Source organism: Lissotriton vulgaris, chromosome 6 (genome assembly GCF_964263255.1).
Source record: "Lissotriton vulgaris chromosome 6, aLisVul1.2, whole genome shotgun sequence".
Classification (NCBI taxonomy): domain Eukaryota; kingdom Metazoa; phylum Chordata; class Amphibia; order Caudata; family Salamandridae; genus Lissotriton; species Lissotriton vulgaris.
The window spans coordinates 650,604,029-651,619,070 of NC_141694.1; the positions used below are offsets into that span (position 1 = coordinate 650,604,029).

Here is a 1,015,042-nt window from a genome sequence, read left to right on the forward strand (position 1 = left end):
AAACCAGAGGTGTGGCTACCAAGGGGGTTACACGTCTCTGAACAACTGATTTGACAAAAGATTTCTCCTCTCCTTTTCTGGTGCCAGTTAATCTGCTTAAAAGATGGGGCTCTCCCAAGTGGGGTGCCAACTTTGGTTTCACCTTTAAAGAGTGAGCATACCTGAAAGATCATGGTGTAACCCTACACTCGCCATCAAGGCTACCAAGTCTTTCCACAGTATAAAATACAGTTTTGTGTTTTTACTGTTGAAACACCTACAATACATGTACTGTCCATGAAATATGCTGGACCCTGCCTTAGGGCTCGGTAGGCCTGTCATAGGGGTGACTTACACGTTTCAGGTGGGTGGTGGACTTTGCCATGACTTTTACATGGCAAAGTCGAACTGACAGTTCGAAACTGACCTTCCAGTCTGCGATGACTTCAGGGTGGCACAACCAGTGCTGCAAATCCTTGGAGTTGGGGGGTCTCATCTGCTAACAGGGCCTGGGTACCACATACTAGGGACTTGCCAGAAAGTTAGTCTATGCCAGTGGGGTAAAGCCAATGTAACATACTTTTTTTATGATCCTGGCACTGGCGGGGAGGTCTGGTTAGCATGCCTCACTGCTCTCATTATTGAAAAAACAGCTGTCAACTGGAAAACCTAGGAGTGGCTACAAAAAAGAGAGTTTTCCTTACATCAACCCTTGTGCGTTGGAGTGCCCAAAGAGATTCTCCCTCTGGGATGCCTTTTTCCTTGACTGAGACTCAGGACTCCTCTGTCTTTCTGCCCCTGCCTCTCCAGCCTAAAATACTGAAAAAGATCAAGAAAGATCGGGCCCAAGTTCTCCTAATCTGAAAGAAACACGTTAGTGTTAGATTCCTTACCTTAGAATATCCCCAGGCGTCAGTCTGGATCCGGAAACTTTTGCGTAGCAGTACCCCTGCGCGTCGGTAGGCGTCGTCTGCAGGCGTCCCCTGCGGCTCCGCGTCCGTCGTTGGCGTCGTGCGCCGTGATGACGTCGCTGGAGTATATAGACGCCGCCTCCGCGCGCTGACGTCAGTTCTTCTTTTTTCCGCGCCAGTAAGCGCAGATCCGAAGAGCAGTACTCCGGTCTTTTGACCAACTTTGTTTAACTTCTAATCTCTTTTTGGTGCCTGGTAGGATGCCCGGTTTCAAGAATTGTGACGGTTGTGACCGCACGATGTCGGTCACGGACCATCACCGACTCTGTCTCCGGTGCCTGGGCCCCGACCACGACGTGGACGCCTGCGTCGACTGCCGGGCTCTCACTAGCAAGGCTAGACGGGAGCGGTCCCGCAAGCTGCTTGAGCTCCGGGTGTCGGCCCCGCGTCGGGAGCGGTCCCGGTCCGGCCGGAGGTCCAGGGAGCGTTCGAGGGAGCGGTCGCGGAGCCGCGCCGAGCGCTCCGGAAGTCGTCACCACTCGTCGGGCTCTTCAGGTAAGAAACACAAGAAGTCGGGGCGACGTCATCGTGCCCCCGACTCCCCCCGACGCTCTCGCGACGCGGCCGGGGGTTCGGGTGACCCCAACCCCGCGGCTCCGCGAGAGTCGCCGGCGCGGCCTGCTCCATACCCTCCGGTCCCTGGGCAAGGTGCGACGCCTGAGGAGATTGAGGCGTTCCTCATGGCCATGAGGTCGCTCACTTCTCCGACGGGGCTTCCGGCGCCTTCGGGCCCGGTGAACCCGTCTGGGGGCCCTGGCGGCTCGGGTGTCCCTGGCTCGACGCCATCGGGTGCTCCGGGCCCGGGGTCGACGCCGGGTGGTCTGCCGGCCGCCCCGGCGCCGATCCCATCGGGGTTACCCCCGACGCCGCCCCCGCGCGGCGCCGATTCTCCTGCGCCGGCTCCGGCCGGCGCCGGGGGTCCGGCTCCGGGCGGCGCCGTCCCCATTCCTTCCCCGACTCCGCACGCGGAGTCGAACCGACGTCGCTAGACGCCGGGCTCGACGCCGATGGGGCCTGTGAACCCCGAGGAGCCGGTCTACATCGTTGACTCAGAGTATGGAGATGATGAAGAGTACGGAGAAGGTTGGGAGGGGTCTGAGGACCCTCTGTCACGTGAGTGCCAGTATGACCCGGACTGGACAGGTGATTTGGGGGACGCCAGTGGTCTGGACGACTCTCCTAACCCTGGCTTTTTCTCTCCTCCTTCCGTGGCGTCGGAGGAGGGAGCTGCATATTCAGTGGTGCTGATGAGGGCTGCCAAGGCCTTACACCTTGAGCTCCCCATCGCGGCCGTGAGGCCTAACATCCTCACCGGGGTCTTCAAACCGCAGTCATGCCCACAGGAGCCACTGCTGCCGTTTAACGAAGCCTTGTCAGACGTTCTGTTGGGCACGTGGTCCAGGCCCGCTTCAGGTTCGCCTGTTGATCGGAACGTGGCCAGACGCCACCGCCCTTGTCCGGACGACCCCAAATTCCTGTCCACCCATCCCACCCCCGAGAGTCTGGTGATCCAGGCCTCTACCTCCCAGACCGCATTCCCGTCGGCCCCCCCCGATCGGGAATCCAAGAGGTATGACCAGTATGGCAAGAAGGTCTTCTCGTCCCTGAGTTTGGGACTGCGGTCTTGCAACACCGCTTGCCTCTTGGGCCGCTACACCCACTCTGTGTGGGATACGGTCGCGGACCTGCTGCCTGAATGCCCCATGGAGGTGAGGGCAAAACTCGGCAAGGCTGTGGCTGAGGGCCGAGACGCAGCTAAATATTCTATACGGTGTGGTCTTGATACGACCGACTCGCTAGGCAGAGCTATGTCAACGACGGTGGCGATTCGTCGCCACGTCTGGCTGAGATCCGCCAACTTCTCGGCAGATGTCCAGTCTGCATTGATGGACATGTCGTTCGATGGCTGTCGCCTGTTTGGCGACAAGGCGGACCACGCGCTGGAATGCTTCAAGGACTCCAGGGTCACGGCCAAGTCCTTGGGTCTCTCGACCCAGCGCCAGCAGACGGGTTCGTTTCGCTCCTTTCGTGGCCAAGGAAGGGGCGTCCCCACACGTGCTGCCAGCCACGCGCCGCAACAATCCTTTCAACGCGGTGGCCGCCGTGGAAACCGCCGAGGCGGCGGTCGGGGACAACGGCGGGGTCAGGCCACACCTCCCCCGCAGCATCTGCCTCAAAGTCCTCCTAGTCCATGCTTTCGGCACCATGTGACGCCGGTGGGTGGCAGGGTTCGCCATCACCACGCTCACTGGCGCACAATTACATCGGACAGGTGGGTGCTGCAAATCGTCCGAAGGGGCTACTCCCTCCCCTTCAAGACCACTCCTCCAGCCATGCCACCGCAGAACCACCGTGTGTCGGGGGACCACTTGACGCTTCTGCAGGAGGAAGTTACGGCCCTCTTGGCCAAAGGGGCCATCAAGCTCGTTCGTGGGCCAGAAGTAGGGCGTGGTTGCTATTCCCACTACTTTCTGGTACCCAAGAAGGACAAGGGGGGCCTACGTCCTATCTTGGATCTACGGAACGTCAATGGCTTCCTCCGGAAGGAGAAGTTCAAGATGTTGACATTGGCTCAGGTCTTGGCTGCTCTAGACCCACAAGACTGGATGGTAGCGTTGGACTTGCAGGATGCGTATTTTCACATCCCCGTCCTGCCGGCCCACCGGCGTTACCTGCGGTTCACGGTAGGCCAGGAGCACTTTCAGTTTATCGTGCTCCCCTTCGGCCTTACCAGCGCCTCACGGGTGTTCACAAAGTTGATGGTGGTGGTCGCAGCCCATCTGCGCAGGTTAGGCGTTTCAGTCTTCCCCTACCTAGACGACTGGTTGTTGAAGGCGGGCTCGCCCCAGACAGTCGTCCACCACCTACAGATGACGGCAGACCTCTTGCACGACCTGGGGTTCTCCATCAATGTGCCGAAATCACACCTGTGTCCCTCTCAAAAGCTCCTTTTCATCGGAGCAGTTCTGGACTCGGCGCAGTTTCGGGTTTATCCTCCGGAACGGCGGGTCCGGGATATACAGGCTTTGATTCCCATCTTTCAGCCGCTATCCCGGGTTTCGGTCAGGTTGACGCTGCGGCTGCTGGGGCTGATGGCCTCCTGCATCCTTCTGGTGCATCACGCCCGGTGGCGGATGCGGGCTCTGCAGTGGGACCTGAAGTTTCAGTGGGCCCAGCATCAGGGCAACTTGTCCGACCACGTCTTGATCTCGGAGGGCACTGCGAGACAACTGCAGTGGTGGCTTACGGACCGCGATTGGGTCAGAGGCAGATCCCTCTCCCTTCCCCAACCGGAGCACGTTGTCGTGACTGACGCGTCCCTCCAGGGCTGGGGTGGCCACTTGGGAGAGGCAGAGATCAGAGGCATCTGGTCTCCGGCGGAGTTCCGGCTCCATTTCAACCTGTTGGAGCTGCGGGCGATTCGTCTAGCACTGAAGGCATTCCTCCCCTTAGTCAACGGGAGTGTAGTGCAGGTGTTCACCGACAACACCACCGCCATGTGGTACTGCAACAAACAGGGCGGAGTGGGGTCGTGGACCCTTTGCCAGGAGGCTCTGCGCCTCTGGCAGTGGCTGGAACGTCAGGGCGTGACCTTGACGGTTCAACACCTGGCAGGTTCCCTGAACGCCAGGGCGGACGAACTCAGCCGTCGGTGCTCGATGGATCACGAATGGCGTCTGAACCCGGACGTGGCGCAAGGCCTCTTTCTGCGATGGGGAGAGCCTTGGTTAGATCTATTCGCCACAGAAGAGAACGCGCAATGTCATCAGTTCTGCGCGTTGGAGTTTCCAAGACGGCACTCGCACGGCGACGCCTTTCGGCGCGAGTGGAGTTGCGGTCTGTTATACGCCTTTCCGCCTATACCACTTCTGCCCAGAGTGCTGAAGAAGATCAGGCGCGACCGGGCCCAAGTTATCCTTGTGGCTCCGGACTGGGCTCGAAGGTACTGGTATCCCGAGCTACTCAGCATGTCAGTCGGTCCCCCGATCCGCCTGCCCCTTCAGGAGGACCTTCTGTCGCAGCAGCAGGGGACGGTCCTCCACCCGAACCTGTCCAGTCTCCACCTCCATGCTTGGAGATTGAGCGGCGCCAGTTGAGGCCATTTGACTTGCCTCCTGAAGTCTGTGATGTAATTCTGGCAGCCAGGCGTCCCTCCACAAAGTCGGTATACGCCTGTCGGTGGAACAGATTTGTGGCATGGTGCACAGCAAAGGCTGTGGATCCTCTTTCTGCCCCTCTTTCCGAGGTTCTTCTGTTTCTTCTCTCTCTTGCCCAGCAGGGCTCTGCTCTGGGCACGATCAAGGGCTACCTTTCGGCCTTTCTAAGGCTTCCTGATCAGCCTTCTTTGTTCAAGTCCCCAATTGTAACGAGATTCTTGAAGGGCATCACACACATGTATCCACCTGTTCCGTTTGTGATGCCTCAGTGGGACTTGAACCTGGTTCTAACCTTTTTGATGTGTGCTCCCTTTGACCCCCTTCATTCTTGTCCTCTCCGTCTCCTGACTTTAAAGACGGCTTTCCTGGTTGCCATTACCTCTGCCAGGAGAGTGAGTGAGCTCCAGGCTCTTTCTGTCCAACCTCCTTTCCTGGCCATTCATCCAGACAAGGTGGTTCTCAGAACTAGACCGTCTTTCCTGCCCAAAGTAGTTTCTGCTTTTCACATCGGGCAGTCCATTACCCTCCCCTCCTTCTTCCCGCCTCCGCATCCTTCGAAGGATGAAGAGCGGCTCCACCGTCTGGACCCAAAACGTGCGCTTTCATTTTATATGGATCGCACACGCCAGTTCCGGGTGGATGACCAACTATTTGTTGGCTACGTGGGTGCGAAGAAGGGACGGGCGGTGTGTAAACGTACCATCTCTCGGTGGGTCGTTCTGTGCATCAAAGCGTGCTACTCTTTGGCTCGGAAGGAGCCCCCTGTTGGGCTGAGGGCCCATTCCACTCGGGCCACGGCGGCTACTACTGCCCTGGGCCGGGGAGTCCCTTTGCAGGACATTTGCCAAGCGGCTACGTGGGCCTCGCTGCACACCTTTGCGAGGCACTACTGCCTGGACAGTCAAGTCCGGAGGGATGGCTTCTTTGGCCGTTCTGTCCTCCAGGACTTTCTGGTGTAGGAATGTATTGGTTCGCAGACCCACCACCGGTTTTGGTATTGCTGGGGTATCTATTCTAAGGTAAGGAATCTAACACTAACGTGTTTCTTTCAGATGAACAAGTTACTTACCTTCGGTAACGATATATCTGTAAGAAACATTAGTTAGTGTTAGATTCCTTACCGAACCCACCCATCCTCCCCGTTCTGCAAACTGATACCTAGGGTTAAGGACATCCCTTTCAGGGCCCTAGTTTCAAATGGCACCAGTGTTGGTTCTCACATGGCTCTGCGTTTTCTGGCGCGGAAAAGCTGTGTACAAAGAACTGACATCTGAAAGAAACACGTTAGTGTTAGATTCCTTACCTTAGAATATCCCCAGGCGTCAGTCTGGATCCGGAAACTTTTGCGTAGCAGTACCCCTGCGCGTCGGTAGGCGTCGTCTGCAGGCGTCCCCTGCGGCTCCGCGTCCGTCGTCGGCGTCGTGCGCCGTGATGACGTCGCTGGAGTACATAGACGCCGCCTCCGCGCGCTGACGTCAGTTCTTCTTTTTTCCGCGCCAGTGGACGCAGATCTGAAGAGCAGCACTCCGGTCTTTGACCAAGTTTTTCGATTGTTTTTTTTCCTCTACTGTGCCTGATAGGATGCCTGGGTTTAAGAATTGCGATGACTGTGAGCGCACGATGTCGGTCACAGACCATCACCGCCTCTGCCTCCGGTGTCTGGGCCCTGACCACGACGTGGACTCCTGCGTCGACTGCCGGGCCCTTACCAACAAGGCTAGGCGGGAGCGGTCCCGCAAGCTACTGGAGCTCCGGGTGTCGGCCCCACGTCGGGACCGGGAGCGGTCCCGGTCCGGCCGGAGGTCGAGAGAGCGTTCGAGGGAGCGGTCGCGGAGCCGCGCCGGGCGCTCCGGAAGTCGACACCACTCGTCAGGCTCGTCAGGTAAGAAGCACAAGATGTCGGGGCGTCGTCATCGTACCCCCGACTCCCCCCGACGCTCGCGCGATGCGGCCGGGGGCTCGGGTGACCCCAACCCCGCGGCTCCGCGAGAGTCGCCGGCGCGGCCTGCCTCATACCCTCCGGTCCCTGGGCATGGCGCGACGCCTGAGGAGATCGAGGCGTTCCTCATGGCCATGAGGGCGCTCGCTTCTCCGACGGGGCCTACGGCGCCTTCGGGCCCAGTGCTACCGTCTGGGGGCCCTAGCGGTTCGGGTGTCCCTGCCTCGGCGCCGTCGGGTGCTCCGGCCCCGGCGCCGCCGACGGCTCCGACCCCGGCGCCGCAGGGGCCTTCGGGATCGGCGCCGGCTGGTCTTCCGGCCTCCCCGGCGCCGTTGCCATCGGGGTTACCCCCGACGCCGCCCCCGCGCGGCGCCGGTTCTCCGCTGCCGGTTCCGGCCGGCGGTGGGGTTCCGACGCCGGCTCCGGGCGGCGCCGTCCCCTTACCTTCTCCGACGCCGGACGCGGCGCCGGACGGGCGTCGCTCGACGCCGGTCCCGGCGCCGATGGGGCCCATGAACCCCGAGGAGCCGGTCTTCATCATTGACTCCGAATACGGAGAGGATGAGGAGTACGGTGAAGGTTGGGAGGGGTCCGAGGACCCTCTGGCTCGCGAGTGCCAGTATGACCCGGACTGGACAGGTGACTTGGGGGATGCCAGTGGTTTGGACGACTCTCCTAACCCTGGTTTGATCTCTCCTCCAACCGTGGCATCGGTGGAGGGAGCTGCCTATTCTGTGGTGCTGATGAGGGCTGCCAAGGCCTTACACCTTGAGCTCCCCGTCGCGGCCGTGAGGCCTAACATCCTCACCGAGGTCTTCAAACCGCAGTCATGCCCACTGGAGCCACTGCTGCCGTTTAATGAAGCCTTGTCTGACGTTCTGTTGGGCACGTGGTCCAGGCCCGCTTCAGGTGCGCCTGTTGATCGGAACGTGGCCAGGCGCCACCGTCCTTGTCCGGACGACCCCAAGTACCTGTCTACCCACCCCACTCCTGAGAGTCTGGTGATCCAGGCCTCGACCTCCCAGTCCGCATTCCCGTCGGCCCCGCCCGACCGGGAATCCAAGAGGTATGACCAGTTTGGCAAAAAGGTCTTCTCGTCCATTAGTTTGGGCCTGCGGTCTTGCAACACCGCCTGCCTCTTGGGCCGCTACACCCACTCTGTGTGGGATACGGTCGCGGAGCTGCTGCCAGAATGCCCCATGGAGGTGCGGGCAAAGCTCGGTCAGGCTGTGGCTGAGGGCCGAGATGCAGCGAAATATTCAATTCGGTGTGGTCTTGATACGACCGACTCGCTGGGCAGAGCTATGTCTACGACGGTGGCGATTCGTCGCCACGCCTGGCTGAGATCCGCCAATTTTTCAGCTGATGTCCAGAATACCCTGATGGACATGCCGTTTGATGGCTGTCACCTGTTCGGTGACAAAGCGGACCACGCGCTGGAACGCTTCAAGGACTCCAGGGTCACGGCCAAGTCCTTGGGTCTCTCGACCCAGCGTCAGCAACAGGGTTCGTTTTGTCCCTTTCGTGGCCAAGGAAGGGGCGCCCCCACACGTGCTGCCAGCCACGCGCCGCAACAATCCTTCCAACGCGGTGGCGGCCGTGGAAACCGCCGTGGTGGCGGTCGGGGACAACGGCGGGGTCAGACCACACCTTCCCCCGCAGCATCTACCCCAAAATCCTCCTAGTCCGTGCTTTCGGCCCCATGTGACGCCAGTGGGTGGCAGGGTTCGCCATCACCACGCTCACTGGCGCACGATCACTTCGGACAGGTGGGTGCTGCAAATCGTCCGAAGGGGCTACTCCCTCCCCTTCGAGACCTCTCCTCCAGCCATGCCACCGCAGAACCACCGTGTGTCGGGGGACCACTTGACACTTCTGCAGGAGGAAGTTACGGCCCTCTTGGCCAAGGGGGCCATCGAGCGCGTTCCTGGGCCAGAAGTAGGGCGTGGTTGTTATTCCCACTACTTTCTGGTGCCCAAGAAGGACAAGGGGGGCCTACGTCCTATCTTGGATCTAAGGAACGTCAACGGCTTCCTCCGGAAGGAGAAGTTCAAGATGTTGACGTTAGCTCAGGTCTTGGCTGCTCTAGACCCACAAGACTGGATGGTAGCGTTGGACTTGCAGGACGCCTATTTTCACATCCCCGTCCTGCCGGCCCACCGGCGTTACCTGCGGTTCACGGTAGGCCAGGAGCATTTTCAGTTTATCGTGCTTCCCTTCGGCCTTACCAGCGCCCCACGGGTGTTCACAAAGGTGATGGCGGTGGTCGCAGCCCATCTGCGCAGGTGTGGGGTTTCAGTCTTCCCCTACCTAGACGACTGGTTGTTGAAGGCGGGCTCGCCCCAGACAGTCGTCCACCACCTTCAGATGACGGCAGACCTCTTGCACGACCTGGGGTTCTCCATCAATGTGCCGAAATCACACCTGTGTCCCTCTCAAAAGCTCCTTTTCATCGGAGCGGTTCTGGACTCGGCGCAGTTTCGGGTTTATCCTCCGGAACGGCGGGTTCGGGATATTCAGGCTTTGATTCCCATCTTTCAGCCGCTATCCCGGGTTTCGGTCAGGTTGACGCTGCGGCTGCTGGGACTGATGGCTTCCTGCATCCTTCTGGTGCATCACGCTCGGTGGCGGATGCGGGCTCTGCAGTGGGACCTGAAGTTTCAGTGGGCCCAGCATCAGGGCAACTTGTCCGACCACGCCTTGATCTCGGAGGGCACTGCGAGACAACTGCAGTGGTGGCTTACGGACCGCGATTGGGTCAGGGGCAAGTCCCTCTCCCTTCCCCAACCGGAGCACGTTGTCGTGACGGACGCGTCCCTCCAGGGCTGGGGTGGCCACTTGGGAGAGGCAGAGATCAGAGGCATCTGGTCTCCGGCGGAGTCCCGGCTCCATATCAACCTGTTGGAGCTGCGGGCGATTCGTCTGGCACTGAAGGCATTCCTCCCCTTTGTCAACGGGAGTGTGGTGCAGGTGTTCACCGACAACACCACCGCCATGTGGTACTGCAACAAACAGGGCGGTGTGGGGTCGTGGACCCTTTGCCAGGAGGCTCTGCGCCTCTGGCAATGGCTGGAACGTCAGGGCGTGACTCTGACGGTTCAACACCTGGCAGGTTCTCTGAACGCCAGGGCGGACGAACTCAGCCGTCGGTGCTCGATGGATCACGAATGGCGTCTGAACTCGGACGTGGCGCAAGGCATCTTTCTGCAATGGGGAGAGCCTTGGTTAGATCTATTCGCCACCGAAGAGAACGCGCAATGTCATCAGTTCTGCGCGTTGGAGTTTCCAAGACGGCACTCGCACGGCGACGCCTTTCGGCGCGAGTGGAGTTGCGGTCTGTTATACGCCTTTCCGCCTATACCACTTCTGCCCAGAGTGCTGAAGAAGATCAGGCGCGACCGGGCCCAAGTTATCCTTGTGGCTCCGGACTGGGCTCGAAGATACTGGTATCCCGAGCTACTCAGCATGTCAGTCGGTCCCCCAAACCGCCTGCCCCTTCAGGAGGACCTTCTGTCGCAGCAGCAGGGGACGGTCCTCCACCCGAACCTGTCCAGTCTCCACCTCCATGCTTGGAGATTGAGCGGCGGCAGTTGAGGCCATTTGACTTGCCTCCTGAAGTCTGTGATGTTATTCTGGCAGCCAGGCGTCCCTCCACTAAGTCGGTATACGCCTGTCGGTGGAACAGATTTGTGGCATGGTGCACAGCAAAGGCTGTGGATCCTCTTTCTGCCCCTCTTTCGGAGGTTCTTCTGTTTCTTCTTTCTCTTGCCCAGCAGGGCTCTGCTCTGGGCACTATCAAGGGCTACCTTTCTGCCCTTTCAGCCTTTTTAAGGCTTCCTGATCAGCCTTCTTTGTTCAAATCCCCGATTGTAACTCGATTCTTGAAAGGCATCACTCACATGTTTCCACCTGTTCCGTTTGTGATGCCTCAGTGGGATTTGAACCTGGTTCTGACCTTTCTAATGTGTGCTCCCTTTGAGCCCCTTCATTCTTGTCCTCTCCGTCTCCTGACTTTAAAGACGGCTTTCCTGGTTGCCATCACCTCTGCCAGGAGAGTGAGTGAGCTCCAGGCTCTTTCTGTCCAACCTCCTTTCCTGTCCATTCATCCTGATAAGGTGGTTCTGAGGACTAGACCTTCTTTCCTGCCCAAGGTTGTTTCGGCCTTTCACATCGGGCAGTCCATCACCCTCCCTTCCTTCTTCCCGCCTCCGCATCCTTCAAAGGATGAAGAGCGGCTCCATCGTCTGGACCCAAAACGTGCGCTTTCATTTTACATGGATCGCACACACCAGTTCCGGGTGGATGACCAACTGTTTGTTGGCTACGTGGGTGCGAAGAAGGGACGGGCGGTCTGTAAACGAACCATCTCTCGATGGGTCGTCCTCTGCATCAAAGCGTGCTACTCTTTGGCTCGGAAGGAGCCTCCTGTTGGGCTGAGGGCCCATTCCACTCGGGCCACGGCGGCTACCACTGCCCTGGGCCGGGGAGTCCCCTTGCAGGACATTTGCCAAGCGGCTACGTGGGCCTCGCTGCACACCTTTGCGAGGCACTACTGCCTGGACAGTCAAGTCCGGAGGGATGGCTTCTTTGGCCGTTCTGTCCTCCAGGACTTTCTGGTGTAGTTTGTATTGGTTCGCAGACCCACCACCGGTTTTGGTATTGCTGGGGTATCTATTCTAAGGTAAGGAATCTAACACTAACGTGTTTCTTTCAGATGAACAAGTTACTTACCTTCGGTAACGATATATCTGTAAGAAACATTAGTTAGTGTTAGATTCCTTACCGAACCCACCCATCCTCCCCGTTCTGCAAACTGATACCTAGGGTTAAGGACATCCCTTTCAGGGCCCTAGTTTCAAATGGCACCAGTGTTGGTTCTCACATGGCTCTGCGTTTTCTGGCGCGGAAAAGCTGTGTACAAAGAACTGACATCTGAAAGAAACACGTTAGTGTTAGATTCCTTACCTTAGAATATCCCCAGGCGTCAGTCTGGATCCGGAAACTTTTGCGTAGCAGTACCCCTGCGCGTCGGTAGGCGTCGTCTGCAGGCGTCCCCTGCGGCTCCGCGTCCGTCGTCGGCGTCGTGCGCCGTGATGACGTCGCTGGAGTACATAGACGCCGCCTCCGCGCGCTGACGTCAGTTCTTCTTTTTTCCGCGCCAGTGGACGCAGATCTGAAGAGCAGCACTCCGGTCTTTGACCAAGTTTTTCGATTGTTTTTTTTCCTCTACTGTGCCTGATAGGATGCCTGGGTTTAAGAATTGCGATGACTGTGAGCGCACGATGTCGGTCACAGACCATCACCGCCTCTGCCTCCGGTGTCTGGGCCCTGACCACGACGTGGACTCCTGCGTCGACTGCCGGGCCCTTACCAACAAGGCTAGGCGGGAGCGGTCCCGCAAGCTACTGGAGCTCCGGGTGTCGGCCCCACGTCGGGACCGGGAGCGGTCCCGGTCCGGCCGGAGGTCGAGAGAGCGTTCGAGGGAGCGGTCGCGGAGCCGCGCCGGGCGCTCCGGAAGTCGACACCACTCGTCAGGCTCGTCAGGTAAGAAGCACAAGATGTCGGGGCGTCGTCATCGTACCCCCGACTCCCCCCGACGCTCGCGCGATGCGGCCGGGGGCTCGGGTGACCCCAACCCCGCGGCTCCGCGAGAGTCGCCGGCGCGGCCTGCCTCATACCCTCCGGTCCCTGGGCATGGCGCGACGCCTGAGGAGATCGAGGCGTTCCTCATGGCCATGAGGGCGCTCGCTTCTCCGACGGGGCCTACGGCGCCTTCGGGCCCAGTGCTACCGTCTGGGGGCCCTAGCGGTTCGGGTGTCCCTGCCTCGGCGCCGTCGGGTGCTCCGGCCCCGGCGCCGCCGACGGCTCCGACCCCGGCGCCGCAGGGGCCTTCGGGATCGGCGCCGGCTGGTCTTCCGGCCTCCCCGGCGCCGTTGCCATCGGGGTTACCCCCGACGCCGCCCCCGCGCGGCGCCGGTTCTCCGCTGCCGGTTCCGGCCGGCGGTGGGGTTCCGACGCCGGCTCCGGGCGGCGCCGTCCCCTTACCTTCTCCGACGCCGGACGCGGCGCCGGACGGGCGTCGCTCGACGCCGGTCCCGGCGCCGATGGGGCCCATGAACCCCGAGGAGCCGGTCTTCATCATTGACTCCGAATACGGAGAGGATGAGGAGTACGGTGAAGGTTGGGAGGGGTCCGAGGACCCTCTGGCTCGCGAGTGCCAGTATGACCCGGACTGGACAGGTGACTTGGGGGATGCCAGTGGTTTGGACGACTCTCCTAACCCTGGTTTGATCTCTCCTCCAACCGTGGCATCGGTGGAGGGAGCTGCCTATTCTGTGGTGCTGATGAGGGCTGCCAAGGCCTTACACCTTGAGCTCCCCGTCGCGGCCGTGAGGCCTAACATCCTCACCGAGGTCTTCAAACCGCAGTCATGCCCACTGGAGCCACTGCTGCCGTTTAATGAAGCCTTGTCTGACGTTCTGTTGGGCACGTGGTCCAGGCCCGCTTCAGGTGCGCCTGTTGATCGGAACGTGGCCAGGCGCCACCGTCCTTGTCCGGACGACCCCAAGTACCTGTCTACCCACCCCACTCCTGAGAGTCTGGTGATCCAGGCCTCGACCTCCCAGTCCGCATTCCCGTCGGCCCCGCCCGACCGGGAATCCAAGAGGTATGACCAGTTTGGCAAAAAGGTCTTCTCGTCCATTAGTTTGGGCCTGCGGTCTTGCAACACCGCCTGCCTCTTGGGCCGCTACACCCACTCTGTGTGGGATACGGTCGCGGAGCTGCTGCCAGAATGCCCCATGGAGGTGCGGGCAAAGCTCGGTCAGGCTGTGGCTGAGGGCCGAGATGCAGCGAAATATTCAATTCGGTGTGGTCTTGATACGACCGACTCGCTGGGCAGAGCTATGTCTACGACGGTGGCGATTCGTCGCCACGCCTGGCTGAGATCCGCCAATTTTTCAGCTGATGTCCAGAATACCCTGATGGACATGCCGTTTGATGGCTGTCACCTGTTCGGTGACAAAGCGGACCACGCGCTGGAACGCTTCAAGGACTCCAGGGTCACGGCCAAGTCCTTGGGTCTCTCGACCCAGCGTCAGCAACAGGGTTCGTTTTGTCCCTTTCGTGGCCAAGGAAGGGGCGCCCCCACACGTGCTGCCAGCCACGCGCCGCAACAATCCTTCCAACGCGGTGGCGGCCGTGGAAACCGCCGTGGTGGCGGTCGGGGACAACGGCGGGGTCAGACCACACCTTCCCCCGCAGCATCTACCCCAAAATCCTCCTAGTCCGTGCTTTCGGCCCCATGTGACGCCAGTGGGTGGCAGGGTTCGCCATCACCACGCTCACTGGCGCACGATCACTTCGGACAGGTGGGTGCTGCAAATCGTCCGAAGGGGCTACTCCCTCCCCTTCGAGACCTCTCCTCCAGCCATGCCACCGCAGAACCACCGTGTGTCGGGGGACCACTTGACACTTCTGCAGGAGGAAGTTACGGCCCTCTTGGCCAAGGGGGCCATCGAGCGCGTTCCTGGGCCAGAAGTAGGGCGTGGTTGTTATTCCCACTACTTTCTGGTGCCCAAGAAGGACAAGGGGGGCCTACGTCCTATCTTGGATCTAAGGAACGTCAACGGCTTCCTCCGGAAGGAGAAGTTCAAGATGTTGACGTTAGCTCAGGTCTTGGCTGCTCTAGACCCACAAGACTGGATGGTAGCGTTGGACTTGCAGGACGCCTATTTTCACATCCCCGTCCTGCCGGCCCACCGGCGTTACCTGCGGTTCACGGTAGGCCAGGAGCATTTTCAGTTTATCGTGCTTCCCTTCGGCCTTACCAGCGCCCCACGGGTGTTCACAAAGGTGATGGCGGTGGTCGCAGCCCATCTGCGCAGGTGTGGGGTTTCAGTCTTCCCCTACCTAGACGACTGGTTGTTGAAGGCGGGCTCGCCCCAGACAGTCGTCCACCACCTTCAGATGACGGCAGACCTCTTGCACGACCTGGGGTTCTCCATCAATGTGCCGAAATCACACCTGTGTCCCTCTCAAAAGCTCCTTTTCATCGGAGCGGTTCTGGACTCGGCGCAGTTTCGGGTTTATCCTCCGGAACGGCGGGTTCGGGATATTCAGGCTTTGATTCCCATCTTTCAGCCGCTATCCCGGGTTTCGGTCAGGTTGACGCTGCGGCTGCTGGGACTGATGGCTTCCTGCATCCTTCTGGTGCATCACGCTCGGTGGCGGATGCGGGCTCTGCAGTGGGACCTGAAGTTTCAGTGGGCCCAGCATCAGGGCAACTTGTCCGACCACGCCTTGATCTCGGAGGGCACTGCGAGACAACTGCAGTGGTGGCTTACGGACCGCGATTGGGTCAGGGGCAAGTCCCTCTCCCTTCCCCAACCGGAGCACGTTGTCGTGACGGACGCGTCCCTCCAGGGCTGGGGTGGCCACTTGGGAGAGGCAGAGATCAGAGGCATCTGGTCTCCGGCGGAGTCCCGGCTCCATATCAACCTGTTGGAGCTGCGGGCGATTCGTCTGGCACTGAAGGCATTCCTCCCCTTTGTCAACGGGAGTGTGGTGCAGGTGTTCACCGACAACACCACCGCCATGTGGTACTGCAACAAACAGGGCGGTGTGGGGTCGTGGACCCTTTGCCAGGAGGCTCTGCGCCTCTGGCAATGGCTGGAACGTCAGGGCGTGACTCTGACGGTTCAACACCTGGCAGGTTCTCTGAACGCCAGGGCGGACGAACTCAGCCGTCGGTGCTCGATGGATCACGAATGGCGTCTGAACTCGGACGTGGCGCAAGGCATCTTTCTGCAATGGGGAGAGCCTTGGTTAGATCTATTCGCCACCGAAGAGAACGCGCAATGTCATCAGTTCTGCGCGTTGGAGTTTCCAAGACGGCACTCGCACGGCGACGCCTTTCGGCGCGAGTGGAGTTGCGGTCTGTTATACGCCTTTCCGCCTATACCACTTCTGCCCAGAGTGCTGAAGAAGATCAGGCGCGACCGGGCCCAAGTTATCCTTGTGGCTCCGGACTGGGCTCGAAGATACTGGTATCCCGAGCTACTCAGCATGTCAGTCGGTCCCCCAAACCGCCTGCCCCTTCAGGAGGACCTTCTGTCGCAGCAGCAGGGGACGGTCCTCCACCCGAACCTGTCCAGTCTCCACCTCCATGCTTGGAGATTGAGCGGCGGCAGTTGAGGCCATTTGACTTGCCTCCTGAAGTCTGTGATGTTATTCTGGCAGCCAGGCGTCCCTCCACTAAGTCGGTATACGCCTGTCGGTGGAACAGATTTGTGGCATGGTGCACAGCAAAGGCTGTGGATCCTCTTTCTGCCCCTCTTTCGGAGGTTCTTCTGTTTCTTCTTTCTCTTGCCCAGCAGGGCTCTGCTCTGGGCACTATCAAGGGCTACCTTTCTGCCCTTTCAGCCTTTTTAAGGCTTCCTGATCAGCCTTCTTTGTTCAAATCCCCGATTGTAACTCGATTCTTGAAAGGCATCACTCACATGTTTCCACCTGTTCCGTTTGTGATGCCTCAGTGGGATTTGAACCTGGTTCTGACCTTTCTAATGTGTGCTCCCTTTGAGCCCCTTCATTCTTGTCCTCTCCGTCTCCTGACTTTAAAGACGGCTTTCCTGGTTGCCATCACCTCTGCCAGGAGAGTGAGTGAGCTCCAGGCTCTTTCTGTCCAACCTCCTTTCCTGTCCATTCATCCTGATAAGGTGGTTCTGAGGACTAGACCTTCTTTCCTGCCCAAGGTTGTTTCGGCCTTTCACATCGGGCAGTCCATCACCCTCCCTTCCTTCTTCCCGCCTCCGCATCCTTCAAAGGATGAAGAGCGGCTCCATCGTCTGGACCCAAAACGTGCGCTTTCATTTTACATGGATCGCACACACCAGTTCCGGGTGGATGACCAACTGTTTGTTGGCTACGTGGGTGCGAAGAAGGGACGGGCGGTCTGTAAACGAACCATCTCTCGATGGGTCGTCCTCTGCATCAAAGCGTGCTACTCTTTGGCTCGGAAGGAGCCTCCTGTTGGGCTGAGGGCCCATTCCACTCGGGCCACGGCGGCTACCACTGCCCTGGGCCGGGGAGTCCCCTTGCAGGACATTTGCCAAGCGGCTACGTGGGCCTCGCTGCACACCTTTGCGAGGCACTACTGCCTGGACAGTCAAGTCCGGAGGGATGGCTTCTTTGGCCGTTCTGTCCTCCAGGACTTTCTGGTGTAGTTTGTATTGGTTCGCAGACCCACCACCGGGGTTGGTATTGCTGGGGTATGTATTCTAAGGTAAGGAATCTAACACTAACGTGTTTCTTTCAGATGAACAAGTTACTTACCTTCGGTAACGATATATCTGTAAGAAACATTAGTTAGTGTTAGATTCCTTACCGAACCCACCCATCCTCCCCGTTCTGCGAACTGATACCTAGGGTTAAGGTCATCCCTTTCAGGGCCCTAGTTTTTACATGGCACCAGTGTTGGTTCTCTCATGGCTCTGCGTCTCCTGGCGCGGAAATGCTGTGTGCAAAGAACTGACGTCAGCGCGCGGAGGCGGCGTCTATGTACTCCAGCGACGTCATCACGGCGCACGACGCCGACGACGGACGCGGAGCCGCAGGGGACGCCTGCAGACGACGCCTACCGACGCGCAGGGGTACTGCTATGCAAAAGTTTCCGGATCCAGACTGACGCCTGGGGATATTCTAAGGTAAGGAATCTAACACTAACTAATGTTTCTTACAGATATATCGTTACCGAAGGTAAGTAACTTGTTCGTCAGCGCGCGGAGGCGGCGTCTATATACTCCAGCGACATCATCACGGCGCACGACGCCAACGACGGACGCGGAGCCGCAGGGGACGCCTGCAGACGACGCCTACCGACGCGCAGGGGTACTGCTACGCAAAAGTTTCCGGATCCAGACTGACGCCTGGGGATATTCTAAGGTAAGGAATCTATCACTAACTAATGTTTCTTACAGATATATCGTTACCGAAGGTAAGTAACTTGTTCGTTGCCTGTACTGGGCGAGGAGACAGTGGTTACCAAAACTTCTTGTCATGAGCATTTGGCCTCCACTTCAGCTATCCCTTCAGCAATAGCTAGATCACGTCATGCATCCGAATCTACACAACCTGCCCTCCATGCTTGGAAAATAAACAGCGACAATTGATGGCTTTCGATCTCCCTCCTTAAGTGGTTGTTGTAATCCTGGCAGCCGGATGTTCTTCCACCAAACTGTATATGCTGGACATGTGGCAGGGGGAAGGATTTGTTGTCAGGTGTGCTCCCAGAGACATTCAGCCTTTAAAGGCAGTTATCTTATAGTCTACTGTTTTGCCTTTCCTTGGCCCAGTAAGGCTTTACTGTGGCAACAGTTAGGGGTTATTTTGAGCCCTTTGGCGTTTCTCAGATCAGCCTTCTTTTTTTCAAATCTCCTGTTGTGATGCTTTTCTTGAAGGGCTGGTCCACATATTCCTTCCTACTCCTTTTGTAATGCTGCAGTTCTCCCATACCTCATATGCACTCCCTTTGATCCCGTGCACAGCGGCTTTCTATGGCTGCTCACCATAAAAACTGAAGTCCTCATTGCCATATCTTCTGCCCAGCGAGTGAATTAACTCCAGCCTTTCTTTGTCTGTCCATCAGCCATACATACCTTTCTTTCTGGACAAGCTGGTCCTCCAGACACAAGCATATTGTTGTCAAAGGTATAAACACCCTGCCAACTCTTAACCTTTCAGGCTTTCTATGCCCACCTCATCCATCCAAGGAGGAGTTCCTCCATCAGCTTGATCCTAAGAAGGCCCTCAGATTTTACATCAATCAGACCAGAAACCATTGATTGGATGGCCAACTTGTGGATTTCTCTGGAACAAAAAAGGGGTAAGCAGTGCAAAAAAGAACCATCTTCAGATGAATCGTCTTACACATTGAGATCGGTTATGGGCTAGCTAAAAAGCGGCCTCCAGACGGCTTTCGCCTTCATTCCACCAGAGCAAAGGCTGCTAGAACTGCACTTGTGTGCGCTATGCAAGTCTCGGACATCTGCCAGGCTGCTACGTGGACGTCCATCCAAATGTTCATGAAACCCCATTGCCTGGATAGCCAGGTTCGGTGGGATCAGCACTTTACCCTATCTGTTCTGCAGGATTTCCTGGCCTGAGCCATGTCACAGACCCTCTACCTCGGAAGTACTGCTTTGATATCTATTCACAAGGTGAGGAATCTGCGTTATGAGTCTCTACCAGAAAAACGGGTTACTTACCTTCAGTAACGCCTTTTCTGGTAAAGCCAGTCTTACCTCAGATTCTTCACCGACCCTCTACCCTCACCATTCTTTTAGGTGACTCATGTGGTCTCTATTAAGATCACAATATAAAGAGCTGCACATTGGCAAATTCTAATTTCTTTGCGCTCCACGCCCACCAACACTGACAGAGATCCGAAAGAAGCTGGCACCAGAAATCGGAGGTGTTATAGATAGTGTCCCCGAGGTTGCATCCGGTTCGGGACAGATCAAATGCAGAGACGCATGACACCACCTACCAAGGTGCAAAGTAATTGCTATAGAAAAATCGAAAGCAATGTTTCTTTGTTTCCCTTGCATGTTGTGCATAAAGGTTGATGGTGATGGCTCAAACACCCCCTCTATACACACATGCTCACTCTGGTAGCTTATTCACTGCAGCGTAAGACTAGAAAAAAAACATTACATTATATTTTGAAGCCAGTTCCATAATCGCATACTCCAGAACATGACAGCCATGCTGGTAACTGTAGTAACTTGTTTTGACTTGAATTGCCGCTTTTCACCACGAAGAAGTTACATATGGTTTCAACCTTTTGTTTTGTTTTCTAGACACGGCGCAGTTGCTCCTAATAGTATCTGATGGAAGAGGCTTGTTCCTGGAAGGAAAAGAACGAGTTACAGCAGCCGTTCAGTCCGCCAGAAATGCAAACATCTTTGTCATTTTTGTTATTCTGGACAATCCCAATTCAAGGGTGAGTTTTAATTCATGTGCATATTTCACCAGACACTGAAGTGTTTTTTTCATTTACAAGTGAGTTGTGCGTTAAACATTTAACAAACCGAAGGTTCTCCCCATGGTATTTACGTCTGATTTTGAAACAGTAAAAGTTTGCTTTTAGCTAGACGGTGCAGCCGAGCTGAACACCCATCAGCCGAGATACTATGAAACGTCATCACTGGTGACCGTGCAGATCACTTCCATATCTCCAGCAGGATTTCAAGGAACTCCAAAGTGTTTTCATGTTATGCTTGATTTTTCAATGAATTCTTGTAGTATCACCCATCAAACCCCTTTGCTTGTAGTGCAGTGACACGTGGTAGGAGTTTGTATGGCTACTTGTTGCAGGAGTGTGTCTTCCACTTGTGCAGCAGTGGCACTAGATGGGCTGTCTCCACCCCGATTATTGCTGTATTCCACAGTTTAAACAGCGGCACATGGGCCCATTTCCTTTGTTGCTCTAGGGTCCTTGACACACTGTGGCTGTACTGCTGGTTTGTTGGTTATGGATTGTTGGATATGGACCTACGTGGGTTATGTTGTGGGTGCACCTGCATGGGTTTGTTCTGATTAGTTTGTATGGACCTATAAAGGTTTGTGAGGTATGGTTTGTTGGATGTAGACTTGTATAAGTCTGAATCTGAAAGAAACAGGTTAGTGTTAGATTCCTTACCTTAGAATATCCCCACGCGTCAGACTGGATCCGGAAAGTTTTGCGTAGCATTACCCCTGCGCGTCGGTAGGCGTTGTCTGCGGCTCCGCATCCGTCGTCTGCGTGGTGATCGCCGGGATGACGTCGTTAGAGTACTTAGACGCCGCCCTCGCGTGCTGACGTCAGTTCTTCTTTTTTCCGCGCCAGCAAGCGCAGATCTAGGAAGAGCTCTACTCCTCAATTTTTGACTAACTTTTTCGATCTATTTTGGATCTTCTTGAGTCGATTCTCGACTCCAGTGCCGATAGGGATGCCCGGGTTCAAACCCTGCGACGACTGTAACCGCATGATGTTGGTTACCGACCCCCACCGTCAGTGCCTTTACTGCTCGGGCCGACTACGATGACAAATCGTGCCCCGACTGCCGGCTCTTGATGTTGAAGGCTAGGCGGGAGCGGTCCCGTAAGCGCCTCGAGATCCGGCAGTCGGCCCTGTGCCGCTCAAGGTCCCAAGCCAGGAGGAAGTCGAGGGACCGGTCGCGGGTCACAGTTATCACTGCTCGGCGAGTCAACACCACTCGTCGGGCTCCAAGTCCTCAGGTAAGTCGAGGCACTAGAAGTCGAAGAAGCAACATCGCTCTTCTGACTCCCCCCAACACTCACGCGGCGCGTCCAGGGGTTTGGGCGACACCGCCCATGCGGCTCCACCGGAGCCTCGTCCAGCCCCATACCCGTCGGTCCCTGGGCTGCATATGACGCCGGAGGAGATCAGCGCCTTCCTCACGGCCATGAGGTCGCGCTTCCCTCTGTCTGGTCCCGCCGAGGCGCCTTCGGGCCCCGCGGGTCCATCTGGGAGCCTGAAGCGGGCCTCCGGCGCCGGCGCCGTCGGGTGTTTCGGCCCCGGCGCTGTGGACGACTCCGGTCCCGACGCCGCAGGGTTCCTCAGGATCCAGGCCTGGCCTGGATCCGGGACAACGCCGGTCGACCTCACGACCACTCCGGCGGCGTCCCCGACCCCCACCTCGGACCAGCGCCATCTTCGTCCGCGATTGGTGAGCCCTTCACCGACAACCCGGCCCCATCATGTATTCCTTACTTTCAGGCGATGGATGACGAGGGGGATTGGGAGGGGTCTGAGGACCCTCTGGCACTGCAGTGCCAGTTGAGCCAGGACTGGGCAGACTAACTAGGGGAGGCCAGAGGTCTGGACACTTTGCCATACACTGGATTTGTCTCCCCTCCTACCGTGGCTACGGAGGAGGGGGCTGCTTACAGTGTGGTGTTGACTAGGGCAGCCAAAGCCTTGGCCCTTGAGCTCCTGGTCGCGGCCGTGAGGACTAACCTCCTCACTGAGGTGCTTAAACCGCAGGCAAGCTCCTCGGAGCCTCTCCTGCCTTTCAACGAAGCCCTGTCTAACGTTCGGTTGGGCACCTGGTCCAAGCCCTCTACAGGCCTCCCTGTAGATCGAAACGTGGCTCGACGCCACCGCCCGGCTCCGGGCGACCCCAGTTTCCGGTCCGACCACCCCACCCCTGAGAGCCTGGTGATCCAGGCCTCAACCTCCCAGACCGCATTCCCGACCGCCCCTCCGGATCGGGAATCCATAAAGTACGATCAGTTCGGCAAGAAACTGTTCTCCACACTGATTTTGGGGTTGCGGTCCATCAACAACGCCTGCCTTTTGGGCCGTTACTCCCCCTCTCTGTGGGATACGGTTGCGGAAGTGCTGCCGCAGTGCCCTGCGGAGGTCCAGGCAAAGCTTACCCAAGCCCTTGCGGAGGGATGGGACGCAGCAAGTTATTCCATTCGGTGTGGACTGGATACCACAGACTCGCTAGGCAGGGCGATTGCAACAACGGTGGTGGCTGAGGTCCGCCAACTTTTCGGGGGATGTCCAAGCCTACCTTATGGACATGCCCTTTGATGGCCGTTGCCTCTTTGGCGACAAGACTGACAGTGCGCTGGAGCGTTTCCAGGGCTACGGCTAAGTCATTGGGCCTCGGCCAATGCCAGCAAACTTTCGTCCCTTTCTTGACCAAGGAAGGGGCGCCCCCTCACATCCAGCTAGCCACAGGCCCCAGAACCAACCTCAACACGGATGTGGTAACTGTTGTGGCGGTGCCGGGGAGACACTGGCAAGGCAAGTCCACACCCACCCCCGCAGCATCTGCCTCCAAATCCTCCTAGTCTGAGTTTTCAGGCCCATTCGACGCCAGTGGGGGGCAGGGTTCGACATCACCTCCTCCACTGGCGCTCCATCACGTTGGACAGGTGGGTGCTGCAAATCGTCCGAAGGGGCTCCTCCCTCCCCTTCGAGGCGAATCCTCCAGCCATGCCACTGCAGTACCACCGCATGTCGGTGGATCACTTGCAACTTCTGCAGGAGGAAGTTACGGCCCTCTTGGCCAAGGGGGCCGTCGAGCACGTTCCTGGGCCAGAAGTAGGACGTGGTTGCTATTCCCACTACTTTCTGGTACCCTAGAAGGGCAAAGGAGGCCTACGCCCTATCTTGGACCTACGGAGCATCAACGGTTTCTTCCGGAAGGAGAAGTTCAAGATGCTGACTTTAGCTCAGGTCCTAGCTGCCCTGGACCCAGAAGACTGGATGGTGGCGTTGAACTTGCAGGGCCCGTATTTCCACATCCCCGTCCTGCGGTTCACGATAGACCACAAGCACTTTCAGTTCTCTGTTCTCCCCTTCGGCCTTACCAGCACCCCACGGGTGTTCACGAAAGGGATGGCGGTGGTCGCGGCTCATCTGTGCAGATTAGGGATTTCAGTCTTCCCCTATCTCGACAATTGGTTGTTGAATGCGGGCTCACCTCAGACAGTCGTCCCCCACCTCCAGACTACGGCCAACCTCCTGCACTCGCTGGGTTTCTCCATCAATGTGCCGAAGTCACACCTGTGCCCCTCTAAGAAGCTCCTTTTCATTGGAGCGGTTCTGGATTCAGCGCAGTTTCGGGTTTATCCCCCCGAACAGCGGGTTCGGGATATTCAGGCTCTGATTCCGGTCTTTCAGCCTTTATACCGAGTCTCGGTCAGGTTGGGTGGGGGCCATATGGGAGAGAGGGAGATCAGAGGCCTCTGGTCTCCGGCGGAGTCTCGGCTCCACATCAACCTTTTGGAGCTGCGGGCGATCTGGCTTGCACTGAAGGCGTTCCTTCCCTCTGTCCGGGGAAGTGTAGTGCAGGTGTTCACGGACAACACCACCGCCATGTGGTACTGCAACAAACAGGGCGGGTGGGGTCATGGACCCTTTGTCAGGAGGCTCTGCGCCTCTGGCAATGGCTGGAACATCAGGGCGTTTCCCTGGTGGTTCAACCCCTGGCAGGTTCCCTGAACGCCAGGGCAGACAAACTCAGCCACCGGTGCATGATGGATCACGAATGGGGTCTGAACTCTGACGTGGCACAAGGCCTCTTTCAGCAGTGGGGAGAGCCTTGGTTAGATATATCCGCCACCGTAGAGAACGTGCAATGTCATCAGGTCTGCACGTTGGAATTTCCAAGGTGGCACTCGCTCAGAGACGCTTTTCGTCGCGAGTGGAGCTGCGGTCTGTTGTACGCCTTTCCGCCTATACCACTTCTGCCCAGAGTGCTGAAGAAGATCAGGCGCGACTGGGCCCAAGTCATCCTTGTGGCTCCGGACTGGGCATGAAGATACTGGTATCCCGAGCTACTCAGCATGTCAGTCGATCCCTTGATTCGTCTGCCTCTTCAGGAGGACCTTCTGTCGCAGCAGCAGGGGACGGTCCTCCACCCGAACCTGTCCAGCTTCCACCTCCATGCGTGGAGATTGAGCCGCGGCAGTTGAGGCCATTTGACTTGCCTCCTGAAGTCTGTGATGTGATTCTGGCAGCCAGGCGTCCCTCCACAAAATCAGTATACGCCTGCACGTGGAACAGGTTTGTGGCATGGTGCACAGCAAAGGCTGTGGATCCACTCTCTGCCCCTCTTTCTGAGGTTCTTCTCTTCCTCCTTTCTCTTGCCCAGCAGGGCTCTGCTCTGGGCACACTTAAGGGCTACCTCTCTGCCAGTTCAGCCTTCTTGAGGCTTCCTGATTAGCCTTCTCTTTTCAAGTCCCCTATTGTAAATAGATTCTTGAAAGGCATCATGCTTATGTTTCCTCCTGTTCCTTTCGTGATGCCTCAGTGGGACTTGAACCTTGTTCTAACCTATCTGATGTGCGCACCTTTCGAGCCGCTTCACAGTTGCCCTCTTCGTCTTCTAACTCTTAAGACTGCATTCCTGGTTGCCATCACCTCTGCCAGGAGAGTGAGTGAGCTCCAGGCTCTATCTTCTAAGCCTCCTTTCCTTTCTGTCCATCTGGAAGTTGTTTTAAGAAAGTGGACTTCTTTCCTGCCCAAGGTGGTTACGACCTTTCATATCGGGCAGTTCATCACCTTACCCACCTTCTTTCCGCCTCCGCATCCCTCGAAAGAGGAAGAGAGGCTCCACCGTCTGGACCGAAAATGTGTGCTCTCCTTCTACCTTGATCGCACACGCCAGTTCCGGGTGGACAACCAGCCCTTTGTTGGTTACGTGGGCGCGAAGAAGGGACGAGCGGTGCACAAACGGACCATCTCTCGGTGGGTTGTGTTGTGCATCAAGGTCTGTTGCTCCTTGGCTAAAAAGGAGCCCCCTGTTGGGCTGAAGGCCCATTCTACTCGGGCCACGGCGGCTACTACTGCCCTGGGTCGGGGAGTCCCCTTGTAGGACATCTGTCAGGCAGCTACGTGGGCCTCGTTGCACACGTTTGCTAGATACTACTGCCTGGACATCCAAGTCCGGAGGGATGATTCTTTCGGATGTTCCGTACCCCAGGACTTTCTGGTGTGATCTTGGTTCGCAGACCCACCACCGGGGTTGGTTTTGCTGGGGTATCTATTCCAAGGTAAGGAATCTAACACTAACATGTTTCTTTCAGATGCACAAGTTACTTACCTTCGGTAACAATATATTTGTAAGAAACAGTAATCTGAAAGAAACACGTTAGTGTTAGATTCCTTACCTTAGAATATCCCCAGGCGTCAGTCTGGATCCGGAAACTTTTGCGTAGCAGTACCCTTGTGCGTCGGTAGGCGTCGTCTGCAGGCGTCTCCTGCGGCTCCGCGTCCGTCGTTGGCGTCGTGCGCCGTGATGACGTCGCTGGAGTATATAGACGCCGCCTCCGCGCGCTGACGTCAGTTCTTCTTTTTTCCGCGCCAGTGGACGCAGATCTGAAGAGCGGTACCCGGTCTTTTGACCAAGTTATTACTAGTATTTTCTATCTTTGTGCCTGGTAAGGATGCCCGGTCTCAAGAATTGTGACGGTTGTGACCGCACGATGTCGGTCACGGACCATCACTGACTCTGTCTCCGGTGCCTGGGCCCCGACCACGATGTCGACGCCTGCGTTGATTGACGGGCTCTGACTAGCAAGGCTAGGCGGGAGCGGTCCCGCAAGCTGCTCGAGCTCCGGGTGTCTGCCCCGCGTCGAGAGCGGTCTCGGTCCGGCCGGAGGTCCAGGGAGCGTTCGAGGGAGCGGTCGCGGAGCCGCGCCGGACGCTCCGGAAGTCGACATCACTCGTCGGGTTCGTCAGGTAAGAGACACAAGAAGTCGGGGCGTCGTCATCGTACCCCCGACTCCCCCCGACGCTTGCGCGATGCGGCCGGGGGTTCGGGTGACCCCAACCCCGCGGCTCCGCGAGAGTCGCCGGCGCGGCCTGCCCCATACCCTCAGGTCCCTGGGCAAGGTGCGACGCCTGAGGAGATTGAGGCGTTCCTCATGGCCATGAGGGCCCTCTCTTCTCCGGCGGGTTCCACGGCGCCTACGGGCCCAGTGAACCCGTCCGGGGGCCCTAGCGGTCCAGCTGACCCTACCTCGACGCCGTCGGATGCTCCGACCCCGGCGCCGCCGGCGGCGCCGATTCCGGCGCCGCTAGGGCCTTCAGGGTCGACTCCGGATGGACGTCCCTCCAATCCGGCGCCGATTCCATCGGGGTTACCCCCGACGCCGCCCCCGCGCGACGCCGGTTCCTCGGTGCCGGCTCCGGGCGGCGCCGTCCCCATTCCCTCACCGAATCCGGACGCGGAGTCGGACCGGCGTCGTCCGACGCCGGGCTCGACGCCGATGGGGCCTGTTGACCCCGTGGAGCCGGTCTACATGGTTGACACCGACTATGGTGATGATGTAGAGTACGGTGAGGGCTGGGGGGGGTCTGAAGACCCTCTGTCACGCGAGTGTCAGTATGACATTAACTGGACAGGTGATTTGGGGGACGCCAGTGGTTTAGATGACTCTCCTAACCCTGGCTTTGTCTCTCCTCCTTCCGTGGCATCGGAGGAGGGAGCTACCTATTCAGTGGTGTTGATGAGGGCTGCCAAGGCCTTAAACCTTGAGCTCCCCGTCGCGGCCGTGAGGCCTAACATCCTCACTGAGGTCTTCAAACCGCGGTCATGCCCACAGGAGCCTCTGCTGCCGTTTAACGAAGCCTTATCAGACGTTCTGTTGGGCACTTGGTCAAGGCCCTCTTCAGGTGCGCTTTGTGAGAAGGTGGCCTGATATGCAGTGGTCACTATTCTAGTGCCCACTATGTATCAGTCCAGCAACCCTTATTGATGATTGGTTGTAAGTCAACCTTATAGACCAGCTATCCTAGTAGCATGGATACGAGCAGTCTAAGGCTAAAGACTCGAGAGGGCGTGTTAAGCCAGCTGTTTACCACACATATACCCCTTGAATACCCAGTGAAAGGACACCACACAAGTGTTATGAAAATAAACAGTTATTTATTAAAGGTCACAACAGCCCTGTACTCTTTATGAGGACAGGGTACTAAGCACAAACCAAAACTCTTACAAAAATACTTAAGTTAGCACAGTATATACAAATGCCCGAGGGGCACGGAAAACCATATACTCTGAAAGTGGAATGTGAAATTCCTAGCAGGTAAGTACAGTACTAATAGCTTTTGGAATCGCTAGGACTTGACTAGGGAATCGTTAGATTACGACTAGGAGGCCTAGGGGACTCGGGTGCAGTGTGTGCACTCTCACGCGAGATGCGGACAAAAGTCTATGGTAGCTAGGAAATAGAAAGTTAGTGTTCTCGGGCGAACCCGACCTGGTAGGGAGAAAACGAAAGTAGATTCTGACCCTTGGATAGTGAGGCTATGCTGGGGCACCGAAATGCCGAAGTTACCTAGCCCAGGGGCTGCAGCTGCATAGGTCTGAAAAGACGTCGGGAATCCTCGTAGACGGACCAGGAGCCGGAAGAAAAGATGCTGGCCGGTGACCAGTGAAGAAAGTTCAGTTGGATCCAAGCCTGGATCTCGAAGATAGATGACACCTGAAAGCAGAGGGGACCAAGTTCGAGACTACTAGCCAGTAGTCAGTGGGCACCAGGAGGGCACCGGATGGTAGCCACCTCGACAAGGTGAGTGGGTGACGCTGGAGCTCGAAGATCTCACGGACCAGGAGGCGTTGTCGGCGACCAGGATGGAGGATCGAGCTGTCCCACGAAGGTAGAAGCTGTCGGCGTCGCTGGACCCAGGATTGGGCAACAAAGCCTTGGCAAATTCAAGCCCACGCGGTGGACCTAAAATGGCGTCTGGAGTGGACCAGGAGGGTCCGGGGTGCCTCTCTTGAAAAAGGAAGCAAGGGCCAGCCTGGAGCAACCAGACCAGCAGAAGAGTTGTTGTCGGGCGTCGTTCGGAAGGCCACAAGCCAGCCGGCTAGTAGCCAAACAACGCGGTGCACAGCAAACAGCAGAAGGGCCCCACGCCGATCGTGGAGATGCAGGGAGGCTGGCCTTGGGTGCTGGAGCTGCGCAGGGTCGGGGCTTCTCGGACCCCAAAGCACTCACCAGTGGAGGACACGGTGGGCTTGCAGTAAAGATGTCGTGCAGTCTTGGCGATCGTCGGTCCCTCGAGGTCTCGTCGCACTCACGGTTCTCAGCTTTGCTGTAGAGGTGAGTAGAGGTCAGAGGTGCCAGGGAAGCCGGGTCTCGTCGAGCTGGGTCGTCGGATTCGTGATGAAGGACTTGCAGCAGACCGCAGTGTTCTTTAGGATGGTGCCTGCGGATGCAGGGTGACTACTCCTTAGCCACAAGGGAGAATCTTGAAGAAGAAATCGTGAAGTCCTTTCGAAGAAAGTGGTATCTTGATTCCAAAGATGATCTAATTTGAACAGGGGGCCCGCTCCTATCTTTATACTAAAAAAGGGGGCTGACCCGGTGACTAGGTCCTGCCTATGGGTGGGACCAGGAGGGGGGTGGTTACACCCCTCTCCCCTGCCGGACTTCCCCAGGCCAGGGGCTGGTGTGCCCCTGGAACTGGTTCTGACTGGCCTATGCGTAGTGAGCACCGGGGTGCCACTCAGCAGTCACCTTCCTGAAAAGCCCTGCCTACCCAGGATACACAAAACCATGTCTGGGACGGTGCTAGCACCGCCCCGGACAGGAAACCCTTTGTCCAGGCCTCCCTCGCTGGAAGGACTCCCAGCAGCAGGAGGTCAGACTCGTGTCTGTGGTGGCAGCATCCATTTTGTGGAGCTGAGGCTTCAGTTAACTTTAACCGGGGTTCACAGTTACATACATGTCGTGTCCCTCTAGAAGGGTGGAATGCTAACCCCGTCGCCAGAATTGGCGAGGGGTTAGTATTCCAATTCGTATGCCACCTTACTCGACATGTTTTGATAAAGCAATACCAAAGTTAGCATTTAACCGCGAGGATTATAATGCACTTAAGAGTATATGGTATGCGATATCATGGAACAGCTATTAGGACTTGGTTCCGCAAGCTGCAGACAGGCTCAGCTCATGCCAGAGCACCATCTCACACGATTCCAAGCACTCTGCCTCCAGGATTGTCAAGGCCTGCCATAGGAGTGACTGATAGGAATCTGTGTGTCCATTTTAGGGTTAGGTATAGGTATACTACACCTACAGCAAAGGGTGATTACACGACTTTGCCCCAGCTGTCATGCAGCCAGTTGTGTCAAATTTAGGAGGCCAGCCAGGGGTGGCATAATACATGCTGCAGCCCTTGGCAGCCCTGGGTACACCCATGCCCTGAGTTACAGGGTCTGATAGGGTGGCCCAGTACCAATTGGTAGATGCACCTAGGGTACATGAGGTAATTTAGAAAGAGAACAGCCAGGCTGTGGGTCTGATTGGCAGGCCCACAGCCAGAGAAAGTCGTAAACCAGTGAAACAAAAGCAAAAAATCTGGGTGATCATAGGATTGCAGACCCTACTCTCCTACACGCTTGTTGATCGGAACGTGGCCAGACGCCACCGTCCTTGTCCGGACGACCCCAAGTTCCTGTCCACCCACCCCACCCCTGAGAGCCTGGTGATCCAGGCCTCTACCTCCCAGTCCGCATTCCCGTCGGCCCCGCCCGATCGGGATTTCCAAGAGGTATGACCAATATGGCAAGAAGGTCTTCTCGTCCCTGAGTTTAGGACTGCGGTCTTGCAACACCGCTTGCCTCTTGGGCCGCTACACCCACTCTGTGTGGGATACGGCCGCGGAGCTGCTGCCAGAATGCCCCATGGAGGTGCGGGCAAAACTCGGCAAAGCTGTAGCTGAGGGCCGGGATGCAGCTAGATATTCTATTCGATGCGGTCTTGATACGACCGACTCGCTAGGCAGAGCGATGTCCACGACGGTGGCGATTCGTCGCCACGCCTGGTTGAGATCCGCCAACTTCTTGGCAGATGTCCAGAATACTTTGATGGACATGCCGTTCGATGGCTGTCACCTGTTTGGTGACAAGGCGGACCACGCGCTGGAACGCTTCAAGGACTCCAGGGTCACGGCTAAGTCCTTGGGTCTCTCGACCCAGCGCCAGCAAACGGGTTCGTTTCGCTCCTTTCGTGGCCACGGAAGGGGCGTCCCCACACGTGCTGCCAGCCACGCACCGCAGCAATCATTTCAACGCGGTGGCGGCCGTGGAAACCGCCGTGGAGGCGGTCGGGGTCAACGGCGGGGTCAGGCCACATCTCCCCCCGCAGCATCTGCCTCAAAATCCTCCTAGTCCGTGCTTTCAGGTCCACGTGACGCTAGTGGGTGGCAGGGTTCGCCATCACCACGCCCGCTGGCGCACGATCACATCGGACAGGTGGGTGCTGCAAATTGTCCGAAGGGGCTACTCCCTCCCCTTCGAGACCACTCCTCCAGCCATGCCACCGCAGAACCACCGTGTGTCGGGGGACCACTTGCAACTTCTGCAGGACGAAGTTACGGCCCTCTTGGCCAAGGGGGCCATCGAGCGCGTTCCTGGGCCAGAAGTAGGACGTGGTTGCTATTCCCACTACTTTCTGGTACCCAAGAAGGACAAAGGGGGCCTACGTCCTATCTTGGATCTAAGGAACGTCAACGGCTTCCTCCGGAAGGAGAAGTTCAAGATGTTGACTTTGGCTCAGGTCTTGGCTGCCCTAGACCCGCAAGACTGGATGGTAGCGTTGGACTTGCAGGATGCGTATTTTCACATCCCCGTCCTGCCGGCCCACCGGCGTTACCTGCGGTTCACAGTAGGCCAGGAGCACTTTCAGTTTATCGTGCTCCCCTTCGGCCTTACCAGTGCCCCACGGGTGTTCACAAAGGTGTTGGCGGTGGTCGCAGCCCATCTGCGCAGGTTAGGGGTTTCAGTCTTCCCCTACCTAGACGACTGGTTGTTGAAGGCGGGCTCGCCCCAGACAGTCGTCCACCACCTCCAGATGACGGCAGACCTCTTGAACGGCCTGGGGTTCTCCATCAATGTGCCGAAATCACACCTGTGTCCCTCTCAAAAGCTCCTTTTCATCGGAGCGGTTCTGGACTCGGCGCAGTTTTGGGTTTATCCTCCGGAACGGCGGATCCGGGATATTCAGGCGTTGATTCCCATCTTTCAGCCGCTATCCCGGGTTTCGGTCGGGTTGACGCTGCGGCTGCTGGGGCTGATGGCTTCCTGCATCCTTCTGGTGCATCACGCCCGGTGGCGGATGCGGGCTCTGCAGTGGGACCTGAAGTTTCAGTGGGCCCAGCATCAGGGCAACTTGTCCGACCACGTCTTGATCTCGGAGGGCACTGCGAGACAACTGCAGTGGTGGCTTACGGACCGCGATTGGGTCAGGGGCAGGTCCCTCTCCCTTCCCCAACCGGAGCACGTTGTTGTGACGGACGCGTCCCTCCAGGGCTGGGGAGGCCACTTGGGAGAGGCGGAGATCAGAGGCATCTGGTCTCCGGCGGAGTCCCGGCTCCATATATACCTGTTGGAGCTGCGGGCGATTCGTCTAGCACTGAAGGCATTCCTCCCCTTTGTCAACGGGAGTGTAGTGCAGGTGTTCACGGACAACACCACCGCCATGTGGTACTGCAACAAACAAGGCGGGGTGGGGTCGTGGACCCTTTGCCAGGAGGCTCCGCGCCTCTGGCAGTGGCTGGAACGTCTGGGCGTGACTCTGACGGTTCAACACCTGGCAGGTTCTCTGAACGCCAGGGCGGACGAACTCAGCCGTCGGTGCTCGATGGATCACGAATGGCGTCTGAACTCGGACGTGGCGCAAGGTCTCTTTCGGCAATGGGGAGAGCCTTGGTTAGATCTATTCGCCACAGAAGAGAACGCGCAATGTCATCAGTTCTGCGCGTTGGAGTTTCCAAGACGGCACTCGCACGGCGACGCCTTTCGGCGCGAGTGGAGTTGCGGTCTGTTATACGCTTTTCCGCCTATACCACTTCTGCCCAGAGTGCTGAAGAAGATCAGGCGCGACCGGGCCCAAGTTATTCTTGTGGCTCCGGACTGGGCTCGAAGGTACTGGTATCCCGAGCTACTCAGCATGTCAGTCGGTCCCCCGATCTGCCTGCCCCTTCAGGAGGACCTTCTGTCGCAGCAACTGGGGACGGTCCTCCACCCGAACCTGTCCAGTCTCCACCTCCATGCTTGGAGATTAAGCGGCGGCAGTTGAGGCCATTTGACTTGCCTCCTGAAGTCTGTAATGTAATTCTGGCAGCCAGGCGTCCCTCCACGAAATCGGTATACGCCTGTCGGTGGAACAAGTTTGTGGCATGGTGCACAGCAAAGGCTGTGGATCCTCTTTCTGCCCCTCTCTCCGAGGTTCTTCTGTTCCTTCTCTCTCTTGCCCAGCAGGGCTCTGCTCTGGGCACTATCAAGGGCTACCTTTCTGCCCTTTCAGCCTTTCTTAGGCTTCCTGATCAGCCTTCTTTGTTCAAGTCCCCAATTGTAACGAGATTCTTGAAGGGCATCACACACATGTATCCACCTGTTCCGTTTGTGATGCCTCAGTGGGACTTGAACCTGGTTCTAACCTTTTTGATGTGTGCTCCCTTTGAGCCCCTTCATTCTTGCCCTCTCCGTCTCCTGACTTTAAAGACGGCTTTCCTGGTTGCCATCACCTCTGCCAGGAGGGTGAGTGAGCTCCAGGCTCTTTCTGTCAAACCTCCTTTCTTGTCCATCCATCCTGACAAGGTGGTTCTGAGGACTAGACCTTCTTTCCTGCCCAAAGTAGTTTCTGCTTTCCATAACGGGCAGTCCATCACCCTCCCTTCCTTCTTCCCGCCTCCGCATCCTTCAAAGGATGAAGAGCGGCTCCACCGTCTGGACCCAAAACGTGCGCTTTCATTTTACATGGATCGCACACGCCAGTTCCGGGTGGATGACCAACTGTTTGTTGGCTACGTGGTTGCGAAGAAGGGACGGGCGGTGCACAAACGGACCATCTCTCGGTGGGTCGTTCTCTGCATCAAAGCGTGCTACTCTTTGGCTCGGAAGGAGCCTCCTGTTGGGCTGAGGGCCCATTCCACTCGGGCCACGGCGGCTACTACTGCCCTGGGCCGGGGAGTCCCCTTGCAGGATATTTGCCAAGCGGCTACGTGGGCCTCGCTGCACACATTTGCGAGGCACTACTGCCTGGACAGTCAAGTCCGGAGGGATGGCTTCTTTGGCCGTTCTGTCCTCCAGGACTTTCTGGTGTAGGAATGTATTGGTTCGCAGACCCACCACCGGGGTTGGTATTGCTGGGGTATCTATTCTAAGGTAAGGAATCTAACACTAGCGTGTTTCTTTCAGATGAACAAGTTACTTACCTTCGGTAACGATATATCTGTAAGAAACATTAGTTAGTGTTAGATTCCTTACCGAACCCACCCATCCTCCCCGTTCTGCGAACTGATACCTAGGGTTAAGGACATCCCTTTCAGGGCCCTAGTTTCACATGGCACCAGTGTTGGTTCTCTCATGGCTCTGCGTCTTCTGGCGCGGAAAAGCTGTGTGCAAAGAACTGACGTCAGCGCGCGGAGGCGGCGTCTATATACTCCAGCGACGTCATCACGACGCCAACGACGGACGCGGAGCCGCAGGAGACGCCTGCAGACGACGCCTACCGACGCGCAAGGGTACTGCTACGCAAAAGTTTCCGGATCCAGACTGACGCCTGGGGATATTCTAAGGTAAGGAATCTAACACTAACTAATGTTTCTTACAGATATATCGTTACCGAAGGTAAGTAACTTGTTCTTCTGCCCCTCTTTCCGAGGTTCTTCTGTTTCTTCTCTCTCTTGCCCAGCAGGGCTCTGCTCTGGGCACTATCAAGGGCTACCTTTCGGCCCTTTCAGCCTTTCTAAGGCTTCCTGATCAGCCTTCTTTGTTCAAGTCCCCAATTGTAACGAGATTCTTAACCCTTTCGATGCTGATGACGAGCTGGGCTCGTCATGGTGCACAGTGGTCGTGTGCTGATGACGAGCCCAGCTCGTCATAAAACAATGAAAATAGCAATTTCCAGCACAGGAGGGGAATTGCCTTAGCAGCGAAGGTGTTAAAGGGCATCACACACATGTATCCACCTGTTCCGTTTGTGATGCCTCAGTGGGACTTGGACCTTGTTCTAACCTTTTTGATGTGTGCTCCCTTTGAGCCCCTTCATTCTTGTCCTCTCCGTCTCCTGACTTTAAAGACGGCTTTCCTGGTTGCCATCACCTCTGCCAGGAGAGTGAGTGAGCTCCAGGCTCTTTCTGTCCAACCTCCTTTCCTGTCCATTCATCCTGATAAGGTGGTTCTCAGGACTAGAGCTTCTTTCCTGCCCAAAGTAGTTTCTGCTTTTCACATTGGGCAGTCCATCACCCTCCCCTCCTTCTTCCCGCCTCCGCATCCTTCAAAGGATGAAGAGCGGCTCCATCGTCTGGACCCAAAACGTGCGCTTTCATTTTATGTGGATCGCACACGCCAGTTCCGGGTGGATGACCAACTGTTTGTTGGCTACATGGGTGCGAAGAAGGGACGGGCGGTACATAAACGGACCATCTCTCGGTGGGTCGTTCTGTGCATCAAAGCGTGCTACTCTTTGGCTCGGAAGGAGCCTCCTGTTGGGCTGAGGGCCCATTCCACTCGGGCCACGGCGGCTACTACTGCCCTGGGCCGGGGAGTCCCCTTGCAGGACATTTGCCAGGCGGCTACGTGGGCCTCACTGCACACATTTGCGAGGCACTACTGCCTGAACAGTCAAGTCCGGAGGGATGGCTTCTTTGGCCGTTCTGTCCTCCAGGACTTTCTGGTGTAGGAATGTATTGGTTCGCAGACCCACCACCGGGGTTGGTATTGCTGGGGTATCTATTCTAAGGTAAGGAATCTAATACTAACGTGTTTCTTTCAGATGAACAAGTTACTTACCTTCGGTAACGATATATCTGTAAGAAACATTAGTTAGTATTAGATTCCTTACCGAACCCACCCATCCTCCCCGTTCTGCGAACTGATACCTAGGGTTAAGGACATCCCTTTCAGGGCCCTAGTTTCAAAATGGCACCAGTCTTGGTTCTCACACGGCTCTGCGTGTTCTGGCGCGGAAAAGCTGTGTACAAAGAACTGACGTCAGCGCGCTGTGGCGGCGTCTATATACTCCAGCGACGTCATCACGGCGCACGACGCCGACGACGGACGCGGAGCCGCAGGGGACGCCTGCAGACGACGCCTACCGACGCGCAGGGGTACTGCTACGCAAAAGTTTCCGGATCCAGACTGACGTCTGGGGATATTCTAAGGTAAGGAATCTAATACTAACTAATGTTTCTTACAGATATATCGTTACCGAAGGTAAGTAACTTGTTCATCAAGTCCCTGACGGCTTCTTGGCAGGCCAGAAGCCTGCTACTATAACTATCTATGAAGGGTACTGGACTAAGTTTGTTGCGTGGTGTGACCTGAAGGGCATCCAACCATTTACATTTTACCTTTCCAACTTATTGTGCGATTTGCATTGTCACTTGCGGAACAGGGCCTGGCAGTGGCTAAGGTTAAAGACTAGCAAGCAGCCCTGTGTGTTTTTTTTGTATTTTCCTGACCAGCCTTCTTTGTTTTGATTGCCATTAATGAAGGGGGTTCTAAAGGCTGACTCTTCTTGTTTCCTCCCACTCTGTTTATTGTCCCTCTGCAGCATTGGAATTTTATGCTGACTTTCTTGGGGCATCCATATTGGAGCTTATACTCTGTTGCCCAATTTGGCTTCTTATCTTAAAGGCAGTGCTGCTGAAGGCAATTACCTCAGCGTGTAGGGTTGGTGAACATCCAGGCCATATCGATTCTGCCACCGTTCTTAGTTTTTTACTCGGGTACATTTGTTCTTTGCACCTGCCCATCTTTTTTTACCCAAGGTGGTTTCTGAATTTCATATGGCCTAGTCTTATCACTCTTCAGTCTTTCTCCCTTCCTCCATATCCAAATGAAGTGGAGGAGCATCTGCATACAAAGACCCCAGACGTGCGGTGTCTTAAACAGCTTTTTATGGGCTTTGCCTGAATTAAGAAGGGCAAGGCGATGACTGAGCACATCTTTTTGTGTTTGGCCAAGCTGTGTTGCATCATTTCTTTGGTTAACTAGCACTACTCTTTACTATTTCCTGAGAGGGCACTGCTTTCAAAGTCATTCCTAACATTGTGTATGTATGTATCACTAGCGTTATCGAAGCAAAGTAACATTTTCCTTGAAAGCTCTGCAATCACAGTGTAAGAACTAGCTGGTAGAAGAACAGAACTTGCTGAAGCAAAAATCCTCCAATATTTCTAAAGGAAAGTCACAGAATAAGTACACCAGATGTTTTCTTTTTTTTTAAGTGAGATGACTGAAAATAATGAACTATTAGACTGATTCTGTAATAGAGTGTAGCAGCGTTCAAAAGAATCATTCAGATCTTGAATCATTCACTCAAGCGCCTTGTTTTGTCACAATTGTGTGATTTCTTAACCTTAAACTTTGTAGTATTTTTGGAAAAAAGCATATTGTTTACTTCAGTTTGTTGTGTCCCAGTTCCTGGAGCCTCCACAGCCAACATCTGGTTCCCTCTTTCTCCAGGTTGGGGTACTGTTGTAATCTATGGTGACCTAAAATAGTGAATTCCTAGGTTCTCAAGAAAACATGCTTAAGGCACTTGTCGCACCCTGTTGTTTTTCAACTCCTATCAGTTTTCACTTGAACAGTGTTTTCCCCGAACTGCAGAAACAAGCCCAGGAAAAAAACTTTCAACTGACCTTGAAACTATAGGCAACCGTTGTCTAATGTCAAATGTATCTTCTAATGCTCAGTCAACAAAGGATACAGTTCGCTTTATTAACATTTGTGATAAAGAACCTGTAGGAGAGTAGAGTCTGCTTCCTATGGTCACCCCCACTTTTTGCTTTTGCTTTACTGGTTTTTGACTTAATGTGGCTGTGGGCCTGCTAATCAGACCCACAGCCCAGATGCACTCTCTCTAAATTTAACCTGTACCCTAGGTACAACCACAATTGGGAATTGGTTCACCTTGTCAGCCCCTGTACTAATGTACCCTAGGTACTCAGGGCATAGGTGCAACCAAGGCCTACCAGGGGCTGCAGCATGTATTATGCCACCCCTGGCTAGTCACTCAAATAGACACAACTGGCTGATCACTCAGCTGGGGCAAGGTTGTGTAATCACCCCTTGCTTAGGTGTAGTATTCCTATACCTACTTACATATAGACACATAGTAACTTTTAAGTCACTCCTATGGCAGGCCTTAACCATCCTGAAGGCAGAGTGCTTGGTTATGTGTGAGATGGTGCTCTAGCATGAGCTGAGCCTGTCTACAGCTTTCGGAACCATGTCATTATAGCTGTTCTATGATATCGCCATACCATATACTCTTAAGTGCATTATAATCCTCGCGGTTAGATGCTAACTTTGGTTTGGCTTTATCCAAACATGTCGTGTAAGGTGTCAGACGCTTTGGAATACTACTCCCTCACCAATTCTGGCGACAGGGGTAGCATTCCACCCTTCTGGAGGGAGAAGACATGTTAAGTCCAACGATCCCGGTTAAAGTTAACCAGAGCCCCAGCATCACAAAATGGAGGCTGCTGCCACAGACACAAGTCTGACCTCCTGATGCTGGGAGTCCTTCCAGTCACGGAGGTTTGGACATAGGTTTCCTGCTTGGGGAGGTGCGAGCACCACCCCAGACAGGAGAATGTGTATTGGGACAGGGAGGGCTGAATAGATTGAGACACTGCCTGGAGCACACTAGGTGCTTCATGCATACCCCAGTTCTAACAGGTTGCTGGGGCACTCCAGCCCCAGCTCTGGCGAGAAACTGGACACCCACAGGAGGGACCTAGTGAGTAAACCAGCCCCCTTTCGTTGTATAAAGGTAGGAACTGACCCAGGTAACTTTAGATTAATCCTGGAATCGATTTGAAACGAAACTCTGGACACTTCGACATTCACCTGAGCTGAAGACTGAAGAATCTCACTTGTGGCCAAGGAGTGACCACCCTGGGTGACCAGGCACCATCCAGCAACTCGACGGCTTGCTTTGTCCCCGTTCCCGCCGGAACCCGAGCACAGAGCCTGACAAGACCTCAACTCCCGGACCTCTCTGACCCCACTGCACGACTCCAGCACAGCTGAGCCCCGTGGAAGGCGTTGGAACCCGTGGAACCAGGCAACTTGGAAAGTCTTCAACTTGCTAACAGCGCAGCTCCTGAGGCCTCCTCGAAGCTGTGCACTGGGGACTGAGACATCCCGACACCGAGCTCCACCTGCACCGAAGACCAGCCCTCCACACTCCACTAGATCTGCGTGGGACCCTTCTGCTTGTGTTCTGCTCGACGCGTTGTCCGGTTGCTGGCCCGTTGACTAGTAGCCCTGTGGCGACAATCCTCTTGAAAATCCATCGCTGGTCTGGTTGTTCCAGACTGGCACTCGCTTCCCTGAAAAGGTGAAGTACCTCAGACCCTCCTGGTCTGCACCAGAAGCCTTTTGTGTATCCTGCGTGGGTTGCCTTTGCTTAGGCTTGTTGGCTCCGATCTTGAAGTCAACCCCTCCATCTGCGAAAACCTTCAAGGGACAGCTCCTCTCCAGCACCTGGTTGTCCTCTGCGCCTCCTGGTCCGCGTGGCTGCAACGACAAGCTTCACGACAGCACCTGATTGCTCCCCGATGACGTCTGGTTCCTTCCTGGTTCCACCCGGTCACTGGCTAGTGGCCCAGACTCTGTCCCCTCTGCTTTCAGGTCCTCTTCAACTCCGTTCCACCCTTGGATCCACCCGGACATCTTCCTCCTGGTCGCCTGCAGCATCTTCTTCCAAGGCTCCATAGGAAACAATGAGAAAACCCGACACACTTTGACACCTATGCACCCGCAGCCCATGGGTGAGGTAACGCATACTTCGGTGCTCATGTAGGGATTGACTATCCTAGTGTCTAGTTTTATTAGTTGTGTACTCCTAGTTAGACCGGAAGTGTCCTAAATCTTCATTACTTACCTTTTTACGTTCCCATTGACTTTCTATTGACTCTCGCGTGAGTGTACTCACACTGCACGCGCCGTCTGTGGGCCTCCTACTCCTAACCTAAGGGTCAGATAGTGTAGCCCCAGCGATGCCCTAGGCCTTCTCCTTTCACAAGTCGTGGTTCTTATACCACTTACTTAGTATATGGTTTTACGCGCCCCTAGGGCCTAACTGTAAATTGTGCTATTTAAAGTATTTCTGAGTGTAACTTGTTATGTGCTTTTGCCTCTGATCTCATAAAGAGTTCAGAGGAGTGTGTTAGAGAATAAATACATATATATTTTATATATATCCTATGTGGCGTCCTTTCATTTGGTATTCAAGGGGTTACATATGGTAAAACAACTGGCTTTACACGCCCTCAAGAGTCTTTTAGCCTAGGACTGTTCTGTCCACGCTACCTCTAGGATAGCTGGTCTATAAGGTTGACTTTACAACCATCACCATAAGGGTTGTTTGGACTGGTGCAAGGTGATCACTAGAATAGTGAACACCATGTACCAGGCCAACTTCTCACAGAACCAGCCAAATATTTAGTTTTTTTAATCGTAATTATTTGTTTTGGACCATCATCTCGAACTACCCGTGGCATTGCACTTTTCAGCTGTAACGTAGTCCAATCATGCACTGTACATGATTCCTGCCCTAAATTTTGAAAATTGACATGTGAACTATACTACTATACATTTTTGCTTGATGGTTCAGGGGCCAAAATATGCACCCTTCCAGATCCTTTGCCCCAAACCACCAACTCCTGAGACTATATGTATCTGATCTTTAGGAAGCACAAATATCTTTTTCAGTGAGCACATGGTCAACCTGGGAAAGAAAGCACAGGCTCTCACTGAAAGCTGTATGTGTCTAACAGTTGATTGCAGCACATTTCCAAAGCCAAGGCAATTCAATGGCACAACCTGAATGGATTGACCGAGATCAGACAAAGGTATATTCATCAGGTAACCTCTGTTCAAAATAATTCCAACTGCCTGCAGAAGCAAATTCAAGCTAGCGCCAAGTCCCAAAATGACAAAGTGACAATGTGGAGTGACTGTCTTCAAACTTTACTAAATGTCTTATGAAGCAAACCATACGAAACGGTCTTATTATAAGAAATAAACTGTAAAAGCCATGTTTACAATTCCGTATTGCCTTGTATATCAGTTGTTTGAACTTATAAAGGCATTGGATATATGGCATTATGCTACAGTGTCATGTGTGGTTAGGTTCTTCCAATTGTACTGTTTGTCTGCAGCCTTTTATGTTAATGAAAGGTTACTCCTTGCCTAAGTCTTTTAGCAAGGAGTATAGGGTGTAAGCAAATGGTGATCTGGTCACAGTTGTATTCTCTACCAATGTACGCTTCTATGCAGATATTCCATTTTTGCTGTCGCTATTTTTAATGATTTATGTTTGAATTTGCAGGACTCTATCATGGATATCAAAGTTCCTGTATTCAGAGAAGCTGGGGAAATGCCGGAAATCCGATCTTACATGGACGAGTTCCCATTCCCGTTCTACATAATCCTACGTGATGTGAACGCCCTGCCAGAAACTCTTAGTGATGCTCTCAGGCAATGGTTTGAACTGGTGACTGCTTCTGATCATCAGTAGTCAAGAGAGCAATCTGAGCCTGATGCTAGCCCTTGGACTGAAAGGGTATCACCTTTGTTTTTGGTGGTTCTGCGGACATAAGTGCTGAAGAACTGACTGGTACCAGACAAACCAGGATTCATGTGCTTGACTGCCTTCTGATATTCAGACAGTGGTGTAGCAAACAGTTGTATCCTTTCCCTCATTTCTGGTGCAGCCGACTGTGCACAGGTCACAGACACACTTTTTCGATGTTTATTTATTCTCTTCATTCTGACAGATAAAAGGACTGCCCCTTTCACCAACACCACCAGCTGAGGTGGTGATAAAGAATCCTTCCAGCCCTGTTGTGGTGAACTTTGATAAAGTTGTAACTGATTGAAGAAAAGTGAAATTTAACATTGAAATGAGACATTTTTGCCTCGATTAAGAATTGGGCCTCTTTCGGAATGGTCAGGTCTTTTCAGTAAATTGTATGAAAGTACATCTTAAGCTTGTAAAAAGATATGTGTGTTCCTCTTCGGTTTTAATTGAACCAAAAATTAACCCTTAAATACTTGAAACTAAGTTTGTTTAACAATTCATGTGTAATAGAAATAAAGCTGTTTCTTGATAAATGCTGGAGGTGTATTTTATGGGACACTACGTAATAAGTATTGAACTCCTGTTTTATTCGCGATTGCATTGCACTACGACGATTGCCTTTTGTGATTGGTAAACATTAAGGCACAGTGTACGTATGTAATGAGCACCCATATCTTGTACCAGTCTTTTTTTTATTTTACTTTTGCGGCTTATGTTTTCTGTAATATAAACAATAAAATGTGCCACTGCCATTTTATTGCACTGATAATCTGAACCCAATATGTTCTAGGAACACCAGTAGATAGTTGAAATGTGTCCTTGAAAATCTCTAAAGGTACGTTATCACAGTGCAAATGCTCCTATCTTGGAAGATGTTTCAAGGAACCACTCCTGGTCCCAGTTATAAAACTTATTTAAAGATATCCAAGCTTTAAATCTTGTTTCATCATTTCAAAAACGTGAAATTGGTTGTAGGAATCATGGGCACCAGCTGATCTACTACAAAGAGATTTACAGAAAAGAATTTGTATTTTTATAATGTAACAGGTTTGTGTCCATTATTAGAAATGGCGTGTGCATACGCCCTATACACTTCTTGTAAATATCTCCTGGTGTGGGGCTGTGTTTTTCGTTCGCCTTCTGCATTAAAGAGAACACCATAGATACCTGTTAGCACCACCAAGAGTGGTTGTGGTCTGGCACACTACTTGTTCCACCATCTGTTTAACTGTGAATTCATCTTCTCCATTTGAATGGGGATCCACAGCCCTGCTCCCTCTTTCGTCAGCATTCTACGACCTTCCAATCTCCAAATCCTGTGTGCTAGGGATCAGTGTGCTCACATATGTTATGTTGATTTGTATAGCACACTAATCACCTGAGCGGGCATCCAGGCACTTAGGCAGTTGTGTAGTCACAGAGGAGTTTATACAAAGAACCAGGTCTTCAGCTTCTTGGGGAGCTCAATAAGTGAGGAGGAGGCCCTGATGTGTTGAAGGAGGTCTATCTATTTCTTGGGTGCGATATAGGAAAAGGAGCAATCTCCAGTTTTGCTTTTGGGTATGTGGGGAGAGTGAGGCAGAGCGTAAGTGCCAGGTAGGTTGTGAAAGTGTATGCAGCTTTTCAGGTATTCGGTCCTGTGTTGTGTAGGACTGTGAAGCTTCTTGAAGTATGGTGTGTTGTGAGTGCGGCGTGGGAGGTCTAGTATGAGTCTTGCGGTGGTGTTGTGGATTGTTTGAATACTCTGTAGTTGTTTGGCTCATCCGACGTAGAGGGGGATGTTGTAGTCAAGCTTGCAGGTGATGAGTGCTTGGATGATGGCCTGTCTGGTGTTTTGAGGCGCTCATTTGAAGACCTTTTGCAGCAGGCATAGGATGTGGAGGAGGAGGTGCACACTGCATTGACTTCAGCCATAGTGTTCAGCTTGTCGTTTAGAATGACCCCTAGATTTCTTACATGGTCTGTGGTTGTTAGTCCTAGCTCCGGCCACTATTTGGAATCCCATGGGGACAACTTGTTGCTGAAGACTAGTACTTCCGTCTTGTCAGAATTGGGGTTCAGACAGTTGGTTCTAATCCAGACTGCTACCATGGTCATGCAGTTGGTGGAGTTGGTTCTTTTTGTGGTTGTCTTGTCAATCTGAAAGAAACAAGTTATTAGATTCCTTACCTTAGAATATCCTCAGGCATCAGACTGGATCCGGAAACTTTTGCATAGCAGTACCCTGCACGTCGGTAGGCGTCGTCTGCGGCTCCGCGTCCGTCGTCGGCGTCGTTGGCGCCGGGATGACGTCGCCGGAGTACTTAGACCGCGCCCTGACGTCAGTTCTTCTTTTTTCCGCGCCATCAAGCGCCGATCCGGAAAAAGTAGTACCCATAGTCAATTTTTGACTAACTTTTTCTATCCTTTTTGATCATCTTTCGAAGTCACTCTCCTCCGACGGTACCGGTAGGGATGACTGGGTTCAAACCCTGCATCGATTGTAGCCGACTGATGTCGGTTACCGACTCCCATCGCCGGTGCCTTCACTGTCTGGGCCACGACCACGACGACAAGTCCTGCTCCGACTGCCGGGCCCTGACGTCCAAAGCTAGACAGGAGAGGTACCGCAAGCGACTCGAGCTCCAGCAGTCAGCCGGGAGTTGTCATCAGTCTTTGGGCTCGAAGTCCTCAGGTAAGAGGCACAAGAAGTCGAAGAGGCGACATCGCTCTTCTGACTCTCCCCGATACTCGCGCGACGCGGCTGGGGGTTCGGGCGACACCGCCCACGCGGAGCCGCAGGCGTCGCGACCTGCTCCATACCCGCCGGTCCCTGGGCAGAACGCGATGTTGGAGGAGATCGAGGCCTTCCTCATGGCCATGAGGTTGCTCACTCCTCCGTCTGGTTCCGCGGCGCCTTTGGGCCAAGCGGCCCGACTGGGTCCCCACGCGGGCCGGGTGCTTCGGCCCCGGCGACTTTGGTCCCGATGCCGCAGGGTCCCGTTGGATCCGGATCCGGGTTGTCGCCGGTCGACCTTACGACCTCGCCGACACCGGCCCCCAGGGTGCCGTCCCAGGACGACGTTGACCCCGGTCCTACCCTCGGTTCGGGTCCGGCGTCGGAGCGGCGCCGTATTCGACGCCGCTAGGAGATTTTTACTTCTACGACCCGGCCCCAGCCTTTGACCCTGGATATCAGGAGATGGGTGGCGAGAAGGATTGGGAGGGGGTCCAAGGACCCACTGGCACGTGAGTGCCAGTCTTCTCAGGACTGGGCAGGTTAGCTAGGGGATGCCAGTGCTCTGGACACCTCGCCAGACACTGGGCTTGTCTCCCCTCCTACCGTGGCTACGGAGGAGGGGGCAGCCTATAGTGTGGTGCTGACGCGGGCCGCCAAGGCCTTGGGCCTTGTGCTCCCCGTCGCGGCCGTGAGGACTAACCTCCTCACTGAGGTCCTTAAACCGCAGGCAAGCTCGACTGAGCCTCTGCTGCCGTTTAATGAGGCCTTGTCAGATGTTCTTCTGGGCACTTGATCCAAGCCCGCTACAATTCCGCCTGTAGAAAGGAACGTGGCCAAGCGCCACCGCCCGGCTCCATGCGACCCTTGCTACCTGTCCACCCACCCCACCCCCGTGAGCCTGGTCATCCAGGCCTCTACTTCCCAGACCGCATTTCCGACGGCTCCACCCGATGGGGAATCCAAGAGGTACGAACAGTATGGTAAAAAGATGTTCTCCTCAATTAGTTTGGGGTTGCGGTCAGTCAACACCACGTGCCTCTTGGGCCGTTACACCTACTCTCTGTGGGACACCGTCACGGTCGCGTACGTGCTGCCACAATGTCCGGAGGGGGTCCGGACTAAACTTACCCAAGCCCTTGTGGAGGGTCGAGATGCAGCACGGTATTCCATCCGGTGTGGGCTGGATACCACGGACTCGCTGGGCAGAGCAATGGTTACGACGGTGGCGATTTGTCGCCACGCCTGGCTGAGGTCCGCCAACTTTTCAGCTGATGTCCAAAACACCCTTATGGACATGCCGTTTGATGGCCGTCGCCTCTTTGGCGACAAGGCAGACAGTGCACTTGAGCGCTTTAAGGACTCCAGGGCTACAACCAAGTCCATGGGCCTCTCGGCCCTGCGCCAGCAAACTGTTGCCTTTCGCGGCCAAGGAAGGGGCACCCTCACATGTCCTGCCAGCCACAGACCGCAGACGAACATCCAGCGCGGTGGCGGACGTGGTAACGCTGTGGCGGCGGTCGGGAACAACGGCGAGGTCAGTCCACACCTACCCCTGCAGCATCCGCCTCAAAACCCTCCTCGTCCGAGCTTTCAGGCCCATGTGACACCAGTGGGGGGGGGCAGGGTTCGCAATATCTCCTCCACTGGCGCACTGTCACATCGGACAGGTGGGTGCTGCAAATCGTCCGACGGGGCTACTCCCTCCCCTTAGAGGCGACCTCTCCAGCCATGCCACCGCAGTGCCACTGCGTGTCGGGGGATCACTTGAGTTTTCTGCAAGAGGAAGTTACGCCTCTCCTGGCCAAGGGTGCCATCGAGCGCATTCCTGGGCCAGAAGTAGGGTTGGGTTGTTACTCCCACTACTTTCTAGTTCCCAAGAAGGGCAAAGGGGGCCTATGCCCTATCTTGGACCTGCGGAACGTCAACGGCTTCCTCCGGAAGGAGAAGTTTAAGATGCTGACACTGGCTCAGGTCTTAGCTGCCCGGGACCCAGGAGACTGTATGGTAGCGTTGGACTTGCAGGACGCGTATTTTCATATCCCTGTCCTGCCGGCGTTACCTGCTGTTTACGGTAGGCCACAAGCACTTTCAGTTTACCGTGCTCTCCTTCGGCCTTACCAGCGCCCCAAGGGTGTTCACGAAAATGATGGCGGTGGTCGCAGCTCATCTGCGCAGGTTAGGGTTTTCAGTCTTCCCCCTACCTCGACGACTGGTTGTTGAAAGCGGGCTCGCCCCAGACAGACGTCAGCCACCTCCAGACTACGGCCGACCTCCTGCACCTGCTGGGGTTCTCCATCAATGTGCTGAAGTCACACATGTGTCCCTCTCAGAAGCTCCTCTTCATCGGAGCGGTTCTAGACTCTGCGCAGTTTCAGGTTTATCCTCCCGAACTGCGGGTTCAGGATATTCAGGCTCTGATTCCGATCTTTCAGCCGTTATCCCGAGTCTCGGTCAGTTTGACGCTGCGGCTTCTGGGGGTGATGGCCTCCTCCATCCTTCTGGTGCATCACGCCCGGTGGCGGATGCGGGCTCTGCAGTGGGACCTGAAGTTTCAGTGGGCCCAGCATCAGGGCAACTTGTCCGACCATGTCTTGATCTCGGAGGGCACTGCAAGACAGTTGCAGTGGTGGCTCACGGACCGCGATTGGGTCAGCGGCAGATCCCTCTCCCTACCCCAACCAGCACGTAGTTGTGACAGACGCGTCCCTCCAGGGCTGGGGGGCCACATGGGAGAGGCAGAGATAAGAGGCCTCTGGTCTCCGGCGGAGCCCGGCTCCACATCAACCTTCTGGAGCTGCGGGTGATCCGGCTTGCACTGAAGGCATTCCTCCCCTCTGTCCTGGGGAGTGTAGTGCAGGTGTTCACGGACAACACCACCGCCATGTGGTACTGCAACAAACAAGGCGGGGTGGGGTCAAGGACCCTACGCCAGGAGGCTCTGCGCCTCTGGCAGTGGCTGGGACATCAGGGCGTGTGACCCTGGTGGTTCAACACCTGGCAGGTTCCCTGAACGCCAGAGCGTACAAACTCAGCCGTCGGTGCATGATGGATCACGAATGGCGTCTGAACTCGGACGTGGCGCAAGGCCTCTTTCAGCAGTGGGGAGAGCCTTGATTAGATCTACGTTGAATGTCATCAGTTCTGCGCTTTGGAATTTCCAAGGCGGCACTCGCTCAGAGACGCTTTTTGTCGCGAGCTGAGCTGCGGTCTGTTGTACACCCTTCCGCTTATACCACTTCTGCCCAGAGTGTTGAAAAAGAACAGACGCGACCAGGTCCAAGTTATCCTTGTGGCTCCGGACTGGGCTCGAAGATACTGGTATCCCGAGCTACTCAGCATGGTTGTACACCTTTCCGCCTATACCACTTCTGCCCAGAGTGTTGAAAAAGATCAGACGCGACCAGGCCCAAGTTATCCTTGTGGCTTCGGACTGGGCACAAAGATACTGGTATCCCGAGCTACTCAGCATGTCTGTCGAAATCCCTCGATTCGTCTGCCTCTTCAGGAGGACCTTCTGTCACAGCAGCAGGGGACGGTCCTCCATCCGAACCTGTCCAGTCTCCACTTACATGCGTGGAGATTGAGCGGCGGCAGTTGAGGCCATTTGACTTGCCTCCTGAAGTTTGTAATGTGATTCTGGCAGCCAGGCGTCCCTCCACAAAATCGGTATACGCCTGCAGGTGGAACAAATTTGTGGCATGGTGTACAGGAAAGGCTGTGGATCCCCTTTCTGCCCCTCTTTCAGAGGTTCTCCTCTTTCTTCTCTCTTTTGCCCAGCAGGGCTTTGCTCTGGGCACTATCAAGGGCTACCTGGCTACTATTTCCACCTTCTTAAGGCTCCCTCATCAGCCCTCTTTGTTCAAGACCCCAGTTGTAAATAGGTTTTTGAAGGGCATCACTCATATGTTTCCTCCTGTTGCTTTCGTGATGCCCCAGTGGGACTTGAAACTTGTTCTGACCTATCTGATGTGCACTCCTTTCCAGCCATTTCATAACTGTCCTCTTCGTCTCCTTACTCTGAAGACTGCATTCCTGGTTGCCATCACCTCTGCCAGGAGGATGAGTGAGCTCTAGGCTCTTTCCTCTAAAACTCCCTCCCTTTCTGTCTATCCGGGCAAGGTTGTGTTGCGGACGTGACCCTCTTTTCTGCCCAAAGTAGTCACAGCCTTCAACATAGGGCAGTCCATCACCTTGCCCACCTTCTTTCCACCTCCGCATCCCTCGAAAGAGGAAGAGAGGCTCCACCGTCTGGACCCAAAACGTGCGCTCTCATTCTATTTGGATCGCAAACGCCAGTTCCGGGTGGATGACCAACTCTTTGTTGGTTACGTGGGTGCTAAGAAAGGTCGGGCAGTGCACAAACGGACCATCTCTCGGTGGGTCGTGTTGTGCATCAAGGTATTCTACTCTTTGGCTAAAAAGGTGCCTCATGTTGGGGTAAGGGCCCATTCCACTCGGGCCATGGCGGCTACTACTGCCCTGGGCCGGGGAGTCCCCTTGCAGGACATCTGTAAGGCAGCTATGTGGGCCTCGCTGCACACGTTTGCAAGACACTACTGCCTGGACAGCCAGGTCCGTAGAGATGGCTTTTTCGGCCGTTCTGTTCTCCAGGACTTTCTGGTGTGATCATTGGTTCGCAGGCCCACCACCGGGGTGGTATTGCTGGGGTATCTATTCTAACAGGGCCGGTCCTAGCCATGAGCGGTATGGGCAGCTGCCCAGGGCCTTGCGCTCAGGGGGGCCCCTCCGCCGGCCCCGCAGTTGTGGGCAGCGCCAGCGGGAATAAATAAATTGGCAGCAGCGCCAGCGGGAATACATAAATTATAATCATGGGCAGCAGGAGCAATAAGCGCTGCTGCACTCTCCTCGCGCAGGGGCCAGGCCGCAGCAGGCAGTAAAAGTAAGGCAGGGAAGGAGGCCGGGAAAAACACTGCCTGCGACTGCACAAGCACCGCACGCACCGTGACCTGGGGGCTGGCTGCATTCATCAACCGAGTTAGTCTCACTCTCTCAGCCTGGCCATGGTGCATCCTTATGTGACTTGGCTGTCACAACAAACGGGTCGCCAAACGGACAGGGTCCCGGTAAGTGTACATTCCGGGCAAAGCTCGGTACTGATAAATAATAAAAACGAAGACAGAGCAGCTGTTATAGTGTATAGCTGTTTAACAGCCGCACATGTGATTCAACAGCTCTTGTGAGCAGGACACGGCCAGAGTTTATTGGGTTTGGAGGCAGCAGTTCTCTGCTTGTTTCTTGTGCCCTACACTCCACGTCCCGACCAAGAGACACCGCGTTGTGTCCTTTTCTGTAACTGATGTTTGTTGGCAGCCGTGCCCGTGGGCAGCACCCCCCTGCTTCATGCCTCTTCTTAGCCAGTGTGATGCCGGGTATCTTGGTGTTGTGCATGAGGTAAGGCGAGCGACTGGATTTATTTCAGTATATAATCAGTCTCCCAACTTCAGCTGGCGTGGAGAGGCAGCCTAAAACTCAGGCGGCTCCTTGGCACAAGTGGAGCTTGCCCGGTGAGTGAGGCAACAAGAAAACAGGGAGAGCAGAGCCGAGCCGGGGCCGGCTCGGACTCTAAGCCTGTACACGAGCCGAGCCTTTCAAATATTTGCCACATAAATCATGCAGCAGAACTATTCACAAACCGTGGGACTCGTTGCACAGGACTGTTTTTCAACAAATGCGCATAACTGTGACACTAATAAACATTTGCATATCATTGTAAAAAAACGTGTAAATATTGAAAATGAGGAAGAAAGTAAGGAAGGGAAGTGACAGAAGGGCATTAGGGACCGTAAGGGAGAAGTGGAGGGATGAAAGATATACGGAAGGAGCATAGAAGAAATGAATAGCTCAAAATACAGAAAGAAAAAAAGGTAGTGTTAAAGCAAAGCTTTGTTTTTGAAAGTTTCTGAGTGTCATGTGCGAGTTTTCAGTTTTGAAATGGATCTCAACAGATGCTATTTTGGTCATGCATGGCACTATCATGGACAGTTCAGAGTCTGGTGAAGAGACCCTGGAGTTGTTGTGTTCTATGGAAGAGTTTACAGATCTCAATAAGGGCACCAGCTGCAGCTCAGTACACGCATACATGGGGGAAAGCTTTCAGCTCACCACACTCAGATTCAGCAGTGCAAGCTTTCATCATGATTTGACTGCGTTTGTGTGATGTTATTTATTTGGTGGTGTACAGTTGTGTTTGTTAGAGTAATTATGTGTGTCACGAGGAATGACATAGTGAGTGTTTGTTGTAGTTGCCAAGTGTGGTGGTAATAAATCTCTGACCTTCTTCGCTAACACTCTCTTTAAACTCAGGAGCTAAAGATGTGATGCTACGGCCTCCCCTCAGGTGGGTGACACGTTTCTCTGGGGTACTTACTTTCCTTTCTTCTATAGGTTTATGTCTGCTGACATATTACTTAAGAATTGGAGCGCGAAGCAATAGAACATAGCCATCAGTTCCAGTACATACTCTGTCAGCATTATATGTCCTCCAACACCCCATGCTTAATTTGAGCTGGTGGTTGCAGATGGGGCCCACCAACACTAATCTTTGGAGGCCAGTACTTATTTTTCTTCCTCATGACTTGGATCCAGAGTAAGAGAGAGAAAAAGGCACAAGGCGAAAGAAAGAGGATAGTATTTAATATGCTTCCCTCGTCTTCATTGCTTGATTTTACTTGCGAGAAAGTGTCACTCATAGTCGTTCAATGTCACTCATAATTACACTGAAATTATGAAAATGTCACACATGAGCAATCTGAAACCTTGGCAGCTATGCACCCCACCACCTAGCTTGGTGGTGGTGGTGGTGGTGAGGGCTACCGACGAGAAGCACTAAAGTGCAAGTATAAAACCGAGAAATGCCCCCCTGGCCTAGAGACTCTGATTTCCTGACCTGGATGTCACGTGCAGCGTGAAACTCTGCAGACACGTCATCTCCTCTCGTCTACCTAAGCTGCCATTTCATCCAAGAATTATCATGTTAATAGCAGCCAGGTCACCCCCTTCACACACTAATCCCCTCCCAAATTATCCGCCGCTCCTGCTGAGAGACACCTGCAAGCAGTGGGGGTGGGTGGGGGCATCCTCAAAGGGTGTACACAACAGAAAGGGGGTAATTGAGAGCAGAGAAGAGCCTGGGGTTCAATGCCATCTCCCCACCCGGGGGAACGCCCGCCCCCTGGCCCCTCCTTTCCCGATGCAAAAACACCGGCTGGAGAAATCTCCCAAGCCTTTGTCACGTGTGGAAGCTGGGCATCACTGGTCGATGGGTAGAGTTCCTATTCACTTCTGACCCCTCGCTGGCATCCTGTAATCCTGAAATTACCACCCTGGGTCTGTGGCATTTAGACGAGCGAGCTAGATGTTATTGTGGCATGCACACACTTTGTGTGATCTTAGGCAGGCCCCTCTAGCTCTTTGTACCTCATGTTGTTCGAGTTAGCTATGGCTGTGTGACCCGAAGGTACCACTCAACACATCCCAGAGAGGAGTTGAGCGCCAGAGAGGGCACAGGCCTGCACTAGAAATCGTCTCGAGGGAAAGCAATTCAGATCTCTCTGGACGAGACTGCGGGGAGGGGTGACACTTATTTACCTCACCGTTAATGGAAAATGTATTTTACATGGGTAGTTGTTTATGGTCTTATTAGATGGAATTTACCATTATATATGTATTTGCTCTCTTCTTATAAAAAATAATGTTTTATAAGGTATTTATATAGTGTAATGTAATGGATATAAATGTTGTGTTGTGTTGTTTAAAGGCCAATGATGTAAATAAATATATGTTTTATTGATTTGATTGATATGCAGATTTAGGAATTAATTCACGACAAGCAGACATGAATTCTGTTCAGAAAAAGTAGTGAAGAGAGCACAAACAGAATGCTTTGGTTATCATACTGTATTGCAAGTGCATTCATGTAGTGCTTTCTTCCTCTGAAGAGGTGTTGAAGAGTTTTAATTGGGAAAAAACTGTTCTGGAATCCAAGCGTAGTGGTTAGTCTAGTGCTATTGTTTATTGTTGATTATTTGGGTTAGCAATGTGCTCGCAAGGGCACCATTCCATGATTTATACCAGTATCTTTGTTGGAGATTAAATGAATATATTATCTGAAAGAGACACGTTAGTGATAGATTCCTTACCTTAGAATATCCCCAGGCGTCAGACTGGATCCGGAAAGTTTTGCGTAGCAGTACCCTTGCGCGTCGGTAGGCGTCGTCTGCGGCTCCGCGTCCGTCGTCGGCGTCGTGGGCGCCGTGATGACGTCGTCGGAGTACTTAGACGCCGCCTCCGCGTGCTGACGTCAGTTCTTCTTTTTTCCGCGCCAGCCAGCGCAGATCTGGAAAAAGCAGTTCCCTAGTCATTTTTTGACTAACTTTTTGGATCTTTTGATCTATTTCGAAGTCTTCACGACTCCGACGGTGCCGTTGGGGATGCCCGGCTTCAAGCACTGCGACGAGTGCGAACGCCTCATGTCGATTACGGATCCGCACTGCCTGTGCCTGACGTGTTTGGGCGTCGACCATGACGACGAGGCCTGCTCCGACTGTCGGGCCCTCTCGAGGAAGGCCAGGCGGGAGCGGTCCTCGCAGGCGACTCGAGATCCGCCAGTCGGCCCCGCGCCGTGTGAGGTCCCGGTCCCACGGGAGGTCGAGGGACAGGTCGCAGGGGCGGAGCCGTCACAGCTCTAGGAGTCGGCGCCACTCCTCCGGGTCCAAGTCGTCAGGTAAGAAGCATAAGAAGTCGAAGAGACATCATCGCTCTTCCGACTCCCCCCGACGCTCGCGCGATGCCGTGGAGGCGGTCGGGGAGGCAAGCGGAGCCAGTCCACACCTGCCCCCGCAGCATCCGCCTCTAAACCCTCCTAGTCCGTGCTTTTCGGCCCATGTGACGCCAGTGGGGGGCAGGGTTCGCCATCACCACTCTCACTGGCGCACAGTCACTTCGGACAGGTGGGTGCTGCAGATCGTCCGAAGGGGCTACTCCCTCCCCTTCGAGACGACCCCTCAAGCCATGCCTCCGCAACACCACCGCGTATCGGAGGATCATTTGCGGCTCCTGCAAGAGGAAGTTTCGGCCCTCTTGGCCAAGGGGGCCATCGAGCGCGTTCCTGGGCCAGAAGTAGGTCGTGGTTGCTACTCCCACTACTTCCTGGTACCCAAGAAGGGCAAAGGGGGCCTACGCCCTATCTTGGATCTGAGGAACGTCAACTGCTTCCTCCGGAAGGAGAAGTTCAAAATGCTGACACTGGCTCAGGTCTTGGCTGCCCTAGACCCAGGAGACTGGATGGTAGCATTGGACTTGCAGGATGCGTATTTCCACATCCCCGTCCTGCCGGCCCACCGGCGTTACCTGCGGTTCACGGTAGGCCTCGAGCACTTTCAGTTTACCGTGCTCCCCTTCGGCCTTACCAGCACCCCACGGGTGTTCACGAAGGTGATGGCGGTGGTCGCAGCTCACCTGCGCAGGTTAGGGGTTTCAGTCTTCCCCTACCTAGACGACTGGTTGTTGAAGGCGGGCTCGCCCCAGGCAGTCGTCAACCACCTCCAGACTACGGCGGATCTCCTGCACAGGCTGGGATTTTCCATCAATGTGCCGAAGTCACACCTGTGCCCCTCTCAGAAGCTCCTTTTCATCGGAGCGGTTCTCGACTCGGCGCAGTTTCGGGTTTACCCGCCCGAACAGCGAGTCCGGGATATTCAGGCCCTGATTCCGATCTTCGGGCCGTTATCCCGGGTTTCGGTCAGGCTGACGCTGCGGCTTCTGGGGCTGATGGCCTCCTGCATCCTTCTGGTGCATCACGCACGGTGGCGGATGCGGGCTCTGCAGTGGGACCTGAAGTTTCAGTGGGCCCAGCACCGGGGCAACCTTTCCGACCATGTCCTGATCTCGGAGGGCACTGCGAGACAGCTGCAGTGGTGGCTCACGGACCGCGATTGGGTCAATGGCAGATCCCTCTCCCTTCCCCAACCGGAGCACGTAGTTGTGACGGACGCGTCCCTCCAGGGCTGGGGTGGCCACTTGGGAGAGGCGGAGATCAGAGGACTCTGGTCTCCGGCGGAGTCCCGGCTCCATATCAATCTGTTGGAGCTGCGGGCGATTCGTCTGGCACTGAAAGCATTCCTCCCGTCTGTCCGAGGGAGTGCAGTGCAGGTGTTCACGGACAACACCACCGCCATGTGGTACTGCAACAAACAGGGCGGTGTGGGGTCGTGGACCCTATGCCAGGAGGCTCTGCGCCTCTGGCAATGGCTGGAACATCAGGGCGTGACTCTGGTGGTTCAACACCTGGCAGGTTCTCTGAACGCCAGGGCGGACGAACTCAGCCGTCGGTGCTCGATGGATCACGAATGGCGTCTGAACTCGGATGTGGCGCAAGGCCTCTTTCTGCGTTGGGGAGAGCCTTGGTTAGATCTATTCACCACAGAAGAGAACGCACAATGTCATCAGTTCTGCGCGTTGGAATTTCCAAGGCGGCACTCGCTCGGAGACGCTTTTCGTCACGAGTGGAGCTGCGGTCTGTTGTACGCCTTTACGCCTATACCTCTTCTGCCCAGAGTGCTGAAGAAGATCAAGCGCGACCGAGCACAAGTCATCCTTGTGGCTCCGGACTGGGCACGAAGGTACTGGTATCCCGAGCTACTCAGTATGTCAGTCGATCCCCCGGTTTGTCTACCTCTTCAGGAGGACCTTCTGTCGCAGCAGCAGGGGACGGTCCTCCACCCGAACCTGTCCAGTCTCCACCTCCATGCATGGAGATTGAGCGGCGACAGTTGAGGCCATTCGACTTGCCTCCTGAAGTTTGCAACATCATTCTGGCAGCCAGGCGTCCCTCCACAAAAACGGTATACGCCTGCAGGTGGAACAGATTTGTGGCATGGTGCAAAGCAAAGGCTGTGGATCCTCTCAATGCCCCTCTCTCTGAGATTCTTCTCTTCCTTCTTTCTCTTGCCCAGCAGGGCTCTGCTCTGGGCACTATCAAGGGCTATCTTTCGGCTCTTTCAGCCTTTTTGAGGCTGCCTGACCAACCTTCTTTGTTCAAGTCCCCTATAGTAAACAGATTTCTGAAAGGCATCACTCATACCTTTCCTCCTGTTCCTTTCGTGATGCCTCAGTGGGACTTGAACCTGGTTCTAACATTTCTGATGTGCGCTCCCTTTGAGCCACTTCATAACTGTCCACTTCGCCTTCTCTCTTTGAAGACTGCCTTCCTGGTAGCCATCACCTCTGCCAGGAGAGTGAGTGAGCTCCAGGCCCTCTCTTGTAAGCCTCCTTTCCTTTCAGTCCATCCGGACAAGGTTGTTTTGAGGACTAGGCCCTCCTTCTTGCCTAAGGTGGTCACGGCCTTCCACATGGGGCAGTCCATCACATTGCCCACCTTCTTTCCGCCTCCGCACCCCTCGAGAGAGGAGGAGAGGCTCCACCGTCTGGACCCAAAACGTGCGCTCTCGTTCTATCTGGATCGCACACGCCAGTTCCGGGTGGATGATCAACTCTTTGTTGGGTACGCGGGCGCTAAGAAAGGGAAAGCGGTGCACAAGAGGACCATTTCTCGATGGATTATCATGTGCATCCAGGCGTGTTACTCCTTGGCTAAGAAGGAACCACCTGTTGGGCTGCGGGCTCATTCCATTCGAGCCACGGCCACTACAACTGCCTTGGGCCGAGGTGTGCCCTTGCAGGACATTTGCCAGGCTGCTACGTGGGCTTCGTTGCACACGTTTGCGAGGCACTACTGCCTGGACAGTCCAGTCCGGAGGGATGGCTACTTCGGCCGTTCCGTTCTCCAGGACTTTCTGGTGTGAATATTGGTTCGCAGACCCACCACCACGGGGATGGTATTGCTGGGGTATCTATTCTAAGGTAAGGAATCTATCACTAACGTGTCTCTTTCAGATGCACAAGTTACTACTTGTGTAACGATATATCTGTAAGAGACATTAGTTAGTGATAGATTCCTTACCGACCCACCCATCCTCCCCGTTCTGCGAACCAATATCTAGGGATCTGAAAGAGACACGTTAGTGATAGATTCCTTACCTTAGAATATCCCCAGGCGTCAGACTGGATCCGGAAATTTTTGCGTAGCAATACCCCTGCGCGCTGGTAGGCGTCGTCTGCGGCTCCGCGTCCGTCGTCGGCGTCGTGAGCGCCGGGATGACGTCGTCGGAGTATTTAGACCGCGCCCATGCGCGCTGACGTCAGTTCTTCTTTTTTCCGCGCCAGCTAGCGCAGATCCGGAAGAAGCTCTACCCCCAGTCACTTTTTGACTGAAAACTTTTTGATCTTTTTGATCCTTTCTTTAGTCGATTCTCGACTATCGGTGCCAGGGATGCCCGGGTTCAAGCCTTGCTCGAAGTGCGGCCGGCTCATGTCGGTCACGGACCCCCATCGCCGGTGCCTGAAGTGCTTAGGCCTCGACCACGACGATCGGACTTGCGTCGACTGCCGGGCTCTGACGTCGAAGGCTAGGCGGGAGCGGTCCCGCAAGCGTCTCGAGCTGAGGCACTCAGCCCCGCGCCGCTCCAGGTCCCGGTCCCGGTCCCACGGGAGGTCGAGGGACAGGTCGCGAGGTCGGAGTCATCGACGTTCCGGGAGTGGACACCGATCGTCTGGTTCCAAGTCCTCAGGTAAGAGGCATGAGAGGTCGGAGCGACACCATCGATCCTCCGACCCGCCCCGACGCTCGCTCGATGCGGCCGGGGACTCGGGCGACACCGCCCACGCGGCTCCGCGGGAGTCGCAGGCGTCGCCGCCTGCCCCACACCTTCGGGTCCCTGGGCACGGCGCGTCGCAGGAGGAGGTCGAGAGGTACCTCATGGCCATGAGGGCCCTCCCTCCTCAGTCGGTTCCCGTGGCGCCTTCGGGCCGATCGGTTCCGTCTGGAGGTCCTTCCGGGTCGGGCGCTTCGGCCCCGACGCCGTCGGGTGCTTCGGGCCCGGCGCCGCTGGCGACTTCGGTCCCGGCGCCGCGCGACCTCGCTGGATCCGGATCCGGCTCCGGATCCGGGACCTCGCCGGTCGACCTTACGACCTCGCCGGCGCCGTCCCTTCAGGTGTCGTCCCCGGCAGCCGATGTGGTTGCCGACCCCAATGCTTCCTACGGTCCTACTCCGGTGTAGGAGGGGCGCCGCTGGGCGCCGATTCCGTCGGCCTTCGGAGAATTCTATCTCCACGAGGAGGCCCTGGCTGTTCACCCTGGTCTCCAGGAGCCAGGTGACGAGGAGCAATGGGAGGGGTCCGAGGACCCTCTGGCACGTGATTGCCAGTCGCATCAGGACTGGACATATGAGCTTGGGGAGGCCAGTGGTATTGACACCTCGCCAGACACTGGATTTACGTCGCCCCCGACTGTGGCTTCGGAGGCGGATTCTGCTTACAGCGTAGTGTTGACGAAGGCAGCTAAGGCCTTAAACCTTCAGCTCCCCGTCGCGGCCGTGAGGACTAATCTCCTCACTGAGGTCCTCAAACCGCAGTCCGGTTCCACGGAGCCCCTTCTGCCGTTCAATGAGGCCTTGTGTGACGTTCTGCTGGGCACTTGGTCCAAGCCCGCCACAGGCCCCCCTGTGGACAGGAACGTGGCCAGACGCTACCGCCCGGCGCCGGGCGACCCATGCTTTTTGTCCACCCATCCCACCCCCGAGAGCCTGGTCATCCAGGCCTCTAACTCCCAATCCGCATTCCCGTCGGCCCCGCCCGACAGGGAATCCAAGAGATATGAGCAGTTCGGGAAGAAGGTCTTCTCGTCTGTGAGCCTGGGGCTACGGTCTGTGAATACCAACTGTCTCTTGGGCCGCTACACCCACACCCTGTGGGACACGGTTGCGGAGGTGCTGCCACAATGCCCTGAGGAGGTCAGGGCTAAACTCAGCCAAACCCTTGCGGACGGCCGAGATGCGGCACGTTTTTCTATCCGGTGTGGGCTGGATACCACGGACTCACTGGGCAGGGCGATGGCAACGACGGTGGCGGTTCGACGCCACGCCTGGTTGAGGTCCGCCAACTTCTCGGCCGATGTCCAGGCCACCCTCCTGGACATGCCGTTTGATGGCCGTCGCCTCTTCGGCGACAAGGCAGACCATGCGCTGGAACGTTTCAAGGACTCCAGGGCCACGGCCAAGTCCTTGGGCCTTACGGCCCCACGCCAGCAATCGGGTGCCTTTCGCTCCTTTCGTGGCCACGGAAGGGGCGCCCCACCACGGACCGTCAGCCACGCACCGCAGAATACTCAGCAACGCGGTGGCGGCCGTGGGAACCGCCGTGGCGGTGGTCGGGGCCAACGGCGAGGCCAGTCCACACCTCCCTCAGCAGCCCCCGCCTCAAAACCTTCCGAGTTTTCAGGCCCATGTGACGCCTGTGGGAGGCAGGGTTCGCCATCACCTCTCCCACTGGCATACAGTCACTTCGGACAGGTGGGTGCTGCAAATTGTCCGAAGGGGTTTCTCCCTCCCCTTCGAGTCTTCCCCTCCATCCATGCCACCTCAATACCACCGTGTGTCGGGGGATCACTTGCAACTTCTGCAAGAGGAGGTTTTGGCCCTCTTGGCCAAGAGGGCCATCGAGCGCGTTCCTGGGCCAGAAGTAGGACGTGGTTGCTACTCCCACTACTTTCTGGTGCCCAAGAAGGGCAAAGGGGGCCTACGCCCTATCTTGGATCTGCGGAACGTCAACGGCTTCCTCCGGACGGAGAAGTTCAAGATGCTCACTTTGGCTCAGGTCCTGGCTGCCCTGGACCCAGGAGACTGGATGGTAGCGTTGGACTTGCAGGACGCCTATTTCCACATCCCCGTCCTGCTGGCCCACCGGCGTTACCTACGGTTCACGGTAGGCCTAGAGCACTTTCAGTTTACCGTGCTCCCCTTCGGCCTTACCAGCGCCCCACGGGTGTTCACGAAGGTGATGGCGGTGGTCGCAGCCCATCTGCGCAGGCAGGGGGTATCAGTCTTCCCCTACCTCGACGACTGGTTGTTGAAGGCGGGCTCGCCCCAGACAGTCGTCAGCCACCTCCAGACTACGGCCGACCTCCTGCACTTGCTGGGGTTCTCCATCAATGTGCCGAAGTCACACCTGTGTCCCTCTCAGAAGCTCCTTTTCATCGGAGCGGTTCTCGACTCGGAACAGTTTCGGGTTTACCCACCCGAGCAGCGGGTCCGGGATATTCAGGCTCTGATTCCTGTCTTCAGACCGTTATCCCGGGTCTCGGTCAGGTTGACGCTGCGGCTTCTGGGACTGATGGCCTCCTGCATCCTTCTGGTGCGTCACGCCAGGTGGCGGATGCGGGCTCTGCAGTGGGACCTGAAGTTTCAGTGGGCCCAGCATCAGGGCAACCTGTCCGATCATGTCCTGATCTCGGAGGGCACTGCGACACAACTGCAGTGGTGGCTCACGGACCGCGAATGGGTCAGTGGCAGACCCCTCTCCCTACCCCAGCCGGAGCACGTAGTTGTGACGGACGCGTCCCTCCAGGGCTGGGGGGGCCACATGGGAGAGGCGGAGATCAGAGGCCTCTGGTCTCCGGCGGAGTCCCGGCTCCACATCAACCTTCTGGAGCTGCGGGCGATTCGTCTTGCACTGAAGGCATTCCTCCCCTCTGTCAGGGGGAGCGTGGTGCAAGTGTTCACCGACAACACCACCGCCATGTGGTACTGCAACAAACAGGGCGGTGTGGGGTCGTGGACCCTTTGCCAGGAGGCTCTGCGCCTCTGGCAGTGGCTGGAACATCAGGGCGTGACCCTGGTGGTTCAACACCTGGCAGGATCTCTGAATGCCAGGGCGGACGAACTCAGCCGCCGGTGCATGATGGATCACGAATGGCGTCTGAACTCGGACGTGGCGCAAGGTCTCTTTCGACAGTGGGGAGAGCCTTGGTTAGATCTATTCGCCACAGAAGAGAACGCGCAATGTCAGCAGTTCTGCGCGTTGGAGTTTCCAAGGCGGCACTCGCTCGGAGACGCTTTTCGTCGCGAGTGGAGCTGCGGTCTGTTGTACGCCTTTCCGCCTATACCACTTCTGCCCAGAGTGCTGAAGAAGATCAGGCGCGACCGGGCCCAGGTCGTCCTTGTGGCTCCGGACTGGGCACGAAGATACTGGTATCCCGAGCTACTCAGCATGTCAGTCGATCCCCCGATTCGTCTGCCTCTTCGGGAGGACCTTCTGTCGCAGCAGCAGGGGACGGTCCTGCACCCGAACCTGTCCAGTCTCCACCTACAAGCTTGGAGATTGAGCGGCGGCAGTTGAGGCCATTTGACTTGCCTCCCGAAGTCTGTGACATCATTCTGGCAGCCAGGCGTCCCTCCACTAAATCGGTATACGCCTGCCGGTGGAACAAATTTGTGGCATGGTGCGCAGCAAAGGCTGTGGATCCCCTCTCTGCACCCCTTTCGGAAGTGCTGCTCTTTCTTCTTTCCCTTGCCCAGCAGGGCTCTGCTCTGGGCACTCTTAAAGGGTACCTTTCTGCTCTTTCAGCCTTCTTGAGGCTACCAGATCAGCCTTCTTTATTCAAGTCCCCTATTGTGAGTAGATTTCTGAAGGGCATCACGCACATGTTTCCTCCTGTTCCCTTCGTGATGCCCCAGTGGGACTTGAATCTGGTTCTCACCTACCTGATGTGTGCTCCCTTTGAGCCACTCCATAACTGTCCTCTCCGTCTCCTTACTCTGAAGACGGCCTTCCTGGTTGCCATCACCTCTGCCAGGAGGGTGAGTGAGCTCCAGGCTCTTTCGTCTTCTCCACCTTTCCTGTCTGTTCATCCTGATAAGGTGGTGTTGCGTACACGACCTTCCTTTCTGGCCAAGGTTGTCACGGCCTTCCACATCGGGCAGTCCATCACTTTGCCCACCTTCTTTCCGCCTCCGCATCCCTCGAAAGAAGAGGAGAGGCTCCACCGTCTGGATCCAAAACGTGCGCTCTCCTACTACCTAGATCGCACACGCCAATTCCGGGTGGATGACCAACTCTTCGTTGGTTACGTGGGCGCGAAGAAGGGTAAGGCTGTTCACAAGAGGACCATCTCCAGGTGGATCATCTTGTGTATCCAAGCATGTTACTCCATGGCGAGGAAGGAGCCCCCGGCTGGATTGCGGGCTCACTCCACTCGGGCCACGGCAACGACAACTGCCCTGGGCCGCGGTGTCCCCCTGCAGGACATCTGTCAGGCAGCCACGTGGGCCTCGCTGCACACGTTCGCAAGACACTACTGCCTGGACAGTCAAGTCCGGAGGGATGGCTTCTTTGGCCGTTCCGTCCTCCAGGACTTTCTGGTGTGATATTGGTTCGCAGACCCACCACCGGGGTTGGTATTGCTGGGGTATCTATTCTAAGGTAAGGAATCTATCACTAACGTGTCTCTTTCAGATGCACAAGTTACTACTTGTGTAACGATATATCTGTAAGAGACATTAGTTAGTGATAGATTCCTTACCGCCCACCCATCCTCCCCGTTCTGCGAACCGATATTTAGGGTTAAGGTCATCCCCTTTCAGGGCCCTAGTTTCATGGAACCAGTGTTAGTTCTATCATGGCTCTGCGTATCTGGCGCGGAAAAGCTGTGTTATCAGAACTGACGTCAGCGCGCATGGGCGCCGTCTAAATACTCCGACGACGTCATCCCGGCGCTCACGACGCCGACGACGGACGCGGAGCCGCAGACGACGCCTACCAGCGCGCAGGGGTATTGCTACGCAAAAATTTCCGGATCCAGTCTGACGCCTGGGGATATTCTAAGGTAAGGAATCTATCACTAACTAATGTCTCTTACAGATATATCGTTACACAAGTAGTAACTTGTGCTTAAGGTCATCCCCTTTCAGGGCCCTAGTTTCTTGGCACCAGTGTCGGTTTTTGTCATGGCTCTGCGCTTCTGGCGCGGAAAAGCTGTGGCTAAGAACTGACGTCAGCACGCGGAGGCGGCGTCTAAGTACTCCGACGACGTCATCACGGCGCCCACGACGCGGACGACGGACGCGGAGCCGCAGACTACGCCTACCGACGCGCAAGGGTACTGCTACGCAAAACTTTCCGGATCCAGTCTGACGCCTGGGGATATTCTAAGGTAAGGAATCTATCACTAACTAATGTCTCTTACAGATATATCGTTACACAAGTAGTAACTTGTGCAATGTGTGACCATTAGTAGAGGGACAGAGGGGAGTCTGCTCTTTTATTTTTCTTGGACCGCAAAAAGCCCTCAGTTAGCCAAATTGAAGTCAGTAAACCAGAAACCTCCATGGATTATGCCTTGGTTTAAAAGTATAATTTTGAGTGTGAACCCTTAAGAGTATATTGAACTTCCACAACAATATTTTTCCAAGAGCTGGTTACAGTGTCCCACAGAGGGAAGCCACATGTGGGTTGTCACATCCACCAAGATGGAAACAACCTGAAGAAGAACCTACCTCCTGTACTGCAATCTCTCGCTTCTGACAGAAGACACTACTCGCTGAGCACCTGGACTGCCAAGCGCCCAAAAACCAGCTGTATGGATCTGTGAGCTAAATGCTTGCTGCTCCCAAATGCGGTGTTCTAAATGTCATGACTCATTTCCAGCGTGGAAGATTCAGCCTTTCACCTGTCTGAGGTGGGGAAATTGTTAGTTTCTCTTACCCATACATTGGAAAATTGCACCATATGTTATTTACTGCACTTAGAAACAGCAAAAAAGTCGCATTTATTTCTTTATAAAAAATGAGTGATTATTATTTATTTAGCAAATGCACCCCACATGCTTAACTTGCGGCTCTGTCCACACCTATAAACGAAGAAGCCAAGGAGCCCACTTACTAGAGACTAAGGGGCAGATTTACAAGCCCCTTGCGCCTATTTTACGCCGCCGTTGCGTCACTTTCTGTGATGTCACTTAGAGGGGCCTCACATCTTCCCTTTTGCCCTGTATTCTAAGGTAAGGAATCTAATACTAACCTGTTTCTTTCAGATGCACAAGTTAGTTACCTTCGGTAACGATATATCTGTAAGAAACAGTAGTTAGTTTTAGATTCCTAACCGCCCCACCCATCCTCCCCGTTCTACGAACCGATATCTAGGATTAGGGTCATCCCCTTTCAGGGCCCTAGTTTCATGGCACCAGTGTTGGTTTTTATCATGGCTCTGCGTTTCTGGCGCTGAAAAGCTATGTATAAGAACTGCGAGGGCGGGGTCTAAGAACTCCGGCAACATCATCCCGGCGCCGACGACGGCCGCGGAGCCGCAGACGACTCCTACCGACACGCAAGGGTACTGCTACGCAAAAGTTTCTGGATCCAGTCTGACGCCTGGGGATATTCTAAGGTAAGGAATCTAATACTAACTACTGTTTCTTACAGATATATCGTTACCGAAGGTAAGTAACTTGTGCGTCACGGATAGGATGAGTTGGGTGTCATTCGCGTAGGAGATTGAGATGTCTTGTGATTTGATATTGTTGGCGAGCAGTGTCATGCATATGTTGGAATGTGTGTGGCTGAGGGATGTTTCCTGTGTCAGTTTTTTGGTCTCCAATGTGAAGACTGTCACCCTGACCCTTTTGGATTCTCCTGTGAGGAAGGAACAGATCCATTGGAGAGCGGATCCTTGCATGCCATTCTCCTGGAGTCTTCTTTGTGGGAGCACAATAACAATCCGGAGAGGTATTTTCCTTTTTCTGTATGTGCTGCAGAACGCTTAGCATTACTGGATTTATCAGGCAGGGCCAATCAAGGTGGTCTTGCTTGGCTTGATAAAGCCAACTTAGGTATTGTGTCACCATTACACCCCCGTGTGTGGTGCAAGGCAACACAAAACCTACATATAGATTGCCCTAAATGTTTTACATTTGACCTTTAAGTGGTAAACGCATTATTGCATTTTATAATGAAACACTGAGTAAATAATAATCGATGGCAAAGGAATCACTGTTTTCTGTCAAAGTTTATTTGAATGCATTGGCTCTTTCGGAGGGTTTGTGGAGTGCCACGCTGAAGTAAGTAAGGAGGCATAGTTACTATCTGACATGTTAACAAAAAAAACCTGAGGCTGTGAGTTTACCAGTGGTCGACTAACTCATGGTTAACGCAACACTTTTTCTGACTGTACAGCACTATAAATATGAGCTATTATATTTACATTAATGGACACAGCTAGGAGGCTGGAACTCTTTAAAACATTTCTATATATGCAGAGACCCAAACGAACATTACTGCACATAGACAGAGAAATCATAGTGTTCTGCTATGGAAGGAAGAACATTCGTACAGCACCACTCCATGTCCCGTCATATTCCAGTGGCACAACAAAGTTCTGTATTTTCCGAAAACAATTAGGGCCACAAAATTGTTTGACCATCAAACAATTTTTTTTTAATCTGCTTCAGTAGGCACGATTATTCAAGAATTGGTCACTTTATGGGTGTACATGTCATTGTTTCATACTGTTTACTATTTCTAGATGAGATTCGTTGGCATTTTTTGAACATGAAAAAGCAATCCCTTGATCAGATCCGTTTAGTGTGCAAAACTGCACAAAGGCGGCTCATGGCAACCTCCTTCATTGCCAAAATGGCAGTCTGATTTCTGAGTTAGGTTACCAAGTTCATGCTGCTAGCTTTCCTTCTGTGTCCTTAATTTATTTAGTTCCTCTTCTAAGCTCCTGATACACTCTTTGAGGGCCGCCTGATCTTGCTGTGCCCTCCGATTTGCTTGGCAATAAGCTTCCTCAATTTTCCTCTCGTACCATTTTTCCATCTGAGTTGAGACGGCCTCAAAAAAGTACTGAGTGATCTCCATGGCTTGAGATGTGTCCTTGACCTGAGACACAGGATGGGTGCCTGCAGCAGAATGGCCGTGCCTGTGTCGCAAAATCCCAGCCTTAGTAGATCTCTTGGTCTGAGTCCCTCGTTCGACAATCTGCCCCTCAGAATGCCCAGGAACAGGCTCCCTGGTGGTTAGCACTTTTGCATGTTTTAATTTGGAAGAGTCTGAGGAGAGCAGTTCCTGCACCCTGCTCGCTTTCTCCTTTGGCCTGACAGCCTGCAGAGGGGCAGCCTGGCCGGGCGCTGGATCTGGAGCTGTCGGCTGGGGCTCAGCACCTAAACAAATTCAAACCAGAGTAATGTTATTTAAGGTATATTTCAAGTACCTAAATCCTGAGTGTACTCGACATTCAAGAAGTTAGCTGAAAACTTGACAACACTGTGATAATGCATTTGGAAGTTGTTGGGAAATTTAAATATCATCAATGTTTTGCACATAACCAGCTTAACAATTTTCATGCGGCATCCATGTTGGTGTCTGAAATCTTAGGGGCAGATTTACTAGGATTTTGCATTGGAGTTGCGTTTCTTTTGTGGCGCAGCCCCAGCGCAAAATCAGTTTGGACATTTACTAAGCCACTTTGCATGGTTTAGTAAATATAAAGTAATGCAGCGCATTGCACAGTCTTGCATTACTTTCTGTAATTTAGGCGTTAATGTGGACATTCCCATGTATCCACCATTGTATTGTGGTGCAAACTCCGATATACATAGACTTGTAGACCTGGATTTGCACCAAAATGGGTCACCTACTTGACAGCGGCATAATGAGGAGAAATAGCTTTATTTCTATTTGTTTCTTAAGAGTTTCTATGTGTGCTGTATTCTACAGCACATGTAGAAAGAGGAATATGCCTTTAAGTATTGTTTTTGTGCAGGGAGGTATCCCTGCACAAAAAGATCCTACCTACGTTGGCACTAGGCAGCCAAATGGGCGCCAGGAAGAGAGCTGAAGAGTTATATCTTAACAGATATGGCTTTTCAGCGCTCTCCCACTCCCGCAACACAACAAACTAACTTGTGTTCCGTGAATGCGAAGTAAATCTGCCCTTTAGTCCTGTGGTTGTGATACTTACCGAAATTATACAGAGGTAAGACGGTTCACTTGCTTTTGAAATCACTTCAATATGTTCAGAACTGACAATTAGAATCCAGCATACAAGAACAAGCTGAAGGAAGAGAAAATAATCCTAGGACAGATGGTGCTGTGGTGGGCACAGAACAAGCTGCATTGTAAAGGCAAGCAATTGGTATGGGACCCACTCTTATTTAGTTTTGGTCCAGGTGGTTGTGTTGGTCAGTATTTGGAAGGACTGCATACAATGACAGCAGATATTTAGGCATTTCAGTAAATGTCTGCCAATATCACAAGTATTCCACCCTCCCAAGCAGACGGTTCACAACTAGTTCCGATTCCTAAACAGAAAAAGGTTCAATTTTTTTAGCTATGCACAAAAAGATGTTTTCATGAAAAAGACCTAAGAACTGAATTTACCTTTTATGGGTAAAACATAACAGAAGATGCATTGGATTATAATATCTGAAAGAAACACGTAGTGATAGATTCCTTACCTTAGAATTACCCCCAGGCGTCAGACTGCATCCTGAAATTTTTTGTCAGCAGAACCCCTGCGCGTCAGAAGGTGGCATCCTGCGGCTTTGAGTCCGTCGTTGGCGTTGTTGCCGCCGAGATGATGTCGCGGCAGCTACTTAGACGCCGCCTCCGCGCACTGACATAAGTTCTTTCTTATTCCGCCCGAGCAAGCGCAGATCCGGAGAGAGCGATACCCCCAGTCACTTTTTGACTGAGTTTTTTTCAAGGCTTTTTGTCTTTTTTTCGAGCCGATCGACTCTTGGTGCAGTCGGGATTCCCGTCTTCAAGTCCTGCGGGGACTGTCATCGCATGATGTCGGTGACGGACCCGCATTGCGTGTGTATTTACTGCCTGGATGGGGACCACGACCCCAAGTCGTGCTCCGACTGCCGGGCCATGGCGCAGAAGACTTTGTGGGAGCGGTCCCGAAAGTTCCTAGAAGTCCGGCAGTCGGCTCTGCGCCGCTCAAGGTCCCGGTCCTGTGGGAGGTTGGGGGACCGGTCGCGGAGCCGCCACCACTGTTCATCGGGATCAAAGTCTTCGCAATCTGGGTCAGGTAAGACTAAGCATTCCAAGAAGTCGAAGAAGCGCCTTCGCTCTCTGACTTCCCCTCGCCGGTCTCGCGGCTGAGGGTGCGTGTGGTGCATCCCCGCGGAGCATAAGTTGTCGCCACTGGCCACCCGCCCTTCCCGGATCGTTGGCGACTCTGGTCCAGCTGCAGGAATTTCTATCAGCCATGGCCCGCCTCTTTGGGCCATCGGGCCCTGCCGGTGCATCTTCAGGACCTGTGGGCCCGATGGTGGTCCTAGCTCTTTAATGCAGACGGCTCCGGAATCGCTGTCGGCTCCGGCCTCAGCGCTGCTGGACCCCTATAGTTCCGGGCTTGGATCCCGGTCGACCTTATGACACCTCCTCCGATGTCGACCCCACCTCCGACGTCGCCCAGCCCACTTGATGACGTCGCCCCCGGTTTCAGCCCCGATGTGGACACAGCGCTCGATGCCGATTCAAACGCCCATGGGGGATTTCTATCCCCATGTCCCTCCTCATTATTTTGGCCTGTTTGTCAGCCTTCGGAGGAAGGGGAGAACTGGAAGGGGTCTGAGGACCCCTCTCACAGCACATGGTGAGTTTGTCCCAGACTGGGCAGAGGAGTTGGGGGATGCCAGTGGTCTTGATAACTCCTGACCTTGGAATGCTGTCTCCTCCTACCGTGGGTACGGAGGAGGGTCCAAGTTATGCAGTGGCGTTGCGTAGGACGGCTGAGTCCCTCCACCTTGAGCTCTCTACAGTGGCCGTCAGGACTAACCTCCTGACAGAAGTGCTTCAGACGGAAGCTACCTCTGCAGAGCCACTGCTGCCTTTTAACGATGCACTTTCAGATGTTATTTTGGCCACCTGGTCCAGGCCCAACACAGGGGCTCCTGTGGATAGGAACGTGGCCCGATGCCATCGCCTGGCCTGGCTGAGGACAACTGTTTTTTCTGGGGATGTCCAGAACACAATGATGGACATGCCCTTTGATGGCATGTGCCTGTTCGGCAACAAAGTAGATCGTGCGTTGGAGCGCTTTAAGGACTCGCGGGCTACGGCCAAGTCCTTGTGCCTTTCCGCCTCGCACCCTCCTCCGCCTTCTGCTTTTCGCTCCTTTTGTGGACACGGAAGGGGCGCCCGACACATTCACTTCAGAGCCACAGGACTGCGCAGTAACAGTCTCAGCACGGCCGTGGACATGGAACCCGCCGACCTGGGTCAGGAGGCCAGCGCGCTGGTCAGTCCACCACTGCCTCCGAACCTTCCTAGTCTGTTTTTTCATGCCCATCAAACGCCAGTGGGTGGCAGGATTCGCCATCACCTCCCCCACTGGCGCGCCATCACTTCGGACAGGTGGGTTTTACAAATAGTCAGAAGGGACTACTCTACATCTCCAGCCATTCCACCCCAGTACCACCGCATGTTAGGGGATCACTTGGCACTTCTTCGACAGGAAGTGCGGCCCTCTTGGCCAAGGGGGCCATCGAGCGCGTTCCTCCCCCAGAAGTAGGACGTGGTTGTTACTCCCACTACTTTCTGGTGCCAAAGAAGGACAATGGCCTGTGTCCAACTTGGACCTCAATTATGTCAATCGCTTCCTCCAGAAGGAGAAGTTCAAGATGTTAACTCTGGCTCAGGTCTTAAGTGCCCTGGAGACCGGATGGTAGAGTGGGACCTGCAGGGCGCATATTTCCACATTCCCATCCTGCCAGCCCACCAGCTTTAACTGCGGTTAAATGTGCCTGAAAGCTCTTGTTTGAAGGGCAAAACAGGCGGTGCAGATGAAAGGTGTTAAGCTGGAGACAAATTAATGTAAGATGATCTTCTTAGAAGACTATATAGTGGTCTCCCTGACTAAAATATTGCCCGGATGAGTTGACTTGGTCCAGAGTCAAATCCCCTTTCAATGGTGAGCATCGTCCATCAAATATCTAGATTAGTTATGTTACAGCCTAAGTTTCTAATGTTTATAAAGCAGACTTGGTGACTGTTGAAGCAATTTCAGAGGGACGTGCAAGGGGCAGAACCAGTAGCTGTTCTGGGTTGGCTGTATAGCAACCGTCAGAATGATGGGGTTGCCAACAATGTCATGGACCTCAATAGCGTACAGAAATGCCTCTGTTTTTCATAAGGAAATGCCTTCTCTGGGGGTCTGTAGAGACAGATAAATATAGGCATTAGAGGGGGGACGTTCTCCGCACTCGTCTGACTACCTTGAACTCAACTGCTGGCCATGTAAGCCATATGTTTTTCCTGTCCTTTTAGAGATCTTCCTGCAGTGAAGAAAATGTTCAGGGAGATTAGATGCTGCCAAACAAACAATACGGGCCTCATGAACATAGGTTACTGCCTTCTTCATGCCACACACCTTTCAGTCAGAAAAGTGTAAACAACTCCTAGACTTAAGACGTTGAGTGACAGTTGAACAATCAAGGTTTGAAAAGATTTTTCCAATGAAAAGCCAAAAAACACCAACTAGCAATAACTGCTGTTGTCTGGCTGCGTTCATATGTAAGTGAGAGTGTGAAGCAGGGAAAGGAAGCAAGTAGGTATTTTAATGTCATCTTCCTGTTTTGGGATAGTTTATTGGGAGATGGGTTCAAACAAGCTTAATGCTCATGTGCAACTAGGGCAGTTTACAGTGGTTAAAGCCTATTGGTCATTACCTGTACCATCTGAGAGACTATTAGTTATAGATTCCTTACCTTACAACTACCCCCAAGCATCAGACTGGACCCGAGAATTTTTATCTTAGCAGTACTCCTGCGCGTTGGTAGGTGCTGTCGGTTGACTCCACCTCCGACGGTGGCGTCCTGGTCGCCGGTATGACGTTGAGATGCCTACTTGGAAGCCGCCCCAGCTTCTGCCAGTTCTTTCTTTTTCTATGCCTGCCTAGCGAAGATCTGGGAGAGCTACCCCTTAGCCACTTTTTGAGTAACTTTTTTCTCTACTTTTGTCGACTTCTTTTTGAGTCTGTTGACTCCTGGTGTATGAGGGATATACCATTGTCGGACCGGCTTTAAACCGTGCGAGGCCTGTAACCACCTGATGTCACTTACGGACCCCCAACTCTTGTGCCTTTGGTGCCTGGAGCGCGACCACGACCCGAAGTCATGCTCAGACAGCCAGGCCATGAATCCAAAGTCTTTGAGGGACCGGTCCTGAAAGCTCTTGGAGGCCCGAAAGTCAGCTCCGCGTCGCTCGAGGTTCCAGTCGATAGGAAGGTCTTGGGACCGGTCACGGAGCCACCATCACCATTCATCATCTAAGTCTTCGAGATCCTTGGGTAAGTCGAAGCACAAGAAGGCGAAGAAGCAGTGCCGCTCTTCGCCTTCTCCCTGTTGGTCAGGTGACATAACACGGGACCCGGAGTGTCGTGGCTCTCCAGCTCCATCTCCGGAGCATGCTCCAGGGACGGGATCCGAGTTTCCTTCCCTTTCCCAGTGCCGGAGAGTCCTCTGCCAAGCTTCGAACTTTCTACGAAGCGTTTCACAGCATCTTTGGGCAGCCTGACTCTGCCTGCATGCCTTCGGGCCCCACAGACTCGGCTGGGGGCCCTTGGCATTCGATGTCTACAGCTCTGACACGAAAGGGCCCCCAAGGATCAAGTCCTGTATCCGGATCGATGCTGGTCGACCTCATTGTACCTTCCTCTGCGCCGATCCCGGTGGCGATGCCCCCGGCGCAGGTCGTGCCCCCGACCCCAGCCTCACCACAGACTGGGACACAGTGCCGGAAGGTACGTTTGTGACTGTTCATTCCTGGTGTTCCCTTCAGGCCTGAGTGACAACCACAGGATGGTGAGGAGGATTGGGAGGGGTCTTTGGACCCTTTGGCTGATCAACTTGAAGAGCCAGACTGGGGAGAGGACCTGGATGACCTTGGCATGCTTTCCCCCCTACCGTGGATACGGAGGAGGGAGCCTAATATGCAGTGGTTTTGCGTAGGGCGCTGAGGCCTTGGACCTGGAACTTCCCTAAGGTGGCACTCACGACTAACCTCCTGACAGAGATGCTTCAACCCGCAGCAGCCTCTTCATAGCCCCTTCTGACTTTCAATTAAGCCTTCACCAACGTCCTGGGCACTTGGTCTAAGCCCAGCACAGGGGCTCCTATGGACCGGATGATTGCCCAAGGCCATCGCCCGGGCGACCCTCTTTTCCTTTCCCAACACCCGACCCCCGAGAGCTTGGTGGTCCAAACCTCATCCTTTAATGGCGCATTCCCTACTGCTCCCCCAGATAGGGAATCCAAGAAGCTGGACCACCTTGGGAAGATGATGTTTTCTTCCGCCAGCTTAGCATTGTGGTCAATGAATACCGCATGCCTCATGGGCCGCTATACACATACAGTGTGGGATACGGTAGCGCAAGTGCTACCACAATGCCTGGAGGAGGCCGGGACGTTCTGACCCACGCAGTGGGTCGATACGCAGCTAAATTCGCAATCAGATGTGGCTGGGTACCGCCGACTCACTGGGCAGAACGGTTTCAACGTCAGTAGTGCTAAGGCGCTACGTCTGGTTGAGGGCGTCTGGTTTTTCTTGGGATGTCCACTCCACCTTACTGGACATTACCTTTGATGACTGTCGCCTTTTTGGTGGCAAGGCAGACTCAGCACTCAAGATCTTCAAGGATTCTAGGGCTACATCCAGATCTTTGGGCCTCCCAGCAACCTCTCGCCCCATGCAGTCTGCCTTTCGCCCCACCACGTTCGACCCAGTCTAGCCACCGGTGCACGCAAGTTGCACAGCCTGTGTGTGGCGGGCGACGTTGGATCCAGCGACGCAGGTCTAGGGCTAGCGGGCAGGCCAGTCCACCCATAACCCCCCTGCAGCAGCCTCCAAACTCTCCTAGTCTGACATTTCAGGGCAGGATTCGCCATCACCTGCACCACTGGCAAAACATCATGTCGGACAGGTGGGTTTTGCAGATAGTCCGAAGGGGCTACTCCCTCCCCTTCGATTCTACCACTCCCTCCATGCCACCATTGTGAGAAGGTGGCCTGATATGCAGTGCTCACTATTCTAGTGATCACTATGTATCAGTCCAACAACCCTTATTGATGATTGGTTGTAAGTCAACCTTATAGACCAGCTATCCTAGTAGCGTGGATACGAGCAGTCTAAGGCTAAAGACTCGAGAGGGCGTGTTAAGCCAGCTGTTATACCATCACATATACCCCTTGAACACCAAGTGAAAGGACACCACACAATTGTTATGAAAATAAACAGTGTATTTATTAAAATCACAACAGCCCTGTACTCTTTATGAGGACAGGGTACTAAGCACAAAACAAAACTCTTACGAAAATACTTAAGTTAGCACAGTATATACAAATGCCCGAGGGGCACGGAAAACCATATACTCTGAAAGTGGAATGCGAAATTACTAGCAGGTAAGTACAGTACTAATAGGCTTTGGAATCGCTAGGACTTGACTATAGAATCGTTAGATTACTTCTAGGAGACCCAGGGGACTCGGGTGCAGAGTGTGCACTCTCACGCGTGATGCGGGACAAAGTCTATGGTAGCTAGTAAAGACAAAGTTAGTGTTCTCGGGCGAACCCGACCTGGTAGGAGGAAATCGAAAGTGGATTCTGACCCTTGGATAGTGAGGCTATGCTGGGGCACCGAAATGCCGAAGTTACCTAGCCCAGGGGCTGCAGCTGCATAGGTCTCAAAAGACGTCGGGAATCCTCGTAGACGGACCAGGAGCCTGGAAGAAAGATACTGGCAGGCGACCAGTGAAGAGAGTTCGAAGTGATCCAAGCCTGGATCTTGAAGATAGATGACACCTGAAAGCAGAGGGGACCAAGTTCGTGACTACTAGCCAGTAGTCAGGTGGCACCAGGAGGGCACCGGATGGTAGTCACCTCGACTAGGTGGGTGGGCGACGCTGGGCTCTGCAGATCTCACGGACCAGGAGGCGTTGTCGGCGACCAGGATGGAGGAGCGAGCTGTCCCACGATGGATGAAGCTGTCGGCGTCGCGGGACCCAGGATTGGGCAACAAAGCCTTGGCTAATTCAAGCCCACGCGGTGGACCTAAAATGGCGTCTGGAGTGGACCAGGAGGGTCCGGGGTGCTCCTCTCTTGGAAGGGAGCAAGGGCCAGTCTGGAGCAACCAGACCAGCAGCAGTGATGTCTTCGGGCGTCGTTAAGAAGGCCACAAGCCAGCGGGCTAGTAGCCAAACAACGCGGTGAGCAGCAAAAAGCAGAAGGGCCCCACGCAGATCGTGGAGATGCTGGGAGGCTGTACTTCGGTGCTGGAGCTGCTCAGGGTCGGGGCTTCTCGGACCCCAAAGCACTCACCAGAGGGTCACTCGGCGGGCGTGCTGTAAAGAAGTCGTGCAGTCTTGGCGATAGTCGGTCCCTCGAGGTCTCGTCGCACTCACGGTTCTCAGCTTGGCTGTAGAGGTCAGAGGTGCCAGGGAAGCCGGGTCTCGTCGAGCTGTGTCGTCGGATTCCCTGAGGAAGGACTTGCAGCAGACCGCAGTGTTCTTTAGATGGTGCCTGCGGATGCAGGGTGACTACTCCTTAGTCACAAGGGAGAATCTTGAAAAAGAAATCTTGAAGTCCTTTCGCAGAAAGTCGTGTCTTGATTCCAAAGATTATCTAATTTGAACAGGGGGCCCGCTCCTATCTTTATACTAAGAAAAGGGGCTGACCCGGTGACTAGGTCCTGCCTATGGGTGGGACTAGGAGGGGGGTGGTTACACCCCTCTCCCATGCCGGACTTTCCCCAGGCCAGGGGCTGGTGTGCCCCTGGTACTGGTTCTGACTGGCCTATGCGTAGTGAGCACCGGGGTGCCACTCAGCAGTCACCTTCCTGTAAAGCCCTGCCTACCCAGGATACACAAAACCCTGTCTGGGATGGTGCTAGCACCGCCCCGGACAGGAAACCCTTTGTCCAAGCTCTCCTCGCTGGAAGGACTCCCAGCAGCAGGAGGTCAGACTCGTGTCTGTGGTGGCAGCATCCATTTTGTGGAGCTGAGGCTTCGTTTAACTTTAACCGGGGTTCACAGTTACATACATGTCGTGTCCCTCTAGAAGGGTGGAATGCTAACCCCGTCGCCAGAATTGGCGAGGGGTTAGTATTCCAATTCGTATGACACCTTACTCGACATGTTTTGATAAAGCAATACCAAAGATAGCATTTAACCGCGAGGATTATAATGCACTTAAGAGTATATGGTATGCGTTATCATGGAACAGCTATTAGGACTTGGTTCCGCAAGCTGCAAACGGGCTCAGCTCATGCCAGAGCACCATTTCACACGATTCCATGCACTCTGCCTTCAGGATTGTTAAGGCCTGCCATAGGAGTGACTGATAGGAATCTGTGTGTCCATTTTTAGGGTTAGATATAGGTATACTATATCTACAGCAAAGGGTGATTACACGACTTTGCCCCAGCTGTCATGCAGCCAGTTGTGTCAGATTTAGATGGCCATCCAGGGGTGGCATAATACCTGCTTCAGCCCCTGGTAGGCCCTGGGTACACCTATGCCCTGAGTTACAGGGTCTGATAAGGTGGCCCAGTACCAATTGGAAATGTACCTAAGGTACATGGAATCCATTTTAGAGAGAGAGCAGTAGGCCTGGGGTCCTGATTGGCAGGGTCCCAGGTCGACTATGTCAAAAACCAGCTAAAACACAGGGCAAAAAGTTGGGGGCAACCATAGTCAGGAGGTACCTTCCTACAACCATCCTTCCATCGCATGTCATAGGATCACTTGGCCCTTCTCCGCCAGGAAGTTGCAGCTCTCTTGGCCAAGGGAGCTATCGAAAGGGTCCCTGTGCCATGAGTAGGTCACGGTTGCTACTCCCACTACTTTCTGGTGCCCAGGAAGACAAAGGCTTGCGTTGTATCTAAGACCTCAGGGCCCTCAACCGCTTCCTCTGGAAGGAGAAGTTCAAGATGCTCACATTGGCTCCGGTCCTGTTTGGCCTCGACCCGGAGACTGGGTGGTAGTGTGGGACTTGCAGGATCCATATTTCCATATCCCCGTCCTGCCGGCTCACAGGCGTTACCTACGGGTCACGGTAGGCCAAGAGCACTTTCAGTTTACCATGCTCCCCTGTGGCCTTGCCACTGCCCCCTGGGTGTTTACGAAAGTGATGGCGGTGGTCGCAGCTTATCTGAGCGGATCAGGGGTTCCAGTCTTCCCTATCAAGACAACTGGCTATTGAAGGCAGGCTCGCCTCAGCCCTTCAATGATGCACTTTCGGACGTTCTTTTGGGCACCTGGTCCAGGTACCAACACAGAGGCTCCTGTGGATAGAAACGTGGCCCGACGCCATTGCCTGGCCCCGGGTGACCCCATTTTCCTCTCACAACACCCTACCCCTGTGAGCTTGGTTGGTCAAGCCACTGCATCCCGAGCGCATTCCTTTCCGCACCTCCGAATAGGGAATCCAAGAAACTGTTTGGGAAGAAGATTTTTTCTTCCGCCAGTTCAGGGTTGCGGTCTGTGACTACTGCATGCCTCTTGGGCCGTTATTTCCACAGTGTGGGATACCGTGGCGCAAGTGCTGCCTCAGTGTCCGGAGGAGGCCCGGACAGTGCTTTCCCTAGCTATTGCTGAGGGGAGAGACGCAGCCAAGTTCACGACTCGTTGTGGCCTTGACACCACCGACTCACCGGGCCTGTTACATTCTCTGGCTAAAAAGGAGCCTCCGGTGGGGTTGCACGCCAATTCTACCAGGGCGACGGCAGCTAGGACTGCATCAGAACGTGGGGTCCCCCTGCAAGACATTTGTCAGGCAGCCATGTGGGCCTCGCTGTACACTTTTACTAAGCATTATTGCTTTGACAGTCAAGTTCGGAGGAATGGCTTCTTTGGCCGCTCTCTTCTCCGTAACTGACTGGTGTGAACTTGGTTCTCAGACCCACCACCGGGGTTGGTATTGCTGGGGTATCCATTCTAAGGTAAGGAATCTATCACTAACGTGTCTCTTTCAGATGCACAAGTTACTTACCTTCGGTACCGATATATCTGCAAGAGACATTAGTGATAGATTCCTTACCGCCCGCCCATCCTTCCCATTCTGCGAACTGATTTCTAGGGTTAAGGTCATCCCTTTCAGGGCCTTTGTTTCAATGCACCAGTGGTCAGTATCTTGCATGATTCTGCGTTCCTGGCGCGGATAGTCGTGTACAGAACTGACGTCCGCGCCTGAGGGCGGCATCTAAGTAGCTGCTCCGATGCCATCCCGGAGTACATGACGCCTACGACGGACGCGGAGCCACACAACGCCACCTTCCGACGCACAGGGGTACTGCTGATGAAGACTTTCCGGATCCAGTCTGACGTCAGGGGGTAATTCTAAGGTAAGGAATCTATAACTAACTAATGTCTCTTACAGATATATCGTTACCGACAGTAAGTAACTTGTGGTTCAGGTCCCCTATTGTAAATAGAATCCTGAAGGACATCTCTTTCCTCCTTCTCCTTTCATAATGTCCCAATGGGATTTGAATCTGGCCCTTACTTACCTTATGTGTGCTCCTATGGAGCCACAACATAACTATCCTTTTCAACTTCTCACTTTGAAAACTGCTTTCCTGCTCGCCATTACCTCTGCTCGCAGGGTAAGTGAGCTTCAGGCTCTATCCTGAAAGCCTCCTTTTATTGCAGTCAATCCGGACAAAGTGGACCTTTGCACTAGGTCCTCTTTTTTACCTAAAAAGGTTATTTCTTTCCACATATGTCCGACCATCCCTTTTCCCACCTTCTTCCCGCCTCCACACCCTTCTAAAGAGGTGGAAAGACTCCACCGTCTGGACCCTAAACATGCGCTGTCCTACCTTGACCGCACTAAAGATTTCCGGGTCGACTATCAACTCTTTGTTGGTTATGTGGGAGCCAAGAAAGGTCGGACCTTACAAAAACGCACCATCTCTTGATGGGTTGTCCTATGCATTAACATCTGCTATTCAGTGGTGAAAATGGAACCTCCAGTGGGACTGCGTGCCTACTCTACCAGGGGAACGACAGCCTCTACTGCAAGTTCGGAGAGACTGCTATCTGAAAGAGACGCGTTAGTGATTGATTTCTTACCTTAGAATATCCCCAGGCGTCAGACTGGATCCAGAAAGTTTTGCTTAGCAGTACCCCTGCACGTCAGTAGGTGGCGTCCTGCGGCTCCCCGTCCGTCACTGGCGTTGTAAGCGACGAGATGACGTCATGGAGAGTACTTAGGTGCCACCCATGCGCGCTGACGTCAGTTCTTTCTTTTTCCGCACCAGCAAGTGCAGATCCGGATTAAGCATGTACCTTAGTCACTTTTTGACTACTCTTTTGAGACTATTGTCTACCCCTTTTATCTCCCCGGCTTTAAGTATTGTAGGACATGTCGCCGTAATATGTCGGTGGCGGACCCCCACGATGTGCGCCTCTACTGCCTGGAGGCAGATCACGACTCCCGGGCCTGCCGATCCATGGCCCAAAAGCCTTGAGGGAGCGGCGTTGGAAATTGGTGAAAGTTCGGCATTCATCACACTGCCTCTCTGGGTCCAGGGGCCATTCCCGCGACCTTTGGTAGGACCGAAGCCATCGCTCCTCGGGCTCCGTCTTCGCCTTCGGATTCTGGTAAGCAACACCATAAAAAGAAGTCGAAGAAGCGTGTTCGCTCTCCGACATCCCCCCGTAGCACCTCGGAGGCGGACGAGGGGGACAGGGGTTCTGCCCCTGTGGCTTCTCTGGAGCCTGGGAGTCCCACTGTCCACCCGCCATACCCGGGTCCGTCGGCGACTCCCGAACAGGTGCAAGAGTTTCTTGCTACTATAGACTGCCTTTTTAGGCCGCGGCGTTCCTTCGGGCCCCGCGGTCCGTGTCCAGATCCTGATGGCCCGGTGGCTCCGCCACCGGCTCTGGCCCCATGCCACAGGATTCTGCGCTGCTTGCTCCTGCCCCGGTGCCACGAGGTGCAGCGCTGCTGGCTCCTGCCCCGGCGCTGCCCTCGGCTCCACCCCCGTCGCCGAACTGGGTGCTGTTTATCCTGCCCCGGTTCCAGGACCATTTTGTTCCGGCCTGGGATCCGCATTGGGAAGCAGCTCCAGCCCGGACGGCGCCGTTGCTGGCGGCATACGTCCCTTCTCCGGCTCCGGTTCCGGCTCTGCTGCCACGACCGGCTCCCTCTACACCAGAGGAAGACGACGACTGGGATGGGTCCGAGGACCCCCTTGCCCAGCAATGTGATTCTGAGCAAAATTGGGTGGACGACCTGGAAGACGCAGGTGAACTCGATGTCTCTTGTGACCCAGGGTTTGCCTCTCCTCCACCTACTATGGAGGAGGGTGCTTCCTACACCATGATGCTACGTTGGTCTGCGGAGTCTTTCAATCTCGACCTCCCTACAGTGGCCCTCAAAACCAACCTCCTTACGGAGGTGCTCCAGATGGCGTCTACATAGTCGGAGCCGCTGCTTCCTTTCAATGAGGCCCTCACTGAAGTCCTCTTGGACACTTGGTTGCGTCCGGCCACAGGGGCGCCGGTGGATAAAAACGTCGCCAGGCGTCTCCGCCCGGCGCCTGGTGATCCTGCCTTCCTGACCACTCACCCTACGCCTGAGAGCCTGTCATTCAGGCCTCGACGTTGCAGAGTGCCTTTCCCACGGCTCCGCCGAATAAGGACTCTAAAAGGCTTGAAAAATTTGGTAAAAGGTTGTTCTCCTCGGTCAGCTTAGGGCTGCGGTCGGTTAACACCACCTGCTTGTTGGGCCATTACTCCCACGCAGTGTGGGATTCCGTTGCTCAGGTCTTGCCTCCTTGTTGTGAGGAGGTCCAAGCTATCCTTTCCCAAGAGATTGCTGAAGGTAAGGATGCGGCTAGGTTTGCCATCAGGTGTGGTTTGGACACCGCTAATTCGTTGGGCAGGGCAATTTCCACAACTGTGGCAATGCAGCACCATGCCTGGTTGCATTAGACTGGGTTCTCGCCCGATGTCCAGGGCTCGCTCATGGACATGCCCTTTGATGGCTCTTGCCTCTTTGGCGATAAGGCCAACAGTGCACTGGAGCGATTTAAGGATTCACGGGCCACGGCCAAGTCCTTGGGTCTTTCTAAGAAGAACCCTGCCACTCCTGGGTTTTGTTCCTTTGGTGGCCAGGGCAGAGGCACCCAGGCACGCTCCTCCAACAAGCCTGTGCAGAATCAGCCTCCGCGCGGCCCTGGCTTCCGTATGGGCGGTTCTGGGAACCAGCGTGCGGGTCAGTCCACCTCTACCCCCGCTGTTTCCACCTCCAAGCCTTACTAATCCGAAGTTCAGGGAGCACCCCATGCTGGTGGGTGGCAGGGTCCGTCACCACCTCCACCACTGGCGCGGAATTACATCAGACAAGTGGGTGCTGCAGACAATATGCAAGGGTTATTCCCTTCCCTTTCAGTCCTCCCCTCCAGCCATGCTGCCTCAGTGCTACCGCATGTCGGGGGATCACTTGGTTCTTCTCCAACAGGAAGTCCATTGAGTGTGTTCCTGGGCAGGAAGTAGGGAGTGGTTGTTATTCCCACTACTTTCTGGTCCCCAAGAAGGACAAGGGGGCCCGCACCCTATCTTGGACCTCCGGGACATCAATTGCTTCCTCCGAAAGTAGAAATTCAAAATGCTGACTCTGGCTCAGGTCCTGGCTGCCCTCGACCCCGGAGACTGGATGGTAGTGTTAGACTTGCAGGACGCCCTTTTTCACATCCCCATCCTGCTGGCCCACCGGTGTTACCTGTGGTTCACGGTAGGCCAGGAGCATTTTCAGTTTGCCCTGCTCCCCTTCGGCCTTACCAGTGCCCCTCGGGTGTTCACGAAGGTGAGGCAGGTGGTTGCAGCTCATCTGTGCAGATCTGAGATGTCAGTCTTTCCCTACCTCAACGACTGGTTGTTGAAGGCGGGCTCGCCCCAGGCAGTCGTCAACCACCTTCAGACTACGGCCAACCTCCTGCAGTCGCTGGGGAATCTCCAACAACGTGCCGAAGTCGCACCTGAGTCCCTCTCTTCATCGGAGTGGTTCTGGATTCAACACTGTTTCGGGTTTATCCTCCCGAGCAGTGAGTCTGGGATATTCAGGCTATGATTCCGATCTTTCGGCCTCTATCATGGGTTTCAGTCAGGATGACCCTACGGCTCCTGGTCCTGATAGCCTCCTGCATCCTGCTGGTGACACATGCCAGAGGGCATAAGCGGGCTCTGTCGTGGGACCTGAAGTTCCAGTGGGCACAGCATCAGGGCAACCTGTCTGATCATGTCCAGATCTCGGAGGGCACTGCTCCATAATTGCAGTGGTGGCTCACAAATTCTGATTCGGTCGGTGGCAGATCCCGCTCCCTTTTCCAACCGGTGCACAGAGTGGTGATGCATCCCTCCTGGGATGGGGTGGCCACTTGGGAGAGGCGGAGATCAGAGGCCTCTGGTCTCCGGCGGAGTCCCGGCTCCATTTCAACCTTTTGGAGCTGTGGGCGATCCGGCTGGCACTGAAGGCATTACTTCCCTCTGTCCGGGTAAGTGTAGTGCAGGTGTTCACGGACAACACCACTGCCATGTGGTATTGCAACAAACAAGGCTGAGTGGGGCCCTGGACCCTATGTCAGGAGGCTCTGCGCCTCTGGACATAGCTGGAACGTCAAGGCATTAGCTTGGTGTTTCAACACCTAGCAGGTTATCTGAACACCAGGGCGAATGAACACAGCCGCCGGTGCTTGATGGATCACGAATGGCGTCTACTCGGACGTGGCGCGAGGTCTCTTTCAGCAGTGAAGAGAGTCTTGGTTAGATCTATTCGCCACCGAAGAGAACGTGCAATGTCATCAATTCTGCGCGTTGGAACTTCCAAGGCAGCACTCGCTCGGCGACGCTTTTCGTCTCGAGTGGAGCTGCGGTCTGGTCTGTTGCACGCCTTTCCGCCTATACCACTTCTGCCCAGAGTGCTGAAGAAGATCAGGCGTGACCGGGCCCAAGTCATCCTTGTGGCTCCTGATTGGGCACAAAGGTACTGGTATCCCGATCTACTCAGCATGGCGATCGATACCAGAATCCGATTGCCTCCTCAAGAGAATCTTCTGTCGCAGCAGCAGGGGACGGTTCTCCGCCGAACCTGTCCATCCTCCACCTCCATGCGTGGAGATTGAGCGGCGACAGTTGACACCTTTTGATCTAAATCCCGAAGTCTGTGATGTCATTCTGGCAGCCAGGCGTCCCTCTACAAAAATGGTATACGCCTGCAGGTGGAACAAGTTTGTGGCATGGTGCACAGCGAAGGCTGTGGATCCCCTTTCTGTCCCTCTTTCCAAGGTTCTTTTTTTCCTTCTTTCTTTAGCCTAGCAGGGCTCTGCTCTGGGCACTATCAAAGATTATCTTTCGGCCATTTCCGCCTTTTTACGGCTTCCTGATCAGCCTTCTCTGTTTAAGTCTCCGGTTGTCAACCGTTTTTTAAAAAGCATTACGCACACATTCCCTCTAGTGCCGTTTATCACGCCTCAGTGGGACTTAAACCTTGTCTTGACGTTTCTGATTTGTGCTCCCTTCGAGCCCCTTCATAACTGTCCTTTACATCTTCTCACTCTTACGACTGCTTTCTTGGTCGCTATCACTTCTGCCAAAAGAGTGAATGAGCTCCAGGCTCTTTCTTCTAAACCTCCTTTCCTTTCTATTCATCCGGACAAGGTAGTTCTGAGGACCCGTCCTTTCTTGCTAAAGGTTGTCATGCCCTTCCACATCAGGCAGACGATCACGTTGCCCACCTTCTTTCCGCCTCCTTCCAGAGAGAAAGAGAGGCTCCACCGTCTGAACCTAAAACGTGCGCTCTCCTTCTACCTTAGCCGCACACAATAGTTCCGGGTGGATGACCAGCTCTTTGTTGGCTACGTGGGCACCAAAAAAGGTCGGGTCATGCATAAACGGACCATCTCTCGGTGAGTCGTTCTCTGCATCAAGGCCTGTTATTCGTTGGCTAAGAAGGAGCCTCCTGTGGGGTTGTGTGCCCATTCCACCAAGGCAACGGCAGCCACTACTGCCTTGGGACGCGGCGTTCCCTTGCAGGACATTTGTCAGGCAGCTACGTGGGCCTCGCTGCACACGTTAACCAAGCACTAGTGCTATGACTGTCCAGTCCGGAGGGACGGCTTCTTTGGCCGTTCTGTGCTCCGTGACTTTCTGGTGTACTCTTGATCGCTGACCCACCACCGGGGTTGGTATTGCTGGGGTATCTATTCTAAGGTCAGGAATCTATCACTAACGTGTCTCTTTCAGATGCACAAGTTACTACTTGTGAAACGATATATCTATAAGAGACATTAGTTAGTGATAGATTCCTTCCTGCCCCACCCATCCTCTCTGTTCTGCGAACTGATTACTAGGGTTAAGGTCATCCCTTTTAGGGCCCTAGTTTTCTGCACCAATGGTCAGTATCTTGCATGGCTGTGCTTTCCTGGCACGGAAAGTCGTGTATAGAACTGATGTCAGCGTGCATGGGTGGCACCTAAGTACTCTCCGTGACGTCATCTCACCGCTTACGATGCCAGTGACGGACGCGGAGCCTCAGGACGCCACCTACTGACGCAGAGGGGTACTGCTAAGCAAAACTTTCCAGATCCAGTCTGACGCCTGGGGATATTCTAAGGTAAGGAATCTATCACTAACTAATGTCTCTTACAGATATATCGTTACTCAAGTAGTAACTTATGCTTTTTGGCTGTTCTTTTCTCCGTGACTTTCTGGTGTGAACTTGGTTCGCAGACCCAACCCTGGGGTTGTCATTGCTGGGGTATCTATTCTAAGATAAGGAATCTATAACTAATGGACTCTTTCAGATGAACAAGTTACTTACCTTCGGTAAAAATGTATCTGTAAGAGACATACATGTGTTATATATTCCTTACCGCCCCACCCATGCTCCCTGTTCTGTGAACTGACTTCTAGGGCTAGGGACTCCCTTCCAGGGCCCTAGTTATGTGCACCACTGGTCAGTGTCTTGAATGGCTCTGCGTTTCTGGCGGAAAATGTCGTGTCAGAACTGACGGCAAAGCGCAAGGACAGCGTCTAAGTAGGCACCACAACGTCATCCTGGTGACCACAACGTCATCTATAGATGTGAAGTCAACCAACACCAAACCGACGCAAAGGGGTACTTCTAAGAGAAAAATTCTCTGGATCCAGTCTGACGCCTGGGGGTAATTCTAAGGTAAGGAATCTATAACTAATGTATGTCTCGTACAGATACACCAAATTTAAGTAGCTTGTTCATTAATAGGTTCCATCCAGAACTGCAGATTGGGTAATTATTAGCGGTTTATGCTGTTGGTAGAAGATGATACTCCACTCAAAATGCTTTGAGCAGAGGGTGATAAATTATAATTGCAACACCTCCATACAGTGTTGGAAGCTGCTACATAATTGCAGACTGGATGATTAGTTTTATATGTCATCCGATAAGTTGAGAGGTAGGCATTTTGTGCTCCTACTCAAATTTACAATGATCATTCACTAGACCTTCTGAGGCCATCTCCCAAACCATTAGCATCAGACTATTAGTATTCATCAGAGAAAACTTACCTAATAGACTTTGTTGCTGAACAACAAGACAGTGCTTTGTGCAGCTTTCTTCGGAAGGCTGAGCTTGGTCTCGTCCAGTGCCCTCTGAGACATTATCCTGAAGAGTGATGTAGGAATGCTGATGCGATCCCTCTGATGGCAGAGGGCTCCGCTGGGGTTGACAGTCCTTGCTGCTGTGCGGGCTTTCCGAATCTAAGTTGTCTGTGAAAGATTCACCAGTGGAAGGAGCAGACTTTGTTCTGGCGGACCTGGAGTCTCCTGAAAGCTTCAGCTCCAGGTTCTGAATTTTTTGCATGCACCAACTCCTTAGGTCATCCACCACTGAGGCCTGCAGAGATGAGACAGATGAAGAAAAGATGTTAATATTACTGATCTGGTACACATTCTCTCACAGAAAGAAGTAAAAGGGACAATTATTCATGTTTCTATGTGGTTGATGATGAAAAGAAGTTGGCACAATTAACCCAGCAATACGATTCATAGTAGACAACTTTCTATTTCAAAAACATGCATTGGTAAAGAAAATAGGTCTGATCTTGGCAAGCTGGTGGAAAGTTTTGTTTTATTTTTATTGCATGCATATGCAAAAAAAAAAAACATGCAGTTGCATGAATATAGTGGCCATATGCATGCAATAAAACATTTCATTTTAAAAACCAATAAGAACTAGGATATGCTGGGAATCTGCCCAGAGAACACTTTTAAAGACCCTTTTAGTTTTAAAGATGATCACAGGAAAATATTATTCTTATTGACACCAAGAAAAAGTAAACTTGCTTTTAATTATTATAAGCTGAAGACTTTCAGGCAAATCTCATGCATATACCATTTGACAGGTCTTGCGTGTTCTGGGGCAACGCTTATACAGCCCTGGAAAGTTTATTTTTAAGACAGGTGGTTTCTCTATCTGGCATCTCAAGCCTAGGACTTTAGCAAGCAATATAGAAGGTTTCAGGGCTCTCTGAAGGAGTTCATCTTTCACTAGCTCTTCTACTCCAATTCTCAGGTATCATAGAGGCTGAGGCAAGCCCAAAGGCAGATGGGGCCTGCAACCCTCCTTCTCTGTATTCTCATCCCCGCCACTGAGTAAGACGCTTTAGTGCCCCTTAAGCACAAGTAGCCAGTTTGTTTTGTGGATATTGTCCTTCCTGCAGGTCTGGAAGGTCATTACAATGACTCAGTGAGCCCTATGGATTATAAAAAGTAGGTATGCACTTGCCTTCAGGGTCCTGAACTTTTACCCCAGCTAGGAAATGTTCAAGATGCTGTCTCTGGCTCAGGTGCTTTTGGTACTGGAAGCAGTGAACCTAGACTTGCAGGAAATATTTCTACATAGCAATCCTTCAGTCACACAGGAGTCACCTGCATTTTGTGGTAGATTCCACCCATTACACAGTTTGCAGTCCTCCTTTCTGATAGAGACTTTTAGCCGCAGATTCCTTACCCTAGAGTATTCCCAAGACTTCAGACTTGATCCAGACGTTTTCGAGCATTACCTCTGTGCACGGGCAGGTGGCGTCATTTGGCACTTCGTCCACGCCAGATATTATGTGTGATGTACCTATGTAGGCGCCACCCCAGCGTTCAGATGTCAATTCTTTCTTTTCCATGCAAGATAGCGCTGATCCGCGAAAAGAGAGTAGGTTTTTTTTCTGCTTTTTTCTTGACTTTTATTGAACCCTTCCCAAGCCACTGTGGCCCAAAGGTGCTCCACAGGGGCCAGGCCACCCAAATACAAGGTGTTTAGTCTCATAAATTTCATTCAGCTGGAGGGAAGTGGACCTTGAGTCAAGGATGCACTGAAGCACGAGGTCTGATGCTCCCATGCCTTCCCATAAAATTTTAACGGGCGCCGCAAATTAGTGGACCTCTTTGACTACTTATATATCCTTTTACGGTGGGACTTACCGAACGATTTAAAAAAAAAAAAGCAGGTCAGCCTCTGCGAACGATCCCGGGACCTTCCATGCAACCAGGATCTTGAGCATCTTGCCGTGCGATGAGGAATCGCTCCCTCAGCATCTTCGGGTGCATGGCGTGGCAGTCCGCGCAGGTCCTGGAGCTGTAGTCACTCCGCAAGCACCACAGACAAACCAAGTGTGGGTCTGTTACAGACATCTGCATGTGACAGGTACCACGTGGTTTGAAACCAGCCTATTTCTTTGGGACCATCTTGTCACACCAGGAGAGTCAGGGCAGGGCCGAGCAATCAGGGGAGCCCATAGAATTTGTAGGTCAGAGGTACTGCAGTTGCAAGAGGACCTCGAGCAACTCACCAAAGATGCAGGCCCACAGTACAAGTGATGCAGTGAGGACGAAGATCTTGGTCACAGGAGATGCTTTTGGTTGGGGCTTCTTGGAGCCTGAAGACCTTGGTGGAAGGAAGCGACGAAGCCTTTGCAACTGCAAGTCGATGCGGTGCACAGAGGTCTGGTTCCTGCGGCTTCGATGAGGGATACTGGCCTCAAACTTGGTGAGAGGACCGGGCAGGCCTCAAGGGATGAGATGAACCACTACCTGTGTTGCTAAGCCTTTCGGAGTCCAGGGAGCCCAGGATCAGCAGACCAGTCAGCTTAGTTGCAGTGCCTGCAGATGCAGGGAAGTGACTCCTTCACTTCACGGGAGATTCCTTCATGCGTCTTTGATGCCCACAGGCCTTCGAAGGTTCCTATATGGTGCACAGGCATGGACGTTACTGCAGATGAGCAGGACGACGAGATCAGGAGTAGCAGGAGTCTTCCCAGTTGCAGCCTTGATGCCCAGAGCGAAGTTCTGAGTGTCCAGATGGTTAAAGAAGAGGTGGTGTCCTGAAAATGAATCTTGTCCCACAACGAATTTAGAGACCCACCCTTAGGTAAGCCCTTAAGTACCCTATGGAAAGGTTTGGAACGATTCAGGTTCCGATAGTAGGGAGGATACTCCATGTCCTGAGTGGCGTTGGTCCCAATACACTAAACCCTGTCTGGGAGGTGGTCACACCTCCCTGTGATAGGATACCTATTCTTCTGCCTTCCCATGCTCGAGCTTGGCTTAGCAACAGGAGGGCATAATCGTGTCTCTGGTCGGCAGCAGCCATGTTGTGCTGTCTTGGTCTAGAAGACTGGTACCGGAAACACTGAGTGCCTCCTGGAGGAGTTTTACAGTGCATGGAATTATACCTCCCACACCGTTTACGGTGTAGGGGTATGAGTACAACATGTTTGATAACAAACATGATAGGGTTCCTTACCAGTTTAAAGATGGTCATTGCGTAATGACGCATAGCCACTCTGATGCACTTACAGCCCAGGAGAATGTACTCCGAAGGCTGTAGGGGTATCATGATCTTGCAGGTTCACACTCACACCTTTAGGGTTGAAAGGCCTACTTTAGGGGTGACTTATAGGTTTTAAGTGCAGTGACCTTAGATATAAGAAAACCTATATTTTTGTAAGTGGTGCTAGTACCAGCTGACGCAGACTACAATGGCAGGCCTGTAGTTACAGTTTGAGTTGTCTCCCATGGGTGGCATAATGCATGCTTCAGCCCAGGTGGGGACCCCTGGTGTACCTATGCCCTGGGTACCTTGGGACCATATACTAGGGACTGATAGGGTCACACCAGTATTCAAGCTGGGATGTACCGGAGTACTTACCATAACCAATTTAGGGGAGAAAGCACAGAGACTGCGGACCTGATTAGCAGGATCCCAGTCAGAAACGGCATGCACCAAGCAAAAAGTGGGGGGTAACCATAAAAGCAGATCCTACTTCCTCTTTCAAGAGTGGGGAGAGCCTTGGTTAGGTCGATTCGCGACTGCTGAGAATGTGCAATGTCAGCAATTTTGCATGCTGTAGTTCCCAAAGTGCCTCTCACTCAGGCGCTTTATTGACTCAAGTGGAGCTCCGATCTCCTGTGTGCTATGCCAATACCACTCCTTCCCTGAGTTCTCAAGAAAATCGGGAACAACTGGGCCCAAGTCATTCTTGTGGCTCCGGTTTTGGCACAGAGCCTGCTATTCCTCGCTGTGGGTAAGAGCATCGGTCCACTGATCAGGCTGCCTTTTCGAGAAGGTATTCTATTGCAGAAACAGGGGCGGGTCCTCACCCGAACTCGCACACACTTCACCTTCATGCATGGAGATTAGGCAGCAGCATTTGACAGCTTTCTACCTTCCTCCAGAAGTCAATGATTTTATTCTGGCGACCCTCCACCAAGTTAGTATATGCCTTCCGCTGGGATAAATTAGTGGCATGGTGTGCGTTCTAGGAATATCTAACCTCTTTCTGCACCTTTGTCTCAGGTTCTTCTGTTTGCTCTATTTTTGGCACAGCAGGGCTCTGCTTTGGGTACGGTTAAAGATCATCTATCAGCCATTTCAGCGCTTTTAACAGTTGCGGGTTCAAGCTTTTTAGGTCTCGCTGAGCCAGCGCATTCGCTGCTCGGAGAGACATTTAGTAGGTGAGTCTTCGAAGTGCTACTGGCTGGCCTAGTGCTTGTGTTTAAGCGAGCGTACGCGTGCGAACTTCCAGCCTTCATCACCATCTGTCTTTTCTCTCCCTTGCTCCCTGCCTCCGGCTCTCCCCCGCCGCGTCTCGAGTTAATTCGCGCTTACAAGCGCTTTCACTTTTGCAGTCTTGTATATCGTGCTGCCCTTCTGTACCTCAGTATGCCCCCTGTATCCCTCTTTACACTCTGTTCCCACGTCTACCCGTATGCCTACTTGTGTGCATCTAAGGACCACTGCTGGCTTCCCTGCACCATTATCCGCCACCCTGTATATCAAGGTTGCACTCCACTCGCCTTTCATCCCTTTTTCCGGTTGCTTCTTTGCACTGTTTGCACCTTGTTCTTTGCCGGCGTGCGTGACCCCTGCTTTCACTTTTGACGTCTTGTTTTATTATCATTTTTCTCTGCGTACTTTTCGAGTGTGAAGATATAGAAGCACTATATTTTTAAAGAAATAATTAACAGTACTGCGATCCTGTTGAGGAGGACTCCAGAGGGTTCGAGGTACGGACCTGCTTGGTTCAGTTGGTCCCCAGCCGCAATGGAGACCGAGCCACTGCTCCCACCGACCGTGGAGCGCAGTTGGTGTGCCAACCCAGACTTTGAAGTGCCTGAGCGGGACGCCAAAGCCACGACTTGCTCCTACTCCTCGTCGGACTGCTTGGTGACTTACGTGCTGGAGCCAGGTAATGTTCTGTGCGGGTCAGGGGCACATGGGCAAGGAGTTTATAGCGCCTAGTTGTGCCCCGGGTTGTTTTATGGCGCCTAATGAGAGCACTTGGGATCCCACACTTCCGAACTTGAGTGGTTCCTTCCCGGAGGTCTCAAGCTGTCTGCACCACGTGTGAGTAGTTTCTCCAGTACAGATCTGTCTTTCGATCGTGCTATTTGCATTTTTACTTTTCAAATGTCCCAGTTTTGTATTTTAGTTTGGCAAACTCTTATAATATGTAGTAACTTTAATTCCTCTGCTGCGTCTCCTCTGCTGGCCTCTGGGCACAGGACTTGATCCCGGCTGTATCCCTGCAGCTGCCTCCGTCCTCGAGGAAGTATTCACCCCAGCGCCTCTGTCCTTGAGGAAGTATTCACCCCAACGCATGCTCAGTTGTGCTTTACTCCCCCTGTGAGCTCTACGACACCGCTTTACTTTCACACGAGGTGGGCGAGCCCCAAAAAAATCAACAGAAAGCCGAGCCAATGGCCTGGCTCTAAAATCCTGAGCACGAGCCGAGCCGAGCCGAGAAAAATATTTAGTGCTGTAACTCATGAAGTCATGCACACATATGTAAAATGTGATGGCCTCCAGAGGTAACCCGGAATACGGCCAGACACCCGGGGCCGTCACTACGTGGGGCCAGGGAAGCGGCCTGCATACCAGAAGGTGAGCTGCGTGGTCTGGGGCCCGGTGGTGGCACCTGTGGACTTGGTGGGAGCGGAGGTGGTGGCTGCTGCTGAATCCTCCTCACCCTGTGACTCCGGGGACTGTGGCACGAACCCGGGGACACTGTGGAGGTGCGACTGAGGGCTGGGTTTCTGGTCGGGTAGGCGGAGGCCCTGCAGAGACTGTGTTCTCCCCCATCCTATGCTCATCGGGACGAAGCGAAGTGAGTGCGGTAAACCGTGACCGAGCACGGGCTCTTATCCCCAATGACTCGCCGGTGGGGCAGGTGCTTTGTAAGAAGAAAACCTGAGACGCTGATCCTTGCGGACCCCGAAGTGACCATCGCAAGCTACCACCATGGGTAAGGACAGGAATACAAACAGGTGGTGTGCGTATAGGGAATTTGGCGTCACAGGGTTGAGTTGCACTAATTATTTTCTGTTTCCTAATTAGGTGAACGCTGCTTAAAGGTGTGGAGAACCACTAAACTCCACAGGGCAAGCGCACGGCTCTCAACACAAATTCTACTCCCAAGCACAGGTTTCAAATTATAACAGGCTTTCCCTTTCAGTAAAACAGATACAGTAATATAGAGACAGGATATACACAATTTCTTTCAGTTTTCTTGTTCACGCTTTATTCTGGTGTTTTCAGCCACAACCAACACGTGTTTTGTCGCAACAGGGTGTGATCCCGTGACTTCCTCAAGGCTATTACGTCCAAGTACGTGATGTTTAAATGTGGTGTTAGTTCCGACCCACACAGGTGTTCTGGTCAGTTTCACGATCAATCCAAAGTACAGTTCCTTTCAATTTCTCGTCCCGATCTTTCACCATAAATTTATATCTTTATCTGGTATCAATTGCGGAGTACGGCAAAGGATTTCCAGCATTCGGCATAAACCGTATATCTGTTTTACTGAAAGGGAAACCCTGTTATAATTTGAAACGTGTGCTTGGGAGTAGAAACATTTATGGGTAAGGACAGGCTGCCCTACGCCTCTCAGCCCAATACCATAACACAATATACCACCCAGCGCCTCCCCTCGCAGTAGATTACGCGTCAGACGGGGCTGGACGGGGAAAGTGATGCGGCCGGCAAACCCTCTCGGGCAGAGCTCCTGCAGGCGGTACAGGGATCCCGCACCGCCCTGGAGAAGCAGAAAGAGACAGTCTCAATTGATGTAAACCTGTTGCGGGCGGACCTAAGAAAGTAGCAGATAGTTTCCACTGCGGAGGGGGATATCGTCCAGCTGCAGGGAGAGGTCGCCTCCCTGAAGAAAACTGTCTCACACCTCACCTCCGCAACAGGGGAACTGGAGCGCAGAGCAGAGGAGGCGGAGGGGAGAGCACGCCGCAGTAACATTAGGGTCCTGGGTGTTTCCGGAGCTTTTGGAAGGGGGCAATGCGGGGGGGGGGGCAAGATGGCCGCTGAGCTGTTGTGCTGAGAGGTCGCACTCTCCTTCTCTCTCTCAGAATGAATTAATATACTAAGAAGAATTTCGTGCCACCCATGAAGAGAGGTACTAATGGAGACCGGGCATTGCTGGTTTGAAAGGATATCCCTTAAGAAGCAATTGCTACGGATTGGGCAGGTTTGGAGTCGGTTGAAAGAAGGACTCTCGAATTTGGTAAAAAAGCACCAGCATATGGCTCCTAAACCGCCCACACGAATGGTTAACCAAGAAAAAGCGAACGACAGAACTAGAAAACCCCCCGACACTCCAATGGCAACGAAGACAGGGGGAGCCGGCAGCGCGAAAGGGGATTCCCTGATAGGAAAGAACACCGGCGCGATCAGGAAAATAATCCCCCCCCCCCCCCCCCCCCCCCCCCCCCCCGGCGGAAAAAAATAAAAAGAGCGAAACACGGAAATAAAGCACTATTCCCAAAATAAACAGTACGGCGAGTAAGAGCACGCTACTGACGAAGGGAGACGAGCAAAAGGCTCGAGATTCAAGTATGCGCCAGCCTACCTTGTCAGAGATGCTAGCAGGGAAGCCCATGGAAACAGCAATTGCAGGAAACCCGAGCTCTCTCCGCGAGTCAGACGCTGTCATCCCGGCAGCTGAGAACGTCCTCGAGGACGTAATTGACAAGGAAGACGCGAAGGTGGTTGCTAGGCAACGGGCTGAGCCGGCGCGGAGAGAGGCGCAGAAGGCTGCAGCACCACAGACAGACGGTGCACACGCAGGAGCTCGCGCTGAAGAGGAGATACCAGCGGGAGATGGAGGTAAAGGGGTGATTGACAGTGGAGGAGTGGAAAAAGGGAATATAAGTGCCAAGGGAGGCACCACAGCAGATATGCTTGGCGCATTAATGCAAGTCGAGAAAGAGATTAATGAGTCCCGGAAAGTGACTGGCTCATGGGGGAGCAGAGAAAGCATAGCGAGCTCAGAAAAACAAAGTCTTGAAGGGGGGATTAATATAATTAAACATCCCCACGGAGGGGGAGACTGTACATCCCTAGAAGGGGAGGTTGAGTTCTACTCTGTAAATGAAGATTCTGAGTCATTGTCATCAGCAGAATCAAATACAGAGGAAGATGAAGGTACAGAGTCAGGCATAAGCACTTCTGGCAAAGAATCCACAATGAAAAAGAGGAAACATACTAAAGTGGAGAAACGTCTCCTGTGGGACTACTCAGCGACTTCTCAAGTATATCAGGAGGAGGATACGCATGCAAGCATGGCAGAGAGAGCATCAAGTGGCAATATCCCTTCCCAACAAGACCCTTTTCAGACTTTATTCTCGACACTGAGGCAGATGCAAAACGAAGCAAGAACAGAAAGCCGTAGAGCAAGGCAGGCGTCAAAGAAAATACAGAACAGCCTAAGGAAGGTTAATAAATTGTATGATGAGCTGGTGGACAGAGTTACAGAGGTTGAGGAACGGACAGGGAAGCTTGAAGAGGACGTTGGGAGATGGCAATCATTTAAGACAGAACATGAGAAAATGGCAGAGGACATGCGCTGGAAGATGGAGGATTTTGAAAACAGGCAGAGGAGGAATAACGTCCGCCTTTTGGGTGTGGAGGAAGGGGCAGAGGGGCAGGATGTCAGGCAGTTTGTTATAAATCTCTTGAGTGGCGCATTTCCAGAGTCCCAGTGGCAGTGGGAAACAGAAATACAGAGGGCGCACAGGTTCCCTTTTACAGTAAAGAAGGTGGGAGAAGCAGGAGGAGCAGGCAGAGGTGGGCAGAAAAATCATCCAAGGGCAATACTAGTCTATGTTGGAAACTTTTTGCTCAGGGAAGAGATTTTAGCTAAAGCAAGGCCAGAGAGTAGGAGAACTTTTGAGAACAATACCTTTTTTGCCAGGCCTGACTTCTGTCATTTTACTGTAGAGAGGAGGTGGAAGATGAGGCAGTTGATTGCACCATTTCATGCTCTAGGTATGGAGGCGTATCTACTTTACCCTGCCAGATTGAAGGTAATTGTTAGAGGGAAAACTTGGATGTTTAACTCGGAAATTAAAGCGGGGCTCTTTCTAGAAGAGATGAAGAAACAGAAAGGAGCGTGAGAGCCCGGGTAGGACATAGGACATAGTGAGATCAGTGGGTGGCACGAAAAGGTAAATGATTGGGAGAAGGAAGCGATTTGCACAACATAAGGCGGGCACACATAGGTCGGCTGACCTATTTGCCTGTGAAGGGGGGGGAAGGGGAGGGGTGAGCTGGGGTGGTGAGGGAGCGAGGTGAGGGGGGGGGAAATAACAACTGGTTGATTATGATTTTGCACATTGTTATGTTTTTGGGATACAGAGGAGATATACAGACTGGTTTGTGGTTGACAAAGAATGTTTTTTGTTGTTGGTATCTACGCATGTTAACACAATGGCATGTAGGATAGCGTCAATTAATGTGTGTGGCTTAAATGATTTAAATAAGAGGATGAGGGTGGCTGCATATCTAAAAACCCTTGGATTTGGTATGTTTGCAAGAAACCCACATTGAGTTAAGTAAGATAAATCTTTTGGAGCAACTTGGGTTCAGGGTATTGGCTAGCTCTAAACAAGAAACTAGGACCAGAGGGGTGGCAATTTTGGGTAGGCATAGGGATATGGTAGTAGGGAAAAAGAAGGAAGATAAATGGGGAAGATGGGCTATAGCGGAAATATGCTTCAGGGGTCAGAAAATATCATTAGCCACAGTTTATGGATCTACTGAAGACGATCCTGAGGTATTTCAGTTTCTTGATGCAGAGTTGGCTCAGTGGCCTGAACCCATAATTTGTTGCGGTGATTTTAACATACATGATCCGGAGAGCTCATTTACGCAGATAGATGCAGTTTATAGAGGGAGGAAAAGGAAAGTGTTCAGGGCTCTGGCTGATATGGCTTTGAATAATTCATTGATTGATCCTTGGGTAAAACTACATCCTCATCTTGATGGAAGCACTTTTTTTTCGGCCCCACATAAAGTATTGGTTAGGCTAGATTACTTTCTTATAACTAGCTGTATGTTAGCTGGGACACAGATTGAGAAACTTCCAAGGGTGATTTCAGACCACAGTCCAGTAATACTTACCATTAAAAATAATTACTTACAAAGAGCACCCGCACAGTGGACTTTTGAGAGAGGCCTTTTAAAAGATCCAACATATAAGGAGCACATGTCGAAGTGGATTAAATGGTTTTGGGATATCAATAGGGGGACAGCAGCTATAGGAATAGTTTGGGATGCATTTAAGGCGGGAATAAGGGGAGAAACATTGAGCTTTGTCCTGGGAAGACAAAAAAGAGAAAGGGAAAGGAGAGAGTTGATAGAACATAAATTACTAAGGGAGGAGGAGAATTTAAGCAGGGTAATAAGAAATAATCTACCTTTAGAGGAATGCCTGCTTAGAATAATAGCATTAAAAGCAGAGGCAGTGGAAGGCCTGGCCAGACAGGCGGTAGACAAATTCTTGTCTAATAAGGAAAAGACATACAAGCTTAGCGAGAAGGTAGGGCGGGTGCTGGCAGCTAGAACTAGGCAGAGAACAGCTGAAGCAGGAGTAAAAGAAATACGGGATACACAGGGAAATCTGGTTATGGAGACTGATGCAGTAAGAGAGGTATTTAGGAAATTCTACGCAGATTTATATACTCCAGAAGATTCACCAAACCTGGGGGAGATTGAGGAGTATTTGGGCAATATACCCCCTCCGACGATTTCAGAAGAGAATAAAGAAATACTAGATAGTCCAATATTGTTAGGAGAGGTGGAGGAAGCTCTTGACAGTTTGCCGAAGGGCAAAGCGACAGGACCAGACCAAATTCCGCTAGAATTTTATCAAATTTTTAAAAATGAACTCTTGGCAGATATGTGTATAATTATGCAACAAGCACAAGTAGGAGACCTTAGCCCAGAGTCTTGGGGGGGGGGGCTGATATAATAGTTATTCTAAAAAAAGGAAAGCCACCAGAAATGCCAGGGTCGTATAGGCCAATTACATTAATGAACTCGGATATCAAAATATATTCCAAGATTTTAGCAAAAAGATTGGCTGGGATTATTGAGCAGTTAGTGACCCCTATCCAGCACGGCTTTATACCTGGGAAAGGGACTACGCAGCATGTAAGGACTGTGATTACAGTATTTGACCACGCAGAAATACTAGGAGATCCTGTAGCAGCACTTTTCCTCGACGCTGAGAAAGCATTTGATAGGGTGGACTGGGAATATCTTTGGTATGTAATGAGATGGTGTGGGCTGGGTGAATCCTTTATAAAAGCTATTCAGGTATTGTATAGGAACCCAGCAGCAAGAATAAGGGTGAATGGGGGGCTTTCAGACAAAGTAAAAATCGCTAGGGGGACTAGACAGGGATGCCCTTCCTCTCCCCTATTGTTTGCATTATACCTGGAACCATTACTGCGTAGGTTGGAGGAGAATGAAAGGATACCTCCAATGAGAATAAATGAAAATATGGTGAAGTCCTTAGCCTACGCAGATGATGTGGCAATTTTAACTCCAAACCCTATCCTAGCTATAAAGGAGGTAGAGTTAGAGGCTCAGGAATTTGGGAAATTATCAGGGTACAGCCTAAATAGAACAAAGACTCAGATTATTAAGAACAGATATACTCCTTGTGCTGATAATAGGGTGGTTAACTCAGCAGTATATCTAGGAGTAGTATTAACTGCTAGTCTGGAGAGAGTAGTAGAGATGAATTTGGATCCTCTAATAGGTAAAGTTAAAAAAGATCTAGAAAGGATGAATAACCTACACCTTTCCCTTATGGGATGCACAAATGTTGTCAAAATGTTAATCCTACCTAAATTCTTATATTTTTTTCGTACTATCCCTTTAGTTTTTGAAACTAGATGGTTTAATTTGATAGAAAGGGTACTGAACAGATTTATTTGGGCACATGGAAAGACCCGAAGAGCGTACAGGTATATGACCCTACCAAGAGAGAGAGGGGGCTAGGGAGCCCCTGATTTTAGGTTGTATCAGATGGCTGCTGCATTACAGTACATGCAGGGCATAATTGGGGGTGGAGGAAGCGATGTAAGGGTTGCGACTATGTCCACAGAAGTGTATGCTATCATACTGGGGGCTGAGGCGGAAAATAATTTGTTAAATAGAGTGGAATTTGGATATTATAAAAGAACAAGGTTTAAGACCCTGATGGCAGCATCTAGGATATGGAACGCATTCCTTAAAAGAATGGGAATGGGAAGATACAATAGGTATGTTAGGCTCTATAAAAATAGATCTTTCCCGGCAGAAATATTTGCTGATTCAACAATGCTGGGTTGGACACAGAAAGGGATAGAACAGATTGGGGATATCATGGATGGGGATGGGGTAATCCAGTTTTCAGACCTTAGTGCTAAATATGGGGTTGAGAGGAAGGATTTCTTTAAATACTTGCAGGTAAGGAGCTTCTTATCACACAAGCAAGGTGGTAGGGAGGGATTTAACAAAAATGAGATTCTGGAAAAGATAAAAGTAGGAGGGGATTGCACAATTAGATCTTTTTATGCAATATTAACTAAAGGGAAGGTGGACGATTTGGAGAAAGTTAGCATTAAGTGGGTTGGAAAATTGGGAGTGGACCCAGGAAGTTTGCAAGAGTCTTTGAATTTGGGATGTAATATTTTGTGCTCTGGACCCCTGCAATCACAACACTACAAGACGTTATTTTCATTGTATTATACCCCAGCTAGAATAGCCAAGTGGGGAGGGACCACTGGTATTACTTGTCCACGGTGTAATGCAGTAGCCGCAGATATTATTCATATGTTTGCCACCTGCCCCCAGCTATACACCTTGATTAGAAGTATAGAAGATTTTATTAATAATACTCTTGATATAAGAATTAAACTAACATCTAGGATGATATTGTTTGGAATAGATAATCAAGATGCATTGGACCACAAAGAATTTATGTTTATAGCAACTGCAGTATTGAGATTATCAATTGCAAGAGTATGGTTGGATAAGGTACCCCCTGATTTACAAGTTTGGCTGTCAAATTTGTTAGCTAGCTATAACCTTGAGAGAGCAATATATGCACGGAAGGGGAAAAGGGGAAGGAGACTTGGGTTGAAAATTTGGGAACCAATAATTAAATGGAAGGAGAGGATGGCAGCGTAAGATACCGTAATGTAATGAATAGCAAAGGTTAGAATTTTGATTTATGATATGGTGGTATAATTATACTGTTTATATTGTTTATATTGTTTTGGGAAACTTCAAACCAGCGATATATATTGGATGTAATCTGTAAAATGTATAAAAGTATGATTTGTAATTCAATGTGCAAGTGAACAAGAAAAAGGGAAAAATAAAAATATTTAAAAAAAAAAAAAAAAAGGAAGGGGGCAATGCGGAACAATTCTTAGAGACTTGGATATGCACGAAGCTCTGCCCCACGGGTCTGTCGGAGGTCTTTGTGGTAGAGCGAGGTTGGATTTGGTGCCTTTGGGAAACCTGCTGGACCTCGGGCTGCGCTGGGAACGGGAAGGGTTCCGTTATCTCGGCATACGGGTGGCTCCGATGGATGCACAGGCGTTAGCCAAGAATGTGGATCATCTACTCGCGCCCAGACAACAGTCAGTGTCTTTCTGGAGCTCTCTGCCTCTCTCGTTGATGGGACGACTGGCCGTCGCCAAGATGGTGATACTGCCTAGGACGTTATATGTCCTCCAGAACTCGCTATGTCCGCTCCCAACACGAATCTTCCTCATTCTTAATACGCTTCTCACGCCCCTGGTCTGGGCGGGCCGGCGTAGTAGGGTGGCTCTACACACTGTTGTCCGTAGCTATGAAGAGGGGGGCCTTGAAGCCCCGTGCTTTGACCTATACTATTATGCGGCCCAGTTGCAACATGCGGCCCGTTGGTTTACAGACACTGACAATTGGGAGACGCGTCTCCTCTCTGGTAGGGCAGATGCCCAAGCGCTACAGGTTGCCCTGATGCGGGGCAGGGGGGCGGACACGTCCCTTCCATATGTGGTGCAACACACGGCTAGTGTGTGGCAGCGGTTTGTGGAGAGGGTCTTGCGGAGGGCTCCCTTTCATAGGGAGCTCCCGATTTGGATACTGGCCCCCTTCATCGATATGGGGCAATATATGTCCTTCCATTCCTGGAGGGAGGGAGGCTGCAAAGTTTTGGCTGACCTTTACCCTAATGAGTCTTTTCTTGCTTTTGAGCAGGCGGAAGAGGCCTTTAGTCTTGGACGGGGACAATACCTACATTTCGGGGGCCTCCAGGAGGTGGCGAAGGCCACCTGGCCCCAGTACCCAGACGCACCACCACTAACCCACACCCTAGACATCCTCCTTTCCTGTGGCTTGGGGCGTAGGCTGATTTCACTCCTCTATAAGGCCATGAAAAGGGACTCGAAGCCCCCGGTGCCGATCTCCCGGGCAGCCTGGGAGGCAGACCTCGGCGCTCCACTGGACCAGGGACAGTGGACGCGCATAGGTACCCTCACCCGAAAGGTCTCCTGCAATGCACGGTTTAAACTGACACACTTCAATTTCCTACACTGCACATATCTAACCCCAGTATCATTGAAGCGCATCTCCGAGGATAGGGAAAACAGTTGCCCTAGATGTCGCACTGAGAAGGCGGACTTCTGCACTTAGCCTGGGAATGCCCTTTGGTTAGGCAATTCTGGGCGGGGGTGGTGGACCGAATAGTCGCAGCCACGGGCCTTTGGTTGGCGCCCGAGCCCTTGCATTGTCTACTTGCTCTGGTCCGGAAGCCCAAAAAAAAGAAACTCTCGTACAAATTCCTCCAATTAATGTTGGTGCTAGCCAGGCTCAGGGTGGTGATAACTTGGATGGGGCGAGGGGCCCCCGAGGTCTCCACTTGGCTCAGAGATGTAAAGGAGTGGTCTTTGGCCGAGGAAACTCACATGCAACTCACTCGGCGGGATGAGAAGCTACAGGATGACCTAATGGCCTGGCGCGTAATGTGTGCATCGGGGCTGGCGGAAGAGGAGCTCTCCTCATGCGACACGGCTGACAGTGAGAGTGATGGGTTGGATGCGCCTGTTGCGTCTGGGTCTGACGGGGAGCAGGGTCGTGGACCCCAGTGGTGATCACCGCCTGAGTCAGCGCCATGCCTGGTTCCTTCTCACTGTGCTATTATTGTAAGCTTTTTGTGTTTCTTCCACATGAGTCCGTTCCCTCCCTGATGCCGCCTGTAATCCTAAGTGCCGCTAATGAGGTTGTCGATCTGCGTACATACACTGAAAGGATGCCAGTTATGTGTTTTTGTTTCCTGTATAAACTGGAAAAATAAAGTTTAAAAAAACAAAAGTTCTGCTATGCATTGTCTAAAAAGCAACCCATTTTGGGCTTGCATGCTAACTCCACCAGAGCCAAGGTTGCAAACACTTCATTAGCCCACGGTGTCCCTGTCCTCAACATCTGTCAGGCTGCAACATGGGCATCTCTGCACACGTTTACCAAGCACTACTGCGTGGACAGTCAGGTCCATTGTGACGGGCACTTTGGCTGTTCGGCCCTGCAGGACTTATAGGTTTTAAATCAGCTTTGCAGACCCACCTCTGGGGAGGCATTGTTTGTGTATATATTCTAAGGTTCGGAATCGGAGGCTTCTATCAGATGAACAAGGTACTTGCCTTTGGTAGCGTCGTATCTGTTATAGACTATCTAGCTGCAGATTCCTTCCCAGCCCTCCCATCTTCTTTGCTCTGCTAGCTGATTACAGGGTAAGGGACTGCGAGTTTCCCTGCTAAGGGCCTTAGAATTTCATACCAGTTGTCAGTCTTCATCGTGACTCCGCATTGCTGATGTGGAAAGTCGCAAAAGTATTTGCAGCTAGATAGTCCATACAAGATAAGGTGGTATTGAAGGTAAGTTACTTTCTTTTTTGAGCTAATATCGGTGACCAAGACAGTGTTTGTGGCATATCTGTGCTGGTCGAGGCTCTCTATATTCTCATATGAGGACAACTGGCTGCTGAAGGCAAGTTCACCACAGTTGGTATTGAAGCACTTTGATGCAACAGCATTTCTGCTATTTCTGTGTTTCCGTCACCTGGCCCAATTTACACCTACAGCCCTCTTAGAGAATCCTGTTCACTGGAGCAGTACTAGTCCCAACATCTCTCTGAGCCTTCAAACCCTCTCTGATGATCTGGGACATTCCAGATATGAGCTTGAGTTCCAGTCCTGATAGTTCTTTGCCTGATAGCTTCCTGTATCCTGTTGGCCACTCCATAAACACTAGTACAATATGGCTCTCCATTTGCGCCCCGGTCTGCAGTGGTATTAACATGGGAGCTGTTTCAGGGACATCAGCAGCATTCCCCCCCCAACACTACATAGGATCTGCTCGAGTGGTTGGTAGAGGAAAACCTGATGCAAGGAAAGCCCTTTTAACGGTCACAGTAGTGTTGTACACCTTCACTCTGGTGTGACATGCATCTGGAAGAACCGGAGATCTGCAGCCTATGGCCTCCAGAAGAGGAATGCCTGTTCATCAAGTTGACCCTAAAGGCTCTCCCTTAATGGTCGATCTGTCCAGATCTTGACAGATAATGTGTCCAGAAGGTGGTATGTCAACAACTAGGTAAGTATAGGTTCTCATCTTCTCTTGCCTGGAAACTCTGGACCTGAGAACAGGTGCATAGGGTCTGAGCTGATTGCCAAACATCCCTGAATACTAGAGGCAACAACCTAAGTTGGTATCATCTTGTCGACAACAAGTGGCATCTCGATTTAGAAGTGGTCCAAGACATCTTCACTTTGTGGGACACGCCTCAGGTGGATCTGTTCGGTAGTCGCTACAATGCACACTGTCCACAGTTCTGTGCCCTCTAGCTTCTGTTGTATGAAGCATTTTGGTTGATGAGGAACTTTCTCCTTCACAACACATTTCTTCCCATATACAGGCTGAAGTAGTCCCTCGGATTGGCCAAGGAGAGTGTGGTATGTAGACCCTCTGCAACTTTTCCTCATGACGAGCGTCACGCTACATGGAGGAGTATTGGGCACTCCTACGTGCGCATGTCTGTTTGACCAGCCGTCTTAGGCCAGTCAAACAGACATGCACACTCCTGTTTCTCAAACCCAGCTGTGTTGCAACAACCCAGTTGAGGAAAAGCCCCAGGCCCCCTGAGACTGAGTAAGGGTCAAGTCAGCCCGCTCAGCTCTCATGCCTGTATTACCAGCATGAGAGCAGCGCCATGATTGCCTTCTAGGAGCCTGTGCAGTGTGACCAGCATCGGTAGAGATGCACTGAGGCGATGGACACAGGGACCAGGTAAGTGTTTTAAAAAAATGATTTTCCACTCAAGCCCCTGGCTTTCAAGTTGCCCCCACCACCCCAAAAGTGGAGCAGCCGCCACTGCTTTTGGCCTCAAGTGGCTTTCCTACCCAAGCTGGCTACAACTTTCTGCCCCAAAGAGTTGAATCTTTAAGCTGATCTTTGCGTTTTTTAGCTCCGGGGCTCGTTTTTAATTGCAATTGGAATAGTCATTTTGGTCTTGCATTATCCTCAAATAAGATCTGCCATCCTTCCAGTTATTTATTCTAGTGGTGTAGTTAGTCTTTTGTTGGGCGAGGTATTTTCTTTCTGAGCCACCTTACCTTCTCTATCAGATCCAACAGTACTGTAGATGATACTGTTTTCATTACAGAAGGAAGGAAAGCTTTTGTGTATTCTAGCCTCACAGTACATATTAGAAGCCACTTTTTCTACACATTAATTCAATTGACCTCTAATTCTTCTTTTCCTGTGCATACTACGTTGTTCTGTATCCCTCATTTTCAGTCTCACCAACCTCATCTTCCTTTTGATCCTTCTGGTGGTACAGGAGAGTTCTATATGGGCACCTTTTTGTGCCAATGTAAATGTAATGTAAATGTAAATTGATACTTGTATAGTGCACTACTCACCCGCAAGGGTCTCAAGGCGCTTGTACGAATACCGCTGTGGAACCCATCCTGGCTTTCCCTGTGAGGCGTCCACTCCTGGGCATCCCCAAGGTGGAGGCCAGGCATCCTTAGCGTTGTGGGGGCCGTTGTGGAGATTAAGCAAGCTATTGCCCAGAGTTGCAGAGTGGGACTCCATATCTGAAAGAAACACGTTAGTGTTAGATTCCTTACCTTAGAATATCCCCAGGCGTCAGTCTGGATCCGGAAACTTTTGCGTAGCAGTACCCCTGCGCGTCGGTAGGCGTCGTCTGCAGGCGTCCCCTGCGGCTCCGCGTCCGTCGTCGGCGTCGTGCGCCGTGATGACGTCGCTGGAGTATATAGACGCCGCCTCCGCGCGCTGACGTCAGTTCTTCTTTTTTCCGCGCCAGTAAGCGCAGATCCGAAGAGCAGTACTCCGGTCTTTTGACCAAGTTTGTTAACTTTCTAATCTCTTTTTGGTGCCTGGTAGGATGCCCGGTTTCAAGAATTGTGACGGTTGTGACCGCACGATGTCGGTCACGGACCATCACCGACTCTGTCTCCGGTGCCTGGGCCCCGACCACGACGTGGACGCCTGCGTCGACTGCCGGGCTCTCACTAACAAGGCTAGACGGGAGCGGTCCCGCAAGCTACTTGAGCTCCGGATGTCGGCCCTGCGTCAGGAGTGGTCCCGGTCCGGCCGGAGGTCCAGGGAGCGTTCGAGGGAGCGGTAGTGGAGCCGCGCCGAGCGCTCCGGAAGTCGTCACCATTCGTCGGGCTCTTCAGGTAAGAAACACAAGAAGTCGGGGCGTCGTCATCGTACCCCCGACGCTCGCGCGACGCGGCCGGGGGTTCGGGTGACACCAACCCCGCAGCTCCGCGAGAGTCGCCGGCGGGGCCTGCCCCATACCCTCCGGTCCCTGGGCAAGGTGCGACGCCTGAGGAGATTGAGGCGTTCCTCATGGCCATGAGGGCGCTCAGTTCTCCGACGGGGCCTACGGCGCCTTCGGGCCCAGTGCTACCGTCTGAGGGCCCTAGTGGGTCGGGTGTCCCTGGCTCGACGCCATCGGGTGCTTCGGCCCCGGTGCCGCCGACTGCTCCGACCCCGGCGCCGCAAGGGCCTTCGGGGTCGACGCCGGCTGGTCTGCCGACCGTTCCGGCGTCGATTCCATCGGGGTTACCCCCAACGCCGTCCCCGCGCGGCGCCGGTTCTCCTGTGCCGGCTTCGGCCGGCGCCGGGGGTCCGGCGCCGGCTCTGTGCGGCGCCTTCCCCATACCCTCCCCGAATCCGGACGCGGAGTCGGACCGACGTCGCACGACGCCGGGCTCGACGCCGATGGGACCTGTGAACCCCCAGGAGCCGGTCTACATCGTTGACTCCGAATATGGAGATGATGAAGAGTACGGGGAAGGTTGGGAGGGGTCTGAGGACCCTCTGTCACATGAGTGCCAGTATGACGTGGACTGGACAGGAGAATTGGGGGATGCCAGTGGTCTGGACGACTCTCCTAACCCTGGTTTTGTCTCTCCTCCTTCCGTGGCGTTGGAGGAGGGAGCTGCATATTCAGGGGTGCTGATGAGGGCTGCCAAGGCCTTACACCTTGAGCTCCCCGTCGCGGCCGTGAGGCCTAACATCCTCACTGAGGTCTTCAAACCGCAGTCATGCCCACAGGAGCCACTGCTGCCGTTTAACGAAGCCTTGTCAGACGTTCTGTTGGGCATGTGGTCCAGGCCCGCTTCGGGTTCGCCTGTTGATCGGAACGTGGCCAGACGCCACCGTCCTTGTCCGGACGACCCCAAGTTCCTGTCCACCCATCCCACCCCCGAGAGTCTGGTGATCCAGGCCTCAACCTCCCAGACCGCATTCCCGTCGGCCCCGCCCGACCGGGAATCAAAGAGGTATGACCAGTATGGCAAGAAGGTCTTCTCGTCCCTGAGTTTGAGACTGCGGTCTTGCAACACCGCTTGCCTCTTGGGCCGCTACACCCACTCTGTGTGGGATACGGTCGCGGAACTGCTGCCAGAATGCCCCATGGAGGTGCGGGCAAAACTCGGCAAGGCTGTGGCTGAGGGCCGAGATGATGCAAAATATTCCATACGGTGTGGTCTTGGTACGACCGACTCGCTAGGCAGAGCGATGTCCACGACGATGGCGATTAGTCGCCACGCCTGGCTGAGATCCGCCAACTTTTCGGCAGATGTCCAGAATGCCTTGATGGACATGCCGTTTGATGGCTGTCGCCTGTTTGGTGACAAGGCGGACCACGCGCTGGAAGGACTCCAGGGTCACGGCCAAGTCCTTGGGTCTCTCGACCCAGCGCCAGCAAACGGGTTCGTTTCGCTCCTTTCGTGGCCAAGGAAGGGGCGTCCCCACACTTGCTGCCAACCACGCGCCGCAACAATCTTTTCAACGCGGTGGCGGCCGTGGAAACCGCCGTGGAGGCGGTCGGGGTCAACGGCGGGGTCAGGCCACACCTCCCCCCGCAGCATCTGCCTCCAAATCCTCCTAGTCCGAGCTTTCAGGCCCATGTGACGCCAGTGGGTGGCAGGGTTCGCCATCACCACGCCCGCTGGCGCACGATCACATCGGACAGGTGGGTGCTGCAACTCGTCCGAAGGGGCTACTCCCTCCCCTTCGAGACCACTCCTCCAGCCATGCCACCGCAGAACCACCGTGTGTCGGGGGACCACTTGACACTTCTGCAGGAGGAAGTTACGGCCCTCTTGGCCAAGGGGGCCATCGAGCGCGTTCCTGGGCCAGAAGTAGGGCGTGGTTGCTATTCCCACTACTTTCTGGTGCCCAAGAAGGACAAAGGGGACCTACGTCCTATCTTGGATCTACGGAACGTCAACGGCTTCCTCCGGAAGGAGAAGTTCAAGATGTTGACATTAGCTCAGGTCTTGGCTGCTCTAGACCCGCAAGACTGGATGGTAGCGTTGGACTTGCAGGATGCGTATTTTCACATCCCCGTCCTGCCGGCCCACCGGCGTTACCTGCGGTTCACGGTAGGCCAGGAGCACTTTCAGTTTATCGTCCTCCCCTTCGGCCTTACCAGCGCCCCACGGGTGTTCACAAAGGTGTTGGCGGTGGTCGCAGCCCATCTGCGCAGGTTAGGGGTTTCAGTCTTCCCCTACCTAGACGACTGGTTGTTGAAGGCGGGCTCGCCCCAGACAGTCGTCCACCACCTTCAGATGACGGCAAACCTCTTGCACGACCTGGGGTTCTCCATCAATGTGCCGAAATCACACCTGTGTCCCTCTCAAAAGCTCCTTTTCATTGGAGCGGTTCTGGACTCGGTGCAATTTCGGGTTTATCCTCTGGAACGGCGGGTCCGGGATATACAGGCTTTGATTCCCATCTTTCAGCCGCTATCCCGGGTTTCGGTCAGGTTGACGCTGCGGCTGCTGGGGCTGTTGGCTTCCTGCATCCTTCTGGTGCATCACGCCCGGTGGCGGATGCGGGCTCTGCAGTGGGACCTGAAGTTTCAGTGGGCCCAGCATCAGGGCAACTTGTCCGACCACGTCTTGATCTCGGAGGGCACTGCGAGACAACTGCAGTGGTGGCTTACGGACTGCGATTGGGTCAGAGGCAGATCCCTCTCCCTTCCCCAACCGGAGCACGTTGTCGTGACGGACGCGTCCCTCCAGGGCTGGGGAGGCCACTTGGGAGAGGCGGAGATCAGAGGCATCTGGTCTCCGGCGGAGTCCCGGCTCCATATCAACCTGTTGGAGCTACGGGCGATTCGTCTAGCACTGAAGGCATTCCTCCCCTTTGTCAACGGGAGTGTAGTGCAGGTGTTCACGGACAACACCACCGCCATGTGGTACTGCAACAAACAGGGCGGAGTGGGGTCGTAGACCCTCTGCCAGGAGGCTCTGCGCCTCTGGCAGTGGCTGGAACGTCAGGGCGTGACTTTGACGGTTCAACACCTGGCAGGTTCTCTGAACGCCAGGGCGGACGAACTCAGCCGTCGGTGCTCGATGGATCACGAATGGCGTCTGAACTCGGACGTGGCGCAAGGCCTCTTTCTGCAATGGGGAGAGCCTTGGTTAGATCTATTCGCCACAGAAGAGAACGCGCAATGTCATCAGTTCTGCCCGTTGGAGTTTCCAAGACGGCACTCGCACGGCGACGCCTTTCGGCGCGAGTGGAGTTGCGGTCTGTTATACGATTTTCCGCCTATACCACTTCTGCCCAGAGTGCTGAAGAAGATCAGGCGCGACCGGGCCCAAGTTATTCTTGTGGCTCCGGACTGGGCTCGAAGGTACTGGTATCCCGAGCTACTCAGCATGTCAGTCGGTCCCCCGATCCGCCTGCCCCTTCAGGAGGACCTTCTGTCGCAGCAGCAGGGGACGGTCCTCCACCCGAACCTGTCCAGTCTCCACCTCCATGCTTGGAGATTGAGCGGCGGCAGTTGAGGCCATTTGACTTGCCTCCTGAAGTCTGTGATGTAATTCTGGCAGCCAGGCGTCCCTCCACAAAGTCGGTATACGCCTGTCGGTGGAACAGATTTGTGGCATGGTGCACAGCAAAGGCTGTGGATCCTCTTTCTGCCCCTCTTTCCGAGGTTCTTCTGTTTCTTCTCTCTCTTGCCCAGCAGGGCTCTGCTCTGGGCACTATCAAGGGCTACCTTTCGGTCCTTTCAGCCTTTCTAAGGCTTCCTGATCAGCCTTCTTTGTTCAAGTAACGAGATTCTTGAAGGGCATCACACACATGTATCCACCTGTTCTGTTTGTGATGCCTCAGTGGGACTTGAACCTGGTTCTAACCTTTTTGATGTGTGCTCCCTTTGAGCCCCTTCATTCTTGTCCTCTCCGTCTCCTGACTTTAAAGACGGCTTTCCTGGTTGCCATCACCTCTGCCAGGAGAGTGAGTGAGCTCCAGGCTCTTTCTGTCCAACCTCCTTTCCTGTCCATTCATCCTGACAAGGTGGTTCTCAGGACTAGACCTTCTTTCCTGCCCAAAGTAGTTTCTGCTTTTCACATCAGGCAGTCCATCACCCTCCCCTCCTTCTTCCCGCCTCCGCATCCTTCAAAGGATGAAGAGCAGCTCCATCGTCTGGACCCAAAACGTGCGCTTTCATTTTATGTGGATCGCACACGCCAGTTCCGGGTGGATGACCAACTGTTTGTTGGCTACGTGGGTGCGAAGAAGGGACGGGCGGTGCATAAACGGACCATCTCTCGGTGGGTCGTTCTGTGCATCAAAGCGTGCTACTCTTTGGCTCGGAAGGAGCCTCCTGTTGGGCTGCGGGCCCATTCCACTCGGGCCACGGCGGCTACTACTGCCCTGGGCCGGGGAGTCCCTTTGCAGGACATTTGCCAGGCGGCTACGTGGGCCTCGCTGCACACCTTTGCGAGGCACTACTGCCTGGACAGTCAAGTCCGGAAGGATGGCTTCTTTGGCCGTTCTGTCCTCCAGGACTTTCTGGTGTAGGAATGTATTGGTTCGCAGACCCACCTCCGGGGTTGGTATTGCTGGGGTATCTATTCTAAGGTAAGGAATCTAACACTAACGTGTTTCTTTCAGATGAACAAGTTACTTACCTTCGGTAACGATATATCTGTAAGAAACATTAGTTAGTGTTAGATTCCTTACCGAACCCACCCTTCCTCCCCGTTCTGCGAACTGATACCTAGGGTTAAGGACATCCCTTTCAGGGCCCTAGTTTCAAATGACACCAGTGTTGGTTCTCACATGGCTCTGCGTTTTCTGGCGCGGAAAAGCTGTGTACAAAGAACTGACGTCAGCGCGCGGAGGCGGCGTCTATATACTCCAGCGACGTCATCACGGCGCACGACGACGGACGCGGAGCCGCAGGGGACGCCTGCAGACGACGCCTACCGACGCGCAGGGGTACTGCTACGCAAAAGTTTCCGGATCCAGACTGACGCCTGGGGATATTCTAAGGTAAGGAATCTAACACTAACTAATGTTTCTTACAGATATATCGTTACCGAAGGTAAGTAACTTGTTCGATTGGAATAGGCACCGAGGCGAGAATTATCAGGTCCGTGGTATTTTGAGCCCAAGACCCGCCGAGGCGGGGAATTTAACCCTGGTCCCGGGCTAGACCTCTGCATCAGGGTCTGCCACTCTAATCATTGAGCCACACTTCTCCACAAGCCAAGACCTCCATACCATATCTTCAACCTGGTAGGCAACATTTCTATCTCAATACGAGGGATTTTGTTTTATGATTTGAAAAATTCAGTCATTTACCTTCATTGTAATTTATCCAGTGCCTTAGAGGTATTTGGGCTGGTTTCACATCAGTTGGCATCCGTATGACTGCTGGTGTTTAGCTGGGTTTTGGGTCCATATTCCTTCAAAACTCACCTTCTTACTTTAGCAAAATACCTCATGCTAATCCCCCCTCTCTCTGTACGATTACTTATAAAGCAAAAATCTAGATGGGCAGTAGAGGAGCTCTGTACATGATTAATGAGAGCATATAAAAGTTTGACATGAGGAATCAGAGAACAGAGTGTATTTACGTGCTGGCCAGAGATCACACTTCAGGGTCTGTATTACATAAGTGCCCTGATGGCGCAACGTGCGTATGCACCTGCTCTGTGCGCCCCTGGGGCTTTTGGTACAACAGAAGGGGCTGCAGACGCTTGTGATGCCCCTTCTGTAATTCCGATAGCGTGGCACATATAAAGCATTTGTGCTATCTTCAAGGGACGTTCCCTCATTTGCATGGGGGATGCCACATGCAAATGAGGGAATCCTTTTGCCTCTGCCCCCACGCCATATTACAGACGCTGGCACAGAGGCAATGAAGCTCTCAGGTGGCGCAACGACATTGCACCCCCTGAGAACAGCCCTCTGCGTGGTGCCCTCCCCAGACATCCCCTTGCAGTCAGGTGCAGTCACTGACTGCACCTGCCGGCAAGGGGATCTCTAATCCCCTTTAAAAGTGCAGGCGAGCTGATGCCTGCACTGTGAAAACGCTGCCACTAGGGCAGCGAGAGTTTGCAGATGCCCTGGGGGCAGTGCATTCCATGTAATAGGGAGCACTTTCCGTTTGCGCCTGTCGCACCTGTTTTAAGTTGCACCGGGTGCAAACAGGGAAAGTACGCCCTTTACAAATTAGAACCCCAGGTGTGCTATCACTTTCCTTGAAGAGACTGGTTGAGCTTCTATCTTAAGTGAAGGAGTCTTATTCCATATCCTGGGTGTGTGGGAGGAGATGGATTTATTCTAATGTAGCTTTAGCCTTCAAGTCTGCTGTGAGAAAGTGGCTCTACATATACTGGACTAGAAGCAAGTACAGTGTGTATAGAGTCAACCAACCCCAGAGGTATAACAGAGGTTAAAGTCAGAACTGACCTTACTCTCCAAAGTGGAAGCTTGGTCGAGCAGTAAGGCAGTACCAGAGGACAGTGTAAAGCATTTGTTGTACACACTCAGTCAGTAAAAGGGTTCACACACTCAAGGACTGAACTCCAGGCCAATTGTTTGTATATCCAAAGATATAGTTGTTTTATTTTTAGAACCAACAGTTACAAAAATATCTTTTTCTCGATATAAATATTCTTATGTAGTTACTTTGCAAGGAAGCAATAAAGGTTGTGCACACAATAGTTACAGTATAAACAGTAGGCAACTCAGTTCTGAAACACAGTCTAGCATTGAGTTCAACGGTTGTTAATCGTTAAATAAAGTTGATTACTCTGTGAATTACTTTGGTCGTTCTAGGACTAGATCTAAGAATCAGTCCTGGGATCCTAGATGAAACTAAATTAGCAAAAACGTTTTGGTTACTGTGAGGAATTTTTAGGAATATAAAGCTGATTTTTAAAAGTTCACACTTAGAAACTTTTCAAGGTAAATCTGACTATGTTATTCAATGGGAGGAAATTCAGGTTGCAGTAAAGTACGATCGTGTTAGTTTTGTAACCCAGCACTCGTCTCCTAGGGTCAGTACTGGGGTCTTAACTCAAAACAGGTAGATAATTGCGTTTCAGTATTTCGTACAATTTTTAAAGAATATTTGCAGTTTTCAAAAGTAGTCAATTAGAAGAAATTTTATAGAAAAGCAGACCATGGGTTCCTATGGAGAAAATACAGATTACTAGTAAACCAGCTAGGGATTACTTTTGCGATTCGGTACTGGGCTGAAAGGTACAGTACTGGCTTCTCCCCTGATCACAGGTGAGTACTTCGGAATTCGGACTTTGGCTGATTTTATAGGAATATTTTCAGTTTTGAGAACTTCACACTTTCGAGTCAAAATGGGTCAATGTTATCCAAAGGCAGGTAAGTGAATTACCGATTTCCAGGTAAGTACTTGATTGGTGAAGTTCAGGATCTGGGCATAGACTCAGGGGTCCCCCAGGGTCAGGTAAGTACAGTCAGTTCAATCCCGGCGGCCGGGTGCAGGGGTAGGTAGGCCCAATGATATCCAATTAGGGAAAGGGGGCCTTCGGTTGGTGGCTGCTGGCTAGCAGGCCACGCGGCTCTGGGAACTGGGCTCCTGGTCACTTGCTCAGGGCAAGGGCGTAGGTAGGATAGGACAAGGAGGTCACAGCCAGCGCCACTCCGGCGGCTGGGTGCAGGGTGCTTTTGAGCCGTCGGGCGCTCAATGTTATCAAATGAGGACCTTGAAACGGGAACAAAGGCTGCAGACTCAGGGACGGAGACTATCCAGGGGCGACCAGTACTTCGAGAGGTAAGTTGGGATGCTGGAGCACAGGTAGGTACCCCAAAGGGAGGCATAGGGGCCCCGGGGCGCCGGGTGTCTTTGGGTGTCTTTGGGGTTTCTTCTTCTTGATCTTCTTTCTTCTTGTTTTTGGTATCAGGATCTAAGGAAGGAAGGTTCACGGAGCCCCTAAATACTAAATTTTGAGGCGTTACAGGTAGGGCAAGGGCAGGGACCAATGGGTCCCTGTCTTGGGGTGAGTACACCCCCTAACCTGCTCCTCTCCTGTGGGAGAGGGGCAGGAGCCAAGCTGAGATTGGGTGGGACTCCCCATCTACAAGATGGCCGGAGCCCGGGGTCATGCTTCACCTCGCCTCCTCCACCTGAGGGGTGGAGTTGGCATAGGTTGGCACACCTCCCTTCCTGGCGTAGTTTTTCCCACCAGTCTTAGTTGGCACAGGTTGGCACACCCCCCTTTCCGCCAGTCTTCCCGCCAGAGTAGGGGTAGAACTGGTGGGGGGCTGGTTGTTGGGTGCGGCAAATGGTCTGGAGAAGCTCTCAGAGGCGGTTTGCCTTTGAAGCTTCCCCCTGTCCATCCTGGGGGAGTAGACCTAGCACCTCACCCAGGATGTGCTTTGTTGCAGACCCAGGAGAGCGGAGGGCTCTCCTCCCAAGGGTCCAGCAACCTGTTTGTGGTGTGGCAGCCTCTGCAGCCATCCAAAGTGCGGCACTTCCGTCAGGAGTGTCGTCTCCTCGACGCACTCTTAAATCAAGTTTGCGTTATTCGTACATAAAGTGGTCTGGTCAATTGTTTGTAGATGTTTCAAATGTTCTTTAATTCATTTTATTCCTTCATAAAATGTTTCAAAAGTATACAACATTCTTCATCGTTCTGCCCAGTGCATTTCGGGCTAGGCCCTTCATCAGGGGACTTAGTGTCCTGCAAAATAATACAAAAGGATGTCGTTCCGAATTTTATGATAAGGAATACAGGCTCAAGTAATCCCTCGGATTGGCCAAGGAGAGTGTGGTATGTAGACCCTCTGCAACTTTTCCTCATGACGAGCGTCACGCTACATGGAGGAGTGTTGGGCACTCCTACGTGCGCATGTCTGTTTGACCAGCCGTCTTAGGCCAGTCAAACAGACATGCACACTCCTGTTTCTCAAACCCAGCTGTGTTGCAACAACCCAGCTGAGGAAAAGCCCCAGGCCCCCTGAGCCTGAGTAAGGGTCAAGGCAGCCCACTCAGCTCTCATGCCTGTATTACCAGCATGAGAGCAGCGCCATGATTGCCTTCTAGGAGCCTGTGCAGTGTGACCAGCATCGGTAGAGATGCACTGAGGCGATGGACACAGGGACCAGGTAAGTGTTTTAAAAAAATGATTTTCCACTCAAGCCCCTGGCTTTCAAGTTGCCCCCACCACCCCAAAAGTGGAGCAGCCGCCACTGCTTTTGGCCTCAAGTGGCTTTCCTACCCAAGCTGGCTAAAACTTTCTGCCCCAAAGAGTTGAATCTTTAAGCTGATCTTTGCGTTTTTTAGCTCCTGGACTCCAGGGGCTCGTTTTTAATTGCAATTGGAATTGTCATTTTGGTCTTGCATTATCGTAAATAAGATCTGCCATCCTTCCAGTTATTTATTCTAGTGGTGTGGTGTAGTTAGTCTTTTGTTGGCATAGGTTGGCACACCTCCCTACCTGGCGTAGTTTTTCCCACCAGTCTTAGTTGGCACAGGTTGGCACACCCCCCTTTCCGCCAATCTTCCCGCCAGAGTAGGGGTGGAACTGGTGGGGGGCTGGTTGTTGGGTGCGGCAAATGGTCTGGGGAAGCTCTCAGAGGCGGTTTGCCTTTGAAGCTTCCCCCTGTCCATCCTGGGGGAGTAGACATAGCACCTCACCCAGGATGTGCTTTGTTACAGACCCAGGAGAGCGGAGGGCTCTCCTCCGAGGGGTCCAGCAACCTGTTTGTGGTGTGGCAGCCTCTGCAGCCATCCAAAGTGCGGCACTTCCCTCAGGAGTGTCGTCTCCTCGACGCACTCTTAAATCAAGTTTGCGTTATTCGTACATAAAGTGGTCTGGTCAATTGTTTGTAGATGTTTCAAATGTTCTTTAATTCATTTTATTCCTTCATAAAATGTTTCAAAAGTATACAACATTCTTCATCGTTCTGCCCAATGCATTTCGGGCTAGGCCCTTCATCAGGGGACTTAGTGTCCTGCAAAATAATACAAAAGGATGTCGTTCCGAATTTTATGATAAGGAATCAGTAGCCAAGAACACGAGAAGTCAGAGGATCTCATAATTAACATTTCGAAACACCAAATTTCACTGTTTCAAACAAAAACTTTACAAAAAGGGACGTCATTCGTTCCTACATATCATCCGAATTTGTTAGAAACACAGGTGAACCTATATAAATTCATGAGAAGTTTGCGACTAAAACACTTCTTTACCAATGTTGTTGAAAAACCTTTAATGGAAACAGAAGAAAACAAGCCTGACAATCTCATGGGATTGAGAAACCCCAGTAAATACGTACCTCCTATCAGCCATAAAGTCTTGGATGCTTTTGAGAATGTGATAAACAAAGCTTATAATAAGAATTTACAAATCACAACAAAGTAAATCCACCAACATGACAATGAAAGAAAAACAGGCCTTACAAAACTTGGCAACCAATAAAGAAACAACAATAAAACAGGCAGACAAGGGCGGAGCACTCATAATCATGGATACAAACTTTTACACCAAGAATGTAAATGAACATGTGAATGACATAAACACTGACATGAAAATGAGAGGAGATCCTACAAAAGATTTCACCAAGATTCTTACCAAAATCGTGGATGAAGCAATTGAGAATGATGTATTTACCAACAAAGACAAGGAATTTCTAATCAAGGCACACCCATACATTCCATATCTGTATATGATTCCCAAAATACACAAACACCCAACAAACCCTCCATTTCGTCCAATTGTTTCCACCGTCAACTCCATTCATAAACCTATCGGAAAATTCATCGACAAACAACTACAACCTTTGGTTCAAAAGATACCGACTTATGTGAAGGACACCACTCATTTCTTGAATATCCTGGAGGAAGAAAAAGCAAAATTTACCCCAACATGATCTTATGCGCAATCGATGTAAAGGCCCTTTACACTTCCATCCCTCATAACCTTGGACTAACAGTGTTCAAAACCATACTAATCAACTGTGACAAAGAAGAAAATTTGAAATTGACACTTCTCAAACTAATGCACTTCACGCTGTATCACAGTTATTTCCAATGGGACAATGAATTTTACAGTCAGAACTCACGGACTTCCATGGGCAATTGTGCAGCACCTGCTTACGCTAATATCTTCATGCACCAGTTCGAAACAGATCACATCTTAAGCCAACAAAAATGGAAAGATAATCTCATCACATATAAACGGTATATCGATGACATCTTCATTTTATGGAAGGGATCGAACACGGAATTGGAAACAGCTATCCAAGAACTCAACGCTGTCAATGAACGGATTCAATTCACCCACAATCAAAGTGAAACACAAATATCATTCTTGGATGCACTAGTAACTAACAATCACGGCAATATTCAAACAACTGTATATCAGAAACCTACAGACAGAAACAATCTCCTTCACTATCACAGTTTTCATCAACCATCTTTAAAACAACATCTACCATTCTCACAACTACTTCGCATAAAAAGAATAGCATCAACTGAAAGCACATATCATGAACAAGAAACTGTAACCTTGAATAAATTTAAACACCGAGGATACCCTGAGAAAACACTGATACAGGCGGCCAACAGAGTACAGGCTCTAAACAGAGAGGAACTTTTGAAACCTACAGTCAGGGAGGACAAAAGAAAGACGGTCTTTATTTCTAAATATTCCACCAGAAGCTACCTAATTAAAAAAACGATCTTGAAACACTGGCCATTATTGGAAATGGAAGAAGATTTTAAGGGACTTTTCTTACAGCAACCTATCTTCGCGTACGAAAGAACCAAAAACATTAAAGAACTCCTAAAACAACGAACAAATCCACCTAAAAAAGAATTCAAAGGAACACTAGCCTGCCACAATTGCGGAAATTGCAACGCTATCATCAAAGGGAATGAAATAAACCATCCAACCAGAGGAACCAAAATTAAACTCAGAGTAAATGGGACATGCAACAGTTCAAACCTCATTTACATGCTGAAATGCCCATGTGGCTTATCTTACGTCGGTCAAACATCCAGAAAAATCAAAATAAGACTCACAGAACATAAAAGCAACATACGGACTAAGACAATTAAATCCACAGTGGCCACGCATTTCAATGAATTTAATCACAATCCAAGCCAACTGAAATTTTGCATCCTAGAGACAATCCCAGTACTTCAAGGCAGAGACAATAATCAATACTTGCTTAGACGTGAACTATATTGGATAAACCGTTTGAGCACGGTCCAACCTAAGGGTCTTAATGAACGTTTAGAATTTAGTTGCTACTGTGAGAAGTTGGCCTGATATGCAGTGCTCACTATTCTAGTGATCACTATGTATCAGTCCAAACAACCCTTATGGTGATTGGTTGTAAGTCAACCTTATAGACCAGCTATCCGAGTAGCGTGGATACGAGCAGTCTTCGGGCTAAACTCTAGAGGGCGTGTTAAGCCAGCTGTTATACCATCACATATACCCCTTGAACACCAAGTGAAATGACACCACACAAGTGTTATGAAAATAAACAGTGTATTTATTTAAATCACAACAGCCCTGTACTCTTTATGAGGACAGGGTACTAAGCACACAACAAAACTCTTACGAAAATACTTTAAGTTGCACAATTTACACAAATGCCCGAGGGGCACGAAAAACCATATACTCTAAAAGTGGAATGCGAAATTACTAGCAGGTAAGTACTGTACTAATAGGCTGTGGAATCGCTAGGACTACGTTACTGAACCTTCAGATTACTAGTAGGAGGCCTAGGGGACTCGGGTGCAGAGTGTGCACTCTCACGCGGGATGCGGGACAAAGTCTATGGCAGCTAGAATTCACAAAGTTAGTGTTATTGGGCGAACCCGACTAGATAGGCTGAAAAGCGAAAAGGATCTGGACCCTTGGATAGTGAGGCTATGCTGGGGCACCGAAATGCCGAAGTTACCTAGCCCAGGGGCTGCAGCTGCATAGGTCTGAAAAGACGTCGGGAATCCTCGTTGCAGTCTATGGAGCCTGAAGAAAGAAGTTGCTGGCTGGCGACCAGGGAAGAAGTTTGAAGTGATCCAAGCCTGGATCGAAGATGGATGACACCTGAAAGCAGAGGGGACCAAGTTCTTAATCACTAGCCAGTGATTGTGTGGGCACCAGGATGGCACCGGGCGAAGTCACCTCGACCAGGTGAGTGGGCGACGCTGGGCTCTGCAGTCTCACGGACCAGGAGGCGTTGTCGGCGACCAGGATGGAGGTGCGAGCTGTCCCACGATGGTTGATGCTGTCGACGTCGCTGGACCCAGGATTGGGGCAACAAGTCTTGGCAAATTCAAGCCCACGCGGTGGGCCTAAAATGGCGTCTGGAGTGGACCAGGAGGGTCCGGGGTGCTCCTCTTTTGGAAGGGAGCAAGGGCCAATCTGGAGCAACCAGACCAGCAGTGTTGTCGTCGTTGATCGTCGTCGGGAAGGCCACAAGCCAGCGGGCTAGTAGCCAGACAACGCGGTGAGCAGCAAAAGGCAGAAGGGCCCCACGCAGATCTTGTGGATGCTGGGAGGCTGGACTTCGGTGCTGGAGCTGCTCAGGGTCGGGGCTTCTCGGACCCCAAAGCACTCACCAGAGGATCCCCCGGCGGTCGTGCTGGATAGAAGTCGTGCAGTTCTGATGATGGCCGGTCCCTCGAGGTCTCGTCGCACCTACGGTTCTCAGCTTAGCTGTAGAGGTAGGTAGAGGTCAGAGGTGCCAGGGAAGCCGGGTCTCGTCGAGCTGGTCAGTCGGATTCCGGAGGAAGGACGTGCAGCAAACCTCAGAGTTCTTAGATGGTGCCTGCGGGTGCAGGGTGACTACTCCTTAGCCACAAGGGAGAAATCTTGAGAAGAAGTCGAGAGTTCCTTTCGTAGAAAGTAGTTTCTTGATTCAAAGATGATCTAATTTGGAAGGGTCCCCGCTCCTGCCTTTATCCTAAAGAAAGGGGTGGGTACGCGACTAGGTCCTGCCCTAGGGGTGGGACCAGGAAGGGGGGTGGTTACACCCCTCTCCCATGCCGGACTTTCCCCAGGCCAGGGGCTGGTGTGCCCCTGGAACTGGTTCTAGCCGGCAGATGCGTAGTGAGCACCGGGGTGCCACTTGCAGTCACCTTCCTGTAAAGCCCTGCCTACCCAGGATACACAAAACCCTGTCTGGGATGGTACTAGCACCGCCCCTGACAGGAAACCCTTTGTCCAAGCTCCCCTCGCTGGAAGGACTCCCAGCTGCAGGGGGTCAGACTCGTGTCTGTGGTGGCAGCATCCATTTTGTGATGCTGAGGCTTGAGTTAACTTTAACCGGGGTTCACAGTTACATACATGTCGTGTCCCTCTAGAAGGGTGGAATGCTAACCCCGTCGCCAGAATTGGCGAGGGGTTAGTATTCCAATTCGTATGACACCTTACTCGACATGTTTTGATAAATCGATACCAAAGATAGCATTTAACCGCGAGGATTATAATGCACTTAAGAGTATATGGTATGCGTTATCATGGTACAGCTATTGGGACTTGGTTCCGCAAGCTGCAAACGGGCTCAGCTCATGCCAGAGCACCATCTCACACGATTCCAAGCACTCTGCCTTCAGGATTCTCAAGGCCTGCCATAGGAGTGACTGATAGGAATCTGTGTGTCCATTTTAGGGTTAGATATAGGTATACTATATCTATAGCAAAGGGTGATTACACCACCTTGCCCCAGCTGTCGTGCAGCCAGTTGTGTCAGATTTAGATGGCCAGCCAGGGGTGGCATAATACATGCTTCAGCCCCTGGTAGGCCCTGGGTACACCCATGCCCTGAGTTACAGGGTCTGATAAGGTGGCCCAGTACCAATTGGTAAATGCACCTAGGGTACATGTTGTAATTTAGTGAGAGAACAGCTAGGCTGTGGGTCTGATTGGCAGGCCCACAGCCAGAGAAAGTCGTAAACCAGTGAAACAAAAGCAAAAAATCTGGGTGATCATAGGATTGCAGACCCTACTCTCCTACAGCTACCTTTAAAATTACCATGTGTTCGAATGCATGAAGAACTGCACAGTACTACACTTTCTGTGTTTTCATTGTAATTGCCATTTGATCATGCGTTTTTTTGTTTTTTAAGGATGACTGCACCCATATTTATACTGTGTTTACACACATCGTGAGTTACTCACATTTAGTTATCTTTCATTTCTACCATGACACACACGGACTCACATACCAGCCCCCTAGTTACCTCTTCTTTATTTACATCACGAGTCGATAGACTAGCGAATCTGAATACATATTACTAACACCGCCTTACACGTGACTAATGCACTCTTTCGTTTTATCGTGACATACACGGATATACTTAACCGTCTCCTAGCTAACTCCTATCACTGTGAACATTACGAGTCGACTGACCGGCGAATCAGAATTCTGATCTCGATACACGTGACCCACCCAGGACCAACACGGTACTCTTATACATAGACAACTTTTAGTCACCAAGTTTACCGACCGCGAGAGAGCAGAATACCGAAGCCCACATTTGCACGTCTCTGAGGTGAGCTCCTACAGACAACATAACTCTGTTTTATACAGCTTTTTGAAGTAAACATTACCCGTTTGGCGGTTATACTTCATAACACTTATTTTTTGAACAGCTTAATACCACGCTCGGAGACCACGCCGAATTCAATTCAGGTCAGAGATGCAGGCCACCTCGATTTTTTCTGGAGCATGTTGCACATTTTTAGAATTACGGTAATTCACGGACTTCGTAGACACACGCCGTTTCACGTTAGCTGTAAAGTCACAATCACGATAGTAGGAACATTGATATTTCACCAGTCTACTCACGTACCTGGCACGATTTGTGTAACACACGAGCTACTCTTTTCAGTATTTTCAATAATTTCTGCCTTTCTGATAACATCCCCCTTTCTGAGAACATCCCCCCCTTTTTAAGGGAACATTAGCCCAGACTATTACGTATGTATGACATGTAAAAATATGCTTTATTATCATAAAATTCGGAACGACATCCTTTTGTATTATTTTGCAGGACACTAAGTCCCCTGATGAAGGGCCTAGCCCGAAATGCATTGGGCAGAACGATGAAGAATGTTGTATACTTTTGAAACATTTTATGAAGGAATAAAATGAATTAAAGAACATTTGAAACTTCTACAAACAATTGACCAGACCACTTTATGTACGAATAACGCAAACTTGATTTAAGAGTGCGTCAAGGAGACGACACTCCTGAGGGAAGTGCCGCACTTTGGATGTTAATTAGCTCATAGCACAGTGAGCTTCACTTCGACGGCACCACCCACCTGGATGACCTGTGTTTACCAAGCACACATCGAGTGCGATTACGACTACCAAAACGATTCTAACAGCCTCTGCAGCCACTCAGCCCAGACGTGGATTGTAGGTTCGGGTTATGGAGGGTATCTTCAAAAGCCGAACCTACAATCCACCCGTACCTACCCGTGCATGTTACATTAAATCCCACACTGGCATCAGTGCGGGTTTAATGTGCTGAGAAGTTTGATACCAAACTTGTCAGTCTTCAGTGTAGCTATTATGGTGCTGTGGAGTTCGTAATGACAACCTCCCAGCACCATATACTCTTAAATGGCATCACTGCACTTACAGTGACCAGGAATGGCCCTGGGTATTGTAGGGGCACAGGGCTCATGCACCTGTGCCCTCACCTCTGGCATAGGCCACCCAGCTAGAGGAGTGACTGAAGTATGCCAGGGCAGTGGGTTCTGTGGGCATGGCACACAGGGATGTGTGCCATGTCGACTCTTGTTTTAGTTCTGTACTTAGGCACTCAGCCTGGAAAGGCAGTGTGTGGGTGCCAGGGTACAGGGCCCCTGAGGGTGGCACAATCAGTGCTGCAGTCCTCGGGGGTCTTCTGCGGTCACCATGCCCTTGGTACCTAGGGTACCATTTACTAGGGGCTGACAGGTGGCCAGAGATGTCAATTGTGTATTTTGTTTCAGCATAGTTTTAGGGAAGGAACACAGGCCCTGGGTACCTGGTTGGCATGGACCCAGGGCACACTCAGTCAAAGTACATCAGCAGTTCAGAAAAAAGTGGGGGCATACCAATGCAAGAAAGATGGCACTTTCTCACATCTGCCTATATAAAGTCTTTGTGATGCACTGACCATCTGAGATGTTGTTTTTTTTGTCACAAAGGGAAGTGTGTCCATGGTTACTTTTTTGTAGATGACACTACAGATCTTTACTAGCAGGAATGGGAATCCATGGAGGTTCTGGTGTAATCGTATTTATTGTGCTGCTTGTAAGATGTTTTTTGCATATAGCAAGAGTGGAGTCTGGAATGCTTGTGAAAGATCCTGTGCAAATCTAAAGTTTTTGCACGCAGCTGCCTTACAATAGCAGCATCACAAATGGCTAAAGGAGGGTGCTAGATTGTAACAAATTGCTTTAATAACTAACAGGAGCTGACCAGCAGGAAGGACACTGCTTCCATCCATGTGAGAAAATACCAGAGTTTGTAGAGTTCTTCTGATATGTGCTTTAGGAAGGTGCAGATTCATTTTGTGTATTAAGTATTGTTGGAGCCTGTCTGTCAAAGTCTTGCATCTTGTGTGCATCTTGAACTCCATTTATAATGGTAAAGACTCGTTAGCCTGGAAACTGGTTTGTCTTTCAATTCACTGGAAGTAGGAATTCATTTTTCATTTTCAGGAGTCAGCCCTCCCTCTTTATTCTGTGGTCTTTTGTCCAGATATTGTTATTAAAATATCCCTTCAAGTGACACAGATATGACAATTGTATCTTCAATGCAGAGACAAATGTCCTAGGAGAATGCTGCTATGCAGGCATGTATGAGGCATTGGGTATCAAAATGCAGCAGAAATACCCCTTGTGATAAAAGTAGAAAGACATACCTAAACCTTCAGCAAGGTCATGTTTTTAAAATTATACAACTCAATGAGTTTAGTGATTATGCCCTTTGATGCTCAGCACAGCACTAGGATCCCCTGATAAAACCTCTTCTGTAACAGACTTAATGTCTCAAACCAGACTCTGAATAAAGACACAGTTCAACCCCAACTCCAGAGTTGGAATGATGCTCTAGGCCACAAACTCATGAACATGTAGTAATATGCTCCTGCTGGCATTTTCTACACTCAACACAAAGATGGTGCTAGGGTGTAGGCAGTATTCCCTCGTCTGCAACAATTTACAGACTAGTCCTTTCTAGTAGAAGGTGTTCAAGTGTTCACCCCAGTGACCTAAGGGTCCTATTGATCAAGGGTTTGTGTCACGTTTGCACCGTGCAACGTGGTGCATGCGCAACACAATCCCTAAATTGTGATTTATCAAGCAACACAAGACCGCATTGTGTGGCCCTGACTGGCTTCATAAATTAGTACTAACAAAAAACAAATTGCTATGTTGCATTAATCTGCTCTGGGACGGGGTTCCATGGCTGTTGTGTGGATGTTCAATGACCCATTTATTCTGCAGCACACATAGATAGAGGAATATGCCTCTGAGGTTTATTTTTGTGCAGGAAGGTTCCCCCTCCTGCACTAAAACAATTGTGCATGCAACGTAGGCACCCTTGCACCACAATGCAAGGGTGCCTGCATTGGCGCTAGGCAGTCCCTTGTCCCCAGCACTGGGAAAAGGACAGGAATGCAGCATATTGTAATAAATACCGCGCTTTCCTGCTCTATCCCTGTAACACATCGCAGAAAGGGTAACATGATGCATTTACTTCTTAGTAAATCAGCCCCTAAATGCTAATCCAACTGAGAAAAGCCTCACCGCTCAAAATAGTTTGCTCTCTCATGCCAAAATTCCATTGCTGCGCTTACATAATTAGTCCCAGGTGCCACATAAAAGACCCTATTGCCTGCTCACAAACATCTGTGGGCATTTGATGGCTGATGGAACTCTGGTTGAGAGCATTTAGCGGCAGGCGAAAAGAATCTCAAAAGTTTGTTGGACAGCATATCTGATAGATACATCTAGCCGCAGATTCCTTAACTTAGAATATCCCCAGGCGTCAGACTGGATCCGGAAAACTTTCCGCAGCAGCACATATGCGCGCGTGCGGCGCTGCCCTGACGTCGGCCACGAACGTGACGTCAGCGGAGCCATATATGGCCCTCCCGGCGCACTGACAACCGTTTTTCTTCTTTTCTGCGTCCCAACGGGGATCCTGGAAAACCAGCAGTTCCTTGGCCTGTTTTTTGGGTCTTCTTAATGCTTTTGGCATCACGGAACAGTGTGCCATGCCTTCTGACTTTAAAGCGTGTGAGACCTGTGTGCGCCAGATGTCTGTCACGGACCCACACGCCATACATATGTATGTGCCAAGACTCTGAAGATTGCGACGCCTGTCACCAAATGAAACCCAAGTCCTTGAGGGAGCGCTGTATGAAATTGCTGGCCGTAAGGCTGTCCGGCCCTGCACCTTCACATCGCCGTTCTCCCTCTCGTGATCGGGCCCATTCCCAAAGTCGTCCCCGCAGACGTTGTTCAGAGACGGGTAAGTCACCGAGGTGTTCCTCCCATAAGCGTGATGCTGGGGCCCGCTCCTCTCACTTCTTGCCAGGCACCCAGCGTCATCTCCTCCATACCCTCCCTTCCCGGGAGTTGGAGCGGCGCGGGCCCAAACGGAGGCTTATTCAAAGGCTATCCACTCATTTTTTGGGTTGCCCCCTCTGCCTGGTGCACCTTCGGGTCCCACAGAGGTGGAAGGCACTCATGTCGGATCCTCGCCAGCGGATTCGTCCCCGGCTGTGTGCATCGACTCCGGTTCCGAAGTCGATACGATGGAACACAGCTCGGAGGGCCTTCCCAGTCAGCTGTCCAGTCACTGCATAGCCCTGTGTGGCTTCCTGTGCTGACGTCGGATGCGGCATCGATCTTAATGCCCTGTCGACATCTTTCCTCCTACGCCTACTCTCTTGAATGAGGTTGACGTATCCTCTGGACTCGACTCCCCAGGCACAAGGTTGTTTAAGTGCCTAGCTTTCCGTGGACTTAAGATCAACCTCAGGTTCCTCCACTTTTACTCTCTAGTGGACGGGTTAGTCTCCAACCGTTGGTTTATTGTCACCCCCCCAGAATGGCGACTGAGGCTAGTACAGCTTACGCACGGGCTATTCACAGGGCGGCAGCTATTTTTCGGATTCAGTCCCTGTGGTTTCCCTGCCTTCTGATCCTTTACTGGATCTTCTCCACATGGAGCCTATTGAGGTGGAGCCTTTGATTCCCCCATGGGGGTCTTTGTTTGACATCCTCCTTGGCACCTGTGCAAGGCCCTCCTCTGGTGACCCTGTTGATTGGGCCATTGCTCGCAGACATCGTCTGGCCCTGGATGATCCACTCTTGCCTGTCCCTTCACCCTAGAGCTCAGGTGGCATTTGACTTTCAGCCTTCCTCCGCTTTGCCATTGTTACCTCCCACCAGAGAGTCTAGGTGGTTGGAATCATGTGGTCGTCAGCTTTTCGCCTCTGCCAGTTCGAGCATCCTTGCATTAAACACGTCTTGCGTGTTCGCACACGCTTCCTTTGCCCCTTTGGACTTAGTCAATTTCCTTCTTCCTTCTCTTCCGGAAAGACCACAGACAGAATTACATCGCCTTCTTCTTGATGGCAGGGGAACGGTGCTATTTTCCCTTCGATCTTCCCTTGATGCAGCTGACTCTGTGGGTAGGGCACTTGCCCGGTCGGTTGCTTTGCGCCGCCATGCATGGCTGCACAACAGGCATTTTCCAGACAATGTTTGAAATGCTCTTCGAGATCTGCCATTCAATGGTGTGGACCTTTTTGACAGCCACGCTGATTCAGCGGTCTCCCCCTCATATCTGGACTACCGTGACTCTTGCTGCACAACTTTCTGGCTTATGGTATCTTTTTCTTCTGCATTGGCGATATTGCCTTGTTGGTTTGATTTTCAAAAAATGTCCTGGGTTCTGTGCATAGTGCCCGTATAGTGTAGGCGGGTGTTCCGCCATCTCAGTATTTGGTCAGTACAGCCGGTCGGCTGGTTCTGTCTTCCTGTCAGTCTTCTGAATGTGTGCTTTGCCCAAGAGGACTTCCCTCGCAGGGGTTGAGACTTACCCTATGTGGGGTATTTGCTGGCTATTGGGTTGCTGCCTTAGGCTTGGTACGCTCCTTTGGAGTCTTCCACACAGACATCCTTCTGTGGGTCAGGCTGTCCTCTTTTTCTCATGTTCTGCAATCTGAACGTTAGCATCGCTCTATTGCACTTTCAGTTACAGTTGGCTCCAGTTGTCTGTAGTACTTCAAAGCCTCGGTATGGGTTCCCTACCGTTCGGCCTCTGGCTCGCCTGCTCTTCACGGGGCGTTTTTCAGTGTCACTGTGCTCCTCTTGTCCATGATGGCTGCTCTTCTTTTGCCGGCCACTGTCTCTTGTGGCCCTTGTTCTGGTAAATTCTGGTGCAGTTCTTTCACGTCTGACGCCCTGTTATTGTTTTGCGCCAGGGAAGAAGCAGCTGTACAGCACGCCTTTTAGTGTTGGTGCAAACTGGGTGTGTACCTTGGTATGATTGCTATCATAGGGTGTTTGCATTGTTTCTTCCACTTCTATGGTGCTGGTTTTACCCTCCCCTCTAGGGTTGGGTCATAGTTTCTCATCCTTCAGCCCTTACTGGGCTTGTTTTTTGAAGGTGGCGTCTTCACCATCTACGTCTCTGCTGTACATTACCTTGTGCCCTCAATTTTTGGGCACTTTCCCACCAGCAGTTTTTCCCCATTCCCTGCTGCTTCCGCACTGGTGTTTTACACACTTCTGCTTTGGGTTCCTGCTGTAACACTCTCAAGGGAAGTGTTCTCTTCTGGATGCTCGCTTCTTGGCTCCATTGGCCATTAGGTTGGTCCAGACGGTTTCCCCTATCGTGTCTGGCTCCATCTCCTCATCTGTCTTGCGGGGGACCGTTGCGCCTCCCGGGCAGAGGGCTGATGTCACTTACCGGTGACATTGTCCTGTCCATTTCTGCTTCCATGTGACTGTTGGTACTTTTTGCGTGCCCGAGTCTTTTGTTGTGTTACGCTTCAGTTTTGCACGTATTTCTTTTTACTCTATATCTGCTCTGTGCTCTTACACAGCAGAATCATGCAGGCAAGTTCCTTCATGCGGTGTCCGTGGTCCTCGACCCGGTCTACTCCTGCTACGAGCTCTTATGTGGGTGTCCAGCTTCGCTGATACCCCCTTTTTGCCGGTTGCCTTCTTGCTATTTATTGCATCTTTCGCATCTGGGCTGCTCCCGTTACCATACAGGAGGGTTTTTGCTATACTTCGTGTGGTTCTAGTGCCCACACGGTATGCTTATGTATCTTCCAATCTTCCACTTGACTATCATTCTTACTGTAGTCTTGTTTTGGGTGCTTCTGCTGGTTGCCGTCAGCCCTTTAATATGTCCTGTGACAGAACGACTATGTACTGGCCTGTCTTCTGTTTCTAGTACTACCAGCACTTTCTGGCCATGGATCGGCATCCTGCCAATACTGCCCCACGTATTTTGGTTTCAACAGTGCTTTTTTTCCACTATTGTGCATACTGGACCAGTATGCGCGGACGCAATCATACCAGTTGTCAGCTCTCTAGGTATTACTTACAGTCAGCACGCCGGATCCTGCAGATCCATTGAACCCTAGGTTCAGTTCCACTTCTTTGCGAAGTCGGGAACTTTCCCTTTCACACCGACATATCTGGCATAGGCTTTCTTTTTCTCACCCGGTATACATACATGGGTTTTCAGGCTGGTCTTTGACGGCTTGTGGTGCCTTTGCCTCCCGATGTTTTCCGCTCTTTTCCGAACTTCATGGTCTGGTGTGGCTGCGCTGGCTTGTGGTTCCCACCGTGTTTCGTCACCTTGTTGCCGGTTAAGTTCTCTCGGGAACTTGGTGAGGTTCAGTCGCAGTCCCGACTCCTCTATGGGTAAGGCTTTGGTATCTATTCTAAGTTAAGGAATCTGCAGCTAGATGTCTCGATCAAATAGACGAGTTACTTACCTTCGGTAACAATGTATCTGGTAGAGACACAGTCTAGCCACAGATTCCTTAACGCCTGTCCATTCTTCCCGTTCTGCGGGGACCTTTTCAGATTGAGCTTTCTACATTTGCCTTGGCTTGACCGTTCTGCAGGGTGACATTTGTCACTTCACTCCGACACACAATGCTCATTCTGTTTGCTTGCTCTACTCCGCCCATTCTCATGATTGGTCGGTATGCTCATGTGTCGTGCGTCCTTTCCAACCCTACACCCTGGGTTGTCCAGTGTGGGATCTACTCATGTTTTCACACCCCGCTCTCCCCTTCGCCTTGGGGTCTCTTACCTCCCCTTCATTGGTTTGAAATCTTTTGGCTCTGCCACATTCAATAGGTCTCTTATTGGGGATATGACATCTCTTTCAGGTGACGTCTTCTGGTGAATTGTCCTTGTTCTTGTGTTCCGTACTTGTTGTCCTTCACAGTTATACATTTATGGTGGCAGACTTTCTTTCAACTGCCGTGATGTTTTTCACGCCTTCATCTGCCTCCAAAGGAGGTTTGGCCTTCACTTTTGCGGGGTTGCATCTCAGAGCGGTGCTCTGCTCTTTCCCTTCACTAGTTTTAAAGATACAGTACCAGGCACTGTCCTTTATGGTGCTGTTTTTCACCATTCAATTTCTTTTTCTTTTTTCATCATTTTTGCACACTGTTCCCGTATTCTCACAGTTTTTGGTGGCGGCTTCGTGTTGCGGTGCGGAAATGTTTCTCAAACGAAAACCCAACGTCAGCATGCCGGGAGGGGCATATATGGCTCCGCTGACGTCACGTCCGTGGACGACGTCAGGGCGAAGCCGTGCGGCACCGCTCCCGGCACACAGAAGTGCTGCTGCGGAAAGTTTTCCGGATCCAGTCTGACGCCTAGGGATATTCTAAGTTAAGCAATCTGCGACTAGACTGTGTCTCTACCAGATACATCGTTACAGAAGGAAAGTAACTCGTCCTTCAGATGTTTTTTCAGTGATTAATTTGCTAAAGTACCTAAAAAAATTTATTATTGTCTCCAACTTCATTGTTTCTCAGATATGCCAGGAATTTTGGCTTACAATGTAAGCAAGACCGTGTTTCTACTTCTATTGGGGAGGTGGGTGGGGAGGAGGGGGGTGGGGGGAGGCAGGAAATTCAAGAACGAGTGATTAGTGGGAAAAATATGATTATTCTATCATGACTCCTGTTGTAACATAAAGTTAATAGGCTCATGCTCATATAAAAAAGATGAAGAAAAGATTTCGACCCTACCTGACGTTTTTCTCCTTCAAGTTTTTCCTGTTCGACATGCTGCTGTAAGCGTTGAAGACACTCAGCTTTTTCTGCAGACATCCTTTCGATCATCAGTTTATCTAAAATCCGTAACTAGAAAAGAACACAAGAAATATACCATACGATAACTGGACAACAAAAAGTATCAGTCTTAGACACTTGCACATTCTGGCTGCAAAATATATACTTGGAATTTCAATAGTTCTAAATACTATATAGATGGTGAAACTACTTAGTAAATGAGAGAAGAAAAGCAGGTGGTTACGTGAAAAGGCAAGGAGTGAGGTTGAGACACAAATTTAGGGGGAGAGATGGGGTCTGATCAATAGTGACCATTGGGCATTTTGTGGAGGGAGGGAGGGAGGGAGGGAGTGTCTGTCTGTCTGTCTGTCTGTCTGTCTGTCTGTCTCCGTGTCCGTGTCCGTGTCCGTCCCCAGACATTGAAGGGTAGCTGTTCCAGGTGTTTGATGCAAATCAGGTAAATTTCTGATCCTATATGATCATAGTTGTTGAAGGCTAGCTCTATATATAGTGTCCACCCATGGTGAGGCACTGAGTCCAGGCAGTACTAGTGACTAGGTCCCTGAGAATCAGAGCTCTCGGGGTAGCTGTGAAGAGCAGCTAAGGCTTATTCAGGAAGCAAGTACATTCACCATTTTAGTCAGTAAGCTTTTCACACAAGAATAAACTACACCATGTCAGTATAAAAATAATTTGGGGCAGATTTACAAGCCCCTTGCGCCGCTAATGTGTCACTTTTTTTTAATGCAACGGCGGCGCAAACACTGCAGCCAATTTACAACGCGAGTCATCTAGGAGATGTGTCACATTGTAAAGCCCTGCGTCACGTTATACCTGCGCCTTGTATAATGTATGCAGGGTGGCTGTTGCCAAACAAAAGGCCATGTAGAACAGCCGTAGTGAAATTTACAACATTTCACTGCGTCACTCTAGGCCTTCACTGCGTCAAAATCCCTATGCCTGCTCAGACCAGGAATGACTCAGCGCTTTTTGTATGGGACTCACCTATCTGTTGTGGCACATGGTGGGAGTTGCATCACTTTCATGAGCAACTCCAGCAATGCGTCACATTTGTGCCAACAGAGACATCAGTATTTCTGACGCATTTCTTACACCTTGCGCCATGGAGCACTGTATTGTAAATATAGCGCATCCATGGTGGCGCAAGGACATTTGACACTGGCTCAAGGAAACTGAAGCATCTATGCAGATGTGTCAGTTTCTTGTCAATCTGCACCTTTGTTTTCATTAGTACACACTAGACACTAACTTGGTATTTCTCCAACCTGGAGATATCAATTACACACAAGAAATACTTCAAAAATGGGTAAGTGCCATAGAAAAACACATAGGGCCCAACTGGGGGGGCCAGACCATATACTAAAATAGTGGAATGTGAGGTAAGTACCAAAACAGGACAAGTACCCAGGGATGGAGGACCCCAGGGGAAAGAAGGAACCACCCAAGGTGAATAGCCAGGGATCCCAAGGCATCCGCGTTCAGAGTGGTTAAACCGGGTCAAACATCCATAGGATAACACCAGGTAAGTCGCTGTTGGAATTTTACAGTTCTAGGACCCTTTCCAAAGGACCCCTAAGAAACAACTTGGATCAAGAAAGGTTGGAGAGCCACCCCACCCGTGGATACCCCAGGAACCAGGATACCTACATCAGGAAGCCCAGGTACATAGGCATGAAGTGGAGTTGGAAACACCTGTAGACGCCAATGGAGGTTTGTGGAAGTTCAGCAGCTACAGAGTGTGAACCAGGCCGGTGGAACCAGGACGTGGAATCCAGACGAGTAGAACCTGAAAGTAGAGGGGACAGAGCCCAAACCACCTGGAGGTGAAGGAGCACAATACCAGCCCTGGTTGGAGGCTCTTGCTGTTGCCCAGTGAGGTTGTAGCAGCAGCTGTGGAGCCCAGATGATGCAGGAGCACAGGAGCTGTCTGCGAGCTGTCCCATGCCAGTCAACGAGTGCAGGAAGGTCAGTGGCTAGCAGGGCCATCCAAAAGCCTTGGCAAACGCAAACAGCGATTCACGGGAGTAAATGCCGTGCTGCAGACCAGCAAGGTCTCTGAGACTAACCCAGCATGGTAACATCAGGGCCGTCCCTCAGCAAGCAGGAGAGACAGCAAGAATTGGTGGAGCCCCATCGAAGACCTTCTGGCAGAAGCCACCGTGATTCGCAGGGAAGCATTAACAGCACACAGGAGATGAAGGACCATGATGCACAGGATGCAAGTAGGACGTTGTTCTTGTAGCAGTGCAGTGCTGGAGGCTGGGGCTTCTAGGAGCGTGAAGATCTCTCGGTAGGAGATCCAACAAGCCTTGTAACAGCAACAGACATGGTGCACAGGGAGGCGGATTACATCGTCTGGAGAGGGATTACAATCGCCCAAGTTGCAGGGAAGACTGGCCAGGCCTCTGGACAACCAACAAACCACCACCTGTGTTGTAAAGCTGGACGATGTCCCTTGGATAATAGGATCAGCGAATCAGTCATCGAAGTAAAGGTGCCTGCGGATGCAGGGAAATGACTTCTTCACTCCAGGGGAGATTCCTTCTGGCTGGGATGCATGCTAAGTCCTTGGTAACTCAGATGATGCACGGCCACGGAGTTGCAGAACTCAAACAAATGGACAAAGGTGCAGCAGGAATCTTCCTGCCGAAAGCAGTCTTGTCTTTGGTCCTGGCTTGAAGAACAGCCAAGCTCCAGTGTCCACCAACAAAAGTGTTTTTGGGCAGTCTTCAGATAATCAGATCTTGAAGTTGTTGTCGGGACGAATCGAAGGACCCACCCCTCAGGGAAGCCCTTAAGTATCCCTAAGAAGGGAAGGACCTCTTTTCTGATGACCAACCTATCAGAGGGGGTCAAGGACACTACTCAGCTGTCCTAGCCAGGCAGCTGTTCCCAGGGGTCAAGATTCAACATGGCAGAATCAAGTGACCACCTGGAGAAGCTCTAGGCACCTTCCTAGGGAGGAGCTAGACAGGGAGAGTGGACCTGTTCTTTCTGTGGCTCCTGAACTGGATGATGAATGGAGCGCACTAAATGTGCCCTTCAAATGTGTCTCCTCTTTAGTCCAGATACAGTGCCACAAAGTTAAAGCAGCTACAATAATTAGGTCAGAAATATATGGTGTATCAGTCTCTCTATGCAGTATAATAGTGACTGTAGATGTTGGTACTGCTAGCAATCGTCTTAAAAAATTAAAAAATGATTTTCAAGGGTTTGCAACAGAGTGATTTCTGACATTCCCACAAGTCCCAGTGATACACTTTGACCCATATAATTTTAAAATTTTATGTCCAGATTTTTTACCCATTTTTTGTGAGACTCTAAAAATAGCCTCAACAGATTTCACAAATTTCAATTTACACAAATTAATACGAGAGTTCCAGGTACCCTTACTACTATAAAGAATCCCCAAGTACGAAAAAGTGGAAGTCCTCTCTTTACAAACACCATCAATGTAATGTGTTTTGTTCTTAAGTTTCCTTTTCCTACATGACATAATAGGACTTTTGCTCAAATTAATTTTTAGATGCGTTTCAGTCATGAAGGAAGTAAAGTTATCCATCAACAGTTGCAGGCCGTTTGCTGTCCTAGATATTAGGACAGCATCGGCGGCATACAACAATAATGGGGTAACCTGCTTACCAACCATAGGGGCATCAGTTCCTAGACTCTGTAGTAGCGAATCTAACCTATTTATATAAAGTGAGAATAAGAGAGGAGCTAAAGTGCAACCTTGTCTTATCCCGCGGGTGATACTAAAGTGTTTGGTGCAATCTCCGTTTTCCCCATAAATTATCTTTGAGGATAGGTGAGCATAAATTTATGATAGGAAACTAACAATATCCTGGGGGGCACCCATCCATTCAAGTGTCTGCCATAACTTAGAATGATTAACCAAATCAAAAGTTCTTGATAAATCCGCAAAACAAAGATGGAGGGGGCCATCCCTAGCGAGGGTGTATTTTCCAATCCACAGCTCAAGATTCAAACATTGCTCAATCATTCCAATACCCCTTCTGAAACCGTATAGGGCTACTGACAAGATGCTATTTTCCTATGTCCAGCGTTCCAATCTAGCCAGCATCATTCTGCCCATTACCTTAGATGTTGAGTCCAGAAGGGATATTGGACGATAGCAGCTTGCACTGCCTCTATCACCTTTTTTAACACCCCATTGATTGTAGCATAACATTTTTTAAATAGAATGGGTACCTAAAAATTCATATTATGCTTGAAAAAATCTATTTTTGCCCCATATGGGCCTACAGCTTTCCCACTAGCACTATTGGTAAGGGAAGTTCTAATCTCCTCATGATTTATACTATCTAATTTAATATTATTTAGCAAGATAATACTTCTGTATTCGACTATTCTATTACCCCGCTGTGTCACATTAAAAATTGATTCAAAATGGGTTAGCCAATCATCGGGCGTCAGTATGGTATCTACTTTTGCTGATTGTGTGTCTTTAAATAATGTCTGGTCCAAAGTTTTCCAGAAAAGTATAGAATCATTAGTCTTGGCAGCTCTGATCAAATTTTCCCAAGCATTATCTCTAATTTCCAATTTTCTTTGATTCAATGCTTGTTTGTATAATTTCCTTAGGGCACTAATGTCTTCCATATTCCTTGAAGAGGCTTTTAATGCTGCCTTTAGATCCCTACTTAATATGGAGCACTGTTTGATTAAACCATCTTGGACTATAATCCCTGTTTTTCCTAGGCATGAATTTCAAGTCTTTGGAGATTCCAGCCGAGATGTTTAAAAAGGCCGTAACAATATCAGTACTACTAGATAAATTGTCTAAACATGTTGCTATGTGGAGATTAGATTTTTACACTCATCTATCTGAAAAAATAGTGGGGTCAACTCCGACCATTTTATGGAGATCCCATTCTCTCCCTTTGTCTTTATATCTGAAGCATAAGCACTTGGTTTTGCTATTTGGAATATAGAAGATTTTAATATTAATAACAGGGGATGTTGGTCACTTAATAAACTGGGCTGTATGTTACACTTTTAAACGAGAGGCCTACAGTTTCTTGATATTAAAAAGTGATCAATGCTTGAGTATGACCTAGCTCCCTCGAATGTGTAAATAGCACACATTCTCTCACAGGCATCTATCCCCACAATTTCCTTTTTATATTTATACATGACATGATTAATGATTTCCCAAAAATTATTATGTGGGAAATGGGACGGATTATCACCTATTAAACAGCTGTGCTCTCGCAACTACATCAAGGTGTTACAAATTACAAAACAGTTTGAGGTATGAAAAAATGAACAGAAGCAGATTCTTCAGTGTGTATTCTTGTCCCAGCAGGGAGATGGTTTATTGCATCCAGACTTTAACAGTCTCACAAAATGCCGACACGTGTTTCGTCGTGTGCCGTAGAGTCAACACGACTCTTCAGGGCTTTAGACTCAACACCAGGAATGGGTCGAGTGTAGTCTGGAGCTAACGGTACTAATCCGTATAGGTAGTTCAGAGAGAAGCCATGATTATTCTTAGTTCAAATCAAATGAGAGACTGAAGTTGGAGTATCCAATTGAGTCACACTCTGTTGTGACCGCTAGGTTCCGCCTTATCGGGTGTGTAAGAGTCTACACAATTAGAGCGATTCTCTGTCTGGAAACGGGTATGTTTCAAGTAGTAGGGTCAAAATTTGTTAGCTCAGCTGTGTTCCGCATTAATAGGGTGACGAAGTGTTCCAAGTGTTAGCTCTGAAAACGTGTGTGTTTCAGGCGGTGACCGGGAGGGGATCCGTCGAACAATAAGCATCCAGAAACGTGTTGGTTTCAAGGGTAAGCGGCGTGTTAGATTCAGGTATCCCTCCTCTTCAGGTTCCCGGTGGCCGTCTATCATGAACGGACCGGATTATCACCTATATCATCCTCGTAACCGCATTGAATCCCTGGTGCAAATTTACAAATTTCAATATTAAAATCCCCCACCCAGATCAAGATGCAATCGGCCCCTGCACTCTTTACAAAATTAGCCAGCTCTTCCTCCATTGCTGAGATCTCATGTCTTAATGTGGTGAAGATATTATTGTAAAAATTGATCACAACAATATCCTGTTTTCCTTTTACTGCGAAAGATAAGAACTGGTAATGTTGTGCTTCGGTAAATGTTTTCTTTAAAATCAAAGGAGAGGATACTGCAATTAGTGCAGCCAGCCCCCCGCTAGCTCTCCCAGCCTTAGATGGGTTCACTTTAGTACAAACTGTCTTAAAACCATTAATAAAAAAGGCCTCTGTAAGCCATGTTTCTTATATTAAGACTAGGTCCCAGTTTGCGACACTTGTAAGCCAATTTATATCATGGAATTTACTCTTTTTTTAAGTTCAAAGTTTTTTTTTTTTTAGTTCAAAGATGCAATTTACTCTTAACCCCTGCAACATAAAGTGAATCCTGCAGTGTACGGCTAGTGGAGTTACTGTCAGCCACGGCTGTGTGTGAAATAGGTTCATGTCTAGAGCTTAATATGTCGGGTTTTACAAAATTACTATCACTACTGAGACTAGGAACAATTCCATTGCCTTCACTAATATATGTCTGGTCCATATAAGCTATTTCTTTCTGGTTACTAATCGGTGATTTGACATGGGCTTTATCGTCTTGATCGCCTACTTTGTGGCATTCCGTCCATCAATTGTTTTTGCATTTGTCACCCGAGTGGGACGGGTATGCTCAAACTGATAGCCAGAAACCGGTCCTAGGACACTTGATTCCGGTCCAGGGAAGACATGGCTTGGAAGTTCGGGCTGGACTGTTCCTATGAGGCACCAAGTCAAGACTGATGTGCAGATGGCCATTTCTGAACTGGGGTGGTGTGGTGAGCAAAATAACACTGGCTTAAACCCAGATCTGTGACTGGGGGTGAATGTTTTGCCATTGTGCAACATTCCGTCCATCAATTGTTGTTTTTGCATACTCTATTTGGTCCCAGGCAGTCCACCTCACTACAGCTCCTTAATGGTGCAAACCTGTTTAACATGGGTGGTATCATATATTCATTTAAATTTCTGGTACTAGCTTGGGCTATAAAAAAACAATGAGGCTTGACCATTATAGGTCTATAAAAATATCCCAGTGGTAAAGCAGTGATGGTTTCTTTATTATCGTTAATTTGCCAGTTCTGCCTAGCTGCAACCTCCTCCAATAGGAAGCCCACCACACAGAGCTGGTGGAAATGTACAACTATGCAGTACCCCTCACATCCCTTAACTACTTTTCCCACCAAATCTACTCTCCGTACCATGATTATTTTCTGTGATAAGCACCCAGTGCTACAGGACATGTTTACAGAAAATCAACAGAGCACCCTATTTTTCAAGGATTCCCATGTTTCTATACAGTTTCCAGACAGTTTAGGAACGTTTATTAAAACAATCACATATGGTGTAGCTTGTGGGGGCAAACGAAGGGAAATATCCTGCCGTCTCACGTAATCAGCATACGCTCCATTTTTCCTATTGCCATTCTCTTCAGTTACCACGGGATTTAATAAAGGTGCATGGTGATTTTCCTTTCCGGGCATGACTGTAGGTTGTAAAGGGCTATCCTTTTCTGGTCTATTCATTTTACTTGGTCCCTCGTGAGCGTTATTTGTGTTATTTGATATAGCATTCTGTGGCATATTGGATGCATTAGATGGCCTTAGGACAGTACCCAGTTCCAACTGTTTTGAGATATCTTTTTGCACCATTTTTTTTTCATTCAGGACCCGCCTTTCGATGGTATCGATTTTCCCGTGCTATTTTTTAAAGAGGGTATCTATTGTGTGTTTATCATATGATGTCTCTGCAGATTTAGATTCATGGCCATTATCGGTTATTTTTGTAGATTTTCCCTTTTTTTCACGATTCTTGGGGGGACTAGACTTCTTTGGTACTAAATTCCGCGTACTTTTTTTCTCGCTGGAGATGAGTCTGAATCGAGCGTATCCTAAACAATTGTAACTTCAAGAGGATTTGTAGAAACACAAGGACCCAACTTATTCTTAGAGTTAGTGTTTTTTGAGCTGTTACGTATTGAAGCACAATCTCTATGCTCCAAGGAAACTGTAGAGGGGCTATTGGTACTACTAGAGGTATTACTACAATCGCGCTCTTCCACCACGGATCTAGCCTCCCTTTGAACAGTATCTAAAGCTGTCTTCGCAGCTGCCAATTGTTCCTCCACTTGCACAATCTCATTATGTATGATTCCCATAGCACTTTTTAGATAGTTGGTGATGGGTGCTGTTTTTTCAACGGTCTTTCCTTTTGATATCAGTTTCCTTTTCCCCATTTTCGAGTGACCCCACAAGGCACCTCACAGCAATGAATTGATAGAAAGGAGATAAAAACCTTCTACCTTAGACCAGCAACTACAAAACAGCCAAGGGGGGTTGCCCAGCCGAGCCTCTTTCGGTCTCGAACGGGCTCAGACAGGCTCGCCCTTGGTCTGGGCTGCGTCCCGCGCCGCGGGGGTAGAGGCAGCGTTATAAGCGCGATGGATGATGCCTCATCCCCACTCACGGCACCTGTGGCGGCACTAGGAATGCTTTGACTAATAGTTCCTGTGAGGCTCACTACCAGGAACCCTCCAAGTAGCCCAGATCAGAAGATCAGGCGATAGGTTGACCCTAGGACTCCCGTCTCACCAGGGTTTATGGAAACAGAGTCTGCGGAAGCGACGATCTTCTAGCAGCAGGGGACGCCACATCATCAAGCCTAGAAAAGAACACACCGCCTGGCGGGGGGAGAGGCAGCGCTAGAAGCACAATGGATGACTCCTCCCCCTCACTCGTGGCTCCTGTGGCGGCACTAGTAATGCTGGGACTAGTAGTCCCTGTGAGACTTGTTACCAGGAGCCCTCCAAGTAGCGGAGATCAGGCGATAGTTTGTCCCTGGATCTCCTGTCCCACCAGGGTTTATTGAAACAGAGTCTGCGGAAGCAAACATTTTCTAGCAGCAGGGGACAGCACACCATCAAGCCCAGAAAAGAACACAGTCAAATCACACCTGCACCAGGCAAAAGTGGAGAGGGGCGGGGATCTATGTTAGAAAGATCCTACTTTCCTACAAAAGTCATGATTGGAGTAGTTCTGGTTTGTCTATGGTTACCTATTGCCCACATTCTATTGGTGGCTAAGTGGATTTGTTCGTGCGTGAGGCTTTACATACCAAGCAATGAAATATGATCCAGGATTGTTGTACAGCCTATTGAGTTGAAATCTCAAAGGTTATACACAGTCATTGAATTTTAAACCTGGTAGAACTCTTTTGTCCACATTCCTCCCAAGCTGTTCTGTTATCCTTCTACACCCTCGGATGCTGAGCACAAAACACTTGGATGTACAAGTGTGCACATCCTCAATTTGGATTTTTTTTAGAAGGTAAGAATAGACTACTCCAAGGAATGGAGAGAGCAGTGAAGAATCTGCAGCTAGACAGAGTATCCACCAGAAAGTTACCAAAGGCAAGTAATTTGTTCTTCTGATGGACACTTCTAATCACTTATAATAGACTAGCTTACCCATCGCTCGTTGCTGCGATCTCAGAAGAAAGGAAATTTAAGGAAACTTGTTATGATAACATTCAATTTACATTGTGTCATTTTTATAGAAACGTATTCATTTTAATCTGGAAAACATTTTAAATTGTTGTTTTAATTCTGTTTATTTATTCAAATGCTTGTGGATACACAGTATTTTTTGTTTTTCCATCTTGTGCGTACGCAAATAAATCAGAAGGTTTTCCGACGCGTGAGCTGGCCACATACAGTTGTCCATGTGAGAAGCACGGATTCTCCAAATCTAGTCCACACACTTGCAGCGATTGTCTTTGTGCTTTGTTGATGGTCATTTCAAAAGCGAGTTGCACCGTAAACTGTAAACGCTCAGTATTGGAAAGATTATGAGGGCCCTGGGGGGCCGGGCCGATATTTAACAATTTTTTTTTTTTTTTTTTGCCAAAAACCTTTGCGGGAGTGTACTTAACAACTTCCCAAAGTTTCATGGCGATCGAATGAATGGTGTAGTAATGCATAAAGGACAAACAGACATACTTTCGTTTTTATATATATATATAGATACCAAAGCAGTATCTCCCAAAGTGGAGGATCTGTGGAGTGGGCTCAGATCAGATAGTCCTACAGGACCGAACAGGCAAAATGTCTTTCCCATCGGACCTGGTTGTCAAGGCAATAGTGCTTCATGGAAGTGTGCACTGATGTCCACATCGAGGCCTCACAGATGCAAGAGACAGGAACTCTGTATGCCAAACTCATTGTGGCAGCCTTGGCCCTGATAGAATGGGTCTTTAATCCTCATGAAGGCTGCTTTTTAGCCAGTGTGTAGCAGGTCTTTGCCCTAGAGAACATCACAAAAAACTGATCGTCCACCTGATGGGCTTTGGTGCGATTGGTGTAAAAGTTTAAAGCCGTTTTGGTGTCTAAACGATGGAGCATGTCTTCTCCTTTTGATGGGTGAGGCAGAGCAAAGAACATTGGGCTGGTGAAGGACTGCACAGCATGAAAAGGAGTCAAGACTTTCAGCAAGAAGCTGACCTGGTCCTCAGCAATTCTGCCAAGAAAAAGGATAGTGCAGTTGCACCGACAGAGCCTGGAGCTCACTCATGCGTTGAGCTGAAGTGACAGGCTTTAGGGTCAAAAAATGCAACTTGCGATCCTGAATAGGCTACATGTGTGTGTGCAAACAATACATATCTGGATCAAGTGATGGTCCAACTGTCGCATCACAGACAGTTTGGGAGGGGACAAGTGTATCAAACTTTTAATAAAACTCATCACAATGGACAGTTAGCCCGTTAAATGCAAAAAACCCGATTGGAATTACAAATAACTCATAATTGTGCCTATTGCAAGGCCTCACTGGGCCTAAGACCAATAGGAGCTCCATAGCAGGACATACATTTGTCCCAATGCCTGGCGTAAATGTACTTAGTAGCGGGACGCCTGACAGCGAAGATGACATCCACAATCTCCAGTGGTAGATTGAACACAGCCAACTGCTGCCACTCACTGTCCTCACGTGGAGGTGTAGATAGCCTGCTGCTGCAACAAAAGGTCTTCCTGAAACTAAAGCCTTATCTGAGGACAGACGCTCATGTCCAGACATTCCAGGGATCACACTCTCTTGGCCCAATCGGGACCCACTAGGATGACTCTGGCCTGGTCATTCCTGATATTCTTCAGAATAGGCAGAATGGCATACAGCAGTGTCATGCTCCACTCTAGCTTGAATGTGTCTTCTGAACAGAGCATTCTTGGGAACAACGCACAGATTTAAATATCCACTCCAAGCTCCCCTCACTGTTGAACGATGCCCTGAGCTACCATTACACCTTCAATGACCTATCAGAGGCGGGGGGGAGGGGGGACACTGTGTAAGAAATGCGTTACTTACCTGTAACAGCAGTTATCCAGTATTGGTGTCTTTCATAGATTCACATGCCTGAATCATTCCCCGTCGTCGAGACGGGAGCCTCCGGTAAATAAAAAAGTAATGTCCATAGACATACATAGAGAAAAAGGGTCTAAGGGCCTCCCCTTAGTAGCCTTTCCTTGTCCTTATGTAAAAAAGGACCAAACTCTTACAGTCGGCCAATCAGCTCCGACCTCCCTCTAGAACCTTCCTGGGAGGAGCCTCAGTCCCTCAGATTTTCGTACGCACCCAGCTAGGTTGGCGTAATATATTCCGAGAGGGAAGTGAGTCCTTCCAGGGGAGGCGGGAGGGTTGCATGTGAATCTATGAAAGACACCAATACTGGATAACTGCTGTTACAGGTAAGTAAAGCATTTCTTATCCAGTATTAGGGGTGTCTTTCATAGATTCACATGCCTGAATCAGAGTAGCTAGCAATCATAGTAGCACATTCGTAAGGTAAAGTTTGCTCTGCCGTCATGTTAGATAATGCATATAAATCATACAACAATGAGACAGCATAGAGAGAATAACATCAGAGCAAGAATGTGCATACCTGGAAGGCGGGATGTAGGAAGGCTCACCTTACTGAAAGAGATGGCGAAGCACCGCCTGGCCCACTGCCGCATCCTTCTGAAGTTCGATATCCAGGCAGTAGTGTCTGGCAAAAGTATGTGGTGACTTCCAGGTCGCCGCTCTGCAGATGTCCAGGATTGGCACTCCTGCAAACAGCGCTGCAGACGTGGACATCGCCCTGGTGGAATGAGCAGTAACATGATCATTCAGAGGCCGGCCGGCCTTGTCGGGCAGAATGAAATCGCAGAGGAGATCCATCTGGATATGCTTTGCTTCGTGAGAGGCAGGCCCATTCGTGGTCTGCTGTATGCCACGAACAGCTGCGAAGACTTCCTGAGAGCCTTAGTCTTGTCCAGGTAGAACTTTATGCACCTCATAAGGTCCAAAGAATGCAGCGACCTTTCCGCCGCCGTAGAAGGGTTGGCAAAGAAGGACCTAAGGACTATTGGTTCATTGAGGTGAAAGTCCGAAGGTACTTTTGGAATGAACTTAGGGTTTGGTCGCAGTACCACCCTGTCCTGTCTGAATTGCATGTATGGCTCCTGAATGGATAAAGCTTGCAGTTCGCTAACCCTTCTGGCAGATGTTAGAGCAAGCAAGAGTGCTGTTTTCCACGAGATGTGTTTAAGAGATGCACGATGAATGGGCTCAAACGGGTGACGCATGAGTTGGTTGAGTACCAGATTAAGCTGCCATGTAGGAGGTACTTTCCGAGGCCTTGGAAAGGATCTGTAGAGCCCCTTTAGGAATTGCTTGACCAGACGGCTGGACCACAGAGACGGCCCTGTGACAGTTCTGGTGAACCTCGAGATAGCCGCCAGGTGAACCTTGATGGACGCATGAGTTAGTCCAGACTGAGCCAAATGCAGGAGATATGGCAATACCTGTTCAGGGCTGATGGCGAGGGGCCGCAGGCCCTGGTCCGAACACCAAATGCAGAACCTCTTCCATTTGAGAGCGTAGGTCTTGTTCGTACTGTCTGCCCTTGCTTTGGCTAATACATCCCTGCAGTCTTGTGGGATATTCAGGGCACCGAACTCTTGGTGCTCAGGAGCCAGGCTGATAATTTGAGCGATTGGAGGTTCGGGTGTTGTACCTGTCCGTTGGACATCGTCAAGAGGGCCGGGTGCTGTTTCAGGCGGATCGGTGATCTGATGGAGAGTCGAAGCAGATCCGAGAACCAGTGTTGCCTCGGCCAGAACGGGGCAATTAGGATCAGGGTGCAGGGCTCCACCTTCATCTTCCTGAGGAGCCGTGGGATCATCGGGAATGGAGGAAATGCGTACGCAAAGGCGCTGGACCATCCTATGGAAAATGCATTTCCTAGTGATCCTTGTTGGGGATGCCAACTTGCGTAGCTTGGGCATTTGGCGTTCCTCCTGGTGGCAAAGAGGTCGATGTTCGGGACTCCCCACAGAGAGAAGATGTGAGTCAGAGCACTGTCGGATAGTTCCCCCTCGTGGGAGAGGGATTTTTGCCTGCTTAGGGCGTCTGCGATGGTGTTGTCCTTTCCCGGGACATATTCCGCTTTGAGCGGGATTCCGTGCATCACTAGCCAGTTCCAGATCTTCTGCGATTCGCGTGAGAGAGAAAGCGAACGCGTTCCCCCTTGTTTGTTTAGGTAGTGCATCGTCGTGGTGTTGTCTGTCCTGACGAGCACCGGGGAGTTCTGGATGCGTGGCAAGAAGGCCTGGAGAGCCTGATACACGGCTCTTAGCTCCAAAAGGTTTATGTGGAGCGATTTCTCGTGAGTGTCCCACTTGCCGCTGATCTGAAGGTCCTGGAGAACAGCGCCCCATCCCTCTAGGGAGGCGTCGGTGGTTATCACTAGAGGTGACGCTGGAAGGAGAAACGGTAAGCCGACAGTTAGATTCCGGCGACGTTTCCACCATTGCAGACCTTTGGACATTTTTGGTGTGATCCGAATAATGTCGTCGAAGGAGCCAGTACTTTGAGTCCATTGGCTCGTGAGTGCCTCCTGCAAGGGCCGCATTCTGAGTCTGCAGTGCGGGATGAGGAGTATGCAGGAAGACATCATACCTAGGAGGGAGGTGTAAGTCCGAACTTTTAGGTGTGTCTTTGCTGCCACAGCCGTGGCCAGGGATAAGATCTTGTCCGTCCTTACCTTCGAGGGGAAGGCTCTCGTGGACTCCGTGTCTAAGATGGCCCCTAGGAAGGTGATTTTCGTTGCGGGGACCATGCAGGATTTTTTGAGATTGAGCGTCAAACCCAGTCTCTGAAAGAGATTGGTGCAGGCGTTGGAGGATGTGACTGCGTCTGCAGGCGAGGGTGCTTTCACCAGCCAGTCGTCTAGGTAGGGGAAGACTTGGTGGCCCAGTTGACGGAGGAAGGCTGCTACTGGCGCAAGGCACTTCGTGAAGATACGTGGCGCGGACTTGAGGCCGAATGGCAGGACCTTGAACTGATAGTGACGGCCCGCCACCTCGAATCTTAGGAATTTCCGGTGACTTCTGAGGATGGGGATGTGGTAGTAGGCATCCTGGAGATCTAAGGATGTCATGAAATCTCCTCTTTCTAGAATGCCCAGAATTTCTTGGATTGTCACCATCCTGAACGATTGGCTCCGTAGGAAGGCGTTGAGCGCCCGGAGATCCAGGATGGGCCTCCACTTGTTCTCTTTTTGCTGTACCAGAAAGAAGTGGGAGTAGAATCCCTTCCCCTTTGAGGATGCCGGTACTCTTTCGATTGCCCCTTTCTGTAGCATTGTCGAAAGTTCCTTTAGAAGCTGGCGCGGGTGTTTGTGCGTCCGCCTGCGTGGGGGGGTATTGGGAGGGATGGAGGTGAATTCGAGAGAATGGCCGAATCGAATAATTTGAAGAACCCACTTGTCCGTGGTGAGGTATTGCCAATTGGTGAGGAAATGGGTCAGCTTTCCTCCAATTTGAAAGGATGGAGAGGGTGGATGGACTGGCTGGAGTAATCGGTCACTGGCGGCCGCCAGCGCCCCTCTTGGTATTTTTACCTCTGTAGCTAGATCTTCCAAATGAAGATTGGCGGCTTTGTTGCTGTTTGTTTTGGTATTGGCCTTTGTGATTGTATGAAAACGAGGACCTGTTCTGAAAGGAGCCTCGATAGGAGGACTGACCTCTTGCTCTGTTGCCCCGAAAGGACTGGTTTCTGGACTGCAGAGTACCCAGTGCCCTTGCCGTGTCCGTGTCCTTTTTAATGGCCTGCAGTGCCTCGTCGATTTTTTCTCCAAAAAGGTGTTGTCCGTCGAAGGGCATGTCCAGCACCTTCGATTGTACTTCCTGGCGGAATGATGTCGCTCTTAGCCATCCTTGGCGTCGTAGGACTGCAGCCCCCGCCAGTTGACGGAAGTCTGTCATGGCTGCGTCGATAGCACAGTCAATCAGTTCCACTGCTGAAGACTGACCTTCTATTAGTAGGGCCTTCACCTCACCCTGTACTGCGTCAGGCAGTTCCTGTACATAAGGGGCGATGTCCTCCCAGAGCTGGCGATTGTAACGCCCCAGCAAGGCAATGGAGTTTGCCACCTTGATGGTCATGGCCGATGTGGATGAGAAACGTTTCCCAATCGTGTCAAGTTTCCTGCCCTCCTTGTCCGGGGGGGCGGACAGAGGTGAGGAAGGGTTTCTGGGCTGCCTGTGTCACCACTGAGTCTGGTTTGGGGTGACCATTGAGGCAAGCCGCTGCCGTAAGTGGCGCTCTGCATTTCTTGTCTAGGCGTGGAACAACCGCCGGTACAGAAGCAGGTGTTAGCATTAATTTCTTTCCTTGTTCCCACAGAAATTCAATAATTGGAATAGTTTTTGCGGATTTGTGAGTCTGCTCCTTAAAATCCAGCAAGAAACAGTCTGTTTCTCTCGATTCCACCGCCATATGGAATCTTTTCGCTGCTCTCTCCACAAGCTTGTGGAAGCCGGCAATGTCCACAGGCGGGGAGTCCGCATGACGCGGTTGTGGTGAAGCTGGGGATGACGCCACATATTCATCCTCTTCATCGTGGTCTGAGTGATCCTGGCCCGAGTGGTCAGAGTGTACCTCCTGGACCTCCCCGTCCTCTAATTCCTCCTCCTCCTCCTCCTCATCATCGTCCGAAGAGACCACCACCTGAGGCTGGACGTCATGGTGGGTTTGAGGGTGATGCTGAGTTTGTTTCGGGGCGGACACCGGAGCTTGGATATTAGGTGTCTGATCCCCCTTGTCCTGAGGCGCATGAACGTTAGGCGCGTGACCGCCTCTGTTTGACTCTGGAAAGCGTTGCTTGTAATCCTGTACAAGGAACCTTAAGTCATCAACAAGGGTTGCAGGCAAGCATATCATGGGGGTGACTTCCGTGGGGACACTAGTATGGATAGAGTGCTCCTGATAGGTGAAGTCGTCCTGCTCCTCGTCAGTGCTTTGGCATTTAATGTGCAGGTCCGAGACCGAAGTTGCGGGATCCAGGTGGTCATCCTCTTCGGATTCTTCGCTTTGGAAGATTTCCTGAGGTGGTTGCTTCTCCACTTTGCTTGGAGACGTCGTTTCTGGGGTAATTTGTGGTTTGGCAGGTTTTGTAGACTGCACAACCGAGCCTGTCGTCGTCGAGGGAACCGTCGACGGCGGTAGCATGAGGGTTGATACCTCCACTAGTTTCGATTGTTTCCAGGATTCCGGCATTGTCCCTTTCGACGACGAGCCCTCCGTCGACGGTGTCGTCGTCGAGTCCCTCGTCGACGGAGTCTTCGTCAACGGTGTCGTCGTCGGGTCCCTGGTCGACGGAGTCTTTGTCGACGGGGCCGTCGCTGATGACGAGCCCCTCGTCGACGGAGTCGTCGACGGAGTCGTCGACGAGGTCCTCGTCGATGGTGATGGGTTCTTGGTCGTCGACGACTGCGCAGTCGTCGTCGACGTCTTCGTCGACGGTGCTTTCGTAGACGATGTCCTCGTCGTCGATTCTCTCGTCGACGCCTTGGTCGTCGACGGTGGGATGTTGGATAACTGCTTCGACGACGATGGGTTCGTCGACGATGGCGTCGTCGACGGTGTAGTCTTCGTCGTCGACAAGGTCTTTGTCGTCGATGACGATTTTAGGCTAATAATTGAAGAAACAGGTCTACCTGAAGATAGGGAGGACGTAGTCGTCGACGTCGACGCTGAAGGTGACGAAGCTGAAGTGGTAGACACTGTGGTCGTGACTGAGGTAGTCCTCTGGGCTTGTCTAGAAGACGGAGCAGGTTTCTTAAAGGTTTTATCCTCCTTAGCAGACACTGAAGATGTCGCAGATCTTGCCTCTGAAGACTTTTTGTGAGTCTTCGCAGGAGGAGTGTCTGAGGGGCCCGGGGAAGATACCCTAGGCCTCTTTTGAGAGACTGCTGATGCCCTGGAAGCACTACTCACGGAGGAGTCCAGGTGGTCTCTGTCCTTAAGCCTGTCCAGCCATATAAGAAGGCGACCTTCCCTGTTTCTCACAGTCTTTTTAGGAAAAGACCTACAGATCTTGCATTTGTCTGAGACATGGTCTGGGTAAAGGCAATACAAGCACAGGTCGTGCTGATCATCCACATGAAGTCTTTTCTTGCCACAGGAAGAGCATGCCCTGAACAGGGCTTTCTTCTTCGAGTCAGACATGGAAAAAGCAGTGGAAAGAACACACTTACTGCCAAGACAGTGTAGTGAAGTCTTCTTTGAAGAGTTGAAGGTTTAGAGAACACTTTCAAGAAAGTTTGATGAATTTTGAAGTAATCCTGAGGAGAGCTCAGGCTGGAGACTCCCTAGCACAACGTGCGGTAGAAAATCTGAGGGACTGAGGCTCCTCCCAGGAAGGTTCTAGAGGGAGGTCGGAGCTGATTGGCTGACTGTAAGAGTTTGGTCCTTTTTTACAAAAGGACAAGGAAAGGCTACTAAGGGGAGGCCCTTAGACCCTTTTTCTCTATGTATGTCTATGGACATTACTTTTTTATTTACCGGAGGCTCCCGTCTCGACGACGGGGAATGATTCAGGCATGTGAATCTATGAAAGACACCCCTAATACTGGATAATGTCCTATGTCCCAATTATGTAATTCACAAACAAGATACTTGGTTACCTTCAAAACCACTTGGTTTCTTTAACTGCGGATCATGTAACATTTGCCCCCTTGGTTAAAATAAAACTATATGCTTTACATATAACACTTCTGTGCAAATGTGGTATTATATATGTAGGAAGCACAGATCGGCCATTAAAAATTTGCATACAGGAACATCGTAGGGCGATTCTGAACATAGACCGCCGTTACCCCCTTAGTGAGCATCACAGGGATGTACACCCCAATGACAATACCTTTTGGTTTCGCTGTATTGACCATGTACCAATTGGCAATAGAGGTGGGGACTGTGAGCTGCTGGTCGGGCAAAAGGAGGCACAATGGATTTGTCGCCTTAAGGCCACTTTGATGGGACACAACACCGATAGGGAGTTGCCCTATTTCCTTGGGTAAAGGTAATCTGAGACTGTTAGTAGGGGGTACACTATCTGTACGTTTAAGGAATAATATAAAGTTGGCTTTATTATGTACAAGGAAGAGAGACCACAACATACAGGTAGGGGGGGTAAAACGAGTTATAATTCCGTAAGTAGTTAGGCAGCACTACTGAACATAATTATACAATGACCATTACACACAGGGTGGGCACTGGGGGTAATAGTGTGGGTGGACAGGGCAGTGACAAGGGTGCGAAAAACAGCGTGAACGGCGAGATGATTAAATAAAGGTGGTCAAAAAAATATGCAGCTTATATACAGTGTTTACTACTCTGAAGACTTGCAGATCTTGACTACCACAGATCGTCCAGACCATCCCATGATTAGAGCACTATCCTTTAACTAATGATCATTGTCCTGATGATGACCTTCAATAATTAGGGGTTGAAACGCTGTCGACTACCCAGCTTAGAACTCAGGCGCCATTGTGGTCAAACTAATTACTTGACAATTTCTGTATATAAATTGCATATTTTTTTACCACCTTTATTTAATCTTATCTCGACGTTCACGCTGTTTTTCGCACTCTTGTCACTGCGCCGTCCACCCTCACTAGCACGCCCAGTGCCCACCCTGTGTGTAATGGTTATTGTATAATTATGTACTGTAGTGCTGCCTAACTACTTACGGAATTATAACTCGTTTTACCCCACCCTACCTGGATGTTGTGGTCTCTCTTCCTTAGTTCCACCCCCCCCCCTCAATTGTGATTCCTTTCACTGTTTTTGAATTGTCCTATCCTAGTATTCTCCAGTTGAGACTTTGTTTTTGATGCACACTACGCTCGGTCTCACCTGGGTTAACGGGCCCTACTCCTGTTAATTGTTATTTTATTATATATAAGGTCTGTTACTAAAACCTCACAATTTTATTTAATCTTGATGTGGATTAAAAATGGCTAAGTCAAGATTCATTATGTTTGAACAAACTAGCATCTTATTATATGTAAAAGTACTGTACTTGAATTCCTTGTGCGTTTTTTTGTTTTTTTTGATAATTGTTAATGTCAATATTTTTGTGTTTATTTCTCTTTTCTTCTTATCTTGAATAATTTGGTGTGGACAATTGGTATCATTATTACATTGCGGTCTTTACAATCTCTGGTTAATTTGTGGGACTTCAATGATGGACGGCGTATTTTAGTCCAATTCGTCTTATTTATCTGCCCCCCTTTTTAGGTCTTGCGCCTGCGATTGCAAGCGAGGCTTATTGTGATCGTTTCTGCTTTCAAGGACTAAAGAGGAGAGGACAAGAGACTGGCACGCGCACGCAGCCTGGCGAAATCGGATCCGGTTGCGCTCTCCGATTCCGGCATGCTGCCCCCACACACACACACACACACACACACACACACAGACAGACAGACACGCGTGCGGGCACACACACACACACACACACACACACAGACACGCGTGCGGGCACACACACACACACACACACACACAGACAGGCACACACAGACACACGTGCACACATCCCCAGCCCCCCCCCCCCCCCCTCCCACTACAGGCACGCGATGTGCCGGTCTCCCTTGCAAGCATGCACAATGGCATTTTCCTCGGGCCACTAAAACTGGCTCCGTCCAAGCCAGCCCCCGCCCGCCGCCCAAACCAGCCCCCCCCCCGAGCCAGTCCCCCTCCCCCTCAGGAAACGTGCAAAATTACCCGGTGCTCCGGCGCGGTACTCCAGCTCCTCCAACGCAGCACGACGCGGGAGCAGATGTGCACGCTCACGTTCAGATGTGCACTTGCCCAGACAGCGGGCACATGTATGGTTCACGCATTCTGCACAACGTGCGCTTTCACTTTCAAACCAGCCCTTCCTGAGCGCCTCGCGCCGGCTCCAGGTTCCCTTCTGCAAAACTTTATTGTGGGTTCGGAGTGCTGTGCGCCCCATGCTTTACCTACCATGGCATTCTTGCCCAGGTACGTAGTAGGCGGGGTTCCCCGCGATCTGCAGAGAGATGAGCACCTCTCCCTGCTCCCCGTCGCCCTGCAGCTCCCCGTGGTGGGTGCAGAGGAAGAAGAAGGGCGAGAACTGGGGGTAATAGCCCACGGCACCACGGACACACTCTGAGCAAAGGACGGCCCAGCGGGCGCGGCAGCCCCTCTGCTCCATGCTGGGGTCCGTTGTCCTGGTCCGCGGAGCCCTGCACATGCACCCGAGGCCGGCGCGTGCTCCTTGCTGCAGCCACCGGCTCAGTGTGAACTTTGCTGCGAGCTCCGGTGCTGCCAGTCAGTCATCTGTGCGAGCTCCGGCCTGACTGCTGCAAGCGCACTAACGGACAGGACCTTTCCATCCCATATGCAGCCGCTCAGACACCTGCTTTTCTTCACACAAGTGCCCCGACGCCGCCTGTTGGCAGTGGTTGGGAGACTGGGCACAACTGGCAGGGTCCGGACTGGCATGTAATGTAGGATGTTGCAGGGGGCTCTGCCCATGTCATCTGCTGGAAGCAAATCAGAGGCCCCCTCACCTCTAAACCCTTGAATTGCGAGGAAGGGTGAGGGGTGCTCGGGTGAAATACCGTCCTCGAGACGTCGCGGACGGCCCCTTCCTCCTGGGCCCGGCATTGGTCCTCACTGGCATGTAGGGGGGGGGGGGATTCCCCCATCTGTTGCTTGTCATTTTCCCAGGGTCGGAGCGCTGCAGGGAGAGGAGGGTCGTAAATCCCTGGAGCAGACCACTGTGCGTCCCAGCGCGGGGGAGGAGTGCCCTGCCAGAGCTAGGTGACTGTGGTATGCGCTCTAGTCTTTGACGTGAACGCGATGACGCGTCACGCCAAAGACCGGAGCGGGAGGCGCGCGCATGCGCGGAGATGCGAGGAGAAAGGCGCGAAGGATAGGAAAGCGGCAGTTGGCGACCGGAGCTGTACATGTTAGACGCTCGGCGCCCTAAGCTCTTGAGTACTTGTGTGCCTGAATAAACCTGAGTTAATTACCTCACTCTGGCTCAGCGTGTACCTGTGGGGGGGAAGCAAGAAACATTACAGTGGCGACGAGGCTGGGATCTGGACACCACTAGGCGCAGTGGATGACAGCAAGCACCCTCTACAACCCATACACACGAGCCAGCAAGGCAGAATACCTACAGGAAGAGCAAAAGGGCGTGGCAGCAGCGCAGCAGCACGGTACAGACCCCAACACCAACCTTATAAGTCAGGTTAGTGCTGCCCAAGACACCAGGAGCCCTCAGCCAGCAACCTGGCAACCAAGGGAGCCACCCCCAAGCTAGAGGACGGGGGGGGAGACCGAGCATACCACGCAAAGTGTGAGGGACAATACCCCAGGTAGCCCAAGGGGCCAAGGCGACGCGGCAGAGAGCGCAGGAGCATCCGGTGAGCCTACCCAACGAAGGGCCCAGGAGGGAGACCCTAGAGGCGACGTCAGAATGGCAAATCAAGCTTCAGCCCTGATGGCACCCGTCCCTTTCCTACCCAGACCGGGAGAACCCCAATTAAAATGGGAGGACTGGAAAGAATACTTTCTCAATTACATTGAGGCTCTCGGAGATGAAAGTGAAGGGGAATACATGCCAGAAAGAAAAAAGAGACTGTTGCTCCACAACTTAGGCCCAGAAGGGGTGAGGGTGTTTAAGAATCTAGTACCCAAGGAGAGGGGCGCAGCGGAGACAGATGTCTTTATGAATGCACTGGACGACTTGGACAGCCACTACCGCCCAGCAGTGTGTGTCTCTATAGACCGCTATAATTTCCAACAGAGAAAACAAGAGGCGGGAGAATCCATTGATGACTATGTGGCGGCACTCCGACGCCTGGCTATCACATGTCGGTATGGGGCTCTGCAGGATGAATACATTAAAGACCAGATCGTGATGCACACCACCAGCAGAGCGGTCCAGGACAAGTTATGGGCGATGAATGAGACAACCCTTAAAGAAGTGGTGGCGATGGTCAAGAAGGCAGAGATGTCCAAGCGAGGTGCAGACGCGGCGAAAAGGGAATGTGGACCGAGGCAAATGATTAACAAGATTGATGAGGCACCACAGTCCAGCAAGTCCAAAAGCACTTATGGGGACCAGAGGAAGGACACAAGAGGGTCTGGAAAACAGACGGCCCGCTCCAGCCCGGGGAACAAATTCGCGTGTTACAGATGCGGCAGTGCAGCGCACGCGGCTCAGGACAGACGTTGTCCCGCGCCAGGTGCTCGTTCTGTGGCTTGACCGGCCATTTCGAAAAGGTGTGTCGGAAGAAAGGATCGAAGTCCACCGTCAAGTGTATTGACTCGGCCACAGCAAACGTGAGCGAGGAGGAGGACCCGGATGAAGATGATTTGGTTCTGTGCATAGAGGACCAGGTGCTGGATGTAGCAGGGAAGCGAAGAGATAAGCCCCGCACGGACATGCTCATAGGGGGTGTGAAGGTACATGTGGCCGTCGATTCAGGGTCCCCCTGGACCATCGTGCAAAGATCGATATGGGAAGAGGACTTCGCACCGGTTGTGGGGCCCGACCTAATGCCGCCGGACATCAGACCCATCTCGTATACAGAGAATTCCATCCCCCTGGTGGGGTGCCGGGACTTTGTGTTTGAATTCAGAGGACGGTCGGCCACGTGCACCCTATACGTAGCGGAGAAGGGCCCATCGGTGCTGGGATGGAGAGACGCTGGAGATCTTGGCATCATACTCAATCCAGGAGGGAAAGAGCAGATACTGTTAACGGATGAATGGCCCCTCTCGAAGGACGAAGACTGGAAGGCGGCATACCCCAAGGTCTTTGAGGGCACGGTCGGCAAACTGGACAAATTCGTACATAAAATGGTCCTTAAGGAGGGGGCAGTACCAGTTGTCCATAAGGTCCGGAACATACCCATATCCACGAGTGAAGCGGTGCAACAGGAACTGCTGAAGCTGGAAGAACAGGGCATCATCGAGCCAGTGGACAGTGCGGAATGGCTATCGCCCTTGGTGGTGGTCAAGAAACCGAATGGTAAGGTCCGGCTCTGTGTGGACCTCAGAGAGCTCAACAAAAACCTCATCGTGGAGAAATTTCCGCTCCCCAGGATTGAGGAGATGTTGGCGAGAACGAAGGGTATAACCCACTTTTCCACAATAGACCTCACGTCAGCGTATTACCAAATAGAACTGCATCCGTCAAGTAGGAAGTACACATCCTTCATAACGCCCTTCGGGTGCTACCAATTCCGGAGGATGCCCTTTGGCTTGGCATCCGCCGCGGCCGTTTTCCAGAAACTAATGCACAGGCTGTTTAAGGACATCTCGGGGGTGCAGTATTTTCAAGATGACATTTTAGTGATGGGCTCCGACAAAGGAGAGCACGATAAGAAGCTGCATCGAGTCCTAGGAGTGTTGCAAGGGAAAGGCTTAACGGCGGAATGGAGCAAGTGTAGAATTGGTACTCACTCAGTGACCTACTTAGGACACGAAATAGGAACACACGGCATCTCGCCGAAGGAACAAAATGTGAAGGCGATAAGGGACGCCAAAGCCCCAGCAACCAAAGAGGAAGTGCGGTCATTCCTTGGAATGGCCGAGTATTACAGCAAGTTTGTCAGACACTTTGCCACTCGAACCTACAGGATGAGACAACTAATCAGAAACAATGCAAAGTTCGAATGGGACACAGAAGCCCAATCTGAATTTGAGACGATAAAAGACTGCATCAGCCAAGCCATCCCACTGCAAGGGTACGTCCCCACCGGCAAGACCATAGTGACGACAGATGCAAGCGACAAGGGCTTGGGGGCTGTCTTGGCGCAGGAGAGAGAGGATGGATCCAAGGAAACGATCAGTTTTGCGTCCCGTGCGCTGTCCCCGACGGAACAGAGGTACAGCGTGATTGAAAAGGAGATGCTAGCGGTCACGTGGGCCTTGAACAAGTTTCGGCAGTTTATATGGGGCACGAGATTCAAGCTTCAAACGGATCACAAGCCACTCATCAAAGTGTTGACGTCCTCGGGCCATGACACCGCAACCCCAAGAATTGCCAAAATGACTTTGAAATTGCTGGATTACACCTACGACGTAGAATATCTTCCAGGTACGCAAAACAAGGTGGCTGATTACCTCAGCCGGGCTGCGGCGATGGAGGAAGCGCCGGAGGAGGCCCCGGACAAAGAGGAGATGGTGGCCAGCATGGAGGATCACGAGATGTCGATTAGTGCACAGGAATGGAAGGCGGCCTACGAGCTAGATGAGGAGAAGGTGGAAGTAAGGAGACACCTCACTTTGGGCTGGCCGGACAAAAAGAAGCTCACGGAGGGGGTGCGAAGATTCTATGAGATGAGAGAGGAATTGTCCTTGAGCGATTCGGGAATATTCTTGTACAGAGGAGAACGGGTAGTACCCCCAGTGACACTGATACCCAGGCTGTTGAAGTTACTGCATGAAGGACATTTGGGCATAGTGAAAACCAAGGCGATGGTCAAGCAGATGTATTGGTGGCCAGGAATGGATGCCCACATTGAAAGACAAGTGCGGGAGTGCGGGCAGTGCCAAGGAGCGGACAAGGTGCTCCGCCCACTCAGACCTGCATTGGGGAAGTTTGACACCCCGCAAGGCCCCTGGGAAGAGGTGGCAATAGACATTCTGGGGCCCGTCCTAGACAGTAGAGGTGTGAATAAATACATATGTGTGATAATAGACAAGTATTCCAAATGGCCTGAAGTGGACATACAAGAGTCAATGGACACTGACACGATATTGAGATTCCTGACCGCGGTGTTCCTGCGAGAGGGTATACCCAAATCCATTCTCAGTGACAATGGACCGCAAGTTGTATCGGACAAGTGGGGTCGATATATGAAGAGGAACGGGATCGAGGTGAAACACACAGCCGTTTATCATCCGGCATGCAACGGCCAGGTCGAAAGGTTCAATCGGGTGCTCATGGGCTCCATTCAGGCAGCCATATCACAAGGAAAGGACTGGGAAGTGGAAGTAATGAGCATGCTATGGGCTTACCGGATCACGCCCTCAGTAGTGGGGTACAGTCCGTTCCAAGTGCTGAGAGGACGGCATCCCTTCACCCGGGATAACGTAGCATGGAGGGAGAAGACCATCACCAGCAAGTGGTCCCCAGCGGTGGTGCAGCACAATCTGGAGAAGGCCCAGAAGATCTACGCAGCACACTATGACAAGCGACGCAACACAAAGGAAACCGTGCTGGAAGAAGGGGAATGGGTCAGGGTCAAACTACCCACCCTACAAAAGAAAGGTGAAAGTAAGTTCAGCCGGCCCCTACAAGTTCAGGAGGTACGAGGCAGGGCGGCTCTTCTCAGTGACGGCAAGGTCTGGTCACAAGACCGCATGGCCAGAGTCAATAAAATAATAGTATGGCCCAAATCCGAGGAGGATGAGAGACGGATGGACTTTCAGGAAGCAAGACCCCAATCGGGGCACAGCACAGAAGACCGCGGGGAAGGTGTAAGTGAGGACAATGAAGTGGAGGTCCCGGGAGCAGTGCCTACCGACGGAGAGAGCACACCGGTGGATGCAGAGCAGAGAGCAGAATTGAGAGAAGTTGGGAGGTCCCAAGGAGAGACAGAAGGGGGAGAGAACATGCCGGTAAGACACACCCGCAGCGGAAGGGCAGTCACGGTGCCCTCTCGTTATAGAGACTTTGTGATGGATGGACACTAGCCCCTGGTGCCACCTCCCGAGGTGCCCCACTTAGACTCATACTCACTGATGGGGGACACTCCACCTGCTGGGGGGAATGTTATGTTGTTTATATAAAAGGGGGGAGATATGTGGTATGCGCTCTAGTCTTTGACGTGAACGCGATGACGCGTCACGCCAAAGACCGGAGCGGGAGGCGCGCGCATGCGCGGAGATGCGAGGAGAAAGGCGCGAAGGATAGGAAAGCGGCAGTTGGCGACCGGAGCTGTACATGTTAGACGCTCGGCGCCCTAAGCTCTTGAGTACTTGTGTGCCTGAATAAACCTGAGTTAATTACCTCACTCTGGCTCAGCGTGTACCTGTGGGGGGGAAGCAAGAAACATTACAGTGACAGCCTCTGCTCTTCGTCTCGGTGGCACACATCCCTCTGCCACCAGGTCTACCAACTACCTCTCTCCGCCTTCCCTGAGCCACAGTGAGTACTGAAAAGTTTTGGAGCAGATGTGATGAGGGTTGTGGTGGGGAGGAGGTGAAGAAGACGGAAGGCGAGGGGGTGGGAGTGTGCCGAGCATACTCCGAGTGCTTACTGTGCAGGAGTGAGTGATGTAGGTTAGCTGGGTCGTGTTTCTTGCGTGAACAATTATGCTGCAAACTGCATACCCCTATCACAGCAGCACCAGGGGTGTAGCTTGATTTAGTGTGGCAGGTGCAGTGGCACTAGGGTACAGAAGCCTGAGGACCCACTAAACCCTGATTATTTGAAGGACGCTGAGGAGGTTTGGCAATGGAACAAGTGTGTGTGGCGAAGTGGAATACTTTGTATGCACTGCCAGGTGAAAAGTAGCTTGCGCATACATAGGTACACTGTGGTACACGCAACTGCCTCTGAAAGGCAAGTGGGGTCAGCGCATCACTCGTCAAGCACAAACTGACCCTGCCCTAGATCTGTCGCAGTGTCTCAGTCCTCTTGTACAACCTCACCGTTAGCTCGCTTCCACCTCTGCTCTCTCTGCTCTTTTTTCGTGTACCCTCCGTGATGACCTGATCATTTGACTATAGAAATCCCTGTCCCACCTACAAAGGGGTGCACAACTTTTCTTTAATTCTAGGGAGTGGTGAAGCGGGAAACTTGTGACCTCACAATGAAAAATACCATTCACAAACAACGTTTATATACCAATTGCAAATAAAAAATAAAGAAATTTATGCAAAGCAGTGTCATTTACAATGCCAGTAACTCAAACTTTAATGCTGCGAGACCTATTGCATTGTAAATGCTTGTTTGTGTTTACTAACACGTCATTTATACTATGACGCTAAGCAACGTATGGTGAGCTTTGGGAACGACAAGATGGCCGGCCCCCTTAGCTCTTTTCACCTTTCCGCGTTGTCCTTTCTCCGTGTATGTTATCCTCTACAGTACATGTGACCCGTCGACGCAGTGTTGTGCGTGCTTTTAAATAATGGCGCCTCCGCTTTCGCTTCAGATATGCCGGTGACCATGCCGAGTTCCAAACGTTTAGTTCCGTAAAGGTAATCTTTTTTATAATGAGAGACACTATTTTATGCGTGATGGTTGGATGACCTGTGCTCCCGGCCCGGTTCTATTTAGCCAAGTGAGTGATTATCATGTACATGAGCCATTTAGTTACATAACTAGTTTGCTAGTACTGTTAGTGCTTCATTTTGCCAATATAGGATGTGCATGCTTGAATGACACGTTCCGCGGAACGCTCTCAATGGAGTTAACTGACTCGACGGAACCGTTTTATTGACACAGACCCCTCTAAGTGTAGCACTCTTGTTATGCTTTCCAGGTGTTTCCATTTTTATAGTGTGCGCTTTTTTCACGTTTTATCCGTCTGTGGTTTTACTTTTAGTCATCCATTGTTGCATCACGTAGTGCACATCACTCTGTGCGTCCCATCACCATTTTGCGCTGTTGACACTTCGTGACTTACATCATCAAGTCTTACATAGTGTACGTTACTGTACTGCTATAGAGGCACCACACACAGTGACACTTATGTTTATAGGTCCACTGCGCTTGCCCCCTTCAATTGGACATTTGTCATTTACACCAGGAGTTAGTACTGCATGTACACCATTCCTGCACTTTTTTTTGCGATGGGGCTTCGTTCCTTGTTAGTTGTGCCGCATATGTTCATGTCTCAACGGTGCCTGTTCCTTTCAATATGATATGTGTTCCGATATATTTGGAGATGATATGATATGCACATCATGCATGCAACTTTTGAAGCGATCATTCCTTGTTTCTAGTAATTGGGCTTTTGTTGATTTAGGCTTGCGCAATCGAGTGGCCACTTACAATAGGTAATCTTGCTGTGTCTCGCAACAATTCTGCGGTGGTGGTTCTGTACTTTCTTGATCCAAGTTATAACATTGTCCTTGTCTTCTTTTTTTCTTATCGACATACTATAATGGTGTCCTGATTGTTTACTCTTTTAACAGACTTCACAACATGAACTATTTACTATAAAGCTCTTGGAAGAAGTAGGTACTCATGGACTCGTGAGGTTTTACATATACTTGAAATAATGAACCTTGTGCTTCTTTAATTTGAGGTGAGTCCGGGGTATATGAATGAGTGATGATGCTCTTTGAGCCCACAATCTTAGATTATATGGGTGATGGATCTTTCCTAGAACACTCAGATTGTCGACCTATGGAGCTCCCCTCTCTGCATTACAAATAAGAGAATATAGTGCTTATGAGTAGCCTCATGTATTGTTACCCATGAGACGGTAGTTGTGTTAATTTTCTATTATAGATTATACAATATGTGCCTACTTCCGCTTTTGATGCTTAGCGCGATTTGGAACGATTTACTTAACTTTATAACCTACATTCTGAGTCCAAAGCCAGACGTTACAGAGGTGAGAAATAAGTTCACCCTCCTACCTGCACGTTGTCCAGTTACTGTGGTACACCTTATATATTATATATAATTTTATAACCACATACCTACTTCTAAGCCAAATATTTCTGAGGGGAGAATAAGTTCACCCTTTTCAACTTTGCCCTTTTCCTGCGGTTAATTTTCCCCACTCATTCTTCTTGTCAGGTTTTATCTCTATTCTACTCTGTACTTACCCTCATGTGAGGTATTATTCAAGTATTTTTCGATAAAACTATGTGTTGTTTGCTTTAGTAATGTATTATTTTACTGTATGATACTATTGCACTATATATATATATGGATATGTTTATTTATCATAGACATTTGTCTGTTCTTTGATATTATTATCTGTTTTCCTTTTTTCTGTCTTGGAATTACGAAAATATTTTTTTCTGTTTGATGTAAAGTATACACGTTTAAATAATGTGGATTTGAATGTATGCAATTTTTGTATGTATTTGTGTGTTATATAATTGTGGTTTCATATGGGTCATCTCAAGTTTGTGGTTGTTATTATTTTTGTTTTGTTGTTGTTATGTGGTATTTATGTTATGTTTGTTAGTAAATGTTACAGCCCTGATGAAGGTTCCTCTGGCAACCGGGAATGAAACTCTTTGGCTGTGTGTTAGTTTTTATGATTAACTTAATAAAAGAAGCAACTTTGGATAAACTTGGCTTGATTGACTGACTTTGCATTGTGTGCACCTTCCTTTTTCCTGAACATGATGCCCTGAGCTAACTCTGGATGCAGCTACCATTTGTCATCAGCTAGGCGTCTCCAGCTGAATTTGTCCACTCCAGCATGTAAAGATCTAACCAAGTGATTCACGAGGCACCCTGATGCTCCAGCCAACTCTTGAGGTGTATAGCCACTTGGTACAGGACATAGAACCACGCTTTGCCCTGATTGTTGCAATACCACATGGTGGTGTTGTGGTCCATGAGAAAGTGCACCAGCCTTTCCTTGATGGACAACAGGAAGGCCTTCACTGGCAAGCAGATGGTTCGCAGAGCCAACAGATTTATGTGGAGCTCTGTTTCCACCAGAGACCAGAGTCCTCTGATCTCCAAATCCCCCAAATGTCCGGCTCAGCCCAGAAGGGACACATCTTTCACCATTGTCAACTCTAGGTGTGGAGGAAAACAGGTCTCCCTCTGATCAGGTTACAATCGAGCAGCCGCCACTGCAGATATCATATAGTCTCCTAATGCTGGGCCAACTGAACCTTCCAATCCCACTGCAGGACTAGCATATGCCACTTGGCAAAGTGGATAAGCATGCGGCCAGTAGGCAAAGAAGCCCTAGAGCTGCTTGCATTGAGATCAAGGGCCGAAGCTGAAATATCAAGTTTGTGGTCCAAATGTACTGGGCTCATTGCGATGGAAGAAAAACCCTGAACTGCACCATGTCCAAAACAGCTCCAATAAAAGGAAGCCTTTGCAAATGTGACTTAGGTTAGAAGTATGCCTCAGAAGAACAATATACCTCCTTTGGTCACGTTTCTGATGGATACTCTATTTAACCAGGGGGAGATCACTGGCTCGATCTTTTAGGCACAGTCAAATGTGCATGTCAATGTTTTTGTCCTTTGTAGTTTCAGCAAGAACACTTGTTAGGAAATGCATTCATCCTACAACATGGGACTCATTTACACCTTCCCTGAATTCCTTCCTGCAAGTTCTAAAAAGAATCAAGAATGAGCGGGCCACATCAGCCTAGTGGCTCCGGATTGGGCCAAGAGAGTGTGTTACCTGGAACTCCTGGTCATGAGCATTGGCTTGCAATCAGGCTACCACTTCACGATGATCTTATGTGGCAGCAACAGGGTAAGATTATCCACCCACATCTGCACAATCTACACCTACATGTGATGGAGCAAGGATTCAAGAAACAAAACTTGCTCAAAACAAATCCTTCATTAACTTTTACTAACTGTGGAGAAGTGTGGCTCAATGGTTAGAGCGGCAGACCCTGATGCAGAGGTCTGGCCCGGGACCAGGGTTCAATTCCCGCCTCGGCGGGTCTTGGGCTCAATTTCCTCGGACCCGATAATTCTCGCCTCGTTGCCTATTCTAATCATGGGTCCCACTCTGCAACTCTGGGCAATAGCTTGCTTAATCTCCACAACGGCCCCAACAGCGCAGGGATGCCTGGCTTCAACCTTGGGGGTGCCCAGGAGTGGACATTTCACAGGGAAAAGCCAGGAAGGGTTCCACAGCGGTATGCGTACAGCGCCAGGAAACCCCGGTTGGGGTATAAGTTAATTTCATAACTGTTAAAGTTGTGGATAAGACTAAACTAAAATACACCAAAGACAGACACACAGGGTGAAAGCTTTACACATGGTCAATTAATGTGGAATAAGGTGCAAACACAACTTAAACCGCTTTAATTTGTAAAAACGCTTTGCGCATGTGCAAGCTGGAATTACGTAGATATAATTGGACTAACTCTCTTTTGGAGGGAAATCTTTGCGCATGCTCAAGAAGGTCTAACATGTGGTCTTGCGAAACTGCATGCCCAGCATCTGCTTGCCTGAACAACAAAGAGAGCCGCTTACGTTAATGCTTTTGCCCAGATAAATAATAATAAAATGGGATAGAGTAGAAATGGGTGGTGAACAGTGAGAATTATAAAGTTGAGAAAATAACATCTTGTTTATGGTTCTTTTATCAATAGTGTATACTTGGGCCTGTTTCACATATGGCTGGGAGAGAAAATGGAGTCGAATGACGGTTAGATTGCGCATGCTCAGTAGACTGGGAACATGACCTAATGACCGAAGAAGTGAACTGCTGCCAAATAGCAAGGACAGAGGACGCGGAAAGTGAAGACCTGTATGCCTCGTCTATGGAATCTGCAGTGAAATTATTAATAAAATTTGCAACAATATATGAATATGAAAAGAAGCATGAATGAGAAAAGAAGAATGAATGAGCTAGAGGGGAAGGGCTTGCAAAACAATGGTACCTTAATAAAAATGAATATGTCAGCATAGTGTGATGAAAACTCCCCTAGCCCTGTCCAATGGTATTCCGTATTTTACTAATATTTGCAACTATTGAGGGTTGGACATGCAGAAATGAAGACTTACAATTAGAGTGACTTTAGAATGTTAGGGGGCTGGAGCTGGAGAGGTTGGTAATGCGATTGCCATGCCAAGAGAAACTTGCTGCTGCTGCTGGGTTCGAGAGAGAAGACAGTAGACTAGGGAGATTCAGATCCGAATGACAGTCGGATTAGTATAAAAGATTCCGGAAGAACATCGAGGAGGGAGAGTGTGTAAGAGAGGGATGCGCCGTGGTACGTCGGGTTTATAGAGAAGTTTAGTAAGTATTTGTCCTGATCTGGTACTATAGTCATTGTCTCCTGATACTAACTCAGGGGACCCCCACCAGTCCTTTAGCCAGAGGGGTGGTTTCAGTATTTCAAATTATGCAAAATATGAGTCAGAATAATATTTACCTACTTCAGTGCAAATTCATTTTTGCTTCTGAACTCTTTTGTCTCTTCATCTATCCACACCTTTTGCATTCATTTGTTGAATGAGTTTGTGTCATTGGTTGTATCTGCTAAATGATTTATCTCTCCCATGTGAACATGATGGCCTTTGCACTGTGAATTTGTATTGAAAGAGCGTTCACCTTTATGCCTGAAATTTTAGATACAACTTATGGAACTTGTGAGAAGTTGGCCTGATATATAATGTTCACTATTCTAGTGAGCACTTTGTATCAGTCCAAACAACCCTTATTGATGATTGGTTGTAAGTCAACCTTATAGACCAGCTATCCTAGTAGCGTGGATACGAGCAGTCTTCGGGCTAAACTCTAGAGGGCATGTTAAGCCAGCTGTTATACCATCACATATACCCCTTGAACACCAAGTGAAAGGACACCACACAAGTGTTAGGAAAATAAACAGTGTATTTATTTAGATCACAACAGCCCTGTACTCTTTTTGAGGACAGGGTACTAAGCACACAACAAAACTCTTACGAAAATACTTTAAGTTGCACAATTTACACAAATGCCCGAGGGGCACGGAAAACCATATACTATGGAAGTGGAATGCAAAATTACTAGCAGGTAAGTACTGGACTAATAGGCTTTGGAATCGCTAGGACTACGTTACTGAACCTTCAGATTACTAGTAGGAGGCCTAGGGGACTCGGGTGCAGAGTGTGCACTCTCACGCGGGATGCGGGACAAAGTCTATGGGAGCTAGTAAAGGCAAAGTTAGTGTTCTCAGGCGAACCCGATAAGGTAGATCGAAAACGACAGTGGATTCTGACCCTTGGATAGTGAGGCTATGCTGGGGCACCGAAATGCCGAAGTTACCTAGCCCAGGGGCTGCAGCTGCATAGGTCTGAAAAGACGTCGGGAATCCTCGTTGACGAACCAGGAGCCTGAAGAAAGAAGTTGCTGGCAGGCGACCAGTGAAGATTGTTCGAAGTGATCAAAGCCTGGATCGAAGACGGATGACACCTGAAAGCAGAGGGGACCAAGTTCGTGACCACTAGCCAGTAGTCAGATGGCACCAGGAGGGCACCGGATGGTAGTCACCTCGACCAGGTGAGTGGGCGACGCTGGGCTCTGCAGTCTCACGGACCAGGAGGCGTTGTCGGCGACCAGGATGGAGGTGCGAGCTGTCCCACGATGGATGATGCTGTCGACGTCGCTGGACCCAGGATTGGGGCAACAAGTCTTGGCAAATTCAAGCCCACGCGGTGGACTCAAAATGGCGTCTGGAGTGGACCAGGAGGGTCCGGGGTGCTCCTCTTTTGGAAGGGAGCAAGGGCCAGTCTGGAGCAACCAGACCAGCAGCGGTGATGTCGTCGGGCGTCATCGGGAAGGTCACAAGCCAGCGGGCTAGTAGCCAGACAACGCGTTGAGCAGCAAAAAGCAGAAGGGCCCCACGCAGATCTCGTGGATGCTGGGAGGCTGGACTTCGGTGCTGGAGCTGCTCAGGGTCGGGGCTTCTCGGACCCCAAAGCACTCACCAGAGGATCCCTCGGCGGTCGTGCTGGATAGAAGTCGTGCAGTTCTGATGATGGCCGGTCCCTCGAGGTCTCGTCGCACCTACGGTTCTCAGCTTAGCTGTAGAGGTAGGTAGAGGTCAGAGGTGCCAGGGAAGCCGGGTCTCGTCGAGCTGGTCAGTCGGATTCCTGAGGAAGGACGTGCACGTTCTTAGATGGTGCCTGCGGGTGCAGGGTGACTACTCCTTAGCCACAAGGGAGAAATCTTGAGAAGAAGTCGAGAGTTCCTTTCGTAGAAAGTAGTTTCTTGATTCAAAGATGATCTAATTTGGAAGGGTCCCCGCTCCTGCCTTTATCCTAAAGAAAGGGGTGGGTATGCGACTAGGTCCTGCCCTAGGGGTGGGACCAGGAAGGGGGGTGGTTACACCCCTCTCCCATGCCGGACTTTCCCCAGGCCAGGGGCTGGTGTGCCCCTGGAACTGGTTCTAGCCGGCAGATGCGTAATGAGCTCCGGGGTGCCACTTGCAGTCACCTTCCTGTAAAGCCCTGCCTACCCAGGATACACAAAACCCTGTCTGGGATGGTGCTAGCACCGCCCCTGACAGGAAACCCTTTGTCCAAGCTCCCCTCGCTGGAAGGACTCCCAGCTGCAGGGGGTCAGACTCGTGTCTGTGGTGACAGCATCCATTTTGTGATGCTGAGGCTTGAGTTAACTTTAACCGGGGTTCACAGTTACATACATGTCGTGTCCCTCTAGAAGGGTGGAATGCTAACCCCGTCGCCAGAATTGGCGAGGGGTTAGTATTCCAATTCGTATGACACCTTACTCGACATGTTTTGATAAAGCGATACCAAAGATAGCATTTAACCGCGAGGATTATAATGCACTTAAGAGTATATGGTATGCGTTATCATGGAACAGCTATTAGGACTTGGTTCCGCAAGCTGCAAACGGGCTCAGCTCATGCCAGAGCACCATTTCACACGATTCCAAGCACTCTGCCTTCAGGATTGTCAAGGCCTGCCATAGGAGTGACTGATAGGAATCTGTGTGTCCATTTTTAGGGTTAGATATAGGTATACTATATCTAAAGCTAAGGGTGATTACACCACCTTGCCCCAGCTGTCGTGCAGCCAGTTGTGTCAGATTTAGATAGCCATCCAGGGGTGGCATAATACATGCTTCAGCCCCTGGTAGGCCCTGGGTACACCTATGCCCTGAGGTACAGGGTCTGATAAGGGGGCCCAGTACCAATTGGGTAATGCACCTAAGGTTCATGGAATCCATTTTAGAGCGAGAGCAGTAGGCCTGGGGTCCTGATTGGCAGGGCCCCAGGTCAACTAAGTCGGACAACCAGCAAAACACCAGGCAAAAAGTTGGGGGCAACCATAGTCAGGTATCCACCTTCCTACAGAACTTACCCAGAGTCTGTGGTTATTTTCACCAAGATATATGAATTAATTCGAAAAATGTTAATATCACCATCAACTAACTCAACTAATGGTCCTTAGACCAGTGGAAAGAGTGTTAATCCATGAAGATTAGATAAACTATATATTTTGTTTTTGAAAATGTTAAGACCACAGGAAACTAACTAATCGACATCTGAGTAAAATATAAAACTTGACCCCTAGGGGGTACCGGGGATAAGTGATGAAACTTTGGGTGAAAGTGCTTGGACCTTGTTGAATTGTGTGGAGTATTTTATCCTTGGTTCATCCGCTGGATCACATGTATGGAGATTAAGCAGAGATTGGTTTGCCACCTGAAGTGATGGATGTCATCGTTGACACCAGATGCAGTTCATAGGAATCCATTTATGCTGGGCACTGGGACCTATTTGTGACCTGGTATGGTGCTCATAAGAGTTATCCCTTACAAGCAAAGCTGATGGAGGTCCTTTTCTTGTTTTATCTTTGGCCCAGCAATGCCTTGCAGTGGACATGGGAAACATCCCTTACCCCGCAGTCACAACAACGGCCAGCCTTTACAATGAAGTCACTACCCCAACTGCAACGTTATCATGCGTTAACTTACCACGCAAGTTGTTACAATGACTTGCTGTAGTGGGCACGTTGTAGGACTGGTGTTGGATTTTTAAGTCCAACACCTTCCCTACTGTTGCGTAGACTGGAGTTTGGAATAGTAATTTATACTATTCCAAAGTCCAATGCCCCCTATGGCAAGTCGTTGTAACGACTTGCGTGGTAAAGGTGGTAACGTCAGGGTAGTGACTGCGTTGGAAAGGCATGCGGGGTAAATGCATGTGGGGTTCCTTCATACAACCAATGGGCACTATTAAGGGATTTCTCACTGCCCTCCCTCCTCCGAGTTCCAGTGGAGTGGTCTCTTTTCAACATGTCAAAAAGTACCAGGTTAGTATTCAGCACACTGGTAGTAACATTTGTTCATGCTCCACGTCTGAGGGCAAGGAAAGGTACAAATAAGAAACAATGGGTGGAGTTTATATGTGGCTCTGCTTCATCACTGTTTTGGCGGTAAGGAGCTGACATGGAACTGCAGAGTACCACCGAGTGGCACATGGGACAACTTCAGAATGAAAGTAAATGGATCCTGTTTGGCACTTGTGGAGTATTCTTAGTAGAGGAATCTGCAGTCAGATAGAGTATCCACCAGAAGGAGCGCTACTGAAGACAAGCAACTTGTTAATTTCATAATTTGAAGCTGCAAACTCCTCACCTGATGCTGATTTTTGTTGTCCATCTGCCCCAGCTTTGCATTCATATTATCCTGGACAGTGCCTAACTCAGCCTTCATCTCTTCCTTTGTGGCCTCCAGCTGGTTTTCCAATTTACTGATCAAAGGCTCGCAACGACATCCGTTAATTGGGGCCTGGAAATCAAAACAAGACAAGTGACACATTGCTTAAGCAATGTTGAATAAGTACTGACAGACACACACAGACACACTGTTACAGCTCTACTAAAATTATTCTGGCAAGCAACAAAATATGTGAATTATTTTTGCATGCTTGCAAAGTATGTCTAATATTAAAGTAACCAGTTCATTTTGTAACATGAGGCTACCTGGCTTTTGCAATCACAATATCTACTAAGGAGGAGGGAGAAGACGAAAGGAGAAGAAACTGAAAGGCAACAGAAATAAAAATGATGCACTACAGATGTATAACAAAGAAAGTAGTATGACAGTCACTGTCTCTTACATTCAATATTGATAGAAGCAGCTCCCTTTATCTAGCTCAATATGAGGAGGGGATAGATGGCACCTACCAAAATGTAAATATTCTCCCGTCGTTGTATCCAATTATTTGACCAAGGTGTGAAGGGGGGAGGGTGTGGTTACACATAGCCTTTTATTACCAATGTTCAATTCACAATTTCATTGGGGCTTTTAATATGCTGCCAATGTGCTTTTTATCTTCCATCCCCTTTTCCTCCCCCACCCCCTGCTACTTGTAAAGCTTCACATTACCATACAACATTCCTTTAAAGCTAGACCCATTGGTGTTGCCAATGCCTGTGTAATCGATGGGGAAGCTGAAGTTTTTTAATATCTAAGACAAATGACACTTGTAATGCTTGGGTACATCAAGCCATATTAGTAATTAAGTTAATTACTGACTGGGATATTTTTACTTCCTATAGGTTGGGCACATAGATAATCATTAGCACATTAGGACATTAAAGCTTCTTAGTGGTTGTGGCCAGTTTATGTTATTAATTCAAGGGGCCACTTATTGACAGTTAGGGAAAGGGCTGTAAATAACCCTTACTGTCTGGGGGCAGAAAGGCTCAGTCCTATGTGGGGCAATTGGTCCTTATAAATACCCAAATCCACTGACTCTACCAGGCTAGTTTTGAAAAAAAAAACTGCATAATTCACTGAGCCTAATTAGGTTATCAGATGAAAGAACACGCTTACCCATGCCACCATATCCTAGTGATATGGAATGAAGTGACATCCTTACTGATAAACCATCCTTATTTATTATTATGTAGATACATGTGTAAAATGTGTATTTCTAGCAACCATGTAAAACACAATTCGCCCATTACTGTATAATGGGAGTCATCTAAAAGACTATCTATCTAGTAAGCAGTTATCCTTATGCTTTATATCAAACTCCTGTGAAATTTGGTGTTGAAATAACCCTATTTCTTTTAACCCAGCCATTAAATACCAGCTCAGCCAGTGACATGCTGTGAATGTAAATTGAAACAAGAGTTGAGGGTACCAGAAATCTCAATTTAAGGCAATGTATCAGCTGCAGAAATATATTGCAGTCAAGCAGATTTATTCTGTCAAGATAATGTCAAATCTGAAAAACAACTCCATCAGGACAGATTTAGCTATAAAACATAACTCTGATGTGTTAAAAGCCCTTTTCTAGACATACTGGGAAAGCTCACACTGATGTTAGTCACATCCGATTTGTGACACTTGGCAGGTGTCCAGGGAATAGGAGGGGCTACTGCTGTGCCAGTGGCTAATGCAAACTTCTAAAGGGACTTATGAGAGGAGGGGGAGATGTTGTGCGAAGTTCTTCCCCTGAAGGTCCAAGGCAGTCTCCTTTCAAACATCTGCAGATGCATAAAGAGAGTCAGAAGTCAAGAGGATAAAGGGCCCTCTTCCTTTGAGGTGTGCTCCTAGTCAAGCTAAAGATCTTCAGCGTAGACTAGAAACTGCACAGCACAGCACAGCACGTGCACCTCTGGATCTGCAGAAAGGCGGGAAGAACATCCTTTTTTGCCTTCTGCCAGGGACAGCCTAGATGAATACGTAATTCTAACCCAGGGGACAAAGCCATGCACCACAGAATGGGCCCATCCCACTCACTGAGGGAAGAGTAGACAGCTAAGGGATGTACCGGGGACCAAGCCATGCACCAGAAGATGGACACATCCCACTCAATGAGGGAGGAACACACAGCAAAGAGATGTACTGGGGACGAAGCCATGCACCAGAGGATGAGCACATCCCACTCACTGAGAGAGGAACAGACAGCAAAGGGATGTACCGGGGACCAAAAACATGCAAAAGAGGAAGGGCACATCGCACTCACGGAGAAAGGAACTGACAGCAAAGGGATGTACCGGGGACCAAGCCATGTGCCAGAGGATGGGCACATCCCACACACTGAGAGAGGAACAGACAGCAAAGGGATGCACCGGGGACCAAACAATGCACCAGAGGAAGGGCACATCCCACTCACGGAGAAAGGAACAGACAGCAAAGGGATGTACCGGGGACCAAGCCATGCGCCAGAGGATGGGCACATCCCACTCACTGAGGGAGGAACAGACAGCAAGCGGATGTAACCGGGACAAACCCACGCGCCAGACGATGGGTACATCCCACTGACTGAGAGAGGAACGGACAGCAAAGGGATGTACCGGGTACCAGGCCATGCACCTGAGTATGGGCACATCCCACTCACTGGGAGAGGAACAGACAGCAAAGGGATGTACCATGGACAAAACAATGCACCAGAGGAAGGGCACATCCCACTCACGGAGAAAGGAACAGACAGCAAAGGGACGTACCGGGGACCAAGCCATGCGCCAGAGGATGGGCACATCCCACTGACTGAGGGAGGAACAGACAGCAAGCGGATGTAACGGGGACAAACCCATGCGCCAGACGATGGGCACATCCCACTCACTGAGAGAGGAACGGACAGCAAAGGGATGTACCGGGTACAAGGCCATGCACCTGAGTATGGGCACATCCCACTCACTGAGAGAGGAACAGACAGCAAAGGGATGTACCGTGGACAAAACAATGCACCAGAGGAAGGGCACATCCCACTCACGGAGAAAGGAACAGACAGCAAAGAGATGTACCCGGGACCAAGCTATGCGCCAGAGGATGGGCACATCCCACTCACTGAGGGAGGAACAGACGGCAAGCGGATGTAACGGGGACAAAGCCATGCGCCAGACGATGGGCACATCCCACTCACTAAGAGAGGAACGGACAGCAAAGGGATGTACCAGGGACCAAGCCAGAGAATGGGCACATCCCACTCACTGAGAGAGGAAAAGACGGCAAAGGGATGTAACGGGGACCAAGACATGCGCCAGAGGATGGGCACATCCCACTCACTGAGAGGGACAGCCAGCAAAGAGATGTACCGGGGACCAAGCCATGCACCAGAGAATTGGCACATCCCCCTCACTGAGGGAGAAACAAACAGCAAAGGGATGTACCCGGGACCAAGCCATGCACCAGAGGAAGGGCACTTTGCACTCACTGAGGGAGGAACAGACAGCAAAGAGACGTACCGGGGACCAAGCCAGAGGATGGGCACATCCCACTCACTGAGAGAGGGACAGACAGCAAAGGGATGAATCCCAGGGACCAAGCCATGCACCAGAGGAAGAGCACATCCCACTTACGGAGAAAGGAACAGACAGCAAAGGGATGTACCGGGGACCAAGCCATGCACCAATGGAGGGGCAGACAGCAAAGGATGTACTGGGACCAAGCCATGCACCAGAGGATGGGTACTTCCCACTCACTGAGAGAGGAACAGACAGCAAAGGGATGTAACAGGGACCAAGCCATGCACCAGAGGACAGGCACTTCGCACTCACTGAGGGAGGTACAGCAAAGAGATGTACCGGGGACCAAGCCTTGCACCAGAGAATGGGCACATCCCACTCACTGAGGGAGGAACAAAGAGCAAAGGGATGTACCGGGGACCAAGCCTTGCACCAGAGGAAGGGCACATCCCACTCACTGAGGGAGGAACAGACAGCAAGCGGATGTAATGGGGACAAAGCCAGGCGCCAGACGATGGGCACATCCCACTCACTGAGAGAAGTACGGACAGAAAAGGGATGTACCGGGTACCAGGCCATGCACCTGAGTATGGGCACATCCCACTCACTGAGAGAGGCACAGACAGCAAAGGGATGTACCAGGGACCAAGCCAGAGAATGGGCACATCCCACTCACTGAGAGAGGAACAGATAGCAAAGAGATGTACCGGGGACCAAGCCAGAGAATGGGCACATCCCACTCACTGATAGAGGAAAAGAAGGCAAAGGGATGTAACGGGGACCAAGCCATGCACCAGTGGAGGGACAGACAGCAAAGGGATGTACTGGGGACCAAGCCATGCACCAGAGGATGGGCACTTCCCACTCACTGAGAGAGGAACAGACAGCAAAGGGATGTACTGGGGACCAAGCCATGCACCAGAGGAAGGGCACATCCCACTCACTGAGAGAGGAACAGCGAGCAAAGAGATGTACCGGGGAACAAGCCTTGCACCAGAGAATGGGCACATCCCACTCACTGAGGGAGGAACAAACAGCAAAGGGATGTACTGGGGACCAAGCCAGAGAATGGGCACACCCCACTCACTGAGAGAGGAAAAGACGGCAAAGGGATGTAACGGGGACCAAGCCATGCACCAGGGATGGGCACTTCCCACTCACTGAGAGAGGAACAGACAGCAAAGGGATGTAACAGGGACCAAGCCATGCACCAGAGGAAGGGCACATCCCACTCACTGAGAGAGGAACAGCCAGCAAAGGGATGTACCGGGGACCAAGCCATGCACCAGAGGAAGGGCACTTCGCACTCACTGAGGGAGGAACAGACAGCAAAGAGATGTACCGGGGACCAAGCCAATAATCAGAGGTTGGGCACATCCCACTCACTGAGAGGGGGACAGACAGCAATGGGATGTAACAGGGACCAAGCCATGCACCAGAGGAAGGGCACATCCCACTCACTGAGAGAGAAACAGCCAGCAAAGAGATGTACCGGGGACCAAGCCTTGCACCAGAGAATGGGCACTTCGCACTCACTGAGGGAGGAACAGACAGCAAAGAGATGTACCGGGGACCAAGCCAATAATCAGAGGTTGGGCACATCCCACTCACTGAGAGGGGGACAGACAGCAATGGGATGTAACAGGGACCAAGCCATGCACCAGAGGAAGGGCACATCCCACTCACTGAGAGAGAAACAGCCAGCAAAGAGATGTACCGGGGACCAAGCCTTGCACCAGAGAATGGGCACTTCGCACTCACTGAGGGAGGAACAGACAGCAAAGAGATGTACCGGGGACCAAGCCAATAATCAGAGGTTGGGCACATCCCACTAACTGAGAGAGGAACAGACAGCAAAGGGATGTACCATGGACAAAACAATGCACCAGAGGAAGGGCACATCCCGCTCACGGAGAAAGGAACAGACAGCAAAGGGATGTACCGGGGACCAAGCCATGCGCCAGAGGATGGGCACATCCCACTCACTGAGGGAGGAACAGACATCAAGCGGATGTAACGGGGACAAACCCATGCGCCAGACGATGGGCACATCCCACTCACTGAGAGAGGAACGGACAGCAAAGGGATGCACCGGGTACAAGGCCATGCACCTGAGTATGGGCACATCCCACTCACAGAGAGAGGAATAGACAGCAAAGGGATGTACTGTGGACAAAACAATGCACCAGAGGAAGGGCACATCCCACTCACGGAGAAAGGAACAGACAGCAAAGAGATGTACCGGGGACCAAGCTATGCGCCAGAGGATGGGCACATCCCACTCACTGAGGGAGGAACAGACAGCAAGCGGATGTAACGGGGACAAAGCCATGCGCCAGACGATGGGCACATCCCACTCACTAAGAGAGGAATGGCCAGCAAAGGGATGTACCGGGTACCAGGCCATGCACCTGAGTATGGGCACATCCCACTCACTAAGAGAGGCACAGACAGCAAAGGGATGTACCAGGGACCAAGCCAGAGAATGGGCACATCCAACTCACTGAGAGAGGAAAAGACGGCAAAGGGACGTAACAGGGACCAAGACATGCACCAGAGGATGGGCACATCCCACTCACTGAGAGAGGGACAGCCAGCAAAGAGATGTACCGGGGACCAAGCCATGCACCAGAGAATTGGCACATCCCCCTCACTGAGGGAGAAACAAACAGCAAAGGGATGTACCCGGGACCAAGCCATGCACCAGAGGAAGGGCACTTCGCACTCACTGAGGGAGGAACAGACAGCAAAGAGACGTACCGGGGACCAAGCCAGAGAATGGGCACATCCCACTCACTGAGAGAGGCACAGACAGCAAAGGGATCAATCCCAGGGACCAAGCCATGCACCAGAGGAAGAGCACATCCCACTTACGGAGAAAGGAACAGACAGCAAAGGGATGTACCGGGGACCAAGCCATGCACCAGAGGAGGGACAGACAGCAAAGGATGTACTGGGGACCAAGCCATGCACCAGAGGATGGGCACTTCCCACTCACTGAGAGAGGAACAGACAGCAAAGGGATGTAACAGGGACCAAGCCATGCACCAGAGGAAGGGCACATCCCACTCACTGAGAGAGGAACAGCGAGCAAAGAGATGTACCAGGACCAAGCCTTGCACCAGAGAATGGGCACATCCCACTCACTGAGGGAGGAACAAACAGCAAATGGATGTACCGGGGACCAAGCCATGCACCAGAGGAAGGGCACATCCCACTCACTGAGAGAGGAACAGACAGCAAAGGGATGTACCGGGGACCAAGCCATGCGCCAGAGGATGGGCACATCCCACTCACTGAGGGAGGAACAGCGAGCAAATAGATGTACCGGGACCACGCCATGCACCAGAGGATGGGCACTTCGCACTCACTGAGAGCGGAACAGACAACAACAGACAACAACAGACTGATGCTACTAATTGTTGTCTACCAGGTTGTCTCTAATCGCTGTTGAATTGTGCTACCATTGGGGAGAGGCTGGCCCAGGCTTGGGAAATACTGTCACCAGTGGCACCCTCTGTTTTGTCAGCTACACTGCAAGCAAGAAGGCCTGGTATGGACGCCTTTATCCATTGTCCCCAAAATCCATACCACAAGTCCACGTGAGGTAGTGTTGGCTGCTTTGCTATTTAGCAACAGCAACTACAGTGCAACTCTCTATCAGCCAAAATATGATTATTTACTAATTACTGGATAAGTCACCCTACAAATTTACGCAAGCCACACCCGCCCATGCAGCACAGGTCACCTGCAACAAATACAGCCACTTAAAATGCTGTGTGGCATGCCAGTGAGCAGTCAGAAAATATTTACAAACCTAAACCTGTGTTATCCTAAAAGAACGAGGAGATCCAGAAAAATACATTTCCTGGACTTACATCGTGTCTGACAACCAACTCTATGAAAAGCAGAATACAAGTGTAAACCTTTGCTTTGTAGAATTAAGGTGTCGGCACCTTCAGAACTACAAACGTATTTTCTTTAATGAATGTGTCCTAAAATATTGAATTAAGTGTGAATATTTCCTGAAAGAGAAAAACGCTTCCTAAACAGTACTGGAAAAACAAAGTAAAATGTGAAATACATTTATGAATGACAAACTTTCAAAACACAAATATACATAAATCACTATGAATATGTTTTAAAAAAAAACAGTAAATTATTGAGCACAAGCCATACATATATATTTACTACATTTCAGAGGGCGCTACCTTCATTCAAAATCCTTTCTAAACTCTAGGAGCTCACAAGTAGGAAAGTTACTGGACTGACATATGCATCATTAAACCTGTACAAGGGTCAGCAAAAGATACTGTGGCTTATTTACAAGCCCCTTGCACCGCTGGTGTGTCACTTTTTGTGTGTTCTTTTGAACAATAGCTAACTAATCAACATTTTCCTTAATATGTTTGAATGAGTAGCTAGTCATGTACAATCTACAGTAAGTTGAATAATGGTGTTTAATGCTCGTATGGATATACCACAAGGCAAAAGAGATAATCATATATGTACAATGTGTTGCGAAAATGTCAGAATACATAGGGTCTGCTTTAGGGTTTGATGGACAGTTCTCCATCCGTCACGGTGGCGGAGAACATAAACTCCTTTAACTTGAAAGACTATCTTTCAAATTTAGAGATGATCGCTGGCCCAATACTCACCTCTGTACAAAATGTTTGATGGACGTCAACTGTCGCTTTTAATGATGTTCATAAAACTTTTCCAAAGTTTTTTATTTTTCTGAAACTACCTCCCATAGCTGGAGATTGTTTCAGATAAAAATTAAACAACTGACCCTCACAATCTAGGAGTTTGCCCCAGGGTATGGTGTGGGGGGGGGGTGTTATTTTTTATTTACGTCACTCGCCACCTGGGTTTTTCCTAGTGGTGACAGACAGGGAAAAATAAAACTTTACACCATCCACCATAGATAGGGCAGGCAGTGCAATATCCTTCCTCCCACTGCCCATACGTCATCAGACCGTTGGAGAAAATTTTTCATCAACAGAGTCAATGGAGAACTTTGTTGTTGGAAAACTTAAGGGCCATTTTCTAAACCGAAGGTTTGACAACAGGATACTCACTTTTGTGATGGCGCACCTTGTCTGTCAAACTCTAAATTGGGCTCAGAGTCTGGCAATATGATGACATGGACAGAATTAAATAGAAGAATACACTCTTCAAGGTTACTCACCTGCATTACTTTGCCATCTTTTCCTCTGTACAGCGTATACAGCTGGTACGCTCTAACCTCATGTGGTGGAACAGGAGATGAGCCACGATGCCTGCTTCTCCTTTTCGAATGATGGCCATTCTGTGAGGGGCCAGGAAGATTATGTTGATCTGCAGGGCAGGTGGGATCAGAGAGGGCTGATGTCTGAAAAAAAGAATATTCAAACCATAAATACAAAATACTCTCCTGAGAAGATTGAACCAATTGTTGCAAAGTAACTAGTATGCCATTTATTGGCATCTTCATTTCACAACCTAACATTAGTAGCAAAATTGAAATGAGAAAGTACATCCAGCAACTACACTGTTACCACTATTCAAAACTCGACTGAGTGCTTGGAAGCAAGTCTAAGAAAATATGACTATACCACTGAGACTAGAAATATTACCCATCAGCACCATGTGGTCGTGAGAATTCAATTTAAGGTCCATTGAATTAAACATTTGTCTCAAATTAAAACTGCACATTCATCAACACACCTAGCCAAGATCCCTAGGATTAAGAGAACAGAGGCTTATGACCATTCCCAAAATTCAATTAGTCTTTAGGAGTACCAGTGTCTGTCACAAATTGTAGCAAAATTATGGAATGCCGTCTTCGGGCAATTCATAGCATTTTCGCCCACCTTAACTTTCATAATGCAACCAAACTTCACTTGTTCACACCTTACAGTGCTTAATGTTCACAAGAATAAGTGCAGGTGGCCAACGCTCTGCTCAGAAACCCACGGCCGGCAAAGGTGCACCCTTTACCCATCAATCAATCAGGCTGCACTTGTATAGCACGGCTTATCACCCGGAAGGGAATCTGGGCGCTGTGCTGCACGTATCAATCAAAGAGCCAGGTCTTGAGTCCCTTCCTGAAGTGAGTCAACGAGGGTGCCGTACCGAGGTGAGGGGAAGAGGTGTTCCAGGACTTGGAGGCATGGTGGGAGAAGGAGCATTCTCTGGTGTGGAAGCGGCAGATTCATCGTAGCTGAGCGAGAGCAAGGTGAGCAGAGGTTACTGAGAGGTAGGTGGAATTCAGGCAGTAGTTTATATAGGCGGGTCCTTGATCATGGAGGGCATTGCAGGTATGGGCTAGGAGACTGAATTAGCATTTCATCTGGATGTGGTGCCAGTGGAGGTCAGTGTTTGGTGATGGGGGTTCTCTTGGGCACGTTGAGGATCCGCATGGCTGCTGTGTTCTGGATCGTCTGGAGTCTTCTCATGAGGTCGGTGGTGGTGCTCAAATATAGTGTGTTGCCGTGGTCCAGTCTGCTGTTGATGAGGGTTTGTGTCACAGTTTTCCTGGTGCTGATGGGGAGCCACTTGACGGTTTTATGAAGCATGCAGCGGGTGTGGAAGCAAGCTGAGGAGACAGCTTTGACCTGGCATTTCATGGAGTGTTTGCTGTCCAGGATGATGCTGAGGTTGTGGGTGTAGTGTTTCGGAGTGGGGTGGGTCCGAATTCTGATGGCCACCGGGAGTCGTTCCAGAGAGGTGTGTCTGCCGAAGATGGGTAATTCCATTTTGTCTGTGTTCAGCTTCAGGCAGTTGTTCTTCAATCAGGCTGAGACGTTCTTCATACAGTTGTGGAAGTTGGTCTTCATTGTGATCGGGTTCGCAGAGAACTAGAGAACTAGCTGGGTGTCGGTGTGGGACACTATGATGATGTGGTGGGGTTTGACAATGTCTCTGATGGGTGTCATGTAGATGTTGAGGATGTCCTGCTTTGTGGGTGGGGTCTGTGACCAGCTGCTTCAAACTGATGTTGTCCAGTCGTTCCAGCAGGTCAGTGAAGTTGGTGTCAATGGCTTAGTCAAGATGAAAGTTGAGGTCTCCCAGGAAGACGTAGTGTTCGGATTCGATGGCGAGCGGGGTGATGAATTCAGCGATGGAGTCGCTGAGGCTGGTTCATGATCCTAGGGGTCTGTAGAAGAGGGTACCTTTGATGGTGGTTTTGTCATCAGTGCAGAGCTGAAAGCTTGTGTTCCATGATCGGCGTGGTCACGTCATTGGTGATGGTGCAGATAATCAATTCTTTATGTACAATGGCGATTCCAACCAATGTCTGTTGGTGCGGTGTTTCATCTTGTAGCCAATGGGTGTTGCGGTGGCAATGTACAGGGTGGAAGCGGAGGAGAGCAAGGTCTCTGTAATAAAGGTCACATCGGGGGCGAGGGTGGAGATGGTGTCCCAGAATTTGGTGGCGTGCTTACAGAGCGACCTGATGTGTTTCAGGAGACATCTGAGTTGATTTTGGGAGGTCTCGGCTGATGGGGATGGCGTGGCGCTGGTTGCTGCGATGGCGGTCGGCCCTAGGTTAGAGGTGAATTGGCAGTGGATGCAGGAGAATGGAGTGAGACGATGTGAGGCAGCAGTTGTTGTTGCGTTCCGGGTCCAAGGCACCGAGATCTGCAGTGAATGGGTTTGGTGATAAAACCTGGCACTTGGTAGCTGTCCTAGAGTGACAAAAACACCACTGTGATACTCTAAATTGCCACATCCAAAACAATTGGCTTGTTCACTTTAAAGAGGCTTAGGAATACTGGGGCAGGCTGAACCAATAGAAATCGTCCATGGTCTACTCAGGTCATACCTTTGGTCTGCCCCTCTCTATGCAGATGAAGTGGGAAGTTATTTGCCATCTCGCGGGATGCCACAAATATTTGATTACTGACACTTGGGGAGAGGTCTGTTTTCCTTGTGTTTGCTACTTGTAGGAACATCTCAAATCAGACACAAAACACACCGCATGCGCACACACAGAACCAATAAGAAGCCCTAGGTCAGCAGTATTTGATGTATAAGCGCCTTCTAAAAAAGCCAGTCCTTTCCTCAGTACCTTCTCTCTATGTTTTGTCTTCTTGCTCTTCTTCGCCTTGAGCTCAGGGGATGTAGAGCGAGGGTCGTCTTTTGGTTCTCCTTTTTTGGCTGGTGCCTGCTCACTGCTCTGAGTGTCGTCAATGGCTGAAACACTTCCCTAAAAGTAAGGTAGTCAGGTAAGTATATGGCACAATACCGACTCTTATTTCTACTGCTACTTAAATATTCAGTTGCCAGGCAGGACCTAGATTTGTGCACATTTGTTAAAATATTACCAGCTCAGACTAGCTGTTGTACTCTTCATCTATGTATTTAGGCAGTCACCTTAGAAGTGGATATGTCACTTTACTTTGATAATGAGGATGCCTCAGAAAGTTGACATTGGATGTAGGGCGTGGTCCTATGCCTGTGTTTATAACAGTGTGATACAAGTTTGCCATTACATGGATATTGGTAAGAGTAATGGGGTCTCCTACTTCAAGACACAGTGGAAATATTAATGGGTCACTTTTGTAATGTGCAGCGGGTGCAGGCGGACAACTACATGCAAGCGTGTTTATGCCGTTTATACCTGTGCCGGAGGCAGGATTGAGAGTGCCTCTATATTTAGTCAGTGGTAGTAAGGTTGATGCTTTTCATTTTTTGCAAGATCTTAGTGAATAGATGGTAAGTGGCGGAAGCGGACTCTCTGCAGTGATATTGAGAGAAGCAGCATCATAAACATGGACATAACTGTCCTGCCCAACCACTCATAACAACTTTACTTTCCTGCTGCAATTTTAACTTCAGGTTGCTACTTCCATAAGGTGGCAAGTCACTTTGAGGGATTTAACTAGCTCTGAACTGATCAACCAGGCCACAAGCGCATGCACACTTATCCAGTGCTGAGGCCACTCCAACTTGTAGCCAAACCCTCATCTATGACCCCTTTCCATAGCCACTCTCAAACTGTACAGGTATTTACCATTCTGATATTCTCCTCTGCTCCCCCACATGTATGTATTCATTTGTATAAAGATACCTCAAGGTATCAGTGCACCACACATAAATCAAGATGAATTAATAATTCCATATTGGACAGACATGAAACTTTTTTAGATGCTACAATTGACATGCTACTCTCTTTATGTCTCAAAGAGTGATGAAAAAGCAGTATCCCATCTCTCCCACACATATGTTCCAAGTCTTCACTGGAAATGAAATGCTTGTGTTAAGCATCAGGGTTTCTAGAGACTAAAAACTCTTGCAAGATGGTTGTTAAACACTTTATATTTTTGAGAATTGGCTACACTATATGGACGACACCCAACAAGGATGAATCGGTACAATAAACACTTACTGGCGGCTCAGTTATGTACCCGATATGCACTGCATATTTACTATTTCAAGACACAGATAAAAGCACAAATATTCCATCTCCTCAGTATCATACCGCTTGACCACACCGCACATCACGGTTATGAGCCTCACTCTATCACAAGGGACAGTGTTCAACTCAGCTGTGCCTGGTCACTATTTGCACATTATTTGTTTCTATTCTCTGGGCCACCACCCTGCCCAGTCTGTATTCCACAACAATGTTTGAATCAAAATTTCGTTTGGGTGATATATGGTATAAAGATGCAAGTCATAAACACAGTTCCCAAAAAAATATTTAATAGATTTACCATAGCTAACACTTATAGCTGGTCAGCAAAGGGATAGCCCGTCACACTGAGCCTGCAGAGGAGGAATACTCCCAGTGTTCCTGAGCATAAATTATACAAAGGTGCTTGTCTACCATATACAAAGTCTCTCATTTATTTCTATTGTAACTTTCCAAGATTGATTCACAAAATACTATCCAAACCAAATAAAATCTTTATAGCACTTTTATACAAATCTCATGTATGCTCTTCAGGTCAACACGTTTTGTCAGTCGCGCATATAACCCAGTGCCTTCCTCAGGTCTGGAATCAATATATTGACATTATTAACCATTATCTAAAAACATTCAGGGAAGACACAACCCTTCTCCAACACCTCATGATAGTTCACCAATACCTCATGATAGCTAAAAAGAATGAAACCATCATCATTAATATGAGCCGAAGGTTGGCTTACAATTGTATATCAGTCGCTCTGTGTCTACCACTAATGCATGTCATTTGTGCCAATAAATCATGCTAAATATGATTACAAAGTGCAAATTTTGCAAATCTTTGGACCTAGTCATCATACGGCATGCTCTGTGAACAACAGTCGGTATCAACACAACATACCTAGCTAGCACTGAACTTGAAGAACATAGTTCCCCAGGTGTGTTACTTAGATCCTCTCCAAAGTCAAAGTATTTTTTATTTCAGTTTATAGAAACCATAATATATTACAGAGCATCACCAGTAAAAATGTTTTTAAAATTTGCAAATTCACTAGATACGGAGAAAAATAACTTCTTTCGGACATTGAAAGGCATAATTTTAAAGCAAATTTCTAAAAAATACGGACGCTAAAAGTTGTAAATAAATACAGATACCAACGTGAGTGCCAACTTGTCCTTATAAAATTTAATTTTAGGTGTGCAGATTGGTATACTAAAGGCCAAAATGAAATTGTAACAGAATTCTTATCGAAATACAGTAACATTAAATGCAGACTAAGATCTTCGTGCTTGATTTGCTTTGTCTAGTGCTCCTTAACGATTCACTGTGTGGCAAATAGAGTCTACAGAGTTTTGGGCATGTTTGCAGGGACGCGGAGCCCTTCCTTTTCCGCTTTGACTCCGGGTTATAATGTTGGCGCGTTCATTAGAAATCAGCTCCAATTAGTGGCACTGTTGATTTGTTTAAAATAACATCCTTTTCCTATCTTTTTCCTGGATAAAGCGCAAACATGTTCGTGCAAAATCACCTATATTCAGCAAAGTTATTTATTTGTTAAAAGTGATGCAGTGCCGCTCCTTTTGTTCCACATTATAGGGCAGACATGTTCTTGCAAAGTTTCTTAAAGTGCATCCTTTTTCCTGCCATTTTCCTATATAAAGTGCGGACATGTTTGTGCAAAATCACCTAGAGTCAGCTAAGTTATTGATTTGTTAAAAGTAATGCAGTGCCCATCCTTTTCCTACCTTTTTGTAAATTATACTGCAAACATGTTTGTGCAGAGTCTCTTAAAGTGCACAAGGATTATAAATTAAGACTCATCTGGTTAAAGTGCAATCATGTTTGTTAAAAAATCACCTAAAGTTGCCTTTGGCCGCCACCAGTTGTACAAGATTGTTAAGAAAAGCATTGTACCATTAAATTACCAAGATACTTCTGAAGATGTAAACATTCAGTTAAATGGTTGACAAGCTACATAGTAATCATCAGACCTTTTGCTGACAATAACTGATCTGCTTTGAGAAAGAATTTTATAAAGGCTGCTGTTACTTGAGGGATTTCCACTATCATACAAAATAGTAAGGCATGCCGACATGTTCCGATTTCTTTCAATATTATCTTTCGTTCAGTTAGTAAAATGGGACAGATCGATCAGATGTGCGACAGGCTTTCTTCATGTAAATGGCATATTCTACACTTAGTTACCTGTGGTTTTGGTTGCCCTTTAGGGATGCATTCCAATACTTGGCATGAGCCAAATCACATATGAAGTACCTTATTTTTATAAAAAGATATACGTTATGCTGTTATGTCTGTGGACAAGGTTGAATGTAAGGATCAATAATTGTCGATGCGTGACTTCTTTTGCTGAACTCTTTGTCTCAATGACATGACAACCTTCTTATTTGTTTATTAATTCCATTCTTAAATGAGTAGTGAGGTAGTGTCAGATCCCATAACTCTTTTGCTTTCAGGTCTTTCAATGCTGCGTCGAAGGCCCACGCCCAATTATTTACATTTGATTGTGTGCCAATTTAAGTTTCTTTCCACAGCAGGTGCATAATGTGGCTTCGACAGAAGACCTTAGTAGAGACATGTATTTAATAAAAGAGCCTTTTTGTGTTTGTTGTTGGTTATTTAAGCCAAATTCAAGTCGAATCTGAGTAGGCGACGCATTCTGGGAAGATGGAACAGGAGCCAGAAAACATTATTTTGTGCGGAGTTAAGAAAAGCCCCAAACCTTCCTGGGGATGGCTTCTGTACCATAGCAAAGTGTTGGAATAAACTTGGCTTTTATTTCTGTAAGAAATGGCAGAAAGATCGGACTTTATAATTTCCGATGTATTAACTGAAAGGCTAGGATTAGGGAAGCAATTCTTGGTTTCAATGAGTTCTGATGGAGTTGATGTGATAGCCGATCTTGTAGCCAGATGCCAACATATTTGTATGACAAACCTTGAAGAATCGACTTCCCACCCAACGACTAACTTCCCTTCTTGTTTACTTTTCTGCCAAAGACCATGACCTGAGTTTTTGAAAATTAATAGCCATTTCCTTTTTGATGCAGTAGGGGTTAAGATGGGTTAGTAACCTTTGGAGCCCAATCCAGGTCTAAATCATTGGCGTATTGCAGTTAGGTCACTTTTCGAGAAGCCAGGCTTGGAGGATGAGAATTGGCTGTGTCTAGTTATGTGCTTAGATCGGATAAAAAAGATTAAAAAGAATTGGCACCAAGACGCAGCCTTGCTTCAAGCTTCTCTTATTGGGATTTTACCTGCCAAGCCATTGTTTTGATCAAGTTTGACCTGGGCCCAGTTATTAGAATATTAGAGCGGGATTGCATGCAGTAAATTTGTGGGAATATTCCATTCAACCAGCGATTTCCACAATAGATTTCAGTTACGGAAAGCTTAGGAAAAATCCACAAAGCATGTATATAAGAGTTGTTTTTTTAGACACATATTTGTCCATGATCATAGTGAGCGTTACCAGGTTATCTAGTGTGCTAGATGTTGGTCTAAAACCATATGGTTGAATGGGATTAAGTTTTTACTTTCAGACTATTCTTCCAAGTCAGCCAGTATGAGGCCTGCACATATTTTAGAATCTGTGGGCCTTATTTATGAAGGCCTTGCGCCACAGATGCGTCACTTTTTCCCATGTTAAAAGTGACGCACCGGCGGCGCAAGTCCTTCATAAATAAGGCCCTATGTCCATAAGAGCGATCATGCTATCTGGAGAAGAAGCGGAGCCTTTCTTATATATTGGCTGGAAGATGGAGCCACGCCATGAATCAGGGATTGCTTCTATAGCAAGACAAAAATTAAACAAGGTATGATAGCGACTGCCTCGGAACTCTCGAGCTTCTTTGTATATGGCCCCAGTAAGGCCATTTGGGCAAACGCATCATTACCTCTGCTTTTCACATTCTTTTTTTATAATTTCACAACGTGCAATAGTTAAGGGTTGGAAATCCTCTCCCATTTTCTCTCTGCATCAGCTCTCATGAAAACAAACAAAACTCTAAGTGTGTTACAATTGTTAGGCACTGAAATCACCTTTTGCTACATGATGAGTAACTCATCCAAAACAGAGATGCTCTACTTTCCCTCTTCCAAGGCAAATGTTTCTTCTGTAATAATTACAACGATCCCACAGTAAACTTTTACTTACTTTCTTTCCTGCCTCCTCGGCCACCCTGTCCTTTCATTTTCCCTCAGACAGCCTAACTCCTTTCACCACAGCCAGGAACCTTCGAGTACAGTTGACTTTTGGATGGAGACTTGAGACCTGGATTTCCTCCAGCACCGCAGATGCTAGGTCCCAAATAAAATACGTCAAAGAAGTTTGTCCCAGCCTCCCCTATCAGACCACCAGTCCAGTAATGAGCATTCTATTGAAGAGTAAACTCCACTATTGATAAAGCTTACTAGAGTGACTTGAGTGGTACTCCTATTCCTCCTCATCAACATCACAAGGAGCAACGTCACTCTAAAGACAATGAGCAGGCTTCAACTTGCCAATCACAGAGCCCAATGAAAACTCCTCAACCTAGTGCTCAAAACTAGAGATGGCATAGCCACCGAAAACTCGCTATGACATATGTCTTAAACATCATGTTCTGGCCCGCAATCTTCCCTCTGCCTATCAAAGCCTACTCACAGTTCACAAACTCTCTGTGCCTCTTTAAGGTTTTATTTCTTTGAACTGGGCAGACTCTACTTTTGTATTACTTACCCCATTTAGCCCTTAGCTACCCCATCACTTCCACACCTCAAATTTACCATAGAAGTTGAACATCCAAGCCTTGAAAATGCAGTCAATGGACCATCATCAATACATCACTCCTCGTCCCTCACAACCCTCCGATAGTTTCCCGCTTCAATGCACCAGGAGATGAAATGTGCATATGGGTATGATGTAAATGTACTCTAAATGTAATTATATCTTCATTCTTTTCTTTTTCACAGTCCTTACATATTAAGAGTGTATACGACCACGGAGAGATTCCCCCAATAGTAAAAACGTTAAATGAATTTAAAAGCCCTTATTCTGTTTTTTTTAAAGACTTCAGAACGCCTCCTCTTCCAGTCAGTGCATACTTGAGGTCGAATTTGAAAAATTCGACTCACTGATGCAAAACACCAACTTGGGCAGTTTTCACTTGTGAGATCAGATCTATCAGAACAGAAAATCAGGCTGACATTTAAGAGCATAACACGGCCGAATAAATTGTAAGTAAATAAAGCAACAGCTTTTCCCAGAAATTTTCACAAGTATTTGTGATTATGAAATTAGCATCAAGCCGTCTAGACTTTCACTTCTAGTTGTTCATGGGTGTTGACTAGGTTGTCCACTTCAGTGATGTAAGTTTGAAGTTCCTAGCCACGCCCACCCTTGGTTTACCTTGCTCTCTGCCACCTCCTCTCTTGGCACAGACTGAGCTCGTCTTTCTTCCTTCAGTTTCTCTCTTTTTTTCCTCAGGCTTCGTCCACGACTGAAACGCTGAACCTGGGGCAAGGGGTGAAGAAGCAGAGGAACAAAAAAGTGAATAAGAAACTGCATTGAGAGCGAGATGTGCTTCCCTGATGATGGCTGGATTGCTGAGGTTTGAGATGGGGATTGTCAAAGTTATACACACAATGCACATCAGAAAACCAAAATGAACCAGGTGAGAACACTACCAAAACAGGACTTTTAGTTTTAGTGCCATAAAGTTAATCCAGCAACTTGGGACAGCCATAAAAAATCAACATAATAACTCTATAGCTTTAAGTTAGTCTATCTGTAGAACAATCACCTGCATTCAATCGCATGTACTTTACGGTTCACATGCAATACTACGACAATACCTGTGGGGCCTTCGTCAGGAGAAGTGCCACGTCCGAGTTATTGTGTTCTCTAGCTGTCTCCAGAGGAGTGTGGCCCGCCTAAAATGGAAGAAACAGAAAACAAGGCCATCAAAATAGGTTCATAACACCATTTGGGCCGCGTAACCACCTACAGTGCACACCTGTGTTCCCTTAAACCTACGAATCTGGTTAGCTCTGCTTTACTATCCTTCAAGTACAAGTAAGTGTGAGGTAAGGAATTAAAAGCATGCCAGACTGGATGCAGACCGGAAGTATTAACACTGGAGACAGGAAGGGCGTGTCTGTTTCATCAGACCCTTATCCTGGTGTTTCTGATTGCCCCAGTGGAAGGACTGATCTATAAGATGTATTATAATTTCCACTAGGACTTGGATGCAAAAATGTGAATAACTACGTTGCAGCACAATATAAAAAACATGTTCTGATGTTGTTAATACATTCACGCATCTTTTGATTGGTACCAGAATACATCCATCTAGACATGGGCCTGAGACGCCGCTTGAGCTCCTCTAGCATGGGACCCTGATCCGTTTGTAATTACTCCTGGCGAAATATTTTCCATAATTTTTTATCAAGTCTTTGCCAATACATACACAAGGCATTGAACGCGTGCCAATGAACTTTGGTCCAGGTCCAATAGGAACAGTCTGTTCCTGCTTAGCCACATCCTCTCTGAACAGGAAAATAGTAGAGAAAAGAGGACACACATTTGCAAAGAAGCCTCATTTTAAGATGATGCTCCCTAGCCACTGCCTAACTGTCAACTGCAGTTCAGGAAAACTCCAGGCACGTGAACTCCAAGCACCTAGTCGCCATTGGACTATTCCTTATGCCAAGATGAATTTCAAAATTAAGGTTGTGACCGTCGAGCTAAAGGAAGCCCAAACATCTCAATCCTGTAACTCTGCAGTTTTATCTTATGAACTATAGCTAATAGGGAACAGAGAGAGTCCGGTCTATGTCTCTTTTTTCTGTTTCTATTATCTCAGTGCACCTGTTCTGTAAGTAGCGCCAGCATGGCTGAAACATGTAATCAAAGGTCGCAGCATTTCTCGGTGAAGCACTTTCTGGAAAGCAGCCTTTACAAACACAAACAATCAAACACCAGGCATTCTCGCAAGTGATTTCTTTATTAAGCTGAGGTACATTTCATGTCAAGCATTGTGAAAGACTTATTGTTAGCTTACCAAGAACTTAGAGGGCATTGGTTGGCTTTAGTAACACTCTCCTTTGCCTGGTTCGTATTGGTGTTTTCCATCTTGTGGCTATCTATCCTCTAGAACACTGATAATTTACGTGTGCAGTTTCACTGCTCACTTTTAGGGAACTGCTTTTTTTTCTTAAGCACATCATGAGAGTGCATGTGTTTTTCAGCTGTCCCCATAGTGTGCTTCCCTTCTCTCCTCCTTGCTGCTCTTTCTCACTCGTGTGCTCTCATGGAATTCTTCCCTATGTGGCTTTTTCGCCTATGTGCTTCTCCCCTAGCTCCACATACTTTCTTTCTTGTTTGCTTTTCTCTGCATTCCACATATGCCCTGTGTTCTCTCCACCCAAACAGTTTGTTTTGCCTCCCCCTGCATCCCTATGTTGCTTCTGCCTACTCGGTGCTTCCTCGACCACTTAAAAATAAAAACATTTTTTTGGGTATTTTTCTTTTTATTTACTGATTCCAACATGGATTGATAAATAAAAAGCACCTACTTCATTTTGTAGGTGTGCACGTGTGCTGCACGAGCTTACAAAAATAGGCGGGTGGCCGTGTCACTGGCTTTTTTTTAAACTACTTCTTTAGCCATGGTGCATAGCATCTGTGATGTAGAGCATCACTAAAAACTATTAGCGAAGCCAATAGGCCCCAAAGGTAAGATCTTTTGGCTCAGCCAAAGTTTGTTTAAGCCAACATACAGGTTAGGATGAGTCCCTTATAGCAAAAAAATAAACAGATACTTCATTTAAAGGGAAGATCAGTCTAACTGTATCATTCGCAAGAATGATTTGATTTAGGGTTTGAACTACTGAGTTTTGCAATTTCCACCACCCAATATATGATACTTTCAAATGACACTCTATTGTAAGTAACGTGTACAGCAGGGGGAAAAAAATAAACAAAATATATGGTCTAAACGGCAAAAACAACATCTTGCATTTAGACATCTACAAAATAGTCACTCAGCAGCACACGTTTTGAAGATCTACTGATAAGTCATGGGTGAGGCGAAGCTTACATTGTTTACAGCTGTCCCGTCAGCCCCTGCCGCCAGTAACAGCTTTGCCACCTTCTTGTGGTTCAGTGCAGCTGCCACGTGTAGGGGTGTGTCTCCCACCTGTAGGAGGCAAACACGTAATTAATCCTCTTGCAGCAAAATGCTTTGCTCAAAAATACTACTTGAACGATTTTCATAGCTATATGTCTCTATCATAAAAAAGTTGGAACTTCAATGGATTAGTACGTCCACTGTGCCATTCTAGACAGAGACCCGCCTTATGCAAATCAGTCTTGGTTCTGCTCCAAAAGGAACAGACCAGCCTGAACTGCCAGGCCGGAACCCAAAAGTCCCCACACTGGTTTTGAACTGCTAAGAGGATGTCCTAAGTGTGAGTGGAACACTCAGACCAGTCCTGTGCTAACTGTGCTATAGGACTCAAGCTGTACCTCACTGATGAGATCTAAGTAGGTCAAAACCAGTCTGGGGCTGCTTGTGTTCTCATATGGGTCTGAGTTTAATATGATAATACTAGCAAAGACATGCATGCAGAAGGAAAATGATTAAATGTTACTTAACCTGTAAGAATCTGTTTGTAGCATGCAGTGCTGTAGAGTCAAATGCTCTGCATACTCCTGCCATCTGCTAAACGACCTGGGCATTTGCAACTTGTATTTCTTTGAAGACGTTTTTCCAGTCAAAAGGTATAGAGACTACTCGATTAGTAGTGGTGGTCAGCCAGTGGATGGTGTAGATGTTTGAAACAAAGACCTTAAGACACTGACCAACTTTAGGTTGTTGGCAAGCTAAGACAGCTACACAATATAGGATAGGATCAAATGTATAGAGGGAACTAAAACCTGAAGGTGCCAAAGCACTATAACGGAACAGAGGAGTCAGCAGGAGCGAAGCAGTAAGGACAGTGATTCTAAGGTGAGACAAAACAGGTTATTAGATTTTTTTTAAGGGGCACAAAAGAGTCCACATCTGATATATAGGGAGGCAGAGTATTCCATAATTTTGCGGCTGCTACTAAGGAGGAGCGCCCACCCCATCTTGTCTTCCGAAATCTAGGGATCCCAAGTTTGTTACAAGGTGAGGATCTAAGTGGTCTTCCCAGAATGCACAAATGAAAAAGGGGGTTCATTGGAGTAGGGCCCTTATGATGAAGGGCCTTAATAACTAGGCACAAGGCCTTAAAGGAAATACCCTTTCTGACAGGGAGCCAATGGAGGGAGCAAATACCATCCCTAACCGAATGCCGCTTGGGAGTGTTCAGAACGAGGCGAGCTGCCGCATTTTGAACAACCTGAAGTATGTTCAAGGAGGAACTATTGATGTTCAGGTACAGAGCACTGCAGTAGTCCAACCATGAGGTGACAAGGGCAATGATGACTGACAGGTGCAGTCCGACGGAATATAGGGAAAAATCTTTTTCAGGGTCCTAATGATGTAAAAACAAGTGCTGACAGTGCGACTGACTTGTGCATCAAAGCCCAGAGAGTCATCATAGATGATCCAGAGATATTTGGCTGACCTGACGGGTGGGGAGAGGTCAGCAGACATCTGGCCACCATGTGCTAGACCAAATGGAGTTGTGGGAACCGAAAACAAGCACTTCAGTCTTATCTGCATTAATCTTCAGGGAGTTGTCCTTCATCCACCAGATAATGCTAGACACGCATTGATTGGAAATAGATATAATAATTTGCATTTCGTCTGCATACGACAGCGCTTGAAACCCAAATGAATGCACCAGATCAGCCAAAGGGGCTACATAAAGGTTGAAAAGGGTAGAACTCAGAGATGACCCCTGAGGCACCTCATAGGGGAGGTTGAAAGCCTTGGCCTTGAAGCCTCCGCAGCTAACAATTTGAACCCTATTAGACAGGAAAGAGTGAAGAAGCTGCAAGGCTGTCCCACTGATCCCCACTTGTTGCAGAATCTGGACCATCCGTGCTGGCTAGACGGTATTGAATGCTGCAGAGAGGTCAAGCATTACCAAAATAGCTGCCCTACCCTGATCGACCTGGGCTCGGATGCTGTCTGTGGCCACAATGAGGACATTTTCTGTGCTGTGACAGGCTCAAAGCCCATTTTGAGAGAGGTCGAAAATCTCCCGGGTATGAATACATTTTATCAGCTCCTAATTGAAGAATTTTTCTAAGATTTTGACCTGAGCTGGGAATAAGGAGATGGGGCAAAGGTTTTTCATATCTTGGGGATCAGCATTAGCTTTCTTAAGGAGCTGCGTAACCATTGCTTCCTTCCAAATGGCAGGAAAACTGCCAGGTTGGAGCGTACATTTGAACACCTGGTGTAGAAATTTGGCAACAGGTTCCAGCACAAGTTGAAATATTGTGGGCGTGCACAAGTCCGCAGGAGCAGATATGTGTGGCGTGGACCATGTAGTTGTCATACAAATGTCAGCCTTAGGGATAGTACTCAAGCAAGCTATTGTGGACCCTTTCTTATGAGTGGAATGTGACCTCGGCTGGGCGGGTAATATTCTCTTGTCTTTGAGGTAGCAGGTTTGGATGCACTTGACAATATGTCTGGCTATACCCACCTTTGACAGAGGATCTTTGTGAGGTTTAGCCAATACAATGAAAAATTGTTGTATTTTGTGAAAAATCTTGGTCCTGTCAATAGAGTACATAAGGGTGGTCTTACATCAGGGGTGTGAAGAGCCCTTTCTACTACTGAGTCTCCTTGAAAGAAAAAGACCGGTAGCACTAAAGTTTGGTTGAGCTGGAAGGGGATTATGCCATTCGGGGCTGGTCCTAAGGACAACTTTGTCGGTATGGACTTGAAAGAAGGGCTCTTTTGAGGTGAGTACCTGTGGCTCGCTAAAACATCTTAGGGGCATATTAGTGATAAGGACCACAACTTTCTAAGAGAGAAACTATAAGCGACATGAGTGTAATGGTTTAAAAGTAGGGCCCATAAACCTGGTAAGAACAACATTTAGAGTCCAGACCGGTGCAGGAGCAGTTCTAGGTGAGATGACCCGCTTAAGCCTTTCCATGAAAACCTTGATGACAGGGATACTAAACAATAAAGAGTGTTCCCTGTTCTGCATGTAGGCTGCAATAGCAGCTAAGTGAAGAAGTATGGAGGTGGAAGCTAGACCTGACGTTTGCAGGTTAAGGAGGTAACAGACAATATCGTGGACTGCAGGTTTGAGAGGGGTCCAAGTGAAATAATGGACAACCCTTTTCCACTTGGCAGTGTTACAGATGCACATAGTAGGTCTGCATTCTCCTCTGAAAATGTCCATGCATTCTTGAGGCAGATTGAGGCAACCAAACTCTAAAACCTCAGAAGCCAAATAGCTAGATTGTGCTTCCTGGGGTTCAGGGGACATATGTATCAACACATTTCCCCATAGACACAGAATGGGCAAACCCGTTGATACATCTGGCCCCTAATGTCTGATTCTGCCTTGGTTGTATGTGAGAAGTCTGGCCTGTTCTGGAGTTTCTCATGGGGAACCACAGAGACCTTGAGAAAGGTCAAGAACAAGGGTTGTCTTGACCGCATTAGAGCCACCAAGATGACAATAAGGGAGGTTTGCCAAAGCTTGCTGGCCACATACCAAAGGAGTAGGGGAGGAGGAAAAGCATAGACAAAGATCCCTGACCACTTCGTCCATAGAGCGTAGCCCATGGACTGTGTGTGTGGAAAGTTGAAGGTGAAGGTTTGGCAATTTACGTTGTGTGTGGTGACAAAGAATTTGACCTTGGGAATCTCCCAACAACAGAAGTATGGGAGTAAGACATGTGGGTGGAGTTTCCACTCATGGACTTGTTACTGCATCCTGCTGAGCAGGTTGACAAAGTCGTTGTCCATTCCTGGATGGTACTCTGCCAGGAGGTGTATCCAATGGTGAATCATCCAATGCCAAATACTTTACGCTAGAGCTGAAAATTGCAGTGAGCGAGTGCTGCCTTGCTTCTGTAGAGGAGATCATGTTCTTTATGCTGGATGACGACCTGAAGGAAGCACTGTGATAGATATGGAGGACCCATTGTTGTGGTGACAACAAACCCTGAACTGTTACGTATCAGAGATGCACTCCCCAACCTGAAAGTGAAGCGTCCCTGGTCATGGCTACACAAGGAATTGGGTCCATGAAGAGCCAGCCCCACAACAGGTTGTTTCATTTCCACCACTGCAGTGTGCGATAGGTGCTCCCAGTGGCCCTATGCCTGCGACCATAGTGCTGATAGAAACTTCTCGAGAGAAAGTATGTGCAGTCTGGCATGAGGGACTATGGCTATGCTTGAGGCCATCATACCTAGGAGATGCATCACCGTTCAGACTGTTAGGTGACAATTTAGCTGAAAAGGGAGCAGTAGCTGCCGGAAAGCCTGTATTCTGGGTTGGCTGGCATAGACATTGCCTTCAACTGAGAGGCGAATGGCCTCTTGCAAGGGCTGAATCTGAAGAGTCTAGGGTTGGGCTTTGCTGGCATAGGTGGTGCATCTCAGCCTGTTAAAAAAGGGAAATTGTGGTCTGGGTGAACACCAGGCAGTTCTACTTCCCTGAGCTCTTCATCAGTCAAACACCCATGGGCCTATAGTGACTCCGAACAGCAAAAACCTTGCACAGATAATGTTGGTACTTACCACGAAGCAGAGGTAGCAATGGTGAGGGGTGAGGGTTGGTATACGGAAGTAGGTTTTCTTCTGATCAGGTGCCTTCATGAAGTTGCCTTACCTCAGCAGTGGAATGACATCCTGCAGAGTAGTCATGTGGAAGTGTTCTGATAGGATGTACTTGTTGAGAGGCCTAAGGCCTAGTATGGGTTTTAGGGGTTCATCACTTTTGGGGAAAGTATAGAGAGTACATGCCTTGCTGTAATGGTACTGGCTCTATACCTCCCTTGAGCATGAGTTCCTGAACCTCCTCTCGAAGAAGGCACTAGTGTTCCTGGATGAAGGTGTGTTTTCTGGGTGGGATATTTGGTGGGGTTGAGGTGAAATCGAGGCAGAAGCTGTGCTCCATGATGGACAGAATCCACCCATCAGAGGATATCTTGGCTCTTATCTGTTAAGTTAATCTGCTTGCTCTCTTCATCCAAAGGCAAGATGTCACCGTTGGCCTGTGCTGGTACTTTCTTGTGGGCAGAGGAAACCACTAGGGAAGCTAAGGGGGACATGACATCTAATGTACAAGGGGTGAAAGGTAGAAGTTTTATACTTCCAACGCTCCATCCTGGAGAGTGTCTCTACTAGGAATTCATCATCTTTAGAAGTGGTGTGCATGTTTACTTTGTAGTAGGCAGCTGCGTGTTGAATGACCCCGTAGTAGGCAGTAGTATCGTAGGGGGGATACACCCTGTCTAGGACAAGTTCAAAATTGGGGTCCCTTGGAAGTTCTCGGTCAGTCTTCAGATGGGTTGTCAGTGAGTTGTGAATAGAGGGGAATTTTGAAGACCTCTGTAAGGGAATAGTGTCTGGGACTACCTGTGTCAGAAAAGGACAATAGTGACCTTTGAGGGGAGCTGGGGGAGACGTTGTGGTGACACACTAGCAGCAACTACGAGGCAGTAGTGGTGGGGTAGGGAAGGCACGGGGGAGTTTGAGAAAAAAATTAAAATTCACTTACCAGCATTGCCGGCCGCCTGTCCTCTTCAAACCAGCTGGAAACAGACTCCCCTAGCCAATCATGATCCTACTGTCACCTTGACAGCAGCGTCGTGATTGGTCTGAGCGCCGTGATTCAGCGCTCAGACAGGCAGTGGGACCCTGTGCATGTTCTCCACCCAGGCTGTGCATTACGGCCTGGTGGAGAACATGCTAAGTGTGCATGACTGTTTGGCTGGCCCAAGACGGCCAGCCAAACCATTAGGCACACTTAGAAAGTGCTCACCACTCCTCTCCCTGCCCTGTGGGTAGCCCCACCCACACCTTCAGAGCCTTTTTTCCTGGGGGACGACACTCCTCCGCCTTTGTGGGGAGCCGCAGCTGGGGTGGCAGTAGTGCAGGTTTCGATTGAGGTGGAGGGTTGGTGCCCTGTCAATGAGTGCCTTTTTGGGGTAGGGAACCAGGGTCCTATAGACAGACCTGGCATTGCAAGTCTGCATTTCTTGGGCACCACAGCACTCAGGCCGATAGAAATGTTTCCCATCCATGGGTGGATGACCATAGTATTTTGTCTCTCATCAAGCTTTTCCTGAAGTTCCTCAAGGATGGGCCTGTCTGAGTCAGCCACTGAAGTTGGTTTCTGGGCCAACAGAGTTTTCAATACTGAGCATGGCTGAGGCACCAACAAGGCCTTAGGCTTCAAAGCGGGTTTCGGCCCCTTGGCACCCCCTAGTGTGTCTTCAGATTCAAAGGCCGATGGGGTTTGAGCATCTTAGATGGTTGCCATCTCGGCTCTGAGGCCTTGACTAGTGTTAACCGGAGATCTAGGGCGGTGGCGCATCTCTAGGTTGTGGCTTGTGCACAGGCCTAGATGCCCAACCTCAATGGGTGCTGTGCTCTGCCTCGGTGTGTGGCCGTTTGTGGGTCCAGGGAGTCTGTGTCGTAGTACTCACCACTCTGCGGCATCTTGGTGTACGGGGCGGCATTGAGGGAGGAGGACATAGCACCTTTGTCCCTTTCCTCTCCCTGTTCAGGCTCTGAGGAAGTGGAGCCTATAATCTCCAGGCTGGGTTTGAGAACCGGGGATGTCTACCACAAGTTGTGATTTATGTTGATGGTGGTGACCAAGTTCTCCTCGAGTCATGACAAAATCATTTAAAATATCTGCTGCAGCAAAAAAAGATTGCTTTCTTTGTAAAACTGAATGAGACAAATGTGTGGTGGGTCAGTGTGCTTTTCAGCATTCAATAAGAGGCAGCAGGATACATTCTAACCAAAAATAGCATAACAGTGAGAGAGAAACACTCTTGGGGCTGAAGTAATACATTACTTACAATGCCTCAACCCAGTGGCAGAAAGAGGATAACCAAAATAAACCAATGGATGAAGGGGGATGGCCGAAAGCCCACACTATGGTTCTTGTAAGTAAAAGGTCTTGAAAACAGCTGCATGGTTAATCCAGGCCTAACGACATGTTAACACGATTATTATTCAATTTGAAGGACTGGATCTCACACAGTTCTTCCTGATGGAGCTAAGGGTGAATTAAAATGGAGGAAAGAATAAAGAATAGCAGAAATTATTGACCCTAGCTCCCGGAACCCAAACACAAACTCAACAAGCATTGGCATAGCCAATAGGTCTTGCTTTTGGGACCTTATAAGTATTTAGTTATGCAGCACAATATCCTTGGTGCAACAATATTAACCGTTGCATGGCTAAACACTTATAAGGTCCCAAAGGCGAGACCTATAGCCTATGCCAATGCTTGTCTTTTATCTGACTTGGTATTTTTCCTCACACTTTTTAAAAGGAGTAATGTTTATGGTGCTCAAATGGGCAAGAGTACATGATGGCTTCTGCTCACTTCCCTGTGCAGCCAACTGAAACCCACAGGTTTGACCTTGTTGAAAATATCAATGTTACAACGGACTAAAAGGCCACTGATGGGATGTTATGAACATTAGAATTTAAAGAACATGTTTCTTCCGCAGAGAATAGTTTCTTTCTCCATCCTTTACATTGTAGGGTCAAGCAGCCAGGCAATTGTGAGGTCTCAAATGTGCTCTTATCTGCCAGTGTCCTATGCATTATCAAACCACACACATTAGCTGGTATTTACACTAAGATTCTGTAATTTGTTATTGTTGTGGTCTGTCATGAAGTAAAAAGTTGAATTATTGCTCAGTTGTTTTCCTGTATTTGGACTTTTATCTGTAAAAGAGTAAAAAGGTTGTTCGTTGTTTCTTTTAGCTGCCCTCCGTTTACTCGGACACATTATGATCATATGGCAGTGCTGCCATGGTGGCTCCAATTCTTGGTTTCAGTTTGCTTGATGACGTAAGCTTAGTGTCAAGCAGAGTACCGGGCCTTCTTGATCTATTTTTGTCCGCCACAAGTTAATTTTTCCGAGAAAGGGTATACAAATTACACAAGGGTGTCTGAATTCACGGGCAACACTGCGGTATCTCTCCAGAGTACACAATTTATCCAAAGTGGGTGTCATCAGCACTAGAATGGAGACACATGGAGACAACGTGTAGCATTTCAGGTGTTTCTGTGATATCTGCCACAAGGCTGTCAGCTGCGCACATTATGGGTGCTTTGATGTACAAGAGCCTTGAATAAAACAAGCAAGATGTGAGGCCGCGACCGGGAGTTGTGTGCGCGAAAACAAGCACGGGTTGTGAGTGCGCGGGCCGTAAAAGAAATTTTTTAAAAAGCACGCAAGTGGTGCGCGCGCGCACGATGCCAAAAGTGAAAGCAGGCTGGCGAGTGGTGTGCGATGTGTGCGCACCATGACGAGAGAAGAAAGCTAGATGGCGCCTCTGCTCGTCATTGTGCTCGTAACCGCACGCTCTATGCAAGCCAAAAAGCTGTGGTCTGGCTTTTTAAAGCCCACACACTAAATGTCTCTCAGACAGCCCATGCGCTGGCTCAAGCGAGGCCTAAAAACCTAGTATTGTGGTTTGATTCCAAACTCACCTACGGAAATCAGATCAGCAGCACTGCTAGTAAATGTTATGGCACTTTGAAATGCCTAAGGAAAATCCAGGATTTAATCCTCCTGGAATCACGGAAAACCATTGTTCATGTTCTTATAACTTCTCAGCTGGACTATTGTAACATCCTGTACCTGGAAGCTACTAAGGGCAATTTGAATACACTTTAAAGAGTAGAAGTAGAAAAAGGCAGCAGCTCGACTAGTACTCAATTTTCCTAGAAGATCTTCCGCCTCAGCAGCTCTAACCCAACTTCACTGTCTCCCAGTAGGAAAAAGAACCAACTTCAAAGCTATGCCCTTATGTCGTAGAATTCATCGGCACGGTCCTAAATATCTTCGCTCCTTGATCCAACCTTATGTCCCTTTTCGTGATCTCAAATCCTCCACAGGGAAACTAGCCAGAGTGCCTAAGGCACACAAGGCCAGACTAGGGGCTTGCTCCTTCTCCTTTCTGGCTTCTAAAATCTGGAACTCTCTCCCAATCCGGTCTAAGAGCAGAACTATCTGAAAAAATCTTCAGAAGCTTATTAAAAACCTGGTTATTCTGTTCCTCCTAAATCCTGTCACTGTCACTACCTTCCTCTTGATACCTAAACAACGATCAACTTTCTCTGAGGTCCTAGGTCTCAGCGCGGGGACACACTGTGTCGGTGTAATCAGGCGCTTTATCAATCACTTATTATTCACTTATTAAAAGAAACCTTAAATAATGGACCGCAAAATATGTGGTGATGTATGATAATGGTAAGTGTAAAATGCATGTTACACTTAGTGCCATATTAGTGAAACACGGATATGCATAAAGTAAAAAACTTTCTTTCAAGATATTTTATGCTAAAGTAGAGCGGCCCAAAGGAACAATATGCATTTATTAGCTATATGCAATGCAACTTAAAATAATGCCCACAACATGCACTGTTTCTTCTTCCTTTTGCTAACAGCCCATGCATCTCCTGTCATCTTGTCACTCTTCTAAAATGGCGGGCGCCCTTCATTCTTCCCAGCCTGAGTTCCACACATCAAATAGTTATGGCTAAAACAAGGAATGCGTGAAAGGAATATGGACCAATGAAGTAATACAAAATAACACATTATACAACTGGAAAGAAAGATGTAACTCTGGAAATCCTAAAAAGAAACACTGCGAGCAGATGGTAAAACAGCATGTGCGTCCTTCTTAGCAGAACACTGGACAGTGAAAAAGCAGTGTCAGCCACGCACCACTCTCAGAAAAACAAAGAGGCTGGAAGCGTGCGGTTTAATAAAAATATTTTAGATTTTGCATTTCAGCACAGCCTTCAAAAAGGTCTGGTGCAGGAATAACCCCTTCATTTAAAGGCAGCGCAGCTTAAATAGGCGGATGTGTGTGTCTTAGTAAAGTCCTCCAAAACTACCTGCATCGTCACTTTCGATGATGCCTCTGCCCTGGCTGGGAAAGCGAGGCTTGGATAGTGTGCTTGCTCAGAAGGATGCACTGCTGTAGGGAACATGCACTGACCTGGTTCTTTCCGTTGACAGAACAGAAAGCATTCAGGAGCACCCTAATGATGGACAAGTGATTGTAACGAGAGGCAATGTGCAAACAAGAATCTCCTGCCTGCAAACAAAAACAAACATGACATGAAGAATGGCACCTTCAACAGAAAACATGAACATGCTGAATGAACAAACAGGCTGCTGGTCAACCAAAAGTTTCTTATAATTGTTCTCTTACTGACCTATGACCTTCATGACAGTTTTAGTAATTTCGAGGGTAATAGCAGGGGGTTTCAGCACTACTAAGTTTCTGCCTAATAAGATGTTTTCAAATGACCACCTTTACTTATCTTCATAGCCACCACACATTTTTCTCAACGATTTGTATTGCATTTATTGCTGTCCATATGCAACTGACAGGGCAGTGATTCTATGATGGATTATTTGCTTGGGCTTCTGTTGATTGTATAAAAGGAAAGGTTATTTCCTTTCATACCTGAAATCCTCTTTGGTGATACTGTAGATGTCCATAAAGAAGCAAAAGATTGATTAAAAATATTTTTGTTTACAATTATTGAGACATTAAAATGTGTCTCTTGGTGTTCAGAATTCACAGAGAGTAGATGCACATGACAAGTGACGGCTTTTACTAAAAAATATGTATCTTCCATTAATAGGTAATATTAAGTAAATATCAGCCAGATTCATCAATGTCCCGAATTGCGAGTCCTTAATAGCGATTATTAAGGAATCGCTATTAATGACTCGCAAAACGTGATTCATGTAGAAATCGCAATATTATTTGCGATTTCTACAGCTTCCTTATTTGCGATTAGCAAATTGCTAATCGCAAATAAGGAATGACTCCCTATGCATTCCTATGGGCCTAGGCCCATAGAAATGCATGGGGAGTCATTCCTTATTTGCGATTAGCAATTTGCTAATCGCAAATAAGGATGCGATTTCAAGGGTGCCAGGGGTGTCCAAAGGACACCCTGTAACACCCCTGAAATGTAAATGTAGACTGATGTTGCGCACACACATGTCCAAAGGACATGTGTGTGTGTAACATACAACTTGAAAAATGCACTAAAGTGCATTTTTCAAAGTTTTCGCTATTTACCACGAAGTCAGACTTCACGGTAAATAGCGGCCAAAAATAGCGATTTCGCAATTCAAAAATTGTTCATGAATTGCGTTTAAGGAATCTCAAATAGAGATTCCTTAAATGCAATTCCTCGCAATTTAGCGATTTCGCAATTTGCGATTTTTGCATTTGGGATGATGAATCCCAAATGCAAAAATTGCGCTCGCAAAGGGCCAGATTCTCAGAATCCGGCCCTTTGCGAGCCGATTTTACAATGATGAATCTGGCTGCTTGTGGCTTATTTAAACACAGCATTCCGCAATACATTTCCAAAATGCAGTAGATAACAGTTTGGTGTACAGTCTGAAGTTGAGGAGCTGACAATTATTTCAGCATCACCAATGGTACTTGGAAGCCTTATTCAGGACATAAAGATACTGTTAGTGAGTTTTACACATACATTACTTTCATTGAAATAATTCAAAAGGGTCTGGTCACTGCTTGGGTTTAACAGTATATAGGGTTCAATTGACTGTATAATCATTATAACATCTTCTGAGTTAAAAAGAATAAGTAAAGAAGACCAAACAGACAGCAGATGTCTGACAGTTCTTCCATTGGGATTTATTTTCGTAGAGGATACTGTACAGATATACTATAGCCCAAGAGATCAAGTACAACGTAAACCACAAGCGTTAATCGAAGAACAGTTCCTGGCTCCAAGCTGTGGTTACATTATAGGTCTTTAAAGAATAAAAAGCTTCAAAGCACCTTAATCTCTCTACTCACCATGGAGGTTCATTCCAAATTGCAGAAGTAGTCATTTTGGAGCATACCATTGCAGCTCAAAAGAGGCCCATAGAAATGCATGGGGAGTCATTCCTTATTTGCGATTAGCAATTTGCTAATCGCAAATAAGGATGCGATTTCAAGGGTGCCAGGGGTGTCCAAAGGACACCCTGTAACACCCCTGAAATGTAAATGTAGACTGATGTTGCGCACACACATGTCCAAAGGACATGTGTGTGTGTAACATACAACTTGAAAAATGCACTAAAGTGCATTTTTCAAAGTTTTCGCTATTTACCACGAAGTCAGACTTCACGGTAAATAGCGGCCAAAAATAGCGATTTCGCAATTCAAAAATGGTTCATGAATTGCATTTAAGGAATCTCAAATGGAGATTCCTTAAATGCAATTCCTCGCAATTTAGCGATTTCGCAATTTGCGATTTTTGCATTTGGGATGATGAATCCCAAATGCAAAAATTGCGCTCGCAAAGGGCCGGATTCTCAGAATCCGGCCCTTTGCGAGCCGATTTTACAATGATGAATCTGGCTGCTTGTGGCTTATTTAAACACAGCATTCCGCAATACATTTCCAAAATGCAGTAGATAACAGTTTGGTGTACAGTCTGAAGTTGAGGAGCTGACAATTATTTCAGCATCACCAATGGTACTTGGAAGCCTTATTCAGGACATAAAGATACTGTTAGGGAGTTTTACACATACATTACTTTCATTGAAATAATTCAAAAGGGTCTGGTCACTGCTTGGGTTTAACAGTATATAGGGTTCAATTGACTGTATAATCATTATAACATCTTCTGAGTTAAAAAGAATAAGTAAAGAAGACCAAACAGGCAGCAGATGTCTGACAGTTCTTCCATTGGGATTTATTTTCGTAGAGGATACTGTACAGATATACTATAGCCCAAGAGATCAAGTACAACGTAAACCACAAGCGTTAATCGAAGAACAGTTCCTGGCTCCAAGCTGTGGTTACATTATAGGTCTTTAAAGAATAAAAAGCTTCAAAGCACCTTAATCTCTCTACTCACCATGGAGGTTCATTCCAAATTGCAGAAGTAGTCATTTTGGAGCATACCATTGCAACTCAAAATGGCTTTGGTTGATTAGAAGAGATGCAAAGATATAGGGATTTACCTGGTCAGGTAGGTTTAGGTGCAAAGACGATGCTTTCCTTAATGGCGATGACATGTGACTCTTCATACTGAGAGCCAAACTCTCGATGCGACTGGTGATGCACATTTTGCAAATATATGGAAAGGCCTCTGGACTCAAAGTAAATTGGGATAAGTCCATCTATGTCCCACTTAACAGCAAACATTCTGAAACCCACCACACAGCAGGTTGTCATGTTTAGATCACATGATCCACATATCATTTGGGAGTTGACAACCACCCCGCTACTAGTGCAGACCCAGAAAGACATGGAATCATGGGGAAGCTCCTGTTGAAAATAATGAGCAGAGGAGCACGATTCAAGATGTCTTCCTTACCAATATTCATATACATTCTACAAAACTACCTGTAAGTGAGCCCTCCTAGCTTCTTCACAAACGTTCAAACCTCCCGAAGCAATATCTAAGGAACAGTGGTGTGCCTAGGATCACTTTCCATAAACACATGCAACTGCCAAAGGATGTAGCACTGGACATCCCTGATATTAGAATTTACTACTGGGTGTCCCAAATACTCCCAATAAACAACCCTGTTACTAGACAAAAAAAATACCTTCTGGAACACCACGGAGTGCTGAACATAGGCAATCAAGTGTCTACTCTATGCACCCTACTTGAGGTCACCAAAATCCCAAAACAGTGCTAGCACCATGCATGTAAATGGATAAAAAGGGAGGGAAAGCCCACTCTTAAATCCCCTGGCTGGGCCGAGCATAATGGCTGAATGTGTTAAGAACACGTGGCCTGAGCGTAATCTTGAGGCTCAGATGCCTTTGGGAGAGTGACCTCATTAACTCCTATAAATATCTCCGGCAAGAGTCCTCCCTGCATACATCTCAGTTCTTTAGCAAGCTACAGTAAATACATGCCTTAGTGGTGCATGTAACTAGCCCAACACCTATCCCGTGTTAAACCCATCGGAACATAAAGTGACAATGGAAGGAATGGGCAACAAGAGGATATCCAGAAGGTATAGGTCAGTAATATTTAATACTCAAAATCTTCTAGCTGTGCTACAACCTAGGTGGAAAAACTCAAAAGACCAAGGCAGCAGACCAGGTCAAGCAATATGGATCATTTAGTTCTTAATTTTAGATGGTGCAAACTTCTTCCTACACCCGCTGCCGTTGGGTGTATGGATCACTGAGATACAGAAAGCAAAAAATGGAAGGTGCACACAATTAGAGTCAGTAGAGATAGTGCTTTAAAGTATCTTCTTCTTTATTCAAGAGTATTCATGGAACATAGGCACAGCTGTGCCTATGTTCCATGAATACTCTTGAATAAAGAAGAAGATACTTTAAAGCACTATCTCTACTGACTCTAATTGTGTGCACCTTCCATTTTTTTGCTTTCTGAACCTAGGTGGAAAGCGGACTTAGAAAAGTTAGCAGGGGAGGAAAGGACAGAGGTAAAAGTGGCTTAACGCTCCCTAGCAATTTAATCACGGCTGCACATCATACAACTTAAATACTTCCATAGGGTGTACAACACCCAAAATACTAGTGAAAAGTAAGCCAGAATCATGAGTCCTACTGCGTTAGTTGTAAAACCAAGGTAGGACCATATTTTCACACAAGTTTGGTATGCCCTCTCATTAGTCTATCTCGGGGACAAATACATACTATACTAGGGAGAATCACAGCACAAGCAATCGCACCAGATGTGAAATTTGCCATCCTGTGGATTATGGAGGAACTCAGGGACTCAAGACACAGTCGTACATTAATTGCAAGATGAATGTTAATTGGCCAATGAGATACTGCTACACAGTGGAGTGCAAACCACACTATCTCTGAGTTGTGGAGGGAAATGGACTATTGGGCTAAGGTAGAAGAGGTTAATTATGTCTTTGCCTAAGGACAGTGGCTGGAAAAAAACGACGTGCATTTTATTAAAAGCCTAGTCAGGTGCATTGTTCATCTTTATGTCGTATGCATGGGTTAAGGCGATCAGCTGCTGGTTCTAATACTCGTACAGATACTATTACGAAGGGCCTAGGTTTGTCCTGGAGAGTGCCTCCTAGCACTAAACAGATTCACATGGCTTTTGACACTTCAACCTCATACTGCAGTCTATGGACATTTTTAGTCCCAATAATGGTGCACTTATGTGAATAATAATTTGCCTAATGGGAAGTGTCTACTGTTTTCTATAAGGCATCACTCATGACGTGCACCTACTGCTATCACTCTATTAGACCAGCACACCACTACGCAAAAATGATATAACGTGAGGGGGGGCGTGGCTAGCAGCCGATCATGGCGGCAGCATAAGGGACGAGCTCCGCAGCTGAAGCGGCCTCTTCGTCTATCCGACACATAATCCGTCACAATTTTCAAGCCCTACAGGAGGGTACCGGAGCCCAGGACCGGGCGGTGTAAGCAGCGAGAAGCGGCGTTCAAATCCGACGTCTGGAGACCGAGTTACGTTGCGGCTGCGATTTGGCCTACTTCAACCTCCTGAGCCCGGGTCTTTCCCTGGCCGAGTGGCCCGGCAGGAAGTGCGGTTGATCCGGGGGATCAGGACCGGAAGTGCCCGCAAGCCGCACAGGACGGCCGAACACGCGACCTTCGCGTAGCCAGATTGGGCGCTGCCTACGGATCAAAGAAGTGTGACAGAATATAGCGCTATCGCCGGTTCCCCAGCCCTACTTGAAGTCGGATCGGCGGCCATAAGCGTGAGGGATCCTAAGAAGGTGGAGGGCAGCCGCCATTTTCTAGGCCAAAAGAAGTCACTGCGCACTTAGTGACTACTGGCACTCTTCGCCCTACGGAACACCCTGCCAGGGCCTGAGCACCGCACACGAATTCATCTGATTCGGGAGAGTGAGTACGTCACTCCGGACAACCTGGAGCGGAGAGGCACGAGAAGCACGAAACCTAAAAGCATGGCGGGGAAAGGTCCCAAGGGCGGCGCCACACAGACCCGCATTGAACGATATACCTCCGACAAACCAACTGCCTCCCCAGTAACGGGGAAAGATACGGGGGGCAAAACTGCAGATACCCTGGGAGGAAAGAAGGCGACGTTGGATGATGTGATGCATGCTTTGGCTCAACTACAGACGGCAGTGGGTTCGATCTCCACGGATGTCACTTTGCTTAGAGCCGATCTCCACAAAATGTCAGAGAAGGTTAAAGACATGGAGGTGGTTACAAAATCCCTAGTGGAGGATGTCTCCGAACTTCAACAGGCAATGGGGAAGATGGCGCAGGACAATAAAATGCTGCGTGAGAAGCTTGATGAGCAAGAAGGGCGTTCTAGGCGGAACAACATCCGTATTATTGGGGTGCCGGAGTCGGAAGGAATAAAAGCCATGGACTTGTTTGTGGAGAGCTTAATCACGGATGAACTTAAACCGAAGGGCTTGTCCACCTTTTTCTCCGTGGAAAGAGGCCACTGCGTGCCGGGAGGCCAGCCGAAACCAGGGGCGACTCCGCGGCCCATAGTAGCCCGCTTGTTCAATTTCCGCGACCGGGACGCCATCTTGCAGGCGGCCAGGACATCTCCTCCTATTAAACTTCAGAACTCCACCATCGCCTTCTTCCCCGATTATACGGCGGATGTCGCACGTAGGCGAAGAACCTTCTTCGAGGTTAAAAAGGAGCTGAGGACACGAGAACTACTGTACTCCATGCTCTTCCCTGCGAGTCTTAGGGTAGTAGCGGAAAACAAAACTTGGTTCTTCGACAACCCAGAGGCAGTGCAGGACTGGCTGGAGGGATGGAGACGGGACACCACCCGCGGCGAACCAACCGACCCAAGAAGGGCCGAAATACGGGACAACATCCGGATTCCCAGGCTTCGGGAGAGGGCCCAGAGAGCAGCGAATCCTTGGGAGCAGATGGCGGCCAAGAGGACAATGAGGAACAGTAATCTCCAGACTTGTGTGCTTTATTAGACATATAGTGCTGTACACGCACTTCCCGCCATTGGACACTGGGTGATGGACCTCCGAGGGTGTGAATGAGAGACTGCCGGCAGCGGAGAGTCCCTCACCCCAACGCGCAAGTACACTGTTTTGGGGATGGGATATGCACTCTGCTCAGTTGGGGGGGCGGGCAGTTTGGAGTCCGTGTAGCAGGGGGGCAGGGAGGGGGGTGGGTAGGGGTTCAGGACTGTTTACAATTCAGGACCACTTGGTCCTGCGAGTTTTTGTTTTGCACACACACATGTTTATTAGTATGTTTCAGTATTTTGGAAGCATCATATATCATGGGGACAGCAAGTTGATGGAAGGCTGGAAGGAGTCCCATCTGCCCTGCACTCGTCTCCGTACACCATTTCACTCATGGCAAGGAGGCCTCACGACTACCCACCGTATTTTCCTATGGCTAGGATAGATAACCACACCACACCGGCCCCGTTGCACGTCATGTCATGGAACGTTAGGGGCCTAGGAGACAAGATCAAGAGGGGCCTGGTGTTGCAGGGCATTAAGAGACAGGGACCCGCCCTAGTTCTTCTGCAGGAGACACACTTGTTGGGGGCGGCCACACGGGCTCTGGATAGGAGGGGATACCGTATGATAGCACACGCGGAGTTTACCTCAGGGTCACGTGGCACAGGTAGTTTGCTAACAAAATCCTCCCAATACATAGTGAAATCCACATTAGTAGATGATCAAGGCCGCTTCGCGGCAGTGCATGGCCAGTGGGAGGGTAAACTGTTAAATGTGGTCTCCGTATATATTCCGCCGGCATTACATTCAGTAGCTCTGCCGGACCTCGGCAAATTCCTGCTGGATCTCCCTGAAGGGGATTTGCTTATAGGTGGGGACTTCAATATGACACTCACGGACACCCTCGACCGATTCCCCGCACGAACACATACAGATGGCCCCAGCAGGTTGCAGACCTTTTTGGACGCACAGGGTTTAGTGGATGTATGGCGTACACTACACCCAGATCAGCAACAATACTCCTATTACTCAGCAATCCACAATAGTCTTTTAAGGATAGATTACTTTTTCACACTGGGTAACGGTCTCCTTAACATTGGCGAGGCAAAGATACAGCCGAGAGGCATCTCGGACCACTCACCGGTCACCCTGACCATCACTAGCGCAGGTACCACACACAAGAGGGTATATCCGATTTTTCCGGGGTATCTTAAAGCCCCACAGATAAGTAAAGATCTGAAGAAAGTGACCCGGCTCTACTTTGAGGAGAACCGGTCCTCGGTGGACTCCCCCTCCATATTGTGTTCAGGGGTCAGGCTATCGCAATAATAATGAAACACAAGAAAGCACACAGGAAGGAAGCATTAGACTTGGAGCTGGGCCTTGAGAGAGCCAACACTGCCCATATGGCAGACCCATCGGAGGACACACTTCATGACCTACAGATACACCAGCGCCGCCTCACGGACCACTTGAGACGTGTGACGTTGGCGGACATCGCCGCGACTAAACACAGGGTCTATGATATAGGGGATAAAGCTAGCAAACTCCTGGCCTGGCTGGATAAGAAACAAAGGGGGGGGGGGTAGGAACATATTACAACTTACAGACTCATGTGGCATTGTCCACACCTAACCGGGTGACATAGTGGAAGTCCTGGCTGATCACTTTCATGACGTATACACTCCAACGATAGTGGTGACAGAAGATGAGGCCCGGAACGCCCTCGAATGTGTGCCCCTGCCAAAACTGACGGACGAGGCAGCGAAGGATATCGATGCCCCCTTGACTATCGACGAAATCCAATTGGCCATTAACTCCCTTCATTCGGGTAAGGCTCTGGGCCCCAATGGGGTGCCCTTTGAGTGGTTTAAAATTATGTCTGAATCTCTAAGTATGCCCCTTCTCCAGATGTACGAGGAGAGTAGGTTGAAGGGAACATTGCCACCGGATCAACGGAGGGCGACTATCGTTGCTATACCGAAACCGGGTAAACCGCCGAGCGACTGTAAATCGTATAGGCCAATTTCCCTCCTGAACCCGGAGGCCAAAATAATAGCTAAAGTGCTGGCAAACAGTCTTATGCCGTGCTTAAGTCAACTGATTCATCCGGATCAATCCGGTTTCATGCCGCATCGAAGCACGGCCTTAAACCTTCGCAGGGTACACAGAGTTGTGGCGAGACTCCCAATGTTGCAGGAACCGGCAGCGATCCTATCATTAGACGCCAAGATGGCGTTCGACTTGGTGGAGTGGAACTACCTCTTCGCGGTGCTCACACGTATGGGCTTTGGTCCAGTATTTATTTCCTGGATACGGATGCTTTATAAAGACCCCATGGCCAGGGTAGTAGCTAATGGCCACATTTCTCGAGCCATACGTTTAGGACGTGGCACACGACAGGGATGCCCACTCTCACCCCTCCTCTTCGCTCTGGTTCTGGAACCGCTAGCAGTCACTATCCGCACTACGCAGCTCCTGAAGGGGATCCAATGGGACCCACAGTGGGAAGACAGAGTGTCCCTTTACCCGGACGATATGTTAATATACTTTACTGACCTAGAAAACAGCCTTCCTAACCTCCTAGCACTTTGTAATTCACATGGGCGAGTATCCGGTTATACCATCAATTGGGCGAAATCGATACTTTTTGAGCTTAAGGGGCCACTCCCGCCACTGCCAGATTCCTGTCCGCTGGAGATAGCTCCCTCTTCCTTTAAATATCTGGGAATCCATATCACTCGTGATGAGGCGGAGTTCGCGCGGCTCAACTTGCAGCCTCCCTTGCTCCGACTCCGTAACGATGTGCAACACTGGAAAGAACTCCCACTGACATTGCTGGGCAGGGCAGCATTATTTAAAATGATGGCCCTGCCGCGCTTTTTATACGTTCTTGAGAACGCCCCACGCTTGATACCGGACAGCTTCCTACAAAGAATAACGGCACAGATCACGAGTCTGCTCTGAGGGAACCGGCCAGCTCGGATCTCGCACACAAAGCTAAATAGGAGCTGTTACGATGGAGGCATTGCACTGCCCAATATGCACTTGTATTATTGGGCAGCCCAACTCAAGATTCTTAATCAGTGGGTGCACGCCCCGCAGGACGATCCAGCATTCAAAGCAGACAGGGCACAACTGGACACGAACAGTTTGCTGGCACCACTATATCATCGAGGCACTGCGGCAAAACTCATAGGGCCCACTAAACACATCGTTCAACTGTGGTACAAGGCACAAGCGAAGTTACATTGGGATGGGATCATCACAAAACTTACACCTTTGTGGGACACCAAGGCACTGGGTCATCTGCGACGCACTAAGGGCTTTACCCAATGGGACAACATTGGGATATCAACTGTGGGAGACATGTGGACTAGAGATGGAGTGGTTTTGTTTGCGACCCTTCAGGAACAGTATGAATTGGGGATAACGAGCTATACAGATACATACAGATCAGACATGCCCTACAGGCAGCAATCCCATCAGACACGTCCCCACCGGAATCCTCCCCGCTGGAGGACCGTCTGCTCACAGATTTCATACAGGAAGGCGCAACCTCACTAACGTATCGCAAATTAATCAATAATTTACCTGACCCACTAGAGAAGCTAAAAGACAAGTGGATGACTGATGTTGGAGATCTAGACGAGTCCGACTGGAACGCAGCCATGGCGTCTCCACGTGAGGCAGGTATATCGTCCAAATTCCGTTTGGTGCAGTTAAAAATTTTACATAGGATTTATTACACCCGAACAACACTACACAAACTGCAAAGAGCGGACCACCCATATTGTCTCAGGGGCTGCAGGGTAGAGGGCACGTTTATACACACGCTGTGGGAGTGCCCATGTGTTGTTAGTTATTGGCAGCGGGTTCTACGTACCATTGCACAGACACTCCACACCTCACTCACACTGGACCCGCGGGTATGTTTACTGAATGTGTGGGGGCCTACAGATCTTACCTTCTATGAAAGGGTGTGGACCACGATAGGGCTTGTCACAGCCAAACGAGATATCGCACAGAAATGGGGATCGGCAGACCTCCCCACACTGGCACAGTGGATCAGAAACATGGACATGCTTATGTTGACAGAAAGAGCATTCTACAAATTAAGAGATAACCCGCGCAAATGGAATGTTGTCTGGCAACCGTGGAATTCCTATGGGGGGGATATTTGTGAGCCGTTGACGGAAGAGGATCTTGAAGGTTCTGATGATGAAGAAGAACACTGAATGGGGGCCGAGGCCAAATGGTGGGCTATTTGCATGGAGGGAACGGGGTTGGTCATGTAGCAGTGGGATTTGACAGGGGGAGATGCGGGCGGGATGGGTTCTTGAGAGATTTACACAGCTGGTCCCTCACATGACAACTATGATGCTAGATAACACGCTAAGACTAACTTATTGTCGTGCGGATTCATGTGTGCAGTTTCTTTTAGTTTACGTTCATTATGAAAACAAAAAACACAAAAAGCAAATTGTATTTTTACTGTAAACTCATTCGCTCCACATATTTGATCATTTTGATAACTGATGCTACCTCTACAACCGGACGAGGTTCCGAAATCTCCGCATTGTTTACATTTAATCCATACTACAAGCCGGCCTCAGGGTTGTAGGCATATATGTGTAAGTTGATGATGATGCTATTTGATTTTGCAATAAAAAATTTTTTTTAAAAAAACGATATAACGCTCTTAGTATTTATTAAAAGATTTATTTAGAAAAAAACAAATATAAAACATATTTAACTTTTTTATCCACACAGAGGATTTTAGAGATGAAAATAACTAACCTATTTCCATCCAACATACAGAAGATAAACAACAACCTAGTAGCTTTAAAAAAAAATCCAATCTCCTAACAGTTGTTTGAAAGATCTTGATATCGACGTAGTCATGTATTAATAAATTCCCTGTGGAAATCTTTCAAAGTTATTAACTGCACAGCCCCACTGAAAGCAAGGGGAGCCTTTGTTTGTTTGAGTTTTAAAACACGCATAGCATCACCAAGTCAACAATTACACATTTTCACTTACTGTTGGAGAAGATTTTCTTTTTAGGTCTCACCTACAGACAACTACTAGTTCTTTGTTGACAAAAGCCTATGGCGGACACTGCTAATAGTTACAATGGGCTTAGGACCAGCCATTGCTTATTATTGGTGGTCTTCTTTGCCACTTATTTGCTTGCTTGCTTATTCAATGCCTTTCCTTCCTCTGCTTGTGCTTCTCCCTCTAAAGGAGCATTGGTTCATTATCTTTGATTGCAAAACTTGTATCTCTCCATTGTTTACATTCAGGGAACTACGGTTTCTTTTGTTTGCAGCGCCTCATTGGAGTGCATGTATGTTCTTCCGTTCTCGCTCCTGTGCTTCTCCATTCTAATCCCCTTGCTCTTCTTGTTGCACCTCCATTTGCATTCCCCACCCCTCCCAGTCTGCATGTTTGAAAGCGTATTTCTCAAGCCCAAACTCCTCAGCTGTGCTGTCCCCCAACCCGACATGTTTGACTTTTTGGTTTTATTTCACATTCTTTTTTAATCCCATGTCCACACCAACCTAGCCAGTTACTCCACTGATGCCCCTCCCCCCTTGCTATCTTCATGTGGCGGCATTTGGATTTCTTTCTACCCGCTCACCGTTGCTGACTACCTATCTCCCCGGTCTTTTTATTTTGCAGGCATGGCAGCTGCAATTTGCAGCTGGGCTGCTCTTTTCTTAAAATGCATTTTCACACACATTTTAGCATTTTTTAAATGTAACATTCCAGGATAGGCGCCATATAAGGAGATACAGAACGAGTTTGTACCCTTTCATCTACGGATGTGCTTGAGAAAATACAATACACATAGTAGCATCTCTGACAATCGACCCTCGAATAACTACTTTTTCCATGAGCAAATCTCTGTAGAAATCCCTAGAGAATACTGACCCATCTCTAAAAATCATAAATCCATCATATACATGTCGCAACAAATAATCTTGACTAGAAAAACACACCATTGCTCTGCCTGTTGTACTTACAAAAGCACTCCTGTTACAGCACTGTAGGAAATTAAAAAAAATAAGAACATACAAACCGAAAATGAACATGAAGACCACAGAGAAACCAGACCCTTAATACATTTACTAAAAACATGACTTGTTTAGTACTCACATTATTTTTTATGTCTGCCCGAGAACCTCCAAGTAGCAGGACCCGGGTACTCTGAGAATGGCCATTTTGGCAAGCCAAGTGAAGTGGAGTATTTCCTGCCTTGTGGACCACAGAAAAATATTACTAAAGTAATTCTGCTACAATATTCATATTTAAGATATTCAAAGCATACATTCAAAACAGGTTTTAGCTCCACGTTCATCTTTTTGTCTTACAAATCAAGCATTGTCTTAGTAAGTAGGCCATATACAATCTTCTTCCATCTAGTACCATTTCAATCTCCCAAAAAGTAAGCTGTTGGTGAAATTTCTTCTCCCCCTTACATTTGATCCCAGTGCGAGCACAATATACCTATAGAAGGCATGGGGTTCAAAGTCCCCAAATTTGAAACACTGCATTTGTTGCGGCTTACGTCTCTTCTTCTGTGGTGCACGCCTTAGCAAAGGCTTGTGTTCTACTTTAAGGAGCGAACCAATCAGACAAAGCAGCCACAAAACACGTGAGATATTTAAGATTCTTTTTAATGTGTTAAATTTAATCGTTTTAAACAATTCTTCTTAAAGTAAAAAATTCGCCATGAAGAAGATACATTATAGATGTTAAGAATTCAAATAAACGTACTTTAATAAAATACTTAAATTATTTAACATTTTTATTGCCATAAGGGATTTCTTTGTAGCAGAATTGTTGCAGCTAAATATGTTTGACACACTCATGTAAGGACGGAAGCTTAAGGCCAATTATACCACCCGTTTCATCCCCTCCATTTTTAGGCCAGCCTAGTAACCGTTTTCGCTATTTTCCAGCTTTGTGTAATAAAAAAAACCATAAAAAATTCTGACATACATACCTAAGGGTTTGGATCATCTCTCTTCATCTACTGGTCTGTCTAACTGTCATTCATATTTTGCTTCCACCCACCACAACATGGGGTAACGGCCAGCCCACTTAGACCACTGACTTTCCTGTAATGAGATTTAGGCACTTTGCCTGATGACCTGTGCATATCTGGTTAAAAAGAAGTGCACTTCAGTGCCAGGGCGGGAGTGTCAAAACTACTAGGCATTTTTATTTTCTTTCCATACTTTCCATACTTCATCCTTTTTAGGTCTCACCAGACAGCTTTTAGTTGTCTGTTGTTAGAAGGCCTATTGTGCACAATACCATTACTTACAGTCTACTGTGAGTCAGCCCTTTCGTTACTATTTGTTGGCTTTCCTGTCAATATAATTTGCGTGCACTTATTCTATGACATTCCTTCCTTTTCATGCGCTTGTCACTCTCGAGGAACAAAGCGTCCTTATAACTTGTATCCTTCCATTGATTAACTTAGGGAACTATTTTTTCTTTTTCAAAGAGCACCCAAAGGCAGTGCATGTGTTTTTATTCCTTTCTCCCCTAAGTGTTGCTTGCCCCTCATAAACTTGTCCCCTATGTTCTCCGTGTTGTTCCCACCCCTCCTAGCCCATCACTAAAAGCAAAGTAATAGGTAAATACTTGTCAGGTCTCACTCGAGAGCAGACTTTCTCAAGTTGGTTTTCGTTTGTCATCTGCCTTCTAGATGTTACAAACAAGAACATCATTCCTACAACAAGGCAGGACTATTGGCTTTGTCAATGCATCTTTGAGTGGCTGCTTGAAATAGGAGAGAAAGAGGCGTGCCGCCCTTGGGAGTCAATGTGACACTTCAGAGAGGCACGTCAGTCACACAGGACAGGTTCCCTGACGGTGTGCAGCACAGTGGGCATAGCTCACAGGTATGCCGCAGGCATGCAATTTAAACACAGTTATATTTAAACAAGATTCCTATTAAAGAAGTCTGTGACCGCATTAAGGATTTAACGCCACCCGGTAACAGTCTCCTGGTCGTTTCCTCTTGTTCACGGCGGACCTGGGAGGCCGCAACTATAACCGGGGTATCCTCACTTGGCCAAACAGTGCGATCTTCAGTATAACTTTGTGGGCCTTGACGCTTGTACACACCAAAACCAGGAACAAATGAAAGTGTGCCTACACCTGCATTACTCGCTATATAAAACCGGGTACATGGCAAAACGTCCTTGGAAGATTTAGCACTTGAGGATGAGATTTAATCATGATAGAGTCTTGTTTGCTTCTCCGCCGACCCCTGCAGACTCTTTAAAGCGCCCTGGTACCACCCTTCATGAGGGCCCCATTTAGCCTATGATTATCTATGACCTAGGTGAATCTCAAGGGCCCAATCAATTTAGGTTACATCACTGACTACAAACAAACATAGCACTCACTAGCTCTGGCCTATTATAGGCATTAGAGTGGAATGGCGCGGGTGGGGTAGGGGTAGGAGTACGATTGAGAATAGGATATGAAACTGGATTTCAATAAAAAGTAAATAATGTGACGATTTCACGACTGTGAAATGAGGTCCGTTTTCCGAGGGCACCAAGAACATGCATGCTGTAAACCTGGCCAAAACCAAGTGAAATATCAACAACTTGCACAGAAACATCTGCAAGGCAGTGCCAACAATAGCCCAGTGTGGCAGACAAGGTTTCTCCTGGCTGATAACTCTGCGCAACCCTATCCTCTGTAAAACATGACCCGGCATTTCCTCTCGCGCTCTCTGCTCCAGTGTCTCCAAGTCTTCACAATAACAAGCGCTAATAAATCAAGCACACATGAAAGCTCCTATCACTACAAAGGAGACGCCAGAGAGGAGATGCCATGCGCATGCCCATCGCCTGTCCAGGCAGGCACATAGTTTGTCTCCCTTCGCGAAGGAAAGCGACAACAATAGAGTCTCAGCAAGCAAAGCAGTTGCGCTGCATTCGCTAGCGAGACCTAAAAAGCCCAAGTCTCAGCACAGATAGGAAGTATTTAGGGCTCTGGGGTGCAGGCTACTGCACTCACTCAGTCTGTGTTTGAGGCAGAAGGTGTACTGAAACTGACTGCGAAAATACGTCTTCCAAGGGAGGCATAAAAATTTGCTCCCTGGGCTGCTGCAGTCCACTAAATGGCAAGAGCATTTGCTCCAGTTCCTAGTCATGGGGAACAGATTTTGTAAGCATTTTACTTTAAATTCGGGCACTTCCTCAGACAGTTGCTATATTCTTTTAAGTACTTGCAACAAGTCATCTGTGTTATTCTAAGATGGATCACGTGCAGTTGGCTTAATAAATTCTCATCAGAGTTTCCTGCATGGAAATTTGAAAAATAAACCATGCCATTAAACCTCTTAAGCGCTGCTGACGGCCAACGGTCGTCACGAGTGCTACCTCCCCAGTGCTGCGCACGACCATTGGACGTCCATTAAGCACTAGTTCCAATGGACAGCGCAGCACTGGGGAGGGATATTTGCGAAGCAGCTAAGGTGTTAATATGGCTGAAAATAATAAATGTAATGTTTAATTCTGAGAAGTCTTAAAATATACTTTCCTTTTCCTCTAAAATTTAGACTTTTTCTATTACTTTTTACATCAATGCTTTACAAACAAGCATTGACAAAACCAATCCATTGACACTTGCATAATAAAGGTAAGACTTTAAAATACTTGTTTATTTTGTTCAGTTATAATTGCATTTCAAGCTATGTTTTCAGGATACAGTAACTCAAAGCCAATAATACATATTATTGCATTAATAATCATAGTTACCTGTCACGACCTTTAAAAACTATAAAGGTTTTCTGCACCTCTTGTATAAATGTACCAGCCAGTTAGGAAACATACATACAGTTCTTTTACAATGACATGTGATGAGTCATTTATTGGCTTAATAATCTTTTATTTCACACATATGGTCACATCGATTAGGGCACTACATGTGTTTTTTTCTTCTTTTTCATGTTTATGGCATATGCTTTAAATATAAAATGTAAAATAATAACTACTACACCAGCCTGTCAGCACCAAGCCCATTGGCTTTGGCAATACTTGTTACCTTTGCCCATCAGATTCCTCTAATTTGTTCTTTTTTGCTCAGTGTGAAGGTTTATAATCCTGATAAACCTCTAAAGCTGTTGCTATGGCTCTCCCTATGACCACCTTGGATGTATGTTTGGGCAGGGCAGTTACTACTTTGGTTCCCTCAACTCATAATCTTGAGGGGTACCACCATCTGCCACTTTCTGAAGTTTGGGCTAGCGGAATACTTTTATTACATTTGGGGTGCAGTAACTGCACCCCTCTGTAATGTCTTCTTGTCACTGAGTAAAATAAGACTAGAGGCTTCTGTTAAAATTGGAACAAGTGCATGTGGAATACTGATTGTTAATACCTTTGCTGTACCTGCTGTTAGGGTTACCTTTAGACAATCACAACCATCTTTTGTATGAAAGCTGGATGTAAGTTAGTGAATGCTGCTACCCACAAAGAAACTAAAAGTTCAGCCCAGGTATAAGGATTGAGTAGGAAAAGTGAGTGACTATGAAGGAAACCTTGGGCCTAGGTGTAAGTCACTTACAGGAATGAGATAACTAAAATGTGCTGAGTAAATTGTTCCATGAGTTCTTGTCATGTGCCTTTTTGTGGGATACTGCTGGGGTCCTCTAGAGAGTCCATATAGAAACAGCAGTGTCATCTACCATGGCTTCAGATCTGTTTTCGAGGCTAGACCTACCAAGGATGAACAATTGTTACTTACCTGTAAACAGGTGGTTCTCCAGTATTGGTGTCTTTCATAGATTCACCTGCAAACTACAGCCAATCAGGGGCCAGCACCCTCTAGAACCTTCTCCTCAGAAGCTCAAGCCCTCAGATTTTCGTAGCACCAAAGTGACCCAAAGTGCATGAGGAGAAGAGAGCCTCTAAGGGGAGGAGGGTGGGTCGCATGTGAATCTATGAAAGACACCAATACTGGAGAACCACCTGTTTACAGGTAAGTAACAATTGTTCTTCTCCAGTATTAGGGGTGTCTTTCATAGATTCACTTGCTTGAATAGAGTAGAGAGCAGTAACCTCCGAAGAGCTGAGATTGCTAAGCACAGCATGGAAAAGCTCAAAGACAGTAATAATACAGTCATGGAAGCATTGATAATGACTGTATTATTACATTGAGCGGTAAAGGTAAAGACGGTGGCAGAGTCTCCCCCTCCCGCTTGTGATTCCAACTAGCGCTGCTGCAAAGAAGATTGTTTGAGACTGTTTGAATCAATATAATTGTTGTGCGAATTTTAAACGGGCGCTTTTAAAAGTTAATCATTTTTTGCAACATTATAATGTAAATCTAATTTCACTACTCACTCGCAATTAGATTCTCAGGGACTCTGTGCTCAATTGCTAGCCTGCACGCCTCGTTCCGACTCTGTGATTAGCACCGTAGAGCGGAGGGCGGACAGGCAAGAGCCAGACACACTTCCGCCCCGTGAGCGGTTAGCGCTCTAGTTTCCCCAAATGCGAGGGGCATAAAGGCAGGAAGGAACAGTGGGTGCCTGCGGTAAAGGGAAAGACGGTGGCAGAGTCTCCCCCTCCTGCTTGTGATTCCAACTAGCGCTGCTGCAAAGAAGATTGTTTGAGACTGTTTGAATCGATATAATTGTTGTGCGAATTTTAAACGGGCGCTTTTAAAAGTTAATCATTTTTTGCAACATTATAATGTAAATCTAATTTCACTACTCACTCGCAATTACATTCTCAGGGACTCTGTGCTCAATTGCTAGCCTGCACGCCTCGTTCCGACTCGGTGATTAGCACCGTAGAGCGGAGGGCGGACAGGCAAGAGCGGACAGGCAAGAGCCAGACACACTTCCGCCCCGTGAGCGGTAAGCGCTCTAGTTTCCCCAAATGCGAGGGGCATAAAGGCAGGAAGGAACAGCGTGCGCCTGCGGTAAAGGGCAAGACAATGGCAGAGTCTCCCCCTCCCGCTTGTTATTCCAACTAGCGCTGCTGCAAAGAAGATTGTTTGAGACTGTTTGAATCGTTATATTTGTTGTGCGAATTTTAAACGGGCGCTTTTAAAAGTTAATCATTTTTTGCAACATTATAATGTAAATCAAATTTCACTACTCACTCGCAATTAGATTCTCAGGGACTCTGTGCTCAATTGCTAGCCTGCACGCCTCGTTCTGACTCGGTGATTAGCACCGTAGAGCGGAGGGCGGACAGGCAAGAGCCAGACACACTTCCGCCGGTGAGCGGTTAGCGCTCTAGTTTCCCCAAATGCGAGGGGCATAAAGCCATCCCACCACTCTGAGCGCGCAGCGGTCGCGCGCAGGGGAACGCCTAACGGATCGCCTAAGAGGAGCCAAAGAGTAGCCCGTCTGCGACAGGACGGGGCCAGGGGCTCTGCTCCTCGAAGGTCCTTCTCTACTACAAGGTCGCCTAGCATAAGGTATTCTCGTAACTTTTTAACACTATTACGCACTGCTCCTCTTAAAGGATGCAATAAAGACTCTTGGCCATGTCCTGAGGGTCCGTTTTCCTGCATAAATTGTCAGTTTCAGGCATCCCACACTGTACCAATTGTTAGAGAATAGCCACTAAAACCTTTGTTAGCATGTGGTTTGAAGAGTTTTTTACTGAATGTGCGTTCTTTGCCTAAGCACCATTTGGAAGTGTGGGACCTTGTGTTTTCCCTACAGCCTGATATTTGCTTTTTAACTGAATCCTGGATGAAACCTCATACTGTTCCCGTGATAACGTTAGGGGTTCCGTTGGGCTATAAGTTTTTACATTTTGATCGCCCTAATAAAATTGGGGGTGGATTAGCCATTCTACATAAGGAAGAATTGAAGGTTGCTATACTGGAGCAATTCCATTGTCCTTCAATGGAGATTATGCTTTTTAAAATAAGCTCTGATGCAAAAACCTTTTGGAAAGGCGCCCTAGAGTACTGCCCTCCAGGACCTATGTCAGACTTTACCCTATCTCTCGTGGAAGTACTGGCACCGTATTTTAAAGCGAAAGAAAATTTTATTCTCTTGGGTGATTTTAATATTCATGTCGATACCCCCTCGCACCCAGAAATCTTAACATTCTTAGATGATCTTTCTACTCTGGGACTTGAAATGTATAACAAGGGTCCTACACACATAGGAGGTCACACACTAGACATACTTTTTTCCAATTGTCCCAATATACGATGTTACCCTGCTACCCAAATAAGTTGGTCTGACCACTATTTAGTGGAATTCTCCTTACTGGGTGTATCCAAATCCTCCCATAAGCCACCGCCCCCACCAATCTGGCGACGACAATGGCACAAGATAACAGCAGAAGAGCTAGAGAGAGTATGGAAGAGACCAATCTTCACTGAGATAGATAGTGTAGAATCGGCTCTTTCTAAACTCATTGATTCCCTTACAAAAGCAGCAGATATACTAGCACAGCTAAAACTACATAAACAACACCCCACCTCTAAGCGCGAAATATGGTATACTGAGGCACTTAGAGTAGAGAAACAGGGATGTAGAAAGAAAGAGAAGAAATGGAGGAAAATCCGAACTGAGGAGAATAAAAAGGCACATCAAGAGGCCCAATCAAACTACTATAAAAACATTAGGTTGGCAAGGAAAAACAGTCTTATCCAGCAACTTGAGGAAGCAGGTAATTCCTCTAAAGACCTTTACAAAATACTACAGACCTTTGTCAAACCAATGGCCTGTGAAAGTTCGGATGATTTTTTCCAGCCTCTCTGTGACGACATCTCTCTGTTTTTTGAGAACAAAATAAATATGATCTATGATAAAATCATGACAGCCTCCAGTATTATGAACAGTTCTCTCGATCCACCTAAATCATCCATATCTGGGGACCACTCACTTACCACCTTCCCATTAATCAATGATACTGATTTTCCCAAACTTATCAGTCACATAAAATCTGGGTCTCCGGATGATTTCTTACCCGCCAAAAGGATCGCTCCCTTGAGTACTCTGATTGGACCTGAGGTCCAATTTGTATTAAATCTTTCGCTCAAGGAAGGGCGGGTACCTACGGAGTGGAAGAGAGCGGTGGTGAACCCAATACGTAAGAACACGGCACACCCATGGACGGATCTTTCCAACCTCCGACCCATCTCCCTCTTGCCATACTTTAGCAAGAGGGTCGAAAAGCATGTAAACACCTGTTTGTCAAAATACATTGATGCAGGGGGAGGTCTGGATCCCTCGCAATCAGGGTTCAGACCTAATCACAGCACCGAATCTGCCCTCCTCTCAGTGACCGATACGATCCGGATGACACTAGATGGAGGGGGCTCGATGATTCTGGTGCTGTTAGATCTGTCCGCTGCCTTCGACACGGTGTCACATGAGATCCTTCTCGGCCGCTTGCGGGAGATAGGAATTGAAGGTGTGACGCTGTCCTGGGTAGAGAGCTTTCTCACAGGTCGCTCACAAGGTGTCAGACTGGGCTCCCTTCATTCCATCTTTAGGGAGCTCACCAAGGGAGTGCCACAAGGCTCATGTCTAAGCCCCACACTATTTAACGTGTATATGGCCCCCTTGGCTGTCATTGTGAGAGAATATGGGTTCACCCCGGTGTCTTATGCTGACAACACCCAACTCCTGTTTCCTTTCTAATCCCTCACTCCAGCAATAAGGAAATCTTTTGCAGATGGTATGAGGGCGGTTTCAAACTGGATGGCTGCAAATTGCCTTCAATGTAATGTAGGCAAAACAGAGATGATGTTATTCGGAGACGCCCCGCTCTTGTGGTCCCCAGAATGGTGGCCTCTAGATCTTGGGCCAGTGCCAAGCCCAAAACAGACCGTTAAAAATCTTGGTGTACGTCTGGATCAGGCACTGGTACTTAAAGAACATGCCAATCAAGTCGCTGGTCTATGCTTCCACACCATCGGACTTTTGCGTCATGTTTTTCCATTCTTGCCTGACAATCATCGTAAGACCCTGGTCCAGACGTTGGTGGTCAGTAGATTGGACTATTGTAATGGCTTGTTCATCTCTGCCAATGAGGAACAACTCAACCGTCTGCAAGTGGTCCAGAACACCGCGGCAAGGCTAGTGCTTAATGCTCCGCCCAGGGCTCCCTCCCGCCCGCTCTTGGATAACCTCTATTGGCTGCCTGTTCGGCAACGGATTAAATATAAAATCTGCTGTACTATACATAAATGTCTCTTTGGTACAGGCCCCAAATACTTAACGGACAAGTTCACTCCTTACAGTCCTGGACGCTCTTTGCGTTCAAGTAATCAGCAACTGCTCCAGGTCCCTAGGACCAAGAGGGCGAGACAGGGAGGGTGTGCCCTCACTTATAAAGGCCCCATTCTCTGGAACTCACTTCCACTTGCCCTAAAGACTAATTTGAATTTCCAATCCTTCAGGAAGGTCCTTAAAACCCATCTATACTCCACCCTATAATCTACTGGCAGTTCAATTATTTGATTATCAGTCAAACATCTGTACTTATGCGCAAGCGCGGAGATACCGCTTTGGGGGTCGAATCCTGCGCTATATAAGAAATAAAATAAATAAATAAATTGATAGCAATGACAGAAAAACATAAAGGAGGAGGGAACAGAGGCTCACCTTATTTGAAAAGATGACGAAGTACTGCCTGTCCCACTGCCGTATCCACCTCATTGATGGCGTCCAAGCAGTAATGCTTGGTGAATGTGTGCCTGCTGGACCATGTGGCTGCACGGCAGATCTGATGAAGCGGCACACCAGCAAACAGAGCGGTGGATGAAGACATTGCCCTGGTAGAATGAGCCCTCACTGAAGACTGCAAAGGCTTGCCAGCTTGTTGATGGCAGAAGACAATGGCTGAAGAAATCCAACGGGCAATCGTTGGCTTGGTAACTGGATGCCGTAAGCAATGAACAGTTGGTCGGACCGGCGGAAGGGGGCAGTTCTGCTTATGTAAAATTTAAGGCATCGTTTGATGTCCAAGGAATGTAATCGCTGTTCAGCCGGAGACTTTGGCTCAGCAAAGAAAGTTTTCAAGAACACAGGCTCATTTAGATGTAAGTCCGTAGGCACCTTTGGTAGGAAAGATGGGTTGATGCGAAGCACCACGCCGTCAGGTTTGAATTGAAGAAATGGTAGTTTGATAGTAAAGGCGTGAGGTCACTCACGCAACGAGATGAGGCCAGAGCAGGAAGAAGAGCAACCTTCCAGGTGAGGAACTTTAAGTACGCCCTATGGATGGGCTCAAATGGCGTTTTCATTAGTTGTGTTAAAACAACGTTGAGATGCCACGTTGGAGGAGGGCGCAGAAGAGGCGGGAACTTCCGGAAAAGAGCTTTGAAAAACGGACGAATAATTCTGGACGAGCAAAGGGAGGAGCCATCTTGCCGGAAACGAGAGATTGCAGCTAGGAAAACTCTCAAGGTAGCATGCGAGAGCCCAGATTGAGCTAGACTCAAAAAGAACGGAAGGAGCTGCTCCGGAGCAGAATGGAGTGGATGGACATTTGCCACCATGCACCAATGGCAAAACCTCTTCCACTTGAGTTTGTAAGTTTTGATGGTAGATGGAGCTCTAGCATGAGCGAGGATCTCTCTGCAGTCTCGCAAGATATTTAAATGCGTGAACACAAGGTGCTCAGGTTCCATGCTGACAATTGTAGAGTGGATGGATCTGGATGGCAAATCTGGCCTCTGTCCATCTTAAGGAGGTCTGGACGGGGACGAAGAGGAATGGGCTCGCACTGGGACAGAAGGAGCAACTCGGAGAACCACGCCTGTCGGGGCCATCGAGGGGCGATCAGGAGAATGTGGCAGGGCTGCCTCCGCATCTTCTACAGCACCCGTGGCACTAAAGGGATCGGCGGAAAGGCGTAAGCGAATAGATCGCACCAATCGATCAAAAGGGCATTCCCGCACGATCCGGGGTGGGGATGCCAACTTGCGTAGGACGGGCATTTTCGGTGCTCTGGTGTCGCAAAGAGGTCTAGAGACGGACGACCCCATCAGTGAAACACAAGTTCCAGAGTCGGCTGATGTAGCTCCCACTCGTGTGTCGATAATGTGGACCAGCTGAGGGAATCCGCCAGAATGTTGGAAACGCCCGGCAGATGCACCGCCGTCAGGGTTATTTGATGACGGATAGCCCAATCCCAGATCGACTGAGCCAGTCGAGACAAGCGTTGAGACTTGGTCCTGCCCTGTTTGTTCACGTAGTGCATACTGGTGGTATTGTCCGTCTGAATAAGCACTGACTCCCCTTGAACTACAGGAAGGAACGACTTGAGTGCCAGAAAGATTGCCATCAACTCTAGCTTGTTGATATGCAAAGAGTGTTGGGGCGGAGACCATTTGCCTTTGATGGAGAGGCCTTGAAGGTGAGCACCCCAGCCGTCCAGAGAGGCGTCCGTTGTGAGCGTGAGATCTGGCGCATTGACGAGGAAGGACGTTCCAGTCGCCAGGTTGGTCGGCTGCGCCCACCAGTACAGAGCTGTCCTCATGCGAGCGGTAACGGTCACCAGGTCGTTGAAAGAACCGGAGACCTGACGCCACTGTACATCCAGTGCCTCCTGAATGGGACGGGTCCGCAGTCTGCAATGTGGGATCAGTGCAATACAAGATGATGCCATTCCCAGAAATGATTTTAATTTCTGGACAGAAACGGACTGTCTTGATCGAATGAGAGCCACTAAGCGGAGGATCTTCTGTTGACGTTCGTGAGAAACGAATGCCTTTGAAAGCAATGTGTTTAAGGTTGCCCCTAAGAAACTCCTGGTTTGAACTGGTGCAAACTGTGGCTTGTCGACGTTGATGGCCAAGCCGAGGGATTGAAACACATCTTGACAAAGACGAGTGTCTTGACTCAGTTGATGGTGGGATTGAGATTTGAGGAGGCAATCGTCCAAGTATGGAAAAATTTGGACGCCTTGGAGGCGTAGGTGAGCCACCACTGGAGCCAATACCTTCGTGAACACACGAGGGGCGGATCGGAGGCCAAAAGGCAACACTTTGAACTGGAAATGCGTCTGTCCTACTCTGAAACGCAGGTACTTTCGATGCTGTTGGAGAATTGGGACATGAAAGTATGCATCCTGAAGGTCGATGGTGGTCATAAAATCGCCGCTGGAAAGAAGACGCAGGATCTCCAGTAGTGTAAGCATGCGGAAGGATTGGCTCTTTAGGTATCTGTTGAGAGCCCTCAAATCTAGAATTGGTCGCCAATCTCCCGTCTTCTTGAGTACGAGGAAAAAACCAGAGTAAAAACCCCTCTCCTCTCTGAGACACTAGAACCACTTCGACTGCACCCTTTTGAAGAAGAAGACGGACTTGATGGTAAAGCTCCTTGAGATGGGGAGGAGGCGGGCCAGACGGTGGAGTATGAGGAGGAATCTTGATGAACTCCAAAGTATGTCCTTTCATCACAATGTCCAAAATCCAGCGGATTGAGGTGATGGAGGACCACTGAGAATAGAACAAAGAGATTCGACCTCCAACACTTGGGGGAAGACAAAAGTCATTGGCGTTTGGGAGTGGATCCCCGATATGAAGACTTTCCCCTATATGACTTTGTCGACTGTTGTCAGTTTGACTGCTGTTGGTTGGAAGAGTAACGTTTGTTACTCTGATTGTAGGAGCGATGTTGAGATTGTCCTCCTCGAAAAGTGGAAGAAGTGCCGCATCCGCGTGCACCCCGAAATGGCTGTTTCCGAAATTGCAAGGTGCTCAATGATCGAGCCGTATCTGTGTCCTTTTTAATGGACTCTAGAGCCTCGTCTATGTGTGTCCCAAACATCGATTCACCATCATATTGTTGTGAACGTATCTAGGACCCTAATTAATTATTCCCGATTTATGCCCTTATGTGGTTATAACAAATCATATCCTTATAAAGGCATAAGAATCATATCCATATTTAGTCATAGCCAATGCAGTCCAAATACGGCAAGGCTACTTCCCTAGACTCCTAGAAAGTACAACGCGTTCTTTAAACAAACCAAATATCCAGCAGCCCGGGAATTCCCCCTGCTTTTGTTTTGATTTGTCCTAGAACTCCTGAGAGTCCTGAAAGAACTGCCAGTTCTTAGTGACGGTTCTTAGTGACGTCTTATGTCCAACCTTACGTCAAACACGGCACCTTCCAGGTATAGTATAAATATACCAGCATTTGCCTTAGGCAACACACAGTGGTTTGGAGCAGAGCAGCTATCTACTTACCCAAAGCCCAGCTAATGCGAGTGCCGAAGGAAGCAGACCCTCCCATTTGACGCACTGAGAGAGACGCTGTCTTTTCTCCTGCCGAGAAATCCAGCTCCAGTGTTTCCAGTCACCCTTGCGGGTTGCTGAGACATCGAGTCCTGAGAACGAGATACAAGACCTCCTTCATTCTAAAACCAAGGTACGGAGCTGATTAGATCCTTAGAGAATTCTTGATTCAGATTCTTGGCAAAACTAACTTAACTTAAACTGCAGCTCACTTACTCCTTCCCACGTACTAGGCTTAGGTTAGGTACATCGGGGTAGGGGTATTTTAGAAGCGCCAGTTGAGTACGTTTAGTCAACTTTTATCATTGTATATAATTGTATATATTTTATCCGTTTTAAGTATCATATGGCTCAGAAACCATATAAATCCTTTTACAGTATTATTTCATAATACTCCTTTTACTGTACGCACTTTACTTTATGATAAGTATTGCAATTGTGGCAATTCACTTCTCTTGCATGAGAAAGAAGACTGCTCAAAAAATAACACCTTTTATTGAAAACACCAGTCTCTCTATTTCTCAGCACTCTGGTGAAACTAAGCATGCACGATTGATTGAGTGAAATAGCTATCTATTGTTTTCACACGACTCTGGAGATATACTCCTTATTCTGGAGGGAGCAAAGTTGTCATGTTTATGCGGTTGTCAGAAACGAATCCCTTCTTGTCTAATCAGGAAAGTTAACTCCTTCCTGTTCATTCGAGAAAGTTTCTAGTGACCTCTGAGCTAGCTGGCATACCTAATTAAGTCTAACATATTCAGTAAAGACCTAGTCGACCTCAGTCCTATGTCTAAACTGCTGTTTATGTTATTCCAATGCGCAGAGCCTATTGGGAATATAGGACCTACACTACAATATGGCATATCAAGGATCCTGGACTGGACTTCCTGCCAGAAAGAGGGGGACTTCAACCAACCTTGGCGTCGTAGGGCAGCCGCACTAGCAAGCTGACGGAAACCAGTGCCCGCAATATCCACTGCGCAGTCAATCATCTCTTCAGATGTTCTTTCTCCGTCCTGGAGATGTGGTTGACAAAGGCAGACATGTTCGACCACATCTGACGGTCGTAGTGGCCTAAGATGGCTAAGGCATTAGCCGCCCTTACTGTTGTGGAAGCCATGGTGGAGAATTTGCGTCAACCTTCTCTTTCTGGAGGTGCTGTGATCGTAGAGGCTAGATTACGGGACCGACGCTGTGCCGCCTGAGTTACTCCCGAATCAGGTTTTCGGTGAAAGACCAGGCATGCTGGTGAACCTGTTGGGGCCTTATACTTCTTCTCAAGGTGCGGCATTTGGGCAGGTAACGAATTTGGAGCCTGCATGAGCTTCACTCCCTCCTTCCAAATAAATACGATGATCGGAACCGTGTGGACTTGCTTGAATGGCTGATGCTTGAAATTGTAGAGGAAACAGTCCTCCTCTCTCTGTGTCCTGGGTAATTTGAAGCGCTGAGCCGCTCTATCCATCAGCTGATGAAAACTGGCAATATCTACTGGAGGGGATTCTCCAGGTTCTCCTGGCGGAGGGGAGGGTTTCTGTATTTGGTAGTCATCCCACTCTGCCATGCCGGTTGGGGCATCATCATTGTCCGTATCATCGTAGACCTCTCCGTCTTCCCGTTCTGGAAGCACATCATCATCATCATCCTGTGGATACACAGTTGTGTGTATCTTGACCGATGTTTGCACCTGGGGTGAAGGCGTCGGTGACAAAGGTGGCGGAACAGAGGGTGGAGCTGCCGCAGCCACAGCAGCCGATGGTCTAGGAATACTTTGTGGCGTAGGTGGAAAACGCCGGTTGTAGTCGTCCAGCATATGCTGGTGGTTTGAAATCAGAGACAAAGGCAATGTAGCCGTTGGAACTTGGATGAACTGTTCCTCAGCTTGAGGCCGGGGCGGAAAAGGAATAATATGGTGGCGGTGTCAAATAGACACCGCCAGACATATTATGATGGGCCAAAGGAGATGCTTTTCCGTGGCGGCAAAGGCATGCAGTCTTAACTCTGGGGGCCCCCTGCGGGCCCCCAGAGTGAAGGTGAGTAGGGGGTGCACATGGGGGGTACCGGTGGTACCCCCCAGCATTTGCATACAAGAAGCAGCAGGCACCGCGCGGTGCCTGCCGCTTCTTGTATGCAAATGCATACATTCATTATTGACATTGTGGCGGGCGGTACAGAGAGCACCGCCCGCCACAATGTTAAAACTGAGGGATGCGCCCGCCACTGTGGCGGGCGCATCCTAATTCTACCATCGGGACCCCTGCCCTTATGTCGGGCGGTCCCTAGTCCCGATAGGATGGCGGACGGACTAAGTCCGCCCGTCATCCTAATGACCCCCTTAGTGTTGAGCTTGAGCCATTCTGAATTCAAATACATCTAAATATAGGACTTCTTAGTCCTCTGTGGCTACTCTTGACGTTGACTATATTAATCGAGTTTGGGGGCTTGTTTAAGTACTGGGCCTGGTAAATTAGGCAACCATTTTTAAATCTGACTAATGCTGCAACCAACAACAAATGTAGGCTGGGAAGAGTCAGTCTTTATGTGCAAAGCTGCCTTGAGTAGATTAAGTTACTGATTGCAAGCTCCTCCCTGCTGTACAAATTAATTTAGCCACTCATTTCACTATTTATACATATGTATGTGAATATTGTGTATATTTTGAGTAATGAGCATTTACATTTACTGTCATCTTCTACATGTAATATATATTTACCTAAAAAACACAGTTCAAATGCAGATATAGTTAGAAATTAAATATGAAAAATGAAAAAAATGAGCAAGTTATGGTTCGGACCACAATCCATAACTCGCAAAATAGGCATGTAAACCATAACTCCGGCCAGGTCCTACACCTATCTATCCAGCTGTAGGCAACCAACCACCACATTCCGTGGCTGGCCTCCAGCCAGGCCCTGCGTCAAACCACCTGCTGCTGGCCAACCCCTACTGTGTACAGCCAGAGGCTGTGCACAGTGATGTTTGGCCTCAAGGCCTGGTCCACCGGCCGGCCCTTTACCCATCCCACCACAGGCAGCAAGCTTCATCTGCTACAGCCTCTGGCCGTGTGCAGCTGTGGCCTGCCACAGGGCCTCGCCAACAGACAGCGCCTCGAGCTCCACCTAGAGTGTGCATCCCCTAGCAAGTACCAGCACCCACTCTGCCATGGGCACCTTCCGTGTGTAGCCAACTCCCACTGTGCAGGCCTTTCACCTTATACAGAGATTGACTGCAGGGCCTGCGCTCAACATACTGTGGACAGATTACAACCAGGCACTGCGCTCAACCCACCTGGGCATCCACCCTGGAGATCCAACCCCTGTGGCACCCAACCTTCTGGGGGTGGCCAAACTACTCTGTGTATGGTCAAAAAAAGGGGACCAGACACAGGGTCTGGTTTACACTTAGATCCTTAAAAACAATTGGGAATCACAGTTACAATATAGGATGCACATGTGAAACCATGTGGCAAGGGTCCCTCGGCCAATCGAAATCAAAGCATTCTAACTTTCTGAATCGACGGATCCAGCTCTGCGGCCCTTCTGTCTACCTTCCTGACAAAGTTGGTGTAATTTTGTTGAGCTGTGTTTTCTGTTTCATTGAACAAAGATTCCTATGGGAACTAAAATGGAAAATAGCACTTTTGGGACCCGTGCCCCCATTTTGTTTTGGGGTCCTTGCTTATCAGATCTGTTTGAAAGTGGCCATGAAGATCTCAAAGTTGGCGTGTTTTTTTGTTGTAAAGTTTTGTGCAAATTTTTTGAACAATGCCAAAGTTATGAAGCCAACAAAAGGAAGAGGTGTGGCGCAGCGGCCAGGATGCCTGACTCCGGACCAAAGGGTTCACGGTTCGATCCCTGGTGCACAGCAGCAGGTAAACCCAGCACCATGTGACTCTGGGCAATAGCTCGCTTAATCTTCCCAACGGCCCCCAGCGCCTTGACACCCTCGGGTAACTGTGTACTTTACAAATACTGGATTTCATTTCACTTTTCATTTCATTATGTTTTCATTTCATACCCCCTGCCTCTAGGGAAGCAATGATTTGTTGTGGGTCTCCAGGCATCCACTCTTGCGCCTTTAAAATTATTTAATTCTGCTCTAAGCTTGTTAATGGATGCTCTTTATTTGATCACTTGCATTTTATTTTTTCTATTGTCCTCTTCTTAATGTCAGCTCATAGGTTAAACTGCCTGCATCATGTACAACTCACTTGTTCAAGAAACAGTCTCTTGGCTGAATGATCCTCTGGTAAATTCTACTGCCATTTGAAATTTCAAAGGCCTAAACACTTATGTGCTTTAATCTTGTGATCTCTGAAGATGATCTTAGAATCTAAAACTCATACCTCTGGTCCAAAAGCCTCTTTCCTACCATATACTTAAAAAAAATATTCCTTGGATTACTTTTCTTGAAGTAGTGAGTGAAAAAATGTGGAATGGAATGCAACCCGAGCGACTGCCAGTGGCTGAGACTTTTTGCAAGCATTCTACAAATCAAATTTGTGTTTCCCTCATTGTCCTGTATTTGGCAATGGCCTTTTACTCGGTCTCTGCCTTTACCAAGTTGTGACTCTCAGTTCTCTTGTGTTTTTTTTTATTTGACAGCGGTGATGAGCAGTTCTAAACCCTGCTGGACCAAATGTGATGAGGTTAGTGGGCAAATTAACCGACAAAAAGACCAGTTAACACACACAACATAGATGAAAAGACCACACATATTTACAATAGGCAAGAAAAAGTGCTTAATGTAATGCTGTTTATAAAGCAACTGGTAATTTTAAGCGGAAGTCCTTACTAGAGATCATAAATCCAATACTTGGACCAGAAACAAGTTTGCACTTTGAAATTATTATTTGTGTTCTTTTCCATTGCTGCAGCGCAGAGACATCGTGTACCGTACAAGATATTCCATGTGATCTCACCTTGTTTTTGACAAGAACGTTCGCTCCCGCTTTAACAAGGAGTTTGACGGACTGACTGAAACCATGCCAAGCAGCTTCATGGAGAGCAGTGTTCCCATCCTCATGAACATGCAAAGGAAAAGAGAAGAACACATTCTGAAGTCTATGATCAACAAAAGAGACGCGTGGGCATGGCAGAAGCACTAAAGGACAAGCACAATGACTCATGAGGGAAAATTGCCCGGATGTCTGTACAATTTTCTTTAATATGAGTGACCTTAAACTTCCAATATATGCACTGTGATTTTACTGCATTATTTATTTTAAGATTTTAAAATACCTTGACACTAGAGATGGGCTTGTCGAACTGACAAACAGCAAACCTCAGGTGATTTTTCAGAATGTCCATCAAATATACAAATAAACTGGTAAAATTCTCTCTAGGGACATTTTTCTCATACTTTGTCATTGGACAGAAAACTTTACTGGATTTTTTGTGTTCAGCTAGTTGACGACCAAATCCTTAATTTCTAATATTTTCCTTCCACAGTTGCATGTACTTGCAAACAGGATCTGGTAGGTTTACAGCTGCAGCAATACAAAAAGGGGATTAAAGAGGAGGAGGTTGGGAATGATGTGGTCCAACAAAATAGATGGGACATAGACAACCCGTTCTAAGGGAAGGAACCCCTGTTACAGAACCAGTATCTGCCCTTCAGGTATGGGGAGATTTTTGAATCTCGGATAGGCGGGTTTCATCATGGGAAATGGCTGGGTCAGGTGTTAGTGGGCTTTGCGTACTCTGACCTCCTTTGCTTGCCCACTTGACCAAACCGTAGGATGATCAGTGCTGCAAGCTGTGACGCCTGGTGTATACCAGAATAGTTGTGAATTGTTTCATTTCAGTAGACATATTGTCTTCAGGTGTAGGGTCTCGTGGCATATCACTGCCAAGAATGTAACAAAGATGAAATTGGAACAGCAACACAAAATAATAGAGCTGAAAAACTGTCAGGTAGCTACTTATGTGTTAAAGAAGGACAAGTACTTTAGAAATAGGTCTCACATATTTTGAACTTCAAGATTTGCTGTTAAAGAAATGTCTCCTTTCTTTCCTGTAAAGTTGGTACCTGCGTTACATTAGAAAGGTATGCGAAAGGGTTTCTGGCACAATGAAGAATTATGCATCAACTGAGTTCCAACTCTGAGTCCCATTCACGACCGGGGACAGTTCATTTTCTGATGCTATACAACACACTGTTTTCCCAATACCTTGTTGAGAGTTGAAATGCTTACCTTGTCTTGTCTGTCCAAAGCACACCCTTCTTTAATGAGAGCTGCTATGACATCAGAATTGCCAACAACTGTAGCTCTGTGCAGTGCTGTCTGATCACCCTGCAAAGAAAAAGAATGTATGGGTATAACCTCCATCTTTTTGCCTACTCATATTTGATGCTGTTCTATAGGGCAAGTTTACCTGAGCACTATCTAAAGCCCACGTCCTTAGACAGTGCTCCAAAGTGGGCTGGTGAATTCCTATATTTGTGGTTTCTCCTGGTACCGCAGATACCACAATTCCAACCACTACAGTAATAACCGCACCTCCCACAATTTTTCACCAGTAAATTTCAGCAGGTCAAACCATGCATGCGCAATGCGGAACAGTGACCACAGACTGCCATGTCTTAGTCCCCATTTCTCAAGTAAAACCTTTAAAAGGAGGTATTTTCCTACAGAAGGTAAATCTATCATCCTGCTTTATCTGCAGTTGATAGATTCAGTAAATATACCTCCGCCCCCCCCATCCATCACATTTGTAAACGGGGCCTAAGATGTTTTCCATATGATCTTCTGCTTGATGCAACATTCTCCACTGCTTTGAAATATCAGCTGCCTTAGTTAAATATATGCTTTGAAATAGCGGATTTCTGTCATAAAATACAATTTGAATAACTAGCTTTATCTCTTTAAATATATTGTTTTACAAGGCCAAGGCAGTGACTGGCCACAATACCATGCGTTAACAGGGATTAGTACTCTTGTCAAAAGCCCCGCTCAACACCCCAAAGTCACGTATCAAACCCTTCCGGAACTGCAGAAAAAAATAGTAGGCAACCCATGTTCCTCCTTTGTAGACATATCCAGTGACTATCTTTCACAGCCAGCGACCTACAGAAAGGTCAACAAACACATGACGCAAAGTCTCAGAGGCCACATCTCTACTTTTGGGTTCTCCCGACTAATGGTGCAACTCACCCACAAGGCTTATTATAAGTCTGACCTATTGGTGTGAACCACCCACACTGCACTCCCAATTACCATGCCCAACCCCATAGGCGAAGAAACATGGGCCCACAGTATCCACCGTATCCAGGCCTAGGAAACACATTACTGAAGAGGAAGTACCCCATGTCCCGGAAGAGGTAAAAGTGACTCAAAACTTCCTATGCCTGGTTAATGCATCATAGACTTCCGGGACCATCACTAAATGCCCCAAATCAGCATGCATGGTTTAACTTGGAATTTATAGGAATAATTTGCACTGCCAAAGCCAATAGGTCTGGCTTATAAATGAAAGTGTGTCTGCAGTCACTGAAGAGTTTAGGCACGCACTAAGTCATCATAGAGGCGCTCTTTCACGCATACTTGCACTCATGCATCCAATTCATCCACCCACTGACTTACTACTACTTACTATTACATTTCCACAATCACAATAAAACACAAATTCATCATATGCAAGATGAAATAAAAGAAAAACAGTAGAAAAAAAGAAAACCTGCTGCACACTGAACATGGCAGGGATATGCTTGCAATAACAAATGATATTACGTGTAGCAGTGGGAGGCTGCCTTTGAATGGTATTGTATATAGTGCATCACTGTGTTAAAATTATACCAAGGCCCCCGCATTTAGAATCAGCGTATAGCTCTTCTTTAAATGGTAAACCATGATACACTATGGACAACACATTCAATGTTCATCACCTGGTTTGGAGGCAGTGGAAGAACAGGATATGGCATGCTTCAGAGGAAATGAGCAACAAGCAAACAGGTTTGAGAAGTGGGGCTAGAGGATCTCTAGTCTCATCCCTTAGCAGGCACACATATTATTTGTCTTTGTTGGAAACAAAAGACTTCCACTCAATGAGTTTCGTTTACTGTTCTTTATATTTCATGCAAATTATAACTTCCATTTATTTCCAAAGTTCATTCTTGTCACATCAAAAATCACTATGAACAATTTCTACTTCAGGCAATGTCTTTGTGATATATCCAATGCATTTTGGGCATTTATCTATGCCCTTCATCAGGGATTTGACACTGTAAATAATAATATGAGCAAGCAATTAATATAGTTTCTGTGCGTGGAAAACAGTAAATAAAACATATGCATAAACACAGTTTTATACATCATGTATTTCAGAATAACAAGCTAAAAGTGTTGGTACTTGTAAATCGGAATTGTGTGACTGGTAGTAAATGTACAGAAATGGGTACTGGTTCACTAAAGGGAACGCTGAAAGCAAATGAAATATCGGCGTGTCACTTACATGCCTGGCAAAAAAAGTAGCCTGGAGTCTGTAATGAAAGGGGGGAGAGTGCAGTCAGCCTCAGTAGTTCGAGCGCTTTCAGGAAGCGGTTAGTTTACACTATTCGTGTATGTCAGAAACTGACCTTGAATGCGTTTAGGAAATGCTCTGATCCGGTGCTCGTCTTCAGGAACGCCAGTAAGACAAAGTTTACAGCGTTTGGCTATTTTGAAATTCACCGCTCACGTGATGCAGTCACGTGACGCATCACGTGGTTAAACTGGGTTTACGTGGTATCGGGTAAATGAGTAAGATAATGCCGTCTAGAGAAAGCGGTTTAACGGGCAGGGGTAAACAAGGTTAAAAAGATTAAAAATATGCTGGGCGATCTTTGAACACAGTAGAAAAAATAAAAATGACTAGCTGGAAATATTATCATGTAAAGGTGACATAGATGTGGAAAATGGGTTCAGGATCGAACTCATGAGGTTTGGGGTGGAGGTGAGTAACGCGTTGGCGTTGAGCTAAATGCTGAGTGAACGAAACTATGAAACAAGTGTTAATGTGAAGTGTCAGTATAAGGAGTGTATGTGAATACACACAGTAATAACACAATACGTCTATTGAGCAAATCTTTACAAATAACAGGAAAGTTCAATTCTGTCATTTAAACCCATCGGTTTCTGGGTTGACAATTTCTGAATCCAATAGTTCTCTCTTTTTAGGAGGTGTTTGTTGTTGTCCCTTCCCTCCAGTTTATCAACAGTTTCAAGAATGATAAATTTGATTTGTGAAACATTATGATGTTCTTCAACAAAATGTGAGGATAATGCTGACTTCAGATTTTTCAGTCGAATGTTTGACTTGTGTTCCGTGAGGCGCACTTTGATGCGTCGTTCCGTCTTACCGACATACATCTTGCCACATGGGCATTTTATTCCGTAGATCAGATTGCTTGTATGACAGGTTGCGTTGACTCTAAGTTTGATAGGAAAACCTTGTCGGGGATGGTTAATGGTATTTCCTCTAATTATACAATTGCAGTTTCCGCAGTTGAGGCAAGGTTTTGTTCCCAAGAATGTTCTGTCCTCAATGGGTTTGTGCTGAAGAATTTCTCCCAAGTTCTTAGCCCTAGTGAAGGCAAATAGGGGTGGTTTACTAAATGACTCTTTGAAGTCAGGTTCGATGTTGAGTATTGGCCAATGTTTCAGAATGACTTGTTTATATTTTTTGCTGACTGTTGAATATTTAGAGACCACCACTGTTCGTGTTTGTTCAGTTTTCTCTTTTGATGTTAACAGTTTGGTTCTGTTGATGTTGTCAATTCTCTCTTTGGTTTCTTTTAATAAGGTATGGGGATAACCTCTGTTGGTGAATTTGTTGGTCATCTCTTTGAGTCGTATATTGAGTGTATCCTTTTCAGAGGTGATCCGTTTGACTCTGGCCATCTGCGAAAATGGAAGGTTCCGTATCAAATTAGGTTCATGAAAACTCGAGTATAACAACATGTTATTTCTATCTGTCGGTTTGACATGAAGATCCGTTGTGTACCCCTGTGGGGTTATCGATATTTTTACATCCAAAAAGTTGACTGAGCTGTCTGATATATTCCAGGTTAATTGAATCCGTTAGTCTATTTCATTAAATTTTGTGAGTTCTGTTTGTAATGATTCCTCAGTGTTTGTCCAAATCATGAAATAGTCATCAATGTATCGAATTATCATTCTCAGATTGTTAGTCCATGCTGTCTTAGTTAGAATATGTTGATTTTCATACCAATGCATAAAAATGTTTGCATACACGGGAGCGGCCGAATTGCCCATGGCCATCCCGGTGAGTTGTTGGTACCATTCTTTTTTGACTTTGAAATAACTATGGTACAGGGTAAAGTACATTAGTTCCATTAGGAACATCTGTAGATCTTGGTCCAAGTTTGTATTCAAGAGTGTTGCTTCCATGGCTTCAATCCCCATGTCATGGTAAAGATTAATTCAGGCGATTCCTCCTACATTCCAGGTCAGTTTTAAAACTCCAGGTAAATTAAAATAGTTTTTGCAACAATATGCCATAGAAACACGTCACATTGGTAGTTCATGATAGGTGTGACTTTCTTTTACCTCATTTGAGCCATGTCTGATGTTAATCGTGCTGCATGCCTCACAGGGTCTTTACAAAAAGTTCACAGAATTAAAACAAATACAAAATGCGATTTAAGTGGAAGATCGTGTGTGACTATGTAATACTTGCTGCAGTCCAATCCTGCAAAAAAAATACAAACATTGACAAAACCAATAGTTTTTAGGTCTCGCAGACGTAAAAAGCAGGCGTAAGCCTGCTGTCTGCGAGACATCTTTTGTTGGCGTGTTAGAAGGAATCTGAGACGGAGCTCACGCACGAGCGTCGCTGTCTCAGATTCCTCCGCGAGGGCGCGCACGGCACCACACACGCATGCGCATACACAGACTCAATCACACACAGTCACGCATGCGCTCACACATTCCCACACGCACACACTCACCCCCCTCCCCCCTCAGGCATACACACAGGCAGGCACGCGCACACACACACACACACACACGCACCCCCCTCCCCCACCACCACCACCACTCCTCACGGGGCTCACACGCACACACACGCACGCGCGCGCGCACACACATATACACATATCCCCCCTCCACTCACCGTGCTCGAGTCGCCTCGCTGAGCTCCTTTTCTCCACACGCGGGGCACTTCTGTGGATCTTCACGCTACCTCGGCGCTCTCCCTCCATGATGGGAGCCCGCATCAACGCGCAACACCGGCCTCTTCCGGCCGCGTCACAGGCCCCGCCCATGTCACGGGCAAGGATGCCGGACTTCCCTTTTTCTTAATTGGACTGGTGTGCACGGCGATTTGTCAATGTCGGGTCAGGACTCACAGCTCCCCTTGCCCGAGCGCCGTCCACTTAATCCCAGAAGAAAACAGATTAACATGCAAATCAGCGCGAGTAAACAAAGGGTTTAAAAAATCCGGACAGAGACATCGGCACCATCAACATAAGGCTGCCTCTGCGGGTTTGTGTTTCTAGCAAATTAGCGACAGTTCATTTGTCTCCGGCAGTGTTGTCACTTGACAGGGGTCTCAGAAGGCCACTGATTGCAGTTTGTCTGCTCTGCTGTTATCACTCAAACTTCCCGCCCCTCGGTCTGTACCAGTTATCTAATCTCCCATCTCTGCAGATAGGGTCACTTACTTTTCGAATAGGAGGGCGCCCCTTGTTCCCAGCAACTCTGGGAATGGAGTCTCCGCCAGGGCAGGTCTCGTAATGGAAAGTTCGATTAAGTCAACATATGCGGCTGCCAGACGTCCTGGCACACACAGAGATACAGTACTTAACTGAGTAGCCATCAAACACTTAATATGTGCGATGTGGTCTAAAGGCCGGAGCTGTCAACCAGGCTCGAGCCTCGGTGTCGGCTCAGCATTATGTAATTTTGGGCAAATCACTAAATATCCCCGTGCCTACCAAAAATTAATGTGTCCTTGTGTAACGTAACTGGTGCTCATGTAAAGCGCTCCAGTACCTCCGGGTCGAGTTCGCCTTATATTAAAACTGCAAAAAAAGAAGTATATATTGGTTCAGTCCCGGCGCTGGCTCAACATCCTGTGATTCTGGGCAAATCACTTCATATCTCCGTTCTTCAAAAAAACATGAATCTGACCTCGTATAATGTAATCTGGTGCTCACGTAAAGCGCTCAAATGCCAAAACGGCAAATAACATAATAAAATAAATACTCTTGGTTTCTTCCTATTGCTCCGGCGATAGGGAGGCCGTCCTGCAGAAACGTTCACATTTATATGTATGCAGCTTAGTAAATACTTGTTTACAACACATCAAATGCGCGTCTTTTGACATTTTGGGGAGGAGTTTTGATCTAAACCAAAGCAATATTCACGGTGCTAAACACGATTCTGTTTTTTATCAAGCAGGAACTTAAAACTTCCAAACTCTGATTGAATCTCTGACTCCTCTTTTTAGTCCTGGAATGCAACTGACTCGTTCACCTAACTGCACAAAGCTTATTTGGACGTGTAGTTAACCTTTTTTCCCATTATAAGTGTGAGCTACCTCCTGTACTATGCTTAACGCTGTTCCCTGAGAGAACAAGACACGCTGAAAGCTGCGGCTTCCATCCCCCATCATCCTATGGTGCCATGTGACACCTCTACATTTCAGTTGCAACTTCAGAACAAAGTAAAAGAATGCATATCCTGAGATAACACATATTCAACATAGGTCTAAACATAAATTACAAGCTCACGTTTATTTCTACTACATCAGTTTTTTTTTTATTTGCAGATTTATATAGAGCAAACGTGGCCTGAAGGTATTGGAGCGCCTTACATGAGCACCAGGTACATTACACAAGGACACATTCAATTGCGGTACTTTTAAAACTTGGCCCAGATCCAGATTTACAAAGCCCTTGCATTGCCATTGGGTCCCGCAAGGTGGCGCAGTGCATGGCAAGGGCTTCAGTGAAATTTACTAAGCCACAAAGCCTCCTTGTATGACTCTGTGTGACTTAGCCAATCTAGAGTAAGGCAAGGCAACACAAGTAGCTTTCTTGTGTTACTCTACATTGGAAGGCGTGTTATGGGTGGAGTGTGGGTGGTCTCCAGCATCCTCCCATGGTTTTTTGGCACATTCCCAGATTTATTAAGAACAGGAAATCTGGGAATGCATCCACATGGTAAGCCTTCTGTGGGACTTGGCCCTTTTTGTTGGCTAAAGATCCCTAAACTTTTTGCTTTTCCTCTAGACCTTTTTTAGGGCGAGCTGACGTAGCTTGCAATGCGAAGCATTGCAAGCTGTCAGCGAAGACAACTAATGTTGCCCGTATTTGGGAGAGTGGACACGAGAGGGGCACGAGCGCAGACGCAGATTTCACCTCGTGGGCGCGCACGTCGCCTTGCCCCTCTCGTGTCTCATTCCCTTGCGCAAACACACTCCACAGTCACGCATGCGCACATACCCAGCCACACACACTGCATACACACACTGCATACACACACTGCATACACACACTGCATACACACACTGCATACACACACGCAGACCCACGCGCACACACGCAGACCCACGCGCACACACACAGACACATTCGAACAGACACACACGCGTACACCCCCTCCCCTCCCACTCACCGGGCTCTTTCAGCGTGTTCCGTGTCTCCTCTGCAGCGCTGGTCGGAGTCGGCCGGCTTCACTGCTTCCTCGGCGGCGGCGGGCGGAACTTCCTGCTGGATTGCAGGCCCCGCCCCTGTCTCGGCCAAAAGTGCCTGACTTCCGGTTTTCACGGAGCAGGGCTGCGGCGGTGATTTCTTTTGGGGGCAACAGTGGTAGGCACCCTCGAATTCGCAATGCAATATTAGTATTGGCAAAAATGTGTAACGAGTCGCCACAATAATAGTATTTATTTAAAACGTAACCTACCTGCATCTCAGAAGGGTTGTGTTCTTTTCCCTTTGCCTGTCTGTGCATGGTCAAGAAGTCTCTTTTGATCTATCTCACTGGCAGGAAGAAGCCTGGGCTCAAGGGCCGGATTGTGATTGCGTAACATGAAGTTGATAAACAACAAGCAAGTGTCTAGGGGGGGGGGGGGGGGGGGGGGGGGCTCGCCTCATGGTTTGGACCCTATGCAACACACACATAATTACACTGCACTCAATGCAACATACACTCCAAACAATACCACTCAGTGCCACATAATTGCACGCCACACAATTACACTCTACTGAATGCATCATACACTCCACATAATTACACGCCACATAATTACACTGCACTCAACGCAACATACACTCCAAATACCACTGTGTCACATAATTACACGCCACATAATTATACTCTACTGAATGCAACACACTCCACACAATACCACTCAGTGCCACATAATTATGCTTCATAACTACATTGCACTCAACGCAACATACACTCCAAATACCACTCAGTGCCACATAATTACACTGCACTCAATGCAACATACACTCCAAATACCACTCAGTGCCACATAATTACATGCCACATAGTTACATTGCACTCAATGCAAAATACACTCCAAATACCACTCAGTGCCACATAATTACCCGCCACATAATTACACTCTACTGATTAGACTGCGCTCAATGCAACATACACTCCAAATACCACTCAGTGCCACATAATTACACGCCACATAATTACACTCTACTGATTAGACTGCGCTCAATGCAACATACAATACACTCCAAATACCCCTCAGTGCCACATAATTACACGCCACATAATTACACTCTACTGATTAGACTGCGCTCAATGCAACATACACTCCAAATACCACTCAGTGCCACATAATTACACGCCACATAATTACACTCTACTGATTAGACTGCGCTCAATGCAACATACACTCCAAATACAGTTCAGTGCCACATAATTACACACCACATAATTACACTGCACTCAATGCAACATACACTCCAAATACAACTCAGTGCCACATAATTACACACCACATAATTACACTGCACTCAATGCAACATACACTCCAAATACAACTCAGTGCCACATAATTACACGCCACATAATTACACTGCACTCAACATCTAAGTCACGTAAATACAACACATATTGCATTACAAATGCTATAGGTGTCACATTTGCGAAAGTTAAAACTATTGGCATTGTAAATGACAAAGCTATTAATTTTGGTATTTTCAAAACCAACAGATAAATATAAAATTTGTCATTTACAATACCAACAGCTCAAACTTTCCTAGTGCGAGACCTATTGCATTGCAAATGCTTGTTTCTTCTGTAGTTTAGTCCAAAAGAGACTTTACATGTATCAAGTTATTTCACCATCATCATCACGCGATCTACAATTCCCTCGCGGCCTATGCATTACCAACCCCATCCGGGGTGGGCACACAAGGCCAACAGACACAAAGGGTGGGCATAAGGAGGAGATCCTTATAAAAATTCAAATAAATAACATGCACAAAACCGGAGAAAAGGGGAAGGGCCCAGTGTTCAACTGATCAAAAAACTGTTGGTAGCGGGAGTACACGGTTGGCAGCGCCATTAAATCAGGCCACAGAGCTAAATCAGCCATCATTTACAGGTGGTAATTCGCTTTCATTTCTATGTGGGCTGGCTATATCGTTCCAAAAAGAGACTGTCCGTTGTCTCTGTCCAGTAGGAGAACACCGGAAAGGAGATGCAAATAAGAACAAGCACTGGCAAAGCCAACAGGCCTGGCATTGGCGTCCTGTCTTTTGGCTTTGTCATTGCGTGTTTTATGTTTTTCTTTTTACTTAATTGTTAGGGAGCTGCCGGACCCTCTCCAATATTAAACAATAAATAAGTTGAAAGCAAAACCATTTTTTTGTCTTATTAAGCACATTTTGCCATAGTAGCCCCTGCCCTTCTTCCCTTGGAGGAAACAACTGTGTATGGAAGTTATTTTGTGAAAGATTAGAATCTCGTCCCTCAGGGTCAAGTTAACCAATGGCAGAAATGGGGGGAGCTGCACATTTCCCAACAACCACACTGGCATATAATGTTAAAATACTTTTTACAACAAGCAGGATGCATGAGAGGGGTGAAAGGGGAAGTGGAAAGGGAGTAGAATACTAAGTCCGAGAAACATAACATTTTCTACAATAACCAACATTTCTGAGGCCTTTCAAAACAGAGATGCGAGAGTGTGAGTTTATGTCAGTGTGTGCATGCACAAATCCCAGGTGAAATCTGACAAGCACCCAACTGAAAGCACATGTACCCAACTATTCATCAGAAAATATATTTATTAGTGGGGTATAACACCCCAGACAACCCCCCGAAGCTACCACCCTGCTAACACTGCAACACCATAAACCTACTCACTCTGCCCTCCTTTGTAAATTTTGAAATTGCTTGGAAAGCCGTCCCCATACTACTGGATGTGCTCCAATGTGTGCTATATAAGTGACCAATAACAAGAACAATTGCTAAAATGAGATCACACCCTCAATGAGGGTCACCTCAGAAGCTATGTGTAATGGCTATGTACTGTGGGCTAGAGGTGCAGGTGGCTGTGCAATCAATGACCGCTACTCTCGGATCCTGCCCTTTCTGGTGGCATCGAGCAGCCATGATAAGAGAGAGCTTATCATAGGGAGTATGATGTCACTGACCAGCTGCATGGATCACAAGGTACAATGGAAAAAGGGGAAAAGGGGAAAGGACTGACGACGGATGGAGAGCACCAGACAGAGAGGTCCTCGTGTTTGATGCACAGATAGAGTGCAGCAGTACAAGCAATCAACAGTGTGCCACTGGGACTTGCTTCAGGAGCATTGCAATCAGGAATGGTGCAAGGTTTGTGGTGCTCCAGTAAAATGACAATTTGCAAATGGTGCCTCTCCTTATCACCCAACAAAGTCATTTTCAGTCCTGTTCTTGTCATCTGGCATCACCTACAGATCACACTGTAAGGTGGCCGGCCACTTTACCTCATCTTACTGACGTCCAGACTCAACTTGTGACCATCTCTACATTATGCTACTCAAAGTCCCACTTCTCCTTAGACACTTAGTAGTGCTTGACAGAAAAAAGGAAGGACATCAAAGGGATAACTTTTCAAACTCAAAATGCCGTGAACGAGTGGCTCCCACTCCAGGGCTGTTTGAGCAGTGATTTGTATAAAAGAACATTGCAGATGAGCACCGCACCATGCATGCACAGCAATGGAAGCACTCTTTGGCCTAGCAAGATTAGATGAAGCTTACTGTCTTATGGACCATTGTCTTTTACCCCCAGACCACTAGTTTCTCCAAAGAGCCACAATGCCAAAACCTACAAAACACGTGAGGGACCATGATACAACTTTAGTGATCTAATGAAGGTTGGAGGGAATATTTAGTTTTTTAAGCAGACAATGGATGACACAAGAATACACATTTTTACTGCCAGCAACTCAGAAAGAAGGAAATCAGAACTGCCAGGAAATGTAATGTAGCGACCTGCCTGTACGATTTGAGTTCTGTTGAAAAACGCTTTTCTCCTAGAGTTACCGAGGTACTCAAAAAAGGAAAAGAGCGGTGCAAATTAACCTTTTGTGTTTATTTATATTGATAAAAGAAATTATAACTATTCACATAGTCTTACAAAAGGGTTAAATATGTAAACTTCTTTTTTTGCTAAATCTTTTTTTATTGGCCTACATTTGATAATTAACAACATGTACCAAACATATTCTTACCGCATTTCTTGGTAGTGTCTTATCCCAGTTCAATGTGTTATTATTGTGAGATGTGAATAGGTTAACATACCACTTCGCTTCAGGCAAACATTCTTTATGTAAGGGAATTCATTTGTCCTAGTTTATACTGTTATTACGTAAAGGTTCCAATACTCCACTGGGGTGATATCTATGATAACATGGATATATCAGGCAAATCATTCAGTCCCACTCTAAGGGCCATCTTAAGATATTGCTGGTTGAAACATTGCTCGTGGGATCTCCGGGAAGGCGACCATTCAATATGAATCGCAACTTTGGGTTAAATATGTAATCTTGTAAACCTTTGTTTTTATAGGCCAACATCTGCAGAAAGGAAAACGGAGCATAAGAAACTGGGGTGGAAGAGGCTGGAATTTTGTGGAAAACCAGTGCTTTCAATAGAAACAAAGAAGTGCAGGCACTCATTCTTTGCTACCAGTACCTGTTTGCTCCTGAGAAGTGTCAGTATCCTCCCATCAATTGTATTGAAGCAGTGATGAGAAGTGCAGGTGCTCTCCCATTCAAATGAGAGAAGTGCAGGTACTCAATACCAGACAGCACCTGCCCATTTAAAGCACTGTAGGAAAACATTTATATTCTGTTGCCATTCTGGGTAAACTCACAAAGAACATACAGGTTCATATTAATAAAGTGAAGTAAGGGGAATGGAACAATGGACATAGTATAAATATGTAGGAATGTGGGGTGACTGGATAAAATTCAGCTGATGAGGTATAGTCTTAGAAGCCATCAGATTCTTAAATTCTTCAAAGCTAACATTACATATACGATGGAGAGGCTAGGATTCCCCTCTATTGCTCATTTGAATGCTAACAAAAACATCAACATGAACCTTTTACTATGAAAATTAATCGATTTGTAACTGTTATACCAACATTGCTTCTTTTAGCTTTTTTGCTTTCTCTCTCTCTCTCTCTCTCTCTATATATATATATATATATATATCTATATCTATATCTATCTATATATATATATATATATATATATATATATATATATATACATATATATATATATTAATACAACAATGCCTGTGACATAGGAGGCACACTGCAGGGCTCTTCCCTCCGGGCTGCAATGTCTCAATTTACCCAAGACGATCGATGTGCTTGTAACACCATGGACTACAAATCCCATAATTCCAGCCAAACAGGACGCATGCCTGTCCACGGATTTGCCTGATAGAAAGTGTCCATAAAACTGGTGACAAACACTGAGTGTCGACTGGAAGCAGCCCCTGAAGACGGGGGGAGTCCCCCAGAAACGCGTCGGGCATACTATTCCTTGCAACGTGGTGAAGCGTGCTGAGACATTGCAGCCCGGAGGGAAGAGCCCTGCAGTGTGCCTCCTATGTCACAGGCATTGTTGTATTAACATTTCTACGCGGCTGCCTGGCCGCGGGGAGAGCACCATCGCCTGCTGTTCTAAAACGCTGAGCGGCAGGATGAAGCTCATCGCATCCAAACCATTGGTTGTGCAAAGAGCGCAGGACTCGTCATTGAATTGCAGCGCGCTAAAGCACAATAAGCAGCCTACTTAAGGTACCAAAACAAGCATAATTTACCCAAGACGATCGATGTGCTTGTAACACCATGGACTACAAATCCCATAATTCCAGCCAAACAGGACACATGCCTGTCCACGGATTTGCCTGATAGAAAGTGTCCATAAAACTGGTGACAAACACTGAGTGTCGACTGGAAGCAGCCCCTGAAGACGGGGGGAGTCACCCAGAAACGCGTCGGGCATACTATTCCTTGCAACGTGGTGAAGCGTGCTGAGACATTGCAGCCCGGAGGGAAGAGCCCTGCAGTGTGCCTCCTATGTCACAGGCATTGTTGTATTAACATTTCTACGCGGCTGCCTGGCCGCGGGGAGAGCACCATCGCCTGCTGTTCTAAAACGCTGAGCGGCAGGATGAAGCTCATCGCATCCAAACCATTGGTTGTGCAAAGAGCGCAGGACTCGTCATTGAATTGCAGCGCGCTAAAGCACAATAAGCAGCCTACTTAAGGTACCAAAACAAGCATAATTTACCCAAGACGATCGATGTGCTTGTAACACCATGGACTACAAATCCCATAATTCCAGCCAAACAGGACACATGCCTGTCCACGGATTTGCCTGATAGAAAGTGTCCATAAAACTGGTGACAAACACTGAGTGTCGACTGGAAGCAGCCCCTGAAGACGGGGGGAGTCCCCCAGAAACGCGTCGGGCATACTATTCCTTGCAACGTGGTGAAGCGTGCTGAGACATTGCAGCCCGGAGGGAAGAGCCCTGCAGTGTGCCTCCTATGTCACAGGCATTGTTGTATTAACATTTCTACGCGGCTGCCTGGCCGCGGGGAGAGCACCATCGCCTGCTGTTCTAAAACGCTGAGCGGCAGGATGAAGCTCATCGCATCCAAACCATTGGTTGTGCAAAAAGCGCAGGACTCGTCATTGAATTGCAGCGCGCTAAAGCACAATAAGCAGCCTACTTAAGGTACCAAAACAAGCATAATTTACCCAAGACGATCGATGTGCTTGTAACACCATGGACTACAAATCCCATAATTCCAGCCAAACAGGACACATGCCTGTCCACGGATTTGCCTGATAGAAAGTGTCCATAAAACTGGTGACAAACACTGAGTGTCGACTGGAAGCAGCCCCTGAAGACGGGGGGAGTCCCCCAGAAACGCGTCGGGCATACTATTCCTTGCAACGTGGTGAAGCGTGCTGAGACATTGCAGCCCGGAGGGAAGAGCCCTGCAGTGTGCCTCCTATGTCACAGGCATTGTTGTATTAACATTTCTACGCGGCTGCCTGGCCGCGGGGAGAGCACCATCGCCTGCTGTTCTAAAACGCTGAGCGGCAGGATGAAGCTCATCGCATCCAAACCATTGGTTGTGCAAAGAGCGCAGGACTCGTCATTGAATTGCAGCGCGCTAAAGCACAATAAGCAGCCTACTTAAGGTACCAAAACAAGCATAATTTACCCAAGACGATCGATGTGCTTGTAACACCATGGACTACAAATCCCATAATTCCAGCCAAACAGGACACATGCCTGTCCACGGATTTGCCTGATAGAAAGTGTCCATAAAACTGGTGACAAACACTGAGTGTCGACTGGAAGCAGCCCCTGAAGACGGGGGGAGTCCCCCAGAAACGCGTCGGGCATACTATTCCTTGCAACGTGGTGAAGCGTGCTGAGACATTGCAGCCCGGAGGGAAGAGCCCTGCAGTGTGCCTCCTATGTCACAGGCATTGTTGTATTAACATTTCTACGCGGCTGCCTGGCCGCGGGGAGAGCACCATCGCCTGCTGTTCTAAAACGCTGAGCGGCAGGATGAAGCTCATCGCATCCAAACCATTGGTTGTGCAAAGAGCGCAGGACTCGTCATTGAATTGCAGCGCGCTAAAGCACAATAAGCAGCCTACTTAAGGTACCAAAACAAGCATAATTTACCCAAGACGATCGATGTGCTTGTAACACCATGGACTACAAATCCCATAATTCCAGCCAAACAGGACACATGCCTGTCCACGGATTTGCCTGATAGAAAGTGTCCATAAAACTGGTGACAAACACTGAGTGTCGACTGGAAGCAGCCCCTGAAGACGGGGGGAGTCCCCCAGAAACGCGTCGGGCATACTATTCCTTGCAACGTGGTGAAGCGTGCTGAGACATTGCAGCCCGGAGGGAAGAGCCCTGCAGTGTGCCTCCTATGTCACAGGCATTGTTGTATTAACATTTCTACGCGGCTGCCTGGCCGCGGGGAGAGCACCATCGCCTGCTGTTCTAAAACGCTGAGCGGCAGGATGAAGCTCATCGCATCCAAACCATTGGTTGTGCAAAGAGCGCAGGACTCGTCATTGAATTGCAGCGCGCTAAAGCACAATAAGCAGCCTACTTAAGGTACCAAAACAAGCATAATTTACCCAAGACGATCGATGTGCTTGTAACACCATGGACTACAAATCCCATAATTCCAGCCAAACAGGACACATGCCTGTCCACGGATTTGCCTGATAGAAAGTGTCCATAAAACTGGTGACAAACACTGAGTGTCGACTGGAAGCAGCCCCTGAAGACGGGGGGAGTCCCCCAGAAACGCGTCGGGCATACTATTCCTTGCAACGTGGTGAAGCGTGCTGAGACATTGCAGCCCGGAGGGAAGAGCCCTGCAGTGTGCCTCCTATGTCACAGGCATTGTTGTATTAATATATATATATATATTTAAAATATTGTATTTAACGTTCTGCCAATTACTGGCTAGTATTTTGTTTAAATTTAGGGCATCTAGGGGCAGATGTATCAAAATACCTATTTGTGATTCTTAAATTGCGATTTTTTGAGAATCGCTATTGGAGAATTGCAAAATGGTATGTATATAAAAAAAATCGCAATTTTTTAGCGATTTCTTAAAATTCCTTAATTGCGTTTAGCAAATTGCTAATCGCAATTAAGGAATAATTTCCCATTCATTTCTATGGGCCAGGAGGCCCATAGGAATGAATGTGAAGTTATTCTCAATTTGCGATTCGGAATTTGAGAATCGCAAATTGAGAATAATTTCAAGGGTGCAAGGGTGTCATAAGGACACCCTGATGCACCCCTGAAATTTAAATGTGTGCGCATATGCCACACATACATGCCCTAAGGGCATGTATGAGGCCACATGGCACTTTCACAAATGCCAAAAAGTGCATTTGTGAAAGAAATCGCAAATTAACACCAACTTGAAGTTGGTGGTAATTTGCGATTTCTTAAGGTGAATAAGCAAAACTTAAATGTTTCTTACATGGCATTTAAGAAATCGCTTTTTGTGATTCCTTAAATGCTTGCTCAAAGTTAAGAAATCACAAATTTTGTGATTCCTTAATTTTGCAATGCCATTTCCTTCATACATCCCGTTTTCCTGATTTTTAGTCGGAAACGCTGCTTTTTTGTGAATCGCAGCGTTTGCGACTAAAAATCCTGTTGATACATCTGCCCCTAAATTCGGTAATATAGACAAGTCTACAGAATATGCACTATGCGTAACACAGCCTGTTGTTTAACATCTTGTTTATGGAGGAATTGCTGTTTCCAAAAGGAATCACAGACTTCGCTTCAGCTTCTTGGATTTCAAAAGCGGCCCCAGTGCCCAAAGAAGTTAGAAGCCACAGTTACAGTGGCGGTTTTTCGTTGAGGGCGTCGGGGCTCCGCCCCCTTTACTTTATTTGGCACTGTCAACTTAAACAACGTGTTTTACTCACTGTTTTATGTTAAACAGTGGATGAATGTACACAGACTAAACACCCATCATTAGTTTATTTTTCTCAGCGCCTGCTACTCACTCTGGGATGAGGCAGTCTGCAGTGACGCTGGCGCTGAGTGACAAGGTCTTCAGTATTTGCCGGGCTCACGATCGCACAGCCCTGAGGTCTGTGACGTCATGAGCTCGGCAAAAACATAGAAGTGTGCTCCAGTCTCCACCCCCTGATGCCACGGGGATACAATTAGCCCCGGGCGTCTTACAGTGAAGCCCTGCAGTGCCAGGGCTTCACGTCAATCAGGGAGTGAAGAATCAGGAAAGTCACACCCCCCACCGCTCTGATCACGTGTGGGGGGTAGGATCACTAACTCCACCCAGCAGCGTCGCAATGTCAGGCTCCATGGTTTTTCAAAAACATGGCGGGCTCCTGCAGCTGGGACTTTGGAGGGCTTCGTGCAGCAAAAGGAAGGCAACAGGCAGCTGCAGCCTTCCTCGTAAGAGCCACCTGCATCCAGTGCTTGTGGTAGAAAGGGTTAGTCTCTGGGCAGACTGGACCCCCGGATTTGTTCTAATCGCCACGGGCTGATTTCAGAGTGTTTGCGCCTCAGAGGAAATAGCACCGTTCATAAAGCGGAAGGATTAAGGAAGGTGAGAAGGAGGGATTAAGACTAGAGATAAGTAATGAGCGAGTTCCCACCCTGACCCCTGCACATCTGGAGGCTCCCAGAGATCCTCGGCGCCTCATCCTTCTTTCTTGTTGCGACCCGGTCTTCCTTCGTGGGTCCTCACTTCACTTTCCCTTCCCTGCCCTCCCTCCTCTTTCATGGACTGCTCTGGTATCCCGGCTTACTTCTCCTCCGAGATGGGAGGTGACTGCTGCTGGCCGCTGCTGAGAGCCCTGCTGATGATGGCCGCCGTCAAGGGCCAGGGGTGGCCCCTGCTAGCCGAGGAGCCCTCCTGCCAAGGTGCCTTCGACCACTAGTTCGTGCTGGACAAGTAAGTAAAGTGTTATTTATCTTCGAGGGTCAGATTTTCAGAGCACCGTAATGAAGTGCATGGTACTAAAGATAACTGCAGCACCTTCATCTCACGCCAGCCAGACAGCTGCTCTGGTCAGTTCGGTTCGCAGAGTCTCAGCGCCTGCTCTGAGTAGTAACATCTAATGCAGCACCTTCACACCTCTTGCACAACACAGCACAAGTGCTTCATTTGTAAACATCACAAGTGGCAGGGCCCTTTCAGGAGGCCACTGCAGCTTGCAACACACATTGCCCCATGAAGTGCAGCCGATGATAGTAACAAAACAACTTACAAGTGTGACAATTCAGACTATTCTAGGCCCCTAAAGCTGTTAAGATGGCGTGAGCATCAGGTAGTAGTAATTTGTAATGTATATTGAATTAATAATTAACTGTGGTTGTGGTCATCTCTAAATTAGCCAGACCTTGCCACAAGCATCGACTGGTGTTGACACAATTAAGTGCAGGTGCACAGCCCCGAAAAACGCTGGCTCAAATTAAGCACCACACAGCGCAGTCATGGAGTATTTTTTAATGTGTTCGCTGTAAACTGTACTGTCTCAAGTGGAAGACCCATGTTTATTCAGTGCTGTACCTGAAGGGTGGCCAGGTCGTATAATGCCCTTTTCCTCTCCACTATGTTGGATAAGAAAAAATAAGTCAACGGAGAACTTAGTGCCTCCACCGTGATTTTGGTGCTTTACCTGTGCAAATAACAAGAAAAATCTACTTGAAGTTATTTTATCATTCGTTGTACATTGTGATTTCTGCCACGGGTATGAGCTTGCAGCACCAATGGACCCTGGTGCCCTCTGATCCCTGTTTAGAGGATTCTTTAAGACTGGTGCATAGTTTGGTTCTTCATTTTAATACATCACAGCGTAAATAAATTGGTATTGTGTTGTTGGGAATTGGATTTGTTGTAGGTTTGCTGGGTGTTACCAAAAGTCTTGCCAAGATTATACTAACGAAGCTGTCAGGGTAAGTAGAAAAAAGGTGCAAATAAAACCAATATCCGTGTTTCAGGCTGCTAGTCAGGAGGGAGACAATGGATTAAAGAACCCTCCATTAGGTATCCTCTATTTCCCAACTACGCTTTGTCCATGGAGGCAATGAGTCTATAAAGAGTTGTGCATACCTCATCGGTTCGGATGAGCTGCAAATACTCGAGTGCCTCTTTACATTTCCTAATATTTCAATTCCTCACATGACGTATCCCTTGCTGTGGTCTCTGTTCTTTATACAACTCACAAATAAAGATAATATACAGTTGCGATCTGGGCACTATTGACTTGCATGGGCCTGGTATCAGGTCTTTCACAGAATACACATTAGAGGGATGGGACGCCAACATTTGGGCCAAGGCAAGCCTAAATCGTAATAGGTAAAATCTTTGCTGGCATTGCACCTTTAGCAGGAATGGCTTAATACCAGGAATTGCGCATAATGGGAGGTATGTCACCACCATTCTCTCCTTAATTCACTATCCTGTTTCATATCAGCTATTGATCTTAAAAGTTCACTTTTTCCAATGGTTCGGACAATTGATTAATACACAATGGATTTTCAAACAGTTCCATCCTGTTAATTACCTGCAAATCATCTTTTACATACATAAGCCATTTCATTTTGTGGGCCCTTCCTAGATTTAGGCAATCGTTAATCATTGTTTGTGTCAATGCTACTTCAGGCCTGGACCACACTGACAGCCACAGCATAATGGGTGCCTACCTTACAATGTCTTCCCAGTTACAGTAGTCCAAATTCCTCATACGCTATTTTCGGCGGAACGCTATGGGAGAGTGACCGGAGTCTTCCAAACTATCTATAAACTTCCGGAGACCCATCCCCGTGCTTGCCATGAGCACTTAGTCATACACAAGTACGGGTACTGATGGCACCCCATAATAGGCGGATAAGCTGCAGCATCAATCAAATAATCATCTAGGTCATTGTTGTAAAAACTAAAGAGGAAGGGGGCCAGCATAAAGTCTCACATGACCCCTTTTTGGATCTGTATATGTAGCTTACTCTCCTTGTTTGACCAAAACCCAACACTTTCTTTTATATCCACATGCAGCTGGGAGAGAGGGTGAACCATTTTGGGATTGGCACTTTTGTTTATTAACATATTCCACAGCTTCCCCCTTGTGACATTATCAAAGGCTGTGCATAAATCCATAAATGCCAGTAAGAGACAACCCTCTTTGGTGGGCACACATTTACTCATATCTAGATGTAGATTCAAGCATTTATCTACAGTCCCTAGGCCCTGCCTGAAACCATATTGTGCAGATAATTAAACTGCACTTCTCATGTGCCCAGTTTTCAAGTCGATCCAACAAAACTCTCTGTCCAGTACTTGGCTGGGGAATCATTTAATGATAATGGATGATAGCAATGGAAATCACTTCTGTCCCCCGTGTGGGACAATTGTTGCCCTAGACCATGGTTTAGGGGTATCAGCACAGCTTGCACTCCGAAGCATATTCAGCAGTATTAGGGCCCAAAGTGCCAAACTGTCCTTAAAAGGGTCAACAGGCACCCATCTCGTACCAGTGCTTTGTTGCTTGGGCATCTATTCAGAGCCGAGATTATGTTCCCCAGGGAGATTGTTAGCTCTTCTGCACCTCCTAGGCCAATTGAATCCTCAATGGCGATAATCTTAATGGGTTCCAGTTTATTAGATTCATAGAAATTCGTAAAGTGTTTGACCCATACATGTTCATGAATGGTCCCCATACATGTTCAGGAATGGTCCCATCTATGCTAATTGCGGAGCTACTTGAAAAGAAAGGTGCATTGACTTCCTTCCAAAATTGAGACGCATAATTCCTTGCACAGGCAACAATAAGCTGCTCCTAAGCCTCCCTTCTGATCTCTTCTTTCCTTAACCGAATGGCTTCTTTATAGAGCGTCCTACAGTTTCTAATTTCTAGCAGAACCCTCAGCAAGCTTTTTAGAGCTTGTCTGAGGCTAAGATGAGTTGGTGAGCATGAGTTATCAAACCATTTATTGTGCCTCTGGCATAGTGTTGCTTAAATAGTGTTAATTTTAATTTCTCAGTTGGCTTCTTACAAATGTTGGCAAAGGCCCCTAGTACCATCCCCAGATCGGGTTCAGCACTGAGACAAAGCTCAAAGTGCTCCCTCTGATTCTCCACAAGCTGGGCTAAGAAGACCTTTGGTTCGTCATCCCTCCATTTATGGCGCACACCCCTATTTCTCATATATTCGATGTGGCAAACCATCCCATTCATAGACACCAAGGGCGGCCGTAGTTTAAGGCCTAAAAAAAGTTGGTTATGGTCATTCAGAAAACTCTTTACAATTTAAACGTACACACCTTTCTAGCCCAAGCCTTAGATAGTGTGATAAAATCAATTAAGGACGTCCTTCCTCTACCTGGGTACGTTACATGACTCAGGATTTCTTTTGCAACTAAATCAATACTGGGTATGAGGCCATGTGTCTTCAAGAGCCTATTCAATTTGTCACCACATGGGTTATGAACAAAATGTGAGAGGCCTTAAAATTCATTGTCACTAATAGGATTCCTGCTTCTCCCACTGAACATGCCCTGAGGAGTGTGAGAGGCAAAAAGAGCCCATTCTACCACTGAGTTCAGCATTTACAAGCCTGTACATTTAACATAAAAAGTTGGCCAGCACCTGGAATTTGTATGTGCTTTTGTGATTTTTTTCTGATGCTACTTTTCAGGAGAAATTCTTCTGTAACACACATTACAGCTGTAAAATTGTGGCTTCTAGAAGCAGTTACTTAGAGAAGGCTATGAATGGGCCTAGGCATTCAGCTCTTGACTGCCGCTACATCTGCACCTTTCTTTATCAATCCAGTCACACCCAGGCACGTGTCCATAACTATTTAGCCATCCATGTACACTCCCACTCTAAAGCATCCATTGACGCAGCATTACCGACACTGGTGCGTTAATACATTCACCAATGTGTGTCTGTGCACGGTCAGTGGCCCCATTGTGTTGTGGCCATACTTTCCTCAATGCACCAGACTTAAACTAGAAACAAAATGGCATAATGTTCTGGGACTTGACTCTTGACTTTCCCTGATCCCAGCATAGCCATCACAATGCAACCTATCCCCAGATTTCTCTGTTTCATGGAACTGGGGAAGCTTTTATTTTCTCTGCCCTCAAAATGGGGAGATAACGGCAAGCATCTATCTTTTCACACATATATCTTTTCATCCATGCACACATGCTTTCATCTTTCCAGCTATGCACTCGCTCACACGCATGCATTCGCACCCTCTCCCTTCAGCCCGCCAAACCCTTAGTAGCCCAATAGTCCCATTCTCCCAATGCAAGGACCTAGGCATTGGCTTTCATCTGTTATTTTTAGATCTTGCGTACAGCCGCCTTTTAGCTATCTGTGCGTAAAAGACATTCTGGGAACCATATCAAAAGCTTCCAGTGGACTTTGTGCCAGCCCATTGCTAATCATTAGTTGCCTGTCTAATCGCTTGTTGCTTGCTTCTTAATTGATGTCTTTTCTTCCTCTCGTGTTTGTAATTCCCCTGGAAAATAGCTTCTTTACAATCGCTTTGACTGGATGGCATCTATCCTTCCACTGCTTACATTCATATAACTACTTTTTTACGTCTTAGCCTACCAAACCGCATAGCTGTCTGGTTTGCTAAAGACATTGGGGACATTCAGAAAGTTGATCCAGAAATGCATCCGCCCGTTGCTTACCATTAGCTGTGTGGTTTGTAACTCACATTTTCTGTTTGCTGGCTTTGTTTTAGGCTGTCGGGTTTGTCCCTTCCATTGCCAAAATCTTGTATACTGTGTTTTTCCACATACTTGCTTTCTGTAAACAAGCTTTTATATCTTGTTCTTATCTTGTCACATTTGCTGTGCAATCAAAGACAGAGGTCACATGTTAGTCTGTGTCTTCCAGGGAGCTTGGTGTTTATTTTTCTTTCTCTGATTTACATGTGAGTAACCTGTGCGTCCCAGTTTCCCAGGGCTTTCATGAAAAAGTGTAAGCAAAGTTTGTGTGCAGGGGTTTAAGTGGGAAGAACAAACTGGGGGGGGTCTCTCGTCGGGGCAGCCAATGTAATTATGAGCGTGGCTTAAAACTGTTAAGCTAAAAAGCTGTACTTCGCATGGTGTGTTGCCCCACTGGTATTGTGCTTCTTCTGTCATTGCCTCCAGAAATATAATACGAGTGACACTAAACCTACAACTAGCTAGGACCATAGGCTTTGTCAATGGTGGTAAGTTGCATAAGATAAATAAGAACAAACTGCAGCATTTTCATTATTATATACAATGAAAACATAGTTGGTTCAGAGATGTGTTACAGGTAGGAAACACTTGGAGGGCCTGTTTCCGTTGGTTGTATGTGCTTGGCTTGGGGGTCATTTTGCAAGCAGGCCAGTTTTAGGATTGGGCACATTTTTTATTTGAATCTAATGTTTTCTTCACACTTGTGCTTCAAAATGCTATATTTGGATCCCCCTTTTTTCAACAATGTGCAGTAAATATGTGGTGTAAAACCCACCATTTTAATACATTTTTTTCAAAATTTTCTTGCGGGGAGGAACCCCCCCGCACCCTCCTTTTCCAGTTCGGGCTCGCTCGCTTCGCTCGCTCGCTTCTTAAATTGGGGTACAACATTTTTCGCCCCACCACTTTCTAAATCCACCAGCCGCCACTGCACAGTTATGTATTTATTTAAGTGTTTCACATAGTGCTTAATAGTGCACTGTGGTTGATGGCACCCGTGTTCTTTGGATCCTGGAGAAATTTGTGCGAGGGTTGAGGCCCGCAAGGAAGCAGGGTCCTGGTGGGACCCAGTGATCAGTCCATTGGATAAGTATTGGAGCTGCAACACTTCTAAGGCTAGATGAGCTATAGGTGCCGGACCTGTGATGGAGAGTTTGTGGGCCTGGAGGAAAGAAGAACCGCTACCACAAGAGCATTCCAAATAATAAACTTTATGCTGCTCATCTGTTAGTTTAGGGCAGAAATGATGTTCTGGATGGTACGATATAGGCAAAAGCTGACTCCACGGAGAACCTCGGGATCAGGCACGGTTTAATTCGAGCTTTCCCAGGTGATTGTAAAAGCAAGACTTGAAGTAGTTTCTCTACAATCATGCGTTAAAAATGTCCCTTCATTGCCCTCTCTCAATTCTTTCTAACCACTGTCTACATACAAGACATACAAGCTTGGGGTATTATGCAAAGAGCAGATGAAGACATCTGGGCATTGGATGGGATCTACGTGGCCCGAGGACCAGTGTGCAATCTAATAATATCCTATTCATGGAACAGCTTTCTCGGATTCTTGTGAAGAATCATTGTCCCTATTACTTTGAGCTCTAAACGGAATACCGCAGCGTAATCAATAAAACTGCATTTAAAAAAAACTCCAATAAATTTACGGAAAGGTAACAAAAACACATCTCACCAAAAAACTCATAAAGGTTGTTCCCATGATGAATCAATGCCCTGTTTTCAACTGAATGCAATAGAATGATTGTCAATTCAGGTTCTAAGAAATGAAACTAGTGGAACGTCTTATATTCTAACTTTTCACCGAATGCCCTGTATTTACAGTTTTCACATTCCACCGAGTCACTTTACGCTTCGGCTGAGTGGCTGTCATCTGCAGCCTGGAGAGGAAACGGTAGACATCATGTTTACTAAGTGAAGCCTCGTGCACTGCAAGAGTCGTCTATGTCAACAAGGCATGTCTGGTTCCGGTTTCCATGAGGCTTGTTACAGCGCACAGCTGACAATTCATGTTCAAGAACTGATTTCCGACAGGCCTCGGCGGGAAAGCGTCATCACCTTACTAAGAGCACATATGGACCGCTTTAGAGGAGGGTGGGGAAAGAGAGTCGGAATAACATGGAAGCTGCCCGGTCTCCCCCGTTTGGAGGGCTAGTCATCGGATTGAGGACAGCTCGGTTCATGGCACCTTTCTTTCACATGGGCGCTGTCAGTAGGGGTGCCGTAGCACCCCCAAAGTAACCAAGCTAGAGTTCAGACGCTTCTGAGTATTAAAGATGCCTTTAAATTTTGGTTTTATCTTGTCCAATTTGCTATGCATTCAAAGACAGAGGTCAAATGTCTGGCTTCGTTTTCTGACAAGTTGCTGATTACTCTTTTAACCCTTCCCATGCTCGTGACGGAACCGTTCCGTTACGAGCCTCGGGTGGGCTGTGCTGGTGACGGAACGGTTCCGTCGCGGCCCTCTCGCCGCGCCTGCGTGGCGCAAATTCCGCGCCTGCGCTAACGTTCTCTAGCGCGGGCGGGGCCGTGACGGAACCGTTCCGTCACAAGCACAGCTCACCCGCATGCCGTGAAGGAGCGGTTCCGTCACGAGCACGGGACCGCCACGCGGCCCCCCCACCCCCTTAGCATTGCGGCGGAATAGCCGCCGCAGTGAAGGGGTTAACACGGAGACTGGTATTTACTTTTCTTTCCCTGATTTCAAAGTGAGAGAACAAATGTTGTAAAGTGAATATTACCACAATCCGTCTTGCTGGTGAGAAAGGAAAGGGTGAAGGAAGTCAATTTTATTCTACCACACAACAAAATGTAAATACCTACAAATGAACTGTACAAATGTTTCAAAATATGTCAGCACATAGGAGAGCATACATGAAGTGCCTTTTTTGGTAATTCTAAACAGTGATGGAAACAAAGATTTTAATAGGATAAATACAATTCAAGACTCTCTACTTGGTGATGTCCAAATGACAAATATTCTCTGAAATCCAATTTCCACACATTATTATTTGTGTCCAGATAGTTTTATCAGTAACACTATGTCTGAGAAAAATTAGTGTCAATTCTAGTGAAAAATGTGCTGTCGGTAAATGACAATGAGCTATCGTACCATGCTTTAGTACTATATTTAAGACAGTGTAATCCAAAATTCACCACCAGCTACTTACTGCACCCTTATCGCTCTCTTGCGTTGCTCATTTGCTACATTTGCTCTTTGTGGAAAACTTGGACTTTTCACCGTCCTTATGAGTTCAGTGATGTAATATGAGGACAGGAACCCAATCTGAAAATTGTTCCAGCATCACTGCTTTTTCAGTCATCACGTCCATCATGGTTCTAATTCTTCCAAAGATGGTGGCAGTTTCCGCGCCCCCTTAACAGGACCTGGGGACGTATTATGGAAAGTGCCAGGGGATACAATGGGCATGTGCGCTCGATTTGCGCGTCCCCCGGAGAACTTTGGCATTACAGAAAGGGCTGCAGACGCTTGTGCTGTCCTTTCTGTAATACATATAGCGCTGACACACATATAGCTCTAGCGCTATCACCAGAGGGTGTTCCCTCATTTGCAAGGGGGAGTGGCCCCATGCAAATGAGGGTATTTTTTTGCGTCTGCGCCACGTTATAAACGCGGAAGCAAAGGCAAAGAAGATATGAGGAGGTGCACTAAGGTGGCACACTGTCAGAACGCCACATGATGGCAGAGCTCTGGAGTGGGGAAAGATGGTCCTACTGACCCCCCAGATATCCCCTTACAGACAGGTGCAGTCACTCACTGCATCTGCCTGCAAGAGGGTCTACCCTTCACCCCCTCAAAAAGGCAGGCGGGATGCCGCCTGCACAGTGAAACAGAGAGGCATTCTTCAAAGCTGCCTTGTTTTTCACTTGAATGCGCTACCCTCAGAGCAGCACAACTTTGCGGCTGCCCTGTGGCAGCGCATTCAATGTAACAGGGCGCACTTTCCCTGTTTGCGCCCGGCGCACCTGCGGACTGCAATGATGTAGGAGGGTTAGTTCTCTGCAAAACTTTTGCGTCCACAGGAGGAACTCTGTTGCTCAGTCAAATCTAATTGGCTTGTAAATTGCACACTGCTTTGGTGCACTAGTTGGATTACATGTTTCGGCAGGTGTACACTCCCCAAAAAGTCTCTGTCTAGTGTGTGTCAGTCATGCTCGGGTTTGGTAAAGAGATTTATAGCAATATGGAGACCAGTTTACAGCTAATCCATCTGCCGTACATCAACAAGGCAGCCGCACTGAGCAAGAACCAACTGCATCTTCGGCCTCACACTAGTACAGAGCACTACTTCAATACCACCACCTACCACTGCAATAACACAGTCATCAATCATAACATTGACACCTTACAGCACTAAACTGCCACCACCTATCACTGTAGTGCCATCAAACTCCAGCACACTGAACAAATAACTTTCAGCACTGCAGTGCCACACCCCAGCACTAAACTACTAACTAGGCTCTGTCTAAACCTTGGACTGCCATCCCCAACATGGCACTTCCAGCCAACACCAACGCAGTGCCATACCACACTATCAGATACCATCATATATATTAGCTGTAGGAACAATAACTTAATTCAAATTATTCACATTTTTCCGGTTTGCCTCTGATATTTGCTTAAATGGGAGGATCAGAAGGACCTTAAGGGATGCATGTCTGCTTCGTAGAGAGCACACAGACAACGTCAATAACAGTGTCTGTACAAAGGAGCTAGAGTAGCAACACTACATCTCAACTATAGCATGCAATCTTTGACTGTGAAGAGCCTCCCGTTGGGTATGATGGATGTGATAGGGTCAAGAAATGGATCAATCAGCAGGCGGTTTACAGTTAGTTTGGGACTCACATGAGTATGTTCGCTAAGTTTTATGTACGCGCTCATGTCACACAACATCATTTTGTGCTTTACTCATGGACTTTTAAGATATAGTAAATCGCTCACACTTTTTATGATTCAAGCGCCTTCTAAATACACTGCAGAGAAGGATCTGTGCGCGGAGGATAGAGGGGACAGGAGTAATCAGTAAGACGGTGCATAATTTGAGCCAGTGATTTCTGATGCTAGGCACCAACTCTTAATTGTCAACACCTGCATTTATGACCGCTGCCATGTGGTGGTGCTATTTATGTAATTTGGAGATAAGCAGAACAGTTGTTCATTAATTCAATATACTTTAAAAACAACTAGTACGTGTGGCTCAAGCGATTTTCATAGCTTAGGGTGACTCCCACATCCTGAATTGTCACACTTGTAGCAGTATAGTGGTAAGTGGTTGTGTAGATGCTGCTATTGGCAGTGCTGGCATATGCTATGGGTGGTGCAAGCTGTGGTGGCTTCCTGAGAGAGCCCTGGCATTTTCCTTTTTCTTCTGCAAATTAAGCACTGCAGAAAGGGGATCCATAGCAGATTCCTCATAACGTGTACTAGTAAAAGCCCACATTTCCAAACGTAAAGTTTCTTTACCAGAAGAAAATACCATATTTTTATCTTCATGTTTAGTATATTAATCAGTCATGCTATGTACCTGTTCATCCAGGTAGAGGCAGTTCCCTGGTACTTCCAATTACTTTACCAAATGCTTACGAGGTAGACAAAATGTTTCTTACTCACCTAGTAGGGAAACAATTAGCTAAAAAATAAAGGTATGTATATAAAGGTATGTGGCCATAACCGTAGCAAACACAGTAATATGGATGGTCATTTCTGAAAAAATGTTATGCTGACACAATACATTGTGTGCTTGGGTTACATGATCACACCAGTTGATATCATATTAAACAACTGCCTCCAGCACAACACAGACAAAACTGAAGTTCTAATCTTTGGCAACAACCACTCATCCTAGGAGCCTCTTGGTGGCCCTCCAAACTAGGCTCCCAGCCAACCCGTGCGGACCAGAATCTCAGGATCATACTGGACACCAACCTCTCCATGAGCAGACAGATCAACGCCAACTCATCATGCTTCCACATCCTGCGAATGGTATACAAGATTTTCAAGTGTATACCACTGAACATCAGACAAACGGTCACCCAGGCTCTTATCACAAGTAGACTTGATTACAAAACGCCCTCTTCATTAAAATTCCAGTCCATGTTATTATACACCGACACCAAACCACCCAGAACGCCGCCTCCAGACTCATTCTGAACATTCCACGAGTAAACAATATCTTGCCATTCCTCAACAATCTCCACTGGTTCCCAGTCCAGAAAAGATGTAAGTTCAAGCTACTCACCCACACCTGCAAAACTCTGCAAAACACCGGTCCAGCTTACCTCAATCATTGCCTCAACTTCTAAAAACCCACCAGACACCTTCCTTCGATCTGTGTCCCAGGCAAGAGCACATCTCCCTCACACCAAGAAGACCAGAAATGGAGGATGCGCCTTCTCATACCTCACAGCCAAGACCTGGTACAACCTCCCAAAACACCACGGAACCTCCCTATTTCTCATGAACTTCTGAAGGAACCTCAAGATATAGTTCATCCAGTCAAAAAGGCATGATCTCCTCCCTCCTCAGACCTCCCCTTCTCAGCGTCTGGATACCTTCACAGGTGATTAGCCCCGCTCTACAAATTCACATAACATAACACTATGTTGCAAAAACGCTCTCCGAAGAAGTATTAGCCTGCCTCCAATTAGATTGTGCCATTACTTGAAATATCGCCATCTATGACTTATTTCTCAGTTTTTCACTGTTCATGCATTTAGTCATCCGATAGACTTTCGTCCTTGTATTCACTCACCTAAACATTTGTCTAACCACTTGCGTACTCACTTATCGTCCCATTCATTCTTTCACTCACCACTTCATTTAGTCACCCATGCACTTAGCCACTGATTCACTTAATGTACCTAAGCACTAGCTAACCCATCCATACACCCTTTGACTCTTTCTCACATTCACCCACTCATCAATCTATACAACCACATATAAAAATTGCAATCAATGAAAGTCCACCATCTTGCACTGTTGGAATTTGCAATAAAAGACACAGACACTGTGAGGGAGAAACCTCTGCCACGATGGCAGCAAACTCAGGTTGTAACACATTTACCACTGACTGTTTTTGGGTATTATGTTCCTAACACTAGCAGTAAGAAGCTCCATCAGAAAAACTATAAATCCGCTCCACAGACAGAGGATCTTTTGGTCACTGCATCTGTTAGAAACATTGTTATTAGTTGAGGGGGTATGTAGCTACCTCAAGTAATAATCACAGTCCGTGTGAGCATGGACCCTTGAAGTAAATACATTAATCTGAGCTCAACACCCTGGTAGTTGTGGCACAATGCAGAACGACTTAACTTAGAGGAATGTGTAAAGTATTTTGCAGTACTAAAAACAATAAGAAAGTTGCCATGTAAAACAATAAAAATTTCAAAATTAATTAGAAATATACAGCAACATTATATAAACAAAATGACACAAATCAAACAAGCATTTGCAATGTAATAGGTCTTGCATTTGCAAGATTTTGAGCTATTGACATTGTAAATGACAATGCCTTTTATTTATGTGTTTTGAAAATCGGCAAGCAATGACTGGAAGTACATAGTGCACATAAATAAAAGTAATTGTCATTTATAAAACCAATGGGTAAAAGTTTCGAAAGTGCGAGACCTATTGCATTGCAAATGCTTGTTGTAACACTTCTCTTGGACACTGTGAATTCGGTTGTCCCGTTCCAAGCCTTTGTGAGCCAGACTGGAGTTAATGTTCAAGCCCTGCTGCTCCAGGACCGAATGCCACGTGTGCTTCGAAACACATGGCCTTTTAAAAATCCTTTTAATTACTTTACTGTGTCCCAGGATAATGTACTCCTCAAGGGGCATAGTAACCCTCGAGCAATGTGTGCCTCCTCCCCTACACACACATATATACACATCCAGGTGAAGAAACACATAGCGCACACATGAACACGCATAATGAACTCAGAGAGAAATGCTGATACACAGAGAAACGCACACACAAAATTATGTTTATACCAATACATGCATATATACATATGCACAAAAGTATAAAAACAAACATGCACGCATATACAAGTTTCACAAAGGTGCATTCGGAGGCGGTATGATGGTTGGAGAGGAGGATCCAAAAGATAGCATCTGTTAGTTAAAGGTTCGTAGGGCCGCGAAGGTGATAAAAATACTGTTTTGAATCACAAAAGCCTACATACAATTGATAAATACACGCACTGAAATCCGGCTATTGTCTTTAAGTAAACGCCTTATATATTAAATGACACTCATGTGTGTGTGTGCAACCATACGGGTAGCAGCAATGGGGTGGAGAGGGCGGTGGATTGGCAAGCAACGAGGTGGGGTGAAAGCAAGCAGCAACAAGAGGAAGGTGGTGGAAGGGGCAGGAGCAATCAACCACATAATGCAACTGGGGTAGAGGCAACGGGGAAAGTCACAGCTTTGTGCCAGACTCCCCACCCTCCCGAATAAACCAAAAAAAAACTTGAATGTCCCAGGGAGGTCGTGAAACAATCCCCGCAGACTTAATTTAAGAAAAACATCCAACAAGTTGGGCGAGCTTCGCACATGATACGCGGCCTCCATGATTTACTTTAACAAAAAAAACATCATCATCATGTTGGGCTAGCTGCGCGGCTCATCCAGCAAGTGGTGCGAGGCCCCATTGTAAAATTGAAAGCGCGCATAGTGCACTGCAAATACATTGTTTTTAAAGCATCCACCATTGCTTAAGCTGGCATCCCACCAGTGCTCTTCAGATTCATTGAGCAAAAAGTTCTCCCGAGGAGCTAATGCAAGCAATACCCTAAGAACACACGTAAAAGGTCCAGTCCTAATGAGAGGTTACAAAAGAAGTCAGGGAGGTACTAAGGAGGGACCAATAAGCCTATTAACAAATCATTTACGAAGGACAGTCACAGCAGCCAATTGAAATGATGGACGGAGTGGGCGGAGCTTCAGGTCCATACCTGAATACAGCATGCCTCACAGAGCAGCGCATGTGCTGCCCAGGCTCGACCTAAAAAGTGGATCCAGAGATATGAATGTATAAGGTTTTAAGTAGAAACAGTGCCAAGAAGCACAAAGAGGTACTGATAGTCAATAGTCACAGTAGAACAGGACCTAGGTACAAGTTGATGCTGACCACAATGGAGTGTGGGTCAGATACACCAACCAGGTTCGTCCTGGGCAAAAGATTTACCTTTTTACTTTAATTTGTTAAGTACCAATCTACCACAGAAGTACACTTCTAAAGCCCCCCAATACATCAGAGGAAGTACTTAGAGACTGCCAGAGTATCAGGTAGATTCCTGTCTAGTCCAGTTCCCACTGATCAGCTGGGTAGTTGCAGGAGAGGTCTCTTAGAGTATCCATGTGGCTTGAACAAGAAGGTATGACCCTTGGAGTCGATGTCTTTGCCCTAGGTACACAAGTGAGAGCAGGTCCAGTCTTCCAGACTCTTCTCAGGTCTCAGACGTCCTATTTTGATCCTCCACAGGTCCAGGAGTATTCTGATGTGGGTGCCTGAGATGCCACATTCATGCCTGGTGCCAGATAGTGGGAGAGAATGGCCCTCAGAGATGCCCTAACCAATGGGTTAAACCTACCCACTTTGGGCATTTTCAAGAAGGCCAAAGCCTACGACTACACTAAACGCGGCGCTGTGTGGAAATGTACCCAAAAGTGAGCACCTTGGTGCAGGGTGACCCTCTCCTCCGCGGGTTTCAAAGACTAACAAAAAGAGATCAGCACTGGAGTTGAAATAAAATACAAAGTTTATTAATCACTCATGAGTGGGACCATGTCCACCTACCTGGTCTAAAACAAACAACCCCTGGTGGAGTAAACAGGAGTCTTAGGTCCTAACAGACAGCTAAGGCTAAGCAAACCCAAAGACTTAACTTTTTAATTAAACTGATGGTCAGAACCTCCCAAAGAACCCATTGAGATCTAGATTCAGACTTGAATAACATAGTATGGCTTCTTCTTTCAAGACAATATGCCTTGTGGCCAGTGTATGTAAATGTTAGTGTATGCAAACAAAAAATGATCAAATTATAGAATTTCATTACACAGTGTAGAAGAAGCAATCCATGCCATCTAGTGTAGTGGTCGAGCGTAAGGGTGCGAGCATTTGATGTGCATGTAGAGTGTAAATACCTCCTTGTTCTTCATTTTGCGTCCAATTCCGAAGAGGTAGGCTTGTTTTGAATACCTTGGCCTTTGAGGATTTCAGGCCCTGTGCACTTGGATATAAGATTGGTACTCCATCTAACAGAGCAGTTAGAATCCCCCAAGGGACTATGAGGTGGCAATATCAACCAGGCATCTTTGTAACTAGCATGGCTGCCGAGTTGATCCCGATCTCAAGGTTTTACAGAACATTGCTAAGAGGCCCCAGATAGTTAGAGCATTTTTAACCTATGACCCTCTGCTAGGGAGTGGTCGGTGTATTTAGCCAATATCAAGATTTGTAGTTGCTCAAAAGAGCTGTGAGATAAAGATTCTGTGAATCAGAGTACCTCAAATCAAGAGCCACTGTGTAATTTTTTTGGGGGCATATTTCAAAAACACCTGAGAACGTTGCTTTTGATGCCATATGTTTGCCAAATATGTGATTGCTGATATTTATTTGATCTTTCATTGTGCAGAACATTGATTTGGTCATCGAACTCACTCACACATGCCAGCAAAGGGGGGGGGGGGGGTCATGCTCGTTCACACTCACTCACACATGCCAGCAAAGGGGGGTGTCAGGCTCGTTCATTGTGCAGAACCTTGTTATGTTCATCACACTCACTCACACATGCCAGCAAAAGGGGGGCATGAGGCTCGTTCACACTGACTCACACGTGCCAACAGGGGGGTGTCAGGCTCGTTTACACTCACTCACACATGCCAACAGGGGGGTGTCAGGCTCGTTCACACTGACTCACACGTGCCAACAGGGGGGTGTCAGGCTCGTTTACACTCACTCACACATGCCAACAGGGGGGTGTCAGGCTCGTTCACACTGACTCACACGTGCCAACAGGGGGGTGTCAGGCTCGTTTACACTCACTCACACATGCCAACAGGGGGGTGTCAGGCTCGTTTACACTCACTCACACATGCCAACAGGGGGGTGTCAGGCTCGTTTACACTCACTCACACATGCCAACAGGGGGGTGTCAAGCTCGTTCACACTCACTCACACATGCCAACAGGGGGGTTTGAGGCTCGTTCACACTCACACATGCCAACAGGAGGGTATCAGGCTCGTTCACACTCACTCACATATGCCAACAGGGGGGTGTCAGGCTCGTTCACACTCACTTACACATGCCAGCACGGGGTGTCAAGTTGATCACGTGTACTTGTTGTAGTGAGTAGACTGATCTGCCATGGTACCCGATCATCAGTCTGTCTGCAGTCATCAAAGGGAGGACTGAACTGATCAAAGATCCATCTTCTACGTTACAATCCGGGTGGGGCTTTGAAATAAGCATTTAGCAGACACACATTTCATAACTACCACTACTAGGTTGTTTATGTGTGACATTTCCATGGTCTCAGGGTACTTTACAACCTAAAGTGAGACATTTTAAGTGACACTTTCTCACCAGTAAAACCAAGCAATAACGTCCATATAAAGAGCTAATTATGAGACATCACCACATTTTGTGCAATAAGAAACACTAGACTGACTATAGGGTCAATCCTAACCCCATTAACACCTATTAGACCCAACCCAGTCCATCCTAACTCCATTAACAGTGAAAGAAACAGAAAGCCTACCCAGTGTGTTCAAACCTTATACACATCCAGCAGATATATCCCTGCTAAATGCAACCCTGTTTACATCCATCAGAGCCAGCCCAGACAGTTCAAAGTCATTCTAGCCCCATTCACATCCACCAGAACCAGGGTTGCCTTGGCGATTCTAGCAGCATTAAAACCCATCAGAATCAGCCTGTTACTGCCCAGTCCCCTCCAGTAGCTTCATCCCAATCTGAACCACCAAACCCTGCTCAGTGCACTGAAACGCCAATTCAAACCATTTCAGCCCCGTGTATATCGACCAGTACCACAGGGGTGCCACATAAGATTTTTTTTTTACTGGCCTGACTAGTACTTTTATGTCCCGGCCAGCACAGAAATTACATAAAGCCAATATTTTCCCTCTTACCCCTGCAGACTTAAAGCACGAAAAATAAGAACATGTGTTACTTACCTGTAAACTGTGGTTCTCCAGTATTGGTGTCTTTCATCGAATCACATGCTTGAATATTCCCCGTCGTCGAAGTCGGAGTCCCACGGTACATAAAATAGTAGTAAAAAAAATATATATATACATATAGAAAAATTATATATAATTATACATATACATAAGAAATGTAATACATATAAAATATATATATATACAACGTAAAGTTAAAAGTACCATAGAACTGAAAGAAGGCCCATAGAAGCCTTAAAGGGAGAAATCACTTTAGTAACATATCATAGTCATTATAATAGTCCACATTCCAGCCAATCAGGCAACAGCACCCTCTAGAACCTTCTCCTCAGAAGCTCAAGCCCTCAGATTTTCGTAGCACCAAAGTGACCAAGAGTGCATGAGGAGAAGAGAGCCTCTGAGGGGAGGAAGGATGGGTCGCATGTGAATCTATGAAAGACACCAATACTGGAGAACCACAGTTTACAGGTAAGTAACTAATGTTCTTCTCCAGTATTAGGGGTGTCTTTCATAGATTCACATGCTTGAATAAGAATAGAAAGCAGTAAAGTAATATATGAGTCATAAAAGGCATTTCAAAACCAAGTAAGTACAACTATAAAATGAATTATATAGCATACATTTAGACATATGGCAAAACCTTTTATGACAGTAGGCGGGAAGCAACAAAGGCTCACCTTAGTTAAAAAGATTTCGTAACACAGCTTGGCCCACAGCAGCATCTGCAGCGTCCGCTGATTCCAGACAGTAGTGCCTCGTATACGTGTGTCTGATCGACCACGTTGCAGCTCTGCAGATCTGGCGCAGAGGCACTCCAGCAAAGAGGGCGGTAGATGATGCCACAGACCTTGTCGAGTGTGCTCGCAACGGAGCAGAGAGAGGCTTTCCAGCCCGGCAATGGCAGAAAGAAATGGCAGAAGAAATCCATCTAGTAATGGATTGTTTAGTGACTGCCTGTCCTTTACAAACTCGGCCATAGGCTACAAAGAGCTGGTCTGATTTCCGAAAAGGAGCGGTGCGCTGGATGTAGAATTTCAGGCAACGTTGTAAATCCAAGGAATGGAGAGAACGCTCAGCAGGAGACTGAGGGTTGGGGAAGAAAGTTCTGAGAATGACAGGCTCATTCAGATGGAAATCCGATGGAACTTTGGGAATGAATTTCGGATTTGTCCATAAAGTAACAGTGTCTTTATGGAATTGAAGAAATGGAGGTTGTATCGTGAATGCTGGGTGTCACTTACTCGCCTTGATGATGTAAGCGCGAGTAGAAGAGCCACCTTCCACGTGAGGAATTTTAAGTCCGCTGAATGGATAGGCTCAAAAGGAGGTAGGAGGAGCTGAGATAAAACCACATTCAGGTGCCAAGAAGGCGGCGGACGACGTATGGGCGGATACATTCGAAAAAGGCCTCTGAAGAACTGTTGAATGATCCGAGAGGAATACAGAGAGGTGGTGCCATCATGCCGAAAGCGGGAAATCGCTGCCAGAAAGACTTTAAGAGTGGAATGAGAAAGTCCTGACTTTGCTAGAGATAAGAAAAAAGGCAGGATCTGCTCTGACTTGGCATGCATTGGATCAAGGGCTTCCTTGCGACACCAAACACAAAAACGCTTCCATTTCAAATGATATGTTTTGATGGTGCATGAGCAAGCACCTTCCTGCACTCCGGAGTGATATTCAGACCTGCGAACTCATTGTGTTCAGGTTCCAAGCATGCAGTTGGAGATATGCCGGATCCGGACTGCAAATCCGCCCCTTGTTCATGGTGAGCAGGTGAGGCAGAGGGCGAAGAGGTATCGGATCGCACTGAGATAACAGGAGGAGGTCCGAGAACCACGGGCGACGTGGCCACCTGGGTGCAATCAGTATGACATGGCATGGTTGAAGCTTCATCCTGTGCAGCAGGCGCGGAACGAGAGGGAGCGGGGGAAAAGCGTAGACGAATTCGCTCGACCAATTGATCGAAAACGCATTCCCGCTCGACTCTCTGTGGGTGTACCGACTTGCAAAGCGTAGGCATTTGCGGTTGGTTGGGGTCGCAAACAGATCCATCTGTAGATGGCCCCACTGGCGAAAGATGTACTCCAGAGTGGATTGGGGGAGTTCCCACTCGTGATTGTCCGCCAGAGATCTGCTGAGACAGTCGGCAAGAGTGTTGGAGACTCCCGGCACGTGAACTGCAGTCAGGAGAACTTGGTGTTGAATCACCCAATTCCAGATTTCTTGTGCCTGCTTGGAAAGCAGAAGAGACCTCGTACCTCCCTCCTTGTTGAGGTAGTGCATGCTGGTGTTGTTGTCTGTCCGTACCAACAGCGAATGGCCTTCTACCAGCATCCGGAAAGATTTCAGGGCAAGGAAGATGGCCAATAGTTCTAGACGATTGATATGCCATGTGCGTTGAGATGCAGTCCATTTGCCCTTGACTGACAGTCCATTGAGGTGTGCCCCCCAACCCTCCAAGGAAGCATCCGTTGTGAGGGTAAGCGTAGGAGTTGTTTCCCGAAAGGGCCGACCTGCGGTGATATTTGGAAGGTGAGCCCACCATTCCAAACCTGTTTGAATGCGGGGGGTCAGGTAGAGTTTGTCTTTGAACGACCCCGAGACTTGTTTTCATTGTTTGTCCACTTCCTCCTGTGTGACTCTCAAGTGGAGTCTGTAGTGCGGAATCAGATGAATGCAAGAGGAGGCCATGCCCAGAAAAGATTTCAAGATCCGTACAGAAACAGACTTTTTTGATTGTAACAAAGCAACCATCTTGAGTATGCAGAGTTGTCGCTCCTGTGATACAAACACCTGTGCCAGACAAGAATCGACTAAGGCTCCTAGTTGTGAGGGTCGAAGATGAGACTTTTCCTGATTGACAGAAAGGCCCAAGGTGCGGAAAAGTGACAGGCAAGTTTGAGTATGCTGTATTGCTGTTCGACGTGTCTGTGCTTTTATTAGACAATCGTCCATATAAGGGTAAAATTGAATGCCTTGTAGGCGAAGGAAAGCTGCGACCGGAGCCATGATTTTTGTGAAGACTCTCGGTGCTGATCGAAGGCCGAAAGGCAGTACTTTGAACTGGAAGTGCTTCGATCCGACAGTGAAGCGAAGATATTTCCTGTGTTTGTGATGTATTGGCACATGAAAATATGCGTCTTGGAGGTCGATAGTGGAGAGGAACTCTCCGGGGCTGAGGTATCGTAAAATTTCCAGTAGAGTCAACATTCGGAAAGTTTGTGATTTGATGAATTTGTTGAGGGCTCGTAAGTCCAGAATGGGGCGCCACTCTCCCGAATTTTTCTTGATTAAAAAGAAGCGGGAATAAAAGCCCCTGCCCTGTTGTGCTCGAGGAACCACTTCGACAGCCCCTTTTTGTATCATGATCTTGACTTGAGCCAACAGATCTTTTAAATGAGGTGGTGGGGGACCGGAAGCGGACAGGTGGGTGGAAATTTTGTAAACTTGAGAACATGTCCTTTCGAGATGACGTCTAGGACCCAATGATCCGAGGTGATATGAGACCAATTTAAGAAGTTGTGGGAGATTCAACCTCCAATCAGAGTCGGAGAACACTGTTGCTGGGGAAGTCACTGCTTTTTGGAGGTTTTCCCCCCCTGTAATTATTCTTTCTCCGATAGGGTCTTGAATCGGCTTGACGATTTTGGGATTGGTAGCTGTATCTTTGCTTGTTGTCGGCATAGGAGCGATATTGGGAGGAGCCACGAAAATTGGAACTGCCTCTGCCACGTGCTCCTCGAAAAGGCCGCTTCCTGTACTGAAGGTTCCCTAAGACACGAGCAGTATCTGTGTCCTTCTAAATGGCTTCCAGAGCCTCGTTGACATGCTTGCCAAACAGGGAATCACCATCGTATGGCAAGTCAAGAATTCTCGCATGCACCTCAGGTCGAAAAGCCGTAGATTTGAGCCAGCCCTGGCCTCGTAAAACAGCAGCTCCAGCAAGCTGTCTGAACCCTGTCGAAGAGATGTCAACAGTGCAGTCAATAATCTCAGAAGAGATTTTCTCTCCTTCTTGGACTATCGTCCGGGCCTCGGTTTAGACGGAATCCGGGAGCTGGTCAATCAGGGCTGCGATTTCAGACCACATCTGGTGGTCATATCTTCCAAGAATGGCCAGGGAGTTGGCCCCTCTGACCGTTGTGGCAGCCATGGTGGTGAATTTTTTGCCGATAGAGTCTAATCGGCGCCCTTCCTGGTCCGGAGGAGAGGTCAGTGGAGTGGCTGGATTTCTCGAACGTTTCTGGGCAGCCTGCGTTACGACGGAATCCGCCTTAGGGTGTGAAACAAGGCATGCTGGAGAGTCTGCAGGCGCCTTGTATTTTTTGTCCAGACGTGGAAAGACAGCAGGGATGGAATTTGGTCGTGCCATAAGTTTGAGACCTTCCTCCCAAATAAAATCAATAATTGGGATGGTATGGGTTTGCTTGAGGGGTTGATCTTTGAAATCATAGAGGAAGCAATCTGTTTGTTGCATCTCCAGGGTTAAATGGAAACGTTTGGCAGCACGTACCATTAGATTATGAAAGCTTCCGATGTCCACCGGTGGGGAAGGCAAAGGTTATTTCGGTGGCCTAGATGGTGTTTGTGCTCTATAATCATCCCAATCTGTGAGGACGTTATCTACCTCCTGATCAGTGTCCTGGTTCACATCCGCATCATCATCAGTATCCTGCTGTGGACGGACCGGCAAACGCGGTGTCTCTGTAGGGACGAATGCTGGCGGTACAGGTTGAGGAGTCGGAGAAATAGGCGCAGAAGGAGGGAATCTGCGATTATAATCGTCCAGCATATGCTGCAAGTTGGACACCAATGAGGACGGTTTCTGAATCATTTGTTCCTCAGAAGGAGCAGCAAAGCGAGCCTCATGAACAGGAAAGGGAGCACACCCCTCCTCCTCTTAATCTTCTTGGCACTTTATATTGAGTTCGGATGGACTGGACGCCTGACGAAAGACTTCATTCACATAGGAACCGTCATCAGAATCATCTCCTGCCGATTCAAACAATTGCGTTGGAAGAGTAGAAGAATCAGTTATAGGACTCAGTGGAACTGGGCGTTTGACCATTGAAGCTGTGACTACTGTGAAAGTAGTTGCAGTTCAAGTGAATGGTGTGTCGTCGACGATCCAGTCGACGAGGCAGTAGAATCCTTTATTTTCAACAACGTAGCCTTGCGTGCCGTCGATGGAGCCGTCGACGAGAATGAAGACATCGACGAGGATATCGCCGTCGACGAGGCAGTCATCGACGAAGCTGAATCGTCAGCGTAGACGGCACTGTCGACGAGGATGTCGCCGTCGAAGGGCTGGTAACCGTCGACGAGGATGCAGCCTTCGACGAAGATCTGGTCGTCGACGAGGTCTTGGTCATCGACGAGGTCTTGGCTGTCGATGAGGTCTTGGCCGTCGACGATGATGTGGCCGTCGACGATGATGTGGCCGTCGACGAAGGTGTGGCCGTCGACGATGGACGCGTCGACGAGGTCTTCGTAGCCACAGGCGTCGACGAAGCAGGTTTAACGGCCGTCGACCATATCTTGAGAATAGATGAAATAGGCCTCACCTCTGAAAGCGTCGACGACGAGGTAGACGTCGTCGTCGAAGTGCTCGTAGACATAGAACACGTTGTCGTCAACGTCGGAACAGCGTCGACGGATTTCGTAGTCGTCGACGGAAGCCCGTTTTAGATGACGAGGGCACAGCTTGGGACTGCGACGCCAGAGAACTAGGTCCCGTAGGCGTGGAGGCAGGCAATTCTCGTGGGGAGACAGATTTAGAAGCGTTGACAAGCCTCTTTCTCTTCAGGAAAGGAGAAGGCACCTCAGTCTCTGACCCACGCCTAAGAGAGGCTTTTGAGTGGAAAGAAGACACTCTTTCCATGTCAGAAACAGGATCTTCTGAAGTCTTCAACTTCTGTAGCCACAGAAGGAGACGGGCCTCTCTATCTTTTAAAGTCTTTGAGGAGAAGGTCCTGCAAAACTTGCAGTTTTTAACTTCATGGTCCGGGTAAAGACAGTAAGGAATATGCTACTTACCAGTATGCATCTGTTCTTGGCATAGAGGGCTGCAGAGTGGTACATTATGAATAGATCGCCATCTGGTGTTGGGCTCGGATGATTGCACTTTGTTTTTCTCTTGGAGAGTCTTTTGTATCTTGGTGACTCCTCCTTTGGTTGGTAGTGCGCATGGGCATCGGCTCCATCCTTAGATTGTTTTGCCATAGTAGGGTTAGATGGAGTAGTATAGTAGAATACAGATAAGAGTGCCCATGTAAGTGTATCTAAATAAGATAATGTTGGAACAGACACAGGTTTCCGGGGAGGCTGGGAGGGCATGTACCACTCTGCAGCCCTCTATGCCAAGAACAGATGCATACTGGTAAGTAGCATATTCCGTTCGAGGCATATGGGCTGCAGATGGTACATTATGAATAGACTATACAGCAGTTCTCTCCCTAGCGGTGGTCGCCCGTGTCTGTTGCAACTGTCTGAAACAATGTTTTTAATACTGCTTGTCCCACTCTAGCTTGTCGTGTTGTGTGCACATCTACACAATAGTGTTTTGTGAAGGTGTGCGGTGTAACCCAGGTAGCCGCTTTGCATATGTCATCTAGTGGAATGCTTCCCAGAAATGCCATAGATGCTCCTAGTTTACGTGTAGAGTGAGCTCTAGGAGGAACAGTTAATGTTCTCTTTGCCTTTAAGTAGCATATTTGAATGCATTTTACAATCCATCTGGCAATGCCCGCTTTGGAGATGGGATTGCCTTTATGTGTAGGAGAAAACGCAACAAATAGCTGTTTTGTCTTTCTGAAAGTTTGTGTTCTTTCTATATAGTACAATATGGCCCTTCTAACGTCCAGTGTATGTAGGGCTCTTTCAGCTACTGTTTGTGGTTTTGGAAAGAAAACCGGTAATTCCACTGACTGATTGATGTGGAATGCTGAAATAACCTTCAGTAAGAATTTTGGGTTTGTTCTAAGAACCACTTTATTTTGGTGTAGCTGCATAAATGGTTCTTGAATCGTAAAAGCCTGCAGTTCACTTACTCTTCTAAGTGACGTGATAGCTATGAGGAAGGCCACCTTCCATGTGAGGAATTGTATTTCACACCTATGCATAGGTTCAAAGGGTGGCCCCATTAGTCTAGTAAGCACTATGTTGAGATTCCAGACTGGGGAAGGTGGTCTTCTTGGTGGAATGACTCTTTTGAGTCCTTCCATGAAAGCTTTAATTGCTGGTACTTTAAACAGTGACAGATGTTGCCTGTTTTGTAGGTACGCCGCTATGGCTGCGAGATGAACTCTGATAGAGGTATATGCTAGGTTACATTGCTGTAAGTGTAATAAATAGCAAATGATTTGTTTAGTGGATGCGTCCAGAGGGTTGATGTGCTTACTGTTACAGTGTATAGCAAACCTCTTCCATTTTGCTGCATAGCATGCTCTGGTGGTAGGACGTCTTGCTTGTTTAATGATTTCCATGCATTCTGGTGGTAAATCTAAATACCCAAACTCTATGACCTCAGGAGCCAGATCGCTAGGTTCAGTTGTTTGGGATCTGGGTGCATTATTTCTCCATGGTTCTGTGTAAGATGCATGGGTAATAACCTTAGCTTTTGATGTGGTACTTGTGAGAGTTGTAGCAGCGTGGTTAACCACGGCTGTCTTGCCCACGTGGGTGCCACTAGTATCATTGTCATTGAGTGTTGCTGTAGTTTCCGAACCAGTAATGGAATTAGTGGTAGAGGAGGGAACGCGTAAGCAAATTTGTTGGACCAATTTATCCACAGTGCATTGCCCTGGGACCTTTGGTGTGGGTACCTGGATGCGAATTCTTTGCATTTTGCGTTCTGATGATTGGCAAACAGATCTATCTCTGGTTGCCCCCATTTTTGGAAGAATGGCTGTAGTATTTGGTCGTGCAGCTGCCATTCGTGTACTTGTTCTGACTGTCTGCTTAGGATGTCTGCTATTTGTTTTTGAACTCCTGGTAGGTGTTCCGCTAACAGGTAGATCTTTTGAGGAATGGCCCATCTCCATATGTCCTGTGCTAGTCTGGACAGTTGGAGAGAGTGTGTCCCCCCTGTTTTTGAATATAATACATTGCAGTCATGTTGTCTGTTCTGATCAGGACTGCTTTTCCTGCTATTTGCATTTGGAAAGCTTTTAGTGCTAGAAATATTGCTAATAGTTCTAGGTAGTTGATGTGCAGTTTCTTTTGCTGCACACTCCACTTCCCCTGTACTGTGTATCTGTCCATATGCGCTCCCCATCCGGAGAGCGATGCGTCCGCTGTTATTATCACTTGTGGAATTGGCTCTAGGAACGACCGTCCCTTGGAAATGTTTTTTGTGTTCCACCACTTCAGAGAGCGATACGTCCGGTCGTTTACCAACACCAGATCTGTAATCTGACCTTGAGCCTGATTCCACTGTGTCGCTAGACACTCTTGTAGTGGGCGCATTTGTAGTCTGGCATGTGGTATTAGCAGTATGCAGGAGGACATCATGCCTAATAGTTGCATAAACACTCGTGCTGGTAGTAAGTGTTGTGGTTGAAATCTTTGTATTAACCCGACCATTGTCTGTACTCTGATTGGGTTGGGGTATGCTATTGCCTTCTCTGTGTCTACTGTAGCCCCCAGGTATTGCTGAATCTGGTTTGGTTGCAGGTGTGATTTTTTGTAGTTCACCGTGAACCCTAGGTGGTGCAGCAATTGGATTGTCTTCTGTGTGTTGTGAAGACATTCTTCCTTTGACTTGGCCTTTATTAGCCAATCGTCCAAGTATGGGAAGACATGTATTTGTTGTCTTCTTAGGTGTGCTGCCACCACAGCTAGACATTTTGTGAAAACTCTTGGTGCTGTTGTGACACCGAACGGAAGGACTTTGAACTGATAGTGTTGTCCTTCTAACACAAACCTTAGGTATTTTCTGTGGGCTTTGTGAATTGGGATATGAAAGTAAGCGTCTTTTAGATCCAGTGTAGAAAGAAAGTCCCCTTTCTTCAGTAAAGGGAGTACTTGTTGGAGCGTGACCATGTGGAAATGCTCCGAATTTATGTAAGCATTGAGAGGTCTGAGGTCTAATATTGGTCTTAGGGACCCGTCCTTTTTGGGGATCAGGAAGTATAGAGAGTATACTCCTGTTCCTTGTTGATCTTTTGGGACCTTCTCTATTGCATGCTTTTGTAGAAGTGCTAGAACTTCTTCTCTTAACAATGTCAGATGATCTTGACTCATTGGACGCTGTTTGGGGGGGATGTTTGGTGGGGTAGCTGTGAGTTCTAGGCAATAACCATGTTGGATAATTTGTCTCACCCACTTGTCTGACGTGATGTTTTCCCAGACAGGTAGGAACTGTGATAGACGTCCCCCGACCGGTGTTATGTGGTCTGGGGGGAGTTCTATGAAGTCACTGTTTTGGTGTTGAGGCGTTGCGGTTGTTATTATTTCCGCGGCCTCTACCCTTATTGTTGTTACCTCTGTAACTGCCTCTTGAATTACCTCTGGGTGATGTTGGTGTGAAAGATGTGGATTGCTGATTCGTTCCTGTGTTCTTTGAGCCCCCTCTATAGGTGGATCTACGAAAGGAACCTCGGTGTGTTGGCTGTTGCAATGCTCCCATTGACTTAGCCGTTTCCGTATCTTTCTTCATTTTTTCTAATGTCTCGTCTGTGCTTGAACCAAACAATGTTTTCTGATCAAATGGTTTGTTCAATAGGGCTGTTTGTACTTCTTGTTTGAATCCTGAGATTCTAAGCCATGCATGCCTTCTTAGCATGACACTGGTGTTAATAGACCTTGCTGCAGTGTCTGCTGCGTCTAATGCACACTTAATGGAAGTATTGGTTATTATTTTACCTTCCTGTATTAATTGATCTGCCTTTTTCTGGTGTTCTTTTGGGAGATGTATGAGAAGTTTTTCTAACTCATCGTAATGTGCCCTGTCGTAACGTGCGAGTAGTGCTTGTGTATTGGCTATACGCCAGCTATTCGCTGCCTGTGATGCTACTCTTTTGCCTGATGCATCTATTAACTTCGACTCTTTATCTGGTGGAGGAGCCTCTCCTGTAGATAATGAGTTTGCTCTTTTACGAGCGTTTGAGACCACCAGCGAGTCTAGAGGTACATGCCCTCTAATAAATATTGGGTCCTTTGGAGCCGCTTTGTATTTTTTATCAATTCTCGGGTTTAACACCCTGGCTCTCACTGGGTTTTCGAATATTTCCTCTGTGTGACTAAGAAGACCCTTTAACATAGGAAGAGTACCTGATGTTCTCTGTGCATTAGGTAGAGTCTCTAACAAGAAATCCTCTATTTGAGGTTCTGTGTGCATATCTAGTTTGTGATATTTTGCTGCCCTATTAATGAGCTGCACAAAACCTGTGTTATCATCAGGTGGTGAAGGCTTTGAGGGATATAGCTCTGGGTCGTTGTCCTCATCTGACCCTACATCATAATTTTCCCATGGGTCCTCCTCATCTGGGATAGTTTCGTCATCCCCCTGAGGTTCTCCCTCCCCTAGATCACTGTCTACATCTGACTGAGGTGTAGCTGGTCTTGGTGTGGAAGGTGTAGGAATATTTGGCCTATTGTGAGGAATAGGATTAGAGGGTGTGACTCTAGGACGAGGAGAAGCAGGAGGAGTTATATTCGTCCCCATTGTTCTCTTTTTTGAAGGAAGAGGTTTATCTTCTGACTGTTCACTCTTTCTCTTCTTCGTGACCACTTTCCCAGTTTGTGGATCAATAAACAAGATCTTTTGTTTGGGATCTGTCTGTTGCTCCTGAATCGGTACCGAAGGTCCTGGTTCCGAGAGGTGCTTTTGTTTTCGATCGTCAGATCTTGTTGTTTTCGACACCGAATGCCTGCTCGATTCCGACTTTCTTGGTATCGAGTGTCTCTTGGGCGATAAGTCATATTTATGTTTCGACATGGAATGTTTCGATACCGAGCTCTCCTTTGCATGTAGCCTCGGTGCCGAAGTCGATGTCGCCCTTTTCTCGGATCCGACATGGTGGGAGTCCGAGTGTTTCGGTTTCAGTTTCGGTTTCGTTGCCGGGCCCGAGGGCGGGGCGTCGGAAACTTTTTTCAGCGGTTTGACCGGGCCCGAGGGCGGGGTCGTTACCGCACGGGGTCGGTTTTTCGGTAAGGGGACGTCGTCACTCACGGTTTGTTGCTCGATGAGTTCTTCGGTCTCCGACTGGTCCCCTTCCGACCCCGACTGTTCTTCTTCTTCCTCGATTTGCTCGTCTCCGAACAACTCCGGGATCGCTTCCGCCTGCATTCTGGAAACCTCGTGTCTTCGAGCTCGACGATTTCTAATCGTTAGCTTGGAGGAGAATGCTGCACAGGCTTCGCAGTCCCTGGATTCGTGTTCAGGCGATAGACAGAGGTTGCACACCTCGTGTAGGTCCTTGTGTGGGAACTTAGCACCACACGTTGGACATTTTTTGAATGGAGTCCTTTCCATGGACTCCGGGCTTGACTGCGTCGAGAAAGGCCTCCTGTTCTTCGACGTAGATCCAAGTTTTTCTCTTCGATTTTTTATTTGCAACGCGTCGGAATGGAAATGAACGCGTTCGATAACAATACCGTCGAATTGGAAAGGGAATACGCGCCGATAAATCACTTTCTTCTGAAGTTGATCTGGAGCGTCTCGATCCTCATCCGAACCCGATGGCGGAAAAAAACAATCTAAGGATGGAGCCGATGCCCATGCGCACTACCAACCAAAGGAGGAGTCACCAAGATACAAAAGACTCTCCAAGAGAAAAACAAAGTGCAATCATCCGAGCCCAACACCAGATGGCGATCTATTCATAATGTACCATCTACAGCCCATATGCCTCGAACATACACTTACTGTGAGGATCTTCATGAAAAAGGCGAAGCTTTCCACAGGATGAACAAGGTCTAAATAACGATTTCTTAGTAGAATACATCTTGAGAGTAAAATAAGCAAAAGAGTTGAAGAAACTGAGCAGGCTCAGGGAGACTCCCTTCACACGACCTACGGTAGAAAATCTGAGGGCGTGAGCTTCTGAGGAGAAGGTTCTAGAGGGTGCTGTTGCCTGATTGGCTGGAATGTGGACTATTATAATGACTATGATATGCTACTAAAGTGAATTCTCCCTTTAAGGCTTCTATGGCACTTTTAACTTTACGTTGTCTATATATATATTATATGTATTACATTTCTTATGTATATGTATAATTATATATAATTTTTCTATATGTATATATATATATATATATATATATATATATATATTTTACTACTATTTTATGTACCGTGGGACTCCCTAATACTGGAGAAGAAGGGATGTAAAAATGTATTCTAGAGCTGGCTAAATGATCAGTGGATGAACAAAGACAGTAAAGCAGGATAAAAAATAAATACGTCCGGGACATGATTGGAATTTCAGTGGTAGTTAGAATTGTTTAAAAAAAACGGTTATATCCTTAGGATTGAGGAACTCCGGGGACACTACCAAATGGCTCAGGGGGAACTGTTCAGGTACCTACAAATACGACATGCCCTACAGATAGCTTTTCCAAACCTCAGAGATACCAGAATCATCGCCACTAAAAGATCAATAGCTAGTTGGGCCATTACACTCGAAAGCCATATCTTTAGCTTATAAATAACTGTGTAACAACCTGCACAATACTTTTAGCAAACTTAGAGAGCAGTGGCAAAGAGACTTGGGGCCTATTGATGATGAGGACTAGCAAACGGCCCTAATGTCCCCCAGAGAAGCAGCCATAACACTCCACTTCCCATTGATACAGCTTAGGATCTTGCACCCGTCCTATATGACAGGGACCACCTTAGCCAAAATAGGCGCAAGAACTGATGACCTCTGTCTTAGGGGTTGCCAACAACCAGCCACCTTCTATCACACTATCTGGGATATCCCTGCTATACAGCATATATGGGAGGGAGCCACAATTCACATTCAGACCGCACTGGGGAAGGAGGTAGTTCATACACCACAGCTGGGTCTGCTAAACATTTGGGCAGCAACAGATTTTACTGAAATTGAGCAACAGCTGGTAACGCTAGGATACACACTGGTCAAGCGGGAACTGGCGAGAGGGTGGGGGAGGGGGCAACCCCACCATCCACTCCTGTATGGGCGAAAGAATTAAACAAGTGCATGATAGCGGAGAAGGAAGTATTTATAGCTTGGGGTGCCCTAAACAATGGGACAGGAAATGGAACACATGGAATGTCTATTGTGGAGACATATGTATATCCCCAATGGAGGAATTGGAAATGCACAGAAGCGGGAACAGAGAGGTAACCAATTAGTGCCTATGCCTTGTTGACCCCTGAATACTGTACAAAGTATGGATAACTGTAATGTATGCTAACCGGTACTATATGTATGACTGCTATTGAATTTATTAAACAGATTGCTAAAAAAAATGTAACAAATGAATACTTTTTTTTTTTAAATAAAGTCCCGTTTATCATATCTGAGTGTTTGCAGAATCTTAAAACATGAACGAATTCCCTGGGAATGGGGTTTTTGGGGGGCAGCTGACAAAAGGGAAGTCTGTCCTGGGATAATTTGGGGAATGGAGCAGTCCAGCAACGTTTGGGCTATATTGTAGCCAAGGGTTTTAAAACTGGCCATTTTACGCTACCAGCCACCATTTTATAGTGGTGACACAGTTGCTGGTAGTAGGACCCAGATCATTTTTTCACACATTCCTATTCCTTTAATAGTAGGTTTTGGGGTCTGGTAATGTTGAAGTTGGCTTCTCTAGGCTAGCTTTAAATTGGAACAGATGTAAGGGGCGGGAAGCGGAGCATGTATGGTTGTCACTTTGCAACGAGTGTAGGAGCAGTTGGCCCACAAGTTGGAATGGGTTAGGCACGTTTATTGTTGTTGACGGGCAATCCAAGCTGAAAGACAATGGGTAGACAAGTCACGCCTGGATGAGGCAGGAAGTTTAAGGTTCATTTGGAAGTTAAGTTAGAGGTTAATAGTTGTTGTAAAAATGTATGGGTTGTTAAAGGTCTCAATTGCGGAAGTTCAGGCCAAGAGGAGAAAGAGACTTACAGGCTTACATTTTTTGTTTTAGGGGGGGGGGAACTTTACAGGATGGGGATCGTTTAAAATAGGTAACATATCTGTATAGTGATGTTTTAGTATTGTAATGCGAAACTACCAGGTTTTATATATGTGATGTGCACCTGTTTCAATAAAAGCGGCCTTTTTCACACACATCCAGCGGTAGTGGGCTGTGCTGCTCCTTTCTTCCTGAAAGCTGGTGACGCTCCTAGACTATCCCACTCTATCATAAACTCATTTGCATCTCTTTATAACTCACCTGTGCCAGCGAGTTATAAGTGCAACTCCAGTGACTCACTGCTGGGCTGAGCCAGAGGGTCTTCATTGGGCAAGTGTGCTGGGCTAGAGGCAACCAGACGATGCTCTGCAGTTGTGAATATTGCAGAGAGAGGCCAGGCTTGGCTTGGCCTACCTTGCTTCAGGCCGTATAGCGATCTGTTGCTGCGGCTGCTGCGTGCTCTCAGCTCTTAATTTTGTTGTTGCACTGCCAGCCTGGACTTTAAAGGACCCTGCTGGCATGCCTGCACACAGTCATGTGTGTCATGGTGACCAGAGGAGGGCAGGCAGTAGTGCTGCCTTGTTCAGCAACTGAACAACATCCCACCAAATCAAGTCCGCTGGCTTACAAACTAGGAGGTGATAGCTAAATTATTTCGTCTGCAGCCCGGTCAATCAACAACTGTGGACCAGGAAGGCTGGAGCCTGTGTATTTATGTTTATTGTGCACAGACAGCGCAGATCAAATCTATGTGGGTAGGACTCCTGCCTTAGGAGTGAGAGGCGGGCTCACAGAATAACTGTGCAGCAAAAACCTAGCTGGGCCTGGGCCATTACCAACTCATTAGCAACTCTCACCACCCGGGCCCAGCTATTTTTGCCCCATACAGAAGACTATAGGAAGCGCTGAATAAAGTATTATTCTACAGAGCTGTGTGCAGCGCCTCATCGCGCTGCTATGAGCTACCAATTATGCATGGCCAAGCATTTTGGCGCAGTGATGCAGAGACACAACACTAAAATGCGTTATTCTAACCCATTAAGCGTGTTACTTGGCAGGACTGAGATTTTAGCAACTGTGAATAAATTGCAACCGGGACTTCAAAACTGTGTCTACACTCTTGCACATACCATAGAGTCCATACGGCCTAAAAGTTACCCCTTGCTTCAAGAGATTGCAGACAAAGAGTTTATTAATCGTGTCCCCTATGTGCGTGCACATAACCTTTTTTCATTTACTGAGATTTTCTGTTTCCCCCGAAGGGCCCAATCTGGTTTAAGAAAACCTAAACTTCACTTGTATTCCAGAGAGAGCTTTATCTCTAGGATTGTGTGGTTGCAATAGACATATTGTGGGCTTGTCAAGAACATAGAGGAGCTTGCAGCCCACCCATTGCTTACAACTGGTTGGCTCTACTGCCAAGCTCATTTGCCTGTTACTTATTTAAAGAATGCCTTGTCTATCGTGTATCGTGTATCTTTCTCTCCCCTAGAGCATTGCCAATTTACTTGTGTCCTTCCTTTGGTCACTATTAGAGAGCAACTTTTTTCCTCTGTCTTAAATAGTCCACGAGAATGCATGTGATTTCCAACTGTCTCCCTTATGGCCTACTCTTCCCCCTCAGTGCTACTCTCTCTTGCCAGTGTGCTTCTCCTCCTCCACATTTGTGATGCACTCACCCATGTCTGCATATCCACCTTATGTTACTTTCTCGTCTGTGTGCTTCTCCCGCAGCTCCGCATTGTTGTCTCTCATTTGCTTTTCTACCCCTGTGCTCAAATTTGCTCTCTCTCCCCTATTTGTTTTTCTCTAGACATGCCCTCCATGTTGCTTCCCCCACCCATGCCTCTTTGGTGCTATCACCCACTCCAGGGCCCTGTGTTGATTCCACCGCTCAGGATGCTACCCCTACGTATGTTTTTTTCCTTTTATTTACTGATCCACCTTTCATTTTGTAGGTACGCACAAGCATTGTGCGCAAACGTACAAAATGACATGGGCAAACACATCACAGGCTTTTTAAATTCTTCTTATGCCATGCTGCATAGCATCAATAAAAACCATTGGCAAAACCCATAGTTCTCAAAGGCAAGACTAGTTGGATTTGCCAATGCTCGTTTTTAAGTGTGAGCACAGGCGACGTTGTTACCAACGTTATTAGCATTTAACTTCATAGAGTTTATGTTCTACAGTCTTTGAATTCATGTCGGTCGTGTACTGTGCATTCATTTCACAATTGCTGAAACTGAATATTTCCCACGGATATCTTATGCAGGCCTTTTCCTCAGATACTGATTGCTCACTGTTCTTAGTGTTTACCCCAGTGTTAATGCTTATGCAGTCAGGGTTTGTTTTCTTTGTTATCTCTCTGGGAATGGATTATTCTGGCTCAAGTGTTTTAATGATATAGTATAGTGGGTCACCAGTCTGAAACAGACAGCATCAGCAAAGGATTTGTTGGAGGCACATGAAGTTAATAACACAGAGAGATTACAAAAGATGGATACCCTAAAGGCATTAACTCCTTCTGTTGCAGAATTCAGTGGCTGCCACTGTCAAGTAGTGCCTCATGGTGCAGGGGTTGTTGTGAACCTCTTCTAAGAGTGTACAAGTGCAATGTGACCAACAGTGGCATAAAGGGCCACGTGCCTGGGGCGTGGCCTGGCTCCCAAGTAGGTGTTTGCCCTTTTTTGAGCTCCTACAACGCCTGGTGGATCCAACCCACCATTTACCCTGCCTGCCTAGCGTCCTCGCCGAGGGTGAAAATGAACGGCCCAGATCGCAGCCCAGGGGCAGCCTTGAGAAGATACAGCAGCGCTCCTCGAGATGTTGTAATGAGCGTTCCAGCACTACAGATAAGATCAGGTGAGTTCTAGGACCGCTTCAGAGCCACGGTGATGGATAGTGAGACTTCTGTCTGTCCACATCGATTGACTCATTTAACCAATCTGTCTCCAGGGGTGCCCAAGAATACACTAAACAGTATGGGGGAAATTGTTGGCATTTTACATTTGCATATCCTGGGCTAAGCTAGGGTATAATGGATCTAATTTGGCTGATATGACTTATGGAGCCTAGGCCACAGGGGCCCAAGAAACCAGTTACACACACACACACACACCCACGGATTATGTAGCCCTAACATGGCAAGAGGTGATACCAAACATGCTGTGGGCAGAATTCTCATAATTTGTGGAAAGCCAGGCAAGCACTTTCCACAGTGCTTGTCATAATGTTAACAAATGTGTTGTATTAAATCTTCCTGTGCTAATACCACATACGATTAAGCATGGTCAGCTGCAGATAGATAAATATACAAGCTATTTTACAATTAAGTCTTGAAAAGGGCCTTTCTTAATTAAAAGTGTTATAATATGACAAGCTATTAGCAAGTTGCATTGTTTTATTGCATACAGTTCAGGGTGTTGTTGATTTGTGAGAATAACTTGCATTTCCTCGCAAGTCCAGGATGATACCCTACATTTTGAACAAGATCCATGTAAGTAGGAGTAATTTCTTATTAAAGGCTTTAAAAGTTCATGCCGTCATCCTACCGACAATGAAGTACTGAGTGGAGCATTCTCTTTGAAAAGAAAACGTGTATGTTTCCCCAGTTACTTAAAGTAATTATGTTAGAGGCTGTTTAGCCTAACTGTCCCTTAAAGGAAATCATTCAAGTAGTTGTGTTTATTTATTTATTTTTATTTTACAGAGTTGTATAGCACGAACTTGACCCGAATTGTATATCAGAGTGCTTTACATAGCACCAGTTGCATTACATGAATTTATCGTCACACTTATCTTAAATGCCAAAACCATATTTGATAGGGCAATGTAAATAGTTTAAAAATATATGTGGAGAAATTAAACATGTTCTATACATTTTGGAAATAGTACCTGGACTAAATGTGAAGTAAAATATCACTGAAGTGAAAAAAGTTTTTTTTATTAAACTCTTAAAACCACGCATAAAATGGTATGTGTGGACATTTGCACACAAAAAAACGATTCAATCATATAGCTAGATAAATGAATCAAATTCATGAAGACCACATGGTAAGTGCCCGGAGTTTAATGGACAATGAACTAAGTCCCTATGTGTTCTAGAGGTAGAGCGAAACTACTGTATTTGAAAAATAGAGGAATACAAATGGGGTGGCAAAGCGACTTTTTTTTAACAAAACTTGTACGGAACCATATCCGCGTAGAAGCGTGTAGTGAAAACATTATCTATCTCATTGATGTCAATATTTTGGCTCTACGATACAAATCCGAGAACAACATAATTCACGATGAAGAGTTAAGGCCCATATCACAGGAGAAAATATTCACACATCAGGGCACCACTTGTATGTCATTATTTAAAAAAAAAATCCAGTTTCCTTCTTCCTCACATCTCAATGTCTAGTCACTGTGAGCTTGCTACCTACTATTTATCCTACATGAATTTGATGACTTTATTGGATCACCAATTTTCTATGGAATTCTGAATAGATTTTGTAACCTAACTATGTCTCTCATTGAATAGGGTTTTGACTATTACAGGTAACGGTAAAAGACAAATAAATCTTCTTCTATGACTCTTAGAATTCTTTAACTTGAGAGCAAATTTACTTCCTGCATTCTCTGGAAAATGTGGATCCTTAGATGTATAAAGCCCAACATGCATATATGATTCGGGCCATGAGTGGACCATTGCAAATTGGCTCCCAAAGTGAGCCTCAGTTGTTCTGTAATTAAAGCAGCTGCCAAGGCAAAAATTAGATCACATTCTTATTTTACATTAAGGATTCAAACTACATATTCCAGCAGTCTATGCCTGACATAGAACATCATACAAACTTAAATTGACCTGTATCAAAGTCACAAGAACTAAACCTAATAAAACACGTTTGCATAAACGACGCAAGAAAGAAATACATTTCACTTAAAGTTATTAACAACGTAAGATGCAGTCAGGAGACAATTATGTAATTTTTTACATGTGTATTTTGTATGTAACTTTTTAATCATGACAAAGGTCAACTTTGCAGGGCCCCAAGTTTCTTCGATCAGAGTTAGCAATTTCCTCTAATTACAAAAAATACCACCATAGGTAAATCAAACTGAAAAAAGGCACCAGAAATAAAAGCCTGGAGGCAGAACAGTGCCAATGCAAGAGAAAGCAGCATACGCCATTTTGCAAACACAGCCAAGTGGCACATTCGCTTGGATAAGAGCAGTGTGTGATGTGACTGGTGTTGGGATGAGGCACAAAGGTGTCAGTCAGCCTGGGCATACTAGAAAGCAGCAAATGAGGTACATAATTGGAAACGTTGCGCTAAAAAGCAAAACATATTTTAAGAAAATGTGTCAGCATAAGCAGGCTTGGTGCTAGCCAAGAGGGTTTGTGCCATCTGCCAACAACTCAGTGTTTTAAATGAGCAACATATTTTTAAGCTTAAAGGTAAGCCATAACATGATCGAAAAGCATCGTGCATTATAGTATCTTTGGGTACAAAAGAAAAAAACTGTTTAGAAGCATCAAGACCATCTGTAAATTCCTAAATGGAGGATTGTAGCAGAGACCCACAACAAAAAACAACGCCCTTAATGATTTATAATTATTTTTCTTAGCTGATGTGGGAAATAGGTTTTGGGGGGATGGTGTTTCAAAGCATAGATTGAGTTTATTAAAGTATCTGAAAAGACTGTTCCGATTACAGTGAGAAATGTGGAAACAGAAGCCCGAAGACATCCCAGCCATGCGCACATGCAGATTATTGCAAAGTCCCTCATGCCACGTTCAGAAGAATTGATTAGACACTCATCATGCAGACTGTTGACAGGGATGCACAAGAGAGACGTTCTAACCTCCTTCACTCTCTCTGATCTTCTATGGTCTGTCCTAGCCCTTCGCCATAAGTTTCTCTTATCTTTTTCCTCCTTGACTGCTTTCTCTGCGGTGACTGTCTCCTTGACTGTTGCCGAGGTGTGTGCTGTGTGAATGCTCATTGACCAATCCGAGATCGCACCTGAGCTCCGGTAACAGCCTCCAGGACTGGCTGGGAGAAGGCACGGGTTAGATCCAGTGGTGGTAAGCTCTAATGAAGGTGTTGCAGCATGTTGAAATTCATAATAATCCCACTCTAGGCCACTGGAGGTCATTCTTCAATTTAGCCTCTTACGCGCTTTAATTAAAACAATCTGCAGAACATGAAGTTAATTGCATGTTTACCTCTACTCAATTTATTTCCTCTATTTATGTCAATCCACAGAATTAGAACTTATTTAACAGTGCACCCAAAGATGGAGGAAAACACCCTTAATTATTCAGGGGCTGTATCATACATAAGCCACCCTTGTATGTGCATTAGCCACTACTATCATTACCCCCAAATTTGCAGCCTGTTTCTACAATATAGGATCATAAGGTCCTAATTTTTCTACATTTTATATCGGCAACATGGCATCTCACACTGTTCCTTCCAGATGAATAAAGAGATATTCTGCAGTAGTGCAGGTAGAGCCCAGATTCGGGGACACCTTTTAATTACTACACTATTAACAAGACTATAGAGCTGCAAAGCTCCTCTAATTACTATCTTTCATTTAGTGGTTCACAGAACATTAAATAGACTGACGTTCGTTTCACAGTGGTGTGCATTTACAAGGCCCCTGAATGCAAAAGGAGTCACTTTCATGATACGATAAATTAAAAATGCTTTATCATCCAGTTTGCCATCATTTAAGCAATCAAATTAGGTAGCATACTTAATTATTCAAATCTTTACTTAGATCAAGGACACAGAATGAAAAGAGTGACACTGAAAGTTTATTAAAACATTTCAACAAAGTAATGTTCACAGCCAATAGAAATTCATGATCGAAAAATACACAGTTATTTTTATAACAAACGCTCACACATTTACTCTAAAAAATCCGATTGAACCTATATTCTCCTAACATTAGCATTATTGTGTTATAGGTACTTACATGTTTCATGAATCATGCTAAAAATTGCTCATATTTACTTATTCAATGCAACAACAATTGGAAGAACCAGAGGCAGTTTACATGATTTTCTTTAAATAAAAAGTAAATAATTGTGCATCAAGATTTATCCCATTGATTACTTAAAAAAGTAAAATGCAGACTCCGTATGCATTTGGTACTCTGCAGATTTTACACTTATCCCTTCTGATTTGATAATCCTTTCAAAATCCTAAAAATGCAGCAGTTTAGAATCCCGATTATATTTTGAAACTACAAGTTTAATTCAAATTGGGCAATGTAACAGTGAGCAACTCTCATATGCGGCAGTGTTCTTTCTTTGATATGATGCTGCCAGTATAGGATACCATTTTTTTATTTTCTTTTTTTATTAAAAAGAAAACAAACAAAACATTGAATCAGTGTAAGCAATCTGCAACATTGGGCTCCTACAATTGAGTGTGAATATGAATAACAGTAAAAATGAGTTGAAACGAGGGGAGATGGTTGGGATCGTAACATTTATTTGATAAAACAGCTACAAGAGTGGTGAGGAAATACACACTGCCTCTAGACCCCCAGAATAAGCCCCACCCTATAGTCAGAGGAAGCGGAACAAAACCCCTGAAGAAGGGAGTGCTATCTAACGATCAAATGAGAAACAGAAGTGTAACCTGCAGTGGACACCACTCCCCGGGGATTGGAGAGCTTACCAGCCTGTTCTCTTAGACACAGATGACAGGGAAGGATAGGCTGACAGTTCCAGACATGTTTCCCTTCTCTTTAAGTTCATCAAAGTATAAAGCAGGCATAGCAGTTCCAATTTGTAGATGAGTTAATATTTGTAGTTGAGAAACTGGCAATGCAGAAGTAAGACTATCATGACCACAAAACAATGGAAAGAGAAAAGAGATGTACTACTTATGCACTTCTATCAAAGGCATACACCTGAATGGTCCCCAAGCAGGGCAGTTTGTTTGTCTACACCAACAAAATGTTCTTCAATCAAATGATAGGCTTCTGTGATCTACTGGTCAGGCACAGAAAGATATGGTTACTACTACTACCGCAGGTACTTGGCACTTGTCATATAAGATAATGATCTGCAATAATGGTATTTTGCACTGGCTATGTTCCTCTGATGAGCCCAAACAAGAGTGAAACAAATGTTATGATTTGTACACATTTTTAACTCTCAAAGTTGACATGAGACTGTCAGTACTACAACATAATTAGAAATGAGAAGAGGAAGAGCTACTGTAGAAACATAATATAGAGTCTCTTGCAGAGAGAGTGATGACAGATGTAAGATGGACACTGGCTCAATATATCAAGTCATTTGCCCTTCCAACAAGAAATACAAGATAAACATGTATAAAAATCGCACAACCATGATTTAGGTAAGCAAAAGATACCTGTCAAACTATGGAAAACTTCACAGAGCTAACTGGCTAGCTGGTTCAAATGCTGCACCTTCTATTGCAAAGAACCTGGATATCATGGATACTACATTACCCATCACTGATAGTAAAGAAATTAACTAAGTTCAAATAATTTCTCCACTGTCAAGAGGAAAAAGACTGTTCCTGGGTTTCCTTAACAAAATGATTAAGAGTGTGGCAAAGTTTAGTTTGTACCCTTTATTTGGTTGTCCATTTGTATCTTCTTTTGTACCCAGCCACATGAGCGATGGGCAAGATGCTTTGCCTGGTGTGTCTTTTCGATTTATCAATGTGCATTTAATACTGTGAGCTTTATTTTATGGAATATTTTATATATTAGTTCCTATGTAATAGCTACGAATTTGTAATTTTTTAATTATATCATAAATGTTGTTAAAATGCAATTTTATCAATTAACAATTAGACAATGTTGTGAACACTGTGACAAGTCCCGTTTAGGCTTCTTCTATTTTCATTATGTGCCTGTTTGCAGATTCTTGTATCTCATTTAATAGAAATTGTGAATTTTTCGACACATGCAGAAATGCAAGTACCATATCTGCTTCCTATCTAGCCTGACATATGTTATTGCTTTTATATTGGTCGTGGTTTGTTTGGAGTTCCACTGAGTCCCTGCACTCATCTTGTGGAAGTTACTAGAAAACACTTCTTACAGAGTATTGGTCAATGGGTTGTGTATGGAGCGCAGGCCTAATGGATTTCTAATTCATATTGCTGCATTGAACTAAGTATTTCTGCAAGGGAATCCCACCCCTGTGGATTGGGGAGGGGGAGGGGGGGGGGGGGGGGGGGGTCCAGATCGTCACAAAAATGAGAACTCTTAATAAACAATAACCATGACACCAGACTAACTAGAGCAAAGAGCGAGAAGAAAGAAGTTAGAAAAGAACCAGGCCATACATGTGCAGAACAGAGATAAGGTGAAATACATACACAAGTTCACAAGAAACACAATGAAGCTATTTGTCTTGATCCCTCTCACTATAGGTCCAAAGCTACCAAGCAAACAAAATAGCAGCCTGTAAGCAAGACAGGCAGACTACATGTGCTATGGAAGTTGACTATACCATACAAGCTGACCTCTTGCATTTAAAAACTACAAGATAAAATCAATCAGCAACCAAATCCACTATTCACAAATCAAAGAACTCAAAGCCTCAATAAATATCAAGGTAAATGACAGAAACGCAGAAATTAAGATGCATTTCTATTGTCGGAAGAAAAGAGAAACAACAACACTCAGGCTGACATGAAATCTATGGTGATACCCAGATTGATGCATGTCTACCCCCTTGAAGGCATCATTTTCCAAACCATTTCAAATGTGAATTCAAGGTGTTTGCAGATAGGATTCAAACAACATGAAGATGGAGCCTCTCATAAGTAACAGGTGTATGACTCACAGGAGCTGGCCAGAAGCGACAGGGTGAAAACCAATAAGAGTGCACCCTCTACAGCAGCAACATAGATTAGGTTTAATGTGTAACAAATTGGAGGCATGTCATTAGTTTACAATAGATTAATGGAATTGTGAATGGATGAGTAAGATACACCTGAGAGGACTGATGAGAAGCTAGGGTTATGGTGCAAAGCCCTTACTGGCCCTGGATATACCAGCTCAGAACATTCGTTGTGCTGCTATCTAAGAAAAGAGATGTGCACTATTTTAAACCTTATTAATTTTTCACTGGGAGCCTAGAGACTGAGCTGGTACAGAGGCATTTCAAGAATTTCAAGAAGGTTTCTGATATTTTTCATGCATACCTGTGAGGGAAAATAGTACTTACTCGGTAGAGCATGCAGAGATATTTGTTCCTGGAATCTCTCAAGGCGTGTCTGGAGTATCTTAAAATAAATGTAAACCTAATGAAAAGGCCTGAAGTCTAACCACTGGCATGAATATATTAACAGATGATGTAACTTCTATGTGTAGTAAAAAAAGAAAAGGTCACTGATATCCTTTATTATGTATTAAGGTTGTGGGCGTAAGTAAGACAGTTTGTATATCCATAGCACTTGTCCGAACAGCAGCTTACTGAGAGGTGAGCATTACCTTCATGCTGATTCAGCATAACCAAAACTAGAAATGCAGGACATCATTTACTGGTTAATAGGAATCCCAACTACAGTCCCTGTATCACCTAAAAGGCATCAGGTTGACCACCAGTAAGTCCTCTAGTGAAAGGCTGTAAAGGAAACACCCAATGTTCTGAGCATTACTGTATGTTTACTTTCTGCAGTTCACAACCCTTGGTTTTATCTAGTCGCAAACTGAAGAATTTCTAAGGGCTATGTTGTTGGACAGAGGCTGGGAGATTTCAATCCTCCTTCCTCCATTGGTCTCTCCACAACCTTATGTCTGCTCCTGAGAGTTTAGGAAAGGGACAGGTGGTGGGAACATTACCTTGACTCTAGAAGATGAAGTCAGTGATGCAAGGAGTTGGGAAGCCAGTGGCTGTGGCCTACTCTAGCAGGATAATCCCCTCCTGAACCTGTGCATTGTGGCTTGCCCTCCTCATGCAGACTGAGACAGGGCATCTGGGGAGCTGTGATGGAGTTGCGACGCCCACCAGTAACCAACCTACCTTACACTGTTCTAATGCAAGCAAGTTTAAAATAGGAAGACAATATCTGATCATTGAAGATGATGGGGCAATGACCAAATCCACCCATACTAGATTCAAGAAAAACACAGATTGCCCAGAGAGGGGATGCAATAGATCCTCTTATCAAATGGAAAGGGAAGGCTGTGGCGTGTAATAAGGGTCAACTATGACTGACCGAGTCTAAATCGAAACCATCCTCATATAGTAAGGGCTGTAATAAGGAAGGTGGTTAAGGCAATATATGTACACTTATTTAGAAGACCATCTAAACTGTAATACTGTTAGATAATTGGAACCCTAATAGTTGTAAAAAAGTAGCATTTGTTTAGAGGGATTTTCCTCTACAGTCTGCTTACTACCATGACTTCAACACCCATTTCTGGAGATGCTAGCCTATGATAGAACGTGGAATCCTAGATATCTCAACTAGGGAGCAAATAGCCCCCTATTGTAATTTTGTGACGTGCATCCTGGGCTACTAGTGCCTCGTTCTTGGGCAATGTAATCATAATGGCAATAAATCTGTAACACTTTTAATTGATCAATCAATTTCATGGGAGATTTGTTTTTGTAATGATGATGTGCTGTGATTAAGTAGTTACAAACCATTTTGTGGCATCCATTTCCAAGCACAACAATGGAGTCATTTTTTGCCCTCTGCTGCTCTGAAGAGAGATTACTGCGGTATTTGGTTGTGAAAGGAGAAATAACTGCTAGCAACGAGGTTATCGAAGGTATGTTATGCATCTTCGTAGCTGTGTTTATCAGCAGCAGTTAGATGCAACGCTGTCACAAAGTAATGACCTGGAGTTCCTAACCAGTATAAAAAAGCGACTATTGGAACAAACACAAAAAGTTACTGTGTTTTGGGAGATTTTACATCTTTCTCCTACTGCTCTTGAGCAACCTTGATACTTCACAAATATCATCTACTTCAAACATTCCTAGGAGCTTACCGCATGCTTTCAAAGTCTTAGAAAAGGGATTCTCTATGTATCAACCAACACTTTTTGCAGGAAATGGCAGGCTTAGTGCGTTTGATCAGGAACTGCTGGCTACATCTGTCATATAAACGTCATTCGATGATTCCTTGGGAATGAATAGTTTGGTTTGCCCTGTTCCCATCATGCACTGGGACAGGAACAGACTAATTTGCATATAGCCAGGTTCTGAGCTGGGATATTGCAGTGAGCTAAAAAACGGTGTTGGATCTAGCCCTGATCTCTTGACTGGGTGAGAGTATTCTGCTTAATTCAGAAACTCTGTCCATCACCACCCCTTGTTGTTAAATATTTTGTCCACCCTAAGCGTGGAAGGGTATACTCAGATGTGAGTCCTTTGCTCATTGCACCATCAGGATTCAAGCAAGCCGGGCCGACGACGGCTGAAATGCCAGAAACCGGTCCCCGGAAGCTTGTTTCCTTCCCAGTGTAAGAATTGGCTTGGTAGTTTGGTTTGCCCTGTTCCCATCATGCACTGGGACAGGAACAGACTAATTTGCATATAGCCAGGTTCTGAGCTGGGATGGTGCAGTGAGCTAAAAAACGGTGTTGGATCTAGCCCTGATCTCTTGACTGGGTGAGAGTATTCTGCTTAATTCAGAAACTCTGTCCATCACCGCCCCTTGTTAAACAAACCATTTTGTGGCATCCATTTCCAAGCACAACAATGGAGTCATTTTTTGCCCTCTGCTGCTCTGAAGAGAGATTACTGCGGTATTTGGTTGTGAAAGGAGAAATAACTGCTAGCAACGAGGTTATCGAAGGTATGTTATGCATCTTCGTAGCTGTGTTTATCAGCAGCATTTAGATGCAACGCTGTCACAAAGTACTGACCTGGAGTTCCTAACCAGTATAAAAAAGCGACTATTGGAACAAACACAAAAAGTTCCTGTGTTTTTGGAGATTTTACATCTTTCTCCTACTGCTCTTGAGCAACCTTGATACTTCACAAATATCATCTACTTCAAACATTCCTAGGAGCTTACCGCATGCTTTCAAAGTCTTAGAAAAGGGATTCTCTATGTATCAACCAACACTTTTTGCAGGAAATGGCAGGCCTAGTGCGTTTGATCAGGAACTGCTGGCTACATCTGTCATATAAACGTCATTAGATGATTCTTTGGGAATGAATGCACATCAGCTAACATAGTTAGCCTGGACCCAATTCACAAAACACTTTGTCTATTTACACGCTTTTAGGCTTATGCTTATGTGTTACTTACATTTTCATACAACTCATCGTAGTATGCCTGGAAATATACGCAATTCGTAGACCTCTAAGCATACTCTTTCCGCATAATGCATACCTCATGGCATAAATATGCCTAAGCCCATTTTTTATTTCCTTGAGGAAACATCTTTTTCTTGGGTAAAAGCTTTCCCCCAACAGCCCCCAGAGTACCTTTAGCTCTCCTACCCTGGAAAGACACTTACCCCTGCACTTCGCTGTATTAGTGTCCCTGGTGCAAAAGGTTTGCGAATACCAGCATACTTAGCACTTTGTAGGTGCTCACGTATATCTGCAAAGTCACACCTTTCCACCCAAAAGCAAACACCTGTCCCACGCCTAGACACCGTATTACAAGCATTGATGATCCGCCAACTATTGATCCTATGAATCGGATTGAAGGAATTTCCACCAGCAGATCAGAAACTTCAGGGAGTTAGCTGTTCTAGGTCTCCCCACCATGTCCTTAGCAGTCACTGCAATAATGTCCTTGACTTATGTAACGTTCAGTTTGTCATTGCCTACGCTCACTTGCTCTACTGTCTCTCTACACTGTGGTTGATGCCAGGATGCAGGTCCTGTCAGATTAGTCCTCGCCCAGAGCTGCATTATCAGACTCATGCAAAATGAGAGAGGTGGGGGTGTCACATAATATCAATGTACTTACATCATCCTGAATGTCGAGCTCGCATCCTGCCTTCAGCAGAATCTGAACAACACCAAGGTGACCTTTGTTGGCAGCAAGATGTAGAGGGGTTCGCCCATGCTGTGGACGAACAGAAAACAGAGCACTTTTTAAACACTTACAATTGACTGAAATGGTTAATATTGAGGCCAATAATATATATGAACCAGCACAAATACAGACAATCGACAATATCAACTAATAACGTATTGTCAATCTATGCTTATACACGGAAGGTTAGAGATACTATTTTAACTCCATGTTTACTTATCTTGATATATGTCGATAGTTAATATTTTTGAATCGATATATGTTCATGTGGATACTAAAATGTCTACATTACGGCAGAACACCTTGACACTTTGTTAAGAAGCACATTATTGTAAAACTTTTCTTGCTCACATATCTGAAATGTTACTCACAGTGTAGTTACACTAAAAGAAAGGTATACATATCAATGAAGCCGTCAAATTCTTTGAGAGCAAAAAGTGAGAGTCAAATATTTTCTTTATAAAGAGCAATCAGATTGGTCCAAAAACATACTCGTTATAAAAATTAATTTGAATGGCCCTGGACAAACTAGCTTAAGACATGGGAACTCATACTGCCTGCTTTATGTTTGATTTACAGCGTGGCTTGTTAAATATTTAATATGTTGCATGAGTACTCTGTGTAGTAGTCACTAGCTAGTCTCTTTGTTTAGTTCACCTCTACACTAGTAATACTCTTACCGTTTATAGACTGATCCCTTAAAATGTGTTTTAAAATAAAGGCTACAGAGGGTATTTGTCTGTAATTGGATGATGCCAAATGTAATTTGCTGTCCTTAGGAACCTATGCTAGCACCTTGAAAAATGTTTCGGCAATAATTTATTGGGCATTAAAACAATGCAAACAAGAACTGGCACAGCCTAAAAAGTTTGCCATTGCTTAAAGCCTTTTGACTTTGTCAATGCTTTGTTTGTTTTGTCATGGTTTTTGTAAAACTTGATTTTTGAGGAGCTGCTGGGCCCCAACCAATATAAACAAGTTTTGAAATGCAATAGGTCTCGTATTTGGTTGAGTTAGAGCTATTGGCGTTATAAATTACAATGTGTTCTGGTAGAGGTCTTCAAACTGTGGGGCGCACCCTCCTGGGGGGTGGAGGTTATGTTCCTAGGGGGGGCACAGATTACTTTGTAAATACTTGTAACTAAAGATAGCCTGGAAGTGCGACTTTCTGCATTTCCAGACTGTCTTCATTTACATCCATCAGGTAAAGGGCACATAAAACTATGGCAATTGTGATTCTTGGTGTTGTGGTGGCGGGTTCAAAGACATGGCTAAGTGGCTAAAAGAAAAGAACACAATTTTCTGTGTATTTCTTTCCCCACATTTAGCCAGTAACATATAAAATAATGCACATACCATAAACGAAAAATAAATGCTAATTAATCCTTGGGAACACTTTCTTTTATGTTATCAAACCTCTATTCATGAATGCGATCACTGCAGATTTCTGTGAAACCAGAGAGACACACAATTGAATACTGCTTTGCCCAGTGTGGAATCCCAACTTGTGTATTAACAATGCTATGAAGGAACATTAGTTACTTACCTGTAAACTGTGGTTCTCCAGTATTGGTGTCTTTCATAGATTCACATGCTTGAATATTCCCCGTCGTCGAAGTGGGAGTTCCACAGTACATAAAATAGTAGTAAAATATATATATATATAAAATTATATAATTATACATATATATAAGAAATGTAATACATATAAAATATATAATGTAAAGTTAAAAGTACCATAGAACTGAAAAAAGGCCCATAGAAGCCTAAAAGAGAGAATTCACTTTAGTAAGATATGATAGTCATTATAATAGTCCACATTCCAGCCAATTAAGCAACAGCACCCTCTAGAACCTTCTCCTCAGAAGCTCAAGCCCTCAGATTTTCGTAGCACCAAATTGACCAAGAGTGCATGAGGAGGGTGGCATGAAGGTGGCAGATGACGTATGGGCGGATACATTCGAAAAAGGCCTCTGAAGAACTGTTGAATGATCCGAGAGGAATACAGAGAGGTGGTGCCATCATGACAAAAGCGGGAAATCGCTGCCAGGAAGACTTTAAGAGGGGAATGAGAAAGTCCTGACTTCTCTAGAGATAAGAAAAAAGACAGGATTTGCTATGGCTTGGCGTGCATTGGATCAAGGGCTTCCTTGTGACACCAAACACAAAAACACTTCCATTTCAATTGATATGTTTTAATGGTGGAAGGAGCACGTGCATGAGCCAGCACTTTCCTGCACTCCGGAGTGATATTCAGACCTGCGAAATCATTGTGTTCAGGTTCCAAGCATGCAGTTGGAGATATGCCGGATCCAGGTGGCAAATCCGTCCTTGGTTCATGGTGAGCAGGTGAGGCAGAGGGCGAAGAGGTATCGGATCGCACTGAGACAACAGGAGGAGGTCCGTGAACCACGGGCGGCGTGGCCACCTGGGCGCAATCAGTATGACGTGGCATGGTTGAAACTTCATCTGGTGCAGCAGGCGCGGAACGAGAGGGAGCGGGGGAAAAGCGTAGACAAATTCGCTTGACCAATTGATCGAAAACGCATTCCCGCTCGACTCTCTGTGGGAATGCTGACTTGCAAAGCGTAGGCATTTGCGGTTGGTTGGGGTCGCAAACAGATCCATCTGTGGATGGCCCCACTGGCGAAAGATGTACTCCAGAGTGGGTTGGTGGAGTTCCCACTCGTGATTGTCCGGCAGAGATCTGCTGAGACAGTCGGCAAGAGTGTTGGAGATTCCCGGCACGTGAACTGCGGTCAGGTGAACCTGGTGTTGAATCGCCCAATTCCAGAATCCTTGCGCCGGCTTGGAAAGCAGAAGAGATCTCGTACCTCCCTGCTTGTTGAGGTAGTGCATGCTGGTGGTGTTGTCTGTCCGCATCAGCAGCGATTGGCCTTATATCAGCATCCGGAAAGATTTCAGGGCAAGGAAGATGACCAATAGTTCTAGACAATTTATATGTCATGTGCGTTGAGCTGCAGTCCATTTGCCCTTGACTGACATTCCGTTAAGGTGTGCCCCCAACCCTCCAAGGAAGCATCTGTTGTGAGGGTAAGCGTAGGAGTTGTTTCCTGGAAGCTCCGACCAGCGGCGATATTTGGAAGGTGAGCCCCAATTCCAAAGCTGTTTGAATGCGGGGGTCAGGTAGAGTTTGTTGTTGAACGACCCCGAAATTTGTTTCCATTGTTTGTCCACCTCCTCCTGTATGACTCTCATGTGTATGCAAGAGGAGGCCATGCCCAGAAAAGATTTCAAGATCCGGACAGAAACTGACTTTTTTGATTTTAGAAAAGCGACCATCTTGAGTATGCGAAGTTGCCGCTCCTGTGATACAAACACCTGTGCCAGACGAGAATCAATTAAGGCTCCTAGAAAGATTCTCTGTTGTGAGGGGCGAAGATGAGACTTTTCCTGATTGACAGAAAGGCCCTAGGTGCGGAAAAGTGACAGGCAAGCCTGAGTATGCTGTCTTGCTGTTTGACGTGTCTGTGCTTTTATTAGACAATCGTCCAGACAAGGGTAAAATTGAATGCCTTGCAGGCGAAGGAAAGCTGCGACCGGAGCCATGATCTTTGTGAAGACTCTCGGCGCTGATCGAAGGCCGAAAGGCAACACCTTGAACTGGAAGTGCTTCGATCCGACAGTGAAGCAAAGATATTTTCTGTGTTTGTGATGTATTGGCTCATGAAAATATGCATCTTGGAGGTCGATAGTGGAGAGGAATTGAGGTATTGTAAAATTTCCAGGAGGGTCAACATTCGTAAAGTTTGTGATTTGATGAGTTTGTTGAGGGCTCGTAAGTCCAGAATGGGGCGCCAATCTCCCGACTTTTTCTTGATTAAAAAGAAGCGGGAATAAAAGCCCCTGCCCTGTTGTGCTCGAGGAACCACTTCGACAGCCCCTTTTTTTATCATGATCTTGACTTGAGCCAACAGATCTTTTAGATGAGGTGGGAGGGACCGGAAGGTTGACGGGTGGGTGGAAATTTTGTAAACTCAAGAACATGTCCTTTCGAGATGATGTCTAGGACCCAACGATCCGAGGTGATATGAGACCAATTTAAGAAGTTGTGGGAGATTCGACCTCCAATCTTCAGAGTCGGAAAACACTTGTTGCTGGGGTAGTCACTGCTTTTTGGAGAGGTTTCCCCCCTGTAATTATTTTTCCTCCGATAAGGTCTTGTATCGGTTTGGCAATTTTGAGATTGGTAGCTGCATCTTTGCTTGTTGTCGCCATAGGATCGATACTGGGAGGAGCCATGAAAATTTGAAGAACTGCCTCTGCCACGTGCTCCACGAAAAGGCCGCTTCCTGTACCGGAGGTTCCCTAAGGCACGAGCAGTATCTGTGTCCTTTTTAATGGATTCCAGAGCCTCGTCGACATGCTTGCCAAACAGGGAATCACCATCGTATGGCAAATCAAGAATTATCGCCTGCACCTCAGGGCGAAAAGCCGTAGATTTGAGCCAGCCCTGGCGTCGTAAAACAGCAGCTCCAGCAAGCTGCCTGAACCCTGTCGAAGAGATGTCAACAGCACAGTCAATAATCTCTGAAGAGATTTTCTCTCCTTCTTGGACTATCGTTCGGGCCTCGGCTCGGACGGAATCTGGGAGCTGGTCAATCAAGGCTGCGATTTCTGACCACATTTGGCGGTCATATCTTCCAAGGATGGCCAGGGAGTTGGCAGCTCTGACTGTTGTGGCAGCCATGGTGGTGAATTTCTTGCCGATAGAGTCTAATCGGCGCCCTTCTTGGTCCGGAGGGGAGGTTAGCGGAGTGGCTGGATTCCTTGAACGTTTTTGGGCAGCCTGCGTTACGACGGAATCCGCCTTAGGGTGTGAAACAAGGCATGCTGCAGAGTTTGCAGGCGCCTTGTATTTTTTGTCCAGACGTGGTAACACAGCAGGGATGGAATTTGGTCGTGCCATAAGTTTGAGACCTTCTTCCCAAATAAAATCAATAATTGGGATGGTATGGGTTTGCTTGAGGGGTTGATCTTTGAAGTCATAGAGGAAGCAATCCGTTTGCTGCATCTCTAAGGTTAAATGGAACCGTTTGGCAGCACGTACCATTAAATTATGAAAGCTTCCGATGTCCACCGGCGGGGAAGGCAAAGGCGATGTCGGTGGCGTAGATGGTGTTTGGGCTCTGTAATCATCCCAATCTGTGAGGACGTTATCTACATCCTGATCAGTGTCCTGGTTCACATCCGCATCATCATCTGTATCCTGCTGCGGATGAATCGGCGATTGCGGTGTCTCCATAGGTATTGATGCTGGCGGCGCAGGTTGAGGCGTTGGAGAAGTAGGCGCAGATGGAGGGAATCTGCGAATATAATCGTCCAACATATGCTGCAGGTTGGTCATTTGTTCCTCATGAGGTGCAGCAAAGCGAGCATCATGGACGGGAAAGAGAGCACACCCCTCCTCCTCATAATCTTCATCATCTTCTTGGCACTTTATATTGAGCTCAGATGGACTGGACGCAGGACGAAAGACGTCATTCACGTAGGAACCGTCATCAGAATCCTCACCTGCCGACTCAAATAATTGTGTTGGAAGAGTAGTAGCATCAGTAATAGGACTCAGTGGAACTGGGCGTTTGACCACTGAAGCTGTGACCACTGTGAAAGCAGTTGCAGTAGCAAGTGAATGGTGTGTCGTCAACGGTCCCGTCGACGAGGTGGCAGTGGAAACAAATGTAGATGGCAATCGAGCCGGCGACGGAGATAATATCTTCTCCTTTGTCAACGTAGATTTGAGTGCCGTCGTTGGAGCTGTCGACGAAAAGGAAGTCGTCGTCATGGATGTCGACGAGGCAGTTGTTCGACGAAGGTGGAATTGTCAGCGTAGACGGCACCGTCGACCAGGATGTTGCTGTCGATGGGCTGGCAACCGTCGACGAGGATGCAGCCGTCGACGAAGATTTGGCCGTCAACGAGGTCTTGGCCGTCGACGAGGTCTTGGCCGTCGACGATGATGTGGTCGTCGACGAAGATGTGGCTGTCTTAGCCACAGGCATCGACGAGGCAGGTTTAATGGCCGTCGACGATATCTTGAGAATAGAGGAAATAGGCCTCACCTCTGGAAGCGTCGAGGACGAGGTAGACGTCGTCGTCATAGTCCTCGTTGACATAGAACACGTTGTCGTCAACGTTGGTACAGCATCGATGGATCTCGTAGTCGTCGACGGACCCGTCGACGGTCCCGTCGACGAGCTGGCGCCCGTTTTAGATGACGAGGGCACAGCTTGGGATTGCGACGCCAGAGAACCAGGTCCCGTAGGCGTGGAGGCTGACAAATCCCGTGGGGAGTCAGATTTAGAAGCGTTGAAGAGCTTCTTTCTCTTCAGGAAAGGAGAAGGCACCTCAGTCTCTGACCCACGCTTAAGAGAGGCTTTAGAGTGGAAAGAAGACACGCTTTCCATTTCAGAAACAGGATCTTCGGAAGTCTTCAACTTCCGTAGCCACAGAAGGAGACGGGCCTCCCTATCTTTTAAAGTCTTTGAGGAGAAAGTCCTGCAAAACTTGCAGTTTTTAACTTCATGGTCCGGGTAAAGACAGTAAATACACTTACTGTGAGGATCTTCATGAAAAAGGCGAAGCTTTCCACAGAATGAACAAGATCTAAATAATGATTTTTTAGTAGAAGACATCTTGAGAGTTAAAAGAAGCAAAAGAGTTGTAGAACTGAGCAGAGCTCAGGAAGACTCCCTTCACACGACGTGCGGTAGAAAATCTGACGGCTTGAGCTTCTGAGGAGAAGGTTCTAGAGGGTGCTGTTGCCTAATTGGCTGGAATGTGGACTATGTATTAAATTTCTTATGTATATGTATAATTATATAATTTTCTGTATGTATATATATATATATATATATATATATATATATATATATATATATATATATATATATATATATATATATATATATATATATATATATATATATATATATATATATATATATATATATATATTTTACTACTATTTTATGTACCGTGGGACTCCCACTTCGACGACGGGGAATATTCAAGCATGTGAATCTATGAAAGACACCCCTAATGCTGGAGAATCCCAGTCTGCAACACAAAGCACTGTGAATATGTAAGTCATTATTTAAAAACTGTATTATACACTGTATAAGCAAGGCTGCTGAAACTATGTGGTGGGAAGGACGACATTATGTGGCAGGTATTAGTAATTTTTAATGTATATTGTCTTCATAAACAACCGTTGTTCTGCTCATGTCTAAATTCGATGAGTGGCAGACTGTCATAAGTGCAGTGTTGAAAATTAAGTGACGGTGCCCAGCACTGGAAACCAATTAAGTGCCGGTGCCCAGCACCGGAAAACACCGTCTCAAATTAAGCACTGGTTGTTGCCTTTTTAGTAAATTTTGATACGTGTGAGCTAGAAACACATTTTTGTTTGTTAAAATCTGTACACTATGAAGCAGATGGTGGATTATGTGGAACGTGGATTTTAAATGGCCATCACTATCATTAGTGCAGCAGGTGCAGAGGCACCTGAGCAGTGCACCCCAGTTTTGTCTGTGTCACTAGCAAAATGGTGGATAGGAACCCTTTTTCCTTGTTAGCATTAGGGCCCAGATTACCCTTGCTGTGCAGGGAACAGGTCCAAAGAGACAGGCGGAAAGATGTAGGATTTACACCCCTTTCTTTTTGCTTTGGACCTCATGTCTAGGAGTGATGGGCCAGTCGAGAGGGTGGGCAGAATAGTAGGTATCATTTGTGCCGCAGATGCAGTGGCACAAGAGCTCAGGGGAATGAGTCGTCAAAACCCAGTTGTATGGTTTTACAATCTTTTCTTGATTAGGTTGGAGCCTAGTGCACCATTGTTGTGCCAGTGTTGTTTTGGGCCTCGGTCCAATGGCCCAAGAGAAAGGAACATTTAATCAGGGGAGACACATTAGCTTAGGCCTCAGAGAGATGACAGAGTGGGGATAAGGTCAAGATGGAGGCTCATTTTTTCAATGATGGGCAGAGAATACAGCCACTTTGCAAGGCAGTCGATCTCATTACTGAAGCAGGTGCAATGACACGCGGGCCCAGAAGTGAGAGGCTCACTGCATAACAATTATGACTGCCTTCATTTATAAAAGAGGATCTGAGGCTCACTTTTCTTCCTAGCATTAGAGGTGAGGGCACCCTTGTTGCAAAGTGGTAGGCAGCATACTGGAGCTAATTGTATTCTTAAAGGGACAGAGAATATGTTCCAAGATTGGAGTGATGGCCATGCATGGTGGGGAAGAGGTGAAAGAGGCAGAGGACACAGTCTGCTACTCAGGGCTGCAGCTATCATTGGTGCAATAGGTGCAGTTGCATTGGGTCTCAGGATTGTGATGGTTACCAACACCCCAATTATCAAGAGTTGTGTTATTGCTTGATATATGGGCTCTTTTGTAAGGGTCACATTTAGTGTGGATTATCAGCTACAGTAAAAGTATTCCTGAAATGGCACTCAGCCTAAATCTTTCCGCTCTCCCGAGTACCGCCATTATGTTTTGGAGGGTGGCCTGACTTGAAAACATTTTGCTCAGGGGGCTCACAGCAAAAACGTTTGACGACCTCTGTGTTATGGAGTTTATGTATGTGGTGTGTAGTGGAATTATGTGGGGTGTATTAGAATTGTTAGTTGCGTGAAATTGTGTGTAGTGGATTTGTGTAGTGGAATTATGTGGCTTGGTGGGCAGTGGAAATATGTGGAAAGTAATTATTTAGTATTGAGTGTACTGGAATTATGTGAAGTGGGAATGTGTGCTATGGAGTGAAATTATGTGGAATGTATTTTGTGTTGTGGAGATGTATGTAGGAAAGTTCAACTATGTGGCGTGCTTAGGATGTATGTGGTGTGATGTGAAATTATGCTGTTGAGTTGAATTATGTGGTTTTGTGTTGAAGTGTGTGGCGTGCAGCTGTATGGATAGCTTTGCATTTTTTGGGGGAAAAAATATATATATGTAGGAGCTAAGCTCCAGATCTGTGTAAAAAACAAAAGTATTGGTAAATGCATTAGGCTTCGCTATGTGATTAGTAAATGTTTTGGTAGTAAGTTTTAGCTTGGTGATCAGTTATACAATATAGGTTACTGAAACTTCATAAAAGTGATATGACTTGGTTATTGAGAAAGGCAATATGTGCAGTAATGGTGTTTTTCACACAATTATGGAGTTGCCGCATTTGCCATACAATCCATCATCAGATGCATAATATGCAGATTAAAAAAAAAAATCTAGCCCAAACGGTTCAAAAGTTACTGAAAACGCAGTGACATGTGTTGCAGATCAGCAGACTGCCTTTGCAAAGGTTGACTGGTCACCTTTCTATTGCTGATTGCTGTTGGTGTTGAGCCAGTACAAATGAGCTGCAACCTATGCCCGGACAGAGCGAACAAGTGTAACAAGTGCTGGAGGTCATCAAAAGTTTAGCGACAGACTGCTCACCCAGCAAGCACATGCATCCTTTTTTTTTTTTTAACATCGTTTTTATTGCAGAACCAAATCTTACATACATATTACCGTTATGGGCATTTCACCCCTGCAGCAATTAGACGGAGAATTTGCTCGGGCGAATCATTTACACAGCCAATAAGCCCACATCCCAAAGGCCGGGCGGCGTCAACTCGTTATTCATCCTTCACAGTTGCCCCCGACTTCTTGTATTCCGTATGCCAGGATATCAGTGGTCTGCTTTTGCATTTTCGCCCCTCCCCCTCCCCCTAACTTCCAGCCCACCCAGAACCCCAACTCCCCCCCTTCGCCCTCCCCCCCCAGTGCCTGTGCCAAGCACATGCATCCTTGCTGCACCTCTGCATGATGTGCTTAAAGCGTCCTCCGTCAGACAGCTGAAGCAAGAAGGCTCGGAGTAAGAGTGTAATTACTTTTCGTGGCATAACAGCCAGAGCTGCCAACTTTGGAGCTGGGGAACCAGATTCCAGTCACGGCGTCGACTCAACATCCAGAGAATCAAGGCAAATCACTTAATCTCCCCACGTCTACCAAAAACAATAATGGGTTATCATGTAATGTAACTGGTACTCAAATAAAGCGCTCGAATACCTTTAAATCCATCAAACTGTCTTTAAAAAAAAAAAAAAGAGGAAGGGAATTTTCCACAACGGTTGCAGTGACAGTACGGGGAGGGGGACAGGCATGTAAACAATCAGCGAAGCACTTTGAGGGTCCACTAAACAAAAATATTATTTTTTTAAAAGCACAGCTCCAAAAATTGCATGCAGTCTCAAAAGACACTGATTACAAAGAAAAGCTTTATAAACAAAAGCAAGTTCGTCACATGGGTTGTGTCTTCACAGTTGACACCTCCAGCAGCCGTAGACTACAGTTCCTATGAGGGGGTGGACGCACTGAGGGAGGTTTGCGAGGTGCGGTTAAGGAAAGATCTTCAGACTTGCACCTGGTTGTATTGGGACCGTGAATGCTGGGAATACAGTGAATGCAATGTTACCAAACAACTACAGCACTATACGCTGTACAAACACGAAGGCAAAGCGTTTGAAGGCACAATGGCTTACCCATTCGATTTTATGCAGTTACTCTGTAGTTTGAGGGGCATAATACTCAGAAGTATGGCAATTACAAGATGGTGCATTTTACAGTCCACCCACTCATTATATCACTTGCAAACATATAGCAAGAGCCCTCTAAAAGGTGTCTTCCTGTACACATCAACAACCTTCCACTGTAATTTCAAGTGCTGAAGTCAGTGCAAGTTTAGAGACGGACACCTGCCCCTACAGGCACATGCATCTTTGCTACACCTCTGCATGATGTGCTTAAAGCACCCTCCGTCAGACAGCTGGAGAAAGCAAGGCTCGGAGTAAAAGTGTAATATCTCGGGCGTGGCATAACAGACAGAGCTGCTGACTTTAAGAGTGGGAGAACAAGTGTTGAGTCTCAGCGTCCGCTCAACATCCTGTGATTCTGGGCAAATCACAATCTCCCCATGCCTAACAAAAAAAGTGATGTGTCATCATGTAATGTAACTGGTGCCCAAATAAAGCGCTCCAATACCTTCAAGTTCATCACACTGTCTAAAAATACAAGCAAAGAAAAATGCAAAAAAGACAAGCTACGAGGGGCGGGAGGAGGTGTTGGGGGAACGGCTTGGGGAGATTAAGTGACCTAGGAGCAGAGCTAGAAAACTGGAGAGAAAAAAAAAGCTGAGAGTGGCAGGAGGTGGTGTGTTGGGGGAATGGGCCAGGTAAATTAAGTGACCTGAGAGTAGCGTTTTGCGTCAGTGATCAGCGAGGAGAGCGCGTATTTTGTAAACACAGACGATAGAACAAATGGAAAGTGCTGGACGTGTTTAAAGTCCATAGAACTGAATACCTAGACGAGCCTAAAAATAAACATTGGCTAAAAGCAAAAGCATCGTTTGGCCTCACAAAGCACCATTTGCCTTAGAAGTTCACGGCACTGAGGGTACTTTGCAAGGATGAGCTCTTTGTGAAAGATGGCAGTACGTTCATTCACACTGAAATAAGTCAATGACTGAAATGGGCTGAGCCACTGCCCCATTCTGTATGTAAGCTGTAGGGGATAGAAGAAAAATGGGAGTGACACAATTACAACCAATGGATGAAGAGGGCTGGCTGAAAGTCCCTTTAAGTCATTATTTGCATATTATTTTAGTAAAATCTAACAGTCTTCGCTAATGCCAGACCTAAACAAGCATTTGCAATGTAATAGGTCTCGCATTAGGAAAGTTTGAGCTATTGGTATTGTAAATGACAAATATTTTATTTATGTGTTGGTTTTGAAAATAGCGAAATTAATAGCTTTGTCACTTACAATGCCAATATTTTTAACTTTCGCAAATGTGACACCTATAGCATTTGTAATGCAATATGTGTTGCATTTACGTGACTTAGATGTATTGATACTACAAATAACAATGGCTTTTAATTTTTTTTATATAATTAATACTTAAATAAAAGTTATTGTTAATTATAATGGTGAAAGCTACAACTTTTGTAAATAACTTTTGTGAAGATTATGTTCAGTGTATTTTATTGTGACGAAAATCCAAGAACAGAAGTGAAATATTAACATGTTTTTGTGACATTTGTAATAAAGTTTGAAACATTGATAAAACATACTTGAACCAGTTGTTGAATGGTTGCACATATTGATGCTGTGTTGGCGCTGAGTGATGTTGTGGTGGCGATGAGTGATGCTGTGGCATTTAGTGATGCTGTGGTAGCGCATAGTGATGTTGTGGTGCCCCTGTGTGATTCTGTGGTGCCCCGAGTGATTTTGTGTGGGGGTTAGTGATGCTGTGGTGATGCGATAGATTGATAGAGTGAGGGGCTATAGATAAGAGTGAGGGACGATAGATAAGAGTGAGGGACGATAGATAAGAGTGAGGGCGACAGATAAGAGTGAGGGCGACAGATAAGAGTGAGGGTGACAGATAAGAGTGAGGGCGACAGATAAGAGTGAGGGCGACAGATAAGAGTGAGGGCGATAGATAGGAGTGAGGGCGATAGATAAGAGTGAGGGCGATAGATAGATAGAGTGAGGGCGATAGATAGATAGAGTGAGGGCGATAGATAGATAGAGTGAGGGCGATAGATAGATAGATAGAGTGAGGACGATAGATAGATAGAGTGAGGGCGATAGATAGAGTGAGGGCGATAGATTGAATGAGGGCGATAGATTGAATGAGGGCGATAGATTGAATGAGGGCGATAGATTGAATGAGGGCGATAGATTGAATGAGGGCGATAGATTGAGTGAGGGCGATAGAGTGAGGGCGATAGAGTGAGGGCGATAGATAGAGTGAGGGCGATAGAGTGAGGGCGATAGAGTGAGGGCGATAGAGTGAGGGCGATAGATAGAGTGAGGGCGATAGAGTGAGGGCGATAGAGTGAGGGCGATAGATAGAGTGAGGGCGATAGATAGAGTGAGGGCGATAGATAAAGTGAGGGCGATAGATAGAGTGAGGGCGATAGATAGAGTGAGGGCGATAGATAGAGTGAGGGCAATAGATAGAGTGAGGGCGATAGATAGAGTGTTACTTAAACACTTGTAAAGTGAGAACTCCATTGCATTGGCATCAAGGTATTAGGCTCCACATAGCTCATAGCCAGGATTATACTCATATAAAAGGAGGGCTGATTGCCCTTTAAGTGAGGCCTTACGTGTTGAGCCTAGCTAGAAGTGAAAAGAAGAAACCTCCTTACCTTTTGCAAGTTGCTGATTTCCATATACAGGGGAAAATTCAGCATATTTCTCTGGGGTCAGCCTGGATCCCAGACTGGCTCAGTGATTGCACCTGGATCTGGGATCTGAATGGACCGCTCTCATTTCCTGCATGGTTTCTGATGTCTGTGCTGTATCTTTTCTGTGTGTGTGGGAAGCCTGCACCACAAGTACATGTTCTGTGCCTGTTCTGTGTAAAAAGACAATGATGCTTGTGGTGTGCAAGGTCCCTGAGAGTGATGGAAGTTTCCACCACAAGTGCATGTGCCTTCCCTGTTCTGTGTGTGAAGGCTTGCCCCAGTGCTGCCTGTGGTGTACCTGTTCCATGCTTAAGGGAGGTGTACATCACAAGTGCATGTGCTGTACCTGTTCTCTGTGTGAAGGGTTGCACCAGTGCTGCATGTAGAGTACCAGGTTCATGTGTAAAGGAATCGTGCCCACAAGTGCATGTGCTGTACCTGTTCCCTGTGTGAAGGATTGCATCAGTGATGGATATGGTGTACCCGGTCCATGTGTAAAGGAATCGTGCACCCAAGTGCATGTGCTGTACCTGTTCTCTGTGTGAAGGCTTGCCCAGTGCTACATGTAGTGTACCCGGTCCATGTGTAAAGGAATGGTGCACCACAAGTGCATGTGCTGTACCTGTTCCCTGTGTGAAGGGTTGCACCAGTGCTGCCTTCGGTGCACCTGGTCCAGGTGTAAGGGAAGCGTGCACCAGAAGTGTATGCACTGTACCTGTTCCCTGTGTGAAGGATTGCACCAGTGCTGCCTGTGGTGCACCTGGCCCACGTGTAAGGGAATTGTGCACCACAAATGTCTGCGCTGTATCTGTTCTCAGCGTGAAGATTGCATGTGGCGCTTTATACTGTAGCAAATAAATACACCTTGTACTGCACATTCCTTCCGCCGCCCCTTCTCACACAGGGCTATCATTAAGAAATGCGAGGAAGACGCTTGTTTCGCAATTGTTTCAAAGCTTTGTCAGTTATAAAAGCGCAAGCAATAATAAAGATTGGACAAAGACCACACAGCGTGTGAACCGCGTGAAACCGGGCTTCGAACCACGTGTCCTCCTTCCGAGGTAAACAAACACTGCAAAGACAGCAATTATCAATGCGCGCCCATTTTCAACTTGTATCTAGTCATGAAAGGACACAATACCGAAGCTGACGTACCACACACACAACGTATAAAAAGCAGCGTACGATATGATGTAACATGCACATTAACCCGAAATAACATTAAGATTGCTCCTCTGGATTCATTGATACCATGCCCAATACCGCGCAACAACTCGCTAAAATACACAAGGCGCGTTGATGCCATAACAATGTAGATTGACGCTATGCAAATGTAAATAACATAACAGACCCCTGCAAAAAGCCCCGGACAAACCTTTCTCGGGTGTCTTTTGCTGGTATTTCTCAGTTGGGAGCAAGTAATGCCCCTTCCTCGTTTAACACCTGTGACGCTCTTCCAGTCGTCTGGGAATTTTTGAGGAAATTAAATTAGAGAAACGCGATTGCTTCTTTAAAGCTCCGAGAAGCCTTGCAAGTCCTAGAAGCCGCAAGGAATTTTAAGACGTTCTTAAAATTCTTTGATAACACAGGATGGGGAAGGTTTGGATTTTCTAGAAGGTTCTCGAAAATTCCGCATTGTTCTAGGGCGCGCGAAAAGTTCTGGAAAGCTCCTCTTTGATGCCCCGGAAAACTGAGACTTATCGGAAGAAGAGTGACTGACAGGATGCTGTGGATGGTTCTAGCGGTTCGTGGCCACCTAGAAAGTTCCAGCGTAGAGCGATAGCGCTGGGAGTTCCTAGCAGCTTGGGGAGCAGCTCCCGGAAGCCCTGGGCAGCGCTAGAAGTTCAGAAGCTCGCAGCCGGCCGCGCTCCCTCCGAGAACCACCCCGGCTTGACATAAAAGCAGAGAGAGAGAGATGCGATCAGTCTCCAGTCCCCACCCTCCAGCGAGGGGGAGTCACTGGAAATATTTCACCTCAATAATTAGACATCGAAATGCGTGAGAAGGAGGAGGGCGGGGGCTGTAGGAAGGAGGGAGCCCGCCTGACTGAGGGGCGAGGTACGGAGTTCTTTACCTGCAGGCTGGAGGCAGGGAAAAGTGGGCAGACGCCCAGATCCAGAGTATGGAAACATCGCTGCGAGGATTTATGAATCAGTATGGGCGTTAATTAGTGGTCGCAACTAAACCTGCCCCTCCCGTGAACCCTGGCCTGAGAGGTCGCCGCAGCAGTGCCAGGAACAAAAGCCAAACACGGCTCCTCTCGCGAGCCTTTTAAGACGCTTTCAATTGCAGCAAGCGGGGGCGTGTGGCTGCCATAAATAAATTCGGCAGTTCACCTCACACTGCAAGGAAACACAGTGTTACCGCCGTTTTCTTTCAATTCTTTTATTGTCGCTGGTTGAGAGAAGCTAGCATAAAAGGCAATGTTTCTCGGCGTCACATGGAATTGTCAGATGAAAGGAAAATAAATGGAGGTGTGGGCACAAAAGAAAAATTAACCGATGACCAGGGACAGCAGAGAGACGCAGAAGACACGCCAAACAGAGAGAACAAGGCGGAAGAGACGTGAGACGCCAGCGGCCACTCGCGTGCACATCTCCTGTCCTTGTAGTGATCGGGAGGGTGCCGCCGCGCTGCCCGCGGCGACCCGGAAGCTCTTGGCCGGCCGGCCAATCCGCTCGCGGCCGACCGGAAGTCCCGCCTCCTGAGGTCCGTGAGAAGGCCTGCCGGCGCATGGAGCGCCCTGCCGGTCCTGGGTAGCCCGGGTCCCCAGGAGGGGGCCGGGGAGAAGGAGGAGTATGGCGCCTGTTGCGGGGCTCCTCTGACCTGAGGGAGCCCCGATTCAGAAGAGGAGACGCGCCGTGAGGAGCCCCGCCGGAAGAGCGCAGTCGTGAGTGGGGCCCAGGGCTGATGTGAGGTCCGTGCGGGCCTGTGTGTATGCCTGTGGGGGAGGGGGGGGAGTGTGTGCGCGTGTGTGTGCGTGTGCGCGCGAGGGAATGTGTGTGCGCATGCGTGACTGTGTGTGATTGAGAGAGAATGCGAGGCAGGGGATAGTGTGCCGTGTGCCTGTATGTGTGCCGTGTGCCTGCGTGTGCATGCGCGCGCCTGTGTGTGTGTGTGTGTGTGCGTGCATGCAGAGTGGTGGGGGCTGCCTGTGACTGTGTGTGAGCAAGGGCTGTGTGTTGCTCCGCGCAAGCGCAGCTCAGACGCGCGCTCCCGAGGTGAAATCTGACATTGTCAAAGCGCGCGTCTGATAGCTGTCCACATTCCTAAATACGGGCCACAATAGGTCTGAAGCAGACACCTTCAATGCTCACGCATTGAGGGTAGGTCTTCTCGACCTAAAAAGGATCATGTAGGGAACATGCATTGGTAAAGCCAATAGGTCTGGCTTATGAAAGTGCTAATTGTGTCACTGGTGAATTTAGGCATTGAAAACTTACTCATACATGCACTCTGTCACTCATATTTGCAGGCATGCATTCTTCCGCTGACTCATTCTTGTATTCCCCCTTTGATACAAGTACAATAAAACACACTTTTCCAAATTAACTGAAAGGCCTGTACATTTTAGAACTGTGTTTCCACCTTACCCAACACTGTATATTCAAGTGCACATAACTGGCAATCATAATGCGTAGTTATAGAACTACAAATATGTATAACAAAAAAAATCACCTCGCAAAACAACAGAACCCTTCTCAATAGGGCCTAACATAGAAAGTCACAGTGGAAATCCCCAGGTTTATCAGAGTGTGTGTTAAACGGTAAACCCTTGCCTACTACTGTAATCTGTGAGATAACAAGTAAAAAAATACTGGTCTGGAACAGTGTGGTAATAACTAGCTGTTAAAGGCTTACAGGCTGTAACAAATGATTTTCTAAATTAATAAACTGCCTTTGTCATAAATGTGCATAATATGTCGACCAGAACTGTGGCATCAGCAATAATGTTTCCCAGTCAGGCCTGTGGCTTGTCATCATAACCAACCCAGGACTATAGTTTTAAGCTGAAGCTTTTCCACAAAGCAACCATCAGACACACATACTTAAGATTAGAAAGGGCTATAAAATTACAGGTTGCTAAGCAAAATACTATCTTTTCTAAGAGGATCCAACATTGGAGTCTCATAGATCAAACCTATTGCCATGGTTTGTTACACAGGATATCCAAGACAAAAAGCATTATCTACTACGGGAACCAGTGAGATTCTATGTAATAAATGTCCTACCTGTAGGCTTTAATATAAAGTAATAACAATCCACACCTAAATGTCTATTTACTTTAACATATTGTCTTCACAATAAATACATCATGCCTAGTGCTATTATCATATCATTTCATGATAATAGGGTCGAGCCTGTAGCAATGGTCGGTGGATTGCCACCATGAATAATTCAGTACTGCTGTATCGAGTATAATCTTTACCACAAGTCAAAAAGTGCAATACAAGCAGTCTTTTAGTGGAAGCAAATTCTGCCCAATCAAATCCTGTACGCAAGGAAATTAACATGTGGGTAGAGCCCAAGTCCCTCTCTTAGTAGTATTATGAAGGCTATTTTCTGTTGATCACATAAGATGCGGCAGTATATGCACTGTTGGGGAAACAACCGTTACATCGCAAGTTTTACAACGCACTTCTGTTACAACGCAACTTTTACAACGCTGGATCCATTACATCGCATGGCATTACAACGCATGCCATTACATAGCAGATGCTATTACAACGCATGCCATTATAACGTAAGTATAGGTATGTATTTATTTTTTTTTATTTTATTTAATATTATTAAATTATTTAATTAATATTAATAATAAATTACTATATATATATTTATGTTTTTTTATATTTTAAATGAAATATTAATTTAAGTAATTTTAAAAATAAGTATGAATATAGGAGTATATGTTTTGGGGTACTGAGGTATATGTTTTGGGGTGTTTGGGTATTTTTAGGTTTCAGGGCTGGGTTTGGGTCTTGGGGTACAGGGGTATTTTTAGGTTTCAGGGCTGTGTTTGGGTTTTGGGGTACAGGGGTATTTTTAGGTTTCAGGGCTGTGTTTGGGTTTTGGGGTACAGGGGTATTTTTAGGTTTCAGGGCTGGGTTTGGTTTTTGGGGTACAGGGGTATTTTTAGGTTTTAGGGCTGGGTTTGCTTTTTGGGGTACAGGGGTATTTTTAGGTTTTAGGGCTGGGTTTGGTTTTTGGGGTACAGGGGTATTTTTAGGTTTTAGGGTTGGGTTTGGTTTTTGGGGTACAGGGGTATTTTTAGGTTTTAGGGCTTGGTTTTGTGTTTTGGGGTACAGGGGTATTTTTAGGGTTCACTTTTTTTAAAAACATGACTTTAAATAAATTAAATTAATTAAATTAAATTACATTAAATTAATTATATTATTTACAATTAATAAATTAATTAAATTACATTAATTAAATTAAATTAAATTCATTTTTTAAATTACTTAAATTTATAAAATTAAATTATTTTATTTACAATTTATAAATTAATTAAATTACATTAATTAAATTAAATTAATTATTATAAAAATAAAATTAAATTAATTATATTAAATTAAATTATATTATTTACAATTTAAAAATTAATTAAATTACATTAATTAAAATAAATTAAATAAATTAAATTAATTACATTTTAATATTAATTAAATTACAATAATTAAATTAAATTATTACTTTTTTAAAATTAATTATATTTAAATTAAATGATTAAAATTAACTTAATTCATTTTTTTTTTAAAAGATATACTTACCTATACTTACGTTGTAATGGCATGCGTTGTAATAGTATCTGCTATGTAATGACATGCGTTGTAAAGGCATGCATTGTAATGGATCCTGCGTTGTAAAAATTGCGATGTAACGGTCTGCGTTGTAAAATAACGCGTTGTAACGTCATACATCCGCACTGTTAAGTCAGATATAAAAAAACATGCAGATCAGAGTAGTCCTGGGCATCCCATACTGCTCTCAAACACAAAACTGTACTCTGAAGTCTAAAGTTAATGATGAAAGGAGACGTTACTGGGCCTGTGATACATTTCACCTACTGCCAGAGAAAACCAAACACCAAAAATGACCTAGGTATTGAACACACTTTTAAAAGCATTGCAGTGTCATGTTGTATATTCCTAAAACATCAAGCACAGGCAGCCATGGTGGCTCAGGAGGCTGGATAAATAACAAAAAAATCACAACTGCTTGTAGGGGGAGCACTTTTTTCGGTGGAAGCACACAAATGCTGCCCAATCAAAACTTCTATATGTACAAAACATATAGAAGAGCCAAAGCCCCTCGCTGTAGTACTTCTGAACGGCGTTCATTACGTTGATCACATTATGTCTAGCCACAGCTGCGCTGCAAAACCAAACCTAAAAAATATGTAACAGTGTTGTATAATATAAACATACATAGTGCGAATCACAGAAGGGCCTCTGCCTGAATACTTTAGAAAATGTTTTTCTATTTTCTTATACAATTTGTCCCAAAAGTATACTTTTTTCACTTGCAGATCATTTTTTAGTTTTTCAGTTATTGATCCTATCCAAAGGAAGCATTTAGTCAGCAGCTATGTCTGCCATTGCATTCTTATGATCCTAAGAGTCATCATCAACAAACAAAAATCCATGCAAATGCCACACAAAGGTAATAGATTAATAAAAGTCGATCTGAAAATAAACGTGTATAGATTCACAAACATTTAACTTCCTTGGGGATTCCAGCACTCGTGGGAGTAATCATTTCAGCCTGCAGCTGTGTAATATTTCCCAGCCTTTGACACTAAAGACCCACTCAAAGCTCAAAACATTATATTAAATTGTATAGCAAAGCAATCACGGCAACTGTCCTAGTATAGTCATAGAGCTCGATAGCTTGTGTTTGAGCAAACTTTGTAGGAAGCGATTCACTATTCATTTTTAGAGGCCTTTCTTATTGAAGATATTCCTAATTCACAAACAAAGTAATCATATAGGCAGTTAATGGCAATTAAAATTGTCTTATTACATACCCTTATCCTTATTGTGTTAAAAAGTTAACAGATAAGGAATTTGTATTCGGCTGTTTGTCTTATCAATCAATTTTTATTATAGAATTATTTGTTATATCTTTTTACAGTAAAATAAAACTAACCCTACAAGCATTAAAATGGTTTAGTGATGGTTTAGCATACACTTAAAAATTGTGAGCTAATCATTAAAACATCTTTCAGCATCACAGTGTTTTTCCTACATTTACTGTGATCCAGCCATGTGAACATCTGCTTATATTTATAACCTAATTACCACTAAGCATGGGCGGAAAATCAGTTCCGCTCGCGAATTTTGCGGATTTTCGGTACATTTGCAATCCGCGAACTCTCGCAAATTTACCGAAAATCCGCAAATTCGCACGCAGCGGATTTTTTTTCTTGGTGATACAATATTGCGGCGTGCGGCGTTCACTTCAGCGTTTGCCGAGTTGTTTTTCTCGATATTTTGCGAGTGCTGCGCCATTTTGGATCTTGCTGCGGGTTCCCACGGGAGTTTGGCGACGCATCGCGAGAGTTCGCAAATGCGAACATGTAGGTGCGGCGGGCAGCAACAATCTCGCACTCGCAAAATTACAAAATTTGCAATTCTGCACAAGAAATCCACTAGCAAGCAGCATAGACCTTCTGAAAATGATGATTTTTATCAGAATAACTTCTCAGGTTGACATTTGCCTGCACTTTTTTTGGATTTGAGGCCTTTTGACTTTCTTTGGATCACTTTTGGATTAGAAATCAACTTTTACAAGTAAGTTTGTTTGGGGCATTACAGTTGCTGTTCTGCAGCAAAACGAGTTTTGCAAAAGTGAAAGCACTCAGCAGGTGCAAAAGTTCACTCATCATTAGTAACCATTCCCTGTAGTACTTCCTGAGGGGCCCCTCCAGAGTTCAGTTGCCTATGTTTGTTTGGGGCAGTTGCTGTTCTGCAGAAAAACGAGCTTTGCAAAACTGAAAGCACTCAGCAGGTGCAAAAGTTCAAACTCATCATTAGTAACCATTCCCTGTAGTGCTTCCTGACTGGGGCCCCTCCAGAGTTCAGTTGCTAGTTGCAACAATTCTATGCCCCTGCTCTGACCCTCACAGCAGGCTCATAGAATAGCTACAAGTAGGCCACAAAGGTCCTGGAAAAAAAATTGCACTTCAACAGAAAGCAAATTACAGATAAGGAATCAGGTGCCAGACTGGAATTTTAAAACAGTGACACATTAATAAATCAACCCCAAATTAATTCATGTCAGTTGAAGCAGGGCATGTATGCTTGCTTTTCCCCCCATAATCTACAGTGATGAACCAGAGGGTGGCATTGATGTACCAGAGGGTGGCATGGGTGAAACAGGGTGGCAGCGGTGAAACAGAGGGTGCTGTGAACCTGTGATGAATGATGAACCAGACGTAGAAACAACATAGTCGCGACCGTTGCGAGCCGACAAAAAAGTTCGCAATTGCAAACTGGCAGAAACCCTTGCGAACACAAAAAAAAATCCGCAAATTTGCGAGAATTCGCGGATTGCGAGTTCGCAAATACGCAAATTCGCGAACGCCAGATTCGCAAAATTCGCCCATGCTTAATTACCACAACCTTTAATTCTCGCTATAACCTTTTGCCTTTTCCGAATCTAAGGGCAGAAATTGACTTAACACCCCCATTTATGAGCACCTGGTGTAGACAATAGCCTACTTCCAGAACACCTTATTCAGAAAATAAGAAAGCAACATTTGAATGTACTTTTCAAATTAATCTAGTGGTGAGACTATAAAACAATAATTGGTAAAGCCAATAAGTGTCTCCTTTGGGAACTTTTGGCTTCGCCAATGGAGTGTAGAGCTGCTGTACTGCATCCCCAATGTTGTATGGCTAAGGAAAAATAAAAATCAAAAGCCAATGGCACAGCCGCTCACGTCATTTTGGAGACACTCACGCCACGCAAGCACATTGGCTCATCAAGTAAAGAAGAAAAAAAAGAGTTGGATCTGTAAATAAAAATAAAAAAGTGCACAAGCATTTTTTAAAGCAAGTGGGTGAGTAAAATTGGGTGTGGATGTAAGGAGGAGGGGCATAAGCAACATGAGGGTGAGGGAAACAACAAGGGGCATTTGGGTCGAAAAGCAATCAATGTGGAGCGGGGGTTAATCAAACGAACAAAGAAGTTACATCCCCTAAAAATAAGAATTGGAAGGATTCAAGTGGAGGGACAGACACAAGATGAACAAGGCAAGACATCAAATAAGAAGTAGGCAAATGAGAGTGCCTATAAAGCCTACCAATGGTAAGAAATAGTCTATGTCTTTCACAAAAAGGCAGCTCTACTGTCTGGTAGGCTAGACCTCAAAATAAGAGCGAGAGATTATGTAGAGAGGAATGCTTCCTTACAGTGATTGTTTAGTGCTCTTACAAGGCTATGTTGTCATAAAAAGAATTTAAGAACAAAGTCAGTTGTGCCCTTCTTCTATTAGACAAATGTCTAGAAATATATATCAATCAATGAAAGAATGTGAAATCAAATACATTAGCAAAATCTGACAAAATGCCCCTGGCATTTCTGTAAAGTATAATTCAAGGTACTTAGTGGATTGTTACAGAAACTTATGCTTATGAAGTCAGGCAGCTTCTTAAAATGTTCATTCTGGAATGCTATAAATATAAAGCTAAGTGTGTCCCAGAGAATCACAGGTAGCTGTGATTCTTCAGTTGGAGACCAAATCCAAAGCGGTATTCTGATGGCAATATTGCCAATAGATTAGTTATGGATGCGCTTCTACAAAATGGGTCTAATCACAGACAATTTAATTTTTCTACTCTTGTCATGGTCTACTATTTAATTCTGCTGACCAGGCTCACCAAGGCACTTGTGACTCATTTTGGTCAGTTCAGGTCTGGCTTCAATCTCTTAGGAATTCTCATTTTGCAACTTTCATAAGTATCTTTTCTCAAATCGACTACATTTGCTTTTATGTCATTTTCGAGTCTTTTTCTGTGAAGGTAATACTATGACATCCTATTTCAGCAGATCCAATAAAGGCAGTTCATTTTATTTAATTCCTTGTCTAAGAGTGTAAAAACATACCATAATATAACACCTTACATTTGTAGCTCTTAATAAAAGCTTTAAGAATTACTCGGAGCTGCTCTATGGAATGAATTCTCCAATGATTCTTAGTTCTTAACTCAGTCCTAAGCTTAGGAAAATGTGGTGCCTGCAAATTTGACGTTTGTTGCTTGCGTCTTCCTCACAGAAATGGCACTGAGGTTTATGTGAGGCTATGAAGGAATGCCCAGACTAGGACTGTTCAAAAGCGGCTGAGATCAATAACAATTGGTTAAGAACTACACTTCTCAGAATATCATAATTTTCACTCCTGTGTGGTGAGTAATTTTATTTTAAAGCTATATAACTACTGGGGCTCTATGCTCCAATGGTCGCTAACAAGGATTTGCTTGTTCCGGGCTAAAGAGACAAGCTCCATCACGCCTGTAGGACATAGCAGTCAACTTTTTGTTTTAACATATTTTGATAGATTTTTTCATGTAAAATGACAAGTAAGAATGGCAATCCTATAGCCTCCAATTCTGGTATTTAACCAAAGAGAACAAAGAAATTGTAGCATAAAATTCTCTCAAACTAAATAAGTCCCCAGGTTTTGGCTTAAGCTGTGCGTCGGAGGAACGGGCGGAAAAAAAAGCGAGGAGACTGAATATGTTTTAATGTTGGCTTATTTTATTGTCATGTAGGGTATATGTAGATTGGTGTAATGAAAAATGGTATTGTTCAACATTTCCTTCTTCTTTTCTCCTTCTAGGTCATCTGCTTCATCCAGGAGGGTGTTACCCAGAGGCTCAGAGAAAGGGGAGAAAAAAAAAGGTGGCGGAAAGTAGTTGTATGTCCCGTTTAGTTTTGGCTAGGATAGAGACCTTCACCACACCCAAGGTGACGATATGCTTTGACTACTGGTGCAAAGTGAAAAGAAAAAAAAACAATTATTAGGAGAAAATAAGAAGGAAAGGGGATTTTCCCTGTTTATGGTTCTTCTATCTATTTCTTATTACTTCAGGAATTGCCATCGTAAGCGGAAAAAACTTTGCTGCTCACTGGGGGTTTATTTCTACCGGCTCTCAGGTTTTAGGAGTACCTTCTTCTGTCCCTTTTTCTCTAATACCTCTCTTAAGGTATTCATATCGTTGAGTTCAAAGTAAACATATTTGTCCCGGTCCTAATCGAAACCACGACACAGAAGAAAAGAAAAAAAAAGAAAACCGAAGGAAACACTACTATCCCGTCACTCCTTCCAACCTTCCCCCTGGTTCACTAGAGCCCTCCCGAAGCCTCTTAGCCTCTTGTTCAGTCCCCCCCCCCCCTCTGGGCCACGTACTGCGACTGCCACAACTCTCCTGAGTTGTGGCGGCTTGTGCGCTTCCTCTGGGGGCAACCACCACTCTGCACTCCACTCTTCTGGGGGGGTATCGTCCAGGTGGGCGTCTTCGGTCCCAGGTTCGTCCAGGAGAGACTTCTCTGCATTTCCAGCATTCTCCCTCGCTGCTTCTACATTCTCCGTCTCTTCTAGGTTTCTCTGGCCATGCCCCTGATCTTCATCTTCCTTCCTTCCCTCTCTGCGCCAGCTGGTCATCTTTTCTTCCCCTCCCGGGCATCCTGATTGGTCACTCCTCTGTCTGGCTCCATCTTCGTGCCTTTGTAGGATAAGGAGAGCCCTTCTTTAGTTTCCGGACTCGTGTCCTTTATTTTTCCTGTATTTCCCAGGTCTGGACGGATGACAATGGAGGAGGCACCGATGCATATGGTAAGTAAGGGAAATTCTCCTTGGGGTCTCCCTTTACTTCCTCACACTGTGCAAATAGTTTATTACTTGTTGTGTTTATATATTAGGATGACCAAATATAAACAGGAGCTTGTTAGAATCACAGGCCCAATATATACAGTGAGACTACCTTAATATTCCTCCAAAGTAATAAAGGATAATACCAATATGTTCATGGTGATCTGTTGTTTGATTTAGTTCAAGCAGTAGGATGTCTCAGGTCATGGTTTTTGTTCCTCTGCTAGCTCTTTGATGAGGTAGTATATCTACTTTGTCTTCCTCTTTTATACATTTGAAGTGCACGGACCTCTACATGCTTACACTTTGTGTAAGCGGGTGCATCAAATTGATTGGAATCGATCTCTTACCTAAAAAACACCTCCAAAGCAATGCATTTGCAGAGCTTTTGGGCACAGACATTAATCCCAACCTGCACAATTTAAGCATGCACTGATTGTGCCTTCTTGTCATGATGCAAAAACAACAATTGATGGACAGAATGCATAACAATGTCATACATTCACCCCAGTACAGAAATCTGTGCCTAAATCCATCGTTTTTTTGCTCACCATGCCATTCCAGTTTGAATCCAGCAGTATACAAATCAGTCTTGACCCTGTGCCCAATGGGAACAGACCAGCCCGAACTGCCAGGCCAGGTCCTCCCTAGACTGGAAATAACCATCCTAGGACTGGTTTCTGACTTTCAGCCCTCATAAGCCAGGATAGCTTGACTCCAGTGGCATAGAGAGCATGGGACCCACGTCTGGGCATACCCGTCCCACTCGGGGGGACAAATGCAATAACAACAATTGATGGACAGAATGCAGAATAATGTCATACATTCACCCCAGTACAGAGATCTGGGCCTAAATCCATCTTTTTTTTGCTCACCATGCCATTCCATTTTGAACCCCGCCACATGCAAATCAGTCTTGGCCTGTGCCCAAAGGGAACAGTCCAACCCGAACTTCCAGGCCAAGTCCTCCCTGGACTGGAAACAAGTATCCTAGGACCGGTTTCGGGCTTTCAGCCCTCATCAGCCAGGATAGCTTGACTCCAATGGCTTGGAGAGCACGGGACCCACGTCCGGGCATACCCGTCCCACTGACGGTATGCCCAGACATGGGTCCCGGCCTCACTGTGCTACTGGATTCAAGCTATTCTGCATGAAGAGAGGTGAAACCCCGAAACCAGACCTAGGATGCTTGTTTCCAGTCCAGTGAGGACCTGGCTTGGCAGTTCGGGCTGGACTGTTCCCATGAGGCACAGGGCCAAGACTGATTTGCATACGGCAGGATCTAAACTGGGGTGGCATGGTGAACAAAAGAATGATTACCGTGATTACTATTCAAGTGATGGGTAGCATACCTGATGAACACAAATCATGGGAGATGCTTGACTTTAAAAGCCATATACTACAGCATAAAACAATTCGGTAAGGTGTAAACTTAAAAATGTGCCCAGTAAGAAGACAGGAACTTAAAAAATTTAATCAAGAGTGGAAATCTACAGAAGAAACACGTTTCTTTCCTTAACCAAAACGCAGCTAAAATGATCACAACTTCCTGAATTTTCCTTATATGTTGGATAATAATTAAAAATACATATTGATGTGAAGAAGTAACTAGTAACTGGCTGCCGAGAACCCGGGTGAAAAACTGCTCGAGTCCCCAGTCACCCTCCACCACCCTCTCTCTACCAAGGAGCATGATTGTTTAAACACTAAGTGTTCATTTTGAGCAGCTGATTGTAGCTTTATTTGACAAGCAAAGCAAAAAAGCAGCCTTTTATCAAACAAAAATAAGTACATTAAGTGCTACCGTAAAGTTCTTGAAGATGTGAGAGATCCTTTCTGTCATACATTTTGCAGGAATTATTTTCACAGTTCTGAAGTGGAACACTTTACAGCTGCTTCTCAAAGGGCTTAGAAGCCCCCCCCCCCGCTGCTTTAAATTCACTTGCACAATAAACGTGTTTTTTTATATTGTGCTTCACATCGAACTTCTTTCGTTTCATTCTGACCGTTGTAAATATAGGTTTTACCCAGTCTGAAGACACTGGTTTACAAAAGTGCAAACATAAGGACTCCTTTGCGGGCCATGGTATGAGGTACATACACTTCAAGCAACAAGAGCAACCCTTAGACCCATGAGATTCCAGGTATCAAATAAGGATTATGCAACAAAGGATCTTCTAATGGGTATCATTTACGCTCAATTATATGTTTGGAAGTTAAATGACATGTAATCAATGCCTGTGTGACAATAAGTAAACAGAAAACCACCATGAAATAAAAAGAGCAACATAATATCCTCAGATGTCATTTCAAGACCAGTGACATACCGAACCTACATAAATAAATACCGAAATTGATGCAATGTGACCCGGTTGTGACTCCCAACACAAAATTAACCAATCAACAACAAAATACATTGTCGGAGGGATGGGGTTAATAGTGAGGCTTTTATTGGATATTTAGAGTATATAGTGAGGTATACAGGCAGGCTTGGTTTCACAGTAAAGGCGGTGTCAGAATGGCGTAGTTGACAATCCTGGAATGGGGTCTCCTTTCTTCAGGGGGCAAGAGATGATGGATGGTTGTCTAGCCGTCTTCCCCAGTCTTGGAAACCTATTACGGGTTTCTGATGTCTGCTCGGTAGGGCGAAACCTATTACGGGTTTCTGGTGGTTACCCGGTTCCGGAGGCACCTCGAATACAAAAGAGAATGGCGTCAGGGTCTGTCTGTTGGTATGAACTATTACCGTCACCAAGACCACGGGAGTGAGTAGGGTATTGACCCGCCTGGCTTACAGCAGATCAAAAAGTGAGGGAGAATCGTGTCAGGGGGAGGTTTAAGGGAGGATATGGGAGTATGTAGCAGGATAATAATCTCAGGTAAATCAGGAGATAGGAACGATAGAGGTTAATCAGGTGGTGTCGCTTAGGGTGCAAAGCATAAAGAAACATACAATCTGAAAATACCCACCCTTTAGCCACTGTCGCTACGTCTCACCCCTTCCCTAAGCCCTTGCCCCGCCACGTACCGCTAGTAGCCACAGCTCTCCTGAGTTGTGGCGGCTCGTGCGTCCTCCGGGCTCCACCAATCTTTGATCCAGCTTTCCTTGTCTTCTTCACTCTCGGCGTCGGTTCCAGCGACGGCGTTCTTCCTCAGCAGCTTCAGGGTCCTCCGGTCGTCTTCTTCCGGGGTCTCCTCTGCGGACGCCACCAATGGGATGTCTCCTTCCTTTTCTAGTAGTGGATGTCTCTCAGTGGGGGCCTCTGATTGGTCGTGAGGCGCGTCGGTCCCGCCTACCCTTGGGCGTTGCGTTTCCGGGTCAATGGCCGAAGGCTCCGGGAGGAGGGAAGAATCGCGTGTTAGCGAAGATGATCCCTTACCGGCTTCCTCGTCAACCTCAAACCGGTAGGGAATCAAGCATGGGTCCTTGGAGCCTTGTGCACAGGTGCGGGCGGGGGTGGGGTCACCCTCAAATCCCTCTTCCCTAACTTTCTTGTCTACAAGAAAAGGTTCACAGGGATACCGAGACATAAAATCGGCATTTGCGTGGTCTTTTCCTTTCCTATGGTATACGGTGTATCTAAAGGGCTCTAGCGCAAGGAACCATCTTAAAATCCTCTGATTCTGTCCTTTGTTTCGTGAAAGCCATTCAAGGGGTGCATGGTCCGTATATAGCAAAAACTCTCTTCCATCCAGATAATATCTGAGCGCTTCTACAGCCCATTTAATGGCTAGAGCCTCTTTTTCAATGACTGCATACTTGGCTTCTCTATGAAAAAGTTTTGTACTGATAAAGAGGACGGGATGTTCTTTCCCATCGTCGCCTTCTTGCGATAGTACAGCGCCAATGCCATGATCTGAGGCATCTGTTTGTAATAGAAAGGGTTTCTCATAGTTAGGATTGGTAAGAACTGGTTTGGAAGTGATAGCCTGTTTTAACTGTTGAAACGCACCCAATTCCAAGGGTGAGGGATTTCTCAAGGTTCTTTCAGCCTGACTAGTCTTTCTTAATAGATCAGTTAAGGGACTAGCAATCTCAGAAAAATGAGGGATAAATCTTCTATAATAGCCAAGAAGGCCTAGAAAGGCTTGGAGGTCCTTCTTACTTTTGGAAAAGGGAAATTGGGCTATTGCTGCAACTTTCTCTTCCTGTGGTCTCATGCAGCCGCCTCCCAGGAGATACCATAGGTACTTTACTGTCTTAGAGGCTAAATGGCTTTTGGCTGGATTGATGGTAAGACCTGCGTTGTGTAAGGACTGAATAACTTGGGACAGGTAGTCCAGATGTTCCTCCCACGAGTTACTGTAAATTATGTCATCTAAATAAGCAGCAGCATACTGCTCATGGGGTTGTAGGATGTTATTCATTAATCGCGGGAAGGTTGCCGGGCCCCATGTAAGCCGAAAGGCAAAACCTTAAAATGATACAATCCTTTGGGGGTACAAAATGCAGTTTTTCCCTTTCCTGAGGTCTCAAGGGGACTTGCCAGTACCCTTTACATAAGTCAAGGATACTGACGTACTGGGCCTTGCCAAGTTTTTCTGCCATTTTGTCGACTCTAGGGAGGGGATATTCATCGAACTGGGATATTTTATTCACCTCCCTAAAGTCGATACAGAAATGTATAGACCCATCTGGCTTGGGCACTAGTACCACCGGAGAGCACCATTCGCTATTGGAAGCTTCTATGATATCCATACGCAGCATTTGCTGTATTTCCTCCTCAATGGCGGCTCTCCGGGCTTCAGGGACACGGTATGGTTTTAACCGTACTATTTGCCTAGGTGGAGTATTAATTTCGTTTTCTACTAGGGTGGTTCTACCCGGTGCTAGGGAAAATACACCTTGTAGTGGGGCTAGGGTCTCTCTTAATTCTGTTTTGAGTTCATAAGGAAGATTTAGGTTTATAATTTGTTCTGTCAGGACCGTAGGCTGCTGGGCCATCAGCACAGGAGTAGGTCCCTGCCATTTTCTTAACAAATTTATGTGGAAAATTTGGGTGGTTTTGTTCTGGGAATCCATTTCTAGCTTATAGGTAACTGGGGTGACTTTTTCTATCACCAAAAAGGGTCCCTGCCACTGGCTAAGTAGTTTATGTTCTGAGGAAGGAAGTAGCAACAAGACCTGATCCCCAACTTCCAGAGACCATTCTTTAGTAGCTTTGTCATACTGTTTTTTCTGAGCGGCTTGAGATTGCTCAAGATTGGTACATACAATCTCTCGTACCTGATTCGATTGAGACTTAAGACCAGCTACGTAGTCTAATAGGGTTTTGGAGGTGTCTGTTTCTTCCTCCCATTCCTCCCTGGCCATGTCCATAAGGGTGCGTGGAGGCCTACCATAGAGTAATTCATAAGGAGAGTACCCTAGACTTTTTTGCTGGTGGCACCTGTTGGCAAAAAGGGCTAGAGGAAGCATATCCTCCCATTTGCAGGCTTTTAGGTTTAATAATTTCTTTAGGGTACTCTTTAGGGTAGAATTATACCGTTGCACCAATCCATCCGTTTGGGGATGGTAGGCTGCAGTGCGAATTTGTTTGACATGCAACTGTTGGCATACCTCCTTCATGAGCCGAGAGGTAAAAGGGGTGCCCTAATCAGTCCAAATTTCCTTAGGAAATCCTACTCGGGAAAATATACTAATCATGGCTTTGGCAACTTTGGTGGTGTTACGTTGTCTCAAAGCCACAAACTCAGGGAATCTCGTAGCGTAGTCCACTAGTACGAATACATACCGACACCCACTACGAGAGGGGAGCAGGGGACCTATGATATCCATGCCCACCCGTGAGAAAGGTAAATCTATTACTGGGAGGGGTGGTAGGGGTACTCGGGGAGGACGTGACTGACTGGTTTTTTGGCACACAACACATTCTCTACAGTATTTCCTCACTTGCTGATAAATTCCTTGCCAATAGAACCTTCCCAAGATAGCTTTCTCGTTTTTTCCCCTCCAAAGTGTCCTCCTAACAGGTGGCTATGAGCCAGATATAACACTTTCTCCTGAAAAGGTACAGAGACCAAAAGCTGTGAAGGTTCTGTTCTATCCCCCTTCCTATATAACAATCCTTTATTTAGAAAAAACTGCGGACCTACTTGAAGGGGGTCTTCCTGCTCGTTGGTTCGCTTCCAGGCTTCTTGTAAGGTACTGTCCTCCCTTTGGGCGGCCCTAAAACTCCTGTCGTGTTCCCACAGAGAGGGTTCTGGATTTGTCAATAGGACTGGCTTTCCTTTTTGTTTTTCCTGTCTTCGCTGTCTCTTGCTTTTCCTGTTTTTGCCCAGTTCCCATTCAGTATGGGGCTCTGAGAAAAAAGGTGCCTCATCCCTCCACTCTGTGGCAACTTTTCCCTCCCCTGTTAATAGCTGATGATAGTGAGGCTAATCTGGTCCAAGGATCATGGGTTCTGGTAAATGAGGAAGGAGGCCAACTCTCATTTTGACGGGGTCCTGAGTGGGATGGTGTTGTATGTCCAAATCCGTCATGGGATACAACTTGTTGTCTCCATGGATGCATTGGATGTTCACCACTCCTGTCGGAAGAGTGGCTGTCCCAGGAACTATTTGGGGCCTTATAAGAGTCTGCTTACTCCCCGTATCCACTAGAGCTTCTCTGGGTTTCCCATTTACAGCGACTTTGCGATGAAAAGACCAAGGTTCATTGTTTGGTCCGCCGTACAAGACCCTTGTATAACCGACCTCCATTGGTTCTTCCTTCTGGGGACATACTCTGGCTATATGTCCAAAAGCCCCACAATGGAAACACTGGGGACCTAAGGGGGCTGTAGGTCTAGGAATAGCTGGAAGGGGTTGGGGGACTAAAGTCAAGGTTTCTGATTTCTTGGGGAACAATGAGGACCGAGGGGGCCTAACCGAGGGAGGGTTAGGTGGCTTCCACGTGCCTTCATCCTTCCCTTTTTGTACTTATTTTGCCCTAAAGTAAGCAGAGGCTACCTCTACGGCTCTTTCTAGGTTCAGATCGGTGTGTTGCCAAATCCACCTTTGGATGGGTGGATGCAAAGAAGTAAGAAACTGTTCTAAATATATCTTCTCTAGGATGGCTTCTTTAGTGGTACCAGTGGCTTTAACCAACGATCAGCAGCGTCTTTTATGCAGTAACGAAGGGCTCTAGGGTTCTCTTGTGGACCTTCCTTGATGTGTCTGAGACACATTCTATAGGTCTCTTCGTCTATGCCCATTCTCTCTAGGACACAACGTTTGATGTCAGAATAGGGGGATGTACCTGGGGGATTTGCGGCTTGGTAAGCATCCTGAAGATCCCCACTCAGGAGAGGACCGAGATACTGTCCCCACCTATCCTCTGGCCACTGGGCAGCACGAGCCATTCTCTCAAAGTTTGAAAGTAAAAAGTCGGGATCTTCACCAGGTACATATTTTTGTACTACTACTGAGGGAGGGGCAGTATATCCTCGCAGTTGCCCTAATGTATCTGCCAACTTCCCTATGGCGGCCTCTTGGGACTGGCTTTGTCCAGTGATAGTCTTATGCAGTTCCCCTCTATCAGTTTCTGCAGTCTCCAAAAATTGGGCCATTATTTTCTCTAAACGTTCCTGACCTTCAGCCATTTTCTTGATTACGGCCTCCATGGCTTCCGATCCCACTTCTGACACCAAATGTCGGAGGGATGGTCGGAAGCAGAAGCGAGGAGGCCGGATGGGGTTAATAGTGAGGCTTTTATTGGATATTTAGAGTATATAGTGAGGTATACAGGCAGGCTTGGTTTCACAGTAAAGGCTGTGTCAGAATGGCGTAGTTGACAATCCTGGAATGGGGTCTATTACGGGTTTCTGATGTCTGCTCGGTAGGGTGAAACCTATTACGGGTTTCTGGTGGTTACCCGGTTCCGGAGGCACCTCGAATACAAAAGAGAGTGGCATCAGGGTCTGTCTGTTGGTATGAACTATTACTGTCACCAAGACCACGGGAGTGAGTAGGGTATTGACCAGCCTGGCTTACAGCAGATCAAAAAGTGAGGGAGAATCGTGTTGGGGGAGGTATAAGGGAGGATATGGGAGGATGTAGCAGGATAACAATCATAGGTAAATCAGAGGATAGTAACGATAGAGGTTAATCAGGTGGTGTCGCTTAGGGTGCAAAGCATAAAGAAACATGCAACCCGAAAATACCCACCTTTTGGCCACTGTCGCTACGTCCCACCCCTTCCCTAAGCCCTTGCCCCGCCATGTACCGCTACTCTCCTGAGTTGTGGCGGCTCGTGAGTCCTCCGGGCTCCACCAATCTTCGCTCCAGCTTTCCTCGTCTTCTTGTGGAGAAGTGTGGCTCACTGGCTAGAGCAGGCAGACCCTAAAGCCGAGGTCAGACCCGGGACCAGGGTTCAATTCCCGACGCGGCAGGGTCTTGAGCTCAAATGTCCATGGACTCGATAATTCTCGCTTCGGTGCCTGACCTAATCATGGGTTCACACTCTGCAACTCTGGCATTAAGCTTGCTTAATCTCCACAACGGCCCCCCCGCGGCGGGATGCCTGGCTTTCACCTTGGGGATGCCCTGTAGGGGCTATCTCACAGGGAAAAGCCAGGACGGGTTCCCAAGGCAAGCGCGGAGATGCCCCTTCGGGGGTCGATTCAGACGCTATATAAGAAACATAATAATAATAATAATAATAATAATTCTTCGCTCTCGGCGTCGGTTCCAGCGACGGCGTTCTTCCTAGGCAGCTTCTGGGTCCTCCGGTCGTCTTCTTCCGGGGTCTCCTCTGCGAACGCCAACAATGGGATATCTCCTTCCTTTTCTAGTAGTGGATGTCTCTCAGCTGGGGCCTCTGATTGGTCGTGAGGCGCGTCGGTCCCGCCTACCCTTGGGCGTTTTGTTTCCGGGTCAATGGCCGAAGGCTGCGGGAGGAGGGAAGAATCGTGTGTTAGAGAAGATGATCCCGTACCGGCTTCCTCGCCAACCTCAAACCGGTAGGGAATCCAACATGGGTCCTTGGGGCCTTGTGCACCGGTGCGGGCGGGGTCACCCTCACATACATGTACAAAGGGGATGGATTGTTGCTAACAAACAACCACCTATAGTTTTAACCCGTTCAGTGAGGCGCGAATTTTCGCGCTGTGCTGAATGTTCTTAAGAACGGGCGTGGTCATGACGGAACGGTTCTGTCATAGCACAGCCCAACCGGCGCTCATGACGGAACCGCTCCGTCATGAGCACCGAAGAGGTTAAGTACAATAGATAAAGTTTTCATTGCTGGTTCTCTTGCTATATATCGACAATGTTTTGATCCTTAAAAGGTTACGAGAGTCTCATTAGGACAAATATGATTGTGGAAATCCGTGAAAATGAATGCAGATCAGTTAGACCAGGTGGTGATTTGTGTGAATGTAAAGAATTTTACCTGGAATGTCTTAAATAATAGGGAGGTATATCAAGGTATTACCATGTGAAAACCAGACCACCACAGTGGGCAAGTGAGGTATTGAAAAAGGTACTTACTGAGGAATAGCCATTCCTATGTCTTCTTCCAGGGGTGACTCGTTTTCATTGATTGTGTTGTATTAAGGATTCCAGGTTGCATCAGTTTTTTTACGTACTATTTAACCTCTCTATGAACTTACACCCATTTGTCCGCCAATCTCTAAATCAGGCCTTATGTTTCTTATTTGGCTTTCAACACTCTATGAAATTTCATCCCTTTCCTTGCTCTATTCCTTATTCAACAACACTAATTAATTAATTTATTAAAATGTGTTCTTTTTTCGAGGACAAAGCAACTCCCCACTGTTCTAAAGTCACTTGCATCTAGGTATTTGCTACAGCCCCCACTCCATGCCTTCAATTTCTTCCTGCCGCCAACTTCCTTCCCCACTTTTTCGGTTCCTTTAGAAATGTATTGTTATTTTAGTGGCAGGTATTGGTTGCTCACTTCTCCAACATTGCATGGCATCCCACACATTATTTTTTAATTTATCATTTCAAGATACCTTCAGCTACCTTTGAGCGATAAATTAGGAAAAGAAATGTTTGAAAAAAAAATTACTGCTCATCTTGGAATGACTCCCCTAAAAGAATATGAAAACCATTCGAAGATAGGTGCCACACAAGGCATTTATGGCGATTGTGAGAAAATAAACATTGGCAAAATCAAGAGGATTCAGGGCAAGACCTATTGGATTTTCAATGCTTTTTAGGTCGAGCCTGCACTGCTCTGGGAGGCATGCTGTATTCAGGTATGGACGTGAAGCTCAGCCCACTCTCCGCCGTTATTTTTCATTGGCTTGTGCCACTCTCCTTTGGAAACTGTGGCTGTTCATTGGTCAATAGGCTTATTAGTCCCTCTTTAGAACCGCCTTGTCTGTAACCTCCCACGAGGACAGCCCCTGTTACAAGTGGTGTTACTCGGTTGGCTTTAATTACAGCCTTCGAGGACTATTGCTTAATGGTTTTCTCCACAGGCAGGACACTCTCTCCCCCATAGCTTTAAGTTTTTTTTTTCCTTTTCATAGCACGCCACGCCACGCTTATACAGAGGGGGCGGTGCCTTTGGTTTATTTGTGGCGCCGAACGCAGCCTCATTTTGTTTTTTACTGTTTATTACCATTTATTATTATAATTGCCCATGCCACACTTTCACTGTAATGTTGGCCACGCCCCTTTCCTTAGACAAGCCATGTCTAAAGAAAGGGGCACCGTATGGGTGCTTTTACAAACAAGCATTTGCAATGCAATAGGTCTCGCATTTACAAGAGTTTCGTAAATGCGAGACCTACTGCATTGCAAATGATTGTTTTAATTATTGCCACTGATATGTCTTATTAATTTTTTCAGCGCTCAAGAGCAAGAGTGAAACTTCTTGGCCGACACTTTTTGATTTACAATTTTAAGCTCAAGATTAAGTGATTTGCCCAGAATTGCACACTTCCGTCAAGTACAAGTGCAGATATTGGATAGATCCAGAACCCACATGCTTTTCCAAAAGTACTTTCCCCTTCCACTGCTGGGCTTCACAGTAAGTTGGACTACCTCTTTGGAAACCCCAGAAGTCTAGAAGTCAGACCTGTTTAATGTGCAAGCCTTGTGGGTCAATTCTACTATTCTTCTAGTGGGAAGGGATTTTAAAAGTGCTTCAGTGCACTGCGGGTGATTTCCACTTCGTGGAATTTGAGCCTTGGATGCTTCATTTAGCAGACTGGTTATATGTGGAATCCACTTCAACAGCCATCTGGGTTTAAACTGTAGATATTCAAAGGAGTTTGAGAGCACCTTAAAACGAGTCTAAGAAAATGGAGGCATTTATCATCCAAGTTCAGTAGGCATGTAGCACTCAACTTGAGGAGAATTCAGCTCTGGGGGCCTCGCATACACCAACGATCACAGACTGGAAAAAAGACCTTGATTGGTGTATGCTAAGGGAAAAGACAGTGTACATGGCCCGAGGCTGCCCCGAAAATGGTCCAAGATATGGGCCCCCTGGAATGAATACTGTGGCAACACATGTACTCCTCCCCGTAATTTTGACTGTGATGATCACCCCCCCCTCCCGTGATTTCCAATGAACTATCCTACTGTATCTGTATGTATATTTGATTTCACTGTAATCCCCTCTATTGACTTTTGTGGAACTGTACCTTTATGTCGAGTCTGTTTAATAAAAAGATCTATGAAAAAAAACCTTGAGGCGAATAGCCACTTGACAGAGATAACTTAATTTTTAGCTGGAATCAAGTGAGAATTAACTGGGAACATTATAAGCAGTGAACTACTATTTATAAAGTTTACATTCCCTTATATTTAGAAGTCTGAATGGCTATTTTCCAGGCAGTATGCAGGTGCATGAATGCATGTAATCTACTGTTACATTCATGGGCAAAATAACACCCTGGAGGACTATACATTCATCGACTAGCCCCTCACAGAATTTAACCGATTTTCGTATCAAAAGTGTCGCAATACTCATTATGCACAAATCTTATCAATGAACACTTCAAAAAGGATATGAGAAATAATAAACAGCCGGGAAGTCTGGTAGAGATTAGAAAGGGTCACTGAATCATCTGGTCTAGGGACCTTAGTGCATACAGTGAACAATGGTATAGGGAGGCCCTAAATTCAAACCAGGCCATTAGTTCTTTATTGAATGATTTAGATACACCCATTAACATACATTATGGACAGTTAAGGAATTTGTGTGTGTCCTCCAGAAGTATAGGCATACTAAGTGCAATTCAGGAAGGAAATGGCAGTACTGTTCAGTCTGTACTTGGGTTTAATAGTAACAAAGAAATATTACAGGAACCGGTCTTAAAGGGACAAAGTTGTTCAATCTAGAATCAGGGTAATAATCACCTGGGGGCTAGGTTTCGGAATCAGAAAAAGGCATCCAAGTACTGTGTACAAAGCATAATATGCTGATTTGAGGCATAGTGTTGTAATAAATGATGGGGTGGCATTCTCTCCCAAATGATGGAGTTCTGCACTGGATTGTGGAATTCCAAGATAGAAGTAGGCTGACCATATGGATGAATTATGTTCCTTGTATTTGAATGAGAAGTGTTTTTGTTATCACACCTCTGGTGGTCTATCGGCAGCAAGATACCCTTTTACCATGAAGAGATTGAAGGTCTTATAAAAGCTGCTAAATCCTCAAGGCCTCCCTTTTTTAAAACAAACTTTACTAATTTTATTGATAAAAATACAACTGTCTCAAGTTACATTCGAAATGGTGCACAGATGCAATGGTTAGAAGGTTGCCTTTGGAGGTGCAAAAGCACGAATGGGACTCTGGATGAATGGGCTGTCAAATAGGACTTCATTGTTCCTCACCAACTCCCAAATTAACATTCAGACCACCTGATTGTAACCAAGAACAAGGGGATAGCAATGAACTGGGAGAGCAGGGGAGCAATACAATTTACCGCAGAGGCAACTTCCTCTTACATAGGGCGCTCACAGCGGCGATAAAAAAACACTGGGGGTCGGGACTCTCCAAACCTCCACTTTCAGAAGGGTGTCAATATTTTTTTGTATCCTCTGGTACGAATAAGGCAGTCACTTGTCTATACCGACAACTTCAAGGAGAGGTGTTATCCCTGCTAGACAACCTAAGTCGTATGGGGAAGACGACCTGGGGGTCCCCATAGAAGACAAAGTCTGGGACGATCTTGTGTGTTGCATTCCCAAAACATCTAAGAACGCCCTATTTAAACGGGGAAGCCGATTTTGCTGTTCTGTTCCTGCTGCTGCAAAAGCTGAATCTGGCGGCCAAGGAGGACCACGAAAACCAGCATGCCCAGCGGCTAAACTACTGCCACCATCACCTTTCTGCCCCAGGAGGCGCTTTAAAATCGACGCAGGGCTCCAGTAGTGTGGGAAGCCTGTTTTGCTATTCTGTTTCTGCTGCTGCTGAAACCAGTGGCAGGGGGAGAACCACAAAAACCGGCCCGCCTAGCACCTGGACTACTGCCACCACGAGCTTCCACCGCCAGGAGGCGCTTTAACATCAACGCAGGGCTCCTGCAGCGCGGGACGCGCAAGGGCGGCCCGCCTGCGCTCGTCCGTGTCTGGCTGGGATTACTCTCTTGGTCCGCCACTGCTTGGTCTGTGTGAAAGCCTTCACCAACGTCTGCCAAGAGGGGTTGCTCCAGGACTTCAAGACACAGGATCACTTGCTAATAACCTTTTCACTTGGCTAGTTATCCTGGGTACCCGTGTGGATCTTGAGCTAATTTGATTAAACTACTGTTATCCCCTTTGCTGCCCCTTTCGGGTCTATTGGGTAATTGGATTCTTTGTCACTGGACCCTATTTGACTCAGTGTAATGGGAAAAAGGAAGGCTCAGCCAGTGACTCCTACGAGACAGCCGTGCTACACCGGCAAAGGCTGTGGGTGCTATTAATAAGGAGATAGATCAGGCGGAGAGGCGGCTCTCAGTAGACATAGGATGTTCGGGACTAAGTATCTCACCTACTCTGCCAGTGTTCCCCAAGACCCAGGTCCTGTCAGTCCCTTCCCCAGTTCCAACTCTTTTGTCCTCAAATTTGGCACCGGTTGAGTCATCCCCTCTCGAGCCTTCAGCCCCGAGGCTTGAGCCTTCTCTTCCCTTCCCCGCCCACCCCAACCCACCCATTGATTCGGCATGCTCCCCTGTTCCTAATGAGAAAAGGACGGCCAAGAGGACCATGGAAGCTCCTATGATCACACGTCAAAGACAGGCGAATGCTGCAACTGGGCTTCTCGCAGAGGAATTGGTGATCCACCTGGTGCCAGTTCTACAGTTCTATCAGCCTCACTCTCTTATGTGCTTCCCGTTTTTAACTACACACCCAGGTAACATGAACCATTTTCCTGGTAGAGAATTTAGTCTTATCACCTGGAACATGGCAGGTCTGTCTTCCAGGGTTACCGATGATAGATTGCTATTGTATGTTAGGTCATATAAAATCATATGCTTACAGGAAACCTGGGACACTAAGAATAATTTTTTTATGGATGGGTATAAGACTATCTTCTGCTCAGCATCAAACTCAATCATGGGACGAGCTAGTGGGGGCCTCATTATATTTGTGGATCTAGAATTATGCAAAGATTTAAAGATTTTAGGGGCATTTTATCAGGAACGGAGTTAAGATTATCGCCACTCTAAAGCAGCGATAATGGGCTTGTTAATTTGCAGTAGATAATTCCCATAGAAGCCCATGTTCACACCAGAACATGGGCTTCTATGGGAATTCAAAAGGGCATATTATCAAGCCCATTATCGCCGCTTCAGCGTCAATTTCCTGCCGCTAAAGCGGTGATAATTTTAACTCAGTTTAAACGCCGTTTCTTGATAATATGACCCTTAAAGTGGGATTCTCAGGTATTCCATGGTTTAGAATTGCATATTGGGAGAGCACTTACACTTGTTATAATCAATTTTTATAATGCCAAATACTTCCAATCTGAACCCCTTAAATCATGACCTAGATTCCATAAAAGGAGGGTGGTGGGAACATGAATCTTATCAATACTAAAGAAAAGGGAGTCAGAGGGAGGAAAAAAGCTAAGGCTCACCCTCCAAATACTATATTCAACATAAGGTCTCTGTTACCAGATACCTGAGAGCCTTGCTGGTCACTATAAATCCTGAGGACCACGGGAAATGTAATAACATTTTCCATGTGCAATCCAAAAGATATGTGCTATGTGTGCTATGTTCGGGGGTAACACCCCTTGACTTTTCAAGTTGTCTTTTGTTTTACAGGAACCACGTGTTTGGAATAAATACGTAGGTATTACTGCATGCACTAATTATAGATTGCAGCATTTATTTAATTTAATTAAAAGAACTCATTACAGAGCTAAGGAGTGGCGAACCCAGGGCTGGTCCCTGTGTAGTCCCGAAGAAGTGCTTGGGGTATGCACGAAACATGTTGACAGGAGTTGATAGGTACACCTTAACACATTACGTTTAGGGGCCCCTATTCTTCCACCCCGCTTTTAATATTACCACCTAGAGGCAAGAATAAAGTTATTGAAAACCTACTGGGCAGGTATTTTTTAACACATCACTTAGTCCACTCCACTATCCCATCTGCACCACACATAGTCATTTGTAAGTGCTCCTACGTAATTCGCAAGTCGCAGCACGCCCCAGCCCGTAGAGGACTGGGATGGCCCCAATGATGAAGCATGTCACCATGGGGCAACCCTAGTGAGTGAGGGGACACCAAGAAAAAGAGCAATTTCTCCTTTTCTATCTACTATGCTTTCCAGACCAACCCCATTGAGTGTTGTGAATGGATTTATAGTGACCAGCAAGGCTCTCAGGTATAAATTCATTACTGGTATCTGGTAACAGAGACCTTATGTTGAACATGAATCTTATTTCAGTGGGTGATTTCAATTGTAATTTTTGCCCATCCTTTGTGAAGAATCAGTCGACTGTTCAACATTGCCCGTTTTTAGACGACCTCTATATGTAACAAACCGTGGAAGGGAAGGTGTTGAATGTGTTAAACAACCTTTTACTTCGCCGTTACCGGATATACACCCTATACCATTGGTACCCCAGGCCTACTTCTCAATTGCCCCCGACCTATAAAGAAATGGGTTCTGCAACTATCATAGACTTTATATTCGTGTCAGCACCTTTGGGAGTGGTCCCCGGTTAATTTAATATAGAGCACAGTGCTTTTAGCGATCACAACCCACTGACACTTGTGCTGACAGGACTGGGCCACTCTCCCAACAGGTCTCCGAAAACTCCAGGTGCTTCTAACCCCCTCGGATCAGGGTAGGCGCCTTTGATGAGCGAGAATAGATGTAAAGGCCTTTGGCCATAGCCTTTTTTTATGCCAGAAAGAGATATGTGCATATCTGGGTCTTCACACACAGAGCGGGGAAATTTAAAGCTTGTTCTCTTCCATTGCCCAGATAGTTTCTGGCCTTTTAACCCCACTGGCAGCAGCGCGTTTCCCGGCTTCCCCCTCATGGTTTGATCACAAGTGTTTGCAGGCTTTAAGGAGGCTAAAAGTAGCCTTGAAACAGGTGCCACAGGAGAAAGATAGAGTGTCCTCAAGCTGACGCCTTTATAAAGAGACGCTGAAAGAGCGGAGGCTCCAACTCCAAAAGCAAGCTTGGGAGAACTTAACCAAAGCGGGCGAATTGAGTGATTCAGTCTTGTTTTGGAAAATCATCAATAGCCCTTGCTTCGCAGAATTGATCAATCCGACCATTGTGCCACCACATCATGCCTGATCAGTGGGTGTCCCATTATGAAAAAGTTTATATTGTAGGTTATATATTGTAGGTTGCAAGGGTGAACGATACCTTCCTGTCTGGCAGTTTCACCTATTAGATTTTCTTTGGAGAAGGTATCCTCAAGCTTCGAGTTGTTGGCATTAAACAAGGCTCCGGGCTCTGACAGTATACCCCAGGACCTTTCTGTGATAACATCGAGGTGTGGGCTCCTTTAATGACCCAAGTCTTAAATGCTGTGGCCTCGAAGGGGACGTTGCCCTACTGGTCCACTGCTATTATAGTACCAATTTTTTAAAAAGGAAACAAGGATAACCCGCAATCTTACCGTCCAATCTCTTTCATTGATGCCATGGTCAAGGTTTTGAGTCGGGTACTTCTATCCAGATTGTCTTTATGGGCCACAGATAACCAGATTCTATTGGATGTCCAATATGGCTTCCGGGAAGGTTTGTCAACCACGGACCAACGTCTCACCCTTCATCTCCTGATATCTAAATACACAGTGGCCCAACCGGGAGCTCTGTATTTAGCTAATGTCCGCTTTTGACCAGGTAATCCGGACTAAGTTGTGGGACATATTAACCTCTTTGGGTGTAGATCCTTGTATTGTTTACCTACTTATATCACTCCATGCCCACATGATGGCGGCAATGAGATTTTCTCATGAGGGAGACCTTTCTAATCACTTTAACTGTAAACGGGGAGTGCTCCAAAGCTTTTTTTAATTCTCAGTTTATATTAAAGGCCTTGAGGCTTCCCTTTTCGCACTCCAGTCAGACTACCCTAGAGTAGGTAGGAGAGCTTTGCCAGGACTATTTTATGCCGATGACGCGGTGCTCATGGCCCGTACGGGCCGGGCCTGCAGGTTTTAATAGAATGGTTTTGTGGCATTTATGGACAGGCTGGACCTGTCTGTCAATTTTACTAGGTCCTATGTTTTAGTGGCCAGTCCCTGGTGCTCCGGGCGAAAAGTTTTAAAGCTGGTAACCATTCCCTGGGCAAGGTCTAGGCTTTTTGCTATCTGGGTGTGTTATTTGATGATAAATTACAGTGGGAAGCCCTCTTAGAAGGGACAGAATATGAGGGAGCTCTACACCTGAGATAGGCCAGCCAGGGATCCCTTGAAGCTGCTTGGGCTTGGGAGGTATTAGTGGAAGAGTTGAAACACTTACACCTTTCTTCCCTTGAGGAACCACCAGACACCCCCTGCTTATATGAGTAACACTCTAGATCCCTGCGTTGAGTCTCCGATCTGAGGGCATGTAGACTTCCCTACCATAGGAGTCCGTTGATGGTTTCATGACCTGTATTGTAATACCATTATGGAGCACTCTCTTACACTCTCTTGTCGCCACTACTTGAAAAGTATACGATCACTTACCTATAGTTACTAACTGTCCTTGCCATGACACGCCTGGGAAGGGTGGGGAGGAGGGTGTTTATCATGTTTGATATTATTAGGTTTGCAGTCTGTAGGCCAAAGGACCCTTGGGTACATATAGACGCACTATGTACAGGATAACAAATGTTTCCACCCTTGAGGTATCCATATTGATGGTCGGGCTATTGTCATGTAACGCCAGGCCATGCCACGTGGGGGGATGCACGTGCTTTCAGATTGTCTGGATCTACCAGCATTTGATTGTCTATCAGTTTCCTGTTGTACCAGGAACCTGGTTTCTCTCAAAAGCCATAAAATGTGTTTATAAAGCAAAACTGGGGCAGCGGGTCAGGGAGGTGAAAGAAGGGTTCGGTGGGTAAGATAGACCCTACTCGGTACAGGTCTTATGGCGAGGGGGTGTAATACTAAGGCAGAGGTTATGTCTAAGTGCACACAACCATAATAGGAGAATTTGGGGGAGACCAATGGAGGTAGTTTCACATGGAGGGAGAGGCAGAGGGTTCCCTGTCAGAATCTAGGAAAAGTGAGAGTAAGGCATCCCAGATAGGTGCTCCAGGACAGCTATGGAGGCCCTTAGATTCCTCTCTGTGAAATACTGCTGCTTCGGCTTCCACCCAAAGTGCCACCCTTCAGGCAACGCCATTTGGGGGAGAGTGGGGAAGTGGGGGTTACGCTTTTCCAGCACATGGTCACGGAGGATTACGCCAGGCACACCACTGTCTTATACTTCTTTTAGGACTTGTAGATATCCAAGATGCATACCTCACAAGTATCCAGAAGAGGGCGGCCTGTGGTTGCCGATATGGTCGAATAGACATTATGCCAGAACTAAGCCAACACCGAGCAGTCCCATTAAATGGGCCAGAAACCAGCCTCTAAGGGTTAGAACCGAGCACAGGTGTCAGGGACAGTCAGGAACATATTCTCAAGGCCTCAATATGAAAGCACAGAACATATACAAATAAATAATTGTCTAGGCAAGGTTCCACCAGGCTTAAAGTTTGAAGTTACTGCCCTCCAGGGAAAGCAGATATGGTGAATTAAAATCACCGTCACATTTGGTTGAACCATTGTCGCTGAAGGCGAGACAGTTTCAAGAGATTCCATCTGAGACAGCTCTCAATTTTAGCTTTGACAGAATTGCTCCACTCTGACTTGTTGAATGTGCAAGAGTGACAGTGATAATTTGGAGCATGTGTAATAGCTTTGTCCTCGGCTTTTCCATCTTTGTAAGCAGTTTTAAAACAAGGACTAGCGAAGCCAATAGGTCCGGGCTTAATGTGCTGACTCAAGCAGCATTAGGCCTTTAGCGCGAGGCACATGGGACTGAGCCACCAGGAGCAAACAGAGAGGGCTATAGTTGTAAATAGTCCATCTTTCAATTCAATGCAAAAAGTGGAGTGGCGGGAGAAGGATACGCTTAAAGATCCAACTGCATCAGGTGAGTGATGTATACTCCAATAGGGTGAGTCAAGACACGCAGTGGCGTAACAATAGCCCCCGCAGACCTTGAGGCCTTGGGGGGGGGGGGGGGATAAGCTCTAGAGGGCCCCTCTGGCACTATGCACGGGCGGCATGACCTTGGCCTTAAATTTCCTGACTGGCTCTGGAGCGTGGGAGGGCCCCTCCTCATACTTTGCAAGAAGGCCCCCAGAGCTTTACGTGGGATGAAAAAACTGGGGGGGCTCTCAAAGGGGTGTGGACAATGTAATTATGGGCGTGGCATATTAAACAGGTAACCTATAAATCTGTGCTTAGCATAGTGTGCCGCTCGACTTCTATTTTTCTGTTTTGGTCATTACATCCATATATATGATAAAACAAGTAACATCATACCTACAACAAGTCAGGATTATTGGCTTTGTCAATGGTTGTTAGTTGCATAAGATAAATAAGCAGCAACTATGACTTGTATATAATATTGAAAAAGCTTCCACTTAAAGCCCTAGTGACACCACGACAATGTTGCTGCTCCTGAGTTCCAAAAAGAGAAGGGAAATCCAGAGAGAAAATGACTCTTTAATTCCCCTACAACTCTCACCCGGCATGACGTCATGCCGTAACTTCTCCACTAGTGAGAAGTGAGCAGTGTGCGCACGCCCACATCGATGTGCCTGCTGTCACTGCAGTCAGCCTGTGCCAAGGCAAGAAACCAGAGCCCGATAGGGACCCGTTTCGATGCCCCCTTTAAGAAACTGCTGGTGCTCAGCACCAGTGAGACCCGGCCCACTTAAAGCCCTGGGCGCCCTCTTTAGGTTCATTACGCCACTGAAGATGCGACTGGCAAAGTTTCAAGCCAAGGGCTGAATGACTCTGGCTTAAGAAAGAAAATAGTTAAAATGGGCGCCTTCACACTCTACGTATATTGTTAGCAACAGGACAAAATGGCAATTGAGACTTCAAAATCCAGACCTAAAAAGAACTGTTGGTTAGTCATCAGCACTAAAGCATTTAAACCCAATTTGATCAGGAGGCCGAATACATTTTTTTATCTTTAGTTTAAGGGCCTGCTAACACGGGCACGAATTAGATTAGATCTTAATGTATTTGACGACTGCTGCATAACGACTGGATAATAACCTTGGAAAAGTCTGCAGAGGTTGAAGAGAGTAATAATGTATTTTATTTCTTGAGTTTATGGATTACTCTGTGTTTTACGACGTTTGCTAAAATGAGTCACTGACGTAATACAGCAATAAAGATTTTTGATCTGAGCACTCACTTAATTTGCTAACTTTTCAGCCTCTTGCAAAGAGGAGCCTTGGGAGCGATTTGCAGGTTACTGGTTGGCAGAGCCACAAGGAGCAGCCTTCGAGGCGCTTGAGGAGTCAGACTCAAGAAACCCAACAATGAGGATTAAACTGTTTATGTGCAGCAAGAGGCCTGGCTTCCTTTTTCTGAGCATGAGCTGTTTGGCTTATAAGAATGTGTTTAGGCAAGCTCAAGCTAATGGGCCTACTCGCAGAACAGATTAATGGTGATACACACGAGACAGTCATTTATGTCTTACATCCCTTTTGGACACCGCTGAAAGGTTATACTTTAAGGCATTGGGAACTTGCCAACAAATGTTGCTTATGATTCAGTCATATACAAACCATGCCAGCTTTAAATTACAACACAGCCTGCTTTGATGTGTGCAGCTTTTTCACCGCCGCCCCTTAATTCTGCGCACTGTGAGGTTTTACACAAAACAGGAAGAATTTTGCAATGAACTTGTTTCTGGAATTATATCACTTCCTATGTCTGACATAACTGGGCATATGGACCTTATTGCCCACAACAAACTCCTAGTGCCTTACTCTAAAAAACCATTTCGCTGCACTTTACATCATAAGTGAAAATAAACTGCACTGATACGAAAGCTACCCTCACTCGCGGCCACATCGCAGTAACAGGTATGTGATAGGAATGTAGCCTGTTCATGACAGCAGACGGCAATTACACATTGTTTTGTTGTGGGTCTCCGTCTTGTTTTGAACCCTGTTTTGTAGTTTCCCTCAGCCACGCCTTGTTTGTTTACACATGTAATTGTTTATAATTGTAATTTTATGTAAAAAGACCACTAGCAAGCTTCTATTTTACCAAATATCTAGGTGCAAATACGTAGTAGCCACAATTCATCACATTCATGAACAATTGAATCACCACATTAATTTTTTAGAACAATAGATTTTTGATTTTTCTTTTATCCACATATAACTTTGTTTGTTCAATCATGTTAGATTTTTCATTACAGACACAATCAGCAATTATTGAATATTGCCATATATATAACAACAACATTACATAGAAACAAATTATAATAACAAAAGGACAGTCTTCTTGATATTATCACAATGATTTTTCTAAATATGCATGTACAATACTTCTCAATTGATTTAGTAGAGCGCGCAGAAGAGGTTCACTTAATGAGGGCAAGCGGTAGATGAGAACCACGCCGCGTTTCGGCAATACTGCCTTCATCAGGGGATTATTGCAAAATAATACATAAAAACTACAGGTTGTCAATTTTTTGTATATCCTAAGTGAGGAGCTGATTTTCGAAAATCAATGGACTTGAATCCTCTGACATTTTTGCTAAATGTTGTAGTTGGCTCTCAATTAGAATGTAGGCCTCGATAATGATCCTTATTCGATTTCGAGCGGCACATTGAATTCTTTTGCTAATTTTTGTAGGTGGCTCTCAATTGGAATGTGGGTCTTGATAGTGATCCTTATTCGATGTCGAGCGGCACATAACATTTTATTCTTAGTAGCGGGGATTCTTCCGCAGATTAATGCAAATGCCAAATGTGCCTTACATTCAAAAGGTAGTTATCGCCAGGAATGTTTAATGGTGCTTTGTATTTTGATGTAGATTTCGTCCGTAATAACAACGAAACGCTCCTCAGTCTTGAATCACCATCATGTTTATAATTGTAACACTTTGTGTAACTTTATGAGTGTCATTATTGTTGCATGTATGACTTTTCGATAATAAATGTTACAAATTTAAAGAGAATTTTTGTACATGGGTTTTGGGTGGTTTACCTGTTGTCCAGCACTGCTTTATTGTCTTTTTACCTTTTTCTTTTTCCTCTCAACTCAACGTTTTAGGATTCAATTTCTTATGTTTCAATTCCTTTCTCACTTTTAATGCTGCACTTGAACTACTGTTTGGATTCCAGTATTAAAACATTAAAGCCTTCTTCATCTGCAGGCCATCCACAGCCTTCTGAGTTATATTACCTAAAGATCCTCTTCATTTAGAGCCATATGTTAGCATGGACAGCGTTTGGACCCGTAATTAATTCAAGGGTCATTATCAGGACAAAACATCAGAAATGGATATTTATAAAATATCTGTATCATCAAGAGGAATTCGTCTGATTAAAAGGTTCATCAAGCACACAACCTCCAATGCAGCAATCGCCAGATAGAAAACTCTATTGGCAATAACTGGCCGAGTAATCAATACTTATGCTGGAGTCCTTCATTTCCGGGGCTACAGAAAAAAATAATCTAATTATAAGTTAAAAAAAGTCCAACAGCCATGCTGGTAAAGGAAAACCAGTTGGTGTGCTCAATTAAATGCCAAATTTGTGCCGCCTCGTTCCACCAGCATCCCGGTCCGGATCGCAGCCTACACTGAAATCGGAAGGTTGCCCCTGTTGTTCGTAACTACTTTAATGTTTTAAGGCACCATGTCTCCTACTAGCCACTTCACAAACTGGAGTACATTTGCTGCGTCAATTTCTTACACAAGCACTTAGGGGTAGCGTGAGATGAATAGCATCCATATAGCAATTAGAAGGATTTTAAACGAAGCCAGGTCTTCAAGACTAAGAAATTAAGAGCCGGAGGCTACCAACTGGAGATGTAGGATAGGAGAGATGGTGCTGAACTGAAAGTATCTAGCAAAGGTTTTGGCTGAGTAGACCAGATTATAAGTGTAATCAAAGTCAATTCTTGTGCGACAGGCCTATGGCCTAGGTGGAGTCATCTATATGTGACTATAACCTTCAAGGCACCTGTGTGACCTTGGACAACAAGCACTCAAGATGTGGTAGACTAAATGTTTGTGCTACCTTATAGATGAGGGAGATAACATCTACCCTTCACAAAACAAGGTTGGTCTGATCTTAATTATATTATGGGTTCTATGTATATCTAAATTCATTTATAATTTTAGTGACATGCTTGGTTCCTTTTCAGGGGTTCCAATGCAATTTTTGAGTGGGACGTTTGAGTGTTGCAGATAAAATATAGCTAGCCCAGAAAGCCCTGCATCGCCATGCAGTTATCTACCAGACAGTCAGCAGACCTCCTTTTCTGGGCACGAGTGGTCTAAAAGCCTTCTATAAGATTGCATTTATACAGTTTCAATTGGTGATAAGAACCAAGTTTAACCGTAGTCTATCTCGTACAGGTTTCTAAAGCCATTATAGATGAATGACTGATTATTTTGAGTGGGACTGAACCTCTGAGGAATCTTTGGAAATTTAAAATTTTCCTTGAGTCTCAAGTGCTATAGGATGAAGTTCGAGAGGGTTGAGGCTTCACCTATTGTCAGTGGTCCTCCAAAATTTTATATATAAATCTATTCCAGGAACTCTGTCTTCCTGTGGTTTACTGCTAACCTGGACGCAGACAAGACACTAATTGTATTATCAGGTTACATATACTTAGGAAAAGTATGCACAAGTGCCTTTAAGTGTGGTCCTTTCTGTGCTATGCATTTGCACCAAGCTCATTCACAATTTCCCCTTTTTAAATTGGTTCTATCATGACCTGATCATCCCAATAACCCAGTTCCTGTTGGGACCTCTTTATTGAAGAGCTATACTGCTACAGATTTCACTTTAGCATCAATCTGGTCAGAGTTTAACAATTGCTTTCTTCACCCCAACAAAAGTGCTGCACAGTAACTGGACCACATGGTAACATCATGGGGTGAGGAACATTGTATCCCAACTTTCCACGAGGCCCTGTATCCTTTACACCTGCTTCCGACTAATGATACTCGAGTTACAATTCAGATTTGGAATAAATCCAGATTCAGATGGTAATGAGAATTACTGCCTGAAGTGGGACTGCAAGGGGCACAGTAAACCAACCCTCTCGATGTTTACCCTCAGATGTTTTATTATCTAGTGCAGAAACATCAATTCCCACAATAATTCCCCATTTCCCAGTTTACACATGGGTTTAATATACTATTACTGCATCTGCATTATTGATCAATGATGTGTCTGTAACTTTGGGTTCAGGATTACTACACTAGTATTCTGAGGCCACTCACAATGAGAATCTTAGTCTCCTTTGGGACAATTATTTATTTTTAGACAGTATTGTACCTATGGCTCTCTTGTCCCTTGTGTAGTCACATGAGTGCACCAACCACACACTAACTATGGCTCCATTCACCTAAATCCCACATAGTCAATACTGCTGCATCTCACCAGGTTCAATAATTTTCCATCTTCTCTTTAATCTCTACCTTTTCCCATTGCTGACCTGATCAGATCAACTTTAGATGCCATAATAATGTAGATGACACTCAGACTCAGAACATCAAAACACTGGAAAACCTCAGGATCTAATACATTCAGACTTGAATATCGCCTTGCCATTGATGTCTTGATGAGCATAAACAGCCAGTCGCGTAGCTAGGCCCCTGCACGGCCGCGCTGAAGAACAGGGGTGTGGGGTGTTTTGGGGGAGGGGGGTGTGCTGGCGATGTGTTCTGTGTTTGCCACCCCAGCGGCAAACTGATGTAAGAGTGTAGGGGTGGGGGCACGACCGCCTCCCTCAAAACTCTTGCTTGGGCAGACCCCCCCCCCCCCCCCCCCCCCTTGCTACGCCTTAAGATCAACACAGCAAAATCAGAAATCATGGGGAGGGGATGTGACCACGTATAGACAGATACTCATCAGGCTCTGCAGGCTGTACCCCCTGAACCCACCAATGTCCAATTGGAGAACCCTCAAAATCACTGGGGCAGCCACCGGAACCAAAACGAAGCATGCTGGCACTGGTTAACAAGCCTCGGTGTCCAGGCCCGAGCGCAGAGGAACCCCAAGAGAGTTCTCCTCCTACCAATCAAACAGTTGTGATTCAAAATGGCTGCTGTTGCACCAGGAGACGCCTGCTGACCCAGAGGGAGATTCTGAGCTAGCCGAGATGGAGAACCGGAGTAGCCGGGAGGAGGCCCTGGAGCATCAGCATGGTGGTGGGAGCAGAGCCCACAGAGATGCGAAAGCGGCCATGACCTGCCCTGCAGTCGTCAGGCCCGACACATCGATGGCCACACCACCAATGTGGATACTATGAGAGAAGGGCCAGCACAGCTGAACTCTCTGAAAGGAGGAGACGGGCCACATTGCGTTGTGCAACGAAGGCGGCAGATATACTGGGACCTGGAGATGGGAGGGTAGGCTCACATGCAGGAGTGGGGTGTGCAGATGCCCTGTCGAGAGCCACCAAGAATCTAGCAGAGGACCCTGCCATGGCGAGGAGACCGTGCAGGAAGATCTCTCCCTCCGCCCTCACAAACCATTGCAGGTTCCATGAGGCACCCCAGGTGATTGTCTCTTCCTGCTGACCGCCAGCCTTAAACAGCCCACACTGCCAGGTGGTGAAGTCTTGAGGGTGGGGGGGCGGGGACTAGGAGCCTCCTCAATTAAAGATCTTGTGCTGAGCCAGGGACCCATGCCCAAATTCCCCCAAAGGCTGAGGGGCTACCACTTACTGTGCTGTTGGGAGATTGCAATCGCCCCTGCCACAAGTAGAGATATCTCACAGATGATGGCTACTTTCAAGTCTGAGAAGGGGCTAATACACCAAGACTTTGTGAAAACGCTCACTGACCTCAACTACGAGGTTCACAAATTGGACACAAGGACAGACCATCTTGAGGTGGCAGTGATCGAGGGGGCTCATGAGAGAGACAAACTAGCAGTCCACATGGATCAAATCGAACGGAGATGACAGTGGTTGATAGACAAGGTGGAAGACAGAGAAAATGAATCTAGGCGAAATAATGTTTAACTTAGAAGATGACTCACGCCCCACAGAAGAACAACAAGATCAAACCCGCCCATAATTGAGACAATGACATCCGAGGAAATCAAAGATACACAAAGCCCACGAAAACAGACTAGGATTGTCACCCTTGAAAGACCCGCAGTCTCAGAACATTTAGCCCACTGCAACATGGAGCCTCCTACTCGGATTTCTCCACTGGTCTCCTCAAGCTTTTGAATGCTCAAACTCTCAATAGGAAAACAATAGATATTATACAGTTATTGGACCTACCACAACCTGCCGGGTCAATGCCATTTCCAGCAGGTGGACCAATTCCAAACTGACGGTCAGAAATCTAGGGCAATGTGAGTGGAGGCAATTAAATATAGCCTGCTGTTGTCGCCAGGTGGGATCCAGTACCCAGGGTTCCTAATCCTCCCTCAGGTGACCAAAGTTACCTCAAGCAATGTTTCTCCTCTCGTGGATGTGCTGTTCAAAGACCTGTACAGATGGTGCAGGCTTGAGAACTTCTGGGTGGGCAGGATAAACTGTTTGAAGATTAACTTTTTTGCCAAGGCTGCATTATCTTTTTTGCTAGTTCCCTCTGTGGGACCTCCAGACACAGTCAAGCACGTCAGCCGGAAGAAGTGAGCATTTATATGAGACGGTAAAGAGCCATGAGTGGCTCGATCTCTCTTGAAGTGAGGCCCACAAGACTGTGAAACTGGGGTCCCCGGAATAGATTGCTACATTTTAGCTGCTCAGCTTTCTCAAGCTTTGGCGTGGTGTTCCCCAGACGCAGACAAACTGTGGTGTCAGATGGAGCAGGAATGCAGCTCCCTTCACCATCTGCTCTAGCAAACCCCGTGGACCAGAGGCCCCACACTGACTTCAAGATGGTTGACAAGGGTAACCCTCCACTACGAGACTGAGCCTCAGAAGACGAAAGAGTTCACAACCTACCCCTCACCCCAGTGATGGGGAATCTGGACTATCCTCCGGGGCTGATGGATAAACAGTACAAATCCTCAGGAATATGTGACGTTACAACACAACATATTTCATCACGGTAGGTAGCAATGCGGACGCTGCATCGTCCGCGTTGTTACCACGCATGGCATTACACCGCAAGTCGTTTCTACGACTTGCACTAGATGGCGCACTTGTCTTAGGAATAGTATAAATTACTATTCCTACTCCAGTTAGAGCAACAGCAGGGAATGTGTTGGACTTAAAATCCAACACATTCCCTGGTGTTGCGTGCCATCTAGCGCAAGTCGTAGAAAAGACTTGCGTTGTAATGCCAAGCGTGGTAATAACATGGACGATGAAACATCTACGTTGTTACCAACGCGCGTGGTAGTCACATCGTTGTAAACGCTATCTCCCATCCTCAGGTTACATAGACATACTGTGAATAGGACAATTGTATGTGACAGGAGTTCCCAAAACAAGAGACCAGTGGGCTAATTACTTTTTGTCCGGTCCCAAAGACTTATATTGCATCACACAATTCCTGCACTGGGCCAGAATGCAAGAAATGTGCGCACACAGAGCACAAGACACCACAGAGGTCAAAGACATGTTATTGGAGGGCAACATGACAAAAATACTGCCTCGCCTCTACAAAGCACTAGAAAGGAACACCCCAGTGACAAGTCTCATTCACAACAAAGTGGGCTGGGGGCCTGGGCCCAGAGTAGACAGATTCCGACTGGATCCTAATATGGAGGCACGTCACACACTCTTCGTTTTGTCTGCAGCATAGAGCAAATGCCTTCAATATCATGCTGCATTGGTACACGACACCCGTTCACCTCAAAGCAATGACTAACGCACCGAACACATGATGGAGGGGTTGTGGGTCAAGAGAGAGACATACTAACATATGTGGTTGGAGTGCCCACAAGAAACACAGTTCTGGGTCAAAATGTTCAGGTCATTCAGGATATCACAAATATAACCCTCCCTATGCAGCTGCTAAAAGCTCTGCTGGGCATTGTGGACAATGAGGTAATAGTCCCCATCTCTCGTTTTACAACCAGATTACTTACCCAATGCTGCTAGCAGCCAGTCTCATGGTGGCACGACACTGGAGAAACCCCACCGACACTGGTATGTGGTGGACTAAAATATAGAATATACATGCAATGGAGCGATTAACTGCACTTTTACGAGACACTATGCCCAGCTACGACAAAACATGAATTCGTTTTCACACCTATGTCATAAAAGACAGGAGGACACCCAAACCTCCCAAACTTGTCAATGCCACGGAGGAACAGGCTATAGTGGGGTAAATCGATGAAAATTCACAAGGGATTGGGAGGGAGCTAAATGCACTGTATTGGTTACTCCTGCTGAGGTGATTAGCTGATCTAATGTTGTTGCACATTTATTTCATGATACTGGATGTAACCTGCTGACGATGAGCTAAGTATAATACGTAACATGTTACTTATGGTGAATCCCTTTTCCTGAATGGGGTGGGGGTGGGGTGCTGACTTTAAATAAAGTTGTTTAAAAAAAATCATGACCTTTGGACAATGGCACAAACACTTGCCCACAAAAACATGGCGGAAAGAACTTGACATTCCACCATCAACAGACATAAGAAACGTTGGAGTGACCTTGGAATCAGCTGTACCACTGATCTCTCAAGTTAATAACACATCTCACATGTTAATCACAAAGAGAGTCTGATAATGATATGATAATGATAATGCTGAGATGCATCTCTGTTAGTTACTTAGAGGTACTACAGAACATACATGCCATTCACACAATTGTAATGTCAAAAGTTGATTATGCGAATGGTCTCTACCATTGGTTCCTCTTGTGTACCAATATGCAAATTACAAAGGGTTCAGAACACCAGAGTAAGATTGCTATTTCACCTACACCCAAGGGAGTGCATTACACCACTCCTCTAAGCGCTACACTGGCTCCTCATAGCATGATGATCTGCATCAGTTCACAGAGCCATTTGAAAGGAAAAGGCCTTTGATACCTCCAAATAAATATAAACTATACTCTCAAAACAGGACACCACAATCAATATTAGCAGTTCTGACCATCATATTTCCCAACACAAAAATGACCACTAGGGATCCATGTTCTCTGTATAAGAAGCACAATAACGGAATTGTTTGCCAGCCAAGATATAAAATATGTAAGAACGTCTAACATTCAGGAATAAAGCAAAAACCTGGCTGGTCTGGAGATTAAACCTAGACCATTGGGCCCCTGTTGAAAGTACTGAATTATGGCCGGATCACTACAATTCACACCACCCTAAGGCGATCAAACTCACCACGACCAGTACACTGTTCTCCAGTAAAGAACATTCAAATCATGTATCCATTCCCTTCAGTCAATCAGTCATTTTCAAAACAGACAGACCATCGATGAATGAAGAGATCTGGCACACAATGCTTTCAGTGGTGGTTTCTGAGGAACGGGGGGGATGAAAAATAAAAATAAAGATGACTTACCTGTTCATGCTGCACTCTTCTTGTCGTCCTCCGATCTTCCTAGCTCCCAGAAGCAGGAATCACGCACGCTCCCCCAAGCCAATTATGAGGCTGCTGTAGTCATGACAGCAGTGTCATGATTGGTCTGAGCACCCTGGTTCAGCACTTAGACGGGGACTGTGAGCCATTGCATGATCTTATCCCAGACTGTGCATTGCAGCCCGGTGGAGAACATGCTAAGTGTGCATGACTGGCCGGCCAAAGGCGGCTAGCCAAACCGTCATGCGCACTTAAGCTGCATATACCACGCCTCCTTCTGCACTGTGACAGAAGCCCAGCCCCGCGCCCTGCAACCTGGCTCCGTAGAGAAGAAAAAATGATACTGACATCCTGTTACTATAGTTTTATTTTTCCTTTGTCGCACTGCTCAGAAGTGGGGCAAATTCCTCTGCCTTTGCGAAGGAGAAGCCTCTGAATGCTTTGCCCGAGCTTGCTCGATCTAGTGTGCTGCTGCATGTTCCGAAATTCACATATTGTGATCAAACTCTACGCAGCCACCTGAGTCGCAATCTGTTTAAGGATGAATGTAACACAAACCATTCAGGCAGAAGTAGGTATCCCGATTTATTTTGCCAGTTAATTTCCACCAGCCCACAAGGCCTCAGAGTGGCTTCCCTATCTACTGAAGTGTGTAATCTAAGAAGACTGAAAATACAAGAATACCATCCTCATAATAAGGGATCGGCAGCTAAATACAATCATAATTGGTGCATCTGGTTCTCATACTTCTTCCTTCGTTACTCCACTAAGCGCTGCAATCCTACGCCAGAACATTGTAGCTCTCTGGTCACTCACACAGCACCAAAATGCTTCCCCTATTGGCTTACAACAAACACAACACTTTACCTACCAAGCCCTCCATCGCGGTGTAGCATGCTTACAGTCTGAAAATGAGCATTGGCACTCATCAAGGGGGAAGAAAGTGCTATATAAATGCTACAATACCATGCAAATTCTCAATAAATAGACCGCAAAAGAGGTTTAAAAGTCACACTGATGAAAGTAGAAAACATTGTGTAAAAGAGAATGGGGTGTGTGTGTCAATGTCATGCTGAGGTTTAGCTGAAAAGAGCCAAAATTGGTCCTTTGATGCCAAGCTCTACGAGTCAAAGCAAGGCAACATGGCAATAGTTAAACATTTAACATTCTCTTCTTAGGGTTATATTATGTTATGTCAATTTAAAATAGCGGACTATAATCAGCCATGAGGGTATCCAGGCTTGAGCATGTGTGCAAGAGAGTGGTCCCCACATCATTATTCAAAGAGCCAGGTCTTCAGCCAAAAAGGAGGCTTCAATGTGTTGTGGGAGGTCGTTCCATGATTTGGGTGCAAAGTATGAGAACAAGAAACCTCCTGTTTTGTTTTTGTGAAAGCGGGAGGGTGGAGCCAGGGGTGGAGGGCAAGGTTTGTGAGTGAGCATTAGGCTGAACGTAGGTGCTTGGTAGGCTTTTGAAACTGAATGCGGCTATTCAGGTATGCTGGTCTAGTGTTGTGCAAAGCTTTGGAGTATGAATTGACTGTGTTTGTGAATGGGGAGCCAGTGCAGTTCTCTGAGGTGGGGTGAGATGTGGGTGCGGCGTGGAAGGTGGAGCATAATTCTTGCAGCATTCTCTAAATGGTCTGAAGTCTGTGCAGAAGCTGCTTGGAGGATTCGGCATGGAGTGTGTTTGCAGTAGTCAACTCTGCTTGTGATGCGTGCTTGTGTGGCAGATCATCTGGAGTGGTGAGGCGGTAATTTGAAGATCTTTCGTAGGTCTAACCAACCCAATAACCTTCTCGGAGGAGTCCTGCAATAAAATAGCCAATTTCTTCACAGGAAAAGTGGCAAAAATATATGACACCTTCCCAGAGGTAGCACGTCAGGGCAGAAATAAGGATTGCAAGCCGGATACAGCATTTAAGGGAGAAACCCTGGATTATTTCAAGGTGCCTGAGCTAGAAGAGGTGAAGAACCTAGCAAGTGAATTAAATCCGGATCCCCACTAGACCCAGCACGCCCAGAGATCCTAATGCAGGGAGGAAACATCATTATGCCATTTATCTCGGAGTTGATTGCATGCTCCTTCCAACTGGGAGAAGTTCCCCACAAATCGAAGCAAGCAATAGTACGCCCATTAAAAAAAAAGTCAACAATAGATCACTCTGTTTTAGCAAATCTACGCCCCATCTCGTTACTACTCTTCTTTGCAAAAATTGCAGCGAAAGTAACGAATAAACAGTTAACCAATAATATCAATAAGAATGACCTATTTCACCCTTCGCAATCGAGTTTCAGAGCTGCACATTCAACTGAATCAGCACTCCTGGCAAACGAAACACAGACAATACGCGGATGAAGGGCAGAAGGTTGCACTGATCCTGTTGGATCTAAGTACGCTTTTGACACCATCTCCCACGGCCTCCTTCTCCAAAGATTAGACACGTGCGGGATGAGGGGCTTGGCACTGCGCTGAATGACATCCTTCCTCTCTTCGCGGTGTTTCCAAGTTGCACAACACTCGCATACTTTCAAGAGTATTACCCTGTCACAGAGAGTCCCACAGGGCTCAATCTTGAGCCCCACGTTATTTAATTTATATGTGGGACTACTTCCAGAGCTAGTGGAAGGTCAGACCGTGACCATTGTATCATATGCTGACGATACTTAGCTAATCGTCACACTGCCTCAAAATCCAGAACGGACAGCCCATCAATTTTGCCAATGTCTGAAGGAGGTAGCAGCATGGAAGTCCAACCATTGCTTGAAGCTCAATGGAAACAAAAACAGAGGTAAAGATCGTGGGAAAGACCCCTTCCATTTTAGCATCTGCTTGGTGGCCTGACATGCTAGGTCAACTACCAACCCCGAATGCTGAAGTAAAAAATCTCGGGAGTGTGGTTCGACTCCAAATTGATATTTGCCAGTCAAATCCGGACGTTGATGGGGAAGTGCTTCGGGACTCTTAAAGTCCTGAGGAAAATCCTTGTTCTATTACCTGTCAATCCAAGGAAAACAATAGTACATGCCTTAGTCACCTCCCAGGTGGACGATGGCAATATCCTATGTCTGGGTACATCCAAAAAAGGGCTGTAGAAACTACAATTGATACAAAACGCGGCAGCCCGCCTAGTGATGAGCCTCCCAAAAAGACCATCCACAACGAAAGCTCTGGCAAGCCTGCACTGGCTACCTGTGGAGAATAAAATACTGTTTAAGGAAATGTGCTACTGCTACCGAATCACGTCAAAAAAAGGTCCACGGTATCTCCAATCACTGATAACAGTCTATACACCAAGTCGGAACCTTATATCCAAAAGCAGGGCATTGGTAACTTTACAGAGGATACAGAAAGCAAGGCTAGGTTCACGTTCTTTCAGATACCTGGCAGCTAAGCAATGGAATTCATTGCCTGCGGACATAAGAGCTGAACCCTGTGAAACCACCTTCCCAAAAATCTAAAGATATGGCATTTCCTCACCATCCAACCTGAGTAGATCCACTAGAACTACTGCCACATGCCTCTAGATCTGAGTAGGTATCTCTATACTACCTAACTGAGAGTCTGCTTCTAGCGCGGGGACACACCGGTGGTGTAACCATGCGCTTTATAAATGGATAAATAAATAAAATTAAAATATGAAAGCAGGTTGTGCACACTGCATTGACCTGTGCCAACATGTTGAGCTTGTCATCAGGGATGATCCCCAGATTCCTTGTGTGGTCGTGGGTGTTGGTCCTAGTTATGTGGACCACCAGCTGGCGTCCCATGCAGAGGTCTTGTTTTCGAAGACCAGTACTTCTGTCTTGTTGGAGCTTCAAGCAGTTGGCTCTCATCCACTCTGCTACCATGGTCATGCAGTTGGTGAAGTTGGATCAGTGAGGGTTGTGTGTCTGTCAGGGACAGGATGAGTTTGGGGCCGTCAGCACAGGAGATGATGGTGATGCCTGGAGATTGGATGATGTTGTTGAGCGGTATCATGTAGATGTTTAACAGGGTAGGGCTAAGAAATCCTCCCTGGGGGACTTCGCAGATCCCCCCGGCATCATTCTTCGTCTTCAATGTGAAGGGTGGCGGTTCTGTGTCATTTTTCATAAAACTATTTTTCTCTCGTTTTTTAATAGAAAAATAATAAAGTTCGGAAGAAAAAATAAATTTTAGATAAATAATACATTGTACTGTGTCTTCGATATTCCACCAGCGGTACAAAAGGGGTTGGTGATGGACGGAGCTTCTGAATCAATCAGACACTCACACCCAGTCAAGAGATCTGGGTTTAATCCATCACCGTTCTTTAGCCCACTCTGCCACCCCAGTTCAGACATGGCTATATGCAAATCAGTCTGACCCTGTACCTCATGGGAACAGTGCAGCCCGAACTGCCAAGCCATGTCTTCCCTGGACCGGAAACAAGCTTCCGAGGACCGGTTTCTGGCATTCCAGCCTTCTTCAGCCCGGCTTGCTTGAATCCAGTGGCAAAGTGAGCAAGGGACTCACGTCTGAGTATACCCTGCCACACTTATGGCGGCCAAAAGCGGTACAACCACCATGGTTTAACGGTATGAAATTGGGGATGATTGTTTACACTCTTTGATGCTGCTCAAATCAAATACAGTAGTCTGAGAGGGACATTGAAACTGGCTCCATTCTAGTGGAAAAGAGTATGGGGAAATATGGGGAAGGCTCACAAGACGATCAGGTATGTGCACTGAATGGAAACATAAACAAGGTGTTGTAGGCACTCTACATTTGTGTCTCTCTCCATATTACTCTGGCACATGCTTGTCTGCCCCTCTTGAGGTCTACAAAATGCAGCTGTATTTATTTCCTACTCAGCAGCATTTTATAGACGCCAATGTTTATTTTGACTTCTGTGTTTGTCCACAAAGCGAATCCTTAAAAATATTGCTTAGTACAGGTTCCCTTCTCTCTATGTCAGAATGTGCTAATGCTATTTTCGACATCTCAAGTTGTTCCTTGTTAGGGGCGAGTGGCTCGCCAGGTTGGTCTTTTGTAAATTTGTGACATATTGTTCCACCCATATTAAGGTGACAAACAAAACTAGAAGGATAAAGCTACGTGTTGCAATCTGCTGTTTTTGTAATGCCTTCCCTGCTCTCCTTCCATGATCTACTCAGCCACTTTTATGATGTCATGGTGAGTGACTGTATGAATGACTTGGCAATTAGAGGAAGTGGGCTGACCAAAGGGGATGCTGCTGGTGGGGCGCTCTTTGGAGTGACCTATAACTTACCATTCTCCAAAAACCTGAAACAGGTTAACTTGCATGAGATGGCTACCTAACCCTTGTATTCAGAAATAGTATCTTCAATTTCCACACTATGACTGGCTACGCTGTTCAATCCTGGCACCGAGCATTTCGACACATTTGGTATTTTACGAAATAGTAGCCGAGGTGCTGAGAAAAAAGAACCCCACGATTTCCTTTCCATCTGAATGCAAAACTACAACAGTCTGCCTCTAAAGGATTTGACTTACCGGGGACACTTAAAAAAAAAAAACATTTCAGACTCCTAAGCTTACCACCATGTCTTTGTTTCACAATTTAGCACAATGGAAGCTTCAATGCATGGACTCTGGTAAGGAAAAGATTGTCGTACACTACGATTTAAAAGTTACACTAGTTCCCAGGTCTCTGGTAAAAGATGTTTCTCACGTTACCTTGGTGACTGCTACCTTGGCTCCCTTGTTGATAAGTTGCACCACATTATCCGAGTGGCCTTTGTAGGCAGCTACAAGCAGGCGCTCCGAGAGGACGGCGACTGCATCCTGCTGGCTCATGAATTAGAGGAACAGGTTCTTAGGGCAAGTAGCAGGCTGGTAACTCAAAGGCCAAGCCAAGGCCTCCTGAATGGATGACAACCGGCACACCAGGCGAATGGGCTCTCTGGGAAGAGAAGTATCACCATGTCATCTTCTGCACCTGTAGATCAGAGGAAATGGCAGTGAGCATCACAGGAAAGAACACAGATAATCTCCATTCGTTAATTCAAAAAAGTATCTTATTTATATCTTTTCCGGAAAGGAGATGTAAGAGGGCGGGAACTGGAGTGTTAACAGCAGAATGCTCATTCAGAACTGATCAGAAATATTAGAAATGTACTTGGATAACACAAATATACAGTTCTACCATTCCCACTGATTTAAGCAAAGCAGTTATATGGAAACTATTACCTAATAAACTGATGGTGGTAAATAAGCGCAAAAAATGCACAAACCGTGTGGCATCAAACAACCTGTAACGCATTTTTTCTGTGTGGACTGCAGGTTCTGGTTAAGTATCTCACCTCCTACAGGTCATATTGCCCTAAAATTTAGCCGGCAACTCTAAATCACCATCCAAAATGGGAGAACAAATAATGATGATTTTAAAGCATCTCTATCTAGTGCCACATCAGCACCAGAGAGGGGGGCAACTGCTGCTCCATCATTTCAAGGCTATCTTGCCCCTTCCTTCATTCATTAATTCACAGCCCCTTTAATTGAATGACTTTTACGTAATTCTAGCTCACATTTCCTGCCTTTTGTAATAGGTTGTCTTGTGTTGCCAGTTTGCAGTACTACATTTTAATGGGGGCTAATATACAGGATCAGGTAGTGTAAGTCCCAAAGGACGGGGGCCCAAGGCAAATAAAGAAAGCCTTCACAAGAAAGTATTCTAACTGAAAACCATAAGGGTTTATTCAAAATAAATAAATCAATCAATACAGAAAGCAAAAAGATAGTCGTTTTAAATCAGTATCAATATATTTAATTAGTGAAGAGAAAAATCTAAGAGTAAAGCCAATTCACAGTCTGTCTTCATAAAGGGGGCAAATTTCTAAGTATGAAGTTAAATAAAAATCCGACATAGGGACTGTCCAGTATGAAAGAAAGGAAAAGTTCCCATCTAAATCAAATAAACAGGCTGCCATGGAGTCTGTCTTCGAAGAAACTGACAAAGGTCGTCCTAAGTGGGACGGGTATGCCTAGACAAGGGTCCCATGCACACTGTGTCACTAGAACCTAGCTGTACCCAGTTGATGAGTCCATAACTAGGGCGAAAACGGTCCTGGGTTGTTTGAGTTTCGGTTTAGTGAGGACCTGGCTTGGTAGTTCGGGCTGAACTTTGCACTGGTGCAGGGTGAAGACTGATTTGCATATGGCTGGTCCAAACTGAGGGGGCATGGTGACCAAAAGAACAAATGGACTGGGATGAACCCCTGAGAAATTACCAGTGGCTGACATGAATTCAAGTATTCTATCTATCACTTTTTGTATACTTTAATATGTCGCATTTTGAATATGGTGTAAAGCTGAAGTGGTCCTGAAAGAAAGAACCAAAGTCAACATCCAACTGACAACCCTGAAAAAACCTGGTAAGAGGTTCGAAGGAGCTCGAATTTTCCACACTTATAAAAGATTTACTCGCAAAGGACACCGTCATTTGAGAAAACCTTTGAAGATTTAAGTCCTGTCAGAAGAAATCCTGTCATGCGCTTCTAAGGATTTTGAACCTCCTCCACTATAAACAAACAGACCGTGCTTGCAGAGGTACCACCTCATGAAACTCCCTTACAATTGCTCAAGAAATCATCCAGCCATGGTCCTGAAGAGAACCCAAAAAAAACAGGGGTTTGAAACGCGTAGACTATTGACCATTGTGGTTTCCACGCACAACTTACATCAATGTGGAGGATGATTAGGACTTTCTGTAGAAAAGTAATTTTTCTTTCATTTCCATATTAGATGATTTTGGAACCCCAAAGTGTATACCAAGATTGTGTAGAAAATGTTCCGCTCTGGCCTTTTAAATTTAGAACTAGTTGAACACCGAATGTCTCACATGTTTTTTTTTTATATTTCAACACTTGTTTAGTGATTCTTAGATGTAGCACAATGTTTTGTACTTTGAGAATTGCAGTTTTGAAAGTTGTTATCACTCTCTCCGTGAAAATGGCAACTAATGTTGAAAATTGATGTACTCATATGTTAAAACAGAATCTAGTGATGTAATCATATGTTAAAACAAAATCTAAGGTCATGTTTATTAAAAAGAATGATCTTTACAAAAAAGCAAAACGTATTTAAAAAATCCAGCCACCAACTGTTTTTGTGTTTGAAAGAGCACTTTAACATTAGCGTTGTTCTAGGAAACCACCCTCACAGGAAATAAGTGTCAGAAAATGTGTGGGAAGGTAAAAATACGCGCCTTGGCAGATCTGGGATTCAGAAGGAGATCAAGAGGAGTGGAGAGATATGGACCTAAAACCCAATCATTAACAATGGCAAAAAAACTGCTTAACCCTAGCGTTTGCCATGCTACAGTCACCGGCGAGGTGGGACATCTAGCTGCTTCTGGCAAGTAGCTGAAGAAGCCACTACCCCATTCTTATCCTTTCTCTACCACATTAATGCAAATGCGGTGGTGTCTAAGCCTGGAAAAGGTGATGCCGATATATACAGCTTTTCCTGTTAACCGTTTTGTGAATGATAGTCCCCTTCGAGTGAAACGACTGCCATGTTTGAATAAATAGATTTCCGTCCCATGCAACTACAACTGCAATGCTGCATTAAGATGATGTCAATATCCCCTGTGTAATCAATAAGTTAACAGACCTGGTTTTGCAGTTTTAAAAATGCTAACCCCTTAATAAAAAAATTGGATTTGAAAAATCTGTAAAAAGTTGGCTATTTTACATCACCCAATTTAGGTTTTGCTACTCCCGGTCATGAAGAGAAACAATTTTGAAATGCTCCCACAATTCTTCACAGTCCCTTCAGAACTATCCAGTGCAGTGATATGTTGTGATGTTTCTGTAAGTCTCAATAATAAACCTCTCAAAAAATATAGCAAACATACGGGTGGTAAGCCAAGATGCCAGTTGTACAATCTTGTCAAAGTGGGTAGGCGCTCCTCAGCGCCTCGGGCTTCCAGCTGGACTATAATGTGGGGGGTTAGCCTCTAGTTGTTGCTTGTAATCTTCAGATTATGCCAGATGGTGGCAGGGCCCGTGTGCCACTCTGTCCACGTGTGCTTGCCTCCCTCTTTGTGGTACTGAGGCTGTAAGCCAGAGGTTCAGTAGCTTCTGCCCTACGCCTCTGTGGAAGGACTGCAAACTGATACTCCTCTGACGCTCTGCCCACCACCCACTCTGCTCCACATGCTCCTTCCTTCAATAAGGGTCCTGCAGCCTGTGTGCCTCGTCCCACCAGGGGAACAGTAAGGAGAGGCACCTTCTCCCACCATGGGCATAGCCATGGCTGGCTTTAGCACTGGTGGCGCCCGGTGCGACAATGTTTGTTGGCGCCCCCATCCATGGTGGAGGTGGTGACCACCGCCACCACAGATTCCCTCACCACCACCTTTTAACAGTGCCCCTCAAGTCTCCATAACCACTCTCTTTAAGAAGCATGTAATTAGTTCTATAGTGCCACTCATACAAGTGTAGGGTGTCAAAGCACTTTGTATCACACACACATTACACAGAGACAATCAATCATATGCAAGTAAATCAGCTTATAGGAAATGTTACATAAGCCAGAGGGCTACAAGGTGTAGGAGTGACATGTCATCTGTACTGGTAGGCTGTATAAAATTTAAGAGGGCTTGGTTTGTAGAAGCACAAACTCAGAATTGAAAACAGAACACCATAGTTGGGGGTTCTCTTCAATAATATGAATCGATTTCTACCCAAATTAACCATTTTAGCAACATTAATCTATGCTCTAATCTATACTTTGAAGTGTGCATGCAGTTCTTTTATGACAGTTAATAGTTCACTGTTCTATATTAGGATTTTTACTTAGAAACTGCAAGTAACAAAAGGAAGTCTCTTAGAAAAGCAGTAACCCACTGTCCTATTTACATTATATGCACTTTGTGATCTGCATGGTACACATTCTTTGCAGCATGAATATTAATCCTCTGTGCCATTTTATGATCAGTCAAAACCTCAACTAGACAAAACTCCACTCTCTCTCTCTCCAGGAAGAACATTAATCACCAGAGTTAACTTGACATTTTTATTGTTGCCTGGAAATTGCAGGGAGCAAAGAAGCTGCAGTAGGTGCTTTCAAAACCAAAATAAGCTAGTAAACATGGTGCCCCCTGAAGTAAGCACCTGGTGCGGTGCCACTGGTCGCACCACCCAAGAGCCGGCCCTGGGCACAGCATCCTGTAGCCTCAACCAGGGGCACTGCAACCAGTAACCTAACTGCTGATATGTTTTGAAATGCTGCGTTAGAAAAAACATGACATCCTACAGCTTTTCCTTTTACACTTCCTGTACTCCAGCAAAATTGTCAGATAGTTTTACAAAATCCTGTAACTCTGCAACCTGAGAAAGAAAAGTTAACACCAATCTCCATGTTAAAAGAATAAGCAGCTATTTGTCAGAAGACATCGCTTGACTGACATTAGTCACCTGTCTTTAAACAGCACAGCAAATGTGACAAAATAAAAACTGTATTTAAAGGCATCTTCATTGCTCTTTCATCTTCTGAACTCCAGCATAGTTATTTTGGGGTGCTGTATCCCCATGTTAAGGAAATACACTTTTTTGAATTTGGAGAGATTGTGTATTATTTGTAGAATATGTTTGTCGTACAATATACATGCCAAACACGGGTCAAATTCTTAGAGCCAACCCAGACCCATGGCTGACCCTATTATTTGCCTGCGTGCCCTCCTTTATATGCTACTCTGGCATGGTACCTGGGGCCGCCAGTCACTTTATAATATTATTTGAACACTGTAAAGACTAGAAACGTGGAGGCCTGCCCACATGCTCCTATTTGATAACCCTACCATAAGGCTTCTTGTAGCAGAGTTTCCCCTGGCACCTCAATGGGATGCAATGGTCTCCAAACTCTTGGGGGTGGACACTGACACAGGGACCCCGACTATAACACAAAGAGTTATCACTCAGGATATAACCCCAATGGCGTGAATGCGATCTAACGCCAACACCTGCACTGCTTCAACCCCTCTGTCTCAAAGCCCTATTGTCACTAAGTCTTGGTGGTTTTTGACCCCCCCCCGCTACATTGGGTGCAGCAGCAGGTCTTGAGTTACTCTCTCTCCCCTAACCTTTCTTCACTTTAGTTGTCCTCATTTGGTTGTGCCCTATGTTCCCGGTCAAGTTTGAACGGCACTGTACCTACATTATTCACATGCTACCTGGTGCCGTGATTTGTTAGCACTGCTCTGTTCTTTTTGAGATATTGCCACACGATTTGATGCACTCACCATACCCTGTATCCCCGCTTTCCTGTTGCTAATAGTTATTGTGTACCGTGCCACTGGCAATCAATTTTCTTTCTTTTCCACTGACGACATGAGCGCTGTTCTGACTGTATACTTTATTAATAAAGTGCAACACAAACAAAAAAAGGTTAATAAAAACGATTTAAACAAAAAAAAAGGCTTCTTGTAGCAGAGATGAAGAAAATTGTGTGCAGTGAAAGTAAATTTAAAATAGGTGATCCCAGGTGAAGGACTTCAGGCCGTTGTGTTGTATGTGACCGTAGTCAGGAGTTCTCAGGGAGAACTATTAGACCTAGTGGGACGAGCAGACAAATAGCTTTAGTGGGGATGTGGCACCACTCAAATGTATTCTTGGTTTGGTGGCTGGGTCTGGGGGCATTGAGTCAGGTCTACTAAGTCTGTGGCACTTTTTTTCATTGTTCTTATTTCACTAAGAGGTTTTCTCTTGTTCATTTTTTGGATCGGGATCTTAAATCTATATATACTGACTAGTTTACCAAAGTGTAGAAAATCTGCACCAATAGAAGTACTCCTTGAATCCGAACAAATGTAATACTTTTTAAAATACACAAACATTGGCAGTAGTAGGCTTGGAAAGCTGTACCAGCCACAAGTTTCCAGGCATCCTACTGGCAATCATACACCTAGAAGTTGATGGGATGAATGCTTGCAAATAGTCTAACCAGTGGCAATCATTCGAGGTAGCATTCCAATCCATTGTTTTTTGCCAATTATGCCACTCTAGAGGGAGGCCCACCTAATGAAATCAGTGCTGACCCATTTCCTAATGTCCTTTTTCTCAGTCCATCCTGAACCATGGTCATCTCACCCTTCAATCAATCAATCAATCAATCATAGCATTTATATAGCGCGCTACTCACCCGGGCGGGTCTCAAGGCGCTGGGGGAGGGGGTCCGTTTATTGCTCGAAAAGCCAGGTCTTGAGCTGCTTCCTGAAGGCGAGGTGGTCCTGGGTTTGCCGAAGGTGGGTGGGGAGGGAGTTCCATGACTTGGCTGCCAGGTAGGAGAAGGATCTTCCTCCGGCGGTGGCTCTGCGGATGCGTGGAACGGTGGCGAGGGCGAGGTTGGTTGATCGCAGCTGGCGGTTGGGCGTGTAGAAGGTCAGTCGGTTGTTGAGGTACTTGGGCCCCAGGTTGTGGAGGGCTTTGTGTGCGTGGGTGAGGAGTCTGAACATGATCCTCTTGCTGACGGGGAGCCAGTGTAGGTCTTTCAGGTGGCCGGAGATGCGGCTGTGTCGGGGGATGTCCAGGACGAGTCGTGCGGAGGCGTTCTGGATGCATTGGAGCCTTTTCTGGAGTTTGGCTGTGATTCCGGCATAGAGGGTGTTTCCGTAGTCCAGGCGGCTGGTGACGAGTGCCTGGGTGACCGTCTTCCTGGTTTCGGTGGGGATCCATCGGAAGGTCTTGCGGAGCATGCGCAGGGTGTTGAAGCATGATGAGGACACAGCGTTGACTTGTCTGGTCATCGAGAGGGAGGAGTCCAGGATGAAGCCCAGGTTTCGTGTGTGATCCGTTGGCTTGGGAGTGGTGCCCAGGGCAGGGGGCCACCAGGAGTCATCCCAGGCGGAGGGCGATGATCCCAGGACGAGGACTGCCGTCTTGTCTGAATTCAGTTTCAGGCGGCTGTTCTTCATCCATTCGGCGACATCTTTCATCACTTCGTGTAGGTTGGTTCTGGCGGTGGCGGGGTCGTTGGTGAGGGAGAGGATCAGCTGGGTGTCGTCGGCGTAGGAGATGATGTTCAGGTTGTGTTAGCGTGCGATGGCTGCGAGGGGGCTCATGTAGATATTGAAGAGGGTGGGGCTGAGTGACCCTTCCATCCTACAGCCTACGGAATGCCCACTGCATTTTTAGTAGCGAAATTTGAGATTCACACCCCCCCCAAATCTCACAGACTTAGCTACAGCCCTGTCCACACAAGACTGCTAGGATCTGTGAAACTGAAGGTAGGAGTAATCAAAAGTGCAGTTCCCAGATGGGAATTTGCCAGTGTAGGAGGAAATACCCAGGTGCCTTATGTACCAAAACTTCATGGAAGGGAGAAAAAGTGACAGATGAAAGCGGGGTAAGATCGAGGAGACAGAGCCAGAGCAATAAAAAAGAAGTTGGTAAGATTGAAGAATAACTAGCAATAGAGAAACAGACAGTGACACCAATTACAGAAAAAGAGATGAAAGAATGATAGGCAGACGGACCAAAATGACAGACCTAAGATATATGCGTCAGTGGCACTTGCACCGTCTCATTCTTTATCACAGCTTGGTACACGGGATCTTCCTTCTCTGGAGCTTATATGAACCAATCACCTACTCGCATAAAACAATGATGTTACTCTGCAGTAAGCAACTGTCGAGCAATGTGCTACACATTGTTGGGAAGCTGCCTATTGCAGGCTACGAATAAAAACTAATACCCCATGCAAACATTTTTATGTAATACAGTCACTACACTGTATTACATAAATCCCCTAAATGCAGGACGATAAGAACGCCAGCAGGGGAGACTCCAGAAAGTGCGGATTGCTTTTGTAGGTTTGATACCAGGCTGACCTCTTCCCTGAGTTATTAAGGGAGCACCAGTCCCCTATCAGAGCTAGAACTAAAAGCTATATAACTGTGTCTCACAATCAAATGGTCACCAAGGCAAAACTGCTGTACTTTGACAAGATGCTCGGACACGCATCAAAACCGAATACTCGACCAACCAGAAGCTTCTCGTTACATCAAATCCAACTACCGAAGGAGAGAAGACATAGGAGTCTTGGTGCAAGCCACCATACACTGAAATTCCCACTCAAGTCAAACTAGCATGCCAGCTGAGAAGGTCCTGTAGATCCTCCTGTACTCCAAACCCAAAGATGAATACCATCAACCCCACACTTGATGTTCTCATCTACAGAGCTTTTACTGAACTCTGCACCCTGCCTGTCTGGAAGTAGTCGTATTGCTATCCTCCCCCTTAAAAACTGAAGAGAGGAATAAACATACCCCCAAATATTGGAGATAAATTAGGCTAATGTAGTCCTTGTCGTCTAGGGAAAGGATATTTTTTTTCCGAACCCCTGCCTCACTGTCAGCTGCAGTGGCAGTAACAAATACAGGCTCTTCAGTGCGCCTGCCTAGTATGCCTTCCCATGAGCAGTGAGGCTGCGAAAAACTGGAAACTTGAATTTCGAAATGTTGCTCTCAGTTATCAAACTCCAAATGAAAGAGATTTACCCTTATATGACCTGAAAGGGACAGGGTACTGAACAATAAGATAAATGTAAGCTTCTCTTTACTTGGCTGTGTTACTCATAACAAATGGCGTTGGCACTTAATCTGAATAAACATTAAGAATTAAAAATCGAATGGATTTATGATATCAACAAGAGGAAAACAAAAACCATATACAAAAACAATCAAATTACCCAGTCCTTTCAACTGCAGAAACTGTGCACAAATATACTTAATTGGCTTTTATTAAAAATATTTTGTGTTACATAAAATCCATGAAATCTTCAGATTGTTTATTCAGATTAAGTGCCGACGTCATTAGCTGCAACAAAAAAAACAGTCAAGGAAAGGGAAAATTTAATTTTTCTCAGTTATCACACTCCATTCCTGTTGTCTCAAAGTGTCACCACCCCAAGAAGAGTTCGTTTGAAGCATATGGTCTACAGATTATATGATTTTGTGTGAGGGGAATAATGACTCATTTCAAATGAAAATATTAACTAACCCCACGTGTCCTGTTGAGGCAGCCACTCACTCGATGCTATGGAAGCAACCACCACAGGCAACTATTCTTGCTAACTACAAAATCTTCATGCCCTCTGGGAGTTTTCATCGCGCACTGCAAAGACGATTTGCACACTTTACCCAGGAAAAAGCCTCATTTCGGTTTTGGAGGGAATTTAGTGCCATGGAATACAATTATTAATTTGGTATAAGATGTTATGGGAAAAAAATAATAATGTAAAAAAAGATTTTTGAAAAGTAATTTCTGCAAAATAGGTTTTGGAAACACGGGTTATCACATGCTACCTACTGGAGGTTGTGGAGGAAGGTCTAAATTCAAAGTGCAACCCACTGACAGAATTTCCTCCACAATAATTTCCCTACGGTGGAAGAAATTCAGCTTGTGGATTGTACTCCATATTTTAGTTTTACTCAAAAAAATTGAGGATTTTCAGTTCCCTCCAAACTCCCAAGGAGGCTCCATGTCTCTAATGATGCAATGTTCATCACAATTATAGGAGCAACTCACAAAATACATGAAAAATCAATAAAAATGAAGGATCACATTTTCCATTTCTATTAGCAGACAATGTTCAGATAAATTAAATAAAAAAGGCTCTGATGCACTCCGCAGTGCAGGCAGTTGTACCGCGTACTGCAAGGTAATACGTGTCACCTTGCTAATGTACTCCGCCAGAATCCTCGCTCCAGCCATACGTGATCTGACTTGTCATTGTGGCAACTAGTGCAAAATCAAGCTTATCATCTGTGACAGGTCTGTAATGTGATCTTCCTAAATTTAACCTGTGGCAAAGCGTAATAATTTCCTCAAGACATGCCATCCGTAACCAGCGCACGACATGCCTTAAAAAAATGTCAGGTTGCTAACAGTGAAAAGAAAAGGTGTTTACAGAGCTTAATGCTGGATCTTAGGTGAAGCTTCAAAGGTTTTTTTTTTACAGTCAACTTGTTTACTTGCATCATTTGAGGAGTGTAATCTGCTGTCTTTTACCACGGACTTCTTCAGAAGATTCCTGCCTGTCAATGGAGCTCTAGGCAACAGTAAATATGTGGGCGGGAGATTTTTTGAAGAGTGATTATTAGGCCATTCAAGAGCTCTTATCTTTGAGACAGCTTGACAAATGTGTTCTGTGTGTGCAAAAAAACACACCAGCCTGCAATGTTCTTCAGTTCTCTGGTTTATTGTGACTATGGATGGTAACCGCAGAAATTCGAATTTGCCACGATCGCCTTGCTTCACTCTTTTAGACTTGGGACACTGCTCGATTTCAAGAATAAAAAGAATAAAAGAATGTTCTAATAATCAATTATGTGATCCATCTTAAAACGCTAACCTTGCAATCTAGTGAAACTGGAGGGAAAGAAGATCAGGGCTACTCACCACTCTTCAATATAACACACAATCTGGACCATGAGTAGTACAAGGAAGGGAACTAGGGTTATTGAGGCCGAGCTTAGTCAAAGCACAAGGCTCCCAGGCCAAGTTTAGGGCTACAACAGGGGCTGGGGTACAGGTTGCCCGACCTTCTTGTAATCCCAGGAGGTCAAACCAGGTTGTGATCATGCAGTCACGCCCTAAAGTCAGATCACTTGCTCTACGTTATCACTGGCTGGGTGGGGCAAATGGCGCCTCATGAAAGTCAAGTAGACAAGGAAGGGGTAAAGGTATGGCAGAGTTGGAGAAGGCAAGAGAAAATGATTAGAGGTGCATACAAGTGGGGAGATAAGAGGTTGGAATTGAGCTGCCACCCTCCTCAGTGTCATCAAGACTCTTTGTTTCCAGTCCTGGTCTTTCATTTGAGACCCTAATGCAGTCTATGAATTGTAGTCTTTGTTTTCATTCAACCGATTGGACCATCAGATCCAACAATGTGTATTAGTGAACCCAATACTGCAAAGACAGTGTCCTGACAGCAAATGGATGCAACAGAATGAGAGGCAGGTGAGATGGCAGATATGCAGATGGGAATGTGGTGTAGGAAAAGCTGCAGAGGGAGAAGCAAATGGTAGATGGGAAGCTGAAAGAGACATGATAGACACAAGTGGACCACAGGAGAAGAGGTCAGGGCAGCAGCATAACATAAAATAAGATGATGCCAGTCCCTGCACAATAAGAGGGGCCTATCATTCTCCCATATATCACAAATACTAAGGGGGAATGGGCTCCTCTGAAGAACTTGGTGGGCCCTTAAGGATAGAGAACGCCCCTCCCCCCGTCTGCCAGAGAAGTAAGAGGGTAAAAAGGACACTATAAGAGAAGAATAAGGGATAAAGAAGGTAGGCTATAGATACGAGGACATGGGAGCTACAGATGGCGAAAATGATAATGGTGAGTGAACCGAGTTTGGCGATGTGAAAGGGAAAACAGCAGTGGAGGCAGAGTGAGAGGGAAAGTCACAGCTGTTAAATTTGCGATGGGGAAGTGAACCGTGATTAAAGTTGTGAGAGGACTAAAGAAGTAGCAGAAGGAAAGGTAAGCCGGGGGATGGTTTGAGGAAATATAAATTTTTGGTCAAGTTATGTTCCCTATCGTGTACCCCACCGTCTCCATGTACGAGTTAAAGTGCATGTAACTTCCCTCCTGTGCCAGCTATGAAGACGCAAATACATTTGCGTCCAACGTTAACATGTCCTCTTTCAGACCCACCCTGAATGGGTTGGATAGTCCGTTCCTAAGTATGCTATGCCAACGTCTTTTTGTAGTGTACTCCACATGTTTTTCAGCTCTGGCAAAGTAGGCCCAGAATTTCCGCCATCGAGCCTTTTTCTTCCTTCTGACTCTGAAAGCCTCAGCCCAGGCTGCCCAGGCTGCCCCCGTACCTGTGAACTCTGCCTTACTTCCAGCGCGGCCCGCCACGCTTAGCTCAGCCTGCTGCCTGCCAAGACTGACTACAACCTTCGAGTTATCTGTTCCGCTCCTCGAAGATACATTCCTGCCTTCTAGTTTCAGTAAACATTCCCCAGCTGCAGAGCCGAAGGGCCGGCCTGTCTCCGTACAAGTAATTCATAGCCTCTGTTACCATGCTCCCATGGAAGGCCCATGCCCCCACGCTTCTCATGCAGACACTCAGGCGCTTATACACGCACTCACAGTCAGTATAGAATAGCTTCTGCCCCAGAGACCTTTCCGCCCAGATAGCTCAGTTCCTAAACATCAGATATCAGATATGATAGAAGCACAAGTTGATCTGACATGCCAGATTTCTGTCTCTTTCCGTCAGTGTAAATGTCAAGCCCCCTGCACCCTCCAGTTTCACGCCAATCACACGTCATGCAGCTGCGCGCGCATCCAAGCCTCTGATTTCTGCTGACATTGCAACATTTCTGTTTTAGTGCCACCCACATATGACACCTACCTGTGACGTTTCTAGAGCACACCTCCAGTTACGCCTAGTCCACGCCTTCTGATTACGTACTAGTAACGCATGGATGCTGTTATCTTGTCTACTCTCAGCTGTTACGCCTACTATATTGCTTTCTATGATGTAAATTAAGTATATAAGCTATGTATTGTCAATAAAACATTGCTCTATCCCTTCCTGAACCCTGTGTGGTTGCAGGAACATGATATCCAATTCCGGAACGATTCCTTTTTAAGGAATAAAACCCCTAAGAACTCTAACACCACGGACTCTGTTTTCTTTCTTTCCGATTGAGTTATTATTGATTAAGTACTTACCTGCATAGAAATTAAGATGGTAAATGAAATATTTACGATATTTTGGCGCCCGAATAGGGACCCCTCCCCCACCTCACGCGCCGGTTGGTGCGTTACAAGCTCTGTCCCCTGCCATCAGTTAGAAGGAAACTACGCGTACCGGCAGGATTTCCTGTATCTCCCTCTGGCCCACGGAGGTGACGAAGATTGCGATCAGTACCCAGACGAGGTGGTGAGGAGTGCGGAGGATCCCGACCAGAGCCTAGCCGAAAGAAGCAAGGTCCGAGGTGTCAGGAGGCCCACCAGTTTTCCGAAGTATCCACGTGTCGAGCCGAGTCGAGTCCGGTCCAGTCCAGTCCAGTCGAGTTTTCCGAGGCCTTCTGTTTTCCGTGCTTCCCGGTGAGTACCATTGCTGGGATGTATCTAGACGGGTTTGGGTACACAAGTCCGGTCTGCACTGTTTTAGGCAGTGTATCTGTACTGTTTAGCAGTACATCCGATGATTCAAGTTCGTGCACTGTTCTCAACAGTGTATCTGTGCTGTTTAGCAGTACATCCGATATAGGGGGTAGTCATATATGTCGCAAATGTCTTTTTTTGTGATTAATGTCGTGGTATGAGTGTGACTGTTTTAATGTGCATTATTGTGTTCCTGTATAACTAGCTGTATCTAGTATTAAGTAGCAAGGATTGAGCGTTCAGTACTGAGTAAACAAGATGCCGTTTTTCAACAAGTTAAAGCAGATAGGAACTAGGAAAGGGATACTAGAGGAAGAAATTCCTATCCCCCCTAGGGACACTCCTGGAAACTTTATGTACCACAAGCATGGCATAGATGCCATAGTGTATCTAGATTTATGGGCCGATTATACTAAGCATCTAGACGAGAGACACAGATGGCCAGTTACTGGAACATGGGATGCCGAGTGCATCATGAAGGTAGAAGAAGCATTATGGAAAAAGAAAGCCAGACAATCTCAGAAAGACGCCATAGAGCTGTGGCGTAAGGAATCACATAAGCGTACTGAAAAAGAACTACGTAGAGAGGACAGACTTAAAGAATCAGAGAAAGCCCAAGAAAACGAATTAATTACTGAGGGGATCCGAGTAAAATCAGAGCAAATAGACCGTGCACGACATAACCTCGTAAACGGTATGTATCTCGCGGCCGAGGGTTCGCCTGAGGCCATTTCAGAAATACCGAAAAATCTGCCGTCACCATTGGTTCCAACTAAAGTAACTCACAGGACCACTAAAGACATATTCCTGAATTCCTATCTAGAGGATGTAGCACCCGCTTACACCAATCTGCCTGTCCGCGCCCTGCCTAACGACAGGGACGGGGGTGGTAACCCGCCCCAAGATCATATTCCGCCAGTACCACAACAGATCCCCCCTGTTCCACCCCCTCCACCGCTTCCCATACCTAAAGTTAATCTACCGAAGCCACGTCTACCTGACCCTACTAAAGGACAAATTCAAGTACAGATACAGACTCCACAGAGAGATAATGTCCAAGCTTCCGCCTCAGGAGGTGCGATGGGGGGTCTCCAGACCCCGCCATTAACACGCAGGTTACAGCTCGGGGACTTGCAGAGTCCCTTCACGTTCAAATCACCCCGTCTCGACATACTCAAAGGACAACTTACAGTTTGCAGATATGATCCAGTACCCGGCAAAGACGATAGAATGATAATGGCATCACTACGGTTACGATCTGCTACTGATTTCCTGCTGATGTTTCCAGGAATGAAAGAGTACCTAGATAGAATATATCAGTTTATTCAGACTGGGAAAGACCCCGACAGTATTAAGGATGCCATGGAGCATCAGAAAGTTGACGTTCAAGGACAGATACTACGTTTTTTCATAAATTGCCTAATAAGAGAACGAGACAGGCCCGAGACAAATCAGGGTGAATTAGATGCACTCAGCAAGTGGGGTCAAAATATATCTGAAGGAAAACATGACAAGGGGACTTGCATAGCCAGTATGTACAGGAAAATAAGAAAAGCAGTGATAGACGTACACAAAGAAGAGAAAGAAAAGGCTTCCTCCGAGGGGGAAGAAGAACCTGAAGAACCAGAAAAGACTACAGACACTATAGCGTATGTAGGTAAGGGAACTTACCTTAGGAAAGGCATCCGTCCAGAAAGCAAGAGAGTTTTTCTCTCTGCCTTAACAAACCCAAATTCCGCTGAACATCAGTTCCAGGAGACTGATAAAAGGCTTCGAGACCGAGTAGGGTACCATGTACTCAATTCTATGGATGAACAAGAACTAGCCCGGTCAGCCATATTATGGACTGACAATCCGGATATATACAATGATGACACCGTAGCACAGACATTCCTGAACCTTTCCCCAGACGAGCAGAAATTAGCAGGTGTATACATGATTCAGCACCTCCTCACGAAATACAGAAATCAACATTCTGATCCAGGTCCCTTACACGAAACATTAGAAGAACTACTCATGGACAGATGGAGAGGTTTAAGTACCAAATTAATTCAAATAATTCTAGAACAACGCCATAGATATGACACTTTCATCAGCTCCGAATATGTTCCCGCCCCGCCCCCAGAAAGGAAAATGTATCATATAGAACGTCGGCATGGCATTGAAAGTCAGAACCCCTTACGAGAAGTGCACCCAGTTATGGGTGACGATCATAACTTGAAACGAGTGTATGTACACACGCCTCTGACTAAGTTAGAACTGTTAGAAATGAAGAAACTAGTCCCGTGCCATGATAAAGACCCTGCAGGTTTTCATAGAGAGCTTAAAGACATGTTACTGATGGGGGATTATACGTACGAAGATATCACAAAAATGTTAAAGGTACTGCTGCCCACGGGCATCTACGAGAAACTAAAAGAAAAAGAATGGGAGGTGGGAGAGAAAAAGATTGTATGGGCAGAAATAGAAGACGAAGAGAACAAACGTGTCCCAGGGGTAGGCCTTGGGGAGAAAACTAAAGCATTACCGGGTCTGATAGTACAGGTTCTGCCAAGATTATTGACAACTAGAAAGGAAGACTGGGATGCAATATCAGCCTGTAAACTGAAACCCGACGAAGATACTAGTGACTTCTATTCAAGATTCGAGAAATGTTTCATTATTAATAGTGGTCTTAAACCAAGTAGCGAGTCGTACCCGCATCTTTTTGTATCAAAGTTAGTCGAGAATTCCCTGTTAGCAGTTAAAAACCGTGTATACAAGGTCGAGAGTACATGGCAAGCCAATACGCCATCACAGATGTTACAAATGTTACAATATCATCAGAACAGAATTAGAGAAGAGCAGGATCAGGAACAGAAACGTATGAAAGACACGAAAATGAAAATGCTAGTAGCCCAATCGGTCCCAACCGACGGCCACCGAAAGGGTACAACCCAGACAGGTCACACCGCAGCTCCCGTTAAAGGGACATGCATCTATTGCAAGCAGCCAGGTCACTACGTACACGAATGCCCAGTTCTGAAACATAACATAGCGACAGGTAAAACTAAAGAAAGACCGCATCCGCCTAGACAAGACCACAACCAGCATCAGTCTTCACAGAATATACAGCCCATGCAGAATGCACAGCCCACGCATGCTTCATCACATACAGCACAGACAGTAGCGGTATCACAGCCACAGCCCATTGCTGCAACTCAGCAGGTTTCACAACAGATGTACCAGTATGCCCAGTCCGCTTACCCCGACTATCCCCGATATACATGAAACAGCCTAGAGAGGGAGGGTGGCTTGCCTCTTATTGAGATTCCTGTAGATCAAGAGGGTCCTTATGTACATAGTCAAGTATTGGGAAAAGACAGAAAGTTTTTAATTGACACAGGGGCAAGTCGCACCACAATCAGTCATGATGAAGTTCCAGGGGCACCCCTCTCAGGCTCACAGAATGTTTCCCTTGGTTTTTCAGGACAGCCCATTGTAAATGAGGTATCAGAATCAGTTCCCCTGGCTGTGGGTCCATTATCACGTGTTACAGACTTGTTACTTACGAAATCATGTCCAGAAAATCTGTTAGGAATTAAGACATTGAAGGCTCTAGGAGCCGTGATCTGCTGTTCCCCGGAGGGAGTCAGACTCTTTCTGCGGGATTTCAAGGGTCATTATATGTTACGTGAGTTTGATGTCAGATTGAAAAATGTACCAGATCACCTGTGGGCAAAAGGCCCAACTGATGTAGGTTGTATGCACATTACCCCATACCGTGTTACACTCAAACAAGGTGTAGTTTTACCCAGAATCAGACAATACAAGTTACCACCCGATGCTGTAGTGGCTTTACTGGAAATCATTGAAGAGCTCATTACCCAGGGAGTGGTCGTAGAGACCGACTCCAATATCTGTAATTCACCCATCATTCCGATTCTTAAACGTACTGATCCCAATGCACCGCCAGTATATCGGCTGGTGATTGATCTAAGAGAACTGAATAAATGCATTATTCCACAGTACCCTGTGGTTCCCGACATCTCATCCTTATTGACTGCTATTGATTCAGAAGCGACGTTCTTTACTGTAATTGACCTCAAGAACGCCTTCTTCAGTGTACCTATTGATCCAGAGAGCCAATATCTCTTCGGATTCAGTTTAAATGGACGAAGTTTCAAATTTTCACGCGCACCTCAAGGATTCACAGAAAGCCCCAGCATCTATAGCCAAGCACTGAAAAGACAACTTGATTGTATCACAATGCCAGTTAACACCGCTCTACTGCAATACGTCGATGATCTGCTGATCACCGCACGAAGTGAGCCCGAATGTGAACAAGAATCACTGACAGTTTTACATTTTCTGGCCGACAAGGGACACAAGGTGTCTCCTTCGAAGCTACAATTCTGTGTTCAGCAAGTTGTGTACTTGGGTCACTTGCTGTCCAAAGTGGGGAGACAGCTCACTCCCGATCGCATTCAGTTAATTGTAAATATGCCACAACCCCAGACACAAAAGGAAGTGCGGGCCTTCATAGGCCTCACCTCGTACTGTAGACAATGGATTCCTCAGTATGCATTTCTAGCCAAACCACTCATTCAGTTAACAACACAGGAGGCAGCGACTTCGACTGCCCTTCCCTGGACTCAGGAACATACACAAGCCTTTGAGGAATTAAAGAAAGCATTATGCCAAGCACCAGTTCTAGCGACACCATGTTACAGCAAACCTTTTACACTTTTTGTTACAGAACGTGAGGGTACAGCACTGTCTGTCCTCACTCAAGACCAAGCAGGTTCATATAAGCCTTGCGCTTATTTTTCAAGCACATTGGATTCAGTAGCCCAGGCACTCCCTGCGTGCTTAAAGTCAGTAGCAGCAACAGCATTAGCAATCAGACAGAGCGATTCAATTGTTTTAGGACATCCATTAACAGTTCAAGTTCCACATTCTGTAGAGGTTCTTTTAAACAGAACCCAGACTCAACACTTGACTATAGCACGACTGACAGGTTATGAGTTGACACTATTCCAGCCACACATAGAAATCAGACCGTGTAGCATTCTGAACCCCGCAACATTGTTACCTACAATTATGACAGATCCAACACCGCATGATTGCATAGAGATCATTAATACAGTAACAAAACATCGACGAGACCTAACGGATGTTCCACTGACAAATCCAGACCGGACACTTTATGTGGACGGTTCATGCATGAGAACAAGTACAGGAGAATTAGTGGCCGCGTATGCAGTGACCACTGAAACTGAAGTTAAAGAAACACACCGTATTGACACATTGTCTGCTCAAGCAGCGGAGCTCATCGCTCTGACCAGAGCTTGTATTCTAGCCAAGAACAGAAATGTTAACATATACACTGATTCCCGCTATGCGTTCGGAGTCGTACACGACTTCGGCATGTTATGGCAAGAAAGAGGTTTTTTGACCTCTCATGGTGCCAAGATCCAACACGGTCCCCTCATTCAAGCATTATTAGAGGCAATACATTTGCCCTCGGGCATATCAGTCATGAAGTGTAAGGCACATACTAAGGTTACAGATTCTGTTTCCCAGGGTAACGACCTGGCAGACCAGACAGCAAAACATACAGCATTGACTCACACCCAGACTACTGATGAGACAAAGACAATAGTACCAACTCAGTGTATGTCAGTCAGGGATCCCACCCTAGACGTAATCGATATTCAGACACATGCCACTTCAGATGAAATAAAGAAATGGACTGAACTAGGAGGGATCCAGACAGATCAAGGATGGGTCACAAAGGGAAAACCTACATGGTTCCTCCCCGACTCCATGGTTCAAATCATGATAAATACAGCACATAGTCCTGCACATCTAGGAGAAAAAGCTATGTTAGACAGTTTACAGAATCTCTGGTACAACAAACACTTACGAGCGGCAGCAAAACAGAAAGTGCGTACTTGCATGATCTGTTGTCAGTTCAATCCAGGTAAAAGCGTCCCTGTAGAGCAAGGTGGATTTCATCCTCCCGATCACCCTTTTGAAGTCCTCCAGATGGATTATATCCAGATGGACCGTTGTCGAGGATTCAAATATGTCCTCGTAGTTGTTTGTGCACTTTCTCGTTGGACCGAAGCATACCCAGTCTCAGATTACACTGCCCCGACCACTGCCAAGCAGCTGGTTCGAGAATTCTTCCCACGATACGGCCTGCCTCGTGTCGTGTACTCAGATAACGGACAGCCGTTCTCATCCGAACTCATGAAGCATGTCTCCCTTTTGCTAGGATATCAGTGGAAATTCCACTGTGTCCGACATCCCGAAGCCGCAGGCCTTGTAGAGAGGCATAACCAGACACTTAAGATCCGCCTTGCCAAAATATGCCAGGAGAAAGGGGTCGACTGGATAGTCGCCCTGCCAGTTGCACTGTTCTATATGAGAATGGTTGCACATTCGAGATCAGGACTATCCCCGTACGAAGTGGTTTTTGGCAGACCACCGAATATGTGGGGGACGCCCATTCCTAAGAAAATTACCGATGTTGATTGTAACATGTTGACAGATTACCTTGCCTCCTTGATGTCTGCACTCCAATCATGTCGTTCACAGGTTGCAGCAGCCTTTCCTGACAATACTGATGTAAAGCCGCATGATGTCCGTCCTGGCGACATGGTCCTAGTGAGGAATTTTGACAGGAAAAGCCCGCTGGAGCCCCGCTGGAAAGCGCCGAAGACCGTCCTTCTTACTACGAGGACCGCAGTGAAGTTGGGAGGGCAGAAAGGGGTGGGTCCACACGAGTCATATTAAACTATGCAACGAACTGAAACCAGACCTTGACTCGCCCACCCCCACCAAAGACTGTATTAAACCTAGTGACTTTAAAATACCTGAACGAGAGAAAACTCCCCAAGAGGAGTACCGACTAAAGCTTCGATCTAGCAAGTCAGACAGTTTAATTGTTTAAGTCCTCCCCTAGGTGAATCGGTTAAATAGTTTCTGACATGTATCCCCTAGATCGAGGGAGAGAGAGAGAGAGACAATTCAAGAAACGTACATACTGCAAATCACTGCGTAGTCACTGTATAGTGACATTATTAATTATGTTTTTTCTAAGTATTCTGATTATTGTTGCAAGTATACTTCTTCCAATCTATTGCCCTATTTTCAAGCGTGAACAATCTGCTTACAATGTTTCTGCTGAACATTCTTTTAGTGAGTTACCTCCACATGAACTTTCTTATAGACTTGCGCTGCGCAACAACACATTCATTAGTATGTTACATCATTCCCATCAGACTAATAACGCTACAAACTACTGGATATGTGGCCGACTCCCTCCCTACCAGAATTACAAGGGAGCTCTGCCCCTCTTTCCGTACCCGTTCACTCACAACGGCTCCTGTGGTGCATGGTTTAAAATAATTAATTCCTTAGATCCTGATATTGCTGTTCTCGACGGGAGCTGGGTTTGGGGAAACCTAAACTTAGTCCTGCTCGACGTCTGTTACCCTGATAAGGAGGGACTCCCCATTAGAATAGGAACTGATCTAGAAAATGAAGTATATGGATTAAGTAATTACACAATTAACCTTATGATTCTTACTGTTGAATCCGAAGCTGCACCAGTTCTGCCCGCTATGTCAGTATTACCAGTCACTGGTGAATTATGTGTCAGGAAGAAAGGTTCAGTACACTTAGGTCATAGTAAATGTACTACTGTGGTCGAATTCAGTGATCATGGTAAATCGTCCTTTAAAGCTACCCGTCATTCTTATTTTGTTTGTGGTCATACCGCATACATACGTCTGCCTCCAGATTGGGATGGTACCTGTTATATTGCATTCCTTCTGCCACCTGTTTTTCTAGCCCCTCCTAATTATCACAGAAACACAAATCTAGTAAAGAATAGACTCCGAAGAGATCTCCCGCTTGTCGACTATACAGAAACGGCATGGGAACAGTACACCGATTTTAATAAAGGATTCTTTTTCTTTTTAGGCCCCGTCCAAAACAGTAAATTAATACGTAGATTAACTAGAACCCTTGAAACTGTAGTACATGAAACTGCCTCCGCCTTAGGTAACCTAACTGAGGAACAGTCCGCCATGCGGGTTGTTGTCCTTCAGAATCGTCTTGTTATTGACGTCATCTTGGCAGATAGAGGTGGAGCCTGTAAGGTCATCGGGTCAAGTTGCTGTGTTTTCATTCCAGAAAACGCGCCATCTGTATACAAAGCTATTACACGTCTTCACAAAATTGCAAGTTTAATACATCAGAATCCAGGCACCTGGACTTGGTCCGGTTGGTTCTGGACAACGTTGTCCGCTTGGGGATGGAAGATCCTATCCTTCTTAGGCGTTGGCCTTGTCATAGTATTCAGTTGCTGCCTGTGCCTACAGTGTGGGCCGGCGATATGTGGACTGTGTGCCACATCGTGCATTGAACATTCCAGTTTTCTCTCAAACAGACAACGGAAGAGAGACGAGCAAATTATGTTACAAGAACAAACTGATCAATTCATGAGGATCGATATATCATGAAGGGTCCGTAGGGAACAAGGAGGGAATGAGGAAATATAAATTTTTGGTCAAGTTATGTTCCCTATCGTGTACCCCACCGTCTCCATGTACGAGTTAAAGTGCATGTAACTTCCCTCCTGTGCCAGCTATGAAGACGCAAATACATTTGCGTCCAACGTTAACATGTCCTCTTTCAGACCCACCCTGAATGGGTTGGATAGTCCGTTCCTAAGTATGCTATGCCAACGTCTTTTTGTAGTGTACTCTACATGTTTTTCAGCTCTGGCAAAGTAGGCCCAGAATTTCCGCCATCGAGCCTTTTTCTTCCTTCTGACTCTGAAAGCCTCAGCCCAGGCTGCCCAGGCTGCCCCCGTACCTGTGAACTCTGCCTTACTTCCAGCGCGGCCCGCCACGCTTAGCTCAGCCTGCTGCCTGCCAAGACTGACTACAACCTTCGAGTTATCTGTTCCGCTCCTCGAAGATACATTCCTGCCTTCTAGTTTCAGTAAACATTCCCCAACTGCAGAGCCGAAGGGCCGGCCTGTCTCCGTACAAGTAATTCATAGCCTCTGTTACCATGCTCCCATGGAAGGCCCATGCCCCCACGCTTCTCATGCAGACACTCAGGCGCTTATACACGCACTCACAGTCAGTATAGAATAGCTTCTGCCCCAGAGACCTTTCCGCCCAGATAGCTCAGTTCCTAAACATCAGATATCAGATATGATAGAAGCACAAGTTGATCTGACATGCCAGACTTCTGTCTCTTTCCGTCAGTGTAAATGTCAAGCCCCCTGCACCCTCCAGTTTCACGCCAATCACACGTCATGCAGCTGCGCGCGCATCCAAGCCTCTGATTTCTGCTGACATTGCAACATTTCTGTTTTAGTGCCACCCACATATGACACCTACCTGTGACGTTTCTAGAGCACACCTCCAGTTACGCCTAGTCCACGCCTTCTGATTACGTACTAGTAACACGTGGATGCTGTTATCTTGTCTACTCTCAGCTGTTACGCCTACTATATTGCTTTCTATGATGTAAATTAAGTATATAAGCTATGTATTGTCAATAAAACATTGCTCTATCCCTTCCTGAACCCTGTGTGGTTGCAGGAACATGATATCCAATTCCGGAACGATTCCTTTTTAAGGAATAAAACCCCTAAGAACTCTAACACCACGGACTCTGTTTTCTTTCTTTCCGATTGAGTTATTATTGATTAAGTACTTACCTGCATAGAAATTAAGATGGTAAATTAAATATTTACGACAGGTTGCAGGAACAAACCGTCAGGAAGAAAACAGAATAGGTGAAAAACAGACTAAAAGCTGAAATCTGAGGTGGGAAGGAAAAGGGAACACTGAAGAATAATCCATTTATGTAGTTACAAATATTGGGGAATAAAAGGTCACTGTAAATATCAGAGAGCTTGACCGTATTTTTATAGAAGGAAACAATGGCTTAGGGGCGATCATCATAATTGTGGCACTATATCTTGAGCTTACAGTCGTCAAGTAAAGAAAGGTCATACATAAAATTACAGCAGGATAAAGGTGGGATGAAATTACCGACCTCCGATTGCAGTTTAGACTACAGGTAAGTTAGGGTTACCATAATTTAATTTCAAACTAAAAGATTTAAAGACCGGATTGTATGTTTACATCATCAAAGATGCGTTAGAAGGGAAGCATCATGAGTCCATAGGATTTGTACTAAGCTACTTTTCTATGGCGCTATAATAAATTTACATGTTATGGTTAAATCATGTATGATCAGAAAAAACAGAATAATAGATTTAGGTACAAATGGTCAGAGTCAAGTCTACTGCAGAAAAGAGTTTTAGAGGAGTATGAAAAAGGGAGGAGTTAACGAGCCATGGGCATTGGGAGGAAACCCACCTGGAGCCAGGTTTAAACATTTGGAGTACTTTGAGACTTTACCACCGAGTGGATTATATAGTATTTAAAGTCGTCCCACAGACTAGCCTTGAAAAAGAGGGTTAACACCTGTGATACACGAGTCTGCTCTGACTTTATATGGTGTCAGAATTTTTAAAAATGCTAAAATCATTTAAGGAGTTAGGATTTTAAAACTCACAAGATTGTCTTTCCTATATTGGTGCCTGCACTTCTGTATTCCCTTTCAGTGACTGCCACTGCCACTGCCACTGCCCCTGCCATGAATGGGGGCACATTTCCAAATTTCCACTCTTCCTGGGACGAATTCCAAAACGCAGTTGTTTCTCACAAAGAAAGACACTTGCCCTTCAGCTAGTTCCAGTAATCTGAAGCTTAACTAAAACAACTGAAAATATTCCCTGCTTCATCTTCCCCACAATCAAAGCCATTTCAGTGGCTACTCGGTGTAAAATTCAAACCGGATCTGTGTTGTTTTCTTTTTGCTAGACTGTGAACCGAAATTAACTGTTCCAAACGTGTTCTTCAGATCTGAACAGGTGCGGACAATCTGCCAAATGTTTGCAAAAAGAGGAATTTGCAGCCGCCAATCAGCAACCGGCGTGCAGCGTACATTAGCATATTCAAGTGCGTGATGCACAAGCCTTATTTGCACGACACTAGCCGGCCCCTGATGAAACTACAACTCCTCTCCTCTCCTGAGTTGGCGCATTCAAGAAAAGAATGCAGTGTGTTAATGAAGAGGGCGTACTGTAGCCGCAGTAACATGAAACCAGGGGCCTTCCTCTGCTAGAATGAAGAAAGGCCAGGATTACAAGCAATAAATCATCCCAGGCACCGAAAAGGCGCCTACGTCTCAAGGAAGTCTTACTCCTGCTCTGAAGGGGAATTTATAGGCTGCCAGGAAGGAGGCCCAGATGGGGAAATTCAAAGTTGTACTCTAGTACGTTAAGGCCAGGATAGATCTCTTCATATTAAAAGAAGTTGTGATGGCGTAGTGTCAAATACTTACAGACTACTACTACACATATCCTGCACTCCTCCCCATAGGCGCTGATAGTAGGGGTTGGGGTGCTGTAGCACCCCCAAGATAATCATGCTGGAAAACAGAAGAAGATTGAGAAAAACAGATGCCTTTAACTGTTGCTTTCATTGTGTCACAAAGGTCAAATGTCATGCTCTTTCTTCTGACAAATCGCTGTATATCCTTTTAACTCGGCGATTGGCATTTACTTTTCCTTCTCCGACCGCCAAGTCAGAGGATTTTGTGACGTGAACTGTGTGACAGCCTTGCTGGGCTTCAGAGGGTTTGAAAGGAAAGGCGGTAGGCTGTAAATTCTTTTACAACACACAATAAAACGTATATACCTTAAAATGATGTGAAGACACGTTTTAAAATATATCAACGGCTAGGAAACCACAAATGAAGCACTTCTGTAATTCTGAAGTGTGATGGAAATAAGATTTTCTGGGGATCAAAACAAATGAAGACACCACTTGGGAGATGTGCAAACGATAGTCACGGGAACCTGATTTCACACATTATCGTTTGTGCGCTGTTAAGGCTTATCAGTAAAACTGTGCAAATTTAGTGGTCAATTCAATGGAAAAATGTGCTGCTGTAAATAACAGTGTGCTATCACACCATGCTTTGGTAATTTATGTGTGCCAAAGTGCTTCATAATGCATTCCAGCTACATATCACGCCCACGTCACTCCCCTGCTGAATGGGCACGGCTTATTTTCTAGCTTTCTTCTTGTGTGGTGCCTGGATTTTTCACAATCCCGATTTCTGTGACGTAATACAGATGTCCTCACCCCTGCTCTGAAAATTGTTTCAGCACCACTGTTTGCCCCAGTCTAATGTAGCCTGTACCTCTGAATAAAGAGGCGAGGGCCTTGCTCGCACCGAGCTTTTGATCACATTTGAACATATTTTCCCTTGTTCCCATGGGGCAGTGGTCTTCGAACATTTTTAATTCCGCCCCCCACCTTCCCAGTGGAAAAACAAAATCACTGTGGCCCACCCTCAAAAAGTGTCACTATTATCCTGTTAAACTGGCGATGTTTAAATATGTCTATACTTATTTAAACATTGCACTTAAGTTCTTTTACCGTTTGAAAAATGAAATCAATCAAATACATGATTGCCAAATATACTACCCTGGTCATGCAGGCCTTACTAACAAGTAAAAGTATCCACAGTGTGATTATTAGAAATAGGGGTGGATGTTTTGATTTGGAGTCCCTTCCCTTTTGACACTTTCTCCCAGCCAGGATATCGATGACAAAATAGGTTAGTGATGGCCCATTAACTTTTTTTCTGCTGAAAATAAAGCACTGTTATCAGAATAATGCTTCTTTTGGCCTGAGCCTGGCACCACCTCTGGGGTCACTTGAGGCCCTTCTAGGGGGGCCCGCTCCCCAGTTTGAAGACTCCTGCCATAGGGGAACTGATGGCAAATGTTTTACCAATCGCCTCCCTCCCCTTTCAAGTCACCCAGAGGGTAGTATGAGGATGGGGGTAGTTTGGGGTGGAGGGTTGTAAGTACAGGCGAACACCCCACCATCCAGCCATCTTAGTTAGTGCTTCAGTGCTTACTTTGTAAAAGCAATATATACATAAGTAAAAAATGACTGCCATGTCCCAAGGTATTTCACAGGCGACCACTGCACCCTGAACCGCTCACTGCAGCTGCCAAATGCCAGTGCACTTTTACCTACTAGCCATCACATGCCAACCACTGTTTCACTTCGGATTACTCTGTACCACACAAACCTGTAAAAATGGCCTGGACGAAGTATTATTTAAACTTTAATGTATATTGAATTTTTAAACATTTTTCAGATGTACTAGGTGCAAAAATAGAAAGTTCCACCATGTGGCTGACTGCTTAGCGCCAGTAAACACTGGCACAAATTAGACACTGCTCTGCTCTAGACCGATGCCTAAGCAAAACGACACATTTTCATTCACCCATCCCTTTGAATCAGCCTCCATTAATATGGGCCCTTAATTCGAAAAAGGTGTAAAACGAAAATTATGGTGCTTCTAATGGTACTGATATGGAGTTAAAATTGGTTTCAAATGACTCGCGTTTGAGTTTGAGTTTTGGGATGGCTTGGAGGTAAAGGGGTCCAGTTAGGAGCCTTTGATTTCCAATTCTACCCCGGGATTGCTTACATTGTAGTATTTTCACTTGCTGGGAGGACTTTCACCTGGCTGTTCTACAGGGGTTATTTGACATCAGTCACCTAAATTATCCACACGCCACAATTTAATGAATTAATGTCATAATGCACAGGATAATCATCATTACACAATCAGGTTAGAAAGATCATGTTACTGGAAGCTGTTCAAGATGTTAAATGTTTGCAATTTTGTCATGGTGTCAAACTGTGCAAGATGTATTACCACTTGCAGCACATCTTAACTATCATATGTCAAAGTGTATACCAAAGTTATTGTGAGCATGTGTAAAGTCGACAATTGTTTCACCTAATACTTCTGAGGTTTATGGAGGATATAAAAAAAATATGTTATGGCTGCTTTAAACTAAGCAGATGGCTGGCATGTCTTCTTTTGGGAGTACCCGAGTCTGAGTACTTTTATCAACGCTCATCCCAGCACTGCCTGCTAAACTCTGTCACAGTGCACGCACTTTAAGATTTGGGGAAAAGAAGGTGAATCAGGAGGGGCGAAGAGGGATGGGAAGGATGGGCCGAGAGAGTGAGAGAGAGAGAACTGCCCAAAAACTATTAGAAAACGCCAGGCTCACTTGCTGGAATTTGGTACTATAACCCACCACTTCCAAAGATCAATAGCCAACACTGACCCAAGGCTCCCCACCATGCCGGAGGGCAACAGTACTTTGCCGTACTAAGGATTAGGGAATAGATTCTAGCAATGGAAAGAATGCATGTCACTACAATTAAGAAATGTATCTAGAAGTCCTAAGAAGAGAATCCTAAGAATATAAAGCTTTACAAGCACAGGAAAGGAATGAAGCAAGAGTATGACAAAGGTTTCTACACTTCTAAAGGAAATAAACACCCTCGGAGGTAAGTATTTTTCAGAGGAAAAATACCCTTGAAACGAAAAGACGAGGACGGTTCAAGAATAACATAGTAAATTGTTTTCTTGAAAGGGCAGTGAAGATAAAAAGGAAGAAAGCAAGGGCTAATATATATTGAACATGCTGGGTGTATGGAGCATTACAAAAAAACAGGGAAATATGCTGAATGGCCAGACTATTTTTTAGGTCTGGCCTAGAAATAGCTGTAGCTGTCTCCCACACTTCTTGTTTTTTTTTTTTTAAATATTATTCGAAAAAATACATACATATACAAATAAACACAAAATGGTTTTAAGTGCTACATTATTAAATGTTTCCATCTCCACAACCCCCCACACCAATAGGCAATTGGTCAACCCACTTCATCCACTGGCTCACTGTTTTTGTGATGGGCATTTAAAACTTTTGTTTTGCACACATATGCAGCCTTTGCTTTTGAACACTTTTAATGCTTACTGCACGTTTGTAAAAAGATATTTTTTAAATAAAAGTTGCAAACCTGCTTTGCCAATGTGTGTATCTGATCTACTGAAAAATGCCAGTTTGTATATTTTGTCAGTTTCACTTTTTTTTATAACTCTTTTTATTGATTTTGCATTTTTTAATATAGAAGGAGCTGTAAGCCACAACATTTCACACAGATCATTTTCCATAATTATAAATCAGCGCGTGTCATTTGTCTCAATGCCGGTCAAACAATGCCATACATGTATAGAGTCAATTCTCGAGGCCAGAGATCACATCCGTGTAGTGTTAGTGTGTGCATCCTCTTGCAAGTTATACGATTTTTTTCAGCAGGGCGCATTTATCCATGCCCTGTTGCTACTCTAGCAGAGGGTCTTGATTACTTGTCACAAAGACAAGATATAATGGATTATGATGGCCCCTTACAAATTTTACATTAGAACATGAATCCACATAGCTGCAGCTTGAAACTGTCCGGATACACTTAATCACAAAACCAAAAATTATTGTAACAAATGTCTCCCAGGTGGCTGCAGAACAACATGACTGGTGCTACACTGGAAACCTAATTTAAAGAAACACATGGTGTTTGTTATCGGATATCACTTTACAGATTTTAGGGTACTGCTCTCTCACGAAAAAAGTCAGAAAAGGAAGTGTCTGGATTACTTTGGGTAAAACCAGGGCTTTAAGTGGGCCGGGTCTCAAGGGGTCTGAACACCGGCAGTTTTTTTTCAGGGGACCTCGAAACGGGTCTCTATTGGGGTCTGTTTTGAGCCCTGGCACAGGTGGTCTGTTTTTTTTCCAGACTGCAGCGACAGCAGTTTGCGTTCACTGCAGTCCGGAAAAAAGTGCAAGGGCGTAAAACAGCCTGATAGAGACCCGATTTGAGACAGCAGACACATAGATGTGCGCTACCCACACTGCTCATTTCTCACTAGTGGAGAAGTTACGGCATGACTTTATGTCAGGTGAGTTGTGGGGGGAGGGAAATCCTTTAAAGAGTCACTTTCTTTCTGGATTTCCCTTCTCTTTCTGAAACGCAAGAGCAACAAGATTGTGCTGTGTCACCAGGGCTTTAATTGGAAGCTTTTTCAATATTATATGTAACAAGCCATAGTTGCAGCTTATTTATCTTATGCAACTAATAACCATTGATAAAGCCAATAGTCCTTACTTGTTGTAGGTTTGATGTTACTTGTTGTATCACATATCTAGATGCAATGACAGAAACAGCAAAATACAAGTAGGGCAGCACACTATGCTAAACACAGATTTTGGACGCAAATGTTAAAGTCACACCCCTAATTACACTGGCCACGCCCCTTTGAGAGACCTCCCAGTTTTTTCATACCACTTAAAGCCCTGGGTAAAACCCATTACACCCAGTCTGCTCTGGTTTCATTCGTCACAGACTGCGACAAATTGCCTCTCTACAGAGACTCTGTAACCTTTGCCTTCATTCAAGAAATCCCTTTTCAGTTTCTATTACTAATTTGTCATAACTTCTCATCTACTCGTTTCCATAACAGTGCGGGAGTCACAAGCAACTAACTCCCTTTGTAAGTCTCACCTGAGACAGAGAGCTTGTGCTGTCCCTTGCCAGGCATTTGTTTACTGACAGGGGGCTCAGAGCACGCCAATTGCTTACCATTGGTTAACTTCATTGTCACACTCATTTCTTTGCTTCTCTTTGGTCAGCGCATGCGGCTTCATTTGCTCTTAGTGTGTTTGCCCCCCCCCCCCCCCCCCCCCCCCCCTGCAGAATGTCCTAAGTACTGTTTCCTCGTTCAGTGTCCTTCCACTGCTTGCACTTTCTGGACTAATGTTTTCGTTTTAGTTGCAGCACTCTATAAGAGTGCATTTGTTAGCAGGCCATCTCCATTCCCGTTCCGCATTGTTGCATGTCTCCTATCCCCTTCCACCCTGGTGCTTGCCCCCTCCCAGCCTCCTGCCCTGCATTATTGCTTGCCCGCACTGTTGCTACCACCTCCCGCCATCCCGTCCTGAATTTTTGAGTTTTGAGCCATCATCCCACAATGTGCTTTCCCGATTTGTATATTAGTAATTTTTCTGAAATGCACTGTGTCTCTTTCTTTCTTTACTTTGCAGGGCACTGGTTCCCAGCCAGTGTACACCTCCCTCTGTGCACAGCGCAACTAGTTAAGACTAGGTATGTACAACATGAAACAGATAGACGTTCGAATTAATTGACTTTGACCATTCTGATTACATGTATCTCATATACAAGAAGCCATTATCATTAGTCCCTGCGCAGACACTGTTATTTACTTAGTTAAAAATGTTACTGTTTAAAGTGAACTCAGAAATGCTAAAAAAAAAAAGGCAGGTGGCGCACAATAGAAACCTTTCACTAGATATTATGTGCCCAGTTCAATAGCAACTGAATTATCCAGGTGTTAGAAACATACTTTTAGAATATAAAGTAGTAATGCTACCAGCTTATTCATACCCGTGGGCCTTTTATTTCTCAGTTCCCTGCCCATATCAACCTGCACCTATTTGTATACGTTTCCCACAACTAAGTGTTTCTGTGCCAAGTCTTAAAGCAGCTACATTATTTAATAAAGTGTTTACATTTTTTTAACTATATTAAAGGGGACGCACCTTTTAATGGAGCACGTGCGCCTACCGTGTAAGCACCTACTTCCTTTTACGGTGCATTCATGCGTTAGCTTCTTCAGAGATGGGATCAGAGATGGAATCAGTGATGGCAATGTAGCGCTCGGCTTGGTAGGTGCGCATGGGCGTCTTTCAGCACTAACAGATAACTCCGAAAATACTTCATGTAAATCAGTTTGGAATGTTCTCACTTCAGCCTCAGAACAACATGCCTCTACTTTCTTTATGCATGCGCCATTCACACCGCCTACTTCACTGCAGCCCACGCTGTTCCTTTCTGTGCATCCTGTACCTGGAAGCCCGCTGTAAAGATAAACAGACGCACTTTCCGAAACACAACACAACGGCGCTGGAATCGAGAATGTTCCCTCATGAGGGATGGTCACGTGGAACTAAGTCATATCCCCTGCTCCCAGCCTAGCAGAGTTGGGGTCATTTTTAACTTGAGGAAACACATTGTTGTTCCTACCCACATTATTCTTTCTACCTGTCCTGTCACCCTGGTCATCATTTTCTTAACTTCATGGATAAGTGACCTAATTATAGATTTCACAAACATGGCTTACTTGCGAGAGAGTATACCACTGTTGGCAAGAAGGGCATTTTGAAATATGGGATGCGCGTTATAAATGATCGGCTAACTGCTTGCGTGTCTAGGAATTAAAGACAAAGTTAAACAATCAGTGGCAAAGCCAGTAGGTCTTACCTACGCAACCTATTAGGCCTGGTAATGTTTTTAAGCCAAGGCTGAAATTTAAAATATATATATTTTTTAAAGCGTTGTGATGCGGGCAGCGCTGGCAGCGTCATAGCGCTATTTTTTATTGCTGGCTAGAGGGTGGGGCAGGCGGCATCTACACACTTCGTTTTACACATACTCTCTGCCTCCAAGATCGCTATGATGTAGCCCTGTCACAGCACTTTTGTTTTTAAACCTTCAGCCATGCTGTCTTGCAGCAGCACTACATGGCAAAAACATGCACAAATGCAATAGCTCTGCTTGTTTCTAGTCTGTCTCCGACAGATGTATCGTAAAGTCCAGCAGTAATGTATTGTTTTACCGGAATTGCAGAAATATTATTGGGCCTCACATCTAATGGTCATTAACGATTGGGTATTTGCAGATAGGAACGATCCAGCGTATAGGGTGAACCACTGGGCAAACGGGACAGGGGCCCACTTAGGGGCACTATATCGTAGGAAAAAAACGGGAGACAGGCTACCACATACTCAGATAGTCATCGACATGTGGGCAAAGGCCAATCGGTTTCTCAGCTGGGCTGATAAATTGACGTAACAGACGCCTCTCTGGGACAGTGATATGCTCCAGGGTGTAGGTAGCTTGCAGGGCTTTGGAAAATGGAAATTGATCGATATAATACGACTGGGAGATGTGTGGCGGGCCAACATATGCTTACTTTTTAATTACTGACTGATTGCCAGTTGGCAGAAATAGAACGTTACAGGTATCTACAGCTGATACATGCTTTGAACAATTATTTAAAGGAGGGGGAACAGTTACTCGAATATGGCCCACTTGAAGATAGATTGCTACTGGACCCAATACCAGAAAAAGCCCTGTCATGCACCTATAGAGAGATAATAATGTCCCAGATCTCCTGATAAAGATAAGAGAGTCCTTGGAATCTGATTGGCTTACTAGAAGATGACGACTGGGCGGAGGTGATACAAAGCCCTACAGGGAGGTTGAGATTAGAGCAAGGTTCAGGCTGGTTCAATTGCGAATAATTCACAGATCCTACTCTATTAGTATACTAATGTTCAAACTGGGGCACATTCCTACAGAATACTGTCAGAGGGGATGTAATCTAAGAGGTACCTTCTTTCATATGGTGTGGTAATGCCCGGTCATCCAGCGTTATTGGCGGAAAGTGGTACGCATAATGTCAGAGGTGGTGGGACAGGAGCTTCCTCTTGAAGCCCGGTGGCATGTATTATGTGTCTCAGGAGAACCAGCATGGCCTAAATACCCAAAAATATGGCTTTTAGTGGCCACAATGGTGGCCAAACGGATATTGCCAGGGCCTGGGGGCCACGCAAATGCTAACAGCGACACAATGAAAGCGAGACTTGGACTGGTGCTGTAACGCAGAAAAGACAATATACGAGAACAGAGGCTGTCCCAAGAAATAATGGGGAAAAGTATGGCAACAGTGGGAATCCTATAGGGGTAACTGGGAGATACCTGAAACTTAGAAGAGGGAGAGGGTGGGGAAAGAGACTTGAATCAGGGTGAGATTCTGATTGTAATGCGTTCATAGTCGTATACGAATATTGATTGCTGATTGTGCAATATTGTACTGAAGAGGTATAAAATATGAGACTTATGGGGGGCCAGAACTGCTTGGATGCTACTGCGACGACGCCAGGCTTTCCAGGGGCGTACTGACCATCGCGACACCCTGCTTCACTCTCCCCCACCGCCGCTTGTAAGACCCTGCGCGCGCCGAGTGGGGAGAGTGCTTTCCTGGACACCGGGGCTCCTGTCTTGTGCCTACAACCCCCAGCGTGCCCTGCTGCATTACGTGGACGCCGGCTGCAGCGTCCGCGTCACTTGCCTGTGTCCAGAGGCGCTTATCATCGAGCCGCTGCTGCTGGGGAGCGGGGGCCAGAACTGCTTGGGTGCTACTGCGACGACGCCAGGCTTTCCAGGGGCGTACTGACCATCGCAACTCCCTGCTTCACTCTCCCCCGCCGCCTCTTGTAAGACCCTGCGGCCGCCGAGTGGGGAGAGTGCTTTCCTGGACACCGGGGCTCCTGTCTTGTGCCTACAACCCCCAGCGTGCACTGCTGCATTACGTGGACGCCGGCTGCAGCGTCCGCGTTACTTGCCTGCGCCCGGAGGCGCTTATCATCGAGCCGCTCCTCCCGCGTCGCAGGACGCGCGCGGGTGACGCCGGGCTGAGCCCGGGCAGAGGGCGGGCCATCTGTGGCCATCAGGGGCCAGCAGAGGTCAGGCCGGGCCACCCCTCTTGGCTGCAGGATGGGGAAGCGCAAATTACACACCAAAGAAGGGGAAGGTAAGAAGGCCAAGGTGCCCTGAAAATCGGAAACCATTATTTCTTATCTAACTTCCGCTGTAGGGGCGTTAAATGACCAAATTGCTACTGTTGAGAAGGAATTGGGACTTGACTCACGCATTGATACTATGCCCACTCAGAACGCTGTGACATCTCCAAGTGGGGCACCTCCCATCCCATTAGTACCAGACATTGTTGTGGTCAACCCGCCTCAAGGTGCCCAGGACCAACAAACTTGTATAAACACTTCCCAGAGAGCCAGCCCAAGGGAGTCTAGAACACACAATGACACCACAAAAATGACCAGTAAGGGTACCAAAAGGAAGAAAACCGCCAATTTGATCAAAGGGAATGTGACCAACATATCGAACCATGGGCTCCCAACAAATGTTTTGGAACTGATGGAGAAACTAATTGAATCCCACTTGGAGCCTATTCTTGTGAACATTGGCAAGGATATTGTGGACTCTTTGAATCTTTGCGTCGCAAATATAGTCAAGAAATGTGAAAATATTGATACATTTCTAAAGGATTTAAGGTCACACCTCACATTTCTCACTGATGTTAAGGATATAGGAGTCAACCAAACCAGGACGTCTAGTCAGGTTATGGATATTGAGCCTTCTCTGGGGGAGGTTATGCAGACTACGTCGGGAGTTTCCAGTCATCAGGTTAAGAGGCCAGTTCCCACATCAGAGGCACAACAATATTTGCCACCTGATGAGGGCATACATCCAAGCTCCCCACATAAAAGTGGATATGTTACTAATCACCGTACCCCTAAACTATCTACACTACATCTCCCCCCACAAGCTGCCCCGCTAGTGGTAATCCTGACAGGAATTCCATCCCTTAAAAATGGAGCTGTAGAAACTGATAACGATCTCCTGATCAGAACTAAAAGGTGGTGCTCACAGTTTAGTAGTGGGAGTGTTGATATTGTCTCAAGTATCATTTCGGCCAGAAGGGTTGAGTGGGTGGGGAAACGGAAAAAGACCATCCCAGGAGACTGTGTAGTTGTTAACTTCAACAGAACAAATATTGTGGACACTTTGCTCTGGGATGGCTCAGACCTAGATGGGCAGGATATTAGGCCACTTCCTTTGGGTTATTTCTATCCGCCACCCAATTCCCTACAACCTGTAGTACGTCGGCCTATAGTCCCTATGACTCATTGTCCTATTCTGGAAGTCAATAACACCATGCGTTACTCCTACCAATCTCAACAGGCATCACTGAGGGCAGTAAAAACAGTCACGAGTGATAGGAATGACACAGGTTTTAATCCTGACCTAGTATTAACAAACAGATTTTCTGCCTTATCAAGTCTGGACATAAATGATTGACAACTATTCACAGAAACTGACAGCACGCCTAACATTATACCGGATAATCCACTGCTTCCCCATCCCACGTACAATATAATTAGTTGGAATGTGGCGGGGCTTGGTAAAAAAATAAAAGATGACAGATGGATACACTTTGTGGTACAACACGAGATTATCGCTCTACAAGAAACTTGGGACACAAGTGATCTTTTTCATCTAGATGGTTACTGTAGCTTTCAAGTCAAGGCCACCACAGGACAGGGAGGTAGACCTAAAGGGGGCCTATGCATTTTAACCTCACTTAAACTTCCAGGCTCATTTAGAAATGTGGGGTTTCTGTCAGCAAACCTACAAGGATTAGAATGGAGTCGTCCCAAATACCCTAAGATTTTAATTTTGAATTTTTACAATGTGCCAGAGAAGGTCACACCAAATTTGCACCTAAATACACTGGCTTCTTATTTAGAACATTACAAGTCAACACAAACTGCTACATTCGATATAATCTTAATGGGAGATTTTAATATCCACCCCTGCGTTTGGAATTGTCTGGATAAACACAATATAGGCCCACCTGGCTCAATTTCCACAGATTTCGAGCACTCCCCCCAAGGCGAGTTGTTAGAAGATCTACTTGCAAATACTAGTCTATATGAAGTTGAGGGAAGTGAGGGGAGGAAAGGGCCCCAACCTTTGTAGGTAGGGAGGCAGAAACTGTAATCAATTACATTTGTGTTTCCCCTGGTGTGGTACAGGTATGTTCCTCCATAGAGGTCACAATTTCGATCTTCAGTGACCATAATCCTCTAATTATGACCATACATAGGGGGGAGGACACACACAACCAGAAGGCAAACGAGGACTGTACTCCCGATAAACTCATTCCCAAAGATCAGGGGAGGAGGCTTAATTGGGCTAAGGTGGTACCAGATACTTTTATTAAGGACCTAGAGCATAAAGTTAAGGAGGACATGGCAATATGCCTACACAACTCGGCAGATGGGGAAAAGGTCTTAAATTCTTTCACCACTATTTGCACCCAAGTGAGACTTGACCTGAAATGCAACAAGAAGAGGGATTGCCCAGATCAGCCAAGGTGGTTTGATGAGTCGTGTTCAAAAGCCCATAAAGAACTATTGTTTGCTTTAAAACAAAAACCGAGAAACAAGGAAAAGGTGGCCGCACTTAGAAAAAATTATAAACTTGCTATGGCTAACCGTAAAAAATGTATAAAGGAGGAGGCTTAGGATAATCTCATGTCAAAGGATGTGTTGAAAGATAGTTCTAAATTCTGGGCTGTAATAAACCACCCTTACTTTTCTGGCATAAATAACTCGGTGATGGACTCTGTGATCCCCGATGAGACATGGGTCGCTCACTTTAGTAAAATATATAACAGTGCCGAAGAGTACACATTAATGATGGACCCTTTTGAAATTGGTGTAGAACCCCTTTTGCGATTCGAGGAAATGGAGGTGCAAAAGGCTATTGTAGAGATGACCAAAAATAATGCCCCGGGCCCAGACGGCGTGCCCGCAGACCTTTATAGGACTCCCCTGGAGTTTTGGACCAAGATACTCACAAATGTCTTTAATTCCACAATAACTTCGGGGTTTCCCCCATCTTGGGCAACATCATCTATAATACCCGTATTCAAAAAAGGTTTAAGGTCTGACCCTGCCTGTTACAGGCCTATCTCGCTGATTGACTCTGCCGTCAAAATCTTGGGCAGAGTCATTCTGCAGAGATTAGGCGAACATCTGGAAGAGAGGAAGGTCCTCTCCGAATTACAATATGGGTTCAGGGCCAAAAGGGGTACTCTTGATCAATGCCTTAACCTCCCCAAATAAATTTCTTAGATCACCATCAAGAAGGGTGATGTACTATGGATCAAGAATAATTTTCTAGAACGTGTGATGATGGAACGGGAGGAATTAGAGGTCCAAAAATAAGGGGTTAGGGCTAACTACATACTTCAGACCACCTCTAAAGTGGAACCCTATTTGACCATTGTGACTCGTCCTTACCATCGTAATCTCCTTGTGAGATTCAGACTTAACATCATCCAGTATTCCCTGGGGAATTACCCAGTATGGGGAAAATCCGATACATCTATACCCTGTAGCTGTGATAATTTCTCTGAACAGACACTGATGCACTTTATTATGTTTTGCGGCCATTATGATGAATGTAGGAGATTTTTTTAATACCTATTTTGAGAGAAGCAGGGTTTACACAAGTTCGTCCCGCTCTCCGCTATTTACAACTCCTGAGTAGCATCAGAGTAATATTTGGGGTCGCAAGTTTTTTGGTTGCTGCTATGCGTGTTAAGTCTAGAAAACTGAAATCAAACAGTCCCTGAAATCTGTTAATTATTACAACTTGTTAGTCCAACTATGAAATGCTCTATTTTTATGTAAATACATGAATTGTTTTTATATAAGAAATGTTTTTTAATACATGAACTGTTGATTTTATATGTGATGTAACTGCTTTTATGATTTTAACTAATCGAATAAAGCTTGTATTGACTTGACTTGACTTGACTTATGATAATGCTATATTTTGATGCAGACGTATGTTTAATAAAAATAATTTAAAAAGAGTAATGTATTGTTTTAAATCGATCATTAATACAGAGGGACACACTATTAGAATTAAGCACAGTAACTGCATGTACTCCACAAAAAACGTGGAAGTGGAAAGCAGCACATCCCTTGCCAAAACACAATAACATATTCAGAAGACATATTTGGTAACTTGACTTTTCACACAATGGTGCTTCTACTGAACACTGCGCCAAGCAATGTGGTGGAAAGAGGGAATCTGTACAATGGAAGTGTTTGGGCACCTTCTTTAAACCAGATGAATGTTCAGGTTTATTAGATGGAAGGGATACAATTGAAAGGAAGACCAACCTTCCTAGATATGAACAGTCGGATTCAGGACCCTCAGCATCCAAAGCTTTCTTCAAAGTAAAGGATTAGGTCTGACCGCGAGACAGGTTTCACTATTGCCCCTGTCTCATGCATTAAAAACATGCATATATTTAAAAACATGCATATATTGGTACCTACAAGGGGGGGGGGGTTGGGTCTCTTCATCCATTGGTGTGCTTAATTCACATTTTACATCTGCTTACCACAGTATACAGCATGGGCAATGGGTCAGCCCACTTCAGACATTGGCTCTCATGCACTATGAGTGATAGCATGTTGTCCAATCACATGTGCACATCACTGCAAAAGAAGAGAACCTACATATTATATCTCCTGGAATGTGGATTTAAGCTCAAAAGGTTTTCTACACCTATTGTAAGTACACATGCTTGCGCAATTCGGTTCAACTTAAATTGTATGTAATAGTTCTTTTTTTTAAATATACTTGCTCACATAAGAGCAACTGGATGAAGGAGGGGGGGGGGGTAAAAGAGAGTCCCAAGCATGCCACAACTCTGTCTTCCCGGTGTATGCAAAGATATTAGAGTAGACTACTTACTCACTTATTGGGACATGCTTCATCATCGATGCCTATCTACACCCTAGTATGGTGATACCACCAGGGCGGACTCAACGAAGAGAATGTCTTGGGAGGTCTCAGATAAAATAGACTGGACAATGTAGGGATCAAGAGGGAAAGTGTAAGTGATGAATTTAAAAAATGCTTCGAGGTATACCCCAAGAAAGGTACTTTATTGGAAGGGGACTGGGGGTATAGTTAAAAGGATATTGAACAAGGTTATAGTTGAGATTCTACTTCTCAACTAACATTGATTTTTAGGGTACCAGCATGTTTCAGCCCACACAATGATTCCACTAGGATCTGGGGTCTTCGTCAGGGCTACGAGTGTATCCACTGTGTGAAAAAAACTACACATTCATTCTTTGTGCATTTATTGTGTCTTAGGCTGTCACCTAAGACTATGTTCCGTCAGCGGATAATAGCCTTATTTGGAGTTCTTTTGGCATAATGAGTATCTGGCTGCCTGATGCCACCCAGCAGTCACGCATCAAGGTACTGGCACCGCCCGCATGCCTACGGGTTTCTGCTGCTCAGATCACCGCTGAACCATTTTTTAAATTTAAACATTGTATTACAAGTGTGTGGCAATGATGCTTTGCTATCAGGTTTTTTTTTGTTTCTTATTTTGTGTCATATACTTACAAAAGTTTTTTTTATATAACTATTTCACCATCTTGTCTAGGGTAGATCTATTGGTCTCAATATTTTGAAGCAGATGTAACAAGTTCAAACATGTAAAATACTAGAGTTGAGATACCCAGACATTTTCACAGCAGCAAAACAGAGGGAGCACGTTGCAAAAACATTTCCAAATTTTAGCATGGTTGAAAAACCCATGGGAATGTTAATCAGTGCTTCAGATACAATGTCAATATTAATACATTATAATGCATTCCCCTATTAACATGTGCAAGTGTGTGGAACACAATATAGCCCTTTGAGAATAGGTAAGTTATTTAGAATCATACCGCCATCTATTTAACATTCTTCCTATTGGAAAAGCCATATTGGCAAGACATACACATAAAACAGTCTTATATCTATCATCGAAACGTATTCTTTTCACACATGTATATGTGAATTAGAATACAGAACCAACAACAAAGTATAGCGTCCTGCATGCACTCAGCAGCCACCCAGAAGCACTCAAGTGGAGTATACCTTATGGCGAACTTCAAGGGAGTAGAGTGGTGCAGATTAGAGAGGCGTACAGTGAAGTGGCGTAGAGTGGAGTACTCCACAATAGACTGCAGTGACGCACTGGCATGGAGTGGTGCAGAGTAGAGTGCAGTGGGGTAAAGTGGAGTATGCATTGTTCGGTAGTGCCATGCCATTACAGACAATACATCGTTAAATGAAATAACCATTACATTTCCACAGACATACAGTTTTACTGATAGAAGTACAGCGCACAAACTATGTGTGGAAATGTCACCACCTAGTGTATTTATTTGTTTTTACCGTATTAAAAGCTCCCTCAGAAGAAGGAGCCCTACATTTGACCTCTCTCTTTCAATGTGCAGCAAATGTGACAAGATAAGAACAAGATTTAATGACTTGTTTACAGAAAGCGAGTACTGGTGGAAGAATACAGTAAATAGATATGGGTCACAGAAAGGATGAACTCAAGCTGGATGGTCTGAAACAAATAAAGCCAGCAAATAGAAAGCAAGCAAATCTGAGTTACAAACCAGAAACCAATGGTAAGCAGTGGGCGGAATGCATTCCCAGGGAAGCTTTCCGAATGTCCCCAAGACGTTTTTAGCAAATCAGACAGCTGCATTACCTGGTAGGCTTCGACCTGAAAAGGGGACCATGCTAAACCAGGGGCCATCCAAAGGGATATATATCTCAGGTCCCAGTACTCGGACCCTTGCCACACATACAGACCTACTACCACATGTGTTACACTAAACATACAGACACTTGACACAGAATATAAGCAAAATGACATTGGGTTCACACTCAGGAGAATTTTACATGAGTGGGGTTAGTAGACCATACTGTAATCTGACACTGAGAAATGGTCCGGTCATAATTAATGACTCCCAGAACTTGAAACGCTGCCACCACTGCCTTATGTGACATAGCCAAAGTGTAGACTCTAGTCCTATGACAACTACAAGGGCCTGGGTGCTGTGTCCATCCAGTCCACAGAACAGGTTCTGGACCTTGCTTTACCAGGAATTGCAATAGGCCTCTGTACACACACTTGATTTGAATAGTTACAGGGCCACACAAAAATCAGGAAAAATGTTTCACCTGCTGTAGTGCACTCAGGGCAGGGGTACACGTCCGTTTACCGTGCATGGACCATTCCTGTCCCAAGAGGACATCATAAAGGGAGCTGTTCCATGTACATCTTATCTGTACGGAACACACATATGAAGCATGTTTTGAATTACTCTAAGCTAACACATATCTCTGGGCACCACACAGAGAGCAATTTTCAGTCACTGATTTATATCACTGGTGCTGAACCACTCAAAAGGAGCTTGTTCAGAGAAATTCTCAGCTACCGCTGTATATCCCTGGATGACACACACTGTTAGGGCGATTTGAGTAACTCCTAGCTACTAGCACTTATCTTTCCATCTAGGTGGGCCTCACAAGGGGTGATTGTTCTGAGTACTCGTCCTAAGGGTGGACCTCACAAGAGTTGTGTTCTGAGTGATTCTCAGCAGCTACTTATAAATTCACATTATTTTTCAGGTCTGACCACACAATGTTGTGTTGTGAGGCATTATACAGTAGTACCCTTATATTAACGTTGAACATCAAACATGGAGGGAACAATCCGACTATTACTCCACCACTGTATATCTGTATATACCTCTACTGGGTTAAAGCAACAGGGGACATTTGCTCAGAGTAATTCTCAGCTACCATTTTCTCTGTATACCTCATTTCTGTGAACCTGACAAGGGTTTTCTGTGCTGAATAATTCTTAACTACTTCTGTACATTGATGTAAATTGCATCTGGGTGAACCTCATATCTGCACTAGACTTTATAGGGGCGGACACAGTTTCCTTAACCTCATGTATGTCAGTCAACCCATCACACTTATAAAACATATAACCATCCGCCTTCCATCATCGCATGCATAAATCGGCCTGCAATTCTTCTGACGAGAAATATATGTAAAAGCAAGCAACACATGTTCAGGCTGACATCTTTCTGTGAAACTGGCTCACGAAGATTCTGTGTCATGTTTGAGTGGAAAAGACAGGGGCATCTCTGGTCCTCATGCTGAACTAACTCTTCGCTGTGCCATGTATAGACTAAATTACATATCTATATTTTATTCACAACTAATAGGGCAGCATATCAGTAGCAGCAGCAGTACGCTTACTAAAGGTCATTATCATAAGATGTTTTGGTGTTTCTTATATTTTTGACTCCACTTTCCTTTACTTCCTCGGAGTAGAATGCGATAATTGCAGCAATTAGGAGAAAACTTGGGCTATGATCATTTCACTGTCAAGAACAACTTTTCCAATATTGTTAATGCCAGATTTCTACATTTTGGAAGGGCAATGCACAGACATGCCAGTAGTTTTGAAGCATGTGACACACACAAATAAATATTACTCTTAGGGAAGGGTTGCAACTTGCTGCACACCCATAGTGTCTTCCCTGTTTCCCACAACAGTGAAGATCTGATTGTGTTGCCAGTTCAGGTTATAGACATGGTGCGAGTGAAGTAAAAAGGCTGGGTAGCATTAACAATGTCTGTACTAGAGAATAGAAGAATGATATTAAATATTATTTTATTTTATTTCGCATCCCCATTCAATGATTGAATTAGGAAAAAAGTCAGAAATTACTTATGAATAAAAATAAATTACCAATTTAATTGTTGCAATTTTTGTTGGATATTCTGAATTGGTCCCAAAATGTATCTAAACTGTACAGTTACTATGTATGTGGTCACTTGTAGCGCACATACACCTAGCACTATCACGTAGAGACACTGACACTTGGTTCTACATTGTAGGACTGATGTTTATATGGCAAATAGCTGAGTAGCCATGCTTAGACTGGAAGAGGCCTCCTTGAACTAGTTGTGAACTTTTGCCACTACAAACCTCAAGTTCTTCCTGGAATGCAGACGTGGACAATTTCCAGAGCAAACATATACTTTCCATCACTCACATTAGGAAACGGTGAGAGTTACCAATTAAAACATTTTACTTCAGTATTACTTGAATGCCTGAGAACAAAACGATCTTTTTCTTCACTTGTTCCAAATCCAGAAATAAAAAAGTGAAATCCTTTCCCGTCCAAGCGCAAGGCTTTTACCCCGACTGCCTGATAGTCCAGCACGATTAGCAACTCTGCACGTGAAGCTCCCAAAAAGAACCAAACTGAATGTGGCTTTTTCGATGTGTCAAATGACCAATGGTTCATGGTAAGGTGTCTGAAACTATACGCCCCACATATTGCATGAAAGGTGCACTATAGCAGCCTCTGCAAGTAACAGTGCTCTGTACTCACTATGCTTCAAAAATACTAACATATCATCAGCCTAAACGCATTCCTTTTACCAAAATATATTTTCATAGCTAGTTCCATCTGTTTCAGATACATAAACTGAAGACAATAAATGAACAGAATGTATGACAGCATCACTGTGAGACACTGAGGGGGGAAAAGGTGGGCGGAATGACTGAATTACTCTCAGTAACTGGTAACTACTTGGGCTGCATTCCACTACATTGTTATTTGCCCACAGTGCCACCTCAAACAGAATCCAGCCATATGCAAATCAGCCTTGCTCCTCCTCCCATAGGAAAAGTCCAGCCTGACTGATAGGCCAGATCCCCCTCTGAAAGGGAATACAAGACACCCTAGAGCGGTTTCGGCCTACTTAGGCCTCATCAGTGGGGTGCAACTCGAGCAAAACAGCACAGTGAGCACGAGATCCACGTGTGAGGATACCCGTTGCATCGAAGGCATCACACTAAGGAAAACAAAAGAAGTGATGGGAGGGAGGCTTGAAATACTGGGTGACAGGATATGTTGCCTGCTCTGATTTATAGCGGTTGTAATGTGAATATTCTGTGATGAATGACATTCCATACCATTGCAGGCATTCCTGGCTTGCCTACGGATCCTGAACAGTCTGAGCCTCTTGCGGATTTCTCCAGCTGTTTCCTTCCTCTTCTGTTCCCTACCTCCACCCCAGTGGTTTGAAGCATATAATAGTGGTGTGGGCACTTAACAAAAACATAACTACACAAGTATATGGTGACAGAAATCAGGCATAACCATCCCAATAACTTTGTGGAAAACTTCACGGAGATCAGTTAGAACAGGAAGTCTGCACTGCAGTCTGCTTCTTCAAGAGCAGCCTGCCCCACAGATTATTGCAGATGCCAACAAGGTGCAACGCAGAAACACATTACGCAACTACAACAGGATGAAAACACAAGTATAGAAAATAGCACATTAAGTGTTCACTTCAACATCCCTGGCACGAATTCCAGTTTACCCATTATAACTGTTTTAATCCAACTGCTGCAATATGGGGCTGTTTTGGACATTAAAGTAAACGTAACCAGCAAAAATTGTGAAATGTTAGTAGCCAAATAAAAATATTTATTGAAACCAGGAGACATAATTTGACACCAATTAAGAACACATAATGGCATTTCGAAAACTAGCGCTCCAAGATGCAAAATGAGAAAATACCCCACGGAGACTGAAAGACTACGTGTGCTTTTCAATGATCTTGAATCGTGAGGAGAGTTTGTCCATGCCTTGTCCACTCCAGAAGGACGTTCAGGACGAACTGCTGTTACTGGCAGACAGAGGGACAGCAGTTCACTGATAATCCCTCGATATACCCAAATGGAATGGGTTGGGCTCAAATGAGATTTAGGGAATGGAAATTTTTCAAAAATAATAAGTCCAGTGATGGATCAGTTTTCCCCTTCCACTGCGCATTTGCCAAGACTGCCTTATGTCCTTTACTGAGGAATGTGCGCTGCCCTCTCACCCCACTTGGCTGTGGTTGCAGCTCATTTCACCCTCATGATTATTGTCTTCTGTATGCCTCTGACCTTCTATACTTGTTTTATTTGTCTTCTCTCGTTTGCGGTGCGCTGCTCATCGAACCTGGACCCCAGGCGCTTGTTACGCATTACAAGCCCTAAACAATCAAGTGAATTTTTGAAGCCTGCCGGGACGCCACAGGTGCCCTCTGCAGCCGAGGATGCTCGGTGCTCCCGCACAGTAAACAGACGTGGACTGCTAGAAATTGTAGTGCACGTCGCCGTTACTGTTTCTGTCAACACAGCCAGGTCAGCAAGGCTGCGAGACACCTGTTTCCGCACAGACACTCGTCACTTGCCCCTTGCCGTGGGGGTGCCGGACATGCCGACAGGTCCGCACTGAAGAAGGCGCCGCCGGGGCGCAGCGTCCTCACAGTTTCACTCAGAAAAAGTCCGCCCGGCTCTTCACTTGTTCGAGCCTCTCTCTTTGCTTTCTGCAGCTCGGGCACCTCCAGACGGAACCCTTCACCCCTCGAGTACCAAGCAGGCGCCCCGGAGCCCGCAGCGGTAAAAGTGCAGCACTGAGGCGCGCCAGCCATGCGTGTGAACCAGACGCCCCTCCGCCCCCCGCCCGGCCCGGCCCGTGTACTCACCGACGTGCGTGGGGGTCCCCGTCCTGGCCCCGGGCTTGCCACCTCGCCCCGCACGGCTTATGCTGGGGTTAGAGGGGCCCTTCGGCTCGGCAGCGGCGGGGGCACGGCGAGCTGCATCGGTGCGGTGCGTCTCCCATCACGCTCCAGACTGCACGTCACCGGGAGGAGGCGCGCGCCGTGAGGCACACTTTCCGCACACTTTGCGGCGGCGGCTGCACCACGCATCGCATGCACCTGGGAGAGCGGCGGCTCCCCAGCAAGGGTGAGATGAAGGGCGAAGTGGGGAAGCAAGGACGAGGGGACATGCAAACCTCCAAGGAATGCAACAAGTTGGTGTTTCAATCTCCCAGGTCAGCGGTACAACGCCAGGACCGCAGGAGGCGGCAGCTGCTGTATTTGCTGGTAGCAGGCACTGTCACCACAGACACACATGTATCAACACAACTCCTCGTGCCCTCTAGCGCCTCTAATTGGCCGTTAGGAAGGGTCAGTTCGCTGCATGATGACACCATACAGATCAGAACCCGAACACGCGTTAAAGTGCCATTCTAAAATGATTATTGTAGGGTTTTCGGGCGAAATTGAGTGGAGAAATAGATTTTTTTGGTTTAACGGTTAGAAGCGCTTTGAATTTCAGAACGCGTCATCATGTTCGGAAAAACAACGGCATTCTAATGCAGTAGCACTGGAAATAAATTATAAGAGTAATACGGGTGCCTTGATTAAAATGTGTCAACAGCTCGAGGTTACAGCATGGGCAACGAGGAATTAACTTTGTCCATAAATATATATTTCGATAATAAATTAAAGTAAGCATTGCATATAAATGTGCTTTATTTGTGCTATCCTAACTGCTAAATATTGTGGATTATTTACAACTATATTATGAAATATTTTGACAGATATTTTACAGGTATTTAAACGTTAGGGGAGAAAAAAACGACAACTTACAACCTTTCCTATGCACATACTTGTAACCATAGAGATTGTCAGATGGTTCTGTTTACAAAATCCTCTGTTTGCAATAAGAGAAAAAAGTAAACACCAATTTCAATTTGTCAGAAGACAAAGTCTGACGCTTGACCTTTTTGTCTTTGAACGCACAAAAAATGTGACAATATAAAAGTAACATTTAAAGGCACTTTTATTGCTCATTCACCTACTAAACTCCAATATTCTTAATTTTGGGGTGCTGCAGCACCCTCCCACCCCAATTTCCATCGCCTATGAGCACAACTGTTATTCATTCGACTAATTATTGATCGACTAATAACCAACCAAAAGTTCAAGTACATCACCATTCCTTGAAAGATATACATTTGCTTCATTTACAACTACCAGAATCCACCTCACAGTTTGTTGTGTGATCTTTTGGGCACTCCGGCGTAAGTAAACCAGACTACCTTTTTTCAAAACTCATCATGTCAGATGGGGCCGTACTACCAGGACCCCTTCCCTTACCAGGCCAGAAACCAAGGCTACTCAGAAGGAATGCACAAGACAGCAGTCCAGATGTTCATTTAGACCAAGACATTGGAAGTCCTTCCTGTGCACCCCAGAGTCGCTCCTTTGTTTGTGTAATTCAGGAAAGCTCTAAAATCCACCTCTTCACAATCTTCCTCCCACCAATGACTTTTCTTTCTTTCCTCCACCTCGCTTCCTGGCGATGGCATGTTTTTCTATATTAGTATCTTGAATTTACATTGCATATGATCGTACATGTCTTAGTATCCTCACATATTAGCTATGTATTCTCTTCCGCAGTGCTCCTCTGCCTTTTGGGGCTAGGTGTGCATTTTCTAATTCATTTCTAAAAAAAACATGAAAAAATACAGGTCAAGTTTTAAATTCATCCAGATATAAAAATATGTGAAAAGGAGTGCAAGGTGTTCTTTCCTGGATAACGTAAAAGGAGACTCACTGTAGCTTTATTGCTATATTTGTCTTTTCCTGTATTGCATGTTGTGTTCTACATAGTAGTGCAAGTAGACAAACAGCCATCACCCTATTGCGCAGCATAGTTCGTGTTAAGGTTTTTACAGTCATAGTCAAAGTGCCACTTTCCAGCCTGTTGTTTAGTTATGGGAGCACATTTGCTGCTTGTAGATTTAATTTGGAATCCAACAGCTTCTGGCTTTCTAAGCAACCACCGAATGTTGCTTTGCCTTAGAACTGTGCCTGCAGATCCTGGCTTAATACAGCTCTTGGAAAAACTATTTTGGACTCTTAAGGGGCTTATTTACAAGCCCCTTGCGCAATCCTAACGTCACTTTTCTCATGTTAAAACTGGCACAAAAGTGGCGCAAGGAGCTAGTAAATAAGCCCCTATGTGCCTTTGGTTCCCCCTCTTTCACCCAATGGCTTCTGTGACCCAAGCAACTTTATATTCTGTTTTAGGAGCTTGTCAGTCACATCTAGGATAAGCCCAGAAGAGTTGTTTAGTCTCACTTTTCTCATATTGGCTGTTTGGGTTTATCCTTCTTACTTCTTTAGAATGCATATGAGATTATCACACGTTTGAAAAGTACACGCTGCTATTGCGCATTTAATTATTTATCTAATTAATGCATTCTATAAACAAAGCAATACATTTTCATTTTTGCCAAACCTATAGCCTTTGCCAAGACTTGCTTTGACTAACATTTCCAGTTCCGGTTGTAAGCATCATGTTTCCAATTTTAAACACAGCAGAGGCCTTCTATAATGACAGAGCTACTCAATACTGCATGTTAGTGGTGTAAGAATAGACCTGCGATGGTGTATGTTGTATTGACAGCATTGGAAAGAGCAGTCCTCAAATTGGCAGTGACACAGGTTAGTACTGGCCGTGACATCAGTGCAGCCACTTTCTGCAAAATGTTCTGTAAAGAGAGCTTTTCATGACCTGTTACCACCTCCAGTCATCCAGTAAATGTTACTTAAGTAGCTCAATATTCGTGCAAATGGTCATTCCAAGGGTTGCATGCCCCACCTCATTAAGCGTGACGTAGAGAAGTTGAGATTGACCACCCTCTGGTTACCCACAGCATGCAGGTACCTGCAAGTATTCAAAAGAATTTCTGCTACTTGACTGTTCCACCTCACTTACCCTAAACAGTCACCTATTCTTTTGTATGCCTTGGTGGCTTATTTGATGAGGCGACAATGGCTTCCCTTCATTGATTAAACATATCAAGGGATAGATCATGCATCAAAGGTCAACACCCTATCAAACGGGCTCTGGGTGAAACCACTGGCGTGTTCTGTACAGGTAAGTGACAAATCAAACCTTTTTCAAGTGTGTGATTGAATTGAGTTAAAAAACTCTCAAGTAAACAACTATATTTTTGAAAAACAGCTACATCACCATATCGAGAAATTCAGCTGACCAAAATGAAATGACTTTATACTCCCCAAACTCGAGGTCACAGCCTCCTTATTCACATCACTTCTGGCATATACAAGTATTTAGGTCAGTAGACAACTACACACCAATGAACATAGATACCGCAAAATAAAGTACCCTTACACCCAGTGACCTCATCATCTGAAAGCTTGGAAGACTTCAGCACAATCCAGCTCCGAAAATACCGTTTGTTGCCTGAAACCCAGACAAATCTAAAGCTGACCCAGCCCCCTATTTGTCCTGTCTTTCTGTTCACTAAATAATCAAAATTCTGCAGACCCTACCACCCTAAATGTAGGGCGAGAAAGACGTGGAATGAGAATGCAAAACGAATATCCTGACACTTGTAATGCCATATATTCTAAGATGTGTTGCCAAATATGCTGAATACCGCGGTCATCTATTTTAATTGGAATAAAAAGATTTCTTAAAAAAAAGAATAAAGTTCCACACAAACTGATACATCTGATGTAATGATTGTGAGGCTAGGAAGACCTGTTGATGCTGATCTTGATTTATGAATTAAAAAAACACAAGAAGACAACTTACAGAGGAGTGGGTTCTCCCTCCATTGTTGGAGTGCTCAAGATTGTCGTTTATGTTTATGGACAGTGTTCTTTTTAACAACATTTGGCAACTTTTCTTCTACTCTTAAGCACTCAGTGAATTTATTGATACTACTTAATGTATGTGTAATTTTGTCACTAAGTGTGTATGTGCCAAATTTACCGAGCTACCATTCTCCTCTTGTTAAATATTTTTTAAAACACATTTCATGATTTCTTTGTAATAAGACAGGAGCCTGCAAATGTCGAGGCGGCGACAGCACTTGTGTACCTATAGTTTGGAAAGAATTTTCACAGGAAAGGCCTTTTTAGGTCTCGTCTAAGCCATCCCGTAGGGATGGTGGGCGAGATAATAGTAAGGCTTTCGAAAAGTCTCCCCAAACTGCGGATTATGTACAGTTCACGTGAGCTGGGCGCGTGCACATCGCCAGCCAGCCTCGGTATCAAACATTCAACGGAATCCACTCCCCCGCCCCCCCATCCGACTTCAAAGGAATGTGCTCCCCCGCCCCCGCCACAGCAATGTAGAGAGCTTCAAATGCACAACAATTGTCGTGCTTTCATTCCCTCCCTTTCTCCTCCCACCCAGCATGTCTCTGTCTTGCTGCCCTCGCCCCACACCCCTCCATACCGTCACCACTAGACTCGTGCTTTCACTCGCTCCCTTTCTCCTCCCACCCAGCATGTCTGTCTTGCTGCCCCTGCCCCAGCCCCACATCTCTCCCCACCGTCACCGCTGGTTTAAAAAGTAGGCTCCTTTCAGCGTTTTATAAAAGTTTTGAATCTGTGCTTCAGCAAACCTGCATCAATGACAATCAGTTGTGTACCTTGGCTGTAATATCTCTTGCTGTTGTTCTGATGCCCCTTTCAATTGTGGGCTTTGCAGACATATATTTTAATGCTCATTTTTAATGCACAGAGGCACTTTACAAAAGTACTTACACTCATGCTCCAGTGCAGTATCGTCATTGTATTAATTCATGTGCCAAACATTATTCCCATTTTGCTACGTTGCAACTGCCTCTATGTATTTACTTCTATACGGGGCGCATCCCAAGAATATAGCAAGCAATGCTCGTTTGCAAGCAGGAACACATTCACTCACAGCAGTAAACACCCCAGCCAGCCAGTATGTAGCTACCAGCTCCAGAAATTACAGATCTGAATCCAAAAAACTTGAAGTGTAAGCAGGTGCCCTCCAGCACGAACAACAAATTTAGGGCATACACAGTATCTGGTATTGCATGAATCAAATTCTAGTCCTGACCGGTCTGATCACACTGAGTGATCCTGGGCAAATGCACAACAATTGTCGTGCTTTCACTCGCTCCCTTTCTCCTCCCACCCAGCATGTCTCTGTCTTGTTTTTGGTGGGGTGAGGGGGCATGCACAGAAGACAGCCTTTTGCCCATGCACCTCCTTTGCTGGAGCAGTATGCGAACATGCCCTTTTCATCCACCACACTACTCTCTTTTTACAGTTCACCATTCTCTGCTGTCCTATCTGGCATTTCTTTTCAAAAGGTGCTGGGCCTGGGCTATTCCTCTTCAAGATAGGCGGGCGGAGGGGGCAGGGCTCCCGGGGCATCAGATTTCATCTCTTTTGTGCAATGGCGAACATCAAAAAGAAAACGAGCCTTCAAAAAGGCCGCTCTGCTGTACTAACACATCCCGGGGAGAAGCTTTCTGCTCTGCTCCACTTCCCCCATAAGCCCCATAATGAGTTAACAAGGACGCATTTTCTGCAAATCACAGCAACCCTTAAGGCGGATACCTTCTACAAACAGCTACATCACAGCCTACCTCTCGCGGAACCCGCTGCGCGGGTCCCGCTTCGTGTGGGGTCAAACCAGGATTTCTGAGGACCGCGACGCTGACCCAGTGAAGGCGAGTGACAGGCGGGGCTGCGAGCGAGAGCAGGCGCTGGACCGGGACTACTGTTCCCAGGAGCGCTTGCCAGCCCCAATCCAGAACACCTGGGCCGCTCTCCCTGTCTGCTCCTCCCCTTCTCCTGTGCTTCAAAACTCCGGCACTTGGGATCACTCTTGGGACGCATTTTCTGCAAATCACAGCAACCCTTAAGGCGGATACCTTCTACAAACAGCTACATCACAGCCTACCTCTCGCGGAACCCGCTGCGCGGGTCCCGCTTCGTGTGGGGTCAAACCAGGATTTCTGAGGACCGCGACGCTGACCCAGTGAAGGCGAGTGACAGGCGGGGCTGCGAGCGAGAGCAGGCGCTGGACCGGGACTACCGTTCCCAGGAGCGCTTGCCAGCCCCAATCCAGAACACCTGGGCCGCTCTCCCTGTCTGCTCCTCCCCTTCCCCTGTAGTTATATAAATTGACACTACCACCACCGCTGCGTGGTAGCGCGCAGGAGTGCGCCGGGAGAAGCCCGGGACAAGGGCGGGACCGTCTGTGGCCGTCCGGGGCCGTAGGAGGCCGGGCTGGGCCAGGTTACTGTCATTGTTATTTGTAATTGTATTTTCATTTGCTGTCCATTGTTCCGCTTTCTGTCAGTAGTGTATTAAGTTTGTAATCTTGGGTTAGATAGCATAGCTTGTCCTGTCTGGATATGAGTCATTCAGCTCCCCCAGGCGAGGGCATTTCTGTACTTGGCCCACTTGATACATTTTTTAAGAAATCCACTAAGGAAGTAGATATGGACCTACTCCTTGCCGAGAGAAGAGCTGAGCGACGATGCTCAATTGAGCAATTAAAGAAAATTCCACTGCCCACCATAGTAGACCCAAACCTCACCCAAGAATCGGTTGCCCGAGGGTTGAGCTCCATTGAGGATGACGTCACTGACATTAATCAAATCCCCAGTATATTTAGGTTTCCCATTATCTCCCCGCCATGTGCTAGTGCTACCAGTGGAGGCCAGTTAGTTTGCCCTCCTATTGATCATTCTAGCTTTGTTGATATAAACATCCCCGACATCCAAATCACGGATTCCGATCCACGTCCCACGCTGCCCAACCTGTCACTGGTTTGCATAGATCCAGGCGAGAATCTACTCCCAATGAATGTGTGTGACGTTGGAACCAAGCCTGACAAGGCTAAGAGGGTTGTGCGTTCTCCACCTAGGAAAAAAAGGAGAAAGGGCAGGGTAAAAAGGAAAGGCCAAAGTTGTCAGACTCCACCTCCATCTCTACCCAAAGCTAACTCTGAGCTATTAATCCCACCCAATGCAGAGTTACCGCTGCCAGACACACAAGATTTGGCTACTCCTGAGTTAGTTATCGAAGGGTTTAATGAGGTGTCTTATGCCATTATAGAGAAGCTTATCAAATCATATATGTTATCCTTGCTGGAGCGTGTTAGGACAATGGGTGACAAACTGGATCGCCTATTGTCGACTATTGAGCGAACACATCCCTCTAGCTCTGATAAGGACAAGGGTCCATCCACTAAACCTCAAGGTACAATTGAAGTTGCTGGCAATATAAACACTACCACCAGCCAACATCCTAAATGTACAACTAACATAGCCACTACCTCAAATAAAGTATCGGTCTTGGCTGTTAAACCTCCCAGAGCAGCTAGCACTGCCAAAGCGAATCCCAAGGTGGTCGTTAATAAACCACCTACTAAGGGAGCAGTGCCACAAGCAAAGAATGGGGTGAGCAAACCTGCTAACACTAATAGTAAATTTCACAAATCCCTACCACGGAGGAACAATGTAGACCTGCCCCCGGATTCCATGAACTATGTTATTGTAATGACGGGAGTGCCACCAGTTTCGGAAGGGGATCGGGAAAATAACGAAAGCCTAAAAAACAAAGTCATCTTCTGGCTGAAAACAAACAGACCCCTTCCTGTACATCTTAACGAGGATATTGTTTCGGTCAGAAGATGCCAGTGGGTGGGGGTTCGCCCCAAGGATATAGAGGGGGATATAGTGATCATTAACTTTAGGGACCATAGAGTAGTATCCCATCTCTCAGATTGGTTTGTGGGAAGAAACGAGGGAGGGATCTCTACGAGGAACCTTAGTTATTTCTATCCTGAGACCCTGATTAATCCAACAGATCAACCTCCTGCCAAAAATACTAAAAGTCTCCTCAAATGGTCCAACTTCACACCTAGCTTTCATGGACCCCAATTTAACCCTGAGGCATGGTACCGCTCCTACACTCAATCTAGCTATAATTGTCCCCCTCCAACACCGGGTTGGGCTATGTTTAAGCCCCAGCCTCTTGGTCCCCCAGCCTTATTGGATTTTCCACGCCCTACCAAGTCCCTGTATCCTTTGGTTCCCACCACCCCTGTTTTCCCACAGATTCAACAGCCCCCAACTTTCTACCCAGCACATCATTACCCAAATAGGTTCACTCAGCCTAAAGAGTATTGGAATATTCCGCTGAGAAACCTCTATGACCCTCTATCAGGGCTGTCAACTAACGATTGACCAGCTTTTTCGACAAGGGATGACAAATCTAAATCCGATTGTATGGGTGGTGGAGATGACCTGAGTAACCCACTAAGCAATGTTGAAAGTTTTGAAGATCAACCTCGTAAATATGTGGAAGGGTGCATGGTTTACACAGGAGAGACAGATATACTTGCTACGGTATCCACCTCATTGTCTATTATGGATGTCACCACAGTGGGCGTAAACCCAGAGCCAATTACCCAGGCCGGGTCAGTATGTATGCCAATGGAAGGCACGATCATAGTTGCCCCCGTGCTTGAAGAACCCCCTCCCCAGTCCAACGAATCCCACCCTCTTGACGTAACTAAATTGTGTGATCGAGTATGTAAAAAGGGTACTATTATGGGATGTTGGAATGTTGCGGGAATTGAATCTTGTTTTTGCATTCCTGATTGGGTTGATTTCATCCGTCAAGGCGATGTTTGGTCCTTTCAGGAGACCTGGGCAACCTCACCAGTGTTTCTCCAAGGTTTCTTGAACTTTAGCAAACCAGCGATTAGAGGTCTTAGAGGTAGGGCCAGGGGTGGCCTCACAATTTGGGTTCGCCAAGCTGCAGGTGTATCTGTTAAGGAAATTTTTATTGACTGTCCTGATATATTGATAGTTAGTATTAAAACAAATAGTGGGTTGGATATACTGCTGATCAATGTATATGCTAGAGGAATCACGGGTGGCAGAGTTTTACCCACCCTTACTTGTTTGGATGATTTCCTAAGTTCTACCCTAAAAACTGGTCATGTGGTTGTTATGGGTGACCTTAATACTTGTTTTGAACCATTAAGTAAAGATGATGGTTTGTTAACTGAAGCAGAGGATCTGACCTGGGGGATTCCTCAACTTGATTTACCCCCAATCAATAAATGGTCCCAAGCAGCCACATATATTAAAGGTCTCTGTCTGAACTGGGGGCTACGTGCCCTCAACGGACGTTTAAGCTCGGACAGGATGGGTAATCACACATTTTTCAATGGCAGACATAGCAGTCTCATTGATTATATCCTAGTTGATATCAAAATGTGGCCTGTGGTATCGGATATGATAGTTAAGCCACGTCCAGAAAGTGACCATGAACCTCTGATAGCGGAACTGAAGGATTTTAGCTTTGCAGGGCCGGTTGAACGACAGCCTAATCCTGTACAGGAGGCGGTCGTACTTACAAACGACATGAGGAGGGTGCGCTGGCCAAATGTTTCTGTAGATGTGGAAGCACGTAACAAGATCAGAGTCCTGGTCTCCAACTCACTGATAGAAATCGATAAGTGTGAAAACCAGGAAATGTTGAACATAAATATCACAGACATTCATGCTAGCCTGTTTTTGTCCTTAAAATCACTGTTTGTTAAGTTTGTTGCCAATAAGGGTAGAGGGAAGGTCAAGAAACCCGTAAATTGGTTTAACGATGTTTGCCGAGAGACCCATGCAGATCTGTTTAAAGCTTTAAAATCAAAGAACCCAGCCCTAATTAAAGCAAGTAGGAAGGCTTTTAATGAAGCCAAACGTCATGCCAAAGCTGCCTGGGATGACGAGCGTTGGACATCATTAGCTGAGGCCTGTGGCTCCAGGAACTTACAGCAGTTCTGGCACCTTCTCAGGTGGGGTCAGTCACAGGATGATCGCCCAAGCCCCGCATCTGTTGAACTTCATAAATGGGTGTCCCACTTTGAGGAACAATTTAGATGCCGCAGTACCACGCAAGTTTCTATCAGTTGGCCATTATCACTTGATACACTTGTGTTCTCGGCTAAAGAAGTCGAAGCAGTCCTGAAAGCCATCCCTAGGGGAAAAGCGCCTGGTCCTGACTGCATCCCAGCGGACATATTCCAACAGGACCATGATCTATGGGTACCATACCTAGTGCGATTGGTAAATGCACTGGCCCTGGGTGCTAGGGTACCTGATTCCTGGGCTGGTGCCGGAATATTGCCTATTTTTAAGAAGGGTGACCGGTCGGTTCCATCCAACTACCGGCCGATCAGTCTAATTGACGCGGTACAGAAGATCATAACCCGTCTTGTTCTTTCCAGGATTCAGGCATGGATAGAGGAGCATTACATCCTCACTCCTCTTCAAGCTGGGTTTAGACCCCATGTGAGCACCCTGGATCAGGCATTCCGTTTCATGCTTCTGCATTGGAAGACGGTCACCTTGGGCAAAGGCAACCTATACGCGGCCTTCGTGGACTTAAGGTCAGCATTTGACCTGGTCCCGAGGGCTGGGTTATGGAAATGCCTATTAGATATGGGCATGCCCCCCATTTTGGTACGACTCATAGTGAACCTTCATGCAGAGACCTTTGCATTCGTGCGATGGGGTAAACCGGGTGAGGTGACGGAGAACTTTCCAGTGGCTAAAGGTGTCAGGCAGGGTTGTGTTTTGGCACCCACCTTGTTTTCTCTATATATTAACAGAGTAACCAAGTATTACGACAACTTTTACACGGACGCCCCAAGTTTGGCTGGAATGAAAATCCCCCTGCTCATGTTCGCTGACGATACTCTCTTGATATCACGAACCCGGCAGGGTTTGCAGAAAGCACTGTCAAGGTTCGAGAGTTTCTGCAGCGAACATGAGCTGGAGGTGAACGTGTCCAAAACCCTAGAAGCCAAGGAAGCGTACAACCCACGGTCAAGAGTGAGAAGATGAGTGCGCAGGCTGGATATGCAATGGCGCCGGTGCAGTTCCTACCCAGACCCGGAGAACCACTTATGAAGTGGGAGGACTGGAGAGAATACATTGATAATTTCATAGGAGTCTTGGAAGACGAAAATGAAGAAGAATTCAAACCCACGAGAAAAAAACGCATTTTGCTGTTAAACCTAGGCCCGGAAGGTCTGAGAATCTACAAAAGCCTAGTACCAAAACAGAGAGCAAGCACGGACGATGACGTGTACGCCCACGCAATTGATGATCTGAATGAACACTTCAGGCCGGCGGTGTGTGTATCCGTGGATAGATTCAATTTCCAGCAGAGAAAGCAACGCCCAGGAGAGACGGTGGAAGAATATGTGGCGGCACTGAAGCGGCTGGCGTCCACGTGCAAATACGACAACTGGGAAGAGGAGTTCATTAAGGATCAGGTGGTGATGCACACCACGTGCACAGCAGTGCAGGACAAACTATGGGCCAGCGGGGACACCACCCTAAAGGAGGTGATGGTCATCGTCAAAAGAGCTGAATTGGCACGCAGGTGTGGAGAAGCGACGAAGAAGGAAACAGCGCCTAGCACCATGGTGAACAGAGTGGACGATGAGGAGCCCCGCAGAGACTACCAGAACAAGAGATCGTCGGAGAAGGGACCCAGCAAATGGCAAGGCAATGCAGGCCCCCCGGGAAAACAGGTGGGAAACAACAGGAAGCCATGCTACAGGTGTGGGAGCTGGTCCCACGAGGCGCACGACAGGAAGTGCCCAGCATTTCACGCCAAATGCATGTATTGCGGAATAATCGGTCACTACGAGAAGGTATGTCGGAAGAAGGCCTCCAAGGGTACGGTGAGATACGTTGGTCAAGGAAGCGACGAACAAGAAGACGGGACGGAGGAAGATGTCGTCACGGTACTCTGCATATACGATCAGGTGTTGAGCGTGGATGGCCAAGTTCTGGGTATCGATGGCAGAAGGACAATGAAACCTGTCCTGGAGATGTCGATAGGAGGAATCACAATCAGTGTGGTGGCCGACACAGGCTCACCCTACACCATCGTCCAGAGAGCGGTGTGGGAGGAGAAATTTGCACCGCGTCTAGGCCCAGAACTAGAAAAGCTGGACATCCGCCCAGTCACGTACAACGGGGACCGCATACCAATGGCAGGATTCAGGCCATTAAACTTCGAATTTAGAGGCCGGTCCGCTTACTGCAAGCTCTACGTGTCGGAGAAGGGCCCCTCGGTCCTAGGATGGCTAGACCAAGGCGATCTAGGCATCAAGCTGGATCCGGGAGGCAAAGAGCAAATATTACTAACGGAACCGGAAGCATGGCCAGACCTCAACAGATGGAGGAGTGAATACCCCAAGGTATTTGGTGGCACGGTGGGAAGATTGGAGAAATTCTCACATAAAATCATTCTGAAAGAAGATGCCGTACTGGTGGCCCACAAAGTGAGAAATGTCCCTTTGGCAGTGAGGGAAGCAGTACGGGACGAACTTCAAGACTTAGTTAGAAAGGAAGGGGATCATTGAGCCCATCACGTGTGCTGAGTGGCTGGCGCGTCTGGTGGTAGTTAAGAAACCCAGCGGTAAGGTCAGGCTGTGTGTCGACCTGCGCGAACTGAACAAGAACATTGTGGTGGCGAGGTTCCCCTTACCCAGAATAGAGGAGATGCTGGCCAGCACCAGGGGAATCAAGTGGTACTCCACTATAGACTTGACCTCAGCCTACCACCAGATAGCACTACACCCGGAGAGCCGCAGACTCACATCATTCATCACCCCGTTCGGGTGTTATCAGTTCCGCCGCATGCCGTTTGGACTGGCCTCGGCGGCAGCGGTGTTCCAGAAGCTGATGCACCAATTGTTCAAAGACACTACCGGCGTCCAATACTTCCAGGACGACATCCTGGTGATGGGGCAAGATAGACCCGACCATGACGTAAAACTCGGAAATGTACTGAAGATCCTAGAGAGAAAGGGCCTCACAGCGGAATGGTCCAAGTACCGGATCGGAATGGAGTCGGTGACCTACATAGGACATGAAATAGGAGTACAAGGAGTGACTCCGAAAGCAGAGAACGTGAAAGCGATCTGTGAGGCACCTCCACCCACCAACAAGGAAGAAGTCAGATCATTCATTGGAATGGCGGAATACTATGGCAAGTTTGTGCAGCACTTTGCCTCCAAGACCCATCACATGAGGCAGCTGACGAGAGAAAATACGGAATTTCGCTGGTCAGAGGAAGCACAAAGGGAATTTGAAGTCATCAAGAAGGAAGTAGCAGGAGCAATACCACTCCAAGGGTACGACCCTCAAGGGAGGACAGTACTGACCACAGACGCCAGCGATAAGGGGCTGGGCGCCGTCCTCATGCAAGACCGCGGGTAAGGAAGGATGGAGACACTAAGCTTTGCATCCCGCACGCTGAGCGAAACAGAAAAGAAGTACAGCGTGATAGAAAAAGAGATGCTGGCAGTGGTATGGGCTACGACCAGATTCAGGCAGTTCCTATGGGGCACACGGTTCCAATTGAGGACGCATCACAAGCCCTTACTGAAGGTGCTAACATCGAGTGGGCATGCCGATGCTACGCCCAGGATCTCCAAAATTACGCTGAAACTGCTCGAATTCAGGTACGACGTGGAGTATATCCCAGGCAGCAAGAACAGAGTGGCAGACTATTTGAGCAGAGCAGCAGCCATGGAGCCGAGTGAGGAAGACAAGGTGGGAACAGAAGAATGGGTAGCACTCACGGAAGACCAAGAAAACACCATCAGCCTTCAAGAATGGAAACAGGCGTACGAGGAAGACCAGACCCTAGAAGAAGTGAAATCATATATCACCCAAGGATGGCCTGACAAGAGACAGACCAGCGGGGAACTCAACCCATACTTTGAAGTCAGAGAAGAGTTGTCGATGGACGACCGAGGAGTATTTGTGTACAGGGGAGAGAAGGTCATCCCCCCGACAAGCATCATCCCCAAACTACTGGACATGCTCCACGAGGGACACCTCGGAATTGGCAAACTGAAATTGAGGGCCAAGCAAAACTACTGGTGGCCAGGAATGGATGTAAGAGCTGAGAGACATGTCAGAGACTGCGCAAGGTGCAGATAAGACTCTCAAACCTCTGCGCCCAGCACTGGGCAAATTTGACCCCCCGAAAAATCCGTGGGAGGAGTTGTCAGTGGATATTCTAGGCCCGATCTTAGACGTACATGGAGTCTAAAAGTACGTATGTGTTCTGGTGGACAGGTACTCGAAGTGGCCGGAATTGAAGGTAGATGAGGCAATGGACACTGAGACCATCATAACATTTCTGGCCGACACTTTTGTGAGGGAAGGTATCCCAAAGTCCATCCTCAGTGACAATGGCCCCCAATTCAGATCAGAAAAATGGAACAATTTTATGCAAAGGAACAGCATCCTAGCTAAGCACACATCCATATACCACCCTGCTGGGAACGGTCTAGTAGAGCGTTTTAACAGAGTGGTGATGGGGTCGGTTCAAGCCGCCATCTCTGACAACAAGGACTGGGAGAAGGACATATGGCACATGGTGTGGGCGTACAGGATCACCCCCACAGGGACCGGTTATAGCCCCTTCCAGATATTGAGAGGCCGCGAACCATTCACCCAAGACAATTGGATGTGGAAAGAGAAAACAATAACGAGTGAGTGGTCCCCAGCAGTGGTGCGAGCCAACCTAGAGAAAGCACAAGCCGTTTACACCAAACTCTATGACAACCGGAGAAACGTGAAGGACACTGGACTGGAAAAAGGGGAATGGGTGCGAGTAAAGTTGGCCACGCTACAAAGGAAAGGAGAGAGTAAATACAGCAAGCCCATGCAGGTGAAGGAAGTACTGGGCAGAGCGGCCCTGCTGAGCGACGGAAACGTATGGTCGCAGGACCGCATGGCGAGATGCAACAAGATTCTAAGTTGGGACCATGGCGGAGCAGACTTAGGAGACGAGGAAAAAGGAACTGTCCAACAGGAACATCTGGAGGCAGAACCTGATGTGCGAGGAGGAGAACAACAAAGGGAAAAGACTGGGGACGGCGACCAGGAGCAGACGGTCGGAGAGGACCTGAGTGGAGTAGATGGAAGCGCGGCTGCGCTAGGAAGCGGAGGAAGAAGCGAAGGAGTGACCCCCACTACCCCGGTAAGACTGACCCGGAGGGGTAGAGCGGTGGTCAAGCCAGCAAGGTTCAGAGACTATGACATGAACGGCGCACTGTAAGTTAAAATGTTTCTGTGTTGGAAAAAGGGGAGATATGTAGTGGCGCAGTCTAGTGTTTGCACGTCACGTCGGCGACGTGACGTGCTGGTGGCCATGTTGGGCTGCGCGCGCATCGCGCACAGATTAGCGCGAAGAGCCGGTACGAGCAGCAGAGGCTCGGCGCTCTTTAGGGATATAATTAAATAAATACAAGAGTTATCTACACAGTGGCTGCAGCGTCTTCCTTGGGGGTTCAGGCACATTACAAGATCTGCCTCATTTACGGAGTTTCTCATAATGTATCTTCTGGTCCGTGATTTCAGAGGCCACATCCACGTCACTTCCTGTGTTTCTCGTAAGGTATCATCCCCCTCAGTTCCTCTGTTACTTGCAATGGATCTGCTCTGGGATTTGAAGAGGGCAAGGTGCTGTGATCCACCCACTTCAAACATACACTCAGCCATGAAAGGAATGGTGCCATCAGAATGGCTCACTGAGTTTAGCAGTCACTGCTGAGATCTGCAGACGTCTGCTGGTTACGAGTTTGTACTCTGAGCGAGAACTTTCCGCCACTCACAATTAAACCTCCAGTTTCCCGTTTTTACAGCTAAATACAGACAGCAAACAATATGTTTCCTGTCTGTATTTCATTTTAAAAGTGGAAACATACAGAAAATTGTGATTCTTGTGAGTGACCACCATGCTGTCTTTCATTAATTCCAGGCCAACAGCTGAGCAGATAGAAAGCATGGAGAGTTATAAAACCAGATGAGATTTCTTTAAATAGTCATGTATGGCAATATATCTATCGAATAATGGTAATATTTACCTCCTGCTGTAGTACCTTGCTATATGTGGCTGCTTAATTTACTAATAGATGACAGGCATCAAAGTATGGGTGCTTGTTTGGCAGTTAAATAAGTGTGTAGATATACAATGTTACCACTTCATTTTTCTCAAAATTCAAAATTAATATAAATACTAATAAGATGTCCAAAAATAAAAATAGATAAATACAGACAGAAATGTTAAGAACATGAATACCATAAAACCAGGAGCCCTATTCACAGTTCAGTAACCCGAGCTAAAAAATGTAGTAATATCATGTGTTATTTACAGCAATTAGAAATGACAGAAGTGAGGTAAGACACCGTATATAAATATATATTATTCTAATCAGCAAAGCAGCCGCGGTGGCAGTGAAGAAACTGCTCAGCCTTGCACACTGGCCCTGTAGACATTAAGAAAAGACTTGACTGGGCACATGCAGCCGCGTCTTTGAGGAGGATGAAGGGCCAGGTGGGCTGTTCTGAATAGCAGGTGACAATAAACATGAGCAGGGAATTTCACAACAGGTAGGCCAGGGTAAGGGATCAGACTGATGGATGTAAGCGAGACTTGGGAAGGGTTTGATAACGTGCCAGATTACCCCCAAGGTAAACATAACTGAAAGGCGTGGTGTCACCCTAGTCTACACAAGCTCAGTACAAAAGTAATGGCTGGGAGAAATGAAACATGATACTTTCCTTTCTTGCTTTATTCTTGCCTTTGCAAGTTGAGAACTTCTGAGCATAGCTTGCACTTTGGAATTAGAAGCCAACAGCTGTCTTCTGACGAATGAAATGTAATTTTAATCGTTGTAGGGCCAAAAATAATGATGTGTTTTTTAAGCCTTTCAGATCTTCAGGTTGGTGTATTGAAAACGCAAGGGTGAAGCTGTGGGCGTCAGTGAAAGGTCTGCGGTGTGTCATGTATACAGTTGAATGGACAGAACGGGTAGGCTTGGCGCTCCCCATCTGGTGTCAAATACTCAGTTTTTACGTTTCTAATGACAGTATGGCTCAGATTCCAGAAAATATCAAACAACAACTAATGCCCTCAAGCTGCCTGGAAACCAACTCACCTTACGTTGCTTGACATGGATGTTTTAATATTCACAGTAAAAGGTTCGTCTTTAAAATGGAAGTATTCACAATGATCTCTTAATTATATTTCATAATATATTATACAAAAAAAGTAATTGACGAAGCCGATAGGTTTGTCATTGGGACAATGTGCTGGTCCGCCACACGCAAGCCATGCAAACGTTATGCTTACAGACAGTGCTTGTTTGCCTGGCAGCACTAGAGAGTGGGGACTGACTCTAAAAATGGATACTACAGAAAATAAAGCGATCTTTTTAGGTCAGGGTCTTTCTTTTTAGGTTGCAATAGACCTACTGCCAGATTATCGAGAATTTACCACTGGCATAAAGCCCGCCCATTGCTTACCATTGGATGGTCTTATAGCCACTCATTTACTTCTTATTCGATGGCTTGCCTTGACTGTCTTTTTCCCCTTCCCTGAGCAATATCCTCTTTACATGTGTCTTTCCACTACTCACTACTTTTTTGTTTTTCATTTAAAGACTCCATGAGAGTATGTGTTTTCCAGCTGGCTTCCTCGTGTGTTTCTCTCCCCAACCCCAATTTTTGTTGCTCTCTGTCACACACGTGCTTTTCTCCTTCTCGCTCGGGATTGCTCTCACGTATGTGCTTCTTTCTGCCTTTGCCCCATGTTGTCATCTCCCTTATGTGTGTCTCCCCCACATTCGTGTAGCGCCCTTCCTCATTCTTTCCTCTTACTGCGCCATAGCCGCTACCCTACCCGCTCCTCCGCTGTCCCCTACTCAGGTCTATTGTTTTAATTGATTTTTTTCTCAGTTTGGAGGACCAAGCAGCATATTGCTTTTTCGTTTTCATATTTGTTTATTTACAAATCCATCTTGGATCAATAAATCAAAACAAACATTGACATAGCCAATAGGTCTCGCCTTTGGGACCTTATAAGTGTTTAGCCATGCAGCACATTATCCTGTTAATAATCCGGCCACACAATTTTACGCCCCAGTAGTTTTTAAGCTTGGAATGCGGTTTGCATTTTTTTTTATTGCATATAACAGATGGTTTAACATTGTGTTGTAAACTATGAAGCAAGGTAAAAATTTAAGTATGAGCTGCCAGGTATCCACACTGTTAAATAACACTTTAAAACATGCCACAGCTATTTATTTTCCACTCTATTGTAGTACAGCCTAGGGCTGGTGGTACAGTGTTACCACCACAGAATTCGTTCTGTAGCCTCCGTAAAAGTAGAAGTTCCGCATTACGGTCAGTACTCAGAAGCCCTGAAAACAAGCACTTCTCCTCCACTCTCCAGATATTACAAACAAGACATAATGCCATCGTCTGGGAGTTTATGGACATTTGTGGTTTAAAGCCTGCTAAGCTATAAAAAACACAACAGCAACTCACCACATACGATTTGAAACACTTAAAATTGCACCACTGTTTCTGGCGTGTATCTACTTAGAAGAGATTGGGAATATTGCCTTGCTTGTACACCCATGAGACCAAATGGCATTACAGAGACTGCTGCTTTCAGAGTGCCTGTTAGTACCTAGGTGATGAAGGTTTTGCATGTGCTGTGCAGAAATAAATAAAAATACTCGATGTTCCGGAGTTTGACGGGATGTATGTGGAAGTAACACACCAACATTCCACCAAGTTATTAAACAGCTGCGGGGAGATTAGATGAAGGACTGAAGATATTCCATACACACTCGGTGGGTGCTTGCAGGTATAAATAAAAGTGCACGATGTCCAGGAGTTTGATGGCGGGGGAGGGGGCGGGGGGTTGTATGCAGTAGTAAGACGCTAACATTCCACCATGTTATACAGCTGCGGAAAAATTAGATAAAGGTCTGAAGATTCCAAAAACACTTTGCGGGGGCCTGCAGGTATAAATAAAAATGCATGATGTCCAGGAGTTCGATGGCTGGGGGGTGGAAGGGTTGTATGCAGGAGTAAGACGCTCCTATTCCACCAAGTTATACTGCTGCATCCAGCGCGGGGAGATTAGACGAAGGACTGAAGATATTCCAAACACACTTGGTGGGTGCTTGCAGGTATAAATAAAAATGCACAATGTCCAGGAGTTGGATGGCGGGGGGAAGGGTTGTATGCAGTAGTAAGACGCTAACATTCCACCAAGTTCGACAGCTGTGGGAAGATTAGATAAAGGTCTGAAGACACGACCAAAACATTTTGTTGCTGTTGTGCTGGTCAGTTAACCAAGGGTGTTTTTGCACCATACAGAGACAGCTAGCGTAAGAGTGCCTGTGAGTTCCTCGTTGATGAATGTCCTAGTTACAAAGAACAGACAGAGACTGCTGCTGTAAGACCCACTGTTAGTGCCTCAGAAACATAGCATATTTTATGTAGCTTACCTCAGCTGCTGGGGAGGCTTCTGCTTCCGCTTCCTCTCCTACGGACACTGAAGTGGCTGTTAATTGTGTACAGCTCCCTGGAATTCAAGTTATGTAAATGGCGACCGTGAAGGCGCGACATAGTGATTAAATAAAATAAAAACATACAACCCGGCGCCACGGTGGGCCGCACGAAAACAAAAGTTAACAGAACGGGTCTGAGAAGGTGATAAAAGAGGGAGCCACTGGTATGAAAGTTAAGGCAGTGGTGATGGAGTGATAAAAAAAGGAGCAGCCATTGCCCCATGATAGGGTATGAAACCTAAGGCATGTGGTGATGCCATATTGATTGATAGACTACACAATCTTGGGATACGGGGTACCCCCCTTGCCTGGATTAGATCCTTTCTAAGTGGTCGTACTCAACAGGTTCTCCTCCAACCTTTTGTCTCTGAGAAAAAACACTCAGCTGCGGTGTCCCTCAGGGTTCTGCCCTAAACCCACTGTTTTTTAATGTCTATCTATCACCGCTGGCTGAGGTGGTTGAATCATGGGGGGTCAGAGTGATCTCCTACGCTGATGACACTCAGCTTGTGCTTTCTTTTAGAGATCACTCTGACGCTATCTTCTCCAATTTCAGACGCTACCTGGTCAACATTTCATCGTGGATGATTCTCAACACTCTCAGGCTCAATGCGGATAAAACCGAGGTGTTGTTTTTTAATCAAAAAGTCCGACCTCCTCTTCTACTCTGGTGGCCGTCTGAGCTGAACCCTCCACCGGTACCAGTAAACTCAGCTAGGAATCTGGGTTTTCAATTTGACAATGAATTCAAGGCTCAAATTAAAAAGGTCACCTCTGCATGCTTCGGCAAACTTCGTATGATTTGAAAAATTCTTCCTTTATCTTCCTTTCCTGCCTTTGGACACACGTAGGACCGTCATCCATGCTCTCATAACAGCACACTTGGATTACGCAAATAGCCTGTATGTGTGAGCTCCTGCCTATCTGAGTAACGGTCTGCAGATTGTGCAGAATGCTGCAGTAAGGCTGATATGTAACATCCCTTATAGTCATTCAATAGCCCCTCATCTGCAGAAGCTACACTGGCTGCCTGTGACTAGCTGCATCCAGTTCAAATCCTTGGTCCTGGCTTTCAAGGCGTTAAAAGGTCAAGGGCCTGCATATCTCAGAACCAGGCTCAAGCTTGCCCAGTCAAATCAAGCACTTAGATCTGATCATCTCTTTCTCCTTCGCCCCCCCCGTTTTCGCCGCTCCAGAATGGGGGTAGAGCTTTTGCCGTTATTACTGCTAAATCTTGGAACAGCTTGCCACTCTCCCTTCGTATGACTGAATCTGAATGCCTGTTCAGGCGCAACTTAAAAACCTGGTTCTCCAACTTGTAGCTTTGCTAGATACTCATATGGCACCTTGTCCGTAGCGCTGGGACACCCCCGTTGGGGGTAGCCGTGCGCTTTATAAGCATAAAAAAAATAATAAAGGGATAAAAGAATGAGTGGCGGCTTTCCCATGCGAGTGATAAAAGGAGGAGTAACGGCTGCCCATAAGAGTACATGGGGAGGTTTGCGCCACGGAAAAGCACTGTGACCGGGTAAGACGTACTAAGAGAGAGGAGAGTTGGCGCGAATGTCGGTCGGGGCGTGTCCCGCCCCAAGGCCCGCCCTAAGGAAGAAGGCACCAAACCGTATAATCCAGAGCTCTCTAGCCCAGCACAGGAAGTCTCTGTCAGAGATCAGAGTGCGACTCAAGAAAGTACTGGTGATGGGTTCAGAAAATGTAACTGCCAGCACCAGTAGAACCCAGGGCGCAAACGCGTTGAAGGCAGATGACGCTATGTATCAATCCAAGGAGTTACATCATGGCACAGCATTGATTTTAGTCCGTGCTTGTAGCCGACCTGAGAAGTAGAGACCGCAGGTGCCTTGGGTGGGCTAAAAGTCCAGGGACTCTGGGGCGCCGTCCAGCGGGAAGCCATAGAGAGTTGAAGTAGCGCACTGCAGGCAGTGAGAAGAGGTCTCAGTCAGAGCAGCAGGGAGAAAGTGAAAGCGAACGCGCTATAAGCAGAGCAAGCAACTTAGTTGACGATGTGAACCTACGAGTGGCGCGCACGCTTGGGAGAGCATTCTGCTCATTTTCAAGCACTGCACTCATGCTTGTGGTGTGCCAGGTGGATGCAGCCACAAGCACAAGTGTGTGCTTGAAAAGGAGCAGAGCGACGGCTAAAGGCCCTCCTATGCCGCGCATGTGCGCTGCATAGGCGAGACCTAAAAATGGCGTTCACATAAGACCCATGTGTCATATGAAATGATGCAGTTGCCATTGTGTCTCTTTTCTTTTTCCATGCTGTATAGAATCAAAAGTCATTGGCTTAGCCAAAATGTCACAAAGACAAGACCTACTGGCTTGGTCCAATGCTTGTTTTCTGAAGCATCAATTTTTAAGGTGCTTTTCTCAGCGCTCACTCTACCGTGCTACTGGGATGCTCACTGACTGATCTCAGATGTAAAATAGCCTCTCATGGATTCATATAAAGGCAAAAGGACACCAAAACACCCAACAGAACCAGAATTGGCAAAGCCAATAGGTCTGGCCTTAACATGCTTGTGTATTGAATAAGTTTAAAGAAAAACATTTTTCATTTTCTATTGAAAACATATGTCATAAAACATAAAAAGAAAAGAAACCATGTTGCCACCTAAATGTGGCCACAATATGCTTGTTCACTGATATGGCTGTTTTACTAGCAATGTTTATTATTATTATTTTTTTTAAACAAGCCTTTCAGTTGTGCCATGTATTTTACTAATTCTCTTTTTGTGGTAACACAGAAAAATGTCTGCTCAACCAAGCACTCAAATTGTAGGCAGCTACAATGTCACAAAGTCATTAAAACACTTTATAACAGTAACTTTATAAAGGAGGCAGAAAATAAATCTCCATCTAACTGGTCACCAGGATGGCATTTAGAATAAAAAGCCATTTAAAAAAGAATGTATTAAAAAATAAAGAACCTGTTGTGAAAAAGCCTTGCCACTGTAGAGAAAGCAACTTTTTAAAGCAATTGTGAACAATGTGCACACACTTTGTGCAGTCACAAAATGAAGGAAGCTAATGAGTAAAGTTTGCCTCATGCCATATGCTATGATGTGCTGAAGCAAAATGTGTATGACAATTCAACAAAACAAGGAATGAATCCTGCTGACCAAAAGCCCTTCTATGTATAAATATTATATCAGATTTTTTGGGAAATGAATAGTTTAGTGAGACAGCTATGCTGTCTCTTAGGCCAGATCTAAACAAGCATTTGCAATGCAATAGGTCTTGCATTTGCGAGAGTTTAAGCTATTGGCATTGTAAATGACAATGTCTTTTATTTATCTGTTTGGCCAAATAACACATAAATAAAAGGCATTGTCATTTATAATGCCAATAGCTCAAACTCTTGTAACTTTCAGAACTATTCAAAGAAGCGTCCGCCATTGTCCAGGGCTGCTCTGAAAGTGAAAGCACGCATGGTGCGCTGAATATTGCAGGAAAGCATGTCATGCCTGCAGTAGGAAAAACTCATTGCAGAAAATAGTGCTTACAGACTAAAAAACATGTACCGTTTAACAACCGAAGTAAAAAGGCCAGTCCTCAGGGTAGGTTACAAATGAAGATAAGGTGGTACTAAGGAGGGACTAACAAGCTTATTAACGAATCAGAAACCAGCATTTACGAAGGACAATGACACAAGACAATTACAAATATGGGCGGAAAGTGGGTAGGGCTTTTATTCCATACTCCAATACAGCATGCCGCAGAACAGCGCATGCGCTGCCCAGGCTCAACCTAAAAAAGGTGCGATTGAAATACTCCTATGGCCTGATTCAAGATGTGATTGACAATGCTCTGGCAAATGGCTGCAGGTTCCTGAGCAACAGAAGCCAATGACTGAAGAAGGCTTATCCAAAGATCCTTAAAGGAAGCATAGAATGCAATATGTCCACCACAGATGCAGCAAGCGCCCTACACGTCAAACCTAAAGATGAATTAAAGAAAATTCGGAACTGTTTCCCCATAACAAAAGAAAAGTGTGTGCAATATTCCATGCTCTTTTTATCACAACCAGATCATCCAGCAGATGTCATACAGGAGCAGGGTCGTATCTTAGTGATACTGGAGGGAGGAGGGGGTTTGTGAGCAGAAATCTTACAATGATGAACGCGGTTCATCTTTGTAAGATTTCAAACCACATTAAATGTAAAAACAAGACTTATTTGTAAAGCATAGTATAACCAGAACTATACATTTTATTTTTACTCTGTACCTTAAAAATAAAGAATACTGGATTTAATTGTGTTACAGTACATCCATAGTCAGGGAATACAAGCAGTTTTGCTAGATAAATTAAATTTCATTAAATAGATTCACAATGTCCCTTTATGTTAGCTTGTGCAATGCATAAATATCAAAATATTGAGACATTCTCAGAGCTTTTTTAAGGGGAAACACGATGTAAAAAACACATATCGTTATATATTCCCTCTTTTATCTAAGAAGGAAACTATTTTATTACATTTCCTTTCTTTTGAACCATTAGCCCTTTTTTCCTTGCGCCATTTTCTTAATTTTTGTATTTATGTGTTGGAAGTTAATCCCCTTATTTACCTTAACCTATTATTTTACTTAACCCCCATGTCCCTGGTACCTACTTAGAGAACCTTCTCTTACTTTCACACTTACCCTTATCCCTATTTATTTTCCGCGCCTCTTAACCAGGTTTATTTATAGCACTCTTCCTGTTATCTTTTCTCAAGAAAATCTTGGAGTTTTTATGTAATTAGCCTGGTATTGTACACCACTGTAAGAAAAGTGGAAACAATATATCTTCCTGTGGGGAATAGATACTTCGTACCTGTATTAAGGAATGTAGATTTCATGAACTGTAAACCATTTATTCTACACCTTTATTTATTTATTTAACATTTATATGGCGCAGCGAATCATCCCCAGGGGGATCTCTCGGCGCTCGGCAGTACAGAGGAAGCAGGTCCCTCGACCAGCCTGGGCCCCTAGAACAGCCAGGTCTTTTAGACTCTTCTTAAAGTGGCCCAGAGATGTACAGCCACGCATTGCTTCCAGTAGCCTGTTCCAAGGGAAGGGGGCAAGATACGAAAAAGCACGCCCTCCCATTCTAGATTTATTAATTTTGCACTGGACTAAAAGATTTTGATTACTGGATCTCAGTTGACGCCCCCGAACATATGCTCTTACCTTCTTTCTTAGGCATACCGGGCCCAGGCCTTGCCTAGCCTTGGCTTAAAAAAGAAGCTTAAAAACTGCTCTCTTCTTGACGGGCAGCCAATATTGAGGTTCCGTGACAATTGTAAGTGGTGCTTTCGACTCGTACGAATATGGTCGAGTCTGGTATCTATGAACCACAAATGACGAGTTTAGTAAGTGTGCGCAGTTTCGCTGTGCTAGCTTAAACCGTTCGTTTGTTATGTGGGTTTTTCATCTGTACCCACGGGTTCCATCTTAGATACGGCATCCATTTTGTCTCTTGCCCTCAAGTAGCCAGCGAACGGACGTTGTCCGTTCCGCGACCCTGGGACTCCCAAGACATTTGCGGAAGACACATGTTCTTTGTAAGTGTCTTTATGACGAGGGGGATGCTACTGTAAGGCAGGTGACGCCGCTTGAGGCTCATCTTGCCGCACGGGCTTATTGTCTCAGCCGTGCATCTCATTAGGCACGTCCCTTTGATGCCTGCATCTCGTGTTTCCCGTTACCTCCCCTTTTACACCCTTTCCGATCTCCCCACTGTCTCCGTCTTCCTCTACACCTGTCCTTGTTCCTATTTCGATCTGTTTTACTGCTGATTGGAATTTACTAATGGTGGGAAGATGTTTTTTTACAGTTGGGAACCGCCAAATGTTTCCGCACTTATGTTTCGGATCTCATGTGTTTCAAAGTGACCAAAGCGACCCCTCTGGGGGATAATTGTGAGAACTGGGTTGTAAACTTTTGTGTTCAATGTTATCCTATGGGTAAAAACTGTATAAAAGAAGCGATCCACAGAACCAATTTGAAGCAGTCTCCCCAAGTTGCACGCTGTGTACTTGTCGTGATCTCTGTGTTCCCTGCAGCAAATAAACCTTGAATCTTTGACGCCGAAGGAAGTGTCCCGTGTCTCTGTGACTTGTACGCCGGAGCAGGTTACCCACGAAGGTTTCAGGTGTTGTGCCCTGGCACCGCTGGGTCTTACAGAACCCAGTCCTTCAGTTGGCGCCCAACGTGGGGCTGCATCAGTGGTACCGGTCCAAGCCCGACGATCGTGAGGAACTTCGTGTGAAATCTCCGAGGGAAGGTGCACTCCGCTTCATCGATCCTGTTGTCGAAATAAGTGGCCCGAAGACTTTTCCCGCGAAGATTCCCGCCTCCGGACGGCTGCGACGGACTGCTGCCCTGACTGTAGACCTGTTTTGGCGCCTGGCGTAGACCTTGGTATAGCGAGACGATTGACGGGCCTTCCTGGTGACGCCATCGATTTTTGAGTTAAGTATTTGTGGGTCGCTCCCATAGCTCTTGGTTGTTGACACTTTAGCGAGTGTTTTGGTTGTACACGCTGTGTGAGTGTTTTTGTCGGTGACACTTTGCTAGCGTACTTTGTTGTGTTGTTTGACGACTGCAGCCGCCAAAAACCGAGGGTTTTGTTCGTTGCTGGGACTTGGTAAAATCCCGTAACCCTTGAAGTTTGTGAAACTCGGCCAGTGTGCGAGATGCCTGGTCGTAGTACTCTGTTTAGTTGTTTCAGACCTTGTGGTGCGGATTCCCGACTGGAGGACTTGTGTCCGATACCTCCGGTTGGAACTCCTACTTATGATTTATATAGCAAACATGGGCTAGGCCCAATTACCTTTAACGATTATTGGATTAAATATACAAAGAAGGACGGCGATCTTCGTTGGCCACCTCACGGTAGCTTCGAGGCGTCAATCTTAGATAATCTAGAACTGAAGTTGTTCGAACGAAAATCAAGGCCGGCCATGTTTGATGCCTTTCGGTTGTGGCGCAAAGAAGCCCGACAGAAAGAAATCAGACAGAATAAACGTAGTCAGCGAGATAATGTTGCTACCATAGTGAAGAAAGCTGAGCAGTTCCAGCGTGATAAGGAGGATAAGGATAAGGAAGTGTTTGAGAGACTACAGCGTATGACTATAGATAAATGTTATCCTGCTTTGCCTACGGAGTCGGACAAGAAGGAAGAGGTAGTTGAGGATCCTTTAATGTCTTATCTTATGAAGTCGCCACCCCCGTACGTACAGGGTACCGCAGCTCCTGTGGTCCCTGCCGTACCTGTTCCTCCACCTGTTCCTCAACCTGCACCTGTTCTTCCGACTGTTCCCGCTCCCTTGTCTGTTTCTATTCCTACTGCTCCTCCGCTTCCACATACTCCTGCTCCTGCTACTGCTCCTGTTTTGTTAACCCCTGTTGTTGCTACTGTTTCTACTCCTTCTCTTGTTAGCCCTGTGTCTTATTCTTCTCCCTCTACCCGTAGTCGCAATTCTCCTCTTGCGGCTAGCTTTTTTCAGTCGCTCGGACCTGTTCATGGGTCCGTTGGTTCTGATGGTCCCCAGAGACGAAGTCAGCTTCCTGGAAACAGAGAACGCGTTGCGCTATATAATATGGCGATGGGTTGGATGGTAAACCCGCAGAGAAATCCACCACGTGTTGTCCTCGAAACGTTTTGTCAATTCAATATACCAACCCAGAGATACGTGTTTGATGAAATGTGTAAGTTCCTGCATGATCAGATAGCGGCCGATGCGCCTGACGAGGTGCTGATCGCCCTGTCTGAGCTTCGGCTTCAGTTTGCAACTGGACTGATAGTAGATACCAATGTCCGACGTGCTATTGAGCGGTTACTATCTTTTCGTCCCGCTCCGATACCTTATGCATTGTTTGTTGAGGATATTGAACACCAACCAGATGAGTCTGGCCAATATCCCATGCGGGAAGTTCCACCGGTTTGGATGCCAGGTAACCCCGCAGCTGCCCCTCCGGTCCCACCGTATTTTCAGAGAGTATGGATACATCTCCCGTGGAAAAGATCGGAAGTGTTACAGGTGAAGCAATCATTGCCTGACCCTCGCAAAAATCCTGCAGGGTATTACAAAGAATTATCGCAGCTCGTAGATGCTACGATAATGAATCTTGCCGATATCGACATGTTGTTTGGCAATGTCGTACCACAACCGGTATGGGCTAAGATTCGCCAGCAAGATCACGCAAATGAATTAGGTGGTGATTGGGCGGCCATCTTGGCGGCGGATGCTTTACAAACTGGTGGAGCTAAACCTGAGCAGTTGATTGCTGCCCTTCCCCAAAGAATAATAACGTTAATGAAGACTCTTATGCCGGCTATGAGGGTAAACTGGGACAAATTGTCGGCCTGTAAGCAAAAGAAAGATGAGAGTGTTTCCGATTTCTTTACGAGGTTTGAGGAAGCATTCATTGACCATAGTGGTCAGGATATGGGTACTGAGGGTGGACAAAGGTTGTTTGTGGATAAATTTGTTTCGAATTTATTGCCCGATTTGAGCAATAAATTGAAGAATTCGGAAAGTGCATGGGCCGTTTCTACCTCAGCTCAGATATTGGCTACGGCACAATACTATGAAAACAGAGAGAAAGAAGAGAATGACCGTGCTGACAAAAAGACGAAAGAGCTGAAAACTAAGGTGTTGTTGCAACAAGCGTATCCTCCGCGGTCAAATCAGAATAATTCACAACAGAGTCGATCGCAGTCGCAATCGAATCGATCGCAGCTGCGTAATGATTCCTCCTCCCAAAGATCATCGTTAGGGTACAATCAATGTGCTTATTGTAGACAGGAGGGACACATTAAATTTAACTGCCCTGTTTTAAACGAACGTAATAGTGGTAATTCGTCTAAAGGAGGTCGTGGTGGTTCACAGCAGGCGTCACGTGGTAGAGGTCGTGGTGCTCAGAATGATCGCTCAGATAACTCATCTAATTCTAATAACTGTTTTGATCAACGTGGATCATCGCAAGGACGATCTGCGCAGTACAATGTAGACGATTATTACGTCGATCAGGGAACTGACGACAGTAACTACTAGGACAGCCAAAGACAAGGAGAGGGAGTGGTATCAGTTCTGGTTGATCAGAGAGGGCCTTACGTCGCAGTTGCTACATCGGGCGTCGTTGAGCCTTTTCTGTTGGACACTGGTGCAGCGAAAAGTTCTATCATGCATTCGAAACTCCCTGGCGCACCTTTGTCTGGCTTAACAAATGTTTCCGTTGGATTCTCTGGCGCCCCCGTTAGCAATCCAGTCTCGCGCCCTTTGCCCCTTCAAATTGGGCCATGTGAGCTAGAAGCTCCGTTGATTTTAACCACGGGTTGTGGCGAGAATCTTTTGGGCCTGGATTTGCTTAAACGTTTGTACGCAACCTTGTATTGTTCTCCTGCGGGGGTAAAGCTTACGTTAGGAGAGAGGGTTGTCTCTCCTATGTACTTGTCTCTTGATAAGCTTCCACTGGAATTGAGTTCTCTTCCTGCGTCTTTGTGGGCGACGGGTCCAAATGACGTGGGCCTACTTGATATCTCCCCTTATGTTGTTCAGTTGAAATCTAATGTGCGATTGCCACGTATTCCCCAGTATCGTATCTCCCTTGATGGTGAACGAGCGCTGTTGGCGATCATCTATGATTTGATCGAGAAAGATGTTATTGAGGAGACTCGGGGAAACGTGTGCAATAGCCCTGTACTGCCTATTCTTAAACGCACAGATCCTACAAAACCGCCTGTTTACCGTTTTGTTATCGATTTACGGGAGGTGAATAAAATTGTGGTTCCTCAATTCCCTGTTGTGCCTGACATCACGGCGCTCCTGACTCTGATTCCAGCTACTGCATCATGGTTCTCGGTGATTGATTTGAAAAATGCGTTTTTCAGCATCCCGATTGCCGAAGAGAGCAGGCACCTTTTCGGTTTCTCTCTCGGTGGACGAAGCTTCCGGTTCAAACGCGCTCCTCAGGGCTACTGTGAAAGTCCATCGATTTACAGTCAAGCCTTGAAGGGTCAACTGGATGCGTTTAGGTTGCCGGTTGGTGCGGCCTTGATCCAATACGTCGATGACTTATTGGTGGCTGCTGATACTCAGGACATTTGTAAAATAGCTACGGTGTCATTGCTGCAACATCTCTGTGAGCTAAATCATAAGGTGTCCCCTTCTAAACTCCAATATTGTTGTCAAGAAGTAACCTATCTAGGTCACTTATTGTCAAAGGAGGGAAGGAGATTGACCCCAGAGAGAATTGCAGCGATTGCGCGAATGGCTGTGCCAAAAACCCAAAGAGATGTGCGTGCCTTTCTAGGTATCACATCATACTGCAGGCAATGGATTCCTAATTTTTCATTGCTAGCGAAACCATTGGTGGCTCTTACGTGCAAGGATGTTCCAACTCCTTTACCATGGACGGAAGAATGTCAGAAAAGTTTTTCTGAATTACGTGATTCATTGTGTTCGGCTCCTGTGTTGGGTACCCCTGACTACAGCAAGCCGTTTACGCTATATGTTCACGAGAAGGAAGGTTGTGCTTTGAGTGTCTTAACGCAACCTTTTGGTGGTAAACAGCGTCCATGTGCATATTTTTCCTCGACCTTGGACCCAGTAGCTAGAGCCTTGCCGAGTTGTTTGAGAGCAACTGTGGCAGCTGCGGTCTCCATCCGACAATCAGCAGGATTGGTCATGGATAATATGCTTACGGTGATGGTTCCGCATGCAGTCGATACTCTTTTAAATCGTACGAAAACTCAGCACTTGACGAGTGCGAGGTTGTCTGGGTACGAGTTGACGTTATTGGCAAGCCATATTCAGATAAAACGTTGTAACGTTCTAAACCCGGCAACTTTGTTACCAATTAGCACAGAGTCAGATGAAGTAGCAGAACATGACTGCTACTTGAGGACTGAGGAGGAAACAAAAGGTCGAGTGGACCTTAAAAACACCCCATTGGAAGATCCGGATGGCACTTTGTATGTGGATGGGTCATGTTTTAAGTTGTCGAATGGTGATGTGACTACTGCTTATGCAGTTGTAACATTGAATACTGTTGTTGAGACTGCAAGATTGAATCAGAATTCTGCCCAAGCTGCGGAATTGATTGCTCTCACTAGAGCATGTGTGTTAGCAAAAGGTAAACGTGTGAATGTGTACACCGACAGCCAATACGCTTTTGGTGTAGCGCATAGTTTTGGACGATTGTGGCGAGAGAGAGGTTTCTTGACGTCGCACGGTACGAAGATTCAGCATGGCCAGCTTGTTAGTGATCTTTTGGATGCATTGACTTTGCCTACGCAAGTCGCGATTGTTAAATGTAGCGCGCATCGTAAAGTGACGGATGATGTTGGTCGTGGTAATGCGTTTGCGGATGAGATTGCTAAGGAGACTGCCCGGAACCTTAGCACTCGAATGTATGTGACGAGTTCGGTTAGGTGGCCTACGGAATCGAGTATGTGTGAGGACACCATTGAAAGTGTGAAAGAAATTCAGAATGAGGCCACCGAGACTGAAAAGGCGAAGTGGAAAGAAAGTACGGGAAAGTTGGATGCGAGTGGTTGTTGGATTGATTTGTCGGATCAGAAAAGATGGTTGTTGCCTGATGCGTATGTATTGGCCGTTGTGACAATGGCACATGGGTTAGCACACATTAGCGTGAAAGGCATTTGTAAATTGTTGTCGCCTGTGTGGAAGAATGATGGAATTACGAAATGTGCTGAACGGTTGGTGAAGAATTGTATGGTGTGTATGATGTACAATCCTGGCAAGGGAACCCCAACTCCTCCTGGCAGTTTTGCTCCCCCTTCGTATCCCTTTGAGGTGATTCAATTGGACTTCATCCATATGGAGCGATGCAATAACCTGAAATACGTGTTAGTTGTGGTTTGTGCATTCTCCCGATGGATCGAGGCCTATCCTCTCAAAGACAATACTGCTTTGTCTACTGCGAAAATCCTACTGAAGGAATATTTTCCTCGGTATGGAATGCCTAGAGTCGTGTGGTCAGATAACGGAAGTGAGTTTGTTGGAAGTGTGATGAAGAGTGTGTGTAAGGGCCTTGGAATAAATCAAAAATTCCACAGCGCCAATCATCCTCAGTCAGCTGGATTGGTTGAAGGGTACAATGGCACCCTGAAACTAAAGCTAGCGAAGATTCAGGCTACGACTGGTCTTTCGTGGCCTGACGCTTTGCCCTTAGCATTACTGTCAACTAGGGCGACTGTACACTCCCGACTAGGGCTTAGTCCTTATGAAATAGTGTTCGGCCGTCCTGCGAATGTGTGGGGGGTTCCTAGGCCAGGAATGTTTTCTGATCTTGAGTATCCAATGTTGATTGACTATTTACATGACTTGACTGCTAAACTGAGGTTAATTCACCAACAGGTTTACGACGCACTGCCGACGCAGACGGAGGGTCCAGGCCACCAGCTCCAGCCTGGAGACTGGGTGGTGACACGGAACTTTTCACGCAAGAATAATCTGGACCCGAGGTTTACCGGACCTTACCAGGTGCTCCTGGCCACGAGGACTGCCGTTCGTCTTGAGGGGCGTAAAAATTGGGTGCATGCCACCCATACGAAGCGAGTCCCTATCCCTTTACCGGCAGACCCGTGGGTAAGGAAAGGTATTGCGTCAACAGAAACAGAAACATTGCCGGCGTTTGTACCTTTCAGCGACGCGCAGCCTGTTGGAGAATCCTCAGCGCAGCAGAAAAACACTGTTGAACAATTGTCAGCAAAAGACTCAAGACCAGAACAATCGACTGATCAGCAGGACGCTGTCTCTTCAACGGATCCTTTGTTCGACGAGCAGACGTCCCGGGAAACACCGATATTCTTTGCGATCTCGCACTAAGGACAAATAAAAATATTTTGTTTTGCTGAATTAACGACTGCATTATCCCCGTTTCCCGTGATCAGTTTTGAACATACGTATCACTATAATTTTTTGTATATATATATATATATATATATATTGAGCTTCCTCCCTTGTATCTTTTTACTTCCACAGCCAAGAGACTTTGTGCTTGTATATACATATTGTGTATTGAAGGCCGTAGGGCCGCGCGCGTACTTCCTTCTGGATAGTAGGTCTTGACGCTAGGTTGAAGGCCGTCGGTCCCTGGGAACTCCTAGGGGTTGACTATTGCTACACAGAACGAAGTGCGTCAAGAAACGTTGCGGACGGTCGTAGGGAATGGCATTCTCGAAGCTGAATGATTTGGAGGGAGCTAAGGCGCACAGACTCAAGCTGCAGCAACTCAGTCGTACCAAATGTTTTATATTCCAACTGTTTGCGTTATTTTTGACTGCTTCTGCATTATTGGCGAGTGGGGTGTACTACATGATGTCTTACTTCTTACCTGTTACACCTACTCCTACTCCTTACCCTAATCTTACCTCTACTGCTTCTCCCCATTCCTTTCACATGTTACCGGAACACGAGCAGGCTAGACGTGTAGAATTCCGCAACAATTCCTTTATTCAGCTCCTTCACCAGCATCAGTTAGTGGTTAACACTACTAATTGTTGGGTGTGTGGGTTGATGCCACATACTACGGATAAGGGAATTCCATATCTGGTGTTACCGTATAGTTCCCAAGGGTCAGCTCGAGCGTTCCAAACAATGTTTCGAAGCGCACTGGGTTTCCACCCCATTCGAGAACCACGTTCCCCCTACTCTGGTCCTACCTCGTATCAGAAGCCTTTGTCGATAGCCATAGAGGATTTAGATAGCGATATCTATGATCCCTCGCTTATCCCTGAAGAAGAGGTACAAGCCTATAGAGTCCTAAGTAGAGGTGAATATAGTGTGTTCACTAGCGAAAAGCAGCTTAAAAGCTCGCCTCCAATATGGGTCGTACCCCACACTGGTAATTTCTGTCTTATGGGTCGTGGTCGAAGATCGCAAGCCCGACTTGGAGCAAGTGCTTGCACTGAAAATTACATTTTGCCGATGTCCTCGTCCCCCGTGTTTCTGGCTGCCAAGGGTACATACTTTATCTGTTATGATCGTGCATATGCATGGTTGCCCGCTGACTTCATGGGCTCATGTTTCATTGCAAATCTGTTGCCTCCGACGTTCACTGTAGATGCCGATTATCACAAAACTAGAGTTGTGCGAGGCGTAATTAGCGAAGAGGATACTGCCGGTCAAGAGGCAGGAGACTTTTTCAAGGGTTTCCTCCCGTTTTGGGGACCTATGGTTAACAGTAGGAACCTGAGACAGTTGACTCGAGTGGTAGAATCGACAGCTAATATTACTGCCAGTGCCCTTGGTAATATCACCACAGAACTTCAGGCGGAGAGACTTATGACGTTACAAAACCGTATGGTTTTAGATGTCATCTTAGCAGATCGCGGTGGGGTATGTAAGGTGATCCATTCGAGCTGCTGCATTTTCATTCCAGATAATGCTCCAACTGTCTATCAAGCCATCTCGAGGTTGCATAAGATCTCCGAATCCATACACGTGGATGTAGGGGATTGGACGCTGCTAGGATGGTTTTGGGGCCTGATGTCGACTTGGGGTTGGAAAATTCTGATGATCATCGGAGTTGTGGTAGTATTCCTGTTCACGTGTTGCCTTTGTGTGCAGTGTGGTCCTGCCTTATGTGGCCTTTGTGCTACAACGTGTATGAGACAACCATCTGTTACCAAGGGGACTCAGTTGGACAGAGCTATGCTACAGCAACATCTCGATGGTCTGATGAATATCGAATATGATTCCGACTAGTGCTTGCCTACATGAGGGCAAAAGGAGCGTCTGAGGTTCCGTGACAATTGTAAGTGGTGCTTTCGACTCGTACGAATATGGTCGAGTCTGGTATCTATGAACCACAAATGACGAGTTTAGTAAGTGTGCGCAGTTTCGCTGTGCTAGCTTAAACCGTTCGTTTGTTAGGTGGGTTTTTCATCTGTACCCACGGGTTCCATCTTAGATACGGCATCCATTTTGTCTCTTGCCCTCAAGTAGCCAGCGAACGGACGTTGTCCGTTCCGCGACCCTGGGACTCCCAAGACATTTGCGGAAGACACATGTTCTTTGTAAGTGTCTTTATGACGAGGGGGATGCTACTGTAAGGCAGGTGACGCCGCTTGAGGCTCATCTTGCCGCACGGGCTTATTGTCTCAGCCGTGCATCTCATTAGGCACGTCCCTTTGATGCCTGCATCTCGTGTTTCCCGTTACCTCCCCTTTTACACCCTTTCCGATCTCCCCACTGTCTCCGTCTTCCTCTACACCTGTCCTTGTTCCTATTTCGATCTGTTTTACTGCTGATTGGAATTTACTAATGGTGGGAAGATGTTTTTTTACAGTTGGGAACCGCCAAATGTTTCCGCACTTATGTTTCGGATCTCATGTGTTTCAAAGTGACCAAAGCGACCCCTCTGGGGGATAATTGTGAGAACTGGGTTGTAAACTTTTGTGTTCAATGTTATCCTATGGGTAAAAACTGTATAAAAGAAGCGATCCACAGAACCAATTTGAAGCAGTCTCCCCAAGTTGCACGCTGTGTACTTGTCGTGATCTCTGTGTTCCCTGCAGCAAATAAACCTTGAATCTTTGACGCCGAAGGAAGTGTCCCGTGTCTCTGTGACTTGTACGCCGGAGCAGGTTACCCACGAAGGTTTCAGGTGTTGTGCCCTGGCACCGCTGGGTCTTACAGAACCCAGTCCTTCAATATAAGGGGAGCAGGGGTCGGGGTACGTCTAGGCTTATTCAAAGCCATTCTTGCTGCAGTGTTTTGCAGTACCTGGAGCCTAGTGAAAAGTTCTTCCCTGGCCCTTACCAAGAGTGCGATCCCATAGTCCAACCTACTCACAATCAACGCCTGGATGAGAGTCTTTCTAGCATCCAGAGGAATCCAAGGAAAGACTTTCCTTAGCATTTTCAAGATCCTGAAACAGGAACTGGACAGTGTTTTTACATGGTCCTCGGAGGATAGTTTGCTATCCAATAGGACTCCCAGGTTCCTGGCCTGCTCTGTGGGAGAAGGAGAGTCCCCCAGCTCCGAAGGCCACCAGTCTGGTGTCCATAGTTCTTCCGCCTTCCCAAAGAGGAGAATCTCCGTCTTATTGGAGTTGAGCTGAAGAAAATTATCCTTCATCCAAGCCGCTATGTTCAACATACAGGTCTTAAACTTAATTCTGGTGAAAGAAGGATCCACTTCAAATGGAATTATCACCTGTGTGTTGACTGCATATGAAATCGTCTCAAAACCGCAGGATTGTATGATAGCAAACAATGGTGCCACATATATGTTGAACAGAGTAGGGCTTGGATGGAGCCCTGGGGAACCCCCTTATCCAATGGGGTGGTTGCTGACATAAATGGCTCTAATTTGACCCGTTGAGATCTCTTTGCCAGAAAACTTTCCAAACATGCCAGTGCTTGGTCCTCAACACCAATCTCCTGCAATCTACAAAGCAGAATGGAATGGGAGATGGTGTCGAAGGCTGCCGACAGATCTAACAGTACCATCATGGTGGGAGTCCCTTTATCTAAGGACATTCTGATACTGTCAGTAACTTCCATCAGGGCTGCCTCCGTGCTATGTCCTGCTCAGAAACCCGATTGAGCGGGGTCTAATAGTTGGTTCTGCTCCAGGTAACCTGTCAGTTGCTGGTTAATCATCTTCTCCATGACCTTTGCACAGAATGGCAGAAGAGAAATTGGCCTATAATTTTTCATTTCTAATGGATCAGCTGATGTTTTTTTCAGATGCGGTCTGATCAGTGCATTCTTTCACTTATCTGGGAAGATGGCCGTAACTAGGGAGATGTTACATACTTTCGTGAGCAAAGGAGCTAAGATGGTGGACAATTGTGCCACAACGAAGGGAGGAACACAGTCCGATTCTGATCCTGACTTGATTGCTGCAAGAGCCACCCTTATTTGCTCCGTAGTGATAGTGGAAAAAGATTCGAGCTTGGGTAGGGAGGGGATCCTAATCTTCGGGTTGGGTGGCTTTGCGGTCACACCTCCCCCCAGAGAGTTATAGATGTTGAGAGAGCGTAAACTGAGTAAAATGTATGAGTATATCCGAATTACATGTAGTACGCACAAGTCCTGAGGAGAAATGCCATGAGTGCGAATATTATATTCACCTATATCTGAACTGTGTAGCCAACGTAGAGAATATATATAGAAGTGGAATTAATGTAGAAACGAGTATGAAATGTATAACCTTATTAGACGTGATTAATCAAGGTCCATGATAAATGTAGCTGCTAATGGGAAAAGGTCGTGCTGCAAAGCACAGAAGGGAACAGGCCACATGGCCATGCCTGAAAGAGTTAGAATGGTATACCTTTCATTTACATGGACGGCACAAATGTTATAATTAATGTTGTTTGTTCGTTAGATTTATGTTCCATAGATGTGAGTTCTTTTTAGTAATTCAGAAATGATGCTAACATGTTATTTTAGTTAACTGCTGCAAGAAGGATTGTAGGCCTAAAGGTTCTAATCTGCACGTAAAGGAACAGGCCGACTTGTGTCTAGAAATTGTTGCAAACTTCTGTTAGAAGTCTATGGGAATGGGGATCCAGCTACGGATGTCTGTCTGCAAATGTGAGGGGGTCCAAATTAATAATGAGATGAATAGAGAACTGTTCAGGAGTTCAACGCAGACACGTAGGAGGGTTCGAGAATGTTGGGGTGTATCAGCGGGCCGGAGACGAGTCTGAGAAGCAAGGTCAACTCTAACGCACGAGGCCCAAACGAAGAAGATCATGGAAAAAGCCAGAAGAAAACATCACGTGAAGGGGCGTCTCCCGAGGGGCGTCACAGAATGTTATTGTTTTGTATTAGGGACAGCACCCCTGGGTGGAGGCAGAGCAGATGCCTGAGGACCCTTCAGAGAGCGGATGGGTAGGCAGAGAGGGGTCATGACTGGCGAATATAGGTTTCCACTTAGAGATTAAGAGTGGGTGATCTTCTTAGGAAGTCATTCACAACTGACACCTTTTTGGTAGGATGAGAACTTGTTAAGTAGGGATACCATCTAGATCAGGGTAGGGATAGCCTAACCTGTATTTTCCCTCCTCCTGTAAATGACTGAGAGATCTCAATACGTGTCCATGCTAGTAGCCCTGTTATTTTTAGAATTGGTACTTGTAGTTTTCATTGCTCGTCTGAGGGCTTTCAGAGAGCACATGTATGTAGTTGGGCCTGTATACCTCGTGAATCTCATTTTGAGGTGCCTGTACTTGCAACTTATATTGACTTTATAATAAACCTTTGAAAGCTAGAAGTAGTCTGTGGTTCTTCCGAGTCAAGCCGTTATTGATTGAACTGACCTGGTATTAGATGCACCTTCTTTCCTCAATGACAGGCAATAAAGATTCAGTCGACCAGAATCGGGGTTAGATCAAGAGTGATAAGATATTGATCGAATCTCGAGCCCCAGCAGTTGGTAGCTATAGAGGATGGTTGCCTTCTTGAGGACGGTGACCTAGGCCAGGTTAGCTTACCCCAAGGCCCCTAGAGATCGATGATCGGAAGAAACGCCCGCCGAAGAGGATCCGGATGACGTGAGAACAGAAAAGCAGCAGTATCGGTCGAGAGTGAGTATAAAGGGTCATGCGTGTTAGATTGCGGTGTTTCTGTATTGTATTTATGTTGTAATGTCTAGCGGAGTTGAATGCCTGTAGAGTGACTGTGAGACAGGTTGTGAGCGCGCGCAACCGGTGCAAATCCTAAGTTCAAGGAGAGCTTAAGTGGTTCGGGTGTATCGGACATCCAGAGTAATTGTCAACCAGAGTGAAGGGGGTCATGAGGTACCATTGATCGCCCGCAGGACCGAGATAGGGGGAACGTAAGAGTGAGTGCGTGAGTAACGGACACTGGTCGGAAGTTACTGTGTGTAAGGAACCTATCGGAGAGACGGAAGACGTTTCGTCAGTTGTGGTGACAATTACAGACAGACTGTGGACGTACAGTCAAAAGAAGTGACGGCTTGGTCGGAAGTAGTCATTTTTCAGTGTATGAATGGGACGCATGCATGACCGGGAGACGAGCTGAGAAAGGAGGGGTGCTGCTGCGAAGCGGAGACTAGTGACGTCAGAGAGTGCCGCGCTGGGATTGGCCGGTCGGAGCAAGACCGCGCTGTGATAGGCCAGCTAGAAAAGCCGCGCTAGGATTGGTGGATCGTCATCAGGAAGTAAACAGAATAGCGAGGTTGAAAATTGTATGTTTAATCATGAAATGTTTTAAATGGTTAAGAGCGGCATTTAAGAGAGAAAGGCGGAGATCTTATGAAGGGGAAGAAGCCCCGCCGGAGGGTACGCCGGCTTATTATATGGCGGTGAATGTGGGGCTACATACAATAATGTGGATCTCGGAGTGGAGTAAGATTACAGAAGGAAATGAGGAACTGACGTTTCCTAAGTACGGGACGTTCAGATTAGAGGTGCTACACCGATTAAAAGCAGTTATGACCTCAATGAGACCTATGCCTAGACCGACCCAGTTCGAAGCTCTCAATGCCTGGATTAGGGCGGCGCACGAGAGAAACCTGAATAGACGCCAAGAGAGGGTGAAACGATCGGTAAGAGCAGTGCAAGATGCTAAGTGGGATGCGGATGCGAAAAGATGGAGAGTGCATAACATTGAAGTAAACAAACTGTACCCAGAGTTAGAAGTGACCCCAAACAAGAATCCATGTGAGGAAGATGATGAGAGCGAGACAGAGGACAGCCTGATAAATAGGTTATTAACAGATAGGCCACCCCCGTACAACAAAGAGACAGGTAGAGAAGAGCAAAGCCGGGAAGGGGGGGCTAGCGTAGGGGAAAATGGACCGCTTTCCATAACAGATTGGGATCCCCCTGCTAAGAAAGAACTGTCCCAGCCTAATCCGGTGCAGCAGGTAGTCGGAAGGTTTGTGGTACAGAGGGCCCCAGAAACAGAGTGTGCCACTTCCTACGCACTGCCAGATGCTCTGCAAGTACCTGTTACTATAGGCCCTATTGTATCGATTTACGACCCAGAGAGAGCAGAGATGGTAAGGAGGAACGATACTATCACCTCCTCAAGACAGATGCCCAGGCCGAGGGATTGGAGCACCCCAGTACACACAACAGTGGATCCAACAGGAGATCCGGAGGGACCTAGATGGCCGACGGATCTAAGGGGGTCAGGACGCAAATCCTTCCAGGAGCTAAACGAGTACATGAAAAAATGGGATGAGGCAGTAGAGGCTCACAAGAGCATCATAGCCGCAGAAGCAGAAAGGGAAAGCCAGGATAGCAGAACCCGGACTCATTGTGGAGCGGATGAAAGTCGCCAAGAGTGGGGCGAGAAGGGACAAGATAGTAGTAGAGACCCTTGCCCTACCAGAAGCCCTGAGTGTGAGGGGGTGTCTCGCCGGATTCACAGCGAAGAGGATAGGAGAACACAGGAGTATAGAAACAGCTTTAAGTGCACTCACCATGCGTCTGGACGGGACGGACAGAATGGGAGTCGCAAGAGACCTTGCCATAACCACTGGGATCGCGGACAAGAACGCGGTCCGGGGGAAACAGGGAGCCGAGAAGGGTCTTACAAGATACTGAGTGACACCAGGCAGAGGGAGAATAGCAATAGGGTGGAGGACAGCAAAGAATCCTGTCGCGAAATAAGAGAGCCCAGAGAGAATGGACAAAGTGGGAATGAGGGAAACAGGCTCGTGTTCCATCATCCCCCGAGGCAAGATGGGCGAGCATGGGATCTAGAGAGATGGGAACAAGGGAGGACTCCCCTTAATTCCCCTGAGCCTAAGCGTAGAGCCCGGAGCTGGGACGGAAGAGAAACCAATGGGCCACCTAATAAGGACATACTGAGAGCAGAGATAAAAGCCAAGAGACTCGACGTTGCTACCTTAAAGTCTGATCTAGATGATATGGTGGACGGTACCTTGCCCTTAGAAAGAATGGACATGTATGAACAGGATGAGATACTGTTCATGTCGAAAGATGTCACACGGAAAGCAAGAGCAGCACATGAGAAGTTAGTCGAATTAGCTGAAAAATATACGGTAGACCTGTCGAGGACCAAAGCATTACAGGGTAATCATAGGCTACATTATACGGATCGAGATTTAGATGAGAGAAGAACAATAGGGTTAAAAACACACATAAGGGAGCTGATCGCAGGAATAAGGACATGGAGGGCATTGGACAAATGGGAAGAGAGATGGTCCAAGAAAGGGACCGTCAGGAGAAGCATGCTTGGTACGACACCTGGAGGATTGCAGGGAATAGAGGCATACCCTTTGCGTGAAGTTGCAAATGGGAACTACGTGCATGTGCCATGGAGTAGGGGAGATTTAGCTGCTTTTACCAACTCCTTCCCAAAATTGAGGGAGAACCCGGTTGAGTGGTACAAGCAAGTGGAGAGGTTTGTAAAAATCTCTAAAGTCCTATGGATAGATCTGAACACTCTGTTCGATATAGTGGTACCAGGAGACTTGTGGACAGCATGCAAAGTTAGTGCTGAGTGGCCTACATCGGAACCAGAGAGAGATACACGGACTAATGGACCGTCCGAGACAGTAATGGCCAAATATGAGCGAGTGATGACTTGGCTGAAAGACAAGGTGCCAATGCAGGACATAGATTGGGTCAAAATAGATCGAACTAGACAGGAACCCAAAGAGACAGTTCATGAATATTATGAGAGATTGCTGAAAGCATTCAAGCAGTACAGCGGGTTGGACGTAATGGATCCTAAAGACATAGGGCAGTTTGTGTCTAAATTTGTTTTGGGTCTAAGACCAGACATTAGTCTAATGATTCAGCAACACTTGATTTGTTGGCAAAACAAACCTTTGGATGAAATCCTGAGATATGCTAGGTACTGTTGTGATGAGATAGATTCTAAAGCAAAGAAGCTAAAGGAAAAATTGATGGTGGTACAGATGCAGTCAGCAAAAGGGGGGCAACAGCAACAAGGAACAGGAACTGGGGGTAAGAAACAGTATAGTCAGAACAAGGGCAATGAGGAGAACTCCACCTTTAAACCCAGAATAGACATAGCTGCCTTGAAGAAAACGACTAGGTGCCACCAGTGTAACGAGGTGGGGCATTGGAAACGCGAGTGTCCCTACAACGTAGAAATTGGAGAACAGGAGGTAGAGGAGGAAGAGGTCCAGAGTACGCCTGCGAGAGGAGTAACGCCATACCAGGGAAAGGTGCTCAAAGGGGGGACTCCACCTCCACGAGCCCAGTTCCCTCAGCCACCCAGAGTAGGGACTATGGGAAAGACATATAGACAGATGCCCCTGTTTGTAGGAGGAGAGGAATGCTACTACGTTGATCCACTGACTGGGCAACAAGTGGAAAGGGAGGACTGTACCCTTGGGGCAGCCCTAGAAGTGGATCAAAGGGGACCCTATGTAGAGGCAGAAGTGGCGGGGTGCCCCACAACATTCCTGGTGGACACAGGAGCCACTAGATCCACGATTAGATCAGCTGCAGTCCCAGGCTTGCCCATGTCTGGAGAGATGATACAAGTGGTGGGGGTCGCAAACAGGAGAATAAACAGCCAATTGACAGAACCAGTACAGGTGAAAATAGGGAAATACAGTGATGAGCATCAGTTTGTGGTTTGCGATTCTAGTCCTGTATGTCTGCTGGGAAGAGACCTTCTGTGTAAGTTGAATTGTACAATATACTGCACACCTCAGGGAGTGGAGGTATTGACCAATGACGATGACGCAGATTTCAAAGTCGCAAACTCGAGAATATGTGTGGAACTGTATCCCATCTTGACAGTGGATGAGCTTCCATGGGACCTAAGGGAAACCGTGGCCCCGGAAGTATGGGATTTCACTGGGGAAGAAATTGGGCTAGTCAAGGGAGTAGAACCAGTTAAGATAGTAGTAAAACCGCATGCTGAGTTTCCAAGGACACCCCAGTATAAATTGACTCCAGAAACGATTGCCGGTATAAAGCCCGTGATCGAGTCCATGATCAAGCAGGGAATATTGAAAGAAATCGTGGGTAGTCCATGTAACTCCCCGATTATGGGTTTGCAGAAACCGAATGGAAAGTTCAGAATAGTGCAGGACCTTCGAAAGATTAATAACATAGTCGTTTCATGTTGTCCAGTGGTACCGAATCCATCAGTGATACTGTTTCAGATACCGTTCCAAGCTGAGTGGTTTACGGTGATAGACCTGTGCCAGGCTTTCTTCTCGATCCCTTTGGACGAGGAGAGCCATTTTCTTTTCGCATTTAAGCTGGAAGATCGCGTATTAACATGGTGTCGTATCCCCCAGGGGTATACCAAAAGCCCATCGATCTTTAACCAGCTGTTGAAGAAAAATCTTGAAAGTCTAGTGCTGCCCCAGAAGTCAGTTCTGGTCCAGTACATAGAGGACCCGCTTGTGGCGTCAGAGACAGAGGAAGCTTGCAGGGAAGACTCCATTGCTTTGTTAAATCACTTATTTACAAACGGCCATAAGGTGTCCCCGGGGAAATTGCAGTATTGCCTGACAGAAGTGCAGTACTTGGGACACAGAATTGAGAAAGGCAAACGAAAAGTGTCACCAGACAGGATAGAGGCGATCATGAAAATGAATGCGCCTAAAACACAGAGAGAGGTCAGAATGTTCCTAGGGATGGTGGGGTATTGCCGACAGTGGATAGCCAACTTTTCACTGAAAGCAAAACCACTGCAAAAACTGACGCACAAGGAGGTGAGTGATCCGGTACCATGGGACAAGGACTGTTTGATGGCGTTCCTGCAGCTGAGAGAGGACCTGTGTCGTGCTCCTGCTCTGGGAATGCCTGATTACAATAAAACATTCTTGCTCTACTGTTGTGAGAGAGAGGGTTGTGCTTTGGCTGTGTTAGTCCAAATCCATGGGAACGCCCGTAGACCAGTTGCCTACTTCTCAGCTACTTTAGATCCAGTAGCCGCAGCGTTGCCCGGATGTCTCAAATCCGTTGCCGCAACAGGTGTCAGTATTGAAAGATGTGAGAATATTGTCATGGGGCACCCGTTAGAGGTATACGTGCCCCATTCTGTTGAACTGTTGATGACCAGGACCAAAACACAGCATCTGACCAATAGCAGGCTCACGCGCTATGAGCAAGTCATTCTTGCTGCAGAGAACGTGCCCCTCAAGAGATGCTCTGTTTTGAACCCTGCTACCTTGATGCCACTTCCAAGAGATATCGATGATGAGGATGAATGTACAGACCATGACTGCCTTGATGTGACTGAACTATGCACCAAACCGAGACCCGACATCGTTGATGAGCCACTGACTGACCCAGATGAAGTTTTCTTTGTCGATGGTTCATGTGTAAGAGATGATGTTGGGCAGTTGAGGGCAGCTTACGCTGTATGTACAATAATGGGAGTTGTGGAAGCCGGATGCCTGGAAGGAGTACACTCCGCTCAGGTAGCTGAAATTGTTGCATTAACGCGTGCCTGCCTGGCAAGCAAACAAATTCGAGTCACCATATACACCGATAGCCAATACGGTTACGGGGTAGTTCATGATTACGGGCAGTTATGGTCTCAAAGAGGTTACATGACTTCTTCAGGCTCTCCTATTCGTAATGGAGAGTTTGTTCGATTGCTGTTAGAAGCTTTGCAATGTCCAGCATCCATCGCTGTTGTAAAATGTACCGCGCATACCAAAAATATGGACTTCGTGTCACAAGGCAATAGATATGCCGACGAAGTCGCAAGGTATTGCGCAGAACAAGGGTACTCTTTCACGGAGGTGGAAGTGGGTGGAATACGTGTCAGAACTGAATTAGCTATGGTTTTGGAAACTGTTGACTCCTGGGACGATTTAAGGGGTATGCAAGAAAATGCACCAGACTTTGAAAAGCAAACATGGAAAACTGCAGGATGTGTGCTAGGTGAGGCCCACTTCTGGGTGTCAGCAGATGGAAGAGCAGTATTACCCAATGAGATGGTGAGCCCAATGGCCAGGCTGATTCATGGTCCAGCACACCTAGGAAGGGATGCTATGCTGAGAGTATTCAGGCAGACCTGGTATAACCCGAAATTTAGAGTAGCAGCAGAATCAGTGTGCCAGCGCTGTGTGACCTGTCAGCAGCTGAACATAGGGAAGAGAACACCAGTTGCTCTAAGCCACATAGGGAGGTCAGGAGGGCCATTCAATAGGATGCAAATAGATTTCATAGAAATGCCAAGATGCAACCGCCTTCGTTATGTCCTGGTGGTTGTTTGCATATTTTCCCGATGGGTCGAGGCATACCCTACACGCAGGTGCGACACCCTCACAGTAGCCAAACTATTGCTTAGAGAGCTCATTCCGAGGTTCGGGGTGCCGGCCTCTTTGGAATCAGATAGGGGAACACATTTTAACAGCGAGCTTGTAAAGATGATTTGTGCGGCTTTAAACATTGACCAGAAGTTGCACTGCAGCTATCGACCAGAGGCTTCAGGAATTGTGGAACAAATGAACTGCACTATAAAATCCAGGATTGCCAAGATGTGCTCATCAACGTCCCTGAGTTGGCCTGATGCTCTGCCATTAGTCCTTATGAGCATTCGTAGTACCCCAGACAGGAGAACAGGATTGTCACCGCATGAGGTGTTAATGGGGAGAGCAATGCGATTGCCGTCTGTGCCGACGGCTGCACTGTTAAACATCACAGATGATATGATCCTGGACTATTGTAAGGGGCTGTCTGACGCCATTCATTCTGTGTCCCTTCAGGTGCAGGCTGCCGAGGTTCCATCGTGCCAGGGCCCGTGTCATGACCTGTATCCTGGGGACTGGGTCCTGGTGAAAAAACACGTGAGAAGAAGCTGCCTAGATGTTCGTTGGAGAGGGCCCTATCAGGTCATCCTGATCACGAACACCGCAGTAAAAGTGGGAAGTCTGCCCAACTGGATCCACGCGTCGCATACACGGAGGGTTCCAGCACCTCTGGAAGAAACAGCTCCTCTCTCGGATGAAAGTCTGGAAGCGGACAGAGAAGCCACAGAGGGGGCTAGCCAAGCTGTAGAGGTGCAAGAAGAAGCTGGAAGTGTGTCTGACCAGGCTGAGGACGGTCAGTACAACAGTGAAACGGACGACGCTACGGAAGGAGGAAGTAGCTGGGAGGACGAGTCGGACTCCGACCCAGCCGACAGAGAACGCGAGTCAAGCCGAAGGAGAAGGAGCAGAAGGGTAAGGCGTGGAGAAGCCAGTTGGCCGCCAAGAAGGAGTACAAGCCTGAGGTCAACGCCAGAGAGAACCCTTGCTCCAATATCGGAAGACTCAGATCAGGAGGATGGTGCTCAGGGCGCTGCAGCACCAGATCCAAGAAGATCAAGGAGAATACGTGTGCCAAACAGGAGATACGCCACCCCTGAGTGGACATATATGGAGACAGATGTCTTGGGAACGAGCGACAGGGAGGATCAGGGCGGTGCTGGTGTCCTGCTCTGAACCTATCATCAAGGTGGAAGTAAAGCTGTTAGTGCCCGGAGTCGAAGCAGAAGGGACACTAACTTTCACACTCCCCAGCCCTCCCCGCTTAAGCAAGTTAAAGCACATGTTTTTCACTGAACTGCAATTCCCCGACTTTGGAAACAAGGTAACAGACCATGAGGAGAATATCCTTTGCTTGGAAATATTGAACTATGCTATTCAAGCCGCAGGCCCAGGCCTTATAGTGGATGCTTAAAAGACTTTTGTAAATAAGCGAGAAGAGAAAGAAGATTACCTAGCGCCCAGGAAGCAGAGAATTGTAGGGACTTCCCTATAAGTTGACGGAGAAGGGCTAGGGATGTCTGTGTAAAAATCTTGAAAGACATTGCAAAAGAGGAGTGCCAGTTCCACAGGTGGTTCTAAAAGACTGGAAGATTAAAAGAGACTGTAAAGGAGCAGAAAGAAAAGAACTTTGTGTTACAGAAAAGAGAAGAATAGTACCATCTGATGAAATGGAGACCGGCACCCCAAACAGAAAGGCAAAATGTATAATAGGCACACTAATAGTAGGAGTGATTTTCCTTATAGCCTTAATTGTAACGGTATCTTATGTTATGGGACATGAGAGTGAAGCAAAGGTAACTGATGACAAGGCTGTAGTGACACCGAAACCCACTGTTGCTAGTAAGAAGGGAGAAAATGTACAGGAGAAAGCGTTATTAGCAGCAGAAGTCCGTAGGTTACACATAGATGAGTCCCAAGGCGACTATAGGTCAAACGCTTATGCTAAACTTCTGTATGAATACGTGGATGCCATGGAGGTTAAGGACTGTTATGTCTGCATGCAGTTGCCGGCGTCTGTAGATGAAGGCATTAGGTATCATCACCTCCCGCTGACATATGGCATTACATGTAGCCTATTGCTTAGTATATTTTATGGGAGAGATAGTTTTGAATACTATTTCTCCAATTACGATTCTGTGTTACCAGAAGTCCCAAATTATAAACAGATGAACAAATGGGACTACTGGAAGAGTGAAGACAGATTGGCCAAGTTCTTCATTCCTTGGATTACCTTAGATACTTCACATGCCCGTAGAAATAATCTGACATGCAAGGTGTCAGAAGTCGAGAAGAAGTTTATAGGGCAGGTGGATGATCGATATAGAAGGCAAAAGATCCTGAAGAAATCAGGACAGGGGAAAACAGATTGGACCGAAGAAGAGAAGGCACACAAGAGAAAAGGTAGTAGCGGTCCAATAGCTTTAGATAAAACGCAAAGAGGGAAATTATGTCTTCACAGAGCCAAAACGTATTACGAAAATGTATACGTAGGAGAAGTCAGTTGTGAACATGCTTTCAATATAGAATACTATACAAAAGACTTCCTGAAAGGAATGCAAGTGATTCCAAATGTATACTTTGTGTGTGGGAGAAATGCCTACGTGAGATTGCCTGACAACTGGTACGGATCATGTTATCTGGCAATCATCTTCCCCAAAATATACCATGCCCAAGACTTAGAGATCATCGAGGGCAAAGCCTCAGTGAGGGGGAGAAGAGACCTGAGAGATGCAGAAATGGTCGGAGATGTATTCGGAGCTGTTTTTCCTCTTTTAGGACTGATTCTCAATGATGTCAAAATTAGACGACTGGCTACAGTCGTGGACAGATTGTCTGCCAGCACCGCTAGGTCCTTAATGTTGGTGGAAGGAGAGATGCAATCGATAAGGGCCATGGTGCTTCAAAACCGTCTTGCATTAGACGTCCTGTTAGCAAAAGAGGGCGGAGTCTGTAAGGCTTTGAAGGTCCAGGAATGTTGCACTTACATTCCAGACAATTCAAAGCCTCTGGAAAAGGTCATTATGAATATAACTAATATTCACAAGGAGATCGAAGACCTATCAAAAGAAAATGTTTGGGAAAAAGTGGGTCATGGAATGGGTGAAGTTGGAGGTTGGTTCGCCAACATAGGAAGGAGCTTTGTTTGGTACATCCTAAAACCTATCATCATAATAGTGATCTGTGTGATCATGTTGTGGGGATTGGTGAGGTTGTATCAATGGTATAGATCAAATGAGTTGGAAAGATCCAGAAGAGAGCAGCTACAGAGATTGGCTGCTATACAAGACAATCAGTATAGGAGCTTGAGGGCTCTAGAAACGCAGAAACGAGGAGCACTAGCAATTACTTCAGTTTAAGTGTTGGTGATGACCCCGAGAGGTCATCAAAGGGGGGAACTGAGAGAGCGTAAACTGAGTAAAATGTATGAGTATATCCGAATTACATGTAGTACGCACAAGTCATGAGGAGAAATGCCATGAGTGCGAATATTATATTCACCTATATCTGAACTGTGTAGCCAACGTAGAGAATATATATAGAAGTGGAATTAATGTAGAAACGAGTATGAAATGTATAACCTTATTAGACGTGATTAATCAAGGTCCATGATAAATGTAGCTGCTAATGGGAAAAGGTCGTGCTGCAAAGCACAGAAGGGAACAGGCCACATGGCCATGCCTGAAAGAGTTAGAATGGTATACCTTTCATTTACATGGACGGCACAAATGTTATAATTAATGTTGTTTGTTCGTTAGATTTATGTTCCATAGATGTGAGTTCTTTTTAGTAATTCAGAAATGATGCTAACATGTTATTTTAGTTAACTGCTGCAAGAAGGATTGTAGGCCTAAAGGTTCTAATCTGCACGTAAAGGAACAGGCCGACTTGTGTCTAGAAATTGTTGCAAACTTCTGTTAGAAGTCTATGGGAATGGGGATCCAGCTACGGATGTCTGTCTGCAAATGTGAGGGGGTCCAAATTAATAATGAGATGAATAGAGAACTGTTCAGGAGTTCAACGCAGACACGTAGGAGGGTTCGAGAATGTTGGGGTGTATCAGCGGGCCGGAGACGAGTCTGAGAAGCAAGGTCAACTCTAACGCACGAGGCCCAAACGAAGAAGATCATGGAAAAAGCCAGAAGAAAACATCACGTGAAGGGGCGTCTCCCGAGGGGCGTCACAGAATGTTATTGTTTTGTATTAGGGACAGCACCCCTGGGTGGAGGCAGAGCAGATGCCTGAGGACCCTTCAGAGAGCGGATGGGTAGGCAGAGAGGGGTCATGACTGGCGAATATAGGTTTCCACTTAGAGATTAAGAGTGGGTGATCTTCTTAGGAAGTCATTCACAACTGACACCTTTTTGGTAGGATGAGAACTTGTTAAGTAGGGATACCATCTAGATCAGGGTACGGATAGCCTAACCTGTATTTTCCCTCCTCCTGTAAATGACTGAGAGATCTCAATACGTGTCCATGCTAGTAGCCCTGTTATTTTTAGAATTGGTACTTGTAGTTTTCATTGCTCGTCTGAGGGCTTTCAGAGAGCACATGTATGTAGTTGGGCCTGTATACCTCGTGAATCTCATTTTGAGGTGCCTGTACTTGCAACGTATATTGACTTTATAATAAACCTTTGAAAGCTAGAAGTAGTCTGTGGTTCTTCCGAGTCAAGCCGTTATTGATTGAACTGACCTGGTATTAGATGCACCTTCTTTCCTCAATGACAGGCAATAAAGATTCAGTCGACCAGAATCGGGGTTAGATCAAGAGTGATAAGATATTGATCGAATCTCGAGCCCCAGCAATGTTATCTATCTTCTCTCTGAAATGGGTGGCCACCTTATCGCATAGATCTTACGTATGGGGCACCGCGTGCTGCTCACCGTCGGATTGGTGATTTTTTTAGTATCTTAAACAATTCCTGTGAGGAATTATTTGCCTCCCTAATCCGCACTCTCAGATGTTCTCTTTTGGCGGTTTTGCAGTGGCCTAGGTAAACTCTATGTGCCACATTATAGGACAGCTTGTCCTCAGAACATTTAGTTTGTCTCCATTTTCTATCCTGCCCCCTCCACCGACCCTTCTCCTCTTTAAGTTCTTCCGAGTACCATGGTGCAGGTGCTCGCTTCTCGTTTATTTTCACTGTTTTTAGAGGGGCAATACGGTCCAGGGCAGTCTCAAAAGCAACCTCCCACCTCTCCAAAGCCTTGTTGCTGTCTAGACCCCCTTCTATAGAGGGGGCTAAGAAGGCCCCGCTAAATGCCTCAAGAGTAACTTTCCTCCAAGACCTGCGCACGGCCTTCCTTCCAAGGGGCTTTTTCCCACCTTCTGGCTGGATAAAGGAGAACCTTAAGGCTCGATGGTCAGTCCATGTTAGCTCCTGAAGTGTTTCTACTGACAGGAGGGGGACGTTGTTAAAGATAGAGTCCCTGGTATGTCCTGCACAATGCGTCGGCTCATACACTCTGGACAAGCGCCCCAATGATTCCATTGCTGAGAGGAGGGCCCTAGATTCTATGTTTGAGGACTCTTCCAGATGATGATTGAAGTCCCCCGCTAACATGAAGCAATCTGATTGTAAAATATAAGGGGCAAGGGTTTCTAGGAGGGAGGAGCAGAACAGTTGCTTGCTTTCCCCCCGGAGTATTTTACATTCTGCGCCCATCAATCTGGTGTCTTTCAAGGAGTCTATCTGAAATACCAGTAGCTCTATGTAAGTGGTAAGCACTGACTCTAAAACCTTGATATGGTGGGGAGCCCTCATTGCTACTGCCACCCCTCCTCCACATTTGCCCTCCCTGTCAAGTCTGGTCGCCTTGTACTCTTCACGGAATGCCACAGCTAACGCTGGGGTTTAATGGTTTTGGAGCCAAGTCTCGGTCAGGAGACATAAATCCAGCTAACCTTCTTCCGGAAGGTCCCATAGTTCTCCTGTGTGTTTGGAGACTAACCTGGCATTCACATACAGCCCCCAGAACAGTCCTCTGTGTACTTGATTATCTGACTGGGGAGGAACCCCCTCCCTAAGTGGTTGGGGGGTTGAGAGATTATGGGTTGAGGGCCTTCCCCTGCAACCCTGCCTCATTCCCCAAAGTTGTGCTCTCGTATAGGTGATTAAAGGCATCCTGTCCTAGAACACGGGCAGCACTTCCTGGCAGCTGGCAGCGTCCAGGCTTGAACGGCCCAGATGGGCTGGCCTTCGGCGCGCCAGCGGCGCACCCGCTGCGCTCCCGTGCTCCGTGTCTGCTTTTGTAGCCCCCTCCTAAAAGACTAGAATACCAACCAAACAAAGATGGCGGCCACTAATGGTGTGTAACTGGGCTCGCCAGCAGCCTCTCTCCACAGCAAACTGCCCTTCTAGAGAATTGCCTTTTCTTTTGATTTGTAGGAAAAATCTTGATTTCAGCAGTAAAATATAGAAATGCGATGTAAGATCAAAGCTGTGATTCTTAATATATATGGTCGGATACCCTGTACACTAAATGATGATGATGGCTAGATGTAAATGTAAATGTAAATGTAATGTATGTAAATGTATTGGCATTTATATAGCGCACTACTTACCCGTAGGGTCCCAAGGCGCTTCGACCGCTGCGAAACCCTTCCTGGCTTCCCTGAGAGATGGTCCCTTAATGGGTATCTCCAGGGTGAGATCAGGCATCCCCGGCGGTCTGGTGGGGCCGTTAGTGAAGATGAGGCAAGCTAATGCCCAGAGTTGCCGAGTGTGATCGCTGATCAGAGTGGGCACCGAGGCGAGAGAATTATCGAGTCCGCTGACCCTGGTCCGGAAACCTGCCGCGCCGGGAATCGAACCCTGGTCCTGGGCCGTCCTCTGCTCTCGGGTCTGCCGCCTCTAACCAGTGAGCCACACTACTTCACTTGTATTTTTGAATTAATCAATATTATTGCTAAGAAAGGTGCAAATGATTTTAAACATATTGCTAAAATAACAGGTGTCTTGTAAATTAAATATTTTATGTTTAACAGTGGGAAGATTTTTTTTTATAGCTGGATTGTTCAGTCTGAAGTAAACATATTTGATTGATTTGACTAAATTCAATGTGTCTGACCACTGACAACCAGTTAAAACACAAAGGGCTAGAGTTCTGTGGTCCCTTCAGTTAAGGTTAATGAACAGGTGGGTAATTAGAGTTTGCATCATACTGGGCATTGAGGAAGACCCAAAGTTATAAGGATGACACAGGGCCGGATTTCGATCTTGACGGACAGGCTACTCCATCACAACGGTGACGGATATCCCGTCTGCTGAAATATAAATCCCATTATATTCTATTTGAATTATATTTCGGCGGACGGGATATTTGTCACCGTTGTGATGGAGTTACCTGTCCGCCAAGATCTGAATCCGGCGAAGTACGGCTTGGACCAAACAAGAACCACAAGCGGTTAAATTATTTGCTGGAATGCCAGGCTGATAATTGCCGCTGTTATGATGTCTACCTTTAGTATTGTGCCGCTACCCAGCGGAGAGCTTTTTTCTGCTTTCTAACCTGCTTAGAAACTTTTAAAATTGTATGAATCTGAATGTATTTTTTTTAACAAAAAATTACCAATGTATAATGTAATTTGCGTCTTCAGAGTCCCGGACTCCCCAGCTGCTTCCGATCACACCCCTCTGAGGCAGCCAATCACGAGGGGTGAGGGATGAGCCTCAGGCTGAGACCAGGCCTTTATGCCGGCCGCAGCGCGAGAGCGGGCACTTTATGATTGTGCCGCTCCCCTGTGGAGAGCTTTTTTCTGCTTTTTAACCTGCTTAGAAACTTTTAAAATTGTATGAATCTGAATGTATTTTTTTAACAAAAATAATACCAACGTATAACGCAATTTGCGACTTCAGTGTCCCCGGCTCCCCAGCTGCTTCCGATCACACCCCTCTGAGGCAGCCAATCATGAGGGGCGAGGGAGGAGCCTCAGGCTGAGACCAGGCATTTATGCCGGCCGCAGCGTGGGAGCACTAAAGGCAAGCCCGTCTGCGCCCATCCGCTGCCATCCGGGCCAAGGGGCCAGCCACCATGCCCAATTCCTCACATACACTTCTGAGGAACTTAGACAGCATCACTCGGTGCTCTATGCCCTCAAACCTGCCACCCGCGCAAGCCTGAGCCAAAATGATATCTTGCGGTCAAGGAGATCTTTCACAGAAGTTTTAGAACCCATCTCCCATACCCGGCAGCCACGGGGACTTAACAGACACAGGCAGTCGGCATTACTAATTTATTATCTAAATACCCGTTCGTTAGACAAACATCAGCTTGACATCTTTCTCCTATTAGCATCTGAAAAAACAGATATCCTTCTAATTACGGAAACCTGGCTTACACCTGACTCCACCTCTGACATTCTGGCAGCATTACCCAATGACTATTACATCCTTCAAGCTAACTGCCCACCAGGAAAAATGGGCGGCGGAGTAGCAGCCATTATTCACAAAAACCTTAAATTCACTGCCTTACCTCTCTTTGTCTCCCTGCAGTAGACACTTTTGTAATTAAATTGGAGTCTGATTCTGCCCCGCTCATATGCGATCTAGTCTTTAGACTCCCGTAGCACATGCCCCTGTTCCATCATCCACTGAGCGAACAAATTGCTAGCTAAGTAACCACGCTAAAATTTTGTTAATAGGCGATTTTAATTATTGGTCTAACGACACACGTGGTGGGCCTTATTGCACTGACCTAACAGACCTCCTAACTAACTTAAACTTTATCAAGCATGTATCTTCAGCCACACACATTAAAGGGCACATATTGGACCAGGTCTGGACTACTAACCTAGCAGTATCTGCACCTGTGATCCTCCCGTGTATATGGTCGGATCATCACCTAATTAAGATCACAATACTGAACCGTACCACTGGCAAAACCCCTACGGCTGAGGGGGGAATGGCCAGGAAATGGAACTCTCTTGACCAAATGAATTCCATGAAACATTGGCCAGCACAGCCCCAACCTTGCTATCAATCTTCTTGAGGAAAACATCTCAGCTTGGCTATTAGTGGCCAGTAATAAGCATGCACCACTCAAAAAATTAAAAGTGGCATGCCAATCTGATGCACAGAGATGAATCTCCCACAAACTAAAACTACAAAAACTAGCTTTGCGCCAATCGGAAAGGAAGTGAATTTATTTATTTTTATTTATTTATAAAATTTCTAAAGCGCACAAATACCTTCTGGTGTCTCGGCGCTAGAGTTCGTTCAGATTGCAGAGAGCTCCCACATAGCTTACAGGTTGAAAAGCCATGTTTTGATGTGCTTCCGAAATATGAGTGGGGAGGAGCTTGATCTGATATTAAGAGGGAGCTCATTCCACAATTTAGAAGCAGCAATTGTGAAGCGCTTATCGCCCCATGTTGCTTTCTTAGTGCGTGGAATATGGAGTAGCTGGGATGCCTCAGAGCGTAGAGAGCGCTTAGGTTTGTATGGAGTAATGGATTTTTTTAAAAAATCCGGTCCGGTGTTGTTCAGTGTTTTATAAATGATGCACAAGGCCTTGAACTTTGTACGGCTTCTCACTGGTAGCCAATGAAGTTGGCGAATGATGGGCGATATAGATGAGAATTTAGGTGTGCCAGTTAAAATTCTCGCTGCAGCATTTTGCACTAATTGTAGTTTGTTCATGACTTGTTTCTGTGCATTCAGCCATAATGCGTTACAGTAGTCAATCTTTGAAAGGACTAGTGTAGACATTAGGGTTTTGCCTGAGTCAGGAGGAAGAAAAGGAAGAAGCTTTTTTACCATTCTCAGAGTGTAAAAGGACGCCGAGACCACTGCATTAGCATGGCTGTGGAAGGTAAGCTTATTGTCGAGCAGAACTCCGAGGTTCCTGACTTTTTTCACAGGGTGAGGAGGATCTCCCAGCTCTGCTGGCCACCAAACTGGTGACCAAGACGGGGTCAGATCACCAAAGAGCATGACCTCCGTCTTGTCAGAGTTTAATTTTAGGCAGTTCTGGTCCATCCAGGTGCAAATTGCTCTCATTCCTTCCTGAAAGTTAGCGGCCACTGCAGCTCCGTTCCTATGAATAGCCAGGACCAATTGAGTGTCATCGGCGTATGATGTTATTCCTATGCCGAATGACTTGATCACCCTCGCTAAGTCCGATACATAGATATTAAAAAGCGTCGGACTTAGCGAGGAGCCTTGAGGAACTCCACAAGGTAAAGTGAAATTGGGCGAATAGTAGCTGCCCATTTTCACAGACTGTACTCTGTCTGATAGAAACAATGCCAGAAGAGTCTTTGCTTTGCCCTGGATACCCATGGCATCGACACGGTCGATCAAGATGTTATGATCGACCGTGTCGAATGCAGCCGATAGATCTAAGAGTATCAGGATTGCTGTACCGCCTTGATCTAGAATTATTCTAACTTCTTCGGTAGCCTTTATTAAGGCGGTCTCAGTGAAGTGAAGACAGAATTACTCTCCAGAAGGGAAATACCTCTACCTGGCAGCATCGAAAGAATAGAAAAAGGCTATTATAACAGCAAAAGCCGCTCATTTCTCCTCCAACATCTTAAAATCTAATAACAGATCGAAGGAAATCTTCTCAATCGTCAATGAGCTATCCAACTCAGATAGAACCCTAACCAAATCCACACCTACGCAAGCACTTTGTGACTCATTGAACAACTACTTTATTGAAAAAATTTCCATTATTAAAGCCAGTATTCCCACACACAGCTCCATCAACACACCTTCCGTTACACATAGGAACCCTTCCATTCTTGAAAATGTCCCAGCCAACAGTACCCTAGACTTTCAGGACTTAGGGAGCATATATATATAGATCGCACCCAGTTGGTCCGCATCGCCCAGTTTACGGCACCTAAGATTAGAAGAACATGTGGGGTCCCGCAGGGATCCTCACTATCCCACCACTTCTTTAATCTTTACCTCCTCCTCTGATCCAGTCCTTGAAGGAAAGGAAAGTGACCACCTTCAACTATGTCGATGATCTACAATTAATGTTTACCATCCACAACTCACCTAAATCAGTCTCTGAATTTCAGGCTTCTATGTTGTTCATCTGTCACTTGATGGACCACAACCACTTAAAGCTCAATCCAGGCAAGACTGAATTAGTTCTGACAGGGGGTTAGCCACAATTTCTGGGGCCCACACTACTAGCCTATGGAACTCGGACCCCCCCCGGCCCCCTCTTCCTCTGCCAAGAGCCTCGGTGTCACTATAAATAATGACCTATCACTAAGATCGCAAGTTGGATTGGTGATTTCATCCTGCTTCTTCCAGCTGCGAAAAATCAGCCGATTACTCACAGAAGCGGCACTGATACAGGTTGTGATAGCCACGGTGCTCTCACATCTAGACTAAGCTAACTCAGTCTATCTGGGTATGCCACTTTGTCTAACGAAGTGGCTACAGATGGTTCAGAACCAAGCGGCCAGATTGATTCACCAGCAACTCAGGTGGCAATCTCCCACCCCCCTTTTAAGAAACCTACACTGGCTTCCCATTCCCCAACGTTGCGCCTTTAAAATGGGATGCCTAATTTTTATATCCCTACATGGTCGGCGTCCAAAATTCATAGATAGCCTCTATCAAGGTACACCACTTTGCGTAACCTGCACTCAGCCCATCTCCAGCTACTGACAACCCCTGCTTTCAAACTAAAGCAACAAGAGGGATGCAGGTTTGCCTCCTTAGCTCCTAGATTGTGGAACTCCTTCCCTCTAGAGATCAGGTCATGCACTGACCTTATGAGTTTCAGGAAGGGTCTAACGACATGATTGTTTGTGCAGGGCTATGAATAATCTTTCCTTTTGGGTTCAGCTAATCCTAGACTCAGCGCCATGAAACCAACCGGTGTACGTGCGCTTTATAAATCTCTTATAACATAACATAACATATCTCTAGCATCTCCACTTTCAGATGGTTCACCGTAACCTTGTTACACTCCATCCATCCCTACATTCAAATCAGATGGATTTATATCAGACACTGAACAACATCTACGTGACTATTGGCTGATCAGCCAAATGATGCACTCTTAGGGAGCACAGGGCCCTACACTGTAGGTGCATCATATGTGATCTGAAAGGGGCAATCAATCACTTGATATGCACTCAGTGAGGAAAGACTGATCAGTATGGAATGGCTGGCTTTCCTAGGTCATCCAAAATTGGCACTGTTATAGATTTGACACCACTGATCATTCTCAATCCTGATCGATAATGGTGAAGTAAATTGTAAAAGCTGAGTAAAGGCTAAATTTGTAATTTACAGCCCATTCTATGAGTTTAGCAGGATAATGCAAATAAGAAATTAGATAATAATTTTCTGTATTATCAGGGAACTGTAATGGCCTCTTCAGAAGGAGTGAGAAGAATATTTTAGTACAGGACTTTGGCACCAGCCACTTCTGTAGATAGTGGTCACTCATGCCATTAAGGTGTTTAGAGGCAGATGTCAATGCTGTAAAGAACGTAGGGAGCATATATATATATATATATATACAAGAAGGATCTGGCACGTTAACTACCATTAGAAGAAATGACTCTTCCTAAACTCTTGCAAAGGAGTGGCAAATGGTACAATATTTATCTTTAAGTCTGCGATAAAATGGTTGAGGTAATTTTGTCTATAGTAGATAAGTCCTAAATGTCAGGCTTTATGATTTCTTTATATATTTTTTCTACCTTCCTAATAAAGTGCTTGATGCAATAGCTACAAATTCCGAAGTTCTACCATGAATGTAAATTCTGACAAAAGTCTACGCAATTCTTTTGTGTACTGATTGCTTTTACAATTAGTTTAGTGAAGTCATTCCATGTGCCCAGGGCCCACTGACCACTAGCAACATGGGTACTGTGCTTCACAGCTTTTAACACAAATTCCAGGGCATATGCAAAGCCGGTCACTGCTTCCTGAACCTTCTGAATTTAGCCAAACAACAATAAGAAAGTCACACAACACAAAAGAAATCTGACACCAATTTACAAAAACAGGTTATATTTTTGTGGATTTTCAGACACAAAGATGAGCAAAATCCACCGGAGGCTTCCGGAGATATAGATTTTCAAGTAAAATGGAAATCTCATCTTTTTAGTTCAAAGCGCAAACAAGCACTGGTAACCATAACATTTTAGAAACTTTTGAAAAGATTGAAAGACTTATGTTTGGCTGCTCTGGCCTGACTGGGGTGACCAAGTCTGGCAGGAAGAAGGTAAGGGAGGCCAATAAGGAGTATTTGGACAGTTACTTGGTCACCAAAGCAGTCCAAAGTCTAGTTCCATACTTTACAGCACGACCCCCATCGACTTCAATTGAGTGGTCATGATGCTGGGGATGCAGGATGTGGAGGCTGCTAAAAGATGCTGTGGATGCTGGGCGATCGACAGGGGTATCTTTGCAGTTATTCCTCGGTCCACGGTTAAGGTGGGGAGATTTGGGCGACAGGGTTTGGTGTCCCTTGAAGTCCTCTTTGAGCCAGCAAAAGACTAGCTGCGGTTGAACTACCGATCTCGGTACACAGCGGGTCCAGTGATATCCATTGGTGAAGGTTGGTGTCCCTCTTTGTCAACCAATCTGGGCTCAGACGACACTCCTGGGCACAATTTCTTTTGGCCATCGAGGACCGGTCTCTTGAATTGCTCAACGGCAGTCAGTGCTGAATCGATGAAAGCAGCTACTGACTTGCCTGGATGGGCTTCTTCAGCTTTGATGACCCCTGTGCTAGTCATGCGGGCGGGGGGGGGGGCAGCTTGGAGTCACTTCTTTGTTCTGGGGCTCGGTAGCGACTTTTCCATGAGATAGCACATTCATCTCTTTGCTAGCCCAAGGTGCAGCAGGTACAGTCCAGCAGGCGGGGCAGCCTCTCTTGCCAGGTCCAGGGGTTAGTATTGCAGCCCTTCTTCAGTCCGTTCTCCAGTTCTGTCATGATCTGAGGTTCAGGGTTCATATTTATGCCCAAAAAGTGCCCTGGGGAAATTATGTAATCGCTACCCAATGTGCTTCTAGGATCCCTCTCACCCTATAAAGACTTTCGGCTATGTGTGGCATCCAGCAATTCCTGAGTGTACTATTCTGCCCACTATCAAGATGGTGGAACCCTTCATTGGAGGTTTGGAGCTTGGTAGCCCACCATAGAGGTGTGGCTTTCTGTGGGCTACACACCCATGAAAAACTGGTTTGGGCACTGGTCTTCCTTCTCTGTTCCCACTGTCAGCCTGTCTACCTGAACAAAAGGGCAACCCTTTAGGAGTCTGATCACCATTTGCCCACCAAAGGTGGCTTCGCGTGTGAAGCTTGCTTCTGGGCCAACACCCTGAGTGGCGTCCTGCAAGGGGGAGGTAACACCTCACCCAGTAGTATGCTTCTATTGTTCCTGAGCCTGCTGAGTCATTTATATGACTTCCCAGGAGGGCAGAAGGCTGTCTGATGGTCAGCAGCTGTGTGAAGCCACTGGACAAGCTGGACTACAGAGGGGCAACTTTCTAAAAGTTTCCTTTCCTTAAAAGGGACATTAAATTCAACTTGGGCATCAAGTCGGGGTTAACGCCACAATTAATCTGATATCTTTAAGTATCCATTTTAGTAGTCCCATCAGACTTTCGCCGGACTACTAACTTTTCCACAGCAAAAACTGCAATTTGGAAGTTTTGCTATTAGGACAGTTATACAGCTCCTTGTCTTAGGTCTCCATTGGCCTTCATTAGGGGTGACGTACATATATTATTAAGGGAAGTAGGGGCTTTGTCATTGGTTTAAATGGCAAAGTCAAACTAGAAGCTTTAAAACTGCTCTTCCAGGCTGCAGTGGCAGGTTGTGAGCAATGTTATACTTTGTCACACACAGGGTGGCACAACCAGTGATGTAGCCCTGGGGGAACACTTAGTCTTTCATGCCCAGGGTACTCTTGGTACCAAACACTAGGACCTAATAAGTAAGTCCACCATGCCAATTGGGTGTAGCCAATTCAACATACATTTTGTAAAGGGTTAAACACTGGCATGTGGTGTCGTGAGCAGACCGCAGTAGGTTTAGGTATTTATAAAGCGCATGGCTACCCGCAGGCATCCCAGTGTTATAACAGCTAAGGGCAAATATCTGGAGGGAGAGTTAGGGGAACAGCCAAGTTTTAAGTTTCTTTTAAAGGACTGCTTTTTTCCGATCAGTCGCAGCTCTGGGTCCATACTGTTCCAAAGTTTTGGCACCAGATGAGAGAACGATCTTCCACCCCACCTTGACCTCTTAATTCTGGTAGTATTCATCAGAAAATTCGACCCTGATCTAAGGCAGAGGCTGGGTGAGTAGTGGGATATCAAGGTTTGTAGCATGTCTGGGCCTCTCCCATACATGGCTCTATGTACCAGGCATAAAGACTTAAATGTAATCCTGGTCTGAACGGGAAGCCAGTATAGCTCTCTCAAGGATGCTCTGGCTGACTGATTCCTGGGTATCTTAAGAAGGAGTCTAGCTGACGCATTCTGTACAACCAGTAACTTATTAGTGACGTATTTAGGTGACCCAAGGTATAGCAAGTTTCCATAATCAAGTCTTGAGACAACCAAGGCTTGCACCACCATCCTTCACGAGTTCTCTGGGAGTAGGCTAAGGATTTTCCCGAGCATCCGGAGGATGCCAAAACATGTACCTGCCAGTTTTTTGGCTTGCGTCTCCATCATTAAGTTCTGATCGAGCCAGATTTTTTTATGGCGCATTTAGGGGTTGGGAGAGGCCCCAATTTGCTGGCCAAGTGATCTCTAAGTCAGGATTGAAGTTGCTGCCCAGGATCATAAGTTCGGTTTTGTCCCCGTTCAGCTTGAGACTGCAGTCAGCCATCCATGTTCCTATTTTTTCCAGGCACTGGGTTAGTTGCCTATGGTCGGAATTCAGGGAGTCGGCTATTGACACCACTAGTTAGGTGTCATCGCCGTATGACACAATGTAGAGTCCAAACTCCTGGACTATATGAGCTAGTGGGCTCAAATAGACATTAAAGAGAGTCGGACTCAGGAAGGATCCCTGAGTTACTTCGCAAGGGGCTGAGAGGATATCTGACAAAATGTCGGCCTCCATGTACTGAAAGAAACAAGGCCACCCATTGGTTCGCTGCACTTCTAGTTCCAATGTTTTAGAATATATTGACAAGAATTTTGAGATCTACCGTGTCAAAGGCGTCACTTAGATCTAATAACACAATAGCAGCGACCATTCACTGATCTAGTATGTTTTTAACATTTTCGGTGACAATGAGTAGAGCTGACTCCGTGTTATACTCCGGCTGAAAACCCATCTGGGTCTGATGTAAAAGACCATTATCTTCCAGAAACTGTGAGATCGCACTGTTCCAAAATGGGCAAAAATGAGATCGGGCGATAGTTTGCCATGACTCTGGGGTCTAATTGAGGGTTTTTTAGCAATGGTTTTATGATTGCATGCTTCCACTCTTTAGGTACTCTCCCTTTTTCAAGAGATAAGGAGTTGAGGCTGGTGAGTTGAGTTAAAACATAGCCCCCCCTTTGAACGAGAATGTGGGGCGGTACATGGTCTATACAGGATCCTGATTTGATGTTCCGTTGAAGGGAACCTACCTGTTCCTCTCCTAGTTTATGATAGGAAAACATAACAGTGGGAGAGAGAGTTGTTGCCTGCTCTGTGCTAATAGGGAGTACCTGGCTGTTTTTATGATCCTTAGTTGTAACTGAGATCTGACTCATGTTTGAATGAAGGGAATTATAAATCTTTTCCATCAGTACACTCTCAGAGTTGAAAAACCAACAGTTACTAGTCCAAATGGGGGTCCAAAAGTGTGTGGGGGGGGGGGGGACTGCAAAAAAGCCTCTTTCCACACAGGTAACATGTTACATAATACCAATGTTGGTATCATCCATAACAAAAAGCATTTTTGCAGCCATAAACAGCCCAATTCTGCAAATTGAACCTATTACAAATGCTAGAAAGTTCTGGCCTGAAATTTCTTAGGTAAATGTCAGGGTGTTTTTTTTTTTAAATAACATATAGTATCTTCTGCTCTTAGCAAAGGTCCATAGTTTGTCTTTAAAACTTTAAAAAGTTTTTTTAGGAAATCTATTTGTCTATAAATTAAAGTTTTTACAATTGTGGCTTTTGCCCCTCTTGGGGTTCCCATGTAATTCACGATTCAGCATTAAACAGTGTTTCTGCTGGAATATCACAATCCAGGTAAATTTCCCAGATATTTTAAAAAACTGGAGTAAAAATGGGTGGATTAATTGGGAATTATTGCAGGATTCGGTACGGTATTCCAGATTCCCACTGTAACCTACCAAGTTCTCAGGAGACACTTGAGGGGATTACTTGTAATTCTGCCGTATTCCTACATCCCGGAATTGTTGATACCTCCGATATAGTGCAGGAATAATGCATCAAAATTCCTGAACCCTCGTAATTAAGTCCTCATCGGACACAGTTAATTTACACTTTCCATAGGAATTTTTTTTTTATTTGCTAATAACTTTGACACGGTTCGATGAATCTGCATAAAACTCAGCAGTCGCCTGACATATCTAGTTTAGTACTGAAAATGAGAATCCTTCACTGCAGTCAGAGTCAGTTCTTTCCCTGCCATACACTGTGATCCTAGATAACCATGTTCTGACATGCAACCCTCAGACGGGGGAGAGCATTGTGTGATCAGGCACAGAGTAGGAGGCCTCAAGCGCCCCAGGGAGTATGTAGCTCACACAGCCCTGCACACCATAAACATGAACTCGGTAGGAGTGCCTGTGAATGGCAAGAATTTGTTAGCATGTGAGCCTGGAAGAAAAGAGCTGCAGAACAGAGAGTATGTGTAGCAAGGATGCCATGAGCCCTGGTTGGTGCAAGCATGGAAAATATTATAATTAGGGCTCCAGGATTTATGGTATTTATTTTTTCAACATTTCCATCTGTATTTATCCATATTTATTTATTTCCCATTTTATCTGTATCTATCAATATTTATTTTGTGTTTTGTGTATACATGAAGTTGTAAAACTGCACATCTCCATATTTATTTAACTAATAAGACACAAATTCAGATTTCTGTCCTTATTTAGCTATTTAAGCTACCAAATATTTTGCAACAATACATTGACTCAATATTAGCATTATACCACAAATGTATGTTGACATGCCATTATTTATAGAAGTTCATCCTGTTTTTTAATTTCCCATGCTGTATGTCTGCTCAGCTGTTGGGTTACTATTCATGAACGACAGCACGAAGAGTCCCTTAAAAGAGCACCGTTTTCTGTATTTATCCACTTTTATAAATAAATGCAGACAGTAAGCACATTGTTTTCTGGCTGTATTGATCTGTACAAATCCGTAAAAACGGAAAACAGGGAGCCTTAATTATAATGTGTAGTGCTGCTCTCATCAGCAGCAGTAGGCAGGCCAAGAAGCCTTTAAAACAGACATCTTTGAGCCTGGTATGGGCCATGGCCAGTCCACCCCTTGGTTGTGTTACTCCTCCTTTATTTCCAGCTCTCCACTCCCTCCCTCACCAGTGACACCCTGGGGGATGCAGGTGGGAAGTAGAAGCCCTACCAGTCCCAGTGCCAACATAACATCCTGCAGCATATATTTAACCCCTTCGATGCGGATGACAAAGCCAGCTCGTCATGGGCGTTACCTGCGCTGCGCGCATGACGAGCTGGCTTTGTCACGTAACCCGCGATTTTTAAATTTCACTGCGCAGCGGGAAAACCCGCTAGCGCGCATGCGGTTAAGCAGGACATAATAAAATCATCTGAAAATCCTACTAGAAGCTGTGGGGAGTCTATTGTTTCCACAATGAGTCAGATCAATAGAAGGATTGCACAAAACGATTGAGCCAAAATTGCCTTCTGCGAAGAGCGCAGATGGCAAGAGCGATCCAAGCCTGGCAACCATGCATGCACAGCACAGCCATATTTGTTTGAAGCGTTTGAAATGCAATAACATGTTTCGCTGCTGAATACTCAATATGGTGGAGGGATGTTACTTTTATGTGCTCGACGGCTAATGATGGAAGCGCTTACAGTAATTGCAAGAGCAATTCATAATGGTTTTCGAGATGTTGTTGGCAGCGTAAATCACCATCAGCCCAACTCGTGGGGCGCCGGAAGAGGCTGTGGCGCCATTTCTTGTCAGTGACTCTGCCTCGTGATAGATGACTCCGTAAATTAAAGCAGAGCTCTACTATCGCCTCGATGACTCACAGAGCCGGACTGCGGAACAATAAGCAGCCCTGGCAAAACAGCTCAACCCAGCATTACTCCCTTCGCTTCTCCTGCTAGTCTCCTTCCATCTGTCAATTTACTCTCCTTTCCCTCTCTGATCTTTTACTATTTACCTTCCATGAAGGTCAATTCACCTAAATGCCAGGGGTAGCGAAAGTGACATCACACGCCATTTGACCTTTACTTTCACTCACACACACATGCTTGCACATACACGCACCCTTTCACATAAACAGACTCGGGCCCGCAAGCATGCACACAACATGCATTTATATGTATTTTTACTTCCCTCGGTAAGGGTCATTTTCCAACTAATTGTGCTTCATTCTTTATTGCACTAATAGCAAATACGATATTATTCACTATTTGTGTAATAAAACCACTGACAGTAAACAAGGAAAGTGGAGCCCCAACCGACATCCATGAAGACCAGCTCTCCTGTATTTCTTGTACTGATTTGCAACCTCTGAGGCCAAGGTTTGCAGAGGCAGTGCAAGGGGTCGCAGCTGCGACTCCTGGCAACCCCTAAATTACGTCCATGTTACCTTCACCCTTCCTCCCTCATTTTGTCTCTCCCTTGAAACCTATTGGGGCTGCTGCAATTTCCCTTGGTAGGTGGAAAAGTGACAAAGCCACCATGGCCCTTCCCGGGTTTTCAAAACAGGTCTCCGAGGACCCCCGCCCACCAGGGAAATGCCTGCGGAATTAAAGGCCTGTCCAGCCTCAGTGCTCTGTTTCAAGCCAAGCCGTGTAGGTGGCCGTGCCTGAAATCATGCTGTCCATGGACAGTTTGCTATGGATCTCTGGACTCAACCCAGGACCCACTGTAAGAGCACTGAATATGATATTTACCTCACAAACGGCGACCTTGTGGGCTGAGGCTTGAAAGGTAACTTCCTCTCATCCTTTGGGGGTGTGTCAGAGCACTTCTGAGGTACACTGCAGGGTAATGTGTCTAGAAATGGAAAGCACTGGTTGGCCATGTTCTAGCTGGCGTTTTTATCAAGCACTTGACACTGTATGCACTAAAAAAAAATTATATAGTTTCTTGTGTTTTGTAGAGGCAATATTTGACAACATGACAATGAGGGCAAATTATAGTTACATTTTTTATATCTGTCCTCCAAAAATGCAGACTTGTGCCCAACTTCAAAAACTGGAAACTGTGGAGGTTTCCCATCACGCGTTATTACTTGCATGAACGGGCCTACAGTCCCCAGGTGCTCAGCTGAGAAACATGATTGGTTTTCATTCTCTCAGCTGTCTAGAGGGGAGACGGGGCTCTCTGTCGAACCTGGTATTAAAAAAGACATGGTTGATAGCCATGCCTTCGCAACATGTACTTCAGAGATCTGTTCTCATAATCATTGGCTGTGGTTTATTTGGATGTGCAACCTAAAGGTAGCGATGGTCTTCACAGAGTTGTCATGCCCAGTCCATGGTGAAGATGTGGCTGGAAATCCAAGAGATGGCATGATGCCAATAGAAGTCCAGAGAATCTCATGTTTTTGGTTTGATATTTCATAGCACTTGCCCTATTCCTGGCAAACCTCTTGTTTTGTAAGCATACTTTGGTTCAGCCTCTTTCAGCCACTGGCTACTATGGTACCCATGGTTACTCCTGACATTATTGGCCAAGGATCATCAAATCCAAGTTCTACTATCTCAAACTAAGGGCCTGGTGGACCAAGCCATTATGCATTTGCAAACTCTTTGCTTCCAAAATCACAGGGTTTGCAACCATAAAATTGTTTTTTTTCAATTTATTAAAAACATTTTGGCAGTCAGTAACGTGTCTCAGACTCACAAATTGGATTTTGCGACACATTACAAATTGCAAGTTTCAGGGGCGGGCCCTCTCATAATTGCAAGCCCCAATGGTATGTTACCAATGATTTGCCCCTGCAATTGTGGTCACAAACCATTGATCAATTACTGACACCTCAAACGAGAAAGTACCTGATTGGCAAAGGAGAAGGTGTCCTCTTGTGACAACTTCCCTTTGTGAATTCAGTCAGCGGACCTCGGGGAAGGAGAAGTCAGTGGGGCCGATTCACAGAACTAACTTAAGACAAAATCCTAAACTTACTACTTTTGGTATTCACAGAAGTTAGGATTTTGTCCTATGACAAACTTAAGACAGACTTAAGACAGACTTAAGACAGACTTAAAACAAACTTAAGACAAACTTACGACAGACTTAAGACAAAATCCTAACTTAAGGCTGTCTTAAGTCTGTCTTAAGTCGGTCTTAAGTCTGACAAAATCCTAACTTCTGTGAATACCAAAAGTAGTAAGTTTAGGATTTTGTCTTAAGTTAGTTATGTGAATCGGCCCAGTGATCCTAGAGACCACTGACTGCTCCTCCCTAAGTTTTACCTTCCAAACTAAAAACGTTCAATTTCTTTTTAAGGAACACAGACTACTTTCGTATTAAATATTTTTATTGAAAGATCATAGCACATACAGAGAAAACAGGAATCCACATAGCCCTCAGAGCTCATTGTACAATGAAGTCCAATGCTCAAGAAGAACGGACAGGGCCATTCCAGGCTGCAAAAGGAGGCCCGTCGCCGGGCATGCTGTGTGTGCAAACAATCAGTATTAAGTAGATGAAAGAACATAATCAAACAAAGCCCCCAAACTCCCACCCTAGCCCCCCCTTCACACCCACCTCCCATGTTCCAAGTCCACTACTCATCTCATCCAAGGGCACCTCCCCACTAGCCCGTCATCGGCTGTTCCACATCTGACAAGCGTAGTAAGCGCAGGTAACGAGGACAGGTGACTTCCCGAAATTCCGAGGCCAATACAGACAGAAAGGGCTGCCACAGCAACACATGCCACAAACGATGAAGCCAGCCCTGGAATGTGGGGACGTGCGCGGTGCGCCAGTGGGAAAGAATATTTTGAATGGCGGAGCCCAACGCAATAGCAATCAGGCGGCCTCTGCAGGAGCGCAGCGGATATGTGATTGGGTTTGGCAAACCTAACAGTACGTATGAGGGAAATCGCGGAAGCTCTGTGTCAAATTGCGCATCCACCTCATCTAGGATTTGCTTCCAGTACTCCTGAAGATGGGCGCACTCCCAAAGCAGGTGCACCAATGATCACAACCTCACCAGCACGTCGCCTCTCTAGAATGGTCCATCGCGTGTAGCCGCTCAGGAGTATAGTACCAGTAGGTTGCAACCCTAGTGAGTGTGTCCGTGAGCCCCATATGATATGCAGAGTGTCGAGCCCTATAAAATATGTCCTCCCATTCCTTATGACCGAGTACCCTCCCCAGTTCCTTCTGCCAACGTGCCTTCCCTGCGCTATAAATATGAGTGTACTTAGCTTGCAACATCTTGTATAAGTCAGAGATGGGGTTTTTATCTGTTTCGCGTGTGATCAACCAGTGTTCGTAGCAACCACCTGTCAGCTGTAGGGCGTACATATTCGCTAAGTGCCCATTGTTGCGCCTGTAGGTATCGCAGTCTCTCTGACTCCGGCAAACCGTACTCCTGTTGGAAAAGGGCAAATGACATGACACCTCTGCATACAAGTGGAAGAGGAACTTACACCCAGCCAGCCTCTATTTCGCGCAGGACACAGAGTCCAGACCGGGAGTAAAGTCGGGATTATCCATTAAGGGGTAAGTGGGGACGGGAAGGTAGTGAGCTCATGTTTGACATTGGTATTGTCCCAATCTTCCATGGGAACCCTGGTGATATACGAGACATACAGATTTTGGGGTCTGTGCTGCCTTCGAAGGAAGGGAATCTCCTGGAGCGGGCGGCAGCCACCGCCTGATTTGAAAAAGCCAATGCTTCTCAGACTCCCATCTACTTCACTCCACAAGAAAGCGCAATTGGGCCGCTTGAAAGTAGAGGACCAAATCTGGGAATCCAAGTCCCCCTTTCTCAGGGGGAAGTGTCGCCAGTCTCCACTTCAGATGCGGTTTTCTACCGCTCCAGATAAACTGAGCCAACTCCAACTGTGTCTGTTGGATCCAGCCCACAGGCGGCCGCAGGGGAATAGTGCGAAACAGATATAGGATCTGGGGGGGAATTGTCATCTTTACAGCCGCTACTTTACCCAACCATGACAAAGGATAGTGCTTCCACCTCCCCAGTTCCTGCCTAATTTTCTGACGCAGCCGAGCAGAGTAGCTGGGAGGGAAGGGGCTAGCTGGATCCCCAAATACGGGATCGCATCCGTCGCCCAGTGGAAGGAAAACAATCCTTGTAAAAATTCCTGAGTGGATCCCTCCAAAGACAGATCCAGTGCCATTGACTTGCTCATGTTAACCTTAAAGCCGGCCGCTTGTGCGAAGGACTCCAGGTCCTCGAGGCATGCAGGCTGCGACTCTCTCGGGTGAAACAAGGAGAGCAGAACATCGTCAGCGTAAAGACTGATGGTGTGAACATAACCTCCAAACTTAATTCCCTGTACCATCGGGTTAAGTCTAAACTTCTGTGCCAACGGCTCCATGTAGAGAGCAAAGAGTAGGGGAGACAATGAGCACCCCTGTTTCGTGCCCCGTTCAATGGTGAACCGGGGGGAAAGACAGCAATTTACTCGGACGGATGTGGTCGGGAACTTGTAGCAGTTCATTACGTAGGTGCGAAATTTCTCCCCCAGCCCCACCTTCTCCAAAACTCTATACAGGTAGGGCCAGTGGACCCAATCAACGCCTTCTCGGTGTCAATAGCCAGCATCAAGTATTCCCCTTGAGTACGCGTAGCCTTCTCCACGAGATGCAGGGCCCTCTTGGTGTTGTCGGAGGTTTGGCGCTGCGGCCGGATGTCGTGCTCTAAGCGTTCTGCTTGGTCTTTCGTAAGAGCTGGAAGGGGAATAGAGTCAAGGAAAGACTCTCCGAATGAGGCCCCTGGAGAGGAACCAGCATAGAGGCTGGTGTAAAAATCGCTAAAAACCCGAGCAATGTCAGCATCTTCCATGACTCGCCCACCATCTTGCCGGAGAATCTCCTGCACATTCTGGAGCTGCCGAGCTTTGCACAACTTGTGAGCTAATAGACACCCACACCTATCCCAACCTGTATAATATGTATGCTTCAGCCTCAGAGCCGCGAATTCCGTCCGGTCATGATCTATAGCCGCCAGCTGTTGCCGCACAGCCTTAAGCTGGCTCCAAATTAGGGGAGTCCCCGTTCGCTGGTGCATTTGTTCCAGCTCCCGGGTCTGCTGTGTGAGTTCCTCCCTCTTGCCGTGGCACTCAACATTGTCAGTCACTGAGATTGCTATAAACTCGTCCCTTATTACCGCCTTCAGAGCTGCCCATTGTGTCGCTAGTTTGGTGTCCTTATTGCTATTATGGGTGAGATAGTCAGCAATCACTCGCTGTATCCGAGTAACCACCTCCTTGTGATGCAGCAACGTTTCCCGTAGGCACCAGCTACGTATCGCGCGAGGGGCGGGGGGAAGGGAGAGGACGACGGTCACCTGTGCATGGTCTGAAAGAGATGCAGTACCAATTTCGATGGTGGTTGCAAGCGCACGTACCGAAGGGGAAGCTAGCAGATAATCTAAGCGGGCATATGTTTTGTGCGCGTTAGAATAGTAGGAGTATTCCCGACTCCGGGGGTGAAAGCAGCGCCAAAGATCCACTAAGCCCAACTCGCACAGGTGGGAGAGCCCCTCAGAGGTGAGGGCTCCTGGCTGAGAAGTTCGCTGGCATGACCTATCCAGGGTGCTGTCGAAAACGAAGTTGGGATCCCCCAGAAAAATATGACGGTCTGTCGCGTTGGACGCTTCAGTGATAGCTAGGTGAAAAAACCTCTCCTGGCCTTCATTGGTGGCATAAACAGAGCCAATAGTGAACGTGGAGGAGCCCAAGGAAAATCTATATGTCAGTAGCCGCCCCTTAATCTCTGCCCCCTTGTGTAGCACCTTGCCCTTAAACCTCTGGGCCACCAGAATCGCGACTCCTTCGGTTTTCGTAGTATTAGAGGAAAAAAACTGTGTCGGGAACTTCTGGGGATGTACGCGATAGCAATCCTTCTGTAACGTGTGTTTCCTTTAAGAGGCATATGTCTGCCTGGGAGTGCTCTAATAATGAGAGGTCTGCCTGGCGCTTTATCGGGTTATTCAACCCCCTCACATTCAACGTAAGGATCTTAAGTTCTGCAGCTGGCATCTTCTCAATAAGGGTTAAGGAGTGCTAAGGGGACAGACCAGCCTGAGAACGTTTCTGGCTGTGCACACCTTGCCTCCCCAAATGACACGCGCAAGGGGCGCCTAACTTATCCTCCGGTTCTCGGTGGACTTGGAACAACAAAACCCTCCCCCCAACTACCCCACCCCAAAGAAAACCCCCCTCAACACGAAACAGTAAGAGCATACTCATAGTGTCCATCATCCCCAGATGATTGGAAAATAGGTGAATCGGGGTAGTCCATTGCACTTCCAAAGGTCCCCCTCCCGCCAACGACCTAGGCAGCATAGTAACTAAACAGTCGGCTTAAGAAGTCACAGAAATCAGTCAGTCGGGGAAGTGTTCTTATCCGATGCGACTGCCTACACTGCGGCTCGCTGGCCTTCCACAATCTCAGCCACCGGGGGTTTCTTCACTCGTTGCCGCCTGCCTTGCAGTCGGCACTGAGGTTTAGAGCCATCCATGGCGTTGAGCTGGCTCGCCCCTCACTCTCGTCGACAGGCAGATCAATGCCTACCAAGCGACAGGCCTCAGACACTGATCGTAGCTGGTAAAGCTTATTGTTCAGTTTAAATACCAGATGAAACGGATGGCCCCAGCTACAAGAAATATTCTGTTGTTGCAGGTGGGTCGTAACAGGCTTAAAAAGTCTGCGTTTCTGTAACGTGAGAGCGGAGAGATCCTGGAACCAGCCATGCCGACACGTTGAAACCGAACGTCTGTTATTACAGTATCGCAACAATCTTGCACTAATACGGCCAGGGATGGACATACAGTGGACCACCTGAATTGACTTATGGGCAGGACATATCAAGCTTTTTGAAAACGTGAAAACAATAAGGGAAGACAGAAACTGCATGAATTAAAGAATTATATTGGAGCGAACAAATGAAAAAATAATAAAGAAAACTAGCTTGAAAACAGGGGAAGTACCTGAATGCAAAATACCTGAATGATTTTCAGTGCCCTGAAGAAACTCCTTGGTAGGGAGTGAAACGCGTTGGCTGAACTTGTTGCATACTCTATTGACGATGTGTATTTTAAACGGACAAAAATAAATAAAGAACATTTTTCTACTTACTTTCTTTTGGACTACTATTTTGGTGCGCCCCCATGAACTTTTGAAAAAATTGTTGAACTGATCTGGAGAGCACAGCGACGCCAAACAGCAGCTGGTGTCGGGGTTGGCAGCACAGAAAAATATATTTAAATACTGACTGATTTTGGAACTGGAGTATTAGGTGCGGCACTTTAAGGTCCGCTGCTGTTCTTTCGTACAAAAAAAAAAAAAGACCGGCGACTGGCCCTGAAATGTTAGCGGATGCATCTGTCTGGCCCACTGGAGGATCTCGTCCTTGGTGCGAAAATCCTGTACACAAACCAAGATATCCGGCGGAGGCGCCGGAGAAGCTCGTGGGGGGGCCCAACCCGATGTGCCCTGTCTAGGCGTAGTTCCGACTCTAATGGACGCCCCAAAACGTGGTTGAAAAGTTCCATCATGAAGCTAAACAGGTCCTTTGTCTCGTCGGCCAACGTCACGTTCCGAATCCTAACATTGTGTCGCCGAGAGCGGTTCTCCAAATCTTCTAGGTGGGTCTGAAGGTCGACCTGCTGATCGTGTAGCCGGAGAATTTCTTGCTGCAAAGATGCGATTTTAGTGTCCTTCCCATCACTCTTGTTCTCCAGGTCAGCTACACGTTCGCCGATGCCGTCCACCTCCCTGGGGACCTCTTTAATTTCACCCGCAAACTCCGTCTTTAAGGTGTGGATGTCCTCCCTCAAGGACGTGAATAAAGACTCCAGAAAGGCTTTAGTAATAGGTTACGAGCCAGCTTCCTGCTCCAAGGGGGCCTGTGTCGAGGCAGAGGCCATGACGTCGCACTGTTGACTCACTTGAACCTTGGCAAAGAGATCCTTCACTGTTTTATCTCTGCGCCCTCTAGTAGTGGACATTGCCCTCACCTGGCACCACTGCGTCCCCTAGACCAGAATCTTCTCAGCACTGCATCATTCCAACAGGTCAAAGGGCCCACCCAGCTGCCGTCGGCCCCAAGCAGGACCCCCGGGACTCCGCCTGCCGCAGATAAGGCCGCCAAGTGAGGGCCAAACTGGAGAGCCTGAGCACGTCCTCAGGTGGTGACAAAGACCAGGATGTTCTCCCCCAGTAAGTCTCCTCAATGCCAGTAGAAGTTCTCGCTCTGACACCCACATTCAAATGCAGAAAACTCCGTAGTCCCGCAATGGCGCTGCAGTCTGCTGGGCCCCGTGGGTACAGGGGCTATGCTGGCCACAAGATTGCGGCCTCCCTGTGTCACTCAAGGCTCCGGCCGCGGGAGCCCGGCACTCCGCAACCTCCGGGCACCGCAACCAACACCGGAGCCCCTGCATCCACTCTGTCACCACAAGCTCTATTGGGCCGCCGCCGCACCCCAACGGATCCTCGTAGCTAACCTCCACGGCAGTGCTCCTCCCTTGCTGCGAGGCCGGGCATCACAACTCGTGGGCACTGCGCGTCCCCACCGCAACCAATGCCGACTCCAAAAGCTGCTCACGGGCTCCCAAACGAAGGAGTCCCAGGTAGAACGACCGCTTGTGCTTAAACGACCCGAAAGCCGGAGCTATTCTAGGCCGTCGGCGGGAGCTTCACAGCCGAACGTCCGCTCACGCCGCCATCTTGGCCACGCCCCCACACAGATACTTTAAAAAATGGTTTTATGTTTGGAAATGCAAACAAAGGGATGAGGTTCTGCTGTTCCCTGAAGGCCACCATCCCTGTGTATGTAGCTAACCACAAGGGATTGCACATAACAAACTGCCTAATTAATATCCATTAGCAGATAATTCTGCCACCTCCTGCGGCTGGAGATTTTGCGACGCATCTTATTAATACATAGATTGTATTAAAAAAACGTTTGGTCGCAAAAGTCTGTGTGAAATTTCTAACCACTTTTTGTGACCTGAATTTTAATACGTCAGAACCCAAGATTATTATTTATTGGAGAACCTTTTTTCCCAGGCACAACAGCAGTGAGCCCTGTTAAACAATAGGAGCAGGGCCAGCAGTCACTCAAAGCATCACAGAATGCTGCATCACGCAAGCAAACTACAGCCCATCAATTTCTTGAGTTTCACTCTTCCTCGTGGCTTTTCTGTTTCGGAAACTGAAAGCTTTCTCAGTACATTTACTTCTGATTTACATCATTGAGCAGATAGGTTATTTCTGTTAATTGCGCCGTTTGTGAGACAAATGACAACTTTGTGGTAACTTGCTAGATTAGTGTCAGTGTAGGAATCTGAAACCTGCTCTAAAAATACATTTCTTGTGTCAGATCTGACAGATTCAATGCACCCCGAGGCACAGTGAAGATTTGTTACAGTTTCTGCAGTACAGCAATTCTAACAAAATATGTTTTTCTCAACTTGGCTTCCAGCTACATTTGGAAAGGGATCAATGTGACTTTTTCAAAATGACAATTACTTTTTTTATATATAGCTTTTAATACCGCACGTCTGCCATTTCTAAGGACTGTAAATACCAGATGTTACTATTTTGCAATGGATCACACTCAATGTAACAGCCTTGGAAGTATAAAAAGATGAGTTTGCTTTTAAATCATAACATTTTTCAGCAGTGAGGTTCTAATGGAGCCATCCTCCCAAGCTGGGAGCTTTTTGTGCAAATGGATCACACTAGGCTTTGATTCCTGGAGGCTAAGGAATGCACACCTAGCTCAAGAACATCAGCCTTCCTATTCTGTAAGTTCTTTTTCTGCATTGACTTGATTTGCACATTTGTTCTGCAAACTACTTCAACATCGTAAGACACGGCTGCAGAGACTACCAGAGCTTAGCACACGAGGAAGACTCTATAATAGACCTCTTGCTAACTCATAGATAAACAAAGCCTCCTAACTATTCCCCACACTCTACGTGATCTTTTTCCACTCCTGTTTAACCTTTACCTCATCCTCTTGCTGGGCTTGTACAGATCATTCAATATCACATGCTACAGTTATGCCAATGATACACGGATCATCCTAAAACCAGAGAACCCCCTGGATATAAGTACATCTATACTCAACAAGTGCCTCCTCGCACTTAACGATTGGATTATGACCAACCATCGTAAGCTCAGCTCCACAAAAACAAAGGCCATCGACCAGGGGACACTGAGACAACCAACAACTTACCTTGCAATGGGTCAAAGTTTTGAAAGATCTACCAGCCTCACCAAGAACTCTTGGTGTGATCATGGATGCAAAACTATCTTTAAGTGCACAGGTGAATAAAGTTACAAAATGCATCTGATACACAATGTTAACATTAAGGACATCCTTTCTTACCGGACCATCAGATCATAGAGGCAAATCTCACCCTTCTAACGCAAAGGGTTGTCTCCCCCAAAGGCCTATATCTTGGCACCCCACGCGTCATACTAAGGCAGTTATAGAGAATCCAAAACATGCAGCAAGATTACCACTTCAGCTCTACCATGTGACGCTTATGACTCCAGTGCTCCAAGCTCTACACAACCTACCAATACCAAGAGCCTACAACACTCTGCATCATCCATAAAGCAATTCCATAAAAAGTCCCATAGCACCTACAATTAAGGTTCCAACGATATTCCCTAAACAGGGCACTGCACTCAAGACTAGCACCTTGGCATGCATGCTTACGAGAAAAAGTCTACTGAAGCATCCTCTTTATCACCATAAGCATCAAAACTCTGGAATTCCTTGAAAGCTAAGGAGCTAGTTTAAGCACCTGTCATATTCATGTGAAGCTTGAACTGGTTCTTCCTCATATGTGCACAATGAACTCCTGAAGGATTTTAAGGCTTTAGTGAAATGATAATGCTGCACAGGAGCCTTTTTTACTATGTTGTGCCTGTAATCCATTAAGATCTTTTGTAGTATTGAGTTATTGCAAGAATAAACTATCTTTCTTTTAGCAAGATACTGTATTGCATTATTGCCTAGAGATTGTAATTATTGGTGGAATTGTGCCTGTTGAGTTCTGAGATTCTAACTCTACACCATCTTCCTAAGTAGGCCCTGGGCTGCTCACCAAGGTCTACTATTGAGCGTCAAGTGCTAAAATGTGTACTTAGTGCCGAATTTGGAAGGCTATAATAGATATGACCCAGTGAAAGCTATGGGAGACACACATAACCTCCCCGGTTGTGACCTAGTAGCTGTTGTATGCCCAGGAGTTTCGTATTTTGTCAAACATCAACAAACACAACACTCTTCCAGCCACGCACTCCCCAAAGGTGTAGTGTGCAACCCGACCAAGAATGTGCTTCGTCACCCCACAATAGGGTATAACGAGCTACATAAGTGTAACAACAGAATACAACTGAGGAACATACATTCTAAGTGAAGAATGTTTTTTTTTGTTTTTAAATAGTAAGTTAGCTAAACCCTAATTGTAAATAGCCAGATATTCTGTCCACAGCTAGTTGTACATATTTTTGTAGATTTTTGGGCATACCGCGTGATATTATTCTGAGTCACAAGTGAAGAGACACTTTACAAGAAATGTTGGCTTATACTCACACTTTGTAACTCTACTCTTTTCCTTTGAAACTTTTTTCTTTACTCCTACAAACATCTTCATATGTTCTGCATTCCTTTCCCTTACACCAATAGAATGCTCTTTACATTTCTATCCACTACTCTGTGAGGGCCTTATTGCGAGTTGCCCTGAGTGGTATAACCAGTAGATCCAGCTCCAGCCAAGTATGAGTTTCTTGGTTGTCCCCGGGCCTGGAATTATCTGTCTGCAAACTACAGACCAGATAATACCGGGGCATGGAGAAACCCACAGGCGGCGCTACTGGTAGCTGCTGCATCTAGTCCCTGCTTGCCTCTCCGAATACGCATCATGAGAGAACAGAAAAAGCTCCACCCAGCTGAAGTAAAACCCGCACTGCCCTGCCGTCATCCTGCAACATGGCCAAGGGGAAAGTTCCCCACACATTTACAATCTGCTCTTACCATGTGGTAACTGTGTGTGGATTTGGGAGTGTTATTTCCCCTGGAAGAGGGAAAAACACATGGAAGTGGGCCTAGTATTTTGCAGGTCGTGGTACAATTGTAGTAGGAACAATGTCAGCAATTTGAGGACAAATCATGATGTGCCTATATAACATAGTTACAATAGCTGAAATGATATTGAATTAACGAAACTACATCATAACATTTTTTATTGCTTCAATAAAAATATTTCCCGAAGTACATCAGCGGCATGAATATGGAATTTCAGATAAGTACGTTCTTGGTAGCAATGATGCCCAGCATTTAAACAACGCAATTGGCTTTAACCACAACAGCTGTACTTGAGACAAAGTATGCTGCTGACAGGTTCAATAAAGAACACTACAGGCACTGACAAACCAGTTTTTGACTGTGCCGCAAGAGCTATCCAGGATGATGCTAGTATGTTTGGTGCCCTAGGAAGAGTGGGTTTTTCTCAATCCTCCCTCTGTGAATTGAGCCATATTTGATACTCAAAGAGGTATTGTGGCAATGTAATGTAATGTAATGTAATGTAAAATTTTATTTATATCGCGCAGCAATCGCTCCAATGGAGCATCTAGGCGCTACCTCCGGCAAATTACCAGATGACAAAGTGACTCAGAGTTGGACCAAAAACAGAGGCAAGCATCAAACTAGAGTTCTGGCCATGCTATCTTGCAGTTTAAATATCCAAGTTTTTAATTCTTTGCGGAACTCTGTTTCTTTATCCAGAGTTCTCAGGGCAAGAGGCAGAGTATTCCAAGCCTTTGCACCCAGTACTGCCAGGGACTTTCCTCCACGGGTTTTTAAACGAAACCTAGGAATCACCAGAGTATTGGAATTTGATGATCGTAGGTTTCTGGTTGGGCAGTATCTCTTGAATTTTTTCTGTAGATATAATGGTCCTGTTTTGTGCATTGCTCGAAATGTTATAATCAAAACCTTGAACAGGATCCTTTTTACAATGGGAAGCCAATGAAGAGCTTTTAAAGCCCCTGAGGCTGACGATCTTTTTGGCCATTTTAGCACCAATCTGGCAGCAGCGCTTTGCACCAGCTGAAGCCTGTAAGTTACTTCTTTATTTGTGCCAGCATACAAACTGTTGCAATAATCTAAGCGCGACGTTACCAACGCTACTGCAACAGTTTTCCTCGCCTCCAAAGGGAGTAAATCAAAGAATTTCCTCAGGCTTTTGATTAAGCCAAAGCACATTCCTGCCACTTTTATTGCCTGCTGCTTGAAGGCGAGATTGGAATCAAACGTGACCCCCAGGTTCCGAGCAACTATGGTTGTATGAGGCGGTATTTCTGCCATTTCTGGCCACCATTGCCTGGGAATAAAGTCATTATTTGGGCCTAGCGGGATGATCTCTGTTTTTCCTGTATTACATTTTAGGTGATTCTTCCGCATCCAATCAAAGGTGGCAGTTAAACATTCCTTGAATGTTTCTTCCCATGACTGGTTGTCCCTATCCGTAACCAGTATTAACTGCGTATCATCGGCATATGCTACTACCTCTATGCCAAAAGATGATATTAGTTTAATCAGAGGCGCAGTGTAGACATTGAATAATGTCGGGCTGAGGCTGGACCCCTGGGGTACTCCCATCGTCTGATGTTTTTCCGTGGAGGTAAATTCCCCCAGGGTTATCACCTGTCTCCTGTCCCTTAGGTAGTTTTCCAACCACTCTAGTACCGTCCCCTTCACGCCCGATGTTTTTAGCCGATCTAATAGGATGGCATGAGAGACCGTGTCGAAGGCCGCCGACAGGTCTAATAAAATCAGGACGGCCTTCTTTCCTTGGTCTAGGGCAGTACGAATGGTGTCTGTCGTGTACAGAAGAGCCGATTCTGTTGAATGCTGGGCTCTAAACCCCGCCTGATTGGGATGCCATATCTCGTTGACTTCTAAGAACATGGTCAGCTGTTTGTTAACCAGTGATTCAGCGATCTTACATAATGCTGGGAGAAGTGAGATAGGTCGCAGATTGGAAAGGGTCGCAGGGTCAGGAAGGGGTTTTTTCTGCAAGGGTTTCACTGCCGCAAGTTTCCATTCCAGTGGCACATTGGCCGTGGAAAGTGAATGATTTACGATTTCGTTAATCATAGGGTTTACTTCATCTACCATGAGATGCAGGAGTCTTATGGGACAGGGGTCAAATGGGGACCCAGATTTTGTGGTTAAGATTGACTGCCTTGTTTCTTCCAGGCTAATTGGGCGGAATGTTGCTAACTGGTTCACAATTTCATCAGCACTTCCACCTTCTCTACTGGGTTCCAGAGAGGGAATTTCAAAATCTTTGGTTAGACCCTGTACTTTGTCCTCAAAATAATCAGCTATATTTTCGCAGAGGTCTTTTGAGGGTGGAATTTCCTGTGTTAAAAATGTGGGTTTATTAAAATCATTTACAATGTTAAAAATACATTTTTGTTTGTTTTTTGCAGCAACTATGGCAGATTCGTAGAATTTCCTTTTTGTTGATTTAATTCGCGCATGGTAGGTGCTTATAGCCCTTTTATATTTACCCCGCTCTTCCGTGCTATAGTTTTTTCTCCATCTGCGTTCTGCTCTACGGAGCTCCCCCTGTGCTATTTTTAATTCTTGATTGTACCATGGAGCTGATTTTTTCTTAGTATTCTGTTTTCGAGTCCTGTTTGGCCGCCCTGTCATATTTTTTAATTCAACCATCCATTCTCTGAAAGTGCTGGGGTCTGAAAACCCTGAGCCTGACCTGGTAGGCTTACAATCTCTAGCCATCTCAATCAGATTTGGATTTGCCATTAAGGCCCTCCATTCTTGTAGGTCAGCCTGGTCGTACTTAACCTTATTGTTACATTCCTTAGGACTCTGAATGGGGAACATGAATGGTACTAGAGCATGGTCTGTCCATGTTTGGGGTATTGGGAAGTTTGTCTTAAGCGATTGCAGATTGGTAGCTATGCAGTCAAGGGCATGACCTGCGTCATGGGTAGCTTGAACTGTCCCAATCTCTAGTCCGAGGACTTCCATTAATTCTTTAAAAGAGACAGCTGCGGTATCGGTGGTAGACTCCAAGTGTATGTTCACATCTCCCAATAGTGTAAAGTTGGAGTATCTGAGCACCAGAGGACTCAGTGCCTCTCCTATATTTTCCAGGAAGTCTTTGCATGTACCAGGTGGTCGGTAAATGAGGGCCCCCGCAAATGTCATGGTCTCGCTGATTTTAATGCAAAAACCCATCCCCTCCGCCTCCTTTAATTCAGGGAGTTCAATCACCGAACATATATATGCCTCCTTGTGAATTATAGCTATTCCTCCTCCTCGTTTATCTCCTCCTCTGTCTCTCCTTTGCATACTGAAACCTGGTGGCAAGGAGTGTACCATATCTGGGACACAGCACGGATTTAGCCATGTCTCCGTAATAAATAAACAGTCCAAGTTGTCCTCAACCAATAGATCGAAGACATGCTGGGCGTGTCTAGGTAGAGACCTAGCATTAAGAAGACCTCCTTTAAAAGTATCATTTAATGCAGGTCTGGGAATAATCTGTGACCAAAGGAAAGTATGGCCACAGTGTAGGCAGGACTCTGGGCCAGTCCCTGAGGCGGGGTCTAACCTGTGACAATCATTGTAAGCTGGCCGTAGGGCGAGTAGTGCCTCTCTGCTATAATTTTCTATCCTGTCCTCACCTGCTGCGGTCCAGCCCGACGGCCCGTCCGAGGCACGGACGGGCGCAGACGGGCTGGACTCAGGCGTGACTCCGGCGTAGGTCCGGCGCGTCCGCTGCACGCGTCCGCTGCGCGGAGACATGGTTGACCGTTTAAAATAGAGCGACTAGAGCGACCTCTACCAGGTAGCGTGCTAGTCAGTTGCCTAGATTTAAATGACCAGTGCAACAACCCTAAGGAGCAAGTCACTAAGGGCCATATGTAGGTAATTTGTGTTTTGCAATTCTCAAATTGCGATTTTTTGGGAATCGCAATTTAGAGAATCGCAAAACGAAATGTAGGTAGGTTTAGCAAATTTGTTTGCGAATCCCAATTATTCCTTATTTGCGAATCGCAAATTGAGATTCTTAAATAAGGAATACCTTCTCATTCATTCCTATGGGCTATGAGGACCCACAGGAATGAATTGGAAGACATTCTCAATTTGCAATTCTCAATTAGAGAATCGCAAATTGAGAATGCAATTTCAGGGTTGCAAGGGTGTCAATAGGACAAATTGTTGCACCCCTGAAATTAAGATGTGAGCACATGTGGCCCACATACATGCCCTAACCTAAGGGCATGTATGTGACCCACATGGTACTTTGAAAAATGCCAAAAAGTGCATTTTTCAAAGAAATCGCAATTTACCACCAACCTGAAGTTTGTGGTATTTTTGCAATTCCTTAAGCCACAATTCGCACAACTTGGGTGCTTCCTACATTGCATTTAAGGAATCGCAATTTGCAATTCCTTAAATGCAATTGCAAAATAAGGAATCGCAAATTTTGCATTTCCTTATTTTGCATGTGGCTTTTTGTGTGCTACATAGCACACTGGGCTAATTGCGATCACAAATGCTGAAATTCTGCGAATTTCAGCATTTGCGAATGCAATTAGGCTTCCTACATATGACCCTAAAATACTAAAAAGAAGCATACGCATTTCATTTAACCTCCATGAGTGCACTGACTTTAGAAACCCACAAACGTAAAAACATACCACATTAAAAAAGTGCAAAGCAATAACAAGTTGTGTCAACATGAAAACGTGCCTCAGCGAAGCTGTACAAAAGCCAGGAGCTCTTGTCGACATCAGTTGCTGTCTGTGCAATGAGGCAAGTCAGTGATGCCTGAACAATTTCCAGAGTGGGAGTGCTGCCATCAATGTTACATTAGTGAACACAAAGGGACTACGAAAAATCGAAGCATCACACAAAGACCAAGCGTAGCCAATGAGCCACGCCCATCTGGCAAGAGAGTGGTATGGGGTGCAGAATGCAGCTGATGACGCAATGTCGAGCACACTGTTGCCAATATATTACTAAAGCATAGTGTGGTAGTGCCAGGAGTGCAGCTTCAGGGAAAGTGTTCGGCGTGCTATGCCTCCCTAATAAATGTATTTTGTGATAAATAGTTGGGTAAAGGTGCTTTCTGTCAGGTATGGTGAGGTGTCGGTCGGATTTCACCAGGACCTTACACACACAGACCAAAAGGCACCCACACTCGCTCCCTCGTTCTGTTTTGAAAGACTTAAAAAATGTTGTTTTTTCACAAAATAATCTGCTCTCTCTCAGTTATTACCCCCACCAATCCGCATTCGTCTCCCTTTCTGCTGCCCCTTAAGCCCCTTTTGTGCGCCATGCCTGTCGTATAGTGTATTTTCACAAAATGGGCCAACGGGATTGTTGGGAAATCTGAAGCTCACCCGCCACCCCCCCCCCCATCCCTAATCTTACTGACCAAGTTACACCCCATGGATAGCGCAGTGCCATTCACAGACAGCACATGGTCAATTGATATGGCCACTAAATTTGCAGAGAAATAGTTTTACTGATCAAACTATATAGCATATAATGTTTTAAAATCTGGTTTCAGTGAATATTTGTCATTTGTGTCTCACCAAGCAAAGTGTCTTGATTTGTTGTGATCCTGTTAAAATCTGTTTCTATCACACTTCAGAATTAAAAAAAAAATTAATTTGTGCTTTCTTAACTGTTGATGTATTCTGAAATATTTGTACAGTTCATTTATAAGTATTTAATTTTGCGTGTTAAAAAATTGCATCCTTCAGCCTTTGCTTTCACAGCAGCAAGATTGCCACATACTTCAATTCACAAAATCTCACTTTGCATTCAGGCAAAGAAACAAAGTAAACACCAATCTAAATTTTAAAGGAATCAGCAGAAATATGTCAGAAGGCTGGACTGACATTTGACCTCTGTCTTTGAAGACACAGCAAATGATACAAGATACAAATAAAGTTAAGAGGCATCTGTATTAGTTATTCACCTTTGGAACCCCCGCAAGGTGATTTTGGGGGTGCTGCAGCAACTCTGCCCTTCTACTTGCAGAGTCTGTAAGGCTAGCTAAGCATAAGCATGTTAAAGTGCAATGCCTGCATAGGCATGGTAAATGTGATATATTCGGAGGCCCTGCACAGAATGAGCTCTGCCCATCATGCCAAAATCACGATCGCCCACAATTTTTTGTGGATTGACAAAAAACATTGGATCATATATTTGCATTCTAATTATAAAAACACCACCCTGAGTGAGTGATGACAAACTGTAGCCAATATACGAGAGCTGAAAATCCGAGGTTGATTGGGTCTACAAAGACCGAAAGTAGTCATTCTGATATTCACAGAACTTTGGATTTTAGCACAAAGGCCACCTTCATGACCTTGCCTAAACGCGACAATTCATATGGCCAGAATGAGCTTTCAGGTTCTAGAACATACATGCATGTTTTAGTCTGGGACTAATATATGAATTATTTAGGTGGTTCCTGAAATTAGAAATAACAGCTCTTACATACTTTACAGTTCTCGTGCAGTAAGTATCAAGAACAGATTCAGCATTTGGGAAAAACCAGGATTCATTTGGTATCTAAATCCGGGCTCACATCCTGATCACGCTCTACTATGCAAGGACATTAGTATTGCTTTGCTTGTAGACCCAAGAGAGGTGTTTGGCGATTTGACATGAGATCTGCTGGACCATGAGTTGACAGAACACCCTGATGCAAAAACCACCCTGTTTTTCCTTGAAACAAGGGTTCAATTGATTCCCAGGCAGTCCCTTTCAGGATGCTGTTTAGGTACATTAAATATCTAAAATAGGTTATAAGCATAAACAACGATGCCAGAAGATAAAGCTAATTCAATAAACTATTCTTAGGACCGAACAACAGTATTCTGATAACATAACACAGGTTCAACACTGTAGCATGGATATGATGCTGTTAAAATGTAAAGAACTGGCGACAGATTCCTCTAAACAAAATGTAATTGACACTCAAAAATGGGCATAAGAGAATGGCAACAAGATCAGGATGTCAATTGCGTGGTTCAGCAAGTGAGTAGATGGGTAGGGCCAATACAAGACTGGGAAGGTGTTATACTGTTAGATGATAACGTGGTTGGAGTGTTCATGGTTAGTATATGGATATTTATTCTTCTACATAATGAAATATATTTTTATGTAGTCAAACTCCAATATTTCAGACTATGAGTGTCGCTTCTGGAAGAACTACTATGGGAAATAGCAATTAAAAAGGAGAGGAGCCAACACAGGCTGAGGTGGCTGCGTGGCCAAATGGGCCCAATGGAAATTTTTAAGACATTGTTTGAGACCCTGTGTTCCAGATTATGCAAAGTATATGAAAGGACTAGTTTGAAAGGGCTATTATCACGTGACACTATACATGTTCCTTTAACACTAATCCAGAAAGCGGGAAAATCATCAACTGACTGCTATTCATATTGACTGGTCTTAATTCTCAATGGAAAACTAAAATCTTGGCCAAGGTACTTGCCTACCATTTTTACCCACTACTGCTAAGGTAGTACTCCTCAGCCAGTCGGGACTCTAACTCTTAGAGCTACTAGAATGATCCCATGACACCTGCCTTTGGATGCAGAGTCTGTATTTGAATGAATTTAATGTCAAGTCCTATTTAGAGTATTGCTACGTAAGGCTGAGGATATGTCCTATGTGTTTGTCTTGCAAAAGTTTACTTTACAATAAACCCACTACAGTCAGTTGTTATGATGCACAGGACGTCATCTGCTAAATTTCGGGTGTACAGAGTTACACAACAAGGCTGCCTGTTCTTCCCCATTCTATTTGCCCTGGCAATTGAGTATTTTGCATGCTAGAAAACGCAAGATTTGACAGGGTTTGGGTGGGTAAAGGAAAGCAAGGGCCACATCTCTATATATGTGGATGATATTTGTTAACTATTTCTCAGTGAAGGGGTGATCTCCAGAGTGATGCATATGTTTGAAATCCTTCACTTCCCTACCAGCTTTCTTATCAACTGGAACAAATCCATACTGTTTCCTATTCAAAATCCCCCAAATTAGAGCTTTTGCTCAGGGTTGAGGACTTTATTGAAAATCAGTATATACTATTCGATCAATTATGAGAAGATGTTCATCATTGGAGGATCTTCCTAGTGTTGCTTCTGGGATTACCTAAATGATGTTAGTCATTTCAGAAAGGGGTATTTCCTTACCTGGCTTCAGAGGTTAAAACTCTGCCTCCCAATGGTTGTAAATGAATGAGTGGGCCTTTTCCTCATTAGAAGATCCCGCAATCAAGTTGGATTGTTTAACTACGAGTAGCCCGATTTATCTGCATTATGAATATGGGGGTGAGTTTATCTTCACTTGCTATCTATGATAGTCATGATATTGAATGTAACGAAGGCCACTACAGAACAGGGTGGTCATCATGAAGATCCCACTGTAGTTAGGTGAGGGACTCAGTGAAGTATCAACTTTGAAGGGTTTTGGATCATGGGACCTAACTGGGATTTCAAAATAGGTGATTTGATGGAGGGTGACATATTTAAGAAATATTGGGGGGGACTTCAGAATAAGTTCAGTTTGGAATACACAGAGCAGTATAGATATGTATGTGTTAAACACACTCCATTTGCATATAACTGAGACAGCTATATTGAGCATAACAGATAACATACACAGCTCCCTTGACTCAAACAGATGCTGCCTGCTTGTCCTCCTTGATCTCTCAGCGGCTTTCGAGACAGTTGATCAGAAGCTACTTCAAGATGCCCTTAAAAAACGTATCGGAACTGATGACAATGTTCTGAATTGTTTTTCTTCATTTCTACTTAACCGTTTCCATCTTGTCAAAATCACCCCCTCCATGTCCCACATCTCGCCATTAACCCGAGGGGTGCCAAAAGGCTCGGTCCGCTCTCCCACACTCTTCAACATTTACATGGAACCCCTCACCACCATTCTAAAACAAGCAAATATCTTGTACCACTTATATGCCGATGACACCCAGCTTTACCTAGAAATATCCTCTCTTACCGACATTCAACGACTTAACTCCACACTCTCAAAAGTTCAAAGCTGGCCATTGCACAACCACCTCAAACTCAACCAAGAAAAAACTGAAATGATGGCCTTCTCCAATCTGAACCACCACACACAGATCCAAGAATGGATAAACTACCAGACTAACTAAACTGCAAGGTTACTCTATCTGACTCAGCTAAATCTCCGGGGATCTCTCTGGAATCCAAGCTAAACATGAGATCCCACATAAGCTCCACTGCAAAGAGCACCTTCTACAGCCTAAAACTTCTCAATAAAATAAAGCCTTTCATTCCACCCAATGACCCAAAAACAGCAACACAAGCTCTGGTTTTATCCAGACTAGACTATGGTATGTCATACTCAATGGTGCAACCAAAGCACAGGTAGCCCCCATGAGAGCCACCCTCAATGCTACAGCACAAATGGTCACAAGAACTAAAAAACATGACTACATCACCCTTACGCTACAAAGCTTAGTGACTCCCAATCAGAGCTCAATGTTGTTTCAGAACGACCTTTCTTACCCACAAAGATCTACACACTGGCAAACCAGACTACCTCGCAGCCAAACTCACTAAAGCAGGTCAATCAAGAAAGCTAAGGAGCTCCTATACGAGCCTTCTGATCCCCCCAAAAGACACAAACAAAAAACCCTCTCAGGCAATGCCCCTAGAATCTGGAACTCTCTCCCTATACATATCAGAACCAACCCGTCCTTCACTAGTTCCAAGAGACTACTAAAAGAATTTCTCCTCAACCGTCATGTCTAACCCCCCGGAACAATAGCAGCTCCATGTTACCTCATCTCCTCAACCAAACTCCTGCACTCGGACGGAAGCCTTGTTCTCATGATACTGAATTGGATTCTTTCTAGTGTCTCTTATCACTAATGTAATTCTAATCTGCTCAAGACTCTGTTGTATATGTTTTTGCTGTAAAGCGCTCTGATACCCCTTGGGTCGCACCAGCGCCATTTAAAACTCCTAAAATAAATACAATAACTCTGACTGAGATCACACTCCATGGGAAGTTATAGTTCTCTTGGAGGAATTGAAAGAAAAGTTGCATCTAGGATCTATATTACAATTTTTTTCTGTGATTGGTGCAATATCTGGCCTATGAAGAAAATGGTCTTTAGAATTAAGTTCTCAGAAAGACATAGACTGAGAGAAAGTAATGTCATGGAAGGCGGCCACTGATTCGATCCTTCAACTAATATAGAAAAAAGGCTTTCACAGGGCGTACCTGTACAGGACCAGGTTGTTCCAGGTAAAATTGGTGCAGATGCAAAGTGCTTCAGATGTGGGTTCGAGGAGGGCTCCTTTCACCATATGATTTGAAGCTGTATACACACAATCTTTTTGGATGGCTGTATATGCAGACCTGAAGAGGGCTTTGAAAATAAAGTAGACCCTCACTCCCGAGTCCCCATAAGCCTCTCCTTAGAATGCTATAGACATGCCGGTACCTAAAAGAACATTATACATTTTATGAACAGGTGGAAGGGATACTGCCAAAAATGGGGCAACACTCCAAAACACAGTTCAGAGAAATGGTGTCAATGCCTGGATTGGGTCCATGGGATAGAAGAATCTTAGTATGAAGGAAGAGGCTGTCATGTAAATGTGAGAAGATTTGGATAGAAAGCTGTGACAATTGTCTTCAGTTAGTGATACTCACCCCCAAACCCACTCGGTTTTTATTGGTGACATAACAGAGATAGCACCACCTGTAGACATGACCAGGTATGATGAACACATCTTTTCCCTGTTACTCGAGTAACTGTGAATTTTGCTCACATTTTTGAAGAACTGGGTGGTAATTGTGCATCGTTTTGGCCACCATCTAGTATCTATGACACAACCAAAACTATTTCAAATGCTTTGTAAAGTCGTTTACTAATCAACCTGTTAAAACTTTAATAAAATATGTTTATAAAGCATGGCTTTCACAGTATCAATGCAAAGGCTCATGTAAGAACATAGATCACATAGTGTCACCTGCAGGGTTCACATTGTGAGAGAAATAGGAGTTCAATGCTATCCAACCCACCGCAAAAACGAGGGTTCCTGTAAGGTATTATTACCGTAGTCCTGAAAGAATAGTGTCCCAAAAATACAGGAGATTATTTCGAAGGCATGTCATGGGTCCCCCCCAACCCAATACAATGTAATGGTACATGAACTAAGCTTTTTCTCTACAAATGAAAAACCTGTGTGTAATTTCCTGATGTCCTCTGATGTTTATGGTGCTAGTTGTCAATTGGGGAGTCCTGAGCATATAAATGTAATATCCAAAAATACCATGCAATGTGTTTGGAATTCTAGCTGGAAATCTACAATTTCATGGAATGTAACTGTCTCACATGTGTATGTTAGGTCCTTGCAGCCCCAGCAGTGCAGAGGGCAGCCTAGCTGAAACCTCTGTATACTTGTAAGGTGGACCTCAGGTGTGAAGCAATATTCAACATCAAACCACGAACATCTATTGATATAGAATGGATAATCATGGTTTGACCATACACGTTTATGCAAGAGTACATTGTGAATGGCATTTCCGTAGCTCTTTGTACAAGGGTCCCACATTTACAGTAAAATTGTCACAAGCATCTGAAAAACTTGTGCAAAGGTCTCGGCCAAATGCCCAGATGTATCAAAGCAAACCCTAATAGTGTGACCGCTACACAGAAAAAGATTTCAATCTGGAACGTGTGTGTGTCCGCTAATACATTCTGAGCAATGTCGTCTTGGCTTGCTTCCATTAAACTTAACAGACCCAGACTGACATATCTGTTAACAGTGATTTGTTGGTGAAACATTCATATATTAAATTATGTTTAAGAATACATACATATTCACTGAAAAAAACAAAGGTTACAGGGATGTTATAAAGTTAGATTTATGTTTTACCCACACAAAACAATAGAAATGTAGCAGTTATAGTTTTACTTACAGTTACACTTATCTGAGTAAACTATAACTTCTGCTGTTAATTAACTTTAGGCCATGAGTTATAGTTTCTTAAAATAAGTATAACTATAACTGCTCAATTTCTATGGTTTTGTATGGGTAAAACGTGAACCTAACTATAACATCCCTGTAACCTTTGTTCTTTCAGTCTTATATGTATTTTAAAAGTGGAGGTAAGCATAGTAAATCATTACATACCAATATATCATTACCTTCATGATATTCTTCTTGTTGATAGTTTGGCACAGACGTGTGATGTCTCTTCGAGATATGTTGTAAATACTTTGTGGGCTTACAGCCTGCCCCTTGCTTTTCATTTCTTTATTTCAGTGTCCTTTACATTTCCTTTCTTCCAAATGGTTAATTTTTCCAATCCGTCCCTCCTTTTCGTAGTTTGTTCCCTCCCATAGAGCAGGCCCCCATTACTTGTAGTCTTCCCATGCCCCTTTTTAGCATCAGTTTCAGGCACTACTTTTACCTTGTTGCTCCTTTTGAACCGAGGCTGTTGTTGTAACCTCCAAGCTTGTTGTCGCCCTCCTCCCCTGCGTGACTGCAGAGTTACCTATTTTTACTAACCCAACGTCAGCGCTACAGTGTCTGCAAAACTCTTTCAAAGCCCCGCCTCTCACTGATAGGAGTGCCTTAATCTTCTAGCTTCCAGCGTAATAAACAGACTAGAGCATCGGCTCACCAAGCCTTACTTTAAAAAAAAAAAAATGTACGCGATATTCAGCTTCGGCGCCTGTCGCTGCTTTCATTTTATTGCATCTTCGCTTCTGCCCACTCCTTCCCTTGTTGTTGCTGCCATCTTCACCCCACCTCCTGCTCAACTGCTTGTTGTAAATGAAAGCAGAGCTGCCGTTTTCCGATAACATGTTAGAACCTCTGTCTAGGAGCAGGGGCGTAACACAGTCCCCCGCAGCCCACGTGGTGCGGGGGGGACCCGTAGCTCCAAGGGGCCCCTTCGGCACTGAACTCTGGCCTGGAGAGCTCCTGATTGAGCCCGGAGGGGGCCCCCCCTAAGTACCGTGCAGGGAGACCCCCTCACTTTTCGTTACGCCAGTGTCTAGGAGAGACTAGTGTACTCATCAATTCTTTAATTGACTGTAATGATTTAAAAAGAAGGACTGGATCGCAATGGTGCCCATTAGCAAATGGTGCATGTTTTTTGTCCCCGAAAATGAATACGTTAGCTGTTTAAAATAACCTAAAATGCAGTACTGACACACGTACGTGAGCTGAGGACCTGACGCGTGATCTCAGTGTACAGACTTCTTTCCTTGGAACAAGCTATATGGTTTTTGACCCACCAACACCGAGAGCTGACGCCCAGCTCTCCAGGTACCTCTAGTAACGGCCTGTAGTAATGCAGCATAGTGCACCCAGCGCTCTATATTCTTATCAAGGAACCTCTAGTGACAGCCTGCGGTAGTACACCATAGTTCACACAGTGCTGTATATTCCTATCTGGGAACATTTAGTGATGGCCTGTGGTAGTGCATCATAGCTTACCCTGCACTTACACTGGCTCTACAGGAACCTTTAACTATCCGTGGTACTGCACTTGCTCAAATCGCTAGTGCCAGGACACGGGGTGCTCTAGTAACAAGCCCTGGTCCTGCAGCTTGTGCGGAAGCACAATGTATCGAAACTAACGCCCAGATCTGTTGTTTTTAGTGGAAGGGAGAGTTGCCTAAGTAATGGCATATAAGAAATGTAAAAGGAAGAAAAAGAAATGCAGTCCTGACACTTCAATGATTGGTGTCCTCCTTGGATGAACGAAAAGCTGCGTCAAGCGGAGCTATTGCTTCATGCCTCATTACACGTTTCTCTTTTAACTGATCTCTAGAATCAGTGAATAAAACATTGTTCAGTGGTGTGTTATTTCTATTCTACCTTGCAACATGAGATTTGTATAGGATAATGTGCTGCATGGATAAACACTTATAAGGTCCCAAACACAAGACCTATTGACTATGTTGTACTTGATATTTTGCCAAACAAGTGGTGACAAGTACAGTGTGTTAAGCAACAGATGCTGATATTGGGTTGTTTCAGGGAGCACACATCTTAACACTTTCGCTTCCTAGTTTTTGTCCTTTTTTAATAGCTATAATAATTATATTGTACAACATTTTCAAAATAAACAAGTGCTAGACTAAATTAGACCCAGGCAGATTGAGGCTTGTTGATGTTTTAGTAAAGCATGCAAATCGGAGGTTCAACCTTGTCAAACAAACTTCGAGTTTCAGATTTCATGTTTATTTATTTATTTATTTGCTTATTAAGCGCATGAATAAATTCCCGAAGGGATATCTCTGCGCTGGTGCTCGCATATTAGAGGGTTCCTGCAGGGATTAGAGCTGAGGAAGAGAAACCTGAGAAATTTTAAAGCATGGTAAACAAGTAGGTTTTTAGATTCTTTCTAAATAATTCCAGGCTCCTAGTCTGTTTTAGTTCAGTGGGCAGGGAGTTCCAAAGAATTGGCCCTCTGTAGGACAGTGTTTGATCGTCTGAGTGACAATCTCTTATCATTTATCATCACAGAATGAAGGCATATTCCCTAGGGCCAATGCACTACAATTCTCTACATCTATGATCCTCTACAAGCTGGTGCAGGTAAGAAAGCAGAAAAGGGCTGCTACGTTTTGAGCAATGGTAAGAGTTCTACAACTAAGTCTTTAATATCGTGACTGTCAACCTTCCACGTGCTACAAGGGTAAGCTTATAAGATGACTCCAAGTCATCAAGGAAGTGGCTCTCTAGTCCTGGTCTTTTCTTTTATAAATCAATGTGTTTACGTGTGGGGGTTCAACTGGATCAACTGAAGTGAGCTAAAAATACAACTCCTAAAAGGCATATAGGGCCAGATGTAGGTGGCCATTTACCGTCCGGTAACGGCCGATTTCGGCCGTTACCGACCGGTAAATGGGTTTTTCGGATGTAGGGGGCCAATTTTACCGATTCGGTAAATTTACCGAATCAGTAAAATACCGAATCGGTATTTTTACCGATTCGGTAACTTCTAGATGTAGGTGGGACTCTTCCGAGTCCCAAAGGCCTTTCAGATTCGGTATTTTACCACCCAATCCAATTGTGACAGACATGCCCTTAGGGCATGTCTGTGTGCCACATGGCACACATGCCTGTATTTGGGGTGCTAGAGGGTGTCAAAGTGACACCCCCTGCACCCTTGCTGGAATCGGTAAATACCGATTCGGTAATGCCCATTGATTCCTATGAGCTTTAATGCCCATAGGAATCAATGGGCATTACTGAATCGGTATTTACAGAATCAGTAAATAACGAATCTTAACTATTCGGTATTTACCAATTCTGTAATACCTACATCCCCCCCCCCCTCTATTTTACCACTTCTTAAATACCGAATCGGTAAAATTCGGTATTTAAGAAGTGGTAAAATAAAATTACCTACATTTAGGCCACAGATCCCAATGGAAAACCTATAACCACTGGGTTGCGTCTTAGGTGAGATGGAGTCATCTGGTAACCTTATATAAGGGGGACTTCATGCCAGGAGCTTGTATCCCACTACCAATGATGGGACAATTGTAAATGGCAGTTTCCAGCAAGCACTGTGCTACTGGCTGAGAGACACATCACATGTCCACCGCTCAAATTAATTTCACATTTCCTGATACTAATTCACCACTAACCTTTTTTGGGTTCCGAAGTAGCGTGCTACTCACCCAAAATCGCTTCTATGCCTCATCAGGGGTAGAAAGCACTTTATGAAAGCAAACTCTTCCCTCTTGTATCGCTCCACTATCCTTTTTCAATCCAAATAAAAGACTCTACCACTCAAATTAATTTAATATTTCCTATACTATTTCATCACTAATTCTTTTGGGTTCTGGAGTAGCGTGCTCCTCGCTGAAAAGCACTTTGACGCCTCATCAGGGGTAGTAAGCGCTATCTAAATGCAATTACAATGTATATAGCTGCAATTGAAACTTCTCTCTCACTGTTATATGAGACACATTCTGATGATACAGAAATGATCACAGTTGTTTGTTAGTAATAAAATCTTGGATGTCAACCAACAGTTTATGTCTTAATGCTTGAGAATCAGAGGGGCTGATTCCCGAAGGCATTTATGAGTATGTGAAGTAATACTACAGGAATACTAATTCACATATTTTTACATTCTTTTGTGAATCGGCCACAAAACATCTAAAATGGGGAATTTTTAGAGAAAATGTATATGCAGCTAGTACAAATAAAATAGCCCGTGCCTTCTTTACAGTGTTGCTAATAAGTATCTGGACATTTCAGGGCTGAATCACAGAGGAATTTAGGAGTACACAAAAAAGCAATCATTGTGTACTCTTACAGCCAGATTAATCAAAGTCCCGTTTTGCGAGTCAGTAATAGCGATTATTAAGGAACCGCTATTACAGACTCGCAAAACGGGATTCATGTACAAATCGCAAATTGTTTAGCGATTTCTACAGCTTCCTTATTTGCGATTAGCTAATTGCTAATCGCAAATAAGGAATAACTCCCCATTCATTCCTATGGGCCTTTGGAAGACATATCAATGGGCGAATCGCTATTAGCGATTCGCATTTTGATATTGCGATTTCAAGGGTGCAGGGGTGTCCAAAGGACACCCTGTTGCACCCCTGAAATGACATTGGACGCTGGTGTTACGCACACACATGTCCCAAGGACATGTGTGTGTTTAACATACAACTTAGAAAAATGCACTTAAGTGCATTTTTCTAAGTTTCCGCTATTTACCACGAGGTTTGACTTTGCGGTAAATAGTGGCCCGAAATTGCGAATTCACATTTTTTAAATGTATCATGAATTGCATTTAAGGAATCTCAAATAGAAATTCCTTAAATGCAATTGCTCGCAAATTTGCGAATTCTATAATAGCGATTTTTGTATTTGGGATGATGAATCCCAAATGCAAAAATTGCGCTCGCAAAGGGCCAGATTGCGAGCCGATTTTCGTTTCATGAATCTGGCCGTTAGTATCATAAATGCTTTCATTAATCAATCCCATACGCCCTAGTTTCATGTTTCTGTCGGGTCCAGATGCCTTTTTTTGTGGTAATACATTTGCACATGTTCTGCATCCCTTAGTAAAGAGTAGCCTCATTTTTAGGTTGAAGTCTACCAGAGAGTGCAGCTGCCTGGTTGTGGAAGAATTCTTGAAGACATTCTGAAAGCTTCCCTGGGAATGCATTCTGCCCATTGCTTGCCATTGGCTTTATGGTTTGTAACTCACATTTGCTTGCTTTCTATTTGCTGGGTTTATTTGTTTTATGCTGCCCAGCATGTCATAGTCCTTTCTGTGGAGCATAGCCCATTTAGCACTTCTCTGACTGGCTCCTTGTATTCTTCCATGAGTGTTCTGTATCTGGAAACCTTTTTTTCTTTTCCATGAGGCACTCCAGGAAAGTAGATGTGTTTTAGTTGTCATCTGTATGCTAGTTAACATCAGCAAACTGCTGTATTTCTTTGAAAATGTTTCCTGCCTCCTATCTTTCTGCTTGATGGATTCTACTTATCTCTGCCACTGCTAGATGTCTGTGAGGAACAATCTCTGTCTACCAGCTTGTCTAATTTGGTCCTCTTCCTCAATTTTGCACCCATGCCTTACGCACTGGAATTAGGGGTGTGGGGGGCTGTAATACCCCCAAAACAACCATGCTGAAGTTAAGTAGTGAATGAGCAATACACAGGCCTTAAAATTTAGTTTTTATCTTGTCACATTTGCGGTGCATTCAAAGACAGTGGTTAAATGTTAGGTTCTGTCTCCTAGTTAGCTTGAGGTTTGCTTTTCTTTCTCCATTCCAAAGTGAGAGGAATAAGGCGGTAAACATGCTGGGTATGGAAATGTTAAAAAAGGCCGAAGGATGTTGTTTTAATTTTTTTCTAACACACAACAAAATGTAAATGCCTGTAAATGAACTGTACAACTATTTCAGAATGTATCAGCATTAGGAAAGCACAAATAAAGCACATTTTATTGTAATTATGAAGTGTGATGGAAACAATCATTTTATGGTTTAAATCTTTTTATTGATTTCAGAACAGACATAAAGGGCAAGACCCATGGCTCCTCAATAACAGTGCAAAAGAGACAACAAGGTTGAGTTATATATCAATTCCATAGGCATTAAGCATGGAGCGGGCCCACAAACTTAACAAGGGAAGAAACAAGTGAAAAGGAGGGAAACCCCTCCAACCAACCCCCTCACACCACCCCTACCCTCCCCACCCACGCCTCGTCCACCTTAAACTCAGAGGAAAAAAAAGAAAAAAGGGGGGAAGGGGGAAATAAAAAGAGAAGCAGCTTGGTGTTTAGTGTCTTTTTCACAAGCTTTCAAGGAATTGCTACTTGGAATCTGTGTGTCAGGGAAGCAAAACAGTCGGAGGTACCGGGGACCCGGAACTCAGCCAACAACAATGTCAGGAAGGGCCGCCACAGCTCAGGGAATTTAATCCCCTGCCGGCCAGCGTAAGAGTGAGCTTCTCCATACCCAACACCACCCAGAGTCTCTGGAGCCAGCCAGGGTGTGTGGGGAGTTGGGGGGAGCGCCAGTGTGTAAGGATGTTTTGTATGGCCGTCCCTAGGGCGTTCGCAATCAGTCGACTCTTCTGGGATTTAAGTGGGTACGTCAATGGGTTAGGTAGACCCAGGAGGATATATGAAGGGAAGCGTGGGAGCTGCATCTCAAAGTGTAGGCCTATTTCGTCAAGGACTTGGGACCAATATGGTTGTATGCAGGTACAGCTCCAGAGAACGTGTTCTAGTGTGCCCACCTCCCCACACTCCCTCTAGCATAAGTCGCTCTGTCGGGGTCGAAGCGGTGTAGGTGCTCTGATGTGTATACCAGTAAGTGGCAATCTTGGTCATGGTCTCTGTGGGGCCCATAAGGTAGGCTGAATGTCTTGCCCTGTGGTATATGCCTTTTCCATTCCTTGTGGCTTAATGATCGTCCCAGGTCTCTTTCCCAGCAGGCAATGCCTGCGTTATGTGTGTGTGTGGTATTGGATAGGAGCATTTTATAAAGGTCAGAAATTAGTTTCTTATCGAGGTGCGTGTTACAAGCCAATTCTCATAGGGAGTCAGGAGGCTATTTTGACTTGTGGGTGTAATGCCCAGTGTCGGATCTGGAGATATGGCAGACGTTCCATTTCTGAAAGGCCTTAGTGTTCTGTAAGCTGAGGGGATGGAATGATGCCATCTAAATCGAAAAGGTGACCTAGGGACCTGCAGGGAGAAGAGCGCCAAGCATTAAAGGCCCGAATGTCAGTGCCGGGGTGAAAATCAGGGTTGTCAAACAACGGTGTGAGAGGCAATAGAAAAGTGGTCAGCTGTGTGGAAATGCTAGTACGGTTCCAAGAGTCCATAATGGTGCCTGTGATAAATGAAGCATACAAGTTGGGCGGGCGGTGAAGATTGCGGAGAAAGGAAATACCCTGTAGTGGCCTACCCGCTACCACCTGATCTTGAACTAACCAGTGTTTCTCTGACTCCAGTCGCTGCCACTCCACCAGGTATCTAAACTGGGCGGCTTGGAAATATAATTGGAGGTCTGACACCCGAAACAATCATTTTAATAGGATCAAAACAAATAAATACACTAAGTGATGAAGATTTCCACACAATCATTATTAGATGGGACTGGCAAGATTTGTGGGAGAGTACTTTCCAATCGTATTCATGATTAGGCTGAATATTTTAAAAAATAGTAGACAATCAAGCACATTTTAGAAGGGGCATTGGAACAGAGGAAACAACCATTTGTTTAAAATATTTACGTATTTAATATACTAGACAAAGAAAGGTCCTATTGTTTTTACCGTTTGTTGATTTAAAATCAGCTTTTATTTTATTAGACAGTGGCTTACGTTGGCTAGCGTTACAACAGCAGGGTCGGCCCCAGTATATGATTATAGCCTTGAAGAATTTGCACATAAATATATTTGCTCAAGTGCGTTAATGATGTAAAGGAGACTGCACAGAGAGCTTTTTTATACCTACTGGTGTGCAGCAAAATTGTGCGTTGGCCCACCTGCTTTTTTCATTATTTCTGAATGATGTTGGACCTTACCTAGATAGTCTGAATTTAGATTGCCGAAAGCGCTGTAATTCGCGTGTATCTGTTTTGCTATATACGGACAATGTAGTTTTGCTTTCCCTTACTCTAACTAAGATTAAAGAGGCTTAATGGCAATATAAAATCAAATGTTCATGGACGTCAATTCACCAAAATCCCAGGGGTACTTGCAGTGATATCACTTGCCCTTTGATCCCCAATTACATCGCAGGAAGAAACATTATACGAACTTTAACCCACTATCCTCCTAGGAATTGATGTCACTTGACATTTTATTCTTATGACATAATTAGAAGTGACTTCACTGCAGTTATAGAGCGAACAATAAGTGCAAGGATGATCAAAAGAAAAAACAGTTACAAAAGCAGAAAAAATCTCCATTTTAATTGCCATCAATAGTTGAACTAGGATTCTACCAAGCTAAGCAAAAGGCCCAGATATCACCTCCAAAGCTACACAATTTGGTCTGATGCAAAGTAAAACACATTTTGTAACACATACCACATGACTAGCACTTTGCTTGGACTTATTGGATCTACATAAGAGATAAAAAGTTTACAAATGGCTGCAAATGATCAATTTAAGCCTTAGAAAATCCCCAGGTAAGATGGCCACTAGGGGATGAAACACATAAAGAAAGAAATATTCCCCAAAAGTGAGTGCAGTTAGCATACTCGATGGGACCCATTGTGTCCGTGTCAGTGAAAAGGCATCTATTCAGTGATGCTCTCTCAAGGGACTCGGCCAAACCCTGAATGCAAGGAATCTCTGGCAAATGGCAGAGTCCAGTTTCAAACCGAGGCATCATACCCTAGAAATATGCAGAAACATGGCCTGCATACCTACATGCATCATCCAAACCTAGACCATTTTATTGTATTACATTTTTTTAAACTTTAAGAAAACATTGCTACCCAAACAACGTATTTTTTCAAACTACTAAAGGATATTCAGTTGGGTTATCCCAGAATATTCGCCCATCAATCTTCTGTAACATTCCGTTCAACCAGACACCAAAGGGCTGCAGATGCTTGGAGATCCCCTTGTTTAACGCCCATAGCTTAGGTGCAGATTCCACTCTTATCCAATATAAAGAGGGCATACCTTCTTTTCACTGGTGGCGTGCCCCATTCAAATGAGGGAAACCCTTTGCCCTCCAGCTTGCATCAGATTGTGCCAAGTAGGAGGTATGGGACTATTACACTCCCGAGGGGTAATGAAGGACCCTGGGAGTTCCAGGGGCACCATTCAAAGGCAGGACACTCCCCAAGCAGTGGAACAAGGAGCTGCAGTTTGAAAAAAAATGTTCCTTCTTTTAATGCTGCACTCTCTCCAGATGCAGCCTCTCTGTTCACACCAGTGCCTGATTCATACATGCCAACAGACCCGATTTAGGTGGGAAAATCCTTATTTGTAACGCCAAAGAAGGCTTTATTTTAGCTGTCTACCGCCTGTTATTACCTCTGTTTCATAGTTAGGCAAAGGGTAGAAAATAATTCTCCCGATTTTTGTTCACTATTAACCTTAGCTGTTTGAAAATGTTGGCATGTATGCTATGCTGATAGAATATTTTTAGGAATCTAACTGATGGTTATGGTAGCCTAAAAAAGGTGCACATTGGCTTAGACTGAGACCCTGTTTTTGGTTTCATAAAGATGTGCAGAATGCATGCCCGTCATCAGAGAATGGACGAAGGTACAACTGTACTACTATGCCAGATTATGAGCAAACCTTTTTGCCAAGGTTTGTTGATCTAGATTTCTTCCTTTCACCTCTTTTCTCAATTCTCTCTTCCTCTCTTGTCAGCCATCTTGCGTGTCTCTCTCTCCTAACCTGTCCGGCACGTTCTCTTTTTCTTTATTGTGACTTTGTGGTTTTTCTCATTTCATTTTGGTCTCCCGCTCCCGTTCTCTCGCCCGACATTTTTCTCTTACCTCCTGTTTGTCCCATCTAACTGGTATTTTTCTTTTCTCCCTTTTCAATACCATCGGTTACTGCATCACCTGCCTGCCTCTCTCTCTACATCTTTCTTGCTCAGCTAACTCTTAATCACGTTTCTCTATTCCTCTTCTTTCTCATCCATGACAATGGGCTCTTTCTCAAATGTATCTGTATTTTTTTTATCACCCCTCTTTCTCTCCGCTGCCTCATTCTTAGTTATTGCTGTGCCTTCACCACCTCTCACCTGTCTCCCCCAGCTCAGTTATCTTTTTCTTACTTCTCTATCTCTTCATCATACCTTTCTCACAAGTCTCACTTCCTCATCCATCTCTTTCTTACCTGCCACACATTTGCCTGACTGTATATCAACTCTCTATCCCCACTTCGCTAATCTCTCTTAGTTGTCTCTTTTGAACATCTCACATTATCAGCCCTGTCATTCACATTCTCTTTCTCTCATTCAGCTATCGTTGTCATATTTCTGTCACAACTCCTTTCCTTTTTCCCACCTTTCTCGAGTAGTGTAGCAAGAGGGGTGGTGGCCTGCCCCCGCCCTTACTTGTGGATGTGTGTGGCGGCAAATGCGTAATTTGTTTGCCAGCCCCCCCCCCCCACCCCCACACACACACATTTCTTATGGCCGTTGCGAGGCAGCAAAGGCTGAGACTGCCACGAGTGGCTAAAGGCCTAGCTACGCCACTGCCCAGTCACTGTGTCTTTATCATCTTCCTCTAATCTATCTCACCTTCTTGTCTAGCCATTATTTCCACATCTATCTGCGTCTTTATCAATGCACTCATGTCTTCCCCTCTCTAAGTGCTCCATTTTTGTCTCTGCTCTCACCTGTCTCCTCTCTCTTGCAGCCGTTTCTCTCACCTACATAACACCTATCAATCCCCTCTATCTTTCTAATCTAAGCTATTGTTATGTAAGCAGCTGTCTCTTTATCAACCCTCACCCTCTCAGCTATCTCCCGCTCTCAAAGCTCTTTTCCCCTTAACCCCTTCGACGCTCATGACGATCTCAGCTCCTCATGAGTTATGGTTCTCGTACGGTCATGTAACGCGGGTTTTTTAAAAAGTGAGCGCGCAGCGGGAATGGCCGCCGCGGGCATGGTGTTGAGAGAGCGCAAATTTGAATAAAAATTATGTATAGGCCATATTTACAAGCATATCATGTAACGTAGGAATGAAATGTATATCGTAACATGAAATTGACGCTTATAGCATATAATTAACCGATGAAGTCAAAAAGTAATATAGGAAATGTATAACTGTATTCACTTTAGGATGTATTAGATTTAGAAGGCCGTATACGTAGTGGGCTAATGTAGTAATGTGTAGAAATGCTTACGAACAGAAGAACGTACAAAGTAGAGTTCATATACGTGTGTAACTTGAAATGCAGAAACGGCGAGAAATGTAACATGAAGAAACGTGCAGAGAGCGTCCGCATAACGATAAGCAATGAGAATAGGCCTGATATTCTATGTATGTGAACTACATTATATATTAAGGTTCATATTCTACGTAATTGTATTCTATGTAAGATGTATTCACACATGAGCAAAGTATTTGCTAAAATGCGATTATATATAAATGTATGTTAAAGGTTATACTGTGAAGAAGAAGTTTGTAGGAATGTTAGAAGAGTTTAGGTCATTTGTGATTATAACCCGACTAACCAAGGGTTCGCAGGAGCATAGTCCAATGTATGTAATTTAGTAGACTCGCAGGAGTCGTGAATAGTCTTCACTTGAAGGTGCGAGCCGAAGAGTCTAGCATTTGTTAGATTTAAGGTGACAAATGTCGAACGAAGTTTATTGCCTAAACATGAGAGGAGGCGATTGGAATTTGAGCTTTGTTTTGAATGACCATTCACAGGATCTAGTAAGGTCAAGAAATAGTTGTAAGTTAAAGTCTTGTTTAAGTTCATATGACTTTTGATCTGGAAAGTGTCAAACTAAAGTCGCCAACAAGAAGATAAAGATGACATCTAAAGAGAAGGGTCAACCTAACGGACGACGCGAAGAGATGAAGCAATGGAAAGAGCCAGAAACTGACATCATCGGGGAAAGTCCGTGGTGGGCGTCAAGGGGCGTTCCACCCACACTGTGATTGTGTATTTTAGGGACAGCACCCCGGGGAGAAGATAGCGAAGGCGAAAGCAAGAGCTCAGAGAGAACAGCGAGAGGCAAGTTAGAAGGGTAGATGCCTTGAGCAGATGTGCTGAGAGAGATCAGAGCGCAAGGGAGCAGTAGGCCGAGGACCCTTAGAAGAGCGGATGGGTAGGCAGAGAGGGTACTGCTTCTTAAACTTAAGTTACCTTTAGAGGCTAAGAGAGTTTGAACTTCTTTGGAAGTCAAACTGCTGACACCTTTTTAGGGAAGAAACTTGCAAATAGGGAAGTCACCTAGTATAGAGTAGGGACAGATTTAACTTGATTATTTTCTCTTTCTGTAGATGACGCAAAGGAACCACTTTACATCGAAACTTTAAATTGCTGATTTTGGAACTGATTTGTATTCTTTGTATACTTTGAGATTTATCCTGAGAGGATTGTATTTGCATTCAAATTTGACTTTTATATAAAACTTTTAAATTTTATCAGTTGTAAGTGGTTCTTCAGAGTGGCGTCATTTAATGGGGTTTGTCTAAACCTATGTGGGGGTTGTCTTTTACTCAATGACAGATACTATCGGTCCAAAAATTACGAATGAGATAAATTATTAAATTGATCATAAATTGATACCAAAATCTCATTCCCCACAGTTGGTAGCAGAGTAATGATGGTTATCTTCTTGAGGAAGACGACCTAGGCCAGGTTTAGTTTACCCCAAGGTCCCTAGTCATCGACGACCAGAAGAAGAATCCCTGCCGAAGAAGGTGCTGACGGTGCGTCGAGAGAAAAGCAGCAGAATCGGTCGAGAGTGAGTATAAGGGTCATGCGTTGTAAGATTGCGGTGTTTTATGTTGTTCCTGTGTTGTAATGTCAAGCGGAGTTGAATGCCTGTAGTGTGATTGAGGGAAGGTTGTGAGCGCGCGCAACCGGATAAAATCTTATGTCCAGAGGGCTTAAGTGGTTCGGGTGTATCGAACACCCAGAGTAATTTGTCTACCATTGAAAGGGGGTCATGAGGTACCATTGATCGCCCGCAGACCGATGATAGGGGGAGCGTTTGAGTGAGTGTATGAGTAAACGCATGCTGGTCGTACGTTTACTGTGTGTAAGTAACCTATCAGTTGAGGCAAGCGTCCGACCGTAAGAGGAAAGACGTCTCGCCAGTTGAGGTGACAATTACAGTTAGACTGTGGCCGTACAGTCAGAGAAAAGTGATCGCTTGGACGGAAGTAGTCATTTTTCGGCGTATGAATGAAACGCATGTGAGACCGCGAGACGAGTTGAGAAACGAAGGAAATTGCTGCAGAGGGAACGAGTGACGTCAGCGTAGAGCCGCGCCGAGATTGGTCGGTTGGCATAGAACAGCGTTGGGATAGGCTGATTAGCGAGAGTCGCACAGGGATTGGTGGTTGTCATCAGGACGTAAATAAGGAAGAGAATTAATAAGAGAAAAATCGTAGATCATCAAAAATGAAGTGCTTTAAGGGTTTAAGAAAGATCTTTAGGAGAAATAGAAGAAACTTATATGCCGGAGAAGAAGCTCCACCAGAAGGCACACCAGCTTATCACATGGCAGTAAATGTCGGCTTACACTCAATAATGTGGATCTCCGAGTGGAATAGGCTAACAGAAGGGGAAAAGGAACTGATGTTTCCGAGATTCTGAACATTTAAGCTAGACGTGTTGAACCAACTGAAAGCAGTAATGCTTGCGACAAGACCTCTACCGAGGCCAACACAATTCGAAGCTCTTAGTGCATGGTTTAGAGCAGCACACGAGAAGAGTTTAAAGAGGCGTCAAGAAAGAGTGAGACGATCAGTAAAGGCAGTGCAGGATGCCAAATGGGATGAGGAAGCTAAGAAGTGGAGAGTGCAAAAGATAGAAGCAGACAAACTGTTCACCATGATAGAAGCTACGGGAGAAAAGAAACCTCTAGAGGAAGAAGATGAGGAAAGCGAGACGGAGGAGGATCTAATAGATAGGCTGTTAACAGATAGACCACCTCCATATAGCGGTGAATCTGCAAGTCCCATATTACAGCAAGGGGACGGAGCTAGATGGGGAGAATATAAATCGATCCCAGTAACAGAGTGGGACTCCAACAAGATTGAGGAAATACCTCAAACTAGTTCCGAACAGAGAGTAGTGGGAAGATTTGTGGTCCAGAAGGTGCCAGAGACGCAATGTGCAAGGTCGTACCAAATGCCAGACGCTTTACAAGTACCTGTTACCATAGGCCCTATAGTGTCAATCTACAACCCAGAAGGGGTCCAGCAGGAGGAACAGGCACGATGGGACAGGGAAAGGGCAGAGATGGAGAATAGGAATAACACAATGAATCCTCAAAGACAGAGATTAGCACCAGTGAGTCGGAGTACCCCATTAGATTCCGCAACGGGTCCCTGGATAGAACAAGGGGGTCAAAGAGGATCAATGGATTTGAGGGGACCGAAACCGAAATCCTATAAGGAATTAAGGGAATATCTGAAAGAATGGGATACTGCCGAAGAGGCTCGGAATAAAAGTTTAGAAACAGGAGCTGAATGGAGAGACCAGGATAACAAGGTCCTCTCTCATTGTGGAGCTGGCGAAAGCAGCCCGGAGTGGGAGAGAGGGAGTCAAGAAAGCAGAAGAGATACGTGCCCTATCACTAGCGGCAATAGGCAAATGTGCGATGATAGGAGTGCAGGGTGTGGCGAAGTGCCTCGCGTCACTTTCAGTGAGGGAGAACGAAGGACGCAGGAGTACCGGAATACCTTTAGGTGCACACACCATGCCCCAGATGAGGATGTGCGACATTGGAATCACGGGAACATGGAGAGTCGTGAAACGTCTCGACATGCCTCCGGTGATTACGGACGGAATCACGGGAACATGGAGAGTCGCGAAGGGTCTCGCCATGCGTCCGGTGATCAAGAACGAAGTCATGAGAATATAGGGAGTCGCGAAACGTCTCGCCATACATCCGGTGATCACGAAAGAGATCGCGGGAGAATGGAGAGCCATGAAGGTCCTTATCGTTTGTTAAGTGATACCAGACAGCAAGCGAGTTACAGTGGTTTAGAACAGCACGGAGGATCTTATCTTGTATCTGGAGAAACAGAATCGAAAAGACGGAATGTAGGGTTGAAGGATGGAGCATTGTTCCACCACACCCCAAGGGAAGATGGAAAGGCTTGGGATTTAGAGAGGTGGGAACAAAGAGATGGAAGAAAAATTCCTCATAACTCACCTGTGCTCAGGCGTAGGGCGCATAGTGGAGGAGAGAGGGATATGAGAGAACAACCTAGGACTGATGTACTGAAAGCTGAAATAAAAGCAAGACGCATAGATGTAATGAGCTTAAAATCAGACTTAGACGAAATAATTGACGGCACAGTGGCAATCGAGAGGTTAGAGCTGTACGCACCAGATGAGATACTGTTTTTATCCAAAGATGTTACTCGGAAAGCGAGAGCAGCTCATGAAAAGTTATCTGAATTGGCAGAAAAGTACATGATAGACATATCGAGAACTAAGGCTTTGCAGGCAAATCATAGGCTGAATTGCACGGATCTAGATTTAGATGAGCGCAGAACGATTGGGCTGAGAGTACACATAAGGGAATTGGTCATGTGTATTAGAATATGGAGAGATCTGGATAGATGGGAGGAAAGATGGTCCAAGAAGGGATCTGTCAGACGGAGTACACTTGTGAAGTCTCAGGATACAGACCTAATGCGAATGGAAGCTTTTCCTTTGCGAGAAATCGCGAACGGAAACTACGTGCATGTACCATGGAGTAGGGGGGATTTAGCGGCATTCACTAATTCCTTCCCGAAGCTTAGAGAAAATCCCGTTGAGTGGTACAAGCAGGTAGAGAGATTCGTGAAGATCTCTAAGGTACTGTGGATCGATTTGAACACATTGTTCGATATCGTGGTACCCGGAGATTTGTGGACGGCATGCAAACTTAGTATTGAATGGCCCACTTGTGAGCCTCAGAGAGATACCCAGACAGGTGGTCCATCAGACAGAGTCATGGAAAAATACGAAAGAGTAATAACATGGCTAAAAGAGAAAGTGCCGGTGCAAGACATAGACTGGGTTAAGATAGATCGAACAACTCAGGAGCCTAAAGAGACAGTTCACGAGTTCTATGAGAGATTACTGAAAGCATTTAAGCAGTACAGTGGACTAGATGTAATGGATCCTAAAGACATAGGACAGTTTGTGTCGAAGTTTGTTCTCGGATTGAGACCAGACATAAGCCTAATGATTCAACAGCACTTGATCTGTTGGCAGAACAAACCTTTAGATGAGATTCTGAGGTATGCAAGATACTGTAGCGATGAGATAGACTCGAAGGCGAAGAAGCTCAAGGAAAAGTTAATGCTAGTACAAATGCAAGCAGCTGGAAAGGGTGGACAGCGACAGCAGGGAACAGGAACGCAGGCAAAGAAACAGAATAATCAGAGCAGAGAAGAGGAAGAAAGACCGAGACCGAGAATGGATATCGCGACACCGAAAAGGACAACCAGGTGTCATCAGTGTAACGAGGTGGGACATTGGAGACGCGAGTGTCCTTACAATATTGAGACAGGGGAATTAGAACAGGAGGAGGAAGAGGTACAGAACAACGTGGTTAAGGGAGCAACAGTCCCGAAGGGAAAGTTTATCAAAGGGGGGACTCAGACTCCTCGAGCCCCGTTTCCTCAACCGCCTCGAATTACGAATGGAGGGAAAACCTATAGACAAATGCCATTATTCGTAGGAGGAGAAGAATGCTACTACGTTGATCCTCTTACAGGGCAAAGAGTGAATAGGGAAGAAGACTGTACGTTAGGTGCAGCCCTGGAAGTAGATCAGAGAGGACCATACGTAGAGGCTGAAGTAGCTGGATGTCCTACGACCTTTTTGGTGGATACGGGAGCCACTAGATCCACGTTGAGATCAGCGGTAGTCCCAGGTCTGCCGATATCAGGAGAAATGATTCAGGTGGTAGGAGTCGCAAACAAGAGGATGACGAATCCTCTGACGGAACCAGTATCAGTAAAGATAGGGAATTATAGTGACGAACATCAGTTTGTGATCTGTGATTCTAGCCCGGTGTGTTTGTTAGGAAGAGATCTGTTGTGTAAACTGAATTGCACAATACATTGCACACCTGAAGGAGTAGAAGTGCAGACCATTGATGAAGATGCCGATTTCAAAGTTGTAAACTCGCAGGAATGTGTGGAACTATATCCTACCTTAACAGTGGAGGAGCTTCCACAGGACTTGAGGGAGAAAGTGTCAGCTGAGGTGTGGGATTTTACTGGAGAAGAAATAGGATTGATCAAAGGAGTAGAACCAGTAAAGATCTTGGTAAGACTCAATGCCGAATATCCAAGAACACCACAGTACAAGTTGACACCAGAGACGATTGCAGGAATAAAGCCTGTGATCGAATCCATGATCAAACAGGGAATACTGAAGGAGATCGTGGGTAGTCCATGTAACTCACCGATCATGGGTTTACAGAAGCCTAGTGGAAAATACAGAATAGTGCAGGATCTTCGAAAGATTAATAATATTGTTGTCTCATGTTGTCCAGTGGTACCGAATCCATCAGTGATATTATTTCAGATACCGTTCCAAGCTGAATGGTTTACAGTGATAGATTTGTGCCAGGCTTTCTTTTCGATACCTTTAGATGAAGATAGCCAGTATCTTTTCGCTTTTAAGCTGGAAGATCGCGTTTTAACATGGTGTCGTATCCCTCAGGGGTATACAGAAAGCCCATCGATTTTTAACCAGCTTTTAAAGAGAAATCTTGAAAGTCTAGTGCTGCCCAAGAACTCAGTTCTAGTCCAGTACATAGACGACCTCCTAGTTGCGTCAGAAACAGAGGAAGCTTGCAGAGAAGACACCATCACCTTGTTAAATCACTTGGCCGAGAACGGGCACAAGGTGTCACCAAGTAAATTGCAATATTGTAAGACTGAAGTGCAATACTTGGGCCACAGGATTGAAAAGGGGAAACGGAAGGTGTCTCCAGACAGAATAGAGGCGATTATGAAAATGAACGCGCCTACAACACAAAGAGAGGTCAGGATGTTTCTAGGCATGGTCGGTTATTGTCGGCAGTGGATAGCTAACTTCTCACTGAAGGCAAAGCCGTTATTACAACTGACGCACAAAGGAGTGAGTGATCCGGTACCATGGGACAAAGATTGTTTGATGGCATTTTTGCAGCTGAGGGAGGACTTATGTCGTGCCCCGGCTTTAGGAATGCCAGATTACACAAAACCATTTTTGCTTTACTGCTGCGAAAGAGAGGGATGCGCTTTAGCGGTTTTAGCTCAGATCCATGGAGATGCGCGTAGGCCAGTGGCGTACTTTTCGGCTACATTAGATCCAGTAGCCGCAGCGTTGCCCGGATGTCTCAAATCCGTAGCTGCAACGGGTGTCAGCATTGAAAGATCGGAAAGTGTGGTGATGGGACATCAGTTAGTGGTGTGCGTACCGCATTCTGTGGAATTGTTAATGACCAGGACTAAGACACAGCATCTGACGAATAGTAGGCTCACACGCTACGAGCAAGTCATACTGGCTGCCGAGAATGTGACCCTAAAAAGATGCTCCGTCTTGAATCCTGCTACGTTGATGCCACTTCCAAATGAGGTGGATGATAAAAATTGTACAGATCATGACTGCCTCGATGTGACTGAACTATGCACCAAACCGAGACCCGATATCGTAGATGAGCCATTGACTGACCCTGATGAAATTTTCTTTGTTGATGGTTCATGCGTAAGAGACGATATTGGTCAGCTGAGAGCAGCTTATGCAGTTTGCACGATTACCAGAGTTATAGAAGCCGCTTGCCTGGAGGGAGTACACTCCGCTCAGGTAGCTGAAATTGTTGCTTTGACGCGTGCCTGTTTAGCAGGTAACAAAATTCGAGTCACCATATACACCGATAGCCAGTATGGTTTCGGGGTAGTTCATGATTACGGGCAGTTATGGTCTCAAAGAGGTTACATGACCTCCTCGGGTTCTCCCATTAGGAATGGAGAATTCGTGAGACTTTTGTTAGAAGCATTGCAAGGACCGACAGCTATTGCAGTGGTCAAATGCGCAGCGCATACAAAAGGTACAGACTTTGTGTCGCAGGGCAATCGTTATGCTGATGAAGTAGCGCGTTACTGCGCAGAGCAAGGATATTCTCACACTGATGTGAAAGTGGGGGGAGTACAGGAAAGAACTGAATTGACAATGTTGCTAGACACTGTAGATACGTGGGATGAGCTAAGGAGTGTTCAGGAGAATGCACCAGATGATGAGAAAAAGGGCTGGGAAACAGCGGGTTGTGTGAAAAGCGAGATGAATTTTTGGGTCTCTGCCGATGGGAGAGCAGTTTTACCAAATGAATTTGTTAGTCCAATGGCAAGGAAATTGCATGGATCAGCACACATAGGAAGAGATGCCATGGTGAGAGTATTCAGACAAACGTGGTTTAACCCTAAGTTTAGAGTAGCGGCAGAAGCAGTATGTCAGCGATGCACGATTTGTCAGCAACTAAACGTGGGAAAGAGAACACCAGTTACATTGAGTCACATTGGGAGGTCTGGGGGGCCTTTCAATAGAATGCAGCTTGATTTTATAGAAATGCCTCCATGTAACAGACTCAGATACGTTTTAGTGATTGTCTGCATATTTTCTAGATGGGTTGAGGCTTACCCTACACGTAGATGCGATACACTTACAGTAGCGAAACTGTTACTTAGAGAGTTAATACCGAGGTTTGGGGTGCCATCCTCTTTGGAATCGGACAGAGGAACTCATTTCAACAGCGAAATAGTGAAGATGTTGTGCTCAGCTTTGAGTATCGATCAGAAGCTCCATTGCAGTTATCGACCAGAAGCTTCAGGGATCGTAGAGCAAATCAACAGTACAATCAAGTCCAGACTGGCTAAAGTTTGTTCATCGACATCCCTGAGTTGGCCAGACGCACTTCCAGTGGTTCTTATGAGCATACGTAGCACACCTGATAGGAAAACAGGCCTCTCTCCACATGAAGTGTTAATGGGGAGAGCTATGAGATTGCCATCGGTTCCGACTGCAGCGTTATTGAACATCACAGACGACATGATCTTGGACTACTGCAAGGGACTATCTGATGCCATTAATTCTGTGTCCCTCCAGGTCCAGGCTGCAGAGGTTCCATCAGCACAAGATTTGTGCCATGACCTGAGTCCAGGGGACTGGGTCCTGGTGAAGAAGCATGTCAGGAAGAACTGCTTAGACGTGCGTTGGCGAGGACCATTTCAAGTCATACTTGTCACGAACACAGCGGTGAAGTGTGGAGGCCTGCCAAACTGGATACATGCCTCACACACCCGAAGAGTGCCAACACCTCTAGAAGAAACAGCTCCTCTCTCGGACGAGAATCCAGCGGAAAGCGGAGAAGCCACAGAGGGGGAAAGCCAAGCTGTGGAGGTGATCGAAGAGGCTGAAACTGTGTTGGAACAGGACGACGAAGGTCAGGACACTAGCGAGACCGAAGTCGCCTCAGGAGAAGAAAGTAACTGGGAGACTGAATCGGATACTGAACAAACTGAGAGTGACCAAGAGACAGGTCCAAGAACAAGGAGCGGAAGAACAAGGAGTGACGAAGCCAGTTGGCCGGAGAGAAAGAAAAGGCCAAGCTCGGAAGAAAAGCAAGAAAGAACTCTTGTCCCGATCGCTGAAGAATCGGATCAGGAGGAAGAAACGACAGACTCAGGAACTGAGAGTCCACGAAGGTCGAGAAGGGTACGTGTGCCCTGCCGAAGGTACACCACTCCAGAGTGGACTTATCTAGCAGATGTCTTGGGGACAGAAATCTGGGAGTGTGAAAGTAATCGATCTCGATCCATTTGTGGCAGTGGAGATATGGATGTTGACGCCTGGACTCGAGACTGAGGGGTTACTGACTTTCACACTTCCCATACCCCCATACTTGAGTCGGATTAAGGATTTAGTGTTGAACAGATTACAATTTCCAACATTTGGTCATCAAATATCAGAGGAAGAAGACAAAGTCATTCGTTTTGAGTTGTTGGAACTAGTTGCAAGAGCTGCAGGTACGAGAATAATTGTTGATGTATAGAGACTTTTGTATATAAGCTATAAAGAAGAAGATAACCTAGAGCCGAGTGGAAAGAAGAATAAAATTAGGGTTTACATTTAGAGGACGGAGAAGGGTTAGGGTTGTCTGTTGTTAAAAATAAAGAGACATTGTTGCGAAAAAGAGACTTTGTTGATAAAAGAGCACTTTACAAACCGAGAAGAAAACAAGGCAAACTGAGGACTGAACTGATAAACTTTTTCGCAAAAGAAAGAGTCGCGCTGTTTTGACAACATGGAGAACGGCAACCCAAACAGAAAAGCTAGATGTATAATAGGTACACTTATAGCGATAGTAATATTTCTCATAATTACAGTAGTGACAATATCATATATCATAGGACATGAAAACGATAAAGAAATAGCAGATGTAAAATTTGTAACGACTTTGAAACCTGCTCTTGGTGGAAAGAAGGAGGAGAGCAATGTTATACGTGAAAAGGCGTTACTAGCAGATGAAGTTCGTAGATTACATGTAGATGAGTCACAGGGAAACTTTAGGTCAAACGCATATGCTAAACTGTTATACGAATATATCGATGCCATGGAGGCCAAAGATTGCTACGTTTGTATGCAATTGCCGGCTTCTGTAGATGAGGGCATCCGATATCATCATCTCCCATTGACTTATGGGATAACATGTAGTTTACTGCTTAGTATATTTTATGGTAGAGAAGGGTTTGAGTACTACTTTTCAAATTATGATTCGGTACTGCCTGAAGTTCCGAATTATAAGTAAATGAATAAGTGGGACTATTACAAAAAGGAGGATAGACTAGCCAAATTCTTCCTTCCATGGGATACATTAGATACATCATACGCACATAGAAATAATTTGACTTGCAAAGTGTCAGAGATTGAGAAAAGGTTTATAGCACAAGTAGATGATCGATACAGAAGGCAGAAAATTCTAAAAATGTCAGGACAGTGGAAAACTGATTGGACCGAAGAAGAGAAGGCACATAAAAAGAAAGGTAGTAATGGTCCAATAGCATTGGATAGAACGCAGAAAGGAAAGTTATGTTTAACTCGAAGCAAGACATATTATGAGAGTGAATTCGTAGGTGAAGTTAATTGTGAGCATGCTTTTAAGTTAGAGTATTATACGAAAGATTTTATGAAAGGGATGCAGGCTATTCCTAATGTATATTTTGTATGTGGGAGAAGTGCCTATGTAAAACTGCCTGACAATTGGTATGGTTCGTGTTACTTGGCAATTGTCTTCCCCAAAATATATCATGCAAAGGATTTAGCGATAATAGAAAGAAAGGCTTCGATAAGAACGAAAAGAGAAGTAGGAGATGCAGAAGTAGTAGGAGACGTATTTGGAGCGATGTTTCCTATGTTGGGTTTAATACTTAACGATGTTAAGATCAGGAGACTAGCTACAGTCGTAGATAGATTATCTGCAAGTACTGCAAGGTCATTAATGCTAATAGAAGGTGAGATGCAATCGATTAGAGCAATGGTTCTTCAGAATCGACTTGCTCTTGATGTGATATTAGCAAAAGAAGGCGGAGTTTGCAAGGCTTTGAAGGTTCAGGAATGTTGTACTTATATTCCTGATAATTCAAAACCACTAGAGAAAGTTATAAGAAACATTACACAGATTCATCAAGAAATCGAAGATTTGACAAAAATAAATGTTTGGGAAAAAGTAGGTAATGGAGTAGGAAAGGTTGGAAGTTGGTTTGCTAACCTTGGCAAAAGTATAGTGTGGTACATATTAAAACCTGTATTAATAGTATTAATTTGCATAATTACATTGTTAGGACTTGTGAAACTATATAAATGGTATAGGACGAACCGGTTACAAAGATCTATGAGAGAGCAGGAAAGGAGATTAGCTGCTTTACAAGATCAACAGTATAAAAGCTTGAGAGCACTTGAAATGATGAAAAGAGGGAATGATGTGACTAGTTCGGTTTAAAGGTGTTATTCAAATTGCATAGTGATGACTCCTAAAAGTCATCAAAGGGGGGACTGAGAGAGCGCAAATTTGAATAAAAATTATGTATAGGCCATATTTACAAGCATATCATGTAACGTAGGAATGAAATGTATATCGTAACATGAAATTGACGCTTATAGCATATAATTAACCGATGAAGTCAAAAAGTAATATAGGAAATGTATAACTGTATTCACTTTAGGATGTATTAGATTTAGAAGGCCGTATACGTAGTGGGCTAATGTAGTAATGTGTAGAAATGCTTACGAACAGAAGAACGTACAAAGTAGAGTTCATATACGTGTGTAACTTGAAATGCAGAAACGGCGAGAAATGTAACATGAAGAAACGTGCAGAGAGCGTCCGCATAACGATAAGCAATGAGAATAGGCCTGATATTCTATGTATGTGAACTATATTATATATTAAGGTTCATATTCTACGTAATTGTATTCTATGTAAGATGTATTCACACATGAGCAAAGTATTTGCTAAAATGCGATTATATATAAATGTATGTTAAAGGTTATACTGTGAAGAAGAAGTTTGTAGGAATGTTAGAAGAGTTTAGGTCATTTGTGATTATAACCCGACTAACCAAGGGTTCGCAGGAGCATAGTCCAATGTATGTAATTTAGTAGACTCGCAGGAGTCGTGAATAGTCTTCACTTGAAGGTGCGAGCCGAAGAGTCTAGCATTTGTTAGATTTAAGGTGACAAATGTCGAACGAAGTTTATTGCCTAAACATGAGAGGAGGCGATTGGAATTTGAGCTTTGTTTTGAATGACCATTCACAGGATCTAGTAAGGTCAAGAAATAGTTGTAAGTTAAAGTCTTGTTTAAGTTCATATGACTTTTGATCTGGAAAGTGTCAAACTAAAGTCGCCAACAAGAAGATAAAGATGACATCTAAAGAGAAGGGTCAACCTAACGGACGACGCGAAGAGATGAAGCAATGGAAAGAGCCAGAAACTGACATCATCGGGGAAAGTCCGTGGTGGGCGTCAAGGGGCGTTCCACCCACACTGTGATTGTGTATTTTAGGGACAGCACCCCGGGGAGAAGATAGCGAAGGCGAAAGCAAGAGCTCAGAGAGAACAGCGAGAGGCAAGTTAGAAGGGTAGATGCCTTGAGCAGATGCGCTGAGAGAGATCAGAGCGCAAGGGAGCAGTAGGCCGAGGACCCTTAGAAGAGCGGATGGGTAGGCAGAGAGGGTACTGCTTCTTAAACTTAAGTTACCTTTAGAGGCTAAGAGAGTTTGAACTTCTTTGGAAGTCAAACTGCTGACACCTTTTTAGGGAAGAAACTTGCAAATAGGGAAGTCACCTAGTATAGAGTAGGGACAGATTTAACTTGATTATTTTCTCTTTCTGTAGATGACGCAAAGGAACCACTTTACATCGAAACTTTAAATTGCTGATTTTGGAACTGATTTGTATTCTTTGTATACTTTGAGATTTATCCTGAGAGGATTGTATTTGCATTCAAATTTGACTTTTATATAAAACTTTTAAATTTTATCAGTTGTAAGTGGTTCTTCAGAGTGGCGTCATTTAATGGGGTTTGTCTAAACCTATGTGGGGGTTGTCTTTTACTCAATGACAGATACTATCGGTCCAAAAATTACGAATGAGATAAATTATTAAATTGATCATAAATTGATACCAAAATCTCATTCCCCGCAGTGTTAAGCTATCTCCTACTTTCCCTCTTAACAAAGTCTTAGCCACCTGCCTCTCTCGTCTGTCTTGGATCTCTGTCTCACTCTCTCACTCATCTCTTTCTCACCTTTCTCTCTATATCATCTACCCTTTTCTTTACCCACCTGTCTCTCAGCTGCCTCTTACCTCTGTTTCATGTCTCTATAGATTGTCTCCCGGTGCCGCCTCAGCAGTCTCTTTATAATTTATTTCTCACATGTACATTCCCTCATCTCAGTTGTTTCTTCCGCTTTGTCTCTTTATTACCCCCCTCTCTCACCTGTCTGTTCTCTTTCTTTCGGTTCCTCTCTGCGCCCTCTCGCACCATGCTTTATCACTTTTCTTACACCTGTCTCATACTCTCCCCCTCTGTCTCTCTCACCTATCTAGAGTCTTAGATGCCTTTTTTTCAGCTGACACCCCTCTCTGCTATATCTTTTCTTGCCTGTATCTTTTTTCCCCTTTCTCACACCTGTCTCCCCCCATTCCTCTATTGTGTGTTTCTCGTTTTTCTGACTGTTACATCTTTGTCTTTCCATCGGTCTGTCAGTTGTCTATTTTTTCAAGTCTTATATTTCTCTCGTGTCTCTACCTTTCAAACATCTGTCTCTATCTCGCCCAAATATATTAATTCATTTTTTCCATTTCGCTGCTGTTTTTATTTATTTTTCTCTATATATAGCTATCTCTCTCACACAGAAAGGCACACACTAACCTTTTCCTCTGTGCCTAACCTATCAGTTGTGTCTTCCTGTTTTCTTGTCTCTCTGCTGCTCACGCGTCTTCTCTTACCTTTTCTATTCTCTGCCATATTTTCCCTCTCCCTGAAATGCTTGGGGACATCGAGACACCTTTTTACCGGGCTCTCTCAACCAGCAAGAACAAATTATGTTGTAAGTTTGTCCTTTTCATTGTAATGGCTCTGTGTAGAGTCCTTTCTGGAGATGCACAGTGCAAAAACAGCTCAGCAAATTTAACCCAGGTCGCAAAAGGTAACATTTGGTTTACGTGCAGTTCCTTTCTACTGCTAAATCTATTTCTGGCAGTCACTTGTGAGTGTTAGTGGCAAGTTAAACACAATTCTACAAAAAGCTCATGAAAGCCCTATTTTTTAACACTTCTGACATTGACTTTGCGATCTTTAGGACAGGGCAATGCTAGGAGTTGCAAGGGGCAAGCCAGAGGTCGCAAATGAGACCTCTGGCGACCCCTAAATGACCCCCTCAATTACGTCCATGTAAATGACATATGAGTCTAGCAAGAGGGAGACCCTGGTACAGAGGTGTTTAAAGCATAAATCCCTTGTTGGCTTTGAACCTCATTTGGATGACATCTACCCTAAGGTAAGGCACTCATTACATGTGAAATTCTGCCAGGGGACTCTTCCATTGGAGGCTTATGTTGCCAAATGGTGTAAGACCATGAAGACTGAAGAAGTGTATGATTGTGCCAGCGTTGTGATTGGTCTGATCGTCCTGAATCGACGCTCAGCCAGTGAATGGGGGCCTGGCTATGTTCTCCACACAGGCTGTAATGTAGTCTGCATGGAGAACAGAGAAACTGTGCATGGCTGTTTTGGGCAGCCAAAGAGGGCCGGCCAAACAGTCATGTGCACTTAGGAGTGGGCAAACCACTTCTACCCTGCCCTGCTCCAAGAGCAGAGCAGCCCCGCCCACCCACAAAGCAGCACAAGCATAAAATGATAACTCAAAGTTTATCATTTTATGTTTCTACTTTGCACTGCTTAAAAGCAGTGGGGTGACACTCCTTCTCCATAGCGGAGAAGCCGCCACTGCAATCCACTCTACTCTACTGTACGCCACTCCACTCTATGACACTCTACTCCATGACATTCAACTCCACTCCACGACACTCCATGGCCCTCCATGCCACTTTACTCCAATTTATGCCACTCCAGACACTCTACTTCTCTGTACGCACTTAACTCTATGATACTACTCCACTCAAAGACGATCCACTCCACATCACTCCACTCTATGGCATTCCACTCAATGACACTGCACTATATGACACTCTACTTCACTTTACATCACTCTACACCACTGCATGATACTCTCTACTCCATGCCACTTCATTCTACGCCGCTTCAATCTACTCAAATTTACTCCACTCCGCTGTACTCCATTGTACCCCACTCCACTTTGTGACATTCTGATACTCCACTCTACACCACTCCACTCTATGCTTGCACTTTGTCTATACACTGGCAATCACTCAGGTTAGCATCCAACCAGAGGCGTAACACAGGGCCCCGCAGCCCCCTGGTGCAGGGGCCCCCAAGCTCCAGGGGGCACCCCCAGCACAGCACCTCGACAGGAGAGCTCCTGAAAGAGTCCAGAGGGGGGCCCTCCACGTACTTGCAAGGGGGCCCCTCAAATTTCGTTACGCCACTGCTGATCCAACCCATAGTTCTTTGGCTCATCAAGTCACCTCAGTTTGGATCTAGCTTACTGTGCCTCTGGAACCAAACCATACTTGGCTGAACAGCCCTTATCAGGGTGAAACCGATCCTAGGTTGCTTGTGTTCTGGTTCAGGGAGGACCTGGCCTGGCAGTTTAGTCTCGCCTGTTCCCATGAAGAGGAGGGTCAAGAGTGATTTACATACGGCTGGGTCCAAACTGAGTTGACATGGTGAGCAAAAGATCGATTGGTTGGGATGCTATCCCGAGCGACTGCCAGTGGTTAGACAAATTGCATACATTTCTGCCATCACCTTTTGTGTGTTAGACTTTCAATGTACCATGTTAAGACTCATGACGTAAAAGCAGGCAAATTAATTACTTATATTCACCTGTTTTTAAAAGTGTTAGCACACTAAAGCCAGAACTATTGTCTTTGTCACTGCTAGTTTCCATGAGTGGCGTGCACCTGAAAATGCCTGTGGTACAACAGGAGTAAATCATGTAATCTCACCGAAAAAGCTTTGTTCATCAAGGCTATAAGGAGGACTAGGGTCTTTACATTTCATTTGTGTTGACACTGATTTCTATTGTGGATTTTTAGAATAGTTGTCTGAATGAACTTTATGCTCCTTGTCTCCACTCTTTTCCGCTTTAGGTTTGGTACTGACTGTTATCAGTCTTACGACGCCCAGTATGCGGATTTCTGTATCCGTAAGGCTATGACTGTCGCCTGTCTCGTTAGTTAGTATATTCTGTAAAATACATTTTAAGGCATGAGCAAAAGGGGCTCTGGCCCAACCTTTAAGGACCCCCCTGATAGAGACAACTGATGACCTTGAATAATTCTAAAACAGATTGTCTTAAAAAGAGATTCCCTTTAATGTATTTATACTGAGGTGATGTGTGAGTCTATTACAGACATTTTGCAAACAAATTTGTTTATGTTTCATGCAGCATCCATAAAAAAAGTTTCTTGTAGAACAAAACGGCACGCACATATGAGAAATGGGAGGGTGTCACAGAGATTATTAGATTATTTGCAGATATATAAAGTTACAACATGGAAAACACATATCACTTTTCCTGAATATTAAATATAAACACATTTAGAATTTGGACCAGTGTGCCTGTGCACTGTCAGTGAACTTGCCAAGAGGGCATGAAGGAGCTGAAACTGGATCATAAATTCACAGCTGTTCCGAACAAGTGCCTCCCAAACAAATTTGGCCCAGGGCCTACCAAGCCCTTAAAATGTCCCTGCATTCTGTGAATCCCTTGGAGCTAAAACAAAACAGAGTGGCGGACAGCTGGACTTTACATTGCTTTCAGGGGGTCCCAGCTGCAACACAAGGGCTCTTTGCCTATTCCGACTGGGATTCTTCGGCCATAAGCCGCTCTTCAGTCTTGATGCTTTGCTTTCTGCTCAAGCCTTTTGTGTAGTATGTTCATCCGCGCTCTTTTACCCATTCCCAGCGGTGCCGGAGTTAATCCCCCTGCCACCTTTGCATGGGTTTGCCTCGCCTGCATTGGTATTCAGTGGGCACGAGCAAAACACGGGGAGGACCTTCCATCACCACAGAGCAGATTGGGGCTCTCATGATGACAGGGGGTTCAGCTAGAAACCTGGCAAGCACAGCTAAAACCTCAAAGAAGGGAAGCCAACGCTGCCCACAGCAAGCTGCTCTCTACTGTAGCCAAGAGGAAGCTTAGAAATCCGCCTATTTTGATTTGTGTTTTTTATAAAGCCCACACCAGGAAATTCTCAAAGTTTTAGTGCTGAATAAATGAGTTTCAAACGAAAATAAGATTTGGTCTATTCTGGTGCAGCTTTTGCATTCATCAGTTACGTGGAGCAAGAAGATACCAAACATGAATGTGCTTCAAAGCCACATCAATGGCAGATTACAAATATCCACATCATGAGGTACATATATTATGTAAAGCTGTCAGAATTTGTAGGGTGTGTATTTGCCATTTACATGACCCTGCTGTGGTTTCATAGCCGGGAGTCACACTTTGTACTAGAATACAAGTCTTTCGCCAAGTCCATGCTATACAATTATTCCCCAATAAAAGGTACACTTTTCATAAAACCCTATTGACTTCACGAGTTCTGTTTCACATGTTTAGGTGCGTATCATGATATGGCTGGGCAATAGTTTGGGGTGCAGATCTTTCACCAAAATTGACAACTGGGGATATTTGTAGGAACGTTTTGAGAACAATTATGAATACGATTCTTAAAGCAAATATAAGAAAGTCGCTTTGCTGCTATAAATCTGTGCTGCTTCTGTGTAGAGTTCATTCTATGTTGACCACCACTTTACATTAATACAGTGATTACCACTGCCAAACTCAATGACACTTATTTTATTAACTTCAGAACAGTGGCGGCCAGGTAGGGGGTGGAGGGTGAGGACGCGTGAGGTAGATGGGGAGGATGTCGGAGGGGGGAAGGAGCCGGGGGGGAAACGGATATAAAAAATAAAAAAAATTAACTTATCTTCTCACCACTTCCTTGCCGCGTCTCTCCTCCGTAGTCCTCTCTTGTCCGACCACAGGAAGCGCACCAAGGCTCCCAGTCAGCCAATCACAACGATGCCTTAGCAGCGTTGCGATTGGTCTGAGCACCGTGTTTCGCCGCACAGATGCTGACTGGAGATCTGGGCATGCTCTCTGCGTAGGATGTAATGTAGTCTGCATGGAGAATATGTGAAGTGCGCATGACTGTTTCGGGTGGCCCGAGATGGCCGTCCAAGGAGTCATTGGGCACTTTGGGAGGGTGCTACCACTTCTCCCCTGCCCCGCCCTCTCACGCAAAGCTTTGGGGGAAGTAGGAGAAAATAAAATGATACTACCACGAGTTATTATCATTATCTTTTCTCTGTGTTTCACTGTAAAAAAGCAGTGGGACAACGCTCCTCCGTCTTAGCCAAGGAGCCGCCACTGCATCAGAAGGGTGATCAACTGGGCAGAATTGAAAAATTCAAACATGTGACCCTTAAGTGTGGCTCAGATCTCTGTAGTAGGCTCATTGACTATCCTTAGCTCTATTATCAGTTCACAGCTGAGGAGACGGCCTGTGAAGAGGATTCACACAGTCAGTAGGAGCTTAATGACCCCAGCCATCGATTGAACTTGGTGGCCAACACCATCTTAACAAACTGCTACAATCATAGTTGCCATGACTGTGCTTCACTTTCTCCATTTCTCAAATTGCTCATTCTTTAACTCAAACTGCCTTTGTCTAAGAGATCAGTGCCAATTCTACAGTGCCTGCTGGCATCAAGAGCCTGGACCTCAGTATTAAACACCAGAGGGTGGCTGCTCAATCTCCTCTGATCAGAAGCAGGCATGTGGTCTTATCGTCCTAGACCACTAAGCAGTTTTTCACAGGGTCAATCACAATACAGTGCTGGAATTGTCTGCAGTCAACAGAAGTTTCAACGTAACACACTTGCAATAGTTCACCTTTTTTCAGACAGAAGAAGCTCAGTTCTCACCTTTGCATCTCCGCTGACATATCCTTTGGTATTATACAAGGTTCATGTTTCTTCTACTCTCTTCAACATCTACATGGTGCCTGTTACAGACCTCTTTGAGACTTTCAACGTGGGACTCCACATTTATACTAATGACACACAAAATCACATCAAAGTCTCTAGCGAACCGGGCAATCATCAGTAAGGTATAGACTACAGTGTAAGCATTCAAAACTGAATATATCAAAAAGGTCTCTAAATTAATATTTCTAAGATCGAGACTCTTAGGATCAAGCCACCTTTATTCTCTTCCTTTCAATAGGTCTCAATCCTTGAATCAACCTATCAACCTTTAAAATGTCTGTAACCTTTGTGATGTTCTTGACCCTTAAATATCAATGATTCCACAAGTGAACAATGCTACAAGAATTATTTTTACCATCTACGTCACAAAAGTATCACAATGTCACAAAAATGCCTTTTACTCTCAATAAACTTACCAACTTCAAACTTAGGTTCATGTCTAAAAACCTCAACCTGTAAGAAAGAATCTCAGTCTCAAATGTGATTAATCTCTCAAAATCTATACTCAAGTTTCCTCAGTGATTTCCTTTTACTTTTACATCCTTAAAACTCAGAAACTTGTTTCCCAATTGCTGTCAAAGGATGCCAATAATAGCAGCTACCATAGATTATTCAATTTTTTTATAGTTAGGTATATCCCAAAAGCAAATACAAAGACTACAAACATTTCAAAGTCAAGTAGCACAGACATATAATGCAGCCATAATTCAGTATGCAACATTTCTTAATGCCTCTCCGTTGCTTGCTAGCCTCCACCATTGTGCATCATTCAAAAATATATACATGGCTCTATATAGATCATACCCTTCCTGTTTAAAAAGTACATTACATTGCATACTACTCTACGATTGTTCTCTTCTAACACAAATAATTTACATATTCCCTGTAGGAAATTCGGTTGTTGGTTGACTGGGGTGAGCCCTGGAGAAACCACAGTCCTTGTCAGGGTACGACATAAGCAAGCCCCAAATTAACTGTGCTCAATCCTGATTGCTTGGCACTGAGCAGCCAGGCTTAACTTAGAGGCAATGTGTAAGGTATTTGTGCAACACTCCAAACAGTAAAACAATGAAAACACCACATAAAAAGTATCCCACACCAGGTTAGGAAAATAGAACTGTATGTCATAAATAAAAGAAGAGCAAAACGGCAAAAATCCAGAATTGTACTGAAGTGGTGGCGTCTGCGGTCCAGTATGCATACCTAGTTATGCCTTTGAAGTGGGGTGAAGCATCTATGGATGATTTTGAAGTGCACAGATGCCCTGCATTCCCTGCGATTGCTCAGACTAACTAGAAGCCTTTTGTGTGGAAACAGGACACTGCCTATTCAGTTGTAAGTAAAGCTTGGCCCAGCTCCTCCTTTCCATCCTGCCAGTGATGGCCCATCTAGTCTCACCTAAGCTCCCACTGTGTGTGGCTGTCTAGGAGGAATACACAAAGCCCAACTGTGAACAACACCCAGTCATGTGACCAGAGATAGGATGCAGGCACCAACAAGACAGGAAAATGCCAACTTTCGAAAAAATGGCATTTTCAGAATTGCAATTTAAAATCTTAGGATTTTAAATTGTGATTTCAGAGACACCAAACATGAACCAATCATCTCTTCCCATGTGGCAATTACACGTATAAAATGTAATAAGGAAACTTCAATGCTATCCTATGGGAAAGATAGGCGTTGCAGTACTGAAGAAGGAATGTACAGTTTTCACTACTACAACATACAAAATATACAAAGTACATGTCCTACCTTTTATAATACATTGCACACTGCCCATGGGCTGTCCAAGGACTACCTTAGGGGATGCCTTATGTAGTAAAAAGGAAGGTTTAGGCCTGGCAAAAGGTTTACTTTGCCAGGTCCACATGGAAGGCCTGAGACATGTTTAAAGGGCTACTTAAGTGGGTGGCACAATCAGTGCTGCAGGCCTACTAGTAGTATTAAATTTACAAGCCATGGGTACATGTAATACCACTTTACTAAGGACTTACAAGTAAATTAAATGTGCCATTTGGGTATAAGCCAATATTACCATGTTTTAAGAAGTGAGCGAAGGCGAGCAAAAAACGAGGTCAGAAAAATGGAGGAGGAAAGCAAAATGTTAGAGGGAAGACCACCCCAAGGCTGACCGGTCTAACATTCCCTGTTTAACCGGTCTAACATTACCTGTTTTAAAAGAACTAAATTAGGCGGAAGATCCTTTTCTGTGCCTGCTGCTGGTATGGCATCTGCTACCACCTTCCCTTAGATTGATTCCTTTACTCTCATGATTTAGGGTAAGGTTAAGAAAAACATTTCTTTTCCACTATGAGACCTTCAGGTGTAAGCGATCTCTATAAATCTGAATATCAACACACAAACAAAAGATGATTTACAAAAAGTGATTGGGGGAATCACACATCACTGCAGGTGTTTGGACAAAATATTGATTTTTAAATACAGTGGGACATAAAATATTAAAGAAATATTGTTACTACCAAAATAATTTGGGATAGAATATTATAGTCAAGAATATGTTTTTGTGGTATATAACATCATTTTCAAGAACACTGTTGTTTTTAATATTGGAATATGTTTAGTTAATATTTGAATTTTAGGTGTTAGTACTGTTAGTATAATTGTTATTGGTTTTGTAATACAGTTTATAATTTTAAGTGTTTTACTAATTCATATTGTAATGTAATAAGAAATTAATAGTGCAGCAATGAGTTTTTGGTTTTGTAGGGGAAAGGGTGGGAAGTTAATTAAATTATAAATAATTTAAAATTAATGGTAATTAGTTTTTAATTGAAATTAATGATGTAATTGATTACTAATAATGTACATTCATTGTTATAATACATTATTTAGTTTAATTTGTTCATTTTAATGTACTATTTAATGTTAATAATAATAGTAAGTTAGATTTTACTAGCTGGTTGTTAATTAAATTATAAATAATTTGAATTCAATATTAATTATTTTTTATTGTAAATTATTTAATTGATTATTAATTTTGTAAATTGCTGATTTGATGTACTTTTTAGTTTAATTTGTTAATGGTAATCTATATTTTAATATATTATTATCAATAGTAAGTTATATTCTTGTAGCGGTTTGTTGGGCTTATACGGTAACACGGTGGGAAGATATTTAAAAAATGTTTTACATTTAATATTAACCTTTTTATGTTAATTAAATAATATTTTAATATTAAGTAAATTATTTTCTTTTTTTTAATTGTTTAGGTTTTTGTAGTGTTTTTTTCTTTTAATGCGTATTTTAATTTATATATAGGCATGCATTTTTTCATACTCTGGTTTTTGTAGAGGAATAAGTTGGGAGATATTAAAGTTCTAATATTTTTATATTAATTGGTAATTATATATAATTGATTAATTGATAATATGTATAATTTTACTGCTGTGCCTATTATGTTATGAATTTTTTTTGTGGAATAATTTTTGTTTTCAAATTCTATATGTATTAATTTACATGAGATATTTTGGTACTTATTTTAAAATGTTGTCATTTTTTTGTAGTTAGCCAAGTGAATGTTATTGTAAGTAGTTGAGTTTTTTCTTTTACGTTTAAAAAAAAAACATTCTTTCAGATAAAATATTGTATTTTTTCTATGTAATATAATATAATAATTACTTTATTAGGTATTGAAACATTTTAGTAAATAACTAGGATGTGTATTTTTATATGTAATCTCTTCGAAGCCCAAAACTTTCCCTACTGTTGCTTATAGTCGAGTGGGACAAGTAAATCTAACCTCTCCAAAGCTCAACAGTTTCCCTACTGTTGCTTAAACTAGATAGCAAATAGTAAATGTAACCCATTCCAAAGCCCAACACTTTCCCTACTGTTGCTTAGGCTGGAGTAGAACTAGTAAATCTAACCCCTCGGAAGTCCAACACTTTCCCTAGTGTTGTTTACAGTGGTTTGGGGATAGTAAATCTGATACTTCTGAACTCTAACACTTTCCCTACTATTAGTGAAACTGGATATATATTATTATTCATCTGTTTATTTTTTTAATGGTTTGTTTTGCAATTCTTATATTATCTTTAGTAAAAGGTGTTTTTGGAGGATGTTTAATATTTTACAATTTAGTGTACTTGCCAAATTAATGTGTACATGTTGACATAAAACTGATTAAATATTTTACGACTTATGCAATTTAAATAAAAAAAATGGTGTATATTTTATTATAACAAGCACACTTCCGAATCCAGAAGAAGGTGTGCACTTCAAAGAATCTCTGCAAAGATCATGTATTGTATCCAGTCGATATGGTTTGGCATCAGCTGAACCAGGCGCGTTTCGGCGAAGGGCTATAATCATGGTTCCACCCATGACTCACTCACACTGCCAGTGACCACTGATGAGTGATAAGGTCGGGAAACACTTAGAAAATCAAATGACCCATTATTGGTATGACTGCTCAGTCACAACGAGAAGAACAAGCATTGGCATAGCCAATCGGTCTCGCCTTTGGGACCTTATGTGTTTAGCCAGAACTTTTGGCTATGTTGTAGAGCAGTGGTTCCCAAACTTTTGACTCCTGAGGACCCCCATTGAGTCACCACTGGTGCCAGATCTATGACCATTTCATTTAGCGCCTCGCAATTGGCGACACATTGCGAGTGGCAAATTGCGAGTCGCTAAATCAAATGTACAACAGTGTGATTAACACTGTTTGGGATTCACAATGGGGTCGAAAATTGCGAGGTTCAATAATATTAATGAGACTCTCGCAATTTGCGAGCCCATTGGGAATGCCAGCCCTCCCAGCGATGGTGGCCTGCTGGACTCTGCAGGCCACCATGTCTCAGACTGCTTTTAAATAAAGCAGTTTAAAAAAAAAATGCAGCCTGTTTACCATGCATTTATAAAAAAACGAAAATGAAAAGTTTTTGTTTCATTTTCTAAGGGCAGGCAGAGGTCCCTGGGACCACTGCCTGACCTTAAAAAATTATTTTGCATGCATTTGCAGGGGACCCCTTCCCATTTGGGAATGTATTACCATCTACTTGAAGTAGGTGGTAGTTGTGACTGTTTTGCGACCGCAAAACATTTGTACATAGTTTTGAGACTCGCTATTTGGAAGGGAATGCCCCTTCCAAATAGCAAGTTGCAAAACCTATTTAGAGAGTCGCAAACAAATTGCGACTCGCGAAATAGGCTATGTACATGGCCCAATAGGTTTTTGCATGCAAAAACGGGTTCGCGAACCCGTTCGCGCATATAAAAACAGATCGTACATCTGGCCCTTAGTATTTTATATTGAAGTAATAGCCCCTCTGTCACATGTATTTCATTTGTTATGTAGCATCTCTCATACCATTGTAGGATGTCAGAGCTCTTTACATCACACACATATAGAGACATCGAATCATACATGTAAATCAGTGTGTATATAAAATGTTTAAAGAGTGCTTGGTCTGGAAAAGCACAAACTAAGGATTCAGAGCATAACACAGTGGCTAGCATTGACTTTAACATTAAAATGTATTTCCACCCAAATATATATTTTTAGCAGTATCAGGATAATGAATAACTGGGACAAAATATAAGTTACTAACTGGTACCATGCAGTTTGCAAGCAGCTCTTTGGTGAAAGTTTATAGGTCCCTCTGCTAGATTACGATTGTCACTTATGAAGGGCACAGCAATAAAGGAATCTCTGTGACAAAAGCAGTAACCACGAACCTAGGCACATAAAATGCTGCTTTTTAAGATGCATGTTACACGTTCTTTGCAGTAGGCACATTAACCCTCTGTGCTACATTAGTTAAATCAAAGCTGCCACTGAACAAAACTCTCCTTGCTCTCCAGCAGGTACATTCATCACTGGCATTCTCTTGACACTTTTATTGTTGCTGGAAAGCTGCTAATTAGACAATAAATGTTTCTGTGCTTTTAAAACTGTTGCCTACGGACCCCCTGGGAATGTGTCACGGACCCCTGGGGGTGCGGACCACAGTTTGAGAAACACTGTTGTAGAGCATTGTGGCTGCTGTGCATTATGTTGAAAAGTTATAATAAAAAGTGTTGAGCATTTTTGTTACCTTTATACAAACCAAGGCATTATATACAACTGAACAACCTGATTAAAGAAAGATTTCAACACGAAAAATGTATTCTATTTTTTTTGTATTTGCACTGTTGGCAACTTCTTACTGCCTGTTCTCATGCTTATGTGTTATAATTTTTTTTGTTATGGGAGAGCGGTACATAAATAATGGGGGAGTTGAGGTTGGAAAACAGTAATTTAATTAGAACATGAGCAGCGGCCGGACACTAGGGGAGAATCAACAGAGCAGCTGTGGGTAAATCAGCAATTATCGTTCGATTAGTTTACGCCAACACCTGTCAACTGGGCTGGCTGTCAGAGCCAATGGGAAGCTTCAACGGCTGCAAACCCTGAAGATAGAACATTTTTAACATACATAAAAGGGACTCTGAAACTGCAAAGATCTTTCCATTGGTTGTCAGTGGACGACATATAACATTCAAACACTGTGCTTTTGTTATGGGACAGTTTATGGTGAAACCCCAATTCACCACACACAGTCTGCTGAAGAAAAATTACCAGAAATGTAAGATCTGATAGTCTAGTCCAGTTACTTCTTCCCAGGGTGATTTATGTCAGAGTCCCAGGTACAGAGTTATCTGTGGTGGTACCATGGCTGTGGATGGGCTCTTCCCAATAATGCTTCGACCATAGAGTAGTCTGCATTCTTTTAGGAAGGCGCTTAAAACCTATTTGTTCACCTAATTGTGGTGCTCAGGGATCTTTTTCACTCCGATATTTAAGCGCCAAGAAGTCTTAGATCAATTGTCAGTGCTTAATACATTTAAGTTCAATCAGTCACTTCTGTAAAAGGAGACAAAGGGTTAATGCTAAAATTCTCTTTCCACACTTTTGGCAAAACTTTGCTTTGTTAGTGATATACAGCAAGAGAGAGAGTTTCGGATTACAAACATATCCCCGGGGGGTATTTTTCCCAATAGGATTTCAAGGGAATGACAAGAGGGGGGTCCTGGGGGCTGCTGGCTGCAGAAGTGTGGGATTAGGGGGCTCTCTAAAGGAAAGAGATGTTTATATAGGTTGTCCTTTTCCAACTTTAGAAATACGACAGGATTCTCCGGTGCTGGTGGCCTCGTGCCTAGAGTATGCTTACACGTCACTATCCATCCTGCATCTCCATGACCGACTATTCTCCAACCCTACTGAAGCATTAAAGTCGGACAGTGACTATTTATCACTTGACTAGTCCACATTTTTTAAACTGGTTCTGCTGGCACAGGGAGCTAATGCATTAACTGCAGAGATCTGTGTTTAATGTTATGTACATGGGTTCGAATCCTGATCGAGCCGCTCAGCCTTTCATTCTTCTGAGGCTGACAAAATGGCCATCATTATGCTGAATAACAATAAGCGCCCATTATCTTTTTGTAGTGCCAAGAGAGGCCATTGGGGGTGGATGTTCGTTACACAGAATGCGTTTGTTTTGTTTATTATGACCACTGATTCTACACCAGCTTAGCTGGCTTGCGATCCATTGTGCCGCAACCCTCCCTGACTTTCAGAGGTATGGGTGTCATAGAAAGGTTAATTGTTAAATAGTTTGCTACTTCCCCAACCCTTCCGGGTCTCTAATCCGTCTGGAATCCCCCAGTAGTCATAGAAAGCCACCAACCTTTGAACACTCACCATCCCATCCAAGTATACCCAGTTTCCGTATGATTAACAAAATATAAATGCTTGCAAATTCAAGGCTCGGCAAGCCAGCCTTTTATCCTTCCGACGTCGATAAAACAAGCACCACCTCGTTGGGACTGAATAATGACGTCAGTTGTCCAGCACTTAAAAGCTGTAAGCCTGTCATTTTTATATCACTATGGTCGTATTATTTATGTTATCACATGTTCCACCAGCCATTCCCGTTCCATTACATGATAGTTCGAAGCCCCCCCTCCTAGACTCCTCTCCCTAACTCCCCACAAAGCCAGCGAGTAGTGCGCGCAAAAAGAATGAGTGTGCACTTGGTGGGTAATATTAGTGCCAGAAGCCTCCATGCTTCCGTATTGACCAGAGCCTGGAAGGTGAAAGGTTAGCGCGAGACAGGGGCTTCCCCAGCATGCACTTCACTACATTCCTAGGCAACCGGCCAAGCGCAGCAGATTGCTGTGACTGGAAGATAAAGATTGCATGTGACCAGTTACCAGAACCAAGGGAAGGAGGGTGATCGCGCGGCAGCAAGGGGAGGGGGCCTGCGCGATTCCCTTGCAGGAGCTTGTGACCATATGGCGCTGCGCGCTCCCACAAGGGAATCACCAAGATGTGCACGCGTTGCATTGTAAGCAATGCAACGCATGCACGTTTTTGCCCTCAAAGCTGTGGCGATGGCTACAGGTCTCTCTCCTATGCAGCGCATGCGCGCTGCGCAGGCGAGACCTAAGAAGGGCTTCTCAAAAAGGCCTAACATCTAGGGTTGGATGGGCCATTGATGTTAGGCCTTTAAGAATTGCCCTTATCGTCTCATCATGATTGAGCAGTCTTTCATTAAGGGGTTCTTTGGTACTCTAAAGGTTTATACACCTGACCACTTTTAAATGGTCACTGGTAATTTTTGGAATTTAACAACCGAGAATGAAAACCTAATTATATGATAATGGGGTTATTTTCCTCGATAAACATTGCTGAGGGGTTTGCAGCTTTCCAAGAGACATGAGCTGCCTTCATTTTCGGATACCCGACAGATGGCTGCTAAACATATGGAGAGACAGGAAGTGGTTTCCTTGATAACAGGGACCGCACAATTTAATGACTTTATTTGGCATCCTGCTGACTTGTGTCTTGAGTGTCATAATGCATGATCGAATGATATAAGTATGGGAAGGACAAGATACATAATTTATAAAGTACGCATCTGAGTTTTGTCTTGTCTTTTAAGAAAGTTACAGGTTACTTGACCACGGAGAATACTGCCCAAGATTGAATTGACTGTTGCACATAACTATCTATTACCATGGGTGACTCTGCACACGAAAGCCCTGAAGAAGTTCAAATTTGAAAGAAACGTGTTGGGTGCAAATGACTACAAGCAAGAGTAAAAGAAGAATTTATGTTCTCTGTGATAATAGAGAAGATATTTTGAAAAATTAGGACTATAGACTCTTGTACGCCTTTGCAAGAGTGAATCACCAACTTGTGCACTTTGCCACATGTAGCGAGAGAGACGTGAAGATGGCATACTGCCACTTAGGGAGTGCTGAGGATTAGTGTTTCAAATAACACAACAACATATTTTTAAAGTTAGCCTACCTTGTTGCTTCTGTCCCAAAGGATCACCCATGTACTTGCTTTGGTGATCATCAAACAGACTACTGTAACACAATATACAGTTACCTTTCTGCCAATTTAACGGCTGGATTCTTAAGTGTTACAAATCATGCAGTCTAATACTTGACCTAAAGCACACAAATAACATATCTTCTGCTGCCTTGATGTCTCTCATTGTATCCCATCTACATCAAAATATTGAATTCAAGACCCTCTGACTTTTACATGAAGCCCTTCACGGACAAGAGTCTAATTCACTGATCAATTTACTGTTGCCATACCAGCTACCAGACACCTATGTTTGGCCTACAGAGTCTCGATGTATAACTGGTGAGATACAGATTCTTTGGTGGTGCATCATTTTAATATTCAGAGCTCCTTCTTCTGAAAAATCGCTTCCTCTATCTATACACAAAAAAAACAATTTCCTACAACTCCAGAATTCCTTAAAGTTGCTTGTCTTTCAACAGGCTTTTGAGCCGCCCCTCAGCTGACAACCCAAGATCCAAAGACCTCGCATTTTATTGTGATCATTATAGCTACTGATTATTCTGCAACGCATTCCCTGTACTTCCTTTCCCTCAAAAAATAAATAAAATAAAATACATATATAGTAATTAAATAACTCACTCTCTATAGACTACAACAGCATGAGTCAACCAATGCGTTCTATCCATGCTAGTGTGTATTCTAGATCTAGAACCAGTGGTTCTCAGATTTATGTACAAGTTTGTTTAGGTATATGGGAATTTCAGGTGTTCTCTAGGATGCAATGCCATAGCTACAATCGGTATACACTGGGGTGGAGAACTGAAGCAATTACATTAATGGCTATGTGTATTTACTCCACGATGTGATGCATCTCAGGGATCAGATGCAGTAAATATCAGAAATCCGATGTGTCCTAAATTTGTTTCAGGTTTAATCTTGTTTGTTTTTAAACCTCAATAAATTTCTATCGTTTTACAGGGTGTCTGCAGCTTGATAGCTTCTTGGGGTGGAAGTTTGTCATGTTGCTGTAGGAAGAGTAGTATTTTTGTCATGAACCGTTTCATTTCTTTTTTAATTTCAAAATACTTTTTTTTTAATTTATTTTTTTATTTCTTAACATTGCATTTTTGATAGAATATGCCTTCATTATAGAGGGCAGTTTGCCCATTGGTTTATTTGCTATATGTGTTTTGGATGATACTAATCACAAAAATCCTGTTCTCCTTTCTATTAATACAAACTTTCTTGTGTGCAATTAATGCAACTCAATACTTAGAAAACTGTGCCCTGTTTATTTAATGTTTTGCATCTCTCTGCATAGGATGCTACATACGGTAAAATAGATTAAACGAACTGTAAAGCTAGGACTAGTGACCAAGAGGAACAACCCTAAAACTCTCCTCTCATGTAATGTATGCTACTCTACGTCCTTCCCCTAATCCAGCTTTGTGCATTCTAGCTTCCAAGGTTCACATTTTCTTGAATGCCTCCCACCAATATACGAAAGATAATATAAAACGTTTTTTTACATTTCTAGACTTTTGTAGCCTTGAACAGATGACGTTTAGGACCCTAAGTTTAAATAATAAACGACCAAACGAATAAAGGGTAGTAAAACATTTTTTTAATGACCAAATGAATAAAAGGTAGTTAAAAATTAAATAAAAAATGGCCACATGACTAAAGGGTAGTAAAAGTATTGCAGGGAATCTGTCAAAATAAAATAGCCTTCACAACAAAGAGTAATCTTCTGGCTCATACAGAGGAGGGAGAAATGCTAGATAGGGGTCTTGATGAAGCGGAAATCTCCCCGCCCCCCCCCTCCATGGGTCTTCACCTACCATCAGCTACCCAGCTAAATGATTTACAACACGCAGCACAAACATACCTTAAAAATAACAAGGTAGGAGGTCACTCAGTTAGTTATTTTACAAGTTGAGGAAGAATGCCTCGGGGCTATCTGGTTATCTCCAAATCAGAAACTGCAAATATTACAGAACAGGATACCAAGAGGGAACCTCAAACTGATCACTTTAGCACTGAATGCACTCCACCAGTGGACCGCTAAGTACAAATGCACAAATTGTTTCTTTGCAAATAGTTTTTAGCCTGCTAGGAGTGCAGCAATACCACCAAGACATGTCCCCCAAGGCAGTGGGGACGACCTCTCTCTGTGTTTTCTACTGTCCAACCGATGAATATACAGGCCCGGACTGGCCGTTGCGGGCACCGGGCAATCCCCCGGTGCGCCGCAAGGGTGGGGGCCTGTTTTGGGCTCCTGGGGGGCGTTTTTGTCACAGGTCCGTACAAAGCTGCAAAACGGCCCTGTAACAAAATCTGCCGAAAACCGGCCCTGGCAACGAGCACGGTCGCACCCCCACCACCCCCGGGGGTTAGGGGTGCCGGCCGAGCACTTTGCCAGTGCAGGTTTTGGTTCTCAGTCCGGCCCTGTGTATGTACACCTACACACTCCAAATAGAAACACCATACCAACTTTCATTGGATCTACAATCATACTGCTGAGTTGTACCATCAGTGATCAGTGCACAAAGTGCAATGAAGTAACCAAGAGAGTTCATGATGGGCTTTATAATACTAAGACCCTTAATACAACGTTGGCAGTCCTCCAGCAGATGGTGCAACACGCAGACCGCTGTAGGACCGCCAAAGCTGTGGTGCGACTGCCTGCCAGATTATGAGTTAAATCCTGGTCTGGTGGGCGGTCCTGCGGCGGTCTGACAGCGGCGATCTGTTGGGCTCATAGAAGAGCCTAACATGCAGGCCATAGCTCTCAGAGTATTTACTGCACCTTCCTGCATGGTACAGAAACTGGGGGTGAAAGACCGGGGGGCACTACATGTGCCCCCTGACAATCACCCCAAGGCACAGGCGCAGCAGGGGGCCCTGCTAGGGCCCCCTTTGTTGCCTCTCTGGCATCCTTTTCCTTGCGGGGTCACCGCCATGAAAAGGGCAGAGGACAGGTAACTTCTAATATGACTGCCGGTGCAGCAGCAAACACAATAAGATGCAGTTCGGAGAGCTGAAACTATTCAGACACTCACCCCCAGTCACTATTAGATCAGGGTTGAAACCATCATTGTTCTTTAGCTCACTTCGCCACTCCTTCAGACCCAGCCATTAGCAAATCAGTCTTCACCCTGTTTCTCATGGGAACAGTCTAGCCGGAACTGCCAAGCCAGGTCTTCCCTGGACCGGAAACAAGCATCCTGAGACCGGTTTCGGGTTTACACCCCTCTTCAGCCAGGCTAGCTTGAATCCATTGGCAATGTGAGCAAGGGACCCACGTCCGGGCATACCCTGCCAACTTAGGGCAAACAAATCAAACACAATAAGATGATTTACCGCAGTGTGTCGGTGGACAGGCCCCCACCACGGGCTCAGCGGTCAAGAACTAATAATAGGCCCTAAATCAAAAACTATAAGGTAAAAAAAAAATCTAACTGATGCTCAAGATGATGATGGAAAAGACAAACTTGGTTCAGACTTGGGAAGCCAAACCAGAGGGAGTAGCAGCGTTACATCCGAATGCATGCCTGTGATAGATGTCCCTGTAACGGAACTAACACAGTACTATGAAACATCAAATATTGTATAACAGATATATTAGTATTTCAGGGTGTGGTACTTAACCCAGCACGTTCTGCTACCACAGGGTGTGGATCGCTGAACCTTCCTTTCTTTTTGTCTGTTACAGCTAATCACAGCGTTCATTTGGCTTGAGAAATGACTTCCAACATGTTTTGTCCCACAGACTAGGGTTTTTTCAGAGATAGGGTACTTCCAAGGCACGATATTGTGACAAAAGAAACGTTTGAGAGGTGTATGGTCATCTAAATTTTCAAGAAAGAGAACTTACCCTCAAACAGCGGCAAGATGCTCCTTTCGGAGCGAACGTTGCGCTTTACAAATACCACTACAAATTACAAATTACAAAATTACAAAATTACTTTCCCCAAAAAGGGTCCCAGGTTCAGACCACTTCCACTGAAGTGTTTAGCGAAAGAGCAAATAAAGTCTCTTTATTAGCGCACTTTACCATGGGAAATTAACCCTGAGTCAGTAGTACCATTAGTAAGAGACATATCTGTAGCACAATGTGAGGCATTTGTTTACATACTGCACCTTGAGACCCTCACAATAGATTTGCCACGCTTTATATATCCTAATCGATTGATTGTTCAGCTAAGGTATAACATTAATTATGGGAAGCAGGGTGTAGGAATGTGCCATGAAAACTATATGAAGTGGTTCTCTATTTTGCTGTTTGAAGTGGATATTTTGTGTATTACTTTAGTACACAATCCATTTTAATACGTTCAAGCATTATTTTGTATTGGGACTGTCACTGTAGTCAGCCTTGTGCCCTCAGCTGCCAAAAATCTAGACTAACTGTGGCACTCCTCATTCACAGTGAAAACTCCTCTTGATTGTCAAGAGTCCTGGCAGAATTTTACACTTTAGTTCATATTGAATTCGCCCAATGAACTGTTGGGCTGGTGAGAACAGTAATACTAGTGCTTTATTGTGGTGTAGTTCTTTAGTATTTTTCAAACCAGTAGTAGACACAAATAAGGTAATGCAAGTTGCAGTAGTTGCATAGAGCCAGTTTGTGACTTTCTGTTCGTGGTCCATCTGGTCTCTGTGCCAGCACTGCCTCATATGCAAGACAACAGAAATGAGGTGATGTGATGGCTGCAGGCCAGAGGTACCACCCATGAATGTGAGGCATTACTGTCAATCAATGAGTCCAAGAGATATTGAGGAGAATTAAACCATGGGCCATTTACAAGCCTGGGGGCAATGGATGGGGGATTTCCAACTTGTGTGTGGAAGTGGGTGAGTTTCAGCTCTCTCAGGCCGATCACAGGTGCAGGGTTCCTCTCGACACCTGGAGAAACTGGGCTGAGACTGGCTCGTTTCATAGATTCAAATAAGTGTATTTTCTGTAGAACACTCTATATCACCTTTCGGCCACTTCAGTGCTCAAAGGTGTACAGTGTATTTCTGAGAATACTGTTTGAGGGCTGAGGCCCGCCATGTGTGACACCTTTATCCAGGTTTTTAGGAAATAGCATTTTGAATACCCCAATTTTAGGCCATGCTTACAAAGTTGAGAACAAAAAGCCAAGTCGTATAAACTAATATGTTGTAGGGGACAGGCGGCCGATTGAAAGTTCATTAATGGAGCATCGCCTCTTGCCAGCTATGGTCTGGCTATATCAATAAAAAAAGGATTTGGCCTCTTATATCCAGACTCTCGTTCGCCTTTTTATTTTAATTGTATGACCAATGGGTGACTTCACTCCCAAGTTCTTGCCCCCTCGTCCATTCTCTGGCTAGCCCATTCCTTCTCTGTGAGAATTTCGCTGCTACTGAATTTCAAGTGTTGCTCCCAGGATACCTTGGGAATGTGCAAAGGGATTAATTTAGTAGAATGTCAAGTCAGGCTTAAGTAGTTCAAAGAAGCAGTAAGAAAAAAAAGAGAGTGATAGAAATTGGCAGCCGGGTTTATCTAACAAGGAGTACAACAGCACCTTTGGCATGCAAATGAAGGATCACAAACACTCACCGACTAAGCATTTAAAGAGAATGAAAGGAAATGTCGCTCAATGGGAAAATCACTTTGAGTACAAAAACAAAGGGTGAATTGTCCTGTTCTTTAAATGACCGAGTCTTCGGCATAACAGCAGGAAATATGAACCACCAAACCTGCTTTCCTGGCATCACTGTAGCTGTAGATAATTTAAAGGGACAGAAATCACATGCATTTCATTTAAGGTTACAAAATGACTCCAGTGTACTCCAGTGCTGGCATTCTGGGATTTACAGCCTTAGTTCTGTTCACTTAATCCAATGTGACTAAAACACCTGAAAACAATAATCTGTAAAAGGAAAGCCAACGTCTAGAGCACTGTGTCGCTGGTGCACTGAAGTCCTCTGGTAAACTGAAATTAAAAGCACAAGGGGAGTATTCATTGGCAATCAGACTTTTTCTTTGAATCAAGGCTCATTCCCAGCTGTGACCTATGTAGAACAGAACTAGAATTGCTAAAACTCGGACACCTTGTATACAGCTGCCAAGCGACTACATGTCATGAGAGCACCTTCAGTTAAGTTTTGTTAGTTTGGCCAACAGTGGGACCCAGCCTGGCAGGTTTTGACAGGCCGCAACCAGGATCAGATCCTCTGGACCATGTCCAGATGCAGTCCACCGACACTGGCACACACGCAGCAACGCCTCTGCGCACACTTAGTGTGCAACTTGCAGCAGTAGCCGCATGATTGTTATTTGTTGAAAGCCTGGTTAGCAACTGCCTCATTTCTCAGAATATCAGTAAGTCCTTTGATTTGAAATATGTCCTTCCTGGGAGCAGCTAGATGTTAACAGCCCATAACTGATGGTTGATTCCAAAGCCCATCATAGACGGAAAGAAAGAAGCTGTCAGCTTGTTATTTATTTACTTGTCACTCCACCACTTACTTAGAGGTAGAGATACTTTGCGACTTTAAAAGTCTTTTCACATGGAAAGGTACACGGATCTATGTGTTCTGTTATAGTGGCCTCAAGTGTCACACATGACATGAGGTCACTTAGCAGCTGTTGGGATAAAAAAGCAAAAAAAGCTCAGGGTCTGGCTGATCTTGTGATGATTTCTTTATTCTACAAGTGAAGGGTCACTTGGCTAGATTTTAGGGGGGCAATATCTTATTCATCGAGGCTTAGCCTTTTGAGCAGATGACAAAGATGCTAGCTGTGTCTTGCATTACTGTCACATTATGTTGACATTGTGTGATATTTTCACATTGCACACTTTTCCGTGTGTTTTACATGTGTTCAGCGGAAACCGGGGTTCAAATAATATGGGCACAGAATCGGTCTTTTGGGGTCCATGGTTGAGCTTGGCTTCCTTCTCCTTGCTCTCTGTCAGGGCTCATTTCATCCTTTTATTTATCGGTCAGGTGTTTGGGAACTCTGTAGGATCTTTCCTTTGGCACTTTGGAATTGAGGTGGTTTATCACAATGGTATTAGGGTTGTTTCCTTGCTGCAGTAGCATTCCTGATTATTTCCAAATGAATCTTTATCCAGCCAGTGGAGGTGTATGTTGGGTTACAATGATTGGTGCTGTCAGCAATGACAGGCCATTCTCGCCAGCTTGGCAGCTCATATGTTTTTTTGTATTACTGCACCTTTGTGGATTCTTATGACAGAAGATTATGTGACCTTGTTCTCATGCTTGTGCGGTGTTAATCCTCTTTTAGGGATGTGTAATGTGTATCCTTGTACTTCTTTTTAGGTTTCGCTGGTGAGCGGAGCCGATTAGGCTCCGCCTCCAGAGAAATCTAATGAGTATAGTAAGCACTATGGAAGACGCCCCCCCGTCCGATTGGCTAGCTCCATAAACGGAGCCTAGCCATTGGACGAGGGGCCTGTCCGTCAATGCCGGACCAGACACGGGGGCGTTCCCGACATTCTTTGGCTTTTGCCGACGTCACGGGACGCCGGGAACGCCCCCGTGTCTGGTCCGGCCGGGCCGTGCTTGCTGCTGTCCTGGGCATGCTTTTCCCCCAGCACGTTTCCCGCCTCCCTCCCGCCGTTCGTGTTCTCTCCCGCCCCCCTCCCCCCTCACGCCCCCTGTGTCCTCTCCCGCCCCCTCCCGCCGTCCGTTTTAATTTATATTCACTCAATGTACACTTTTCTGCCGCCTCCCGCCGTTCGTGTTCTCTCCCGCCCCCCTCCCCCCTCACGCCCCCTGTGTCCTCTCCCGCCCCCTCCCGCCGTCCGTTTTAATTTATATTCACTCAATGTACACTTATCTGCCGCCTCCCGCCGTTCGTGTTCTCTCCCGCCCCCCTCCCCCCTCACGCCCCCTGTGTCCTCTCCCGCCCCCTCCCGCCGTCCGTTTTAATTTATATTCACTCAATGTACACTTATCTGCCGCCTCCCGCCGTTCGTGTTCTCTCCCTCCCCCCTCCCCCCTCACGCCCCCTGTGTCCTCTCCCGCCGTCCGTTTTAATTTATATTCACTCAATGTACACTTATCTGCCGGGATCCACCATTCTCGGTCTTACTTTGCGTGCTAATTACCCTTGTTTCAGATGTGTTCATGCATTTCCACCCATATATTTTTAGCTGCCTACATATAATGTTGTATTTCTTTTTTGCTAGGCATACACCATGCTCCACTGTACGCTTTTCCTTACAGCGTTTGGAATGGAGTCTAGGAACTCCCGCCCGCCCCCCTCGTCCTCTCCCGCCCCCCCCTGTCCTCACAAACATATATTGGTATCCCGTCCCGCCCGGGGGTTTCTTCAGCCGGCCGGCCAATCCCAGCGCGGCCGGCCGAAAGTGCCCGCCCCCCCCCCCCCCCCCCCCCCCCCCCGCCGCCCAGCGCGAGAAGAGGAGCCACGGCGAGCGCTGGAAGTCTGCGCTGCTCATGGAAAACAAGCTTCCCCACTCGGGTAACTGCTGGAAGTGAAGGTAGGCACATCGGGCATGAGTGTGTGTGGGGCTTCAGAATTGGCACTTTCCCCTGTATGACGAGCACTGCTAAAAACACCAGCATACGGACCTGGAACCCTTGGAAAGCTGCAGTTTCTAATAGAAAGCACAAGCCCGAGTCTAGGAACTCGGCAGCACCCTCCCCCGAACCACAATCCGCCCCCCTCCACAACTATGTAACACCCGAGATGTCACAACACAGCTCAATAAATCCCACTGCACGTATATTCCGTGGCCGCGTGGACAATGCCACCTTTTCATACCCACATCTGCACATATCCCATTCCCCCAGCAGAGCCAGCGAGGGAACCAAGCCACCAGGGGCTGCGTCCGTGCACTCCCTGCTCCTCCCAGAGCACCTTTCCCTCTAGAACTATGAAACATCAGAAAGGGTTTCTGGCCACCCCAGGCCTGGCGTGTCTTACCCTTTCTGCCGAAAGCAAAAATCTCTACGGTGAACCCCGATTTTCTGGAACCATATACCACGGCCTCAAGTGACAAGCTCTGCCATGCGCCCTTTCCTCTACCCTCCCAACTCTTACAGTTTTTCTCCTCCACAGGCTGAGATTTCTTTTAAGTATTATTCCCCTCACCCATGGCCCAGGTCTTACCCCCCAGTCATGTCGCATCTCGATTCGAGGCTCTATCTCACGCCCCTTCCCGGTGCTAGAAACCCTTCTAAAGGATGCCCCCATCCGAAGCTCTATTTATCCACTGCCCCCAGAGAGATCCCAACTTTGTAACATAGCGCTTTGTTTCTTATTTGGCTAGACTGTGTAACATAGCGCTTTGTTTTCTATTTAATTAGATTGTGTAACATAGCGCTTACTTTTGTATTTAGTTAGACCATGTAACATAGCGCTTTGTTTTGTATTTAGTTGGACTTTGTAACATAGCGCTTTGTTTTGTAGTTAGTTAGACTGTGTAACATAGCGCTTGCAAGGCTGTGCCTCTCACGCTGACCCGTGTGAGTACCTACCGACCCAGGGGGGAGCGTCAGCTCTGCTGTTGGTGACGTCTACTTGCCCCTCTCTCTCACAAGGTACACAGTCTACTCCCCTCTCTCTGCGTCTCTTCTCTCCCTCTCTAGCTCTTCATCTCTCTTATTCTGCCTGTTTCCTGCTCGCTCGCTCTCGTGCTCCCTCTCTTTCGGTCTCTCTTTCACATTGTCTCGCTCCTGCTCTAGATGTGTGTCTCTCTCTTACTCTCACCCCTTTCCATTCTGCTTTTTCTCCTTTCTCTTTAGCTCTTCTTTTTTTCGTTCTCACTTTATCTCCCCTCTCACTTCATTGCTATTTCTCCTTCTTTCTTTTTCTTACTCTCTCCATCCCTTCCTCTCCCTCCCTAACTCTTTTCTTCCCTCCCTTCGTCTCCCCCTCTCTCTCCCTCCCTCCTTCCTCTCTCCCTCCCAGCCTCCCTCCCTGCCTCTCTTTGTCCCTCCTACTCATCATCCCTCCCTCCTTTCCTCTCTCGCTCCCTTTCTTACAGTCAGTGCTATTGTGAAATGTCAGTGCTTCGTGGGGGGTCTAGCTTAAACTGCATTTCTGGTCGGACCCTTTCTTAGCATTCCTTTCTCTTTTTCACGGGTGATTTTAATGTCAGATTCGTTTTCCTTAAACAATTTGTTTTGACTTTGGCTAGAGTGTGTAACATAGCGCTTTGTTGTGTATGTAGTTGAACTTTGTAACATAGCGCTTGGTTTCTTATTTGGCTAGACTGTGTAACATAACGCTTTGTTTTCTATTTAATTAGATTGTGTAACATAGCGCTTACTTTTGTATTTAGTTAGACCATGTAACATAGCGCTTTGTTTTGTATTTAGTTGGACTTTGTAACATAGCGCTTTGTTTTGTAGTTAGTTAGACTGTAACATAGCGCTTGCAAGGCTGTGCCTCTCACGCTGACCCGTGTGAGTACCTACCGACCCAGGGGGGAGCGTCAGCTCTGCTGTTGGTGACGTCTACTTGCCCCTCTCTCTCACAAGGTACACAGTCTACTCCCCTCTCTCTGCGTCTCTTCTCTCCCTCTCTAGCTCTTCATCTCTCTTATTTTGCCTGTTTCCTGCTCGCTCGCTCTCGTGCTCCCTCTCTTTCGGTCTCTCACATTGTCTCGCTCCTGCTCTACATGTGTGTCTCTCTCTCTCTTACTCTCACCCCTTTCCATTCTGCTTTTTCTCCTTTCTCTTTAGCTCTTGTTCTTTTTTTCGTTCTCACTTTATCTCCCCTCTCACTTCATTGCTATTTCTCCTTCTTTCTTTTTCTTAATCTCTCTCCATCCCTTCCTCTCCCTCCCTAACTCTTTTCTTCCCTCCCTTCGTCTCCCCCTCTCTCCCTCCCTCCTTCCTCTCTCCCTCCCTGACTCTCTTTGTCCCTCCTACTCATCATCCCTCCCTCCTTTCCTCTCTCGCTCCCTTTCTTCCTCCCTCCCTCTCCCTCCCCTCCCTCCTTTCCTCCCTCCGTCCCTCTTTTCTTCCATTCCTCTCTCCAGTCCCCCTCTCTCAACACCTCCCTCCCTCTCCACCTCCCACCCCACCTCACTCCCTCACTACCTCTCTCCATCCCTCCCTCTCTCCGTCCGTCCCTCTCTCTACCACCCTTCGTCTCTCTACCTTCCTCCGTCCATCCCTCTCTCCCTCCCTGCCTTCCTCTCTCCCTCCCTCTCTGTCCCGCCCCCTCCCTCTCTGTCCCTCCCTCTCTCTCCCTCGCTGCCTCCCTCTCTCCCCCTCGCTGCCTTCCTCTCTCCCCCGTCCCTCCCTCTCTCCCCCGTCCCTCTCTCTCTCCCTCCCTCGTCTCTCTCCCTCCCTCCCTCTCTCCATCTCTCCCTCTACCTCCCCCCTTCCCTCTCTCCCTGCCTCTCTCCCTGCCTCTCTCCCCCCTGCCTCCCTTCCTCTCTTCCTCCCTCACACTCTCCGCACCCCCCTCTCTGTACCCCCTCTCTCCCTCTCGCTCTCCCTCTCTCCCTCCCTCTCTCTCCCCCTCTCCCCCTCTCTCCATCTCTCCCTCCGCCCCTCCCTCTCTCCCCTGCCCCCCTCCCTTCCTCTCTTCTTCCCTCACACTCTCCGTACCCCCTCTCTCCCTACCTCTCTTCCTCACTCTTTTGCTCTCATTCGCTTTCACCCTCTGTGTCTCGGAGACTCCCTCATGCTATCGGTCCATAAGCCTGAAGACTACTTAAGGAAGCCTGGGACCCACAATTCCCTGGAGCTCGAGGGGGATCAGTACCACTGAACCCCCTGAGATGTGAAACCGAACCCACTGCACCCTCTTATGTGTGAGCTGCTGCTATGTTACGATATTCTAAATACACCTCACTGTCTCCGAATATTACATATAAACACACATTTTGAATTTGGACGAGTGCCCCTGTGCACTGTCAGTGATCTGGCCAAAGAGGGCACGAACTACCTGAAACTGGATCATAAATCCAAGATGTTCCAAACATGGTCCCCAAAAATACGTTTGGCCCAGAGCCCCCAAAATCCTTAAAATGTCCCTGATGACAGCGCTGTAGTGATGGACTTCCATTCCTGGAACGTGCCAAACCTGGACCATAGGGCATCCCGACTGACCATACATCCTCCTCCCGGTGACGGGATCAAGTTCCTTCATAGCTCATCCTGCAAAGTGGTTCACTTCAAGGCGTTCAGGTGCGTTCATTGTGTCTGGTGGTTTTGAAAAGCGCCAGATTAGGAATATTGGGGTTTTAAGCGTTGTACAATACAGCGCCCCTACATTCAAATCACACAAGGTCAGGTAGGTGAAAGGAGAGATGAGACTTCATGCCCATTCAATCCACAGGGTTTATTCTAATACTGGCAGCGGGAGGAGCTTGTGTACCAATTACATAGATGCCGCCAAAAGGGAACAAGCATTTACAATGCAATGGTCTCGGCATTCTTAAAGTTAGAGCTATTGGCATTGCTCATGACATTATTTTTATTTATGCTTTTGTTTTTAAAACATAAATAAATGGCATTGTCATTTACAATGCCTATAGCAGGTCATAAGCCTCCTTTTGTTGGAGTCTCCTGGCTGTCAGCAGTCAGGAGCCTCACACCTGATGCAAATGGAGCGGAGGGCTCTGTGCGTGTGTTTGGGGAGCTCTTTGCGTGTGTGTGGGGGGCTCTTGTGTGTGGGGGGCTCTTGTGTGTGTGGGGGGCTCTTGTGTGTGTGGGGGGCTCTTGTGTGTGTGGGGGGCTCTTGTGTGTGTGGGGGGCTCTTGTGTGTGTGGGGGGCTCTTGTGTGTGTGGGGGGCTCTTGTGTGTGTGTGGGGGGCTCTTGTGTGTGTGTGGGGGGCTCTTGTGTGTGTGTGGGGGGCTCTTGTGTGTGTGTGGGGGGCTCTTGTGTGTGTGTGGGGGGCTCTTGCGTGTGGGGGGCTCTTGCGTGTGTGTGGGGGGCTCTTGCGTGTGTGGGGGCTTTTGCGTGTGTGGGGGTCTATTGCATGTGTGGGGGTCTATTGCATGTGTGGGGGTCTATTGCATGTGTGGGGGTCTATTGCATGTGTGGGGGGCTCTTGCGTGTGTGTGGGGGGCTCTTGCGTGTGTGTGTGTGTGGGGGGGGCTCTTGCGTGTGTGTGGGGGGGGCTCTTGCGTGTGTGTGTGTGGGGGGGGCTCTTGCGTGTGTGTGTGGGGGGGGCTCTTGTGTGGTGTGTGGGGGGGCTCTTGTGTGGTGTGTGTGTGGGCCTCGTGTGTGTGTGGGGGGCTCTTGTGTGTGTGTGGGGCTCTTGTGTGGGTGTGTGTGTGTGCAAATGCAATACGTCTCGCATTTGCGACAGAGTAAGCTATTGGCATTGTAAATGACAATGCCATATATTTATCTGTTTTCAAAACCAACACATAAATAAAAAGTTTGTCATTTACAATGCCAATAGCTCTAACTTTTCCGAAGGCGAAACCGTTGCATTGTAAATGCTTGTTTAGGTTTCGCCTGCGAAGAGATGCGCTCTGCGCATCTTTTCGGCGCAGGCGAAATCCTGTTGAGATCTGTAGTGTGGCTTGGTTCGGCCCTCGTCCTTGATTGGCTGGCTCCGTAAACGGAGCCTTGCCATTGGACGAGGGGCCTGTCCGTCAATGCCGGACCAGACACGGGGGCGTTCCCGACATTCTTTGGCTTTTGCCGACGTCACGGGACGCCGGGAACGCCCCCGTGTCTGGTCCGGCATTGCCGGCACTACTGCGTCTCTTCTTCCCGTTTCCCGCCCCGTGACTGGCCGGCCGGCCAATCCTAGCGCGGCCGGCCGGAAGTGCCCGCCCCCCCGCCGCCCAGGGGAAGAAGGAAGACGGCGGCCCACAGGAAGTATGGCGGCCCACGCGGGGCTCCCGTGGCCTGCCTGGAGGGAGCCCCGGAAGAAGCGGAGGACGTTGCCGGGCAAGTGTTGCGATCTGTTCTAACATTTTAGTATCCCTGCCTGACCCCACCCCCACCCACCCGTTCTTTTCATATTATATGCATTTTTTTTAATGGAACTTTCTTTTGCAAGTCATGGATTGTTCTGCTCAGGCGGAAGCATTTCTCTCTTTCTTTATTCGGGACGTGCTACCAATACATTTTCCATTAAAAAAAGGAAACCGCGCCCCAGTTTGCCAATGTTTGTTTGAAATGGTGTCTGCTGTTTCGAAGCTGGTGGTGATGTAGTTTTTTTTTAAGTGTACATGTACTTAATTCATCAAGGTTAGGAAGGCCGGTTCGGCGCTCAGTTACGTGCACGTGGGAGGCGGGTCCTCTACAACCGTCAGCAAGCGCCCAACCGCTGAACTCTGACCCGAATTGAGTTCATGATGTGTTGAATGAGAACGGGGGGGAACCCGACGAGAGGTGACGTCATCAATAGAAAGGCCGCACTTTGCCAAGCCCTCCGTCACCTTAGCGCTTAGAGCACTGATTGCCCGTCAATCATTCTATTGAGGAGCAGGGGATTAAGGCTGTTGTGCGCTCAGGCCTCCTGATGGACCCTTAACTCTCCCTTGCCCTCTGCTGAGGGCATCCCGCCCCTATCTGGCCAAAACAATTGGGAAGATATCGAGGCGCCTAGAAGCCCGGTGATTGTCCTCAAAGCGGCTGGGAAGCACTCAATGGTTTCGCTGCAAGCATGATGGATGGATGGCTAGGCGTGCGGCCCAGCAGCTCAGCAGAATGACAAGGCGGCTAGAAACTGCTATGACGTGGCGCATAGCAGCTTTAATGTGTTAGGGAACAGCAGAAAGTCAGTTGGAAGGGGTGGGTCCTAGCAGCTTTGAAGATACTCGAGGCGGCTAGAAGCGAGCATCTTGCCGCGATATCTCACCTGAATCGCTTTAATAGGACGATGGTGCGTCTGCGACAAACCATTTTAAAATCGGGTAGGTTTTTTTGTGTTCAAGCACTCAATGGTTTCGCTGCAAGCATGATGGATGGATGGCTAGGCGTGCGGCCCAGCAGCTCAGCAGAATGACAAGGCGGCTAGAAACTGCTATGACGTGGCGCATAGCAGCTTTAATGTGTTAGGGAACAGCAGAAAGTCAGTTGGAAGGGGTGGGTCCTAGCAGCTTTGAAGATACTCGAGGCGGCTAGAAGCGAGCATCTTGCCGCGATATCTCACCTGAATCGCTTTAATAGGACGATGGTGCGTCTGCGACAAACCATTTTAAAATCGGGTAGGTTTTTTTGTGTTCAGTGCACAAAGAGTCAGCAAAAACCCGTATATAGCGGTAAGCTATTGCAAATGGTTTGCACTAGTGCTAATCGTGGGGTATTTCATCAAAAATGTGCTTGGTTTAGTTGGTTTTAGATATATGGTCCCTTTCTGGTAATTGAGTGTGTTGGAATGCTCCTTGTTCTCACCTCTGTGCGTCACGCAGGCTCTTGCGCATGCGCGCACACCTTGAACCCTCTAGTTTCGATCAGGCCAGAGACTCGAGTGTTTACATTCCTCGCGAGTGTCTTGTCGCACAGTGCAAAGGGACACGGTGTGAAGGAGGCCATTTCTTGGGCAGGAGGGACACTGAGGGATGCTCCCATTGGCTGCATCCTGCCCCCGCCCACATACCAACTATTGAACTGCCGCCCTCTGCACCCAGGCAGCCCCGAGATCTGCCTAGGGCCTGCAGGCAGGAATCCAGTACCAAGACCAGGACCCGTTGTCTTGAGGCAGTGTCGAGACTGACGTTTGTGCCTGTGTCTCCTTTTTCCCTGACGCTCTTGTGACCCCAGGAAGGCCTCCGTGTATTTTGCACAGCGTACACTCCTAACTGCAATCAATCAACTGTCAGTAGCTTGATCTTTCATGGAGGTCTTGTGTCTCAGCCTGCATTGCTTGTAGCTGCAGGCCCAGGGTTTATTTTCCCCTTCAGGAAAAAAGCCCCTTTCTGAGTAAGTGTTTGGTGTGTGCGCATGTGTTGAGTGCTAGCAATAGGTCTTGAACGCTGAAGCTTTCTGTGCTCGCACCTAGAAAACATTCTATCGACACCCACAACAACACGAAGAAAACCAAAAGTCCCGGGCAGTCTAGTGTGCCTGAATTAATCTCCGCCACTAGTAATTGCAGCGAGCCCCCATCCCAGTCCCTCGGTTTTTCGTCCACTGTGTCACTCCAGACAAAGACCAGCCATATGCAAAGCACACTTAATCCAGCTCCAGGTGGAACAGTTGGTCCAAACTGCCCGATCAGGCCTTTTTTAGAAGGGAGAACAGGCGGCCCCAAACCAGTTTCAGCCTCGTGCGCTTTGTCAGTGCAGCCTCCTAGTTGCAGCATCAGCCCCCTCGTGGCGGTGAACGGTGCTCTCCAGAGGCAGGAGCAGCGGGCTAGTGACGGGGACCTCACCGAAGCCCCTATCCCGCCACTGCCTGCCCCCTGGAGGAGCAGCAGGCCTCTAGCTTGAGAGAACGCTGCCAACCCCTCTCCAACTACAGCTGTGCCGAAGCAGCTGTCCCCTAGCGACAGGGACCTCTGCCACCCTACCCTCGCCACCATCAGCATGCCCACTAGTGACAGGGACCTCTGCCACCCTACCCTCGCCACCATCACCACCTCGTGCAGGAGCAGCATGCCCCCTAGTGACAGGAACCTCTGCCACCCTACCCTTGCCACCATCACCACCCCGTGCAGGATCAGCATGCCCCCTAGTGACAGGGACCTCTGCCAACCAACCCTCGCCACCATCAGCATGCCCCCTAGTGACAGGGACCTCTGCCAACCAACCCTCGCCACCATCAGCATGCCCACTAGTGACAGGGACCTCTGCCACCCTACCCTCGCCACCCCGTGCAGGAGCAGCATGCCCCCTAGTGACAGGAACCTCTGCCACCTTACCCTCGCCACCATCACCACCCCGTGCAGGAGCAGCATGCCCCCTAGTGACAGGGACCTCTGCCAACCAACCCTCGCCACCATCAGCATGCCCCCTAGTGACAGGGACCTCTGCCAACCAACCCTCGCCACCATCAGCATGCCCACTAGTGACAGGGACCTCTGCCACCCTACCCTCGCCACCATCACCACCCCGTGCAGGAGCAGCATGCCCCCTAGTGACAGGAACCTCTGCCAACCTACCCTCGCCACCACCCCCCCCCCCCTTGCAGGAGCAGCTGCCCCCTAGCGACAGGGACCTCTGCCACCCTACCCTCGCCACCATCACCACCCCGTTCAGGAGCAACATGCCCCCTAGTGACAGGAACCTGTGCCAACCTACCCTCGCCACCACCACCCTAATTTTCTACGACATGTCAGTGCAGAGTACGACAGGAGCTGTGGGTTCTTAGAAATTGGTTTGAATTGAGAAAAATAGGCACATAGGTGATGGTAAGTTCTATCACGAAGTAAGTTTGAATTGTGATGTACAGGTATGAGTAATGTCAATTTTTCACTTTTTTGCACTTTCTGCTACAGGGTGACGTTTCCCTAGTGCTGAAAGTAGTTCTTACTGTTAGCCAGTTGTGGTAATTTGTGACTTGGGAATGATGAAAATCACCTGTTGTCTACTGAGATTCAAACTTGTGTACGACAGATTGATGCATCAGAGGCTTAAATCCACTGAACTGTACTATTTGTCTAAAAGAGGAACAATTAGCTGGGTTATTTATCTGTATGTAGCGCGTTATCCTTTTTCTGTACTCTTCCTGGAATAGTTAAACCTGTTTTACAAAAAATGAAAGATTTAATACATTTTTTTCTTCCAGACACTATAGGGAATAGTCTTTTTCTTTATGTTGCTGTTTAAAGGCATAATTTTGTAGTCGCGTAGATGGATTTTTATATGACAGTTCAGTCGAATAATTAAATTCCTCTGTTTCAATACACAAAATACGTGTCTCTAGAAATCCAAATTTGTAATCATTTTGAGTGGCACTTTGCCGGAGATTTATCCCCTGTAGCCTCGAATTCTGAATCTGAATAGTTGTCAATTTACCTCCTTCTCCTGTTTCTCCTACCTTCGCATTGGGTTCCCTCAACTTGCAACTTTTACTATCCCCTCACCCCTTCCTGTAAAATCTTCGGTAGTGGTGGTTAGTTGGTCTCCTTCATTTCATGCCGTCAGCCTGAATTTTCTGTGTATTGTGGTAATATGGATACCTTTTCTGCTGCTCAGAGCTTTGTGCTAGTTCCTTCAACAATTTCTTCCCAACTCCTGTCAACTTCCAGCGGGGGGTTGTATCACCCAACCAGTATTTTGGTTTTTGCTGTGCTTTCTGTTCTTGCATCCAGCTATATAAACCAACAGCTGACATGTGGGCCCCTGTTGCCTGCTTGTGCCTCCGTGTGCCCCTGTTGCCTGCTTGTGCCTCCGTGTGCCCCTGTCGCCTGCTTGTGCCTCAGTTTTCGTGCCCCTGTTGCCTGCTTGTGCGCCCCTGTTGCCTGCTTGTGCCTCCGTGTGCCCCTGTTGCCTGCTTGTGCCTCCGTGTGCCCTTGTTGCCTGCTTGTGCCCCTGTTGCCTGCTTGTGCCTCCGTGTGCCCCTGTTGCCTGCTTGTGCCTCCGTGTGCCCCTGTTGCCTGCTTGTGCCTCAGTGTGCCCCTGTTGCCTGCTTGTGCGTCCGTGTGCCCCTGTTGCCTGCTTGTGCCTCAGTGTGCCCCTGTTGCCTGCTTGTGCCATGTGGGTGTGTGTGGAGGGCTCTGTGTGGCTGTGTGTGTGGGGAGCTTTGTGTGGCTGTGTGTGTGGGGAGCTTTGTGTGGCTGTGTGTGTGGGGAGCTTTGTGCGGCTGTGTGTGTGGGGAGCTTTGTGCGGCTGTGTGTGTGGGGAGCTTTGTGTGGCTGTGTGTGTGGGGGGGGCTCTGTGTGTGTCATTTGCGAGAGATAAAGCTAGTGGCATTGTAAATGACAATGCCATTTATTTATGTTAAAAAATACATAAATAAAAATAATGTCAAGAGCAATGCCAATAGCTCTAACTTTAACAAAGGCGAAACCATTGCATTGTAAATGCTTGTTGTAATAATCTACTTAGTATCGCGTTAGTAAGTATGATCAACACAGAATATGTATCTACATAGAAAGAATATCACACTTCCACAATACAAGGATTAATAATAGGAGCATGAAACCAACAATCTGCACCACATGACCTCCTCACAATCAGGAGTCGCCTGTTTCACAGTCTTGGGGGGGCGGGGGGGTGCACACTTATTAGAGTTGCCATAGACTGCGATATCAAATGGTCCACCCAGGAACCCCATATCTTGGTGTGATTTAACCGCTTAACCGCGGCGGTTTAGCGGAGTGGGCGGGGCCGCATCGGCCAACGGACGTGTGCAGCACTACGGAGGTAGTGCGCGCGATGGCCGTTGGCCGACAGACGCAGCGAAGGGGTTAAGGGCGCCCCATAAACTAACAGCCACTTGCAACAACATGCATCTATCCATGCACCCCTCAGCTCCAAGTGCCTCTCTGATTCTCCTCGTCTAGTTAATATCTAGTGTTGTCAAGAGTAACCTAAGAATGCTGTGGCCTGCAACCTTTAGCAAGCTCCATTTCCTCTAGCTGAGTCCGTTTCTTTCTGGTTGCTTGGTCTAATCTTGTGTGCTCCTGCCTTTCCCCTTCTGATAAAATGTTCCTTCTAGTAAGACAATGTCCTGCGAAAACTAGGTTGTTTCTATTCTTAATTGCTGAGATTGCTTCAGCCACAGATTTGCTGTCATTAGCATTCAAGACTAGAACACTCTAAAGGTGTTTGTCAGTGATGTTAGTTGTCATGCGGCTATTGTGAAAAGGATACTATGTGTTCACAATCTTTCTGTGATTTATGCATTTGCCTGATACTGCAGATGGGCAATGGTTGCCCTTCACATTCAACTATATTTGGGTTCCTGTATCTGTTGCTCTTGCCTTATGGTTCTTTTTTACATATTGGTAACACTGCCCTCCTATGTTTGACCAATCTCAGAATATAGGCTTGAAGTGAAAGACTTCTTTGGCTATAGATTTAATTGTGCATCGGGCAGTCAGTTGTAATCCTAAATGGTGCTTTAGAACCAACATTTCAACAATACTCGTGGCTTGGGGGCCACGGCTAGCGATCGGTGCTCAAAGGCTTGCCACTGCTTGGTATATCCTAATGCTGTGAGGAGTGGGACGAGGAACCGGTCCTAAGTGGAGATTCTATGATTACATTTCAGTAATCTTCAGTACATTGAGTCCTTCTTATCTGAGTCCTATGTTCCATTCCTTTTTTCTGGGTAATCGGTTATTGGCCATATAAGGACTACATTGCGTATTAGAACCGCGACTTTCAGACAAGAGATCAGGTATTTCTTCCGTCATTCCAAGTGACTAATAGTGTTTATTAAATTTCAAGATCTAACACAGGTGCACTTCTATGGGACATAACTGGTCCTCAAGGAGTAATGATGGTGCCCGTAAGCATCTGAGTAATGAAGAGTACCGGAGCGTACGGACAGCATTCCTTGTATTTGCAGAAATGCAGTGTGATCATCATACTTTTGCTTGACAGAGGGAAGATTTAGGCTTTATATGTTTTTTGGATGAAGAGTAGGAGGCAATGGGATTTGTTTTATTTTTTTTAAATGGGTGGAGCAAAAGTCAGATACGGCCACAGTAACAAATGTTTCCTCAAACTTTTAAAGACAAGCAGGGAAATACTCACACTAATAGTATATTTAATTAGCATTTACTTCACAAAGTGCAGCCAGCAATTGTTCCAAAGCCCTATAACACCTTGAATCGCCATTCTTAGGAAATTGGCACTGTCTTTCTCTTGCATCGTGTTTGTTGAAAGCATTGCACACCTGGGTATTTAAAACAAGGGTCAGACTGACATATGAGGCAATCAGGCAGTGCCTGTTAAGCTAGTCTGACAGGTCAGAGTGTGAGCTGGGGTTTTGGCTGTTTATGGCCTCATTTATGGTCTGCTGGGCTCGTTTTTACTGATGATTCTCCTGATATTAAAGCAAACACCGCCTGTGCAAGCTCAAATCCATGCATTCTTCCATATCTTACAAAACACTTATACAGTGCGTCTTTAAACAGACCCCCCAGGATATAGCGGCATGGATTGGCAAATTTAGCGGCACAAATATGGAAATTTAGCGGCACAAATATGGAAATTTAGCGGCATTTTTGCGGCACTTTATTTTCCTCATAATCACTCGTTTTCAGCCTTAAATCGATGGAAACTGTTTTAGCAGAGTACTCCACTATTAAATAGGAAGCACAGCTACAATTTTATCCTCATGAGAGGGGATCCTATTTCTCTCTGGGATATTCTAGCACCCATGTACGCACCCCTGCCGGGCACCACTGTCTCCTGGTCCCATGAGGCATGATACCACTTCCTCAGGTACCCTAGGGGGCAGGATCGTGGTGGGTGGAAATGCATTGCTATGGCTCATGTAAGCATGTTACATTTTGCTCTACGCAGACTGGCATAATGAAACTAAAGACTTCAAGTGTATTCATCAGCCAACATAAACCAATCAGAAGAGTTTCATTGGCTCTCTTAATCCTGTTTGGGCTGGTAGCTGCTCTAAACTGCTTTTTTTTCCTAGGCACCATGGAAGGCACCATGATGTCCAGTTCATGGGCCGCTATGCATATAACTTGAATATGCACTGGCACTGCGCTTTATTATTTAGTCATGGCGCCCGTTTTTTTTTTTTTTTCCTGCCTCCTGACGGGTGAGGGAGGAATGGGCTTGGCGAAAACGTGTTTTATATTACAATCACAGGTAGCCCAGTGACTCCTGGGTAAAGCTGAAGTATTTCAGTGTGTCTCCTTTAAAATTCCTCCATTGTTTGCCCATGATCAGATGAGTTGTGGTTTAGCACTGAAGGCGAAATTCGAGTCCAGGTGCGATGGCCAGCTACAATCCCACTTTGTGGTCCAGCTGTAAATAAATCTTCATTATGATTGTGTTGTATTTCACAAAAGCTCTCGGGGGCAAGATAAACATATTTGTGGCAGCCTCGTTTGCATTTTGAAAATCTCTTTATGAGCCAGTATAAAAATGTTAGACGATCACACGAACGCCTGCATCCAAAGTAACCCGCTTTTCTCCTGTCCCCTTGGACATGTGTTTCCTTTATTCACTGCAGCACGAACCATGTAATGTCTTCTGGAGCAAGAAACAGCCACAGCTGAAACTGAACCGGGACACGCAGCGCCCTGGAAAAAAATAAACAGATTGGTGAACGGAGGCTAAATATATGAGGCCCTCACTTTCCTATCTTTGAGGGAGAGGCAGTGAAGCAGGGACAAAATGTCCGGATGTTTGCACTGCTAGGGTGCAGTGAAGCTGGGGGGTCGGCAGGAGGCAGCACCCACTCAGTGTCCCAAATACATTATTACTTTGATCCTAAGGTTCCCTTATGATGTTGCAGTCATTTTAAGACAAAAGGCGATGCAAATGCAGTTTTGACAGAATGTCATGAAACGGAAGATGTGCAGTGACTTTTGGTGAGATGAATGAAAGGCGGAGTGTTAGGTACAGGAATGTTGTGAGAGTTCTGAGATACTAGGTGAGAATGTGGGTTTTGTGTCTTGCTTCACGAAGAAGAAAGAACCCTCTCTGTCTTGAGGGAATCTTGATGCGTGCGCAGTCAAAGGAAGAAATGGCTATTGCTCGGTTTTCTCGGAGACACGTCAGTCCATCTAAGCGCACACAGCCACGCTCATAGAAGCCGGAGGAGTAAACAGGCAGCTATTCCGGCTGTGCGCGCTCATGTGGTGACGTAGGTACGTTCAGCCAATAATATGTCACCATCTTTTTTGCTGCCTGAAGACCTTTTTCGCGGCCCAAAAGGTCAATTTCGCGGTCATCGCGCCCTTCAGCTGATTTCGCGATTATTTTGCAAATCGCGAAATCGCGAAAAGCTGGAGGGTCTGTTTAAAGGTTCAAAACTGCCCCAATTTGCAAACATGGGGCACTTTTTTTTAGCTTTCCAATTCACCAATGGGGGGGGGGGGGCGCTTTTAAGTTGGTGCCAGGGCCAATTTTCTGTCTCAGTCCGACACTGTTCATAGCCATTAAAAGCAGGTTTGGGATACACCCAGCAATAAGAATTTGCATGGTTGTATTTAAAGAGCACAGCTGGTAATTACTTCTGCTGCTGCCCTTTATCTGATAGTGATGTGGTGGTTGCCGTCCTATTAGATTATTGCGTGGGGCTGTGTTATGCATGTCTTCTTGGAAGGTTTTATTGGACTGAGGTAGAAGTGTCTCTGTCACGAACTATGTGGAATTTACTGTTCTATAATTTTACATTTTATTGGAGCTCTTGTTAAGTCCTCCCTTCTGGCCCATTGTTTCCTCCTTTTGCTTTAATTCAGCGTTTATCCTTCTCTGTCATTTATTGTAACGGTGACAATAAAAGTAACCACTACAAAAAGCCTACAAAGCTGGATGGGGCACATAATTACATTCTAGGGACGGATAATTTGCTGGCTTCCCTGAGAAACTGCTCAGTGACGCCATCAATTATTTATGGGACAGGTATGTGAGGAGCAGTGACTAAATTATTCGCTGGGAAACTGCGCCATTTGCGCTCTATTTCCGGCTTCTACGCTTGTGTGATCCTGGGCAAGAAGCATCCTTGTCCTGCAAAAATAGAGCAATTAGAAATGACATCAAGTTGGTATTCAACGTTTTAGGACACTCACTGGAAACAGGTGCGTTCAACCTTTGGTGAAAAGGATAAAACGAGGAACCTGGAATTCCTGAGTTATGTTCGTGAATGCTGTTTGCAGCACCTTAGAGAGAACCTGTGGTGTTCCCAGTCAGCAGTGCTCGTGTGGCTCTGCCAGTCAACCTTCACGGTGCTATTTCGTGCGTCCTCTGGAATGCAGCCTGTGTTTGTGGCTGCCCTGGACTAGAGTCACATGTACTAAACGTCAGCCTCTGTGCTGGACCTGGGAGGCCTTAGTCTTCTGGTCACAACAGCTGACGTGAGCGTGCACTGCCAGCCTAGCGGCGGGAGTAGCAGGCCGGGGAGCCGGGAGTGCGTGCACCTGTCACGGCCCCGCCGCCCGCGGGCTGGCAGGGCCGAGGGTGAGGGGGGCCTGCTGTAATCATGGTTAGAAGGAGCGGAACCGCAGCCCCTTCACGGGATTGCAAAGGCCCGGCCTGGGTCTCCAGACAGTCGGCGAGCACTTGCCAAGTCCCGTCAACAAAGCAGGCTCGTTCCGTGAGTGACTACGGTGCTGGTCCGAGCCTGAGAAAGACGGGGCGCGAGAACACGACACCACCGCGCGAGCCCTCTTTGGAACAACGGATTGGCGGTTGGGGATAACGGCGCGTGCTCATGTTTCTATCGTGCGCCTGCGAGGCTGCGTTGCTTAGTTAAAGGTGCCAATACTAGATGTAGATACATGGAAGTTACTTCCGCCAAATCAACTCAACAACAGATATGCTCCCTGGACAGCACGATACTGAACCATCAAAGTGCACAACACAGGCCTCCACATTTCCGGGCACAGCTACTGACTCTTTTCCAGCATTACTGTTGATCCCGGCCCTCAATAACATCTGTAATCCCAATACAGTGGTTGGCTCGTACAAAACCAACGGGCTCAACACCAGCCATCAAAACAGGCGTGTGCAGTTCGTACTCTTTTACCGTGAGATTTACCCAACAGAAAACACACTTAATAACCACACTAGAGTGAATTCCTCTTGATCAATGGCATATGTATGCATCTACAAAGTAAAAACAACATATTGACTTCTGGACACTGTTCTATATACACCCTGCAGAAAAAAAACAAGGTAAATTGTACTTTGGGACAAAAAAATACCAACTGTAGGATGCAACGAAAATCAAAGCAAGTTTTCTGTAAAGCTGCTTAGCAGATATTCAACAACTCATGTGGCTGCAACCAAAAGCAGACGACACCATTTGTCACTGATCAAATGGAACCTGGCGCAGAGTTGACATTATCTATTGCATTTACACACGTAGCTCTTTGTAAAGGCAGTGGCAATTTAAATGCCAGGCGAATAGTGAATAATAAGGGCCATGTATCCCATAAACAAGTCATATTCAATGTTATTTATCAGACACAGCTAAAGAACACACATTTCTGCAATATAAATTAACAGCATAACATGTAAAAATAAAAAAAACAACCTAACTGAACCAAAGTACTTACAGAAGCAGTCCGGCTCTGAGATGAACCACTCCAGAGAGCAAATCCCACATAAACAAATGTTCCCAAACCATCCCTCGCATTCCAAAAGCCTGACTAGGAATGAAGGACAAGACCCGGGGAGAGGGATACACACGCGGCTTTAGGCCAATGCGCTCCCCCCGGCAGGATTTACATGTGAATGGCCGGCCTCTGGGGGCCAGTCACATGCAGCGGGAATCCTTTCAAGTGACAGCAGCTCGGGCCAGCAGAAGTGACTGCCTTCGCCCCTCCCCCTCCCCGGCCCCCCGCGACCCTTTCTTCACGAAGAATGACTGGCCTCGGAGGGGCTGCGCCTCCCTTCTGTTTGTCAACCTCCGCACGTCTGTTTACACCCCTCTTTCGCACCTCACTGTGTGCAAATGCCTCATTTCTCGGTTTACGCTTCGGTGAGATAGAATTGTCGTGCACTCAAATACTACCCTTCATAAGAGTATAAAAGTGAAAGGGTCAGTGAGAGGTATCACATCCTCAACGGCCTGAGCCAAAATTATCAATATCTGAAGCCTACCTGAAGGAAAACGACAGACGTTTGTGCGTATGTGTGCACGCGTGTGTGTGTGTGTGACTGTGAGTGTGTGTGTGTGGGGGGGGGGGGCAGTTGATTAGTAATGCAGGACTGTAAAACAAGCAACTACAAGTAAAAACAACGTATGTATGCTCCTTTAACCAGAGCGCTATTTCATATTGTACATAATCCATACCCATATTTTAAATTTGACTTATAATAGCTGTGCCAGGCAGAAAATTCACCAAAAATAATATATATTTAAAACCTAGCCCACAATTGTGATGGTGCCCAGTCCTTCACGAGGCTCCACAGTAGTAGTATTGTTACGCATTGTCATTGCATTTATATAGCACTTACAACCCCTGATGTGGCACTGAAGTACTTTATGCCGGGCAAAATGCGCGCTGCTCCCAAACCCAAGGTTAGTGGTTACTGGTTCTTGGAGTACAATATGTGAAGTGAAGTAAAAGGGTAACATGACTGAGAGAGTACAAGAATATTAAGGGGCTGATTCTGATGCGGGTTGGAAATGCTTCCCGACTGAATCGCGTTGGAAATGGTTTCCAACCCACTCGGATCGGGACAGTCCGACCTACGGAGAGCACAATGTATCCGGATGCTTCCCGATACGAATTATTTGGACTAACATTGACTTCAATGGGAGCATATGTTCCTAACCGCATCATAATTGGGCCCTGGTCGTTCCCGATCCGATTTGGAAGGAGCAAATGCCATTAGGAGGCCTTCCTAACCACATCAGAATCAGGCCGTAAGTGTGATGGGGTCTGTGGAGAGTGGTGTAGCTAAGGTTGTCATTTAGTAAACTATGGCCCACATTTACTAAAGTTTTGCATGGACGCTCGTTAGTGACATAAGGTGACTGAGAAGATGACGTCCACGTATGTGTGCGTTGCTAAATTGCTTTACGTCACACAAGTATGCAAGTAACCTATAGTAAGTGTGGACCTTTGTTTCAGGTTCGGTTTTGCAGTTGCAAACCAATAAAGCAGGATTACAAATCCAAGAATGCATTGGTCCATGATGACACAATTATCTGGTAACCTCAAGTTGAGCTGAAAGGTTGGGTGTGAGAATTGTGCACAAAAAATAATTTCGTCCAGAGAAAAAGTACTTCTGGAAGGTGATTGGCTAGTGGAAGAATTCAGTTCAGGGTAACCGGTAAGCCAATCTTAATCTTGTATAAATATTGCTTCCAATGAGAACCTATGTAACTATCCCAGTTAACTTCCACCACCTGTTTTTAGGTCGAGTTTACTCGAAACTATTGTTGTCAACCCCAAAAATTCCTTTCCTTACAGGCGGATTTGGCGGATTTTGGACAGTGCACGAGAGAGTCACGTGACTCCTCGTGGACGAGCATGCCCGAGCCTAACCACTGCCAGCAGCATTTCTCCACGGCCGCCAGGCCACATCAAAGGCTTCCCCAGCACTGCCCCGCCCATCAATCACCCTCCCACGCTGCTTCACACCCTCATCGCCGCTCTCCCCGCTCCGCCCCCTCCCCTGCCCGCCCTGTCGCATTTCTCCTCCCCCCTCCCCACAGCAATGCCCTCGGTCTTGTTATTTATTTAAGCTTTGGGTGGATGCTCAGCACGGCGCTGCTCTTGTTAACTTTAAAGGGTTCTCTCATTCGTAGGCATATCCTCATAGGCTTCCTAAAACTCTTCACACCTGAGCTCTAATACGTGCCTTGTTTCTTCTTGTTTCATTTCGCGGCCGATTTTCGTCAAAGACACATTAATTGTTTACAGGCACAGAGAGTAAGTGATTTTCCCAGAATCACAGGCTTTTGAGCAGAAGCAAAGACCCCTTTTCCCCGTTACAAAATCGTCAGCTCTGGCCATAATGCCACATCCTGGATTAAGCTCGGCTCGTTATGGGCTGGAGGTTCAAACGGGAAGGAACTCGAGCTGAGCCAGGCTTCAGGCTCGAGCTTACACCGGCTTTCACACCTCTAATGGGGAGGGGGCATGACACAGAAGAGATGAAGTCTCAAGTGTGACACGATACCTCCCACTTCTTTGACAGTGGCAACAAACAGCAGATTATACCGTACGTATCAGCATATAGCGTTTATGCCATGCTATTTTTAATATATAATATGTGCTTTAACAAAATATATTTAACTACAACGAGAATGCACAGGACCACGAGAACGTATAAAAGGGCAAAGCTCACACTATTAGAAGGGATATAACTGGAATCAATGACACAGAGCATTAAAAAAAGAGTGACATTCGGTTGAGGGGGTGAATAACGAATAGTACATGTGCATGGGCTTTAAAGACGTATACATACAATTTTATAAGGACATGTAAAAACATTACAAATGCCATTCATGTTCTTTTCCATTAGAAGAATGGCTTTTGTACTAGTTTGTACGTGGATTTACGCACGTCATGAGTGGGCCGAACATCATTTCCGCCAAATTATACACCTTAAACTTGTAGTTGGTGCATTTTACGCGTTAAGCTACAATCTGTGTGTGTGGCGTTAATGTAAATATTGTAAGAATGCTGCATTAAACCAAATCCTCTAACTTTCGTGCCTGGCCGTCGTCTATGCAGAAGGCGGCTCTGTGCAGCAGGGCTCTGCAGAGCCGCTGCCGGCTGCCATGTCTGAGCTGCAGCTTTAAGAGCCGCCATTCCTCGCCAGGCATCACGTAAAGGACACCCGCAGCGGGTTCCTGGAAGATGGAAGCCTCGTTTCCAGGAATCGCACATCTGGCTAGTGAATGTAACTATGCACAGAACCACCATGTCACATGTGTCAGAATTTGACTGTGTCTCGGCACAGAATGAACGTGTGGATGCGAACAGTAAGTATACCAACATAAGATGGCGGGGGATGGAGACCGTTCTCTGGAAAAACTTGCCCACAAGTGCTATCAAGAGACCAAGAATGCTACACTGTAAAAAAAAAAATATAGTAATAATACAGGTTTTACTCTTCCGAAAGTTTTTTTAGAATGGGCAAATCAGGAGAAGAATCACCATCCAGACAATGTAGGAGATGGCCAGGTGTTGGGTTGTAAGACTCAAATATAGTGAGTGGGCCATGGACACGAACTAGTGCAGGGCAGCAGAAAGGGAGTTATATAGATATATATTAGAGCGGAGGGTTCTTTCAAAGATACCAGACGATAAGGAGGAAATGTACGACCATGAAGCGACCATGAAGCAGAATACTTGTGATCAATAATTCGGATAAGAGCCAATGTGGACTGAATTGGAATAGTGAGAAAGCCAAAGGAATTCCTTCCGCTCCTTATCTCCTCAGGCACTCACTTAGCGTCTACGCGTGTCTCCCAGGCTCCTCACAGTGCCATATGTCCTCAGGGCATCACACTTCTAACGTGAACGACCATCTGCTCCTTGGAATGCTGGCATGGTTGACCAGCGCTGCCTGATCTTCTTCAAAGACAGCTTGTAACCCGAGCTGCCCTCAGCCTTTGCATTGGCTTTGCATTCTGAACTCTTTTTTGGATTTCACACACAGTCCATAGCGCTTCCTTCTACCTTTCACGAGGCACACACACAAACCACCAGCTTTCAGGGCACGCTTTCACCAGGCACACACACACACACCACCAGCCATCAGTGCACGCTTTCACCAGGCACACACACACACCACCAGCCATCAGTGCACGCTTTCACCAGGCATACACACACACCACCAACCATCCGTGCACGCTTTCACCAGGCACACACACACCACCAGCCATCAGTGCACGCTTTCACCAGGCACACACACACACACCACCAGCCATCAGTGCACACTTTCACCAGGCAAACACACACGACCAGCCATCAGTGCACGCTTTCACCAGGCATACACACACACACCACCAGCCATCAGAGCATGCTTTCACCAGGCAAAAACACACACCACCAGCCATCAGTGCACGCTTTCACCAGGCATACACACACACCACCAGCCATCTGTGCACGCTTTCACCAGGCACAGACACACACACACCACCAGCCATCAGTGCACGCTTTCACCGAGCATACACACCACCGGCCGTCAGTGTACGCATTCACCAGGCACACACACACACACACACACGTCCAGCCATCAGTGCACGCTTTCACCAAGCATACACACCATCGGCCGTCAGTTCACTCTTTCACCAAGCACACGCAAACACCACCAGCCATCAGTGCACGCTTTCACCAGGCATACACACCACCGGCCGCCAGTGCACGCTTTCACCAGGCACACACACACACACACCACCAGCCATCAGTGTATGCTTTCACCAGGCATACACACCACCGGCCGTCAGTGCACGCTTTCACCAGGCACACACACCACCAGCCATCAGTGCACACTTTCACCAGGCATACAGACTACCGGCCGTTAGTGCACACTATCACCAGGCACAGACACCATCAGTCATCAGTGCACACTTTCACCGGGCACAAACACCACCAGCTGTCAGCGCACACTTTCACCGGGCAAACACACCACCAGCCGTCAGTGCACGCTTTCACCGGGCACACACACCACCAGCCGTCAGTGCACGCTTTCACCAGGCACACACTACCAGCCATCAGCGCATCCTTCCACCAGGCACACACACACCACCAGCATCAGTGCACGCTTTCACCAGGCATAAACACCACCAGCCGTCAGTGCACACTTTCACCGGGCACAGACACCATCAGTCGTCAGTGCGCGCTTTCACCAGGCACACACCACCAGCCGTCAGTGCACGCTTTCACCAGGCCCACACACACCACCAGCCATCAGTGCACCATTTCTACAGGCACACACACCACCAGCCATCAGTGCGCACATCAATTGTTAACGTATCCACAATTAACTATTGTAGCAATCGCAGTATGGCACACTTTACTTTTAAACATATTCATCTAAAGCGCAGCATGCCACCATTCACTTACACTCTGCACCCTCACACACACTGCAATGGAACATACACTCCAAATACCACTCAGTGCCACATAATTGCACGCCACATAATTACACTGCACTCAATGCAACATACACTTCAAATACCACTCAGTGCCACATAATTTCACTCCACATAATTACACTGCACTCAATGCAACATACATTCCAAATACCACTCAGTGCCACATAATTACACGCCACATAATTACACTGCACTCAATGCAACATACACTCCAAATAACACTCAGTGCCACATAATTACACTGCACTCAATGCAACATACACTCCAAATACCACTCAGTGCCACATAGTTACACGCCACATAAATACACTGCACTCAATGCAACATACACTCCAAATACCACTCAGTACTACATAATTACACGCCACATAATTACACTCTACTGAATGCAACACACACTCCACACAATACCACTTAGTGCCACATCATTATATGCCACATAATTACACTGCACTCAATGCAACATACACTCCAAATACCACTCAGTGCCACATAGTTACACGCCACATAAATACACTGCACTCAATGCAACATACACTCCAAATGCCACTCAGTGCCACATAATTACACACCACATAATTACACTCTAGTGAATGCAACAAACACTCCACACAATACCACTCAGTGCTACATAATTATATGCTGCATAATTACACTGCACTCAATGCAAAATACACTCCAAACAATACCACTCAGTGCCACATAATTACACGCCACACAATTACACTCTACTGAATACAACATACACTCCTCACACAATACCACTCAGTGCCACATAATTATATGCTTCATATTTACACTGTGCTCAACGCAACATACACTCCAAATACCACTCAGTGCCACATAATTACACGCCACATAATTACACTGCACTCAATGCAACATACACTCCAAATACCACTCAGTGCCACATAATTACACGCCACATAATTACACTGCACTCAATGCAACATACACTCCAAATACCACTCAGTGCCACATAGTTACATACCACATAATTACACTGCACTCAATGCAACATACACTCCAAATACCACTCAGTACCACATAATTACACACCACATATTTACACTGCACTCAATGTAACATCTACTCCAAATACCACTCAGTGCCACATAATTACACAGCACATAATTACACTGCACTCAATGCAACATACACTACAAATCCCACTCAGTGCCACATAATTACACAGCACTCAATGCAAAATACACTCCAAATACCACTCAGTGCCACATAATTACACTGCACTCAATGCCACATACAATCCAAATACCACTCAGTTCCACATAATGACACTGCAATCAATGCAAAATACATTCCAAATACTGCTTAGTGCCACATAATTACACGCCACATAATTACACTGCACTCAATACAACATACACTCCAAATACCACTCAGTGCCACATAATTACACAGCTCTCAATGCAACATACACTACAAATACCACTCAGTGCCACATAATTACACGCCACATAATTACAATGCACTCAATGCAACATACACTCCAAATACCACTCAGTGCCACATAGTTATATGCAACATACATTCCAAATACCACTCAGTGCCACATAATTACACACCACATAATTACACTCTACTGAATGCAACACACACTCCACACAATACCACATAATTATATGCTACATAATTACACTGCACTCAATGCAACATACACTCAAACAATACCACTCAGTGCCACATAATTACACGCCACACAATTACACTCTACTGAATACAACATAACCTTCCCATAATACCACTCAGTGCCACATAATTATATGCAACATAATTCCACTGCACTCAATGCAACAGACACTCCAAATACCACTCAGTGCCAGATAATTACACACCACATAATTACACTCTACTGAATGCAACACACACTCCCCATATTACCACTCAGTGCCACATAATTACATGCTACATAATTACACTGCACTCAATGAAACATACACTCCAAATACCACTCAGTGCCACATAATTACACGCCACAAAATTACACTCTACTGAATACAATATACACTCCCCATATTACCACTCAGTGCCATATAATTACATGCCTCATACTTACACTCTACTCAATGCAACATAAATACACTTTATCTATCAGTCTATCTATCTATCACCCTTCTATCTGTCTATCTCTCGATCACCCTCACTCTATCTATCGCCCTCACTCTATCTATCGCCCTCACTCTATCTATCGCCCTCACTCTATCTATCGCCCTCACTCTACCTATCTATCGCCCTCACTCTACCTATCTATCGCCCTCACTCTACCTATCTATCGCCCTCACTCTACCTATCTATCACCCTCACTCTATCTATCTATTGCACTCACTCTATCTATCTATCGCATCACCACAGCAATACTCAGCACCACCAGAGTATCACTCAGAGGCACCAGAACATCACTATGCGCTACCACAGCATCACTGAACGCCACAGCATCACTTGTCGCCACCACAACATCACTATGCGCCACCACAGCATCAATCTGTGCAACCATTCAACAACAATTGGTTCAAATATGTTCTCTCACTGTTTCAAGCTTCATTACAAATGTCAAAAAAATATGTTAATAGTTCACTTCTGTTCTTGGATTTTCATCACAATAAAATACAATGAACATAATCTTCACAAAAGTTATTTACAAAAGCTATTGCCATTATAAATTACAATAACTTTAAAGTATTAATTATTAAAAAAATAAAAGCCATTTTTATTTGTAATATCAATACATCTAAGTCACGTAAATACAACACTTATTGCATTACAAATGCTATAGGTGTCACATTTGCGAAAGTTAAAACTATTTTCATTGTAAATGACAAAGCTATTCATTTCACTATTTTCCAAACCAACACATAAATAAAAAATGTGTCATTTACAATACCAATAGCTCAAACTTTCCTAATGCGAGACCTATTGCATTGCAAATGCTTGTTGTAGTAACTCCTGACAGTAAGTTGTGAATCTACTTTTATGTAAAGGGTTCTGTCACACAGGGGTCTTGCTCGCTACCTGTAAAACTGTTGAATAAATAAATTAAACAGATCTAAGCAATTCTTTGATGGAGACGAGGATCTACAATGATGATGATAATCATATAATTCAATTTTCAGCAAACAGCAGAATATGGGTGTTGGCTAACCATAGGTATATCATTAGAAATGACACTGCAGCTGTTGGCAGTCTTATTTGCCAGCAGGAAGATTTCACCATCAGAACAACCCTGGTATCAGTCAATATCAATATCTGGAATTAAATAAAGCAGCTGCAGGCCCCTTATCCAAGTACGACTTAAGCAATCCGATGGAACAGCGTATACTGCATCTGAAGTAAGTCGGTTACATAGTGCTACAGTTTCACTGTAGTAAATACTTTTGCAGGAGACTCTGAAAGTTATGTTTTATGGGTGACCTAATATTTGCTCTCTTATTCTGCCTCTGAAAAAGTTACATTTAAATTCCTGGTCGGGCCCATTTAATTTCTTGTGTGCAAGAAGACTCTCTGCAAGCACAAGTAGATGATGGACGGAGCGCTGAAACTTTACAGACACTCACCCCCAGTCACAGATCTGGGTTTAATCCATCATCGTTCTTTAGCTCATTTCGCCACCTCAGTTCAGACCCAGCTATATTTAAATGAGTCTGTGACCCTGTGCCTCATGGGAACAGTCCAGCCCAAACTGCCAAGCCAGGTCTTCCCTGAACCGGCATTTGTCACCCGAGTGGCACAGGTTTGCCCAGGCGTGGGTCTCGTGCTCTTCATGCTACTGGAGTCAAGCCATCCTGGCTGATGAGGGGTGAAACCCCGAAACCGGTCCTAGGATGCTTGTTTCCAGTCCAGGGAGGACCTGACCTGGCAGTTCGGGCTGGACTGTTCCCATTGGGCACAGGATCAAGACTGATTTGCATATGGCTGGGTTAAAACTGGAATGGCATGGTGAGTAAAAAAACAATGGATTTAGGCCAAGATCTCTGTACTGGGGCAAAAGTATGACATTGTTCTGCATTCTGTCCATCAACAGGTCTTTTTGTGGTTTGTCACCTCGATTGGGACGGATATGCCCTGACGTGGGCCCCGTGCTCTCCATGCCACTGGAGTCAAGCTATCCTGGCTGATGAGGGGTGAAACCCCGAAACCGGTCCTAGGATGCTTGTTTCCAGTCCAGGGAGGACCTGGCCTGGCAGTTCGGGCTGGACTGTTCCCATTGGGCACAGGATCAAGACTGATTTGCATATGGCTGGGTTAAAACTGGAATGGCATGGTGAGTAAAAAAACAATGGATTTAGGCCAAGATCTCTGTACTGGGGCAAAAGTATGACATAGTTCTGCATTATGTCTATCAATAGTTCTTAATACATTTGTCACCTCGAGTGGGACGGGTATGCCCAGATGTGGGTCCCGTGCTCTCCATGCCACTGGAGTCCAGCTATCCTGGCTGATGAGGGGTGAAACCCCGAAACCGGTCCTAGGATGCTTGTTTCCAGTCCAGGGAGGACCTGGCCTGGCAGTTCGGGCTGGACTGTTCCCATTGGGCACAGGATCAAGACTGATTTGCATATGGCTGGGTTAAAACTGGAATGGCATGGTGAGTAAAAAAACAATGGATTTAGGCCAAGATCTCTGTACTGGGGCAAAAGTATGACATAGTTCTGCATTATGTCTATCAATAGTTCTTAATACATTTGTCACCTCGAGTGGGACGGGTATGCCCAGATGTGGGTCCCGTGCTCTCCATGCCACTGGAGTCCAGCTATCCTGGCTGATGAGGGGTGAAACCCCGAAACCGGTCCTAGGATGCTTGTTTCCAGTCCAGGGAGGACCTGACCTGGCAGTTCGGGCTGGACTGTTCCCATTGGGCACAGGATCAAGACTGTAATTGGCAATGGCCTGTTGAATTAAACCTGCGAATCATCAACTTGGGCGAGTGAAAGCGTATTTTTTGGTGGAAGATATATATATATATGCAATAAATTCCTGACCGCCAATACGTGACGGGAGAGATTCAGGTGCAGACCTCTTGCGAACTTCATGGAATATATATATATATATATATATATATATATATATATATATATATATATATATATATATCTTCCACCAAAAAATACGCTTGCACTCGCCCAAGTTGATGATTCACAGGTTTAATTCAACAGGCCATTGCCAATTACAGTCTTGATATATATATATCAACGTAACTCGTCACTCAAACCAGGCAGCCACCGAAGTTATTCGCACAAATGACGAAAGCAGACCCAAATTCTGTGCTAATTCAAGGTGGTTTTATTTTTCCAGCCAGCCAGCCAGCCAGCCGCCATTACGCGTTTCGCTTCCAACGAAGCTTGATCACATGGCAAATTGCGGTAGGCAGGGACCAATATTTAAAGTGACAGTGCATAAGGAATACAGAGTGTCATCCGGACAACAAAGAAAAAATACTACTATTCAATAGTTGTGCAAATTTACATGTTCGGTACAAATGCCACATTTGAATAAATTTAAGATGAATAAATATGGTAAAATCATATATAATTCATATTATTGTAGTATAAAATAATTATTATTTTCTTAGAAAAAAAATCTCACTAACGGTTTTCCATATGATTACTCCTCGTACATTTTTATACCTGCAGCAATGAATTCATTATTAATACAAAATGTAATACTGCGCAGTAGAGGAAATAATTATCAACCTCTCCATTCAACTCCATAGCCTTTTGTATCGTTAGGTAATATTGCCCAAGTGGGCATTAATCCGTTTAGTTGTCCAACTCTGCCCACAAATCACATGAATGTTCTACTTGGTCATAAGAGTCATATTCAGTGCAAATAATTAGAAAAGTGCTCGTGCTAGAGCAAAAAAGATTTGATTTTCCGGAACCATCCCGGTTTGACCCCCCCACCATTTAAAAACTCAAATAATTGAGGCGCAATATTTATCATTAACATTTTGATTCAGCAAAACATTTTTGTACAACACAGGCGATCCCTAGAACAATTAAAAAAAAAAATATATAACAGTAAACTGACCCAAAAATTTGAGAAGCTCGGGCCTATAAATGTATTCCTTCTCTCAAGGCCTAGTTATTGTAAACAGGTATGCCGGTCTTCTGTGGCATTCAAACCGTTTGGTTGTTTGCTATCCAACTCCAGAATATATCTAGTTTCGAGAAGTCGAAGCCTCGCTTCCCTGTCACCTCCTCTTTTCAGAGGCCACACTGAATCAATGACATAATACTGGAGCTCAGATGGATTTGACTCATGCAGTTCTTCAAAGTGCCTGGCTACCGGATAGGCCTGATCTTTACCGATGATAGCCCTTATGTGCTGGAGTATTCTTTTGTGGACCGGCAATTTGGTACTTCCCACGTACCTCAGCCCACACGAACACTCCAGCACATATACCGCGAAATCTGTTTTGCATGTTAGACGTTTTGTAATCTCTCGCGGACGTTGTGCAAATGGGCTAATGTAATTACTCTTATTACAACCATACCGGCAAGCCTTACATTGAATACATTTTCTAAAGCCTTTACCCAGAGCTCCCCAAGTGTTTGACATCTGTGGTTCCAATGTGTTTTTGACCAAAGATTTAGCCATTGAGGTACATCTCCTGAATGTAAGCAAAGGCATGTTCAACACTCTGTGACCTATCACTGGATACCCTTTGATGAGGTTCCAATTTCGATATAAGATCTTTCTAATATCAGAGTGTTGCCTGCTGTACGTCACAATCATGCATGAATGTATTGTGTCATCTTGTGAGGCATTAGCTACAACCCGTGATTTAGGAATTAAAGCCTCGTCACGGGACATCTGTTGAGTTCTTCTTAATGCTGACTCAACAACCTTCTTCGAATAACCCCTTTCTAGGAATCTTTGCTTGCTAGCCTCTTGCGCAATCACACATTCCTGCTCCTCGCTATATAAGCGTTTTATCCGCAGCATTTCCCCATAGGGGATACTGCGGATCAAATGCCAGGGATGATAACTTGTTGGGTGTAAAATGGTGTTGCCAACTGTTGGCTTTCTTTAAAGCTTAGTTGCTAAGGTGCTATTATGCACATAAATCTGCATATCCAGAAAGCAGATGGAAATCGCATGAATGTGAGATGTAAATCTAAGGTTCAAGGCGTTGGAATTCAATTTGTTAACAAATTCATTAGCTGCTTCCTCCGTACCCCGCCAAACAAAAAACAAATCATCAATGTAGCGGAGATACACCACAATGTTCTGTGGAAATCCACCTTGAAGCTGCTAGGAGCATCCCATAGGAATAGGCAGTTGTAGTGTCTGGTCTGTGGAATCCACCCAGGATGAGCATTTAGCCACCAATAAGAATGGCCATTATTGAGTGGGAGAGCAGTAATCCATAGAAATTAGTATTATTTTACTAGCCTTTGCCTAAGCTCTTTCTAACCCAACCCTATGTGGAATGGTGACTTTTTACATGCTTTGCACGTACATGATAACATAGTTGGAAAGTATTCTGCTTCCAGCACATTTTTTCGTAAGCATTTTATCATGACATTTGTACACCCTGTCCAAGGCAAAGAAACACTGAGCATGTTGCCCTTGTTTTGGTTGTCCGGTTGGAGACAGTTCTGAATCAGAAAGATAAAAAATCACATCAGCTTTGCACCTGACACAGGTTTTATTTATATAAACCACCACTAAGCCACATTCCGTAGAGGCGAACTTCTATGGATCATCCTGGAACGCTTGCCTGGGACTGAGATACAACGCTGCTGACTCTGATCTCTATCCTGAAAAGGACGGCGGACTGTTCGACACAGGTTGCCTTCCTGATACATTTTATACAGGTATGGGGAGTTCGTTTATCCCAAGAGATCTGGCAGAGGGTAATCCCACTATGCTCTCACTATTATAGGTAGTATTAGGTAGGAGTATAAGTATGATATAACTGCCTATATTCATATAATCACTGTAACATCATAATGGTTGATATGTTTATCTTTTTCACCATTCTTGTAGTATAACAATGAGTTGTTTCCTCCTGCTCATGTTTTTTTACACAAGAATACAATTGCTTCAATAAATGTTTAAAGTGCTACTTAGTATTTTTCTTGGGTCTCCCTTTGGGCATGCCTAAGTGGCAATGAAGAGGAGATCTGTTTCCACAATTCCCTTGGGGAATTAGAGTGGTCATGTTCTGAGGTTGCAGATACCATCTGGTACTCTGTAAGGTTAGGAGTCCAGATAGCATAGTGTGAGCTAGCTAGGAATTCAGCCAATATAATCTGATGATATAAGTGGACTCAGTTCCCATATTCTGATGTTTATGTTGTCCAGATACATAGTCCTACTTGGTTTGTAGGAACCGTACTACACACTGGAATAAGTTACTGTACAACCAGCTGCAGTAAGTTCACCCAGGACAGCAGAGGAACAAGTTTTCGGAGTGGGCCTTATTTGCATGCTGATGGTCCACCCAACAGCAGGTTGGTACAACCTTTGGTGTGGGTGATACCACAGCCAATGTTATGGTGGGGTGGAGATAAACCAGTGGAAAAGATGTGTAGGAGAGTAGGATCTGCTTACAATAATTACCCCCACTTTTTGCTGGTGTTTGACTGTTTTTCGACTTTAGTCTGGCTGGGGCCCATCTATTTGACCTCAGCCTAGCTGCTTCCTCTCTAAGTTGCTTGCATGTACTTTAGGTACACTCCAGATTGGTTAATGGGTTACCCTTGTGAGTCCTTCGGTACTAAGGGCATAGGAACCCCAGAGGCCTACCAGGTGCTGAAGCATGTATTATGCCACCCCTGGGAAGACTTCCAAAATGGCACCACAGGTCTGCTACTGCAGCCTGGGTAAGGTGGTGCATGCACCCCTTACTAAGATATAGGTTACCTATATCTACCTTTAAACACTGACATATATAAACCTATAAGTCACTCCTATGACAGGCCTTATCAATCCTGAAGACAAAGTGCTTGGTTTTGTGTGAGAGGGTGCCCATGCATGAGCAGAACCCCTCTGCAGCTTTCGGAATCTATTCTCTGATGCTGTTCTGTGATGCAGCCAGACCATATACTCTGAAGTGCATTATAACCTTGCGGTAAATGCTAACTTTGGAATGGCTGCATGGAAACATAACGTGTTTGGTGTCAAACACTTTGGAATCTTACCCCCCCCCCCCCCTGCCAGTCCTGGCAGCGGGGGTAGAATTCCACCCTTCTAGAGAGAGAGACATGTACACACTGGGCTAACCGGTAATAGTTTAAAAGAGCCCTGGCATCACAAAATGGATGCCACAGACACAGGTCTGACCTCCTGCTGCTGGATGAAACTCCGGCAGGGGAGGCCTGGACAATAGGTTTCCTGTCACAGGGAGGTGTAACCACCTCCCAGACAGGCTTTAGTGTATTGGGGCGGGGTGGGTGTATTCAGAGAATGATTTTCAGACAGTGCTGGGGGCACACATGGAGTCCCTGTGCATACCCCAGTTCAAACCGGTTGCAGGGGCACTCAGCCCCTGCTCTGGAGCAAAACTGGACAAAGGGAATGGGTGTAACTACCCCTCTTCCCTGACCCTCCCATAGGTGGGTCACCAGAGTGTGTCCAACCGCCTTTCTTTGTATAAGTATGGGAACCCAGTCCTTAGCACTTCAGATTACACCTGGATGAAACTCTTCAACATGTATACTGGAACTTCGACATTCTACACGACTAGAAGACAGAAGAATCTCCCTTGGGGTCAAGGAGTGACTCTCCTGTTCAAACAGGCACCAGAGAAGCATCTTGCCGATCTGCATTTCCAAGGCTCCCGCCGGATCCCACCGGATTTGTGACTCAGGACATGGACTTCCAGACTTCTCAGAGGCCGACACAAGATCCCAGCAAAGCAGAGACCCACAGCCCTCACGAGTGACGTGGACCCAGAACCCCTGGATACCGTGCACATTTGCAAGTGCATCGACTTCCTGAGCTTTCCCAAAGTTGTGCATTGGGCTACTTGTAGTCCAAGCCCCAAGCACTATTTGCACAGAAGATTGTGGGCCTACACTCCATGAGTGTTCTGTGGGCCCGCTTCTAGCATTTCTGCTCGAGGCTCCTTCATGATCCCTGGTCCGTTGATTGGTGGATCGCCACGAAGGTAACTCTTCTGTTTCTTGGGCTTTCCTGGTTGCTCCAGATATGCCCTGACTCCCCACCAAATGGTGAGTCCCTCAGACCTTGCTGGTCTGCACCAAAGCCAATCTTTGCTTTCTGCGTTGGTTGCTGTTGCCAAGGATTGTTGGGTCCAATCTGGATACCGACACTGCAGCACTCGACATCCTTTGTGGGACAGCTTGAATCCAGCTCCTGGTTGTCATCGACACCTCCTGGTCCTCGTGGCTGAAGAAGCAAGCTTCTCCTTCTTCACCTGAAATCACCCAACATCAGTGGGCATCTGCTCATTGCTTTTCCGGTCACTGGCTAGTGACCCAGACTCTGTCCCCTCTGCTTTCAGATTCTTCAGATCTTCGATACACCCTTGGATCCACCCAGACACTTTCGACTTGGTTGGCAGCAGCACTTTGCAGTAGATCGCCATTGAAAACAAATATAAAACCTGACATCAAAAGACACCTATACACCGGCTTCCCGGGGTGAGGTAACTTGAGTACTCCGGTGCTCCCGTGGGTATTGACTCTAGAACTGCCTGGTTCTAAAGGGGTTTGCTCCAAGTCTTCTTCTAAGTTTCCTTAATCTTTAAAATTCCAACAGCGACTTTCCCAATGGAAGGTAATGGTGATTCGCAGCTGTGTTTAGACACTGCACGCGTCCCCCGTGGGTCCCCTGTGTCACTACCTTCGGTGGTTCCTGGTGGCCCCAGCAGTTCTAAAGGCTCTAAGCCTTGTATCTATGTCAGTCGTGGTTCTTATACCACTTTCTTAATATATGGTTTGGTACGGCCCTAGGGCTCAACGTATATTGTGCTAATTTACTGTGTGCTAAATAAGTTTAGTGAATGTACTTTTGCCTCTAGCCTCATAAAGAGACTAGAGGGATGTGTTTAGAATAAATACATATATTTTATATATATACCTGGTGTGGTTCGCCTTTCATGAGAATACAGACTGGTAAAAAAAGCCGCTTTACATTCCTTCAAGACTTAGCCTGAAGGCTGCTCTCCACAGCTACCACTAGGATAGCTTTCTATAAAAGTTGACTTTAAACCTACCATCAATAAGGGTGGTTTGGACTGGTGCAAGGTGCCCACTAGAATAGTGGACAGCACATGCCAGGCCAACTTCTCACAAGATGTAAATAGATTAAGAACAGTAGTAATAAGATGAACAGCATCAAAGGCGGGGTATGGGAAGATAAGCTCAAGAAATCTGGCCCTAAGTACCTGGCATTGTGTTAAGCAGGCAGCGGGAATATCTAGGAGATAGGGAGGCAGTGAGGCCTGTGAGTTTCTTCAACTATGTAATAGAAAGGATAAAGAAGAGGAAGCACATGGAGGGAGCACACAGTGGAAGGAGTGAAAAAACTCCATGGTACTAAGCTCTAGAAACACCCTCTTTAAAGTACAACCACGCCCTGTGGAATGAAAGCAGAAACAGGAGGTCACAGACAGAGAGGAAGGGGCAGACAAGAAAATAAATTTAACAACCTATGATCAGATGCACACATATCCGCGACAATCAGAGCTCGGTGTTCACCCTGGACAGTATATGACAGGACGAGGTGATGGAAACAAAACACTGGGGAAGGGAGGAAGAAACAAAGAAAGCAGCAGTAATTGTTAGAACCTTCTAGATAACAAACACTAGGTGAGCACTTTTTAATGCATGCAAGAGGGAAGAAAAAGTGCAGACAGAATTCACATAAACAAGCATTTTGGTGCAATGTTAAGTTCCCAGGCACAAGATGTGTGCATTTCAAAGAATAAGAGGGAAGAAAATATCAATAAATAGAGTTGCAGACAAAGTCTCCTAAACAAGCACTTAGATGCGATGCTAAGATCAAAAGCACTAAGGGCCCGATGTAGGTGGCCATTTACCGGCCGGTAAGGGCCAAATTCGGCCGTTACCGACCGGTAAATGGGTTTTCAGATGTAGGGGGCCTATATTTTACCGATTCTGTAAATTTACTGAATCGGTAAATTTACAGAATTGGTAAAATACCGAATCGGTATATTTACCGATTCGGTAAATCCACATGTAGGTGGCACTCCTAAGAGTGCCACAGGCCCTTAAGAATCGGTATTTTACCACCCAATCCTATTGGGTGGTAAAATACCGAATTCAGGTGTGCATGCACATCTGTGCATGCACACCTGTGCAATGTGACACACAGACATGCCCTTAGGGCATGTCTGTGTGCCACATGGCACACAAGTCCGAATTTGGGTGCTAGAGGGTGTCAAAGTGACACCCCCTGCACCCTTTCTGAAATCGGTATTTATCGAATCGGTAAATACTGATTCGGTAATGCCCATTGATTCCTATGGGCTTCAATGCCCATAGGAATCAATGGGCATTATCGAATCGGTATTTACAGAATCGGTAAATACCGAATCTTAACGATTCGTTATTTACCGAATCTGTATTACATACAGCCCCCCCCCCTCTATTTTACCACTTCTTAAATACCGATTCGGTATCATTCGGTATTTAAGAAGTGGTAAAATTTAATTATCTACATCGGGCCCTAAGTGTGTATAATTTAAATCACATAAAGGAGTGACTAGATGCAAATTTAAGACTACAAGAGCTATATGTGTATGCCTTAATGCATAAGTGGGAAGAAGCCTTAAAAATAAAGGTGATGGCTAAGTCATAAACCAAGGCTTGTCATTCAGTCAAGATGCCTACCCCTCTTTCCTTTATTGTATCTGCTAGCAGGAAGCAGAACATTCCGTATTGCCCTTATACTGGGCTATGGGTAACTGGGGTGAACTATATGCCAAACACTGACAATAGGGGACCTGACAGGACTGATGGGGATTTTAACATCAGTCACATAAATACTCCGAAAATGGTCTTGCCCATTGTCAGCCTGTCTTATGTTTCAGCTTTCGGTGTCCAAAAGCATATGAACCAATATTCCATGCTGCTGCCAGCAGGTTACATTAAGCGGAGGGCCACTGAAATTATGCAGCACTGGAGAGTCAATTTATTAGGCAAGGTTGACCAAATTATGCAAGAAGAAAAGGTAAATGAAGCACTTTAATGCGTCATAATCTGTGACATTATTTTGTTATTTCAACACCAATTATTATTTTCTGAACCAAGTTGCCCCTCATTAGTACCAGTTTAACACCTAAATGCAGCAATCAGCAACTGAAAAATCATCAGTTAACCTTTGAAAAATGTCACCAGTGCATGGAACCATGCTCTGACGCTTTTTAGGTCTCACTTATGAGCCAGCACTTGCAATATCTGTTCTGATACTTACCAAGAACATAAACTGACTTAGAGCCTGCCTATCGCTGATCATTGGTTGGCTTTCCTGTCATTCTCATTTCCATGCTTATTATTCATATATCAGCTTGTGTTTGTTCCTTCATGTAGAATTGCCTCGTTAGTATCACTTTTGATTGGCTGGTTTCGATGCTTCCACTGCTTGCTTTTCAAGCACTACTTTTTTCTTTTCAGTTAAGCACTCCTTTAGAGTGCCTGTTTTTTCCAGCTGTCTCACACGTGCACTTCTCTGCCCTACACTCCATGTTGGTCTCTGTCGTCCATGAGCTTCTCCTTGCCCCCCATGTTGTTCTTGCCCGTGTGTTCTTCCCCAGTTACTTTCTCACGATTGAGCTTCTTCCTCGCCCAGCCCACAATGTTTTCTTAACTGTTGCTTCCCTCAACCATGCCCTCCTTTCTCGTCTGTTGCTTCTCCTCTGTTACGATCAGTAATGATCCACAAGTCATGTCCAGGGTGGAAGAAGATCTTTACTCCAATTAGGCACCAACCACAGAAAGCAGCGCCCCCCCTTAGAACCTTTACATGTGGTCATTCCAAGATGACCTATGATAGTTGGAATCATTACCCTTCAACATTCCAAGCCCATTACAACAACCTCCCCATCCCTTACTCTCTCCTGGTTGCCTGCTAACTTGTGTGCTTCTTCCCCACCCGCTCCATGTTGCTTTCTCGTCTTTTGCTTCTCCTCCCCCCACCTCCACCTTCTGTGTTGCTTCCACCCCCCAGTTCTCCGGCTGCTTTTGTTGCTTCTGCTCCCCTATTTTTTCTCCACCTGCTGCTTTAAAAAAAGAAAATTGCCTTCATTTGTTCTTTATGATTTAAGTTACTGATCCAACTCTAATGGGTAACTTGGCAAAGGCAGACACTCCAAAGTCTTTTCTTTATTCTCTAAACATGCTGCACAACATTCTGGATGCTGTGCAGCATGGCTAAAAAAGATTGGCAAAACCAATAGCTCCCTGCAAGACCTATTGGTTTGCCGATGCTTGTGTTTTTAGTGTGTTTTGATCTGTATGAGCAAGAAACAATTGGCACATGCGGTTAATTCGTAATTAAGCGGAAAGCGCGGTGCCCACTGAATCGCATAATGCCAGTGATTCTGTTTCTACTTCATAATGCTGAGGCCAAGAAGCACAGATGAGCTTTCCAATTAAGTAACATTATGTACTCTGAAGTGTCAGCTGTTGGACTCGGGCGAACTGGCAACAAAAAGATTTTGCCATACTGCATTGTCCTTATTTCTCTGCAGTGCATATTTCTACACAAGGTTCCCTGCGACAATCCATCTTCCTGAAATAAATCGCGTTAAAAAATATAAATAAAAGAGAGTGGAAAATAAATGGCAAACCGTGAGAGGGAGATTAATGGTTCTTTTTGCATATGCTGCCCCCTCCCCACCTCATCTTTCCCGGAGCATTACAGATCTTAAAGCAGCTAGCACTAGGCGCAAAAGGCCCACACAAGCTCACCTGGTATCACGTCATAGGATAGAAGGGGTCAAACCACGGAATGTGAGATAGACAGTGACACCAAGGCGGCCAGCAAAGGTGGCCTGCATGTGTATGCAAACTCTTCCACAATTAGCATTTCCCAGCTTGGAGCTTATCCAGGCTAACTTTGATGAATCTGTTCCTCAGTTACCAACTTACGTGAACAATAATTCTTATGGCCAGTTTGTAAGTGCCACTCACTCCACAGTCACAGCTGAAGATATGTTTTGAATGTGTATCTGATGCAGGAAGGCCAGCCTGTTGTTATTTGTGCGAGGTGGTGATGCCCTTGTAAGAGGGGGGATCTGATGTCATGACCAGCCCACACCGGCACAAAATAGGAACGGATAAGTATATATTACGGGCCCAGGGCTTGTGGACTCTGTCAACACCCATTGTCACTGAAACAAAGAGTCACAATTAGTTTCTTATTGATTAGAGCAGTCTGTGTTTGCAGTTGTCGAGAGTCAGCAAACAGTGAAATAATGCAGTGTCATAAACGTGCAGAGGCACACCCTGCCCTTGCTGGAAGGAGGCTCCTTTGTTGAGACAGTTTCAGACTTACTTAGCTACATGAAGACATATCAGGAAGACAGAAGTTGTGTTTTGGGTTGCAACACATTTAAACGTTACTAATCGCTCTGTAGTGCGTGGAACCAAGTGGAAAAATAGGAGGGGTAGTGAGCAGAAAGGGAAAGGTCTAATATAGTTACCTATTGCAAGTTTGTGAGGGTGGTACTCTAGCAAGGGCACTGTGGAAGGACACTGGAGTTATAAAGACAAGAGAATAGGTATTAGCTTAAGTGACATGCTCGGAAGGGTAGAGTTTGAGTTTAAAATATTTCTTGAGCGCGCGTACACCGAGCGGTTTCATGGCGCTGAAGGGTAGTATGGTGAAAGCGCCTGTTCAGGGTGACCAATTGCTGGACAAGAAAGTCATCATATGGGATGAGTTGTCGGTGGCTAGGGGCTACAGAAGCTGAATTAAACATGTATCATTACACTTACTCCAATATATTTGCTGTAACTGTGAGCACTGAAGATCTAAGATTTTGCGCATTAAAAAACAGCATTTCTGACAATGCCCTTACCCCGCCTGAGTTGCCAGATTTGTTTTGGCAGGTAGCCCTTTTTTAAATAATTCTGTTTATTTTTACAAAGAATTATTGGATATCATTACCGTGGACATTTTGCGCAGCGGACCATAAATTACATTGCTTTATGGACATTATATGTGGAGAGTCATATATCTTCTTTAGTGATTTCCATTGATTATTCAGAGGTGCATGTCTCATCCTTATGAGATTATATTTAATGCAACTAACAACTCTGCAATGAACTCTTATATCAGACAGCAAAAACCCACTCAGACAGCTGTTCAGAATATCAATAGGGTAGGGCACAGGTCTTGACTATTGACTTTCCTCTGGATAGAGGAGACAACACTTTTCTTCCAGTTATTCATTTCCATTTTTTACATAAAGGATTGGAGGCAGGGGGCGGGGTTGTCCCTGCTGACCTTCTATTAGATCTGGGTTCCGAAAAGCTAATAGAATGTCATTCCATGATTGCAATTCATTTTCTGTATGAGCCACTTTTCTTCATGAAGGGTAGTAGTTGCTTTTTTAGACCATATGATTACACCAGGCGAGGGGGAAAAGTCAACCTCCAGCACATCGCAATCCTCTTTTTGCTAATGTACATGCTAAATCCACAAATTTGGTTCCACCTCCATGATTTTGACCTGAGTAACAGTCACATCAGCTCACACAAACCTTCCATGTTCAAAGTTAATTTCTCGATAGTGACTCCCAGAAAGGAGCTATGCTGGCGAACTCGTGGTGTTGGAAAGAAGGGTCCCAGTAGAACTTGATACATTTGCTAAAATTTATTGTAGAGAAATCAAATGTAATAACAGGCAATGTCAATTAATCACAATGCATGAACCATATCATTTGGTAAATAAAAGTGCCCCAAGAAAGGAAGGGGGAGTGGGATAGCGTGATGCTGTGAAGGAAAAGAACAGTGAGGAAATAAAGTTGGTGACAACTTATGTATTGCGAAATTAATTCAAAATGCAACACGGTTTCATGGCTTCAGATCCCTGAGCCGAAAGAATAGGGGATCATAACATATCCCAAAAGTTTAAACTATTTCTGTTGACACAAAAGTATTCGAATTAGTGCGGGAGTGTCAACTGAACAAAAGATGGAAGTAGCCGTCGACGTTTCGACCCCACGCTACACTTGTAGGCGTGTATATTGCCTTACATCGGGGTCTTCATCAGGACAGGGTAAACAGCAAGGGAGCACTACAATATCTGCTCAGGTCGAGCAAGTAGCAAGGCTATGTCCACATTAATCACGTTGGTTGAACAAGCTGGATCTATACAGCCCGCGAAGGTTAGGAGTATCCTACTCCTATGGCATCTCTCCACATCGGCGGTGCGTCGCTAAGGATCGCATCAGATATGCCGCATCTTCTCTTAAAATTCACGGAGTTCTATGTCAAAGCCTTCCCGCGGTTGCTGTCTGCAAAAAGTGGGTGTGCCCGGTTCGGGAGGTTTGAACAAATTGGATCTATGCAGCCCGCGAGGGTTGGGAGTATCCTATTTCATAGACTTATCACAGTTCTCCACATCGGCGGAGCGTCGTTAAAGATCGCATCAAATATGCCGGATCTCTTCTGAAAGATCACAGAGCTCTAAGTCGCAGCCTTCCCGCGGTTGCAGACTGCAAACCGGTGAACTCGACACCATGTGACAGAAGTCTGCGTTAAGGTGGTCACATAGTCAGCACTTGATTACCTCAGATACCAGAATCATGTTTATTCTTTTATGTCATGTAGCTGTTGTGCAGAAAATTAAGCTGTGGATATTTCAGCCTGACGGTCTTTGACATTTTGTGAGCGTGTTCAAGGGCCTCAGTCAAGCTCGCCACCAAGATTATTTTCCCACTTTGACCTGGCTGGTGTTAAATTATATATTGTTGTGTTTAATAATAATTTATAAAACCAGGCTGCATGCCCGAGACAAGTCACCAGTGTAACAAGCATTACAATGCAATAGGTCTCGCATTACTGAAAGTTTGAGCTTTTGGTGTTGCATTATTATTAGCAATGCCAATAGCTCAAACATTCATTAATGTGAGACCTATTGCATTGCAAATGCTTGTTTAAAATGTGCATTTTAATGCCTATAAATTGGTGAAACAGAGTCATTTACATAATGATTTATGTAAAAACACGTGGCTTTTGTCTTCTGACAACTTCTGTGTGTCTTGTTGTTTTCCAGTAGCTTTATTTGCCACGGAGAGAGAGAAAGATTCTTAAAAAAATATGTTTTTAACGAATCTCAGTTGTGTCAGCAAGATCGAACCTATATTAAGTAGCACAGGTGAATATATTCCAGACAGAAAACAGTGCGTCCTCACCGCGCCCCCTTGTTCACTGCATATGACATATCTGTTTTATTTTTTATTTTCTCGGCGAGCAACTTCGAAGGTTGCAAAATGTCACTGCCTTTTAAGCAAACCATCATTTAATTAAGCAAAACGAGCGCGCCAAGGAAAAAAAAAGTTACTTGGTGAATCTTCCTAAACCCCAGTATTTTTCCGGCTGTTCTCTTAGAGCTGCACTGACGTCACAACCTACAGCCCTAGACTAGGGCTTTAGGTTGCAAGTCCTTTTTCTATGTTTGTGCCCGTCCCAGTTTTTAATTTTGAAAATCTGGTCACCCTAGCCCTAGTGCACGCGGCTCGTTGATTTTTTCAACTGGCCATTCACACTCGGTGCCCAGGAATGAGTAATTTGTCTGAGCGAGTTAACACTCGCCTCAGACATCTGTTGTGATCCGAAGGCCACGACCCCGATTGTGCCACTAGCTGTACTGTCATAAAAACGACTTAAAAATCGATATATATAATACCATGTTGGTGCAGACCTCTCTTTTTTTTTTTAAACCGTTTTTATTGTAGGAAAAGATGCAATTCACATATGTACAATATTACAACCCCGCGGGAGTCGCCTCGCCCGACTTTCTTCAATGGTAAGATATACACAGCCATTTAGCCCACAACCCGGGGGTCGAGCGGCGTCAGTCAGCGGGTCAACCTGCTTGCCATCGTGCACATATGATTGCTGTTTCATTCGGAGTAATCGAACCTGCTTTTAACATTTTCGCCCCACGCCCCTCTTATTACCCCTCCCCCCACTCCCTCCCCTTCTGCCCGACTACACTCCAACCCCAACTTAGCCCTCCCCCCCGAGTGCTCGACCCTGCGCCTAAGCTCCGCCTCAAAGTTCCTGTGTGTTTGCAGTCAGGAGTGATAGTGTTGTGTTGGGAATGTGCAACTGGTTAGTGATTGGGTACTACTACACTTGACTCAGAGAGGCTGTCCTCATCTTCTAGCGCGCGGTCCCTGAGTGCCTGCACTAGCATCTCCCATTCCATGGCCGCTTCCAGCGCTTTGGCGTCTGATCTGCGGCGGGCCAATTGATACCTAAGCGTGCTCTCGCTCGCAGCCCATTTAAGCATTTTGTTAGTCCACCTTCGCAGCGTTGGGCATCGTTTCGACTTCCAATTCCTCGTTAGTTCCCTTTTCGCTAAGATCAGACCCATATCCACAAACTTGCTAGAAATCTTGTTCTTGGGCGTATGCGGGAACCAGTGTAATAAGCCCACAGCCTTGGAGATTTGTAATTTCCGGTCAGTAACCGTATTCAAGGTCTCAATAACCTCCCTCCAGTAATCCCGCAAGTGTGCGCAGTCCCAGAGCATATGGCCCAAGTCCGCCCCCACTGTGTTGCACCTGGGGCACGCCGCATCCGCCACTCCGAAGTACTTTTCAATCCTCCTGGGTGTGAGATAGGCCCTATGCAATACATAGAAGTGGATCAGCTGAAAACGGGCGTTCCTTGTACTCTTTCTCGCTCGCTGCACTATCTGCGCCCATGTGGTATCGGGGATCTCAGTCCCCAGTTCCAGCTCCGAAGCCTCTTTCAGCGTGGTTAGGGGTTGCAGCGTTTCACGTGACATTCGTGAATTGAGGCACGTCACTGCCATGTACGTACCGGCCGCCATCATTGTGTATTGACAAGCCATTGACGTTGGGGGCTCTTGAGTTCCCTCCTCCCAGTGTGCCTGCATCGCGCGTGTTATAGCTGCGTGCATTAAAAAGTCCCCCTTCGGAAGGTCAAAGCGGTCTTGCAGCGTTTGGTAGGGGATCAATTCCCCGTCCTCCTACAGATCTCCCAGTATCTGCAGTCCAGCCTCTTCCCATCACTGTAGCCTCGACCAATCGCCCCCATGCGGGAGCGCCGTTACCATACCGAGGGGTATCTCAGGCGCACACATGCGTCGTACCCCGGCCCGTTTCTGCGCTCGGTTCCAGCAGAGTCTGTACGTCTGCTCTTCCAGCGACAGATCCCTAAGGAACAGTTTTTGCTGTAAGGCGATGAAGGCTAGTACATGGCGGGGGTGCCCGCCTCTCTGTCCTTCTCCAGTCTGCGGTACGCCCGCGCCACCTCCTGCGTGAAGGTCTGCAGCTGCACAGCCAGGTAGTATAGCTCGAAGTCGGGGACCGCCATGCCTCCCTCATCCTTCGGCCGGAGCAGCGTTGTCAGAGCAATTCTGCGCCTGCCCGTACCCCCAAAGGAAGGAGATCAATAAAGATCTCAGCTGTCGGAAAACCGACCTAGGTATCCATACAGGCAGCACGCGGAAGTAATAGAGAAGACGCGGCAGGGCTATCATTTTTACCAGGGATATGCGTCTCGTGACCGATAGCGGGAGAGTAAACCAGAAGGTCATATTACCACGTAGCGCCCGTATACAGCGACCTACGTTGCCCTCCAGCAGGTCCGCATCCTTGTGGTATATATACACTCCCAGATACTTCAGGCAGTCCGGCGCCCCGGCCAACTGTGTGCGGATGATAGGTTCCTGTTCGCCGTGACGTAACGGGAATAGGCACGAATAGGCACGACTTAGGCCAATTCACCAGCAGCCCAGACAGTCTGCCAAAGGCCACCAGTAGTCTTTCCGCCCCCTCCAGTGCCTCCCTCGGGTTTTCTAGATATAGCAGGAGATCGTCTGCATATAGCGATACAAGGTGTGGTTGTCCCCGATAAGTCAAGCCCCCGAAGGAGAGCCCCTCCCTGACTTCCGCCGCGAAGGGCTCGATCGCTAAAGCGAACAGCAGGGGAGATAGGGAGCATCCCTGTCTGGTGCCTCGGCTAACTGGGAACGGGTCCGACACAAGGGGACCCACCCGCACCCTTGCGACTGCCGAGGTGTATAGGACTTTCGTCCAACCTATGTACCCGTCCCCAAGGCCAAAGTGTTGCATAACCCTGTAAAGGTACTCCCACTCCAGGCTGTCGAATGCTTTTTCTATGTCGATCGACAAGACCACCGGCGTGTGCGTGGCAGGCCACTGTTCCCCCAGCAGGCGAATCAATCGACGTATATTAGCAGTCGTATTGAGCGCTGGAATGAAGCCAGACTGGTCATTGTGGACTAGCCCCGTCATGTGCTGCAGTAACCTGGTCGCCAAGATAGTACTCAGGATTTTGTAGTCCACCGTCAACATGGACAGTGGCCTGTAGGAGGCTGGATGTTTGCTCTTCCTACCCGGCTTCAGGAGCGGAATCATGAGCGCCTCGCACATGGAAGCAGGCAGCCCCCCCCCCCCCCGAGCCTTAGCCTCGTTGTATACCGCCTGAAGCCTCGTGCAAGTAGATCAATATACTTGCTATAAAATTCGACCGGAAGCCCATCCAGGCCCGGGGTTTTGTTTCTGGCCATTTTCTTCACCGTACTCCTAATCTCGCCCAGTTCTATACCCCTACCCAGAGCCTCCGCCTGTTCTGGTTCCAAGTGCGGCAGCTGCAGGCCCTCCAAAAAAGCGGTTATCTCCGTCTCCCGCCCCTCGAGCGCGCCTCGTAGTACGAGCCGAAGCGCTCCAAAATCTCCGCCTGGGTGTGGTGGACTAGGCTTCCCTCCCCTTCAATGGCTAAAATAGGGTGGCTTCGTCTGGTGGGGTTGGCCAACCAGGCCAGCAGCGTTCCCGCTTTATCCCCCTCCGGGTGCGCCCTTACTGAGTAGGATTTATGGTCGAAACAGCGAAGCCGTTCCATCTCCACAGCCACCGCTTCCTTGGCAGCACTCACCGTCTCTTGTAACTCCGGGCGGTTGGGGCGCTCCTTCTCGGCAGCGCGCAAGGTTGTTTCTGCTCTGTCCAGATTGTCTAGCAAAGATTTACGAGCCCCCGTGTACTTTCCTATACAATGTCCCCTGATAACCGTCTTAAAAGCATCCCACTCATATGCTCTAGTCGATGCCGAACCCTCATTCTCCTCGAAGTAGCACGTGACCCGGTCCCCCAGCGCCTCCCTGAATACCAAGTCATCCAGCGTGTCCGGCCTCAGTTGCCACATCGAGACCCGCAAAGTCTCAGTAGTCATCCAATTGAGGGTCAGCAGTAGGGGATTGTGGTCAGAGATCGTGCGTGCAAGGTATTCCGAATTGGATACCGCCAGCGGCACCTGTGAGGAGCACAAGAAAGTGTCCAGGCTTACATGGAGGTCGTGCAACCCAGAGTAGAAGGAATAGTCCCTCGCCGTTGGGTGGTGCACCCGCCAGGCATCCCAACTCTCCTGCCAATGCACCCTGCGCTTCTCCAGCCGGTGCATAGGAGACGTCCCTAGCAGAGGATGAGATCTATCCAGTTCCACATCGATCACCGAGTTGAAATCCCCTCCCATTATGATGGGGCCAGCTAAAAACCCCGCCAGAGCACCAGACAGTTTGGTGAAAAAGGACGCCTGGTCTATGTTAGGCGCATACGCACTGCAGAGCGCTATGTCCTTGCCTTTCAGTTTCCCTTCCACTGCTACAAACCTACCCTCCGGGTCTATGATGTGCTTATTGGCTTGAAAAGGAGTCCCCGCCGCACACAAATTAGCACCCCTCTGGCGAATGCGGAATATGTGGTGTGAAATAATTGTCCCCTCCATCTTCTCTGTAGCGCTATACCCTCTTGTTTCGTCAGATGCGTTTCCTGCAGCAGCGCTATCTGCACCCCTCTCCGAACCAAGTATGCATGTATTTTATGCCTCCGTGCCATCATGTGCAGACCCCTCACATTCCAAGTTAAACACTTCACTTGTCCATTGTTAGTCATAATCACACGTTGCACTGCAAAGTCCAATAGCGGCGTTCAGCCTGGCACACAGGGTCACACTCCCCCCAGTCCCAACTCAACAGAACCCCCCCCACCGACCCCGCCTCGAGCACCCCCAACTACTCTAAGCGCCCTCCCCCCCCAGAACAGGGCCCAGCCTAGCAAGCGCAGCTCCCATCCAAACTTGTTGAAGACCTAGCTTCCTACCCCCAACAATCCGACTATCCCGCAGTCGACACTACGGTGGCCTTATGGGCCCGAAAGGCGTTGCTCGGCTCCGAAGGTGGTCAATCTAGTCCCAGTACTTCCAGCCCATGATCCCCTCCTGCAAGTCCAGCGTTCCATCCCTTTCTCAGTGTTTATCGCCATTCGCCAGCAAAGGCATCCCCCAGGCATCTTACCATCCCGACATGGGGCATCTCCAGTTTCAATCGTCCATAAGGCCTCCCGACGTCTGTGGCGTGACGTCCGGGCCCTTACCACTGTTCAAGTCCGATTGTTCTGCTTCTGAGCCAGTAACTAGGCGCTCCGCCTCCGAGCTGTCGCACGATCTGGATCTCGTAGTCCCTGACAGTTCCATTACCGCTTGCAGCGCGGCCTTTCTCTCGCCTTCAGTCTGTGATGCCGTCGGTTTCTTGGCTCTCTGTCAGCGCTTCCGGATCCTCTGCGATTTTCTAGTCAGCTGCTGGGTTCGTTCGTCCTCAGCCCTGTGCTTCGCCCCATCGGTGCCGGCTTTGTACGTGTCCCACCACGCCCAGGCATCTGCCGAGTTGTGGAAGAGTAGCGCCTTATCGTCCACCACCACCCTGAGTTTGGCCGGAAACAGAAGTGAATACGCCAGACCCTCAGCTCGAAGTTCTTTTTTGAGCGACAAGAATGAGGCCCGTAGTTTCTGCGTCTCGTATGTGTAATCAGGGAAAAGCGTCACCCTGCTATTGTCCACCTGGAAAGGACCCACATCCCTTGCCCGTTGTAACAACCAGTCCCGGTCCTTGTAATGCAGCAATTTTATCACTACCGGGCGGGGCAATTGGCCCGGTTTAGGAGGACGAGCCGGGACCCTGTGCGCCCGTTCCAACGTGAAGAAGGGAGAAAGGTCCTCTGGTGCCACCTCCATCCTCAGCCATTGTTCGAGGTATCCCACCATATCGTCCCCTTCTTGCTGTTCCGGAAGGCCCACTAAGCACACATTGTTGCGCCTGTTACGGTTTTCGGCATCCTCCGCCCTCCTCTCCAAGGCCTGGATGCGGTCCAGTGCATCTCCGAGTCTCCCCTCCATAGACTTGTGCTCGGGCAGTATCTCCCTGAGGGTATTTTCCGCAGCTTTGACCCTATCCTTCAGTTTGTCGTGGTCGGCTCGCAATAGACCCTGGCCCGTCGCCACTTGGGCAATATCTTGCTGTAGCGCTTCCTTGGTGGCTTGTATGGCTTCCAGGATGCAATTTTGCAGCTGCTGCAGGTACGTCGGGGATTGTGGTGGGCTTTCCGCCGCTCTCGAGCTCGCAGCCTCCTCCACTTTTCCCCTAGGTTTCCCCATTTCGTTCACTGGAGAAAAGGAGGGGGGGGGAGAAACCTCGGAACTCTCTTCGGCCACTCAGTGGAGGGCGTCTTCAATATTCAATGTCTGAAATCGGCAGGGAGCGTCACCAGCAGGCTCAAGTCAGCTCTGACCCCAGGCCACCAGGCCCCTCAGGGAGAGTGGGATTCAGTTTGCCAGTGCAGCCTCCGTTGGCTCCAGTCGATGTCGTCCCGGAGTCATCTGGTCTTCCGAACCCGATTCCCTCTCGCTGGTGTCGCTCCGGCGACCAGGCCCGCACCTCGACCCCTCCGTGGGGCGGCAACTCAGGGGAGTCGCTTCTCGCCTCGTCGTCGTGGAGTCCAGGGCCTCTCTCAGGATGCATCCGGATGTGTGCCCAGTGCGCCTCTGAGCCAGGATGTTATCGCCTCCCGCACTACTGTTAGGCGCTGAGCCCTCCACGGCCTCTCGGTGCCAGGGCGGCCGCCATCTTACGCTCCTCAATCTTTGTTCATAGGAGACCCGACCTACCCAGGCTGTAGGTTCGGCAAGCTCCCCTGCTCACAGCACGGTGGAATAATCAAGCGGGCTCAGGTGACAACCCCTTCGTCTCAGGCCGTCCCCCCAGATAGTCGCTATGGGGACTTCGCCATCAGGGGTCTCGAGAACCAGCTCCGGGCGCCATCTTGTTCCTTCGCCCCTTCGGCGCTTCTCCGTACTTCTCACGAGCCGATGAGCGCCGTGGGCACCCCGATTCCGTCGCCTGGGGGTTCTTTGCTGTTCAGGTGTCCTTAAGTGGTCGAAGGATGCACTGTAGGGTGGATTTCGTGCAGTTTTTCAGGATAAAAGCGGGGATCGGGAGCAGAGCTCCGGGCTCACGCCGCCAGTCCGCTCGGCATCCAAGCCACGGCCCCGTTGGTGCAGACCTCTCAAGCTGTCCCAAGTTGCGTGAGCTGTTGACCAAGAGGCATTTTTTTCTGTCTTCTGCTAATGTTAATCCCGGTAGTTTTTATGTTACCATTAAAAACTCAACGTCACAAGAACCATCAGCTGAAGAAATAACGATGATAGAAGCAAATATATTTGACTTGAATAAGTGCAAGCTGTCACAGTTTTATAACTCTTAGAATACCCTTCTTACTAGTACCCTGCTCCACACGTCTCGTTTTATGGACCTCTGACAGATAAAGGGCTTTTTTTGCCAACTGAGAATCAAACCTGGATGCAAACATAACTCAGCATCCGACATATGAACCTTAAGTTCTTAAGTATACTACACAATTCCTTAAATTACAAAATGGTGTATTCATAGTTTTATTGGAGAGGATGTGGCCTTACGGCCAGAGCTGCAGACTTTGGAGCTGGGGGACCAGTTTCGAGCCTCGGCGTTGGCTCAACATCCCCTGATTCTAACTAAATCACTCAATCTCCTCGTGCCTACCAAAAACAAGAGAATGTCCAACTTCCAGTTTTCCAACTCTGTCTAGAGCTGGAAGTACTAGGTTCACACCGACGAGGCCACCACTGGCTACGCTGGTGTAAACCTATGACCGGAAGGCACGTTCACCAATCACTGTAGGTCCATCAAGTCGAAGTGACAGTCGGCCTGCCCAATTTAATACAAGTGACCTTTGCCCATTTCCCCTACTTGTGACTCTCGTGTGATGTTGCTGCATGTGAGACTGAGAGTTGTGCCACGAGCACAGTGTGCCTGTAGAAAGTTCCCTGCGTGATTGGAACTGTGTTCTTGTTTTCAAGAAGCAAACTCTCATTGTGGACTGTGGAGCTTTGTTTCTTGATCGCAAAACTGTCACTCACTTCTCGCCATAACCTACAAGGGCTTCTCCCATATTATTCGAGTCCCCAATGCAGCCCCCACCGCAGCCCCCACCCTTGTTCTGAAGCTCCCTGCTGCTTTGGACGCATCTCTCTGGGAGGGTGGTCAGGGTCAAGCATGTGATGGGCCGATTCACAGGATCTCAGGGTGCCTTCCTAAATCCTTGAAATGCACCTCCAATATATATCACCATTATAAACAGAGAGACTTACCTCGTTCGCAAATAGATTTGTTTTATTTTCCTTCTGTTAAGATATTGTGGTAGAACCTATAGCCCTTTGCTGTTTTAGTAGACTCCAAGCCTGTTAATATTTCCGACATCTCAGCATTCATTGTTCAGGGAGTTTTCCCATCACTGTGCGAGAAGCTGACATTTCTATCTGTAAGTAAAACAAACCAGTGGAGTGCGTGCACCACAGAGGAGCAGGCCGGGAATCGAAAGTAGCGGGGGACGCGCACCACAGAGGACAGGGGGAGGGAGCGAGGCGAACGCACGCTGCTGCGCGTGCTGGCCACCGGTGGGAATGGGCAGAGCAAAGGCGGGACATGCGCCTGCCTTTGCCCAATTGAGCGCATGATTTTTATTTTTAAAAAACTTAAAACCAATGGCAGGCAGCGAAAGCCTGATCACACGCACAAGCATGTGAGCAGCTTTTAGAACCTCATACAAAAGGGATCTCGCTGCACGAGCACTGCTGCGCACTGCAACACAGGCACGAGCCCTGAAAAGGAGCTGATGTACTTTGTGCATTTGTGGCTGAGTGACCATGTTATCCCATGTTATCCGAAAGCACCGAACCAGTGTGCTATATGACAGGAATTGGGAGGCTGGTAAACTGGAATCTCGAATCATAGTTTCTCAGGGCATCAACTCTCATTTATGGAAAAATAAATTGCTGGTTGTAAGGAATCCTGTTTCCGCCTTAAGATCCAGGCGAGCTCTGTCAGGTGTCTGCTTTGACCCTCAGGGACCTGACATAGAGCATATTGATGGTAGTTTTCTTAACAACTCTCGATCAACATTTTAAAGCAGCTCTCAGCAATCTAGGGAATTGTTGGTGTGACCCTGTATTATTTAGGATTTGCTCCACAAGCGTACGCTATTGGCATTTTAATCCTAAATTCCACAGTTCAGGCAAATAATCGCCATAGATCAGGCCTCCCTCCGGAACTAGTAGCTGCAGGATCTTTAAATTAACCCTATGCTTGCCTGTAGAACACAGAAAGGCTCACAAAAGTGAATCCAGGACAAGCAACAATCATGACCCATTGCATCTGCTCTCTTTCTGCCTCCCATTCTGCATTTATGCTCAACAGTCAACAACGCACCACACTTGGTACATTCCACAGCAGGCATGCCTATCGATGATCAGCAACCTTTAAAACCCTATACATTTTAATCCACAGGATCCTGATAACTCCTCCTATGCAGTCTATGACTACGGGGCCTTTCACATCACATCCCATAAGCAACCCTGCCAAGCAAGGAACTCCTAAACAACCAATATGAATTTGTTAAATATAAGTAAGTGAATCTTTAAGTCTAGTTGTTACATGATTTGTACATTTATTCCACCTCTAACCAATACCATTTGGAAATAATATCATCAACGAGATACCTATTCTGACAGAAATGCAAAACATATTATATAAAAGTAGCATTTTTATAGAATGAATCCTTTTTTGTAAAAATAAAAACTATAGGGAGAAGAGTGACATGCGCCACAATGTTATGCTGTTTTCCCTGTATTTCTATGCTGCTCGTTTAGCACTGTTGAGTCCTATTAGCAGAAATTCCAACTGCATCGAGTAAGTTACTCAAGGATGAAGCAAGCTGTAGTTTTTAATTTCATATATTTCCACCAAACTTCCGCTAGCCTCCTGGCAAATGACTCTCTTTAGTTCGACTTCACAATCTTCTTAATTTGCAGTATTGGGCCTTGTGACAAAGCTATGAAGCAATGTTTGTTTTTAAATTCCTGTTGCAATCCTTCTCATTTGATCACTCACCAGCTCAAAAAAAGGTTACCTCCCTCTTAACTCTTTGAAGTGTCACAAGCAAATAAAAAAAAAGCGAAATCTCTAGATGTCATCCTTGACGACCACCTTCATCTGGATGAGCTCATTAAAACATAGTAAGAGCGGCCTGATGTCAACTGAAAATGTAAGGAAAATGAAACCTTTCATCCTGAAGAACAACATCAAAACAGATTTCAAGATTTGGACACACAGAACAATTGATTATGGTAATGCATGCCTAATTGATCTACCCAAATCAAGACTGGCACCGATCAAACCAGTCCTCCATGCAGCTGCACAGGAGGTGGTAGGAATAGATTGCAGTGAAAATATCTCACCCGTCCCCAACAGGCTAAAGCGGCTTCCTCTTGAAACCAGATACAAATTAAACTTGCATATATTAACTACAAAACAGTCCCTTTAAACATACCCCATTACCTGGTAAAGAGGTGCAAGGCCTCCAGAGGCATTTGTGACACTAGGAACAAGAGCTGTGTCTAGAGACCCAAAACCTGAAAGAAAAGACTCCCAAACAAGCCCTCTTGGGAGCAGTCCCCATCCAAAGGAATTCCCTGCCACTCATCATCAGGAAAGCAGAAGCCCTTTCTCTGAACTCCTTCAAGAAATAATTCACAGCATTTCCATAAAGAGATATGTGTTATTTTACTTGTTCGTACACTGTTCGTACCTCCTCTAGTTGAACCTATTTTTATCCGTTTGATACCTTTCTCCATCCTTTATTTCAAATCGTCTAAAAGCAAAGTTGGCCTACACCCGACACAGGGGATCATTTAAAGTTCAGAGGACAGTGTATTCAGCCACACATGTTGGCGACTACCAAGAGTGACAAACTTGAATTCCGCGCCTGCGCTGAGCTTTCTATTAGGTGGGCGGGGCCGTGACGGAACCGTTCCGTCACAAGCACAGCCCTCCCGAGGCTCGTGATGTAGTGGTTCGGTCACGAGCACGGAGCGCCTGTCGGCCCCCCTCCCCCTTAGCAATGCGGCGGAATAGCCGCCGCAGCCCGCCACTGTCTGAAACCTTTGAACGATGGTCCGACTGATTTTGGGTTGTAGGCCAATGGACAACAGACCATCCGGCATATTGACAGCTGATGTTCCAATGTAATTTTTCTATATGGGACCGCCAGGATAGCCTATTGTACAATAAAGTACCATTAGTTGTTTTATTGTGATCCGTCCCCTCTCATCCAGCTCATGTGGAGCTATAATGTATTCTACCTTGGTCTTTCACAAACTGTATTCATTATAAATGTAAATCAAAATTTGATGTACAGCGATCTAAGTGCTTTGAAGGCTGGTCCACACTGCACAAAACTTTGTAAATAAATAATAAAGTTAGACATACAGAATTATATTTCTGTTATTGAACGAATGCAGGTGGAGCCTGTGCTGCCAACAACTGTGGCTGAGTTACTTTCGGTGTCGTTGCTAAGATCTTAAAACAATGATTAACTTCTAGGAGAGCTCAAGGCACAATTATATAATGGCAATGTTTTCCCTCAATTGGGGTATTTGAAACAGTGCCATGGAAACAAAACATTCTGAGAAGTAGGGCATTGTGGAAAAGGGACCTCGTGTCATTTCCTGGGTTACTGGAAACTGACAGGAAAGGAAGAAGTAGCAGCTGATGGAAGACACAATAGTTAGGCCTTTGTGCTCTATTGGATATGCTCTGTTGTGTTTAGTATGTGCTAGTGTACTGTCCTACACAACACTGCAAGATGGTCAAACAATTAGATGGTCTATAAGCTACTAAAACACCTCCCCAAGAGTTCTGTCTGATGCATTCTTTTCAGAGCAACTACTCCTTGAATGGTCTAATCACATCACACAGTAAGGGGAAGAGGTGTGTTTTAAAACATTAACACCCCTTAGCTACTTGAACCCATGAAACTTGCATTTCTGCTAAGGGGGCATCATTAACTAGATGAGGACTCAGTAGCAGGAAACAAAGTTGAATCTGATACCTTCTTTATTTTATCACTGAGGGAATAGGCCTACAATTCCCAGCAGAGCTTAATTTGTAAAAGAATAAGTACGGGAGCACTAAGTTTTCCTCAAAAGCTTTCAGCCGAGGGTATCGAAGGTCGGGTTGCTGAATACCGAGGCTGTGTAAACTGTTTTTCAACTCATGCCTCTTTAATTCACCATCAGACAGTCCCTAGTTCTTTATCGCACTCTTGCAGTTTCTTTTTCATCACTGATTTCTCTGTTTGTCACAGTTTTTCTGTGTCTCTCTTCCTCCTTCTTTCCTCCATTTGTTTTTCTCTCTCTTGCTCTAGATCGAAGTCTGTTTAGGATAAATAAATGCCAGTCCACAAAAAGATTGCTGGTTAGCCCCATCTGCAACCACCGGCTCAAATTAAGCACTGCTCCCAGCAAACCAAACAGGAACCAGCGATGTGTGTACATACTGTGGGGCTGGAGCCAAAAATAGCAGGACAATTATGAACTGAAATGGATCGCTTGGCCACATAAAAATATACTCCTGAGAGGAGGTTCCTGAAATCCTCCTGGAGAGGGACCCATGTGCTCAACGGTGTAACATATATCTATTATTAGAATGAAGCATTTGCCAGTGCTGCCTTTAGTTCCTAGTCCATCCAATCCAGACACTCCACCCGGCCACTTATTTTTTCTCATCATGCCCATTCCAGGGACGTTACCTTTCATCTTTAGGTATAGCTATTATGGCACCTGGCACCAAGTCTGCAGGTGTAATCTAAGTGCAAACCACACAACATGTGATGGAGGTATGTGAAGGATTTTGCTTGAACTGTGTACATTTTACAAAATCAGACACCATTCTTATCAGTCGGAAAAGGTTGTAAAATAATTTACAGTAGTCCTTCCTCTAACTGCGAGACTTGTTAACATCCTTGTCTGCCAGATGAAGGCACGTTACGCAGTGAGGGGGTGAAATCTGTCTCCTTGTGATGAGTCACAAAACATGCAGCAGCACAGCGCTGAGCTTCCCATAACTTTACACCTGTGGGACATGCAGGGCTGGTCTTTCCGTTGCGCATCTTAGGTAATGGCTTAGGAAGTCAGCCACTGGGCATGCTACTACTTCAAGAAAGTATGTATAAGAACAACAGGAGTAAACCCATAAACCACGTTGGGATGGGTGTAGATTAGAAAGAAAAACAATTCCCAACAGGTATCAGTTGAAGGCAATTAAGTGATGTATGCATTCAGCATTACATGAACAAGAAACAAGGAGGCTCATATGGTTTTAGAAGCTTGTTATTCACCAATTTCGAAGAAGGGTGTTGCTTGCATTCACCGCCAGCCGCCTGAATTGCCTGAGCCCTCATCGCCGCCGGCCGCCAAGATTTATTCAGGTGTTGCCACGCCATTACTGCCCTCGGCGACGCCATACCAGTGCAGACGCCGCTGCCTCCGCCAGGGTATCCAGATACCACGCAAATGGTCTTGCGTGCACAACACTGCTCGTAACTCGACAACCCTGTCCTGATGACGATCCCGACTCAAGGGGATCGAAACGCCGTCGACATCACAGCGCAATTTCATGGTGCATTTAACGTTTTTGGCTCCTGTAAAATTGTTTATTCCATGTTTTAAGTGACTAATACTTAATCCTGCTGAGCCTTTACTGTATAATTTCATTGTCACTTTGCGCCGTTCACGCTGTACACGTTCAGCACTTGCCACTTCACCTCTCACAAATTGTAAATATCACCATTCACCAAGTGCCCTCGGGTTGTCACATGATTTCTTCTGTACAGTGCTGTTTTAACTGTATTTCCACGTGAAACACCCTTCTTCGAAATTGGTGAATAACAAGCTTCTAAAACCATATGAGCCTCCTTGTTTCTTGTTCATGTAATGCCGAATGCATACATCACTTAACTGCCTTCAACTGATACCTGTTGGGAATTGTTTTTCTTTCTACTTCAAGAAAGAACACTTTGTGTTTCATTCTCTGCACCATTGCACCTCCTTTCTAGGTCTGGCCTACCAAACTACTTTTAGCCGCCTAGTAGGCAAAACCTTATTGCAGTCTTTATTGTGGACTATACCAAAAACTTAGAAAGCTTTGGCCAAATCCATTGCTTACCCTTGTTTGCCTTTGTTCACACTCTTATTGTAGTACTCTTTGTACGATACTTGTGCATGTGAATTTTAGTCTCTTTTTAAAGCGGGAAAATGTCCTGGTGCTCACAGAACAGTTTTTACTGATGATCCGATTATGAGGAGAAAAGACGGGTCTTCAATAATTTGCAAAAGTGGAGTAAATTCGATTGAGAGTGCTGTTTAAGAGGGAGACTACTTCACATAGGACTTGTGAAAATGGAAAAAGCTTGTCCATCTCAGTTAGTAACGAAACTGGGAGGACATGAGTTTATTGGTAGGTTGATAGAAGCCAAACAAAGTGGTCACATACGTGTTGGATTGCATGGGAAACACAGCCTTATGACGCATGTAAAGTACCTTGACAATGATTCATTTGGAAACAGGGAGCCAGTGTAAAGAATGAAGCAGTGATGTCACTTGTGCATATTTGGGTGCAGTATAAATCAGCCCTGCTGCAGCACTTTGCATGAGTTGATGCCTAAGAATCAATGAAATTGGGAAAAGTGTATAAAGGATTACAGTGGTCCAATCTACATAATATGAGAGACTGTACAAGTATCTTTCTTGAATTAAGAGGTATCAGTTGAGTGATTTTCTTCAGAACTTTCGACCTAAAAATCACTCCCAGGTTTCGAGCTGATTGAGCTGGTGTGCGGGGGTGGGGGGTGGTGGGTGCCAAAGGAACTCAACCACTAACAAGAGGACCACAGGTCAGGATTACAGAAGAACAGCACTTACATCTTTTCGGTTTTTGAGCAGAGAAAGTTGTTCCTCATCAAGGTGGCCAATCCTACTAGATAAGATTGTGCCTGTGCCCTGCTTAAAGAAATGTTTTTTTTTTGTAACATCGTTTTTATTGCAGCACCAAAATAAATGTACAGACAATATATTTATGACCTATCCAGTAAACATAGCAGGAAGGCACATGATCAATTCACTCTCCCCATCATGCCAAGCACGTCTCCAGGCAGAAGACTAGGCAACCATCGCATTGAGTCCATTCCCCGCTCCATAATTTAATGTCCGTAACCACATGCACAGGAAGACATGGACTGCTTTTGAGATTTTCGCCCCTCCCCAACCCCCAACAACCACCACCCCCCCAACTTCCCACAGTCCCAACCTCCCCCCCCCGTGGCAGCGCTGTAGTAAAATCCCAGTGAAAAATAAGGTCTGGTGTGTGCAAGGAGGACTTATACATTCACGAAGGTGTGCTCCTAGGTGCGCTAGTGGGGTCAGCTGCTACAGAGTCCGCATCTTCCCCTTCCTCCTCATCATTATCATCCCGGAGCGCCTGTACCATCATTTCCCACGCTGTCGCCCTCTCCATGGCTTTCTCATCATCGGTCCTCCTAGCCATCTGGTACCTTAAAGTGCTTTCGCAGGCTGCCCACCTCAGACATTCACCGTACCACCGTTTATACGTGGGTCCCACTTTCGATTTCCAATTCCTTGTTATTTCCCTCTTTGCCAGGATCAGCCCCAGATCAATGAATCGACTGGTAGTTTTATTTTTGGATGTGTGTGGAAACCAGTGTAGCACCCCCACTGCTTTGGTGTACTGTATTTCCCTATCTGTAGCATTATTCAGGGCCCTCCCAACCTCCTGCCAGTATTCCCCCAAGGTGGTGCAATCCCACAGCATGTGTCCTAGATCCGCCCCAAGTGTGTTGCACCTGGGACAGGCCGCCTGTTCCATCCCAAAGTACTGCCGTAGTTTCCCTGGCGTGAGGTATGCCCGATGAATAATATAAAAGTGTATGAGTTGGAACCTAGCGTTCCTTGAGCTCTAACGCGCCCTCCGCAATAATTGGCCCCAAGTTGCGTCAGGGATTTCCATTTGGAGGTCCAGTTCCCACTTCGCTTTTAAAGCTGTGAGTGGCTGCAAGGCCTCCTGTAACATTCTGGAGTACAGGCAGGTTACCGCCTTAAAGGTCCCGGCCGCCATCATTGTATATTGGCACACCATGGAGGTCGCAGGTTCCTGCAATCCCTCTCCCCAATGGTCTTGCATGGCGCCTGTTATTGCCGCATGTAACAAGTAATCTCCCCGTGGGAGGTCGAACCGCTCCTGCAACTCTGGAAACGGAAGCAATGAACCATCCTCATACAAGTCGCCCAGCATTTGAACTCCAGCCTCTTCCCAGCCTAGCAGTCTCGACCAGTCCCCACCATGAGGCAGGGCTGTGACCATTCCCAGCGGGATCTCCGGAGCATACATGCGGCGGATACCCGCTCGTTTGCGCGCCCGGTTCCAGCAAAGTCGGAACGTCTGTTCCTCCACTGTCAGATCCCTAAGCAATAGCTTCTGATGTAGCGTGATGTATGCCAACACATGTCGCGGAGTAACCTCATCTCTAGCATGCTCCGGGCCTCGGTACACCCTCGCGACCTCCTGAGTGAAGGTCTGCAGTTGAGCCGCCAGGTAATAGCCTTCGAAATCAGGTACCGCCATGCCTCCCTCATCTTTGGGTCGCAAGAGGGTGTCCAGCGCGATTCGTCGCCTGCCCGTGCCCCATAAGAAAGATATGGTCAACGATCTCAGGCGCCGAAAGACGGAGGCCGGAACCCATACCGGAAGAGTCCTAAAGTAATATAATAGCCTGGGCAGAGCCACCATCTTAAGCAAGGAGATCCGACCAGCTAGTGAAAGCGGGAGAGTGGCCCAGAAGTCCATACACCCTCTCAGGGCAGTAATACAGCGATTGATATTACCATCCAGCATATCTGCTGGGGTGTGGTAGATATAAACGCCGAGATAGTGCAGGCAATGCGGTTCCCATCGGAGTTCCTGCGCCGTGAGAGGGCACGGCTCCCCCTGTCTCAACGGGTATAGGCAGGATTTGGGCCAATTGACCCTTAAGCCCGACAGCCGCCCGAATAACTCTAGCAAACGTCTCGCCCCCAACAACTCCGCTTCCGCATCGGCCAAGAACATCAGCAGGTCGTCCGCATACAATGAGATGACATGCGGCCTGGCCCTGTAGACCAACCCCCTATAATGGCGGCCGGACCTGGCTTCCGCTGCAAAAGGCTCCATTGCCAAAGCGAACAAGAGGGGAGAAAGGGAGCACCCCTGCCTAATGCCGCGTCGTACCGGATACTGCTTCGAGATCAATGAGCCCACTCTGACTCTAGCCGTGGCTTCTGTATATAGGACTTTGGTCCAGTTGATATAACCGTCCCCTAGCCCGAAACGCGCCATCACCTCATACAGATAGTCCCATTCAAGACTATCGAAGGCCTTCTCGATATCGATAGAGAGCACGAATGGAGAAGTGTCTTCCGACAACTGAGCCCCCATCAGCCTCGTCAGCCTGCGGATATTGTGGGTAGTGTTTCGTGTCGGGATAAAGCCGCATTGATCTTTATGAATCAGACCCGTCATGTGAGTCAACAACCTATTTGCTAGGATTTTGCTCAGGATCTTGTCATCCGTCGTGAGCATAGATAATGGACGGTAGGACGAAAGGGCATCGCTCGCTCTGCCAGGTTTTAGCAACGGGATCATAAGGGCCTCGCACAAGGAGCTCGGAAGTCTACCTCGTGATCGCGCCTCATTATAGACCAATTGCAGTTGTGGAGCCAGATATTCCAAGTATTTACTATAAAACTCTATCGGGAGACCGTCAAGCCCTGGAGTTTTATTTCTAGCCATCTGCTTCAACGCACTCCCTATCTCTCCGATCGTTATAGGCCGACCCAGCTCCTCTGCTTCCGATTCCTCTAACTGTGGTAGCTGCAACCCTTCGAGGAAGGTACCCAACTCTTCCGCCCCGCCCGTCAGCCCGCTCTCATATAAACCCTCGTAGTATGCCCTGAACCTATCCAGGATCCCGGCTTGGGTGTGGCAAAGCCCCCCCCCCTTCCGCCTGAATCGCCATGATCGGAGCACCCCGCCTGATCGGGTTGGCAAGCCACGCCAGCATCGACCCCGCCTTATCACCCTCCGCATGCGCCTTCGTCATATACGCCTTGTGGTCGAAGCTGCGCAACCGCTCTAACTCCACCGCTAGCGCTTCCCTGGCACCACTAACCCCCTCCTGGAGCTCAGGGTGATTTGGGCGTTCCCTCTCTTTCTCCCTCAATCGTTTCTCCGCTTTCTCAAGATCATCCAGCAAGGTTTAACGAGGCCCTTCAGTATTCCCAATACAGTGACCCCTGACCACCACCTTAAACGCGTCCCACTCCACAGCTCTAGTAGAGGCGGAGCCACTATTCTCCTCAAAATAACGTGCTACTCGCTCCCCCAAGGCCTCCCTAAAGAGCAAATCATCCAATGTATCAGGTTGCAGCCGCCATGTTGGAACACAGTTGATTTCCACCATCCAGTTCAAGGACAACAACAAAGGGTTGTGGTCCGACAGCGTGCGGGCCAAATACTCCGCGCTACCCACTGCCGAGAGCACAGAAACACATCCAATCTAACATGCAGGTCATGTAAAGTTGAATGAAAGGAGTAATCCCTCGTGGTGGGGTGTAGTACTCTCCAGGGTTCCCTCAGGTCCCAGCTCTCCTGCCAATCCAATCGACGCTTCGCCACCCTGTGTACTGGGGAGGTGTGCAGTGGGGGATGAGATCTATCTAAATCAGTATCCACCATCGAGTTAAAATCACCCCCCATGAGCATCGGCCGTGCCAAATAACTTGCCAGTTTGCCTGAAAGTACTGTTAGGAAAGCGGGCAAATCTACATTTGGGGCATATACACTACAGAGAGATACCACCCGACCCCCGAGTCTCCCCTCTACAGCCACAAATCTACCCTCTGGGTCCACCACCGTTTTAGCGACCTGGAAAGGAACCCCTGCCCGTATCCAAATCAATACCCCCCTCGCAAAGGCCGAATACGTTGTGTTAAAGAGCTGCCCCCTCCACCTCCTTGGTAGAGCTATTCCCTCCTGCTTGGTGAGGTGCGTCTCTTGCAGAAAAGCTATATGTACACCCCTGCGTTTTAGATACGCGTGAACCTTGTGTCTACGTACATGGATGGAGACCACGCACACTAAAAGGACACACATTTTAAAACCCCTGTATTAGCCATATCCTCTCGCAGCCGCAGACAGAACAATAATAGCCATCGACCATGCGCTTTTGCCAACAACGTGCTGCCCCCCCCTCCCACTCCAAACAAGTGAACCCCTCAACCCCCCAAAACCAACTTGAGCGTCCCCAACCACTCTCAGTTCCCACCCCCCAGGACAGGCCCCCCCGCCATTGGAAGTGAACCCATCCAAACTATCACAACTAACTATCCCCTCAAAGAAAGGTACTAATATTCGCAGTCTCCACTGCGATGACCGTAAGGGCCAGTAGGGCGCGGACCGATGCCGAGAGAGTACGTTAAAACAAATGAGTCCCGCATATCCCGCCCCATGATCCCCCCATAACAGACTCACGAAGTCCCATACAGTAGTAAACTGCGCACACGGGCACAGCGCCCCAGTGTCCGACCAGCAGGCCGCTCCTCAAGTCCAGTGGTTCATGCTTCGACTATCTCCCCAGACGTCTGAGGCGTGACTATGGGGCCCTTGGCTCCTCCGTATTCCGAGAGTCCCGTCTCCGATCCCGTGCCCTGCTCCTCAGAGTCCGTGCCCTTCACAGACTGACTTCTTGTTGTGCCAGAGAGGTCCACCACTGCCTGTAGGGCCGCCTTTCTCTCTGTCTCCGTCTGCGACACCAATGGTTTTCCAGTTCTCCGACGATTTTTACGAATCCGTTGCGACTTCCTGATCGGCTGTGTCTCTCTAGCCTCCTCCGCCCTGGCCTTAGCTCCGTCCGTTCCAGCTTTGTATGTGTCCCACCAGGCCCAGGCATCCACCGAGGTAGTGAAAAAAAGGGACTTGTCGTCCACCACAACTCTCAGCTTCGCCGGGAAGAAAAGGGAGTATTTTATTCCCTCCCCACGGAGCTCACGCTTTAAGGACAAGAAGTTGGCCCTGAGTCTTTGGGTCTCAAAAGTGTAGTCCAGGGAACAGGGTGACTCTGTTGTTGTCAACTTGAAAGGGTCCTGCTTCCCTCGCCCTCTGTAGTAGCCAGTCCCGATCCCTGTAGTGGAGCAGCTTGATCACCACCTGGCGAGGCGGCAGGCCCGGGGCCAGAGGTCGAGCCGGAACTCTGTGGGCCCGTTCCAAGGAAAAGAAAGGAGATAGTCCCTCAGGCGCCACCTCAGTGCGTAGCCAATTATCGAGATAGCCCACCATGTCATCGCCCTCAATTTTCTCCGGTAGGCCCACGAGGCGAACATTATTGCGCCTACTCCTATTTTCCACATCCTCGGCCCTCCTCTCCAACACCTTCAGCCTGTCTAGAGCATCCGCCATCTGGGCTTTCACCGCTGCGTGGTCCGGGGTCAATTCCTGAATAGTGATCTCCATAGATTTGACTCGGTCTTTAAGTTTGTCATGATCCGCTTTCAGGAGACCCAGGCCCGTCGCCACCTGGGCGATGTCCTGTTGCAGGGCATCTTTCGTGGTCGCGATGGCCTCCAGTATACGGTCCTGCATGCGTTGGAGAGCAGATTGGTCGCGATCCGCTCCATCCACCACCTCTGATTCAGCCGCTCCGTCCCCTTTCCCTTTCGGTTTCACCATTGTGGCTGCGGCCGGCACCGGCCCTTAGGACCCCTTTGTTCCCCTCGCTGTCTCCGCACTGCAGAACCCCGCCACCGGATAACCCCTCGGGCAATAGGATCAGGGATTTAGGATACCCGTGGAGCACTGGACTCTGCTCTGATCGCACCAGTGGGTTCAGTTCCCGGGAGTCCTCTGCTGCAGTGGGGTCTCAAGGTGCCAGATTGTGCTTGGAAAATGGGGGCCGTCGTCACCAAGCCGCTGCCATTTTGGGGCTTCCTCTGCGAATGTACTTGTGATCGCGTGTCCCAGTAGCTCGCACCAGAGCGAAGAAAGGTCACCTGTGCCTGCCGAGAAGGTTAGGAGGGGCCCTCCGGTCCAGTAACCACTGACAGTGTTGGATCAGCAGGAGAATCAGGCCCCATACCCCCGTCGCTGCTTCGTCCAGGCCTCAGGGCACCATCTTAGATCGACGGCATCACACCCGGTGCTGGCCTTCAAAGTCAATTTTCAGGACGAGGAACAGCTCCAGGCCGTCCACTCTGAGCGCCGCAGCCTCCGTGACGTCTTTAGATTGCAGATTATCCAATTTTCACTGGAAATCGCGCGGATAATCAGGATGATATTCGGGATCGGGCGCGGAGCTCCGGGTTCACGCAGCCTACCTCCTCGGCATCCAAGCCACGCCCCCCTGCTTAAAGAAATGTTGGTGTCCACATAAACAAAGAACAACAGCTCAAAGGATGCTACCATATTAGCAAGAGAGGCAACACCGAAGGTAAAAAGGTAGGACTAAGGGAAGATACCTGAGGGACACCACATAACTGTTTTAAAGGTAGACTGCCAAGTGGCCAATGAAACAGCTTGTGGCTCAGAAAATATCTAAACCAGTGCAACACAGTTCCCCCTATGTCCATCTCCAGCCTTGTGAACGAGATGATAAGAAAGACCATGTTGAAAGAGGCAGAAAGGTCGAGAAGGATGAGGATGTTTCTGACCCCCTTATTCAATGTAAGCCTTATGTCACAAGTGACTGCAATCAATTCTAATTCAAGACAAAACCTGAATGCTGTTAGGTGAGTAGGGCACGAAATTTCAGAAAATGTCACTGTTATTTTTGCCAAGAAAGGGGCAGATATGAGATTGGCCGAGAGTTTGATGGTAGTAAAAGGTCCAGTGAAGCCTCCTTCAGAAGAGGAATTATCAATATCACTGCTTACTTCTAGGAATGAGCAACGTGACTAGAAGACACTGATGTGGAACAGATTGAATGTCTTGGCCTGTTCTTGTTCATCTTGTATTTCTCCGTCAGCTACTTCTGTTTGTCCCACCCCTGGAACACCGACTCTTTATCTTTCTTTTGACTGGCTAGCTGGTACCCTTTCCACTGCTCCCACTCAGGGAACTACATTTTGAAATCCAATCCATGAAAGTCCATGTTTTTTCTAGTGCCTTCCCTCCTATGCTTCTTTTCCCTCCCCTCACTGGCTTTATTATTCTTTTTTTAGGTATTCCCTTACCCAGCCTTAAGCCCCTTCGTTGTTCCTTTGTTCCCTTTCCCACCCCCTGCCCACCTTCCTGTTGCTTCCCCCACCCGCTCCTCTGTTGAAGCCCCCTAACCATGCGGTCCTTCATCGTGTTTTATATGTTTAATTATTTGTAGGGCCCTTGGCAACTCAATTTTCATTGTTTTGAGGCATGCATGATCATATTTTGTCACAAATGGACGCGCCTACGAAATGATGTGGCCACCAGCAACTACTAGTCATCGCACTTTTAAAAAAATGTTTTATTTATATTTTGTCTGATGCTGTATAGCATTGGCAACAATAATGGCAAAACCAATAGGTCCAATAGTCGACACCTACTGACTTTGTCAATACTTGTTAGCAATGCCACGCCTCAATACCTATCGACTTTACTAAAATTATATATAACACATCCCTATTTACAGTGGGGTTCAGCCATACCTCTTCATCCACTTGCCTATTATTGTGTCATTCGTATTTTTGTTCCACCCATTGCAGCATACAGCACGGGGCAATAGGTCAACCAACTTCAGCCACTGGCTACGTTGACTGTTTGCGGAGGCATCCACTTTTTCACAAAGAGCAGATTCACAGAAAGTAGATAATTTGTCTACAACAGACTGCTGAGGCAAGGCGCTTTTTGTGTAGCCCAAAAATGTTTTTGCTTTTAGCCAGTGTTTATTTTTTTATATTGGCGAGGGCCCATCAGCTCCACAAAAATAACGTTTTACAAAAACCATGACAAAACAAAACAAAACACGTACTGACAAAGTCAAAAGGCTCGCAGCCTATGCCAGACCTATTGGCGTTGCCAATGGTTGTTTGCAAGATGATTTGGCAGAGAATCATCACCCTTATCCCCAACGGCAAATATACTTTTGCTGAATAATTATGTTAGCACAAAGTATTTATGATGTTATACAAGGATGTCACAGTGGGAAATTGCTGCGCAAGGTTGGCAGTCAAAATGAGGGGTTAGAAAAAAAACCTTTCTCCTTTATCAAGGGCATGATAGCTTCTTAGCCTGTTTTGGCCATTTGTATTGCACAGAGATCATCAATGACCTGTTCTCTTGGTGCTTCACATCCTAAGGGGCAGGCTCACCTGTGATTGAGGATTTAACAGATGGCGGGTCTCCGTTGGGGCTGGGAGGACAGGAGGGCAAGTAGGGGCATTTCAACCTTCCTTTGGCCTTAGTGTGACTGGTGTGGGTGTAAAATAAAGGATTTTTCCATGAGAGTGTCGGAGAAGTGGACACATTTTGCAACCCTTCAGTTTATCTGGAGTGAATCAGGTTTGTATCAAGGAGTGTGCCTACGGGCTGCTATGCAGTCGGTGCTTGGGTCTCTCGGCCCTCCATCTAACCTGCCTGAGCTATGGAAATAAAGGTGTGTCTGTGCTCATAGACGGACAGATGTAGACACCCAAACAGGCATGTAAACTAGGAGCCACACATTCAGATGGGCAGGCTCCCATGCACCTATCCAGGGACAGATCTGCAGAGCGAGACATAGCTCCGCTATCTGATGGGTGAGGAGTAACTCTGCGGCCACAGGTGAAGGATAGTTCTACAATCTGTGACAGGTGAGAGATGGCTCTGCTATGAGTGGCAGTCGAGAGATAACTCTGCTCTAGGTGGCAGGAGAGAATTAGTTCTGATCTGTGAAAGGTGAGAGATAGCTCTGCTCTCTGTGAGGCGTGAGAGATATCTCTGCTATCTGTGACAGGTGAGTGACGCTCTGCTCTCTGTGATGGGTGAAGGATAGCTCTGCGAGACAAAATGATGCCCCTTGCAGAATGTGAACAGGAGCCACCAAGTCCTGTTTGTCTCACAGATATTCATGGTCTTGGAATGAATGGAGGCCCCTGAAGGGTTGGGGGCCCCCCAGCACCGAGCAGCTGCAAGGGCCTGTGTTAGCCCCTGGCTTTGCTTGTGTGACAGGTGAGGGATAGCTCTGCTCTCTGTGACGAGGGAGAGTACCTATGCTATCTCACAGATATATCTCTGCTAGTTGTGAAAGGTGAGGCGCAGCTCTCCTATCTGTCACAGGTGAAGGATAGCTCAGCTATGTGAGACACGTGAGGGATATCTCTGCTATCCGTGACAGGTGAGAGATAACTCTGCTCTCTGTGGTGGGTGAGAGACGCCTGAATCCCTGTCTCATGTAGTATGGCACATTATGCTTTTAATTTTATTTAATGTTGCGTTACGTTGTGGCGTAGTATGGTACATCAGTTAAGACACAGAGTTGTGTGGAATGCGATTAGTTGCTGGTCTACTATCGGGTGAAATGTGGAGCGCTGGATCGAGTAGAAAGCATGTCTAACAAATTCCCACCAGAATAATAAGAGCAGGAATAAGCATGACTACGGAAAGCACGTGTCTTCTGTTTTCTCACACTTCACAGTGAACCCACGCACAGACTTGGCCTTAGGGAAGTAATCAACATCACGGGGGAGCGGATTCCCAGGCGGCAGGGTGGGGCGGAGAGCCGACACGCAGGACAAATTGTGTGTAAATCACAAGCAGAACAAGAGCTGCCATGTGACCGCAGCCTCCCTGTCTGGCGAGGGGCGCACGCACGGCCGAGAGAGGCCTCGACGAGCCTTCTCGCTAACAGAGAGGGCCCCGGGGCCCGTGTCGAGGAATGCCGGGGCGCAGCGGAGCGAGGAACCGAAGCCTGATTGATGGGCCGTGAGTGAAGGGCCTGCTAATCTCCTCACACCGAGCCAACGTCACCCACCTCCGCCCTGGACCCGACGGAGCGGACTCCAGCCACGAGAGGACACTTCCTGCCTCCGGGCCAATCCCGGCGCGCTCTCCACACCCGGGTCAAGTGGGAGTGTAAAGAGGTCACGCTTGTGAGACGTCTCCAACACCTACTACTAATGCTGAAGGCAGTGCTTGAAATGGAAAAATGGAAGTGCAGGTACTCTGTGACAGAGTGCCTGCTTGTTTCTGAGAAGTGCCGGTACTCTCTAATTAAAAGTATTGCATTTCTCTTGAGAAGTGCCGGTACTCTCCCTCTCAAAATAAAAAAGTGCAGGTACTCCGTACCGGACAGTACCGGCCCATTTAAAGCACTGGCTGAAGGGATACAGACTACGACAGCAGAGTAATGTCCTTCTCTTTAACGGTTGCGCGTGAGGCACTTGTAACGGGGTGCCTCGCAGAGAACAAAATTTCCAGCAGGGCACAAGTCCTAAATGTCGTGATGTATGTCTGGGGCTGCCAGATCGCTGATGGGTGGAAGGTAGGCCTTGCGAAGGGGCAGGAGCGCGCAGAGAACACCTATGGATCACACTCTTGGCTCAGGTCGGAAGTGACGACCACGAGCGGCCGCACCCCTTTTATTACAGCCCCGCAGGCCACGCCTGGCCTGTGGATGGGTGAGTGGTGGACATTAGAGCACCAACTGTTACATCCCTATCCAACTCAGTTCTTTTTCACAAACATAATAATAAACAGTCTTATATAGTTTAACCCATTAGTTCGGTACTTGCACTTGCTCCGGCTGAGGGTATCCAGGCACCTTTAACAGGCATAGTCTCTCAGGCGCTGGCTCGGGTAGGGGTTCGGCCTCAGGCTGTATCTTTGGGTGCCGGTGCGCCCACCGGTAGGGCTCAAGTGGGGTCTTCAGCGCGGGCTCCGGACTGAGATGGTGGGTTAGCCTCGGGAGCCTCCTCCGCTCTGCCACTTGCTGATTCTTCTTCTCCCTCTTCAGGTGTAGCACAGGCCATGGGTCTTGTCTGGTTACTTGGGGTCTTCCGTGGGTGTGTCGACGGGACCTCCTTGAAACATGAGACGTTCCTGGATACCTCTTCTTCTCCTCTACGTGCGGTTACCATGGTTCCATGGTTGGCGGTGACCGTCCATGTGCCGGGTTCGTAATTTGTCCGGAACTTTCCTCCTTGACGCCGGTTCCTCAGGAGAACTGCCGTTCTAGGGCTGATCCCTCTTGGGGTAGACCGTCGACGGACACTGGCATCTTGGTTGTGTCATGTTCTTCTCTCTTGCACTTCTTCTGCCTCTAACTGCGGCGGTGACCACCCTGGGCAGGTAGGGAGGAGGTCTCGGCGAGCCCCGCAAAGCATGAGGGCCCACGGGCTCCGTTGGGTTGTGCAGTGAGGAGTGCTTCGGTACTCCCTCAAGAATACGTGTAGCCTCTGTTCCGGATCAACTTGTTCCACTACTGCTAAGCGGAACATTTTGTTTAAAGTGCGCATAAAGCGTTCAACGTCCCCGTTGGCTTGAGGCCACTGACGGGTGATGGGGCGATGAGATATGCCTCGCTGTTGGAGAAAAGTGGCAAACTCAGCTCCTTGGAACAGGGGACCATTGTCACTGCGCACTTCTCGGGGAAATTCAAACATGGCAAAGGTTTTCTCCAACACTGGTCCGACGTGGATGAATGCAGTGGACGCAACAGGCTCCACGATGGGGTACTTAGAGTATGCATCGATGATCAGTAGGGTGTGTCCCCCTCCAGGGCAACTCCCGAAGTCTTTGCTGATCTTAGACCACGGAACGGTACATGCTTCTTCGGTGATGACTGGAACGGGTTTCTCCGGGCCGCTGGTCAGCTGGCACAATGAACAGCGTCGAACATATTCTTCGACCATGTCTTCGAGCTCCGGGAACCAGACTTTCTCCCGCATACTTGCTTTCATTTTGGTGATACTTTGGTGTCCTCCATGGGCTAATTGGACTTCCCGATGTTGGAGGCTTCGTGGGATCACTAGCCTAGGTCCTCGCAGCAGGACACCATCGTCGGTCGCACTGAGTTCGTGATGGACCCTCCACATATTCGTTAAAGTGTCCCGATCTTCTGGGGTCCACGAGTTGGCCTGGCGAAGGTAGTGGGTCCACGAACCTTCTTGTACCGCACTTAGGGTCTTGGCGTAGACGGCATAATTGGTGGCAGCCTCTTTGACGTCGTCTAAAGACATCCTTTGGGGGCATGCCGCCAGAGCCACTAGGCGGGCATAGTGCTCGACGTCCTCATCATCTTCTTGCTTCTCTGGTTGAACTGGGTGTCTTGAGAGAAAATCAGCTGGGTTCTTGGACCCTGGGCGATATACCACCTCCATTTCGTATGGCTGCAGTTTGATGGCCCAGCGCTCGATGCGCGGGGGTGGATGCGGTGCAGATCCTTTGAAGAGGGGAACGAGAGGTGTTGGACCTGGCCTCGTGGCGTGGTCCCACTCCTCCCGCATGGCGGATCCCGGACTACCTCGACCCCTGTTCCCCGGCCACGAACGGCACCTTCCACCTGCCACAAGTGCCGCCCCTCCGGGCCGCCCCCCAGTTCTCCCCCGACGGAACTCGACCTCCTCTCCTCAACCCTCTCGGCTGGTCCGGACCCTTTCCCGGATCCTCATCTCCGGCCCAGCCGCCATTTTGGACCCTCCACGACCAGGCCTCGTGGCCTCGGCCCGACCCCAGCTGCAGGCCCAGCAAAACCCCGACATCGAGGCACCACAAGCCAACCAGGGGGTAAAGAGGCCGCTTGACAAGTCAATGGGGGGAGACGTTTCGATGGACCCCCATCAGCCTGGTTTCGATCGCCCCCAGCCTCCCTGGGCGCTGGCTCCACCCCCCTGCTGGGTGTCTGGACTCGCACATCCCGGACCCTCCGACCTCCAAGTGCGAGGGGCCGGACATCAAAGGGCCCCAGCCCTATAACTGGGGCAGCTCCAGAGCAGGAAGGCAGTTGTATCCTGGAGTCGAGAGACACCAAGACAAACTCATCTTCTTGTACCTATTCCTGGAGTCCTGCTGGCGCTGCCGCGGCTCATCTTCGTGAACCATCCTTGGAGTCCTGCTGGCGCTGCCGCGGCTCATCTTCGTGAACCATCCTTGGAGGCCTGCAGGATTGAGAGCTGTGCGTCAGGCATCCCTGTACCAGACCGGTACCAGGACTGTCCCGCTACCCCCTTCCCACAGAGACTAAACCTAAGAGGGATCCCCGTATCCCGTTCCTTCTGTATTGCGGCCATAACCTGCTTAAGCATACCTATAAAAGTGCTAAGAACCTATTCTTGTGTGGCGTCTATCTGTAGGGGGGTGGTTGCTCGTCCGTTTGATCCGAGGAGAGGGCCCTCACCAGGAGGCCTCTCCCCCTTGCTCGGCCGACCCTCAGGTTTCCCGTCTAACAAGAGGCTGATGGTCGGTGTCCATGGTGAACGGCCGTCCGCGGAGATACAGATGGAAATGACTGCATGCCCATTTGATGGCGAGCGCTTCGCGCTCAATCTGCGCGTACCTTGTTTCTTTGGGGGTGAGGGACTTGCTGGCGAATGCTAGGGCGGCCCACTGGCCTGGCTCGCGTTCCTGGGCTAAGACGGCCAGAGCCCTACGGGGCTTGCATGAACTAACACCTCCGTACACTTTGCAGGATCAAAGTAGGCCAGGGTTGATTCAGCTAGGAGGGAATCTTTTATCCCTCGGAATGCCACTTCTTCCTTTGGGCCCCAGTGCCATACTGCGTCTGTTTTCGTGAGGGCTCGCAGCGGTTCGCTCCGGGTGGCCAGCCCGGATATAAATCGCCCACAGTACGTGGCCATCCCAAGGAAGCTCCGTACTTCCGTCTGTGTTTTTGGCGCGGGGGTATCCTTGATCGCTTGCGACGTCCTCGGGTCTACTTGGATACCCTCTACCCTCTTGGTTGAAAACGTAGCCGAAGAACTCGAGGGAAGGTTGGAAGAATTGGCACTTGTCCATGTGTAAAGTGGCTCCGTATTCGCTGAGGCGTCTCAGCGTGCTGCGGAGATGCTGGTGGTGATCGGCTGATATTGCTGAATGTATGAGGATGTCGTCACTCATGTTCAGCACTCCAGGTAGGCCTGACAACAGTTCCCGTATAGTTTTCTGGAACACTTCGGCCGCCGAGGATATCCGAAATTCAGTCGTTTGTATCTTCTAAGCCCTAGGTGTGTGCTGAACGTTGTGATGTATCGGCTCTCCTCGGACAGGGGTAGTTGGTGATACCCTGCATTTAAGTAAATTTTCGAGAACCACTTGGATCCGTTAACATCTGCAACAATGTCATCCATTGTTGTCATTATGTGGCGTTCTCTCTTAATTGCTTTATTGGGTAGCCGCATGTCGATACATAGGCGTATGGCTCCTGGCTGTCTTGGTTTTTCCGCGATGACCATCACGGACCCCCATGGTTTCGGCCCGGACACTTTTTCGATGACTCCTAGTTCTTCAAGGGCCTCCAGTTCTTTCTCCACAAGCGGCCGCAGGTGGAAGGGAACTCTCCTGTGTCGCAGGGCGACGGGGCAACTGATTTGTCAATGTGTAATTTGATGGGGTCGCATTTGATGCACCCAAGGCCTTGGAATAGTTCGGGGAATTGTCAGAGTAGTTCCTCTACCTGGTATGTCTGGATTCGTCTGGCGAAAGCGATTAACTTTAGATCCTCCGCAGTGTGACTGCTCAGGAGCGTATTCGTCTCCCTGTCGATGACATGGATGGTCGCCGTCACCTCGAGGTCATCGGCTTTGATGGGTACTGAGAACTTCCCCTTCAGCGGTAACGGTGTGTCTGCTCCGTAGGCATAGATTCTGGTTTTAGATGGTACTATAGGAGGGCGAGGACGTAGGCTTCGGAACTGTTGTACGCCCATGACGTTCACCGTTGCCCCTGTATCGATGACCGCCTTCACCTCTGTTCCCACGACTTGGACTATGCACGTGGGTTGAGGTCGGCGGCGCTGTTTGAGCTCTCTTGCTAAAGAGACTATGTACACTTCTTCGTCGTCGTCCTCTGACACGTCTTCTACCATTGGCAGGTGTTTCAGTGGTCTCCTCTGTGCATGGTCGGGGGTGCGGTGTCTGTCCCCGACAGATGCCGGACGGCTCGCAATGGGGGTTTTGGTCCTCGAGACTCTCGGTTTCTGTTGCGCCTTCTGCAGACCGATGCAAAGTGATTAGGTATCCCGGAGTTGGTGCAGGATTTTCCTTGGGCGGGGCAATCTTAAGCGGCGTGAGGTTCATGGCTGTAGTACCCGCATCTCGATCTAGGGGTGTCTCCTCTTGTCCCTCTGAATGTCTCTCCTTTTATTATTATTATTATTATTATTTTTTTTAATTTGTATGAGCGCAACAGCTACCCAACAAGGGTTTCCCGGCGCTAACAAAGGAGCAGCAGAGTAAAAACAATCTACTGGCCAAAAAGCCAGGTTTTAAGTGACTTTCGGAACAGGAGAAGGTCGGATTGCATGCAAAGAGAAAGAGGAAGAGCATTCCACATTACAGGGCCCAAATATGAAAAAGACTGACCGCCCATACAGGAGAGTCTAATCTTGGGGACCTGGAATTTAGCTTGTATGGCAGACCGAAGAGTGCGAGAAGGTACATAGGGGTGGGCAAGGTGTTTGAGGTAGCAGGGGGCTCTGTTGTGCTTAATACAGAACATATAGGTTAGAGCCTTAAACCTAGTCCGTTTTTCGACTGAGAGCCAATGTAGTTTATCCAGCAAACTGGAGGCCGAGGAGAAGCTGGAGGCCTGGCACAATAATCTGGCGGCCGAGTTTTGTACGCGCTGCAATTTGCTTATGACATCTTTATTAGCTCCCAGATAAAGGATGTTACCGTAGTCCAGCCTCAAAGTAACAAGGGCATGGACCACAGTTCTCTGGGTAGGGACAGGCAGCATCCATACAATCTTCCTCAACCACCTCAAGATGTTGAAGCAGGTAGCCGCAACCTTGGTAACCTGTTGACGCATAGATAGAGATTCCTCAATGATAAAACCAAGGTTGCGGTCCTGCGAGGAGGGCTGAGGAAGAGGGCCCATTTCTGTCGGCTAGTGTTGAGGGCCCCAGAGGCCTCTCTCCTTGCCAAGGATCAGAACCTCAGTTTTTTCACCATTCAATTTTAAAAGATTGGCGTGCATCCAAGACGCCACTTTATTTAGCCCTAGCCTAAGGGCCGAGGGCTCCACGGTCTTCCACTCTGAAAGAGAGAAAATAATCTGGGTGTCGTCGGCATAAGAAAAAATCGACAACCCAGATTCCTCTACAATAGCAGCTAAGGGTCTAACATAAATGTTAAATAACAAGGGACTAAGAATCGAACCCTGTGGGACCCCATAAGGTGATGAGTGGACCTTGGAATTGTCAGTAGATGAAAAAACCTGAAAGGTACGATTCGTAAGAAATTAGGTCAGCCAATTGAGAGCGGCGCCCGTTACTCCTATGGATTGGAGGGATTGTATTAGTGCGGCGTGGGAGACCGTATCAAAGACCGCACTCAAGTCCAATAGTACCAAGGCCACAGTATCGCCCGCATCCATATTCCTGCAAAGCATTTCCGTAACACCTAAAAATGTTGTCTCAGTTGAATAGCCGGTCCTAAAACCGGATTGGGAGGGATGAAGAAGCTCGTTAGTTTCAACGAACTGAGATAACTGGATGTTGATATGCCTCTCTAAGACCTTAGAGAGGGCGGGAAGCAAAGAAATAGGAAAGGAATATCTCCTTTGGGCTTGGTTCTCACAGCGTCGGCTCGTTCCGTCTTGATGGATTCCATTTTTCCGTGGGGTTTAGTTAGGGCTTGATCCATTTCATTTGCTCTCGCTGCAGATAGGTCATGTGATCTGGCCAATATCAGTATGTCCTCTAGCGAGATTCGCGGCAGTATGAGTCCTCGTAGGGTCTTGTCGCAGCACCCCTGGATTTGTTGCCTCCGGATCTCTTTGGGCTGGTCTTCATCCGTGCAAGTGCTAGCCAGTTCTCGGAGACGGGCATAGAACATGTCCATGGATTCTCCTTCCCTCTGGCGGGCTTGTCCGAGCTTAAACACTTCGAAGTCCGGGTTCAGTTGTGGATCAAAGTGGCCATTTAGTGCCGTTACTGCTGCGTCGTAGTCCTTAGCCACCCCTGTGTTGGGTAGGTGTTTGAACAGCTTGAAGATCTCGTCTCCTGCGTAGTGGAGTAGCAGGGATCTTTTTACCTCGTCATCCGTCTCCCTGGTCGTGACAAAGTAGTTGTTGAGGCGTTCGATCCATATCCTCCAATTAGGGGAGGCTAACGCGGGATCTTCCAGTTCACTGAAAGGGGGCAGGACTCCTGACGCAGAGTGCTGAAACGGGGCACGGGCTGGCGCTGCAGCGTTGTTGTCATCTCCCATGGTGCTTGACGGGAATGGTCTATGACTATGTGTAGGCAGGTGGCGCGCCACGTGCTCAGGGAGGGTTTAATGGAAGATGGCGCGAAATCCCGGGCGGTGCTCTGTCTTGCTCCTCTCTCTTTCCTTTTCTTTTTTTTTCTGGGCCTACTGTGGTTCAGAGCCCCTCGACCTCCGTACTTGATGCGCACCTCTTCGATTTCTTCCCAGAGCCCTGGATGTGCCAGTGCTCGGTCCCTCCGTGGCAGTGGTAAATGTCTATTCTAGCAGGGAGTAGCTACTGTGCCCCCTTTTTTGGCCTTTTAGACACTTGAATTTTCCAGTGCTTGTTTTTCCATGTGGCCGTATACTTTCCGCCCCCTTGGTTGATGTGCACTCCACTTATTCCCTCTGGAGGTCCATGGGTTTGCCAGTGCTCGCTAACCTTATGGTGGTTGCAAACCCACAGGCAGCCGGGCGCGGTCAATCAGCCGAGGCTTGGAGCAGCACGGGTGAGCTGCCCGGCTCAATCACCGAGTAACAGCGGGGGAGTGGCCTGGATATCTCCGTCGCGGGCGTCAGGAAGCCTTGCAGACTACTACGGTGCGTCCCGCACCGATCGCGGCAGACACTGAAGCACCAATCCCGCAGACACGGAGGTGGGGGGGCGGGTGCGCACACCGCCGACACGCTTCATCTCGGGGCACGCTCTGCGCACAGCAACGCCGTCACGCGTGAGAGGTGACCACGGTGAGAACAGTGATGCGAGGTGGTGCGAGTTAGGGTTGGGCCCCCTCCGCTCGTCGCCAATGTCGTGAGGTATGTCTGGGGCTGCCAGACCGCTGGTGGGTGGAAGGTAGGCCTTGCGCAGGGGCAGGAGCGCGCAGAGAACACCTATGGACCACACTCTTGGCTCAGGTCAGAAGTGACGACCACGAGCGGCCGCACCCCTTTTATTACAGCCCCGCAGGCCATGCCTGGCCTGCGGATGTAGTGGATGGGTGAGTGGTGGAGACTAGAGCACCAACTGTTACACTAAACAAGCATTTGCAATGCAATGGGTCTCGCATTTTAGAAACTTGGACCTATTGGTATTGTAAATGACAATGCCTTCTATTATTGCAGGCTGTTTAAACCTAGAAATAAAAGGCATTGTCATTTACAATGTCAATAGCTAAAAATCTCGCAATTGCGAGACATATTGCATTGCAAATGCTTGTTTAACATCAGTTAGCCTTTAAATAAAATGTTGCTTATAAATTTAACATCTTTTTAATGATTAGTGCTAAGTTGAGTACATAGCAGTCCAGTGCGGCTGTTGACCTGGGGGCTGCATGTAAAGATCAAGAGGGCTGTATTTTGAGTATCATTGCTTTAGACCTTTACTCTAAGTTAAGCCTGACTGCTTTTTGAGCGAAGCTATTGGATGGTTAAGCTCAAGTTAATTTAGTGACTTTTTGTGGGTCAACCTGACTAGTATTTTGGCTGTTCCTTGAGTAGGGATTCACCCCCCCCCCCTCAACCAACAACCCAATTTCACACATTGTTTGTCCCTCCCCTAGTGCATGGCCCAAGTACTGCTTCCTTGCCCAGTGTGTCCTTCCCCTTCTTGTGCTTTCTGAGGTACTCTTTTCTTTTACCTGCACCCTACGTGCCCATTTCTGCTTTGTTGGTTTGCCATGTACGGTGTACGCAGCCAGAGTCATAGCATTTTTTTTCTAAACTTAATAGGGCCTATTTCAAAGCCAGAAGTCCCAATCCCATACCTAAGGTACAGTGTGGTAAACATGAATGATTGACGGTGATGGTGAGCGTGATTGCTGTCAACCGTCTTCACACGAGTCACTTTCGTCTACTCCTCAATGATACTCCAAGTGCACTATGAATTCTGGGCTTGTTGTCCCTTCTTGTAAATGATTAAAACACTCTGTGACATCGACATTTAGTACCTCTTATCAGTTAACCATGTCCCCACCAATCCTCATGTTCTGCAGTGTGGGTGAAGTGAATACAGCAGCTGGCGCAGATTCTGTTTCAGATGTGTCTGGTGCCATTGCTTGATCAAGGTACCGTGTGACTTCCTAGTTCAGGGGTCTCGGTCCAGCATTCTCTGCTGCGTGCTGTTGATCTGTGGGAAGTATTTGTTGATAAATACTGCTTCGGAGAGCACCTCCACATGCGTACTGGTGACACTTCACACAACTGCTTCTCTCCGCGGATTAACAAAGATGCCACTGGCTTACATGTAGGTGATGAAGGTTCCCCTCCCCCATCCTCAATGAGCAATAAAAAGCACTCATCGTTTACTTGTAGTGACCGCATAACATCCATGGGCCCTGGTGCTACAGCTCTTTCTGCACTACTGATAGCAGAGCTATGATCTGGCGTCTCCATAGCTCCCATGGCGAGAGTCCAATAATATAAAGGTGCTCGTGTGAGAATGAATGGGTGGTTACCGACGGCGGCTAAATGCGGCGTTCAAGGCTGTCACAAGAGCGTTCACTGCGTGAACCTCTCTAACTATAATTATACCTGCGCCACGCATACCTTGCAAATGTTTGGAAAAGGGACTCCATGTCGCTGCGAAACTGGAAGAGCCACACATCTGTGTCTGCTTACGGAGATGTGAAAAGGGCCAGAACACTGTCTCTGTGCCCAGTAAAAGGTATCTTCACCTTAAAAATGCCACATTTGGTTCAGTGCCCAAGCTTCCATATCATGAAAACCTTCGGAGCATTAGGGTCACATTGCACAAGCAGTCTAAAAAGCATTTGTTTTAAAGCACAAAATTATGTTCTGTTCGAAATGTTAGTGTTTTATCGGTCTTAACCAAATACATAACAAGTCTTGATCTTTCTTAACTGTGCACTTTTAACTGTACGCTGCTCTGTCTTCAACCAGCAGTGAGGAGAAAAATGTGGTCCTATTGTCTGCCTGTGTGTATGCTTGTCTGTCCTATTCTATCTATATAGATTGGGTGGAACAGATTGGATGGAATAACAAGCGCTGACCTAGGAAATGCCATAAAGAAAGTGAAAGCGCCGAAGCGCCGTACCCGCACAGCAAACGCGTGTACATCTCTTGTCCGGGCACATGAAGGCACAGCAGAGAGGAGACGCCAGAGAGAAGGCACCATGCGCGTGCACATCGCAGGTCCGTGCGCGCACGTGTTTTGTCCCCTTCGCGCACCAAACCGACAACAATACGTTTGCCAAGGCAAAGCAGCGCATGCGCTGCATTCGCTAGGCGAGACATAAAAAAGAAGTGGGGGGACTAACCTAGTTAATCAGTATGCAAGTGGCATCGCAGCGCGTGGTATCGCAGTGTGTGACATCACGGTGCATCACATCACAGCGCATCACATCCCAGGAACTGACATCACAAGAAGTGATATCAGATCTTAAGTCCTCACATATATGTTTAGCAGGTGTATTATGAGTACATTTGAGCACATTTCGAATATACTTGCAAACCCTCCTGATTTAGGCAGAAGATTCACAATTTTTGTACACTACATAGAAAACAATGTTACCTTTTGTCAGCGTTAAGCTTTCTATAGCCATAGTGCTTTAAAATAAATAGTGATATTTAAATTATTACAACGCCTCCTCAAGGGTAATAAGTGTATATAAATGCAATTTATTTTGTGCAAATACTGGGAAAGATCAACACATCTGACGTTCTAACAGTGCATGCAAATCGCCTAAACAGAGCCTGAACAAAGTGAAAAGCTGCCTCTCCTAAGTATGTGTGAAGTGCTAACAAGGTGTGAGCCTTTGTTTCCCCTCTGCTGCATTTGCATCAGGTGGGAGGCTCCTGACTGCTGCCAGCCAGGAAACTCCAACAAAAGGAGGCCTGATGACCCCCGAGACTCGGCCTTTGTTATGGCCGAGTATCCCAGCAGGAGTCAGAAATAAGAGAGCCCGTTCCCGCCTGCACGTTCTTGTGATCGAAAGCAGACAACAATGTGCAGGCGCTGCTGAATGTGTCCCAATGTTTGAAAATTACATCTTTTTTAGTGGGTCTCAACTTCTTGGCAGGGTGGATGGCATCCACCCTGTGAAAGAAGTGGGGGGACGCCGACCACCCACGTGGACCCATACTCGTGCCCTGAATTCCAGTAGGGGAAAGAAACAATTCACAATAGAAAAAAAAGCTGCACCTACAGGAAGTCAAGCCGAACCACAATGTAGAGTAGAAAAAAAGAAAGACAAATATTGCTGAGAGTTCATGTTTATAAATCAGAGTGTTCACTGTCAGTCACATTTAAAATCTGTCCCTTCAGCAGAGTCAACTTATTAAAAAAATCATTATCAACTAATAGCTGGCTAAATTGTGCGCATGTCACTCGTTATTTGACACATATTATTTAGATATGTTGCTCCATTAATCACTTCCACTGGTGGCGATTTTTTTTTAAAAATATATTTTTATTGCAGACAATATAAAAGTTACATATTCCACATTCTATAGTTCCACTCCCGGCGGCTGCAACGCGCAAACTCTTAAAATCTCGTTACACAGCCCGCGTGCCCACATCCCGGAGGCCGGGCGGCGTTAACCATGAGAAATCAAAGATCTTACAGCAAGAGTCAATCACAGCCGTCTAGTAGGGAGATCTTGTGTCCACTTTTCCATTCTGTAACAACCCTTCCCCCCCCAAAAAATACCCCTCCCCCCCCAACCACCCCCATCCTGTGACCAACCTCATGAAACGAATTCAGCCTATCATGTCAAGTACTACTCCTTCCCCCACCAATATCTTGTGGACCCATAGGCTTGTGACTATACTCCTCAGGAGCGTTCCTGCTTCATTGTTAAAGGGGGCGTCCTCCATATAACCAATCTGTAGTGTCCCTCGCCAGCCTTGCAGTATCGTGTTCTGTATCCTAAGGGTCCCTTCTATAGTTTCCATAGGGGGTGTCGCTGCTCAATCCTCAGTTCCTCAATGTTCCCTTCGGTGGTCCCCCCCCCGCCCTCCCCAATGTCCCACCACCTCCGCGTATAATCTCAGTCAGTCATCTCTCCACTGGTGGTGATGTAGGCGCAGTCTAGTATGCCAGGAGCCCCCTGTGGCTGCACGTCAACTGTCACCCTGATGCAGAAGCAATTGGTCTACTTTGCTGGCCAGGTTACCGCCCCTCCCCCACACAACCAATGAGGTGTCAAGATGTTGCTTTTTCAGAAGTGGGACATCATGGACTCTAGTACGAGGCTGCAGACTGGAAGTCATCACCAGTAGTTGACTCACAGGCAGGGATTCAATATACCTATTTCGCTCAAGCAACTTTCTGGTGGTGTTCAAGATGACCAGGCCACAAAAAAGTGCAGTTCGGGGCCACCTGATTTTGAGTTCTGAGGTAGCAAAAACAAATCCAAAACATTTAAAGCTATCCATAAAAAGAAAACTTGCAACAGAGACTTTTTGGGTATTGACCTGATAATTTGGAACTCCCTACCACCTGAAATCAGACTGATCTCAAGTGTATCATTCAAAAAAGAGGTTAAAATATTACTTATGAACACATTTCTGCTCTAGATCTCACAATTTGACTCAGTATCTACACCCATGAGTATTATTCGAATGTTGGATCGTGTCTATTGTCATGTTGGCTTAGTTCTATGGAGGTAACTCTCCTCAATTTGTGAGCTTACACAGAGGAAGAGAGGGGTAAGCAGGATTTGTTGGAAAGGGTAGTTGTGATTAATGGGGGTTCTTCTAATCAGGACACCCCCAACTCATCGACAGACCATCCCATGATTGACAACTATAAACAATAAATATTACATTAAGGAGTCTCAATCCTTGAATACGTACATTGAATACTCAATGTTTGTAATTACACTTAAAAAGTATACGTATAAGGCACCAAAATATTAATACATTTCATCAAATGCACCACAAAATAAAGGAAAATATAGTGTAAGAAATGTGACTTAAAACTTTACAAAACTGTCTCTCAAGTTTAAAATCTAAAGCCCACACATCTGGCCCAAAAACAAGGACATATTGCCTCAAAATATATCGTATAAAATGAGCCCTGAAAATTCTGACAAGGCCAAATATGTTAAATCTGTCCCAAAAACATTTCCATAAAATAGCACAATTTAGCGTCAAAATATAGCTGATACAACAATTAGCTCTCTATCTGACAGAACCGATGTACTTCTCGCCGAGATCTGTACATCTACCCCAAAAAAGAATTAAAAAGGCTCCCTAGTGCTGTAAATCAATATGTTCAAACAATATTCAAGTGAAGCTTAAATGCTATCTATCTGGCACCAAACTACAGCTAATAGCAGACGCTAAAATGCTGTAATGTTGGCCTGAATGTACAATCAACCTGGTCCCAAAACGCAATGTATCTGACCCAAATAGTGCCACTGAAGTCTCAACATACTTTAAATCTAAGACAAAAAGCTGTGCACATTGCATTAAAATGTGTTCGATTTGGCCAAAAGTATTGAAACTTTGGCAAAAAAAAGCAGTCGATCAGACAAGGGTTAATGTACTATTCCATGCCAAGGGGAACATCATGTATATAGTTCTACGCTTTCTTTTAACAAATCATAATTATTTGGGATTTTAGTCCAGTAGGTTCAACTGAAGTAAATGCTGGGGGTACCTACCTCGTGTCCCTCTTATTTTCATACACTCCACGTCTAGTTATTTTTGGGAATACAATTCCAGGCAGGTGCAATTTTGCAGTGGGCTCTACAGGTATGGAGAGGAGAGGGGGTCAGTCTCTCTCTGTCATGAACCCAGTCTAAATAGGCCTGAGCAGGTTTGGAAGTTGAACATGTGAATTAACAGTGTCCTCTGCTGTCAGGGTCTGTAAGCTATATGCAACAAACTTTGTCAAACATAGTGCCTTCACGTTACCTAACCTGAAATGTGATATCAGTCACTAATGTATTTTTTATTCACAGCCTGAAGGCAAAAGACATCATGGCTGAAACATAAGGCACACAGTGCTTACAAGTAAACCATTGTGCACACGACTTCCTGAGGTGTACAACATTACTTTGCATTTTAAAAGTTAACTAAACAACTGAAACGTAAAAGTCGCGAGACACTGTTGGGATGTACTGTTATCTGCATTATTCACATTTTCCTAAATAGGTGTAACCTGATATAGGGTACACTCATAGGCTACATTTGACACAGCCCTGTATGATAACTTGTTTTGAGTCTGGATCACCCATGTCAAGGCAAGTTAAACTTTTTTCGGGTACCAAGGTAACCATAAAAGTACATCAGAAACACATTAATAAAATAAAACTCAAAACAGTCCATTGTACAACGATAAAAAGATAAAATGGCCACCCACACAAAACAAAAGAGCTATTTTTAGGATGCTATTTCAGACTTCATGTAAAGCTACCTTCTCCCCAGAATAGTAATATCGAATAAAGTGCAAGTGCAAAATGCTAAATAAAAATGACATGACTTTAGCATGACGATTATCAAAAAACATACAAAAATACATGGATAAGATACGTGGCACCATACATAATTTTGGGAACTACACATTCTGCCCCAGAGAAGTGACCACTTCATTTAAAACAGCTTTGATTCCCTTCTAATGGTAGCACATTTAAAAAAGGAACATATATTTACGCAATTAGATGAGGAGTAAAGCTGTAGCAAATAAGCCAAGGCTACCCTGGAACTTCTAATGCCCAAGCCCGAATTATTGGGATCAAAAAACGTTTGGTGAAATAGAGATAAAATTGGCAAAAAAAAGTTAAATGCAACAGATTCTGAGGGGAGGATTTGTCACATGGGCTCACAGTATTTTGGATGGGTCAAACTAACCGAGATGGAAACCCAAATGCCATCTCACAACGCCCAATCTAAAGCGGGTGAGTAGCGTTCTGTCCCACGGTCTATTGATCCATTTCAAGTACGACTCCGAGACTGTCGTTCTACAAAGCGCAATTTACTCCCTTACAGACGGTTTGATAAGTTCATGATTCTCTCTGAAGCAGCACTTCTCCGATTTGAAAGTGGATTTCACCCAGGCCTTGTCAGATTTGGTCATAGTATCAGGCTCAAAGAAAAGATGCTGCCTTCCCAAATTTGTCAACTCGGTCTTGATGTAATTAAGCCCGTGAATATTCAAGCCTCTCTCAAATGAAAGGCAATTCTTGACAATCTCCCTATAAAAAGAGGCATATGGATTTATCCAAAGGAGTGGGGGGCAGTTTGATGGTATCTTTTACACAATCTACCCTAAGCTCCTGGTGCAGAATGAAAGGAGAGCACAAAGGTGGGTCACGCAGTAGTTTCCTCAACACCCTGTTTTGTTCACCATGAAAAGGGTTTGTGTAGGAGTATCCCTAGATGCCCGACCCATATGTCAGTATTAGAAATAGGATTTCTTCTATAAATATCAAGCAAAGGGTCCACTGTTTTTTTACCAGTGTGATTTGCAAGATTAAAAACATACCCTGCCGAGCTGGCAAATGTCTGGCAGACTTTAGCAGTACATAGACCCCAGTTACCCCTCGCATCAAAGACAAAACAAAGATATGAAAAATCCTGTGTGAGAGCAACAGGGTAACTTTGTAACGATATACTCGGCATCTTAGTTTGCCTAACATTACAGGCTATGGTAAAGGTTTTAGATTGCTTGGTAACAAGTCCAATTGACCCCATAAAGATGATAAATTCTTGAAATAAGATGGTCAGGCCATTCGAGGTTCTCGAGAGTAGAAGTGAACCGTCCGCATACAGTAAGACAGGGACCTTTTTCCTGCCAATAGAGGGGATGTGCCCAAGCCATTAATATACAGTAGAAACAACAATGAGGAAAACCCCTCTAAAAAGCTTAAATAAATCAATCCTCTCCCCTGATGGACCAAATCAGATAGAGGCAGATATATTATAGTGCAAACCTCTCAGAACGGAACCAGGTCACGGTCCAACCCTTAGGTAGTCAGAATCTCCCATAGTTTTGACCTTACTACGCTGTCGAAAACGCAGGAGAAGTCCAGGAAGGCCAGGCAGATGGAGCCCCGCTTGGTAACAGTATATTAGCTGATCAGTAGGTTAAATTCAAGCATTGCTCCACCGGGCTGAGCCCCTCACAGAACCCAAACTGCACCTCCAACAGAATGTCAGATTCCATAACACTCTACCACACTCCACTTCACCACAAGCCACTCTCCTCTCCTCTCCTCTACCCCACTAACTTTTAGCCATGCTGGTGTTCAACTTGGCACAACCAAGTCCTATTGGCGTTGCCAGTGCTTGTTTTAAATCCCGTTATAGGCATTCAAAAGATCAACTCAGTTACCTCAATACCGCTTAATGGGTGCAATGTTACAGTTCACTTAAAATACTATTTTATCTCCCTCTCATCAGCAAGTCTCATACTGAAGAAAGGAGGTTTGTTCACTAAAAATACATCTGAGGTTCTCAAGAATCTGGACAGAGAGAGGCCCCGGGAACCCCTCTAAATGGAAGTGAACTGAGAAGCTGTCTGAATAAGGCTTCCATCAGGTTTACCAGTACAACACTGGCTCTTGGCCTCCACCAGTCTCTGCTTTAATCCCTCCTCTTATCGTCTCAGACTCTTATTCTCAACTGACTCACATTCTCAGTATCTCAGCATCAACCATTCGCTAACAGCACCACAAGAGCTCATGACTGCCTGACTCCAGATCTTCTAGCACAACACTACTGGCACAGAAGAACATCAGTCACACAGACAAAATGCACTAGGAAGTACAGAAAACCCTGAGAACAATCCAATGCTGCATGAAACTGTGCAGATTAAATAATACTTACACCCAATGCACCAGTATCATCACCGAGGCTAGATTACGGCAGCGGTATCGTCTGTGGCCTTCCAAAATACACCCTGGCTCCACTAAGAGCATCACTGAATGCTGCTGCTAGACTGGTTACAGGGACCAAACGCAATGAGCACATATCGCCAGTCCTAAAATCTCTTAGTTGGCTCCCCTACAAAGCACAAATTCAGTTAAAGATTGCTGTTATGACGCACAAAGCCATCCACTTCAACACTCCCAGGTACCTGGCAAAAAAACGTGAACTATCTTGTGGTGTAAGAGCCTCAAGAAGCGCCACTACTTTCCTCTTGAAACCACTTATCCTTAGCAAAAAGAGAACTTGTCACAAAGCCTTCTCTGGCGCTGCCCCAAAAATATGGAACTCTCTACCACTGGAACTACGCAGAATCTCCTTAACAACGGTGTTCAAACTGGAAGTCAAAAGATTCCTTATGAATAAAATCCTTCCGTAAGTGGGCTAGGCTCTCCTTCCCGATGACATTTTTCCTACTACCATGGTACCATCATTTACTACTACGTTTCTTTACAACATACTATGCCCCCGCTTCGCTACCTGTGTACAATTGTTTATTATAGCCTCCATGTTGCATTTGTCGTGTAATCTGTGATCACTCTTGTTTTTATCCCTACCTGTTGTTGTTTTTGCATTATTGTCCTTCCTTTCCTTCCTGATGTAAAGCGCTCTGATATCCTTATGGGATCTTGTTCGCGCTATATAAAACTTCATGAATAAATATATATAAAACTTTATAAATACATTTTTGCTATGCCGGTCCTTGGTTACCAATAATAAAGTAGAACTAGTAACCCTCAAAGAGGTTACACAGTTGAAGATACTGAAAGTCCCAGTTTGCTAAATAAAAGCCCATAATTGGATACACGGTGTCCCTGTGACATGGTGAGATATAACATCCCTACCCAAACACTGCTGCCAGAATCTGGAAATATTATTTGGGGTACATCCTAACAGTAAGGTAACAACCATTCACTGTATTCTTTTAAATGTAGTTATATGGTTTTCCTACCACCATGGCCGACCGCTTATCTGGCGTCTTGAAATTGTTTACACCTTTAGGGCCCAACTCAAATAAATATGTTTAAACGTGTGCTTTTACACATTGTAGAACCATGAGTTGGTAGGTGTAGACTTATTCATAGTTTGGGATAGACAGCACCACATAGGAGTATATCTCAAAATCTACAACAGTGGTAGATTTCTAGGCGCATTTCAGTCCTGTGTGGGTCCAAGGGATTTTGCATGGTAAAAATCTGCAAAAGTACTTTTTTTCCTCCAAGGCAAAACAAAGTTTGTTGTGGTGGAAGCTTTTTCAATACATCCACATGAAATATGGGGTAGTATCCTTTTTTACCCACTCTGGGAACGGACCTATGCAGAAGAACGTTTCTAGGGTGGGAAAAAAACCTATGAAATACTTGTGAACACCCACAAACTTACACGTTTTTTGGGGTGTTCCCCAGTCATCAAAAAACGCCCCCTGGGCAGAGTTCTACTACAATAGACAAACCCAAAAATTGTTGGCTTGCTCGGAGGAGTCAATTTGATCATATCAATATTTTTGTTCGAGGCCCTCCTCATCGATCACCACCCCCCGAAAGTGCGCGGAGTGTCAGCGACAGGAAAGCATGTCTTTGTCTAAGGTCCCATTCACCCCTCTAGGTTCCTGTGTACACACCTCGGGACGACTGAAAGGACATTTATGATACAATAACTGCTTATAGCATTTAAGTAAGCCAGTGAGAGCTACACGTTCAGTGCTCAGTTTCCCAGAAAGCGCTGAAAATGAAGAGTTTTTATTTCTTTTTCTCCTTTTTTTTAGCGACGTTACTTATTTTCGAGTTGGTCATAAAATACAGCAATGGCACTTGCTCGCTAGGCTCTGAAGGTAATCGCGTTAGGAGGCAATCACGTTAATGGGCGAGCGCGAGGCCAGCTATTTCGCTCAGGCAGCGTTTTCAGAGCAGATGATGGCACCACTTTCTTTATAATTGCCGTTCATTGACCGCCCTAAAAGTGAAGCTGAAAGGTACCAGAAATGGTATGTTTGCACGAAACGGCATCTTCTGCAGTGACTCACATTGACTATCTAGATTCTAGTGATTATGATCTTTCCAGCCTGCGTGCTGTTGAGAAGTCACTTTGTTTCTTCCCTGTACTTCTTCTAACACCGACTGGCAGCACAGGCTGACCCGAGGGCTCCTTCCCCACACTCTAGCTGAGTGCTCTGCTTAGCACTGGAGAGCGGTACAAAAGGGGGTGGTGATGGACGGAGCATCTGAATCAATCAAACACTAACACCCAGTCCAAAAATCTGGGTTTAATCCATCACCGTTCTTTAGCCCACTCTGCCACCTCAGGTCAGACATGGCTATATGCAAATCAGTCTGACTCTGTGCCTCATGGGAACAGTCCAGCCCGAACTGCCAAGCCATGTCTTCCCAGGACCGGAAACAAGCTTCCCAGGACCGGTTTCTGGCATTCTAGCCGTCTTCAGCCGGGCTTGCTTGAATCCAGTGGCAAAGTGAGCAAGGGACTCACGTCTGAGCATACCCTTCCACACTTATGGCGGCCAAAAGCGGTACAAAAGGGGGTGGTGATGGACGGAGCATCTGAATCAATCAAACACTCACACCCAGTCAAAAGATCTGGGATTAATCCATCACCATTCTTTAGCCCACTCTGCCACCCCAGGTCAGACATGGCTATATGCAAATCAGTCTGACCCTGTGCCTCATGGGAACAGTCCAGCCCGAACTGCCAAGCCATGTCTTCCCTGGAGAGCGGCCTGCAATGTTTACTCTGTAAAGAGGGCCGACATCCTTCAATTCGACAGGGACTCATTGATCCTAAAAGGGATATGACAACAGGAAATAACTCAGAAAAGAATTACTTCAAACAATGGCCAAACTTCCCATAAATCCCCCAAAAATGTGAGGATAAGGACCTCCTGTTTTGTTTTCACAATGCACTTCTCCGCGGCCTGCCACATTTTAGAAAGTTGTGTGAGGAAGCTACAGAAGTGAGATGGATGAAAGTTCTTGATATGGACATGGCGTTATACGTTTCTCTCAACTCCAGTGGGTCTGCAAAGGGACCCACTTCCTAGTATGCGTGAGCCTGGTCAGGTCAGCCCCAATGTGCTGGGATGGGTTCCCAGGCAGGTCACCCAAATCTGCAGTCCTTGGGTATTCTTTGGCAGTGTCCCGTGGAGGTCAAGTTCTATACTATATAGAGCGCTATGGAAAGATAGGCCTAGGCTTCCTCTACTGACTCTGGCGCTGCACATTTCTGGGTTTGACACGCCTTAGTCAGATGCTGAATGGAAAAGGACATTTGTTTGTCTAAAAAAAAAACGGTGGCCGATTAGAGCTCACACAGGTCAATTTTCGCAATAGAACAAACCTCCTTTTGACAGTTTTACATCATAAGATCTATCTTGTTAATTCTGGAACATACCCACGTTGTAGGGAACACAATTCTGGGGTTTTCCATACTGTTTGGTCCTTTCTGATGATTGTGGAGTTTCAGAAAGAGATAGTGGCGGAATCCCGGGGGTGGAAGGGCAACATGGTCTTTAGTCGACAGGCCTCCAAGCAATGGCTGTTAGGTCTATTTCCAGTGCCCAAGGATGAGAAGATCCAGCATACACTGGCTGTCCTTTGTCAATTACTTGCTAAATCTAGCAATTCATTATTTACAAACCGCTAGACAGATGCTCATTATTTACAACCTGCTGAGCATAAGTTCATGGTATACAACCTGCTAAGCGTATTATGGCTCAAGGACTTCCGAGAATGGATGTTGGTGGAGGAAATACACATGATTTTGATATAAAATGATAAGAGGCTTGAAGATAAATTATGTGAATGCCACAATTTAGTGCAGAGGTTGCTACACCTTCCTGGACTGTACCATTTTGAATAAGCTGTATGTGCTGAAACAGTTAACACACATTGAATGTCACGTGACTGCTTGATATGTTAAGTGTGTCCAACCTATCTATGTGCCTTTTATGGTGTAATATCGTTTGAAACCTCATTCTTTAATTGCATGCAATTATTTGTTCATTTCATTAGGTCTAGCCGAGCTTTAGCTGTCTCACCAAAACACATTTTAATTTTTTCAAGTCATTCTTGTGTGTTTAAACCACTGTCTTCAGTAATTCAAAGAAAAACCCATGCACTATTGTAGAGTGCTTAAACAAAAAGAAAAAAGTAGCACTTTCAAAAAGCGAGCAGTCTATCGACACAGTAATGTGTCCATGGTCCAGGGGAGGGACAGACACAAGAAGAGGAAAGAAAGTCCACAGACACTAATGAATATGAAGCAACAAGTAAGAATGACAATTAAACCAACCAATGGTAAGCAATGGGTGGGCCCTAAGCCCACGGTAAACTAACAATATGTGTTGCATCAGACACTGCATTTGCTTTCTAAAAGGCAAGACCTATTACACATTTCACCAGTTTGCCAGAGCCAAACCTAATGTCTCTGCATTTTTGTTTAAAAATAATAAAAATATATATTTAAACAATTGGCAAAAACCGTCCAAAAGCAGACATGAATGGTGATGATGAGAAATGCTTTGTTAAATTAACACAGCAACACAAACTCCCTTCTGATGATCCGTAGTTTCATTGTTACAATTTTGTCTCTCTCTGGGCTGATCCGGCTTGTGAGTCTATCAGCAATGCCAGTCGCTAGGACAAGGAGGAAATGGAGCCTTTTCTCCCCTTAGGCTATTTGAACATGTGGTGGTTGAAATCATGTGTCAAGGCCAGCCAGAATAGTAAGTTGTACCAAGGAGAAGAGATTAGGTTAGTAAGTGTGTGGAGCAGCACAGGATTAATTAATGTAATTTTGGATTGTGGATACAATCGCTCAGGGAGTGGGCTCAGTGGTTGGTAGTGTGGGCGTCCATATATTTGTTTCTCAACTTATTGTGCTAAGGCAGTTTCCTCTTGCTCACAAGTGTTAATGAAATTACTTGTGAATTTGTGAATTTAGACAAGGGAACTTTAGGTCCTGATGAATGGTTCTCGGCCTGGCACATAGGGTATAAGCACTGGTGCTGGAACAATTTTCAGACTGGGGTGCTGTCATCAGCGTTACACTACCGAATTCATAGGGATTCTGAAAAATCTACCCATCACATGAAGAACAATTCAGCATGAGAGTGGTAAAGGTGTAATACATAGCTGGTTTTGCATTTAGGAACATACTGTCACAAATATGTTAGTAAAGCATGGTGTGATGGGACAGTGTAATATTTCTTTGAAAAGACCACTACATTTGTACAAACATACAGTTTTACTTATAAAACGATAAAGCAATGTGTGCAAATTGGGTTTCAACTAATATTTGTCATGTGAGCATCACCAAGTAAAGTGTCTTGATTTGCTTTGATCCTTTGAAAATATTTGTTTCCATCTCACTGCCAAATTAGAAAAAAAACATTTTTTGTGATTCCCCAACTGTTTATTTATTTTGGAATATTTGTACAGTTCATTTACCAATGTTTTAGTTTGGTATTGTGCTAGAAGAAAATAACATCCTACAGCCTTTCCTTCCACCCCATAAAGATTGTCATATAATTCACTTGACAAAATCCTCACACAAGAAAAACAAATGTAAACATCAGTCTCCATATTAAATGTATAAGCAGCAATTTGTCAGAAGATTAGACTGACATTAGACCTCTGTCCTTGAATACACGTCAAGTGTGAGAAGACAAAAAGTACATTTAAAATCGTCTTTGATGCACAGAACGCCAGCATGGTTATTTCTGGGGAGCTGTAGCAGTTCTCTGCTCTACTATTTCTACTATTGCTAGGAGAGATTAAGGACAAGTAGGAGCTTTGAATGATCCTGTGGCTGGGAAGGCAGGATGTTGCTGGAGGAGAAGGCCAAGCTGGTATAAGTATAAATTACACCACAAGACATCACTTCACATCTAAATATACTTAACCTTAGAAGAACTCCACACTAGCCAACACCAAATAGCTCTATATCACACTATATCGTTCTACACTACTTTTAACTAAACCACATCAAACTACGAAACACCAAATCACATAAGACCTCCAACATTACATCACCCTATTCAACACAAAATCACACCTAACAGGTTAGCATCACAGAAGTGCACATCACAATATCTAACAACATGTAGTTCTGCAGGGCAGCATCGCATTTCACTACACCACATCACACTAGCCAACACAAAATCACTCCCACATCATACTACACACAACACCAAAAAAACTCCAGTACACACTAGATTAGGTATAGTAGATGCATGGCACAATAGCGCTCTGACCATCAACAACGGGAGAAATTACTGTTAGTGAATTGTATTTTGGGAACTTTGGTTGAATATGTAGATCTACAGCTTGATAGTCCTGTTTTTGTTTTTTTACATGACAGCTTATATCCTTTGTGCGGAGAGCTGAAAATCTATATACTGCTCCTGATCACAACAATAAGTTAACAGTCAGGAGGAGAGAGAATATATGAAGAATGGGAGCAAGAATACACAACCATGATGAAAGCACAAAAAGTGAGCAAGAAAATATAAACAAGAGTATCACCGATAAACAGCAATAAGACATTGCAGGGTACAAACAGCTATAAGATTGAGGGTTGCAAGATCTAAACCTCTACAGAAGCACCCTCCTGCAGTGTTCACCCAGTGTTTAATTTGAGCCAGTGGTTGGAGTTGGGGGTCCAATGACATTTTTTGCCTTTATGAAACATCTCTTCTCAAGTAAAACCCTCACTTATGCGGTGCAATACTGGCAAACTGCCCTGAACCATGAATACACACTGAAGGATCTCTTCTTATGGAAACTCACAATACGTGCCTTAAGGAGGCAAAACTCAATTTCCTGTTTTACAAAGGAGTCACTGGAACTGGACTCCTCAGACTTTATGAAGAAATATTACTTCCCCATTCGGATTGCTGCCGATACGCTCAACCAATCTAGGGCACTAATTGACCAACATCTGGAACATCATGACATGTCCCACCTGCCGGAACTATCACACTAGGGTGGATGTAAACTTCGCTTGCCACCCCAAAGTGCTGTATTCTTCACCACTGGAGACCTCGCTCAGTCCCAGGTAAAGCTGAATGGTTGGTAGAACTTTCATGAGGTACATCTTGTGAGCAGGTGATTTACTAAATCAAGGAACAATTGGCACTGTTTGACCAGGTCCAGGGCTCTTTCCTGATGACTATAGACACACCTAATGCACCACCTGCACATCCGCCAGAGAGTGGGTACAATGGATGAGCTTTACACCAAATAGCAGAATCCCTACATGCACATTTAGACTAGTGCACTGTTGACATGTTGCTGAATGTTGCAGATATTGACTATGGGAAACAATCATAATAGACCCTGCATGTCACACAGGGTGTTACTAACTAGATATTACACACTGGATGTGTTCAGCTGACATGTCTCCTTATACCGTGGGATCCAGGGTCTGGGAATGTCCACTACCCCCCCCCCCCCCCCCCCCCACTCCCATACACTATACAACTGACCCCTAAACCGGGGCTAATAAGCTCATCATTCCCCATCCAGACTAACTGTCCCATTCCCTTCTTAGGATCGCAGTGATGAACACATATGGGGCTTCCGTCCATATAGTTGGGACCAAAGCACACACCAGTAACTGGAGAAAGACCCGGCCCTCATCTCGCCCTCCTAGTTAGTGGGGCCTTTTCTGTTATTACCCTCCGTCTTGTTGGTTTTTCTGTGAGGCGATTAGCCCCTGATTATACAAATGTCTTCTGACAAACATCATGTTTTAGAAAAATAATGCTAAAAATCTGACAATGATCATGTTAAGAGTATTCCACAAGCCAGCAAAGTGAGAGCAAGGTAGATTTGGCTTGCACCAATACATTCCTTAAGTTATACAGAATCAGAAAAGATATTGTTTTTATACTTTCCAAATAGTCCTTGGTTTGATACTGGTCATCAAATTACCAATGCACCATAAACAGGGATTCTGCCACAAATTTGCTATCTGCAATGATATTATTAAGCATGCCACTGGGTGCTGGACCACCCACCAGAAATCTAAGATCATTGCAATCCGTTAAAATAAACACAGTTAGATAAAAAAAATCTAAATGGGGAGGAAGCAGTTTACTGGTAGGAGCAACCAAACAATGGAATCTCCTCCCTTTGCACATCAGATCAGCCCCTCCCTTCTACAATTTAGGAAATCCCTAAAAGCCTGGCTTTTGAATCAGTAGCTTTCTCTTCTGCACTCGCTCTGCAGTCTGACTAGCGCCAAAGACACCTCTGGGTATACGATGCTCTTTACAAGTTTTTTTTAACATAACATGTTGCTTGTTTGACCAGATCAAATAGCATATTGCATGTTTTTGTTTTTACAATGTTCATCTCTAGATGCATAAAGGAAACTTTGGCATTGAAGATTAGTTTCTGCACTTTTTTCTGTCAGATTGTAGTTTATGTAGGTTGTCTACTGGTGAATGTAGTCGCCAGGTCCATTTGTCAGCTCTGAGGACTTTTCTTTCTAGGTTCAGTTCTTTGAAGAACCATCTTGCAGAGAGGTTGATTTCCAGCTATTTCAGTTCTTATGAGGCAAACTCAGCCCTGACGCTAGTGAGTTTTTTCAGTGTATTGATTTGCCATTCTATAGACCTCTTAAATTGTCAGAATGTTCAGAAGAGTTGAGGAAGCTATATCAGACAAGGAGTGTAGGTTGATGTCTTTATATTCTCTCGCCAGGTGTCTGGGCTTTTCTTTTGTTCTCCAAATATTAGTATAGCCGTCGTGAGAGACGAGATCAGGAGTTGATTCGACCTGTCAACAATGCAAGTAAGAACTACCTTAATCGACTCATTGTGGACAATTTGGTGGTAAATAACCACACCTTTCTCCAGTGTGGGAGTAGTAGATGTTGTTATGGTCTTCCCAGTGTAGGGTGAAGTCACCTAGCAAGATGTTTTTCGAAGAGTATGTCTATTAATATAGTATGAGTTCAATGGTTTCTCTGAAATTTAGAGGAGATGGCATCATCTCTTTAAGTTTCTCTAGTGTTGTAGGGTTGAGTTTGGAACATGCACTCTTAAAAGACAAATCGTGGGTGCGACAGTAATACAGATACAGTCTGATAATTCGACTGTGACCCTGCCTTGATTTTAGTCTGGGAATATGTGACTTTCTTCACACTTCTCAGCTGGGTCGGGGGGAGGGTCAAAATCTGGTGGGTTGCGTTTATGAGGCATTTAAGTGAGTACTGTGGGGGAACAATGAAAAAGCCTGCATCTGACCGCAAAGAGAATATTTATGATGCTTCGAGACAATGTGGGAAGGGTTGCTGACAATGAGGGAGTTTCACCTCCTACAACAAATACTTAAGGCCATGGCTTCACATTTGGTGGGCAAAACTGACCATCTTCTGACCTTGAAGGGAGACGGAGTCCCACAGTGGACAGCAGTGGGTTTCTTAGACAGCAGACTGTGGGCTATGAAAGTACATCAGACCTTGGATATGATAAGGAGGAAATATCACAAGACGGAGCAAAGGATGAGGAAAGGAAGTATGCACTACAAATTAATACCTTGGAAGCCCAATGCTCCTTGATGGAGAGTCAACTGCAATGGGTAACTCTACAACAGGTGCTGTGATTACTCCAAGAGCTGGCCCAGGAAATCGTCCCATGAATTAGAGATCCCCAGAGAGAGGGAAAAGTGATGTCCCCATTGGGCAGAAAATCAGGGACGAATCGAGTGGCCTACTTTAAATAGTAAATTTATACTGGCCTATAAACAATTAACTTCACCATTTTTGGTAGTTCATATTCGGGCTGCGATATTTTGCAAGCACAATATTTTGTACTCAATATTCCGACGTACAAGTTATCCACGGGCATATACGACGCACAGTGCAACCCTTCACAGATAAACCAGTTTCAATTAGAGTAATTTGTGCTGGCCTTTGTTAGCTTCTGTATGTGTAAGTGAACAAATGAAGAAAAATAAAATGAAACATGAGAAATTAGTTTTTACAAGTGGCAAAAATCCAAAATTAAATTGTTTAATTGAGATTTTGTCACACTGGCAAACATCCAAAGTTAAATTGTTTCATTGCGATGGCACAGCAGAGGGAAGCAACATAGAGGGGGTCTGTTTACAAATGTTGCGCCAGAAAATGATCCCTTTACAATCACAATTTTAAGTGGTGCGATTAACAGGTGTGATAAAGTTTGTGTCCTTGGTCAGCAGGTCAAACATGTCGGATTTTAACAGTGGGAAAAGGCCTAATATTTCTGGGAAATGTGGAATTTGGTGCAGTAAGTACTAAATCTCATCTGAAAAATAGGTGTCGGATTTTATTGTAGTCATAATTATTGCATCTAAAACGGAACACAAATTATCAAGCCCTAAGAATCACCACTATGGGGGGAGATTTAATAAGATTTTGCGCTGTGTTTAATCATCGCAAAATCTTTTCTTTCCTATTTATTTTCCAGCGCTAAACTTGTTTAGCGCTGGAAATAACGGAAAAGTAATGCGAAGCAGCGCATCGTGCTGTTTCACATTACTTTGCTCCATGGGGACATACCAAGGGTGGAGCATGGACGTTCCCATGCTTCCACCCAAGGTTTCTCACAATACACCCAATTTACTGAATAAAGTAGCTTGGGTTTAGCGTGAGAAAAATGCGGCTTTTTCAAGTAGGCATATGGAAGGAGAAATGCTTTGATTTCTCCCTCCTTTTCCGACTTTGCATAAATAAAACTAATTTTGTTGCGTGCACTGTATCGCATTTGCGGATGCAGTGCACGCAACAAAATTTGTTTTATTTATTTATATGTTTACTTACCTGTAAAGCTCCGTAATCCATAGATTACTACCCCCCACCCTGCCCCTCCCCTTACCCACGTCACCGCCCAGCAGGTACTCCCACTACCGACCGCGGCTGCTAACGACATTTCCTTGGAGATCTTAAAGACGAGGAAAACACAGCACTTGGTATATAAATACCAACACAACTTCAAATTAGAGTCATTTTTTAGGTCGAGCCTGGGCAGGGCATGCGAGGCTCTGCAAAGCTTGCTGTATTCGGTATATGGGCTTTCGGGGACTTTGGACATGCCCACCGATTTTGGTTGGCTAGTTGGTCTGCTTTTTAAAATCGTTTTCTCTGGTTTGTTAATATTGTGCATCTGTCCCGGCTTCCGGTGCATGGTTCCCTCCGGGCGGCCATCACCAATTGATATTTTTGGTTGGCCAGCTCTGGCCATCTCTTGACTCCTCGCTCACATACCCTCCCCCCTCCCGTCATTGCTGCTGGCATTTAATCAACCAGGTGCTGTTTTTCGCTGAGGCACAACATGCTCTCCTGCTTCAGCAATGCACCCTCTTAGTGCGCTACTTAGTAACAGTGCCTATATTTTAATATTTAATATTTTGTTGGTTTTTAAAGCGATGCACACAGTGCTTCATCTTTAACATGGTGGCTGCGCTTTTGTTTGCTTAAGCACGGCCAGCCCAAATCAAATTTACTAAAACTATTTACATTTAAGAAAGTGCGCCATCAGGCGCTTTCACTTTCGCAGTAGCGCCCACGCCTTGCTTTTCCGCACACTGCACTTAATCTGTAAAATGGTGGCCGCACTTTTGTTTTCTTATGTGTGGCTCGCTAAAAAACAACTTTACAAACATTCATTTATTACTTTTAACAGCGCGCCATGCCGCACTTTCACTTTCACTAACCACACCTTCCATTTTGCACACCGCACCTCATATTTAAAATGGTGGCCACGCTTTTGTTTTCTTCTGCACGGCTTGCCACAAACCACTTTTCGCACTTACCACCTGGTCACACACGCTAACTTACAGGAGGAACAGCTGTCGGCAACAGCAAAGTAGCTGGCACAATATTATCTGATAATATTATTATAATATATTCACTTTGGTCTGTTTTCCTTACCGTATATGTGCTTAATGGTTAAATACCTTTCAAATCCTTCATTTAACATTTACTTTTTATTTTACGTAAAATACGCTCACCTTTACATATGTTAAACCAACCTGACATTTTATGGATAGGTAAAAGACTTTGTCATTTACAACGCCAATAGCTCTAACTCCTGAAAATGCGAGACCTATTGCATTGCAAATGCTTGTCATGTACATATTTCCAATCCTAACCCACCAGCGCTGGGAATCAATGTCGCAGATCAATTCTAGGACAAGGCAGGGCCGAAGGGAACCTGGCAGCGTCTGCTGTCTGTCACAAGCTGTAATGGTTTTCGAAAAAATACAATATCATTACACCCCTACGGCACTGGTCCACTCTGCTGGAGCGCAGTGTGTGCAAAAAAATGGATGCACCTGTTCTCGGCACGTTCTTTGCAGTAAAAAAGCTCTGAAGCAAAGGCCTGTGAAGAAATTGCCGGGTTTTCGGGGGTCGTGGTTTAATCCAAAATAATTTGACACTGGTGAGAGAGAACGAGCTTTACAATAGAATACAAACAAAGATGTGTGTGTATTGCTCTGTGCAGGGGCACTGGTGCGACACAGTTATTTCCGTACTCTGTGTGGTCAGTAGTGACACACGAGGCACGAGAACCAGGCTGGTGTGTCTAAAACTTCTCAGTTGAAGTGACTAGGGTCAAATAGACAGAATTTGAGTCTCTATAACCACTGCCGCGCCTTGTCGTCTTCCTTATGCCATCCTTACACGTACCGATATTGATAATATTGTGACAATTGAGGCCAGTATAACTAGTGTGGATATTGAGATGACCTGTATACAGGCAGTCAGTTGAATTTCGCAAAATGGCGCTAAGAGTAACAATGGGCGGATTGTATTAGGAAGCACAGCACCACATTAATCTTTACACAAAAAACATTAAGAGTACTAGTGCATGCCCGGGGAAGTATGCAGCAACAGAAACCCACATTATGCAGCAGGGTTGGAAAATTATGCAGCAAGGAAAGGCAAATTATGCAGTATAATGCTCCACAATATGTGACAGCATTATTTAATTATTTTTTTTATTTCAATATTTATTGATACTGTCTGGGCAAATTCACACCTCAATAAGGCAACCTGTAACTGAAAAGTCATCATTTGACCTTTGCAGAGGACCCGCCATGACACGAACAACATGTTGATGCTTTTTTGTAGCAACTTTTAACCTGTTCCTTTCGGGATACATATTTTTTAATGAAATCTGCAAATTATGCAACAGTTAGGGGATTTTATGGCAAACCCAGCAAATCCATAATAATGCAGAAAAACCAGTGGCTGCAGAATCGTATAATTACAGTGGGGCTCTGGGCATCCTTGGTGTTATGTTTGTTTGTACAGCATAAATCTCACCCGGGAGCGTATCCTGGTGCCTAAGAAGGGTGGTGCAGCCCTGAATGAAGTTTATTGGAAGAGCTGGGTTTCCAGTTTCTTGTGGAATTCTAAGATGGAGGTGCTGGCTCTGATTTGAAGGGGGTGTTGTTCAGAGCTTTGGGGGCCAGGTAGGTAAAGGCACAGGCACCAGCTCTCACTGCGGATTTGGGAGATGTAGGTGAGGAGGAAGCTGGCTGAGAGGAGGTGTGTAGAACTGTAGGTGGCTTTTGAGGTATGGTGGGCCTTGATTGAGTAGTGCTTAGTAGGTGTGTGTGTGAGGGGCTTGAAGAGGGCACGTTGTGGATAAGTCAGTGGAGGGCCTTCAGGTGTTTGGACATGTGTGTACTGAGAGTTAGTTTGAGAGAGAGTCTAGCTACTGCGTTCTGTATGATTTGGAGTTTCCTGGTGAGTCGAGAGGTGATGCCAACATATAGAGTACTTTTGAAGTCCAGCCTGCTGCCGATCATGGCTAGAATGACTGATATTTTGGTGTCCAGTGGTAGCCATCTGCAAATTTTCTTGACGTATGGAAGCAGGTGGTAGCAACCGTGCTGACTTTGTTGCATATCTAGATTTGATGATCATATTCTCTAGGTTCCAGGCCGAGTTGGACACGATTGGTGTTGGCGTCAGCTCTTAGGGCCACTAGTCCGAGGACCAGAAAGAGGACTCTTTTTTCAACTGGAGCACTTCTGTTTTGTTGGGGTTGAGTTCAAATAGTTGGCTTTCATCTTACGGTATTGTGCTTCCTGAACTTTTCGTGTTGCCTACCATGGGAAAACTTTCTGACAGTGTGTAATGGGATATGGTATTGTGTTGCAAAACACAAGACGCAGTCACTTATATATTGCTAGTTCCATATTTATTTATTATTGTGGTTTTATAAAGTGCAACATCGCCCCAAGGCTTTGGAATGCTTTATACATGAGGTGCCAAGTTACAAGAGTAACGGTATACACTCGATAGGTGCAATGCAAGGAACACTGCATATGCAAAATGATAAATGTAAATGATAACGAGGAGGCATTCCAAATACGAAGATGTACAAGGGAGCAGAAGTCGAGGTTGGTAATTAACAGGGTTATCCACGAAGTGCAAGCTTGCCATAAGCACATAAGGCAGAGGAGAGAACACATCAAGTCAAGTTCGAGTAATAGAGAGGCTACGAGAGAGGGTTAAAATAAACTTCAGAGGAGATGGGAGGATGTAAAAGGGAGAGACAGCAATGTCCATGAGTGGAACAGATTAGGGAGTAACCATGAAGGAAAATAAGGTGGTGATCAGAAAATCATATTTAACAAGCATTGGTAGAGGCAATAATGTGTCTGTCTTCTTGATAAGGAAAACGTTTGCTAACAGATTACCTCCAGCTGTCCTACAAACAAATATCCCAAAAACATGACGCCCACAACAATATGGAAGCTCAGAGTAGTGCCCCTCTGCTGAGTTAAGCTGTCCCTTACCAAGAATGATGAGGAAAGGAGTCAGAAGATGAAGTGTATGTTGTAAGTCGTGAACTTAAAGACATACAGTAGATACCTTTGATCAAGGGACTTCCTTGCATTTTTAGTAAAGCCTATGTGCACGCACGTTTTTGCTGTGTGGACAAAAAAAGCAGTAAATCCAGCAACATGTTATCATCATAGCATGGTAAAACAAATGACTAGATGACTGTGCACAGGGGGAACAGGATACCATGTGGAAAGGCACATTTATTTTCTTCGGTGGAAATCCCTTCCCCTATCTCCCAAGCAAACCTGGGGGTGATCCATTCCCTTTTCTATCTGTGGGATACCTTGGGCACCGCAAATATTTCTTTACAGATTAAACACTGGTACTTTGTGTGGGCATTCCCAACCCCCTATAGCTAACTAAGTCCATGAAAAGGATTCAAACACCTATTTTCTGACCCCTGGAGTGGGATTTTGGGGTTTGAAGAGCTCCACACTTGTAAAGCGGTTAGCCCTTCCAGTAATCCCTTTGTGCGTCGCCTGCAGGCATACCACAGGTAAAATCTGTTGTATCTTACATACACCATTGAATTTACCTTAGTGAATTAGGCCCTGTATGTTTTTGATAGTCTAAGAGATCAGAACAGCAAGCCTAAGAAAAACCCCCTACACCAGCAATTAAAATGCAATTGTATCTGCAAATGAAATACTTCAAAAACTCTTTGACATTAGTTACAAGTTATACATAGTGTCACATCTGCAGTTTAATAAAATAACTAATTTATGCCATGTCATCAAGCCCACTCTCCCTCTCTCTCTCTCTCTCTCTCCCCCCCCTCTCTCTCACTTACTGTACTTTGTAAAAGAACTGATGATAAGTGAGTTTCCAGACAGCAAGGCTGTCTCTAGCCATACCTAAAACATGCTTGGGCGAGCAATTTGTCAACAATTAAAAAGTAATAATTGTGCAACCCCTTAATAAGTTAATTGTGTTTGATGGAGTGTTATGCATATTATATACTAATGTCAAGCAATTCTTAGTCAACTAGTTTTAGTCACATTATTTGTACAATATTCGCCACTTTGGATCTTTTACACAATCTGACATTTCAAACACATATGACTCATACAAAATGAGAAGGGACGATTATGAGGGAATATAGCGAATTGCAGTGGCTGTGAGTGTGAATCACTACTCAGCAGTGAACTCTTTCACCATGAAGAGAAACCTTGTGAAAAAAAAAACCCAGAGTGAATCTAGATCGTGGGGAATTCCGTCACCATAAAAGAAACAAGCATTGGCAAAACCAATTGGTCTAGGCAATGAGAGAGTTATTGACTTTGTCAATGTTAATGTCTTTTGACCATGTATCCTAAGAGAACACAATTTAATTGGGGAAGCTGCAATTTATTTATGTTTACTGGTTTCACTTTGTAGAAATCAGCCAGGATCTATTTGTCTTTCGACCAAAGACTGTGTGCTTTACATGAGCACTAATTACATGATATAAGCTCACATGCATGGTTTGTAGGTATAGGGAGATTAAGTGATGTGCCCAGAATCACAGGCTGATGATCATACACTGTAGGACTTGGGGCCATATGTATGAAGCTAATTTTAGTCGCAAACGCTGCGATTCGGTAAAAATAGCGTTTGCGACTGAAAATGAGCAATTCCCAATGTATGAAGCCAAAATTGCTCGCAAATCAAGGAATCGCAAATATAGTGAATCCCAAAATTTGCCAGAGGCAGAAATTTGCGAAAATCATAGCGATTCCCAAATCTGCGAATATCCCATATTGCGACTTTTGCAAATGTGGAAATCGCAAAGAAAAATTTGCAATGGTATGTATCAAAAAGTCGCAAATTGCGAATTGATGAAATTCACATTTTTAGAAATCGCAATTACCACCAAATGGGAGCAGGTGGTAACCAGGTGCAAAGTATTTAAGGAAGCCCACAATGCAACACACTCTTTTCCACATTGTCTGGGCTCTACGTGATAGCGAGGAGGCGAAGATTGAGAGCTCTGGCGCAGAGGAGGAGACGGCAGGAGAGGATATTCCGTGCGCGCACCACCATCTACCAGCACACTGAGGAGGACATCTATACCCACTACAGACTGGAGGAAGACAGCATACTAGATTTAATTGAAGAACTCAGACCCTATCTAGAACACCCCACACGCAGGACACAAGCCATACCCATACACATCCAGGTCCTGTGTTCACTCCACCTGCTGGCCTCAGGTAGTTTTCAGGGGTGATAGCCACAGCAGGAGGGGTGTCACAAAGTGCCCTGTCACGCTTTTTCCATGCGGTCCTCGATGCCATGACACAGAGGATGCAACACCACATACACTTCCCCAGCACCCCACAGGAACTAGCACAGACCAAGCAGGACTTTTACAACTTCGCACAATTCCCACACGTCATAGGATGCATAGATGGGACACATGTTGCAATATCCCCCCTCAAACAATGAGTACGTATACAGGAACCGGAAATGCTACCACTCACTAAATATACAGATGGTGTGTGATGCCAAAAACATCATCACTGACATAGTGGTAAAGTATCCGGGAAGCACACATGATGCGTTTATCTTCCGTCACAGTGGCCTATACTGTAGACTCTCAAGAGGTGATTTGGCGAGGGATACCTACTAGGTAAATGCTCACATTCATAGGGCACATTGCAACTGACAAGCATGTGCATTCCAGTGACTAACCATTTACATTTCCAACCACAGGTGACAGTGCTTATGCAGTCCGTGATTTCATCATGACACCCTACCTCAATCCTGCTAATGCTGGGGAGCAGAGCTACAACCGGGCACATATTTCAACAAGAGGCGTCATTGAGAGAACCTTTGGCATATTGAAGAGCAGATTCCGGTGCATCCACAAAAGTGGAGGAGCACTCAAATACAGCCCCGAAACGTGCTGCAAAATTGTCGTAGCATGTGCCATGCTGCACAATATCGCTACCAGGAAAGGCACACCGGTGGAGTTGAGCGAATCTGAATCCTCTGACTGGACCTGGACACATGGCAGCTGGCGTAGCTGGTGCTGCAGCTGGGCGCCAGAGGCGTGATGAGATAACTACTTCTAGGTGAGCAATAATCACACAATCACAACTTCAATCTTTGCAACTGTGTTTTAATAGCTACAGCAACAATGCCACACATCCTTACAGGCAGGTACATACACTCCCAATGTAATGCACATGTTTTATTCACAGTGCAACTAAGTTAGTGGAGTGTCTGCAAAGTCAACACTGTAGTTGTCCATATGTGGGCCCTGCTAATCATTGTCATTTGGCTGCACATTCTAATGGTGTGTAGCAGGCCTGTTGCTCCTGCCACTGCGGCGCCTCTCTACAGTGGGTGATGGGGTGGTGGAGCTTCGCACTGACTGGGAGTCCTCCTCACTTGGAGTCACTACACCAGGGCCTGTGGTACGTAGGGCACGCAGTTCATCCACAGCAGCTGTGGACTGCACAACGACAGCCGCAGTTGGTAGGGGAGTACCTGCCGGGCGGTGATGTGAGAGGGGGAGGGACAGTGTGGGGGTTAGTAATGTATGGATAATGGATGTTTGCAGGTAAGTAAACATATAAATAAATCAAACGAATTTCGTTGCGCGCACTGCATTGCATTTAGGGATGCAGTGCACACAACGAAATTCGTTTGATTTACTTATATGTTCACTTACCTGCAAACATCCATTTTCCATACATTACTAACCCCCTCCCCACGTCACCGCCCCAGCAGGTACTCCCCTACTGACCGCGGCTGCACAACGACAGTGGCGATGTCCTGTATGCCGTGTGAGAACTCACGCTGTGTTGCAATGGTGCGCCAGGACAGAATGTTGGTTGATGCGGCCAGGCGGTTGATTGCGCGCGTGTACCGATCCATGCGCACCAGCTCTCTGCGCCTAGCAGCGCGTTCGGCACGCAACTCCTCACGTAGCACTTGCACAGCACCCCTCACTTCTTCACGTATGCCCCTGAGCCCTGCCCTCTTTTCACGCTCTAACACCTTCATGTGTTTGGCTTGTAGGCGCTGCACCTTGAGCATATTCAACTCCAGCCCTGCGAAGACCAACTCATCCTGCTGTTCAACGGAGCTGCTGGCCGTGCGGGGTCTACGCCTGCCTGTGCCCTGTGGACCTTTGCTGTGTTGTGGCCTTGACTCCTGCTGCGAACCTATGGCATCAGACTGCACATTGTTATTGTTGTCCTCATCATCTTCCTCCATGACTGCCAATGGCCTCACAATCCTCCTCCTGGGTCTCTTTGGTGGAATGACAGGGCTGTCCTCCCCATCAGTTTCCAGCTCCTGCCCTGCATCTTCAGAGTCTGGAGGTTCTGTCTCTCTTCCACTGGCTGTGGGCTTATCAGTTGCAGGTGCTGTGGATAGAACAGCACACATTAATTTTATTTACTAATTTCAAATGTGAAAATAAAAAAAATCACAGATTTTTCTTACTTTACTTTGGCTATTCCCCTTTCCTGACCTGCACATGTGAAAATTGCCTAGAGTGGCTGCTTCTCACAACATTTAATTTTCATGTGACTACATCTCCCACAATGCATTGCTGTGACTGCCTGTGTACTTGCTCTGGCGTGACATGTGGTTCCCCTAATCCCTAGGTTGTGCTGCAGGGGGGGGGGCTTTGGGGTGTGATGGCATGCATCTTACCTGGTCTGGTAGCTGGTTGGTCGGAGCTGTGTAGCACAGACACGCCCGCCACACTCTCTGGAGCCAGTGTTCCCTCTACAAGTTCCTCAAGTGGTGTTGAGTCAGGTACATTGGAGGTCCCTCCTCTGGTGAGCTGTGACTGCTCCTGCCTGGATGCCAATTTTTCTTTGGAGCGCTGGCGCAGGTCGTACCAGCGTTTGCGCAGTACCTCCACACTCCTGTGTGTGACTCCCAGGGCATTGACTTTCGCCTGTATGCCTGCCCAGATGCGTCTTTTCCTTGCCTCAGGCACCTTGAGTGAGCTCTTACCAAACAACAAATCATGGTTTGGCACCATCTCAGTGATGAGTGTTTCAAGTTCAGCTTCTGAGAACTTCATCTTTCTCTTTCTGGAAGTTTCTCCTTCCTGCTGCTCCTGCTGGGTTGCAGGCAGTTCCTTGTTCCCCCTTTCAGCCATGGCTCCTCAGTAGCAATCCTCACTCTCCCACTCTCTAACAAACAATACTGTTGCAGCATGGGTAGTCAGTCACTTCCTGGATGGTGATGTCATCAAACTGCATCAGGATTGCGATTGGCTGATTTCCGAAAATCGCAATTTTGCGATTTTTCCCGTTAAGGAATCGCAAAATTGCGATTTTTCACATTTAAGAATCCGCAATTGTCATTCTCGTAATTATTTAGCGATTTTTTCCGAATCGCTAAATATTTGCGATTATGTTGATACATTCCGATTCAGTAAAAATCGCAAATTCCGATTCGCAAATCGGAATCTTCATACATATGGCCCTCAGTCCCTAAACTTTTTGCTTTCCCCCAGACCTTTTTTCTGACATAGTGTTGCCAACTTAGATGCTTTGGACACTTTGCCACTGCTAAACGGTGTCAAAGTGCAAGTGCTCCCTGACTTAAGTACAATGGTAATTGGTTGTCCATGATTGGTATGTTTGCCTTACTGGTAAAGTCTCAAGTAAAGTGCACTATGTGTGCCAGGGCTGGTAATGCAAATGCTATTAGTGGGCCTGCAGCACTAATTGTGCCACACACACAAGTAGCCTTAAAAAGGGAACACAGGGCTGCCATTGTTGTTAAACTGCCATGTTGTTCTGACAAGTGCACCCACTTGCCTGACCTTACCCTTCTCTTTCTATGACACCCCTATGGTAGGTCCAGGGCACCCCTAGGGCCGGGTGCAGTGTATGTGAAAGGTAGGACATGTACTAAGGTGTGCACCATGTCCTGACAGTGAAATAATCTCCGTTTTGTTTTTCACTTTTGAAAGGCCATCTTGCCCATAGGATAGAATGGGAAGGCTGTATAATAAGTTTTCCAGCATATCTTCCCAAAGGCTTAAGATGGAAAGGTGAAGTTTAGTATGCCTGAACTCACAACGTAATAACACATCTTTCTATGAAGGTGATGTTTGCATTGTGTATTTATAAGCCACTCTTTTAGAAGTGGCTGTTTTTTGTTGCTCTAAACATTTATGTGTGTCTTTCCCTGGTTGTGGATTGCCTGTCTGGATTTGAAAGCAATAGGATCCGGGGAATGTCTTGACCCAGGGGAGGAGGTGAGACAGCAACAGGCTGGCCTGCATCTGAGTGTAGTGGGAGGAGTAGCCTCTAAAGGTGAAGAGGCCTGGGTTGCTGCTATAAATAAAGTGTCCCATCTCCTGCTGAGTGATTGAGAATCCATACCCCCACTAATCAAAGGAAGAAGGTGTCACTGGCAGGGAGGCACCAAGAACTGGTTTGAACAGGGGTCAGTGCCCCCTGAAACACAAAGACTTCAAAGCCATTGAGGGGTATAACTATTAGAGCTGAAGCCCCTGAACTTTGGAGAATGGCTTGATCATGAGTGAACAAGACTGGAGCTACTTCGTGTTCAAGAGGACCTTTGCCAAGGAAGAAACAACTGAAGAGACTGAAAGAAAGGACTGACCCTTGCTGGGTGTTCTGGGGCTGGCCTGCAGTTGCTGTTTTAACCAAGGAAAGACTAAAGGGATTTTGCTGTGTGCTGTTTCCCCCTGCTGCTTGAAAGGACTTTGCTGTGCTGTGTCCTGAAGTAACTTATCCCAAGGGCCCGAGGTGAGCTGGCTCCCTATTGCGGAAACACGGAAATACAAACGTTTCCAGGAGAGTCTCAGCGGCGCTGTGTGTGCGTGCTTGTTGCAGCCTGAGACACTCGTAAGGTGTGCCCTGGGATCGTGGGCACCTGGAGTCCAAGCAAAGATCAGCGACGCAGTGTGTGTGTGCTTTTTGCAACCTGAACCCAATTGTGAGGATTATCCAGTTATTGTGTGCACCAGAATCCAAGTGAGTCTCATCGACGCTGTGTGTGTGTGCTTGGTGCACCGTTAGACCTTCGTGAGGATTTGCCTTGTTATCGCCTTCTTATCGTGTACACCGGAATCCAAGTGAGTCTCATCGACGCTGGGTGCGTGTGCTTGGTGCACCGTGAGACCTTTGAGAGGATTTGCCTTGTTATTGTGTGCACCGGAATCCAAGTGAGTCTCATTGACGCTGTGTGCGTGTGCTTTGTGCACCGTGAGACCTTCGTGAGGATTTGCCTTGTTAATGTGCACCCAGAGTTTAAGTGAGTCTCAGCGAAGCTGTGTGCATGATCTTCGTGCAGCCTGAGATCTGCCCGTTGATAGTGCACATGAAGTTCAAGGAAGTCTCAGCGACGCTGTGTACGTGTGACCTGTGGCAGCATGAGATCTTCGTAACCACAGCGGCCCGGACTGGCAGCCCTGGAGGAGCTGATCCGCCGGCCCAAGCCTGCGGTTTCCAAATTCAAAAGAATTGCATTGGAGGCCTTGCCGCTGGACGAAGAGAGGAGAGTGAGTTTGTGCTCCCCAGGTAACGTGTGTCGACTCCTGGGGCGGGCTGCGGGCTCGGAGGGAGACGCTCTCAGCATCTCTCTCATTCCGGCCCGCATTGCCAAGAGAGTGGCAGTACAGGGGCAGGAGTGCAGAGCTGCACTTTTTGATTACGCCGTACCTGTGTTGGGGGCAACTGTTGAGAGGCTGACTGCAAGTCAGAAGGAGTGGCGGAGAGACAACCTAAGGCACACTGATCGGTGCCTGAGTGTATTATGCATTATTCCATTTCTGCATAACAGAGTACCTGACTGGCGTATTACACATTGCATCATTTCTGCATAACGGATTACCTGATTTGAGTATTACTCATTGCATTATTCCTGCATAACGAATTACCTGATTAGTGTATTACGCATTGCCTTATTTCTGCATAACGTACCGGGTGGTTGTATCGTGCCTTGCACTAGTTTTACCTTGCAAAGTGCCTGATTGTTACGTTACGCATTGCATTATTTTTACATTGCTGAGTGTCTGATTGCTGCGTTACGCCTTACATTATTTTTACATTGCAAAAGTGTCTGATTCTAGTAGTACGAACTGTATAACATGATATTAGGATTACAGGAGAATATTTAGAAGTGCTCATTAATACCGCCAGAACTTACAAGGGCTGGCTGACCTAAGAACCGGCCAGGAGAAATAGAACACCACCTCATATGTTGGATTTATATTGCGTGGTCTTATCGTATATCTTTCTTATATAAAGTTTATACTCGTTTTTACAAAACTCGTGTGGAGTCCATTTGTAGTGTCATCATTGGGTTGCTGTGAGCGTGGTTGCAAATACTTTACACATTTGCCTTGAAGATAAGCCTGGCTGCTCGTGCCAAGCTACCAAAGGGTTGAGCGGGGCCTATCTCAGAAGGTGATCTTCCTTTCCCTGACGTGGAATCGCAGTTCCCTATTTGTCCTAAGGTACCTACCTCAGCCAACCAGGGATCCCTGGTCTAACATACGCCAAGACTGGAACCTGGTTCCCCAGTTCCACATTCGGAAGCGCTGATTGTAATTGCACATCCTAGGTAGAGGGAGGGAGGAAGTTGGTCGAAAAACTAAAGCAATTGAGAAGCAGCTGCTCACTGCTGTAAACAAAGAAGCCATCATGCAACCAGCACCTCTCCACTCTTCTCCTGGACAAAACATGCACTCAGGGAAGAATCCTGTAGCTCTAACAACAACTGAAACTAAAAGGAATTTAGAACTAACACAAGGTAGCAGCAGGAGCAAATATGCAGCTTTTGAGGCGAGGGAGTCTTGAAACTGTGATGAAGACTTTGTAAGTGTGCAAAATAAATAAGGAAATTAACTTTATTCATCTGGCTTCATAGGCTCACAAAACAACAAAGTGCACTGGAACCATAACTCAACGTTTGACTGTCCGCGTACAGCTCTGAACGCCACTGTGTCCGATGTCTTCATTCAGAACCAGGAGGTCTTCTCAAAGAATCAATGTCTGCTGAATGTGCACACAAAGAAACACGAACATTGGCAGGTGGGGGTTCAGGAGGGAGTGTGGGGATTGTTTAAGAGACAGGGAGTGGGCAGGTAGGGGTGGACATTAACGGACTGGAGCAGCGGGAAACACACAAGCACTATTGTGGAGTGCTATAACGCAAAAAACGGGAACAGAGGATGGACACAAGTACTTGGTCCATGCTCTGAGGGATGACCAAACACAAGAAAAGGATGTGATGCAGCCATGGTTTGACAAACAGGAAATGGGAGTGATGCAGAAGTAAACCAATGAAAAGATAGGGACGGGCTGTAAGTACACTGCATGTGTAACAACATGTCTAGAAGAAACAGCACCTGTGCTGTCTAGCCAAGACCAAACAAGGGTCAAAGAGGCCCAAGAACAAAATTCTGGCAAGGAAAAGATGGCAGGCAACACAACTGAGACAGGCCGCAGAGCCACGTCAGTCTTCATTTCTGAGTCCAAGCCTGCATGCAGGGCTATTTGACCAACACCAACCTCCTCTGTCAGTCTGGGTACAAAACAGGAGAGGACAGAGTAATGGTGTCAGATAAACAAAGTTATGTGGAGGTGGGGAGCAGGAAGCAGCAAAGGTGGTGAATACACCGTAGGAAAGTCTTTGGTGTAAGGTGTGTGAAAGGGACCTTTTGGTGGGTATTCTTCCAGAGCTCAGTATTAGGAGTCCAATATTATTTTCAGTAAAACAAATACACAGTCCTAAAGTACAACCTCCAACACAAATATCCATAATCTATCAATTTGCAAGATTTGTTACAGAATAAGTAGAATATCTAGTTTAAGAACCATATATTTTGTCAAGACATGGCGAATTTTGTATGTGAATGACTTATAATACTTATGGAAAATATAGATCCTCCGCAACCACCTGTAGGACAATGTGGCAGTAACTATAAACAAAATATTCCACTCAAGTAATTAACAAATCTATTTAAAAACCACTATCTTGAGATACAAAAAACTGTTCTACAGTTACATTTGAAATGTAGGTTGTGGTATAAACATTCATTCTTGGTGTAACCTTTGCCTGCATAGTTGAACTTCAGGCATCAAGAAAATGCATTTACATGTGTTGCTACTGGCTGCATCATAGCACAGTTAACCTAGCTATGACAACGTAAGTCAAAACAATCATTTTGCTCCTGTTTTTACATTCTTTTTGATTGGAATTGAGGCTCAGGGCTATTTTCAAGTCTACTCAAAGAGCTTTTCGCTCCCCCTTTGCTGGTAACCTCCACAGAGCAGTAATGCAAGCTTCCTTAGTTACCCCTCGTTTGTGCTGTCTCCAGGTTCGAAATGTTTATGAACTGGCTTTATTTTTTGTTTTCAAACTTTTTTGTACTGAGTTTGTTAAGAGAGAAATACAATATCATGAAAAGAAAAGCAATGCATCACATTACATGGTTCTTGTTGCAGTATTTTAAGAATATCATTTTACAAAACAAGGAAAGCTTCGATGATAACTAGAAATGTTGATGATTGAACAAATGGAAGGAAAAGAATTAGAGAGAAGAAAGAAGTTAGGAAAAAGGGTTATGATGTAAGGTACTGATAGCAAGGGTGCTATATGCAGTTGTGTGATGAATTGTGTTGGGGCAGTAATCTTGAAGGCTACTTTTGGATATAAGGGGTTATAGTAACAGAGCCTTGGGGTTTTGAGTACATATATAAGATAGATGATTTATATGTCTATGGGGGTTTGGATTTCTGAATGTTCAAGTCTAATTTATTCCTTAATGTCCATGATGATTGGGAACGAGTATTCTTGTTAAAGGCTGTGTTATTTGCACTTCTAGAAAAGAAAATGTATGTCACCTTGTGTGGAAAGATATGTTATTATATGATTTTCATCTGCAAAGGATGTTCCTTACCCTTGAAGTGAGGAGGAGATCTGGAAGACAAAGGATTAGAGTACTATTTCTTCCCCATAACCTTAAGCCAATGTGCAGATAATTTCTTCATACAAAAAATTGGTTGGGAACCCCTACCACTCTCAGCCTATCTCTCCATATCAGCACAATGGGGTCACCCTATGGTATTAAAAGGACTCTCCCCCATTGGGATTCTAAGTGGCATGCTTCATCATAGAGTCCTTGTCCATCGTATCATACCTCGACCACTGACGTATTTCTATCCGAGGTCAGTGGCGTTTCCACCTCAGCACCAATTCCCTCAATATCAGCCAATACAAGCTCATTCCAATACCTACCCTCCGACCTTACAAAATGTCAGAAACCATCCATATGTGCCTTACTCTGTACCGGTTCCTGATCCTTATGGATGGAATTTTGTACCTTCTAGGATCAATACAACCACCAATGGGAGAATGAACCATTTAAAACCATTTACGCCATTGGAGACCACAAACAGGCTCGATATATTTAATGGGTTAGACAATTGTGATTGATGTTTTTTGAGTCCAGGGGATGAGGGAAGTGGAATACATACCTCCAGTATTGAGGGCATTGACAATGGAGCTGATGTGACGGGGAACGTAATATGCATGTCTTTAGCTGAACCACTGAATTTGTCCCCGCCCCGCCCCGTTATGAGAATACACACTGTCGGGGAAGCAAGTACCCCAGGAAAAGGGTATAAGTTAATAAGTTGGAATATTGCAGGGTGGTGTAATAAGACAGACTGCCTGGGCTGGTCGGAATTCGTCACCAAATTTGATATTCTTTGCCTCCAGGAGACGTGGTGCACTGAAGATATCCTCCTAGAAGGCTATGTTGCCTATAACTGTCCAGCCCTGAGTTCCAGTATGGGTAGAGCTAGAGGTGGGCTGGTGATTCTGCTGTCAGTGAGTCTCCCGGTACGAGTTAAAACACACATGACAGTTGGCTCACATTCACAGGTACTATGGCTGCAGCATAACGGCGGTCGGAATGTTCTAATAATTAACCACTATAATAATGTGTTTAACCATTCCAGTTCTGTAGTGGTTGATGAACTTGAGGAGGCTGTAGATAATCTGTGTGGGCAAACCGGTATTTCTTTCGAAATTTTGTGGGGTGGTGATTTTAATATTCATATGTGCCCCCTTTCCTTCTCAAGGGTGTGCGGTTTTGGAGGGGAGGATGGGGAGGATCAGGCCCATTTTATACATACGACCTATGGGGACTCACTCAACACACTCTTGCTTAAATTGGATCTGTTGATATTGTCACCAAGGAAAGATAATGAGGGCAAACCAATACCAACCTTTGTGGGAAGGAGTTTCGCCACTATCATAGATTATCTTATTGCCTCTGCAAGCATAAACACCCTGTGTACTGTACCAGAAGTACTAGACATGGCTCTTAGTGACCACAACTGTCTTATAACGCATTTGCTTATGTGGGGGGAGAAGGCTGTGGTATCCCATGGAACAGTGGCGGATTTAATCCCGCACAGACCGAACGGACCCAGGATCAAATGGGGGAGACATAATGAGGACCAGCTATTGGCCAAAATTGTGTCTGCTTGCCTACAGGAGGTGTAAAGCTGTCTTGAGCCCAATACATGCCCGACAAGTATATTAGCTGGGTTTGAATCAATTAACGTGACTACAAAACAGATTTTGACTAAGGATAAGGCAAAGGGACAAGGGGCCCCTAGAGGGTGGTTTAATAGGGCTTGTACAAAATCCCTACAAAAATTAAAAAACGTCCTTGCTAGTAAACCTAGGGATAGGGAAGTGGTCAGATCCCTAAGGTGCACTTATAAAATGCACCTGAATATGAGGAAGCAGGAGTTAAGAGAGGAAGCGTGGGACAACATGTCCAAGGCCGTAGAACTCCGAGATACTAAGTTATTTTGGAATACCTTTAATAGCCCCTTCCTTCATGATGAGGTATATCCAGTGCTCTCGGCCCAAGTAAGTGAGGAAAACTGGGTATGCCACTTCTCTAGCATATTTAACCCAGGAGGGATACTTACAGAGAGCGACACGGTTGCGGTCCCTGGACCCCCTACACCGCTAAACATTACAATCGCTGAGGTGGATAATGCCATCCGGTGTAGCAAAGGAGGGAAGGCACCCGGCCCTGATGGGGTCCCTGTTGACCTATACAAAGCTGATGTATTATTATGGAGCTCCCTGCTGACTAAAGTATTTAACGGGGTAGCTTTGGCCTCTGCACCACAGTCCTGGGTAGAGTTGATTATTATTCCTATTTATAAAAAGGGAGATAGGAGCGAGGCTAAGAACTATCGCCCTATCTCACTCCTCGACTCCTCCATGAAAATAATGAGTAGGGTGTTATTGATTCGACTGGAGGAATGGGTTGAAGAGAACGGCATCCTTGTGGATTCCCAGTTTGGTTTCCGCAAGGGGTTAGGCACTATAGAACAGTGCATTAACCTAGACCTTATTATAGGCAAGTATACGCGTGCAAAACAGGGTTCGCTGTTCCTCTGCTTTGCGGACCTGTCAAGTGCATTCGACTTGGTTGACCATGGTTTACTATGGACAACCTTACTAAATATGGGGGCTCCACCCGAAATCATCTATTTCTTGGCACATTTGTATGGCAATCTGTCCACTAACATCCGTTTTGGGCAAATGGGCGAATGTACCTCTAGCATTCGAGTAAGGTCCGGAATTAGGCAAGGATGTGTTCTTGCCCCCCTTCTTTTCTCTCTCTTTATTAACGCTATTGAATCAGAATTGTGTTTAGTTAATGCCGATGCCCCGTCCGCCGAGGGTTTATCAATTCCAGTTCTGCTCTACGCGGACGACACGGTCCTCTTATCCAGAACTCCTGTTGGGCTGCAGAAACTAATGGATAAGTTCCAGGATGTTATCAATGGGAGAAAACTCAAGATTAACAATTCAAAAACCTTTATTTTGGCTTGTGGAAAGAAAGTTAAAAAACTAAGACCTTTTTCATTTAAGGATCAATTGATTCAAGTGGTTGAAAATTTTTGCTATTTAGGCATTACCTTTAATAGTGGGGGTATTTGGTCTCATGAGATGACCAATGTTAGGGCAAAAATGGGTAAAAGTGCATTTGGCATTTTTAAATTTGCTTCTAAATTGGGCTCAAGGCGCATATTCGATATGTTATACATATATCGCCACAGATGTGTTGCTCTGGCTCTCTATGGGTCAGGGGTATGGGGACACTGTAATCATCATATGCTCCAAGTTGAAGAAAACAAATTCATTAAGAAACTCCTCTGTTTACCATCTTCAGCCTCTACCAGTTTGATACATCAGGAGGTTGGTTTGGAACACCTAACAGATCTTATTGGTCTTAGACCCCTACTGGTTTGGAGGTCTATCTGGCTTAAAGAACAGACCAGTTTTACGAGGAAAATGATTAATGATTGTCTCCGGCTGGACAAGTGTAGCCTGATTCCCTGGCTCAATTACATTCTTTCTTCATTTGATGATGTTTTTAAGTTAAATGTCCGTGAAAACCCCTTTAGTGCCTCGGACATCCCTAAAAAAGAGTTAAAGCACGTGTATTTGAGGGCTAAGGTTCAAAAGCGTTGTTCTGCCACCAGCCAGTATTATACACATCGTTTTTATAATACATATAATCTGGCTGAACCTGGTTTTGCAGAATATTTAAAAATGGTAACTATTCGATCACACCAATATGTCCTTACCAGACTACGTTTGGGGACTGCTCATTTGCTTGTTACCTGTCCGCACATCAAGCTTCATACTGTAGCCCCATGCCCGTGTGATGGGACATCTAAACAGAGCACTGTACACTTTCTATTGATCTGCCCCTATTAACTACAATTTCGTATTATTTATTTGAAACCACTTTTTAAAAAATATAAGGTATTTTCTGTGAAATCAGCCATGAGTCTTTTATTCGCACTTGCTGAACCTGACGTGTGCTTTTTTTACTGCTGTATATATTTTAAAATCTGTATCTCTTAGGAAAAGTATGTCTTTTGTAACTGAAAGCTTATATTTATAATTTGTAAATTGTAAGCGTTGTGATGTACTGTTGCACCTTTATGATTATTTTTAAAATGATCGAATAAAGTTTTTGAATTGAATTGAGTCCTTGTCCAGTTACCAAGTGTATCAATTGAGGGTATGGAGGCAGGAGATGTGGGGGAAGGAGGAATCAAATAGGTTCACAGCCAGGAAGAGGCCTTTGATGAACGTTTGACTACAAGGTCCTTCTGCCTCCTTATTCTCATGAAGCTCTAAATAAGACACTACTAAAGAAATGAGAACATATAGACCAAATGAGTCGGTATGTATGGCATGTTTGAGTATGGTGAATGGAAGTTTCACAATTGAATGAACACAAATAGGATACTAATGGGATCCTTGTGAGGTCCTGACGAAAGCCAACTAGCCGGTGAGGCATTGGTGTGATGGCTGAAACAAGGTGACCCAGCGATACAGAGGATACTAATTTCCTTAGTGCATCCCCACCTGTTTTCAACTCCATCAGGGTGCCCTTTGAAAATAAAATTAACTCTTAGGATACCCTAGACTATTTTAAATCTAGGATCCCACCCAATAAATAAAGAGCTCCCTTGGCTACCAAGGTTGAGCCTGTCCAGATGCACTAGGTTTGGCTCGGCTTATAGAGTCCATGCACAAGCCAAGTCTTTAAATTTAAAGTGTTTTCTGTGTAAATCATAAAATAAACGTCCCATTATTATTATGATGACTCCTTCAAACTTCAAAAGCGTATTACTTTAACATATGGAAGCTTTGACATTAATATGTCACATTATAGCACTGCGCTGTGAAATTCTTTTTAAAAATGATAGTTTTGAAACAAAAACAATTACTGAAGTCATGTAAACTCTGTACGTTGCCTAGAATATTAACCCCTTAGATGCGTGTGAAATTCGGACGGCTCCCAGCCGTCCGACGCACACGCCACCCGTAGCCTCAGACGGCCGGGAGCCGTCCGACGCATCCAAAAGGTTAAAGAAGAAGATACTTTAAATAAATCAAACACAAGAGGTTTCTGTAGAAATGGTACTCACATATTTGAAATTGCCCTTTATTTGTGATAATGAATAAAGTTGAGTTTTGGTGAAATACAATATTTGTCTAAGATCACATAATTTAAGTGATAAAGATGTGATCTATCCAGCTTTTTTGATTTCACTTTGTACAAATCAGCTACAGAATGGGTATCTATTTATCTTTCATTGTGTTAAGGCTTTGGTTTAAACCTCTTTGTGCAGTTTTTATATAGTGCTAACCCGACCCGAAGGTACTGAAGAGCTTCCATAAGCACAAATTATGTTACACAAGGCCAAATTCATTTTCTATAGGCACAGGGGAGAGTAAGTGATTTTCCCAGAATCACAGGATGGTAAGCCAATGCATGGAATTGGACCTGGTGCATGGTTCCCCAGTTCCAAACCTGTCAGCTCTGGCTATATCGCCACATTCTGGGTAGAGGGAGAGTGGCAGGCTTAAGCCAGCATAAGCACTGTATTTTTTATCATTTTCCACAGAAATAGTCCTATAAAATTGCACCAGAATACAAACTTTCCTCAGGCAGAAACCATCTCTTGCTCACACACACTATACTTCATTCATTGCTCTTACACCCAACCACTTTCAAATTCCACCAGCCACCACTGGGCTGGACACACCAAGTGGACATACCAATCAAAGTTCTATTTTAAGCAAGTGGAAACCTCCAGCAAGGAAAGACTGAAGGTTATATCCAATGATATCCTCTCAAAGTTAGATAACCACTGAACAAGGTTACACTGAAGACGTTGATTTTGGCAGAAATAGCTCAGAATGGGAAAACATCAAAATTTCACACCCACTGGAGTCCTGTCGTTGACTGGCTACTTTTCAATCCTTTGCCTGGCCAAGAGTTGTACATTTGGAGCACAAAAACCTCTAGTGAGAGAAACTTGGAAGCGGTAGATAGGCAGGTCACACTGAAGATTAACACATCAGTGGCTAGGGTAGTCTTCTTTGGGTGGCAAAAATCTCTGAGCAGGATCAAACCTGATTTCATTGACTGCCTAGCTGTTGCCTCAGGCGGATGGCCTGTGGTGTTTAGTCCAGGTTCTCTGGAGGTCAAAAAGTTTCTAAGTGCCAATTTTTCGAACTTTTTAGAGTAGCTTCTCGTGGTCACTTCTGAGACTCCCAAAATCTCAGGAACAGAACTTAGAGTCCAGGACTTACTCCCAACGGTCACTTCATTTGCATCTTGTTGAGTCTCTTTAGCCACACAGGAAGTCAGCCAACTGACCCTTGGACTCACCTTCTCATTCCTGGGTACTTGTGGGAGCAGGTCTAGCCCGTCAGGTCGCCACACAGGACACAGACAAAAGGTCCAGTCCTCTTCTGTTCTGCCACAGGTCCAGAAAGTGTTTTGAGGAGATGGGGATGAGGTGCAACTTTTGTTCAATCCATTAACCAGGGAAGGAGGTAAATCATGGACACTCCCAGACAAATGGGTAAACAAGAGGTTGCAAGGACAAACCGTCTCACTTTTGAGGCACATCCTTCTTGCTTTACGGCAAACACAGTGCACCATTCTCACTACAGCCCAAAATGTCAGAATCCTCCTTCCTCGATTGGAAACATGGAGCATACACCCAGGAGTGCGTTGAGGTAATGAGTAGTCATCCTCTCCCACTCAACAACTCCAAACTAGTTCTGGGGCACACTCCCTCCTCCCTCCACACTTGAGATGGAAGCCAGGAGGACTACAAGGTATCCTGGATAAGACCCATCTTTTCCAGGCCTCCCTAAGCAGTAAACTAATAAAGTACAGGCCTCTGTGGCTCCTTTCAAATTTGTGAACTTCCGGAACCATCTTTATCGGCCCTTCTTGGGTTAGTCTGTGTCACATAACTCATGCAAGCCACGCAAGTAACGCAATCCACCCTGTATTGGCATACCGAGAGTATGAGCCCCAAAATTCCCATCTAGATGGACAAGGGCAAACATCCTTCCATCTACTCATGTGACGCTGCTTCCCTGCTGATTCTCCCTCTCACATCGGTCCATTCCACGGGATCCCGCTGAGGGAGAGGGATGCCCCTGTAAATGCTCCAGGTAGTCCAAATTTGATATTATTTCTTTGGGCACCCCCTTGCTTATTAAATCGGTTTCTCCATGCACATGCTCTGTCCAGGCCTCTCTTCTAGTCCCTGAGCTGGGGGATGGGAGGGGATGGACGAGTCTTTCCAATGTCGAGCAATTCTCTTATAGCTATAGGGAATCCAAGCCATAAAGGAGCCATCTTGTACCTGCTAGAACCCAGATATATGTAATAAGGGCAGTTTGAGGGCATGAGATAGCAATCAGCCAAGAACCGTTCCAAGTGTGTCTAGCACCCTACTCCAAAATGGGGAGATCACGTCACAACTCCAAACCGTGTGTGCTAAATCTCCATTGTGACCATTACATTTTACGTACCATGGGTAAGAGCTCATACCTCTCTTCCAAAACTAGTCTCTGGCAAAGTATACTCTATGGAGGTTTTTAAGCTGGATAAAATTGTAAAGGGCGGCAATGGCCAATTCTGGGGGATGACAAAGCCTCCAACCAATCATTATCTGCTAAAGGGCTCAAATCAACTACCCCTGCTCAGCGAAGCATGGCGAAAGAATCAGGGGTGTCAGCAACTAGGGATGAGTAAATAGGTGTTATTTTGTGACCCTGCATCTCATCTAGTAATAACTTTGCTTCAAGTGGGTTTAAAGTCGGGGAGTGTCTCAATGTGTAATATATAAGGACCGAGTGTGTGGTGCAATAGGAGATATAAAAAATACTGAGTTTGAGGGCGCTAGAGGGCACGCTGCGTGATGGCTGCTCCGCCGGTCGGGGACAATATCACACTATAACATACTGATGCGGGTGCGTGCACTTAAGATAGAAACGCTGCCTTATGCATCGGAAGGTCGTCGCAACAACTGGGCACCGCTAAATCTCCGAACTGTACGTCTGGTGGAGAGTAAATGGCTTGTGAAGCGGATCAGCCATAAATCTGTCTGGCGACTCTAAGATGGCGGAGCGGCGCGGGGGAAAACAGTGGAACAAGTAAACATACTGATGCGGGTGCGTGCACTTAAGATAAAATGCTGCCTCATGCATCGGAGGTCGTCGCAATAACTGAGCACCGCTAAATCTCCGAACTGTACGTCTGGCGGAGAGTAAACAGCTTGTGAAGCGAATCAGCGATTAACCTGCCTGGCGACTCTAAGATGGCGGAGCTGCGAGGGTGAAAACAGCGGAACAAGTAAGGGCCACATTGAGGAGAGCTGGGTGTTGCTGTAACGGGAATCTGATCGTGCTGAGGGTGCGCTACCACAAGCTTGCACATTACATTAAGCTGGTGGTTTTACGGTTCCGGTGAGGCGCTCGGGCTGAGCAACCACTGCCACAGTGCTGGACTTCACAAAATGGCAGACTCCGGTTGGAACGAAACGTTCCGTTTGAATTGCTGCTTGGTACAATAACTGATCAGGCACGTCAGCATCTACACCTGAAAGGTGCCGGGCAACATACCTTGCTGCCGGGCTCCAACATAACGATAGCGCAATGATAGCTCAGAACTTTGACAAAGGCAACAAAATGTAGAAATTTCCCGATTCGAGACACCAATGTTTTTTTTGCCCAGCCTGCCCTGCGCTGTGAATGTAAGTTAGCCCCCTGCATGGTTGTGAGATCTAGCGGAAAATCTGGGCGCTGCTAGTGCATGTGGCTGACATCTGTGGATTGTAACTTCAGCATTTAGGGGGGTGTATCGAGAGGACGCTATTGTAAGGGTTCTTATGGATAAAAGCGTCATGCAGACTGGCCAGGTGTCAAAACGTGAATACATGCTGGGACATATGTGGTAATATTATAATGTTGTAAACCACTATTGCAACATTGCTGTGGTGGGATAGGGTGTCAGCTCACAGAAATTCACTATAATTATTGGCGCCGCTTTTGAGATACAGCATTTCGACAAAACTACCAACCCATGCCTCACCGGCCCGGCCGCACAGTATTTTTGGATCTACTGTGCTATTGATCATATACCACTGTGAGAATGGGTAAATCCGATAAACAGCAGCTAAAACTTTCCTTTGAAACTAAGTGCAACACTAAAGGGGCAACTGCACATTCAGATTCGGAGATGAACACGGTTCAGGCCACCAGCACAGCCATGGAAATTGCACTTCAAGCTATACAGCAAAACCTCCAGGCTACCAACGGAAAACTAGACTCACTCACCCAAAGAGAGGACAGCATATCCACCAAATTGGATAAGCAAGGGTAACATTTTGACGCAGTGGAAGATGAAGCTCACAGCACATCACATCGTCCAAATGTACAGATATGGAGACGATCCTAGAGGTTATAAAGAATAAAGCTGAGGATTTGGAGGCGCGATCGCGTCGTAACAATGCCCGCATTGCGGGTATTCCCAAAAGTACGAACACGGGACAAATGTTTTCTTTCATGTTGATCACTGAACTAGCTCATCGATCGCTAGCACCCAAACCTCCACCTGGTGCACTGTCTAGACCCATAATTGCCCGGGTCCTCAATTACAGGGACCGTGATACCATTTTAAGATTAGCTCGGGAAAAACAGCAAATTAGTTATCAAGGCAATAACCTGCCATTTTATCCGGACTTCACAATGGCGGTTCAGACAGCTAGAAGAGACTTCAATCCTGTCAAAAAGAAATTACAGTAACTGGGAATCTAATACGCAATGTTATACCCTGCTAGACTGAGAGGGACATATGATTGGCGAGTAACCATGCTGCAAACACCGAAAGCTGCACAGGACTTTATAAAGAAATCAGTCATCAGGCTAAAGGCTCAGGGTCATAAAGAGACAGATCAAGACTCCGACTAGGGCGTGCACAGGTATGGAATGATCCTTCATTGCTTGTATATACACTGCCCTGGTACAAAAACCGATGCCACAGGAGGCAATTGAACTCAATAGCCCGTGGGGTACTGGATTTGTTTTGACCTCGTATTTGTATACTCATCCTGGTAAGCACATGCGATTCCTCTGGACCCCAGGAGGGTGATGGCTTTGTCGCACTCGCGACCTGTCAGTAGCGATGCCCGACACCCTGTGCACTGACTGGCGTCAGATATGAATGGACCTACACTGGCGGTAAGACTTTAAGTGATCATACACATGGGCATCCACACTGTGCGGTACTACCAATAAACTTTCAGATATGTGAAGTAATGTGATTTGTCATGGACATGCAGACGTAAGGCCCATGCCTCAGAGCAGGGCGCTACTTTTCAATTACTGCCCATCTTTATAGATGTGTGCACTATGTAGATAATATAAATTTGTCAATATATGACGTTCGAAATGGGAGGTCGATACTGGTCCTTTGTATGTATTGTACTCCAGCACTTCCATATATGTAACCTAGCATATACGACTTACTGTTCGGCAGAAGAAAAATTGAAAAAAATTTGGGTTGTGTAGCGCACACCTGTTTAATGATCAATTTGAAATTAAGCTATTTACCTCACAACTTTGTTAGGGGTGTGCTGGGTGGGATAGAGGGAGCTACCCTCGAATTGAACTAGGAATGCATACAAACTAGTGACTATCGTCACTAGACCCTTCCCACACTACCAAAGGCGGAACTCCATCTGCCTATATAAACTGAAAAATACTCTTTTTTACATGCTCATACAATTTTAATTTGATGACTTTGCTTCAAAATTTCATTTCTTCAAACATTTTCTATATACATTTCTAAATAAACAATCTATATGTCATTGTCCTGAGCTAGACATGTAAATTACTATCTAAGCATAAACGTTGGTTCAAGTAGAACATTAAAGTTTCATCCATTCCCAATGCATTTCGGGAATTATCCCTTCGTCAGGGGCACTGTAAGGAATAATAAACATACTATAAACTTGTATGTAACCGACATTCAGCACAATAATAAAGTGACTATATTTACAATCTTGGACTCATTATTAAATAACATTAAATTAAGTGGAGAAGTGTGGCTCAGGGGTTAGAGGCGGCAGACCCGGAAGCTGAGATCGGTCCTGGACCAGGGTTCAATTCCCCGCCTCGGCGGGTCTTGGGCTCAAAAATTCCACGGACTCGATAATTCTCGTTCCGGTGCCTACTCGACTCACGGGTTCACACTCTGCGACTCTGGGCAATAGCTTGCTTAATCTCCACAACGGCCCCTTGCGGCGGGATGCCTGGCTTTCACCTTGTGGATACCCTGCTGGGGTTATCTCACAGGGGATTACCAGGACGGGTTCCCAAGGCAAGCGCCTTGACGCCTTTGGGTGATACGTGCGCTATATAAATCGAAATACATTTACAAATACTGATCTTCATGAACTGTGTAGAATAATGAAAAAAGATTTTTAAAGTTGAACTTGAACTCAGAAAAGGAAGAAAAAGAAACAAGCACATAGGTGAGATAGAACTCAAAATATAAGCTATCTGTCACGAGTTTTAATGGAAACTTCTGACCAGTCATGTACGTTACGCAATTCCAAAATAATGTGAGATGGGTCACGAATCACTGTGTGCTAACATAATAAATGTAATAAATGTGCATCGTCCACTCCTGTTTAACCAGATGTGTACTGTGTTGTAAATGTGCAACATCCGCTTCTGTCTAACCAGATAAATACTATATTGTTCATATTTCGAATCTCAGGGAACAATTAAGGGTTAGACACTGAACTGTTTAAATTATAACTGATGAACATTTCCTTGATTATAAAAGATCTTATTAGAAATGTTTTAACCACTAGTTTAAGGTATGATGGCTGCTAAAGAGATTTCCACACTATAGCAAGTAAACTTCCGGTTCGGATAGCATACTAAGCTTTACATGTTCACCCATAGGTGCGATTAAGTTTGGTTGGACCAACGCTGCATCATTACCACAGTGCGTTTGCATTAGCTCACCAACGTATTGCTTCAGGTACTCTTTTCTGATTTATAAACTTATTTATTCTCCACACACAATCCTGATAAAACAGAAAAGAAAAAGAAACAACAAAAAGGACCCTTCCAAAAAATGTAAACCTCAGCATTGTCACACAATGAGACTGGAGAAGAAACAGAGCACCCTCTGAATAAACACAATGGAAAGACAGCTGATAACACCAAGAGACTGAAACTGACAGGCACCAGGTAGATCCATAGATGCGAACAGACTCTGAACGCCTTGGCAAGGGGCAGTAGAGGCAATATAGGAATATGTCTGTGATCTATATGTTTTGGGCAACACATTACCCTAACAGTCCTATCCTTCCAAGCGCCATACTGAGAGAAGCCTAATACACAGAGTGGCTTAATGAAACAGGGGAGTGTTGGCGAAAGGGATACCCCCCGTAATAATCCCACCCATAACAATAAATATCAGAAATCCAGGTTTGCGGGCCCGACATGATGCGTGAGATTGCTACGCACACCTGAAAAAATAAGGGGCCAAGAAACGAGTGCAAATAAACTGAAAAGAAACCCTACCCTTGGTTGTGGGAAATATCATCACAAGAAGCTACGAGCAAAATAGACACAACTGGTCACAACAAGAAAACAAACTGGAAGAGACTTATTTTTGACGCCTCTCTCACAGAATGGGAGGAAATCCATACCATCGTTGCGAGCTGTGCAGGACTGGAACGGAACATTGACAGCACTGCAGGGGTTGGGAATCTTCTCACAGCACACCTTCAGAAAATAGCTGAACAGATCAACACACTTGAAAAGTGAAACTACCTAACAGAAGAAGCTATTTAGTTCAAGAAACATGCAGTGTCATGCCTCCAGGAAGAATCTGAATACCTTGCAGCTAGAGTTGAGGATGTGATGGCCGCTCCCGCTGAAACAGTATTTTATAGTAGGAGTGCCGGAGAATGAAGTGGGAGTGAACACTGAACTGTGCGTGGAAAACTTGATATTAAATCAGCTTAAACCAATGTTTCTCTCTATGTTCTTCTCAGTGGACCGGGCCCTCTGAGCACTGGTTCCCCCTGAACCCGAACCACCAAAAGCTATCAAAGCCAATCTCCTCAATTTTAGAGACAGATCTGTCATTCTCCGGGTGACTATTATAATGATCCACTTTTTGCCAAGAACGCTGTGTTCCTGGTATTTTCCGACTTCAGCTTGGCTGTACAAAAACAACAGAGGACATTTAACGCAGTGAAGAGAGAGTTATGGAAGGAGGGAATAAAATGCATGATGCTCTTGCCAGCTACTTGGAAGCATTACTTAATTGAAAAACTTTTAAAGTCCATTCGCCAGATGATGCATGAAATTAGTTTGATGAATGTGACATTAAAGGACGTAATAGATACCTGCAGAATGACTATAAGACAGGAAAGGGTAAGGTCAATAATTGACTCATTAGAGCACCAAAACCAACTGGAAGAGAAACTACAGAAAGAAACAACTCCAGAGCAAAGCACACAAACACCCACTTAAATCAGTAGAGGACAATAGTGCGATTGTTTCAGACATCTAAAGTGTAAGGTGAAGGACATCAGAACCAAGGTATCAATCAAGTAAAACTTAGTATGGTTTGGACAAGGAACTCTAGGCTACTGGTAGCTATGAGAAATACAGCAAATGTGTTGGCCATGGTCCTTTCTGCAGGGTCATCCCCACACATTTTGCCTTCACCCTTCTGTTTTCTGAACCTGTTTATGTTGGTTATTAGGACTCTACACACATTACAGTTGCTAAACAGTGTTAACATGCTTAGGCTTTTTTCTTAAAAGATGGAAGAATTGGCTTACACCCAATTGGCACATTCAATTTACTTGTGGTCCCTAGTAAACTGGTACTGTGTGTACCCAGGGCCTGTAAATTAAATACTACTAGTGGGCCTGCAGCACTCATTGTGCCACCCATTTAAGTAGCCCTTTAAACCTGTCTCAGGCCTGCCATTTCAACCTGCATGTGCAGTTTTAAACTACAATTTCAACCTGGCATAATAACCCTAGAAGAAAAAATACCCAAATTAGGCAGATGGGGTAAATCAACCTAAGCTGAAAATATTGAACTGGAATATAAATGGCTCAAGTAACTGAAGAATGCGTGGGATGGCAATGCAATCACTGATTAGAGCCAGTGTAGATATAGCCATGTGGTAGGAAACACATCTGGCAGGAACCAAGTGTCACTTTGTAGGGAGGGGTTAATATATGTTCTTGGCTCAAAAGGGAAATGTTTCTGGCTCAGGGGCATATTAATACTGTTAAGAAAATACATACTCTTTGTGGCCTAGAAAGTTAGGAGGGTCGACAGAGGTGCTATGGTAGAAGTGACAGACTTATGGGATGAGTAGCAGATGCACCAGTGTCTGTATACTTGAGGCCAGCGGCCAGGGAGTGGGATAACAATCAGATGACTTGCTGATACTGAGTGTTTCAACATGGTTATACATGGTAGTAGAGAAAAGCTTACAGATGACTGTCTGGAGACCAGGAATGTCCAACCTGCTAACACAAAAAGCTGATCCTATATCCACTGACAAAATGGACTCCTGAGCCCAGTACCACAAGTCGGATTAAAATAAGCTCAGAAGACTTAAATTGCATGGAATGTTTGACAATGAAGGTAGATCAAACCGCTTAGAGAAAAACATGATTAAGTTTCTCAACCAATTCACGTCAGATCTGGGACACTGGCGGACGCTCCCCCTCTCACTGATGGGGAGAAACACTGTGTATGAAATGATGGTTTAGACTGCAAAATATATATCTGAGCACCATTTAGGAGGTGAAGGATGATCTACTTAGAAAGCTGGGGGGTCATCTTCACCAATTATGGTTGGGGGCTGCCACTACTCCACATGTGCCACTGACCACCATGCAGAAAGTGATATATGATGAGGGCGTGTCCTTGCCTGACATTAGGAGATGCAACTAGCCTCCCACATATAGGTCCTAAACAAGTGGGAATTTCAATTGCTTCAACAACCATCTTCTCGTGTTGAAAGGGATGCCATAGGTGGGATAGGATAGCTGGGTGCTATGTATAGGAAACAATGTGGCACATTTAAAGGTTGCAATGGCAATGTCAATTCGCATATGAAAATGTCCACAAAATATTTGAGATGAGAAGGACTACTTTCCAGAAGGACCCCTTGTGGTGCAGGGATAATATAGGAATATCAATACTGGGGAGTGGAGGCGGATGGAAGGCTTGATAAGAGTATTCCATACAGAGTAGATACTATCCAACACCAACAGCCATGGATAGCAATGCTTTAGACATGCCCCACACAATTTTAGGACCCTCACAGGAGATATTCCCTAGAAGGTAGGCTTTGTCTCAGCTGTGTCTATAACATAGAAGACATTGCTGTATAATGCCCCAGGTAACTTGGGCCACCTTTTGTTTAAAATGAGAGCACTACGTAGCCCTGATGGATGATTAAGAACGCGAAAAATCATGCATGCACCCCAGGGATGTTGCAATTAGGTCCGCTTTTTACCTTGTGAAATTTAAAATCGCACACAGGGCACGCTACTCATTTGTGCTTATCTTTAAAATGGGTGGAACAAAGAAAGACTGACGTTGAGGGTATGCAATCTACAAGGATCCTTGCTCCACACTATGGGATTATGTCCGAAACTTGATTGCTTTTGACAATCAATGCAGGAGGCTCATCACCAAGGAACAATACCCAAAGAGGGCTGTACTGAATTCTTGGGTGCACCGTGACAACTCTCCACTGAAATATTTGTGTGCACCAATCTGTGGTCTTAGGGTTTGACATGGGGGGCCTGCACATTTTTGTGCGCATCCCTTGTTCACAAAGTGAAACCACAGCTTGACACCTCCGTGACCAGATGCTGACTGAGCCGACAGGTCTAACTCAAGTGGATACATCGGACACCTGCTTGCATCGTACTACCCAGTAAAGCTGTCCTCTTCAGAGATGTAATTTTGCCCAAAATGTTGGATGGAAAGGGGGTGATGAAGGGAGAGGGAGGGCTGAGACACGCTTTTGTGGGTGCATGGGTTTGAATACTATCCACTCCCATCTCACTTCGAGGTGGGTTTCACAGCTCTCCTCCTCTCATTTTACACCTCCTCCCTAAGTGATCTTATCTGCTCATTTGACTTCTCAAATCATCTTTGGGCAGATTAAGTTAAAGAAATTCTCAATGCCAACCTTCTCACCTTCTCTCCAATCCAATAATGCATGTGTATTGATCTTGCAGCTATTTGTCACTGAATGTCTTCATGTTTTCTCCAGTTTGAACCAATCCAAGACAGAGGTCCTATGCTCTGGTTCGTACTATGCAGCTATCTCTTTACTTAACAATTTATCTCTCTCCTCGACATCTGGGCATTAGGCTCATTGGCTAGAAATTTCGGTATTCAATCCAGTTCCTTTTTGCTATAAAATATTTGATTACTACCGCAGCATATCACAGCTACAGTCGTGTAACGTCTAGTTATAAACATGAGAAATCTGCCAAGTTAACTACTGTAATTTGTGGGCCTCGTCAATACCTATTTCCTCCTGAGGTCTTAAACTTTGCCCCAGAACTCTGTTTAATCCCATTAGGCACACTCCAACGTCATCCTATTGCCATCAAGCAAACTGGCTCTCCGCCACCAACAGTGCAAGTAATACGCAAAATACAAAATGCGAAATGCATAACATAAAATAAGGAATGATATCGATAGGCATGCCAATTCTGTAGGCGAGATTAGAGCAGCATGAGTTCGGAGATGTTGCAGTCTGGTGGCAGACAATATAAATAGCATGTTATGACTAAATATGCAACTGTGCAATGTTGCAGTAGGATGATCACCGGGGTTTGGTAGGGGCGAAGTGGTTGTCTAGTGTCTTCCAAACAGGTCTGGTCGGTGGTCTCCAAGGGTAATTTTGGAGAGTAATGTAATCGCCCCCCTTAGATATGAGAGAGGCATATGTTTTTAATGAGAGAATTGATGTTGAAATGTTACGTCAAGGGATTCAACTGTCAGTGTGCCTATTAGGTAATGCAAATAGTGCATTGTCCAATGAACATAGGAAAGGTATTTTATTGAAAATAGATCTGGAGTTCGAGGATCTGGCCAATAAAGAGGAAGGGCCGGCTGCAAATGATATGCTGTTTGGTGATGCGTTTATCAAGGCTCTGTCCAAGTTTGTGCGAGCCTTTTGCTCTTTTGGTATTCAGTCAAATTTCTTTAAGCTGTAAAGTATGACATTTCTACAGCAGCGTATCACAGCTATAGCAGTGTAATTTCTAGTCATAAACATGAAAAATTCACCCGATTATTCCTTTCCAAGAAGCCAAATCGGTGGTGATTTTATTAGTACTGAGAACACTTAACTACTGCAATAGTTTACTTGTGGTCCGCATCAATAAATATTTCCTCCTGAGGTCTTAAACTTTGCCCAGAGCTCTGTATAATCCCTTTAGGCACACTCCATTTTCTTCTATCCCCATCAAACAAGCTGGCCCTCTGCCACAAACAGAGCAATTTTCAGACTGCTGATTTTTGTAAATAAAGGGACTTATGGTCTCTCTGCTAACTAACTTCCAAATACTATAGCCACTTTTACTCTCAAATGTGATGTAATTATAATAATCCAGTTTCTCCCAAACCGCCCAGCATAGCATCCAGGTTCAAACCCTTTTGCCTTCTGGGACCAATCTAATGGAACTCATGTTGAGGAATTTTATGTCATGACACGGAGGCCAATATTATACATTAATCCCTTTATTGTGGCTACTCAGTAGCCCCTTTAAAGCTCAAAGAACACAGAACTCAAGAACATCCCAAGGCCAATTAAACCCAGCGTCACCATCACTCTTCCTTCGTTTATTGCTGCTACTATCTCAGATAAATAGTATGTATGAGTGTGTGCAGCGTACATATGAATGTTCTGAGTTTACTTCATGTGTTTTGTATGTTTAGCAATCAGGCAATTGTCACTGTTTTGTGTTGATAATGTGACATTGCGCTAGGGTACGAATATTGAGCAATGTTCAGTGGAATTATTGTGTGTTTTATTGAGCAGCTTAATTTTTACAGCAAACTATAATTTTCGGTAAATTTTGGAGGTTGGATTTCACTCATGGTGGATTTTTGTTCATTCGGATTGGGTTTAAGCAGTGCACTTGTGCGTTGAAGCTGTCTGCAGCGGTGGCTGAATCGGCTGTTTTCCATTTCATGCATGGTTCCTCCTCACGCAAGTAGTCGGCCATTTTGAAAACAACTAAAATGCTAGAACGTTTCGATGTGCGTATGGCTCAGTCGCGGCCATTTTGGTTTGATTTGTAACTTTTGGCTATTTAGGTTTGCCGTATCAGTCTCAGAGGCCACTTTGAAGGATGATAAGTTTGAATGCCATTCTGAGGAGTATTTATCAGTTTTTTCAGGTGTGTGAGAGTTCGAGCTTCAGTTTGAAGTAAATCTTGGCAATAGTTAGTTGCTTCAGTGATTGCACAGGAATATAAGTATGGGGTCAGGTAGAGGTTCACAGGAGAAAGAATTAGAGAACAAGCTTAATAAAGCAATTGAGTGAATTACATTAGAAATTACGAATAGAATGGATAGGAGGTTAGAATTAATTTGAAGTAGAAGCCAGCCATCTAAGAAGGAACATTTTTGGGCTGCGAATGAGACGGACATAAATGTGGGAAAAGGAGGTAAAGTTGCCTGTAAAAGGAAACATACAGATGCAAATTAAGATTTGGGGAATAGAAGCAAGTCAGCTTGGGCAGAACATGATTTTTGTGATTGCACAGAACAAGATCGTGCTGATGGCACACATGGTGGGTAGTATAAAGGCCCAGAATGAGGTAAACAGATTAAAGAAAAGGGATGTAAGCACAAGACTGTGGTTTGTGATGAGTCATCCGGTAGCGCAGGAATTGAGATCAGTTGATCAGGAGAAGGGGTCACAGAGGAAGCAGGCTTCAGGTGGGAATGGGAGTGCGAAGCATCTGGAAGTTTTGACTGATCCTTTTGGTTGGCATATGTTTGATCCTTTATTATAAAACATCATCTCTCTCTTGAATGGAACACACCAGATCATGTGGCAGAATATGTTCAGTATTGGATTAGGAGAGAGATTCCTAAGGATGTACGAGTGAGATTGCGTTCGGAATGCATAAGGCCTTCTATATCTAACAGGGATCCGGTTACTCCAGAGATAGATGCAAAGTGTTTGGCCTTTATAGGCAAGAGAAGCCGAGGCCTGAAAAAGGGTTTAGACAAAGGTCTGCAGACCTGTCAGGATAGGCTGCTGGATGTTGTGGGTCCATTAACAAAAAATTTTCACATGGCGGAAGTGACATATGTTTTTAATAACAGAACTGATGTTGAAGAGTTCCGCCAACAGATTTAACAGGCAGAGTGCCATTTTAGTAATGCAAAAAGTGCAGTGTCCAATAAAAGTTGGAAAAGTATTTTATTGAAAATATATCCTAAGTTGGTGGATCTGGCCAATAAAGAGGAAGGGACGGATGTAAATGATATGCTGTTTGGTGATGCTTTTATCAAGGATTTGTCCAGGTTTGTGGGAGCTTTTTGCTCTTTGCAGAAATCTCAAAGGGATATTAGAAAGGTATTCAATGATCGTATTTTTGGAATGACCTTGACAACAAGGCATCACGACAGGCTCTTTTTTGCATGGTTTTAGACCCTTTCAGGGTCAGCACACCTACTAGAGTGGGAATTCATTCCCCGTAGAGACAGAGAACACGGGACAGAAATACCCTTGGTGAGAGACGGGTCAGAGGATTTTCAAAGTGTAGGTCCCTTTGTTATCCCATTAAAATTGGGTGGCCGACTTCCTAAGTCTTATTGCAATTGGGTTTAGATAACAAAAATCCTTGGATTTTGGAAACTGTTCAAGGTTTTCAAAGAGAGTTTGTGGAGGAACCAGTTCAGATTCAAGTGACAAGAAGACTAGTTTTCAGTGTTTACCCATCCCATTCAATTGACATATTTATTTTCGTACAAGGCATGTTTGATACAGTGGTAAGGATACACTTGGAAGTTTTGGAAGATGGAGGGAATTTGTTACAGATGAAAATTTTAGGGGACTTCTGTTTTCAGATATTACATTTTCAACTTTTATATTTTAGTTCACTGCTATTATAAAAGGAGGAAGAGTATTGGCAACACTGGGTTTTATTGACTTTGGAATGTTATTGAGTTCTGTGTTCTTTGAGCTTTAAAGGGGCTGCTGAGTGGAAGAATGTAATTAAATCCATATTTTCTGCCCACAAAGGCTGTGGAAAATCTACATTATCTGAGCAAGCACCTCACTATGTGCTTTTAAAACAGTCCTCCAGACTCATGTCCTGCTATTAGAAGGCAGAGACGAACCACTACCTCTCACAATGTCAAATATTTTAAATATACAATTTGTTTATGGTTTGAAAGAGAAAGGTATGATGTGGTCTCAAAGTTCCCCAAAAATGTAGGAACCTATTACGATGACGGGTGGATCGCCATCGCCGGGCCGGTGGTGGCCTCCACACCGCGATCATAACCTTGAAAACTGCTGGTCAGATTATGATGGCGGTGGTGACCACGGCGGTGTGAAAATCCATACGCCGCTTTTCTGCCGGTAGCAATCCACCCGCTGGTCTGGTAGGCGATGCTGGACCACTAAAATGGTGCCGGTGTCTAGCTTTTTCTGCCGGCCAGATTAGGATGCATGTGGAAGCCAGCTTTTCCGCAGCGGTCTCTTCGCTATGGAAAGGCTGGCGGGATTGTGTTTGGGGGCCCGTTGCAGGCACCCCTCGTGTTGGGGGGTGTGGGTGCACTGGGGGTACCCATGGTACCCCCCTACTTTTCACTGCACCAAGTGGCAGGCACAGTGCAGTGCCTGCCTCGTAGTGCAGTGAAATGCACAACATTTTCATTTTCACAACGCAGCGGCGCTGCGGCCAGCACAGCCCGCCACAATGTTAATGCTGCGGAATGCACCTGCTACGGTGGCGGGCTAATCATAATTTAATGGGCCGGACCGCTGGAAGTATGGCATTCGGACCCAATCACCGCCATGCGTGCGGCGGTCACATCATAATACCATGGGCGGGACTGCCACACGCATGGTGGTCGGACCCAATCTCCGCTACGGTGGCGGCCGGAAAAAGTCTGACCGCCCCCTATTAGGCCCCATAGTCTCTTATCCAAACTTCAATCACTTACTCTGATCTATTTTAACAATTCGATCTAACATTATGCTGAGATGGTCTATGTTAAAGACTCAATATATCATTGGACTATAATCCGCTACTATTCTTCTACACCGACGTTGTGCTTGAAATGTTACAGTTACAAATAACTATATAAAAAAATAGAAAAACCTCATTGGTTGTCACTAAAAAGGGGGACTGAGGAAGTCCAGTTAGGCATGGGAGGGACCATTGGGTAAGTGGGATCCATCGAGGTAAGAGATTAAAGTATCAAATCCCCTTCAGTTTCAGGATTACTGCTTTCAAATCATGTCTCCAGTTGAAAGGGTAGGCATTTTAGCAATATTCTTCAGGGGAGTAACACGGGCCACTCATTCATTCTAAAACCTACAGATGAATATCTCAGAGATATTCTGGTCTTGGGTTCCCTCATCCCATTCTAAAGGGGGGCACCGTCAATTCATGTATGTACAAAACTCTACTAGTCTGACCTTCAACATGCATTTATAGCTGTAAGTGATCTTTAAGCAACTTACACCAAACACCAATAAAGCACCTCGGTATGCACAGACATCCCAGAACCAAGATATCTGCAGATCCTTCACAATACACTCTGATGTGGCTTGAAACCTTCACATATATTCTAAAAACAGAGACATTGATAGGGCTCTCATGTGATGCCTTTGTTAAGCACTATGCATTGAAATTCCAGACATAAGACATTTATTACACAATAACACTGCACCTTATGATGAGCAGATTCCTTAGAACATGAGATAGAATATTTAGAATCACAGTTCTCTGATGCTTCTTCAGATGAAATGCTCAGGCAGCCAAAGTTTCTAAACTGGGGTGGCATGGTGAGCAAAAGAATGATGGATTTAACCCAGATCTCTTGACTAGGGGTGAATGTTTTGATTTGTTCTGCATTCCATCCATCAATTGTGTGTCTTTTGCAAGGCAGCCAAAGTGAGCCAGGTTCACCCTAAAGCAGATCTCCCTGAATTCATCCAGTAAAGTGTGCCTCTTCTACAAACACTGGCTTTACTAATGTGGGGAGGGGCAAGGCAAATAAGATACTGAACTGGCTGGCAGACAAAGAAGTGGGGGCATGGACAGTTCCAGCGATAACAGACAAGTCTAAGCCGCTGATTATGGACAGTGTAGGACAAGCGTACTCACAAGCCTTTTCCTAGGGCCAAAAAGTATTGTCTGTTGTGTCCCCTAAGGCAGCATTGACGGCAGAAAGTTGGAAGTGGAGTTTAGGGGTCTGGGGGTAGAATAAGGTGGGTGCCTTGCCTTGCTGATTGTGCTTCACCCGTTTGGGATTGTCCTGCCATCTGACTCACTTCTTGCGGAACCCGCTCCGCGGGTCCCGCTGCGTGTGGAGTCCTTGCCTGCAGCAGTTTGAAGGGAAAGCTGAGGGAGTGTTCTCACGGGGCTGCGAGCGAGTGCGTGTGCTCACCAGGGACTGCATTTCCCAGGAGCGCCCGCCAGCCCTGAGCAGCAACACCTGGGCCGCTCTCCCCGACCCCTCCTACCCCTTCCACCTATTGGGTGCATACTCTATATAAAGCCATTAGTACTCCCGCAGCGCGGGAGAGCGCGCGGGAGAAGCCCGGGACAAGGGCGGGACCGTCTGTGGCCGTCCGGGGCCGAAGGAGGCCGGGCTGGGCCACCCCCCTTACCAGTGACATATAACATCTCCTCCAGTAAGTGGCTTAGAAAATTTGGACTTGATTAGTGATTAACATGGCAATGTCCACATCAACAAACTCTGTAAATAGCCATCTAATAACTCCCCCTGCAGAGTCTGGTCCACTGGCAATTGGTCCCTTAGATAAGTTTTTCTTTAATCGTTCACTGGTAATAGACAAAGAGTTGACCTTGGCAGAGAAGCGCGCAGAGCGTAGGCTATCAATCGATATACTTAAGAATTCAACGGATAAGTTTTCAAATCTAGCTTACCCCACCCTGGTAACTCCTCTGTCATCAGTGAACCTGCCAGTTGCAAATGAACATTTTGAGGTTCAGGCCCAAAAACCAAACAAGGATGTTGTGACAGAATTAAATAATCCTTGTGGTGGCAAAATCCTACCAGCACCGCTCACTGACTCTGGTGCTCAGGTTACATTGGCCCAACCCAAAATCGGGTCCAAACGGAAACGACCAACATCTGTAAGAAAATGTAAAAGGGTGGTCAAACCCCCTCAAAAACTCAGGAAGTTACATAAACTCGTGAACACAGGAGAGGTAGTTACTAATGAAACTCGAAGTACAGAAAGTGTTACACCTACTAATTTTGTCTCCTTGAACAGCCAGGACGGAGATGATAATCCTTGTACCGACTCCACTGTACCATGTAAAGATAAAGTGCAATCACTTGTAAATGTTCTCCCTGAACTGGAAAAATTGTTTAGATCATTACTCACCCCTATTGAGGATAGAATTGCCAAGCTTGTAGATAGGCTAAACCATTTTGAACAGACAACACTAGACAATTTCTATTCTACAAAATCACTGATTAAAGCGAATAGGGTGGAAGTAAGCACAAACTCTCAGGTCCTAAACAACCCTGTTATTCAGGATAAGGGAAGAAACCCCCGTAATAGCTCTCCTTTACCCCCAAAACAGAGCAAACCTACAGCTAAAGCCATTGTAAAATCCTCAGATAGAACTGAGAGAGCAAACGTTGGTCCTGATTTACCTCAGTCGACCATAATACACCCTACACAGCCCATAATTCCCCCGACACAAAATCCACCAATTGCAATGAGTGCTGAGGCTACAGTGCGTCACCAAGCGGGAATAGTACCAACAACCGCAAACGTAATTAATAGTACGCAGATAGCTCAGAATATTCCGGTGGGAGGGAATAGGGCTAATGCAGGTCTGTTGGTAGGTAAAACTCCAGTACCGTCCCTAATAAATAACAAACAACAGGCGCCGAAGCCTGTCCCCCAATATGTCCCCCAAGTTCCTAAATCTATCCCACCGCCCTTGACAAAGCCACCCCACCGAAAACCACCAATTAATCTCACCCCAGACTCCTTTCCCTACGTAGCAGTTCTTATAAATGTACCACCATTACCCCCAGGACAGAGAGAAACCTTCCAGATGCTCAAAAACAAGATCATGCACTGGCTAAAGGAAAACCGTCCTCTGCCTGGCGACATCGACGGGCTAATCATAGGGGTAAGGAGAATAGATTGGATGGGATATACATCGAAAACCTTGGGTGGGGATTGCATAGTGGTTAATTTTCAAGACCCAAGGGTGGCGGGATGGATAACAAGGCAGGGATGGGGAACAAACAAGGGAGGTATCGGAATTGTAGACCTTACCTTTTTTTACCCCCGACCCACTAGTGTAACGACTAGTTTACTCAATGAACCCCTTATTCCCCCCACTGTATCATGGCCAGTCAATCCCTTACCACCTCCTCCTGTTGGTCATAACCATACCACATACACATATTACAACTCTCATGTAGGTTGGCAGGAGCCGGGATGGGGATATTGACAAACCAGTACAGACAGCATAGGAGGGAATATTAACGAGCCAAAAGGGCAATGTGATGTTCAAAGTAATACAATTCTTACAAACCTATTGGTCAATAACATCGAGACGGGGGGTTTGGTTGAAGTAGGTGGTTTTAGACTGGGAACCCTAAATACAAATGCCAAGATAACATACCAGCTACAGCCAATACGACAGTCGATCCAATAGATGACCTAGAAAGGCAGTCTAATTCTATTGAAAGCCCTATGTTAGCCCGAGTGTTTCCATTGACTAACACTCGAGATGGGCCAGATGCTAGCATTGGTACGCTTTTATCTTGGAATGTTGCTGGGCTGGCCAGTAAATTGGATTCCCAATCCTGGGTGGACTTTATAAGTGGGTATGACATCTGTTGCTTCCAAGAAACCTGGGCTTGTGATCCCCTTTTCTGTTTTGGTTATTTGAACTATTGTATACCAGCGTCAAAAGGGGGAAGAGGGCGGCCCAAGGGAGGCTTAACTGTTTGGGTTAGACAGGACCTGCAGATCAACATCAAAATGTTGGACCTGGGAAATTGTGATTTGCAAGTATTAAGAATCTCCGTAGCAAAGGGTCAACCAATAAATTTGTATAATGTCTACGTGAGAGGTAAAAACGTAACCAATTTACCCACCATTGAGCTGTTGTCTACTGCCATAGAGACCAAGTCCAAGGAAAGTGTAACGATAATTGTAGGGGACCTTAACAGGACTTTTGAACCTCTGGACTGTACAAATGACCTCTTGGAGAACGAAGAGGACAATCTCTGGGGAGTACCACCTCTATGCCTAAAACCTGTAAAGAGATGGACAAAAGAGATCCTATTACTGAATGGAATTTGTATGGAACATGGTTTAAGAGCACTGAACGGGAGGACACCTGGGGACAAGGAGGGCAGCTACACTTTTGACAATGGCATCAACAGGAGCCGAATCGATTACATTTTGTGCAGTCTCCAACTGTGGAAAGGGGTTGTTGATATGACAGTTAGGCCCCGGGTTGAAAGTGACCACAACCCCCTCTGTGTGACTCAAAGGTGGTGGAATACTGGTGCGGGTAACCCTCTAGTGATATACGATGAAACCCCTGTTATGAGTAATGATGAACGCAGGTTAAAATGGCCCAAGGTACTGGCAAACGAGGCCACTATGACTTACATCAATAATGTTGTTGATTGTGCAATTTCCGCGATGGAAACAGCGGTTCCAGTGGTTCCAGTGGTTCCAGGGGATAGTGGTATCACCGAAATCCACAATAAGTTATTCTCCCTCCTGAGACCATGCTTCTTCATTAAAAAAAGGAAAGGGAAGAAATCTAAAGAAGTGGGAAGGTGGTTCGATAGTCACTGTAGATCAGCACGATTAGCCCTGGGACAAGCCATAAGGAATAGGGACCGCGCCGCTGTGATAAAGAATAGGGAACTGTACAAAATGGCCATCTATCGTGCCAAAAAGAATTGGGATGAAGGCCATTGGGCCGAACTAAAAGAGGCCTCTGATAGTAAAGACTCCAGGGCATTCTGGAAAATCATCAAGTGGGGTAGTGGAGCTGGTCCTGCGAAGCCAGACAATAATGTAGCAGAGGAAGCTTGGGTTGATTATTTCAGACCTCAGTATGCGGAAGTTAACCATCCTGTGGCAGCTGATAGTATAACACCGGTTTATGCAACCGACGATCTGTTCTCCCTTAGAGAAGCGGAAATTACCATTGGTTCCGCGAAATGTGGGAGGGCGCCAGGTCCAGATGGCATTCCACCTGATATTTTTAAACACGACATGACCAGATGGGCGAGATATACCCTCCTCGTAGCGAATGCCCTAGCTAAGGGGGAAGTGGTCCCAGCCCTCTGGAAAGGCGCAACCATTATCCCCATCCACAAGAAGGGAGATCGTTCACTGCCCGCAAACTATAGGCCCATAAGCTTAATAGCCACCATACAGAAAGTAGTTGGGAGAATGGTAACAAACCAGCTTATGGATTGGGTTGAAGACAACAACGCCCTTTCTCCATACCAAGCGGGATTCAGGCGAGCAACCAGTACCATCGACCAGGTCTTCCGCTTCACCATATTACGGTGGAAGACCGTTGTACTAGGAAGGGGCTGCCTGTACGTCGCGTTTGTCGACCTGCGGGCGGCGTTCGACCTAGTCCCCCGGTTTAAGTTATGGTTGGTTTTGCAAAAGTTGGGGATTCCTGCTGATCTGCTAACATTAATCATGCGATTGCACGAATCCAACTTCGCTAGAGTCCAGTGGGGTGGAAGTGGGGAGACATCAGCGGACTTCCCAGTGGAAAGGGGTGTTCGACAAGGATGTTCCATGGCCCCTTTACTTTTCTCGTTATTTATTAACGGAATCGTTGAGAGGATGTTGGGGGCTAGTGTTGACGCCCCATCATTAGCGGACACCAGGGTTCCGATCCTGATGTTCGCTGACGACACTCTTATTTTGTCTAAGACCCCCATGGGGCTGCAACGTGCATTAAACATTTTTGATGCTTTTTGCACAGAGCATGGGCTAGAGGTAAATGTGGGAAAAACAAAACTAATGGCTTTTTCCCCCGGACGCAGGAATTACCCCAGGGTAACCTTAAACAGCAGTAGGTTAGACATTGTCACGGAATTTACGTACCTGGGTGTACAGATCGCAGAGGGCATTGGCTGGACGCATCATGTGGATAAAGTGGTCTTAAAACACCAGCAGCTTTCTGGTGCTTTAAGGGGGGAACACCGCAAATCCAAAACAAAACCTATAAAACCCGCATTATTAGTGTATGATGCGAAGGTTTTGGGTGCCACATTATATGGCGCGGAGCTATGGGCCTGGGATAGTCTAGCGGCTCTCCAGACCTCAGAGAACAAGTTTATGCGAGGGATTACAGGACTCCCACAGAGTACCCCCCTAACCCCACTGTTTTTGGAGCTAGGTAGACGCACCATTGTAGATAGAGCCCGATTGCGCCCAGTTCTTTACTGGAGACGCCTCTGGACGACTCCAGAAATAAGACAATATGCGGAGGGTTTTCTATGGATAATCAAGGAAGATACCTTCCATAAGATAAAATGGCTAAAACATCTGAAGTCCATGTTAGTAAACTTAGGGTTTTCAAATCTTTGGAATAACCCTGAGGGAGAAACCTTCCCTAGCAAAGAAGCCCTTAAAGAACAATACTGGGATTGGGTGGGTGGTAAGATGCTGAATGACACCAGGGCCGACTCTATGTCTGGTCGCTTCCTGGAGATAAAAATTCTTCCTGTCCTGGAAAATTACTGGGACAACATCACGGTACCAATGGACAGGAAACTTGTATTTCAGTTAAGATCAGGATCTATCCCCCTCAAGAAACTGACATCCGGCTGGCACAGACCCACCAATAACTTATGCCCAGCATGCGAAAATGCCGAGGAGAGCATAGGCCATTTTCTTTTCGTATGTCATGCTTATGCAAATCCGAGGAGAAAATGGCTCTCGCCGGTATGTAAAAACTTGGGGACACGAGACAGCGCAGTGGCTCTAAGAATCCTACGTACAACAACTCAGGATTCGATAGTTATAGGGGTAGCTAAATACCTGGGTTGGGCATGGGCAATTAGACGACGGTCCCTGGGGGAAAGTAGGTAACCAGGTATTCCTTTCAACAATGATTAATGTAATATTATCTGCCATAAATGGTTTTTATATGTAAATGTTGTATGAGCTGTACTCCATGTTTAATGATTTTTTATTCTGTAATAATGTATTATTGTATAACTGTTTTGATTTTATGTGCTTTTATGAGAATTGTCTCGAATAAAGCTTATACAAACGTAAACGTATAAGGTGGGTGTAGGGGAAGTGAAGCATGTACATAGTGTTAACAGTGAGTCATTGAGTTATTTTCAGTGTTTTGTTCCACCTTGGGGTAAGTCTTCTTTGCTTGCTATCACTACCGTGGGAAAGTAAGTTGTAAAAGGAAGTAACATGATCATTGAATTTAAATGGAATATAATTACACAATGTGAAACCAGAAAACCTGGGATAAATCCTGGCTTCCCCACTTGAACAAATTGTGTGATCCTAGGCAATCCTTTTACTTGACTTTCCCTTGTCTGTTCATTATCACATACAAGAGCATCTTGAAATACATTAGTTCAGGATGTACCCCTTACAAAACCTTATCTTGCCGTTGATTTAATAATGAATTCTGCCCATGTATGATAACAACTTAGAAAACCCTGAAGGGGTTCACCTGACAGCTGACTTGCCTCTTAGGTCACTAACATTGTTGTCAGGGTGGGAGGAGGCACAAATGTTTCTATGTTCGTTTTTGAAAATTATCACTTAAAAAATAGTTCTCAGAGCACTGATATATTCTGATGTACCAAGGTGAAATGCTTCTGCATGTTAATGAAATCCACTTTTTTTTAATATTTGTAGAGACTTTATTAAAACAATGATGTTTGTTGCAAGATGTCTTTAAAATGAATGTGTTTCTAAAGTTAAGTGGTGCAGGAAACCTGAGTTGCTTCTTGTCCTATACTTCAGTTTGTGTGTAAATATATGCTTTTCTATTTAACATCATTCTGAACGTTAGTGCTCTCTTAAGTATACAGCAGCAGAGTACTGCTGTTCACTGGGGGGGGCACATGTAAAAGGGCAGGAGGGCTGCACTTTGAGTATGACTGGTGTAGGGACCAATCAATCATTTGTAAAGCGCACTACATACCCGCGAGGGTCTCAAGGCATGGGGGGGGCTACTGATCGAACAGCCAGGTCTTGAGTATCCTCCTGAAGGTCAGCAGGGCTTGGGTCTTTCGTAGGCTCATTGGGAGGGTGTTCCATGTCTTGGCGGCGAGGTGGGAAAAGGATCTCCCACCGGTGGTTGTTCTTCGGATGGGCGGGACGGTGGCGAGTGAGAGGTCGGCAGAGCGTAGCTGGCGGTTGAGGATGTAGAAGGAGAGCCGTCTGAGGAGGTAGGCTGGGTCAGTCTTGTGGAGTGCCTTGTGTGCATGGGTGAGGAGCTTGAAGGATATCCTCTTGTTGACCGGGAGCCAGTGCAGCTTTCTCAGGTGGGGGGTTATGTGGCCGTGGCGTGGTACATCGAGGATCAGTTGTGCCGAGGCGTTTTGGATGCGTTGTAGTCGTTTGATGAAATTGGTCGGGGCTCCCGTGTAGAGGGCGCTCCGTAGTCGAGTCTGCTGCTGACGAGGGCCTGGGTGACTGTCTTTCTTGTATCTGTCGGGATCCACCTGTAGATCTTGCGGAGCATGTGGAGGGTGTTGAAGCAGGAGGTGGAGACGGCGTTGACTTGCTTGGTCATTGAGAGCATTGAGTCGATAATGATTCCCAGGTTGCGTGCGTCGTCCGTGGGTGTCGGGGCTGCCCCCAGTGCCGTCGGCCACCAGGAGTCGTCCCAGGCTGAAGGGTTGGCGCCAAGGATGAGGACCTCCGTCTTGTCCGAGTTCAGCTTCAGATGGCTGGTCTTCATCCAGTCGGCGACGGCCTTCATTCCTTTGTGGAGTTGGCTTTGGCTGTGATGGGGTCCTTGGTGAGAGAGAGGATCAGCTGAGTGTCGTTGGCGTAGGAGATTTAGTTGAGGTCGTGCTTTCGGGCTATGTGTGCGAGCGGGGCCATGTAAATGTTGAACAGCGTCGGGCTGAGAGAGGATTCCTGGGGTATGCCGCAGATGATCTCGGAGGCTTTGGAACAGAATGGGGGAGGTGGACACTCTGGGTTCTGCCGGAGAGGAAGGAGGTTGTCCAATCAAGAGCCTTGTCTCGGATCCCTGTGGCGTGGAGGCGTGCACGTAGTGTGCGGTGGCAGACAGTATCGAAGGCGGCAGAGAGGTCTAGGAGGATGAGTGCTGCGGTCTCGCCATTGTCCAGCAGGGTCCTGATGTCGTCGGTGGCGGCGAAGAAGGCAGTCTCGGTGCTGTGGTTGCTGCGGAACCCTGACTGGGAAGGGTACAGGTTTCTGTTTTCTTCGAGGTATCGGCTTAGCTGTCTGTTGACGGTTTTCTCCATGACCTTGGCCGGGAAGGGGAGCAGAGAGATGGGCTGGAAGTTCTTGAGGTCTCTTGGATCTGCCGTAGGTTTTTTGAGTAGGGCGTTGATCTCGGCGTGTTTCCAGATCTCTGGAAAGGTCGCGGTCTCGAGGGAGAAATTGATGATGTTGCGCAGGTGGGGTGCGATGGAGCTGCTTGCTCTGTTGAAGACATGGTGCTGGAATGGGTCCAACGGAGAGCCGAAGTGGATTGAGCGCATGGTCTTGATGGTGTCATTGATGCTCACACTGGCCCAGGCTAGCAGGGGGTCGTGGTCGATTGTGTACGGAGGGTCTGTTGTGTTGCTGTCTGTTGGGGCTGTCTGGGTGTTGAAGCTGTCGTGGATGTCTGCTATCTTGCGGTGGAAGAAGGTGGTGAGGGAGTCTCACAGGGCTTGCGACGGCGGGATGTCGTTGGTGTTGGACCTGGGGTTGGAGAGCTCCTTCACGATGTTGAAGAGCTCCTTGCTATTGTGTGCGATGTTGTCGAGGCGGTCTTTGAAGGAGGCCCTCTTGGCCGCCCTGATGAGGTGGTGGTGGTTGCGGATGGCGTCCTTGTGTGCTGCGCGGCTGTCCGGAGTTTGCTCACTGTGCCATTTCTTCTCTAGTTTCCGGCAGGGTTGTTTGGAGGCCAGGAGCTCTGGGGTGAACCAGCTGGCCCTCTTGCTGGTGTCTCTTGGGGGGGTTTCTTCAGCGGGGTGAGGGTGTTGGCGCAGTCCTCGATCCAGCGTCTGAGGCTGTGGGCAGCCTCGTCGGTGTTGAAGAGTTCGGTGGGTGGGCTGAGAGCGCTGTTTGCGTGTAGTTGGTCTTTGGTGATTTTGCTCCAGCAGCGACGGGGGATCTGTTGGGTGCGGTGGTGTGTGGTGGGTTTCTGGAAGGCAAAGTGGATGCAGCGGTGGTCGGTCCAGAGGAGTTCGGTGGTGTGGCTAATGGAGACGTACGGGCTTGAGGAGAAGACGGGGTCGAGCGTGTGGCCGGCGGAGTGGGTGGGCATTGTGACGAGTTGCTTTAGTCTGAAGTTGGCGAGGTTATCGATCAGGGTTGTGGAGTTGTTGTCGTTGTTGTTTTCATGGTGAAAGTTCAGGTCTCCGAGGAGGATTTAGTCAGTGGAGGTCAGGGCGTGCGTGCTGATCAAGTCGGCGATGGAGTCACTGAACTGGGGGCTGGGGCCGTGGGGTCGGTACACGAGGGTGCCTTTGAGGGTGGAATTAGGGTCTGTGTGGATCTGGAAATGCATGTGTTTGGCGGTGCTGAGCGCGTTGTCGGTGCTAGTCAAGACCCTGATGCTGTTCTTTTGGACGCTGGCGATTCCTCCTCCGACTCCGTTTGTGCGGTCTCTGCAGGTGATCTTGTAACCGTCTTGGATAGCTATGGCGATGTCAGGTGCGGAGGAGTTATTAAACCAGGTCTCTGCCAGGAAGGTGACGTCTGGGGATGTTGTGTAGAGCAGATCCCAGAGCTCGACGGCATGCTTGCGTGCGGAGCGGGTGTTCAGTAGTATGCATTGGAGGTGGTTGGGGTCTTTCTTGGCGGGTGGTTCGTCGGCTCTGAGACTGGTGTACCTGCTGTTCCGGCAGGTGAAGGGGTCGTGTGTGAGTTTCGGGGCGGCCTTGAAGCAGGTGTGGCTCCTTCTGGAGTTGAGAGCATGCAGAGTGCTGGCGTCGTAGTGGCGGCGGTCGTCGTGGCAGGTGCGGGGGTTCTGGCGCTGGGCGCAGTCCAGGCGCGGACGGGCGCAGATGGCCTTGCCTTAGGCGCGCCAGCGGCGTGGCCGTGCAGCGGCTGGCATATATGGGGAGGTGGGGGGGAGGAGCAGCTGGGAGGCGGGGGCAGCGAATGGGCAGTGGGCAGTCAGGGGGCGGGGCCGCAGGGGACGCAGCGGCGAGGGCGGTGAGGGACAACGAAGGTAACAGAAGGAAAAGGGGCACAAACATCGAGGGTAAAATGAGTGGCACAGAAGGCAAAAGGGCACAAAAAAACAGGTGGAACAGAAGGCAAAAGGGGCACAGGAACGAGGGAAAAACGAGTGTCAGAGGGCAGAAGGGCACAAAAAACGAGTGGAACGGAGGGCAGAAGGGCACAAAAAACGAGTGGAACAGAAGGCAAAAGGGGCACAAAAACGAGGGAAAAATGAGTGGCACAGAGGGCAGGACGGCACATAAAAAACGAGTGGACCAGAGGGCAGAAGGGCACAAAAAAAGAGTGGAAAAGAAGGCAAAAGGGGCACAAAAACGAGGGAAAAACGAGTGGCACAGAAGGCAGAAGGGCTCAAAAAACAAGTGGAACAGAAGTCAAAAGGGGCACAAAAACGAGGGAAAAACGAGTGGCACAAAGGGCAGAAGGGCACAAAAACAAAAAAAGGCCGGACTTGCCGTAGCGGGCATCAGGCGTTTTTCACTGGAAGACTGGAAAGGCAGGGGGCCACTTTTGTTACTGGGGGCCGGTTATATAGCAGTGCAGCAGTTTTCAAAGCACTTCAGAGTTCCTTGTATATCCAACAGCTTTCAGGCAACAATAAAAGAGCCAAGATAACTGGTGATTAATGTACCTGCTGAAAAGAGATCAGAGTTTTCTAGTGGCAGTCTTGACTCATCCAAGGTAGCACAGAGGGTTAACATACCCGCTGCAAAGAGCCTGTACTATGCAGATCACAGCACAGTATTTTATGTGCATAGCTCAGTGTGTTACTGCTTTTGTAGCAGAGATCATTTTGTTACTGTGCATTTCATAAGTTACAATTGTAATCTAGGTTGGAAAGTTATGTCTTTTTATCCCAGTCTTTCATTATTCTAATTTTGCGAAAAAATGTTTCTATGGGTAGAAATACATTTTCATTAGTAAAGTCAACCCTGACCACTGCTATTTTCTGAATCCTGTGTTTGTGCTTCCCAGACCAAGGACTTTAAAAAACATGCCTAAATCCTACACTTTGTAGCCCCTTTTGCCTTATGTAACATTTTCTTTACACAGATTTACACACATATGATTCATTGTCACTGTATGCGTGTGTGATGTAAAATGCTCCGACACCCTACACTGGTTTGAGAGGCACTACAAAACAAGTGAAATACATGTGATAGAGGGGCTATAGTGAGATGAGACATACGGTTGGCGGGAGATAGTGAAGGAATCATTGAAGAGCCCCAATACTGTAAGGTCATTGTTTACTACGCTTTAAAAACTAGTACAATTGAATATATAATGAAAAATATGTTGTAGAATGGACCATTTTTTTAAATTTTACTCAAATTTAGCCTCCTTGTAGTGTGCAAGCTTGCTCGCTGCACTTGCTACGCTCGCTCACTATGCAACGTATTGGGGGTGGTCTGACAAAATTTGCCAGGGATGCTTTGGCCTCCTAGTTCAGCCCTGCTCTTCACAGCAGCAATGCAGAGCTCCTGTGTTGTGCAACTCCTCAGAACTTCCCACAAGATTCCTTGGATTCCAGAATACGCCCCCTAATTTGGCTGGGAAGCTGGCTGTCAAGAACACCAGTTTCAGATTACAGAGGCTTTACTCCAACACATTGAGTGGTGTCACTTTGGCACTGATCATTGAGAAATTCTGGGAACACCAATCTGAGGTTTCGACCGATACTTATACTTTGCTATCAGACAGAGCTGTGGATTTCACAGGCCCAGTATGGACTAGTCTAGGCAGTTCCTGCCATTTTTCATACTCACCACAGACTGGTCAAGCTTTGTATTTTAGTGTTAGCACTTGCAAGTGGTAAACAAGGCCGTACTGGTTGAACCAGGCATTGGGGGTTTCCCTGCAAAGCTGGAAGTGTGGGGGGTCGATTTTGCTACTGGGGGCCAGTTGTGCCCCAGTGCTGCAATATTGACCTCTAATAACAAAATCAGCAGCCCCCCACCGTACCGAGAGTAGAGCTGGGGTGTCACTGTGTTTTGAAATTCGTAATAGGTTTAAAAACACCAGCTGGGGATTTCCTTGTATAGTTTTCAGGCAACAATAACAGAGTTAAGATATCTGTGGTGATTAATCTTCCTGCTGGAGAGATTGGAGTTTTGTTTACTGGCAGTTTTGACTCATTTAAAGTAGCGCAGAGGGTTAATGTGCCTGCTGCAAAGAACAAGTACCATGCAGATCACAGAACTGTGTTTTATGTGCATAGCTCAGTGGGTTACTGCTTTTGTCACAGATATTCTTTTGTTACTTGCAGTTCATTAGTAACAATCGTAAAATAGCACAGTAAGCTATGTATGAAGTGCCATCATACAGCTGCATGCAAACTGCATTGTACTAGTTAGAAAGTTATGTTTTTCACAGTCTTTCATTATCCTAATGTTGCTAAAAAGGGTTTGCTGGGTAGAAATAAATAATTATTAGTAGTTAACCCTAACCACTGTGTTACGTTTTGAATCTTGAGTTAGTGCTTATCCAGACCAAGTCATCTTACAAAATGCCTACCAGTGTGGAGGACATGTTAATTCTACACCTTATAGTTCCCTTTTGTCTTATGTAACATTTTCTATATACTGAATTACACAGGTATGATTCATTGTCTCTGTACGGGTGAATGATGTAAAGTGCTCCGACACCCTAACCTGGTATGAGAGGCACTGTAAAACAAATGAAAGACATGTGAGAGAGGGGCTAGGGAGAGATTAGGGACACTGGTAGAGGGTGACAGTGAGGGAATCATTGGAGGGCCCTAACAAAAACTGTCACACTGTCAGCAGTCTGCACTAAAGGGAGCCCTGGCCCTCCCTCAGCAAGAAGGCCAATGCCCTCAAATTTCCACCTATGACTTTGTCTTCCAGCTCAGACGTCAAAAGCTCTGGGGGCAGTAATTGGCCAGCGTGAAGGACATAATTGCCTTTTCAGGCTTTCCTGTGTTAATCACCTAGCAATCCGGTAATTGAGGAATATAAGTATTGTAAATCATGGCAATACAAATAATGGTTTGATTAGAGGATGACATGATTAATAAACTTTGTCTTCCATCTTAATACATCAATTCAGAAATTGCTTTCAGGCATGCCTCCATGTTTTGTTTTTGCATAAAGATAGCGTGACTCATTGAGTTTTAACTGCACTTTGATATTTTATATGCGGACTTTCTAACTGGACCAATAACTCACAAAGGTGTAAAAAAGCTTATTTATAATTAAGTGGCTGAATATCCTGGTGCACTGTAAGGTCGTCATTTATTATGCTTTAAAAGTTAATAACATTGAATATGTAATAACAAATATGTTATAGAATGCAGAGTTTTTGACATTTTTTCCCCAAAATTGTCTTGGGGAGGACCCTTCCAAACTCTCCTTGCAGTGATCAGGCTCACTCGCTATGCTCGCTACGCACCATGAGGGGGCTGGACTGACAAAATTTGCCAGGGCTGCTTTAAATTCCCAGTCCGACCTTGGTAGGGATTGCTGAGATACTCACCAAGTATTATAAATGCTTATATGCAAGGATCAATCCTCACAGAGAAACCTAGAGGGTCTGTAATTAAACAACCTCTCCCTTCTCACTCTCTCTGAATCAGATAAGAACAGAGCTGGATCTCCCTATTACACCAGAAGAAATACAACAATATCAGACATGCCCTCAAGCAAGACCCCAGGCCCAAATGTGCTCCACAGCAATTTCTTAGGAAAAATGCATTGCTTTTGAAATCACACCCGCTTGCATTATTCAGAGGTGGTATTTGGGTTACAGGAAATGTGGGTAGACTTTGCTTAAACACACCTGGCAGGAGCTAAATCGATGGCTTTCTTTTCCGCTGACAATTATGGGATGTAGTGCGCTCTTTAAGATGATGTCATTGCCGCAAAAACATACCATTTCCCTGCAGTTCCTCTTCTTTTAGAGTCTACAATCTCAAATAAATAAATTCTTATGGCATGAAATGCATGCAGTTACAATACGACAGTGGTCTGGTAAACGCCCGACATTCAGGCATGTTTCTGAGTCTCACACATAGTTCCATTGAATGATTGACTCTTTGGCGACAGAGAAGACCCAGGGATGTCATTGGAACTGGAGTTAATAGTGACATACAAAATACATTCTCTATTATATTGGTCACACATTCCACACATTTGTTCTCCTACTTTACAAAGCTGCCCTTGCAGTGTTGGCATGATGCTTTAAGGCATATCTGGTGGCAAAGAACACTCATGAGGAAAAGTCCCCTCTTGTATGGTTCTTGGCTACCTCAGGTTGTGAGTCTGGATACCTTCCAGTGCGGGATCTCACAATCTCGAAGATATTTGTTGTTTGGGATTGAGCTGTTTGAACAGCTTTTGAGTGACTTTCCGCTTTGCAACCAATTCTCTCCGGATCTGCAAATTTGACATGCATTAGAAGTAATATAAAGACAAGGTGACGTGGGTGCCTTAATTCAACCACCTAGAAGCCAAAATATCAATGGAATACCAGGGGAGGAAAGTGGACTATACAGATCGCTAATAATCAACACACATGATATTGTTTTTGCACTGTGGGGGAGAGGAGTAAGAGTGGACAGAGGCTTGGATGTCTCCCAGCCGCCTGGCTATATCTGAAAGACTCCGCCTAATACAATTTAAATATCTCCACAGGGCCTACATCCACCCAACCTGGTTATGGCAAATTGACTAATCTGGGTTGATTCCGCTGTAGTCATACTAAAAGTACCTCTGGGCAGGGTAATTGGTCAACATATAGTCCTTGATTCTAGCACAGTCCTGTTGAGTATCATGGATGGATGGATGGACCTGCACACTGGTAGGGGTGAGACTTATGGTAGCCAAATAGGGCATTGCCCAAAGGTCGAAAGATTGAGCGCCCCATACTGAGTGAGTTGCGCATTGAAATGGAATTTTGATCAACAGCTGAAGCGTTTATATGGGGCCTGTGGTTGTGTCAAAAACTGTTTGCGAATTTCACTATGGTGAAAATAAAACACCTAGGGGTGCCCTATCAGTCTTCACATCTATGTATTAATGAAACTAACTCCCTTCGGACTAGTTGAGATGGATTTTAATATTGTTTGGCCATTGTGATATGAGTCTATGATCTGCAGTATGATGTTGATTATAGATGGATTTAATTTTACAAATGTTCTGTGGGTTTTTTATTGGTAAAATGCACAATAAAAAGATTTATAAAAAACAATACACCTCAAGATAGGCATCTTTTTTTTAACTATACCACACACGCTGATATCCAGGTACTGAGAAAATCAAAGACCTCTCATAATGCACCACTACTGACATGTACTGTACAGTTATTTCCCAGTGCTGAGATATTTATATGGCTCTCAATGTGGACCTCTTTACTGATATCTACAATCTACTGATATTCCATTGCTGAGACATTACTAGGGTTTTCACAAATCACCTCTACACTGACCTGCACCAGTAAGAGAACTAAGGAGCCCTTCTAATGCCCTTCTATTTTAACATCCACTGGGCCCTGATATTCCAGCGCACATACACTCTCCAAGTTCTCACTATGCACATGTATTCAAACCTGAAATTTGCATATTTGTTCCAATAGTGAGACAACCTCAGAACTTGACCTAAGTCCTGCATAAATACTTCTGTACCAAGACTCTCTATGCTGAACTGCACCATGCAGAGCTAGCTGAGTTCTAAAAACATTCACAGGACTTGATACGGCTATGTGCAGACCAGCATCACGAACCAATGTTTCATAATTGAGACATTCACATACCGATCATAATGCACCCTATACTGATCTGCACTCTGTATTGATAACCTACTACTGTGACAGGTAGAGGTCCCCCTGTGCACCATACAGTGATATGCTTGAATCAAGTGCACATGACAAGCTGGCGGTATCCAGTGCCAGTGGAAGTACACTGCAATGGAGGACCCAGTTATGCAGCAAGAAGGGTATACAACAAAAAGCACATGTGACAAAGAAAGGAAAACTATGCAGCATATTTGGCGAATAAAGGCAAATGATGTAGCACACGCCGTGTCATTAATATCTAGCTATTTTGAGATTTCAGCACATATGATAAAAACTAGATACTCACTCAACAAAAGACCAATGTTCTTAAGAAAAGAAATATATACACATTCTGTAGATTCTAATTGAAATGTTATTTGCACAGTTAATGATCATGTCTTGCAAGAAAACAAATAAACCCTCTCTTATTAACATTGTACTCTCTATTTCCAAGAGTGAAAAAGACTGTGTGCATCATAGACAATGCTGTCCTCAGCTGATTCCGGACCCTTTACGAAAAGATATCCCTATTTTTTTCAAAAACAGGTCTTCAGTTTGAAGTTTGGCTTGTGTCACACTAAAGGGCCACCAGGAGTACCTCTTTCCAAATCACTCTCCAGAACAATCTATAGTACAATTCATATTTATTCTGTATATATCTAACTAGAAGGGTGAACAACCACAATATCAAGCACTGAAGGTCGGTCTGCAAAGATATAGGAAGTACTACCACTACCACTAACTTCTAGGACCACCACTATAGCCTCAAGGTGAGTATATGGAGAGAATTACAGTTCGGTTCATAATACGTTTATTCAGAACGTACTACATAAAAGAGTTAGAAAACAATATTTCATAAGAAAAAAATCTTTATACTCATGGCATGATATCCCCTAATTCTCTCTAATACAACGACACCATGATAAGCTATTTAAAATGTAACCCTCTCAATAAAACTACACACTTTAAGCATTTTACCGACTTTCCTCAATCACCTGTACATAAAAGCCTATAAAGCAGGTGACATCAAAAAAATCCATTGTAGATAAAGATTTTAGAGCCTTTTGAAACTCCATCACCCCGTATTTCAATAAAACTGGTTTGATTACAAATGTAGTTGTCTTAACTCTAGATGTATAACGATGATATATTTATATCTATCTAGCTGACCAAAACAAAGGTTAAAGTGGTGTTATAGTTAGGTGAAAATGTCAATCAAAATGTAACATTTTAAACTAAAACAACTGAACTTCACCAATTATAGTTATCTGTAGTAACTATAACACACGCCACCGCATTGTAAATGTAAATGTATTGTCATCAATGATGCAAATTCAGATGTTATCAGTGATGTTATCAATGATAAAATAGAACTTGTCATGGGTGATGTAATAGGTGAGGTCATAAGTAGCATTGCGATGGCGCAAGCTATAGTTACTTCAGTTAATTATAATTGTTGAATTTAGATGGTTTTCTGAGTTTAAGGTGTTACATTTCAACTTACATTTTCACCTAACATCACTTTAACCTTTGTTGTTTTCAGTGAATTTCTGAGGTTTTTTTTCCGTAAGGTAATACTATAAAGAGGTGTAATTTTAAGTAAGGCACACCTACTGGCTTTGGCAAAGGATCAGAAGGCAAAAATATACAAAATGGCCTATTAGCTTTAGCAGGGGGTCAGTACATTGGCCTACATAAAGCAGACCTACTGGCTTTGTTAAAAAGTTGTCACAATTAATGAATAACCATATTCCAAAGTAATCCTTCCAAATACACACATGGTAATACATAACAAAAATTGACACATTTTTATTTCAAACAATCATAAATGTGTGCTTTAGTTTTTTTTAACACTCTTCAGGCCACAAAATGCAGCAATAGCACCGACAGACAGCAAGCTGAAGAGCATTAAGCTCCAGCTCGGTGTACTTTAAAAATAATGGTAAATTCTTTTGGGGTAGTGACTCAGGAGATTTAGAGTGTTTTCTTTCTTGGTGCACTGCTGTGCTCTTTTTAGCCTCCAAAATATTTTTGAAAAATATTGGTGGTGCTGTGCTCCTCATTGGGTCAAAAATGACAACAATATTTAAAACAAGCATTGGCATAGCCAATAGGTCTCGCTTTTGGGACCTTCTAAGTATTTAGGTATGCAGCACAATATCCTTGGTGCAACCACATCAACTGTTGCGTGGCTAAACACTTATAATGTCCCAAAGGCGAGACCTATTGGCTATGCCAATGCTTGGTGTGGTTGTGTGCGTTGTTTTGTGTGTGGTTGTGTGTGTGTGTGTCTAGATGTGTGTGTGTGGTTGTGTGTGTGTTTGGTTGTGTGTGGTTGTGTGTGTGTGTGGTTGTGTGTGTGTGGCTGTGTGTGTGTGTGGTTGTGTGTGTGGTTGTGTGTGTGGGTGTATGTGGTTGTGTGTGGGTGTGGTTGCGGGTGCGGTTGTGGATGAGGTTGTGTGTGTGGATGTGTGGTTGGGTGTGGTTGTGGGTGTGGTTGGGTGTGTCGTTTTGTGTGTGGTTGTGTGGGTGTGGTTGTGTGTGTGGTTGTGTGTGTGGCTGTGTGTGTGGTTGTGTGTGTGGCAGAGCGCCAAGATGCCAACAGGTCCACAGGCTTGGCTTCCGCTCCTCTGGTGGATCCTACCCAGAAACACCTGAGGTGAAGTACACATTTGAGAGGGACAGAGGGCATCAGAAATATAAAGTTGCTACACACTTTTGAGATCGCTTGGGCAAAACCAGCAACAGGGTGCAATATGACCCGTGGGAAGGGAAGGTGGGGCATAACTAGTACCTCTTATCACTACGGTAACTATATATGTTTTATGAACAAAATGTGACCGTTTCAAAATAGCACTTAGTAACAGATACTGATCTACTGATGATTACTAGGTTTAAAGTACCAATATTAGAGGTAGGAAGGGCTGCGTCGGTTCTGTCAGGAACTTGAGATACTCGTGCGTCGTGTTAGAAGCGAGCCCTTATCCGGCCGAGCCCAGGAAGCAAGCGACAATGCACATGCCTTCCCCGGCATGACAAAGGGCAGCACAAAGGAGTGGGTGATACCAAGCGAGAACTGGCAGCTCTGACTGACTTTTAGTGACATAGCTGCACTGCTGTGGAAGGATCACGATCCCCCCGAAAAGAGCACAAGACATTTCAGAACAGAGACACAAGCCACCCATTCTGCGCTAGATGCACTTTGCTCGTTTTCATTCAGCGTGTTTCCAATTCGTGGTGCTTGTGTGCACTGTCAAGTATATAAATAAACAGTAACATGCTTCCACGCTCACTTTTAAGTCAAAATTCCCTAACAGTTTTTATTTACAGATTACAGGTTTTATTTACAGATTATTGCAATAAACTCGTAATCTTCCCGCGCCTCAAGTCCACAAATTCGTGGGCAACAGGGCAAGTGTGCAACAGAGTGATGAAGCTGCAAAATGCTCCTTCCCACATATAATTAAACAACAGGGGGTGGTGATGGACAGAGTTTCTGAATTAAGCAGAATACTCTCACCCACTCAAGAGATCAGGGCTTAATCCAATACCGTTTTTTAGCTCACTGCACCATCCCAGCTCAGAACCTGGCTATATGCAAATTAGTCTGTCCCTGGCCCAGTGCATCATGGGAACAGGGCAAACAAAACTACCAAGCCAATTCTTTCACTAGGAAGGAAACAAGCTTCCGGGGACCGGTTTCTGGCATTTCAGCCGTCTTCGGCCCAGCTTGCTTGAATCCTGATGGTGCAATGGGCAAGGGACTCACGTCTGAGTATACCCTTCCACGCTTATGGTGGACAAAATAATTAAACAACAGGGGGTGGTGATGGACAGAGTTTCTGAATTAAGCAGAATACTCTCACCCAGTCAAAAGATCAGGGCTTAATCCAACACCGTTTTTTAGCTCACTGCACCATCCCAGCTCAGAACCTGGCTATATGCAAATTAGTCTGTCCCTGGCCCAGTGCATCATGGGAGCAGGGCAAACCAAACTACCAAGCCAATTCTTTCATGGGAAGGAAACAAGCTTCCGGGGACCGGTTTCTGGCATTTCAGCCGTCTTCGACCCGGCTTGCTTGAATCCTGATGGTGCAATGAGCAAGGGACTCACGTCTGAGTATACCCTTCCACGCTTATGGTGGACAAAATAATTAAACAACAGGGGGTGGTGATGGACAGAGTTTCTGAATTAAGCAGAATACTCTCACCCAGTCAAGAGATCAGGGCTTAATCCAACACCGTTTTTTAGCTCACTGCACCATCCCAGCTCAGAACCTGGCTATATGCAAATTAGTCTGTCCCTGGCCCAGTGCATCATGGGAACAGGGGAAACCAAACTACCAAGCCAATTCTTTCACTGGGAAGGAAACAAGCTTCCGGGGACCGGTTTCTGGCATTTCAGCCGTCTTCGGCCTGGCTTGCTTGAATCCTGATGGTGCAATGAGCAAGGGACTCACGTCTGAGTATACCCTTCCACGCTTATGGTGGAAAAAATAATTAAACAACAGGGGGTGGTGATGGACAGAGTTTCTGAATTAAGCAGAATACTCTCACCCAGTCAAGAGATCAGGGCTCAATCCAACACCGTTTTTTAGCTCACTGCACCATCCCAGCTCAGAACCTGGCTATATGCAAATTAGTCTGTCCCTGGCCCAGTGCATCATGGGAACAGGGCAAGCCAAACTACCAAGCCAATTCCTTCACTGGGAAGGAAACAAGCTTCCGGGGACCGGTTTCTGGCATTTCAGCCGTCTTCGGCCCGGCTTGCTTGAATCCTGATGGTGCAATGAGCAAGGGACTCACGTCTGAGTATACCCTTCCACGCTTATGGTGAACAAAATAATTAAACAACAGGGGGTGGTGATGGACAGAGTTTCTGAATTGAGCAGAATACTCTCACCCAGTCAAGAGATCAGGGCTTAATCCAACACCGTTTTTTAGCTCACTGCACCATCCCAGCTCAGAACCTGGCTATATGCAAATTAGTCTGTCCCTGGCCCAGTGCATCATGGGAACAGGGCAAACCAAACTACCAAGCCAATTCTTTCACTGGGAAGGAAACAAGATTCCGGGGACCACCCTAAGCGTGGAAGGGTATACTCAGATGTGAGTCCCTTGCTCATTGCACCATCAGGATTCAAGCAAGCCGGGCCGACGATGGCTGAAATGCCAGAAACCGGTCCCCGGAAGCTTGTTTCCGTCCAGTGAAAGAATTGGCTTGGTAGTTTGGTCTGCCCTGTTCCCATGATGCACTGGGCCAGGGACAGACTAATTTGCATATAGCCAGGTTCTGAGCTGGGATGGTGCAGTGAGCTAAAAAACGGTGTTGGACAAAGCCCTGATCTCTTGACTGGGTGAGAGTATTCTGCTTAATTCAGAAACTCTGTCCATCACCACCCCTTGTTGTTAAATATTTTGTCCACCCTAAGCGTGGAAGGGTATACTCAGACGTGAGTCCCTTGCTCATTGCACCATCAGGATTCAAGCAAGCCGGGCCGACGACGGCTGAAATGCCAGAAACCGGTCCCCGGAAGCTTGTTTCCGTCCAGTGAAAGAATTGGCTTGGTAGTTTGGTCTGCCCTGTTTCCATGATGCACTGGGCCAGGGACAGACTAATTTGCATATAGCCAGGTTCTGAGCTGGGATGGTGCAGTGAGCTAAAAAACGGTGTTGGATCAAGCCCTGATCTCTTGACTGGGTGTGAGTATTCTGCATAATTCAGAAACTCTGTCCATCACCACCCCTTGTTGTTAAATATTTTGTCCACCCTAAGCGTGGAAGGGTATACTCAGACGTGAGTCCCTTGCTCATTGCACCATCAGGATTCAAGCAAGCCGGGCCGACGACGGCTGAAATGCCAGAAACCGGTCCCCGGAAGCTTGTTTCCGTCCAGTGAAAGAATTGGCTTGGTAGTTTGGTCTGCCCTGTTCCCATGATGCACTGCGCCAGGGACAGACTAATTTGCATATAGCCAGGTTCTGAGCTGGGATGGTGCAGTGAGCTAAAAAACGGTGTTGGATCAAGGCCTGATCTCTTGACTGGGTGAGAGTATTCTGCTTAATTTAGAAACTCTGTCCATCACCACCCCTTGTTGTTAAATATTTTGTCCTTCCCACATATAAACACAGATGCGTTTTCCAGCTCAAACTGCAGCAGTCTTAACAGTGCTGTCTGCCGAGCATCAAATCACGGCGTATACAGCCAGCGCGAAGGACTTAAAACAAACAGCATCTGTTTTGAATTTGTCATTTGGAAAACGAATTTCGTTCACACTGGCTTCTGTTTTCCCGGAGTCACACAGGAACAGGTGCAGACTGCTGCACAGAGGTTCTTACAGATAGGAAGGTTACTGCGGAGTCGCCCGATTAAAGAAGGGGTGCAGTCCGCCTCGCGATCCAGCGGAACACGTGCTGAAGTTTTACCGACACAACTGAACCACAACTGCAGACAACAAGTCCGTTGAAAGTGAAAGCCGTAGCACACCTCCCCCACGCGATCGCGATCAAGCGCCCATATGGCGCCTCCTCACCCAAATGAAGAAAAAAAAAAAAATCCGCGGCCGCGAAAGTGAAAGCCGTAGCACACCTCCCCCACGCAATCGCGATCAAGCGCCAATATGGCACCTCTGCTCAAGCGCGTGCCCGCGCACGTGCACTGTAAGCTGTAGCCGGCAGTAGCATTTTTGGGGTAGCATTTTTAGAAGCCTTTCTTACTTAAGGTCTGGCCAGACCAGCGCAATCGCTGGGTCAGGCGAGACCTAAACAAAGGCCCTTGCAGGGCATTATGGGGTGCTCCCAGAGAGAGCAGTAAATATTGGTTGAGTAGCCTTGCCGCTTCAATGGAGAAGCTGCAACTATTATTTCAATATTCTGAGTGTCCCAGTCCCATCTGGGGCTGCCACAGCCTATTATTATTTGTATGGGAATGACAGTGTTGGTAGCCAACTCGAACGCAGCTATGCTATTTGTTAATTTTTGCAATTCTTTTTGGCATCTCTACAGAGGGCGCCCAAAGCCCTCGCGAATGTGCTGGGAGTCCTGCCAGCATCCTTTCCTGGCTGCATTGGTTTGCTCCCGCCTGGGGGGGCAGCATTTGTTTCTGCTCCCTCCAGGAGGGATGAAACATATGTTCCCTGCCTGGGAAATCATGGCTAGGGAGTTAGGTTTCTTTTCCCTGCCCACACTCTCTCAGGCAAAAAACAAAACAGAGTCCTAGAAGATGGAGTCCAAGGACACTGGTTGATATCAGGCCCTGAGGGATGGGGTGCCTGTGCCACTGAATGGCTCAGGGAGGGGGGACTCCACGCCCACCCCCCAAATCAGGAGATATGATCCCTGGGGCAAAAAAATGGGTTGGGACGCACCCCCCCTAAACTAATGATGCATCGAACCCCCCACCCCCAAGTCCTGGACGAACCCTGTTTTTTGTTTTTTACCTGTGTACTACCACGGTACTGCAAACTTTTTTTGATTGAGTTTGGCCTCAGGCCACATTTCTCTGGAACGCCTCACCTCACCACACACGTCCTAGGGGGTCTGGGCTTTCCTACCATGCCCCCATATATCTTATTTATGTTTATTTTTTCCAGGACCCGGGAACTCAGTCCCCAAGTCCTAAAGTGACTGCCAAACATCTTTGTTGATATGACACACCCAATCAGATCCTGTTTTTTGATTTGCCGGTCCCATTAGTAGTACTCATTTTGAACCATAATTTCCTAGAAAAATACTGAACAGACTTACACCAAATCACAAATAGCACGCTTTCCAGGTAAAGATCTAGCTTTCTGCCAAATTTGGTATAATTTTGATCAGCAGTTTTGATTATAACGCAGTTCAATGTTCCCATGAAGAACTGCATGGTGAAAATGCTTTTGGGGACCCCCTTTTTCTTGCCCTTGCTTGACGGATCATCCCAAAACTTTTCAGGGAGGAGCTTATGTGGATGAACATTTTATTTGGAAAGTTTCATGAAGATTCGTCAAATGGCGCCAAAGTTATTAGCAAACCGTAAAATCCATTTCTTATGGAAAACTGGTCTTAACTATAACTATGCAGTGGAGACTGCCATATATCTCTATATGAACAAGCCTGCTGTTTCAGCACCGGGGTTGCTGCGAGTCTTCTGGTGACTCACAAAATTTCAATTTCATGCTCAATTTCATGTGATTAAGACACTTGTTTGAAGTCGACACACGTCTGTGTTGGTCTACTGTTGCTGGATTAAAGATCCGCACATCTGTACACACTAAAATGATTCCCAGTGTTTACTTATGAAAAGTGCCCATGAAATTGAAATTATACACACACACACAAATATATATATCCACACACACCTATATTTATATACTTTTTATTTTTACTGAAAAATAACAAAGGTTTAAGCGACGTTATAGTTAGGTGTTGAAATAACACAAAAACTAGTGTTTAAAAACAAAAAACACTGAAACGTACCAGTTATAGTTCACGGAGCTAACTATACCTTGCGATCCTGCCATGTACTGCTTATGACCTCACTAATACATCATGCATGACGTTAAATACCACCATCACTGTGATGGCAGCGAACTGTAATGGATCGCAATTTGTAACCTACCTCATTAATTTTATTGTGGTAGGTCAACTTGTGACCCACTACAACCTATCAGTACATAAGTTGGTTTGAAAACTGCCACAGTGGTCAGAAAAATACTGGTTGCAATTGCGCCCAGTATTAAGTACATCTGGCACAATGTAATTACTGTGTGTGATAAACTCAGCACGCCCATAGTTTCCTGGTAATTATCATGTTTTACCGGGGTGAAAAAAAACGAGTAATTACCAGGACAGGCAGAATTATAATTACCAGGAGATGTAGCACTGGGAACAGAAGGCTCTGAATACAGCATTTTATGCCCCATTTCTGAGTCTGAACTCAGAACAGGAGGTATTTACTGGACCAACTAAGTACTTCACTCTGCAGAATTGGTATTTACCAGGCCCAGTAAACAACCACCTCACTTGTCATTGGAGTCTTACTGCTAATGTGCCCTCCATGCCCATCTCTCCTCCTTGCCATACCTAGGCCATTCAAAGTCCTGTCTCTTTGCAGGGACATCTTAAGGATGTTGGGGGCCCTGGGCCAAACGTATTTTAAAGGCCGCTGTTAAGAACAGCTTTGAATTTATCATCCAATTGAAGCTCTTTCATACCCTCTTTGACCAGGTCACTGACAGTGCACAGACAGACTAGTCCAAATTCTAAATTTCGTTTACATCTAATATTCAGGTATAGTGATGTGTGTTTTCAATATTGTAACACAGTAGCAGCTCACTAATATCACTGCAACTAATCTCTTAGTCACCTTCCCATTTCGAATATGTGAGGTCCTGTTCTGATCCAAAATAATTTTTTAGGGATGTTGAATGAAACATAAACACAACGGGGCAGATTTACGAGCCCCTTACACCGCTTTTGTGTCACTTTTAACATGGGAAAAGTGGCGCAAACGTGGCGCAAGGGGCTTGTAAATCTGCCCCAACATTTCTCTGCACAATGTCTGTAATAGACTCTCACACATCACCTCCATTAAAAATAAATGAAAGGAAAACAGTATTTTTAATCTGTTTAAGAATGATTCAAGGTCATGAGGGCAAGACTCTCTGCAGAACAGAGGTGGCTTTATCGACTCCCCCGAAAGGCTGGGGCCCTGGGCCAGAGCCCACTTTGCCGAGGCCTTAGGCCTTAAAACGTCTCTTTTTCTTTGTTTCCTCCTGACTTTGCATTCCCCTACTTTTTCTTTCTTCGCTTTTGTGTACATAGTCAAACCAAGTCCTTCCTGTGTTGGTAGCCACTTTGAAATGAGAAGACAACCAATGGAAAGAATCATGAATGAAATACTCAATTCACGTAGTCCAATTAATATGAATTAACATATGAATATTCCAGTTGTGCACATGCCCAGGTTTGGCTTTAGACTCTAAGAACATTACAGGCATTGGTAATGGTTTGTTGTAACTATGGCGCCTTCATCCTGTGAGCCAGAAAAGCTAAATGTTACATTCACCAAACGTGTGGGTAGATTCTGAATGTACCTAAAGCATAAATACTACAATAACCTGCAACACTGGACGTCAGTCTGGCCTTTTCTTCAACCATGAGCTAGAGTTAAATCCCTGAAAAGGCACCCTCGCCACTGAAGTAGATATTTGTTAACACTTTTGTTATAGAATCCAGCAATACATCCTACTTGAGTTGGCTGTTCTTTTATTTTTGCATTAGGTAGTTTTTTATTAACATCCGCTTAACGGTAACTCGCTTTTGACCCCTAATACATACAATTTTAATGTTTCACGTAAAACTTAACAACTGTGACAAGTTGACACCGATATAACTTCCTTACTTTTGACAAAGCTATCATTTATGTTTACATTCCACTGAGTGTTGAGAAAGGAATTAGCCGCAGGGAAGATGGAGAGTGCTCACCGAGGGAAACACTTCCCAGGTCGGGTCAGCCTAAGGCTGGGGCACAGAAAACATTCTTCAAATATGTAGATGGACCGATAAAACGAACCTTCCCTGACGGAACTGACTTCTAGCTAAACTGCACTCTGGCACCAAAACCCCAAATCTCTTCTACGAATACCTGGATATTGACTCTGTCTTAGGTATGAATTACACCTGCGTTTCGAGGCTTTCGGTGCTTGGATGTCATAAAGATAGAGAGGTCACACTCAGTACTATGCATCTTCTTAACTAATATATATTGAAAATATAACAAACTTAATGTGAAAAATAGGGGGAACAGTGAGTGTCTTTGGAAAGCGCTGCGAGGCTTATAGCTGATTCAGACCTCACTCAAACAGAAAAGATGAAATTCACACAGATTTTGCTATGAGTAAGTGTGACTTACTTTTGCGGCACACCTGTCTTATTCCTGAATTTCAGGAGTAAGCTAGGAGTGTGTCTTACTCCAGGTTTACTTCAGGAATTCACATAGTAAACCTGAAGTACTACGATAGTAACCTATTGCAAAATCTTTAGGAATTGGATCCACAATAACTATACCAAAGTGATCCTAATACAGAAAAAGTCAACATCCCCCCTTCATTAAAACATATTTCATTATAAATAACAAAGCAAAAATCTTACTCCATGGTTCCTAGGCCTTGGAGAAAAGCAGCCTGGCAGTCCGTACATTTGGAGTTAAATGTCGTATACATCTATTTTCCCACACAATGTAACGGGAAAGATAGGCCTAACGTGGTTGGACTGCATCTTAAGACTCTTTTTATAGCTGGGCACAATCCCTGTCCTTTTCCAAAATTCAAAGACTGATGACCTGCTACACTATATGGCATTATAGCCTACTGCTGAGTGCTATATCGTTTGTTAAAGGCCTATACGAGGGAGAGGGTCTTTAATGACTCGTATAGGGCTATAAGGTAATAAGAACATTCCACCCACTGAAGGTAGAATGTTCCAAATTAAAAAAGTTAGAAACACAAAGACAAACATTGGAATGTTGGAGCAGAAGGCTTGTACCAGCCATCATTAGCCCTGAGCCACTTGATTGTCTTCAATGAATCTCCCACCATTCTAATGTTCTAATATATGTTTAAAAAGATAAGTAAGGCGAGTTACCCATTTTGCAAGGTCATGTTTGAAAAAACATGAGTCACACAGCATCGGTAGTGGATCGCCCTGTCTGGAAGCACTCTTCCCTCCACGAAAGGCTATCTCCTTGAATCATCCCCTCGATAAGGATACTTTGAGAATTGGGGCTGACTAAGCCCCCGATGTCCATCCCCCCTTGACTCATACTTTGTGGTCTTCTCTAGGTGCCAAGCTCTGACTAAGCCCTTTTGGCCCTCCTGCCTCTCCCCTTGTATCCCTATCTGGGACCTCCTCCACTCCCCTCGCTGTCCCTACCTATCTGGATAGCCCTATCCGGACTTGCTACCACATCAGCAGTCCCAAAATTACTCGTGTGATCTCGTTCTGATGATGACCTGAAATCACCCAGGTTGTAATGCCGTCGACAAAGCATTCTTCCTACAGCTTCCTTGGTTCATAACATGTTTCAAATTGATTGTAGTCCCACTGCTATTGTTTTGTACCTTTTTTAATCACGCCTTTGGAAATGTCACCATATCCTGTGCCTCACTGCGCTGTTCAGCCATTTACAAGCACCATGGGTGCACTTTGTGATTACACCTAAATTGATGAAAAAGAATTGCTGTCTGAAATTAATGCTTTTCTGCTATGACATCTAGTACAGATCGTGATATTCAATGTTGGCGTAGCTCAGTTTTTGTCTCTGTTACCTGTTGAGACATTGTTTGTTACCACATTGTCGGGATCTCAACTGGGCTTAAGGGACTTTCCTGTGAAAAACAATGTGGGCAGTATATCAGGCTCCAGGGCTTCAGCAGAATTTTCAAAATTAACTATGGGAACTCAATGAAAATTGACTTCCGATTACTACCAAGCACCATACCAGCTGACGTCACTGGAGTAGAATAATGCTCAAACCAGCTCGCAGTAATTATGTGGCACATTTCATATTATTAATCAACCCTTAAATACCGTGGGACATGAGCCAAAAGCCTATCACTCTGTTGTTTTGGATGGCTCACCTGAAACACTCCCATGTTATCCTCATGGGTATCCCCGTGGTGGCTGATAAAGTTATCTTTATCCAGCCTCTTACATTCAGCGCTCTTTCGGTCTAATATGGGATGAAGGGGCTACTATGACATTTTTGGCAGCTCTGTGCAAGGCCCCCCTTGCATTTCTACCCTCTTTATGAAAACACCAATTTGTAGCTCGTACTGTCGTTTTTGTAGCATCTCTTGAGAGCTTTCGCTATAAATGGTTCAACAATTTCTCAAATGCAGGTTTATTGATGGCAAAAGTACCCTCCTGACACGTAAACAACTGCGTGAAGCAGTCCAGTTTTTCACGTACCAACAAATACAGTGGTAAAATCCATGTTTTTCCATTGCATGTGTTGTCTATCAGAAGATATATCAACATTGCATTTATTTGGCCTTACACCTACAATATCTTTATCGGAACAGGCACCAAGAAAGGCTACTTCTGGATTGTGACCACTCCCCAGAGTAACTTGCGCCCCAGATTCTGGAACCTATTCACATGTACCCCACTCAGAAATAAATAATTGTTTCTTAAGGAACAAATACTCCTATGAAACCTTGGCTTAGCAGATATAGCACAACCAAACCTCTCGTTGATGGTCTTCTCAGATCTATGCTAGCAGGTGCCTAGTGGACATTAACACCAATGTATTATTACCAGGAAACTAACATTCGTGCACAGTCTGATTTTCTCTCTCTTGAAAAACAGCCCCTGCTGCTTCCCATCTGCGCCTATCTGTTCAGATGCCTTACGGGCCAGAACATGGACCCATTGGACGCAGATCTTTGAGTGTCGCAGGCACTCAGCCTTATTTTGCCATCCCTGAACACTTATAGAACACCAATCTTTCCAAAGCATCATGTGTCCCACCACAATCGTTTCACTTCAAATCACGGTATGTTTTTTGCCAGGGTCATTAATCCCTCACTTTAGCAGCCTGAGCGGGGGTAAGTATCACTGAGCATTTCGTTGAAACATTTGTTTAAGGTTCCTGTCACTCTGATTGGAGACTCTGGTCTCCAAAGAGTCATACTTGGACTGCTTGCCATAGAAGAAAGGGTGCTGGAGAGAAGCAAGGATGGATTGGCGATGGATTACTGGATTGGGGGATGATGGAAAGAATGTTGGAGGGAGAGGATGAATGATGGATGCAAAGAGGGATGGAGGTATGGTCAGATGGAACTAAGGAGAGAATGATGGATGGGTGCAGAGATGGGTGAATGGAGGATCAAGGAATGGGTAAAGAGAACAATGAAGGGATGGAGATAAAAGATATAGTGAGCAACAAAAAGTAAGGAAAGAGGGATGGATAGTGAGACAAATGGATGGCAGAATGGATAAAAAGGAAGGTAGAGAAAACATTGGGGCAGGAGAGACGGACAGATAGAGAAAAGGGAGGACTGAAAAGAAGGGTGAATGGGCAGAAAAAGACAGGAGGACTGATGGATGCAGAAATAGGTGGATGAAGACGAAGATGAAGGGATGGATGGAGAGAAGGATTAAGTGGTTGGCAAGAATGATGACTGGAGAGGATGGTGTGAGGAAGCACCCGTGAAAACCCTTGCTACACCTGATGTCCCCTCGGTAAACCCCTTGTGGGTCCCTTACCGTTATGGTCGGGAGGAAGACAGCAATTACAGGGAGGGGGTCTCCGCCAGTAACAAAAAACTTTCCCTTCGGGGGCGTGGCTAGCATCCAGACAAGATGGCCGCAGCTTAAACAAGCTCCGTGGTAGACGGGGCCTTCCAGTATAAATCCGGAAACTGATCCTTAACAACTATCTGTGTTGCACTAAAAATCCAGTAGAGGATAGCTTCCGACGCCGATCGGGCTAATCTGGACCCCCAGGGCTGCAGAGAGCGCGGAAATCTGCCGCTGAGAAGGTCGCGGCCTGTGTCCACGTTGCAGCCAGGACCTAAAGTTAAATGCAACCCGGACGGAGGTAGGCGGAGTTGGCAGTGATGGAGCTGGGAGCAGAGGCTGAAGGCGCGCTGACTCGGACGTAAACCGCCGTGAGGAGATAGACCACTGCACCCATGGCCGGGAGACACAGGCGACGGCGCATAATAGCTGCGGGGGAAGACCATCGGTACCCGAGGAGACCCCGCATGGCTGCTTCTCTCTGCCGGAGCGGCCTGGGCACCAGAGGGGAATAGATTGTGCAGCGCAAACAATTGTAGTGTGGTCACCCACGACTCTCGGAAGCAGCATCTTCCAAAACTGGACCCCCCATGTTAGAGAGAACATTGTAACCTGGCTTCGGGAACAAAGCAGCCTGGAACCACGCGGTAGCCGGGGCATCAAGTAGGGGCTGATCCCGGACCCCAGAGGACCGGTGCAGGATCGAAGTAGGCGAGATTGGTAGGGGCGGAGCTGGGCACTGGGATCTGCGGAGTGCAGCCACCGCCGCGCAATATCACAACGTGGCCAGCCACTACACCAGCAGTGGGGAAAATGAGGAGGATCACCGGCGAGCATAGAGGTCCTGTGCAACTACGGCCCATTGCGCCAGCAAAACTGACCCAGAAAACAGTAGGCAGCAGAGACCGACATAAGGTAGTGATTACCAACACAGGAGAAGACGCGGGCCACCCAAGCACAGACACAAAAGTGCTAATAATTTCTAAGGGTGCGCATCCATACCAGTCCGACTGCGGGAGCCGGGAAAAATAGATCGTGAGGGCCCATCGTCCCACCATCAAAATACAGAGCCGGTGCAGACGCGGCAGAGTGCGACAACAACAAGCAGGCTCACAACCCTCGAGCGGACCACGCCTGAAGGCACTGGGTGATAGGCCTACAAAAGGAGTGAATCTGCCGCAGAGATGAGTGGGAGAGGGCCCAGAGCACAACAGGCCCCCAAGCTAGACAAATATGCCTACACAAAGGATTCTTCCGGAACGCCGGCCAACACCCGACCTCCAGACGCATCAGAGGGCACAGAGGGGACCCTCCAAGATGTAATGGCGGCTCTACGGACAATGCAGACCTCGATGGGCACGATCTCTACGGATATCTCCCTAATGCGGGCGGACTTTGCAAAAATGTCAGACCGACTGGTGGAGACCACGGCGGGGCTCTCGACGGACACGGCAACGCTGCAGCAGCAAGTGCAAAGGCTCAAAGAGGACAACAAAATGATGAAGGCTAAACTGGACGACCAGGAAGGCCGCTCCCTGCGAAATAACGTATGCCTTGTAGGCGCAAATTTTCAATTTCCGGGATCGCGATGCAATCCTGCATGCCGCACGCATCGCACCACCATTAAAGTTTAATAACTCAGAAGTCTCCTTCTATCCTGATTATACAGCTGCCGTCACGCAACAAAGACACAGTTTCACGGAGGTTAAGAAAGAACTGCGTGTCAGGGAGCTGAAGTACTCTATGATTTTCCCGGCGAGGCTCCAAGTTGAATCCAAAGGAAAGACATTGTTCTTCGAAACACGGGGTGAGGCACGTGACTGGCTAGAGGGATGGAGACCGGCCAGAGGACCAAAGAAATAGAGAGAACATACCTGATACTGGCTAAAGAGACTGAGGACAGAACCCAATGAGAAGAGATATCACCGCGAGATTGCAATTATGGACGCCAACAGGACAAACACAACACAGACAGCAACAGCTAATGACCTACTGTGGGGCCCCCATATTTTGGAAGAGACCCTTTGTTGAATACTGCTGTGCGAGATGAGACACTGACGATGAAAGGACTGGGTCATGAACATTCGAATACATGAACTTTGACCGGAGGGTCTGAACCCCCGCAGGTAGGATCTAACAGATGTGGGGCAACACTGAACAGACAGTTTGTGATGGGGGGGCCTTGTTCTGATCACGGAAGACTCACCCCGCGAGTGATGTATTTTGTTTGGGAATTTAAGCACTCTGCTCAGTTGGGGGGGCGGGATGTTTCAGAACCGCTTGGCATGGAGGCAGAGTGGGGGCTCAGGAAATCAAGGGAATCGTTTGGTTATGTTTTGTTTTTCTGGTTAACGTATCTCTCCTAAAGAAGTTGATGACAACCATACATTGTGTTCGTGCACACGACACGCACCTTTGCCATGACACTGCCGGCAGCACTGTAACCACATATCACAAACTATGCCACAACGTGATGCTCCGGGTGCAGATTCTCATCTGCCACAATCACTAGGCCCCGATCCGTGATATCGTGGAATGTGAATGGACTGGGGGGCAAGATCAAAAGAGGGTTAGTTCTTCAATATCTAAAACGGAGGGGCCCCACGGTAGCGTTACTTCAGAAGACGCATTTGGTGGGTACGGCCTGTAAAGCGCTAGACCGCTGGTGATACAAAATGGTTGCTCATGCGGAGTTCACATCTGGGTCCAGAGAGGTGGGTATCCTGGTGCATAAAAGCTCTCCCTTGGTGATAAAGAGGACTTGGACTGATGACCAGGGTCGCTTTGCAGCGCTGTCATGTCAATGGGAGGGTCGAATGTACAACATGGTAACGGTGTATGTCCCCCCGGCCCTTCATTATACAACCTTTCAGGATCTTGGGAGGTTCCTACTGGACCTTCCTGACGGAGAACTGATCGTAGCCAGGGATTTTAACGCAGTGATAGATGCTACTCAGGACCGAAGTCCGCCCACAGAAACAAATAGTTCCAATCAGGCACTGAGGGAATTCCTAGATGCAATCGGGCTAACAGACATCTGGAGGGTTAGGCATCCTACCGAACACCAGTACACCTTTCACTCAGGGGCACACAACAGTCTTTCCCGAATAGACTACATACACACTCTAGCGATAACCCTGGAAAGGGTAAATAAGGTAGAACACTTGCCAAGAGGCATCTTAGACCACTCACCAATACAGTTCATATACACCGCACAGAATTTTCCCACTCTACCCAGGGTATTTGAAGGTCCCTAAGATTGCAAAAGCCCTAGCGAAATCCACTGAACAATACTTTGCTGAAAACACACAATCAGTAGACTCACCGGGCATCTTATGGGAGGTGTACAAGTCGGTAATTAGGGGGCAGGCCATCTCGGTCATTACCAGACACAAACGAGAACACAAAAAAGATTCTAGATACCCTAGTGGAAGCGGTCCAGAGGGCGGAGTTGGCACACGTCGCAAATCCTAATGAGGACATGATGCAAGCCCTGACGTTAGCAACCCAAGAATATAGGGCTTAAACATGGGAAACAGCTAAAAACAGACACTCCAATACCCTAAATAGACTGTATGAATTGGGTGATAAGACTGGAAGAATGCTTGCGTGGTTGGAGAGGCGAGAGAAGGCAAATAGATGGATTGCCCAACTGACGTTAGATTACGGTACTATAACGACTGATCCCCAACTCATAGTAGAGGAGCTGGCAACCTACTATGTAAAGGTTTATACACCGTTTGCCACTGCCACAATGGAGGAAAATATACAGTTCCTCCGAAATATAAAAATGCTTACATTACCACCGGAGGCCATGCAAGAGCTGGAAGCAGACTTTACGGCTGAGGAATTGGGGGTGGCACTGACAGCACTTCACACCGGGAAAGCAATGGGGCCCAATGGTCTGCCGGTAGAACTATACAAAAAAGTGGTGGGGAAGATCACCCCCATCTCCTCAATATGTACAATGAAAGTCTAGAACAGGGGATGTTACCCAACGACCAAAGATTGGCCACGATTGTGGCAATACACAAACTAGGTAAACCTGAGATGGCTAGCTCTTCCTACAGCCCAATATCCCTAATAAACGCAGAAGCCAAGATAATGGCCAAAGCACTGGCACTCCGATTGCTGCCACACCTTAAAACACTGATTCACCCAGATCAATCTGGATTTATGCCGGGACGCAACACCTCCCTTAATTTACAACGCTTACATGGAGTTCTGGCTCGGATACCAATGATCCAAGAGGATGTGGCCATCCTTTCACTGGATGCCACGATGGCGTTTGACCTAGTGAAATGGCCGTTTCTGTTCGCAGTACTCCAAAAGATGGGGTTCGGCCCAAAGCTCTGCGAGTGGATCAAATTATTATACACAGCGCCTTTAGCGCAGGTGGTAGCAAATGGGCGGATATCACAAGAGTTTAAATTGGGGAGGGGGACGAGACAAGGTTGTCCGTTGTCTCCGCTCCTCTTCGCACTAATACTGGAACCACTTGCGGCATGGGTAAGACAGGACCTGTCGATCCGTGGGATAAAATGGGAGGCAGACTGGGAAGACCGGATTTCGCTTTACGTGGAGGACGTGTTAATATACTTAACGTCCCCGGCAAGATCCTTGTTATACTTGCTGGACATCTTTACAGCTTATAGCACAGTGTCAGGTTACACTTTTAATTGGACAAAATCACTGCTGTATGTGCTATATGGTCCTATTCCCAGGCTCCCCCGGGGCTGTGAGTTACAAATCATGACAAGAGGATTTAAATATTTAGAAATATATGCTACCCCGCAGGAAACTATTTTCATAGAGGAAAACCTGATGAGGCCGCTGGCAAAATTCCGGGCAGATGTTAAACACTGGAGATGCCTTCCATTGATGTTGCTGGGAAGGGCGGCACTTTTCAAAATGCTGGCGTTGCCTATGTTCCTCTACGACCTTCAGAATACCCCATTCCCAGTCCCCCCCCCCACCAGCCTGCATAGCACATCGCAAACTAGTACGCAGCTGGTACGATGGGGGAATCGCATTACCAAATATTAAAGTATACTATTGGGCCTCACAATTAGTGGTGATCAACCAGTGGCTAAACGTCCTGCAGGATGACCCAGCGTTCAGACTAGACAGATGCCTCCTGCCCGCAGACCATCTGATGAAAGCCCTTTACTCCAATAAGAGACAAAGTACACTCACGGGACCAACAGCGCATACAATTAAAATATGGCACACAGCACAAAGAGCGCTGGGCTGGGAGGGCTTACTGACACAAGCCACCCCACTTTGGGAGACTCGACGTTTGGGCACCTTGGCTAACACTAGGGGCTTTAGACAGTGGGACCTCATTGGTATTACAAAAATAGGGGATCTATGGGTGAGGGGGCAGGTTCTTCCCTTTGCAATGCTGCGGGAAAAATATGGGATGGCAGAGACAGAACTCTTCGCTATATTCAAATTAGACACGCGCTCCAGAGCACTATCCCCCCGGATACCCAACTAGCTGAGTCTTCGCCCTTAGAAGACAGACTCCTCACGGACTACATGGAAAAAAGGCCATCTCCCAGACGTATCATAAGATAGTTAACAACCAACCAGACCCCAGACACTGAAAGAGAGATGGCAGGCAGAATTGGGGCACCTGGAGGAATCAGACTGGATGGATGCACTAGCGTCGGCCCGGGAGGCTGCGATACCATCTAGGCTAAAACTCATACAACTCAAAGTGTTGCATCGTATATATTATCCACGCACCACATTACACAAGCTTGGACATACCCCCGATCCACTCTGCCTCCGAGGTTGTGGGCACACTGGAACATTTTATCATATAATATGGGACATGGCCTCATATACAATCTTATTGGGAGCGGGTGATGTCTGAGATCTCGGAGGTAGGGGGAAGGGGGGGCGAAGTCCCGCTGGATCCCAGACGATGCCTCCTGAATGAAAAAGACATGGATGTTGCAATGGTCGTGGAAAGGGCAGTCTACACCAATAGGGGGTGTCCCAAAAAATGGTCCAGAATATGGGGAAAGTGGAATGAATTCCAGGGAAATATATGTGAGCCTCCACAAACCAACTCAACCCCCGATGCAAGTCCATGAACTGTGGAAAGGGCCGCATTTGGTGAAATGTAGATGTGGATGCAGGGGATTGGCAATGGGAGGGATGATGGGATGGTAGAGCTGCATGCTGTGGGGAAGGCTTTTAAGATATGATGCATTTGTCAAGTGTGCCGTGCGATATGATATGAACAACTTAACTTCGGATGGAGATGTTTAGTGTTTCTTGTTCATGTGGATGTAAACAACAATGCAATAAATAAAATGTTTTTAAAAAAAGAAACTTTCCCTTCACCACGCTGCCCAGAGACTATGACCCGGAAGATGAAGAAGTCAAAACAGGGGCGTCGGCATTCGAATATGGAGAGAGCGGAAGAGAAGAGAAAGAGCTGGTGGACTGGAGAACGACGAGGAGACGAGATAGGAGGACAGCGCAGAGGCAACATCGGAGGACAATGGAGACGGAAACACAGAGAACTCAGAGGAGTGGTCCGAAGACTGGTGGATCTCGAAGGAAGCGAGTGAGCCACCGCAACTCAGGAGAGTTGCGGCAGCCAGCAGTACGTAGCCTGGGCAGAGGGAAGGCAGAAGGGGGAGGGACAGAAAAGGGATTCTTTCCCTGTGACTCCCTTAAACCCCTTCATTCCATGGCCCCAAAACCCCGGTGTCCGTATCGGATTTGAGTGTTGTAGACTGGGGCAATTCTGGTCAACCTGCTGGGGAAGACAGGCTGGGTGATTTTCCTTTCGGGTTGTTTTCTTCTTTCTTTGTTTATTTCCCTCATTCCTTTGGCCAGTCCCTCACGTGGTGTGGTGGAAGCTGTGGGTACCGATTAGAGCACGAGTACTGACCGCTGCTTTTGCTTTCTGTTTTTTTTTTTTTCGAACTTCGGGACCCGACCAGACAACCCCTGGAGTGATGAGGACTCCTGTGACTGGAAGACCTACGGACCCCTTACAAACTCTGTTGAACTGTGCAGTGGTCCTTTGCTAGACTGGTGCAACTGAAGAACTACTTTTGGTTACTCCCCATCCTGACCTTGGGATTACTGTATACAGTCAATAAATATTGCATTATAGATCCCATACAGCCTCCTCGCTTCTGTTTTGCCCATCCCTCTGACAGATGGATTGTTGGAGACAAAATAAAGAGTGGAGGATGGAAGGAAATAATGAATTTACCATGGATGGACAGAAAGGTGAATAGATGGCAAGAAGGAAGGAGGGATGACTAATGAAAAGAAAGGAAGGAGTTAGATGAAGTATGGAGCGAAGCAAGGATGGAGGAGGATAGAGTGAGAAGGAAGAATGGTTGAGAAAAAACAGATGAATGGAGATGAAAAAAGTACATAAAAGGAAGCAAGAAGGAAGGAAAGTTACAAGGAACAAGCATTTGGAATGCAATGGGTTTCGCATTTGCGAGGGTTTCAGCTATTGGTATTGTAAATGACAATGCCTTTTTTATGTGCTGTTTTTTAAAACAGATAAATTAAAGGCATTGTCTTTTACAAGGCCAATAGCTTACAACGTTCGCAAATGCAAGACCTATTGCATTGCAAATGCTGGATCTACCCCCATGCAGCGGGCATGTTGCGATGTTGTCACAACCATGGAACCAGTGAAAGTTAGGAGAAAATAAAACTATAGTTATGCACTGCTACAATTAAGACATTAGTAGTGAACATCTTAATTATAGCAGTGCATAATTATAGTTTTCTTTTCTCCTAACTTTCCCAAAGCAAAGAGGAGCATGTGGCCTCAAAACTAGAGCTGCCAACTTTGGAGCTGGAGAACCAGGTTAGAGCCTCAGCGTCTGCTCATCATCCTGTGATTTTGGGGAAATCACTTAATCTCTCAGGGCCTACCAAAAAATGAATGTGCCCTTGTGTAACGTAACTGGTGCTCACGTAAAGTGCTCCAATACCTTCGGGTCGAGTTTGCGGTATATAAATCTGCAAAAAGTGCCTTTATATATCAAGCAGTGGAGGCGGAGGCAGCTGCAGCGCTGGTATGCAGCACCAAATAAAAGCGGAGGGCTGCTACATTTATGCAAGGACGGGGTGGGGAGATGGGGCAGTGCAGACTGCTGTTGAAAACAAAATTAAGTAAAGCACTTGAAATGTAAGCTTTCCACCCAGGGCACAGTACTAGCCAAGGCCAACTCTGCCTATTGGCCATTGCATACAACAAATGCATTTTACGGACATGTACCCAGGGCCCGGAAGTTAAATGCTAGTAGGCTGCAGCACCTAGTGTGTCATCCTTTACAGTGGCAATACAAACATGGCTTCATGCCTACCATTGTTGCTTAGCTGTGGCAGTGGAAAAACAGCACCTCGACCTGTCAAAATAAACCCTTTTGACAGATAAATACTTGATGTGAGGGAGGCTGTGCAGCGGGCCGGAAAAGCAGGCGAGGAGGCCGTATATAGTGTGCTATACTGGTTGTTTATTGCAGATAGCCACAGAGTAGGACACAAGGAAAACAAGGAAGACTTCAGGGTACAGGATCCACTCCGGGTCTTCGTTGCAGCTCGCTATCTTCGGGTGTTCCAACGGTGGCTCCGGTGACGTGGAGGATCCACGGAGGGCAGGGAGCAAAAGAGAAAACAAGGGACCGTTAGTCCTATCCTAGTCTTCAGGAACTCTGTAACGCTCACCGTCACCCGGGACGTGTTGCGGAAGGGACGGAAAGAGACAGTGAGGGAAGGAAGGTATCGGGAGGTAGGAACACGGGTCGGTAAGAAGAAAGGGTGTTCGGTCGGGACGTGAAGGAAATGTCGGGGCATGCAGTGGTGTGCTATACAATTATAATACAGTGCTGGGGACGTGATTCTAACGAGAAGGGGAATATTGTACAGGGACTTTACAGGGGACTCCTAGCGAGCAGATAATAGAAAGGTTTAAGGCACTCACGCGGTCCGCCGTAACTCTCCGTTGAGTTACAGCCGCTCTTCAGCCACCTCCTGTGGACTCCACCACTCTTCGGTCCACACGTCTGCTTCGCCTGTCTGCTCCCCGTCTCCAGCTTCGTCTCCTTCACGACCACCAGTCCGAGGTTCCTGCCACAAATCTCCGACGGCGTTCTCTTCCTGGTTCTCTCTTTTATCCTGTTCTGTCGCTGCCATAGGGGCGGAGCTTCCGGGGTCCGCGAGATTTGAGTCCGTCGGACCCGGTGTTCTGGTTGGTCCCTGTGGGGAAAAGAAGGGCGTGATTCTCTGGGCTCTTGTTGGCGTTTCGAGTCTGGTCCTTATGATGGCGTTTTGAGGCCGGGGATACAGTCCCGGGGGTAGCGAAGGAGGTAGGTTCGGGGAAGGGCGGTGTTCATGTTGGGGTTGCCGGGACGTCGTCTCACATCCCCTTTCCCTAGCTGTCCTTCTTGTAGGGGAGGGAGATGAAGGGTATCTCGAAAGGAAATCCGCGTTGCCCTGTTCGGATCCCTTCCTATGTTTGGTTTTGAAGTGGAAGGGCTGTAGGGAGAGAAACCATCGGAGGACTCGGTCGTTCTGACCTTTGTTCCGGGCCATCCACTCCAAAGGGGCGTGATCGGTGTAGAGGACAAAGTCTCTGCCCTCCAGATAATATCGGAGATGGTTCACCGCCCATTTGATGGCTAGGGCTTCCTTTTCCACCACGGTGTAATGTTTTTCACGAGGAAACAGCTTGCGGCTGACAAAAAGGATAGGCCTTTCATTACCCAGGGGATCTTTCTGGGACAGTACCGCCCCTAACCCATGGTCGGAGGCATCCGTTTGTAGGATAAAGGGTAGGGAGTAGTCGGGGGGGACCAAGACAGGACTCGAGGTCAAGGCTTCCTTTAAGTCCGTGAAGGCCTGCCAGGTTTCGGGAGAGGGGTTCCGTAGCTTCTCTTCGGATCGGTTTGATTTTTTTAGCAGATCCGTCAGGGGTGCTGCTCTCTGGGAAAAGTTCGGCACAAACCGTCGATAATACCCGAGAAGCCCTAGAAAGGCTCGAAGGTCCTTTTTTGTTTGGGGGAAGGGAAGGGATCGAATAGCAACAGTTTTGCTTTCTTGGGGTCTTATCAAGCCATCTCCCAGAAGGTACCCCAGGTATTTAACTGTCTTCGCCGCCAGGGTTGTTTTGGCGGGGTTAATGGCGAACCCAAAGAATCCTAGGGAGGAGACAACGTCAAAAAGATGCTTCAAGTGTTGGGGCCAGCTGTCGCTGAAGATGATGATATCATCCAAATAGGCGCCTGCGTACTGTGAGTGGGGTCTCAAGACGTGGTTCATAGCACGCTGAAATGTGGCTGGGGCGCCATGTAGACCAAAGGGCATGACTAAAAACTGGTACAACCCCTCAGGGGTGGAAAAGGCGGTCTTCTTTTTGTCTTGTTCCCTGAGAGGTATTTGCCAATACCCTTTGCATAGATCCAGGGTCGATATGTACTTTGCCTTTCCTATCCTCTCAATCATTTCATCCACCCGGGGCAAGGGGTAGCTGTCGAAGGTAGAGACCTTGTTGACCTCCCTAAAGTCTATGCAAAAACGGACTGACCCATCTGGTTTTGGCACAAGGACGATAGGAGAATTCCAGTCGCTAACTGAGGGCTCTATGATTCCCATCCTCTGCATGTCCGCTATCTCCTGTCGTATGACCGCTCGGCGGGCCTCGGGAAGTCTGTAGGGCCTCAAGCGGACTACTTTTCCTGGTACCGTTTCTATTGCATGCTCGGTGATGTTGGTTCGACCAGGAGAGGAGGAGAAGACCCCTTTCAGAGGTGCCAGGAATTCTCGTAACTCCTGGGTTTGTACGGGGGTCAGTTCTGGATCTAAGCAGGAGTCAAAAGAGAAAGGAAGGTGGTCGGGGTTTCCGTGTAGAACTGGACGGGGTCCTTCCCATTTTTTTAGCAAGTTTACGTGGTATATCTGGGAGGTTCCACGTATAGGATCGATCTCTACCTCATAGGTAACCGGGGTCACCTGTCGGAGGATGGTATAAGGCCCTTGCCACTGTCCAAGACGTTTTTGGTCAGACGAGGGCATCATGAGGAGTACCAAGTCGTTGACAGCAAAGACGCGGGACCTGGTGCCCTTGTCATACTGCTTCTTTTGGCTGTCTTGGGCGTTCCCAGATTCTGTCTAACTATGTCCCGAATCATGGAGAGGTGTGTTTTCAGATTCTCGAGGTATTCGGGGAGCGGACGTGTGCGATCCGGCTCGGCTTCCCAGGCCTCCTGTGCCATGTCTAGCAGGGTACGAGGGGGACGCCCGTACAGTAATTCATACGGAGAGTAGCCTGTGCTGCTCTGGGTTTTGCAGCGGATGGCGAAGAGGGCCAAAGGTAGCATGTCCTCCCACCTTTTGGCTTCTAGGCCCAAGAGTTTTTTTAGGGTCTGCTTTAGGGTGGCGTTGTAGCACTCCACCAAGCCATCCGTCTGCGGATGATAGGCAGAAGTTCTGATTTGTTTTATCCCAAGTTCAGCGCATACTCGTTTCATCAAGGCAGAAACAAAAGGCGTGCCCTGATCGGTCAGGATTTCCTGGGGAAACCCTACCCGGGAAAACAGGGAGATCAGGGCTTTGGCTATCGTTTGGGTAGTGGGTTGTCGCAGGGGTATGGCCTCAGGAAAGCGAGTGGCATAGTCCACTATGACCAGGGCATAGCGACACCCGCTACAGGAGGGCAAGAGAGGTCCGATGATGTCCATCCCTATTCGGCTAAAGGGGATGTCTATAAGAGGGAGGGGTTGCAAAGGCACTCTGGGAGGTCTATGTCGGCTGTATTTCTGGCATACAATGCATTCACGACAATAGGTTTTGTTCCTTTGATACACCCCGGGCCAATAAAATTTCTCCAAGACGGTTTGACTAGTTTTCTCGTCCCCGAAATGACCCCCTAGAAGGTGGCTGTGGGCCAGGAAGAGGACTTTGTCCTGGAAGGGACCTGGGATAAGTAACTGTGCGTTCTGTTGGGGACCCCCTTTTCTGTACAGCAACCCGTTTTTCTTAAAGAAGTAGGGACCTACTTGCAAGGGGTCTTCGTGATCGAGGGCCCTTCCCCATGCTTCCTGAAGAGTGGGATCCTCCTGTTGGACAGCTCTGAATTCCCTGTCGGTCTGCCACGGGTGGTCTTCAGTAAACGTGGGGTAAGCGCTGACGTATTCTTTCTTCTCTTTTCTCTTCTGGCTTTTGGTTTTGTGGGGTTTAGGAACCGTCACTGGGTGGGTCTGTCCCTGGTACGGAGCGTCCTTCCACCACTGTGTCAGGGAGTCCGATGTGTCTTGGAGAAGCATCGGCAGTCCCGGATAGTCGCTTCCTAGAATGGCTTGTTCGGGGAGAGCGGGCACAAGACCAATGGTGAGGGAAGTTCCGGGGTCGTGCCGATGCTGGACACGCACCTGGGTAGTGGGGTACTGTTGGGTGTCCCCATGGACACACTGTATGGCAACCATCCCCGTAAGACTGACTGGATGTGCCAGGTCTTGAGGCCTCAGGACGCTCTGACGACAGCAGCTGTCGGCAAGGGCCATTAGTCGTTGTCCGTCGATAGACACCGGACAGTGGAAGGCTGGTTGTGTGGTCCCTGGAGGGTTGCACAGATAGTTCCTTACAAGGCCGACCTCCATCGGTTCTTCCTTCTGCGGGCACATCCAAGCGATGTGTCCGAACCCACCACAGGCATAGCACTAGGGTCCTGGATTAGGGGGTCGGAATATGACCGGTGAAGGAAACAAGGGGGCCAGTTCTGGTCTTCGATTTGGAAGGGGCCGGAGAGGCCGTGACTGTCCGGCGTTCGGGGCCCGGTGCGGATGTTCCTCCTTGCCCCGCTGGAGTTCCTGTGCTCGACTAAATGCTGAGGCTATCTCAATGGCCGTTTCAAGGGTGAGTCTGGAATGTTGCCTCACCCAACGCTGGGTGGCCGGATGTAAAGAGTTCAGGAACTGTTCCAAATAGATCTTCTCAAGAATGTTATCCTTTGTGGAGGTCTCTGGCCGGAGCCATCTGTTTGCAAGATCCCTAATCCGAAAGGAGAGGGCCCTGGGATTCTCTTGGGGCCTCTCTTTTGCCTGTCGTAGCTTTAATCTATAGGTGTCATCGTCAATCCCAAGACGTTCCAATATGCACCGCTTGATATCCGCATAAGGTGTGGTGCCCTGTATGTTGGCCTGCTGGTAGGCTGCTTGCAGGTCGCCTGTGAGAAGGGGACCCAGATATTGACCCCAACGGTCCACTGGCCAATTGGCTGCTTGGGCAAGTCGTTCGAAGTTAGTGAAGAAGTAGTCCGGGTCTTCTTCCGGGACGTACTTCTGCAGTACCACAGAAGGGAGGGAGGCTAGTGGTCTCTGTTGACTCAGGGCCGTTGTTAACTTCTCCATGGTTTGTTCGTGGACTGTCCCTTGACCTTTCAGGACGTCGTGAAGCTGGCCCCTGTCGTCTTCGGCGGTCTTTAGGAACTGCTCCATCAGTTTACCGAACTGTTCCTGAGATTCCGCTATCTTTCTAACAACGGCCTCCATGCTTCCGGCAGATCCCACTTCTGACACCAGATGTGAGGGAGGGTGTGCAGCGGGCCGGAAAAGCAGGCGAGGAGGCCATATATAGTGTGCTATACTGGTTGTTTATTGCAGATAGTCACAGAGTAGGACACAAGGAAAACAAGGAAGACTTCAGGGTACAGGATCCACTCCGGGTCTTCGTTGCAGCTCGCTATCTTCGGGTGTTCCAACGGCGGCTCCGGTGACGTGGAGGATCCACGGAGGGCAGGGAGCAGAAGAGAAAACAAGGGACCGTTAGTCCTATCCTAGTCTTCAGGAACTCTGTAACGCTCACCGTCACCCGGGACGTGTTGCGGAAGGGACGGAAAGAGACAGTGAGGGAAGGAAGGTATCGGGAGGTAGGAACACGGGTCGGTAAGAAGAAAGGGTGTTCGGTCGGGACGTGAAGGAAATGTCGGGGCATGCAGTGGTGTGCTATACAATTATAATACAGTGCTGGGGACGTGATTCTAACGAGAAGGGGAATATTGTACAGGGACTTTACAGGGGAATCCTAGCGAGCAGATAATAGAAAGGTTTAAGGCACTCACGCGGTCCGCCGTAACTCTCCGTTGAGTTACGGCCGCTCTTCAGCCACCTCCTGTGGACTCCACCACTCTTCGGTCCACACGTCTGCTTCGCCCGTCTGCTCTCCGTCTCCAGCTTCGTCTCCTTCACGACCACCAGTCCGAGGTTCCTGCCACAAATCTCCGACGGCGTTCTCTTCCTGGTTCTCTCTTTTATCCTGTTCTGTCGCTGCCATAGGGGCGGAGCTTCCGGGGTCCGCGAGATTTGAGTCCGTCGGACCCGGTGTTCTGGTTGGTCCCTGTGGGGAAAAGAAGGGCGTGATTCTCTGGGCTCTTGTTGGCGTTTCGAGTCTGGTCCTTATGGTGGCGTTTTGAGGCCGGGGATACAGTCCCGGGGGTAGCGAAGGAGGTAGGTTCGGGGAAGGGCGGTGTTCATGTTGGGGTTGCCGGGACGCCGTCTCACACTTCCCTTTTAAATATTAAACTGAAGCCCATAGGGCAGGGTGCATGGTATTTAAAAGTAGGCCATTTAGAAATGTAATGCTAACATGTACTTATAATGATTAGTTCTCAAAATCTACTTTTCACTGTGGCAGGCCTAGCTGTCCTATGTAGAAAACTAGAGTACAGATTAAAATCCTAATACTAGATCTTGAGAATGGGACTAGCTAGAAAAATATTTAAACAACTATTTGCAATAGTTATTAAAAATTAAATTAAATGCTGAAGTCAAATTTGTAATAAATATCAAGAAAAAGTAACTTGTAGCAAGTTACATTTTACCTGCCTGAACTGTCAGAAGATAACCCTCTGTCAGCTCTCAGTTAGTATTTTGCCTTGAATAGGTGTAAAATGCCAACCAGGACCAAACAATAGGCTAACCTACATGGGCAGAAAGAACTCCTGTAAGTTCCACAGAATACGCAGGGCAAGGCTGTCATCCTCTTTTTTGTCACACAGTGTCAACTCCGGCATCCCAGGTCTGCTTCGCCACATATAACACTTGGGATGTACTGGAAAGGAAGCGAACAGGATGCCAAGTCAATTATGTGCTTCCACTGTCTGGTTGCTGAATAATCCTGCTTTTGTCCTACCAGACTTCAGTCTCTGGGTTTCACACATAATACTTGGGGTGCACTTGAAAGGAAGGGAACAGCATGCCAAGACAATTTTTGTGTATACACTGTCTGACTGCTGAAGAATCCTGCTTTTGTCCTACCAGAATTCTGTTTGTGGGTTATTGTGGATACAGTGGCTGACTCAAAATGGATTTTAATGTTAAATGTAGGAAATCTGTGTCACCAGGATTGCTTTAGTACACGTCCCACAAACAATCTCAGCTCACAGAAACCCTGTTTAATATTGCTGAAGACTTTTGCCTTCTTGAAAAGGGCCAAAGTGGGCAGGTAAACCCTGGAAACTTTTACCCCATTGGTTAGGGCATGCTATGAGTCATTCCCACCCACTAGCTACTGCCAGGCATACATGTGGTACAACCAGGCAGCCACTTCAGAACACTGCTAGACCAGAGGAACAATGAAAGAGGACTGGACCTACTGTCTGTGACCTGAGGAGCCCTGAAGGACAGGAACTGCTCCCTCTTGTACCCATGATAAAGAAGTGGACTCCAAGGGTCATAAGAATGACCTCCTGTTCAAACGATTCGGATACAAGCTACAAAAGGCCTTTCTGCAGCTTACTAATGGCAAAAGAATTTGGACTTGATCCTATTGTTGGCTTTTGCCTGATACTCTGTGAGTCTCTAATGGCCTCCTTGAGGTTCTGGGGGCTTCAGAAGTGTACTCTTGTGGTGGGTTGGAACTTTGACCTAGACAAAACTCATTGGTGTATCTAATCCCCCTCCATTGTAGCCTGCCTCAAACTACACCTAGGTCCCGGTCTACATGGACCACTGATTATCATTGAAGCTTTGTACTTTTTGCCACTATTTCTACTTAAAACTTGGATTTTTCATTTCACTATAATTTTGTTTATAAAATTGTACTTTATTTTTTTAATTTAGTTTGGGATTTGTATTATTTTGCAATATGACTTTATTACTATTTTGGTACTGCATAAATGCATTACACATGGTCCTAAATTAAGCCTATCTGCTCTGTGCTGTATCCACCAGGGGGATGAGTTGAGATTAGTTTAGGTTAATCCTGACAAAGTTGTGATTATTTCTTGAGGTGGATAGTGATCCACCCAACGAATAATCTAATTTCTTACAGATACCATAAACGTGATTAACCAGAATCACCTGTGGCAGTCTAAGCAAAGACAGCTCTCCTACCTCATTTGGTGAAATCATAAATATTTAAGTTACTGTTTGTGATTCCCTACGACCTGAAACCAGGATCTGTGCTCCCACCCTCACCATTTCTAGATTCACTAAAGTGAAGATTAGATTCCTATGTCCTAGTAATTGGATCATCAAAAACACAGCACTATCTCATTTTCACACTTTGACATATTCATGCATAAAAGTGCTCAGATAAATTGCAGATCAACTCTTGCGCAGGCTGCAGCTAAATCCCCTTAATTTTAAGAATATGAGCTTGTCATCTTTGAATTAAGGTGAGGGTGGAGATGGTGGTTGGCAAGTACAGTAGTGAAACTCTCCTGCCCTCTCTCTTGTACCAGCCACATAATCTTGGAAATAAAAGAAAAAAAAGTAAAATGCTCGAGAAGCCATTTATGGATGGTACCCCATTGCATGTCTGTGGTTACATTCACGGAGATCAACAAGTTAAAAGACTGCTGCAATCCTTGTTATATCTGCTATGGAGTTTAAAGTTGTAACACAACCCTTCGGTTCCACAGCTGTTAGTCTTGGGCAGAGAAGACAGGTTCCCTTGGTTATACATTCTCGCACATCAATCAGATGTGTAGGAGAATGCTCAAAGGGGGCAATCAATGATATCTTTGGTGGGATGTATGTCAGTACAGCGCGATCTTTTAGATCGCGGTACTTGACATCGCGGGCATTACAACGCAAGTCGTTACAACGACTTGCGTTGGAGGGCGCGGATTTTGGAATATTATAATTTTATATTCCAACACCAGTCCACGTAACAGTAGGGAAGGTGTCGGAATTTAAAATTACAACATTCCTTGTCCAACAGCGCCATCCAGCGCAAGTCGTAGTAACGACTTGCGTTGTAATGGCATCGTTGTAAAGGCACTGCGGTGTAAGCACCGCGTTGTAAACTATGCTCCCCTTTGGGGCTGTAGCACCCAGGAATGAACCAACAACCCCTGTGAAGGCATGGCCAGCTCCCGCTGTGCAGACACTGCCCACAAACCACATGATGGCAGCAGCGCAGTGGGTTAATTAGATCGCTAGAGTGGATTTACCTTCAGTAGTCCAAGATAAAGTGCCATTGCAGGGGGAAAAAACTTTAAACAATTCCGGAGATAAAACTAAATACAGGAATGGAACATGACACCGATCTTGAAGTTTATGGGGAACTATGCCAGCAACTCACCAAAGAGAAGGATTATTGGATTTGTAGTTCCAGTACAGGACTGTGTTCAGAGCTTCAGGACAGTATAGAAATGACATGGCTCTATTATAAGGTCCCACTAAAGCACAAATACGAGAAAAACACATATAAGAAATACCAGGCAAACTGTCTGAAACCCAGTCACTAAATACAATAGTAACATGCAAACTACAGCCAGAGTGTCAGATTTAAACTAACAAAAGGAACAAAAATGCAGGGAAGGGGAAAATGCAGAGTCATAGCAGAGAAGCAAATGTGCAATACTTGCTTAGGCATCCGGGGGTCATCCCAGTTCCTAAAACTCAAGCATGAAACGCCATAATATGATCAAACAATTCTATTCCCTCTCCGAGTCATCTGAGATATATGGAAAAGGCTACTCTGAAGAATTTGATAATGACATTCACTGGTAAGAGAGCTTGGTTAACTTCGAGAACACCATTCAGAAACAAGGTAAACCATTAGCCACAGTTTTATCACTCTTATCCCCTACTTTGAACTGGGATTATACAGTCACACACTGTGTTTCTTCTAAGGCTTCAATTTGAGCTTGTGGACACACAAGGTAATTCTGAACGAGGATCAGTACCAACTCTGGAGACAATCTATCGTCTGAGGAGGAGACACACTTGGATAGTCAAAGACCTTGCACCACCAGAAAAGTTCAAGAGCAAGTTTATAAAATGGCCAAAGTTTGCACCAATATAGGTAAAAGAATGAAGTAGTTGGATCAGCAACTCAAATCTGGCATTACACAAGTAAAGGAACAAATGAATGAATGGGTCAAAGGGTTTGCTGTTAAAACTTTTACAGTCCATTTGTTTAAATCATCAGTCCTGAAGCTAAGCAACTGGGATGAATAAATCCAGCATGCACATCGCTTTCCTTTGAATGTTAAGTCATAGACTCAACCAACGTCTGATACGATACCCAGATCAATCTTGTTTTTTGGAGGAAATTCCTACTCAGACAGAATATTTTTTTAAAGGCCTGGCCAGATGCAAAGGATGATGCAGGTGGTCCCATACTTTCTGCAAGATCAGATATCTGCCCCATGACAGTGGAAAAGGAGTTGGCGTTTGCTGCAGATGATAAAGCTGTTTTAAGATAAGAACTGCCGGATTGTTTACTAGCCTTAAAGTGATAAAAGACTTTAAAGTGTATATGTTTACTTCAGAAATCAAGACTTTTTAGATACTCTTTGGTGAAATAAAATATGCTTAGTATGTGATTTGCTGATATGGTAGGAGAAATGGGTGCAAGGCCGTCTGCAAACAGCTGTTGTAGGACTGATTTCCCTAATAGTAGAGGTGTGGCTCGCAGCCAGGGCGACGGACGCTGGAATCTGGGGATCACGGTTCGATCCCTGGCTCCAGTGGCAGATTAGCCCAGCACAATATGACTCTGGGCAATAGCTTGCTTAATCTTCCCGACTACCCCCAGCGCCTAGAGACCCTTACGGGTGATTGGTCGCGCTTTATACATGTGGATTATTATTAATAGTAGATGTGTAATCTACTGAAGTCTGCGGGGGCCACATGGGTGGGGAGCATGAGGGAGGAGGGTAGCAGAGCTGGGTTAGAGAGTAAGGTGAAGGGATTGGCTGGAGTGCAGGGGGACGTGCAAATCAAAATATAAGCTCTTCAACCTCAACACCTTTTGCAGTCCTAGTTTATTACTTTTCAGTACATGCGCAGGCCGAAACGCAACATTTTTATATCCTCACAGAAACAATATTCGTAATCTGCGGAATACTGCACCTTTTTAATAATTGATGAGCTGACGGGAAAGTGACAGACGGCCATTACTAACTCCCAACAAGGACAACAATCTTTAGAGGCAGAGGCCTAGTGCTCTTCTGGGAAACCACACTGATTTTACAAGAATGACTGCACACAATGCTCGTTATTCACCGGGGGCCTTGGCTTTTTGGCTATCCTCTCTGGAATGCATTTTAGTCCTCTGTTAAAGGATCGTTAGTGTGCAGCAGTATGACTTGAAAGGGGCGGGGCCCATGGAGCTGCCAGGGAGAACTAGGGGCTGAATGGAAAGCTGCAGCACATTCATTTGTATGCAGAGCTTAGGCAAATCCAATCAGTTCTGAATATGCAGCCTGTAATTGCAAGCACAGGCCCTCAATAGACGTTCTGAGTACAGACAACTGACTTTTGAGAACGGCAAAAGTAGAGGGTTGTGACAGAGCTGGCAAATCAAGCGTTAATAGCATTGCTGACTTTATAGCTAGTTAACAGTGGTAGTTAGTGACCCATATCCTTGTCTCACATAATTCTAAATCTTGCATTATTGCCTGGCTCGCACTTAGGGTGCTAATTAAGTATAGACAGAAATGTCCTCCCAGTCATTGAGGTGGGACAGTAGCATTGTATGGGCCTGAGCGCTATAGAAGAGAAACTTCCAGGCTTGGTAAGGTAGCCATTTTTGCCACCAGTAATAATTATATCGCTTGCTGGTGGGGCCAGCTGTGTCTGCAAGTAAATTCCTAGGTGAGGTGTCCTGCTCCTGGCACCTTCTATCCATTCACGAACAGTGCCATGCATGCTGTTACATGGGATGTATGACGTTACAACGCAGGCTATTACAACGCCTGCCTTTACAACGCGGTTTTTACATCGCATACCTTTACAACGCATAGCGCTTAGAGGTTCTGGATAGTGAAAAGTTACATTTTCTATTCCAACTTCAGTCCCCGTGGACACTAGGGAAGGTGTTGGATAGAAAATTAAACGTATTCCCTATCCTAGAGCGCCCCCCAGCGCAATGCGTTGTACTGGTTTGCGTTGTAATGACCGCGTTGTAATGGTAGTGCGTTGTAAAAGTTTCGTTGTAAAGGCTGTTTACCTGTTACATGCTACGTAACTGGAGGCGCCCAGCACCTGAGCAGGAGGGCAGGATTCAAAGAGATGGTGTGCTTATTGGTTCTGCCCTGCAGCGCATCGCCAAGCCCAAAGACGTGAAGCAAGTGCACCAGCCCCAAGTAAAGCCCCTGGTTACCACGGATTCTTCCTAGAGCGACCCCATCCAACAGTATCCTTTGGGCCCCAATATTTCCTTGGCCTACAACCAACCCTAGTGTTACATCATCTGACGAGGGGTCATTTTCCTAAAAGATCCTCAAGAAAAATACCTTTCTGCTCCCTTTTAAGGTGGTAGGGGGTTTCATTTCAACATCTCTTTCAGTCCAGAGTCCGTTTTAAAAAATCTATAGTAGACAGCAGTGTTGGTGTGGAGAATGTCTTTGTTGCTGCAGGACTCACAGCTATTTAATATTAAAAGTATGACAAAAATCAATGGAATCCTTCCCAATTCCACACTCCCAAGTACGCCGCAGCAAAATATGTCGAATTCTTTTCAAGTGTGGCTAAGGAGCTTCTGTGGGCGCCCTACAATGCTAGTATTCAACAAGAAGGTAGGCTCTTGAACAGCAGAGTACGAGGCCTTGGAGCGAAACCTTAGCTCGGCTGCTCTTCAGTTATACTGGATGGACTGGTTTTAGCCTCGCATGCTGCACTTGCCAAGACTATGACACCGAGAGCGCTGCACTTCTAGCCCAACTGCTAGCATAATACGACTCCACAGCGGTTTCATTTTGCATTTCATCTATTGGTATTTGCTAATATTTTGATAGTAAGTTCTGCTGGAGCGCTCCATAATATAAATTTGAAAGCTAGAGCTTTCTAATTCTATTAAATACTAATAAAATGGCTACTGGTAACATCTGTTATTTACAACACTCAGAAATTGTGCAAGAGCAGTACAAAACACCAGTTAAAAAAAAAAAGTATTATTATTTTCTTTGGTTGGAAGGGCTAGGTATCATAATAGTTATATATAGGTTAAAATATAAGTCTGCAGCTACTAGTATGGTTGCTCAATAGACTAAGGGCCTGACGACGATCTTGGCGGATGCGTTACTTCATCACAACGGTGACGGATAGCCCACCCGCCGAAATATAAACCCAAATATATCAGATGGGATATAAATCTGATTATATCCTTTTGGCTTTATATTTCAGCGGGCGGTATATCCCTCACCATTGTGAAGAAATAACTCGTTCACCAAGATTGTAATCGGGCCCTAAATTACATACGCCAATTACCCTGGGATACCAAACATGTTACTGATGTATCGTTGTTTGTTTTTTAGATAAAAACAACAAAGAGTGGGAAGACATTTGACACAAAAGGCAGGTGATGATTCCTTTCTTGTGGTTCACATGATCTCAGTTTTACTAATGATCTTTTCCGTAGTTGTTTTCAGATTCTCTTTAAAGACTGCTGGTGTTGCATGCAAATAAGTCTAGATCCTCGATGTCTACTCCCAGCAGTGGTGGCATTTTTCATCCCTCATGAAAAATGCAACCTACCCTCAAACGCACGGTATTCACCTGCATGGAAAATGGAATACACTGCATTCAGAAATGTCTGAAGGCGAAAAGTCTGCCTTACATTTCACTAAACGATGTGGATCTCACAAAAGACAATTTAGTTTGACGGCACTCTGCTCTGAAGTTTGCTTCTGAAACATTACTCATTTGTTTTTGCTTATTACTATTGGTGCCAGGATTTGATTTGCCTTAAGGAGACACAACCGACATATGGAATTCTGTGGCAATTTAGACATAGCAAATTATGAATCTTAAAGATATTGGGCAAATAACATTATTCACTGCATGATAGGATTAAAAAAAACACTTTTAGGGGGAATCGCAGGCGCCTTCTTCACAGAGGGTTTTGGTGAAGTGTTGTGCTTTTTTAAGTTTCTCATATTTGTACAAATGGCCAAAACATTATGAAACTTAAAGAACACATTTTAGTTTCCAAAATTTCACAGAGAGGAAATTGCCAGTGACCATAATGCCTAAAATGTGCACACTGTATATTTTTAAAATGCCCCAGCATGCATGCTGCACTGCCAATGTTTTTAAATCCCCACCAAGCATACAATACAAGTTCCTATTATAATTCAATATGCACAAGTTGCCAATTTCCATAGTGCTCCAGAATGCCCCAGTGTGCATACATTACCAGCTATATTAATGGCTTAGTAGAGCACATTGTAAAATATAATAATTCTGTAGCTATGCATTACAAATGCAAGATCACACATTGCCTCAATTATTGCCTCAGTTTCCAACCATCAATAATGCCCTTTAACACTCACAGCAATAGTCAATTTTGCCATCTATTTCAATCTGAGGGACTCCATAATTCCTCATAGTTCACATATAGATTTCATTACTGCAAACCAAGACCACTTTATACCCGCCTATGCCCACACTAAACGATTTCATTATGCCTCACTGAGTTCACATTTCAGTAAACCTCAGAGTCTCAGTTAGGAAGCACACTCATTGTAAATTTCCATCGTATCCCACAACCCACATCACAGGACTTTGTAATACTATTAGCTCAAGTTTTAAGGTTCCTTATTGTCCCAGAAAGCTCATATTGAAAGAGACCATAATGCACCAGCCACTTTTCAATGTAAGAGTCTATGCTGCTCTAGATAGAAGTGTCAGTTTCCTCGATGCCCGAACTAGCTTATATTGTCAGATTCATCTGGGTAGCATTGCAGGATTCGACAATGCCATTGTACATATTCTTCACTGGCTTCCAGTGAGGAAGAGACTGTCATTCAAAGCCCTGCGCTTGGTCTTAAAAGCCCCTAACAATCAGGGCTCTAATTTTGTAAGAACCGTCTTTAACTGGTATCGTCTCAGAGTAGACTGTTGAGATTGGCAGGTCAGAAGAAAGTTATGGTGCCCCGCTTTAGGAAGGTGAGATGGGGTGAGCGTGCATTCTCAATGGCAGCTGCCAGGTTGTGGAACACTCTCCCGGTACATATTGCTAGTATTACTTCATACGCTGCACTTCGCAAGAATGCGAAAACCAGGCTCTTTTCCAAGTTATAATTGCCGTGTTGGTCAACCCCGTATGCTCTTGCTGGTTATAGCGCTTTGATGCCTATGATTTATTGAGCTTTATAAATGTACATTTACATTACATTTATATTACATATTGAAATTTTTCGACCTCGCACCAAATCTAACGTCATCTTTTGACTGACATATCTCATTTCCGAATAACACCAGCAAATGTAGACACACTGTTAAAATGTGGGTGGAATTAGCAGGTCAATTAGCAGAGGTTCATACTCACGACATGGACACAGTGCCTGTGTGTAACTGCTGCAGCAGTACTCTGCAATAGACACTGAGGTTCATATTCACAATATAGAGACAGTGTCTGTGTATAACTGGTGCAACAGTATTCTGCGATGGACAGTGAGGTTCATATTCACGACATGGAGACAGTGCCTGTGTATAACTGGTGAAGTAGTACTCAGCGTTTCACACTGAGGTTCATACTCTCTTAGAGATAGGGAGTTCACGTTCCTGAACTTAGGTCACTGATGTTCAGCACTGATTTTGTGCTCTTGGCAATGGAAGGACTTGTTAGGGGCTCTCTTTCTTAAGAATCTAAGTGACCACCTTATCGACAATTTGTTGGTAAAAGTAACAACATGCTGGGTGTGCTATTGAAACGGTCGATGAAATTGATGCGGAATAGCACTGTTTTTAGTCGTAAAAGGAAGCCATCTCTGGGTACTTGAAACTAAGCAAAGGGCAAGCAAACTGAATTGGTGCAGGGTGAGCGGCAAGCAAGGCAATATATCGAGGACTGTGCATAGAAGAATACTGCAGAAATATAAAGAGGTTACAGAGGGAGCGATCAGGGAACCTGCATGATATAAGATTACTGGGCTGGAGAATAAAGTGGAGTGGCAGGTTAAGTCCTGTGAGCTCTACTAAATCAGAGGTAAAAGCAGATTTGAATATCTGATACCGTCAAAATGCAGTGCTCCCGGCGAAAAGTAAAGATCACTTTCTCTAATCAAGGGGATAATAGTTGGTGGTTACTCACTCATCTTATAAAAATGAGGATTGAATAGAAGATGTTTTTTTAGTAAACGATACACTCTCACAAAGTCTAGTGATGAGCAGTGGGAAAATAAATAGGGTTCGAGGAGTTACAACAGGAGCTTCAAGGTCATAAAAATGCCTAAGATGTTGCAAGAAGTGCACAATTTTGAGTTGAATCACGTCATGAAAAGAGATCAAAGTATCAGAGGGCTTTTATGTAATTCTCTAAAAATCATAGCTGGTCAAGGCATATGCTATGGTGTTAACTCAGGGCCAATGGCCATATACAATGATTCAAGAAATGATAACAGATCCCAGAAACGACCCAAGATTGTGCCCAGGCTACAAGCCTATTTTGGAATTAAATGTAGAACTTAAATATCAACACAATTCTAGCAGGAAAGGCGAACGCTAGTAAGAAAATTGCCCATGAGGACCAGACAAGTTTTCGTTCTTCAAGGAACTATGAGAAAATGAATGCATCTAGTGTGGGTGAGCAAGAATAAGAAATTTAAAAAATGCCTTCTCTTGCGTGATGCAGGAAAGGCGGTCAGTAGTGAGCAATGGTCATACTCAATGAGGCCCTTGGGTGATGGCGGTGACAGAGGAATTCTTAGATCTGTGTCCGAGACCAGGTGCAGCTACTAAAACATTAGACAACAATAATACAATTCAAGCACACTAATGTAGTCCAAAGTCAATAATACTGTAAACTGGAAACAGTATAAGTGTCCACTTTAATCCAAAATCATCAGTTCGGGTCACATGAAATCCAAGGTCACAGTTTTCACATGTAAGACTGGTAATCTTTTTCATATGGCCAATAGCCGATCCAATTCATATGTGGAACGTGCAGTCAGCATACATTATCATGCAAGTAACACAGTTCAGCCAACACATGTTTTGTTGATAGGTAATTAGTACCTCATCTTCTTCAGGGCTGCAACGTTTTAAATACACAACATCAGAAAAAATTCATCATCATAACCAAACACTAAATAACTGTCACCCACCATTGGTGCCACACAAAAGAGTGGAATTAGGAGTTTAATTATGTCAGGTAAAGATGGATAGCAAAAAAAGTATGTAGAAATTGGGGAAAGAAAAATCTTTTCTCATAATTATAAGAAAGAATCAAAAAACATTTTTGAATATTATTATTTTTAGACAATTACTTATTTGACACACTAACATTTTCTATATATATTTTTTTAACACTGCAATGCAGTGCTACGATGCCGTATTTTAGTCACTTAACATGTGAATGAACTTGTACGATAAAAGAATAGATATTTAAAGATGGCGCTATGGTCCAAAACATAGACAATCAGGGTACACACTCAAAGTCAAAGTCAAAAGAACTTTATTCGAATGTTCATAGTAACATCCATAAAAGCACATTTCAATAAAATTACAATTAATACATATAATTCATATATTACTAGGAATCACATAAAGTAGAAATTCACAGACAGAATATACAGTTAAAAAAGTTTTTAAATATAAATAGTTAAACTGAACTCTCGGCAACAACATAATTATCCCTCCATACTTTTCCTGAATTTGATCGCAAGTTTTAAAAAGCTACATACATACAAAGTGCAATCACTACTTAGTAGTTGGAGATAGTAAAGTGCTGGTCGAATTTGTGCAAAGTTCAGCTGTTTGAGTATTGGTTTTAGGTATAATTTCCGTGGTACCAGATAAAAAGGGCAGATGAATAAAAAGTGTACCAAATCTTGCGGAGACTTATCGTTGCAGCCGCAAGATGGCAACACTTGGCCTCGATGGGCCCCCCTCGGTACTGCCAGTAGAAGATGAAATAAGTCTAGGCGGAACCTCGAGAGCAAAAAGCGGTCATAGCCTGACAGGGGCCATGACAGGTACGGTTCCATGTGTGCAGAGGTTTTTACAAGTACATGTTTCCGTACACTGCCTTTCTTTAGTTCTGTCTCCTCCCGGGCTAAGTACCTAAAAGAAATAAATGTCTTCTTCACAGAGGTAACATCAGATTTTCTAATAAGTTCTGGGGTTGCATAGAGGTCAGGACGCCCTAGTTCAGTTAAACATTTTCTGATATATTTGAGCCAGGGGACTTTAGATCCATTTTCCCAGGTTATTGCTTCTTTTAAAATTTGTTGGGTAAGGGGTATTTCAGTATTTATCCAGCAGTTTAGCCAACAAAGTATTGGATTTACGGCTAAACTGTCGCTCAAGTATGGCATACCCAGCTCTTCATGAACAGAGAAGTTACCAGTGCCCCTTGGTACCCTCAGAACACGTTTTAGGAAGTTATTTTCTGCAACCTCCAGTTCTCTGGAAGAAGTAAACCCCCATAACTCACTGCCATAACACGCAATAGATATACTTTTTGCTTGGTAAAGTTGGAGCAGTGCAGCCACTGGGGTATTTCCCATTTTTCTTGCAAAATCAAGTATGGCTGCATTAGCCCTTGTTACCTCTCCCATTTTCCTCTTTACAGCGGTCCCCAATTTAACTGATGGTCCAAAAGGACACCCAAATAGGAGAATGTCTTAGTCACAGGATTTTTTTTTCCATTTACATTAAAGATATTTGATTTTTTATACCCCAAGCCTACCTTCATGACATAGGATTTTGAGTTGTTAATACTCAAGTCCCGTGAGTACATGAAGTCATGAAATGCTTTTAACAGGGTTTGTAGGCCTGCTGCAGTTCTGGAGATCAGGACTGCGTCGTCCGCATAGAGCAGTACCGGCAGTCCTTTCCGGCCTACATAGGGGTTATCAACTCCTGTGTCTAAGAGGTGCTGTTCTAAATCATTAATGTACAGGTTGAAGAGGAATGGGGCTAAAATACACCCTTGGCGAACGCCCCGATGTATTCCAAATTCCCTTGTTACTTTTAAATCTTGTGTATATCTGACGTTTGCTCGTGTGTCAGAATGCATGTCGGCTAAGAAACTAATCAGATTCTGCTCTATGCCCATTTTTGCCATGACATCCCATAGTCTGCCTCGATCTACACAGTCGAAAGCCGACAATAGATCCATGAATGCCATGTGAATTGTACCTTCTCTGGCCATAGTATATTTCCCTATAATCATACTAACATAACATAATCATATACAGGTTCAGGCACTGGGTAATCGTTGAATGACCAGGCCTGAAGCCATATTGAATTGGGGAAATTATATTATTTTCATCTGCCCAGATTGTTAATCTATTTAAAATTACACCCCCTACCACTTTTGCTACAGAATTGATTAAAGATATTGGTCTGTAGCAGAGTGGACTACTGCGATCTCCTTTTTTAAATACGGGTACTATGGTAGAAATCCCCCATGACTTTGGGCAGCCAGAAGTCGCCGCCGCATTGACTACAGAAGTAAGGACTGGGGCCCAAAGTGATGGCAGGGATTTAAAGAGATCCGGGGGGGGGGCCATCAGGCCCGGGGGCCTTGTTACGAGTTAGTCCTTGAATACCTATTTCAATCTCATTAGCTGTAAAGTGCAAGAAATTCTCCATAGGAGTAATAGAAGAATATTCTGCCTGTGGCTTATTACTTTTGAAAATGGTGCTGAAGTGAGTAACCCAGTCTTCCTCAGGAATATTTGTACCAAGGGCCATATTACTTGGGTCATCAAACAGGGGTTTGTTGATGATTTCCCAGAACCTGGCACTATTACCCAAAATTTTCGGGTCTAAGAGAGACTCCCAAGTGCTTGCCTTAACCTCTTTTTTCCGTGTTGCAAGGCATTTTTTATTTTGTATACGCATGGCTTTGATACAGGCCGGGTCTCTGGGTCTAGCTTTTAGGGCCGTCTTAAGGTCTCTGTTGGCCTTGGAACAAGAGTGATCAAATCATTTTGGGTTGTTTCCAATACGCCCTCTTGCTGGCACCGTTAGCAAAGACCCTACTGTTGCTACGACCCCCTCAAAAGCAGACAAAGTTTGACCAGGAGATGATGTAGGTGACACACAGATTGAGAGATCAGAGCTACAAAGGTTATTTATCGATGTATACAAGTTATCGCAGTCCACCATTGTCCATTTTAGGCGACGCTTTCCATTTATAGACTTTATAGTTCCGCGGCCTTCGCTGTGCTTTCGCAATTCAAGAATGCCTCCACCCAAGTTAATAGAAATCGGGTTATGATCGCTATGGGCATTCCATTGGATGCGAAAATCCAAAACAAAATTCACAAGGTCCGTGGATAATAGAATGTGGTCTATATATGAACCATTTAAGTTGCCTTTATACGTGGGAACTTGGAAGAGTGTATGCTCCGCTGTCTCAGACATAGCTGCAACTAGATTGTATTTATCCATCATGTTGTTAAGCTGTGTTCCGCGCCGCGAGTGGTCAAAGTGAAATCCTTTTATGCTGTTGCACCTTAAATGTCCCATGGGCGTCTCTCCTGGATTCCCACAGGGATGGGTGTTAAAATCTCAGTCAATCAGCAATTTACTTGACAAATTCCCCTCATTGTCTCTCAAGAAGTCACTCAAATGTAGTAGGTTGCATTCTCCAAACTGATTTGATGCATTATAAAAGTTGATCAGGGTCAGGGTGTATTTACCCCTTTTTAGCTCAAGTACTTGAATGTTCCTATTACCTGTGTGGCGAATAGTTTTATGATATGTAAGAGCCAAACTTATATAGATCGCCAAACCCCCCTTTGCTCTTCCGCTACTTGAGGGTTCTGCTGGATTGAAGAAACTTTGGTATCCCTCGATATGAGAATTTTTTTTATCTACCAGCCAGGTCTCTTGCAGACATATCACTGCGTGTTGTTTAACGAAAGACAGCCAGGTGGGGTCACAGATTTTATCGGCCAGGCCTGCCGTATTCCAGGAAACCAGACTTGTGGCACAAGGCAGTCTAGTGTCTACATTTAAGTCTGTGTTTTGCAATTACGGATTTAGCAGCTTTTGGGTGAGTAGGCTCTGTTCTAGTGACTGGCTGTTCTTCAGATACATTGTAATTATGTTCTGCATTGGGTGGTTCGCGACTGGGAGCTTCTTGATGGTCTGTAGGCAGCTCTGATCTATTTTGTAGAGGTGGGCTCTCTGCTGGGGTTCTTATATCTAAACCCATATGCTCAGTTGATGGTAAACTCTTGGTAATATCAAAATCATTTAGACCCTTTATACCATTACTTTTGTCGAGTATCATCTCACAATTTACAATGTCTTTATATGCACAGGAAATTTGTGGTTCAGGTAGTCAATCAACCCCCTCCAGGTCACACTGATCATAGAAGGCGTTGAATCTGTTTGAAATAGGAACGTTGTACTGGTTGTTCATACTCGAAAAATAGGGGTATTCCTGTTGAGATACCTGGTATAAACCTTCCCTGCTCTCTGGGTACGTTGCAGAATAATCTGTAGTTCTATAATTCCAGGGTATAACCTGACCTGGAAATAATTGGTCACCCGCATTATGGTGGCTATAATTTCCTACATTTTGCCAATTTTGATATTGATTAGTGTGGGTATAGGTCCCTCTCTGTTCCCCTGGAGGGTGTGGATATCTGATATTTGACCAAGGACCATTTGAGGGGTAGAAATAACTAAGATCCATTGTACGGATCAGGCTATTTGTGGAGCTATCCCTCCATCGAGTGATGTACCTTGCTACTCGAAAGTCTTTGAAAGTTACAATAATGCATTCTCCTTCTGTAGACTTAAATCTGTGTCCCACCCAATCTACCCTCCTAACATGAGCTATACGACCATCAAGATGTGGATGGAGTGGCCTATGTGTAGTTAGCCAATGAGACACCTGGTTTTTTAACTCCCCGAATGTTTCTGTCTTCCCCTCACCCAGTTTAGGGACGCCTATCATCACTATTGTGTATGGGTGAGACTCTGGGGAAAGGTTGGTATGAATTGGCTTTTTAGGGGGTTTCCGAGTTGAATTTACAGTGGGATCATTTGTAGGCACGTTTTGTGCCACTATGGACCTTGAAGATCCGTGCTGGTCAATTTGTTTGTCCAAGCATAAACCCTCAGCTGCCCATTCACTCTCATCGTTTTCAACTAAAGGGGACTCAGGAGCTGCATTAGTGTCTGGGATTACTACAGGGACGCTGTTATTATTGTAGGCAATAGAATTTTTATTGGAGACATTTGAAACTGATCCCGTCAGTAAAAGAGGTAATGGCTGTTTGATATTGCTACTGACAGGTGAGTTTTTTGGTCGTACAGACTTTTTGTTAGTCAATTTGGGTGGACATTTGACTGGAACCTCTTTTATTGATAATGATTTAAGTGTTTCTAGCACTAATGCTGTATTTTTATTTTGTATAGATTCGGATTTCTCAGTCATTTCCTCCAACTTAAAGGGACCTTATTAGATGTTCTATATGATCCAAAAGTATAGTGTCACCTAAGGTTGATGAGTCAGTTTGACATGACCGATCAACGCTGCCTGATATATTGTCTGGCCGTTGAATTACCGTCATACTAGTTGGTAATAAAGTCTGATGGGTAGATATCTTATTTGTCTGTTTGGTCAATCTAAAAGTAGACCAGACGTCTTTTACTGAGGACTTATGTTTGCAGATAGGTCGAGAAATTAACCTCCTATTTATTTTTAACTTTTTCCTATACCGTCTTCTAGATTTAATTACCGGGCTGTCCTTTTCACTCACAGAGGTATTTATAGGTAGTAGTCCCCCCGAATTTGCTTCACACGATAAAGTTAAAGGCATATCCTTCGGTGAGGAAGAGGTACCTTGATGTAACTGTGGGCTGCAAATTAGTGGTGGGCTGCTTTTCCCACTGTTACAGATTATTGGTGTACATGAATCTGGAAATAGAGTTCCTCTAGTTTGGGTGTTAGGTAAACCTGTAAAGGATTGAATTAGAAGTGATTCCTGTGAATTTATTGTAGTATCGAGAGTATTAATAGCAGCACTATTATGCAGAGATAGATTTGGAAAGCACAAGTTGGGAGTTAAAGATAGGCGTCTCTCTGTATTTTGAATTGCGTCTGCCACAAAACCTATAGTTTTTTGCAACATAATGTCAATGGCAGTAAGAGTGGGGAGAGGTGTAATAAGAGCCACTTTGTTCCTGGTAGAAGATCTGGTAGCGATAGGAGTCTTTTTGACCTTCATCATGTTTATGTTGAGATATCCTAAATATACACAATATCTACGGAAAAGCGATGCAATTTCCGCTGCTTTAAGTCATGGATATTATTTCGTTGTTAGAAAAGCACTGTTCAAGCAGCCAAAGAATGCGATAATAATAAGTGAAGAGCAATCACCTTATGCCGTACATCTGAATCGAAGAGGGATGGCCCGGCCCGACCTCCTTGGGCCTCCGAGGGCCACAGAGGGCCCGCCCTTTGCCCGGCTTAGCCCCGGGCGCTCCCGCGACGCGTGACACTCGCTTTATGCGCCGCCTGGCACGCTGTTTCTTGCGTCTCCCGCCGCTGTGCAGGGCAGGAAACGTAGTGCAAAGCCCCCTTCCTCTCGGCGGCCGCTCTTGCTGTTAGTTGCGGCGGCGGTAGGGGGACGATTCCAGGCACCGGGGGCTGCAGGGAACAAGGTCAGCAGTCCGTTTTGTGTTTACACAGGTCCAAAAGGTTCTGGCAATGAGTTCAGCGTCACCCGCTCCACCGGGGTGACACTCGCTTTATGCGCCGCCTGGCGCGCTGTTACTTGCGTCTCCCGCCGCTGTGCAGGACGGGAAACGTAGTGCAAAGCCCCCTTCCTCTCGGCGGCCGCTCTTGCTGTTAGTTGCGGCGGCGGGAGGGGGATGATTCCAGGCACCGGGGGCTGCAGGGAACAAGGTCAGCAGTCCGTTTTGTGTTTACACGGGTCCAAAAGGTTCTGGCAATGAGTTCAGCGTCACACTCTTTTAACACCTCATTTTATGGATTTTTGCGCTGAATATTTAGTTTGTGACATTATGTTCTGTATGGCGTGCGACTGAACCCCACAGCGAACGAGCGCTACATTGCAGCTAAAATACCCGTGATATAATAAAAAGCATTTAAGCTGCTCCGGTGAATCCTACTCCAGTTCGGTCCGCTTCGACTAGAGAGAGCGGCCAACTGAATATCCCTAGAGGCTATTGGACTTTACAAATTATTTTGTCAATAGGAGCCAAATTCTTGATCGCTACTTATCAGTACATCTGGGAAAGTTCTTCGGTTTTTGACAAACCGGTTGGAGCACACAAATTACGACGGATTATCATTAGCCCATGTCCTGATGAGGCCCGTAGTCAATGGGCTGAAACGCGTCGACACCCACGAGAAGACACGTTTAAAAAATCTTACGTTGTGAAAATATATATTTAAAAAGAGTACAATAAGAAGATAGGTTGAAACAATATAGACCTTCCTTGTCCTTTTGATTTCTGGTTAGATCTTGTTTTACAGGAATGCTTAGCTGTACATTTAAATAGCATCCTCTTTTCAAAAATTTTTGGGCTAACATACTTGAAAAAGATATAAAAAAGTTAATATATGTGTATATATATATATGTGTAAAAAGTAATGTGTGTATATATATATGTTTGGTTTGTCATTGTATCTAAATATTGGTTTGTAAATCAACAAACCTTTGTGGTAAAATGTTCTAATTGATGCAAAAATAAAATACCAGTTAGATATTTGTGTTATGTTCTGGATTGGGTATGGAGGTGTATAAATGAGGTAGAATTTGTTTTGTGAATATGATTTGTTTCATTTAGAAGGAGATAATTTATATTGCTCTTTCAAAATAGATTGTTTTAATTAGACCTAAGGCATCGCTTTTTTTGAATAATATGTTACTTACCCAGATGCCATTGGCTTACCGGGTTCCCCCTTGTTTGTGATAATTATGTCCTGTAAGAGCCTGTTTCTTGACAAATTGATTTAGATATATTCAGGACATTTATGTATCTTAGTCGATAAGAATGTACGATAAGAATAGATTTTTCTAGATGGTGCTTTTGGTCCAAGATGTAGACGTACAGGGAACACACCCTCGTTGATTCTAGTGTTGATATTAGTTTGTGACATTATGCTCTGTAATACCCAGTTTCTTGACGAATTGTTTTAGATAATTTCAGGACAATTATGCATCTTACTTGATAACTCTCACTCACTCTAATAGTTTTTAATCATAATAGTTTATAGGGTTATTCACAGCCCTCAGACCAATCACAACGCTGCATTGCAGTGTTGTAATTGGCTCAGGGGAGCCTGTGTGCTGGGTGCTTCCTGTTGCTAGCCGGGAGTCTGCAGGAAGATGACGGAGGACGCAGGAGAGGTGGTAGATGGCCAGCTGTTTTCTTTCCTTTTTTTTTTTTATTCAGTTTTCCCACCCCCAACCCCCGACAACCAGGGCCTGGTGGACTGAGCTAGTAAAGTTAAATTCAGGACAGGAAGTGACGAAAGAACAGAGTGGGGCACGGAGTGAAGGAATTTGGTACAAGTTAAAGGGGAAATGGCAGTTGCTTACATTAAGTGTTGATGTTTGTTGTTTTGATAATCTTAGGTAGCGAAGTCTATCCAAGGACCGAGTAAAAAGGGCAAATTTGTTTGTAAACAAATGGCAATATTCTGAAATGGGAATGAAAACAGTAGTGAAAAGAAGAAAAACCTCCTCCCCAAAGGATTCCTGGAGGTTATAGCACTCCCTCTTTTGCTGCAGTAAGGGAAAGGTAATAATACATTTTACAGGACTACGTAGGTTTAGTTTTACAACCCAGTCTAGCCCTGAAACCTCTTTATGATGTGTGCAGGGCAGTATTTTATTTGAGTAGGTGATGATCTCTGGGATCAGGACTTTTGTTTCTTCATTAGACGTTGACCCAGTACCAAAGAGAAAGGGCAGAAAAAGGAGAGAGAAAATGGGACAAGAAAGATACGAAATCAGCGACAGATGGAGAAAGCAGAGATGAGGAACCGCCTGCAAGATAAACAGAAGGGAAGGGAGGGAAGGGTGGAGGAAGAAAGGCATGAGGTGTAGTCAAGTCTAAGGAACTTTGGTATTCAAGCAACAGCGGTGGAGGCACTTTGGAATGACTTTAAGACTCAGCACTTTTTTATTTACAATGCAAGTTCTCGTGCGGGAGATGGGTTTCCATTAAAAAAATGAATATTTACTGCAGGTCCCATGAAGTCTCAGATCTCCAAGAAGGGCGTCTGCATTTGTGATCTGCATCCAAACCAATCCTCGTATTAATTAATGGCCCAGACGCCTCACCTCAGCAGATGCTGAAGGTTGGCCTATGTTTTACGGGGCTAATATTTATTGCGTGGAACGTCCGCCAAACTAATTAGCCAAATGATGTGGGCCTTTATGTCCTTGACTTATGGCAGCAGTTCTGGGATGTCTGTAAATAAATCAGTGTGAAGTATTACCTACTCTCAGACCTCAAAGCTAATGTCCTTGCTAAAAAATGGTTGCTATTGCCTCCTCATAAATGAAAATATAAGCACACTGCACCTTGCACAACACTTTGGGGGCTGCTGAGCATTTTGACTAGCCAAATGTACAATTAGCTAAATTTATACCTGATCTGTAGACGAAATCACATACCACTCTTAAGTTAACAGATGACAATGGAATGCTGACTGAATAAAGAATTGTTGCTTCGGGTTTAGTGCTGGAGCAGTGTAATTTTGATTCCATCCTCATATACCTTAGGAGTGAATTATAATCATATGTAGTCAGCCCTAGAAAATATTCTGTGTGATTAATGTCACTAATGGAAGATGGGGTAGTGTATATTTGAAGTACTCCAAGTGAAATGCATGAGAACATTAAACTATGTGTTTGGAAAGGTGATCACTAGAATTTCCTGAAATATATTTTAATGTTCGTGAGAAAACGGAGCTTATAACGTGTTTCACTGTGAAGCTAATAGTATGATATGAATGCACAAGACTAGTGCCTAGACATTTATACATGTAACAAGAAATTATATTCATATTGGTGTACTGTGAAATGGAATTCTTTCGTAATCTTTGCATTGTATTAATTTGCTAAGAAATTGCTTTTGGTAAATTACAGGCCTGAACGTGTCTTACGCTCCAGTAACCAAATGCTCCTTCAGGTACCTCGTGTGAGGAAAGTAAGACAGGGAGGCTACAAGGGTCCCATACTATGGAACTCGCTCCCCTTTACCTTGAGACTGGATACCAACTTCCTGAGCTTCAAGAAATCCCTCAAAACTCATCTTTTTCCATCTATGTAACTATAGCACACCCTCCTTGTGCAAGAGTGGGTAACTTAGCTCAGGCACAAGCGCGGAGATACCCTTCAGGGGGTCGATTCCTGCGCTATATAAGAAAATAAATAAATAAATGTGTAGAAATGTGCATATATTTGTAACCCTGTGCACTGTTAAGTTGACATTATTTTGTGGCCTCCAGCATAGTTTCCGTACAAGCTCATGTTAAAGTCACATTTAATTGCTATTTAATCTTCAATGTAGAATGTGCTTGCTTGCATTTTTGTTTCTATTGGAGGTGCGGACATGGCCTCATTAGTTAGAAAATTACTTTTTTAAGTTAGATAGCAAGGTATGAGAAGATGGATTTTGGCAAGGAGAAAGACTGTAATGGTCAAGAAGACAAGCTCCCAAGGAGGAAAAGAAGAATGGCCAAGGACGAATCAAGTAGCAACTTATCGATGTTTGGGAAAGGGGGTGCCAGTAACCAAATTGTGCTGGAATCGTGGAAAGGTTCTGGAGCTGATCACGTGGTTTACCTTGAATGCAACTAATATCTTATGCTGTAAAGTAGTGAGAGTCAGAGAGACATCTAGGACTTCATGTGGTGCAAACCTCTTCTGTTGTTTTGTGTAGCTTCATACTACTTGACCCTGGGTTGGAGTTTCTTCTACCGAAGACTCTGACAGCTGACACCTTACTATTTTACTTCTTCATTTAGGGTTATCTCCTTTTAGGACAGTGTAGGGCAGATAGCGCACTCATGCTTTCCTTTGATGGACAATTGATGCAATTTAAAGCTCAATTATTTTTCCTTTTTACTAGCATCGTCATAACTGAACTAGTTGTATGCTTTTTGTTTTGTAGAGTAAATCTATTTAGGATATTTGGACTCATTTTGTCAGTCCTGCATTTCTATATCGTGATGCTTAGATTGGTTTATATCAGTCTATTTTTCAATCTATAATTAAACCTTACTAATCTCAAATTTAGTTGTTGAGAGGATTATTGCGTAACTATATTGGTTACACTGTATTGAATTATTGACTTTAAATGTTTCTCCGTTACCTCTAATACAGTTAAAAAGAGCATCTAATTGTATAGAGATAATTAGGTGGCCCAAGCTCTCTCAGTGTTTAATGCTTGATTTGCAAGTGTCACCAAGGAGGCAAAATTCGCCTCTGCTTCCATTCTGGTCTAAGTAACCATCTCAAATGCTTGTGATAACAACCGCTACACAGGACAGGCACATGCATCGGACATTCCACAAGTGCAGAAGCAAAATCCATAGACATAATCAAGACGCATGGATAAACCAAACCGTTGGGCACAACACTAGTGTTCGCCTGTGCAAAAGAACAAAAAATCACAAAGAAACAATACACACACAAGAAAAAAAAAGCATTATAGCCTGCACAAAATATAGTCAGTCATACAACAAAACCATAAGAAAATACAGTTGGCAGTGAATTGTGCACAATTTGCTGTGGAAAGTATCAGTTCACATATGCATACAATAACTTGGTCTATCCAAATTGTGGATACCACAAACTTTTATATTATCACAAGCATGTGCAAACTTTCCCCAGTAATGCACAACATCCAAGCAGCAACTGCAAATCCAGCATCTTCGATGACATTGTGTCTCCAGAAATCTACTGATTCACAAATCTGGCAAATGAAACATATCTAGAACCTTAGACCATCTCAACCAATTATTAACAGATATGAAGTGGGTACAAATATGGAGTAAGTGGAATGGTTACAGAGGAAATATATGTACTCCACCCAGCTTGCCAACAGAGACGTCCCAGGACGACTTAGATTCGAAGCGAGAAAGATTGATCTAATCACAAGAGACAATATCTGTACAAATCTGGCTCAAGTTCCACTACATAATCAATGTGATCTAAAACTGTATCATGTGCTATCTGTATTGTTCTTTTATGGCATAATAAAAATAATTTTAAAAAAAACTGTCATAATTATCAACAGATATAAACTCGGAGTCATGAATTCTTGCACGCAAACTGGAGTACCACACACTGCTCTCCGGACTGCAGAACTACTTGTGCACATGCTCAACTAATGTTCTGCGTACTCAAAAGTGCCAGAACTCTTGCCAGCACACATCTGAGCGCGAGATAGACTCTTCAAATGCCCAAGGCTTAATTTGTGAGAAACGAAAATGCTAGGGTCCTCATCAGGAGGCCACTGCAGCTTGCTGCAATTGTCCCTGCCTGTGTTGCCAATGACAGAACTAACACATCTACTAACCATCACACCTTACAAGTGTGACAATTTAGACTATTCCAGGGGTTCCAAAAATACTACAGAACAGGTTTGACAGCTGGTATTAATCATTTTTACTGTATTTTAATTAAGATAAAACTGTTGTTTTGTTCATCTCCAATTTAGGCAAACAGCGTCACCATGTGGCGAACAATCATAAGTGCCGGTATTGACAATTAGGTCCCAGTGCCAAGCACTGGAATCCACCGGCTCAAAGTAAGCACTGCAAATTCCAGAACTTTATTCATGTACATAAATATACACTAACCCTGTACCAGCGCTGTGATGTAACCTCAACTTGTATGTGAAGACCGGTCTCTAGGGAATCACTCATACAAATTTTTTTAAAGGCTAATCTATGATATATGATGTGTCAATATATGTATTAAGTGAAACAAACAAAGGCTAAGGTGTCGTGGGGACCTTGACTTTAATTAGATGATCAGAATACTGGAAGATATTTTGGCCCACAGACATGGATACCAGCCTTGTAGTTTCCTGAGTGGATTTTCAACACAGCCCAACAATTAAGTGGTCCTTAGAGGGGATTTAGGGTAAGTATGCCTTATACCTTCTTACATGATGTAGTTGCCGTATTGCAGTTTACTGTGCACCACTCCTCATGAAGGTAGAAGGTGGTGCCCTCACTTATGATGAAAGTAGTGAGAGTATGAGTGAGAGCCCATAGGGCCAAAGAGTGATGTATAGTGCAAGTGATATGCTCTACATATAATTGTGCTGCACCTGGCTTGCCATAGTGCTTTGATAAGTTTCTAGATCACTTTGCCCAGGTGTGTTGGGTATAGATTCCGCAAACAATAACATCTGGAGTATGGCACCCAACCAACTTTGTAGAATTCTTTAGAGGCGAAGATAAATGATGGACTCCTGGGCAGATAACTAGGATGGAGGTACAATCATTACGCTGTGTTCCACATTTGTGTCACTATGGTGCATAATATACACATGGGCGAGGATGTGAGTCTGCTGTATTGGTTAGTGCCACACAGACCACCCACACATTGAGCTCTAAAATGGATTATATGGTTGACAAGGGCCACACCATGCACGACAGTGATTACATATGTTTCTGTAACTTGGCATACCTCTCAGATGGTGTAAAGAGACTATGCACTCCTGAGCTGATTGATACAAGGGGCACAGAGAGTTGCTCCTGTGGCAAAGAGTATGGTGGGAACCACAGAAGGACATGAGTCAGACAGGGCATTGTAGCAATGTACTCAATTAGTAGGATCTTTATAATAATTATCTACATTTTTTCAGATTGGTGAGTAACACTCTAGAGCTTGTTTGTTTAAGCAAACCCTGATGCTTGTTTTAACCTAGTCACAAGCGAGGCTATTAGGGTGCACCAGAGAGGAACCATCGTACTGTCATGGAGACATTTGAGCAGGTATTTGCCAGGGCTCAGTCCTGGAGCTCACTTTAAAGCACCAGGACTAACCACTTAAGCACAGTGCTTTCATTCATGACTGCACTGATTGTGCACTGCAATGTATTCTATTGGTATTTCTGAATGCTGCTCAAATCTAGTTGGGGATCAATGGAGCACCGCGCATAGCAGTAGGGCTGACATGGAAATTAAGTCAAAGGAAGAGAACGAAAGGGGTGGCACTGGTGATTTCAATAGGCATTTCCAGCACTGCCTGTGCGGACGATATCCTAAGAATATCTTTGGGTCCTGGTGTTTATTTATTTACAATTTAAAAACGGTTTTGAGTCTCATGACTAGCTACCACCTGAGTTAGGAGTGCAATGACACACCGCAGCCAAAGGAAGTACTGTTGCTGCAGTAACGCAAAGCAGATCACTCAAGAGAAGAGAAGGTGGTGAAGAAACGGAGATGCTCAGTCATCTAACAGACAAGTTCTATATTAGTCAGAAGAAAATCCTGAAACAGATACTGAAGAAGAAAACCAGACCACCACTTCATTGCAGTAACATAGCGAGGGAGAGCCTGGGACCCTGTCACCTGAAAAGACAGTGGAGGAGGGTGAATAATTGATTGAAGAGACAGCCACAGCCTTGTCACAATTATAGGCAAGAGTGACGGCCACATGAGTGCGTCCCGACAATGGAGCGACCAAACACGATGCTGTAGAGATGAACGGGTGGGCCATATCATACCTGAGGCTCCTGAGGATGGTCAACTACCTCTTGTCACCTACTGTGAGCCCCTTGACCATATAAGACTATGCATCATACAGAACAGTGGTCATACCTGCAGTTTCCACCAGGGAATACCAGTACAGTTAAAGAACAAGAGGATGTACTGACATGAGCATCCACCGCTGGGATGTTGTGGAGAACCCACCAGTGACATAGGATTAGAAAGAGCCAAGTGTTGCCTGAGATTGAACTCTGCACTGTTCAGAAGTATGCAGAAGAAATGCAGCGTATTGGAAAGCTTCTGGAAACCTGGGAGTCTCAGAACAAGACCGTAAAGGGCCTCCCTGGCGGAGTGCAGCTCGAAAGTCCCAAAGCCAAAGAAAGAAAGAGACCTCTGATGCTATTCCATGAAGGACAATTAAACCGCTATCGACCACCCACTTTCTGTAACATGGACAATGGGAGGGAGGGCGCGGGCAAAGCAATACAGACAATGGGAGGGAGGGTGAGGGCAAGGCAACACTAAAAATAAAAAGGAGGGAGGGTGGGGGCAAGGCAACACAGGCAACTTGAGGGAGGGTGGGGCCAAGGTGACACAGACAAGGGGAGGAACGGTGAGGGCAAGGCAACACAGACCAAGCACGGACGATATGATGGAGGGTGAGGGCAAGGCAACATGGACAAGGAAAGGGAGGACAGGGCAAGGCAACACAGACAAGGAGAGGGAGGGCGGGGCAAGGTAACACAGACAGGGAAAGGCAGGGCGGGGCAAGGTAACACAGACAAAGGGAAGGATGTTGTGTTCTATCTAGGACCCCGATCAATATTGTGACCTCATGCCCCTATACGGCTATAATCAATAGATATCCCTATAATGGCATAAACGATCAGAGCCATATTTCAGTAACTCGTCTCTGCAGCTCATTACAGCACATGACACAGCAGAAGCCACTTCCTTAGATTCCTAGATAACACACTGAGTTCTTTCGACAGCTCAAACCCCCAGCAACCTGGGAAAGCCCCGCTTGCTTTGTTTTGATTAGTAATAGAACTCTTGCGAGCACTGTAAGAACGACCAGTTCTTAGTGACATCTTTATTGACGTCTTATGTCCAAAAACTTAGGTCAAACTCGGCACCTTTCAGGTATAAATAATACCAACGTTGCCTTAAGCAAACACGGTGGTGGTGAATACTGGAGCAGAACAGCTGTCCCTTGCAGAGAGCCCAGCAGATGCGAGAAGCCCACGGACGCTGCCCCTCCTCCTTGACGCGCTGAGAAAGACGCTGTCTTTTCTCCTGCCGAGAAAATCCAGCTCCGGCATTTCCAGCCTACCCTTGCGGGTAACTGGAATATCGAGTCCTGAGAGGAGATACCAGACCTCCAACATTCTATTCCAGAGGTACGGTGCTGACTAAACCCTTAGAGAGAATTCTTGAAGCAAACCCTTGGCAAAACCAACTTAACTTAAACTGCTACTTACTTAATCCCTCCCACGTATTAGGCTTAGGTCAGGTACACTGGGGTAGGCGTACTTAGAAGCACCAGTTGAGGACGTTAGCCAAATGTATATATGAATGTATATATTTTATTCATTTTAACCATCTTATGGCTAAGAAACCATATCAATGCTTTTACAGTATTATTTCGCAATACTCCTTTTACGGTACGTACTTTTTATAATAACAAGTCTTGCAATTGTGGCAATTCATTTCTCTTGCATGAGAAGGAAGACTGTTCAATAAATAATACCTTTTATTGAAAATGCCCGTCTCTCTATTCTCTGCACAACTGGTGAAAGTAATTCTGCACAACTGACTGAGTGAAATAGCTGTCTATTGTTTCACACGACTCTAGAGATTGACTCTTATTCTGAGGAGCAAAGTTGTCATGTTAATGCGGTTGTTGGAAAACTGAATCCCTTCTTGTCTGAGCCAGGGAAGCTGATCACTTCCTATTCAGTCAAGAAAGTTTCCAGTGACCTCTGAGCTAGCTGGTACAAACCCAATTAAGTCTAACATAGTCAGTAGAGACCTAGAAGACCGCAGTCCTATGTCTACACTGCTGTTTATGTTATTCCAATGTGCAGGGCCTATAGGGAAAATAGGAACTACACTACATGGCGCCCAACGTTTGGTAAGGCGATAAAACTAACGCAAGACGTTAGAGTAACTCAGTCGTGCTTTTTCACACAGACCCTTTCTCCCGTAAATACTCCAATAGACGTCTGGAGTGGGTGAAAGGTTAAAATCCGCCTGAACTTAGTAGGAAGAGATTCCTATGTAGAGCTTCTGGTTTATTCAACGTTGAAGGATACAGTGTTCCAAAATATTGTGCACCTAATCTTTGTCTCCTTGAAACCTGATCTGCAACAAAAGACCTTCCTGACAGTAAAATGCCAGGAGAAGGTGGGAACAACGGGACCGCTGAAGCCACAGTAAATGCGACTCAGCAGGGTCCAGATGATACAGGAAATAATGAATCGGATGCGATTATCATCCCAGCAAACATAAGAAAAACTATAACATTAAAACTTATAGAAAACGGACTGACCTCACGAGGTGGTACCGTCATTTTCGTGATAGAGGCACACGAATATCGGCAGACAGAGGTATTCTATTCATGGATAAACTTTCCAGCAGCAAACGCTACAACACACGAGTTCCACTATTACAAAATAGAGGAACCTCCGGAAGAATACGCTCCTTTCGAGGAGATTGAAATTCCATTAAAATACCAAGAGCACCTGCTCTGGTTTAAAGGCGCCCTAAAACACAATGATCACATCACCAGGCTCGGTCCACTAGGTAGACCAGGAGCAACGTGGCCGGTTCTAGCCAGCTACACACCACATCCGGACATTGAAAAAATGTCTCGCGAAGAGCTGTTAGCACAGCTAGAAACATCAATTAAAATGCATAGACAGTTAGTCCAATATGTAATGCGGACTGCAACAGTCCAAACATCTGTTAATGTTCCACAGCTGACCCCTCATCAGGGGAACACAAATAAAACTACACCACAGAACATACAATCATGTCTTGGTAAAACACCCATAAAACGGGAACAAATCCCTTTCTGGTTAGCACAGAAAATTACTCAAATAGAGGCAGTCGTCCCGAATACTACCCCTATTGAGAAACACAGAATTCTGACTATCTGCCTTCCAATGGGGGTCGCACCACAAGTGGAGGACTGTGACACTTGGGGTACAGTCTTTGCTTCCATTTACACAAAAACACATGGTGTTCCGTCCATGGCGGTAAAACCAGATGTGCTAAAACAAATTCAGAATGAATACGGTCCAGAACCTGCTTTAAACTCTTGGTATGAAATTACTGAAAGACTTCAAGCAGGTCTCGGCTATATTACTAGCCAACATAAAAGGAGAAGCAGCATCTGTGGCGATCCGCCAGAAATTGAAAGAAACAGATATAACAGATCAACCAATTGAGCTTGCCAGAATTATAGAAAAATGCTATGAAGAATTAGGTAGAGATAGTTTGGGTGGGAAACCTGTAAAACCACAACTACTCAAAATTCCTGAAAAATTATTTATTAAAAATAATCTAAACACTCCTAAAAAGAGCTGGGATGGAAATAAACAGCCCACTCCCCAGGAAAAAGTTTTCCAGTCCAGGGGAAGGTCTCCTCGGCGGAGGGAAAGAACTCCGACTCGAGAACACCAGTCTCCCCAGAGGGAGCACTCTGAGAAAAGATATAACCTTAGAAATAGGGATAACTTGAAAAAGCCTGATAGATATCAAAATATTGATACACGTCCCTCCCGATCTTTTTCACAGAAATCGGAAAGAAGAGGACGGTCAGACCCAGGAGAGCACACCAAGTCCAAAGACAAGGAACCTGCTCAAAGTAAAAAATTACAATTTCCAAGAAAGAAGGTAGCCAGTATTAGAGTAATCGAACATGCCGAGAATACTGAGGACACAGCTGAAAAATGGAGAGTGGGCACAGACAATGCTAAGACAGTGCAGCAGAAATCAGCATAGCTTGCAAGATCCTGATGAGTCATCTGGAGACAGTGGACACAAATGAATACATTCAAGTAGAAACTGCAGGCACCAGAGTTAGCAAACCTCATAAGATATACGAAATTAGACTGCGTATAGAGGGAGATAAGACTAGAAAAATAAAGGGTCTATTTTGGGATAACCTCTCAAAAGGCTATGACATCCTGTTAGCTGAGATAGATTGGCCCCCGGAGTTTGTCAGGGAGTGCCCTCATGGCGAAGAAATGATTATGCCTGCCTTCTCAGATCACATTCCAATTCACACTAAATATATATATGCAAGGAAATGGGCAGTAGCCCAGGCACCAGCATTATATAAAAATCATGTAGGATGGGATGAGGACTCTCTTCCCCACAAAATCCAGTTAAAATGTCAACCTACTGCACAAAGGCAGTACCCTATTAAGCAAGAAGCTAAAAAACAGGTCAGGGAGATTTTCGATCAACTTGAATACCAAGGGGTAATTGAAACATGCACCTCTCAAATGAACAATCCTTTGTTTCCTGTCTCCAAACCAGACAATTCGTATCGTCTAGTCCTGGACTACAGACACCTTAACTCATGTTGCAAAACATTTGCGGTACAAAACTCGCACAGTGCGGCACTGATGAATAACATAGTTCGGAAAAAATACAAAACAACATTAGACATATCTAATGGATTCTTTTGTCAAAATATTGCACCAGAAAGCAGGTACTTGACCGCTTTCTCAATAATGGGGTCACAGAAAAATTTCTGTAGGCTCCCACAGGGGTTCAAGAATAGCCCGGGATTATTTTCAGCCAGAGTAACAGAATTACTACAAATATATGACGATGAGGCATTATCTTATGTCGATGACATCTATCTCACAGACGACGACTTGGATACTCACTTGAAAAGGGTGAACACCATAATACTTGGGTTCGCAGCAGAGGGTTACAAATTCAACTTTAAAAAGTCAAGAACTGCCCATCTGACAGTCTTATTTTTAGGATATGAATTATCAAGTGAAGGAAAAAGCAGAGCGGACAACTTCTTAGAGAAGTGCGCTGTACTCCAAGCACCAAAAACGCTGAAGAACTTACAATCGATTCTAGGCTTCCTGAATTTTGGAAGAACTTACATTCTAAACTACGCAGAGAGGATTAAACCTCTCTACGACTTAATTAAACCTGATTTTAAACCAATCAACTGGACTCAAAAACACACAGAAATTTTGAGATCATTGCAAACAGACATGTTAGCAAAAACAAAATTAGAAACACGTGACAACACACGCAACCTTGTAATCCGAGTAATCCCAGGAAGATGCGGATCCACGTACCTGACCTCTAATGAGGGAGAAACTGTACCAATAGCTTACAAATCTCATTTGTACACACAAGCAGAAAAAACATTCACATTTCACAAAAAATACTCTGAAAGCAGTGCAAACTGCTATAGCAAAAGAACGAAAATTAGCACAAGGCAAAAGGATCACTGTTCTCACAGCGGGATCCGCCTTCGAGGCACTATTCAGCCCAGTAAACCTGCCTACAGTGTCACTGGATCCGAAATGGATACAGTGGGAAAAATCTCTTGCTGCAGAAGACGTGAAATACTATTTCGCCCCGCACATGAAAAAAGTGAATGATTTAAATTATGAAAAAGAATATCCTCTGCCAATCGAAATTCTCCCTCTAGAACAGTACTCCTGTATAATCTATACAGACAGATTTGTACAGCATTACAATGTAGAAAATAAATCCTACGATGCAGCCTGTGCGATTGTTAAAGGTCGCTGGCTCTGCGGTAAATTCAGACCGAAAATAACAAAAACTGAATCACTAAGAAAATGTTCGGCTCAGCGAGCTGAAATCAGATCTTTAAAGATGGCGCTTGAAAATGCTGAACGTGAATTCCCGACACTAATCGTGTGCGATTCGCATTTTTGCGTCAACTCCTACAATAATGATTTGCAGAACTGGATTCAAAATGATTACAAAGATGACACAGGTGCCACAATCAAGCATAAAATGCTTTGGAAACAAGTAGTTCTTTTACAGAAAGAACTACAAAAGACTCACGTGATACACACTCTGAGTCATCAACGTGATGGCGTTCACGTTGCACGGAATTCATTGGCTAATACAGCCATAGCGGAAGCAAGTAAACCGGCTTCCGTAGCCACAAAAAAGCGTTCAGAAAAATACATAGAAGGGGAAACCATGCTGGCAGTAAAAACGTCCTTAAAAGGCGACTGTGCAGCACTACCCGTGAACTATCGACTCAATTATACATACGTAATTGATGCAAACTCCGTTCCTTTTGCTCGAATCCCTGGAGTGGGGGATATGGTAATTCCAAACACGAACCGGAGAAAGTTATTAATAGCAGACGCACACATGGGTGAAGGTCCAAGGCACAAACAGATGAAGGAATCTCTGACCGAATTACAATCAGTATACTGGTGGCCGGGGATGAGCGTGCAACATCAAATATTTGCAAAAAACTGTCAAGACTGCAGCAGAGATCGCAGTAGTGAACCGGTCCAGCCTGTTGCCCAGATACCCTTTATGGACAGGGTAATGCTGTCTATATGCAATCCAGCGTCCTATTAATTGTTTAAGACTACATTCACTATAAAAATGTGGCCCCAGCGCTCGGCTGACGCCAAAACTGTTATAAAAGATCTGCGAGTCTTTATCGGCACATACACAATTGCCATGCTTCATTCTGACCAGGGTCCTGCTTTTAGCTCTCGAGCTTATAAAGAGGCCATGACCAGTATGGGCATTGGATTGCGATTCTCTTGTCCATTCCACCCTGAGGGAAACAGTATAGTGGAAAGAAAAAACCGAGACATAAAGCAATCTATAACAGCGAAGGTATTAGGTTCGGGTGATGGGTGGGTCAAACATTTAACAAGTGTCCAACGTAGTCTTAATAATTTGCCAAGAAATTCTCTAAAATGTTTCAGCCCGTACGAACTATTATTCGGAACTAGAATGTATATTCAGGATCTTGATAGTCAGGCTTCAGTGGTAAAAGATAAAAATAAAGAGTTTGACATCAAAGCCCTGAGCAACATAAAGTTAAAACAACAGCCAACTACCACTGAAGACACACCACCTGTCCCAGCAAGACCTGTCTGGATTCCAAAGATTGGGGATCTGGTCAGAGAAAAAATAGCGGTGAAGAAGGAATTTGGGCCTTCTTACAGAAAAGCAGTACCTGTCTTAGCAATCAACGGAACAAGATCAGTAGTACTACCGCCCCTTGCTGGTAAAAAGGAGAACCGAGTTGTATCCATCGACCTGGTGAAACCACAAGCATGTGGCCTATAATCAAAAGTAGGCCAAGTGGACTCCCAAGAAATAACAGAATACCCAAATTTGCAACAATCCAAGAGGTTCAAACTGAAAGACTAATCACATTTGATAAACCTGCAGTGCACAGAGAAGGACTATGCAATAATGCCATGGAACTCGTGCCTCTTGGAACTCAAATTGAAACAGTTCGTCATGAAACACCAGTCTACAATGATGTGGCATCAGAATGTGCTAATGAAAAGCAAATGGAGAAAACAATTCCAACAATCGACAGAACTGCCTCTGGCTCCTTCATCAATTTCGATAACTTTTCTGAAGATCAAAGCGACCCTGAAGTAACGCCAGAAACAAAGACTTTTAAAGAAAAAGCAACAGAACTCTTTCATCAACTTAAGGAAACATTTCTGAATGCACCATTGTTTGAGCATTGGATTGTATCAGGGGTACTTTTACTCCTACTATGCCTAATTTTGGTTTTAATTTTAGGAAAGTTTATTACAGTTCAATGGACACAGCAAGTCAGAACACCAACTTAGTTCTGAAACCTCACAAATCATCTCACGTCAAGAAAAGAGAACTATCATCAGTAAATGCCACAGCCATTCCAATACCCGGCGGGGTAGTGTGGGACAAGACTGACTATGAAATATATGGCCCGGTCGAGATCTTGAAATATCCTCACCAGTTCAAGGTTTCATTAAGTGACTTTGTAAAACCAAGTACATTCTCTGATGATTGGGACTTTGAAAGTATAAATAATATGATGTCGGATTTAGTGCTGTCAGCAAAATTTACAGAACATGATTATTTACAAGGTTCATCTAATTATGAACAGATGTACTGTTTTTCGCATTACGCAGACCACTATTTACATTAATTTGCGCAACCTAGAAATGTTTTTAAATATAACCATTGGGAACATTGTGCTACTCCACCTAAAAGCAGTTCAAAAACATTCTATGAGAAATTCCAATACTTCTCAGGGTTTAACACAAGTAATGCAGAAACATTTTATTATAAACTGTTGGATAAAACAGGGATGAAAACCATGCTGACAAATACTAAATTGATATATTCAGAAGCATTTTATGAAAAAATGATTACATTTGGATTTGATTTCTGGAAAAACAACATTGAAACAAAAACAATCTGGGGTACAAAAGATTGGCAGGTACAAGGCCTAGAAGCATTATTTCGAGCCTGCATGATCCCAGAACAAATAATGTTCTTAAATGACACTATTCATCAAACAACCTGTCTTGGCCTAGCTAAAATTAAGGACCTATACAAACCGTCTATTCCAAAGCCAATACCTGATAATGCTACCACAGATATTGAAATAGACGTATACCAAATTTTACATCAAAACAGATCACATCCTGATTGGAAAAAGTGGTTAATCTGGCAAGAAGACATTAATAACTGTCAAGATAGATTCCTGAATAAAACACAGGGGTTAAAAATGACCAGACCAGACCCTAGATACTCCCAGAGACAACATCCAGGGATAGTAACAACATACAGTGTAGGGAAACTGTGCCTTGAATGGCTAGAAACATCCACACTGGCAGAAATTAAGCAACACTTATCTTTACTTAAAGATGGTGCTGACTTGCGTGATTTCATTATGGGACCACGCAAACAGCGTCAAAAACGCTTCATAGCGGCAAGTGTATATGCGGCATACAACGAGGCATGGAAAGTAATGCAAATTGAAACAGCAGAAAAAATACGAGAAATTGATCGTATTAATTTGGAAAAATCACTTTCTGTTGTGGACAATGGGTTAATGACTCTGTCCTCCAGAATATATTCACTGGACAGTATTGTATCATCTGCCATCGATATAATAGATAAAGACTTGCTAATGTTATAACATGGCCAGTCCCAATTACGTTCTATTGTACAGCTAGGCTGGACGTTGCAAAATCTTCGTTCAGGCTATGTGCCATGGCGTTTAATCAACACATCGTCATTGTTTTCTATCTTTAACCTCACTGATAAACAAATCAGTTTGGCACAAAAAGGAGCAGACTATACAATCCTGAGCATCGAAAAACTTGAGAGATTACCATTGACAATGTCAGAAAGACCTGTCATTGAATGGATAATACACGGGATTATCACAATTCCGATAACAACTTTCCGATTTAAAAATTGCCTTGAGTATATACCGACAGGCCAGTATGAAAGGTTGGGTAAAGGGTACATTAAGTCATCATGGAAATTACCATATACACACACATGCTACAGTGACAACAACAAAAATGTATTTCTTAGTGGTGAAAATTGCAAACATTCACTAAGCGGTATACTTTTGTGCCAGGGTATTAATTTACATGGGGCCTGGGAAGGGACTTCAAACAACCTTTCATGCCACCAGCATGTCACACCTGCAACGCAGATAGAGCCCTTCTTTAGGCAACTTTCTAATGGGAGTTACATTCTAATAACGGATCACAGCTGTTGTGGCTTGGTCCCGGTGAAAGCATATCTCGTAAGCGTGACTTCCATGGTCACTTGCTGTATGCAAGCATTGTTTCCAAACGGCCCTGGAGATTCCGAGACGCCGATTTGGCCTCCTTTGAATATCTCTTCTATACGAATTGATACTTTAAGCAGAATGAAGTCTGTGCTTTTGCAGACAACAGTGCCCTTCACGTCATCTAAAGAAACGTGTGATCTCCAAGTTGCAAGGACAACATCGGAGATACATGAACTTTTATTAACAAATTGCCCCGTGCATTTCACAGAAATGCTCAGCCAAATCCTAAATATGTCGGATGCCATTGGGATCTCAAACGTATTTAAGACAATTTTTTCGGGACTGTTAACACCATTCAAAGCAGTTCTGGGCATTATTCCCAATTTTGTCCATTCAGTCTTTGGCAGCCTACCACTAATTTTGGGACTCGTAGCAGGCATTTTATTTTTGACCCTTCTGCTCCGATATGGCAAGCCAAAACACAGACATGACTCTGGCAAGGATGGAAGAAACGATCCTAGCAATACGCTACCGGGACCGCATAACTAAGGTCCTTGGATTGGCCCGGCTGAGAGATCTGAACATGACCTGGTTTCTTTCATTCAGACCTATATGGCAGACCTGCATCTTACCTGTGCTTCGATGTATGCTATGCGGAGAAGAATGCGTGTTAGACACCTATCTTGCACTACCATCAGCAGTACCAATGGATATCGATACTTTGCTAAGTCCTGTAACGGCTCACGCATCGTGTTGTCCCCAGCGGCTACCAATCCTGATGACGGCATTCGTTGAGACTCCTGCGCTACGACTAGGTGGCGGCAGTAAAGCAAAAAATGAAAGCAGCATCACCCAGGTACGACCTTCTGTGAGCATTGCTGATCCAGACATCGATGATAGCAATCATTCTCACAACTGCCAGGTTACTGCACTATCGAACCTGGTCGAACTGTCACCTGAATATGTAGACCTATTCTTCGAGAGCCTGTCTGATATGATGTTCTCCCCTGAACAGAAACAATGAATTTTAGAAAACAATCCGGCGCACAGCGTTCCCATGTACTCTGAATTCGGCCTTCAGTTTTGATCAACAAAAACTACTGAAAAGCGTTTGGAACTCTATTTCCCTGCTCACCATTAAAAAATTATTTTTTTTAATCAGACATTTTTCAAAATATTTACCTTTTTTCTGGCACACGTACTTTGCTTAAAGTAGAACTATTCATAAAGAACAGAGCTTCTATTTTTAGTAGATCTAGAGAAAAAAACTTTACCTCAAGCCTCTAGCACATTTTACAGCAATTCTATTTATATGTGATGAAATAGTCTCGCCCTTCTTTTCTGTATTAAGAGACATTTCATGTGTAATTTTTTCACAAAAATCGTTCATAACTAATTGCATAGGCAATAATTTTTTGAATGATTACTATGCTGGAAAACGTACAGTACCTATATTCTCATGTATTTCATATACGCCATTTCAAATGCAATATGTATTTTGGGGTGGGTAGGAATACACGCGCATCTTATTGCTTTAGTTTTTAGTAATTTGATGGACATAAATTCGTGGAGTGGGTGTTGTGTTCTATCTAGGACCCCGATCAATATTGTGACCTCATGCCCCTATACGGCTATAATCAATAGATATCCCTATAATGGCATAAACGATCAGAGCCATATTTCAGTAACTCGTCTCTGCAGCTCATTAAAGTACATGACACAGCAGAAGCCACTTCCTTAGATTCCTAGATAACACACCGAGTTCTTTCGACAGCTCAAACCCCCAGCAACCTGGGAAAGCCCCGCTTGCTTTGTTTTGATTAGTAATAGAACTCTTGCGAGCACTGTAAGAACGACTAGTTCTTAGTGACATCTTTATTGACGTCTTATGTCCAAAAACTTACGTCAAACTCGGCACCTTTCAGGTATAAATAATACCAACGTTGCCTTAAGCAAACACTGTGGTGGGGAATACTGGAGCAGAACAGCTGTCCTTTGCAGAGATCCAGCAGATGCGAGAAGCCCCCGGACGCTGCCCCTCCTCCTTGACGCGCCGAGAAAGACGCTGTCTTTTCTCCTGCCGAGAAAATCCAGCTCCGGCGTTTCCAGCCTACCCTTGCGGGTAACTGGAATTTCGAGTCCTGAGAGGAGATACCAGACCTCCAACATTCTATTCCAGAGGTACGGTGCTGACTAAACCCTTAGAGAGAATTCTTGAAGCAAACCCTTGGCAAAACCAACTTAACTTAAACTGCTACTTACTTACTCCCTCCCACGTATTAGGCTTAGGTCAGGTACACTGGGGTAGGCGAAATTAGAAGCACCAGTTGAGGACGTTAGCCAAATGTATATATGAATGTATATATTTTATTCATTTTAACCATCTTATGGCTAAGAAATCATATCAATGCTTTTACAGTATTATTTCGCAATACTCCTTTTACTGTACGTACTTTTTATAATAACAAGTCTTGCAATTGTGGCAATTCATTTCTCTTGCATGAGTAGGAAGACTGTTCAATAAATAATACCCTTTATTGAAAATGCCCGTCTCTCTATTCTCTGCACAACTGGTGAAAGTAATTCTGCACAACTAACTGAGTCAAATAGCTCTCTATTGTTTCACACGACTCTAGAGATTGACTCTTATTCTGAGGAGCAAAGTTGTCATGTTAATGCGGCTGTTGGAAAACTGAATCCCTTCTTGTCTGTGCCAGGGAAGCTGATCACTTCCTATTCAGTCAAGAAAGTTTCCAGTGACCTCTGAGCTAGCTGGTACAAACCCAATTAAGTCTAACATAGTCAGTAGAGACCTAGAAGACCGCAGTCCTACGTCTACACTGCTGTTTATGTTATTCCAATGCGCAGGGCCTATAGGGAAAATAGGAACTACACTACAAGGAGAGCGGGGCAAGGCAACACAGACAATGGGAGGGAGGGGCAAGGCAACACAGACAATGGGAAGGAGGGGCAAGGTAACACGGACAACAGGAGGGAGGGCGAGGCAAGTCGACACGGACAACGGGAGGGAGGGTGCAGGAAGGCAATACAGACAATGCAATGAGAGACAGACAACGAGAGGGAGGGCGGGAGCAAGGAAACATGGATAATGGGAGGGAGGGCAGGAGTATGACAACTGACGGGGAAGGGTGGCGGTGAGCCAACAAGGACAATAGGTGGAAGGGACCAAGGAAACACAGACAACGTGAGGGAGGGGGTAAGGCAACCTGGACAACAGGAGGGAAGGGGCAAGACAACACAAATAATGGGAGGGAGGGGGCAAGGCAACATGGAGTGGGGGAAAGGCAGCACAGGCAAGGGAAGGGAGGGTGAGGGCAAGGCAGCACAGGCAAAGGAATGGAGAGTGGGGGCAAAGCAGCATGGGCAAGGGGAGAGAGGGTGGTGGCAAGGTAGCACAGGCAAGGGGAGGGAGGGTGGGGCAAGGCAGCAAGGGCAAGAGGACGGAAGGTGGGGCAAGGCAGCATGAACAAGAGGAGGGAGGTTGTGGGCAAGGGAGCATGGACAATGGGAGGCAGGTTGGGGGCAAGGCAGCAGAGATAAATGTAGGGAGGGTGGGTTGGCAAGGCAGCACAGACAAGGGGAGGGGGGAAGGTGCACGACAGCACAGCCAAGGGGGGAGGAAGGGTGGGGGCAAGGCAGAACGGACAAGGGGATGGTGGGGGCAAGGCAACATGGACAAGGGGAGGGAGGGTCGGGGCAAGGCAACATGGACAAGGGGAAGAAGGATGGGGATAAGGCAACACAGAAAAGGGGAGGGAGGGTGGGGGAGAGGCAACACAGACAGCAAAAGGAGAAAGGGAGAGTGAGGACAAGCCAACATGGACAATGGAAGAAGGGAGTGTGCATGGATGGGGGGCCAGCAAGCGGACAGGGAGTAACACAAAGGGGTTAGAAGTAAACAAGGGACCCAACTGAAAAAGACGCTCTCTTGTAGAGTGCTTAACCACAACGAAAAAGTAGCGCCTAGAAAAATAAGCAGTTGAAGAACACAAGTAATGCATCCATGCACCAGGGGAGGGACAAACACTGAACAGTAAGAAAGCCTCCAGCAGCTATCCAACAAGAAGAAAGCAAATGAAAGTGACAGTGAAGACAACCAATGGTAAGCAATGAGCAATATCTAAGCCCACTGACAGAAAACAAAGTCTAAAAGAGACAGCGCATGCACCACTTTTGAGCTGCATGTATGGGCTTTAAGGAGCAGTATTAGTTTTGAGGTGCAAGCACACATTTTGTTTTGACTTAAAGGAGTACTATTCGTTTTGAGGTGCATGCATGAATGTTGTATGTGCTTTAAGGGCATTAGTTTTAAGGGGCAGGCACCAATGTTGTATGGACTTTAAGGTGTGTTGTGAATGTATCTAGGACCCTAATTAAATATTCCCGATTCATGCCCTTATGTGGTTATAACAAATCATATCCTTATAAAGGCATAAGAATCATATCCATATTTAGTCATAGCCAATGCAGTCCAAATACGGCAAGGCTACTTCCCTAGAATCCTAGAAAGTACAACGCGCTCTTTAAACAAACCAAGCCTCCAGCAGCCCGGGAATTCCCCCTGCTTCTGTTTTGATTTGTCCTAGAACTCCTGAGAGTCCTGAAAGAACTGCCAGTTCTTAGTGACAGTTCTTAGTGACGTCTTATGTCCAACCTTACGTCAAACTCGGCACCTTCCAGGAATAAATATACCAGCATTTGCCTTAAGCAAACACACGGTGGTTTGGAGCAGAGCGGCTATCTACTTACCCAAGATGCTTTTACAGTATATTTTTTTGAAAACCTTTATTTAACATTTGCAATCAAATACAGACAAGGGCCTACAACCCCCAGGGTTGGCCGCTAAGCATTTTAGTACGTTATTACCAGCAAACTTCAAACCCGCCTCCCTGGAGAGCATAGGATCTCAATTCACAAAGCGGATCGGTTGCAAAGGTAGTTCAATTTGGACACAGGATAGGAGGTTTTCATTTTAAAATAATAAGTAGGAAGAGTCAGGTGTCGCACAGTGTCTCGGATCACAAAAGGGGGGGCGAGCAAAGAAACAACGTGTCCAAAATAAACTCGCCATAAAATAAGTCAACGGAGTTAAGACATAAGACATAAGGATAAACTAGCACATTATTATTCGTCTACTCCAGCATTATTGTCCGCCCCAGAGCACCAAAACCTCAGAAAAGTCAAGGTACAGATATAGAAACAAGGATGTAAGAAAGCCAAACCCACTACACTAACCCGGAATAGGAAAAAGAGAAGAAGACAAGGAAAGAGAAGGAAGAAAAGAGGCCATAGAACAAAAATAAAAATGAACACCCATCCCCACCCTGCACCCCTGCTGATGACTACGGCCACCCCCCTCGCAGCGTGCCTGTCGCCCAGTAATCAGAACCCGAAATATAGAAGAAGAGAAAGAAAGAAAAGGCAAAGAGCCCCACTCGGTGAGGGAAATCGGAGGAAGGCATATTTCTACGGACTCCCGGTCTCCTTCCCCCATCGTAGCCAGTCCCGCCCCGGACTCCGTTAGGTCAAGAAAGCAATCCCGTTAAACCTAGTGCCACAATGAGAGACCCAGATGACAATCTAAACCCTGGCCCCGTCGATCAAATTCACTAAAGTCGTCAATTAAAGAAAGTCCCTTCCACAAATTACTGCAAAAGTCTACAGAACAGGAATAAACAGATGAGAAAAGAACGGCAGATCTCAATGTAGATGGTTGGTGCCAATGTTGCCTCTCCCTGTCTCCGAAGCCAAGCTTTACTCCATCCGCCATCTTGAAAGACCGACAGGGGAGGGGAGTCGACAAGGTCCGAAACAGCAAAAGATGAAAAGTAGAAAGTTCCAGAATGGGGACGACATGTAAATGTTCCAAGGGATACACAGTTGGGGGTTCCAACGGCTCCATTGGGTGATCGGGCACAGTACAGTCAGGTAGATCCAGTACAATAGGGGCAAACTCTGCTTCCAGCGCCGGGTCAAAACAAGTCTCCGAAACATCTATTGAAATGCAGGCTAGCTGCCGGGGCACGGGTGTCGAGTCAGGATCCGCTCTCAGGCCTGGGAGTCCATCCGTCGCAGACAACACACTGCAAGTCTGGACTTCAATGGTCCCTGTTGGACCCGGCCCGTTGGGCAGGTTCACCCCTAGACTTTTTGCTTTTTCCTAGCCTGTTTATGGAACCTGGTGTTGGTGATTTTAGGCCTCTGCGCACTTTTTCACTGTGGTACAGTGTAAAGTGCTGGAGCTCTCTGTGTATGTATGGTGAGTGACCTGCCCTCCCATAGGAATGAATGGGGAATATGTATGCCCATGGTAGTTCCTGATGTGTGGGGAGTGCAGGGGCGAGTTTGGTATGTATGAACTCGTGAGAATGAATGCTGCAAAATGATATATGCGGCCTGACTGTGTCTAGTCTAGAAGTACTACTTTTGGAAGTTGGCATATTTGTGTAAGTTGGTGCTGGCGTGTGATTGGCTGGTGAGCCTGGCCCAGAGTGCCTGGGCCTGCTTGTGGATTGACTGTCTGGTTTGAGGATGACAGGGGCTAGAGAGCCCAGGAGGTTGTCTGAAGTCAGCCCATGGATGAAAGGCAGCATCTGCTGCCAGGGAAGTGGGAGGAGATGGCACCTGATAGTGAAGGGCTGTGCCTGCCTAACTACAAAGCTGGCTCCACCTCCCGCTGGGCGACTGTCACCTCTGTCCCTGATACTGAAGGGACTTCCCTCTAAACCAGTCCAGCTGGTTCTCACACTGAGACTTCAAAGACTTTTCACTGTATAAGAAGGGGCTGTGTCCCCTTCCAAAAAGTTCTTGTTTCTAACTTGAATCTGCCAGGGGCATGCTGCTGCTGGGGCCCAGGGGAATCCCTGGGCCCTGCCCAGCTCCTGGACACCTGATGGTCTGATGGGGGACTCTTCCTGACTGTCCCCCTGCTTACTGGACTCCTGAAGGACTTATTGCTGGGACTTGCTGTGTGCTGCCCTTGCTGGGGGCTGACTGGACTCTGCCCCCTTTGTTCCAGGGGGGACTTTATTGATGGACTTGCTGTGTCCCTGGGACCCTTCTTGATGCAGGGGTCGTTCCTGTGGGCTTGTCTATGCCCCTAGCGCCTTGAGAGCGCTCCTTGCAATATTACGGGCGTTTTTAGCGTCTCACGCCCGATGCGTGAGACTTGGCAGGTGCCTACCCTGCGATGTTGCCCGTGTTTGGATGATCTATCCTGCGAGTGCCCACCTCGCTTATTTTGGATTTATTGCCCTCTGGCAGGTGTCTACCCTGCCAGGGACCTTGCCGCGATATTTTACTTTCCACGAGGGAGCCCACTCCTCGGGAAAGTTTGCCTGCCCGCCTGCCTGTCTAGAGGCGGCCACCGCGCTGCCCGCGGCGACCCGGAAGTGACTGGCCGGCCGGCCAATCTCAGCGCGGCCGGCCGGAAGTCCCGCCCCCGCAGCAGAGAGAGGAGAAGAGAGATGGCGGCCGGTGCCGGGCTCCCATGGCTGTGGGAGAGGCCCGCAGGCACCAGCCCACCGTGAGGAGAGAGCGGAGGGGGCGCGGGGCACATTGTCGGTGCCCGCCCCCACCGCCAGTGAAGCGCCGATGAGGAGAGCGAAGGAGAGATGCCAGCACCAGCCCGCCCCGAGTCCCGGTGAGTGAAGGGAGGGGGGCGGGAGACCTGGCCAGTGCTTCCTCTCCGGGCGGCCCCGATGCCAGTGGGCCGCCCCCACGGTTGGTGGATGGCCGGGTAGAGAGAGAGGCGTCTTCCTAAGGCCGGGCTCCTGTGTGTTCCGAAGGAGCCCCGCACCTGAGTCCGGTGAGTGGGGCAGGAGAAAGGGAGGGGGGGCCGGGACACATTGTCGGTGTCCGCCCCTCCCCAGTAGCGCGAGCTCGCGCTCCTTGTGCATATGAAGCCACGAGGGCTTCAAGGGCGGCCCCAGTTGGCAGTGGGTCGCCCCAACGCGAGTCAAGCCATGAGGGCTTCAAGGGCGGCCCCGGTTGGCAGTGGGCCGCCCCAACGTGTATAGAGCCATGAGAGGCTCTAGGGGGCCATTTCTTGATTCACGAGCCCGGCGAAGCTCGAGGGCCCTTTTGTTGTTGCTGGTCAGGGCGGCCCCGATTGGCAGCGGGTCGCCCCAACGTTAGAGAGCCTGTGTGGCTCAGAGGGGCCATATTGTGTTTCAGAGCCTGTGAGGCTCCAACGTGGGAGGCATCATTGTTTTAGAGCCTGTGTGGCTCAGGTGGCGCAGATTTGTTCTAGGGGCTACGGAGAGCCCTGCCACAGCTTTTTGATCCCAGCTGCCCAGCACTTTGTGGGCGGCTGCCACGTTTAGGTTTTTGTACTTTTGAAATTGGCGCTGCATGGCAGCGCACCCTGACTTTGGACTCAGGGCATCTTTGCCCCACAAGGCCAGTTGGCCTAGGGACTGCCACAGGTAGTGGCTTATGTAGTGTTGGCGCAATGTGATTTCTATGCTTTTTAATAGTTATTGCTAATGTGAGTTTTTGCGCTATTGATTTATTATGCACCTCTGAATGTGTAGGTTTATGCATTATGTGTCTTTCTTTCCATGCGCTGCACCTCTGAATGTTTAGTCATCATGTGTCTTCTTGCGCTGCACCCCTGAATGTATTTTATTGCATCATGTGCTTTATTCTTAACACCTCTGAATGCTTTAGGCATCATGTGTTTCTCTTTATTACTCCTCTGAATGTAGGTTATTGCATCATGGGTAATGTGTTCTTTTCCTAGACCCCTAAACGCTGAGTGATACTTAGGTGGTTGTCTTTTCTACTCCTCTGAATGTAGGTTTATTGCATCATGAGTAATGTATTCTTTCTTAGACCCCTAAATGCTGTGTGATACTTAGGTGGTTCTTCTTTTTTTAGTACAGGTGGTCCTAGTAAGGTCCTGGTTCCTGTTACCAGTGGATACTGGTTGTGATCTTTGTGATTATCATTTTATGTTTATTATTCTTTATTCTAAAAGTGCTATATCTGAATCTGACAGTGGCTCATGTGGCCCTGTCTTGTAAATAATCCCTTATGAATGTTGCCGTGCCAGTTGGCACAATGTACATGTGTGATTTTTATCTGATGTGTGTTTTTTACAATACAAAAGTTATTTTTATAATAACCTTGTGTGGAGTCTCTTTTGTGGTGTGCCTAGTATGTTGTTGCTGTTGTGCGCTGGCGCAAATGCTTTACACATTGCCTCCGAGTTTAGCCTTACTGCTTGAGCCAAGCTACCAAGGGGGTGAGCAGGGGTTATCTTGGCGTGTGACTTCCTTGCCCTGACAAGAATGGTGGTTTCTGCCTGGCTTTGGCGTCAGCCTTAGCCTACCAGAAATAGCCAGTTCTAACAGTCCCCTTAAATGCAATGAGTGCCTCCAGCACCGTTCGCAGTGACGGGCCAGTTCGAGCCTGCTCCGCTAGATGCCTTTCTTCCTCCAACATGATGGTCCCCACGGAGAGGCGCCTTCTCCGGGGCAAAATTAGGCGGAGCAGGAGTAAGCCATGAGGGACTGACGGTTAGCATGAGGGACTGACGGTTAGCAAGCAGTAATACGCAGCGAGGCACCGACCCAGGGGGATCGACGATGCAAATGCCGAACCCCCCGGTCAGGCACCCCCGCGACACAGCACCGTGCGTCACTCGTCACCTCACCTACTGTAGGGCACCAGGCAGCTGGTGGTAGCAGACCAATCAAAAAGTCTGAGTGTTCCAGAGAGCGGACCCGACCTCATTCAGCAGTCCGTTGTTATTCAACTCGGACCCGGCAGAGCCCGCACTCGAGACCCCAGCGTCCCTGCTGGGTTAGGCCTCAAACGATCATCGACGTAACTCCGCTCCACAACGGCGGAGAAACTCCGGGATTGCACCACTGGAGAGCAGGTCGGATCACACACACGGATCCGGTGCAGGTAACCAGGATAGGGGACAGGATAATAGAGCGAAGGACGGAGGTCAGCGGAGCCGGGAGACTATGCGGCCATCTTGGTTGGTGTCGTAGCTCCTCCCCTCTGCTTTTACAGTATTATTTCATAATACTCCTTTCAATGTACTCACTTTACTTTATGACAAGTATTGCAATTGTGGCAATTCACTTCTCTTGCATGAGAAAGAAGACTGCTCAATAAAGAACAACCTTCATTGAAAACACCTGTCTCTCTATTTCTTTGCACTATGGTGAAACTAAGCATGCACGATTGACTGAGTGAAAAAGCTATCTATTGTTTTCACACAACTCTGGAGATATACTCCTTATTCTGGAGGGAGCAAAGTTGTCATGTTTATGCGGTTGTCAGAAGCTAATCCCTTCTTGTCTCTTCAGGAAAGTTAACTCATTCCTGTTCACTCGAGAAAGTTTCTAGTGACCCCTGAGCTAGCTGGCATTCATAATTAAGTCTAACATATTCAATAGAGACCTAGTCGACCTCAGTCCTACGTCTAAACTATCGTTTATGTTATTCCAATGCGCAGAGCCTATTGGGAATATAGGAACTACTCTACAGGTGCAGTATTAGTTTTGAGGGGCATGCACATTATATGAGCTGAACTATATTGGGCATAAAGAAATTATGAGGAGTTCACACAAAGTGCTGTCTGGACTATGGAACATGTTGTATTGAATTAATAGGAGAGCAATTATTATGCAGTACATGCACAAAGCGTTGTCTGGTCGACTCGGGGCCAAGAGCAGGTTTCGAGAGTTGTATGGAGTTTACATGACAGCATATATTAGGTAGAGCATGCACAAAGAGGTGCCTATTTTATGGGCAGGTGGACTGGTTTTTACTGTTCATTCCTCTGATATTAAAACAAACAATGCCTGCAGCAAACACAAATACATGCAGTATCCCATACCTTGTAAAAAATACTCACACATCGTGTCTTTGCAGGTTTAAAACTGGCCTGACTTGCAAATGTGTGCCACTTTTTTAGCTCTCTGGTTCACTAATATGGCCACTGGTATTTCAGTGCCCAAGCCTATATTTTGTCCCAGTCCGACTCTAGTTCAGACTATCAGTTGTACAAAACTATCACTTTTAATAAATGCCCCTCAGTGCAGTGTTTTCCTTATAATTTCACGGTACTCTGCGGACCTACTCATGTATGACTTCACAATGGCCCAAATACTGACTGTGATAATTGTATATGTACCAATAAGAATTATAAAACTTAATAAAATTGTGTTTTAAAAAGAAATGTGCCTTATTAATATCAAAGTTTTCATATGTTAAAGAAATTCACGTTTTTGAATTTTGAAGAGACTTTATCATATTTTACTTGATATTCGCTGCATTATTTACAGGGCACCTATTTTCAGGTCTCGGCTCCTGCATGGGCTCTAATATCTAAGCCAGGCCCTTGGATCGGCTCTCCCTGTTAATTTGTTGCCTCTCCCATCTCTTCGGGGCCCAGCTCACTGAGGTCCCTGGTGCTCTCGTGGTACAGATGGGGCAAGCACAGATCTGTTGGTGCCCACCTGGAGCAGCAGCAGGCAGGTTCGAATGAGCTGGAGTAGACTAGCTGTTCCGTAAGAAAGTGATAAGGGGCTTTGCTGGGAGCTAAGTGCAGCAAGAGTAACCCAGAATGAATGTCCTTGAATTGTGAACATGGCCATGCCATCTGACCATACAGAGCAGAAGTGGGTGCGTGGAGCAATGGAAACAGCCTGTAGATGGGGGAGCTTCCAGGCAAGGGGTGACTATGAGGGCACCCTGCTGAGACAGCAGTTCGTCTATGCAATGGCATGTGTGCCCAGAGTGATCGCACTCTGCCCAGAGACACACAGCGTCCTATGATCACCCAACACAGAGCTGTGGTGGACGCAAGGCAACATGGACAACAAATTGGGGGTGGGGAAAGGGAAAATGGACATTAGGAGGGAGAGAGGGTTGGTAAAAGCAAGCAAATAGACTGGGAGGGACATGATGGGAGGGGGGAGAAGTACATGAGAGAGCCAGCTGAAAAAGACGCACTTTGGTAGAGTGCATAAACACAAGGAAAAAAGTAGCGTTTAGAAAAATAAGCAGTTGAAGGACACAAGTAATGCATCCATGCTCCAGGGGAGGGACAAATGCTGAACAGTAAGGAAGACTACTGCAGCTGACCAATACGAAGCAAGCAAATGACAGTGACAATGAAGCCAACCAATGGTAAGCAATGAGTGGTCTCTAAGCCCACTGATACAAAACATAATGCTGCGAAGAAACAGCACATGTGCTGCCAAAGCGTGATCTAAAAACTGAAATGAAAGACCCTTTAAAGTACATTCTCTCCCATTCATGAACCCTTTCAAATTGGGCTGCACAGCTTCAGTTTGGGTCAGTATATGGACGGGTGTGCACATTCATATCTATAAGCTTCTTAAAGCATTTCTATATTTAATCACATTCTGGTGCATCACTGCTTTTAGGACCTTTTCTATAAAACAGCCCTGCTCAATGTGACCAACTTAGTCTCATGTTTTGTTTCTCCTTCCTCATTTGTTACCAGTAAGTAGATAGCCTTCAATATCTAATTTCTGGGATCACATTCCTCTAGCATCATCTCTGTGGATGCAGGATTTTCGCGTCCATGCTTCTAGGAATATAGAGGGTGTGGAGAAGATGGGCAATGGTGGCATAAAATACACAGAGCTTTTCTGTGGTGTTAGGTACTTCAAATGTAGGCTTCTGATGAAATGTTTCCAGTTACATATAGTTGAAATGTACAGAATTCCTTCTAGTTGTCTCAGATGTTTAGCCTCTCTGGTTTCCACTATTGTCATGCTGCTCTCCATGTCTCCACGCTTGTGCCAGCACTTTTACTTTAATGACAATGAATTCCAGATCATTTGTCAATATTGTCATCATGGACTTGTGGAGTTTTCAAAGGAACCAATCTAGGCTTTCTTCCCTCTTGTAACCCCACCTCTGGAGCTTTAGCTGTGGAGTATGCTATCCTACTCTTTCCCTTCAATTGAGATACCGTGGACGGAAAGTGTCTTGGTCATCTCCCTCAGTCAGCTAAAAGGAACCTAAAGGAAAAGAGAAGCTTCAGTTAGATCTCTTCATCCCTTCTTACTCATGCGATTCCAAACTACACCGTCAGTCTGATACAGCTATGTCTTCATTTTGAAAATCCTGATTTTCCATGACTCTCGAGTTCCACTGCTGTGGTCACTGTTATTGAGTGAAGATCGAAGACCCCCCGTACCTCAAGTCCAGAGCCCCACCAACCTTCAGAAGTGCAATGTTTGACACAGCCCTCTGGGCACCAAGTTTCAAGATGCCACCCAGATCTCTGAGCGGTGTCAGCCAGTTTGTCTCTATGGAGCGGTGGCTTTTGATTTTCTTGTGTCCCACAACGAGAGTCTCGGCGACTGAGAACTTCTGATCACTTCTTTCATTGGCATGTGTCCCAGTGTGGGACATTCCTTGGAATCTGAGCACCAGGAACCAAAGGAAGAGGAGTAATGCACAGGGCTCATAAGCATGAAACCACCGTGGGATCCACCAGGTAGCACATTTTTTTTTAAAGCGGTCTACATCATAACAGCAATTATGTATGTTTGTTCTGTGAATGATGGCAATTAACTTTTAACAGAGTCAAAGGAAAAATTAATTTCAATCACGAACGTGGGTGTGAGAGAAAAAATACATTTACCCTTCAAACAGACATGTTTGTGCTTTGGAATAAATATAGACAGACAATATCGTGCTTGGAGCGAGCATTTACAGACATGTTTACCCCTGAGGAGCGTGAAAACATGCAAAGTAAAATGGCATTGATTCAAACATTTTAATTGGATCCAAAAAATGACCAAGCTCAATTATTCTGATTTATTTTAATACATTATTATTTGAGAATTAAAATGGGACTAAACCTTCACTGTACTCATAATAAAGACATGTGTTTTGTCACCTGGATCTAAGCACCAGAGATACAGAAAAATGGGCAGTGTGGGAGGAGAAAGAGAGAATTCTCCAAGGTATTCAAAGTGTTTATTTTTCTTCCAATTCAAAGTAAGACATTCACTTCAAAATGGATGAGAACAAAGTCCAGGTTGTACAAGCCGAAAACCTACTCCTGTGGTGTCACTCTTACTTTTACAGTAGATTTCGAACTCTAATGTAATTTATAAATAAACCAATGGTCATCCTGGGACCCTGTGACAGGATGTAAATTGTGCATTTACAAATAATGTTCATTTCCTCAGAAAAAAGAGGTTTCCCTGTGGAGAAATCAATTTCTCTACAGCTCCTCCCGTTCACAAGAGTTGTTTCTCTCTGCATTTTGCCAGGTGATCCTACCTGTAACAGCTGCATTCCCGCCCTGATCTTTCAGTTAAGACTCTGGAAAATCCATCATAATTGTCGTTATGGTATTTATAAGAAAAAACAATTGATTAGATTAAGTTTCCACTAGAATCATAATTGGGATTCTTTTTAGTGTTTGGCAGAGACGAGACATTGTCCAAAATCGGAATATGGTCCCTCTTCTCAATATTTAGTGTCCACCCAAATAACCAGGACTGAAGGGACAGCCCACCTATGCCAAACTCTAATCATTCCTCTTAGACATTGCACATTGATTTTTTGATAAACTAAAGTATAAATTAAGGGCCATAAACATTTGAGAATCAGGACAAAAACACTTGGTACTATATCTCTTCCTTGCAAAAGAAAAGTGTCCCTCTAAAATGTATGCATTTGTGGGTGAAATTCTCCACACCACATGACAAAGTAATTTTACAAAGCAGCAGCCATGTGACATAATATTGAAACAAAAGCAATACAACATATAGAAATAGGTTCAAATTGTGATTTTACCACTTTAAAGGCACATTTTCTAATAAAAAATATGGGGTGACTTAGCATCACTGTTCTAACTTTGGCCGATTTAATTAGCAAAATGCATTGGCCAACTAAAGCATTGACTTTGTATGTTGAAAATATGATTTGATTTGATTCGGTACTTATATAGTGCATAATGTCACCCTACGGGTTTCCTGGCGCTTCTGACTGAAGACAAGACCAGAGAGGAAGAGAAGGTAAAGGAAGTGTAAAGGAAGAAGAAAATTTAAGCTTTTGGGAAGAGCTAGGTTTTTAGGCTCTTTCGGAATTCAATAAGAGTATCAGTTTGTCTAAGATTCCGGGGGAGTTCATTCCAAAGGCGGGGACCCATAACATTGAATGCCCTCCCTCCTGACCTGGCACGTTTGAACCTGGAGACCGACAAAAGGCCGGCACTGGAGGAGCGGAGATGCCTCTTAGGTTGGTACCACATGAACTTTTCCTGCAGGGGGATAGGACCCATCTTATGCACTGCTCTGAAAATCAAACATAGGGATTTAAACTGGACCCTTTCCTTAATAGGCAGCCAGTGCAGCTCTCTCAGAGCCGTGGTGGAGGATGAGCTTTGCGGCCTATTAAGTGCTAATTTCGCTGCTGCAGACTGTACTCTCTACAGTCCCTGGGTGATGTATTGTGGGGCACCCAAATACAGAGAATTGCAGTAATCAAGCCTGCTTAGCACGGTGCTTCTTACCACCAATGAGCGTGACTCTGTTGGTAATAGCGGAAGTATTTTTCGTAGTAAACACATTAAGGAGAAACATATATAAGCGGTTGACTCCATGAGACTCCATCTGGAAGTTATCATCAATCAAAACCCCCAGGTTGCGTACCTTCTTAATCAGCGCTATTGGTTCCTCCTCAGGAGTGAATTTAACTTCACAGGGTAGGGGTTTAGGCATCATCACAGAGGAGCAATACAGCACCTCGTTCTTTCCGCTAATACATTGAAGGGAATTTGTCCTGAGCCAGTCAGCCGTGCATTGCATGCACTGCTGGAAAGTGTCCAGGGAGATCGCATGTTCACCTTCTAAGGAGAACGCCAACTGAGTATCATCAGCATAGTTAACTAAGCTGACTCCAAAGGATTTAATAATAGGAAGCAGGGGCTGCAAGCTTTGGCTCCATTCGGCACTTGTATAATAGAGGTAGCATAAAATTCGGCCTTTGTTTTAAGAATAAGTTCTTTATATTTCAATTGTATTGATCTCAGTTCTTTTTTGTTTCCTCAGTATATCCCCTTTCCATTTCCTTTCCGCCTTCTTGCGGAGTATGCGCAGCTGTTTCAGATCTTCATTATTCCAGGGGGCCATGGTTTTGTTTCTATTTTTTAACTTCTTTATTGGAATTATCTGATCTAGTGTGTCAGTAAAATAGCTGGTATAGGTCATCATTACACAAAGGCTGTGTCTGGAGAGCAGCATAGAATTTGTTAATCGACAAACATCCCCACCACTAGGAATATAAAGAAAAGCCAGCACATGGGAGACAAGAAGTAGAAGCTTCAGTGACGCTATCATCACAAACAAGAAAGACAATCAACTACGGAAACTATTTCTCCACATGGAAACACTCCGACTCCTACACCTGCACCAATCTTGAGGGTGTTCCAAGACAAGTACCTTCCTGGAAAGTGATTTAATCCTGGACTTCAATGGAGAATAATCGAGGCCGACCAGCCGTGAGGGAAACGGCCGCACCGGGGGAGTCCACAGCGCCGTGAGGGGAACGGCAGGCAGGACCACAGCCCCCAGGTGCCCCGGCGGCGCACACCTGACGCCACCAACACCGCGCCCGGAGGCGCTTGAAAACGAAGGAGCGCCGAGCGCTCAGGGGGCAACTTGCATCTTTTTGAACTTGTGCAGAGGCCGACCAGCCGTGAGGGAAACGGCCGCACCGGGGGAGTCCACAGCGCCGTGAGGGGAACGGCAGGCAGGACCACAGCCCCCAGGTGCCCCGGCGGCGCACACCTGACGCCACCAACACCGCGCCCGGAGGCGCTTGAAAACGAAGGAGCGCCGAGCGCTCAGGGGGCAACTTGCATCTTTTTGAACTTGTGCAGAGGCCGACCAGCCGTGAGGGAAACGGCCGCACCGGGGGAGTCCACAGCGCCGTGAGGGGAACGGCAGGCAGGACCACAGCCCCCAGGTGCCCCGGCGGCGCACACCTGACGCCACCAACACCGCGCCCGGAGGCGCTTGAAAACGAAGGAGCGCCGAGCGCTCAGGGGGCAACTTGCATCTTTTTGAACTTGTGCAGAGGCCGACCAGCCGTGAGGGAAACGGCCGCACCGGGGGAGTCCACAGCGCCGTGAGGGGAACGGCAGGCAGGACCACAGCCCCCAGGTGCCCCGGCGGCGCACACCTGACGCCACCAACACCGCGCCCGGAGGCGCTTGAAAACGAAGGAGCGCCGAGCGCTCAGGGGGCAACTTGCATCTTTTTGAACTTGTGCAGAGGCCGACCAGCCGTGAGGGAAACGGCCGCACCGGGGGAGTCCACAGCGCCGTGAGGGGAACGGCAGGCAGGACCACAGCCCCCAGGTGCCCCGGCGGCGCACACCTGACGCCACCAACACCGCGCCCGGAGGCGCTTGAAAACGAAGGAGCGCCGAGCGCTCAGGGGGCAACTTGCATCTTTTTGAACTTGTGCAGAGGCCGACCAGCCGTGAGGGAAACGGCCGCACCGGGGGAGTCCACAGCGCCGTGAGGGGAACGGCAGGCAGGACCACAGCCCCCAGGTGCCCCGGCGGCGCACACCTGACGCCACCAACACCGCGCCCGGAGGCGCTTGAAAACGAAGGAGCGCCGAGCGCTCAGGGGGCAACTTGCATCTTTTTGAACTTGTGCAGAGGCCGACCAGCCGTGAGGGAAACGGCCGCACCGGGGGAGTCCACAGCGCCGTGAGGGGAACGGCAGGCAGGACCACAGCCCCCAGGTGCCTCGGCGGCGCACACCTGACGCCACCAACACCGCGCCCGGAGGCGCTTGAAAACGAAGGAGCGCCGAGCGCTCAGGGGGCAACTTGCATCTTTTTGAACTTGTGCAGAGGCCGACCAGCCGTGAGGGAAACGGCTGCACCGGGGGAGTCCACAGCGCCGTGAGGGGAACGGCAGGCAGGACCACAGCCCCCAGGTGCCCCGGCGGCGCACACCTGACGCCACCAACACCGCGCCCGGAGGCGCTTGAAAACGAAGGAACGCCTCCCGCAGCCGCGGGACGCGCGCGGGACGGGCCGGGCGGAGCCCGGGCAGAGGGCGGGCCGTCTGTGGCCGTCCGGGGCAGGAGGCGGCAGGGCTGGGCCACCCCCCCTTACAACCACCGTACAGATCTTAGTTCGTGGTGCCTCATTGTGGGACCGGAACACAGTATGTCTACACGCTCCGGTAAGGCCTTGAGGGGTGGCGGTGATAGTACCCCTGGGCGCACTATGTTTGGCTCTATGGACAAGTTCCTCACTAGGGTGGCGGCTGTCATCGACAATGAACTCGCCATATCAGAAAGGCGCCTCTCTCTTGACTTTCCTCCCTCCAAAAGCACATCTCCAGCAACAGTGTTGTCCTCACAAAACTCTACTTCCTTTGCACGCTTGTCTGGGGACCTACCTGGGGATTCTTACATTGCACCAATAGAGGGTGAGGTAGAGGGCGGTACAGACGGGGCAGAGAGCTCGCAGACTGGTAATCACCCCACCAGCCCTTGTGCCGTGCTTAAGGAGCCCTGCACCGAGTCTTCCATGGCATGTTCACCTGGCAACCAGCCCCAACCCTGCCCTGATGCTCTTACTCTCGACCCACAACCTCCCCTTAAGACTCGTTCTACCCAGGGCCACAACAAAAGGAAGGGGAAAAGGGCAATCAACATTCGAAAGGGCTGTCCTCCTTTGTTTACTAAGCACGCCAGGTGCCCGCCCAAGAGGGGTTTTTCTCCCTTGGGCGCCGTAGGTCCTGTAGCCTCAGGGATTCCCAATACCGCTCCAGTTGTAGCTGACACAGTGCTGCCTTCCTTGCTGGTCCCATCAGCGCCTGACCTAACCAACGTGGGTCCCTCTTTAGAGTCGATCGAGAAGTTGGTCAGGTCTCTTTTGGTACCACTTACTGACCAAGTTAAGAGGTTGGGGGATAGGCTCGACTGCTTTGAACAGGCAACCAGGGATAATTTCTTTTCCCTCAAAACCCTGTTCAAACTTCAGCCAAAGCCCAGTGAGGATAAGACAGACAGGATAGATAAGAACACTAGGATAGAGGTCCCAGAGACACCCCCTTCAGGAGAGCAGCCGTCGCGGCCACCCAAGCGACCAGCCCCCGGGAATACTGTCTCGGTTGCCCCTCAGGATGGCCCTAGGCAGACAAGGCCGAATGTCTCCACCCATGCTGCCCAAGTGCATGCTATCCCTCCCCCAGTAGTAACAACCCTGGCGCCTACTCAAGGCCTAAGGCAACACCAGAAGGGAGGAGCGGGCCCAACTTCGCAAACTGGGGCCGCTTCCCTTGTTACAACTGGTGGCAAAGCATCGACCCCTAAGGCTATACCCATTCCTGTCCCACCTATAAACTCCCTTCCCCCAGGCTCTCCTCAGAATACCAGACGAAAGTGTCCCCCAGTTAACCTCCCCCCTGAGTGCCACCCGTATGTTGTTATCCTCACCAAAGTCCGCCCTATCGGGAGTACCCAGCAGGAAAACCATCAGGCACTTAAGAATAAAGTCATCCACTGGCTGAGAGCATACAGGCCCTTGCCTTCGGGAGTGGATGGTATAATTCTTGGTGTACGCAGGGTGGGATGGATTGGAAACGGGAAAAAATCTCTCGAAGGGGATTGTGTGGTGATAAACTTCCAAGATGTTAGGGTTGCCCATCTGATATGCTCCCAAGGACAATCCACGGTGGGAACGGGTATCGACGTAGTCGACTTAACATTCTTTTACCCCCGGCCCATTACGATTTCTTCTTCCATTCACCTTGGGCAACCAACCCACATCAGCAGTTTTGGGGGCCAATTTCCTGTGGAGAATACCGTTCACGGCCACTCTCCCCCGGGAGTTTTCCCACAGCGGCCATTTCAGGCTCCACTGATACCGAACTGGGGTTGCTGACTCTGGGATGTTTCCGGGGAGGTACCTGTGGCTCCGAGCCCTGCTGTTGAGCCAATACCCTACCCTAAAACAAATAGCCCCTGGCCCTCATCGCAAATCCAGGCTACAGCCGAGTTTGTAGAAGAGCAAGGGGAGATCGGGGCACCATTTAACCTGCTGGCTAGCCTCCCTGGTGTGGGTGTTTTGGACACACCGCTCCCTGTTGAAGACTGTCGCATTACGGCTGTGACGGACCCCCCGGTTAGGGTTTTCAGCTGGAATGTGGCGGGCCTCGAGAGGAAGCTAGCAATGCCGGACTGGAACGAGCTTGTGGAGCAATACTCCATTTGCCTGTTCCAGGAAACCTGGAGTCGGGTGCCCCTACACAAGGCGGGATATTCCACCCACTTTCTGCCGGCAGTACATAGTGCAACTGGTAGGGGCCGCCCTTCGGGTGGCCTACTTATCTGGGTGGCTTCAAATCTTAATTGCAGGGTGGTGGAGCGGGACACTAATTGCCCGGATCTCCTTAATATATTGCTGAGAAATTCCCAGGGCCGAGTCATTTTAAATATTTTTAACATCTACGCCAGAGGCACAAAGGGGGGTAGAGAATCCTCAGTAATAGCTTGTCTGGAGGCTCAGCTCCGCTTATCTTCCCACAGGTCCTGTACCTTGTTGGCGGGTGACCTGAACTGCACTTTCGAGCCTCTGGATCTAGAAATCCTAACAGACCAAGAGGAACATGATAGTGGGTGGGGGATTCCGCCCCTCGAGCTTAGTCCTATTAAAAAGTGGACAGAAGTGGCCCTCCAGATCAACTCACTAGCTATGGAGTTCGGTCTCAGGGCTGCTAATGGAAGGACAAGGTCCGACAAAGCAGGGGCCCACACCTATAACAGGCCAGGGCACATGTCACGGATCGACTATTTTCTCCTTGACAGACACCTGTGGAGCATGGTGGAGGACATGGTGATTGTACCATCGGTAGAGAGTGACCACAATCTCCTGTCCCTCACCTTATCCTACAGGTGTCTAAACATCACCGCGAGTAGATTTCCTAGTAACCCCGCCCCGGACCTGTCAGTGGTCACAAACTGCGGACGACGGCTAAAGTGGGCGAAGCTGGCACTTTCAGAGGAGAAAACTTCTGCCATTAGGCAGCTCCTTGCCTCAGCCCTAGTCAATCTCGACCACCAAGACGAAGGGCTGATGGAGGTGGAACCTAGGTTCTGTGTCATAACTAAGGCTATTAGTGACCTCTTTGTAATTCCAGCTAATTCGAGCAGAGGGAAACAAGGTTCACGATCGGGACAGGGCTGGTACAATCAGAAGTGTAGGGAGGCGAAGTCACTTCTTATTGAGGCAGTCAAGTCCAAACTACCGTCCAAGGCTAGGGAGGCAAGAAGATACTATGCACTCTGCCAAAAAAATGCGAGGAGGGAGTGGGAGGAAAATTTCTGGCAGGACCTCCTGGCTGCCAGTCGTGGGAAAGATGCCAAAGGTTTCTGGGACTTGGTGGGCAAAAGGAACCGTCCTGACGATACCCGGAGGACCTGTACCATTAATGCCCAGACCTGGTTCTCTCACTTCCAAAAACTTTACTCTGCTGTTGAAGGCCCATTAAACGATTCTTTTAACCTCCCACCCTTTACCCTAGATCGTGACCTGGAACTTTTTTCTGTTTTGGACGTAACAAAGCAGATTAAAACCCTGGTTCCATTGAAAGCAGCTGGTCCGGATGGCCTACCAGGCGATATCCTCCGCGCTTATCCGGAAGAATGGGGGGTACTAATTACTGCACTCCTGAACGCAATCATTGGGGGAGGCCCTGTGCCAGACTCCTGGAGAGGTGCGGAGGTGGTCCCCATCTATAAAAAGGGCAGTCGGGATTCACCCGGGAACTATAGGCCTATAAGCCTAATAGACTCTAGCCAGAAATTGGCGGGGAAAGCCATTTTGGGGAGGATCTCCCAATGGGTGGACGATAATCATATCCTGTCCGATATGCAAGCCGGGTTCCGTTCAGGTACAGGAACCATCGAACAGGTCTTCAGGCTCTTGCTAGTATACTGGAAGGTGGTGGTGCTGGGCAAAGGCAGTCTTTATTTGGCCTTTATTGACCTCAAGACTGCCTTTGACCTGGTACCTAGGGAGGAACTCTGGAGGGTCCTTTATGGTTTAGGGATGCCCCCGTACATATTAAACCTCCTTATTAACCTGCACACCAACACCTATGCTCAGGTCAGATGGGGGTTGAATGGGGAAAAGACCGACAAGATCAGGGTCGAGAGGGGAGTAAGGCAGGGTTGCGTTCTGGCCCCTACCTTATTCTCCCTCTACATTAACGGGGTGGTAGATCACCTATTGGACGAACCAGCAGACGCTCCCACTCTGGGAGGTGTAAAAATCCCAACCCTGCTGTTCGCCGACGACACCCTCCTCATCTCTAAAACCCCCCAAGGTCTCCAGACACTGCTGAACCACTTTCAGGACTTTTGTACCACTAAGGGCCTTGTTATCAATGTAGATAAGACTAAGTACCTAGTTATACATCCACCTCGCAAACTTGGCCGCCCTCCCATCCTGAACTCTATACCCCTAGAAAGAGTGGCAGAATTTGATTATCTGGGAATCAGACTGAACGATGTGATGAGCTGGACCGCCCACATTGACAAAATGACATTGGCCCACAAAAGGGTGGGTGGCGCCATTCTTAAGGAGTTTAACAACTCTTCAAAACATTGTGTTGCCCCTCTATTTGAGATATACAAAGCACGTGCGGTCCCTGCGTCACTCTATGGAGCGGAACTGTGGGGTTTGGGTAAAGTCGACTCACTGAGCAAGGCCGAAAATAAATTCATCAAGGATCTCCTTGCCATTCCATCGAGTAGCCCGACCATCCCAGTGCTCATGGACACTGGCTGCAAAGCCATAAGGGACCAGGCTCGGCTTCGACCCCTTTTGCTTTGGGCACGTCTGTGGAGGGTCCCGGAGCTAAAATCCTATGCCAATGGTCTGGCAGAGGTGATGCATTCTGACGGTTGGCGTAGCATCAAATGGCTGAAGGATATAAAACAACTTTTAGGGGACCTAGGCCTGGACTCATGCTGGCATAGCCACTCCGCTCCTCCGAAGGAGACCTTAAAAAAACTTTTCTGGGAGTGGGTCTGTACGAAGCGCTTGAGAAGCCAGCAGCATTGCAAAACCACCGCAGCCTTTCTGCTGTTAAAAGACGATGTCATGTATGAGCCGTACATGGACATTATATCAGTGGCTATGGATAGGTCCCAGTACATTAAATTCCGGTTAGGAACCCTACCCTTGGCCGACTTCTGCTCGAGGTGGAATAAATCCCAGTCTACATCAGGCTACTGTGCTCTTTGTCAAGATAAGCCAGAGACGGTGCCACATTTTCTTTTTGAATGCCCGGACTACGGTCGCCCCAGATCACGTTGGCTCGGTCCCATCTGTAGAGAACTGGGTACTCGTCAGCACTCCGTTGCACTCCGGATCCTCTTAACTAACACAGCCCCTCCCATTGTTTGTGCTGTCGCTAAGTTTTTAAAATGGGCTTGGTTGATTAGAATTAGAAGACTGTCCATATCAATTTAATTCTCTTTTTATCTAATTTATGCTGACCTAATGTGTTTTATCTTTTTACTAAATGTACAGTCTTACTTTTTTCGACATGCTGTTTTTATCTTTTGTACTGCTTTTATGATATGTGCATATCGAAATAAAGCATCAATCAATAGCTGGTATAGATCTTATAGTTCTCTTCGGCGGTCACCATAGATGAAAAATAATTATCCTCCTTAGCAAGTAAGAGGGAGCCAGTCTTATCTAATTTTGCCCAGTCCCTACCGCTCCTTTAGGAATTCTGCTGGCAGGTTTTGACCTTTGAGCAGGGCTGTCTGATCTCAAACTGAATTAAATAATGGTCGGTCCAAGGCTGGGGTAGTATATTTAATATCTTGGAGGTGACCAGATTGGAGAACAGTAAGTCAAGAATGTGGCCCCCTTGATGGGTGGGCTGTTCCACTAGCTGTAGGAGATTCAGGTTGGCACACATATGTTTTAAATCTCTCAGGTGGCTGCTGATATTCCCATTCTCCCTAAGGTTGAAATCTCCCAATAACATCATTCTAGTATGTGTCAGGGTTAAGTTGGTGATAATATCTAGGAAGTTTTGATATTGCCTGGTGCTGCCAGGGGGTCTGTAGCATAGCAGTCTGTGAGTAGGCTTCCCCTGAGTGTCTGCAACGCGAAGCCCATAATTTCTATCCCCTCTGCTTCATCTATTGGGAGGGACATAAAGTTCAACTCCTCCTTGAAAATTATCCCACTCCTCCCCCTCTGCCTACAATTCTTGGCTTGTGAAGGATTGTGTATCCGTTAGGACAAGCAAGCCCTATTTCCACCATCGACTCAGCAGTAGTCCAGGTCTCTGTCAGGAACAGAGTGTCTAAACCTATGTCTTCAATTAAACTTAGAACATCTATATGATGCTTGACAAGTGACCGACTATTAATCAGTCCACAAATGAGGGTCTTTCCCGCAGTTAGCTCATGAACTATAGAGTGTGTGGCCTTACTATTTGACTTATCAAGATTTATGAGTTTATCCCTGTCATAGACCAGGCGCCCCTGAGCTACATCCAGACGGGCAGCGTGGCTGCTGCGTCTTGGGCGCGGACGGGCGCAGACTGGCGTGCCTCTTGCGCCATTGGCGCACGTTGCGCGCTTGCGTTTCCCCGTTTTTATGCTACCAGAGAGCCCTGCCCAGCATCTAGAGTGCCTCGCAATATGGCACCGAAGAAGGCAGCAGGACAGTTTCTCCCTCACCCAAGATGGCGCTGCTATAATAGCCGAGGTCCGACTTCACAAGTGGTTTTTGCCCCGCTCAAACAGCGGGTGAGTGAGTAAATCTTTTATAATGCAATTGTGTGGCTCGATAAATAATTCAAAAGTATCCAACTTAAAATTATTAAAAATGAAGAGTTAGCAGCTCGCGACGAATATTTAAAATAAAGTCCCAAATATGACGTTTCTCTACCTCCTTCTACAACGTAGTGTTATTCCCACAGTCTAGGCATTACAAGTTTGAGTAATACAAATTGAGGTAGCTCGTGAGTAGCAATATTGCATTCAGAGTCTCCACATACATGGAAGCATGCCTTTCTGTCACCCCCAAGCCTCGCCTGTGCTGTGTGGATGCATGAGAGGCTATTGAATACATTTTCACTGTACAAAAATCAAAACAATTGGCATTGTTCCAAAGTGGAGGAAGCAGCTGTAGCAAATGGGTTGGTTCAATTCAACCACTTACTCCCCCTGGAGATCTGTTTTTTGATTATCTGGTTTTGGACTTTACTGTGAGTGCAGTGAACCTCACTAACTGATTCTAACTCATGGTACATTTTGTGAAAATAGGCTGAAAGTGCTAACTGCCAGGGTCTACCTTTAAAGAGGAGGCCACTGCTGTGCAGCTAGGCTATGAGGCTCTGGGCTGCTTAGAAGTGAACATGTGAGAACACACGTTTGTGGGCTGAGTGTGTGAGACTTTCGTTTAGCTCAGCACAGTATCTGGCCACAGGTAGCCTGCCACAGAAGTGACTCTTCAAGGATTGGTGCTGGTCTGGTGTAGACTTAATAATGTCAGAGGGCATTAATAGAGTACATCTGAAATGATTGCTGAAAAGTCTGTGTGCTTTACTAATGTACACATAATGGGCAAATTCTGCACCATAGCACAGTTTTACCCTACATAGGCCTAGAAATACTGGTCTGGTATCAATCACATGGAAAACATGTATGCTGAGTGCAGATCCACTGTGACTTTTATGATAACTGTACTTCTTATGGCACTTGGAGAGTAGACATATTTCCCTGTCTCAGCTCATACGCAGATTCCAAGTTTTTTTCCTTCCTACTGTGCTACGTTAATTACTCTGCTGGCCATCAGGAGGATCATAGGCCTCCCCGCACAATAGTGCCATTTAACAGTGCTTGGCCCTGCTCCTGTGAAAGGAAGAGGTGGGAAGAAGGCATGTGCAAATTGGCTCTTCACACTGCACCTGGCCATGACCAAGACCAAGGCCAGAGAATCAAGAGAGGGCAGCTAGGCCTCTGGAGCCAAACACAGGAGGCGCTCCTCTTTGACGTTTTGGTGGGAAGGAATCAGCAAATATGTCAGCGAGGGAGAGCTGAATCTCACGCAGAAGGTACCCATCTAGCGGCTGAATCACACAATGTGAAATCATAACATTTTGGATTTTTACAGGTTTTATCATATAATGTGATCCTAGCAAATATTTCATTTCACCATGCTTCCTTTTTCCCTATTGCACTTGAGAGAGCTTCAAAATACATGAGTCCAGGGTGTGTGCTATACAAGGACCAACCATGTAGCTGATTTAATTGTACTATAATGTTGCTTTATGTAACAATCTAGGTCAAGTATAAGGTGAACATGACAAGTGACTTGCCTCCTAGATGGCATTGTTGTCATGGTGGGGGAGGCGGCCATGAATATTTTTAACTGCATGTTTTAAAACTGTCACTTTTAATAAATGTCTCTCAATGCAGTTCTACAATCTCATGTATCAGGTTGAAACACTTCCATATGTTATATGAAAAGAGTTTTTTGAATTTTAAAGAGTCTGTCATATTTTTATATGGTGTTTGTTGCACAGTGTACGCGCACACATTTCCAGGGCTCGGCTCAAGCATGGATTCTTACAGTCCAGCCAGACCCTCGGCCATGGCTCTGGCTCACTCTCCCTGTTCATTTATTGGCTTGCCCACCTCTAAGATCGCCAGCGCCAGACAAATGTCCAGCTGGAAGGAGAAGCCACCTGACTCCACAGCAAGGATGGACGGAAGGACTTTGACTCCAACTGGAAACCAGTGTTTCTCCAGGGCTAGTGGTGCTGGCCTCTTTATACTCTCTGATGGATAGTAGGATGAACCTACAGTGGAGAACCCTGGAGGGTCCTTTTGAGGACTGGTCCTGCAGCTGGGCAACCCTCATCATGACGAGGCCACTGACTCGCTGCTGACACACAGGTGCCCTACAAGACGGTAAAAGCAATGGGGCCATCAGAGTTCAGCATGGAGCGTACTTACTATATGCTGGTAGGGCTGCCTAGGGGCTGCTGAGGAAGCCCAATGAGAAGGCAGGTGAGAAGAGCAGACACACATAACACACACAGACTTTTCAGTAATCATTACAGATGTACACAATAAATGTCCTCTCGCATTATAAAGCCAACTCGAAGACAGAGGACAGGCACAGCAGTTGGAGCAGAAGTCAAGCTAAATAAAAATCTCAACAATTGGAGGGAAGCAGGCCTTAAGAAAATTCTCCTGGTGTCCAGAGCTTGCCACCAGGAGCAAAACAACACCTTTCTTTTCTAAATCAGCCCTACGGAGCCAGAGAAAACAGCCCCAGATTATCAGTCTCCTGTCGACACTGGGTGAGAAAATGAGCGCAAAGTGCTCTGCAGTGAATTCCAACAATACCCTAAGGGTGGGTGTGAGAAAGGGGCTCTATATATACTGGACCAGAATGAGGTATAGTGTGTATAGAGTCCACAAACCCCAGAGGTATAACAGAGGTTAAAGCCAGGTGTGACCTTACTCTCTAAAGTGGCAGATTGGTCGAGCAGTAAGGCAGTACCAGAGGACAGTGTAAAGCATTTGTTGTACACACTCAGTCAATAACAGGTTTCACACACTCAAAGACTGAACGCCAGGCCAATTGTTTTTATATCAAAAGATATAGTTGTTTTATTTCTAGAACCAATCAGGCATCAAAAATATACTGTTCTCAATATGAGAGGTCTCAGTTGAATACTTTGCAGAAAGGCAATAAACTTTGTAAAGACAATAGGTACAGGGGTTGCAGTAGGCAACACAATTCTACAACCAATCTAGCATTGAGCTCAATGGATTTCCTTATATATACACACAGGTGATTACTTTGTGGATTACTTTGGTAATTACAGGACTGGTTCCTAGGTTCAGTCCTGGGGTCTAAGCTGGAAACAGTTCAGCAAAAACGTTTTAGGTATTGTGGTGATTTTTCAGGAATAAAAAGCTATTTTAAAAGTTCAAACTTTTCAATAGAAATCTGGCAATGTTATCCAATGGGAGAAAATTCAGGTTGCAGGTAAAGTACGGTCTTGTTACTTTTGTAATCCATTTCTGGTCTCCTGGGGCCAGCACTGGGGTCTCAGCTCAAAACAGGTAAGTAATTACGTTTCAGTATTTCGTATGATTTTTAAAGAATATTTCTAGTTTTCAAAAGTAGGCACTTAAGAAATTTCATAGGAAAGCAGACACGAAGAAATTTCATAGAAAAGCAGACAATGGATTCCTATGGAGAAAATAAAAGTTACTAGTAAACCTGCTAGGGATTACTTTTGCATTTCAGCACTGGGCTACAAGGTACAGTACTGGCTCCTCTCCTGATCACAGGTGAGTATTTCAGAATTCAGGATTCGGATGATTTTATATCAATATTTCAAGTTTTCAAAAGTAGACACTTGGAAGATTTTTCGAGTCAAACCAGTCAATGTTATTCAATGGCAGGTAAGTGAGTTATCGGTTTCCTGGTGAGTACTCGACTGGTGAAGTTGTGGTTCTGGGCATAGACTCAGGGGTCCCCCAGGGTCAGGTAGGTACAGTTGGTTCACCCTCAGCGGCGCAGGGGCGGCCGGGTGCAGAGGTTGTTACGCCCAATGTTATCCAATGAGGGACGGGGGGGCCTCCGGTTGGTGGCTGCTGGCTAGCAGGCCACGCGGCTGTGGGAGCTGGGCTCCTGGCCACTTGCTCAGGGCAAGGGGGGAAGCAGGATAGGACGAAGGTGGCGCAGCCCGCGGTACTCGGTGGTGGGTGCAGGGTGCTTTTGAGCTGTTGGGCGCTCAATGTTATCCAATGGAAAAGGTCAAAAGGTAAAAAAGGCTGCAGGCTCGGGCGGAGACCCTCCAGGGGCGACCAGCACATTGAGAGGTAAGTTGGGATCTTGGAGCACAGGTAGGTACCCCAAAGGGAGGCACAGGGGGCTGTAGGGCTCCAGGTGCAGGGGTGTCTTTTGGGTGTCGGAAAAGCTTACCCTCGGATGGTCGCGGTTTGGGGGGCCCCTGGTTCTGAGTCTGCAGGCGTCGTCGTCTGGTTCATCGAGGAGGGTCTTTGGGCACTGGATTTCAAGTCCCAGTCGCTGGGAGGACGTCTTCGTGGTCTTGGATCACTCAGGCACTGGCCGGGCTCGGTGGGTGCAGAGTGGGCTGGTCCGGAGCTTCCTGGCTGGCACCAGGGGGGTTGTTGCGGAAGAGCCTCTGCTGATGGGAGTCCCAGTCTTTAAGAGGGTCAAGGCAGGAAGGTCCTCTGGGTGTCCCAAGGTTGCTGTCCGCAGGAGTCACCGGGATTTAGGCAGGAGCAGGTTCCAGGATCGACAGGCCGGTAGGGCGAGGGCCAAGTCAGTTGTTGTCGTCCTGTGGTTAGCAGCTGCGCGGAGGGTCTTCTTCTTCTTGATCTTCTTTCTTCTTTTGGTATCGGGATCTGAGGAAGGAAGGTTCAAGGAGCCCCTAAATACTGAATTTAGGGGCGTTACAGGTAGGGCAAGGGCAGGGACCAATAGGTCCCTGTCCTGGGGTGGGTACACCCCCAGCCTGCTCCTCTCCTGTGGGAGGGGGGCAGGAGCCTAGCTGGGATTGGGCAGGGCTCCCCATCTTCAAGATGGCCGAAGCCCAGGGTCGTGCTTCACCTCGTCCCCCCCACCTGAGGGGTGGGGTTGGCACAGGCTGGCACCCCCCCCCTTCCTGACATAGTTTTTCCCGCCAGTCTTCCCGCCAGAGTGGGGGTCAGAACTGGTGGGGGGCAGTTGCAGGGTACAGAAAATGGTCTGGAGAAGCTCACAGAGGCGGCATGCCTTTGAAGCTTCCCCCTGCCCATCCTGGGGGAGGGGACCTAGCACCTCGCCCAGGATGTGCATTGTTGCAGGCCCACCCAGGGGTCCAGCAACATGTCTGCGGTGTGACAGCCTCTGCAGCCACTCAGCCCAGACGTGGATTGTAGGTTTGGTTTTCAGAGGGCATCTCTAAGATGCCCTCAGGTGCATTTTACATTAAATCCCACACTGGCATCAGTGTAGGCTTAATGTGCTGAGAAGTTTGGTACCAAACTTGTCAGTCTTCAGTATAGCCATTATGGTGCTGCGGAGTTCGTAATGACAACCTCCCAGCACCATATACTCTTAATGGCCTCACTGCACTTACAGTGCCCATGAATGGCCCTGGGTACTGTAGGGGCACAGGGCTCATGCACCTGTGCCCACACCTCTGGCATAGGGCACCCATCTAGAGGGGTGACTGAAGTATGCCAGGGCAGTGGGTTTGGTGGGCATGGCACACAGGGTTGTGTGCCATGTCGACTCTTGGTTTAGCTCTGTACATAGCCACTCAGCTTGCAAAGGCAGTGTGTGGGTGTCAGGGTACAGGGCCCCTGAGGGTGGCACAATAAGTGCTGCAGCCCTCAGGCGGTCTTCTCTGGTCACTATAACCTGGGTACCATTTACTAGGGGCTGACAGGTGTCCAGAGATGCCAATTGGATTTTAGTTTCAACACAGCTTTTAGGGAAGGAACACAGGCCCTGGACACCAGGTTGGCAGGGACCCAGGGCACACTCAGTCAAAGCACATCAGCAGTTCAGTAAAAAGTGGGGGCATACCAGTGCAAGAAAGATGGTACTTTCTCACAGTGGGCCAAGCCTCCAGGGGTCAGCACAACTTCAGTTATTCATTTTGACAGGGATAGGGCATGCATAGGGCCCCCGCTCCAGAGACACATTCCCCCCAGGGAACCCATCACCCTTGGGCCACTGCACAAGCCTTGTCCTGGGGCCGCCATCTCCTCAAAACAACAGAAGAACCAGGAGCATCATCGCACTCCTTTATAAGGCAGTGCGCCTCTCCTACCTCCAATACTCACGTCTATGGGGAGCTGTAAGCACACCAGCGTCACCCCCCTTCCAGTGCTGACCGCAGGTGGGAAAACAGAAATGCTGACTCACATGCCAACACTAGAGCCATGTTGGCTGGGCAGGGAGCCAGCCTGGCAGCGCATAAGCTGGCTCAGCCATGGATACACGCTGGGTACCGCATCCAAGGAAGAGGAGCACCTGGTACCTAACAATAAAAGTAAAATATTAAATAAACCTGGAAAACGCAATGCAAGGCCTTGCATGGGTTACCATTTGCAAATCTTCTCTTTTCTGAAGACTCAAAATTATTTTTATGGTGTTGCATTAGTTTTGCCTGACACATTTTTATTAATGTGGTGACACTCTGACAAAGCCAACACCACTCCCATATATTGTGTCTAGTATAAATGGGTGGACTTTGATTATAGGGCTCATGGAGTGCTGGGGGTGTAACCTGTTCAATATCACCAATGTATTTCCATATATCTAATTGTAGATATTTGTAACTAAATATGTAGTAAATAGTAATGTGTGCATAAGAATTTTTTTTTTCTATTTACACGAAAAAGCACCAGCTGTACAATGATTCACAGAGTTTTGTTGCTGCATAACAGCGAGCTAGGTTAAGTCCACACCACTTCCCCTGAGTAGGCCTTTGACTACTCTGCTGCACTACCTTGAGAGAGTCGAGTGCTACAATGGTTATTTTGTTCCCAGTAATGGGAATGTTGCGGTCTGCTTACTTGTGAAGGACTTGCATCCTTTGCAACGAATGAGCCATATTCTTACAGCAGCGCAGCGTCCAAGTTGGGATGAGGGGATTCAGTTGTGCAGGGTCAAGTGTATACTGCAGGGTTCTGAGTCCTGAACACTGAAAAAGGATTGTGCTCGACCTTTTAAGAACGTTATCTATGCCAATTGATGAGGAATCTCCTGCCAATGCACTGCTGCTTGACACAACCTGTATGGCAGGGAACCACTGGCGCACAATGCACGGGATGCCCACGGTAATGAGGGTAGGGCTTTCTGTTTCACTACATTGTCTGACACTTTTCCTGCTGTGGGCTGTTGTGTAGTATGTTAGTTCTAGACAGGAAAAAACTGCCATTCTTTCCTAGTGCATCATAGATGGTACATGTTTATAAAACAAATACAGGCTTTGAGGTTTGCCCTGAAATAAAAGTCAGTTGCTCACTTAGCAGGCATGGCATGGCGGGCTACCCAGCATTGCGTGGACTCTGTTATGAACCCCTCAGATTTTGGAGAACCCTACACAAACACTTGCCTACAAATATGTCACATTTACGAGGAGTGTGGAGTTTAACACACCCAGTAAGCATCAGGGGCCAGATGTAGGTAACACATTTTTACCGACTGAAAATTACCAATTTTTACTGAATCGGTATTTCCGAAAAGTGAAACGAGATGTAGGTCAAAAATCGGTAAAATATACCGATTCGGTAAAAATCGGTAACCCCTTCACGGTATTTACCGATTCGGTATATTCCGAAGCGGCAAATGCCGAATCGGTAACTCACATGCAATCCTATGGGCCCGGAGGCCCATAGGAATGCATTGAAACTACCGACTCGGTATTTACCGATTCCGTAAATACCGAGTCGGTAACTACCGAGTCGGGGATACAAAATATCAAGCTGTTGAAGATACAACCAATCACGTGTCACCATCCCGCCCCTCAGCCAACCAACAGAGCAATAGACCAATCCTGTGCATGGACCCCACCCCACATCCAGGAAGTGGCCACACCCATGCAGGTGCAGTGTAACTGATCACACAGGAGAGCAGACACACAGAGACAGGCAGTTGTGAAGCAGAGCCCTGCAGGAGAAAGACATGGAGCCCCAAGACTCTCAAAAAGAAGGTGCAGAGAGGAAGAGGAAGCTGAAGTTTAGCACTGGAGAACTGCAGGTGTTGGTGGAGGAGGTAGTCAAGCACTACCCAAAAATATTTGGAAAACAGTCCCTGCATGTACCAGAGGCTGTCAAGAGGAGCACCTGGCTGGGGATCCAGACTAAAATCAATGCCATTGGAGTTACCAACAGGGAAGTGGACGACCTAAAAAAACAATGGTATGATATAAAGATCACCACTAAGAGGAAACTGGCTGCAAGAAGCAAGGAGTCAAATTTAACAGGTGGAGGGAAGAACAAGGCACCTCCACTCACAGACCTGGAAGAGCTAGTGGAGTCCACACTGGAGCCAGACTGCGTCCTGGGGATTGGTGATGCAGACAGCTCAGCCCGAGCTGCAGCTAAGAAAGGTAAGGGACATGTCCATCATCCCACGCCCCCTGCCTGTGTTCCTCCCCCAATGTGGCTATGTATTTAGGAAATCCAGTTCAGACTTTAGTACTCACCTGCAAAGCATTATGGGAGTGGTAGTCATAAGAATACCCATATGAGCAGTCAACATGAAAAGTCGTCAGGCATGCCACACAATACAATCAGACACATGGGAGGAGCAGAAAATAGTGATGTCAAAATGTAATTTAATCTTGATGTACACGGTGAAAGCACCACTAAGATACTGTCCATGTCTGTCCACAGGAGAGACATCACGCAAGTCCCAGCAGGTGAGGGAGAAGACACATCCCCAAAGGGATAGCAGTGAACAAGAAGGCAGGGATGCTGGGCCCAGCAGTGCAAGACCTACAGACATACCAGAGGCAGACGACACCATGCAACTGGAAGCATCTCCTGTGCTCATAGGCTCACCACTACCTGCGTCAGAAGAAACACACACACCAGCAGACTCTGAGGTGTCAGAAATCCTCAGCCAGTGAGGCATGAGGGTCCCCCGCATAGGATCCTGCAAACATCCTCGGATGAGGAAGGGGAATGTGAGGAGTCAAGGCAGTCTATGGCAGGGAATGCACCAGCTCACCCATCCACTCCTGACAGGCCATCTGAAGGTAGAAGACGTCGCACGGTCCGGGAGTCAGGCGGTAGTGGCCGTGATGAGAGTGTTTTCCAAGGCCTTGAGACCACAATGGTGAAGGTTCAGCGTCTGCAAGCAAAAGGGATCAGTGCAGTACACAGGCAGATGCTAATTCTTAACACCAACTTCACAGACATGAACAAAGGAATTGCATCAATGGCAGACAGCATGAGGGACATGGCAGAGGGAGTCAGGGACATGTCTCAGTCTGTCATGACACTCTGTGAAGAACTTCGGGAGGACCGTGCACAAAGGCGCAGGGAGAGCCATCGTACGCAGCAGCAGACAAGCGGCATACGGCAACTAGCAAATGCAACTTCACTTATGTGTCGCCGGTCAGTTGCAATGCAGGAGGGGCTGGTGCACTGCTGTACTGACCTCACACGGGGGATGGGGAGAGTCACTTCAGCGATGGAAGTGTTGCTGACAAACCAGTCAGCCACCACAGGGGCAGAAGGTGTCGGGGACACAGACACTACTAGTAGCAGGGCCAGCACCCTGTCCCTGAAGTAAGGAGGAGTAGCAGACGCCAGAGTGCTGGCGCTGCCACAGCAGACTTTGAACCCAGCCCAGCTCCTGCAGCACGCGGGGCTGTACATGGGCGCAAGCAGTGAGTCCAGCAAGTTCAGTTGGACATGTGAGGGTGAGGTAACCCCTGTACACACAGTAGTGCCAGGCACACAAGTATGTGACATTTTTGGCTCATTTATTTTCAATGTAGTGCAAAATAAACTATGTGCATTGACGTACAACACGTGCTTTGTCTCCATACTTACTCAGAAGTAGTTGTGTGTGATTTCTGTCCGTCTCTGTCTTCCATCTGTGGGAGTTGGTACTCCGACTGTGTTGGCTGCTGGTAGTGCCTGGTCATCGTCATGGTCTTCATATTCCTCCAATTCCACCTCTGTGCCCCTCTTAGTTGCGAGGTTGTGCAACATTGCACAGGTTGCAATAATCTTACAGCACGTTACAGGTGCGTACTACCGTGCCCCCCCACTTTTGTGGAGGCAGCGGAACCGGCTCTTCAGGAGGCCAAAGGTGCGCTCAATGATGTTCCGGGTGGATTTATGTTTCACATTGTAGCGTCTCTGGCTGGGGGTTGTGGGGTTGCGGTAGGGTGTCAGGACGAAGGAACGGAGTGCATATGCACTATCCCCTAAAGTGGAAGACAAAATTATACATTACTCAGATGCACACATTGACATACATCTGCTTCATCTATCAAGGGAGTGTCACCCATTTCTTTACCTAGCAGGTATCCTTCCCCGAATTCGCCCGCTGTCAGGCGGGTATAGATCCCACTGTTTTGGAAGATATATGAGTCGTGGGTGCTTCCTGGGTATCTGGCCACTATATCGGTGATGATGAACTTGGCATCACAGATTGCTTGTACATTGATTGTGTGTGTTGACTTCCTGTTCCTGTATATGTGCTCTGTGGCAGCTGGGGGGCAAATGGGGATGTGGGTCCCATCAATGCAGCCAATCACGTGTGGGAAGTTAGCCATGAGGTAAAAGTCTGTCTTGGTCCTGAGCAAGTCCGCATCTGTGTCTGGGAAGTGGATGTAGTGATCCATTCTTTGTATCATGGCGTCCAGGAACCTTCTGAAAAAACGCGACAGGCAGCTCTGGGACACCCCACCTACCGCTGCCACTATACTCTGGTAGCTCCCAGATGCTAGGAGGTGTATGCTACAGAGCACCTGGACATGGGGTGGGATGGCATGGGCCCTTGGTCTTGGGTGGTCCAGGAGTGGATGCAGGTCCCTGATCAGGTCCATGATGGTTTCAGGGTGCAGTCTGTATCTCTGCAGTATCTCTGCCTCTGTCAATTGGAAGAGTGTAATCCTTTGCCTATATACCTGTTCCTCCCTTCTCCATTCCCTCTCACCTGCTGCCTGTAGCCTTAGCCGTCTTGCTATGACGTAAAAAGCAGCCATTCTAGTTCCAGTGTTGCATTTTGGGGCCCTTTTTTATAGGCTGTACCTGATTACCACCTGCTTGCAGTCCATGTTAAATACCGACTTGAAATTACCGAATTTCAGAGAAATTCGGTAATTTAAGGCTCACCTACATCTCGATGGCGTGGTATTTTTCATTTCGTAATTTCCGAATCGGTATTTTTACCGATTCAGAACTTTTTCCGACTCGGTATTTGTTCCGATTCGGTAATTTTACCGATTCGGAGATTTCACCGACTCGGTATTTGTTCCGAATCGGTAATTTTACCGAATCGGAAATGTTAACGAATCGGTATCTTTACCGAGCCGGTAATCTACCGATTCGGTATTTTTACCGGTTTTCGGCGACCTACATCTCTTTTTCCTAATACCGGTTGGTAACGGCCGAAAACAATGATTTTCGGCCGTTACCGCCCGGTATTAGGCTACCTACATCTGGCCCCAGGTGAGGTAAGGCCCGTACCTGGAGACTTCCTGTTAAATTTCAGCAGGTTTGAGGGAGCAGAAAAGTCCCAGTAAATGCTGGGACATATGGATTCTGGGGCAGTGAGCATGAAAATCTGCATGTTACTTCCCATTTCTATGTGGAAACGTGAAACGAGTGTTATCACCGGGAAAAGTCCAGAGTATCGAATTTTACCAGGTGAGATAATTATCGTCTAAGCCCTCCGGGGCACTGGGAATTAGTAAAGAGCTCCACCCCTCAACGCAGGTAAGAACTCTTTCAGGCCTGCCAAGTATCACACATCAGGCGTTAGACCAACCCATTTCAGAGTGGTGATCCGAATCACTGCACTGAAATGCATTATCACGCATTTATAGCGCCTCCTCATGAAGCGTCGGAGCGCTTGCAATTAATACCGCAGTATAAGCAAAGCTCCTAGTCTTACGATGAGAACGCGCGTCTGTGCTGCTTTGCAGGCAGTAAACTAAGAATGGGGGCTGTCTGAGCTCATTCAGGGCTTGGCTGGATACAGTGTTTCACTCAACACCTGTTGCTCACGGCAGTCTGTGAACGTGATGATAGTTTCCGCCCAATGATGATGCGTGGTACTAACTTGGCAGTCCTGCAGCCAATCGCAACAGCCAATAGTGACACAATCGGGCGGGCGCAATACTTGTAAGTATAGAGTGAGCCTGCTTGAGCTATCGCAGGCGGGAGACGGCCGCTGTAGTTTGCAGCACGTTGTGCCGAGTGATTAAGGCCGGCCCGGTGGTGTAATTATTCGGAGACGGTCAGGACCGTCGTTCACCTGCCACTGACCGTACAAAGTGGGGCCCACTTCAACGAGCACAACAGGTGCCGCCTGACGAAGATCGGCATATCTGCCATTCCAAGTGCGGCGGTAATTGCGCCCGCACGCACCAGGAGTCTCCTCCTCTACTGCGCACCACTATGTGAAGTCAATGGGGCCTGCAGCTGCTGCGGAGTGGTGCCAGGTACCTCAGTAGCCTTGCCCCCATGCCATTGTAGAGTGCAGCCAAGTGAGAATGCAGCCATGCAATTCACTCGAGTCCTCTCCACTTGGGACTCGCTACCGCCGTACGTCGAGGTTGGGCCCGTCCTTCATACTTCTTCACCATCAATCGGTGCTCGCTGACAATCAGCGAGGATTGACTGGCACACCACAGCCCTGGCATGTACCGGCTTGGTTGGCATTTGTAGAGAGCTAAGCTGGGGGCATCGCACCCACCACATGTGGACCCCAGAGCCAGCAATGTGCTGCCACCACGAGTGAAACTGCAGCATGCGATTAGGAGGGCAGTGACATCAACAAATTGATGAGGTAATGCCCAACCCTATTCTCCTACCTTTTAGGTATTTTTAAATGTGTCTATGATGATTGTATATTTGTATGTCCTATTGGTGGTGATGATTTGTACTTTTATGGATACTTATCCGAATAAAGATTATTTGAACTTTGAACTTGAACCTGATGAGGTAAGTGTCACTGAGCACAAATTACATTACACACGATCACAATACATTCATCTTTTTAAGCTATTTACCCTGTTTCGATCTCTCAAGGTTTCAGTTTCCGTCTTTCTGCCCCACGTTTGTACTGGTCAGTGCCAATTCACCTTTACCTTTATGCCCCATTTATGTGTCCCCACGTTTTGGTGTGAGTTCCCTTTGCCTTTCTACCCTGTTTCTGCATTAAGTTGTAGTAGAGTTTCTTGTTCTACAAATGGTTTTAATTTGTGAAATGTATATATTTCCCTTGTCTTCGTTGCTTTACTTAGCTTGCGAAAAAATGTGTCACTCATACTCGCTGAAATGTCACTCATAATAAGACTGAAATTTTGTAAATGTCACACATGACAATGTGAAAACCTTGGCAGCATTGCTCTTTTGGTAACAAAAATTCCCAACCGAACAGGCAGGGTATTCTTAAAAAGAGTGGGCTACTGCTAGACAAGTGAAAGCACTGCTGACCCACCCCAGTTTAAAAGAGGGCCATAGTTTCTTCATTATGGCTGTATATGTGGGTTGGACAGAGGAGTTCAGTCTCTAGAGCGATGCTCAATTACATAAGATCAAAACAAAGTCACAGAATCACACAAAAGATGAAAGAGCACGTCCCTGCATACAGAGTGGAAAGGGAACTCAAAAACTTCTTCCCTCCTCAAGTAAGTGTCTGCCATAGTGTTTACGATCTGTCCCACACCCAAAGCAATTTACTTAATTTGCAGCAAATAATCTGTCTTCCTACCTTTCCTGCAGCTGCCATGTTATTATTAAGCTTGGGCAGAGTTCACAGAGTTCCACATAGTGACAAAAAAAACTGTTGTGCTCAGCAGAGTTCCGCAAGTGGTGGAGTGAGGTAAGTTGCACTGCTCGCGCTAATTTTTAGCACCAGGTGTTTGTCCTGTGCTGTAAAATCAATGCTAGCTGCACCATGTGCAGCCCAAGAGGGCTCAGGTTCTATCTGTTGCTCGGGTAGATGTTCTCCTCAACGGCAGCTTCCTCAACGCAAGTGGCAGGCTTTTCAATGTGTGCAGTAGCGAACCTGCTGGGGCCACCCACATTGAGAAATCTTACCGGGAGGTGGTCTAACGTTAGATTTCCCTTGCTCACACTTGCCATTTTAACGTTGGTGAGCCGCTGGAGTGGAAAACACCACTCTGTGGAGTTTGTCAAGACTCCGTGCTCTACACAGCACGCTGAGTGGAAAAAACTCCATAAACTCCGCGAGCGGAGCAGAGTTTACCGCCCAGGCCTGGTTATTATGTAAAGCATATTTATGCAGCCATTATCCAACAAAGAAGTTTCTGGCAGTGTTGGTCAAACACTCTGATGTCACAACAAGGTAAAATCTAATTTATTGTGTCCTGTGGCAGCACATGACCCATGCTGCTCTATTGTGACTGTGGTCCTATTACTTAATGTAATCTGGTAAATTATAAAGTTGGCTAATGTGGGAGGAGCTTCGCGCACGTCCAAGATGGCCGCGTGAGCTCGGAGCTCCCGCCACCGGTAATATCCTGACTGAAATCCTGTGCCAGTGATCCGGAATTGTGTGGCAGAATGGGAGCGGCATCAAGTGTGACATCCCGCGGCCGGCTCCGACCCTGGGCTGCAGAGTTGTGGGGTTGGCGAGTTTGAGGCCTACGACCGGAAGGTGACCGGGGACTTGGGTGAGATTCGACCCCGGCTGGAGTTGAACAACAACGAGTCCGTGCGCCGGAAGTTGCCGGTCCGGGACCATTTTTACCCCCGGTTGCGGTTGGCTTGGCCGTGGCCATCCCCCCTCACCCGCACACGGCTGTGGACAAGTGTGAAGGCCTTGGACGTGTGGGGACCAGACAGAATAGTCGGTTGCGACGCTGTCCCCGTTGGTGGCCTGTACAGCCCTTAGAAGCTGTGCTGGGTTCTGACTGTGCCTAGACAAAGGGAGCTGCCATGAAAACATTGCAGCCAGGGTCGGACAAGGGCTCGGTGGCTTTGAAGACGGAGATGTAACCGTGATGGGCCTGGCTGTGGTGGCGGTGTCTGGGAGTCGGGATCGGTGCTGGAGGCGGCGGGGGCCAGGTGGGCCCATATAACTGAGTGTTAAGATCGTCACAGGAAGGGATCGACAAGACGAACCGCTCTGGGAGCTGGCCGAGGTGCTGAGGGAGAGTCTGCGACTTGGCGGACGGGCAATCCTGCTTCTGGAGTCGCTATCGTGGCTAAGCCTGATACGGAGAAGCCCTAGACCAAGACCACCAGGAGGGCCCGTTATGTGCAGTCCAATAAGTTGGATCGTTATACGCAGCCCAAGGGCTCCCCCACGGGGTCTGGTCGTACGCACGATGGTGGGGCGGATGCCTCTGGTTCTGCTACCGAACTCACGCTACATGATGTGATGGCAGCCATTGATGGAGTTAAAACGTCTCTCAGACAAAAGATGGAGTCGCTGGATCACAGGCTGGACACGGTGACCATAGAAGTCAATTTGATCTGTGCCGACCTCACTAAAACGAGCGAGAAGGGGAAGTCGCTAGATATTAAACGGTGAGAATGACGGACGATGTGGCGGAACTACAGCAGGAGGTGTGGAGCCTAAAGGCCGCCGGTGAGGTGGCGAGTCGCCAGCTGGATGAGTTTGAAGGGAGGGCCCGGAGGAACAATGTGCGTATTACAGGGGTGCCGGAGAAAGCTGAGGTGCAGGCCCCAGACCTGTTTGTTGAAGATGTCATCCTTAACCATTTGAAACCTAAAGGTCTGGGTACATTCTTCACTGTAGAAAGAGCGCACAGAGTACCAGGTGGGCGGCCGCGCCCGGGTGCCCCTCCTCGACCGATGATTGCTAAGGTCCTCAGCTTCAGAGACAGGGACGCTATCCTGCAGGCCTCCAGGTCGGAGGGCCCTTTGAAGTATAAGAATTCAACCCACAACTTCTACCCGGACTTTACCCAGAAAGTACAGAGACAGCGGCAAAGCTTTCTTGGAGTTAAGCAAAGACTCAGGGAGAAAGGATACAAATATGCTATAATGTTCCCTGCAAATCTCCGAGTCGAGGCTCAGGGAAAGGTCTGGTTTTACGATAATCCTGAGGTGGCGTCGGACTGGGTTGATGGTCTTCCTGCACGGACAGAGCCACAGGGGCGCAGTGGCGAAGATGAAGAGGGCCCACAGGAACAATGATGTCGTTTACGGCCATGGACTATGGTATGGGGCTGATCGTCTGGGGGGGGGGCTGTGGCAGGGCACTTTGTTGCGTGCACGCTTTCCTGGGTTGAGATTTGTAACCAGTGTTTGTCACGGGGGCGGGCTTGGGAACGGGGGCGCTGTACTCCTCCTCAGATCTATATTTAGATAGTTGATTAGTTAGAGTATGGGGTGACAGGCATACTGCAAGTTGGGGTTTGGTGAATGCCGAGTGCAGGGGTGGAGGGTGGGGAGTAGAGGGTGGGGAGTGTTGTTGTGGAATGTGTGGGAGGGTGAGTGTGGTTTATTTTATTTTTTGATCTCAGGTGATGACATTGTTGCGAGATTTGTTTTGCATGGGTACGGAGACACGTAGTATTAGAGGGTCGGGGATGAAAGTATTGAGTTGGAACGTGAATGGCCTGGGGGACAAGATTAAGAGAGGGATGGTGAGTCAGCTTATTACGCGACATTCGCCGGATGTGGTACTACTGCAAGAGACGCACTTAATTGGTAATAGATGTTTGGCACTCCACAAGGGTGAGTATAAATTAGTGGCACACGCTGGATTCACTACTGGTTCCAGGGGTGGTGGGATCCTGGTCAAGAACTCATTCCCGTTGTCGGTACAGGGTACTTGGATCGATCAGAGGGGTAGATATGCAGGTGTCTCGGGGCAGGTCGGGGGCCGGACAGTTACTCTATTGCCGGGATACGTGCCACCTGGCCTGCAGAATGAGACCTATCGTGATTTGGGCAACGTCTTCCTCTCTCTGCCTCTTGGGGATTTGGTGTTTGGCAGTGATATTAATTCAGTGCTAGATGGCGAGATGGATCGTAGCCCGCCCCGTGCGCTTAGACAATCGCAGAAATGGTTGCCAGATTTTCTGGCAGCGCTGGGTTTGATAGATGGTTGGCGCACCCGCAACCCGACGGCCACGCATTATACTCATGTCTCGGCGGCTCACGGTAACATGTCTAGGCTGGATTATGTGCTGCTTCCAGCGGCAATGGCGCCTAATATCCGTGGGGCGCATTACCTCGGGAGGGGAATATCTGATCACTCCCTGTTGTGGGTAGACCTTAACCTAGAGCTGCCAGCGGTTGGCAGGGTTGCTCCCCTTAGTGCTTGGCCGTTGAAAGACCCCGCCATTAAGAGAGAAATTCTCCAGATGTCTGATCGTTACTTTTGGGAGAATACGGGCTCGGTGGATTCCGTTCAAACCCTTTGGGGAGGCGTATAAGACAGTGGCAAAGGGGGGAAGTATTGTCCCTGGTGTCAGGGAAGAAAAAGAGAGCGCAGGCAGAAGTGGTTCAGAAGGAGGCGGATGTCGCGCGCTTGGAAGAGAAGATAGCTACGACACATACTCCGGCGGACCTCCATCAGTTGCGTCTCCGAGAGGAGGAGTATAGAGCACTTGTCAGGGATAGAGCATTGGCGAGTCATGCGGCGGTCCAGAGCCGTATATATGAACACGGGGATAAGGCCGGAAAGTTGATTGCTTGGCTTGAGCGCGGGGGCGGGCCTCCGTGCTTGTACCGGAGTTGGAGGGGTCGGGGTCACGGATACTCACAGATCCGCAGACAGTAGCAGATGAGTTTGATGACTATTACCAGAAGGTCTATACGGCCGGGAGTGCTTTCACGGCAGAAGAAAACAGTGAGATGCCTAGGGATATCGTTATGCCTTGTTTGGCGGAGGAGGACAGAAGTTACCTTGATTCCGCATTGACGGACGACGAGGTGGCCCAAGCAATTAGGCAGATAAAATCGGGTAAAGCGACTGGTCCGAACAGGATCCCTATTGAACTGTACAAGTTGAACGCAAATAAACTGGCTCCCTATATGCGTGCCATGTTTATGGAGAGTAAGGAGTGCGGTGAGCTTCCTTACGATCAACGTGTCGCTAATGTAGTGGTCCTTCATAAAGCGGGCAAACCCAAGACACAATGCTCCTCCTATAGGCCCATATCACTCCTTCATGCAGAGCCCAAGATATTGGCGAAACTACTAGCGACCAGGCTGGTCAAGGTGATTACGCCTCTGATTCATCCGGACCAATCCGGCTTTATGCTGCGTCGAAATACGGTGTTGAATCTGTGCCAGTTGCAGGGGGGCCTCGAAAATACATGAGCCGACGGTGTTGGTCTCCTTGGACGCTTCGTTGGCATTCGATAGGGTGGAGTGGCAGTATTTATTTGCTGTGTTGGAGAAGTTAGGCTTTGGAAGCGAGTTTATTAGCTGGATGCGCCTCTTATACACAAAGCCCCTAGCTAGAGTGATTGTTAATAATTGCAAGTTCTGTGATTTTCAGTTAGAGAGGGGAACCAGGCAATGGAGTGCCCACTGTCCCGCTACTCTTCGCACTTGCGATGAAGCCACTGGCTGCATGGGTGAGATGGGATAGGTTGATCCGGGGTTTGCGGTGGACTCCCGAATGGGAAGATAAGATTTCGCTGTATGCCGAGGATGTGTTGCTCTACCTCACTAGGCCCAGGGAGTCCTTTCGGATTTTCCTGGATGTGTTGGCTATCTTTAGCAGGTACTCTGGATTGGTCATTAACTGGGCCAAGTCAGTGATGTTTGTGGTGGTGGGTGACCCGCCGGAAATCCCGCAATCTTGTCCTGTGCGGATTGAGACGATGGGCTTTCGGTACCTGGGCATATATATTACGCTTGATCCGAAGCTGAGATATGAGAGTAATTTTGCTGCTCCGTTGAGCAGGTGTAGGAAAGACGTGGAACGCTGGAGGTCCCGGGCCTCTCTCTCTCTGCTCGGGTGGGCTGCTTTGTTCAAGATGATGGCGTTACCTCAGTTTTTGTATGCTTTGCAGAACTCGATGGACCCGGTGCCGGCCGCTTATTTTAGGGAGATTGAGGCACTCCAGAGGCAGCTCCTCTGGGGCGGAAGCGCCCGTATAGCTTTTAGCAAGTTGACCCTTACTTGGTATGATGGTGGGATCGGGTTTCCAGATTTGCGCAAGTACTACTGGGTCTCTCATTTGGCCGCAGTGAACCATATAGTGTATGGGATTCCGGGGGACCCGGGCTACGCTATGGACCGAGGTCAGGCTCCCGGAGGGATGATTGATAGAGCCTTATATTCTAGACCTGGTAGATTTCCTCTGACTGGTCTAACTGCTCATGTGATACGGGTGTGGCATGCGGCCAATAAAAGTCTTGGGTGGGAGGGTAGACTCACACTGGCCACCCCTCTGTTCAATTCTGAGAAGTTGGGCAGCATGTGGACGACCAAAGTTTCGATAGATGGGACCTCATTGGAATCACTAGGATAAAAGATGTGTGGGGGAAAGGCTCGGTTCACACGTTTGAGTCCCTTGTAGAGCAATACAAACTACACCAGAATGAATATTTCCGTTATCTGCAGGCGAGGCATGCTCTTACTGCACATGTCCCTAAGGGCACGGATCTCCTGGAGGCGTCCCCTATGGAGTACCGGGTACTGGATGGGCATATTCCAGAGAAAACAATATCGCTAATTTATCGAAAACTGGTTAATCACTCCGAGAACCCATTGTTGAAAGTTAGAGCTCAGTGGAGCGCAGATGGGCTAGAGTTGGATGAAGAGGAATGGACAGAAGTGGTGGCCTGCCCCAAGGTAGTTGCTATCCAGATGCGGCTCAGATTGGTGCAGCTGAAGATCCTGCATAGGTCTTATATCACGGGGCCGCGCCTGGTGCGAATGTGGCGGGCTGAGAGTGGAGCTTGTAGGCGGGAGTGCGGAGAAGAGGGTACCTTGATGCATACACTGTGACATTGTGACATGATACAGACATACTGGGCCGAGATACATGCCGAGTTGGGAGAGGTGTTGGGAGTGGAGGTGAGGCCAAAGGCTCGGAGATGTCTGTTGAATGTTTGGGAACCATCCGATTTAAGTGTGTATCAGAAGCAGTGGGTTACGTTGATGTATATGGTGGCTAAGCATAATATTGCTCAACTTTGGGGTGCCAGCCAGCCGCCCCGGGTCACCAAGTCGGCGGAGGACCTTGACTGGTGTATGTTCAGAGAAAAGTCAGTCTTTGTGGCCTGGGGTTGCCCGCGGAAGTGGGGTAAGATTTGGGGGGCGTGGAAAAGTCATCGGGGAGAAATTTGTGACCCGCCCATGTCAGGCCTGGATGAGGCAGTGCAAGAATCCGATGGATCCTAACTATTGAATGTAGATCATTTCATTCTGTACGGTACTGTAACCTGTGCATTGGAATCAATGGCATTCACCTGAGGATTCTTTTATGTATCTTTTGGTTTTCTTTGTTTAATAAAAAGATTTTTTTTTTTAAGTTGGCTAATATGAGTAACTTTGCAGCCTGAACAATAAGTATTCAATGACAGATTAACCCTTTGCATGCTAGTCCACCCGCATCCCGTAAGTCAATTAAACACACCACACTAAGAGCTACATGAATGAACTTTGGAAGATAAATGATGCCTCCTAGCTACATATAATCGACAAGGGATTTTTTTTTATATTGTCCCAAAGAATGTGCAACAAAAATGGAAACAAGGAAACACGTCAATTCGGTGCGGGTGTCTTTTATTATTCTTGCGAAGAGTTCCATAGAAATGATAGAATACACTCTTCAAGTGCCGTAATTCTTATGCACTTTTGAACATCTGTTTCTTTCTTTTCAGCTATGACTGGATGCCTCTTTAGGGGCCATTGTAACCGATCAGGTAAAAGGAGTGCTTAAATTAATATAGTGTTAGCAAGCAAGTCAAGAAATTAAAATGGAAATGCTAAAAAACACTAGACCCATACATTTGTCTCCGATCATCTATTTTGTCTCAATACTGCTGACATCACCTCTTTTTTCTAAGACTGTTTGTACCAGCCGAGGTTCTTCCTACCAGAATAAGAAACTGCTTCCTTCCCGTGGTAGAGTCCTAGCAATCAGAGACACCAAAGCAAACCACATGGTACAAGTGGGTCAGAGGCGGTCATGCCATATATGTCAAAAACAGAGTGCAAGAGTCTGTGACAAGAGAAGGCCCCTAACAAAAGACTGAGAGAAGATCTGCTCAACTGTTTTATGTTTGTGGCTGTATTAGAGAGCGTTCCGGGGGTGGGGGAGGTGGAATAACCATTCCGGGGGTGGGGGAGGTGGAATAACAGAGTTTGCCCCTTCTTCCTGTGCCTCCAGGCACTTTGGTATTACAGAAAGAGCTGCAGATACTTGTGTGGTCACTTGTATAATATAGATGGCCCCATTACACATTTTGTGCCACTGCAATCATCAAATGCATTCCCCAATCTGCACGGGGGCACGTGCAAATGAGGGAAACCTTTGCCATTGCAACACTGCGTATTACAGATGTGGATGCTGTGGTTAATGAGCCATCAGGAGATGCACTGATTGTGCACCACATGGAGGAGGTGTAGTGTGCCCCCAGTACACTTTGAAAGGGAGGAACCATAGGTGTCCTAGAATTTTCCACATCAACCCCCTGCTGGAATGTACAGTAACACGCAGCGCCCACCTACAGAAACATCACTGCCCCCTCTCCATACTGAGCTCCTGAGCAGGTGCCCCCTGTAGAGCGCGGGGGAAGGGCCTCGCACGTGGACACTCAGCACACACAGAGACAGCAGGTACACAGAGTTACAGTGTGCCGGAAAGACCCCGAGCGGTCTTCCGCTTCTTTATTATATACCCCGGAGCGAGCCCACCCCGGGGGTGTGGGGAAGCAGGTGTATGTGGATACAATGTATGCAGGAGGCCGGGTGGCTCTCTACATCCCTCCTTCAATTTAGTTCGTCCCTATGGCTGAGAGCTCATTAGGGTGAAGTCCAGGCAAAGTCTCTTAGTCTTTGGCTCGGACCTGGGTTGGGCATCAGGTGATATTGACGGCTTCTGCATGCGGGGGAGCCGGCAACCCCGGCCGGGGTCATCTCGCCACTCCGCGCTGGAGACGTGGGGACTGCCATGGTGTTTTGGGATGTGGCAGCCTGGCTGGTCTCTCCGTCAGGCCCTTCTCGGCCAGGTCGCGAGGTTGATGCTTCAGCCCATGGTCCTTCTTCGTCCTGAGTGTCTGCCTCTTCAGACGCTCTTTCGGTGACATCTGCGGGAAAGCCAGCCTGCCTCCCCGCCTTCTTGAAACAGGATATGTTTCGGGTTACTGTCTGACGGCCTCTTCGTGCCGTCACCATGGTTTCTTGAATTTTCTCCACTGTCCATCTCTCAGGTTCATAGGGCGTCTCGAATTTCCACCCCGGATGACGATCTTGGACCACCACGGTGTCTCCTTCTCCTATGCCTGGTTGTTGGGCATGCCGAACCTCACTCGCCTTCTGGTTGGTGGTTAGCCTTCGGGACTGAATGGCTTCACCGTCCCTTGTCTCTGGTGTCCAGGTAGATGCAGTCGGTATATTGCCTCGGGGTGCCTTTTTGAACAGCACGCGCGCTGGAAAACATTTCGTGGTGCTGTGTGGGGTCTGTCTGTAGGCACTTAGAAATTGATCCAGGGCAGCTTCCGGGTCATTTCCGCTGTCCACGGCGATCCTGAGGGCTCTATTAAGGGTTCTCATGAGTCTTTCTACTTCCCCATTGGCCTGGGGCCACAGCGGTGTGATTTTTTTGGTGTCTGATTCGGAGGTTTTCCAGATAGATTTGAAAATATCTTCCTTGAAATGGCGGCCCATTGTCAGACTTTATCTCTTCGGGGAGTCCTATCGTCGCGAAGATGTGGTCGAGGGCTTTTCTGACTTGAGGAAACGCAACTGACGGGATGACCTCCACCACGGGAAATTTGGAAAATGAATCTACCACTACAAGCGTATGTCTGCCATCGGGGAAACTTCCAAAGTCGATGCTCAGGTTAGTCCAAGGGGTTTGAGGTGCGTCCTCCGTGATGACCGGAGTTGGCGCCGGGTCTCCTCCCGTTATGGTGCAGGCGTGGCAGGAGCGTACCATCTCGTTCACCATGTTGTCCATGGCAGGGAACCAGACCTTGTTTCTCAGCCTGCCTTTGGTCTTGGCCATCCCCTGGTGGCCTATGTGGGCGATTGTTAGCATGTGTCGCTGGAGGCTCTCGGGCACTACGATGAGATGTCCTCTGAGCACAACCCCTTCATCTGCTACACTCAGCTTGTTTCGGATTTGCCAGATCTGTTGCCGGGCATGGCTTACTTCGGGCCTTAGGCTCTGGATCCCGTCTAGGAATCGCGTCCAGCGATTTTCTTCGAGGGCATGCTTTACCTGGATTAGTGTCTCATCGGCGGCGGTGGCCTCTCCTATCTCCTATCTCCTGCAGCGTCAATGTGTCCGGGCAAGCTGCTTGAGATACCATGTGGACAAACTCTTCCACCCCTTGTCCGTCAGCGAGTGGGAGAGCCTGCCTCGTCACGCCGGGAAAGATAGTCTGCTGGGTTGTGTGCCCCCGGTCGGAACACTAAATTGAAGTTGTAGCCTTGCAGTTGGACGGCCCAGCGTTCTATTCGTGGAGGTGTTAGCCTGGATGATCCTGTGAAGAGTGGCAGTAGTGGTTTGTGATCCGTCACTATAGTGAACTCCTGTCCACCTCGATACAAATGAAAATGTTGGCACGCCCACTTTATGGCAAGGGCCTCCCGCTCGATCTGAGCATATCGAGTTTCGGTGTCAGTTAAGAGCCTTGCTCGCATATGCCACTGGTTTCCATTCGTCTCCGCTGTATTCTTGCAGCAACATGGCCCCCAGGCCCACCGGGCTAGCGTCCACAATCAATTCTGTTTTCCGCCGTGGTTGAAAGTATGCCATTACCGCCTTGTCAAGAAGGCTTGCCTTGATGTCCTGGAATGCCTGATTCGCTAAGCATGTCCATTCCCACTCCTGATCCTGTCGTGAGAGCGCCCTCAATGGTTCTGCCAGGGCCGCTAGGTTAGGAATGAATCGGCCACAGTAAGTGGCCATTCCAAGGAAACTCCGCACCTCGGAGGGATTCCGCGGGGTGCTCGCTGTCCGGATTGCTTCCGCCTTCTTCGGATCCACTTTTAGACCCTCTCGTGTGAACGTGTATCCAAAGAAGTTGATGGATTCTTGGTAGAATGAACACTTTGACCGATGCAGGGTCAACCCGTGCTCCACCAGCCTCTGCAGCGTGGCTCTCAGATGGGTGTGGTGTTCCTCGAGAGTGTTGGAGTATATGAGTATATCGTCGCTCAGGTTGATTACCCCACTCAACCCCGACAACACCTCCCGTATTCCGTTCTGGAACACTTCTGCAGCGTAGGATACGGCGAAGCTCAACCTCTTGTATCATCGGAGTCCGACGTGAGTCGAAAAAGTGGTTATGTATCAGCTCTCGGGTTCCAACTCCAGTTGGTGGTACCCCGTGATGAGGTCCAGCTTGGAGAACCACTTCGCCCCGTTCAGGTCAGCGACGATGTCATCCATCATCGGAGTGATATGGCGCTCTCTCTTCACGGCGGCTTTGGGGAGCCTCATGTCAACGCACAGTCTGATGGCACCTGGCTGCTTGGGTTTAGGCGACACCACCAGCGGTGACACCCACGGGGTCGGTCCTGACACCTTCTCTATGACTCAGAGATCTTCCAGTCTTTTGAGTTCGGCCTCCACTTGTGGCCGGAGGTTGAATGGCACTCTCTGGTGCCTGAGAGCGACTGGGCGCACGGAGGTGTCGATGTGTAACCGAACTTTCTTTCCTTTTAGTTTTCCTAGGCCGCTGAATAGCGCTGGGAACTCCTGCAGCATGCTGTCCGCATGTGACTGGTGGACTTGATTTGCGAAGAATACTAACCCCAGGTCTTCGGCTGTGTGACAGCTCAGGAGTGTGCCCTTTTTTCCTTCTGTAATATGGAAGTGAGCTTCCGTCGAGTATTCGCCGTTTACGATGGTGGTGCTGATGACCCCTCGCAGTGGCAGTGGGTCAGTGCCCCCATAGGTGTAGATGCGTGCGCTTGAGGGTGCTAGTGTAGGGTTGGGTGACATTTGCTCATATTGTTCGGAGTCCATGATGTTCAAGGACGCCCCTGTATCTATGAGTGCTCGCATTTCGGTGCCTTCGATGGAGACAGTGCACATGGGTGGCGGTCTTCTCTTCGTGGACACCCTGCTGACGTATGATATCACGTAAATTTAATTTTTCTCTCTCCTGTCATTTTCTTTTGATTTTAATGCCTGCAACTGCCTTTATGTATTTTAAATGTTATATCAGGGAGGTACTGAGGCCGCTTTGTGGCTCGGGAAGCGGAATGGTTTTTGAGGCTGCTGCGTTGTTGAGGGCGTGCCCCCCTATATGGTTGGCGTGGTTCCAATGGTGGAGCGTCGACTTCCCCCTGCCTCTGTGCATGAAGTAGCGCTTTTGGGATGCCCCCGTCTCGAATGTACATCACACAAGTCAGCGGAAGGCGGCCGTGATATGCAGAGGGACTGAGGGAGTCCGTCTGGGTTGGGTGCATGACTCAGTTTCTTCCGGCGTATAGAGCATGGGTTACCGCATGGGGTTATCCGGTACATTGTCAGGATGATGTAAGCCGTCATGACCCAGCACCGAAGCTGGAGGGGAGGGAGCGCTGGGCTTGGGGGGGTCTCAGAGCTCCCATCTGAGTGTTCCGCCGCTGCCCTATGGACTGGGTGCTGCTGCTCTGATTGTCTGCCTTTAAGCATGCTGCAGTCCGTTTTACTGCCCAATGGGGACATCACATTCTGTGTTAATCTGACAGGACTCTGGCGTACACCAGAGCTGCAGCAGGTGTCAGTCCAAAAGAACTCTGAGTTTTGATAAAGGGTCCTCAGTATTCTGTGAGCCCCGGGGTTTTACCATGTCAACGGCAATGCTGTGATGTGTGCCACTCCTTCAGAAGTCTGTGTTATACACAGAATGTTGCTCTGCGGTACAACAACACAGGTTGTGGGGACCAGGTGTGTGTGCAGGTTGCTGCTGCGTGGCGTGTCAGCCCTGCTGGGGAACGAATGTGCTGTTCCCAGGTTGTTGTTGTCAGGCGGTGAGCTCTACTCGAGCAGTCAGTCTGTCCTGTTTCCAGGGTGTTTTTGTACACTGTGCTTTCCTTCAGTAGTCAGTGCTGTACCTGGTTCCTTTAGTCCGGTGTGCCAGCTTCACAGGGGTCTGTGCTGAATGCATTGTGCTGCTTTAGGGCGTGTCAAGCTCACAGGAGTGTCGCAGCATGGTGAGTGTAAAAATTCAGCACAAAGGGTCAAACTTCAGGACAGAAATTCAGGACAGAAGGTCAAAATTCAGGACAAAAGTTACTTTTTACAGACACATCAGAAGAGGTCGCACAATAGTATAAAAGTAAGTAAATAGACAACCACTTAAGTACAAGTCAAAATAATGGTATATTAGGTTGAGATAATTGTGCACTTCAAGTGTAATCATTCTTTCATTCATCATTCAGTCTTTCACCATTCGCTCTGTTCTTCCATCTGGGTGCCCATCCATATCAATATTCAACCATTTGCAAACCTATCCATCATCTATCCTTCCATCCATCCATCCATCATTCCACTCCTCTATCCCTCCATCGATCCGTTCACCTTATCCATCCGTACACTCATCCATCTACTTTTTCACTCATCCATCCAGCCATCTACCCTTTCAACCATCCAGCCATCCTTTCACTTACTCATTCATCCACCCAGTCACTCATCCTTCCACACATTCACCCTTTCACTCATCCATCCCTCCATTCATCCTTTCACCTTATCCATCTGTGCACTCATCCATCCACTCTTCCACCCATCCATCCATCCATTCACTCATCCATCCACCCATTCACCCTTTCAGTCATCCATCCTCCCTTTCTCTCTCCATCCCTCTTTCATTTAGCCATCCATCCTTCCATCAGCATGGGGCCCTGAAAGATCACAGGCCTGGGGCATACTACCTCCTCTGCCCTCCCATTGTAATAGCCCTTCACATTAGAACATGGAAAGGGCTTTAATCGTCCACAAGAGAGATCCCACGCACAGCTTCTCTTTCTTATCCATTGACAGGGAAACAGCTCTTCAGAAGCTCCCACCCTCCCTACACCTATCCTTTGCTCCCATATATAGGGGCTCCTGTGAGAGGCGGGGGTCTTTGCATTCCTAGGTTTATCAATGGGAAGGCACGAGTCAGGGAGTGTGGGGATTAAAAGCCTGGAGGCTGTATAGAAAGCCCTCTCGGTCTACTCTATTTGGCAATTATTCATACACCAAACCCCTTAAATTAAGGAATGTCAAAGGTGCAGTCAGAAAAGACTAAAATATTAAATATGACAGATAAACATATGCATCTTTGGTCAATTTGAAACTCCTGAAAAGAACTCTAAGCAGGGTTTCGGGCTGGACTGAAATGAAGGGTGGCTTACCTGAAGCCTTTTTTGTTTTAGCTCTGCTCCCGGGTTGGTCACATCATGGGGATTTGCTGCAAGGCTGGTCATCAAGCTCGATCATGTTTAGGTCTACCTGGGATCAGGAATCAGTTTGTCTATTCCCGCACATGACCTTTATTAGTTGTACAAGGATGTTGCAAAGTAAAGAATTTGATCACACTGTATGTGACGTTACCTGTCGTTCTGAACCGTAGTGCAGTTGCGTCCGTGGGTACCACAGCTGCCAGGAAGGCGACTCGTTTATCTTTTTTGTTTCCAGCCAATAAAACACTCCATGCTGGGATTTTGATGCCCCTATTTATAATGCTTTTGGCTAAAAGGCCAGAACTGGTTTAGTGTTTCATACATGACATGGGACCTTTTGACAGCTTTGGCTGGGTCAAGTCATAGGTTCTACTTTGTAAAAGCCATGCCCTTAATACACTGTCACTTTGCAGCCATACACTCACCACTGGCCTCAGAGCCCTACACTTTGCAACTCGGCGGTACAAGAACCACATTCCATGGGCCTGTCCCCCCAACACACAGAGGCATGCCCCCCAGAGTCCTGTGCTGTCCTTGCCCTTTACACCCCAACACTGTCATCCGTATGCTTAGGATCAAGGTCCCTAGGAGCACTGTTCTTCAAGGTCATGGGCCTGCGGGCCTGCTCTTCCCAGCACTGCCACTCACAGGCCTATTTGTGTCAGTAATGTTCAGTCACTCTTCTCCTCACACCACCCACAGAGGACAAATCCAAATACAGCATCTACAGCTAAACAGCCAAGCCTTACCTGTCGCTCACAATCAGAGGCGCAACAATAGCCACATTTTTCGGCGGGGGGATGGGGGGGGGAGGGCTACTACAAATTTTGGAGGCATGGTGGGGGGCTAATTCTTCTAGCAAGAGGCAGTGAGGGTGGAGATGAAGGGGCGGAAAAAACAACAAAGCCTCGTTAATGCATAATTGGTCTTTTAAAGACCTGTGAAGTACTCGGTGGGGCTATGTGTGTGCTCAGAGCAGTGTGAGGCGCCCCATCAGAGCTGAGGGTTCTGACAGGGGAACAGTGATGTTCCCAAAGCCAATGCCCCAAATTGCGGACAAAGGTCGTCCCTAACAGGGATTCTCACGGACAACGGACGTGAGCTCCAAATTACGGACGGTCCGTGAAATTTCGGACGGTTGATCACCCTAACTTGTACAGGTTTTAAATCCTGAAGGAACTCCTAAATGCTCTCGTTGTTATCTGCCCATAACTTTGAGTTGTTTACCAAAAAAAAAAGAAAAGAAAAAAAAAAATCTTCCAGAACTTAAACATTATTCGCAGATGGATAATAACATGGCGTGTGCATCTGATATCGGGATCGAAGTGTACAAAAGTAACAGGCACCACCATTTATCTTATTCTTACCGCTTTGGCTTTCATGTGTCTTAACTGGGTGTATAACGCGGCATAGTTAAACAAGCATTTGCAATGCAATAGGTCTCGCATTTGTTAAAGTTAGAGCTGTTAAAATAACAACATTTTTTACTTTTGTTTTTTTATTTGCAGTGGAGTTATTTTATTTGCATAGTACTATTGTCAATTTTATAAAAAAGCAAACGTAAAAAGCATTGTCATTTTCAACACCAACAGCTCTAACTTTAACAAATGACAATGTTTCTTTACCTAGCCATGTTGCAGGGTGCACTTACATATCGCATTTCATTGCAGTGATCTGTTAATAACTAGCAGTTATCACACACTTAGGCCCTGATTAGGAGTGGGTCGTTGTTTTCCAAGCCCTGTGCAAACTTGTGTTTGCGCAGTGGTCGGAATTAAGAGCTGAGTGTTATTTACTCCTCCTAGTGATCACTGGGTGTGTTAAATATCTCCCCTTCATTACATTTTGTGAGGTAAAACCTGCTGGAATGTAACATGGGAAAAGTATAAAGTATTGAGCGGTGTACCTTACGATTTTTGTGCGGTAAGCACCAAAATCAGCATGTAATTCCCCATGAACGTGTCATAAGTGTTATTAATCGCATAACGGACCCTGCAGCATACTTATTTCAAGTACGATAAGTAGCACCTTCATTCCCACAGACTCTGAATCCTGGCCTTTTTCTTGACCCTCTGTGCGCTTGTTCATCGCTGCTAGCTCTGCTGCTTTTACCCCTCTAATTGTCTCCGTGCTGTGATTTGCCTGCTCCTGCTTTAAACAGCCTCAATAGTATTTCTGGAGTTTTCACTCCAAATGCTGGTAATGCTCTTTTGTTTCAGTCGCTCTATGCAACACGTAAAATTTGTTCCACAAATTCCTTCCCGTTATCCCGTTGTATTCTGAAATGTTTCTCCATATTCTTTTACATGTGTCATAACTAAATCTTGTACACCGCTTTGAAACCTGAAAGGATGAAGCCTGCGCTATAATAAAACAATAAACAAAATAAAATAACAGCATGGCCACCTTGGTAGGTCTGTGTTCAGAAAGAGCTCCTTTACGAGACAAGCTGTGTGGCACGGCTGGTTTGCGGACAAAGGTTCCTTTAAGAGGGGGGGATCATGGAGGTGACTGTCTCCGCGCTCGCCCCAATTGAAGCCGCTGCCCACCCCGCACGGTCCTCTCAGTTGGGGCTGTCGCGTGCGGAGGTATCTGCAGCAGTCACCGTGGTGGGCTTCTGCAGAGCGATGAGTAATGAGACAGTAACCATGACAGTCTGCGGACCAAGGCGCGCTTAGCTTATTTGTCCGTGCGGTGGCAGGGCCGTGCAGGCTGCTGGCATCTCAGGTTTTGTCCGGAACCTGTGGTGCCAGGGGTGGGGCGGAGGGGTAGGGGCTGCTACATCTGGTTTATGGTGGGAAGGGGGTCAGGGGCTGCCTATGGTTATTTGTCCGGGCGGTAGGCTGCCGGGTTTTGGACGGGCCCTGAGGAGCCGGGGTGGAGGGGCAGGGGCTGCTGCCTATGGAACGTTGGTGGGGAGGGGGTGTTGCCAGGACCCCGGAGGCTACTCACATGTTTTTGCAAGTGCGCCTTGCGGTCTGGCACATGTGTTTCAAGGTGTGTGTGTGTGTGTGATGCCTGTGTGGAAGCCCGTTCCCGGGCCTCGCTTTTTTAGATCACTGACTTGGCAAAGCTTTCAGTGTGGTTGCAGATTTTGACTCGCTGTGCTGGGCCTGTCTACTCAAATTAAGGAGACAAATGGATAAGTCGATGCCTTCCATGTAGGACTCCTAAGAGCACAAATTCTCTAAAACGTATAAATAAATGAAAAAAATATGTGGTAAAAAGCCACATGCAGGAATTACTGAAAACCGTGACTTGAAGAAACGGTTCACAACCTCTCTTTCCTTCTTTCATTTAGTTGCTTCCCTGTGAAATGGATCCAAAAAAGAACAAGCCAGTGAGACATGTGGTTTCAATTATCACGCCCGTGTCTGGGCACGATAATTGAAATCACATGGCTGCGGTGCGGGTAACCGACACCAATAGGCCATGGGAGGAGCAATGCGCCCGCCTTTGGCCAATTGTGTGCTGTCTTTGATAAAAAGATGTACGCAAAGGCCAATAGCATGGCCCAAAAGGAAAAGCACAAGCACAAGCGTGTGCAATTCCTAGGTCAGTTTTCAAACCCCATACAAGAGGTCTCTCGCTGCGCGACCAATGCTGCGCACTGCAACGCTAGGCGCGAGACCTAAAAAGGACAAGGTATTTATTTGCACTCTCTTCTTTGCCCAAATGCGCCTCGCTTTCAAAACACATCGAATAAAGCAACCAATGATATTTCTACTAGGCAGGGCTTCAGTGCAGGTATACTTGCCAAATTCTTTGGCAATTGGTGCTGCTTTCAGTTGAGAGGCATTCAAGGCTATCAGCAAGCGGTGTCCAGGAAGTAGTTTCAATAATGCAGCAGGCACAGGGGCACTGGCCCCTAAGGGGTGAAGGAACCACGGCACTCCCCTAGGGGATTCTTGCTACATACTCTAAGTAAGGGAAGGGGGGTGGTCAGGTTACAGGCTTGCTCCTTATCACCCTCTCATAGGCCATAGCATACATTGATCCATAATTAGCAATACATTCTCTTTATGACAATATCTCAATCTTATTAATTACTATACTAGCACTTGGCTCATAAATTAATTCCTTTAAAAATTAAGAATAAGGCGTTACAGCCAGACTTGCCGACTTAGTAAAGACCTAATGCAGGAGGATGGATGTATAATGTCTCGGCGGGCATAAGAGACTCAGTTGGGAAATATTTTGCAATAAGTAACTTTCAAGATTACACGGGGGAGTACAAGGTTCAAGTCTTGGCACTGAATCCGCACATCATGTCTGAGGCTTAATGTATGTATTGTATTCAGGCAATAATAAGGGCAAACCTCCTTAATTGCGGGAAAATAAATGCTTCTGAGTTTGTGTATTAAAGATAGAAGCCCACCACATATAACAGCAAGTTTTTTCTCTTCCCTTATATGATCGTGGGAGGTGCATAGCGCGGACATGGCAGCAACATGTTTTAATGCCAGTGACTAGCAGCAACTTCTGGAGGGCCACCATATCGGTACCAGCAGACATGGGAGGGAGTCTGTGTCCTGTGTGGTAACTGGTTTGTATGGTATATGCAAATGAGCTCAAGGTCCATATAGCCAGCGTCGCGGTGGAGTAGCATAGCCTAAGTACAATACAAAGCCTCCCTTACAACTCCTAAAATGCCTATAAGGGGTCGGTTTGGTGGTTGGTCCGGTTTGGTCATCATGTAGAGAGGGGTGGTGGAGTACCATTAGAGAGACATATTACGTAGTCAGACAATGCTGGGGGAGCAGATCCAGCGAAGTTTTGCTTTCAGATTTAGTATAACTTGCAGGGCTGAGCGCCATGCCAGTAATAACACTGGATGTTGGTCACTGGCGTTTGCTAAATGTTCGGTCACATTACTCCTACCAGTACCAATAATGGTTCATTTTCTCTAGAGTGAGTTGGGTCAGTTTGGTACCAGCCTCCGTACTTATGCTTGCAGCTAAAAACATGGTTGGGGTGTTAGCACAAAGGCTCGTTCATGGGGTTCTCATGGTCCTTCTAATAAGTCTATAGAGCTACAGGGCCAGTGCGCAATTCTACTCTAGGCAATTGTCTCCAGACAACCGCCTTTCTCCCAAAGTTGGGACAATCAGCCAGTGACCATGTTGAACAGAATATATTCCTTCCATCAAGGGCGGTTAAGACAACTTTCAGTGCCACCCTACTAGCGATAGTAGCGGTACACAAGTGCAGTAGGACCAACCAAATACGAAAGCATAAGAACTGGTTGCTGTACCGCGTTGGGGCCTGCTGGCACAATGTGCGCAGCTGAGTGGGCGGGAATAAATGAATCAATATATTCTTCAGTTACCTCTTGCCTTCAACAAGGGCAACACAATGTTTTTTTTTTTTAACAGATTTAGGGCAGCACAATTTTCCTTATTATTAGGCACTCACTTTAATAACAATTGATAAGCGCTTGGATTAAATACAAGCAATAAGCGTAGCGTGTTAGGGTCTGCTGGCATAATGTGCGCAGTGAGTGGGCCGGAATACATAAATAAATTCTACAGCTTACCTTTAACAAGGGCAACAACATTTTTCTTATTGTTTGGCATTCACTTTGAATAACAATTAATAAGCACTTGGGTTAAATAGAAGCAATAAGCTTACAGGACTCAATAAGTGTCTCCAATTCAATAAAACACACTAGTCGTTCTAGGCTCAACCACACGCAAGTAATAAACTGTTCGCTGGAGCGCTTTAGTGCCGGCTCAAAAGGGTTCATGCTACTCATAGACATCAGTGGCCTAGCTACGGTATATTTACATTAGCCTCTTATTGGGAAGGAAGCTCATATCTTTAAACACCCATATAAAGGTGGGGGATAATATCCCCTTGGGGAAAGGGTGCAGCTGTTATACAAGGACAAAAAAATGAATTAAAAAATCTGCTTTGCGCAGCTGCACAATCATAATGGGTGTTAAGGAGACCCTTCAGTGGTACCTCAAAGGAACGAGATCGCCAGTGAACTCTGCGCTCTGTGGTACATATTCTGGGAGCAGAAATAGAGGGCGTTCCAAAAATGTTGTTATATACTAAACTTTCCCCTTGGATTTGACGAAGTAACAGGTACCCCAGCAGGGGTGAGGTGCTAGGTGGTGTCATGGTGGAGGTGCTGCTAAATGGATTGGGGGGCTGTGCCCTTGGTTAAAGCATTGGCTATGGGGCCTGCTGGCACTTTTACATTCTGGCATTTTCTGCTGTAAAGGAAGGGGGATATAACAATGATGTTCCTGGCACAATTTCAGAGCAGTGCTTTTTCGTGAGACCACTTATAGAGGTGGTGATAAGGTACCATAGGGCTAGGCTTCTAACCGGGTGCGGGGTGATCATGCATCATGCGGTATATTATCATAAGTGAATCTACCATTTATACCCTCATGGGTTCATCTTGCCATGGGTCTTAGCTCTGTTGAGGCAAGCACCAACCCCCACATAAGGAGCCACAGCAGTCAATAGGGGGAGCTGTATATCAAACGAAATTGTGGATCCTAAAAGGTTTCAGTAAGGTACGGTACTGAAAATGTAGAGGAGGTCATTCGGTTGCTGACTTGTCTCCGGTTCTGGGTCGTTTCCTCCAGGGTGGAAGTTTTTAAGAATTCTTCCTGCCCCAGGTAATTGGTCACTTCACGTTAAGATGATTATGGATAATGCTGCTGCATGCTGCGGCTTAATAACCAACCTTTAGGAATAAAATTGAGGGATAAAGGGTTCTCAATACCGCCATAAAACAGGCAGGCACTTTCAGAGGGGATAATTTGGGGGACTTTGGTAGTCTCCAGGTTAGCACACCATTTCCTGAGCTTTGCTGGCAAAGCAATTGTCGCCGGTGTAGCAATTGGCACAATTCGGTACAACTGGCTAAAGCCAGAAAGAGGGAGTTATTCTATTTGGATGGGGTGCATCTAGTACCGCAAACGGCAGCAGATCGCCATCCAGACTATACTGAACTATTGTGGGGCACAGTCAGCGTTGGGGGGGGGGGTGGGCGAGTGCGCCAGGGAGCTTCTCACCTTGTGGCGGAACGCTGACAGATAACAGCAAAGGGGCATGCACAGCAATGGAGGATCAGCGACTGGATGGACCCCAGGAGGGGGTAGGATGGAAGTGTGCAGAGGGCATTTATTTTTTATTTTATTTTAAAGGTTTTATATAGCGCTGGCTAGACCCGGAGGTATCAGAGTGCTTTACATGAGCATCAGATCATAGTTACAGGTTACATCATTACATAGGTTACACAGTTATTTGAGCATGGCAACATAGTTACTTGTAAGGTTGAGATAAACAATAAGCACAAATACGTAAGGTGAAAAGAAGGCAAGGGGAAAGATTCAGGGGAGGGGGTAGGAGCTGGAGAAGTAGACAGATATTGAAGGCAAGAAAGAGGTAGGGAGGATGAAGGACACCACATGGAAAGAGGAGAGGAAAGGCGACGGGGACACAAACCGGTAGACGAGTCAAAGCAACGTCCAAAGTCCAGTAAGCTGTGATCCCGGGGGAAGTGGTATCACTTCCCTATCTCTGTTGCGGGAGGCTCCCTTTATGCAGTGGACTCTCTCAGAGGGGTTTCTGAGACCTCAAGGCCTACATACTGGATCCTTCCCCAAAAAGGGGAGAGGGAGTGCTTTGGCATGGGGTGCCATACCATACCTCTGCTGTGAGGGGCTCTCTTGGCGCAGTTGACTCTCGCAGCGATTTCGCTGAGACTCCAGATTATAAATATTGGATCTTTCCTCAACAAGGGGAGAAGGAGTGCTTAGTCAAAGGGCACAAAGGACAGGGGGCTAGGCAGAGTAGCAGGCAAGGTAAGAGATTCAGGGGAGAGGGGATAGGAGCTAGGGAAGTAGACAAAGAGAGAAAGAGTACTAAATGAGAACATATTTAATTAATGAGTTATTATATAGCGCTGGCTAGACCCGGAGGAATCAGAGCGCTTTACATGAGGAACAATAATGTTGCAATTTACATCAGTTAAAAGTTACATAAGAATCAAGAAAAGCATTTAAAGAACATAGGGGACAAGGTGAATGGAGCAACATATGGACTGAGTAGAATCTTGGGGAGGTTGCCTGTGGTCAGGTACCCCGGTGGGCCGGTGCGCTATGCGGTGCCCTGGATTTCAAGTAATGAACTGTTTGCTGTAGCGCGTTGGGGCCTGCGGGCACAATGTGCACAGCTCACTGAGTCGGACAAATTCAAGCTATGAGGTGGCCTGTATTTCAAGTAAATGAACTGTTGGCTGCAGCGCGTTGTGGCTTGCCGGCACAATGTGCGTAGCTGAGTGGGTCGGCCGAGTCGGCCAAATTGACATGTGGATGTCGCTAAAAGTCTGAAGCAGTGAATAATGATATATCCAAGTAGAATGCTTTAGTCTCCTAATATACCACTGTTTGCTGTAGAATGTTGGGGCCTGCCGGCACAATGTGCGTAGATGCGTGGGTTGGCCGAGTCGGCCAAATTCTATTTCTAGTGTAAGGCCAAGCTGAAGTTCAAATGTACTGTCATTGCTAATTGCCCTACTGCCTTGACAGGTTGATGTCGCTAAAGTCTGATGCTGTGAAATAATGATATATATCCAAAGAGAATACTTTTACTCTTGTAATGATTTGTGGTGAGTCACCTGATTTGATGTGAATAAAAGTCTACACCTTGGACAACATAACCTGATTCCAAACGTTCTTGGGCCCAGTGGGGGCAGAAAAGGGGTCAGAAGTGGGGGAGGAGTGATGGTTACGTTGTGTGCGTACTATTTGAAAGACAGAACCTTGGTTACCAACCTCGGTTCTTTCTTTCACTAATGTCTCCTCAGAGCAGTGCAAAATTCCAGAGTTCATACCTGTGCTAGTAACAGATAATTCTGTGTGTAATCAGGCACACTGTCCCATTCTGAACTGCATAAACTAGTTTAGGGTGCATGCAGCGCAAAAAGGGGCAGTGCACCCAATGTGTACTTTGAGAGTCAATGAAACCACGGACACCATACATGGTCTCATGTTAAGAACTCTTAATAAACAGAAAGAACGTTTTCACTTCTTCCACAGTTATTGCTTCGTGGGACCAGGGCAAAGTATCTCCTACTGTAGGTTTGCTAACACTGACACCAATCCAACCCTGGCATTTTAGTTGTAAAGGCTGCACCGTTTCCAGAAGAACAAATGAGAGCAGAGTCCCACGACTTCTCCTTTTACAGTGACACGCCCCTTTTCTTTTTACAGTTTCTGGCATAATGCCAGAGCTGTTCTTTTTCTAATTACAGCTTACAACTTGTTTTACAATCATACATGAGCATATGTTTCTCTCTGAGCCTAGGTGTTTCACTCCACCACCTGCAGAGCTGGAAGTAAACAAACCCATGAGTACACTCTTGGTAGACAGGGTGCTATGAAACCGCCTAGTTAAATTTCAGTCGATGCAGCCACCGGTTTCTTAAGAGTAGTTTAGAAGCGGAATACACTCTCTAAGAACACGCTCGGCTGAATTACAATGTAGTTTCTATATGTAGCTGGGTCTTACTAAAGGTCTCAAATGTGAATTTTGGCATTTTAATTTATTTTTGTAATATTATTTTTATTCAACGTATGCTCAGGACAATTGGACTATTTCATACATACATTTTTGACACAGCATAGATGACAGCATATTCCGCATCTACAATGTATAGTAATCTTCACTAAAGGCACAGGGCAAGTGCCCGTGTAAAGTATACCTCTATACATTGCTGGTTTGTCTGGCAAATCTCAATAAATATAAAATCTCACTTCTTCATAACCCATGTATGCTTCCCACAGACCCCAAACCTTCTTCCATTTTTTCTTTTTAAATTATGTTAATATTTATTTATTGTTCCTTCACTATTTTTTTGGGCGCTAAGGTTTGGAACTGATCTATCAAAATAAACAACTTTTAGGAAGAGGCAGGTTTTCATGGCTTTTTCTGAAACTGCTGAGTGTGAGAGTGGGATGTACCTGGGTGGGATGTTGGACTCTTATATCCTATTGGTTGAATATGAAGAGGTCCCTTTACATATGATTAAGAGGAAAAATCCTTAAAATGGCTGGTGTATAGCATAGAGTCCCTTTCAAGAAATGTGCTGTTTTACAGAAAGCCAATGTAAGGCCACAAGAAGAAGGTGGACATGAGAAAACCGCTCAGCTCCTACTACTGAATTGTCTTGCTTGTTTTGGGGATTGGGATATGGCTTAGAAGATAGCCCAGTAGATCATGATAAAGAGAACTAGCTTACACCAGTAGAAACCCAGTGATGGCAGCAGCAACAGTCTTTGTGAACGCATATACCTTTTATTTTTTAAGAAGAATAGTTTCATGAGATGTAAACAACGCAGTAAGGCTGGAATCAAATTTGCCTCACAGATTGCCAACTTTATTTTCACTGATTGGTACTTTAGTCATAACTTTTGGTCAGCAGGATTCAAGTCAGAGGTCAGATCCGCCATTTATCACCCCCCCCTCATCCCAGTTTTATTTGCATTCAGTTTCAGTCCGTTGCTTCCCATCCAATCCCAGAACGAATGAACTCAAACACTGCTGGAATTGTGTAGCCGACCACAGGCCTCCCTCCAGCCTAATAATAAACTTAGTGCAGTCAGCACGACTGTGGGAGTTCATATCTTTGTGGTTCAACCACCCCTGAGCACTCTATGAATCTACGCAATGGTATAGGTCATATTTACAGGAGATAATTACTATTTCGAGCCCTGAGGAAGTCTATGTGTTAGATTTATACATGACGAAACACGTGTTGGCTGATGTATCATCCTCACAGAGACTGATGTATTGAAAATTGTATTCAGAACTTTTTGGAATAAACCTATGAAGATTTAAAGTGACTACAACTGTTGAAGAATGGACTTGCAACAATTTTGATTATTGTGGATTGCTGGCTAATTTGTATCATATGTATAATAGTACGGTTTACTATACCATTGTGTAGATTCATAGAGTGCTCAGGGGTGGTTGAACTATTGGTTTCGGTTTTTACGGAAGTTTGGGGTGTTGGATACACGCCCTCCCTCTAGATGCACCAAACGTAGATCAGTAAAATTAAAAAGATGATCCCCGATACCCAGTGAGGAGCGCCCTACAGGCTGTTAGTATCCCCCTTTTACTAGTTCATATCTTTGTGGTGTATGAGGTTTACAATATAAAGTGGTGAGGGATTAGGCAGATTCATGGACGGCCCCATAATCAAAGACTAAAAGGGAAGCCATAAAAGATGAGAGCCAAACTGAATGGACTCATCCCGGAAGAAAGGAACAAAATGAGTTCTGTGTTGAGCCAGCGACCTTCATGGTCATCATATGGTCCAGCAAGATGGTGTGAATGACAGGTCCAATAACATCAGTGAGACTGCCCATGCCTGCTGCCATGCAGATGTTGTTGAGGGTCGATATCAGCACCAACTCAGTGCTGTGTCCTGGTCTATTTTAGCCTGCACTGGACTTTGACTGTCTGTTGACTGCAGAAAAGGTGCGAAGCTATTTAGCAATGTGCCGTTACAGAAGTTTGACAGCTGCAGGCGGAAGAAATATGTTTATAGTTCTTCATCATAAGAAAAGCAAATTCTGTTTTTTGGGGGGCTTTTTGCAGCTGAATATTCAGGGCACGCCTGATTCAAAAACTGCTTCCTGTGAGTTGTAGTGTCTTAATCCAGTCTTAGGTATGGCCCGCTCATGTCTTTCCGAGAGGAAGACGGGGGGGGGGGCCCAATTCACATTGCCATTTGCTCAAGTGAATCTGATTTACTTGCAAAAAGGTGGATTTGTCATTTCAAGGAAATCAACAAATGTGTTCTTGAATGTGTAAATTATTTTATCCAAGCACAAAATTACCACAGAAATGTGTAAAACTGCACATGGTTAAACCACACTCCTGGGGTGGGGAATGTGTTTCTCCAGAAGGTTACTTCCTTTCCCAGTAACAAAAGTTGCTGGCTTTCAGCAGACTTGAGGGTGCGCATGTACAATTAAACACATGGAAATGCGTATACCTAGAAAGGGAGTGACTAGTGCAGCTTTCCGGACCTCACCTCAACACGTTTGGTGAATTCCAGAAAGCTGTAAATTTGCACATGGGTGAGGGTATAAACAAAAGGAGGACCATTCACAAGCTTCTTTGGACAATCAGGCCCATTGTTTTTTTCTGTGAATAAGCATGTCTTACTCTTGGAAATTCATGAGTAGGTCACACCTAAGCCTGGAGTAAGACACAGCTACTCCCACAAAATGATTTGTGAGTTTGGCCCATTGCATTTTGTAAATTTAAAGCAAAAACTCTGGCTGCGCCATAGCATTTGTATTGTCTTGACTTTAAGACAGGTAAAGCAAATAAGGGCCTGCAGGAGCTGGCAGCAAGTGGAAGGACATTGGCCACTAACAGGCTGCTGTGATTCGTCCATGCTCCACGGCAGGGGCAGAAGCTCTGGGACAAAGAAGGAGGAGGCGAGCAGCTGGGAGGAAGCAGCAGGTGTGACCAATAAGAAGAACCAATAAGCTAGGAAACAATAGTGATGTGGAAGCCAACCAATGGTAAGTATTAGAAAGTTATGGGTGGGCTCTAAGTCCATTTTGAAGATTTTTATTGTTAACAATAGATTTCGCTAACATTGCATGCATGCTGTTCAGGCAAAAACTTAAAATGTATTTGACCCTTTGCACATGATTAGTCAGCTGGTATTATTAAACATTTTGCTAAGTCCATCCACACACGGCACTTCTTACGAGGGTCCGGAGCTTAGTGAGAAAAATCAAAAATCAAGAAACTAGAATCATTGGAGGAGGATGTTGATGTCACCAATACTGGGATCTCTTGGTTGGGTTTTCCAAACATGCATTGGGTGGGCCTCATTAACAAGATTCTAAAAACCCAATGTTTGGTGATCCACGTAAAGGAGAATGACCTAAGCTCTGTAGGAAGGAGTCCCTTATTGCCAGCTGTGAAGGAGGCACTGGACGGTGTCAGCAAATTGATGGTGTCTAGTGAGATACTGTGGTCAGAGATTATATCAGATAAACTTTGACATTTTGCCAGATCACAGGCAGGTAAAAGATGTGCATGTGGGTGAACTTTACCACGCAGAGGTTTACATGAAGGGTTTTGGTTTCAGAGACTTTCACAGACTGGTCAAACCACATATTGAAGGCTATTTTGCTGAAGGTGGGTCAGTCTATTAGATGTGGGTCGGGCATATTCCTGATGGATTTACAGGAGTTACTGTGTTTCTAGAGTTGGCAGGTTGTAGGTGAATGGCCACCATAACACTTTACAGGTTATAGGTGAATCTGCGCTTCTGGCTGCTGTCCCACGAGGTTTGGAAGATTTCTAGTGAGATTCAAAAGACTTTGGTGCTGAAAGTAACCACAAGAAAGAGTACTTAGCAGCAGCAGGCTTATACACAGGAGGCCTTGGAGAAGAGCCCCACAATGAAAGTAATAGCACCCTATTTTTCCTTATGACACTTGGAAGCCTGAATAACTGTGGGCTGGTCAGGTATTGTTCCACCCTGCATAGGAGATATATTTTCCAGTCCTGTGGGATCCAGAAGGGCAGTGCACTCCAAATAAATATTTTGGCACCAGACAATGTTTATTGCTGGTGGTTGATTACAAATCAGACAGACAGACAGGGTAGGTTATGTGACCACTGCCTGCTCTTGAATTACACACAAGTTAATCCATTACATGGTCTAATAAACATCATCCATTTCTTGCCCATGAAAAATTGTTGGGGACGCCTTCATTTTAAGCATGGTATCTTTAATGCATTTAAAGTGTGTGCGAGTTGTGTTACTGGCAAAGGGAAATTAGCACTATGTTTCTGTTTTCTCAGCCACAACAGTCGCACTGGGGCCAGATTAGCTGTTGAACGCTACAGATCAGTTGTAGGTTCCAAAAACACTTATAAACATCTGTTTTTCAACAACACGTCTTAAAACATCTTACATCTTGGCTGGTAATCCCAATGTGGCCAGTTAGAGGAATTACCCAACCAGCCCAGCCAAGTACCACGCATCAGAGATTAAACTAACACATTTCAGTGTGGTGGTCCGCATCACCACAATGAAATACACTGTCACGCATTTATAGCACCTCTTCACCAAACTGCAGCGCTGCTAATTAGCACCACATCAATTAGTAATTGAAAGCTCTAAGCTGACAGAACGCGCCCATGCGCTGCTTACGCAGGCAGGTTGGGGGCTGGTTCAGTTCGCTTAGATGGCTACAATGTAAACATTCACCCAACACTCTGGCTCAACACATTCTGATCAACTCTGTTCAGGGCATCAAGAGAGTCAGTCATGATCTTTGCTCAATTGCTACTGCTGAGCCAGGTGCCTCCAAGGACACTCTCATTGAAACACACACCTATAGGCTGTGTGCCGGGGGCGTGGCACAATTTAAGTTTGGCAGCCAGCGCAGCTTGCACGGCTTTGTGCCAAACGGTCCATTTGGTGCCCAGTGGGTTAATGATTCGGACCTGGCGCAAATGACCCCCCAGACCACAGCTGTTGCTGGGGTGGTGGTGCCTCATCAGCCTGGCCACCCTGCACTGCAGGCTAGTGCAGCCTGGAGTCATGAATGCAGCACAAGTGGAGTCCTCTCCTGGACCACGGCGCTGTCCAGTGCCGGGGGATGTCGTGGCTGGCCTGTACCGTCCAGAATCATGGTGCTCGCTGACACAAAGTAAGTGTCACTCATCGAACCTAATTTGATTTAATAATTTACTTTTAGAGGAGTGCATCATCATTCAGCCTGTACTGAGTAAAGTTGCAGTTGCTGAGCTCTGCATTGCAGTCACTAGTCTGTCTGCAGTCTGCACAAAGTTGTAAGAATTACTCATCTTATTTTATTTACTTTTAGCGGAGCATGTGGGTGTAATTTCTAATATTTATATGTTTCTCTTGTCTTCATTGCTTGATTTTGCTCGCGAGATAGTGTCACTCATAGTCGTTGAATTTCACTCATAATTACACTGAAATTATGAAAATGTCACGCATAAGCAATCTGAAACCATGGCACCTATGCCAACCCATGGCGGTTACAAGTCCTGCAAGAGCATCAAATGTCTGGCGTTTTTCACCCGGTCACTTGGCCGGCTGAAAACCTGCAGACATTGGTACAGGAACACCGATCCCCACGTTTTTCCTCAAAAACATCTAAAGAAGAATATAGTTAACCCTGCCCAAGGGGGTGCGGGCAAAGATCTAGGTGAAATTCAAAGGATGCGATGTAACAGAACTAAACTTCACTAGAACCTAACCTATGTCGGATTTGACCAGCAGGTATTATTTCTTCATCTCTTTGTTGTTACTCTATGAAGCGCAATAATTTCAAACTTGCAACATACCGCACTGCTCTTGTCACTCGCGCTTCCCGTGGGGCTCTGATGGCGGCTGGCGCCTGCGCCTTGATAGCACTTCCTGATCCTTCATGCCTGTCCTCAGCAGCTTCTGCACCCTGGCTCCGCGCTTGGTTCAACACTGAGCCCATTGTTCCGCCTGCTCATAGACCCAGGGCCAGGCATGTTCAGGTTGCATATTTTAGTAAAAGCTTTGTTTCTTTTATTAAATCACATCTTTGCAGCAGATTTAGTTTCAGGAAGCATATCCTAATTGCAGGTAATAGCTCTGGCAAGGTATGACAAAGGCTGAATTATGTTCTAAACCGTCATCAAGGAATTGTCACCGGAAATATGATAAAAACAGCTCCTTTACCTAAAACAAGAACTTTTGCCCAAAAAATCGCAACAATTATTATTTGAGCCTTGAGATTGGTAATTGTATTTGCCATTCGTGAATCCTAGTCCAAAGAACACACAAAAAATAAAATCAAATGTGCAGCCAAGTGCTTGGGAGGTGACATGTATTTAAAACACTGTTAATTTGCTGTTCCCCAGCCGCAGAATAACCTGACTTTGAGAATCGGACACCATGTACAGATGCATTTTTATGATCTTTTGGAAAGTTCTTTATAGCCACCTCAAGGCGTATTTATTTATTTATGGGGTTTTGTACAACATACCTGGCTCTGATGCAAGGAGTTTTGGAGGGCCAGGTAAAATTACACTTTGTCGTTTGAATAATCTGCACCCCCGCCCAATTAAAATAGCATTATTCCATGCCTTTCATTGCCATCTGGCTCCCGCTAGTTGTGGTGGTGCCTGAAGGCCTTTTAGTGGTAGTGCTGCCCTGAGCGCACAGTGCATTCTTTTGAATGTCTTCAGTGAGCTCTCCCCTAGTTCAGTCCTTTGTCAGTCACTATTTATAAAGCATAGCAATGCAAACTATGTAATGCTTCAAGGTGTAAAAACAAATAACCACACAATTCCTAACAATAAATTACAAATTTAATACAACATCAAATTAAAGCCAAAATCAAATACAAATGAAAGCATTACACCTTCATACTAAATAACTTATCAATCCTCGACTAATGAAACAATGAAAGTCATACTAAAATCAGGTCCTGTTAAGAAAGCAGTCATTTTATATCAGCTTATAAACAACGTCGCGTTTGGGATCACTCCCACTCTGGAGATGAGGAGGGAAAGTAGGGCTGTGGAGTTAATGCTGACCCCTGAATGTTTGTTTGGAAATGCATCTGAAATGTGATTACTTCATACATGGTCAAACTGTCCATTTCACACTGCCATGAAGCCCACGTCATCTATTGCAAAATGTACACTTTCTATTGAAAATTTATACAGAACTGAAAATTGCGTGTCCATCTCCACCCAGTACACACGAGGTAAAATAAATCGTGGAAATTCAATTCTTGGATGCGTTTGGTATTCCTGTCTAGAAATGTATTTACATTTTACAGCTGATTTCCTTGGTAGGCAATAGTTTAATTTCAGTAGCATGTTCATTACAGGTATATCTTTGACCCTCTAAATTCAAACTTCATAATACATCCGTCTGACAAACTACATGGGGCGTTTGTTGTAAGTCACCGTAAGATATCTGTGGACAAACATTGAGCAGTTAAGGCACTACTGTCCATTGGTGTAGCAAGGTACCATAGGCCCTAACCAAATAAGGGAAATGGCCCCCCAATGTATTACAGTAAAAACCATCCACTAATTGGAGTAAAGTGGGTCCCTCACATCCCTGGGCCCCGGTGCCACTGAACCTGCTGCAGTATTGATAACTACACCCATTACTGTCATGGTTGCAGCTCAACAAGTAACTTAAAACACAGATACAATATAATTTAAGTATGTTAAACACTGATCTTACAAACAAAGCACAGAACATTAGAACAGTGAATTCAATACATAAGCGTACATTGCACACAACATTCTTGTCCTCTATTGACTGCAAATTAAATGATTTGTTCTGGGCCTGGTAAAACGAATCCAGCAGAGCTACCTTTGCTGCTTGGCCCTCATAAATGTGCACTCATAAGACCCACCTCTGGACTTCAGCCTTCGAGAGTCAACTATCCAGAACATATTTCACAGAAGGAGGATAGTTGTCAAATTATTGTTACTGTCAATCACTTTCAGTTGCTTCCCATCAACACCAGTTTGGGAAACGAAGAACTAGAACAAAGTCATTTGAAGCCACAGAGGACAAACGGTCTGGGCCTCCCCGAGCTCCGCTGAGATGCGGCCTTTGGGAGTCGGAGTTCCACAGGGTTCTGTGTTGAGCCCGATTCTTTTTAATATCTTTATGACCCCTCTGGCGGCACTGGTGGAGGCTTTTGGGGCCCAGATCGTGTCCTACGCGGATGACACGCAAATGCTCTTTACGTGCAGGAAAGATCAGGCATTCGATGGAGAGAGCATTCGGGGGTGTCTGGGGATGGTCTTTGATTGGTTCCAGCGGAACAGCCTTAAGGGCAACTCCAGCAAATCGGAGGTTCTGTTCTTTGGCTGTGCCGCAGACCCTGAATGGCGGGAGTGGTGGCCAACGGACATGTGTCCCCCTGCTCAGTCATCTCAGGTGGCCAAAAATTTGGGAGTCAAGCTGGATAACAATCTCACGCTAAGATCTCACATTCTTGGTCTGACGGGCACTTGTTTTGGTATCTTGAAGATGCGCCGTAAGTTTCTACCTTTGCTTACAGAAGAGCACAGAAAGATCACTGTTCAAGCCTTAATAGGCTCTAGATTGGACTATGCCAATGCCCTTTATTTAGGGCTTCCGGATTATTTGGTTCAGCGGCTGCAGGTGGTGCAGAACTCCGCGGCTCGCGCCATCTTTGGCCTTCATAGGCGAGCGAGAGCATCCGGGTTGCTACAGTCGCTTCACTGGCTGCCCATCCGGAAGCGGATTATGTTTAAAACTCTGACTTTGGTGCATAAAGCACTTTTTGGCTCGGGAGCAAGGTATCTGCAGCGAAGGCTGGCTTTTTATCGCCCGGTTCGCTCACTTCGGTCGGAATCTCTGTTCACGGCCGTGGTCCCTCGAGTGAGGAAGGCTCGCACCGGGGGTCGTTCCTTTAGTCTCAGGGCCCCCCAGCTGTGGAACTCTTTACCTTTGGCTCTACGTAGTACTCCCAATTTGTTCCTGTTTAGGAAGAGCCTTAAGACCTGGCTTTTTAACCTTTAGGCTGTTTCTCTTTTCTTCTGTTTTTGTTTTAGGCTGTTATGTTTGTTAACGCTGAGCTGCCTGTACAAAGCGCCGGGACACTCTTTCTGAGTAGCTGTGCGCTATACAAATAAAAGTATAACAAAAGTATAACAAGTATAACATAATAACAAACAAATAATTATTTGGGTCCCCAGGCTAAGTTCATCATTTAATGTGGCCAACATCTGCACATAGAGTGATGCATGCCAAAAAAATGCATCAATGTATCCATGTGCTGAAAGAAGAGACGGTGCCTACACCCATAAATGTCTGGTCTCATCTGTCCCCCTCAAATCTATCCCCACATCTATAGTGGGAATAATACGGTCTGTCTACTGGGTATGCAACTAAGAGCTGAGTTGTACTTCTCTTTTTTTTTTAAAAACAGTTTTTATTGACAGATCGCACACAAGACGCAGCACTCCGCACTCCGGAGGAACTGCAAACAAGTAGCCATCAGCAAATGAGAAGCAATCCATACATTATTTTAAACAGAACATGTATCCCATCCCCCCACTCCACCCCCCCACACCCCCACTGCCAACTCCCCCCGCCCGGATCCCACCCTAGAGTTGTACTTCTCTCATGGTGACGTTGCTTGGTGCAGATATGATTTAGAGGATTATTTGTTCTTCCAACAAAAATGGTTGAAATATATAAATATGGTGAAGCCTGAAGGAGGATTACAAGCACCTGGAATTCACTGTATTGGAAGGAGTACAGAGGGAGAAACACTAGTAACAAAGTGTTAGTAGCACCTGGGAGTTTCACCGCCACTCTTACTTGCAATGCAAGTAAATTAAAGAAGTACTGATTCTCAGTTGTAGCTCACCAATTCACTCTGTTCGCGACACACCGTGGACTCCATGAACAGAGAAACAACATGGAGTCTAGTCTTGGAGGACACATAGAGGTGTGCATGTGACAGACAAGAGGTCTTTGGGCACCAAAACAAGTTGTCGATAGACATATTGGTTTATTTTACCCGAGTGGACTGCCTATGAAGCACTTAGGAAATTCAGATTCAGTAATGTTTAGGAATATTATAACCCTGTGATATTGGAAGAAATTATATTGCGCTATAAGATCAGAAACCATACACTGGAGCTCAAAGTCCGGAACCCAGGGTACAAATGACAGAAAAAGTCATGCAAGAGGTGGCAAGCAGGAATAAAGTAATATGTTAATATACCATAGCCCCACCACTGCTACATCACCGAACAAGCAGCTGAGGACTACCACCAAAAGTGCAACATAAATGTTTATTCAGAATCACTCATACACCCCCTCTGTGATCCAAACAGCCAAGCCAATCCAATTGAAGCGACGCAACTCTTAAAGCCACAATACAAACTCCCTCATGGGGAAAACCAGTAACAAGGAAAGATTCTCAGGTAGACCTCTCCCAGACACCAATCCTAGACATATGAATGTTAATAACGGACCCACCTGTGAGTTGTGGCGGTGTGGCGGAGGTTGCGAACGTCCCTTCGATCCTGGGACTGACTCCTGTGTTGCTGCCGCTGCCCCTCGCCGCACCCGCTCCGCGGGTGCCGCTTCGCGGCTCCAGGAAGTGGGAAGCTGTGCCCAAAGCGCCGGGCTCTTGGAGGCGCTTGGGGAAAACATCGCGCTGGCACTCTAGCAGGGACTCGGAGGTCCAGGAGTCCCTGCTCTCCCAGGTGCGCTAGCGGACGCGCCCACCACCAGACACGCCCCCGCCTGCAACGTGCTTACCTTACGCCTTGAGGCGCTCAGCGGGACGCAAGCGGGACGCCGAGCGAAGCCCGAGCAAAGGGCGAGCAGTCTGTGGCAGCCAGGGGCTGTCAAGGCTGGGCTGGGCCACGTCCCTTTCCTCTCCAACCCCAGTGTGCACATACGGCCTGTGTGAGGCCCCCTGGGGTTCCCTACAATCATGTCTACCCGCTCTGGAAAACCTCTCAGGAGTGAAGGTGAAAGGGGAGCCATTGCCGGGAGCCCTGTTATTGGAACCATGGACCGCTTTATTACCAGGGTGGTGGCTGTAATAGAAAAGGAAATTGCTATGTCTGAGCGGCGCCTATCCGATGTCTACCTCCCTTCAAGACGCTCATCCTTGGGGGCTGCTGCTCAGGCGTTCACACCGACCAGTGAGCGGGTTCACTCTGCCCCCCCGCTGGCGTTTATGGAGACTCTACAGACCTTCCCCAGTTGCTTGAAATAGGGCAAAATATAGATAGGCTGGAACACCTGGCCGCGCTTCTCCCTAGTGCCACTGAGGAAGATGGTGGTCTTAGTAAATCAGTATCACCTAGACCCCTAAACGTAGCCATCAGTCAGCCTCTATCACCAATACCGCCCACCCCAATCATAGTAATACCAGATGAGGTGTCAGAAGGGGTGTCCCCTAACATTCAAACTCCCGAAACTAGGCAGGATAAGAGGTTCGTAAACAAAAAGGCAGGAAAATGTAAAAAGGGTAGGCTAGTGAGACAGGCCGCTCTTTACCAAAGAGTAAGAAAGTCCTCTGGACTTGGTGTGAAAAATGTAAGGGGCCTGTCCGCAGAGAATGAAGCGGACATAGAAGGGGATGTTGTGGTCTCTCCTAAGGGGCCACTTATAAATGATAACACCGCTAATGTTTCCAAGCTCGCTGACCCTGTAACTATTGAAAATATCCTGGAGAAGGTAAATAGTCTCTTGATGCCCCTACTAATACAGGTTAAGGGCTTGGGGGCGAGGATAGATAAATTAGAGCAATCAACCCTCGACGGGTTCCATTCACTCAAAACCACATTTAAACAACTAGCCAGAGTGAGTGAAAACCTGGACACGGGCGTAAAGGGGAATGATCTACTATCACAGAGAGACCCTAAGCCCCCAAAATGCTTAAACAAGGTTGACACTAGCAGAGCACAAACCTCAGCTCCCAAAACTTCTCCCCCTTCCAAAGCAGGGCCAAAACCTAAGGGGCCACCAGCACACTTGGAGGCTGCCACAAATAAGCCTAAGCCACTCCCACAAAAACAGCTACAGATAGCCAGTGGTAAAGCGAAAGACATCCAAATATCAGGCACACGTGACAAAGCCCAAAAACTAGTAACAGGGAAAGCCTCTAGACCTGTCCCCCAACCTACAGCTCCAACTACCACCCTATCGGTCCCTAGAAATCCAGTACGTCGGATCCCCCCAGTAAACCTCCCGCCAGACTGCCAACCCTTTGTTGCTGTTCTGGTAAATGTTCCCCCTCTCAAGGAAGGCCAAATGGAAAACCATCAATCCCTCAAAAATAAGGGCTTCCATTGGCTTAAATCAAACAAGCCAATCCCGTTGGGTGTGGATGGGATCATTTTAAGTGTCCGTAGAGTTGAGTGGGTAGGGCAGGGTAAAAAAACTCAGGAGGGGGACTGCATAATAATAAATTTTCAAGACCCTAGAGTAGTGCCCTCCATCTGCACTCCAATTAAAAATATGGGGGCTCCAGGGGTTAAAGTAGTAGATTCATCCTACTTCTACCCCAGGCAAATTGTTAGCTTAACTGGAGAAAATCTGAGCTCCCCTGATTTTTGCCAAAATTGGGAGACATGTTGGGCGGGGGTTGCTGGGGGTACAGGGGCGAATCCTCTGTGGGCACCAGGGTCCTACTGACTGGAGGAGGTTGACCCCAGGCTATGCACGAACAAAGAATCTGTGAGTAGAGTAGAACCAATTGGAGTATCACCCCCCCCAAATTGACTCTCTCTCAATTGAAGATACTAGTGGGATGATAACTTTTAAAGATATTCCCCAAGATCCTTGCTCCCTTCAGGCACCCTTGATGAGGGCCACAGACAGGGATACCCCTGCGTCCAGCGACATTCCAGCTGTGACGGACCTAGCTTTTAAGGTTTTCAGCTGGAATGTCGCAGGGATTGCAAGAAAGTTGGCTCTACCGGACTTCACTGCTTGGGTTGATGAGCACTCCCTGTGCATCTTCCAAGAGACATGGAGCTTGGTGTCGGTACACAGGGTGGGATTCTCTTCCTATTCCGTCCCTGCACGAGCCTCGGAAACAGGGAGAGGGCGACCCTCGGGCGGCCTACTCATTTGGGTAGCAGCCTCTCTAGACTGCAGTGTAGAGGAGCTTTACACAGGCTGCCCGGATATCCAAAACATCACCTTAACAGACCAAAGGGGAAGACTGATTTTAAATGTTTATAACGTTTATGCCCGTGGGACTAAGGGTGGGAAAAAGTCACCTGTAATATCTCTCCTTGAGACCCTCCTAAGTAAAACCCCACACAAGATGCGCACATTGGTTGCAGGCGATATGAACTGTACGTTCGAGCCTTTGGGCTCGGACGTTGCCGTTGACCAAGACGAGGAGGATACCAGGCTGGGGATCCCTGCATTGGAAATCCCATCCGTCAGGAGGTGGTCAGAAGTGGCGCTCCAGTTATACTCCCTGAGCCTTGAATTTAATCTAAGGGCAGCCAATGGGAGGACAATCTCGGATAGGGGGGGGCCCATACGTACAACAGACCAGGACACACCTCAAGGATAGATTACTTGCTAATAGATGTACACCTATGGAACCACATGAGGGACATGCTGGTGGTCCCCACGACTGAAAGCGACCACAACTCACTTTCCTTAAGCATGGATCAGTGGTGGCGATCCGTAAGAAAGGGCGATAATAACCTGGTAGTTGCACCCCCCGACGAGTCTGAAGTCTCGCCCTGTGGGAGACGTTTAAAATGGGCCAAATTGGTCCTCTCCGAGGCAAGGGTTGGGGAAATTTTATCCCTCTTAAATCATGCGGTGACAACCCTGGGGTCCCCCCTAGATGGGGTGGGTGGAGTGAGTGGACTTTTTGTCTCCTTAGTAGAGGCCCTGACAAATGTGTTTACCACACACTCTAGTAAGTCGGGTAACAAGAAATCTAAAAAACTAGATGATGGCTGGTATACCCAAGCATGTAGGTTACACAAGGCAAAGCTAGTTGAGGCAGTAAAGCACAAATCCCACAGCGACATACAGGAAGCAAGGAAGGCTTACAATAGATCCCTCAAAACTGCTAGGAGGGAGTGGGAAGATAAATTCTGGGAAGACCTGCTCCAAGCTAGTAAAAGTAGGGACCCAAGGGCTTTTTGGAATCTTATAGGCAAACGGAATAGGCCCGAGGGAGCTATGAGACCCTGTAACATAACGCCTCAAAGTTGGGTAAAACACTTTGGGGCTCTATACCTTCCGGCAGAAGGGGAACCGAATGCCAGGATGAACTGCCCACTAGTAATTGAACCTCACGCCTATGACCTCTTTACCCCCTTAGAGATTGAAAAAGTAATAGAGTGGGTAGCCCCCCGTAAGGCAGCTGGCCCAGACGGCCTCCCCGGGGACCTTATGAGGGCATACCCAGTGGATTGGGGAAGGGTTATCGCTGCTCTCCTCAATGACATCATGATGGGAGGGCCAGTGCCCGAATCCTGGAAAGGGGCGGTGGTGGTCCCGATTTACAAAAAAGGGTGTAGAGAATCCCCGGGGAACTACCGCCCCATAAGCCTGATAGACTCCACCCAAAAGATAGCAGGCAAAGCTATACTCGGGAGGATTCTCCATTGGGTGGAGGAGAATAAAATACTATCGGACTTTCAGGCAGGTTTTCGGGCAGGAATGGGGACAATAGAGCAGGTGTTTAGGTTGGCACTTCTGGGGTGGAAGGTGGTGGAGCTAGGCAAGGGCAGTCTTTATTTGGCCTTCATAGACCTGAAGACTGCCTTTGACCTAGTTCCCCGGGAAGAACTATGGAGGGTGCTTTATGAGCTGGGATTACCCCCTTACATCCTGTCCCTCCTCATTAGCCTCCATGCCCATACCTTCGCACAGGTCCGCTGGGGAAAAAACGGAGAGCTCACTGAGAAAATACCGGTGTCCAGGGGCGTACGACAGGGCTGCGTCTTGGCGCCCACCCTATTCTCACTATATGTGAATGGTGTGGTAGAACATCTTCAATTAGAACCAGCCGATGCCCCCTGTCTCGGAGGAGTGCGGATCCCCACCCTGCTTTTTGCGGACGACACGCTTTTGATCTCGAAGACTCCACAAGGCCTCCAGAAATTGCTAACCCGTTTCCAGGATTTTTGTGCTGCAAAGGGTTTAGTAATTAACGTGGACAAAACAAAATACCTAGTCCTAAATCCCCCAAGGAAACTGGGCCGCCCACCTATGCTTAGCTCTGTTGCCTTAGAGAAAGTATCCGAATTCGATTACCTCGGAATTCGGATAACGGACAGAATGTCTTGGGCACCTCATATCGACAAGATGGTCCTTAACCATAAGAGAGTAGGAGGAGCTCTCTTGAGGGAGTTCCGGGCTTCACCTAGGAGATCGCTTACCCCAGTAATCGACATCTACAAGGCCAAGGTAGTGACATCAGCCTTGTATGGGGCAGAACTGTGGGGCCACTGCCGTTTGGACACTCTGGCGACAGCGGAGAGTAAGTTACTAAAATCCTTCATCGCCATTCCGCTGAGTACACCGTCCGTACCAGTGTTGCTGGACACAGGCTGCAAAAACATTTCAGATCAAGCCCAACTTCGCCCCCTCCTCTTATGGACACGAATTTGGAGAGGTGAAGAGCTAAAATCCTACGCTGATGGTCTGGGGGAAATAATGAGCTTGGGTGGCTGGGCAAAAGTAAGATGGCTGAGAGACACTAAAAAGCTTCTGGAGAAAATCGGACTGGGGGACTGTTGGTCATCACGTTCAGCCCCTCCAAAGGAGGTTGTCAAGAGCCTTTTTTGGAAATGGACCGCGGAGCACCTAATTACAAACCCGAACCATTGTAAGTCTACTGCTGCCTTTCTACTAGTTAAAGACATTGTGGTATTTGAGCCCTACTTGGACCTTATTACCCTCCCTTTTGACCGAGCCCTATATTTTAAATTCAGAGTTGGTTCTCTCCCGCTTGGGGCTGTGGTATCAAATTGGAAATCAGCGGCTCATATGTCCCCCAACTGTGCTTGTTGTCCGAGTAGGATAGAGTCCATCTCGCATGTCCTGTTTGAATGCCCGGACTATGCAAAGCCCAGGAGCTTTTGGTTGAAACCTCTTTGTCGAAACATGGGCACGCGTAGCTACTTAGTAGCTTTACGCATCCTAATGACGGACACATCCCCCCCAGTTGTATGTGGAACAGCAACATTTTTAAAACAGTTTTGGCTTATTCGTTGTAAGAGACTGTCAGTAGCGGTTTAATTCCTTTTTAGATAAATTATTATGGGCATTCTATGTCCTTTTATCCTTTTTAACATGAATCTCAACACTGACTTCTTAAAGTGATGCTTTTTGTACATTGTCAATGTCTGTATTGTATGTGTGCTTATAAGATATCTTGCATATCGAATAAAAGCTTATGACTGACTGACTGGCTAATAACGGAAAACAAAGGCAACATAGTCAAGCAGCTGAAGAGATCGATTGATCACCAGCCTCAACGAACTACTACCCAGGGATTTAAAATTATCCACAGAAACACAGCAACAGAGAGATGATACTGAAAGAAGGAATATTGAAGTACAGGTACCCAGTAGACAAGTACCAAACATCCTATGCTCTACCTTCAAAGACATTGCACTCACTGCACAATCAAACCAAACAGCTCCTTCAACACAGCAGGCTGCCATCATCAAGCATGATAGAACCTCACATTCCTTAAAGAAATACCTTAATTGGGCCTACCACCTTGTATTGTACAGATATCTCCAATAAAAAAAAAAAAAATGCCACAAAACAACTTAATAACTAAAAGTAGAAAATATTCTCTTCATTGTGTTTTTCTTCTTTTAAGTGTTTTCTGTACCTTGAAATGTTTTCCATTTCTTTGCATTTGTTTTTAAACGTTCTCGTCCTTTCAAGAAACTGTGAAATTGCAAACACTGTCAATAGTAAGTTCACATGATCTTTTTTCCTGTAAGATAAACTATGATATTAAATAGTTCTCAAAAAGGTATATTCAATATCGCGGCAAGGACTGATTCACGGAAACAGAAACAAATTACAACATTCCTTATCAAACTGAAAAGACTTTCTCCCTCTCCAAACTAGCCGTACTGTTGTTAAAGCTCTGAAGTAGTAACACCGCTTCCTATCTAAGAAACCAGCTTACAGCTCCTGGAGAACGCAGATACAACCGCAGCACAAATCATTTTCTCCTTGACACTAAGCGATGCAACAGGACTTCCAAACCATTCTATTCATTCCCTGGCTCCGCTCCAAGATTCGGATTAACATCCCACTCGAAATTAGACGGGGCCATTTTGCCTCCTTCCAACCTCGATTGAAAAATCAAATCACTTACGCCTGACCAAAGTCAACACACCCTGTCTGACCTGGTGGTTCAAACATATCTCACTGCATTCTTTAATTAGGTATACATGTAATATCGAATAAATATTATCTCTCCATGCATCTATGCATTGCAAATACATAACAGCACTATTATAAATGTTCGCAATCTAGAAAAAACCCCAAATAAATAAGTCAATAAAGCAGGATAAACGCAAATATCGTGCTTAGACACAATGATCTCCTCACGAATAGTATTAATCTTTATTTTTATAGGCATTTTTATTGAAAAATAAATGCGCAATGATTATAAATAAACACACGGATACTGGAGAGAAAAGTGGATAAAAACAGTAATAAGTAATAATCTTCGAATAAACTTCAAATGTAACGATAGTGATTAAGCATTTACAACAAAAAAAAACATTCATGTAGCAGCTAGAAATCTGCTCTCCACAAGTGCATACCTGATTAACCACCGAGTTTTGCAAGCCTCTAAAACAAAGAGGCTGGTTCCTGGAGGCCGAGGAGTGCCCTTAGGTATCTTATTTCTTAGGCCAGAACATTGCAAATTTACTCAGAGAGATGCCAGAAAATCGAACCTTTCAGGATGGCCTTCAAGTGAACTGCAAATGTGATTGGGTAGCGCCTAAGAAATATCGAATTTTTCGCACTGCATCCAATTGGACCTTTTATCCCCTGATCTTTTTCGTGTATAAACTTTGCTGATCTAGGATTTGCTATGAAGTGGCAAAAGGTAATGCCCACTAAATACATAACTAAAAGTAGCCTGCAGAAAATTTAAAAAGCTAGTCCAGTTCGATTCAAGGAAGCTGTACTCTAAAGTTTTGGTCTGGGGTTCTCACCTTCAAGTACAAATTGGAAAGTCACAAACATCTTTCATCTCTACCTTTTGGTTGGAGGAAACTTTGGGTGAGAAGATGCCATGAGATTGCGCTCCGTTGTCTACTCCCAAGCCAGCCGTGGCTGTGCAGGCGAGAGCGGTGGGGCCCAGCAGGCCCCAGCGCTCTTACCTGCACAGGCCACGGCTGTTCCAAGCTTGAGCACATCACTGGTCAGTAGGATGACAGCCAGGATATCGAACTGGTGAATTTGATGATTTGGGCAAGGTTGTATGACAGAGGCACGCAGGATAAACCACGCGTGACTCTCCCACGCAGCCCGAACGACAAATGTGTCTCAACCATGCACTCCTTTAGCAAGGATGCCTTTACCACGCATTTTCGTTGCAAAGGCACAAATGGCAAGGGGAGTATGCATGGCTAAGGTTGCCACTACTTCGACCCCCCCGCCCTAAGTACTAAAATTCTAACCCCCGTACCTTGCCCCCGCCCGCGGCCTAAAACCTGCCCTTAAAACTACCCATTCCCCTACCCCTGCCCTGAGGCCTAAAACCATGACCCTTACCATATACCATCCCGCCTCCGCACTGTACCTAAAACTACCCCAAACCCTTCCACTGCCCTGAGGCCTAACAACCTGCCCCCAGTTAAATTAAAATTAACTACCCCGATTCTCCCCCTGCCCTGAGTACTAAAACCACCACCCACTCCTAAAGACTCCCCTCAAACCCATCCCTTAAAACTACCCCTCGCCAATTTTGAGCCCTAAAAACCTCCCATTTCCAAAACTACCGCAACCACTTCCCCTGCCCTGAGGCCTAAAACCCTGTCCCCAATTTAAAAATCAACCCCTGGGGGGCGTGGCCAAGATGGCGGGGTGAGCGGACGCTTCTTCCTGCAGCTCCTCCGGCCCTGCTAGGCCTGAGCCCTTTTTCGACAGCTTCTCTCCCCCCGCTGGAGCTCAGCAGCCGTGGGAAAGGTGGCGGAGACCCTGGGGCGCACATTGGTGTGCATCTTTGGCCCCGAACGCTCCGGCGGAGGCACGCTCAGGGGCCGATAAACTGGCTGCAGAGCGCCACGGAGGCGGAGTGGAGCGGAGCGCCGGCCGGGAGGCCTGAGTAGACCCTGGTGCCGGTGTCTGGTGGCCTGGCACGGAGTTCGCTTGTATACTCGCATCGGACTGTGCCCTGTCTGGTGCGCCGGATGGGTAGCTACCATAAGGTGCTGGAAGGAGGATGCCTATTGTCTGATCAAGGAGGCACTTGGATCCGCAGTGGTAGCTTGATACGCTACGTGAGCCCCGGCCCCGTCGCCAGTTTGGGACAGAGCTCAGGAGCAGGGGGCCAGGTCATTTGATTCCTTTTCGACTCCGCGAGCCTGGAGGGGGCTCATTTCAGGGGCACTGACTCTTTGCATAGCCTTGGCGGCGTCATCAGGCTCGGAGGGTCTGCCCGGCTACACCCAGCCGCCATCTTAGCTTCACGGCAACAGTGACAAGGACCTCCTACAGTGCCGTCGGGGGACAGCCCCTACACCCCTGGCCCTGCATAGCTCTTTTGTCCTAGGGGATGCTGCGAACTGGGTCCCCCTTGTAGTGGCCAGCGCTTGAACTTTCGTTGGAGTGCGAGTCGACCTCTGCGACAGAGCTGGCCCGCCATTTTGTCCTCGGTGGCGCAGGACCCGTGGTGTCCCTACTACAACGGACGTTCCCCCCGGTGGTGCTCTGCCAGTCGTTGGGGACTCATCGACGCCGGGACCTGCTGCCAGCGGCTCGAGATCGCATATCTGATTGAGTGGAGTGCGGCAGTCTATAGTGCGAGAATGTCGGGGAACCGAGGATCGAGGAAGGGGGACCGCACCCTGCCGGACATGCTCAGCAGAGCCCAACAACAACGCGACAGGGCCCAACCGTCCCCAAGCTCCTCCAGAACCGCAGCGGACCCGGCCGGGGGTGAGCCCCCTGTCACAAGGTCCTTCATGGAAGATCTGTTCAGCTCGCTTAAGGCTGACTTTCAGACACTGAAGCAGGAGGTGGCCAGCGAAGTGCGCGAGGTCCGTAGGGTGGAAGGCCTAGGTGAGCGGATGGAGACGGTGGAGGCAGCGGCTCAACGGAGAGACGAGGAGATTGTCCATTTACAGCAAGACGTTCTCCGTCTCAGGGAGCAGCATTTCGAACTTCAGGCACATAATGAAGACCTGGAGAACAGGTCGAGAAGAAACAACATTCGAGTCCGAGGTGTACCGTCCGCAGAAGAAGGGACTGATTTGACGGGCTACCTGAAGGACTTGTTCAGGGAGATTCTGGGAGAGCCCGCGGACTTCCTGATTCGAATCGACAGGGCCCATAGGGTCGGCCGACAGCGACAGTCGACGGCACCTCCACCGGACATTTTGGCCTACCTCCCGGACTTCCTAGTGAAAGAACGCATAATGGCTGAGGCTCGCAAGAAACAACCGTTGACCTTTCGCGAACGGCCTGTGGCGTTGTTTCAGGACATGTCTGCCATCACGCTACAGAAGCGAAGGTCCTTCAAAATCGCGACAGATTTCCTGAGAGAGAATGAGACGCCGTACTCTTGGGGGCATCCCTTTCGCCTGATATTCCGCTGGAATGGCGTGTTGCACCAGCTGCGTTCCTTGCAGGATGTCTGTAGTGTCCTGGGCCTCACGGCCACGGAAGAGGGTAAAGCGACACTGGGCTGGAGGCATTCTGATCGAGGAGGGCGACGGCGATCAGCAAGGAGGAGATCGGCGGCTAGTGCTGGACGGCCGGACTCACCCACCATCAGGGGCAGACATGGCCAACGCCCTGAGAGAAGCGGCCAGGGACTCGGCCGCCACGAACGGAGTCGCCATGACGACGTAGATTCACTCCGGGGGGAGACGGACTTAGCTTCTGCAATGCCAGGTTTGGGGGCTGGAGGGAGGGTCGGGGGAGAGGCGGGAAGAACGAGTGGCCGGACATCCACTTTTTGTACTTTCCACAGACTTGTCCGTTTTGGGACATGACTGGGACAATGGGTTGTTTGGGCACGGGTGGGGAGTTGGCTAGTTGCCACGGGTCTGTTTTGGAGGGGGTTGGGAGTTGTTTAGGGGTAGAAGGGGTACCGTCCAATATCTCAAATGTCATTGCTTTGTTTTATTCTGCTTGTCCTGCGCTGCTGTCCCGTGCCCCCCCCCCGCTCATTGATTGCCCGCGGCTTGGCACTTACGGTCACTTGGGGATATGTCGACACTGACAGTAGTGACCCTTAATGTTAAGGGTCTGAACAACCCAGTGAAGCGAAGGGCAATCTTATCTCTGCTGGAGGGGACACAGGCAGATATATGCCTCCTGCAGGAGACCCATTTACTACCACGGGATTGTCATAGGATGCGCTCTAACAAGTTTCCAACTCAGTTTTTCTCCTCTGCTGCATCTAAGACCGCGGGAGTGGCCATTTTGATAGCGAGTTCCTTCAGGGGGGAGGTGTTGTACAAATTTTCAGAACAGAAGGGGAGGCTATTGGCATACCGCCTCCGGCTGGGGGACACAACGTTCACTATTGGCTCTTTATATAGCCCAAATGACCACCAAGAGCGCTTCCTAGACTCGGTGCTGGTAGACGTGACTGCCTCCCCTGATAGACACATCATTCTAGGGGGAGATTTGAATATAGTTTTTGACTCCACACTCGATAGGTCAGCGCAGCGATACCCGCAGACTGGGGAACTCTCGCAGGCTGGGAAGGCTCGAATCACTGATATGGACCTGCATGATCTTTGGCGCACCCTCCACCCCACGGATAGGGACTATTCTTATTATTCACATGCGCACCGGACATACGCACGGCTGGACCACTTATTGGTCAGCGGACCGATGTGTGCCGCTGCTACGGCGGCGGACATTGGGGTCCTGTCGTTGTCTGATCATGCGCCATTCGTGGGCACATTTGCGCTTCCGACGGCCTCCCCCTCTCGGGGGTGTGGCGTCTTAGAGACACCCTCCTGCATAAAAAAACGGTTGTGAAGCACATTGAGGAAGCGATCCGGGAATACCAGGCACACAATGATAACTCGGACACCACACCAGCGACGCAGTGGGCGGCGTTGAAGGCGGTTCTAAGGGGGGAGTTCATCTCCATCTCCTCAGCAGAAAACAGGGAGAGACAGCGTAAGAGGGAGGAGCTGACTTCCCAGGTCCGGGAATTGGAACAGGTCCATCGCCGTACCGGAGCTCCTAGGGTGTGGAGGCAGTTGAAAGCTGCCAGGAAGCTCCTGTCGGCGTTGGATATGGACAGGGCGGAATACGCGGCGCTGCGTCTAAAACACGCGTTTTATACGGGTGGGGATAGGTGTGGCAAACTCTTGGAGAACAGGCTCCGAATCGCGCACCAGCGCAACGTGGTGAAGGAACTGCTCGGTGCTGATGGAGTGGCGGTCTCTGATGACGCGGCAGTGGCAGAAACGTTCTGTAGTTTCTATGAGGCGCTTTACACGGGGAAACCCTCCTCGTCGCAGGATGCAACGGATTATTTGGAGTCAGTAGCCCTTCCGGCGCTGGACTCAGCGCAGGCGGAATATCTCGAGCGCAGCATTCATGTGGAGGAGGTGATATCCGCGATAGCCAGGCTCAAACACGGGAAAGCTCCGGGCCCGGACGGTTACACGTCCCTGTTTTATAAAACCTTTTGCCCGGTTGTAGCTCCTATTCTCGCCCGCCTGTTTAACTCCTTTTCCGAGCCAGGAGCCATTCCACCGGACCTGTTAAGAGCAACGGTCTCAGTGATCCCGAAACCTGGGAAGGACCGGGCCCTCTGCGACTCATATAGGCCTATCTCACTCCTGAATGTCGACCTTAAATTATACACAGGGATTCTGGCATCTAGATTGGCCCTGCATCTGCCGGGCCTGGTTGAGGCTGATCAAGCTGGTTTTGTACCCGGCAGACAAACCGTCGATAACACTAAGAGAGTAGCACACATTTTGGAGAAAGCCTCGCGGATCCCGGGTGAAAGGATGCTGCTAGCGGTGGATGCCGAGAAGGCATTCGATCGCGTTCACTGGCCTTATCTCGAGCAGGTGCTCCGGAAACTGGGTATTGGAGACAAATTCTGTTCGATGGTCTTCAATTGCTACAAATCCCCTTCGGCGACAGTGAGCGTTAACGGGTGCAGCTCCCGTAGCTTTGCGATCGAAAGGGGTACCAGGCAGGGATGCCCGCTTTCCCCACTCTTTTTTGCTCTCTATATGGAGCCGTTTGCCCAGAGAATTCGCCAAAACCCGGACGCGATTGGGATCAAGATGGGGCAGTATGTCCACACGATCAGTCTTTATGCGGACGATGTCGTGTTGACCCTAGACGATCCTAGACGGGCCCTCCCCGCGTGTATTCAGGAATTAGACGCCTTTTCGAAGGTGGCGGGTTTTAAGATGAACATGGGCAAGTCGGTGGCTCTGGACGTGTCCCTGGCCGCGGATACCAGACAAGATCTGCAGCGGCTCTTCCCCATGCAGTGGTCATCATCCCTGGTGCCGTATCAGGGGATTTTGCTCGCGCCAACGTTACCAGCGATGGTAACGGCCAATTATGCCTCCCTTAGCAGGAAAATCAAGGAAGAGCTGGGCCGCTGGAGTAAAGGCCTGCTGTCCTGGCTCGGCAGGATTGCAGCGGTTAAGATGACCGTCCTGCCCCAGATCTTGTACCTCTTTCGAGCTTTGCCGCTTCAGCCACCTACGGGCTGGATTAGACGGACATTGCACGCTTTGTCTGGCAGGGCCGCAAGCCGAGGATGAAGAGGGTTCTTTCCACGCTGGCCCCGGGGCCTTGATATCCCGGACCTCCGGAAATACTTCCAGGCGGCGCAGCTGCGCTACCTAGTGGAGTGGAGCAGGTGGGAATCCGACAAGCACTGGCTCTTTCAGGACCAGGCGGTGGCGGGGCGCCCCCTCCACGAGGTTCCATTCTTGCGTCGGATTCATCACCCCCCAACCTCTATGCTTCCTTCGTCACGCGAGTCCCCTTGAGGGTATGGGATACAGTCAATGAAGTTCGTGAACTCACTACGTTCCCTTCGCCTTTCACGCCGATAGTGGATAACCCTGATTTCTCCCCCGGTATGGAACCAGGCGCTTTCTCCCACTGGAGGGCAGCGGGCTGCCGAGCGCTCTTCCAGATATATGGATCTGAGGGAGTGGTCCCTTTTCAGCAATTGAAACAGGAGTTCCAACTGCCTGAGTCGGATAGATTACGATACATGCAGGTTAGGCACTGGGCGCTTCAATCTCAGGTGCGGGGCACTGCTGATCGCCAGATAACGCCATACGAGCGGTGGTTAGTGATCCGCACCTCTGATGCTAAGCTAATTACCGACCTTTACAAATTCCTGCAACCCCCTCTGTTTCATTTCTATAACCCGGGTAGGGAACGCTGGAATAGGGAATTGGGAAGGACGCTTAGTCATAAGGAATGGGATCAAATTGCGCATCGGGCGAGACACTCTGCATATCATACAGGTCTCACAGAAACACTCACCAAGGTATCCACGTATTGGTACTAAACCCCGGAGAGGCTACACGAAATGAATAGGCATATTGAGAAGGAGTGCTGGAGGGGATGTGGTCGGGTGGCGACCCTTACACATATACTTTGGGACTGTCCCTTGTTGGAGGAATACTGGAAGGAGGTTCTTGACGAGATAGATGTTCATTTTGAGACTGAATTGCCACGCTTCCCGGCGTATGTATTGCTGGGCCTCCCGAATGGCCTGATGTACCCGCTGAAGTCCCGCAGGGGCAGGCAAATTGCGATAGCGCTGGGTTCAGCGATTCAGAACATCTTGATTCACTGGCATACCACCACGGTCCCCTCCATCACAGGCTGGCTACACAGGCTCTGGCATGTGCTAGGCATGGAGAAACTATCGCTTATGGTGGCGGGGGACGTGGAACAATTTGATGAATTATGGCAACCCTTTCATGCGCTTTTAACCACAGAATTTAGGGAACTCACCTATCCGAGGTACCTCAGACTCCTGAGACTCACTCAACTGACTAAGGGGACACAAGATCTGGGCACACGGGGTGGGAGGCGTGGCGGGAGGGCAGGACGCGTTATGGCTGAGTACTGGACGGGGGGTAGGTGGGAGGGTGTTGGGGTGAGTTGGGGAGTTTGGAGGGAGGGGTTCTGGGGGTTGGTGGGGTTGGTTTCTTGCATCATTGCCTTTCATTTTCTGATCTGCTTGATGGTGTCGACTGTATTTAGCCCTTATCATTTTGCTATTTGATTTTTCTCTTTGCAGCAGCCTTGTCCACCATCGCGCTCCGAGATTTATACTCAGCTATTTTCACCTGAATGTATGTAACCCTACCCCTCATGTTCCCTTACCTCCTATGTTTTATGCCTTAATACAATGCTTTAAACCTAAAAATCAACCCCTAATTCTCCCCTGCCCTGCATACTAAACCCCTGCCAACTCACCCCTAAAAACTACCTCCCCAAACCCAGCCCCAGCCGCACTTACCTGGCCGTGTCCGGAGCTTCCTGTTCCAACACTTCCCCTCCCATCCTGAACACTAGAGCGCCATCTGCCTTAACTACGCATATGTGTGGTTAAGGCAGATGCGTTGTTCAGGCAAACGTGGTTACGCTTGCGGTGTTCAGGCATGCGTGGCTCTGTCTGCGTTGTTCTGGCCATTCCCCCATGTGCAAGTGGGGTAATGTTGGTGGTGAAAGGTTTCCTGTATTTCTTTCTTTTGGAATATACCGTCCTGCTTTCCTTCTCCCTACTGCCCATATTCTCTGTCAACTTGGAAAAAAACAATGAAAAGCCAAACTACTCCAGTGTCATTTGAGAGAGATATTGCTCGGCTTCCCAAAAAATCACTCCTTACAACTCTGGATGCCTCGTATATCAAGGGGAAACCTCAACCATACTTTAATTACTCTCTCCAATCACAGACTCGTATAAAATTATTTATATGAGGCTGTTAGCCCTTCCAATTCATGACTTTAACCCGCAGTGGGCTCGGAGGAATGTTCAGCTAACTTGTAGGCTCTGCAATTATCCACACGAGTCCTGGTTACATCTGCTATGTTGTTGCCCTCATCTTGCCAATGATCGCCAACGTCTACTGGTCCAAGTCTATTGGGAAAAGTTACTGAGACATTGCAGGGAAGCATCTGATTTGTGCTTCAGTAAAAATTCAGCCCAAGTTCTAGCAAGTGCTGGGAAGTTTGTTAACATTATTTTAACTGCAATGCATAATGCCCAGCACTAAGAAACTAACAAGTTCTATTCTTATTGCACAAATGAACATTGAAGAAAGTTAACCCCATTAGTAATAAGCATTGTGACATTTTTGCTATTGTTTTTTATACTATACACTTCCCTTTTGGACTAAACGGCTAACTGTGATATATTGCCATCAACCTGAAATGCTGCTTTTGGAATTTATATTTATTTCGTATTACCAGATTTTATAAATGTGTCTAAAGTTTTTTTAATCCTCATATTTTATTAAGTATCAATATGATGCTTGTATGTTACGGTTTTAATCAACTGTATAATAAAATAGGCTACTGCCCATAATGGCATGTTTATTAAAATATATCACTGTACAGTTTAGTTCTCATTACAACATTATCTTGTCCGCAAGTTATAGTACACTGTGTGCATCTCTCTCCATTTTCACTTCCCTAAACAAATACATAAACACTTGGTTAAGTAATATGAAATCAGCATGGCCCTCTAGTAGCAGAAGAGGTCTATTCAGTGCAATGAGGAAGAGAATGTGGAGAAGGCGGGCTCATGCAGATACCTGCTAGAAGTCTTTACCACCGCCAGCTTAAGAGGGGGGCTAGTCTTTAGTACTGCACTCCTTTATTGCATTGTCTAGTGCAGGAATCTACAGGCTAATGGCCACTCTTTGCTGAGAGAGTACTTCATACCATCCAGCTGACCTACGTGTTGAAATGAGTTTTTGTGGCATTTGTTGACCTGGTCCCAAAGTAAGGGGTGCACTTCCAGATGCATTTGCCCACATCCACACCACAGACTCAATGCACTCTGTAAAAATAAGCTCACAAAGCATCTCCTATGATGAGGGGTTTTGCAGTCTTTCGATGGGCTCTCCCAACGTTTAGCTGTTGCTTTAATAGTTAATTTACTGGCAATGCTTAAAACACTTTATACTGCCTGCAATTTCAGTGTCTTCAATAGTTAACATTTTTTTTAGAGAACACGGCAGCACAATCCAGTTTGCTCTGTAACTCGTACATCTGCAAAGGATCCAAGATTAGCTATGGCGAGGTATACAGTTTGTTGACAGAATATAGCCACATCATTCTTACACGTCCTTCGATGCACAATAAAAACACCACGCCCAGCATGACTATCTTCAGCTTCTTCTCATTTAGCCCTGGAAGGAGTCATGATAGCTTGCCACATTCCACATAATAGAGACCACAATGCCATAGCGTTCAAAGCGTTCAATGCGAAGTGTTCAATGGTCCAAGGGCGGAATGATGGTCAGTCATGTGGCAGGCATATCCACCTCATTCTTTCATTCTTCTGAGACCAAACAAACAGATACCGCAGTATTCCTCTTGGTTTCTCCATCAGAAATAAAGTACTGTAGACTTGCTCAAACGCTCACCAATTTGTCGACTTTGTAACATCTCGAACCGCGGTATTTAGTAGACAAGGCCCCATGCACCAATAATTTATCTGAGAGCTAGTGGGGATATGACCTGAAATGGGATACCAAAGACACGTTTTTTTCTTGGTGATGCTAAATCCTTTAGGGATAATACGGGGAACACAATTGCATTCTTAGCCCACAAACTGTGGTAGCACTGACAATGCCAAAACACTCTATTTTATAGATACTTTAGCCTGTATGTTTTATCCCTTGGTGCAAGCACAGGCAAGCGCATAATTAGTAGCTCTGGCAAGTCCGATATGGATCCCACGTGTTCTACCACAGACTCCTTTCCGGAGCGGGCTGTGAATGATATATTCAAGGCGCTCGCACCGTCAGAAAGAAGTTTATCCTTGGAATCGCTCAGCTTCACACCACTTATCACGGACTCACCCACTGACTTGCCGTACTGCTCTACAAGGAAGAACAATATTTCTACAAACATTGAAATGCAGCAGATAGACAACGACTTAGACTCTTCACTTTTGAACGACACATAGCTCGTGGTGAAAAGGAAAAAAAGGGGCAACCCATGCTCCAGAGCCTTCTTCAAGCAAGGAAAATTCTCATATAGACAATTTTTTCATGTCTTTGGGGCAGGGAGGCAATATTTTTTGGGACCTGCAACAGGTTAAATTAAAGAAACATTTGAGGCCAACTTGCAACAGCTTATTTAGAGATTAATCAACATCGAGGTAGTTCCAACTAAAAGTGTATGTACCTGTTCAAGCTCCAGGCTCCCGTCCATATTAGATGCTCGCATTTCTCAGCCTAACACAGTGAGGGTTGCAAACTACCATAACTTACTGTGCTAACAATCAGGCGGATAGTATGCTTTCTGCTGCTGCAGACTTCAGGTATACCCAAGCACCTGTGAAAACAACAAGGAGGAAAATAACACAACATATGCCTCTCATGATGAATGATCCACCTGAACCAGGTCTCGAGGCAGCCCCTGTTCTTAATCCCATTACCTCTCCCCCCTTTAATTTAATTCCAGAAGCCTGTCGCTACATGATTGTTCTGGCCAACATGCCAATGATGCCGAACACAGCAATAGAATCTACAGCCCAACTAAAGCATAAAGTTTGCCTCTGGCTAACCCCACATTCTGATTTTAATATTTCACATTATGATGATATTTTATTTGTGAGGCGAGTGGCTTAGGTGGGTCCCTTGCCCAAAAAGTGCAAGGCGGATTACATAATGATTTATTTTGAAAAAGCCTAATTTGGCTAGAAATCTGCACAGGAGAACTTAAAGATTCTCTAGGTTGACTGCATCAGGATCTTACCATTGGGATTATTTTGCAGCCACTTGCGCACTAGCATCGTTCCCCAAACCCAGGTAACCCAAGCCATTGCCTACTTACTGTGAGAAGCTGGGTTTCTGCTGCAGTAAGCCCCCCACTTTTTGCCAGACTACTGGTGCACTTTTGAATTGAATCATCCAGAAATTGTGGGGGGCGTTCGGGACAGGACTTCATTCCCCAGATGCCCTAGCGGCGGAGTACGCCGCCACACCTCATTCCTGCGCCATATTCATAGGCAGACTCCGGCCCTCCCCAAGGGAAACCATATTGTGATTTGTGACATTTTTAGCTTATTCTAGGTGTTTGTTGCTGTTCCCGTGCTAATTACATCATGACATGCAAGGGGGTGCGCAAAAATCCTATTCTCCAGAGGGACTTGGCCAAGGGGACGTTGGACCACTACCTAAATAAGGCAACACTACCCATTGTCCATCAAACAGTGAGAACAGAACGACGACTGTCTACAGATTACACCTTCAGTTAGCGATCTCCCTCACAGACAGTTGACGTAGCACAAAACTCTTCATTGCTGGAGGAACTCAATAATTTATGTAAATCTAAGTATGTTGCGGTCGAATCGAGAATCGAGCAACTCAGTGCTTCTATCTGCCCTACAATCATTACAAGTCCCCAGTCTAGTACATTATCCCAACCAAATGAAAGATTGCTGGGTACTCCCCTTTGTCTACCTGCAAAAGGAAACACAAAATCCATTATGTCCCCCAGGTGCCTTCTGGTAAAAGAAAACGATATGTGGATAAACACACAGGGAGTCAAGCAAAACAGCAAAAACTGAACTTAAGCCCTCCACTGCCTATCACCTTTACCCCTAAAACATGTAAGGATTCCGCGAAACGGGTAACTTCTGCATCCTCTACCCGGCCAACTCTATTGGCCCAATTAGAAACCATGATCAACTCTATAATATCCCCCTTGATAGAAAGAATGAACAATCTAGGGGATAGGATTACGGGCATAGAGGAAATGACTAAGGCAAACTCGCTACTTTTAAAAAGTATGGCAGGCCCCAACCAAACACAGTCTGTATCCGCCACTGTAGTGCCCATAACATCTCTACAAAGTAACCCTGACCAAAATCAACCAGTAACCTCACACATGTTATCTTCAAACACTCTGAAAGTATCCGCAAAATCCACAAAAGCACAGAGTTCTTCTTCCAGAATAGGGGTGAATAAAGAACCCATACCCCATAAAGGGTCACTTCCTAATCGAGGGAATAGGTCATGAAAATCTAATCATATACAATTACCACCCGAGGCTGCTCCGTTTGTGTGCGTCCTCTCTGGAGTGCCAGCACTTACAAACGGAAAACCTGAAAGACAACAGGACCTAAGAAATAAGGTGGTGTTCTGGTTAACAAAAAATAGACCCCTGCCACCTGACATTGATGGAAGAATACGAAGTGTTAGAAGGGTGGGCTGGCTAGGTCCCCTCCGAAAAGATATACCTGGTATTAATAAATTTTAGAAATAATAACATTGTCCCATATCTTCAAACCTGGCAGCCACAATTAGGAGACGGCCCTATACACACCTGGGAACTATCTGACTTTTATCCCAGAGCATCTCTCCTCCCCCAATCAAGACTAAACAAAGAGAGTAACTTTCCGATGGGCAGAAACCCCCCCGGGGTGAGGGGCGATAATATTCAGTCTTCGATTTGACATAATTCGTAACGAGCTCAATGATTAGCTGATTTGCTCCAAAGATTTAATGCTATATTAATATAATGTTATTTATTGTGAAATGAAATGTAATGGTGTATATATATATATGTAATGTTGCTTTTATGATTTTATATTTCAAAATCGAATAAAGCTAATCGAATCGACTTGATGTGACCTGGGTACCTGCCAATCAGCTTCCCAGGGCCTGTGTTCTTTGCCCAATACTAACACAAACCCAATTGGCATCTTTGGCAGAGTCGACGTGGCACACATCCCTGTGTGCCATGCCTACAACCCACTGCCCTGGCATAGATCAGTCACCCCTCTGACTGGGTGCACTATACCAGCAGTGAGGGTACAGGTGCATGAGCCCTGCACCCCTGCAGTGTCTAAGTCCACTCTTAGACATTGTAAGTACAGTGCTGCCATTAAGAGTATATGGTGCTGGGAGTTTGTCATTACGAACTCCACAGCACCATAATGGCTACACTGAAAACTGAGAAGTTTGGTATCAAACTTCTCAGCACATTAAACCCACACTGATACCAGTGTGGGATTTAATGAAAAATGCACACAGAGGCCATCTTAGAGATGCTCACTGAAAACTAACCTACCACTAGTGTCCAGGCCGAGTGGCTCCTTTCAGCTGCTACCACCAAACATGTTTCTGGACCCCTGGGTTGAGGGCCTGCTGTTCTCGGGGCCTGAAACAATGCACATCCTGGGACGAGGTGCCAAGCTCCTCCCCCAGGTCCGAACCCGGAACAAGACTCATTGACGTCTCAACAGAGAACACGCTCCGAACTTTCCTCCCCGCACCGGGGCAAGGAATCTACAGGGAGCCTCCGCACCCGAAGACCCACACCCTACAAGGCAGTGTGTACCTCGTATTTACACACAAGGTTTTATTAGCCTCCGCACCCGAAGACCTACACCCTACAAGGCAGCGATTACCTCGCACTCACACATGAGTTAATTACGTACTTTTTGAGGATCTCAAAGCCGTTTTTGTTACCAAAAACTAACAGGGTTTTTTTCCGAACTACCTACAAGCGAATTGGCCTGAGGCGCACAAATAGAAACGCGCAGATACAATCAGGACACATTTCTACTTACCTGGTCTCGAGCGGGGCCGGGTTGGAATTATCACCGGCCTAGCGACCTGGAGTGCGCCACCTCAAACCTTCAGCCCCGATGAGTCGCGGAATCATTACATTCCCACGCGACGAAACACGTGTCGGCTGGCTATCATGATTATTAAATGAAGATTGAATCATAAAGACATTGGTGTTTCTCTGACAGCTACAATTTGATCTCTTTGGGTGTCTATTAAGGCACAGAATTCTGTACTTTTTGCGTATTGGGTATGTGCAATAGGCATCTATTTGGTTTTGTGCTTAGCGTGTGGTTTTACCACACACTTGTTGAGGGGTTATAGGGCTTATCCCCTTGCCTTGTTGCACCACCACCATTACCTTCACTACATCACCTTTGCGTGTCAAACAGGGGCTGTGCACCCGGTATTTCCCCCATTCTATAAAAAAAACCTTTTCTCAATAGAATCCTCCCCCAGGATGGGCAGGGTCCACGAAGGGGAAGCTTCAAAGGCTTGCTGCCTTTGTGAACTTCCCCTGGCCACTTGCTGCTTTCAGCAACTGGTCCCCACTGGTTCTGACCCCCACTTTGAGCAGGATAACCGGCGGGAAAAACAAGTGAGGAAGAGTGTTGTCCCCACCTCTGCCAACTCCACCCCTCAGGTAGGGGAGGCGAGGTGAAGCAAAACTCTCAGCCCCGTATTTTGCAGATGGGGGGACTCAGCCACCCAGGAGTATGGCATATTAGGGGGTGTAGCCTCCCCAGGGAAGGAACCCATTGGTCCCAACCTTTTTACCTACCTGTAACGCCCCTAAATATTGTATTATGGGGCATCCCTGAACCTTGCTTTCTCAGACCAAAAGAAACTACAAGAAAAGAAGGAGGACCGAACAGCTGTGCCAAAGCTAACATGAGGAAAACAACCCTTCTGGCCCGTCTCCACCTCAAACCTGCTCCTGCAAAATCCTGGTGCGTCCTGCAGCCAGAAACCTCGAAATCCCAAGAGGACCTGCTGCCTTCAACCACAAAGACTGTGTCTCCCGTGAACACAGGATATGTTCATCTCCAACCTCTGGCTCCGGCCGGACACTGCAAATCCGCACCACTCTGCATCCGCTGTCTACGGCCCGAGCTCAAGTGGGCAAATACCACAAGGAGGTCCAGCCAGCGATCCTGACCCGAGATCCGGCGACCCCTGACCTGCCTCAAACCTCCAGCCGATGCCTGTAGCCTCAAATGAGAAGGTCCCCCCAACTACTACCAGGAGCTGGTAAGAAGATCCGACCCTAAAAGACTCCCCTGGACCCGACGCCCCACAGCCTTGGGTGGCCCAACCGACAGTGCCTTACCAACGCTCAATATCCAAACTTACCTCTCGAAGTGGTGGTCATAACCAGAAGACCTTCGCCCCCAAGCCTGCAGAGCCTTTGCAAACCGGAGGTTCCCTATTGCAAACAACAGGGCGCCCGACGTCGAAACAGCCCCCTGCACCCGGCTGCCCTAGTGCCACTGAGGTACTTTTTTCCCTATTTGCCCTGAGCTAAAGTCCAGGAGCTTTGCTCCCACAACTAAGTGGCCTGCTCGTCAGCAGCCACCAACTGGAGGCCCCTTACCCTTCATTGGATAACATTGGGCCTCAGCACTCTGCACCCGGCCGCCCTAGTGCCGCTGAGGGTGTAACAAGAGTGCATCCCTGACCCTGGAAGATCCCCGAGTCTACTCCCAGAATCTCAAATCCCACTACCGAATACTTACCCTAAAACCGACAACACTATTTTCCTCCATAGGATAACATTGACTGTTTTTCTTGGAAAAGTTTCTAAGTGTGGAGTTTGAAAACCTAAAGAAATTCTTTAAAATTGTACTGACTAACAAAAACAATTTTACTTTCCTGTTTACAGGAAATGTCCCAGTGTAGCATCCAGGTATACTACACTGTGTAAGAAAAGTAATCCCAAAAGTAACTTACCTGTAATCTTACTGAAAATCCTGTACAAAGTATATGTAGTGTACTTACAAATCATTGCATTTCTCAGAAACAATACTGTAAGTCAAAACAAAATGCATTTACAATTGCAATCCAAACTGTGTTACAATCTGTATATTTACTGCAAAGTACTTATCATTTACCTGTGCCAGGCTTGCTTTGTTCTAGGAAATAAAATAACTAAAATATTATTTTTATACAAAAACAATTGGTCTAAATTTCAGTCTTTGAGTGTGTGAATTAATTTGCTGACTGAGTGTGTACAACAAGTGCTTAACACTGTCCTCTGATAAAGCCTTACAGCTCGACCACACTACCACAAATACAGAGTGAGGTGCTATCTAACTTTACCTCTGCCTACCTTTGGGGTTCCACTGGACTCTGTACACACTATACCTCACTTTGGTATAGTATATAAAGAGCCAGCTTCCTACACTTAGCACCTACTGAAGTTCTACTGGTTTCAGATCAACTCCAAACGTATATGATTTGAACCCGCTAAACTCACCAATAAGGATGGTATGGATGAATCCCCTTCAATGATGGCCTATTGCATGTTGACCAATCGTGGCAAAGCTTGTCACTCCATACAGTGCATGCTGATATGTGTGTATTTAAAAGCATTTATAGGTAGATTAAAATGTTGGCGGACAAAATATTCCCCATCCGCCTGGCAGAGGACCTAACGTCTGCCAGGCTGAGACTACTACGTCTGCCAGGCTGAGACTACTACGTCTGCCAAATTTAGACATGCACGCAATGTTTGTGGTAATTTCAAAAGGATGCATGACATTACAACGCATGCTTTTAGCATGCTTGCTTTTACAACGCAAGTATTACAACGAAAACCTTTACAACGCATAGCGCTTTGGGGTGCTGGATAGTGAATAGTTTAATTTACTATTCCAACTCCAGTCCCCGGGGACACTAGGGAAGGTGTTGGATAGTAAATTAAATCTATTCCCTATCCTAGAGCGCCCCCCAGCGCAATGCGTTGTAATGGTTTGCGTTGTAATAGTTGCGTCGTAAAGGCACTGCGTGGTAAAAGTTGCGTTGTAAAGGATGTTCCCCATTTCAAAAGCATTTGTCAGGAAACAGTGAGATAACCACGTAATTAAAAAATACCCATTTACAGGTTTTAACTGTGATAACCATCAACCCTCAAAGGCAATACACATTAACATATACTGTTCATGATAAGCAAGTCAGGTCTACTGCATTTATTGTAACATTACATAATAAACAGATCATACCTCTGGAGGCTGACATAACATTTCAGATGAACGAATCAGGCCTAGCGCCTTTGTCAATGGATTGTCAACACAATCAACTCAAGCATGCTATATTTAGCATAAGCCCACCCACAATGCAACCATTAGCCATACAGTTTAACAAATTACTACACATGCACAGAATTAAGTTGACAAAACAAAGAGAAGACCATGCTACCTGGTTAATGCTTTTCACTATCTCCTTGTGAAGCAAAGTATTTCATGTGCAATTGTATGCACGATCAGGGCCGGACTGGGAACGAAAACCTGCCCCGGCAAAGTGTTCGGACGGCCCCCCCTCCCCACTCGGGGGCGTTGGAGGTGCCGCCGAGCTCTTTGCTGGGGCCGTTTTTCGGCCGATTTTGTTACAGGGCCGATTTTGCAGCTATGCTGCAAAAACGGCCCTGTATCAAAAACGGCCCCCAGGAGCCCAGAACCGGCCCCCACCGGTGCGGCTCACCGGGGGATTGCCCGGTGCCCGCAACAGCCAGTCTGGGCTTGTGCACAATCTACACAGCATTCTAAGAGGAGGGTGCAATCTAATTATAAATAGGGGCATACCATAACCTTTACAACAGATAAAGGACCACAGCGAAATGAGAAAGTACTTCATCCTAACTCCGTGGGAGGAATGGAAGAGAAAAAGGAGGGACAAAGAGGTAGGACTGACCACCAGGAAGCAAGCATTTTAAAGGACACTGACATAGACAAATTAAAAACAAAACTACGAGCAATGGGTGGAGCTGGAACTTCATTAAGCATATACAACAGGTTCTCAACAACAGCGCACGCAGTGCCTAGGCTTGACCTAAAAATGATTACTGCAGGCTGTGTATTGCTAGAATTCTCTATAGATTGAATGCTCTTTTTCTATAAGTACACACTCTTGAAAAGAAATCTGGGTAAACTATTTTAATATTATATGAAATCTCTTCAGGAAGTACAGCATTCTCCATCAGTGTTCCACAATTGTGGCACAATCCTGCAGCAGAAAAATATTGGCTTTGTCCTTAAAGACTTTAAACAGAGCAAACAAGACTCATCTCCTCTGCTGGGATTTTTAAAAAATCCTTTACACTGGTGCTTTCCAACTGGTTTTTGACCCATAAGTGCCTTTTAATTTCCTGGCAAGATCTGGAAGCCTGATTCTCTGCTCGGGGGGCAAGATGCTGTGCTTAATTTGTGAAAGAAAGAGTGCCGGAGCTGCTCAGAAGCTGGTGGTTGACACGCTGAAATCCAAGGCTGATAGTCTTTAATCCACTACCAGACACTCCCTGCCTCTTTTTCTCATTCTTGCATGTTCCCGCTTTCTCCTCTTGTGACGTTTTTGCCATCTTCCTCTTCCTCTGTCTGTCTGATCTGTATGTTTTCTTTCTCTTGCACTTGGTAAGCATCTGTTGTGGGACATAAGTGCAGACCTGCCAACTAAAACAAAAATGTCACTGTGTGAGGAGGGAGTTTGGGCCTTATAGAGGGGCGGGCCTATTGCTGAGAAGTACCTAAGAGGCATTTCTGCTCCCTCCCTGCCCTCAAATCACCTCCCCCCCCAAACAAAAAAGAACAAAAGCTTGCTGAGGTTGGTGCCAAGGGTCTGGGATGTTTTCACACACCCTTAATAGATGTTGGCAATTCAAAGTCTCTGAAAACATGCTGGAAAGCCACTGTTTACAGTGGCTTTCAGCTAATTTTCCCTGCCACTGTGTAATATAACATTCTGATTAACCGTGTCGAGCAGGCCGGCCTCAGGGGCCCTGCTCTGCACTGGATTGCTTCTTTCATTACAAATCGCACACAGTCAGTGAGACTAGGGACTTTTACAGCCCCCAGGATGTCATCTACCTGTGGGGTACCACAAGGTTCGTCACTTTCTCCTTTATTATTTAATTTATATCTCCGCCCACTGATAACTACGCGGATGATCTTCAGTTAATTATCCCATTAAACACTCCGGATTCATCCGCCGAATGTCTAGCTGTCATGTCACATATACAGAGGTGGATGACCCTTAATCATCTTAAACTTAACCAGGGCAAGACAGAATTAATCCTGCCCGGGGAAAGCGAACTGAGTTGGGGCCAGCATTTCTGGCCAGCAGATATGGGAACTCCCCCCACAAAGTCCCACTCGGTTAAAAGTCTAGGGATCACACTTAATGCAGATCTATCTCTTAAAGGACAGGTAGGAACGGCGGTTTCTTCCAGTTTTTTCAAACTCAAAAAGATTAGGAAAATAGCCCACTTACTAACACATTCAGCACTTATTCAAGTAGTAATAGCCCTTGTACTTTCCTGTCTAGATTTCTCAAATAGCCTCTACTTGGGCCTCCCAATTGGCCTCTTAAAACTCCTTCAGATGGTCCAAAACCAGGCGGTGAGACTCATATGGAAACAGCCCAAGTGGCAATCAGCTAGGACAGGGCTGGAAAAAGTTCACTGGCTACCTATGGCCCAGCGAACTGCCTTCAAAGCAGGATGTATTACCTTTAGGGCACTACACGATAACGGCCCCGTTTTTGTCAGGAAACGGATTACTAAGTACAAACCACAGCGCAATCTGCGCTCTACACATCTAGCCCTTGCAACTGTCCCCCTATTTAAGAAGAAACGTCTAGGCGGCAGCTGCTTCTACTACCTGGCCGCCACTTTCTGGAATTCCCTTCCGCCATCTATCAGACAGAGCAATGATCTCTTGGCATTTCGAAAGTCTTTAAAAACGTGGCTTTACCAACAGGCTTACGCTTAGAACTGTGTCTAGTGTCTCCTATGAATAGCGCCATGAAACCCAAGGGTGTACGTGCACTCTAGAAATAGATATTAACATAACATAACATAACATAACAATATCAGCTCCATGTGAAGGGAGCCGATATCGTGTGGCACAGGGTGCAACCTGTGATTTGGCAGGTCTGTAAGTGCCGGTCCTCAAAAATATGTACTGGAGGCCCCACTGGCTTAAATTAAGCATTGGCATGATGTTAGTGCAAATTTCTTAGTAATCTTCCTTTAATAGGTAACTTTGATATTAATCGACCAAAACCTCTGACTTGCTCACAGTCTGCTGCTAGCTGCACTTAAGAAAGGAACTCTGAGATCGTCCAAATCTATATTTGAGTGCATCCTGGCACAGCCAGACACTTCACTGCACTGCATGTGATCGAGAAAAGGAGAGCGTATTAGACTCAACCAGTATTACACCCTCGTCCCTTTGCTCAGTTAACTATTCGTTCATTAGGTAAAAGCTCAATTGTGTTCAAAGGCATGATGACCTAAGTCTTGGATTCAGTCCCATGCCTACAGAATAGATTTCAGAACTTTCTGCTGCAAGTCTGTATATAAGAATTTGGGATCTTAAGGATTCTTAGTGTGAGTCTGATGGGGCTGTAATCATGATCTGGGTCTTTTCTACGTACTTTAGTGGGCAAGTGAATGGATGGAGTCAACTCCATGTTGGGACCATGAGCTCCTGTGATTCTCATTGTCTGTCTTTTCTGGAGTATTTTGTAATAAGCAAGGGACCTCCCATTGTGGTTTTAAGTCAAAGAAATCCTAAAGCTTTTATTAATTTACCCCCAGGGATGTTTATCATCCTTTACAGTGGGCAGCAGCTACAGCCTATTTAATTGTTTTGTTATAATTTCCCTCAGTAGCTGTAAGGTGGAAGGAAAACCACCTCTGTGTTTAGTTCGTAAGTCTTTTGTGTTCAGATGTTAGATGTAATGGTTTATCTACCATGGAGGCAGAGCCCATATCTTAATCTATCGAGTCCTAACCGAGCATCATCCCTTTACCGGAATGTTTGGCACACTTCACTTGGCTCCTCTTCAGGGCACATCAGTCGCGCTTAGGTCATCTACCTCAACAAACAACGAAGTGAAAGAATTAATCACTTGAATTATTCTCTGCTACTGGCGATCACTCGAGGTGCATTCTACACTATCATTACTTTTATACCTACATGCAACAAGTAGGCCCATATGCGGGTCCTGCGATCGCTGTGGCATAGGAATCAAGCTATACCTCACTGAGAAAGCCCAAAACCAGTCTGGGGTTGCTTGTGCCCCCATCAGGAGCGGGCTTGGTCTTGGAGTTCAGGCTGGACATGATCTGATGTAAACTAGCTATAGACCTTTACTTAATGTGCTGTTCTTATTGGCATACATGCCAACATTTTAGAAGGGGAAGTGGGAGATTTGTTGTAATTATCAGGAGAATGTATTTCTCCCATTGACTTGTACTGAAGCCTGAATCGGGTCTATTGTCATGTACAGGGACTAAATGAAAATATAGTTTTTATTACCTTACCTGTCAGGAGAACGGAGAAAGCGCTATGGCAGGCAGAGAGAGCATGACAAAAATGTTGTGCTCTTGCTTGCAGAATCAGGTAACTGGCAGTGCATACTCCGAGTCACACAAGACCAGTCGCTTCTTGCAGAAGCCTGCAGGGGAATTGGGTTTTTACATACAGGAAGGTGAGAGACTAGCCTTGAAATCGGTAGTCTCCTGCCTGAATCGGGAGGGTTGCCATGCATGTTTTGAAGAAGGACCAAAGTTGATTTGCAGATGGCTGGAGTCTGTTTAGAGTGGCACAGCAGGCAAACAAAAATGATGACTAAAATTTGGCCAGAGTAATTACAAGTTGCTGACATTAATTCAAGCATTCCACCTATCACCTTTTTGTTTCCCTCAATACATTTTTTCATACAGATTGGCTACAGCGTTGCAGGAAAGATGAGGACATTTTCTGTAGTTCTAATAGACCTAAACAGCGACACAAGCTGAACCAGTCTTCAGCTGCAGCCATGACACTTCGATTGGAAGCATCAAACATGTTTTCATTGAATTGTTTTGGTTGAATGATGTGTGTATATGTTTTTTTTATTAATTGGTTTCTCTTTCCAAAATGCTTCTTCTTACAGGGAATCTGACCTCGGGAGAAAGCACAGCTGATCTCTTTCCATATATGATGGACTTGTAAGGCATATCTCAGAAACTGCATGACACTTGTCACCAAATTCGTATTTATGTCATACCACCCGTCATAAAATCTGGATGTCACTCAAGATGGATATTATCCAAAAAGCAAACCAAAACTAATAATCCTGAAATTCTTCAGTATTCTACTAAACTGCCGCTTACCCACATTGACGTAAAAGATAAGGCGGTTGTTGCTGTGACTGCTAGCTTCATTGCCCACCTTTTCACTACCCTGAAATGGCGTGTTTTGGTGTTTTTTTATTGTTTGTACAATTAGACCTCAGTTACCTCCTTTAATTCTCTAAACATATCACAACCATATGCCTGATTTTGAACTGCATGTGAACAGAATAAACCCTCAGTTTGTGGAGAATGGGATACATCAGGAGAATAATCCATCAGCAGAATTTCCTCCAATGTACTTATCTCTATGTTGGAGGAAATTTTGTTGGTGGACTTTACACTGGATTATCACTTTTGCCACAAATCAGGGATCTTTAAGTTCTATCCCAATTCTAAATCATTCTGTTAGTCTTTTTTGTCTAGTCTTCAAATTTTCTAATGCTTCTGATTTCATGTGGAGGTGTGCTATTTCATGTTTGATGTCTAGTGGCCAATCAGCTGCAAACAAAATATTTTTTACAGAAAAAATGAAATGCTGAACTGAATTCTGTGCCGATGTATGCTTAATTTTTAAATCATTTGTGCTGTATGTTTATATATATTTTTTTACAGTTGCTGTATCGTCTAGGAAGACGAGTAATCATCAAGAACTGCTGGCTCTACTATCTCCAGCGCTATGACAAATAAGTTGAAACATTAATAAATTAAATGTAAATAGATATATGAAATACATTACTAAATTAAGCATGTCTACTTATTGGTCAATGCACATGGTTCCTGCATATTTTCAAATTGTTTTCCCAATAAATACCAAACCATGTAACTCTCTCCAGAAAAGCCCTGCAACCAGCAACTCCTGCCATCCTTTGTGTTTTATACATCTTGAGATCCCTACTTCTCCAGTGGGAGTGAATGGCTTATAGCAAAGACTCTACAGAGTAGGAGTTAGTGAAACATGTGCTAAGTTGTACATTTCAGTGCTAACTCTCTGAGATGAAAAGGTCTACATGTTTCTGAATGAACCAATTAGCAGTTTACAGAAGGTGCAACATATCCGAGCTCCTGAAGTATAAATCTCAATGGACCAGTTTATCTTTATTACTTTTCCAAGATTCAGACTCACTCGGAAAGTGGTGGCCTTCATTATGAGAAACAAAAAATTGTAATTAAGTTTAATCAAGGGTGCAACCCTCACTATCTGCTGCTGGTGTTTAACCACTATTGTTACCTACTCCTAGCATCGACCACACTCCTCTGGCCAGGAGCTCCTATGCTGCAATCAGAAATTAATGTGAGAGCACATTCAGAACAAATCTCTGCCTTAGCACACAAATACACACACATACCAGCTTGACCATATCTTATAAAAGGTTCATACTGAAGGAAACTACTCTGCACCCTGCTCCTATACAGGTTAATACATATTCAACCAAATCTGACCCAATTTATAAGATCAGGTAATATGAGGAAGTTGTACATGCATTGGCATTTGCATACTTGAACATTTCATTCAAATCCAACATACCATCCAGCCACACTGATGTCTGAAGAAACTAGAAGCAACACACACATAACCACGCTTAACAACAATTCCAAACCAGCATCTCAACACTCAACTCGAACCTCAAATAGCCTAATAATGATAAAACATTGATAATCAAGATGACTAACAGCGTTGTACTTCATAGTATTCACCAAGAAATATGAGCTCCAAAGGCAGTCATTGCCAACACCAAAACAAATTTCCAGTGCACATAAGGAGAAACTGTCGGTCATAGTGAAAAGTGAAGCACAGCAAGATGTAAGCAATCTAACCAACCAGTTACTCTGGGCCGCAATCCAGTCCATTGTTTTTTCTTCACCATACTCTTGCACAAAAAAAGCTGTACTACAATGCGGCCTGTGGAATTACCAGCAGCTGAGATTAATTTAAGCAATCAGCCCATCACTTCATTTATTTTTCTCCATGCAATGGATATGCCTAGATATGGGTCCTATGCTCACTGTGCCATAGAACTCATGCTTCACCCTACAGATGAGGCCCAATAAGACAGTTTAAAAGGGACCTGGCCAGGCTGAACTGTCCTTTTTGTACCATTCCTAGGTTGACTGACATACGGCTGGTTCCTATCTGATGTGGCATGGTGAGCATAAAGCACAATGTACTGGAGTGTGGCCCAGATGAATTACCAATGGCTGCAATCAGAAAGCCGCCCATTACTTTTTAGATCTCGCCAAGACAGAGCTTCTGCTGTCTCTTCGAGACATGACGTATTTAGGTATCGACTTGAAGCTCCGCCCATTTTTCTCCCATTTTTTCAATTGGCTCCTGTTCTTTCTAAATGGTTGCTTTTGATTTGTGAATAGGGTAGGTACTCCCTCCTTAGTACAGCATTTTCTACTTCTGTAACCTTCTATGAGAACTGGCCCTTTTACTAGTGTAGTTACTCTGTATGTTTTATTTAGTCTGTAAGCACTATTTTCTTAAATGATTTTCTCCTGTTCCACCCACGACATGCTTTCCTGCAAAACAGCACAGCGCACGCTTTTATATCTTTATTAGTAATGGCCACCGCGTCATATTTACAAAATGCGTGGCTCACCTAACTTGCACCTTTTCATCTACATAATACATTTTTGGGGGGCGCGGTCCGCTTTAATTATAACGGCTCGCTCCTTTCTTTCTTTTCTCCCAACTTCTGTTCTGCCCTTCTCCTGATGTTGCGCTACTCCCGATTTCTGCTTAACTCTCCGTCTCCTGATCTCCTAGCTCCTGATTTTCTCATTCCTGCACTTTCTGGGGTTCTGAATTCCGGTGGACTTTAGATCATCCCCTGATTTTCTCTTCTCTCTGCCCTTGCCAGAACGTAGGTTTCCGGCTTCCTGGCTCCATCTTCCCGACGTCCTGGTTGCATCTCACCGCCCCCAGGCATCTACCGGGCGTTGCACCCTATGACTGGTGGAGCCTGAAAGTGAAACCACGCGGGCTCTTCATTCCGATGCTGCTTACAGTTCTAAACGAACATGTTTGCTCCATACAAGACAGACATTCCCCCCTCTGTCCCTAGCACCACCAGCCATAAACCGCTTACTCGAGCTAGTCGCCGTTTTTCAAATATGAATCCTGTTTCAGGTGCCTCAGTGTTTCTCCGCTGGACCCTGAAAGTGGTACGTGGGAAAAACACAATTGAATAGAACTACAGTATTTGCAAGGCGATTGTATTGAAACAGTCCTGCGAAGGATCACGCAACTGACGTGAAACTAACGCATTTCAGTGTGGTACTCCGCATTACCGCACTGAAATGCATTGTCACGCATATGCTGTGTGGTGGTTGTCACAGAAAGCACTTAATAAAACTTAGAATCTGTGGCTTGCCCGTGACTTCGGCGCGCTGCTCCAGCAGGCTTGAGGCTCTCAGCTGAGCTAAGGACAGTGTATCATAGTGCTTCCAATCCCGCGGCGCGCTCTCACTGTCAGCAGAACGTCATTGCGGTGGACGTCCCGTCGCTTCCTACTACTGGAGCGCAGGTTTTTTATGGCCGGAGGAGGGCTGCCTATAATCATGGATGGAGGGACTGAGCACAGGATAATACCGTGGCCAGAGCGCCACAAATAACTGTGGCCTGAGCGCTGCAATTAATCACGGCCGGAGCTCTAGATATATTCATGGCACCCGGCCATGATGCTAGCAGCGCTCCCTGCATTAGCTCGCACAGGCCTGGGCTGCTGTGTGCTGCATTATTCCCCCCCCCCCCCACCCCCGACACCCCCCTGAGTTCAATATTTTACGGGGGCCGAAGACTGGATCCCCCCCCCCCTGCCTGGGACTCACAAGATCGAGTCGCGACAGTATAGCAGCCTGGACCCGTCACCAGGCTTTCACTGGAGGCAGGCGTGGGGGCCGAATGGTATTGCCACGGGCCGCGGAGGCTACAGCCTGCCTTTAGCCAGCTGTAGGCCAGAGTCTACCTGCAATTGAGCGCGCAGGGCCTGCATTAATTAAAGAAGTTATAGGAGCCCGGAACCAATCTGCTGCATCTAAAAGTGTCATGGGGTCTCTGGAGCAGGCATTTGACAGGCATTACCAGGATGATGGTAAGAACACTTTCTGGATATTTTGACCTGGATAGTGAGATGTGCTAACCTCCAGCTTTGCGAGGGAAAGGTTGATGTTTTTCCTAAATAGGAGGTCCCAAGTACAGTGACTGTTTCTGAAATTCGTTTAATGCAAGATCTGTATTACGTTCACAATCCTGAAGCACGGTAGCACTAAAAATCGTAACCTGCATTAGAATCCTTTAGTAATATCATTTGAAAAGTAATTCTTGTTAAATACATGCACAAGAAGCTATTTAAAACAGTGCCCATTATATTTTATCACCCAGCATAAGTCCACAGACTAGCAGGTACCTGAACTCACTGTCTCTCGAGTGCTGCTCTCTTTGATTCTCTCTCTGTGAATGACTTTCTGGCAGACTGCTCTTACCTGTTTATTTGCTATAGTATATATGAGATGTTTCCCATCTCTTCAATGCTTGATTTTGCTCGTGAATAGGTGTCACTCATAGTCGTTGAAATGTCACTCATAATTACACTGAAATTATGAAACTGTCACACATGCCCATCTGGAACCTTGGCAGCTATGTTGAAACGACCAGGCGCCGTCCATAGCGGCATCTTGCAGCTAATTAGAGCCGCGGCACGACAGAGGAGGGGGAGAGCTGACTCTCAATGCGGAGGCCAAGCATGGTTCTATCCATTCAGAACTACATGGCTCAGCCAATTTCGGGTGTGCAAAATCAACAAATAAGTCTGAGAGCTGTTAAACATTCCTAGAGTATGGGAGGTGGTGAAGTCCAGTTCTAGAAACAAAACAAACATGGCCTGTAAATTATCCCTATAACCTGTTGCATAAAAAGGTATTCCATTGAGTCGTGGTGTTGATATAAGGACGACCTGCCCATAAAACACATTCTGTCACGATTTTGTGGCTTCGTGGCGTTATAAAATGTTTACTTTTCTCACCAGCGAGTGAGTACTATCTGTACAGTTTACGAGATGATAAACAGTTGATGGAATACATTTTGATACATTAAGGCTGCTCGCAAACCTTTGCAGCAAGTATATTCGCCCATTAAGCAATTGGATTACCAGGTTCTTAAAAAGTTTGCTTCTAGTAACTGCCAGACAAAGTAGTTTTAATTGGGTTGATGCAAGAACAATGTATACATGGTCAGCTGTGTCGCCTTGTAGCAGACAAATAACCAAAAATAAACTTATTATGCATCACAATATCCTGCAGAAGGTAAACATTAATTTGGACTAATGTAACATTTTAGAAGCACGCTTTAACAGGCCCTCCCATTCCCCTTATCTCGTAATTGACTGGCATTGCCTATTCAGAATGACCTTCCATTCTAAGATTTGCAACATTATCAGTAGTGTCTGAGATTCAGATGAAATATTAATTGACTGTTAACACTTGTGCCTGGTGAGGAGAGGGTATGCCGACTAAGTTTCAAGGCTGGTAAGAGTTACAGTTTGTCAGCCTTTCCTAATTCTCCCATCAACAATTACTTGTTGGGAAGAATGATGCCGTGAATCCCTAATACAACATCTAGGGATTTCCTGAATCCGTTGTATCCATAGAATTACTTGGTTGTGTGTTTTGCACAACATATCATGTTAGCCTTAATGTGCCTGACCAGTGGGCAGGAATAAGAAGGAGCATGGTAAACAATTGATTTAAAACTGTGACAAAGAGCTCATACTTCAGTTGTGTTTTTTAGAGTATAAAGTGATAGGAGTTCTCTCTTGTATGTTATTCTCAAATCGACTATAATGGGTGGAAGCTACTCACACTGTGAACCCTCTGCTTCTGATAGAGCAGTATCTACAAAAAGACTAGTCAGTCAGGTTCATGCAATCAGAGTTGATCAGTTCAAGTTTTATGAGAATTGCTGAGGTCAGAAGTATACTTGGGACCTCCCTTGTGGCTTTGTGGATTAATACTTGGCTCTTGCATTTGCATCTTCTATAACTGAGAGCAAGTTCAGAAACTTAAGAGCTGGTCTAAAGTGATCTCAGAGGCTGCATTGAAGATGAGGTTTAACAAAGCATTTTGAAACATCTGATGTTTTGTCATTGGACTTGATGTCACTGAACAAAAAACAAACTATTTTGCTGTGTTAAACGATAACAATTCTGTATGCATTTAATGTTTATTCACTTTTCAGTTATGACGCTAAATGGCTGAAATGCATCCGACATATACTGCCAGCAGTGACATTCGACTGGTATTTGCTGTTTATTAATTATTTTTTTTTATTTATTGAGCAGAATAGAAACATACAAGTTAGAACAGACATAAGCAGATATATACATCTTAATACAATTAATGCTGTGCAATACATAAAATCATAAAAACTCCATTTTTTTATATAAACGTGTAAATGATCCAATCATCAAAATTGAAGTGCATTTAGTAATATACTACAGACTCAGCAAGCTTATTTTCAACATTAGCAGGGGTTGTCACCTAAATCATATATATTGGGAAGGTGGCCAACTCCCCCCAAAAAAAACAAAAAAAGGTGCAAATGCAGATTCAATTGAGGTCCGAGAAGTACAATTATACAGAGAGAATTGATATAGTTAACTAAAGTGCAAATGCAAATTCAGATACACTTTACAATTCATTCTTTCAAAAGAGGCATACATACGTCTTAAAGACTAATACTTGACATAAAAACAAGTTCAAATGGAAGACATCACCTATATAATAATAATTAGGAGAGAGCAACCATTCTCTTCAACTGAAGTGCACAACAGATTAGAATCGCTGGAGTAAAATTAAACCGACAATGCCACAAACACAATAAAATGATCCCTGCAGATTCCGCTCCATTTGATCAAAAAGTTTCCACACTGAGACAAATTTTTTTACAGCTCCAACCCTTTTTGCATATACTTCTTCGTATGCTCTAACTCGTTTAATTTTTTTATACCAGTCAAAAAAAGGTTGGAGTTTTTGTTGACTTCCAGTTCTGCAGAATCAGAGAGCGTGCCACCAGAAAGGAGATTGCTAGAAACATTACCGCCCCCCCACCACCCCCCCTTTGTAATAACCTGGGTTGGGCTTCGTTTTAATAGACCAAACAGTGCCAGCTCTGGTTTTAATGGTATATTACTGTCCAGAGTATGGCTAAACCTGGCGCATAATTCCATCCAAAACTGATTCAGCTTACAGCATGTACAAGCAATATGGAGCCAGCTGCCCTCACCAGCTTGCTGACGGCAAAACAGGTATTTTTAATCTCATGACACATTTTATGGAGAGTATAAGGAGTATGGTAAACCGATCAATGGGACAGAAAAGCCATCCTTTTGAAATTCGCTGCCCTACGCGCCTGATTACCATACTGCGAAATCACTTGCCATTCTCTAATTGAGAGGTTACAGGACAATTCATGTTTTATTTTTTCCAGAAAATTGGTGACAGCAGGAGGCTCCCCTTGATTTTGAAAGAGTCTATACCAATTCCCTATACCTGTCACTTTAGTTCTGAACACAGATGAAAGGAACAAAGAGGTGCCTGTGTTACCTAAAAGAACATTTTTATCTATCAAAGATCTTATCTGGAGAAAACTATGGAAAAGGACCCTACTAAGGGTACCACATCTAGACTGAACCTCCTCCCAGTGTTGCGTGTTTATCTAGGTTCCTGATCGATACTGTGACCTTATGCCCCTATTCGGCTATAAATCCATTTATTCCCTATATTGGCATAACCGTTCAAGTGCGATTTTCAGAAAAGTCATCTCTGGCCTCACACGAACAGAGTCACATTCCAGCATAGCTCTCTGCCACTTCCTTTGCGACCAATTAGTGCAATGACAGAGCAGAAGTCACTATCTGATATTCCTAGATTAACACTCCGAGTTCTTCAACAAGATAAAAACTCAGCAAACCTGGAAATCCCCGCTTGCTGTGTTTTGATTAGTAATGGAACTCTAATGAGCAACTGATAACTATCACTTCCTAGTGACATCTTTAATTGACGTCTTATGTCCAGCAAACTTGCGTCAAACCTGGCACCTGTCAGGTATAAATATTAACAACATTGCCTTAAGCAAGTAGCTACTGTTGCTGATGCTAGCTGCCTGCAAGACCCCGTGTTGGTAAATCTAGCACTCTGTCGCTGCAGCCTGCTGTCCCCTTGGTGGTGAAGCTGCTGATACCATTATCGCTGCTAAAGCGCGAACGATGGTGCAGTACGCTTAAGAGCTGAACAGCCGTCCCTCTGCGAAGACATCCAGCAGATTCCAGCTGCCCGCGGACGCTGTCCCCCCTCCTTCCTCGACGCGCTGAAGAGACCCGCTGCCTTTCTCCTGCAGAGAAATCCAGCTCCGGCGTTTCCGGTCTACCCTCGCGGGTGACTGGGATATCGAGAGTGACCCCTGAAGGAGATACCAATCCTCCATCATTCTATTCAGAGGTATGGTGTTGACTAAACCCTTAGACGAGAATTCTTGAAAGCAAACCTTGGCAAAACCAACTTAACTTAAAGCTACTTACTTACTCCCCTTCCACAAATTAGGCTTAGGTCAGGCACACTGGGGTAGGCGTAGTTAGAAGCACCAGTTGAGTATGTTAGCCTAATGTATATATGACTGTATATATGTTTTATTACTTTTAAACCATTGTATTGCTACGAAACCATATCAATGCTTTTACAGTTCTATTTCGCAATCCTTATCTTACTGTACGTACTTTTTATAATAACAAGTCTTGCAATTGTGGCAATACATTTCTCTTGTACGAGAAGAAAGACTGTTCAATAAATGTTAACCCTTTATTGACAAACGCCCGTCTCTCTATTCTCTACATCTCGTGAAAGTAAACTGCGCTAGACTGACTGAGTGAAATACATGTCTATTGTTTCACACGACCCTAGAGATTGACTCTTGATCTGAGGAGCAAAGTTGTCATGTTGCACGGTTGTTGGAAAGCTGAATCCCTTCTTGTCTGTGCCAAGGAAGCTGATCACTTCCTATGCAGAGAAGAAAGTTTCCAGTGACCTCTGAGCTAGTTGGTAACACAACCCAATTAAGTTTAGCATAGTCAGTGGAGGCCTGGAATATCCGCAGTTCCACGTCGATACTACTGTTTATGTTATTCCAATGCGCAGGGCCTAGTGGGAAACTAGGAACTACACTACATGGCGCCCAAACGTTTGGTAAGGCGATAAACTAACGCAAGACAGTTAGAGTAACTCAGTCGTGCATATTTCACACAGACCCCTTTCTCCCGTAAATACTCCAATAGACGTCTGGAGTGGGTGAAAGGTTAAAATCCGCCCGAACTCAGTAGGAAGAGATTCCTATGTAAAGCTCTGGTTTATTCAACGTTGAAGGATACAGTGTTCCAAAATATTGTGCACCTAATCTTTGTCTCCTTGGAGACCTACTCTGCAAACCTTGCATTTTTACAATGCCAGAAAATAACGGAACCAATGGGGCCGCAGTAGATGCGACTCAGCAAGGTCCCGAATACACAGACCCGGATGCTATAATCATCCCGGTCCACTTAAGAAGATCTATAACTTTAAAACTTATAGAAAACGGACTGACACCACAAGGTGGTACAGTAATGTTCGTGATAGAGGCTCACGAATATCGGCAGACAGAGTTATTCTATTCATGGATAAACTTTCCAGCGGTAAACGCTAGAACAAAAGAGTTTCACTATTACAAAATAGAGAAACCTCCGGAAGAGTACGCTCCTTTCGAGGAGATTGAAATTCCACTTAAATTTCAAGAGCACCTGCTCTGGTTTAATGGCGCCCTAAAACACAATGATCACATTACCAGGCTCGGTCCACTAGGTAGACCAGGAGCCACGTGGCCGGTTCTAGCCAGCTACACACCACATCCTGACATTGTAAAAATGTCTAGAGAAGAGCTGTTAGTACAGCTAAACACATTAATAAAAATACATAGGCAATTAGTCCAATATGTAATGCGGACTGCAACAGTCCAACCAGCTGTTAATACACCACAGCTGACTCCGCATCAGGGGAACACAAATAAAATTACACCACAGAACATACAGTCATGTCTTGGTAAAACACCCGTAAAACGGGAACAAATTCCTTTCTGGTTAGCACAGAAAATCACTCAAATAGAGGCAGTATTTCCTGATACTACCCCTATTGAGAAACACAGACTCTTGACCATCTGCCTTCCTATGGGAATCGCACCACACGTGGAGGACTGCGACACTTGGGGTACAGTCTTTGCTTCCATTTACACAAAAACACACGGTGTTCCGTCTATGGCGGTAATACCAGAAGTGCTAAAACAGATTCAAAATGAATTCGGTCCAGAGCCCGCTTTAAATCTAGGTATGAAATTACTGAAAGACTTCAAGCAGGTCTCGGCTATATTATTAGCCAACATAAAAGGAGAAGCAGCATCTGTGGCGATCTGCCAGAAGTTGAAGGAAACAGATATAAAAGATCCTGTTGAGCTTGCAAAAATCATAGAAAAATGCTATGAAGAATTAGGTAGAGACAGCTTGGGTGGGAAACCGGTAAAGCCCCAACTGCTCGAAAATCCTGAAAAATTATTTATTAAAAATAATTCAAACACTCCTAAAAAGAGCTGGGATGGAAATAAACAATCCACTCCCAAGGAAAAAGTTTTCCAGTCCAGAGGAAGGTCTCCTCGACGGAGGGAAAGAACTCCGACTCGAGAACGCCAGTCTCCCCAGAGGGAGCCCTCTGAGAAAAGATATAACCTTAGAAATAGGGATAATCTGAAAAAACCTGATAGATATCAAAGTATTGATACACGTCCCTCTCGATCTTTTCCACAGAATTCGGAAAGAAGAGGACGGTCAGACCCAGGAGAGCACACCAAGTCCAAAGACAAGGAACCTGCTCAGAGTAAAAAAATCTCAATTTCAGAAAAAGAAGGTAGCCAGTATTAGAGTAATCAACCATGCCGAGAATACTGAGGACACAGTTGAAAAACGGGGAGTGGGCATTGACAATGTTGGACAGTGCAGCAGAAATCAGTATAGCGCGCAAGATCTTGATGAGTCATCTGGAGACAGTGGACACGAATGAATACATTCAGGTTGAAACTGCCGACACCAGACTTAGCGAGCCCCATAAGATATACGAAATAACATTGCGTATAGAGGGTGATAAGACTAGGAAAATTAAGGGTCTATTTTGGGATAAGCTCTCAAAAGGCTATGATATTCTGTTAGCTGAAAAAGATTGGGCCCCAGAGTTTGTCAGGGAGTGCCCTCGTGGCGAAGAAGTGATTATGCCTGCCTTCTCGAATCACATTCCGATTCACAAAAAATATACATATGCAAGGAAATGGGCAGTAGCCCAGGCACCCGCGTTGTATAAAAATCATGTAGGATGGGATGAGGACTCTCCTCCTCACAAAATCCAATTAAAAAGTGAACCAACTGCCCAACGGCAGTATCCCATAAAGCAAGAAGCTAAAAAACAAGTCAGGGAGATCTTAGATCAACTTGAGTACCAGGGGGTGATTGAAACATGCACCTCTCAAATGAACAATCCTTTGTTTCCTGTCTCCAAGCCAGACAATTCATATCGTCTAGTTTTGGACTACAGACATCTTAATACATGTTGCAAAACTTTTGCAGTACAAAACTCGCGTAGTGCAGCCCTAATGAATAACATAATTAGGAAAAAATATAAAACGACATTAGACATTTCTAATGGTTTCTTTTGTCAAAACATTGCACCAGAAAGCAGATATTTGACCGCTTTCTCTGCATTTGGGTCACAGAAAAAATTCTGTCGACTCCCACAGGGGTTCAAGAACAGCCCAGGACTATTCTCAGCTAGGGTAACAGAGTTACTACAAATCTATGATGATGAGGCATTATCTTACGTAGATGATATCTATCTCACAGACGACGACTTGGATACTCACTTGAAAAGAGTGAACACCATTATACTTGGGTTCGCAGCAGAGGGTTACAAATTCAACTTTAAAAAGTCTCAAATTGCCCATCTGACAGTACTGTTCTTAGGGTACGAATTATCAAGTGAAGCGAAAAGCCTAGCGGACAACTTCTTAGAGAAGTGCGCTGTACTCCAAGCTCCAAAAACGCTGAAGAATTTACAATCCATACTAGGTTTTCTAAATTTCGGAAGAACTTACATTCTAAATTACGCAGAGAGGGGTAAACCTCTCTACGAACTAATTAAACCTGATTTTAAACAAATCAATTGGACTAAAAAACACACAGAAATTTTGAGATCGCTGCAAACAGACATGTTAGCAAAAACAAAATTAGATACACGTGACAACACGATCGATCTTGTAATCCGAGTCATCCCAGGAATATGCGGATTCACATACCTGACCTCTAATGAGGGAGAAAAGGTACCTATTTCAATTAAATCTCACTTGTACACACAAGCAGAAAAAACATTCAGTCACACAGAAAGAACTGTGAAAGCAGTGCAAATCGCATTAGCAAATGAACGAGATCTAGCACACGGCAAACGGATTAATATCCTTACAGCGGAATCCGCCTTCGAGGCGCTATTCAGCCCAGTAAACCTGCCTACAGTGTCACTGGATCCGAAATGGATACAGTGTATAGATTCTCTAGGAGTGGAAGATGTGAAATACTATTTCGCCCCGCAAATTGAAGAACTGAATGATTTAGAATATGAAGAAGAATATCCTCTGCCAATCGAAATTCTGCCTCTCCCACAATATGCCTGTATAATCTATACAGATAGCTCTGTACAGCATTTCAACGTAGAGAGAAAATCCTACGATGCAGCATGTGCGATCATTAAAGGTCGTTGGCTGTGCGGTAAATTCAGACCGAAAGTAACAAAAACTGAATCTGTAAGAAACTGTTCGGTTCAGAGAACTGAAATCAGATCTTTAAAGATGGCGCTCGAAAATGCAGAACGTAAATTCCCGACACTTATAGTGTGCGATTCTCATTTTTGCATCAACTCTTACAATAATAAGCTGCAGAATTGGATCGAAAACGACTACAAAGATGACACAGGTGCCACAATAAAGCATAAATTGCTCTGGAACGAGGTAGCTCTTTTACACAAAGAACTACAAAAGACTCACGTGATTCACGCACAGAGTCTTCAACGTGATGGCGTTCACGTTGAAGGGAATTCATTGGCTAATACAGCCACAGCGGAAGCAACTAAACCGGCTTCCGTAGCCACAAAAAAGCGTACAGATAAATACATAGACGGGGAAACCATGCTGGCAGTAAAAACGACTGTAAAAGGCGACTGTGCAGCATTACCCGTAAACTATCCACTCAATTATGCATACGTAATCGATGCAAACTCCGTTCCTTTTGCTCGAATCCCTGGAGTGGGGGACAGAGTAATTCCAAACAGGAGCAGGAGGGGCTTCCTCTTACTGGAAGCACACATGGGGTTGGGTCTGAGACACCAAACAATCAAAGCCTCTCTGAAAGAATTACAATCAGAGTACTGGTGGCCAGGAATGAGTATAGATATTCAATGTTTTGCTCAAAATTGTGAAAACTGCAACAGAGATCGCAGTAATGAACAGGCCAGTGTAGTTTCAGGATCCCTTCTAGACAGCATAAGGCGGTCTATCTGCGCAATCAAAGAAGAGAAGCGCGTCCCAGTGTACACCATTAAGACGAAAAGCACTTAATAAATAAGGCTTCCAGCGCTCGGCTGACGCTAGAACGGTTATAAAAGATTTGCGAGACTTTATCGGCACATACGCAATTACCACGTTCCATTCTGACCAGGGTCCTGATTTCAGCTCTCGAGCTTATAAGGAGGCCATGGCTAGCATGGGAATTGGGTTGCGGTATTCTTGTCCGTCATACCCCGGAAGGGAACAGTGTGGTAGAAAGAAAAAACCGTGACATAAAGCAATCTATAACAGCGAAGGTATTAGGTTCAGGCGCTGGGTGGGTCAAACATTTAATAAGTGTCCAGACTAGTCTTAACAATATGCCAAGAAATTCTCTAAAAGGTTTCAGCCCATACGAACTATTGTTCGGAATTAGAATGCGTGTTCAGGACCTCGATAGTCAGATGTCAGTGGTACAAGAAGAAACAACGCACTTTGATGTAAAGGATCGTTTGGCTGTTTTACAGGAACTGAATGAAACAAGAAAATCATTAAGCAACATAAAGTTAAAGCAACAGCCAAGTACCACTGACGAGGCACCACCAGCAACAGCCCCAGCAAGGCCTGTCTGGATTCCAAAGATTGGGGATCTAGTCAGAGAAAAGATCGCGGTTAAGAAGGAATTTGGGCCTTCTTACAGAAAAGCAGTACCTGTCTTGGCAGTCACCAGAACAAGATCAGTTGTGCTACCGCCCCTTGCTGGGAAAAAGGAGAACAGAGTCGTGTCTATCGATCTGGTAAAACCACAAGCATGTGGCCTATAATCAACAGTAGGCCCAGTGGACTCCCAAGAAACAACAGAATACCCAAACTTGCAACAATCCAAGAGGTTCAAACTGAAAGACTAATCACATTCGATCAGCCTGCAGTGCACAATGAAGGACTATGCAATAATGCCATGGAACTCGTGCCTCTTGAAACACAGATTGAAACAGTTCATCAAGAAACAACACCAGTCTACAATGATGTGGCATCAGAAAGTGCTACCGAGAGACAGATTGAAAGAACAATCCCATCAATTGACAGAACTGCCTCTGGTTATTTCATCAACTTCGACAACTTCTCTGAAGATCAAAATGACCCCGAAGTGATGCCAGAAACAAAAAAGTCTTTTAAAGAAAAAGCAACAGAACTCTTTCATCAACTGAAGGAAATCTACCTAATTTCCCCTTGGCTAGAGTTCTGGTTCGGTCTAGGTGTATTTTTCCTCCTGCTTTGGCTCATCATGGTACTTTGTTTGGGAAAATTCATTGAAGGAAAATATATTACAATGGACACAGCAAGTCAGAACATCAACCTAGTCCTGAAACCACACAGATCATCCCACGTGAAGAAAAGAGAACTGTCAACAGTAAATGTCACAGCAATTCCAATACCTGGTGGGGTAGTATGGGAGAAAACAGACTATGAGATATATGGTCCGGTCGAAATCCTGAAGTATCCTCATCAACTAAAGGTTTCCTTAAGTGACTTTGTGACACCTAGTACATTCTCTGATGATTGGGACTTTAACAGTATTAATGACATGATGTCTGATTTAGTAATGTCAGCTAGATTCACAGATCATGATTATTTACAAGGTTCATCTAGTTATGAGCAGTTATTCTGTTACACCCACTATGGGGATCATTACCTGCATAAATCTGCACAGCCTAGAAATGTTTTTATGTATAATCAATGGGAACATTGTTCTACACCACCTAAAAGCAGTTCTAAAGCATTTTTTGAGAAATTCAAATACTTCTCAGGGTTTAACACCAGTGATGCAGAAACGTTTTATTATAAACTGTTAGATAAAACAGGAATGAAAACAATGCTGACAAATTCTAAATTGATATATTCAGAAGCATTTTATGACAAAATGATGACATTTGGTTTTGATTATTGGAAAAATAATATTGAAGCAAAAACAATTTGGGGTACAAAAGATTGGCAGGTGCAAGGCATTGAAGCACTATTTAGAACCTGCATGATACCAGAACAAATGTTATTTTTAAATGACACAGTACACCAAACATCTTGTCTTGGCCTAGCTAAGATCAAAGACCTTAATAAACCGTCTATTCCACAGCCAATACCTGAAAATACAACTACAGATATTGAGTTAGACGTATCACAAATTTTACATTTTAACAGAACACATCCTGATTGGAAAAAGTGGTTAATCTGGCCTACAGACACAAATAGCTGTCAAGATAGATTCCTGAATAAAACACAGGGGTTAAAAATGACCAGATTAGACCCGAGATATTCCCAGAGACAACATCCAGGGATTATAACAACATACAGTGTAGGGAAACTCTGCCTTGAATGGCTAACAACATCCACACTGGCTGAAATTAAGCAACACTTGTCTTTACTAAAAGATGGTGCTGATTTGCGCGATTTCATTGTTGGACCACGCAAACAGCGTCAAAAGCGTTTCATAGCGAGCAGTATCTATGCTGCTTACAACGAGGCTTGGAAAGTAAAGCAAATTGAAACTGCTGAAAAAATACGAGAAATTGATCGTATTAATTTGGAGAAATCACTTTCTGTGGTAGACAATGGGTTAATGACTGTCTTCCAGAATATATTCGTTGGACAATATTGTATCCTCTGCCTTTGATGTGATAGACAGAGACTTGCTAATGTTACAACATGGCCAGTCTCAATTACGCTCTATTATAGAACTAGGCTGGACGCTGCAAAATCTTCGTTCAGGCTATGTGCCTTGGCGTTTAATCAACACAACGTCATTATTTTCCAGTTTTAACCTTACTGATAAACAGATCAGTTTGGCACAGAAAGGAGCAGACTATGCAATCCTGAGCATCGAAAAACTCGAGAGATTACCATTGACAATGTCAGAGAGTCCTGTCATTGAATGGATAATACACGGAATTATCACAATTCCGATAACAACTTTCCGATTTAAAAAGTGCCTTGAGTACATACCTGCTGGCCAATATGAACAATTGGGTAAAGGATATGTAAAATCTGAATGGAAATTACCATACACTCATTCTTGCTATAGTGACGGTGACAAAAATGTATTTCTTAGTGGTGAGAACTGTAAACATTCACTAAGCGGTATACTTTTGTGTCAGGGTATTAATTTACACGGAGCATGTGATGGAAATTCTAACAACCTTTCATGCCACCAGCTAGTCACACCTGCAACTCAGATAGAGCCCTTCTTTATGCAACTCGCGAACGGGAGTTACATTCTTAGAACGGATCACAGATGTTGTGGCCTCGTGCCAGGGAAAAGTTATCTAGTAGAAGTAACATCCATGGTCAAATGCTGTATGCAAGCATTGTTTCCGAGTGGGCCTGCAGACACAGTGACTCCCATCTGGCCTCGTCTGAATCTCTATTCCATACGAATTGATACATTAAGCAAAATGAAATCTGTACTTTTACAGACAACAGTGCCTATAACGTCATCTAAAGAGACGTATGATCTTCTAGTTGCAAGGACAGCTACTGAAGTTCATGACCTTTTATCAACAAATTGCCCCGTGCATTTCGTAGAAATGTTCAGCCAACTCCTTAACATGTCTAGTGCAACAAGCATCCCAGGCATATTTAAGACAGTCTTTACGGGACTGCTAACACCCTTCCAGGCAATTTTGGGAATCGTTCCTAATTTTGTACACTCTGTTTTTGGCGGCATACCATTATTTTTGGGACTCGTCGCAGGGATTCTATTTTTGACCCTCCTGCTTCGTTATGGCAAGCCTCGGCTCAGACATAGCTCCCATGGGAATGGAAGAGACAATCCTAGCAATGCGCTACCGGGACAGGATAACTAACGTCCTTGGATTGGCCAGGCTGAGAGATCTAAACATGACCTGGTTCCTTTCATTCAGACCGATATGGCAAAATTGCATTTTACTTGTGCTACGGTGTATGCTTTGCGGCGATGAATGCGTGTTGGACATCTGTCTTTCACTTCCATCAGCAGTACCAATGGACGTCGATACTTTGCTCAGTCCAATAACGGCTCACGCATTGTGTTGTCCCCAGCGGCTACCAATCCTGATGACGGCATTCGTGGAGACTTCTGTGCTACAGCCAAGTGGTAACAGTGGAGCGAGTGACAAAAGCAACATCATCCAGGTACAACGTTCAGTGAGCATTGCTGGTCCCGACTATGATGACAGCAATCATTCTCACACGTGCCAAGTTACAGCGCTATCTAATTTGGTTGAACTATCACCTGCATTTGTAGACCAATTCTTTGAGAGCCTGTCTGATACGATGTTCTCACCCGTACAGAAACAATAACTTTTAAGAAGCTTTCCGACACACAGCGTTCCCATGAACTCTGAATTCGGCCTTCAGTTTTGATCAACAAAAACTGCAAAAAGCTTTGGAACTCTATTTTTCCCGTTCAAGCATTACAATTTTTTTTTTGATTTGGACACTTTTTTAATATTGACCCTTTTTTGGCACGAACAATTCTTTGCTTAACGTAAAAACTATTCTTAGAGAACAGAAGCTTCACACTTCTATTTCTAAACATATCTAGAGACATAACAACATTACACCAGCCTCTGGCACATGTTATTACAATGCATTTATATGTGATGATTTATCTCGCCCTTCTTCTGTTAGAGATACTTCATGTGTAATTCTTTTTGCATAATCGTTCATTGATTTCATATGCAATAATTTTTGAATGATTTCTATGCTTCAAAAAAACATACAGTACCTAAATTTCATGTATTTCAAGTACGCCTATTTTGAATGCATTTATGTATTTTGGGGTGGGCAATGTTACACATGCATCTAATTGCTTTAGTTTTAGTAATTTGATGGACATGAAAATGTGGAGTGGGTGTTGCTTGTTTATCTAGGTTCCTGATCGATACTGTGACCTTATGCCCCTATTCGGCTATAAATCCATTTATTCCCTATATTGGCATAACCGTTCAAGTGCGATTTTCAGAAAAGTCATCTCTGGCCTCACACGAACAGAGTCACATTCCAGCATAGCTCTCTGCCACTTCCTTTGCGACCAATTAGTGCAATGACAGAGCAGAAGTCACTATCTGATATTCCTAGATTAACACTCCGAGTTCTTCAACAAGATAAAAACTCAGCAAACCTGGAAATCCCCGCTTGCTGTGTTTTGATTAGTAATGGAACTCTAATGAGCAACTGATAACTATCACTTCCTAGTGACATCTTTAATTGACGTCTTATGTCCAGCAAACTTGCGTCAAACCCGGCACCTGTCAGGTATAAATATTACCAACGTTGCCTTAAGCAAGGAGCTACTGTTGCTGATGCTAGCTGCCTGCAAGACCCCGTGTTGGTAAATCTAGCACTCTGTCGCTGCAGCCTGCTGTCCCCTTGGTGGTGAAGCTGCTGATACCATTATCGCTGCTAAAGCGCGAACGATGGTGCAGTACGCTTAGGAGCTGAACAGCCGTCCCTCTGCGAAGACATCCAGCAGATTCCAGCTGCCCGCGGACGCTGTCCCCCCTCCTTCCTCGACGCACTGAAGAGACCCGCTGCCTTTCTCCTGCAGAGAAATCCAGCTCTGGCGTTTCCGGTCTACCCTCGCGGGTGACTGGGATATCGAGAGTGACCCCTGAAGGAGATACCAATCCTCCATCATTCTATTCAGAGGTATGGTGTTGACTAAACCCGTAGACGAGAATTCTTGAAAGCAAACCTTGGCAAAACCAACTTAACTTAAAGCTACTTACTTACTCCCCTTCCACGTGTTAGGCTTAGGTCAGGCACACTGGGGTAGGCGTAGTTAAAAGCACCAGTTGAGTATGTTAGCCTAATGTATATATGACTGTATATATGTTTTATTACTTTTAAACCATTGTATGGCTAAGAAACCATATCAATGCTTTTACAGTTCTATTTCGCAATCCTTATCTTACTGTACGTACTTTTTATAATAACAAGTCTTGCAATTATGGCAATACATTTCTCTTGTACGAGAAGAAAGACTGTTCAATAAATGTTAACCCTTTATTGACAAACGCCCGTCTCTCTATTCTCTACATCTCGTGAAAGTAAACTGCACTAGACTGACTGAGTGAAATACATGTCTATTGTTTCACACGACCCTAGAGATTGACTCTTGATCTGAGGAGCAAAGTTGTCATGTTGCACAGTTGTTGGAAAGCTGAATCCCTTCTTGTCTGTGCCAAGGAAGCTGATCACTTCCTATGCAGAGAAGAAAGTTTCCAGTGACCTCTGAGCTAGTTGGTAACACAACCCAATTAAGTTTAGCATAGTCAGTGGAGGCCTGGAATATCCGCAGTTCCACGTCGATACTACTGTTTATGTTATTCCAATGCGCAGGGCCTAGTGGTAAACTAGGAACTACACTACACCAGGTGACACATCTGCCTCTTATTATAAAATGGCCTAACTCTTTAAAGCCTTTTAATTCTCAAAATTGAATGTGGTTATGGTGAATAAAAAGGCCCAAACTTTTAAGCTCTGACAACCCCAAATATTCGAATTTCGAAGATTTAGCTTTTTGCGAAAAAAAGCTGCAAAGTCTAATAGAAAATTCTTGATATGTCTTATACCTAACTTTTTTAGGTAATTTTGTTGTTTTTAGCAAAACTGGGAGCTGAGTCCCAGCTTCATCAGCCATTTTTCTCATAAAAAAACTATCCAAAGTCCCCCTGTTATCAAGGAGGCGAACTACAAAATCCATAAATGCAGCGTCATAATAAGTTCGGATATGGGGGGAGTGCTAGCCCCCCCCAGCTTGTATCTAGTTGTAAGTTTGATAATTTGACTCTGATACTTTTTTGTTCCAAATAAACTGGCGGAAAGGTTTATCCAATTCTCTAAAGTACGCTGAACCAACTTTAATCGGAACATTAGAAAAAAGGAAAATTAATAGGGGTAGTACTGACATCTTGATCAGGGCAACACGCCCCATCAACGAGAGAGGAAGAAATCCCCATTTTCCCAATACATTTTTAATCTTACCTAACAATTCTGTCTTTCTTTTTTATTCTGTTTTTTTTTATTTGTTATGGATTATCTTTTATGGTTACACTTTCTGTACACTGAATGAAGACTTATCTGATCTGAAACTAGTTTTCTATGATAAGAGTTTAGGTAACTGGTAGTGGTTTCAAGGTCGCAATTCGAAAGAATGAGTTTCATGTTAGGATGAAATTGCCTTTGAAAATGATTAACTTGAGTATCAACATTGAGGTGGTGTTCCAATGAAAATGTATGCACATGTTCTATTACATTTACTATGCATGCATAACAATGGAATTATCGTCCAGATAAGGGGTTGGAGAAAGAGTAGGTAAAGTTAGGCAAGGCATAGGAAATCCAGTGGGAAAGATCTGGTCTTCACATGTTTAGGCCAAGCATGGTTCTATCCATTCAGAACTACATGGCCTTCATACATGTGAAGATATGCGGTTACCAATTGAAATAATTGAAAAGGGTACCAATGATTATGCAGTGTTCCACGGCTGGTGTATGTATGTGATGAACAGAGCTGTTGAGGGGATTGGTCCTTGGGGAGGGCTTCAGAATTCATGCTCAGCAGGTTGAAAATGTTACCTGATTGCTGTATGTAGTGTATCTTTGTGAAGTCACTTCAGGGAGGGAGTGAGCTGTTTTCACTCTCCCAAGGTATATTTTGCCATTGTATAGTGAGCAGGGATGGCTCTTCAGGGGCGACACACTGTTACACATTTCAGGGTTGTCCTGTTGTTACACATCTCCAAACACCTCAGTTCTGTCCATGATGTATGCCGTGGAGTTGCTTCTGAGTGTTCTGCACTCACTATGTAAGTCTTTGGGCAGACTCACAAGGGACATCTTTGCCTTTGCACCTGTCACCCCTTGCCTTCATTGTTAATCCACCAAAAGGGAATCGCAGGCATTCCTTAACAAGCTCTAAATGCCATGTGATGGGTTATCTGAATATAATCTGTTCTTTAGCTGTTAGTTACACTAACAAAACAAGAATTTGCATTGCAATTGGTCTCGCATTACTGAAAGTTTGAGCTATTGGCATTGCAGATAATAATGGTTGTTAGATTTTTATTATTAAAAAAGATCCCAGCAGTAGCATAAGTTAGGGTGCAGTACCTTATGTGGCTAATAGAGGCATCTTTACAAGTCCACAGGGGCACCCAGTAACAACCTGTGGTACTGCACCCTTTTCATGCTTTGTGGATTTTATTTTATTACTTATGCTACTGCTAGGAAATTTTTAAACAAAAAACAAAATCTAACAAACATGATTTGCAACGTCAATAGCTCAAACTTTCAGTAATGCGAGACCTACTGCATTGCAAATGCTTATAAGTTAATCATTTTTTTCTTTTTCTCATATGAAATATTTGCAGCTGGAAGAGAGGCTCGAGTGTTAGCAGCAGTGGCACCACTATTTTACAAATCAATAAATAATTAAAACATTAAACTAAACAAATTAAACAAAACAAAGTCTGAATATATTAGAAAGCATATAGGTATGAAATAATGAAGGGTGAATGATTTCCTCACTCAGGAATTAACTTTAATTGGGTTATATACCTTATGGATTTAGGATAGTGACAATGCTCACTTCTTGATAGAGGTGCTTAATGTAAAGGGGTTTTTAAAATCAGATGTTTCTCAAAAGCATGCTTATGCTTACCAGGATACCATTTAATAATAAAGATCACATATATTACTTGGCTTGGAGAAAGTCTGCAAACGCTCTTGTAAGATGATTTGCGGACCCTACCATGTTTACATCCATTTTTAAATGGAAATAATCCTTTAAATCCTGCCAAATTATGAACATTGTTACAAGCTTAAAGTCATTAAAATGTGCAGTCTGTTACGAGATTCTCCAATAATCACTGGGAGAACCCTTCTGCAATAAGGACTTCGCACCCTACCACAATTTAGCCAACAGCATTGTCATATTTTGCTAAAAATGCACAATTTTAGCTTAAAATACAAGGAATCCCTAATAGAACTCGACACAACCCATTCTATGGGGGGTGGGGGGAGTATTTAAATCCTATTAAGTTTTCACTATGTTACCAATCCAATAGATCAGAAAAGGGAGCAGTGAGACGCCCCCCGCACCCTGCCACCCTCCCCCTTATTCACCCCTTTCTGTCACACCATTATTCTGGGTGCTTTTTATTTATAAAATCAATTTTATTCTCATTTTTCACATCACTTCAATAAAACTGTTAATTCAGTTACAACTGTAAAGTCATACATGTAGTCCAGCAGGTGAACATTTCTATTACCGATTCGTTGTACCTTAACATTTCACACTGTCATCACATTTTTCGACAAAATATCATTACTCAGAAGTTGTCTGTCTCCCTTCCATGCAATCTAGCTGTTTAGGGCTTCGGCTCAGTTCTTAGATCTGTTTCTCAAACTTTCTTCAACAATCAAGATCCGCCATATAGCCACACCAGCGGCTCTGGTTGCCCTCCAGGGTTGTGCAATATCATCTTTGACAATGATCAGGCCCAGACACACAGAGGCCTTCTTACACCTGTACAACTCAATCTCCTCCAGAATATTTAATAGAGCTATTTATGAATTGAGAATTATAATACTGTCAGACAGGATCTGTTCAATAGGTTCCCAATAATTGTGGAGTGTGTGGCAGCAACAAATCTAGCAAGGGAGACTCTCTGTTTCTTCTTGGCATTTAATGTATGTGAGGGATGGCTCTTTTACCGAGGCGCCATAGTTTCTCTCTAGTACAATAAATTCAGTGTAGATATTGGAATTGTATAAGTCTATATTGAGGCAAAATTGCAACTTTCCTGGGCATATTTACTGCTGTCTACCAGTCCACATCATCCATCTGCTCTGCATCAGCCTAATACACTTTCCTAAATTCTACAACCTTATCAGGGATTTGCATAATCAAGGCCTCTTATAAACTCTTCACTTTTATTTTCAGGAAATGTAATTTTTGCTTTTAAGCGGCTGAATTCCTGAACATTTTTCATCTCAGCAAGATATGGCGTTGGACCAAGCCTAAATCACAGGTAAATGAAGAATTGGATCTGAAGGTGTCCAAACTCCAACTGTAAGGCTGAAAATGTTTTTAGCACATTATTGGTAGTGACGTCTCGCAGAGTTGTGATTCCCAATATATCCCATTCTGTGAAACTTTCCGAAGAAGAGGATTGCAGTAGGATGCCTCAACTCAAAGGGAGACTGCTGCGTGAACCTTTTATCCCCTCCAATGGTTCTCAGGGTTGTTTAGGTCTCACCTGGCGTTGCAGCGCAAAGCTCTGCGAGACCTCTTGTGATCAAGGAGATTTCAGATGGGGCCTTGAAGCCCCGCCAATCAATCCCATTGGCTGGCATCATCCTTTATGCAAAACGCAGGCCTCCGATTGGAAATGAGGCTTATTTGTTTCCGCTCTGTCTCCTTTTCGTCCGGCCCATCCGGACTGCATTGTCTGCTTGCCGGCTGTCATGACGATATTTCTTATCTTTGAAGGTGTGGCAGGACGGATCATGTTTACTCCGGGAAGGCACGGAGCGCAGAGGCGCAGGGGGTCACGGGGAGGACAGGGGCATCCCGGCACACTCTGGGTGCTTTTCCGCAGAGGCAGCAGCGAGTTTATTTTTGCATAGTGCAAGTGAAAGCGCGATGCAAAAATGAACACGCTGCTGTATGCGTAATGGCGACAGCATGCTCGTCTTGATGTCACTCTGCTCATCCATCTTTTCCCCAATGCTGTATCTTTACGCTCTCCTTGTGCCAAACAGTGTCTTTCTTTCAGTGCCAGTCTCTTTTATCTCAGTGTCCGTGTCTGTTTCTCTTTTCATCCTCTCTTGAAATCCCACTGATATGTTCCTTCCTCGCACCATCTCACTGGCTACGTCTGATCAGCATTCAATCTTATTACCCACAAACTTGCTCGCAGGGACATTTCAGCCTTTCAGTAAACGCTATGGGACGGGTAACATGCGACTCTGTGGGAGTCCAATATTAATGCTGGAGGTGAACATTCTGCTCGCTTATCACCTTCATGCCGACCATGAACCAGTTGACTTGTTGAGAAGGATCGCAGATGCTACCCCCCACCGCCTCTCCTCCCTTTCTGCTGAGAGCAGGCAGCACTGATCTCGCTTTCATTCCACACAGCACAGCAAGGATGTTGAGATTACATGGTTCCAGCATCGTGAATATTGCTACGTGTATTTATGATTTGCCACATGATCCTGTTGTTCTTGCTCAAACGATTAAAAGTTACAAAATGCTGGTCATTGAGTGCATTTACCTCCTTCCAGTGGTTAATTGTGGTCTCGAATCATTAAAGAATTACGGAACGGTATGGGTATTTTTATAGCGCTTACTTCCTCTGATGACATGCTGAAGAGCTATAGGACGGGCAACACGCAACTCTGTGGGAGCCCACTATTAATGCTGGAGGTGAACATTCTGCTCGCTTATCGCCTTCATGCCGCCCATGAACCAGTTGACTTGTTGAGAAGGATCCGAGACGCTGCCCCCCCGCTTCTCCCTCTCTCTGAGAGCAGGCAGCACTGATCTTGCTTTCATTCCATACAGCACACAGTCGTCACTTGCGCGTGTTTCCCGCCTGTCTTTTTGGACAGCTGTTTTGCGCATGCTGGCTAGCCTTGTGTTGCTTGTTGCACCCGTGTGCCTCCTCTGAATTTGCGGCTCCTCTCTGGGGAAGTGGGTGTATTGTGGTGGTGTGTATTTCTCATGTGTACGTCACCCGTGCGTAGGGCTACCAGTTCACTCGACATCATCGCGATATAACTTTCCCAGGTCGGGAATTTCCTTTCACCAACCATTGTATTTAGAGGGGGTTGCTTAACTGTTTTTGTTTAGCACGATAGCACGAACTTGAACCAAAGGTATTCTTCAGTACTCCTAGTCATAACTGCGTGCGTCCCAGTCATCACTAGTGATATGCATAGCTCCCCTTCTCCCCCACACACACTTTGAGACAGGATAAACTTCTGTAAAGAAAGGTGAATAGCACGTCTGCCCAGAAATCTCAGTGGCATTAAAGGGGCTAGCATTCTCCTGACATGCCAGGCCTCGTGTGGAAGGCAAGAGTGGTAAAGAAAAGAGAGGGATGTGTAGTACGCATGCGCATTACTGGCGGGCTTCAGGCGGGCCCCAGTGTCCCTACTGTTGGGAAAGGGTTGGTTAGGTCTGAGTGACGCAGCTTGTGCTAATAAATCGTGCTGCGCCACTGGTGTGGACTGTAGAGGCGGAGTATATTTAGTTACCCACATTACTGTGTCTTGCATGTGCTTACCGGCGTCACCCACCAACACCTCAGGCTTTTGGGATGAGGACAATTAGGGCTAGGAGCAATGATAATTACCAAGAAGTAATATTGACATACCCTCCGTTGTCTTGGTGAGGAGTACCCAAGCTGTTACACCTGTATCTACAGTGATAGTAATGTCACACCTATCTAAACTATCAGGATCACCCACCTATATCTGCAGAAATACTGTTCACACCTACATCTGCAGTAAGAGTGATCTCACACCTATATCTGCAGTGATAATGATCTCACACCTATCCAACAGTAATGGTAACATCACACCTATAGCTGCAGTGACAGTAATCTCACACCTATAATTCAAATAATAGTAATCTCACACCTACATCTGCAGTGATTGTAATCTCACACCTAGCTAAACAAATAATAATCACACACCTATATCTGCAAAATGCTGACCTCACAACTATATATGCAGTAATAATAATATCACACCTACATCTGCAGTGATAGTGATCTCACACCTGTAACTGCAATCATAATAACAATACATCAGTATATGTAATATCCTCTAAGAGTCCTTATTCCAAAATAAGTGGGTATTAAGAATGTGTATGCATTAAATTAATATGATAAAAAAACAATTCAATACTAAAAGCCAGTACCATTTACAATAGAAAACTCACACTAGTACAAATGCAATGCAATAGATTAGACAATAACAACAAAGTGAGCTATTAACATTTGGCATTACACCATCTGATTAATGCTTCACAAAGGATCAAAAAAAAGAACATTTACAATGCCAACAGCTCAAAATAATGTCAGTGCGACACTTTTTGCATTGTAAATGCTGGTTCCAAGTACTAATGACGGTTAAGGTTCCCAAGTTTTACTGCTTTTTACAGATAAATACAACCGAGAAAACAATGTGTTTCCTGTCTATATTTATGTTTAGGAGTGGAAAAATACAGAAAATTGTGCTACTTGTGAGCGTCTCTCTATGCTGTCCTTTATGAATTCTAGGCCAAAAGCAGAGCAGATAGACAGCCTGGGGAGTTAATAAACATGGTGAGATTTCCTTAAATACAGGAGTATGTTAACTTATATGTGTATGTAATGCTAATATTTACCAGCGAGTGTAATGTTTTGTTATATTTGTCTGCTTAACTTGCTCAAATGCAACAGGCATCAAAGTATGAGTGCATGTTAATCAGTTAAATATATGTGGAATATATCCTTTTATGACTCCATTTAATCTCAAATCATAAAATAAATACGGATGAATACCAATAAAATGGGTAAATAATAAATATGGATAAATACAGACAGAAATGTTAAAGAAATAAAAAACATAAAACTGGGAGCCCTAATTACGGAGCTAGTGGCTGGAGGTAGAATAGTTGACGAGCATCCTCCATATCGAAAGTGTAGTACATGCTCTTGACTAATGGCCATTTTCTGCTACTGTAGGCAGGATCTGAATTTAGTTTCAAAATTCAAATAATTAATTACTACTATGTGGGATGCCCAATAATATGCCACCAAGACCGACATTCCTGGGCCACCATCAAATGTGGACTTGCAGAATTTGGCGAGGCAGACTCTTGGGATACCATTTCTGCAATAAAAGGATCTAGTCATGTGTTGAAGAATTAGGCTGGTACTATGAAGAATATAAAATGTTACAATATACAAATTATAATATTAGAATGTATATGTTTAAGGTATTTTAATAGAGATGTCTTTCCTAAGAATTTGCCTGTATGTTAATCTCCCTTGTCTGGTTAAGAAATTAACATGGTCAGGTCTTGGATATCAAATGTCACTGTAAGGCTATAGGCTGGAATTGCCCTGCCGCTGACATCTTCCATAACGGCGACTGGGTACACACAAAAATGATCCCAATTGACTCATAACTCAGTAAGTTTTCCAAATTTATAGAGTATCAGTATTATTCATGGGCTAGAAATCTTGAGTTGGCGTATGAAAATATGATGGTCTACATACTGTGACACTCTGTCTTCAACCCCATCACCAATTAAAATCCTGTTATCTCTGACTCTGACTTGATGACTTTCATGAGAGGCTCTAAAGCAATTGCGACGAGTAAGGGAGAGAGCCTTGTCTAGTGCCACGTAAGCAGCGCATAAAGTCAGACATTATATTATTTATTTGTACACGTGCCACAAGTGACCTGTATAAAGTAATTGTGTACACCCAAAACTGTTGGGCCTTGTCCCAATCGCTCGAGAGGCAAGGGGAGAGTTGCCCCAGTATTTATGTACAAAAAGAGCACTTGTATTTTCTTGTAATAAGACATACTACCTAAATTATTTGTAGATTATGCCTATTGACTTATATTAACAAGGTAAAGAAGATTTAACCTCTTCGATGCTCATGACGGAACGGTTCCGTCGTGAGCATCGGTCGCGCTGTGCTCATGATGGAACCATTCTGTCATGACCACACCCGCAATTGGAATGTTCAGCACCTGGGGAGAATCGGTGCCACAGGGAAGGTGTTAAAGCACAATTTTCAATCCATTCCTCTTTAGACATAAGTTCCCAGAGCTTTCCCATAAATAATGTTTTGGCTAAAAAGAAAAGGATCCTTTTGTCGTCCGTGCCAATGCACATGATGGCTAGGTTTCGCAAAGTAGATAGTGTAACTATCCAACATTAATATTGGTCTGAATATTTGAAGAAGGACAATTTCTCTTTGTTCTGGAAGTTAAATCTTGCCCGTGTATTTCAGTGTTGGAGGCAGATGTTAGATATACATGTTACAGGTAGACGATTTTAGTTTGTGATCATGGCTTCTAGTATTTCTTGTAGCTCCCATCATGGATGTGCGTCTGGTTCTCAGATGACGTTAAATTACAAGTAAGAGGAACATAGTCCCTTATATGTGTCGGGTTGGTAGCTCAAAGCCCACTGAACCTGCTCCCGGCTTTTCGTGCAGTGAGACTTGACCTTCTCACGGAGAACGAACAGGAAGATCACATCTGAAGGTGCACTCTACCACAGAACGTTGGGTTCTCATTGGCCAGTAGTTAGGAAAAGGTATTTGGTTTTCTTTAGGTGAAAGTACTCAGAGCCATATTCGCCTGCACTTGTTCACCCAGCTGTTTGTACATTGTTAATCAGATCTGCTGTAACTCCTCGGGCAGATGTGGTCAGACATACCTAGAGGACCATGTGGCATCTGCATTGGAGTGTTTTGAAAGATTTGAAAGTGTCTCCACTAGAAAAGGACGAATCTAAGATGTCCAATTACGAGGAATCATTTACCCAGTTAGGATTACTTATCCAAAAAACAGCAAGCCCTAAATTAGGCGGGAAAGGCAAAGGTACAGAATATACCGTAAGTTTCTAATACAAGGCTATGAGTTAAACTAGATACCCCCTGCACATTGTGTTCATGGTTCTTACTGTGGTACAATATCACATTAAGACATAAAAATTGAAATCAAAAGCATTTTACAAAAACCATAACTCATAGCCTCGTATTAGAAACTTACTGTATATTCTGTTAGGGCTTGCTGTTTTTTGGATAAGTAATCCTAACTGGGTAAATGATTCCTCGTAATTGGACATCTTAGATTCGTCCATTTCTAGTGGGGACACTTTCAAATCTTTCAAAACACTTTCTTCCCCCCAGTCCCTTATAAGTCTGAGTGGGGTCCTCCTTCAATTTTATGGCATCTGTATGTATGTATGTATGTATGTATAGGCATTTATATAGCGCACTACTTACCCGTAGGGTCCCAAGGCGCTTCGACCGCTGCAAAACCCTTCCTGGTTTCCCTGAGAGATGGTCCCTTAATGGGTATCTCCAGGGTGAGACCAGGCATCCCCGGCGGTCTGGTGGGGCCGTTAGTGAAGATGAGGCAAGCTAATGCCCAGAGTTGCCGAGTGTGAACGCTGATCAGAGTGGGCACCGAGGCGAGAGAATTATCAAGTCCGCTGACCCTGGTCCAGAAACCTGCCGCGCCGGGAATCGAACCCTGGTCCCGGGCCGTCCTCTGCTCTCGGGTCTGCCGCCTCTAACCAGTGAGCCACACTACTGCATTGGAGCACATCTGCCCATTTCTATGGACAGGGAGTAAGAGGGAAGCAGGTTTCTCTGTTTTTGAACCTTTTCCCAGACTCACTCTAATAGATCACCGTTTTCCTAGTCTAGAAACCGACAGTGAATGCCACAAGCCAATCCCGCCATTTCCGCAGTGAGGCACATGACCATGTGGTAATGTCTGCACTGAATAATCGCGCGCAGCTCGGTGCTGTCACACTCCGGTGCTAACATTTCTATCGTCATTGAGGCTGACCTGATGACACCCCGCTGTATGGATGACAAACTCTTCAACTGATGCCAGACGCTGAACTGATGACAAACCCTGGAATTGATGACAAACTGATGACAGACCACTGAATTAATGGCAAACTCCTGAACTGTTGACAACTTACTGAAATGATGACACATCACTAAACTAAGGACTGACCAGAAATGGAGATCGATGACAAACTGCTTAATTAATCAATGACAAAGCCACACACTAATAACAGTGAATAAACTTTAAGCTGCAGTTGAGGACCTTAAAAACTACTAACTAGTACGACTAGGCCTGCCGTTACAGTGACGGGATATTTCTAGTTTCATCTTTTATATAAAGAAAACTTTGTACACCAAACTTTTTCCCAGTCTGACAAGTAGATGCCAAATATTAATGGTTTAGCGCGCACTTGCAAGGTTACTCTGTTTAAAGGGGTATTCATGGAATTATCACACCTTATATTAACAAAAAAAATAAAAGCTGGGGATTAGGACAGTCACAACAAGTTAAAAAGCATTAAACACACACAAACGGGAGATATAGTTTTAGAAAGAGCGAAAAAAAATCTAGTTAATTAAGCCCTGGACTGAAGATTGCCAGTGTGATGTCTTATTTTCAGGGCACTGAAATTACAGGGGCATTGACAACAAATCATGTGGCAGAGCTGACAAAATTATGCAACAAAAACTGGCAAAATATGTCACATAATGCAACGGTAGTATATATTGATATTTTGGCATTCTAACCACTATTTATACTCTGTAGGCCAAAGTTGCACCTCTTTAGCATCAGTTTAACTCACCTGAATACAACAGTCAGCAACTAAAATGCGACCGGTTAACCTTCACAAAGGGTCTGCCACTGCGGGCAACCAACTGCTTTTTAAAGCAAATTTTGAAGCACAGAACGACAAACTGAGTTTTGGAGTGAAATCTGCAAAGTATGGATTAGATGGAAAATTATGTGCCAAATGCATCAAATCCATTATTATGTGAGAAAACGCCACAGCTGTAGAATAACATATATTTACCAATTGACTTCTGTTCTACAGGGGGCAAACAGAGGAGGCGCACTTGGCCACAGAATAGCATGTATTGAGCCAACATGAAAGGTTGTCCATATCATGAAGATGGCAAACACATGAAGATGATGGACGGATGCTGAAACTTTTCAGACAATCACCCCAGTCACAGATCTGAGTTGAATCCATCATCGTTTTTAGCTCACTTTGCCACCCAGTTTAGACCCAGCTATATGCAAATCAGTCTTGACTCTGTTCCTCGTGGGACTGGGGCAGCGAAGTGAGCTAAAGAACGATGATGGATTCAACTCAGATATGTGACTGGGGGTGAGTGTCTGAAAGGTTTCAGTGCATTGTCCATCATCTCCTTGTGTTTGCTTTGTTCGCCCTAAGGTAGCAGGCTATGCCCAGACGTGGGTCCCTTGCTCACTTTGCCACTGGATTCAAGCTAGCCTGGCTGATGTGGGATGTTACCCCGAAACCGGTCCCAGGATGCTTGTTTCCGGTCCAGGGAAGACCTGACTTGGCAGATCAGGCTGGACTGTTCCCATGAGGCAGAGGGTCGAGACTGATTTGCATATGGCTGGGTCTGAACTGAGGTGGCAAAGTGAGCTAAAGAACGATGATGGATTCAACCCAGATCTGTGACTGGGAGTGAGTCTCTGAAAAGTTTCAGCGCTCTGTCCATCATCTCCTTGTGTTTGCTTCATATCATGAAGGGGTCACTGCACACACACCAACAGGCATCAAGCAGTGCGTTGCATGCAGCTGCAGAGAAGGCATCTGTCAGGTACCATGGGTGAAACTCTGCCACCACCTGCAATAGAATGAAGGAAGGCTGACAGTGGGCAACATAAACAGCAGCAGCATAGGATTCCTTTGCATTACACAAGACTGATATGAAGGCTTTGAAATAATATTAAAGGCTAAACTTGTTTTACAACTTGGGACGGGGTTAGATCAGTGATTCATTTCAGCAGGTAGTTTCCGGTGCTCGACAACGACACTTAATTGTCAACAGCGGCACTTATGACAGTCTGCCACATGGTAGTGCTGTTTCTGTAATTCAGTGATGAGCACACAACAGCTGTTTATTATTTCAATATATATTACAAATGGCTAATGACTGATACCGAAGCAATTCCTAAAACCTTGGGGCCCTTGAATTGTCTGCATTGTCAAACTTGTAGGAGTGTGATGGTGAATAGTTGTGTTTGTACTGTCTTTGGAAGCGCTGACAGGGGTAATGGGTGGTGCAAGGCTACAAACTCATAGCCAATGCTCTCCCAAGGTCCATCATGAATCTCTTTTGGCATCATAAATGCCTTTCTACAATTCAAATATTCATATATCCTCTTCCAAACCATATATCTCTTAATTCTGAGATCCATGTTCTATCCATGTACCGCCATCAACGCAGTTCATATAGCCCTTTTATATTCAAATCCATGACCAAATGGCCAATGTGAACCAACTCAACTAATTCTGGTGTTCAACACATAATAATACTCGCAAGAATACTCTCGCCTACAGGCAACACTGGAGGCAACTCCTACTCAACACTTGTCAAAGCCATCAACCTCTCACAAATTCCATAATCATCTTCAGCATCTTGTTCTACGTGTACACCTCTCACCATTCATTCTTTATTACACAGGGCTTCACTTCAAATCCTCTGTTATCAGGGGCCCTTTACCTCGTGTTCTTACCTCTCCTTCTCATCCATTACCTCCTCATCTTCATTGATCTGCATGAGTAACCGTGACACATAACCTGCTTGTTTGTGTTACACTAGAACAATTGCTTCATAATAAAATGATGTGGTGGCTAATCATGTGCTTTATATTAAAATTGTGTGGTCGGTAATCTCAATAAAAAGCAAATTAATGACTTGTGATGAAGTCTTTAGCTGAACTGTGACCCTCAAATCTAAGCTTTAAAATGCTGTGCAGCCAATGTGCAGTCGAGCTTCTCTTTTTAGGTCTTGCCTGAGACCGCCCATGCAAGACATTTTATTTACATGCAAGGGGTTTAGAGCGGCCCATTTTAAACATTGGTTGGCTTTACCATCACTCTCATTTCCTTGCTTCTCATAGGGCCATGCATGCTGGTTTCACTAGCTCTTTGTCTCTTCTGTGGAGCATGAACAAGTACTGCTTCCTTTTGACGTCCAGTGTCCTTCCAATGGTCGCATGCTTGCGGGGGGACTTGTTTTAAAAATGTAGTTGTAGCACTGCAGTAAAGTGCATGGGTTTGCAAGCCATATCCCATCCTCATACGTCCCGATCCACATTATTGCCTTCCTGTCCCATTCCCGTTTTGTTGCAACTGTTGTCGTTGGTTGTCCCGTCCCCTTCCAACGTTGTTGCTTGACCCATTTTACTCTCCCCAAAGTCGTTGCTTGCCTGGTTCTTCTTTCCCTCCCGCGTTGTTGCTCCGTTCTCATTGCTTGCCTCGTCCCCCTCCTCCGTTGTTACTTAAGCTGTTCCCCGACCCCTTCCTCCCTCCTGCCTGTTGTTGCTTTCCCCGTCTCCTCACCCCTCCCATATCATTGCTTGCTCCATACACCCGCCTCCTTATACCCTGTCAATGCTTGCCCTGATCCCTTTCCACCTACCCCCATTGTTGGACTGCTGTAACTAGTGGCAACAAAATTTACAAAGCCAATAGATCTTACATAGGGCAGGCCACTTGGCTTTAGGATTCCATTACATTGTCTTTTACGTTGTCTCAAATGTTGTGATGCAAACACTACTTAGGTCTCTCCTTTGGTGTTTTTTTGGTGAGAAGGTTGCTCCTATTCCGTTTTTATAGCATAAACTGTGATGATTATTGGAACACTCGGCACAAAAGGTTTATAATGGGTGTAGGAAGGTACCTCCTGACTATGGTTGCCCCCAACTTTTTTTGCCGTGTTTTAGCTGGTTTTTGACATAGTCGACCTGGGACCCTGCCAATCAGGACCCCAGGCCTACTGCTCTCTCTGTAAAATGGATTCCATGTACCCTAGGTGCATTTCCAATTGGTACTGGGCCACCCTATCAGACCCTGTAACTCAGGGCATGGGTGTACCCAGGGCTGCCAGGGGCTGAAGCATGTATTATGCCACCCCTGGCTGGCCTCCTAAATTTGACACAACTGGCTGCATGACAGCTGGGGCAAAGTCGTGTAATCACCCTTTGCTGTAGGTGTAGTATACCTATACCTAACCCTAAAATGGACACACAGATTCCTATCAGTCACTCCTATGGCAGGCCTTGACAATCCTGAAGGCAGAGTGCTTGGAATCGTGTGAGATGGTGCTCTGGCATGAGCTGAGCCTGTCTGCAGCTTGCGGAACCAAGTCCTAATAGCTGTTCCATGATATCGCATACCATATACTCTTAAGTGCATTATAATCCTCGCGGTTAAATGCTATCTTTGGTATTGCTTTATCAAAACATGTCGAGTAAGGTGTCATACGAATTGGAATACTAACCCCTCGCCAATTCTGGCGACGGGGTTAGCATTCCACCCTTCTAGAGGGACACGAAATGTATGTAACTGTGAACCCCGGTTAAAGTTAACTGAAGCCTCAGCTCCACAAAATGGATGCTGCCACCACAGACACAAGTCTGACCCCCTGTAGCTGGGAGTCCTTCCAGCGAGGGGAGCCTGGACAAAGGGTTTCCTGTCAGGGGCGGTGCTAGCACCGTCCCAGACATGGTTTTGTGTATCCTGGGTAGGCAGGGCTTTACAGGAAGGTGACTGCTGAGTGGCACCCCGGTGCTCACTACGCATAGGCCGGTCTGAACCAGTTCCAGGGGCACACCAGCCCCTGGCCTGGGGAAGTCCGGCATGGCAGAGGGGTGTAACCACCCCCCACCTAGTCCCACCCATAGGCAGGACCTAGTCACCGGGTCAGCCCCCTTTTTTAGTATAAAGATGGGAGCGGGCCCCCTGTTCAAATTAGATCATCTTTGGAATCAAGACACGACTTTCTTCGAAAGGACTTCACGATTTCTTCTTCAAGATTCTCCCTTGTGGCTAAGGAGTAATCACCCTGCATCAAGCGGGCACCATCCTAAAGAACACTGCGGTCTGCTGCAAGTCCTTCATCACGAATCCGACGACCCAGCTCGACGAGACCTGGCTTCCCTGGCACCTCTGACCTCTACTCACCTCTACAGCCAAGCTGAGAACCGTGAGTGCGACGAGACCTCGAGGGACCGACGATCGCCAAGACTGCACGACATCTTTACTGCAAGCCCACCGTGCCCTCCACGGGTGAGTGCTTTGGGGTCCGAGAAGCCCCGACCCTGCGCAGCTCCAGCACCCAAGATCAGCCTCCCTGCATCTCCACGATCTGCGTGGGGCCCTTCTGCTGTTTGCTGTGCACCGCGTTGTTTGGCTACTAGCCGGCTGGCTTGTGGCCTTCTGAACGACGCCCGACGACATCACTGCTGCTGGTCTGGTTGCTCCAGACTGGCCCTTGCTTCCTTCTTGAATAGAGGCACCCCGGACCCTCCTGGTCCACTCCAGACGCCATTTTAGGTCCACCGCGTGGGCTTGAATTTGCCAAGGCTTTGTTGCCCAATCCTGGGTCCAGCGACGCCGACAGCTTCTATCTTCGTGGGACAGCTCGATCCTCCTTCCTGGTCGCCGACAACGCCTCCTGGTCCGTGAGATCTCCGAGCCCAGCGTCACCCACATGCCTTGTCGAGGTGGCTACCATCCGGTGCCCTCCTGGTGCCCACTGACTACTGGCTAGTAGTCTCGAACTTGGTCCCCTCTGCTTTCAGGTGTCATCTTCCATCGATCCAGGCTTGGATCCACCGAACTTTCTTCACTGGTCGCCTGCCAGCAACTTCTTTCTTCCAGGCTCCTGGTCCGTCAACGAGGATTCCCGACGTCTTTTGAGTCCTATGCAGCTGCAGCCCCTGGGCTAGGTAACTTCGGCATTTCGGTGCCCCAGCATAGCCTCACTATCCAAGGGTCAGAATCTACTTTCGTTTTCTCCCTACCAGGTCGGGTTCGCCCGAGAACACTAACTTTGCAAATTCTAGCTACCATAGACTTTGTCCCGCATCTCGCGTGAGAGTGCACACACTGCACCCGAGTCCCCTGGGTCTCCTAGAAGTAATCTAACGATTCTATAGTCAAGTCCTAGCGATTCCAAAGCCTATTAGTACTGTACTTACCTGCTAGTAATTTCGCATTCCACTTTTCAAGTATATGGTTTTCCGTGCCCCTCGGGCATTTGTATATACTGTGCTAACTTAAGTATTTTTGTAAGAGTTTTGGTTTGTGCTTAGTACCCTGTCCTCATAAAGAGTACAGGGCTGTTGTGATCTTTAATAAATAACTGTTTATTTTCATAACACTTGTGTGGTGTCCTTTCACTTGGTGTTCAAGGGGTATATGTGGTATAACAGCTGGCTTAACACGCCCTCTCGAGTCTTTAGCCTTAGACTGCTCGTATCCACGCTACTAGGATAGCTGGTCTATAAGGTTGACTTACAACCAATCATCAATAAGGGTTGCTGGACTGATACATAGTGTTCACTAGAATAGTGAGCACTGCATATCAGGCCACCTTCTCACAATGGGCACTTCTAAAAGTGATTTACATTTGTTTGTTCTTCAAAATGAATGTTATCCCCTTCCTGAGCAATCTAGTGAGAGGTTCAACCAGAGAGACAAAGTTGCAACAAAGGACGCTCACATAAGAAGAGGAACGGAAATACCTGCTCTCTGTCTATAGCAGTGAGGCTTTCTTGATCTTTTGCAGTAAATCTGGTCTGGTTTTCCTTCGTTCGCTAAGTATTTTAAGATCTAAGTACTACTTATATGACTTACAAAATACACATTTGTTCTTCCACCGACTCAACCCTTTTTCAATCCAAACCTTTAACATTACATCCAATATGTGATCATATTATTCAGGAGTATTTTGAAATAGCATAGTAAGTTTTTTCTTGTATGCACTGTGTCTCATAAAAAGACCATTCTGCAGGTGCTGAAAAATTGGCACCACTGATGCTAACCCAGATGCTATTTTCCTGAAGTAGAAACAACTACCCGGGTAGCAAAAGACGTGAGGTGCCACAATTCTTCAGCTAATAAGATCTGATGATTAGCAGAAATCAGACCTATTTGGTGAAACATTTGCCAATTACCCACCTTCACAATTATGCTAACAATTATGATATCAATTTAGGGGAGAGACCGCATGATCTTTTCGACATTCTCTCAAAATCCTCTGCCAGCTCTTTTCTCACTTAGAAGCACACTTCTCATCTTACATTTTACTGCTTGGACATCTTTCTTCCTTAAATATGATTATGCGTTTAAAACTTTTGAGCTTCTCTATTCCGTCTTGAAACACTTCTTTATACAGTTACATCATTGCATCATTATCATGCTCATGCCTGTTGTGCAGAGACATCACTCCTCCTCAGGCAATCCCTATTTCTGACCGAATGTAGGAGGGATCTCAATTCCTGGCTCTTCAACTGAACCTCCAGGCCCGGACAGATCAGCAGCCCCACCCCCCCCCCCCCCCCCCCCTCAGTGCCTTGAGACCCTCATGGGTGAATAGTCACACTTTACAAACTCCCAATTGATTGATTGACTGAGTGACAGAGAGCGAGTATCAGAGCAGATTACAATTTGTGGGAATACTAGTGTTCCTTTGATAAACGTCTAGCAAGTAATTAGGAAGTAAAATAAGAGTAAAACCAATTAGTCATGCAACTGTACCCCTCATTACCATTCTTCAGTACGTAAGGAAAACTGACATTCCAGCTGAACGCGAGTTAGTAGCCGGAAGGGACTGCTGGGTGTAGGGACCCAGTTAGATTGGATTTCTGCCATGGCGAATAGTGTCGTGCTTCGGCAAAGTTCCTATGTGACATAGCACACAATGACTCTATGGGAGGTGTGTTTGCAGTGACGCTATGGAGGGATCCCGACCTATACCTCACCAGCCCACTCTTTCCCATACATGCCAACATTTTAGAAGAGGAAAGTGGGAGATTTTTAAAAAAGGATCAGGAGAATGTATTTCTCACACTGACTTCTATTGAAGGAGGGAAACAACCTTTACAACGCAGTAATTACATCGCACTACACTTACAACACAAGCATTACATTGTAACACCCCTTACAACGCATGTCACAAAAACAGGCATTACAACGCATACCATTACAACGCTTGACACTACATCGCATATCACTACAACGCAGGCATTACAACGCATACCATTACAACGCATAGTAGCCCTACACTATCTAATATTTACCCTACTGTTGCACCCCCTGGAGTTAGAATAGTAATTTTTACCCCTACACTATCCAACACTTACCCTACTGTTGCACCCCCAGGAGTTAGAATAGTAATTTTTACCCCTATACTATCCAATACTTACCTTAAATGCAATGTAATGGTATTCCTTGTAATAGTGTGCGTTGTAAAGGTAGTATGCGATGTAATGGAATGCATTGTAAAGGTAGTTTTTTAATATGCAATTTAGTGTCATGCGATGTAATGGATTGCGTTGTAGTGGATGTTTCGATGTAAAAACTGCGTTGTAAGTGTAAATGTATGCGTTGTAACATCATACATTCATTGAAGGAGAGGCAAATTCAGGGGGGAGACAGACAATATAAAGCTATTTTTGTTTTGAAAAATCTGGAGTCTCCCGCCTGAATTGGGTCTTTTGTCAAGTATGCTCCTGCCCTTACCTTCCTCCTACTCAACTTATTATTTTTTTTATTGGCCTTTGATTGTTTCTGTTTGCTTTGATTTCTGTTTGCTTTATATCTACTTGTATGACGTCGCCAATTTGCTGACTTTCTGCCACGTTCTTATCGGTTTTCCTCCTATGATTCAATATTGCATTACATATCACATCCTCTTGTACTGCTCCAAGGGATTTGTATTGAATTGCTCTGCTAGGGGTTATGAACTACCGACACATATTGGGATGGATCAAACAAATATGTTGTGACATGATATTGTAATGCCAATGGCAATGCTTGTTCCTTTATTTGGAAAATGTTAATAAACATTTTTTTTTAAATGGAAAACTGAACAGCAACACTGTGTATGGGCTTTTTTGAGGTTTTCAATGCTTTTAATAGTCTTTTGTAGGCAAAAATAAGAGGGAAAATGGCTGCCGGCCATATTCTGAAAGCATTGCCGGCCAACATCCAGCCAATCAAGAATCTGGTTCACACAATGGTTGTGCATAATGCCCAATCATGCATAATGCAGATTGATGTGTGCCTCAAAGCTCTCTGGACTGGAGTAGACTCAAACCACTTCTCTGATGGCGTGTTGTGCCTCGAGTTGATGCAAGTGGTTTCTCTGAAAACGCACTCTGCCTGGCTCACATGACAATGGCCTACCTCAGTATGTTCAGAGGCTCGCACAGAAAAGCCAGGACACATCAGCATTGAGGAGCGTCGCCCCACTGCTCAGTCAGCAGTTCAAAATGGAAAAATAAAATGAAAATAACGCAATGTCATTATCATTTTATTTTTCCATCCTGGCTCAGCTAGTTCACATTTTAGGGGCTGTGCTGTCCCAGAAGCAGGGGGGAGGAGTGGTGGACATTCTCTTAAGTGTGCATGACGGTTTGGGCAGGCGTCTTGGGCCAGCCAAACAGGCATGTGCACTTTGCATGTTCTCCACCTGACTGTATTACATAGCCTGGGTGGAGAACATGCACAGGCTCCCAGTGACTGTCTGAGCGCCGACCGCCGCGCACAGACCAATCACGACGCTGCTGTCATGCTGGTGACAGCAGCGTAGTGATAGGCTAGGGAAGTCTGGGAGCCTGTGTGCTTTCTGTTACTGGAGTCGACTGAAGAGCACCAAGAGGCGGCAAGAGATTTCATTTTTTCAAACCCCTGCCTCACCACCCTTGTTAAGTAGCAGCCGACACTGGGTCACATCTGTGATTGGAGTGGCAGTCCAGATCATACAGGACAGCCTTCTTTGATAACATGAAATTGCTTCTGGTTCCCAGTTGTCTTGGATACAGCAGAATGACAAACTTGGGGGCAGATTAGGATAGCGGTTTTTCCGCATCCTCCGGGCCGGCGAAGCCACCGCCGGCCCGGAGGATACGGACCCACCAAAGATCCACCCCCACATTAGGATGGCTGGTGGGTCCTGGTTTCCGTCCGCAGCTTTTCCGCCGGGGAACAACCGCGGCGGAAAAGCCCTAATATGGTGGCGGTGTCTCTCAGACACCGCCAGCCATATTAGGATGCCCAGAAACAAATGCTTTTCCACGGCTGGTTTTCCGCCGTGGAAAAGCATACGGAGCTTCACTGCGGGGGCCCGTTGCGGGCCCCCTAGGTGAAGGGGGGGTGGGGGGTGCACATGGGGGGTACCTATGGTATCCCCTGCATTTGTATGCAGTAATCGGCAGGCACCGCGCAGTGCCTGCCGCTTTCTGCATACAAATGCAATGTATGCATTTTTAACATTGCGGCGGGCGCAGCTTGAAGCCGCACCTGCCACAATGTTAACAAGCATTAGAAATTCAATCGGGCTCGGATTTATTTGAGTTTGAGCTAATGGCATTGTAAATGGCAATGTCTTTTCGCCATGTGTTATGGTGTGTTTGCATGTGGTGTGTAGTGGAATTATGTTGGTTGAATTGTAATTTTACCAATGGTGGCATGCTGTGCTTTATATGAATATGTTTAAAAGTAAAGTGTACCATACTGCGATTGCTTGGTGGAAAAGTGCACTGCCGGCTGGAGGTGTGTGTGCCTGGTGGAAGGGTGCACTGACGGCTGGTGGGTGTGTGCTTGGTAAAAGCGTGCACAGATGGCTGATGGTTGTTGGTGTTTGTGCATGGTGAAAGCATTCATTGACAGCTAGGGGTGTGTTGTTGTGTGTGTTGTTTTCTGTGTAATGGTGAGTGTGTGGTGGTGAGTCTGTGGGGTGAGCCTGGGGAGTGAGTGTGGTGGTGAGTGTGTTGTGTTGAGTGGTGACGAGTGTGTGGTTTTGAGAGACTGAGGTGTGTGGTTTGTGTGTGCGTTATGTGTGTGTGGTGTGTGTGGTGTATGTGTGTATGGTGTGTGTGTGTGGTATGTGTGTGTGGTATATGTGTGTGTGGTGTTTTCTGCACACTCACACACTGCCCCTACACATTCACACACTGCTCACCCGCACACTCCCAATGTCACCCTGCATAGTCACACACTGTTTATCCTGCACACTCAGTCTGCACACTCACACAATGTGCACCCTGCACCCTTACACACTGTCTCTGCAGTCACTCTGCACTCACTGTCACTCTGCACTCACTGTCACTCTGCACTCACTGTCACTCTGCACTCACTGTCACTCTGCACTCACTGTCACTCTGCACTCACTGTCACTCTGCACTCACTCTGCACTCACTGTCACTCTGCACTCACTGTCACTCTGCACTCACTCTGCACTCACTGTCACTTTGCACTCACTCTGCACTCACTGTCACTCTGCACTCACTGTCACTCACTGTCACTCTGCACTCACTGTCACTCTGCACTCACTGTCACTCTGCACTCACTCTGCACTCACTGTCACTCTGCACTCAATCTGCACTCACTGTCTGCACTCACTGTCACTCTGCACTCAGTCTGCACTCACTGCCACTCTGCACTCAGTCTGCACTCGCTGTCACTCTGCACTCAGTCTGCACTCACTGTCACTCTGCACTCACTGTCACTACACTCACTGTCACTCTCGCACTCACTCTGCACTCACTGTCACTCTGCACTCACTGTCACTCTGCACTCACTGTCACTCTGCACTCACTGTCACTCTGCACTCACTGTCACTCTGCACTCACCGTCACTCTGCACTCACTGTCACTCTGCACTCACCGTCACTCTGCACTCACTGCCACTCTGCACTCACTGCCACTCTACACTCACTGTCACTCTGCACTCAGTCTGCACTCACTGTCACTCTGCACTCACTGTCACTCTGCACTCACTATCAGTCTGCACTCACTATCCGAAAAGCCAAGAAAACAGCATTCAAGGATCGACTTGACAACAACGCTCACAACAGCAAGGAACTTTTCAACATCGTCAAGGAATTTTCCAATCCCTCGGCCAACTCCAACGACATCACCCCCTCTCAAACCCTCTGCGACTCCCTAGCCTCATTTTTCCACAACAAGATTGCAGACATCCACAACAGCTTTGACAACCAACCCGGAAACCAACCCACCCTACCACTTGCTGATCATCTTCCCCCCGTGAACACCCTCAACGACTGGAACCCAATCTCCACTGAGGACACCATCCGCCTGATGAATTCCATCCACTCAGGATCCCCCACAGACCCTTGTCCTCACCACATCTTCAACAAAGCAGACTCCGTCATAGCACCGCACCTCCGAGACGTCATCAACTGCTCCCTCAACTCCGCCACCTTCCCGGAAGACTGGAAACACGCTGAACTCACCGCCCTTCTGAAAAAACCCACAGCGGACCCCACCGAACTCAAAAATTACCGCCCCATCTCGCTTCTTCCATTCCCGGCCAAAGTCATCGAGAAAGCTGTCAACAACCAGCTCGCCGCCTTCCTCGAAGCCAACAAATCCCTCGACCCCTCACAATCTGGCTTCCGAGCAAAACACAGCACTGAGACCGCCCTCATCGCAGCAACAGACGACATTCGAACTCTACTGGACAATGGAGACACAGTCGCCCTCATCCTCCTTGACCTCTCTGCAGCATTCGACACTGTCTGCCACAGCACCCTTCTACAACGCCTCAATAACATCGGAATCCAAGGAAAAGCACTTGACTGGATCACCTCATTCCTCACCGGAAGAACCCAGAGAGTCCGCCTTCCACCATTCAAGTCCGAGGCCTTTGAAGTCATCTGCGGCGTACCACAAGGATCCTCACTCAGTCCCACCCTCTTCAACGTATACATGAGCCCCCTCGCGGCCATCGCACGCCAACACAACCTCAACATCATCTCTTACGCGGATGACACTCAACTGATCCTTTCTCTCACCAATGACCCCAGCACCGCCAAAACTAACCTACACGAAGGAATGAAAGAAGTTGCCGAATGGATGAAACAAAGCCGTCTGAAACTGAACTCAGACAAAACAGAAGTCCTCATCTTAGGCACATCCCCCTCCGCATGGGACGACTCCTGGTGGCCGGAAGCCCTCGGAAAAGCACCCATCCCGACAGACCACGCACGGAACCTAGGCGTCATCCTGGACTCTTCACTCTCAATGAACAGACAAGTCAGCGCCGTATCCTCTTCCTGCTTCAACATTCTTCGCATGCTCAAAAAAACATTTCGCTGGATCCCCTCCGAAACAAGGAAAACAGTCACCCACGCTCTGGTCACGAGCCGTCTGGACTACGGAAACACCCTCTACGCAGGTACTACCACAAAACTCCAGAAGAAACTCCAACGAATCCAAAACGCCTCAGCCAGACTCATACTAGACATCCCACGCAACGAACACATCTCTGGTCACCTTAAAGACCTCCACTGGCTACCCGTCAATAAGAGGATCACTTTCCGGCTGCTTACCCACGCACACAAATCACTCTACGACATCGGTCCAGAATGCCTCAACTCACGACTGTCCTTCTACACCCCCTCCCGCCAACTACGTTCTTCCAGCCAAGCCCTCGCCACTGTACCTCGCATCAACAAGACCACCATGGGAGGCAGATCCTTTTCATACCTGGCTGCTAAAACATGGAACTCACTCCCCGCTTACCTTCGCCTTACCCAGAACCACCTAGCATTCAGAAAGCAACTTAAAACGTGGATATTTGACAAGTAATCCTCCTCCCCTTCCTAAGCGCCTTGAAACCCTCTGGGTATGTAGTGCGCTATATAAATTCTATGACTTGACTTGACTTGACTCACTGTCACTCTGCACTCACTGTCACTCTGCACTCACTGTCACGCTGCACTCACTGTCACTCTGCACTCATTCTGCACTCACTGTCTGCACTCACTGTCACTCTGTACTCAGTCTGCACTCACTGCCACTCTGCACTCAGTCTGCACTCACTGTCACTCTGCACTCACTGTCACTCTGCACTCACTCTGCACTCACTGTCACTCTGCACTCACTGTCACTCTGCACTCACTGTCACTCTGCACTCACTGTCACTCTGCACTCACTCTGCACTCACTGTCACTCTGCACTCACTCTGCACTCACTGTCACTCTGCACTCACTCTGCACTCACTGTCTGCACTCACTGTCACTCTGCACTCAGTCTGCACTCACTGCCACTCTGCACTCAGTCTGCACTCACTGTCACTCTGCACTCACTGTCACTCTACACTCACCGTCACTCTACACTCACCGTCACTCTACACTCACCGTCACTCTGCACTCACCGTCACTCTGCACTCACCGTCACTCTGCACTCACCGTCACTCTGCACTCACCGTCACTCTGCACTCACTGTCACTCTGCACTCACTGCCACTCTACACTCACTGCCACTCTACACTCACTGCCACTCTGCACTCAGTCTGCACTCACTGTCACTCTGCACTCAGTCTGCACTCACTGTCACTCTGCACTCACTGTCACTCTGCACTCACTGTCACTCTGCACTCAGTCTGCACTCACTGTCACTCTGCACTCACTCTGCACTCACTGTCTGCACTCACTGTCACTCTGCACTCAGTCTGCATTCACTGCCACTCTGCACTCAGTCTGCACTCACTGTCACTCTGCACTCACTGTCACTCTGCACTCACCGTCACTCTGCACTCACCGTCACTCTGCACTCACCGTCACTCTGCACTCACCGTCACTCTGCACTCACCGTCACTCTGCACTCACCGTCACTCTGCACTCACCGTCACTCTGCACTCACTGTCACTCTGCACTCACTGTCACTCTGCACTCACCGTCACTCTGCATTCACTGTCACTCTGCACTCAGTCTGCACTCACTGTCACTCTGCACTCAGTCTGCACTCACTGTCACTCTGCACTCACTGTCACTCTCGCACTCACTCTGCACTCACTGTCACTCTGCACTCACTGTCACTCTGCACTCACTGCCACTCTACACTCACTGCCACTCTGCGCTCAATCTGCACTCACTGTCACTCTGCACTCAGTCTGCACTCACGGTCACTCTGCACTCAGTTTGCACTCACTGTCACTCTGTTCAGTCTGCACTCACTGTCACTCTGCACTCACTGTCACTCTGCACGCACTGTCACTCTGCACGCACTGTCACTCTGCACGCACTGTCACTCTGCATGCACTGTCACTCTGCACGCACTGTCACTCTGCACGCACTGACACTCTGCACTCACTGTCACTCTGCACTCAGTCTGCACTCACTGTCACTCTGCACTCACTGTCACTCTGCACTCACTATCAGTCTGCACTCACTATCAGTCTGCACTCACTGTCAGTCTGCACTCACTGTCAGTCTGCACTCACTGTCAGTCTGCACTCACTGTCAGTCTGCACGCACTGTCACTCTGCACGCACTGTCACTCTGCACGCACTGTCACTCTGCACGCACTGTCACTCTGCACGCACTGACACTCTGCACTCACTGTCACTCTGCACTCAGTCTGCACTCACTGTCACTCTGCACTCACTGTCACTCTGCACTCACTATCAGTCTGCACTCACTATCAGTCTGCACTCACTGTCAGTCTGCACTCACTGTCAGTCTGCACTCACTGTCAGTCTGCACTTAGTCTGCACTCACTGTCAGTCTGCACTCAGTCTGCACTCACTGTCACTCTCGCACTCGCCGAGCCCTAAAAATTGAATATTTAAAAGTCCGCCTTGGCTGACAAACACACACCACCCTTTTATTGTGCAGAACCCTTTTGAAGGGGCACGCGCTCCATTGTAGAGAAAATACAATTGGTCGCTTTACTAGCCCCGCGCGGTCAACATCAATAAGCCATCTAGAAGATGGGTTTCAGGTGTGTGATTTCGTTGAGTGGATGGTCAGTCACTTTTACCAGCTAGATTTATTTGGGATATGAAACGAAAATAAATGTGTGCATGTACCTGTGTGTCTATATTTCATGTGTGTGCATGCCCCAATGTCATCGTGTTTGTGCGGGCATTGCCGGGGGCCGGGGTCAGTTGGGTGGGAAGATGACAATATATTTATGTAAGGTTACTTGTTGTCTGTGTATATGTCTGCAGCTTCACAGAGGACCCTGCAAGAAAAGCCGATGCGTTTAAAGTAAAGAGGGCTGCATTCAGCTGCTGAGCGCAGCACACATTTTATCAGTTCATATGCGAAAAGGGCCCGAGCTGCCTTTCTTTCCCTCAGGAAATGAGGCTGCGCGTGACACTTGCCGCAGAGGCTCCATTTACCAAGCGTCATTAGCTAACCATCCCGGTGATTTCAGGCGCGCGCCCTGGTAATTCGAGGGCAATCTGCCATTTCACCTGATGGCCGAGCAGAAGGCTGTGAATGTCAGCATGTCCTACTGTTCAGTGGCGAGCCGCGCATGGCCAGAGTGGCGGAAGTGACGCATGTAAATCACATACCAGCTGAATAAGTACAACTCACTTTACCCGGAGTAAGGCGATGAAAGCACAGAGCAGAACCAAACTCGTGTGAAGTCTTAATCTTCGTAAAACGGCCATAACCTCAAAGGCATTCAATGCCACATTACCCAGCGGGAAAACAAAATTCCATTTGAAATGCCACTGATTCGCTATGCCTGTGTGCACGTGAGGAGGACGCGTGCCCGACAAACGCACTTCTCTATGGTGAACGCGCGCAGACCATCTGGAATGCATTACACGGGCACCCTGACAGCTCCTAATTAAAATTAATGGACTGCCCTGCGTGAAACCGCACAGAAAATGCCAAAAATGGCGGCTGAAAATTACATCTGCCCTATCGCATCAAGACTACTAAAAGTACAGCACCGCGAAGACCAATCACCATTCACATTATAAAATAAAGCACTGCGAAACCGCGAGCACAGAGGAATTTTTCCACCCTTAACAATACGGGTCGTAGCTCCTCCCCTCTTCTGACGAAGTGGTGACGTCGCAGAGCCCGTAAAAATAGAGGATGTGACCACCAGGGTGGCGGTCACATCCTAATTGGACAGGAGGGAACTCCGCAGGACATGCGGAGGTTCCCTCCTCCTCGATGGTCGCGGACGGACTCAAGTCCGTCCGCGATCATAATGAGCCCCTTAGTTAGGGGATGCTGCAATTGTCTGTCCTCTGTGGGATACCCATCACTCTAGTGAAAATACCAGTTGTGCACCTTAAAGTGAAGATACCTTATAGGCAATCACAGGTAGTGGGACTAGCCAGGACAACTTGCAGTGCAGACATCCAATATTACGTGTCTTGGCTGGAACCTTCAGTTCATCACAAACACAGGGAGACCAATTCAAACAAAGAGCACCAAGCATAAAGCATGACACATGTTCATGGCATGGGGGCAATGCAGGAGCTGGGAGCTTAGTTGCAAATTCACAAGGTTTGTTGCCATCAGAAATCCCTCACGGAATTCACTTTTTCGAGTTTTAAGGAGATAAAAATGGTGGATTTTTAACTCTTCACTCAACAATGAACCTTGCAGAATAGCTCCAAATGTCTTGTTCGCTTACATGTAATTCAAAATCTCACTTACTTCCTACAGCATGCCACTACATTCAATTTTTATGCTCATGATACTCATTTTTGGTCTTTCACAAAACATTTTTCGAGCATTAGCCTGACGTGATGCTGAAAAGTTGAAATATCTGCGAGCAAAATCAGATTCTAGTGCAGAAGGCCAGGACAAAACATTCAAGACAAGAGTGCAGAATTCCTACCAAGTATGCAGACTTTTCTGCAGTATCACAGGGTGCCTTTGGGTTAGTTTGAGGGGAGTGGTTCCTGCAAATGAGGTGGAAAACATCAGAGGTGTAAACTTGGGGGTTTTAACAAACATTTGAAATGTGTTTCCCACCCTTCCCTGCACTCCTAATGTTACATCTAATTGATTCAGGTGTAAGTGACACTGAACGTGTGGGAACAGTCATTAAACAAGCATTTACAATGCAATGGTTTCGCCTTTGGAAAAGTAAAAGCTATTGGCATTGTAAATGACAAAATTTGTATTTATGTGTTGGTTTTGAAAACAGATAAATAAATGGCATTGTCATTTACATTGCCATTAGCGTAATCTCTCGCAAATGTGAGACATATTGTACCCTACAGACGAGCTCAGCAGACAGCAATTACTACCACACACACACACACCCAGAGCCACACACACACACCCAGAGCCACACACACACACCCAGAGCCAGCCACACACACACCCAGAGCCACACACACACACACACACACACACTCAGAGCCACACACACACCCAGAGCCACACACACACACCCAGAGCCACACACACACACAAACACAAGAAAAGCTATTGAATGAACAACTGCGTAAAAACATACACTAGCTGTCATCTAAACAAAAAGACAGCAAGTAACTGCATTTTAATATACTCATGTTTGCACTCTGTTGCAGAAGCACTTCTTCAATTTTAAAAATACTACTGTTTAGGTTTCTACTGCAGATCTGCATAAAGGATGAATAAAGAAGGCAAAGGCCTGGTGTATATTGCTAGCCCTTTAACTGTGAGCAACAACCAGAGTAAAGCCGGACCACTGGCCGAACTAAGATCACCACAAAATGCCATTGTTATAATCAAAAGGTAAATGCCAAGGACGGAGCCACCTGCCTGCCAGGAGACTCATGAAAATAAAATTGTTCAAAATGTATTTCAGCCGAGAGCCAGGTACGTAACAAAAGAGAAATATTGCAAGAGGGTCACACCTCAAATCTGATTAGATTTCAACAGACCTCTAGCAATGTCCCTAAACTCCTACCTGGTGTTCCAAGGTGCATGCAAGGCACCAGAAAACCCCACCCCATACAGTCAGCTGTTCAACAAGTAATCTTAAAATGGAACTCTGCATCTAGCCCCAAGCGACCACTAAGATGGTGAACTTGAGATTCACAAATACTCCAACCATAGTCAACATCCGTGTATTAATACTAACCCTTTTAAAAATGTTCAACGACGTAGAACTCCTCAAAGACCCTCACAGAACCAAAATGCCCCTTAGTGGTACCACGTCTAAATGCCTAAACTGATGTTTACATGGTACATGTGCTACATAAACAAGAGACAGACTTAAATAAAAAGCAGTGAGTGCTTACCCCTGTGCAGTCGTCAGGACTACGTCCTAGTGTAGGCATCATCAAGTGATGTCCGCTGAGCTCCAGATCACTTCCAACAAAATCATCCTCAGATTCCTCAAAGCAAGAGGCAGAGGACAGGCCGGCAGATGAGGAGCTGGACATCTTGCGGGGAAAAAAACAGGGAACAGGGGAGCCCCCGCAGCCGCTGTCCGAGCAGGGAGACTCAGCGTCCCCCAACCCTCTGGTGTCGGGACATAACTCCCAGGGGTGGAGGAACTGGATACATCGTTCTTCGTTGGGACCTCGGCAGGGGCTTGGCTCTCGCGTAACTATCAGCCGCAGGATGGGGCCTGAGAAGCTCAGGCCCCTAGGAGTCCTGCTCTGTGGAAGCTGGAAGGCCAGCTCGGTCTCGGGGGCCTCCTCCCCCACAGATGACAACCTATGGGGTAATATTGGCTGCCAACACCGTCCGGTCACCCTGTGTACTTTTGTTTTGTGGGTGCCCTGCATTATCCACGGTCATGTGGCTCTCTTTGGCCACAAGTCCCCCTTCTCTTGTGTTGGCCTGGGCACTCCCTGCGGAGGACCCTCCGATTAAGGTGCAGTGCTCCTTAGAGAGCCATGCGTGTGCAGTCAATTTGTGTCTTCCTGCACACGCCAGGGCACAACTAAAGTAAACGCTACAACAAGGAAGCTGCAAGTGGCTATGGCCCGTGCTCATGCCCCGCGCTACCCACAGACAAAGGTCTCCTATTCCCGTAACTGGGATACGCAGGGTTCTATGTTGTTTTCTATAAAAAAGTTCTAATACCAGGATTCAATTCCAGCCCTGTCTTAGCCGTTAAACCTGCCTCCGGTTTGAATTGCTCCTCCTCACATTGACATGCACCGTCATTGGCCAGTATTCGGGAACTTCATATGAAATTATCTAAGAGTCAACTGGGATACTTTCATGTAAGACAACATCTGGAGAGCCGGGCAAATTAAAGTCAGGCTGTGTGAGCGCGACGAAGAGAACAAGTGTGGTGTTGGAATGCACGCACGTCATACAGACTACAGTGCATAGTGAAGAGGCACATGTATGTGTGCAGCCTAACATTAGTGGAGGGGAGGAGCGAGATTACTAAACTGCAGCAGATGTAGACCACAGTTCCGCATGAGAGGGGAGGCTGTGTCGAGCGCTCTCGGCTAAGCGCGCAAACAAAACATCAAAACAAGTACTGCTTCAATAGCAGATGAAAACGGTAATAGGATAAGATTAATATTAACAATAGATTTCACAAGCGCTGTTCAGGCTAAACCTACCAATTGCATTGCAAATGCTTGTTATCGCCTTTGGGACCTTATAAGCATTTAGCCATGCACAATTTCTGGCAATGGGAGAAACCATTAGATTTGACAGGGGGTGAAGGTTCGGAACTGACAGTAAGCAGTAGCAAAAGCATGCAATAAAGTCACATTTAAAAGGAGACAGCTGCCAGACTGCACTCAGACTTTCTCTCGTTCCAGCTCAAGGGTTAGCACCGGCTGCACAGAACCTGCAGGTCACATGTGTTTATCACAGAGACTGGACATGTGTTTCATCATTCCAATGTCGCCGAAAGCAGTTTCCTTGATTTGGGCAGTGCTGGTAGCACCAGTGCCTTGCGTGAGAAAGCTCTTTAAAGGGTATGTTATGAATTGTAAAGTACTTGTTACAGTAATTACTAGCCGAAAACCTGCCTGCTTTCAACCAAACTGCAAATCACTCTCTAACACAGCACCGGTGGAAGCCATACCACTGCCTGTGCATTGATACGCACAACAGAAACGGTACAAAACACTGATATCTGCAAATAGTATCAGAGTAAAAGTCTGACCTTGAGACGAGCCCTGCAGACGCCCCCACTGAAGCTCCGGCACTGCCCAAGGTGTGAACTGTTGTGAGAGTGCTTTTCCTTCAGCCTTGCACGAGTCTCTAGCCCCCCCCCCCCCCCATCTCCCCCAGAGACGGGTCATCTGCAGAGGAGTCGCTGCTGGCTGCCTAGACACTGCTGCCCTCCCCACCACCTTCGCAGTCGCCCGTCACTGCCGGCGACACAACAGGTGCGAGGGTTGACCATCTACCCCTGGGCACAAAGGATGGCCTTATTTATAGACCCACAAGTGTTTGTGCGGGGACAACGAGGCTGCAAATTGTCATGTTAAAAGCCTGCTGCCTGAGCTTTGTTAACATGACAGGTATATTTGTAGAGTGCCATAGCCTCAAGGTGCTATTGAGAAATAACGGATGGGCCCTCATGGCTAGGGACACGGAGTAGAGAAAAGGGGCCCAGTTCCGAGTGTAAGGTGAAAGAAAGTCCTCCGATTTTGAAGGGGAAGTGGTACATCCTCAGTCTGCCAGCGGGATATCTCCAGAGCACACCACTACGTCAGTGTATTCTGAACCAGAAATACAACGCAATTCTGAAATTGGAGGGCTACTCTGTTCCTGCATAAGTTTGTTTTTTCTTTACATTCGGAAATTGTAGATCTGATTAATCCGTAGTGAGATCAGAACTACAGGTCCCATAATGCAATGAAGAAACCTGGGTCGACGATAGATCTATAAAAATTGAGCACTATGAATTCTATGTAAGTGGGGCTATCTACGTGTTCGCGATACTGATAAAGGCTGAAAAGATAGTAAATACAACACTTAACAGGATTGACTGGGACCCTAGACCTCTGTGCTCCAGCGAAACTACACCAGCCGCACCATTGGTAGTTACGGAAATCATGTGCTTTTCCTCCAAACTGTCTTACGTTGTTCATCACCACTGGCATGCCCATACTCATTCAACACTGGATTGAACTTGAATAAAAATAAAACCCACATTATTAGCAGACTCCAATAACAATAATATCACTGTTAACAGGGAGAGGATGCGGCCTAACGGTGAGAGCTGCCGACTTTGTAGCGACGGAACGAGGTTCAAGTTTTGGCATTGGCTCAACATCCTGGACAAATTACTTAATCTCCCAGTGCTTACCAAAAAATTATTGTGTAATGTACCTAGTGCTCATGTAAAGCGCTACGGTCGTGTTAGCACAACAACAAAAAAATAAGCACCACATATGAAGCATTGTGCTTACATTCCCTACACACCTAAAGGAACAACTGAATAAAATGCAAAAGGAACATATAAAGCTGAAAAGTCCAGCTAAAAACTTAAGAAATGTTTCTAAAACTTGTTTGAGTCCCAACCCTTTTTTTGAACAACATTGATTGCACAGCTGCCTATGTCTGATTTTTTTATTACTTAAATTAATAATAAATTGTAGGTTTACTCCCAAATCAGGAAACTAAATCATAGTTTACAATTCTGCCTTTGCAACACACTACAAGGTCTTCTAAAACAACCCAAATGATTGTAAAAGCATAAAAACTAAATGATCGGGATAAAAACTGCACAGTAGCAACATGCTGTAACGCGGAGAAAAGAAAATACATTTTCTTCTCACTATTTAAAAAAATATGCATCTCTTTAGAAGATCTTTGAAAGACGTTGCATTTTGGATAGGGAAGAAAAAGACAAAGCTCTGCGACTCAAAATGTATACACTGCATATTAATTGTGTCATGCACAGGAAACTAACAAGCAGTCACAGCTTACGGGGGCAAGGTGACTCAACCTGTGAGCAGACGTCTGACTGCGCATGCTTTCTGCACAGACACTCTACCATCCTGTGCCAGCTCTCTACTCCTCCTCAGTGTTGCCGGACGACTTAAGACGCACAAACTACTTTCAAAACAACCATTGAAAATGCAATAGGACTCGCAATTAAGCGAGACCTACTGCATTAGAATCGGAAGTGGGGTGGGAAGAAGACACAAACGGGAGTAGGGAGGGGGGCTGGTGTGGTCTGGTCACGGAATGCGGGAGGGGAGGGGGAAGGCAGAGGAAGAAAAATCAAGCAAGTCAGGTCCCGGGCCGGCAGCCAATCACAGCGCGGCCCGGGGAATGACGTCACAGGGGTGTCCCGGCCGGCAGCCAATCACAGCGCGGCCCGGGACACACGGCAACAAGGGGCGGGGCTTAAAAAAAGACCCAGAAACGCCCCCGAATCGCGACAAGGCGGGCCCTGAACCCAGTGACGCTCCTCTCCTCCAATGGCTGGCCAGCATTTACGAGGCCAGCCAATGGGGAAGAGGGGCGTGTTCAGGCCCCCATTCTACTAACAAAAGATTTCGGCTCCGCCCACCCACTGCTTACGCAGTGGGACGGTAGCCGAAACCTAAAAAACCTGCTTTTTAGTGCGGGCCCGCGGGTTTTGTAGACATCACACTGTAAAACGTTTTCCATGTGTAGAAACAAATAAAAATAAAAAAAAATGTTGGTCACACATCTATCTTAGAATCGTATGTCTGCCTATTTTCTGCAATGAGAAATATCCACTCATGTAGGGTTAAAAAATATAGGCATGTACCCAAAATACACCCGAATATCAACATTAACACAAATACAGGCAGATGCATCAAAGAAAATACCGGGAGCAAACGGGCAGATTCTCAGAATCTGGCCGTTTGCTCCCAGTATTTTTGCATTTGGGATGCATCATCCCAAATGCAGAAATCGCAATTTAAGGAATTTCTAAATAGCGATTCCTTAAATTGCTCTTGCATTTAAGGAATCCCAAAATGAGATTCCTTAAATGCAATGCATGAAACCCCAAAAAATAGCGATTTCGCTAATAGGGGGAGCAAATTACCATGAAGTTGAACTTCGTGGTAATTTGCTAAAACTTTGAAAAATGCACTTTTGTGCATTTTTCAAAGTTACATGTTGCGCACACACATGCCCTTAGGGCATGTGTGTGTGTACCATTTGAGCACAGGTCCATTTCAGGGGTGCAATAGGGTGTCCTTTGGACACCCTAGCACCCTTGAAATAGCGGAACATTAGCGATTCGGTAATAGCTAATCGCTATTAAGGAATGGCTTTCCCATTCATTCCTATGGGCCTTTAGGCCCATAGGAATGAATAGGAAAGCCATTCCTTATTAGCAATTAGCTATTACCGAATCGCTAATAAGGAATCAGTAGGAATCGCTAATAACATTGCGATTCCTACATGCATCCCGTTTTGCGAGTCTTTAATAGCGATTCCTTAAAATTCGCTATTAAGGACTTGCAAAACATAACTTTGATGCATCTGCCAGATACTTTCCAAAAGCTGCAGGAAAAGAACAATTATGCAGTGGACTTTTGCGACTTGTGTAGATAGTTCTAAATCTCATCTAAGATGTGTAAAATTCTTGTGAATCAGGCACTCTATAATCATAAGGTAGGGTTACAGTGCTCTCTACAAATGCAAATAATAATAATAATAATAATAAGGTCATGCAATACCAAACACTACTTAAACCACTAATACTACCAGCTTGAAATAGCAACCTCGGTCCAAATGTCAAATCGGGTAAACAATGGTGTTCATCCAGGGACCCAGGTATCTCAATCCGGTCCAAGCGAAACGTTACAGCCTGAGCCTTCAGGTAGGTTCTGACTATAGCTCCACTTTCAGGCTTTGTGGTTAGTTAAATAATCTACCTGTCAACAGTTACAGCTCAGGTATGCTTCCTCCTTTGACTTCGCTGCTGATTATTCTTTTGTGGTTAGTGCTATGGTACATTCAAATCTTGCAAAAACCACAGTTAATGGACAGAAGGCAGAACACTCTCATACATTCACCCCAGTACAGAGATCTGGGCCTAAATCCATCGTTTTTTTGCACTCCACACCACCCCAGATCAGACATGGCAATATGCAAATCAGTCTGACCCTGTGCCTCATGGGAACAGTCCAGCCCGAACTGCCAAGCCATGCTTTCCCTGGACCGGAAACAAGCTTCCGAGGACCGGTTTCTGGCATTCCAGCCGTCTTCAGCCCGGCTTGCTTGAATCCAGTGGTGTGGAGAGCATGGGACTCACGTCCGAGCATACCCATCCCACTAGGGGTGACAAATGCAAAAACCACAGTTGATGGACAGAATGCAGAGCAATGTCATACATTCACCCCAGTACAGAGATCTGGGCCTAAATCCATCGTTTTTTTACACTCCACACCACCCCAGTTCAGACATGGCCATATGCAAATCAGTCTGACCCTGTGCCTCATGGGAACAGTCCAGCCCGAACTGCCAAGCCATGCCTTCCCTGGACCGGAAACAAGCTTCCGAGGACGGGTTTCTGGCATTCCAGCCGTCTTCAGCCCGGCTTGCTTGAATCCAGTGGTGTGGAGAGCATGGGACTCACGTCTGAGCATGCCCATCCCACTCAAGTACATACCCATACTCGATTGTCGATTTGACAAAGTGCCAAACCCACTGCTAACATGTGTGCGTAGCTTGAGTTTGTTTTGCAATATCTTATGTCTATTTAATGGCTGTCCTTTAGAATCCCAGTGACTCTAGATGGCTGTATCTGGTACTGAAAGGTTTCAATCTACCAGCACCTGATTCTCTCACCCAACTACTCCATAGTTAGGCGGGTCCCCACCTTTCCACTCAAGTGGATGGAGGTTTATGATTAGAGCCAGCAGTACGCTTTTCCACGTCAACTACATTCTACTCAATCAACCAAAGGGCATGAGTTCAAATCTTGTGCCTCAAAAGAAATACTTCTATGTACTAGGATGATCTTAAACAGGTTTTTTTGTTTCCATAATAATATGTTAATTGTTGCAACATTGACACTCTCTCCCAGTCTTTAATAAATTGGTCATAATTATTTCAGTTGGAACCCTTTATTTATATATTTCAATTCTTTGTCACCATTTTAGCATAAACGAACATTCCAACAGGAAATATTCCACCAGATATTTCTACACAGTATCATCATAATCATGGAAATACGAAGATGATAAAAGAGGGAGAGGGATAAGGGCCGCCCCCTATGAGGCATCAAATCAAGCCTGCCCAGTGAGTGATAACATGGAACAACAATATGTAGGCTATCTAATGGAAATACAGAGCTATCTTCCCACAACAAACTTCCCTTACATCTAACATACCCTATTACCTGTCCCTCAAGATGCCATGAGTTTAGCAATCCAACTCGAACACTACATACGCAAGGAATGAGACCCACACCTCATTGAACTGTTGTATTCGGTCATTGTATCTGTAGATTATTTTTTGGTAGAAGCACACTGATGGCATGTCTGTCAACCATGTTCAATGAAGAGGCATAACATTTGATTGCCAGTGTCGTAAAATCCCCACTTTGCCACCTGCAGGGAAGGTGCAAACCATCTATATTTCCTGATCAGCGTACTGATTGGTCCTGGTTCTGCACTCAGACAGGGAGTGGGAACCTTTGCATGTTCTCCCGCAGGACTGGCAATCCAGCTGGGTGGAGAACATGCTAAGTGTGCATGTCGGCCAAACCGTCATGCTTAGTTATGGTGCAGCAACTACTCCTGCTCCCTGTAGGGAAGACCAAGCCCCGCCTTAACCTGGCTCGAGCTCCATACAAAACATAAAATTATAATAACATACCGTCATTAACGTTGTGTTATCATTTAATTTTTTCTTTGAATTCAGTGGGGCGATGCTCCTCCGTCTTAGTGGAGGAGCCACCGCTGCTAACACCTCTCTAAAGGATTATCCACTTGGTAAGATAATTACTCACAGATGTGAAACAATTTCACCATCATCCCCTCAAATCAACTTACACTGGTAGAATTCAAAATATTCTCCATCAGGTGCAACCCTTGTTACAACATTTACCAGGTTAACTTCATCAATAGCATGTCACAGCACGTGCTTCCTACTTAACGAAAACCTAAACATGGCTTATGAAAATCCTCAAAATAGGCAAGTTTTAAATTTCAGAATTTGCATGCTGTGCCCCAAAACTCAGGAATCCCCTACTTGAAAACATTAGAATTTTCCACACTTACCTTTGTAGAGCACTAAAACTGACTTGTTAAGGGAACATTACAGTATTTAAAGTATTACAATATTTGTGTTCTAAGAAAAAATTAAAAGTGCCTAAAGGGTATCTACAAAAATGTTTAATGGTTGATCCCTAGGACACGAATAAAAGGGTTATGTGTCTGAATTTACTGCCAAAGGTAATGGATTGGTTAATTCAGAGTATACTTTAGTCAGTCAACATGTTTCAGCCTTAACAGTGGTTTAAATTTACCTAGGCATTCATCATGACAGAATTATACCCCGGCGGTATGGACTCTCTAATCGTCCACCCTGACCTGGGGGCGTGAAAGTGAAAAAAATCAAAAAAGTGATAAAGTGCATAAAAAAAGGGGGAAGAGCAGGTTGCTCATTCCAAAAATACTCCTAATTGCAGAGTGTTTCTGCACCTGTAAAGCAAATAACACAGACAGTAAATTCAGACACATAACCCTTTTATTCGTGTCCTAGGGATCAACCATTAAACATTTTTGTAGATACCCTTTAGGCACTTTTCATTTTAAACCTCACAGTACGCCCTTTTCACACAACCAGCTCCGCAGTCTTCTGGCGTCGTAGCACACCAAAGAGGCATTCGGCCTCTTTGGTGGGGCCCTATGATGAAGCATGACACTGACTAGGTCGGTGTGTGAGGGCTTTCTCTTCCACCCAAAGTGAGTGTGTGATCCCCCAGTTGCTTCGCTCCGTCTCTGTGGCTTCTTGAGACCTATTTAACCTCTCTTCTCTTGTTTATTTGCATGTTAGAGGGCAGACGGTAGCAGGGACAGGCAAAGAAAAAAAAAGAAGAGAAAGTTAAGAGAGAAAATGGCAAAAGAGAGTAAGAAGAGAAAGCGGAGAGAGTTAGACAGACAGTACACTTTATATTGCATAAATTCTAACCTTATTTATAGCTATTTGCTTTCTTTGTGTAATTCTTCTCTTGTATGAACAGTGCTCCAACACAGTTAGGCAGTCATGCACACCAGGGCATTAATCCAAAGTATCTCAGAGTCTTACACCCCGCATGTTCCATTGCAAAGATTCATAGAACAGTACCCGCTGATTACAGGGAAATGACCACCTTCCCTACACGCAATTTCTTAGGGTTAGGCGAGTGGTTTCTGAGGACCACGTATGCCAAGAACAACTACAAATCATGGCACACAGATTTGCAAGCAGAGGTTATCCAGAGGACATGATCCATAAGTCTCAGGCCAGAGCACAAATGAAAACCAGACAAGAACTACTAACTTACAAGACCAGTACCAAATCACAAAGAATAACATGCGTCAGTAAATATTCAAACGTAAGCCCCCAGTTTAAAAGAATCATCTACAAAAATTGGCAAATAGTCAAAATGGAAACGGATTTCAATGGAATATTTGATCAGGAACCTTTATTTGCTCACTCAAGAGGCAAAAACCTAAGTGAACTGTTGAAGAAACCTAAGCAAACCAAAACCTCACCAAATATATAGAGGAACAGTACCGTGCTTAAATTGTGCCAACTGTCACAACATCATTAAGGGGTCGAACATCAGTCACCCCATGAAAGGATATAAAATACCACTGAGGGTCAATGCAACCTGCGACACCACCAATGTGGTTTACCTTTTAAAATGCCCATGTGGAAGTGTATACGTGGGACACACAGAGAGAAAATTAAAAGTGAGATTGACAGAGCATAAGAGTAACATCAGAACCCATTCCACGAAATCCACGATAGCCACCCATTTTGATGAAAAACGACACAATTTAAACCAACTGAGAGCTTGTGTTTTGGAAATTGTACCGAAAAAGGAAGGAGCGTTGAACAAAAAGAACTTGTTGAAACGTGAAAATCACTGGATTTATTACTTGAACAGTCTTAAGCCACATGGCTTAAATGATCGAACAGAATTTTTATGTTACTTATAAACCTGTTCCTGTATAACTTGACAGATGCATTAGAATTAGACATGAGCACAGTAATATCACACAACATTTTATTTGGTGCGCGTTGATTAACCTCTACCCACTGTAGTTAAGCGATGTTCACACGATGTTTCGTTGGTTAAAGTTTGTTGCATTGTCAACCCTTCAAAAAAAAAAACACTTGTAGAAGTAGAATAGTAAAAAAACGGCAAAGTCACACACAGCGCATGCGCTAGGTACGCAGCGTCAGCTGTAATACCGAGAGCCAGCGAGCTCACAAACCGTAACAGTAACCCGCAGGCAGGAGCGGAAGGATTTTCGTGAGTAGCACAAGGTGAGCCAGGGCGAGACTTAGCGTAACCGAATGGGAGCGGCTAACATACCGCATGATAACTATCTTTAATCCCCCGCCTAACGGAGAGCTGACCTTTAGCTTAATTGAATCACTAAACGCTAAACATAACGGTTACCGGACCACACAGCAGCGCTAAACACGAGTGTTTGTAGATATTTTGTTTAAAATGGGCGAACATCCATGTGACTTATTAGTTTAAACAAAAACGTTCAAATAATGTGTGAATTCAACATGTATTTATTCAATGAGTGTTACAATGTATATCCTTTATTTGTTTGTAGAAATTCCCTGACGAAGGTGAACCAATTCACCGAAATGCATTGGAATATGTTGCTACAAATGATGAGTGAAGAAACATTGTGATATAACTAGAAACAATGTGAAATACAATTTATTTTGAACAAGACACAACGTTTGATTGGAAATTATTTGCGATAAAAACTTCAGCTGGTTCAACAGCAAACACACTGGTGCCATGGGAGATACACCTATGTGTCTATAGGTGTGCAACTAGTTAGTACAGGGAAATGTAAACATACACTAATGGAAAATGTATAATAGCCAAGCAGAGTAAAGGAAGTGAAAGAATGCATGTAGCAAATTCGGACCTTTAATCTACTTTATTGCAAACTGCCAACACAAATATCCCCCCATTGAAAGAGAACAAAAGAAGGAAAACGGAAATGAATAACATTCACGCATCCTTGTCATAGCATAGGTGACACTGCTGTGCGGGAGGAGTAGCAGGCAGGGGAGGAAGAGGGTCAGTAGTCAGAGAAAAAGGAAAGGAGTGACACAAAACAAAGCTTGATCCTGGCAAGTGCAGGCCTTTCTAACTTCACAGGTAATAAAATAAGGTGTACGTCCCTACCACTTTGCCAGACTTTGATTTGAAGATGGGGATGGCTAGGACAACTGAGGGCGAGGTTGTCCAGCGCCCGCATTATGCCAGTACTGTGCTGAGGCGCTTGGATGGCCAGTGCCTTGTGTTGCCCCCTACGAGGGTCAATCACTGATACCCTGTTATGATCACTATACAGAGCTGCCTGCTATAGCCTGTGTAGTCTGACCTCTGCAAGCCCTCTGCAAAGCCCACCCAGTCTGAGAACACATATTCAGTTGGACCAGCCCCGGGAGGGGGCTAGTGAGAAGCACTGCTGCTGCTTTTTTTACAGGGGGCGATATTGCAGCATGCTACAATACTGCCCCCACCACTCAATAAACGGCCCCCATCCTTCCGGACCACTGGGAAAACGCCTGGTGCCTGCTACGGCCTGTTCGGCCGTGCCACTACCCCACCCACTGTACCTGCCCTGATACTCACCCATTGATTGTTGCTGCACAGCAGCCTACTGGACCTCTTGCTATCTGTGCTCCTCCCAGCCAAAGCACTGTCGCCCAAGATGTGCCAATCATAAACAACACATACATATTTTGTGTAGCAAATGAAACCTGATAAATGTATGCATGTGTCCAAAGTGCAATAGTGGGGGGAGGGCATAGCTCCATAAAGGATGCACACCCTGCTTTAGGTCATAGGCTTTCGTGTAAAACGATTGTAATCTGGGACTTGTAATCTTGGTTTACTTCACTCTCAACAACATACATCGTGCTAATGATTTTTAAATAGAGGGTCATGACTAGATGCAGAACAGTCAGCGCACTGGAGCAATCAGGGATCCCTAATATGTCATCTGTTATGTTATGTTAACTTTATTTTTGTATAGCGCACGGCTACTCCAACGGAGTGTCCTGGCGCTTTATAGTGGCAGCTCATGAAAACATAACAAACACAAAAATCCAGAAAACAGCTAGACAGCACAACTAAAGAGTAAAAAGCCAAGTTTTTAGGCCTTTCCTAAAAGACAACAGATTGGAGGTGCATCGTAAGACCAATGGCAGAGTGTTCCAGAGCTGGGGCGCTCTCAAACCAAAGGAACGCCCCCCAATCCGAGCCTTCCTGACTCGAGGCACCACAGCAAGAGACAGAGAGTTAGAACGCAGTGCTCTGGTAGGACGATAAAAAGCAAGCCTACGTTGAAGATATTTAGCTCCCAAACCGAAGAGCGCTTTATGGGCCAGGGTTAGGGCCTTAAAAATTATCCGCTTACGGATAGGCAGCCAGTGGAGTGACTGTAAAAGTCCGGCCGCTCTGGCTCGCCTGTGAAGGCCAAAAATGGCACGCACCGCGGAATTCTGCACGACCTGTAATCGCTGCAGTAAATAATCCGGAAGACCCAAATAAAGCATGTTGGCGTAATCCAATCTGGAGCCGACCAGAGCTTGCACCGTTATCTTCCTGTGCTCTTCAGAGAGCAGAGGAAGAAACTTCCGAAGCATCCTAAGGATGCCAAAACATGAGCCCGTGAGGCCGAGAATCTGAGATCTCATAGTCAGATTGTTGTTGATCTTAATTCTAAAGGGGTGGATGCATTGAGCTACGTGAGTTTAGTTAAACCCAAGAGGCCAAGGATGGAATGGGCAGTGTATATTATCACCTACAGGTGATCCTTCCAAAAAGGAGAAGGACTGAATAAGTGTGGAGATTGATCTATTCCATAACCCAGTAAAAAGGGACACCTCCAGGGAATGGACAAGCACATGACCCAGTTTTTTCCGCCTCAAATGTGACTCTTTCTTTGCTGCAGCTAAAGATTACATGAATATTAAGACTGCAACTATCCATTTAGCATCCATTCATCTGTCCACCTGTCACCCTTAGCGTGTGTGTCCATTTGTATGCTCTCCTGTTCAGACGTTCTTTACATGTACATCTCAAACTACCATTCTGAAACACCTCAGCTCATTTCTTAACATTTCTGTCAATACATATTAATGGCAATAAACATTTTGCAAACTAAGCATCCTGTTTTAATAATTTTAGTCTTGTATCTTACAAGCCCAAATGCTCAAAAGAAGCGAGAAGAAAAAACTAATGTGTTGATAGTGAGAGATGCAGTTTGTCTCTCGTAGTTTTCATAGGATACAAATAAGAACTGAGATATAACTGTGGATTACAGGGATTTAGAAAAGACCATAACTTTTTGACATAAATTATAGAAGTAACACACCTTATTTTCCTTTCAGCTGATACTAACAAGATAAACCCCCATCCACCCACTTTGTGCAATTTCCAGTCCAATAATAATTTAAGAAGCAATCAAAGTCACCTAATTTGTACTGAACATTCACAACACTCATGATAATGTCGTCTACAACAGGAGCATTGATTTGGGAATTTGGAGTAGTAATCAGCTATTCATGGATGCATTGAGAAACATATTTCATTGCTACCCAAAACTAAGAAAGAGGAGTCCAAATTACCCAACTCTAAATCACATGCATGCTTCCCTAATCACCACTGTTGTATTTCTGCAAATTGTACACACAGTATTTGAAAGATCACAAATCTTTAAAAGTCATACCTCTGCAACCTAACATTAACTAATCTCCTGTTGATCATCTATTAATAGTGGCAACTGTAGGAGAGTCGGGTCTGCTTCCTATGGTCAGCCCCACTTTTTCCTCTGATATACTGGTTTCTCGACTTTAGTGTGGCTGTGGGCTTGCTAATCAGACCCATAGCCCAGCTGTTCTCTCTCTAAATCCATACCATGTACTTTAGGTACATACCTAATTGGGTATTGGGTCACCTTTGTGAGCCCCTGTATAGTGTACCATAGGTACCCAGGGCATAGGTGCGTCCAAGGCCTACCAGGGGCTGCAGCATGTATTATGCCACCCCTGGCTGGCCATCCACATTGACAACACTGGCTGATCACTCAGCTGGGGCAAGGTCGTGTAATCACCACTTGCTTAGGTATAGTATCCGTATACCTACCATTACATATAGACACATATATACCTATAAGTCACTCTTATGGCAGGCCTTGACAATCCTGAAGGCAGAGTGCTTGGTTTTATGTGAGATGGTGCTCTAGCATGAGCTGAGCCTGTCTACAGCTTTCAGAACCATGTCCTTACAGCTGTTCTATGATATAGCCATACCATATACTCTTGTATAGTGCATTATAACCCTCTCGGTTAATGCTAACTTTGGTTTGGCTTTATCAAAACATGTCATGTAAGGTGTCTTATGCTTTGGAATACTACCCCCCCCCCCCCCGCCAGTCCTGGCGGCAGGGGTAGCATTCCACCCTTCTAGAGGGAGAATTCATGTAGTTGTAGCTTTACCCGGTTAAAGTTAAACAGAGCCTCAGCATCACAAAATGGATGCTGCTGCCACAGACACAAGTCTGACCTCCTGCAGCTGGGAGCCCTTCCAGGGAGGGAGGCCTGGACAATAGGTTTCCTGCCTTGGGAGGTGCTAGCACCTCCTCAGACAGGCTATAGTGTATTGGGGCAGGGTGGGTTGAATGAAATGAGACACTGCCTGGGGCACACAAGGTGCTCCATGCATAGCCCGGTTCAAACCAGTTGCTGGGGCACTCCAGCCCCAGCTCTGGCGCGAAACTGGACAAAGGGAAAGGGGTGTGACCACCCCCTTCCCAGGTTCCACCAGTAGGAGGGACCGAGTAGGTAATCCAGCCCCTTAGATTGGCATAAAGCTAGGAGCTGAGTCTAGAGACTTTAGATTATCCTGAACTGAAACTCTGAAACGAAACTCTGGACCTTCGACATTCTACTGCAACTAGAAGACTGAAGAATCTCCCTTGTGGTCAAGGAGTGACCACCCTGTGCAAACAGGCACCATCAGTGACTAGCCACTCTGCTTTGTCAGCGCTCCTGCCGGAGCCCGAAGACTTAGCGATGCAGCCTCTAGACTTCCAGACTTCTCTGACCCCGACCCACATCCACAGCGAAGCTGAGACCAGTGGCGGACACGAGAGACGTGGGACCGGACTACCTGCAGTACCTGCTTTTTGCTAACTGTGCAGCTTCTGAGGCGTCCTCAAAGTTGTGCATTGGACCCTGAGAAGTCCAAACCCCGAGCCATAAGTGCACCGAAGCTCAGCCCTCCACACTCCACGAGTGCCGCGTGGGGCCTGCTCTTGCATTTCTCCTCGACGTGTCTTCGCGGTTGCTAGCTCATTGGCTAGTAGCCCTCCTGAAGACATCTTTATGAAACAACACCGCTTGCCTGGTTGCTCCGAGCTTGCTTCTGCTTTCCTGTAAAGGGGAAGCTCCCCAGACCTAGCTGGTCTGAACAGAAGCCGATCTTCCCTTCCTGCATGGGTTGCCTTTGCCAAGGTTTGTTGACTCCAATCCAGAAGCCGACACCGCCAACAGCGACATCCTTCGTGGTACAGTCCGTATCCAGCTCCTGATCGTCGTCGACGCCTCCTGTTCTACGTGGTTGCAGAGACAAGCTTCACTTCTTCATCTGTTTGCAGCTCTACATCGTCTGGTTCCTTCCTGGTTCCTTCCTGGTCACTGACTAGTGACCCAGACTCTGTCCCATCTGCTTTCAGGTTCTTCACTGCTTCGATCCACCCTTGGATCCAACCAGACATCTTCCTCCTGGTCGCCTGCAGCATCTTTGTGCAGTTCTCCAGAGGATTCAACGACGAAACTCGACACGAAAGAACACCTATGCACCCGGCTTCCCTGGGTGAGATAACTCGAGTACTCCGGTGCTCCCGTGGGTAATAACTATCTAAGTGTCCTACTTTAACTGGGTTTTCCCATAGCCCACCCGGAAGTGTCCGAAATCAACTACTTTGTTAACTTTACGTTCCCATTGAAAGTCTATGAGAACACGCGTGTGTGTTTAGACACTGCACACGCATCCTGTGAGACTCCTACTTCCTAACCTGTGGTTGTTCAGTGTAGTCCCAGCGATTCCCTAGGCCCTAGGCCTATTCACCTGTTCTGAAGTGGTTCTTATACCACTTACTTAGTATATGGTTCGTGAGGCCCCTAGGGCAGAATTGTATTTGTGCAATTTATAGTATGCTTATTGGGTCACTTGTGCTGTATCTCGAACTTTGACCTCATAAAGAGTGCAGAGGGGTTGTGTTAGTAATAAATACATATATATTTGATATATACCTTTTGTGGTGTCCTTTAATTTGGTATTCAAGGGGTTGTTATTGGTAAAAGAAATTGGCTTCACATGCTGTCTGAAGTATTAGCCTAAGACTGTTTTGTCCATGCTACCACTAGGATAGCTGGTCTATAAGGTTGAATTTACAACTATCACCATAAGGGTTGTTTGGACCGATACAGGTTGCCCACTAGAATAGTGGACATCACATATCAGGCCAACTTCTCACAGCAACTATTTGCATGAATTCACATTCCGCACCCCTCCCCCCCCACTAAAGATCACACCTAACTCCTATTAATGTAATCTACAACATAAAACTGGGGGGGATCCATGGTATGATTTTCTTAATAGCATAAGAGTAATCCCAATAAGCAACAATAGCCACTAAGAGAATAAAAAAAACGCTATCCTTGGATTCTGGGGCAGCGTGCTCCCTGGCTCCACTTTAGGTCCTTTAGGGCCCTCGAAACAAACACAGGCCGAGCTGACCTGAGAGTGGGTGACTGACTTCTCCAGCTATGGTGTAAATCAGAGTAATGGGAGAGAGAATTTGGAGATGAAGAGACAAGGCATGAAAACGGAAGAGAGGCGGAGCAGAGAATGATGGATAATTGTCAGGAATAGGCAGGGCAGAGGAGGATGCAGGGAACATCCAGGGAGAACAAAATTGTGCACTGCATTTGGTATAAGAAATGGCGAGAAATGTAAAAGGAGAGAAACAATGTCTAGCTTCCGTGTTAGAAGCTTTGAGCTTCTAACACGCCGGTTGGACGTGGCAGGTGGTTCTAGAGAGTGGGTAGTCACCCCAGGGGCACGTGATCAGAGGACGCGTGTTCTATTGTGAAGATGGTTGCAGGTACGAGGAGGCTTCTCAACCGCTAGGTTTTAGGTGAATCTCGAGTGAAGTTGAGATTTAGAATCCCTAACAGCCCTGAAGAAGTTGTGTGATGATTTAGCAACGAAACATGTTGGCTGTTGCGGTGCATGGTTGGGGCCGCCGGAGAACACTGCCAGGAGTCATGGGTATCGCCGTCGTCAATGACAAAAGGGAAAAGAACTGCATTTCCCAAGAGGCGCTGGGCCGGTGATGCGCCTGACGTCATTGCGTTGTCGGCTTATGACAGTTTCCAGGGCGCTGGTCGGGTACCGTTGATTCAGTGTACTGCCGAGACGGGAGGAGGACTGGTAGGGGTGCTTATGGCACCAATACTCCTTATTTTCTCTTGCCTTACTTGAAATGGATTACCGCCTGGTGCTTAATGGTTGCGGCCTGTTTATTTAATCGCTGTGCAGTACCGTTGGACGAACCTTCTTTCCGGTTCCTGCGGGGCTGCTTGAGCGACCTCCTTCAGGCTGCCATACCCGGTTGCTCTCAGAACCGGCTGGTAATCTTTTCTCTTGACTTGGTATATACGGATTACTGCCTTGTACTTAATGGTTGCTGCCTGTTTATTTAATCGCTGTGCAGTCCCGTTGGACGAACCTTCTTTTCGGTTCTTACAGGACTTAATACATGTAAACAGAGAGTGTTACTTATATATGCCTTGGTGTTTATGTTTTTGTCGCATAGTGCCTTGTTCTTGTTACAGGTCTCCCTCCCTGCTGTTCCCATCCTTCCCTTCCCTCGCCTGATCACCCCAACGTGTCTGTTGTTTCACTCAGACCCTGGGACTGTTGGGAGGTGGAACCCATTTGAGCATTGTACGACTCTGAGGATTCAAGGCCCTGACATTGGCAGTATAGAATTGATCATGGTTTGACGAAAACCATTTTTTATTGGGTAAGCTTGCAGCATTCAATAAAGCTGTGTCAGGCCAGCAAGCTTCACCGGATTTTAATGGTGAGAATTACGTTTTCAGATTCTCACAGGGGTCCAATGGGCACTTATTAAAACACTAGGCACTGATAGTGTACTTTTATCTAAGTTCTCTATCACTCTTCACTACATTTTGTTTGAGATTCTTCCAAAAAGAGAATACACATTTTTCTTTCTCTTGACACAGAGAGAGAGTAACCTATGATGATAAGTGGGTAAGCTGGCGAGTACCAGTCAGCAGCCCGCCTGGTGTTACTACCGTGAGGTACTCTCTCTCTTCTCACACTTTTTTCACATTCTTTCTGATCATCTTTAGGTGGGATTTAGCCTCTGATGGTTTTTAAGATATTGATTGCTACACTGTGACAATCAGAGTAGTGAAAGGGATCACACTCTAGGGAATTGAGAAGAATATTGAAAACCCTTTCAAATTGTCGCATTTCAAGGATTGGGTGTAGTGTAGGTGAGGCCTGTTATTTATTAAAACACCTCTGCGCCCAAACCTCACATCCTGAGTCTGTGCCAACCAACTGTGCTCCCTTGCTCCAGAGACCCTTGAGACCCGAGACCCTGTTTGGGTCTGCTGGACTTGTCCCAACTTGCAGCCTTTTTCTTGTTACGGGTTTCTCCATTGACTTTACAGTGTAACGCTTGAGGGTAACATTGCGACCAGCACCTCTGCACCTGGACACACCAGGGCAAGTAAAAACCGAACTGCTGGTGGTTCTGTGGACGTGGGCCCCTATGCACCTTAAGTTCTAGAGATCAACCCTAACAACCATTTGCAAGTATTGCAGTGTATGCTTTCCCATAGGAGAAAATTCCCACATTTGAGGCTCATGCCTCAAATCTGACTGCTTTTGCTATAATACTGTTATTCAGTAAAAAGCGAAAATTCCTAAAATATGTACCTAATTCTGATGATCTTGGTGTCTAAATTAATATCAACATCAATGTTATTTTTCTAAATTGGTCTCAAATTTCTTCGTGAGTGTGTCTCATTTATTGACTCTGTGTGTACAACAAATGCTCAATACTCCCCTCTGCTAAACCTAAAGCTGCTCGATCACACTACCACAAAATTTAGCACTTTGGGATTGTTAAGGCAAGCCCCTGTAAACCAATAAGGGTGAAATGGACTTTCTGCAGAGTGTACCTCATTTTGATACACTATATCGAAAGCCAGCTTCCAACAAACACACCACCTCCAAGAGATCCCCCAGAAAAACACTTAGTTGAATTACAGACCAACAGTTAGTGCTCCATGTTCTTATAAAACGTAAGCAGAAAGGGACAAGGTCACAATGGTACAATCTCCGCATTAGAGGCTGGCTATTTCAAACCAGCATCAGAGCAGGAACCAGCGGTGTGGGGACACAGCAGGACAATCCGGCAGTGGGAGGGTCTGGTCATGTCCCATACAGTAACCACCTCCAAGAGATGCTCCAGGTGCAGTTAATTTCAACCTTACACCAACAGTTAGAGCAACGCCTTCTTAAGAAAAAGTTAGCAGAAGCAGAAAGTGACAAGTACACAATGACTGTGAATTAATTCCTTCACAACCCATTTTTTCAAACTCAAGACACATTTTGTTTTCAAAAACAGCTGTCTTCCTTTATATGACGCAGTTTTAAATAAGGAAGTGAGTGTTGCATTGGGCAAAGTAAGACAGGTTCTGCGCAGTGCTGTAACACAAAACCATAGGCCACCCTGGCAAAATATTATGGAAGGCCTCTAAGTCACCCATCTCTCACAGATATTCATTGGCTTTGGTCCAAATGGAGACCCCTGAAATGTTGGGGGACCCTTGTGCTGCAGGGGTCTGCATTACACCCCTGCCCGTGACGGGTTACAGGCAGCCATGAGGGGGTTCCGCTGCCCTGTCTTCTAGAGAAGACTCGCCTGAGCAGCTGAAGCTTTGCAGCCTGGGCCCCATGAGGTACCTCTGGCTGATGTCCTCTTAACCAGCAACATTCAATCAACAATGTTGCAAGCTTGTAACTTTTTGATCGGGAATATATTGCTGTTTCCAGAGTGTTTCACTGTAACTGCAACCATTCTGTAGAGAAGACCGGAGGAGACCCCTTTCAGGATGGGGTAACCTGCCCCCGCGTCCTCCCAGCCCTGCAGGGGCTGCGGACCCTATGTTGCACCCCTGATTCACAGGGCGGCTCCTCCGCTAAAGCGGAGGAGCGTCGCCCCACTGTTTTTCAGCAGGGCAAAAAAGAAAATGATAATAACACAATGTTATCATTTTATTTTTCCCTGCTGAAGCCAGATTTGGGGCGGAGAGGGCTTGGCTGTCGTTACAGCAAGCAGGGGACTTAAGAGCGCATGACAGTTTGGCCGGCTGTCTTGGGACGGCCAGTCATGCGCGCTTAGCATGTTCTCCACCCGGTTGTATTGCGCAGCCTGGATAGAGGACATGCACAGGCTCCCACTCCCTGTCTGAGTGCTAAATCATGGAGCTCAGACCAATCAAGACCCTACTATCATGCTGGTAACATGCACTGTCGCCATAGACTAGCGGAGTCTGGGAGCCTGTGTGCTTCCAGTTCACAGAAGGAGAGGACAGAGGAGGCGCCAACAAGTAAGTGATCTTTATTCCTTCTTTTTTTGTAACCCCCTCCCACCCCTCCCCTCATCTCCCCCCCCTCCCACCACCCCCCGCCCCGCCTCACCAATTCTGCCTGGGAGCAGCCGCACTGCTGATTCAGTGAAATACATTGTTGGGCCAGGGTGTGCTTTGAGGTATGGAAGACAATGGATTTTCATTTAAGGTCTCCATCTATTTATATTAAAACTGTACAAATCTTGCAACTGTTGCACTTTAATACTCCCGAGAAGTGCAACAGGTAAAACCATAAAATCAGAAACCACAAATGCACTAGACAATCAAGGAACAATTTGGACCTGGTGGATGTTTGAGGGTTTTTAATCCTATAGGTTGGACTATGTGCATTGCGGAGACAAAATAATCTTATTAGACTATGGTACAGCTATATTATCCCTTAATACATGGCCAAAAAAATAAAGCAATGGTGACGTGAAAAGCAGGGTTTAATTTAAGCTGGTAGTTGAAGATGGGTCCCACTAGTACTCGTTTTTGGGTACTGGGACTCATCAGCAGCTGGCATTTAGGAAGAGTAGGATGAACGCGGGCAAGTGGGTGGGTGCATGCAAGCAAGGTGAGCGTAAATAAAAAGAAAAAAATAACCACTTACCTTGCTTGCTGCATGTGTTCAGCTCTGTCTCCTCAATTCCCCTAACCAATCCTAGCACTACTCTCATGCTGGTAACCAGCATAAGAGCAGAGCCGGGACTGGATGAAGAGGGATGGCTGGAAGCTCTTTCTGCCCCTGTAGGCCTGTGCTTGGTCTCCACCCAGATGTCTAAGACAGCTGAATGGAGAGCTTCAAAGTGGGCATGTCACTTTGGCCGGGGCAAGACGGCTGGCCAGAGTGACATGCACACTTTAGAGCATCCAGCCAGCCACTGCTTCTGCTCTCTGCTGTCAATTGGCAGCCAATGACATGACCCACATGTCTATGGGCTCGGGACAGGCTGATGAAAAAGAACCTGCAAGAGTGAGTGTCTGGTGGTGGTTGAAAAAGACATGAAGAGGAATCAAGACTAGGCAGCCTGGATAATCTGTACCCCAGCTTTCGATAGCTTCGATAGCACTGGATGCAAGCTTCTGAGAAAAGCTGCACACTATGTTAAGCACAGGTTTTTAGCCTATTTGTTTTTAAGCCACGTCCTAAATTACACTGGCCACTCCCCATTTGAGAGCCCCCCCCGTTTTTTCATCCCACTTAAAGCCCTGGGTATAAGTAGTTTTACTTTGCTTATTTTAAACAAATCACTTCCTGTACCAAATAAAAGGAAATCTAGGACTGGATGAGGTACTCACAGTCATCCATCATAAGTGTGCATGCTTAATGGAGTCATTCAGAGCAGGTGGTAACATTTTTGACTATACCAAGGGCCAATGGAATTACATGAATCTGTGGCATCTGCATTTCCTAAACTAATATAAATTTACAGCAATCGTAACATAATATATCTTACACAATTTACAGATTTCAATAACAAAAGATAGTTTTTTGTTCAAATTATGAAAAGGTGTTAAAAAAGGTGTTAGATGCGATGTAACCGTGTAGCAGACCCCTTACATGGGCCTATTAGTCACCATTTAGTTGCCTAATTCTCTAGTCTGGTGGAAAACTGGTACCAAAAAGCTGAAACCTTCCCCTCACTAGCACAGTGGGTCTTAACCTTTTGACTTCTGTGGAGCCCCAGTAAATGATTACCAGAATCTGGGGGCTTCCACTAAATCATTATTTGAATGCAGGGACTACAATGAGTCATTATTGGAATCCTAGGACCAAGCCTAAGCAATTTCGATGATTTGAACCGCAAAACAATACACAAAAATACAGAAACAAGCATTATCAAAGAAATACACAAATTATTAGATACTTTAATTTGGAAATAAATGTAAAAAAAATCAATATATTAATTTAATTGGGAAGGTTTTTTTTATATACACATTATTAATCTGTTAATAATATTTAATTGTCTAAGCAGTTGTTGACTACCTGAGTAGACATTGCGGACCCCCAGGTTCCCCGAACCACAGGTTAAGACCCACTGAGTTAGCATTAACATGTGTTAAAATAACAAACTAGTGGACTAATATTGCTGCAGTATAATCGGCACTGTGCCACATACCTTGCCTTTTCTTGCAGCATAATTAAGGCAACTCGTTCCTCCATTGATATATAGTTCCAGTGGCCTGTGAACTAGCCAAACATGGCTTGCACCGGTTTCTGCACTTCTCGCATGGCTCTAAACCACTTTTAGACCCCGTAAAAAGTTACATTTCCCAAACAATTCAACATGTCTGCATAGTCAGAAAGCAAAAACGCAACCCAATAACATATCTACAAATATAAACTTATAATTAACAGGGGCGCTACTTTGCCCTAAAAACACACGTACAACTGTTCCTTTTGCCAAATGATACCTAAAATATGTCTCGTTGTTATAAAGAGAATTCAGTACATTGCAGACTTTCTCTTAAGCGTCATACGTAAAAGGTCAGTGGGTGAATTTATTCCGCGATATGCTCACTTTCTTATCGTAGAAAGGAACTGGCATGCAACGCACTACCACTGCTCCAAAACCGACATTCATTAGAGATTAACCACAGAGAAGATATTATACCAAGATATTACACCAGGGGTGTCCAATGCAGGAACATGATGACCAATACCATAGCAAATGTTCTGGAAAACTGCAGAATAAGCGAATGTAGTTTCCATCTCAGGTCTTTGCCTGGCATGGAGTGTCCACTCCCTCCCCCCGCAGGGGCCTGCGTTACGTCCTTGGGCGGCATGCTAGAAATCGGTCACGGATCCGGCCCCTCTGGACCCATGTTGGCCTCCCCTGATACATCACCATGCAGTTCTTTAACTTATTAGGAAGCAGCGGGTCCCGCCTCACTCCTTGGAGCTCACTACAGAGACATTTTAGGACATGGGCAAAGTGGGCTCTGGCCCAGGGCCCCATCTTTCCAAAGGGCCCCCTGATAGAGCCAGCTCTGTTCTGCGGATAATCTTTCCCTGATGACCTTGAATAATTCTTAATCAGATTGTTTTAAATACTGTTTTCCTTCAATATATTGTTAATGTGGGTGATGTGTGAGCGTCTATTACAGTCATTTTGCAGAGAAATGTTGCGTTTTGTTTTATGCAACATTCATAAAAAAACTTTCTTCTAGATCAAAATGAGACCTCGCATATGAGAAATGGGAGGGGATGACAGGCGTTATTTGTAGTAATGTTAGTGAGGTGCTGCTGTGTTACAATATTGAAAACACAGTTCACTATCCCGAATATTACATGAAACACATTTAAAATGTGGAGGAGTGTGCCTTTCGGTGACCAGGCCAGAGAGGGCTTGAAAGGGCTGAAACTGGATCATAAATTCAAAGCTGTTTCGAACAGGGGTCCCCAATATACATTTGGCCCAGGGCCCCCAAAATCTTTAAAATGTCCCTGGCTCACCGCCTCTCTCACATCTTTCCAAAGCCTCTTCTTTTTATTTCGGTGAATAACCCTGGGAACCCCCCTCTTCAGTTATAACATTAACATTTCGCTCCTGCCCCATGCACGGCACTCAGACGAGACACACACACGCCCACGCCCGTTCACAAGCACTTCCAGATCACCAGGGGGTCGACCTTACGCCGAAAACATTCCCACACGCCGTTATATTTAATAGTACGCCACAATCCGTCACGACGCGCGCCTCTCCGGGTAAAGTGGGTGCGGAGGTACAAAGAGCGGACGGTAAATCTGTTCAGTAAACAAAGTAGTGCGTTAGAAAAGAAAGCGCCCTCTTACCTGTCCGGGCCCGCCCTGTCCATGCTCGCTCATAAATAATACCACACCCCGGGGAAAAGGTGAAGGTCGCGTCCACAGCATCAGTCCAGTGCACGCAGGAATGTCCCCGTGTCCCGGCCCCTGGGGCGCCGTTTAGTCCTCTATCCAGTCCAGTGAGCGCCGGGCTCCAAGCACGGCCGGGCGATGTTACTTCTAACCAGGTACACTTGTGGCGCAAAGGTAACTTGAAAACCTGCTAGTGCGTTCTCTTGTGCAGCAGCGACATCCACTGGCCGTGCAAGGAAAATACGTGCTGTAAACTTCGAGATAATATTACCCTTTTACCTCTCACTCTTCGCTGCTCCTTGGTGTCTCATCAACTACATATTAGCAACGTAACCAGGGTCAGCTAACCAAGGCCTTGCAGAGCAGGCTAGTTTCGGCTTTGTAAAGAAAAGAAAAGCTCACACTGCACTATACAATACAACACATTCATTTCATGCATATGTCACGACAACCGTTATTTTACACCTAAGATATTAAAGCCAGAAAACCTTCAGCAAAAAGACTACATCTTTCGAATAAGTGACAACGCAGCCAGTAATCTGAGGGGGATGTGGAGGAAGAGGCCCAAGTCGCTGCTCTGTAGTAGTCCCCAAGAGAGATATTCTGCACATCCGTCGGCGGTCGAAAGCTTTGGCAGACTGGTGTATAATGCACGCGAGCAGAGGCGAAACTATAGACAAATTTCGGGGGGGGCTAAGAAAAAAATTAGGGTGGGGCTAATTCTTCCAGCAGTACGCAGAGTGGAGATGCAGGGGCTCTCTAAAAAGGGGTGAACAAACAACAAACCCTCATTAACAAGCCAGGGGCGGCCTTAGGGATGTGCAAGCTGTGCAGCTGCACAGGGCCACCAAACCCCAGGGGCCACCACGCCAATATATATCCTTAATATAATAATCCTCTGAGGATGGATACATATTTGCGTGGCCGCCCATGGCAGGGATTTGGCAGCCTCCGGCTCTGTTCCACTTCCAAACACCCTGACCCCCCCCCCCCCTCTTCACTGGCCTCTGCGCTCCACCCTGCCCGGACCCCCTCTTCCAGGGCCCCCTACCTACGCTCCCTGCCCAGGGCCACCATGAGCCTAGAGCCGCCCCTGTGAAGGACTGGGCTTTTCTAAGGCCCAGCGGTGCCAGGGGACAACACCTGAAACCTTCGTGGGTTACCTGTTCCGGCGTACAAATGACAGAGACACGGGACACTTCCTTCGGCGTCAAAGATCAAGGTTTATTTACTGCAGGGAACACAGAAGTCACAAGAAGTACAACGCATGTAGGTTCTAGGAGACTGCTTCAAATTGCATCTGTGGATCGCTCCTTTTATACAGTTTTTCGTCATAGAACAACATGGCAAACAAAAGGTTACGACTCAGTTCCCACAGTAAAGGTCAAAAGGGTCGCTTTCATGTATTCAGGATCCCGGAACATAATTACAGTGGCATCGCCGGTTCCCAACTGTAAAAGTACATTATCCCACCATGAGTACATTCCATTCCGGCTGTAAACGAGTTAAAGTAGAAGACAGAAACAGGTGTAAGGGAAGACAAAGATAGTCAACAGATTGAAAAGAGTGTAAGGGGGGTGATATCGGAACCACGATTGCAGGATCAAAGGAGACGTGCCTAATGAATGCACGGCTGAAACAATAGACTGGCACGGCAAGATGAGCCTAGAGCGAGGCCATCTGCCTCTGCAGTGTCATCCCCCTCGTCATAAAGACACCCTCAAAGGAACACGTGTCTTCCGCAAGAGTTTGGGAATCCCAGGGTCACGAAGCGGACAGCGTCCGTTCGCTGGCTACTTGAGGGCAAGAAACAAAATGGATGCCGTATCTAAAATGGAACCCGTGGGTTCAGATGAAGAAAGCCACGAATGAGAGGAACGGTTCAGGTTAGCATAGCGAAAACGCGTACACCCACTAAACCCGTCATTTGCGCTTCATGGATACCAAACTCGTCCATATTCGAACGAGTCGAAAACACCACTTACAATTGTCACGGAACCTCAGACGCTCCTTTTGCCCTCATGTAGGCAAGCACTAGTCGATATCAGAATCGATCTCGATATTCATCAGACCATCCAGATGATGCTGCAACATTATTCTATCCATCAATGTTTCCTTGGTAACAGGTCCTTATACACGTCGTAGCACAGAGGCCACATAAGGCAGGACCACACTGCACACAAAGACAACACGTGAACAGAAATGCCACAACAACCCCAATGATCATCAGAATCTTCCAACCCCACATCGACATCAAGCCCCAAAACCATCCTAGTAGCGTCCAATCACCTACGTCCTCGTGTATGGACTCGGAGATCTTATGCAACTTCGAGATGGCTTGATAGACAGTTGGAGCGTTATCAGGAATGAAAATGCAGCAACTCGAATGGATCACCTTACATACTCCACCTCTATCTGCAAGAACAACGTCTAAAACCATACGCTTCTGCAACGTCATAAGCCTGTCCGCCTGAAGCTCTGCTGTTATATTACCAAGGGCACTTGCAGTGATATTAGCAGTTGATTCCACCACTCGAGTCAATTGTCTCAGGTTCCTACTATTGATCATAGGTCCCCAAAACGGCAAGAAACCCTTAAAGAAGTCTCCTACTTCTTGACCGGCAGTGTCTTCTTCGCTAATAACACCTCTCACAACTCTGGTCTTGTGATAGTCTGATCCGACGGTGAAAGTCGGTGGCAACAGATTCGCAATATAACAGGTGCCTGAGAAATCACGTGGCAACCATGTATATGCGCAGTCGTAACAGACAAAATATGTACCCTGGGCAGTCAAAAGAACAGGGTAAGAGGCCATAGGTAAAACATATGTTTCAGGGGTGGGATCCAGGGGAGGGCTCCATGAGTTGGGGAGAGTGGGTAATTTGATGATAAAGACGGAGATGATCTTTTCTTGTATCCTTGTGTTGTAATGATTCTCGACTGAATACTCAATTCTATTTTCCTGATTGTACCGGAATGCTTGATGGTGCCATCCTGATTGTGGGGGTCCATCCTATTACATATGCTCATCTTCATCAATAAACTTGTTGTGAAAAAAAAACATATGTTTCAGTACAGGCACTCCTCCCGAGCTGGGCTCGCGGGCTTCGGCCAAGACCTTTCAAACAGAAGTTACCGAGATGGGGTACGATCCAGATCGGAGACGAGCTTTTAAGCTGCCGATCACCCACTGACATGCTATACTCAGCCTCACTCAGATCTCTGTATGCTCGCACCTCTTCCTCTGGGATAAGCGATGCGTCAAAAATATCTCTATCTAAATCGGCAATCGCTCTTGCCAAAGGCTTGTGGTACGGGCCAGGACCATGATCTGCAGTGCGCGGCTCTCGATGGGGGTAGGAATCTAGAGCGCTACGAAACATAGTTTGGAATGCTCGAGCTGACCCCTGGGAACTATAAGGAAGGACCAAGTACGGAATTCCCCTATCCATGGTATGTGGCATTAAACCACACACCCAACAGTTGGTAGTATTCATCACCAACTGATGCTGATGTAGGAGCTGGACAAAGGAATTGTTCATGAATTCCGCACGTCTAACCTGTTCGTGTTGAGGTACTACGTTGCCGAACAACATGTCGATGTCGGCAAGATTCATGATCGTAGCATCCACTAATTGGGACAACTCTTTATAGTATCCTGCTGGATTTTTGCGAGGGTCAGGCAAAGATTGCATGACCTGCAAGACTTCCGATCGCTTCCATGGGAGGTGTATCCACACTCTCTGGAAGTGTGGCGGAATAGCAGGATTAGCAGTTGCATCACCTGGCATCCACACTGGGGGGACTTCTCGCATAGGATACTGACCAGGCATTGCCATCCACTCCTCAGATTCATCTTTAAACAATGCTCGAGGTATTACAGTGGGACGAAAGGATAGAAGATGTTCTATAGCACGTCGAACATTGCTACCCACAATCATACCACTCGAAAACTGAAGCTGTAGTTCAGTGACATCGATCGGTACTTCGTTTACTTCATCATTTGATATCGCTTCGCGTAAAAATTTGCACATTTCATCAAACACGAATCTCTGTGTGGGCTCATTGAATTGAGAGAAGGTCTCAAAAATTATGCGCAGGGGATTTTTAAGGGGGTACCTAGTCCAATTACGCGCCATCCGAATTATCGTATCACGTTCCCTACCACCAGGAAGCTGACTTCGTCATTGGGGAACATCAGAAACATCGGACCCAAGAATCGGTCCAAAAGGAGAATAAATGTTAGCAACAGCGTTAGGAATGCGTCTTTGAACAGACGGAGAAGAGGAAAAAAGTACAGGAGCAACGGCATGAGGACTAAATACAGGAGCAGTAGGAGCGGTAGGAGTAGCCACAAGAGCAGAAGTGGCGGGAACAGTAAGTTGAGAAGACATAGGCAGTGGAGCAGTAGGAACAGGAGCAGGTAAAGGAATAGGAACAAGAGGATTCGCAGGAACAGGGCCAACGACAGGCTGACCAGCAGCCGCCGGAACAACAGGTTGAGGAACAAGGGGAACCACAGGCACTGTAGTATCCTGTGCATATGGAGGTGGCGACTTCAATAGGTATGATAACAAGGGATCCTCTACTGCTTCCTCTCCCTTCTTATCAGTACTCGATGGTAGAGCGGGATAACACTTGTCCACCGCCATACGTTGCAATCTATCAAAAACTTCCTTTTCCTTCTCGTCTTTATCTCGCTGAAACTGCTCTGCATTTCTCATCGTCGTAACGATACCTTCCCTCTTATTACGTTTAAGCTGTTTGATTTCTTTCTGCTTCGCTTCTTTACGCCATAACCGAAAGGAATCAAACACGGCCGGCCTTGCTTTCTTTTTGAACAATTTTGCTTCTAGATTATACAAAATTGCTGTTTCAAAACTACCATGAGGTGGCCAACTAAGGACACCGTCATCTTTAGTGTAACGGACCCAGCAATCATTATATGCAATAGGACCCACACCATGGCGACTATATAACTCATAGACCGGAGTTCCAACTGGAGGTATCGGACATGAATCCTCCAATCGGGAATCCGCACCACAACTTTTAAAGCAACTAAACCAAGTACTACGGCCAGGCATTGTGCACACTAACCGAGTTTCACAAACTTCAAGGGTTATCTATTTACGATATCCTCACAAAAATGCAAGACCCTTGGTCTTTGGCGATTGCAATCGTCAAATAGAACAACTAAGAACAAAATACGAAGAACCACAAATGCAATGGAACCATGCAACAACTAAGCACCAACAACAACTAAGGACTCTGGGAGCGACCCACAAATACTTAACTGAAAGATAAATGGCGTCACCAGGAAGGCCCGTCAATCGTCTCGCTGTACAAAGGTCTACGCCAGGCGCCAAAACAGGTCGACAGTCAGGGCATCAGTCCGTCGCAGCCGTCAGGAGGCAGGGGATCTTCGCGGGAAAAGTCTTCGGGCCACTTGTTTCGATAACAGGATCGATGAAGCGGGGTGCACCTTCCCTCGGAGATTTCACACGAAGTTCCTCACGATCGTCGGGCTTTGGACCGGTACCGCTGATGTCGCCCCACATTGGGCGCCAACTAAAGGACAGGGCTTTTCTAAGGCCCACCGGTGCCAGGGGACAACACCTGAAACCTTCGTGGGTTACCTGTTCCGGCGTACAAATGACAGAGACACGGGACACTTCCTTCGGCGTCAAAGATCAAGGTTTATTTACTGCAGGGAACACAGAAGTCACAAGAAGTACAACGCATGTAGGTTCTAGGAGACTGCTTCAAATTGCATCTGTGGATCGCTCCTTTTATACAGTTTTTCGTCATAGAACAACATGGCAAACAAAAGGTTACGACTCAGTTCCCACAGTAAAGGTCAAAAGGGTCGCTTTCATATATTCAGGATCCCGGAACATAATTACAGTGGCATCGCCGGTTCCCAACTGTAAAAGTACATTATCCCACCATGAGTACATTCCATTCCGGCTGTAAACGAGTTAAAGTAGAAGACAGAAACAGGTGTAAGGGAAGACAAAGATAGTCAACAGATTGAAAAGAGTGTAAGGGGGGTGATATCGGAACCACGATTGCAGGATCAAAGGAGACGTGCCTAATGAATGCACGGCTGAAACAATAGACCGGCACGGCAAGATGAGCCTCGAGCGAGGCCATCTGCCTCTGCAGTGTCATCCCCCTCGTCATAAAGACACCCTCAAAGGAACACGTGTCTTCCGCAAGAGTTTGGGAATCCCAGGGTCACGAAGCGGACAGCGTCCGTTCGCTGGCTACTTGAGGGCAAGAAACAAAATGGATGCCATATCTAAAATGGAACCCGTGGGTTCAGATGAAGAAACCCACGAATGAGAGGAACGGTTCAGGTTAGCGTAGCGAAAACGCGTACACCCACTAAACTCGTCATTTGCGGTTCATGGATACCAAACTCGTCCATATTCGAACGAGTCGAAAACACCACTTACAATTGTCACGGAACTTCACCTGAACAAGCAAATGCTCTTTTAAAGACCTGTGAAGTACTCGGGTGTGGCTGTGTTTGTGCCCGGGACGCTGTCTCAGCGGGGCTGACACACACGACAGGGGGGAGGGGCTGAAGCCCTTTGAGACCAATGGGCGTTGCACGCCTGGAGAGAGCCCAGAGATGGCTACATATTACACATTAGTGTTATGTAGTTTTATATTACATCTTTGTGTTGGGTAGTTAGCTTGAAAACCCTGTTTAAAATGTTTAGGTTTTATATACTTGCATGAATAAATTGTTGATATAACAGTGGGCAATGGTGAGGGACCTCGGATTTATGTGATACAATGGCTGCAGGGTTTACCACATAATTATAGATTTACCACAGTTGCCATATCATTTTACTACCTATTCTTTAGAATTAACAAAGAATGTTGCTTCTAGCTAATGATGATGTAGCCTTGCGGCTAGAGCAGTGGACCTTGGACCTGGGGAACCGGGCAACGATGCTCAACATCCTGTGATTCTGGGCAAATCACTTAATCTCCCAGTGCCTAACAAAAATGAATGTGTACATCTGTGACAAAACTGGTGGTCATGTAAAGCGCTCTGATACTCGATGTCTCAAGTCTAGTTTATGCTATATAAAACTCTAAAAATTAAAAAATATATATATATGCCCCCTAAATTGCAATTTTTTAGACACAAATTAGATAACCTTGCTGCATAATGTGGTCCTCCAAGCCACATACTCTCAATATTCTTTACAATGTAAAGCTCCGCAGAGTGGTTTAGGGGATATCATTTTGATGATGAAATCTATATTCAATGGCAATCCCTGTGAAATATGGGTTCATATACTACTGCATTCTGTGTAGTAAAACCACCTAAATATTTAGTATATTAGTACTAAGGAACATTAAAGCTGTGAATTCTTTGTGAACTCCATCTATCCCCAGCCATTTATAATCCTAATTGGAACCAAGGAGAGAGCCACCCCCCTCCTCGCAACTTCCCCAGACAGACAGAGTGCAAAAGACAGAGACAGTATCTAAGGCCAAAATATGACGCAGATCATGCCTCTAGGTAAGCAAGAGCTTGTAATTAAGAGTTGCTGCCACCAACAAGCAAAGGTGAGACATGTCATGCACTCACTTTCTTCTGCCTTGAGGTTGCGGGGGCTGTTATTAACTTGAGACTGCATTAACATAACTGCATCTACAATGGCCCTCCAGCTTCACGACTCAATCAGTTGCAGATGGCCCAGAATGTCTCACCGGTCTCAGGGTTGGGTAGAAGCGGTCATGGTACAGCAGCAGCTCTAAATCCCTTCACTGGTTACCAGTTATAAGATGGAATCCTATTCAAACTTGACTGCTGGATGTATACATGTATACACTGCTGTAGGATGAATATATGTACTTGGTCCTTGTGAGAAGGTGGCCTGATATGCAGTGCTCACTATTCTAGTGAACACTATGTATCAGTCCAGCAACCCTTATTGATGATTGGTTGTAAGTCAACCTTATAGACCAGCTATCCTAGTAGCGTGGATACGAGCAGTCTAAGGCTAAAGACTCGAGAGGGCGTGTTAAGCCAGCTGTTATACCACATATACCCCTTGAACACCAAGTGAAAGGACACCACACAAGTGTTATGAAAATAAACAGTTATTTATTAAAGATCACAACAGCCCTGTACTCTTAATGAGGACAGGGTACTAAGCACAAACCAAAACTCTTACAAAAATACTTAAGTTAGCACAGTATATACAAATGCCAGAGGGGCACGGAAAACCATATACTTGAAAAGTGGAATGCGAAATTACTAGCAGGTAAGTACAGTACTAATAGGCTTTGGAATCGCTAGGACTTGACTATAGAATCGTTAGATTACTTCTAGGAGACCCAGGGGACTCGGGTGCAGTGTGTGCACTCTCACGCGAGATGCGGGACAAAGTCTATGGTAGCTAGAATTTGCAAAGTTAGTGTTCTCGGGCGAACCCGACCTGGTAGGGAGAAAACGAAAGTAGATTCTGACCCTTGGATAGTGAGGCTATGCTGGGGCACCGAAATGCCGAAGTTACCTAGCCCAGGGGCTGCAGCTGCATAGGACTCAAAAGACGTCGGGAATCCTCGTTGACGGACCAGGAGCCTGACAGAAAGAAGTTGCTGGCAGGCGACCAGTGAAGAAAGTTCGGTGGATCCAAGCCTGGATCGATGGAAGATGACACCTGAAAGCAGAGGGGACCAAGTTCGAGACTACTAGCCAGTAGTCAGTGGGCACCAGGAGGGCACCGGATGGTAGCCACCTCGACAAGGTGAGTGGGTGACGCTGTGCTCAGAGATCACACGGACCAGGAGGCGTTGTCGGCGACCAGGAAGGAGGATCGAGCTGTCCCACGAAGATAGAAGCTGTCGGCGTCGCTGGACCCAGGATTGGGCAACAAAGCCTTGGCAAATTCAAGCCCACGCGGTGGACCTAAAATGGCGTCTGGAGTGGACCAGGAGGGTCCGGGGTGACTCTCTTCAAGAAGGAAGCAAGGGCCAGCCTGGAGCAACCAGACCAGCAGCAATGATGTCGTCGGGCGTCGTTCAGAAGGCCACAAGCCAGCCGGCTAGTAGCCAAACAACGCGGTGCACAGCAAACAGCAGAAGGGCCCCACGCCGATCGTGGAGATGCAGGGAGGCTGATCTTGGGTGCTGGAGCTGCGCAGGGTTGGGGCTTCTCGGACCCCAAAGCACTCACCAGTGGAGGACACGGTGGGCTTGCAGTAAAGATGTCGTGCAGTCTTGGCGATCGTCGGTCCCTCGAGGTCTCGTCGCACTCACGGTTCTCAGCTTTGCTGTAGAGGTGAGTAGAGGTCAGAGGTGCCAGGGAAGCCGGGTCTCGTCGAGCTGGGTCGTCGGATTCGTGATGAAGGACTTGCAGCAGACCGCAGTGTTCTTTAGGATGGTGCCCGCTTGATGCAGGGTGACTACTCCTTAGCCACAAGGGAGAATCTTGAGGAAGAAATCTTGAAGTCCTTTCGAAGAAAGTCGTGTCTTGATTCCAAAGATGATCTAATTTGAACAGGGGGCCCGCTCCCATCTTTATACTAAAAAAGGGGGCTGACCCGGTGACTAGGTCCTGCCTATGGGTGGGACTAGGTGGGGGGTGGTTACACCCCTCAGCCATGCCGGACTTCCCCAGGCCAGGGGCTGGTGTGCCCCTGGAACTGGTTCAGACCGGCCTATGCGTAGTGAGCACCGGGGTGCCACTCAGCAGTCACCTTCCTGAAAAGCCCTGCCTACCCAGGATACACAAAACCATGTCTGGGACGGTGCTAGCACCGCCCCTGACAGGAAACCCTTTGTCCAGGCTCCCCTCGCTGGAAGGACTCCCAGCTGCAGGGGGTCAGACTCGTGTCTGTGGTGGCAGCATCCATTTTGTGGAGCTGAGGCTTCAGTTAACTTTAACCGGGGTTCACAGTTACATACATGTCGTGTCCCTCTAGAAGGGTGGAATGCTAACCCCGTCGCCAGAATTGGCGAGGGGTTAGTATTCCAATTCGTATGACACCTTACTCGACATGTTTTGATAAAGCAATACCAAAGTTGGCATTTAACCGCGAGGATTATAATGCACTTAAGAGTATATGGTATGCGATATCATGGAACAGCTATTAGGACTTGGTTCCGCAAGCTGCAGACAGGCTCAGCTCAGGCCAGAGCACCATCTCACACGATTCCAAGCACTCTGCCTTCAGGATTGTCAATATTTACAACAAGGGGTGGTGAGGGACAGAGTCTCTGAATTAAGCAGAAAGCTCTCACCCAGTCAAGAGATCAGGGCTAGATCCAACACCGTTTTTTAGCTCACTGCACCATCCCAGTTTCAGAACCTGGCTGTATGCAAATTAGTCTGTTCCTGTCCCAGTGCATGATGGGAACAGGGCAAACCAAACTACAAAAGCCAATTCTTACACTGGGAAAGGATTGTCAAGGCCTGCCATAGGAGTGACTGATAGGAATCTGTGTGTCCATTTTAGGGTTAGGTATAGGTATACTACACCTACAGCAAAGCGTGTTTACACGACTTTGCCCCAGCTGTCATGCAGCCAGTTGTGTCAAATTTAAGAGGCCAGCCAGGGGTGGCATAATACATGCTGCAGCCCCTGGCAGCCCTGGGTACACCTATGCCCTGAGTTACAGGGTCTGATAAGGTGGCCCAGTACCAATTGGTAAATGCACCTAGGGTACATGTCGTAATTTAGAAAAAGAACAGCCAGGCTGTGGGTCTGATTGGCAGGCCCACAGCCAGAGAAAGTCGTAAACCAGTGAAACAAAAGCAAAAAATCTGGGTGATCATAGGATTGCAGACCCTACTCTCCCACAGTCCTCCTCTATCTATCCAGCAGAATCTCACTCTACTGTAACATAAAAAATCTAAGAACTCAGGATAAATAGTTTTTGAAAGTCCCACAAGTCAACTTTAAAATCAAGGCTTCAGAGCTTTTTCTGCCCCAGGCCCATCTATCTGATTGATTGATACCATATATGAAGCGCTCACAGCTACTTCAGTAGGCAGTGTTGCAACGCTCTGAGGAGAGTGACCGTGCCAATCAACTCGGTCAGTAAGATCTGGACTCTCTCCGAGAATTACTGAGCTATCTGTCCAACTGGACTTGCTTTAAGAAGGCACTAAAAACACATATCTTGGTGTTACGGACCCACATAAGACCCGCACAAAGAGTCTCCTTTGTAGAAGTGCATGTGTGAGAAGTGGCCTGATAGGTAGGCAGGATTCAAGCAGCGAGAGATACCACATTCAATCACAATATGGAATGACCTGACCACTTATGCGAAAGGAGAACATCATATCATCAAATCCTTGTTTAGTTCATTTTAAAGCTCTTCTGTTTTGTGCATTTATTTAGTAAGGCAATGGAGTGCTGTAGATAGTCGTAGCAATTGGGAGAAGAAGCAGTGCAATGTATGAGCCCTGCTAACTTGTCAATTTCTCCTACAGGGAGACTTTCAATGCCAATGTCTTTATATTATGCTCAGGTGACATACGAGGCTCCTTCTGCTGCCACGGGGCCTTGTGAATACATCACACCGACCAGTCAGCGAGCCAGGCCGAACCCATCAGGGCGCACTACAAAAACCTTTAACAGATCAATACGTCGCTTCTCTCAGCCAATGTTTTCTTATGTATTTTATTATACAAATAAGAATGGCCGAGATGTGACTTAATATGCAGTGTGTGCTACAGAAGAGAATTCCTTCCGTGTTGTCAGAGCGGGAAATGTTTGAGCACTGCGTGGAAGACTCAGAAATGTTACTATTCCACTGCTACCGTGTCCACTCCTCGTGAACTTGGATGTGCACGACTGAGGTACAGGACATGGGCCCCATCATCTCAGTGAATAATGTCTCACTGCTACAGACACTCCTCAGATATGTTGTGTCACTTATGGTGACGCTGATGGCAATTCCCCGGCTCCTGCCTGTGACGTTCTATCTAGACCCAGACATCTAACAGCGGCCTTGATGTTGCAGTTTTATTTTCGAACACTTAACTGCCTGGACAAACAACAGCAAGAAACAGGCCCCCAAGGCACAATGATGCCATCTTGTGTAAATGGTGAGCTCTGATGCCTAACAGGGCCTGGTTCATGCTTCAGTCATTTCAAAAATAAATACAGAAATGCATTCCATAATTCCCACGTGGCAGCACTCTGACTGCAAACAAGAGCTATTCTTACTCCCAATATTATGCCACCGTTAACACTTCAAACACTTCACATATAATATGAATGCAAAGGCTTTGCCTCATCTAGTACAGCCACTAAGATTGCAAGTTTTACATTCCTGCGCTCACGTGATGTTTTGGCAGACACAGCACGGATTATACTGTCATTTATTTACACCTTATCCCCGCGTCTTCCAATTAAAATGCCCCAAAGACAAAACAATTACCGAAGGAAACTATGTCAGCCCTTCTACTATAGTGAAACCAAAGAGCCATCAAATATTTACCAAGATGTGCTGCATATTCAAGGAGGAAATCGTCACTGTGCGTTTAGCTCACCAAATGTACAAGTCCACTTTTATGGCAGAGCGTGCCTAACCCACGTCATTTCCTAATTGTAAGAGAGCTGCAATATGTAAGCAGGTCTGCGTTGGGTTTTCTTTCTTAAAAGCCTCATTTACAAGTAAATGGTCTTTTAAAGACCTGTTAACTACTCGGGTGCGGCTGCAATTAGATGCTCGCCAGCCCCAGCTCGCGAAGCTGTGTCAGCCCGGGCTGACACACACGACGGGGGGGGGGGGGAGGGGGGGGGGCTGAAGCCCCGTGAGCCCAATGGGTGTTGCGCGCCTGCATGTGAGGAACCTGTTGTCATGGCAGAAGTGGGAAACTAAAAGTAGCCATGCAACAAAAAATCATACCAGCCCCACTCCCTTCGCCTCCCCCTGCTATCTCTCTATTTTCATCATTCCATTCTCCCTCTTTCTCTTCTTTTTAATCATATTCTCGCTATCGAATCTATGGGGATAGTGACAGAGGCACCAGGAACAGCCCTAAACTTTCAAATTCTGGCCTCCAAGAGTTCTAGCCCACCGGGGAAATGCCCAAAGGAACACGCATGTGCAATCAATCAATCAATCAGAGTACTTGTAAAGCCGCTACTTACCCGTGAGAGTCTCAAGGCGCTGTTTGGAGGGGGGTGCCGCTACTGCTCGAAGAGCCAGGTCTTGAGGAGTTTTCTGAAGGCGAGTGGGTAAGGAGGGTGTTCCAGGTCTTGGCGGCGAGGTAGGAGAAGGATCTGCCGCCGGAAGTGGTTCGTTGGATGCGGGGGACAGCGGCGAGGGTGAGGCTGGCGGAGTGGAGCTGGCGGGTGGGGGTGTAGAAGCTGAGTCTGCTGTTCAGGTAGGCTGGTCCGGCATTGTGGAGTGCTTTGTGTGCATGGGTGAGGAGCTTGAAGGTGATCCTCTTGTCGAGGGGGAGCCAGTGTAGGTCTCTCAGATGGGGGGTGATGTGGCTACGGCGGGGGATGTTGACGATCAGTCGGGCGGAGGCGTTTTGGATGCGTTGTAGTCGTTGTAGGTGTTTGGCTGGCATACCTGCGTAGAGTGCGTTGCCGTAGTCCAGTCTGCTGCTGACGAGGGCCTGTGTCTCTGTTCTTCTTGTTTCGGTCGGGATCCACTTGTGGAGCATGCAGAGGGTGTTGTAGCAGGAGGAGGAGACGGCGTTGATCTGTATAGACATGAAGAGGGAGGAGTTGAGGATGAATCCTAGGTTGCGTGCATAGTCGGTGGGTGTCGGTGCTGTTCCCAGTGTGGTCGGCCACCAGGAGTCGTCCCAGGCTGAGGGGGTGGGTCAGAGGATGAGTGCCTCCATTTTGTCCTAGTTCAGCTTCAGACGGCTGTTCCTCATCCAGTCGGCGACGGCCTTCATTCCCTCGTGGAGGTTGGTTTTGGCGGTGTGCGGGTCCTTGGTGAGGGAGAGGATGAGCAGGGTGTCGCCAGCGTAGGAGATGATGTTGAGGTCGTGTTGGCGGGCCACTTGTGCGAGGGGGGCCATGTAGACATTGAACAGCATTGGGCTGAGGGATGAGCCCTGGGGGATGCCGCAGATTATGTCGGTGGCCTCGGATCGGAAGGGCGGGAGGCGGACGCTCTGGGTTCTGCCGGAGAGGAAGGACGTGGTCCAGTCAAGGGCCTTCTCTTGGATTCCGGCTTCTAGGAGGCGTGTCTTTAGAGTGCAATGGAAGACCGTGTTGAAGGCGGCTGACAGGTCCAGGAGGATGAGGGCTGATGTTTCGCCGTTGTCTAGTTGGGGCCTGATGTAGTCTGTGGCAGCGATGAGGGCTGTCTCGGTGCTGTGGTTTCGTCTGAACCCGGACTGGGACGGGTCCAAGATGTTGTTGTCTTCCAGGTGGTGGACCAGTTGCATGTTGACGATTTTCTTGATGACCTTCGCCGGGAACGGGAGCAAGGAGATGGGCCGGAAGTTCTTGAGGTCCTTGGGGTCTACCTTGGGCTTCTTGAGGAGGGCGTTGGTTTCGTCGTGTTTCCAGCTTTCCGGGAATGTCGCTGTTTCGAAGGAGATGTTGATGACCTTCCTTAGTTGGGGTGCGATGGCATCGTCTGCTTTGTTGAATACGTGGTGTGGGCACGGGTCTGACGGAGATCCTGAGTGGATGGAGTTCATGACCTTGTGTGTCTCGTCGTCGTTGACATTGGACCAGGAGGTCAGGCGGTTGTCGCTGGTGGTGTTCACAGGGGAGGTGGGGTCTGGCGTAGTCGGGCGGTCATGGTGTTGAAGCTGTCATGGATGTCAGCGATCTTGCGCTAGAAGAAGAAGACCAGTGAGTTGCACAGTTCTTGTGAGGGCGGTATGTCATTGGCACTGGGGTTGGAGAGTTCCTTTACGATGCTGTCGTGTGCATTGTTATCCAGGCGGTCTTCGAAGGAGGATCTCTTGGCTAATCTGATGAGGTGGTGATGTCTGTGGGTGGCGTCCCTGTGGACTGCGTGGTTGTCTGGAGTGCTTTCGTGGAGCCATATCTTCTCCAGTTTCCGGCATGCGCGTTTGGAGATCTGCAGCTCGTCGGTAAACCAGGTGGCTCTCTTGCTGGCGTGGTCGTTGAAGGGTTTCTTGAGTGGGGTGAGGGTGTTGGCGCAGTCGTCGATCCACTGTCTGAGGTTGCGGGCTGCGGTGTCTGGGTTGGTGGGTGGATTTTGGGCGAGGGTGGTGATCAGCTGGTCTTTGGTGACTTTGCTCCAGCAGCGGCGAGGTAGCTGTTGGGTGCGGTGGTGCGTGGTTGGTTTATTGAAGGTGAAATGGATGCAGCGGTGGTCAGTCCAGTGAGTTCGGTGGTGTGGTCGAAGGTAACGTGGGTGCCTGTGGAGAAGACGGGGTCCAGCGTGTGTCCAGCGGCGTGGGTGGGTGCGGTGACGAGTTGTCTGAGGCCGAGGTTGGCGAGGTTGTCTATCAAGGTGGCGGAGTTGGCGTTGTTGATGTTCTCGAGATGGAAATTCAGGTCCCCGAGAAGGATGTAGTCCGTGGAGGCGAGTGCGTGGGTGCTGGCGAGGTCGGCAGTGGAGTTGCTGAAATGAGCTCGGGGTCCGGGGGGTCTGTAGATGAGTGTTCCTCTAAGGGTGGTGTTGGGGTCGGTGTGGATCTGGAAGTGCAAGTGTTCAGCGGCAATACAACCTGTCTCGCCTTTGGGGCCTTATAAGTATTTAGCCATGCAGCATACTGTCTGCAGCAGGTAGCCAGTAGCCGTACCACCAGGATACGGGGAAGGAAAATAGTGCTCTAAAAGGGCCATGCTGTTTTTTTAAAGAGCCAAATAAAGAAAGGACAAAAGCAGGCTCAATTTACTAGGCCATTTGAAAAGTTAAAAAAAAGCCAGTGGGCATATTCCCACAGAAACGGTACTCTGTACTCAAGAACTGCCATATAGGTACAGCCATTCTATATTAAGACAGCATGCAGCACGTCAAAGGGTGTGTTCCTCACTAAAGAACACGGAAGTGAGACATATTAACAAATAAGTGACAACACAGGGCCACAATGGAGGAGTGAGAGTGGGGAGTAATGGCACCTGGGAGGGAGGGATGGACGCGAGGGTAGGTGGGGCTAAAAGGGGAAAGCAAAACTGGTGGGGGGTGCGGGCGGCTCTGAGGACAAGCATAATGATTGGTAGGGGAAGCAGTAATGCCATGAGAGGAGCAAAAGCCCCGCAAACTACAACTATAAAAAAACGCATCAGAAGTTATATTTTAGCTGGACAAAAAGGGTACATGCAGATACACAGTCGTTTTCTGATTAGTGAATTGTCAATCCCCAATTGGAGATTGATGACACACAAGATTGTTCAGAGTTGTAGCACATTGAGATTGCATTATTTAGCCGCCCAGTATTATTTGAATGCGCCTCCTTGTTTCTGGAGTTAGAGATAAATGCAAGTAACCATGACAAGTGTAATGTAGAGAGAGAATAGGGGTGAAAGGTAATGAGTTTACTGAGGCCTATATTATGGTACCTATATGGAATATAACAATTGGAGGTGCAGCACTCCCAATGTTGGGAGTAAACAGAAAACGTCAGAACAGTACCACTCTCAGCAACTCTACACTTGACCTAAAAAAATACTCACTCAGCCACTCCCACCTAACCACATTGACCTATGCCCAGCAATATGTGCAACGAGGACATGGCGTAACATCCAGAGCTGCCGCCTTTGGCATTGGGGATCCAGGTTCGAATCTTTGCGTTGGTTCTCCCCATGCCTAGTAAAAAAAGAAATTAAATATATGATGATAATTTATTTACCAAATTAAACAATGGTGAAAGAGATGACAAATATAGAATGTGGCACAGTACCTGAAATGGGAGCCATTGGTGAGCTGTGCACACAGAGCTTGTGGGGCTCTGCTCCTGAAATGCAGGGGGGGTTAGTTGTGGCAGCATCAGTGGCCTTGCACACGGGGCAGTGTTGAAAATAGAAATGCAATTAGTCCCGCTGCTGCATAATTCTTTTAAAAGCAAGTATGTAAACATGATCACATATGTGAAGAGCTGTTCAGAATGTATAAAATAACTTCCAGAACAGTTCATAAAATCGGAAAAAAGGAAGACGACACGTACAGAGGTAATACTCCGGGGAGTCAATGAGTTGTAGAAAGGAGGGACAAGCATGAACCATTATTGAATAAGAAGCAACATTTTCCAAAGGACACTGACAAAAGCCAATCAAAGGCTGGAGGCGTGGTCCAAGCCCACAGAGTGAATACAGCATGTTTTCCAGACAGCGCATGCGCTGTCTAGGCTCAACCTAATAAAAGGCCTGTCTGGCTCTGCATGTCCTACCTCATCACTGCCTTCCGATGAACCTGCTGTCCATTAACCCCATCTCCATTGCATTCATGGAAATTGAATAGCTAGGAAAGATCAAAGTGTAACAGAGGTCCTTAGAGTAGATGACCCTGACCAGTTTTGTTTCTGGAAAATGCAGCCCTGCTTTTATAATGGGAAACCAGGACTACAAAACCCAAAATGCAAAGATGAACTTACAGTACTAGATTCAACTTCATAGTGTCACTGGTGGCTTTCAGCATGTTGAACAGGTGCAGCACTGAGCCTGGGATTGCCCAGTGCCTGGTGGGCGTGCATCAAAACCTTTTCAAAGAGGTTGGCTCTTGTTTGCATGTTTAGAGCATAGTAATTACGCTGTAGTGAGGCCACTCCAAATAGCAATGACCTATTAGGTGATGTCTGCTTCTCAATACATGGAACACAACAGAATCAACAATTACAGTGGTTAACAAAATGGTTGGCGGGTCTCGGACTGGATGACACGGCCACCACACAGCCGCCGTGGTATCAATCCCAGATATACCAGTTGTTCCATCCCAACGCTCGGCCCTGCGCCCATCACAGATCTGCCTTGCCCTGGCACACCGCTGCTACAGGAGGAGCCCATACCTCGCAAGGAACAAGGTCCCTTATGCCCCGTTGTTGTCACTTCTAGGAATGCCTAGGGGCAGGGCAAACACCTCTAACGGGGCACTTGTATGCTGGCATACGGCAGACCTACACAAGTTGGGCGATCTCTACACCGAGGGCGCCCTGATACCTTTTGAAGACCTGACAGAGGATTATAACTTACCAACAGGTTAATTATTATTACATAATTACATCACACGATCACTCACTGCAGCATGGGGTGGCATTACCACCGAACCAGAGATGCACCTCCTGTTGCAATACTTACATGTCATTGGCAACGGATCTCACATCATACACTGGTTGGCGGAGGCACTACTCATTCACACAACACAACCGCTGACGTCTCTTCGCTCAATATGGGAAGCAGATAGGGGAAACCCATTGACAGACCTATCATGGGACATGATATTAGCCACCCCACATGTCTACCACGGAATTCCAGATTCAGGCTTATCCAGACATATATTGTACATAGGGTGTATCTTGACCGGACAAATTAAATAAATACTTTCACATGACTACCTCGGCATGCCCCCGCTGTCTGCAGGTGAATGCAGACCTTCTTCACATGCGATGGTCCTGTACCTCCTTACACACATATTTGCTGAAAATTAACGTGGCACTCGCAACATGCACTGAAAGAATATGACCACAAACATGGGAGGTGTGCGTGCTGGGCTCCTAACCCAGACCAAAGAAACACAGGGTCACGTCCAGGTTCATCGGCCTGGGCCTTATTGTAGCTAAAAGGCTGATCACTAAAAGATGGAAGCCCGCCGACCCTCCCACAGATGCCAGCTGGAAAAACTCACTTCTAATATGGGCACGTGCGGAAAGCACATCATTGCACAGGAAGGAAATAGCAGGGCTATGAAAATACCCTATAGCACAGCTTTGGGATGCTATACTTGGGGATCTGGCACGTGCAGATGGGGAAGCTGGGAGTAGCCCTCCACAAGGGGTTGGAGGGCGGGATACAGACACTGGCCTCCGGACGCATGATTCCCCTGGATTGAGTGCAGTCAAGGGGTGATGTAGGAGGGGCGGACATGCCTGGGACATACATGAGCTAGGGAGGGGGAGACCCAGATGTTTATCCCCTCAATCATCAGGAGGACAGGGCGGTATATTTAATGCAGGGTGGTTGAGATGGCAGCAACTTTCCCCTACATATTTTGACCCGGGCGTGATGGTTTGACAATGGTTTTCTACAATTGTGTTTCTGTTTGATTGTTGGATTATAAATTGCATCTGATTTTGCCTCAATTTTGTATTCCAAATTGGATTATCAGGAACAGACATTTATGTGAAAAGCCATAAAGGATGAATATTTTCCTTATATCCGTTTGGACACAAAAGTGCGATCCTTTTGATAAATAATTTGTATGTAATACAAAATGAGCACAATCTATGGTCAGTAACCTGCTGTATAGAACTAATATTAGTCACAGTTTGCAAATATCCCGACAGTACATGCCAAAACCTTTTTTGCATTTGTAATGGTTATTTGTTCCCTAGCTCATCCAGGCTCACTCCCCCCTCGCACGCTTCCCTCTTCCCCCTTCCTTTCCCTCTTCTTCCCCCCCTTTCTTTTTCAATTGTAATCAGTATGTGTTAGAACTGGGGGTCTCTAGTTGGCAGAGGTAAGTACCTTAGACCAAGTAGGGACCCTTGCTTCTAGTCAGGGTGAAGGAATACACACAGTAGATAACCTCCGCTCTCCCTCTAGGTAGCTTGGCGCGAGCAGGCAGGCTTATCCCCAAGGCAATGTGTATAATAATTGCACTCAACACAACAATAATCCCCAATTCACCACAAACTGAGACCACACAGGTAAGTATATTTTTATAAAAATATATAACTTTATCTAGTTTCAGCATGTAAATGAAGCAGTTGCATAATAATCACTTCTGTGGACAACTTTAGCATTTTATCTTAAAGGTTGCACCTAATCTTACTTGGTGTTCCTTAATTTCAGGAAGTTATCAAAACAAATGTCTCTAGTCTCTTCAAATCAGCACAAAGATATGCCAATGTTATTTGAGTGAAAATGCTCTTCAAATGAGCAAAGAAGCAATTCCAGCGTTTGGTAATTTAAACGTGCTTAAAATGAGCAAGTGAAACAATGCCAGCGTTTAGACTTCCTCTCGTGACTCCAAGCGCTGTCAATGCGCTTCTGCGCGAGGCTCGGGGACTCTTTCCTCCCCCTTGTGCAGCCTCGCGCCTTCCTGGGACTCAGGCGCCCCAAGCCGTGCAGATGGCACGCGTCCCCGCCCCGGCTGGTCCCCTGTCCTCTCCCGCCCGCTCTCGACAATCCAACGAGCGGCGGGGGAGGCGGTGCTGCTCACCTTGTGGGGGGACGGCTGGCCAGGGGTGCGGGACGCCTCGGATTCCCTCGGCGAGGACTGGTCACTTCTTCCCGGGCCCGGCGGTGATCTCGGCGATTACTCGGCTCCTTCAGCCGCCTCGGCGAAGGCAGTCAATCCCCTCGCGGCTCCTCAGGCGAGCCTCCACAGCACCCGGGAGTCAGCCAATGGCAGCGCGGCTCCCGGGCAAGTAAACAATGACGCTCCGCGACTTCGGCCAATCACGGCCCACCTCGCCGATGATGCTACGCCGCACGGGCCAATCCCGTCGCGGCGTTAGTGACGGGGCTCGGCTCCCTCCACCAATGGGAGCGCGGCGGCTTCGTTCTTCGCCGTTTGAGCTCCGATCCGGATGGCGCTTCACACAGAGGTTCTCTGGCCCCGGGCAGCGGCGGTGATATGGCCAGCAATTGTTTTTCAGCGCTCCTCGCGCTGCAGAGGCTCACAGGTCTCCGGTCTGCCCCACACACGTGTCGATGAACACGTCGACCTGGGCCACGCAGCAGGCTGGGTCAGCGCGGCGCTCTCAAGCAGTAGAGAGCAGCCAATGCGCTAAGCAGGCAAACCACACGGTGTCACGATCTCTTCGCCACACAGCAGCCTCATGGGGGGCACAGCAGATTCTTGGAGCCTTGGGCAACCTTTATGTTCCTGGGTTGCAGACAGGGAGCCAGCTCTTCTCAGGCCCTTGGAGATTCAGGTTGCAGACACAGCACACAACAAAGTCTTAGCAGTTTCAAGCAGGCAGGGACACAGCCCACAGCAAAGTCCCTTTTCTTCTCCTCTCCTTCAGTTGGACAGCAGGATAGGTCAGCCCTTAAAGCATACAGCAAGGCAATCTTCCATCAGCTCCTTCAGCAGTCCTTCTTCCAGCAGAGGTTCCTTCTTGATTGTAGAATTTTAGAATCTAATCTTCTGTAGTAAGGGGTCCTTCCCTTATACCCCTGAACGCCTTTGAAGTCCTTTGTGCAAGGGGATCCTTGGCTCTGGAATGTTTCTGGTGTTCTTCTTCCTGACAGCTTCAGGGCCAGAGGTGACAGTGGGCCGGCAGGGGAGTTAGCCAGCACGGTGGTCAGGCAGGCACAGCCCAGCACTATCAGGCGCTTCTCTCTCCCCTTCCCCGGGCAACAGATGTCGCCTTTCACCCCTGGGCTGACTCCAACCCCCTCCGGGGCCCTGCAGCTCCTGTCACGCAGGCATTCCACACACACAGGCCCAAGCACACAGAAAGGTTTATACAAAAGCACAGCCACTTTCTAAAAGTGCTATTCTCAACCCCAGGATCCAAAAACAACCTTCACTAAAAGATGTGTCATTTAATTCTGAGTTCAGGGATATCTTTCATTGATGTTCCATCTTGTTCCTATAGGGAGATAGGATGGGAACCAATGGGACCAGCCTCCCCATGTTACCCCAGGGAGCCTTACAGCCCTACAGCAGTGAGCACACAAAGTGGCTGCTGCTCTCTACCAGAGCATGTTACCTGCACTAGTACATGCTCTACCCTATCCATACACTGCACCCTGCCCAGGGGGGTACCTGGAGCCTTCCATAGGGGTGGCTGATGTGCACAGACAGGGGAGGGTTAAGCCCAGCCAGTGGGGACACTGGCCAGGCGGACATGGCAGTCCACTGACTGCACACAGGCCCTGCGCTGGCAGGCCTGAGACACCATTTTAGAGCTACTCATGTGGGTGGCGCAATCTGCGCTGCAGGCCCACTAGTAGCATCTGTCATCACCAGCCCTGGCACACATAGTGCACTTTACTAGGGACTTCAGGGTGATACAGATATGCCAATCAGGTATACCCAATTAATATGACAATTTACAGAGGGAGCACTTACCCTCTGACACTGTTCAGCAGTGGCAGAGGGTCCAAAGCATCTAAATCAGCAAAAACGAAATCCAGCACAGCATCAAAAATACATGAGTCAGAGGCAAAAAGATGGGGAAAAACCACGCCAAGGATGTCAGGTCTAACACGTGTCCCCTCCAGCTGAAAGTGGGGAGAACTACCCAACCTCTTGGGAGTCCTCATCACTAAGGCGGAAGAATCTGGACAGACCGTCAGCATTGGCGTGTTCTGTACCAGGGCGGTGTTCCACCGTGAAGTCCATCCCCTGTAGGGAAATGGACCACCTCAACAGTTTTGGGTTCTCGCCCCTCATATGCATTAACCATCTGAGGGGCCTGTGGTCGGTCTGAACACGGAAGTGAGTCCCAAACAGGTAGGGCCTCAGCTTCTTCAGAGCCCAGACCACAGCGAAAGCTTCCCTTTCGATTGCACTCCATCTCTGTTCCCTGAGGAGTAGCCTCCTACTAATGAAAGCCACTGGTTGGTCTTCGCCCTCCTCATTGATCTGTGAGAGTACTGCTCCCACGCCTTGCTCTGAAGCGTCAGTTTGCACAATGAACTCACTGGAAAAGTCAGGTGCCTTAAGCACCGGTGCTGTGCACATGGCAGTTTTGAGGGTGTCAAAAGCAGTTTGACAGGCCTCAGTCCAATTCACTTTCCTGGGCTGATTTCTAGATGTCAGCTCTGTCAAAGGGGCTACAATGGTGCCATAACCTTTGACAAACCGTCTGTAATACCCGGTGAGACCTAAAAAGGCTCTCACCTCAGTCTGGGTCTTGGGGGGTTCCCAAGCCAGAATGGTCTCAATCTTCGCCTGTAGGGGCGCCACCTGGCCGCTCCCCACCTGGTGTCCCAAGTACACCACAGATCCCTGCCCTATCTGGCACTTACTGGCCTTGATAGTGAGGCCTGCCTTCTGCAGGGCCTTCAACACTGCGCAGAGGTGTTGCAAGTGTTCCTCCCAAGTGGAGCTGAACACAGCAATGTCATCCAGGTATGCTGCGCTGAATTCCTCCAGCCCTGCTAATACCTGGTTGACCAGTCTCTGGAATGTGGCCGGGGCATTTTTCATCCCAAAGGGCATGACACGAAACTGGAAGTGCCCCTCGGGTGTTGAAAATGCTGATCTTTCCTTGGCCCCCTCAGTTAAGGCAATCTGCCAGTAACCTGAAGTCAAATCAAAAGTGCTCAGGTACCGGGCAGCTCCCAACCGATCCACCAGCTCATCAGCTCTGGGGATGGGGTGCGCGTCAGTCTTGGTGACCGCATTGAGCCCACGGTAGTCCACACAGAAACGGAGTTCTGGGGGGCCACCAGGTGTAGCAGCTTTCTTAGGCACTAAGACCACTGGGCTAGCCCAGGGGCTGCTGGAGGGCTCAATAACCCCTAGCGCTAACATCTTAGAAACCTCTTCTTTGATGCTAGCCCTGACCTTGTCAGCCACTCTGTAAAACTTCTGTTTCACAGGCAGGTTGTCACCGGTGTCCACATCGTGGACACACCACTTGGTGACACCTGGGGTCAGGGAGAACAGGGGGGCGAACTGACCCAAGACTTGGCGACAGTCCTTCTGCTGCTCTGGGGTCAGGGTGGGTGAGCGTATCACATCATCCACTGACCCATCCTGCTCCTTGACTGCCAGGAGGTCAGGGAGAGGATCACTATCCTCCTCCCCTCCAGCATCTGTAGCCATGAGCATAGTCACTTCAGTCCTCTCAAAGTGGGGTTTGAGGCGGTTCACATGTAGCACCCTCAGGGGTTGCCTGGGAGTCTTCAGGTTAACCAAATAGGTAACCTCGCTCTTGCGCTCCACCACCTCGTATGGCCCAGACCACTTGTCACGGAGCGCACAAGGCTCCACAGGCGCCATCACCCACACTTTCTGTCCAGGTTGGAACTCCACTAGAGAGGTGTTCTGGTCATACCACCTCTTCATTTCCTCCTGGCTAGCCTCCAGGTTCTCTTGAGCGAGCTTCCTGAAGCGCTTGGTCTGGTTGCGAATGGCCAGCACATAGCTGAACACATCCTGAGGGGTTTTCCCACGGGATTTCTCCCACCCCTCCTTCACCAGAGTAAGAGGCCTTCGGACAGGGTGGCCATACAGCAACTCAAAGGGACTGAACCCTAAGGATTTCTGAGGCACCTCCCTGTAGGCAAACAACAGGCATGGCAACAAGACATCCCATTTCCGCCTCATGGGCTCTTCCAGGCCCATGATCATGCCCTTCAAGGTGCGGTTGAATCTCTCAACCAAACCATTTCCTTGAGGGTGGTAAGGAGTGGTGAATTTTTATGTCACCCCACACTCCGCCCACAGGGACTTCATATACCTAGAAATGAAGTTTGTCACCCTGTCCGTGACCACCTCCCTTGGAAATCCCACACGGGAAAAGATCCCCATCAGGGCACGGCCCACCACTGGGGCTGTGACCGTCCTGAGCGGGATGGCTTCCGGGTACCGAGTGGCATGGTCCACCAAGACCAAGATAAACCTGTTGCCTAGGGCTGTCTTGGGATCCAGGGGCCCCACGATGTCAATGCCCACCCGCTCAAAAGGGGTGCTCACCACGGGAAAGGGTTGGAGGGGTGCCACGCACTTCCCTCCGCTCTTGCCACTGGCCTGACAAGTCTGACAAGACTTACAAAAGGCAGCGACGTGCTTCTTCATCTGGGGCCAGTAGAAATGGGTGACAAGCCGGTGATAGGTCTTGTCTTGCCCCAGATGTCCTGCGAGAGGCACGTCATGAGCCAGACCCAGTAGGAAGTTCCTGAAGCGCTCGGGCACTACCAGCACTCGGGCTGCACCGGGCTCAGCGAACTTAGGCTCACTATAAAGTAAGTCATCCTCCCAGTAGATCAAATGCTCCTTGGACCCCAGGCCTGCGGCCTGGTCGGCAGCCTGCTGCCGCACACCAACGAGAGAAGGGCACTCCTTCTGAGCCTGGCAGAATTCCTCCCTGGAGGGACCACCTTCCTGCTGCCACTGGGACAGCTCAGGCAATTCCCCTAGTTCAGCCACCTGCTCCCCTGTAGGTTCCAGGGCATCCCCCTCTGGGTCTGCCTCCTCCTGGACCGTGGGAACAGTGGGGGCCGGTTTCCCGCGCCCTCTACCCCTTCTTCTCCTGGTAGGTTCCTGGGCCATTGTTCCAGGCTCCAGCTCTGCTAGACCGCCCTCTCTGGCTGTCATGGCCCGGGTGGACACACAGATCCACGCCGGCAAACCCAACATCTCCAAGTGAGTCCTGTGCTCTACATCTTTCCATGGAGAGCTCTCCAGATCATTACCTAATAGACAATCTACAGGCAAGGCATCACTTACAACAACTTCCAATGTACCGGAGACTCCTCCCCACTCAAATGGAACACGTGCCAACTTGCAGTAGCGCACTGAACTGTCAGCTGCCACCACAGGACGGAGTACATTGGGAATGATGTGCTCTTCAGACACCCATTGACACCTGACAGATGTCACACTGGCCCCGGTGTCTCTCAGAGCTTCTATCTCCTTTCCATTGATGGTCACCTTCTGCCCATATTTCTTAGTGTTTAAGGGCAGCAAGGCTTCCTGGGCCATCTCTTGGTCTCCTAAAGAGACAAGGGTCATCACTGCTAACCCCTCCTCCCCACTAGAAATCAAATCCCCTCCCAAAGCTACACTGGCCAACGCCGGTGCTGGAGCACCAGAGGGTGCTGGAGGTTTCTTTGGACATTTGGGGGCAATGTGCCCCACCTCCCCACATGTAAAGCAGGTAGGCGGGGGCCTGTTGTCCTGCCTGCCCTTACGGGGCCAGGACTTCTTAGACTTGGGGGGTTGAGACACCTTCTCCTGGGAACCGGTTTGGGGCCCTTTAGAAGACTCCTTTTGATTACCCGTGTCCCCCCCACTCTTCTGCTGGGGACCCTGTCCACCCTTGGCTGGGGTACTTACCACCCCCTTGTGGACCCTGGTGCTAGTCCACCGGTCCGCCTCTTTAGCAAGCTCGCTGGGATCAGTTAACTTGCTATCCAAAAGATGCTGGCGCAGCTCTGGGACACATAAGCTACTTAAGTGCTCCCTACTAATCAAGTGACACAACCCCACATAATCAGTAACTTTGCTGCCCTTCATCCAACCTTCCAGTGCACGCGTGTACATACTCACACACTCCACCCAAGTACTTGAATCAAGCTTCTTGAAGTTCCTAAACTTCTGGCGGTACTGTTCTGCAGTGAGCCCATACCTGAGGCATAAAGCCTCCTTCATGGCGGAGTAGGATAAAGCATCCTCTGCATCTAAGGGCGCCAAAACATCCCTCCCAGAGGCCTCAAAATGCTTCCACAATCCTGCCCCCCAATTCCTCTCAGGCACTTCATTCATCTTTAAGGCAAGTTCATACGCTCTGAACCACGCATAAATATCCTCACCCCGCTGATAATTCTGTACCAGATCCTTTGGTCTGTATACCTTACCCGCCTGTACTGGTTGTGCGCTGCCACCATTAGAACTGGACACCCTCTCTTTATATTTGATGGCCAACTCCTTCATGCCCCTCTCATGAGCTAATTTGAGCTTCTTCTCCTCCAAAGCGAGAGCATGCCTTCTCTCCTGCGCCGCTCTCTCCTGCGCCTCTCTCTCAACTTCCAGGCGCAGTTTCTTCTCATCGGCGTCCGCTCTGAGTTTCAAAAGCTCAATCTCATGGGCCCTAGCTCTCTGATTCTCCTCCACTTCCTCTGGAGAAATATTCCTACTGGAGTGGTTGCTGCCAGCCTTAGATGCTGACCGCACTGGCAAATCACTGAGCAAAACAACATTCTCCTGTGTGCCGTCCACTTCAGTAGCTTCTTCTGAGATAACATGTTTGGCCTCCCACCAGGCCCTCAGAGCTTTCTGTAGCTCTTCCTTGTTTGCGCTGCCCTTCACTGGGCATCCAAGCTGTTTGCAGAATTGCTTCAGGAGATCCTTTCTGTAGTTGTACAACTCCTGAATTGCGAATTCCACTTCCAATTCTACTCTCACGCTTGCCGCTTTCAAAGACATGATGCTTCCTAACCATTTCAACAAAAAGGTTTCACCAAAAAGAAAAAATCTTGCGCAACCTGTGCTGCTAAACTAGACTACGATGTACAAGAAATCACTGCAGGTCAAGTGCAATTATTAGTTCAAAATCGGCACCGCTGTCCAACAATGTTAGAACTGGGGGTCTCTAGTTGGCAGAGGTAAGTACCTTAGACCAAGTAGGGACCCTTGCTTCTAGTCAGGGTGAAGGAATACACACAGTAGATAACCTCCGCTCTCCCTCTAGGTAGCTTGGCGCGAGCAGGCAGGCTTATCCCCAAGGCAATGTGTATAATAATTGCACTCAACACAACAATAATCCCCAATTCACCACAAACTGAGACCACACAGGTAAGTATATTTTTATAAAAATATATAACTTTATCTAGTTTCAGCATGTAAATGAAGCAGTTGCATAATAATCACTTCTGTGGACAACTTTAGCATTTTATCTTAAAGGTTGCACCTAATCTTACTTGGTGTTCCTTAATTTCAGGAAGTTATCAAAACAAATGTCTCTAGTCTCTTCAAATCAGCACAAAGATATGCCAATGTTATTTGAGTGAAAATGCTCTTCAAATGAGCAAAGAAGCAATTCCAGCGTTTGGTAATATAAACGTGCTTAAAATGAGCAAGTGAAACAATGCCAGCGTTTAGACTTCCTCTCGTGACTCCAAGCGCTGTCAATGCGCTTCTGCGCGAGGCTCGGGGACTCTTTCCTCCCCCTTGTGCAGCCTCGCGCCTTCCTGGGACTCAGGCGCCCCAAGCCGTGCAGATGGCACGCGTCCCCGCCCCGGCCGGTCCCCTGTCCTCTCCCGCCCGCTCTCGACAATCCAACGAGCGACGGGGGAGGCGGTGCTGCTCACCTTGTGGGGGGACGGCTGGCCAGGGGTGCGGGACGCCTCGGATTCCCTCGGCGAGGACTGGTCACTTCTTCCCGGGCCCGGCGGTGATCTCGGCGATTACTCGGCTCCTTCAGCCGCCTCGGCGAAGGCAGTCAACCCCCTCGCGGCTCCTCAGGCGAGCCTCCACAGCACCCGGGAGTCAGCCAATGGCAGCGCGGCTCCCGGGCAAGTAAACAATGACGCTCCGCGACTTCGGCCAATCACGGCCCACCTCGCCGATGACGCTACGCCGCACGGGCCAATCCCGTCGCGGCGTTAGTGAGGGGGCTCGGCTCCCTCCACCAATGGGAGCGCGGCGGCTTCGTTCTTCGCCGTTTGAGCTCCGATCCGGATGGCGCTTCACACAGAGGTTCTCTGGCCCCGGGCAGCGGCGGTGATACGGCCAGCAATTGTTTTTCAGCGCTCCTCGCGCTGCAGAGGCTCACAGGTCTCCGGTCTGCCCCACACACGTGTCGATGAACACGTCGACCTGGGCCACGCAGCAGGCTGGGTCAGCGCGGCGCTCTCAAGCAGTAGAGAGCAGCCAATGCGCTAAGCAGGCAAACCACACGGTGTCACGATCTCTTCGCCACACAGCAGCCTCATGGGGGGCACAGCAGATTCTTGGAGCCTTGGGCAACCTTTATGTTCCTGGGTTGCAGACAGGGAGCCAGCTCTTCTCAGGCCCTTGGAGATTCAGGTTGCAGACACAGCACACAGCAAAGTCTTAGCAGTTTCAAGCAGGCAGGGACACAGCCCACAGCAAAGTCCCTTTTCTTCTCCTCTCCTTCAGTTGGACAGCAGGATAGGTCAGCCCTTAAAGCATACAGCAAGGCAATCTTCCATCAGCTCCTTCAGCAGTCCTTCTTCCAGCAGAGGTTCCTTCTTGATTGTAGAATTTTAGAATCTAATCTTCTGTAGTAAGGGGTCCTTCCCTTATACCCCTGAACGCCTTTGAAGTCCTTTGTGCAAGGGGATCCTTGGCTCTGGAATGTTTCTGGTGTTCTTCTTCCTGACAGCTTCAGGGCCAGAGGTGACAGTGGGCCGGCAGGGGAGTTAGCCAGCACGGTGGTCAGGCAGGCACAGCCCAGCACTATCAGGCGCTTCTCTCTCCCCTTCCCCGGGCAACAGATGTCGCCTTTCACCCCTGGGCTGACTCCAACCCCCTCCGGGGCCCTGCAGCTCCTGTCACGCAGGCATTCCACACACACAGGCCCAAGCACACAGAAAGGTTTATACAAAAGCACAGCCACTTTCTAAAAGTGCTATTCTCAACCCCAGGATCCAAAAACAACCTTCACTAAAAGATGTGTCATTTAATTCTGAGTTCAGGGATATCTTTCATTGATGTTCCATCTTGTTCCTATAGGGAGATAGGATGGGAACCAATGGGACCAGCCTCCCCATGTTACCCCAGGGAGCCTTACAGCCCTACAGCAGTGAGCACACAAAGTGGCTGCTGCTCTCTACCAGAGCATGTTACCTGCACTAGTACATGCTCTACCCTATCCATACACTGCACCCTGCCCAGGGGGGTACCTGGAGCCTTCCATAGGGGTGGCTGATGTGCACAGACAGGGGAGGGTTAAGCCCAGCCAGTGGGGACACTGGCCAGGCGGACATGGCAGTCCACTGACTGCACACAGGCCCTGCGCTGGCAGGCCTGAGACACCATTTTAGAGCTACTCATGTGGGTGGCGCAATCTGCGCTGCAGGCCCACTAGTAGCATCTGTCATCACCAGCCCTGGCACACACAGTGCACTTTACTAGGGACTTCAGGGTGATACAGATATGCCAATCAGGTATACCCAATTAATATGACAATTTACAGAGGGAGCACTTACCCTCTGACACTGTTCAGCAGTGGCAGAGGGTCCAAAGCATCTAAATCAGCAAAAACGAAATCCAGCACAGCATCAAAAATACATGAGTCAGAGGCAAAAAGATGGGGAAAAACCACGCCAAGGATGTCAGGTCTAACAGTATGTATGACAAAATGTAAATAAAGATATAAAAAAAAACAAAGTTGAACACAACAGAATCAACACATGCTGCACCCCTCCAACTGACAGCAGCAGGACTGTCAGGATCCTCCCTTTGAAAATCACCTAAGCACGAATGTTGTCAAAACTCACTTGTTAACTCATTCATCCACCTATATATTCATCTCAGTGACTCAGCACCTACTCCAGAGCTCTGTCTGTCACCAATATGCCACTCATGCCATAACCTTTCATGTTCTGTGAGAAATGAAAGATTGTACATCTCTGCCATGCTGGATCTGTCCTGAGGAAATGGAAGATTGCACTTATTGCCTTTTGTCAGATAGAGAAGCTTGCTAGGCTACTGCTGTGCAGTCCCAGTGTCCCGAGGTAGTAAAGCTTGCACTGTTGCTGCCTAATTTGAACCTGTTCTGTGATGGGAAAGACTTGTGCTGATGCAACGCTAGCTGTACCTGTCCTCTGAAGTTGGGCAGCTTGCACTGCTTCTGACCAAGGTGTACCTGTTCTATGAAGAGGGGTTTACCCATTTCTGTTGCCCCCTCACATAAAAACATAAATTATATTTTGAATATACTTGCCGAAGTACCCAAGCCAGTCAGAATGGTTTGTTGGACCCAGGGCAAAAATTAGTTGCGGGGGCCTGACCCAGCGTCCTTGCGTTTTAGTCACAGTTTCACAGCTTGACCAAACTGTGTGCCCCGGCAATTACTTTCTTCCCTCTTCCTCCTTTTCTATGATCATCCTATTTGATAGTATCATGGTGTACACTGTACATAAGCCTCTCTCTTGTGTGGTTTAATAGACCATAATACTTCTTCATATATGACAACAATAAAAGTCTTTTATAGGTGACACAAGACAACTGACTTGCATCTTGGTTAACTAATGAAATTGTCATCATGGCAGAAGTGGAAATAATGTGATACAACTAAATATGCCAAGTTACACTATAATCCAATTAATCAGATGACAACAGAATTGATGAAAAGATTAAAACATTGGCATGATGTCAAATTAATCACTAACTATGAATATCAATTTTTAATAAAAGATCAACCAACTATTCCAACAATATACTTTCTACCTAAAATTCATAAGACTCTTTGGAATCCTCCGGGAAAACCCATTGTCTCTTCTTGTGATTCGCTATATGAAAATTTATCAATGTATGTGGACACCTATTTAGCATCTATTGTGCAAAGTCTAAGTTTACACATAAGAGATACTGGAGATTTCTTATGAGTACTAGCAGAGACTAATTGGAATAAAAACTACATGATGGCAACCATTGATGTAGTGTCACTCTACACTTCAATAGAACATGAAATAGGATTGCAGGCGTGCACCTACTTTCTGAAACAAGGTCAAATTACAGAATTACAACACTCCAAAATGTATGTCTGACAAATAATGTATTCCTGTTTAAGCACTACTTTTTTCATCAACAATGCAGTACCGGCATGGGGATATCCTTTTCACCGGACTATGCGAATATATTAATGGGCTGGTGGGAAAAGGAAATTGCGTGGTGAACCGAAAATCAAGAGGAACTGGAAAACATAATATATAGACAGCTCATTGTTGATATGGAATGGTAAAAACAATGATTGCATGAAGTACTTTGACAAACTAACGTTTTTAATCTTCTATTTTTACCTGTTCCAAATGTAATGTGATGTCACTGACCATGTCATGAGTGATGTAATATGTGACGTCATCAGCAGTGCATTGCAGGCACGCAAGTTATAGTGAGTCCAACTAACTATAACGTTGGAATTTCATTGGTTTTATGTCAGTAAAATTTCCAGCTAACTATAACTGGTGTCAAACCTATGGTTTTTCAGTGAATATATATATATAATACCCCCTAAAACGAATACCTTAAAAAGTATGAGGGTTTTTTTCCTGTGTCACAAGTGCAAAGCTTGCAGCAATAGCAAAAGAGCTCTCACATATACCATTAAAGATACCGGTATGGTGAAAAAAATCAGCAAGTTTATTACTTGCAGTACACCGTATGTTGTGTATTGTCTAGTGTGTCCGTGCGGGCTCCAGTACATCAGCAGCACGGTACATCCATTTAAAATCAGGATACTAGAACACATGAGAGCGATTGACAAGGTGGATCAAGCCTACTCTGTCGCAAGACACTTTGCAGAGAAACACCAGAGTGACCGGAATCAGTTACTATGCTATGGGCTAGACTCAGTCCCCGATAACATCAGAGGGGGGGACCGACTTAAGAAACTGAGTAGATTGGAGTCGAGGTATATCATCGACCTCCACACAAAAACACCTTGGGGTATGAATAGTGGCGAAGACATGATGGTACACATTGGTACATGAATAAACTGTAATCTGAAATTGCAAGATGTGACAAATAGATCGTTACCTGTAGATCTATGTATAGGTGTATATATATGTATATATGTACATAGGAATCAACAGGGGCGGAACTTTTTCAATTGAAATGTATATATATTTTTTGTAGATATATTTACTTTTGGACTGATGATTGATCCGTGGCATGAGTGTAAATAAGAAATGAAGTCATGAGAAAACTTGGTGGTCCTCTGACCGCAACATTATGAAACATATGAATTCGATTTGAAGATTTATTGTAATGGTAATTATGAAATATAAGAGAAAAATAATGGATGAAATGTATAGTAATTATAAATAGCACATGGTTGATTTGTTTTGTTTGGATAAACAGACTTGAATATAGGTAGGGAAGGATAATTGCCGATACACGGCTCAATTTTGTTTATTTGCAAATCAAGTAATTCGATATTAAGTACAAAAAATTTACATGTGATGTGGTTGCAATTTATGTACATTCACTTTTTCGATTACTTGAGCAAAGAGTGGCAATAATGCATGCTTCAAATATAATGTGCATATAAGTTGATTTCATCGTTGTAAATATTCACCACTCTAAGATGGCGCTGGTTATTGCCAGCTAGCCAGTAGTCCTTCCTTCACCACAAGGAGTGTTTAAAAACATGGTGATGTCTTGGGGTCATTGACATCGAGAAAGGCTGAATGCTGAAACGCGAGGGCGTCTGTCTTGTCTGAAATAAAGCAACCTTTTGAAAAGATACCCCGGGAGTGCGGAGAATTCTTTGTTCAAAAAATATATATATATAAATATATATATACACTGAAAAAACCATAGGTTATAGACCATATATAGTTAGGAATTCGCATTTACAAAACCTTATTTTACTCACACAAAACCATTGAAATTCCATATATAGTTAGTTGCACTAACTATATATCGCGCACCCGCAATCCACTGCTGATGATGTCACATATTACATCATTCATGACATGGTCAGTGACATCACTGATGACATCACTGATGACATCTCAAATGACATCACTGATGACATCTCAAATGACATCACTGATGACATCACTGATGACATCTCATTTGACATTACTGATCACATCACTGATGATATCATTCATGTGATAATACGATGAACCTCTTCAGACTCTAATATAACCTTAGATACAATCAGTGTAAACAGACACTCACAGACTGTCACTCATCCATGGAGTTACTCACACACCTAGTCAGTCATGCAAAGAATCAATCACACCTCCATTTCCTCAACTATACAGTTATACAAACTTTACTTATTCAAACATATACTAACACATATTTACTCTCTTATACAATCCCTGATACAAGTTCACAATGATCCATACAGCCACTCACACATTCACTGGCTCTTATGCACAGTTATTTATATATGTCAACTCTCACATGTACTGTGTTTTACATATGTACTTACTTTGACATGTAGCACTGAGATATCCATTCACTCACCAATACACTCATGCACACAGTCAACCGCCCATACAGCTGTTTCCACATGCACTTTTGAAACCATACATCTAGTGAATCAACTGCTCACACATCTATGCACAGAGTCATACACCTCCCAGCCACCCACACACACACTCAGTCTCCCATACAAATACTTGGGCAACCAATCAATAACCCATATAGTTACTCATATAGCTACTTATCAACACATGCAACAGTTTACAGAACAACAGACATAATGATGCACAAATTAAGACAGTTTAGTCACTAACCCATGCACTCAGTGAGACACATTTAATCACTCACTCATACAGTCAGTCATGCACCTACTAAATCCTTCATCCAGACACTTATACATCCACTCATTCTTCAATATGTAAGACATATTTTAACTTTACAGAAACATACAGTCACTGGATGTTGTCATCAGTGATGTCATCAGTGATGTCATTTGAGATGTCATCAGTGATGTCATCAGTGATGTCACTGACCATGTCATGAATGATGTAATATGTGACATCATCAGCAGTGGATTGCGGGTGCGCGATATATAGTTAGTGCAACTAACTATATATGGAATTTCAATGGTTTTGTGTGAGTAAAATAAGGTTTTGTAAATGCGAATTCCTAACTATATATGGTCTATAACCTATGGTTTTTTCAGTGAATTTTCAAGGTTTTGTAAATGCTAATTCCTAACTATATATGGTCTATAACCTATGGTTTTTTCAGTGAATTTTCAAGGTTTTGTAAATGCTAATTCCTAACTATATATGGTCTATAACCTATGGTTTTTTCAGTGAATATATATATATATATATACATACATATATAAACATATGTCATCTGTATATCTATATAAATACAAACATAAATGCATGCATACATATACTTATATGCATACAGATGCATGTTATTTACATGAAAGTTGAAAAAACACTAATAAAAGCAAAGCTAAAAAGCCACCTCATTACAAACAGAATGGCTTTAACTTAAACGAGGGCGAGATCTATTGCATTTTCAATGCTTGTTTACTTTGGTTCCATCAAGAAGGCATTCAGATGTGTCACACATTTGCCATAAATTCTGAATGTTAGCACTCTCGTTGCACATTAGATCACTGTAGTAAAGCTACTGCTCACCAGGGACGTCTGCTGCTGGTATTCAAAGTGCATGTTTCAGTCTGCATGTCAGAATTTTTTTAATGAAATAGAAGAGGATTTGAGAAGTCACTCAAAATGATCCCTAATTTTTCTTTCTGAAGCACTAATCATACTTTCTATGGCAAAATTAACCCCCTCATGTTGTTCCTTTTTAAATTGAGTGTTTTCAGACTTACCACTTCATTCCACATACATCTGGGTGATATTTGGGCTACATTTGGGCTCTTTTGTCTCTGGTGGCCATTTTGGGAGACTGCATGTCAGAATGTTTTAATGAAATAGAAAAGGATTTGAGAAGTCACTCAAAATGTGCCCTAATTTTTCATTCTGCAGCACTAATCATACTTTCTATGGCAAAATATACCCCCTCATGTTGTTTCTTTTTAAATTAAATGTTTTAAGAGTTACCACTTTATTCCAATCAAGATGGCTTCAGGTGTGCCATACCTTTGTAATAAGTAGGACTGTTAGCGCTCTAGTTGTTCTTTAGAACACTCTGGGACATTCTGTCATTGGGCTATACTTGGGCTACATCTGGGTGATATTTGGGCTACATTTGGGCTCTTTTGTCTCTGGTGGCCATTTTGGGAGACTGCACGTCAGAATGTTTTAATGAAATAGAAAAGGATTTGAGAAGTCACTCAAAATGTGCCCTAATTTTTCATTCTGCAGCACTAATCATACTTTCTATGGCAAAATATACCCCCTCATGTTGTTTCTTTTTAAATTAAATGTTTTAAGAGTTACCACTTTATTCCAATCAAGATGGCTTCAGGTGTGCCATACCTTTGTAATAAGTAGGACTGTTAGCGCTCTAGTTGTTCTTTAGAACACTCTAGGAGGCTGCAGTAGAACACAAAGGAATCAACTGACAGTCTCTGTCCTTGTTGGATGTACATGTTTTACTGAGAATGTCAGACTTCATTTTCACATGACTGAGAAAGATAATGTGAATTTACAGAAAATATGCTTTCAGTTTAGCTTATAGATCCCCTTCCAAAACCACTGTGGGAAAATCATGAGATATTAGTTTTCTTTCAAACAATATTCATGATATCACAGCAGAAGGTTTTTTCACATGGTAAAATCACCCTAGAACCCACCACAATTCCTAAAACGAGTATGGTACCATCAACAAATGATTTATAATGTAACTAAAGTCCTAAAACCCTCTATTAACTACAATGCTTTTTAATGAGGTGCTATCATGTATATTGGTCCCAAGATGGCTGCCAACACTTCTTGGATGAAGTGCTGACAGCCAATCAGATCAGATGTGTGGTTAGGCTCCGCCCAGAGATATATCTTTTTTTGAACCTAAATTACTCAAAATCCACTGGAGCACATATATTGAGACCTAGCAAAGGCACATCGGGCTAACAGTCCCTACAATTTTGCCAAGTGTCGTGCAAATCCATTCAGCCGTTCGAGCTAAAAGTGAGGCCAACCGCCCTATGGAAATTAACATGGGAAAAACGCGTTTTGGGACCCCCCTTTTTTCTCGGCCCCCCCTTGATGAAACCCCCCCAAATTGTCAGGGGCTGCTCAGAAACAAAATGTTCCATTTTTCCTGAAAATTTCAGCCAATTCCGTCCACAAACGCCAAAGTTATTAGACATAGAATTTTCAAAAATCCCATAGAGAAAAAATCCTAACTATATATACCTACTGGCGACCGCCAGTAGGTAATATATATATATATATATTTTTTTTTATTTTTTATGATTTCTTGAGCGCCTGGTGACCCGTAGGCATCCCCTCGCTATAAATCTGTGCAGACCAAAAAAGGGGGGAAGAGGGGAAGGATTATTTGGGAAACAGGAGGGTCTTGAGTTTCTTACGAAACAGGGTGTGCGAGGGTTCCAGACGAAGGCTGTGAGGGAGTGCGTTCCAGCCTCTGGAAGCTTGAACCGCAAACCGACGGCCGCCGGTTCTAGCCTTCCTGCTATATATATATATATATATATATATATATATATATATATATATATATATATATATATATATATATATATATATATATATATATATATATATATAACCGAATGGTGGTCACCACTAGGTAGTTAAAGTTAGGTCTCCTATTCCATAGGAGAAGCACTTTTTGTGTTGCTAATACCTTTGGCACCTTTTGACAAATCTCCACGAAACGTTCTCAAAAAGTGCTTTTTTCTGCCTGATTTATGCATGGAAAGTTTCAGGGTGATCCGTCAAGCAGAGGCCAAGAACAAAGGGAGGTCCTGGAACACAAAATCCCCTTGTATATTCCATTGACTTCTTCAGACAGTGCTACCACAAAAACTGCTGAACAGAATTACACCACATATGTCAGGAAGCTAGATCTCTGTTCACAGATTGTGCTTTTAGTGATTTGGTGTAAATCCATTCAGTAGTTTTGAGAAATATTTGTATATCTGGACGGTTGAGTTAGAGGGAATTGTGTGAGAGTCCCTTAAGCCTAGTTTTTAAAAATTGAGAATTTTGTTTGGCCCAGGGAGCTTGTTTTCCTTTGGGCCGTTTCTCTCCCATGTAAGTCATACTCCAGCGGCCAGAAACACGAGAAAAATGTTGCTAGCAGCCATTACAGGACTCAGGGACTTATGCCTCTGCCTGATGTTTTTTTTTTTTTTAAATATAAGGGGGCCCACCTAGGCCCCATGGGGGGGGCAAAACTGAAAACAGAAAACAGTCATTTTTGCTGTGATCCTAAGGGACTCCTAAAGGTTTGTGGCGAAAAAAGAAAAAATGGCAGTCCGCCTTTATTTACAAAATATATGGGTGGGAGGGGCATCAGTGGGGCCCTAAGGATCCCATTTCTTGGGGCCGCATTCTTTAATTAAGGGAAGGGGGTGCGCAGCTCCTCCCCTGAGCCTTCAAAGACCCCGGGCATCCCATCGTCGGGGCCTGCTCAGTGACTGTATCCCAGGGAGCCCACCCCCTGGACATAGTAATTTCCTTGACCTCACTAGTGCAAGCAGAGAAACGTGTTTGCTCCCGTATGGCAGGAGCATTTTGTAAGGCTCCTGCCAAACGGGAGCATACATACAAGTCTTCTCCCATCCAGCAGAAGATTTTAAAATGCTCCTGCCGCTTGGGAGCAGTCTTGTGGTCTGTTTCCCAGTCCGCGCTCCTGCGGGCAGGTAAACAGAACATACATTGCTACAGCCTGGTGGAAGCAAGAAGAAAATAGCTTCCCCCTTTGGGCAGGAGAAATGCCGGCTCCTGCACCATGTGTGAAGCTAGCAGGGGCTGCTGGGGCCCTGGGGCACACCTGGGGCCCCACATGCGGTGAATGGTGGGTGCCCTGGGTAGGCAACAGAACACCCACTTATAAATAATGCAGCCCAGGGGGATGTGGCCTCCAAGGCCAAAATAGGCTTGGGGAGCAGGGCCGCGTGGCCCCCTTCCCATTTTTTATTATATTTGGCACCAAGGGAGAGGGCCCCCTTCCTATTTTTTATTATATTTGGCCCCAAGGGCTGGGGTCCTGGGGCCAAGAATGCTAGGGAGGGGGACGCATGGCCACCACCCCTTCATAATAACATGCAGTCCTGGGGGATGGGGACCCAAGGTTTCATAAGGCTCAGGAAATAGGGGTCGCATGGCCCCCTCCCCCATATTATTGTATTTGGACATGGGTAATGGCGTTCTCAGGGCCAATTAAGGCTCAGGGCGGTGGGCTGCACACACCCCTCCCCTTAACCCCTTGCATGCTCGTGACGGAACCATTACGTAACGAGCCACGGTGGTGCTGTGCTGGTGACGGAATGTTTCCGTCACGGCTCGGCCGCCGCGCCTGCGCTGCACTGATTTTGTGCCTGCTTGGCGCATTCTATTGAGCGGGCGGGGCCGTGACGGAACCATTCCTTCACAAGCACAGCGCCACCGCGGCTCGTGATGGAGTGGTTCCGTCATGAGCATGGCGGCGCTGCGTGGCCCTCCCTCCACCCCAGCGCCGCAGCAGAATTACCACCACGGCCAAGGGGTTAATATGTATGTAATGGCTCCATGGATGAGATCTCCAGGCTCAAATGCCAACCCTATGACGTGTACACCAAAGGCAGAGCATGGTGTGGGAATGGCGGCCTGCTGGGGGTCTGGGCACAGGGCCTGGTAGCAGGTAAAGCCCTGTAGCCAACCCCCTGCTGCGCACGACCAAAGGTAATGTGCAGCATGGGGTTGTCCGTCTGCAGCCAACCCCACGCGACACATGACCAAAGGTGATGCGCAGCTTGGAATTGACGGCCTCTGAGTAGCTGCCTCAGGGGAGTTAGACGCCTGCGGTCAAACCCACCCCATGCACAAAGAAAGCTCACCTGCTGGCTACCGGGGGGGGGGGGGTTGGCTGCCTCAGGGTGAGTTGGCAAAACGGGCTGGCCACAGGCCATGCCCTGTTGCTACCACCTATTGTTAGTAGCCAAAGGCTGTGGGCCATGTGGTGTTGCCTACCTGAGGCCAACCCCCCACCGCGCACAGCTGATGGTCATGAGTGGCAGGGGGGTTGGCTTTATGTATGGTAATAAAATAACCTAGAAATTCACTGAAAAAACAAAGGCTAAAGTAACATTATAGTTCTGTGTAATAAAAAGATCTGTTTTTGTTTTATAAAAAAAAAACCTTAGAAATTCACTGAGAAAAAACAAAGGTTAAAGTGATATTAGTTAGGTGAATATGTCAGTGGCAACATAATGTTGCAGAGCTAACTATAACCTGCGCCCCCACCCTGCACGGCTTATGATCTCAAATATTACATCACTCGTGACATGTTCCATGATATCACTCATGACATCATCCAAGTTTCTTTTGTACACATCTCTCTAAGTAAGTACAAAATAGCTCAGAATAATATGAAGCATTAATAATGCCATCACACATGCAAGTTCTTTAGGTGTAGCAAGTTTGTGTTGTGTGAAACATTGACCCTATATCATACACTTCTTGGTTAGCTGAGACAAATACTGTACACTGTGTTCAATCTGTATACAACTGTTCAGAGAAAACCAAGTTCCTCCAGACACTCAATTTCTGTTACATAACTAACGCTTTTCTACAGACAGCCTTTATCTGTATCAAACCCTTCACAGTCACCGAACCTATAGTGAGAAATGAAGTGGATATGAGAGGAAAAGTGGATATTGTAAACAGTGTTTACTCTGTACTACACTGTTTGCAGACAGTGAAACTCTCATGAGAAATTCACTGGAGTATTAAAAAAGTATCCACCAAAAACTGTGTTCCCTATATGCCAAACTTGTCAAAATAGACCTTATTCACTAAAAAGTACCCAAGGTCTGAAGATAATAGCGGTCATAATACCTGCAGCCATCATACTGTGGTGAAAACTTTACAGCTAGCCATCTTATGAAGCTAAAAAAGCACATGTACATGGGTTAGTCCCTGGTGCACACAGTCTTCAGTTTTATGTTAAAATTGACATGCTGCGATGATTCTGTTTAAAAACTTTAGGCTGCTTACAATACTTAGTATCTACTACATAGAACCCTTGTCCTGTTGGAAACGTTTTATGCAGTAGCAAAATACCTGTTGTGTAGAACATACTAGACACAAGTAGTCAACTGTCATCTGTACACAGTGTTACTCTTTAATACAAAGTTTTATAACATGTCCAATACCACCATACAGCTAGGATGTATTAGGAGCACAAGCATTTTGTAAACACATACACCAATTTCTTTAGACAAAGGCTGTACAAAAGTAGGTAGAGAAGTAATATGGTAGTTACCCGCCACTATGTAAACTATAAAACAATTCATTGGTTGTCATCAGTGATGTAATTTGAGATGTCATCAGTGATGTCATAAATAATGTCATAGAACATGTAATGAGTGATGTAATATGTGAGGTGCATGGAAGGAGCACAAGTTATAGTATTTGCTAACTATAACTGGTGAATTTCTATATTTTTTTTATTTCAAAACGTTATGTTGCCACTGACATTCACTTAACTATAAAATCACTTTAACCTTTGTTTTTTCAGTGAGTATACATATGCATTTTATATTTTAAGGTTCTATATATATTTCAACAACAGAAAGCCTGTAGAATTTAAAAGCAGTTGCCTTAATATAGAGAAATGGTCTTGCAACCTTTTAATGCCACACGCCCCCACATAAAAAAAAATCATCAGCTCCCTCCACAGAATGACAAACAAATGTTCTCGTATTTATCTATCAAATTGGCATGCAGTAAACACATTTAGCTATTCAAATATTGCAGTTATGTTCAATGATACCTTTTAAGGATGCAATCAAATGCATGATTGCCAAAATGATAGTGGCAGCCTGGAACTGCCTAAAACTCTAAGGGTGTCAACAAAGTGCTCCTGTATCAGATATCGAGGAGGTACTTTGAGGATTGTTTGGAGTTCCATACCCACCTCCTCACACTACTTTGAAACCAACTTCCTGCCATGAAATGAGTGAAAAAAGACAAAGGAAAATAGTGGAAAAAGCATTGCTCGCTGTTGCTCTGTTTTCTTTGACTAAACATGCAGCACTGGTTTAAGTACAACGGTGCTCCCCACAGCCCCAAGATCAATTCAGGCCTCACTAATGGAGAGTGCCATACAGTTTGAAGGCCCCTGCTATAGAGAAAAAGATAGGTTTATGGTTATATAACGTTGGTTGCAAGCATTTCTGTTCCAGTTTCTTATGGGGTACCAGTATTCCACTTCAAAACAGTCTGAAAGCAAGAGCTGTTATTTTTCATTTAAACTGTGTTTTAACTTATAAGTAGTTACCTGAAGGTGAAAGACCAAAAAAGTTACAGAATATTTTGCTTTCTTAGCCACGCTTTTTTTTTGTTTAAATCTTTTTATTAACATTTTCGTATTTTCATACAACATAGCACCCTGTGGGGCAAAAACAAAGTTAAGCAGTTCGGCATACAATCCATCTTATTAATAGAAAAGCTATCAGATGAGTTACTGGTAATAGTTCCTGGAGAATTGTCCTAGCAATGAGTATGTCAGTATCGTGTCAGGCATTGTGATGTACCATCTTGTAGCTCTCCTAGCTGTGGTGCTACATTTAATCAAACTGTGGGCGTGGGGTACAACAAAATGAGGGCTTAGCCACGCTTCTACCACGTTCCCATGTTGACACACCCTGTTCCCAATGCCTGAAACATCATATTTCCCGTACTTTTTTAATGCACTTCGACACATCTGGGCTCATCCCAGCCACCTCCGTCGTGAAGCAGGGTCGGCCGGCTATCATTTTACATAATCACCTCCCTCACTCCCAGTGCTTCATTTTAGCTGGTGGTTTCCGGGACTCGGCACGTAATTGCCAACACCGACCCTTATGGCAGTCTGACACATGGTGGCGCTTTTTGTCAAATTTAGAGATGAGCAGAATAACAGCAGTTTATTAATTCAATATACATTAAACATAACTACTACCTGCTGCCCAAACAATTCTCATAGCTTTGGGGCCTGGAATAGCCTGAAATGTCACACTTGTAGGAAGATTGTAGTTGGGTTGGTACTATCCTTGGCAGCGCTAGCAGGGGCAGTTGGTGGTGTTTGCTGCAGTGGCCTCTTGAAAAGGGCCCTGCCACTTAAGTGTTTTACAAAATAAGCACTGCTCGCTCCGATTAAGGAATTTCTTAAAGCTGGTCTCCAGCTCCATCCCAGACATATTGTTCATCCACTGGTGCCATAGCCTCCCTAGCCGAGACCAACATGAATCCGGTCTGGGTATTACTACAATCATCCTGCTACCTGCAGAGCTCCTATGTCTCTTTCTCTCGTCCCTTGCCTGATTTCCCCTGCTTCCTTCCTCTTGGGTGACGAGCAAGTCCTCAAGAGCGATCGAGGAAGGGCCAGCATTCGCAGCAAGTCCACGTCTTCACCTTGAGCTTGTTAGGTGCAGAGGGGACTGTTATACCTGCTGCTCAGCCAGTGTGACTGTGGAGTGGGATGTTGGTGTGAGGCAACTGTGGAATGTTGGATGAGTGAGGATGTCAGTTGGTGTATGGGCTGAGCAGCAGGAAGGCTGCTCCTGGTGGGGCTCTACGTTGTAACATCATACTTGGAATAAACCTACATGAAAATCACTTGGACTGGACTTTTATCTGTTCACAACAGGGACATTTTGCCCCAGGCCCTACACTTGCAAATCTCTTTTATTGGCAGAGTTCTATTTGCAAGCAAACCTGTAGTGTTCAGGGCAGCTTTTGTGGCAACACCACTAGATGGCACCAGAAGCCAGGGTTTCTCTTTTCCTGAACGGCACTTTTTCAATATATACTCAGAAACGGGTAATGCTAATCGCACCTGGCCATAATGGAAGAAACATCCAGAGGGCCCTGCTTTATATTTTGGCCCCTGGCCTCGTGCAAACTTCTGACAATCCTGGGTTCAACTGGTGTACATTAGAATTGTGGCAAACAGTGTTTAACAACAGTGTCCACAGATTCCTCTTCAGTAACCAATTAACTGCACCAGAGTCTTAGGAAAAGTCCTCCTGGAGAACATCAGGGGACCCTCACAATGTTGCTGGACACGGAATTAGGTGTTTTTAAGCCTTCGAAGATTTGATGCCCCCATCAAAGGAAAGATATTTATCATTCTTGGCGGTAGTCAATGTTTGACTATTGTTTTCTTTCTGGGTATGAGTAAGTGTTCGCCTTCTGAAAATCAAGACATATTGAGAAACACCTCTGCCTTGAAGAAGCTAGGAACTCGTTTACTTGGGTTCTTTAATGTTGAGCATTTTTCAGGCATCCGTCTTTCTTTACATTGTTAATTGAAGCACAGCACCATCAAGCGGATATATGGTGTATGACACTGATCAATCCTGAAGAACACTGAGCCCTTGTACAGCAAACACGGAGGGTTCCATTCACAAAGCTGTTTGCGTGTGCAAATTCACAGGCTTACACACACAAAATAGCGTTTACAAATGCAACCTGAGTTTTGCAATGCTCAAAAATTTGCTTTGCACTCGTAAAAGGATTTCCTCGAATATATTTGAGCTGGTAAAAATGCAGGAGTGTTAGGGGCATAACATTAGAGAGCTGGAATGCCCTGTGAGATGGTGAGCTTCCACAAACTGGAATAATTTTTATATTCCCCAATATATCTCCACCACCTTATAATACTGGGAAAAGTCAGAGATTTACTCTTGTCAAGGGCAAAAGTAACTTCATTTTCTGAGTGGGAAGGGAACACCCTCCAGAATTGGTGAGGCTGTATGGGAAATTATTTTTCCACTGGGGAAATGGTTTAGGGAAAATTAGGAGGGATTAAGGGAGGGTTAGGGAGAGGGTTAAGGGAGGCCATGGGAGGGGTTTATGAAAGGCATGCACCGACCCACAAAATAGAAAGACAGTTGCTATTCACCCCAAACAGTTGTAAATGAGTTCAGCAGTATAGATGGCAACCAGTGGTACTGCAATACCCTTCAATACAAAATAATGGAGATAGGGACTTAAAATAAAATCTGTAGAAATTAATGTTAAACAAAATTAGGCTATTCTAACTTTTTAAAAATAGAAACACATTTAGTGTAATGTTAAAAACATTTATAAAGCGTAAAAGTGATTTTATTATAAACTATATTAATAAGCATATGTTTTGTTTACAGATAAATGTAACTAGTTTTTAAAAAATGTTATTAAATAACTTAAATGAATTCTATACATAACTAAGTTTTACTACATAATAAAAGAATATACATTTGATAATTTAGTTATGATTTTTTAAATTTAATTCTTAAGAAAAATTATTCTAATTCAACATATTAAAAATAATTACATATTTATTAAACACCTATATTAATGATTTTGTAGCATATTTTCATGTTCTACATTTATTTAAAATATTTTAAATTAATTTATATAAATATATAACATCAGGATATTTTTACTAATTTATTTTTAATTGTAATAATCTTTACATTTTTCCCTATACTTTACTATCGTAAGAGCTTCTCCCTGGTGACGGAGACCTCCATGTACCTGTGAAAATTACAAGCAGTAATTTTACACTTGTAAGGTAGACTCCACCTCCTGAATTCAGGGTGTGGGGCATGTAAGTCTACACGTGTGAGTAACTTTATACTTGTAAAAAGTGAACAGCTAAAAGTAGCAAAGTTACTTAAAAGTTTAAGAGTAAACTTACACTGGTACATTTACTTACATGTAAGTTTACCTCCACAAATAGCCTCCATAGATTTTACTCAGAGAAGGCCGGTAGACTATCCCTTCATGGAGGTACAGGTAAAAATGCTTGTCCTGTGATGACAGGTTATGATGCCACTACTGCTAGTCTCTCATAGTCTAGATCAAGAGGACAGAAGCCACTGTTACCAAATCCTGGATGCACAGTGGGGGGTCCACCCTATCGTTAGAGCCCAGCTCGGACATCTCACATCAGTAAACAGGAGAATCTCCAGTTAGCTCACAAGCATTTCAACGTCACATGGTGGGGGGGCCATAGGGCTTTTCAGAAAATCATATCATAGCAGGCGGCACAGCATCTCACAGCCCAGCTGAGGAGTATCATCCCCAAAGGTTTGATCCTTGCTGGAGAGTGGATCACTTTCATTCCAAAATAAGGGAAAACCAGGGAAATTGTTTATGGAAAGTATTTCTTAAAATAAAACGTATTTATTAAAAAAATTCTGTATTTGCATTTGAAGAATACCCAACAACTTACTAGCTCATTGGGTCAGCCTTTGTGCTATTCATGCAACCCCACACATCATCATGTAAGTTGATATATGTACAGGCAATCTCATTCATCAATCAACCAAGGTTAAATGCTGTCCCCACGCACGGGTGCATTAAATGCACTCGAACTCTTAGTTAAGGACACTCATTCCATTCCAAAGTGTTAGAGCCATGGCTCCAGATATTCTTTACGTTCTTTGTAAATGCTCTGGTGCCATAGTTAGCTTGCTCTAGTCCGAGACCCCAATCTATACGTCTACACCATACATCAAATTTCTACACAGCTGGACTGCCTGTTACATCTCGAAACAACCTCACTAGAGGCGGTTGCATGTACCATTGACATTGCACCTTTCCAGAGAAACACACCCAGTCTTTAAATGTTGTGCTTGGCATGTAGTGATGAGTATTCCAAGACACTGTACAGCTGGCACCAGTGTCTCCGATGTGGCACAGCCGAGAATTCCGCATGTAATTCAGAGTGTTGGTTGGCTGACAGGATGAAGAGGCATGAAGTAGGTCAAGCATGGAATTTTACTTTCATTACCTACCATTTCTTGAAAAAGCTGTTCTTCTGGAAGAATAGGTGTGACTAACCTTTTATGTAAGACTTTACAAAATGGTCGCCTCTCTAATCTTTGCTCCATGAAGAGCTCTATCCAATACAGCAGGAGAAATTTCCTGTTATTGTCACAAATAATTTTTTTCATTCAGCTTTCCAGTTGAATTAATGTTGATAATTCATATGAATAACTATAAATTCCTACATTGGTCTTATTGTACTTATGGACCTGCAAGGGTCACACATGAATTTTATCTGCATTTTTATGACGTGGTGGATTTGATCCAGGGAAAGGCCAGGGATGAACACATCACAGTCAAGAAAAAATGTCAAATGGGCCAATATACACATTCGAATTTCCTGGCTGTTTCACTGGGGGTCAAGTTTTGTAATTACACTTTGATCTTGATTAGTTAACTTATTGCAGACTCAAAACTGTTTTGAGAAATGTATTCAAGGTCTAACTAATCTTCACTGATCAACACTCTTCCTTAGGTCGATGGACAATTAGTTGAGTAGTTGATGGGGATATTAATATTTAATTAACTAACTTACAGATCTTAGTGAAATTACCACAGACTCTGGGTAAGATTCAATTAATTTTATCTAAATTTCCTTCATAAATGAACGCTCATTTGTACAAAGTCACAGTGCAAACTCCTTCAACTTTCATGGGAAAGAAAATTCATTTAGCAATTAAATTCAAAATTACAGACTCATTCAACAAAACAATGCACTAAGAGTGGATAGATGTAGAGACAAAAGGCATGATAAATCATACATTTTCAGAAGATATGCAAATTCGAGACAGAATAATAGTTACCCCATGGTGATAATGAAAAAATCAACCCTCTGGCCAAAGGTCTGGTGGGAGGTCCCCTGATTAAGACTCAGAAGACAAAGACTGTAGGACAGGATCAGGACAGGGCAATACTTACTAGACTTCTTGTCGTGAACTGACGGGATTGCAAGCAGCGCAAGAACACGCATGCGCCACTAACCTTGCGTCCAGGGCCAGCAGAGACGATACGACGATAGTCCTCAAAGCCTCTCCCCATATGACTCTCAACACTGGGTAATTCACCACTGTGTGAGGGAATCTGGAGGGAGGCCACGAGGTGAATGATAAGAGGACTTCTTTGGTTCCTCACCTTCCTCAGGTCAAGGCTATCAAGGTAGGCTTGGGGATTGACAGTACTGCAAGTGGAGGAAAAAGACAAACAACAGGCTTTTAGTACCTCGACTGTTGTTGCCCTTCCCAATGTCCCCCTTAGCGCTTAACTCACCAAGTGAATTACTTCTTCTGTCTGTTGAATGCACAGGAGAATCAGAAGCAGTTTTAATGGCCCAAAGTGTATTGGAAGTTACGTCACTTCTCAATTGTAACATTCACCTCAATCTTTATGTAGATAGATAGCAACTATCACAAAACGTTTAGACGTTAACAGCACGTCTAGGCAGCACCACAATACTTCTTGTGGAAATAGCAGGAAACAAAATGGTTACTCTTTCGTCTTAATTCGGGCGTCGGGAGGTATCAAGGAAAACAGGCAATCCCCCCACGCTCGGTGTGCTACAGCGGTTCATATAGAGAACTGAATTTCAGAAGTATAACGATTTGCAAACAACCGAAATGAGGAGGCGATCCCGCGCTCCTCTAAATACTTGCAGTGAGTAGATTCTGGCTTGTGCACCGCCTCCGCGTTGACAGGAAACTGGCAGGCTCTTTTCCGACGAGGCGCGAGTGCAGGCTCTGACCGCGCTGGCTCTTCGTCGGCTCTGGAACACCCTCGGAGGCTGACCGCGCTGGCTCTTCGTCTGCGCTGGCAACCTTTCAAACTCTGACCTCGCTGGCTCTTCGTCGGCTCTGGAACACCCTCGGAAACTGACCGCGCTGGCTCTTCGTCGGCGCTGGCAGCCACTTGAACGCGAACCTCGCAGTTCTCTTCGTCGACTCTATCAAACACAGGCATCCACGGGAAAGGAAACGGAGCAGCTCTGGATAACATTGACAAGCACTGGTCCGGTAAATGGGAGGACCTTATATAGCGTCCGCCCACTTCTCTGATTCCTGGCGCCGCATTGCCCTCTGGTACCAGTAGTTCTTCCATTTGGGAAGCGCGATGTAAATACACTTGTTCTTCCTCGTGCTGGCTTGTGTAATCGCTACACTTCTCCACAAACCGGATGCACAGGGGCGCATCCCTCTCATACACTCTCCCTCCTTGATATTCTTCGAAAATCTTCAATCTAATCAGGTTGTCTTTCAGGTATGAATCTTCCCGGTCTGTCCTCTCCTTTCCTCATCAGCAGCAGCTCATGCTTCTCTCTCTCTCTCTCCCAGCATCGATGTCATAAAATCCTCTGCTTCTCGCTCATCTCTCATTCTAAACTTAAGTCACTCTAGTTATAGTCTTTATTTCTGCATGTCCCTCCCTCAAACGTTACAAATATTGATGAAATATAAACTTTGGGCAGGGACAGGGGAGTTGTCGTCACCTCATGCTGACATATTTAATTTCTTAATAAAGTCTTTTGTCTAACAAACCCTTCCCCTTTAGTTCATTCATTGATCTGTCTTATTTCCTTTCCCATATATCTAATCTTGCAAATCAAATAACATTTTGAATGCAGTCCTACAGTCGAGAAGAAGTTTCACACGACTTTCGTCCTTGACTCTTGGAAGTCTGTCAGCGACTCGGTCAGCGGGTCACATCATGACCGGATTGGTGGTCGGTATATTTAAATAGTGGTAGTGGTGGGAGCTTCATTTCACAGCGGATTTATCGGACCGACTATCGACGGGTTGTTACTTTGGAGGCTGAATGACCAGGACATAGTTTTGAAAACTATTGGAGATGTGGTAATGACGTTTGAATATGCAAGTCTAATATGAAGATAGAAGTATGTTTGTTCACATAAGATTTCGCTTTAAATTTGGAGAAGGTGTCAAATTTTGCGACAGGGCTAAAGAACTAGTGACTACATTCCCTACATATTTTTTACTTTTCAATATAGGAGCCCTGATGATGTCCCAAGGGGGACGAAACATGTAGGCTGTATGAATCATTAAGTATTTGATTGAATTTCAGATTACGAAATATTTGAACATTTGGCTGTACGAATTAATAACTGCTTTGTTGGATTTGGAATTTCTAAACTTTTTGAATCTTTGGAGAAAATTATGACCAATAAAGAACTGGATAAAGAAATAAGAAAAAAAACAGACTGCAATATTTAATGGTTTATTGATGTAAAGCACACACTCCTTCTTTACTGTTCAAATCATGACTTCACCCCGCATGCGTAGCTTGCCTCAATTTCGCCCCCATCTTTGTCTCTTGCGTGTAACAACAGGCCCAAACGTACACTATTAATAAAGGAATCATAAACAGATGTTAATTTCTCAAATATGTGATTTTCACTGTTCACCACCCCCTTCTACTCTATCCCATGTTATTATCTCTTTCTTTAGGCGAAAGCAGGGCCGGACTGGAAACCAAAACCGACCCTGGCAAAGTGCACGGCCGCCCCCTCCCACCCCCGGGGGTTGGGGTGCCGCCGAGCTCTGTGCCAGGGCCGGTTTTTGGCCAATTTTGTTACAGGGCCGATTTTGCAGCTATGCTGCATAAACGGCCATGTAACAAAAACGGCCTCCAGGGGCCCAAAACCAGCCCCCACCCATGCGGCGCATCGGGGTATTGCCCGGTGCCCGCTACGGCCAGTCCGGCCCTGAGCGAAAGCATTAGCAGCAATAGCTCTCTTTAAATTCAGGCCAGCATATGCCGTACCTCAAGATCTGATGTTAGTAATTCTTGTGCATGCGTGAGAGTTTTCCCTCTCAAAACGGTTTAGTCACATTACTATCTATGTAATTCTGGTTCGCACATGCACAAAAGCGTTTTCCAGTTTAAAGCGAGTTTTAGTTGTGTTGCATTTTATTCTTCGTTACTATGCATGCATAAAGCTATCTTCCCTTATGTAAATGTTGTGTGTATATTCATTTTGTTTGCTTTACTATTTCTACCGATTAGTACTATTAATGAGGGATTGCTAAGAGCAAGTTTTGTTTTCTTGAATCCTTGCTCCATCAGGAGGTTTTACCTTTTTAACCTGTTGATGTTGATTTTAACTTCCTGTAGATACTGTATTTAATTTACTGTGTACCTCTTTTATGGGACACTACTGAAATAAAGAATATCGGATTGAATAACTATCAATTGTTTACCTAATTTAAGTTATTGTCTTATACTTCCTCACCAGTAGTCTGGTAACAATTTCCGAAAACAGTAATATCATACAGGCAGCCCGAAGAAAAAACTCAAAACCATTTAGCATAAGGTGCAACAACCTCTGTATTGTGGCTTGAGCATTCTTTAACCCAAAGGGCATCACCTTAAACTGAAACTGATTTCAGGTGTGGAGAATGTCGTTTTCTTTTTGGCTCTAGATGCCAGAATGATTTTTCGGTAGCCACTGGTCAAATCAATAGTGCTGAGGTACTGTGTTGTGGCCTGAGACTTGTTTTAATCCTGGGGTAAGAAACAACAGGTGGTCAAAGAGGCCCAACACTTCATTACACTTTGATTGTTGGTCAGGTGTCACTTCAGAGGTAAGGTTCACTGCCTTTATTGAGCAAATGACACTCAAAAAAGGATTAAGGGAAACATTTTCTTTCATCCGATATCATAGGTGTATTGGATATGTGATTATGTGATAAGATGTGCTCAAAGGAGTGGTTGACCTTTATCATCTGAGCTACCACCCCATCTCTTCTAATTACCATGACCACATAACGACAGCCCCTGCCAGCCCCCCACCCCCCAGCAACCCAACTATGGCACATAGAAAAGGAGCAGTGACAGAACAGAAGATGTAAAGAGAAGGAAAGTAGAAATTGGGCAGAAACAATATTGAACCCTTTGGAAAATTATGAGCTGGTCTGTGACACAATATAGGCTCAAATCTAGTGATCAAGGTAGAACTGACATTAGTTATAATATTAGCTGAACATCCATATATTTTAAGAAGCGTTCTCATGTACTACAATAATGCCCTTCTCTTTTACCAGCCATGCAGATTGTTTTTGTAATAAGAGTTTTGTAATCAATTTGCAAATTGTGGTGGGGTTAGATAAGTTAATGCATTGTCTACAGAACAGATTGCTAGCAAATACTACACCATAAACACAAACTACAAGATACTTTAGAGTTGTTGGGACAAAGCTAAATAATCCTAATTTGAAATAAATATTGATTTTCTCCTGCCTTAGAGTAGAAAAAGCATTTTGCATGCGTAGCCGGAAATGTTGAGTGTGTTGGGCAAGGAAAGAACATGTGAATTAAATTTGCCTGTTGAGAAGTACATTTTGGGCTACAGTGCTGGATCAGCCATTTATTTCATCATGAATTTCCTGGGGCCTGAAGCCAATAGAGGCTGGTTTTGGAAGACCGACAACTGCTGCCTTTATCTTCCCCTCCCTGGTGAGTACGGCAGCAGGTAAAAAGGGTAAGCTAGGAAGAAAGATTGGAAGGAAAGAAACAGGAAAGAAAAAGACACGGAACAGGAGCTCGTTTGAACATTTATGCCAGGACTGCTTGTAGTTCCCAATCTGGCCTTTTAGGGCAAGGAACAAGAGTGATGGAATACACCTATTTATGAAAAAGGGTAAATGAGCTACATTGGAAATTGTCTTGTAGTGTTCTAATATAACCTGGCAATTCTCTACAACTTAAAGGTGATTGCCTATTTATCTTGGTTTTGTCACCATTTTCACATTCACAGCAATCCTTTACCTTATCCTCTACTTCTCAATCTTCTTTTCGTCATGCTCCTACCCAAATGTCCTTCATGTCCAATGTTAATCAATCTTGCCCTTAACTGTCCCAATGGAATACCAAGATTATGTCTTAAAACCATAAACCCTTGAATGCTCAATTCATCTTTTACCATGATTTAAGGTTTTACCCCTATACTTAATAACCCTACCTGTCTACGGCCATCTGTAGTTTACAAAGAAGGGGTGACCCTGTGTCCCTCAGAACCTGGGTAATTGTGGTAAAAAACAAAAGTGGTTCTGTTCGGTGAAAACAATCACTTTGAAAAAGGCGTGGTGCGCTCAATACGTATTGAAAACAAACTCTCTGAAACAAGAACATTTGAAGAAATAGGAATAGATTTCCAGTATTGCTTTATATTAAATAAAAAACAAACAAGTTACATCTGAATTGATTCATTCAGTGGTGTCAATCCATACTACTATAATAAAGTAAGAACTTTCAGGTTTTGAGGCGGGTAAACTCGGGAACCACGGCACCAATCTACACACTGATACACCGTTGAAATCGTCAGGTTGTGTAGATGGTTATAGGCTATATAAATATAAAAAATAAACGTTATTTACAAACTTTATATTAAAAAAAAAAGTAGTCCCTCCAAAGTAGCGCCGGCCGCGACGTGCGTGCTCACGTCAGGAGCACGGGGAGGAGCGGCGTCTGAGGAGCGGCGGACATGGCGCGGGGGAGGAGCGGTGACGTGAGGAGCAGCGGACAGGCACGCGGTGGTGCGAGCAGCGGAGAGGCGGACATGGCGCGGGGGAGTAGCGGCGGCGGACAGGCGGTGAGGAGCAGAGCGGCGAGGAGCGGTGAACTGAGGAGCGGCGGCTGAGGTAAGGCTCCGGGGACAATGTCGGGGCACGCGGGTGTCAGGCCAGGCGGGAGAACGGGGCAGGCGGGGGACGGGGCGGGCGGGGGCACGGGCTGCTGGGCAATGTCGGGGGAGGCAGGGGTAGGGGAAGCCTGAATGCTCCCTGACAAGGTCGGGACGGGCTGCTAGTAGTTTCAATAAATGATGATCGAACAATTGAACAACACATAGATGTAAGAAATGTGACTGGTGGTGAATAAAGTGCTCAGTGCATTAAATACAGTGACACATATATACAAAATCTATATAGGGAATATGGGTGGCCAGAGTATTAATTCTTCTCCAAGGAGACAATAAAGTTCATGTGCATGCTCCTGGAGAGTCTGGACCAGTGGTAAATCGTCAACGTTTCGACCCTGGTGCGCCCCAGTTGATGGTCGCGGCGGGTTTTTATCAAGACTGAATTAGGAAACGATGGGCAAGCTGAAGAACGCAACATCAGCATGAAAACGTATTGAAGAAATGCCACCTTCAAAAATAAATAAAGAATTAATAATCACAAAGGGTACGAAGACCGTTTTAGTACATGGTATTTCAATAAAGGGGTCAACAGCTTTTCAAAAAATTACATATCCTCTAATTCCCTAAATACCTCAGTTATCCATTTCATTGTATTAGGAAACGATGGGAAAGCTGAAGAACGTAACATCAGCATGAAAACATATTGAGGAAGTGCCGCTTTCAAAATAAATAAACAACGATGTTTTGCGTTGTCGAACAAGATCACGAATAAACGTTAAAGGGAACCTTCAGCAAGCACAACCAATGCATTAAATCTCAGCTTTCTGCAATAGATATTCAAGAGCGCAAAATTATGTATAAAAAGGGAATGAAGATCAACAAACTACTTGCCCCTTGATCCTTTGCGGACCCGGAAGCAAATGCGACTAAGACGCCGCTCTTCACAACAACAGAGAAGATCTATCTACACGGCATCGCCTCATCTGGCGAAGGTAAGGACACACCACGCCAGCAGCACAAAAAACTGAGTAGGGTGGCAGTTACCCCAATTTGAACCTCACGAAGTAGATAATGAAGCCCAAATTATATCCCTTTCAGACTCCCAGGCGAAGGCTCAGTACTCGCATCCCAAGCAACCCGAGCACTCATTAAAGGTAAGAACCTTAATATCGCCTTTCAAAACAAACATTTGTCAATCTCGGAACACCAAAAGTGTACTTATTAGTTTCCCCTCTTCTCATCAGAAATGGGAGAGTCGTGCCACTTTAACAAATAAACTTGGGAACGGACATTCACTCAAAAGTAAGTAAGATGAGCTTTAGCAGACTGATGGTATGCTGTGAGTTATGAGCACTAAGTGGGTTTTGACCACGTTATACATCTGTTTCCACATTAGATGTGTGCTGTCGACGGAGCGAACTCGTCTTCCTCTGGTTTCTTTTGATCGAGAGGTGAGATAAAGGAGCTTGCAGTAATGGTAGAGGCAGTGCACTGTTTAGAAAGAAAGCTAAAACCAAGAATTTTTCTTCTTTTTTCACAGACTATGGTCCTGATGAGAACTCAAAATTAACATGAGTTCGAAACGCGTAGATTAAAAAAAGCCTGAAATAAGAAAATTTTATAAATAGGTTTCTGTTGAGCACAAGAAACGTTTTTGGCTTTGTTGTGAATATTGGTATCCCGACCAGAAAATAATTCATATATTTTCGCACTGTCTGTTGTATGTATTTTTGTGTGGTATGTAAGTTGTATGATTGACTGTTTGAATGAGATAATTTTGAAATGTATTTAGAATGTTGGTTGTAAATAGGAATATGACTGAATGTTGTTTTTCTTCTGTTTTGTACATAAGGTCTTAAAAAATACAAACTTTGTAAAATTAATTTTTCAAAAAAGGTCAAAATTGAATATTTGACTCAAGTAAAAAATAAAAAAACGATAGTTTTGATCACAAAAGATTGGTTTGATTTCAGATGTTTTGCAAAAACTTGGGTAATTAATTAGGTAGCAGCACGTGCACCTCTTTTTGTTCATTATTTTTTTAATGTTTGGCAGCAGTTTGTGAGACTCAAATCCAGAAATTTCCCTCAAACTGCCTATTGGTTCTCGCGTGGAGTCATTTGGGTCAAGTATTGGAATACCCCTAATAATAAACTCTCCTGGTGGAAGAAACAAAAGAACATACCAGCAAGTATAACAACAATGACAGGTATAAACACTACCATACCTCTATTGTCAGGAATCCCAGGGGGCAGGAGATCACAGGAGAGGGTGTGGCTTAACAACTAGGACAGCTGACTTTGAAGCTGGGCAACCAGGTTCGACTCTGGCCAGAGGCTCAAACATCCTGTGATTCTGCGCAAATCACCTAATCTCCCAGTACCTACAAAAACAAGCATTTGCAATGCAAAAGATCTTGTAGTTACATGAGTTAAAGCTATTGGCATTGTAAATGACAATGCCTTTTATTTATGTTTTTAAAACGAAAACAAATATGAAAGGCATTGTTATTTGCAATGCCAATAGCTCAAACTCGCTTAAATGCAAGACCTATTGCATTGCAAATGCTTGTTACAACTTGCCTGTGCTCTCCATCTTTATCTCTCCATTATATTTCATGCTTTTGTTGACATAACGAATATCCTGGACTGCCTCACTCGTCTCCTCTATCGCTAGTTCTACTTCTTGTATGTTTTCACGCATATCCTCAACAAGTTTTACACTCTGTGATTTAACCTTTGATCTACATACTCTTGCTAGATGACCCCTCTTGATGCAGCTCCTTCAAATTATATTTCTGATTTTGCACATTGCCCTTGAACTAATATGCCCTAGACAGCCACACCTATAGCAAGTAATATTTCTCTGTTCAGCCCCAGGACTGTCACCAGTACTGTAACTTTTGTTTCTTCTGTTTGATTTCCTTTATCTCAACTACTTCCTCCTCATTTATCTCTTTCACAGTTTCACTATTTGCATCAATCCTTTTGACCACATTGCAGCACCCTCCTCGCAATTTGAATTGATTTTTTTCAAATTCGGATCTTTCGCTAGTAATTTCTCGTTTACACTTTTATTATTTGTGCAATGTACAATTTGGTCTCAGATCAAAGAGTCTGTTAAATCTTGGCACTGACAGGAAATAGCTAAGCCTCTTAGAGCAGCCATATAAGTCATTGTGTCCTCATTTTTCCTCTGGGTGAGAGAACAACATTTGTGTCATTGGAAAACAATATTGACTTTAGGTGTGAAACGCTTATCCAACATTTGTATTGACATATTGTGCACATTTGCAGCCAGACCAACACCCAATACCTCGGTAAGGTCATCATACACTGTGCTTCCCTCAGCCGCAAAATGATGTAGCAAAAGAGCCAGCTTTCCAATGAATCCATTTTTTTCACCACCTATAGCCAATATAAATGTGAAAAACATTTTTTTCCGTATCTTCCAAGGAATTACTGGTTCACCAGGAATTGGTAAAAGGTAGGTGGAGCCATCCTACTTTGTTCAGCCATCTTGCAAAACGAAAACTAAAATAACAAATTACTATTTGCTAAAATAACTAGTACAATAATAAATTAATAAAACTAGCTACACTAAGTATTTAAAATAATAAGGCTTTTTTATCCTGGATAAAATAGTTCTGTTTTTGTTTCTCCAACAAGCAGTTGTTCTTCATCGGTTTCCATAGAATGAATGAAGAGCTATTGTCTTTCTTCTATTCCAGCAAGACTAATGAGTAGTCCTTCCTCTATCTCAATGCGAAGGAAGAGTGCCACCGACAGTGACACGATAAGCACTTATTGCTCTCTTCTTGGTGATAATCGCTGCCGAACATGTGCTGCAGAGCATGCAACTCTCAGCTGACTGCTTCACCATGCTGGTTCCAGACTTGCACTTCACTGCACGCCCTGGGCCCTTGATCCACTTTGAGCCAGAAGAAGGACAGCTGCTGTTGGGCTCCGGGTCTCCATCCACAGCGGGTCCAGTGGTATCATATGGTAAAAGCTTGTGTTCCTCTGGGGCAACCAACCTGGAATTAGATGACACTCCCGAGTTCGGCAGACTCTGGTGAAACTTTTGGTCATCAAGGATCGGTCTCTTGGGACGGTCAGCAGCAATCTTCCAGAAGTGGCTACTGACTTGCTGAGTTGGGCTACTTCAGCTTTGAGAGCCTTGTGCAGGTTCCAGAGGGTCAGCCGACTGACCCTTGGAATCACTTCTTTGGTCTGGGGCTTGGGAGCGACTTTTCTTCAAGCCAGGGGCCAAAAGCACACTCCTTTCTTCGGTCGTCCAAGGTGCAGGAGTCCAGCATATGGTGCAGCCTTTCTTTGCCAAGTCAGGGGGTCAGTAGGGCAGTCCTTCTTCGATCTTTTCTCCATTTCCGCAGTGATTGCTTCAGGTTGCCAGGAATGCCATAATTATGCCCAGAAAATGCCCTGGTTAGCCAATGGGCCAGAATCCCTCCCGCCCTGTGATGACTTCCGGCTATGTGTGGCATCTAGCAATCCCATAGTGCACTATTTTGCCCCCTCCCAAGAGGCCTGAACTCTTACTTTGATGTTAGGAGCTTGGTAACACACCCAAGATGTGTGGCAACCTATGGGCTACACACCCACAGGAAAACCGGTTCCCCCCAACCCCCGGTCTCTCCGCCACCCTATCTACCTGAAAAAAGGGGCAACCCTTCAGGAGTGTGATCGCAATTTTCCCACCAAAGGCAGCTTCACCTTTGAAGCTCACCTTTAGGGCCAACATCCTGAATGGCTTCCTGCAAGGGGGGAGTTCACACCTCTCCCCGTAGTAGGCTTCTTTTGTTCCAGAGTCTAGGAGTCATTCACACTACTCCCCAGGAGGGAAGAAGGCTGTCTAGGGAGTTGATCACAGTGGTTTCAGAGAGGAAAGGAGGGAGTCTGATCCTTTGGGTTCTACCGGCAAGAAAGGAGCGGATCCAGTCAAGGGTGGTTCCCCGTAAGCCGGCGTCGTGGAGTCTGGCTGCGAGAGTGTGCTGGGAGATGGTGTCGAAGGCTGCGGAGAGGTCTAGCAGGATGAGGGCCGCAGTGTGGCCCTGGTCGAGGAGTGTGCGAATGTCGTCCGTGGCAGCAAGGAGGGCGGTTTCAGTGCTGTGGTTGCTGCAGAATACAGACTGAGAGGAGTCAAGGATGGCGTTCTCTTCAAAACAGGCAGTCAGCTGGACATTGACGATTTTCTCAGTGACTTTGGCTGTGAAGGGAAGTAGAGAGATGGGACGGTAGTTTTTTAGGTAGATTGGGTCGAGGATGTGTCCTGCCTTGTGGGTGGGGGTGGTGATGAACTGCTTCAGTCCGAAGTTGTCGAGGTTGTCCAGGAGGGCGGTGGCGTTGGGGTCACTGCGGTTGTCGAGGTGAAAGTTTAGGTCTCCAATGAGAGTGTAGTCTGTGGAGGTGATTGTGTGGGGTGTGATGAGGTCAGCAATGGTAGTGGTGATAGAAGCGTGGGGCTCTAGGGGTCTGTTGGCGAGGGTGCTGCGAAGCGAGGTTCTGGGACTGGTCTGGATCTGGAAGTGGAGGTGTTCGGTGTTGGGGAGAGAGTCGCTCGTGCTGGAGGTGGAGAGTCGGAGGGAGCTCTTGTGTGCGATGGCGAGTCCTTCTCCTGGGCGGTCCTTCCTCTGGATCTTGTATCTGTGAAGAAGGCGATGTCTGGCAAAAGGGTGTCGGGGAGGGCCCAGATCTCTACGGCATGTGTGTGCAGGGAACGCACGTTGAGGATGATGCACTTCAGGGCTTCGGTGGTGCTGGCGTTCGGCGTAGGTGCGGCGGTCGTGGTGGTGATATGGGTGGTGAAGGATTGTCTGCTGTGTTGTCAGGAGAACTGGCCGTGGGTGGTGTTTGGTGTAGACAGCTGCAGTTATTGTTCCTTCCTGTGTTGAGTGCGAGGAGGGCAGCTGCTCCTGGCCTGGCAGGAGACACTTTCCAGGAGGAGAAGCCTGGCATGGTCCAGCATGAGGAGCACCCAGAAAAAGTGGATTGCCTTTTGGAGATCAACTAAAAGGAGTGACCAGTGTTGTGAGGAGGTTTCCTGGTCTCCCTATGTGGTTCCTGTGGTGAGCTGCACTAAGACTTTACAAGCAACACTAGATTACCATTGTGTCCGCTGACGTGGGTCCGCCAGCTAGTGCTGCCATTTCCAACACCTGGGAAGAGGAGGTGTGTCACTGCTGGTTTCAAACTTAATTGACCTGGGAGGCCCCAGCTGCTGAAGACCCATATCAGGTGATGAATTGGCCCAGACGAGTCAACTGCCCTGCCTGCGTGCACATCCGGACTAAGTCGAGTGGGCCGCAACTGCCGAAGACGTTGCCTTGCTGATATCATCTAGCCACTACTCTTTAGAAGAGGAGAGCTGCTGCTGAAATACCTGCTGTTAGAGGCTGCTGCTGTGAAGGGAGGTGATGAGGGCTGTGCCCACTGCATCACACAATCTTCAACACCAACAAGGAGGTAAAAGTGGGGCCTAATATGGGAACAAAACAAAGAATTAAATGTGCGCCAAACAATCTGGCACGAAAACTTGAGACCTTTTGCCATAGTTAGACCCAGATTCACCAGAGAATTGTGTTGCCCTTGCAAGATGATGCAAGGGCAATGCAATCCTTAAGTGAGATTTATCAAGCCATGCAAGCTCACCTTGTGTGGCCCTGTGTTGCTTGGTAGATCTGGAGTAACACAAGCCAACACAAGTCATTGCCTTGCATTACTCTGCACTGGGAAGGCATTACGTGGGTGGAGCATGGGTGTTCCCACGCATCCACCCATGCTTTTTGGCACATTCCCAGATTTACCTAGACTATTAAACCTGGGAATGCGTCAAAATTGAATGCCTTCCCGATAGAAGTGCAACAAGGAGAAATATATTTCTTACTCGCCTGGTTTCGTCTTTTTAAGTGTGCTGCGTTCTGCTTAAGAAGTGGAAACACAACAGGAGGAGCTACGTCAGCAAGCAAGATGGCTGCTTAGGCTCCCGGCTCCGCCGACCTCCGTAACCCGCCACGATATCCTGTACGCTATCCTGACTTTACGCCTAGTCTCTGTGTGCATGAACTGTTCCGCACTCCGATGGTGAAATCCGGATACTTTTATCGGCTTGTTTGACGAAGTTCTATCGAGTTGAAGTTTGCGGCCTACTCCAGCGGTGAATCCGGGGCCTGGAGTACTTTCACAGCCGGGCTGTAGTGCAACAACATCGGCCAGGAGGATTGGGCTGAGTCCGTCGACCGGAGTGGAGGCTTTAATTCAGCCCGAAATTGGCAGCAATCGTTTCCATCGCTCAGCATCGACCGAGGGGTGAGTCAGCTTGCTGCCGGCTGCGGGTGGGGGCCCCGTCCCGCGGCCCCGGTTCACTCTCCCCGGGGTTCGGTGGTTCGGGGTCTCTGGCCTGCGGCCTTCACCGGGTTGACCGTGGCTGCGGACGAAGACTGGTCACCCCTCGCATTTGCACGTTCGTGGTCCTGTCTGTCCCCCCCAAGGATGCCAGATTCACCCGGGGAGGTGATTGTGACTGATGTCGGGCATGAAACTATGAACCGAGCGGTGCATGAGCCATCGCTGAGGTCAATACTGGCAGAACTTTGGGCATTTCGCTCACATGTTGATACTTTGTTGAGCAAATTGGACACGCGCTTACCTGCGATGCTCCGGGTGGAACCGGGCCCGGCCCTATCATTGGAACAGGAATCTACAGCCATTCATACCGTGGCCATTTTGATTCCGTGCGCAGAACCCCGTGAGGAAACAAGCGTTGGAACCATCGGATGGTGCCCTGGGAGATTGTGTTCCCGAGGATGTCATGGTATTGCTGAACCTTCCACCACCACCGGCTTTGGAGATAACGTCAGGCGTTCCCCCCCCGGAGACTTTTGTTTGTGACTTTCTATTTCTTTTGTGGTCATCTTCTCCTTTCCTGGTGATGCTATGACTCCTGTGCAAGACACATTGGGACTGTTCAACTAGGAGGGAGACTAGCAAAAATGGTTAGGGGTTCTGCCCACTTTACCCTCCCGTACCTGAGCAGGAGACATCCAAGGATGAAAAAGTAGCAACAAGGGGTACCGAAGGGATCAATCCACTTTTAATTTTCAAACAAGAAACAATTAATTATCTTGTGAATAACGAATTATACATTGAAAAAATATATATATTAATTCATATACACATATATGAGCGGACATCCAGGGAGGCACAACAAACAACAATCTATATACAAAACATCACATGTACATCATATACAAATATACAAAACATTTACAATATCAACAAACACTTTTCTGTACCCTAAATACAAGGATATATAAGAATATATATACACACCAATTTACATAAGTGTCTCCTCTTAATTTACAATGAAGTGCACAACAAAATGGTAGTCCCAAAAGCAAAGCACCAGGGGGTTAGAACATCAACCCAGTCTATATTTGTATTGGTGCACCTAAGAAAAAATCAACTCTTTCTTGAATTATAACAGGGGACTCCGTTCAAAGCAAGAGGTGTCAAAGCAGTCGCGGTCGCGTTTCAGCCAGATGATATAGGCTTCATCAGGACATGGGTACTCTAATCTTCAAGGCCCTGGCAGAGCCTAGGGAAGATATCTCCGGCTAGTCCACACAACCACCCACGAGGGTGGGGTAGGAAACACTTTCTTTGCTAAAGTCTTGAAAGTTCTTATATATTAAATGTGTCCGCTCGGATAACGATAAAGTAAATCAGGCGTGGCTCAAGTCACACGATCTTTCTTAAGTCAACTAGGAGGGAGAGTTCGTCTGCGTCTACAGTTCCTGTGGACTCACTGCTTGCCGGTAGCCATGGACTGCTTTCTGATGACTCTCTGCCTCTTTATTGCTTCTTTGTGTGCCTTTGGGTCTCGCTGGGAGGGGTTCGTGTTCTTGTTCGGAAGGGCCAAGGTTGAGATCGACTGGGTCGGGAATGGTTGGCATGGCGTTCATAAATGTTGGACATGTAATTGTTTGCTCTGAGAGGCTGGGCGGTGTCTCACGGTACCCTCTAATTTCATCTATATTGTTGTCTTAAACTTGTTTTTAGTGATGGGGGTGGCTGGTTCAGGCGGGGGGTCTAAAGGGGCCGGGAGCCCACACGGATATGCGCTCCTCAGTTCTTTCTCCTACCTTTGGGGTTTTAGTTCTTAGGGGCGACAGGCACGCTGCTAGTGGGGTCAGGTTATAGCCATTTGCAGGGGTGCAGGGTGGGGGGTTGGAGAGGGTTTTTTTTATTTTGCCTTTTTTATTTTCTATGGCCTTTCTTTCTTTCTTCCTCTCTCTTTTTAAGGATCAGTACAGCTATGAACCAACTGGATTCTTATTGTGTGCTCGTATTTCGTGCTTATGCTTTTATGATATCCTGATTCCTGGGTGGGCAGGCTCTGAGTGCCGGAGCAATATGGAATGTATATTGTGTTTTCTTTCGTACAGATCTCTATGCTCTGGCGCCAATTCTCCATTATAGTGGTTACTTCATGCATATCCTGTTTTTTACCCTGTCCCTCGCATTATGTTTGATTGTATAGCACCTGATCCTCTTGTATAAAATATAAAATGAAACCTCTGTCTCATCCTGGAACCCAGCTGTGCATTCTAAATACAAGCTTTATCCTGAATCGCTGCCGGACCTCAGGATTGTCGGCTGATGAGCTGTGTTGTACGGTGATATTGGAGATTTTAATTTTACTAGCGGCCACCCCCCGCGGTTGTGGGCCCATACTTGTATTTTTACTGAATGCTACAATAAAGGTTTAAAAAAAAAAAAAAAGAAGTGGAAACACCTCTAAGGATGGTTTTGGTGCAGGAAGGTCTCCCTTCTAGCACAGAATCTCAAAATATGTGAGAATGGCATCGATTTATAGACAATGTCTTTTTTATATGGGATGGCCCTACAGATTTACTTGATGAATTTTTGATTTGGTTGAACCTTGGAGATGACAACCTTAGATTCACTGTGCATTATAGTAACAAAAGTGTAGACTATTTGGACATTACAATCAAAGTGACCAGGGGAAAACTTTAAGTGGAATTATATACGAAGCCATTGGATAAAAATACCTTACTCTACTATTCCAGTTTTCACCCGAAGTCCCAGAAAGACAACATCCCCTTTAGCCAATTTCTCCGTCTTCGGAGAAATTGTATGGAACTTGAGGATTTCTGTAGACACTCAGAAGTCTTAAAGTCCAAACTAAAAAATAGAGGATATCCTAAAAAACGTATATCTCACTCGTTTACACGTGCAAGGTTTTACGACCGGGATGCTATGTTCAATGGTCCAAAAAAGAAACAGGTAATGTTGAAGGTTGTATTCGTCAGCCAATTATATGGCATTAGCAACAAAGTCAAGAATGTAATAAATAGAAATGTTTATATTTTAAATGATGAAGAGGATATTAGGTTAGAGAAGCCATTGTTTGTGTATAAGAGGAATATGAATTTACGCAACCAGTTAGTGCATATGTACAGAGGTGAACCAGTAAGAAGAGAGGGACCATTGACAATGCTGTGGCAAAGGGCAACACTCAATGTGGCAACTGCCTAATTTGTTCACAGTGTATAGTAGCTAAGGAGTTGACACACAATGGCAGAACCATAGTAGCACACACACTAAATAATTGCTGTAGCAAAAATGTTATCTACTTGCTGCGGTGTCCATGTTGCTTTGCCTATGTGGTAGAAACTGGTATAGAGTTGATGGTGAGATTATCAGAACATAAATCAGCAATCAAAACCAAGAAAATAAATGCCCCATTAGTGTCAAATTTTCTAGAGTGTGGACATAAAGAGACCGATTTTGAGTGGTTTATTCTTGAAAAAGTAGTCATAAATAGAAGAGGTGGTAACATAGAAGACAAAAGAAAGTCAAGAGAGCAATGGTATATATCAATCTTAAATACCATAAGACAGGGACTAAATTCAAAAGAGGAATGGTAAAAATTGGTAAAGTAGAAGCTGTGTTGGAGACCCAGTTTGGGACATCTCTGTTATTTAGAGTAGAATACTTAAAAAATGTTCCACCATCAAGGACACCTCTTTGTATGTATAATGATTCAAAGATGGCAGCTACATTACTGCCTATTAGTCCCTTGTCTATATGTACAAGCCTTTTGTAAGGGATATTATCGAGTACTAAACAGGCAGGGGCGAGGGGCATGTATATATTACCGGGTTCCAGTAATAGCAGTATAGGCTGTGGTGTGCTGCAGAAGCGTCCTTATATAGTTTCCTGCTTGCAATATATCTAGTATCAGTTCGAATTGCTAGAATTGGAGTATAGACAGAGATGAGTTTTTTCAAATCCCGTAAAACCTATTCTTAGATGGCAGCCATTGCTCAAACTCCCCCTTTCTATTGTCATGACATTCGAGAGGTGGGATATATTTAAAGTGGGATATTGTTTGTCGGGTCTTTGCCAGGAGGCTGTTTAGTCCCGGTAAGCCTGTTAGCATGTCAGGTAAAGTCTCTGTGTACTATATAAGGGAACCTAGACACTGAGTGGGAATTCTGCTGGGACTTTTGGTAATAGTTTTGAAAATAATTATGTCTGTTTGCGCCCTTTCGAGCTAAGGGAAAATATTTACTATGGTATTTTATATTGGAGCAGGTTGTTTGACAAATTCTTGTAAAATAAGGGGTGATTTGAAGCTGATTGGTCATAAATAAATGTTGGCCATTAATCAAATACGAGGGCCGGCTTGGGACTACCATCTGGAAAAGAGACCCGCAATTATATGCGAGCATTTATCAGGAACAGAAGCGGCGGGTTTATTTTAGTGCTCAAGTAATAGAATTACAAATCAAATAACGGCAGCTACCCCGATTGGGAAAAAAGCTTTTTTTTAAATAAGTTCATGACCCCCCTGCCCCTTATGGACTACGTTTGAGCGCCTTTTCCTTTCCCCATTCTCCTTTGCTGAGTTTATCTCTTTCTCACGTAAACCCTCTTCAATTCCTACTCCCATTCACAAATTTACTGTCAAGCTCCTTTTATCCTCCAATCCTCCTCCCCCCGTGACTATTGCTGCCTTTCTCTCGTCCGCCATTTGGCATAACAAGTATCTTTTAATTCATAATAAACCCTTTTACTGGAAATCCTGGAGGACCAAAGGATTGATATGGATTTCACAGCTATTCTCCAATTCAACCGTTCTGCCCTTTCACACTCTCTGTTCCTCCTTTGATCTACCCTCGTCCTTTGCTCCCAAATATCTCTTACTTAAAGCAGCGGTCATGGAGATTTACACACGACTTATGCAGACAGCACCTCCCTCCATTTCTCCTGACCCAGCTCTCCAGCTTCATTCTCTCCTACACACAACTCCTAAAGCTTCCATTATCTACAAACATCTTCATACCCACACATCTACTAGGCCTAAGTCTAAGGTAGAAGAGCAGTGGGAACGAGACCTTGCTACATCATGGCCAATATCCCTGTGGGACAGGATATGGAAAAAGGTTCGCAAATCGTCTAGAGCGGCGTCCTTGACGCAATCCTTGTTTTTCATCTACAACAGGCTGCTTCTTACTCCTTTCACCCTTAACAAGCGGTTCTCTACCGTTTCAGACGCTTGTTGGTCCTGCTCTTTACCACACGCTACTTTGTTTCATATGTTATTTCTATGTAAGCATGTGCATGACTTTTGTTTGCAGGTTTGGGCTCAAATCAAAGTAATTTTTCATACCAATATTCCCCTATCCCACGTTCATCTTTTTTTAGGAAGCCTCTCTTCTTGTTGGGAGGAGACTGACCTACCTGTTCGCATAATTGATTTGTTATTGGCTGTTGCGTTCCAAAAGATTACCATCAATTGGAAGACTTCTTCTAACATTTCATTTAAAGCATGGTGGTACAATGTTTGTCATAATCACAGACTTGATACTGCTTTTGTGTTTCCTGCCCAATTGGCAGCCAAACATGCAGATTTATGGCTTCCTGTTACAATGTATTTGGATATTGTATGACTCGTTCATTTCGCCCAAGACCTGCTCAGCAGGAGGTGCTCAAACCCCTTTGATGCCCTTTTCAATTCCTTTATTTTTTCTGCATTATTACCCAACATGTCATTATTCACATTTGCTTCTGTTGTACAATTGTTTTATCCTTTTTGATCTTATTGCCCATGATAAATATTTTAATGTTTAATTTCCTTGTAAGTATATCCTGTTTATTGTTTTCCCCTTCCCCTTCCTTTATTTCCCTCATTTTTCTTCCTTTACTCTGTACTGATGCCTTATTTTATGATTAATAAACTTCTTTTTGAAACTAAATAAGTTCATGACCAGGAGTGGGAGACCGCTTATGTGATTAGCCCTTTCTCACAATAATATGATTGAGATGTGACATTTTGGGAATTCAGCTAAGAGGGTTTTTCTACTTTAATAGACATGCCGATTTTGAATTCTGTTTTTTATATAATGTTTTTATAATAGATGAAAGTGTTGGGAGACACCATATTATTAAGCCTGAAGAAGGTGGTCGGATCAGCTTAATCCACCGAAATGCGTCGCTACTTTTTTATGACCAAATTGAATTGTTTCGCATTTATAAAATAACAACAATATATTACGAAATATTGAACCTGTAATGACCATCGGTTTGGGGCTTTGTGTGTTGTAAATTTTAAACTGCATTATTAACTGCTTTCTCCTGTGGTTTACTTTGAATGTTATGAGGATTATTTCATAAATGTTATGCTCATAATGAATTATGTCTATGTTGTATTTTTATTTTTGTTATTCAAACAAAGGATCCATTGAATAAAACACTTTTTGTATTAACTTTTCGGCTTCTGTTATACTCGTTGGTGATTTTTGGATGTGTATTAATGTGTATTGTATCCATGATGGTATGCTCTTAGACAACCCAAAGGGAAGTTTTTTCTGACTTAGTCTCTCTTCTAGCACAAACACAATCCTGCCTGCAATGCAGCCACCCTTGCACAATGGTGCAAGGGTGCCTGTGTTGGAACTAGGCAGCACATAGTGCGCCAGCACAGTGAAAAAGCATGATGCGCTATATCTTGGTAAATATGGTGCATTCCTGCCCTCTGACTGTGGTGAGAACTATTGAACAGAGCTGGACATATAACCACTGAGGGTAAAAGTAAAGTAATCTCAGCAGCCAACGATGGCGGCCGCAGCTTAGAGAGGCTCCCGAGGCGAGGCGGCTTCCCGCATCAATCCGCTCTACTAATCCTTGTCTTCACGAGCTTTAAGGGGAGGACCGGACCCGGAGTCCGTGCGACTACCAACGCAGCAACTTTGGGGTCTGTGACGGCCCGAATTCGCATCAAAACGCCAGACGGAGACCGGAGAGGGGAGAGGCCTAATGTCAGCCTAGAAGCAGCGGAGTCGCGGCAAGACTGTAGCCGGCCGGAAGTGACCTGGTGGCGGCGGTGAGGGGGAAGAAGTCCCAGCCCATCGGGCGCGTTGCTCGAAAAAACCTGCGAACCGCTCTCCAGTGGCCCGAGGACACGGGTGGAGCCCCTGCGACGTCTATCAATACTCTACAAACCCACAGGACCTGAACCGGGACGCGGAGGAAGCCGCGAAACATAGCCGCGACGCCGCCATTTTGTTCGCTGCACACATCCCACCTCGCGGCCCTTCACACGAAGCAGCAACTACCACGAAGTGACTGACCCTGCCTAGCCTGTCCACTGGCCCACTGTAACGTCTGGTGACACTAACGCAATCTGCACTATGTCAAACAGGGGCCCCAAGCACAGTACTACCCAGGTTAAGCTGGACAAATTCGTGTATGAAAGGCAGACGCCACCCCAAGAACAACGCAAGAACGCCGGGAAAACGATGGAGACCGAGGGGGCTAAAAAGGCCACGCTTGAAGACGTCCTGGCGGCATTGGCCCAGGTGCAGGCGACGGTAGGTGCTACGGCCACTGAAGTCACGTTGATACGGGCGGACCTCCAGAAAATGAATGAGAGGGTCAAGCAGGTCGAAGTGGTCACTAAATCTCTAGTAGTGGATGTCTCCGAACTACAAATGGCAATGGAGCGACTACAAACAGACAACAGACTGCTCAGAGACAAACTGGATGACCAGGAAGGCCGTTCCCGGCGCAACAATGTCCGAATTTTAGGTGTGCCGGAATCGGAAGACACGGGGCGATGGATCTCTATGTGGAGGACCTGATCAAAAACCGACTCCAGCCCAAGGGACTCTCGAATTTCTTCTCCGTGGAGAGGGCCCACCGAGTTCCGGGTGGAAAACCGAAGACGGGGGGCTCGCCCCGACCAATCTTGGCTAGACTGTTTAACTTCAGGGACCGTGATGCAATACTACAGGCCGCGAGAGTGGCGCCGGCCATTCAAATTCAGAACTCAAGGATTGCCTTCTTCCCGGACTATACAGCCGAAGTCTCCAGGAAGAGAAGGACGTTCCTGGAAGTCAAAAAAACGCTGAGGAAGAAGGAACTACCATACTCAATGATCTTCCCGGCTCGGCTGAGAGTCGTAGCGGATAAAAAAGTGTGGTTTTTTGACTCCCCAGATACGGCCCGGGACTGGCTGGAAGGGTGGCACACTGTTGGCCGACAACGTAGAACTCATAGACCGGATCACGACACCGCAGGGCATGGCAAAAATGGCTCACAAACATCGGGCCATGGGGAAGGAGCGGAGAGATCTCCCTCCCGCGGATTTGCGGGTGCAGAAGGAGGGGAATGACTCCCAATCCGGGATCTGTGTTAATGATAATTACTGATTATTGACTTCACATTTTGACTGTTGCACATGGACTCTGGCATGGCTAACCCAGAAGCATGCAGGGATGCCGCCTGCCCGGGGAGACACTCTCCCCCCTACACGCAAGTACTCTGGTTGTGGGATGGGTTAAGCACTCTGCTCAGTTGGGGGGCGGACAGTTGAGAGTCTGTTGGGCAGGGATGCAGGGAGGGGGGGAAGGGGGAAGGGTTGTTTTTTTACTATTAAGAATTTGTGTGTTAGGTCGCAGGAAAAAACGAAATGCTCGCCTGAGCTAATCCCAGTAGGAGAGAAAATAGTGAGATATCCAACCTCCATGAGGACACTCACCGTCATCACCCACAACCACACACCCGCCATGACTGCCACACCTCCCCACCGACACCCCACGACACCCACAGGTCCAAATGGCTGACATCCCAGCGACTGACGAGGGGAATGTAGACCCCGAGACTCAATGCCCCTCACTACGCCTTCTGTCTTGGAATGTAAGGGGGCTGGGGGACAAGGTGAAAAGGGGACTGGTACTCACCGCACTTAAGAGACAAAAACCCACCGTAGCGCTATTGCAAGAAACCCACTTAACAGGGGGGGCTACCAAGGCCTTGAATAGAAGAGGATACAAAATGGTGGTCCACTCGGATTTCACGTCCAGCTCCAGGGGGACCGGAATTCTAATGCGCAAAAACGCACGGTTTCTCCCCCTGCAGACCAAAACGGACAGTGGCGGCTGGTGACATTTGAAAGTGGGAGGGCGTAAAAGGTCTAGTCTGGATCAATGTCCAGTGGCGGGCAAGCATAGAGAGCAAGCCAGACCATCATAAGTGCGGTTCGTGGGTTCCCCCCTTGATAACATTTTGAAAAAAGAGGGAGCAAATGGAGCATTTTCAACTACATTTTAGAGATTAAGAATGTTAATAAACCGATTATGAAAGTGTAGTTATGTAGTGCTGTCATTTTATGAATGTGACATGAACTACTGCCCGATCCAGGTCACCCTTGCAAACTAATTATTTTATTCATGAAAATTTACTTTTTTCAGTACACACTTCCATCGGGACGTTTCAGTACAGACTTCCATCGGTTGCCAATGTAATATAAAAAATCCTCTTAGTTCCCAAAAACTAATCTGTGGCTTCATCTTTAACCTGCACCAAGGTTTACACGCCGCTAATTTCCCTTCATCCACACTACACAAGAAGTGATAAATAATTAATGTGCCCGGCTCTTTGTTGTGTGTCCCTGGATTGCTGAGAGCAGGGTGGCTGACAGCTGCGTCAGGACAAGCACCGAAGTGACTAACAAGTTTCTTTCAGCCTGCAGAGAAAGACGACAATGACACAGAGTGCAAAAAAGCGAAATCCAGAAAGAAACAAAATGAAACGGACTGTTTCTTTCTCTTTGCCTCAGTGTTGTCTATGAGCTTATTTCCGACCTGTGACCTCCTGTTCATTTCATAGGGCTGACCAGCCCCCATTATTCCTCACACTTGACTTGCCTGCCCATGTACGCCTGTCCGCGGATCAATAAGATGTCTCCATGGCAACCAAGCCACACATTCTCAGTGGAAGGCAGTGAGACCTGAAGCGAAACCAGAGGTTCCCAGACTTTAAGGCACGAGTTTTAAAACATAGCTATGGGCATGCGGCACAAGCAGCGAAATTCATTGTTTACAGCAGAGGTATCGGTAACAGGCACAGGCATTGCTTTGAGCGGCAATTCCGGCAAAACACATTCACAGCGTTTTTTTACCAATGACTTCACTTAGGACATCATTTCTTGCACCTTACCTTCCCTAATAGAGCGATACTGTGGAAAACTGGAAATCCAAGCTTCTTTTCATCATGTGCTCGAGTGAAAACCATATTCATTTTGCCTCCAAACCCGCCGTCCTGGTTCAAGGCTGCAGCAACACGTCATCAGCATTCTTGATTGGTGCGGCCGGCTGCCTCCCATACGTCATTTTCTCTCGAACAGGGATAGTTACTCGAGGGCAGGGGGGAGTGGCTTGGGGGAGTGGCTTGCCCACAGTTGTTAATACTGTCTGTTTGGACGGCCTCAGGCTGCCCAAACAGTCCGTATTAACAACAGTGGGCAAGCCACTCCCCCAAGCCACTCCCCTCTGATCTCGCCCACTCTAAAGCCGGAAGTTCTGCTTTCTCGCCGTGCGAGAAGGTAGAAACAAATGGTAGTTATTACTGCAATAACTACCATTTATTTCTGCCTTCTCCCACGGCGAGAAAGCAGGGGGGCGGCGCCCAAACGCCCACATGGAGGAACCGCCTCTGAAAACGGATGATCAAGGCTGTTTTGCAGCGCTGCAGGGGCAATGGGAAGGGAGGCTCATCAACCTAGTTTCAGTATACATCCCACCGGCGCTTCACTCGGTACACCTCCCTAAACTGGGCGACTTTATCCTATCTCTCCCGGAGGGGGAGGTAATTCTGGGGGGAGACTTTAACGCAGTTCTGAATACACAACTTGACAGGTTCCCGACACCAGCTTCCACGGGAGGGGTCCCCCGCCTTCAGCAATTTTTGACAGCCATGGGACTGGTTGATATTTGGAGACACCTCCACCTCGCTGTGCAGCAATATACTTTCCATTCTGCTGTACATGGCAGTCTGTCTAGAATCGATCACTTCCTGACCCTGGGAGACGGGCTCCATTATATAGACGCAATGGAGATTCACCCTCGAGGGATATCGGATCATTCCCCACTGACTCTCACACTCTCCTCACAGACACGTGCACGTAAACGCATTTACCCCATACACGCTGCATACCTCAAGATCCCCCAAGTTCGCAAAGCTCTCAAAAACACAACAACACAATACTACACTGAGAATACACACTCGGTGCGTTCCGCCGAGGTACTCTGGGAGGCATACAAAACGGTCCTAAGGGGTCAAGCCATAAATTCCATCACAGGCATCAAAAGACAACGGTCTCAGGAACTGGCTGACCTGGAATTGACTCTGCAAACACTGACTACGGCTCATGAACAACATCCCACTCCCTCCACCCTGCACGCACTCACGTTACAACAGCAGATGTACAAAGATCATCTGAGCGCACGTGTCAGGGAAAGCCTATCCGACACCCAGAATAGGGTCTATGAAGTGGGCGATAAGGCCGGGAAAATGCTGGCTTGGCTCGATAAAAGAGAAGGGAACTCGAGGGGGATTGAAAGACTGAAGGATGAGCATGGGGAGACACACACTAACCCAGGACACATTGTAGAACTACTCGCAGACCACTTCGAACGGGTGTACACCCCTGAATGCACTGTAACACCCGTGATGGCCAAAGACGTGTTGGCCCCAATTGAGGTCAATACGTTAACCCCGGAAATAACAGAGGAGTTAGAAGCAGACATAACCGCCGACGAAATCCAACTGGCGATCCGTGCTTTAAACCCGGGTAAGGCACTGGGGCCAAACGGGATACCCTTGGAATGGTATCAGGCGATGCCTGAGACCCTCAGTACATATCTGCTCGAGATGTTCAAGGAATGTTTGGGGAAGGGAACACTCCCACCAGATCAGAGAGCGGCGACAATAGTGGCCATCTCTAAGCCTGGCAAACCACCCGAAGCTTGCTCTTCGTACCGCCCCATATCGCTGCTTAATGCAGAAGCCAAAATCTTGGCGAAACTCCTAGCGATGAGAATATTGCCCCATTTACCATCTCTTATACATCCGGACCAGTCCGGATTCATGCCCCACCGCAACACAGCCCTAAATTTGCGCAGATTGCATGGAGTGCTGGCACGGGCAGATTCAGTGGAAACTCAGGCAGTGATTCCGGCACTCAATGCTAAGATGGCCTTTGACCTCGTGGAATGGGCCTACTTATTTGAGACGCTATCACGCTTGGGATTCGGACCCCGCTTTATAGCGTGGGTGAGATTGCTGTACACTGATCCGATGGCGCGGGTAGTGGCCAATGGCCATATCTCACAAGAGTTCTCCTTGGGCAGGGGCACACGACAGGGCTGCCCCCTGTCGCCATTGTTGTTCGCAATCTCACTAGAACCCCTTGCAACTCTGATCAGGACTTCGCCCCAACTCCAGGGTATACGCTGGAGGGAGGGCTGGGAGGATCGACTGTCCCTATATGCGGACGACATGCTAGTATACTTAACCAATCCGGATACGGGATTCCCCGCCCTCCTACACCTTTGCGATACTCATGGTAAGGTATCCGGCTACACACTAAACTGGGGCAAATCCGAGTTGTACGTCCTGAGGGGTCAGACCCCGGTCCTTGAATCGGACTGCCCTTTACAAATAGCCGGTACCTCATTCAAATACCTAGGCATTCAGATCACCAGAGACCCAGTAGAATTCATGGACAAAAATCTGAAACCCCACTTGGACAGACTCAAACATGACGTCCAATTTTGGTCAGGACTCCCGCTGACACTTCTGGGGCGAGCTGCACTTTATAAGATGATGGCCTTGCCCCGATTCCTATATGTCCTTGAAAATACACCCTATCAGGTGGCCCCCAGGTTCTTCCAAAAGGTCGCAGCGTAAGTGTCTAACCTCCTATGGGGGAACCTTCCCGCCCGTATCGCACAGTCCAAATTACACAGGGGGTGGTATGATGGTGGTATTGCTTTACCCAATTTAAAATTGTACTATTGGGCAGCGCACCTTAAACCCATCAACCAATGGATCCATACTTCGCAAACCGAGCCGGCACTCCAGGCAGATAGGGCACAACTTGGTACTGACAGTTTGTTAGCCCCACTATATGACCAACGCAAAACTCGCATGTTGATGGGACCCACCAGACTTACGGTAGCAATCTGGCACACTGCGACGATGGCCCTGGGTTGGAAAGGAAGAATTACCAAGCTTACTCCGCTATGGGACTCTCGAGTCCTTGGCAACATGAGGAACAGCAAGGGCTTATCACACTGGGACGCAATAGGCATTTCCACAGTGGGCGATCTTTGGGAGAGGGGTGGGGTGATACCCTTCCAGAGACTGGAAGAACTGCAAGACCTTAATGACAGGGAGCTCTACAGATATGTCCAGATTCGCCACACACTATTGACGGCTTTGCCCGCAGACACTGACCTGCCCGAGTCCTCCCCGCTGGAGGACCGCCTCCTTACTGATTTCATGGTCGAACGTGCTACATCCCTTACGTATCGCAAATTACTCAATAATCTACCGGACCCAACACTAGCCTTGAAGGAGAAATGGGAGGGGGACACCAGTGAGATGGACGAGCAGGAGTGGAATGAAGCACTAGCTTCACCTAAGGAAGTGGGCATCTCAGCGCAGCTGCGATTAGTTCAATTAAAAATATTACACAGGGTGTACTACACCAGGAAAATGCTACATCGCATTCACCGGACACAACACCCCTATTGCTTGCGTGGGTGTGGGGAGGAAGGTACATTTTTTCACACCATATGGGACTGCCCCCGGATTCAGGAATATTGGAGGCAAATACTGCAAACGATATCACAAACACTAGAAACATCATTGTTGCCAGAACCGAAAAGATGCCTTTTGAATGTGTGGGAACCTACAGATATCTCTAGACATGGACATCTCTGGGTCACAGTGGGGTTGATTATAGTGAAACGGGATATTGCACAGAGGTGGGGGGTGACGGAGGTACCAACCAAGACAGAATGGTGTCGAAATATGGATAGAGTGATGATAACGGAACGAGCGGTATACTCCAACCGTGCCTGCCCGGGGAAGTGGAACAAAATCTGGACCAAATGGAATGTATATAGGGGGGAGATTTGTGATCCTTTGCCAGAAGACGATCATGATGACTCAGACGAGGAAGAGGCAGAGGGCTAGTACATCACACATCTTAGAGGGGGAGGGAGTCGGAGGCGGGGTGCAGGCACTCAGCCACTTTGAAGCGCACGATAATCACAAGTGGACCTCGGGGGTCACTCCTCGAGAGAGAGAAGTACATAAAGACACATGATGGAAACCGGGGTCAACTGGCGGGAATGGGAGGGACTCATGGGAAGGATATTTCGGAGAGATGGCTACGATAGCACAATATTGATAAAGGCATGACCGCATTGATATTCCTAATAGTTATTTCGTTTTTCTTGTTGTTCGGGGGAGGGAGAGGGAGAAAAAACCGAAAAATACACCAAAAACCAATAACTTTTACAAAGACATATGCATATGCTGCACCTTTTCCTTCTGGCAGCTGTCCTACTGTTTGTGTTTCGGAAAAATAGACTACTGTATCTACACTATTGCCATGTGATTCACGAACTATTATAGCGGCCGGCCCACTGGGTTGTAGGCGTTCCGCTGTGTAATTGGATGGTGCAATAAAGGTTTTTGAAAAAAAAAAAAAAAAGTAAAGTAATCTGCATCTGTGCCTAGTTCATACCTCTACCCACAGTCTACTAGGAACTTTAACCATTTGAATTTCCAGAGAGGGGAATAGTATTGAGAAGGAGGTGTAGTGCTTACTGCAGATTTTAACAAGGATTACAACCCTGTATTGGCAATTGCGTAAACTATGTAGTCTTTAGTTCTTCTGTGTGAATAAAGGACTTTCTGTTTACATAAGATATAAGCAATAGGCTAGACATCATTTTGTGGTTTCTGTTGTTTGACTGTTGAGTTTTGAGTTCTTACCCTCACCCCCAGTACCTTTCTGAAAAGCCTTTGAATACCCACTAAACTGAGATTCAAGACTGGAAGAAAAAGTTACTGATGTTTGGAAATGCTCTTTCTGGTGGATACTCTAACCACATATTCTTCACTTTTATAATATCCCAGGTGCCAGACTTGATCTGGAAAGCTTTCACTGCCGTGCTCCCATCCACCAGCAGGTGGTACCATACAGCTCTGCAGTGACTCTGTTCCACTACTGAAGTGATAGAGCAGTAGGCACCACCCCTGCACACTATCAGCTTCTTCCTTGACTCTGTCTGCACCCTCAAATGCGGTGCACAAAATCCAATCAGTGGTACCAGTGTGCAGATCTTTAATTTAGGACCTTTTTAGATGAAAGGAGAGACCATTTCACAGAACAGGGAGGCAATAGGTCAGTGAGCAATCTGCTGTTAGATAGAGTATCCAACAGAAAGTGGGTTACCGAAGGAAAGTAACTTGTTCTTCTGATGGCTACCTCTATCCGCAGATTCCTCATCTTTAGAATAGATACCAAGCAATACCTCCCAAGGTGATGGGTCTGCAGAATGGGCTCAGACCAAAAGGCTGAATGGGTGAAATGCCCTTCCTGTCAGACCTGGCTGTCAGACATTAGTGGGTTGTGAACGTGTGCACTGATGACGATGTCAGAGTCTGATAGATACATAGAAGCTTCACTTCAGGTGCCAACGCAGTGATGGTAGCCCTAGCCCTGTTGGAATGAGCCCTCAGTCCTTCTGCAGGCTGATTCTTGAACAATGGGTTGCTGGTCTTAATGAAGACGACTATCCCCTCGACAAAGTCCTTTCCTCCCTTTCCTTTCTTTTCTATAGAGAACTCCACTAAAAGCTGATTGTCCCCCCAATAGTCTTTGGTACGCTTGATGTAAAAATAGAGGACTCTCTTGAGGTCCACTTGATTGAGTATTTCTTCCTCTTTCTAGGGATGAGGCGGAGCAGAGAACTTCAGAGGGTGATTGAAAGAAAATAGGGCTTTTTGCAGGTGTACTCCCACTTTTTGGCCCGATTTAGACTACTAGCGGCTGGTTTTTGATTTGGACACTGCCCTGAAGCCTCCTAACCAGGCCCCAGTGCCAGTGCTCTCTCCCTAAAACTGTTATGTGTGAATTGGCAATCCCAATTGACAAGGACTTCACCCTCCCATAAGCCCCTAGTATATGGTACCAGTGGTACCCAAGGGATGTATGATGTTAGCACGCACACTTTTACCACGCATACCATTACCACGCATTTTTTACAACGCAATACCTTTACAACGCATAGTGCTTTGGGTGCTGGATAGTGAATAGTTTAATTTACTATTCCAACACCAGTCCCCGTGGACACTAGGGAAGGTTATTGGATAGTAAATTAACCTATTCACTAGCCATTCCCTAAGTCAGATCGCCTCAAAGTGCTATGAGTTGTAATGGTATGCGTTGTAACAGATGCGTGGTAATGGTAGTGCGTGCTAAAAGATGCGTGCTAAAGGTTGTATACCTACCCAAGGCATGGGTGGTAAAGGGGTCCCCATAGCTTGCAGCACTGGTTGTGCCACCCTGGGTGACCCAAGTAAACTACTGACAGCAGGCCTGCCTTTAAAGACTGCAGGAGCAATTCAAACTGCTCGAACTTGACTTTGTCCTTTAGCATGTATGGCAAAGTCAATGCACTATCTCTGATATGTATCAGTCACACCTAAGGCAGGCCTCTGAAAGGCCAGGAGGCATGGTGCCTTATATCTAGGGGCGGCTCCTCCATTATGGCGGGGAAGCGTTGCCCCACTGCAGAAAGGCAGCAAATGAAAAATAAATCGATAATAAAACTAATTGATTATCATTTTATTTTTCACTTACTCAGCCAAGTCTGCCAAGTCTAGGGAGGGGCGTAGCCACCCTCTGCATCAACAGCAGCCAGAGGGGAGGAGTGGTCGGTACACTGTAAGTCTGCATGTCTGTTTGGTTTGGACGTCCATCTTAGGACAGCCAAACAGACATGCGCACTTACATTTCTCCAACCCAGCAGGTGGGAGAAGAGGCACAGGTACCAAGTTCCTGAGCAGCATTTCAGCCTGCTCAGACCAATCCTGGTGCTTCTATCATGCTGGGTAATAGTATGAGAGCAGCATCTGGATTGGGTGGGGAGGGGAGCAGAGGAGCATGAGGTGGCGTCTGGCAGCGTCAGTTAAGTTCTTTTATTTTTTTTAATATTCCCCCTGCTGCCCTGGCCCACCAAGTTTTAGTAGCAGCAGCTGCCACTGCTTATATCAAACGTGTAGACATGTAAATGCAAGCATAGATGACTCTATAGTGCACTTTACCAGTAAAGGAACACTTTAAGTGATAGACGGTCAATAGGATAACATGGGCTGGCACCCGAACAAATACTGAGGTTGCCAGCCCCAATATGGTACCGCCTAAATATGTCATGTTTGGTATCAAACAACATGCATCCTCACCCCTGACATGAAACTCAGGTCGAGGGTGGTGTTGCATGCACTCAGGTGGCTACCTTAGAGTTTGCCCACCTGCTTGACCCAGCTTCCTATGCTCTACCTGGAAAGATCGTGTTTCCCGCGTTTGCTGCCACCAAGACAGGATTCTTACCTCCTGCCAGGCAGTGTGTTAGCTCCTAGGAATCAGGAACAAAGACTTGGGCAGGAAGAAGGTTACACCTCCCTCCACCTAAGTGGCACATCAAGGTGAGCTTTAAAGGCTGCACCACCTCCGATATGCATCAGAGGGGAAACAGTCTTTACATCGAATGAGCTACAATGCATTCCATCATAACGCGGTTGTTACAACATCCACGTTGTTACAACGTGAACCATTACATCGCAAGTTCTTTCAACGACTTGCTGTAGGGGACGCACTGGTGTTGGATTTACAATCCAGCACCTTCCCTGCTGTTACACAAACTGGAATAGGAATAGTAAATAATACTATTCCTAAGTCCAGCGTGCCCCCTACAGCAAGTCATTGTAACGACTTGCAATGTAATGGTTCGCGTTGAAACAATGCGGTCGCTGTAACGACTGCGTTGTAATGGAATGCGTGAAAAACGTATTTGTTGTAATGAGACATATTCCATCAGGGCTGACTCCTATAGGAGGAAACAGCCCCCCCCCACCCCGGCACATTTTCACCCGATCAGGTGGGAAATTAGTTATTTAAAGAGGTGTACACTCTCAAAAAGGCTAGCCACACCTCAAGGTGAGCAGCCTGGTCTGTACACAAAAATGTGATTTCTGCCATCTTTAGGAGTGTGTGGCGGGGTTGAAGGGGGAGAAATAGGGGCACGGAGACTAGATCGTGGTATATATGGCTTTATTTTTATAAAGGTTTTCTTTCTTCTCAAGGAAGTTCTTTCTCTTGCCAGAATCGCAGGGTTAACTCCTTTGCTTCCTGGTTTGGGACGTGGAGTGTTGCTTTCTTGGTCAGGGTCCAGGTCGTCATCGGTTGCTCCACCGAAGTTCATGCGGGACCGTAAAGAAATGAAAATGAGGTGTAACGTTAGGGATGGGTATTAATACTTTCTTCCCATTAGGGTTACCAGGGGGTGCAGGGATCACCGTGATGCAAGCCACGAACTCTAGTGTGCAGGGTGCCTGGATAATTATGCTAGCAGAACGTCCTTACTACGCGTTGTCTGCCCGCCTCCCAAACCACCCAGTAACGCGCTGCCGTACCTGGTGTAGCCACACTCCCTGGTGAGTGTAGCTGGGTGGCTCGCGATGTGGTTGGCCTCCCGGCTTCTCTCCTGGCGCAGTCGCAGGCTGGAACCTCTCACCGTCGTCCTCCTCGGTGCCGAATGCACCGCTGCCTTCTACAGCTTCTTCTCTGCTCGTTTTCTCCTCCGTCCACTTCCACCCGGGCTGTCCTCCTCTCTACGACCGGCATTCGGTGATGTCACACGCCGACTTCTGTGCTTCCTCCGTTTTCACCAATCCTGTCGCGAATATGTCAGACTGGGGCGGGGCCTCTTCCATTACTGACTCCCAGTTAAAGGAGCCGTCCCTGGCATTTTCATCTGGCCAGAGATACCGCGATTCATTGTGCTGGTGAGGAGAACAAGAGGGAGGGTCATCTACGTCACAAGTCCACCAATCCATTTTATGAGTTCCTTCCAGTGTAGGTCCGCTCTCCCCGCTACAGAGTGATAACGTTTCTGAGTAGAAAAGGCGACCTACACTCCTGGATGTGGTCCCCAGAGGAGCAGATAAGCTGCAGGGACTAGCAGCCCATTGGCTACTTGCCCCCATTCCCCTAACTCCCCTAAAACTAGGCTTTAAGGGGCTCTCCTGACACTAGATTCCCAATTCTGATCCAACTTGCATCAAAGAGGACACAGAAGGGACCAGAGTCAGCGACAAAAGGAACTTGCACAAACAAAGAGAAGGATGCTTTGAACCGGTGGCAACATTTTTGGGAAATATATGAACGAGGCTCGTCCTAGACTAAAGGTTGGTTCCCCCAAACTGAGAAATCACTAAGAGAGCCAGAAGCAAACTCATACTCTCTTGGACTAGTGGGACTAGTCCCCTGCAAACTGCAGGTAAAAGGATTCTCAGGAACCGAAGAATTGCCGGCCATCGGGCCCTCTGAGGGAACGGATGAATCCAGATGGACCAGTGCATTCTAGGAACTGTAGACTGCCTTTCCACAAAGTCTCAAGCCACTACAGTCTTTCCCTGGACTTCTAGACGTTTAAGAAGCTACCAGCTCAGCTTACCACTGCCAACGCTTGTTAGACACCAGTCCATTAACCAGCAACTTAACTTGACGCTGCATCAAGATGGCATTCCAAAATTCCTGCAACCAACGTCGGCAATGACCCCACTTTTATATTTTTGCATCTTGTTTTCAGCAGCACCATGTACAGCGGTACAAGCAGCTTTCCTGTGGCTCCCATTCAGCACCAGGGACAGCCAGGACAACTCTGAACCTGTGCTCCACGGGCCAGGTAAAATTGATCTGATTGTCATGGCTTGGTCCTGGGACCCTCATCACATTTACCCTGCAGGTGTAACGGAACTCGACCTGCAAGTGGCAGATTGTCACAAGTGGTTTTTCCCATTGACAACAATGTTAAATTTTTACTGTATTATTTTGCACTGATTTTATATTGCTTCAAAAATCTATAACTTCGGTTATATGTATGCTATTTCGCTCATTTTGGTTTCTAAACTAAGATAAAAATACACTCTAATTTTATAAATTGGTGTAGAATTTCTCAAGTCGTGTCAAATACTTATTGTTCATGTTGGTTCTCTGAAATGCTTAACACATGTTCCTCAAGTAAAGCCTGACTGCTCTTTGCCACACTGCCACATCTTATCTAAGGATTTATTAGTGTGAATCCAAGGACCATCTTTGGGGTATTGTGATAGTATTACATGGTGAGGACTAACTCTCCACCACATAACACTCCACTTTCCTACAGTGAGGGCTTGCCCAACATGAAAAGGAATCACAACGTTTGGTAGAAACGCCAATGTGGTCCTCAACACCAGTTTATTTGATAAAAATTTGGTGTAGAGTGGCTTTATTGAGAGAGCTTGGAACGTGCTCACACAGTAAGCTGAATTAGTTGTGACAAGGAAGAGGGCCTTTAGAGTCAAAGACATAGCAAGCAGCCGTGCATCAGCTCCATGAGAGTGCATGTGAGGAAAGTCTGGATTATGCCACTAAGTCATTCTGAATTGATTAGGAAGAAGCATATGGGTTAAACCTTTTAGAAGCCTCTTTACAGCAGATTATTTTTTTAAAGATGGCTGATTCTGCAAACACAGAAATTGCCGAAAGGGCAGACAAATAACGTTTGATTGCGCCCACCGCAAGTCCTTTCTTGGCCAAGAGCGAAACAAACAAAGTCTCTGACAGTTTGGCCTGTAATACGTGTGTATTGCTGGCTCCACACGGAGAGCCTGATTTAAATCTTGACGGGTGGGTTCACAACGGTGACGGATATCCTGTCTGCTGAAATATAAATCCCATTATGTCCTATGGGATTTAGATTTCGGCGGGTAGGATATCAGTCACCGTTGTGACGGAGTAACCCATACGTCGAGTTCCAAATCAGGCCTCAAGTCACAAATTTCTCCCATTGCCCAGTATAAATTTATTTTGTACAAGGATCCTGTGCATCAAATAGAACATTCACAGCCTTGGGAGGTAGGCCCTGGTGTTTAAAGAGCCTGCCAGGGGGTTCACGATCAGGGAGATGTGCTGACATTCCAGCCAAATCCAGAAGAGTAGAGCCTCTTGGCAAAGGACCCTACTTCACCCTGCTTGTTGCAGTATCGCATTGCGGTGGTGTTGTCCTTGAGACCCTGTACACATTTCCAAAAGATTGACGTGGAGTCATGTTTCTGCTGGAGAACAGAGTCCTCTGCTGTCCACCTGCCAGATGTCCTTCCTAACCCTAACCAATATGCACTCATTTGTCAGCACCACCAGCTTTGGAAGAGGTCTACCATGGGTACAATTGTGATCAAGTCACCACTTCAAATTTGTTGCAATCTTCCTCAAAACCTAGATGGAATCCAATAGCTTTCCTTGGAGCTGGGCCCACTGAGACTTCAGATTCCACTAATACTAATGCCACCTGGCATAATCGACAAGCAGGCGGCAAGAGGTCTAGAAGCCTCAGAACGACTCTCATTGAGACCCATTACTGAGTCTGGAACACCAGGATCATAGACTCCAATGAAAGGAAGCCTCTGAGAAGGAGTCAAGTATGACTTAGGTACGTTTATCGTGAATCTCAGTGATATCAACAGGTTAGTTGTCACTTATAAGTGGTCTACGACAGACTGTGGAGAGCCTGCTTGAACAGCCAGTTGTCAAGGTTTGGGAAAACTGAGATCCTCAACCTCTGAAGATGGTGGCTGTCACTGCCAGGACTTTCGTGAACAGCATAGCGGTGCTGGTAACGTTGAAGGGGAACATGGCAAATTGAAAATGCTTTAGTCCTACCTTGAACCCCAGGCAATTTCTATGGGGCTGCAGGACATGTATATGAAAGTACATGTCCTGCAGCTCCAAGGCTACAATCCAGATCCAGGACAAACAGAACTGAGCCAGGGTGAGCATTTTAAATGTGTCCTTCCACAGAAAGGTGTTCAGAATGCGAATATCTAACAAAAGATGAAGGGCTCCATCATTTTTTGGTACGAGGCAATACCGGGAGTCCCAGTTTCTGTGTTCAGTACCCTCCCTATGGCCCCAATGAAAGCAGGTCTTGCAACAAGATGGACAGGTGTTCCTCTTAAAGCTGCCCTGATGTGTGCCGAAGATTCAGCAGGTAGGAAGGCAATGGAAGGCCATAACCCTGCTGAAGGACCCATCTGTCAACCTTGAAGAAAATGCCTTAGTCTGATTCCCAGAGGGTGGGTGTGCACCAATAACGGCAAATTAAAGTGGTTTGGGCATTGATGCTGCAGGGGGTGGGATGATCTGTGCACCTGGGTAGGGATCTGCATGTTGCATGCCTGATTCCCCCATTCCCAACCCCGAAAGCAGTGGGTTAACTGTTACAGAAGCCAGGGGTCCCTGGTGTTGCCTGTATGCTAAACCTCTTGAGTAGCCACGAAAGAGTCGACATGCAAGGAAACTGTCTGGCAGGGGTCTAAGGCTCAACAAACATGATGGGCTCTCCTTGAAACTTTCCAGGACAGCATCAGCATCAAAAGGCATATCCAGAAATGGGAGCCAGGACATCTCCATAGAAGCCTGTAGACTTCATCTATGTGTGATGATGGAGCACCAAACTAGTACTGACAGCTCATCCCAAGCAATTGGTTCTATCAAGGCCACAACCAATTACATATTTGAATCATCCTGACCATTTTGAGTGGTGTAAGCCAGGGAGCCCTGAAGCTTTTCAAGGATCGCAATCATGATTTTTCTGACCATAACCTAGCGGGCGTAGATATTACATCTGAGTAGGCAATTTGCAGCGTTAACTGACCTGGTGCTATGCTGGCCCACAGGAACAAATACCTCAATCCTCTTTGATTTTCTGTTGGAGGGGGGGATGAGCTGAAGTTTACTTTGCATGTTGAAGCCTGTACCACCAGACTGTCTGGAGTAGGATGTGGAGTCAAAAAACCAGGGTCATCTGCTACTGGTTTGTGGCGTTTGGCTACCTGTATGTTCACCAATAAGTTAGTGGTTCATTAAACAGTAGTAAAACTCAGACATGGCCTACCAGGCTGAAATCCATCTGTAAGCACATTACTTTTAACTTCCAGAGAAGGGAGCGGACGGTCCAAAACATTAACTGCAAGTCAAATCACTACAGCAAAAGAAGTACTTTTTTTCTACTGATAGCTTGGACGGGGTGGAAGGGGATGAAATCATCCCAGTATCAGGGGGAAGTATAGAGTCCACTGGCTCTTGTATGTCCATGTATAGGTTTTCATCATAATGAGTGGGAAAATTATCCCCATCACCTACATTCTCATTCCTAAGTGTTGGTTGGTCTTGATCTCAGTTGGATCCAAAAAGGTTGTGGAGCACCTGAGGGCAGCTCCACAGTAGAGGCACTGTTCTGTCTGAATCTGACTGCATGGAGACTGGATGCATTGAAGTGAATTCAGGAAGCAACCTAGATCGAGTTTGAGATGCGTTCAGCTCAGAGTTGGGTCCCAGTAATGGTAAAGAGTCCTCCTTTGGCATCGCAGGCTTCAGGGCCAGCGTTGACGGGATCAGCGAAGCATGTTGCACCTGGGTAGGAGTCAGCACTGATGTTAGTGCAGAACTCAAGGTGGGTTCAAGAGGCACAGAACCCGCCGAGGACAGATCTGCTGGCAATAACCCGACTGCAGGCTCCTGCAGATCCTTATTTATTTATTTGTATTTATTTATTTAAAGTTTTATATAGCGCGAACAAGATCTTTGCAGATATCAGAGCGCTTTACAGAAACAGTAGGTAGGATAAACAAGCCTCCTAAATCAATAAGAGATTCCTTAGACCGTGAGTTGCAAAAGGTAGGGTATCAATCATACACGAGTATACAGAGTAATAACAATCAAGAAACAATAATATGGAAACAGTACAATGTCTAAACGGATAAGATTATAGCACCCCAGAGGGTGAATAAACACAATGTTGAAGGCAGAGCAGTAGTCAGTAGTGGGTGCATTGCAGGTTATTGAGGCACTCAAGTCCTAGTGTACAAAGGTAAGTATTCAGACAGCCGATAATGAGGGAGCCAAATTCTGTCATTGATCCAGTATCAATAGTGTTCAGGTGTATTTAGCCATAAGGATGGCCTTCACCTCTTTCTTGAAGAGTATGGTGGACGGGATAAGCCTGGTTTCTGGCGGGAGTGCATTCCAGATCCTAGGTGCCATTCCAGAAAAGGAGCGTTTGTATGTTTTTTTCTTCCGGAATCTCCGTGGTTTCAGGAGGAGAGTGTTTGTGCTTCTGTTGGATCTTGAGCCTCCTGATATGGTCAGCTTATGAGAGAGGTAGTTGGGTGCCTTGTGGTGTACGGCAGAGTGTGTCATACAGGCAATTTTCAACTGAATTCTGGCTTCCTTGGGGCTGAAAGACGCAACAGAGGAACTGGAAGAGTGACAAAGGTGTGCAACATTGCCTCCTTAAATGCTTTGATCAGTTGCAGTGTCACCAATGACCCGCAGAACTCGAGGTGTTGAGATAAATTACAGAATCTGCTTCTTGATGGAAGGACAGTAAAAATGCCGAGGGACATCTTGACACCCTCTAGACTTCTCAGAGGATATAGAGCAGTGGAATGGGGATGAGTCCTGCTTGGCCTACTTATGCTTCTGTTTTGACTTAGATTTTGGCTTATCAGAAGACTTCAACCGCAAAGAGGATCTGTCACAGGACCAGATTTGAGAAGGGGAACAAATCTGCACTCTTGACTTTGAGTACGAGCAGGACTAACATGATTTCTTTCAATGTTCAGCGATGTACAGCTTCACTTTACAGTCCCAGATCACTGTGAGGTTCAGGAGGGCGCATTCAGCACACAACTTGAATTATGTCTTGAGCACAAACACCAAATACACACTTGGTGTGGGTCTGCCACCGACAGTTGTGTTCAACAGACACAGCAAGGTTTAGGCTTGTAGTTTTGGGAGGGTACATTGTTCCCTTGAACACTGGTTTACAATTTTTTTAGAGAAAGAACTTTCCAATCCAATGAGAAAAAAATGGGTGTGGAGCTTTGAATCCACATTTGAAGGCACATAAAGAAAGGAAATGACATCAGCGAGCAGGGGTGGTGCATATATGTAGGTCTGTTCCATCACTTTTGGGGTGGACCATTGAGACTGCGGAACTGCATGGCACCAGTGCCACCTCGGGAGAACTGCTGTGAAAGTTTTCTGGATCCAGTCTCGCACTTAGGTATATTGTAAAGGTGAAGAATTATGATTAGAAGTAGCCTTCCGGAAGGGTTGTATGAGGCCCCGTTTGCAGAGCCGTAGTAAGAAGGACACCAGTGGTAAATGACCTCATCTACCCCATGTGTGACCCAGTAGAAACTGTCTGCCCTGTGTCACTGCTCTAAACAGAGTCTGTCATAGTCCAAGATATGTTTTTCCGAAAATATGGATCAATGGTGCGTTATGATATAAAAATCTTAAATATATGGATGAAATTGTGCTCATTTTTATTTGCAAAAAGATGTATTTAAAGAGACCATTAATAAATCAGAGTGGATTATCCATGCATGCACAGAAGGGTAAAATAAATGTGCATTGGGTTACTTTCTACTCCTGCTTCGAAACTTGACTGTCACTACATTCCAGACTTAAGAGGCCAAATGAACCTCATTTCCAATATATAAACTTTAAAAAGGAGCAATTTTTAAGTCTAGCCTTTGAGACAGCTTTAGCTGTCTCTGTAGGCTATAGTTTTACCAAAATAACATATATGATAAACATACAGAGAGGGTTTTCGGACAGCATGCTTCATCTATTGGTCTGATTAATTGTCACATTTTGCTTCAACGCACTACAGCATAAAGCATGGGGCAATGGGTCAACCCATTTTGGTCACTGGCTCATTTCACTGTGAGTGATTGCACAGAACTTGTGCACATTGTTCACATATGTCTCTAAATATTCCTTTCTCTTCAGTTACAAAGCTGGTTCTAATTTTATTTGAATACCAGCTATTGTGTTTGCCTGCACTTTAAGTGCCTTGATACACTATGGGCCAGATGCATCAAAGGGTTTTGCCCATTCTGTGTCTATGGGAAAAAGTGTTGATGCATATGGCCCATAGTGATTTATTTTCTGTCTCCTTGAAAAAGTGTTTTGAGTGACACTGTAACATTGTAACTGCCTGCGATCTGACTGTTTGGTTAAGAGGTGGTTTATTCTTATCTCATTCACAAATAATAAATCAAAAATGCATGGTAGAACAAAAAGGCTTTCAATTTAAAAACATTCCAGTAAAACGGCCACATCAGTGAATGTTTTTAAACCTAAAATTATCATTGCAATCGTATGGTGGCCATGTTTAGATGACAGCATGTTTTCTTGTTTATTTTTGTGCCACACACTAACAATATTTTTTACTTACCCACGGTGCCAAGAAGACTAGATTTGCTTTGACATAACTGGTTTACACCAATGCCCTTCACACAGCGAATTCTTTCATCCTCAGAGGACCCGATCGATCACAAGTGAAACAAAAGTTTGCTAGCAAATGCTTTAAAGCCAAATAATTTAAAATTAGATATACAGAACTCTAAGAATTTTGCATCTACTAGGTGATACATTTTTCGGCCACAAAGGACAACATTTTAAGCCCAAAACCTCAAAATTAGCAGTATTTTTGCAGTAGGCAGCAAACGTGCTTGCCACAAAAATACTGCACAGCCTGTGCTGTGTCGGTGCTATTATGTCACAATCTGTACCCTCGTAGAGTATCCAGCAGCACAGTGTCTTGAATTGGAGGATGTCTGATGCCACAGAGCGAATGGAGTGAGACTCCCAGACAGCAAGTGATTTCTATTAAAGCCACTTTCGATCTGACCTCAGACCCCTACAGTCCCCACTGTGTTATCCAGGGGATATGGAATCAGCCTCTATAGATTTAGATGGCAGCAAGAAATTATAAGGAGTATAGCACGTCTTGCCCATCTAGCCCCTGCCTAGTTCCTTGTTACCAGTTCGGCAAATTGGAGTGAAAAGGACTGGAGCTGCGCAGTTCATGCGCACCATGTCAGCCAGGAAGTGGATTACTTGTACAATATAACATGTGCATGTACCTTTTGTCAAACAGATGCTTTCTTCATTACTCATTCCTACTTCCCATTCCTACTTCGCATACATCATTCCTATTTCTCATCTCTCATCCATACTTCTAGATCTACTGCAAGTGCCGTTGCTAGAACTTTTTTAGTTCTCGCGACCTGCGATGCACCGTGTAGCAGTGCTCCCGCAAGTCGCGTGAGCTATTGTAATAAAAAAATGGGGATTGTGAGCTCACCTAGGAATCGTACACGCTTGTGCATGTGCGTTTCCTATTCAGCTCCCCCATTGGCCTTTGCGTGCGTCTTATTGTAAAAGACTGCACGCAATTGGCCCGAAGCACGCGCATAGCTCCTCCCATGGCCTATTGGTGTCTATTACGTGCACCAAGCGCGTAATCGACACTAATAGGCCGTGGGAGGAGATATGATTGTGCCACACAGGTGTGACGTGCGCGCCACTTGTTCTACTGTCTGCTACCATCCGCACGCACTAAGGGAGCGCGGTCCGCTTTCATTTTAGGGAGCACGATATATTTTTGAAAATATTGTTGCTCGAGGGAATTGCTGGCAGTCTGCAACTTAGATTCATGCGTGAGTGAATTAACTTAATATTTAGGAAATTAATAAATTCAATATTAACACCATGTTTTAGTGACTTATCTTGAAATGGTCTATTAGTTAATTAACCAATAATATCAAGAAACCTTAATGATACAGTACCCCATAGCGGAGAGTCGAAAACATGTTTCTTCTTTCAATCTGCCTTTCACAGCCCCTTGAGAGACTCACATTTGTAACAGACACAGGCCAAATTCGTTATGAAGTCACTTTATAGAGGCGATTCATTTACGTTAGCCCACTACAGTGTCTGTGTTAGCAAAGGCAAACTTCTTCCAAAATGTTCTAGAATCAAAGTCGCTTTTTTTTGTTGCATATTTATATAGCGCGAACCCGAACCGAAGGTGGAGTGCTTTACATGAGCACCGGTTACGTTACACATTCAGGCACGGGGAGATTAAGTGATTTGCCCAGAACCACAGGATGTGGACGCGACCCCGAGGCTCGAACCCTGGTCTCCAGCACCAAATTCGGCAGTCTTTGGTGGGGCTTATCAGCGAGACGCAGTAGACGCACTTTGATGGAAATGGTTCTTTCAAACGATCTCTCGACAATATTATGAAACATCCCAGGATCAAGGGTTTGCCCTGCATGTGATGCCACATGTGATTGTAGACTGATTCCACATGCATAACATCTCACTCGGTCTTTAATATCTCCAACAGCGGAAGTTGCAGTTTGCTCGTGTACCGCAGTACAGTAATTTACAGCCTGCTTTTGATTTTTGGGGCATAGAATGTTACTTTGCATGCGTCACCCCGTCCTGCAAAGCAAAATACTCTATTCTCACCCCCGGGGTACCCGGACAGCTCAGTTGCCCTCAGAAGCAGGACACTCCCCTTCCCAGGTGTCCCAAGCCAGGAGATGCCGCTAACCCTGGCGCCCCTCCCCTCGCTCTGACAGGTGTTCATAGCACGGTGAGTCCGGAGCTAAAAAGCTTACACTTTGTGCCTGGTGTACGAGGAGCAGAGTGCGGCTACGGCTCGAAACTGGGATTATTGAGGACTCAGTCTGGCAAGCATCTCTGTCTGGGGCGACATCACAGGTATGTATGTTTATGGCGTTTCGTTCGCATCGACTCGCCAGCATTTGGCGAATGCAATGACCTGACAAAATAATGGGGCTTCCTGTAGAATGTGAGACTGTGATTAGAGGTATTTGAGTCTTCTATATCTACCCAAAGTCACCATTCCACCATGCACCCACCCCAACCCCTCCGCAGACACCCAACCACCACAGCTCCCGTGCCAAAGTCACCCTGCTGCCATGCACCACCCCAACCACTCCCCATACACCCAACCACCCGCAGCTCCTGTGCCAGTCACCTTGCCACCATGCACCCACCCAACCCCTCCCCAGACACAAAACCACTGCAGCTCCTGTGCTAGTCACCCTGCCACCAATCACCCACCCCAACCCCTCCCTGTACACCCAACCACCGCAGCTCTTGTGCCAGTCATCCTGCCACCATGCACCCACCCCAACCCCTCCCCAGACACCCAACCACTGCAGCACCTGTGCTAGTCACCCTGCCACCAATCACCCACCCCAACCCCTCCCCGTACACCCAACCATCCGCAGCTCCTGTGCCAGTCACCCTGGTACCATGCACCCACCCCAACCCCTCCCCAGACAGCCAACCACCCGCAGCTCCTGTGCCAGTCACCCTTCCACCATGCACCCACCCCTTCCTCCCTTTTGTTCTCCTGAGCTCCCCGTGATCTCTGCTCCCTTCCGTTTTAACTGGGAGGCCATTTGCCCTCCTTTTTCTTTCACATAAAAGGTCCAGGGGGTGGGGAGAGCTCTTTGACAGAAATTTACTGGCTGTGGAAAAGATGAACCTCATTAGTGCCAGTTTAGTACTTGAATTTAACAATCAGCAGCTGTACAGTAACGGATCGAGCTTGGAGAGACCATTCCAGTGCCCAGAACCATCTGACAGGCTTTTTTGTTAACTTTCGTTTAAGATACAATGTGTTTGTTGTAATCTGAGATTCTGCAGTAGGTTGTGGATTCCGTGTCTTGTTTGAGAAATACATAATGCTGTTTAAAATGCTGTTGCTGCAGCAGCATATAATTCCATTCTTGTTCCTTTTTTCCCCGAACGGCATACTTATCTTGTCTCCCCTCCCTCATAACCTACTTCTCATGTTCTGGTTCTCCAGCGGCGCCCCGAGGTCATATGAATGGCAATAGCGCTATGCAGATATCATCACTCAACTACATACAAAAACACAAATAAAAACATTGACATTTTTAACAGAAACAGCTCTAGCTTTCCCAAATGTGAGACCTGTTGCATTGCAAATGCTTGTTGTTCTTTACTTTTATTGTTTATCTTGGATAAGTTTAGCATTGTTCATGCTATTGTCTTTTGTTGGTGTAAGGGAAGGGGATATGTAATGACTTAATTGTCGCCTCTCCTTTCTTTCACTTACACCTTTCCTGCTGCTCAACCAGGACGAGTCCTGGAATGTGTGATGAGGTCACGGAATTCTCGGTTGCTTGGTTATGTGTGGAGTGCCAGTTGGTGGATGCAGTGAAACCAAAGAATGCTTGGGTCTGTATACTAACTGGCCTAGACCACTCTAAATTGGAACAACAAAACAAATGGCCAGGTAGATTATTTGGAAAACCTAATCGAGCACCACTTACCCGAAAAATCTAAGCGGGCACACTTTTCATTTAGTACTTTTTACTTAGTTCATCATTTTCACAAAAACATTCACATATGTACGAACATCGAAACCTTTTCAGTAGCAAAATTCACATGGAGTACAGTATTCAAAACACATATTTTACAGACAGTATAAATGAGACAAATTTACAATTACACCATATATTTGAAAAATACACTAACAGAAGATGCCTCTATTCACTCAATGCTTGGGGCACCAGTCCTGATATAAAACCAACAAACAAGGGGCCGTTCAGTTCTTTTTGCTGGCCTACTTGCTTGACTGTGCCGAAAACTTATAAATTCGAGGGTCAAATCTCAGGTAAACATTGTTCTAATTTATAGTCCTGATATGCCCTTCCTGAATCTCGTTCCAACACAGAGATTTGACCCTCGAATTTATAAGTTTCCGGCACAGTCAAGCAAGTAGGTCAGCAAAAAGAACTGAACGGCCCCTTGTTTGTTGGTTTTATATCAGGACTGGTGCCCCAAGCATTGAGTGAATAGAGGCATCTTCTGTTTGTGTCTTTTTCATATATATGGTGTAATTGTAAATTTGTCTCAATTATACTGTCTGTAAAATATGTGTTTTGAATACTGTACTCCATGTGAATTTTGCTACTGAAAAGGTTTCGATGTTCGGACATATGTGAATGTTTTTGTGAAAATGATGAACTAAGTAAAAAGTACTAAAGGAAAAGTGTGCCCGCTTAGATTTTTCGGGTAAGTGGTGCTCTATTAGGTTTTCCAAATAATCTACCTGGCCATTTGTTTTGTTGTTCCAGTTGGTGGATGCAGGCTGAGCAGGGAGGCTGCTCCTGGTCGGGCTGCAATTTACAATCTTACTTACCATACTATCTACCCTCTACTTATTTGGAACTGGATTTAATAAACTACATTCTTGGAACCTACTATTTGGCTACATTTGGACTTTATTTACCTACGACAGATGTAACGGTGCCAAAGCCCATATTTGAAATAGAATTGATTGTATAAAAAGTTCAAGCAGGTTCAGAGAAGAAGGGGACCATAGTAAATTAACTCAGTGAGTTTGCTCCAGTTCATACTCACCTGAACACTCCAAAACCCAGGATATGTTAAGACTTTGCCAGCGCCTTGGTTTGGGAGACTTAAAAGTAAGGCCAAACATATTGCATTTATAAATGCCTTTTTAAAAGACAAGTCACCTGAACACGGCTGAACCTCTCTCAGGTCAGACTTAATAAACACTGCGGAATAAGCATAACATTCCTGCCATAATAGGGGGTTCTCTTTTTAGAAAGAAACCCTATTCTCCCAAAGTCTACTGAGACAATTTTATCCGGGTAGAAACAGTATACAATTTTATGACAAAAAAAGCAAAAAAATCCTTAGTCTTCTAACAAAACGACTCCAAATTTTCGATTGAGCCAACAAGTGCCGTCCCGAGATGAACTTCGTCTGTATTTCCTGACTGGCCTGAAGAGCGAGGTGGGGGCGGGGGAGGGGATAGAGAGAGAGAGGCCCACTGTTTGCACAACAATCTACGTCATTTGGCAGCAACGATCCACCTAGTCTATATTCCCAGCAGTGGCGGCTGGTGACATTTGAAAGTGGGAGGGCGTAAAAGGTCTAGTCTGGATCAATGTCCAGTGGCGGGCAAGCATAGAGAGCAAGCCAGACCATCATAAGTGCGGTTCGTGGGTTCCCCCCTTGATAACATTTTGAAAAAAGAGGGAGCAAATGGAGCATTTTCAACTACATTTTAGAGATTAAGAATGTTAATAAACCGATTATGAAAGTGTAGTTATGTAGTGCTGTCATTTTATGAATGTGACATGAACTACTGCCCGATCCAGGTCACCCTTGCAAACTAATTATTTTATTCATGAAAATTTACTTTTTTCAGTACACACTTCCATCGGGACGTTTCAGTACAGACTTCCATTGGTTGCCAATGTAATATAAAAAATCCTCTTAGTTCCCAAAAACTAATCTGTGGCTTCATCTTTAACCTGCACCAAGGTTTACACGCCGCTAATTTCCCTTCATCCACACTACACAAGAAGTGATAAATAATTAATGTGCCCGGCTCTTTGTTGTGTGTCCCTGGATTGCTGAGAGCAGGGTGGCTGACAGCTGCGTCAGGACAAGCACCGAAGTGACTAACAAGTTTCTTTCAGCCTGCAGAGAAAGACGACAATGACACAGAGTGCAAAAAAGCGAAATCCAGAAAGAAACAAAATGAAACGGACTGTTTCTTTCTCTTTGCCTCAGTGTTGTCTATGAGCTTATTTCCGACCTGTGACCCCCTGTTCATTTCATAGGGCTGACCAGCCCCCATTATTCCTCACACTTGACTTGCCTGCCCATGTACGCCTGTCCGCGGATCAATAAGATGTCTCCATGGCAACCAAGCCACACATTCTCAGTGGAAGGCAGTGAGACCTGAAGCGAAACCAGAGGTTCCCAGACTTTAAGGCACGAGTTTTAAAACATAGCTATGGGCATGCGGCACAAGCAGCGAAATTCATTGTTTACAGCAGAGGTATCGGTAACAGGCACAGGCATTGCTTTGAGCGGCAATTCCGGCAAAACACATTCACAGCGTTTTTTTACCAATGACTTCACTTAGGACATCATTTCTTGCACCTTACCTTCCCTAATAGAGCGATACTGTGGAAAACTGGAAATCCAAGCTTCTTTTCATCATGTGCTCGAGTGAAAACCATATTCATTTTGCCTCCAAACCCGCCGTCCTGGTTCAAGGCTGCAGCAACACGTCATCAGCATTCTTGATTGGTGCGGCCGGCTGCCTCCCATACGTCATTTTCTCTCGAACAGGGATAGTTACTCGAGGGCAGGGGGGAGTGGCTTGGGGGAGTGGCTTGCCCACAGTTGTTAATACTGTCTGTTTGGACGGCCTCAGGCTGCCCAAACAG

At 46.4% G+C, this 1,015,042-nt stretch overlaps 2 protein-coding genes across 6 annotated transcripts in view; one reads left to right on the plus strand and one right to left on the minus strand.

The window, feature by feature from the left end:
* MDN1 (midasin AAA ATPase 1) overlaps window positions 1–41,710 on the plus strand; it is a 2,142,100-nt gene extending 2,100,390 nt beyond the window's left edge. Inside the window, exons 101-102 of the mRNA XM_086926648.1 lie at window positions 19,904–20,046; window positions 40,926–41,710. Of these exons, the coding sequence (XP_086782774.1) occupies window positions 19,904–20,046; window positions 40,926–41,114 (332 nt within the window). The 3' untranslated portion in view covers window positions 41,115–41,710. The remainder of the gene's footprint in view (window positions 1–19,903; window positions 20,047–40,925) is intronic.
* Window positions 41,711–63,793: 22,083 nt separating this feature from the next.
* On the minus strand, window positions 63,794–921,302 carry ANKRD6 (ankyrin repeat domain 6). 5 transcript variants are annotated; one of them, XM_086926652.1, is made up of 16 exons: window positions 921,093–921,302; window positions 350,966–351,227; window positions 289,940–290,038; window positions 227,087–227,185; window positions 225,812–225,910; window positions 207,784–207,882; window positions 194,669–194,767; window positions 184,597–184,695; window positions 182,351–182,428; window positions 181,905–182,009; window positions 175,157–175,294; window positions 172,292–172,474; window positions 163,532–163,684; window positions 126,764–126,877; window positions 83,361–83,688; window positions 63,794–64,968 (listed from the first exon to the last, which is right to left on the minus strand). In XM_086926652.1, exons 2-16 carry the CDS (start codon window positions 351,083–351,085, stop codon window positions 64,481–64,483), a joined length of 2,301 nt encoding a protein of 766 aa, XP_086782778.1. In that variant the 5' UTR covers window positions 351,086–351,227; window positions 921,093–921,302; the 3' UTR covers window positions 63,794–64,480. The 5 variants fall into 5 exon arrangements, with proteins under 5 accessions (XP_086782778.1, XP_086782776.1, XP_086782775.1 ...); XM_086926650.1 differs by lacking the exon at window positions 921,093–921,302 and adding an exon at window positions 396,570–396,990; XM_086926649.1 differs by lacking the exon at window positions 921,093–921,302 and adding an exon at window positions 281,856–282,188 and having other exon boundaries at window positions 350,966–351,083.
* Window positions 921,303–1,015,042: the final 93,740 nt, after the last annotated feature.

Bases quoted from the DNA above. Each gene is read 5' to 3' on its own strand.
- ANKRD6 (XM_086926649.1), bottom strand. From the start codon at position 282,149: ATGACCTCCAGTGGCCTAGAGTGGGATTATTATGAATTTCAACATGCT. The intron at 182,429-184,596 runs GTAAGCTTCGCC...CTTCCATTTTAG, and splicing joins ACGGGACAGCTGTAAACAAT to GCGGGCCACACTCCTCTGGA. The intron at 182,010-182,350 runs GTATTGTCGTAG...CCCTTGCCCCAG, and splicing joins TCCTGACGAAGGCCCCACAG to GTTCAGCGTTTCAGTCGTGG.